The sequence below is a fragment of the Vulpes vulpes genome, chromosome 6 (assembly GCF_048418805.1).
Source record: "Vulpes vulpes isolate BD-2025 chromosome 6, VulVul3, whole genome shotgun sequence".
Taxonomy (NCBI): domain Eukaryota; kingdom Metazoa; phylum Chordata; class Mammalia; order Carnivora; family Canidae; genus Vulpes; species Vulpes vulpes.
The window spans coordinates 70899429-71903874 of NC_132785.1; the positions used below are offsets into that span (position 1 = coordinate 70899429).

The 1004446-nt window shown below is 37.1% G+C and overlaps 11 protein-coding genes, 3 long non-coding RNA genes, 3 other non-coding genes and 3 pseudogenes across 91 annotated transcripts; 11 read left to right on the forward strand and 9 right to left on the reverse strand.

The window, feature by feature from the left end:
* Positions 1-28631: 28631 nt before the first annotated feature.
* Positions 28632-28738, reverse strand: LOC112926612 (U6 spliceosomal RNA). The gene has a single exon (XR_003236366.1). It is a non-coding gene; the product is annotated as a U6 spliceosomal RNA (small nuclear RNA).
* A 132037-nt stretch (positions 28739-160775) lies between these two features.
* G2E3 (G2/M-phase specific E3 ubiquitin protein ligase) lies at positions 160776-217328 on the forward strand. 4 transcript variants are annotated; one of them, XM_072761307.1, is made up of 16 exons: positions 161815-162094; positions 172545-172669; positions 177933-177973; positions 183015-183112; positions 185531-185632; positions 188332-188456; positions 189651-189816; positions 196732-196838; positions 197526-197642; positions 200564-200688; positions 200790-200922; positions 203599-203906; positions 206083-206264; positions 209923-210095; positions 213747-213937; positions 214774-217328. In XM_072761307.1, the coding sequence occupies exons 3-16, from the start codon at positions 177937-177939 to the stop codon at positions 215028-215030; spliced, it is 2121 nt and encodes a 706-aa protein (XP_072617408.1). In that variant the 5' UTR covers positions 161815-162094; positions 172545-172669; positions 177933-177936; the 3' UTR covers positions 215031-217328. The 4 variants fall into 4 exon arrangements, with proteins under 4 accessions (XP_025863437.1, XP_072617409.1, XP_072617407.1 ...); XM_026007652.2 differs by lacking the exons at positions 161815-162094; positions 172545-172669 and adding an exon at positions 160776-161459; XM_072761306.1 differs by lacking the exon at positions 172545-172669 and having other exon boundaries at positions 161804-162094.
* A 3028-nt stretch (positions 217329-220356) lies between these two features.
* On the forward strand, positions 220357-327109 carry SCFD1 (sec1 family domain containing 1). 11 transcript variants are annotated; one of them, XM_072761312.1, is made up of 26 exons: positions 220395-220472; positions 226426-226496; positions 226657-226740; positions 229178-229266; positions 232215-232305; positions 236769-236891; positions 238195-238282; positions 241594-241683; positions 243535-243590; positions 244602-244687; positions 246856-246955; positions 256410-256549; positions 259469-259559; positions 260111-260184; positions 260870-260951; positions 278748-278844; positions 283459-283529; positions 285737-285816; positions 289066-289128; positions 297151-297226; positions 305649-305702; positions 307694-307746; positions 309917-309950; positions 311438-311503; positions 321871-321939; positions 326891-327109. In XM_072761312.1, exons 4-26 carry the CDS (start codon positions 229247-229249, stop codon positions 326912-326914), a joined length of 1728 nt encoding a protein of 575 aa, XP_072617413.1. In that variant the 5' UTR covers positions 220395-220472; positions 226426-226496; positions 226657-226740; positions 229178-229246; the 3' UTR covers positions 326915-327109. The 11 variants fall into 11 exon arrangements, with proteins under 11 accessions (XP_025863441.1, XP_072617412.1, XP_025863440.2 ...); XM_026007655.2 differs by lacking the exon at positions 226657-226740 and having other exon boundaries at positions 220358-220472; XM_072761310.1 differs by lacking the exon at positions 226657-226740 and having other exon boundaries at positions 220362-220472; positions 229195-229266.
* Positions 239257-239356, forward strand: LOC112926619 (U6 spliceosomal RNA; annotated as a pseudogene).
* Positions 327110-353235: 26126 nt separating the features above from the next.
* On the forward strand, positions 353236-353353 carry LOC112926624 (small nucleolar RNA SNORA18). The gene has a single exon (XR_003236376.1). It is a non-coding gene; the product is annotated as a small nucleolar RNA SNORA18 (small nucleolar RNA).
* Positions 353354-437532: 84179 nt separating this feature from the next.
* Positions 437533-437637, forward strand: LOC112926616 (U6 spliceosomal RNA). The gene has a single exon (XR_003236369.1). It is a non-coding gene; the product is annotated as a U6 spliceosomal RNA (small nuclear RNA).
* Positions 437638-458704: 21067 nt separating this feature from the next.
* COCH (cochlin) lies at positions 458705-473774 on the forward strand. Of its 2 annotated transcripts, XM_072761362.1 has the most exons (12): positions 458705-458803; positions 459147-459200; positions 459282-459332; positions 461176-461332; positions 462318-462451; positions 463276-463338; positions 464412-464456; positions 464555-464702; positions 468215-468318; positions 469021-469247; positions 469427-469943; positions 472816-473774. In XM_072761362.1, exons 2-12 carry the CDS (start codon positions 459167-459169, stop codon positions 472989-472991), a joined length of 1656 nt encoding a protein of 551 aa, XP_072617463.1. In that variant the 5' UTR covers positions 458705-458803; positions 459147-459166; the 3' UTR covers positions 472992-473774. The 2 variants fall into 2 exon arrangements, with proteins under 2 accessions (XP_072617463.1, XP_025863444.1); XM_026007659.2 differs by lacking the exon at positions 458705-458803 and having other exon boundaries at positions 458834-459200.
* A 2404-nt stretch (positions 473775-476178) lies between these two features.
* Positions 476179-586967, reverse strand: STRN3 (striatin 3). 9 transcript variants are annotated; one of them, XM_072761358.1, is made up of 18 exons: positions 585210-585582; positions 562272-562336; positions 531372-531475; positions 530630-530703; positions 526177-526258; positions 523593-523766; positions 515681-515810; positions 514669-514810; positions 509523-509633; positions 495866-495999; positions 494334-494509; positions 494101-494148; positions 493687-493808; positions 489441-489608; positions 487957-488097; positions 483465-483572; positions 478016-478102; positions 476179-477931 (listed from the first exon to the last, which is right to left on the reverse strand). In XM_072761358.1, exons 3-18 carry the CDS (start codon positions 531398-531400, stop codon positions 477762-477764), a joined length of 1896 nt encoding a protein of 631 aa, XP_072617459.1. In that variant the 5' UTR covers positions 531401-531475; positions 562272-562336; positions 585210-585582; the 3' UTR covers positions 476179-477761. The 9 variants fall into 9 exon arrangements, with proteins under 9 accessions (XP_072617459.1, XP_025863450.2, XP_072617460.1 ...); XM_026007665.2 differs by lacking the exons at positions 562272-562336; positions 585210-585582 and adding an exon at positions 586335-586967; XM_072761359.1 differs by lacking the exon at positions 562272-562336 and having other exon boundaries at positions 585210-585622.
* On the forward strand, positions 585604-636475 carry AP4S1 (adaptor related protein complex 4 subunit sigma 1). 6 transcript variants are annotated; one of them, XM_026007666.2, is made up of 6 exons: positions 586008-586218; positions 615700-615906; positions 618304-618390; positions 619192-619260; positions 625469-625480; positions 635959-636475. In XM_026007666.2, the coding sequence occupies exons 2-6, from the start codon at positions 615769-615771 to the stop codon at positions 636085-636087; spliced, it is 435 nt and encodes a 144-aa protein (XP_025863451.1). In that variant the 5' UTR covers positions 586008-586218; positions 615700-615768; the 3' UTR covers positions 636088-636475. The 6 variants fall into 6 exon arrangements, with proteins under 6 accessions (XP_072617465.1, XP_025863451.1, XP_072617466.1 ...); XM_072761365.1 differs by having other exon boundaries at positions 625469-625547; positions 635959-636069; XM_072761366.1 differs by lacking the exon at positions 635959-636475 and adding an exon at positions 629342-629448 and having other exon boundaries at positions 625469-625547.
* A 2706-nt stretch (positions 636476-639181) lies between these two features.
* Positions 639182-730883, reverse strand: HECTD1 (HECT domain E3 ubiquitin protein ligase 1). 12 transcript variants are annotated; one of them, XM_072761316.1, is made up of 42 exons: positions 730615-730883; positions 707663-707897; positions 704038-704265; positions 702998-703279; positions 702632-702902; positions 702022-702098; positions 701839-701937; positions 699211-699325; positions 698198-698372; positions 690051-690189; positions 689690-689860; positions 683763-683985; positions 682986-683249; positions 682790-682866; positions 678531-678665; positions 677608-677754; positions 676504-676598; positions 675151-675256; positions 672666-672800; positions 671608-671747; positions 670997-671320; positions 668974-669140; positions 668711-668887; positions 664208-664903; positions 663289-663510; positions 658939-659066; positions 657877-657999; positions 656369-656525; positions 653572-653794; positions 652410-652464; positions 652015-652197; positions 651401-651608; positions 651231-651316; positions 650885-651012; positions 647964-648165; positions 646292-646429; positions 645223-645830; positions 644197-644275; positions 643976-644069; positions 642728-642878; positions 640245-640389; positions 639182-640135 (listed from the first exon to the last, which is right to left on the reverse strand). In XM_072761316.1, exons 1-42 carry the CDS (start codon positions 730752-730754, stop codon positions 639998-640000), a joined length of 7686 nt encoding a protein of 2561 aa, XP_072617417.1. In that variant the 5' UTR covers positions 730755-730883; the 3' UTR covers positions 639182-639997. The 12 variants fall into 12 exon arrangements, with proteins under 12 accessions (XP_072617417.1, XP_025863447.1, XP_025863446.1 ...); XM_026007662.2 differs by having other exon boundaries at positions 658933-659066; XM_026007661.2 differs by having other exon boundaries at positions 664208-665044.
* Positions 679458-680112, forward strand: LOC112926590 (large ribosomal subunit protein eL36 pseudogene; annotated as a pseudogene).
* Positions 710190-710376, reverse strand: LOC140599224 (NADH dehydrogenase [ubiquinone] 1 beta subcomplex subunit 1 pseudogene; annotated as a pseudogene).
* LOC140599245 (uncharacterized) lies at positions 730751-742540 on the reverse strand. The gene is made up of 3 exons (XM_072760475.1): positions 742517-742540; positions 732222-733116; positions 730751-730888 (listed from the first exon to the last, which is right to left on the reverse strand). Exons 1-3 carry the CDS (start codon positions 742538-742540, stop codon positions 730827-730829), a joined length of 981 nt encoding a protein of 326 aa, XP_072616576.1. The 3' UTR covers positions 730751-730826.
* A 2633-nt stretch (positions 742541-745173) lies between these two features.
* On the forward strand, positions 745174-837786 carry LOC112926595 (uncharacterized). 2 transcript variants are annotated; one of them, XR_012002126.1, is made up of 4 exons: positions 745174-745210; positions 802201-802298; positions 834442-834560; positions 836723-837786. It is a non-coding gene; the product is annotated as an uncharacterized lncRNA (long non-coding RNA). The 2 variants fall into 2 exon arrangements; XR_003236358.2 differs by lacking the exons at positions 745174-745210; positions 802201-802298 and adding an exon at positions 827766-827905.
* LOC140599348 (uncharacterized) lies at positions 746493-747403 on the forward strand. Its single transcript, XR_012002125.1, has 2 exons — positions 746493-746631; positions 747288-747403. It is a non-coding gene; the product is annotated as an uncharacterized lncRNA (long non-coding RNA).
* HEATR5A (HEAT repeat containing 5A) lies at positions 800828-912491 on the reverse strand. Of its 34 annotated transcripts, none has more exons than XM_072761335.1 (37): positions 911935-912169; positions 897767-897966; positions 895735-895946; positions 894755-894863; positions 891270-891419; positions 890259-890433; positions 883333-883493; positions 881876-882131; positions 880893-881000; positions 879145-879395; positions 876222-876333; positions 871331-871483; positions 870275-870374; positions 867156-867265; positions 862068-862231; positions 861772-861947; positions 856518-856623; positions 855453-855643; positions 850980-851139; positions 847606-847795; positions 846568-846737; positions 843703-843729; positions 841500-841638; positions 839488-839667; positions 836634-836873; positions 835128-835309; positions 833506-833574; positions 832105-832284; positions 829904-830126; positions 827754-828002; positions 824183-824310; positions 822692-822839; positions 821395-821667; positions 819620-819844; positions 812400-812554; positions 802579-802792; positions 800828-802278 (listed from the first exon to the last, which is right to left on the reverse strand). In XM_072761335.1, exons 2-37 carry the CDS (start codon positions 897890-897892, stop codon positions 801971-801973), a joined length of 6120 nt encoding a protein of 2039 aa, XP_072617436.1. In that variant the 5' UTR covers positions 897893-897966; positions 911935-912169; the 3' UTR covers positions 800828-801970. The 34 variants fall into 34 exon arrangements, with proteins under 34 accessions (XP_072617436.1, XP_072617427.1, XP_072617431.1 ...); XM_072761326.1 differs by having other exon boundaries at positions 812400-812551; positions 880893-881048; positions 911935-912166; XM_072761330.1 differs by having other exon boundaries at positions 812400-812551; positions 880893-881048; positions 883333-883490; positions 911935-912155.
* LOC112926594 (cytochrome c oxidase subunit NDUFA4) lies at positions 892841-893350 on the reverse strand. The gene has a single exon (XM_026007676.2). The coding sequence runs from the start codon at positions 893256-893258 to the stop codon at positions 893010-893012; it is 249 nt and encodes an 82-aa protein (XP_025863461.1). The 5' UTR covers positions 893259-893350; the 3' UTR covers positions 892841-893009.
* Positions 912492-934380: 21889 nt separating the features above from the next.
* DTD2 (D-aminoacyl-tRNA deacylase 2) lies at positions 934381-945055 on the reverse strand. Its single transcript, XM_026007677.2, has 3 exons — positions 944884-945055; positions 940591-940660; positions 934381-935935 (listed from the first exon to the last, which is right to left on the reverse strand). The coding sequence occupies exons 1-3, from the start codon at positions 944992-944994 to the stop codon at positions 935610-935612; spliced, it is 507 nt and encodes a 168-aa protein (XP_025863462.1). The 5' UTR covers positions 944995-945055; the 3' UTR covers positions 934381-935609.
* LOC112926597 (uncharacterized) lies at positions 945038-950907 on the forward strand. Of its 3 annotated transcripts, none has more exons than XR_012002128.1 (5): positions 945038-945711; positions 946171-946230; positions 947792-947955; positions 949806-950031; positions 950160-950907. It is a non-coding gene; the product is annotated as an uncharacterized lncRNA (long non-coding RNA). The 3 variants fall into 3 exon arrangements; XR_003236359.2 differs by having other exon boundaries at positions 947792-947947; XR_012002127.1 differs by having other exon boundaries at positions 947792-950031.
* Positions 950908-957846: 6939 nt separating this feature from the next.
* Positions 957847-958866, reverse strand: GPR33 (G protein-coupled receptor 33). Its single transcript, XM_026007475.1, has one exon. It carries the CDS (start codon positions 958864-958866, stop codon positions 957847-957849), a length of 1020 nt encoding a protein of 339 aa, XP_025863260.1.
* Positions 958867-1004446: the final 45580 nt, after the last annotated feature.

The window sequence follows — 1004446 nt, forward strand, 5'->3', positions numbered from 1 at the left end:
ATTTTGACAAATTTGTCCCTAAGCATTTCATATCATTGATGCTATGATAAATGGTATTATTTTTATTTCAGTTTCTGATTGTTTACTGCTTATATATAGAAATACAGTTGTTTTTTGTATATTGCCCTTGTATTCTGCAACTTTTCTAAATTTCCTTATTAGTTCTAGTAGCCTTTATTCATTGCCATAGTATTTTCAATATAGATGATCATTTCATCTGTGAATACAGACAACTTTACTTTTCTCTTTCCATCTTACATACCTATTTTTTCCTTGCCTAGCTAGAATATCTTGTTCACTTTTAAAGAGAATTGGCAAGGGATCTTGGAATTCTAATTTAGGTATGCAGAACTTACATATTAAGAATTTTCCCAAATATGAAAAAACTACTTAAAAAGGGGTGGAGAATCAAAAATATGACAACCACAGGGAGACAGGAAAGATGGGCAGGAAACCATGAGAGGGCAGTCAAAGAAATAAACAAATCAAAATAAAACCAAAAATAAAAAAATACCTTTGCCTTTTTTTCTTTTCCCCCCCAAATTGAGTCTTTCTACAATAGGTTAAGAAAATGGGCCAAACTAGGTTAAAAATACAACCTTAAACATGAAATAAGCTGAACGACACATGTGAAATTTACTTTTCCTTTGGAACATTGAATTAATTTTTCTCAAAAATATCTATGACATTCAATGACTATTAATTCACTCTACTCTAATTAAGCTACATTGAACAGTTTTGATTTTGTGCATTGTGGGGTGGCTTAGCATGTTTGAGGTTCTCTAGGTTGAAGAGTACCCCCTCAAAATTCATATCCACCCAGAATCTCAAAAAAATATCCTATTTGAAAATAGTATTTACAGATGTAATTAGTTTAAATGATCATACTGGATTAGGGTGGGTCCTAAATTCAATGACTAGTGTCCTTATAAGAAGGCCATGTGGGGACGTCAGGGTGGCTCAGCGGTTGAGTGTCTGCCTTTGGCTTGGGGCATGACCCCCGGATCTGGGATCAAGTCCCACATCCGGCTTCCTGCATGGAGCCTGCTTCTCCCTCTGCCTGTGTCTCTGCCTCTCTCTCTGTGTCTCTCGTGAATAAATAAATAAAACCTTTAAAAAAAAAAAAAGAAGGCTATGTGAAGAGACATAAGAAAGCCGTATGATGCCCAAAGCAGAGATTGAGTGATATAACTATAAGCAAGGAATGCCAGAAGTTGATGGCAAACACCAAAAGCTAGGGGAAAGGCAAGGGAAGAATTCCCTTCAGAGAGAGAACAGTCCTGCTGACACCTTGATTTTGGACTTCTAGCCTCCATTACTGTGAGATAATACATTTCTGTTTTTTAGTTACCCAGTTTGTGGTACTTTGTTACAGAGCCCTAGGAAGATTATACACCTTTGGTACTCAGAAAGGAGTACTGCTGTAACAAAAACTTAAAAAAAGGTAGAAGTGGCTTTGGGATTGGATCATGGTTAGAAACTGAAGAGTTTTGAAATGTGTAATAGAAAAAGCCTAGGTTGCTGTAAGGAGATGGTTAGTAGAAAGACGATCATTCAAGGTGATTTAATAAAGTCATAAAAAGAAATGAAGACATGTTGGACACTGGAGGAAATATGATTCATGTTATAAAGTGGCAGAAAACTTGGCTCATTTTTGTACTAGCATTGGATGAAAATAATACTAATAAGCAATAGATATTTAGCTAAGGAGATTTCTAAGCAAAGTGTGAAAAGGGCAGCCTGGTTTCTCCTCACTGCTTATTGTAAAATGCAAGAGGAAAAAAAGATATATTGAAGAAGGAACTGTTTAACAAAAGATACTAGCACTTGATGATTTGGAAAATCCTCAATCTATCCAGAGAACAAAAGTTGAGAAAGGGTCCCCTAGAGAGAACACCAATGGTATAACTAGAAATACTTTTGCCAAAGATATTAGACATATATAGCTCATGGATCCAAGCAACCATCTCAACAGAAGTCCAAAATGAAGATGGATTATCCAGGAAAGATCTCTGGAAGACCCTCTTGTATGATATCCTGTATCTCCATGAAGTGAACAAAACACCAGCAAGGATTTTGAGAATGTTATACCAGCAGAAACACTGCTAACTTGGATTAAACATACATAGCTAGAAGGAAATGAAGGAAGAATAAATCCAAAGGTAAGCCATGGATTCAGGGGGCAATAAATCCAAGGGTAAATCCATGGATTCAGGCAGCCCAGAGGTGGAGCATCAAGCCACAGATGATTTTCAGGCTTTGAAACCTAATGGAATTTGCCATGCTATTGTTAAGCACTGGCAGAGTTTCCCATGATCTGTTCCTTAATATATGTATTTTGTACATGTTTGTGATATATGGGCATTCTCAGGTACAAGTCCTAGCATTGCTCTCTTTTGCAAATGTCAAATCCTGGTGTTCTTAAGTAAGTATTTAGTAAAGGAAAAATGGCAGTAATTTTATTATATCATGTCATATTATATTATATATATAACTGGGCTCATTCTTCATCTGGTTTACCCTTAACTCAAGCCATTGTCCTAAATGAGCAGTTTTATTCTTGTTATAGGTCTCTATTTTTATTTCTTTATAAAAATTCAATGCTAATTTTTTACCTTTTAAATATGTTGATAACTGGGCGATTTCACATGGTTTTTGTGGAAGCCAAATGAGTCATTTGATTTATTCTGATTTTATTTGTATCCTCATCAGCTAACACATAAGTTATGGCTATTAATTACATGCTTTGTCTAAAACATCAATTTTATCAATTGATTTGAGTTATCAATAAACACACTATGCCAGCACATTTACTGAAGTCATTGATTAGAGTTAGCTAAGTGAATGAAAATGTCAGAACTAATACATGTGATAGCATGAAAAATCAAAAAAGGAGGAAATCAGCATCTCTTTTTTCTAATTTACTCCAAAACAATATTTTCAAAACCATACTTGATTACGTGGAACTAAAACCTAGAAAGATGAGTTGAAAGAGAGTTTGGAATCCACGTTTCTGACACTCAAACAGGTCAAAGCATTCGAGAAAATTAGTACTTCTCCAGAGATAAGCCATGACAGGTTGTTCATGACTGAACTTCTCAATGCACCAAAAGCACATACAGTGTTTCAATGAATTTTAACATTCTGAATTGAAATCTGGGTTGTTAATGGCTTTGCTGCATAATATCCACAGAGAAGCCGTGATAGTGAGCAAATGATCAAAATCAATGTCAATGTGCAAAATAATTTAAGTCAAAATACACATGACCCAAGCCTTTTAGCAGGTAATGAGTTGTTTTAATCATTTCAAATTATACTTTAAAAAGTTATTCAAAATTCTGAGTGAGTAAAATACCTTTTTTCTTTTAAAGTCTTTTTTTTATATTAGCTTGTCAAGGCCAAAATGATATATCGTTACACACCTCAAATATGACTGCTTTCAAACATAAAATGTCTACAATAAAAATCAGATTTACTTGATTAAATTAATATTAGGGCTTGTGAAGAAAATTTTTTCAATAAAAGACATATTTTAAAATATAGTCACTGCTTCATACCAGTTAGTTACTTTCTATAAAATCAACACATTTCAAATAAAAATATTCAAGTATTATGTTCTTAAACTGAAGTGAAATGAATTTAGATATTTTATCTTATAGTTGTGCTCCCAAATTATAGGTGCATGAACATTTGGCCAGTTTGAACAGCAGTTCTAGACAAAACAAGCATTATAGTCACAGTGGTTCTAAAAATAGGAAACCAGTATTCCCACCAGCATTGTATCTTTCTCTACTTCTACAATAGCCATGGACATTCTGAGAACTGTATTTCCCTGGGGTGTGGGGGTGACAGGAAGTGACCTGCCTTTCTCCTGATTGTCCTTGACCAAATCAAAGCTCTTAGTTATTCTGCTGCTATGACAGTACAGTGCTTTATGCAGTCACAAGCTATTCATAAAGCAGACAGTCCTATGAGGTTTTTTTATCCTAAGAAGTTTACTTATTAGATACACAAATAATGTAGGAAAAGGCAGAACAATACAGAAAATCAGAAAAGAGAAGTAATGGGGAGGGAGAGATTAATGGCAAATAACTTAGGAAAATATAAGGATATATTTCTTAATACAAATTTTACACTTTAAATTGTTTTAACTGTGATAGCTTGAGTAAGAAAACATAATATGTAAACTGTATGCCTTTTGTTTTCAAACTCCTGTGGGCAAGGAGTGTTCACACTAGGGTGAGGAGTTTTATAAACTAGCAGATAAAAAAAATAATAATAATACACACCCCTAGTCCTCCAAGAGAGACAATACTTGTGCTGGTTAATTTCTGTCTGCACCTCTAGATCCACTCTTGGTAGGTTTCCACCCTGCTCTAATGTGCCCCAGAAGGCTGATCTATAAGGACAGCATTACCAGCTTCCACATATGCTGTCCACAGTGGAATATCAGACCACAGGATAGGAATAGAGCTAGTTTATTATCTTCCCCAGCTTCAGCTCTGGTTATTGTTCCCTGCTTTTGCTTGCCTGGGGGACTAAGGCTGGTCACACTACCCTCTGTTGCTAAGTCATTGGATGGCTCCTTAATCCTGCCCCCACCTCTGTAAATCATCCCTTCTTTAGACTTCGTTCAGCTAAACCCTAGTGAGTGCCATCTGTACCTTACTAGGACCCTGACTAGTGGATCACTGTTAATATTTTTTTATTACCATTTAGTCTTTTAAGTGTATGCTTTCATTTTGCTTTATATATTATCAGAATTTCCCATATTACTGAAAGCTTTTTACAAACATCACATGCAACCTAATTTGCTTAACTCTTCATTGGACTATCCAGATTTTCAATAACATAAACAATGCTACAAAGAACATCTTTGGATATAAATAATTGTTTAGATTTCTGATTCTTTCCATGGGATGAATTTATAGGATTTAATTACTGGATCAAGAGTAAGAACACATTTAAAATTTTTGACATGAAAAAAAATAAAAAATTAAATAAAATAAAATTTTTGACATGTGCTTTCCACATTGTACAAATTGTTACAGTTACCAACATAGCACTTAACATGCTGCATCCCTGACAGCATTGAATATTATCATTTTACATCCTTACTAATTTCATAAGTGAAAAGGTATCTTTTTCCCAATTGCATTTTTATATGACTTATAAGGGTAAATTTTTTTAACACTGCTTAGTATTTTTCCTTTATTCTTTTGAATAGTCTTGTTTGTATTTTTATTTTTTAATTGCTTAAAGAATGCTTTATTCTGGAAAATTTTAAATATATATTTTTTAAAATAGAGAAGATGTTCTAATGAGCATTATCTAGCCCCTACAATCATGAATACTTACACTGCCTTTGGAAAAATTCTTAAACAAAAAGATAAACAGCACAGAACAGGATTCTGTATAGAGCCAATATTGCCACACTTCTGATGCCCAGGCCCCAGCCCTGCTCCCTCTCTACTAGACTGGCTACTTTACATAGTGTTCCCACTTAATCCTCCCATAGTTCTTCATGCCCAGCAATATGTTCATTTATAGACTCATTCAGGGTTACTTGCTACCCACTCAGGAGCTAAGCCTAGGCTAGAAATGGGTCCAAAGTTTCCTGCTTAATGAGAAACAATTTTAAAGCAACAACTAGCTACTCTTCTTCCCTAAGAAATGAAGTGGCTTTAAAAACGGGTAAAGCTACACATCCCCAAGAATGGCCATTCTCCTATTTTAGTCTTTTCCCCCCCTCTTTTCATCTGACAACGAAAAAAATTGATCAGAAGTTGAGACCCTATGGCTACTCCACACCCCTCTAGCCACTCCTTGCACTACCCTTTATGATGCTGATGATAAAGGAAAGAGGGGTGAGGCAGGTCAAAGAGATAAAAAGTACCCCAGTGGCTTCCTGGCCTTGGCTTGCTTTCAGGTGGGGCCTGACATCTTTCCAATTGACTGTGGAAAATGCTAGGTAGTAGAGATGGCAGGACCCAAGAGGAAAGAGAAAACTCTGGTTGAAAAGACTTTTTCTCAGTACCAAAGAAAGAAGAGGAAAGCTGGTGTCTTAGGAGTGAAAGCACCAGGCCCTTTCCAGGCAAGGGCCAGGCTGAATGGAGACCTTTCTGGTGCAAATTATTTTTTGCTCAGATTCTTCCTCCCTCAGAGGGGAGAAAAAGGGCCACCAGGAGAGACAGAACTCTGCAGCTTTATTTGCCAGCTTTATTTATAGCTTGTCCTAAGAATAATTAATGAAGACCTCAGATCCCATGACCTGGGAAAGCCAGGATTCTGGGTAGATATCAACTGGAAACAGGCAAGAATGCCCACAAGTTCTGGCTCAGGTACCAGTTTCTTATTCTCACTCTTCTGTCATAACCTGTGTGATCTTCAGCAATCACGCCTCAAAGGATGATAGAGGGGGCTCAAGAAGGTAAGATAGCACAGGTAAAGTGAATGACACAGAATCAAGCACATCGAAAGCATTCCATAGCAGTTGCTGCAAGACATTCTCTTTCATGTTCTGAAAAAGGAGTGGAAATAATCTAACAAAAATGTCCCTCTCCACTCCCCAAACCTTTGCCTCACCTGACTGCACTGGCCACACTGTACTGGATGCCCAGAGTAGACACTAAAGTGGCTCCATCTTCTTCCCCCAGACTGTGACCTTGAATTGTGGCCCTCCTGCTGGTGATTTCAAGGTTCACAGAGAGGAAGGCAAAAGGGAGTATGGGGTCTAAGACTTTCCCAGAGGGGAACCAGGGTAGATGGATTTTGATAATTTGATAGAGAAGCCAGAAAACTACTAGGAGTTGAGTAGCATCCTCTGAAAGGCTGTTTTACTTCACAATGCAGCACAGTGGGGCTGAGCACACACTCTGAAGATGACTATCCTGGGTTCTTCAGGGGCTCAGCCACTTACCAGCTGCATACTCTGGGGCAAGTCTTTACTTTCCAGGCCTGGACTTTGTCACATGTTGCCCTGGACCAGGCCTGATGGGGCTGCCAGCTGCAGCAAGAGCAGAGTGAGTCCTTATGGCCTCCAGTGCTGAAGGGGTCCTAGATCCTTTGTTGCAACCTTTGTGAGCAGGAGGCAGGAGACCACCACACTGTATGCTGCTTGGAGTTGGTGATGCTATAGTAATCCAGGAATGGTCCAGCAGGTAGATGACCAGGTAGACTGCCAGGTGTCAGCAGAGTCAAGTTGTCTACAGAGAACCTGTAGCTCTTCAGAAGTGGAGAGTGGGCTTAGACGGTGGGTAGTTTCAGTTCTGGCTGCAGTGTACATAAGAAGCAATGCAACCTTCCCATGACAGCTCCTCCATCATCACATATAGAGCACCACAATCCAAGGCTACCAGGTCACAAGACACATCTTATCCCTCCCCCGCATGTACCTGTATTCTTTTTTCACCTACTGCAGTTTATATGATCTCTTTATATTTAAAACTTTAATTGTATTTATGTTGGGTACCTGAGTGGCTCAGTCAATTATGCATTAGACTGCTGATTTTGGCTGAGATCATAATCTCAGGGTGGTGACACCCAGCCTGGCATTGGGCTCTGCATTGGGCATGAAGCCAGGTTAAGATTCTCTCTCTCTCTCTCTCTCTTTCATGAATAAATAAATAAAAAATTTTAAAAAATACTCTCTCTCCCTCTCCATCTGTCCCTCCCCCTCCCACTCTGCTCTCTCTCTCTCCCTCCCCCCAAAATAAAAATATAGAGAGAATTAATTATTTTTATGTCATTTCTCTTACAAATATTTCTTTAGCCTATATTTTATCATCTAATTTTGCTGATTTTATAGGTTTTTTAAAATTTTGGTCAAATATATCAATAATTTACTTTATGATTTCTGCCTTTTAAAAAAAATGTTTTTTAAAATTTTATTTATTTATGATAGTCACACAGAGAAAGAAAGAGGCAGAGACACAGGCAGAGGGAGAAGCAGGCTCCATGCACCGGGAGCCCGACATGGGATTCGATCCCGGGTCTCCCAAGATTGCACCCTGGGCCAAAGGCAGACGCCAAACCGCTGCGCCACCCAGGGACCCCTGATTTCTGCCTTTTATAAGGCTCACAAAGTTCATCTTTACTTGGAAATGAAAAAATATATTCACCTAAAATATATCTCTGTATATTCACTTAAATAATTTTTTATAACTTTTTGTTTTGATATAATTTCAAATACACAGGAAAGTTGTAAGAAGAGCTTAAAGAACTAATACACACTTTATCAAGATTCATACATTTTTTAATATTTTGCCACATTTGCTTTTTTGCTTTATCATCTCTCTCTTCCACAGTCATGCACTTGCTCACTATCTCATGTATCTGCATGCATGAGATTTATCTTTTCTAAACTATTTTTTAAGACTTTATTTATTTATTCATGAGAGACACAGAGACAGGCAGAGACACAGGCAGATGGAGAAGCAGACTTCCTGCTGGGAGCCCAATGCGGGGCTCAATCCCAGGACCCATGGATCAGGACCTGAGCCAAAGGCAGATGCTCAACCACTGAGCCACTCAGATGCCCCTTTTCTAACATGCTTGAAAGTAAATGGCATACATCATGACCCCTGAACTCCTTAACATTTCAATGTTCATTTCCTACAGCTAAAAATATCCCTACAGCTACAATACAATAATGGAGTTCAGGGAATTTAACATCAACATAAGACTTTTATCTCATCTGCAGTATATATTCCCTATAATGCCCCTTATAGCATCTTCCCCTTCAAGCACAGAATTCAGTCAAGAATCATGTATTGCATTTCGCTATCATATATCTGTAGTCTTCTTTAATCTGGAGCAATTTCTCAATATTTCTCTGTCTTTCATGACATTTTAATTTTTCAAAAACATAAGTTTGTTATTTTATAGACTATCCCTCAATTTGAGTTTCTCTGTTTCCTCATGAGTAGGGGATTATACATCCCCAGGGATGTATCCTTCTCATGATATCACATCTAGAAGTACACAGTATCCATCGACTTTCATTGGCAATTTTAATTTTGATTACCCAGTCATGGTATTGTATGATTTTCCTACTGTGTGATAAAGACTTTCCTATTGCAATGAATAACAATCTGCAAAGGCATATTGAGACCAAAGCATCATCTTCATCAAACTTTCCCCCCTAGATTAGCATCCACAGATGACTTTTGCCCTAATTAATCTTCACCATGTAGTTGCAAAATGTTGATTTTTTTCTAACTCTACTACTCCCTCTACACTTATTGGTGGACAGAAAAAATCCTCCTTTCGTATTCATTTGCTCATTTATCTATTTTTATTAGTATATCTTCATTTTACTCAGTGTTTATTCTTATTGCTTGATTTTAAATCTTTTATCTGCTTTGTTAATTTTTAGTACAGCTCATTTTTATTATTTATTATAGAAAAGCTTTATTCTTAGAGAATTTACAAAGGCATTACTGTAATTTCAAAATATTTTCATAATCATTATCTATCTTATTCCCATTTGAGTTCTCTATTGCTGCATAACAAAGCACCTCACACACAACAATTTATCATTTCTTATAATTCTGTAGGTGGATGGGGCAGTTCTGCTAAGCTCTCTTGGACTTACTTACATGGTGTCATTTAGCTGACATGACAATCCTAGATAGCCTCACTGAGGTCTGGATCATCAGAAGGGTCTCTGTCATCACCAGTTTTAGACTGGACTTCTTCACATGGTGGCTTCAGGATTCCATGAAAGCAAGAGTAGAAACTCTAAGGCCACTATGGTCTTGCCTAAAAGTCACATGTCAGCTTTTACCATAGCTTATTTGTATGAGCAAGTCATCAAGAGCGTCCAGATCCAAGAGGCAAAGGAAATAGACTGTTTCTCTTTATGGGAGGACCTACAAAGTATTTGTAGGCATTTTAAATTCACCACAAACCTAGTTGTAATTCTGAGAGGTAAGGGAAGCCAATTATTGTCATCTCTCCTTGTAGATCAGGAAACTGAAGTACAAAGAGGTGCATTGGTATAGTATAAAGCAGTGCTACTTTTGAAATTATGTATAATCCAGCTCCATTAATGTCACCTAGGTGGTTGTTGGAATTGCAGACTCTCAAATCTCCCCAGGCCTAGTAAATTAGCATATAGATAGTATCTAAATAATAGAGATATTATAGTAATAAATACCATTAATATTATTCTATAGTAATACACGTCATAGTTTGGAGTAGGTCCCAGGAATCTGTGTTCTAGGAGAGTGTCCAAGTGATACTTATGCACCCTAGAATTGGAGAAGTAATGATATCAGAACAAATGGATTTGAAGTGAATTGAACCAAACCACACTCATGTCCCAGTTTTGTCACCTGCTAGATAGGTGACCTTAAGTACATTACTTAACCTTTTGGAATGTCAGCTTTTCTTATCAGAAAAAAAAAAAAAGTAATAACATCTGCTTTGCCTACTCCAGCAGCCTATTATGAATATCAAAAGAAGATATTGCATGGAAATACAGCCAGTAAAATAATGATGAATATGGTAATGTTGTCCAAGATCACAGAATTTATTAGTTATAAAATCAAGACTATAACAGCTGGATTCCTGGTCTTAAACCTCTTCAGGGATAAATACTAATTGGGCCAGCAGCTTTTCAGTCTTTTCCAGATCTTCAGAGCTATGGCAAACTGCAATACTGATTACAAAGAGCAAGCAAACAGTGAATGTGACATGCTCTCAATGAAACAAAGAGCTCTTTCTCTCTTCTGTCTCCTTCCTCAGTAGCACAGACCCCTCCATTCCCTAAACAAGCTCTTACAAGGCCATCACAGCAGGGCATGGCCATCTTTTTTTCCTTTTCATGGGTAAAGATTATTGAGTGGGAAGTGTTTGGGATGAGTGAGTGTTACTGGGGAGTGGGAGGTGGAGTGACAATCCTGGCCTAGATTCTGTTTTTCAAGTTTGATGCATGTCAGTGGAATGGCATCTACAGCCTGCTGAAGCTTTTGGAGAGTCAGAATTTGAGAGCTAGTGGGTGAGAAATTGCGGTCTCTTACTGATTATTCACCTCCTCCAACCTATATTTTTAATTCACCCACTCTCAATTCTAATCTTCCCTCCAAGCAATTTTCTAAAACTCAAGAAGCCAGTTGATGTCTTATCAGCTTTCTCAGTCTTCCTCAAACTCAAGGAAGTAGTGAAGTCTGGACAATCCCCTTACTTGACTTAACTGAAAATCCAATTTTGCAACCAAGGTAACAGAAAAAAGATGAATCTAGGCATTTAAAAAAAGGCAACATATAAAAGAAGACTCCACAGACTCCACAGGTTCAAAGCCCAGCTCCATTCCCTACTGGCCTTGTATACTTACTCTATTCTCCATTTCCTCTTCTTTGAAATGAGAATAATGATTATAACACATAGATGTTATGAGGGCTCCATGAGTACTACATGTAAATCCCTTAAAAACAGTGCCTGTCACATGCAACCACTTGGAGCATTATAGATTTTGCCACATCGTACTAGATTACCACAACAGCATATGTAAGTCTCCTGCCTTTAATCCTTCCTTGTGTCTAATGCATTCTCCCATGATTAATCTTTCCCAATCACCATTAAATCCCCTTTCTCCCACCTTAAAGAATGTATTGCCTATTGCACAAACCCTAAACTTCTTGGCTTATCATCTAAGACCCTTCTCATCAGTTCCCTCCAACTCTATCCAACCACATTACCCAATACCTTTAGAACAGAATTTTTTAGCTCTTAGTACTACAGACATTTTGAGCAGGATAATTCTTTGTTGTGGGAGGCTGTCCTGCACAGGGCAGGATATTTAGCAACATCCCTCCCTGTCCTTTACCCACTAGATGCTAGTAGCAACATTTCCATTCTGACAACCAAAAATGTCTCCAGATATTGCCAAATGTCCACTGAGGATAAAAATCTCTCCTAGTTGAAAGCCACTGCTCTACAAAGATCCCTTGTCTTGCTATGCTTTCCTTACCATTTCTCAAACATGCTTGGATTAATTTCACTTGTTTCTTTTACTCAAAGTATATTAATTTTTATTATGGTAAGATATATGTTAAACTTATGATTTTAAGTGTATAGTTCAGTGGCATTAAGTATATTTACATTGCTGTGAAACTATCACCATCAGCCATCTCCATAACGTTTTCATCTTCCCAAACTAAAAACTCTGTAGTTATTAAAAAATAACTCCCCATTCTCTCCTCCCTCAGCCCCTGGCAACAACCATTCTACTTTCTGACTCTGAATTTGACTACACTACCTCACAGAAGTAGAATCATAGAATCTTTGTCTTTTTATGTCTTGCTTGTTTCACTTAGCATAATGTCCTCAGGTTCAACCAAGTTGCAGCATGTGTCAGAATTCCCTTCCTTTTTGAGGCTGAATAACATTCCACTGTATGTATATACCACATATGTTTATCCATTCATCCATCAATGGACATTTGGGTTGTTTCTACCTTTTGGCTATTGTGAATATGGTGTTATGAACATGGGTGTACACATATCTGTTCAAGTTATTGCTTTGACTTATTTTGTGGCATATACTCACAAATGGAGTTTCTGGATCATCTGGTAATTCTGTGTTTAATTTTTTGAGAAGCATCATACTGTTTTCTAAAGCAGCTATACCATTTTACATTTTACATTTCTGCCAGCAATGTACAAGGGTTCCAAGCTGGTAACTTGCTATTTTCTGGTGGAGTTTTTTGATAATAGATCTCTTGATACTGTGAAGTGGTATCTCATCATGATTTTTGTCTTGCATTTCCTTAATGATACAGGATGCTGGGCATCTTTTTCTGTGCTCATTGGCCATGTGTATATCTTCTTTGGAGAAATGTCTGTTCAAATCCCTTACCCATTTTTTAATGATTTTTTTTTGTTTTTGTTGAATTATAGTTCTTCATATATTCTGGATATTAATCCCTTATCATATACATGATTTACAAATATTTCGTCCCATTCTGTGGGTTGTCTTTTCATTCTATTGATAGTGTTCTTTGATGTACTAAAATTCAAAAAATCTTGATTTTTAGTGCTATGAAATCTTTGAAAGAGGTGTCTCAAAATAAACATAAACCTGCAATATGTAATTTAATACTATGCACATAAAATGTATATTAGCTTTCTATTGCTGCTATAACAAATTCCCATAAATTTAGTGGCTTAAAACAATATAACTTTATTATCTTATAGTTCTATAGATCATAGTTCTGAAATAGATCTTTCAGGGCTAAAATCGAGATGTCAACAAGGCTGCATCCCTTCTGAAGCGTCTAAAGGAGAATATATTTCCTTGCTTTTTCTAGCTTTTAGAGTCCAGCCACATCCTTGGCTTATTTTCCCTTCTTCCATTTTCAAAGCTAGCAACATTCTATTGCACCTTGATCATTCTTTCATAGCCATGTCTCCCTCTGACTCTCATTTCAGTCAGTAAAGTTCTTTTAAGGATTCATTTAATTAGGTTGGGCCTACCCAGATAATCCAGAATAATCTCCCCCAAATCAAGGTCCTTAACCCTAATCACATCTGCAAAACTCTTTTTGCTGTGAAAGTTAATACATTCACAGGTTCCAAAGATTAGAGATCTTTGGGGCCCCATCATTCTGCCTATTACAAAGAATTTTTTTAAAAAGTGAAACATAAGTAAACCCGAAATTGGCATTTTTATATGACTTTTGAGCACCTTTTCTCCCTCTCATTTTAGCCAAGCAGCATAATAAGTCTTCATCCTCTGGACTTTTGGATGCTAACTGAATTTCTATAGATTCTTACGACCATCTGCTTTACTGACCAAGATATTTCATGAATTCACACTCTCTTTTCTGGTTTAGAATAATCAATATTAGAAACAGATGGGGTGAAATTTTTCAAAGTTTTATCATAACTTTAGCAAAGTAAGAAAAATCTAGCAAATTGAAATGCTACCTCCATATTAAGTATTAGTATACACATGTATGTATATTAAATATACATATTAATAAGTGTGCTAATTACTTATATACTTGTATAAGTAATACATATTCAGCCAAAAATGGGCAACAGGACTGTCTCTTGAATACTAGTGTCCTGGAAATAACTGGCACTGGGTAATGGAGGCAGGGTCATCATATTTAATCATGTAGTTAGTTTTCAGGACAAGATACCCCAAATCCATCGTCTATTCCACCTCCAATCCATAGCCCGTGAACTATGTTCATCTAGAAGAAGGGGCACTTTTTTTCAAATATTGCAAAGGTGCCATATGACACTAGTGATAGACTCACCTGGAGTGTATTAAGAAAAAGGAGGGCGCACCCTTGGCAGCTCCTTACTGGGTCACAGGTATACCTAAGACACTGAAAGAAGCTACATATACACTATCCACAGTACTCTAATTCATGCTGGAAGAGCATAAAGCAGCCAATAGAAATATATAGCACCTACCCTTAGACATACAGCAGAAATATTCTGTACAGAGAGAATGTGGCAGGGCAAAGTCAAGCTCTGACAGACTCTTCATACTTAAATATCAATCTATCATGGCCTCTACCCTAGCTTCTATCCACCCATTCCATATCCATTTTCAGCCAGCTCTACCATGAATGAATACATTTTAACTCAGTGGTCCCTTTACTAGTTAATATACATTGAGCATCATATACAGCTTCTTTCTGACAGAGATATAAAAGAACCAGGTTATATATAAAATGTCTCCCCAGAGCGACAAGGAGCTCTGCCAAAATAAAGCCTACTTAAATAGAATCAATTATTTTTCTCATTTTATTTAATATCAAAATATATTTGACTAATCTCAATACTAGCCAGTTTGGAACTACACATTAGCATCAAGTCTGGAGACATAGGTTAATAAAAGGTCTGACTGATATTGTAATACATAATAAAATAATGTTATGTTTTCAGACATTATGGCCACCCTGTAGACAAATGGAGAAGTAGAGAGGGAGTGGGGGGAGCAGACAGAGAAGAGACAGAGAGAGAGAGAAACATGCATTAGAAATCACTCAGCATAACCTCATATGCAAAGATAAAATTCATCATCATCAAAAGAATTCTCCAAGATGCTCTTTGTTAAGAGCTCACAATTTGCTTGTTCCCATGTAAAAATGCACTATTCAAACACTGACAAACCATATCTAAGAATCCCTTGTAGAGATAATACTACAGCACTGCCTTGTCATTCATTTTAAGGATTTTTTATTGTGAAATAGGAAAGAACTGATAGAAATGATTATGGTTCTGTAGAAATATATATTTTAATAAAATCACACACTTTTCTGTAGATCCATACACTGAATGTTCCTTTTAGAAATCAGATACAAATAAATATTGGTGAAAAGAAATGTATCAAAGTTTATTTTCAAAATCTTTCTCTTTTTTTGTACACATCTTAGAAGAAAGGAAATGCAATCTTTTACAGAGGCAATGAAGTGAGAGCATATCCTACAACCCTAGGGTTTTGAATAAGAGTACATTCTACTCAATATTCAGGGGACAAATAAACATGCAGTTCACAGCTTGCCCACAATCTTAGGATTTCCAGACTCCTGTCCAGCCTCTCTCCATTCACGTCATTGTCTCTAAGGATAATATATTTCCTACTGTTCCCTGAATTTTCTGACTTCCATCCCTTTGGGGGTGGAGTCTTTGGAAAGATTCCTCCCATTATTTGGAATCTCTTTGCCTCCTTATCTATCTGACAAACTCCTATTCATCAATAAAGACCAGCTCAAATGCCATCTCTTATTAGTTTCCCTAGCCTATCTTACTCCATTCCCCCTACTGTGACTGCAGAATTATTAATTTAACATTTGTGTTTCCAAAGCACTTATATTGCATGTGTGTCTATGATAACATCATACAATGCATTATTACTTGTGTATGTGTACATACACCACTCACCTCTGGATAGGCACTGGATTTGTTCATCATTTTTCCATACTCAGAGGCTAGCATATTATATGGTATATAATATGATGAGTAGATGAATACAGGAAACACATAAGAGATGAACATTTTTTCTCTGAGATGATATCCATTCCAGAGCATATAGAAATACCTTTATAAGACCAATAATGAGCTTAATGGTACTTAATATCAATTATGTTCAATCTTCAATTTTAGAAATCGCTCCAGATGTAGGGTTTTTTTTCAATGCCAGTTAAATGAAGATATTAAAGGAAATTTTATTGCAGCAATTGCTCAAGTTGAAACAGGTTTGAGAACAAATCCAATTTAAATACATGCCATTTACTTCTGTTTACCTATAAGATGTTTAAAATGGAACACTTTGAGGCAGAATTGTAAAAGTCTCCATCTTCAATTGTGAATTGCAAAGAAATCTTTTTTTACAGCTTTTCAAGCATTGTACTGTGGTTGGTTATTCAAAAGTTCAAATTATTTCAGATTATTCCACCACCATACATCATGAATTATAATGTTCATTCAAATAAAACTACTCTCAATGGAAAGCTCTTGTTCCAATGGATTGGCTGTAGACTTCCTCAAGATGGCACAAATTAGAACAATTTCTCTGTACATGATCTATACAACTATGTGCTCCCATGGTTGTGGGCAGTAACTCAGGGCATTGGTTGATGAAGAAGGCTATACTTCCTTCAACTGAGTTTTTGTTTAAAGGCCTGAAGCTAGCAAAGATCTTTAAAGTGATAATACCCAGTTAGTAAAATTTTGGGGAAACTAGCATTCCCATAATATTTTGATGAGTTTGGGTAGTATAAAGTAATAAAACTAGTCTGAGAAGCCAATCCAAGAATATATATCAAGAACTTTTTTTAAATCTTCAGATTCTTTCCATTTTATCCCTAAAACTCTCCTGTAAAAATGTGAATGATGATGTTTCTAGCTGATTTCTGAGTCTTTGCTGTGTTTGACACTTAAGCTTTTTTGTGCTATTTGCTTTCCAAAGAGTCTGTTCATCCTTCATTTACCCAAAGGATCTTGAAGCAAGGCCTGTTATTTATGCTGGCACTGTGGCTTTTCCTCTGGAGTCAGTTTTTCTCTCACTTGAATTATTATATGAGGATATTTAGTCATTATTTGAATACCTTGATCATATTTTTTCTTTCACTTTTAGAATAATGTATTTTGCTTTGTATCATTTGTAACTTAAAACTTAAAACCAGATTTGATTTCAGAGTAAATCAAATTGAGTTGTTCAGTAGATAGTATTGGGAGAAAAAGAAGCAAAAGCATAGCATATCTGGGATGGGAGAAGGAGTGAAGAGGTCCTGAACATCCTGTAGGTCCCACCTTATCCCTTCTTCTGCTCTTGGACCTTCCCTGAACACATTATGGAAAAACACTGCCTGTAAGTTCTTAATGGAAGATTCAAATGTTTTGTTTGGAGTTCTTTGTATTTAAGTACCAATAATCCCATTTCAAAGCATTCTTATATAGAGGCCAAGAAGAATGCGTAAGTACATAAGTGGACATATAGTACACAAATATGTGCTGCTTGTATTTTCCATTATTTGAGTTCTTAAACAAAATGCTGTTTTTCTTTATGTATAAGGTTCCCTCTCTCCATCAGTCTGGACCTTCTCAAATGTTCATTCCCCTTGCCACATCATGAGAGAAAGAGAACACCAGAGAAAGACATATATAAGTAAGATGACTAGCATGGCTTCACCTTTATCACCATGTGACCATTACTGAGCGTCCATCTCCTCTTGTGCTAATGAAACTAACGATATCCATGTTACAGGGTTCATATTTGCATTTGATTGAATTAAATCACATATAAAGTAAATAGAAGTGTATTTCTGCTATCCACAATGATCATGGAGTTGCAGAATTTTGCAACAGGTATAAAAGATGCAAGACTGTCTTTAATAACCATTATTTTTACCACCACAGACTGATTCTGTACCTTTTAAAAAATATTTTATTTATTAATTCATGAGAGACCCATGCAGAGAGAGGCAAAGACATAGGTAGAGGGAGAAGCAGGCTCCCCACAGGGAGCCTGATGTGAGACTTGATCTCAGGACTCTGGGATCACGACCTGAGACAACGGCAGATACTCAACTGCTGAACCACCCAGGTACCCCTGATTCTGTATCTTTTAAGAGATAATAGGCCTTGCATTATCCCTCCTCTTATTTCCTGAGGAGGATTGCTTTCTTGAGAACCTAAGGCTAGTTCAGGACCCTTAACCCTGTGAACCTAATGCATCTCCCAAGATTCCAGAAGTCAAATTATAAGTTGGCTTTGGTCACCAAAATGTCCCATCATCATTAGGACAATTACCCACTTTCAAATATCCCCCTTCTTCTCCCACACACATACATTCAGGGGAGCTTATCTAGCCTTTATCCCACATCTTCAGAGTACTCTTATATTGCCTGAATTAATACAGAATCCATCTGTTTAAAAAAGTGATTCACTCCACATTTAACTGGTGTCCTCTTGCTATTTCCATCTTCAGATCAAACTTTCTCATCATCACATCACTCAAAATCTTTAATTTCCTCTTACTTTAATTCTAATTCTAATGCTCTTGGTCTCCTGACATTAGTCCCAACTATCCAAAAGTATTTTTCACCATAGTTGGTGGATTACTGCTATTCATCACCACCCCTCCAACATGGTAGGCTCCTTAGATGACTTCTCTGCTTCTATCAACTCCCTAAAATCATACCCTCTCTCAAGGCCTACTTCTCAGGCCAGTAGGGAAGTCTTGAGGGCCCTCAGCAACCTCTCTGCAGGCTATATCCTCTTCTTTCCACGTAGAAGTCAGCCCTGAACACAAATTTACATCGCTATGGCTCTAAGAATCACTGTTAATTAACTCAGTGCTATATCTCACTGGAAGTTTCCTAAAAGAGGTGAGATTTGCTTGACTGATATACAATAATGACTCAGCTATGTAGAATACATGAGTAACAAATGAGACTCCATAGTTTCATTTCCAGGTAAACAAAAATTGCCTCTTTCTGTGTCTCTCATGAACAAATAAATAAAATCTTAAAAAAAATAAACATAGGAGTAATTTTTGACATAGGCAGAGGGAGAAGCAGTCTCTCTGCAGGGAACCTGATGTGGGTCTCAATCCCTGGACCCCAGGATCATGACTGAGCCAAAGGCAGACACTCAACCACTAAGCCACCCAGGTGCCCCTACTCCTAAATTTAAAGCATCATCATCTGCTATGTTTTAACCATTGATGGAAATTTGTTCTACATCCTCAAATGTACAATATGCTTTTCTGTTTTCTTAAAAAGGCTAACATGGACTTGATTTAACACTAACAAGGCAGCATCTCTCAAATTTTTCTACAAAATTTCTACCAGAAGAGAGTAAACATCTGTCACCAAGATTATAGCCATGAAATGTCCCATTTTTAACTTAAATTACTATCTAAATTTTGCATATCATAATATATATTTGTTTAAGAATGAAGTTAGTTATTTAAATTAGTGGTTCCTTAACACTGGTTCATAGATTTGACACAATGTTCATTTTGTCAATGACCTCCTTTTGGAAGGTTTGTGTCCCTTCTATTTAGTTAATATTAAAATACCCTTCCTTTATGAAATGATGTTGATTAATAGCTTTAACAGACCAAGAACCAAAAAAATCCCAAAAAACAAAAACTAAAAACTAAAAACCTTGAGCCCCTCCCCTTTTATTTTACTAGTTCATAAAATTCAAAAGTCTGGACCTACTATTTTAATTTACCATAAAGTTAAAAAAATGTTTCAGGGGCACCTGGATAGCAGCACAGTCAGTTAGGTTATTGACTCTTGGTTTCAGCTCAAGTCGTGATCTCAGTCTTGAAATTGAGCCCTGTCGGGCTCCAGACTCTGCACGGAATCTACTTGGAGTTTCTCTCTCTCTGTCTGCCCTTCCTTGCTGCACTCTGTATCTCTCTCTAAAATAAATAAATAAATCTTAAAAAAAAAAAGTTCCAGAAAGCTGTTGCACGTGAGTCCCATGTTTCCTCTACCCCCTAGCATGCTACTTATGCCCTGAAAGTATTCATCTTTATGAACCTCAGTTTAGGAGCCAGGCTGGAAAGCAGTGATGTTCTCAGGGCCTATGGAAGTAGGTTGGGTTTCTGGCTCCACACTGAAAATCCCAGACTACTATACTTGTCATGTTTCCCCACTTGCCATTAAGCCATAAGCTGTTTCTGTGTTTCCTTTCCTGTGACTGATAAAACAGCCTTTGTCTCACTTTTTCATTGCTTTTTACACACTGTCATGATTAGGACACCATATTAGCAAAGATTTTATATTGAAGGTAAAAATTAGAATAAATATACCTGAGTGAGTGTCTGAAGAATTTTCTGAATAAATGTATGAATGTTAGCACTATATCTACTTCAGCCACTCGGAGATCTTTTTTTCTCTCTTCTGGCTCTTGGCTGCATTACAGGGAAGTGAGATTTCTGGTGGCAAAACTCTGACTAGACGAACTGTTACAAAACTTAAGTGATAGGGTAGACAGTGAATATCCCACCTAAATTAAGAACTAGTACTTGAGGGGCACCTGGTGTCTCAGCCACTTAAGCCTCTGACTCAGGTCATGATCTCAGGGTGGTGGGATCTCGCCTACACTGGGCTTCACGCTAAATGTGGAGCCTGCTTCAGATTCTTTCTTCTTCTCGCTCTTCTCTCCCATCTGCTCCTCCCCACTTTCTCACTCTCTCTCTCACTCTCTAACAAAAAATAAATAAAATCATTAAAAAAGAAATAGTACTTGATATGAAAAGCTATGTTGTTATCTGTTGCTGTATTTTTTGAAAAAATCAGACCCAAAACTTATTCTCATGCTCCTGGGTTCTCAGGTCTCCTAGGATGCAGGTCATCTGAATTGGGCTTGGCTGGTGACTTTGCTTCGAGCTGTGGATCTGACTGGAATGAGTCCTTGCTGCAGTTGGGCTCAGTTCTGTTCCATTGCATTCATTCTGAGATCCAGGCCAAAAGGGCAGTAGCTCTCTGGGCAAGCTCTTGTGGTGATGCACAAGAGGGCAAGCCTATCTGCATAAGCACATTTCAAGCCTTTGCTTATGGCATGTGTGCTAATACCCCATTGGTCAAAACAAGTCACATAACAAAGTTCCAGCATCAGAGGGGAGGAAAATACCATAAGGTCGTAGCAAAGATGTGGATGTATAATACCTATATAGGAAAGTGAAGAATTATGAGAAATTCAATCTACCAAAGGCTGGATGACCTCTGACTGACCACAGCCATTAATCACAATGGACAGTCTAGAAAAAAGAAAAAAAAAACAAACTTTAAGGCAATTTCTGAAAGTGGAAGACAGGTACCTTGCAGGATATAAAGTGAGAAATTTCAAATATGATTCATTGAATAAAGGACAGTATGAAAGAAGTGGAAAGTAGTGCTTGCTAAAGGGACAGTTGCATTAAGATACATGTAAAACTGAGTCTGTCTGCTATAGGCTGGTTTATAAGTGATAATTGATTGCCAATTATATTGACAGTTATTGAACATAATTATTCACCGCAGGAACCATCCTTAATCAATTAAGCAGGGCACAATTCAACTTCACCTTGCCTGTGGCAACAACCAATCTTTCTTTCTTCTTTCTTTCTTTCTTTCTTCTTTCTTTCTTCTTTCTTTTTCTTTTTCTTTCTTTCTTCCTTCCTTTTTTTTTGCTTTTTTCTTTACCTACTTTGTTTGCTGTTGTTGAAACATTTTAACAAATTAATTAGATGTTTATTCTTAGCAATAAATGAAACCGTTAAGGTGCTTAAATTGTAAACTCCACAACAAAACCTGTTTACTCCCAAAGTGTTTCCTCAGACTGAATAAATACAATCTCTTCCCAAGATTACATCCAAAGAATGGCTCCAAGACCTTCCTCACTGATACTAGCTAGGAGAGACATCTCCAAGGATTTACTACAAGGTCTAGCTTGTTTTATTCAAATTTTAATCAAATGCTTTAAAAAACACATAGAAACCATACTTTTTGAAATTTCAGTTGACCCAGCAATGGTAACCTACTAGGCATACACTCAAACTTCAGAACAGGCTAAACGATACACAGAAGGTTACAAGATAAAACTTAGTAAGGAGAAAAGTCATACCATGTTCTCAATGGTGGTGTATAACCAAAACCACCTATTAGGAAGAGGGAGAGAAAATAAGACCCACTCATGGCATGTCATATTATTAAATATATCCACGTATAATAAGAAATGGAAACATCTGGATGAAAAATGAGAAATTTAGACAAGCAGCTGGATATTTTACCTACACAATGCTAGATACCAAAATATTCAGAAACATCAAATGGCTGGTGGAATTTTGGCATGTCATCTGGATATTTGTATCTTCTATTTCACATTACTTTGTAGTTTCTCAGTTTCTCTACTTTTTAATGGGAATGTTTTATGCACTCTTCATACTAAATAACATTATCCAGTCACAGATAAAACACTGTTTCTCCTTCCCTGTCTACATGTAAAGAATCTAGCTGTTTTGATTAACATCAAATAATAGAAATAAACATTGAAATGTAACTCCAGAAATATTGGTGAATAAGTGGACTGCATGCATATCTAAAGAGTTCAAAATAAGAAAAGTAATAGACCCCTTATTCTGTTTTGGTCAAACCCCAAGGAATGTATTGTATTTATTACCAGTATTATAGTTTTCAGAGGAAATTGAAATACATAAATGTATATACAGAAGATTGTGATTCAAGTAGAGCAGTGTTTCAATACCAGATCATGTGAAGAATGATGGGAGGAAAAAAGATACATTGAGGAAAGGAGAAGGTAGGAAAGACAAGAGAGTTGACTTTAAATATTATAGGAATGACTTGAGGAAAAGGAATGAAGATGGATTCTGTGCAGCAACTACAAAAACCTAATTGACAAAATCTTCAGGAAGCTAGCTGCTAGCTCCATAGGAATCCTAGATTTCCCCTTACCAAACTCTCATCTCATAGAGGTGGTCCTTGGTTATAGCCAGGCTGTGACCTAAAAGCGCATTCCAGCCCCACAGTTCTAGGATTCTGTACAGGAAGAACAGATGTGTCAAATTTGTTATTACACTGAATTTTTTAAGTTCTTTCTTCTATTGAAAAATCAAGTACATCTTTGCAAAATAAAAATAGAATTTTATTATAGCAGTACAAACATTTTGTGCCATTCTTTATAGTTTCAAAACTATGAATATCCAATCAAACTTCATAATTGCTTTCATAAGTGCCTAATTAAACTATAAATATTATTAAATATATCCACGTATAATAAGAAATGGAAACATCTGGATGAAAAATGAGAAATTTAGACAAGCAGCTGGATATTTTACCTACACAATGCTAGACACCAAGATATTCAGAAACATCAAATGGCTGGTAGAATTTTGGCATGTCATCTGGATATTTGACTGTATCTTCTATTTCACATTACTTTGTAGTTTCTCAGTTTCTCTACTTTTTAATGGGAATATTTTATGCACTTTTCCTACTAAATAACATTATCTAGTCACAGATAAAACACTGTTTCTCCTTCCCTGTCAACTGACCTTCTATACTCTGACCGCTCCCCCTTCACTACACCATTTTACTAGAATATCAGAAATTTAGGAAAAATCAAGTGAAAAGCTTTTGGAATGCATCTCCCTCTCCATCCTCTCCCTTACAGCCTATGATGCCTATCAAAAAATCCTATGAGGAGCACCTGGGTGGCTCGGTTAGTTAAGTTTCTGACTCTTGGTTTGGGCTCAGGTCCTGATCACATGGGTGATAGAATCAAGCCCCATGCTGATTCTCCACCACCCATGGGCTCTGTGCTCAGCAGGGAATCTTTTTGAAGATTCTCTCCCTTTGTCCCCCCACCAAAATAAATTAATAAGAAAGAAAGAAAGAAAAAGAAAGAAAGAAAGAAAGAAAGAAAGAAAGAAAGAAAGAAAGAAAGAAAGAAAATCCCATGAATCTGACCTCAGAACTCTCACTGTGAAATGTTCCTCAAACTATCCCCTGCCACCCCAATCCCCTGTTTCTATCTTAGAGGCCAGTGATCCATTTTCAATTCAGTATCTTTCTCAGTCTACAGGGCACCCTGTCCCTTGATTTGCCTAACAGCCCTGGACTTCATAGACCTAAGAGTGAAAATAATAATGATCAAAATACTAATTCCAACTTAATAAGCACCTACTATGTCTAAGCATTAAGTGGTTTATATTAATTAATTCATTAATGTTCACAACAGCCCTATTGAAGCAGGTGCTATAATTATCCTCATTTTGCAGATGAGGAGACTGCAACAAGTAAATTTGCCAAAATTCTCATAGACATCGCACCCCAAGCCCCAGTACATACTCAGGTATTCTCACTTTGGAGCCCTCTCTTAACCATTATGCCATACTGACTGTCTAGTCAGTCTGCTCTAATTTCCAAACATTTCACCAAATTTTAAGTGTTCTCAAACTAAAAAAGATGGTTATCATAGATTCCTTCCATGTTTCAAGCAGGATCTGAAACCCTACTTCTCTCTAGAAGCATGTGTACTTGGTATCAGGAAGATGACATTTTGTTCTAATTAAGAAATTCAAACTGCCTTCCTAGTATAAAAAAAAAAAAAACCTGTCCTTTGCTTTTTTTCATTGTTCTCAGAGCAATAATAGTGCAGCAGGTAATCTTGCACTATTTAAATTCTTTTTATTGTTTTATAAAGGTTAATCCACATGACTGAAATCATTCATTCATTTAAGAAATATTTACTCAACTGTTCTAAGCACTGATGATATAATAGTGACACAGACAAAAATCTCTGCCTTTGTGGAATTTATTTTAGGGGACACATAGTAAGCAAAGTAAATATATAAATTATATGATATGTAAAATGATAGCAAGTGCTAATGAGAATATAAAGCAAAGAAGGAAGATATGCAATGTCATGGAGGGGTTTGAAATTTAGATACTGGTGTCCAGCAAAAGTATCATGAAGAATATAACTTTAACATAAAGACCTGTATGAGTGAGGAATCCAGCCATGAAGATAATTAGGAAAGAAGGCAGGGGACAGTCTAAGTTGGAAGTATGCCTAGCATGTTCCAGAAACACCAGGAAGTTGGTATGGATGGAAGAGAGAATATGAGGAAGTGGTGGGAGTGGGGAGTGGGGTGGAACAGAAACAGAAGATAAGGTCACACAGGTAGAAGATGCTGAGCAGAGAAGTGGAGGTATTCAGATCCTGAAGAACCTTACAAGCCATTATAAAGAATCTGGCTTTCATTTGAATGAGCTGGGGAACAATTGGAGAGTTTTGAGCAGAGGAGTGACAAGATCTGACTTATGTTTGAACAGGATCCTCTGGCTACATACTGAGAGTAGACTGCAGTAGGACAGGCGTAAAAGGGAAGAGGTCTGGTAGGAGATAATGACAGTAATTCATTAATAGGGGTGGTTGGCTTGGTGCCAAAGTAACAATAGGAGAGAGAAGAATTGGGATGCCTGGGTGGCTCAGTGGTTGAGCGCCTGCCTTTGGCCCAGGGCGTGATCCTGGAGTTCTGGGATTGAGTCCCACATCAGGCTTCCTGCAGGGTTCCTGCTTCTTCCTCTGCCTGTGTCTCTGCCTCTCTCTCTCTCTCTGTCTCTCATGAATAAATAAATAAAATCTTTAAAAAATATATTTAAAAAAAGAATTGATAGAATTCTGGATATATTTTGGAGGTAGAGCTGATAGAATTTACTGAAAGATGTGGGGTATGAAAGAAAGAAGTCAAGAAAGACAATAAGAGGTTTTGGTCTAAGCAAATAAAAGAGAGTTGATTAAAAACTCCTTGAAGAAAGAATCAGCCACACATATTCACTTAATACATAATGAATATAAATTTTAAAATACTAAAATGAATTGAAATTCCTCTGGAAAGTGTTAAGTATGTATAAAGCAAAACCAGGATAATAGGAAGGTGTGTTATTAAAATATAGGATGCTTCTCCATTTAAATATGACATCGATAGTCCCAAATATGCAGTAAATAAAAAGAAAGGCTCAATTCTTTCCTCAGTCATGTTCAGATAGCAGATACTGAACACAGCATAAAATATTTGCCAGAAAATCTGATAGTCAGATTTTGATATTTATTAAGGACTTTCCATATTGAGTTTAATTAAGGATTTGATTATGAATTCTACCTTGAAGGCATGATTACTACTTATCTCTTCACTCTTGGGCCAAAGAGAATTACAGATGCTGAATATCTCTCTACTGCATCTATGAAATAGTCATTAGTTTGAAAAGGCATCTCTTTTCTTAGTGTTGAAAATTGCCTGGAGAAATTTAACTCATTCAGCTTTTATAGTAATCTTATAAGGAAGCCTGGGTGTATTTTTAATATTATAACTGAGAAGATAGATGAATCATCACAACTAATTTCCTGATAAATATGCAGTTTTTATTATCCTTTTATTATCATATATTATGCTTTTATTCCTATTAATACTGTGAAATAAGATAGGGAAATAATGCTACTTTCTTAGAGTGTGAGTATAAAATTCACTACCCACTTCCATCATTTAACTTAGATTCTTCTTTTCCTAGCTTTCCCATTTCCAATGGTCAATAGAAAAACAACACCATGGAATGGAAGACTCGCTCTTTAAGGAACTCTACCATTAGTTAAATACCTTGGGTATCATAAAGAGCTAACATGTTATTGCAATCCATTTTAGCTCTTAAAAACTTTTGAAACATGCTATTAAATGTATGAGGAATCCTATAGCTATTCAACAAAAAGGAACTCCTGGGACATAAGTGGTGTCTTTTTCCTTAGGAATTGAGAGGCTAGAATATCATAAACTGGCAACATATGGCAGCCCCACAGTCCCCCCAAAAATAATGTTGTTCTGTCTTTTTCTAACTGAACACTTCTATCTTATCTGTTCTCTACTCCTTTCCACAAAGACCTACTGTGACCCATTGTTAGCCTCAGAAATATTTAGAAACTCTAGTTTCCTTTAAAGATGGTAAGAATGGTTAAAGAAGCAATAATTGCATTGTACAATCAAGCAGTAGGAAGGGAAAACAAGCAAGGATGAATATCTCTCCTTGCTTTCCCTTTAACCTAAATGCTAGTGAATTTTAAAAGCATCATATGAAATTAGTGACCAAGAAAGCAATGATCAAAATTGAGTTAAATCCAATCACTTAAAAACAGATACAAATTTTCAAGCCCTGTATTTGGATGTGTAAAGATTATAACTATTAATTGCTCTATAATACCTCACTTTATGTTCAAATACACTCCTCCAGTGGAATGATAGAATGGGCTTGTACTAGCTCAAAAGCTAGATTATTTTCATCTCTTCCCAGGTTCATAATCAGTGACATCAGGTTGGGAATTTGAAACTGGTTCTAGTAGGAGTATTTACACCATGGAAATCATCAAATATTACAAATTCGGGTTTAGTTTTGTTTCATTTTTTGCAGAAGAGTCAGCTGTTAAATATTTACCAGCATACTACTGCTCTCTCCTATGACATAAATGTAATCCTAGGCAATTATGGATAAGTTTTCCCTTACTCCTCTTTTCCCTAGAGGAATGTTTACAATCTAAGGTGCTTCTATATCATCCATGTATCTGGGGAAGAGCTCTAATCATCAACTAGCATCTGCTCACCATGGCATCCTCTGAGATCTTTACACAATATCATCTAGTCCTCAGTTAACATCTCCTTCCATTGTGACAACCACCATGCTATACCACCACACCTGAATTGTGTAGTCCAATCTGCTCTCCACTCTAGCATTGCTTTGTCACTATTGTGAGGTCCTTTTAAGTTCACCTACTCTCCCTTGACTAACTTATGTATACCTTTCTCAGGGAACAGGAAAATGTGGTAATTCCAGCATGTTACTCTCCTCATCTGGGAAGCACCAATTTTGGTGGATTACCTCAGACTCTTTTCAGGCCAGACATAATCCTGTAATCATAAGCAATCTGTTGCTGCTCTGTCACATCAGAGGAACAAGGAATTCCAGGCCTTGTCATTTCCTGAGACAGTTCCCAGAAGATAAGACATACGTCTTCATTGTTCAGATTGCCATGTATGTTAGAGGGCTCTGTTCCCCTGCCATGAGAGTCTGCCTAAAGAGATAGCTTGGGGCAGGATCCTTTCTCAGTGACCTATAGCTCTCTGGTTTTCTGTCTAACCCTCTACTTTCTCTTACTCAATCCAAAGAAAATCTTTATTTTCCCTGTGGGAAAGGGGAGTAGCATGGGAGGAAGGAGGGAACCTAGCTTGATAAATATTTTTCCATACCTACCATTTATACTGAGGTCTTGGCCTTGAGTTCATTTAGTAGGTATTTGGCCTCCTCAGCTATATGTATAACCTCTTGCTTCATTTGGTAGAGAGGGAATAGAGAGAAGTTGGAAATCTATTCCCATTTTTTTCTTCTGCCTTAAGTCCCGGATAGAAACAAATAAATTTTCTAGTAAGGAGAAAAAGACAATATTATTTTATCCAACACAGTGAACAACATGAAATACAGCATGAAAGTTTGTCTTTTATCTAGTTAAAATAAAGAAATATGAAAGGGAGAGGATTTTCTCTGGTCCTTCTCTCAAATGATTCTTGATCACTTCAGGTTTTTTTTTTTTTTTTTTTTTTTTTTTTTGCCCTTGGAACGCTTCACGAATTTGCGTGTCATCCTTGCGCAGGGGCCATGCTAATCTTCTCTGTATTGTTCCAATTTTAGTATATGTGCTGCCGAAGCGAGCACCACTTCAGGTTTTATTCTCTATTCCTTTCTCAATATTTCCCATGGATTAAGTATCATTTATTAGTGACATCTCCCTTCATTTTAGATAGTGTCAGGCAAGACTTGCAACCCTCTGTAACCTGCTCCTCCAGAACTATGGCCTAGTTTTAATCTTTACTCCTTTCTCAGTATTCCTGCTGGAAGCTGTCATATATTCAGATAATTTTTCCAATCTCCACATTAATAGTTGGTTTCTATAATATTCCTTTTACAAAGACAGTCTCATCATAATACTGGAAATAACTGTGTTTTCAGATGTTTCTCTAATTGTCTTTCATGCAATAATAAATATAATTAAAATAATAATAATAAATTGTAGTACATCCTTTTTGAGTATTAAAATTAGTGGAATCAGTTTTCCTCACCAATATTCTTCTTTGAGAATCACATTCAGAACTTAAACTGCAAATGTTTATTTTTATTGAGGAAAGGTAGTTTGTTAAATATATTTAATATCAGGAATAAATATGGATTTGTGAGAGAGAATTGATTTGGTGCCAATCATGTGTCATTGTTTAATGGTAAATTAGAGAGTTTTTCCAAAAACAAATTTAAATTAAAACCTACCTCTTTCTCTCTCTTAGATAAACACTTAAGCATAAATATGCAAAGCAAAAGATCCACTTTCATCTGTGCAAAAATATATGCTGAAAAAATTGTTAAGAATAAGATAAGGTATATTCCATGCTAAGTGCAGGTCTTTAGATATTCCATAATTCCTTCTCTAACTTCTCTACCTAAAAGTGATCTCTCCATCTTCCAAAGGCTTACCATATTCTATCTTCACCCTCACTGTTACAAGAATCCCCATAAGATAAGGTAGAGAATACTAACTTTCCCACTACAGGAAGCTCCTGAAGTTAAGAAACATAACCATTAGATATACTAGATATACTAATATTTAAAATTTCTACTACATTGCTTTGTACCCAACTATTTCCTGAAGGAATTTAAGATAGCTAGTGCTTTGTACAAAGCACGCCTTCAACAACTATTTAACTATTTGTTCAATGAATAGATGTTCATATGATCTTTTTTTTTTTTTTTTTTTTTACAAGAACTTCTCTTGGGCAGGCCAGGCGTCTCAGCGGTTTAGCTCTGCCTTCAGCCCAGGGCGTGATCCTGGAGGCCCCCCGGGATCGAGTCCCACGTGGGCTCCCTGCATGGAGCCTGCTTCTCCCTCTACTTGTGTCTCTGCCTCTCTCTCTCTCTGTCTCTCTCTCTATGTGTGTCTCTCATGAATAAATAAGTAAATAAATAAAATCTTAAAAAAAAAAGAACTTCTCTTTAAGTATCACTGATAACTTGCAGCCAGAATTCAGAAGATTAAAAGAAAAAAATACGTAACACTTATTCTATCCCACACATGCAAATAGGACCCCATCTAGACTAAAATAGGAATTCGCCTTCCCTCTGCTGTTACTGCCACCACCAAGTTCTTATCCCATCAGAGGGAGAAAACCATTGCTACTTTACCCCCTCTTCCTGCTGTGGACAGGGAATTAGTCAATATGAGGTCAGAACTTCAGGCCCCTGGGAACTATCATTCCCCACCCCTCTTCCTTTCATCCCTATTGCCCTGGGCATCTGTTCTCTACCTCCCATTCCAGTCCCTCAGCCATGGTAATTCAACCCCCTGTCCTGCTAAAAATTCTTCTCTGGTCATATAGGAGCCACCACTAGTTCCTTGAATCCACAGCACTCTAAGTCCTATGGTCACAGATTAGAGAGAGTGTTCCTTCCCCTACCTGGGATGGGGAGAATGACCTACCCTGACATTCTTGAGCATTCTGAATATATTTTCCCATACATATATTTATTATTTAGAGTAATAATTACCTTCTGCATTTCAAATATATTTCATATGTCAACCAAGAAACTTAATAACTATATATTACAATGTTTTCATGGGAAAATAGCTTCAGAATTTTAAACATGAATTTAAAATGAAATTAATTGTAAAACAAGATATTCATCTATTGGGAACTTCATTTACCCTTGAATAGAATGGTGTTATTTTTATTTTAATTATTATTATAAATCCTAAACTCTAGTCTATGTTTTATTGCTATTAGCTCAAGAGACTAAATCAGTGCAATCCAAGAAAGATCCTTCAGTTAAATTAACTTTTAGAGATAAAATTCAGGAAACTGTGCCTTAGGCTTTTTTGGATAAAGTGAACAAATATTTTGGGTGAAACCCAAATGGATACTTGATTTTCCAACTAACTTAAATGTGTGAACCTTTGTAAGTGAAATCAATTCAAGGTTTTAATATTAAAATGATGAGAACTTGTTAGCTGCCCTTCAATCTGCTTTAGATTTCTATCACCTTAGGAAGATGTTATACTGCTGACAACTAGGTGTGATTTTGTCACATCAAAATACATATACACCTGTGCTTAAGACGAAAAGGTGATTGTGAGTAAGGCTCACAGTTCGAAGGTACAGCAGGATGGTATAGAGCAGAAGGTTTGATAATGAGAAATTATAGTTTCCTGCCATTCTTGAAGACCGAAGGAAGGGAATTATTTGCTTTATGCTGGCAGCAATTTCCCTAAACCCTGTGACATGGCATAGCTCAAGCTGTTGCAAATGTAGACAGAGTAGCTACCAGCCACAGCTCTTGGTTGGAGCAAGATTCCCCGGGGCATGAAATATATTGAAAAACCTTCCTAAATAGGATTGATCACTTAATTTAATTGTTTTGGAAAAAATCCTACATAGTCTTCAATTTCTAGCATTTGTTCATAGCTTCCTGGAAGCTTAATAATCATTTCTACCATACTTGTGTGAATATATATTCATATATATTTTAATTAGATTATCTGATCATTAATATACTGTATTAAAAGTGTTAGACACTAGTTATAGAATATTCCTTAGCTTGGATTTCACAGTATGATACCATAAGCAGCAAGCTCTCCCTCTGAGAAAAAAATTAAGTCTTTAGATGCATGTTTGTGTCTTTTTTTTCCAAGATAGGTGTGGTGACATCAACCATTGCCACTAGTCCTCAAAACAGAACAACCAGCAGCACAAAGAAGACCATCATGTTTAAAAACAGAGAAGTTGATAGCTGTTTTGTTAGCTGCACACTTCATTTCGAGGGGTTAACTTTTGCCTCTCACTTATACTTTTTCTTTCATGAATGAGCAATTAATTACTTAGCTGCTGTCGCTGTTTCAGAGCTTCAGTTTACAATAGCCTTTTGTTTTCTTGCAAACGAAACAGCTTTGAAGGATTTCAATCTTCAAAAACATAGAGCACTTTCTTTCTCTTTATTTCTGAACACAAAAAAGTGTCTATTCTTATGTATATTTAATAACAGTCTTCAAAAAGAGCCTTATTGTGCACCTTAACATGATCTGATTGATTCTTGCAACTAAGTCAAAGGAACACATACAAATCTTAGCTCTGGGAAACATTTTCTATTTAAAAATGTTAAAGTGTAAACTTTATAATAAACTAGGGGAGAACATGTAAATATGTTGTATTTCATTTTAAATACAGTTAAGCACAGTTTAAACACAGCCATCTCTTTCCAGATGATAATGTGACTTGGATAATGAAGTGCACTTCATCTTAAGTCACAAAAAGTTCAGTGCTATTGCAGTTTACAATTACAGGGAAAACTCTGTATGTCCTTATTTAAATACGCCTATCTCTCAAAAACAAGGAGATGCTTGTATTTATGTATACACATACAGTCTTCACACACAGGAAAAATACTGATAAAATACTATCAGAAAATAAATATTTTACTACCAGAAAATAAAATAAAATACTATCTGGTAGAATTAGTGGCTGTTGATAGTACCTGAAACATAAACCCCTCATACGCCTCTTTGTTTCTTAAAAACAGGTATGTTAAGAAACAATGAATTTGGCTCAAAAAATAAAATTTCCATTCATTTTTAATTTATTTTTTTATATGGTGTAAGAAAGTGGCCTCAGTGTCATTCTTCTGCATGTTGCTGTCTACTTATGAACACTGGGTGTTATATGTAGGTGGTGAATCACTAAATTCTACTCCTGAAACCAATATTACACTATATGTTAACTAACTAGAATTTAAATAAAAACTTGCAACACTGAGGCTCCTTCCACAGTTTGGCTATTATGGACATTGCTGCTATAAACATCAGGGTGCAGGTGTCCATCAAAAGATGAATGGATAAAGAAGATGTGGTCTATATGTATACAATGGAATATTCCTCAGCCATTAGAAACGACAAATACCCACCATTTGCTTCGACGTGGATGGAACTGGAGGGTATTATGCTGAGTGAAATAAGTCAGTCGGAGAAGGACAAACATTATATGGTCTCATTCATTTGGGGAATATAAATAATAGTGAAAGGGAATAAAGGGGGAAGGAGAAAAAATAAGTGGGAAATATCAGAAAGGGAGACAGAACATGGAAGACTCCTAACTCTGGGAAATGAACTAGGAATGGTGGAAGGGTAGGAGGGCAGAGGGTGGGGGTGACTGGGTGGTGGGCACTGAGGTGGGCACTTGACAGGATGAGCACTGGGTGTTATTCGGTATGTTAGCAAATTGAACACCAATAAAAAATAAATTTATTATTAAAAAAATGGAAAAAAACTTGCAACAAAAAAAATAAATATATAAATAAATAAAAATAAAAGCTCAAAGATGGTTAGGATTTTTCTGCAGTAAAGTATCTTTTAGTTGTTAAAAAAAATAATTCCATTATCTAGAATGCTTATGGAATTGAAGTGTCCTAGTTAATTTAATAGTCTGATTAATTCAGCATTAACCAGTACATACTTTCTCTTTTAACCCATGAAATTAAAAATATAAATAATTCAATTAAATTTATAGAGCAATTTCTATCTCTGGTAAAGATGAACTGAATTTGGAATATATCTTAGTCTTGATATTAAAAAAAATTATAGTCCTGACACAAGTTTATTGATTATCAATCACTTCTTTCTCATATTGGTGAGATACCCAAGGGTACACACACATGCACACATCAGTTAATAGAGGACTGTAAGTAGTTAAACTCCACCAAATTGAAAATATACCATAAGTATCCCAACTTTGCACCTAATTTTATGTTTTACAAGTGCAGTATTTTGTGTTTTTAAATGTTAACATTTTCCTGATCTACTGGAGAACTTAAAGCATACTCCCAGCAGTTATGTCTTAATCATGTATAGGTAAGAGAGCAAGGCCAGATGTATACAGACCTGACAACCGATTATGCAATCAGCTCTTGGCTCTGGTGGTCAGAAACTCTGGTAGTTAAGGTGATCACTGATGATGTCCTGGGCTTTGGGCATCCCCTCCTCCATCATTCTTCATTCAGTCAAATAGGGCTCAGAGTCAGAGTCATCCTACTGAGTGATGCCCTTGAAGAATATTAGGAATCCAGTTTGGTTAGATTGACAAGAACCTAATTCTTTCTTTATGGTTACTTCTCTGTACCACCATGGTATTTAGGCCCTACAATGAAGACAAGTGGAATTCAAGTTATCAAGAGGTTCTCCACTGTGGAGACCAGGTTGGTGGTTAATTCTGGCTAAATTATCAGATTTCCAATTTTGTAATTCTATCTTGATATGACTGCATTGAGACAGGCATAAAATATAATGGACTATTTGAAAATATTTCATGTTTTGGCTTAAATTCTGTCTAGGACACACTATCTCTAGTACAATTTTGAATATCTGAATCTTGGATAAATCTCTTAGCATCTCAAAGCTTTAGCTCTTTTATCTATAAGAGGAAGACAATTTCATCTAATTCCTAGGGCTTTTAAGAGGATTTATGAGGAAGTACATTGTAAATTCATAGTTAAGAAATGTTAATTTGCTCTTAATCTGATAGTTATGCTTATTTCCTTAAGATGAATTTATAGACATGGAATTATTTTATAGATGTACTTTTTAAAAAGACTTTATTTATTTTCAGAGAGAGAGAGAGAGAGAGAGAGCAAGAACCTCAAGCAGACTCCATGCTGAGTGTGGAACCTGATGTGGGGTTTGATCTCATAACTGTAAGATCATCACGTGAGCCAAAATCAAGAGTCGGATGCCTAACCAACTTAGCCACCCAGGTACATTTTTAAGGTTCTTGATATATGTTGCCTAATGTCCTCAAAGTATGCAAATCCCAATAGCAATATTACATTATGCTGTAATAAGGTATGCATTGGTTTGTATCCAGAATTAACCGCTAAAGTCCTCAAGAGGAGTTCTAGGTCTCATTTCATCTTTGTTTTCTGAGTGACTACCACAGGGACAGATATATAACACATGCGCAATCAATGTATATTTAGTGAATATCTATGTCTTTCCTTCTGACATGAATATGCACATCTATTTTTTTAAACAGCACAACCTTTTCAGAGTTTCAGCAAAGGCCCTGCTTCTCACCAATTCTGAAGGTCACTGCTGCTGACAGATAGAATCACATGGGCTTCAACCAGAAAGAACAATTAGCTCAGAAATATCAAACTGAGTCTTAAATAATCGAAAGAGGATAATTAATTTCATGCAAATAAAAAAAATAATCAAGTGGACTTCACAGTCAATGGTAGAGGTTCTCACCTGGAGAGATTATTTTAAAATGCAGATTTCTGTTTTTACTTGCAGAGATTCTGATTCAGGCCAGGAATCTAATTTTTATTTACCATCTTCCATCTACCACCGTTCCTGACACAGGTATGTGTGTGTTCCATTTTGATAGCCACTGGTTTCTGGAGTCTTTGCTTCATTAATATCAGAACTCTTTAGGTTCTTGCCAGGCCTGTGACTCTGTAGTGTATTTTTAAAAGATATTTAACCAATCAAAACAAACTTAGAGCCCTATAATTTATCCATAATATTTGATAATTAGTAGAAGATTCATTGTTGCTAAACTAGCCAGGCTTTCTGCTGATTTGGGGGAAGAACAGGTAAAACAAGAACAAAAAGTTATCCTGATACCTACCCTACACACTGAATTCCATTCTGGTACCTATTCCCTGCATGGTAGGACCTGAGTTGGTCTGTTTGTTTTTTACCAAAATTAAACATTGTGTTATCACTCCGTCTCAAAACCTTTTATCTGAATGCCCACAGGCAGGCTGGGAGTGGCCTCCATAGAAAATGCAAAATCAAACCCATGAAGGCAAAACTAAACAGACTCCCTGTCTCTTGACATCCTTAATGGGCAGCCCAAAAGCAATAGACCTAGGTGAAGGTTTGAAGAAGGTGGCCCTCAGAAAGTTCGTCAAGATCATCAGGGAAATGTCAAGAGTCCCTGGCAAATTTAGCAACTGAGACCTAGAAGCCAATGCTCCTGAGAAAGGAGCATTCAAAGTGAAATGGCAAATGATACTAGTAAAGAGCCACTCTTAAGCTTGATTTCATGTAGTTTTGGCTTATATAGTTCTTGGTACATCTTACATCTTATATCCAGCTCTTCTCAGAATAGTTCCCAATTACCCAGCTACCCCGAGCCTCAGATGAGAAAACAAATGCTATCATACATCACTTTTCTCTTCTTATATAAAATAAGGATAGGGTTGTTAGGAGGATTACATTTGATGACTTAGCAGAATGCCTGTTACATAATACAGGTGGTCGGTCATTTTCTTTCTCTTTTCCTCTCTACCCTCACCCATCCTTACTCCCAATTTCTGTCTTTCTGTGTTTGAATAGGACTGCTAGTTCATATATTCCTATGTCTTACTTTTTAAATAACCAACAAGAATTTGTTCAAAACATCATTATATACCAACATATTTATTATAGAGCTTATAATAAAAATATAAATTATGATTTATAACCTCAACAAATTTATAATCTGATAGGAAAGAGAAAACTAACATGCATGTAACAACTGGGGAACAAAGAAAATTTTATTAAATTTTATTTGTTAAGTAATTCAATTTATTATTTAATTTATAAAACTTTATTAAAAATTATCTGCTGGGTCGTCCATAAGTATGATAGCAATTCAAAGAAAAGAGAAATTGATGAGTCTGAATTTCCAAGGAGAGCTTCAAGGAATAGCATTTAATCTTGGCTCTGAAATAAAAACATTTACATGTTATTTACTAAATAGAGATAGGTTTATCTTTTATCTTTATTATTACTCTCTTCCTCTTTATGAAAGTACCATTCAGTTTATAGAGAGGCAAGGACATTACAGATGCAAGGTATAAGAGATAAGAATGGGAAAAGAAGCAATTCTGAGACAAGAGAAATGTAGGGATTTGTTTCATGCATTATTCAAGCAATACCACTCTACAAATAAGCCCTTCTGAACCACAACATACCAGGCTTTATCTTACTTTCTCACCCAAGTCAGTTATAACCTAAACCATACTTCCTACACAATTCAAATTCTCATCATTTATTGATAAAATAGTCCATGCATGAGAGTCTCAAGTCTAAAAAGTATTTTATGCAGAATTATGGCAAGTTACATGAGGAATAAGAATATTTTATTCTTCAAGTTATAATTATGGAATTAATCTGACTTTCCTTGAACCATGGGAATGTTGCCAGGAAGAAATGATGCAGTATGAAGTAGTGGAAAGTATACTGGCTTTGTGACAGGTCACCAGAATTAGAATTCCTCCATTCTCCCTAGCCATTTGCTCACTTGCTAGGTGACCATGGATAAATAATTTAGTCTGAGTTTGTTTCCTCAAGGAAATAATCTAGTTGAATGCCTTTTGGAACTTGTAAAGCATTATAGAAATATTATTTTTGTTGCTGCATTTATTACCATTTGCAGAGTAAACTATTTGCAGAGTAAAATATTGTTACACCAGATGAATGAATTTAAGTTTTCTTAGAAGGAAATGATTCCTATAAAATATATGCTTGGTCCCCCTTCAGGCATACTAAACTTCAGCTCTATAAAATAAGCATTTAACTATCTTTTCCACATAAATCTTATTTGTGATTCACACAGTCTGATTCCTTTGCCTTATGATAATGTTCAAAATACCTCTGTCTATCCTAGAAAATAAATAAAATTTCCTAAGTTGTTGCTCTTTTCTCCAAGACTAGAGAATTTTTTCATTTACCAAAGAAAGATTATACAGCCAGAAGAATTGGTCTATTGCTGCCTCTTTAAGACTCTCTTCTCTCCATCGTTCCTGGCTTGTATTGAAACCAGATGGTAAAACCAAGACTGGAACATCCTTTGGTGTCCAGAAGGAGGCCAGTCTGGCCAAAGCATTGTCATTCTTGTCAGCAACCAGAGTCAAAAACATTTTTATAGTTAATCATCAGGAGTGCCTACTGGCTCTAACAGCCATTTATGCAGTATTTGTCAGCATGAAGGTTCTATCCACACCACAGATGACGCCATGTCGGCAAGAAATGTGTTTCAATATCTTTTAGCAATGAGCTGAGCAAATTTTTATGGCTGACTCCCAAAGCAAACAAGGATATAAAATTTAGTGCCGGACTTCTTTTTCACCAAATTGTGTGGATACCTTTCATTTTTAAAAACGGACTCCCTCACAGCAAGTCTGCCCTGGAACATTCATTAAAATACAGGAAGTTAAAGAACTGCAGCAAATTAACACAAATTCTTTGAAAGAAATTAACCCACTCTAAAATGAACTTTTATTTCCAAAGATGTGGAGTTGTAGTCTTAAACTCTGAGGAATCAGAGCAATTTCATGGATGAGGGCCCACCAATAAAATCCTGTCTCTACCTACATTTCAGTAATCAATTGTAGCAAGGAGACAGTGAATATGAAAATAATGTAATTAGAGTAAATGCAGTATTCTTTAGAGCTAAAATAGAGAAGTTTTGGTTGCCACAGTAAAGGAATAATAATATTTTAAAACATGTCAAGGGCATAAGCTTATCAGGTCTTATATATAGCTGATGGAAGCTATTCATTTTTCAAGTACTATAGAAAAGCAAATCCATATATCTGGAGAAGGACATTCAAAAACAGCTTCTCCATTTGCCCGTTGAGGATTCTCACCATATCAGAGGGACTCTGATGAATATTTCATGTGAAAAGTTCAAGTAGAAAATTTTGAAGGAGATGCCTAGGGCAGCAGAACTAAATTACACGTATATACTACAGTATTGCAATAGGATCTAACACAGATCTGACTTTATTCTATGATGAATCTGTACATGTATCATCAGCGAAATAGTATTCAGGATGCAAACCATACAACGTTCAGGTTGTAACTGATGAATGCTTGCAGAAACTAGAATCTCGTAATACTGAGGTTATTCTCCCTACCATGATCTTTATATTCATGGTGTTTATAATTCACAATTTAAGCACAAAACAAAATAAGATAAAAATTTGTTATTCTAACTCTAATTTTCCTCTGTAAGAGTCAAGATCCCTGATCAGGAAGTACACATTTATTTACTTTGGATTGATAACATTTGAAATATGACAATCGATGTCATTTACCTTTTTTTCTTTAAAAATGCTTCCAAAAATATCTGAGATATGTGGCTGATGATTTAGTTTAGTTTGGTTTCTATCCTTTTGAAATTAAGAGTGACTATTTTCCTTTAGATAAACCCATGGCTATCATCAGTATTGCTCTCTTTGTTATTTTTGAATTAACATTGAGAATATTAACACTGAGAATATGGTACAATAGCCATTAAAAGGGACAGAGGAAACTTAAAATAAGCAATAAAGATCCTTAAGACTAAAATATTAGCATGTGCTATTTTAAAAGAGTAACAATTGAAAAAAATATTTTAGAGAAAGGAAGAACCTGGGAAATTTAGTCAGACTTTTTTGTTTACAAACTGTTGTGTTATTCCTTGTCATCCATAGTGAAGCATAAGAAAAATAATGTATTACATCTTTAAAAGATAGCAGTAATGTAGGAGATAGTACATGGATTTCTTTCCAAGAGCTCACTGCCTAATTTAAATGTCTTTTGATTGGCCAATCATTTTCATTCTCAAGCAGAAATGATTGGAAACAAGCTTCCTCCAACCTCCCATTTTAGTTGTTAACTTAGCCAATCATAAAAAAGATCAGTTTTGAACCTACAGAGTAAATAGGTTCATACATTTTTAAAGAAACATGGCTCTCTAACTGCCCTTTGTTAGATTAGAGAAAAGATGCTTTATTTCATTCCTCAAGGAAAAGTTATTTGTTTTGCTTTCTGAAACATGAAGTGAGCTCTAAACAGCTTTACAATAAATTAAAATGTTCTGAAAAGAATCCCAATACTGAGAGATATTTCTATTCGTAAACCAAGGAGTCATTCTGAATGATAAAAGCTGCGTTAGGTTAAAAAACATTGTTCAGAAAGAAGTTTCAGGATTCTGACCTTTCTTTGCTCCATGTATTATATAAAAAGAGCTTGAAATCATCTGAAAATAATTTTAAAAATCTAAGCAGTGCCCCTGATATCAATTTTCTCTTCACTTTTATATTAAGAAGCTAATAACATATAGATTAAATAAAGCCAAAGGATCCATTTAAACCTTCACTTGTTATGAAAAGCGCCAGAACTTTATGTAATATGCATTTTTTTACTAATTCTTCAAATTTTGAATGCTTTGTGTGATAGCAAGGAATACTGAATAATGGGATTTTTAATGTTTTTAAAAGCTGTTTGAATATGCAGAACATATGAGCTACTTTTGTCAGTAGTTTGGTGACATCTAGTGGAAATAGTGATTTGTAGCCTACAAGTAAAGTTCAGATCCCATAGGAAAAGGGAATTGTTTGGAACCAAGCACATGGACAATCAGACATTTTCCTACCTTCTGTCCTAAGTAACAAGAGTGAGCACATTTAGGTAATCCTTCTGAGGAAAAGTAACTTGATATCTATGCCAATTACATTTTAAAAAATGTTTTGGGACAGCTTGGGTGGCTCAGCGGATTAGTGCCACCTTCAGCCTGGTGCATGATCCTGGGGATGAGTGCCACGTCAGGTTCCCTGCATGGAGCCTGCTTCTCCCTCTGCCTGTGTCTCTGTCTCTCTCTCTCTCTCTCTGTCTCTCTCTCTGTGTCTCTCATGAACAAATAAATAAAATCTTTTTTAAAAAATGTTCTGATCAGAAAATGCATGGTCTTTGTAAAAAAAAATTTGAAATATAAACATACAAGAAAACAAAAATTGTCTGTAATCCTTCCACCACCACCACCACCCACCCCCAATAAATACTTGTTGATATTGTGTGGCTTTTTTCTCAGGCTTATATATTTTTGTTGATTTCTTTTTTTTTTTTTTTACTAAATTTGGATATCCTGAATATACAATTTATATCCTAATTTCTTAACATTCTGTGAGCATTTTTTGCATGTTATCAGATATAAAAATAATTTTAATTATGAGAAGCAGAGAACATTATTAATATTACTTATTTTCATAGTAGAATATTACAAGCCTATAATTTTGTGAGTCCTATGTGAGGATCCAGGAATGGTGTAAAAATAGGGTTCCAATAAAGTTCTTTCATTGGCACCTTTTTTAAAAAAGATTTATTTATTATTTATTTGAGAAAGAGAAAGCATTAGCAGGGGGAGGGGCAAAAGGAGAGGAACACAAGCCGACTTCCTGGTGAGTGGGGAGCCCAACGTGGGCCCTAATCCCAGAACCCCCAGATCATGACCTGAGCCAAAATCAAAAATCCCTCACCCAACCCATTGAGCCACCCAGCTGTTCCTCATTAGCATTGTTTTTTAAAAGATCATGTTATCCAGGAGTGCCTGGGTGATTCAGTTACTTAAGTGTCTGCCTTTGGCTCAGGTCCTGATCCCTGGGTTCCTGGGAAGGAGCCCCAGGAGCCCACAAACCGCAACCCACCCCACTTAGACCCTGCCACAAATCCTGCATCAGGATTTCAGACCCTGCTCTGCAGGCAGTCTGCTTCTTCCTCTCTCTCTGACCCTCCTCCCCACTCCTTGTTCCTGCTGTCACTCTGTCTCTCTCAAATAAATAAATAAAATCTTTAAAAAAAAAAAAAAAGAATGATTAAAAAATAAAAACATAAATAATAGACCACACATTTATCCATAGAAATGTTAAATGTGTGTTTTACATCAACAAAACTTTATTAAGGACATTACCAGACCCCAGGGTTATTGAAAATGAATGAAATCCATACCCTACCTTGAAACACAAGTACTCTAATAAGGAAGAAATAAGTATTTTTAAAATAATAGTACTGTAACCAAGATATAGAACTATAACAAAGGACGCAGTTATGATCTTAAGGGGGAAAGGAAATGGAGAAATCCTCCAAGAAGAAATGACAGCTGTACAGGACTTTGAAGAATGAAGAACGATGGATGTGTTAGCAAAGGCAAGAAGCATGGAATGGCTTGGTGTAGGTTGGCATCCCTGGAGGAAAGTCATAATGATAGAATATGTGACTAGAGAGGTGATGGCAGATGGCTAAGGATCTTTATCGTGGAGGTTATGGAAACCCACTAAAAGTTCTTTTTTAAGGACAGCAACATGATTACATTAGCATTTTATAAAATCATGCTGACTGCAGTGTGGAAGATGAATAGAAGAGGAGAGGACCAGCCAGTAGACTGCCACAGCAATTCAGGAGGGAGATGGTAAAGCCTGCACTGAGAGCAGGAGTTTAGATAGAAAACAGAGAATGTAAGGCTCTTTAAGAGGGGATAAGTCGTGGAATTTAATTAAATATGTTGGGTGATGGGCACATAGGTGCTAAGAATGACCCTGAGTCTTTCTTTAAGTGATTAATATCTAGAACAGTGTTCAGACAATTACTAATTATGGAGGAAATGTGTGTGATTTTTTTAAGATTTCATTTATTTATTCATGAGAGACACAGGCAGAGGGAGAAGTAGGCTCCACACAGGGAGCCCGATGTGGGACTCAATCCTGGGACCCCAGGACCATGCCCTGGGCTGAGGGCAGGCGCTAAACTGCTGAGCCACCCAGAGATCCCCTGTGTGTGATTTTTAGATTGCACATTGTGACATAGCATAAGATTATAGACAAATCCTAATTTATCTTACGATCATTTGATAGCAGGGAAAGAAATATGTATGCACACCTTATCAGGTTGGTCCAGGTTTTGAATAGTTTTTTCTTTGAGATAGAGGTCAAAGGAAAAGAAAATATGGCATGTCCTCAACACCCCAATGATTAAATAAATAAATAAATAAATAAATAAATAAATAAATAAATAAATAAATAAATGCCTCTACTGTGGGCAAGGCGTGGTTAATGTCTCTAATTGGCCTCAGCACAGAGCCAATACTCAGGGTGGGAGGAGTGCTAAAGAGGTTTAAAGACATAATCGAGGAGATTCAAAAGAAAAACCAATTTCAGCTGTCACAGAGATTTGTCTACATGCAGTGTCATTAGAAAGAGTAAATGACCTGCTGAACTCTTTGGTATCGAGAAGACATTTCTAAAATGTAGAGATCAAAATTATATTACTCAAAGGCTGTTTCTACGTGCCTCTGTACATATGCCTCCATACATACAAAGTGGAGGGAGAGCTTGCAGAGCATGTAATTTGAAGACCCGGATTTGCTGAGCAGTGGTCCACTAGCAATTGAATTCACTAAGTTAATAGAAGCCACGTGTCATGTACTTACTATGTGCTCGAGTCACCTGCTGCCAGGAGTAGACTTTTTCAGCTATCACTGATGGAGTGCTCACCTTGGACTAAGTGCTTTACAAACAGTATCCAGTTTAATCCTTTCAGCAACCTGTGAATTGAACCCCATGATGCTTAAGGGGGTTAAGCCATTTGTCCAAGGTCACTCAGCCAGTAAATGGAAAAGCTCAGATTCAAACCCCTCTCCAACTCCAGAGCTATGCCCTTAACCATTATACTGTCCTAGGTCAGCCCTAGGTCATTTATTAAAAAAAAAAAAAAAAAAATCAAATTATCTTAAGTCGTATTGCTATCTAATGTTTTCATGAACACAATGCACCCTGCATTGCCACTAGCTAAATTCTGAATATCCACAGAGTTTGATTCCTTCTTCAGACTAGTGACCCCACAACTGACTTTGCAGTGTGCTCTTATTTTGTTTCAGAGCATACAGAGCTGGTATGTGAGAGACAGGTGGCAGCCGGTTGCTATGGCAATTGCCTGTCATTAGTGATAAAGGGTAATTACTGCAGCAAATTTCTGTTTAACTTGAAAATCTGACTTGCCCCCTCCCCATGGGGGCACAACCCTTTATACCCTCTCTCTGCTCACAAGGCCTATCATCTTGTATAAATTCTGCCTAGACAACTTCACTTTGCTGCAAAGAGCTAAGAAAAGCCTGACTTCTTAAAGATTTAGGAGAAAGAAGAGGAGATGAGTCACAGAAAAAGAAAGCTAAAAAAGAAATTAAAGATACACATTTCCCTCCTTTACAGACTGTCTAAACTTGTTTTCCCTTAATTAAAGTATGAAGGAAATTATCCCAAGTATGGCACAATCATGGACCAGGTTCAACGGCTGTGTGAATAGCCACACATGGCTAATTACTAGAGGCTGACTATGAGACCAAAAAATACTTTTAAACTGGCTTAGAGAACTATGAAGAAGATGAAGATGTCCCAGAAGAAGTGATTCTGAGAAATCCCTATATTCAATATTATTTACAAATCTTTCCAAGACGGCTAATAGCCCTTTTAATGGGGGAATTGTGCTTAATATGTTGGGGACAACATGGAGTGAAAAACTTCACTAGTACCTTTTAATTTGGTGCACTAGACAAGTTTTAAAAGGATAATTTCTACCCGTAATATACTATAGACTGTGCTAGGTAAATATCAAAAAAATAAATGCCAAACTAAAAAGCCCAGAAACTGGGACTCAACATAAAATCAAACACCTATTTCATCTCTCATTTCTTCCCACAATTAAATCTAGGGTTCAAATACTTATCCTCCCATTAAGTTTCTTTTGAAATGGTGCTTATTATTGCTTGACACACCAATAGTGAATTTATAGGCCTTGTTCTCACAAACAGGAAGTCTAGTCTAAGGACTGTTTCATAATTATCTTTTTCTTTTTTAATCCAGTTCTCATTACATTTAATATCCAGCCTACAGACAAGTAGACAAGTTTTTGATCCACGATAATGGACCATTCTCCACACGAATATTCTTATTTCTTAGAGACTAAAGTGCCAAGATGTCCAGAATCTTATCCCCAGAGTTTGGCCTACTTACTGAGATCATGTTTTGCTCTGTCAAAATTTTTTATGTAGCCATAGAGTAGCTAGAGCAGAAGGAGTTTGGATGGGAAACAATCCTAGAGGGCTGGCTGACCCACAGAGGTTATGTAATGAAGGTGGGAAAGTGGGGAGAGTTCACGAGTATTTATAATCCTTGAAACTGTGACTCCGAATCACAGAGATTCAAGCACCCTGCAGCCTATAGCTTAATGACCAGGCTCTTAACCCGGAAGCAAACATCTCTTTCGATCAAGATAGAATGATTCTTTTTTCATCTTGAGAGCTTCCAACCAGCAAAAAGAAGACTGGGAATTATATACAAAAAGTCATATTCAATTCATCTATCATTTCTGTTCCATGGCATGGAAAATTAAGGGCGGGAAGCCTGGAAAAGAAAGAAAATTGAGAGCAGAATGGAAGAAGGAAAGGGAATCAATTGGGTTTAAGGAATTTTAGCCTTTAGACACTTCCTTGTTCTTTAGGGCTATTAGTGCCCTAAAAGGTTGATTAGCTAGTTTCCAGGAGGGTGGGGAATTTTGCCTATTTTGAGCCCTGATATATCCCAAGCCTGAAAAGTGCCTGGCACATGGTAAACATTTGATGAATATTTGTTGAATATATCAATAAAGCCATTTAATTCTATGTTCTGCCATCTTAATCCTTAAATCTTCTATCTTTGATTAAATTAGAAAAACCAACATAGCCTATCATGCTATAAATTAGTAATTGGACTAAAGCAGCATTAATAAGAGCAAGCAAATCCAAATAAAATTAGGCTGAAAACTTAAGATATGGCCTCCATTTCCTTACCTGCTTCCAAGAAGGATTTAACACTAAAGTTTGTGACTTCACTCTAGCAATTTGCTTCATTAGATGAGATGAAAAACACAGGTTTATTCAACAGGCCTTCCCCTAGTGGGAGATGTTCTCTAGGACCAAGGGAAGAGGACTCAGGAGATCCCCATCAATTGGTAAGAAAGTCAATGGGAGGAACTGAGCTATAAAACATCCTTACCTACAGAACTCTAGAGAGCCCCCCAGGAACTTAGGACAAATTGGTTGCAATAATTGCTTCCTTTGACTTCACCCCTTCCCTTTCCTCTCTTACTGACAGCAAGTTGGCTTTGTCTAAGAGGAAAATCATATGTGGATATTCTTATTTCTTAATACACTTCCTCTCCCTCAACCACTGGCAAATTCTCTCCTGCTCTCCAGGAGACATTTGGCAATGTCCAGAGGTATTCTGGGTTGAGACAACTAGCAGGGAATGCTACCAGCATCTAATGGATAGAGGCTAGAGATGTCACTAAACATTCTATAGGCCTCACAACAAAGAATTTCCTGACCCAAAATGTCAATTTTGTCAGTACTAATAGTACTGAGTTCGAGAAACAATATTCTCCGTTATCTGACAGACTGTGCCAGGTGCTAATGCTAAATGTTTTTCTATGCATACTTTCATTTAACCTTCATGAGAATCTCTGAAGTGGACCTTATTATATTCTTCATTTTACGCATGATGACAATAGAGGCTTACAGAGTTTAATTAACTTGTCCCAATGTCACACAGCAAATGAGTAGCAGAGCCCATCTCCAAGCCCAGATCTATCTGACTCAGAAACCACACACTATCACCCCTTCCAAGTCTCACGAAGCCTTCCCTTAACAGATAATTTCACTAGTCATAGATACTACTTACTCCCAGAAAGTAGCTCCAACTAGGGCCATGTTTAGGTACTTTCATTAGTTCACATTTTAAAAGTCACAACCCATGTAATAATAATAAGCACGTAGCCTTTAGTTGGTGCCAGGCACCATTACAAGGGCTTCGCTTTGTTTGCATTAACATACTAGTCCTCCAAACAATCACATGACACAGGTTCTAGTACTGTCCTCATACAGATGAGAACAGCGAGGTTAAGAGGGGCAAGGTCAAATAGCCAACAAGATGCAGAGGTAGGATATGGTTGCAAGATGTCCAATTCCAGTTTCTATAATCCTCTCTTCTCTTTTGCCCTGGATATCTCTGAAGCCAAAGTGACCAACTGCCTAAGCCACTCATTGGGCCCTGACCCTTCCTCCTCCACAGCCTCTCTCAAGTACCTTGGCAGGAACTAATCTTTGCTCCCTTTGCTGTTCGTTGTGGAGCTGCCAAGACCTCAATATGTGGTGATACTGAAAGTAGGAAGATCAGAAATAAACTCTCCATTTTACTCGCCTCAGAAGGCAAACCAGCATCACCCTCACTGACCGCTTTGAAATTCTCTTATTGTTTGCATAAAATTTACTTTTATTAAGTGTGAGATTCAAAAAGGTTTTCAAATAATTACTACAGTTAGTCTAAATGTAAAAAAACCAAAAGGAACACTGTTTGCAATTAAGATTTGCATAATTTCTTTAACACTGCCTAAGTTATCTGCATTCGCAAGCTAAAAGTAGGGCAGTATTTTGGATGAAACAAAATGAAATCCATTTGCCAAGCTGACCTGACCTTCAGCATTTCTTTTAAAGCATTTCAACTTGTTATGGGAACTCAAGTAATTAGATACTTGACCACTTTTTCAGAGAATTTTTTTCATATCCTTGCTTATTATGTCTTAAGTGAATTTTATAAAAGTAGGAAGGTTAATTTATGGGCTTTCAAACATGAGTCAGTAGATACTGTGACTCATTTTTCCTCATTGATGGCCCTCACAATCTCACAAATTCCATCAGAAAAACATTCAACTCTTCTCACTTAAAAGATGCATGTTTTATGGGTACCTATATATAACTATAAATTAACATAAATATATACATCGCCTACTGCCAATTAGTATGCACTTACAAGCAGTGCCCAATAACCCTGATGATAAGTGAAAGTACACCAGCGATGAGACATCCCTGGGAAATGAATGGGAATCTCAGCAAGTATTTAACTTAAGAGTAGGTGGAGGAGACTCATTACTGGCCTGGCTTGTTGCCTTGTTCTGTTTGAAACCTTGATTAAAGAAATAACAAACATGGAATGCTAATTAAACTGTTTGACCAATTTCAGTAAACAAGCAGGTCTAATTTGGGGAGCAAAAAGAGGAGATAAAACACTACAGTTCTGCTCTTCATTTTTCTACGTCAGTCTTTGATTCCTGCTATAAGGGTTCATTACCCAAAGGCTTCCAGATCCCCAGGGTAATTGATTCAAGGGCAAAAACAGAGGAAAATGTGTCAACTTGGTGAAGCTTGCTGCAAGCTACAGCTTGCAGGCCTCCCTGAGATCACAGCCTATGACTGCAGCCGGTCCTGCTCACAGACTTTCTTCACCTAGTAAGACATGTTGTAAATCGTGAAGAAAGTGTTTTAAGTATAAATAGTCTTGCCTGGCTTGAGCAAGTAAAACTGTTCCTTGAGTTCGGTGCACACACAGCTTGGAGGCCAGTGTCCTGGGCATAGCAGCTGTATCTCCACATAAAATGAATGTCAGCAATACTTTAGTATATAATATTGTCTATTAGACAGTGCATAAAGGCCTACACTGTGTGTACATACTGTAGCCACACAGAAAACATTACCAAATGAGCCTGCTTTTAGCCCACTGCCTCATACAGTGGTAATTAAGGAGAACTGCTTTTTGATTTGCAACTATTTGCTGTTCTGCAGGAAAAACAGAGCTTAGACCATCTTGTTCCATTTGTTGTTGCCATGCTTAATCTTCTGATTCACGAGGAATTATTACACCCAACACCTATGGGGAATTTAATTGTTTGGCTCCTACTCCTCTGGCAAGTGTAATTATGGAGGAGGAGGATCTATAGATTAACATTTTTTAAAAGCTTTATCCAAGAAAAAATAAATAAAAGGAGGTGGAGTTTTTTGTAAAACCTTATATTGAATAACACCCAGAGTTGGAATAATGCCAGTACTGAGCTTTAGAGAAAACATCAATGCCTAAACAGAAGGTCAAACCAGGGCCACGCAACCCAAAAGTTTGATCCCATCACCATTAACTTGGGGATCAGCACAGCCCATCTATCTCATAAATATTTGTAGATAATTGGGATACATTTCACACATGTGGATGAAAACATAAAATGAAGTAGTTTTGAATGAATTGAGGATAGGAATGTTTTAGGTCCATTTCCATCGTTTTTTGATGACAAAGTTCTATTTTTCTGCAACCAGAGATAAATAAGAGAACTGTATTCCCCCCAATAGTTTGAAGGGCAGGAAAGATTTGATGTTTCATATTGTGTCACTACGCTTTTGGGTGCTGCTAAGCAGTTGGTATGCAGACAGATGAATGAGGATTGTAGCAGATGCCACGAGGGTCCCACCCATGTTCCTGGGATCCTCCCAAATCATCGGCAGACTCCTAGCTGCCACCACCAGCACCTCTGTATCTGAGACTTTTTCCAGGAACTGTGGAAAGCCATGCTGCCTGTGGTGGCAGGCCAATGACTCTCCGGTGTTGATGAATATTTACCCCAGCTCTCTTACCCCTCAGATGGGATAATTTGCAACATGTGTTTTCTACCCTTTTCCAGAGTTTCACCACCGGATTAAGTTGCCCACAGTGGTAGCTAGCCTAATACCATAGCCTTTATCGGCTGCCTTTGCTTCCTTGAATCACTTCCCTATTTCTCTGCAGGTATATTTTCCACATCTAGACTCCTTGTCTCAGGATTTACTCCTAGGGAATCCAAATAAAGACAAGATAGTTGCCTTCAAAGGGCACATGATATCATGGGAGAAATGAGATAAGAAGAGAGGAGAGAGAAAACAGGAGAGGAAAAGAGGGAAGAGAAGGGGAAGGGGGAGGGGAGAGAAGATAGATTAATTGTATGGTAAATGTAATTATGATATTCAGATGCCATATGCTGAGAAATGTGATGTTTTGGTTTTTTGTATATGATCTCCTGTCACTAGACATTTAATTCAGTCATCCAACAAATATTTATTGCATGCCTACTACATGCCAGGCAATGGCCCAGTAACAAATCAAAAAGTCCTAGCTTACATTCTAGTATATATATCATCATTCACAAGTCATGTGGTAATAAGTGTTGCAAGGAAAAATGAAGCAGAATGTATTAGTCTACTCAGGCTGCCCTAAGATAGTCACAGATTGGATAGCTTAAACAACATAAATCTATTTCCTCACAGTTCTGGACACTAGAAGTTCAATGTGCTAGGGACGCCTGGGTGGCTCAGTGGTTGAGCATCTGCCTGCAGCCCAGGACATGATCCCAGGATCCTGAGATGGAGTCCCACGTCGGGCTCCCTGCATGGAGCCTGCTTCTCCCTCTGCCTGTGTCTCTGCCTCTCTCTCTCTCTCTCTCTATCTCTCTCTCTCTGTCTCTCATGAATAAATAAATAAAAATCTTAAAAAAAAAAAAAAAAGATCAACATGCTGTCAGGGTCGGTGTCTGGTAAGGCTTCTCTCCCTGGCCTGTAAATGGCCACCTTCTTTCTGTCCTCAGATGGCCTCTTCTCTGCAAATGTGGAAAGAGCAAGCTCTGGTGAGTTTTCCTCTTCTTGTAAGGACACCAGTCCTATAGTATGAGGGCCCCACTCTTGTGACCTCATTTAACCTTTACTTACCTCCATCTAGACTCTATCTTCAAATGCAGTCATACTGGGGGTTAGTGTGTCAATATAAGAATTCAGAAAAATCAGGCAGCCCGGGTGGCTCAGCGGTTTAGCACCACCCAGGGTGTGATCCTGGAGACCCGGAATCGAGTCTCGGTCAGGCTCCCTGCATAGAGCCTGTTTCTCCCTCTGCCTGTGTCTCTGTGTCTCTCATGAATAAATAAAAATCTTTAAAAAAAATTTTTTTTAAAGAATTCAGAAACATATACAATTCAGTCGGTAGCACAGGATAAAGGGATACATGGATTACATAGTAACCATAGAAGTTCAGCTTATATTGTTCAAACCAGTAACGAATTTAGCTCTCAACTGCATTTGGTAGATGCCCAGAACTGGTGTGACTGTGCAATAGTTGACCATCATTATAGATTTTAATATGATAAAGTTTATGATGAAGCCTCCAAAGTAAAATAGAATATATTTTACCCATACGGAGTAAAAATGCTTTCTCCCAATTTTAATCTCTTTGATTTGTCTTAATCATGTAGCTGTGATCTCTACAAAATAAAGTTTTAAAAGACTTTTAAAATTTTTTAAAATAAAGTATGCAGATTTTTCAGTTGATAGCAAAAGAAGACAATTTAAGACTTTAAAGTCATGTTTCTGAACAGAAGGAATAAGTAAAACTGTAGTGTTGGAAACCCTACACCAACCCATAAGAAAGTAAGGGCCCTTTAGAGCTGCCATACTGTGCATGTCTTGATGGACTTCAGAAAAGACCGATCTTTTAGAAGAAGAAAAGTTCCCATGTTAATCGCTAAGCTGTTTTCAGGGGCTGCCTGCTATCTCCAGAACATGCTTGGCTCTCCTTCAAACACTGCTCAACCTGATCAAATCAGAGCCGTATATAGACCACACATACCAAAAAAAAAAAAAAAAAAGACAGTCCCCGCCCTCTGTATAATTATATGGTACAAATAATAGAGTTTTGTTAACTACCAGCTCTTTTTGCAAAGCCTATCAAATATCATAGACAGTGTAATGTTGCAATTGCATCTTGATGAACTAGTGCAACATTTAGAGTTCCAAAGGTCAAGGTACATAATACATATCCAATATATTTCTCTGATGAGCCTAAGAAGTTTAACATGATGTAAAATGAAACTAAGAATAGAATATATGTTTCTCTGTAAGAGATATTAACTTCTTTAGGCATTACCAAATGTCAAAATAGTGTTTATTTTTTAAAGAATCTTGTACTGATTGTTTATTTACAATTTTACTTTTTGAGATTACAGAAGGATTTGAGTCAACATATGCTTGATTTAACTTTTAGTCAATAATAGGTGGTTTAAAAAATCTCAGCTATGTTTTTGCTATTGATACTGAGGTTTGCCTAGTATCAAACCTCAGTTGATACTACCAAACACAAGTTGCTTGGTCATTTCTTAAAATGTTGGAGGACCCCAAGTCTCGATCCTTAGTTCTCTACCTCTAATTTTTCATCCAGTCTCTTGGCTTTAGATCTCATCTGTAGGGGTGTCCGGGTGGCTCAGTTGGTTAAGGATATGCCTTTGGCTCAGGTCATGATCCCAGGTCCCAGAATCAAACCCCACATTGGGATCCCTGCTCAGTAGGGAGTCTGTTTCTCCCTCTGCCTCTGCCTCTGCCTCTCCCCCTGCTCATGCTTTCTCACTCTCTCTCTGTCTGTCTCAAATAAACAAAATCTTTAAAAAAAAAATCTCATCTGTGGTCTAACAACTCTCAAATTTAGATCTTCAACACAGCCCTCATTCCCAAACTTAGAACTCATAGATCCAAATATCTATTTAAGAATTCTACATAAAGGTCTAATACTCATCTGAAAGACTACAGCTCCCAAAAACTGAAATCCTGATTTTTTTCCCCACCAAACCTGTTCTACCCACAGCCTTTCCCAACCCACTTGATGACAACTCCATCCCTTCTAGTGGCCCACACCAAAAATCTGTCAATCATACTTACTCCTTTCTTTCACCCACCACATCCAATCTGCCAGAAAACTGTTTAGTAAAATCTTCAAGAAATATCCAGAATCCAACTTTTTCTTACCTTCTCTACTATTATCACCATGGTCCAAGCCACCAAAATGTCTTTCCTGAATTATATCAATAACCTTTCAACAGGTTTCCCTGTTGCCACTTTTGAATTCTCTCCCTAAGTCTGTTTTCACAACTATAGCCAAAAGGATACTTTCAAATATTTTTCAAATATGTCAGATCATGTTACTCATTTGCTCATCTCACTCTAAATAAAATACAAAATTCTAGCACAGATTGCAAGGCCCTAAGTAATATGGCCCCGATCGCCTGAGTAACTTCATTCCAATCACATTGGTCTCTTTGATGTTCTTCAAACAGGCCTGGCAAACTCCCTCAATGGACTTTGGTACTGCTGTGTCTTCTGCCAAAAATGTTCCTACCTCAGCAGGGCTGACTCCCCTATCTCCTTTCAAGATTATACTCAAATGTCACCTTCTAACTGAAACCTACCCTAACCATCCTGTTTAAGATTGCAACTAGCAACACTTCTCACATCTCTGATGCCCTTTACCCAGCTCTGGTTTTTTTTTCTATATTTGTTGAATGGAGGCAATGTATTTTTTAATTTCTTTATCCAGAAGTATCACTAGGATTTCATTGTAAGAAAATGAATCATCAAAGAGAAGGGACTGCCCATGCTGACTGCAAAACAACAACAACAATAATAATAAAACCAACTAAATGAATTTTAATTAAAAAATTCCCACAATTTTATTTAATGTTTGTCATTAAAAAATTATCTAGAATTTGGAAATAGCCTAAGAGATGGGTGTTCTTTAAGTGCAAAGCTAGGCTTGGCTTTATATTGCTTGGATTATTTTCTACCTCTATAGGAGCAGAGGTTAATTTGTGGGTGTTTTGTTCAGGAAATATGCAAATAACTTCTGTCCAGTGGAACAGGTGACCACGAAGTTTCATGATCAATAATTAATTGAACAATAATTAACTTTGTATCTAACCTGGCAATCCATTAAATTTCTTCTAGGTACCTAGCTTCTCAAAGCTCTTTGGACTTATGCAAGTTCTTACTGGTTCCCTTCTTAGCTTATGAGATGAATAAGATCTTTTTTCTTTTAATTTTTTTAAAGTAATTCCTGCGCCCAATGTGGGACTCAAACTCATGACCCTAAGATCAAAAGTCACATGCTCTACCAACTGAGGCAGCCAGGCACCTCAAGATGAATAAAATCTTTGACATGTTTTCATTTCATATATCCTTAAGAGTCGTGATTTAGCCTTTTGAAAATTATATTTTAACATGTCAATGATCAGTTATCATTTTTAGTATTTTGGAACTATAATGAAATGTCTCAAGAGCTCAGAAAAGAGAGAAATAAGATTATCAGCTAGAACATAAAACTATATCATGTTCATTAACACAATGATTCAATGTGTTAAAGTTGTCTATTCTAATTCGTAAGTTAACTTATAAATTTATCAGAATCAGGGCAGCCCAGGTGGCTCAGCAGTTTAGTGCTGCCTTCAGCCCAGGGCCTGATCCTGGAGACCCAGGATTGAGTCCCACATCAGGCTCCCTGCATGGAGCCTGCTTCTCCCTCTGCCTGTGTCTCTGCCCCTCTCTCGATCTCTCTCTCTCTCTCATGAATAAATAAATAAAATCTATATATAAAAAATAAATAAATAAATAAATTTATCAGAATCCTAACAAAGCACCATCAATTTTTTTCTTGTTTTTGTTTATTTGTTATTTGATTTCTCAAATAATTCTATTGAAAAAATAAATAAGAATAGTCAGGAAACCAATAAAAGAGCTAAGAGGGGGCCACCTGGGTGGCTCAGTGGTAGGGTGTCTGCCTTTGGCTCAGGACGTGATCCTGGAGTCCTGGGATCAAGTCCCACGTCGGGCTCCCTGCATGGATCCTGCTTCTTCCTCTGTCTGTCTCTGTCTCTGTCTCTGTCTCTCTGTCATAAATAAATTAATAAAATCTTTAAAAAACAAGAAGAGCTATGAGGATTGGTCTTACCAAATACTAAAACATATTATAAAGTCTCAATAATTTAAAAGATAATACCAGAGCATGAATAAATAGATGTAAGAACGTGACTAATAGAAATATACCCAGGTACATAAGAGAATTTACTATAATTTGAAATATAGCAAGGGTGATACCTTATATCTGTGGGTAAAAGATCATTAAATGAATTGGGATAAATCTGACGGGAATATTATGCTGTATTCACTTTAAACCAAATGACTTCAAAATTTTACTGTAAAAAAATGAAATCATGGGGTGCGTGGGTGGTCAGTCATTTAGACATTTGCTTTTGGCTCAAGTCATGATCCTTGGGTCCTGAGATCAAGCCCTGCATCCCTGAGCAGAAAGCCTACTTCTCCCTCTACCTCTGCCTGCCGCTCCTACTACTTGTGCATTCTCTTTCTCTCTCCCTCTCTCTCTCTCTCCCATTCTGTCAAATAAATAAATTTATTTTTATATTTAATTTTTGAATACATAATAAATTTACATGGTTTGAAAGTAATTTCAATTCCACATCTATCTTATTTTACACCCCTCAAAAGGTGACTTTGGTCCACCAAGAAGCTGACACCAAAATAGGACGAGATGTACAGGTCTGTATATCTAGAAGGAGAGAGAAAGAAAGAGAATTGGATAAGAGGAATTTAAAAAATAAAAATTAAAAAATGAAATCACATATATGCTAGATAAAAATCTAGGAGAGGGGCATCTGGGTGGTTGAATATCTTCCTTTGGCTCAGATTGTGATCCCCGGGTCCTGGGATCGAGTCCCACGTCGGGCTCCCCACAGGGAACCTGCTTTTCCCTCTGCCTGTGTCTCTGCCTCTCTCTGTGTCTCTCATGGATGAATAAATAAAAATCTTAAAAAAAAAATCTGAGAGAATACCTTTACATCCTTGAAGTAAGGAAGACCTTTCTAACTATGACTAAAAAAATCCAGAAGCCACTCCTCCAAATAAATGCTAAACTTAAAACTTTTTAAATGTATGTATACTATGTGTATATGTATTTTCCTCCCACATGTAAAACACTAAGTAAACAAAGTAAAACTACAACCAAGAAACTTGGAAAATATTCACATCTAATACTATGCATAGATAATGGGCTAATTATATATATATATATTTTTTAAGTCACATAAAGAAAAAGAGCAAGAAAGACAATAAGAAAAAGAAAATTCAATAGAAAAATAGTCAAAGTATTATTAATCAAAGTATAAGAACAAACAGCTCACAGAAAAGGAAATAGAAATGACCCTTAAATATCTGTCTTCAAACATATTCTCTTTTTTTAAGATTTATTAATTTATTGGAGAAAGAGAGCATGTGCCTGTGAGAAGCAAAGGGCAGAGGGAGTGAGAGACAGAATCTCAAGCAGGATTCCCACTGAGTGCAAAGCCCAACACAGGGCTAGATCTCACAACCCAGGAGATCATGACCTGAGCTGAAATCACCAGTAGGATGCTCAACTGGACTGAGCTACCCAGGCACCCCTTCAAACTTATTCTTTATAAGATGATAAAGGCAAAATAAAACTACACTGAGATACCGTTTTCATTTATCACATTGACAAAAATGCAGACATTTGATAACACATTCAATTCAATGCTGTTGAGAAACAGGTGCTCTATACATCAGGAAAGTAAATAAGTATAACTCTATTTATGGGCTTTATGCTCAATGGAGAACACTTTGACAACATCCATCACAATTACTTATATATATCATTTGACCTAGCAGTTCCTTTCTGGAATTTATCCCACAGGTAAATTTGCATTTTTGCACATTTGCATATGTGAAAAATAATGTCTGTACAAGTTTAATTAAAACATTAGTTAGAACAGAAACAAGTTAAATATCCATCAATGATGACTGGTTAAAAAAATTAAGTTAAAACCCATGGTACAGCCATACAGCAGAATACTTGGCAACTGTAAAAAAAGAATTAGGATACTCTGAATGTACTGATATAAAGATCTCCAAGATTTAAATGAAAAAAAGCAAGTGAAACAAATAAAAAAGCTTAAAATACTAACTTCTGCATAAAAAGATGGAAAAATAGAATTTTCCTTATATGTGAAAAAAAAACTTTGAGAGCTTATACAGGAAACTAATAATCAATGTGTAGCAGCCATAAACTTTGTCACTCAGACCTGCTGCTGCAGGGAGCATAATTCACATATGGCCTTGGCTGCAGTCCCTCTAGCTCTACCACCATCTTTGTGCCAAAGCCAACTTTCCAGACAATGGCCAATAAGATTGGGATACTAAGGCAAGCCCATTCCAGCAAGGCAGGGAGCTCCTTTTACAAGAAACCCCTCCACTGGCCTTGTCTATCTTTCATGGAACTATGCTATAGTCTGAAGTTCCTCCTATCCAATTCTCTTTCTTTCTCTCTCCTTCTAGATATACAGACCTGTACATCTCATCCTATTTTGGTGTCTGTTTTTTGGTGGACCAAGGTCACCTTTTGAGGGATGTAAAATATGATAGATGTGGAATTGGAGTTACTTTCGAACCATGTAAATTTATTATGTATTCAAAAATTAAATATGAAAATAATCTCTAGCAATGTTTTTTGAAATGTTATTCTAGTATCTTCTTCAGCAGTCACCCTGGGCCTCACGCTTGGTCCACTAGAAAGATATATTTGTTGGGGATCTAGAAATGTGCATTTAAAGGTCCTCTGGTGATACCATAATACATAAAGTATTAGAAGATTAAACTATAACATTAGCATGAACTGGACCAAAGTATAAATATATAAAGTGAAATGAGAGAACCAGAACGGCCATACTACACAGCAATTAAATGATGCAACTCATCTAAACAATGAACATTTGGATTGGTGGGGGGGGGGGGGGGGTGGCTAGAATGAAAGATCAAACAGACCAAAGCAGCTCTTCAAGTTATTTTTCCAAAACAGAGAGAATAATAATCAAGGAACTTCAGGTATTCTAATTCCACTGATAAAACTAACCCTCCCCCCCAAAAAGGATGGTTCCTGATGTCTTCTTTTGCCATTAAACATTAAATAACCTCAATCCATTTATTTGATCCTCTGCCCACCAAACTTCGTAACGATAATTTGGGTCACCACATGGTTGTGCCTATAGAAAGAGATTGATAATTCCTTAAGAAAAACAAAACCTTATTATATTTTACAAGGGTATGAGAAACACTGTATTTGACGTGTGATTTATTTCATTCAAAGTATGCCATTCTTTTTACTCACTACCCATTTCCAGAAATGCTTGTTTTTATTTTTGATTCTCTAATTATCTGACCTGTGATGTTCCAATCGAAAATCAACTCTAGGGATCCCTGGGTGGCTCAGTGGTTTGGCGCCTGCCTTTGGCCCAAGGCGTGATCCTGGAGTCCCGGGATTGAGTCCCGCTTTGGGCTCCCGGCATGGAGCCTGCTTCTCCCTCTGCCTCTCTCTCTCTCTCTCTCTCTCTCTCTCTCTTTATCATGAATAAATAAATAAAATCTTAAAAAAAAAATCAACTCTAGTGGCACCTGTCTGGTTCAGGCAGTAGAGTCTGTGACTCTTGATCTCAGGGTTATGATTTCAAGGCTCACATTAGATGTAGATATTACTTTAAAAAAATAAAATCTTTTTTTTTTAATCAGCTGTCTAGAAAGTCCCCATTTGTAGCTTTATTGCCAACCTTATTTTGCCAAAATAGTCAATAGAAAACCAAGTCTTTTAATTAGAAATGCCAGAGACTTCTATTTCTCTTAAGAAATGTAATCCCACATAGCTAACAGGGGTATTAGAACTATTCCTTTAAACCATACATCATTTTTAATTATCTGGTTTCATGGCCATAAGATCACAGAAAGAATGGCAGGCACTATTTTAGAGAATCTTGTCTCATATTTTGAATCAAACAACTAGTGACATTTTATTATATGGTCTTCATCCTATGGGATATGTTTAGTTAGCTATTGCATCTGCTTGCAAATACCAATTAATAGTCATTTTTCTACTTAAATTTCCAGAACAACTAGCCAAGTCTAGCCGCTCAGCTTTAACTTAAAATTCAAATTTTATTTCATAACTTGAAACATAGGCGTTGCAGTGTATTGCTTTTGACTCAACAAAAACCATCATATATAATGATTTATTGAGTTATTATTCCAAATCTTCAGAGGTTTTATGTATGTGACCTTGTTTCCTCTATAGGCAAGTGATGATAAAAAAAAAATTATGTGCTTTATTGTATAATTGAATTTGGAAGGAGGGAAGGTAAGAGAAGAGAGGGAAAAACATCTCAATATACTTTAGGCATGCTTTTCATTCTAAATGTTTGTAATGAAACCCATGATGTAGGATAGAATTCCTATGAAAGTACTGTTCTCATTATGTCTTCAGTTTGTATGCAAGCCTCAGCTGTGTTACTTTTATTGCCGTTTTCAGCAAGAATTCAGGAGCGAATGAAAGGATGGAAACTCAAACAGAATGACTAAACTGTAATACAAAGATAATGAACTCCAATGTAACAGGACAGCAAATTAGAAGGCTGGGAAGTTGTTAGCCATAAAAAAGAAAAAGAAAAAGAGCTTTATTTCCATACTTTTGAAGCATTCTTTGGAAACCAGAAAAATCTAGCAATACAGTTAACCCAGTTACTGTCAGTGCAATTCTACTTTCAAAAGAAAGCCAGACTAACATTTTTAAACAGCAATTATGTTTTATGAAAAGGGAAGAAGAGGGAGTGAGAAGAACATCAAAACCTCTAAAAGCGTGACGATGAGAATCCAATCAGAAAGCAGTTTAAAATCTCCATTCACCTCAGCTTTTTGAAATAAGCATTTCCTGTCCCTAGCACCCTTCATTTTATCAGCCTGACAGGGACCTGGGGTATCAGTTGCTACCAAAGGGATTCATATGCTAAACTGAAACTCCTGCTTTCCAAACCAAAGGAAAAATGGAGTAAAACATGGACCACCCACCCAGTCAGGAAACAATGTACTTTGAGTTAAATTCCTTTTATGCCGTTTTCGTCCTAAGTGACTCACCAGAAGTGTTAAAGAAGATGGGTCACCTTGAGTTTATCCTAGAAAAGCTTCCCTACATTAAGTTTTAATCTTCCAAGACACTAAATTAAGACCAAGATTCCACTACATGATGGACATCATGATGCACTAGTGAATGATTACAAGTGGAGCATTACAAAACAGTAACAAATTGACCAGACTCTAGAAGGGCCTTTCAAACTTGCAAAATCCAAATCAGGGGTTACTCTGAACATTGCAAGTGATTTTTTTGAGTTCCCAAAGAATTTTTCTGTAGAAAAAAAAAGCCTCAAAATCCATAAGATGATCTTAATACATATTCCAGTTAAGATTTTTAAATCATATCAAATACAGTTAGTAAAAAAATAACTTTTTAAATTTATTTTCTTATCAAAAACATGTTTTAAGAATATTATTTATGAAACCTCTTTCTTTTTGTTCTAACCCTGTAAGCTAAACATGTTCCATTTATTTTTAAATGAAGTGAAAATTAGCCAGGTGTGTTAGATAAGCTTTCTATACACAGGTCTAAATATTGACAAAAGGAGATGTGTCACTGGAAAAATCATCAGTCTGGCAATTATCACGTTAGCATGTTAAGTGGAAAAAGATGTGAAACTTCCAAATGTGTCAATACAGATTATTTCATTTCCACTAGCTATCAGCTATACTGTGAACATCAGTTCTTTAATGTACACTAAGCAAACAGTTCAGCTAAAAAAATTTCTGTGACTGGAAAAAAAAAAAGAAAAGAATCACAAGGTCTTGTGTGAAACCACATATGTTTTTAACTACTTATTCAAATGACCTAAAAAGGGGAAGGGAGTGCAAATGATGGCAAAAGTGCTTTTCTGTATAGTTTATTTTTATAAGAACTGTGTTGCCTTCCTCTTTAACTGAGTTATATGGGTAATCCGCACCATTCCCATTGGTTCCAAAACCACAGCCCTTTCAACCAAAATAGCAGTGGCACTTGCAAAGGGGCATTCATATTACTACTCTTACAGGGCTAAGAAACTAAAATATCTCAGTTACACGCTTTAGCCTCCTAATGAACTGCACTTGAAGATGAGAGAGAGTGCTATTAATTTTTGGTCTGTGAAGCTGAATAAAGGGAAACTCACTTAAAATGGAATCAGAGGGTGCCTGGGTGGCTCAGTAGATTAAGCATCCAACTCTTGATTTCAACTTGGATCGTGATTTCAAGGGTCATGAGATCACACCCCACTTGGGCTCCACACTCAGTGGAAAGTCTGCTCGAGATTATCTCTCTCCCTCTCCTTTTGCTCCTCCCCCTGCCCCCCCAACTCTCTCTCTCTTTCAAAATAAATAAATAAATCTTTTTTAAAAAAATGTTTTAATAAAAATAAAACAATCAGGACAGCAAGAGGAAGCTCTCAATCCTACCACTTAAAGTCAATTGCAGACCACAAGAGACTACCTTGCATTTCCAAAAGGAAAAAGCCTATTTTACTATTCCAACAGGAGAAAGGAAGACTTTCTCCTTGCCCAGCAATAAACTCAGCCAATAAGAAAAATATCACAACTCTGCCAATGGGAAACCATTACCATCCTGAACTCTTGCTTTCCTTTAATGGACTTTCATTTAAAGCAGCCCCTTCCAATTTCCTCCTTTTCTCTATAAAGTAAACTTCCTCTCTTTTAATCTCCAGACTTGCCTTGGTTTGCCAGAGTTTGCATATCCTGAATTGGAATTCCTTTGCTATTCCCAAATAAATCCATTTTGCTGGTACAAATAGCTGGCTGTTTTTCTTTGAGGTTGACAGGTGTTATTTTTTTTTTAATTTTTTTTATTGGAGTTCAATTTGCCAACATACAGTGTAACACCTCCAGTGCTCATTCCACCAAGTGCTTCCCTCAGACCCATCACCCAGTCACCCCAACCCCCCGCCCACCTCCCCTTCCACTACCCCTTGTTCATTTCCCAGAGTTAGGTGTCTCTCTTGTTTTGAGGTTGACAGGTGTTATTAAGAAAGAATCCTATATATATATGAGAGTAAATTCTGGCAGTATAAAAATTCTACCTTTCTTGTTACCAGGCAATTAGTAACCAGAAAGGATAGTAATGTCCCTGCTAAAACATCCTTAAAAATATACATCCTTCAGTAACACATTTTGGTCTCTTTTCTTCCCCACCTTTTCTATTTTTTCTACCCATCATTCTTCCTGTGCACTCACTGGAATTTGTACTAAAATTTGTACTAAACCACTGCTCCATTCCTTCCTTACTGTTCATTGGCCCTCACCTTGCTACTAATCACAACTCTTCTCTGGTTTCACCAAACTCCCAAATATTAGCTTTTCAAACTCCCCAAAAGTATGTAATTACTTCTCTTTGTCCAGGAATGGAATGTTTAAAATCCTATTGAGGTTTCAGGATTGCTTTTTTTTTTTCCTGACTTCCCATTAGTTTCAACTTCAAAAAAAAAAAAAAAATGGTCTTCACTTTGTAAACCATTTACTCACTCCCTAAACTTTTATAAACTTGCCTCTGCCCTCCCACTTTACTGAAATTTCTCCCTTAAAGGTCATCAATTACCTCCTCATCTCAGAATCTGGAACTCATCTTTTTCTGCAGAATTGGATCCTATTGGGTTGTTGTTGATGCTTTCTTGTTCCTTTCCACACTGTAACACTGCACTCTCCTGACCACTTCTGTTTCCTGTTTCTCCCACTTCCAGAAGGTAAGAATCTCCACAATTTCGTTCTTGGCTTGAGACTTTGAGTCCCACTATAGCCTCATCTACTCCCACAGCCTCAAGTTCACTTCTATTGTGATAACTTCAAAACTTCCATTTCTGACCCCAACCTCTCACAGATAAGAAGTCTTGTCTCCAAGTGGTTACTGAGAATCTTCATCTAAGTGTCTTTATAGCAAATTCAGTTATGTCCAAGATAAACTCATCATCAACCTACCCCTCCAAATAATCTTCTATGACCACTTCCATTAGTAGGACCACCAAACATTGAATTCTGAATTCTATCATCTTGGACTACCAGCTTCATTCTCCATATCCTATTAATTACCAGGGCATGCAGATACTTCCATTTTGATGACTTTTCGCCCTATTGCCACCATTTTAGTTCAAGTGCATATTTCCTGTGCCTGGACCAGTTGGTCTTTAAATGAACCAACAGCATCAGAATCACCTGGAAACTTACTACAAATAAAAATTTTCAGGCCCCAGATCTATTTAATCTGAAACTCTTGTAGTGAGGCCAGCAATCCATTTTTTAACAAGACCTCTAGGTCATTCTGATGTATGCTAAAATGCAAGAGCCATCTGACTTGGATTATTGTTGATTACTTTTAATTGGCCTTCTTATCTCCAATCTTTTCTGTGCCCTCTCACACATTATTACTCTTAAGAATTACCTTCCTAAAGAATAACTCTTAACATGTCCCTTCCTTGATAAAAACATTTGACTCTATAGTGTCATCAAATAAAATCCAAATTCCTTATCATGACCTCTGAAGACTTCCAGGGTATTTAGAGAAGGTATAATCAAACAGAAATGAAGTATAGTAAATTATATCAAGAACCCACCTTACATAGGTTCTAAATTCAAACATATGTTTCTCTAATCTTTTTTCCCACATTAGCCACTGTTCGGATTCTACCACCTGCTATTTCTTATTTGTTGAAAAGAACAACTGAGTAAAACCAATAAGTGGATTGAAGGAACCAAAAAAACCCCAAAATAATATCAAAGTGAAAACTTCTGAGCTGTAGTATATGCAAAAGGAAAAATCTTATCTAACTTTAGAAAAAAAAAAAAAAAGGCTTTGTAGAGCTTTCCAAGAGTCAGCCACCACAAATTGCCTCGCTACCCCTGGGAGGTCTCCAGTCAGGGAGAAACCTGACCTTGGACTTGTGTAAACAAATATCTTCGGGACCTTCCAGCATTTGAAGCCCTAGCTTCCCACCCCCCCCCCCCCATTAAGCTGCCATATAAACATTTAATCCTAACTATTCAAGGAGCTACTCTCTTCACATGTATAATAAACTTTTCTCCAGTTAATCTGTCTTTTGTCAATTAATTCACAGGCCCCAAACACTAGGACCTAAGTTTGTAAAGTTTTCCTTCCAACAAAGTATTCATCTCATCCGTTGATCCTGGTCACAGGGAAGGATACTTATAAACCCTAAGGCTAGCTAATCTTAGAGGCAAGATCTTGAAAATGATTTTTTTTAAATCCTTGTGAAGAAATGTTATTGTTCATAAGAAGGCTTTTATATCTATCTTAGATTTCTAGGGATATGTTCAAGGAATAAGTTTTAAAACTAAAGCAGCTGTTAAAAAAACAAAAGAACGAGTCATAAAAGCCCTCTTATCCAATGCAGTAGAGACTTCAGAAGTTGTTGATTACATATTCCTCAGTCACTTATGTTACTGAGAAACTGAGAAAATAAGAGGCATTTGCCTCCTTAACACCTTATTACAGTCTTATATACACTATCCATTATTGTTCAAAACATGCCAAATCCAACTAAAACACATAATGGAATTCCAGATACAGAGGAGTGAAGAGGACAACAAATCCTCTCCCCCAGAGCAACTATTAAACTGGACAACACTGTCAGAAACAATCATTTCCAGCTCTGGAAATTGATTAAATAAAAGAGAAGTATACATTCAGAAAAAAAGAAAATACTGAACTTTTTAAGTACCATGGGAGACAGTAGTATTCTTGCCTAAGGCTTCTTTTATCTTCTCCACCATTCCCAACTCTGCCGGTGAGGTAGTTCTACCAGGGCAGAAAAAAAGAGTTTCACTGACATCCAAAGAAAGAAAACTATAGACTAACATCCCTTATAAACACTGATGCAAAAGTCATCATCAAGATATTAGCAAACTAAATCTAACAACATATAAAAAAGATGACATACCATAAACAAATGGGTTTTATCCCAGAAAAGCAAGGTTGGTTTAATGTCCAGAAATCAATTGCTGAATATATAATATTAATAAAATAAAAGACAAAAGCACATTATTATCTCAATAGGTACCAGAAAAGTATTTGATAACACCTATTTACAAGAAAAACTCTCAAGTTAGGAATAGAAAGTAACTTACTCATCTTGACAAAGTGCATCTATGAGAAATTTGCAGCTAACATCATAGTTAATGGTAAGAGATGGATTGCTTTCACCCCAAGATCAGGAACTAGGCAAGATATTCACTCTTACCACTCCAATTCAACATTATACAATAGGCTGTATCCAGTACAGTAATGCAAGAAAAAGCAATTAAAGGAATACAGATAGAAAACAAAGTAAAACTGTCTTTATTCACAGATAGCATGAGCCTAAGGTATCTAAAAGAAAGAAAAGAAAAAAGAAAGATTCATTAGAACTAATATATAAATTTAACAAGCTCACAATATATAAGATCAATATACAAAATTTTTTTAAAGATTTTATTTATTCATGAGAGACACACACAGAGAGGCAGAGACATAGGCAGAGAGGAGCAGGTTCCGCACAGGAGCTCAATGTGGGACTCAATCCCAGGACTCCAGGATCATGCCCTGGGGTGAAGGCAGACACTAAACCACTGAGCCACCCAGGCATCCCTCAATATACAAAATTAACTACATTACTGCTGATTGTTTTCTTAGAAAAAAAAATCCAAAACGGAAATTAAGAAGCAATTTCATCCTCAATAAAATCAATAAAAATAAATAAATGAATACTTAGGAATAAATTTAACAAAAGAACTGGCAGGCTTGTACTCTGAAAACTTTAAAACATTACTGAGAGGCATTATCAACAATAGCCAAACTATATAGAGAGCCCAAATGTCCATTGACTGATGAATGGTTAAAGAAGATGTAGTGTGTGTGTGTGTGTGTATATATATATTACATATGTAATAGTATATATGTATTAGTCTAATATACATATATATAAGGAAATATTACTCAGCCATCTAGAAATATGAAATCTTGTTATTTGCAATAACATGGATGGAGCTAGATTGTTTTATGCTAAGTGAAATAAATGAGTCAGAGAAAGGCAAATACCAGATGACCTCACTCATATGTGGAATTTAAGAAAGAAAATAGATGAACATATGGGAAGGGGGGGAAGGGAAAGAGGGAAACAAACCATAAGAGTTGATAAAGAATAAACTGAGGGTTGAGGGAGGGAGATGGATGGGGGATGGGCTAGATGGGTGATGTGTATTAAAGAGGGTACTTCTGATGAACACTGGATGTTGTATATATGTGATAAATTACTGAATTCTACTCCAGAAACCAATATTGCACTGTATATTCACTAACTAAAATTTAGATTAAAAAAAATTACCGTGGGATGTCTGAATGGCTCTGCGGTTGAGAGTCTGCCTTTTGCTCATGGTGTGATCCCGGGATCCCGGGATCAAGTCCTACATCAGGCTCCCTGCATGAAGCCTGTTTCTCCCTCCTCCCATGTCTCTGCCTCTCTCTCTGTGTGTCTCTCACAAATAAATAAATAAATAAGTGAAATTAAAGATCTAAATAAATGAAGTTATAGTCCATGTTCATGGGCCGTTAAAATGGCAATTTTTCCTAAATTGATCTTTATTTTTTTTTAATTAATTTTTATTGGTGTTCAATTTACCAACATACAGAAAAACACCCAGTGCTCATCCCGTCAAGTGTCCACCTCAGTGCCCGTCACCCATTCCCCTCCAACACCCGCCCTCCTCCCCCCTTCCACCACCCCTAGTTCGTTTCCCCGCGTTAGGAGTCTTTATGTTCTGTCTCCCTTCCTGATATTTCCCAACATTTCTTCTCCCTTCCTTTATATTCCCTTTCACTATTATTTATATTCCCCAAATGAATGAGAACATACACTGCTTGTCCTTCTCCGATTGACTTATTTCACTCAGCATAATACCCTCCAGTTCCATCCACGTTGAAGCAAATGGTGGGTATTTGTCGTTTCTAATCGCTGAGTAATATTCCATTGTATACATAAACCACATCTTCTTTATCCATTCATCTTTCGATGGACACCGAGGCTCCTTCCACAGTTTGGCTATTAAGAGTCCATCAAAATCCTAGAGGAGAACACAGGCAACACCCTTTTTGAACTCGGCCACAGTAACTTCTTGCAAGATACATCCACGAAGGCAAAAGAAACAAAAGCAAAAATGAACTATTGGGACTTCATCAAGATAAGAAGCTTTTGCACAGCAAAGGATACAGTCAACAAAACTAAAAGACAACCTACAGAATGGGAGAGGATATTTGCAAACGACATATCAGATAAAGGGCTAGTTTCCAAAATCTATAAAGAACTTATTAAACTCAACACCAAAGAAACAAACAATCCAATCATGAAATGGGCAAAAGACATGAAGAGAAATCTCACAGAGGAAGACATGGACATGGCCAACATGCACATGATAAATTGATCTTTAGATTCAATGCAATCCCAATCAAAATCCCAGGCATGATTTTGTAGAAATAGGCTGATCCTGAAATATATAGGGAAATGCAAAGGACCTAGAATAGCCAAAACATTTTTTAAAACAACAAATTTGGAGAAGTTATACTATACAATTTAAAACTTACCATAAAACAATAATGAAGACAGTGTGATACATGTAAAGATAGGTGTATATATAAACCCTTCATAGTACAGTCAATTGATTTAGTGGGAACATGATGGGTTTTTTAACACATATACTTTGCTGGGACAAGTGGGTACATACCTAAAACAAAATTAATTTAGATTCTTACGTTAGACCTTAAACAAAAATTAGCTCAAAACAAATCATAGAGGGGTACCTGGCTAGCTCAGTCAGTGAAACATGTGACTCTTGATCTTGGGGTCATGAGTTTGAGCCCTATGTTGGCACAGATGTTACTTTAAAAAAATCATAGACATAATTGTAAGAACTAAAGTTATTAAACTTCCAGAAGAAAATAAAGGAGAAAAACTTGGATTAGAGAAAGATTTCTTGATATGATATTAAAAAGCATGATATATAAAAGGAAAAGAATGACAGATTGGACTTCATCAAAATTAAAAACCAGCTTTCAAAAGTTACCAATAAGAAAATGAAAAGACTGGGAGAAAGTATATGAGATCTTATGTCTTAAAAGATATATAAGATACATAAAGAACTTTTACAACTTAATAAGAAATAAAATAACCCAATTAAAAGTAGTCAAAAGATTTGAATAAACATTTTACCAAAGAAAATATACAACTGGCTAATAAGTAAATAAAAACATTTTCAATGTCTTTAATCATTATGAAAATACAAGGTAAAACAATAGTAAAATACCGTATCCACACATTGAAATGACTTTAAGCAAAAAATGTGACAATAGATTATGTTGGCAAGGATATTGAGAAATTAGAACCCCTATACATTGCTGGTAAGAATGTGAAATGGTATACAGCCATTTGGAAAACAGTTTAACAGTTTCTTAAAAGGTTAAACCAATGACCTACCAATGCCATTCCTAGAATACATCCAAATAAAATGAAAGCATATGTCTACAGAAACGTACAAGTTTCTGTACAAGTTTCATAGCAGCATTATTCATGAAAACCAAACAGTGGAAACAATACAAATGTTCATTAAATGGTAAATGGTAAAACCAAACGTGGTAAGTAAATTCATACAATGAAATACTACTGAACAATAAAGAAGGATAAATTCCTGATACATACTACAACTTGGATGAACCCCCAAAACAGTATGCTAAGTGAAAGAAGCCAAACATAAAAGACTACATATGACATGGTTTCATTCATATGAAGTTTCCAGAAGACAGATTTACAGAAAGCAGATAAATGGCTACAATGGAGGGGAGGGGCTGACTGCAAAGGACATTCAGGAAACTTGTAACAGGTAAAAATGTTCTAGAACTGAGTTACAGTAAAATTTACCCTGAATTCTATAAATTTGCTAAAAGTTATTGAATTGTCCTCTTACAATGGGTGAAGTTTATGGCATAGGTTATCAATGAAGTTACTTTTAAAAGAATTGTGTTTAAAACTCTAAAAACACACACACATGAAATCAGCTACAAAAATTATGTACCGCAAGTTCTGTTCCATTTATTCTGCAACAGTGCAAAAATCACATATTTCATCAAGGTTGAAAATAAATATGGAGAAAATTAAGAACATTTGGTTATAAATCAACCAATGATGGCACTTTATTACCAAGTTTATTTTCTGTTTAACTGCTTATACAAGCTAATTTGTTCGTGTCCATACCTAAACAGCTTTTTATCACTTGATAGAAATTTTTCTTGCTTTAAAATTTTTGCCATGGTCAGTTAAGATTTCTTTCTTAACTAATTATGATTATTTGGAAAGAAGGTCTAAAAGAGAGTTTTCTTTCTCTGTGATTCTCTCTCTGAAACAATATCCCATAGCCTCTGTACTTTTGTGATTTGTTCTTGTTCTTTTTCTTCTGCCCTACTGCTTCCTTTTTCACCTGATTCAGAATTTCTGAAACGTACAGGAAGAATCAATAATGTCCCCAGGGTAACAGAAACAATATGCTTCAGCAGTTTTCTTTCCACTATACCACATTACCAATATGATGACTTGAAACCAAACACAGTAAAACATGTAATAAGTGAAACCTAAAAAAAAATAATCATGTAACACACATTTTGCATGACTGTGAGATCATTGCAATGACTCTGAGTGGCTACTGCCTGCCTAGCCAATCAGAAGTTCCTAGAAATATGGCAACGTCTTCAAAATCCAACTGGTTCTACCTATACTCTGTCACCAACTCAAGGTTTTCTACTCCACTTTAAATTTCAGCGGAGACCATTTTGAACTCTTGCCATCTCGAATTGAGAGAAGAGTGGCAGTGATTTCAGGAATACCCTAATTGTTGGTACCTATTTCATCCACCTTATCTAAGGAGATTTAGGTAGAAAGACTACTGAGAACATGGGAACTTTTGTCTCCGCTTCTCAAAAAGAACTTCCTGGATATTTCCACCCAGTCTTGCCCATCTCTACATTTTGCATCCTTCCTCCCTCCCCAGAAGATAAGAATTTAGCCCATTCAAGTTGAGAATGGGGGCTCTGGGGAGAACAGGAGCCAATTCCAATATGTTTTATCTAAATTATATTATCATCAAGTATGTAACTGCAGAGGTTTACTAAACCTAGTAATCCAAAGAGAACTTTGAATTCAGTATAGAAAAGTTACAGGACTTCTAACTTAAAGCTAGAAAAGAAGCATGCCTCTACTGGTAATCCCTGTGGTTGACTTAGCATGATAATGTGTCCAAGTCAATCATGGTAATCCAATTCTTATTTTCATTATTAATTTGGAATAGGCAAAACATCCAATCCATCTGTTGAGATATGAATAAGTGGGATGGAAACTTCTAGAAAAGCTTTCCTCATATTTAAAAAAGACTCTTAAGAAAGAAACACTTTCAGGATGCCTCGGTGGCTCAGCAGTTGAGTATCTTTTGGTTCAGGTGTGATCCCAGGGTTTGGGATCAAGTCCTATATCAGGCTCCCTATAGGAGCCTATGTCTCTGTATCTCTCATGAATAAATAAATAAAATCTTTATTAGAAGAAGGAGGAGGAGGAGAAGGAGGAGGAGGAGAAGAAGGAGGAGGAGGAGAAGGAAGAAAGAAGCAAGAAGGAGAAGGAGAAGAGAGAAGGAGAAGAAAGAAGAAAGAAGAAAGAAGAAGAAGAAGAAGAAGAAGAAGAAGAAGACCACTTTCTCACATTGCCCTGAAGACTACTAGTTCTGGATAAGAAGCTTGGAGTTGTTGAAGCCATCTTGTGAATATAAGGAGAACCAGTAACAAAGATTCTTTCCCTGACTAAACAAACATTAGGCAGGCTCTTCTGAGCCTCCTGCTGGATCAGGCCAGACTTTGGCCTTCCATCACCATATTTATAGAGACGAGTTTAAGTAAGAATTCTCCTAAGTTGGTTTAACTGGAATTCCCCATACTCCATATGTTATCACCCTCCATATCTGACCAAATTTCTCATCTCCCGGATAATATCTGATCACTTTAACCTGCTTTCAGCAGAATCCTAATAGGTCAGTTAGCAAGGAATTATTCTTCTGTCTAGTAATTTTTTTTACCGACTCTTCCCCACCAACCCTGCTCCTTGGCTATAAATCCTCATTTTTCCTTGTTATGTTCAAAATTGAACCCAGTTCTAGACTGAGCTTTCTTTTCCCCTATTGCAATAGTATCTGATTCAAAACTGCTTTTTTACTGCTGTCCAGCACTGCTTTTCTTTAATACCAGCCTCCACAGGAAGCCAGAGTAAGGACAGCAGAGCAGGGAGATAAAACGGACTTAGGTCCTCAGGGACATTGGTGAGCTACTCAACATATAATAACATGTTTGAGTCAGGGTTTTTGTTTTTGTTTGTTTGAGCTTTGTTGTTCTTATTGTTGTTTGATTTCATTTATGTAACTTCCTGCTAAAAGTATCTTAACAAATGCTTTGTGATTATTGAACCTGGGCATTCCATCCTAGACTATGATCATTTTTATAGGTTTGATTATTTGAAAGAAATATTATTTTGAAAGAAAGTGGTAAAAGGGAAGAGAAATAGGAACAGTTTGTTCAGGATAAAAGATGACTTTCTATTTAATCATATGATATCGTATTCCACTTTTTTTCAAGAATAAGAACTATATCAGCAGATGCTCTGAAATTAAGAGAAAACAAAATAGAAATAGTAAACTTGCCTATAGCCATAGGGGTCCCAGGCCTTGGGTTGAGGCATATGTAATTTCATATTACCTGGCTAACCACACGGAGTGATGTGGGAGTCTGGGAATTGCCACTGATCTGGGCCCAGCAGGGTGCCAAGGAAACTCTCCTTCCAACATCAAATTAGAGCAGCACAGACCCTTGAAGAATATGTTAAATGCCGTGCCTTTATAGAACATTTTTAACTTGATACAGTACTTTCAAATCCATTAGCTAATTGCAATCTTCAAAACAGTGCACTAAGGTAGACATTACCCCCATTTGACAAATGACGAGTGCAGAGTACATGGCGAAAGGGAAAACATTTGCTTAAAATAACTCAACTAACTGCACTATGAATAGTCCATAGCTGTAGATTGCTTGCTCAGAAAAGCAAATATTCTCTGACCCTGTTGTAAATAGGATCTGTTCAGGATTTTCCAAGGACCAGAGGGCTACACTGTCTCTCAGTATATACTAAATACACACTTACCTGTCTTAGTGTCTGCTTCAGCCACATTCTGTTTCAGCCTCTTCACTTCCTATTTTTCCATCCTCTATTGTTTTTCGTCTACTCATCATGACCAAAAGATGCTGAAACTGTTTGCAGGGAATGTTTAACAGAAAAGCCCAAATAGGTACCTCCTGGGAAAAGTCCTCCACTGGACCAAAGAGATCAGCTACAATTAGAGAAGATGCATCTTTTGCATTGATCAAACCAAAGAAAAGTAGTAATGTCTAACTTGATTCCATTTTTTTAAACAGTGCTTTTATTTATATATTTTTTAAAGTAAACTTTAGGCCCACACGGAGCTTGAATTTATGACTCCAAGACCAAGAGTCACATGCTCTTCCAACTGAGCCAGCCACGTTCCCTTAACTTGATTCAATTTTTAAATAGAGTGCAAAGTATGAGCAAACTGTTAAAAATAAGACAACAGGCCCAAAATGGAGTCTCTTTCGCGAAACCTTACATCACCAAACTGAGACTTATATTAATTACAGTTTTGGCTCTCCCAGAAATGGGCTCTTAAACCAGTCAATCAGGAAACACCTGACTAAAAAAAAAAAAAAAAAAAAAAGGAATCACCTGATCAGCCCTAGTTAGGTCATCTCCTGAGAGACCCTTGCATTCCCCTTAACAGAAAGTAACCTTGCAACAACCAACCTGCTTTTTTGCCTAGTATAACTTCCTCATTCCTGTTGCCTTCCTTTCTGAATGACTAGTTGCTGCTCAGTTAGTGAATCATTGCATAAAGCCAATAAGATCTTTAAAAACTTACTCAGTTTAATTTTGTTTTTTAACAAAATCCTCATGAAAGAAAAGTGTTTGCCTCTACTACCTTACTCACTTATGTGACAATAAGTCTGGATTTTCACACCAAACAATTGTCTAATTCTCTGCAAATACCAACTAGGTGTCTTGCACTTCGATTCATTTCTGACACTCACTCTGGAGTTAGCATCAGATCCCACAAGTTAATGGTAGTCCACAAGACTACCCACACTTCAGACACAGATCATAAACCTCAGTTTGTCACTGGCACTTCTGACTGACTAGCTATAAATTGCGTTCTACAACACTTTCTTGGGTTTCATATTTGCTAGAATGGCTCACGGAATTTAGGAAAACAGTTTACTTACTAGGTTATCAGTTTATTATAATACTAGAATTCAAGAACAGCCAGATGGAAGAGATGCAAAGGGCAAGGTATGTGGGAATGTGCAGAGAGCTTTCATGCCCTCTCCAGGTATGCCATCCTCTCAACCACCTCTCCATGTGTTCACCAACCCAGAAGCTCTCCAAATCCCATACTTCAGAAACTTTTATGGAGATTTCACCATCTAGGCATCATTAATTATTAACCCAATGTCTAGCCCCTTTCCTCTTCCTGAAATCTAGGACATGGGGCAGAAAGTTTCAAACTCTAATCATGGCTTGGTCTTTCTGGTGACCAGCCCTCACCCAGGGGGCTATCCAGGAGCCCACCATGGGTCACCTCATTGGAAAAGATGTTTCTATCATCCAGCAAATTCCAAGAGATTAAAGATTTCTGTATTGGAACTAAGGTCAAAGAACAAATATTAGAACAAAAGATGTTTCTGTGCTTTTACTGCTTAGGAAATTACAACAGTTTTAACAGCCCTGGCTAGAAGATATAGATATAGATAGATAGATAGATAGATAGATATACATATAGAGAGATACAGATATACATATACCTCCAAAATACATATAAGTATTGTGTATAATAATATATATATTTTGGAGATAGATATAGATATCTGAGCATCTGTCTTTGGCTCAGGTTGTGATAGTGGGGTCCTGGGATTAAGTCCTGCATCTGGTTCCCCATAGGGAGCCTGCTTCTCCCTCTGCCTGTGTCTGTGCCTCTCTCTGTGTGTCTCTCATGAATAAATAAATTAAATATATATTTTTTAAAACTACATAGTGAGGGATGTCTGGCTGGCTCAGGCAGTAGCAGAGCATATGACTCTTGATCTCAGAGTCAAGAGTCTGACCCATAGTGCTCATATTGGGCATAGAGCTTACTTTAAAAATTACAAATAAATAAATAGAAACTACATGAGGAGCAGAGGATACTATTTGCAATTTACTAGAATGCTGACTAAGCAATTTCTGACACAATAGTTTTTCCACTCCTGTAAGATTCCTGCCAAAGTGTGCAGAATCTTATAAGCACTGTAAAAATTTTATTTACAGTATGTATTTTATATATACTGTATGGATACACCATAGGTACAAAAGTTTCCTACTGTAGTAAATTTAAAAATTATTGTAGTAAATTTAAAAAGTAAAATGTATAATCACTACTATTTAGTAACTTTCTTTATAAAGAAATTTCTTGAACATATTTCAGAAGTTAAGTATTTTTTTGCCATAATGTTAAATAAGGCCAGGGGCACTTATTGGCTGGCTCAGTCAATAGAGCATGCAACTCTTGATCTCAGGATTGTAAGTGTTTGGGATTTTTTTCAGGGTTGTAAGTTTGAGACACACATTGGGTTTAGAGATTACTTTAAAAATTAAAAATCTTTTTTGAAAATATTAAATAAGACCATATATATGAGCTAAAATCTCATAATTCTATTTTTTATTTTCAAAAAGCATATTTAGAGCTTCTAGTGAAAACCTAGGAATTAAAGAAGCAAATAGAGATAATGCATACAACATACAGCAAAGAAAAGAAAGGAAATCCTTTAATGTTATAGTCAATAGTTTTAAAGAAACATGAGATTATATACCCATCAAATGAGAATAGAAAGCCATGAATAGAGGAAAATAAGATGATTTCCTAGAAATTAAGCCAAATGTAATTTTTTTCTTTATTTTTTAAGTAAAAAATTACACTGTAATGCCTAACATGTAACATGGGTCTCAAACTCATGACACCAAGATCAAGAATCACATGTCCTACCAACTGAGTCAGTCAGGCACTCCCCAAATTTTAAAGTTTTAGTAGTAGGATAGGCAAATAAAATTGGGTATATCTCCCAGAGGATATTCCAGAGGGAACACAGAAAACCAAGGGGAGGAAATTCACAAAGATATAACACAAGAAACTTTCTCAGAACTGAAGCACCTGAATCTCCAGTGGAAAAAAGTCTACATAATGAATGAAGGAAGACTCTCACCAATGTTCATCATTGTGAAATTTCAAAACACCAGGATTAAAAAAACATTGTTCAGTAGCAATATGAATGCTACACAATAGTGCAGCAATGCTTTCAAAATTCTCAGAGAAAATTATTTTCAACTAAAAATTGTATACTTAAACTATCAGCAGACTGTAAAATTAAAGTCAATTCAAACATGCAAAAATTTTAAATTTTTCCTCATATACACTGTCTTCTAGGAAGCTAGTGGAGAATATTTGGCAACATGGGAGAAAGAGGAAGACATGGATTTCAGAAAGCAAAGACTCCAATATATGAGGACAATAAAGGGAAATCAAGGTTGACAGCTATGCAGCGGTCTAGGAAGCAGCTAGTTCAGATGGAAACTAGAAGAAAGATGGCTTCAGGAGGTATATCTCAAGATGGGAGCTTGAACTACGCTACTGTTTAGAATTGTGTTTCAATATATTGTTTTATAATTGGTAGGTATATGACAAAAAATAGTGATGAATACATAGAAAATTAGAAAATTTTAAAGGGGACAATTATTAACTCCAGGGAAAATAAAAAGTTGCATGAGAAAAGAATCTACTTGTGTCTGTAGCCAACAATGATCTTATAAGATCATGATTTTCATAAATTTGATTATTGAATTAACAGTATTATATAATTATTTGGGGAATATAAAGGAGAAGAAAAGGGGCTGAGGAAAGTATAAAAGAGTTAAAACCCCCATTACCATCATAAAAAATCAGTAGATAATATCAAAATTTGAAAGCCTGAAATTAGCAAGAATTAGGGAAGGGTCAGAAACACATAATTTTCTTTTAAAGCTTTGAGTTCACATTGGGGCCTTTGGCAGGTGGGTCAATGCATTAGCTTAATAAAAACATAATTTAATTTTCTAGAAAGTGACTAAACTATGGAAGTAGTCTAGTATAGTGATACAATGGGAGGCAAGAAACTGAGGTCTCATCCCAGCTCTGCCAACTCTAAAAATCTGTGGCCAAGTCTCTTTACTTTAGTTTCCTTATTTAAAGCCAGAGCTTTAAATATTTCTTTCAATTTTACACTTACATGTTCAAATCTGCCCATCTTCAGTGAGGCTATTTCTTGTGTCTCCTTTATAATGATTCATCAGCTAATCAGAAAAAAATCCCAAGTGAACAGCTTCTTTTCCAGGATCTTAAATAGCCAGAAATAAACACATTCTTCTCTGACCAGGAGACTTCACATGCTAGAGAACTACAAGAAATAAAGCATTACCAGGTAAAAGGAATGTAGTGCTCTGACAAGATCTTAATTGACTCACTAAGTTATGGAGATTTTAGGCAACAATTTACCCTGTTCTTAAATTTTAAAAGTAGTTGCCATAGCAACTCCTAGACACAGCATATGGTATGTCTGGTACCTCCAAGATAACAGAGCAGATTCTTGATGAATTTTCCTTACAATATGTTGTGAACTTCTTGTACTTTTTAGTGTTTCAGTGGGCAATGTTATAAGGTGCTAGTATTCATTATTATCTATATATTTTGAATCCTATCTTAAAGCATTTTTCACTTACAAAAAACAAACTTTTAATGCTTCCCATATCCCTTAATATCCTTTCTTCATAGAAAAATAAAAATGATCTACAAACTAGTAGAAATAAAAGCAAATGAACAGATAATCATAAAAGAAAAAACTGTAAATAGAGAATAAATCGTATGGAAAATGTCCTGCTCACTTACAGGGGAGGGAAGGAAAATTAAAAATAGATACTATTTTTCCACTTATCAAATTGAAAGAATAGGACAAGTTAGAAACGGTACTGCCATCTACCATTCTGGTAGATAATTTGGGATTATAAATCCAAAGCCTTTAAGATGTTCTTGACATTTGACCCAGGAATTTCCCTGCTGCTGGTTTATCCTAATGACTTTTTTTTAAATATTTTATTTATTTATTCATGAGGGACACACACAGAGAGAGAGAGAGAGGCAGAGACACAGGCAGAGGGAGAAGCAGACTCCATGCAGGGAGCCTGACGTGGGACTCGATCCCGAGTCTCCAGGATCACGCCCTGGGCTGAAGGCAGGTGCTAAACTGCTGAGCCACCAGGGCTGCCCGACTTTTTTTTTAAGTACACAAAGATCTCTGTAGAAGAATTATTTGCAATACCAAAAATTAGAAATCAACTTAATATACAATAAGAGGAGATTTAAAATTATATAAGTATTCTCTTCTTATAAGGCATTTAGATTTGATGCAATGTTTTTATATTGTAGATTTTACTACTGATATATATTGCTGTGTTTTTATTACAAATCATGGCACTATTATATACTATAGTACATATGAACATATATGTACTTTATATATGTATACTAAATAAAATTTTTTTAAAGAATATGGACAAAATTTGATGTTAATTTATAGTATATTTGAAATATAGTATATGCAAATAATCATAGAAAAAGGCACAGAAAGTATATCCCCAAAATAAAGTGGCTGTGGTGGACACCCTAAATTGACCCCCAGTAAGTCCTGCCCTTGTATAATCCCCTTATCTTTGAGAGCTTACAGAACTGGTGACTTGCTTCTAACCGATAGAATATGGCAAAGGCAATGGATGCAATGTCGCTCTCAAGATTATGCTACGTGTATAAGACTCCATTTTAGCAGACTGGAGAGAGAAAGGTTATCCTCCTACTGGCTTTGAAAATTCATGCTGCCATGTGACAAGGAACTATGGGCGGCCTTTAGGAACTACAAGGAGTGCTAGGGCCTGTTAGCTTCCAGCCAACAATCAACAAAAAGCCAGGGCCTTCAGTCATACAGCTTCAAAGAAGTGATTTCTGCCCACAATCTGAATGAGCCTGGAAGCAGATTTTTCTCTAGATGGACTTCCAGGTGAGAACACAACCCAGACAGCATTTGAATTACTGCCTGGTGAGACCCTGAACCAGATAACTCAGCTGTGCTGTGCCAGGACTTCTAACCTATGGAAACTGGAAATAATAAATGTGTTGTTCTAAACTGCTTTTGTGGCAATTTACAACGCAGCATAAAAAAATAATACAGTGGCTGTCTCTAGAAAGTAGCCTTTTTTTTTTTTTTTACAAATTTTCCTTTCTTATTTGTACTTTGCTACATTTTCTAAAATGTTATAATAAAAATTTCATTGCTTTTAAAATCAAAAGATGTTATTTTCAACAAATCATCTGGAAACAAAAAGTAAGTATGCTCTGCAAATTTTTAACTGATTTTGAATTTGGCAAAAGAACATTTTTTAAAGTGTACAATGAAAATATAGCACCAAGATTACCCCAGATTTCTATTTTTTAAATGATCTTAACAGAATATTTTATTTAAATCATGTTAACATAGACTGTTTCTGAAATTTTAAGCTTTCTATATTTAATAATGCCTGCTGGGAGAAAAAAAAAAGAAATCATACTTTTAAATTTTCCTTTCCAATTTTGACCATGATTTAAAATGGAAAAAGTTATGTTGATTGTGGCTAAATGTTCTCATTTTTATAGGCCATTATGCACTTTAAATTCACTGTTGGCATTTTAATTTCATTTTACAAAATAAATCCCAACTGACAACAGAATAAAGCAAATTCTAAGTCAACTAAGCGAAAAAGTGTCACTGCAAACATAAAGAACTTTGCAAACTGAAGCAACATTTCATATGGCTCCTGAACCTAAATTTCCAAAGTTTCAACAGGAAAAAAAAGTGTGTGTGTGTGTGTGTGTGTGTGTGTGTGTGTGTGTGTGTGTGTTGGGGGAGTTAGTATTGACAAATGAGACCATCTCTACAACTTACTGTCTACAACATGACATTACCATTCAACTGTGTACATTAACATAAATTTACTATGGTAGCAAGTTCTTGTCCAAGAAGATGAAAATTGCAATAACTATAGCTTGTTTCAGGAACTTGTCAAAATTCCATTTATCTGACCACTAGACTGTTTGACTTATTGTCATTAGAATAAATATCCCCTTCTCAAGACAAGGTATAGTTTAATTAGGCTCCTCAAATGACTGTTTACTTTTAAAGATCTGCTTTGAAAACTGTACCTTGCTATATTTACTAATTTGAAACTATTATATAATGAGTTTTGCCGAGTCCTGATGAAACTTTAAAAATCTGTCTTAAATTGAACCCATAAAACTTCCTAAATTTGCCATTTCCCTTCTGAGACATAGTGCTAAAACTGTTAAGGTAGTGATCTCCTATACTGCAGTAAACAAACGTGGCTTTGCTTTATCAACAGGATATTTTTATAGTATTTCATGGAGACAGTATTCAACAATCTTTGCAGTCCCATCAAGATACAATAGAAATCTGCTCACCACAGTGGCTTAACCATCCACAAGGAAAGAGTGCTCCTCAAAGGCCCGTTGAACCTCTTCTCTTCAAAAGTCTCCAAGATGATAGTGTTGAGGTAAGTCCACATTGGGTTTAAGCTTCGGTTTTTTTTCTTTCTTTTTAATTTCCCCAAATAGTGAGTTTATTTTGACTCCTTGGAATATGAAACCCTTTTTAGGAATTCTTTGATTATTGTATCAGATTTGCAAAATTTTTGCCCTTAGTGGTGATCTGACTAATCACTAACAATAATTACTGTTTACCTTTGTCTATTCTTCTTTTTTATTGTGTACCTGTGAGAGAAAAGTAATAGGGACCTTTCTTTAAAGGGCACAGGTCCCTGTAAGACCACTCATTGAGCTGTCCTGGGAATAGAGAATTTCTGAAGAGTTCTTCTTACACTGGTATCCTTTGGACAAACTCTACCTTTGGTCAATTATCAAAACATCATGAGAACTTCCTTCAGTCTGAGATGTGCCTGAGATGCTGGTTCTTAGTCAAATTTCCTCTTTACCTTTCCATCCAAGAACTATAAGTAAGTTGAGTCTTTAGTTGGCATAAAGGAAAAACAACTTTTTCCACCTTTCTGTGTAGAGAAAAAAAATAGTTCTCCCTACTGTGTTTCTTTCCTCTGTGTCTCCTTTACTACTCACATAGAATAATTCTGACACTTTTGGTCACCAAATATGTGGAAGTTTTCCCCACACCAAACAATTCCCTGCAACACCAGCTAGATGTTTTACAACATGACTGAATTCTGACATTATCAACACAGAGACAACATCAGATTTCACAGGTTAGGGCTCAGTTCATAAGACTTTCCCCTCCCACCCAACACACACATACTTCAGTTGCCAGTTATAAGCCCAGGTTCTCCCCTGTGCTTCTGACCAATCAGCTATCGGTTGGAGCTTCCAATAACCCCCTCCTTGGGTTCAGTTAATTTGCTACAGTGGCTCAGCAAACACCTACTTATTATAGGGGCCAAAGGTGGAGGTCCCAAGATGGGCCTCTTTGGCATGAAAATTATTCTGAGCCAAAGGCAATGGAGACCCTACGGGCTTAAGAAAAACTTTTGCTTCTCCTTTAACTATATGGAAGTATCTAAATTGGGAGTCTTTTTCAGAATAAGAGTTACTAGCAGATATAAATTTTATCTGAGTGACCCATCTGTATGGCAGGGCAAACATCTAATTATGAAACATCTGCTTTTCTTATTACCCCGTGAATTACATTCCTTTCCTCTGAAGTCCCAGACCGCTTAGTTCAGAATAACATATATGCTTCATTTTGCCTATATATCCATATCTGTAGATTTCTCATATGTACTATTAAATTTGACTCCTGTTAATCTGCCTCATGTCACTTTGATTCTTAGTACAGCTGGAAAGAACCTTGAAGGGGATAGAAATTCTTGCTCTACTACAGTATGTTTACCAGTTTATTAAAGGATGTGATAAAAGATACAGATGAAGAGCCAGATGAAAAGATGCATAGGGCAAGCTCTGGGAGGACCCTGAGTCCAAGAGCTTCTGTCCCTGTGGATTTACGGTATATCATCCTCCAGGTATGGATGTGTTTACCAACCTGGAAGCTCTCCAAATCCCATACTTTTAAGATTTCAGGAGGCTTCATCATGTAGGTATTATCAATCATGAATTCCATTTTCAGTCCTGTTCCCTCCCCAAAAGAATGGGAGGAATGGGGCTGAAAATTCCAAACTTCTAAGTATGGATTGGTCTTTCTGATGACCACCCCTTATTCAGGAGCCATTCAGGAGCCATTCAGGTGCCTACTCAGAATCACCTCATTAGAACAATGGCATTCCTATCCCGAGGAAATTACAGGTGTTTCAGAAGCTCTGTGTCAGGAACAGAGGTCAGAGACTAATATTAGAATAAGAGATACTCCTAGTGTTCATATCACTTAGGAAATCACAAGGGTTTCAGAAGCTCTGTGCAAGCAAATGGGGGCAGAGACCAATATATATTTTCTACTATATCATATTTGGAGATGGGATGGCCATTAGGCTGGTGATCTAATTCATGAGCAGTAATTTTGACTGTTCCCAGATGCTCATGTAGTAGTCTCAGTTTAAATCTATGTCATCTACTCTGGACTGGACTCCTCCTTTTCATGTGTATTTATGCTACATCTCAAATTCTTCTACTTACATTTTCAAGTTATATAATTTCACCAATATGGAATTTGTAGTCGCCCTTTTGGTGAGCTTTAGATATCAACAAAATTGCTCATTTGATAAGCATCATAGGATAAAAAGGGAACAAAATACTAAGTGCCAATGGTCCACATGTTTTTATGGGTCTGGAGAAGCATGCCAAAGAAATTCAGATTCCAGAATTACTTTATTAAGAGATTCCTTGGCCAAAGCAAAAGAAAAATTTGAAAAACTTATAACTATCTCTCTTTATGATACCTCAACTTAAAGTGAAAGAAATTTCAATTTGAAGTGAAAGATTTTTATTCTACTGTTCTTCGCCTATTCTATCCTCCTACATATCATTCTATTTCTATCTCTCCTTCTGACCTACTTCCCTTCCTTTCTGGCCAGCTAGTAAGACCAAAAGCTCAATTACCTCCTAAAAGTAATCTTCCCACAGGAAACTCCCTCATGGTTGATTATATGGCATGGTACCATTTTAAATGATCGGCCATTGCAAAAGACTTCCCAAAGTCTAGACAAGATAGAGAGAAATTTACAGAAGTATAGTTTTAGGAACATAAACTTCAGATCTCCCAGATCTATAACAATTGATTTATATATTTGTGAGAACATCAGATGAAAAAAAAAAAAAGTAGAGATGCCTGTGTGGCTCAGCAGTTGAGCACCTGCCCCTGGCTTGGGGTGTGATCCGTGGTCTCAGGATCGAGTCCCACAGCAGGCTTCCTGCCTGGAGCCTGCTTCTCCCTCTGCCTACATCTCTGCCTTTTTCTCTCTGTGTCTTTCATGAATAAATAAATAAAATCTTAAAAAGAAAGAAAAAAAAAGTAGAATGGAAAGACCCTAAGGATAGTTTAAGGACCCGGAGCTTCATAGGTAATCCAAGATGTTTAGAAAATCTATAGATGTTGGAGATTTTTTTTTTTTGGAGACTCACAAAAGCAGTTCATATAGAAATAGATGGGACTCGAATTTAGTCCTATGAGCAAAGAGAACAGAATCCATTGAAGCCTAAGATCCCTTGGTGGCACCAGAGATTCTCTGATTGAACCTTACAAAAATTTTACATGAAATTACCTACCATGGTTAAGACATAATTCACCATGTAATCTTGTGATTAATGATGGGGGATATAGAGACAGCCAATGGAGGTTTGACTTCTATGTTGGCCACTCACTATAAGGGTGCCTAGAGACTATAGTGACCAAGAGCAGACCACCTCAAGATGTGCCACTTTAGCATGAAGATGATTTTGACCTAAAAAGCCATCAAAACCGTGAAGATTCAGGGAAAGTTCTTTACCTTCTTCTCAACTGCCTAAAACATTTTTGATAAGAGAACCTGCTCCAGGAAGAGCTATCACCATGGATAAGTACATTATGATATAAACTAGATATAGTAGACAGTGAGGAGCCTAGCAAGGCCACCTTGATCAAGTCCTCTCTTTGTCCCATTGTTTCCGAGTAGCCCAGCAAACATTTGTTTACCAAATATTTACACTTTTATATCTTCCTGTAAATTTATTCCTTTCCTCTGATGACCCAGACCCCTACCTCCTCTCTTTCCTTCGGGATAACATATATATATCATTTTGCCTGACTGTCTTTGAACATGTTTATCTATGTCTTTGTGGATTCCCAGTATATATGCTATTAAATTTTATTTGTTCCTATTAATCTGTTTCATGTCAATTTCATTCTTAGTCCAGCTAGAAGGACCTTGAAAGGGACAGGAATTTTTGCTCACAAACAGGACAAGTTCTTAACTTTTCTTTCCACCTTTCAAGACCATAAGACTCTCTCAAGGTAGTGATTTCCCTTACTATAATAAAGTCAGCTGTGTTTTATTATTAGGCTATTTTGGTGGTATTGTGGGGAGAAGGACAACATTTAAATACCTTAAAGCTTGGTAGCTTTGAAACTGTGCCCCATAGGGTTAATGAGGTTAAAATTATCAACAGCAAAACCCCCAGTGACCCCTTTCTTCTTTACAGACCTTTTACAGGCAACAGAAAGAGTTCCATTGGCCTACATCAGTTTGAGCTCCACCACTAACTCACAACTACACAGATGGACAATGGAGTATCCAATAATTACCTCTACTTCATTATAATGTTAAAATATCCACTGGGGGGTCAACACAAGCTTCATTAACATAACATAACAGGATGCATGTAGAGGCATGTTTTCTAAGTATGCCCACCTTTACATGCAATGATAAAACTATCCTTTCTGAATATTCATTCTAACCCTAAATAAAAGAAATCCACTTACACCCTTAGAGAAGTCACAGCTTTGGAAATTTTCCCTATGATTTCCTTATTTGCTGCAAATTAATTTTCTTTTGTATGACAACACCTGGTGCAGCCTCTACCTGTAACTCAACAAGGAGTGAAGCCATGTTCAGTTACAGCTTGTTTTAACAAAATAGAAGCATATAATGACACAGCAGAAGACCTTGAGCTAAGCCTAGCCATTAGTTATCTAATGTTCATGCATCAGTAGGATAGACCTAACTTAAATGTATAGAATTGAACATTTTTTTAACTAAAAAAGAGGAATCAGTAGAATTAAATCAACACATTTGCCAAGTGGACCTCAAATGATATAAATATCATATTCTAGAAGTAATAATTTTAGATGCCAAGCAAAATTATCTTTACATGGGATGTAAAGGCTCCTCATAAGCCAGCACACATAATTATTACAGGAAAGTAAATGGATGAATACATAAGCAGCCACAATGTGCTAAGCACAACAGGTGGCACAAAGACAGTGCTTCGAGGTCCTAAAGGAGAGAGTTTACAAAAATAGGCATTTCCTTTTCTGGCACCCATTTTCTTTAGAAGATGCTTATTTACAAGATAAGTAAAAAAGAAAGATTTTTGGAAGATTAAAAAAAAGATTTTCTTTGATAACTGGAACAGAGCTTTCATTTCCTCTAAAAAAAAAAAAAATGAGCTAGCCACCAATCAACCCTGGGGAAAATTTAAAAAGCAAGGATAGGAAAACTAGTAAAAATAAGAGGAAAATGAGGAAAGCGTGAGAAATGCTGGGTAGATGGAAGACAGGTATGAACTAAGAGGAGATGGGTGATAGCAGCCTGGGGCAGGGAGCAGCAAGGAGGCCCAGGAAGGCAAATTTAGAAATAAATGTCAAATAAACTTAACCAGGCAAAGGAATGCATGTCTTAGGAGAAACTCACAGAGTACTCCATCGAGGAAGAAAAGTCAGGGGTTTTCAATGCTAGAAAGAAGAGAGGGAGGACAGTTTATGGTGGTTGAGCTAGTTAAGAATTGAAAAGAGTCTTTAAATTTGTAAACCATAGGGGAAGAAAAATAATAAAGGGTAGAGGAACTCTACACTTCTGAATTCTTGGCTGAGAACCACCCCCAACTCCCCAAATAAAAGACAGATTAACAGAAGATAAACAAACATAAGTTTAATAACATGTATACCTCCTGTATTCATGGGAGACACCCAGGAAAACTGAGTAACTCTGAAATGGCCTGAGCCATCACCTTTAATACTTTCTTCATCTAAAGACAAAAGATGTTGAGGGAAAGAAGGGAGGCTGGTTACGGGAGGTTACCAAGAAAAGCACAGTAAACAAGTGTATATAGACTTACGTCTCTGCCTTCTCATTGGTAAGAGTTTCTAGAAATTCAGTATCCTCCTCTCCCCGGTACAGAGAGGGAGACACCCCCTACAAATGGAGATTTTTCCCTTATAAATGTAAATTTCCCCTCACAAAAAGGCAACTTCTACTCTGTTTTCAGAAATATCCCTGTGTCTGTTGTTTCTAAAAAATAATCAGCTCAAAATAATCCTTATGTCAAAGAAGAATATTTTGGAATGTCATATTCTGCTCCCTTCAATACAATTGGTTAAAACAAGCTCCTTTGTTTACTAGCCTGGAGAGTCTTCAGCCAGGTCTAGTTATTGCAGGCAGGAGGGACGAAGGTGGGGGGTCTCCAATCTGCTAGGTCCTTTGTCAGCTTTAGGTAGAAGCAGTCACAATGAAACACAATACTCTGTCAAGTTAACAGGAGAAAAGTCATTTTAATTATGTACAGGAGCCCCACAAAGATATGAGACTCCAAAATGACAGCCAAGCAATTGAGTCTTATATACCATCCTGAGCTAAGGAAAGGGATGGGAGTCTAGGGCTTCAAAAGGGAGAAGGGCAACTCACAAGAAGTTGAGAAGAAGACTTACTTGATGAAGAAAATTTGCCTTGTCATGCATGTGAGTCTGTCAGCGGGCAGTATAGCAAAGGAAAAACTCTACCAGGAGGCCGCGGTGGGGGGCAGTAGTTAAGTGAGGGAGTGAGAAGGTACAGGAACATATAGAATTTCCCTTTTTTGGTACCTGTGCCACTTGTAAGTAGCCCATTGATCAGCTAAGGCTTATGGATATTTTTAGGTGGGTCACCTGATGAGCCTGTTTGCATTTAGCCCAGTGGTCACTGTGGGCCCTTTGCTCAAGCCTAGTGCCTAAAAACAGCCTCTACAATATAAAGTGGAAATATAAGAACACACATAAGAAGAATATAAATATAATAAATAAACTTAGAGAGATAAGACGATAAATAATATAAAATAGGAACAACACAACATTTTTTAAAAAGAGCAGAACTAGGGGCACCTGGGTGGCTCAGTTGGTTAAGCATCTGACTCTTGAGCTCAGCTCAGGTCTTGATCTCAGGGTTGTGAGTTGAAGTCCTACATTGGGCTCCATACTGGTGATAGGGCCTACTTTAAAAAATAAAAAATAAAAAAAAAAGGAAAGAAAGAAAGAAAAGAAGTTGCATCAATACCTTAAAAGTGAACATTAGAGGTTTACCAAAAATATGACCAACACTAGCTCCTAAAACATCAATCAATTCCATATTAGGGGGAATAACAGATGTAAGCATTTATTTTACTTCTTTCCTGTTACATTATGGTGTTAAGGATAATCTAGTTGTAAACGAAAATTTTGAAACAAGTAACATGGTGGGTCACAAATAGATTGAGAGATTCTGTTTAGGTTTTTTAATTGGTTCCTACTTCCTGTATATCTTGAAAGAAAGAAAGAAGGAAAGAAAGAAAGAAAGAAAGAAAGAAAGAAAGAAAGAAAGAAGAAAGAAAGAAAGAAAGAAAGAAAGAAAGAAAGAAAGAAAGAAAGAAAGAAAGAAAGAAAGAAAGAAAATGCAAAAGTCTCACTAACGGGGGAGGCGGGAGGCGGATGACACAGAGATTTTCCTCTACTCTTCAAAGACTTTTTCAGCTACTCTAAGAATTAAATTGATATGAGACAGATTAACAGGAAAAAAATCAAATGTAATCTCATATGTATGGGAACCCTACACACATGAGAGATTTAAAGACAGATAAAATGAGATATATATGTCATCATGAGCTAAGGAATGGAATAGGGGCCTGGGGCTTCAAAGGGCAGGAGAGAACAATGCACAGGACAATAGGAAGAGCAGATGCCTAGTAATTAGACCTTTGCCCTATCATACAGAGAGTCACTCAGATTATCTCCCGTAATAACTTTTAGTCTGAGAAAGACCCCCAATTTAAATTCTTCTAGGAGCTAACAGAAGGGCAAAAGTTTCTCTTGAGCCTGCAGGGTCTCCACTGCTTTCAGCTCAAAATAGTTCACATATCTAAGTGGAACATTTTGGGGAGACCTGTTCTGAACCACTTAACTGACATCTATCTGGAAAGAAAAGACTCTAAGAGTAAAAAATTTTGTTTTCCATATTTTCTGTATTGAAAACATATTGCTTTTGTAAGAAAAGAAAATTTTATTTTTAGAAAAGAATCTGGGTTTCTTCTCCTCCCTTGGAAATAAGAGAGACCATTTAGTTGTAACAGTCCATTGATCACAGATTTTATCTAAACCTGCTGCCACTACGAATCAATGCTAAGTGAGCAATAGGTAATATTTCCCCATGCCCACATCTGATTTCTACAATTACATCTATCCAAACCAATATTCACACATTACAGTGCACTAATGTAAGAAAGCCTTTGCTTTTTTTGTTTTATTTTTTGAATTGAACTCTCAGTATGTGCTCCACTCTGCATAAATGATACATAGCAAAACCACACAATACCTTTATATATAACTTCCTTTAAAATGTGATTTGAATGACTATGGTCATTATTAGTGGAAAATACAAATAGGAATGTCTAAGGAAAATCCAGAGAGATATGGAGCAAATAAATCAAGAGTATTACATAGGAAAAACTTTAGGTCTAATAACTCTGAAATACAATACACATAAAAACCTAATTCTGTTCAGGATTCTTTCTTTAAAAAGTTTTTGAGGGGCAGCCCGGGTGGCTCAGCAGTTTAGCGCCTCCTTCAGCCCAGGGCCTAATCCTGGAGACCTGGGATTGAGTCTGGGATCCAGTCCCACATCAGGCTCCTTGCATGGAGCCTGCTTCTCCCTTTCCTGTGTCTCTGCCCCTCTCTCTCTCTCTCTCTCTCTCTCTCTCTCTCTCTCTGTGTGTGTCTCATGAATAAATAAAATCTTTTAATAAAATAAAAATAAAAAGCTTTTGATTCTTGTGTAAATAATTTGGATGATGATAAACAGCAACATTGAACTCGTAGTCTTCTCTTCCCACCTTCCAATTTGGGTATTTTTCAGGGCTCCCTACCTTAATGACTGACATCACCATCCCTTCAAGGCTAGAAGTCATCTATGACTATTCTCTCCACCTCCATATCCAATCCACCCCCAAGTCTTGTGGGTTTGCCTCCAGGATATCTCTCAAATCTATCCATTACTGTCTGTCTCCTCTGCCACCATTCTAGAACAGGTGGTTACCATCTCTGGCCTGGACTACTGCAATGATCTAACTTGGCTCCAGGAATCCACTGATTCATTCTTCCACCCATTCTCCAAACCACAACCAGAAAGAATGTTTTTCTAATTCAAATATTATATAACCAATCTCCCCATATCTTACTGCCAAAACAAACAAAAAACATTTAAGCTAAAAAATTAAAAACCAAATATTTTCTTGCCAGGCAAGGAAATACCTACAAAAAAAAAAAAAAAGAAATCCTGGCTAGGGTGAGGTATTCAGAAGTACCAGAAAGGAAGAATTCATGGTCCTTTATGAGCTTCACCTGGTTAGAACAGCTGCAATGAAACATGAGCGTCAGTTTTAACATCTCCCATGCAAGTACTGCTATTTGAAGAAAATTTTCCTCTTACATTATTCCTTCATTCCCACTCCCAATATTGCAGGTTTCTCTTTATTCTATGATCTGATCGTTTTACTTCCCCAGTCCCATTACAGTCCTCTTTAAGCACTGTCACACTGGGCTTGTCTCTTCTCTCAAATACCTTCTACTCTCTCTTACTGTACTGGTAAATACTATTAACGTCATGCCACTACCCGTTTAGTTTATTTAAACTGGCATTCTTAAGATCTCAACTCAACTACCAACATCCTTCCAGTTTTCCCTGGCCCTCTGGTGGAGGTAAGACTCTTTTGTTATATACCTGCCAACAAAACTTGTTTTTTGTTCCTCAGGGTACTTATCTCAGTTTGATTCTTGGATTTAGTTAATTAATATCTGTCTCCTCTCCTTGATTAAAAGCTACCTGACAACAGGGATTACATTTCCTTTTGTTCACCATTGTGTCCACCAGTATCTTCTAATAGGCCAAACAGAACTGGTGCTTCAAAAATTGGTGCTCATTATTTCTTGAATGAGCGAATGAATGAATCAGTTGATGGACTGACAAATGAATCCATCTTTACCAATTGAAGTTTGGGACTATAAACTAACAGAAGTAAGGAAAATTTTATGAAAGTCTTAGCTTGTTCTGATTTTCATAAGGTTTAATTATAAAGATTTAAAGAAATTTAATCTGTAGTTTATATAAAGCATTTGGTAAAATGGGAAAGGACATGGAGAGGGAAAAAGAAAAAGAAAAAACACAGAATCTTTGATTATTTCCTTAAAGCTGACATTACCTTAGGATCTTGAGAAATCATTCTTGGACCATCTCACCACCTATACTACCCAATGCCATCATTCTAAGTCCCATCCTCAGACACAGAGTGATTATACTTCAGTCTGTAGTACCAGCCTAAATTCCCAATTTCATTATTTGTTGTCAGTTGGTTTCACAACTTTAGTGTTAATTAAATGTAGCTGTTTTTGTCCTTGTGCCTTTTGTTTCTAATTGCTTTCTTTTTTTTTAACCAAAGCCCATTCTCTAAAAACAGTTTCATGTAAATATGCTTTCATTACTTTAGTGATTAACTGATGCAAATGGATTTAAGAGAGAAAAAGGATGCCTGAAGTTATATAAGGCACTAATGGCACTAAACCAACTGTAAAATAATTGAAGCTCAAAATGCTGTCTGAGTTTATGAAATATTTCCTTTAAAGAAGTATGTTCTTGTGGCTCAATTAAGCATCTTACTCTTGATTTCAGCTCAGGTCATGATCTCAAGGTCCTGAGATCAAGCCCTGTATCAGGCTCTGCACTGGGTGTGGAGCCTGCTTAAAATTCTCTCTCTCCTTCTGCTTCTGTCCTCTCTGACCCCCAACCCCACTCATGCACATGCTCTTTTTTCACTCTCAAAATAAATAAACAAAATCTTTTTTAAAATATATGTTATTATAGGAGAAAATCAGAATATATATTTTATTAATACATCATTTTCCAATACTTAGTATCATTATAGTTAAGCACATTTTAGAAATTGCATTACTGTTACACATGGCATGTTAAAACCAAGTTTATTCAAACTTTCTCTGAATGGCAATGTCTTGGTCCATTGGGGCTGCTATAATAATATACCATACTGAGTAACTTCTAAACAACAGAACTTTATTTCTCACAGTTCTAGAGGAGGAAGTCTGAGATCAGGGTGTCAGCCTGGTCAGGTGAGAGTCCTCTTACTCTTGCAGACCTCTCTTCTGGTCCTTGCATGGCTGAAGGCACTAGGGAGCTCTGTGGGATCTCTTTTATAAAAGCACTAATCCCAAGGCCTGGGTAGCTTCAGTCAGTTAAGCATCCAGCTCTTGATTTCAACTCAGGTCTTGATCTCAGGGTGGTGTTGAAAGCAATGAGATTTCCAAATCTCCTCCCCAAGGAAAAAGGTGTGCTTCTCTTTCCCACCCTGGCAGAGATTACTCTCTGGGGAAGTGAAACCCGAAGAACTCTGGTCGTGGGTCATCAGATACTGCTAAGGGCAGAGATTCCATAATTAAAACAGAGAAACTAACTAAAAGTTCATAGATGAAATGAAGACCCATAACTCCCTTCCCCTATTTGACTTTCAGAACACTGGCAGTCAACATTTTAACCTCCAGGGCAGGAAACTGGAAGAAAGTGATCAGCCTCAAAGAAATAATCTTTAGAAACTGTCAGTTGAGAACCCTTCAAAGAAAGAATCAATGCACCCTCTGCCATTCTACACAAGTCAGTAAACAACCTCACAATTTAGAACATCTTGTCAGCATTACAATGCATCATCATTCTCAAATGTGGAGTGTTTGTCAAAATTCTCTCTTTCGAGGTCCTCTCAAACGTCACTTTCTCCAAACTTTATGCCCTGAGCACCAATGTGGCATGAACCATAACTGACCTTCTTGTGCAGTTATTTTACCGGCTTTAACACCCATTAGATGAATGCTTTCCTTGAGCAGGTCCATATCCAGTTACTTCCTAAACAGACACTTAGATACCCCTATTTTCCTCAAACATGGCATGTCTGAAACTGAGCTCATCATCTTACCTTCCAAACCTGTGTTCCTTATCTCACCAAACAGCACTCCATCTACCCAGTTATTTCAGTCAGAAATCTAGACTCTCCTCTATTTCTTCATATACAATCTTTCAACAAATTCTGTTCATCCTATTTTATATATACATATATATATCTCAAATCTCTATTTTTACTCTCTTACTGAAAACATTTTGGTGGCTTCCCATCTTCCTTAGAATAAAATCCAAACTCCTTAAAAAGACTGCTGATATACTGCACAGCCTGACTTCTGCCTTTCTTTCCAGCTTCAAATACCCTATCCTACTCTCTAGAAACAGAAACTTTGCAAGACTTTCCCCCGCCCCAACCTAGAGTGCTTTTCCTTCCTCCTCTGGCTAAGTCCTACTCATCCCTTAGGTCTCAGAGAGGATTACCCCCAACAAAATAGATCAGGTTCCCTGTTATCTTTTTGCATGGTAGTCCATACTTTCCATTTGCAGCATTTATATTTTGTAGATAATATGTGTACTATAGGAAAAATTATTCATTCAGTATCAACTTCATCTATGACCCTGTAAACTCCACGAAAGCAAGACAATAGATATTTTGCTTGCTATTATATCCCTAGCAAAAAGCATAGTCTATAATGGGCCCTCAAATATTTGTTGAATAAACAAGTGAATATTTATTATATAAATAAATAATGATTTTTAATTTACTTGGAAGCCTAGTGCTGGCGGGTACAGGAATAGAAAGAATAATCAGATACGAGAGCATTATCAAAATTTAACCTAATGCATGGTAACAGAATGGATGTGATAAACAAAATTTTAGAGAAGAATGAAAGATCAATATTAGGTCTGCTGATGATTCAGACCTAAGTGACTGGGTAAAGGACAGAGCCACTAAAACAAGTAGGAAAATTAGAAAGAGTATTGTGTGGTTAAGAAGATGCTGAATTTGGGTTTAGATATGTTGAGTTAGAAAAGCTAATTCCATTTAGGTTGAAACTACAAGTGTGTAATCAGGAACATAAGTCTGAAAAGAGACTGAGATTAGAGTTAAAGCCATTTTGGAGTCCTTTTAGTAGGGACAGATATTCCATCTACAGCTCTTTCAAGCAGATTTATTATACTCTCAGTGCATCCTGGACTTAGCTTTTGTAAATCTTCTGACACTTTAATATCTTGTTCAGTACTGGTCTTTCCCAATCAATTGTAAGTTTCATGAGGACAGTATTGCTCTATCCTTTTAGGGAACCAGTAGACTCCCTACAGTGTAGGGATTCTGGAAACAGACAGGAAAGCTAGCCTTCAGGTTGTTGAACGGAAAAAGGTCCCTTTTTCCAATGACAATAATGGCTAAATAGCCACACTAAAGAGATTTCCATAACACAGTGGCCCAATTTTCCACCAATGTAATGAACAAATTATTTTAAAGCACACAGTTGACTAGTAGCACAATTGTAATTAAGATTTGTGGTTCTCAGGGTGCCTGGGTGGCTCAGTGGGCTGAGTCTGCCTTTGGCTCAGGTAATAATCCTAGGGTCCTGGGATTGAGTCCTACATTGAGCTCCCTACTCAGCAGGGAGTCTGCTTCTCCCTTTCCTTCTGCCCCTCCTCTCTGTTCTTGCTCTCTCTCTCTCTCAAAGAAAGATTTGTGGTTCTCAATCCAATAACGACTCTCTCTAGTCTCTTGTGTGCAACTGTAACATATACTTCTACTAAATATCTACTCAATCTACCATAATGTAAAACAGATTATCCTACTATCTCAGGTATATTATAGATATAAATTTGCCAAATTTGAAAGTGTGTTAAAGCTTTGAGATACAACTTGATATTTAAAATCCTAGACAGGCTTAAACTTTGAAAAGTACCTGCCCAAATAAAGATTTGGTAATATATTTTCCCTCTATTTTTATGCACAGGATTTATATCTTGTCAAGATCATTCAAATTGGTTCTGAAGTTCAAGTTGCAGGCTACTTGATTATGAACTCAAAGAACTTCTCTAGAGGTTCTAAACACCAGGAGCAATAGACAATCTTTATGACTTATACAGCTGGTATTTACTATGATAATATGACAATACTATAAACTTATTTTATATAATTTAGTCTGATGAAAACATATCAATAGTATTCCCTTTATTAATGATTTTGCTCCTTGACTTCAATTAAATTTACTGAAACAGGTGCTTGAAGCATATAAGCACACAACAATTGTTTCCTAAAATGATCTGAGAAGTACTGTGTAACATCTTTCCCCATTAATGGATGATAAAGTAATACGAAGCCCACCTTTAAACAAAAATCTGAGATTCCTACCATTAACATGAATACAGTGCTAAGCTACTTCTTATTCTGTTTTACTTTTTGTGAACTGTGCTATGTCGTGAAATATAAAACTCAATGTTGAAAAAACGAAATTGTATGCCTACATTTATATAAATTATATAATTATTCACATGGTGGATTATTACAGAATATTACCAATTCATTAGCTACAATAAACTTTTTTCTGAAGAGTTATATAAAACACACATGGAATTACTTCATTTTTAGTTTTTCCCCCCACAGTATAAATCATTTTTCTCTAACTAAGATATCACTATCTCTCCAGCAGGTTAATCCCAGGAGGTTTAGCAACTGCCATTACTACATTTAAATATTCCACATATCTGTCAAGACTTAAAAGAATTCTGTGGTGTCAGTTTAAATATAAATATATATAATTCTAGTTAATCATCACTTAAGGCAGTTTTGAAAACCACATTACTTACTGCTGCAAATTTCAGTGTTACATTGTGTATGTTGGATAGTTTGCTATATTCCAACTCTCTCTATTGATTTATTGGTTAAGAAAATGTCCATACTGATTCTGCCAGACATAAGTGTTCTCTTTATACAGAAAATACATAGTTTCTCACTGAGGTAAACTTGTCAAGATCATTTCATCTAATCGCCGAAGAGAAAAGAATACCAGAAAAATCACTTTTGTGCTTTACATAGAGCTCAGAGTGAGGTTGGAAATCTCATATAAATATAGTATTTCAAGAAAATGCTAGCAAAACATATTACAAGCTTTTCATTTGTTTCCTCTGCTTCTGAAGGAAACCTTTATATTTACCAGTGACCATACTAACGGTCAATAGCTTTCATTCTTCTTTTGCCTTTTAATGTAAGTGCAGATTTTGTGCATTTTGTAATTTCATCTTATAAACAGCTTCAATGACCCTGCAATGAAAATCAAGCATTTTGATGGTATGGTAACTACAGCTACATAATTTTACACTGGAATGGGTCATAGGGTTACTATATTTACTTTTGCGTTAGGTCTGTTCCTGTGTCTGTATTTATTTATCCTACTTGAATAGCACTTACAGTGAAGATAAAAGTGTAATTATTTTTACAACAATGAAAGATTCAGGGTGCCAGAACCTAATATCCTAGTGCCCAGCAACCATAACTAGCACCAGTGAATAGCACTTCAAGGCTTTTAATCTCCATGACAACCTACCTTGCGTTATTCAATAAAATACCACTTTGCATGCATACAAACATATTCTTTATGCACACAGTCTACTTGTTAATAAATATCACCTGCACTGAACACCAAAAAAAAAAAAAACCCTTCCTTTTAAATAACTCTGAGTTCTCCCTGTAAAACTAATTAACTGAACTGAGAAAGAACCTAATTTATATCTTTACATCTATAGCACACCTACATAATAAGCCAGCCAAAAGACTTTCTGAAATAGGTGTTGAAACTGATCCCTTCTTCAATGTGAAATGCTATGGAGACACTACCCCCAAAACCCTCTTGCGTGTTGTATCAGCAATACTTTCTTGTGGTGAGTAGGTAATTTCACTTTAGACCTAGTTGTGGCTGATGTTCTACTATGGGAAAAAAATATGCCACTACAGGCTTGGGATTTTCTGCTTATTCTCTTAGTTGCTAAGGACAATTCTCTAATTTTTAGGGTAAGACTGACAAGTGTGTTAATTGTTGTGGTTCTTGATATCTCCTTTGGGAGACAGTTCTTGTTTTGGCCCTTATTAGTTAGTTTTTTGCAATCAGGAATAGATAAGAATTGGAAGAGAAAACTTGAAACTCTCAGGGGGTGATTTTCCCTGACCCCCTTAACAGACAGGTGTTGAGGTATATAAAAATAGTATCTAATGTGAGGTTTGAAAGTCTCTGTTAATTTGGTTTGCCCAAGTCTCATTTTTGGAGAGGAACAGAATGGGTTTATTGCATAGAACCTTACTTTCTTTTTAATTTCTCAGCCTAAGGTGGCTTCAGAATAAATCCCAGGAGCATCAGAAGAGAAAGATCTTAGGGATGACTGGATGGCTCAGTCCGTTAGACGCCTGACTCTTAGTTTTGGTTCAGGTCATGATCTCAGGGTGATGGGATTGAGCCCCATATTGGCTCCATGCTAGGCTCAGAGTCTGCTTGAGATTCTCTCCTTTTCCCTCTCCCCTTGTCTCTCTCTTTCTCTCTCTGTTTCTCTCTAAAATTAAATAAATAAATAAATAAATAAATAAATAAATAAATAAATAAATAAATAAAATGTTTAAAAAGAAAGAAAGAAAGAAAAGAAACAGCTTGGAAATCATAGAACTTGATACAATGTGCAGACCCTTGAAAGTTCTGTCCAAGATAAATCACAATTTATTTTATTTTTTTTTAAAGATCCAGTTCTTTTTTTTTTTTTTTTTTAAGATTTACCCATTTATTTATGATAGAGAGAGAGAGAGAGAGAGAGAGGCAGAGACACGGGGGAGGGAGAAGCAGGCTCCATGCGGGGAGCCTGATGTGGCACTCGAACCCGGGACTCCAGGATCGCGCCCCAGGCCTAAGGCAGGCGCTAAACCGCTGAGCCACCCAGAGATCCCCACAATTTATTTTTTAAACAATGCTTTGCTTTCTTATGAAAATTACTTTTCCTTTCACATCTCTGGCTCCTTTTTCAAATGGTCTCTTTACTCTCTTACTTACTTACTTAGCAAACCAAAGTGTTGCCATTATTGTACAGATCATATAAAATTCTTAGTATATTTGGTAAAAATATTTTCAATATAATAACCCCTATCTAAGAAAACAACTAAAAAAAGGATACTTTAGTCCCAGCTTCCCTGAACTAAAATAATGTGGAAGCAAAACCTAGTTATAACTTCTCCTGTCTAGATACATTTAAACAGATTGTGCTCATCACATCACAAGCCACTCATTTTGCCTTTGCCAGCACTGGGTGGCAGGTATGTTGATTTTGCTGTCTTCTCTGTCACAATGGCAGTATTTCCAGGATCCTGAGGTTCATTCTACTCATTATGTCAAACAGCCAGTACAGAAACAGAAAAGCAATTATGTGGATAATCTAGCAAACATTTTATTAAAATAAATCAATTTACTTTTTTAAAATTTTATAAAACAACCAATTTCAGTAACATTTTTATTATACAATATAACTGAACTGTTTTTCCTGAATTGACTGGTTATTTGGCATATAAAAATACTTTTAAGTGTAGCAATTATTATATGACAATGGCAGACAACTAGGCAACCTGTTTTTTTCAGAGTTCTGAGAGCTGAGACAAATAGACATACTTTACCAAACATAATGAATCTAGGGTTATTGGGATTTGTGTAGGTCTCTAACAATGCTGGCTTATTTTTTTCTACATGACATCCCCTGCAATTAGTCTTTGAATTCCTTGAGAGCCAGCATTGTGTGTCTCCCCAAAGTTCTCTAATTTCTAAAACAGTGGCCACCACATAAAAAATAACTCACAAATGTCTATTTAATCTAACCAAATTAAATTCCAAGTAAAATCATTTTCAAGCACAACATTCTAATCATTAGGTTCTAGCACATTTCTTGCTTGGTATTGGGTTAGAAGTCTTCTGCATTTAGAAGATTTAAAATTGGTCCACTTAAGCAGTTTCCAATCGCTTTGATTAGTGCATTAAAGCTGAGTATCAACATTTCTATTTTTGTGTATTTAAATATTGCTATGAATAGTAATAATGCATCCTCAGCAGTAGTCTTTTTCCCTGACACTACTATAGTGAGAAAAGCACTATACTAAGACCTAGTAACTCTGAGAAGAAAATAGCATTTCTCCCACTATTTTTAAGTGAATATAATTCTTACAAAAATGTGTCCACCAAAATAATTTTTGATAACCACAAAAGTCCAAAAGAAACATGAAAATACCATGTAATTTCCCTTGTCTTCAGGAAAAATAAAACCAAAACCCTCAAAACAGCATTCTATTATCTGAAAAGTCACCAAAGAAGAGACTTTAAGTGATTAATTTTGTCAACATATTCTAGCAGTTCACAACATGTATATATAATCCAAACTGCACATACAGCTAAATATAAACTCACCTTTTCTGATTTAACCCTCATTGAAGCTAATAATTTTTTTATGTAAGGAATAAAATAATCTCAGGCCTTTTGTGGCTTTGTTTATAGTGAGCGGAAGAATTGGAAACTGCAATTGCTTTCTCATCCCAGAATTTACCACCCAACCAGCCAGCAGTCTAATGTTTTTATTTCTAGTGGACCCTTCACCGGGGTTGCTTGCGGTTGGGTTTTACCAAAATGAGTGATGTATAAGGGCAGGCTACCCCAATTCTTGCATGTCTGTGGACTTTCTAGTTGTTGTTCATAGAGCCAACTGACTATTCCTGCAGTTCACATAGAGATACTAGTTGCCTATGGTGCCCTGGTAAGCAGACCTTCTAAAACTAAAGCCCAATGTTTAATGTTGCCAATTTTCATGATATAAATGCTCTTGGCATGGGTGATTTCAAGCTACCAACATGAGATCACTGAGCAGGAAGTTGGGAAGAAATGTACATAGCCTGCTTCCCTGATGCAATTTAAGAGTCATTTCCAGCACTCCACAACTGGTTGCTGACTCTGGAGGATTTTTTTCTGATTATGAGGGTAATTGGCATACAAAATTAGAAATGATTAACACTAAAAGGGGGAGAAGAAAAAAAAAGCCTACAATTGTAAAAGCCAGAGATAATCATTGTTAATAAGGTATTTGGTACTAGTGCCTATCACAAGTAACCCTTATGAAATATCTGGATTTATTTCAGTGTACCTTTCTGGAAACCATAGAAGTTTCAATATATGTTCTAACTGGAGTCACTCCTAAAGGATATATCAGAAAAAGAAGGACTTGGAACTCAGGAAAAAAAAAAGGTAAAGAAACCGGCTAAGAATTAGTAGAATCTAGCAATGAATTCTTAGATAACTAAAGCTGGAAGAAAATAAACTCAGAAATTAGAACTGTATTCCTACATCCTTTAGCTCTAGGGAACTGAAGATAAAGGAGGAGCTGAAGACATGTGCTTTGGCAAGATACTATTAAGCAAAACATCAGATAACCTCATATTTGAGGAGCAGGTTTGAAAATTATGAGCCCAGCCAGGCTGAGTTAATTAAATAATGATAATTCAAAGATTTTTCCATCTCAAACATCCAAATAACTACAGATCTCTGACACCAAAAACTGACCCTTGTAGTGGGAGTTGATAGTTCTGAGTCATAATACCACAAAGAAAATTACAATCCTCTTATTATGAATATTATCTGCAACATAACAAAACAAATTTACAAGTACTTTGTAAAAGAATGTAGAAGGAAGGAGATCTTGAAAAGCAAAGACTGTAATAACATTATTACAAATTCAAAATATACAAAATGGCATCAATACTCCCTTTATTTGGGTACTGTGGTTTTTTGTTTTTGTTTGTGTTTTTAGTGAACTTTAAAAACATTTACAGAGGATTCTTTAGCATCAACTATAATTGAGTTTCACTACCCAGAGCACTGGATAATGATTTTTTTTTAAATTCCATTTCTATACTTGAACATTGCTTTTACATATTTGACTTAAAATATACTATTTCTTTTCACTGATATGCTTTTATTAGTGAAATGATTAATTGTATAGTATCTTTCTAAATTTACAATCTTACGCTAGTCCATTTTTGTAAATTAACATTTTTATTTAAGTATAACATGCATAAAGAAGAATATACAAATCATAAGTGTCCAGTTCCATGAATTATCACAAAGTAAACATATCCATATATGCAGATCAAGAAATAAGAATTTTATTCAGTTCATAGTGTTGGGAAAACTAAACAGTTACACATTTAAGAATGAAACTGAACCACTTTCTTACACCATACACAAAAATAAACTAAAAATGCCAGTCCCATACCATCTTGATCACGGCTTTGTGTTATAGCTTGAAGTCTGGAATTATGATGCTTCCAGCTTTGGTTTTCTTTTTCAATATTACATTGGCTATTCAGGGTCTTTTCTGGTTCCATGAAAATTGTTGAATTGTTTATTCCAGCTCTGTGAAAAATGCTAGTGGTATTTTGATAGAGATTGTTTTGAATATGTAGATTGCTTTGGGTAGGATAGACATTTTAACAATATTTGTTCTCCAATCCATGAGCATTTCTTATGTCTTCCTCAATTTCTTTCATAAGTGTTCTATGGTTTTTCAGAGTGCAAATCTTTTACCTCATTGGTTGAATTTATTCCTAGGTAGCTCATGATTTTTGGTGCAGTTATAAATGGAATTGATTCCTTGATTTCTCTTTCTGCTGCTTCATTATGGTGTACAGAAATGCAACAGACTTCTGTGCATTGATTTTATATCCTGAGACTTTCCTGAATTCCTGTATCATTGATCAATGGAATAGAATAGAGAACCCAGAACTGGACCCTCAATGATAAGGTCAACTTTAATAAAGCAGAAAAGAATATCCAATGGCAAAAAGATAGTCTCTTCAACAAATGGTGTTGGGAAAACTGGACAGAGACATGCAAAAGAATGAAATTGGATCACTTTCTTGCACCATACAACATAAATTCAAAATGGATGAAAGACATCTTATCTTATCAAAGTATCTGTGAGACAAGAATCCATCAGAATGCTACAAAAGAACACAGGCTCTTTTTACTAAACACATCTCTAGAGGCAAGGGAAACAAAAGCAAAAATGAACTGTTGGGATCTCATCACAATAAAAAACTTCTGCACAGCAAAGGAAACAGTTAACAAAATTTAAAGGCAATCTATGGAATGAGAGAAGATATTTGCAAATGGCATATCAGATACAGGGTATCCAAAATCTATAAAGAACTTATCAAGCTCAACACTCAAAGAACATATAATCCAATCAAGAAATGGGTAGAATGGGCAGCCCGGGTGGCTCAGTGGTTTAGCGCCAGCTTCAGCCCAGGGCCTAATCCTGGAGACCTGGGATCAAGTCCCACATCAGGCTCCCTGCATGGAGCCTGCTTCTCCCTCTGCCTGTGTCTCTGCCTCTCTCTCTCTTTCTGTGTCTCTCATGAATAAATAAATAAAAATAAAAATCTTTAAAAAGAAATAAACACATACACACATATATATACACAACAAAATATTAGTCATCAAAAAGAATGAAATATTACCTTTGTAATGAAGTGAATAGAACTAGAGTGTATTATACTAAGCAAAATAAGTCAGTCAGAGAAAGACAAATACCATATGATGTCACTCATATGTGGAATTTAAGAAACAAAACAGATGAACATAGAAAAAGGGAAGGAAAAATAAAGTAAGATAAAAACAGAGAAGGATGGGCACCAGAGTGTCTCAGTTGGTTAAGACTGCCTTTGGCTTGGGTCATGATCTTGCAGTTTTGGGATCAAGGCCTGTGTGTTGGGCTCCCTGCTCAGTGGGGAGCCTGCTTTTCCCTCTCCCTCTGCAGCTCCCTCTGCTTGTGCTCTTGCTCTCTCTTTCTCTATCAAATGAATAAATAAAATCTTTAAAAAAAAAAAACATAGGAAGCAAACCATAAGAGACTCTTAACTGAAGTGAACAAACCAAGGGTTGCTGGAGGGTAGAAAGGTAAGGAGGATGGGGTAATTGGGTGATGGCCATTAAGAAAGGCACTTGATGTAATGAGCACTGGGTGTTACATGCATCTGATAAATCACTAAATTCTACCTCTGAAATTAATGATACACTATATGTTCACTAACTTGAATTTAAATAAAATCTAAGGAAAATGCTTTGGAGGGAGGCAAGATGGTAGAAGAGGAAAGGATCTCATTTCATCTGATCCCCTGAATTTAGCTAGATAAATACTAAATCACTCTAAACACCTATAAATTCAACTTGAGATGTAAGAAAAGAATTGCTTGAATTCTACAAATAGAAAAGTGACCACTTCTTGCAAAGTAGGAGTGTGAAGAAGTGAAACTGAGGGGATATGTCTGAAAATAAACAGCAGAAGGAGGGAGCCTCCATAACTTGGCTACTGGAGAGTGATATAGCCCCAATGTGCAAAGTCAGAACCTTTAGAAATCAGCTCCAGTGAGAGATTTCCCTGCCTAAAAGGTGCTCAGTGGTAAAGTGGGGCAGAATCCTGGGTATGACAATGTGGTCTCAGGATCCCCAGGGTCCCAGAGAGAATGAAGGTGCCTCAGCAGGCAGAGTTCACAAGCACTGGAGCGGAGAAACCAGTTACAGTCTGCAAGCCTGGGAGTAGACTCTCAGCTCAGTTGCCATAAACTGCAAACCACTGCATGATCCTAAGACAGCTCTCAGCATGAGGGGAGACAAAGGACTCCCCTTTGAACTTTGCAAAGGACAAAAAACGGAGTAGCCCTCCACCTTCCCCCTGAAGGGGCGGCACAGGAGTGAACAGGACCAGGTGACTGCTCTCCTTGGGGGTCCTGCAAAAGACAGAAAAGCAAGACCCCCCCCCCAAGATTGGTGTGGGCATGCACCGTAGGAGTCTGAAGAGTGTAACACATAAAAATGAAGGCCCACTTATCCCTGAGGGTTTACTGAAGAAAGAAAACCTCAATCTTTCAGCACTGGGGCTGGAGATCAGGCCTAGCCATTTTTATCCTCATCCTATAAAGAGAAGCAGAAAACCTTCAGGGAGCAAAAACCACATAGAAAAACCAGAAACAGCTTACATTGAACCGGGGCCCCTAGCAAGGGGCAGTGCAAATCTGCCCAGACAATGACACCTGAGAATCAACACAGCAGGCTCCTCCCCCAGAAGACCAGCTGGAAGAACAGGGAACACCAAGTTTAGGAGCACACAGCATCGTAAAACTCCAGCTCTAGGGGAATTCAGTATATAGAATTCAAGGTTTTTTCTCATTACTCATTTATATTTCAGTTTAAAATTTTCCTTTTATTTTTTTCCTTTTCCACTAGTTTTGTTTTTAACAACTTTTTATTATTAAGTCTTTTTTTATTTCATTTTTTTACCTTTACATTTTGTAGATATATTCTTCATTTTTTGCTTCCTTTCACTGTATTCAATTTGATTTTTTTTATACATATAAGTTTGCTTTCTTTACAATTTTTGGGATTTAGTGTCTTTTAACACACAGACCAAGATATACTCAGGACCAAGTGGATCACTCTGTTTTGTCCACCTGGGAGATTATATTCTCTCCTCCTCTGCCTTTTTTTTTTTCCCTTTGGTTTTCTTTTCTTTTTTTGTGAGGAATTTCTGGCCTCATAAAATTTGTCTAATGTGTATTTCACTTGTATTGTGGTTGATATCTGATTTTGTTCATTCATTCATCCTTTCTTCTCTGGGCAAAATGACTAGAAGGAGGAATTCACAACAAAAGAAAGAACCAGAGGTAATACTGTCTGCCACAGATCTAATTGATACAGATATAAATAAGATGTCAAAGCTGGAATACAGGATAACAACAGGATAACAATTATAATATTACTAACTGGGCTTGAAAAAAGCATTAGAAACACTACAGAATAGTGTCTTATTGTATTGTATTCTTATTGTAGAAATGAAATCTAATCAGGCTAAAAATAAAAATGCTCTGAGATGCAAACTAAATTGGATGCTCTAACAGCTAGGGCAAATGAGGTAGAAGAGAGTAAGTGACATAGAAGACAAGTTGATGGAAAAGAAGGAAGCTGAGGAAAAGAGAGAAACACAACTAATTGACCATGATGGGAGGCTTCAAGAAATCAGTGATGTCATAAAATGAAACAATATTAAAATTATTGGGGTCCCCAAGGAAGAAGAAAGAGAGAAGGACAGAAGGTATATTTGAGCAAATCATAGCTGATAACCTCCCTAATCTGGGGAAAGAAACAGACATTCAAGTCTAAGGGGTAGAGAGAACACCTCCCAAAATCAATAAAAATAGATCAACACCCTGACATATATTAGAGTAGCTTGCAAATTTCAGAGATAAAGAGAAAATCCTGAAAGCAAGCTTGAGGCAAGAACTCCTTAACCTACAGGGGCAGGAACTTAGACTGGCAGCAGATCTATCCATAGAGACCTGGTCGACCAGAAAGAGCTGGCATGACATATTCAGGGTACTAAATGAGAAAAACACACAGCCAAGAATATTTTATCCAGCAAGACTATCATTAAGAATGGAATGAGAGATAAAAAGCTTCCAGGATGGACAAAAAACTAAAAGAATATGTAACCACTAGACCAGCCCTGCAAGAAATATTAAGGGGAATCCTGTAAGTGAGGAAAGTCCAAAAATAACATAGACTAGAAAGAAATAGAGACAATCCACAGAAACAGCGATTTTAACAGTAATACAATGGCACTGAATGCATATCTTTCAATAGTTACTCTGAAAATAAATACGCTAAATGCTTTAATCAAAAAACATAGAGTATCAGATTGGATAAAAAGCAAGACCCATCCATATGCTGCCTACAAGAGACTCATTTTAGATCTAAAGACACTTCCAGATTAAAAGTGAAGGGATAGAGAACAATTGATCATGCTAATGAACCTCAAAAGAAAGCTGGGGTAGTAATCCTCATATCAGACAAATTACATTTTAAACCAAAGATGAGGGCAGCCCAGGTGGCTCAGTGGTTTAGCCTTTGGCCCAGGGCGTGATCCTGGAGTCCCAGGATCGAGTCTGACGTCAGGCTTCCTGCATGGAGCCTGCTTCTCCCTCTGCCTGTGTCTGCCTTTCTCTCTCTCTCTCTCTCTTTCTCTCTCTCTCCTTCCCTCCCTCTCTGTGTCTCTCATAATAAATAAATTTTTTTTAAAAAGATTTAAACCAAAGATGATCATAAGGGATGAAGAGAGACACTATATCATACTTAAAGGGTCTATCCAACAAGAAGATCTAACAATTATAAATATTTATGCTTCTAACAATTATATAAACCAATTAATAACAAAATTAAAGAAACACATTGATAATACAATAATAGTAGGAGACTTCAACACCCTACTCACAGCAATGGACAGATCATTTAAGCAGAAGATCAACAAGGAAGCAAGGGATTTGAATAACACAGTGGACCAGGGGGAGGGGCAAGACGGCAGAAGAGTAAGGTCACCAAATCACCTGTCCCCAACAAATTACCTAGAAAACCTTCAAATCATCCTGAAAAATCTACGAATTCGGCCTGAGATTTAAAGAGAGACCAGCTGGAACGCTACAGTGAGAAGAGTTCGCGCTTCTATCAAGGTAGGAAGACGGGGAAAAAGAAATAAAGAAACAAAAGGCCTCCAAGGGGAGGGGCCCCGTGAGGAGCCGGGCTGAGGCCCGGGCGAGTGTCCCCAGGACAGGAGAGCCCCGTCCCGTCCCGGAGGAGCAGGAGCTGCACCAACCTTCCCGGGGGGAAAGGGGCTCGCAGGGAGTTGGAGCAGGACCCAGGAGGGCCGGGATGCCCTCGGGCTCCCTGGGACACTAACAGGCACGTGCGCCCAGGAGAGTGCGCCGAGCTCCCTAAGGGCTGCAGCGCGCACGGCGGGATCCGGAGCAGCTCGGAGGGGCTCGGGCGGCAGCTCCGCGGAGGGAGCTGTGGGGCGGGAGCGCGAATCCAACAGCGAAGGCTCCGGAGCACAGGGCGCCAGGACACAGCCCAGGATCCGGCCTCCCCCGGAACAGACAGAGGCCGGGAGGGCCCAGGACAGCGAGGACGCTCCTGCCCCAAGCTGAGCAGATCAGGGCCCCGCCCGGGAGCCTCCAGGCCCTGCAGACGGAGAGCCCCGGAGCTACTGTGGGAGCTGACTCCAGGGCTGCAGAGCTGGCCCCACCACTGCAGTTGTTCTTCATGGGGCCCCACGGGGTAAACAACCCCCACTGAGCCCTGCACCAGGCAGGGGCAGAACAGCTCCCCCAGGTACTAACACCTGAAAATCAGCACAGCAGGCCCCTCCTCCAGACGACCAGCTAGACGGACCAGGTCCAGGGGAAGTCAAGGGACTTAAAGTATACAGAATCGGAAGATACTCCCCCGTGTTTTTTTTTGTTTTTGTTTTTGTTTTTGTTTTTGTTTTGTTTTGTGTTTTTTTTTTCTTTCTTTCTTCTTGATTTCTGATTGCTTCCCCTCACCCCACCCCACCCCCTTTTTTTCTCCTTTCTTTCTTTTTCTTTCTCTTTTTCTTCTCTTTTTCCCCTTTTTTTCTTCTTTCTCTTTTTTCTTTTTCTCTTTTCTTTCCTTCTCTCTCTTTTTCTCCTTTTCCCAATACAACTTGTTTTTGGCCACTCTGCACTGAGCAAAATGACTAGAAGGGAAACCCCACCTCAAAAAAAAAGAATCAGAAACAGTCCTCTCTCCCACAGAGTTACAAAATCTGGATTACAATTCAATGTCAGAAAGCCAATTCAGAAGCACTATTATACAGCTACTGGTGGCTCTAGAAAAAACCATAAAGGATTCAAGAGACTTCATGACTGCAGAATTTAGATCCAATCAGGCAGATATTAAAAATCAATTAAATGAGATGCAATCCAAGCTAGAAGTCCTAACGACAAGGCTTAACGAGGTGGAAGAACGAGTGAGTGACATAGAAGACAAGTTGATGGCAAAGAGGGAAACTGAGGAAAAAAGAGACAGGCAATTGAAAGATCATGAGGATAGATTAAGGGAAATAAATGACAGCCTGAGGAAGAAAAACCTACGTTTAATTGGGGTTCCCAAGGGCGCCGAAAGGGACAGAGGGCCAGAATATGTATTTGAACAAATCATAGCTGAAAACTTTCCTAATCTGGGAAGGGAAACAGGCATTCAGATCCAGGAAATAGAGAGATCCCCCCCCTAAAATCAACAAAAACCGTTCAACACCTCGACATTTAATAGTGAAGCTTGCAAATTCCAAAGATAAGGAGAAGATCCTTAAAGCAGCAAGAGAAAAAAAGTCCCTGACTTTTATGGGGAGGAATATTAGGGTAACAGCAGACCTCTCCACAGAGACCTGGCAGGCCAGAAAGGGCTGGCAGGATATATTCAGGGTCCTAATTGAGAAGAACATGCAGCCAAGAATACTTTATCCAGCAAGGCTCTCATTCAAAATGGAAGGAGAGATAAAGAGCTTCCAAGACAGGCAGGAACTGAAAGAATATGTAACCTCCAAACCAGCTCTGCAAGAAATTTTAAGGGGAACTCTTAAAATTCCCCTTTAAGAAGAAGTTCAGTGGAACAATCCACAAAAACAAGGACTGAATAGATATGATGACACTAAACTCATATCTGTCAATAGTAACTCTGAACGTGAACGGGCTTAATGACCCCATCAAAAGGCGCCGGGTTTCAGACTGGATAAAAAAGCAGGACCCATCTATTTGCTGTCTACAAGAGACTCATTTTAGACAGAAGGACACCTACAACCTGAAAATAAAAGGTTGGAGAACCATTTGCCATTCAAATGGTCCTGAAAAGAAAACAGGGGTAGCCATCCTTATATCAGATAAATTAAAATTTACCCCGAAGACTATAGTGAGAGATGAAGAGGGACACTATCTCATACTCAAAGGATCTATCCAACAAGAGGACTTAACAATCCTCAATATATATGCCCCGAATGTGGGAGCTGCCAAATATTTAAACCAATTAATAACCAAACTGAAGAAATACTTTGATAATAATACACTTATACTTGGTGACTTCAATCTAGCTCTTTCTGTACTAGATAGGTCTTCTAAGCACAACATATCCAAAGAAACGAGAGCTTTAAATGATACACTGGACCAGATAGATTTCACAGATATCTACAGAACTTTACATCCAAACTCAACTGAATACACATTCTTCTCAAGTGCACATGGAACTTTCTCCAGAATAGACCACATACTGGGTCACAAATCGGGTCTGAACCGATACCAAAAGATCGGGATAGTCCCCTGTATATTCTCAGACCATAATGCCTTGAAATTAGAACTTAATCACAACCAGAAGTTTGGAAGGACCTCAAACACGTGGAGGTTAAGGACCATCCTGCTAAAAGACGAAAAGGTCAACCAGGAAATTAAGGAAGAATTAAAAAGATTCATGGAAACTAATGAGAATGAAGATACAACCGTTCAAAATCATTGGGATGCAGCAAAAGCAGTCCTGAGGGGGAAATACATCGCAATACAAGCATCCATTCAAAAACTGGAAAGAACTCAAATTTAAAAGCTCACCTTACACATAAAGGAACTAGAGAAAAAGCAACGAATGGACCCCACCCCCAGCAGAAGAAGACAGTTAATTAAAATTCGAGCAGAACTAAATGAAATCAAGACCAAAAGAACTGTGGAACAGATCAACAGAACCAGGAGTTGGTTCTTTGAAAGAATTAATAAGATAGATAAACCATTAGCCAACCTTATTAAAAAGAAGAGAGAAAAGACTCAAATTAATAAAATCATGAATGAGAAAGGAGAGATCACTACCAACACCAAGGAAATACAAACGATTTTAAAAACATATTATGAGGGATCCCTGGGTGGTGCAGCGGTTTGGCGCCTGCCTTTGGCCCAGGGCGTGATCCTGGAGACCCGGGATCAAATCCCACGTCAGGCTCCCAGTGCATGGAGCCTGTTTCTCCCTCTGCCCGTGTCTCTGTGCCTCTCTCTCTCTCTGTGACTATCATAAATAAATAAAAATTTATTTAAAAAAAACATATTATGAACAGCTGTACGCCAATAAATTAGGAAATCTAGAAGAAATGGACGCATTCCTGGAAAGCCACAAACTACCAAAACTGGAGCAGGAAGAAATAGAAAACCTGAACAGGCCAATAACCAGGGAGGAAATTGAAGCAGTCATCAAAAACCTCCCAAGACACAAGAGTCCAGGGCCAGATGGCTTCCCAGGGGAATTCTATCAAACGTTTAAAGAAGAAATCATACCTATTCTACTAAAGCTGTTTGGAAAGATAGAAAGAGATGGAGTACTTCCAAATTCGTTCTATGAGGCCAGCATCACCTTAATTCCGAAACCAGACAAAGATCCCACCAAAAAGGAGAATTACAGACCAATATCCCTGATGAACATGGATGCAAAAATTCTCAACAAGATACTAGCCAATAGGATCCAACAACACATTAAGAAAATTATTCACCATGACCAAGTAGGATTTATCCCCGGGACACAAGGCTGGTTCAACACTCGTAAAACCATCAATGTGATTCATCATATCAGCAAGAGAAAAACCAAGAACCATATGATACTCTCATTAGATGCAGAGAAAGCATTTGACAAAATACAGCATCCATTCCTGATCAAAACCCTTCAGAGTGTTGGGATAGAGGGAACTTTCCTTGATATCTTAAAAGCCATTTACGAAAAGCCCACAGTAAATATCATTCTCAATGGGGAAGCACTGGGAGCCTTTCCCCTAAGATCAGGAACAAGACAGGGATGTCCACTGTCACCACTGCTGTTCAACATAGTTCTGGAAGTCCTCGCCTCAGTAATCAGACAACAAAAAGACATTAAAGGCATTCAAATTGGCAAAGAAGAAGTCAAACTCTCCCTCTTCGCCGATGACATGATACTCTACATAGAAAACCCAAAAGCCTCCACCCCAAGATTGCTAGAACTCATACAGCAATTTGGTAGCGTGGCAGGATACAAAATCAATGCCCAGAAATCAATGGCATTTCTATACACTAACAATGAGACTGAAGAAAGAGAAATTAAGGAGTCAATCCCATTTACAATTGCACCCAAAAGCATGAGATACCTAGGAATAAACCTAACCAAAGAGGTAAAAGATCTATACCCTAAAAACTATAGAACACTTCTGAAAGAAATTGAGGAAGACACAAAGAGATGGAAAAATATTCCATGCTCATGGATTGGCAGAATTAATACTGTGAAAATGTCAATGTTACCCAGGGCAATTTACACGTTTAATGCAATCCCTATCAAAATACCATGGACTTTCTTCAGAGAGTTAGAACAAATTATTCTAAGATTTGTGTGGAATCAGAAAAGACCCCGAATAGCCAGGGGAATTTTAAAAAAGAAAACCATAGCTGGGGGCATCACAATGCCAGATTTCAGGTTGTACTACAAAGCTGTGGTCATCAAGACAGTGTGGTACTGGCACAAAAACAGACACATAGATCAATGGAACAGAATAGAGAATCCAGAAGTGGACCCTGAAATGTATGGTCATCTAATATTCAATAAAGGAGGAAAGACTATCCATTGGAAGAAAGACAGTCTCTTCAATAAATGGTGTTGGGAAAATTGGACATCCACATGCAGAAGAATGAAACTAGATCACTCTCTTTCACCATACACAAAGATAAACTCAAAATGGACGAAAGATCTAAATGTGAGACAAGAGTCCATCAAAATCATAGAAGAGAACACAGGCAACACCCTTTTTGAACTCAGCCACAGTAACTTCTTGCAAGATACATCCACGAAGGCAAAAGAAACAAAAGCAAAAATGAACTATTGGGACGTCATCAAGATAAGAAGCTTTTGCACAGCAAAGGATACAGTCAACAAAACTAAAAGACAACCTACAGAATGGGAGAAGATATTTGCAAATGACATATCAGATAAAGGGCTAGTTTCCAAAATCTATAAAGAACTTATTAAACTCAACAGCAAAGAAACAAACAATCCAATCATGAAATGGGCAAAAGACATGAAGAGAAATCTCACAGAGGAAAACATGGACATGGCCAACATGCACATGAGAAAATGCTCTGCATCATTTGCCATCAGGGAAATACAAATCAAAACCACAATGAGATACCACCTCACACCAGTGAGAATGGGGAAAATTAACAAGGCAGGAAACAACAAATGTTGGAGAGGATGTGGAGAAAAGGGAACCCTCTTACACTGTTGGTGGGAATGTGAACTGGTGCAGCCACTCTGGAAAACTGTGTGGAGGTTCCTCAAAGATTAAAAATAGACCTGCCCTACGACCCAGCAATTGCACTGTTGGGGATTTACCCCAGAGATTCAGATGCAATGAAACGTCGGGACACCTGCACCCCAATGTTTCTAGCAGCAATGGCCACAATAGCCAAACTGTGGAAGGAGCCTCGGTGTCCATCGAAAGATGAATGGATAAAGAAGATGTGGTTTATGTATACAATGGAATATTACTCAGCAATTAGAAATGACAAATACCCACCATTTGCTTCAACGTGGATGGAACTGGAGGGTATTATGCTGAGTGAAATAAGTCAATCGGAGAAGGACAAACAGTGTATGTTCTCATTCATTTGGGGAATATAAATAATAGTGAAAGGGAACATAAAGGAAGGGAAAAGAAATGTTGGGAAATATCAGGAAGGGAGACAGAACATAAAGACTCCTAACTCTGGGAAACGAACTAGGAGTGGTGGAAGGGGAGGAGGGCGGGAGGTGGAGGGCAATGGGTGACGGGCACTGAGGCGGACACTTGACGGGATGAGCACTGGGTGTTTTTCTGTATGTTGGTAAATTGAACACCAATAAAAATTAATTTAAAAAAAAAAACACAGTGGACCAGATGGACTTCACAGATATATACAGAGAAATACATCCTAAAGCAACAGAATACACATTCCTCTCAAGTGCACATGGAACATTCTCCAGAATAGATCACATACTGGGTCACAAATCAGGTCTCATCAATACCAAAAGATTGGGATTATTCCCTAAATATTTTCAGATCACAATGCTTTGAAACTAGAACTCAATCACAAGAGGAAATTTGGAAGGAATTCAAAAATTTGCAGGTTAAAGAGCATCCTACTAAAGAATCAGTCAACCAGGAAATTAAAGAATAATTTTTAAAATTTATGGAAACAGATGAAAATGAAGACACAACTGTTCAAAACCTTTGGGAAAAAGCAAAGGCCATTCTAAGAGTGAGGTGCATAACAATTCAAGTCTCTCTCAAAAAATTAGGAAAATCTCAAATATATAAGCTAAATGTACACCTAAAAGAGCTAGAGAAAGAACAACAAATAAAGCCTAAACTGAGCAGGAGAAGAGAAATAATAAAGATTAGAGCAGAACTCAATGAAATAGAAACTGGAAGAACAGTAGAACAGATCAATGAAACTAGAAGCTGGTTCTCTGAAAGAATTAATAAGATCAATAAACCCCTACCCAGAATTTTCAAAAAAAATAAGAGAAAGGACCCAAATTAATAAAATCAGGAATGAAAGAGGAGAGATCATGACCAAAAGCAAGGAAATAAAAACAATTTAAGAACATATTATAAGCAAGTATATGCCAACAAATTAGGCAACCTGGAAGAAATCGATGCATTCCTGGAAACTTCTAAACTACCAAAGCTGAAACAGGAAGAAATAGAAAACCTGAACAGACCCATAACCAGCAAGGAAATTGAAATACTAATAAAAAAATCTCCTGACAAAGACTCCAGGGCCAGATGGAATTCTACCAAACACTTAAAGAAGAACTAATACCTATTCTTCTGAAGCTGTTTCAAAAAATGGAAATAGAAGGAAGACTTCCAAACTCATCCTATGAGACCAACATTACCTTGATCCCCAAAACAGGTGAAGACCCCATCAAAAAGGAGAATTACAGACCAATATCCCTGATGAACATAGATGCCTCACCAAGATACTAGCCAATAGAATCCAACAGTACATTAAAAGGATTATTCACCACAACCAAGTGGGATTTATCCCTGAGCTACAAGGGTGGTTCAACATTCACAAATCAATCAGTGTGACACATCACATTAATAAAAGAAAGAACAAGAAACACGATCCTCTCAACTCATACAGAAAAAAACCTTTGGCAAAATACAGCATCCTTTTTGATTAAAAGTCTCCACAGTGTAGGGATAGAGGGAATATACCTCATAAAAGCCATCTACAAAAAGCCTACAGTGAATATCATTCTCAGTGAGGAAAAACTGAGAGCTTTTCCCCTAAGGTCAGGAACACGACAGGGATGTCCATTCTCACCACTGTTATTCAACATAGTACTAGAAGTCCTAGCCTCAGCAATCAGACAACAAAAAGATATAAAAGGCATTCAAATTGGCAAAGAAGAAGTTGAATGCTCCCTCTTCACAGATGACATGATACTATATATAGAAAACCCAAAAGACTACACCCCAAGATTGCTAGAACTCATACAACAGTTCAGCAATGTGGCAGGATACAAAATCAATGCACAGAAACCAATGGCATTTCTATACACTAACAATAAGACTGAAGAAAGAGAGATTAAGGAGTCAATCCCATTTACAATTGTACCAAGAACCATAAAATACCTAGGAATAAACCTAACCAGAGAGGTAAAGGATTCATACCCTAAAAACTACAGAACACTTCTGAAAGAAATTGAGGAAGACAAAAAGAGATGGAAAAATGTTCCATGCTCATGGATTGGAAGAATAAATATTGTTATACTACCCAGGGCAATTTACATGTTTAATGTAATCCTTATCAAAATACCATGGACTTTCTTCACAGAGTTGGAACAAATCATCGTAAGATTTGTGTGGAATCAGAAAAGACTCCAAATAGCCAGGAGAATACTGAAAAAGAAAACCAATGCCAGGGGCATCACAATGCCGGATTTCAAGCTGTACTACAAAGCTGTGATCATCAAGACAGTGTGGTACTGGCACAAAAACAGACACACAGATCAATGGAACAGACACCTGCACCCCGATGTTTATAGCAGCAATGTCCACAATAGCCAAACTGTGGAAGGAGCCTCGGTGTCAATCGAAATATGAATGGATAAAGAAGATGTGGTCTATATATACAATGGAATATAACTCAGCCATTAGAAATGACAAATACCCACCATTTGCTTCAACGTGGATAGAACTGGAGGGTATTATGCTGAGTGAAGTAAGTCAATCAGAGAAGGACAATCATCATATAGTTTCACTCGTAGTGGGAATATAAGAAATAGTGAAAGGGATTATAAGGGAAAGGAGGGAAAATGAGTGGGAAAAATTAGAGAGGGTGACAAAACATGAGAGACTCCTAACTCTGGGAAATGAACAAAGGGTAGTAGAAGGGGAGGTGGACAGGGGGATAGGGTAACTGGTGACCAGCACTGAGGAGGGAACTTGATGAGGTGTTACACTATATGTTGGCAAATCGAACTTCAGTAAATAAATAAATAAATAAATACCCAATAGACTTCATTCCAAAATTGCTAGAACTCATATAGCAATTCAGCAGTGTGCACAAATCAATGCACAGAAATCACTTGCATTTCTATACACTAACAAGAGACTGAAAAAAGAGAAATTAAGGAATTGATCCCATTTACAATTGCACCAAAAACATAAGATACCTAGGAATAAACCTAACCAAAGAGGTAAAGGATCTATACCCTAAAAACTACAGAACATTTATGAAAGAAATTGAGGAAGACAAAAAGAGGTGGAAAAATGTTCCATGCTCATAGGTTAGAAGAAAAAATATTGTTAAAATGTTTATGCTACCCAGAGCAATCTACACATTCAATACAATCCCTATCAAAATACCATCAACATTTTTCACAGAGCTGGAACAAATAACCCTAAAATTTGTATGGAACCAGAAAAGACGCTAAATAGCTAGAGGAATATTGAAAAAGAAAACCAAAAGTGGGTGGCATCACAACACCTGACTTCGAGCTATAGTACAAAGCTGTGATCATCAAGACAGTACGGTACTGGCACAAAAACAGACACATAGATCAGTGGAACAGAATAAAGAACCCAGAAATGGATCCTTAACTCTATAGTCAACTAATCTTCAACAAAGCAAGAAAGAATATCTGATGGAAAAAGGACAGCCTCTTCAATAAATGGTGCTGGGAAAATTGGACAGCCATATGCAGAAGAATGAAACTGGACCATTCTCTTGCGCCTTACACAAAGATAAACTCAAAATGAATGAAAGATCTGAATGTGAGAAAGGATCCATCAAAATCCTAGAGGAGAATAGAGGAGAACACAGGCAGCAATCTCTTTGACCTCAACTGCAGCAACTTTTTACTAGACACATCTCTAAAGGCAAGACAAGCAAAAGCAAAAGTGAACTATTGAGACTTCATCAAAATGAAAAGCTTCTACACAGCAAAGGAAATAGTCAACAAAACTTAAAGGCAACCTATGGAATGGGAGAAGATATTTGCAAATGACATCAGATAAATGGCTAGTATCCAAAATCTATAATGAACTTATCAGACTCAGCACCTCCCAAACAAACAATCCAGTCAAGTGATGAGCAGAAAACATGAACAGACATTTCTCTAAAGAACACCTGTACATGGCCAACAGACACATGAAAAAAATGCTCAACATCACTAGACATCAGAGAAATATAAATCAAAACCACAATGAGATACCACCTTACACCAGTCAGAATGGCTAAAATTAACAAGTCAGGAAATGACAGGTGCTGGCAAGGATGCAGAGAAAGGGGAACACACTTACACTGTTGGTGGAAATGCAAGCTGGTGCAGCCACTCTGGAAAACAGTGTGGAAGTACCTCAAGAAGTTAAAAATAGAACTACCCTATAACCCCCAGCAATTGCTCTACTAGGTATTTACCCTAATTATATAAATGTGATCCTAACAGGCACCTGCACCTCAATGTTCATAGCAGCAATGTCCACAATAGCCAAACTGTAAAAGGAGCCAAGATATCCATCAACAGATGAATGGATAAAGAAGATGTGGTATATCTATACAATGGATTATTACTCAGCCATCAGAAAGGATGAATACTTACAATTTACTTCAAACTGGGGGGTATTAGGCTGAATTAAATAAGTCAATCAAAGAAAGACAATTATCAAATGGTTTCATTCATATGTGTAATATAAGAAACAGTGCAAAGGATCGCAGAGGAAGGGAGGGAAGACTGAATGGAAAGAAATCAGAGAGGGGGACAAACAATGAGAGACTCTTAACTCTGGTAAACAAACTAAAGCCTTCCTGGAGGGGAGGTAGGTGGGGACATGAAGGATTTGGGCAATGGGCATTAAGGAGGACACATGATGTGATAAGCACTGGGTGTTATACTCAACTGATACATTATTGAACACTCCATCTGAAACCAATGATGTATTATATGTTGCCTAATTGAATTTAAATATTAATTAATTGATTGATTAATTTAAAAATCTGAAATAAAATAAAAATGGACTGAAAAACTAAATGTAAGAGCTAAAACCATAAAACCTACATGTAAGACCTAAAACTTCTAAAAATACACAAACAATTGGAACTATATCCAACTAAAAAGTTTGTACAGCAAAGGAAACCATCAACAAAATGAAAAGGCAACCTACTGAATGGGAAAAGATATTTGCAAAGGATAAACAGTAAGGGGCTAATATCCAAAATAAGTATAATCCCAACTGTTTATCTTTGTGTTTGTTTCTCTTGCCTGGGGAGATATATCCAGAAAGATATTGCTAAGACTGGTATCTAAGAGTTTACTGTCTATTTTTTCTTTTAAAGGTTTTATGGTTTCCAGGCTTACATTTAGATTTTTAATCTATTTTTAATCTATTTCGGTGTGTGGTGTAAAAAAGTGGTCAATTTCATTCTTTTGCATGTAGCTGTCCAGTTTTCCCAATGTCAGTATTGAACAGGCTATCTTTTCCCCATTATGTGTTATTTCCTTCTTTGTTATAGATTAATTGACCATATGAACATGGAGTTATCTATGGGTTCTCTATTTTGTTCTATTGATCTATGTGTCTACTTTTGTATGAGAATCATACTGTTTGGTTTACTGTGGCTTTCTGGTGTAATATGAAAAATGAGATTGTGATACCTCCAGTTTTGCTCTTCTCTCTCAAGGTTGCTTTGGCTTTATGGAACTGGATTTTACTAACCTGCTTTTTGTCCTGACTATGGATCAGGACATTTTCCTATATCTTTGCATATCTGGTGTGTTTTTTCCCATCATATACTGGACATTGTGAAAACTATATTTTAAATACTCTGGATTCAGTAATATTTCTTTGAAGGGTATTGATTTTTATTCCATCAAGCAGTTAACTTGGTTCTTCTTAGAATCCAAAAATGTATCTCCCTGTTAGTGGGCAGCAGCTAGAATCTCTGTCCATGTCTTTCCTCTTCCAGCTGCTGCTTTTTCACCAGGCAAACCAGAGTATCTCTGGAGCATGTATACATTTATATACAGATCCTGAGTTTCACTTCTTTCGCAGCCTCCTTTCTTTCAGGAATTCTCCCTAATTTTTTCTATCTTCTCTGCCAGCCTAGAACTCTGTCTTCTTTTACCTCAAGCCATAAAGTTGCAACTTTCTGTTACCAACAGCTTAGTACAGATTGGGATGTACCCTCAGGCGAAAAGTACATATTCCCAAATCTTACTAGTTGCAATCCTTTCAAGGGTATGCTTCCTCCAGTGTGTGAGGGTTTTTGTGTACTTTTAAATAGTTGTCATGGAGGAGGTTGTTTTATATATATATATATATATATATATATATATATATATATATATATATGTTATCTGCAAGAATATTATACTGGCTAAGTTACTCTGTTATTCTAAAAGTCAAATATATATTTTCATATTGTTTTTTTTCCAAATTATTATTACATCATCTGGCTTTTCACATAGATGTGTTTTGTGTGCTCTGATAGGCATATTCATTACATCTGTTGGTTATCTGGATGGAGAGCTTTTAAGTTGACCTTCACATAAAAAAAGTGTGAAGTCCTAACATTAGTCTATGCAAATAAGCTCAGTCTATAAAACCTGGCAAAGCATTATTAGAGGGTAAAAAATCATTTTATAGCATTAATCCAATTGAATCCCTTAATGAATTCAACTTATAACAACATAATTTAATATAAATAATGGTATAGAGTCACAATCAATAGCAATCAATAACAAAAACTTTTTCTTGTCTGTCTTTCTCCTTAAAAATTTTTCTCATTCCTTGGACTTTAAAACATTGATTTTTGTTCTTCTATATAAATTTATGAAGAAGTGCTATTTGTCTGTTTTACTTTTGCAGCCCTCAGCAAATTTTGGTACAAAAGCATTCAGTAGTGTTCAGTAGTTGTCTTTGAGGCAAAAAGTTCACTTTCCCACAGGTCATGTTAAAGTTTATGCAAGAAAGATTCAGATAAAGCTTCTTCATTCATTTATTCAGCCAATGTTGCGTAAGTATTAAATATATATATATATATATATTATAACATATATATATGTTATATAAACATATATATATGGCACTGTGTTGGGCACAAAGGGTACTAGAATAAATAAGACACCATCTAGATCCTCCAAAGACTCATAATCTATTAGAAAAGTCAGAGAAGTAATTTAAAATGACAACAAATTAAAAGGATAAGTATTTTTTAAATGATAAATTCAGGGGCACCTGGGTGGCTTAGTTGGTTAAGTGTCTGCCTTTGGCTCAGGTCATAATCCCAGGGCCCTGAGATGGAGCCCCACATGGGGTTCCCTGCTCAGCAGGAAATCTGCTTCTCCCTCTCCCTCTGCCCCTTCCTGCTGCTTGTGTACTCTCACTATCCCTCTCCCTCTCTCAAGTAAATAAATGAACTCTTTAAAATAAATAAAATAAAATGATAAATTCACAGGAAGAATTTAATTCTGCATGGAGAGATCTAGAAAATCTCGTTAAGGATCAACAGTGTGCATGAGCTTGAAAAATGACTGTGTTTGCCAGAAACAAGAACTTGAGGGAAAACACTGCAAATCCAGGACACTGCAAGTACTTTTTTCATGCTAGAAAACAGTAATCAAGTGGGAAAATAGTAGAAAATGAGACTGGAAAAGTAGGCAGAGGTCAAAAAAAATAATGGCCTGGAATTATACTTGGTATACAGGTATATGAATTTTCTTCTATGGATAATGGGAAGTTGCACGAGATGTTAAGCAGGAGTAATCATCAGATTTGTCTTTGAAATATCACTCTGGCTGCAGAGTGATACTGGATCACTATACTGTGATCCAATATTGATATTGGAGAATGGATTGCCAAATGTTTCTGAAGGGCCAGATAATAAATACCTGGGGCTTTGTGGGCATGTAGTCTCTGTCACAACTACTCTACTTTGCTGTTATAGCATGAAAACAACTATAGACAATAGGTAAGTGAATAGACATGACTGTGTTCCAATAAAAACCTTATTTGGGGGGAAAGAAAAACAGGCAACAGGCTGGATTTGGCCCATGAGCTATATAGTTTGCCAATCCTTGGATTAAATTATTTGTCCCAAAGCAACGAGATCAGTTAGGAAGTGATTGCAATAATCCACATGAGTGTTAATGAGAGCTTGAATTAGAGTAGTCCACACATGTCCACACATGAAATTACAGAGGAGACAATTCCAGACACATCAAGAGGGTAGAAATGGCAAGACTTGGCGGCCAATTGGATATTGTGGCTGAGGGGGCAGAAATTTGAGAGGACTCCAAAGTTTATAGTTTAAATAACTGGAGAGATTACGTTTCCATCAATAAAAAGGGGGGGGGAATTAGAGGATCAGGATGTCAGTGATGCCAGTGATGCCAAAGATTTCACCAGGTCATGAATTATAGTTTTTTTCTAATTGTTGCAATACATTAAGTATTTTTAATTACAAAGTATATACTAAACATCTTAAATAGAAAATTGTATTTTTCCACCTAATCTGTAGAATTGTTATGAGAAGTTAAATCTGCTCATTTAAGCTGTACATGAGCTAACTCAGTAGTCCTGTATTACTTAGGTTCCCTTGATAAACAGAGTAGTTAAGACTCTCTTGGTCTAGTTTTTCTTATGGATTGCTTGAAATAGAGAATACTTCTAGCAGTTTCAAATCTACAAAACACTTTCTCCTACATCTTGGAGGCCCCGTTTAAACAAAATGTTGGGTTGAAAGACCATAAATCTCACCCAAATGCAGTAATTCCTAAATTCCTATATAATACACTTGATCTGTAGTACTTTCATAAGAATGAGCATTAGATCATGGGAAGGGGGATTGTGTACAGTGTAAGACAGAGAGGAGGAAACTCAGAAAGAAGTAAAGCCACAGAAAATTAATCATTATACTATGTATCCTACTCATAGAGACTGTAATTTATGAAAATCAACTGTTAGTAACAATTTATAAAGCCAATTAGTATTTTATCCATCCTCTCCTCTTGCTTTTTTGTTTTGTTTTGTTTTCTGCTAATTCCTTTCTTTTCTTAATTCTCTTCTCCCTTAATTTTCTTTCTTCTTCTTTTCAAATTTCTTTTCATCTTTTCATCTACCCCTCTTTTCATCTTTCCCTCATCTTCTTTATTTCTAATCTTCTTTTGAGCTCCCCTTCTTCACTCAAATACAAGTCTTTTTGAGGAGCTATCACAATTTTTTAACAATTAACTTTCATCAACTAAGGATTTCCTTCTAAATTGGAGAGGGAAAGAGACAGAGAGAGAATTGTTTCCTGATTCTTTTAATCTTTTTTTTTTAAGATTTTATTTATGTATTCATGAGAGACAGAGAGACAGTCAGAGACACAGGCAGAGGAATAAGCAGGCTCCATGCAGAGAGCCTGATGCAGGACTTATCCCAGGACCCCGGGATCATGCCCTGAGCTGAAGGCAGACGCTCAACCACTGAACCACCCAGGTGTCCCCTTATGCCTTTAATCTAAAGTATACTAGATTAATATAATGGGAACATATAAAAGAATACTGCTCTAATTCATTTTAGGATCTGTATATCAAGGAGAAAGCCAGGTTTTGTGTGCCTACAGCTAAATAGTACAAAATTAAGTAGGAAAGCAAATATTGATTCTTAATGAGAGTAATCAAAACAATTTAAAAACATTAAAAGTTTACAAATACTATGTATATCTCAAGTTCCAGAAAAATAATATAACATTTTTGTGAATTAATGACCTGACACACCTCTATGATACTTTTTCCCCACATCTTTTGGCTTCATATTCTTTGAATCCTTATTCATATGGCAACAATTTTACAATACTCTCTATAGAAAGAATAATACTATTGCTGCAAGTTTGCACCCTACAGATAGGAACATGAAATAAGTTCTATCTTATGCAATTCCTATTAATAAAGAAAAAATGAGTGGCACATTTGTAATTGTAATTGTCTCTGCTCCATTATCAAATATATTTCTGACAGGAGAAAAATTGATTTGAGTCAGTGAGAATCAAATCCTATAATTTTCCACAGATGATGACTGAAAGAATGTTCCACAGATAGTTCTACTCAATACGTGTCCAATGTATTTCTCCTCCACTACCCATATGTTCCTGGTGGTAGCCTGCCATGATGATCCCAAGCAGAGGAGGACTGCAGGCTTAACAAGAAAGGACACTGAAGGACTCCAAATAGGACTTTACTCATCCAACATTTCAGAGAAAATTGATAACAAGAAATTGAACTGTCCTGATGATTTACTGAGAATAGTTGACTTGTGGCAACACACTGCTGAAAACCTCCTAAACTTCTCAGAGAGAGAAACATTTTCATCCTGGGGAAAGTTTTATTTCTTTTAACAATGTTTGGGTGCAGCAGAATTTTTGAAAAACAGTCCCCAGTAATGCCAGGTAATAAATATTGCCTATTTCCCCCCTTTCTTATGAAAGTTCTTTTTTTTAAGATTTTATTTATTTGTTCATGAGAGACACAGAGAGAGGCAGAGACATAGGCAGAGGGAGAAGCAGGCTTCCTGTAGGGAGCCTGATGCAGGACTTGATCCCAGGACCCTGGGATCACAACTGAGCTGAAGGCAGACACTCAACCACTGAGCCACCCAGATGTCCCTCCTTTGAAAATTCTATCAGGTAACAATTAGCAATTAGCACACACCAACCTCTAAATGACTGAGAAGAGCCTGTCTCAGTCTGTGGTCCTTGGAACACTAGTTTCCAGCCATGTTAATGGCTGTTATATGTTTTAGTTATTGACTTCTTAATCTTTGATTCTTGTTTATGTTTTCCATCTCTTTGTTGAGGGTCTCGCTGAGGTCCTCCACTCTTTTCTCTAGTCTGGCAAGTATCTTTATGACCATTACTTTAAGTTCTGTATCAGGCATATTACTTACCTCTGTTTCATTTAGCTCTCTTGCTATGATTTTGTCCTGTTCTTTCACTTGAGACATATTCCTCTGTTTTCTTATGTTGTCTAATTCTGTGTCTGTTTCTATGTGTTAGGAAAGTCAGCTACGTCTCCTGCTTTTAAAAGTAGTGGTCTTATGAAGAAGAGATCCTGTTGTGCCCTGCAGTGCAATGTGCTCTGTTCACTAAAACCTGGCACTTCATGGGTGTCTTCTGTGTGGGCTACATGCTCCCTACTGTTGCAGCTAAGCTGTGTTTGCCTTCAGTCCACTTGTCTGCAATGGTGCTGTGTGCCTGTTGTGGGCAAGGTTTGGTCCCTGTGTTATCAATGGACCAGTCTGGGGAAGACTTGGGCTTCAGTTGAGTTAGATATATTATAGGAAATGCTGCATACTCTCTTCTTTGAGAGTCAGAAAACATATTTGTATGTTAAAGGCTTTGTAAATTTTGCATAAATAAACCTATTTAACATTATTTACCTAAGTTTTCCCCAAATTTATATGACCACAGAATCACACATACATACATACACCGCCCCCCCCCCATTTCTGGGTGTGATGGGGTGGAAGGGGGTTAGTAGAACAGCTATAAAGCTAGTAGTGTCCTGGGGTGCCTGGGTGGCTCAGCGGCTGAGTGTCTGCCTTCAGCTCAGGTCGTGATCCTGTAGGATTGAGTCCTGCATCAGGCTCCCCACAGGGAGCCTGCTTCTCCCTCTGCCTATGTCTCTGCCTCTCTCTGTGTGTCTCTCATGAATAAATAAATAAAATCTTAAAAAAAAAAAAAAAAGAACTGTGGATTGTAGAAAATGACCTCTCCCAAAGGCACAAAACTAAAGCTGCAAGAATGATACTGCAGGTTGGGATTCTAGGCATATGGAGACAATAGGCATTCTTATTACTGCTAAAATCATATCAACAGGCAGTCGTTTGTCATTTTTCAGTATACAGACCCTGATCAAGCCTACTGCTATGTCATTAATTCTAAAAGGATATGGCCAGTTAATTTACTCCATCTGATTTCCCAGGCCTTAGAAATATCTGTTTCATTATGACACACAGAAAAGCTATAGCAGATTGGGCATATTTTGAGCCACAGGCAAAATATTCTAAGTTCAAGTACTTACTGAATTTTACTTGCCAGTTTTCATGGCATGTGTGATATTTTTAGCTGACTACTGATAGTCATTAAACCTAACAATAGTGCACATTTGATATGAGAAATGCGCTAGTGTTTTGACAAAGACTCTCTCCTTGACCAAACTTTAGTCAGCCTTCTCTGAACTATCTTCTCAACTAGGCTTCAGCCTTCAGACTACCCTGTCTACCTTTATATCACCCAATTTTTTCAAAAACTCTGGTAAGTCAGTTTAGCAAGCATCCCCACCCTCAATGTCTGATCACCCTTGATATCTGATCAAATTCCTCATTCCCCAGCTGATATCTGATGACCCAGGCCTGTGGCAAGAATCCTATCAAGTCAGGTTAGCTGGAAGCATTCCTTACAGTTGATGTTTCCTTTTAGTCATTCTCCATCCACTGCCCTCTACTCTGCTACTTGGCTATAGATCCTCACTTATCCATGCTGTATTTAGAATTGATCCCAGTTTTCTATCAAGGCTTTTTTTTTTTTTTTCTCAAATTGCAACAGTTCCTGAATAAAAATCTGGTTTTACTGCTTTAAATACAGCCCAGCTCTGGTTTTTCTTCAACAAAATACAAACTTGCAATATTACTTTGCAGCAGAAAATAGTGAATACTTGCCTCAACTTGGAGGCGCCTTATTAAAAGTACTTGAGTATATTGAAAAATTAGACTGACAGCTTTGAAACACAAAGTCTTCTGTTTATCCATAAAACATATATATGATTGCCACCAGCAATTCTAAGTTCCCTTTATGAATGAACCTCTGTCTGCCCTTCTAGAGAGTGAGAAGAGGTTCAGATCCCAGGCCCGTTCGATTCTTGGCTCCTCAGCTAAGACTGCCAATTAGAGCATTTTGTGGTATGGACATCTGTCCACTGGACTGAAACCAGCTCATTTCACAAAATAGTTGTCAAATGGTATCAACTTTCTCTGACAACCTTCGTTGGATTCAAAGGCATGCTCCTGGAAATTACATGGCTTCCTCTTCTATCACTAAATCCTTTAAATACTCAGAATAGGCACACTAATTTTCAAAACTAATTATGAAATCAGAAAGTCATCCTTTTCCCCTTAATTCATGTAAATTTTATTAACGTTCACATTTATTATAGAAAAATGATTCCCTAAACACATTTTTATTCTTGGAAATCTTGGCATTTTTTCAAGTCATTTTGAAAGAAATTTATGTATTTAACATAGCTTTGATGAGTGCTTTTTGAGCACCTACTAACTGTTGAGCACCTACTAACTACCAGTTAGTACCAGTAGAAACTGGTAGAAAATACTACCAGTTTCCATTATTTTTTTCTAAATATATCTGCTGAATAGCTGAAAAATTCATTTCATCTCCTCACTATAACTATTTCTTTTAATTCAGTATAGTGCAAGTTAAGAAGAGCAAAAAGTTTCATAAGGGGAAAGGTAATGTTTGAAGTTACATTAGTTTGAAGGCAGTTTAGTTTTTCAACTATATATAATTACTTTGAAAGGGAAAAATCGGAAGAATAGCTTTATTGTTATATTTTTGCCAGTGGGTGTGTGAAGTGATTTAACTTACAGGTAATGATTATGTAATTGTATTGATACAGGGCATACAGCCTACCAAGCTTAGTGAATCATCCAGACTGACAAGAGGAGGTGTAAAAATTATGCCTGCTTCTTTTCTGTTTCATATCCCTGCCTCTACAAAGGAGAGAAATCTTTCTCACAAGGTGGGGAGGGCAGTGGTAAGTGAAGCATCAAAGCTTCAAGATCACAGATATAAATGCATCAAGACAATGTGTCAATTCCTTGTGGTATAATTTAAAAATTAATTGGGTGGTGGTGAAACTACCCAGCCCAAATGACGACTCTGCCATAAGAGGTACAGTGCAAATGGCTGTCAGAAGCTACTTACCATTCAGAAATTAAGTTCTAAACTTGACAAAGCTGAACTAAGATACAAATTAATCTCACTGAACTGTTCCATGTTGTCTGTCCCTGTTTTACCTCTTTAGGACACGTTTGCCTAAATGTAACCATTTATTTGAACAGGAAGAAGCAACACAAAAATATGAAGGTCTAGTGGTAGCACTGTATCCTGAAGTAATTAAAATTCCTATTTGTGCAGCCAATGGCCCCTGCAACCATAGCTGATTAAAAGTACAAGAATTTAGATCTGGAGATTAATCGTGCCAAGGACAATGCTTGACCAAATGTAATTAGCTGAATTTAGATAAATTCTCAATCTGGCTTTCTTTAACTTGAATAGAAAAATCACACACTTCATTGAACATGAATGGATTTGAAAATGAACATTTGGATTATATGTGAGGATATTTTCCCAGAATAATAGACTCAAGATTTTTCAATGTGCTAGGTAGAAGCTCTTTGTTGGCCCAAAGACTATATTGGCCTTCTGTTTTTACTCTCTAGTTCTATTTGCTGATTTTTGTTAATATTTATAATAACAGAAATAGTAGGTGAGGGAAAGCAGGAGAATAACAGATCCATTTAAATCTTTATTCTTTGTTTTTTCAGTGCTTCTTGTTCTTTTTCTTAGGGATAATTAGAGATAAATGGTATGGTATTATATTTGCTCAGATAGCAATACAAAAATGCCTATTTCCATCATTTTCAGTAATAGACTTTCAAGCTATATTTTCCTCAAACTTGATCCTCATTATTCCAGTAATATTTAAGCTATTAATTTCTCCAGAGAGTGCTTTTTGAAAATGGTAAATTATAAGACAAATCCCAAAATTACATTTTCTTTAATTTAGAGTATTGTTCAAGCTCTACTGTTAGCATAAATGAATAGTCTGAGCTGCAAGCTGAAATAAAGCCTTGAGCATTAAACAGTTGGCTTGGAAACAGAAACATTAAGAATATGATTGAAATTTTTTACAGAAGATGAAATAACAGCATGCGCAAAAGCTCATTTATGATAATTCTAACATTTCTGCTAGAGTTATAGAAAAGTAACAACATTTACAGAAAAAAAAGGAAGAAAGAAAGAAAGGTGAAGGGTTTCACTTTCTAACCAATTGCAATGATACCAATTTTGCTCTCAGTGAAAAGTGATTTTCACCGTTACATAGACTTCATTTTTTTCTAAGTTGCAAGTTTACCTTTTTGAAGGAACACAAGGGGCTTTTCAAAACAAAAGTAAATTGGAGCAAAAGTTGGCGTGTTTAATGTCTAAAATGCAACACTAGTAATAAATACAGTCAAACAGTGTGTTACCCTGAAAGACACTGAAGTCTATAAATGTCTATAAAACATCAGCACATTTTTTTCTCTCATTATAAAAGGACACTAATTATGCTAACATGTGATGAAATCATAATGAAATTTTTTCCTGAGTCTAATAGTATATTTTAAATCACTTATTTAGTGGGTTTCATTTCACATAAATCATATCTGTTTGCCTTTTTTTGTTGTTTTGTTTTGCCTTTGCTAGCAGTGGGAGTTTAGAAAGGAAGATAGAAAATCCTCTTTATAAAACTACAAAGAAAACTAGTTTTCTTAAAGATATTGGTAACCTGATAAATTCCTATCCATAACAATTTGAGGCCTAAACAAGTATTTGTAATTCTTCAAAAGAAAAACTTCAAATTCAAAAACTAAGAAAATCACTTCCTCCATCTAGTGGTAAATGATTGTAATTCTCCCAAATTCTAAAATACATTTCACCTTTTCTTAAATGTCATTTTGTTTTTATATACATGCTTATATCAGATAATTGCATTTATGTGAAGAATTAGGCTAAATTTGTAAGTCTTTTGAGAGATTTTATTGCAGTCTGTAGAAACATGGCACTGCTATCTATAATATTTCTCTCTTCAGTCCAATGAATAAAACACAGTCCCTGGTTACAAATCAGAGAGACTTGGGGCACCTGGGTGCCTCAGTCCATTAAGCATCTGCCTTTGGCCCAGGTCATGATCCCAGGATCCTGAGATGGAGGAGATGGAGCCCTCCATCAGGCTCAGCGGGAAGCAGTCTGCTTCTCCCTCTCCCTCTGCCCTCCTCCCACTTGTGCCCTCTCTCATGCACTCTCTCTATCTCAAATAAATAAAACCTTCAAAAAAAAAAAAAGAAAGAAAACAAATCAGAGAGACTTGACATACGTACGTATAAAAAGGTGATAAAAGAGAATACGTATTATCAAATGATAAAGACAGATATCATAAGAACTCTGAGGAAGGTGTGATTTTTGATGGTCACCTTTGCTTGAAAAAGGCTTCAAGGGATACATGGAAGTAAAATGGTCTTTGGGCCACCTGGGTAGCCCAGTCAGTTAAGCAGCCAACTCTTGATTTCGGCTCAGGTCATGTTCCCAGGGTTGCGAGATCAAGCCCTGAGTTGGGTTCCATGCTGAACATGGATCCTGCTTAAGATTCTCTCTCCCCATCTCGGCCTTTCTCTCTGCCTCTCCTCTTCTAAAAATTAATTAATTAATTAAAATAAAAAACAAAATGGTCTTTAAAGACAGGGTGAGAATTACATAACCAGAGAAGACTAAGAATAGTATTTCAGGCTGCTGGAACAGTTACAAACAAGATTGGGAGACAAGAATTTTCTGGGTCCGGCATTTTTGAAAGACAGTGGATAAATCCTTTCCCTTCAAAAATGAGTCTATGTGTGTGGCCAACAGGTAGGGAGGATAGAAAATGAAATGTTTGTAGATCTGTTGTACACGGTCTTAATGTCGAGATTAAACTGGACTACATCTCATTAGATTCAATCCCAGGAATTATGATAGTGGCATCCATACATGGTTCATAATGGGTTTTGGATGTGTCCAAGAATTTCTTAGAATATAGGGAAGATAATCTGTTCGTAAATATATATGCATTTCTCTAGGGAAGATATCCATAACTATCGTCAGATTCTCAACAGGGTTCATTGCTCTATTAATAAGCAAATATTAAGGGTTTTGAGTGGCAAACTGACATATTGAGATTTGGGAAGACTTCTCTGGCATTGGGATGTAGGATAGCTTGATATGAGCAGAGAACTTATTATTGACATTTGGGCCCATATAATTTCCCTAGCATGAGCAATGATGAGATGTCTGCTGCCCTGGCTACATAGTACATTGTTCCTCCCCAGTCTTGGCTTACTATTTCCTTATAATGTGTTATAGGTCTAGAATTAGCTCTATGATAATTTATAGAACCATATATGAACCCTTCAAAAAATATCCATAGGTATGTCTAAAATTAAGTTTGGTGAATACATCTTTCTCAATACTGATGTTCATTCTGACTGTTCTTATATTTGGGACTCAGACATCATAATGATAGTAATAATCATAAAAAGTTCTATTTGTTGAGGATTATATGCCAGACACTAAACTAGGTACACTTGTTCAATAATATTTACTGAATGCTTATTATGTGCCAGGTAGATTGTTAGTAATTCTTTCTTTTTAAAAGATTTTACTTATTTATTTATGAGAGACACAGAAAGAGGCAGAGACATAGGCAGAGGGAGAAGCAGGCTCCTCGCAGGGAGCCCGATGTGGGACTTGATCCCAGGGTCTTGAGCCAAAGGCAGATGCTTAACCACTGAGCCACCATGGTGCCCCTCAGTTGGTAGTAATTTTTATGCTACTTCAGTGAGCTGGTTATGGTCCCTCAATTTTATAGATGAGGAAACTGAAGTTTAAAGGGGTTAAATAACAGTGCCTTGGTCACCTTGTTGATAGTTAGTATAGCTTTGACTTCAACCCAAATCTCTCTGATTCAATAAGATGTGTCAAAGGTGGAAGTTAAACAGTATTTGGCCAGGATGCAAGATTTTTTAATACCTTCATTTTTCCTGCCATAACCATCCCTCTTCTTTTCCTTCCCTTCCTTCTGTCCAAACTACCCCTACCTCCCTAGCCCCTTTGCAAGTTGCTTTAAGGGATTTAAGCAGACCCTAAAGCTGGGTAAATTTCCCTTCTTTATTACTATGAAGCTTTTGTCCAAAGCTACAGAGTTTGGACTAAGCATGAACCAGTAGTCCAGTCCCTTTCTATAGCTTGATGTTTCTCAAACTCTTTTCCTAGGAAACTGTTTAAAAGATGTTAATTGGTATGCCATATGAAAATATCCTACGACTAAAAATATAATGGAAATACTGCTTTGTGTGTTTCCTTCTTGGCATTTAAAAATGCATATTAGGAGCACCTGGGTGGCTTAGTCAGTTAAGAGCCCAACTTGTGATTTTAGCTCAGGTCATGTTCTCCTGAGTCCTGAGATCAAGCCCCACAGCTTGATCAAGCCAACACCCCAAAGCCCGGTGTCCAGGGCCCCACTCAGCAGGGGGTTTGCTTGAAGATTCTGTCCCTCTCCCCCAAAATAAATAAACCTTAAAAATATAAAAATGAAATGCATATTAACAGATTAAAAAACAGAGATGTTCTACAGGAAAAGAAAAATGGGGTAAGTATGCCCAAGAGTTTTTTTTTCACACTTGTTTAGCCATGAACTCTCTTACCATAACACTTCTACTGAGGCACTGAAGAATAGTTTCCTGTGTTTGGGAAAAGTTGGTTATCACAATGATAGGCTTAGGCAAGCTACAAATGCAAAAATAGGCCCCCTGCAGTCTTCCATTAAAATTAATATAGCTCCTTCATCTACAAAAATTGAATTTCTCTGACCACAAACATATTACGTCTACTTTCTTTTAGATGCCAGAGGTACAGCACAGTGGAATAAAGAATATGATTGCAAACCTCACACTCAACAAAAAAAGTACAAAACACAATTAACTTCCAGAATAAATGTGACCAGTTCTTCAGCAATTTACAACGCAAGCATCAATTACTTGTTAAATATCATTTCCCAAACAAAACCAATGCAATCAAATCAGGAAATACTAAAATCAGGACCCACATGATGCTTGCCAGCCATAAACTATAGCAAAAAAAAAAAAAAAAAAAAAAAAAAACCCGAAAAACAAAAAAACAGGAGAGAAGGGAAAAAAAAAAGCTTCTTGGTTTCAGTTTCACTGGGATGCTGTCAATCCATGCCAGTTGTCGCATTGTCGCAAGTCTCCCATCTGTGAACCTAAATTTCACTTAGGAGAAAAAACTCATGAGGAGGTGTGACTCTAGAATTCCATATCCAGAAGGGAAGGGAGGAGCCAATGGGAAATCCACCATTTATGCATACTGCAGCACTGCCTCTCTCAAAGAATACATACTTGATTTTAAAAATTGCATTATGGGCACCTCCTCTCATAAAGTGTTTTCTGAGGCCCCATTCCCCACCTACCATCTATGACATTTATTTAAAACCTCAAATGTTCTCTTTCCATCTCTCTTTGGTTCCTGAATTCCTGGCGCCAGAGTCTGAATTGACAGTGGTCTCTCTTGTAAACAGCTTCTGTGCCTTCTTATGAGCAAAGAGCACCACATTCATATCAGGCAATTCACACACTCCTAATATCCTGCACTTCCCTCCATGTATCTTCATCCCCAGTGAGATCCCAGGATGTTGATGGCATACGGCTGCAAGAGGCTGCTGCCCTTGCCTTCTCTGAAATTCCTGCAGGCCAATCCTCCTGTCTCATAGCAGAAGTCATTGGTCCCACATTTGCCCCAGCTGAAAAGAATGACTCAACAGGTTCCTGAACTGGACCTGCTGGTGGTGATGTAGTTTAAGGGGTCAAATGATGTATAATCTCACTGTGCTCATCATACATCTAGGCCTGTATTGCTGTTTTTAGCTGAGAGTTCATAACAGAAGTCATCTGGAGAAAGCAGAAAGATCCCGAATATGGAAGAGAGAAACGTAAGAAAAACCTCATACTTTCAAGTTTACCAAAGTATTTGTCAAATTAACCTGGGAGAATAAGCTAGAAGAAACTCTAGAAGGAATTTATCACTAGAGTATTTTAATTTACCATTACTTGGTAACTTTTTTTTTAAGATTTTATTTTTTTGTTCATGATACACAGAGAAAGACACAGAGAGAGAGAGACAGAGACAGAGACAGAGACAGAGACACAGGCAGAGGGAGAAGCAGGCTCCCTGTAAGGAGTCCTACGTGGGACCCCATCTGGGACTCCAGGATCACACCCTGGGCTGAAGGCGGCGCTAAACCGCTGAGCCACCCAGGGATCCCCCATTACTTGGTAACTTAATGGAAAGGGCTTTAATTCTTGTTTTGTAGAAAATACAAAAAGAGCTGATGAGGCTTTTAGCTTTAAAGACATATTCTCCCACCTTCCATAATTTATTTTGATACTTTTATGTATTCCACAGTATTTGCTGCTAACACTACATAGTGAATGGCAAGCTCAAAGTTACAATAAATTATGCATAATTTAGTCTCTTGGAATGTCTATAAATACAGTGTGAAGTGTTCAGCTTGTTATTTGATGCAACATCTGAAATCAAATTACTTTGATGCAAATGTTTATCTCAGTGTTATAATTGTGGCATGAATTTTGCCGAATTTATTTTGTTTGCAAAGAGCATTTCATTAATTAGATACCCCAGTCTCAAGGGTATTGGATTTTTTTAAAGACATCGTGTCAAAAATTCTGCAAATATAAAGTGATAACTCATTTTTATTTTTAAAGGAGGAGAAATTTTATTAAGTGATTTATAAAAATATAATTTGGAAAGCATAAGTACTCCTAAGGGGTATATTTTCCAAACAATTCTAAGCATTGAAGAATTTACTATTTTATTATTTATTACTTCTCATTATCATCCCATATTCTTTCTTTTGACAAAACTAGAATCCAAGGATCCTATCTTTGTGTTGTTGTTATGAACTAAAATACCCAAGAAATTTTACCTTATTTTATGATAAAATTATCTGTAATTCTTGCTTTCATTCCATTTATATGCATTATCAAACTATCAATTGTGATGAATCTTTGCATAGGACAGTATTGTTCCATTCCCATTTACGGGTATGACTTTTATTGTTGAAAGGCATATATTTCATGTGTTTTATGATTTTCTTTATTGTGAACTCACACTTATTGGAACTTTGCATATGAAATTTGAGAACCAAATTTAAAGTGAGTTTCTTCAGAAAGATTTGGGTTTGCATCTAAAAAGTGCCCATTGAAACTACCAACTTGGAATCACTTAAAAAAAAAAAACCTCACCTTTGATTTGGGGGGCAGGAGCACATAGGTAGTAGGAATTCCTGCTTCACAACCCCATCTCAGGACCAGTCATGTCAGTTCAGGTCTTCCAAAATTCAAATGCCCTCCCCAGAAAAAGACTAGATGTATAAGAAACTACATGGGAAAACAAACTAAAGAAAACACCTCTCAAAGATAAAGGGGGCAAGAACAGGAATAGATGAGAAGAGCTTTTGGATCACAAGGCAGGAACATTTTCAAACTACAGTGTCATTCTGAGAAAGCCTTGACCAAGCTGGTGAGCAAAGGTTGCCCTTAGAGGAGTTCCATGTTGGACTGAGGTAGCTCGGTTCTAGTACCTCAGCCATGCTCAGTCATTGACTGGGAGCAGCCCATAACCTCTGCATAAATGCCACAGCAGATCCAAAGGGGCAGAAGCTGGAGGTTATCAGTCAGTAAGCACATAACAACAGATTATCTTGAAGGGACATGTAGGAGGCACACCTCCATGGCCACCTTACAAGTACTGGGGAGAGTATTTTTTTCTTATTTCATCATGATGGTGTTTCCTGAATTAGAATGGAAGAACAACCACGCCACCTTCAGAAATTTCAGAGTTGTTATCTCAGCATTGTCATGGGAACTCCATGAGGTCTCCATGATGAATATGAAAAATCAAGGAATGAAACAGAAACAAGAACTGTCTTGAAAAATCAGTGATGGGTGCCTGGCTGGCTCAGTCAGTGGAGCTTGTGACTCTTGATCTTTGGATTGTGAGTTTGAGCCCTATGTTGGGTGTAAAGATTGCTTAAAAATAAAATCTTTAAGGAGCACCTGGGTGGCTCGGTCAGTTGAGCATCTGACTCTTGATTTCAGCTCAGATCATGATCTCTGGCTCATGAGATCTAGCCCCATGTGGAGCTCCACACTCAGTGTGGAGTCTGCTTGAGTTTTTCTCTCTCCCTTTGCCCTCCTCCCCACTCTCATTCTCTCTCTCTCTCTCTCTCTCTCTCTAAAAATAAATAAATAAATAAAATATTTTTTAAAAATAAAAAAGAATCAGCACTCAACCACAGTACTAGTTCCTCATATGGATAGCACCAAGGGAAAATGCTGCAGGGCAGGAAGAAGTGGTTATTACTACCACCTGCTAGAACACATTAAACAGCTCAGAAATATCATTAAACCAGGAAATAAAACAATATGAGGCTAGATTTCCAGTTAGTTGGACTCTCATTTGAATATTATTTTATGTCCCAACCTATGGCCCCTAGAAAAACCAAGGCCACATACATCCAAATGCCAGATGTGAGTGGCTCACACACAAAGCATATCCTGACCTCTGTATTTTCTCTCATTCGATGACCATAATCATCATCTAGTCACCCAACTAGAAAACTAAGAAGAATCCTCACCTTCACTTTCAATCCCTAAAATTTAATCTAGTTATCAAATCCTATCAATTCCATCATCAAAACTTTCTCTTTGGTCTTTTATCTCTTCCTCTTACTTCTACTGTCTTACTTTATTTACTCTTGCAGTAGCTTCCAAACCAATCTGGACTACCAGGGTTCAATCTTTCCCCATCTCAATCCATTCTTATTGTCACAAGAGTTCTTGCTCTTAAACACATCTCTAATTACATCACTTTCCTGTGTAAAAACATTATATAGCTCCGTATTGCATGTAGGACACAATCGAACATTCTTTACATGACATAAAGATTCACAACCCAACATAACCTCACTTTTCTAGGCTGACCATCCAATACTCTTCATCCATTCATTTATTCAGCAGTTTATTTTCTGGATGCCTACTCTGTATCAAGGATATATTTTAGCTAGTCATCTGAACTTTTGCAGTTCTTTTAATCAATCACGGTCTTTTGTGCTTTTATATTTTTGCATATATTTCTGATGCCTCTTTATTATTCGAGATCTAATTTTTTAAAGATTTTTTATTTGTCTATTTTACAGAGAGAGAGAGAGCACACAAGCCAGGAGAAGGGCAGAGGGACAGAAGGAGAGGGAAAAGGAAAGGGAGAGAATTTCAGGTAGACTCAGTACTCAGTGCGGAGCCCAATGCTGGGCTCAATCTCACAACCCTGAGATCATGAGCAGATACCAAGAGTCAGAAGTTTAATCGGCTGAGCCACCCAGACACCTCCAGGACCTAATTTAGATCCCACATCCTCTGCAAAGTCTTCCATGATCCCCTTATGGTATATTTCTCTTTCCTCTGTACTTCCTCAAATATTTGTATATAACACTTGTTACAGTATAATATTCAACTGCCCAACATTTGTTAAGTATCTAATATGCTGCAGGGACAGTGCTAGGCACTGAGGATGCATAAGTCAGAAATGGGCCCTTCTATTGACGACCTCATAATCTGTTTATGTGTTTGCTCTTCATTAGATCATGAGCCCTTCAAAGACTTAATATTTGCATTTTGGGGTTCGTAAAATGTGACAAGGATTCAGCTGTTTGTTCGGAAAACAAACTATCAAGTTTGGTTCTGGTGCTTTCTCTCTTTTTTAACCTTGTATTTCACATGCTTTTCTTCCAAAACTATCTTCTTAAAGCTAGGCAAAGAAAGTTTGTTTTATCACGGCCTAGAGATATTACTAAGGCCGTCCATCCAATCTGTCAACTCAACTTGTCTCAGAGTGGGCTTTGATGTTCTTCCTATCAAAAGGTGGCCACTAATTCCCTGCCTCCTGAATATAGGCTGGCCTTACAAACTTGCTTCTAAGGACTAGAAGACACCAGAAGGATTGTTGCATGACTTTCAAGGCAAGGTTAGAAAAGGTGATATCATTTCCATGTGGCTCACTCTTGAAACCCGGCCACCATTGGGATACTGGCTCTTAGAACTATGCCACCATGCTGTGAGGAAACCATGGAGCTACATGGAAAAATTACATGTAAATATTCTGACCACAACCAAAGCCAAGGACCCAGCTGACAGTCTCAAATGCCAGATGTGAGTGACCCAGCCTTCAGATGATTCCAGCCCTCTGAGCTGTTGCCAAATGGAACAGAGATCTGAATTGACAAGCCCTGCCAAAATGACAGATTTATGAACAAAACAAATGTCATTATTTTAAGCCTCTAAGCTTTAAAGATATTTATTAGGTAGCAATAGATGACTGGAACAGTACCAAAATGAATTTCAACCCAAATGCTTAGAACAGTTCCTCAGAGAAGCTGCCAAATGGACACAAAGGCCATTTTACAGAGCTGCGAACCCAGAAAGCTCTAAGGTAGCACTGGTTCAGTTGCTCCTTAAATTTACACTTGGATTATATTATCAGCAGAGCACAAGGTGCATAGAGTTGATGTATAGCTTTTCTATGTCATGCTATTTATCTTTGTAACATGTTTCCCTGCTACTTCTCTTGACGCTCATTCACTCTATTCTCAACAGAATGGCCGAAGTTATACATTTAAAACACCAGTCAAATAGTGTCCCTTCCCTGCCCCAAACCTGTCAGTAGCTTTCCATCTCACATAGAATAAAATGTGCGTCATTATTATAGACCAAAAGTGTACATAATCTGGTTCCTCCCAACTACCTCATCTCCTCCAATTCTGTCTCATTCACTCTATTTCAACCAGTTGACACCCTTCCTATTCCTAGTACATGTCAAGCACATCTCTGTCTCAGGGTCTCATTCTCTGACCTTATTCATATCTATTAAAATGTCATTTTGTCAGAAAGGACTTCAATGATTTCTCATTTTAAAACCTCCCTCCTCTCTATTGCTTTTCTCTGTTATATTTTTCTTCACAATACTCACCATCATCTGACTTATTATATATAAATGATCTACTTATTTTATGTCCCTTTCCACTAGAATATAAGCTCCATAAGAATAAGAATTTTGTTTACTCTCCTCTCTTCAGGACTTAGAACAGTACATGGCACTCAGTAATCATTGTATGAATGAATATTTTTTTAAATAAATGAATGTTTTAAAAGAGGAGATCCAAGAAATAAATAGGTTCTCTTTTTTTAGGGGGAGGAGTGAAAGAGGGAAAGAGAGAATCCCAAGCAGACTTCATGCCCAGCACAGAGCCTGACACAGGGCTTGATCTCACTACCTCGAGATCATGACCCGAACCAAAACTAAGAGTCAGATGTTTAACTGACTGAGCCACCTAGGTGCCCCAAAACATAAATGGTTTTAAACCATATATTACTGGATTTTGTTCAGTCAAGATGCTATTTATACTCATTCTGATTGTCATCAGAGTTTTAGTAAACGATGTTAGCCCTATGATTTATGTTTCTGTTTACAGAACACAAGCACTTGTAAAGTTATTTTTTTTATTTTTCTTAAAGATTTATTTATTTATTCATTCAGAGAGAGCGAGAGAGAGGCAGACACAGGCAGAGGGAGAAGCAGGCTCCATGCAGGAAGCCCGATGTGGGACTCGATTCCGGTTCTCCAGGATCACACCCCGGGCTGCAGGCGGCGCTAAACTGCTGTGCCACCAGGGCTGCCCTGTAAAGTTATTTTAATAGGAAATATTGATATGAATTCCATATATAAGATGAAAAATATTACATACATAAAAGATGTGGCTTGAAAAACCTGAGGTGTACAAAAATGAAATGGTAATATTTTGGAGGATAATAGGAAATGTTTTTCCATTTATCTTATCTATCATAAATTTTCTCAAATATATTTAAATTTTTATGGCATAATTAAAGGCTGAAGAGGCATGAGTAATGGACAATTCCTGGAAACAACTTATAATGCTGTGCTCATTCTAACCTATTTCCAGAACACTTCATCTCTTTGCATAGATCTAAATCCCCATCTGGTATCATGTATATATTCTTTCCTTCTGAAGAAATTTCCTTAACATTTCTTATAATGCAGGCCTGCTGGCAATAAAAGTCTGAAAAAGATTGGAAATATTTTTATTTCTCTTTTATTTTGAAAAAGATTTTCATGAGGCATGGAACTCTGGGTTGACAGTTATTTTTATTTTGGAGGGTTTTTTTCAATACTTTAAGGAAGTTGCTCCACTGATTTCTGGGCTTGTGCAATTTCTATGGAAATGTATATATATATATATATATATATATATATATATATATATTTATCATGCTTACAATAAACAAGCAAACCAAAAAGCTATCATTGCTATATTAATATGTTAATATCATATAGAATAGACCCTAGAATAAGGATTACCAGAAATATAAAAGGCCATTTTATAAAGATAAAGGTGTAGATCCTAAAGATTATGTAAAAATCCTAAACATATATACACCAATAACAGAGTTTCAAAGTAAATAAAAGAAAAACTGATAGAACAGCAAAGAGAAATACACAATTTTATAATAACGGTCAGAGATTTCAATACCACCTCGGCTCCATAACTGCATGGAGTCTGCTTTTCCCTCTCCCTCTGCTCCTCCGCCTTCTCACTCTCTCAAATAAAACCTTTTTTAAAACCTAAACAACTGTATTAGAACAGAAGAAATGTCTCAAATAAAAGGGCCTCAGTTCCTACCTTAACAAATTAAAAAAAAAAAGAAGATTAAATAAACTCAAGTAATCAGAAAGGAAATAATAAGGAAAGAGTAGAAATTAATTAAATAATAAGTAGAAAAACAATAGAGAAAAAGAGTGAAACAAAGAACGATTCTTTAAGAAAATCAGTAAAACTGACAAACTTCTAACCAGACTGACAAAGATAAAAAGAAGATACACATTACCAATATCATGATTATCTTTAGGTGACATCACTACAGATACTACAAACATGTAAAGAAATACAATTAATGACACCATTAATGACACCATGAAACAAGTTTGACAATTTAGACAAAATGGATAAATTCCTTGAAAATATAAACTACCAAAACTCATTCAAGAAGAAAACCAAAAATAGCCATATGTATATATATATATATATATATATATATATATATATATTATATAGCCATATGTATATAATATTATATAATTAAAGAAATTGAACTTGAGGTTAAAAATCTTCCCAGAAACAAAACTCAAAGTCCAGTCAGCATTACTGGTGAATTATATCAAACATTTATAGAAAAATTAAAACCAAATCTACAAAAACTCTTGCATAAAATTGAAAAGGGGATATTTCAAATTATTCTATAAGACGCCAAAATTACCTTGACACCAAAATTTTAAAAAGACATTACAAGAAAAGAAAACCATAGACCAATATCCCTCTTGAACATATATATAGAAATTCTAAATAAAATTATAGCAAAAGAAGCTAAATAATATATAAAAGGAATTATACATTATTATGAAGTAGGGCTTTTTCCTAGAAATGTAAGCTTGGCTTAGCATTAAAAATCAATCAAATAAATAAATAAATAAATAAATAAATAAATAAATAAATATCAATCTAGTTCAGTATATTAATAAATTTTAAAACGACAACCATTTCATCATCTTAACAGACCAAGAAAATACATTTGACAAAATCAAACATCCATTCCTGATCAAAACTCTCTGCAAGTTAGAATAAAAGAGAACTTCATAAACTTGATAAAAAGAATCTACCAAGAAAAAGTCCTCTAACATCATATTTAATGATGAAAGACTGAATAATTTTCCCCTAAATTCAGGAATAAGACACGTGTTACTTCTGTGCAACATAGTATTAGAATTGGGAGCCAGTGCATTAATGTAATTAAAAGAAAGAAAAGGCATCCCCACTAGGAAGAAGGAATAAAATGTCTTTATGCACATGCAATGTGATCATCTACACAGAAGACCAGAAGCAATGTAACAAAAACTACTAGAACTAATAAGTGAGTTTGGTATGGTTGATGCACAGGAAATATATCTGTTCACTAGAAATAAACAATTGGAAATTAAAATGAAATCATTTATAGTGACATAAAAAATATGAAATGTTAAGGGGAAAACTGACAAAAGATGTGCAAAGCTTATATGCTAAAAACTACAAAACATTCTGAGATATAGTTAAAAAAAACACATTAAGATATATACTATGTTCTGTGTTCATAGTCAGAAGACCCAATATTGTTAATGTCTACTCTCTCCAATTTGATTTATAAATTCAAAGCAATATCAACCAAAATTCAACAGACTTTTTTTGTAGATATTAACAAGTTTATTCTAAAATTCATATGGAAATAAAAAGATCAAGAAATAGCCAGAACTTTGGTAAAAGAAGAATTAAGTTGGAAACCCAAACTACCAGATTTCAAGAGTTGTTATAAAGCTATAGTAATCAAGAAAGTATGGCACTGACATCAAGATAGACAAATAGATTAGTGGACAGAATGGAGAGTCCAGAATTAACCCACTTATGTATTCAAAACTGATTTTAAAAAGTTTTAAGTAATCTGTACACCCAATGTAGGGCTTGAACCCACAACTCGAAGCTTAAGAGTCACATGCTCCACCCACTTAGCCAGCCAGGCACCCCTGAAAACTGACTTTTGATAAAAGTGCAAAGGCAAATCTATGGAGAAAGGATAATCTTTTCAACAAGTGCTACTGGAACAATTGTATATCCATATACAGAAAACAAACACAAAAAAGAACTTCAGTACATATTTCTTACTATATATAAAAACTAACCAAAAATGAATTATAGAAAAATATATATATAAAGCCTGAAATTATAAAATTCCTAGAAGAAAATACAGAAAAATGTTAGTGACCTTAGGTTAGACAAAAGTTACTTTGATACAACACCAAAAGCACAATTTATATATAAAAAAAAATCAGTGACGTTGGTATCATCAAATTTTTAAATTTTGTTTTTTTTTTAAAGACATTGCTAAGGGCATTAAGGGCAAGCTATAGAGTAAGAGAAAATATTTGAAAATTGTACGTCTGATAATCTTCAGTCCAGAATATGGAAAGAACCCTCAGCACTCAGCAATAAGAACAGGAACAACTCAATAAAAATTATATATATATATGTATATATATATATACATATATATATATTTCATTTAATGAAGTACATACATGGAAGATGCTCACAATCAGTTATGAGAGAGGGGCAATTTAAAATCACAATGAGATGCCACTACACACCTATTAAAATGACTAAAATTTTATTTATTTTATTTGTTTTTTAAAAGATTCTATTTATTTATTCATGAGAGACACACAGAGTGAGGCGGAGACACAGGCAGAGGGAGAAGCAGGCTCCACGCAGGGAGCCCAATGTGGGACTCAATCCCGGGACTTGATCCCGAGACCCCAGGACCACGCCCTGAGCTGAAGGCAGGCACTAAACTGCTGAGCCACCCAGGGTCCCCTAAAATTACTAAAATTTTAAAGACTGAAGTAACTGGAACTTGCATTACTACACACTTATTACAATAACTAATATTAAAACGCCTAATTGGGGTGCCTGGGTGGCTGAGTCAGTTAAGCGCCTGGCTCTTGATTTCAGCTCAGATCATGATCTTGGGGTCATGGAATTGAGCCCTGTGTCAGGCTCTATGCTCAGTGGGGAGACTGCTTGAGATTTTCTCCCTCTATCCCTCCCCCTCAAAATACATGAAATAAATCTTTAAAAAATTTTTTTTTAATTTTAAAAAGCCTAATCATGCCAAGTATTGTCAAGGATGGAGAACTGTAACTCTCATGTGTTGCTGATAGAATGTAAAAGGATGCAACATTTTGAAAAACTTTAAAAGTTTCCATACACCACACCTATCTATAGTCCTAGGGGTTTATCCCAGAGAAATAAATGAAATGCTATATCCGTACTTGTGACTTACATATAAATGTTGTAGCAGCTTTATTTGTAAGAACTCAAAAGTGGAAACAATCAAGGGTTTATCAATAGGATAAACAAATTATATATCCATACAAAGGAATACACACACACATACAGACACACATAAAATGGGTGCATCTCCAAATAATTACATTGAGTGAAAGAAAATATAAAAAAGAGTACATACTTAGGGCGCCTGGGTGGCTCAGTTGGTTGGATGGCTGAGTCTTATTTTGGCTCATCTCATGATCTCATGGTCATGAATCAAGCCCGGTGTCAAGCTCCCCACTCCACCTTCAGCTTGCCGTCTGCTTGCGATTCTCTACCCACCTACCCTTGCTCTCTCTCTCTCTCTCTCTCTCTCTCTCAAGTAAATAATTAAATAAAATCTTTTTAAAAATAGTATATACTCTATGGCTCCATTCTTATAAAATTCTGGAAAAGGTAAACAAATCTTCAGTGTCAGGAAGCAGATCAGTCATTGCCTTAAGACAAAATAGGACAGTGGAATAGGTTGGATTAGAGGGAGGAACTACAAAAGGGTCCAAGAGGAAACTTTTGGGGATGATGGATATGTTCATGCTAAGTTAATATCTTGATTGTGGTGATAGTTTCAAGGGTGTATACATAAAATGTACAGTATACTGTATGCCAATCATACCTTAACAAAGCTGTTAAAAATGGATTTAACAAGATAAATAATAGCTGGGATATTTAAATTTTTTCCAGTTTTTTTAAAATACCATTGAGATATAATGCCTGGATATTAAAGAAATATTCTTTTTAAAAAAAATTCTTTAAGTAAGCTCTATATCTAATGTGAGGGTTGAATTCATGACCCTAAGACCAAGAGTCACATGCTTTACTGACTGAGCCAGTCAGGAGCCCCAAGAAATATTCTTTCAAAGGATTTTAAAGTGATTGAAGATGGGAATTTCTGAAAGTAAGGTAAGAAAATATACTTTATAAAATAAATATAAATGTATATTATTATTTATTCTTTAACATTTCAGTTGACAAAATGCCAGAAACACTTGTGCTATGTGAAGTCAAGGGCCATGCCCTATTTCAATCATACCTACCAGGTAGAATGATACTGAGAGATGGCAAGAATCCAGGTCCCCAAACACCCTAATTTCATTATGCCATAGCTATATGCCCCTGACAGACTCCCCAGAAATGTATATGCAGAGAAGATAATGCTTGACAAGTGTATAATCTTTTTTACCATGAAGCTTTTGTTCCAAACTTGGAAGTGCTCATTTGAGGGGTGTCTGGCTGGCTTACTTGGTGGAGTATGCAACTCCTGACCCTTGGGTTGTGAGTTCAAGCCCCATGATGAGTGTAGAGATTACGTAAAAACAAAATCTTTTAAAAAACAGGCCTCAGGACACTTGGGTGGGTCAATGGTTGAGCATCTGCCTTCAGCTCAGGGCGTGATCCTGGGGTCCCAGGATCGAGTCCCGCATCGGGCTCCCTGCATGGAGCCTGCTTCTCCCTCTGCCTATGTCTCTGCCTTTCTCTCTGTGTGTCTCTCATGAATTAATAGATAAAATCTTTAAAAGAAAAAGAAAAACAGGCCTCAGTTGAAATGGGCATGACCCATTATGGTCTTCTTTTGTGTAGGCTAAAAAAAAAGTCCATGTGTTTGGCAGAGCTGCTACTGCTGCTTCTTTTTCCTAAAGATTTATTTATTTATTTATTTATTTATTTATTTATTTATTTATTTATTTATTTATTTATGAAAGAGCTCATTGCATGAGCTGGGGAGGGGCAGAGAGGTAGGAGCAGACTCCCTGCTGAACACGGAGCCTATAGTCCAGCTGAATCTCAGGACCCTGAGCTGAAATCAAGAGTCAGATGCTTAACCAACTGAACCATTCAGGATCCCTCAGAGCATCTTAAACCCTTGGAATCTCCTAGGTGACAAGAGGATAAAGGTGTGTTTTGTTATGTTAATGAGATGACTTTTGGACCCCCACCTAAGGAGAAAAACTGGCTGCCAGGAGAACTTACCATGTGATTAGACCTACTGACCTCCAGGAAGGGGAGAGGTGCTAGAGATTGAATTGATTGATGCTGATATAATGAGGCCTCCATAAAACCCCAAAAGAATGGGATTCGAAGAGCTTCCAGTTTGGTGAACAGATGGAGATTCAGGGAGAGTGCTATGTCTAGAGAGGCATGGTAGCTCCACCCCCTTTCCTCATACTGTTGGCTGTTCCTGAGTTATATCCTTTTATAATAAGATGGTAAGTGGGTAAATCTAGTGAGCAAATGAATTTCCTGAGTTCTCTGAGCTATTCTAGCAAATTAATCAAACCCAAGGATAGGGATGTGAGAACCTCTGATGTGTAGTCAGTTGATCAGAAGTACAAGTAATGACCTGGACTTTTGACTGATTTCTGAAGTCCAAGGATGGGATTGTTGGAATCCCCAATCTGTAGCACGTAGGTCAGGAGCAAAGGCAACACGATGGGCTTTGACTGGCATCTAAACTTGAGACAGAGAAGCAGTCTTGTGGGACTGAGCCCTTAACCAGGGGAATCTGATGGTACCTACCAGTAGTGTCAGAATTGAGTTGAATTGCCAGACATCCAGCTGGCATCTGAGAGTTGCTTGGTGGTGTGAAAAACTCACCCCTCTCCCCAACACAACAACTGGAATTGGGTTCAGAATTGGGCTGTGTTGGACATCCTTTATGTGTTGTCTTACATGGTCTTGGCTTACATTTTGTTCTAGAACTGTTGCCACAAGAAACTATATGAAGGTGTGCCCTGGCAGCACCTTGTCTGAGGTGCATCAAGGCTCTCTTGCTTTCTGCCAGTCTTCTCTTCTGTCAACATTTGGGATGCCCTTTAGGAGCCTTTTCAGCCATTCTGGCACACCTCCAGAACCCTGGATAAATGGGAGAACAGGAGCTTGAGAATAAACATCATCTCTTCTGTCTCTCCAGCAGGTAATTCAAAGGCACATTCTACTTAGTTGTTTTCTCATCTGCCTCACAGTAGAGAGAGAAAAATTCAGAAAGTGAACGCCTGGGTGGCTCAGTCAGTTAAGTGTCTGCCTTTGGTTCGAGTCATGATCCCAGAGCCCTGGGATCAAGCCCCAAGTCCGGTCTCTACTCAGCAGAGAGCCTGCTTCTCCCTCTCTCTGCCTTCCTGCTGCTCTGTCTACTTGTGCTGTATGTCAAATAAATAAATAAAATCTTAAAAAGAAAAAGAAAAAAGAAACTAAAGCTCAAGAAAAATCTTGGTGGGGTAACGAATAAAAATGAGGGGCAGGAGAGGAGTCTGACTTCCTCTCTAAGCTATGTCAGCATATTATACATTGTAGTATCCCTCTAATAGTTAGCTGAGTATAGCCATTTAATAAATTTGTGTTGAAAAAGATAATACATGAAGTACAGTAAGGTAAAATGAAGGCAATATTTTTCTGGCATATACTTGACTGCAAATTTTTTACATTTTTTTAATTTAAATTCAATTTGCCAAGATATATAATACCCATTGCTCATCTCATCATGTGCCCTCCTTAATGCCTATCTCTCAGTTACCCTATCCTCCCACCTACCTGCTCTTCTGCAACCCCTTGTTTGTTTCCCAGAGTTAAGAGTCTCTCATGGTTTGTCTCCCTAATTTTTCCCCACTCAGTTTCTCCCCCTTTACTTATGGCCCCTCTCACTATTCCTTTATTCCACATATGAGTGAAACCATATGATAATTTCTTTCTCTGGCTTATTTCACTCAGCCTAATAGCCTCCAGTTCCATCCATGTCAATGTAAATGAAAGGTATTCATCCTTTCTGATGGCTAAGCAATATTCCATTTTATAGATATATCACATCTTCTTTATCCATTCATCCATTGAAGGACAACATGGCTCCTTCCACAATTTGGTTATTGTGGACATTGCTGCCATGAACATTGGTGTGCAGGTATCCCATCATTTCACTACATCTGTATCTTTGGGGTAAATACCCAGTAGTGCAATTGCTGGGTTGTAGGGTAGCTCTATTTTTAACTTCTTGAGGAACTCCAGACTGTTTCCTGAGTGGCTACACCTGCATGCATTCCCACCAACAGTGAAAGCAGGTTCTGCTTTCTCCACATTGTCGTCAACATTTATTGTTTCCTATCTTAACAATGTTAGCCATTCTCACTGGTGTAAAGTGGTATCTCATTGTGGTTTTAATTTGTATTTCCCTGATAAGTAGGAATATGGAGCATTTTTTCATATGTCTATTGGCCATATGTATGTCTTCTTTGGAGAAATGTCTGTTCATGTCTTCTGCCCATCTCTTGACTGGATTGTCTGTTTTGGGGGTGTTGAGTTTGTTATGTTCATCACAGATTTTGGATACTAGCCCTTTATCTGATATGTCGTTTACAAATATCTTCTCCCATTCTGTAGGTTGTCTTTTAGTTTTGTTGACTCTTTCCTTTGCTGTGAAGAAGCTTTTTATCATGATGAAGTCCCAATAGTTCATTTTTGCTTTTGTCTCCCTTGCCTTCATAGATCTATCTTGCAAGAAGTTCCTGTGGCCAAGGTAAAAAAGATTGCTACCTGTGTTCTCTAGGAGTTTGGATGGATTCCTGTCTCACATTTAGATCTTTCATCCATTTTGAGTTTATCTTTGTGTATGGTGTAAGAGAATAGTCCAGTTTCATTCTTCTGCATGTGGCTAACCAGTTTTCCCAAAACATTTGTTGAAAAGACTGTCTTTTTTCCATTGGATATTCTTTCCTGCTTTGTCAAAAATGAGTTGACCATAAAGTTAAGGATCCATTTCTGTGTTCTTTATTTTGTTCCATTGATCTATGTGTCTGTTTTTGTGCCAGTACTATACTGTCTTGATGATCACAGCTTTGTATTTCCCTGATGACAAGTGATATGGAGCCCCTGGCTTTGGTTTTCTTTTTCAACATTCCTCTGCGTATTTGGGGTCTTTTCTGATTCCATGACTATAAATTCTATGGACAATCTAATGTACTAGCTTTCTAGAAAAATCTGTTTTTAAAAATCATTTAAAATTAAGAGCCCTGGGGCACCTGGTTGGGTCAGATGGTTGGACATCTGCCTTTGCCTGAGGACATGATCTCCAGGTCCTGGGATGAAGACCTCAGTCAGGCTCCCTGCTCAGCAGTAAGTCTGCTTTTCCCTCTTCCCATCCTCCTGCTTGTGTGTGCTCTGTTGCTCGCTCTCTCTCACAAATGAATAAATAAAATCTTTTAAAAATATAAAAATAAAATAAACAAAGTTAGGAGTCCAGAAAAATACCATGTGTAGTATTTGGCTTCTAATCAGAATTTTTATTGGAATAAGCCTATTATTTCTTCTTCAATGAAAATTTTTATTTACATTTTCTCTCTGCAAACAAGATGTTAGCAAGAGTTAGCAAGGGTTGATTGGAGGCAAGAGAAGGATAGCAGGAGGGAACCTGAATAAATGCTGGCAAGGACTCCTCTCCTGCTGACTTTACTGTTTTCAAAAGGCAAATGAGGAAGTATGGAATTTATTTAGTGGATGGTTAATAGTTTTTTAAAAGCTTAGTTTCAATGTAAAAACATTGATAAGGGCTATTGACATTAATTTACTTGAATAGATGGAAACATAGTGAAACTTTTATTCCAGAATGTTATAAACAATAAATTTCATGAATATTTATTGCAAAATCACTAAATTATAAATCTTTACAGTGCATTGTTCACCTAAAATTTCACTGTCATAAAGTCATAGCACAGTCAGAGTCTGGAATGCCTGGTATAAATATTTACTAAATGAATTAGAATCAGGGAAGCTTCAGTATTCTCACACCTTCTAATTCCACCAGGGTTTTCCCTTCTTTACCACCATCACCCACAGGGACTGTAGGAGATTAAGGATCCCATTCTTCAATAGGGGAAGAAGCTTACTAATGTTCTGCTAAGAAAAAGAAAGTGTTCATACAGTGCATTAATTTGTATCCTCAAAAAAGTCTTAGGGCAGAGCGAGGTGTCCTGAGGAGGTGGCAAAGGGCCTTGGAAGAAATTAGGTATATCTGCATCTATTTTAGTATTTTATCTTTGTTTTGGCACTAATTTTGTGTTTCTATCCTTTTAAGACTCTAGTATTTTATTCTTAAGAGACTTAACTGAAGGGGCACTTGGGTGGCTCAGTCAGTTAAGTGTCTGCCTTCAGTTCAGGTCATGGTTCCAGGGTCCTGGGATCGATGCCTGGATCAAGTTCCCTGCTCAACAGACAGCCTGCGTCTGCCTCTCCCTGTGCTGCTCCCTCTGCTTGTGCTCTCTTGCTCTCTCTTTCAAATAAATAAATAAACAAACAAACAAATAAAAAAATAAAATCTTTAAAAAGAGAGAGAGAGACTTAGTTGAAGTCTTAAAAATAGTAAAACTTGGATTCATTTCTACTGTAACAATTCTAATGTTCTCCAAGATAATAAAGATAATGTGGTTGGGGAGCAAGAATTCCTGTCCCCTTCAAGGGTCTTCTAGCTGGACTAAGAATCAAATGGGCATGGGTCAGATTAGCAGGAGAAAAATCACATTTAATAGTGTACACATTTAAAATCCACACAGACATGGAAATTCCAAAGACGGGCAAAACAAGGCATAGTCATTCTGGACTAAGGGGCCGGGGGTAGTGGCTGGGACTTCAGAGGAAAGAACTGCACTTCACAAGGCAATAGGAAGAGTACATGTTTAGTAATTAGATTTTTGCCCTGTCAGATAGAGGGGTCACTCAGATGAAACTTATCTCTGCTGATAACCCTTATTCTGGAAAAAGACCCTCCACACAAAGAATACTATTTAGCAATTAAAAGGAATGGGGTGCTGATACATGCTATAACATGGATGAGTTTCAAAAAGCATTATATTCAGTGGAAGAAATAACATATGCTTTTTGAAACTCATCCATGTTATAGCATGTATCAGCACCCCATTCCTTTTAATTGCTAAATAGTATTCTTTGTGTGGATACACTAAAGTTTGTTTATCCATTCAACAGTTGGTATTACAGTTTGGCAATTATGAATAATCCTGCCATGAACATTTGTGTACAAGTCTCTGTGTGAGTACTCATACTTCATTTCTATTATGGAAACTCCTAGGGGTAATTTTGTTGGATCGTATAATAACTCTGTTTGACACTGTAAGAGACTGCCAAACTGTTTTTCTGAAGAGGCTGCACCATTTTGCATTCCCACCAGCAATGCATAAGGGTTCTAATTACCTAAACCCAAATTCAGCTTCTTGTCCCTGAACACCCAATACTCCAGAGACTAGTGTTGGTTAGAAAGGAAAGGTTGCTTTATTCAGGAGGCCAGCAATCTGGGAAGGTTGCAGATTAAAGTCCAAAGATCATCTCCAAAGTTCTAGACCAAGCAGGTACTTTTTAAGGGGAGACAAGGTGAAGTAGTAAGCGTTCACATTCAGGGGAAGCAGTGGTATAGTGGTTAATCATTCTTGATATGATCTCAAGCAAATTTGCTGGTATCAGGGAAGGCTATTTTATAGCATGGTCAAGCTTGATCTTCTAGGAACCTCTGGTTTCTTGTTTCCCAGAGTCAGTTTTCTATTGAAATCTCAAAGAGGCTATAATTAGCCAATTTATAAGCTAAGTACCACAGATCAGTGAATTAGAGATGTGTAGCCTTTAGGATGCTTGGGACACCGGTACAAATCCCCATTGTCATTCCTTCATTTTGTTTCTATGGAATATGGGCAGCTATAGAATAGAATTCAAGTTGAATCTGGACATAGAAGGGATTTTAGAATCGAAGATCTTGACATGGTGTAAGATATAAGTCTTCGTCCCTTGTTTTAAAGGGGGAGTATATCAGAGGTAGTAATTATATAACACTTTGGACTCTTTTTGCATAATCTGTTGGCACATAACATTATTAGTTTTGCCACTAAGTATATTCTTTTTTTTTTTCACTAAGTATATTCTAATAAGTATTGGTAATATTCTAAGACCCATCTTTATTATTCCCTCTAAAATAGATCTGATACTAGAGCATGTCCAAGAAAATAGGCCAGTATACCAGTCTTAACTCCCACAAAGCAGAGGGGTGTGATGGTCCTAGCTCTGCTGCAAACAAGTGACCTGCTGTCTAATTTTGTCTACTAGTTTTAACCTGTGTGGCGGTGTTATTGTAAGTACAGCAGGAAGAGTTTGCCTCTACACATATACCTCCTTGTTCTGCTAAAATAGTCTAAGGGTATTTTGTTGTCTAGTACCACTTTAACCATGGAGTCCAAAGATTTTTGCAGGATGACGAGAGAGTTAATTTTTTTGTTAGTAGTAAACAAATTTTCTTTTTTCTTAAATTTCTAATTTAAATTCAATTTAATTAACATATAATGTATTATTAGTTTCAGGGGTAGAATTTAGTAATTCATTAGTTGCATATAACCCAGTGCTCATTATATCAAGCGCCCTCCTTAATACCTAATAGACAAATTTCCTAACACATATTTATGAATTGTAACACCCCAGTAGGGGAGCAAAGTATACCCAACAGAATATTCATCTCCATCTAGTATTTCCCCAGGGAGGTCCCAAATGTTCTGGATGAATAATCTGAAAGAGCTAGTCCAACAGGCAATTTTAGATTTATCATGGACTGAGAAAGGAGAAGAAAGCCTAGCAAGCACAGCCTCTCATCGTCCAACTGTTCAAACAACCATAGCCCATGGAGTCCTCTTATTATCCCTACAGCTGAAAAGGTGTTAAGGCATAATAGGAGTTAAATTTTGGAACCTGGATTTTGTGTGGGGAGTTTACTTCCTCCTTCTTAGCTGACAGGCAGTTAATTTCCCCAAATCCTAGGGAATATATTTTACTGAAGTATTATGTTACAAATGGGGGTCTGATAATCTCCATCTGAGTACTTCAAGCACTTCTTAATAGCTTAGAGAGGGTGGTTCTGCAAAGACCGTTAACAGTAGAATTTTTACATGGGTAATTAATTTAAGGATTCTGTTTGGCCAATAGAAATTTGTAAGCTTATGGGACTTCACTACTGCTTTGAACAAGATGTTTGATGAGGGATTGAGTAAGGAAGAAACGGGACTTCTGGGTGATGGGTTACTAGATGGGCCAGTTAAGTGACACAGGAAGCAGATTTCTGTAAATCTATTGTGTGAGGGGGTACATGAGTGAGATTATATACAGAAATAATGGTAGGATTAGAATAATCATACTGACAAAGGTTTTCGATGACTGATCCAACAATTGGTGGCATTAGCAGCAGTGGCTAGTGTTCCTTGTTTCCCCAGAGTCAGTGTTCTATTGAAATCTAAAAGAAGTTATAGGGGATCCCTGGGTGTCTCAGTGGTTTAGTGCCTGCCTTCGGCCCGGGGTGTGATCCTGGAGAACCAGGATCGAGTCCCACATCGGGCTTCCTGCATGGAGCCTGCTTCTCCCTCAGCCTGTGTTTCTGCCTCTCTCTCTCTCTTTCTGTTTCTCTCATGAATAAATAAATAAAATATTTAAAAAAAAAAAAAAGTTCTGAAAAAATAAAAGAAGTTTTAATTAGTCAAGTTATAAGCTAGAGGCAACCTCTAGGCTGCTTGGGACACAGTTACATTATTTTCTCCACAACTTTGCCAGCACTAGTTATTCTATGTTTGTTTGTTTGTTTGTTTGTTTGTTTTTACCACTATTCCAGTGGCTATATTTCTTGTGATATCTTCTGTGGTTTTTTAGAAGATTTTCCTTATTATTTATTAGAGAGCATGAGTGGTAGGGAGAAGAGGCAGAGGGAAAGCAGACTCCCCACTAAGCAGGTAGCCCAATATGAGTCTTGATCCCAAGACCTCGAGATTATGATCTAAGCCAAAGGCAGATGCTTAACCAACTGAGCCACCCAAGCACCCTTCTTTCTGGTTTTTGATTGGCATGTCCCTACCGCTTAATGATGCTGAGCATTCTTTCATGTGCTTTTTGACCATTTGTATATTTTTCTTTGAGAACTGTTCATTCAAATCTTTTGTCTATCTTTTAATTGGGTTGTTTTATTGTTGAGTTAAATGTTCTTAGTATATTATGGATATAAGTTCCTTGTCATTGTTACATGACTTGCAAATATTTTCTTCCAGCATGTGGGTTTGTCTTTTACCTTTGTTAGTGGTATTCTTTGAAGTGCACGTGTTTAAAAATGATGGAGTTCAGTTTATCAAATTTTTTGTTTATCACTTGTGTTTTGGTGTTGAGTCTCAAAAACCATTACCTAATCCAGATAATTTCATGGATTTCCATTTCCAAGTGTTCATTGCTAGTATATAAAAATACAACTCATTTTTATATATTGATTGTATATCCAAAAACCTGTTAAACTCATGTATTAGCTCTAGCTGCTTGTTTGTGGATTTCTTCGGAATTTTATGACAATCATATTATCTGCAAATAAAGTTTTACTTCTTTCTTTCCTATCTAAATGCCTTTTTTTTTCTTTAAAAGCTCTTGTTCTTAATATTAGTTTTTGTGCTTTTAGTCACTTAATGGTATGAATCCAACACCTGGCTGCAATTTACTCATGAATTGACTAAAGCATACAATCTTACTGTATACATTTTGTATACATTTTGGGAGACACTCAGCATTTCTTGGCACTAGTTTCTTGTAATGAATCAAGGAAATCCAGGGTTCCTGGGTAACTAACTGGACTTAATCGTTAGAAGAATATTTAGATGGTAAACAACATAATAGACCAGATAGTCATAAATCTAAAATCCCCTATCAGCACTTGATGGGATGAGCACTGGGTGTTATGCCATATGTTGGCAAATTGAATTCCAATTAAAAAAATAAAATAAAATCCCCTATCATATCATCTCTATGATAGATGGAGTTTTCTATCTTAGCTAAAATAATAATCAGGGTGCTTCCATAGGAGCTAGCTTTTATAGCCAATTATTTAGAGGAATAGAACTTTAAAAAGTTCTAAGGAGCAGAAAATGTATATTTGAAGGTTGTCTGACTGCCACAGATTTTATAAATGAGACACACTGCCTCTCTTCTGCTTTAAATCTACCTAAGCATCCCTATACTACAGATAGCATTGCCTGGTACCAGCAATGCTGAGATGTTTACACGCTATTTGACAATTCCTGGGAGTATTTTAGTAGAAAACAGATCATCAAGTGGTCCTCAACAACTGGTATGGAATTTGTGCTACAAAAGCATACTGGTCACTATCTGAAATTTGGGTAGGGACTGTACCTTGGTAAAGTGATGCCAGACATCAATCAGGGTTCATTTTAGACATTGATGCCACTCTTAGAAAAAGAAATATTTAGATAATTAAATGAGCAGAAAACTGGAGCTTGATTTGAGAACTGATTCCCCTATCTGCTCAAAAGGAATTCTGGACCTCTTTCTTTTTCCCTCAATTCTCTTAAACACATGTTTTACCTAAGGCCCAGAAAGTTGGGAGGATTTTACATGCTAAGGGGTAGAGAATAGATGATATATCTAAGATCTTTTACCAAATTAATGTCCTATAATTGTGCAGGTAAGTAAACAGATTTCCCTTAAAAGTCAAGCTATACTATTAGTTGATTATTTTAGATTAATGTCAGGTTTCTTACAGCTGGTCTTATCTCTCATGGAGTATATGAATTAAAATACTGTGATGCATAAAGAACAATCTTTGTATGCAAACGAGCTGGAGTTAAATACCAGTTCTTTCTACTGTGGCCTTGGGCAAATTACTTAATTGCATTAAAACCTAGTTTTATTACCTATTTTATTAGTCAGGATTAAGTAAATCAACTTTTGAAAAGTTTTAGTACAGTGTTTGGAATATGGAAAGTATTAAATAAATACTAGTTCCCTTTTTCTTTTCAAATCATATGCCTTTCATTAGTTAATCTCATTTATGAGAAATCTGATTGTCCTTTATATTCACTGCCCACATACTAAAGTTTAATATCCATTACTGTACAAATGCCAAAAAAAAAAAAAAAAAAAAAAAAAAAAAAAAGATGTGAACTGCTTCTAAGTTACCAGATTTGTAAACCCAAACTATGGGGAAAAGGAAGAGGGAGACTTAGATGCCAAACATCATATCTGACGAGCCACAAATCTCTCACTATCCTTATGAGCTACAGATAGTTTCTTAAAACTAATCCATTGGCTCTTTATATTAACAGGAATAAATTTTTCATATTAGCTGCCAAGGTAGAAAATAGAGAACAAGTCACTGAGGAATTAATCATAGGCTCTGAGGGAAAAGGAGAGGAGCCAGGTAAAGATCCACTTGGGAGGAAAGTCTGGACAACTCAAAGTAGACTACCCACCTAAAGGAACTGGACATGACATGCTTCATGCCACCAAGAGATGGAAGAGGATGTTGACTGTATGGGATGCCTATTTTGCCTGCTCATAATTGCCTATAAACATCCTCACATGTAAAGTTTACAACAAATCTGTGAGGTAGTTACTATGATTTACATTTTATGAGCCAATAGTGATGCATAGAGGATTGGGTTCTTCATAATTAGCTTGTAAGTAACAGTGCTAGTATTTAAATCTCAGGTTCTCTGGATCTATAGGCCAGTTCTTAACACTGTACTATTGGTCTACTTGAAGAATTTTCCCTAAAGACCAGCCATCAAGGTCTAAGCTAGGCTTTAAGCAAGTGGCTGCTTCCTAAATGGCAAGTCTGTGCCCTGGACCTTAGTGAGAATTTGAAATTTTCTTCCTCTTCTATCAAAACATGCAGGTGAGAATCCAGCTCATTAGAACTGAATCACTTTATCAATGCACTTGAGAAGTCATTTCCCTAGAGTATTCTGAGAGGGATTAAAAAAAATCAAAGTACACAAAATAAACTGAAACAGTTTTGATTGCCAGCAATTGTATCCAAGAATTTTTAAGATTCAGTTCAAACATGTTGTTCATTACTTGATTTATTCTGGATGGCGTTACCAATGTGAGTGCTTACATGTAGAATTACTCGTAACTGGAAAAGGGCTCTGATTTCTATATAAACACTTCAAGCCAAAAGACAGCAACTAAGAAAAGCAATCCAGACTACTATTTGACACCCCAACCTGGAGAGAAAGAATATTAACAAAACAGATCATAACTTTGACCTATATTAGAACACCATGTCTCATACTGGCTACAAGCAAACTTCAAGCCCTTCTTGCTAAAATCATGCAGTTACCCAGCAGGAATGGTATCATTCCAAATCACTGTTGTTAATAAACCTACTTATTATCCAAACAACCCTGAAACAAGAAACCTGAAATTGCTGTTTTGGGTGGTGCTTCCTGCTGCCAGGAGGTGGTGTGTTTGACTTAAAAGACAGCAAACCACAGTTAGATTAAAAATTTAGATCAAAACATTTATGTGACTGAGACATTGAGAAAAAGAATTCTGTTTGGTAGCAAACAGCCTACTTCTCCTAAACTGTATGCTGATTCAAGTTCAAAAATTGATGTAAAAAGACTGGTCAAGAAAACTAATATAAGGAATATTTTTAATGTACACAGTGAAAACTCCATTCAGAAATTTATTAGTAGTGATGACAGCATAGTAGATGCTTAATAAATACTTACTGATCGTGCAGTCATACACTAATAATGGTCAAATACTTATTTTGTACAGTATTTTCATTATGACTTGTACACAAGAAGGGATCATTAGAAATGGTCTAATTTGTTTTACAAATAAGTATATTCCAAAGTATTTGAATATTACTGAGAATCATAGAAGAAAGCCTATGGAACAGATAAGGAAAATGAGCACAGAGAGAGTCAAAAGAGGGAAGTAAAAACAACAAACCTGAGGTATATATGGAAGAAGTAATAAGATATTCCTACTCATAAGTAGAGTAGGAATAGTTAAGATATAAAATTAGTTGGGGAAAAGATAATTACTTCTATTTCATACTTTGAAATGTTTGTTAGAAGTCAGAGAAATAGAATTTGGGAAATAGAGTCTCTTGGTAGCCTGTATTCTTCAGAGGGACTAATTGTGACATATTTTAAACCTGGCCAATATAGAAACCACTAGTCACATGTGGTTATGAACACTTGAAATATGACAAGTACAATTAAGATGTGATATAAATCTAAAATATAGAGTTGACCCTTGAACATTGTGGGGGTTAGGGACACTGACCTCCCCATGCAGTCAAAAATCCATGTATGACTTTTGACTCACCAAAAACTTAACTACTAATAACCTACTATTGACCAGAAGCCTTACTGATAACATAAACAATTAACACATATTTTATATATTGTATGTATAATACAATATATTCTTACAATAAAGTAAACTAGGAAAAAAAGTGTTAAGAAAATCACAAGGAAGAGAAAAGACATTTAGAATGCTATTACTGTATTTATTGAAAATAAAAATCCACGTATAAATGGACCTGCACAATTCAAACCCATATTGCTCAAAGGTCAATTCTCTATCAATTTTGAAGACTTAGCACCAAAAAAAAAAAAAAAGAATGTAAAATATCTCATTGCTAATTGGTTCTATCAATTACATAAAGTTAAAATATTTTAAATAAATATTTAATAAAACACATTATTTTAGTTAAATAAATTATTTTAATTTCATCTGTTTCCTTCTTTATTTTTTTAATGTGGCTACTAGAAAATTGAAAACTCTATTTGTGGCTAACATTCGTGTTGAGCAGTGCTGTTCTAAAGAATTGCTGAGAGACTAAATGGGACCTGTTCTAGTTTGTTGCTTTCCTAGCATAATTTCCAAAAGAAGTACCTTTTTGGTAAAGCAGTATATTGATATTAGAGCTAAGCCTATAATGACATAATAAAAGATGTCGAAGAAAGAAGTGTGAAATCAAGACTGGAAAACATAAAAGTGACACCCTTTTTATGTTTGCTTACTCCCTTACCTACCTACCAACCACTCCCTCTCCCTGCCTCCCTCCCTATCCTAACCCAAACACAACCATGCTGTTTCTAGGCTAGGTATCCTATTGAAGAACCTGAGTAGGCCTTGATTAGACTCTTTTTTAGAAAAAAATATTTTATTTATTCATTTGAGAAAGAGAGAGAGAGAGAGCACGAGTGGGAGGGGGTGCAGAGGGAGAGGGAGTAGCTCCCTGCTGAGCAGGGAGCCCAATACAGGGCTCAATCCCATTACTCCGAGATCCTGACCTGAACCGAAGGCCAGTGCTTAAACTGACTGAGCCACCGAGCCACCCCTGATTAGACTCTTTGAATGGTCCCTTCTAGAATTATACTTATCATTGTATGACTCTAGTAGGGCTCTGAGTAGCAGGAAACTTGACCTGATAAAAAGTTTTATTCCAAGTTCTCAGGGATGGGAACTAGTCAAGGGAAATAGGTGAGGTAACCTTGGGAACCAGGCACAATATTGATAGGGATGAATAAGAAATGATTTAAGGGCCGAAAGCTAGAAATTTATCCTCAAGGTGAACAGATATTCAGGGATCTATCAGGGAATAAGAAGGGGAGACCAGAGTCTGCCAAAAGTCTGGGTCAAGTGTTTGCTTTTAAGTGTGAGTAGGAGATGAGGATCAAGAAAATTGGGGCACCTGGATGGCTCAGTCAGTTAAGTGGCTGCCTTCAGCTCAAGTCATGATCCCAGGGTTCTGGGATTGATCCCCTCCCTTTGGTGGGTTCCCTGCTCAGTGGGAAATCTGTTTCTCCCTCTCTCTACGCCCCTCCCCCTACATGAGTGCTCTCTCTCTCTCTCTCTCTCTCTCTCTCTCGCTCTCACTCCATCTGTCTCTCTCAAATACATAAAACCTTGAAAGAAAGAAATATTACTCATGTGAAAGGCAGAAAGGATTATCAGAAGTTCAATATGGCTAACTCAGAGGAGGAATTAGCTGCTGTAAAGGACAATTTAGTCCAGCAATGTGTGTCAATTCTTGGTGAATGCTAATGTAAGAATGAATGCCATTTTGCAGGGCCAGGTTTATCAGCATTACTGTGGAGCAGAATATTATTACTTTTTAAATTAAGTAATGTCATTCTTCATTTTCACTTTATATATTTTTGAGGGTTCAGTAGCCCAAAGTTTGGAGGTAATAATTGGAAAGGCAAAGCAATACACCTTTGTGAAGTCTCTTGATAGTATAGATGTACCCTAACTTTCAATCACCTCCTTCCTGATGGACAGTTTTTTCCTAATTAGGAGTGCCTCAAAACACACTATCGTGTTTATTTCTATAAGAGAATCACGAAGTTGAGAAAACTTGGTCAAAGAGTTATTTTTCAAAAGAGTTGTAGTAATGATGGCAGGAATGTACATTTTACCACCACACCCTCTCATTATTGGATGTTATGACTTTTAAATTTTTTTCCAATCAAAGGAAGGAAAATTAGTTTTTGGTTGTGTGGTAGTAACGTTGAAGGTCTTTTTTTTATTTTTATTTTTTGTCCTTCTCATTTTCTCTTTACTTGGTCACTTCTTTTGACCATTTTTATTACTTTTTGAAATAACTGAATTATAAAAATTGTTTAGAGTTGTTAACCCTGTATCATAAATATTATCACAACTCTTTCATTTATCTTTTGAGGTTTTATGGTGAATCTTGCCAACTGCCAACTAAGTACTTTAAAGTTTAACATAGCCATGTGTTGTATTTGTGAGAGAGGATTTTTCCTCTGCCCTCTTGGTAGAACTTGGGAGTCCTGCAAATTAAACTGGCACAGACAGACTAAAGGCATAAAAGTTTTCTTTTTAATGTTACACGCACAGTGGTCCAGGGAAAAATGTAAAACTCAAATAAGTGGTTAGGCTTGAGAGCTTATATACTATTTTAATGAAGGGTGGTAAGTTGTGAAATAACTAGACAAAAGAAGAAGGGTGTGGGCTTCTAGAAGTGGTGAATTGAGGGAAGGTAAATATATGGGGGAAACTAATGGTAGATAAAAGTTATTTAGTAAGACTTTTTTATGCAGACTCATCAGTGTCATCTCCATCTCTAGTGCTAAGGGATGTTCTCCTTTTGGTAGGAGAGAGGAGGGGAACATCTTCACAAAGGGAAATTTATGCCCTGCTTTTGTTAGATGGCGGAACGTAGACAGTTCTTCCTGTGTCTGCTTCTCAGTTGCCTTCAGCTCAAAATAATTTTTATGCCAAAGTGGCATATTTTGGCATGGCTTACTCATCTTTTATATTATGGCTTCTAAGTTTCCTTCCTTAAGAAATCTCTTTAGGGCAGCCCCGCTGGCTCCATGGTTTAGCGCCACCTTCAGTCCAGGGCGTGATCCTGGAGACCCGGGATGGAGTCCCAAGTCCGGCTCCCTGCCGGGAGCCTGCTTCTCCCTCTGCCTGTGTCTCTGCCTCTGTGTGTGTGTGTGTGTGTCTTTCATGAATAAATAAATAAAATCTCTTTTAAAAAAAATCTCTTTAACCTACAGTTACAGTTATTCTTCTAATTTTTCCCCCAATACATTTTTGTTATATTTTTTTATATTTCAACCTATAATTCTTGTAGAATTTACCTGTGGTACAAGGTAGAGGCCTAACTTTTTATCTTCCAGATAGCCAGTTATTGTCATTTCTTGCTAATATATGAATGAAAATTTTCCTTACCCACTACACTGAAATGCCACCTTTATATTAATATTCTATGTACAATTGAATTTTTCTGGATTCTCTATGTATTTATCTTTTTTATGCTAATTTTTTCATTACTACTCCTTGATCATAGTAGCTTTTTGTGAAGTTCTTTTATCTAGTAAGACACATTGCCTACTCCCAGCCTCTGCTAATCTTATTCTAAACCATTCTTATTTATCTTCCATTTGCAGACATTAAAATCACTTGTTTCCAATGACAATGTTTTTTACATATCCTATACTTTAAACACATTTATTTCTAGGCATTTTATTGTTCTTGTCAGTAATGTTGCTTGTGATAAGAACCTTTCAAAGTAAGTTCTAGGAGCTCTTCTGCCAAGGCACTTTTGTATAGGCTCTTGTGGGTGAACTGATGACCATTGGTCCCAGAAGGTGTTTTTGTCTTGTTTCTGTAGTACGAGGAGTGAACAGAAGGAAGAAAGCAGGGAAGAGAAGGTTATATTAGCTATGACTAAAATTTCCTATGGATTCAGTTCTCAGCTAGTTCAGATTACTGAGGGGTTATCAGAAACTAAGACTTTTTTTGTGTGTTTCTTCAGTTTTTGCAGCTTTTAGTAGGTGGAATACTCATATCAATGCATTTTACTGAATTTAAAACTTTTTTAGCTATCTGAATGCCGGTTTGATGGCCAGATTTGTTAGATTTAAATATATCTTGCAGGGAATATTTTCTTTAAAATGTTAAGTTTGCAGTTACTCAGGTTCCTGGATTTAGTCAGTGGGTATTTATTGCAGTGGGTATTTGTTAATGAAATGCCACAACATTACTTGAATACTGACTGTATTCAAATTCATTTATATTCACTCTTTGAGAGGGGAGCAAAGAGTAACAGTTTAAAAAGTGCAAATAACCTGATATTCCACTCAATAAACACTAGCCATAGACAATTTATACAATCAAGCCTGGCTAGTCCTATGGGAAAAAAATATGTCAGTGACTTTAAGGGACCTTCTACTGGGGATGAGAAATTAGTATCATTGGTCTGACTGATGGCAGGGCTGCTGGTGATGACAACTTTGTCAATATCTTGGTGGAAGAAATTGAAGACTTTATTGAGAGTCCAAAAAGAAGAACTGAGTAAGGAAAACTTAGAGGACAAACATTTAAATAAAACATTAGAACAAAACAAAACTTATGCCTATACAGTTGTATAAAAAATCATATTTTTATTATATTTTATAGTTGTCTTGGGGACTTTTCAAGGGCAATTTGAGTATTTAACTTTCATTTGCTGATTAACTTGAGAATTTCATTCACGTGAGGGATGAAATTTAATGGTGCGAAGGTGCCAAGAATTGTGAGAGACACCGGAAAATACATGACATCCTTTCCGCCTTGAAAGAACCCGAAGGAGCAATATATTTAATGGGGCCACATTGGAAGTGTGGCGACATTAAATAATGCAACATATCATGAATGACAAAATGTGTGATCAAACCATTATCATATAATTGTTGAAGGAATGTGTGAATGAATGGACACAGACTATTCAAACATTACACCTTTATACATTTATTAAACGATACTGTATCTAGAATGCATTCGATTTCTAACAACCTTCATTTACAAAACACAATTGCAAGAGTAAAACACGTTATTATTTTAAAAATTCAGCTGGTTAAAAGGCAAAAAAAAAAATAAAAAGCTTCTTCACATCCCCATTCATCAATCTACGAGAGAAATAAATTCTTACAGTTTACTATCCATCTAGAAATTCTGTATGCCATGCACATACTTTTTTTTTTTTTCTTTAAGGATTTTATTTATTCATGAGAATACACGGGGGGGGGGGGTGGGGGGGGTGGCAGAGACACAGGCAGAGGGAGAAGCAGGCTCCATGCAGGGAGCCCGGGTCTCCAGGATCACGCCCTGGGCTGAAGGCGAGGCTGAACCGCTGAGCCACCCGGGCTGCCCTACACATACTTTAAAAGGATACAATGTAGAGTCCTTCTGCAGTGGATTTTTTTTTTTTCATTATTTCATTTGAGTACCTACCGATATACTTCATTATTTTTAGCGCCTGTACAATGTCAGTGTATTAGATCCTAAAGTATAATAACGCATTTAATCATTTTCTTATCGAGAGACACAGGTTATTTCCTATTTTCTATTGTTCAAAGAGTACACCCGTTAATAGCTTTACACTCTCTTCTGCCGGATTACCCGTACGATAAATTCATAGAAATCTAATCTTCCAAATCGCAGTCTTGACAGAGGCTGAAGGCGTTCTGGCTTGGTTTGAAACGATGTTTTTAAGTTAAATCAATACTATCAGATGCGAGGATGATCCGGTAGCCACCTCAAAATCAAGAGTTGTTTAGCTTCCTGGGGGGGGGGGGGGGGGAGGTGCTAAAACACATCCAACCCCTCCTTTCCTTTCTTAGAGCTCCCAGATGTGTCCCCTCGGAAGCGGTCGTTGGGAAGGAAAATGACACTGTTGTCCTCAGAATCTCCCAGGACAACTACGTAATAATCACGTAAAACAGTCTCGATTATTATCAGAGGGGGCCAAAGATTCGTCGCCTTCCAGCGCCTGCCCTCCTGCACTTTATCTGGGACCAGGCACCAGTTCGACCACCCCGCATCTTCGACTTGTGGTTCCAATCAGTGGGATTGGCGCCCTTGGCTTTTTGTCTCCCCCAAACGGGGGGTGGGGGGATGGGGGGGGGCGACAGAGGTTAGACGTCCCGACTGCGCCGGAACCGAGGAGGGTCCAGGGAAAGAAGGTTTGGGCAGAGTTTGCTGCTTCCTCCGCCGCAGCCGTGGGTCCCGCGAGAGCGGCGCGGGGGGTAAGAGCGTCAGGGGTCCCTGAAGGAAGGCAGCGCTCCGGCGCGCCTCAGTCCGCTCCGGAAGCCGGAGGATCCTCTCCAGTCAGCGGGCAGGAACACCGACTCCGGGACCTGTCCAGGAAGCACACAGACAAGGGACGCTGCAGCGGAGGCGGCGCGGCACAGGCGACACCCCCCCCGGGGGCAGAGCGGGGGTCGCGGGGGTCGCGGGGTCGCGGGGTCGCGGGGCCCCTCCCCCTCCGCGTCCCGCGCCGGCCGCGCCGCCGGCTCCCACCCGGGGGGGCGGAGCTTAGCGCACCTTCCGGATTGCAGGCGGAAGTGGACGAATTTGAATCTTGTGGGCCGTTGCATGGGGCTGCTTGCCGTCGGCTGTGCGGCTCGGCGAAAGGAGGGCAAGCTGACGCGGCCTTTCGGGAACCTCCACCCGGCGCTCCTGGGTGAGTGAATGAGGAACGGGGAGAAACTAGAGTTTTCCAGGGAGAGAGTGCGAACGTGGGACGGGGCAGGGCTCGAGAGCGGGAGCGGGTAGCGGAGGCCTCGCCGCGCCTTCGCGGACGTCGGGTGGCGGAGCTGGGCTCGCGGGCGTGGAGGAGTCGGGGCGCTGGAGGCGTCTCCCGGGCGGGCGCCCACAGCCAGCTCGGAGCACCGAGGGCTCCTCGGCGCCCCCGGCCCCGAGGTTAAGACTTGTTGAATCCGCCTTTCGGGTCGGCTTAGTATTTCCGCCAATTCGACTCGGAATGCTGAAGCTGTGACTACTTAGGTCCAACTCCGAAAGCGTTCCCGCAGGTGAGAGAACCTTCCTTTATTAAAGATGGAAGGTTGGGGGCAGGTTAAGAATGAGGCGGCGCGGTTCGTGGCTCCAGAGTTCCTCTTAGGGAAGTGACAGTCTTCGAAATGCCCGGCGGGGATTTAAACTGAAATCTGAGTATCCTTTGTGTTGAAAACCCGGATATTTTTCTTTCACGATTTTCTTTCACGATTTTTTCTTGTGCCGCGGAAATCCAGGACTCCTGTAGGAGCCGCGGTCCTCCCCGGAGGTCTTGGTTATCCCTAACAATAGGGGCAAGGTTTGGTGAGTCGCACGGGTCTGCCTTTTCACCTCCTCCTTTCGCTGGCCCGCCGGGTCATCGTGGAGTCTTTGTGGAAGCGCTCTACCCATGCTTCCGGGATTCGGGCGGGTTTTGTGTTGTTGTTGGTTTAATTTATTTTTAGTGATGAACTGCCTCAAATATCAAATTGTCTAACCCCATAGCAAAGTCTGCCTAACCCCAGAGCAAAGTCTGCCTTCTGGAACAGCTTAAATGCGTACGCTACAGCTAAAATACAAATGAGTTTAAATGTATAGAGATTTTCTATTTTGCCTTATGGAAGACTGTCAGATTAATATTGTGCTGTTTTATAGGAACTGATACTTTATGTTCCTTTTAAGATTTTAACACCGGGGCATCATACCATGGAAACTGCACAAAATATCTTTTAAAAACTAGGCGTTCCTTCTTCCTTTACTGTCTTGCTCCTACTCTCACGTCCCTGCTAGTGAACTTTTGTTTCATTATTAGCCAGGAAAAATAGATTTAAATATTCAGTATTTCTGACTGTTGAAATTTAAATATTTGTGTGAGATTGCAGCAAAAGCATTAGCTGTACTTTCCTAAGAATTGCAGACAGCTGTTCTCATTTTATGGAAACTACCAGCAAATAGTAATTAAAAAAAAAATAGTCTCTACATTTTAATCTGTTTCTTGCCCTTACTTGGACTTTCTTCATTGAATTCCTGCTCTCTCTACGTAAATCATTAGCAAATTTCAAATTTTAATGTGTATACATTATCTCGAAGGGTTTGTTAAGTGCTGATTCCTACACTTCAAATCACATAGATTCTGGGCCCCTTAAGTCTGCAGGAGGAGGAATCTGTAAACTTAATTGGAAGGTTAGAACATTTGACAAGAGTTTGTTTGTTTTGGTTCTGTTTTTTAAAAGCCTTATTTGTTTATTTGAAAGAAAGAGAAAGTCCCAAGCAGACTTCATGCCCAATACAGAGCCTGTGGAGGGGCTGGATCTCCCTGCCCAGGAGATCACCACCACCGGAGACCAAGAGTTGGCAGCTCAACCAAGTGCTCCACATTGGCGCCCCTTGACAAGAGTTTTTTTTTTTTTTTTAATTTGTTTATTTATGATAGTCACACACAGACAGAGAGAGAGAGAGGCAGAGACACAGGCAGAGGGAGAAGCAGGCTCCATGCACCGGGAGCCCGATATGGGATTCTATCCCGGGTCTCCAGGATCGCGCCCGGGGCCAAAGGCAGGCGCCAAACCACTGCGCCACCCAGGGATCCCCTTTGACAAGAGTTTTAAGAGCACTGGCTCCATCTTTCCTATAGAGACATAATGATACACTGTTAAGGGCATGGAACTGGAGTCAGATTGCCTCAGTTGGAATTCCATCTCCACCAGTTGGTAGCTGTATGACCCAAGGAAGCTGTTTTACCTTCCTGTGTTTCAAATTCCTGACCTGTATAATGGAGTGATAACAATACCTGCCTTGTAGGATTATTGTGCGAGTCAAATGATGCCACACATGTAAAAATCTTAGAATACTGTGTGACACATAGTAAATGATTCATATATCTCCAATTATATTGAGTTATTAAGCATTGTACAAACCACATTACATACATTATCTCAATCTTCACATACAGCACTGCAATATAAAATAGATAAAACAGAGGTCAAGAAGGTTGTCACACAACTACCAAAATGTTTGAACCAGGTTCAGCAACTAGATGTGTTTAGAAAGTTTATGCCTCTTTTAAAATTATTATTATATTAAATAATACTTCCTGCTTTTCTCTGCAGTCTATCCTTTCAAATGTTGCCTCTTAAAAATCTCTGATGGCTCCTCCAATATAATTCGGATTTCTCAACTTTTTTCTTTTCTTTTCTTTTCTTTTTTCTTTCTTTTTTTCTTTTTTCTTTTTTTTTTACAAAGCCCTTGTCAATCTGGTTCCAACCTCTGTTTGCAGGCATCAACTTCATAATATTCCACTCTTTTCCAACCTGTGATGTTCTATCCATATTGCTACCATTATCCAAATCTGTTCTCTCTCACTTTTATATACACTTAGCCACCAACATTTTATGTCCCTTTAAGATTTTACCCAGTGGGTTTCCAATACTTTCCTAGACTTCCCCAGGTGGAGTTCTTCCTTGGTGCAATTTAATTGTAAGCATAGCACTAGACTGAAAGCTCTTGTCCTTTTTGTCTTTATGTCTGCATTTCTTGGTACAGAATAGCGCGTGTTGTTGTATTCTGAAACTGTATATGTTCAATGATGCTTGTTATTTTAGCAGTTTAACACATTGTGTTTTGTTAAAGGAAGTTTTTTTTAACTTTGCTTTTTTTCTGAAATGATAGAATGTAATTCTGATAGTTTAGTAGAGCTTTTAGTGATATCATATGGTTTGTAAATTTCACAAATACGGAAAAATACTTATAGAAATTGTAGGCTCAGATGTTTCAAGTGGTAAAAAATTCTGAGTAATATTTACTAACATTCACAGAACTCCAAATGCTTTATACATATTTTTTCACTTAATCCTTAGGACCATTTTATTATTACTCCTGTATAAAGATGAGGAAACTAGGCACCTAAAGTTATAGTAACTTAAAAAAAAAATTGTTACACTTAATTTTCTTCCAGGGACGCCTGGGTAGCTCAGTGGTTTAGCGCCTGCCTTCGGCCCAGGGCGTGATCCTGGGGTCCTGGGATCTGTCCTGCATGGGGCTCCCTGCATGGAGCCTGCTTCTCACTCTGCCTGTGTCTCTGCCTCTCTCTCTCTCTCTCTCTCTCTCTCTCTTTTTCTCTCTCTCTCTGTGTCTCTCAAGAATAAATAAATAAAATCTTAAAAAAATTTTTTATCTTGTGGAATTTTTTTATTATAAGAATAATATATGTTTAGTGTAATTAGATAATTAACTTTGTAATAGGGAAGTACATATAAGAATATTCATTTCTATGTTAATTCAATTCTAAATTAAGAAAATATTGGAGAGTTAAAAAATAGCAAAATTTGCCTTTCCTTTTGAGTCTGAATGGCTGTTACTTGATGTTTTTGACCATAACCTTTTCCTTAAAAAGCTGCCCCAAAATAGAGGCATGATTTTAAATGCCATTGGGCTGGGTTTGGTAAAAGGAGCTTATGATCCTAATATGCTCCCTCCCATTCCAGCACCTTCTCCAGCCAAAGTAGTACCAGGTATTTGAATCTGAGCTGAATATCTAGACCATTCGCATTATTTCTTCTTGAATTTTGGAATTGGGATACCAAAAACTATTAGAGCTAAGCCAGAAAGGTCTTTATATCCCTGAGATCACAGTGAAATCATGAAGAAACAAAAAAAATGTGGCATACGGAGCCAATGACAGTGGGGGAGGGCAACCTGTTTTCCAGAGATTAGTTATAAAAGTCAGCAAAACTTATAACATTATTGCTTTCCCTTTTTGTTTTTTTGTTAAGACTGTATTTTTTTTAGAGCAATTTTAGGTTCACAGCAAAATTGGCAGGAAAAATAATAGTGATTTCCTCCACATATGCATAGCATCTCCTATTACCTATATACCCCACTAGAGTGATGCATTTGTTGAAACTGTTGAAGCTACATTGACACATTATAAGCAAAGTTCACAGTTGAAGTTAGAGTTCACCTTTGATTTTGTACATTGTTTAGGTTTAGACAAATGGATGACAGGTGTCCATCATTATGGTATCATAGAGTATTTTCACTGTTCTTTTTTTTTACTTTTTTTATTATCTATGATAGTCACACACACAGAGAGAGAGAGAGAGAGAGGTAGAGACACAAGCAGAGGGAGAAGAAGCAGGCTCTATGCACTGGGAGCCTGACTTGGGACTTGATCCCGGGTCTCCAGGATCGCGCCCTGGGCCAAAGGCAGGCGCCAAACCGCTGCGCCACCCAGGGATCCCCTATTTTCACTGTTCTAAAGATCTTCTACATTCCTCCACCTTTCCCAACCACTGAGGTTTTTACGGTCTTCAGAATTGTACCTTTTCCAGAATACCATATAATTGAAATCCTACGTATCTAGCCATTTCTTTCACTTTGTAATATGCACATAGTGTTCTCCATGTCTTTACACAGCTTGATAGTTCATTTCTTTTGTATCAGATGATCCATAGTTTGGATGATCCATAGTTTATTCATTCACCTACTGAAGGACCTTAGTTGCTTCTGAGGTTTGGCAATTGTGCATAAAGATGCTGTAAATGTGAACATTTTGATGTGGACATAAGTTTTTACCTCCTTTGGGTAAATACCAGGGAGCATGATTGCATAACTTAGGTAAATCCCACTTGTTTGCGGTGTATAAATTTTTTAATATGTTGTTAGATTTGATTTGCTAATATTGAGGAATTTTGTATCTATGAGAGATACTGGTCTGAAGTTCTTTTGCCATGTCTTTGGTGTTGGCATGAGGTAATAATACAGAATAAGCTAGGAGATAATCCTTCTGCTTCAATCTCTTGAAAGAGGTTGTAGAGAATTGATACAATTTATTTTTTAAATGTTTGGTAGTTTTCAACAGCGAACCCATCTGGGCCTGGTGCTTTCTGTTTTGGAAAGTTATTAATTATTGATTCAATTTCTCTGATACAGACCTATTCAGAGGGTTCATTTTTCCTGTGTGAGTTTTGGCAAATTCCTTTAAAGGAATTGGCCCATTTCATCTAGATTACCAAATTTGTGGGTATAGAGTTTATGGTATTACTTTAATATATTTTTAATGTCCATAGAATCTGTAATGGTATCCATTCTTTAATTTCTGATATTAGTAATTTGTGTACTCTCTGATTTTTTTTTTTTTCTTAGCTTGGCTAGAGTCTTATTGACTTTATTGATCTTTCCAAAGAACCAGCTTTGGTTTTGTTCACTATTGATTTCTTATTTTTCAATTTCATTGATTTCTGCTCTAATTATTATTTTCTTTTACTTAATTTGGATTTAATTTACTCTTTTTATAGTTTCCTATGTTAGAAACTTAGATGACTGATTTTAGATCTTTCTAATATATGCATTCAATGATCTGAATTTCCTCTAAAGCCCTTTCACAGCATCCCTCAAATTTTGATAAGTTGTGTTTTCCTATTTAGTTCAAAATATGTTTTATTTTTTATTGAGATTTCTCCTTTTGACTCTTGTGTTACTTAAAAATGCGTTAAGTCTCCACATATCTTTCACATTTTCCAGCTATCTTTCTTTTATTGATTTCTAGTTTAATTCCATTGTGGTCTGAGAGCAGACATTGTGTGATTTCAATTTTAAATTTGTTAAGGACTGTTTTATGGCCTAGTATATGGTCTGTCCTGGCAAATGCTCTGTGTAAGCATGAGAAGAATCTGCATTCTGTTGTTATTGGATAAAGTAGTCCATTATATATAGTAGTTTGATGATGATGTTGAGTTCAGCTGTCAACTCAGTTCCTTGCTAATTTTCTGCCTACTAGGTCTGTCCATTTCTGATAGTTGTTAAAGTCTTGTCTATCTTTGCAGTTCTATTAGTTTTTGCCTCCCATAGTTTGCTTCACATAGTTTAATACAGTTACACCTAGTTGTTAGGCATATACATAATAAGTACTGTTAAATCTTCTTGGAGAGTTGACTCTGTTATCATTATTTAATGCCCTATTTATCCTTTATAATTTCCTTGTTTTAAAGTCTGCTGTCTCAAATTAATATATCTACTTCTGCTTTCTTCTGATTAGTGGTAGCATGTTATATTTTTCTCCATCATTTATGTTTAACTTATATTTAAAGTGGATTTTTTTTTTTGTAGAAAACATATAGTTGGGTCTTATTTTTAATCTACTCTGCCAAATATGTCTTTTAATTGGTACATTTAGACCATTGACATTCAGCATGACTGTTGATATAGTTGGATTCATGTCTGCCATATTTGTTACTGTTTCTATTTGTTACCCTTGTTTTTTGTTTCTTTTTGTCTCTATTTTCCTGCCTTTTATAGTTTTAATGGAGCATTTTACATGATTTTATTTTTTTCCTTTCTTAGCATATCAGCAATATTTCCTTCCTAACTTTTTTTAGTGGTTACCTTAGATTTTGCAATATGCATTTACAACCTAATATAGTAATTGAGTATGTTGTTGCTATTATTATTTTGAACAACTGTTGTTTGTTAGATCAATTAAGAATAAGAAAAATAAAAGTTTTTAAATTATATTCACATTCAGTAGTCTTTACGTAGATCTGAATTGCTGAATATTATCTTCTCTTTCAAGAACTTCTTTTAACATTTCTTGGAAGACAGGTCTACTGGCAACAAATTCAGTGTTTGAGAAGATCTTTGCTTTTTCACTTTTTTTTTTTTTTAAGAGAGAGAGTGTGTGCGTGTGTGGGGGTGAAGGCAGAGGGAGTGGGGGAGAGAGAGAATCCCAACCAGGCTCCATGCCTTCACAGAGCCTGATGCACAACCCTGAAATCGTGACCTGAACTAAAATCGAGTCAGATGCTTAACAGATTGAACACCTAAATGCCCCTTCTTTTTCATTTTTGAAGGATAATTTTGTAGGATACAGAATTTTAGATTGGAACTTTTTTCCCTCAACATTTTAAGTATTTCAGTGTACTCTTCTTGCTTGCATGGTTTCTGAGGAAATATCATTTAATTCCTTCCTTTGTTCCTCTATAAGTAAGGTTTTTTCCTCCCTCTTTCAGGTTTTTTTTTTTTTTTAAGATGTCATTTATTCATGAGAGACACAAAGAGCGAGGCAGAGACAGGCAAAGGGAGAAACAGTCTGTCTACTGGGAGCCTGATATGGGACTTGATCCCAGGACTCTAGGACCATGACCTGAGCCAAAGGCAGGCAGACACTCAACCCCTGAGCCATCCAAGTACCCCTCAGAGTTTTTTCCTTATCTTTGATTTTCTGTAGTTTAAAATGATACGCTGAGGTATAGTTTTTTTTGTCATTTATTCTGCTTGGTGTTCTCTGAACTTGGTGGATCTGTGGTTTGAAGTTTGACAGTGATTTGTCTAAATTGTCTTTAAATTTTTTTTTAATTAAAAAAATTTTTTTTGCAGTTTTATACCTTTATTTGACAATCAGTGATTAGTTCTGATCCACATTAACAGTCTGTAGATTTTTGAAAGTGGTGACAGGTACGTAGGTAACCAGCGTGCAGAGCTTGTTTGGTGAATCTCATCTTCGTTACGTTTTCTGGACAACCGCACATGGATACTGTATGGAACATTCCTTATTCCTTTGGCCTAGACAGCTTTGTTGAGCCTGGTGTCAATGCGCACATCTGGAGTTCCCATCTCCTTCATGGCAAATTTCCGGATCTCTTTGAGTGCCCGAGGGCCACGCTTCTTGAAACCCACTCCATGGATACGTTTGTGAATGTTGATGGTGTATTCTCTGGTCACTACCTTGTTGATGGCAGAACGGCCCTTCTTCTTCTTGCCACCCTTCTTTGCGGGAGCCATTCTGCCAGGCCCTAGTTGGAAAGGAAGTAAAAAAAAATTTTAATGAGTTATTTATTTGAGAGAGAGAGAGAGATTGTGACAGAGGTAATGAGCAGGGAGCTCCCCACTCAGCAGGGACCCTGATACTGGGCTTAATCCCAGGACCCTGGGATCATGACCTGAGCTGAAGGCAGACACTTAACCAGCTGAACCACCCAGGTGTCCCTAACTTTTATTTTTTAATTAAGTAAGCTTTATGCCCAGCATGGAGCTTGAATTCATGACCTCAAGATCAAGAGTCACATGCTCTACCATCTGAGCCAGCCAGGCACCTGCCATTAAATTGTTTCAAGAATTTCTTTTGTTCTTTTCTTTCTTCTGGTATTCCCAAAATGTTTATGTTACACCTTCTGTAGTTGTCCTGAGGTCCTTGAATATTTTGTTCTGTTTGGGTTTTTTTTTTTTCCTTTTCAGTATTTATTTATTCTCTTTGTTCATTTTTCAAAGTATCTGTTGAGATGTCTTCAAGCTCAGAGATTCTTTCCTCAGCCATGTCCAGTCTACCTGGAATCTCCTCAAAGGTATTCTTCACTTCTGTTACAATGTATTTGATCTCTAGCATTTCTCTTGATGCCTGCTTAGAATTTCCATCTTCTTACATTGCCATCTGTTCCTGTACTGTGTACTTGATCTATTAGAACCCTTAGCATATTAATCATAGTTGTTTGCAATTCCCAGTCTGATAATTCCAACATTCTTGCCATGTCTGGTTTGGATGCTTGCTCTGTCTTCAAATTGTGCCTTTTGCCACAACGATTTGTAATTTTTTCTGGACAGCCATACTGGGTAAAGAAATTGTTGTAAAAAGGCCTTTGGTAATGTGGTGGTAAGGTGTGGTGGAAGGGTGAAGGGGAAGAGTTCAGCAGTCCTGTGATTAGATCTTAGCCTTTTCATGAGCTGTGTCTGTGGTTGGTGAACTTACAAGTATTTCTCAGCTTCCCTCGCATACCCCCTTACATGGGGATAGGATGGCTAGAGTACCTTGGAGTCAGTTATTTCCCTGACTCCAGGTCAGGTGATGCTCTGGCTAACTAGTGGCCTTATTATTTTTTGGGCAGGCCTTATTATTACGAACAGAGTGTTTTGACATGTTTCAAAATGGTACCTTTCTCCCCTCTTCCTGCCAGAATGACAAGATTTTTCTCTGATGTTTACTGTGGGATCCTCTAGTCAAGATCCTGGTCAAGTTCCTGATGATAAATCTCAACAATATGGTAGAAAGTCCCCCTGAAGTTTTTAACTCTCAAAATTGTTCACACTGAGCCTCTAGCCGTTAGTCAATTACAGTTCAGGTTTTCCTATTCCAGCACTGGATCCAGCAGTGGTTCCAGCTGATTAAGTCTCTGCTGAAGTAAGCTGTGACTTCTGTGCTCACTTATCTCTCCATTTTTGGGGGCAGTGGTTTGTCTGGTGTCCCTCCCTCCTACTGATCCAAAAAAGGTTGATTTTTCAGTCTTTTCAACCTGTATTATTACGATGGAGTGGGGACTTAATAAGCTTCTTACATGCTTTTTTAAGCAATTCTTTTCTTTTTAATTTAAACAAATACCTATTTTTAATGAAAGTATTAACTTTATGTATCTTTCTAGTGGTAGAGTTGTATAGAACAAAATTCACCCATTTATGGGTACAGTTTAGTTTTAATAAATGTATTCCATTATGTGAATATATCACAATTTATTTTATCCATTGTCTGTTGATAGGCAATTGAGTTACGGTTTTTGGCTATAAAAGTAGGACTTTTTTTAGCCACTATGGACTTTTGTGTACAATGCACATGTCTCTGTTACTATTGGCTGCATCATATGATTGGTATACTTTTTTTTTTTAAAGGAAAATCCACTTTTTTTTTTTTAATTTTTATTTATTTATGATAGTCACAGAGAGAGAGAGAGGCAGAGACACAGGCGGAGGGAGAAGCAGGCTCCTTGCACCGGGAGCCTGATATGGGATTCGATCCCGGGTCTCCAGGATCGCGCCCTGGGCCAAAGGCAGGCGCCAAACCGCTGCGCCACCCAGGGATCCCTGATTGGTATACATTTAACTTTAGTGAAGTAAAACTCATAAAATTAACCATTTTAACTACTTAATGATATTTAATACATTTACAGTGTTGTACAATCACCATCACTTCGATCTAGTTTCAAAATATTGTATGACCCCTAAAGGAAAACTCATACCCATTTGGCAATCGTTCCATATTTTCTATTCCCCCCAGATCCTGGAAACCACAAATATCTGTCTCTATGGATTTACCTATTCTGATTATTTCATATAGATGGGATTATATATGTGACCCTTGAGTCTGACCTCTTTCACTTAGCTTGTTTCTAAGATTCATCCAGGTTGTAGCATATATCAGTGCTTCATCCTTTTTTATAGCTATGGATATATACCACATTTTGTATACCATCAGTTAAATGGACAAATGAGTCATTTCTATTTTTTTAGCTATTATGAATAGTACTGTTATGAACATTTGTGTACAAGTTTTTGTTTGAAAATCTTTCAATTCTTTTTGGATAAATACATAGTATAATTGCTGGGTGATATAGTAGTTCTACATGTGGATGTGTTGAGCAGCTGCCAGACTATTTTCCATAGTAGATGCTCCACTTTACATTCCCATAAGCAGTGTATGAGGTTTCCAATTTCTCTATATTCTTGTTTTTTAAATTAAATCACTTGAGTGGGCATAAACTGGTATCTCATTGTTTAAATTTGCATATTACTAATAATTAATGATGTTGAGCATCTCTTCAGGTGCGCATTGTTTATATAAATATTTTCTTTGGAGAAATGTCTATTCAGACCATTTGCCTGTTTTTAAATTTGGTTGTTTTGTTGATGAATTCTAAAAGTTTCTTACATATTTCTGGATTTTTGCTCTTTATTAGGTATATGATTTCCAAAGATTTTCTCCCATTTTGTGAATTGTCTTCTCTCTCTTTTATTAAAGATTTTATTTATTTATTCATGAGAGATATAGGCTCCCTGTCAGGAGCCTGATGCCAGGACTCAATCTCAGGACCCTAGGATCGTGACCTGAGCCAAAGGCAGATGCTTAACCACTGAGCCACCCAGGTGCCCTTTTTACTCTCTTTATTGTGTAGTGCCAGTTATTTTTTTCTTTGTGTGTGTGTGTGTGTGTGTGTGTGTGTTTTGGTTTTGTTGTTGTTTCGTTTGTTTGCTTATGGTTTTGGTGTCATACATAAGAAACCATTGCCAAATCCAAGCTCATGAAGATTTACATAACCCTATGTTTTCCTCTAAGATTTTTTTTATATATTAAGTCTTCAATCTGTTTTGAGTTAATTTTTGTATATAGCGCAAGATAGGGATCCAACTTCATTGCTTTGCATGTGACTACCCAGTTGTCCCAGTACCATTTGTTGAACAAACTATTCTTTCCCTATTGAATAGTCATGGCACCCTTGTCAAAAAATAATTGGTCACAGATGTATGGCTTTATTTCTGTACTTTTATTTTCACTTGATCTATATGTTTATACTCATGCCAGTACTAACCTTTTTCAATTACTATAATTTTGTGGTAAGTGTCCAAATTAGGAAGTATGAATTACTCACTTTTTATTTTTTGAATCCAGAGATCCTTGCAATTTGTATGTGGAGAGATACTCCACATTTTGTGTTTTTTCCAGCTTTCCTTCTTTCATTTGCTTTTCAGCCTTGTTCTATTTCTTTTCTAAAATATATGTTCAACTCCCAAGCTCATTTTATGAGGCCAGCATTACCCTGATACCAAAGTCAGATAAGGGCACTACAAGAAAAGAAAACTACAGGCCAATATCCCTGATGAATGTAGAGAAAAAATTCTCAACAAGGTACTATCAAACCAAATTTAACAGCACATTAAATGATCATAATACCACATGTTCCAGTAGTTCCACATCTGGATATTTGCCCAAAGAAAATGAAAACACCTTATTCCAAAAGATACCTGTGTCCCTATGTTTATTGAATTATTTGAAAGATGTGAAAGCAACTTAAGTGTCCCTCTATAAATAAATAGGTAAATAAGATATGATGTGTGTATATATACACATTGGAATATTACTCTGAATTTTAAAAGAATGAAATCTTGCCATTTGTGACAACACGTCAACTCTACTTCAATTAAGAAGAAAGGATCATATACCACAATCAAGTGGAATTCATTCCCAGATGCAAGGATGGTGCAGTCTATGCAAATCAATAAATATGACACATCATTTTAATAGAATGAGAAATAAGCATCAAATGGTCATATCAGTAGATCCAGATAAGGCATTTAAGAGAATTCAGCATCCTTTCATGATAAAAATTCTCAAGAAATTGATACAAGAGGAACATATCTCGACATATTAAAGGCCAAACATGACAAGCCCACAGCTAACATACTGAATGGTAAAAGGTTGAAAGCTTTTCCTGTAATATCAGGAATAAAACAGAAGATGCCCATTATCACCATTCCTATGTAACATGGGTAGAATTCTTAGCCTGAGCAGTCAGGCAAGAAAAAGAAATAAAAGGCATCCAGATCAGAAGGGAAGAAGTAAAATTGTCTATTTGTAGATGACACAATCTTATATACTGAAAATCCTAAAAATCTCACCAAAAAGCTTTTATAAAAGCAATCTGGATATAATGAGGGAATTTGGCTTACTTTATTGTATTAATTATCTGTTGCTGTATAACAAATCATCCAAAACTTGGTGACTTAGAAAAACAAACATTATCTGACAGTTTCTGTGGGTCAGAAATTTAGGAGCAGCTTAACTGTGTGGTTTTGGTTTAGGCTTTCCCATGAAGTTTCTCTCAGATTGCTAGTCTTTAGTCATATGAAGGTATTTTAATTGAGATTGGAGGATTTGCTTCTAAAATGGCTCACTCAAATAGCTATGGATAAGTGCCTCATTTCCTTGGTAAGTGGGCCTTTCCAAGGAGCATCTTCAAAATCTCTATGACTTTGCAGCTAGCTTCGACCATGATAGAGAATACGGAGGAAGTCACAGTGCCTTTTATGACCAAGTCATGCATTGTCATTTCTGCCAGACTTTTTGGTAGAAACAAATTACTAAGCGTGGCCACAATCAAGGAGAGGGAAATCAGGCTTCCCCTTTTGAAAGGAGGGGTATCAACTTGTATCACTGACTGATCAAGTGGAGGTAAGCAGTGGAAGAGACTCAGAATACCTCTTGACAGTGGCTTCTTGGAACTCTTTAGTAAATTGTTCATGGTGTCTCAAGTTCGGTATTGTTTAGAAGACCAAGTCTTAAGACTTGGGCTATTATTGAGACATGTATTTACATAACATTGTTTTATTCTTTCCACTTAGGAAGTCTCAAAGTTCATGCACTGGTAGGAAAACATGATAAAATTAATTAAAAATCTGTGAATAATCTTTTTTTTTTTTTTTTAGGTTTGTTTTGGATACTGTTTGAAATAAAGCAATTATCAATCAGGCTTAAGAAAAAAGTTTTATTTCAGTTGCTGAGGATTAGGAAGAGGCTAATGTCAGCTGGTCAAAAGTATGAATTATGCACTGTCTTTAGAACATCAATTTGGGGATAGCTTTTAATTTTGATATAATTTTAAGCTTAGAGAAAAAATACAAGAATAGTATACAGAACTCCTGAATAATTTTCAGCAATTGTTTGTTTTCTGACATTTGCCTCACCATTTTTTTCTCCTAATACCTAAAAGTCAGCTTAAAACCATAGGAACATGTCTCAACATATTAAAAGCATGGTGCCACCCAGGCACCCCTATTGCTAAGTAGTATTGTATTTTATCAATAAACTGCAGTTTGTTTATCCATTTTGTTAGTGGTGAACTACTGGGTTTTCAGCTTTGGAGTATCATGAAGAAGGCTGCTATGAACATTCTTGCATAAGGTTTCTGTCTATATATATTTTTATTTCTTTTGGATAAATAACTAGAGGTGAAATTCTTGCATCAAATGTATGGGTATACGTTTAACCTTAAAGTGTCAGAACTCTATTTTACATTTCCACCAACAGTTTAGGTGAGTTTCTCAATTGACTCATATCCTTTCCAGTGTTTGATGTTGATAGTCTTCTTAATCTTAGCCATTATTTTGGGTATGAAATGGTCTGTCATAGTAGTTTTAATCTTTTTTTTTAATATTTTACTTTTAGGAGTACCTGGGTAGCTCAGTTGATTAAGCATCTGCCTATGGCTCAGGTCATGATCCCAGGGACCTGGGATTGGCCCTAGTGGGGCTCCCTGCTGAGGAGGATGTCTGCTTCTCCCTCTCCTTCTGCCCCTCCACCTCCCTCATGTTCTCTCTCTCTGTTCTCTCTCTTTCAAATAAATAAAATCTTTAAAAAGTTTTTATTCTTAAGTAATCTCTAAACCCAGTGTTGGGGCTCAAACTTATAACCCTGAATCAAGAGTTACATGCTCTACTGACTGAGCCAGCCAACAGCACCTTGGTTTTAATCTTTATTATTCTGATTACAAATGCTGTTGAGCATCTTTTCATGTGTTTATTAACCATTCACATATCTTCCTTTATGAAGTGTCCATTCATATTTTTTGCCCAATTTTTTTTATTGGATTGTTTGCTTTATATTTGTTGAGTTGTTGGAGTTCTTTATATATTCAATGTACAACTCTTTGCCAGACACATCTTTTATGAATACTTTCTCCCAGTCTGTGGCATGCATATTTACTCTTAATTATATCTTTTGATGAGTGGAAGCTTTTAATTTTTATGTAGTGTAATTTACTTACTCTGGTAAAAGTTTTGTAAAAACAAAAAAAAAGTTTTATTTCAGTTGCTGAGGATTAGGAAGAGGCTAATGTCAGCTGGTCAAAAGTATGAATTATGCACTGTCTTTAGAACATCAATTTGGGGATAGCTTTTAATTTTGATATAATTTTAAGCTTAGAGAAAAAATACAAGAATAGTATACAGAACTCCTGAATAATTTTCAGCAATTGTTTGTTTTCTGACATTTGCCTCACCATTTTTTTCTCCTAATACCTAAAAGTCAGCCTAAAACAGTTAGGTCTGTAATCCACTTGAAACTAGAATTTTCATGGTGTGAAGTATGGATCAAGGTTCATTTGTTTTCCATATGGATATCCAATTTTTTCAGCAGTGTTTGTTAAAAAGATTTTTCTTTTCCCCATTGATTGCTTTGTTACCTTTGTTGAAAATCAAATGACTGGAAAATATCTTTCTTGGCTTTCTAGTTTTGTTCCATTGGTCTATGTGGAATTGTGTATACTAATATACTTTGGAAAACGACATAAAGTGCTTATTAGATATTGGCATACATAGGAAACCTTTCCTGTACATGTTTTGCTAGCATTGGAGATCTTTCTTATAATCAACTTCTAGCTAATGAATGACATTTGGAGGCTTTTCAGCATGATTCTCTACATACTCCTATGGTACTTTTCCCCATAATGTAAGGTTGATGTTCACTTTTAATTCTTTTATATTTATTTTTAACTATGAGAAAGCTCATTTAGTGCAGAATTCTGAGAGTAGGAATAACAAAAATATTTAGACACCTATTTTTTTAAGGTAAACGTAATTATCTTACAAAGATCTAGGCAGAACTTCATCACAGTGTCCACCAAGAGATGCCTTGGGTCCTTGCAGTGAGAAGGAGAAGAGGAGGAGAAGATGTAACCACATACAAAATGTAATTTAGAACCTTGCCCATCATATCAGTATCTCTGGAATAAGTGCCAGTCCTATTCAAATATTTATTAACACTGTGCTGAATGATACAGAATTTTACCCTTGGGGAGTTTGCCAGTGTAGCTGAAGAATTTAAAAAATTCAAATAAACATAATACAAAGTAATATGTGATAATGTTTGCATTAAGGTCATTGATAAAATTTAAAATATTTTTATTATAGTTGTTTGTGTTGTGGAACTGAATCATTATTCTGAATTATAATTTTAAGTTTTAGGTTAATGTAATTACAATAGGGTTTTGTTTTGTTTTTTTAACCTATTCAAATGTCCAGCTGGAAATTTGAAAATCTAGACTATTTATTGTATCTTTTTGGTGCATTATAGGATATCCTGTGATGACCTCTTTCCACTAAATGCCAGTAGTCATCTTAATCTTTTTGACAACTAAAAAACATTCCCTTCAATTTTAACAATGTTCCCAGACTTTAACTTGCTTGTTAAAAACTAATGCTTTTAGATGTGTGAAAGGTAAGGAAATTAAGTACTACGGAAAGAAATAATTATGCAACTTATTTGTAATTTTGCAGTGACTAAATTTTATTAAAGTGGATAATTTGAAGCTTTAGAAATTAAGATGGCTATATTGTATGTTCTTATTTCTCCTAGTAAAATGAATGAAAATAAACCTGGTGCCTCACAGAATCTTGGTAAGTAAAATATTTAAAACATTTTCAAAGCTAATTTAAAATATTAAGATATTTTACTCTTGCTTTTTTATTACAATAAAACTTTTTGGAATGTTGACTGAAGGGGCACCTAGGTGGGTCAGTGGTTGAGCTTCTGCCTTTGGTTCAGGTCCTGATCCCAAGGTCCTGGGATCGAGTACCACATCAGGCTCCCTGTGGTGAGCCTGCTTCTCCCTCTGCCTGTGTCTCTGCCTCTCTCTGTCTCTCTCATGAATAAATAAAATCTTTAAAAAAAAAAAAAAAAAAGAATGCTGACTCAAAAAGTCAGGATCAGTTCCCTGATCCATACTTTGTTCATACATCTGTATACAAAAGTATAATATTATGTGTATTCATTTCAACAAAAATCTGTTGTAAGAGGACAGTTTGCCAAATTTTTTTTGTATCCTCTATATGTATTTTTCAGATATGCTTTGTATCTGAATAAAACAGCATTATTTATTTAATAAACAATTTTTTTCATCTTTTTGTATGACTTTCCTACATAAGGAAAAATGCAGGTGAGACCATTTTAAACACAAAACTTAATATGAAAAGGAAAACTTACCTGAAGGTGCTCATAACAATATCAAATAGATTCAGAGACCTTTGTCTTTGTTGATTTCTTCATTTATAGTTTGTACAGTATATGTTAATTTGCTAACATGGAATGTGAGAAATTTAAATTCTTATTTTATACTCTTCTGCCACTACTCCCCTCATCTATCCTCTTTTTAAGATTTATTGTTTATTCCTTCACAAATTAAAATATTACACTTAAAACTATCTTAACCTTCACTGATAGAGAATTATCTGTTAACTCTTTATCATCTCTCCATCATACTGGATGAGGAAATTTGTGCTCTTACTTTTCCCTCTGCTTTGCTTTTCTGCTTTTACCTACCAACTTCTATCAACTGTGCTAATTGTTCTGAAACTTAATAATTCATGGACTACCTTCATATATTTGTGGACTGCAAACACTACCTTTACTGTTATTTACCTAAGATTGGCTCAGTTTTTTACTTATATGAATGTGTTTATATCATTATTTTAATACAACCAGTATGATTTGCCATAGTTAAAAGGTGATCTTAATATAATGAAGTCAGAACAATGTTACTGAATTTTAAATATTAAAATTAAAAAACAACTAAGTGCAAATACAAACAAAAGCAGTCTACTTATAAAAGCATGCCTGTCTATTCTTTATCCAGTGTCTCCATATACTGGGTGAGGGGAGGAAGGGAACAAATGGAAAAGCTGCTGGTCCACAGCATAATAGCAAATGCAGCTCCATCCTGCGCTCATCATGAGTACTTCTGTTCTTCTGTTCTGTAGTCTCAGCTAATTCATTATATTCCTTTTCCTCTTGATAGTTGCATGCACACTAGACGATATACAGAACTAGAACTAAAAATATAGGCACTGGAGATGAAGGAATTAAGATGAGAGCTGCTGGTATAAGATGTCCAGTAAACAAATGGCAATTTGCTGGAGTTGATGTGGTCAGAAAGAAAGGGAGTTGAAATCTTTTGAAAGATTGATGAAAGGGCTTTCGTTTGTGGCTTATCTTATTAACCTGTAGTGAGGGAGGGCAAATATAGAGGAGGTATTTTACAACATTAAATATTATTAGCTCAAAAAAAAAAATATTATTAGCTCATGACGTTTTTTTCCAGTCCTGCAATCATTTTGTGAGTAGCTTATTAACAGACATACCATTTCATGTATAACATCCATTCTTGATTACATGTATTAGTTAAAGGTAAATAAGACTAACTGCTAAATAGGTAAATGCTGAGGTCTTACTGGTTTAGCACAACAAAAGTTTATTACTTCCTTATGTTACTATTCAGTGTGTGGTTTGGTTAGGGGAGTTGGAATAGATGGGGAGCTTCTGCTCCATGCAGTCACTTAGAGATTCAAGCTCCTTTCATCTTGTATTGATTTGCTGCCTTGAGATTCTCAGTCTTTTCTCTTCAGCTAGTGATTTTCTTGTTTTATTTGTATGTTATTAGAAATTTTCTGTACAAGTAAATATCATAAGTTAGAAAAATAATGTTTATTCAGTTATATGTAGCTGTCATACATTTTAATTATATTTGTCACTTTTCCAAGGTTACACGGCAAGAATGTAGTGGTGAGATTTTAACTCAGATCTCCCTGACTCTACAGTTTGCCTTTTTAAAATTATTATTGTGGTAAAATACACAGAACATTAAATTCACCATTTTAATTATCTTAAAGTGTACAATTTGGTGGCATTCACAACATTCACAATGTTGTAAAACCATCACCAGTATCTAGTTCTAGGATATTTTCATCATCCTCAGAGGAAACTACCCATTAGGCAGTTACTTTTCATTTCCCTTCTCCTTGGTCCTTGGAAGCCACCAATCTGCTTTTTTGTCTGTCTTCTGTGAATTTACCTATTCTTGATAATGTAATCTATTTATATGGAGTCATATAGTATGTGACCTCTTGTACTTGGCTTTTACCTTCTTTTACTTAGCATAATGTTTCTAGGCTCATCCATGTTGTAGTATGTATCAGTACTTCATTTCTTTTTATAGCTGAATAATATTCCATTGTATGGATATAACATTAATTTATCCATTCATCCAATGGACATTTGGTTTATTTTTCCTTTTCAGCTATTGAGAACAGTGCTAATTAATATTAGCATACAAGTACTTGTTTGAACATAATTTTCAGTTCTTTGTCATAATACTACACAGTGGGATTGTTGGGTCATATGGTAACTATGTTACAAGTTTTTGAGGAACTGTCAAATTATTTTTCCTAAGTCACTGTACCATTTTACATTTCCACCAGCAGTGTAAAAGGATTCCTATTTTTCCAGATCCTTGCCAACATTTGTTAATTTTTGACATTTTAATTGTAGCCATCCTAATGGATGTGAAGTGGTATCTCTTTGTGGTTTTGATTTGCATTTCCCTGATGATTAATGATGCTAAACATCTTTTAAAATGCTTATTGGCTATTTATGTACCTTCTTTGGAAAAATGTTTATTTGGATCATTGCTCCATATTGTTGAGTTATAAGAATTTCTTATGCATTCTGGACACTTGTTGAGTTATAAGAATGTTATTTTTGAGTTTTAGAATTTCTTTTGTTGAGTTATAAGAATTTCTTATGCATTCTGGACACTAGACCTTTAACATGTATATGGTTTCTAAATACATACTCCCATTCTGTAGATCGTCTTTATACTTTCTTTAGTGTCCTTTGATACACCAAAGTTTAAAACTTAGTTTGAATCCAGTTTATCTATTTTTTCCCCATTTTTACTTTGCTCTGGGTTTGTTTCATGTAAACGCTAAGAAACCAATCCAAGGTTATAAAGCTTTGCCCCTATATTTTCTTCTAAGAGTTTAGTTTTGATGCTTACATTTAGGTCTTTAAAATGTTGTGTTTTCTTAAAGATTGATTGATTTGAGAGAGAACGTAAGAGAATGCAAGCTGGGGGAGGGACAGAGAGAATCTTAAGCAGACTCCCCTGCTGAGCATGAGCTTGATGTGGGGCATGATCCCAGGATCCCAAGATGATAACCTGAGCAGAAATCAAGAGTCAGACACTTAACTGACTTAACCACCCAGGCACGCCATCTATAATCTGTTTTAATTTTTGTATATGGTGGCAGGTAGGGTTTCAGTTTCATTACCTTGCATGAAGAGACTATATTTTCCCCAGTGAATGACCTTGGTTAGCATCCTTGTTGAAAATTAATATCTGTAGATATATAGATTTTTTTCCTGGACTCCTCCCCCACCATTGATCTGTATCACTGTTCTTATGCCACTACAACACTATTTTGATTTCTGTAGCTTTTGCCTAAGTTTTGAATTTTCTTTCTTTTCTAGATCAATCTGGCTTAAGTTTTCTTGGTTTTGTTGATCTTTTCAGAAAACCAACTTTGGTTTTTATTTTCTATTGTTTTTCTGTTTTCAATTTCATTTATGCTATAGTCTTTATTTTTTCCTTCCTTCTGCTAGCTTTTGGCTAAATATGCTTTTATTTTTCTAGTTCTTTAAGGTTAAAATTGTTATTGATTTTTGGGGGCCTTTCTTTTTTCATATTGGCTTATATGAGGATCAGCCAGAGGTGAAAACTTAGTGTTTTGGGGGTCTTTTCTGAGCATGCATCCAGTCTTGACCATGTGTGTCCTCCAGATTCCCTGGTATCTTTGGGAGCTTTTCAAATCCCTTATTTATCTATGTTTCTCCTTTTTCCCAGCCCTGTGTTTCCTAGGTCTTTTGGTCTGTCACCTGCTTGTCTTGTCTTTACCCTTTACTCCATGCTGCTTCATCTAGTATATTTGTCTTAAATGCTTTTAATGGAGAAGGTTCTGAGACCAGCAAATCAGGGCAAGTATCTGAGCCCATCCCTCAGGGATCCACCACATAGATCAAAACACACAATCACTTTTCTTTAAGAGCAAGGTTCATTTTCCTCCTCTTGAACAATCCAAACCAGGAACATGGGCATGGGCCATCATACCTAAGACCATTGCTCAGCTGGAGAGTGGGTGATGGTAGGCAGGTAAGTTAAAATGAGACAAAGTGCTCATCAGAATATATCATTCTATTTCTTACTTGAGCATTCTCCTAATTTTGTAAGTTTTAAAATTAGATTTCAGTTTCTGAAGAATTGATTCTGACAGTTTTTGGCAGCTTAATTGTTGCTTTAGTGGGGCAGTAAGAATTTTGTAGTTTCCTAATCTGTTATTTTCTGTGATATTACCCTGTAAGTTGCCGTTTTAATTACACACTGAAATTCATCATTAAAATTAATTTTAAAATGTAAAATCTAAAACAATGATGTTTATTGTTTTAGAAATAGGTGTTAGAAATTTTAAGTTACTGATAATAATATAAGATGATTTACTCTCTCTGAAAGAATGGAACACATCACTTGAGAGAAGCTCCAATTCCATAGGTTTTATTTTAAAAATTTAAAAATATTTTTTATATCTATTTACTTTTTTCCACTGTTAGCTTGTGTTTTTTGTCGAAAAAATGATGACTGTCCTAATAAATATGGAGAAAAGAAAACTAATGAGAAATGGAATATCACTGTACATTACTATTGTTTGGTAAGTATAACTTATAATTAAATCCTGGAAATTTTATATTCTTCTAAAGAAGATAATTAGATCTTGGTGGTTGGTTTCTGAGATTTGGATAAGTCATTTTACTTTTCTTGATCTCATTTTGCCTCTATGTAAAATAAAGTTTTTCATTTATCAAATCCTAAGATTGTGAAATTAGTTCCTATGTATGAAGGAAGACCAGTCATCATTATCTATATATTTTTTGCCTAACCTTTTAGGGCCAAAGTGAAAAAAAGGAAAAAATGATTAGACCTCTTAAGGGAATTGTTTTTTTATCACTTTCTTGTTTCCATTGTTGCTAGTGATAAATCTCAGAAAAGAGTCCTTTGAAGGTTCAGGGAGTAAAAGGAAAGTATTTTATTTCACAGAGAACCTGGAAAGAAAGGTTCTGAATAAAGAAAGAAATATTTGTGGAAAAGGAAGTAGGTGAATATATGGGCCACTCAGAAGAAAGAAAAAGTGATTTCATACTGAGAATTAGTCTCATTTATTTGCCCTTCCTTCTACCAACTTTTCACTTACTGAATCTATACCATAAGATATTAATGGCACCTTCACTGCCTTGGTGTGCCAAGGCTGCAGTCAGTAGTAGCACAATATTTCTCGATACTCTTTGAGTTACATATTGCTACTTAACAAATTATCCTGAATTTTAACAGCTTAAATAGTTATTATCTCAAACATTTTCTGAGGGTCAGGATCCTGCTATTGGCTGAACTGTAGTTCTGGCTCAGGTTTCAGTCATATGGAGGCTAGACTTGGGCTGGAGGATCCACCTGTGATACCTCACTTACATGTCTTCTGGCCTTAGTACTTAATTAACCCTGTTGTCAAGAGGCCTCTCTATTCCTTACTTCCTAGGTAGCTCTGTAGGTTACTCACAGCATGTTATCTGGCTTCTTCCAGAGCAAGTGATGAAAGAGAGGGAGAGAGGGATAGACAAACACCAAGATAGAACCATATGACCTAGTCCTCACAGTTGCATACTACTGTCACTTTTACTTTGTTCTATTTGTTAGAAGTGAGTCATTAAGTCTAGCCCATGTTCAAGGGGAAAGGAATTAGGATCCACAAATTTGTAGATCTGTTTTTATACCTACCGCAGCATCCATGTTAAAATTCTAGATGCTTCGAGAAAACATCTAACATATTTCTCGGTGGTTCTTTAAGACTATAGTTTTGTGTCCCAAGTGCCCTGTGCATTAAATAGACTTCTAGCTAGTCTAAGAACCTAATTACTTTGTACCAAGATTTAAGAGAACATGAATTTGGCATTCCAAATTTATTTGTAAGTTTGGAGTCTTAAATTTTGTATCACCAAAGAAAACCTTTTCATTTTTCTGAGAGTTTAGTTTACTTTTTATGCAGTAGAATTAGGAGAGCTATTTTATTAATCATTGTTTTTTTTTTCCATAACCAATTCTTAAGTAATGTGTATTTTTTTGTTTTCTCTAGGATATATTATTATATTGATAACAATAATCTTCTTCTCTAATCACAAATTTGAAGTATTTTTGAATTATTTAATATATTTAATTTGATGAAAATTTCCTTTATATTGTTTTTCATTAATGAGTATAATAATTCAAAACATACCTACCCTAGGCTCAACACTTATAAGATTCTATTTCACTATAAACAGTACAGTAATGTTACAAATGGAATGGCAGAGCTTAGAAAGACAATCTAGTCCACTGTTTTTATTTTTTGTGTTTAAGATCTCAGACATTAAATTACTTGTCTGGAGTTTCAGAAAGTTGGACATAGAGCCTGGTTTGCAAACCAGGATTTCTTATTCACAGTTCCATGAGTTTTCTTGATTCATATTTCCTTAACATATTTAAACTGAAGTTAAAAAATTTTTATTAAAATTCAAACTTCTGTGTTAACCGCGATTCAATAGGTTTCTATAAATACACCTTTTATGATCCAAAATCAAGCTAGATTTAAAGTTAGCCTGAAATGTCACTGATGAACTGAATTATTTCCGTAATATTTACTGTTATTACATTTATACCTTTTAGTATTTACTACTTTTTTTCTAAAGCTTCATTACAGGTGTTTTTTGCCTTGTATTTTTTCTTCTAGTTCCTGGAATACTTTTAGAACCTGTTAGTTAAATGTATAGTGTTAATGTATAGTGTCTTCCAAATCAAAGAATGTGATTAGCCTCTTACTTTGAACATAAAAATAACTATAATAACTATAAAAATAACTTGAAATTCAAGTTACGTCCATTTTTTTTATTGGAACATTACATATGTGTGTATGTATATTATATATATATTATATATTCATGCAATATATGTATTTTTATACATTCACACATTTTACATATATATGTATTTCAAGCTAGTTTCTTAGAATCTATTTCAATTAGAATTGAAAATATATTTACAGTTGATGTCAAGTGGAATTTGGCAGAGAGGTAAAGAAGAAGAAGGAGTTTATGGTTTTCTAATTGAAGACATCAGGAAAGAAGTGAACAGGGCTTCTAAACTGGTAAGTAGATTGTTTTACTCATTACACTAAATACGAAAAGTGTCATCATACTAGGGAATGTTTTTTCCACCAGTTTCCCTATTGGAAATTTATAAGACTTTTATGTTTAAATGCTTATTTCTGTCAAATAAGATAAATTTTAGAAGAAATTTTTGAAAATTTGCAAATAAAAGCAAGGTTAACCAACCCTGAATAATACATATGACAATGCTGATTCTACTTATTTTATTCCAACCTGTCCATCATTTCAGCCACTTCTACCTTCAGAATTATGACCCGACTTCCACTCTGCTGTTCTTCAGACCTTTAACCCTGAGTCAACCCAGATGTTTACTTTTTATTCTTATGCCTCAGTTGCTGAGTTGGCATAGTGGGTTGAGGTGGAAATTAAACAGTTATGCAGACCAGTAATTTATGATATCTCCACCTCTTGTGACCATCCTGTGATAATATGTACTTTTGTTCATTGCCTTCTCATGTTCTCCAAAATAAGTATTCTAAACTTTAACCCTGTTTTCATTCCGTTATAGTTTGTGAATCTATGGTATGATACCTATTGTATTAAATGCAAGAAAAGGACTGCAGGGTTCTATCTGGTCTGAGTAGAAGTAATAAGAGTTAGAAAATGAGAAGGTTAAAAAAAAATGAGAAACTTAGAAGTATAGAGAATTCTGTCCAGAGAATGATAACTGGAACTGATAATCTCAATGGTGATAAGAGGTTTCATTGTTACTCTGGAGTAGAGATGAAGGACATTGATACATTATAGTTGAAATCCAAGAAAGGTTGTCCCATCAATGTAGGGGTTATTTACAATGGTAACAAGAATTAAGATACAGAGAAAAGTGCCAAAGTCTGGAGATGGAAGAAGTTACATCCTGCAGAGGGTGTAGATGTCATTAGGATAAAAGAACCAGATTTTGAAAAGTATAAAGGCAAAATTGTGACCTACAACCTGCAACAGAGAACTAAAACAATGTTGTGATTGTCTCTTGCCTTTTTCCATATTCTATTCCCAACCCTTGTCAAGTCTGGATGAAAATTAAGGAGGATGGGAAAATAAGGATAGTGTTATTCAAGAAATTCTGTAAGGGAAGCAAGCATTTAGAGATCTTTTTTTAGTTGATGCAAAAAAAAATGAAGGCAATTAGTTTTGAAGATGTTGAGGATGCTGGAGATTAGATGGTAAGATAGAGTCTCTGGGATGCAAGAGAAAACCTTGGGAGAAAGGTTATCAGTGGCATTTGTCTTAGGATGGTGTGAGAGTATTGTATCAAAATTCTTCAACCTCCTGATGATAGTGAGCTTGTGAAAGATGACTTCAAAAGGTCTCCTTGTAAAAAAAAAAAAAAAAAAAAAAAAAAAGGTCTCCTTGTAGGGGGATCCCTGGGTGGCTCAGCGGTTGAGCGCCTGCCTTCGGCCCAGGGCGTGATCCTGGAGACCCAGGATCGAGTCCCACATTGGGCTCCCTGCATGGAGCCTGCTTCTCCCTCTGCCTGTGTCTCGGCTTCTCTCTCTGTATATGTCATGAATAAATAAGTAAAATCTTAAAAAAAAAAAAAAAAAAGGTCTCCTTGTAGTTTGGAAATAAGTGGCTTTTAAAAACATTTGAATTTTCTCTGAATATATTATGAACCTTTTTTTTCTTCTTTAATATTTATTTTAGAGAGAGGGAGAGTGAGCACAGCAGAAGGGGGGAGAGAGGGAGAGAGAGAGAATATCAAGCATGCTGCACTAAGCGTGGAGCACAACTCAGGGCTTGATCCCACAACTCTGAGATCTGACCTGGGCCGAAACCAAGAGGTAGACACTCAACTGTGCCACCCAGGCTTTCCTATTGTGAACCTTTGAGAATATCTTGATCCTGAAGAAGTTCTCTTCATCTGTGACATTAAGCTAGAGTTTCATATGCGAGTTTACTGAAAGAGCCTCAGGTTGGCAAAGTTCTCTCCAACGACCTAGTGGTACTCCATGGGCCAGCATAAGATTGTATGAGTAACCATTTTAGAATGGCTATCTCAAGAGTTCTAAGATGTTTTAGATTCCACTCTGTATTTTAGTAATGATTGAATCATCTAATAGTCTTTGTGTTCTTATTATGAACTCTCTCTAAAATAAATAAATAAATCTTTAAAAACAGAAACAAAGACCCTATTTCTAAATAAGGTCACATTCATAGGTACCAAGAATTAGGACTTGAACATATCTTTTGCAGGGGATTGGGGTAGGGGTGGGGGGACAGGTGTTACTATGTAACCTATTATGGGAATCTTAACACTTTCATTTGGTTAGGATAGGGTGATTCTAGCCAATTTTTTTCACAGATTGGTTTTTTATATTGTTTTGCTATTCTTCTTGATGAATATTTCCTATTTGTGTTTATACAAACCCTTTAGTTGAAAATATTTTAGCTAGGTAGAAAGGAAAAGAAGCTTCTCTGTCCCATCCACATGTTAGATTAGAGATGACTCTTTTATCAGAAATTGTTACAGGAGTGGATCTTTAGTGTCTTTAGACTGTTTCTAGGTAGAACATTTTTTTTTTTTTTTCAGAAATTGCTTTAATAAGCCATCATCATAGCTGTAGTATGATGAAATAATTTTCTGACTCCCCACAAAGGAATATTTATTTATACCTTGGTCATATTATATTACTCAGATTTTGTATGTTATGACCTCTGTTTTCATATTTTCTTCTAGAAATGCAGTATTTGCAAGAAAACTGGCGCTTCAATTGGATGTGTTGCATCCCGATGTAAACGAAGCTATCATTTCCCCTGTGGACTTCAGAGAGAATGTATTTTCCAATTTACTGGCAATTTTGCGTAAGTTAATTGTTGAATATGAAACATGAATGTTAAGGAAAAGGGGAAAATGGATATGGATAGCCCAATGATCTAATCCTTTGTAAAATTTCTCTTCAGAGCTACACTGAGTTTACACATACATGCTACATATGTTGTTTATATATATGTTTAAAATTGCTCACTTCTTCCTTTATGGAGTCATTTCTATCTGCAAAGTCTTGGGAATTGCCAGTCTTCAATGGACTTAACAATTAATATTCACCTTCAATTTTCAGCTCTAGGATATAATATGAAACTTTATTCATATTATATGAATATTCATATTTTGTCAAAATTTCCACCTTACATAAGTTTAGATTTTTACATCACTCTTCAGATTTATGGTCCACTTTTCTTCCAAAGGGCCATATGTATTTCTCATTGAGTAAATTGACAGCATTTAAATTTGGAGGAGTCCAAAAAATAAATCACCCCAAGGCCCTGAAGTGTCCCTGACAGTATTTACTTCATGAATCAAGCTTTAAACATCCAAGATTTATGAATTTTAGTATTTTTTAAATATTTTATTTATTTATGAGAGACAGAGAGAGAGAGAGGCAAAGACACAGGCAGAGGGAGAAACAAGCTCCATGCAGGGAGCCTGATGCAAGACTCGATCCTGGGACTCCAGGATCACGCCCTGGGCCAAAGGCAGGCGCTAAACCACTGAGCCACCCCAGCCTCGAATTTTAGTATTTGATATTACAAGTGTTCTATTTCTTTTAGTCTTTGTGTTCTTGACCTGTTTAATGGATTGTTAGCATGTACAAAACCACAGTTTAGAAAATACAAATGGAAATAAATTTCATGGGTTAGGAATAAATTTTTATTTGCATTTTATACACTACATGATTAAAATATTTATTTTTAAGGTCCTTTAATTTTGTACATTGTTGAGTATAATGGTGTTGCTAACAGTATTACATAGGGTTCTCAACATAATACTAGTTATTGGAATTCTAAGAGTTAGGTCTTACCAAAAGGTTCACATTCTGAAAGTCCTGCTCTCCTTGATCATAGATTGTGAGACTGATTTACAGTGCCAAAGTTCCAGTCTGTTGTAGGTTAATTATGAGAGAAATACAAATGAATTTCCTCTTATAAATGTGAATTGCAGTTCTATCCTCATACTTTGTAACTTATTAGATGTTTCTAAATGATTTACATTTTTAGGTCATTTTGTTGGAAACATCGACCTGTTCAAATAATTACATCTAATAATTATAGAGACTCCATGCCATGTACCATTTGCTTGGAATTTATTGAGCCTATTCCAACTTACAGTATATTACGAAGTCCTTGTTGTAAGAATGCTTGGTTTCATAGAGACTGTTTACAGGTAAGTAATTTTATAAGCCTTTTCTGATATAAAATTTGTTCCTTGCTGATTTAAATTTTCTTTTATTTTAACGTTTTTTATTAGAGTTTATTTACTTATTTATATAGTCTCTACACCGAGTGTGAGGCTCGAACTCATGACCCCAAGATCAAGAGTCACATATTCCTCTGACCAAGCTAGCCAGGCGCCCCTGCTTTGAATTTTAAATTGTAAAGATTTGACAGTTACTTTACCTCTACTTATAACTTAAAAACAGCTTTATGAAAGCATATTTTACGTAAAAAGTTTACTCTATTGAACTGTACAACTAATACTTTAATAAATACTTTAGAGTACTACCTACTTAAAAGTTTTTGTTGTTTTAACCTAAGGATTTTGTTTGTATTTCACATGATTAAAACAGATTTAATCCCCAAGTTTATTTACATTTTAAGCTTAAAAACCAAGACATGTGAAATGATAATTTAACTGTAAGCTAATATATTTAAATGTTGAGGCCTTTGAAAGAAAAAAAAAACTCTGGTGTACACTTTATCACAGCTTCTTGACAGGGACTGATGACTGTTTAATGATTTAAAGGACTCTTTGAAAGCCACCTTGTATGTGAAACTCAGTGACAAGTTTGAGTTTTTTTTAAGATTTTATTTATTTGAGAGAGAGAGTGCATGCGTTGTGGGGAGGCAGGGGGAGAAAGAGAAACAGACTCCCTGCTGAGCAGGAGCACAATGTAGGGTTTGAGTCCAGGACCCCAGGATCCTGACCTGGACTAAACGCAGACACTTAGCCAACTGAGGCACCCAGATGCCCTCAATGACAAGTTTTTAAGCAAACATCATGAAACACGTAATATTAAGCAATTTAATATTTATTTTGATTCAGAAGATTCATGATTATTTTAAGATCTTGCTTATTGATAGCATCAAATATAATAGTATACATACGTGAAAGTGCCAACTGATAGTTACAGTTAATAGAATGCCAGATAACAAAGGATTTAATTAAATTTGACATTTTTTTTGGAGCTTGCCTTTTATTATTGTTTAGTAAAAAAATGTTATTATTTTTTTTTAATGTTATTATTGATTACAGGTTATCCACAAAAGTATTTTTTAGAGTTAGGAGATATTATAAATCCTCTTGTATTTCAAGAAAGTCTTAAAAGTAGTAATAGTCAAAGTATGTGAGTCAAACAATAGACAGTAATTCTTCTTGAGTAGTGAAGTAGCAACTTCTTCTTGAGTAGTGGTCACTCAACCTAATACTTAGATATACTTTCAAAATTGTAGTTTATCCTAATAAACCACCTGCAGTTTCATCAGGAGTGGTTGTCGCCTGCCTTTGAATTTAAAAATCTTCTAAGCTGTCCTGATCACTATGTAGAAACAGAGAATATTCAGCACCTCATGGACCCTACTTTATAGCACATGTGGATAGAATGAATGATGCACAGAAGTTGAGTATGGGTTCTTTTGCTGCTGCCTACACTCAAGCTCTATTGGTATGCCCGAAGGCCAGAATAGAATAGGGAGATTCTTCAAGGAGAATTTGAGATTCAAAAGAAAAACTGGTTAAAATAGAATCAGAGATCAATGAAATGGAAAATAATCTAACTCAAAGGCTCCTGAGAAGATCAAATCCATATCCCAAATTCCTTCACTCAAAGAAAGGCAGCAGTTGAGTTCTCCAGATTGACGTTGACATTAACCAAAGAAATAATCTTTTTCAAGCCCGAGGACCACATTTTAATTTTAGCACTATTCATAATTTTTATAGACAATATTGGATTTGTTGATCCTCCACCACCAAAACTCCAAGGACTCAAGACACAGAAAATGACAAGGGGTCTCAGTGGAATTGTACTGCTTGTATTTTTTTGAAGACCTACCTTTCTTTTCTTTTTTCTTCTCTTCTCTTCTCTTCTCTTCTCTTCTCTTCTCTTCTCTTCTCTTCTCTTTTCTTCTCTTTCTTTTCTTTCTTTTCTTTCTCTTTCTTCATGTGTGAGCAGGGGGAGGGGCAAAGGAAGATGGAGAGAGAGAATCCTGGAGCAGACTTCACCTCTTGACATGGGGCTCAGTACCAGGACCCTGAGATCATGGCCTGAGCCAAAGTCAAGAGTTGACTTTGAGCTACCCAGGCACCCTTATGGCTTGCTTTTTTTCTTTTTTCTTTTCTTTTCTTTTTTTTTTGTTTTTTGTTTCAAAGCTCTTGGTGAAACCTTATAGGAAGAAAAGAAATAAGCTTTAGCTCTTTAAAAACTGTTGACTGCCTCATGGTGCCTGCCAATGGGCAGAGGAAGAACCTCAGAATTTCATGGTACTCTTGGCTTTGTCTTTGTCTTCCCTAAAAATTTTCTACTCTGAGAAGCCAACATCTAGGGTCTAAAGATGGAAAGGAAAGCATCATGCATTGTCTGTAAAAAATAGGCAGTGAAATATCCCAAAGCTTTTCCCACTGTCTAGTCTCTCGATTTTGCTTTAAGTGATTTATTTTTCTTATTTTCTCATATTTCTATAAGTATAGTTTAATAGTCTTTTAACTGATTTTCTTTCCTTTTAGTGATTAAGCACAATCATGTCCTTTTTTTAAGCTGTATCTGAGAGAAACCGTGCCTTAAAATAAAAAAGCTTTAATGAAATGAAACTGCACAAAATAACTTTCCTATACCTATTCTGTACTTTGTCCTCGTGAGTGCCGATTTTCTGTGAAGACATACAGACAGATGGTGCCCAGTGAATTGCAGGAAATATTACAAGACTTCTGTCTATAAAGTCACACTGTATGCTGACTTTAGCAGTGAGCGACACATCACAGTGTGCGTTTTTTGTTGTTTAAGATTTTATGTATTTATTCATGAGAGACACTGAGAGAGGCAGAGGTATAGGCAGAGGGAGAAGCAAGCTCCCTGCAGGGAGCTTGATGTGGGACTCCATCCCAGGACCCCGGGATCACAACCTGAGCCAAAGGCAGATTGGCATCCTTTTTTTTTTTTTCTTTAAAAAAAAAAAAAAAAACACCGTGTTTAATCTTCTACAGGGAAGATTGAAAGATTTTTAACCCACTGACAGAGCAACAAAGTTAAGCTTTCTTTACCTGCCCGGTGTCCCATAGAACTTTCACAAGAGATTTCTATTGGGAAAGTACAATTTTCAAAACTAGCAACAGTACTTACACCCCTGGTTTCAGGAGAGATTTACATGCTTTACAAAGAGACCATCAGTATCTAATACTGACTTGATGGTAGTCCCATGTATTTATAAAATGAGGCTATCCAGATTTAGGACAATTGAAGAAAAGCTAAAAAAAATTAAATAAAAAGCAAACTTGAACACTGAAGCAACCTTAAGCCATCTCTTTATTTTGATGATATATTTTTATAAAGAATGTAAATATTCAGATGGTCAGAAATGTATGTAAGTAAATGAAATCAAGGAGAAGAAATAACTTATGCATTTTAAAAACCAGAATTAGAAAATTACATGTCAACGGATACAGTGGGGCAGGGGGAAGTGCTGAAAATATAACAAAAGGTAGGAGATAATGATGACTATTGCCCAATGGAGATGTTTGCAAATAGATAATTTTTAAATAACTTAGGATTATTGTAGGTGATCTGTAAGAATGTCAAAGCTTTGACTTCCAGGCTTTGCATCTAATATATTGGAAGAAATATGATAATCCTAGTTAATTAGACCACAGAACCAAAGCCCTTACATATGGTGCATTTTGTTTTAAAACCAGGCCTTCATCTGCAGTTCTGTGTGAAGATTGATAAATCAGGTTTGTTTGTTTGTTTGTTTGTTTTTAAAGATTTCATTTATTCATGAGAGACACAGAGAGAAAGACAGGTAGAGACACAGGCAGAGGAGAAGCAGGCTCCATGAGAGAGCCTGACACGGGACTGGATCCTGGGTCTCCAGGATTAGGCCCTGGGCTAAAGGCGGTGCTAAACTGCTGAGCCAGCTGGGCTGCCCGATAAATCAGTTTTTATTTGTTTTATTAATAAACTAGTTTGGATAAAGAAAACTACTTGAGTATATTTTTTTGCATGAGCCTTGAACTTTTTTATATTTAGGATTATGCCATTAAAGGTGGCAGGATGGAGCCTATTTTGTAGGGTAAATTTTATAAATTCTGTTAGTTCTTAAAAAGAAGTGTTTTGTAAAAGGATCCAGGGAGTGTAGTTCATAAATATCATGAAAATTTATCTTTACCTAATAAGTTTAAACTGTATGAGAATTTTACAAAGGAAATTTATCTTACGAGTTTGTATTTGTGTCATCTTGTTAATTTTGAAAGAGTTATGTTATTTTTCAAAAACAGTTAAAAGGGATCCCTGGGTGGCACAGCGGTTTGGCACCTGCCTTTGGCCCAGGGCGAGATCCTGGAGACCCGGGATTGAATCCCATGTTGGGCTCCCGGTGCATGGAGCCTGCTTCTCCCTCTGCCTGTGTCTCTGCCTCTCTCTCTCTCTCTCTCTCTGTCTATCATAAATAAATAAATAAATAAATAAATAAATAAATAAATAAGCAAACAAATAAATAAATATCTGCCCCAATCAATATATAAGAAAAAGGAAAAAAAATTGCTTCAGTTGTTAGTAACAAAACACAGAGAGGTTCTCAAACTTGACTCTATTTTCCATAGGGCTTTTTGTGAGCACTGAAAATACCAAATTTCTAATCCTGTCATTAAAAAGTCAATAATATAGAAAAATAAAATAAAAAGTCAATAATAATACTTACAAAAACGTAGGTCTGCTTTATGCAAATAAAAGAATCACAGCACCAGGAGCACTTGTTTATAAAATAAATAGGAACATGCAGTTGTTCCTTCATTAGAGACCAGTAAGAACTAATTCTCGAGTCATATTCAGTAAAGGAGCTACAGCGCCTTTTCCATTCTGTCACAAGTCTTAACTGAAGTAGTAAATGAAGTCTATCCTATTAAATAACAAATACCTGAAGAAAAATTTTTAATTCTCTGAACTTCATTAAAGGAAGAACAGTCCTATGCAACAGAATGAGAATTGTATGTAATTAAGCATATTTCGTTATTTGTGACCACTATAAATGCTATATGCTTTTGGATTTTGTAAAAGAAGAGTGCAGATTAATATCTTAACATTGATGGAAACTTTTCACTCTGTATGTAGAGAATTGCCACTATACTTGGTCAGTTTGGATTTCTCCATCATCCCAGTGGTCATGTTCTATCTTCCTTATCTCCTATGTTTTTTGTTTTGTTCCCCTCCATACTATCCATTTCCTTGGGTCATAGCTAATACTAAGGTATTGATACCAGTGTACAGTTGGCTCCTGAAGGCCTTTAGGTTCAGAGATTTCAGTGATTCGTTTCCCTCCCACACTCTGTGTATGTGTCCCACTTGCTACTAGTGGGTTGTTTTTGTTTTTGTGTGTTTTTTAAAATTTTTGTTTAAGCCGCTGGGGCTCAAACCTATGACTCTGAGACCGAGAGTTACATGCCAACCAGGTGCCCTGCTACTAGTGTTTTTGAACCTCAGTTCTTCTGTTTTCTTTATCATTTATAAATCATTCCCTAAGTCTGTCAAGTCTACCTAATAGTTATTGTGTCTTTTTTTTATTGCTAACCTCTGCCACTTAACTTTAGATGCTTTCAAAAAAAAATAAATAAATAACTAGACTTTTGAAAGAGCCCACTAACTGGCTTTTTTCCCTGCATACCTTATTCTGTATTAACTTTTTATATACAGTGCTGGCTTTGATTTCCCTAATTCATAACCTCATTACAGAATTAGACATGCAATGCAATTCTTATCATGTAATCCTAAACATATTATTAATTAGTTCCCTAATCATATTGTCCTTTCTCTTACCATGGAGACTTGATACGTGCAATTCCCTATCCTTATAATGCCTTTTGTTCTATTTCCTAGCAAATCTTTGTTTCCTCTTCCAAACTTAGCTTTGACCTCACCATTCTTGTGACATTTTTGTCAAGGCTCTTAGACTTAGATATTTACTCCTTTCTCTTCCATGTTTATACTTGAAATGCACACACACTTTTACAAAGTATTGTATCTCATCATTCCAATCTAAGTTATTTGTTTCTATTTTTGGTACATAGCATAATGTTTGCTACCTATACAGCAGGGGTTAAATAGTTGTTAAATGAATGTGTGGTACTAGTTTTCTGGGCGGGGGAGGATTGGCTACTCTTTCTAGTAGGTTTGTAGTTTTCTGTCCCTGAGAGTACCCTCTGCCTGCTGGTTCTGTGTTTCTATTTACAGAAGCAGTGAGAATAGGTTTTATTATGCTTTTCCCCTTTTAGGAAGAACACTAGTTTAGAGATTGAGTTAAAACAGATCCAAGGATATTTTATAATAACATGTATTTAAACATCCTTCCTAGGTGAAGTAAGCCAATACTTTTACTGTTTTAATCAGTAAGTGATGGACAACATGATATGTGGGGACCGAAATGACATTGGATAGCAAAGGTTGAGAAAAAAATATGAGATAGATGTAAAACTAAGAACCGTCAATTCATTAACTTATTTTTTTGGTGATTAGGAAAAAAGATCTCAGAATTTTAGCAGAATAACTTCATTTATCAAAGCCTGAGAACTAGCATAGAAAGTGTTTTCATAATAAAGTGAAAAGTAGCACATGTTCTGTTAGCTATTATAATCTATAACCTGATACCTTGTTAAATTATTATTACTATTTTTTTAAAGATTCTATTTATTTATAGAGACACAGAGAGAGAGGGGCAGAGGCACAGGGAGAAGCAGGCTCCATGCAGGGAGCTTGACATGGGACTCGATCCAGGGTCCCCAGGATCAAACCCCGGGCTGCAGGCGGCACTAGACCGCTGCGCCACCAGGGCTGCCCCCCTGTTAAATTATTAACAATAGGTTTTCTCTTTTCCATTATAGGTTCAAGCAATAAATGCAGGAGTGTTTTTCTTTAGATGCACAATATGCAATAATAGTGATATATTTCAGAAAGAGATGTTGAGAATGGGAATTCATATTCCTGAAAAGTAAGTACCATTTAGCCTTTTGACAAAAAGATAATTTAAATGTAAGATTTTAATAACAATGGAAATAATTGTTTATGTTTTGATTAAGTGATCATGGACAAGTAGTCATCTTAAATGGGGAAATATAAAGCTGCCTCTACCACTGCCTCCTCCTTCCCAGATTGCTAGTTCTTGAGAGCAGGGACTGACTTCAGTATCTCATTAGTTGATTTGTAGTCTCTTAATAAATCCTCAGGTGTGTACAATAGTAATTTTTTTTTGTACAATAGTAATTAATTGGCTTAGATACTAGCATAATAGATTTTTAAATGGTATGTATAAATTAAAAGAATCAAGATATGGTTTAAAATATATAATAGGGATTTTCTTTAATACTTAAAGATGAGGAATCCGAAATAATGTTACTAAACTTGAAATTTAAAAATTAGAAGTGAAAATTTGGAAAAATATAAATTTTAGAACATTTCTAATTTTTCATTTAACATTTGAAAATTCACTGTGGAAATAATCAACTGCAGGATAAAATGACACTGACAGATTTATATCTTGAAGAGAATGATTAATCCTGAAAAGAAAAAGGTTTATCCTTATTCCTAAGTATGTGAAAAGTTTTTGTTTTTAGATTTCATTACTAATCCTTTTATGTAACATTTTAGTTGAAAGTGTATTTTATATCTTCATTTACAGAGATGCATCTTGGGAATTAGAGGAAAATGCTTATCAAGAACTTCTGCAGCACTATGAGCATTGTGATGTCCGAAGATGTCGTTGCAAAGAAGGGCGAGACTATAACGAACCTGATAGGTATAATGGGAAGTCCCAATTGTGCTTACTGTCCTTATTTAAACCATCAGTTAAAGAAGTAGTTTTCTAGTTAATAAAGTGTGCTTTTGCTTTTAGGATGTTTGAAGTTTTAGCTTGAGAGGAAATATATTTATTAAATGCATGTTTACATCTGTTTACAGAGAAATTATAGCTGTCAGCATGGTTGTAACTGATTTATGTGGTGTATTTTCATGAGGCTTCATTTTCTAGAGCTGTACTGCCTTAAATGATAGGCACATGTGGCTGTTGAGTACTTGAAATGGGGCTATTCCAAATTGAGAGGTGTTGCAAGTGCGAAATACACAGTGAAGACTCATTTTCTTAATTTACTAAGGCTGCCATAACAACAGAAATTTGTTTTCTAACAATCCTAGAGGTAGAGGTATTGGCAAATTTTATTTCTTCTGAAGCCTCTCTCCTTGGCTTGCACATGGTTGATTCCCTGCTATGTCCTCACATGATTGTCCCTCTGCCAGGTCCTAGTCTTCTTTTCCAATAAGGACACCAGTCATATTAAATTAGGGCCCACCCATATGACCTCTTAATTTATCTTAATTATCTCTTTAAAGGTCCTAGCTCCAAATATAGTCACATAACGAGGTGTAGTGGGTTTTAGGACTTTAACATGAATTTGGAGGGGACACACAGTTCAACTCCTAGCAGCAAGACAAAAAGAACTTAGAGTATCATGTTAATAACTTTTTATATTGATTACATGTCAAACAAAATGATATTTTGGAAATGTTGAAATTCATTTCACCTATTTCTTTTACCTTCTTAAATCAAGTTGCTAGAAAAGTTTAAATTCATTAAATGACTTGCATTATATTTCTATTGGATGGCACTGTTTTGTTGAATTTATGGAGGATATTTCAATAAATTTGTAATCCCTGTGACACAATCGTACATGGCAAGCTGAAACTTAAGTGCAAAGCAGAATATTGGGAGCCTTATTTCTCATGGAAGGTGATTTGGCTGGGTAAGCTATCTTATTTGCAAAGACTCCGCTGATGTCTGCCAGCTTTGAAAATTTTCCGTAAGCAGCTCTTACCACTACCATATCCCTGATTTCCGGTTCTGAGTTGGGCTTTTTCTTTTATGTGCATGTTACAATGTAATTTATATTATTTGAGTTTGTTTTTGTCATTAGACTAAAAATTATTTAAGAGCAGAGATCTCTAGATTTCTAAGAAGCAATATGTTCATTAATATTGATATTTTCTAAATTTATTTTGGGCTATTTTAGTTAACCTACATATATTGCTTATATATCACTGGTCGCCCAGTCAGTAGTTACCAAACTCCCCTTCTCTTTCTGACGGCTATTTGAAATTGCTATCCTTTGTCTTTTCTCCTGGGACCTAATACCTGCAATCTGAATGTTTGGGGGTGTTTTTGTAATCTCACTCTCTCATTCTAGTGATAGGAAGATGGTTTTGCTGAGAGGCACCATGGTGTAGTGGTTAGGAGCATGGGTCTCAAGCCAACTAAACTAGGTTGAAAGCCTCACTATTGAGACTTAACTAGCACTGTGAACTTTTTTTTTTTTTTTAATTAATTTTTATTGGTGTTCAATTTACCAACATACAGAAAAACACCAGTGTTCATCCCGTCAAGTGTAGCACTGTGAACTTAATTGGACAAGTCATTTACCCCTCTGTGCCTTGATCTCTTCTCTTTTAAAATTAAGGATAATAAGGACTTTTCCTATCACTTAAAATTATGAGGATTAAACTTTTTGTGTAAAGGCTGAGAACTGGACCTGGTGTATAGTAAGCACTTATGTTAGCTGTCATCTTTCATCTTTCTCTCCATTATTTGGCAGAACTCTTTGGGAGAGACACACAGAGAAGACATATACGTACATACCCATATCCACACAGAAAGATTCACTTAACATCTTATGGAGTGAAGAGAATCCAAATACCTCTTTTTCCTTCTTCCTTTTTTTTTCTTTTTTTTTCTTTTTTTTTTTTTTGAGAGAGAGGATATATGTGAATACATGGAGGCAGGGAGCTTGAGGGAGAGGGAGAGAGAAAATCTTAAGCAGGCTCCACACCCAGCATGGAGCCTGACACAGGGTTCTATCTCATGACCCTGAGATCATGACCTGAGCCTCAAATCAAGAGTTGGATGCTTAACCAACTGAGCCACTCAAGCATTCCCCAACTACCTCTCTTATCACCTGTATATCCACACACCTAGGGAGTATATCCATTATTTATTCATAGAAGGAATACCTATAACCAAATAAAAAATAGGCCCCACACCACAACCCACACCCACACCTACACCTATACAGAAAATGTGAGTGTGGACTGGCATATATCACACAATTCAGTGGGGAAACTTGGAGGTGGGGATGGAAGGAAACAAAAGACTCTAAATATGGGCAAGGTCATAAGTCTGGATATTGTTGAGCTGAGCAATACTGGATTTCTAAACAAGCATTTGTAGAAAACAATTCCTCACATTGAATATGAAAAGTAATATTTTAGGTAAGATAATATATTTTCTGATGCTTCTTCCATGTTGGATGCATTTATATAGCAAATTTCCTATGAGCTAGTAATTTCTAGATATAAAAGAAATTTTTTTCTTTCTTAATTATATTCTTTCTGGTATATATATTCCTGTGTATGTACATGTACATGTTGATATTAAGGTATTTTAAGTTAATGAGTATTTAGAAGAGGAGGTTACAAACATAATAAGTGAAATAGAAAAAAAAATACTTTAAGAAAAAAATATAGTGCAAAGCAGGTAATCTTTTTCCCCTCCTTTGGTTGAAGGGTTGATTTTATGTGAGATGGACAGTGTAGCCTGTGGCAGTGCTAGTGGTTGGAATTAGACCAAGTTAATACCAAAATGTAAACATCTGCTTCTCTTTATGTCCTCAGCAAATGGGAAATAAAGCGCTGTCAGTGTTGTGGTTCTAGTGGAACACATTTAGCTTGTTCCTCATTACGGTCATGGGAACAAAACTGGGAGTGTTTGGAATGTAGAGGTATCCTCTACAATTCAGGTAATATTTTGTAATTGTGAATAAAGATTTTTTCAATTGTGTATTATTTAAAAATTTCTTCTGTATCTCTGTAATGCTAACATTGGGTTTTAAATCTACAGAGGATTTCCAAAAAGCCAAAAAGCATTCATTACCCAACACGAATAATGTGGGAATAACTGATTGTTTGTTGGAAGAATCATCACCTAAATTACCCAGACAGTCACCTGGAGCCCAGCAAAAAGATCTGCTGAGGTATGTATTGTATGTATTTTGAATAGAAGAAAAATATAAAACTCTGTTTTTTTTTTAAAGTAAGCTCCTTGTCCAGTATAGGCCTTGAACTCATTACCCCAAGATCAGGTATCACATGCTCTATTAACTGAGCCAGCCAGGTACCCCTATAAAGCTCTGTTTTGAGAAAATTACAATAGGAAGTGGATATATACACACTTAGAATATTGATCTTAATATTCTGGACAAATGTTTTTTAAACTGCAGGACCAATGTTAGGTCATGAAGTCAATGCAACCAGCATTAAAAAAGGAAACCAAATAGGATAGAATAGAATTACAAGATTGCATTACACATAGAATGTATATAAAATTTATTTTATTGTATACTGAATCATGATGTAAAAAATAGAGATCATTTTCAAGGTAGTTTAAAATATATCAAGTATACCATGTTACTTGGTTCAAAGGAAGGAATTCTATTTAATATAGCGATTTTTTAAAAAAAATGTCATTTGCTTGATATATTTGCTGTCAGTGTCAGAGGTCTAAGTATTACCTCTTTAGAAAGTTTAAGGTATACTTACAAGTATTATTGTATTAATGCCTAAATATTTTCCTACCTGGGCTGATTCATTCCATCCTTAGGCAACTTGGTGGTACCCAGCTTCTGGAAGGTCACCATACTGATGCTACGCTTAGTGCAGACACCCAGTTGGCATTTCACACTACAGCCCAGAACTCGTGTGCTCAAGCCATCCTCATGCCGCAGCCTCCTAAGTAGCTGGGACTACAGGCATGTGCCACTGCACCCAAAGCAAAATAAGTAATTTTCAAAATCATTCATAAACATTTAAATAAGACTAGAATTAGAACTTAGTATCAGGTATTTATTCAGCTGAAGTTAAGATTTTTAAGTACGTGTGGCTTTGCAAAGGCGTTTATAGAAAAATTAGGCAAAACTAACATTAGTAGCTAAGCATGATGAACTACTTTTTTGTTAAAAATAGTATCAAGTAAAAAAAAAAAAAGTATCAAGTTAGTGGCGCCTGCGTGGCTCAGTTGTTCACATATCTGTCTGACTCTTGATTTTGGCTCAGGTCATGATCAGGGTCCTGAGATCTAGCCCTGCATGGGTCTCCATGGTCAGGAAGGAGTCTGCTTGAGATTCCCTCTCTCTCTCTGTCTCTCCCCATCTCCCTACCTCCCACCTTGGCCCACCCTTCATATGCATGAGGGCTCACTCTCTCAAATAAATAAAATCTTTTTAAAAAAATAGTATCAAGTTAAAACTCAGAAGATAAAGAGAATTTCTGTGATATTTGATAACTAGATTTATAGATAGAAGTGGAATATGAAGTACTATTTAAAAAAGTGAAGAATTGCTGCTTAAGATACCACTTGTTAACTGAAAACTTGTTACAGAAGTTTTTATAATATTTTTAGTATCAAGAAGGATGTTCACATTAGTTTAAAAAATTTTAGTATGTAGATTTCTAAACATGTTATACCAGGAAAGTTTGATTCCTTGTTCCATGCTTTAACATCATATTTTAAAAGAATAGCATCAGCATTTCCATTCCAGGCAGGAGCAAGGAATCAACCTGCTACATGAAGGCATATTTCTGAAGAATTGTCTTACTTCCAGAAGACTTTGGTTTTCCTGCAACCTGGATTAATGTATAGGGGTGTGTGAAGAAAGAAAAAAGCAAAGCCTGGTCCACATTGGAGCATTGTAATGTTTAACCATGAGAAGGATTTATACTTGCTGTGGAAAGATGATCCATAGACATTGTTCCAAACAGGATTATTTTGAGTACATTAATTTCAGTTACAGATAGAAAAATTGAGGCCGAGAGCAATTGATTTGGTCCATGCAATTGCCAGGAAGTATTGATAAGTACAGATTGCTAGGCCTCATGCTCAGAGGTTCTGATTCTGAGAACCTCAAGAATTGCATTGTGGCTCAAGAATTTGCATTTCAGGGGCACCTAGCTGGCTCAGTCAGTGGAGAGTACAAAACGAAACTCTTGATCTCAGGGTTGTAGGTTTGAGCCCCACAGTGGGTGTGTAGATATTACTTAAAAAGAAAGTCTTGGGGGGGGGGGAATTTGCATTTCTAACAAGTTTCCATATGCTGCTGTTGGTTTGGAACTACACTTTGTGAATTACTGCTATAGGCTAAAAAGTACTATTTAAACGGTTGTGAATTGTGTTTATAATATTAACTCTACTGTTAAAACTAAATTTATAATTAGAAATACATTGTGAAATCTTAAAACTGTGGTTCTCACATAGAGTAAGCAGAGGTGACATTTGTTCTATTTCTGAAGGCTCTAGTAAACTTCAAATGCCTGTAAGTAACTGATTGTTATAGCCATTGGCCAGGAGTGTGAGATTCTGAGCTTCTTTTATATCTGAATCTACTGAATTGATCAAATTTGACATAATCTATCAACATTCTCATGAATCATTTATGACATTAGATTTTAATTGGTAGGAAATTGGGGAAGGAGTCAAAAATTCAGAATTAAGTCAAATAGCTTTTTGGTTCTGGTGGCAGCTATTGTCTGATTTTGGGTGGGAGTTGGGGAAGAATTTCCTTCTTAATTTTTCTATATTTTATTGGCTGAACTGCTGTGTCATGTAAAGTACTGTGGAATACTTAACCTCTATGTTTTAAATTCATGTTTTATAGGCAAGGCAGCAAATATAGAAGAGATATTTCAACAATTATAATGGAATTAGGATTTCAAATTAAAAAAAAAACTAAAAGATTATGGATTAATAAAGCCAATATCTGGAATAGTGCCTTAGATGTATTCAGAAATCAAAACTTTAATCCTTCACATACAATTGAAGTAGCATATGTCAATGAAAGTGATAATTTTGGAAGAGAGCATCCTGGATCAAAGCAAGAATTCCTAAGTCTCTTAATGCAACATCTTGAGAATTCACCAGTGTTTGAAGGTTCCTTGTCAAAGAACTTGTCTCTAAATTCTCGAGGTAATTTTATTTATTATTGTATGTACTGAATATTACCGTGTGAAAGAGGTAGCTGGTTAGAATTAATATTCAATTCCTGTGGTCAAAATGTGTAGTTCGCTTTGTTAGTAAGCTACTGATTGAATCACAGAAAAGTGGAAAAGAGGGAGTGGTATTTTTTAAAGTAAATTTTGTAGTGAAACATTTTCTGTTTAAGAATATGCTTAATTTCTTTTAGCTGTATCCTCCTTGGAATGAATTTATAATTGAGTGTAACTTCTTTAAAAATGTACTTTATATTCATTCTAATTGCATTTGAATAGAGTGGCCAAATGGAATGGATGATTATTTGAGCCCTTCTTGTTCACATCTTTGGAAGTTGCAGATAGGATATTTCTTCACAGCCTAGGACTTTTATCACATAATTTTCTGGTCCACATGTAACACATTTTTAAATATACTTTTGCTTTCAAGAATTTTTCATGTACATTTATGCATGTGATACTTTTCTGCCTTCTGGTGAAGAATTAAAACATGCATTTCAGAAGAATGATTAATTCTAGCATTCTTTTTTAGGAGCTTTTATATCACTTTTGCTATAATAGGAAATTTGAAAGAGTGTGAAGACTTATTTCATTGCATTTGAATTTTCTCCTGTATATTCCCTAGAACTTCCTTACTATTGCCTGAAGCATCATTAAAATAGTTGAGAAACTACCAAGGTTTATTTTTAAATCTTTTATATTATTTGTACTATACTATGTATAGTACACACTGTTTAATTCTAAAATCCCTTAATAAAAAGATCACTCCAAATAATCAGTAATGTTAACTCAAAACAGTTTTGGTATAGTGGATGAGTGCATAAATTCACAAAATCTAAATTCAGTTTTGTACATTATATCTTTAATTACAGAGTCTTTTTGGAACTCAGTTTCTGTATCTGTAAAATGTGACTGCTATGTAGCATATAAGGTTATTGAGTTTTTATTATTAGTTCATGTATTGATAATATTAATAATTTTGCTCTGAACAATATTAAGAAAAATAAAGGAAAATTTACATGATATCTTTTTTTTTTTACATGATATCTTTTTGACTTATCAAAGTAGCTAAAACATTTTATTAAGTTTTTATTTTAATTCAATTAGTTAACATACCATGTTGTATTAGTTTCCGATGTACATTATGGTAATGCAACACTTCGTGCATTACCCTGTGCTCTCCTCAATTCCCATCAGCTATTTCACCTATGCTCCTACTCCTCCTACCTCTCATACACCTCTCCCCTCTGGTAACCATCAGTTTGTTCTCTATAATTAAGAGTCTGTGCCTTGATTAGTGTGTGTGTGTGTGTCTCATTTTTTCCCCTTTGCTTATCTGTTCTGTTTCTTAAATTCCACATAATGTGTGAAATCATATGGTATCTGTCTTTCTCTGACTTCTTTTGCTTAGTAGCTAAAACATTTTAAATGATAATTTAAAAAATACTGAAAGCTATGAAGACATGGTATGACCACATACACTCTTGGGAGTAAATTTGTGCCATTTTGGAAAATAATTTAGCCCTATTTATCAACAACCTTAAAAATGTTTGTATCCTTTGAATTATTAATAACATAGGTAGGAACCTATACTCATCGAATAATAAAAGATTTATAAATAACAATATGGAGGTAAATACTGATCATAATACTATGTCTCATATGGTTGAAAATACAGCTTACCCGAGGTAGCTAGTAATAAGGAGATGGTTTACATTGCAATGCATCTATAAATTAGTCTTAATGCGGTCATTAACTGTAGATTTGAATAATTTTGTATAATATAGAAAAAGTTTACAATATAGTAAGTAAAAAAAAAAAACCCAGCAGTCAAACTATTTGTGTAGATACTAATATGCATTTGAGAAATACATATCAAAGTGTGCACACGGGTTATTAGGGTGATAGAATTATAAGTAATTTTTATTAAAGAGTTTCTGTATTTACATTTTTTCTATTATGTTACTTTGTATTCAGAAAAATATAGGTAAGATCTTTATACATGATCCTAGTTTCTATGAATTATTTTACATTTATCTAAGTCTTAGTTTTTTTTGCAATTTTTAATTTACTGTATATGTATTCAATATTTTTGGTAATTATTTATAATAATAAAAGAATTATATTTGATGTATTTTAATCTGTATTTACAGCTCTGGAGGAGAATCTTTACTATGAAGCTGGCAAAATCCTTGCCATTTCTTTGGTTCATGGTGGTCCTTCACCTGGTTTCTTTTCTAAAACCTTGTTTAACTGCCTTGTTTATGGGCCAGAAAATACCCAACCAATTTTAGATGATGTTTCAGACTTTGATGTGGCACAAATGATAATCAGGGTAAGAAATGTACTTGTTAATTAAAATATAGACTATGTTCTAGTTATATTTGTTTTTTTTGTTTTTGTTTTTTTTTTTTAATTTTTTTTATTATTTATTTATGGTAGTCATACAGAGAGAGAGAGAGGCAGAGACACAGGCAGAGGGAGAAGCAGGCTCCACGCACCGGGAGCCCGACGTGGGATTCGATCCCGGGTCTCCAGGATTGCGCCCTGGGCCAAAGGCAGGCCGCGCCACCCAGGGATCCCCTGTTCTAGTTATATTTGAATGTAAATAATGGATCTACAATAGAATAATCTGTGCAGTAGTCAAGGGATAACAGTATTTCTGTTTACCAGCAGAGTTCACAACCAATTAAGAGATTTTTTTAAAAGATTTTACTCATTCATGAGAGAGACAGAGAGGCAGAGGCATAAATAGAGGGAGAAGCAGGCTCCCTGCAGAGAGCCTGATGCGGGATTCAGTACCAGGACCCCAGGATCATGACCTGAGCCAAAGGCAGGTGCCCCCCAATTAAGAGATAGATGTTAAAGTCATACAGCTAGAGATCAAAGAACCAGGTTTGATGTTGCTAAAACCAATTAGATAACATGACTTTGGTCTGTGGGCAAAATGGTTTTTTAATATTCCTCAGAATTAGATGGATTTATCTTCCCTGCCAGAGACAATCTAAGGCAGGTTCCTTATTGTCTGCTACAGAGCAGATGAAAGTGTGCTTTATAGGCAGATAGATCTGCAGAGGAAGGACTTGGCTTACGAGTCAAAAAAACTTACTCTAATTCCTACTGGGAGATAAGTGTGATAGGTGGAGAGAAGAACCAGGATAAATTTCTTCTTATGGAGCAAATGGGGAGACTGGGTGTTTCTACCCCATAAGTATCATTACCTACATGCTACTTATTTGGAAACTAATGGAGATAATGAAAGTCATCCAACTTCTTTTCCCTTAACCTCTTTCCTGCTTAAGCCTACTCTATCTATCCATTGTCTCCATTAATACATAGTATAGTTTAACAGTTAAAAGCAAATGCCCAGGAGTCAGATTTTAGTTTGAAATAACTGCTATAAGCTGTGTGACCTTGGGCATGTTAGTTAATTTTGTTAAGCCTCAGTTGCAAAACCACAAAGTAAACAACATGGACATGTGTTCTTTCATTTGGCCCAAGGTGCCTCATCCTTAAATGGAGTTTAAATTGACCCTTTAACTCTTCAATTTATTTCTCCTTTACTAAAACATTTACTTTAGTATAACTTAATTGTCTCAGCTTCCTCTTTCCTACCCATTTCTTAACTTTTTATAGTCAGACTTCCATTCCTACCACCATTCTCCCTAGTTAGCTAGTTTGTAGCTGATATCCAGAAATCTAAATTACTACATTCAAAGGCCTTTCTTTCCTAATTCCTCATCTCTTCCTTTTGCAATTACCACTGTCTTTGAATTCATCTCTGCTGTTTTCTTTAATATTGTATTTCTTTCTACTCTTGAAACTTGGGTTTCAAGTGTTATCTTAACAGTCCTCTTTCTGTATATTTGGAAAGCTTCTTCTTGACCATAACCTTTCTGAATGATTCTCAGACTTGTGTTTTTGAGCCGCTAGACTTTTATATCCAGATAGGATCTGAGTCTTTCTCACACACTGAGCCCAACATGTTTAGGACAAAACTGTTTTTTCCCCAGAATTTATTTTTGCCTGATTTTTCTTTATTAAGAGATTTCTTATTTCTGTGCCTTTCTAGAGAAGGGGTCATTTTCATTCTTCCATACTCCATTTATCAGTGTGCTAAGTCATCTGTATCTAGGAGTGTTTTTTATCTTCAGCTTTTCCCTCTTATTTCTAATGTACTTACTATACCAAACTCAAATTATTTCTAGGCTTAAACAATTAGGATATTATTTAATATTCTTATTCAGGATGATTCTTTTAAAAGTATAGTTTTGACAACATCCCTTTCTTCTTCGGGAATCTTCGATGGCTTCTCATTGCCTATTGAAGAGAGTTCAAGCTATTCATTAGGGCATTTAAGACTTCCTGTTCCTCTCATGGCTTTATCTACTCCTGTTTCTGTGCTCCTATCCAATGTTTGTTCATTTAGTCAATGACTAATTATGTACCCCATATTGTTTCATCACTGAATACAATAGTGATCCAAACTCCCTGCTTCCTTGAAATTTACATTTCAGAGGGAACACAGAAGATAAATAAATATATAATATACTGTCATGTATTAAGATGTATTATAAAAAGAAAAAAGAATAAGAGAAAGGAGATACTGTTCGAGATATAATAAGTGGAGCCTAGGCTAAGTTTTTGTAACAGACCCCAGTAGATACATTTTTCAAAATTCGTTATCTAGATTTTAGTGTAGGGCTTGCCAAATTATGGTTATTGGCCAAGTCTGGCCTGCTGCCTCTTTCATTGTAAATAAAGTTTAACTGGAACACAGCCATACCTATTTCCTATTTGTTGTGTTATGCTTTCACACTATAGTGGCAGAGTTCAGTAGTTGTGACAGATATCCAATGGCTCACAAAGTGTAAAATGCTGTCTGGCCTTTCAGATGGCTTATATTTTAGTGGTATAGTTATGATGATATACCAAGTTATTTAGGGAATTGGATTCCTTCCTCTCCTAGTGTAATCACTTAGGATATTGTCTTCATCTATATGAAGCTTGTTCTTTTTTTTTTTTTTTTTTTAAGATTTTATTTATTTATTCATGAGAGACACAGAGAGAAAAGCAGAAACTTAGGCAGAAGGAGAAGCAGGCTTCCTGCTGGGATCATGACCTGAGATGAAGGCAGATACTCAACCATTGAGCCACTCTGACACTCCATGAAGCTTGCTCTTAAGGAAGGAAATAGAGTTCAGGAAAGCTTGACACATTTTCACTCAAATTCCTTTGGACAGTTCTTAGTCACATATAGCTGAAAGGAAAGTTGGCTATGTGCCCAACTAAAACTCAGGGTGGTGGGTTTGGGGGCATAAGGTAATAATATTTACCCAACTATTAGTCTCTGACAATGTGTGAAAGTAGTATTTTGAACAGGGTAGTCAAAAAGCTTCTGGAATTTCAACAGAAATCTAAAATGAATGAGGGAAATCATATAAATGACTGGAAAAAGAATTTTTTGGAAAGAAGAAATAAAAGAAATTTTACATTCAAATGGGCCATTGCTTCCTGTTTTTAATCTTTTTTCCCCCATGTAACTTTATTAAAAAGCAAGCTATATGGAAGTGTCTGGCACATAAATGGTCAAGTATTGCTTTATACTATTTCCCAAACTACTCTCTTTTGATTCTATCCTTCCCTCTTTGAAGTTCCTCGTTAAGTCTTTAAGGCAAGATAGCTGATAATTCTTTCTCTTTCATGAAATCTCAGGTTACTTCATTTCTCTAGCACTATGTAACTGTTCTGTGTCGATTATTAATATCTTTTATGTTAATTTCTAATATTAAGGTGTTATTTTATTCTAGATTTCTTGAAGGCAGAAATTTACAGTGTTTATTAAACTAGATTGTCATTTATTCTAGAAAAATAATTGAACACTTCATGCTGGTGCTCTCCAGAATAAGTATAAAGTAATAAGTGTCACTTGAAATGTAAATATCATTCACAAGTAAATGGGCAAACCGGATATATTTTCTTCTTTGTTGTAGGTAAATACTGCAACAAATGTGGCTGACTTGAACTCAGTAGTAAATGAATGCTATAACTACCTAGAGCTTATTGGATGTCTAAGAATTATAACATCATTAAGTGATAAATATAGGTTGGCCGAAGACATACTGGTTTACCATGTAATTAAGAGAGTCCAAGCACCCTTTGAAAGGTAATTTGTTTATATGAGATTCTCTCAAATTACATGTTTAAAGTGATTGTCTTATAATGTGAGATATATTTGATAAAAATTTAAGTGCTTTTTAACATAACGCTTTAAAACTAATGTCTTAAAGATGATTACCGTTCTAACCATTTTATATGGAATGGTGCACATGTGTGATGCTTGGGTAGGAAAAGTAATCCTTATCTTAACTTAGTTACTTTTCTAAATCAAAACAATTTTAAAATTCTTAGCATGTAAACCAATTATTCCATTTCTACTCGTCCATTTAATAACTATTTATTGAGAAAAAAATAATGTTATTGAGGACCTGTTATCTGCTAGGTAATAGATACTAAGTGTTCTTTAATTAATAAGGTAGATAAGAGTCTTTCTCTTCATTAGCTGAGAACACTGATCTTTAAACTTTTTGTTCTAGTAATCCTTAAAAGTTGTTTAAAAATATACATTTGTTCTCACATTTTTCTATTTTTTTAATAATATAAAATGTATATGAAAGTAGGCAGAATGGTACACTGTGCAATTACCACATAGATCTATAATTATTAGTCAACCTATGGCCAGTCTTGTTCATCTATCCTACCTTTATTATTGACTCCAGGATTATTTTCTTTTTAAATTTTTTTAAAAGATTTATTTATCTTAGGGAGAGAGTATGTGCAAGCACTAGTAAGGGGAGGGGCAGAGGGATAGAATCCTTAAGCAGACTCTCTGCTGAGTGTGGAGCCCCCACATAGTTTCAGTCCCACAACTCATGAGATCATGACTTGAGCCAAAACCAAAGAATTGGCTGCTTAACCCACTTGATCACCTAGGCACTCTGACTCCAGGATTATTTTCAAGCAAATTCTAGACATAATACCATTTCAGAAGTGATCATTTTTTAAAAAGATTTCAGTATCATTAACTCATAGATTTAAATATATTTGATGTGTTCTCAGACATTATACTTGACTAACCTTACTGAAAGTTCTCATTGTCTCCATGTTTGGTCATTGCAAATCTTTTTATGTTGTTTTCTTTTGAGTTCTTTTGATGTTGACCTTTTCTTGGTATACGGTAAAGTATTTTAGGCTCAATTTGTGCATTTTGGACTAAAGAACTTTTGTTTCTTTGAATGGGGAATGGTATTTCAAAACAACAATCTGGATGCTAGGGATACTTATTTTTGCCAGATTGGTCATTGTTTCTAGGCCCTTTCAGTAGACTTGAACTAGGACCTATAGGGTTTTTTTGGTTTGGTTCTGGTTTCAGTTTTTTAAGGTAAAATACATCCTGAGTTTTACTGATACTTCAAATTCACTACTAAAAGATTTTTAACTTTTTCTTTGTCCCATGTTGAGAATCTCCATTATCAACTTAAAACAACACAGGAGAATTTAAGAGTATGAAATAATTACGCACTTGATTTATTCTGTTTCATAAACAGTCCCAAATAATATTGCCAAAATTATCACCAATAACATTATTATTGAGAACAGTTTAACATTTTTCTAGAGTTGTATAGCCAAATTACTGTATTTTAAAGACATTTGGAATATTTATAAACGTTTTCATTTTTTATTTCATTTTTAGTGATTTTTAAAAATTGTATTTTATTTTAAAATTCTGTAAAATATTTACATGGTTCCAAAGCCAAAGCTGTAATAAAAGTATATTGAAAGAACTCTGTTCTATGATACAAATTGTTTTCAAAGAAGTATAGCTTTCATCCTTAACACAGCTACTTTTCATCCCCCTATAAAGTCATCATTTTAGTGGCTTTTATTGTTTGTCTTTGTATTATTTGTGGGGTTTTTTTTTAATGATAGCAGATAAATATATATAGGCATGTGTACTAATTTATTAAGTAAATAGTAACATACCAACATTTTTTTCTAGTCATTTTTTAAAATTTGTAATATATACTGGAGATCACTCCATAGTAGTAAATACTTCTATTTTTAGAATCTGTATCACATGGCCTTTTTCCTCTGTGTGTGACATTTGTCATTGAATTTTGGGCCAGCCCAAGTAATCTGGATAGGGTGATATCAAGATCTTTAATTATATCTGCTTAGACCCTTTTTTCCAAATAAGATTGCATTCATAGGTTTCAGGGAAGAGGATGTAGACTTATTGGCAGGAGGTGGGGGCTGGGGCTCCATACAGTCTATCTCAGGATGAATGACAGTATTGGAATCTATTTCTGGGACATGCCTAGAGCTGCAGCATGAAAATGAGCTTGGGAATTCCCACACCTGGTAAAATAGTTCCTCTGCAGGTGGTTTGTAATAGGGTGCTGAAGGGGTATATGAAGAAGTGGGATTTCAGATAAGGAAATTCATAGGACTTGGTAATAAGAAAAGGAAGAGAAAGTAGTTGAGAACTTTTAAAAAGATTTAGTATACTAATTTGATGGATAATGGAGGCATATACGATCAGTTATGGTTTAGATTTTAGTAATAAGGTGATTAACTTTCTTTAGCACTTAATAAGTTTGGGTGTTTTGAACATTGTACCCATTAGGCTGTTGGATATATTTCTGGACTAGAGATAATAGATTTTATCGTGATGAAAGTATACCTGCTAAATACAGCCATGGGAGAGAATAAGGGAGATGGGAAATTGGCCTTGTTACAGATCCATGAGGCACAAACAGCTACATTTTAAGGCAAAAAAAAAGCAAGAATAAGCCTTATAAGAGACTTAAAAGATCGGACCAGAGAAATAAGAGAAACCAGGAAGACTGATGCCAAAGAAGGAAATCATTCATAACCTAGGGCAATTTTTCCTCAAGAGTGGAATAAAAGTGAATAGGAAATTAGCAAATGAAGACAGTGGCGACAAGTCTTTCAAATAGCTTTTCTCAAAGGAAAACATGGAATGAAATGAAATTTCTTTTTCTATTTAAAGATTGGAAAGATAAGCACATTTTTGTGCTCTTGAGAAAGCCAGTAGAAGATGGTAAATCTGTAGCAGGGTACCTGAGGAAGTTGGTAGGGGATCCAGAGCCATAGGTAGGACTTAGTCAATCTGCTAGACAAAAATATACCTCCATTCGTTCTTAACAAGTAAAAATGTGCATTTAAAAAAATTTACTTGTTATTTGTATTTTGTAAATTACCCACTCATATTTTGCTAATTTACTATTAAATTGTTCTTTTAGAAAAATGATTTGTATTTTGTATATTAGAGAAATTAGTTTTCTGTCATGTATATTAAAATATATTCCCACTTTGTTTTGTCTTTGGTAATTTTTTTTAGCAGTACATAAGTTTAATTTTTTTATGCTTAACGTTTTCTTTATTGCTCTTCTTGGCAATTTCTAGGAAACTTCCATTTTCATACTAAAACTAGCTTTGAAGAGTAAAAATACTTCATAGTGTACTTTTTTTCCTCTCAAAAATTGTTAGCTAATTTTACTTTTATTTTTTATTGTTTGAATTTTAAAACTTTTATAAAATCAAATAATGTAGGCAAATAAAATTAATTTATATAATATACTTGTTATTGATTTAAAAGTATATCATATATATCTGTCTTATATATTTTTCCTTGTATCTAATGTATGTGGTAGTAAATTAACTGGAAATGTTAAATTGTAATTTTAATACCAAACGTGTATAAATGTTGACTTATTGTTTATTTTCTCTTAAGTTTTAAGCAGGGTCTGAAAACTCTTGGTGTTTTGGAGAAAATTCAGACTTACCCAGAAGCATTTTATAGCATCTTCTGTCATAAACCTGAGAATCTTTCTGCAAAAGTCCTTAGTGATCTTTTTACAGTATGCACATTATCTGATGTCCAGGCTTTGGGGTTTTGGAACAGTTATTTACAGGCTGTTGAGGGTATGTGGATGTTTTATTTTTACTTAACTGTCATGGAACATTTATTTCAGTATATTAATCTATTTATTTGAGTTTTGTTTTTTGGTAATGAGACTTTCATCTGCTAACTCTACATTTATAAAATTTATTTCAAGACAAGTGTATATGACTGAGTTCAAAGTGATGAGGAAAGATTACAGAATTCAATTCTGCAGTTTGTTTTCCTCTAGATAATTTGAGGTGAAAGGCATTCTTCCTAGAAAACTTTAAATATATGGGTGATTGCCACAGCATAGAATAATCTTAAAGCTAACTATCATCTATTTCATCTTTTTCAATTTTAAGTTGGATTATTGTTCATCTATTGCTTAGGGCTGTGATGATGAGATTTATAATGGAGCATTAGCTATCTAAAATCGTTCCATTTAATAGAGTGGGAAAAGATTTAACCTTGAATTGAAACTTCGTTTTTAGCTATTCAGTTGTTATATACTGTTTAGTTTATCACTTTGCATTTGATGAACTAGCATATCAGATAGTGATGACCTAGAAATGGCTTAAAATTATTTTTACTATCATGCCCACTGACCTCTTGGATTATATGATAATTTTATCTTAGAGAAGACATTCAAATATATAATGAGTAGTTCAACTAAATGATTTTCTGAGTTATACTTTGAAGTTCAAATAAACATTTATTGAATGTACTGTTTTCCTGTTACTACACTTGACCTGGTGATTTATTTTGCCCAAGATAGATGTGAGAGTCTCTTAAATATTCCCTGTCTAGTTGGGAAACAATCTGTGATGATAGTAATATATATAACACAGATTTTCTTTTCTGGTAAACTTTTCAGATGGTAAATCTGCAATAACAATGGAAGACCTTCTTATTTTTGCAACTGGTTGCAATTCCATTCCACCTGCAGGATTTAAACCCACTCCTTCAATTGAGTGCCTTCATATGGATTTTCCTATTGGAAACAAGTGTAATAACTGTTTAGCTCTTCCAATCACCAATACGTATCAAGAATTTCAAGAAAATATGGACTTTGCCATAAGAAACACTCTAAGACTAGAAAAGGAAGAAAGTTCTCATTACTTTGGACATTAAAATGTTTTGAACAAAGACATGCTTCTTTAAAAGCTGCTATTGATATTTTTTATTTTGGAAATCTGTCAATTTTTAAACAAACTTGTCAGCTTCTTGGCCCAATAAAATATATGATATGAACATAAAAGAATGTTTTGGCCAATTTAAGCTAGAAAAATTTTTGTTAACATGTGCCAGTCAAAGTTGGTGGTATTTTTCTATTAATATACATGTGTCATAAACTGTAATATAGTTTTAAGACAGCTTTACAGACTTTTTTCAAGTATAATAGCATGATATATATATATATATGTATATGTATATATACACAAGAAAAAAAACCTTATAAACCTGTTTCTCCAAATTAGGATTAGCTATACGATGCCACAATGATTTTTCTAGTTTTATGTAATCTTTGAGTTATTTCTTATTTTATTTTAAAGCATTAAATAGAAAAGCTAATTGATAAATCCTGTTATATGAATCAAAGGCATATATTCTGGAGCATGTGTTATAAGCATTTTTTCGAGAATGGCACTAAATTGGTTAAAAATGTTTTTAAATTACTGGTTTATATTAAAACAGATCCACAGTGCAATTAGATTATGCCTAATAGGAAGTATTATATGAGAAAGCAGAATTGCACAAATATTCTAGAACCTACGGACATTCCATAGTCTTCAGAACACTTCCAAGGTGGAAAAATAGTTGAAAATACCTTAAAAAGTGTTTAAAGGCTTGGCTCTAAGCATAGGATTTTTTTTCTCTGTATCCCATGTGTGGTATTAAACCACATTATGTCTGATCCAACATCATTTGGGGTGTCTCCGTTATCTCTGTGGATTGCCTTTTTGTAGGTTTGAGTATTTGACAGTTATTTATTATCTAGTTGGTTGTATGACAGGTAAACTGGTACCATTGCATTATATAGTTGCCTTCTTTGCTCTTGAAAGATATGTTATTGTATAAGCAATGTAGAAATATGTAAGAGAAATACAGAATGAAAAACCCACTCTAATCTCACCATGCAGAATTACCTACCGTATTTCATTGTATCTTAGTATAAACTACCTTTCCTTTCCTTTTAAGCTTTATTAATGTTATTAAAAGTCAAAGAATACCTAAAAGTAACAAGAAATCATGTAATAATGATTTGAAGATATATAGTCCTATAGTCATGTCCCCATGTTTATACTCTTGCAAAAGAAGAAAGTGGAAGTTTTATGTTCCTAATCTGTTATCAAATATAAATAAATGAGTTTTCCACCAAAGTAAATTTAAATTGGATGAGAGGTAAATCATTATGAGAAGTTGGACTTAACCATATAGTTTTTTTTTACTTATATACAAAGCAGGTATCAACTATAATCATAATCTCATCCTCTTTAAGACATCTTTAAATTATTGAAGTTTTCAAAGAAAAACAACATAATACTGGTGATATATCTCCTAATACCAAAGGAAAACTAAAACATAATCCTGGTATAATTTTCTTTGTTATATATATTGACAGACCCAGCAAATTAAAGTTTCATTTTAACATGAAATTTTAAAGAACATTATACAAGGCATTTCTTTGTCTTGTCTTGAATTGTGAGATCATCAAAAGTAATTAAAAGATTAAGTTTTGAATATCTAATATAAACTTCAAATATGCCATACAGCTTTTATTCCAAATGTGTTGATAAATTGGATATTTTTCAGTTATACTAGTTTTTATAAAATTTAAAAAGCCATTAAACCAGTAGAAACCAAAAAATTAAAGCTATTTTCTGGTTCTTTGTAGTTTTAATTTTTCCTACAGTGGTAGTTAAAACTAATGAACATTCACACAGTTGGGGGGGGGGTGGTAGGGATGCAATGTGCTTGGGTTGGCTATAATTAAAAACAGTTGTTTCCGTTCTTCATATCATTATTTTATGTGTAGACAGGGCCTTCAGGATAAGGTCTGATGTAAATAATAATTTAGGGTATTGACATTTTAAAGTGATGCATACTCATTACAAAGCATTTTCTAGGTTTAAGGATGTTTCCATTAGCTTGATTTTTTAGGTTAGTCTGTATAGTAAAGGAGAATCCTATAGGTTATTTATTTTCTGCAATGTTACTATGTCAAATGGTTAATATTGTGATATTCTTTTTCTATTCATTGTTCAAGCCAGTGCACAACTCTTAATTGATATTGTTAAAGTAATTATGCTATAAAGTCTTATAAATGTATATTTGTATTTCTTAACTATTTCAATCCTCTAAATGCCATATATTTCAAGTTTGTTTTCTATTGCTCTCTACTGAAGAAAACCATAAAGTCATCTATTGTATATCTACTGTTAATCTTTGATTAGGTTTAAATTCATTTTTTTTTTAGACACTTTTTAAACCTTTTGGTATGGGAACTTCATTTGAAGGCCTTTTATACAATTCTTTTTTTTTTTTTTTTTTTTTTTTTTATTTATGATAGTCACAGAGAGAGAGAGAGAGGCAGAGACACAGGCGGAGGGAGAAGCAGGCTCCATGCACCGGGAGCCCGATGTGGGATTCGATCCCGGGTCTCCAGGATCGCGCCCTGGGCCAAAGGCAGGCGCCAAACCGCTGCGCCACCCAGGGATCCCTATACAATTCTTTACTATTCTTATGCTTCATCATTTTAATGCTTTAGTATTTAAGGTTAAAATTTCTTTAAAATGTCTCATCAGAAGCTGGGTTATGATTTTATACTTTATAATATTTAATTTCCATATTATGAATAAGCCATTATTTGGGTCAAGTAAAAAGCCTTCATTTGATTACTAACCTGAGTAAATCAATCAAATCACTTTGGCTTCTACTTTATGCCAGAACTTTTAATAATTTTTTTCCTAAATTTATGGAAGCTCTTGGAACTTTTGTATTCCATGCTGAATGCTAATAAGTAAAGGAGATAATAATAGGTAAGTTTTCTCCGTGACTTTGCCTTTAGTATTTAGTCATAAGAAAATGATTAGAACAAAATTTTATTTTATGATATGTAATTCTTTTATATAGGGATTATCACATTCTTCTAGTTTTACAATAAGCTATTAAACTAGTGTTTATGCTTTAAGTAATGCAATACAAAGTTTTATGCTTCAAAGTAATGCAACACAAAGTAAAGAACACATTGAATAATGGATTACCTGAATGTATATGTAATTTAGAAAAATTTGGATTGTTTTGAAAAGACCCAATTTTCAGGTTCTCATTTTGACTGTTACCGTTTCCAATTGCCAAACATATTCCAATACCTACTGTATGCCAGGTATTTTGCTAGGTGATAGTTGATGTGGCAGCCTATTCCCTCTCCCCTTTTTAAACAATTTCAGATGTAACCAGAAAACATGATACTTATAATGACGTTTCCTAAATAAATATGTTCATGCTACTAAATGTGAAGTGTTTACATGACCTAAATTAAATAACACGTTAGGATTTATTGAAGTTAAGATTCTGACAATACTAAATAGATAAAATATCTTTTTCATATTTGAGAGATCCTATAAAAGTTGTTGGCTGACCCCTGAGTACCTCTCTTGAATGAGCCTTTCTGAGGCATTCTGTGTTAAACTATTCCCTATTGGAAACGAATAAATTATTTAAATCAAAAATCAGGGTAGGTAGGGCCAGTTAGTTAAAAGTCTACAGATTAACTATCTGAAGCCATAGTTTGATTCTTCCTGATTCTAAGAGCGCATAACAAATTCCTTTCTCAATCATGGCCTTACTGGAGTTGTCTACTGCCACCATTTTGTGGGGTGTTTGTTTTTTATATGTCTTCTGCCCACCCCGTGTGCACTCCTTGGTCAGGACAGTTTTTATCATTTCATACATAGATACTGTATATAAATGGTAAACATTGGCTTAATGTTTTAGATTAATATAAGTTATAGTTTGGGAAGAAATTTGTGATAGAACTGAAATGGTTAGCTAATTGATTTACATTTGAAAGTGAAAGTACCCAAATGAACAAGAATCTGCTCTCAGATGTTGGAAAATGGGAAAGTGTATATTTTACATTCCATGAAGACAGTAAAGTAGAACTTTCCCCTAGGGCAGGAGTTGTCATTTCTGTTTCATTGCAGTACTCCTAGATCATTGGTGATTACTCGATCAAAATAACACTGAAAAGAACAACAAATTTTCCAATAGTAAATTTCTTGGTGAATATGCCAATTAGCTGTAAAAATGCAAGGATAGAATTCTTAAAGGTAAAAGTTCATAACTTTATCAACCTTCCTATTTTTCCCACCCATCAGTCCCTAGAGGCCACTTTTTTTGTTTTCATGAATTAGACTTTTTTTTTTTTTTTTTTTTTTTAGATCCTACATACATAGTTCATTTGATGCAGGAACAACCTCTTTCAGCTTTAAGATACAAGGTCTGAGACCTAATATATAACATGGTGACTACAGCTGATAACTGTATTGTATAATTGAAATTTGCTAATAGATTTTAAATGTTTTCCACCAAAACGAAGATAAATATGTGAGGTAATGGATGTGCTAACTACATGGGGGAAACCTTTTCACAAAAGTGTTATATACATCTTAGCAAATCATCACGTCGTAACTTTACGTTCCAAATTTTGTCAGTTCTACCTACATAAAGTCGAAAAACTTTTTTAAATTAAAATAACTAAAATTAGTTATCAGTAGCAGATACGTCTTGTCATCATACAGCTTCACCTGTACGTTAGAATACCAGCTGTGTCTGCTATCCTCCCCCACCCGTTAGGCGATTTTTGCAGTTAGTTGAAGAAAAATAGGTATCAGTTTGCCGTTTTGCACCTTTCTAGCTCCTGTGTTCACGTAGGCAAAATATTACCATAAAACTAGACCATTTTGCCTAACAGATGAGATTGAAATATCTGCCAGATTAGAGCAATGCTCCAAAACCGCCTGTTTCCCGGAAAGGGGGGGCAGAGGGGAGACTTCTCTTGCTGCTCGGGGAAACAGAGAAATGAGCTCGCACTGAAACGCCTACTTTGTTCCTGGAGCGCCATTTACTTTAGTCCAGTGATCCTGAGACCCCTAGAGCAGTCTCAACATCGAAGACATCTGAAAACGACCAATTTAGTATTTAATTAACACCTCGACCAATTTGGCATTTATTACAAACACCACGCTCCTCCCCAAGAGTTCGGCTTAAAGCAGCTACCATTTGGGAAGCTGTGGCTTCATCAGAGAGGATAACAACCCTGTTTCCCAGCTGGAAAGCAAACCCCACAAGGCGCTCGGGTGTGAATCCCCCGGGTCTCCCGAGTCCTGGGGAGAGCGGAAGCAGCCGCCATCCGGCCCCCGAGAGCCTCCCTCGGCCCCGCCCCTTGGCCTTTGCTTCCGGGGCAGTCGGGCGGCCACGTAATCGGGCTGTGCTCGCCAACCGGGCAGTGGATGGTGGGAGTCAAGATGGCGGCGCCTGCAGCGGCTAGTATTCGAGACAGACAAACCGGTACGATCTATTCCCTTCTCCCAGCGGTTTTATGCCTGCAGTGGGGACATCTTTCTTTGCCTGTCGCCCTGCCTCGGTCGCGGTGCGTGCAGCTTGGAGACGGCCTTCCAGAGGCTCATTCCAGGTCCTAGAGCATCGAGAGCCCCTCCCCTTTTGAGTTTTTAGGGGAAGAGATGCCGGTAGCTTGAGAACTCGGCCCCTCTTACGTGGTTCAGAAGAAGGGGCTTCAAGGTGGGCAGTTTGCTGCAGCCCTGCTCGTGCCCCTTTTCTACCGGGCCTTAGAAGGCCATCGCAAAAAGGTCTGGCAGCTGGCATTTCTCCCCCTCTCTGTTGCTACCCACGAAGCCTCCGGGTTTGTTTCTGTGCAGGATTCAGTTCTCTGTTAGTTTTAATGTTGGGAGTTTTCCGTTTTAACGCTTCCTCCACAATTACAAAATTTAGGTTTTCTTTCTGAGCAGCCTGCGTTCTGCCATTTCTCTTTGGGCCAGTCTTTTGGGGGTACCTGAATAGAAATGCCTAGTGGTAAAGATTTCCTTCTTTAGTTCGCTGGAATGGAATTGAAGAATAGCCAAAAAACAATGGACTAGTAGCTTTGTCATTTTAACCGTTTGACAGATTCGTATTTTAAAACTTTTAGTTTCATCCTCGATAGAGCAGTTATATAGCTTTCATTTGTACAGCGAAATGTTTTTTTAAAGTACAGATTTTTTTCCCTTAAGATATTTTTTCCGTCTTAGGTATTTTGTTGTTCCTTATTTTTTTGTAAACTTCTGATAAACGTGGTTTATACCTGTTAGCTCCAAACCAACTAGCTAATTGTCCTGGAAGTTGGCAAGCTGTTCATTCTGAGGAGCTAATAGAATTTGTAAATTGTCCCTTGTATTATGTTCTTTTGCATGTTAATCTGAATTGGAAAATAAATGGTTACAATTGATATGGTTTACAGGAGGGATTTGGGTTGTGCTTGATTCCTTCCTTTAGAATTCAGAGAAAAAATTAATAGACTTTAATCTAGTAACGACAGAGAGTGAATTTGGAATTGTGTTCTGCTTTTCCCATTAGATCATTTAGTATAAGCTATCAGATGAAGTTAGGCATAAGTTAAGTAAGATTTGGGGAATACCTGCCACATATTTTATATGTAAGCAAATAGAAGCCCCACTTGTCTTTGCAGTATGGTTCTGACAGCTTAATGAAGCTCAATGAACTAGGTCATACTACATATTAAAACAACATAACAAGGACAGCTTAACCAATACAAAGGAGACTTTCCAAAAAAATGGAATTTGTATGGTAGTAATTTTTATATGAAGAAACTTTGGAATATTAAAATCTAGTATAATTTTGATTTCTGTGAAAATAAACCATTATAGTGAGATTTCACATTATAACTAGATAGTTGATGCCACATTAATCATTTATCAAATTGATACTCTAGTTGAGCTCTCTTATTTTCAGAGAAAGGTAAAACCCCGTATGTGTTATAGTAGCAGAAGTAAACATTTCCCTGATGTTCCCAATATTCCCTGATGCATAAGAATATCCTGGGAAGTAGCTCAAAATCAATTCTCAAATATTCTAGATACAGGATACTGTGATACAGAGGAATTTGCGATCTACTTGGGTAGAGAATAGCTGATACTGAGCATTTAGTATTGCTAGGCATTGTTGTAAGTGATTTTACCGGTATTATTTTGTAGATGAGGAAACTGAGGTATAGAGAGGGTAACTAGCATGCCTGTTTTTTGCTTTGCCTGCTTGAAGAATATTTGTCTTTTAAAGGTCACTTTAAAAGTCATCTTGTTTGTGAAACTTTCCTGAAACACTCCCCTCTTTATTCTCACCTTTAGTTCAACTGGTAAAGTCCTGTGTTACCGTAGTTTTTCATGCATGCCTCCTCTTTGGTGGTTCTTGTTCACCATCCCCACTTCTCAACATTGGAGAGCCACACATCAACTGCTTTCTCTCTTGCAGTGATCTCATGATGCCTCTTGGCTTTAGGTACTATATTTATATATAAATATATATAACAAAATACCGGGGACTCCAGGGGAGCTTCAGTGCTGGACACTCACAGGCGTTCAAGCAGAATTACTTTGAAGGCTACGCTAGTGTTTGATTTTTAATAGTTTTTTTCAATCACTGACTTACTGATCTAGTTTTCCGTATATTTGGGTAATTATCAAGTAATCTGAAACATTTGGCTAGAATATACAACACTTTTGGCCTAAAAATTATCAGTTGCCACAGTAATTCTTACACTGTAACCAAAGACCAGTTTTTAAAAGGAAACACCTTTCCACGAACCTATTCCTGGGTTATTTTTCGTACTACTTTTTCTGTCTTACCTGGAAATAATTTACAAAAATCACTTCCTGAAATTTGCACTATATATATATATATGTGCTATATATATATGTATATATATATATATGCTATATTATGCTAGTATACTAGGACAGAGTTGCCAGTTAGTGGATATGGGTGGATAGAGTTCCTCTGAACTCTCAGATTTGATCTAAGCAATTAGATCAACTCTTAGTTGCTTAGATCACCATGTCAACTCCATCCTTGTAGATAGTTGCTCAGGTCAAAGCTTTTAAGGTTTCTTCACTTCTCTTTTTCATACCCATATCAGACCTGTGAGTAAATCTTATCAGCTCTACTCTGAAAATATATCCACAATATGACTATTGTTACTGTTATCACACAGGTCCACAATACTATGAATTTTTGCAGTGACCTCTTATTTAGTCTCCTTGCTTTTATATTCTTGTTCTTCATTTTTCTTCACACAGTACCAAAGTGTCAATACATATTTGTCACCTTTTGCTCTGAATTCTCCAGCAGCTTCCCATTTCAATCATGGTGTAAGCCAAAATAATCTTACAGTGGTCTACAAGGCCCTATATGATCTGCTCCCCCCTTAACTTTCTGACCTCACTTCCCTCTTACTCTCCCCTTCCCTTAAACACACCAGAATGCTCCCACTACAGAGCCTTTTTTGTTACCTCTTTTTGGAATATGCTTTCAGAGATATTTGCATGGTTCCCAGCTTCACCTCCCCTAGACCTTTACTTAAATGTTACCTTCTTAGGAGGCCTTTCTTGGCTACCCTATTTAAAATTACACTGCAACTCTCTTTTCCCTCTGTCCTTTGTTTTTCTCCATACCACTTACCATGATCTCACATGCCATGTGTTTAAACTTACTTTGTTGTCTTTTTCCAACTAAAATGAAAGCTTCTTGAAAAAGGTCATTTTTTTCTTCAATCTGTTGTGTTTAGTGCCAATAGCTAGAGCAGTGTCCAGCAGATGGTAAACAATCATTAAACATTTGTTGAATGAATAGTAAATATAGTTGATCATTATAGCAAATGAGTGACGAAAACATTCCAGGTAAGGGTGAAACTACATTAACCAAGTCTTGAGCTGTAGATGGTATGTTTAGGGTCAGTAAAGAAAACTGGTTTACTACTTCAGTTAAAAGCAATGATTTAAGACCTTAAGGAGTTACTCTGATGAAAGTAAAATTATATTCTTCCACATTCTTTTTTTTTTTTTTAAGATTTATTTATTTATTCATGAGAGACACAGGCAGAGGGAGAAGCAGGCTCCATGCAGGGAGCCCGACGCGGGACTTGATCCCGGGTCTCCAGGATCAGGCCCTGTGCTGAATGCGACACTAAACTACTGAGCCACTGTGAGCCACCCGGGCTGCCCTTTTTTTTTCCCCCACATTCTTTAAACATAGGCCCTGTACTTCATTAACAAACCCACTGTGTCAAAATCTCTGTTAAGTTAGCCAAGGGTCAGAGCTGAGGAAACTTGCCTAGATGCGACTAAGAAGGCAAATGCGGGAATATCTGCTGAGCCTGGCTCTAGAGGACTCTATACACCTGGGATTCACATGCAGTCCAAACTGTAGTTTTTCCTAGTTGTCCTGTGTCAAGAATGTGAACAGCTATTCCCAGAAACAAGATTTTTCTACCTGTTGGCCGTGGGTGCCAGGGTGGTGATGCTTGGAGGGAGGAGGAACTCATTAAAGTTCAGTGAGCAAGTTAATTCAGCAGCACTCTGTGTGCCTCTTATGTTATTTCAGGTTTAAGTACCAAAATGTTTTTTGTGTGTGTTTATGTGTTTCTCATGTAATAACATCTGTAAGCTTTTGAAGCAGCTATAAGTTATTAGCCGTGTGCGTGTGTGTGTACATATATATATATAGGCATTAGCTACTAACATTTTACAAAAAAATCATGTATGTATGTACAAAGATACTACTTTACCTACCTAAAGAAATAAGCATTTAATAGAAGTTTTTCTAGTGAATGAATCAATCTGTAAATTGATAACACTGGTCATTTGAATATTATATGATAAATTACATATACTGTAAGTAGTATATAGTATTACATATTATATAGGTAGGAGTTTGACTTGTAGCTTATTTTGCATCACTTAAGAAAGCCTAATACAAACGCTTTTTTTTTTTTAATTTTTTTTTTTATTATTTTATTTTACGATAGTCACAGAGAGAGAGAGAGAGAGGCAGAGACATAGGCAGAGGGAGAAGCAGGCTCCATGCACCGGGAGCCCGATGTGGGATTCGATCCTGGGTCTCCAGGATCGCGCCCTGGGCCAAAGGCAGGCGCCAAACCGCTGTGCCACCCAGGGATCCCTACAAACGCTTTTAAAAATCAACCAAGTAGATTACAGGATTGGCAATCTTAATTAAATTACCTGATTAACACCCTTCCTTGAATATTGACATTCTCAGCTTTACATAGAAGTATATTGAGATTTTTAATTCCCTTAGAAAAAGTTCTGAATCTACTATGACACATAAAGATGAGCAATAAAAACCACAAAGTGCAGTAACATATAGAACATAATTGCTTTGATTTTAGAAATAGTATATTTTCTTAGCAAGTTATCTACCCTATCTATGGGAAAGTCTCGCCTTTCCCATGGAGCATGTGATATTAAACAGTACAACTTTTCAGTGAATCTGATGAGATAAATTGGTCACAAAATGTACTACAAGATAACTACAACATAGACTTGCTGTATGAAGGTTTTGTATATGAACCACTTAAATATATTATACAGAATTTTTGTTTTTCATGTGATCCTGGTCTTTGCTTTCAGCAAATAGACAACAGCTCTAGTTATCTATTGAGACCACTGCAAGTTTATAATTGATAAAATTTCTTTTTGCATCTATGTAAAACATAAGATAGGGAAATGTCTGTTCATGTCTTCTGCCCATTTTTTAATTGGATTATTTGTTTTTTGGTTGTTGAGTTGTAGAAGTTCCTTATATATTTTAGATACTAAACTTTTATCATTTGCAGCTACATGGATGGAGCTAAATACTATCATGCAAAGTGAAATAAGTCAGAGAAAGATAAATACCATATGATTTCCCTAATATGTAGAATTTAAGAAACAAGACATGCAAAGGAAAAAGAAGACAAGCCAAGAAACAGACTCTTAACTATAGAGAACAAACTAATAGTTACCAAGGAGCAGTGGGTGGGTGAAATAGGTGAAGAAGATTAAAGAGTACACTTACCATGATGAGCACTGAGTAATGTATAGAATTATTGAATCACTCTATTGTACACCTGCAACAAATGTAATACTAGATGTTAACTATAGTGGAATTAAAATTTTTAAAACCTTTAAAAAATGTAGTTTGGGATTGTCAGGAGGAATGAAAAAGGCTTCTTCCTGAACATTTTTCACATTTTCATCTGGGGACAGAAAAATCTCAAACACTTGCCAATTACCAAGTGTTGATGGAATGGTCTTACAAAGTCTAACCCTGATTAGTCAGTTTTACTGGAATGACTTTTGCATTTTGTTTTGAGGTGGTAAGTAATAAATGTGGGGGACATTGAATGAAATCCGGAAAAACAATGATAATATTTAATAAGACTTTTCATTTCCAGTGGCTTTGAAGCGTATGTTGAATTTCAATGTGCCTCATGTTAAAAATAGCACTGGAGAACCAGTATGGAAGGTAAGAGACTTTATTTTAAAAGAGACTGTTTTCCTATTTCTTGGCCCTTACTGATTGTCATCGGAGGGAATTTCTTGTTAATGCTGAACATAGCACATTTTAGTTGTAATGTGTGAATAGTTTATTTAACATGGTTTCTTTCTTCCTTTCTTTTTTTGAGAGAGAGAGAGAGTGAGCGAGCGCAAGTGTGCAAGCAAGCAGTTGGATGGGGCAGAGGGAGAGAGAATCTTAAGCAAGCTCCAAGGTCAGTGAGGAGCCCAACATAGGTCTCTCACTACTCTGAGATCATGACCTGAGCCAAAATCAAGAGTTGCATGCTCAACCAACTGAGCCACCCAGGCAGGTGCCTCTTAACATGAATATTTTTAATAAACACTTTATGGAGAGAGACAGGCAAGGATAGTAATACTCATCTAGGGAATCCAGCTGATCTCTTGGTCCCTCACTGGTAAGTCTTTACTCTGATTGATGTTATATTCCTTAGCTTTGCAAGTCCAGAATTTGGATCTTGGAAGCTTGTCCAAGGTTAGTCAGATTCAGAGGGGGACTGGCCCATTTTAACCAACTCACGAAAGAGTGATCTGTAAACCAGAATGCCAGTAATAAACTGGCATTTATGATATATAAAACTCAATGAAATTGTTAATTGGACCAGAAAGCAATCTGTAATCGTTGTCCTTTGAGAAATGCTGGAAAACCTTTAAAAATTCATGTCCTTTGAGCTGCTTCATTCTAAACTTCCTACTGTCTTTCTTCAAGGAGATTAGAATACAGCTGATTACTTTTATACTTAGTAGTTTATAGTCACTTTATACTTCCTTTTTGATAATAATTGAGAACATGTCAACCTAATTACTATTACAGGTGTTTTGAAAACTGATGAGTCCTTACAAGTCTTTTGGATTAACTCTCAAAGTGGTTAAAGTCATCTATTTTGAATTCATAGGTTAAGCTTCAGAGTATCCTCTAATTTTTGCCTTCATTCATTTGTGGGCATCCTCTTATTGCCCTTTGCATTAACAATGCTATTTATTGTTTCTAAATCGTGAATTAAGCTTTTGAATTAAATAGCTTGAGAATTTCTTGGGTACAGATTTGTGTCAAATTCTCTCCCTTCCCATTACTTCTATATCACAAGATTAATAATGCAAATATACTGAAACTTTTGAGAGATGAAACATCCAGCCTCTTATAGCTAGAACAGAAGAGTTTTAGCTTTTCCTTTTTTTTTTTAAGATTTTATTTTTAAGTAATCTCTACACACAGTAGATTAAGAGTTGCAGGTTCTTCCTATTGAGCCAGCTAGATGCCCTAAGTTTTAGCTTTTCTAATGGAAATTCTGGCATACAGGAAAAGCATTTTTTTATGAAAGGATATTTCATCCTGTCATTAACATTTTCTTATTCCTTAAAGAATTATTGAGATAGTTATGGAAAACCACTAATTGAAGTTTCTCTTGTATTTGCCTTAACTGTAAAACTAATTTTGAGTTAGAAGACTCAAGAGTTCGGGACAGCACAGGTGGCTCAGCAGTTTAGTGCCGCCTTTGGCCCAGGGCCTGATCCTGGGGTCCCAGGATCGAGTCCCACATCGGGCTCCCTGCATGGAGCCTGCTTCTCCCTCTGCCTGTGTCTCTGCCTCTCTATCTCTCTTTCCCCCTCTCTCTCCCCCTCCCCCCCCCCCCCCCCCCCCCCCCGTCTCTCATGAATGAATAAAATCTTTATAAAAAAAAAAAAGACTCAAGAGTTCTTACTACTACTTTAAAGATGTCAGTTTTAATATTTTAGAATGTGAAGAAATGTATGTGACAAAATAAGGCTAACAGGTACTCTTGAGGGACTTAATTTTTTTTAAAGATTGTATTTATTTATTCATGAGAGACACAGAAAAGAGAGGCAGAGACACAGAGAGAGGAGGAGCAGGCTCCATACAAGGAGCCCAATGACTCTCTGAGCCAAAGGCCGCGCTCAACCACTGAGCCACCCAGGTGTCCTGAGGGACTTAATTTTTTAAACGAGTATCTTATTTAATCCCTTATACTTAAATTACCAAATTTTCTTTATGCTTGTTACACATTAGGTTTGAGAGGGACTAATTTTTACTTCTCTCTTTAGAAAGGATATATGCGAACTCAGTGAGGAAGTGTATGTGACTTTGTATATTTAGTCCTTTATTATAGCTTAAGATGAATATTTTATAGTTTCTATGCTTTTTTATCCTAGAAAAATATTTTAGGTGAATAAATTTATGTAATATTGTTTTAGCCTAAATGATCATGCTTTTAAAAATAAATTATGACATGAATGGACATTTTGGTAAATGATAGAAAATATTAAATTGAGGTAAGTATTAGAGTTCAGCATACACTGGGGAGCCTGGGTGTCTCAGTTGGTTGAGTGTCTACTTTTGGCTCAGGTCATGATCTCAGGGTCCTGAGATCAAGCCCCAAGGCAGGTTCTCTGCTCAGCGGGGAATCTACTTCTCCCTCTTCTCCCTCTCTGTCTGCATTCTCTTTCTCTCTCTCTCAAATAAATAAATAAAATCTTTCTTTTAAAATTCAGCGTACATGATTTACTAAAATAAATTATACTTCAACATTGTCTTAATATGCATTCTTCATCAGCTGTTCACTGATAATGATGTTTCAAAAACACTATTTTTTTAAATTTTATTTTAACTAGGTGCTCATTTATGACAGATTTGGCCAAGATATCATTTCCCCGCTGCTGTCTGTGAAAGAGCTGAGAGACATGGGAATCACTCTGCATCTGTGAGTTTTAACATACTTGTAATAATGCTATTTGTTTTCAGATACATTATTAGAGGATACTTTTGGCCACGCTGAAATCAAATTGCTTCTTAACACTGACTGAATTTGATTATATTACTTCTGGTATGTTTGATAAATAAATTGCATTGCTTTGTAGACTTAGCTGAATAGAACGTTTGGAGAAGGGCTGTATTCATGTATACATACTGATACTTTATGTACTGAAGGAGTCCAGTTTTAAGATATCCTATCCTATTTGCTTTTTGTTCTATTTATGATGTTATAACCAAGTTCCATTCTGTTGTTATATTGGATTGAAATGTGCTCTTTTAGTGGCAATGTGGTTTTAGATTTCCAGTTAGTAACATATCAGAATGTGATTAAATTCTTTAATTCTTCAATTTTATTTTAAGCATTTGTTTGAAATTAGTAGAATATTATATTGCATTCATTCCACAATGTATTTTTTCACTTTTTTATATTTCTGAAATTAGGATCTATCTTCTAATTAATGCTATGTAATGATTAAATTGGCAGCATTTTTCTGCCAATTTTAACAGAAATTATTTTAATATGTTTTAAAATTGATAGCACCTTAGGTTTGATGAAATATGCAATACAAATTTTCCTTTCATTTTTATTTCAGACTTAAAATACAAATTTGTTGTTGGTAATGTGTTAATTCTTATTACCTGAATATTTAGCTTAATGCCATCCTTGAAAATGATGGTTTATTAGGACACCCGGGTGGCTCAGTGGTTGAATGTCTGCCTTTGGTTCAGGTCGTGATTCCAGAGTCCTGGGATCGAGTCCTACATCAGGGATCCTGCTTCTCCTTCTGCCTATGTCTCTGCTTCTCTGTGTGTGTCTCTCATGAATAAATAAATAATTTTTTTAAGTGGTGGTTCCTTAATAAGCATTAATTACTATAGCCTTACTGATTAACTCCTTTATTTTACTAATAAAAAGATTAAAGTTTATAGAGTTTAAGTGATCGTCCCATGATTGAACAGCTAGTTAATAGCAGTGTTCAGACTGCTTGACCCTGGATTCTGTACCTGTTTGTCTTCTGAACCATAATGGCTTAGTAACAGTGACTAACAGATGTGAGGCTTTAATACTTCCTTAAGGGGTAACAAGGCAGTATGCCAGTTTGAGAGTAATAGATTCTTTCTGCCCACTTGTTGCTGTTGTCACCAGAATATAAAAAAAAAAATCACATAGCTACCCTTGTAAATTTCTGTGCACAGTACCTCTGACTGTCTTCCCTATCTGCTGAAGAATGCTTCATCAAGTATTCTATGCTCTGCAAGCTAGTTTAGGCTGATTTGTAGGAAATAATAATTAAAGGTTTCCAGAACATGAAATGGTGGTTGTAGCTCTTCAGGCAGTTGGACAGCCAACATAAGAAGATAATAACCAATGGCTGTCATAACAGTATAATCTTTCTGGTGTCAGTAGCAGTAGTTAAACAAATAGAAAGAAGTTCCAGCTTCCAGAAGTGGCAGTCTCTTTCACTCTTCTCTTTATAGAAAGGTGACTATAATATCATGTATGGAAGCATGTATAGGAAGATTGTATATAGAATATTGTTCATAGAAGGATGACTAGAATATTGTACAAATAGCATGTTAGTCATAGTTCCTGATATAAGCATAGCAGAATCTTAACAGTGAAAAATAAAGACATTTTGTGACTTGATATTTGTGGTATTTGAATCAGTATACTCCCTGAATTGTTGGAGAAAACGATCAAGTGATAAAATCTATGAGATACTTAGGTGATCTCTTGTGCATTCTCTTATGATGCAATAAATACAAACAAAATAGATTATCTTAAAGTTTTAAGGAAGCACTCATAAATCTTTCATTTAAAAATTATATTGGATTTTATTTATGGTTAATTTTTTCATTGTTTTGTTTGTTTTTAAAATTTTTATTTATTCATGAGAGAGACAGAGAGGCAGAGACACAGGCAGAGGGAGAAGCAGGCTCCGTGCAGGGGAGCCGGACGTGGGACTCCATCCCAGGACACCAGGATCACAACCTGAGCTAAAGGCAGATGCTCTGCCACTGAACCACCCAGGCGTCTTTCATTGTTTTTAAAGACTCTTCCAGCTTTCTGTTATCCCTTTTAGAGAACTGCACTTTCCTCCCACCCACCATCCTCCAGCCATATTTCTGTGAAAACTGTAAATAAATTGATATTCAATGTACTTTAGATCTTCTTCAGGAAGAATATTGATATTAGAAATAAGGTGATTTGGGTGCCTGCATGGCTCCGTAGGTTTAGTATCTGCCTCCAGTTCAGGTCAAGATTCTAGGGTCCTTGGATGGAGTCCCACATCCGCATTAAAGAAAAAAAAACACTAGTGGATGCCCATACTTTTTGAGGAGAGAACATTCTCGTACCTAGACAGGATCCCTGCTCAGCAGGGAGTCTGCTTTTCCCTCTCCCTCTGCTCCTCCTCCTACTTGTGATCTCTCTCAAAATCTTTAAAAAACAAAAGAAAGAAAATAAGGTGATTATAATAGAAGAGATGAAGACTGACCTTAGGATCTTACTAATAAATAATACTAGCACTGATACAAGTTTAAAACTGGGTTAAATGATTACTTGCAGGGATCCCTGGGTGGCTCAGCAGTTTGGCCCAGGGCATGATCCTGGAGACCCAGGATCGAGTCCCATGTTGGGCTCCCTTCATGGAGCCTGCTTCTCCCTCTGCCTGTGTCTCTGCCTCTCTCTCTCTCTCTCTCTCTCTCTCTGTCTATCATGAATAAATAAATAAAATCTTTAAAAAAAAATGATTACTTGCAGCAGGAGCTTTTAGTGTACTGATCCTTCTCCCTCAACTGGTTAATTCCTAGTTTGAGAAATACTGTTTTAAACTATATTTTTAGATAAGTGATTAAGAAAAAAGTGAATTTTATGTTCTTAATATCTTTTAGGCTTTTGCACTCTGATCGAGATCCTATTCCAGATGTTCCTGCAGTGTACTTTGTAATGCCAACTGAAGAAAATATTGACAGAATGTGCCAGGTAATATAAGTTGTTTTCCTGACCCTAGAATGTGGAAACAGGTTTTTTCCCCCCAAATTTCTTAGATTTCCAGTGTGAAAAATTAGAAATTGCCTTACCCAATTTCCCGCTTTGATTTTTGAGACAATCTTTGAATTTTAAAAGACTGAAAGATTTAAAATTTTTTGGCTGTAGAAGCATATTAAGAGTTAGCCTGGCTTTAAAAAACAGAAAATTTAATACATATATATTTAAGACTTTATTTATTCATGAGAGACATAGGCAGAGGGAGAAGCAGGCTCTCTGCAAGAAGCCTGAATGTGGGACTCAATCCCAGAACCCTGTATCATGACCTTAGCCAAAGGCAGATGCCCAACCACTGAGCCACCCAGGCATCCCTAAAGATTTTATTTATTTATTTGAGAGAGAGCACAAGCAGGGGGAAGGGTCAGAGGGAAAGGGAGGGAGGGAGGGAGGGAAAAGCAGACTCCCCACTGAGCAGGGAGCCCAATGCAGGGCTCAATCCCAGGACCCTGGGATCATGATTTCATGACCCAAGCCAAAGGCAGGTGCTTAACCAACTGAGCTACCGAGGCACCCCAGAAAATCTAACTCTATTAACTTTAAAACTAGGGTTTTATTTTTCTAATATAATAGGAAGTTCGGGAGTAGGAAGCCCAAGCTTGTATAGTAGTTTTATGAAGTAGTCAAAGACTCTGGCTCCTTCTGTTTTTCTGATGTTTCTTTTGGTTTCTCATTTTGCATTGTCTTGATTGGTGCTTCCTAGAACTACGTGGCAGCTGAGACCAATTTTACATCTATGTTCAAAGCAAGAAGGGGGAAATAAACTATTCCAGTCCCAATTGTTTGTTTTGATAGGAAAGCAAAGATTCCCCAGAAGCTCCCAGAAGACTCATTTATTTATGTTTCACTGGATAGAATTAACTTCAAAAGAGGTTGCAAAAGTTAATATTTAGATGAGTATATTGTCCCCAAACAAAATCTGGATTCTTTTAGCAAGGAAGGGGGCGGGGGGGAAATGTGTATTAAATAAGTAGTTAATAATGTCTGCCACAGACTCAGAAGCATCTCATTACTGACTATTGAATCAAATTACTGCAGTTGGCCCTTGAACAACACAGGTTTGAACTACGCAGGTCCACTTATAGGAGGCTTTTTTATGGTACTCTAAATGTATTTTCTCCCTTATGATTTTTCCTAATCTTTCTCTAGCTTATTTTATTGTAAGAATACAGTATATAATATATATACATACAAAATATGTATTAATTGACTGTTTACGTTACATTAAGGCTTTTGGTCAACAATACACTATTAGTAGCTAAGTTCCTGGGGAATCAGAAGTTAAACTCAAATTTTCAACTGTGCAAGGTGTCAGTGCCTCAGCCCCATGTTGTTCAAGGATCAGCTGTATTTAAATTGTTAGCAAAGGTCACATATTTTGTGTCCTTTTTAGCTGATGATGCCCAGCTTTCTCTTTTATTCTCCATAAACCTTACTTTGCCATTGTTTTAAAGAGAGAGGATTTATCAGCCCCTTCCACATTTGTGGCTATTATGAAAAATGCTATAACATATAATAACCTTATAAACATTTGTACATATTTCTGTGTATATATTTTCATTTTTACCCATTTGGCTCTTATATTTAGATCTTTGATCCAGTTTTTATATATGGTACAAGATAGACATCCACCTTCATTCTTTTGCATGTTACCCAGTTGTCCTAGCATCGTTCACTGAAGAGATTATTCTTTCTCCCATGAATGGTCTTGCCAGTTTTATTGAAAATTAATTAACAGTAGATACCTTGGTTTATTTTGGACTCTCAGTTCTATTCCACTAATCTCAATATCTGTCCCATGCCAGTACCACACTGTCTTGACTACTCTTGCTCCATCGCAAGGTTTGAAATTGGGAAATTGAGTCTTCCAACTTACAGTCTCCGTTTTCTAGATTTTTTTTTTTTTTTGGCTTTTCTAGGTCCCTTGAGTTTTCATATTAATTTTAGGATTAGGTTGTGAATTTTTTCTTTTATTTATGAGAGACACAGAGAGAGGCAGAAACATAGGCAGAGGGAGAAGCGGGCTCCTCACAGGGAGCCCAGTGTGGGACTCAGTCCCCGGACCCTGGGATCACGCCCTGAGCCGTAGGCAGATGTTTAACTGCTGAGTGACCTAGGCATCCTTAGGTTGTGAATTTCTATAAGAAGCTACTTGGAGCTGATGGGGATTACATTGAATCTATAGATCAGTTTGGTGAATATTATTATCTACAATATTAAATTTTCTAATCCATGAACATGGAATATCATTTTATTTATTTAGATCTTTAATTTCTCTCAATAATGTTTTATAGTGTACAGATAAAGATTTTACACTTCTTTTATTAAATGTATTCATATTTTTAATGCAATATTGAATTTTCTTAATTCTGCTTTTTATTTTATACTTGAATTGAGCAATTGCATATATATCATCATAGATATATATGTTGATCTTACATCCTACAACCTTGTTCAGTTTCTGTGTCCTTTTGAAATGTCCCCATCATTCTTTGACCACTTGTTTACTTTGGGACACAGTAGGATCTTTCAGTCTCATCTCATACTTACTCTGTCCTAGCCTGAGATTCAGCCATTTATCTAAAGAGTCTGGTTGTTTTTTGTAGAGAATGGTATTTAGAAATCAGCAACTGAGAATAAGGTGTATTCATTGCTACAGTTCTTAGGATATCTCAGTGGACAGAACTAGGAAATACATATATATATGTGTGTGTGTGTGTGTGTGTGTGTATGTGTATATATATATATATGTATATATTCGCACACACTTTTATATCGATATTCAACTCTATAAATCTTTCTCTCTCTAGGTAAAAAGACATATAGTAAATATCCAAAACTGTTTCATTTCAGAAATATAGGTTCATCCTAGTTTTTTTCTTTTTCCCTCTACAAATCTGTAGCACCTTTTTCTGACAGTAAGAAGCATGACTCCCAGTATATTCAACATACTTATTTTTTCATTCCCCTTAATTCTCAATCCTTTATCCTTTTTTTTTTTTTTAAGATTTTATTTAGGACAGAGTACAAGCAGGGGGAGTGGGAGAGGGAGAAGCAGACTCCCCGCTGAGCAGGGAGCCCAATGCAGGACTTGATCCCAGGACTCTGGGATCATGACCTGAGAGGAAAGCAGATACTCAACCAACTGAGCCACCCAGGCACCCCCTCAATTCTTTATCCTTTAACCAATCCCCTAACGTTTCTTAAACCACTACCCTGCTCAGCAGCCTTCCTCACACAAGCTCCAAACCCTCAGTTTTTCACACCTAAAGATCTCTAATACCAGATGTATCTTAAAATTGATGATGTGTTACAGAATTTTATTGGCCACATTAATTCTTTCTTGGTGTTACATAATGGTGCCTCTTTCAACCAACAGTATCTTAGGTTCAAAGAAATAGAGGCATATCTTATTTTATTGAGCTTACAAGTATTGCACTTTCTGGAAATTAAATGTCTGTGGCAACCCTGTATCTATCAAGTCTGTCAGTGTTGTTTTTCCAATAACATTTGTTTAGTTTGTGTTTCTGTGTCATATTTTGGTAATTATCACATTGTTTCAAACTTTTTCATTATCATTGTATTTGTTATGGTGATCTGTGATCAGTAATAACTTGCTGAAAGCTTGGATGATGGTTAGCATTTTTTAGTAGTACTTTTTCATTAAGGTATATACTGTTTTTTTAGACATAATGCTATTGCACACTTAATAGACTGCAGTATTGAGTGAACATAATTTTCATAGGCACCGGGAAACCAAAAGATTATTTTTACTCACTTTATTATGTTTGCTTTATTGTGGGGTTTGGAATTGAATCCTCAGTATATCCAAGGTATGCTTGTCTGGTTATTTAGATATCTATTTGCCTAGGGTTTAAGAAGATAAGTAAACTGGATTTAAGAATTAGCATAACTTTAAATTATACTACTTTTGCATGATTGAGAAGTAATGCTTCTGGAATTGGTCATTGGAATTATGTCTGAACAGCGAAGGAAGTATGTTGTATTATTCTATGACCGGAGCTGTAGAAAATAGTATCTGCAAAATATAATAAGCATTTTACTATTTGAGAGAGAACCATTTCTGGATATTTTTAAGGAAAATACAGATATACTCTTTCAAGGAGTTTTATGTGATTTTGTAATTAATAGAATTTTATTGATAATATAGATCATAATTTTATTAATATATAGGTCCATTATTTCTGGCAACCAAGTAACCAAGGTTTCTTCATGACTTTTTTCTCTTGGGATATTTTTTGATTGCCATTTGCATAATCCATCTTTTAAATACATATATTATCCTCCAAAATCTCTCTCTTACAGTTATCTAAAAGATTTTCATTTGTGGTCATACTTTATACTTGCCCATAAGAATGAAGTATTCATTATATTTATAGGATCTGCGAAATCAACTCTATGAATCATATTATTTAAATTTTATTTCTGCTATTTCAAGAAGTAAACTGGAAGATATTGCAAATGCAGCATTAGCTGCCAGTGCAGTAACACAAGTAGCCAAGGTAAGAGATTTTGGTTGACTGACGACATTTTGTTAATGTAAAATTTAGTATATTCTGAAACCTGTTAATTGACTTAGATGCCTAATTTACAGAGGACCAGATCAACCTAAGAAATATTTAGACTCATTGTTTTTAGAAAAAGTTCTAATCAAATTATTACAATATGGACTAGGCAAAATAAACCAAATTGAAGGTACCTATTATTCAATGAATTTGAAAGATAAAAATAAAACACTGCATTGGTCTTTGTTTTAGGCTAGGACTTGTATAATGTTTTTAGCTTGACTCAAAAATACTTTGACAGTTGTGTTGTTATAAATTATGCTAAAAATATATTGATATTATTTTATTTACATATAATCACTATAGTCACCACACTATCTTCAGATCTTACTTAGAAGAGAGAATCCAAAGAAGTTATATTGCATATTATAACAAAGAAGGAACTTACAGCAGGTCAGCAGTTCTACATCACAGTTACTTTTTAGATAGATTCAGGTTAGTATAAATAAGTCTGTAAATTTATTCTTAGTTATAATCCTACATGTGCGCTGTGCTTCTTGAATTTGAACAAGACGTGAAATTCTAGAGAATGATATAGGACAAATAAAAGACTAAGCAACTATATGTATTGTTCTTTTCAAAGTTTATCATTAATTTTACATAAAGTAATACAAATAGTTGTGTTTGTTTAAATAAATTCAGTCTATTTCAGGGATTTTTAAAAAATTTTTCCTCTGATTTGTACTTCTAAAGAACTAGTGTAGCTTTTGTCCCCCTTATAAGTATTCATGGTAGAAAAATAGTTACTATGGCTTTCTTAGGAAGTATGATTAAAATGAATATAAAAATTGTGATTTTTTTCTTCAAAACTGATATACATTCTCATCCCAACCACAGTTTTTCTCTTTTTTTCTTTCTTTAACCACAATTTTTCAACAAATTTTTATATCTTAAATTTTGTTTTCTGAAAATATTACTCCCCTTCTTGATAATTTATTGCCCAAAAGCTTGTTTATATTCCTTTTTAGTATTAACTCCTCATTCTTACCTGAGGCAATCTGGTACATAGTGTAATTTTTAGTTATTGAATATAATTATAATTTCCATTTTTACCATTGGTTGACTAAATCAAACTAAATATGCTTTCAGTATTGTAAAATTGGGACACCTGACTGGCTCAGTTCGTAGAGAATGTGACTCTTGAATTCAGGGTCATAAGTTCAAGCTGTACATTGGGCATGGAGTCTACTTAAAAAATGTATTGTAAAATTGACTTGTAAACCTTTTCCTTTGTTTCTAGGTTTTTGATCAGTATCTCAATTTTATTACTTTGGAAGATGATATGTTTGTATTGTGTAATCAAAATAAGGAGCTTGTTTCATATCGTGGTATGTAAAACAGGAATATTATCATTTGTTGTTAACAAAATGAATGATGTACTATATTAAAAGAAAAATACCATGTTTAGTACAATCAAAAGGCAGTTTGTTTACAACAATAGAACTCTACAAGATTTTTTAACGCACACAAAACAAACCTTAGACTGAATTCTGTCACAGATAAGCAAGATGTAATAAAGTTGTTTTGTAAGCTTGATGAAGTACCAAATCTCTGACCTTATATGTACCACATAGCAGCTTGCATAAGTGGTTCTCTCATGGCAAGTAAAATAGTATTTTAGTAGTAGGATTCAATGAATCTTCTAGTAGTTTGACTCTTGGACAAGATTAACTTACTCTGCTTCTCTGCATTAGTTTCCTCATCTGTAAAGTGAGGATAGAAATACTATCTACCTCACATAGTTTTTGTGGAAATTAAATGGATTAGTGTATGTAAAATGCCTTTCTGGCACATAATAAGTACTCAGAAAAGGTTGACTAATATTGCTATTTGTCAAGGAGTCAACAGCTATTACAGCACTATTACAGAATGAAGTATAGGTGCCATTCTCAAATACAGGTTGTTAGATTCCCTTGATTCTTATACCCTGTTCATGTACTAGTGGATTGAATATTGATATTAATCAAATGCTATCTAACCACATTTGGAGTTTGTATTCAAAATTTTGGTAAACTGATTCCCAGATGTAGATTAAAACTAATAGACACACATGCGCACTCACACACACACACACACACAGATAAAATACCCAGACCCCATTTTATTATCTATGTTGCTTTTTTTCGCAAACATTTTTTTTGTCCCTTAATCTTTTTAAATGTACAATATAGTATTGTTGACTCTAGACACAGTATTATGTAGCAGTTACATGTTTAAAACCTAGTTTTCCTTAAGCCTTTAAGCTAAACTTATCAATTGTTAAATTATTTATAAATCGGGTTGTATAAAAACAAAGCACCTCGTGCTTAAGCAGTACCTATAGTCAAATTAGAACAATACAGATACTAGCATGGCCCCTGTGTAAGGATGACATGCAATTTTATGAGATGTTCCATTAAAACAACAATAACAACAATAAACAACTAAGCATCTTAACTTTTCTTTGGTCAATTAACTCAGATTGAGCAGACTGGATTCAAGTCATTCCCAATTAACAAGTTTAATTAGCAAACTTCATTTGCTGAATTTTCTTTAACAGTTTAAGTTGCATTTGTAAATTCAGTATTTTCATTTTTAAGTACTTTAAATATGAGACCAGGCAAATTTATAAATCTTAATAAGCAAAATCTGCCCAAAAATTTAAATAATATTTAAGAATAAATTTATAGGGATCCCTGGGTGGTGCAGTGGTTTGGCGCTTGCCTTTGGCCCAGGGCGCGATCCTGGAGACCCGGGATCGAATCCCACATCAGGTTCCCGGTGCATGGAGCCTGCTTCTCCCTCTGCCTATGTCTCTGCCTCTCTCTCTCTCTCTGTGTGTGTGACTATCATAAATAAATAAAAATTAAAAAAAAAAATTAAAAAAAAAGAATAAATTTATAGTGAGTCTAAATTCATTACATTCAGTACTTATATAATTAATTTTTTATACTTCTCGGAGAATCACAGATCTGAAATTAATTATTAAATTTAAAGTATAAATTTATTAATTTTAAAGTATAGTTGTATGGTTAATTGCCCAGATTCTCAGTAGTCTATTTATAATAATTATAAATTGTTCTATAAGCACTTTACAGTGTGAGTTCATTTACTCCTGAGTAACTTTGTGAAGTAGATGGTATTACTATTACTATTTACGTTTTCCAGATGAAGTAACCAAGGAACTAGATAGATACTGAGTAACTTGATAAGGAAATGGTAGAACCGGATTACTAAACCCACTTCAGACACAGTGCTCTTAACCATTATGTAATTATGTGCCAAATCCTCTCAAATATCACAAGTATTTTAACTGATAATCTTAAACAGTTTAGCCCAAACATGTTATTATTGTGGGTTTTATTTATATCACCTACTTTTCATGGATTGGAAATTTATGTATCCTTTTAAAGGAAGCAGATTTTATCTTCCCAAAGTCAGCTACTATCTCAAACCAAGTTGTTGACATAAGTGAATTGAGGTTATTGATGGACAATTTTTTGACCCTTTGGGTTAGTTCTGATTTAGAGGTGTGAGACCAGGGTGTAGAACCTAAGGGCTAGAGGCTTCCATTTGGATTTTACCTGTACCATTGATTAACAAAATGAGCTGAGTATTTCCCTTTTTTGGTGTCCCTTGAATTTACATGATTCACATTGTATCTTTTAGCCATTTCTGTCTTCTGATTTGAATCTGCAACATCAAGTAGCAGCACCCTCCCTCATCCAGATTCTGTATTGCCTGGTTGAATTCCTTATTATTTTATGCTCTCTAGATGGCCCATAGTTTCTTTAAACACTTTGATATATACGGCTGGAATCTATTTTCTTCTCATAATAATCACAAGTTATATTGAATTTTATGTTTGTTTCCAAATTCAGAGTGTTGGGAAATTAAAAATATAGATATTCTAGTCCGGTCTTTTAACAAATGTTTATTGAGCATCTACTCATCAAATACTAAGCATAAGTATTGTAAGAGATGAAAGAGGAGTAAAGCAATATCTTTGTCAAGTATAGTCTTCACAGCAGTGTTTTTGTTTTTGTTAATGTAGCTCTAAGAGTCATCTGTGGTGCTTATCAGAATTGCAGATTTCTTAGAATTATCCAGATCTGTTGAATTGAATCCCTGAGAGGAAAAGGCTAAGAATCTTGAATTTTTATTCCAGACAAACATTCTCTTTTATATTTCTAAAGTGATTCTTATACCCACTAAAGTTTGGAACTCACTTAGGTACAGTATAGTACATCAGAAAAGAAATTCATATAACTTAACTACAATACAAGAAAAATGATATGGGACACTGGTCTTATAATAATTGATTGTCATTGTCCTTTCTGGCAGTACTTGGGTAAGTTCAGTAGTTTCTTGAGGCCATCTAGTGTTTGTGAATGAAAGTATGGAATATGATATTTTTTTCTTTGCTCTGGCAAAAATTTTGTATACTTTTTATGGCAGATTTGTTTTCTTAGCACTACTGTGATTTTGATACTGTTCAATACTACAGATACTGAAATGCTGTGCAGTTTTTTTGAGGTATAATTTTTAATGGATATTTATTCACTTAAAGGTGTAACATAAAAAATTTTACTTTTTGAGTATTACAAATGTTATCAAGACGTAGAGTTTGGTAAGTTTTTTTCTCTTTATGTTATTTTAGCCATTAATAGACCAGATATCACGGACACAGAGATGGAAACTGTTATGGACACTATTGTTGACAGCCTCTTCTGCTTTTTTGTTACACTGGGTAGGTCCTCAAATCTTTCTGGTTATTTCTCAAAATGTTTAACATTCTATTAGGAAGAATTTCAAATACACTTTTAAGTATAGAGATAAATATAACTGTTAAGGCACACTCCCAAGGTTCCAGAAAACACTAAATTTAGTATACTATTAATCCACTGTACTCAGAATTTTAAACCTTTCTTTGGTACATCTAAATTTACTTAGAGCTACTTTGTGTTCAGTATCTGTTGTGTGATTTTTATGCTTTCTTACTAGTAGATATGTTTAGAAACCTTCTAATTGCAATTTTAATTTTGCAGACTTAAAGTGATCCTTACACTAAATTTTTAAAGTTTCTCTTTATTTCACAAATGAGAAAATTGAGAAGGGAAATACCATGAATAGTTTAGGATACAGTCAAAAGTTTTTTTTTTTTTTAAGATTTTTTTTTTAATTTATTCATTCATGAGAGACAGAGAGAGAGAGGCAGAGACACAGGCAGAGGAAGAAGCAGACTTCATGCAGGGAGCCCAACGTGGGACTCAATCCTGGGTCTCCAGGATCACGCCCTGGGCCCAAGGTGGTGCTAAACCGCTGAGCCACTTGGGCTGCCCCACAGTCAGAAGTTTGAGGAGAATTTGCATGCAAGGTTTGGGCCTCCCTTGCGATTTTCTCCTTTAATTTCCTGCCCTGAATGCCAGTCTTGGATTCTTCTGTTTTCTGCTTGAGCTCTTTCTTTTCTGTGCCTTGCAAACTAGAAAGTACCCTCAAGAGAAAAGCTAGTTAAAAATGTATCTCAATTTTTAAATATATCTTTTCTTTCAAAGTTTTACCCTCCTGCACTTTCTGCACTTTCAAGTATTTTTAGTACCTTCAAGTGGGATTGTTATTGCTGTTGTTTTAAACAAAGCACATGTATATGCGATTTTTAGTCATTAAACTGACATAATTAACCTTTCTATTTTGCCATCCTACATATTCTCCAAGATTTCACTGAATGCAAGGGTTTTTGTGAACTTTAAGGTTATTTTTTCTTGACGATAGTTATATTTTCAAGGTAAAGGTAGATTGAAAAAGATAAGTATAAAAGACCATGGAAGTGTTAAAGCAAGCTTTCTTATAGAATATCAGAAAGTGATTTTTTCAAGAATAATTGAAATTACTGCCCATCTGACATAGAAGGATGTCAACCAGAGATTAAGTAAAAAAGGCAAATTTAAGAACAAAATTTATCCTATTTTTTTTTACTCTTCACAAATACATTTATTTAAAACTACATGTAAAAAATAATCTGAAAATATCCATATCTAATTCTCAAGGGGGATTATTTTATTTTAGGGTGCTGGAACCAAAGGGTTAACCTTATACATTTCTAACATTATTTAGAGTTTTTATGACAAGCATGTATAACTTGCCATTGGAAGAAAGCAGTTTTATAAAACTTGCTAATATTTTACAATTTTTTGCAGTTGACTGAACGTTTTGTATAGAATCTAAAATGCAGCAGTTTCAGCATGTAAAGATTACAGTATTCTCAGTTTGTTTTCTGAGATTTTCAATGCAATTGGATTTTTTTCTATCATTTTAGGATTTCAGCCTTTGATAAAACTTGAAGTAATAAACAAAGAAATTAAGAGGTCTAATGAGCTGATTCAATAATGAACTGAGGCCACCTTTTAGAATCTTTCATATTAATGGAAGATATGTTTTATCTTTTAAGTTATTTTTTTAACAAGACTATATTCCTTCATTGTTAATTTGTAAAATCAAGAATAGTACTACCTTTTAGAAGTTTCCTTCTAAATTAAGCTCTTTTCATTCTTTTCCATTATTGAAAGCTAAAAATCATTGCTAACATCTATTGTTAAAATAGGTGCTGTTCCTATAATCAGATGTTCAAGAGGAACAGCAGCGGAAATGGTAGCAGTGGTGAGTTCATACAGATATCCATTGATGACAGATAACATTGTATCAATGTTTTCCATAAGTACCTCAAGTCTTTTTGTTAATATGAAATATATGATTGCTATGAGCCATATATTAAGTACCAAAGGCAAATCTTTTTTACAACATTGAGATTCCACCAAAAATAAGAAATAATCATTGTATAGTGTTATGGGGTGGAGAAAAATGATTTACTCCAACATGCTATTCCAGCTCTGTTTCTTTTTTACTAAAATGTATATTTTCTTTCTGCCTTGTTTCTCTAAGTAGTTTTTATACTTATTTGATCCCCCAGGTCATTTTATATTTAACTTCATTTAGTAAGTGTTTATTGACAATCATAACTTTATTTTTTTTTGACAATCATAACTTTAAAATGAAGGCATTTGCTCTTCCACTTTATTGGAGTAAAATATTCAATATAAATTGAGCATTCAAAAATTTGCTTTAAAGATTAAAGAGTAAATAGAGAAATTACAGAATTACTGAAAAGGAAAGGTCAAGTAGTATGGAAAGATGGAAGATACACTAACATTTTTTAATTTTATTAGCTGAAATGAATCATTGACTGATGGAGGGCTGCTTTCTTTCACATATTCCATTTCTGTTCTGGAGCCTCTTGGATCTGTCAGTAGATAGAGACATTCTTTGTAAAACAGAGTCATGATTGGGTAAGAAAGTGGCTCATTACTGCAAATCGTTCCTGTACCTAATATAAAAATAGTCAGTGAAAAGTGATTGTTAGTGAAATCAGGCCTGAGTCACAATAGAAAAGGTATTGATCTTTTCAAGTCCAAGTTATAATGATATGAAATAGTAAAAAAACTAAAATATTTAGATTTTAGATCTGTTATTTTGTAAAGAAGTTGCAAGTTTTTTATTTATGAAACTAAGAACACATTATGTTCTCAGTGTTCGTAATAACACGTTTTATTATCCTATATAAGGTTCTGTGAAATTTTTCTTTAAGGGTTATTATCAAATTTGATTTTTCAGAAACTAGATAAGAAACTTCGAGAAAATCTAAGAGATGCAAGGAACAGTCTTTTTACAGGTGACACACTTGGAGCTGGCCAATTCAGGTATTATGTTTTATCAGGGTTTTGACTCAGTTTGTTCTTGAAATATAAATGAATTATTTAATTAATTTACCTTCTGTTAGAAATTTCTGTTTTGAGGGCACCTGCATGGCTTAGTCAGTGAAGCATTCAATTCTTGATCACAGCTCAGGTCATGATCTCAGGGTTATGAGGTCAAGCCCTGTGAAATTGTTTTCCATTTTTGTCATCTGTAGGAGAGATTTTTCTCTTTGTATGGTTTTGGAGATCAGTAGCCCTTTTATTTCAATTTTCATTAAGCCTCTTGTTAATGACAAAAGTAAGTGAAAAACTTGTGATGCTTATGTCTATTTCTACCTAACAACTAGTTTCCATTTTTATATTGAAATGCTTATTTAAAAATATACAGTATTGGGGTGAAGAAGTAGAAAAAAACCCCACACAAATGGCTGAGAATTATTTCAAAGGAGATAGGCAATATTTTGGAAAATTAATCCCTACCCCCAGTTTTAAGTGAATTAATAAATAAAGCCTATAAAAATAAATGGACACTCACTATAACTGCCCCCCCCCCCCCAGGGATAATAATTCTGTGGCAACTTTCCATAGACTTATTTCAAGTGACTTTAGGTGGCTTCTCCTGTCTTCTGTGTTATTTTTACAATTGGGAGTTAACACTAACATTATGTTTCAGTTTGTTCTGTCTCAGCCCCACATTAAACTCTTTTATTTCATTGCTGGTCTTAAATCTTCTTTAAAATGTTTCTCATTAAGGAGAACAGAACAGCAAATTCTCACCTGATTTTTTTTTTTTGAACAGAAGCACCCACTATTGCATCTCTTACTTGACAGTTCCCTTTCTATAGTGCTCTCATAAAAGCTTTTAAACCAATATAAAGACTCTGTTTTATTTGGATAATTTCTAAAAACTTACTTATGTTATAATACAGTTGTCTTTTTAATTTGTTGGTTGCATCTCTAAATTAATTAGGGATCAGCAACTTTGTTGGACTGTTTTAGACATTTGAATCTAGTTTAAATTAATGATCCTCCATAAGAATTTGGCAATGTGTGCAGTCATGTTTGGTTATCACAACTGGGTAGATGCTACTAGAATTTAGGGGACTGCATTAAAGGATGCAGCTAAATATCCTACAGTGCACAGGACAAGCCCCCAAAATGAGGAATTATCCAGCCCCATATCCAGTAGTGCTGAAGTAAGAAACTTTACCACAGGCTATCTTTCCTTGCCTTTTACCTAGCTCTGGAGTAATAAATGATAGTAGGTGGAAAGGGTGTACCTCCTACTTATTTATCATGGAGTTTTATCATCAGTGCAGTGTATTTATAATCAGTGCAGTGTAATGAGTTACTAAAATGGTCAGAGATCTCTTACAGGAGAAAATATGAACAGTTAACATAATCAGGTAACAGTATCTTTTGCAAATTGATGTATACTCTTGATACAGTATTGCCAAACCAGACCTTTACAACTTTTGGAGACACGTGGCAACCAGATGACTTCGTGCCTCACTTTGCTTTAAGTATAATCTGTTTTACATCTTAGTTGTAATAATGCAGCAAATAACATATGAAGTATTTCGTAAGTGAGTATTTACATGATTAGGCACCACTGTGGCTTAATGTTTTAGTTATATGTATTATAATGGGATACAGTTTCATGAAGCTCTTCTCTAGAGTCTACTTTTTGAATTTTTGTTTACAGAAAAAAGTTCTAATTTGTAATTTATGAAACTATCAAACATTTGTGTAAATCTATCATCAGATTCTACTTAATAGTTTTCCCTGAAACTGATAATGACTATTCCTTTTTTCCAAAAATGTGAAATACAAGTCTAAGTAGAAGCAGCTTATTCTTACTTCGATAGCTATAAAAATTATTCTGTAGAAACAGTACTTGCACAGATTTTTTTCCTTTAAGATAGTTCCTCAGGACTTATAATCTAGCATTATACACAGACTTAAGTAGTCCGAAGCATTACTTTACTTGACTGGCTATACTAAAAAAGTTTTCTTAAAGTAAACTATTATGGAACGTCAATATTAGCATACTTATTGTTCATGTCAAAATTATAAAACCAGAAAGTTTTAGAAAACAGGAAGTTTTAGAAAAATTGAGATATATATACTGTTATCAAGAATTACATATTTTTTTTTAAATATATTTACAGCTTCCAAAGGCCTTTATTAGTCCTTGTTGACAGAAACATAGATTTGGCAACTCCTTTACACCATACGTGGACATATCAAGCCTTGGTGCATGATGTACTGGTAAGAGGCTCAATATACCACTTTTTAGTAAAATGTAGTAGTGTTTAATGGTCCTTTTAATATAAAATTAATGTCATGGCTACAGAATCACAGGTGAGAAGGGTGGAGCTAAGAAATATAAAAAAAAGTGATGGAATTTGGTTATCACTGGGTATGGATGCTGAAGAATAGTGAAGCATTGAAGGTTAAAGTTCTAAATTTATGATCTTTAAAGTATATGAATAATTTGTATTATTGGCAGTGTTGGGGAGAAAAGGAATGAAGGAAAATGAGTTAGTGGCTTTTTTTTTTTTTTTTTTTTTTTGAGAGAGCACAAGAAGGAGATAGGGAGTGGGGCAGAGGGAGGAGGGAAGGGAGAGAATCTTAAGCAGATTCAGTCTCATGACCCTGAGATCATGACCTGAGCCCAAACCAAGAATCAGACACTTAACTGACTGAGCCACCAGGTACCCCTCAGTGCAGTGAGTGACTTAAAAATTTTTTCATATGAAGTAATTTTTTACTTTCCTTTTTGCCATGCTGAGGAAGTAAATAAATATGTTTCTCCATGGGGAGGAAAGCTATAATTTCCATTTTTCCTGGGAATCAGTTAAGCTCATTTTATAATAAAAGTAAATAGTATTTTTTATTTATACTGTATGTTTTCCACATATATAAAATCATGCTTAAAACTAAAATCTATATTTATATTTATGTATATATTCATCTACTAAATATTGTGGATAGCATGCTATATACACAGATAAACAAAATAGCCCCAATCTTTAAAGGCAATGGGAAGAAAATCTGTACACAATTAAATTCTGTACAAGGCACTCTGTAATAAAGCCAGAATAGTCCCCATTTGATAGAAAAAATTTAACACAGAAGTTAAATGATTTGAACCCAAATTATTGGCTCTGTCAAGACTTAGCACTCTAATTTACTAACTTCTAGCCCAGGCCTCTAGGGTTTATAGTGTGTAATGATATCATTATTGCAAAGAGTGCCTGAAATGTCATATGGAAAGGAAGTGAAAAACATATAATAGATGATTTTTTTGTTTGTTTGTTTTTTTCTTTAAAACCCAAATTGTAGCTGTAAGATATATTTTTAAATCACATTTCAGGATTACTGATGAAAATTGGCAGTTCTACACCCTTTTGTATTCTGGAGTCCTGTGTCATTTTAGACTCAAGAATGAGTGTCAATGAAATAGTAGGCAACTCTGATTCATTTGAGAGGACAAGAAGAATTGAAGGGGCTACTGAATTAAACCCTGAGTAATGGAACACGGAAGCTAGTTTTAGGAGGTCAAGTAAGAGTCTGAGGAAGAATTCAGCCAGTACTGGAGACCCTGCTGTCTGACTAAACATCTTAGACCCTGGTTTTAGCAATAAAGCAATGAAAATATTAATTTCTTCCTGGAGCTTACATTATGATAGGGGAGACAGACAATAACTAAAATAAAATATATGACATTTTAGAAGGTGGAAAATACTCTGGAGGAAAATAATGCAGGTAATGATGAATAGGATTGTATTTAAAATAGGAAGACCTCACTGAAAAAAGACATTGAGGAAAGGACTAAAGGAGGTAAGGTAGTGAATTATAGAGCTAAATGGGAGAGAGAACAGCATTCTAGGCAGAAAGATGCTTAATAGATTTAAAAGATAGCAAAAGAGCCAAGATGGCCAGAGCAAAGTAAGACAAGGGGAATATAGCAGAAGACGAAGTTAAATAGGCTGTGGGAAGCAGTATGGCATAGGACATTATAAGGATACTGACTTTCAGTTTAAGGGAAATGGGGAGCCAATGCAGTTTTGAGTAAAGGAGTGACATCTGATACACATTTTAAGAGTATCACTCTCCCTGCAGTGTTGAAAACAGACTCCTTGAGAGGCATAGGATGAGTCAAGAAACCAATAGGAGGCTGTTGCAATTATCTTAGCAGGATGGTGGCTTACAACAGGATGGAAATAATGAGAGTTGTGATAATCTATGAAATGCAGAGCATAGGATTCATTGATGAATTGAATGTGAAACTAAAAGAAAGAAAGGAGTCAAAGATGAGTCCAGAGTTTTGGCCTTTGCAAATGGACAGACGTCATTTATTGAGATAGAGACATAGAAGGAGAAATTTTGAGGGAAAGGTCAGATGTTGAGTGTTAAACATGTTAAATGTGAGATGCCTATTAAAATATTCAAGTAGATATCAGATGATAGATAGATAGATAGATAGATAGATAGATAGATAGATAGATGTATGTATGTATGTATGTATGTATAAATGAGTCTGGAGTTCAGGAAATACACCTGGTCTCAACACATAAATCTAGGAGTAGTCCATTTATAGATGGTATTTAAAGCCAAGAGATAAAATGAGATCACCAAGGGGATGAATATAGATAGAGAAGAGATCCAAGAACTGAACTCTGAGGCATTTCAACATTTAGAAGGTGGGGTGATGAGTAGGAACTAACAATATAACGTAGAAAGAAGCAGCCAGTAGTGAGATATGAGAACTAGATCTGTGTTGGTTTTGTAAGCCAGTGAATTAACTGTTTTCAGAGAAAATGTAGGAATTAGATTGAACAAATGCGGAGGACTGAGAAGTCACCAATGCATGTGGCAACATCAAGGTTATTAGTAACTTTGGTAAGAGCAGCTTTCATAGTATAAGGACAGAACACAGAAGTGGATTTAAGAGAGATTGAAAGGAGATAGAGAATATAGGCAAACTCTAGAAGAGTTTTTGCTGTCTAGGACAGTTGAGAAAAGTGGTAATTGCTGGAGGGGAATGTGAGGTCGAGAAATTCTTAAATGAGAAAAATTATATCATGTTTGTGTATCAGTGGGAATGATCAAAAGAAAAAGTTGATGCAGGCAATGAGATTGTGTAAATCTGTAGGAGGTCTTAATGATCAGGATCACTATAGACCAGGATTTCTCAACCTTGGCATTGACATTTTGAGCCCAATAATGTTTTTGTTGTGCAGGGCTGTCCTGTGCATTGTGGGATGTTTAGCAGCATCTTTGGTCTCTACCCTCTATCTAGATGCCAGTAGCACTGTCTCAGTTGTGACAATCAAAATGTCTTCACACATTGCCAAAGATACCCAGTCTGTGAAGAGGGGCAAAATTGCCTGAGTGAAAACTGCTATTAATATAGGCTGATGACAGGAGTTTCAAAGCTTGAGTTATTTTAGGGAAGAAGACAAGTTAGAGCCTGGAAGTAGGAAGGAAGGCAGCTATCTTAAATCCTGGGTCCAGCCAATTGGAGTTCAATTATAGCAAGAAAGTACGGTGGAAGTTTAGATGTTCAGAATAGGAGATTTTGCTGTTGACTGAATATGTGTTCTAAAGGGTAATGACAGAAGAGTTTTAGGAATTTGTTAATAAGAGATGGGATTTAAAGGAGGTGGTATAGGGAGTCATATAAAGATGGCATGATGCGATGGTTTTCATAATCTCAAATTAGTTTTGGTTGATGGGGTTCTAGCTTTTGGGTGGGAATGAGGGGTGAGACAAATCAGGAGTCATCTGTTCACTTCTGGTTATATGTGGAGGCTGTGTAGAGCATTGAGGTACTTTGATCTTTCTAATTCCTTTTCTAATGAAAGCATTTGATGCTTTGAGCACTGGAGGTAAGATATTTATATAAGTAGTTGCACCACGAAGGAATATGGTCTTATTCCCTATTTGTTGGAAGAAAAGTTGAGAAACATAGCTTAGGGCAGAGATTTCCCCAAACCAGAAAAGGCTAATACTGGTCCTTGATGTCTTCACTATTCCAAAGTGAAATGAGAATACTAAGGGCTATGAAATGAGGTTTTTTGAACGACCTTTTAACTAATTGTATGTGTGTGCTTTTTGTGAGATACATAAGTTACTGATTTTTTATTTCATATTCTTTAGTGTTAAAATAATCCTCTTAGAAATACAAGGTTAGGGATCCCTGGGTGGCGCAGCGGTTTGGCGCCTGCCTTTGGCCCAGGGCGCGATCCGGGAGACCCCGGATCAAATCCCACGTCGGGCTCCCGGTGCATGGAGCCTGCTTCTCCCTCTGCCTGTGTCTCTGCCTCTCTCTCTCTCTCTCTCTGTGAGTATCATAAATAAATAAATAAATAAATAAACAAATAAATAAATAAATAAATAAAATTGAATATAAATAAATCTTTTAAATAAATAAAACTACAAGGTGGTAAAAATAGGTGGTAGGGTTTTTTTGGTTCTGCTCTTCAGTTCACAGAATTAAAAATTGGCAACCATATGTCTCCAAAAATGTAGCTCAATAAATATTTTTTAAGTGCCTGCTCTGTACCAGTCTGGGATACCTGGTGAACGAAGCAGATGTTAATCCCTGTTGCATGGAGGTTAGACTAGTGTTGGTTTTATAAATAATAAATAAATAATAATAAGTTTTTGTTATAAATAATAGAGCAATGCACATCTCTAGTTAACTTTTCGTAGGCTAGGTTCTTAGCTTTAGGCAGTCTTTTCACAGCATCATTATCAGAATATTTAGATCTTATAAAAATAGTCTCTTTAAAGAGAGTAGTTAAGAAAAACTACACAATCTATATTGACTTATTCCTGTTCATTAATTTTATTTTTTAATTTTAAAAAATTTTAAATTAAGTATATTCCAGAATAGTTAACATACAGTGTTATAGTTTCAGGTGTACAATATAGTGACTCAGCAATACTGTATATTACTCAGTGCTTATCGAGATAAGTGTACTCTTAATTCCCTTCACCTATTTAAACCATTGTCTCACTCACCTCAGCTCTAGTAACCATCTCTTTGTTCTGTATAGTTAAGAATCTCTTTTGGTATGTCTCATTTTTTCCTTTGTTCGTTTGTTTTGTTTCTTGAATTCCATGTATGGGTGGAATCATATGGTGTTTGTCTTTTTCTGACGTATTTTGCTCAGTATTGCACTCTCTAGATCTATCCGTATTGTTGCAAATGGCAAGATTTCAATCTTTTTTATGCCTGAATAATGTTCTGTTATATATATATATATATATATATACATATATATATATGTATGTATACCTGCCACATCTCTATCCATTCATCTATATATTTTTTAAAGGTTTATTTATTTCAGAGAGAGCGAGAGTGTGCATGCACATGTGTGTGCAAGCAGGAGGAGGAGCAAAGGGAGAGACAGAATTTCAAGCAGTCTCCTAGCTCAGTGGAGAGCCCACTGCAGGGCTCAATCCCATGACTCTGAGATAAGGACCTGAGCTGAGATCAGGAGTCAGATGTTGAACTGACTGAACCACCCATGCACCCATATCCATTCATTGGACAGTTGGGCTGCTTTTATCATTTGACTACTGTAAATAATGCTGCAATAAACATAGGGGTGTATATATCCTTTCAAATTAGTGTTTTCATATTCTTTGGGTAAATATAAATATCCTGTAGCCTAATTACTGGATCATATAGTAATTCCTGTTAATTTTAATGTAGTTTCTAGATGTGGAAAAACTATAACTGGGATATCATAAATTGTTATCATGTCATTTTTTTTGTTGTTAAAACTGCCACTTTTGAAGTTCGTTTAGTTTTTAAAATTCTTAATAATTATACCCTTTATCTCCACAAGATGGAGTAAAAGTTCTAGATAGGAAATGTTAACTTGTAATTGGAGCTTGCTTTTTATACTAAATAATTTTGCCTGAAAATCTTGAATGCTGATAGTATTTATATTTTAGACTATGGAAGCAACTGAAAATTCATATAGCTTCCCTGTGTGCTGGGAAAGATTCTTGTCATTTAATGTGAGAAATACATTCTTCTGATGAAAAACTTGGCAATGCCCTTTTCCTTTTACTGGGATATAAGAAGCAGAACTGATCATTAGAAAGTCATGACTCCTTTTATTATACCTTGGTTATGGGAGGGGTGGTTTTGATTGTTCATCTGCCATGGGTAGTTACCATTAGCAAAGGGATAGGCATTATTTCATCTCAGTATCTTGTTCTTTAGTTAGGCTTGGTTTTTCATATCTTAAGTATCCTTTTTGTGTGTTTGGTTCTCTGCTACTGACTCTTATTATTTGAAACACTAAATCACAATTTATATTAATATATAAAAGTGTTTTTTGCCACTTAAGAGGAAAAAAGGAAGTGGTTTCTAAATATATATTTTTAAAAGGTTATTAGAAAAGCATTTTAAGAAGCACTCATTTTTTTTAAAAGGTATATGACTGCAGTATAATAGATGTAGTTCAGAGTTTCATGCTTTGAAGATGGATGCTCTGTTGATTCTGTAGTCTTTACAAAACCTCTTGGATAGCACTATGTTGCTCTAGTTTCAGGCATTTGCTTTAAAGTCAAAAGTGTAATGTAAACTTAGTCACTTAAATCAAAGTTGTTCGTGAAAAGTTCCTACTAAAGGTGTGTAGACTATGTAAAATCCAAAAAAAATCCTTGATTTCATTCATTTATTTAAAAATGGTATTGTTTCAGTATTTCCGTATTCATTGCTGTATGTATTATTTGGTACTTACTAATCTGTAAATTAACCTGTAAATATTGTAATCACAGTATTTCTTGCTTATTGTCCAATGTGGATGGGCAAGGAGGACTTATCATAGTCACTCCCAAAGTAAGTGTAATGAGATCCCATCTCAACATGTGCTTTCACAATCACTATGCCAAGAGGCAAACAATTGTGGGTTTTATTTTAAATCCTGTTTCAGTGTCACGAATAAAGTTTTAAGACTTTTATTAGGGAATATTTCATATAAAAACACACCCATACAATACTATAATGAACCCCCATGTGCATCACTCCATTTCCCAGGCAATATGCATCTTATCCTGGGCATTATATGATCTAAGCATAAATATTTCAGCATTTATCTAAACAACAACAAAAAAGTACCGTAATTTTATTATCATAACAACAAAATTAACAATTATTCTTTGGTAATATCTACTGTTATCTCTATATTCAGCATTTCCTAATTGTTTCAAAGACACATGTATACAGTTGGTTTGTTCAAATAGAGATCCAAACAGTATCCATACATTGCATTGGTTGATACATCTTTAAGCTTCTCAGTTTACAACAGTTCCTCTTTCTACTCCTTTTTTATTGCCATTTTTCAGTTGAAGGAATTGGATTGGTTTTCTAAAGAGTTTCCTTCATTTCTACATTTGGTTGATTGTATTCTTGTGAGACAATTTGACATGGTTCTCTATCCTCAGTATTTTCTATAAACTGATCTAGAGACTTAATTGGATTTGGCTCAATTCTTTACCAAAATATACTTTGCTTTTTTTCCATGTGAATATAAATCTTTGCTATAAATGGTTGTCACCTATATCACCCAAACGTAATTTTATCATTAGCTCTATTTGGGTTGACTGGTCTGCTTTAACATGTAAAAGGAGACTAAGACTACTGAAGACTTATCCATGTTTTTAGCACTTCTCAGTGGGATTTACTTATATCTTATGATTTGGGACACCATTGTCTAGTCTCTAAGTCAAGAAAGAAAGTATGAGTATTAGTAAGAACAGGTTAGACTCTATCATGTTAAAACTAATTCTGTTGTCTTTTATTTGTCTATAAAATGTTCACTTTCTTTAACATGGCTAAGTACAGCACAGAATGTTCTAATTTCCCAGTTTTCAAGACTAAAATTTTCCTTATTTGCCTGGCTGTTATGCAAACAATGGAAGTGTTCTTTCCACTTTTATGTTATTTCTCAAAATTCTTACCATTTTTTATTCCTTTATCATTTTGTATTTTCTTTTGTTTCATCAGTACTTCAGTAATAGTGTGCTCTTATTTTTCAACCACTAGTTTTGTTAATGTTACTTGTATTTTGAATGAGCTGTATCATCACCATGAAATAGTACTTTACTAGAAATTCTGGTTAATAAGGCTCAACTATTTAACTACCAGTATCTTTTTTTTTGTTAATTTTTAAAGCAAGAGTTCTCATATTTAGCTGTTAATATCTATTGTGTTTCCTTCCTATTTGGGTAAGCTGTTGTACAAACTAAGGTTACAATATGGGGTGGGAAAGTAAGAGGAATTAAGTAAGGTTACTGATGTATATATCCTATGATGATATGAAGAGTCAGGAAAAAACATAGTATTAACAGGCTGAAATATAACATTATATACTCTTTGTCAACTTCTTAATCAACTATGGCAATTGGACATCTGTGCATTTCACACTCATGTTTTGTGTCTTAAGAGAAAATAGCAAGGAAATAAACAGTAGTTTTAAAGGATAAGTTGCAGGGTATGTATGGTCTAATGTATTAGACTCAGTATTGTTGACCTAGTTTCATCAAAAGGAGATTAAGTTCTATTAAGTACACTTAATCTGCTAGGACCTAGAAGTTTAATTATTAGTTAAAAATTAATAATATAGCCATATTTTGTCTTTAGCTCACTATTCTTCAGAGTAGAGTTGAACCATAAAATACTATTACATGAGGAAACCCCCCAGGTCTATGGCAAGAAGGAAGGATAAAAAAAAATACTTTTATTCTGGTTTTTGTGTGTTTGTTTTCTGAGAAAGGGCAAAAAATCAAGCCTCACATGAATAAAATTAGTTCTAGGCAGAAAAGCTTATAATGCTCCGACTACCTATTAGAAATTATATAAAAGGGAGTGCTATTATTATTATTTTAGCTTCTATTGTAATTTTTTTTAATGCAAACCATCAGTTAACAGATCAGAATGTTAAGACTCCCTAAGAGTTTTAAAATTATATTTAAGGGGTACATGGGTGTTTCAGTAAGTGTCCGACTCTTGATTTTGGGTCAGGTCATGATCTCAGGTTGTCAGATCGAGTCCTGCATTGGGCTCCACACTCAGTGGAGATCCTCTTTCTTCCCCTCCTTCTCCCCTTGCCCTCTTCTGTTTCTCTCTCTCTCTCTCTCCCTCTCTAAAAAAATTAAAAATAAAAATACTATATTTATGATTATGTTTGTTACTGGAACCTGGTAAACATCATCAAAAGGCCTGGTTAAATAAATGGATATGTCTAAATGTTGGACTACTGTATAACTATGATAAAGATGAAGTAGATGTACATATACAGGTAGAGAAAGAGCTCTAAAATACATTATTGAGAAAAAGTACAAAAAATACATAATGTAATCCAGTTCTTTAAAGTAAAATTAAAAGGATATGTGTATGCTGGCACTTGCAAAAATATTTTTCTAGAAGGATACACAAGAACGTTAACATGATTTTTATATATTTTTTGAAGTTTTAATCATTTGTATCTACTACTTTAATTAAAATACATAAATATTAAAAGTACATTTGTGTGTGATGAAACATTGGAAGGAGGTCTTTAAATTTCAGATGTATATTTTGTCCTTAGAATTATTAGAAAGGGCAGTAAGAATCTGTGTTATTTTCCTTGTTGTAGGAAATATTATCATTCTTGAAATCTTACTTTAAAAAAAGATTACTTTTTCTTAGGATTTCCACTTAAACAGAGTTAATTTGGAAGAATCTTCAGGAGTAGAAAATTCTCCAGCTGGTGCTAGACCAAAAAGAAAAAACAAAAAATCTTATGATTTAACTCCAGTTGATAAATTTTGGCAGAAGCATAAAGGAAGGTAAGTAAGAAAAACATCAGTAAGTGAAAGATTCACCCCTTATAGGAAAATGAAGATGACATCTGACTTAATGAAATTGATGAAGTAAATAAAAAAGATCATGGTGGTTCATCCACACGCTGAGTAGGGGCTATAATTAAATAGTCCATAGGGATATATCTATTTCTCCCTGATTCCTAGGTTGTTTCTTGTTGGTTGTTTTTTGAGACCATTTCTCTTTTCAGTAAACTCATACTATATGATTTTGTAGATTTTAGAGATAGTCTTTCTAAATTTTTTTGCTGTCCCCATTGACCCTCTACAAAACCATTTCTGCCTTTCACTAAAATAGATATTTGTGATAGAGAAACATTGAAATGTAATCTTCCCTCTCTGTTCCATGTTTGCCTTCATACAAACCCAGTTTTAGATATCTGTGGAATACCTAAGCCTGAAAAACATTTATTTAAAGTACATTAGAAATACTAATTTGTTGTATGATTTTTTTATAGGCAGATATACAGATCCCATGTATTGCTATGTCCCTTAAAGTTTAGGATACTTCATGGGCTCAGTAATTGTTTAAAAAAAAAAAAAATGTGATCTAGTGGTCATTATGGCTAAACAAACCATTCTGAACAAGCCGGAAAAAATCATTCTTAGAAAAAGAATGCTGCTCATCAGCAATTATGGAAATACAATGTTATTTATTATTATAATTTTGAGTATTTCAGGTATTACTGTACCTACGTATGTGACCAAGTCCTTGATAGGGCTGTTCTTTTTGGCCTCATTTATGTTTAAAGAGAAGTAAGATATAGACGTGATTCAACCAGCTGGGTTTTTTGTGTGTTTTGTCTGTTTTTTTATAACTATTTTTTTTTAACATGGGAAAGTCACATTGCTTATAACAAGGAATTTTATTTTCTCTGTAGAGAAAAATTATTATTTTCCTCTTTCTGACTGGCAATTTGGATACTGTTGTAATTTTTTTTTATTTAATTTTATTTTTTTATTTTTTAAAAATTTTATTTATTTATTCATGAGAGACACAGTGAGAAAGAGAGAGAGAGAGAGGCAGAGGGAGAAGCAGGCTCCATGCAGGGAGCCTGACATGGGACTCGATTTGGGGTCCCCAGGATCACACCCTGGGCTGAAGGCAGGTGCTAAACCGCTGAGCCACCCAGGCTGCCCCTGTAATTTGTTTTAAATAATTTTCTCCTTGGAATTCCATAGTCTGTGCTCTTTTACATACTGGCAAAGTACAAGAAGTTACATTTACATTATTTCTAGAGGATGCAGGATATTTTAAAATTAATTTTAAGATTTAGATTTTCTAATAGTAAAAAGCTTTATAAAAGTCTTCATTCAAATCTGGAAGATATGAATTTTTTAATGTGTATATTTAGGAACAATCTAAAAAGTCAGTTGAATATTAAGGACTTTAATTTTTTGTTTGTAAGTAAGAATAGCCCTGAATAACTCTCACTCACATATTGTACTACAATATTCTAGAACTATAGTAATAGTAATGTGGGCACAAAGACACTGGCAGATAGTGTAGAGTAAAACAAGTAACTTAAACCTCTCTGAACTTCAGTTTCCTCATCGGTAAAATTTAGGGATGATAATTCTACCTCTTGCCCTATTTCAGAAGGTTGTGATGAAGATGAAGTGAAATAATATAACAAAGTAACTTTCCCAAAGTCATCCGGTTATTATCGTTAAAAGCAAGAATAAATCCCAATTTTAGAAGATCCCAAAAGGCTCTGGTCCTAATTAATAATAGTGTGTACCTCACCAAGACAGTGGTTAGATTATATATGAATAGAGACACATTCTTAGCATTGTGTTTGGCATACAGTAAATACTCCGTAAATATAAGCAGTTATTATCTGTTAGCCCTGAGACCTGAAGATACTGGAGATTTCAGGAACATCTGGTTCAACCAGCACGTTTCAATAGGTTCAGTGCTCTGTTCTGGCAGCATAGGGGCTGCGGAAGCTGAGGTTTGTGCCTGTGGTAGTTGTGTAAAACTGGACCATATTCCTCAAAATCCTCTCAGGGTCTTCTGTCATTTCTCTCAGTCTCTACTGGATAGTATGTGCTGTCATTAATCAAGTGTTATCAAGTCTCAGGGCAAGGGTTTCTGTTTAATTGCTGCTCAGACAGGACCTTTTATTTCTTAAAGGAAGAAAAGCTTCTGGCCTCTACAGCTATAAATGAAAAATACTTCTGTTAGGAACCCTTTTATGGTCAATGTACATTTATTTAGAATTATTCAAGATTAGTGCCCTGTGAAATTTTTTCTACCAAAGCTATCAGTGTTTGCAGATCACTTGTGTCTGAAGTCTATGGAAATTACTGCTAAACCACACTTGCCTGGAGGAAGACATCAGGCGTTAGACCAACAAAAGTGGCCTATATTCTACTTTTACTAGCAGTAAGATATTAAGCTTACAGAATTAAAAGATTTTTCTCACAATTACTTGCATGAAATATTTTTTAAATGCCATCTTTGTAATTATATGAACCATGTGACAGTAGTATTAATTTGGGTAGTAATATTTAATTGATGTTTCATATACCATGCCTTCTCTTTTTTGTTTTTCAGTCACTTTAATATTTTACTTTTTTTCTTACAGTGTATAGGTAAAGAAAAATGTGATATGGTTAATGAAAATAATAGAAATAAATTTAAATTTGCTTAGTTGTATAAGAATTTAAATGCATTTAAAGAAATAGTATTTATAAGTAGATATCCAAGGATATGTATATTTTTATGCTAAATATGCTGTGTCATATATTAAATATATTCCAATCCAAATAGGTACATTTACAATAAAAATAAATCCTCATTGGATGTATTTCAGAATTCACACAAAAATCAATATTTTAATATCATACTCACAGTTCCTCTTGTTTTCAATACTATTTCAGTCCATTCCCAGAAGTTGCAGAATCAGTTCAGCAAGAACTGGAATCTTACAGAGCACAGGAAGATGAGGTTAAACGACTTAAGAGCATTATGGTAAGATTCCATTTGCTTTCTTAGATCTACAGGGAAGCAGAAGGATATCTGGAGAGAAAAAGCTTTACTTTGTTTTCTCATGAAAATTTGAAACCATTTGTTGCTTTAATAACAAAAGTATTCTCAACTTAGATAAAAGATCTTTTATAAAAAGCAACCTAAATACTAAGAAGAGCACAACTTAAAAAAAAAATTCTCAATTTATGATCTGAAAAAAATAATGTGGCTTTATTTTAAAGATATCTTTTCCAGTGCTGCTCATTCTACTACACTTGACCTAACCTCAGAGTTCAGCTCTACTATTTATTACTACATGAGCTGTGGCAAGTCTCTGGACCTATTTCTTTATCTGAAGATACCTGCTGGTCCATCATCATCCAACTTACTAGACTGGTGGTGACCAGAACTTTTCGGTAACTGTCAAAAATGGATAGACTCGTTCCTTACAGGAAAAAGATTTGTTACTCTGGGTGACCTAAATCTTAGTGTTTATCAGTGATCTTAGGAATATATTGATTTTTATGCTTCTGAGATCTTTTTTTCCTCCTCAGGGACTAGAAGGGGAAGACGAAGGAGCCATAAGTATGCTTTCTGACAATACTGCTAAGCTAACATCAGCAGTTAGGTAAGTAAGCAATATATGCTCTTTAAGTCTTTATTGATAAGATTTATTTTGAACGTTAAAAACTTGGCTAAAGTTTTTAATAATAAGAAATAGTAGGTAATAGTATAGACCTTTAAAAAAAATAAACTGTTTTTAACTTGTTCAGACTGAGTTAAATTACCTTCAAACAGCAGATCATTTACTTCTTTAACTAATTAAAATTGTATAATGGGGATATATTTACCAAGAAGATAGTGTTGGTGGTAATAATACAAGTTATTATTTATTTTATCATTGCTATTATTTTATTAACTAAAGGTTAAGCACAATTTCTTTCTGATACTTATGAAATGCTATCAAGGAGAGAAGAAATGTGTTTTAGATATATAAGTAAAATCATATTTCCATTAATCTGATTATGTTCTGAACCTCCAGATTTTGGAATCAGAAAGTGAAATGGTGTAATAATGATATTTAAGAGACAGATTACTTTAAAACAAGAAGCATTTAACCTGTATTAAAGTAGTGAATACTGTATAGAGTAAAACCTAGAGGTTAAATTCGGTTGACAGTTTAATTTGTCATCTTGTAACTTTTTTACTATTCTAAGTTTCCTCAGAGGAAACACTCAGGTGTGTTTTATTAAGGTCTGTGTCATTTTCTTAGAAAATTTAATGGTTAATTTTCAATTTTTTGATACTTGTAGTTCTTTGCCAGAACTCCTTGAAAAAAAAAGACTTATTGATCTCCATACAAATGTTGCCACTGCTGTTTTAGAACATATAAAGGTAAATTTACCCCCCCCTACAGTATTTATGTATTCTACTTATGTAGGGTTTTATACTTAAGATGATTTCATATTCATTCTCTCGTTGAGACCTCAATATAACATTATGAAATATAATTACCAAAGGCAACATTATTATCTTCATTTTTTGCAAATGAGAAAGCTTAAGAATCCAGAAAGAATAGTGGTTTGCCAAGGTCACATGTACAGTAAATAGAAGTTATAATCTCTGGTATTTCTATTATATTGCCTATTATTGCCTCAATAACTATCTCTGCATTTACTACGCTGTTAACAGTAGACCTGTGTCTAACAAACCATTAGGAATATAGATTTAGACTCTCCTTTTACTATAGTACTATCTAAAATATCCATTAACTCTTAGTTTTTAGATGAGTCTTTTAGCATTAAAGCTTCCATCTCCTGTTGTACTGTGATTTTGAAAAAAATAGGTTGTATTTTCTATATGTTGTTATCATAGTTCTATTATCTTATTACTTTGTTCATAATAAGTCACCTTGACTTAATTAATCCTTCAGTATTCTACTGTCGCTTATTCTCTGGACATGGAGCTGAATTTCAGCGACAGATTGACCATACACTAGAACATCATTATTACCGACCCCTACTTTCCATGTGATATGTTACATTTCAAAAAGCAATGTGAAAAAGTTAAATATGCTTGTTCCAAATTCAAGGATGTTGATAACAGCTTGGATTTATGGAAAGGGGACTTAAACATGTTTTTCTTTTTTAATGATCTAAAGAGCTATAGAGAATAAGAAGGAGCCAGTACAAATGGATAATAGACATTGTGCAGCATGGAATTTAAACATGCATAATTTCTTCTGTTCCACTTCTCAGTATTGATGGATATTTGCTATTTTCATGTACCTACAGGAATAGATAATTGTGCTGTTTATAGATGACTCTGCTGATGATATTTTCCCTTCCATATGTAGCATCTTTATAAAATGGGAAAAGGCTGCTCAGGTCTGTAAACACCTGAGGTCACTGTCTCCTGTGGACATAATGTATATACCAGGTGAAATACAACAGAGAGCTATACTGAGAATTTCCTTCAGTAGGAAAGACAGGCTTTAAAAAAAAATTAAAATAAAATAAAATAAAAAGAAAGGCTTTGCTTACAAGGTGAAGAATGAATCTAATATAAAAAGTTTTTAAAAATTTATTGCATCAAGACAAAATATAAGTTCTAGTTTATATCTGTTAAACTGTAATTATATGCTGAGGAACTTATGATCCATTAAACATTTTTCGAGTACTTGCTGTGTGCCAAGCAGGGTGCTAGGTGCTACATGCAAATAAATAGACAAGAAGTAAAAACAAATTCTAAGCTATGATAGTTAATAGTCCTATATGGGCTTTAAGATTTAAGCTATTCTATGGATTTTCTTTGACTTTAGGGTTTTTTGCTTATGTATTTCATTAGTAAAGTTTATTGATTCTTATATTTTATTTTCTGACCCCAAGTCTCATAGTTCTAAAACCAGGAAAATGCCAAGCTCAGCTCCTACCACCAAACCTGACTTGTGTAACCCAAAGTAACTATTATTGTACCTATAGAAAGCACACAGTTTCATCCTATTCATAAAACTTCACAAAATTATCTTGCTACAAACTTATATCAGTATACTCTAGGTCAGAGCTTATGGTGTGAAAAAATTCTACCTAAAGTAATTGATTTATTCAGTCATTTTTATTCAGTGATTTTGTGTTGTGCTAGGCCCTGGAAGTTTTGTGGGAAATAAGACAAGTTCTCTATTCTCTTGGAGCTAATATTGTAGTAACAATAAACAAAGTACCCAAATTAGAAACCAAGATAATTTCAGTCATTTAGGTGATGTGAAAACAAAAAACAGGGTGATATGAGGTGATGGAGAGCAGCTGAGAGGGCTACTCTAAGTGGTTAGGAATAGGTAGTTAGAGAAATCACCTTTAATGTGATGTTTGAGTTGAGACCTAAATCACAAGGAGCGACTTAATAAAAATCTCAGGGCCAGGCGTTCCATCAGAGGAACTAAAAAGTGCAATGGCCTTAAGGCAAGGAACAAGTTTGGTATGTTTAAGTATGTAAAAGAAGACTAATAGTGCTTATGGTGAGGAGGGGAAAAGTGATAGACTATGGGATCAAGAGAAATAGCAACTTAAATATGATGGGAAGTCATTGGAGATTAGTGACATCTGATTTACGTTTTAAATGGAGAATTGAGGAGTGTGAGTGATGGCTGAGTTCTGGACATAAGTGTGGTGTTGAAAGATAGCTATTACTGCTGTTTAGGTGAAAAATGATGTTTAAAGGCAAAATTTAGTATAAATGCTTCATAATGTTTGTTTGTAATTTTACCCTAATGATTTTATGAGTTTTTCAAAATATTTTGTGGTAATAGAGGCCATCTATCTGACTTTAACATGCTACCATGCATGACACATATATTTCTGCTCTAACAACTGGTCATTTGGCTCTCTTTATAAAAGAAGTTCAAACTAATTTGGCATTCAGTGTGTTAAGTGACTTTATATAAAAGCTACACATTTTGGGGATAATTTTTTGCTGTAACTCAAGGAAAACACCCTTTCAACGGGGTCTGATTTAAAGAAACCATACTATAAAATCGCTTGCAGAAGGAAAATGATGTCCTCTACAGGATATACTGTTCCTCACTTAGTCATTCTAAGAAACCCAGTCAACATCAGAACATCTTTAAATATCATTGATTAAGGAGCATATTTATCATAAATATTTACATGTCAGTCATACTTGTATTTAATAAGCTGCATACTCTAAGAAACATTCTGATATAAATTCTTTTAGTATAGAAAAATTTAAATGTTTTTGTAACAAGTCCTTTGTAATGTTGGCCAACTCTTTTATTATTTCTTGTCAGAGTTAGCATATAAATTCTTCTATCCCATTATTGCTTATTACTGCTAGTTATAAAATTTCTTCTTAAAGTTTTTGTAATAATTAAATTTTCAACCTTATAATATTTACTTTTAAGTGGCTTGGTTATTTGTACTATGACTATTCTATGCCACGTACCTCTGGCTATAATGTTAATATTAACATTAAGTACTTTTCTCTGTGATCTCTTGCTCTTTTCACCAGAATTTGTTAACTATTTGAGCCTCACTTCTTTGTAAACTTTTATTCACCTAAGTGGTAAATATTTTTTATTACTATTGGCAAGAATATTATGACTTTTTATGCAGAGATCTTAGAACATTTCTCTGGGTATTCATCTTCATTGCAGTTTTGCAAATTTTTCTTTTGGGAAGTTTAGATCATAGCTGCTTTTTTACATTTCCTTAGATTATTTTCCGAAACAGAGTACTAAAAGGAAGTAATTTCTTTAGAAGTCATGACAGTTATCTGTCAATCAGTATTTTGGTGGAAAGCTAGAAATAGTGCATCAATTTGCAACAACTTTGGCAAATATTATTACTTATATTAATATTCTAAGGATTTTAGGTTTTAACTTTAGTTTAATAGATTAAAAGAGTGAACTGTTGAATTCTCATTTGTTTTGAGTATTCCATACCTTTTAAATCTCTTCTTTAGCTATTCTTTCATTTCTAATACAAGTATGGCTTTACCACTTGCTGGTTGTTGGGAAATGGCTCCTGGGATGAAGTAATTTTATAGACACAATTTATTTCAGTTCTTGTTACCTCACCTGCATAGTCAAACTGAATTAAGTATTCTTTAGAAGATACCTAAGAAAATGAAAAGACACCTATGTGTAAGTCATGGTAGATGATGGGACACCTGGGTGGCTCAGTGGTTGGGCATCTGCCTTTGGCTCAGGGCATGATCTCGTGGTGCCGGGATCAAGTTCTGCATCAGGCTCCCTGCGTGGATCCTGCTTCTCCCTCTGCCTCTGTCTCTGCCTCTCTCTTTCTGTGTTTCTCATGGATTAATAAATAAAATCTTTAAAAAAAAAGTCATAGTAGATGAGAGAAATAGCAAGATGCGTTCTTTCCCTTAATGCTCCCACCTGAAAGGAAGATCTCTAACATCTGAACACTTCATCTGAATACATCCAGCAAAAAACAAGCTGTTAATAAACTGTTATGGATTGAAGCTTCATTGGTGCTGAATTCTCATTTTTGTTTTGCTGCTTCTTGTGGAGAAAGTTCAGGGGTACTGAATTAGAGCTAAAGACATAGATCAAGCAGATGTACTGCCTTAGGTCTATATTCTGAATAAGGCTCAGCCCTTGGTAGCAATGCTGCCTTTTAACTATAGCATCTCCTCTGGGGTACTTATATTTCTTTGGCTCAACTTCTCTTTTCTAGGGGAAGATAAGCTTTAAAAATAAAAACTCTCTTTATTGATTGCCACCAGTCAATAGACCAAATTAACCGATGCCTTTTATTCCTTCTATAAAACATAGCAGCTGCTGGCCACATTATCACATGCTAACAACTGGCAGCTAGGATGCCTCACAGATTGAATTTTTTGTTTACCTAAGAGTTATTTATGTTTGATTCCAGTCTATTTATGCCAATTATATGAGAAGAAAGGAGGATTGTTTCTTTAAAACTAGGTTATACACCTTAGATTTACTGAAGATTTTGATTTAACTATTGTTTAAATTAGTACTGGCTAAAAAAGGAAAAACTTAACTAAAAATTGGAAAATCTTGAAAAATACTAAAATTGCTTTGCGGATGTCTAGAAGTTTTTTGGTTCCACTTCAAAGAAACTAAAACTGGAAATCATAGGTGATCCCTTATAGGTGTGCTTTGTGTAGGAAAGAATAAAAAATTCAGTGAAACCTCTGTACTCAAAGAAGAGGTGTTGAACCTGCATCAAGATTGACAGAGAATTGTATATCAAGATTGACAGACAATTGTATATTTTAGGTCTTAAGTTAAAAGGCAGTATTCAGAATATATGTATATACACACACACAACACATGAGGGGTTTTTTTTGTCATTCTTTACAGTAACTGACTTTGATTAACTGGTCACTACTCCCCTATCACAGTAGGGAAGAAATTTTACTGTACTAGAAATCAGAACATTTCTTTGGCTGTATTTTAAATGATCTCAATATATATATATCAAGTAAATGTTCATATAACTTTGGTGTCTTTTCAAGGCAGGAGGACAATATATTCTGTAATAGAAAGACCCAGTGGATAAGCTGTCATTGTATTTTAACTCTTCTTACCCAAATAAGATTAGTCACTATCAGAACTTGAAGGTTGTTTTTTTTTTTTTTTTTTTTTAAATTTTTATTTATTTATTTATTTATTTATTTATGATAGAGAGAGAGAGAGAGGCAGAGACACAGGCAGAGGGAGAAGCAGGCTCCATGCACCAGGAGCCCGACGTGGGATTCGATCCCGGGTCTCCAGGATCGCGCCCTGGGCCAAAGGCAAGCGCCAAACCGCTGCGCCACCCAGGGATCCCTGTTTTTTTTTTTTTATTATGACCAAAGATAGCTCTCGAATGAGTGGAATATCCTTTAACTTCTCACTGTGAATTTCGGGAGTCTTTCCACATCTCAAAAAATAAAAAGTGTGAAATTACCTTTCTCTAGTTCTTTGCTCTCACTTCTCTGCCATCTGCTTTTGCAGTGACGAAGGATTGTCATTGAGACCCAATTATAAAGGTTAAATTCAAAGAAATAAAGACTTCTCAGAACATTTGATAAGAAAATAACCTAATTAAAAGGGCAAAAAGACTTAAACAAAAAAAAAAAAAGACTTAAACAGAGACTTATCTGAAAAAGATATCTAGATGACAAGTTCAACATCAATAATCAGTAGAAAAATGGAAGCAAAACCACAAGACATCTCTACACGTGTATTTAAAAATGTCTAAAAAGGGGTGCCTGGGTGGCTCAATCAGTTAAGCATCTGTCTTCAGCTTGGGTCATGATCCCAGAGTTCTGGAATCAAGCCCCACATCTGGCTCTTAGCTCAATGGGAAGCCTGCTTCTCCCTGTTTCTCTGCCTGCTGCTCCTCCTACTTGTGTGCTCTCTCTCTCTGTCAAACAAATAGTCTTTTTTTTTTAATGTATAAAATTTAAAAATCAATCAATCATGAAATATAAAATGGTATTCCACTTTGGAAAATAGTTTCTTGGTTTTTTAAAATGTTAAATAGAAACCAGTCATTGGTCCAGCCATGCCATTCCTAGGTAGTTACCCAAGACAAATGATAGTCTGTGTTTATTGTACACATATATTCACAGCAACTTCATTATAATAACTAAAAATTGGAAACAACTCAATGTCCACCAAGAGCTGAATTGTATAAATAAATCTTAGTATTTCCATAAAATGGAATACTATTTGGCAATAAGAAGGAAGGTATTATTTAAAGAATATGGATGAATCTCAAATACACTGAGTGAAAGAAGCCACATTAAAGAAGAGTACATCATCTATGATTGCATTTACATAAATTTCATAAAAATGCAAGCTAATCTATAGTGACAAAATGCATATCAGTGCTTGCCTGGTAACCTGGAGAAGAGTGTTGGAGGGCCAAAAGGGAGGCATTACAACAAGGAAACTTTACTGGATAATGAATGATAGGTTCACTATCTGGATCGTGTTCATGATTTTATGGGTATATGTATATTAAAACTTAATAAATTTTGTATTACATCAGTTATATTGTTAAGTTATACTTCAATAAGATAAAAAAGTAACAAAACAAAAACATTTTTGCCTAAGCCATTGAGAAAGCCAAGATTAATTTTAATAATGTGAGTTTTTTGGCTTCAAGTTTAAAGAGACCTAGAGTAGCAAGAAACAGGATATGCTGTGTAATATATGAATAGGTAAGCCCAGGAGAATTTTATAAAAATTTTTCCCTTACAGGAATATACAGTAGAATAAATGCAGAGTAGAAGCAAATTGAGATAAGGAGTAAAATGTTTATTTTTTTTTAATTTTTATTTATGTATGATAGTCACAGAGAGAGAGAGAGAGAGGCAGAGACATAGGCAGAGGGAGAAGCAGGCTCCAGGCACCAGGAGCCCGACGTGGGATTCGATCCTGGGTCTCTGGGATCATGCCCTGGGCCAAAGGCAGGCGCTAAACTGCTGCGCCACCCAGGGATCCCAGGAGTAAAATGTTTAAAAGGAGAAGACATGCATTCCTTATTTTTTTTTTCATAAACTTCTCACATTTTATTTATTAATACCTCACCTTGTTCTACAAAATTTGAGGTAGTTTATGATAACAGTACATGGAACAGCCAAAGAGAATAATTAATGAAAATCAAAATCAAACAAAACCCTTAAAGAACTTCTCTGTCCTCTGGCTCCTGTTTTCCACAGTCATTTGTGAACGTTCTGTGGAACTTCAGACATTCAAGCAAGAAGGAACCTTGGGACAGAGTTATAAATAGATTCCACAAATTATTAGCTTTCTTCCTTGATCAAATAATGTTAGAAATAAAATTTACTGAGTCCTCTTGTCATCTTCAAGAGAGAGAGTGCACAAGCAGGAGTTGAGGGGGTAGAGGGAGAGAGAGAATCCCAAGCAGCCTCCAGGATCCTGAGATCATGACCTGAGCTGAAATCAAGGTTAGATTAACCAACTGAGTGGTGCCTGAGCGGTGGCTACCCAGGCACCCCTCTTGTCTGGATTTTGTGTCCATGAATGCTTAAATAGGAAATGAAAATGTAGTGGTAAACTTTTAAATTGTTTCATAGAACAAATACACTTTTTAGAACATGGATATTTTTTAAAGGTCAGTTACATTGAAGTACTGAATAGTACCTCAAGAATCAAATTCCATGCTGGAGTTACATACTGACTGAGAGCAAATGTTAATACACATACAAACAAGTATATTATGTACTCTGTAATTATTATAAATGTGTTAAGTATGTCTTTTTTAAGCACATGCAAAATCCTCTCTGTATATTCTTTTGAGTTATTGGATGTAACACCTGTAAAGAAGTTGGGATGCCTGGGTAGCTCAGCGGTTAAGCGTCTGCCTTTGGCTCAGAGCATGATCCTGGAGTCCCGGGATCAAGTCCCACATCGGGCTCCCTACATGGAGCCTGCTTCTCCTCTGCCTACGTCTCTGGCTCTCTCTCTGTGTTTCTTATGAATAAATAAATAAAATCTTAAAAAAAAAAAAAAGGTGAAGAGGTAAAAGTAAAAGGTGTTATTCAGACTACACAAATTTTCCCAAGATTTTGTTACACTCTATTAAATGTGACCCTTTACCAAAAAAATGACCCTTTTGTTTAGTTATTTGCATATTTGTTTTTTTAACTAATAGACTATTTTTAGAATAGTTTTACATTTATAGAGAAAAATAAGTGAAAAGTACAGAGAATTTCCATATACCCCTTTATCACCCACCCTCAGTTTCCCCTATATTTAGCATCTTGCCTTAGTGTGGTATATTTGTAACAATTTATAAACCAATATTAATACATTGTTACTAACCAAAGCCCATAGTTTTCATTAGGGTTCACTCTTGCTGTTATACATTCCATGGTTTTTGACAAATGTATAATGACATGTGTCCATATTACAGAATCATACAGAATAGTTTCACTGCTCTAAAAATCATCTATGCCCTACTTACTTGTCCCTATTTCCCTTCTGCTGAGTCCCTGACACTGATCTTTCTACTGTCTCCATGGTACTTTTTCAGGATGCCATATAGTTGGAATCATTGCAGTATGTAGCCTTTTCACATTGACCTCTTTGACTTAATGTACATTTAAGATCTGTCTTTTCATTGCCTAGATGTACCACATTTTGTTTATCTGTTCAGCTGTTGCAAGGCATCTTGATAGCTTTCAACTTTTTGGCAATTGTAAATTAAGATGCTATAAACGTCCATGAAAATGTATTTGAGTGGATGTGTTTTCACCTCCTTTGAGTAAACACTGAGGAGTTGGTTGCTGGGCGATATGGTAAGAGTATTGTTTAGATTTGTAATAAAACTGCCCCCTGCCAAACTCTTCCAAAGTGGCTATGCTATTTTGCATCCCCACCAGCAATGAATGAGAGTCTTGTTGCTTCACATCCTTACCAGCATTTAGTGTTGTCAGTGTTCGATTTCAGCCCTTCTAATATATGTGTAGTGGTATCACATTGTTTTAATTTGCATTTTCCTACTGACAAATGATGTGGATCATCTTTTTTTTTTTTTTTTTTTTAAGATTTTACTTGTTTATTCATGAGAGACACAGAGAGAGAGAGAGAGAGGCAGAGACACAGGCAGAGGGAGAAGCAGGCTCCCTGCAGGGAGCCCAATGTGGGACTCGATCGTGGGACTCGATCCCGGGACTCCAGGATCATGCCCTGGGCTGAGGCAGGGGCTAAACCTATGAGCCACCCAGGGATCCCCTGGATCATCTTTCATATGCTTACTTGCCATCTGGATCTTCTTTAGTTAGGTGTCTGTTCCCATCGTTAGCCCATTTTTTAACTGGGTTGTTTATTTTCTTAATGTTGAGTTTTAAGCATTCTTTGTATTTTGGGGGGGGAATCCTCTAATGGATATATCTTTTGTAAATATTTTCTTCTCATTCTCTTGACAGTATCTTTCATAGAACAGAAGCTTTTAATTTTAATTAAGTCCAGCCTATTGATTTTTGTTTGTTTGTTTATTTTGTGGGTCATGCCTTTGGTGTTGCCATAGACAATAGAGGCTGTGTCTAGATTCATTTTTTTTCTTTTGCATGTAGATATTCAGTTGTTCCAGCACCATTTGTTGAAAAGACTATCCTTTCTCCATTGAATTGCTTTTGCTTCTCTGTGGAAGATAGGTTGACTATTTGTGTGGGTCTATTTCTGCATTCTGTTTTCTGTTCCATTGATATATTTGTCCTACATTTGGGCTAGTAACATGCAATTAGGTATTGTAGCTGTATTTTACATCATAAAGTCCTCTTTTTTCTTGAATATTGTTTTGGTTATTCTTGGTCTTCTTTGTCTTCATATAAACCTTAGAATCTGTTTGTTGATATCCACAAGATAACTTGCTGGGAATTTGATTGAGATTGTATTGAATCTATAGATCAAGTTGGGAAGAACATGGAATATCTCTCCATTTATTTGGTTGTTCTTTGCGTTTAAAATCAGTTTTGTAGCTTTCCTTATACAGATCTTATATGTATTTTTTTAGATTTATAACTATTTCATTTACTTATTTTTTGAGTACTAATGAAAATAGTATTTTTTTATTTTCAAAATTGCTAGTGTATCAGAAAGCAGTTGGCTTTTTTATATTACCCTGTATCCTGCAACCTTGCTATAATCACTTACTAGTTCCTAGAGTTTTTGTTTTTCTTTGGGATTTTCTATATAGACAAGCATGTTATCTGTGAACGAAGACAGTTTTATTCTTTCCTTCCCAGTCTCTATTCCTCTTATTTCCTTTTCTTTCTAATTGCATTAACTAAGACCTCCCTTATGATGTTGAAAGAGAGCAAGAGTGGACATCCTTGCCTTTTTCCTATTGTAGCCATTAACTTTTGTATATTAACCTTGTATTCTGCAGCTGTGCTATAGTTGCTTATTCCAGAAATTTTTTGTTGTTTTTTTAAATTTTCTACATTGACAGTTATGTCATCGGCAAATGAAGAGTTGTTATTGCATTTGCTAGGACTTCCAGTATGACGTTATATAGGAATGTGAGAGGGGGCATCCTTGCCTTGCTCCTGATCTTAGCTGGAAAGAATCTAGTTTATCATGATTTGTATTCTATTTTCTGAAAGAGATTGTAGAGAATTGTTATAATTTCTACTTTAAATGTTTGGCAGAATTCCCTAGTGAACACAATTAGACCTTATACTTTCTGTGATGGGAGGTTATTTGTTATTGATTTCTTTAATAATGTAGACATTTTCAGTTTTAGTGAGTTTTTATGGATTGTGTCTTTCAAAGCAGTGGCTCATTTTGTCTAGGCTCCCAAGTTTGTAGGCATAATGTTGTTCAGAATACTCTCATTATCCGTTTGATGTCCTAGGATCAGTAGTAATGGCCTCTCCTTCATATCTGATATTTTCCGTTTGTGTTTTCTCTCCTTTTTTCATAGTTAACCTGTCTAGATAATTATCAATTTTATTGATGTTTTTAAAGAGCCAGCTTTTGGTTCTGGTGATTTTCTCTGTTGCTTTCTTGTTTTTAGTCTCACTGATTTCTGCTCAGATTTTTATTTTTTCTTGTGCTTACTTCAAATTTAGTTTATTCTTCTTTTCCTGAGTATAACTTTTAAGAGTTCAACATGTTGTAATAAATTAAAACTAAATGCTTCTGAGAGTCATAAGACCTATCTTAAGTGCCATATAAATCTCTTTTTTCCAGAAATAGTATAAATCAATTTTTCGTATTTCATTATAGTAAAGTTGCTAATACTTGTATTTTTAATACTTTTCATTTTTAAAGATCACATATATTTTTAATTTTTTATTACATAGGTCACTTCAGTCAAAATTTCTTTTTAGGAGTCAATATATAGTAATTTGTAGGTTAAAGTTGTTTCAGTATTCTGAAAGAAATTTAGGCAACTTTCACAAATAGGACATAAGCCAAAAATAATTAAATGAAAACACAATAGTTGCTATATAGCTATAGTGATAATTCTTAAATTTGGCTTTGTAGTTTCAGGCAACCAAGATTTTAAAGAGAGAGAGATGTGATTAAGTTGGGGGGGGAGGGGGGGGCTTCTTACCAGAAAAGAGAATTTGTTTTTTATTCTGTTTTTAAATTTTTTATTTAAGTAAGCTCTACTTCCACTGTGGGGCTTGAACTCATGACCCAGAGATCAAGAGTCACATGCTCCAATGACTTTAGCCAGCCAGGCCCCCCTCTTAAATTTTTTTTATTTATTTACTTACTTATTTAAGTTTATTTTTTATTCTAGCAAACTTTCCTTAGCATCATGTTGCAAAATACATTGCTCATATTGGGCATTATCTAGAATAAATTGAGTGATGTAATAATATAGTATATTAATATCAGCTACACTCTTAGATTTTATATGACAACTTTAATGAAAGTCAAGGGTGTGATATTAAAAGATAATTCAGGGGCACCTGGGTGGCAGTTGGGTGTCTGACTCTTGATTTCAGCTCATGTCATGATCTTAGGATTATGATCTCAGGGTCATGGGATCCAGCTCCCACCCCCTTGCATCTGGCTCTGAGCTCAGCAGGGAGTCTGCTTGAGGTTCTCTCTCCTCCCCCTCTCTGCCTTTCCCTCCACTCACATGTGCTCACACTCTCTCCCTCCCTCTCTAAAATAAAATATTAAATATATATATGTATACACACACACACACACACACACACATATATATATATAATTTAATTAGGACACGTTTATGAGTTTCCAATGTAGTAAAGTCTCAGTTTATAACATTTTGGTATCTAGAGTGGAAAGTCTGCACTTTAAATATGTTACTACTTTTTTTTCAGTTGGGCTTTTGGTAGGGATTAGATAGCAGAGAAGTTAAAGTTACCTATTTTAATTTGGGGCTGAAATGCTAGAAATTCAATGTTTTTAGTTGAGAGAAAAATGCATCTATTTGAAAATGACATAATCAAGTTGTAAGATTGATAGCCTGTCATAAAAATTGAAGATCCTAACCAAATTTCTCACCCTGACAATGCAGTCAGTGTCCATCACTGCATAGAAATGAGGTAGAGGTATAAGGATGAATTTTATTCAAGATTTCTGAGTTACTCTGTCATTTGAACAAGTATGTCAGAGTAAATACATTCATCCATCTGTGTTATAGAACACCTTCAAAGATAATTAATGTATTATCTGGGTTTTGTACCACATAATTTTTTATGACGCCAAACCCATTCAGACCCACCAGTATGAAATGCAACATGTACCCCCAAATAATGGAAAATATATTAACATACTATTTTGTTTTATCATAAAAGCAGTTAAGATTAGGAGAATTCCAGTTACCTTGCAGGGAACAGGACATATAGTAATAAATAAATAGTCACAAGGAGTTTATATTCTAGTAACAGACCAACTGCAGACTATTATAATACAGTGTACAAATGTTACCCATCCTGGGGATGGGATATCCAAATACAGCACTAAAAGATGATAGGTATTAAACATGTGAAAAAGAAAGAGAAAACAGGCAAGGCTAGGTTATAAATGATCTTCAACTTAGATATAGGTTGTATTCTAAATATATAGTTCTAAGTTGATCTTAGCTTAGGCTATACTTTCCTATAGATAAAATGTGATGTATAAATCCATGTTCTTCCCAACGATATTTAATTCATCATGTGGAATATTTCTAATACTGTCTTTGAACAGAGAAGGGCTTATCATCCCTTCTCTCCCCTCTGAGAAGTAAGGAATATTGAGATTCGTAATAATAAAAGGAAGTATAACTCTAATCCTTCTGCTTTTCTTTTTCTTCTTTTTTTTTAAGTGGGCTCCATGCTGGGCATGGGATAGCATGGGCCTTGAACTCATGCCCTTAGATTAAGAGCTGAGCTGACATCAAGAGTCAGACACTTAACCGACTGAGCCACCCAGGTGCCCCAACTCAAATTCTTTCTTACCTTTACTTTCACTGCTGATTTGTGGTAGGGGATCAAATTGGGGCTTGAAAAAGAGGGAAAGACCAAGAAATACTACTCTAGACTTTGTCATCAAGCAGTCATAGACTGAGGTGAGGAGTGAGAATCGTAGTGAGCAGGGAGCACCAGAATGGTGGTGTTTGTAACTAGAATGGAAAGAAGAATGGTTAAGAGAAGGAAGACTTCCCCACAGTTATAGAAAGGAGAAAGGAATTCGTTTCATGCCCTGTGCTGTCATCTGACAAATATCCCCCAAATGGATTTTCAAAAGACAAAATATAAATACTACTTTTACATCCCAGATGACTCTTAAGAGTTCTCCATTTTTGTGAGTGAAGGGACAAGCTAGTTTTTAAAATTGCCCCCTTCTTCATGATGAGATGAGCACTGGGTGTTATACTATATGTTGACAAATTGAATTTAAACAATTTTTTTAAAAAATAAAAATAAAAGTGCCCCCTTTTGTTCTTTTCAAACCCAATAGGCTGTCACCAAAGTGTGTGTGTGTGTGATATGTTAATATAAATGTTGAGGTAGTGTACTGAAAAGTGAAAAACATCAGGCTGATTTTCCACTGATACATCTGAAATTGAGAGAAAAGCACTAGAATTTTTTTAAAAACCAGATTCTTCACTTAGCCCTTTTAAAGGGATTTTTTGAGAACTTCATGACTTTGAGAGTTTATATTCACTAGATGTAATTTGTGTTCCATGCATAGTCCTTTGGTTTTCTATAATCCCTTATTATTTATTCTTGGTATTTATTGAAATTACCAAAAATCTGTTCATTATCTTGACCTTGTTATTTTATTTTATATTCTTAATTTGTCTGTTTTCCATGTAACTATTGTTATCCAAATTGTATTCTCCTTTGAACTCATATTGTATAAGAATTAATCTTTGGGATTACAGAAGTCTTTTCTCTTAGTATTTACCTTTACAGCAAGAAATTGAGAAAGGATCTCTAGATACTATAGATCTGGGCAAAATAACCTTTTACCCCATATATATAAATTATGTGTATTACCAAAAAAAAACCCTAATATGTACTAATTGACAAATATACTTTCTTTTATAAAGCATGTACAAAAGAAGCAATAAATTGTACTTGAGGAAAATGTAATTTTCCCTACTCTTTATCTGTGGTGTACATTGGAGTCTGACCTGGATTTGAATCTCAACTCTCTACTACTTCTACTCTGGTAACCTTGAATAAATCTATGTTTCTGTGTGTCTGTTTCTTCATCTTTAAAATGGGACTAATAATTCCTGGCTCATAGTGTTACTGGGAGAATTAAATGAGATTATCTAAGTTAGTAGTTTTCAAACACTTTTCTCTGGTAACCTAGATCAATCTAGAGACATTTGATGAATCATTTGTATCTATTTTACGTTTAGGGTTCTGCAGAAGATTTGGTTTGAGAGAGTGTCCTGAGGTTCTCTGTTTAAAAACCTTTGAAAGCCATAGCTGCAAGTAAACGGCCTTGCACAAATAGATCCTGAACAAAGATTAGTTCTCATGTGCAGGTTAGAAAATCTCCACTTCAACTCCATTCTCTCCTTCATGAGAATCAGTATATTAAAATGCTAAGTTACTTTTCTTTAATTGCTTTATCGGTGTATAATTCACATACCAGAGTTCACCTATAAAGTATACAATTCATTGGTTTTAAGTATATTCACAGAAAATTTACTTTCAGAACATTTTTGTCACCTCCAAAGGAAACTGCCTACCCATTATTAGTCAAACTTACTTTTAGATTCTATTTCCATTGCCTATTTAGAACTTTAAGTAAGTTAATATATCAAGAAGAAAGCCAAATGAATCTAAGGAACCATGCTTCTTCACTGATTTGTAGGTACAGACATTAGAGTCCATTATGGCATTTAACATACACAATTTTATATATTAAATCACTAAAGACTTAATTCTTTACATTTTTCACTTCTAGAAGTTCGTTTATCTACTTTCATGACTTCTGAAGATGACTACTTGATTGTGTATGATTTGTGTATGATTTGTGTATGATTTGTCTTAGTTGAGAAATTCAGCAAATACTTTGTTAAGTACTTGTCATGAACCACGTACTTTGTTAGACCCCTAATGTTAAAAGATGAATTAAACAGTTTTTAGAAGGGTGGCATATAAACAAAAGAGAGTAATAAAGTATGATTGTTCATATGAAGAGGTATGTAAAGTGCTATGGTATACACTCAAGAGAGTAATAAATTCTCCCAGTCAAGAAGTAGATTGAGGGAGGGGAAAGGAGAAAGAACAGAGATAGAGTTTTGAAGAAGTTGGTCTTTAAAGAATGAGTATAATTCACTGCACAGGTGAGAGGGAGGAATATATTCTTTAAAAGCTAAGAGAATGACCCATAACCTATGCTTAGAGGACTAAAAGTATACACAACATTTAATGAAAAGTCATTGAGGTATTTGATATGACTAGAAGAAGCTATACACGGTGAATAGGGGTGGAACAAAAACAAAAGGTTGACTAGAGCAGATCATGAGGGCCTGAATGTCAGCTTAGTACCTTATTTTATCATCTTTCTCCCCTCTTTTCTGGCTTCACCTTACAGATAATTACCCTTTCCCAATGTAATATTCGTTCACATTAACATAGTTCCTACTGCCATCATCCTAGTTCCCCTGGAGTTATATTTGACTTTTTTCACTACTTTGCTTCCCATATCCATTCACATATTAATTATTAAATAATTCTTTGTTTCCATTCCCACAGCCACTACCATGGTCTCTTTCCTAGGGTCTCTTTTCTATTTCTTTTGTCCATTTTTAGTAATTAGATTTTTCTGTTCCTAGGACTTCACCTTTTAATCTGTTTTCGTATTGAAAGTAGCTTTATACAGTAGGTGAAATAGTTCCTGTATCATAGAGTCCGAAGACTATGAAAGCTAAAGGGTTGATAAAAAGGCACTTTTACAGAGTTTATTATACTCGTATCAAGAGTTGACTGTGTACTGATACAGAATGTATTGTTGAGTTAAAGCAAGGAACAGAAGAGTAAGGTATATTCCTTTAGTGTCAGAAAGCAGAGGATTATTAGAATATAGACCCTATTTCTTACATTTTGCATGAAGGAACTGGACAACGATAGGAGAAATAATTGAAGTAAATATCCATAGGCATAGGATAAGAGAAGATGAGTGAGGACAGGTCTCAAAGTATACCTTCTTTGTTGTTTTGATTTTTAAACTGAGTATTTTATCTACTTAAAACTCTGGCCTTGTGTACTGCTGCAGGGAAGTGGGATTGAGGGACTCTAACTGATTTTCTGTTGCCTTATATATGAAATCACTCTTTAGTCTACCATCCAGGCTTCTCCACTCTGATTATGCCATGGTGTGATCCCTTTCACTGAAATGAACTCTATTCATGTCCCCAAATCACTTTCAAAGCTTCAGTCAAAATTGATTACCTCCTTCTCTACAGTCGATTAACTTTATTTCATTCTGTCATCTTAGCTTTATATTTTGGTTCTTCATTGGTGTCTCTGAGTATTCTAATTTATCACATGAATGGTTTCTACTCCCACTTAGATTATTAACACTTTGAATAGAAATCATATTCTTTTCTCTTTTGTATTATTGAAGTATAATTTAGTAGATGGTTGATAGTGATCATTTTTATTTGCTTTGGAGGATCCTAACATTTTAACTTCATTTGGATAACTTTAATACATTTTAAATTAGAAGAGGTATTATATAGAAAAGCTAAGTTTGACTACCTTCCCATTACCTAACTTAAAGTATTAAATAGGAAAATTAGTTTCATTTAAAAGCCACTGAAAATAATTTATTTAGGATAATTTTCTGTCCAGTTAAGATGAAAATGTGTGGATTTGCGCACTAAAAAAGTAAACACAACATGAACACCTGACATTAATTTGCATGGAATACAGTATGATTTATATGCTAGTTACTAATTAATATAATAATTGAGATTGATGTAATTTTTATCTCTGCTAATATATATAACATAGAGTTAATTCTGAATTTGTAAGTGAGGTGATAAAATAGTCAATGTTTTTTACATTAAGTGTATGATCAAAGTAAAAAACTTAAAAATCAATTCTATTAGGAAATAAATGCTTGTTTTTTAAAAATTGATCATAGAAAATAGAATTTTGTAAGCTGAGAGGCCCTCAGTATGTTTTTATTACTTGATGTAGCCTAATTTAATATTTATTTTGAAACAGGCAAGAAAACTAGATGTGTATTTTGAATATGAAGAAAAAATAATGAGCAAAACTACTCTGGATAAATCTCTTCTAGATATAATATCAGACCCTGATGGTATGTACCATAAATTTGAGGTTAATGTTAAGTTTCACAGCTGATAAATCCAGCATTTTCGATATTCATAAAATCTGAATAGAATTTTTTTTCCTGACCCCATGCTAATACTGAAATCATTAAATGAGCTATTTTCTGTTGAGAAGTTTGTGGCATAGCAGTTCCTAAAGTGGAAAAATGATTTATATTTTAATTCATTGAATTTTTCTTTCATGGTGTGTAAGAACTTGTTATATTCATTATTTAAAGTGATATACCTGAAGTTCAATTTCTGCTGATTTTAGGAAGATTTGAAGGTATAACATTCAAAGCAGCTGTCTCTAAGTGATACACTTTCTAATTATTTTGGTTTAACCCCAACAAGTTTCCTAAAAAATACCAAAAACTGAATTTTGTTTTAAATATTTAGGGAATTTGCTTTTAAAGAAACTCCTTAATCAATCCCATGATATTTACATTTAACTAAATATTTGTATGTTAGATTTTCTTAAAACAAGATACGATTCTTTGTACTTAGAAAATGTATTATAATTATTGCTTTCAGTTATAATGATCTTGAGATCCACATAGGTTTTAGCCTCTGAAATTAAATAAACTTTAGAGAATTGATCATTTCAGAATAGCTTTCAATTCAAATCTCAGTGCTTTTCCAAAATGAATAAAGTATATAAGCTGTTCAGTTTATATTTTGCATATAAGTTATTCAGCTCAATGATAATGATTTTTGAGTTAAGAGTTTGGTATGTTTTATTTAGACTTTATTCCAAGTTGAAAAATAATAAGTTACAAATTGCAGTTGAAGAGTCTATTCCTAAAAACTTCTAAGAAGCTATAAGTATTACTCAAACTTTTAAGAAGCTAGATTTGTAATGAAAACAAAGCATTTTGAAGGTTTTTACACTCTTGATCTCTACCCCCAATGTGGGGCTCAACCTCATGAAGGTATTCGTACTTTATAATGAAGAAATGCAAAATATGTAGGCCTATCACTTCAGAGCTATTCTTTGTTATTTACAATAAGTTTTGAGTAAAATTGAAGCAAATAAATGTGTTAATAAACCAGAACCCTTCTCTTCTTTCCCCTTCCTTTCTCAGTTTATTTTTAAAGACATTAAATATGACAGAGCAAGGTAGGCATTTATGCAAGGTGGAAGTCTGCTGCCACCTCGCCTAGAAAAATATGTTGGCATAATATATAAAAGTCCCAACAGGTTGAGGAGGGTGACTGTATGCAGGAACAACCCAGCATCAGTCCACGTGAGGTGAAAAGTGTGGCCAGGCATGTGAGCGAGTCCACTGTAGGGAATCAGAGCCCAGATGGAGTGAAAAGGCATCCATGCAGGCAAGAAAATGGCTGTAGAGATAGTATATTTGTTACATATCACAGACTGGTTAAGTAAGTGCATATGTCAGATAATACAAAGGGAACCAGGTTTTCTGTTGTCAGAGAAAGAAGTTACAAATATGGAAAGGGAGAAAACTATCATGAGCTCTGCAATGTTGGATTGGAATTGAAGGTGTTATTGTGGACCTGTGTTTTCACTATGTATTTGTCAGATAGAGAAATAAATATAGATACTGTGTGTGCACACATTTATGTATTCCCTAGTCAGCCAACTAAGCAGGGCTGGGAGCAACAATATTCCACTAATAAAAATTTTAGCTTATAAATACCATTTTCTACTAGGACTTACTGGAGAAGTAGATGATTCCAAGGCTGAGGTAGGTAGGAAAAGAGAGTACAAAATGAGCCTAGAACATTTTGTTGTGTCAGAAAGCAAGGAAAGCATTCAGAAAGTGATGGGACATATCAGAGGTCAGGTTGAAGAGGTCAGCTTGAAGAGGCCCCAGTGGGCCAGATCATGACCTTATAAGCACCTCAATAATGATAACAGATTATAACTCCCTGAATGAAATAGGAAGCTGTGAGTTCTTAGAGATATAATAAATGAATAAATTGAAATTTTACAGGATATTTAGTTTCAGATTACCTCCCTACAAGATACTTGTTAATTACAAAGAGAAAAACTAATCTTACATTGGAGAAGCATGATAGATCCCTTAACTAAGTAATCGCAGTGAACATCATCAGTAATGACACATTTGAAATAATACCCCACCCAGTAGGGTGTAATACAAAGAATACATTATTTCTTTTGTGATATTCCTGCCAAAGGTGTGCAGCTTGAATCTATCATGAGTAAATATCAGACAAAATTAAATTGTGGGATATTCTACCAAGAAAACAAGCAAACAAACAAAAAAACAGCCTGTAATCTCCAAAAACATCAAGGCCATGTAAATCAAGGAAAGACGGGAACTGTTCCATATAGAAGATAGCCTTATGTTATGTCAGTTATGTATACCACATGGTTCTGAAATTGATCCTTTTGTCATAAAGGATGTTATAGAACTACTGGTGAAACTTGAAATGACATCTGAGGATTAGATGTTAGTAATACATTAATGCTGATTTCTTGATTTTGATAGTTGTTATATTGAGCATATTATATTGGAGAACATCTGACATTTGGGAATAATGGGACAGTTTGTCAACAACTTACTCTCAGATTGTTCAGGGAGATATAAAGCTTTCTGAATTCTACTTAAAACTTTTTTCTAAGATATATTAGATTACTCAATAAGGAAACTGACTTTAAAATTGAGAGCAGTTCCAATGGGAACTTAGGTGTGACAAAAGGATCCAGGTTACTAGTTGTAAATTCTAGAGTACCTGCATTTGTAAAACATTCCTTTTTACAATTTCCATTTGATTCCTCTGTGACTAATGTCATTATAAACATCAGAATATTTTCCAACCCTATCAAGATAATGGGGCTTTTATTTACACTATAGCAACTATAAAATATGTTTCTCCTTAAAGAAGAGCAGGAACTCTTTCTTCTTTACAGAGTAAGTGCTTGCTATTAGAATGCTATGCACATACCTAGCATAGCAGTTCTCCCTGAAACTCTAAGGGAGGAAAGTCTTTTTCTCCCGTGTTAGTAGTGGTAGTCCCAGCAGCCTGCAGCAAGCCTCATTACTCTTCTTCTCTTTGTCCTCTCGCTGCTTAGTCATAGTTGCAGGAAATGCACAATGGACCAGGGTAACTAAAGCCAAAGCTTTCTGGATGGAGCACCAAAAATGGAAAGTCATAAAAAAAAAAAAAAGAAAGAAAGAAAAGGGGAAAGTCAAAGGAATTGGCAAGTACCAGTGAGATTGCAGAAAGGAAGGAGCTAAGGAAAGCAACCTCATAAAGTTGTTTATGAATTCCTGGGCTCACCCCTTAGCTGCACATACATGAATCGAATCCTAAACACTATTCCAAAGACAAAGAGTTGAAGGGCTAGACAGTTTCCTGGTTCCCACTGTGGCCACTAGATGGTTGGACAGATACCAGTAGCACTGCAGAGGATTTTGAAGAGATTGACGGATGAAGGAACCACAACCCACAGAAAGCTGTAGGAACCTTGGCCTGAACCCCAGTTAGACTAATTATCTACTAAACAAAAATAACAGCTTTCTCCTAAGACTTAAACAAGACCCTGATTTTCATAACCTAGTATTCAAAACATCCAAGATACAATACTTATTTGTAAATATCAGAACTTTTCAAAACCCACTATTGATCTTTATTACCATTCTTTGTCATATTTAAGGAGTAAGGATAATTTGAGAATGGTTATCGAGATTCTAAACACAAAAAAATCAATGGTTCATTAGTCATGTTTTGAAAAAATTTTTCCTAGTTTTTATTCTGTAGTAAAGTATTGGAATTCCAAGTTCTTGACTATTAGAACATACTTTGAAGTGAGAGTGCATATTGTTATTTGTTGGTGGTAAAACTGAGTTACTGCTGACCAGTGTTTTATCATTTTGCACCAAAGTACACCCAGTAGCAGAGGGGAGAATAAATGAATTTCTCTATACAGTTTTGAGCTCTGAGAAATAGGAATAGCAGATCAAACCAACTGCAAGCAAGAAATTTCTTTGAAATCTTATGTTTTGTCTTGAACAATTTCAGTTAAATGTATTTTGCATAATACAACAGTGTTTATTTTAATATAAATGTATTCTTTTCCCAAAACTTATAAGTGATACAATACCCTTCAGAAAGAGACATATATATATATAAATATATATATATATATATTTAGTGACCCCACTTTTGAGAAGTATTAAAGTTTTATAACCCAACACCTAGAATGACCATACAGCTATTTTCCCAGAACAGTCTCATTTTTATATCTGTTGTCTTTGCATAATTACTACTGGCATCTGCTTTCCATCTCAGAAGTATCCTGTTTTAGAATTGTATGATTACCTTACCTATGCCTTTCTTTCTTTCTGTGTTTACATCTAACAGGTAAATCTTTTATAGACATTTTGGAAGATAGACTGGAGATAGATAGTTCCATATTCCATTCCTTTAATCTCACAGCATTTAATCTTTTTTCCATATCTATATTGTACATGATTATAGGTATAGTGCCTATAATCCTAAGTCAGCTGAATCTTACATTTATCTATGCCTTAAATTTTTATATACTTGTGTTGACTATAATGCTTAATCAGAATTATGGAAGTTTTTTTTATTTATATCCCCCTATGTAGCAGGAACGCCAGAAGATAAAATGAGGCTATTTCTCATTTATTATATAAGTGCACAGCAGGCACCCTCTGAGGTATGTCCTCTTTATTCATTTATTGGGTAGAAGGGGAAATGTTTGTTTCAAAAATAGAAGACAGATCACTATGGCCAAATAACTACCTCATTCCTTTCTTTAAAAGAAAAACAGTTTGTTAAGGCTGGTTCTATTTACTGCTGAGTTTTACAGCAATATTTATTGTCATCAGAGAACTATCCACTCATGAAATGTGTGACCACTTTTAAGTGTTGGAATATGAGTTGAATTCAAGTGGCCAAAATTTTTATTTCTGGAAAATAGCTATTATAAATCGAGTTAATCAAGTTAATCAAGTTCACTATGCTTTTTGAAACATTGGTCTTCTTTCTCCCATTATGTGATCATCTTAAAAGTACTATTTCTTTGAGCTATAGCCACTAATGCCTTCCAATTAATTTATGTTTGACCTAAAGTAAAAATGCGGTAGTATTTTAAGGTTATTAAAAATTAATGTCTGTTACAGAATATAAGGAATCCATTGAAGGAAAATATAGTTCCAAAAAGTTATGAAATACTGTATTGTAATGAGATTAAACTTCAGATTTATATCTGTCACATGATTTATATAAAAATGAAGTTGACTTTTTTTGTATTACAATTAAATAACTTACATCAATACATTTCTCAGAATGATTGGGAAATGACAAATTTTCCTTTCTAGAATATTTTTTTTCCTCACTGGAAGAGTGGATTGTGGGTAATTCTGTTGTTTTCTTTTTCTGTGATAGGCTATCAGTTGCTTTTTAAGGAAAAAAAAAAAATGAGGACATCTGGGTGGCTCACTGGTTGAGCCTCTGCCTGCAGCTCAGGGCATGATCCCGGGGTTCTGGGATCAAGTCCCACATTGGGCTCCCCGGAAGGCACCTGCTTCTCCCTCTGCTTTTGTCTCTGCCTCTCTATGTCTCTCATGAATAAATAAGTAAAATCGTTTTAAAAAATTGAAAGTATACATAAGTAATCGACTTTGAAGGCAAATGGCAACTTTAGTATCAGTGTTGTTACCAGGTTAGAGACCTGCTAACTCTCTCTAGTGGTAACTCAGTGAAATTTTACTGGATGAGCAACAAGCATAAGTAGTTGAGAAGACGTCTAGAAATATATTCTTGTTGTAAACTTCTTTCCTATGCTGGTAACATTTATTTGTAAAAGTCTGGTAGATCATACTGCTTCTTTTGGTCAAAAATCTCTGGCATGTTAAAACAGTAAACTAAACTCAATATTTGCTTTAGGCCAATTCTGCTTTATTCTGGGCATATAGCTTTTATTTTAATAGCGTAAGAAAGTGTGTGGTTTTCTTTTCAGAATTATCTCATACCTGTATCGTAGGGGACTCTTACAGGCTTATGTATATAAGCTTACATATGTAAAAAGGGATTATAGCCTATTTGTAATATTTTCTAAGAATTTATTATTTTAAAACTTAATTCCATATTCCCTTAATTTGACCACATTATTTTATTTTTATTTATTTTTGGTAAGGACCATGTCTTTTCATAATTTTAAATGATCATTAAGAGGCTTAACGTAAATTGTGACTAATGATGTAAGCTCCTGATAGCCCCAAAAATGCAAAGTAGTAAACATCTCTGGTTGAAGGTAAGCTTTAAATTTCTGTCTTGTAAATTTTTTATAATGGAGTCACTTTGGTAGTAGGCTCTTATAAAGTAGAGTAATTCAACTAAACTTACTCATCAGGTACTAAAAGAGTAAAGAAGAGAAAACAACAGTTTAAAAAGTGTAAGACACCTGATACTCAGTAAATGACTTTGGACCACAAGAGTGCATATGAAAAGGGAAAACCTAAACCTGCATTTCTCCTCAGTGTCACATCAGTCACACTGTCCTCTTGTGTTTTCTGGTCTTAAGATGTTCTTGGTCAAATGTTTCATTCAGTGCTTATCCCAAGGAAAGGTAGTCTGTTTCAAAAATGGAGAAAAAATGGGCTCTGTTGGATTCACTGAGGGATGATGAAATACTGGATATGTGATTTGGGAGCCTGTCAAAAGTAATTTTCATTAGATGTGATTTTTGTCTCAGGTGCTCACTTACATACTCACTCAAAATATGACTCCACTCTACTTGGGTACCTCGAATTTAAACTCATGCCTTTGGTCTAACTTTTTGATTAATCAAATAATAACAAAACGGTCTTCTCTTTCACAAAAGTACAATTTTTTATGATGCCATTTCTTTGTTTATTTCAGGCTGATTTGGAGCAATACAAAAAAGCTTTAACTGATGCAGGATGCAACCTTAATCCCTTACAATATATCAAACAGTGGAAGTAAGTTTTATTTTCTTCTTATATAAGAGAGCACAATGGAAGTAGAGTCCACAAGAAACTGGAAATGTTCCAAGAAAATTTAACTGCCCTTTTTTTTTTTTTTTAACTCAGTGGCATAAATATTTCCCCATCTGTCCCTTCCTATCTACAACTTAAAATTACATAAAATGATGATAACTTTCTTAGACAAGTTTATATTTTATTTATTCATTAGATAAGAGTGTCAAAGACTGAAATATTTGGGTGAAGTGTCTCAAAAACAATAAAATTTTTAATTTCATTAGTAAAGAAATGCAGATTAACATAGGGCAGAGATTTAGTATAGTGCTATGCCAAGAGGTATAATTGGTGCATTTATATTCTGCTATTAAAAATATAAGTTGTCACAATTTTTGCTAGATGGTATAAAAGTAATTTATATAAAAAAAAAAAAAAAAAAAAAAAAAAACTATGCCTACTTCTCCTCTTAAGGATATATCCCAAAGAAGTAATTGGTGTCGTAAAATCTTAGAAGCAGCTAGCCTAAATGTCCAACAGTAGGCATTTCCATAAGATAGAATACAATTGAAAATTAAAAATCATGTTGTTGAAGACTTAATGACACTGGAAAATGTATATGTTATATGATAAAGTGAAAAAATAGTTTAAACCACTATTCATTGATTTTATTGATTCCTCTTCTCTATGCATAGAGACTCTTCTAGACATTGGAAATACAATAATGAACATATGGAGGGTCCTTGTGCTCACTGAATTTACATTTGTGTCGATGGAACAATAAATCAACCAATAAGCAAAAAATGAACAGAATAATGTTAAACCATACTAAGTGATATAAAGAAAATAATACCAAGTGATAAGAATTTTTTTTAGATTTTATTTAAATTCACATTAATTAACATATAGTATAGTATTAGTTTCTGGGGTAAGATTTAGTGATTCTTCAGTTGCGTATAATACCAAGTGCTCATTCCATCTAGTGCCCTTCTTAATGCCCACTACCCAGTTACCCCATCCTCCCACCCATCTCCACTCCAGCAGCCCTCAAGTTTTCTCATAGTTAAGAGCCTCTTTTGATTTGTCTCCCTCTCTGTTTTTATCTTATTTTATTTTTCCTTCCTTTCCCCTACGTTCATCAGTTTTGTTTCTTAAATTCCACGTATGAGTGCAAGTGATAAGATCTTAACTTGGGGGGTGAGAGTTAAATTTGTTCAGAAGATCAGGGAAAGTCTCTGAGTAGGTGATATTTGAGCCAAAACTTAGATGACAATATTTACTGTGTCATTTCTATTTCTACACATTTATTTATCCATCTCTGCATGTACGTATATGTGCACATATACCTATAGACATATAATTACATAGCTGAAATGGCATACATTAAAATGTTAATAGTGGATAATTCCAAGTGGTAGAATTTTTTCCTTTTTGTGCTTATCTTTATTTAACAAATTTTCTACAACAAACATTACCATCAAAATATTTCTTAAAATAGTTAAGACTATAAAATTGAATATGCTTTCCAAGCTCAACTATATTAAGAAATATGCCAAGTTGTTATCAGGGGTCATCTCTGAGTTTTTGAGTTTGAGTGCTTTATATCATCTATACTTTTGTTTGCTTTTTCAGATTTTTTATGAGGTTTGTTTTGTTTGTTTTTTAAGTAATCTCTACACCTAATGTGAGGCTCAAACTTACAATCCCAGACAGAGATCAAGAGTCACACACTCCACTGTTTGGAGTGTCAGCCAGGTGCCCTTTTTTTTTCTTTAAGTAATCTCTGCCCCCAATGGGGGGCTTTAACTCATAACCCCAAGATCAAGAGTCATATGCTATACTGGCTGAGCCAGCCAGGCACCCTTGCCTTTCCAAATTTCTTATTTGATTGTGTTCTTACGGTAAGAAAAACATAAAACAAGCATCTGTGTAAAAAAGAAACTGAAAACTGCCTTATAACACATACCCTTTACACATTGGCTATGTGGCATATGTCATTGCTTTTTACGTTATGATTTGTGTGGAACTCCTTAATCAAACATTTGTTGTTATGAGGAAAGCCAGTTTTGGGCATCACTTTATATTGTTATAGATTTAAAATTTCTAACAGTTTTCTTTCTAATTATGAGTAATACCACTTTTTCAGAGAAAATTTTAGAAAACTCAGGTATAAAGGAGGTAAAAATGTATCTGTAATCCCATCACCCAGAGCCTACAACAGAACATTGGTATCTTTTTATATGCATATTACATGTATTTTTTAAGACTTGGAAAACATTATTAGAGATAGTTATTCCATTAACTTTCATTTTACCGGTTGTTCATTTTCTTAAATAACTAGTGTTGTTTTTTTTTTTCTTCAGTGGTGGTATTTAGTGTTTGCATAATGTTGAGCCATAAAAATGTACCATTATATATTTAACTCTTTATTGTTTAGATACAGTTGATTATATAGAAAAATGACTATATGTAATTAAGTAGAAAAGTGTGTGTTGTAAATGTGTGTTTTAAAAGGAAAAATAACTAGGTAGTAGAATTAGAATCGTGTGAATGAAGAAAGTGGTTTTGAGCTGAGTCTTTTTTTTTTTTTTAAGATTTTATTTATTTATTCATGATAGACACACAGAGAGAGGCAGAGGGAGAAGCAGGCTCCATGCAGGGAGCCCGATGTGGGACTTGATCCCGGGACTCCAGGATCATGCCTGGACCGAAGGCATGCGCCAAACCGCTGAGCCACCTAGGAATCCCCTTGAGCTGAGTCTTAAAAGGAAATGTACAATTTCTATTGGAAAAGGCAGCAATCAGTTTATCCCCCTCAAAGGACAGCATGAACAAAGACATGTGTCTGAGGATGAGGGAGTGTGGAATGTGGGGAACAATAAAGAGACCTAATCAGTACATGATTGTTCTTTTAAGGCATCAAGTCTGTTTCATGTTAATGATCAGATACAATAAAAAGAAAAATCTTAAAAGTTTGGGAAATTAATGCATTCATGCATTTTTTTTTTAAATCTCTGTTTCAGTACTAATTGTACTATACTTGGATGTCATTTTACATGATTACATATCATATAACAATATATTTATTCCAGTACTAATTGTACTGAAACATTGTATTATATTAGTTGAAAAATGATTATTTTCAGAAAATATCTGCATAGTGAAAGTTACAGTCAGTAGAGTTTTTAATACTGTGATGCTGAATGTTAGCTCTGATAATCAACTTTTTAATATAATTTTCTGATTTCATAGGGCTTTTGCCAAGATGGCCTCAGCTCCTGCCAGCTATGGTAACACTACCACTAAACCAATGGGGTACGTATTTTTAATAACTCTGATTGAATAAGTCTAATACTCCAGATCATTATTAGACCCACATGCCTTAAAAACACACTGACACTTAGTTTTTTGAGGGGCTTGGGGGCTTTTTATTATAATTTTTTTAAGATTTATTTATTTTAGAGAAAAAGAGTGAGTGGGGGAAGGTCAAAGAGATAATTTTCAAACAGACTCACTGCTGAGTGGGGAGCCCAAAGCAGGTCTTGATCTCAAGATCCATGAGATCATGACGTGAGCTGAAATTAAGAGTCAGACACTTAACCAAGTGATCCACCCAGGCATCAGAAACTCACTGACACTTTGAATGCAGAATATTTTCATTGTGTTATGAATGTCAACATGCTTTTGCCTTCCTTAATTTTAAATTCTCATTTTAAAATGTTAGTTAAGCCTGCTTCTCCCTCTGCCTATGTCTCTACCTTTTCTCTCTCTCACTCATAAATAAATAAAATATTTTTTAAAAATAAAATAAAATGTAAGTTAATATATTTTACATGGTATGAGCTGTTGGCTGCTCTGCTTCCTTATTCTTTAAGAAGGAAGTAATGTGGGACGCCTGGTGGCTCAGCAGTTGAGCGCATCCCTTCGCCCCAGGACGTGATCCTGGAGTCCTGGAATCTAGTCCTGCATCGGGCTCCCTGCATGGAGCCTGCTTCTCTCTCTGCCTCTCTCTCTCTCTGTCTCTCATGAATAAATAAATAAAATCTTTAATAAAAAAAAAAAAGTAATGTAAGTATTGCATTATGTATTTACATTATAAAAATGTAAACATTACATTTTTCATTTTCAGAAGGTATATGAAGGTTTAAGCTATTCTCATATGCATGTTGACAAGTAATACAAATTTGGAGGGTGGCATTTAAGACTTAGCTTCAAGATTGACTTAGGCTTACTATTAAATGACAGGGAGGAAGTCCCCAGGGCTGGATCTGACTTCTAACTCCAGAGAAACCTATAGTGTGCATAATTTCCAAAGTAGCTGAACAAGGTAATTCTAACAACTCTTTTTCATGCCATACTTATTTCAAATTCCTTAATTTTTAGAGTTTAGAATAAAAGTGTATAGCCCAGAAGAAAACAGTTGTATTCTAGTCTCACTCTGAGCTTCTGGTTTTAATGAAACAATTTGAAAAAGCGAAAACACTCATCTAAGGCTTGTAAGTGCTTGACAACATGAATCTAGCTAGCCTCACCTTCATACAGTACTGTGTAGGTTAGCACTCCCTCAGAGTTGCCTAGTACTGCCTTTGAACTCTTTATTCCCAAAAAAGATTATTTTCTTGTTTCTTTTAAAGAAAGGATTTTCCATCTTGTACGGCTTTTCATTTCAGAGAAGAGTGAGGACAAGATAGGGAAAAGGGAATTTACTTGGAAAACTACTCTCATGTATTTAATAGACTTTCCAGTTTCATGTCTTAAAATCCTAACTGAATATTAAAAGGCTATTAGATTTCTTATGGATTTTGTACCTGAGAATTTTAATAAAATGTGTTGTAAGAAAATCTTGATTTGAAGCCTATCCCTAGCCTTTTGATAGGATAATATAGGATTACCATTCTATCCCACAAAGCATCATTTGGTCCATAGTGAGAGATGGAGCCACAAATATAAACCCAATGTGGCAGGTCATTTATTGGTGTTATTTTGTTAAAAATTTAGACAGTAAATATTTCTTCAGAATTATGGTAAAATTCACTAGGTATATTGTGCCTCACATTTTTATATGATAGATTTTATGTATTGCGAGGAGATCGTATAAACAAAGGATTGGATCTAGCTGCTGTGATACAGAGAAAATAGTAGCTTTTGACCTATTCGTATCACTTACACTCATACATATTTTCAACTTGGTAGTATGTTTTGGATTCCTAAAACAAGTTCTCTTATTTACTATCTTTAATTTTATTATTTTAGTATTAAGGGAATTAGAAAAATAAGGAATTATATTCAAATTATAATTTGCCTAAAAACTATAGACATACCTCAGAGATATTGTGGGTTCAGTTCCAGACCACTACAATAAAGCAAATACCACATTAAAGTAACTCAGAATTAATTTTTTGGTTTCGCATGCATGTAAATTACGTTTGCACTATACTACACTCGATTTAGGGTGTAATGGCATTTTGTTGGAAAAAAATGTACATACCTTAATTTTAAAATAACTTACTGCTAAAAAAATGCTAACCATCATCTGAGCTTTCAGCAAATTATAATCTTTTTGATGGTGGTGGGTCTTGCGTTGATGTTGATGGTTGCTGACTGATTAGGGTAGTGGTTCCTGAAGGTTGAGGTGGCTCTGGCAATGTCTTTTTTTTTTTTTTAAGATTTTATTTATTCATGAGAGACACAGAGAGAGAGGCAGAGACATAGGCAGAGGGAGAAAGCAGGCTCTCTGCAGGGAGCCTGATGTGGGACTCGATTCTAGGATCCCGGGATCACAACCCAAGCTGAAGCCAGACACTCAACCACTGAGCCACCCAGGTGCCCACAATTTCTTACAATAAGACTACAGTGAGGCTTGTTGCATCGTTGGACTCTTCCTTCACAGTTTCTTGGTAGCAGTGCATACAGCTTGATAGCATTTTACCTGTAGTAGAACTTCTCCCAAAATTGAGGTCAGTCCCTCAAAACCTGCCACTGCCTTATCAACAAAGCTTATGGAATATTCTTAAATCCTCTGTTGTCATTTCAGCAGTCTTCACAGCATCTTCATCAGGAGTAGATTCGGTCTCAAGAAAACTACTTTCTTAGCTCATCTGTAAGCAATAACTCCTTATTCACTAAAGTTGTATCATGAGACTATAGCAATTCAGTCATATCTTGAGGCTCCACTTCTAATTCTAGGTCTCTGTTTCCACCACGTCTGCAGTTCCTTCTTCCATTGATGTTCCAAATCCCTCTTATCTAGCAGGGTTGGAATCACCTTATTCCAAACTTCTCTTCTTGTTGTTATTTTGACCTCTTCCTATGAATCACGAATATTCTTGGTGGCATCTAAATGATAAATCGTTTCTAGAAGATTTTCAATTTAGGTTAGTCAGATCCATAATGATATATGATAGCTAGCCTTACAAAGTATATTTCTTAAATAAGAAAACTTGAAAGTCAGAATCACTCCTTGATCCATGGGCTGCAGAATGGATAGTTTGTTAGCAGGCATGAAAATAACATTAATCTCTGCATCAGACCTCTTGGGTGACCAGGTATACTGTCATTGAGCAGTAATATTTGGAAAGGAATCTTTTTTTCTGAACAGTAGTTCAATAGTGGTTTCAATAGTGGGCTTAAATATTCAGTAAATCATGCAAACAGATGTGATGTCTGTCATCCAGGCTTTGTTGTTCCATTTCTGGAGCACAGGCAGAGTAGATTTAGCATAATTCTTAAGGAGTAATTCCTAGGGATTTTCATAATGGCAAATGAGCATTGGCTTCAATTTAAAGTCATCAGCTGCATTAGTCCCTAATACTAGTCAGCTTGTCCTGAGGTTTTGAAGCCAAGTCTTGATTTCTGGCTGTGAGAATCCTAAATGGCATCTTCTTCCAGTAGAAGTATATTTTGTCTGTATTAAAAACTGCTTAGTGTAGCCACCTTCATTCATTACCTTAGCTAAATCTGGGTAACTTGCTATAGCTTGGACATCAGCATTTGCTGCTTCACCTTGCACTTACCTTATAGAGATGACTTCCTTCCTTGATGTTTTTTTAACCAACCTCTGCTAACTTCATATTTTTCTTCTTCAGCTTCCTCACCTCTCTCAGCCTTCACAGAACTGAAGATAATTAGGGCCTTGTTCTGAATTAGGCTTTGGCTAAAGGGAATTTTGTGGCTGGCTTGAACTTCTATCCAGGCTACACAAACTTTTCCCATATCAGCAGTAAGCCTCACTTTTCTTATTCCTGGGTTCACTGGAATAGCACTTTTAATTTCCTTCAAGAACTTTTCCTTTGCTCAAAACTTTGCTAACTGTCATAAGAGGCCTAGTTTTCAGCCTGCCTCAGCTTTCAACATTGACTTTTTTTTTTTTTAAGATTTTATTTATATATTTGAGAGAGAGAGAGTGAACGAGAGAGAGAGAGAGAGAGAGAGAGAAGGAGCAAGGGGGAGAAGTAGGCTTCCTGCCGAGCAGGGAGCCTGACATGGGGCTTAATCCCGGGACTCTGGGATTATAACCTGAGCCAAGCAGACACTTTACCAGTTGAGCCACCCAAGTGCCCCTCGATATGCCTTCTTCCTCACTAAACTTATATCTAGCTTTTGATTTAAAGTGAAAGAGAATTGCTCTTTTTCTTGGCTCCCAGAGGTATAGGCTGCTTTAGGATGAAACTGAACATCTCTTTCCCAACTACTGGTTGCCAGAAACTCCCTAAAGTGGATGATAAACTTTGTACCTTTTATGAGAAGTGTATGGCCACAGAAGTTGTTGTTAATGCTCTGGGTGAAGGAGGATTACATGATCTGAATCAGTGGTGCCAAGAACAAACCAGGCTTCCCAATAAAGCAAGGTGCCTTGACACATGGACATGTCTGCCTGCTGCTAAATAAGAGGCATTCTGCTACACATCAAGGAGTACCGGAGAAAGAAAGCACAAATCTGTTTGAGGTTGTACTATGGATGCTAATCTCAGTGTTCTCAACTTGGTCATTGTGAAAAAGGGGGAAAAGAATATTCCTGGACTGACTGATACTACTGGGCACCATCACCTGGGGCCCAGAAGAGCTAGTAGAATCAGCAGACTTTTCAGTCTCTCTAAAGATGATGTCTACTAGTATGTTGTGAGAAAGCCCTTAAACAAAGAAGGTAAGAAAACAGGAACCAGAGCACTGAAGATTCAGCATCTTGTTACTTCACATGTCCTCCAACACAGATATCGGTATATTACTCTGAAGAAACAACATACTAAGAAAAATAAGGAAGAGGCTGCAGAATATGCTAAACTTTTGGCCAAGAAAATGAAAGAGGCCAAAGAAAAACACCAGGGCCAAGAGACCAACCTCTGCCAAGAGACAAAGGCTGTCCTGAGAGCTTCTACCTCTTAAGTCTGAATCCAGTCGAAAAGGAGATTGTCTAAGAGTAACAAATAAATGAGATCGGACATCAAAAAAATAAAATGAGAAACGTGACTCTTCTTTCACCTGAAAACTTAGAGGCCATATAGGGCTATTAATTGGCCTCACTTTAATATTTTTGTATCTCAGGGAGGCCCAAGGAGAGGGAGACAAGGGACCAGGCAGTTGATAGATCATTCAGAACACAACACACCTAGCACTTATCAGTCAAGTTTGCTGTCTTACATGAGTGAGGATCATGGCACCCTGAAACAATTAGAGTAGTAACTCAAAGATCATTGATCACAGATCACCATAGCCATTATAGTAATAATAAAAAAAGTTTGAAATATTGTGAAAGTAACTAAAATGTGACATAGGGACATTAAGTGAACAAATGCTGATGGAAAAATGGCAACAGTAGACTTGCATAACACAAGGTTTCCACAAACTTTCAGTGTGTTTAAAAAAAAAAAAAGTACTTATCTGCAAAGGGCGCTATAATGAAGCATGATAAAACAAGGTATGCGCCTTTCCCCTAAGATCAGGAACAAGACAGGGATGTCCACTCTCACCACTGCTGTTCAACATAGTTCTGGAAGTCCTCGCCTCAGCAATCAGACAACAAAAAGACATTAAAGGCATTCAAATTGGCAAAGAAGAAGTCAAACTCTCCCTCTTTGCTGATGACATGATACTCTACATAGAAAACCCAAAAGCCTCCACCCCAAGATTGCTAGAACTCATACAGCAATTTGGTAGCGTGGCAGGATACAAAATCAATGCCCAGAAATCAATGGCATTTCCATACACTAACAATGAAACTGAAGAAAGAGAAATTAAGGAGTCAATCCCATTTACAATTGCACCCAAAAGCATAAGATACCTAGGAATAAACCTAACCAAAGAGGTAAAAGATCTATACCCTAAAAACTATAGAACACTTCTGAAAGAAATTGAGGAAGACACAAAGAGATGGAAAAATATTCCATGCTCATGGATTGGCAGAATTAATACTGTGAAAATGTCAATGTTACCCAGGGCAATTTACACGTTTAATGCAATCCCTATCAAAATACCATGGACTTTCTTCAGAGAGTTAGAACAAATTATTTTAAGATTTGTGTGGAATCAGAAAAGACCCCAAATAGCCAGGGGAATTTTAAAAAAGAAAACCATAGCTGGGGGCATCACAATGCCAGATTTCAGGTTGTACTACAAAGCTGTGGTCATCAAGACAGTGTGGTACTGGCACAAAAACAGACACATAGATAAATGGAACAGAATAGAGAACCCAGAAGTGGACCCTGAAATGTATGGTCATCTAATATTCGATAAAGGAGGAAAGACTATTCATTGGAAGAAAGACAGTCTCTTCAATAAATGGTGCTGGGAAAATTGGACATCCACATGCAGAAGAATGAAACTAGACCACTCTCACCATACACAAAGATAAACTCAAAATGGATGAGAGATCTAAATGTGAGACAAGATTCCATCAAAATCATAGAAGAGAACACAGGCAACACCCTTTTTGAACTCGGCCACAGTAACTTCTTGCAAGATACATCCACAAAGGCAAAAGAAACAAAAGCAAAAATGAACTATTGGGACTTCATCAAGATAAGAAGCTTTTGCACAGCAAAGGATACAGTCAACAAAACTAAAAGACAACCTACAGAATGGGAGGAGATATTTGCAAATGACGTATCAGATAAAGGGCTAGTTTCCAAAATCTATAAAGAACTTATTAAACTCAACACCAAACAAACAAACAATCCAATCATGAAATGGGCAAAAGACATGAAGAGAAATCTCACAGAGGAAGACATGGCCAACATGCACATGAGAAAATGCTCTGCATCACTTGCCATCAGGGAAATACAAATCAAAACCACAATGAGATACCACCTCACACCAGTGAGAATGGGGAAAATTAACAAGGCAGGAAACAACAAATGTTGGAGAGGATGTGGAGAAAAGGGAACCCTCTTACACTGTTGGTGAGAATATGAACTGGTGCAGCCACTCTGGAAAACTGTGTGGAGGTTCCTCAAAGAGTTAAAAATAGACCTGCCCTACGACCCAGCAATTGCACTGTTGGGGATTTACCCCAAAGATTCAGATGCAATGAAACGTCGGGACACCTGCACCCCGATGTTTCTATCAGCAATGGCCACAATAGCCAAACTGTGGAAGGAGCCTCGGTGTCCATCTACAGATGAATGGATAAAGAAGCTGTGGTTTATGTATACAATGGAATATTACTCAGCAATTAGAAACGACAAATACCCACCATTTGCTTCAACATGGATGGAACTGGAGGGTATTTTGCTGAGTGAAATAAGTCAATCGGAGAAGGACAAACAGTGTATGTTCTCATTCATTTGGGGAATATAAATAATAGTGAAAGGGAATATAAAGGAAGGGAGAAGAAATGTTGGGAAATATCAGGAAGGGAGACAGAACATAAAGACTCCTAACTCTGGGAAACGAACTAGGGGTGGTGGAAGTGGAGGAGGGCGGGTGTTGGAGGGGAATGGGTGACGGGCACTGAGGTGGACACTTGATGGGATGAGCACTGGGTGTTTTTCTATATGTTGGTAAATTGAACACCAATAAAAATTAGTTAAAAAAAAAAAACAAGGTATGCCTAGGTAGCTAAGACCTAAGCAATTAAAATGTTCAATTTGAAGGCAGCTTTATTTTTTACGTTTTATCAATAATTATTGACTAGTCAGAGTATTTTATCACTATATTGTTAGATAAAATTACAGCAGTGATATCTTTGGAAGCAAAAATTCTCAAGTCACGTCTGTTTAGTGAGAATAAAAGTGGTAGGTACAGTGAGCATCAGCAGGTCATGTATAATCAGGCAAATATTTTATCAGTACCACATTGGAAAAGATAATTTATCTTAATGTGATCCTCTTCTTTTGCCTCTAGTCTCTTATCACGAGTCATGAATACAGGATCACAATTTGTGATGGAAGGAGTGAAGAACCTGGTATTGAAACAGCAAGTGAGTATACTTGTTAGAAAACATTCTGGTAACTTTTCTTTTTTTAAGACTTTATTTATTTATTTGAGAGAGAAAGAGAACAAGCAGTGGGGAGAGGCAGAGGGGGAGAGAGAGAGCGAGAAGCAGACTCTCTGCTGAGCAGGAAGCCTGATGCTGGCTTGATCCCAGGACCTAGAGGTCCTGACTTGAGCTGAAGGCAGACATTTGACTGAGCCACCCAGGCTCCCCTATTCTGGTAACTTTTGAGCATAATTGTTAATAGGTTGATTGCTCAAGCTAGAGCAACTTTCTAGATATACTCAAGTTGTAAATATTTGGAATAAAGTAAAATCAAATGGTCTTTTTCCTGGTATATTTAAGAATATGGTAGTATTTTTACATATGCAGTTCAGAGCTCTGTAATTTAATGTTTTTTTTTTTTCTAATTTGTTCATTTGGACTTTATTGACATTTTGATTTTCCTTTACCGTCACGTTTATGGATGTACATTAACTGAAAAATGAGCTTACTCTATTTGGAATAATGAACTGCTACCTAATGCTTATGATTTAAGGTTTATCATATATTAGGAGAATAAGTGAATGAACTTGATAGTCTGAAAGTCTGTATAAATTTGAATAAAATATTTTAAGTAGAATTTATATTTTGAGATAATGAAACTGTAGCTTGATTTTACACTACATCTTGGAATAAGTTTTAGTTTTATACAGAAGATGCTTTTTAATTTTTTGTATTTCTGTTATTCTCATATATAGATGTATTCTGCTTCAGAGAGTCATCACTAATTTGGTTTCTTTTCAAACAGGTTATATTTTTTACTTTTCATTATGGAAATTTTTCAATACACATTAGTATAGCAATCTTTCTTGAACCCTTCACCAAGCTTCAGTATTCAACATCCTGTCATTCTTGTTTTATATTCCCTATTATATTTTTTAAAATTTATTTTTACTAAGATAGTTCAAGGAAAATCTGAGACATAATATTTCAACCATATATATTTCAGTTTATAAGGAGGATTTTAAAGGCCAAATTTTAAAAAGAGATTTAATTTGCAGTTATTCAGATGTGAATATTAAGTGTTTACTTGTTTTCAGAAAAAAATAGATCTTTTCTTTCTCTGAACTTATTCCATACTTTTATCTTTCTTACAATATTTATGTGTATTATTTTGTATTGATATTATTTTTTACTCCCCCACCCCCACATACACACACACAGATTTATTGAGGTAAGATTGATATAGAAAGTGTTACTTCTTCTTAATAAGATCCTTGAGGGCAAGGAATTTTTTCCCCATCTTTGAATTTTCCATAGTACTTTGCATATGGTAGGTATTCAGTTCTTTATTTGGTAACATTTTAATATAAAAACTATGTAGCAAAGAACAGTGAAAAAATTCTAATTTGCTTTATTTAAAAGACTGATGATTTTCCAAACTTAAGATACATTCCTGATAGATTGCATTATTTCCAATTATTTGGGAACACTTTTGTCTGTACAGTCCTTCCCAGCATACCTTTACCCTGGTACGGAGCTACTAGTAAGTACTTAGTCCACTCTTTACTGGTTTATAGTACTTTGCTGAGTTAGTTTATCTTTACTCTCTTTGACTACAGAAGGTGAAAAGGCACAAAATAGAAAATAAGGCACATTAGAAATCAATGTATTGTACTTTATAGTTTAACTTAGCACCTGTTAAAGAGACAGTTACTCATGACACTTGTTAAAGAGCAGTAAGACAGATGTTTGGGGTGGGGGCACTGTGAAAGAATTTGGGACCACCACAGCAGGGTTCTTTCTGCACCTGGAGTAGAAGGTTGGGCTCAATTCCAAATACATCAAGGAAAAGTGGGAATTTATAGCCAAGGAGCAGGGTAGGGATCAGTGGTTATAAAATTACTAAAAGGAAACATCAGGGATAAAAGAGGATTCTGGCTAAACCAACCTAACAGGATCCTTGCTGAAGGCAGGCCACAGTGACCAGACACCACCTGGGAGATGGCAGAGGATGAGGAATCTGATCAGGTATCAGGATGATCAGGTATTAAAGATGAGAGATTCTCGCTAAACTTATTGAAACAGGGTTCTTTCTAAATTGGACTATGCAAAGATGGGCACACTTCAGAAATCAAGGCCCCATTGAAAGAGAGCTCAGGGAAGCCTGAGTGGAGTTTTGTCAGAGAATCTGTTACGCCACTCAATTTATCATTAACTGTGAACAAGATGAGTGTTCTGTGGGACAAAAGGGGAGCCACCAACCCCAAAAATAATGTCTGCCTTTTGCTAGACTGAGTGACTGTTGTATACCACTGTAGATAAATTTATGTGTAAGGAGATTTACATATTTTTCCTAACTGGTCACTCTTTTAAGGAAATCATAGAATAACTTCTGGAATGGAGAAATTACAGACTTCAGTCTTTGAAATGATGGATTTTTAAACTTCTTACTTTAGAGCCACAATGATGTATGTCCACAAATGATGTTTGTAAGAGGTGTTGGAACTGATCAACTTAAATATTTTATTGTGTCAAACCAAGAGTTGGTTTGTTTACAGTGCATTCAGTATAAAAACAAACTGGTATCTGTAACCACAAATTCCTTTGCTTTTTTTAACGTTGCATGCAACAAATTACTTTGAAATAGGCAGTTTCTCACTTATTAAAGTTTGGAGTGATTAGTGTTTATGTCCATTTGTAGGGTATCCTGCTGCCACTACTGGAAGAGCCATGCCATTTTTTTAACGTGTGTTAATAAAACATATACTTCAGGCTCAAATTAGAGGAAGTATTTATTGATTTTTTTTGGGGGGGGTGGTCAGAGTGAAGTTCATTTTTATGTTGTGAAGTAAAAAGAAATGTCATTTAAAAACATGAAGTCTATAATATGTTATTTCAAAAAAGAGAAAAATGAGTATACTGAAGGATATGTACCTAATTTTTAGACGTTAGTTTTTCCTGGGTGAGTATTCATCTCGATTATTTCCATATGATAAATTCCCATAGTTGCATTATGGAATCAAAGGGGTGAGCACATCTCATTCCTCTTAGTAAATATTACCAAATTGCCCTCCAGAAAAAATGTACCTGCTGACTGTCCATGACTTATATATTGCACTTGTTTCTCTACATCCTTCCCAAACCTTGGCACATGCATGTATGTGTGTATATGTATGCAATCTTTGTCAATTTAATAATTTTTTAAAAGAATTTAATTAGCATGAGTGCAGGCAGAGGGGCAGAGGGAGACACAGACTCCCCACTGAGCAGGAGCCTGACATAGACTTCAGTCCCAGCACCCCAGTATCATGACCTGAGCCAAAGGCATATGCCCAACCACTGAGCCACCCAGGCGCCCTGTCAGCTTAATAATTTAAAAAGTGTCTCTGGTTCTAGAAGTGTTTAATAGCAATCCAGTTTAAAAGTTACAGTGTCCTAAGGTTCTAATATTTGGCAGTACTACAATTGGGAACTAAGAGGAAAGAGATGGTCAGAGAGGAGACTGCTAGAGATGAATTCTGTCACTTTCACACTTGTAGAGTTTTGAGTACTTTAAGCCTCTTAAAATCTCTAAACGTCATTTGCATTTTTTAATCTGAATAAATGTTTGACTATAAATGAAATAAAGATAATAGGATGTCTCATCATGTCCAGTTTCCTGTGTTGCTTGTAAGAGCTTTTTATACTTTGTTTATTAGGCAAGTTATGCATCATAAGTATCAGCTATCACATAAAACCATCTGAATGATGTTCACAGATTTGGAATTTATTTCTCTGAGGATAATTGTACAAGATGTGATGAATAATGTAGCACAAAGTTGCATAATTTAGAAGTCTTGATTTCACTTTGGCTTGTTTGCTAAAATAATCCCTCTTTTAAAAATTAATAAGTAAATTACAAGCAGTAGTAATCAGTAGGTTAAAAAAGAGTTAAAAGATAAATCATCTGGGGTCATCTGGGGGCACCTGGGTGGCTCAGTCGGTTAAGCATCTGCCTTAGGTTCAGGTTGTGATCCCAGGGTTCTGGGATGAAGCCCCATGTCATTGGGCTCCCTGCCCAGCAGGGAGTCTGCTTCTCCCTCTACCCTCCCTCTGCTCATGTTCTTTCTCTCAAATAAATAAATCTTAAAAAAAAAAATGTATCATCTAATTGCAGTCTATGGCCTTTTAAGATTATGATTTGAACAAGAAAACTAAAAAGTGTTTGCAACAGGGAAATTTAACATTGATTAGATATTACTGTATTAAAAATTATTATTTTAGGTGTACCAAGTAGTATAGTTTTTTATGACTTCCTATATCTTGGAGATATGTACTGAAAACATTGTTAACTATAAAGTCATTTTATATTGGGGATTTGTTTTAAAACAACGTAGGAAACGGAGGCGTAGCTGAGAGTATAGATGAAGTAAGATTTGCTAGGAGTTGATCACTGTTGAAGCTGAGTGATGGAGAACTGGATTGTTTTATTGAGTCCCATATAACCTTACTTTCTTGATTTTATTGCCATTAATATGCTATGATTTTGGGGAAAAAAACACCACTATAATTTTATCATTTCCTCATCTGTTAGATGTTGATGTGAATATTGGATTCACTCATAGATCCCTTTCTGATTATAATTTTAAAATTTTGGAAATAGATAATCTATCCCCCCCCCCTTTTCTATCTTTACTTCACTGACAACTTTCTGTCCCTTACATCATTGATAATTCCTCATTCCCAGTGTGTTTCTGGTATCCACACCATCTTATCATCTTACTCTGCTTGGCTAATACAGCCTTCAAGATAAGCATTCTCTTCAAGTCCACATACTAGTTTTCATTCCCCAAGGCTTTGATAATCAGGATAGCAACTCCTGTCCCAACCTCAATGCTGACTTCAGCATCAGAATATCATCCCTTCCCCTGGGCAGGGCTGCAAGGAGAGAATTACAGTCACCATACACCACATGGCAATATAGGGCAATAAGTGGCTAATTCTAGGAAAACTAAGGGAAAAAAGTTCTTTAACTGTTTTGGGTGTAAAGCTATATTACTTTTCTGAAATTGTTTTTTAATTTCTGTGTGTATTTTATTTGTTTTGTTTTTTACACCATCAAAGATTAACATTGTTTTTGTTTAAACTTTCCAGTGACTAAAACCATAAAACATGACTATGGTCATAAAGCCAGTAAGGGCTTTAGGAATAGATTTTTTTTTCTCCAAATAAAATTTCTAGCTTACATATCTGAAATTTAAGGATTTTAGAAATAGTGATCCTTAATTTAAGATATTCATGTGCATGAAACTTTTTTGTCTCTCAAATTTATGTCTATAGTAAGGCTTTCTGCTACTAAAGATTTAGTTGCTGACCTATATGCTAATATCTTACTTTTTTTTTCTAAAATAGTTTCCAAAAACATTGAAAAATATGCTTGGAAATTTTTTTAAACAATGGGGCTTTTTTATTTGATTAAATTTCCTTTTAGTGATTTTTTTTTTTAATTTTTTTTTTTTTTATTTATTTATGATAGTCACACAGAGAGAGAGAGAGGCAGAGACACAGGCAGAGGGAGAAGCAGGCTCCATGCACCGGGAGCCCGACGTGGGACTCGATCCCGGATCTCCAGGATCGCGCCCTGGGCCAAAGGCAGGCGCCAAACCGCTGCGCCACCCAGGGATCCCCCTTTTAGTGATTTTTGATTAAATTTCTCTTTTAGTGAATACAGAAATTTTTTGTTTCTAACTATGAGTAAGATAACATTCATTGAACAAAGAAAACTGTATGGTTTTTATTGTAATGTTTTCCCTTTATTAGTATTTAGCTGCCACAGTTCAGTTTTTTCAGTCAGTAAAAGTTGATTTATCTTGTACATAAATTATTATTAATATAAAATTGATTTGGGGGGCTCTTGGATGGTTCAGTTAAGCGTCCCACTCAGTTTCAGCCCAGGTCATGATCTCAGTCATGAAATTCATCTTCACGTCTGGCTCCGCACTGGGCATGGAGCCTTCTTGAGATTCTGACCTTCTCTCTCTCCCTCTCCCTCCTCTGCCCCTCCCTCTGCACCCTCCATCCCCACTTTTGCTCATTCTCTCTCAAAAAAATTAATGATTAACTCAGTTCAAGTCTCTAGGTAAAGAACAAAAGCTAGGTAGAGCATTAGTTGGTGACAAAGATCTCAGAAGCTGTTTTCCGAAGTACTTTTTCTAATGCTTTTTAACAACATCATGGAAAGGAAATTATATATTTCTTTTATCATTCTCTACACTTGAAGTTTTCCTTAATCTCTGATAGTATGTGAATATCATGTGGTTCACAAGTGGTAGATGATTTTTTGGCTATTGTATGGTTGTAAAGACCAAACAAAAACATAAAGAATTGTCTCTAGGCTCAGGAATTTTCTGCTAGAAAGAAATTTTTTTAATGCTATTTAATGACATATTCACTGGTAGGCTTGTCTTTAAGTATTACAGAGCTATAAAGTACAAAGCAAAATTTAGTTCTAACTTTTAGAAAAATCTCATTTTTATACTGCATGAGGATTTATTAGGAGATATTGATATAAATATTCAAATTTCCAATTATTTTCACAAATAAAGTCATATGACTCATGGCTTTATCATTACATTATGTCTTTTCTGAATTTTTCCCCATGGCACAGATCTAGTAGTACAATTCAGGGAGCTCAGTGGAAAGCTGCATGTAAATAGAGAAATTGGTATAAAATTATTTTTAGTAAAATTTTTTTTTTTAAGATTTTATTTATTTGAGAGAGAGATAGAAAGCAGGAGCAGAAGGAGGGGGAGAGGGAGAAGCAGGCTCACCACTGAGCATGGAGCCCGATGTGGGACTCAATCCCAGGTCCCTGGGATCATGACCTGAGCCAAAGGTAGACACAGAACCAACTGAGCCACCCAGGAACTCCAATTTTAGTAAAATCTTATAATTTTTAATGTGTTCTTGCTCCAGATGTTTTTAAAAATTATTCCCTCCTTTTATTTTGCAAAGTTTGTTAATGTTACTTGGAACAAATATATAACTGTAGTTTTTTTCTTTGGGATAAAGCATTTCTATAGATTTAAATCTGCCCCCAGTCATCCTTCAGAGAAAGTCATGGTTTAGACTTATTCCTACAGGGACAAACTCAATTTTATTTGATACAAAACTTGAAAGGTAAACTTTGGAGCTACCGTATTTTTTTTTAATTCCAAATAATAGAATTCAGGGAGTACATTCAGTTAGATTGAACCTTTGGTGCTTTTATTTATATTAAAAAGTTTCTGGCCAACACAAATATAAGGGAATAATGAAATAGCTTTAATTTTACTTGGCTAAGAGCATCTTAAAAGGTTTTTACTTGCTAATCTAGAGAAAGAAAAAGAAAAAAAATTTTCTGCATATTTTCTGTTTGGGCAAAGCAGCATTTTCTCTAGTGGTAGTCCATTTTAGTAACAATAAAATGTTTTATGGCCTAAAGAAAGCAAAACTCTTGTAAAAATAGTAGTGTGTTATCTACATTTATATAAATAATCAGATTTAATGTTGCCTTTGTTGTATGAAGTCTCAAGATACAAAATATTCTTTATAGAACATCCTGTACAGTTCACAAAGGAAATATCAGTTCAAAGTAGGCAGAATGCCATCTCATTAGGAATACATTTTGAATAAGTGTAATAGTCACTTAGTAAATTTTCTGTACTCCATGCTTTATGTTCAAAATAATGCTAAAAATCGTCAGATTGAAAGATAAAAATAGTATTTCTTATCTCAAGACATGTAAGCATGTCAAAAAGCAATCTTCTGCTAACACCAGTGTTACACATTTCATGTTCAAAGTAGAATTTGTTCTGTAAGAAGACAATGTAGTATGTCATTGGAAATTTGGAATTTATCCAAGACAAAACAAAAATGGTCACTAAAGTTTGTATGTATCCATTTCACCATTTTTCAAAGAGCACAAGTATCTTTTTGGCTTAGAAGAATATACATTAGAAATGAAAGACTCTTGAGTTTAAGAATGTCATACATTTTCAGACTTTAAGTTACTCTGTTTCTGAAGAACCTCTTATACTACCTGCAGAAAGGAAATAGGGAAAAAATGGGATTCTTATTTGATCAAAAGTTTGCGATTACTAGGATTAAAAAGCAAACATCCAACAAAGTGAAAAGCCCAATCATGTGTTTGTACTAAAACCTGGTTACGCTTTCACATTAAAAGGACTTTTTGATTTAGAATTATATTTTTTCTCTGAAAACTTGAGTTGTGCCAGGAGTATTTATAGCTATGACACCATTCACAGAATTCTTGATTTTAGAATGTGTTTAATGGAGAAGGAAGCATACTTAACTGTGGGATGGATGATTGAGTTGGTTTGTTAATAAGGTTGTTTTGTTTTGGTTATTCTAATATTTAACAAAATACTTATCTTTTCCACAGAATCTACCTGTTACTCGTATTTTAGACAATCTGATGGAGATGAAGTCAAATCCTGTGAGTAGCATTTAATATTGTACTTGTAAATTCGTGAACATATCAAACTCAGTGCATGAAAGGCAGTAAAATCTGGGTTCATTGTGGGCTTAATCAGAGCAGACTACATGAGAGAAAGCAAAGAGTCCAGGTTCTCAAAGAGCTTTTTTAGCCATTATCACAGATAATGAGAATTGGTTTTCTCGGCTGCTATAACTATTCTGGCCAGCTCTCATCCAAATTAAATGTAGATTATATTCTGTATATATAGTTAAATGTAAAATATATCCCAAGAAGCAAGTTTCTTGAAATGACAAAGGACTAGTGAGCATCAGCTGGTGTGTAGTATGAAGAGTACAAGACTAATTTAACTTTATGAAAATTAGAGAAGTACACAGTGAAATTTTTAAGTGTATGTGTTCAGATGGGATGGAAGTCTTTAGGCTACAAAGTAAAATTGAGAGAAATTGTTGGATGAATAGACAAATGGGTAAATATTGTTAGCATTTACTGGGTTTCCAAGCTGTTTACATTCAAGAAAAGAATGTGAAAATTATCACAGTCCATTTCATAAAACAGCTCATCCTGTTACCGTGGTGACTAGAACTTGGTTATCACAGGAGTCTAGAATCAAGAAAGGCAACATCAGAACCCTAGTTCAGGTTGATCTGAATCTCTATAGATTTTGGCAGCAGGGCTTTAGATTCCATGCTAAGAAAGATTGAACAGGATCTTCAAATCAATGTGTCACTTTTTGTAATTGTTAAAACATGATTATAATAACATTAAAAGAAATTTAACAAAACATATTTTAAAATCTTGCCATGTGAAAACAACAAGTAATAAGACATCCCCAAAGGGGATAATTACAATTATGAGAGGAATGAGAGAATGGTCCATAATGATAAGTTAAAAAGGACAGGATTCTTCAGTATAGGAATTGATACAGAAAAAATGGTATATAATGTAGTAACAATGTTAAAACATCCTAGAATATATGAAGAAGTAGCTTTTCTTGAAAAGCCTGAAAGCCTAAGAAAAGTATACATTTATAACTATCTTTTTTTCCACCCTTTGGCAAAGGAACAGATTCCTTTGGCTGACTGTGCTGCAAAAGGAGAGGGAAGCAAAAATGAGGGAGTGATTACACTTGCAGGCAGTAAAACAGTACTTCCCAGCTCCTTTAATATCAAGAAACTAGTTTCCAATTTAGAAAGTACACAACCCCTTATCTGAAACTTCTGAAATCTACAAAGTCCTGAAAACTGAAAGATTTTATATGATCCATTTGGTGGCAAAACCTGACCTTAACTCAGTTTGAGGCTCTTTATAGTTTTTATCATACTTTATATTAATATTCATCTATCTAGCTGCAAAAATAGTAATACGTTAGATGATGGGGTGGTGCCCACTGGGAGTGTTACATTATATTTAGTTTATGCATGGTATCATCTAAAAAATTTTTAAATTCAAAATTCCAGAATACATCTAACTTAAAATGCTTCAAATAATAGAGATTATAACCTGTATTAAGTTATTCTGTATAAAATCATGAACATATAATAAAATTCTAAAACAGAAGCAATAAAAATAATTATACTGGTTTATAAAATGATTATATTTTCAAGATAGTATAGCAGTATAGTGTGGTTAAGAGCATGGGCTTTGAAACTAGACTACCTGGGTTCAAATCCTAGAGTTCCCATATTACTAGTTACGTGACCTTAGAAAAGTTAACATAATTTTTCTGTGCCCCAGCTTGTCCATATGAGAAAACAGAGATAAAAATAACTACCTCACAGATGTTATGAGAATTTAAGTGAGTAATTTCATCTAAAGCATCTAGAATGTTTAACATGTAAATAAGTGTTCTGTTAGTGGTGGTGGTGACACAGATTTATTTAATTAATCTACCAGATTAATAGCTTAATTAAATAAAATACTCAAAGCCAAATGTTAACATTCTAAAGAGAAAGCAAGTTCCAATTTTTTGTTTTTTGTTTTTTAACTAGGAAACTGATGACTATAGATATTTTGATCCCAAAATGCTACGAGGCAATGACAGGTAAGCAGCTCTTGACTTGTGTGATTTGTTTGTAGGTCTTCCCATCCCACTAAGAATGGAAATAACATAATTTTTTGTTAGAAATAAGTGCTTATTAAAAATTCAAACTAAATGGAAACCCGGTAAATAAACAATATGTATAATCTTACTACCTAGAGATAATCACTACTAATCTTACTTAACATTTTGATTCTTTTCCTTTCAAGTATATACACTCACACACCCGAAAAATACATTATGTTGTTTTGTTTTTGTTCTTCATAACAAGACGGCTGTATTACAAACTAACTATATGAAGGAGGGCAATTTGGATAATGTGTTTTTAAATGAATATTCTTACTGAACCAAAGCAAAGATGAGAACTTTATGTTGAATACCAGTTGTTGTTGTTGTTTTTATTTAACTGGCCCATAAAAGCCAAGCCCCCATGGATTGTTGTAAATACTTCTTTATGTTATGGCAATGAAACATTCTACAGATACTTTTTCTAATTTATAACAAACATGATATGTACTTGCTTGCTTCATTATGGATATTACTTTTCAAGGTTTACTTCATGATAATATGAAAAATAGCCTACAAGACATAGAGAAAGAATAGACAGAATTAGGAGGGGAAAAAACGTGCTTAGAATGATCTTTCTCACCTAAATTTGAGTGAAGCTGGTTTCTTGCCTACGTCTTATGTTTTGGATCTTTAGAACTTTGTCTCTGCTTTATCTCAACTTCTTTGTCGTTAGAACAAATAATCTAGTCACTAGATAATTGATTACTAGATTGTTTTAGATTAGATTATAACTTAAAGGAAATTTATTTTCTTAATTTACCAGAAATATTGCTAAAGTTACAAAAGAAGCTGCTAATAGCAGCTGCAGCTGGCAAAGGAGAATTTGACAAAGAATAAATTCTAGAAGGGAGAGGATGAGGAGTGACAGCTTCTTTTGAGGGTGGTAAAAAATGTTCTGAAGTTAGTGGTGACAGTTGTACAACTCTGTAAATATACTAAAAACCACTGATTTGTACCCTTTAAAACAGTGGACTTAGAACTCTTTTCCTATCTTGATATTCTCCAGCTTACATTTTATCCTTCCTTGTATTTGCATATGGCTAACAAGTAGATACATTTTCCTTAGAAATTCTCCTTTGTCTGCTCTTGAGCTATTTAATCACAATTAATCTCCGTTATTAATAACTAGTAATACTGTGCTATTTAAAATCTCACCTCATTCTATATGTATTCTTCGAGGAACTTAGAGCACTCTAGAAGGAAGTTGATCACTGATGAGGTGTTTCAGTCAGTTGGGCTTCTGGTCCTTTCTATGGAATATTCATTCAGACAGGCCATAGAAATGAGCAAAAGATGATAGAGCGGTTGGATTGGCCTTTCAATCATTAAACATGGTATAATAGCACTCTACTCTTCTTTGAGATTTTCAAAAATTGCTTGTGAGGAAAATCTAAGTTCTCTTTTTATATAGCCTGTTTTTAACACTGAAACAAATCCACGTCTGACTCACAAATGCTTTGAAGAATACCTTAATTAAAAGGTCTCGTGGAAAAATAAAAAATAAAAAAATAAAAGGTCTCGTGGACACCAAATATTTTTTAAATACATTGTAAGCATGTGGCTAATATATGTAATAATATATAATGGCATATATAAATACAAAGAAATAAGCTACAGCAAAATGCAAATCCCTTCTCCCATCCATTTCCTTCTGTTACTTACCATACATGTGTTTACATAGTTTTTTCACAAATGTAGGTACTGACAAACTATAAAATTATGTTGAGGATAGTAAAATTTTATATGATTTAGTACTAAAATATATACTTTAGCAATTTACCTTATACCCAGATTTTATCCTTTTGAGAGCTGCTGCTCAGTGTTTCCTTCTCCCTCTCAGTTTTCTCTTAGATTTTATCTTAAAGAGAAAAATTGTCCTACTCCCTTTTAGATACTGACACATGTATCTCTTCTAGTGTATTCCTCTGCATCCCAATTCACTATTTGGGTACACAAAACTAAAGGACCCAGCCTCAAAGAAAGTGAAGGAAGAAGAATTATAAATACATATCCAATTGTAGGTGCATGTGTGTGTTTCCCATACCTCTTTTGTTTGTAGTGAAAGCCTTGGGTGAAATTCTCAGTACATTTTTCTTTGTTGCAGCTCAGTTCCAAGGAACAAAAATCCATTCCAGGAGGTAAGGTCTATCTAAAAATTGTGTCTCTAAAACAAAAGGAAGATGACCAAGCAGTCTTGAAGAATTATCTTCATCTTTATGGCTTTATTACCATTACTGTATGGTAATCTTGACAAATCCAGTTCTGTGTAACCATATTAGTAACCATATTTTCCTGATTTATAAAATTACTTAGAATAATTCAAGCTAAAAATAACTGATACAGTCAGTGGACATGGCTGTTTCCATAGTTTGGCTATTGTGACAATGCTGCTATATACATTGGTGTGCATGTATCCCTTTGAATTAGTATTTTTATATTCTTTGGGTAAATATCTAGTAGTACAGTTGCTGGATTGTAGGATAGTTCTTTTTTCAACTTCCTGGGGAACCTCCATACTGTTTTCCACAGTGGCTACACCAGTTTGCATTCCTACCAACAGTATAAGAAGGTTCCCCTTTCTCTGCATCCTCCCCAACACTTGTTTTTTGTGTTGTTGATTTTAGCCATTCTGACAGATGTGAGGTGATATCTCTCATGGTGGTTTTAATTTTTATTTAATTTGTATTTCCCTGACGTATGATGTTGATTGCACATCTTTTCATATAAGTGCCCATCAACTGATGAATGGGTACAGAAGATGTATATATGCATTGGTATATTACTCAGCCATAAAAGCAAAATCTTGCCATTTGCAATAACATGGATGGAGCAAGAGTGTATTACACTAAGTGAAATCAGTCAGAGAAAGAAACACCATATGATTTCACTCATGTGTGGAATTTAACAAACAAAACAAATGAGCATAGGGAAAAAAGAGGCAAACCAGGAAATAGACTCTTCACTATGGAGAACAAACTTAAGGTTCTAAGAGGGGGGTGTGGGGGAGGGATTAAAGGGCAATTGCTACGAAGAGCACTGGGTGTTATAAGGAAATGTTGAATCACTGTATTGTACTCCTGAAACTAATATTAAAAACGTTTAAAAAAAAAACGGACACAAGATTGGGTAACTTACAGAAAAAGAAGTCTAAGACTGTAGTAAAAGTTTTATATGTGTGGAACTTGGTTCTAAAATTAGATTCCAACCTTTTGTGAAGATATGACTGTTTTCATTTGAAATACAAGAAGCTTCTCAATAAAAATAAATACAGTAAAGCACATTTTAGAAATTATGTAAATGCCAAGTTTTGTTTTTCCTACCTACAATAAATAACCTCGAATTTTAAAAAGCATTTTGGAGAAAGCCCCTTAGATTTATTTGCTGTTACTTAACTGAAGAATGAATGAAGTTTGTTTTCCTCTACACACTTTTTAGAAACAAATTTCTTTTAATTGAAGTAGCGCTAGGCACTTAGGATGTGACCTTTTGCTATCTTTTTTTTTTTAATATATAAGTTGTGGAATATGCTCCAAACTAAAAACCATATTGCATGTAAGTTAAAATTCTGTTTCTCTCAACTTACCTGGTTGTTTTGTTTTGTTTTTTTTTCTGTTTGCATTTTTAGGCAATTGTTTTTGTGGTGGGAGGAGGCAACTACATTGAATACCAAAATCTTGTTGACTATATAAAGGTACATGTTGGCCTTTTTATTCTTTAATCAATTGATGTTTCACAGTTGAGCTGTGTTTTTAGCATACTAGCATTCTCTGGTGGCTTTCTGATTTGTACATACCCTCTTTTCTAGAGGTAGTTTAAAAGTCCTCATATAGAAGAAAATGCCCATATGCTCATTGTTTTCCTATTCCCTGTCACATTTCTGGTCTAAAATTGTAGTTGATCTGGGAAATAATGTATCTTATTGATGTAACGTACTTGGCAGCTATGTATCTTATTTTTTTTACAATTTTATTTATTCATGAGAGACACAGAGAAAGAGGCAGAGACACAGGCAGAGGGGAGAAGTAGACCCCCTGTGGGGAGCCTGATGTGGGACTCCATCCCAGGACCCCGGGATCATGACCCGAGTGGAAGGTGGATGCTCAACCACTGAGCCACCCAGGCACTCGGCAGCTGTATATCTGAATTTGACTCTAAATGTTCAAAGACCATGGGGTGTCCGGGCATCTCAGTCTGTTAAGTGTCTTGATTTCAGCTCAGGTCATGATCTCAGAGTCATGAGATGGAGCACAACTTCGGGCACCATACTGGGCATGGAGCCTGCTTAAGATTCTCTCTCTCCCTCTCTCTCCCCCTTCTCCTCTCTCTCTCTCTCACAAAAGTAAAATAAATGTTCAGAGACCTCAAATAAGCTCCTCTTCCAAAAAGTCTCCCTTGTTGAAAGGATTTACAGAACCCATTTACATGAATAATAAGCACTTTTCTCCTATCCCGTTACTTAAATCAGCAACATACTTCTAACACACTTGGAATGTCTGCTTTTTTAGCAAACAGGAGATAGCAAATTAGAAGTAGAGTGCTATTCAAAGCTGACAGCAGCAGGGAGTGACAATTAAGCAAAAAAATATTAAGTAAAGGGTGTAACTTGAAGAGCAAAACACCATTTAAAAGGTAGGGGCAACAGAATTATCAGTTGTGTGACATTTTGTAATCTTCATTTATTCAGTTAACATTAAATAATGATCATTCCTTATGTCCTATGTTATGTAAGACTTTAAAAAGGTTGAGATTTTGGTACAGCAGGAGATTTAAAAGAAAAGACAAATGTAACAGAGCTTCAAAACTATCAGGCATAACTGGGATCCTATTTTAGTTACATAAGACATACTTCATCTTCAGAGTGTGAACCACCGAGATCTGTATAAGATGCCACAGTCTTCAGGGAGCATCCATCTTGAACAAGAAGGTGTCTTTTATATCTCTCTTTGGTCATACAGCCAGAACCAGGCCGCATGACCAGTTCAAAAGCAGAAACCAAGGGAACATAACAGGAACCAGGTACAAACCATCAGTCTATACAATTTCTATAAATGGGTACTGACAGGTGCAAGTTGTCTCCTGGTCTGTCTATGAGCCTTGCATGGGACTGTATTAATCACTAGTTGATCTGTTTTGTTCAGGTTTGGCAAAGGGTCAAAAATATGACTGTTCTAGGTGTTCTCTGGGATAAACACAGGGCTGCAACAGATCAGCTGAAATTACGCCTGTACTTATACATTCCACATACCCCCCACCACCACCATCTTGGTTCAGCTTTCTTAATTCCACTCATCAACATTCTTTTTTCTGCTTTTTTGTAAATATTTGTACAACAGAAACACAAAAAGGATAAACCCAAAATATTAGTCATTTGTGGAGTATAGTGGCTGAGATGCAGGCATAATTTTGAAGGAACATTGCAGTCTACCAAATATTCTACTGCAAACCTGTTTTTAATCATATATAAGCTTGACAACTTAAGTCTTTCTACTATAGAAATTTTAATTTTGTGAGATGTGTTAATAAGTTGGTTCTTGTAACAAATAATTATTAAGTCTAGTTTTTTTTTTCCATTAATCACTTTTATCAGAAGAATATCAGATTATCACTGAGAGATGAGTAAGGCCTGTATCTTTTACTTAGTTTCAGTTTACTATTTTTTTTCCTGTTATTATCTTTTAAAGCCCCAAAAAACGGTGTGTGAGTAGTAGGGCCTGTGATACTATGACTAGTCAGGCATGCAACAGATATTTTAAGTTCTTATATCCAGATGCCGTTCTTTTTTTTTTTTTTAAATATTTATTTATTTATGATAGTCACACAGAGAGAGAAAGAGAGGCGTGGAGACATAGGCAGAGGGAGAAGCAGGCTCCATGCACCGGGAGCCCGACGTGGGATTCGATCCCGGGTCTCCAGGATTGCGCCCTTGGCCAAAGGCAGGCGCAAAGGCAAGCGCTAAACCGCTGCACCACCCAGGGATCCCCCAGATACCATTCTTAATAGATCATCATTTAGGTTAACAGTTATGCAGTGGTCTTTGGTTTTGTTGCTGAACAAATTTTCTTATATACATTTTGGTGGCAGTTGTATACTAATTTTGCCTCCCCCGAGGAATCTTACAGAATATATAAAACCTGTAAAATGATAACCTGTCAGAGAAAAAAGAGGGATTAGAATTATTCTTAAGTGTTTATCCCCTAGATGTTATTAGCATCATCAGGACATACAATATGGGTAATTGCAGATTTAATCTTTCTTTAAAATCCTGGAACCCATCTTGGACCTTCAGCTTCAAATAGAGGCAATTTCTACAGGCCTTGGGCATGTCTAAATATAGCTCAGAGTATTACTTTTTTGCTTTGGCCTCTTACAAGGTACAGAGATAATGTTACCTTTTCATTATGCACTTACTGGCTCCTTTTCAGAGTCAAGATTTCCTCCTTTCATTTGTTGGTCATTTTTACCCAGAATTTGGCCCCTGGTTTAAAAGATTTACTGTCAGATTCAGCAAGTTGCCTGATCCATAGAGCTAGCAGCAGTCTGAGAGTAGCCAGTGCTTTCTCCTTTGTCCATTCCCAGAGATAGGAAGTAAGGCTAAGTAAGTGTGACCATACATATAGGACGGTCTGGTCCACCTATTAATCCCAGTTTAGACAGGCAGAAAGTAGAAACAGCCCTTTGCATCATTCCTCAGACAGATTTAGAGGCAGTGTCTTGGTGTCTGTTTGCATATCCCTGAACTACAGGATCACATAGAGAAACATTTTTAGAAATGCAGAATAAATTTTTGTTAGTTCCTGTGTTTTTACCCCTTTTCATCTCTTCCTTATTTTCTCTGCTGAATCTCAACAATCTATCCACTTTTAATTATCCTCTTTAATTGTATCACTTATATTTTAACACACATTCCATACAAAGCCACTGTGTCTCAGAAAGACCAGCCCAGTTTAGAAAAAAGATGTTTCAAATGTCTGTTACAGTTTGCAGTCCGTCTCCTACTTTGTGTATGTTAAGGTATCTGAGTCAGTTTGCTGTATACAATGTTTCATAACACCCTTGTTGAACTGCACTTGCAGCAAAACTTTGTCAAGTGGTAATATAAGAAGGGAGTCCACATTGAAACAGTTTCTGCTGAGGCTTCTAATAGAATATTAAAGATGTTTGTTCCAATAATCAGGTGTACAAATCCAAATCCAAAATGATTGCCTATTCTGGATGAAACCTGTTGTTGTCGACTAGAAACCTTAAGTAATAAGCTAGTGTTATTCTGTATGTTTCCATTTCTCTTAGGTATATACCTAGGAGTGGAATTCCTGAGTCGTCATAATTTTTATTATTAACTGAGGAACTGCTAGTCTGTTTTCCAAAGTGATTGTACCATTCTGCATTCACACAAGCAGTGTATGAAGACTTTGATTTCTCCACATCATCACCAACACTTGTTACTGGGCTTTTTGATTCTGATTATCCTGGTGGGAGTGAGGCGGTATCTCGCTGTGGTTTTGATTTTCATTCCCCTGGTGAATTAGGATGTAAAGCATATTCATGTGCCTTTTGGCCATTTGTATATCTTTGGAGAAATGTCTACTAAGATCCTTGCCCATTTTTATAGTTGAATTATTTTGCCTTTTTATTATGGAGTTTTAAGAGTATGTAATCTAGAAGTAAGTCCCTTATCAAATATGTGATTTGCAGAAATTTTCTCCCATTCTTTAGGTTGTCTTTGTATTTTCTAAATGGTGTTTTTTAAAGTGCAAGAGTTCTTTTTATTTTGATGAAATCCAATATATATGTTTTCTTTTGTTGCTCTCTTTTATGCTTCTTTTGTTGTCATATCTAGGAATCCCAAATCCAAATTTGACAAAGTCAAATCCAAGGTCAGAAGATTTACCCCTATGTTTGCTTCTAAAAGAAAAGCATTTTTACTCTAAAATGTAGGTCTTTGATCCGTTTTTAGTTAATTTGTCATGTAGTATGAAGTAAAGCCCAGCTTCACTCTTTTGTATATGGCTGTCCACATTATCCCCGCATCATTTATTGAAAAGACCATTTTCCTCTATTGAATGGTCTTGGTGGCCTTGTTGAAAATAAGCTGACCATATATGTATATAAGTTTATTTCAGGACTCTCAGTTCTTTTCTTTTTCAAGATTGTTTTTCTGGGTGTTTTGCACTTCCATAGGAATACTTGTCAATTTAGTTGGGATTCTAGCAGGAATTGCATTGACCCTATATATCAGTTTAGAGACTATTTTCATCTTAATAATGTTATGTCTTGTGCTTGGGTGGCTCAGTGGTTGAGCATCTGCCTTCAGCTCAGGGCGTGATCCCAGGATCCAAGATCAAGTCCCACGTTGGGCTCCCTGCAAGGAGCCTGCTTCTCCCTCTGCCTATGTCTCTGCCTCTCTCTCTCTCTCTCTCTCAGTCTGTCTCTCTCATGAATTAATAAATAAGTCTTTAAAAAATAATAAGGGATCCCTGGATGGCGCAGCGGTTTGGCGCCTGCCTTTGGCCCAGGGCGCGATCCTGGAGACCCGAGATCGAATCCCACATCGGGCTCCCGGTGCATGGAGCCTGCTTCTCCCTCTGCCTGTGTCTCTGTCTCTGTCTCTCTCTCTCTCTCTATGTGACTATTATAAATAAATAAAAATTTAAAAAAAATTAAAAAATAAAAAATAATAATGTCATGTCTTCTGATCCATGACATGGGATTCTGTTCTATTTGTGTGGACCTTCTTTAATTTCTTTCAACAGGGATCCCTGGGTCGCGCAGTGGTTTAGTGCCTGCCTTTGGCCCAGGTGCGATCCTGGAGTCCTGGGATCAAATCCCACGTTGGGCTCCCGGTGCATGGAGCCTGCTTCTCCCTCTGCCTATGTCTCTGCCTCTCTCTCTCTCTCTCTCTCTCTCTCTCTCTCTGTGTGTGTGACTATCATTAAAAAAAATAATAATAATTAAAAAAAATAATTTCTTTCAACAGTTTTTTTGTTGTTTCATTGTTTCTGTTAGTTTTTGCTGTTTTCAGAGCATAAGCTTTTACACTTCTTTCATTAAATTTATTTCTATATATTTTTATGCTATTATGAATGGAATTGTTTTTGTTTTATTTTGGGATTGCTCATTTCAGTCCAATAAAAAATTATTTTTATGTATAATCTTGTATCCTGCAGCCCTCTTGACCTAATTTATTGGTTCTAAGGTATTTTAGTGAATTTTTAGGATTTTCTGTATAGGAGATCATGTTATATGTGAATAGAATTACTTTAAATTCTTTCTTAAACTATCTGGGATGTTTCTCCTTTTTCTTTTTTCTTTTTCTTTTTGCCTAACCACCTGGCTAACACCTTCAGTGCACTGTTTAATTGAATAGACTTCTTTATCTTCTTCCTGAGTCAAAATATCCAGTCTTTTATTACTTCGTATAATAACAGGTACGAGTTTTTCATAGGTCACCTTTATGCCATTAAAACCCCTTGTCAGTACAACCTTATAGTATGAAACAAAACTTAGGACTGTACCTACAAGAATGGAGAATAATCTAGCGTGGCCTTTAATTTACACTGGTTCACATTCAGCAAATGCCAGTTTTGTTAGGAAGGCAAAGAAAATAATACAGTAATTTGACTCATAATGTAACTGCTATTTGATATGTCAGCAATGCATTTGATGAAATTAATTTTAAGAAAACATTCAATAAGACAAGTATGCCTGCTTATGCTACTTTTATTCAATATAGTATTAGAAGTTCTAGCCAGAGCAGTTACACAAGAATAAGAAATAAAAAGCATCCAAATTTGAAAAGTAAAACTCATGTCACTATTAGTAGATGGCATATAGAGAAAAAAAAACTGTCAGAACTAATAAATTCAGTAAAGTTGCAGGATACAAAAATCAGTGCCCAAAAATCTGTTGCATTTCTATACACTAATAACAAACTATCAGATAAATCAAGAAAATAGTCCCATTTACAATCACATTTTAAAAAATTAAATACCGAGGAATAAATTTAACAAAGAAACTGAAAGACTTTATTGGAAACTATAAGCCATTGATGAAAGAAATTGAAGACACAAAGAGATATGTTAGGTTCATGGATCAAAAGAACCCTCAAAGCAGTCCACAGGTTCATTTTAATCCCTGTCAAAATTCCAATGGCATTTTTTCACAGAACCAGAACAATCCTAAATTTGTATGGAGGCACAAAAGACCATTAATAACCAAAGCAATCTTGAGAAAGAACAAAGCTGGAGGCATCACGTGCTCTCGTTTCAAACTGTATGTAAGCTATGGTAATTAGAACAGTATGGTGCTGGCATAAAAATAATCACATAGATCAATGGAAGAGAATTGAGAACTCAGAAATAAACCTATGCAATATATGATATATTAATTTACAACAAAGATGTCAAGAATGTACAATGGAAAAAGGACAGTCTCTTCAATAAACAGTACTGGAAAAACTACACAGCCACATGTGAAAGAATAAAACCAACCTCTGTTTTACACTATACACAAAAATTAGTTCAAAATGAATTAAGGAATTGAACATAAGACCTGAAATCATGAAACTCCTAGAAGAAAACAAGCCGTAAACTTGACGGACATAGATCTTGGCAGTGATTTTTTTTTAATCTGACTCCAAAAGCCAAAGCAACACAAGCAAAAATAAATCAGACTACATCCTGGTAAAAAGCTTCTCCACAGCAATGGAAATGTCAACAAAGGCAGCCTACTGAATGGGAAATATATTTGCAAATAATGTATCTGACAAGGGTTAATATCCACAATAGATAGGGAACTTACACAACACCAGAAAATAATAATCAATTAAAAATGGGCAGAGGACCTGAATAGACTTTTTTTCCAAAGAAGACATACAGATGGCCAACAAACATGAAAAGATGGCTCAACACCATTCATCATCAGTGAAAGTCAAAATCATAATGAAATTCACCTCACACCTGTTATAATGGCTGTTATCCAAAAAAACAAGTGTGGCAGCAAGGTAGAGAAAGGGGAACTCTCATGTGCTGTTGACGGGAATGTAAATTGGTGCAGCCACTATGGGAAACAGTATGCAGATTCCTCAAAAAAGTAAAAATAGAACTACTATCCAGCAATTCCACTTCTGAGTATTTATACAAAGAAAACAAAAACACTAACTGGAAAAGACATTTGTACCCTCATAGACATTGCAGCACTGTTTACAGTAGCCAAGATATGGAAGCAACCTATGTATCCATTGATAGATGAATGGTAAAGAAATTGTGTGTGCATTCATTATCCTAAGTGAAATAAGACAAGAGAAACACAAAACCCATATCGTTCTCTTATGTGTTGACTCATTTAAAAAAAAAAAAAAAAGCTCATGGGCTGCCTGGGTAGTTCAGTCGGTTAAGCATCCACCTCTTGAGTTTGGCTCAGGTCATGATCTCAGGGTCATAAGATTGAGCCCTGTGTCAGGCTCCACGTGTGGAGTCTGCTTGAGATTCTCTCTCTCCCTCTGCCCCTCCCCTCTTGCTGTTCTCTCTTTCTCTCTCTGAAAATTAACTTAAAAATAAGCTCATAGACATTGAGAACAGATTGCTAGTTGCCAGAGGAAGAAACAGGTGGAGGTCAAAGGGTAAAACAAAACAAAAAAATGTACTCTTAGTCTAAGCCTCAACTTACAAAAAAGATAAGAAAACTGTGATTGATACAAAGACATGCTGGCTCCACCACATTAGTGTGTACCTAAAAGATGCAATAGATAAATGACACTCTAGTAGCCTCCCGTGATGTGCTTCACAAAGGCACATCTCTGAAGAAAGATGCACCTGCCTTACACATGAGATATACTGGAGGAAAGAACTGCATAGACATTGACTTTTTTTTTTTTTTTTTTTTTTTTTTTTTTTTTAGATTTTATTTATTCATGAGAGACACAGAGAGAGGCAGAGACACAGGCAGAGGGAGAAGCAGGTTCCATGCAGGAAGCCTGACGTGGGATTCGATCCCAGGTCTCCAGGATCACACCCTGGATTGAAGGCGACGCTAAACCACTGAGCCACCCAGGCTGCCTGACATTGACCTTTTGAACATACTATTAGAGCCAGTTGTGAAATTGAAACCGGTAGTCAGTCCTTTAATCACATAAATAACTATCTTAATTTGTCTAACTTTGAGAGCAGGCATTTACATGTGAAGGTGTATTTATTAAAGCAAAAGTATTGTTTAGGAATTTATAATATCTGATTCTCCAATAACATTATCAGACATTTTGAAGTTATAAGACACATTTCCAAAAGAAATCACAGTTGAGACTCTTAAAGGTATTTGGGAACTCAGTCATTTGCATACATGCTCTGGACAAATACATAAAGCACACAACAGGCTTTGAATAGCTGTCCCAGTAGCCTTCTGTTTCTTTTTATAGTTGCAGAAATGATATTAGTACATATCCAAAAGCAATTTGGGAGTAAGAGTGTGCTGAACCCAAAAGGACAAAAAAAAAATTGGTAGTAAGTAACCAAATGTATCGGTAGTTGAACTTGAAGCCACCACAGGCTGTTCTCTTGATGGAAGGTGATTGGCTAGAGAATGAACTAGATTTAGTTAATAATTGTTACCTTGAATCCAGTTATTGGTATATTTCACAAAGTTCAGTTTTTGATGGAGGAAGTACCAAGTTTGTGCATAATTAAGCATAAGTTTGCACTGGAATATGGGTAGACTGCAACGTTTAAACTTATAGTACAGGATTCATCTCCACTAGTGTGTTTCAGCCCTGTGCTGATCTCTGGGAGCCTTGAGAGCCATGATGCTGACATGTGAATATCATGTACTAACTAGTAGTGAATAGAGTCTTGTGCTAGGGACCAACATAGATTGGGGGCAACCTGCACTGGCGTGTCAGCACTGTTTAATAGAAAATGAAAATACTGATGATTTGCACCTAATTTCTGTCATGTTTTCTTGCTTCTGGTGTTGAGCCTGGTCCTGTAGCCTGATTTAGGTTACATGATCAGAGAGGTATAAAAGACCCTTCCTTTAGAAAGACCAGGGCTCCCCTGCAACTGGGGCATCTTCTCTATAATTTGGTAGTTGACAATTGAAAATAAAATGTGTCCTGTGCTGAGATGGGATCCTGGGAGCTGTGCATAGAATATTTGGACCCTTCTAATGTTTCCCTCTGCTTTCTTTATCCTACTATGCTGTGATCTCTACCTTTACTAATGCCTTGTGTAAGTATAACCTACGTAGCCTCAAGAATCCCACTTATATGATCAACCCTGTTATAGTTATTGCACATAACATCTCATTTTTCAAAAATGAAGTGAGGTGTGACTTGTTTTGCTCAGAAATGGCCAGTGAGGACATTTATTCAGGGAACTATTTTTATTCAGCTGATACAAAGCCATATTTCTGTTTCTTGATGAATTACTGTATTTGTTATGGAATAAGCTTTTTACATTAAAGAAGAAATGAATTTTCCTTCAAGTACACAATACATATAATAATTTCAGCATTAAGGACTTGGCAGAATTCTTCAGTAGAAGTTTTGACTACTGTAATTGGGTTATAGCATTCTGCCAAAATTAGGAATGAAATTCATTCATGAGGGGTCATAAAAAATGGATTACAGTATGTTGATATGTAAATACTGTATTGCACAAATGAGACGCAGTGACAGTTCATGCAACTTATACTATATCCTACTGCTAGCCTAACAAAACTCCAGGAATATTTTCTTCAAGTAGTATAGATCTTACATTGGAAGAATGTTGGCCTGGGATTTTATAAATAATTGTTGTTCCTGTGAAATGCGGCTGTCATCAGATTCCTTCTCTTTTCAGTATAAATGATACCAGCAGTGTATGTTAATACATTTTTAAAAAATAATTTATGCCTATTGCACCACTTTATTCCATGCAATTTTAGGATAAATATGTGTATACTAAAATTTTATAACCTCCCCCTCAAAAAACCTTTAAGAATAACAAAAAGTCTTATTAGACTTGATCACTTTTCTTGGGAATATTGAGAATATTACTTGTTACTTGTATGAGTTCTCTTCTTTTACAGGGGAAGCAAGGCAAACACATTTTATATGGCTGCAGTGAACTTTTTAATGCTACACAGTTCATAAAACAGGTAAAGTATACCTTATTAGTTTCTTTTAACATACCATAACTTGCTGTTGTTTGTCAAAAGAGAGCAAGAGAATCATCATATTCTTTTGACCCAGCTTGAAGCCAAAAGCCATAGAGCTATAAAAATACAGGTTTTACCATGAAAACTATACAGAAAACTCTGGTAAATAATATTTCTATTATCCCAAATCTATGAAAAGGTAAATTCAGGGATTTTAAAATTGGAATAGTGTACTCAAGCAAAATCACCATTTCTTATACGCTGTCCACATTTCTGACTTTACCAACAATATCACACATCGGGCTAAGAAATTAAGTAACTTTCTGGATGAGGGTAGCGGAATAGTTTTATGCAGTAGATACAATGGAATTACATTCACTTGAACATTAAGGACAGCAGTAGCTGAGATGTACATAGGCTCTACATTCTTTTTCTTGAAGGAACTGCTAATGTTCTCGGTTAATTACATTAACTTTAGCTTTTTTTTTTTTTTATGCTTAACTACTGGGGATGCTCAGTAGTCTTACCAGTAATGTTCACTCACCTCTGCATTGGCTGCCATAAAAATCACAAAAGCATCCTATACTCATTTTTAGCAGCTATTCCTAGCATCATTTTCCAGAACAACTTTCTTATCCTCATTATGTGATTCTTGTATTTCTAACCTTAATGTAGTTGCCCACTGATAGAATACAGAAAAGTTCAGGAAGATACAGTGAACACATGTATACTCCTCATTAACATTTTACTGTATTGCTTTATAAGACACCTACTCATTTATCCATTCTTCATTCTATTCATTGCTATAATTTTATTCATTTCAAAGAAAATTAAAGATATCAGTGCACTTTCCCCTTAATTTTTTATTGCCTAGGGGTTTTAGTTTTTGAGGGTTTTTATTGTTTTGTACTCTTTGGAGGTAAAATTGACAACAGTGAAATATACAGATCTTAAGTGTATATTCCTAGGTATTGTCAGATGTGTTCACTTGAATAATTCAGCACAAACTCCTATTCAGGGTGTAGAACCATCACACCTCAGAGTTCCTTTATGATCCATGCCCAGGCAGTCCTTGCCCTTAGTTCCTGCCCAAAAACATGCTCTTGATACTTTTCCACCACAGATTATATAATGTTCTAGAATAGGCAAAACTAAATGGAATATTTTTTTTCTTGGGTTTACTAGATGATTCTCAATTTAATTAATCTTTTTAATCTACCAGATGTTTATGCTAATTTCTCTATTCATTGATTTCCTTTGTTTTGATTACTTTGGGATCTTATCAAGTTCTTTAGTTTTTCTTTTTTTTAATTTAAAATCAATTAATTAATATGTATAGTCTATTATTAGTTTCACAGGTGGAGTTTAGTGATTCATCTATTTGCATGTAACACCCAGTGCTATTACATCAAGTGCCCTCCTTAATGCCCATCACCTAGCTTACATCATCCCCTCCCACAACCGTCAGTTTATTTCCTATAGTTAAGAGTCTCTTATGGTTTGTCTCCCTCTCTGATTGCATCATTTTTTAAATTTTTCCTCCCCTTCTCCTGTGTTCATCTGCTTCCTTTCTTAAATTCCACATAAGCATTTAAAGCCATAAAATCAGGGGCACCTGGGTGGCTCAATAGGTTAAGCACCTGCCTTCAGCTCAGCTCATGATCTTGGAGTCCTTGGATCAAGCTCTTCATCAGGTTCCCTGCTCAGTGCAGAGCCTGTTTCTCCCCTCTCCCTCTGCCTCTCCCCCTGCTTGTGCACTTTCTTTGAATAAAATCTTTGGAAAAAAAATAATAATAAAGCCATAAAATCCAAACCATATTTTAGCTGCATTTCACAAATGTTAATATATTTTCATCACCATATTCTATATTTTTAATATACTTGGTGGTTTTATTTTTTTTAGCCCATGTATAATTTAAAGATTTGTTGTTTTCAAGTATTTGGGTTTTCTAGATATCTTATTATTGATTTCTAATTTAATTACTTTGTGGTCATAGAACATTCTGCACATTATTTACTGTTTCAAAATTGATTTCAATCTATTTTATGGCCCAACATATGGTCTCTTCTAAGCACTCCATGTGCACTTTAAAAAGAATGCATTATGCAGCAGTTGAGGGAAAGGTTCTATAAATTTCAGTTTGGTCATGGTAGTTGACAGCATTACCTAAATCCTCTATGTCTTTATTGATTTGTTGCTTTGTGGGTTTTTTGGTCTAAATCTATTTGGTACTAAAAGACTAATAATAAAATCTCCAACTATGTTTGTGAAATTAATGCTTTCCCCCTCTAGTTCCGTCAGGCTCTCCTTTTAGTCCTGTCAGTGTCCGCTTATTTTTAAGCTCTATTAAGTATACACAGATTTATGATTGCTGTGTCTTCCTGATGAGTGTACCCTTTTATTATGTAATATTCTTCTACTCAGCTGGTAATCCTCTTTCCTTAAAGTCTACTTTATGTGGTATTAAATTAGCTACTCTAGTCTTACAGCTTGCAGGTTATAACTTTTCCATCTGATTGCTCAGCTTACCTATGAATTTATATTAAAGGTGTTTATCTTGTAGGTGTCATATGATTGGATTTTTTTTTTTTTTTTTTGAAAACCATTCTGGTAATCTCTGACTTTTAATTGGGCCTATTGGTCTGTTAACATCTAATGTAATTATTGGATCTGCCGTTTTACTGTTTGCTTTCTTAGTTTGGCCGTCTTTCTCCTTTCCTACCTTCTTATTATTTAAACACTTTTTTATTTGAGCTGTATCTCTGCATTATCGATTTAGCAGTTGCTATATAGATCACAATATATATATCTTTAACTATTTATAAGCTAGAATTAATACTGTGCCACTTACATTAAATATGGAAACCTTGCAACGATATAGACCCATTCCCTCAGCAGTTATTCTCATTGTGATATATTTTACCTCTACATACATCATTAACCCCATAAGACAGTGGACATTCTTATCATTTTTACCTCAGTTATCTGTATCATAAAGAAATCCTTTGTATTTACACAGATAGGATTTCCAGTGTTCTTTATCTCTACCAACTCTAGTAGATTTTGATTTGCATGTGTTGACTGCAAAACTTCTTTTAGCATTCAGTATAAGCTCAGGAGCTAGCAGTGAATTACCTTAATTTCCTTTTATATGAAAATGTATTTCACCTTTATTCTTAAATATTTTGGCTGGATAAAGAATTCTAGATTGACAGTTTTTCAAACTTTAAAGATGTTATTTCACAATCTTATACCTTCCATTATTTCTGATAGGAAGTTAGTAGTACTCAGATCAATATAATTTTACATATCATGTTTAATTTTTCTCTGGCTGCTTTCAAGATATCCTCATTATCTTTGGTTTTCAGCAGTTAGGATGTATTTATGTGTGAATTCTTATACATTTATCTTATTTAGGGATCACTGAGCTTCTTGAAACTATCATCAGTTTATATCTTCCAAATTTAGGGAATTTTCAGCTATTCTTTCTTCAAATATTTTTATGTCCAATTTTCTCCTCTCCCTTTGGGACTCCATTCACCTATATGATCAGCATTTTATATTATGCCACACATCTCTGAGTATTCTGTTTGGGATTGGGGGGGGGGTTGTTTTTTAAGAATTTTTTTTTAATTTGTTTGTTTACTTATTTGAGTAATCTCTACACCCAGTGTGGGGCTTGAACTCCTGACCTCAAGATCGAGAGTAGCATGCTCTTCCAACTCAGCAAGCCAGGCACCCCTGATTCTGCTCCTTTAGAGTGTATGATTTAAGTTGTCCTATCTTCAGATTCACTCTTTCCTTTGTTATTTCCCTTCTGCCATTTGAATAATGTTGTATTTACCAGTTCTTGAATATTCATTTGGGTTTTTTTTTTTAATATAGTTGTATTCTCTGCTCAAGTGTTCTTTTTATTGTGAACATAGTCTCCATGATTTCACTGAGGATAGTTGTCATAACTGCTTTTACACCCTTTCTATTAATTACAGCCCATAGATCATACATTTCACCATCTGTCTCCACTGTCTTTCCCCCTAAAGAATGGGTCTGATTTTCCTGCTCCATCATATACTAATTCTAGATTACTGAATGTTTTAGAAACTGAATGTTTCTTTGGAGTGCTGATCTGGGCCTTTAGCAGACACTGACCCTGATGAGACTCAGACCTCCAGCTGTGTCTCATGGGCACGGGCAACAGCCCAGTCTTGCTTCTTAATCTCGCTCATCTGTGTGTGGTTCAGGGTTTCCCCACAGATTTGGTTAAAATTTATACATAGAATATAGGGCTCCCTCACTCTGTCCCTCTTGTTTCTAGGATTTCCTCTCACCTTCAGTGGCTTTAGTTGGCCCCACTGGCTCTCCGGTTCTTCAGGTTGAACTCACCAGTGGGAGCCTCTCCTTCCTAGTGTCTGTTCCTTCCCCACCCACTGGCTGTCAGGTGTTCTTCACTGTCTTCCAGGAGTTGGTTTTTGTATTTTGTTTAAAGTTTATAATTGCAATCCCTGGGAGTATTAGGCCAGTAGAAGTTTACCCAACCTTCCAGAATTGAAGGCCTTTCTTTTTCTTTTTAATGATGTTTTAGAAATATCAAACTAATTAAAATATATGGAGAAGTAAACTGTGAGCATTAAAGCTGCACATGAGATTTTTTTCTTGACATTTTCATACTGGGTTAATATTAACTTTATTCTCAGGGTTTTTATTTTCCATTAATTGAATTTCTACCTATGTTGGTGATACTTTTTTTTTTTTTAAAGATCTACAAAACTTTAAACATTTGAAGTGGTGGTAAACGTTGAGTGAAAATTTATTCTAGATACATGCAGTGAACGAAATAAGCCTAGATTTTACCATGATTAAAGCATTCGTTTTTAAGGTGCTTACAAATATGTTTGAATGCATAAATTTCTTTTGTGATTAAAATAAAGCCATTCTTATGTTTTGTTTTAGCTGTCACAACTTGGACAAAAGTAACACAGAAGAACCTTAATATGAGAATCTACTTGGATAAATGTAAAAAGAAAAGTCAAAAGAGCCAGATGTTTTCTTCTTCATACCAGTGTCCAAACAGTGAAATTTAGAGTTAATTTTTAAGGAAATTCTATACTTAATATAATGTGTACTAATTAAAAGAATAAAGGAGTTCAGAAATAAATTTTTTAAATTGTACGTTCTCTCTCCTGTTATGTTTGATAACTGAGAAAGTAAGTACTTAGGAAGGCAAGAAAACTGCCTGAATATAATGTTAAATTATCAATATGATAACTGATTTATTAAGATTGAAGCCAGTGTAAAGAAATATGCAAATGTTGCTTGACTGGTTCATGAATTTCCTACATACATGCAATTTTTTTTTCACTTGTATGCATTTTAATTGTAAAATTACCTTCCCATGGTTTTCTGGTCTCTCGTGTTGCCTGTGGACTTTGAGTACTTTTTTTTTTTTTTTAAGATTTTATTCATGAGAATTCACAGAGAGGAGAGAGAGAAGCAGGCTCCATGCAGGGAGCCCGACATGGGACTCGATCCTGGGTCTCCCGGATCACGCCCTGGGCTGAAGGCAGCGCTAAACCGCTCAGCCACCTGGGCTGCCTAACTTTGAGTATGTTAATGTCTCTTCTTCGTCTGGCACACCTTTGTACATTTTATCACAAAATCCCTTTTTTTTTAAATGGCAACAACATCATCTAGATTGGACAAATACAAACTTCCCATGAAGTTCTAAAAAAATTTGTAAAATTAAGTGTTCCCTTTGGTTCAAACCTTCCTGGCATGCAGCAGGAAGGACTGTTGATCTTAAAACTCAAGGCAGCTACAAGATAAAAGCAATCCAGTTGCTCCAGAGAAAAAAATTCTTAAGGCCAGGGACCCTTTCCTCCTGATAAGCCTCATCAAGAGGAATCTGTAATGTCATAGATAACATCCTAATAGATAAAACAGCAAGATTCACAAGACTGTTTCTGCACTCCCAACCCTCATGAGTCAATGCCATCATGCAAAAGTCAGGTCAAACGAAAGATTTCTATTTGGGTAGTGGCCTACTAATCTGACTTGGTTTGGAGTTAAAATTCCAAGTATGTTTGGGCGACTATAACAAATTACCATATGCCAGCAGCTTATACATATGTCACACAGCTTGGGAGGCTATAGGAAATCCAGCAGATCAGACATCCATCTTCTTGTATCTTCACATAATAAAGAGTCATAATCCCTCAATCCCCCTTTAAGGAGCACTAATCCTATCATGGGGGCTCCACCCCTGTGATCTCATCCAAACCCATTTACCTCTAAAAGGCCTCACCTCCAAATACCATTATATTGGGAGGAAGGGCTTCAACAGAATTTCTAGGGAACAAATATTCGATCCATAGCACCACATCATCTGCCAAAGTTATCAAAGTGGTTTCATGCTCAGGGCTTAAGGAGACAATGTAATAGAGACAATAATGTTAATCGAGGTGGTAAATTACAGAGAAGATAAAGCAATATCCCAGTTTCCTCAGTAACAGAGAAGCTAGACTTTAATATACTTCCATAAAAAAATTTTTTTTGGTTAAAACTACTTGAAAGACACAGGAGGTGGTCACTTGTGTTTGCAGCCAAAAAAATTAATGCATCTCATCAATTCATGATTTTTTTTTTCAAGTTTGCCTCAAGTTCACATAAAAGATCATTGCCAGGGGATCCCTGGGTGGCTTAGCGGTTTGGCGCCTGCCTTTGGCCCAGGGTGCGATCCTGGAGTCCCGGGATCGAGTCCCATGTCAGGCTCCCGGCATGGAGCCTGCTTCTCCCTCCTCCTGTGTCTCTGCCTCTCTCTCTCTGTCTATCATAAATAAATAAATCTTTAAAAATATATATATCATTGCCAAGGTTCTGAGATAGAAACTTTTCTGTGGGGCCTTTAAAAAAAAAGGCTCGGGCAGCCCAGGGTGGCTCGGTGGTTTAGTGCTGCCTTCGGCCCAGGTCGTGATCCTGGAGTCCCGGGATCCAGTCCCATGTCAGGCTCCCCACACGGAGCCTGTTTCTCCCTCTGCCTGTGTCTCTGCCTCTCTCTCTCTCCCTCTCTCTCTGTGTCTCTCGTGAATAAACAAAATCTTTAAAAATAAAAATAAATAAAAAATAAAAGTCTCTGGGGAAACTTAGCCCTTTCCCAAACTGTCCACAGCCTAGCCCCATCTGTCCCAGTGTGGTTCCCCAGCAGTCCATCCACACCATGGTGAGGGTCACTGTTGCTGCTGTCTTGGGCTGGGCAGCTCAACAGGTGTATCCAGCAAGTCCCCAGCTTGGCTGATTCAGAAACCAGTTTTACCTGCCCCCAAAGGGCATTCTCAGAGGAATTGATGCCTGCCATGGTAAAATGCATACCAGGGGTAGAGGTCAGTAGGAAAGGGAAATGCTGTGCCACATGATTTACAAAAGTTACATAAGTCCTCTCAACAGCACTAACAGGTGGAATGGCACCAATTTTATAGATGGAAACAAAGCTCACAAAGTCCTAGCTCGTACATGGTGGAGCCAAAGATAGAATGCACACCTGTCTGCTTCGAGTCCATTCTCTCCACTGCTCAAAATTGCCTGAGGAAGCAGGGGGCTTGAAGTCTTGCCAAGCCACTCCTCACTGATCAACCTGAGTCAGTCACTCTACATTTCCTCCATGGTGGAATGAGCTGTGCAAAGTAGGGACATCCAACACGGCCCTCAAGGTAATCAGCTCACGTGGACTAGCCAGTGCAGGATATTCAACAAAACAAACACCTAATGGGCTCATACACATCACTGGCAAGCATAGCCCCCTAAGAGAATTTGAGTAGTTAGGCATTAACTTGGGAAAGATCGGTTCACTTGGCATAGATGGGGCTCTAGAATAAAAGGAAAAGGCAAAATAAAGGATTGAAAAGAAATTCAAAACAAAATTTGCTCTGAAACAGACTTCTGTTTCAGCTCCATCAGGTAATTTTGTCCTGTGACAAACTGTAAGACAAAAATCACATCCTAGTGTCTGAATTGTGAATTTTTGAATTATGCCCTTAAAACTTAAAATTTTTAGGTAATATTCAAAAGAATTTGAAGCTGGGTGTGAAGATTTAAATTCAGTTAAATATACCCAGATCATCAGACAGTGGACTTTTGCAGAATTTTTTTTTTTAATTGTGAGGCACACAGAAACACCTAGCTATATAGGCTGATGAGAGTGTACTGATGTGACAGGTGAATAAACTGGAAACAATTTCTCACTTGTCATAGTGACCATATCAAAATAGACATAAACCAAGCAGAGAGAACTAGGAACTATTCAACTTCACTTTGTTGAATACCCTGGGTTCAACAGAATCATAGAATTTCAAAAATTGGTATCCAAAGAGATCATGAATGTTGATAAGTGTGTGTCAGACTTTAAATATTTGTAGCTGCTTTTTAAAATGGAAACCTCAGGATGGTTCTAAATTACCAAGCATCAACCCCATCAGCATGGCTCACTTTCAACAGGAATAGCTGATTGTGCTAAAAAAGCAAGCTCCATGTACCAAAATGACACGTTTTGTCGTTTTGTCACCAGAGACAGCCACAGGAACTCTATGATCTCCTGAAGGATTATAACTGTCATATGCTGATTTGCTTATCAGCATCATTTTCCCTGATTTCTGTCACCCCAATTTTACCTTCCTCCTCATTCACTCGTTTCAGGTGGAGCTAACGATACACCTGACAATAACAGTAATTGATAAAGGGATAGAGGAGTAGTCAAACCTAGCCAATAGAGAAACAATTAGATTCCTGCCGAGGTCATTGCTTAAAAGGCACAAGAGGGCCACTATCTGCCAGACTTAACCTGAAGGGTCTTAAAATGAGGCAATAGATATGGCCACAAGGTACCTGAGAATGAAGACAATGCAGAGCTTCAAGATGTCCTAACGACATCTTTTGTTTTTTTTGTTTTTGTTTTTGTTTTTGTTTTTGTTTTCTAACATCCTTTGAACCACTGGGTCTATCATTAGTATAATGTGAGTGTTGCAGCCAGCAGCAGACACAGCCTTACAAAGAGAAATCGAACTCCAATAAAAAATATATATATATACATTAAAAAAACAATAAAATAAATGCTAAAAAAATAAATTACACTAGAAGAAAATAAATAAAAATAAAAGAGAGACAAAATCCAATGGATGATTTAAACATCCTAAAAAGCCAAAGAAATGCCACCCAGAATATAAGAAACAATGATTCTCAGACATTAAACATCAGTAAGCAAAGGACAGTGATCCCTAAGAGAAGGAAAGCAAACAAGAGGAGTCCTGCAGTTGCCCCTTCTTACTTCCTGGTGAGATTTTTTTTTTTTCCCCCAGGCTTCAGCACAGATAGTGCTGAGAGAGAGGGATCCCTGAGTTGCTGAGACAAAGTTGGGCACTTGGCAAAGTCAAGGTAGCTAGCATTCACGGGGGCAGAATAATGGAGAAAAGAGAGCTACACAGGAAGAAAGTTCTAGAGATCTGCAGAGGGTCAGATGAATGCTGATCGTGCAGGTGGTGAGGAAACAACCGGAGGCTAGGGAAAGAACCTCCTACAAGGATCCCGCGGAGCAGGAACAACCTTCTTGGCTCAAATGGGGCCACGAATAGGGTCTGTTCCTATCAATCACCTCATATTTCATGGAGGACTGGCATTGTACTCCAAAGGCCTTTGCCTCGATAATAGGAAAGATTAGCCCTAGACTGAATGCTGTTCTGGCCCCACCTAACAATCCTTGAAAGCAAAACCCAAAAGGATCAAACTGTTCCAAGTAGCTTAACCATGTGCAAAAAAGTTCAAGAATAGAGGAATAGAAGAGTAAGCACCCAACAAAATAAGTTTAGTGTCTCCAATCCAATCAGATCTTACCAGATGAGACACAGGGTAATAAAGCTCATTGTGAAGAGAAAACATTTTTTGTTAAGTTTTTATTTATTTATGATAGTCACAGAGAGAGAGAGAGAGAGAGAGGCAGAGACATAGGCAGAGGGAGAAGCAGGCTCCATGCACCGAGAGCCCGACGTGGGATTCGATCCCGGGTCTCCAGGATCGCGCCCTGGGCCAAAGGCAGGCGCTAAACCACTGCGCCATCCAGGGATCCCAAGAGAAGACATTTTAATAGAAACAGACTCAGAAATGCCACAGATGACAGAATTAATTAACAAAGACATTGAAACTATTATAACTATATTCCATATATTCAAGAAGGTAGAACATTAAGATATAGAAAATATTTTTAAGGCCCAAAATGGACTTCTAGAAATGAAAGACTTCAATATCTGAGAAGAAAAAAATTGCTAGATATATCTGTAGAATAATATCATTTATAAATTGAATTCAAACCTTAAGAAGAACTGGGTTTTTCAGATTAGGTTTAATGAACCAAAGGTCAACTTTTAAAAAATGTTTATTTATTTTAAAGAGAGAGAGAGCACATGAGTAGGGGGAGGGGGAGAGCAGACTCCCTGCTGAGTGGGAAGCCCAATGTGGGGCTCAATCTCACGCCCCTGAGATCATGACCTGAGATGAAATCAAGAGTCAGACACCTAACCAACTGAGCCACCCAGGCACCCTCAGAAGTCAACTTTTTAAATAAAAATAGCTCCTAGGTACTTTTTGTGACCAAAAACTTACACTGACAGGATCAAGACATACCTGAAGCTCTTTTTTTTTTTTTCTTTCCAATTATTAATATCAGTAAGCTTACTTTTTGGCTTAAGACAGTGTGAGAGGACTTTCTACTACTTGCGGGAAAAATAAGTCATGAAATAGTTGACAAATTCTGGACATCAATCTAACTGGTTTTGAGGACACACATTCTATTTCAGAACTGCCATTAGTGATGCCGATGTGGACATAGATTCAGAATTGAAATGTGCCCAGAGAATATAAGCCACAAATCAAGAACTCCCTAGTCTGTTAGATACCAGAATTCTCTCTCCATTTATTTGAGAGAGAGGGAAGGAGGGCGGGGTGGCAGAGAACGAGGGAGAAACAGACTCTACTGAGCAGGCAATCCGACCCGGGGCTCAATCTCCCAGGACCCTGAGATCAGGACCTGAGCTGAAGGCAGATGCTTCACTAAGCCACCCAGGGTCCCCTAGATACCAGAATTTCCATTGATTTTTATTGTTTGACAGATAACACCAAGTCTACAACTATAAACTTTTGTGAGGATAAAACTGATTAAACTGTTTTTGGACTACTTTTTGATTGTGCTGCTGAAATATATTGCTGGGTTTGTTTTTTTTGTTTGGTTTTTTTTTTAAGATTTTATTTATTCACTCATGAGAGACACCGAGAGAGCAGCAGAGACATAGGCGTTGAGAGAGGCAGGCTCCCCACAGGAAGCCCCATTCGGGCCTTGATCCCAGGACCCCAAGATCACTCCCTGAGCCAAAGGCAGATGCCCACATTGAGCCACCCAGGTGCCCCTAAAATATGTTTTAAATTGTTAATTCTGTGAGCATTTTTTTTTCATTTTTTTTTTTCATTTTTTTAAATTATGCAGTTCACACACAAGTTTTTGGTATCTTCTACTTTATTTTTTTTTTTAAATTAATTTTTATTGGTGTTCAATTTACCAACATACAGAAAAACACCCAGTGCTCATCCCGTCAAGTGTCCACCTCAGTGCCCGTCACCCATTCCCCTCCAACACCCGCCCTCCTCCCCCTCCACCACCCCTAGTTCGTTTCCCCGAGTTAGGAGTCTTTATGTTCTGTCTCCCTTCCTGATATTTCCCAACATTTCTTCTCCCTTCCTTTATATTCCCTTCTACTTTAAAAGACAAAACTCAGATTATGTAATCTTCAAGTATGCTACCATCATTAATATTCCAAAATTACAACCAAAGTCACAGAAGACTAACTTATAAACATCTATTCCAATTTATAAGTTAACATATACCAAGAATCAGCAATGATCAATCGCATGGATATCTTATAAGAGGCAGAAAAGCAAAGAAGAGGAAGTGAACAATTTTAAGCTTCTGTTATCGGACAAGAACTTTGTTTAGGTGCTCTAAACATTTAATGCTCATTTAATACTAATTTTTTTAAAAAATACTTAAGAAAATAGGTAATATAATCCCTGCTTTACAAATAAGGAAATACAAGGTAAGAAAGAGTTCGGTTACTATCAAGGTCATTCATTAAGTAGTGGAATTTAAAATGGCCAGATCAGGATCCCTGGGTGGCGCAGCGGTTTGGCCCCTGCCTTTGGCCCAGGGCGCGATCCTGGAGACCCGGGATCGAATCCCACGTCGGGCTCCCGGTGCATGGAGCCTGCTTCTCCCTCTGCCTGTGTCTCTGCCTCTCTCTCTCTCTCTCTCTCTCTCTGTGACTATCATAAATAAATAAAAATTAAAAAAAATATTTAAAATGGCCAGATCTGAGTCTAGAACCTTTTCCATTTGACATGAGGAATTAGAGGATAATAGGAATATTAGGGTATTAGGAATTAAAGGATAGAAAAATAAGAGATACTTAGATACTCTGGGGATGCTAGAGTTAGAAAAACAAAAAGATTATAACTTCTCTCATTTCCCAAAAGTCTGGAGACAGTATCTGGGCTGCTTCTAGCCAGTGTATAGGAGGTTTGCCATTTTCAGAAACTAAGTTTCTAAATCATAATTCAGGGTGGTAGTTCTTAAGAAAGCCCCTCAGAAGTATGCTTTTTCTCACTAGGTTCAATTAGACCTAGGACAGACAACCCTCAGCACATGAATGCTCCTCCTCTCTATCTCCTTGTTCCAGTTAGCACATCTCTGTCCTTGAAAGAAAAAGCCATTTCCAGTACCTTTGCTAAATGTTGGTGGGTTTTTCTTGGGGGGGGGCGGGGGTGGATGGTCAGCTGAAAATATGCCTTCATTATATAAGTTTGAATACATCCATACCATGGCACCCCATGCAGCTGCAAAAAGTCATGAGGAAACTCTTGCTGTACTACTATGGGATGGTCTACGAGACTACAGATATATTGTTGAATTAACGACAGCAAAAAGGTGCAGAACACTATATACAGTTTGATGCTGTATGCATAAAAAAGGAAAAGGAAAGTTATAATTGCTTATTATGCGTATATAGAGTATCTCAGGAAGGATACACACTAAATTGGCAACTGTTTGCTTCCTGGAAAGAGAACAGGGTGCTTGGGACCAGGGACGGGAGGGAGCGGCTGAGGCTTTTCACTGTAGACCTCTTCTATGCTTAGAGCTGAGTTCCAAGTATCTGCTTCATTAACAGTGAGAGAGGAAAGATCCCTCTTACTATACAAGAAGACAATAGGTAGTTTGAGCTCACAAAATCTAATCACGAGTCTGATGGAGTCTTCTAAGTTCCTACTTTACTCTCTCCCTCTATAGCATGGAACACTGTTGGCTATTCCCTTGGCCTCCTTGACTTAAAATGTCAATTAGACTCATTTGATTTGCCGTATGTCCCTATCATTCCCGAGATTCAGATATCCTGGATAAAAATCAGGGTAAGAGGGGTGCCTGGGTGGCTCAGTGGGTTAAGTGTTTCTTGATTTCAGCTCAGGTCATGATCTCAGGGTTGTGGGATGGAGCCCCAAGTTGAGTTCCTCCCTCAATGGGGAGTCTGCTTGAGATTCTCCCTCTGTTCCACTTGTGCCCCCAAAATTAAGAAAGAAATCTTTTTAAAAATCAAGCTAAGAAAGTGTCACTGGATTTGTCATAGAACACTTTGTACAGTACAGCTCATTTCACTCTATCTTGACATGAGTGAAAAATCAAGAACAGGTATTCAATACTACCAAGGTTGTTGCTAGTGTTTGTATCAAAAAATATTAATCCCCAACAGAGCATCTGGAGCCAGCGGCCTAAATTCAGCCCCAGCCTCAACTCAGTGATTGTGTGGCCCCAGGCGGGCTATTTAATTTCTGTCAACTTCGCTGTCCTTGTCTCTAAAAGCAACTTCATAAAAGTGCTGTGCAGATTAAATGACATCCGTGAAAGGGCCTTTACGGGGTCTGAAGCTCAGTGCAAGTCAAGTACAAGCAAGAGCTTCACCCTAAGTTCAAAGGGCAGGACTGTGCGTTCCATTCAGGAGGCTGCTAATTTGTGCAGGCAGAGATCTTGACAGCTGCAAGGTGCTGTGGGTTGTTCTGGAGTGGGCCTCACAGGCAAGAGCCCAGGAGCTGCCCCTCAGTGCCGCCATCTTTGGGCTCAATGTGGCTGCATCAGAGACACCCCAAGACCTTTCTAAAGACTGGCATCCCTGTTGTTCAAAAGGCTGCCATGACACGAGCTCTAGGGCTTGGGTGTACAGTTCTGTAGCCAGCAAGGAGAGATTCTGTAGTTCTGCACCTCTGCCAGCTGCTGAAGTTGGGGTCAAAGGTGCAGCCCTCCGTATACATAATCATATTCCTCCAGTTAGGGAGAAGGTCTCCCTTACTAGCTTCTGTGTAGGCAGCAGTTCAAACAGCTCATCTTGGAATACCACAAAATGTCCCAAGTTGTCTCCAAGCTGTAGTAACAGGAAGGGAAGGAAATAAGTCAACCAATTTTCTCCTTCCTCAGGTGCCATCTGTGATTTGCTCCGAGTCCCTCCTGGCACAGAGTCTGGATGTGATCAGCCCCGTGTGGTCTGCGTGTGGGTGATGCATGCCAGCCACCACCTCTCTCTTGGCTGCCCATGGGAACAAATCTGCCAGGGTCTACACCCCGTGTATCTGCCTTGGCGTGGACTCTGAATCCTGACGTGCTGCCAAGAGCCTGCTCCAGGGTCTCAACAAAGACCAGGATTCAGCCTTATAAGCCCTGGCACTTAGGCTCCCTGAATTCAGAGAAATGTTTGATGGCAAACAACTATCATGCTGACATCAGAGCAGATCCAGCCCCAGAGACAATCCTTTGGCTCCAGAACACGTGATGCTCAGGTTTCTAATAAATTGCTTGTGTTTGGGAGGAAAGCAATCCGAAGGTGAGAGTGAAGGAGACCACTTCGAATCTGAAGCTGGTAAAAATAAAGATAATAGTTTTCAAAGAGTAGAAATCAACTCCTGCCTGAAAGGGACCTTTATCCTCTGTCCTGTCCTCTTTGGGCATCAACTCTTCTCACCTGGTGTTTGCTTTCCCTCCTCCACCTCCTCATAGACCCAAGCTTCATAACAAAAGAGAACTCCACAGTTGAAAGATTTATCCCAAATATATACAGAAACTAGATGCCCAGAGATAAGCAAGATTAAAAGAGCTTATCTGAATTGCTTTTAAATATTCCAATTTGTGTTCTATCTGGGGGTCCTCATCCACTCTCATTAAGGAGCAATCGCAATGGATCATTTGACCTCAGGCTATGTCCTCATCTCTGCATATCCAGACTGTAGGTCCTGTTTTCCAAAGCTGTAATGAAATTATTTCATTTTAAAAGAACGAAAAAAGAGAGGATGATAATAAGTGAACAGAACACATCAGGCTTTGGTAGCCCTTGCCTTATTATTCTCTTACATAAAACCCTCTGAAGTTATCAACATTTTTCTTAAAGATTTTATTTATTTTTTCATGAGAGACGGAGAGAGCGAGGCAGACATAGGCAGAGGAAGAAGCAGGCTCCCTGTGCAGAGCCTGATGTGGGACTTGATCCCAGGACCCCAGGATCACGACCTGAGCCGAAGGCAGATGCTCAATCACTGAGCCACCCAGGCGTCCCTGAAACTACAAAATTAAAGCCATTCAGAATTGAAGGGGACCCCGAGTGGCCTCGAGGAGAGAAGCTTCACTAATTCTCCTAAAGTCTTCCGTTCACAAGGCAACTGTGAACCCTGACACAGTATTTATAGGAGTTCCACTTACTGAAAATCATCTCTGTGGAGTAGCATGGGTGGTCCTGAAGAACAGCCTCCACAAATGTAATAAATAGTTCTGCTGGCATCCTTGCAGATAAAGGCACCTGCCACCATGAGGAGAAAACCCCAGGAAAGCTCGTCATCACGAGAAGACTCCGGCATCAGATTGCAGCCAACCTTCCTGTTGCTTATCTGCTGTTTCCTCCGGTGGGTGCCCCATGTACCTGAGGAAGGGGGCCCCTGGTCATCAGCATGCACAAGCCACAGCGGGGCTCAGCAGTTCGCTCACATTAAGTTTCAGTGGAGATGTTCAGTTGGGTACAAAGGAGAACAGAACAAGGAAAATCAAAATGCCCTGCAAAAGTTCTACCTATTGTTACCTGCGAGGTCCAAGGTTGATTTATTTCCCCTTAAGAAGCTTGTGCCTTGGGTGCCTGGGTGGCTCAGTCCATTAAGCTTCTGCCTTCCACTCAGGTCATGATCCCAGGGTCCTAGGATCGAGTCCCTTCTCTCTGTCCCTCCCCCCCCCTCATAGTGTGTCTCTGTCTCTTTCTCTGTCTTGCAAAATAAAATCTTTCTTTAAAAAAAAGAAGCTTATGCCTCTTGCTGAAGTTATAAAACCTTTACACAAGTCACTTAAACATCCTTAAAAATATCAAGTATGATGAGCAACCAGCAAGAGTGGTGGCAGTTATTTCAAAATACTGATTATATATGTGTATGTGTCCATGTGTGTATAACATAATATGTGTGTATATTCTGGACATTATATATATACAAACTTATTACCTATAATATTTTTATGTTAGAAATATATTAAATACATAATATGAATATATTTTTATACACACACACAGGAAATAGGATAGTGGGATGTTTGATTTTGTGTCAGCTTGATGGTACCACACAGCGTCCAGGTGAAATATTGTTTCTGGATGTGTTTTTGAGGGTGTTTCCTGATGAGCTTAGCATTTGAGTCTGTGGGCTCAGCAAAGCAGACCACCCTTCCCTTTGAGGGTGTGTATCATCTAATTCATTGAGTTGTGGACAGAATAAAGGTGGAGGAAAGAGGAATTTGCCCTATTTTCTTCCTGCCTGCCTTCTTGTCCCTGCCTCCTTGTGCTGGGACACGGGTCTTCTCCTGCCCTTGGACTGAGACTCACACCATTGGCTCCCCTGGTTCTCAGGCCTTCAGACTCAGACTAGAATTCTGCCCTAGGCTTTCTAGCATTTCCAGCTCACGGACAGCACACTATAGGACTTTCCAGCCCCCATAATCATGTAAGCCTAGTCCTCAAAATAGATCTCCCGTTACACATGTGTTTACATGTATAGATACACATTCATGCTGGAATATATCACATGTAGATATATAATGATATATATACTTATAAGGATATAGGAATATTCGGTTTCCTATTTCTCTGAGAACTCCAACACAGAGACACTAGATAAACTGGATGGCTAGATGGATAGAGTAGGTTAGACAGACAGAACCAGAGAGCAATAATTTTAAAGTAACCTGGGCAGCAATAAAAATAATGATTGTCAGGACTCCTGGGTGGCTCAGTGGTTGAGTGTCTGTCTTCAGCTTGGGTTGTGATCTCAGGGTCCTCGGATCAAGTCCTGCATCAGGCTCCCCACAGGGAGCCTGCTTCTCCTTCTGCCTATGTCTCTGCCTCTCTCTCTCTCATCTCTCATGAATAAATAAAATCTTAAAAAATAATAATAATAATGATTGTAACCCCCACTGACTGAGCCTCTTCACATGCTGAGAACTGGCCAAGCACTTTACGTACACACCTGGGGCTGCAGCCACGTGGGGAGAGGACTGAAAGGCCCTGCTGTGGACTTAAAGCATCACCATTCTTCAAGAGCTCTACTGCATCCACGACACAACCAAACAGCTATGTTCTTTTTTTTTTTTTCTTGAGATTTTATTTATTTATTCATGAGAGACACACAGAGAGAGGCAGAGACACAGGGAGGAGAGAAGCAAGCTCCCTGTGGGGAGCCCAATGTGGAACTCGATTCCAGAACCCCAGGATCACACCCTGAACCAAAGGCAGACGCTCAGCCACTGAGCCACCCATGCATCCCAACAGCTGTTTTCAGTATCGAACACCGTCTCAGTTTTCTCTGAGCCACATGACAGAGAACTGAATCCCTTAACATTGCTTGTATTTAGATGTGGGTGAGGACAAGGACAAGAGTGAAGAGAAGCCTCTGGAGGAAGATCATCACCAGTAAAGGGGGAAGAACTAGGGTTGATTTCATGAAGTCCTGATACTAAAGGGAGAAGACTATGACACTAGAGTCACAATGAGTCCTCACTGACCTTTTGGAGACTGAACCCTCCTTGATCCATGAAGCCTGGCCACAGGTGTTCCTAGGCTCCATGGGCCTGGCAACAGGATTGTTATCTTGGTCTGTATGAGTCCTCACAGTGAAGCCACCCAATCTTTTAAGACCATCAAAAGAATTATTACTGGTTTTATTTTATTTTATTTACCTGAGAGAGAGAGAGAGAGAGAGAGAGAGAACATAGACGGAGAGGGAGAAGCAGACCCCCACTGAGCGCAGGGCTCCATCCCAGGACCATGGGATTATGACCTGATCCAAAGGCAGATGCTTAACTGACTGAGCCACCAGGCGCTCTTAAGGGTTATACTGTTAAACTATCAACCAACCAAGGTCAGTTTCTAGTTCAATGAAATCTGAATTATTTGAGGAATGATCACTTCTTCCAATACAACCTCAAGACCGCATTGGCAGGGCGGGAAGCAGATAGTGCTGCAGACACTGTGTTTCATGGGGAACGTCTGGCCTGGCTTCTCTGTGCTGGTCTTGCCTTGTTGCTGGTCCTAGTCCTCGTCCCAAATCTCACAAGCACTTCTCTTTAGCCTCAGTATCTCTACCAACTTATCCACACTCGCGGCCTTACTTCCTTTCTGACAATGAGATTCTGATCCTCCTGGAGTTGAGAGGCAAAAAACACTGATTTAAAAAAAAGGAAAAAATATATCACATTGACCAGAGCCTTCCACGGCCATCTCTTTCTTGCACACATTACCAAGTCTTCGTTGACTTTTGTCTACTTCCCTCAGCTAATCTACGACCAAACAAAAGCCACAGTGGTCTGGCCTCCTTTCCAGGGACTGCCGAAAACCTCAGGCTAGCCCAGGTTTGTCTGTGGGGGGTTTTACCCTCTTCTGAATGTTAACAGATGGGACTGCTCTGAGGCACACCGCTGGCCTTAATCAAAAATCATTTTGTGTTTTTCTCATGCCTGGGACTTTGGATGGCTATGGGCCTGGGGAGATTTCAGGGACCCCTTAGCCTGGACTCAGATCTGTTGCTGTTATTAGGAAGGCCTGACGATATGTAAAACTTGATTTTGAAGAAGATACTATTTCTTCAGGTGTGAAAAATGCTTTGTGTTAGTTTAGGTCTGTTAACATATTATTCGTAGGAGTCCCTCTCCACCAGGCCAGATCTTCCAATGCCTGTTACAGAATCTAAGTGCTAAAGGTTCACAATATATACACTTCCCTACTCACTAAGCCATAAGGTGTTACCCAGTACAAAATCAAAGTTTTAGTCATCTCGGTGGTCCCCCCTCCCCCCGCCCCGCGCCTACTAGCACGAGGCCTGATATTTGAAAAAGGCTCAGGAATCATGAGGGAAGGAGAGTGGAAGGGGTGAGAGGGTGGCACGAATTAAAACATTTTAGGACCAGACATCGAAATTATATGTTTGATATTATAAAATCTCCTGAACACACCCATCATGGAGAGGAAGCACAAGCTGTCCTCACTTTTCCTGACCACTACAGTTTTTTCTCAGGTCAAATTATCCTTTGAACCTGTACATTCTGTCACATTAGGGGGAAAAAAAATGAAATCATCAAAGTCCTCAGCCAGCCTCCATGTAGGACCAGGACTGACCTGTTTGTGCTAACAATGTGGCTATTCTCTTCGTGTTTTTAAGGAAATGTTTGGAGATGTCACTGGGCCGTGTGGTCTAACTGGGTGTCCTCTTAGATGTCATCCCACTGAGAGTTATTCTAGAACAGTGCTACTCTGGCTATAATAAGTACATGAGTTACTTTTAAGCTAAAATTTAAATGTTAAATTATGTAGCTAAAGCTTCTATTTAAAAAAGTGATTTGTACTAGCCAAACAAGGTCTATTTTAAGAATTGGCAACATCATTATCTATGTTTTCCAATGTGCTTGAAATTGTACATACTGTGCTTTCAACTACTTCACTGAAGTTCAAAATCAACATTATTAACATGCAAAACAAAAAGTAATTTTTACTGAGAAGATTTCCACAGAAGTCAGGTGTCTATGAATTGGATTTCCAGCAGAAATGACCTTGGTGAGGTGAGCAATGATAACTTTATCCCTGATGGCTAACAGCAGGATGACATGATAGTTAAAGTTATCTCTAAGTTGGCAGAAAGTCAATATAATTTATCCTGAAAAGAATTCTAATTTCTCACAAGTGAAGGACAAGTAGCTCACCCTCATGGACTTTATACTCTAGAAAGAGGACACAACATAAATAATAAATTTGATAAATTACCTATTATATAAAAAGATTATATAATTCTATTGGAAAAAGAAAAAGTTCTACAAGGTCAGGGATGGGAAATGGATTTGGGAAGAGTAGTATTAAATGGTTCAGGGCTGGCTTTGTTGAAAAAGTCAGAGTTGAGAAGAGACTTGAAGAAGATGAAGCTTTGAAGAAATGCTTTGAGATTTCTTCAAAAAAGAAACCTTCCACCATGACCTCAGCATACAGGATCAAGTGGCCCTCCAGGATTCCAGTAGAGACACAGGGGCTAAGGACAAGAAGGCAAACAGTCCTAGCATTTTTCTGCTCTTCATCAGGGTGAGACGCTGATGCAGTTCCACATCAACTATTTAGCAATGTTCCCAACCACGCACATCAGTGGTAGTGAGCTTGTATGCAAGCATGTGTTCCAATGACAAAGTCCCTTCTCTTTCTACTGGCCCTGCCTGCATCTCTAGTATTTTGGGGTCCCTAGCATCATCTTCCATGGACAACTATAAGGGAAGCTTTATACTAGGGTCATTCTTTTTTTTAAATATTTTATTTATTTATTCATGAGAGACACACAGAGAGAGGCAGAGACATAGACAGAGGGAGAAGCAGGGTCCCTGCAGGAAGCCCAATGCAAGACTTAATCCCAGGACCCCAAGATCATGACCTGAGCCAAAGGCAGATGCTTAACTACTGAGCCACCCACGTATCCTTATACTAGAGTCATTATATGAATTTCTATATTCATATTTGAGATATAGTAATGGCAGTAAAAACTGGAATCAGGACTTATTTCCATATTTACAAAACTGAACTTTGATCTGAGAAGTCTACCACTGAACAGACTTAAACCATACTCACAATTGATAATAAGTAGATCAAGTGATCACCCAACACTATATGTCTTAGGCAATTTAGGCTGCTATAACAAATTACCATAGACTGGGTAGCTTAAACAACTAATATTTATCTCTCACACTTCTAGAGGCTGGGAAGTCTGAGATCAAAGTACCAGCAGATCCAGTGTCTGACAAGGGCCCCTTTCTGGTTGGCAAATATCCAACTTCTTGTTGTATTCACACATGGTGGAGAGCAAAGGAGGAAACAAGCTCTCTCTCATCTCTTCTTATAAGGGCACTAATCCCATTCACAAGGGCCCAACCCTTATGACTTAATTATCTCCCAAAGGCTCTACTACCTAATACAATTATGTAGAGAGTTGGGATTTCAACATATGGATTTCGGGCCGGGGAATACACTCAGCCTATAACACTATGAAAAATCATTTTTAACAATATTATTAATGTAGATTGACTGCAAGTCTATAAATGTCTATATACTTCAGCCTTCATTATATTACACATTCAGTTGTTGCTTGTGCTTTCAAATTTTAAAAAACCATTGCTCAAGTTCTCATTTCTCTTTGAGTATCCATGAGGGCTGCCAAATATCTGGTTAACCTTAACCCAAACCCCAATGCCACGGGCTGAAAGAGTCAAAGGCCTTCCATGTCTCTCTAGATATTCCTGTAATTTAATCCCTCTGATTTCATATCCCCTTGTCTGCCCTCACTGCCCTCTCCAACCCATGTGCATTCAGAGCCCAGCTCCTACACTGGGTGCATGTGGTAAAACACACTATATAAAATTTACTATATTGGAATGTACCATCAATTGGCACTATTCACAATGGTGTACAACTGTCATCACTATCTGGTTCTAGTTTTCATCACCCCAGACAGAGACCTCATAACCATGAAGCACTTGCTCTGCAACCACTACTATACTTTCTGTCTCTATGGATTTGGCTCTCCTGGATATTTCATGGAAGTGAAATGATATACTATGTGGCCTTCTGTGTCTGGCCTCTTTAACTTAGCACAGTGTTTCCACGGTTCGTTCATGTTGGGGCATGTCTCAGTTTCCATTCCTTTCAATGGCTGAGTAATATTCCCCACCATATGGATATACCACATTCTATTCATGCGTTCATTCACCAATAGACCTATGGGTTATTTCCACCTTTTGGCTACCATGTATAGTGCTGCTATAAACATTCATTTGCCAGTTTTTTGTTTTCAATTCTTTCTTACATTAATTTTTGTTTCTTTTTAAGGCCACTCATTCCAAGTATGACAGGAAGCTGGTAGGTTTCCTAATGATGTGGGAGATGGTGAAGCAGTCAAGAGGAGTCACATTACAAAGTGAGCTGCCTTCCCTCATCTCTCTGGCTCCAGATCTGGGTCTCCTACAGGCGCCAGGGACAAACCTCCCGTCTTTTCACTCCTATTTGTTCTCTTCCCAGTGAGGTCCCTTGAGGTCTCTTTTTTTTTTTTAACCCAAGAAAATTTGTCAAGGAAATTCTTCTAAACAAAATAGCCTTCTTGCTGAAAGGAATTCTGCTAAATATAATTTTCTTCATCTTGTTACATAAGGACCTACACATAGGAAATAAGCTGATAAACCCTAGAAGCCAGAAAGCACATCTCATCATGGTTTCCATATGATGAGGGTAAAGACACTGAGCAGAGGTCACTTCTGCCCTTTAGGTAACCCATTAGTTAACTGGGTACTAATAGGCAATGGAACCGGGACCTAAATCAAGAAAAATATCTTTGTGGAATGTAACATAAATAGAAAGTAAAAGAGTAGGAAGCTCTCAAACAAATCAAAACATATGTATCACTCTTTTCCCTACAGAACACCAAGAGGTAAGTCAAGATCACCAGAAAATCTAGAATCTGGCTAAAATCAAAATGCAAGAGTTAGCTTGACACAGCCAGTGGAAACATTCCAACAATTGAACATAGAACAACAAGTCAATCTCAACAGTGGCTGTACTAGCAAGAAAGAAAACAGAACAATTTTTCTGTTGAGTTACAAAATATTTGCTGATGCCTACTATATGCCAGATGCTGTATGAAGCTCTAGGGGAGTCACACTCAGCCCATCCCTCAAAGGATTCCCATTGAGGAGAGAGGGAGAGAGCCATCTAGACAAACAATTTTAAGGTTATAGGCTACTAGACTGAAAAGACACTAATGAAAAATGTAGACAAGTATAGGGATGATAGCAGAACAGGCACATTGCACCACACAAGAGAACTGTTGATTATACATAAGCCTTTTTAACTTCATCTCTTCCAGCTCTTCTGTTGCCGTCCTATTTCAAGCCCTCATGACTCTCATTTCATCTCCTGAATGTATTTGCTAATGGCTCTTTCAGACTCCTCAGCTCTCCTCCCTGCAGTCTGCCCTCCACTCTCACCTGGCTTACTCACACAAAATTTAAATCTGATAATAATGACCATTCACTACCATTTTCTAGCGTCAGGAATTGTTCACCATTTTACATTACTTCATTCAATCCTTCCTTTACAAATGAGGAAACTGAATGACAGAGTTGATAATTTTCTCAAGATCACTGAGCTAGTGAAATTAATAAGCTAAGTGGTACAGCTGAGATTCAAAACCAGTTGTGTCTGAACTCTTTTGCTTAACTATTGCCATATATTGCCTCCTTTAGCAGCCAAAATTCTTGATATGTAAACTGATTTAAACAGAGAAGGGTTTTATTTTTAAAAATATTAAGCATAGTCCTAATTCTACTTAAGATGTAGAAAATGACAAGATACCCTAACAATATGAAAAATGAATGATTTAGAATATAAAATTTTTCCTTTCATTGAGATAATCAGATCACAAAATTCTCATAAAAGCTGCAGGTAGAGAACATACATTGAAAAAAGCCCTCCAGGATCCAGGGCAACTTACTACACATAGGTCATAGCAACTTACTACCAGAAGAATTTTAAGTCTGTGGGACATCACAGGTACACATACAAACAACAAAACTGAAGCCCATCCACACTGCTGATTAGACTAACTCAACTCTCCACAGTAATGGACTGATAGAATAAAACATGTACCTATTTCTGGTTTATCTCATTCTCTGCTGCACTATCCACAGTGTCCAGCATCCAGTGAAAAATTACAGGGGCAGCCCAGGTGGCTCAGTGGTTTAGCACCGCCTTCAGCCCAGGGCCTGGTTCTGGAGACCCAGGATCGAGTCCCACGTTGGGCTCCCTGCATGGAGCCTACTTCTCCCTCTGCCTGTCTCTCTCTCTCTGTGTCTGTCATGAATAAATACATTTTTAAAAATTACAAAACATAGTCATACCTCAGATACTATAGGTTCAGTTCCAGACCACTGCAAAAAAAGGGAATATCCCAATGAAGTGAGTCAAATGAGTTTTTTGGTTTCCTAGTGTGTATAAAAGGTATGGTTACACTATATTATAGTCTACTAAGTGTGCAATAGCATTATGTCTAAAAAATACCTTCATAAAAAAACCATTGCTAAAAAACTTTATTGCTAAAAAATGCACCTTTTCACTGGTGAAGGGTCTTGCCTCAATATTAATGGTTGTGATGGATCAGAGTGATGATTGCTGAGGTTGGGATGGCTGTGGCAATTTCTTAAAATAAAACAATGAAGTTTGTGAGTTTTCTTCCACAAGTGATTCTCTATAGCACGAGATGCTATTTCATAACATTTTATCCACTGTAGAACTCCTTTCAAAATTGGAATCAATCCCCTCAAATTCTGCTACTTATTTATCAACCGAATTTGTATAATATCCTAAATCTTTTGTTGTCATTTCAGGAGTCTTCACAACATCTTCACTAGGAGTAGATTTCTATCTCAAGAAACTACTTTATTTGCTCATCCATAAGAAGCAACTTCTCATCTGTTCAAGTTTTATCATGAGATTGCAACAATGCAGTGATATCTTCAAGCTCTGTTTCTAATTCTAGCTCTCTTGCTATTTCCACCACATTTGCAGGTACTTCCTCCAGTAAAGTCTTAAACCCCTCAACATCATCTGTGAGGGTTGAAATTAACTCCTTCCAAACTCCTTTAAATGTTAATATTTTGACTTCTTCCCATGAATTATGAATGTTCTTCATGGCATCTAAAATAGCAAACCTTTTTTAAAAGGTTTGCAAATTCAGTTTTCCCAGATGCAGCAGAGGAATCACTGTCTATGGCAGCTATCACCTTACAAAATATATCTCTTAAACAAGAAGCCCTGAAAGTCAAAATTACTCCTTGATTCATGGGCTACATAATGCATGTATTAGCAAGCATGAAAACAACATTCATCTCATTCTATATCTCCATCAGAGCTCTTGGGCCACCTGAAGCATTGTCGATGAGAAGCAGTATTTAGAAAGAGTTGGATTTGTTTATTTGTTTGTTTTTGAGCAGTAGGTCTCAACAGTAGATTTAGAATACCCAGTAAACCATGTTGTAAACAAAGTGTTACCATCCAGGCTTTGTTGTTCCATTTATAGAGCACAGGTAATATAGAGTTAGCATAATTCTTAAGAGCCCTAGGATTTTTGGAATGATAAATGAAACTGGCTTCAACTTAAAATCACTAGCTGCATTACCCTATAATAAGACAGTCAGCCTATTCTTTAAAGCTTATTTGAAGAAATAATAGCTGAAACTTTCCCTAGCCTGGAGACATCCAGGTTCAGTCATCACAGAGAGTTCCAAACAAGGTGAATCCAAGGAAGCCCACACATGACATATAATAGTTAAAATGTCAAAAATTAAAGATAAAGAGAGACTTTTTAAAGCAGCAAAGAGAAGTGATTAGTTGGACATAGGAGAAACCCTATAAGGCTGTCAGCTGATTTTTCAGCAAAAACTTTGCATGGCAGGAGGGAGTAGTATGAAAATATCCAAAGTGCTGAAAGGGGAAAAAAAAAAAAAAACCTATAACCAGGAATACTCTAACTGGCAAAGTTATAATTCAGAATTGAAGGAGAGAAAAACAGTGTCACAGATGACCAAGTTAAGTTTATCCCCACTACCCTGATCTTACAAGAAATGTTAAAGAAAATTCTTTAAGTGGAAAATAAAGGTAATAATTAGAAGTAAGAAAATAATGAAAGGAAAGGAGATTCACAGAATAAAAAGCTGTAGAATAGGCAACATTATACATCAAACAGGGAGGCAAGGAGTAAAAATGAGGTTCTTTGAAAATGTGTTCAACTTAGACCATCAACTTAACATAGACTGCCATATACCCAGGATGTTATATGTGAACCTCATGGTAACCACAAATCAGAAACCTATAGTAGATACACAATAAACAATTAGAAAGCAAGCACACTACTATAGAAAGTCATCAATTACAAGGAAAGAAAGCAAGAGAAGAAGAAACAAAGAAGAACTACAAAAGCCAATAGAAGATAATTAACACAATGGCAACAAATACCTACCAATTATTACTTTAAATGTAAATGGTCTAAATGTTCCTTTTGAAAGACTAACAAGAGACAAAGTACACTAAATAATAAGGGATCAATCAAACAAGAAAATTTAACAATTATAAATATTTATGCACCCTACATTGGAGCACCTAAGTATATGAAGAAAATCTTAACTGACATAAAAAGAGAAATTGACAATAATATAGGTGGACTTGAGCAGTTGGACTTCCCAGGTGGACTTAATAAATACATATAGAGTATTCCATCCAACAACAACAACAACAGGACATTCATTCTTTTGAGGTGCCCATGGAACATTCTTAAGGATAGATTACATGTTAGGCCACAAAACAAGTCTCAATGAATTTAAAAAGATGAAAATCATATCAAGCATCTTTTCCAACCACAATGGAATGAAACTAGAAATCAATTACAAAAAAAAAAACTGGAAAAACACAAATACGTGGAAGCTAAGGCACACGCTACTAAACAGCCAATGGGTCAATGAAAAAATTCAAAGGATATAAAAAAAATACACGGAGAATTATGAAAATGAAAACACAATAGTCCAAAATCTTTAAGATGCAGTGAAAGCCACACTAAGACATTTAGAGCAACACAGGCCTACCTAAAAAAAACAGGAAAAATCTCAAACAATCTAATCTTACACCTAAGGGAACTACAGAAAGGACAAACAAAGCCCAAGGTTAGTAGAAGAAAGGATGTAATACAGATCAGAGAGAAAATAAATGAAATAGAGACTTAAAAAAATAGAAAAGATCAATGAAACCAAGAGCTGTTTTTTTGAAAAAAAAAATAAACAAAATTGATAAACCCTTAGCCAGAGTCATCCAAAACAAAACAAAACAAAACAAAACAAAATAGAGAAGACCCAAATAAATAAAATCAGAAATGAAGAAGTACAACCAACACCACAGAAATATAAAGGATTATAATACTACAAAAAATTATATGCCAAATAATTAGACAACCTAGAAGAAATGGATAAATTCCTAAGAACATATAATCTTCCAGAACTAAATCAGGAAGAAATGGAAAATCTAAACATATCAATTAGTAGTAATGAAATTGAATCAGTAATGAAAAGCTCCAAGGGGGGTTTGGCTGGTCCAATCTGAAGAGCATGAAACGAGTGATCTCAGGGCCATGAGGTCAAGTTCCATGTTGGGTCTAGAGATTACATACTTATACACATACATACAGACATACACACACAAAATTTTTAAAAAACAACAACTCCTAAACAAAAGTCCAGGACCAGATAGATTCACAGGAGAATTATACCAAGTATTCAAAATAGTTTTTAAAAAATCTTTTTTTTTAATTTATTTATGATAGTCACACAGAGATAGAGAGAGAGGCAGAGACACAGGCAGAGGGAGAAGCAGGCTCCATGCACCGGGAGCCCGACGTGGGATTCGATCCCGAGTCTCCAGGATCGCGCCCTGGGCCAAAGGCAGGCGCTAAACTGCTGCGCCACCCAGGGATCCCTCAAAATAGTTAATAGCTATTCTCCTCAAACTATTCCAAAAAGGAGAAGAGTAAGGAATGCTTCCAAATATGTTCTACGAGTCCCACATTATCCTGATATCCTGATATCCAAAACCAGACAAATACAACAAACAAAGCAAACTATGGGCCAATATCCCTGATGAACATAGATGTAAGAATCCTCAACAAAATATTAGCAAATTAAATTCAACAATACATTAAAAGGATCAATGGGGTGCCTGGGTAGCTCAGTCAGTTAAGAATCTTACTCTTGATCTCAGTTCAGGACTTGATTGCAGGGTCATGAGTTCAAGCCCTGCATTGGGCTCCATACCCAGCATGAAGCCTACTTTAAAAAAAAAAAAAAAAAGGATAATTCACCATAATTAAGTGAGATTTATTCCAGGAATGTAAGAATTGTTCAATATCCACAAATAAATCAAGGTGACATATATTAACAAAACGAAAGATAAAAATTGTATGATCATCTCAATAGATGTGGAAAAGCATTCGACAAACTTCAACATCTTTGTGATTAAAACTCTCCACAATGTGAGAAACTTAAGGGCCACATAGAAAAATTATATAGCTAACATCAGGTTCAATGGTGAAAAATTGAGAGCTTTTCTTCCAAAATCAGGAAGACAAGGATCTCCACTCTTGCCACTTTTGTTCAACATAGTACTGAAATTCCTAGCTACAGCAATCAGACAAGATATAAAAGGCATCCAAATTGGTAAGGAAGAAGTAAAACTGTCACTATTTGCAGATACCCTGATACTATAGAGAGAAAACTCTAAAGAGTCTACCAAAAAGCTATTAGAACTGATAAATAAATTTAGTTTCAGGCTACAAAATTGATGCACAGAAATCTGTTGTGTTTCTACACACTAAAAACAAAGCAGCAAAAAGAGATTAAGAAAATAATCCTATTTACAACTGCATCAAAAAGAATAAAATACCTAGGAATAAACTTAACCCAGGGGGCCAAAGATCTGTACTCTGAAAACTACAAAACAGTGATGAGAGAAACTGAAGATGACACAAACACATGGAAAGATATTTTGTGTTCATGGACTAGAAGAACAAATATTGTTAAAATGTAGGGCCATTTTACTGCCCAAAGCAATGTACAGATTCAGTGCAAACCCTTTCAAAATACCAACAGCATTTTTCACAGAACTAGAACAAATAATATTAAAATTACAGGGAACCACAAACGCTAAAGCAATCTTGAAAAAGATTTTAAGATATACTACAAAATTATAATAATCAAAGCAATACGGTACAGGGACAAAAACAAAACAGATCAGTGGAACAGAATAGAGAACTCAGAGAACTGAGGGCAAGAGAACCCACACTTGTATCATCATTTAACTATGGCAAATAAAGCAAGAATATACAATGCAGAAAAGGCAGCCTTTGTAACAAATGATGCTGGGAAAACTGGACAGCTACATGAAAAAGAATGAAACTGGATCACTTTCTTACACTATACACAAAAATAAACTCAAAATAATAATGAAAGACCCAAATATGAAACCTGAAGCCATAAACTCCTAGAAACTACAGGCAGTAATTTCTTGGACATTGGCTTTTGCAACAGATTTATGGATCTGTCTTCTCAGGCCAGGGAGACTACACCAAATTAAAAAAAAAAAAACTTCACTCAACAAAGAAAACTATCAACAAAATGAAAAAGTAATCTACTGAATGGAGAACATATTTGCAAATGATATATCCATTAAGGGGTTAATATCCAAATTATATGAAGAACTTCTACAACTCAACACCAAGAAACCCCAAATAATCCAATTAAAAAATGGGCAGAGGATCTTAATAGACATTTTCCCAAAGACATACAGGTGGCAATCAGATACATAAATTGCATTTCCCTGATGATTAGCAAGGAGCATATAAACACCACAATGAGAAAGCACTTCACACTTGTCACAATGGCTAGTATTGAAAAGGTAAATCACAAATGTTGGTGAGGATATGGAGAAAAAGGAACGTCTGTGCACTGTTGGTAGGGATGGAAACTGGCACAACTACTCTAGTAAACAGTACAGGGTTTCCTCAAAAAATTAAAAATAGAAATGCCATATGATCTAGTAATTCCACTACTGTGTATTTATCCAAAGAAAATGAAAATTAATTTAACAAGAACAACAGATGGAGAATTTCAGCAGATTGATGAAAATTTTAAGTCAAATGAAAACTCTAGAAATAAAAACATATCAGATATGAAATATTCCTTTAATGGGTTTATCAGCATACTCAACAAAGCAGAGAAAAGATTTAGTGAATCTGAAAATAGGTAAATAGGTAAATAGAAATTATCCAAACTGAGGCACAAAGAGAAAAAAAGAGAGGGAAAAACACATTCAAGATCTTGTGAAATCATTACAAAAGGAGAAAAGATAAAAATTTTTCATTGAATCAGTAAAATTTTTCATTTTTCAAAATTCATGAACCACAAAACCAAGAAGCTCAGAGAACTCCAAACAGAATTAAACACACACATACATATACACACACCCACACACACACACATCAACCTGCTGGAAATCAATATTCAAGAGAAAAACTAGACAGCAATCAGGGAATTAAGAAATAATGACCTTATATAATAAAGAAGAAAGATAGCAAACTTTCTTAGAAAAAAATTGTAAACCTGAAGATAACATAAGTGACAATGTCTTACAGTGCATAAACCACAACAACAACAAAAAAGTCCACTCGGAATTTTTATGCCCAGAAAAAAAATCTTCCAAAAATAATGATTAAATAAAAATTTTCTAGACAAAGAGAATGCATTATCAGCTCTTGTGCATTATGAATGTTAAAGGGTAATTCTTCTGGCAGAAAGATTGAAACTAGATTGAGATTGGGATTCATACAAAGGATTGAAGAGTCCTAAAGATGGTAAAAAGTGGAGATAGATTTTTTTTGTTTGTTTAGGATTTTTGAAACATTATTAGTTGTCTAAAGCATAAGTAGTAACTATGCATTGTGAGGTTAATAATATACAGAGAGGCAAAAAGTAAATCAATAGCACAAAGGATAGAACAGAAGAAATGAAACTATACTATTAGAAGATAAATTATTTGGTTGAAGTCTGTCCCAATGGGGCTTTTTCTATAGACCTACATTGTTGGAAACGCTTCATAGTTTCCTTTATTCACAGAACTGTGTGTTAGATCCATCTGAAAGAACTACAAGATATATCTGCTAAAACTCTGTGAAAGACCTAATAGAAACATTTTAAAATCTTAGATATTGGCATATCCCAACAATCTGTATAGTTCTAGAGTGTAATAGTTTAGGGGGGAAAATGATTTGAACTCATTCACATTGAGGATATTTGAAATTGAGAACCAGCCAGATCCATCTACTAACCCTAAACGTGGCCCTGAAGTAAATAAACTGAATCTCAAAGATTACAGAACTGATAGTGACAACTGTGGACTAAATAAAGTTCTTTTTAAAAGAGCTATTTTAAAGATTATAATTCTGACTTTGGAGGAACTACAGTAATTGGCAGTGGAAGGAATCACATCGGGATCCCTGGGTGGCGCAGCGGTTTGGCGCCTGCCTTTGGCCCAGGGCGCGATCCTGGAGACCCAGGATCGAATCCCACGTCGGGCTCCCGGTGCATGGAGCCTGCTTCTCCCTCTGCCTGTGTCTCTGCCTCTCTCTCTCTCTCTCTGTGTGACTATCATAAATAAATAAAATTTAAAAAAAAAAAAGGAAGGAATCACATGTAAAATTCCTTAAATAAAAATTTGTTGACTTTGGAGTGCCTGGGTGGCTTAAGATATGCTCTCTCTCTCTCTCTCTCTCTCTCTCTCTCCCTCCCTCCCCCACACACACTAAAATAAATCTTTAAAAAACTTATTCACATGGTTAAATGTGAAAAGTTAAAGATGTTTATTGTGAATCCCAAGCAAACACTTAAAGAAAAATACAAGATTACATGTAACTAATAAGCCAATAATAGAGACAGATGGAATTATTTAAAATACCCAACTAATTTGAAAGAACATAGGAAAACAGAATGAAAGCAGAGATAGGATAAGTAGAAAACAACTAGCAAGATGGAGATATAAATCCAACCATAGCAATGATTATATAAAATATAAATAATCTAACACAATTAAAAGGTAGAGATTGTCAGATTGAAAGAAAAAAAACCATCCACAAGGATGTCACTTTATTTTTTTTTAAGATTTTATTTATTGATTCATGAGAGACACAGAGAGAGAGGCAAAAACATAGGCAGAGGGAGAAGCAGGCTCCTCAGAGGGAGCCCCATGTGGGACTCTATCCCCAGACCCAGGACCAAGCCCCAAGGCAGACAGACTCTCAACCACTGAGATACCCAGGCATCCCAAGGTGTCACTTTAAACATAAAGATACAAAAATTAAAAAATTAAAAAACAAACATAAAGATACAGATATATTAAAAATAAAAGAATGGGAAAATATTTACTTTACTATGTGAACACTAGTCAAAAAGAAGTTAGAGAGATTATATTAATGTCAAACAAAGATAACTTCAGAATATTTCCAAAGGTAAAGAGAAGCACTTATCTATGGATAAAGGCGCCAATTCATCAAGAAGACCTAATAGTCCTAAATACCTTTGCACCTAATAGAGCAAGTTATGTAACGGACAACTGATAGGACTAAAAGGAAAAAACAGACAAACACACAACTATATATTGAGACTTCAATGTTCTTCTTTTAGTATTTGATAGAACAAATACCCCCCCAAAAAAATCAGCAATAATACAGTTGACTTGAGCAACACCTTCAGCTAACTTAACCTAATTGATATTAATAGAATACTCCACCCAGAAGTAGAATAAGCATTTGTTTTCAAGTGAGCATCAAACATTCATCTGGATAGACAATATAGTGGGCCGTAAAACAAATATTAACAAATTTAAAAGGACTGAAACTATACAAAGTAGGTTGTCTGAACAGACTGGAACTAAACAAGAAATCAGTAACACAAAGATTTTCAGAAGGTTCCCCAAAGATTTGGAAACTAAACAATCCACTCCTAGATAACCCTTGAGCCAAAGGAGAAATGGCAAGAGAAATTAGTACATATTTTGCATGGAATGAAAATACAACATATCAAAATGTGTTGAATGCAGCTAAAGCAGTACTTGGAGGGAAATTTTATAACCTTAAATGCTTCTAGTTAAAAAAGAATAAAAGTCTTAATAATTAAAGTTTCTGTATTAAAAACCTGGAAAAGGGATCCCTGGGTGGCGCAGCGGTTTGGTGCCTGCCTTTGGCCCAGGGCGCGATCCTGGAGACCCGGGATCGAATCCCACATCGGGCTCCCGGTGCGCGGAGCCTGCTTCTCCCTCTGCCTGTGTCTCTGCTTCTCTCTCTCTCTGTGACTATCATAAATAAATAAATAAAGCAGTGCTCTTTTAAAAAAAAAAAATAAAAAAAAAAAATAAAAACCTGGAAAAGAGCAAGTTTTATCTGAATATGCAGAAAGAAACAAATGATAAAATAGAAACCAGTTAAATAGAAAAGAGAAAAATACAGAACATACATGAAACTAAAAGCTAGTTCTTTGAAAATTTCAATAAAATGTAAAAACCTTTAGCCACACTGATCTAGAAGAAGGTAGACATGAATTATTTATATTGAGAATGAATGAAAAGTCACTACAGATGTCATAGATATTAAAAGGATAGTAAGGAAAAATCAGGAATGTAAGGCTAATAATTTGATAACTTAGATAAAACGGGTGATTTAAAAGGCATTCAACTACAAAAGCTCGTTTTAAAACAATATATGACTTGAGTAGCCCGGTATTTATTAAAGAAATCGGAGGCCTAGTTTTAAAAGTCCCCACAAAGAAAACTTCATGCTCAGATAATTTCACTGATAAATTCTACTGGACACTTAAGGGGGGAAAAAAATACCAGTTCTAGTCAATCTCTTCCCAATTCATTTATGAGGCCAGCGTTACCCTGACAACAAAACCAGACAAAACAATGAAGAAAAATAAATTTGAAAAGTCTTCAACAAAATATTAGCAAGTTGAATCCATCACTATGAAGGAATTTGAATCATGACCAAGTAAGGTCAAAGCAAAATTTGTTCTACATTTGAAAATCAAGCAGTGTAATCCACCACTAAGGAGGGAAAAAAGAAAAAGCCCATGAGGATCTCAATAGATGCAGAAGATAACATTTGACTACATTCAACATCCATTTGTGATAAACATTCTCAGCAAATGAGTATAAATGGCATCCCTAAAACTGGTAACAAATGCATATGAAAACCTATAGTTACCATCATACTCCGTGGTGAGAGACTAAATGCTTTCCCCTATCAGATTGAGTCTGTTCTCACTGCTGTTATTCAAAAACCATTAAGGACCTCGGTAGAGCAATAATTCGATAAGGAAAAAGGCACCTGCGTGGCCAGGGACCAAGCCCCAGGCCAGGTTCTCTGCTAAGCAGAGAGCCTGCTTCTCCTTCTCCCTCTGACTGCTCCTCTGCCTACTTGTGCTCTCTCTGCCAAATAAATATATAAAATCTTTTGTAAAAAATGGAGTCAGGAGAGAGGAAGGAAAACTGACAAATTCATTCTACTAGGACTGCATCACCCTGATACCAAAACCAGATAAAGACACCACAAAAAAAGAGAACTACAAGCAAACATCTCTGGTGAACACTGGTGCAAAAAACCTCAACAAATGAAATCCAACAATACATTAAAACTATCATTCACTAACCATCATATGGGACTTATTCCCAGGATGCAGGTGTGGCTCAGTATTTGCAAAATCAATGTGATACATCACATCAATAAGAGAAAAGATAAAAACCATATAATCATTTTAATAGATGCAGAAAAAGCATTTGACAAAGTGCAGCATCCATTCCTGATAATAACCCTCAACAAAGTAGGTTTAGAGGGAGCACACCTCAACATAATAAAGATCTGATGTGAAAAACCTACAGCTAACATCATACTCAATGGTGAAAAACTAAGAGCTGTTCCCCTAAGATCAGGAATGCCAAGGAGGTCCACATTCACCACTTTTATTCAATACAGGTCTAGAAGTCCCAGCCACAGCAATCAGACAACAAAAAGAAATCAAAGGCATCCAAAATGGTAAGGAAGAAGAGGAAAACTTTCACTCTTTGCAGATGACATGATACTATATATAGAAAACCCTAAAGATGCTAACAAAAAACTACTAGAAATGATAAACAAATTCAGTAAGGTCACAGGATACAAAATCCATGTACAGAAATCCATTGCCTTTCTAATATGCAAATACTGAAGCAACAGAAAGAAATTAAGAAAGCAATCCCATTTGCAATTGCACCAAAAGAATAAAATACCTAGGAATAAATTGAACCCAGGAGGCCAAAGACCTATACTCAGAAAACTATAAAACATTGATGAAAGAAATTAAAGATGACACAAATGCATGGAAAGATATTCCAAGCACAGGAACTGGAAAAACAAATATTATAGAAATGTTTGTATGACCCAAAGCAATCTACACATTTAACACAATCCCTATCAAAACAGGGATTTGAAAAAAAAAAAAAAAACAGGGATTTTTCACAGAATAAGAATATTCCTAAAATTTGTGTGAAACCAAAAAAGAACCTGAGTAGCCAAAACAATCTTGAGAAAGAAAAAGCTGGAAGTATCACAATTCCAGATTTCAAGTTATATAACAAAGCTGCTGTAGTCAGAACAGTACAGTACTGACACATAAATAAACACATTGATCAGCCCAACAGGATAAAAAGCCCAGAAACAAAACCATGATTATATGATCAATTGGTATTCAACAAGAATATGCCATGGGAAAAAGACAGTCTCTTCAACAAATGGTTATGGGAAAACTGGACAGCTACAGGCAAAAGAATGAAACTGGACCACTTTCTTTTACCGTACACAAAAATAAACTCAAAATGTGTTAAAGACCTAAATGTGAGACATGAAACCACAAAAATCCTAGAAGAGGGCAAGGCAATAATTTCTCTAACATTGGCCATAGCAACATTTTTCTAGATATATCTCCTGAAGCAAGGGAAAGAAAAGCAAAAATAGAATACTGGGCCTACATCAAAATAAAAAGCTACTGCATAGCAAAGGAAACAGGCAATAAAACTAAAAGGCAACCTTTGGAATGGTAGAAGCTATCTGCAAATAACATATCCTAAAAAGGGTTAGTGTTTAAATCTATAAAGTAGCTATCAAATTCAACACCCAAAAAACAAAATCATCCAATTATAAAATGGGCAGAAGACATGAACAGACATCTTTCCGAAGAAGACATACAGATGGCCAACATACACATGCAAAGATGCTCAGTATCACTTATCAGGGAAATGTAAATCAAAACTACAATGAGATATCACCTCTCACTTGTCAGAATGGCTTAAACCAAATCCACAAGAAACACTAAGTGTTGGTGGGGAGGTGGAGAAATGGGAACCACCATGTGCTGCTGGTGGGAATGCAAGCTGGTGCAGCCACTGTGGAAAATAGTATGAAGATTCCTCAAAAGCGTTAAAAATAGAACTACCCTACGATCCAGCAATTGCACTACTAGATATTTATCCAAAAAAAAAAAAAATACAAAAACACAAATTCAAAGGGATACTATGATCACCCCTATGTTTATTGCAACGTTATTTCCAATAACCAAATTATGAAATCTTGCCATTTGCAACCACATGGATGGAGCTAAAGAGTATTATGATAAGTCAAGTAAGTCAGTCAAAGAAAGATAAATCCGTTGTGATTTCACTCCTATGTGGAATTTAAGAAACAAACAAAAATCAAGATAAAAAGAGAGACAAACCAAGAAACAGGCTCTTAACTATAGAGAGCAAACTGACGGTTACCAGAGGGGAGATGGGTGAGGGGATGGGTGAAATAGGTGATGGGGACTATGATGAGCACTGAGTAATATATAGAATTATTCGATCACTATTTTGTTCATCTGAAACTAATATAATACTGAACATGAGCTCCACTGGAATTAAGATTTAAAAACTTAATTTAAAAATAATTTAAAGGTGGAGTGAAGATGGTGGAGGAGTAGGGGACCCTAAGTTCCCTGATGCCTGGCATTCAGCTAGCTAGCTAGTTAGCAAACCGTTCTGAACACCAGCAAAATCTATCAGAGATCTGAGAAAAGAAATGCTGCTATCCTACAAGTAGAAAAGTGACAGCTTTTAGGAAGGTAGGAGGTGTGGAGGCGTGAATGTAGGGTGTTATATTATCGGGGTACTGCGAGAGGAGGGGGCCCTCTTAGGGAGGCTACTGCGGATTATCATAGGAGCACAAAATCGGAACTTCTAGAAGTCAGCCACGGCGGGGCGCCCCGGCCTCGCGGTACTCAGTGGTGAAGCAGGGCAGGTGTAGGTGGGGCAGTGCGGCCTCAGGCTCCCCCGGGTCAAAAGAACTTTGCCTCCATCTCCCGGGCAGCAAAGTTCCCAGGCTTCAGAGCGGGGAAGCCAGACCAAAGGAGCAGTCTGCGTGCCAGCTTTCTGCTCTCCGTTGCGGCACAACATTGAGGGCTGCACCACCGCTCTCCTGGCAGCGCCCACCAAAAGGCAGAAGCGTGGCGAGGACCAGCCCCACCCCAGGAGGAGCAGGGCAGGTGCAGGCCACAAGAGTCCCTGAAGTTTGGAGAATGGAACCTGCGTCAAGTGCCTGAAATAAAAAACCCTCAGTGCAGGCTGGGTGAACACAGAGTTCGGGCAGAAACCAGGGAGACACAAGGGTGATTGACTGCCTTTCTGTGACGGCTCACTGAAGAGTGAGGGGCCGGACCTTTCAGCTCCAGGGCTAAGGAGTCGGGCGCTGCCGTTTTCATCCCTCGCATCAGTGCTGAAAGCCTTCAGGGAGCAAAACAGCGCCACCTAGTGCGAGCCCGAGCCTCTTACACTGAGCCCAGCCCCCTGGCCAGGGGAGCACGGTTCCACCAGAGCAAGGACACCTGAGAATCAGGGCAACAGGCCTCTCACCCCAAAAGGCCAGCAGGAACAAGCGGCTAATACCAAGTTTAACCATCAGAGAGAACTGCAAAACCTCAGCTCTTGGGGAAAACATTTGCAGTCTATTATTCTTTAGTCCTTCAGGGTTGTTGTAGGTTGTTTTTTTTTTTTTTTTTTTAGTTATATTCTTATTTTTCCAATTCTTTTTCAAATTTTCTGATTATTTATTTATTTTGTTTCCTTGCATTGTATTTTATTTTTGTATATATATGTCTTTTTTAAAAAAGATTGATTTATTTATTCATGAGAGACACAGAGAGAGAGAGGCAGAGACATAAGCAGAGGGAGAAGCAGGCTTCTCGCAGGGAGCACGATGTGAGACTCGATCCCAGGGAATCCAGGATCATGTCCTGAGCCAAAGGCAGGCATTCAACCGCTGAGCCACCCAGGCACCCCTATATATAAGTCTTTCTTTCCTATTTTGGCATCTTTTTTTTTAAGATTTATTTATTTATTCATGAGAGACACACAGAGAGAGGCAAAGACATAGGCAGAGGGAGCCTCCCCTCAGGGAGTCTGCTGTCCCACAGCAATCCCAGGACCCCGGGATCATGACCTAAGCCACCCAGGTGCCCCTGGAATCTAGTTTTTTTAACAAACAGATCAAAATATATCCAAGATCTAGTTTATTGTTTTGTTCTGTTTTACTTCTTGTTTGATTTTTTTCTTGTTTTGTTTTGTTTCTGTTTTCTTCTAGTTAGTTTAGATAGTTTGTTTTTTATGGCATTGTTTTGTTCTTTTCTCTATCTTTCTTCTATTCTCTTCTGGACATAATGCTAAGACAGAGAAACTCACCCCAAGAGAAAGAACAGGAGGAAGTACTCCCTGCCAGGGATTTAATCAAATATGGATATAAGTAAGGTGTCAAAAGTAGAATTCAAAATGATTATGAAGATACTAGCTGGGCTTGAGAAAAGCATAGAAGACACTAGAGAATCCCTAACTATAGAAATAAAAGAACTAAAATCTAATCAGGCCAAAATTAAAAATGCTATTACTGAGATGCAGTAAAAAATGGAGGCTCTAACAGCTAGGATAAATAAGAGAGGGAGTCAGTGATAAGGAAGATAAAATGATGGAAAAGAAGAAAGCTGAGAAAAAAAAAAGAGAGAAAAACAACCACTGGAATATGAAGGGAGACTTCAGAAATCAGTGATACCATAAAGCAAATTAATATGAATGGCAGGAGTCCCAGAAAGTGAAGAGAGAGAGGCAGAAGGTTTTTTTGAACAAATTATAGCTGAGAACTTCCCTAATCTGGGGAAGGAAACGGGTATTTTAGACCTAAAGACACCTCCCAATTGAAAGTGAGGGAGTAGAGAACCGTTTATCAAAAGAAAGCTGAAGTAGCAATCCTTATATTAGACAAACAGGATTTTAAACTGAAGGCTGTAATAAAAGATGAAGAAGGACACTATATTATAAAAGGGTCTATCCAACAAGATTTAACATTGTAGATATTTATGCCCCTAACTTGGGAGCAGCCAATTATATAAACCAATTAATAACAAAATTTAAAAACACATTAATAATAATACAATAACAGCAGGAGACTTCAACACCCCACTCACAGCAATGAACAGATAATCTAAGCAGAAGATTAACAAGGAAACAAGGGCTTTAAATGATACACTGGGTCAAATGGACTTCACAGATATATTCAGATCATTTCATTCTAAAGCAATGGAATACATATTCTTCTCAAGTACACATGAAGCATTTAGCAGAGTAGACCGCATACTGGGTCACAAATCAGAGCCCAACTGGTACCAAAAAACTGGAATAATTTCCTGCATATTCTAAGACCACAATGCTTGATTTGTTTGTTTGCTTGTTTTCTTCTCTAAAACAACGTTTTATTTTATTTTAAAACCTATTTTGGGGGGCACCTAGGTGGCTTAGTGGTTGAGTGCCTTTAGTTCAGGTCATGATTCTGGGGTCCTGAGATTGAGTCCCACATCGGGCTCCTCATAGGGAGTCTGCTTCTCCCTCTGCCTATGTCTCTGACTTGCTCTGTGTCTTTCATGAATAAATTAAATCTTTAAAAAATAAAAATAAAAAAGAAACTTATTTTTATTATCACATTTTTTTATTTTAATTGCATTAATTAACATATTATTAGTTTCAGAGGTAGAGGTCAGTGATTTATCAATCTTATATAATACCCAGTGCTCATTGCATCATATACCCTCCTTAATGTCCATCACCCAGTTACCCCATCTCCCCTCTAGCAACCCTCAGTTTGTTTCCTATGATTAAAAGTCTCTTATGGTTTGTATCCCTCTCTGATTTTGTCTCATTTTATTTTTTCCTCTTTCTCTGTAATCCTGTTTTGTTTTTTAAATTTCACATATGAGTGAGATCATATGGTAATTGTCTTTCTCAGACTGACTTAATTCACTTAGCATAATACCCTCTAGTTCCATCCATGTCATTGCAAGTGGCAAGATTTCATTTTTTTTTTTGATGGCTGAGTAGTGTTCCACTACATACACTCACACATACACACACCCCACATCTTCTTTATCCATTCATCTGTCAGTGGACACCTGGGCCCTTTCCATAGTCTGTCTATTGTGGACATTGCTGCTATAAACATTGGGATGCAGGTGCCCCTTCAGATAATTACATTTGTATCTTTGGGATAAATCCCTAGTAGTGGAGTTGCTGGGTCATAGGGTAGCTCTATTTTCAACTTCTTTTTTGGAGAGTTTATTTATTTGAGAAAGAGAGGGAGATTACAAGCAGGGGAGAGGGACAGAGTTCCCTCCTACTGAGCAGGGAACCCAATGTAGGACATGATCCCAGGACTCTGAGATCATGACCTGAGCTGAAAGCAGACATTCAACCAACTAAGCACCCAGGTGCTCTATTTTCAACATTCTGAGGAAACTCCATACTGTTTTCCAGAGTGGCTGCATTTCCACCAACAGTGCAAGAGGGTTCATCTTTTCTCCAATCCTCACTAGCATCTATTGTTTCCTGACTTGTTCATTTTAGCCATTCTGAGTGGTGTGAGATAGTATCTCATTGTGGTTCTGTTTGTATTTCCCTGATGCCAAGTGATTTTGAGTGATCACAATGCTTTAAAACTTGAACTCAATCACAAGAGAAAATTTGGAAGGAACACAAGTACATGGAGGTTAAAAAGCATCCTACTAAAGAATAAGTCAACCAGGAAATTAAAGAAGAATTTTAAAAAACAAGTGGAAGCAAATGAAAATGAAAACGAAAACACAATAGTCCTTTGGACGCAACAAAGGAGGTCCTAAGAGAGAAGTATATAGCAATACAGGCCTTTCTCAAGAAACAAGAAAAGCTCGAAAACACAAGCTAACATTACACCTAAAGGATCTGGAAAGATAACAGCAAATAAAACCTAAATCTAGCAGGAGAAGAGAAATAATAAAGATTAGAGGAGACATCAATGGTAAAGAAATCATCAAAAACAGAACAGATCTACAAAACTAGGAGCTGATTCTTTGAAAGAATAAGTTCAAAAAACCTCTAGCCAGACTTATCAAAAAGAAAAGAGAAAGGACCTAAATAAAGTCACGAATGAAAGAGGAGAGATCACAACCAACACTGAAGAAATACAAGCAATTATAAGAGAATATTATGGGCAATTATATGCCAACAAATTAGGCAATCTGGAAGAAAGGGATGCATTCTTAGAATCATATAAACTACAAAATTGAAACAGGAAGAAACAGAAAACCTAAACAGACCCATAACCAGCAAAGAAATTCAATCGGTAATCAAAAATCTCCCAACAAACAGGAATACAGGGCCAGATGGCCTCCCAGTGGAATTTTATCAAGCATTTAAAGAAGAATTGATACTTATTCTTCTAAAGCCATTCAAAAAATAGAAATAGAAGGAAAATTCCAAGCTCATTCTATGAAGCCAGTATTACCCTGATCCCAAAACTAAAGACCCCACTAAGAAGGAGAATTACAGACCAATATACCTAATGAACATAGATGCAAAAATTCTCACCAGGATACTAGCTAATAGGATCCAACAGTACATGAATAGGATTATTCACCACAACCAAATGGGATTTATTCCTGGGTTGTAAGGGTGATTCAGCATTCACAAATCAATCAATGTGATACACCACATTAATAAAAGAAAGGACAAGAAACCATACAATCCTCTCAATAGAGGCAGAAAAAGCATTCTATTAAATACAGCATTCTTTCTTGATAAAAACTCTCTGTAGTGTAGGGATAGAGGAAACATACCTCAATATCATAAAAGCCATATATGAAAAATCCACAGTGAATATAAACCTCAAAGGGAAAAAACTGAGAGCTTTTCCCCTAAGGTAAGGAACATGACAGGGATGCCCACTCTCTCCTCTGTTGTTCAATGTAGTACTAGAAGTCCTAGCCTCAGCATTCAGACAACAAAAAGAAAATAAAAGCCATCCAAATTGGCAAAGAAGAAGTCAAACTTTCATTCTTCACAGATGACATGTTACTCTATATAGAAAACCAGAAAGACTCCACTCAAAAACTTCTAGAATCGAAAAAAGAAATTCAGCAAAGTGGCAGGATATAAAATCAATGCACTGAAGTCAGCTGAATTTCTATACACTAACAATGAGGTAGAAGAAAGAAAACCAAGGAATCGATCCCATTTACAACTGCACCAAAAATCATAAGATACCTAGGAACAAACCTAACCAAAGAGGCAAAAGGATCTGTATTCTGAAAACTATAGAACACTTATGAAAGAAATTGAGAGAGGTGCAAAGAAATGGGAAAATGTTGCATGCTCATGGTTTGGAAGAACAGATATTGCTATAAAGTCTATGCTACCTAGAGCAATCTATACATTCAATGCAATCCCTCTCAAAATACCATCGACATTTTTCACAGAGGTGGAACAAATAATCTTAAAATTTGAATGGAACCAGAAAAGACTTCAAATAGCCAAAGGAATGTTGAAAAAGAAAACCAAAGCTAGAGACATCACAATTCCGGACTTCAAGCTGTATTACAAAGCTGTAATCATCAAGACAGTATGGTATTGGCACAAAAACAGACACATAGATCAATGGAACAGAATAGAGAACCCAGAAATGGGCCCTCAACTCTGTGATCAACTAATCTTTGATGAAGCAGGAAAGAGTATCCAGTATAAAAAAAGTCTCTTCAACAAATGGTGTTGGGAAAACTGAACAGTCACTTGTAGAAGAATGAAATTGGAGCACTTTCTTATACCTTACACAAAAATAAACTCAAAAAGGATGAAGTCCCTAAATGTGAGACAAGAATCCATCAAAATCCTAGAGAACACAGGCAGAAACCTCTGTGACCTCGGCTGCAGCAACTACTTGCTAGACACATCTTCAAAGGCAAGGGAAACAAAGGCAAAAATGAACCACTGGGACTTCATCAAGATAAAAAGCTTTAGCAAAGCAATGGAAGCAGTCAACAAAATAAAAGGCAACCAACAGGGATCCCTGGGTGGCGCAGCGGTTTGGCGCCTGCCTTTGGCCCAGGGCGCGATCCTGGAGACCCAGGATCGAGTCCCGCGTCGGGCTGCCTGCTTCTCCTTCTGCCTGTGTCTCTGCCTCTCTCTCTCTCTCTGTGTATGACTATCATAGATAAATAAAAATTAAAAAAAAAATAAAATATTTAAAAGGCAACTGACAGAAGAGGAGAAGATATTTGTAAATGCCTTATCAGATAACAGCTACTATCTAAAATCTACAAAAAAAACTTCTCAAACTTAATGTCCGAAAAATCCAGTTAAGAAATGGACGACATGGATAGACACTTTTCCAAAGAAGACATCCAGATGGCTAATAGACACATGAAAAAAATACTCAACATCACTCATCATCAGGGAAATACAAATCAAAACCAAAGCAAGATGCCACCTCACACCAGTCAGAATAGCTAAAAATGAACAAGTCAGGAAATGACAGATGTTGGTGAAGATGCAGAGAAAGGGGAACCCACTTACACTGTTGATTGGAATGCACACTGGTGCAGCCACTCTGAGAAACAGTATGGAGGTTCCTCAAAAACTTAAAAATAGAGCTACTCTACAGCCCAGCAATTGCACTACTAGGTATTTATCCAAAGGATACAAACAGTGATTCGAAGGGGCACATGCACCCCAGTGAAAAGAGCCCAGATGCCCATCCATTATCCAGATGAATGGATAAACAAGAAGTGGTATATATATATACACACACACACAATGGAATTTTATTCAGCCATCAAAAACAATGAAATCTTGCCATTTACAACAACGTGGAGGGAACTAGAGGGTATTATGCTAAGTGAAATCAGTCAGAGAAAGATAAATACCATATGATTACACTCATATGTGGAATTTAATAAACAAAACAGATGAATACAGGGGAAGGGAAGGAAAAATAAGACAAAAACAGAGAGGGATAAAGAGCATTAGAGACTCTTAACTATAGGAAACAAACTGAGGATTGCTAGAGGGGGAAGGGGTAACTAGGTGATGGGCATTAGGGAAGGCGTTTGATGAATGAACACTGGATGTTGTATGAAACTGATGAATCACTAAGTTCTACTTCTGAAACTATTACACTATGTTAATTAAAATTAATTTAAATTAAAAAATGTTTAAATAATAATAACTTTAAATTTAAAAACATGCAGTCAGAAGGCCAGATGGGGGAGTTCTCATGTCCTACCACTCCATGGCCTCAATTGCAGTCCCTAATAAGAAGGAAGACTTTCTCCTTGCCCAGCAACAACCTCAGCTACTTAAAAAATACCACAATTCAGCCAATAAGAAACTGTCCCCACTCTGAACTCTCACTTTTCTCCAATGGACTTTTATTCAAAAAGCCCCTCTCAACTCCCCCCTCTTCTCTATAAAGTATCATTCTTTTCATATGATCTCCAGACTTGCCTGTGGTTTGCCAGAGTTTGCATGCCCTGAGTTGCAATTCCTCTGTTATTCCAGAATGAACCCATTTTGTTGGTAAAATAACTGAGTGCTTTACTTTTAAGGTCAACATTGACCATGAACTATTGGAAACTGAAATTTTCTAACAGTATAATTTATAAGCACATTATAAAACATGAGAAATCACAAGCACCAGAAGATACCACTACAGATCTGCTAAAATGAGTACAATTAAAATGACTGACAATACCAAATGCTTTTGAGGATGCCAAGCAACTGGAACATTCATACTTTGATTATAACCTTGTACGTCTCCATTAGCACTTTGGAAAACAATTTAGTGGTTTCTTATGAAGTTTAACATATATTTACCATACGACCCAATGAACTCATTCCTATGTATTTACCTAAGAAAAAGTTATATCCATAGAAGGACTTTATGCACAATAGTCAAAACAGCTTTATGACAACTTTCCAAAAACTGGGAGCCAAATGTCTATCAACTGGTAAATTGCTAAGCAAATTGTGATGTAATCAAATAGTATCAGATTATTCAACAATAAAAAGGAATGAACTGATACCCATAAAAATAGGGATTAACCTCAAAAGCATTATGCTAAGTGGAAAAAAAAGAGACAAAAGCCTCATATTGTAGGATCCATTTATGTGAGTGGGAAAGGCAGAACCCCAAAGACAAAAAGTCAAATTAGAGGGGATCCCTGGGTGGCTCAGCGGTTTAGCACAGCTGTCGGCCCAGGGCGTGATCCCGGAGTCCTAGGATCGAGTCCCATGTCGGGCTCCCAGCATGGAGCCTGCTTCTCCCTCTGCCTGTGTCTCTGCCTCTCTCTCTCTCTCAGTCTGTGTCTCTCATGAATAAATAAATAAAATCTTTAAAAAAAAAAGTCAAATTAGATTGGGGCTGGAAGTAAGGAGAGGAATTGACAAAGGGGCACAAGAGAATTTGGGGGTTGGCGGAACAGTCTGAAAAATGTCCATTACACCTCCCACATTATGACACTGATGAGGAATTCTAGGTGAATGCCCAGATAAAATCTGAACTCCACTTGTATACAAAGCCTGACCCTGACCTCACTGACTTCCCTTGCCCCACCACCTGACTGGCTGTCCTCACTCATGAATTACCGCTGCCCCTTTCAAGTCCTTCTTTTTCTTGACTTTGGTACTCAGCTATCCTTGAAATGTTCTCCTCCCTCATTTCCACCTGAGGGGCTTTTCTATTCAATTTGACAAAGCCCACTTCAGGGGACCTTGCCCAAAGCTATGTCGACACAAACCATGCCCTCTCTACCTTCTGCTCTATGATGGCACTTGGTAGATCCTAAATTAATGCTTGGTGCATGAAAATTGTCCTCCAAAATCATAGAAGAGAAAGATGTACTTTAAAAATAAAAGCATTAGGGGATCCCTGGGTGGTTCAGTGGTTTAGCGCCTGCCTTTGGCCCAGGGTGCGATCCTAGAGTCCCAGGATCGAGTCCCACGTCGGGCTCCTGGCATGGAGCCTGCCTCTCCTTCCTCCTGTGTGTCTGCCTCTCTCTCTCTCTCTCTCTCTGTCTATCATAAATAATAAATAAATCAATATTTTTTTAAAATAAATAAAAATAAAAGCATTAAAATTCATATAAGCAAAAGTAAGATTTTCACGTTTTCCAGAAAGTCCACACCAACAGAGGGAGCTTTGGCCCAATATCCTCACTCCTCATTGTGTCCTCAAGATTCTCGCTGAACAAATGAGTCAAGTTAAGACATATCTGAAAATTCTCACCAAAGCCAAGAGACACAGAGAAATGAAACGTCCTCAAGATCCCAAAGGGGGCACAAGAGCAGGTCCAGTCTCAGCCTGGAGCTGAGATGAGAATGTGGCATGGAGTTGAAATTTGTTGTGAAACGCTTCTTACTGATGATGGTACTTGTGCCAGGTGCAAAGTCACTGATGGGCCAATTCCATTTCACCTGGTCCTCAAGTCAGCCTTGTATTCATCTCTGTGTCTGGACATTCTTCCTTCTACAAAGACTTCACAATAATTTCTTCTGCCCTCCTTGTTTAAGATGGCAGGGTGCCCTCTGCTCTCTTTCTTTTTTTTTTTTTTTTTTTTTTTTTTTTAATTTTTTTATTTATTTATGATAGTCACAGAGAGAGAGAGAGAGGCAGAGACACAGGCGGAGGGAGAAGCAGGCTCCATGCACCGGGAGCCTGATGTGGGATTCGATCCCGGGTCTCCAGGATCGCGCCCTGGGCCAAAGGCAGGCGCCAAACCGCTGCGCCACCCAGGGATCCCCCTCTGCTCTCTTTCATCTTTGCTTTTCCCTCTACAGAAGCTTTCTGAGAACATAAGGTTTTGAATCTATTTGTGGATTTTTTTTTAAATTTTGATTCCATTTTTAAGGCCTCTTGAAGTCTGTAAGGAAGGCCCTGACTCCCCCAACACATAGTCTATGTTGCCCTCTTTCCCGGTGGGCTTCAGTTATACTAACTTGGATGAACCCGCGGAATGCTAGTGGAAGCTGATGGCCGAGAGGCAGTAAGAAAAAGCAACTCTCAAAGTGCAAGTTCGGCCCAGGGTGCATGAGGTCTTGGTAGGCATCCAGAGAGGCCCCGGATACCGGGTTGGAGCTGGAGGAGCCGCTAGAACCATCCCGCTACACCTCAGCCCATCTCCAACACAGGGAGGCCATGGCTGCCCCACCAGGCTCTCCACCTCCTAGGGCCTGACAACAGCTCCTGAGCAAGAGGGAGGATCCAGCGTACCCAGCACCCCACAACCATTCTTAAGAACTTTCAGAGCAGAAAGGGTTGTGGTTTTTTGTTTTTTTTTCCCCCCATAAGGAAGAAAGGAAAGTCATTAGCAAAGGAAAATCCCAGGAGATATCACTGCTTTCCCAAACAACCTCTCTAGGCTTGGGAACACGTACCGTACCCATTCTGTACCCAGGGAGAAAAACTTTTTATAACCTTACAAAAAAGTTACATAAACAACACTATCCCCTTTGTTAGTTTCTCTTTTTTTAAGGATTGTTTTGAAAATAGATAATTTTACTGATCCAGGAGCCAAGAATTGTTGCTCTGTCTTGAGGAGCTGTTGGATGCCCCTCCTGGCAGGCCTGTTTGTTTGCCTACGATTATGCATGTTGGCTGCGGGCGGAGAGAGCGGAGAGAGCGGCGCTGGCTCAGGGTGGGGCAGAACCGCACCTGCGGCTGGTTGGGCCCGACTGCCCTCGCCCGCCTGCTCACTGGCCCTCGCTCGGATTTCCTCAAATCAAAGGTCTCCCTTACTGAGGGTACAAAGGCGTGGGGGGGGGGGGGGGAGTGGAGGGCTGAGGACATCTTCACAAGGCAAGCTGGTTAGGTCTCCTTCCACGTGCCCTACTCAATCTCAAGGAGAGGTTCCAGAGTCCCCAGAGGAAATTGTTCTGGAATCTCTGCGGCTCTGAGGTACAGTTACTATTATGCAAAATAATAGGATACAACATAGTGAGAAGGGACCTTGAACTGGCCATTAAGCTTGTGCCTTGTGTATGAAAGTTTGCCTGAAATATAAGTCAAGGAACTGTGAATGTACGCTTTGCAACCCCAAAACACAGAACAGTTAGCTGGGAGAGAGGACGAAAGCTAAATTTCCTTCAACTAAGAAAGCATCCCACAGATGTTCCTTGTGGGGCAGCTGAGAAAAAGCTCTCCTGCTACCATCACAAGCCTCTGGGGTTTGAGTTTTCTTCTCTTTAATTATGGCCACTCATAATAGCAATTTTGATATTGATGTTATTCCCCAACAGAAGTATGAAATCTTTGAGGAGTTATAGACAGCCCATAATACCACACAAGTTTTGTTTAGTGTTTAATTTTGCCATACAATACCACCTCAAAAATAATCAAGACCTTCCCTTCAACACCTGCACCCCGATGTTTCTAGCAGCAAGGTCCACAATAGCCAAACTGTGGAGGGAGCCTCGGTTTCCATCTCCAGATGAATGGATCAAGAAGATGTGGTCTATGTATACAATGGAATATTACTCAGCCATTAGAAACGACAAATACCCACCATTTGCTTCAACGTGGATGGAACTGGAGGGTATTATGCTGAGTGAAGTAAGTCAATCGGAGAAGGACAAACATTATATGGTCTCATTCATTTGGGGAATATAAAAAATAGTGAAAGGGAATAAAGTGGAAGGGAGAAAAAATGAGTGGGAAGTATCAGAAAGGGAGACGGAACATGAGAGACTCCTAACTCTGGGAAACGAACTAGGGGTGGTGGAAGGGGAGGTGGGCGGGGTGTGGGGGTGACTGGGTGATGGGCACTGAGGGGGGCACTTGATGGGATGAGCACTGGGTGTTATTCTATATGTTGGCAAACTGAACACCAATAAAAAAAAAAAAAAAAGACCTTCCCTTCAATACTGAAGCTTCTGAGAGTAAAAACCTGTTCACCGGGATGCCCAGGTGGCTCAGTGGTTGGGCACCTGCCTTTGGCTCAGGGCATGACCCTGGAGTCCCAGGATCGAGTCCCACGTCGGGCTCCCTGCATGGAGCCTGCTTCCCCCTCTGCCTGTGTCTCTACCTCTCTCTCTGTGTCTCTCATGAATAAATAAAATATTAAAAAAAAAAAAAAAAAGACTTGCTCACTACCCTGATCCCAGGACCTCAGAATGGTGCTCAATCAATATTAGTTGAATTGTCATTAATATGAACAAACATACACAAAGTTAGGGCTAACTCCATCTGCTTAATGCCCTCTCTTGCAAACACTGTCCGCAGAGTAATGTTCTGAACAGAGGGGAATGCTTTCATACTGGCACGCCAACACTTAAAGAATGAACTGAGGATTTGTATTCATTGATTTACAAAGACACATCGATTTTATTCGTTTTGAGCTGAGAATCAGCTTGGGAACATGAGAGGAGGCAGAAATGCTGGCATGCTGATTCTTGAGAGACGGTGCCAGTCAGCAACTCCCGCACCCCAACACAAGTGCATTCTTTGCTATTTTTCTTGGAAAACCATGAGAGTGTGCAGTGCATCTGTCTTATCAGCTTCCAGGTATGGGCAGTCCACCCAGCCACTTCAAACAGGGAAATGAGGAGGGAGGGGGCACCCAAGTAATGGAACCCAGGATGTGCCTGCTGGGCCAGAGCCTTTCCCGACACAATCCCTCGATTATTTCCATGTCACCTGGGCTTCCCACCGTTTTTTGTTTGTTTTTTTGTTTTATTTTTAGAAGACCCTTAATAACACATATAAGGAAGGGTTTTGTTTACCCTTATAGAGGAAATAGCTGGAAACAAATAGGCTGCACTGCTTTTTCTCACTCTATCAAACGACTATGTTAACTCTTTGTGATTAAAACAAAACAAAAAAACACAATAGTTTTCCAATCTAAAGCAGATGTGCCTTCTATGAGGATTTTATACTTACATGGTGTTTAAAAGGCTATTTTATGCTGATCTGAACTTCCAGTTATAAAAAAAATAAGTCAGGGAGATGAAAAGGACAGCACAGGGAATATGGTGAATATTGTAATAACTGATGACAGATGGTGACTTCACTTATGGTGGTGAGGCATTGCGTAATGTACACAAGTGTCAGATCGCTACATTGTACACCTGAAACTAATACGACATTGTGCGTCAACTAGACTTCAATTAAAAGTAATTTTTTTTTTAAGGATGAACTTTTCCTTCTGTGTCCCTTCCATGTGAAGCACATCGGCTGGGGAGGGAAGGCACGTTTCGGACTCTTTCCTGTCCTCTTGTATTTGTTTTGATCTTTATTTCTTCCATCATTGCCACTGACGCACTGGGTTCTCCCGGGGGTCTGCACTTCTGAACGTATTATTTTTCCAGCACCTTTTAAGTGGCTGTGCCCTTTCACATGGAGAGAAAACCGCCCTTGCAGCCTTCTCCCCAACAGCTTCAAAATCTACAACGACCTTCTGAAAACAACATTTTCCTTGCTATGGCAATAGAATCAAGTGTAGCCACGCTTCACATGTGGTACCGACTCTGGAGCTGATGATTCCCATGTGTGAGTCATTGCTGACTTCCACTCTCTTCAGTTCTCAGAACTCCTGCTATTTTCTGCAGGGTTGAGATGAGTAGCCCTCGCAATCTCAGTTAACTTCTCAGAAGGCCCTGAAGTTGTGCTCCAGCTTTTTTCTAAGATCCCAGGAAAAGGTCTCCTGGATTAGTTTCTCACCATCATTGGTTGAGAAACATTCTGTAGCTTCAGACAACTTAGGTGGGGTGATATAATCTTGGCTATGTAACAGGTAGAGGAAAAGAGCAAGGAACAGTATCAAGGCTTTATGGAAATTTTTAACACAGTTTGCAGAACTTGACTTTGAGAGCTACTAATTAAATGTGTTCATTTGTTCACACATCTATTCACACATATTTTGAGTGCATATTCATTGTCATACATTGTGTTAGGGGCTGGGGAACAGCTTCTGTGCTTCAACCGGCGGCATAAAAATATTCCCCGGCATTTTCTGGTTGCATGTGTGAAATGTAGAGTGCTCTAACTTCATCAATACAACAGCAGCGCAGCGTAATAGATTTTACTTAATAAACCCTATGCCATCTCCCTTGGGAGTACACATTTGCACATTCCAAATACTGTGGAAACAGCTTTCTCCTTAACCTACTGTGATCGTCAAAACACTCTGAAACTGCCCTGTTTTGTCAACTGCGTACAGACAAATACAAACAACTGATCCAGGCCCATTTGGTGCGTTCGCTTGGTAACAAGGACTGAAGCCTAAGGCTGGCTACGGTCACAAAGCACACAGCTTACATAAGGACTCGGCCAGCAACACTTTCTGGTAATGCAGAGCCACTTTCTGGTAATGGCGCCACTACACTCTGCCACACAGGCAGCATACTGTCCAAAACACACGGGTCATCCAAAAAATACTAAGCCAAATTAGGAAGGCCAGCATTCCCTTTGAAAGGCCAGCAGACAGCATGGCGCCAGCATGGCCCCAAGCTCCAGACCAACATCAACTTCTATAAATCAGTGGTAGCACCTAACCTCTTCTGGTGCAGGGTAAAACTTGGACCTGCCACAGATGCCAGCAACTGATTTGTTCAGCAGTTCTACTAATGTCACCTGAATATTAAATACCAAGACAGATCCAAAGTCACTGAGGTCCTGCAATGTGATTGGTTTATCAAAACCAATGCTACATTTATTATAGCACAAGTCCACAGGTCAGATAGCCACACCACCAAATTGTCCCAGCAGTGGATTTTGGAGGGTTATTGGCTGGGAGGAGACAGGAGGTGGACTTCAGAGTGGTGGTTACAGAAGAAATACACACACATAAATGCAATTTCTAACTAGCACAGCATCAATTTCATATGAATTGCGTCTTAGAGAACTAGGAAGTTTGGGTTGGGTTTCTTGGTAAAATTTTGGAGGGGGGTACACAAATCTGAATCTCTTACTCTACTAATACCATTATTCTACTAAATACCTCCTCATCCTCCTCTACACCTCGCTGAAATAGCTGATGAGTAAAAGCAAATTCTGATCAAAACCAACAATAGTATTATCATTATCATATATCAGTATTAACAGTATTAAATCACGTGGACAAGGGCTTAACCCCATATCTCTGCTATATGATTTTTTTCCCTTGAGGAAACTGAAATATCATCATGCACTTACTATAACAGAATACAAATTCTTTTTTAAGTTTCCACTTCTTCATCCAAAGGCTCCCCTGCTAGATAGGGCAAAGAGATTTAAAACTAAGCTAGGCTGAGCTACTTTACTGATGAGGCATTCCTAGTGAAGCCTGCAACTTATAATATTTAATTGTAAGTTACAAACTAGAAAACTAAGGACTTTCAGCTAGCTCAGTGTTTCTGGGGGGAAAATAAAGCACACCAATTAAGACATAATGCCTGATTGTACTCAGGTACTCCATTTGGGAATTGCAATTTTTTGGGGGGGGGAATTGCAATTTTTAATCAAAAAGTTGGGACGGGAGGTATTTTTTTAAAATATGATTCCAACAGAGTAAAGTTCAGTAGAGAATAGAGATGGTGAAAATGGAAAAACAAGTTCACAAGTTTGGTGCTTTCAATTTGTATTGAATTCTTAATTTTTTTTTTTTTAAAGATTTTATTTATTCATGATAGTCACAGAGAGAGAGAGGCAGAGACACAGGCAGAGGGAGAAGCAGGCTCCATGCAGGGAGCCCGACGTGGGATTCGATCCCGGGTCTCCAGGATCGCGCCCTGGGCCAAAGGCAGGCGCCAAACCGCTGCGCCACCCAGGGATCCCGAATTCTTAATTTTGAAAAACCAAAGCATATTTCAGCACATAAGCCCCCAAATGATAGCAACATTAATCTGTAAATTCACAGTGAAAAAGTAATGGCTATCAAAGGTAATGGTGAGCTATACATTCCATTGGAGCTCATCAGCCCCAGTTTTATGGATGAAAAGAAGAGAAGGCATATCAATGGATTAGAACAAACCATGGGCGATGCTGCGTGGCTATTTAGCAGACACAGCCACCTTAACATGGCACAAAACCGGAGGACCTTTGAGACAGCCTCCCCACTACACTGGCTTTGCCATTTTTCCAAAACGACATCTGGTTTGTGGAAGGCTTGAAGATGGTCCAGAGAACAAAAGTTTCTGGAAGAAGGGAAAGAGGGGCCACGAAGAAAGACGAGAAACAAATAGGAAATAAAGCAAAGAATCCTGTGGACAGTGAAGTCCCTGGGTAATGGTTTCTTAGCTGTCTTCTCAAGACATGCCTCTCTATGCAAGTAAGGGATTTTTTAATCATCCTGTTTTTAAATGGGTACTTTAATACCATCAAGTACACATTATGGCACTACCATCCATCCACAGAACTCTTTTCATCTGGCAAAATCGAACTTCTGTATCCATGAAACAATAACTCAACTGGGCTTCCTCCCTCCTGGTCCACACAACCAACATTGTACTTGGTACCCAATGAGTCTGACTACTCTAGATACTTCACAGAAGTGGAATTATGCAGTACTTACCCATCTGTGACTGGCTTATTTCACTTAGCATAATGTCCTCAAGCTAAAGGATTATTTTTAAGGAGGCATTTAACAAGTATTAGCTGAAGATGCTGCCCAGCTGTTTTCCATCTTCCATAAGGACAAAGGAAATAAGAGAAAATGAGTTTAAATGGCAAGGGTAGAAAAAGCTGTCAGACACTGGAATAGAAATTCTTAAAGACTAAGATTTTTCTTTAGCACTTAAAGAAGTACTGTAAACAATGTGTTAACACATATTAAGTTGTTGTTTCCTTATGATAAAATCTCTTAAAATTATAAAATTAATTCAACAAGCCTTAATTGAACCTCTCATTATAACGTTGTGGGAACTACCAAAGAAATAGAACATATTGTCCTTTTCCTTGGAAAACATACAGTTTATCCTGGGAAATAATGTAACTCTCTTCAAGTTCTTAAGGTACTTAACATATTTACCATAGACCAGGGATAGCAAACAGCTTTTAACTCAAGCATCAACTCTTATAAACTGTTGGAGAAAGCCTGTGATGAATGCCATGCCCCAGACTGGGCAGGTAAGAAAACATTGTGGCTAGTTACTGTTGTTTGTCATGGGTCAGGAAGAGACAAGGAAGGGTAAGAGTGTCCTTCCAGTCAAAATTCTTGCACTTTGTTATGCATTACTGATCACTTAACACTGATCAGTATTTGCTTCTGTTTATCTCTCCAGCTAAAATGAGCTTCGCAATAGTCATAGGACTGTATCTTCTACTTACCTAGCGTCCTCACAAAGTAGCACCATATTAAGAACTGTATAAATACACAATAAAAAAAACCACAATAATGTGACAAATAGTTAAGGAGAGGACTTCTGGAAAGATAGCAGAGCAGGAAGCACCAGGAATCTATCTCCCCACCTAGACAACAATTGCACCAGCAGAATCTGTCTGATGTAACTATTTTGGAGCTCTGGAGTCTTTAGGAGCCTGCAGCTTCCAAGGGAAGGCTTAGATGGGATACTGTAGTTAATTTCAGGATATTTCGGCTCTTATCACGGTACTATCCATACCCCACCCTCAGGGCTGTGGCAGACAGCTGTGTACCTGTTTCCGGAGCAGCATGCACACAGCTTGTGGGAGTTGGGGTGGGCAAAAGGACCCTGTGCTCCCAACATTAGGGGTCTGGGCTCTAATGGTTCATTGCTGATTGCTGCTTCTGATCACAGAGGTGCAAAGAGGTGGGTAGCCAATGTTGTTGCATTTCGGGCCCGCTCCCCCCTTTATTGCAAGTCCCCTTCCTTGCAGCTGAAGTGATTCCCAGGAGATTTAAAGGACTGGCACCCTTCCCTGCACTTCCATCATTTTTCTCTTTTGACTCTTTTGGGAGCCAGACATTACAAACTAGGATATTCAAAAACAATTGAATATATGGGGAAATTAGAAAATTAGAAATGTTCAGGGAATGGATCAGAAAAACCTCAGAAGACCTTGAGAGACAGAAACTGGCCGAGAGAATATTTGAAGAAATAATGGCTGAAAGCTTCCCAAACTTGATGAAAAACATGAGTATAAACATCCAAGAAGCTCAATGAACTCCAAGTAAAATGAACTTGAAAAAACTAATACTAAGACACATTATAATCAAACTTTGGAAAAACAAAGAGAGAATCTTGAAAGCAACTAGAGAGGACTACTCATCACATTCAGGGGCTTCTCAATAAGATTATAAGCAGATTCTCATTGGAAACTGTAGAGGCCAAACATAGTGGGTGCTAAAAGAAAAAACTCAACCAGGAATCATATATCTGGCAAAACAGTCCTTCAAAAGTGAAGGAAAAATTAAGACATTCCCAGAAAAACAAAAGCTGAAGGAGTTCATTACCACTAGACCTGCCCTGAAAGACATGCTTAAAGGAGTCCTGCAGGGTGAAATGAAAGGATGCTAGACAGTAACCCAAAGTCACATGAAGAGATGAAGATCTTGGCTGCCTAGGTGCCTCAGTCCATCAAGTGTCTGCCTGTAGATTTTAGCTCAGGTCATGATCTCAGGATTGTGAGATAGAGCCCTGTGTGTGTTGGGCATGGAGCCTGCTTAAGATTCTCTGTCTCTTCCTCTGCCTCACTGTCTCCCCTCCCCACTTGCTCTCTCTTGCTCTACCTTTCTAAAAAAAAAAAAAAAAAAAAAAAAAAGGAAGAAATAAAGAAAGATCTCAATAAAGTAAATATATGGGCAATGAAAAAATCTAGTATTATTGTAACAACTTTTGTAACTCTCCTTTTTTTCTACATGATTTAAGAGACTAAAATATTTTTAAAAATACTGTCTAAAAACTGGTATTATTGGAACTTTGGTTTGTAACTTCACATTTTGTGTTCTACATATTTTAAATGTTCACATTTATGTTCTACATAATTTAACTTCACATTTTATCTTCTACATATTTTAACTAATCGTCTTAAGAGAATTTTTTGTTTATGTTTTGGGGCTACCATGTAGAAAGATCTAACTTTGTAATATTGACTACTGAAAAGGATGGGACTAGAACTGTAAAGGAGAAGAGTTTTAGTACATTATTCAAGTGAAGCTGCTATAAATTCAGATTAGAGTGTTATAACTTCAGGATGTTAGATGTAAGCCCCATTATCACAAAGAACATAGCTATGGAACATATACAAAAATAAATGAGAAAGAAATTTAAACATTTCATTACCAAAAAATAAACTAAACACAAAAGGAGACAGTAATGCAGGAAATGAGGGACAAAAAAGCTGTAGGCATAGAGAAAATAAATATTAAAATGACAAAAGTTAGTCCCTCCTTATCAAGGATTACTTAAATGTAAGTGGGCTAAGCTCCCAATCAAAAGGCAGAGATTGCCAGACTAGATAAAAACACATGATTTAACTATATGCTGTCTAAAAAGTGAAAAAAATGGGAAAAGATGTTTTATTCAAATAAATGACCAAAAGAGAGAAGTAGCTATATTAATACCTTAAAAAACAAGCTTTACTTCTAAAAAAATTATTAGACAAAGAAGAATTTCATATATTTTTTTAAAGATTTTTTTTTTTTACTTTATTTGACAGAGTAAAGCACAAGCCAGGGGAGTGGGAGAGGGAGAAGCAGGCTTCCCGCTGAGAAGGGAGCCCAATGCGGGGCTCGATCCCAGGACCCCAGGATCATGACCTGAGCCGAAGGCAGATGCTCAACTGACTGAGCCACCCAGGCGCCCCAAGAATACCATATATTAATAAGATCTTCAATACAGCAAGAATTTAAAACCATTATAAACATTTATGCACCTAATGATAGACCAAGTGATATTTATTCCAGGAACATAATGATGGTTCACACATAAAAATTGATCAATATAAAACATGGCATTAACAGAATAAAGGGAAAATCCACCTAATCATTTCAACTGATGCAGAAAAAATTTTCTAGGAACCCTTGTGCACTGTTGGTGGGAATGTAAATTGGTACAGCCACTGTGGAAAACAGCATGGAGATTACTCAAAAAATTTAAAATAGAAATACCATATTTACCCAAAGAAAATGAAAACATTAACTTGAAAAGATATATACAAGGCTATGTTTATCGCAGCATTATTTCCATTAGCAAGCAACAGAAGCAACCCAAGTGTCCCTCAATAGGCAAATGGATAAGGAAAGTGTGAGATATTAGATAGATAGATAGATAGATAGATAGATAGATAGATAGATAATAGATAGATAGATTAGATTAGATAGATAATGGAATATTACACAGTCATTTAAAAGGGTGAGATTGTGCCATTTGAGACAACATGGATGGACCTAAAGGGCATTATGTTAAATGAAATGTCTGTCTAAGAAAGACAAGTACCATACAATTCCACTCATAAGTAGAATATTTTTAAAAATGAATAAACAACCAAAAAGCAGAAGCAGACCTATAAATACAGAGAACAAACTGATGGTTGCCAGAGAGGAAGGAGATGGAGGGTTGGGCAAAATGGATAAAGAGGAGAGGAAGATATAGGCTTTCAGTTATGGAATGAATAAGTCACAGGAATAGGCACAGCATAAAGAATACAGTCAATGATACTATAATAGTGATGTAATGGGACAGATGGTAGCTACATTTGTGGTGAACACAACATATAAAGTCGTTAAATCACTAAATTGCACACCTGAAACCAATATAACACTATATGTCAACTATACTCAAATTTTAGAAATAAATAAATATGAGTGCCTGGGTGGCTCAGTTACTTAAGCATCTGCCTTTGGCTCAGGTCATATTTTTAGGGTTCTGGGATTGGCCTGCATCAGCCTCCCTGCTCAGTGGGGAGTCTGCTTCTCCCTCTCCTGCTCCTGCTGCTTGTGTTCTCTTTCTTGCTTGCTCTGTGTCAAATAAATAAATTAAAACTTTAAAAAGTTTTAAATTAAAATTTAAAAAAATTTAAAAGCTTTTGATAAATTCAACATCCTTTGTGATTTAAACACACACACACACACACACACACACACAACAAATGAGGTTTAGAAGGAAACTACCTCAGTATAATAAAAGCCATATGTGCAAACCCCACATCAAACATTATTCTCATTGGTGAAGGACTGAAAGATTTTCCTCTAAGATCAGGAACAAGCAAGGATATCCACTTTCACCACTTCTATTTAACATAGTACTGGAAGTTCTAGCCAGATTAACTAAGCAAGAAAAATAAGTAGAAGGCATTCAAATTGGAAAGGAAGAAGTAAAATTATCTCTGTTTGTAGATAATATGATCTTATATGTAGAAAACCCTGAAGATTACACAGGCACACACACATACACACACAGAGTTAGAGCTACTAAATACATTCAGCAAAGTAAAAGGATACAAAGTCAACACATAAAACCCCATTGCATTTCTATATACTAACATGAACAATCTGAAAAAGAAATTACAAAAATAATTCTATTTACAATAACATCAAAAGGAATAGAATAACCAAAGAGGTGAAACATTTATACACTGAAAACTAAAAAATACTACTTAAAGAAATTAGAGAGGATGTAATAGATGAAAAAACATTCCATGTTCATGGAATGGGAGACTTAATACTGTTACGATGTCAATACTACCCAATACAATCCACAGACTCAATGCAATTCCTGTCAAAATTTCATGATTTTAATAGAAACCCATCCTAAAATTCATATGGAATCCCTAGGGACCCTGAATAACCATAATAACTTGAAAAATAAAGCTGGAGGATTCACACTTCCTGATTTCAAAACTTAGCAAAGCTATAGGACTCAAAATGGTGATAATGGCAAAAAGAAAGACATACAGACCAATGGAATAGAATAGAGAGTCCAGAAATAAACCCTCACATATATAGTCAAGTAGTTTTTTTTTTTTTTTTTTTTATGATAGTCACACACACAGAGAGAGAGAGAGAGGCAGAGACATAAGCAGAGGAAGAAGCAGGCTCCATGCACCGGGAGCCCGACATGGGATTCCATCCTGGGTCTCCAGGATCTCGCCCTGGGCCAAAGGCAGGCACTAAACCGTTGCGCCACCCAGGGATCCCCATAGTCAAGTAGTTTTTGACAAAGGTAACAAGATCATTCCAGGGGAAAAGGGCATGCTTTTCAACAAATAGTGCTGGAGAAACTGGATACCCACATGTAAGAGAATGAAGTTGGATTCTTTTTACTTAACACCACATACAAAAATTAACACAAAATGGATCAAAGACCTATTTACAAGATCTAAAATTAAAAACCTTTAGAAGAAAGCATAGGACAAAACTTAATGTTGGATTTGGCAATGATTTCTTAGGTGTGACACTAAAAGACAGGCAACAAAAGAAAAAACTGATTTAAAAAAACTGGATTTCATGAACACTTTAAAGTTTTGTACATCAAGAACCTGTCAAATGACTAAAAAGGCAACCCACAGAATGAGTAACAAATATTTGCAAATCATAAGGAATTTACAATGATAATAGATTAATATTTAAAGCATTTAGTGAACTCCTAAAATTCAACCACAATAAAACCCCATTCAAAAATGGGTAAAATACCTAAATAGATATTTCTCCAAAGAATATATACAGATAGCCAATAAACACATGAAAAATGCTCAATATCACGAATTGTTAAGGAAATGTAAATCCAAATGTCAGTGAGATATCTCCTCACACCCATTAGAGCAGCTACTATCATCACAACAGAAAATAACAAGCCTTGGCAAGGATGTGGAGAATTTGGAACCCTTGTGCACTGTTGGTGGGAATGTAAAATGATACAGTCACTGTGGAAAACTGTATGGCAGTTCTTCAAAACATTAAAAATAAAACTGCCATATGACCCAGGAATTCCACTTCTGGGTTTATACATAAAAGCACTGAAAGCCAGGTCTCAAAGAGGTCTTGTACACCCATGTCCACTGCAGCATTATTCACAGCAGCTAAAATGTGGAAGCAATGAAAGTATCCACTTCACACACTGAAATATTATTCAGTCTTAAAAAGGAAGTTTTGACATATGCTACAACATGGATGAACCTTGAAGATATTGTGCTAAGTGAAACAAGCCAATTGCAAAAAGACAAGTACAATAATGGCTCCACTTATATCAGATACTTAGAGTAGTCAGAATCATAGAAACAAAGTAGAATGGTGGTTTCCAGGGACTGGGAAGAGTGAAGAATGGTGAGATTCTTTTTAATGAATATAGAGTTTCTGTTGAAAAGAGTTATGGAGATGGATAGTGGTGATGCTGTACAATATTATGAATGTATTTAATACCACTGAAGTATACACTTAAACATTATTACAATGGTTCATTTTATGGTATCTGTATTTTGCCACAACAGAAAAATTGGAGGGGTGCTTCGGTGGCTCAGTGGGTTAAGTATCTACCTTTGCCTCAGGGTCCTGGGATTGAGGCCCATGTCAGACTCCCTGCTCAGCGGGGCGCCTGCTTCTCCCTCTCCCTCTGCTGTTCTCCTTCTTGTGGTCTCTGGCTCTCTCTCTCTCTCTCTCTCTCTCTCTCTCTCTCATTCTGTCAAATACATAAATATATTCCTTTTTTAAAAAAAGGAAAAAAGAAAAATGGGAAAAAAAAGAAGAATCACATGAGGGCAATCACTTTGTCCACTACTTATTCATTTGCCTGTTTTCTGGATCCTATCCTCCACTCCATCTTTTTGGTCCTTGCTAAATCAATATTCCTCCTCTCTCCTTTATCTTCATGCTTTCCTTCTTCAGTGACTCTTTGTCCATTACGCATGAACATGTGTGCTCCCAGCTTCCTGGCTATTTTTTCTGTTGTCCTTCACAGATAAACATAGAAAAAGAGTGGTCTAAACTGGACACCCACAAGTCCTCACCTTCCACACCTCTTCTGAGCTCCACAATCTGGGCCTTTCCTTCATGGAGTCTCTGAAACTATTTTTTTTTCATAGATCACAAGCTATCTATCCATTAGTGGCCAAATTCAATGCACTTTTTTCAGCTCTTACAAAGCTCACCCTCTTTAGAATATCAGACACCCTTAACCTCTCCATCCTTCTTAGAATTATTTCATCCCTTGATTTTGGTCATTTCATCCCCTTGGTTATTTCTCTTCTTTCTCTTGTCATTCCTTCAGACAACAATTTAAATGGCTACATCTCTAGGAGTCAATACTTCTTTTCTCACCTTACAACCTCTTTCTGAGAACTCTCTTCAACAAAGATTTAGATCTGCTTCCTGCATAATCCAACTGAATAACCACCATATACTTCTGTCTCAACATATCTAAAATTAAACTCATCATCTTTCTTCCCATTGTTCTCCCTCCCTATATCTATCCCTTCATACTTGTACACCTTATTTCCTATCTTTATGATTAGCACCTTCATCCTTTGGCTGTCCAAACCAGAAATCTGGGAGTCATCCAGATTCCTCCCTGTTCTCTTATTCTCTACATCTTTATCACTCTTAATTCTTCCTTCTTGATATCTGTCCTACATTTTTCCTTCTCTCCATTCTCAGTGTCAGGGTCCTGGATCTGGCCTTTATCCTCTCTTAACGAAACAACCACAACTTGAGCTACACCTGGTGTTTTTGTCTCCATTCCGGTTCTTTTATGTTACTATTAGAACAAGTGTTCTGGCCCATAAATCTGCTCATTTTGCCCCCTTACTTGAAATTCTCACCTGCAATAGAAAACCTAAACACCTCAGAAAGGCATGGAAAGTCCTTCATGATTTGATCTGTATATCCAGCTTCATCTCTTACCTCTTCTTACTGTAGTCTCCAGCAATAGTAAAGTCGCTGCTATTCTCAGAACACACAATGTTTTCATCTGCTTCCATGCTCTGTCCCTCATACTTTCTTTTCTCTCTGCCTGGACCCTGTTCCCTCCCTTGTCTACATAGTATACAGCCATTATCTTTTGAATCTCAATGCCAATATGAAGTCTCTGCATTAGGTAGGACTCTTTAAGCCGCAAGTGATAGAAATGTTCCTTAACTAGCTTGAGCCCTAGAGGAATCTACTGCATTATATAGCTAGGAAGAGTCCTAGGAAAGATAAAAAATGTGGTTCAACATTTCCTCAAATTCCTGCCCCAGCCCACCCTCTCAACCCAGAAGGTTATTAACCTCATGATTCTACTCTAAATTTTGAATCAGTTAAGCTGCTTAAAGAGTATTCTTAAAGACAACAGGTAGTAATCTAGACATAGAAATGAGACATAAAAGAGTTTTTCCCTAGTTGGCTGTCCTATCACATGTATCAAAAACTAGTATTTTATAGGCTCTTCCACTGTAAAAGAAATGAGATGCACCAGAAAAAAGTTTAAACTGATCAAAAATAATGGATTAAACTAATGGAATAATTAAATAAATATCTATGTGCTCTCAGACTTTAAGAAAGAAAACCAAGTAGCCAAAAAATGAGAATAAGTTGTTCTAAAGGTAACTTTGAAATTGTCTCTGATCTAGTTTTAAATGCCTCAAAGATGCTGTCCTAGCAATAAAAAAAAAATTTTTTTAAGGAAAGGGACAAATAACCTCTGCAAAATCAATCAGTTGACCCACCCAGTGAAGTAAGAAGCCAAGTTTAGTTGTAAAATATCTGTGTAGGAAAAATCAAAAAGCATCCTCTCGTGTTCATTTTCAGTTACTATATAAACATCTTCCCAAGAATCTCCCATTTCTTCTACATCAGAGATCTGCAAACTATATCCTATGGGCCAAATTTGGCCCAAAGCCTGTTTTTGTAAATAAAGTTTTATTAGAATGCAATCACATCCATTTCTTTAAGTATGGTGTTCGGCTACTTTTGCGTTATAACTGCAGTGTCTGAAACAGCAACTCTATGATTCACAAAGCTAAAAATATTAACTACCCAGCTGTTTACAGAAATGGCTTGCTGACTCCTATCTATGCAAAGAGAAGAAAGATTTTCCTTGTTTACTAGCGACCATGAAGAGAGACTTTTGATCTATGATTCAAGACTTCTGCAACAATACAAGATTGCACCAATTTTTTTCAAATCAAGTCATGAATTTCTATGGAGTCTCTTACTAAGGTACCAAACTCTTTTTTCTCTTTTTCATTTTCATAAGTTGGGGCAGGGTGTGAGGAATGTAATATGGAGTGACATGTGACCAATATGTGCATTAGATCAGAAATGATGAACTAGAACACAAATTGATGAGATTACAAGGTCTGAAGGAAATGAGTAAGTCCACTTGCCTTCACAGTGTTTGCCCATCTCAGGAAGAACTGATAAATGTGCTCCAACAGTAACATGCTAATAGGCCATTTGCAGAAGGTTCTCTCTCCTCAAGCGTCCCCTGTCCATATTTCGCTGGGATTAAAGGAATCTTGGTTAATGCTCAAACCATTAGCCATCAGGAAATGCAAATTAAAACCACAGTGAGATACCGCTTCAACCCCAGCCTGGCCATAATAGAACAGACAGATAATAATAGGTGTTGGGAATGTTGTGGAAAAATCAGAAGCCTCATACACTGCTGGTGGAATGTAACATGGGATAGCCACTTTGGAAAACAGTCTGGCAATTTCTCAGAAGTTTAAGTGTAGAGTTACTGGATGACCCAACAATTCCCTCTTAGGTATATACCCAAGAGAAATGAAAACATATGTCCACATGAAAACCTGTACATGAATATTAATAGTGGTACCCACAAAAGTAAAAAAATGGAAAGACTCCAAATGCCCATTAACTGGACAAACAGTGGATGAATAAAATTTGGTTTATCTATGCCATGGGATATTCTCCCACAATAAAAAGGAAGGAAGTGGTGAGACATGGTGTAACATGAATGCAATTTGAAGCATTCCCCTAGCGTAAGAAATGAGAATGATTCTCTCCTTGACCCAACTTTAGTCAGTCTCTTCTAAGACCTCTTCTCCACTGGGTGCCATCTTTGGGCTTTGTCCTCAGGTTTAGCTTAGTTTTATAAATAATAATAAGCTAAGAAATAGCTTAGTTTTAGAAAGAATCCTCATACTTGATATTGATCAAATTCCTCAGCATTACTCTCTCACGGGGATATCTGGTCACTCTGGCCTGCCTTCAGCAAGAAATCTGATAGTTCAGTTTAGTAAGAAATTCCCTTACCTGCAATATCTCCTCTTAGCAATTTTCCATCCACCAACGTCCACCCCCACAACCTGCTGCTTAGCTATAAAATCCCACTTATCCACACCATATTCAGAAGAAACCTGTGTTATATTGAGGTCTTATTTCCCCTACTGCAATAGTTCCTGAATAAAAACTGTTATTACCACTTTAATTGCTGTCCAGCTCTGGTTTTCTTTAAAGAGAAGCCAATCACAAAAGGTCACATATTATTGTATGATTTATATGAAATCTCCAAAGTAAGTGTATTTATAAAGATGGAAAGTAGATTACTTATTGCCTAAGGAGAGCAAACTTTGAAGATAATCAGAGTCTGCTAATGGGTACAGTTCCATTTTGTGGTGATGAAAATTTTCTAAAATTGATAATGGTGAAGATTGCACATTCTGGATATATTATAAGTCACTGAATTGTGCACAATGGGTGAATTACATGGTAAGTGAATCATACCTTAACAAAGCTGTTAAAAAAAAAAAAAAGCACTAGTTATATTCTTTGGATGATGGAAAAGAACTTGGAGAAATCCAGGTACTTTATGATCAACATTTTTTGGATTTTTAAAAATTAGAATAGGACAATATATAACACGGCATATTATGTTTCCAAAAACTCTAAGTAATTCCAATAATATATTTTATAGAGTGTAACAGTTTATAAAACATTTTCAGATCTTCATGTGATTGTGACAACTAGTAATTACAACTTCTGCTTTTGAGCATGTACAACAGACCAGGCAATATGCTGGATGCTTTGCATGCATTACCTTTGCAACTCTCCTGCTCCCCACATTAGTACTGATTATTCATATTTTACAAATGAGGCAACAGGTGAGAAAGGTAAGGGGCTTGCCCATAGTAAGTTGTAGAGCCAGACTTAAAAACAACTTCCTATCTCTAAGTCCTATGCTATGCTCTCTGAATAAATATTTTTAGAAGAGGGGGAAAAATGGGTTGATACCAAATTCAAGAAAAGTATCTAATCCTCTTCTATTTACTGAAACTAGAAATGAGATCACACTTAGTATAGGAGCCTAGCATAAAATAAGCAACCAATAAATATCAATCACCAGTTATTATTCTCCAAATTTAATGGCCCTTTTGCCTGATTCATCCTTCCTGAATCTTTGGCAAGTTTTGGCACTAGTGATTATCGTCCTTCTTCGTAAAACTTTACCTTCCCTGAGTTTCCATAACATTGTGTTATCTTAATAATCTCTTTACCTCTCAAATAGCTTCTCAGTTTCTTAGATATGATACCAAAAGCATGATCCATAAAGAAAAAAATGATAATTGGACTTTTTCAAAAGGCATCATTGAGAAAATGAAAAGGTTGAGGAAAGAAGTATGTCCTAATCTCATAAAGGACATATAACCAGTAAATGATCTGAAAGGACATTTCACAGAAGAAGACATATGAACAGCTAATATGTAAATGAAAAGATACTCAACATTTTTCATTAGGAAAATGCAAATTAACACCACAATGAAGCACCATCACGCACTAGACTGGCTATAAAGGAGACAATAACGGGGTCCCTGGCTGGCTCAGCCATAGAACATGCAACTCTTGATCTTGGGATTGTAAATTCGAGCCCCATGCTGGGTGTCAAGATTGCTTAAAAATAAAGGTTAGAAAAAAACTAAAAAAAAAAAAAAAAGACAATAACAATTGTCAGCAAAGATTGCTATCAGTAGATTGCAGAGTCCTAGTGGGAGTGTAAAATGGTACAGCAGCTTTGGAAAGCAGTTTGGTAGTTTTTTACAAAGTCAAACGTAAATTTACCACGTCGTCCAGCAATTCCGCTCCTAGGTATCTACCTCAGAGAAAATAAAAATAGATCTAAACAAAGACCTTTACACAAATGATCATAGCAGCTTAGTCAGAATAGCCCTAAACTGGAAACAATCCAAACGTCCCTCAGCCAGTGAATGGATGAACACAATGTGGTGTACAATGGAATACTATTCAGCAGTGCAAAGGAGCAAACTACTGATAGAGATATACTAATATATACAACATCATGAATGAGCCTCAGAAACATTATGCTGGGGGCCCTTGGGTGGCTCAGTGGTTGAGTGTCTGCCTTTGGCTCAGGTAGTGATCCTGGGGTCCTGGGATAGAGTTCTACATCGGGATCCCCACAGGGCACCTGCTTCTCCCTCTGTCTATGTCTCTACCTCACTGTGTCTCTCATGAACAAATAAATAAAATCTTTTTTAAAAAAAACATTACACTGAATGGAAGAAACTAAACACAAAATGCCACACATTTGTTTTATGTGATTTCATTTATATGAAATTTCTAGAAAAGTCAAAAATAGAGACAGAAAGCAGATGAGTGGTTGCCTGGGGCTGGAGCTAGGAGTTAGGATAGACCACAAGTGAGTATGGGTAAGGTTTCACAAGTGAGTACATTACTAAACATCATCAAATCGTACATTTACTGTGGATGAATTTTATGGTATGTAAATTATACTTCAATAAAGGTGTTAAAGAAACTTAACGAAGTGAAAATTTTTTACTATGGGCATTTTAATAATTGAACTTTTGGAAGGACTAAAGTGACCAGAAGACTTTTCATTACCTTAAAATAACTAGAAAAGATAGAATTACCTGTGGTTTCATCTAAGGGGCAGGGAAAGACTAGCTTTACAGGAAATACAGTTATGATACAGAATGAAGGAAAAGAGAAACTGGGATAATAATGAAGCAATAGTGATAATGGCTGAGAATTTTCCAAACCAACAGACAATTTAGGACCTGCAACCAACCCCAGAACACATCTTAGTAAAAATTCTGAGAACCAGAGACAAAAAGAAAATCCCCTTTAAAAGCATCCAGAGACATAAATTCAAAAAGAGACAAAACTAAACTGTATTGATAAGGGATGCATACATAGAGACTATAACTTTGGAAAAAGGGAGGAATTATTGTTTTAAAAATTAAGGCATCTGTTATCTCTAGATGGGATGATGGGGCTGTGCTAGCAAAGTTCAACTTCTTCATCTGAATGGTGGTTGCCTTACGATTATTCTCGCAGTTGTCTATACGTGTTGTTTGTGTTTTTCTGTATATATTTACCTTGCATACTAAAAGGAGAATAATTAAGTTGGGCCTTTGGAAGTATGTTTTATAAGTATTGTTGTTGGTTTTTTCCTTAGAGACTGTTTGATGACAAAAGAGTACTTTCTGAGGAAATGTTTTTCATGTTGGTGGTTTCATTAACAACAGCACAGTGTTATTTTGACCTGTAGAAGTTATTTCCCAGAATTTAGAAATATCTATTTCTTGTAGATCACTCTAATGAAGGAATTTGACCAAAGACAGTAATTTCAAACTTAAGGGAACAGTTGGTGAAAGCAATGACTACCAGATATAGTTGCAGAAGCAATAGAAACCTATACTACAGATCAAGGATAGTATTTTGTGGTGAGTGGGTGGGCAATTTTTATCTCCTTTGGCACTGAAATCTGTTCATTTCAGTGTCTGCGTGAGAGGTATTTATTTTTAAAAATCAAAACAGATTTTAATGCATAATACATTTTTGTTGTTGTTATTTGAGCCTGCATAATTAGTCTCTTATTCTTTCTTTCTTCAACCAGCAGAAAACTGTTTTGGTGCAATAAAACTTCAGCTTTCCCATGTAAACATCCCATGTGAGCTTGTGCTTCAGTGGATCATAGCATTGTTAGGGCTTCTTTTATTTCTGAATCTGGTCTCCCTCCAACCTAGCCCCAGTCCTGAGGGCTGCCCATTCTGAACTGGCCCAATTCATATGGTTTTGGCAATGAAGTCAAGCTTCCAATGCTCCGTGTTGGTGTGGCAGGCACACAGAGGGTAGAAAATTAGTGTTTCAGGTGCTACTTCAGAGAGTTAGGGTTGTATTTACATCCAGCAACAAGAATAATTGGACCTGAAGAATTAGCTGACTCCTGGATTCCTCTTAGAATCTAAATATACCTTAAAATGTCAGGGAATAAATAAGCCATGGTTTTTCTCCCAGTCATGTGTGAAAATTCAACTCCAATTTTACAGGACAAAGTATTACTACTTGTCCAGTCTCATTCACTCCTCAACTTGGGATGCCACTCTCACCGAGTATATTCTCCGAATATCCCCACCACTTGGTTAATTTTGACCTGCCTCTATTTTGTGTGTAAAGATCTACTGAACTTCCTGAGACCTCCTCTTTGGTGCTCTGTGGGAAGATGTCTTATAAACAAAAGTGGTTTGTTTGTGTTGTTTTTTTTTTAACTCGGTTTTAGAAACAATAACACATCAGACTTACTGGGCATGTGAGTTAGAGACCCCGCGTTGTTTGTATTGTATCTTTCTGTTCCAGTGGTTCCCAGATGCAAGTTCTGCTCTAGTCGGGGATTAACTTTGCACCAGTCCACATCAAAAATGCTACCCCTTAGCACAAACCGTCTTTTACCCTATGATTATGACCTTCTCCATTTATGTAAAAAGCGGTTTTTTTCCCTTTTATGAAAATGGGCTAGATAAGAGATTGTAGTGTTTTAAATGGTCTTATTTATTTAGTTCCCTTAAATATTTTTTGAACTATTACTGGTCTGTGAAATTAAAAAGTCTGGGAACCACACTTACTAGATCTCTTCCTATTCCTATGGACTTTTCACTGAATCACCGAACATTACAACCATCCAGGGCCTGTTTTCATCCTCTTTAACCAACGCTCTCGTATTTGACATATTCAGTCATCCTCTTCTTCCTTAAATCCCTTCAAGGAACAGATTTTAGTGACACCAACCAACCAAGGAGCAGTTTTTCTCTGGTTGTTGTTTTTTTTTTTTTAATTTTTCTTGTTTGTACATCTATTTCACCAAGTGAAAAGTGGGGGCATTCCTAAAGACACTCTTGTCTCCCTATCTCTGTCTTTGTTATTCTACTCCCCCGACCCTCTCACTCACTCATGCACCAAATGGTAGTAAGGACACTTAATATGAAATCTACTCTCTTAACACATTTTGAAGAGAATGTCTGCTTCTCTTTTTGTTTCTACTCATTCCTTCTGGGAACTGTTGTCTTCAGGCTTTAATTACCACCTCTATGCTGATGACTTTCAACACTTTAGATCTGAGAGTTTAAACCACAAGATTTCCATCAATCTACAAACCATCTGCACTGGGATGGCCCACCATCAACTCGAACTTTCCATCTTCCACAACAAACTCATTTTGCCTCCATCAAACTAGCTTACCCTCGCAAGTTTCCAGTTTCCATCAAGCCCTTTCCTGGCAACCAAAATCTCATGATTCTTTTATCCTTTCCTTCTCTTTCATTTTTTTAAGGTTTTATTTATTTGGCAGAGAGAGAGAGAGAAAGAGCACAAGCAGGGGGAGCAGTCGTCAGAAAGAGAGAGAGAAGCAGGCTCCCCGCTAAGCAAGGAGCCCAATGCAAGACTCAATCCCAGGACCCTGGGATCATCACCTGAGCCAAAGGCAGATGCTTAACTGAATGAGTCATTCAGGCAGCCCTCTTTCATCTTCTAGATCCAATCACCCCACAAGTCATTGTGATCCATTTTTCAAAATTTCAACAAAAATTTTGGAATAAAAAAGATCTAGGTATGATTGCAGGCTTTGGTACTTAATAGCCATGAGAACCCCTGGATAATTCCTTACTATTATAGACTGAATGTTTGTATCCCCTACAATCCCTGTGTTGAAGCCCTGACCCCTAACGTGATGGCATTTGGAGATGGGGCCTCTGGCAGGTATGTATGGTTAGATGAGCTCATCAGGGCAAAGCTGAAACAGCCACCTGAGTTCCCTATTTCCAGTCTTCCCTTATTCCAGTCCACCCTGAACACCACAGATTAATATTCAATGAAATCAAATCAACCATGTCACTCCAATTCTCACAGCTGTCAGTGGTTTCCCACTTAATCATTGGATAGTGTTTAAATTCCTAGACCTGGCATTAAACTACCTCAGAGTATCTTTAATAGTATCTATTCAGTTTTTTTCTCCAACAAAACCCTCTTCATTCTAGAGGATAGCTTCTCTAGTGCCTTTTAAACCTAGGCATATGAAGCTTCTCCAGGATGGAAGGTACTGAGCTTTCTTTCTCTCTGCCCAAATTCACTTTTCAAGTTACCTGTCCTCCAATAGGTTCTCCAGCTGCTCCAGGGACTCTAATTACCATGCTTTTACTCCTCATTTTGATACATAATTGCATGCCAATTTACATGCCTCAACTGCTTTATGTAGGTATACATTATCATTTCAAATTAAAAAAAAAAAAAACAGATTTCTAAGCTTGAGGCCCCTGGGTGGCTCAGTCAGTTAAATATCCAACTCATTATTTTGGCTCAGGTTATGGTCTTATAGGTCATAGGATCGAGCCCTGTATCAGGCTCCACACTCAGCAGGGAGTCTGCTTGGGTTTCTCTCCCTCTGCCCCTGCCCCCACTTGTACTCGTGCATGCTTTCTCAAATAAGTAAGTATATCTTTTTTTAAAAAAAGCAGACTTCTGAGGAGCAAGACCCATTTTTTTTTAAGATTTTATTTATTCATTCATGAAAAACACACAGAGAAAGGCAGAGACATAGGTAGAGGGAGGAGCAGTCTCCCTGTGGGGAGCCCACTGTAGGACTCGATCCCAGGACCCCAGGATCATGCCCTGAGCTGAAGGCAGATACTCAACCACTGAGCCACCTAGGCATTCGGCAAGATCCATGTCTTACATGAGTTCTCTATAATCCTCTACCTCTAGCACTATGACACACACACACTATTGAATTAATGTGGCATGTCATCACTTGATATAGATACAGCTCACATAAAATGTTTCAAATATATAGCAAACTCTAGAGAATAACAACACCTTGATTTTTAAATTGTATGTTGGCTTGCAAAATTGTAGGGAAAGAAAATGCTTTAGATGCTATTGAAGACATTTTACCTCTCCCTGATCCCATTCCCCATCTTCTTGCCCTAGAAGTTTCTTAGATATGTATCTTTACCATCAATGCCAAATTGCTCTTTTCAATTCATTATTAGATTTTGAGATCTATTCACACTGTTAAATCAAGATCTTGGGCAGCCCAGGTGGCTCAGCGGTTTAGTGCCACCTTCAGCCCAGGGCGTGATCCTTGGAGACCTGGGATCAAGTCCCATGTTGGGGTCCCTACATGGAGCCTGCTTCTCCCTCTGCCTGTGTCTCTGCCTCTCTCTCTCTCTCTCTCTCTCTTTCTCTGTCTCTCATGAATAAATAAATAAAATATTTTTAAAAATAAATAAAAATAAATCAAGATCTCTAGTTTAGTGATTTTACCCTTCCACAATGCTCCATTGTGGCTATAGTATAATGTATTTACCAATTCCCATACTGATGAACATTTAAGTTGTTTTCAATTGTTTTCTGTCATAGGCAATATTGCAATGAACATTCTCTAGAATGTGAGGCTGCCTACTTCCCAAACAACCCACATTATAAAATCTATAATTCCTCAAGAATGGTTCACATGTGTTCTCTAATGTTTTAAACTTTCAAATATTCTAATTAGACCTTAGGCTGGCTCATAATATTCCACAGCTGACATAGTGTAAATATCAGGACCCAGGCTTCCAGTCTCAGTACAGATGCTTTTTCCTGACATCCATCAACCTCTAAATATCAATAATTACTGTATCCCTCACTACTAATACATCACAGCTAATATCCACTAGCAATGTAAAAATGAGTACACTTTGTCTAGGTAAACATTTCTCTTCCAAACCCAAAGCTCTTCAATATTTATCAACCATTATTGAATAAATATTTGTTAAACTCAGCAGTGTCAGACACAGTTCTAGGCACTGAGAATCAGATGGTGATGCAGAATCTGCTCTCACAGAGATTATACTCCTATAGGAACAGATAGGCAATAAACAAATAAGTGAACATAAAATATATCATACAGGAATAGGTTATGATAAAAATGTAAATGCTGAGATGATAGAATATAATTAGAAAAGGGATCTTAAGTGTTCTCACCACAAAAAAAAAGGTAATTATGCAATGTGATGGAGATGTTAACCAATGCTATGGTGGTAATCATTTTGCAATACATAAGTATACTGAATCAACACAATAGTACACCTTAATTTCACATAATGCTATATGTCAATTACATCTCAATAAAGCTGGAAAAATTAATAAATAATAAATATTTAAAGATAAATTACTTTTTAAAAAGAGTACAACTGGGGTGCCTGGGTGCCTGGGTGGCTCAGTTGGTTAAGTATCCAGCTCTTGATTTCAGCTCAGGTCATGATCTCAGGGTCATGAGAGTTACCCCAATGTCAGGCTCTGTGCTCAGTAGGGAGTTGGCTTGTAATTCTCTCTTTCTCCCTTCCCTCTGCCCCTACCCCCCGCCCATGCATGCACCCTCTCTCACTCAAATAAATAAATATGTAAATAAAAAACAAACAAACAAAAAGAGCGTGTGGCTATTCTAGACCAGTGGTGTGTAATATAACTTTCTGCAATGATCAAAGAATTCTATAGTGCACCATCCAATATGGTAGCCATTAGTCATACTTGAAATGTGACTAGTCCCACTGAATAACAAATTTTTAAATTTTATTGAATTTTTATCAATATAAACTTAAATGTAAACAGCTACATGTGGCTAATGGTTACTGTACTGAACAGGGTACCTTACTTAGGATCACAATACTGGTAGGTGGCAGAGATGAAATTTGAACCCCAGGAGTCTGGCATCAGAGTTTACATTGAAAACTACTTGCCTGAAAGAAGAGATCCTAAGAGATTTTGCTTATTTGTTAGTTTGATGATAGAGACTATTTTTGTGCTGATGGAAATTAGTCATGAAAAGTGAAAAATAAATGATGTAAAAGAGAGAGAGTGCAAAGGAAGACATCTTGAAAAATGAGAGGGGACAAGATCCAGAACACAAGTTAAGGAATCAACCTTGGGTGGGAACAGTGAGCTTCATTCTTAGTCACAACAGGGAGGACAGACAGTAGGACCAATGCGGTAGGTAGATTTGGAGACAAGAGAATAAGGAAGTTTCTGCTCATTGCTCTGGTTAAATAAGATGTGAGGTAAGATTTCACCTGAGAGTGACAAAAGGAGGGAAAAGAATAGGAAGTTTGAGAAGAGAGGGAAAGTTTTGGGGAACGGTGAAGTGTAATAGAATATCAGACAGTGTTGAGTGCTTTTTGAGATTCATAATCATGAATTTTAAATGAAACCACTCAGTAGAGTTATTTGGTTTTCTCCAGCTAATTTTAGCTGATTCGGTACAGGCACAGAGTAAGCAATTATGTGGTACAAGTATTAAGATGGGAGACAGGGAGGGGCGCCCATGTGGTTCAGATGGTTAGGCGTCTGCCTTCGGCCCAGGTCATGATCTCAGAGTCCTGGGATCGAACCTCACATGGGGCTCTCTGCTCAGCATGGAACGTTCTTCTCCCTCTGCCTGCCATTCCCCCTGCTTGTGCATTTGTGTGCACGCTCTCTCTCTTTCAAATAAATAAATAAAATCTTTAAAAAAAAAAAGATGAAAGACAAGGAGAAGGGAGTTAAGGGGATTTTAAAGGAAGGGTTTGCACATGGAATCCAAGTTGGGTAGGAAGGAAATGAAGACATGAAAATGACAGCAAAAATATAGAAAATCTGTCATTCCAAAGTATGAATGAGGGATTGTTTGTTTTGTTTTGTTTCATTTTTATGGAACCTGACAGTCTGATTCTAAAATTTGTATGAGGGCACCTGGGTGGCTCAGGTCGTGATCCCAAGGTCTTGGGATCAAGTCTCGCATCGGGCTCCCTGTGGGAAGCCTGCTTCTCCCTCTGCCTATGTCTGTCTCTCTTTCTGTCTCTCATGAAATAAATAAAATCTTTTAAAACTTATTTTAAAAATAAATAAAATTTGTATGAAAAAACAAAGGGCTAGGGCATCTGGCTGGCTCAGTAGGAATAGCTTCTGACTCTTAATCTCAGGATTGTGAGTTCAAGCCCCACATTGGTTATGGAGTCTACTTAAAGAAACAAAAAACAATACAAAGAAACAAAAAAACCCACAAAGGATCAAGAAGATCCAAAACAGTCCCGAATAACCAGGCTGGGGAACTTGCTGTAGCAGATGTCAGGATTTATTTTAAAGTGATTCAATATTGATCTCAGAGACCAATGTAGTACTGGTCACAGACACGTAACAGAATAGAGAGCACAGAAAGAGACCATGAATATATAGAAACTGATTTAGGACAGAGCTGACAGTGCATAGTGTTGAAAGGACATACAATAAATGCAGCTAGTAAAATAGGTTCTCCATATTAAGTAAATGAAAATCCTTAACTCATATCATACTTATAGATTAATGGCTTCAGATACAAAACCCAAAACTATAAAGCCTTTGAGAAAATAAAGAATATATTTATGATCTCAGGGTAAAGAAGAATTTATTTAAAAAGAAACAAAAAGCACAGCCACAAAAAAGGACATGATAATTTTGAATACTTAAAAATTAATAACTTCTGTTCAAACAACATGATAAAGAAAGTGAAAAGATAAACCACAAATTAGAAAAAGTTATTTAAAAAAAAGAAAAAGTGATTTTCAACACTATCACCTAAAAAGGATTATAATCCAGAATATATAAAGAACCCCTACAGATATATTGGATTCAATCTAGTAAAGGAAAGTAAGCAAAAGACATAAATAGGCATTTCACATAACAAGAAATATGAGTGACTCAGAAACATAAAAAATACTCAAACTCATTACTATTTATGGTAATCAGAAAATTGCAAATTAAAAGCACAATGAAATGTCAGTTTATACCCTTCTATCAGCAACATTTTAATTTTTTAAAGATTTATTTATTTATTTGAGAAAGAATGGGGAGCAGAGGGAGAAAATGTCAAGCAGATTTCCCACTGAGCACAGAGCCAGATGTGGGGATCAATCCCATGACCCATTAGATCATAACCTGAGCTGAAACCAAGAGTCAGACACTTAACCAACTGAGCCATCCAGGCACCCCAGATTAGCAATATTTTTAAAGTTTAACCATATAAAGCACCGATGAGGATATGGGGCATAGAGAACTCTCATACATCAGTGGTAGAATGGGAAAAGAAAGACATCACAGAAGTCTCCATGCTATATAATTACATTTATACCACATGTAAATGCAAAAATAAAAGTCTTTGGACCCCAAATTTCTATGGGGATCAGGCTAAGGAAACTACTCAATTGCAAACATGAGCCATTTCTCATATAAAAGAAAGGATGTCTTAATTCAGAGCCAAGAATCATGGTGAATCATTCCAGGAAGCAGGATTGGGCCCATTTAAAGGAACAAACAAGTGACATGTGCTTCAGCTGGATTTCAGAATTCAACCAGAAGTAGGCCAATTCCAAAGAATTGTACCTATACCTGATTAGATGACAAGATCCTAGAATGTGACCCACTGCTGAAATAAAAGGAGGCTTTGGGGACCTTGGGAGAGGATAAATGTAATTTTGCATGTTAGGAAGGGTATGAATTGTGGGAAGAGGGCAGGCAGTGGAAGAAAGTCAAAGATTGCACTTAGTTCCTTCCCCACTTAGACACGCATGTTGTTCTTCAGATCAACATTGCAGTCTAATTCCCCTCCCTCAGATTCTGGGTTGACTTTAATGACTTGCCTTGGACAACAGAATACAGTGGAAATAAAGTTCTAGGATATCCATGGATCAGTTATTAAAAGCCTCAAATCTTCTGCCTTAGAATACATGCTCTTGGCACATTCCTCTTAGAACCCTAAGCCACCACCTAAAAAGTATAAGCTATTCTTCTAAAAAAGAGGTGTGTAGAGGAGTACCGAGGGACCAGACACTGAGGGGCTATCCAGCCAGTCAAGCCGTCAGGTGACTCTAGTCCCAGCCACTCTCTGTCACTGCATGAGAGAACCCCTAGAGAGACCAGCTCAGATGAGCACAGAGAACTCTCAGAACCATGGAGAAAATAATAGTGTTGTTTTGAGCTATTACATTTTAGAATGTGTATTACACAGCCACAGATAACCAGGCAACATGGCTTTGAGCCCCCTTATCATTCTCTTCACTTTACTCTGTCCAAGTTTTAAATTTTTGTCATCTAAGTTAATGCTGTTACAGAAAAACATTTTTTTTTTTTGAGAGAGAGAGAGCATTCACACATGTATGCATAAGGAGAGGAGGGGCAGAGGAAAAGGGAGAGAGAATCTTAAGCAAGTTCTATGCCCAACATGGAGCCCAACTCAAGGCTTGATCTCATGATCCTGAGATCATGATCTGAGCTGAAATCAAGGGTAAGAAGCTTATTTGATTGAAGCACCCAGGTGTCCTGAAATATCTTTCTTTATTATCCTACCTGCTTCCCAAAGAAGCTATATCCTGTTACTCTGGGGAGCTCCTTGTTTTGATGAATGCCTTGATGGCTTTGAGTATATAAACTCATAGGTAGGAACTGGAAGTAGAAAGTAGGCTAAAGGTGAATTTCTCTGCTTTATAAAGGAAGTCTAAGTGACTGGGGGAAATTATGTTCAGAGGAGAAACAAGAATCAGGAATGCAAAGCATCAGAAAAGGGAGGAAAAAGAACTCTCAGTGGTGTCACAGCAGCAAAGACATGATAAAACTCAAAAAAAAATCTGGCGGAAAGATTATGACATTAACTTGGGGGTATGTAATGTTTAAGTTCTCCTCTGACTTATGAAATCTTCAGTAAAATCTACATTGCTCACTCTCTGAGGTGAGCGGATTCTTCAGTGAAATTTCAAGAAGTAATACATCATCATGCAAGCACAATGGAATGGAAGAATGATGAGCAGCCAATATCGGGTTACATTTTAGAAAAATGTTGACTAGAAAAGGTAGTCAATCCTATAACCTGGCATTAAAGAACTTATCTGAAACTAAAACTGGTCCATTAATAAGCATTTTGGAATAAAGCTGTTCAACAATTTTGAGTCACTAAACTTACTGTTACCTAGCAGATTTCTTTCCATCTTATTTCAGAGAATATGACAGGAAATAGTTAAGCGTCCCAATGAAATCCAGATGCTATCTACATAAATGCCACTCCTCTTAAATGCCAGTTTAGCAACCCTGTCAAAAAAAAGTTAATTAAACTCATCTGACATCATATGTTCTTAGAATCATGCAGCTCCCTATGTGTTCAAAAAAATCCATCTTTTTAATTAATCACTCTATAATCTTGACAAGAATTGATATTAAGCCTACCAGTAGTTGCCTCTTGGAAAGTGTTCATTGCTGCCTGAAACCAGATGTGCTTATCAATCCAGCCATGTTAGGGAGAGAATTTACTCAGAATCAAGGGAGTCCTGGATTTTCTCTGGTGACTGTTATACCGTGTACTGTTCGACTGGAAACATGTACAGGGGCATGAGCGTGGTTCACTTGGTGAAGCGTTGGACCCTTGATTTCAGCTCAGGTCATGAGCTCAGGATCGTGAAATCCGGCCCCACCTGGGGCTCCACACTGGGTATGGAGCCTGCCTAAGATCCTCTCTCTCTTTCTCTCCCTCTGCCCCTCTCCCATTCATGCACGCAAGTATGCACTTATTCTCTCTAAACAAAACAAAACAAATAAAACAAAAACACAACAAATAAGGAAACACGTATGGATATGTGGCTTGGGTCTGCACCTCCCTCCAAATTACTGGCTACCTCTAAGGATGCCAAATCTTGGTTCTATGGGAATAAGGCAGTAGCCTAAGAATAGACGCCCCTGGGAAGAAACATCTAATGCGAAAGTCTCTAATTAGAAGGTTAGGGAAAAAAAAAAAAGGGTTAGACATCCCAGTGTCCAAGCCTAACTACCTGCTAGTAGCTTAGCCTGGCAAGGTTTGAAGAAAATCGTAGTGGTCAAACAGCACTATGTGTTTAAGAACAGAGAAACGAAAAGCTAGTGAGCGTGACAAGAACCAGAGTTTGGTCGTCTGGCGGTAGAGCGCAAATTCAATTGTGCACCTGAGAAAGAGCAGATGCTGACTAAAGCTGCTGACCTAAGAAAAGGGAATTCAACTCTGAAGCAAAGCTGGAAAGGCAGAATGGGGCAGGCATGCTTCTCAGTATTTAGAATAGATGTCTGGACATGATGGTAGATTTAGAAATTCAAATGAAAAGTGAATAAAAGGAGTAAAGAAAAAAAAAGCTGGCATTATGACTAGGAATTTCCCTGCATGTCTGGAACTTCCTTCCTCTCAATACACAGACCCTGGTGATCCTTTCCCTTACATCTCTTATTACTTTCTGAAGAAAAACTATATCAAACAGTTTGGCTCTGTGAGTGGTAAGATGAATAAATGTGCTTTTCAGCTTTAACAAAGGTATAGAGACTGTGGGAAGTGAATCATTCATTTAAAAAGTGAAGATAAGACTCTATGTGTATGTGCTCTAGAAGGGGTTCTCTGTGACCCTTGAATGACCACATTTGTTGTTGTAGATGTTAGTGTGACTTTTTTTAAGGATTTTATTTATTTATTCATGAGTGACACAGAGGGGGGGGCAGAGACACAGGCAGAGGGAGAAGCAGGCTCCATGCAGGGAGCCCGACGTGGGGACTCGATCCCAGGACCCCCAGGATCATGACCTGAGCCAAAGGCAGACACTCAATCCCTGAGCCATCCAGGCACCCCTGTTAGTGTGACTTTATGAAAGAAGGTGTATCAGAGGGGCACCTGGGTGGCTCAGCAGTTGAGCATCTGCCTTCAGCTCAGGTTGTGATCCCAGGATCTGGGGATCGAGTTCCACATAGGGCTCCCTGTGAGGAGCCTGCTTCTCCCTCTGCCTATGTCTCTGCCTCTCTGTGTGTGGGTCTCTCATTAATTAATAAATAAAATCTTTAAAAAGAAGAAGAAGAAGAAGAAGAAGAAGAAGAAGAAGAAGAAGAAGAAGAAGAAGAAGAAGAAGAAAGAAGAAAGAAGAAGAAAGAAGAAGAAGAAGAAGAAGAAGAAGAAGAAGAAGAAGAAGAAGAAGAAGAAGAAGAAGAAGAAGAAGAATCAGACCATAGGATGGCTCATCTTTGCCCATTTCCAGCAAACCCACTCCTCGTCTACCTTTTCTATGAAGGCTCATATAGGTCAGATAATTCCTTCCCAATTCTTCCTTGCAGCAAGTGTGTGTGTGTGTGTGTGTGTGTGTGCAGGTGCATGCTGTAAACTAAGACCTGGAACACCCCTCAGCATTTAAGTCATTGGACAGAGTACAATGAAGATGATAGATTCCTATTGCTTGCTCTGTAACACATTCAACAAGCACTCATTAAACTCTTTATAAATCGTTGCTACATGTGAAATACTATGGTAGATCGTGGGGCTGGAAGAATGAGCAAGAGAAGTCCCAGCCCCAAGGAACTCAGCTTATTCTGAACGTTGGAGCTGTGAATGTCTGGGCAGAGGCAGTAAAAGAGGTGAATTACAGGGTTCTGTGCTGGGCAGGAGGAAGGAAGTCTTCCCAAGGATGGTGACACCTAAGCTGACCTTTTTTTCTTTTTAAGATTTTAATTATTTATTTGACAGAGAATGAGAGAGAGAGCACAAGCAGGCGGGGCAGGAGGCAGAGGGAGAGGGAGAAGCAGGCTCCTCCCTGAGCAGAGAGCTCAAGGCGGGGTTCTATCCCAGGATCCTGGGATCATGACCTGAGCAAAAGGCAGACGCCTAACTGACTGAGCCACCCAGGTGCCCCAAGTTTGATGTTTTTAAAGAGTGTTCAATGTGGTAGGACTAGCTGCCAGATTCAGTTAAGTCCACCACCTTCCTCATACTTCATACACTATCACAACCAACACAGCCCAAGACCACAAGAGCTGTTACATGTTACCCCCATTGAGTTCTGTGACAACAAAAATATCTTATACTTTGTGATCTAAGAAAATTGTAATATAGAATCTTTCCTTTAATTCCATTAGGTTTTTCTTTGCTAGAAGAGGGCCATTGATTGCTTCTATCTGCTGGCATATTTTTGGCTCTCAAAGGAAGAATAACAGAATAATTAAGAGTACAGCCAGCCTTTTCTTTCTGGTTGCATTATCTTGAGCAAGTTACTTAGCCTTTCTGCACTGAACTTTCCTGTCAGTAAAATAAGATGATAACAACTGTGATGATATTCACAAGTATCAAATTATAATTATGATAATAATTCTTGTCTGTCATAAAGATCCAATGAGATGATCCACGCCCAGTTTGACCTCGGTGCTGAATCTGTGGTAGTGGTTTGTCATCTCCTGACTCACAGCAGGCGCAAATCTTCCTGACACCATTTATGCAGTTCTATGTTATTCCTAACCATTCTTCTTGGTATATGCCCTTCTTTCCATCTCTTATTCATATACCTTTAAAATTTGAGTTTAGGGGCACCTGGGTGGCTCAGTCAGTTGGGCGTCTTACTGTGGCTCGGGTTGTGATCCTGGGGCCCCAGGACTGAGCCCCGTATCAGGCTCCCTGCTTCACAGGGAACCTGCTTCTCCCTCTCCCTCTGCCTGCTGCTCCCCCTGCTTGTGCTCTCTGTCTCACTCTCTGTCAAATGAATAAATAAAATCTTTTTTTTTAATCTAAGTTTATCAGAGAGCTTTCTAGAAATACTACCTTCCTTTTTCCTCCTTTTTAAAAAAGATTTTATTTATTCATGAGAGACACAGACTGAGAGAGAGAGAGAGAGAGAGAGAGAGAGAGAGAGAGGCAGAGACACAGCAGAGGGAGAAGCAGGCTCCATGCAGGGAGCCCGACATGGGACTCGATCCTGGGTCTCCAGGATCACGCCCTGGGCTGAAGGCAGCGCTAAACCGCTGAGCCACCCGGGCTGCCCTTTTCTTCCTTTTTTAACTGGATCATTTGTGACCAGAAAGTCAGAACTGTGTTGTGTAAAGAGCCCTGTCCTGCTGGAACCACATTTTCTTTGAAGAGACTCATGTCACAGAGTCAAGCACATCTTTTGTATGAACCTTTCCAAACCTGTACTCCGCATGCTGAGATTCATATGGAATGATTCCAGCCTTCTTCCTCTCTGGCTATCCTTAGCTGAAGTGAAACTGTATTATTTTTTTAGTTCTGAGTAAAAAGAAAAAGACACACATTATGTACTAAAGAGTATAAAAATAAAAAGTAAGTCACACCTTCTTCTTCCAAAAGTAAACATTATTATGCATTTTGTGTATCCTTTGGAAATACTCTATGCATTTTCAAGCACATTTACATTTGCATACATTAGTATATATCACATTTTTTTATATCACATTTTTAACCCAAATTGGATCAGATCGTACATGCTGTCCTACAAATGGCTTTTTACTTAGCAATATACCTTGGAAATTGTTCATATCAGCACAAATAGCATCTTATTTTTTTGTTCACAGCCGTATAATTTGTGTAATTTTCCATTGTATGGATGAATCCTAATTTTTTACCAGTCCCACATTGATGTTCATATGAGATATTTATATTATGTTATTACAAATGTGCTGTGATAAATATCCTTAACCTCATATATACATATTTTATACAGCATATAAATAACCATAGTACATAAATAATTTTATGTACTCTTTTCCACATATACATTTTGAAAATCTTAGGAAATTATTTTCAGTTCTGTTTTTATAGATAAAGTAAGCAAATGTCATCCTCAATAATTCAGATGTCATAAGAAAGTGTCATTTTGATTAATGATGATTCTAACCTTTGTAGGCATAGGATATATTAGAGCTTTCTAAACAAAGCTTCTGGCAGATTACAGAATTCTGCAGAGCCAATGAAATAAGGAAAAAAATGATATAAACATTTCTTCTCCTTAACAAATTATTTCTGTCAATGACAGATAAGTCCTATATTCGCAGTTATCAAGAGAGAAACTTAAGGTCAATGTCTCTGTTATGGCAAATGTACAAGTAATATCTGCTAAATTCCTAGAAACATAAAAGCTGATTCAAAGAATAGATGCATTAGGGACACCTGGGTGGCTCAGTGGTTGAGCATCTGTCTTTGGCTCTGGGCATGATCCTGGGGTTGGGATTGAGTCCCACATTGGGACTTGCTGGGAGCCTGCTTCTCCCTCTGTCTGTGCCTCTGCTTCTCTGTGTCTATCATGAATAAATAAATAAAATCTTAAAAAAAAAAAAAGAATGCACGCATTTATTGAAAAACAAAGAGTCAAACTGTGCTCCAAAGAGGTTACACATAGTACCTGTCTTCCTCAAGCTTCTCATTACTTGTCCATTAACAAAAAATTTTATCTTATGGTCAAAATTTGACCTAAAGCATGAATTTTTCTATTTGTATCCTTAACATTCTGAGAGGTAAGTAAAACATTGTTCCCTGCTCGGCTTTAATCCAAATAGGTCTTTGAGGAAAGTACTGTTTCATTAGTATCCTTTCACCAACAGTCTCTAAGAATGGATGGTCAGATCCTAGAAGGACACCAGTGGATAACTGGAAGACTTAGGAATTTAAAATAAGGATAACCCTAATTGAGCAGTGTCATAGTTCATTCTTCTAATGATAAATTAGCTTTACCATTTGGATCTGATATGTTTAGTACCTTTAGTCTGTAATGCCAGTTAATAAATATAAAAATGAAATTCCAGATTTGTCACCAGCTTAGCTACCCTTCAACAGCTTAACAGACAGAAAGGGACCTTCTAAGGCAGAAAAGCAAAGGCTTCATTGGCTTTTTCTGTACTAGAGATCTTATATTCTGTAGCACTTCAGGGATGAAGGGCTGCTACCAACAGAACTTCTCTCACTTATTCCTTTTTCAAGATGGTGTCACTGTGTTTATCAAAGACAGGCCCAGGTGTTTGCTGCACTGGATCCAGCCCTTATGCAGAGTCCCATGTAAGAGGCTATACTATTCATTCACTAACCCAAGAAAAATGTGTAAGTACCCAGAGAAAGACAAATACCATATGATTTCACTCATATGTTAAATTTGAGAAACAAAACAGATGAACATAGGAGAAGGGAAGGGAAAATAAAATAAGATAAAAACTGTGAGAGAAGCAAATCAGAAGAGACCGTTAGCTATAGAAAACAAACTAAGGGTTGCTGGAGTGGAGGTGAGCAGGGGATGGGCTAAATGGGTGATGGGCATTAAGTAGGGCACTTGTTGGGATGAGCACTGGGTATTATATGTAAGCGATGAATCACTAAATTCTACTCCTGAACCCAATACTATACTATGTTAACTAGAATTTAAATTTAAAAAAATAAACAGACACCTGGGTCTCATGGCAACCTGCAAGGTTCTGAGTGGGCCAAATGAGGTATTAAAATTTTTAAATGAAAAGTCTACATTTTAATAAAGTAATCAAGGGTACCTGGGTGGCTCAGTCGATTAAATATCTGTCTTTAGCTCAGATCATGATCCCAGGGTCCTGGGATCAAGCTCCACATCAGGCTCATGCTCAGCAGAGAGCCTGCTTCTCCCTCTCCCTCTGCTGTTCCCCCTGCTTGTGTTTGTTCTCTCTCTCTGTCAAATAAATAAAATCTTTAAAAGAATAATTAGGCGATCAGATAAGGGTTTACTGAAAAGATAACAGAGTAAAGACACACCTGAAGTTGGTAAAAGTTGGTGGTAATACAGGGTAAGAATGCTCCAGAAAGAAGGCCAAGGAACCAGACAGCTGGCCTGTAGGGTTCAAGAGCCTGCTATCAACAGAGCAAGTGGTCAGAAAATAGTGGGTAACAGTATGAGAAATAGTGGAACAACAGTATGAGAGGACAGGTCATTGTCCTGAATGAGAGGGAAAGCAAGTGGATGGTTCTGGGAAGAAGAGCAGCACAGTCTGCCTTATGTTTATTACTGTTATTCTGGCTGCTGTGTTGATATTAGACCATAGCAGTATCAGAATACGGATGGTATTCTGCTAAACCACTCAGATGCCAAAGTGGAATTCCTCTGTCCATGTCATTGATTCATACTAGACTATGAAATGGAACTCATGGATTCAAGGAGTTTTCTCAGATTTATAAGAAATATTTTGATAGAAGTTTTCTCAGCCCAGGGACACCTCAGTGGTTGAGCATCTGCCTTCAGCTCAGGGCATGATCCCCAAGTCCCAGGATCAAGTCCCATAAGGGGCTCCCTGCATAGATCCCGCTTCTCCCTCTGTCTATGTCTCTGCCTCTCTGTGTGTGTGTGTCTTTCATGAATAAATAAATAAAATCTTAAAAAAAAAAAAAAAGTTTTCGGGCAGCCTGGGTAGCTCAGCGGTTTAGCGCCGCCTGCAGCCCAGGGCGTGATCCTGGAGACTAAGGATCGAGCCCCATGTTGGGCTCCCTGCATGGGGCCTGCTTCTCCCTCTGCCTGTGTCTCTGCCTCTCTCAGTCTGTGTTTCTCATGAATAAATAAATAAATCTTAAAAAAAATAAAAATAAAAAATAAAAATAAAAAAATAAAAAAAGTTTTCTCAGCCCAGAAAACTACAAAATGAGTATTTGACCTCTATGCATAAACTCCTCCCATGAAACTTTGCTTAAAAATTTTAGACCATCAATATTCAAATTCTATAGAAGGAGAATAGCTCCAAGAAGTTACAATGGGAAAATGTGCCTTTGGAAAACTATGTTTTTTCGATCCCCAGAAGCATTTTTTGAACAGTATTTTTGCTTTTCATAATGTAATTGTGCCTCTTGCATTTGACAGTTGGTGTCATATATGACCTGTAAGCATTTGATGGAATGGTGGAAAATAAAGAAATAAAGAGATGAGATGGTGTTTTCCTCTGAGACTGGTGCCTTAAATTTTAAAAAGGAAAATGATAACTGATAATTTAGTTGAAGACCCTCCAAACTGTTGATTTTCACAAGTAGTTATTCTTCAAGATTGATGGCATCTTTAAACCATTAAAAATAAGGAATGTAAAAGGTAGCTTACAGCAAGATTCTAGCAACTAGAAATTTCTACCACTTACTACCTCTAGAAATTCAAAGTACAATGATAATTCATGCTCACAATGGTTCATGTGAGGAACTGCAATCCCAAAACACCTTCTGAGTCACCCAGGAAAAATTGTGTTCAATATAGCACTTTGAATAATGTTATTAATTTTAAAGACTTTAGATTCTCCACCTGTGTGTGGCATGTTTGATAATACACTATTAATCAGAATAGTTCATTATTCATAACTGCCTAGTCTCCCCCATCTGTGTTGGTTAGCTGTATAAAATTTCAAAAACAGAACTTCTAGACTCAAGGTGTAAACCTAGTCTCTGAATATTTGTAGTAAAAGCTTCCCGAAACTGATCATTCTAGAGGCAATTGCTGAATTTTCATAAAGAATTCTAGAGCTTACCTACTCTAATTCAACAAACATAGTACATCTGAGAAAAACCAATACCAAAAAATGTTAAGACGTGTAACTTGTGGTTTATGCCCAAACAGAGCAGATTTGACAAACTGAAAAAAGAGCTGAGAAGTTATCTAGGACCCCTTGAGTTCTGGAAGGATTGTAAGTCGTTCATGCTCAGGATGAGACCCTGCAAGTCTATTCTGAGCAGCAACACCACAGGAAGAACAACGATGGGACAAGAACAGTTCCCTGAAGAGATTTTGATAAAGAAAAGATTTACAAAGTTCTGGTAGAATTTAGAGAAAACGTGTGATTTATTGTGCTGCCTAGGGCTGGCCAGTAGGGAGACTCCACCACTGGTTCTACTGGGGCTGGGGAGAAAGCAATTTCCAGCACCTGTGGAGGGAGAGCTACAGTAGGAAGGACCTGCTGGCAGGAGCTGTGGCCTCTGGATGAGCTATGAATGCAGCCAGTCCATGGCAACCCCTTCTTTGCTTTGATCCCCTGCTGGTGCTTTTCTTTGGCGAAACGCAGGGAGAGAGCAGAGTGTTAGGGAGCCAGTTGACTGTATGGACAGTCGGCTTCTTGAAGCACAGAAAAGTGTGGAGGGTATACGCCTGGAGGGACAAACAGTTAATATCCACCATATAAATAATTAAAAACTGATTATGGGGATGCCTGGGTGGCTCAGTGGTTGAGCGTCTGCCTTCAGCTCAGGGCATGGTCCCAAGGTCCTGGGATGGAGTCCTGCATGGGGCTCCCCGCAGGGAGCCTGCTTCTCCCTCTGCCTGTGTCTCTCATGAATAAATAAATAAAATTTTTAAAACTTAAAAAAAAAAAAGAACTGATTATGTCAGAAGAGTAAACCAGCTTTTATTCCTAATAACTTTTAAACTATCACTGGAAGAGATTACTTGAATTACCTGTAAATAAATAAGTAATGCCCCAGGCAAGTTTTCCTCAATGTTTCCTTTATCTTTTTGTACTTTGGAGAACAGAGAATGAGAAAAGACTTAATTTCTACAACGTGATTATTGTGGAACAAAGTTGGGGTACCACTGCCTCTCAGTAATAGGAAATGGTATAAGAGGGTTATTATTATTGCTCAATCAGACCAAATTGCAGCCCCGAGTGTTTTTACTACTTGTAATTGCCACATGTTCAAAAAGCACAGCAAAGTTAAAACAGTAAGAGAATTGGAATTTGAGTGATAGTAGCAAGATCATTGTCTGCCTGCAAAATTCATTCTTTCCTTATTCCATAGTAATGACATTATAGTGAGTTACCTGATGAATAAGAGTGATTGCCACTTCGGGACTGGAGCTTTTTTGGAGAACAGCAATTCTTCCTCCATTCTCTTTTCTCTTGGCTGAATGCAGATGATAACAAGACCACGGGGAAGCCACAGAATGGAAGGAACTTTGATTCCTGAATCAATGCACAGAGAAAAGCTGCCTGCTGACCTGAACACCTGTTCTGAACAATTATATAAACAAGATATAAACTTCTGTTGTATGCAAGCCACTCTGTTTGCATCTATTCGATTCAGTAGTGTACTTAGCCTATCCAAACTAATACAGATGCCATTTTAATCTCAAACACTGTTATTATTTTTTATATCTTTAAAGCTCCTATGTGGTAATCAGGGTAGGCACCTATTTTGTAGGTAAAACGGTGGGCATAGTGAGAGTCATTAAGTCTTTCAACAAATACTTATTGACCATGAGGAAAATTTGTTGCAAACAATTTATGGAATCATTATTCTGAGAGAGCATTCATTCATTCATTCATTTTATAAATACTTACTTAGGGCTTTCAGTGTATCTTCCAGAGACTCACAGTGTAGGATAATAGATACTAAATTTTACAAGTTTATGACATAAATTGCTATGGTGTTTAGTACTCAGGAGAATAAATAGTATTATGACAGCATGTAATAGGCGAATTAGACCTAGTCAGTTAAGTAAGAGAAGGTATTTCTGTAGAAGTGATGGCTAAGCTAAAGTATGAAAGAACCTTATTATTTAGACTGATGAAAAAGAGGAGGCAACTTTCCTAATGGGGAGGACAGTCTGTACAAAGGCCCTGAGTCCAACGGAAGAGGACCTGGGGAAAGGGGGGCAGGACCAGGAGGGAGGCCCCCGTGACTGGAGCTGAGAAAGCGGCCCCAGGTGTTTAGGACTAACACAGAGAGTTTGACATTTAAATTCACAGGCAAGGGAGCACCTGGGTGGCTCAGTGGTTGAGCATCTGCCTTAGCGTCAGGTCGTGATCCTGGGGTCCTGGGATCAGTCCCACATCCAGCTTCTTGCAGGGAGCCTGCTTCTCCCTCTGCCTGTGTCTCTGTCTCTCTCTGTGCGTCTCTCATGAATAAATAAATAAAATATTTTAAAAATAAATACATAAAAATAAAAAATAATAAAATCTCTTCAAATTACTTCTATGTTTTCTGCTGGAAACATGATTTCTCAAAGTGGTTCCACAGAATCCTAATGCTAATGCTAAAACATACATTAGGAAAAAAAATTTTCTTAGTTCTCCTATAAAAAGGGTTTTGGAAACACTGGATGACAACAAATAGGCATTTATATATCATATGCTGCATTTCCCAGATACTTTTGATCATAGACCTTCCCCCTTATTTTAAAAGTATCTAGGGAAACTGGTATTCCACAGGATACACTTAAGATTTCAGTTTAGGGACACCTGGGTGGCTCAATCAGTTAAGCATCTGCCTTTGGCTCAGGTCATGATCCCAGAGTCCTGGGGTCAAGCCCCAAGTCAGGTCAGGTTACCTGCTCATTGGGGATTCTGCTTCTCCTCTGCCCTTCCTTGCTCATGCTCTCTCTCAAATTAATAAAATCTTTAAAAAAAAACAAACAAACCTACTAACACTAAAGTGCTTTTTACCGCAAATAAAAGAAAGAAAATTCCAGTTTATGCCAACAGAAACAAGAGAAGAAAGTCACATATAACTCTATACAACTTCGAAGAATGCTCAAATTATATTTTGGCTTTAAATCATGGCCAGTCACTTGTTTAATGATGGCATGCCACACACATTGTTTTTCTCTCCCAGACATGCGTATACCCTCTGCACCAGGCCTAAGTCCATGGCTAAGACGCTAGGACCCACACCCACCTTTCTGACTTCAAAGTCAACATGAAGGTCACTGAGATAACCCACCAAGCAAGTTTGTCATCAGAGATAGGCATACTTGAAATTGAAACACTATTTGTTTTTCATTTAAAAAGGGTTTTGGGGGGACATCTGGGTAGCTCAGCAGTTGGGCACCCGCCTTCAGCCCAGGGCGTGATCCTGGAGTTCCAGGATTGAGTCCCGCATCGGGCTCCCTGCATGGAACTTGCTCCTCTCTCTGCCTGTGTCTCTGCCTCTCTCTGTGTGTGTCTCTCATGAATAAATAAATGTAAAAATCTTTTTAAAAATAAATAAATAAAAATATTTTTTTACTTGGAAGCAACTTAAAAGTTTTAAAAAATACAAAAACAAAATAGTACAAAGAACATCCATTTACCTTTTATCAGTTTACCTATTTTTAACATTTTACGTCATTTGTTTTATTATTTGTGCATATTCTCTCTCCTCCTATATTCATAATTTTCCTGAACCATTTGAGAGTAAATTACATACATTACGGCATTTTATCCATATGTACTTTAGCATGTATTCCCCAGGAACAAGAATATTCTCTTGTGTAACCACAGGACAATGATCAAGGTTGTAAATTTACATTGATACAATACAGTGTCCATCCATAATTCAGTTTTGTTAGCTGATCTAGTAATAACCCTTTATAGCATTTTTCCCCTTCCAGTGAAGGTTTTCTCTAATATGGGACTCAGTCTGGGGTCAGTGGTTGCTCCTAGTTGTCATGTCTCTCAACTTTCTTTTTTTTTTTTTTTAAGATTTTATTTATTCATTTGAGAGAGAGAGAGAATGAACAAGAGAGAGAGCATGAGCCAGGGGAGGGGTAAGGGAAAGGGAGAGGCAGACTCCCCACTGAGCAAGGAAGTGGGTGTGGGGCTCCATCCAGGACCCTAAGATCATGACCTGAGCCAAAGGCAGATGCTTAACCAACTGAGCCACCCAAGTGTCCCTCAACTTTCTTTAATGTGGAATATTTCCATTGTATGTGCTTAATAAACATTTTTGAACAAATGGAAAAGTGTTGACTGAATGAATAATTGTTTCTCTGGTAATCTATTTCACTATTAATCCTGTTATAAAGTTTTTAACATCAACTTAAATACTCTTCTGTATGGAAAATCCCTGAAAGATACTAAAGGCTACCAATTCTGGGCAGAAGCACATTTAAAAAAAAATTCTTGGCTTTTCCTTGTATTTCTTTATAATTTTCAGAGAAGAAAAGTGTATAAGCAATATATATCAATTTCACAGACCTTCAGGGTTAGAACAATTCCTCCCTTGCAAATTTCTCCATGGGCTCAGCAAGCCAAGTGAGTGAGTGAAGCATGGTATTTTGATGGAAGGCCCAATATTACAAGCCGCCTTGACAGATAGCTGGTGATGTAAGGAAGGCCTCACATGGCCTAACCAAAGTTCTCTCCTCATTATTCCCATGAATAAGGTCCCTGAGCCAAACAACCCTCTTTATCATGGAGACCAGATTACAGCTCCTGCTTATCCCCAAGGAGCAAACTTTGGTTTCCTGCATAGAATTATTCAAACATGTCAGCCACATCTTTCTGTGGGAATCAGGGGTCACATCATCCTTTTGATACTACATGGCCTGCTTCCCAAAGCACCTGCTTGTTCACCCTATGTCTGAGTATAACCCTCACGGTGCCCTACAGCATGTGTGTCGTCCCCCCCCCCCCCCCGGGCTGTATTTGTGACTAATAAACTGTTATGAAATCAGAGAGTGAGACAAACCATAAGAGATTCTTTTTTTCTAAAGATTTTATTTATTTATTTATTTATTTATTTATTTATTTATTTGAGAAAGAAGGAGAGCACAGAGGGAGAGTGAGAAGGAAAAGGAGACCTCACTGAGCACAGAGCCCAACATGGGGCTCCACCCCAGGACCCTGATACCATGACCTGAGCCGAAGGCAGACACTTAACTGGCTGAGCCACCTAGACACCTGCATATGAGATTCTTAACTATAGGGCAGCCCGGGTGGCTCAGCGGTTTAGAGCCACCTTCGGCCCAGGGCTGATCCTAGAGACCCGGGATGGCGTCCCACGTTGGGCTCCCTGCATGGAGCCTCCTTCTCCTTCTGCCTGTGTCTCTGCCTCTCTCTCTCTGTGTGTCTCTCATGAATAAATAAATAAATTCTTTAAAAAAAAAGAGAGAGATTCTTAACTATAAGAAACAAACTGAGGGTTTCTGGATGGGAGGTGGGTGAGGGGATGGGGTAACTAGAAGATGGGAATTAAAGAGGGCACATGATGTAATGAGCACTGGGCATTATATGCAATTGATGAATCACTGAACTCTACCACTGAAATTAATAATACACTATATGTTAATTGAAGTTTAATAAAATTAAAATTTATAAATAAATAAACTGTTATTCATCTCATCTGTCCAGTGTCAGGTGTTTGACCATCCCTGTAACCCTAGGACAAGAATCCTTTCCTTACTAATGGGGTGAATAGGAGGCAATTAAAGCAGGTATGGATCTAGTAGGGGAAACACAGCTGCCAGAGGAAGAACTGTAGCAATACCTACCCTTAGTGCCTTACAGCTAGGAAGTGGTGGGGACACAGAGGACCAGACAGGACTTGCCCCAACTCAAGTAGGCAGCTGCTATGCCTCACCAGTCTATTGTTGACAGGCAGAAATGAGGACACAAAATCACCACATTTTCAAGTTTTTACAAGACACTGGAAATCTGGATTTTATGGCCAAATCTCCCACTTCTTAAAGGTCTTTCTTTCTTTTCACTCAAACAAAACCCATCTGGAGTGGTTTTGTGGTTTTGTGATGTGCCAGTTTGTAACCTCTGTCCTGGAACCTTAAGTCCAGTCCCTAGTATACCACTCTCTCTGATCCCGACACTTACACAACATTCTGCCCTTATGCCTTTTAATATCATGCACTTTCCTCCTAACACATTCTATTAACATTGCTGAATCAAAGAATGTTTACCATTCACTTAAAATTCAAAATTTTAGCCATATTTGTTTATAATTCTCTATTGTATATTAAGGCATTCTAATGTTCCTCCCAGCATTGATTAACCACACTGAATTTTATTCTGGCCACATTTCACTCCCCTTCAATTCCAGGTACATACTGGATTCCAAAAATATCCTTTCAGGTACTTCCTAATCACACTCAGCTTGCACTGTTCTCCTCATTACATCATTCCAAACATGAATAAAAATAGCAAAGGTCACAGCTTAAAAATAAGACCTCTAAAAAAATAAAAATAAAAGGCCTCTAAAAAACTTGTTATGTTCCTCCCAGATTGACATGACACTAAAAATAATATTCTTATTTACTTCCAGGAAATATAATAGAGCATTTTCCCCCAGGATGTCACTTTTCAAAGACTGGTAAATAGTAGTTTCAGAAGAAGCAATAGAATTACTATGGGGACAAACGACACTACTCTTTAACCATGCCACAACATTTTAATATGCTTGATGAGTTGAAAATTGTATTTAAGGGAAACATTTTTAAAGTATATTCATCCATTTGTTCATTTAATAAACTTCATTGAGCATCTACTATGTGCTGTCACTATTTGAGACAGTAGGAATATATTAGTGAAAAAAAAAATAAAATTCCCACTCTCATTAAGTTCACATTCCATAATACTTGGCAAAATATAAAATCAACTATACTTGTTAATTATAGCCAGGTAAAAATAGGTAAGCTGATGGACAAAATCAGAAGTGACTCAATAAAAACTAAAACAGTTGGTACTTATGTTAGGGAAGTTACAGGTTGTTTCTTTTACTATTGAATACAAAATCCATGAGCTCATAATGAACTAAAATAAATTATAAAAAAATAAACAACTCCTTGCAAAAGTCACTAATGTAGCAACTCATTAATCTGGAAATTCTAAAGAAATAGAATGATCATTGTTTTAGTGCATTCAGGCTGCTATAACAAAACACACTAGGCCAGATAATTATAAATAGCATAAATTTATTTCTCATACTTCTCAAGACTAGAAGACCAATGAGGAATACAAACCATCAACAAAATGAAAAAACAATCTTCTGAATGGGAGAAGATAATCTGCATATGATATATTCAATAAGGGATTAATATCCAAAATATATAGAATTTATACAACTCAATACACACAAAACCCCACAATCCAATTTAAAAAATGGGCAGAGGACCTGACTAGACATTTTTCCCAAAGAAGACATACAGATGGCCAACAGATGCATGAAAAGATGCTCAATGTCACTAATTATCAGGGAAATGCAAATCTAAACCACAATAAAATATCATCATACACCTGTCAGAATGACTAAAACCAAAAAGACAAGAAATAGCAAGCATTGGTGAGGATATAGAGAAAACAGAATCCCCATGCACTCCTGGTGGGAATGTAAATTGGTGCAGCCACTGTAGAAAACAGTATGGAGTTTCCTCAAAAAATTAAAAATAGAAATACCATTCAGGGAGCCTGGATGGCTCAGTTGGTTGAGCATCTGATTCTTGGTTTCAGCTGAGGTTGTGATCTCAGGGCTGTGGGATCAAGCTCTATGTGGGGCTCTGCACTCAGCATAGAGTCTGCTGGAGATTCTCTCTCTCCCTCTGCTCCTCCCCCTACTTGTGCTCTCTCTTTAAATAACTCAAATCTTAAAAAAAAAAAAAAAAAAAAAACATTCAATTCAGTACTTCTACTTGTAAATATTTACCCAAAGAAAATGAAAACACTAAATAAAAAAAAAATCTATGCATCTCCATTTTATTGTAGCATTATTTACAATAGCCAAGATATGGAAGTAACCCAAGTGTCCGTCAATAAGTGAATGGATAAAGAAGATATATACAGATATAGATAGATATAGATATAGGTATAGATATAGATATAATGAAATGTTACTCAGACATAAAAGAGTGAGATCTTGCCAATTTGTGACAACGTGGAAGGACTTAGAAGGTATAATGCTAAGTGAAATAAGTCAGACAGAGGAAGACAAATGATTGCACTTATATGTGGGTTCTAAAAACCAAACCAAACAAACAAAATGCAGAAACAGAACCATAAATACAGGAAACAAACAGTTGCTAAGGGGGAGAGGGATGGAAAAATGGGCATCGGTGAAGGGACCTGAGAGACAGATGCTCCAGTTATGGAATGAGTAAGTCATGGGGATAAAAGATAGAGCACAGGAATATAGTCAATAGTATTAAAATAGCATGGTATGGTGATGGATGATTGCGATACTTGTGGTGAACATAGCATAACATGTAAACTTGTCAAATCACTATGTTGTACACCTGAAACTAATTTAACATTGTGTGTCAACTATACTTCAATTTTTAAAAAAGTAATTGATAGGGTCAAAGGAAATCATTTACAACTGACAAACCAGCTAGTAAAAAGTAAGAAAAAGGGGGTTAGGGCACTATTAAAGAGATAAATACAAAGATACTCACAAGAAAAACAATACATGTCTTCCTAAATACCAAATAAAAATATTTAAAAGCAAGGAAGACACACTACATAGAGAAACATAGTAAGTATAATTACACCCAGTAATTATAACACAAGATAATATGACAGAGATGAGAGATACAGATCATAAGATATATATATATATCAATAATAATATAGACAGATATCAATATCAATAAATCATATCAATAAGTGTTAATGGACTTAGCTTTCCCATTACATGAAAAAGATTTTCAAATTGGCTCATAAATCAAAACAATTCTATGCTGTATACAAGAGACAATTCTAAAACATGGTCATTTTTAAAAGGCTAAAATAAAGGAACACCCAAAAGTATAGTAGGCAAATAGAAATCATAACAAAGCAGGGATTGTTATCTTTTTTTAAAATTTTTATTTATTTATGATAGTCACATAGAGAGAGAGAGAGAGAGAGAGAGAGAGGCAGAGACATAGGCAGAGGGAGAAGCAGGCTCCATGCACCCGGAGCCCGATGTGGGATTCGATCCCAGGTCTCCAGGATCACGCTCCGGGCCAAAGGCAGGCGCTAAGCCGCTGCGCCACCCAGGGATCCCAGGGATTGTTATCTTGATACCAGAATAAGATTCAGATTAAAAGGCATTAAGTAAGACAAAGGATGACACTTCATGACGCTAAAAGCTACAACTCATAAAGAACATAAACTTGTACCAAAGAAGCCAGTAACCACTTATATGAAGTTAGAAACTGCAAGAAATAGAGTAAAAAATAGACCCTAAATAGGATACTTTAATGTCTCACTCTCAATACAGCCAAGACAAGCCAATGAAAAATAAGTAAGGACAGAGAACATCTAAATAACATAATCCATAAGGTCAATCATATAGACAATTCTTGGAATACTATACCCGATAATAAAGAATATACTTTCTCCGTAAGTATATGTGGAGCATTCACAGATATTAATCATATTTTAGGTCACAAGGAAAGCATAAAGTACCATAAAATAGAAATGCCACAGGAATACCTGAGTGGCTCAGTTGGTTAAGCATCTGCCTTTAGCTCAGGTCCCAGGATTGAGCCCTGCATCAGGCTTCCTGCCCAGTGGGTAGTCTATTTCTCCCTCTCCCCAGGCCCTCTTGCTGCTCATGCTCTCTCTCTCTCTCTCAAATAAATAAAATAAAATCTCTAAAAAGAAAGAAAGAACTACAAACAGCACTGTTGCATCACAATGCAATAAAATTAGAAATTTTAAAGTAGAAAGCCACTTCTGAATATTAAAAAGTCTTCTATTATACAAATCTTGAGTGAAATAAGAAACAGACATAATTTAAGACTATCTGAAAAATTATGATGATAAAAACACTGCCTAACAAAGTATATGGGTATGTTTAAAACAGTGATTAAGGAAAATTTGTAGCCTTTGCTGTAAGCTGAAAATAATGGTATCCTAAAGATATGTTTACTTCCTATTGCTAATATTGCCTATATGGCAAAAGAGATGATTTAATTAAGGATCTTGAGAGAAGAAGTTTATCCTGGATTATCCAGAGATGCCCCAAATAACATCACATACATGTTTATGAGAGAGCAACATAGGGAGACAGACAGACAGACACAGAAAAGGTGATGTGAAGACAGAGGCAGAGACTGCAGTATGTAACCATAAGCCAAGGAATACCAGCCATCACTAGAAACCAGAAGAGGCACAGAATAGATTCTCCCCTAGAGCCTCATAGGGAGTACAGTCCTGCCTACATCTTAATTTGGGGCTTCCGGCACTTAGAACTCAGAGTGAATTTCTGCAGTTGTGAGCTACTAACACTGTGGTAATTTATTACAATAACCCTACAGCCTTAAAGACCAATATTAGCAACAATTTTAAAATAAAAATAAATGAATTAAATTTCCATTCAAAAAGTTAGAAAAAGACTACTAATGCACATCCAAAATAAAGCAAAATAAAATAAAGAACAGAAATAAATGCAGAAGCCAGTGAGATGGAAAACAGGAAAATAATAGACCAAATTGGTCAAAAATCCTATTCTTGGGGCACCTGGGTAGCTCAGTGGTGACCATCTGCTCAAGCTGTGATCCCGGGGTCCTGGGATCAAGTCCCACATTGGGCTTCCCACAGGGAACCTGCTTCTTCCTCTGCCTTTGTCTCTGCCTGTCTCTGTATGTCTCTCATGAATAAATTAATAAAATCTTTAAAAATAATCCTGGTTCTTTTTTTAAAAGCAACAAAATACACAAATCACTAGACAGTTCACAAAAAAACAAAAAGGAAGAGGGCAAAAATAAATAAAATAATGTATAACAAGGAATAATAGCTATTAATAAAGAAGAAATTTTAAAATCAGAAAAGACAATTTTTCACACCTCTATAGAAACAAAGTTCAAAACCTACATGACATGGAAGATGTCTTAAGAAACCATTGTTTAACAAAATTTACCCTAGTAAAGATAAAGAAGCTTAAATAGACCAATTTCCATAAAGAAAAAAGAAACTAGAACCAGGCCCAGATGGTTTAGGAGAAGAATCCTTCCAAATCTTCACAGACCAGATAGTACTAATGCTATATAAGTTCTTTCAGAGAATAAAAACTAAAGAAAAACTACTCCCAACAAACAAAAGTCCAAGACCAGACAGTTTCACAAGCAAATTCTACCAAACATTTAGAGAAGTTAATATCTATTCTTCTGAAACTATTCCAAAAATAGAAGAAAAGAATGACTTTGAAACTCATTCTATGAGACCAGTATCACCCTTATACCAAAATGAAATAAAGACATCATACATGGGTGACTGGGTGATGGGCACTGAGGGGGGCACTTGGCAGGATGAGAACTGGATGTTATGCTATAGGTTGGCAAATTGAACTCCAATAAAAAAAAAAAAAAGACATCACGCACACACAAAAAAGACACCACTACAGGCCAATATCTCTGATCAACATTGACACAAAAATCCTCAACAAAATACTAACAAACTGAATACAACAATACGTTAAAAAATCATTCACCATGATCAAGTAGGATTTATTCCTGGGTTGCACAAATCATTAATGTGAGAAAGGGTAAAATAATAAGAGAAGGGATAAAACGATATGATTGTTTCAATATATGCAGAAAAAAGTATTTGACAAAGCAGAACATTCATTCATGATAAAAACCCTCAACAAGGTAGGTTTAGAGGGAACATAATTCAATATATTAAAGGTCATGTATGAGAAACCCACAGTGAACATCATACTCAATGGGGAAAAACTAAGAGCTTTCCCCCTAAATCAAGCACAAAACAACTTTTATACAACCACCTTTATACACAGTACTGGGAATCCTAATCATAACAATCAAAGAAGAAAAAGAAATAAGGGGCATCCAAATCAGTAAGAAAGAAGAAAAACTTTCACTCTTTGCAGATGACATGGTACTATACTTAGAAAACCCGAAAGACTCTACCATTTGCAATGACATAGATGGAGCTAGAGAATATAATGCTAAGCAAAATAAGTCAGTCAAAGAAAGACAAGTACCCTATGATTTCACTCATATGTGGAATTTAAGAAACAAAAACAAGCAAAGGGGAAAAAAAAGAGAGAAAGACAAATCAAGAAACAGACTCAATGATAGGGAACAAACTCATGGTTACCAGAAGGGAGTTGAGGAGTGGGATGGGTGAAATAGGTGATAGGGATTAAGGGGTGTACTTGTTGGGGGAATCCCTGGGTGGCTCAGCAGTTTAGCGCCACCTTCAGCCCAGGGCGTGGTCCTGGAGTCCTGGGATGGAGTCCCACATCAGGCTCCCTGCATGGAGCCTGCTTCTCCCTCTGCCTGTGTCTCTGCCTCTCTCTCTGTGTCTCTCATGAATAAGTAAATAAAATCTTGAAAAAAAAAAAAAAAAGGAGTGTACTTCTTGTGATGAGCACAAGGTGATGTACAGAATTATCGAATCACTATATTGTCCACCTAAAACTAATATAACACTGTATGTTAACAATATTGGAATTAAAAGAATAAAAAGATAAACTCACTTAGAGTAGCAAAAAAAACCATTAAAGGAAAACTTCCTAATTAATTTTATGAAGCAAATATAACATTAATATTTAATATCATTTATAAATATACATATAAAATATCCTAAGTAAAATATTATTGCACAGACTCCAGTACAGTATCACATTATGAAAATAGCACACAACAGTCAAGCGTATTTGTATGAGAATTGCAAGGATTTTTCAATATTAGGAAATCTGTTAATATCATTCAGCATTATATTAGCTCTATGGAGAAAAATCATATGACTTTCCATTATAAATGCTGAAAAAAACCTTCAAGAAAAATTAACACTATTCCAAATCAAAATTCTCAAGAAATAGTATTTCCTTAGCATGCCTTAATCCTAAAAAGGCAGCACCTTCTTAATGGAGCAGCATTAGAAGGTTTCCCACTAAGTTCAGGAACAAGGCAAAGATGCCCACTATCCCTATATTATTTAACATTGTACTGGACTAGTCATAGCAATTAAAACTCCTCCTCAACCCGAAAAAAATTAGAGAAGGTAAAAATTATGGAAAAAGGAAGCAAAACTATTATCACTTGTAGATGACATGGAAAACTGGAAAACCCTACAGAATCACTAATAAAAATAACTTTAAAAGCCTCCAACAATATAGCATTGTATGAAATTAGTATGCAAAATCAAGGGCTTTCATATACACAAATTCTCAATGAAAGATACAATGGAAGAAAAAAAAATCTCATTTAGAATAACAATGCAAAAAACTACTTTAAAATATCCCAATATGAAGTATTTGAAACCTAAGTGAGGAAAACTAAAATTCCTCTTGAAAAACACAAACATAAAATTATACAGATGGAAAGACCTCCCATGTTCTTGGTTAGAATGTCTCAATATCATTAAGATGTCACCTCTCTCTACATAATTTATAAATTTAATGGATCCTAATTTTAAAAATACAAAAATACCAACAAGCCTTTTCTTCTCTGGAACTAGACAAGTTGACACGAAAATTCACATGGAAAAATCAACATGCAAAAAGAAAAACACTGAAAAAAGAAACGTTATGAAAGAAGATTCGCTTCTATAATTAAAATAAATAGACAGATTAGTGGGCTAGGATGTAAAGTCCAGAAGTAGATTCAATGACACATAGAAATCTAGTATATAATAAAAGTGACATATTAAATCACTCAGGCAGAGATGGACTTTGCAGGAAATATTGCTGTTACACTGAATAGCCACTCGGGAAAAAAGATAAAATTAGATCCATTCCTCACACCATACACAAGAATAAGCTCCTAATGAATCAGAAGTATAATATAAAACAATAAAGTATACTAAACAGAAAATATAGGCAAATTCCTCCAAACCTTCAGAAAAATGCTTTCTAACCATACTTAAAATCCAAGTGCAGTAGGGATCCCTGGGTGGTGCAGCGGTTTGGCACCTACCTTTGGCCCAGGGCGCGATCCTGGAGACCCGGGATCGAATCCCACGTCAGGCTCCCCGTGCATGGAGCCTGCTTCTCCCTCTGCCTGTATCTCTGCCCCTCTCTCTCTCTGTGTGACTATCATAAATAAATAAAAATTTAAAAAAAAAATTTTAAAAAAAATCTGAGTGCAGTAAAAAAAAAATTTTTTTTTTGACTAACGAATAGTTTAAAACTACTATATGACAATAAGCATAAGTCACAAGACAAATAATAGGGAAAAATTTTGTAATATATATTTTAAATAAAAGGTTGACATAGCAGGAGCTTTTAAAATCAAGAAAAATGTCAAAAGTTTTATAGAAAAATGGGCAAAAGAAATGAACAGATCAGGGCAGCCCCGGTGGCTCAGCGGTTTACCACCTCCCTTCAGCCTGATCCTGGAGACCCAGAATCCAGTCCCACATCGGGCTCCCTGCATGGAGCCTGCTTCTCCCTCTGCCTGTGTCTCTGCCTCTGTGTGTGTGTGTGTGTGTGTGTGTCTCTCATGAATAAATAAATAAAATCTTTAAAAAAAAAAAAGAAATGAACAGATCATTAATTAGGAAAAAGATTATCAGTAAGGCTAAAACTCAGAAGAAGATATAATGACTTCAAGTGAAAGACAAGGAGCACCTGGTGGCTCAGTGGTTGAGCCTTTGGCTAGATGGGGTTCCGGAATCTAGTCCCACATTAGGCTCCTTTCAGGGAGCCTGCTTCTCCCTCTGCCTATGTCTCTGCCTCTCTGTGTGTATCTCATGAATAAATAAATTAATTTTTTTTAAAGTGAAGGACAGGATGAGCATCTTGATACTTTGGAGTCTAATTACTCTCCAACTAGACAAAGAACATCTGTCTTCTTCCACACGGTAGTTAGGCTTTACCCTTCTTTCTGTTTTGTTTGTTTTAGGTTCTGCAGTTGATTAATTTCATGGCTACGACTGATATATTTGCAAAAAATTATAGTGGATATTTGAGCTCAGCAAGTTCTCTTTAATTTTCTGCAGTTCTTATAAAATCTTCAGGAAAAAAACAATAATTAGACTGGCACTTCTGTGAATGCTCAATGCAATAAAAACTAAAAGGTTTGCTAGAGTGAGGCCCATAAGGGAAGCAAATTGAACCAGCTGGTACCAAGTGTTAGGCCACAGGGCTCAGTTCTAAAAGTCAGGTCTGAGCCACAGAATCCCTCTGGGTTCCATTTCAGAATCACAGGTCAGGAATTCAAGGATCATTTATTTATCAGTACCATTTCTCAGTTTGCTGGCAGTATCAAGATTTTAATAAATGAGTCCAAAAGTTCTTCAAACAAAGTTCCTGGGCTAATATATCTGAATGGTTCTGTCCCACAGCAACTAACAATTGCTAAATATGCAAAACAACCTAAATCCATTAAGCAAATATTTTTCCTTTATAGAAGTACAGGTATACATACACATAAACATGTTATGGATTATGGCCTAGACAGTTACACGTTCATTGTTATAAAATGTAATTTTATTTACAGGGAGTTTACTCTGGAATGTGTTCTGCAGGCTTTACATACTTCCAATTTAATCCACAAAAACTCTGCTAGGTAAGAATTATGTTTCCTCATTTTACAGTCAAGTCAATCCTGAGAGAACATGCGACTTGCTCAAGTTCATATGGATAATAAACAGTAGATCTAAAGTCCTTACCCACTCCTCTGGGTTACCTGTTCTCCCCACTGAAGCAAACATGAACCAACATAAAGCAGCTGTCAAGTCAGCAGAATATGGTAGGAAAGTACTGCACTTTTTCTGCCAGTCATACTTACATGGCCCGTGGAGGCCACATTCAGGTGTGGAATGCAGAGACGTACTTCTACTGCGACACTTGCTCCCATAAGCCACCATGTTCAGCCTTGGGCAGTGTGAACCAAGGCTTGAGACTCGGAAAAGAGAGTAGATATCAAAAACCAGTGACGATAGGTGTATATTTTGGAAAAGTCATCCAAGAGATTCTAATACCTTGGGGCCCCAACCCAAAGTTGAGAGTCATCGAACAAAGAAGGTTAGAAGAGTTAAAAGACTTTATTTCACCCAGTTTCTGTAATACTGCATTTAGCTTCTAACAAGGCAGTTGAGCGTTGGCTCAGTTGCTGAAACTTCTGTCACTTGGGTCCAAACTGTATTTTATCTGCCTGATATTCCCAAACATCCATGGCTTATGCTTAGCCTTATTTCCCAGTTTCAGAGCCGATGCAGTTTTGTTCTATGTACTTCTTTATTGGCCATTTCATTCCATTATAGGCTTATTTTCATGCCATCACCTTTCCATGGAAGAAAACTACATATATACATACACAAGTATGTGCACACACAAATACATACACATATTTATACATGTATGTATCTATACATAATTCTTGATACATTCAAAAGAATATATATAGTTTGTATGTAAACTTTAAGCAAAATAAGATAAAGAACACTGTATGACTATCTAAAAAACAGAAAATTGCCTTATAGCCCTTGCCTTATAGCCTTATAGTGGAGTGTGCCCTCTTCTTTTTTTTTTTATTTTTAAGATTTTATTTATTTATTCTTTATTTTTTATCAGACATTTTTTAAATTTGTTTTTTATTGGTGTTCAATTTGCCAACATATAGAATAACACCCAGTGCTCATCCCATCAAGTGCCCCCCTCAGTGCCCATCACCCAGTCACCCCCACCTCCCCAACTCCCCTTCCCCCACCCCTAGTTCGTTTCCCAGAGTTAGGAGTCTCTCATGTTCTGTCTCCCTCCCTGATATTTCCCACTCATTTTCTCTCCTTTCCCCTTTATTCCCTTTCACTATTTTTTATATTCCCCAAATGAATGAAACCATATAATGTTTGTCCTTCTCTGACTGACTTATTTCACTCAGCATAATACCCTCCAGTTCCATCCACATCGAAGCAAATGGTGGGTATTTGTCGTTTCTAATGGCTGAGGAATATTCCATTGTATACATAGACCACAGCTTCTTTATCCATTCATCTTTCGATGGACACCGAGGCTCCATAAGAGACACACAGAGAGAGGCAGAGACACAGGCAGAGGGAGAAGCAGGCTCCATGCAGGGAGCCCAACGTGGGACTCCATCTCCCAAGATCATGCCCTGAGCGGAAGGCAGACACTCAATCACTGAGCCACCCAGGCACCCCTAATTGTTTGAAATTTAAAAATGCAATGAATGGGCTTAACAGCAGATTTGACACAGCCATAATCACCACAGCAGAGGGAGAAAAGGAATTAGAATAGTGAGAAGGTGGTAGGCACTATTTAAAGAAATATGGAAAAATAAAATAAAATAAAATAAAAAAATAAAATAAAATAAAATAAAATAAAATAAAATAAAATAAAATAAAGAAATATGGGCTTTAAGTTTTCCTGAGTCAACCTCTTTCACAGATCCCAGAAACAAACTGTTTCAAAAAGAACAAAAAGGCCAAATACTTTTAAAGCTGTTAAAGAGTTCAACTTGCAGTTCATATCTTCCCATGAAGAAAACTCCAGGTGTAGATTATTTTAGAGGTAAGTGTTGCCAAATTTTCAAGAAACAAACTTACACAAATTCTTTTAAAGAGTAGGAAATTCATTCTAGGAGCCATCGTTGCCTTGATAGCAAATCCAGGCCAGGTCAATACGCAAAGGGAAATTACAGGTCAATCTTGTTGACATAGGTACGGATTGAAACCATCATTCAATAATGAACACCCACAGCTGAAGGAAATGGCTAACATTAGTAAAAACAAGGCACAGGATTTACCAGCATTGAAATCAGGAAGCACTGCCAGGTATCTTCTGTGAATTTCCACTTAAAAGGAGAGGGCACAGGAATAAATAAATAAAATCTTTAAAATAAATAAATTTTAAATAATTATGTTTTCCATTTCTTATTTTCAAATCTACCTATTCATTCATTTTTTTTCTTATGGCTCTGCTTCTCTTTCCTGTGTTAATGTATTTTATTTTGTCCTCCATCTTTTTATTTTTGTTTTTTTTAAGTTTTTACTTTAATTCCAGTTAGCTAACATACAGTGTGATATTAGTCTTAGGTGTATAATATAGTGATTCAACACTTTGTTAAAACACCCGGGTTCATCACAAGTGTACTCCTTAATCCTCATCACCTATTTCACCCAAACTTTCACCCACCTCCCTTCTGGTAACCATCAGATTGTTCTCTATAGTTAAGAGATTTGTTTCTTGGTTGGCCTTTCTCTTTCTCCCCCCCTCCACCCTGTATGCTTGTTCTGTTTCTTAAATTCCTCATATGAGTGAGATCATACCTTATTTGTTTCTCTATTTTGCTTAGCATAATACACTCTATTTCCATCCACATCATTGCAAATGGCAACATTTCATTCTTTTTATGGCTGAGTAATATTCCATTGTATATATGTGTGTTTACTACTTATTGTTTATCCATTCATCAGTCAGTGGACACTTGGGCTATTTCCATAATCTGGTTATTGTAGTTAATGCTGCTATAAACATCAGGTGCATATATCCTTTCAAATCTGTATTTTTGTATCCTTTGGATAAATACCTTGTAGTGCAACTGCTGAGTCACAGGGTAGTTTATTTTTAACTTTTTGAGAAACCTCCATACTGTTTTCCAGAGTGGCTGCACCAGTTTGCATTCCCACCAACAGTGTGTGAGGGTTCCTCTCTCTCCATATCCTCACCAACACCTGTTGTTTCTTGTGTTGTTGATTTTACCTATTCATTCTTGATAGTCTTTTGTTGTACATTAATCTTTGCAACTGTATCCATTATGTCTTTAAATATTTTTAACACAGCTGCCTATATTCTGTAACTGACAAATTGCAACAACTTAAATCTATGGGAATCCAAATCTGCTGTTTTTCTGTTCTCATTCATAATGGCTTCCTTTCCAATGTGCAGAATGATTTTGATTGTGACATAATTGCTTAACCTGCAAACTGAATTATTGAAGATTTCCTCCAGAAACATTGGCTTCTGCTTTTGCTCACTTTGGGCATCCCAGGTTCAATTTCCTCAACTGGCCTCCAGGCCAAGGCCCAGTGTCTTGGTAGCAGTGTGGCTGTTGACATCTACTTTCAGGTAAAGTCTACCTCATGCTTCCATTGCCCTCTGATGTACTGGTTGTTGTATTTGTGAGAAGGGGATCCTTGGAGTCCTCCATTGCCTCTTATGAAACCAGAGATGCCTCAAATAGCATGTTTGAGAGAGCCACACTAGCAGAAGCAGAGATCTCATTGTGGTGGCTTGTGCTATGTTAACTTGATTTAGCTGAAACTGTTTTCCCCAATCCTCTCCTTCTGTGGTTGTGGGGTTGAGTTGACCAGTAGAAACGTGACTGAGGCTTAAAAGGCAGAAGTGAAGCAATGGTCATTATTCTCTTAAAGACACAGTGACGGAAATATGCAAAGGTACCTTACAGAGTCAAGCTTGTCCTTGTCCTCCTCTGTTCTACATCCAATTCTTCCCTCCTATTGATGCTGTTGACCCACACCTATGACCAGACACATCCGTGGTAGCCAGCTTGCACAGACCTACCTATGCGGTTCCTCCTCACTGGACACACTTGGTTTCTCTAATATCTGGCTGGTGACCCTTCTCCAATGATCTGACTCCCTGCCTGGACCTTCCTTCCCCAGCTCCTTCTCAATTACATAAGATATAACTCCTATAAAAATCCCTTATCCCAGGACATATGGGTGACTCAGTGGTTGAGGTCTGCCTTTGGCTCAGGTTGTGATCCCGGGCTGCTGGGATCGAATCCCATGTTGGGCTCCCTGCAGCAGCCTGCTTCTCCCTCTGCCTATGTCTCTGCCTCAATCTGTGTATCTCTCATGAATAAATAAATAAAATCTTTAAAAAAAAATCCCTTATCCCATAGCACTCATAATGTCTCTCCTCTTCTGACTGAACCCTAATATACTCCCATGGCTTTTTAATTTTGCTTAATGAATCATTTTTTTAAAAAAGAGACCAGAAACTCTATATGAAGCTTTCATTCAACCAAAAACCTTTACTGTACCCCCTGCCAAATGCTAGGCACCGTTCCAATCTTGAAGAACATTAAAAAGAAATTGCTTTCAGGGAAAAAAAATACCTAAGAGTCAAAATGTTATGAGATAAATTAATTGACAGAACTCTGCACACACCCAGCTGGGTTTGGCAGAGAAGCTTTTCAAATGAAGTAACCTTTGAGTAGAGTCTTTTAAAAAGTCTCTCAAACTTGAGAAATGTAGAACCTCTTTTTTAAAAGGATTTAATCTGTTTGTGAGTTGTGTATTACAATCCTTCACCACTTTTCTCTGTTGTAACCCAAAATATCCTGTGCTGTGGCAGTCTGTGCTAAATTTCATTTGCAAGTGGTGATTTAGTTTTATCAAAACAATACCATTTGTCATATAAAATTAATGTTTAAAAAATAAAGTCATTAATTTAGAATTAACTGGTTTTATAGTTCTTTATATTTAATGTGTAAATGTTTTGGTTTTATAAGACTAATAATAAATTTATGTCTAATTTTTTGTATATACATATTAAAATAACATTATCATATAATTAATTCAAGTCAGCACCATATGCTGTAAAAAAATTTTTATTTTCCTATAGAGGAAATCTACATTGCTCAGGCTTAAGAAACATGAGAAGTCATGCTTCACTACTCTCCCTATCCTAACCCTCCTCCCTCAAGAGACAAATAATCAGTAATTCATGCTGTTTGAACATCCTGAACATTTCTTTTCTCTGTTTTTTTCTGTTATTTCTTTTCTCTGTTTGTTATCTCTACCTGAGACCAGAACCTTCAATAGTCTGTCTTCACAGGATCTATAGGATCAGACACAAGTTCCTTCATATGAGGTCTCTGCACTGTGTTCTGATCTTCACTTGGTACAAGTGTGTCATTATACATCACCTGCCGCTGTTCTTTTCTCATATGCGCATGTGTATGCGCATTCTTATAAGTGTATGACCTCTGGGGTGCCAGGGTGGCTCAGTCAATTAAGCAAGCTGACTCTTGATCTCAGCTCAGGTCTTGATCTCAGGGTTATGCGTTTAGGTGCAAAGTTGGGCTCCGCACCGGGTATGGAGCCTACTTTATAAACAAATAAATAAATAAATAAATTTAAATATACAGATGTAAAAAAATAGATGCATGACCCTAACACAACCATCATGAACACAAATGCGTACATGGGCACTGAAATATGATAGTAGAACTAAGGTGTATAAAGGAATCAGCCTAATGATATAGAATATGTTTATATTACATTTGTTAAAATTATCATTGAAATAAAAAACAAAAAAAAATAATTCTCACAGATAACTCCTAAACAACCACCTCTCCCCTGCTGAGTAGATGCATAGTGCAGTAGCTCTCAACTTACACTACATCCATGAATAAGGAATTCTCAGTTAAAAATTAAAGCTTTAATAGCCAATAAAACTGCCTACTAAGGCAATTAGTAAGGATGATTCAACCCAAAATTAAGAGAATTAACTCAAGAAACTGTATAGGTAAAGATGAGGTATTATTAAAACAGGTTGAAATGTATTAATTTTACAGTCTTGACAATAATTATCAGGAGTTCTAATAACTCAGACAATACATTCAAATAGTCTGCCTTTCCCCATTTTCTTCCAGAATTCTTCAACTTATTAGCCTAACTAATTGCTTCAGAATACCATTGTTGTTCCCAACTGCTGCTAATAGAAACAACTCCTGCAGAACTATGAACATTTAGGTGACTTGCTTCCTTAAAGGAAAATGCTAAATGTCTTGGTGGTTTGATAATTTTGGATTGAGAAAAGTTGCTGACCTAGATAGATTCATTCATTCACCTATTTGTCAAATATTTATCAAGCAACAAGAACATGCCAGAAACCATATAGCACTGGGGACCCAGTAGCAAACAAAGTCCCTGACTTCAGAATGTGTACAATCAATGGTGACAGGGGGCTTAATAAATAAGTAAATAGCATAAATTCCAATATAATAAGTATTGTAGAAAAAAAATAGCCAGGATAAGGAAAGCCACTGGAGGTAGCTATTTTTCATAGTTAATCCCAAATATATTCAGATAAATAGGGAGCTCTTCCTCTTTGCATCCAGGAGTCTATATTAAAGATTTCTGACTCCCCCTCCTAACTTCCATCCAGATGTTAAGAGTCTGAGGCTCAGGCTGAGCATCTGACCTATTTGTTCCTCTTTATACCACATGGGAATGGTTAACAGTGCCACTCCCCCTGCTTGTGCTCATACTCTTTTTCTCTCTTTCTCAAATAAATAAAATCATTAAAAAAAAAAAAAGAATTTGTAACTGTGTAACGATGGATGTTACCTAGACTTATTGTGGTGATTATTTTGAAATATAAACATATATGGAATCATTTTATTGTATACTGTAAACTATTATGTTTTATGTCAATTATAGCTCAATAAAAAATACATAAAATAAAAAGCTCCTGACTATGAGGTCCCAATCAATACTGGTTGAGATTTGGAGATTCAGCCTGAAGGATTAGCTAAAAGAAGTCTGAGTGTTATGAGATATTCAGGTCTAACATCTCTGACCCTGGCAACTCAAGGTCTTTCCAGGACACCGACAAACTCCCATGGTGTAGTAGATACCACGTGGCCAATATAAATTCCTAAAATTCTTGTAGTGGAATGTTCCCAGGTTCTAGCAGTTCATAAACTGTTGAGTTCCTCTGACTTATAGTACTATACTTCCTCGAAACCCTTATTAAGAATAGGGGCTGGGGTATCCAACTGGTTCAGTCAGTAGAACATATGGTTCTTGATCTCAGGGTCATGAGTCTGAGCCCCACACTGAGCATAGAGCTTACTTTAAAAAAGAAAAAGGAGGGGCGCCTGGGTGGCTCAGTCAGTTAGGCATCTGCCTTCAGCTCAGGTCATGATCCCAGGATCCTGGGATGGAGCCCCACATCAGGCTTCCTGCTCAGCAGGGAGTCTGCTTCTCCCTCTACCCTTCACCTCCCTCATGCTCTCTCTATCTCTCTCTCTCAAATAAATAAATAAATAAAATCTTTAAAAATAATAAAAATAAATAAAAATAAAAAAGAAAAAGGAGTAGTGGCTAATCTCAAAGGCTAATTAAGAAATCTAATAAGAGGGATCCCTCTAATAGAGGGATCCCTAATAAGAGGGATCCTCTGGTCTAAGTTTAAGAACTACTGATCAGAGGTACCCGGGATGGCGCAGCGGTTTGGCGCCTGCCTTTGGCTCAGGGTGCGATCCTGGAGACCCGGGATCGAATCCCACGTCGGGCTCCCTGCATGGAGCCTGCTTCACCCTCTGCCTGTGTCTCTGCCTCTCTCTCTCTGTGTGTGACTATCATAAATTTAAAAAAAAAAAGAAAAAAAGAAAAGCTGTTTAAAAAAAAAAAAAAAAGAAAAGAAAAGAAATCTAATAAGAGGGCAGCCCGGGTGGCTCAGTGGTTAAGCGCCACCTTCAGCCCAGGGCCTGATCCTGGAGACCCGGGATTGAGTCCCACATCAGGCTCCCTCCATGGAGCCTGCTTCTTCCTCTGCCTCTCTCTCTCTCTCTCTCTCATTAATAAATAAAATCTTAAAAAAGAAATCTAATAAGACTGGGACTAATAGTTAAGAAACTTATATCTGAAATAGAGTTTCTCAAAGTATAATCTCCAAACCAGCAACATCAGCATTTTCTGAGAATTTGTTAAAAATGCAAATTATAAGGCCCTGTCCCCCACACACTGAGTCAGAAATTATGGGACAAGGCCCAGCAACTGGTATTTAGCAAGACTTCCAGATAATTCTGATGCATATTAAAGTTTAAGAACCACTGATCAGAGGTACCCTAAGATGATATCATCAATATTATGAAGAAGCAGCCTAGGAGTAAACAATCTGTTCAGACAACACACCTAAAACTTCCAAGAACATGGCAAGCTGATGGAGAAAGTAAATCATTAGACTCTTCTTTGTTTGTTTGTTTGTTTGTTTGTTTCTTTTCTAAGAATTGGGTGCCAGTAACATATGGAACCAGTTAAGTCCTCTGGTCTAAGTAGCTGGCCAGAATTTGGATCCAGATCTGGACAGAAGGCAGAGGCGTTTGCAGAGGCCAGAGAAGCAATCATAAGAAGAAAAAAAAAGTTCCAGAACACGAGCAGATTTTAATATTTTATGGTAGAATTGGCCATTCTCATGCTCCACCCCATGCCATGCCACACTGAAAACATACCCATCTGCTTTAAGCTCAGTCCCACCCTGCCCATAAATTATTTTTTTGCCCCCCAAATATGGCACACATTTAAAAAGACGTCACTGCAGTTTATGGATCTGGGCTGGGGGGATTTGCAAATGCAAGGGCCATTAATTGTATTCACAGCTGTGGCCTTCCCCATGCTAGAAAAAGTTAGGCTTTCAGTAATGCATTCTGTATTGAATGCCAAGGAAGAAAGCCTCCTTTTGTCCCTCTTTATGTAGTGATTTCCATAAGCTCTCAGACTCTAGCAGCACATGAAATTTGGTCCCTTAGTATTTTGTTGATAAAAATAGGAAAGGGGTGCCTAGCTGACTCAGTGGGTGGAACATGTGACTCTTGATCTCAGGGTTGTGAGTTGGAACCCCATGTTGGGCAAAGACATTACTTGAAAGAAAGAGAAAGAAAGAAAGAGAGAGAGAGAAGAAAGAGTATCCAATAAGATAAACATCATTACTAACTAAAGGAGAATGGGGGGAAAAAAGAGAGAATAGATGTTGCACTTGGTAGAGAAATTTAGATTTTATAATCAAATATACCTATAGCTCCAGTTTCAGAACCCTGGACTTTGCTATGAGAAAAGTCCCTTTCTTGGCTAATTTCAAAGGTTAATGAAGGTTAGACAGTACAGCCTCAGGCATCTATGTATTCAAATGGCAGGCAAATGATAAAGACAGTGAAGTGCACCTTTGGTACCCCAGGCCCGCTTCCCCCTGTCTCTCTGTAACCCTCTGTCACCTCCAGGTAAAACTTCTTCACCACCCACATCCAATCAGTCAAATTACTCCACCTTCACAATGTCTCTCACCCATCACTTTGACCCAAATATCTAAGGCTGTGTAAAAACAGCATTGTCAGATTTCATAAATGTGCAATGATGACTCAAACTGAAAAGAGACATTTTGTCACAAGGGAAACAGAGCTTGTCAAAGAAATTCATATTAAAATCAGATAGCCCTCAAATTCTAGGTTAGAGAGCTTTATTTTTAGAGATAAGTTTTAGGCTTTGTACTATTTCTCAAAAACTAAATTTAAATAAGTGACCCTTCATTTTAAAAACCAGGAATAGTATTTTACTGTTATGAATCCATTAAAATTTATATTTGTCAATAATTAAGATAATTTCTGGGTATTGGAGAATTTTAGTTTTTAGACTCTGTTCTCCTTACACTTGAAATTGAATAGCACTTCACTATTTTGCCCTGTAAAAACACTTCATTCTTTGGGATGCCTGAAGTAAATCAGTAAACATGTCTTTTATGTTCATATACCAGTCACTTAATAGTTGGTAAAACTGAATGCTCTTGCCTTCGTGCCACCTTCAGTAAAGTCAATATCCTCCTTGTCGCTCTCAACATTGCCTAAATAGATATTTTTGAATAGGCTGCTGCTAAGAGTCAAGTTCCCAAGTATTCTTTGAACTTTCCTCTTCCTTCATCTCTACTTTTTTTTTTCCTCTTTGTGTTTCTCCCTGACAACATAAGGTCTAAGGAAAATAAGCCAAGGGTGAAAATATTTACAGGCTGTGATTCAGAGAGTTTCCATCTGGGACATCTACTTGAAGGAAAGTGTGAGATTCAGGACTTTTCATTTACTAGCATTCTCCCTTGTACCAGGGTATGGGAGGTCTCCTTGGTGTTCTCTTCTTTATCACCTTGCTGGTGGCCTGTCACACTGCTCTGTGTAGCAACCTCCAGGCCACCCCAGGAGGAAGAGAATGATCAGCTTATGAGGACAGGCAGGAACAACATGCCCCAATAGTCCTGCCAGGAAAAGCAGACCACAGCACAACCCGCTTTGGCTCTCCCCTTTCCCTCCGAATTACACCATCAGATAATATTTACAGGGAAGGAGTAAAGCCCCTCTGATGGAACTCAGTTGATGTACCCTGTCCTAGAAGGGGAAACACTTCCACTGAGACCCAGTGAGAGTCAGGCCTCCCCTCAGGGGGGCACCCCAGCCCAGAGGGAGGATGTACAGGGAATAGCCAGTGCTCTGCATTTTTAGTAACCGGTAGCTTTCCATCAGACCACAGGAGGCTCTCGCAAAGCACCCCGGGGGTTCAACCCAGGATGCTGGGAAAGTAACATTACAATTCAGCAGTTAAAAGGGACATCAGCGTAACTTTTGGGGAAGGAAAGACTCCTTTATAGAAAAAAGAGAGGAAGCTACAAAGACAACAAGAAGGAAACAAAAGACTAGGAGGAAAAGTTCTGCAGACCTGGTAGGAAAACTATAAAACTTAGAACTATAGAAGAATAGAAAAAGTAAACCATATACAAGATAAGAGATAGCTATGACTTCTTAAAAGAGAAGGCTAAAAAGTGGATGAGTGTTTTAAGTCGTTGAGAACCATTTTATAACTCATTCAAAAAGCAAGAGGGCAAGGGTAAACAATGAAAAGGTTAGAGGGTTACACAGGGAAAAGAACCTACTGACAGCACGGGTTGATGAACAACAAAATGAGTTATAGAGTAGTTGTGGAATTTAATTATTTAGAAAAACATAAAAAGTGAATTCTAAAAATCTTCATCATCTAGCACCTACCATTCCCCTAGCACTTTATAGTTACTGCCCTGGCTACTTTGTAAGGCTGTTACAATTAAATAATACACCTGGACCAGACTGATATTGAGCACTTTTGTTTCTTTCCATTCAGTCTGGTTTGTTGAATGAATGCTCCCCGTTCTCAACTATTTTAAAAATGGCATCTAGTCTAACCCCCAGGACAATCCTGTGAAGTTAGGAGGAAACATAATGGTGTTCTCTTTTATCCTAAGGCCCATGGAAGCCAAAGGTGTAGTTCTAGGTCACAGAGGTAGCCACTAAGACCGTGTGAAGCATAAACTCCCTGTAAAAGCATTTTTGAAAGATTTTAGTGCTAGTTCCCACTTCGAGAAATTCATTCACAATATGCTCTATTATAATAATGGTGGGGAGAAAAAGAAACAGAAGAACTCCTTGATCTAGTTCATTTACTTGGAAGAATGAGTACATCCTGTGACATCTTCTTAACGTTGGAGAATCTGGGGCACTTGTTATATTTGGGAATATTTGTCCAAGCGTTTTTGTATAACCACTCTCAACCAACAGTGCTAATAAACTAAAATATACTGTGTTGCATTCATTGCCCTGAAACAAAAAGCTGCCTTTTCAACATGACAGTTAACTGCAATGAATGTTTTCTGAATAAATATTTTTGGTTTCCTAAGTCACACAGTCAGCTTTCATATTATGCATCAAAAACAATCTTCCAAGTTTAAAAAAAATCACAACTATTTTGTAAATAAAATGTTAAGCCAACATGAACCTAAGAATCTCTCAAGGATAGACTTAAGAGCAAGGATAGACTCTAACAATTGATTGTAAATGCATCTGTTATAATTAATAAAGATAATGTCAATGATGGAAATGAAATTTCTTAAACAATAATTAACATCTAGATGATTCAGTTTTTGATTATTTGGGTTGCGAGGTAATGGGAAAGAGCCAAGAAAACCACTGTTAAATAACTATCCAACTACAACAATAGCGCTGAATAAAAATGCAGGAAGAGAAAAGGAAGCAGATGGTGGAGAGAAGGAACGAGCAGGGCTATGGACCAGACATTTAGATTCATTTATTCTACATTAGTTTGCCCAGTAGATAATTTCAATGCAGTCGAAACTGACTCATAAAGAAATTAAGTGACTTGTCCAATATCATAAGTAAAAGTAGAAGCTAAGATTTGAATCCAGACATCTCAAGATTCCAAAGTTTAAATGCCCAGAGTTCATGGGTCTGCACATACTCACCTCTCCCTGCTTACCTCTCTCCCTCCTTGCTCCCACACCCCAGCTTCAGTTACTTCAACAGGACAGATTCTTTCCTCTGCCACAACTACTAACCCGCCTTTTCTTTTGCTTAAGAAACTCTTGTTCCCACTCTATCTTGCTGGTGCTTTCTCACCTTTTGGTTCTCAGCATAAAGAGTCACTTCCTCACAAGGTGGTACCCCAATCCAAAATGCGATTCCCCTGGTATATGTCTTTGTAGGACTCAAGTCTTTCCCATTTCATCCATCATGTTTTGTAATTATATATCTGATGCTACCCTCCCCACTAAACTGCAAGTTTTATCAGTGCAGTGATTACATCTGCGTGCTCTTTATTCTCTACCCAGGAACTAGCACTGGGCCCAACACACAGAACGCAGTCAATAAATATTTCTGAGTGAATGAGAAAGTGAGACATGGGAATTGTCCAAAATTATCCGTTATCTAAGATGCCCCCAGTTCTAGACTATCCAATACCATTAAGTTAGCCAAGAGCATTTAGAATTTACGGTGGTAGAAGGCTTCTTGAGGCTGCTGCTGGTGCACCAAAAGGGAATGTTAGCAATGAGAAAAGAAACTGTTGCCCACTTTATCAAAAATGCATTAATCAAAACACACAGGAGAAAGCCCTGGAAACTTTGTGGACCTGAAGCCCCTCACCATGCTGGGAAATCAGCATTGTCTGGGGGATTGACAGTCACTCACTGGGCCAAAAAACCGCGGCTTTTCCACATTAGTGTCATAGGCATCATAGTGTGTCTGTTCTGGGTGACCACCAGACAGTCTGATTAAACTACGTGTCTAGTCTCATTACCAACTCTTCAACATTAATTACTACAAACAAATCCAGCCTTACTCTTTTTGGGTTTTATACTCAAAGGCACAGCCTGTCCCTCCAATGATGTTCCTGATCTTTATTCTGGGCTTCACTTACAACAAAATTGGCCTGGGTAACTTCCCGTGGATGAAAACTAATGCATCCTAGTTAAATAAGGATTGAAGAACCAGTCAAAATACCTTAGTTTTCATTCAGTTCTGTTACCGCCTAATGCACTTGGATGCCAAATAATTTTAACCCCCCACTTAATTATCTTAACTTTTCCATCTATAAAATTATAATCACCGCTCTGACAGACTTATGGCTAGTCTGAGGGCCTGTAAGATTCTCAGAGACAGCAGGATAACTGACCCTTGCTCTGACTCTGCAACTCTGAAACCAGAAAGATCCTAGACCAGACTGTGCTAGCCTAGGGAGAATAAATACGTTAAAAGAAGGTGTGGTGCTTGCTTCAGCAGCACATATACTGAAATTGGAATAATTCAGAGATTAGCATGGCCCCTGTGCAAGGATGACATCGAAATTTTGCAAAATGTTCCACATTTTTAAAACTGGGAAGAAAAAAAAAGAAGGTATGTTGATGCTTCTTTTATACCAGTCTCTATGGTCATTTTGTGTAATATCAAGATTGATGATCTGATCATAAGGATCCAGCCGGGCTTGGAAGAAGGAGGGGGTTGCCTATTCTTCAGTGACACTTCCTCCAAGTCCCAATGTGTACCTCACTCATTCAGACTTAATCAAATACAATGATATTGAAGCCCTTTCTGGAAGACTCAGAGGCTTACACACTGCGTCTGTCATTGGAGAACATCGTTTAACTTTTTTATTGTGCAGCACTTTCTTCTACCTGCATTGGTTAGATACACCTTGACTCATTTCCTAGGTAGTCTTTGTGACTGGCCTCTGTATCTGTCAGCACCTACAGTTGATACTTGTCAAAAGGGTAGGCTCAAATATGCTTTGGAAATAGAGAAGGTATTTCACAAATACAAGTGATTGCTGCCAACTGTCTACAAAGATGAATTTTTATCTTGTTTCTTTTCTATAATAAATAGATATCATATGGTATTTGCAATAGGCTTAATTCAGATTCTACTGCTGCTTAGAGGTTTTGTGTCTTTAGAGAAATCACACTCTCAGAACCTGAGTATCTTCATCCGAAAAGTGGAAACTCAATAATAGTATTACCTACCTCATAAGGTTGTCATGAGGGCAAAAGACCCTGGAAGTACATAGTGCTGTGCCAATACAGTGATGGTGAGGATATTTTAATGTGAAGTCAGTAACCCAAAATTTGAGAGAAGTAAATGAATTTAAAGGCTCTACATCAGAATACTTTATGCTGAAAACAACAGAAAATTTAACTCAAACTGCCTTAAATAGTAATGGGAATTCATTGGCACCTGTACCTAAAAGTCCATAGGAAATGTAAGCCTCAAGCATTACTCACATAAGTTCTGGCTAGACTTCTCTAAAGCTCTACTGACTATGCCTTATTCCATACGTTGCCTCTCCCTCAGGCTGGCATCCCCCACCATTGCAAGATGCCTGCCAGCAGCTATCAGGGCAACATACTTTCCCCTTAAAATTCAGGGAAGAGAGAACATGACATCTCACAATGAACAAGAATCTCAGCTTTGGAGACCCTTGAACTAGCCATTGTGGAGAGGTGAATGCCACCTGGTGTGTAAAACTGAGGAGACTCAGTAGAGTTGTTATACAGGGAGAAAGGTGATATGAATGTCACACAGACAACCACAATTGTAGTAACACAATAAAGTAACACAATAAATGCTCAATGGGTGACAATGCATTCCAAAGTTGTTGTTTTAAGGAAATAAAATAACTGAAAAAACGTTGAATTCTGAGGTTTCTAGGATCCTAATGAGTCAGATGGCAGGGAGAAGGAGGATAGAAGTAGCTGGCAAGGACTCTGCACAACAGAAATCCCAATGTGTAAGCTTGCTCAGGAGGAAGCCTACTGTCCCCTGGGGCACCCAGAGCTGAGCACCACTGGCTTAAGGACAATTTTCTTTCTTTCTTTTTCTTTTTTTCTTTTCTTTTCTTTTCTTTTCTTTTCTTTTCTTTTCTTTTTCTTTTCTTTTTTTTCTTTCTTTCTTTCTTTCTTTCTTTCTTTCTTTCTTTCTTTTCTTTCTTTCTCTTTCTTTCTCTTTTAGATTTATTTATTTGAGAGAGAGGGAGAACATGTGCAAAAGTGAGCCAGGAAGGGACAGAGAGAGAAAGAGTCCTTAAGCAGACTCCTTGCTCAGCACAGATCCCCACACAGGACTCAATCCCAGGACCGAAAGATCATGATCTGAATGGAAACCAAGAATTGGAAGCTTACCCAACCAAGCCACCAAGGCACCCCTGCTGGAAAATTTTTATTTTATTTTATTTTACTTTATTTTATTTTTATTTTTATTTTTATTTTTATTTTTTTACCTTGCTGGAAAATTTTTAAATGAAAGTTCCTCAAATTACTCTTCCATAGGAAATCCACAACACTTCCATCTACCACTGGAAAGGCAAAAACACTTGACACAAATGCCATCTCTGCTTAGAAAAATAGTAAAAGGACAGATCTCTTAAGATGATTTCCTTTTGCCTGAATAAAGCATTTTTTGGGTCTTGGGGTTCATTTGATTGTAAAGAACTGAAATCACTCAAAGGACTGGAGCATAAAGGGAATTTGTTGAATGAATACCAAGTATCTCCCAGCCAGGAAGTACAACTGGCCTCAAAAAGGAATAGGGGCCCCTGGTGTTCTCAGGCTCTGGGTTGGCCATTTCTAGGCTAGTTCATCATTGGTACTTTGGTGTTCAGTCATCTAAATGGACTTTATTTATCCTTTGAGCCATGGGGAAAGTGTAAGACAATGAAGAAACTGTGAGCTGCCCCTCACCCCCCACACCCATTTGCCTCTTCTACTCAACCTATACAGCTATACAGAGACCTCGGCCAGCAGTAACCTGGTCCTCACTGATTCTCTCTGAAGCAGAAATTTCCATTTGTATAGTAAGACCCTATATTTATGAGAGTTCAGGCTCCACCTGCCTGATGCCAAGTGGGAGATTAATGAAGAAAAATGATTCATCCAGTTGACAAATATGTATTGAATACCCACCGTATGCCAAACCTGGTTCTAGACTCTGGGAATAAACAATGAGTAGGGCAGACAACCCTCCTGCCCTCATTCTGGTAGGGAAGACAGGCAAGAAATATGCAAATATATAATGTAATGTCAGGTGCCCTGAGTGCAATGTGGAAAAACGAAACAGGATTGGTGGATAGATTGATGGGTGAAAGGCACCTGGGATGCCCAGTGGCACCAGGGCTCAGGGAACATACTGCATGATTCTGGCATGAACCTGGCACTTTAGTCATTCAGCCAGAGCTCTACTGTGCTAAGGACAGGATACCCTGTCATGCCCAGTGCTGCAGGACAAACAAAAGGGCCGGCCCTTTCTTTACTGCAATTGAAGACGTGATTTATTATTATTGTTATTACTGTGACTATTGTTATTACCACTGTTGGCTTTGGCAGTGGAGTTCTCTGTTGTTTCATAATCTGATCCTAAAAGAGGGGTAGCCCTGGTGGCTCAGCGGTTTAGGGCCACCTTCAGCCCAGGGCATGATCCTGGAGACCCTAGATCGAGTCCCATGTCAGGCTCCCTGCATGGAGCCTGCTTCTCCTTCTGCCTGCGTCTCTGCCTCTCTCTCTCTCTCTCTCTGTGTGTGTGTGTGTCTCATGAATAAATAAATAAAATCTCTAAAAGAGGCCATTGAAATTCATAGCTCAGAGGATATTTGGGAAGCAATGCAATAGAATGGTTTAGAGCAGAGGTCAGTAAACAAAGGCCCACATGCCAAATCCAGCCCACTTTCTGTTTTAATGTCTGTTTTATTTTTTTTTTAATTTTTTTTTTATTTATTTATGATAGGCACACAGTGAGAGAGAGAGAGGCAGAGACGCAGGCAGAGGGAGAAGCAGGCTCCATGCACCGGGAGCCCGATGTGGGATTCGATCCCGGGTCTCCAGGATCACGCCCTGGGCCAAAGGGAGGCGCCAAACCACTGCGCCACCCAGGGATCCCTAATGTCTGTTTTATAAGACTGAGTTTCTTTAGGTTTTGTTTTGTTTTGTTTTTACATTTTTAAGTGGCTGGGGAAAATAGAAGTAAATGAAATATTTTATGTGATATGTGCAAATTATGTGAAATTCAAATTTTAGTGTCCGTAAATAAAGTTTTGCTGGAATATACACACACACACAAAGGAATAGGGGCCCCTGAATGGCTCAGTTGGTGGAGCATGTGACTTCCGATCTCAAGGCTGGAGTTTGAGCACTGTTCTGGTATAAAGATTGCTTAAAGATATATATATTTTTTTTTTTTCTTTTAAAGGAGGGGGTAAATGAATTCATTTGACCAGGAAGTAAATGCCCATTTGTTTTACTCTTCTGTCACGACTGACTTGCGTAGCTTAACTTGCCCATAGGTCAGCCTTGGCTTTATATATTCCTTATTTGAGAGCCACTAGTGCAATGCTAAGTGGTTCCTATAAGCTAGTTTCAAACTTCTGGGAAAAAGAGCCCACTGTTACATCTAAGCTCAGGTGTCTGTCCTTGCCCAAACAATAGGGTCATCCAGTAAGGTCTGAAGCATACCTAGGAGGGGTTTTATCATTGGGCTTTGAGAAGGGGAGTGAGCAGGAAGGTCAAAAAGACCAGTATGTATATGTTACACATGTCATTCCTTCCATCTTCTATCAAAGTGCAGTCAGTGTTACATGATTTCATAAAAACATCAGAAACAAGTAGAGAAACACAGATTAAGTATAGGTAACTAATTTCTCAGCTTGGCCCTATTCTATCTTTGTATGTACCTTTCATACAGCAGAATTTCTTAGTGCTGCATTTTTCTCACCTGCCCAATAAAGATAATCATATTTGTTCTTATAACTAATAGGATTACAGAGAGAATAAAGAAATAATAGATGTGAAAATGCGTTAAAACATTAAAATGATGTTATTTATACTCTGCGCACTATAAAGCATCTCCTCTGAATTCCAACTCAAATCCACTGTTTCTAAGAAAATACTGACAAGTTCAAGGATTATTTGTTAAATCAGCCATTTTGTGTTAATCCCCCTAGGTAGACACACAGTTTATGTCTTCCACATAAGTGTGTGGTTCAGTGTTTTCTGGTTACATGGTTACATAGCATACATATTCTGCAGATATGTGGGAAGAGAGCAGAATAGATTATAGAAAGGCAGAAAAGTAAAAAACAAAAGCAAAAAGTAGCAACAAAGTAAAAACAACAAAGAAACTTCACCCCCCAAAACAAATATAGATATGGGAATAACAGTCTGCGGTGATATTGTTCCTTTTCCACTAAAAACAAAAAAGAATGGAAATAGGCTGCAAATGAGGAATTAATATTCAGTATGAGAAAAATTCTCAGGAATGAGAGCTGCTAAGCTTTCCCTATGAACAACAGCATGGGATTTCTCCCTCTCAGGCAGGGGATGATGCATTCTTTGACTGCAGAATTTCTTGCATTCATCTTTGTTTCCCGAGGAGCCAGCATGGCACCTGCTGCTGTAGGCGCGGAGTCCATATTGTTGAGGACATGAATGTTCAGAGATAGAGAAGGAGACATTCTTGTCTCTTCTTTGATCTTGATTCAGCAAACAATCCAATTATTTAAAAAATTAGTAAGATGAAGCAATGTACACTCTAAGTGGCTATGATACTAAGGAATTAATAATTCTTTAGGTATGATAATCCTAATGTGTTTATATCTAAAAAGAGAGTCTTTATTTTAGAGAAAGATCTTTAAAAATCAAAGATTATCTTTAATCGGGATTTAATTGGAATTTCTTCAAAAGAAACAGGGTAAGGAACAAAAGAAACAAAAATGGCCATACACTGATCATTGTTCAAGCTGAGTAATAGATAAAAGTGTTCACTATAGTATTGTGTCTGCCTTTTGCACATGTTTGAAATTTTCCATAACAAGCATCTTTTTAAAAAAGGAAAGAAATGTAAAACACAAAATGCAACTCATGGACTTAAGGTATAATCTGAATTAGCTTTGGTCATGTAACAGCTTCTATTACAATTATAACACTGTCGATCTTAAATAGCTCAATCTAAAAACAGCTAAAACTTGCTTTTCTTCTGTCATCCACAAAAATGATTTTCAGTACCAATTAAATTTCAAATAATTGTGGCTTTTCAGGGTAATAAAAAGCTCAGCAAATCTCATTACTATGTTTGTCATACTTAGTGCAGTATTCCTATTAAAGATGTTCTTTAGTGTAAAATGTTGGCTAAGAAATTTAAATAAATCTTATTTTAAAGTTTCTAAAGATATTGGCCAAATATTCAATCATGCCTTCTGATCTCAAAGATTGAAGAAATTGTCAAATGGAAGCATTTCTCTATATTCTTTAAAACACTTGTTGTTTTTGTTTTTTTTATAGGATTTGCATTTATTTATTAATTTAGTTTATTTATTCATTCATGAGACACACAGAGAGAGAGGCAGAGACACAGGCAGAGGGAGAAGCAGGCTCCATGCAGGGAGCCCAATGCGGGCCCTGATGTGGGAACCCCGGGATCACACTCTGAGCTGAAGGTCGACGCTCAACCCCTGAGCCACCCAAGTGCCCCCAAAACTGGTGTTATTGAAGACAATGGCCTTTATATTGCCTACAGCTCTTTACATATGTTCCAAATCAGCATTTTTTTATAACTCAGTTCCAGGGAAAAAAATTATGTTCTGAGGAGGATAAATCCTTTTAATCATTCAACAAATTGTATAATATATATATATATATATGTGTGTGTGTGTGTATATATATATATATATATATACATTTTTATTTTGTCTAGCTTTCCAGGAAACTCAAAACTAAATTCAAGTATCTCTGCTTTTTTTATGTGTCCCCTTTCCTTTTACATAGCTTAATTTTTTTTATGAGTCACTTATTATAAAACTGTATCCTTTAGAATTAGTAATAACTGAAGTCACTGATGCGGATTTTATCTACATTTTAGCACCTTTCAAATCAGTATGCATCTTAAAATCAGTATAGTTTTCCAGAAGCAGTTTTTTCTTATTTAAAATTATATTAATAATGATGAGTCATATTTTATTATGACCCAGATTTGAAAATATTAAAATGTCTTCGACAATTATTCTGTAACATGAAAATATTATCATAGCAGAACAGTAAAAACTAGGGGTGGAATTAAGTCTTATTAAATACTTCAAGTCATATATGCCATATTTCAAAGAGCTGTCTCTCATGCCTGACTTTTTAAAATTAATGTGTAATAAAGGAAAGGAAGATAGCAGCAGAGTAGAAGGACCTTATGCTCACCTTATCCCATGAATACAACTAGATAACCATCCAATAATCCTAAGTACCCCAGAAATTGACCCAAATTCCACAACTAAAGGTAGAGAAGAGACCACATCAAAGAAGGTAGGAAGTATGGAGACATGATTTGGAAGAGAAGCACATCCTGGCTGCTGCTGTAGAGAGAAAGCCATTGTTGCAGAGAGGTATGAGAAACAGACTAGCACACAGGGGAGTGCTATGGAGATGACTCCCCATAGCAATTGTCTTGGAAAGCAAGAGTGGCTGAATTTCATGAGTTCTTGCAAGCAGCAAGGCTTAAAGCCTCAAGTTCTAAAGGCCAATGGCCTTGGCTCTGGGAGATCCTGAAGGTATTGGGGCTGATCTTAGAGAGAAGATAGGCAAACAGCCTGCAGACATACCCTGTGGAAACAGCAATCTGAAGAGTGCCTAGATCACACAGTGGGGAGGTTATTTGCTCTTTTTTAAAAAAATTTTTTTATTTATGTATTTGAGAGAGCCAGCAAGAGAGAGCATGAGCTCTCTCATGGAAGGGTGCAGGGAAAGGGAGAAGCAGGCTCCCCAATGAGCAGGGTGCCCAATGTGGGGCTCGATACCAGGACCCTGAGATCATGACCCGAGCCAAAGGTAGATAGTTAATGACTGAGCCACCCAGGTGCCCCTATTTATTCTTGAGGCATGTTCCAGAGAGGCAGCATTCATAGAGAGACCCCTCTGGGACAAAGGAACTGATCAGTGCCATTTCCCTCACCATAAGCACAGGGTCACCTGTAGGAACAAGTGCAGCACCAACACTCACTACCTAATTTGCTTACAACAAGACCTGACCTCTATGCTCTGGTGGAACCGCCCCTCCCAGTCATTCTTGCTTCAGTCCCAGCACACCAGGCCTTTTCCCACAGACCACCAGCACAAACCCCCTGTCCAAACCCATGTCTCCCTGTAGGGGAGCTTTCCAGAGTCTCAGTTCTGGCAGCGGTGGCAAAAGGTCTCATTTCACAAGCAGCCCAGAGTTAAAATGCACCGCATTCAGGCTAGGGACCAAAGACTGACTACAACAGGCAAAGAGAGCCTCTGCAGATGATTCACCTAAAGGATAAGGCAGCCAGGACACAATAGCAGAGTGCACACAGCACACACTGGAGACACTCCAGGAAGCACTAGGCCCTGGGGAATAGGAGACACTATACTGCAGGGCACTACAGGATCTCTTCTTCATAAAGCCCCGCCCTCAATAACAAGATATATAGCGACTTTCCTAAAACACGGAAACAGGCACGGAGACTTAGACAAAATGAGAAGACAGAAGAATTTTTCCCAAATTAAAGAAAAGGACAAGGCCACAGCCAAAGATCTAAATGAAACAGATATAAGTAATATGGCTGTTGAAGAACTTAAAGCAACGATCATAAGTATACTCACTGACTTGAGAGATGAGTGGAGGGTATCAGTGAGACTATTAACACAGAGATAAGGAATAACATAGCAGAGATAAAGGGCTCAATAAGTGAAGTGAGAAACACTCTTGATGGAATGAACAGTGGAAGGAACAGAAGAATGAATTAATGACCTAGAAGACAGAGTAATAGAAAGTAATCAAGCTTACCAAAAGACAGAGAAAACAATTAGGTAACATGAGAATAGACTTAGGGAACTCAGTGACCCCATACATACTCCAAATTCATATTAAAGGAATCCAAGAAGAAAGAGAAAAGGGGGCAGAGAATTTATTTGAAGAAATAATAGCTGAAAACTTCCCTAATCTGGGGAAGGAAACACATATCCAGGAGTCACAGAAAATTCCCATTAAAATCAACAAAAGCAGAGCCACACCATGACGTATTGTAATTAAAATGGCAAAATATAGTGACAAAAAATATTAAAAGTAGCCAAAAGAAGACAGTTACATACAAAGGAAATCCCATAAGCCTGTCAGCAGATTTTTCAGCAGAAACTTTCCAAGCCAGAAAGGAGTGCCATGATATATTCAAAGGGCTGAATGAGAAAAACTTGCAGCCAAGAATACTCTATCCAGTAAGGCTATAGTGCAAAAAAGGATAGATAAAGAGTTTTGCAGGCAAACAAACACTAAAAGAGTTCATAACTACTAAACCAGCACTACAAGAAATACTAAAGAGGATACTTGGAGTGGAAAAGAAAGATAAAAAATGACAGGTGGGAAAGATAAAAAATGAAGGTGGGAAACACAAAGCAGTAAAAATTAATATTTCTGTAAAAAAAATCAGTCAAAGAACTCCTAAAATAAAAGGATTTAGATATGATACCATATACTAAAACATGGGAAGAAGTAAACAATGGGTTCAAACTTCAACAACCATCAATTTAACATAGACTGCTATATGTAGAAGATGTTATACACAAACCTAATGGTTACCACAAATCAAAAGCTGCTACTGTGAAAGAATAAAGAGAAAGAAACCCAAATATATCACCAAAGAAAACCAGAAAACCATGAAAGATAAAAAGACAAGAAAGGATCAGAGAAGAACTACAAAAACAGTGACAAAACAAGTAATAAAATGGCAATAAATATATACCTGTCAGTAATTACACTGAATGTAAATGGACTAAACACTCCAATCAAAAGACACAGGGTGACAGAATGAATAAAAAACCAAGATGCACCTATATGCTGCCTACAAGAGCCTCATTTCAGTCTTAAAGACACCTGCAGATCCAATGTGAGGGGATGGAGAAACATCATGCAAATGGATGTCAAAAGAAAGCTGGAGTAGCAGTACTTACATCAGACAAACTGGACTTTAAAACAAAGACTATTGGGGAATCCTGGGTGGCTCAGCGGTTTAGCACCTGCCTTCGGCCCAGGGCATGATCCTGGAGTCCTGGGATCAAGTCCCACATCAGGCTTCCTGCATGGAGCCTGCTTCTCCCTCTGCCTGTGTCTCTGCCTCTCTCTCTCTCTATGTCTCTCATGAATAAATAAATAAAATCTTAAAAAAATAAAAATAAAAGAATAAAACAAAAACTGTAATGAGACAAAGAAGGGCATTACATCATAATAAAGAGGATAAACCAGGCAGCCCCGGTGGTGCAGCAGTTTACCACCGCCTGCAGCCCAGGGTGTGATCCTGGAGGCCCAGGATCGAGTCCCACTTCAGGCTCCCTGCATGGAACCAGCTTCTCCCTCTGCCTGTGTCTCTGCCTCTCTCTCTCTCTCTCTCTCTGTGACTATCATAAATAAATAAAAAAAAATTTAAAAAAGAAGATATAACAATTATAAATATTTGTGTATTCAATGCATCCAAATACATAAAACAGTTAACAAATATAAAGGAACTAATTAATAATAATAATACAATAATAGTAGGGTATTTTAATATCCGCCCACACTTAACATTAATGGACAGATCATCCAAACAGAAAATCAGCAAGGAAACAATGCCTTTGAGTGGCAAACTGGACCAGATGAATTTAAAAGATATGTTCAAAACATTCCACACTAAAATAGCAGAATACACATTCTTTCAAGTGCACATGGAACATTCTCCAGAAATGATCACCCATTAGGCCACAAAACAAAAGCCTCAAAAAAAATTAAAAGATCAAATTTAAAAGATCATTCATCTTTTCTGAACACAACGCTATGAAACTAGAAGTTTCAACCATAAGAAAAAAATCTGGAAAGACTACAAATACTTGCTACCAAACAATGAACATATCAGTCAGGATATAACAGAAAAAATAAAGAAGTACATTGAAACAAATGAAAACATAATGGTCCAAAACCTTTGAGATGAAGCAAAAGTGATTCTAAGAAGAAAATTTATAGCAATACAGGCCTACTGCAAGAAGCAAGAAAAATCTCAAACGACCTAATGGTACATCTAAAAGACCTAGAAAAAAAAAAAGGAGACTAAAGACAGTAGAAAGAAGGAAATAATAAGGATTAGAGCAGAAATAAATGATACAGAAAATTTAAACAATAATATAACGGATCAGTGAAATTAGGAACTGGTTCTTAGGAAAAAATCAATAATACTGATAAGCCTCTAGGGAGATTCATCAAGAAAAAAGAGAAAGAACCTAAATTTTTAAAAATCACAAATGAGAGAGGAGAAATAGCAGCCAACACAAGAGAAAAACAAACAATTATGAGAGAATATTATGAAAAATTACATGCCAACAAATTAGACCATTTGGAAGAAAAGGATAAATTTCTAGAAACATATAAACTACCAAAACTGAAACAGGAAGAAACAGAAATTTTGAACAGACTGATAACCAGCAAATAAATTGAATCAGTAATCAAAAATCTCCTAACAAACAAAAGTCAAGGGCCAGATGGCTTCACAGGTGAATTCTACCAAACATTTAAAGAAAAGTTAATACCTATTCTTCTCAAACTATTCCAAAAAATAAAAATGGAAGGAAAACTTCCAAACTCATTCTATGACGCCAGAATTACTCTGATTCCAAAACCAAAGACTCCACTAAAAAAGAGAACTACAGGCCACTATCTCTGATAAACATGGATGCAAAAATTCTCAACAAAATACTAGCAAATGGAATCCTATAGTACATTAAAAGAGTCATTCACCATGATTTATTCCTGGGCTGCAAGGGTGGTTCAATATTCACAAATCAGTCAATTTGATACACAATATTAATAAAAGAAAGGATAAAACCATATGATCCTCTCAATAGATGAAGAAAAAGCACTTAACAAAGAAAAATATTCATTCATGATAAAAACCCTCAACAAAGTAAGGACAGAGAGAACACACTTCAGCAAAATAAAGATGATATGTGAAAAAAACACAGCTAATATCATCCTCAATGGGAAAAAACAGAGCTTTTCCTCTATGGTCAGGAATAAGACAGGGATGTCCACTCTCAGCACTGTTATTCAGCATAGTACTAGAAGTCCTAGCCTCAGCAGTCAGATAACAAAAAATAAAAGACATCCAAATAAGCAAGGAAGAAGTCAAACTTTCACTATTTGCAGATAACATGATACTTTACGTAGAAAACCCAAATGTGCCACTAAAAAATTCGTAGAGCTGATACACGATTTAAGTCACAGGATACAAAATGAATGTACAGAAATCTGTTGCATTCTATACACTAATAATGAAGCAGCAGAAGGAGAAATCAAGGACTCAGTCCTATTTACAACTGCACCAAAAATCATAAGATACCTAGGAATAAGCCTAACCAAAGAGGTAAAAGATCTGTATTCTGAAAACTATAAAGCACCAATGAAAGAAATTGATGATGACACAAAGAAATGGAAAAACTCCATCCTCATGGATTGGAAGAACAAATATTGTGAAAATGTCTATACCACCCAAAGCAATCTACACATTTAATGCAATCCCACCAAAATACTACTATCATTTTTCACAGAACTAGAACAAACAATCCTAAAATTTATATGGAACCACAAAAGACCCCAAATAGCCACAGCAATCTTGAAAAAGAAAAACTGGAGGCATCACAATTCCAGACTTCAAGTTATATTACAAAGCTGTACTGATCAAAACAGTATAGTACTGGAACAAAAAATAGAAACATAGATCTATGGAACAGAATAATAGAAAAATCCAGAAATAAACCCACAACTGTATGGTCAACTAATCTTTGGCAAAGCAGGAAAGAATATCCAATGGGAAAAAGTCTCTTCAACAAATGTTGTTAGGAAAACTGGACAGCAACAAACAAAAGAATAAAACTGGACTACTTTCTTTTGCCACACACAAAAATAAATTCAAAATGGATAAAAGACCTAACTACAAGACCTGAAACCATAAAAATCCTAGAAGAGAACATAGGCAGTAACCTCCTGACATCAGCCATAGCAACTTTTTCTAGATAGGTCTCATGAGGCAAGGGAAACAAAAGCAAAAGTAAACTAGTGGGACTACATTACAATAAAAAGTTTCTGCATAGTGAAGGAAATAATTAACAAAACTAAAAGGCAATCAATGGAATGGCAGAAGATATTTGCAAATGATATTGTCAGTAAGGGGTCAGTATCCAAAATTTATTTAAAAAACTTCTACAACTCAACACAAAAAACTCACATTTAATCCAATTGAAAAATGGGCAGAAGACATGAACAGACTTTCTCCAAGGAAGACATACAGATGGCCAACAGACACATGAAAAGATGCTCAACATTACTCATCAACAGGGAAATTCAAATTAAAAATACAAAGAGAGGGATCCCTGGATGGCGCAGCGGTTTAGCGCCTGCCTTTGGCCCAGGGCACGATCCTGGAGACGATCCTGGAGACCCGGGATCGAATCCCACGTCGGGCTCCTGGTGCATGGAGCCTGCTTCTCCCTCTGCCTATGTCTCTGCCTCTCTCTCTCTCTCTCTGTGTGTGTGTGACTATCATAAAAAAAATACAATGTGATATTATCTCACATCTATCACAATGGCTAAAATTAATAACACAAGAAACAAATGTTGGCAAGGATGTGGAGGAAGGTGAACCCTCACATGCTGTTGATGGGAATGCAAACTGGTGCAGCCATTTTGAAAAACAGTATGAAGGTTCCTCAAAAAGTTAAAAATAGAACTACACTATGATCCAACAATCATAGTACTAAGTATTTACCCAAAAGATACAAAAACACTAATTTGAAGGTATATATGCAACCCTATGTTTATGGCAGCATTGTTTACAATAGCCAAATTATGGAAAGAGCCCAAATGTCCATAAACTGATGAATAGATAAAGAAGATGTATATATATATATATATATATATATATATATATATATATGGCAATATATATAATACACACACACACACAATAGAATATCACTCAACCATCAAAAAGAATAAAATATTGCCATTGGTATTGATGTGGATGGAGCTAGAGAGTATAATGCTAAGCAAAATAAGTCACACAGAGAAAGACAGATACCCTATGATTTCGCTCATATGTGGCATTTAAGGAAGAAAACAAAGGAGCAAAGGGATAAAGAGAGAGAGAGAGACAAACCAAGATATAGACTCAACTCTAGAGAACAAACTAATGGTTCCCAGAGGGGAGATCAGAGGGGATGGGTGAAATAGGTAACAGAGATTAAGGAGTGCACTTGTGATGAGCACTAGTTGATTAAATAAAAACTTTTTTTTAAGAGTATATAATCCTACCAAAAATAAATAAATACTTACCAAGCTAAAAAATAAATAACATAAAAACTAATGTGTAATTAAAGAATTGGCTTTTGCTGTACATGATTATTTGGAAGTATTTTGGTTTTAGCTTATACTCTTAGTTCCAGTAGAAAATGTTATGTGAACTTCACATTTTGGCAACAGTGTCAGTGTATAATTCCCCAGAACCACATGTAGAGAGATTTTATTTCAGATCTAATAGGTGAACAAGTCATTGGATCAATGATTTCAAATAACCATTACTGTCACTATCATTTGACCACTCCACTGGAAATCAACCACATCTCCTGGGAAAAGAGTAGAATGAATAAGCCCACTGTATGTATATGATAAAATGGACCTCTGGAGGAAAACGTTTGGGATCATCACTAATGTTCATCTATCATCTTAAAAGCTCACTGAATCATATTAGGCTTTTACTTTTTATGTTTAACCTGAATGTTAAGAATATGAGCAAAATCTGTTATATTTGTGTTTGGAATACATAGAAATATGTTATAATTATCTTGTTATGCTAACCTATAGGTTATGTGCTTCTCTTGGATGTACCAATTTCATAGCAGATCTTAGAAGTCACACACCAGCCACTCCTACTCAGAGATTTATTTCTTCTTTTTCCATATTTTTCTAGCCTTCGTCACTTTCATCACCTTCTGGCTTTCCTTGTGGCTTTATTTGGCTATTATGAGGGAAAACACAGTATACCTGGTGGTTAAGGGCACGGGCTTTAGAGAACTAGATTCGAACCCTGGCTCTCTATGCTCCGTGTGATTTGGGACATGTCTTATAATCAGTCTGGACATAAGTATCTTCATTTATAAAATTAGGATGATATCCACCTTGCAGGTATGTTGCAAAAATTCTTATGGGGAAATGTATAAAGAGCTTAACACAGTGCCAGAATTACTGTTATTATTAGCATTTTTATTACACTTTGCCAAGAGCCAAACAGACAACTTTCTGGCCCAAATCTTGCAGTAAAAAAGAGGAGTAAGTCATTAGCAGAGAACTGCCAGGACTGGAAGCTATGAACCATTCTTTACACTGGTTATTGAGCATCCACCTGTACTCCAAAGCATTGTGCAAGTCACTGGGAATATAGAGAAGCATATGGAATAGTCCAGCCTTGAAGAAGCTTACGGTCTTTTGGAGAAGAATTACCACATCTTAAAAAAAAAAGTGGTAATAAAAAAATAGGGGAGAAGAGACAAACATCCCTTGCAGAAGAATTCCCAATCATTTATGTAGCTGCTCTGCCCTCAAGGAGGTTGCCTGTAACTCCCTACTGCCTTGAGTGTGGCCTGCACATTGTGACATCCTTCCAAGGAGTACAGAATGGAAAGGGAGGATAATATAAAAGAGTAACTTTACAGTAGAGAAACCTGACAAACACCACCCCAGCCACATGACCAAGGTCAACGTCAACCGTAATAACTCATGTTGATAGGATATACATACCCTTAATATGATGTGATGAGAACGTTCCTTCACCTCTGTGGCCCTCTTCCAAAAACCATAATCCCAACCTGACAGTGAGAAAAACATCTGGCAAATCCCTACTGAGGGACATTGTACAAAATATCTGACCAGTACTCTTCAAAATGGTCAAAGTCAACAAAATAAGGAAAATCTGAAAAAGCGTCACAGCCAAGAGGAGTCTAAGTAAATATTACATGCTGATTAAATGTAATGTGGTGGGATCCCTGGGTGGCGCAGTGGTTTGGCGCCTGCCTTTGGCCCAGGGCGCGATCCTGGAGACCCGGGATCGAGTCCCACATCGGGCTCCCGGTGCATGGAGCCTGCTTCTCCCTCTGCCTGTGTCTCTGCCTCTCTCTCTCTCTCTCTCTCTCTGTGTGTGACTATCATAAATAAATAAAAATTAAAAAAAAATTAAAAAAAAAAAAAAATAAATGTAATGTGGTATCCTGGATAGGATGCTGGAATGGAAAATGGACATTAGGTAAAAACTAAGGAAATCTGAATAAAGTATGGGCTCTAATTTTTTTAAATAATAAATTTATTTTTTATTGGTGTTCACTTTACCAACATACAGAATAACACCCAGTGCTCATCCCATCAAGTGCCCCCCTCAGTGCCCGTCAGCCATTCACCCTCACCCCCTGCCCTCCTCCCCTTCTACCACCCCTAGTTCGTTTCCCAGAGTTAGGAGTCTTTATGTTCTGTCTCCCTTTCTGATATTTCCCACACATTTCTTCTCCCTTCCCTTATATTCGTATGGGCTCTAATTAATTATAATGTGTCAGTATTGGTTCATTAACTGTGAGAACTATACCTACTAACATAAGATGTTACTAATAGGGAAAACTGGGCATGAGATAATAGGAACTCTCTGTATTACTGATTTTTCTGTAAACCTAAAACTGTTCTAAAATAAAAAGATTTTAAAAATCAATACCAGGAGGGCGGCAGCTGGTTGGTCTGTAGAGCATGTGACTCTTGATCTTAGAAGTGAGAGATCAAGCCCCACACTGGGCATGAAGCCTACTTTAAAAAGTAATAATGAAATATAAATAAATAAATATCACTACAAGGGAGCAAGTGGTAAGAAAGAATGTGATTGATTCATTCATTCAACAAACATTTCTTGAGTACCCATTATGTGCTAGATACTGTATTGGAACTAGGGGGACACCAATCAAAGAGAGATCAAAGAGAGAAACATCCCTGATCTTGAGAAACTTACATAGGAATTATACTGGACCTTATAGAACGAATTTATGTCCCCTGTCACAGCTTTCCTTGCTCAGCGGGGAAGTCTCAGTGACATTCCAGTGGCCAATGTGACCTCTATTACCTCGTGTTAAATAGGAGCACATGTGACCAGTCCATAGTTTAGCAGTGAGAGATGAATAGAAAGAGAACTTACATTAGAAAGGTGGGTCCTGGGACAGCTGAAGGACAACTGAGAGCCAGCTGGCACAGTCAGTGTTTCCTAAGGCCTCCTAAATCCCAGAAAAATGGCATAGCCCTTGAAGCCAATATACACCCGGGGAACATTTGCCCAATCACAGAAAGTAGGCAGTGGAAAGTTCTTTCCAATCACTCGGTCTAATCCCCTTCACTTTATAGGAAAAGGAAACTGAATTCAGAAAAAGAAAGTGATTTTTAGTGGTCATAGGGCTATTTCTGAATCAACTTTTTTTTTTTTCCTCCAAATTTTCATTTAAATTCCAGTTAGTTAACATACAGTGTAATATTAGTTTCAGGTGTAGAATTTACTGTGAATCAACTCTTTGATTTTTATTCCTCAGAAGCTGTAGATATTTATTACATTGCTAGAAGTCATCAAAAGCCAAAAGACTAGATGTACATACTTGTTTAGTATTAGACGTGAACAAAAAACAATAAGGAAAACTAGATCTAGAAAAATCATCCATGTGGTACAATAACACAGATGATGGGAGTTTTCAAACTGATTGTGGTCTATAACCACATAGACCATGGGATGCTGCAGGACAGACGTGCACTTGCCTAAAGGGAACAAATTCACTGTAAGGTCACTGTAACTGACACAAAACCAAGTTACTATGTATTGCATTAGCTAAGTAAGTTTACAAGGGAAATAAGCCAGTATGGGGGTGGGACAGAACTGATACTCCTTTTTTAAAGATAAAAATTAAAGACCAAAAACAAAAATATAAAAACTTCCAGTTAACCCTAGATTCATACTTAGGTAAAAAGAGAGCAGAGAGGGGACCGGTAAATTAAGAGTTTATCCATATAGGTAATGAGCCAAATTTAATCAGATAAACATACTATTTTTGGGAAACTCTTTTGAGCTGTCAGCAGCATCCTGAAGCCTAAAGATGCCACCTAGGGTTTTAGTTTTCGAGGTTGCTCACTCCCTTAATAAGTCCAGCCCATTCTGCACAAAGTTAGAAATGTGAACATGGACAGCATACTTGGAAAAAATTACTTTTGAAATTGAGTTTTCAAATCTTCTGTTAAGGATGGTTTTAAACAAACTTCAGGCCAGAAGATGCTTCCATGTTTCATCCAGGAAACACAGTAGGCATATTTTTGATGGAATTTTAATGAAAGGATACTGAAAAAAAGAATGAGAAATTAGGGCAGCCCAGGTGGCTCAGCGGTTTAGCGCTGCCTTCAGTCAGGGTGTGATCCTGGAGACCCGGAATCAAGTCCCACATCGGGCTCCCTGCCTGGAGCCTGCTTCTCCCTCTGCCTGTGTCTCTGCCTCTCTCTCTTTCATGAATAAATAAATAAAATCTTAGAAAAAAAAGAACATAAGTTTAAAAAAAAAAAAGGATGAGAAACTAAAATTATTAGCTTAACTCTAACATGTAGCTAAGTATTATGTACACTGGGCAGCGCATTAGAATCACCACGGAGCTTTAAAAAGTTCTAATACCCTGGTCCCATCCCAGACCAATTACATAGTATCTCCGGGGTGGGACTCAGGCTTCATTACTTTTTAAAGCCCCCCAGGCGATTCCATTGTGCAGCGCAGTTAGGAATCCACTGCTCTGCAGAAACTTAGTCTAAATATTGAGTATCAAATAGCCTTAACTGAAGCAGGGCAAACTAATCAGGCATCTCAGGAGTACAATAACTGGAAATGTCACCCAACCGAATATAAAACTGTAATTTCTAATAATTAGACTTTTTAAGTCACAAATACCCAGATTTCTTTGGCTTTCCCTCTCCAGATATTCCCAACATCGAGAAAACTGCCTCTTAAGCTCAGGTATCTTCCCCTCCTTACACTTAGCGTGAGCATGCGGTACAAAGTAAGTGAGAATGAGAAATCTCATCCTCACTCCTTCACCCTCTCTGGTTGGCCTTTCAAACCAGAAAATAAGCGAAGAATAACCTCTCTTAAATGTTTCAAAACAAAATGATTAAAATTGTATCTTTGGGTAAACAACTATGAAACTCAATGAGGTATTTCCTTTATTTTTTAATAGACTCAGGGCCAAACATGGAAATAGCTGCATAGTTTTGAGTCTGCCAAATGGTTCAGTGAAATTACATCACAGGAGGGTTGTGCCCTGGAGGAGTTCTGAATAGCATGTGCCCCTCTGGCCATTTGGGCATCTGCCTGCTGAGCTGAGGAGTGGTAGCTTTTTTCCAGGATGTGAACTCTCCCTCATTATGTAGCATCATGACAATTTGCCCAGCCTAATTGGGAGGAGATCATCCAATGCTGATTGAGGACACTCAATAAACAATAATGAAAAAGACAATTTTAATAATCCTGAAGGCTTGAAATTTCTCCCAAGAAAAATAGCAAAGGAGGTGGCTAGATTACTGGGTTTCTAAGAAAAGGGCAACTCTCTACCATAGAAGAGATTAAATCTTTAAAGCAGCCATCAAAATAAGAATTAAAAAAAAAAACCCAAACCTCCCAGCCAACAAATGTGATTTAATTAGTCCCTTTCGGGGATCTCTGGGTGGCTCAGTGGTTGAGCATCTGCCTTTGGCCCAGGGTGTGATCCTGGAGTCCCAGGATTGAGTCCCACATTGGGCTCCCTGCATGGAGCCTGCTTCTCCCTCTGCCTGTGTCTCTGCCCCTGCCCCTCTCTCTCTGTGTCTCTCATGAATAAATAAAATCTTTTTAAAAAATTAGTCTCTTTCCCTCCAGAAGACATTCAAATAGTAAAAGGAATGAAATCAGCACTCTGCAGTTGCCTGGTGCAAATATTGACTCATTCCAGATGGAGAAAACAGTTGTAAAACCACTACAATATTTGGTTTCCAGGTGGTGGTGGTGTTTCCTTCCTAAAACAAAATGTGTGAGAATACTACTAAGCAATAAAAAGGAAGAACACACACATGCTACAACATGGATAGACCTCAAAAACATTATGCTCAGTAAAAGAAGCCATATTATTCCATTTATATAAAATGCCCACGGGGCACCTGGATGGCTCAGTCGGTTAAGCAGCTGCCTTCCACTCAGGTCATGATCCCAAGGCTCTGGGTTTGAGCCCCACATCAGGCTCCCTCTAGGCTTCCCCTTGCTTGTTCTCTCTCAAAGAAATAAATAAAAGTCATTTTAAAATACAGAAAATGTCCATAAAGGCAAATGTGTAGACAGGAAGCAAATCAGTGTTGCTTAGGGCTGAGGGTGGGGAAAGGGAATTGACTGTTAATGATGAGAAGGGATCCTTTAGGAGAAATAGAAATGTTCTAAAACTGGATTGTGGAAATGGTTGCACAACTCTGTACACTCGCGGGGAAACATGCATTTTAAATTGAAAAGGGATGGACTTTACGGTATATACATTATTGGTTATTCTTTGGACCAAAGTAAAACGCTACTCTTTGGACTAAATAAAGCTGTTTGAAAAAAAAAAAAAAAAAACAAGACGGTATCTTGCCGCCTCCCCTGGGTCTGGAGGAGGTTCCTAGGCTGCCCCGGAGGTCACTGGTCTGTCACAGTCCCTGTGAATTCCGCTTTCTCCCATTTCCACCTGTTGAAGGTTACCAGGACGAGCGAGGCCGCAGGACCAGTCTGAGGCTCCGCGCAGTCACCACAGACCACAGGCCTGGGACCGCAGAGGCAGCGCGGCAGGAGCCCTCGGGCCCGGGGCGCTCACCCGTTACAGTCCACGGAGCCCCGCGGGGGAAAGCCGATTCCAGCAGAAACCACGTCGGAAGGCTGGTCCCTAAGGCCGAAAGAATGGCCAATCAGTTGACAGGGTCTCTAAAGACGCGGCACGCGTCTGCCAAACCCAGGGCGCTTTCACCGCCCAAGGAGGAACTGCGTTCCCACGGGAGCTCGAGGTGGGCACTTCGCTCCCGAGGCCGCGTGGACCCGGCAGGTCTCCCGGGGCGCACGACCCCCTGCGCGGCCGGCGGCCTCCGCCAGCGCGGAGCCCGGGTCCCCCCACGGCCGCAGCTTCGCGGTCGGGAGCCGCGCGTGCGCCCGGCCCTCCGCACCCCGTGAGGCCGCCCGCGCCGCTCCCCGCTGCTCCGACGCCCCGCCCCGCCCCGCCCCGCCCCTCCTCGCCGCCCCGCCCCGCCCCGCCCCGCCCCGCCCCTCCTCGCCGCCCCGCCCCCTCCCCGCGCGGAGCTCGTGCGCGCGGCGCCGCCTTTATAGCCGCGGCGGGGGCCGCGCTCTCCGCACTCGGGTGCAGCCGGGCGCAGCCGACTCAGGTGCGCGCCCCTGGGCGTCCCGCGGCGGGCGAGCGGGTGCTGGGCGCCCGCCTGCCTGTCCGAGGCTCTGCGCTGTCGTCCCAGCGGCTCTCGGCCGCGATCCGCTCCCCTGCCCCGGCCGCGGTTGCACACGACGCCGCGTTTGGCTCGATCTGCAGCCGGAGCGTCGCCCGCAGCGAGGCGCCCTCTCCGGGGCAGCGGCCTCCGGGGTCACCTCTCCCCGCCGCCGCCCCTGGGTTTCCGAGGGGTGCGGGGCCCCCAGGGGGAGGGCGAGCGCAGGGTGGCGGGGACGAGGGGCCCCTCGGTTCCCAGGAGCCTCCCCCGCATCCTCCGTGTCTCCCAGGCCCTCGCAGCCCCTCGACCATGTCGGCAGCCTGGATCCCGGTCCTCGGCCTCGGTGGGTACGCGCCCCGACCGCTCCCGTCGCACCGAGCGGGGTGGGGGCTGCAGCCAGCCGTCGCGCTGTCCTCTTTCGCAGGTGTCTGTCTGCTGCTGCTGCTGCCGGGGCCTGCGGGCAGCGACGGAGCCGGTGAGTCGCGGGCTCCCGTGTCGGGCCCGCGGGACTGGGTCCCAGCGCTGGGAGGGGCTGGGCGGCGGGCAGGAGCGCGCCCACGCCGAGCCCTGGGCCTGGGCGGCGGGACCGCACCGAGGGCGCCCGGCTCGGAGCCGCTGCCCGCACACCCCTCCATACCCACAGCGTGTCCACTCCAGCTTACCCCTGTCTCCCACGCGAGGGGGCCGGTGTCCGATGGGGACGTTCTTCCCAAGACGCGGAGAAGGAAGCGTCCCCGACCCACGGTCACACCGCGGGAGGCACCGCAGCCGAGCATCGGCGTCAAGATCAAGGCAGGGGAGTATTCTCGGGTCCCACCGAGGGGCACACCAGCCTCCGGCTGCCCGCGGTGTCAGGGAGAAGCCCCCAGAACCGACTTCGGACTGACAGATTTGGAGCAGAAATAAGCAGGTTCAATTCGGATAAAAGTGCTTCACTTCCAAGAGACTAACTTCCTTGTTTCCTGTCCTGCAGGAGTTGGGCTGTGCGACCTGGGGCAAATTAACCCCATGGTTTTAATTTATGCACCTGTAAAAGGGGTGATTGAGCTACACGACATTTTTGTTTGTTTACATGACATTTTGTAAAGTGAAACATCTTTTTACTGGCTTCCTTAAATTAAGATATTAAGGCCCTGCATCTAGAGGAAAACTGGTATAAATGGTCCTCCAAAAGCCAAGGATGGGACCTTGAAAGTTTCGTGCGTGTCTATGAAAATGTTTTTCATTGGGGCACCTGTGTGGCTCAGTCAGTTAAATGTCCAACTCTTGATCTCAGCTCAGGTCTTCTTTTTGTTTTTTTTTAATTTTATTTTATTCATGAGAGACACACAGAGAGAGGCAGAGACATACACAAAGGGAGGCAGATGTTCAACTACTGAGCCACCCAGGTGTCCCTCAGCTCAGATCTTGATTTCAGGATGGTGAGTTCAAACCCTGCTTTGGGCTGCATGCCCAGTGTGCAGTGTACTTAAAAAAGAAAAAAAAAATGGAAAATGTTCCTCACAGGCTCAGCTCAGATTTAATATCTTTACCTTAGGCAACTGTGTCCAGTTTTTTTGTTTCGTTTTGTTGGTTTTTTTTCCCCCAAATCCATTTATTAGTTCTTACTGTGCTGACAGCTGGCATCATGAATACTTTAACAAAACCACTTAAAATTAGCCAAATATCTAAGATAGTTACAGGTACAAAAGATATACAAGTTAAAACCACTTAAAAAGTAATATACCATAATTTGTATTTGACCATAACTCTATTGAGAAATGATTGTAAAATTAAAATCTTACAAAAACTGTACACCATATACGTTGAGTGATTTACGTCTTAGAAAATAAAGGCAGTCTTTCATTGTTACACATTTAGTGTCTCTGGTGGTTTGAGGAGAGAAACACCATGATACTTTGAACTTTTATGCTTTTCTCTTATTGACTGTTGTGCATGCTGTGGTGCTCTGAGGTAGGTCTGGTGAAGGTCCATGAGACAAGGCTCATTATTACAATTGAGATTTTGTATTTCTAGAAGAATTAATAAATGGTGAATGACTAATATCAATTTTCTAGTTCTATTTCTAATTATGTATTCCCAAACTGTTAAGAAATGAGAAAATTCTTCCAATAGGCTTTGTAGTGGTTGAGGACTAGATTAAATTGGACAACTGGTTTTTGGGTAGCTAAAATTTGGAATGGTGTGGAACCATACATACCTTAATATTCTTAAGAGGAAGTGTAGAAATTAGTAGGGAGATAAACCCCCAGTTCCCACCCCATTTTACTCCCCTCAAAATCCTAAGAATGTCATTACATGCCTTCCTTTCTCTTCAGTTCCCATTGCTATCACATGCTTTACCCGAGGACTGGACATCAGGAAAGAGAAAGCAGATGTCCTTTGCCCAGGAGGCTGCTCTCTTGAGGAATTCTCTGTGTTTGGGAACATAGTGTATGCGTCTGTATCAAGCATATGTGGTGCAGCTGTCCACAGGTAAGCTGAAACATGCCAAAGAGGGAGAAATCCAAGTGTGATGATATCCTTTCCCTTTTTAGCCAAATGGACCTCCTCAGCTTCGTTCTTTTGATTCCAATATTGGCCATAGAACATAGATACATTTTTAAGGTTTTCGTGGGTATCCTTGAAGCACCGGCTATACAAAGGAAGCTTTCTGACTAAAGGCAAATTTTATGACTTCTTGATAGCTAGATCCATGTGATTTTAGAAATTCCTAATCATGCAATATATTAGTGTTTTTACTGTGTGCTGGACATTGTTTTAACTTCCATGACAACACTACAATTGTACAGAGTAGGTACAATTTTATTCAATTTTATAGTTGAGGAAACTGAACTCAGGAGTGTTGCCAACTATCTTGCCGCTGTTAGCAAGTGCCAGAGCTGGAACTGAAAGCCCAGGTGTGCTTCCAGAGCCCATATTCATCACCCACTCTGCTATCTTGCAAGACTTTTTTTTTTCCCCCAAAGATTTATTCATGAGAGACACACAGAGAGAGGCAGAGACACAGGCAGAGGAAGATGCAGACTCCCGGTGAGGAGCCTGATGTGGGACTTGATCCCAGGACCCCGGGATCAGGACTTGAGCCAAAGGCAGACACTCAACCACTGAGCCACCCAGGCACCCAAGACTTTTATTTAAAATGAAGTCCAAGGACATAAAAGTACCTTAGAAAACTAAGAAAATTATTTGGTGCTATTAACTCTGAATCTCTGAGCTGTAGGGAACAGGATCCTACAGGTATGTTCCTATCAACATTTAAGAAGTTTGACAGCACAAAACCATTTTTCCCAGGCAGGTTTTGTACCTGTGCAAGCTAGTTTTTAAAAAGGCTGGCAGCATCCTTATATATCTTCCCCGATGAACTATTTTCTTGATTAATCGGAACATGGTTCTGTAAGTCAGTCAGGTACTCCTGAAAAAGCGTGGGTACAATATCAGTTGTTTTTCTGTGTTGCAGGGGAGTAATCAGCAACTCAGGGGGACCTGTGCGAATATACAGCCTACCAGGTCGAGAAAACTATTCCTCAGTAGTTGCCAATGGCATTCAGTCTCAGACACTTTCCAGATGGTCTGCTTCTTTCACAGTGACAAGTAGGTACAATTATATTATTCTTACTTTTGTGTAAATATTTCCTCACCACCACCACCCCCCAAAAAAAAAGTTTTAGCTTTTCTTAATCCAACCTCTTAGACTCTGATGGAAAAGCCTGCAATCAAGACTCAAAGGAATCAACTAAAGGTTACAGTCAGGGGACTGGACAGGCAGACTCAGTCAGTTAAGCTTCTGACTCTTAATTTCAGCTCCAGTCCTGGTCTCATGATCCTGAGTTCAAGCCCCATGTTGGGCTCCATGCTGGGTGTGGAGCCTACTTTAAAAAAGAAAGAAAGAAAAACAAACAAATAAACTTGCATTGTCTGTAATCAGAATTCCCTGACTTTTACCACATAACACTGAATCAAAAAACTGGTGAATAAAAATGAATGTGAATTCATTTTTGGTGATCCTTTTATTTTTTTATTTTTTTTTTAAATTTTTATTTATTTCTGATAGTCACACAGAAAGAGAGAGAGAGGCAGAGACACAGGCAGAGGGAGAAGCAGGCTCCATGCACCGGGAGCCGGACGTGGGATTCGATCCCGGGTCTCCAGGATCGCGCCCTGGGCCAAAGGCAGGCGGTAAACCGCTGCGCCACCCAGGGATCCCTGGTGATCCTTTTAAGATCTGATTTAATACATAAGAACCCATTTTGGTTCTTTGAAACTAGCATGAAGCAAGTACTCATGCAATTGCCATCACTCAATTATATTTATCATCAATTACATTTATCATCCTAGAGACCCCTAAATTAGATTCATTATGCTTTGATGGTAAAGAAAGAAGAGGAAAAAAAATAGTCTTTTCTTTATTTTAACAGAAGGAAAAAGTGGTACCCAGGAAGCCACAGGACAAGCCGTGTCCACAGCACGTCCACCAACAGGTATGAAATATGGAAGTTATCTCCTTGCCATCTGGCACAGCATTTGGAAATTAAAAATAAATTTATTGATAGCTTTCAAAAGGAAACTGATGTTATACACAAAACAGGGGTGCCTGGGTGGCTCAGTCAGCTGAGCATCTGACCTCAGCTCAGGTCAGGATCTCAAGGTTCCCCCACCCCCCCACCCCCGTTGAGTTTGCACTCAGCAGGAAGCCTGCTTCTTCCTCTCCCTCTGCCCCTCCCCTGCTCATGCTCTCTCTCTCTCTCACTCTCTCTTTTGCTTTCTCAAATAAGATTTTATTTATTTATTAGAGAGAGAGAGAGAGAGAGAGAGAGAGAGAAGGAAGCAGACTCCCTGCTGAGCAGAGAGCCCAACATGCGGCTTGATCTGAGGATCTCCAGATCACGACCTGAGCCAAAGGCAGAGGTTTAAGTGACTGAACCACCCAGGTGCCCTCAAATAAAATCTTTAAAAAAATTTTTAAAGCCGACAAAACAAATATCTTAAGTTTACTAGTGTATTACATAGAGAAACATTTTATATTTCAAATTCCTTTCCTTTTTATATTTTCAGTTACAAACTCTGCTCCCAGACATTCTCTTGAAGTGCTATTTCTGTCTGATTAGATAAATCCCATGCCTAGAAACTGAACAAAGTAAAACTGGAACCTCCTAGTTGCCATATGAAAAAAAGTAATTAGTATGTGTCCATTTTAACATATAGCCAGGGATCTCCTTTCCTAATATTGTGGCAGTTTTAAAGTCAAATAAATTAGGAACATTAGAATCTAACTCTAGTTTCCAGTCCTGCCTCAACTGTGGTTTTGAGATATCAAGTCCTGGATTAGTGGCATATCAAATATATAGGCCTACAACAGTTCTGACTTGTTTCTTTGCTGCGACATTGCTTCCCCATCCAGAAAATTGTGAGAAAAAAATGTTTTTAGGAAATAAATTTTTTAAAAACAAGTATTTTAAAGAATGATACTCCTTTGTCATTAGCTTTACCCCATTGACTTCTTGCTATGAAACTGTCTTCCTTTTACTAAGGCCAAGGGCTTCCTTTGTTTCAGGTAAACGACTGAAGAAAACACCTGAGAAGAAAACTGGCAATAAAGGTAAGAGTCCATATATCCATTGAGGAAAATAACATTCTCTCCCCTTTCCTCCCTCCTCTTGTAACTGCTAACAGAAAGACTTGTTTGGGTATTTACAGACTGTAAAGCAGACATTGCATTTCTGATTGATGGAAGTTTCAATATTGGGCAGCGCCGATTTAATCTACAGAAGAATTTTGTTGGCAAAGTGGCTCTAATGTTGGGAATTGGAACAGAAGGACCACATGTGGGCCTTGTTCAAGCCAGGTACCAATCTTATTTAAAGTGGGTGGAGACTTGATGATAAATGATCAATCCTTTTAGTGGATACATGCATTTTAGTTCCATATACACATACTGAGTTGTGGACAGTCTGAGTTCCCATACTATAAATAAAGGATTTAAGATTGCCTAAGCAGACTAGGTAAGTCTAAGTGCTTCCTTTCTGGAATAAAAAGATTGAGAATTATATGCTATTTGAGGACCGGAAGGTAGACTAAAAGGTTTTGTTGCTCATACTAATTACCTCTGTACATACACTCTGCTCAATTCCCAGTTCCTCTTTGCCAAAAAAAGTAATAGGTCTATTCCTCCTCCCTATTCTGTCATTCTTTTAGACATTTCCCATAGTTCCTTGGAGATCTGAAGCTCAACCTCTTAAATTTTATTCATTTAAAAATAATGTTGATGGCTTTTAGGATTATAATATGCTCACTCTAGAAAGCTTGAAAAACATGTAGAGTATAAGAAAGAAAACCAATTTCCCAAATATGCCCCTCAGAGATAATCACTATAAAATGTTTTATAACCCCCTTTATTTTAAAAAATATTTTATTCATTTATTTGAGAGAGAGAGAGAGAGAGAGAGAGAGAGAATGACTAGAGAGAAGGGTGTAGGGAGAGGGAGAAGCAGACTCCCCACTAAGCAGGGAGACTGACATGGGGCTCAATTCCAAGACCCTGGGATCATGACTTGAGCTGAAGGCAGACTCTTAAGCCACTGATTAATCTTTTGTACCTGTGTGTATAATTGAAGTATAGTTGACACACAATGTTACATTAGATTCAGGTGTACAGCATAGTGATTCAACATTTCTGTATGTTACTCTATGCTTACTGTAAGTGTAGCTACCATTTGTCTCCATAGGATGCTATTACATGCAAATGACTACATTCTTTATGCTGTATATTTTATTTCACACCTGGAAACCTGCAACTCCCACTCTTCCTCACCCATTTTGCCTATCCCCTACCCTTCTACATATGTGTATTGCTTTTTCAAAAGCTCCAACTAAAAAAATATCTCATGTCCTATTTTTTCATCCCTTAGTATTTTGAGCATTTTACCAGATGAAAACTACTTTTCAAAAAATGTTGTTTGGGGTGCCTGGGTGTCTCAGTCAGTTAAGCATCTGACTCTTGATTTCAGCTCAGGTCATGATCTCAGGGTTGTGAGATCCAGCCCCATGTGGGCCCCGTGCTGGGTGTGGAGCCTACTTAAGATTCTCTCTCTCCCTGCCCCACCTCCCCTACCCAACTACTCACCCCCCTCTCATGCACACACTCTTAAAAAAAAGTTTTCTAATGTTCCTTTGCATGATTATTTGCTTAACCATTGTTTTTTTAACCATTACGTATTACATTGTGATTAACATCCTTATGTCATCCTTGTGCCATCTTTGATTAGTTCATTAGACTAGATTCCTAAAAGTGAGATTTGTATCAAAAGGTTCTGACATTTTTAAGACTTCTGATACAAAGTTAAATTGCTTTCTAGAAAGCTGATCCAGTTTAAACTGCTATTAGCAAAAAGAAATAAAATAAAATAAACTGCTATTAGCAGTGTGTGAGTGTAGCACCAGTACAACAAATATTAATGTCTATTTCATGTTATTTTTAACAACTGGTTCTTAATTTAGATAGATTTTTTTGGTATGAGAATTTAACTTTGTTTTCTACATAATTTAACTATTTTCCCACACCTTTAAAACAAATGAGCTTCTTATTCCATTGATTTATCAATTTTATATACAAGTTTAGGCAAGTCAGTTTCCTTGATCTATAAGCCAATTTTACATATTTCCTACAATTTTTTGATAATTGTAGCTTTAGTGTTCATTTTAACATCCCAGGGGGTAAATTCCCCTCAGTACCTTTCTTCTTAATTTTTTTTCCTTGCACTTTGTATCCAATTCTTTTTCAAAACGAAAGCTACACTATCTTGTAGTCTCAAAGACAAGCTTCTTTCTCTATAAACTTCTTGGATTATAGTTTTCATATTTTAGGAAGAACACCAAAATAAACTATATCAAGAGTTTATATTTAGGCAGAAAAACAGAACATATCATTAAGGATGCAAAAACAAGACTAAATCTCATCCACAATTTAGATAGTTGAAAAGTTACCATTAAAATGAAAAGGTTGGGCAGCCTCAGTGGCGCAGCAGTTTAGCACCACCTGCAGCCCAGGGCGTGATCCTGGAGACCCTTGATCAAGTCCCACATCAGGCTCTCTGCATGGGGCCTGCTTCTCCCTCTGCCTGTATCTCTGCCTCTCATTCTCTCTCTGTGTTTCTATGAATAAATAAATAAAATCTTAAAAAAAAAATAAAAAAATAAAAATAAAATGAAAAGGTTATCAACCCATAATATCTGATTTTGTGACCTAGCATTCCACCAGATATACAGAAATACAACCAGTGCTATACTTGTCCCTCAAAATTCTTGACTTAGTGGCAACTGATAATACTGAGATCTTAAAATGTTGCACTTAATGAAATACTGACTTATCTAAAAACTAAACACAACAAATGGTGCTTTAACTGTTTTTACTCAGCATGGTCTCTAAAGAACAGAGCAGTGATAAAAATGAGCTGAAATCCTTTTACTATTAAATATGGAAAATCCCTGCAGCACCTGGGTGGCTCAGTGGTTGAGCATCTGCCTTTGGCTCCGGTCGTGATCCTGGGGTCCTGGAATCAAGTCCCACATCAGGCTCCTCCCAGGGAGCCTGCTTCTCTCTATGCCTCTCTCTCTGTGTCTCTGATGACTAAATAAAATCTAAAATAAATAAAGTCCCAGATCTTATAATATACATTAGGATGTCAATATCATTATAACAGAAATATTGTAATACTTCACAGTTTTATTTTCTTGTACCTTCTCAATTTTAAAATGTTAATCCCAGTGTCCTTGACATTGCCTCTCTTCTGACCAGAAACCTGATTATTTTATAGACAGACACTGTTGAGTACTTCCAGAGTCTCGCACTGGAACAGATCTAGCCTCACACCCAGCCTCCTTCCAACTCTCTGCTGCCCAACTCTGCAGATTTCCATGAAGTGGTGCTCTGGGCCAGGCCTGTTTTCAGGGGCACCATATAGTTTAGGCATGGACTCTGGAACCAGACAAACCTGAATATGAAGTGCAGATATGTTTTGTTGGACAAGTTACCTAAATATTCTGAGCCTCAGTTTCGTCATTTATGTAGTAAGGATAATAGTTTCTGCCTTGTGAAGTTATAATGAAATGATATATGTAATATGTATTTAGCATATTACCCAGAATAAAATAAACCAAGGTAGCAATGGTTTTTGGTACATTTCTGCAAGAGGCCTTAAAATTCAAATGAGGAGGCAATACCTTAATTGACTGCATACTACAGAATTAAGAAAGAAACTTAGGCATTGTCTGATTTAAAGACTTTTTTCCTAAGGTATATGTTGCTTGTTTTACCTTTCTAGTTCTCCCTAGGTAACATTTTTTCATTTTTCCACTTAGTGAACATCCCAAAATAGAATTTTACTTGAAAAACTTTACATCACCCAAAGATGTTTTGTTTGCCATAAAGGAAGTGGGTTTCAGAGGGGGTAATTCCAATACAGGTAAGTAGACTTTGGCATCTGGGATGTAATAGAGGAGAGGGTTATGAGTGATCAGACACGCAGAACAGCATTAGGCTATTTTATATAAGCAGATGTGAAACTCTTCCTCCTGACATTGAAATCTTGACTAGGTTTGTACTTGATCATCTAAGATACTCAATTTATAATGGAAAATATACCAAAGTGCTCATTAATAGTGCTGTTTAAAACACAAAAAAAGAATTGTGCTTTATTATCCTTATATTGGGTAGGACAGATAGCCGCTTTAGAGAAGGCCCTGTTCAGCATGTTAAAAAGAAGCAAAGATCAACAGACTGATTTAACAAATGCAGAAAGAGCTAGAGAGGCACTATAGACCTCTGAAGGGACATTTCTTGTTCTGTGTCTTTAGTGGTACTAGTCAGTCACTAAGGGATAGATAGCAAAAGTACAGTAGTGGGAATCAGTTGTGTTTCTGACTGATGATTGATGTACGGTAAGGAAACATAAGGCTTCTGGGAGGTGATGGGGGAAGTAATGTGGGTTGTGAAGCAAAAAAAAAAAAAAAAAAAAGCCTGATGGATAAACTTTCCCATCTATTAGAGAACTAAGTTCTATGTAAGTTAAATTCTTAAACTTTTGGTGGCTTTAAGTTGGTACGGGGAAATAGAGATATCATTTGAGCAGTGGTGCTGTTCCAGCTTACTTCTTTTTCAAACCTAGGAAAAGCCTTGAAGCATACTGCCCAGAAATTCTTCACAGCCGACACTGGAGTAAGAAGAGGGATCCCCAAAGTGGTGGTGGTATTTATTGATGGCTGGCCTTCTGATGACATTGAGGAAGCAGGCATCGTGGCCAGAGAATTCGGTGTCAATGTATTTATAGTTTCTGTGGCCAAGCCTATCCCTGAGGAGCTGGGGATGGTTCAGGATGTTGCGTTTATTGACAAGGTAAGGAGGTGAAGGTGTCTTATGTTACAGTAGTGATTTAGTTTTGGGCCCCAAGGCATAGTGCTGACTGGCCCTTACCTGGATTAACTTTGAACAGTCAAGATAGAAACATTTAAAAAAAAAACTATAAAAACATTCTATAATTTTTAAGAAGAAATAATTTTATGTCTCACCCATAGGCTGTCTGTCGGAATAATGGCTTCTTCTCTTACCACATGCCTAATTGGTTTGGCACCACAAAATATGTAAAGCCTCTGGTACAGAAACTCTGCAGTCATGAGCAAATGATGTGCAGCAAGACCTGTTACAACTCAGTGAACATTGCCTTTCTAATTGATGGCTCTAGCAGTGTTGGAGACAGTAATTTTCGCCTCATGCTTGAATTTGTTTCCAACATAGCCAAGACTTTTGAAATCTCAGACATTGGTGCCAAGATAGCTGCTGTACAGTTCACCTATGATCAGCGCACAGAATTCAGTTTCACTGATTATAGCACTAAAGAGAATGTCCTAGCTGTTATCAGAAACATTCGCTACATGAGTGGTGGAACAGCTACAGGTGATGCCATCTCCTTCACGGTTAGAAATGTGTTTGGTCCCGTGAGGGATAGCCCCAACAAGAACTTCCTGGTAATTGTCACAGATGGACAGTCCTATGATGATGTTCGAGGTCCTGCTGCTGCTGCACATGATGCAGGTAAGGTTCTTGTCCTTTGGGTAGGGAACGGAGGGGTTCTGTAAGTTTTGTAAATATAAACTTAGGCATTTATTTTATTGAACAAACACATTATGGTATTGTTCAAAGAGCTTTACCCAGTATTAGCTGACTTAATTGTTAAACCAGCCCTATGAATCTCATTATATGGACAAAGAAACAAAATTTCCTCAAAACCACATAGCTAGCAAGTGGTGAGGCCAGTATTCAAACCCAGGCAGTCTGTATTATTGGGAGAATTGCCATGAGAATCATGTCATATGTCAAGGAAACATGTTACAAGTGCTTATGTTTGGCTCAAACTTCGAATATGTCCCCCCAAAATCACAGTTTATCATAATTTACCATGAATCTATTTGATAATTAATCCTTTTTTTAGTAGTTTTTGAGTCTGGCATGAATTTTCTTAGATGATAAGGTCACCAGTAGACTTTAATTCTATTCCATCTAAATTTCCTTTTTACTTTTTCTTCTTGAGATAATAAAAACACACTCTGCTGTTGTAAAAGGGTATAAAGAGGTCTTCTTTCTCCCTTACCCCAACCTTAATATTACTTTTGGCAAAGCCCACTTGTTCCTGAAAATATTAGCATAATGTGTTGCTGAGATCAAATAGGGCAACAAAAAGCTAGCATTCCCTTTCCGGGGATGAAACTGAGTGATTGCGGTCCAATAATACCTAAAAAGCAAAACGCTAACTTGGGAGAGGGGAATTAGCAACCTTGCGTTTTTCTATACTCCTACATACGTTCTTTTCCCTATTTAGTTCCCAATGACTTCACCTTTTTCCTTTGATACTTATTAGCACGTTTTAATGCACTTATGTACTTTTTTTTTTTCACTTATGTACTTTTATATTGGTGGAATACCGTCATTTAGTGGGTAGAGAACTGATACATGCCATTTAAGCTATACATTGGCTTATTTGTATACATCTGGGTTATTTTATACATCAGCAGCTAATCCAGATCAAAGACCTGCTTGCTGTCATTCTTAAAAATGTAGCTTACAGGAGCACCTGGGTAGCTCAATCGGTTAAGTCTGCAACTCTTGTTTTCGGCTCAGGTCATGATCTCAGTTATAGGATCAAGCCCCACAAGGGGCTGCGCGTTCCACGGGGAGTTTGCTTGAGGGTTTTTCTCCCTCTGCCCTTCTCCCCATTTGTGCATACACTGTGTCACTCGCTCTTGTAAATTTTTAAAAATATAATTGCTTACTGAACTAATTTATGGTTAGCGGGCTTAGATTTACACTGAATTAAATGAACTAGATTAACTCAAATATATCTTCCCTATGTAATTAGTTGAACTTCAGAGGGTTTGGGGCACACCATTTTCATGAAAATTATCCTTTAGTGATCATGAGGTCAAAGTTAACAAAAGCCAGAATACAAGTTAGGCTTACAGAGCTAGGCCCTAACTTTTTTTTTTTTTAAGCCATAATTATATATTGGGTCTGAGCTAATGATTCTGAGCTTGAATTCAATCTACAAGTAAGGAAAACTGTGGGGAGAACTTTACTTCTGTTAGGGGAGAGGAGTATTGACTGGGGGTGATAAACCAGAAATTGTTTCAAGGAGCTTTTATATAAACTCAACCTGATTTATATCTTAAATATTCACAACTCTGAGCACTGAATACCACTAGAAGGGGGATGAAGTCTTAAATAGAAGAGAAACACTCTATAGGGAATTTCACCCAAAAGAAAAGATGGTAGGGTACATGAAGAATCTGTTAAAAAACTACCACACTTGGGATGACAAACCAATGCTTGTCCTAACCAAAACGTAGTTGAGTAAAAGCCTTCTTTCTATATAGCACATGGGAACGCAATGTTATGCCTCAGTGTGTAACTAGGATAAATTATTCCAGCTTCACCTTTCTCTTTGACTGCTTTTATCACTAGATTTTTGCTTTGGGATTAGGGGTTAGACGCTGACTGACTACTGGCAAATTTGCCAATGTAACCTACACATCCAAATGGAAGAAGGTTCTCATTATTCACAGAAGCCTAGTTGCCATCCCTGACAATGCAGTAGCCTTAGAAAACTTCCATTTATGTATCCCAAATTTTGTGCCATTCTTTCATGCAGTTACATTGTCTATAACTCCAGTAAAATGATTAATGGAGTGAGGACAGGTAGCGCATTCTCAGGAAGTTTTCACCATTTCACTAAGAATGTTATTGTAGTTTATTTATGAGACACAGAGAGAGAGGCAGACATAGGCAGAGGGAGAAGCAGGCTCCCTCTGGGGAGCCCAATGCGGGACTCTATCCCAGGACCCTGGGATCATGACCTGAGCCAAAGGCAGGCACTCAACTACTGAGTCACCCAGGTGCTCCTATTGTAGTTTTAATTTTTTTTTTAAATTTTATTTATTTATGAGAGAGAGAGAGAGAGAGAGAGAGAAAGAAAGAGAGAGGCAGAGACACAGGCAGAGGGAGAAGCAGGCTCCATGCACCGGGAGCCCGATGTGGGATTCGATCCCGGGTCTCCAGGATCGCGCCCTGGGCCAAAGGCAGGCGCCGAACCGCTGCACCACCCAGGGATCCCCTAGTATTATTTTTTTTTAAAGATGTTTTTCAGGATATCAAAAACTTGCCAGTTATCATGTGATTCATCTGTTAATATGGTAAATTATACTGGTGGCAAAGCTTGTTTTTGACCCAACTGTTTAGCCATTCTCATCTCAATGACTGTTAAAGCCTACCTAACCACTTGGTGGAGATTGTTTTTTGGACATTAGAGAGTTTCCTCTACCATTATGAACTAATTCATGAAAAATATTTACACCTGATTTTATATATAAGCTGGAACTTGATTTTACTTCACTTAAAAATATTTTCATTGTAGGTATCACCATCTTCTCTGTTGGTGTGGCTTGGGCACCTTTGGATGACCTGAAAGATATGGCCTCTAAACCAAAGGAGTCACATGCTTTCTTCACAAGGGAATTCACAGGATTAGAACCAATTGTTTCAGATGTCATCAGAGGCATTTGTAGAGATTTCTTGGAATCCCAGCAATAATGGTGACAATTTGGCAACTGAAAGAAAAAGTGCAAGAAGATAGAAAATGTCATTTTCTCATAATATCAAAATACTATATAGCATACTAGGATCAGATGCAAAACTCTTATTATTAAAAATGCCAACAGCTATTTCAAGCAAATAAGCATTCATTTAAAGCTACAACCTTCTGACAATTTAGAATTGTTAAACACTGCCAAGGCTTCATAATCATGACCCTTAGAAACTCAGGAAAGAGGAGATATCATACATCTAAATCTTAATAATTCTAAAATGCAAATTAAATGTAGAGATGCAAATTCCATAGTTCAATAAGACTATGATGCTCAGAACAAAAGCAACATTCCTTCTCTAATCATTCTGTATTAAATAAGGAAAATTAAATAGTTCTTTAATTCAGTTTAAATGTTAAGTATTTTGCCCCAATAGATGTCTTAAAACATTGTTAATATATTAAAAAAGTTATAATTATGAAGTGGAAGGGAATTAAGTATCATTTCCTTTGTAGTGTATTTTCATAATAGCATAACTGATATATCACACTGAACAAGATAACAGGAATGCTTGGTATTTTTCTATTTATAACCTTAATTTTATATGTGTATAGATATATTTGGCTTATACTCTAAAAGTCATCCATGTGCTGAAAAGAAAGCTAAGTTGGTAAATTTTTACTTACTACTTGTAAACATTTGGCTCTGAGGAAAAACATTAAAGGTAGAACTGCAGGAAAAAATATTATAGTCTGACTTATTTAAGCAATAAAACTGTTAGTGACTATTATTCTAAGCTGCTTTACTTTTATTATTCCACGTATCTATTGCTGGGACATGTGAAAAATCCTGTATTCACTATTTAATGCAGAAAGACCAATTCTGAATTTTTTCTTAAATTTATTCGATTACTTATTGAATGTCTACTGTTCTAGGCATTCTACACAGCCACGACTAAGTTAAACAGCATGAGATGCTTTTGGTTAGTTCAACAAAAATGTTAATTTATACTATTTAACATTATTAAATATGCTTGTTGGTTCTTGAAAAGTGAACTCCCTTAATATAACTATTGTTACCTCACCAAGAGCTCTCCCTTCAGATAGAGAGAAGAGGTATTGTCATCCCATGTGGCTTATCTTCTCTACAGAGAGGACCTTTCCTCTCCCACATCCACCTGTGCACACCATCTCCCTTCACATATACACTGATCCTATCTGAAACAATTTACAAGTTGATCTTAAAAAGGTGTTAACTGTTTTAGAATTAACACGTGTACTCCACTAAATTTTTTTTAAAAGATTTTATTTATTTATTAATGAGTGACCAGAGAGAGAGAGGTAGACACAGGGAGAGGGAGAAGCAGGCTCCATGCAGGGAGTCCAACATGGGACTTAATCCCCGGTCTCCAGTATCCTGCCCCGGGCTGAAGGCAGTACTAAACCACTGAACCACCCGGGCTGCCCTCCATTAAATCTTTTGAGTCTAACAATTTTACAGGCTGTGTAAAACAAACGGAAGGGCCATATATTGGAAAGGCCGAAATGGTCTTTAACACAACATAAAAATTTGACAAAATGGGGTATGGGAAGACAATAAACTGGGGCCCAAATATGAATGATTCATGTCACAAGAAGAATTTTCATTAAGCAAAAATGGGTTTAACGTTTTCCCTCAATAAACAGATCACAAATTCTTAGCTGAGAATGCCACTCCCTGAAGAATTAGTTCAAGCTTAATTAAGGAAATTTTAATGAAAAACTAAGCTTAAATGAAAACCCAGCCTCCAAACATCAAAAGCATTTTTAAAGGAGGTAATTTCATAAAGGACAAAGTCCTGAGGCATCTGAGGAACCAGGGAGACTAACACTCTGATTGACTTAAAGAGCACTAGGAGCAGAAACGACCACTTTATTAAGTTACCATCAATTATTTTGTATAAGTAAATAAAATAAAGTGTCACCAAAAATGAATAAAAGAGGATTTTTAAAAAGATGTATTTGTATTACAATCCAACTTTAGCAGGCATGCCTAAATTTCAAATATGCTAGGCTATTTATAACACTTAAGGTGTTAAATGAGATGCTTGTTAGTGGTAACTTAAATTGATATGTGAGAAGAGTACATGAAAATAAAGTATGAAAAAGGCAGAATGATTAAATATTGAGAAAGTCATATTAAAGTTTGTATATAAAAATATTCTTAAACTTTACAAACTACCATTTCATAATTAAACGAATCTACATAATTCCTCATTAAGTCACAAATGGGAGCATGCAAAATGAGACTTGGTTTTTGCATCCTGTAGTCTCTTCCAAATGCTTAATAGAGAAAAATACAACCAAAGAGAAAAATAAACATATATACTAATTTTTATTCATTTCAGTTTTAATACATCCCAAGAGGTGATGCAGTACACCTCAGTACATACACGTATGTATGTACTGCAATGATGATAATCACATTTCAGTTAAACAGTAATGCACTGGTTTTGAATAGCTGCCAGAAACCACATTAGCTTTGGAAAAAACTGTTATTTCCAAAACCAAGAGAAAATATGCCTCTTATTTTGTTCATTAAGTTGAAGTTTCAGAAAACAAAAAAATCTACTTTAAGGAAACTTCTGAAAAATTTTAGTGTTTCACCAGCAATGACTAAAATTGACACTAGGATTTTTATGGTAGAAGACACAATTTCTCAATGTACACACAATGTAATTATTTTTTGCAGTAGGCAAACAGAATTCTGTCATGTAAGTTAATGTTACCTTCTAATTCCATTTGAAATATTCTTCAAAGAAAAAGGATATTACCTTGTTGAAGGAAAAAGTTTCAAGATACTAATACCTAATATAATTTATATAGACAGCTTTTAATTAATGAGTAATCCAGTTTATTCTCTGCTTTTTTGTGGAAACAGGTATGGCTAGATAGGAATGACAACACTATTAACTGAAATCCAGATTTAACAAATAGAATGTTTAAGGAAACAATTTAAAACTGGATCTCCACTTTTTTTTTTTCTTTTTTTGGTTACTGTGAATTATTTTATTTTAATAGAAGATTTTTTCAAATTCCCAAATGGGGTGAAATACTTAGAAAGTCATTCTTACTAGTGTTGACTGTTCTAATCTTATTAAGAGTCTCAACAAACAATACAAAGTTTAACAAAAGAGCATAAAAATGAAGGACTCATTGAAAAATCATCTCCATTTCCTAGTTTAATGATGGAGAGCAAAGTATTGCACTTTATTATTCAACACAAAATAATGTAGCCAACAGTAACATACAGGTACACAATTTAATATTTATTATATGCATTTTATATACATTATTTTTCAACAGCTGTACGTTTGCTATGTGGTACAATCTTAAAAATTTGCTGATTCATAGTTTGTAAAACAAAAACCTTACAAAACTCATCAAAACTCGCAAACTGATCAGAAAAGTTTTTGGAAGACTAGAAAAAATACTTTATTGTCTTAATCATGCATTACACAAACAAAATCTTTAGTTACACCATAAAATTAAGCACATCTGAAAAAATAAAACAGGGATAACTAGTCCAAACACAGCAAATTTCTGTATCCTGATTCAACTATTTTTGTATCCTATTTGTAATGCAAATAAAATTTTACTCCAAATATTTTTAAACAAGATAGTTTTTGTTTGGAATCATGGTAAACCAAGTTATGCCTCTGGGGGGAATCACCTTGATTTGTAACTTAAACTATAAAATATTCCATTTTTAGTCTATTTTAGACTATTCAAAGAGTCCCAAAATAGATATACAGGTTTCTTTAGCACATTAATAAAAGGATATAAAGACCAACAAAAAGTGAAATAAATAATAGGCTATTAGCAAGATGGATAATCCTTGATAAATAAACTTGTAAATACAGTAAGATGTACAAAATATCACATAGTGATAGGATGCCAAGATTAGTTCGTTTTTTTTTTTCTTTTTAAAGAGTTCATTTGGAGTACTAAACCCCACTGTTTCATTTTAATACACTTAATAGTCCTTGGTTTATATGAAGACAATTATGTGATGATGAAGGTGATTTAGCATCTTTATGGAAGGACTTAGCTGAGCTGTATTAGGCAAAAGAAGGAAAAAGTGTGGTTACACGGCAGCGGGTCAGTGAGATCTCTGTGTTTTAGGGTTGTATAATGCAGAAAAACTTCAATACAATCTTGAGCACTGTTGTGACAGGCTAAATATATAAAAAGACTTATAAAAACTAGAATTTTATCCAAACATTTTGTGCAACTAATGCTAAAATATTTTAAGTTAAATTTTCTTTTTTTTTTTTTTAAAGCAAAATAAGTTTAAAAGGGAATCTGTGGCATTCAACTGATAAACAGAAAATCACTAAGAGATGAAAAAAAGCTACTCTTGGAGCTCACTTCCCCCCCAACAAGAGCACCACATTCCTAACCCTAAGGCAGCACACAGAGTCCAAAATAAAAGTCTTTTGTGTAAGATCAGACTCCACATTGGCTTAAAGATACCTAAAAAACAGACATACGCTCAGTTCATATCCAGTACAGGCCACAATTAATGGAGTCCTTTTTATTTGTCCCACGAGATACAGTAATTACAATTAAATTAATGAGCCTGACATTAAGATGTGATTTCCATCAATTTATGCCTGCCTCAAATAGCCTTCACCAGGCAGATCACACGTAGTGTCATATCAGTAACCTTTCTGATGGCAGTGATGCAGACCCTCTTTCTGTTCAAGCAAATCTGTTGTTAAGATGTTTTTGTTGGTTCACACAAATACTTTGGCAAGGGCATCAGCCCCTGCACTGGCAATATATGCTTTTGATGGATGGAAAGCTACATCATAAATCGATTCATCTAATTTCTTCCTATGTGCTGTTATTTCTTGCACACATGTCTTGCTGTCCAAATTCCACAATCTAATAGAACAGTCATGGCCTGTAATAAAAGAACAAATAAAGTATATTATTGAGGAACAATTCTTTTAATAAAGCTTGTGGCAGTATAGAAGTTCAGACTTACTTCCAGACATCAGATAGATTCCATTAGGATCTACTGCTAAACTTGTAACAGCATCCAAATGAGCTACCATAGAATGGATCATTTTACCTAAACAAAACATAACAGAAGATAAAGTTTTCACAAACAGTTAATAACTTGTGAGATCAGAAACCATAATATAGCATCAACATAAAATAGACAATCACTACATCAATATATTTTTTACTGTGGTAAAATACACATAACATAAAATTTACCATTTTAACCATTTGGGAAGGTATCATTCAGTGGCTTTTAGAACATTCGCAGTGATATGCAACCATCACCATTATCCAGTTCAGAACATTTTCATCACTGCAAAAGGAAACCCGTACCCATTAAGCAGTCACTCCCTATTTCTCCCCTCCCCCAAAGTCCCTGGTTCCCACTAATTTGCTTTCTCTTGTGATTTGGCCTATTCTGAATGTTTCATACAGTTGCAATCACACAATAACAAGTGGCTTTTTGTATCTGCCTTCTATCACTTAAAGGTTCCAACATTTGCCCAGTATACAGGCATACCTTGTTTTATTGCACTTCAGATATTGCCGTTTTTTACCAACTGAAGATCTATGGCAACCCTGTGTTGAACAAATCTATTGGTGCCATTTTCCAATAGCACTTGCTCACTTTGTGTCTCTGTCACGTTCTGGCAATTCTTGCAAAATTGCAAACCTTTTCAATTTTATTTTATTTGTTATAGTGATCTGGGATGACTGCTTCCAACTTGGTGAAAGCTCAGCAATGGTTAGCATTTTTTTTTGCAATAAGTATTCTTTAATTAAGGTATGTACATTGTTTTTTTAGATATAACACTATTGCACACTTAGTAGACAACAATATGGCGTAAACATGACTTTTATATACACTGAGAAACCAAAATTCATTTGACTCACTTTAAATGCCAAATGAGCTTTACTGCAGTGGTATGAAACTAAACCCACAGAGGTACGCCTGTAATAATTTTTTAAAGAGAATTTTAATTCTAATGCAGAACTTTCCCAGTTATTCCTAAAAAAAAGACATCAGTGTGACATGAATCTGACAGTACCTGGTAAACAGTGGAAAGCATAATGACTGTATGGTTGCATCAAAGGCTTAAGATCTATAGTTGGAACTAAACTTAAAACAAAAAAATCTTTCTCATTAAGATGTAAAGATTATACAGGATTATTGATAGATAAATCACTAGAGGATATATCCCTAGCTAAAGATTCTACTATTATTAAATTCATTTACCATTTGAAATCTCATTTTATACATTAGAAACAAGAAAGAGGGGCAGCGCCAGTGGCCCAGCGGTTTAGCACCGCCTTCGGCCTGGGGTATGATCCTGGGGATCCAGGATCGAGTCCCACGTCGGGCTCCCTGCATGGAGCCTGCTTCTCCCTCTGCCTGTGTCTCTGCCTCTCTCTCTCTGTGTCTTTCATGAATAAATAAATAAAATCTTTAAAAAAAGAAAGAAAAGAAAGAAAAAAGAAAAGAAAAGAAAAGAAAAGAAAAAAGAAAAGAAAAAAGAAAAGAAAGAAAAGAAAAGAAAAAAGAAAAGAAAAGAAGAAAGAAAAAGAAAGAAAGAAAGAAAGAAAGAAGAAAGGAAAAGGAAAAGGAAAAGGAAAAGGAAAAGAAGGAAAGGAAAGAAAGGAAGAAAGAGAGGGGTGAGAAATTATTCTGGATTTCTCCAGACAGTAGCAAAAATGCTACTCGGAAAATGGGATTTAATGGGTATCTTCACTGAAGATTTGGCAAGAAAAGGGGATTCAATGGCAAGTTAAAATTAAAAAACAAGTTATGAATACAAAGTTGTGTTGCATAAGTACCTTGGGGACAAGAGGATTAGCCTCTGCACTGGCAATATATGCCTTTGATGGCTGGAAAGCAGTATCAAAAATTGATTCATCCAAGAAGGAATAAAATAGCAAATACTGATATTTTAAAAATTTCCTCCCCTTTCACTCTGCAAAAGTCTTTATTACTCAAATACCTGAGCAGCTCCTGATGAGAGACCTCCAGAATTCTAGTCCCAATCATTTTTGGTCCCCTAATGACATTCCACACTGGGACATGATCTACTGAAGATCTACTTTCATTACTATAGCTCCTGGACTGAATATAAACCCACAACATAATTAAATGTGCAAAAAGTTATTCTGAAAAACATAAAAGGTTCTATCACTTTCTGGTAATACTATCATCATCAATTAAGTAGGAAATCACATTTGTCTGTTTCTCACTAATACTAATAACTAAAAATAATTTTAGAGATTCTTCTCTGCTATCCTGAGAAACAGTATAATCATTCAACATATGATCTTTTAACTGTTTAGCCCCACATAATTCATCAGGTCTAGAATCCATTTCTTGCAACATTCCTATTAAAAACAAACAAACAAAAAATAAAACAAAACAAAAAAAAAAAACTCCCAAAAACACAAGCATGAAATGGCAGAGCTCCAGGCCAATAATCTCAAATTATCAGAAGTTAAATACTAAGCATCATTAGCTTCCCTTAAAATGTCAAATCTATGGCAGTAAGTCTTAATTCACAAATCTAGTTCTAACCTCTCTCCTAGGAATGATCCTGTATCTCCTAAATTTAACATGTCTTAAAGCAAAGAATTCTTTCATCCAAACAAATCTACTCACAAAACTTCAGTCACAAAACTTCTGACACTTCCTTAGGATTCCTTCTTTGCCAACATATATTTGCAGCTTCGCACATTTAACCAATTTCACTTTGCCTCATGCCTCTGCTACTTACTCTCCTCACTGACCAAAAATTAATTCTCTCCTTCCATAATGGAGGAAAATAAATGATGTCACCTGTTCTCCCTTTTCTGGCACCTTAAGCACCTTTGATTTGGGTAATCATTACTGTGAGCCTCTATGAAATGGGGAAGAAAAAGCTATTTTTAAAAAATGTAGACTCTGGAAGCAAACTGCATGCAGCATGTGAATCCATCAACCCCATAATTTCTCTCTGCTGTGTAACAATGAACAAATTAGAAACTTCTCTTAAGCCTTTTATTTCAAGTGTAAAATGGAAATAATACCTTATCTACCTTATAGAAGAACAAACATGTTACTTTATGTAAATCAAATAGAATGATGTCTCCACTTGAAGTAAGCAAGACACCACTAGAAATTAAATTCTAAGAGGACCAGATATTTTGTTTTGTTCACGAAGCACTGAAAATTCTGCCAAGGATATGGCAGACACTCAATAAATTGTACTGAATGAATGAGCCCACAATGATTTCAGGATCTTCAGTCTCCAACTCCCCCATATCCTTAACTTGTACACCTCCCAAACTCACTATCACTAAGCTAAGTTCAAAAAAAAACAAAAAAAAAAAAAACAAAAAAAACAAACAAAAAAAAACTAAGCTAAGTTCCTCAGAGGCACAGTATATGCAACTCAAATGTCTATCTCTACCAAAATTTTAAAAATCATGAACTCTTAATATCTCTCTACAACAAACATTAGAAACTGAAATTATAAATTATTTAAAGTCAAAGATCTCCTAGGTAATGCAATTTACATAATCTTTCTAAACCAATTTTACAAACCCCCACTCAAATATTGTAAGTGGTTTTCACAGTGCACAGCATAAACAGAAATCCATTATTCTTAGCCTGGCTCTGAAAAGTCCCTAATAGTTTCTCTTCTCCAAACTTACCTCTTCAGCTTTACCTATAAGAAACTTCTATTCCAGCCCAAGTTCCTATCACCATGCTGCCTCTGTTCAAAATAGGCCCTCATCTGGAATTTCCTACTACCTTCTTCACTTAAAAAAACAACACAAAACTTACCATTTCTTTAAAGCAAAGATCAAACCCTCACTATGAAGACTCCTTTATCTAGCATGGCTCATCTTACTGCATGTATCAATGTACACATGTGCATACACACAGAGACACACGTTCTATTTTCCCCAAACAAGTGCCATGTAGAATACAAAAACAAAATATTTTTTGTTCAAATCTAAGAATTCATTGAATCTATCCAAAGCATTAATTTCTATGTTTCAGATGAAAATAATTCAATAAACATACCAGTCATTTGATAGAATATTCCATTAAAAACTTAGCTGTAAACAACAGAAAATATTCTAGTTTACCACATTTAAATGAGTTACCAATTTTCAGGGAAAAAAATTCTCTGGAAACAGTATATCTGAATGCAATTTACAGTTTAATTTCACACAATGTTATGCAGAGTGAAACAGGATTTAGAAAGAATTTTTCTATTGTTAAGAGTCTATTGCTGGGGCACCTGGGTGGCTCAATGGTTGTTGAGGGTCTGCCTTTGGCTCAGGTCATGATCCCGGAATCCTGGGATCAAGTCCCACATCAAGCTCCCTGCAGGGAAGTCTGCTTCTCCCTCTGCCTATGTCTCTGCCTCTCTCTGTGTCTCTCATGAATAAATTTTGCTGTTAATACAGCTACTAAAATTTCTGACCTTCCTCCTACAAACGTAAATGTAAATCTTCAATAGTTAACCTTAAAAGAATCTCAGAAATACAGTAAAGGAAATTATCTGAAAAAAATTTTTTTAAAATGATTCTCAACTTGTTCTACTGAGTTACAAGGAATCTGTCGATTAAAGTGTTATTTGAACACAGGGATTTAAGACTCTAGAGATTAATAATTATAACCACATCCTATATAACCTTCAAAGAGAAATCTGTAGAGGGGCACCTGGCAGGCTCAGTCGACAGAGCATCTGATTCTTGATTTTAGGATCATGGAGCCTACTTGAATGAATGAATCAATGAATGAATGACATTTCAAAAAGATCTATAGTTTTGATTTGTTGTCTTGCTTGATAATCTGTTGCCCTGCAATAATGTTGCAATTAACTTCTAAATTTCTTACTTGGAAGTCCTTTAATACCCGTTTTAGCTTCTTAAAGAAGCCTAACTGAGCACAAACAGTATTTTATGTGGTATTCTAATAACAGATGAAACAGAGGTCATTAAAGAAACCACCCTACGGCCAAATTAAAATTTAATTTGACTTCTATATAACTGGTAAGTTTCCTCACAGAAGAACTAGAGGGAGAATAACAATAAACAATTTCCAGATTTCATCATTTCATCTCCTGAGGAATAATTCTAAGAGTATATCTGAAATGCCAAACTCCAGGCCTTTCACAACAGAATATAAAAGAAAAGATTTCAAATGAATGGGTTTATATTTAACATGACATGGAGAAAATGTAATTGGTATTACAAAGTATTATATACACTTAAGGGGCAGAACTTAACATGGAAGTGTACCACATTAAGTAAAGCAGAAATCGGAGTTAAAATGGTGTACCTGGCAATTTTTAAGGCCAAAAGTTAGTATGTCTTACATAAAAAGAATAGCATTTTTGATCATCTTAAGTTTACAATATTATTAAGACTAAAAAGAAAGACAACCAACTTACCCGTTTTATTGTCAAAAAATTTGATGTGTCTATCTTCATGAGCAGTTATTGTAACAGGAAGTGTGGGATGACTTACTACTCTGTTAATGTGTTTATTGGATTGTAAACCTGAAAAATAAAGGAAAATAATGCACTAAAATTCAAATCTTCAGTTAAAATTTAGATGATGGCCTTTCTAGGCTTACCAAAAAAATAAGAATCATTAAAATATTAACGCATTTGTGTAAAATAAAAATCTGAAAACCAAAACTCTGGGGAGATATAGTTTCTTAAAACACACATGTAAGCTATCATGTCCTATAATAATGGACAGTATATACTAAGCTCAAATTTAAGAAAAATTAGAAATATTTTAATGCGGAATGTCAGTATAGGTGGTTTAGAATCTTAAAGATCCACAGTAATTATTACTTTAAATAAACAGCCCATGCAAAAGACATGAATAGAAATTTCAGAGGAAGACATAGACATGACCAACAAGCACATGAGAAAATGCTCCGCATCACTGGCCATCAGGGAAATACAAATCAAAACCACAATGAGATACCACCTCACACCAGTGAGAATGGGGAAAATTAAACAAGGCAGGAAACCACAAATGTTGGAGAGGATGTAGAGAAAGGGGAACCCTCCCGCACTGTTGGTGGGAATGTGAACTGGTATAGCCACTCTGGAAAACTGTGTGGAGGTTCCTCAAAGAGTTAAAAATAGATCTGCCCTTAAAAAAAAAAAGAAAGAAAGAAAAAGAAAAAGAAAAAGAAAAAAAAAAAAAGATCTGCCCTATGACCCAGCAATTGCACTGCTGGGGATTTACTCCAAAGATACAGATGCAGTGAAATGCTGGGACACCTGCACCCCAATGTTTATAGCAGCAATGTCCACAATAGCCAAACTGTGGAAGGAGCCTCGATGTCCATTGAAAGATGAATGGATAAAGAAGATGTGATATATGTAGGGGATCCCTGGGTGGCTCAGCGGTTAAGCGCCTGCCTTTGGCCCAGGGCACGATCCTGGAGTCCCAGGATCGAGTTCCGCATCGGGATCCTGGCATGGAGCCTGCTTCTCCCTCTGCCTGTGTCTCTGCCTCTCCTTCTCTCTCTCTATCATGAATAAATAAATAAATAAATCTTAAAATAAAAAAAAAGAAGATGTGGTATATGTATACAATGGAATATTACTCAGCCATTAGAAACGACAAATACCCACTATTTGCTTCGAGGTGGAGGGACCTGGAGGGTATTATGCTGAGTGAAATAAGTCAATCAGAAAAGGACAAACATTATATGGTCTCATTCATTTGGGGAATATAAAAATTAGCGAAAAGGAATAAAGGGAAAGGAGAGAAAATGAGTGAAAATATCAGTGAGGGTGACAAAACATGAGAGACACCTAACTCTGGGAAATGAACAAAGGGTTGTGGAAGGGGAAGTGGGCAGGAGTTTGGGGTGACTGGGTGATGGGAAATGAGGGGGGCATTTGGCGGGATGAGCACTTGGGTTTTATGCTATATGTTGGCAAATTGAACTCCAATGAAAAAAAATAAAAATAAGTAAAATAATAAAAAAATAAACAGCCCATGAATGAATAATAAGCATTTAATGAAAAAATTCACAAGAAAAATCACGTTTGTAAGGAACCACTCCCATCCAACCCACACTCACAGAAAAACCACAATGAACAGCAATCCATGTTCTTAGGGACGAGACCTTTCTTTGCTACCAAGCTCTTAATTTCTTATTAGAGATGAGGGAAAAACAGAGAGGGATCAAAACTAATGGGAAAATAACATTATTAGATTTTAACTATCAATCATTCCACATATATATAAGAATTCTTAACTGAATTTAGACACACTACCCATGTAAGAAGGAGAAAGGGGCTAGAGATGAAAAAATGCTGGGAAACACACTTCTTTAACTATAATTTGGTTTGAGATTTGACCATGAAACAATTTAAATGGTTTAAATAATTATAAAATTTTTTTAAAAGATTTTTATTTATTCATTCGTGAGAGACAGAGAGAGAAAAAGAGACAGAGAGAGAAAGAGACAGAGAGAGAAAGAGAAAGAGAAAGAGAAAGAGAAAGAGAAAGAGAAAGAGAGAGAGAGAGAGAGAGAGAGACAGGCAGAGGGAGAAACAGGTCCCATGCAGGGAGCCTGATGTGGGACTTAATTCCGGGTCTCCAGGGTCAGGCCCTGGGCTGAAGGTGGTGCTAAACTGCTGAGCCACCTGGGCTGCCCATAAAATGATTTTTTAAAAGCAACCCCCCCACCCAGGGAAAACCCAAAAAGTAAAATTAAACAAATGAATGTTAACTAGATATCCAAATGGGGTATAAGCAGACAAACAAAATGAATAATTTCAAGTGACTTTATTTTTTAAAAGATTTTATTTATATGACACAAAGAGAGAGCAAGCACAAGCAGGGGGAGAGGGAGAAGCAGGCTCCCTGCTCAGCAGGGAGTCCAACAAAAGGCTCAATTCCAGAACCCTGGGATCATGACCTGAGGCAAAAGCAGAGGCTTAACCAACCAAGACACTCAGATGCCCCTTCAATTGACTTTAATGCACAGTAATTAGACTGCATCATCTCTAGTGGAATACGTTGTGAATGTGAAACTATTATCAGTAATCAAACTATTGGTGGTGGTGTTGGTTTTGTTATTCTGAGATGATTGTATCTGTACTGTGGAATAAGTCAAATGAGAGATGATGATGATTTTGCTGAGAATCAAGAGTTTCAGCATGATTAAGATGAGGTAAAAAGCAACGAGATAAACCTGAATTTTAACAGGAAATATTTGTATGAAATTATCAGTGTTTGTCTTTTCTTTTTTTAAAATGCATTTCTAGCTCTGTCCACTGAAAAAGCCTAAACCAATGAGTAACTCAAGAGCCATAAAAGCCATGAGGACCAATCCAAAAGCCTAGGTATACCTATATTGCAGTCTCTAAATGCCATTTTTCCACTCAAAGAAACCATGGCTTCTTAGAGAGATGCATGCTTTCAGTCTGGGGCACAAAATGAACAAGATTAACCCAAAACATCTTGCCACATCAGAAAGTAAGAAAGCTATTAATGACTACCAGAGTCATGTCAAAAGGGTTCAAGAGCCAACCTGAATACACTCCCACTAGCCAAACATGAAACAATCTGAGGAATGATAAAGATAATATCTGCAATAGACTAAAACACATCTGATACATTTATATCTGAGATTAGGGATTATAATGGTAATAAAAACAACACCCAAAAGGCTCAGTGATCATCTCTGGGTAATGCTAGGAAACCACCTCATTTTGAAAACTGATAAAGTGGGAGAGAGTTCAATATTAATCTTTCTCTTCACTTATAATCACTAACTCCAGGGTAACCAAATTATTGATGAACAGTGTTCCTTTTTATAGAAATATTCTAGCTATTAAGTGGAGAAGGAAGAATTAGAGAATCATTTTTCAACAGAATTAATGGATGTGGGTAATGATCATCAAGACTTTACGTAAGAAAATGATAAACCAGACAATATTTACTCCTGATAAAAGCTCACAAGTTACTATAATGTAGTCTTACCAAAAACTTTTAAAAACTTTATGAAGACAAAAACATTAAACCCAAATATGAATAAGTCTCTAGATCTATAACCTGTTTACAGGAAATAAAATGAAAAGAGAAAGCACATTAAAATGATACCACAAGGATGCAACCAGCAAAAACCAAGCTGTAAAAACCTACAAGGCAAATGATCCAATTTCTTCAATAAAAAAAATGCAAGGGAAATAAAAGAGATAAAGAAGAAACTAGAGAGACACTATCAACCAATTACAATACATAGGCCTTATTCGGAACCTTATTTAAATAAACTGTAAAACATATACCACATTCTATACTTACAACATTGGCCATTCATACAAAATTATTGGAAATGGATGTTACTTTCCTCAGGCTTATATTATTTTCTCTACTTTTTTTTTTTTTTTTTTGTATTTTCTCTACTTTCATATGTATTTCCATTAAAACCTTTTTTAAAAGATTGATTGATTGAGAGAGAGAGAGAGAGAGAGAGAGAGCGCGCGCGCGCGCGTGTGCATAAGTGGGTGGAGGGAAAGAAGAAAGGGAGAAACAGACTCCCCAATGAGCAGAGAGCCCTACTCAGGGCTTGATCTCAAGTCTCTGGGATCATGACCTGAAAGGCAGATGCTTAACCGACTAAGCCACCCAGGTGCCCCTGTATTTCCACTAAAACTTTAAAATTATTTCCTCTACTTTCACATTTATATTGCTCTACTCTCTCTGATTCCCTAAACTCTCCAAGCTTTTAAGCATAATTTGAGAAAACTGCAAAAATAATGTAAAGGAAGACAACTATAACGCAGCTGAAGTTGTATCATAAATTCATCATAAATTCAAAGAATCAAAATGTAAAACTTAAAAGATCACCCTCTATTGTGTAATAATCCTTTTTAAGTTTCAAAGAAACCTATGAAAACTTACCAGAATCTATCTGTGATGAAAGCATCACCAATGATTGTGATGTTTCTAAGTCATAAATTACTGTACTACCAGTGTTGAAAGAGGTCACCATATGAGCTGGATCACAGCCTATAAAGTCAACCGATGTAGGTATTCCATGCTCTGAAAAGAAGCCCGAAGAGATTCAATATAAAAACAATTTAGAAATCCCTGTTTGCTAATAAGAAAAAGGAACTCAAGTGTTTTTGAAATAATGTTCATAATGAAAAAGAGAGCAATTATGTTAGGGTAGTGAGATATAATAGGCAACTTCCGTTCAATTACTTTTAGTTGTTATAATATTCTATTTAACAGTAGAAGGAAATATAGTTGGAGATCTCAAAGTTATGAGGAGGTATGTACAGAAGTCATTTGTTCTTTTATGCATTTCTTCTAAGAAAAAAAATCTAGGTGAGTCTTCTGGCTGACTTGCCATATTTATTTTTTACTGTAAAATGATAAATTAGCATTTTCACATCACTTTCTTGGGAGATTGCACTGGTTTGAGACTTATAGCCATATCGAGTAGCTCACACTAGTTGAATTTTTAGATCTCTGAAAATAAAGCTTGGAGTCTGGAATCTACCGATGCAGTACTATCCTACCATGCCCTGAGCAGCGATTTGTCTTCAATAGATTAAATTCAATTAGCCAGATCACGCACAACGAGGTGAAATCCAAAGTGTCAAATGATTAATTATCCAGATGAAGTAAAAGCAACAAATATCTAAATAAATTTTTACCTCAAAAGTTTGAGTAATTGAAAAATTAGCATTATCACTAAGGTATCTAAGAGATCTTACAAAAAGTAAACATATACTATTTATCTAAAATGCTTTAAGACAAAACATAATTTCTAATAAAAAGAAAAGGTCTGGTTTTTAAAAATAACTTAAAAATGACTCAGAAAACCTAATGCCAGCACATAAACATATATAAATAAAAGTAATCACAAAGCAAACTGCTTAAAGCTTTCTTTAACAGGAAAAGATATGAAATTCTACATGTAACTCAGTTTGTACTTCCTACTTAGGGGTGCTGATTCAATGATTATAAGGCTAGACTTCTCATTCAGTGTGCTCATATGTATTAGGTATGCTTAAGACTGTGATCCCTTCAGTCTTTGAGTGCAGCCACCCAGAGCAAGTGGAGAGCCTCATGTTATTCCTATGAGCAGCCTCATTTGTCTACTTCACGATTACAAAGTTTTATTTTTTAAACAGGACATGTCCTGGAAAAAGTCAAATAGCACTGAGCTAGGATACACTTGCTTATACGAAATGACTTGCTTATAAGAAATGCTACGAGTAAAAAGATTATCATGACAAGCTTTATGAAATTCTTTCAACGTGTCTCTTGGAGTAGCAAAGAAACAGTAATCATCTACTTTGTCCTTTCTGTCTTCCAAATTCTAAAAAAATTAGCATTTGTTTTTTTTTTTCTTTTATAGGGCAAAATTTACTTACCCTTGTCTCCATTGTAAGTGCAAATACATGGCAATTTTTCTTGTGGATTCCATAACCTAACAGTGCCATCTGCTGAACAAGACAGTAATTGATTTTTTATGCCACTATAAGCAAGACCCCAGACAGCATCTGTATGTGCAACTAAAGTGCCAGCTAGAACATTTGGCTCTGGGAAGAAACAACAAACAAACACAAATTAGCTAAAAGAAGTTGGAAAAAAATGTTTTGGATAAAGATAACTCACCATATAATTAAGTATAAAGACTACCCATAATGGTCATAAGAAGAACTGAAGTGGTCATCTTTAAATTGTGGAATTATGGGTTATCTTTTATCCCCACCATAATTCTTTTCCTGTATTCTTGGAATTTTCTATAAAGAACATACACTTTCAAAAAACAGCTTTAATGAGATATAATTCTCGTATCACATAATTCACCAATTTAAAGTGTATAATTTGAGGGGGCACCTGGGTGGCTCAGTTGCCCAATGCCTAGCTTTGGCTCCGGTCATGATCTCAGGGGCCTGGAATCAAGCCCCATGTTGGGCTCCACAGCAGGGAGTCTGCTTGTCCTTCTCCCTGTGCCCCTGTCTGCCCCCACTCTTGCTCACCCTCTTTCTCTCTCAAATAAATAAAATCTTAAAAAAAAGAAAGTGTACAATTCAATGGCTTTTATTATACAATCGATTTTAGGACATTTCCATCACTTATTAGCCATTCCCACCCCCCACTGCCCAATTCTTCCTGCTTTTCTGCAGCCCACATAACCACTAATCTACTTTGTTTCTCTAAGTTTGTCTATTCTGGACATTTCATACAACTGGCCTTTTGTGACTGGCATAATGTTTCCGAGGTTCATCCATGTTATAGCATGTCTCTCAGTACATGAGAGACATGCTATAACATTCTTTAACATTCTTTTTTTTTTTTTTTAAGAATTTCTTCTAGGGATCCCTGGGTGGCGTAGCGGTTTGGCGCCTGCCTTTGGCCCAGGGCGCGATCCTGGAGACCCGGGATCGAATCCCACGTCGGGCTTCCGGTGCATGGAGCCTGCTTCTCCCTCTGCCTGTGTCTCTGCCTCTCTCTCTCTCAATCTCTCTGTGACTATCATAAATAAATAAAAAAAAAAAATTAAAAAAAAAAAAAGAATTTCTTCTAAATGCCAAATAATATCCATTGAATAGATATACTACATTTTATGTATCCATTTACCATTTGATGGACATGGTGGCTAATAATAACACTGTGCACCATCTGGCCTACAATCCTGTTCCTCTAGAAAATTCCGACTTTCCACAATTATTTCTTATTATCTCCAGAATTTTCAGTTTCCAACTTCCCTTCTCCAGAATGATTTATCTCTGATTATCTATTTCACTGAGAAAATACAGCAATGAAATGAAGAACCCCTCTCCTGTCTTTCCTCCACTCAATCTACTTACTAGTGTCTAGAGCCACCTTACTCCTTGCTTCCAGATAGAAGTAAGAACTGTCTACTTTCTTCTCAAATGATAATTCTATCAGGTAAATTCTGGATTCCGTTCAACCTACTAACTTGCTTTCATGTTTATAGTTTCCCTACTATACAATAATTCTCCTTCTCTTTAGGATCATTACCACAGCAAACAAATATGCTCTAGAATCTACTGACTCAAATAAAAACCTTGTATCACCCTTCCAACAGATAGCAGAAGAGCATATGGAGTAAAATGCTTTTTTACCTTTCATTCACTCTCTAAATCAGTGTAACATGGTTTCTCATAGCATCACTACACCAAAATAACTCTTTTTTTCCACCAAAATAACTCTTGCTAAAATCACCAATGACAAACTTTCTTCTATCAAGTTTAATAAAATTTTTCTTTTTTTTTTTTTTTTTTAGATTATTTATTTGAGAGAGTGAGAAAACAAAAGAGTAAGCATAGAGGAAGAGGGAGAGGCAGACTCCCTGCTGAGGAGAGCCTGATATGGGGCTCGATCTCAGGACCCTGTGATCATGACCTGAGCCAAAGGCAGACACTTAACCGACTGAACCATTCAGGTTCCCCAAATTTTTCTTTCTTTGAACATTTTTTTCTTGGTTATTCTCATCACATTGCTTTTCATCCAGAGTGTGCCTTGAAAAGTTGCCCACAGGTCGCTTCACCCTCTGCTCTGATCTTAGTCCCAGCATCCAAGCTCTCGCTAAGACCCAGGTGACCTATTTGTCATATAAAAAAAAAAAGGGAACTTTGCTATCTATCTTCATATTTGACCTCTTAGCAAAATATGAAAGTGCAGATTGCTACCTTGTTCTCAAAATGTTTTTTTCTTTTGGTATGCTTCCATGATCCCACATTTTCCTGTACCTCCTCCTTCCTCACAGGCCACTCGTTCTCAGTTTTCTTTTTTTGTAAGATTTTATTTACTTATTCGTGAGAGACACAGAGAGAGAGAGAGAGAGAGAGAGAGAGAGAGAGAGGCAGAGACACAGGCAGAGGAAGAAGCAGGCTCCACGCAAGGAGTCTGATAGGGAACTCGATCCCAGGACTCCAGGATTATGCCCTGGGCCGAAGGCAGGTGCTCAACCGCTGAGCCACCTTGGTCTCTCTCCTTCTCAGTTTCCTTTGCTGGCTCTCCTGCTCTAGTCACTCTCCCAATGTCAGAGTTCCTCCGTACTTGCCTTCCCTTTGTGCCCTGCACAACATACCTTCCCCTGTGTTATACAATCCATTCTTCTATCTTGATTATTAACTACTTGATAGTAGTAACCTGAACATGACTGAAATCTAAAGCCATCATCTTTAATCTTTTCACACCTGTTCTGCCCCCATTTCAATATGCTACCATTATATACCAACTGCTCATGTCAAAAAATACAGAAGTGGTGATAAAAATGTCCTGAATTAGACAGTGGTGATGGATGCACAGTCCTGTGAATATAGTAAAAACTACTGAACTGTATACATAAAAAAGGTGAATTTTGTCATGTGAATTATATCTTAATAAAGCAGTTTTAAAAAGTAACAAAATTAAGAATCACTTACCCATCACTTTGTCCACTCAATCACTATCCACTTTATCACCAGATTCTGCCTATCCTATCTACTTCCCAATGCATCCCAAATCCATTTCTCTCCCAACCACTCTGCTACCAACTGCTTCACTGTCCTCATGACCATGGAAACATCACCTTTCACCTAGTCTACTAGACCCCTACACTACAACTTTACATTGTAACATTATATTAGTATTCCTTTCTTCACTTTTCCCACCCCAATCTATTCTCCTTATAATAACCAGTCACCTTTTATTTTTATTTATTTATTTATTTATTTTTTTTTACCAGAGTCACCTTTTAAAATCCATCTTTACTGGTCACCTCCTGGCTTAAAACTCTTTATTAAAAGCTTCCTTTTTTTTTTAATAATTTACTTATTTATTTATCTATTTATTTATCTGAGAGAGAGAGAGGGAGCATGTGAGCGAGCGAGCAGGAGGAACAGAGGGAGAAAGAATCTTAAGCAGACTCTGTGCTGAGTGCAGAGATTGTCCCAGGCTCAGTCCCATGACACTGAGATCATAACCCGAGCCAAAACCAAGAGTCGGACACTCAAATGACTGAGCCACCAGGAACCCCTGAAGATTTCCTTTCATCCTTTAGATTTTGTCTTAAATGTTACTGTTTTGGACTATATCTAAAAAGACTCTCTTTCATATTACTTTTATCTTCATACTGTTTATTACAATTTCTAACCACAGACTCCACTCCCTAGTTTTTAATGTCTGTCTTTTCCATTAGACTGATTCTTATTTCCTGATGTACAGCCTAACACTATACCTGACAAATTTAGGCACCAAGTGTGTCTTAAATAAAAAGACCAAAGAGCTCCTGAATTTATGTAAATGAACCATTAAGTAGACCACTGTTTATTCAACCATTCTCTTATTTGTTTCTACTCTTTTCTGCTAAATATTTTAAGCTTAAAAAATTGTTCCTTGTATTAAATTTTATTCTCCTCTTTAAATAGTACTAAAATTAATTAATGTTCTAATTAATATCATTTTGTTATTTTTGGACACAAAGTACCAATTCACAGGCTTAAATATTCCATGCCACAATACTGCTTAATTTTTATCTTTAATAAAGCAAATTAATAATAAATGAAAAACTAAGCAAGGAGACTAATACATTTTTAAACAACCTTATAATAATATTTTGTTAGCTCCATTCACTTAAAAAAGTATTTTAAACCTTTCACTTACCATATGTATCATATGGATCCACATTAGGGCTAGGCATATTCCACCACTGGATGGTTGCATCAATACCACCACTAAAACACTGTTCTCCATTAGAACTAATAGCTAATGACAAAACAGGACCACTATTACAGGAAAAGAGGGAAAAAATTACTTATAAAGCCTATGAAGAAACTCATGATCTGTATCTCCCCAACCTCTAAATTTATGTTGTTTCTAAAAACTGTTTAAAAATAATAAACATGTAAATTTGAACAGCACTGATTATACTCTAATACAATTACTAATCAAATGAAGTATTACTCAACTAATGTCTTTTCTAATATAAACAAATGAGAAAATTATAAGGTCTGAGGATTAATAATAATTAACAATAACTATAGTTGTTAATTTAAGTATAGATTCAATAAAACTTACATGTGGGCCCTAAATGTGTAGATAGGCTCTACATCTAAAGAGGCACTCCTAAAAGAGGAGAAAAGAAAAGTGGGGGAGGAAAAGGTAATTACATAACTGTAAATCACTGGCTGACATTCAAGAATCATTAAGTAAGATCAAATGAATGCATACAAAAAAATAGAACCATAAAGAAAAATAGTTATGAGTAAATTTGGAAGGAAAAAAAGACAGGCTAGTATGAAAATACTTGCTTTTTGGCAGGAACTGTTTTTTGCAAGTTCCAAAGTTTCAGAGTATGGTCCTCAGAGGCAGTAACCAGCACAGGTTCTACAGGATGAAAAGCTAATGCCCGTACTCCATCGAAATGGCTACGTAGTGTATACTTGGGGTTCCATGTCTTTCGAAAGGCATCTTTATTGGCAGGCAACTAAAAAGAAAGAGTGCAATATTTAGTGGTAAAAGTAGTAAACTGATAGGCATGTGGAGTTTTGTGTGTTTTGGTGTGTTTAAAATATATATATTTAACTGCTTTGCTAAAATGTCCAGTGGAAATTTAATGTACCTTAAAAACTTTATAACAGATCTTTATCATTTAACAAATGATACTAAGAAGAATAACTTCAAATTAGCTTTCAAATACCTAGATCAAATGAAGAGTTCCTTAAACTGTTTTACCTAATCATCAGGCTAAACCCAAAGGTCCTATTAAACGTTAGATGAGAGCAACAAAAACTACCATGCTGCAATGCTTTACATGAAAACAATAAGATTATATAAATGACTACCAAAAATCCAAGAGAACATTATTAATACAGTTGCCATTTAGCAAATTAGCATGTGAAATTTTTAAAGGAAGCAAATTAAGGTACTTTCCAAAAGTCTGAACTAAAGACACTTTAAGAATATTGTCATCCTATTTTCATTATTATTGCTGATATTGGTAAGAGGTTAATCTTTTTACCTTCATTTCTCCATCTGTAAAGATAGGCTGTGAAACCACTTCTAAAGTAGTCAAAAGTCTACTAGAATTTAGTTGTTTATATGCTTTGAAAATATTAATGAGAATAATCCAGCCCACCAAGGCTGATGTCTCTAAAAAGCATGCTAATATAGGTATAACATAAGTATAAAATGTAGAAAAAAATGAATGTTATAAAAGGGGAAAATTTGCTGAAAAACAGTAAATTCATTTAGACAAAATCTAAACAAGTATAGTTAACTCTCAATTGAGTGTTCATTGTCTATAAAAAATTTAATCCAAGACTAGTTTCACCTCCAAACACTATTCTTCCCATCCAATCTCCATTCTCTCCCCTATCCCTCAAATGAAGGACTAAGTGAGTATTCAGGAAATGGCAAGCTAACTTTAATATTACCCTTAAAATAATAAAAGTTCAAAAATAAAACATAATTTTTAAGAAGTATCCTGAAGGCAAGTGATTCAGGTTATCTATTTTTCTCTTGTTGACACCAAAATATGGCTTAATTTGAGTAGATAATTGAGAGTTGACTACTCAAGATAGATATTTATCAACCAATATTATAAGGTAATCAATCATCCCAAACTTCTAGCTAATCCACCACAATACCTAAGAAAAATTTAAACACCACAAAGTAGTTACAAAAGAAAAACTACATGTCACTTCAAATCAACATATTGACACACTTAAACTTATCTTTTCCATGCACCTTGACATTAATTCTGTTTTATAAGTGTTTCCAAAAAAAAAATAAGGAGCCTTCTATTAAATCATTAAAAAATTAAAAATAAAACTGCACTTACATCATAACTATAGTCTGCATCATTTGTTACCGTCAAGTCTGCAAGGTCTCCAAGGCCCAGTACACTTAACAAAACATCATCAGAACCCATAATAAATGACTTGCCTCCTCCAGATGGAAACGTTATTGGTTCAGCTATAAAGAACAAAACCGCTTCTTAAATGCTGAAAAATCATACAGTACAAGACAATATTGTGGGGGAAATGTAAGCACTTAACAGTTACAATATTAATATAATTAATTATTTTCCCACTTCCCTCCTATTTCTTCCACTCAAGAAATCCTATTACTGAGTAGTAATAAACAAATGTTTACTTGCTTATTTACAAACTGCAACATAATCTTCCACAAATCAAATATGCACTAAATATATTATTCCAGCATGGGAGGGGGGGAGCCACAAAAGGTTTTTGTCTATTTAAAACACTTATCACTTTGGTACAATTAGAACTATAGTATTTTTTTAATATTATAGGTTAAGTCCTTTTGCTCTATATTGTATTTGCTAGGTATTCTAGGCCCTGATAAAAATTAATGTAAACATTCCAATGTAAATGGTTTCCAGTTTATTGAAATAAGCCTTAAATTGCTCAGATTACTCCAATAACAATGTTCTAGGAAAAGTGCAGTTCTACAACCAAAAATGTCAGCTTCCTTCCTGGAAAAGGTTAATCCATGTAATGTTTAAAATGCTTTCCAGTTTTCAAGCTCTATGATTTATTATTTTAACTTGCCTTTTATTTACCATGACACTTCTAAAATAACTACTCTACATTGACTATACAACCTTCAATTAAATTTGTCACTTTGGCCAATTAAAGTCAAACTCTGCCATAATCAGAACTATACTATTATATATTTTGCTGCAAGTTATAGTACAAGCAATAATTCTCAGTATTATCGCACATATGCTTTGAAAGCAAAATTTTAATCTGATGATAAAAGTAGTACACAGGTCATTGCAATACAAAACAACTCAACATACCACAAACATTTAAAATTCATGAGCAAATTTAAAAGGGAAACATAAAAACTCAAGCTAATTTTGAAAAGTTCCTACAAAAAAAAATGATATAAACCTAATATACTACAAAAAGACATAACAGATGTAATAAAATGTGTCAGTCATCACTAATACTACTGAAAATAAGTAAATAAATATATAAGACACAAGTCAACTTCTCCTAAATGTATACTATCGCAAAAGGAAACTTCGTCTTTATTTAAAGTATCTTATTTTATTATTCATCAAAGTAAGCTATATAGTTTGACTCAGAGTCCTCAATGACACTGCTAAAATAAGTTGTGAATCAGCAAGCAACCTAGAGTATCAGACAGAAAATATACACGTATATGCTAGCAGGATTTAATCTTTCAAGGATTATGCTTATTAAATCTAAATCTATAGAATTGATCCTTCCTACCAATATCTAGTAAGCAGTTATTGGTGATACCAGAAGCTAAAAAAACTGTAAAATAGTTTAAAGTTATGTTTAAGAATAATTACATAAAATTCATTAGGTAATATTTTCTCAAAGCATTTTTAGCTAGTACAAGGACAAATTTTTCTTTTAATCTCATAATTTGTAAATCAAGTTAGAACAAACTGCCACAATTCCTCCCACTCACAATTACACATTAACACAGATCTTGATAAAAGCCCAATTACTTTTAACACAATAACAAATTATTTTGCATTATAATATAGTGATTTGCAGAAATATTTCTTTTCTTTTTCTTTTTTTTTTTTTATTTATGATAGTCACAGAGAGACGGGGGGGGGGGGGGGGGGGGGGGGCAGAGACACAGGCAGAGGGAGAAGCAGGCTCCATGCACCGGGAACCCGACATGGGATTCGATCCCGAGTCTCCAGGATCGCGTCCTGGGCCAAAGGCAGGCGCCAAACCGCTGCGCCACCCAGGGATCCTGCAGAAATATTTCTGATCAGCTTTTGCTAAACTTAAGGGCATGTGAAGGGAAGTGCCTGTATAATATTAACTACTTTTAACCATTTCTAATTAAGCATATTACTACATTTCTCCATCTCTCCCTATATACATATACTTTTTTATATATAATAAGCTATACTGCTCACTCAGTATTTATTATATACCTATGTGAAAAAAAGTATTTTATGCTGTATTTCTCCTTTCCATAATCACCCATCACTGGGGCATACAGTAATCACAGTAAATATTCAATTTATTTTTCCCTGTATTTTTGCAGAGAGAATTAATTTCTATTCCATAAATTAATTTTATTTATATTAACTACCTGCAGCAAATGACTGCATAAACATAAAAAAACATCATTAGTAGTTTTTAATAAAGAAAATTATATTTTTTATTGGATAAAACCTAAGAGATTTCATCAAGCAATTCAAGAATGCTATTACTGTATTATCATTTCTTTTTTTTTTGAAATCTTAGGGTCTACAAAATGGGATCATAGAGCAAGGCTGTTTTTTTACTTCTCTAACTAATGCTCCTCTTTCTTTCTATGGACACAACTAAGGAAACCTATAGTTCCCATATCAAACTAACTCTTCCTTCAATTTTATGAAACCTAAAGAACACAGATGATTTCACTAATGTCAATGGTGATATGGTAATATCTTAAATCTTTATTAAAAATACTGGTTGATAGGACACCTGGATGGCTCTGCGGTTGAACATCTGCCTTTGGCTCAGGGCATGATCCCAGGATCGAGTCCCACCATCAGGCTCCCTGCGAGGAGCCTGCTTCTCCCTCTGCCTATGTCTCTGCCTCTCTCTCTTTGTGTCTCTCATGAATAAATAAATAAATCTTTAAAAAAAAATAGTCTGGTTAAAAACAGACTTTTCTTTATAAAACGTATAGAAAACAAAGTTGGAAACTGCCACTGAAATAAGAGATTGTGAACTCTAATGTTCCCTTCTTAGCTCTAGGTCAAAGCTGAATTTGTATCTTTTTAAGTAACAAACACTAACTGAAGATTTACCCTTTAAAAAGTATAATGAAGCTCATGTTCATTGGCCTCCTCCTCCTTCTATTATTAAGCAACAGTTAGATCACTGACTTAAATTTTTTCTTTAGAAAGTACACATACATGGGGTGCCTAGGTGGCTGGCAGCTGAGTGTCCAATTCTTGGTTTTTGCTCAAGTCATGATCTCATGGGTCCTGGGAGGGAGGCCCATGTCGGGCTCCATGCTCGGCAGGGATCTGCTTTCCCTTTGTTCCTCCCCCCACTCGTACACTCTTCCCCCACAAAATAAATATATCTTTAACAAATAAAAAGTTTTTAAAAATGAAGTACACATAACACTCTCAGAGCTCTAAACTGATTTTTGTGTAGTATGGGCCCTCACTGGCTTTATCCATAGGTCAACAGTTTAATGCATTTAAAAGGGTCTCTGTTTCTACTACTATGCTTTAATTTGTAACATCTACAGTTTACATCTATGTTAACTACAAAAACTTTAGCAAGCTTTCTAAGTATTATTTGGTAAAACAGACTAAACGCTAAAGAAGCTAAGCCACTACTAAATGCCTAAAATAATGGAGTTGGTATGTGAATTTTAGGAAAAAACCTCCTAAAATAAAACAGGAAAATAGGTTAATAGTGGAAAAGAGATCTGGAGGAATCAACAGACTATTTAACTATTCCTGTTGTTTTTCATGTTTAATATATTTTGTCTTGGTTTTATTATTTTAGTGATTTTTACTTCAAATTTTGGTACAGATTATGATGAATACATGAAGAGATGACTGTAAGGGAAAATTGCAAAAGTTAATTTAACTGTAACTGTCAAATGTGCTACTTGATAACTCTTTAAAAAGTATTCAAAAACACTTAACTGAGGCATCAAAAAAATTCTCTTACATAGCAAAAGCAGAAATAACAATGAAATAGTCTATACATCAAATTCTTAGATACTGAATTATCTTATATATACTCCTATATTATAATAAACCTTTGGTAAGAATTCAGTCTCAATACTTAGAACTATAATTATCTAGATCTAGAATTAGAAGTTATTCAAGTATATCTACACATCTTCAGCTAAAATCAATTTTGGTAAAAATGCCTAAGTAGTATTTTTATTTCCTACACATTTCTAGTTTAGGTACATTAGAAAATTATCAAGTAGTATATACTTGGTACCAAGTCAAGGAATAATTCTGTTCCTTCATTCTAAAATAATTAAATTAAAAAAAAAATAAAATAATTAAATTAAGCCTTTGTTCCATATATTTTTTAGAAATTACATGTAAAGTTCGAAGTATAATGTCTGGCATCTAGCTGTCTATTTAGTGTTTAGTGGTAGTTATTATCAGCCACTAAATGCAGGCAGTATGACACAATGACTAAATAGTTTCCCATATGTATTAAAGTCTTTATTTATTTATTTATTTATTTAAGATTTTATTCATTTATTCATGAGAGACAGAGAGAGAGAGAGAGAGAGAGAGAGAGAGAGAGAGAGACAGGCAGAGGAAGAAGCAGGCTCCATGCAGGGAGCCCGACGTGGGACTTGATCCCATGACTCCAGAATCACACCCTGTGCCGAAAGCAGGCGCTAAACCACTGAGCCACCCAGGGATCCCCTAAAGTCCTTTTTTAAATTACTGTTTTCCTGCTATTAGATCTGTAAGCTAAAGTTAGATTTCAGAAAGGTACTCTGAATTGACCTATGGTAGAAACAATTCCACTTAACATTAAAAACAAAAATAAAATATGTAGACATAAAAGCCCCAAATTCCAAAATCCCTAAGACAATTATATCAAGAGCTTACCCAAACCTTCTCTCTAAAGATCATATAAAGCTAATCTTTAGCATGTTAAAATAGCAAATTTACAATATTAAGGAGACGTGATTTTGAAATTAATGTCTTCTGCAGTATAAGTAAACACAGTACCTAAATTTTGTACCTTCCTCTGCCCTTGCCTTGCACCTTCATAATCAGTCATTTTAGCAGAGGCTGACCTAGACTGATTAGAAGGGGTGGGTGCCTGGGTGGCTCAGCTGGCTAAGCATCCACTCTTGATTTTGCTCAGGTTGTGAGATCGAGCCACACACAATATGGAACCCGCTTAAAATTCTCTCTCTCCATCTCTTCTCCCACTCCTCATTTAAAAAAAAAAAAAAAAAAATCCTGAAGGGATGAGGAGCAATTTATCATCTCTCAGATAGCTATGATGTCACAGAGTTTTGTCCTGTTGACCCCTGTAAATTAATGCCAGCAGTAGAGGTTCATTCCACCTGACTTGCTAACAGCCTTTAAAACTAATTTACTAACAAAACAGGCTATTTTTCAGAAGTTCTAATTAAAAAAATCTCAGATAAATATATCTTCAATTTTCCAAACCACCCCTCTAAAGATATCTTAAAAGATTTAAATACTTAATATATTCACAATTTCTGTGGAGAAATATATATTCGCTACGTTTTATATCTATGTATAACATTGAGTCTTGTCACTAACCAAACTTTTGTAAGCTCACAGACACAGGTATCCTTAAAACAAAAGGAAATTCTGGTGTTTAAGATTAATGTTTAAGAATAAAACATTAACTTTTTCCAATTTAATTCACTATCTTAAAAAGTAACAAGTACACATGATTTTTATATGAGAAGGGAGCAAACAATTTGTTTCCCTATTTTTATGCGGATATTTTCTGCCACATTTACACAAATGTGTCATTAACAAAGCAATCCCAATTTTTCTTTTTCTTTTTTTTTTCTTTTTCAAATTTGAAAAGCCTCATTTACCAATGAGTTCTCTGAGATTCTCATAATAGTCTAAAAAGTCAACACTGTCACAGGCCATAAATTTAAAGGCAGGATTTCAGCTGTTGCCTGGATAATTCAGGCCAAAATACACAAATCTCAAAAGCATCTGCAGTTAAGATCTCTTTAACTGTGAACTTCAGAAATGACAGAAGAACTTCTCAGAAATGCTTTAAGTATCTCTATTTCTGTGTGGAAGTAGAAAATATGCCAAACAGCCTGAACTTTCTAAAATAATTATCATGGGGATTTATTTGAGGATTTGCTCCCTGACACTGAGTCACTGCAAACAAACTGTACAAAAAATAAAAACTAACCATCAGTTAAATTCGACACGAAAGAAAAATGTTATCCTTACAAAATAGCTCTCTTCTGTAATTTTCCCACTTACAAATATCATCACCATTGATTTAGCTTCTATTCTTAAAATTCTGCAACTACATTTTAGCAATTCCTCTTCAACCTGTAGGGGCACCTGAAGGCTCTGTTGGTTGATCAGGCAGCTCTTAATTTTGGCTCAGGTCATGATCTCGGGGTTGTGGGACTGAACCCCACATCTAGCTCCATGCTCATCAGGGAGTCTGCTTGGCATTCTCTCCCTCCCTCTCCCTCTGTACCCCGCCCCCACATAACAAAAAATAAATATATTTTTTAATTTTTCAATTTTTAAAATGGGGACGGGGCTGTTTTTAAAAAGAATTTTCCCTACTCACCCCCGCCAAATTCTCCTTTATTATTTTTCAGATTAATCTACTCTGTAGACTTTATTCTAATCTACGCTTTCACTCATCAATTACTGCCACAAATTCCTAATTAGTTTTTCTAACTCTCAGCTCCATTTATCTTCAAATTGGAAAACCACAGCCACATTAACTTAAAATTATCACAATTATCACCCCTTATTCAGAAATAAAAAGTGGCCCCTTAACATTCTCTGGATCAAAGCTAACTAAAATCTTGTACTTTATCTTGCATGTGCTTCATGATCTGATCCTATTTTTCCTACCCAATCTCATCTTTTAATGCTCCACAACACAAATCTCCCTGATTTTAGAGTCAACGCAGTTTCCTTATAACACACACACACTCTATCTTTAGCATGCACTTCAACTTATCAAGATCTACTTATTCCTTCAAACCAGTTCCAGCTCTCCTCTATGAAGCCTTTGTTGATCCTTCTCTGCTCATTCTTATTATACTCGTATGTACCAAAACATGACTTTATTATCTTACAGATAATTTCATGATAGCTAAATGCCAAAACTAATAAAGATAAGAAAAGGTTTTATTACACATGTGAAGTTATAATCTCCCTGAACACACAGACTAAGAAATATGGAAGGAAAGGAAATAACATGAAAGCTATTGTTGAAACTGAAGATCCCAAATTATGGAGTAACTGAAATTTTTTTCACACTATAGCCAAACATTAGTCTTTGTGTGACAGAAGTGCCAAGTTCAGGAGAAGATGTAAGAATCCTGGTTTAATTCTAGTTGCTCAAAAGCTACTAAAAGATTAAAGCAGGGGATCCCTGGGTGGCTCAGTGGTTAAGCTCCTGCCTTTGGCCCAGGACGTGATTTCAGTGCAGGTCACGACCTCAGGGTCATGAGCCCTGGGTGGCTCAGTGGTTAAGCTCCTGCCTTTGGCCCAGGACGTGATCCTGGAGTCCTGGGATAGAGTCCCACATTGGGCTCCCTGTGCGGAGCCTGCTTCTCCCTCTGCCTGTGTCTCTGCCTCTCTCTCTCTCTCTCTCATGAATAAAATCTTAAAAAAAAAAAAAGATTAAAGCAGATTTCATAACCAGATTTAAGTCTTATGTAGCCCCTAGTTCTTAGAATATCTTTCAACTACAAATTTAATGTCTTCATTCTCTTTCTATTTAGTGTCTATTTAATATAAATGCAATTTCAAATAAAACATCTGAAGCCTAATTAGCAGTAATAAGAAAACTGTAAGCATATTACTATAAAGAATATTACACATATTCAAAACATTCAAGGCTCTAAATGAAAACTCACTAAGCATTTATTAAATAAAATCTGATTCTTAATTATTGTTGGACTTACAGAAAAAAATACTTTATCTAACTTAACAACAAGATTTTATTTTGGAGGTGAGGGGAGAGGCAGGAAGAGAATCCTAAGCAGACTCCATGTTCAGTGCAGAGCCTGACACAGCCCAGTCTCATGACTCTGAGATCATGACTGGAGCCAAAATCAAGGGTTGTATGCTTAATGGACTAAGCCACCCAGGAGCTCCAAGAAAAACTTTTTTTCACTACTCTGAATATATGTCCTCCCTTTGTTAATCAAACCTCATTCTTTTTTTTTTCTTCTCCAAATTTCATATTCTAAAGTGAAAGCAATTGTTAGGCAATCTGGAAAAGATAAGTTTATTTTATTTATTTTTTTAAAATTTATTTATTTACTTATTCATGATAGACATAGACAGAGAGAGAGAGAGAGAGAGAGAGAGAGAGAGGGAGAGAGAGCGAGAGAGAGGGAGAGAGAGGCAGAGACCAGGCAGAGGGAGAAGCAGGCTCTATGCCAGGAGCCTGACATGGGACTCAATCCCGGGACTCCAGGATCATGCCCTGTGCCAAAGGCAGGCGCTAAACCGCTGAGGGATCCCAATAAGTTTATTTTAAAATAAGGATTTAGTTTGTATCATGCTTGCTAGATATGTTCTACATTCTGACTACTGTTCTAATTAAATTAAGCTTTCACACGAAAACTATCATCTTAAAAACATCACAATAATAATAAATAAAAACTAGTTCAGCTACAAAGTGATTCTATAGTTTTAAAAAGTGTACTGATTGAAAGAGTATCAATCTAATACTTTCTGACCCTTCTCAAAATGTCTACGTTAATACTCAGGGGAGGAAAAAAAAATGAGTTGAAGAACTGAACTGTTTGCTTTAAAAGTGAAATCAGGGGCAGCTGAGTGGTTCAGTCAGTTAAGTGCCAGACTCTTATTCTCAGCTCATGCCTTGATCTCACGGTCGTGAGTTCAAGCCCTGTGTTGGGGGAGTTCAAACCCCATATGCATCCATGCATACATAAGCTGTGAAAGTAAAGCATGAAATATAAAACCAACTGCATCCCTTTACTATGAGACAATTGCTTTTTGTCTTTGATTTGATGCAAGTGAGAAAATACTTAACTGTTTCATAGACTCTTCAAATTTATACTCTCCTAAACAGAAGCAGCTTAAATATCAAAGATATTTGGGGTGCCTGGGTGGTTCAGTGGGTTAAACATCTGACTCTTGATTTCAGTGCAGGTCACGACCTCAGGGTCATGAGATTGGCTAATAAGCCCAGAGTGGGGCTCAGCACTCAGCACAGAGTCTGCTTGAGATTCTTTCTCGCCCTCTGCCCCTCACCAGGCTCTTGGCACGTGATTCTCTCTCTCTTGCTCTCTCAATTAAATAAATAAAATCTTAATAATATCAAATATATTATACAGTGTGTGCCAAGTTGTTTTTAAAAGCCTACTAAAAGTTAATGCTAAAAAAAGATAATTTTTCCTTAAATGTCAGAATGTCCAATATGCATATATTTGGACAAAAGTCACACTTGACAAAAATATTACATCTTCTGGTGATGGTTTGTCATCTTGGATCTGGAATAACAAGTGCCAAACATTAATATAAAATTTAAAAAAATAGAAAACAATCCAGAGACACTCACTTTCAATTTATTTAAAAATACTGAAAAAGTTGAAAGACTTTCCTTTTCCAATGTATTGACAATCAACTTAAAGGATGCGCAGCAATTCTAGTAACACCAGTAAAGAAGGGGAATGACAATATTCTTCTATACATGGGAAAGACAGGAAAATCAGGACAAATGACGATTATGAGGAAAACTAAGATGAGTTCATTCACTAAGAACTAGAGCTGTAAACATATATATTCTCAGAATGTGAATCTTTGAAATAGGAAAAGCTTATAAATCATCTGAAGATATTTAATAATCTAATTTTAATAAGCCTCAATATTAAAGGTAATAAGTAGCACAGGAGTAACAATAAGCCACAGAAGAGTATCTATCAAAAGAAAACATATTACAATCCATAATTTAAACTTTCCACATTGAAAACCCAAAAAAGTCAAAAATCAAAGGAAGTCTTAAAAAATTTTTAACTCCTTTCCTCATATTCTAAATAAAGATTTCACATTTGAGATGGGATTTTTGTTACTGCTTTACATGTTTTTATTGAGGTATAAAATACAGCAAAATGGAGACCATCAAAAACTTTTTTAGAAAATTCCTACCAGACCAAAATTTTAACATAACAAGAAATATAGAACCTCCCCTTGACTCCCTTCCCCAATTACAGAACCCTTAGAAATTATTAAGAATAAAAGAAAACGGAGTTATAGGTCAGATAACTACTACATTTTTTAATTTCCTGATTTTCATCATTGTACTGTAGTCACTTGCTAAACCATTTAAGGAACAATACATCTACAACCTACTCATTTTCTGAACTGTCCAAAATATTAAATGTATATATTTACAGAGAGAGAAATAAATTAAGCAAATGTGGTAAAACGTTGACAATTAGGGAACCTGGGTGAAAATTACATGGAATGCTTTGTACTATTCTTGCAATAGTACTTTTCCTTAAGTATGAAATTATGTCCAAATAAAAAGTTAAAAAGAAAAGGAAACATTTTTGAAGCCTGAGAACAAAGTAACTGCATCAAGTCTCTTTAGTTTTATGGTCTTTACTTATAGAAGTATTAATATAGGATAGCTTCTAAATAAATGTCACTTAGCACAAAATTAATACTGAATTGTATCTACAATCCAAGGCAAAGGTGTCACATTTAAGTAATTTTCTTTTGCCTCAGGTGGAAAAAAAGAAGGAAGAAGTGGAGTAAACAAATTAGAAGACAACCAACAGTTTATTAGCTTTGGATTTCAGAATTCTTTCCATTTAAGAATCAAATCATGGTTGAGTTTTTACAAAATTAAAAAGCTGATATTCTCACCACTTTTTTCTTTCCATTAAAAAGAAAGGCATTTAGGTTGGATTACATCTACTGAATCTATATGATAAAATTAGCAAATAATTTTCTTCCCTCTAAGAATCTAGAAAAAAATCTGTAGAAAAGTGATTGAGTGGGTATAATTCATTCACATGTTGGAATAAAGAAATCAAAAGCCTACAGTTTATGAGTTATTCTATCTTGTACAAAACTATATTCTGATTAAAGTTATCAGAATAAAACCCAAAAAAGACAGCTAATAAAAATAAGAAAATTCATGATTTATACTTTTCATGTAAAACTATATCTTTGCTAATTAATATGATGATCTACCTAAATTAAGACATTAGAAGTTATGATCCAACAACTTAAAAAAACAATTTTTTATGTCCTTAAAGTTTTGTCTTCATATCAGGGAATCAGAGCCAACATGTTCATAGTGAATTTGATATATGTAACAGCAAAAGGGTTTTACTTAAATTTACAAAGCAAGTGCGAAAAGAAACACATTACATCCCATTTCATTCCTGAGACATTTTGTTGGAAACCTTATCTTTATATATAACCTTATCTAACCTTAAAGACGCTGACATTGGTAGAAACAATCTAAAGGTCTAATTAACGGAGGCCAGGTTAAACCTACAAACTGCAAAACTATGTAACCATTAAAGTTATATCTTATTCAGGTGACAGTGAAACATTAAGAAAAAAGGAATTTAAAATAACTGATATTTTTGTTAAAAAAATTAAAAATAAGGTTTATATATAAAGACAACACTTAAAAAAGATATATGTAAAATATTAATCCTAAGTATTAAGGATCCCTAAGTATTAAGACCATGGGTGTTTTTCACTTTTTGGTTCTATATAATACACTTCTTATACTGAGTAACAAGAATATATTATTTTTATGGTTATATAAACAAAGTTAGTCTCTGTTTCAAAAAACAGACATAAAACCAAAATTAAAAAGATCTGGCTAAATAATACAGTACATATCTAGATAATGAAACAGTACTGAGACATGAGAGCCTCAGGCATGGCTCTGTGGGCCTCAGCTCCTAATTTATATCACAGCAATTCCTTTTTGTCCACCTCACAAAGCTCTCCAACCCTTATATTTAAAAACAAGGTAGTTTGGTTAAAAAAAACAAACAAACATGAAAACATGTTAAACAGAGGAATACTTATTGACATGAAATTATGTCTTCTTTGAAGTGTCAGTTTTTTCGTTATTTAGTTATTTAGATAGGCAAATAACAAAACTGTTCATACTAAAACTGTTCTATTTCTTAAAAGTTAATTTAAAATTTTACAGGGGTTTTGAATTTTAGTTTCAGTTCATTTGCTTTAGTATTTCTTAAACAAGCGAGTATAACACTTTTTAGATACATTTAAAACCTACAACTAAAAAAGACCTTAAATTGGCTTATATCTTCTTTTCTAAACCTCAAAAAGGTATAGATTTAATCATATTGGGGGGGAGGGGAATGTGGTATTTGTATTTTAAATTAAAGCAACATTATCTAAATAAATCTTCAGCAAATGAGTCAATTCATGAATAACATACATAAGTAATCTAGTACTACTAGATTAATAAATTAATTCATTTCATTAAAAAGACCTAAATCCTAAAATTCTAATGTTGTCATGTTTATATTCAAATAGTCAATCATGCGAAAGTACTTTTATACTAAACATGCATGAGTTATATAGGTAAATGATGTTAGAGCTGAACACAGCCCCTGCCCAGTACTAAATGTTTTTAAATACAATAAGCAATTCATTGTACAATCTGAAACTTCTTAGAGAACAGTTTTTCATTCACATGCATAGCAAATTGGTATAATGTTATAAAGGAAAACTGTGTAACAAGTCCCCTAAATTCCCCTCATTAGCTTCCACAATAAATTAAACCATTTAAAGCGAGTTTTACTGAAAAAAATGTACACCCATTTCCATTACACCTGCCATTTTATAAGCTAATTTATCTGTCACCGGAAAAAGAAATATGGAAAGAATGCCTACAAGGTTTTAGCCTTTGCCATCACTCTGTCCTTGACATAGTCAAAAAAGTGAGACTAGCAACAACCAATGGCCAGTTCAAAATAAAGTTTCCCCAAAGTAAATTTCAAGTTTCTTCATTTAATATTCAAAGGTCTGAAGATGCTTTTCATGTGGCTGTTTTTAAAGTTTGATTCACAAAACAGAAATGAATCCTATCTCTGAGAAGTGCTATAGCTAAATTTATACTTTTATACTACACTGGTCAGATACAACATAGTGAAAAATATTATGAAAAAAAGTTATTCAGCTAGACACCAAACAAACCTTACTGCTATGATTACCCTTTCGTCTAGCCTTCCACCAGAGTAATCAAGAAAATACTACCCAGGAGAGATTGTTCTGCTGCCCTCCTGGTTTGCTGTTGGATTAAGTTCAGCAACGATGGAAAGAGCTTTTGTAGTCACTATATTTAAGTAATCCCAAACTAAGAAATGTAACCTGGATAGTAGATGGTCATAGCTGTAACACCCTACTTAATCAAAACTAAGGAAATTTATGCTTTCTTCCTTTTGAACAAATTTATTTTACTTTTAATTCCAAGACCAATATTCCTTACAATTTGGTAAACTTTTAAAATTAAAAAACCTCCCTTAAAATCTTTCCTTCATCCTTATCAACATTATTTAAAATGATTTTTCACTTGATTAATAACACATCTAAATTATATTCAAATAAATTTCAATTATACAACAAAGTTTAGAGTTAGTTGCCCCCTTTATGAAACAAACAAAAAAAAAAGGTACACACAAAAAAACAAGAGTTGAATTTTTTTTCTCAAAGATTGGTATACAAAAATTATAATAGAATCTGCACTTACTCTTCACCCCTTTCTTCCCCTTTCGTTCCTTCTTGTACTGTTCCTTCAGTTTACTTATTAGTCCCTGGTCTACATCCCAAACCTCAGTAGGTGGGGAGAGGTCATCTTTATCTACATGCAGCATATTATTAAAAGAAAAAAAATCAGCAGTTGGCAATGCAAGCTGTTGGCAGTAAACTGTTATAGCTTTACATAATCATAATAAAAATGTACTAACAGCATATACCCAAAATACTTTAAAGGTGCAGTTTCAGTTTTGGTATTCACAACTCAAATTCTAAATGCCCATCTCATAAGTTTCTAAACAGTTAATACTAACAGTTAAATGGTACTTCATTTCTATGAATCACAAATTTGAGGGTTATTATTCTTTCAATGACTAATATTCAACGGACTGACATTAGAAAACTAATGTTATACAAAATAGATCACTGCATCTTTATAAAAATGTTCATAAAAATTATTCAGCCAGCATCATAAAAGCAAATGAATGAATTACATGCGAACTACTCATAAGAGTGCAAGCTGGAAAGGTCAGTGCCATTTTATTGATGAAAATATTCATGCACCTTCTGTCACACTGTTTCTGCATGCACGGGATAACTATACTAATGGAGAGGCATTCTAGTCCAATATAATACATACATATAATTCCAAAATACAGTGTCTCCAATAATACATACAAAGCATTCAGAGAATCCCACCTCGGCCCCCACCCCACCCAAATAGTTCAACATCTCATTACCTTCTTCCATTGGTCTACAACTAAGATTAGCAAAAAAAAAAAAAAAAAAAAACAAAAAAACAAAACTCAAATTCCACTGAAGAATTTTTTGAGTTGATTTTTTTTAGGGTAAGATGAAAGCAGTGACAAGCATGGAGAAGTGAAAACATACATTGCTGTACATCTGCTAAAGATGAAACTTCAGCTATTTGAGCTGAATAACAAATCTGTATTTATTTTAAGTAAATACTCGTGCCTGGAAAAATTTTACTCTCTAGTAAACTAGAAGAAAAACGATATTAAAATGAAGCAGAATAAAAATAAGTCTATTAGAATTACTTTAAGTATTAAGGGTTTTTCCTTCATTTGTTTAGTTTTAAAACAGCCATATTACTAGAAAGTTTAACATTCTATCATAGAGCAACAAACTAGGAGTTTCTATAACCATCCTACTAAGGAAAAATTATACCAAATCATATAGGCTAAGTCGATCAACAGGCTGACAGAATAGTAAGATTTTAGGAAAAACATACTTGCTAAATTTTTGATTACTCATTATATTCTAGATCACAACTCTCAAAAAACTGCCTAGGCCTCACTGGCCTAATCCATACAGTAAATAGAAAAAAAGCCACCACCACCCCTTATAGACTGCTATATGTAGTAAAAATAAGAAATCCTCATATTTGAATGTCATGTAGAAATTCACTTACTGTAACTTGAGCCTTTTTCTACTGTAAGTGTTATAACTTTCTCCCCATGGGTGTACCTATGATCTTATGATCTTAGCAGTTAGTATATAAAAAGCTAAATTCAAAGCTTTTAAGTCAATTTACCAACTTGAATTACTTAAAACTAGGTTGCTCAAAATTGAAATTTATACATAAGATTATCTGTCAAATCTGCAAATTTTAATACTGTTTGTAATACTGTGGTAATACTGATTTAAAGACAAAATTCACTTTTTGTGTACTCTAATCATGAAGTTTATTGAAAACTGCTGTACCGGAAATTATTCTGTGAACTCCATGAATACTCACAAAAAAAGAGATTTAAAGAATTAATGATTTGTATTCATCTTAATAAAGCTAGCAATTATTTTTAAAGGTGACCACTTAAACCAAATTAACACATTTTAAACCTATAGAAAGAAAGAAAAAAAAAAAAAGCTTAAGTGGTGTAAACTTTAAACAGGTAATATCATAGGACAGAAGATTGTAGTAAGATAGTCAAATAGTTTTTTAAGAGACCTCTGAAAAAAAAAATAAAGCTGTGAGTAACTCTAATTCAAGTAGCAAAGGGTACTGGAGTGAAAAAGCAAAAGGAATGAAAAGGATAAGCCTAAGGAAAAAAACAAGTATTACTTGCAAGATAACCTAAAGTCTAGAAAACAAAGGTTAACTCAGAGCAGTGCAAAGAACAGGTTGGTGAATGCATATGTGCACAAAAAAACATCCTGAAACTTGCCTGGTAATAACAGTTGGTTTGATATTGCTTATAAGAAATAGTTAAGAGCAAAAGGGAAGAGGCAGCATAATCTTCTACATATTAATTCTGTTTTATAAAAATCTAGGGGGAAAAAAATACCAAGAAATGAGGTTGAATCAGTTAGGGGAACTTTGTTTAGAAGAAAGCACAAATATGCACACACACAAAAAATGACCCTTAACAACTCAAAACCACAAAAACATAAAACTCTACTATGGTAATTCTAACTATCAAAGCAGAGGAATTATATAATCTACTTAATGTAGTATAAAAATGTAACTAACCTCACTTTATGCAAATATTTAGTACTTTATTTATCCATTATACTTCAATACAAATATTCAGGTACTAATTACATTTTATAGTTCTATAAATTTCTACAAATCACAGTTTCAAAGTAGAAGAGAAAATAATCAAATATGTTCAAAATGCCAAGTCTCCATGAGAGAAAGAGCAAAATTAGAAATGTTGACTAATATTTTTTATTATGAGAACTAAAAACTACCAAAATTAAACTCACACTACCTAATATAGATAACAGAAGAAAATAGGATTTAAAAGCTTCCTAAATAGTAGTGGCTTTATAGGATAAAGTATTCAAAATTAGATATATTTGAGCAGCTTTCTAATATTACAGAATATGAAATATAACATATTATCCATTGTGGGTGAGTACTGGGATAGGTTTCATTAGGATACATTACTTTTTTAAAAAAAAAAACAAAAGTCTTACTCCATAACTTAGATCTCAAAAACCGCCACCTTCCCATTTGTAAATAAATTCAAATTTAAGCAAATGAGTTAAATAAAGGTGTGTTTGTATATCCATCCTCTTGGTTTCAGAAAAACTGAATATAGCACTGTTGAATAGAAATGAAAAATTCAGAAACACTGCATAGATCTTTGACACTTTTCATTTGTGAAGGAAAGAAACTTCCTAAACAATTTTGTTCTTTTCCTCCTTTAGGAAACTTAAAACGCTTTAAAGTTCAGTCTCATCTATAAGGAAAAGACTTTCAGTTACTTCCATTTACACAAAGAGAATCAGGTCACTCTCAAATAGTAAAAGTATTTTACAGTCATCATTCACTATTTAGGCCTGCTTTTGAAACTGCTCTAGAGCTAAAAGTCTTTGGACAGAAGGAACAACTGACTGCACACAATATGTATTTCATAATTAAAGAAATAATGCTGTTTTATATAAATTAAATTCCTGAAATTTTTGTATATTCTTTTAGCAGTTAAACTTCCAGCAATTTTAGGCAAAACAAGTGGGAAGTGTGCCAAGATTTAGCTATAGGGGTATTTGAAAACTACTGTGATTTTCTTTGGTGAAAATAATCTAAGTATTCATCAGGAAAGCCCCAATTAAATAATAGAACATACTGACAGAATATTATGAAGCTATGAAGCTATTAAAAATGCTGTTACAGAAGATTAGGTGAAAAGGGTAGTTTATAAATTGGCACTCAGCGAAATCTTTTAAGTAAAGATAGATATACATGTATGTTAACCATGATTCTCTTTACATAGTGGCATTATAGATTATTTTTAATTTCTTCTTCACAGGTATATGTGGGTTCTAAACCTCCTAAAATGCATGTGTTATGAAATAATTATATATTTATATAATTTAAATGTACTTATGTAATTATAAAATAACCTGAAAAAAGACAGTACTTTAGAAACTACTGGGGAATAAAATTAGATATTTCCAACATTGAATGAGTTGCATAAAGAAGCTTAAAGAAAACTTTGATATTTTTATTAAAGTGTCTCCTGAGCAAGGCTAATTCTTAAGAAAAGTAAACTAGAATGTAGCCATTTCCAAATAGTAAGTACAAAAAGGTATATTCCAAGTCTAGAAAGCAATTCTGAAGTTTTTTCATATTTTCCATGAATGTGCCTCTTCTCTTTCCACTTAGAAGAGATTAAGTAAAAGTCTGAAACAATGCTTGAGAATTATAATCAATAAGGAAGCTGGTAACAAAATTCAGATTTTTAAGTACTTGAACTGTTATCAGGATAATAATTATATCACCTATTAGGTTTTGTTTCTCTTTCTATTAGCAAATTCAGTTTCAATACACGAATGAGGCTTTTTAAATAACATATGATCCTCATCACCAAAGTAGTTTTTAAGAAGCTAATGATAATTCCTTTTGTGAGTAACTAAGCAACTTTGGTGTTCCTTTGAAATATGCATTAAGGTACTTATTAACCTTCTCCAATAAAGCTCTGTAACATAGTGTGAGTTCTACTTGCCAGATAACATGCTGGTATTAAAAGCTGACTGAACAACATAGTGGACCTCAGCTACTATCATAATATAATTATTATACTTTTATTTTTTAAATGGTTTTTAACACTGTATAAATACAACTGTTTTATTTTAGTTATGGGTGGATTATTATTAGCATTATATGTCATTTCTAAAGGCTAGGCCCTGACATATACATCCTAAATATTATATGTAACAAAGCTTAATACCCTCACTAAACCTTGTTCAATGTAAAGCTCTAATTTAGGATTAGGAGCTCTATTACTTTCTAGCAATAAGTCAGGTAACATCATACGGGCATAATGGAAGAGTTAAATCTTTAAACCTAGATTTATTATCAAATTAAATAATGGGAATGTTTAAAACTACACACTTTTTTTAAATGTAAGGAGAAAGAAATTGGATTTCTTTCAACTTTAAATCAAAATAAATTTCAAAAGTCAAAATCCACCGAAAGGCATACATCAAACAATAGTTTTGTCACAAATCTAAATAAGTTGGTGCAAAATACCCTGAAATTATTAACACCACTTCCCCTTGCTCTGGTTTAACTGCCACCACACATTCAAATACTCACATTCCACATATAATACTTAATAGCAATGCATTTTTAAAAGCTATTCTCCCACCCCCACATTTCTTTATCACCTTACCCCATTCTGTGCCATCTCCTGAACTCCGTGCTTCTCCAGCTCCTTCACCATCCTCAGCAGTCACTAAAAAATCAAATTCTTTCAGTGCTTCCTCAGTATCAGGATCATCTGTTAGGTCAGCAGCTAAACCTTCATTACCTATCTGTAAATGGAACATAAGCCAAGAATTACTTTTATCCTAGATTTTAAAGGGATCCTTTATATGTTTTCAGACAATTATCTTTATATTTGCACTCCCATTTTTAAATTACTTACATATACAAAATTTTAGATTTTTCTACTTATTTCACCAATCCCAAATTATACTCTATATAAATGGTTCTTAACAGTGTCATGTGAAGATTACTATAAGATGTGATGCAAGTAATGTGGTAGTAAAAAATGGTTAAGATACTATACTAATAAAAAATAAGTTCTTAAAAAAAAATTAAAAAAAAATTAAAAAAAAATTAAGTTCTTTAATTATCATAGATTCACAATTACCCCTATTTATAGGCCTTTTCACTCATATTCTGGTACATTGTGTTAAACTGACTGACTTCACTCACTGAGAACTGCGTATGTAGTTAATAATTCACAAGGATATGGCATAGCTAATAAGGATTTTAACTGATCTTAAGTTAGTAGCTGTGATAATAACAGTGCTTTGCCTCCCAGGAAAAAAAAAAGAGAGAGATGGATCAAAATCTCCATTCACCCATGCTACACACATGAAATGTGACAGGAACACTGAAAACTGCTTCATAGCCTAGGAACTTTTCTTGACGAACAAGAACATTACTATAACATCCCAAGGAACAAAAACTTAACCTATGCACTCTTTTTAAAATACTTGAAATACTATACACTACCATGATGTGGATATAATAAGAACTGATAATACATAAAACTTTCAAGTGAGATGATAAAAAATAATCACTCTCAATGTAACTTAAGATATCTTGAAAATTTCTATTCCAAATACATGTGTGTATTTGTTTTAGCTAATAAAAATTAAAACTTGAGTTCCTACTTTGTGTTTATTCAACCGATGTTTATCTTTTCCTTCTGGGATGCCTTCAATCATGTCATTTTCCTCTTCTTCATCACTGTCATCAGCATTTTCTAAAAAATTGAATGTCTCCAGAACATCACCAGAGGGCCTGTCAAAGGAGAAAAAGATGAATCCAAATATTCTAATAGTTAATTCTAACATTTCTTTCTGGTTCATATTTTAAAACAATACTTGAAAGTAGTATAGAGATTCCAATGACAATCTATTTATAATGCATTACCTAAGTATTTTATCCAAGAATATTATGAATAATATTTATGTTTTCTGAATAAAGTAAAAGTGATTGTTCCATTAAGTTTCTCCAATATTACTGACCAAAATACTTCGAGTAATTACTGAGTCAAAATCTTATAACAGACATTCAAATATGGTATTACATCTCAAAATGAAGCCATCATAAGAAAGAAACAAAAGCTTAGCATTTCTTATAGTTCTACAATCTCTTACAGCTTGTCCCAAATGTCTGAAGACTAAAATCTGCCCAGATTTAAAGTGGTGGTGTAAATCAGATACAGATATTCCAATAAATTTCACAGATTTTCTCACAGGATTCTTAATATACTAAAAAAATACTTCCAAGTCTCTCAAAACCATTCATTTAATAGGTAATAAAGTTATCTATTTTTATCTACCTATGAAGTCACTTTTTAAACTATAATCTGCGTTCCTCCACTATATACAAATAAGGGGTTTTGAAAAGAGCTGTTTAAATGTCTAGTGACAAAAGAGAACAGGGGATCCCTGGGTAGCTCAGCAGTTTAGCACCTGCCTTCGGCCCAGGGCATGATCTGGAGATCCGGGATCGAGTCCCACATCGGGCTCCCTGCATGGAGCCTGCTTCTCCCTCTGCCTGTGTCTCTGCCTCTCTCTCTGTCTCTCATGAATAAAAAAATAAAATCTTAAAAACAAAAGCCAAGAGAACAGTGGCAATTTCAGCCCAACACAGACTCTCACAATAAGTCTCTCTGTTCTTCCATTAACTAGATGATGGAATTTGGCCAAGTCACTTAGACCTTTTATCCTCAATTTCTTTACCTATAAACTGTTTGGGTTGAACTAGATCTTTTGGTACCAAAAAGAATAACAATCTAAAATTTGGAGCTTTCTCCCCTCCCTGATTGTTTCTAAGGACACAATACAATTCAAATTCAGACTTATTTTTTTTTAAGCGAGGGGAGGGAGGGGCAGAGGGAGAGGGAAAGAGAGAATCTTAAGCAGGCTCCATGTCCAGTGAGGAACCCACCCCCCCCCCAGTACAAGACTCGATTTCAGGACCCTGAGATCATGACCTGAGCAGAAATCAACAGAGTACGTAGGCTCCTGGGTGGCTCATTTCGCCCAGAGTCAGTGTCTGACTCTGGTATCAGCTTGGGTCATGATCTCAGGGTAGTGAGATCAAGCCCTGAGTCAGACTCCACATTAGTGTGGAATCTGTTTGGGATTCTCCCGTTCTCCCCCCCGCTCCTGTGCATACGTGCTCTCGCTTTCTCTCTCAAATAAAACAAAATCTTATTAAAAAAAAAACAAACAAAAAAAGTCAGATGCTTAACTAAGCCACCCAGGCACCCCAATTCAGACTATTTTTTAACATAGCATAGGATTTTAATAGGTCTATTATACTCTGCCTAATCCAGCACATTGTTTAAGGACCTGCATAAAAATGGAATGTACAAAGAGATGATTTTCCCAAATACAAATTAGTAAAGACAAATTACCACAATAACACAATGCACATTTTCCAGCTCAACATTTATAATATGTATTAACATCTGGGGATTAAGAGACCGGGCAGCCCGGATGGCTCAGCAGTTTAATGCCTGCCTTCAGCCCAGGGCATGATCCTGGAGTCCTGGGATCAAGTCCTACGTCAGGCTCCCTGCATGGAGCCTGCTTCTCCCTCTGCCTGTGTCTCTGCCCGCCAACCCCCCCCCCCCCCCCCCCAGTCTCTCATGAATGAATGAATGAATGAACAAAGATAATTGACAAAATTGGTACACTAATGACAGAAAAATAGAAAATAGTACATATAAGACATGATAATTCTGTTCTGAACTTCCACAAATAAAGTAGTGCTGTCCCTTGGCTAGAAATGTCTCTCTCTAAAGTGAAACTCATGTTTTAGGTTTTAAAATTTGTATTTAATCATAGCAATACACATGGATGGCTTTAAAAAACAAATAGAATACAATCCCTAAAAGAAAATGATTCAGACATCCCAAAATTAAAGACTTTGTTCTTTGAAAGACACTGTTAACAGAATTTAAAGAAAAGCCTATGAACTGGGAAAGAATATTTGCAAGTCACATATTTGATGAAGATAACCTGTATTCAGAACATATAAAGAACACTTAAAGGGCTAACAGTTAACAAATAAAATAAAAAATGGGAACATTATTCATACAGACACTGTATCAAAAGATATGTGGATGGTATAAACTGATGCTCAACATCATTAGTTTTTAAAAAAAATGAAAATTAAAGCCACCACGGATTATAAAGGGTCCGAGACTTTACCCTATTTTCATGCTAACAGGCTGTTTCTTTTGAGATGCTTCTTTTTAGCACTCAGGATGATGGCCTTTGTATGGATTTTTAAAAATAATTTTATAATGAATGAATTTTTATAATGAATAAAGAATTCTTTTAGTCTAGAAACATCCTTGGAAATTAACATTCTGTAAATGTATTCCAGAAAATTTTCTTTTATTGCTAATTTAATAATCTTTTCAAGACCATTTTGCCTGTTCTCTCTGAAACTCCTCATCAGATGCTGGCCCTGCTGGACTGATTTTTGAGCGTTCCTATCTTTTCAGTCCAATTTCCTCTGTTGTCCTTTGGTGGTGGGGGATGATTTTTCAACATATTTTCCAACTCTTACATGGAAATTATTTCTATCACACCTTTTAACTTCTAACAGTACCTTCTTGATATCTGATTGAACCTTTTTTTAAGAGCTTTTAAAATTTAAATTCAATTATCATATAGTGTATTATTAGTTTCAGAGGTAGAGTTCAGTGATTCATCAATCTTATATGATACCCAGTGCTCATTACATCACGTGCCCATCCTCCTTAATGTCTAACATTAAATAATATCCTATTTGTTTTGTAGAGGTATTATCTTCTCTAAGTCTTTTCAGAAGAGTCATTACAATTTTGAAAAATCTTCTCCCTATTTTCTCTGAGTTCTTTTTTTTCCCCCCCTTGGTTCCTTGGTCACTAATTTCCATATTAAAGTCTTTTCTAAAATGTTCACCTTTAGAATGGAGCACTAAAAAGCTAACTGTATGCATGGGTGAGGCTTGCCAAGCAGCTGACTTCACTTCTGCATGACAGGACAGAGGCTCATCATTTTGCTGGCAGATCCCAATTGTCAGTATCATTAAGTCTTTTCTATTTTATGTGATAAATTTCAATACCCTAAGACCCACTGCCAATATACCAGAAGCCAAATACTAGAAGAAAACAGGGGATCTCACTGCTCAGCTGGAGATTTAGAAATTCTTCCAGTTTCCAGTTAAGTAGATCCTATCTACTTAACTTCTATTAAGTAGAGTTGCTTTAGTTCTTAAGAAATCAGAAATCATGGTTCAACTTCACTAGAAAATATACCACCATAGGGCAGCCCAGGTGGCTCAGTGGTTTAGCGCTGCCTTCGGCCGAGGGCATGATCCTGGAGACCCGGGATAGAATTCCACGTCGGACTCCCCGCATGGAGCCTGCTTCTCCCTCTGCCTCTGCCTGGCTCTCATGAATAAATAAATAAAATCTTAAGAAAATATACCACGATAGGTAGAGGGGTGTTCAGCTTGCTACACAGGATAAAAGGGGAGATCTGAGATATTATCTACCTCTTACATCCACTTTAAACCAATACTCCTATCATAACCCCCTCTAAATCCAATTCAGATATATCTGATACCTCTAATTCCCTAGCCTTCAGAGATTTGTTGGTCTTTTATGACTTTAATTGGCTTGTTCCTTTTATTATTGCTTCTGAATGCCCTTAGATTTATGGCATGGAATATTCCTCCATTTTCTTTCCAGCTTTCAAAATTGTTAAATTGAATATTTATATCCTCTCATTCTTCCTACATATTCAGTTTTTTGTTTGGTTTGGTTTGGTTTTTATGTGTGAATATGTTTTAAAAAGTCTCTGTCATTTTAACAGAGGTTCCAGAAGGCACACAATTAAAATGTGGCTTTAATCCATGAGGTTTAAGCAAAAGTCTTCGTCTATGGTATTTTATAACAGTTCTTTTTCTTTGCCAACTATTTATTTACTATCCTCTCTCACTCTAGAAAGAAAACTAACAGAATAAAAAAAAATTAGTATGTCTAGATGAAGAGAAAATAAAATGAAACCAAGGGTAAGGTTGGTAAGTAAAAAAGATGAAAGGGGGTGGGAGGGTGGAGAACCATGTCTGCAGGGCACAAATAAACCAAGATTCCAAGCATAGTAAAAAAAAGAAAGGGAGCAACTACTGGAGGTTCAAAGGTAAATCAGATCAATTACTAAGAAACAACAAAGCCTTTCCTAGTTACAAGATCTAAGAGAACTCTGTCTTCCTGTGAATCCTCATAAAGTAGACACTTTGTGACATGATGCATTATACATCCAAAACATCCCCCTATAATAAACCAACAAATACAAGAGGGACACTCACTCAGCAGAATCTAGTAAACATTACTCTAGTAGGGTTACATTTCAAAGGATACACAATACTCCATCATAGCTAGCACTATGTGCCAGGCATTGTTCTAAAAACGCTCCCTTATTAATTCACTTCTTCTTCATATTAACCCTATTATCACTATTTTACAAGTGAGCAAACTGAGGCACAGGCAGGTTAAGTACCTTGCCCAAAGTCATAGCTAGTAAGTGGTAAAGTCACAATTTAAACCTAGTTGGTCACTCTTCAGAATAGAGGCTATACTGCCTCTAATAATATGATTTAAAATTTGCCATTCCTGTACTGTTAAACATTAAGATTGCTTCTTTTTACTATTATAAATAAGAACGTAATAAACATCCTTCTGCTAAAATCTCAACATGTTAGATCATTTCTCTCATTTCTAGGAGTTTTCAAAGGCCCAAATAATTAGTGAACCACACACCTGCATTAGTGCAGATTCAGACTACACAAGTATACTAAGATGGAAATCAGCCTTGATTAAAAACAACTATTAGCTAAACATCTGTGAACACATGAATGGATAAAGAAAATGTGGTATATACTATATATACAATGGAATTATTATTCAGCCATAAAAAGAAGGAAAATTTGTCATATGCTGCAACACTGTTGAACCTTCAAGACATTATGCTAAGTGAAATAAGGCAGTCAAAGAAGGACCAACACCACATGATTCCACTTACATCAAGTATCTAAAACAGCCACTCATAGAAACAGAAAGTTGAATGGTGGTTGCCAGAGGATGGTAGGAGGAGGAAATATGGAGTTGCTATTCAATGGGTATAGAGTTTTAGTCATGTAAGATGAAAAAGTTATAGAGATGTACTTTACAACATTGTGCTTATAGTTAACAATGCTGCACTGTACACTTAAAAATTGTTAAGAGGATAGATCTCATGTTATGTGTTTTTTGAAACACAACAGAAAAGAAACCTATTAAAGTTTTAATCTTGTAAAGGCAAGAAGCTTTACATGAAGATTAAGTCTGGTGCAGAGACTTAATTCAGACTCAGGTGTGCATTCCTCTAAATATTACAAATTCTGTGAACTACTCAGCCTGATTAACTAACAAGCTTAAAAATGCACAATACTTTTGTTTTTTCTCATATATCACAAAAATATCCTGCACTTCCTAAAAGCCAGAGTAAAGAAAATAAGAGCTCTATTTGATGTCAAATTTTATTGAAGAGATTTTATTTCTCAGAAATAAAAACCCTAAAGCAAAGGCTTATGTTAACTTGAAAATTTCAGTACATTTTATTTTTTTTAAGATTTTATTTATTTATTCATGAGAGACACAGAGAGAGAGATGCAGAGACATAGGCAGAGGGAGAAGTGAGTTCCTATGTGGAACTCAATCCCGGACCCAGGATTAGGATCTGACCCAAAGGCAGATGCTCAACTGCTAAGCCACCCAGGCATCCCTCAGTACATGTTTTAAATAAAAGCATAATGTCATGAAATAAAGCTATGGCATTAAATACTAGTTTATGAATTATACACATTATTCATTTCTAAAACTCTAAAGGAACTCAATAAACTCATCTATTTTTTTTCCATTCTTTTTCTTTTCTATGTCTTTCCAATCTTTTTTTGTTTTTTTTTTAAGATTTTATTTACTTATTCATGAGAGAGAGAGAGAGGCAGAGACACAGGCAGAGGGAGAAGCAGGCTCCATGCAGAAAGCCTGATGTGGGACTCGATCCCGGGACTCCAGGATCACGCCCTGGGCGAAGGCAGGCGCTAAATCACTGAGCCACCTAGGGATCCCCTCCAATCTATGTTTTCAAGGCGACCGTCTACAGTCTAGTAGTCTAAAAAAAAAAAAAAAAAAAAATTCTATCTGCCTATTTTAACTCCTTGCATTATCAAGTCTATATTAACCAAAGGTACATCTGATAGACAAGAAACATCAAATATTGATGAAGACATGAAGAAATTACAGCTCATAAATTTCTGGTGGGAATGTAAACATATTTTAGCTACTTTGGAAAAGCATTTGGAAGTTCCTCGACAAGGTAAACACAGAGGTACCATACGACTCAGCAATTTCATTCCTGGGTGTGTGTGTGTGTGTATATATATATATATATACCCAAAGAACTGAAAACATATGTCCACATATACACCAATGTTCAAAGTAGCATCGGTCTCTATTTCAAAATGTAGAACCACTCCACACACCCATCAACTGGACAAGGAATAAACAAAATGTGATATATCCATAAAACAATATTATTTGGCAATAAAAAGGAATTTTGGATAAAGCTTAAAAAATATGAAGTTAAGGTAAAGAAGCCACTCACAATATAACCATTTATGTGAAATGTTCAGAACAGGGGCACCTGGTGGCTCAGTCAGTTACGTGTCTACCTTCAGCTCAGGTGATGATCCCAAGAGCCAGCGGCAGGCTCCTTGTTGCAGGGGGTCTGCTTCTCCCCCTCTCCTTTTGCCTCTGCCCCTCTTCCTGCTCGTGCCTTGTCTCTCTCAAATAAATAAAATCCCTTTTTTTTAAAAGGAATGTTCAGAATAGGGACTCTATAGAAATACAGACTTTTGCCAACCACTGTTGCTTAGGGTTGGCTGTGAAAGGAGTGGAGGGGGCAATGGGGAGTGATGGCTAAGGAGTATGGGGTTCCTTTTGGGGATAATGAATAATTTCAAAACAAAGACTGGTGATGGCTGAGTGACTCTGAACATCCTGAAAACAAACCATATACTTTAAATGGCGGCAATGTATAGTATATGAATTTTATCTCAGTAAAGACATTAAATTTTAAGAAGTATAAATCGAGGCTTTCTGAACACAAACATAACACAAAATCTTGTTTCTTTCACATAGAGTACCATTATAATTTACTGAAAATACCCTAGCAAAAATTTAAAAATCAGAATGTTAAAATAGCTCTGAACTACATGAAATTACTCTCAAATTGAAATTTAAATTTTGCACCTATTTCAGATCTATACCCATTCTCTTGGTATCAAAACTTCAGATCAATTTAAAAAGCAACTAAACAGAAAATTTATTTGCCCACGGTACCATGTAGGAGGGAAAAAGTATTTAAATCTGAACTCTATCTGCTTTAAAAATTATTAACAGTAATAACAGAAGTAAAGAGATTCAGAGTACCTATTATATAAACAATGTTAACCTATAAGTACAGATCATACCTTTTGATTTCTTGTCCTTTTTGCTTGGGAGATTCACCTCCATTCAGGATCTGTTCTAAGTTCTTTGTTTCTACTGATCCATTTGGTTCTGAACTGGATAGTCCAAGTAATGACCTTACCCGCTGAGACCGTACATCTAATATTGTATCTGTATAACCTACTTCCTGAAGATATCTATAAGAGAAAATTTCAAATATTAAATTTCATATATTTATACCTGCCAACTTGTAGACTGGTGACAACACTAACACAGCAGTTGAAGAGAATAAACATGAGAAAAATAAAATAATAGTCTTAGACACTTGGTACACAAACATGGCAGCAGAATGAAAGAAGATGTAAGAATTTTAGAAAACTTTCAGGTTTCTAGCTTACATGGTGGTTCTATTCAATGAAATGAAGAATAAACGGTCCAAATCTGGTTTATATAGTACATATCAGATAATCATATAGTATCTATGAAAGATACTACAACATGTATTAGGCACAATAGTAAGATAGGTCAAAGCTCAGAAGAGAACTGGACTCAATATATATATTTGGGAGTCATCAGTGTTTGACAGTATTTAAAGCCATAGATTTAAAAGAAGTTACCCTGAGAAAAAGCTCTAGAACAGAAAGCCTGGGGACACAGACATCTAAAGGGCTAGAAAAATAAGAGGAAATCAAAGAAAATTAAAAGAAAGCACTTGAGAAATAAGGGTGAGAAATGACAGTGGAGAGAAAGAAAAAATAGCTCAAAAATGAAAGAATAATGTCAAATGTTTCCAAACGATCAAATAGGAACAAAAAAAGCCTTTTAAATGTGTTTGTGAGTAGCTTCAGTGGAGTATCAAAATGGAAAACAGAGTACACAGGTCAGAAATGAACAAGGAAGACTACAGAGATAAACTACTCTCAGAGAAAGATGTGGAGTGACAAGAGTATTATTCAAGGCAATAACATTAGGCTTTTATAAGAGAAATATTTAGCACTTGCCTCAATTCCACTTCTACCTGAGCATCCTTCCAAAGAATAATGTTTTACTAAAGCTTGTGCAAATTTTAGTCACTACGAGTTTGGACTGATAGTTTCAAGAGTTTGAATGAAACATCAGAAACTAGAGTAAGAAATATGAGGTTTAAATACATCTATAGAAAGGAAAACAAAAAGTTAAGGGAGTTCTCACCTGACAGCCTTCATATTTTCAGTGAAGTAGAACCTGAGGTGCTCTAATGAGTAAGGGAGAATGGGCTGAGATATGGTAAAAGTTTAGAGTATCATCTACTGAGGGCAATGGGAGCAGGAGATGACCGGGGTTATGGAGAAAGACTCTCTATAATGTTTGTACCAGAAACCATGAACATGTAGTAGTGTTCAGAGGATTCTGTGATTTTTTCCCAAGATTTAATTAGAAATAAAAGCAGGAGACAGCAAGACTAAATTAGGGCTCGGATACTGCAGGTATAGTAAAATGACTTGTAGGAGAGGAGTAAGAGAGGGCAGCAAGAAAGCTAAGGGTACTATTAAAAGGGTGATGGATCATGGGGTCTAAGCTAGAGTTAGGTAAATAAAAACAAGAAAAACCCATATCAAAAAAGAAATAAGGGGATCCCTGGGTGGCGCAGTGGTTTGGCGCCTGCCTTTGGCCCAGGGCGCGATCCTGGAGACCCGGGATCGAATCCCACATCAGGCTCCCGGTGCATGGAGCCTGCTTCTCCCTCTGCCGGTGTCTCTGCCTCTCTCTCTCTCTCTCTGTGACTATCATAAAAAAAAAAATTAAAAAAATAAAAAATAAATAAAACAAAACTAACCAGAGCTAAAGAAGCTAAAGGGGAAAATAGAGTATCTAAGGATCTAAAGATCTAGGTAAGGTCAGACAGTAAATAACATGGGAAATGGGGTGGAAAAGGTGGAATATAAGGTAATTGTTGGATCATGGAATGTTCCAGAGTAGGGTAGTTCTAGGTAGTAATAAAATCAAGGGTCTGACCACATTTCACTGGGTTATTGAAGTTAAAGATGTATAGAATTGAGAAGAGTGAATAATCGTAAATTACCCAGAATATCAGTTTGTGTATCAAAGCTTTAAAAATTTAAGGGGAGAAACAAACAGATAAAAGACAATAAATAAGATATGTCACATCATTACTTCTAATACAGCAAAGAATTCAAACGTCACAGAGATCCTCAAAAATTCAATTAAAAGTAGGATTTGGCAAGCTAAATGAAAGGTTTCAAATAACCAGTTAAATTCCTCTATAAACCAGTCATACTCCTAAACAAACCCAAGTATGTGAATTCTACAATGATGGGAATGAGACTATCCACAAGTATGAACTATAGTGATTTTGTTCTGGCCTTCCAGTCATCCAGTTTTTATGACATTCTATTCTACAAATAAAAAAACATCATCCTGAGCAGTGTTCAAAGGAACATTCAGAGAAGACAAACTTTATTTAAAAAGATCCAAAAGTCTAATAAAGAAAGCAATATGAAAACTCTACACTGTTCTATCAAATATTTTTTTCCTTGCAAAGTGACTGATTATAAGCACTTTCATGCCTAGATCCTTCTAGAAAACTGAAAATGAACCATTACTTACTGTCTTAACAGCTGTCTGCCTTGCTTCCACGTTAACTGGCTATTCTGAGGTGCCGTGGGAGCTTCTGTGTCTTTGGTTTCTTCTAAAAATTAACACATACACACACACACACAGACAATTTCATACTCATTATTTCAACTCTTGAAAATATTGCCAAAGTTCTCTCAGGGATAAATTCCCACAAAATATAACTACGTATTCTATAAAGGACAGAAGTAAATTAACAACTATTCAGTATTTACTGTGGGTCACTAATTTTAAATGTGTCTATCCCAATAACAACCCTCCTTGTTTCAAAATTGGGAAAATCCAAGAGTAAACATTAACTATTCTACTAAGGATTCAAAAACCAGAAGACTAGACTTTGAAAAGTTTTTTTTTTTTTTTTTTGAACTAACAGAATTCTGCTGGGTTGAATGCTTTTCAAAAGAAAAAAGTATTAATCAGCACTTAAGACACACTATATATATAAAACTCCTGAATAACTTAATTTTGAGTCTAAGTCTGTAACATAACACTTTATGTAATCAATTTCATTTTTAGAACTAAAACTTAAACCAGAAAATGGTTTCTACTACAAGTAAAAAGTCATAATTTATTCTCAAATAAAAGTATATGCATTAAGAGAGTTTAATAAATTACAGGGGTGCCTCAGTTGTTAAGTGTCCAACTCTTGATTTTGGCTCAGGTCATGACCTCAGAGGCATGAGATCGAGCCCCACATCAGGCTCCACACTCAGCAAGGAGTCTGCTTCTATCCTTCTCTCTCTCCCTTTGGCCCCTCTCCTCACTCTCTCTCTCTAATAACTAAATAAATCTTTAGAAAAAAATACTATAATCTGAGGTGAGTCAAACTCTCTGTAAGTATCCCTAGAGAGATTTAAAACTATGTATCAGCACTAATGATATTATAGAAACATTTTCCTATAAATTCACAGTATGAAAATAAAGATAAAGCAGAGAAAAGAGAATCATAGAAAGTCAGCCCTTAACATGTTGAGAACCCTTAGCATGGCTCACAGTTATTAAGCTCTTAGACTCATGATTAGGCCATGAGAACAAATACTTGCTGGTGGCAGGCATTATTTCTCTAACCATAACAATCCCATTACTAACATCTTTTCATTCTTTCCCTGAACACAGAAATTTCTAAGATTTCTAGAAATAATTATTTCATTCGAATAGTCCCTCTATTTTTTTGTTTATAATTTTTTCTATTTATACCATTTGTTTGCTTATAATTACATATAATACACAACCACTAGGGAAAAAATATATTTTTAAAAAGAACTGTAACTGCCCCAAATTCTATCACCAATAGTGCTAGTAGTTGAGACTTTATTATCATTCCCTATTTTTCATCTCAAAATACATACATAAACTTCTCCTTTCTTTAAAAAAGGAGGGGGGCAATGTGCACACTGCAGTATAAGCCAGTTTCGACAACGTATCTGAACATTCTCTTGATGGCGATAAATATAGATTAATATCATATAAAATAATTACCTAATATTCCATAGAAAGTATATGCCTATTTAATTTAACCAGTCCACTAATGTTGGTATTAGTTTCCACTTTTCACTATTATAAATAATGTTGCTAAGGATATCCTGGAAGTACATCAGAAGCATACAGCTCAATGAATTTTTTTAACACATCAATGTAACCAGTTCCTAGATGAAGAAACAAAACATTTATCAGTACCCCAAAAGCTTTCCTTGTGCCCTCTTCGTCACTAGACATTTCTGAAAGGATATCAATACTATCTTGATTTATAAAAACTAGATTTTTGCACTTGACATACATGAAATCATGTATATCAATTTTCAGTTTCATATTAAGGTCCATGTGGTCAAGTGTAATTACTATTTGTTCACTTTTGCTGCCAAATAGCATTCCATTATGCTAAACATCACATAGTATACACTGTATCCATTCTAACACTGCAAGTTATTTGTTTCCAGATTTTTACTGTAAGATACTATATATAAGCCTTATGATGACTATGTGTATGCCTTTTAAGGAGTAGAGTAACTAGATGTAGAATTATCAAACCACAGAGCATGCTGCTATGGCTATGTTACCTTTAGTATCACAAACCACTTTTAGAGCAATTCTATCAACTTTCAATACCAATACCAATAGGTATGGTTGTTCTAAATTCTCATCAACATTTGACTTTTTTTCTCTTTCACATTTATTTAAGCCATTATGAGAGGTGTCTCATTGTTTACACTGCATTTTGGTTGTATTCCCCCAATAAGTAATAAAACTGAGCATCATTTCATCTACTTATTGGCCATTTGGATATCTTCTCTTATGAGCTGCCTTTACAAGGCTTTTGGCTATTTTTCTAATGTTAGAGATTTTTTTCCTAAATGCATGACAAAAAGCTCTTTATATATTTAGATGCAACCCCTTCTATAGGATTAGGTTTAGGATACATATACAATATTGGTATTACTGAGGCACAGGTATAAAAACATGCATATCTTGTACTTCTGTCAAGACAGTATTTTACACTCTTTTTACATTTTATTTTGGGTATTTACAAAAGGCAACACTAATTTGTTTAATGTCTATCTCAATCTATACTTTGATATAAATAATTTTATTCCATTTTGTTTGCATGTTGTTTCCTGCCCATCGCTTCAATGCTTCCCCCCCCCCCCCACTCAACACCATGATGTTTTTCTACATCAATAAAAGCAATCTATTTTGCAATTACGGTTTCCCATAAATAAAATACTTGGATGTCATTGTATTCCTCATGTTGAGGAAGTTTTAACAGTTAAGTTTACATAGATAAAAGCAACAGGAATTATTTTTATCTTACCTCAGTTGTAGGCAGTAGAGATTTATCTGCTAATGTTTTGTTTTACACAAGCTGCTGCACTCACACCAGCTAGCCAATTCAGACTCTAGCCTCAGGAACAATGTGGCTGCAACTAGCCACCTTCCTCACTTTTATACAGACCAAGGTGGGGGTGGGGGGGACAGCTCTCGAGTTAGAAAGTGAATACTTATTTTGTGAATATTCTAACCATATCAGAAAGAAAAGGAGTAAAAGAGAAGCATGGTTATCTGAATCCATTAGGTTTTCTCTATTGTAAAGCTACTCTACTCCCTCTACCTGCAATAAGACTACTATAGTGAACAAGGCCAAAAATATATAGGCCTTCCATCATTTTATCATTTATTTTTGCTTTCCCAAGGATGAGGCCATAATATTATTCCCTACTATCAAAGTGAACTTTCATAATCATAATCACTGAAAAGCCAGATCAAAGAAAACCCATGCTGCTCTTATGTTGGTCTTGTAACTTCATCTTTTTTCTTAATTTTTATATATATGCCAACAACTTGAAAATAAAATAAATGGTAAGATTAGTAAGTGAAGAAAAATTGTCAACCGTAGATTGTATGTATGAAGTGTTTTGCCAAGTTCTAAGCACTTAACATTAAATTTAATATTAAATTAACTACTTAATATTAAACTAAAAACCAATTAATTAAATTTTTAAAATGTATTTTTGCTACCTAACTAAAAAAAAAAAATCCATACATATGTTTTATTTTCCCTACTATATATGCTTGACTTTATTAGATATGGTACAACTACAAGAGAGGAACAACTGTGTATCCAAATAAAGACACACTTTTTTCTTGTCATAGTAACCAGCATCCAAGAAGAGTATAGAATTCAAACAGACTGCACCATCAAAATGTGTATATGAGTTCTAAATATACCTGAAATAAGAAATTAATATTCCCAATACTGTATAATATATATCAAAATATTTATTATTAGATGTTTAGACTATTCAAATTGTAATCATGTATAACCTTAAAGTTAACATTAAACTGTTAGTCTTTTCCTATATCCAACTGTCTCTTTCCAGCATAATTTCATCAGATATTACTCTCACACTCACTATCCATTTAGTTTAGTGCAAGATGCAAGATTTAGTACAAGATGAGGAGATTTTTTTTTCCTTCTCTTATCCTTATTTGGCTGCCTATAAGGTTTCCAAATTCAGATTTTCAATTTTTGGAATTAAAATTGTGTTAATTACAACTTCCCCAGATAAAAAGAACTTTATAATAATAAAAAATTAAGCTTATACAGAATAAGAATTACCTACAATATAGAAAAGAACTGTTTCATTACCTTTCATCTCTAATTAATAACAAAAATGCACCCACAATTTTACATAGGTTTCAACACAAGGAAAACAGGAAAAATATCTTTAGGATTGATGTAGATAAAGCTACTTACTTACTTTATTTATTACTTTCTTCAAAACATAGACAGTATTATAATAGTCAACCATCTAACCAATGCTATCAAAGCAAAATGAGGGTGAAGAAAACATGTCTGTTACATAAAAATGAGCTTAAACCAATTTTCTTGAATTAGGTCAGGAGAAGGTTACAGAGGAATCAAGTTTACCTGATTCAAAAGTTGGCATTTTCAAATCACCTTGGTTCAGTTCTGTGCCATATTTTAATTTGTGATATTTTGCCCTGAAAATTCAATAATAAATTGTTGAAAGAAAAATATTTTCCCCTTTTCTACACAGTTAATACTGGTATATATTTCTCTAATAACAAAACATAGTATGAATGTCTGTTTTTAATCTTTATTTGCAAACTAAGAAAAAAAAAAGAGTACTGCTGTAAAAGATAAAATGTAAATTACCCAATTAACATATATACCTGAATAAAAGATAAGTTTTTCCTGATCTTTGGAGAAAAAAGAAATTCCAAAACTTAGATTCTAGAATAAAAGATATTATTTCACTTTTAAAGATTTAAATATTTTCTTTTTCCATTATAAGAATCAAATCAAAGTAATATCTTGTGGGGATCCCTGGGTGGCGCAGTGGTTTGGCGCTTGCCTTTGGCCCAGGGCGCGATCCTGGAGACCCGGGATCGAATCCCACATCAAGCTCCCGGTGCATGGAGCCTGCTTCTCCCTCTGCCTATGTCTCTGCCTCTCTCTCTCTCTCTCTCTCTGTGACTATCATAAATAAATAAAAATTAAAAAACAAAAAAAAAAAACAACAAAGTATTATCTTGTATCTTGGGCATGGTTTCATATCTTTCAAAGAGCTTTTAAATACAATGTACACTAGTATAAAAAATACTTTTCTACTTTATATTATACACACAAGAATATGAGGAACACCTACCTTTCTTGTTTTAATGCGTACTCTAACATCTTTATTCTTCTTACTAAGTCCTTTTTCAAGTTTTCTTGACCTTTTCTTTCTCCTTGCAAAAATGCTATCCGGGCCTAAAAACAGATAAAAGGTTTTTTATTTTTATTTTTTTCCTAACAATACACAGGGAACCAAAACTAAGAAAACATGACAGCAAGCATTAAAATTTATAAAAGCAGTCAACCAAACTTTGTTAGATAACACAATTATTTTACAAATAAACATGACCATAAATCAGCTATTTGCTTTTAATCTTAAGGCCTCTAGTAATAATTTTTACATAATCATAAAAGGAAATTTTGCATATAACAATTAAACCTACTTCCTAACATGTAAATCATAAAGAACTAAAAAATATTATTTTCATAAAAGATTTTCCCAAAATGATACCAGTTGTTTAAAAGAAGTAATAATACATAAAAGCATTTTCCTTATGAAATACTTAAAAATTTATAATCTCTTCTATTTTACCCCCCCACTCCAAATTCTTTCAATTCTTGAAATAACACCACAGAGTATTTCAAATAGTTTAAGTAAAGCAACAGTATGTTCAAAGAATTCATTACTTTGTTGTCATTTTTCTACCATGAGAGGAAATTTTTCTTTTTAATTGCCTTATTTTTTGTGAGAGGCAACTCTGTATCCTTTTCTGGCCCCTCCTATCATGTCAGTCCATTTATCTACCAAACACTAAAAAGGAATTTAAAGAGACTGTCTGTCTGTGTGGAGATGGTTGCCATTATGCACATAATTAAAATAAAACTAACTTCCAAATGGGGAAAAATGCTCTTGCTGTGATAACCCACAGGTGTATTGTTGATTTAAAAAAATGAGGGCTACCAGGGTGGCTCAGTTAGTTAAGCTAAGCACTGGATTCTCAATTTCATCTCAGGTCATGATCTCAGGGTGGTGAGACAGAGTGTTAAGATTTTTTTCCTCTCCCTCTCTCTGTCCTTGCCCTCCCCCCCTCCCCCCCACTTGCTCTATCTCTGGGAAAGAAAGAAAAGAAAGAAGAAAGAGAAAGAGAAAGAGAAAGAGAAAGGAAGGAAGGAAGGAAAGAAAAGAAAAAAGAGAAGAAAAAAGAAAAAAGAAAAAGAAAGAAAGAAAGAAAGAAAGAGAAAGAAAGAAAGAAAGAAAGAAAGAAAGAAAGAAAGAAAGAAAGAAAGGAAGAACATACTGTTGCTTTTTAGCATCTTTTCACATGTCTCTTGGTCCTCTGCATGTCTTATTTTTTAAAGAAAAGAATCTCTAACTCCTTAATACCTGAGAAGTTAGACAACTACATAGTACTTGCGAATGCAAATTTCAGAACAAAAATAAAACATCTAGGAGGAATGGGAACTATTCAGAATCTAATAGTCCAATATCCTGAAGAGAAAAGTAGCATTTATGATTCTTTTGAGCTACAATGTTCATTTCATCATACAGCCTCAAATTCTACACAGGAGGAGGGAGAAGCAGGCTCCATGCGAGGAGCCCGACACGGGTCTCGATCCTAGGCTCCAGGATCGCGCCCTGGGCCAAAGGTACAGCCTCAAATTCTGATTGTTTTTTGCCCACATCAACTTTATTTCACCACAGTAAGTGTACTTAACAACCATAATCGCCATACAACATCCTTACAGTATTATTGACTATATTCTCTATGCTGGACTTGTCGTTCCCTAATTTATCCATTCTGTAACTAGAAGTTGTGCCTCTTAGACCACTTCACCTATTTTGCCCACTCTTCCAACATCCTTACCTCTGGCAACCACTAGTTAGTTCTCTGTATTTATGACTCTTTTTTTTGTTTGATTTACTTTGTTTTTTAGATCCCACATAAAAGTGAAATCATATGGTATTTGTCTTTCTTTGGCTCATTTCACTTAATATAATACCTTCTAGGTCCATCAATGTTGTCGCAAATGGCAAGATCTCTTTCTTTTTATGACTGAATAATATTCCATTATGTAACAGTCTATCTTTTCTGTTATCTGTTCGATAGATTAAATTTACATATTTTCACCAATGGTGCATAAGGGTTCTCTTTTTTCCACATCCTCACCAACACTTGTCATTTCTTGTCTTTTTGATATTAGCCATTCTGGTCTAAGGTGATAGGTCACTGTGGTTTTGTTATGCATATCCCTGATTACTGATGTGAGCATCTTTTCATATGTCTCTTGGTCCTCCGCATGTCTTCTTTGGAAAAATGTCTATTCAGGTCCTCTGCCCATTTTTAAACCAGATTGTTATTATTTTTTAAATTTAATTTTGGGTGTTCAATTATTTAAGTTCTTTATATATTTTGGATATTAACCCCTTACAAATATATCGTTTGTAAATATCTTCTTCCACTCTGTAGGAAGTCTTTTCATTTTCTTGACTGTTTACTTCACTGTGCAGGAGCTTTTCATCTTGGTGCAAAGAGTTTATTTTCGCTTTTCTTTCCCTTGCCTGAGAGGACATATTTAGAAAAATGCTCCTAAGGTTGATGTCCAAGACACAACTGCCTGTGTTTTCTCTCTTTCAAGAGTTTTATGGTTCCACGTCTCACTTTTAGGTCCTTAATCCACTTTTGAGTTTGGGTATGGTGTAAGAAAGTGGTCTTTCACTCTTTTGCATGCAGCTGTCTGGTATTCCCAATGCCATTTATCGAAGCAGCTGTCTTTTCCCTATCCTATACTCTTGCCTCCTTTACCATAGATTAATTTACCATATAAGAATGGGTTTATTTTTCAGTTCTCTATCCTGCTCCATTGATCTATGTGTCTATTTTTATGCCAGTACCACACTGTTGTCATTACTATCACTTTGTAGTGTATCTTGAAATCTGAGATTGTGATACCTCTGGTTTTGTTCTTTTTCAAAGAAGCTGCTCTGACCATTTGGGGTCTTTTGTGGGTCCACAAAAATTTTAAGATTGTTTGTGTTCTAATTCCGTTAAATACACTATTGGTATTTTAAAAGAGATTGCACCAAATTTGTACACTGTTTTGAGTAGTATGGGCACTCTGTCAATATTAATTCTTCCAATCCATAACATGTAGAACTTCCCATTTGTTTGTGTCCTCTTCAATTTCTTTCATCATTTCTAGTTTTCAAATTACAGGTCTCTCACCTCCCTGGTTAAATTTATACCAAAGTACTTCATTCTTTGTAGTGCAATTGTAAATAGATTGTTTTCTTAATTTCTCTTTCTACTACTTGGTTATTAGCTTAGAGAAATTAAACAGAATTCTGTATATTAATTTTGTATCCTGTGGCTTTACTGAATTTATTAGTTCTAACAGTTCTTTGTAGAGGCTAGGACTTTCTATCAGTATCATGCCATCTGCAAATAGTGGTAATTTTACTTCTTCCTTACCAGTTTGGAAGTCTTTTCCCCCAACCTCTGGTCTGATTGCTATGTGTAGGACTTTCAGTTCTATATTGGATAATAAAGTGACAAGTGAACACCCTTGTCTTGTTCCTGACCTTAAGGAAAAAGCTTTTAGCCTTGAATATGATATTAGCTGTGGTCTTATCATATATTACCTTTATCATGTTGAAGTATGTTGTCTCTAAACACACTTTGTTGAGTTTTTATCATGAAAGCATGTTGAATTTTGTCAAATGCTTTTTTCTGTATCTACTGAGATGATATGGTTTTATCCTTCATTATGTTAAGGGGTATGTATCATGTTTATTAATTTACAGACATAAAACCATCCTTGTACTGACTTACAAAAAAAAAAAAAACATGAATGACATACTATAAAAAAGCATTATGTGACTCCAATTGCCAGATCTTATAAACATTCTACAATTAGCAGTGGAAAAAGATGAAAGATCATTTTATTCTCTTTAAAAAGTAGTAATCAGGGCAGCCTGGGTGGCTCAGCGGTTTAGTGCCACCTTTAGCCCAGGGCGTGATCCTGGAGACCCGGGATCAAGTCCCACATCGGACTCCCTGCATGGAGCCTGCTTCTCCCTCTGCCTGTGTCTCTGTCTGTCTCTCTGGTCTCTCATGAATAACAAAAATCTTTTTTATTTATTTATTTTTTTAATTTTTATTTATTTATGATAGTCACAGAGAGAGAGAGAGAGAGAGAGAGAGAGGCAGAGACACAGGCGGAGGGAGAAGCAGGCTCCATGCACCGGGAGCCCGATGTGGGATTCGATCCCGGGTCTCCAGGATCGTGCCCTGGGCCAAAGGCAGGCGCCAAACCGCTGCGCCACCCAGGGATCCCACAAAAATCTTTTTTAAATAAAAAAAAAGCAGTAATCAGTGATTTTCCAAAGAGAAAGGCACTAAAATTAAGTGAAAGTCATAAGGTCCTCTAAAGGAGTGTAAAAAACAAAAACAAAAACCAACAACACCTGAATAGTGGTAATGTTTCCTACTTGAGTCTTAAACTGTTGTCCACATACTACCGAAGCAGGCACCAGAACCTTACACTATTGTGAAAATTCATTTTGACTTCTTGCCTTGGAATTTTCAGATATTTTACTTATTAATTTACTTGAAAGAAAGAGACAGAGATAAAAAGAGATAGGAGGAGCAGGGAGGAGAGGGAGAGGCAGGGAGCCCAATACAGGGCTCAATCCCAGTGAGACCATGACTTTAGCTGAAGGCAGATGCTTAACTGACTAAGCCACCCAGGCGCCCCTGCCTTGGCATTTTCATATCAAAAACTATCCATCCATACAGATTTTCGTACATGAAACAAACACAAACTATATTAAAAAAAAAAAAAAAAAGGGCAAGAAATCCACAGCAGCTTTTGAACAGGAGTTGAAGGAAGATAATTCACAAAGGACAAAGAAAGGTGAGAATTCATTAAGAAAATACCTTTAAAAGGACATGTCCTAACCCAAACTATGTGGAGATGAGGGTAAAAAGCAAATAACAGACATGACAGGACTACTGGACATGACCTTATGACCTCACATCACTAAGTATCTGTACTTACTCAGAGTATCTATAGATACTCTGACTTAAGAGGTTGTATCTGATACTGATAAATAAAAAAGACCAATTAAATAAGAGACAGTATTTAATAAAGGTTCATTGACAATGAGTTCTGAGCTATTTCTACAGGTCATACTGCAATGTACTGTTAGTAGCATCATCTCATCAAATAAACACTAAAAAAGTAACTGCAAAAAAAAACAAAAAACAAAAAAATACTTACAATGGCTTAAAAAAACAAAAGTATCTACGCATAAACCAACAAATTGTGCAAGATCTCTCCATGAAAAACTGCAACCTGTACAAAAACGACAACCTGAATGGACTAGCACTCATAAAAAACAATTTTCATGCAAACTGAGTTAAAGTATTCCAAACTTTCAGAATGTGTATGTGTGAGTGAACTTGACAAAATGATTCGAAAATTTACAAAGAAATTCAAATTTCCTAGAAAGAGTAAGACAGCGTAGCCCAGGTGGCTCAGCGGTTAAGCACTGCCTTCAGCCCAGGGCCTGATCCTGGGGAACCGGGATCGAGTCCCACGTCAGGCTCCCTGCATGGAGTCTGCTTCTCCCTCTCTGCCTGTGTCTCTGCCTCTCTCTGTCTCTCTGTGCCTCTCATGAATGTCTCTACCAGACGTTAAGATGGTTTATAAAACTAGAGAAATTAAAACAGTGACTGGTGCAGGGATAGACAGATTTTAAAAAACCCAGAAACAAATTAATGTATATGAGGTCACACGGTTTTATGAAAACAGTTTAGAACACTGAGGAAAGAATGGCCATTTCACAAACTGTGCTTAGTATACAGGGTAAACACAAGGGGAAAGGGAGCTGAAATAAAACTTCTGCCTGATAGATCAGTTGTAGGAGGATTATAGATCTAAATATGAAGGCAGGGATCCCTGGGTGGTGCAGCGGTTTAGCGCCTGCCTTTGGCCCAGGGCGTGATCCTGGAGACCTGGGATCGAGTCCCACGTCGGGCTCCCGGTGCATGGAGCCTGCTTCTCCCTCTGCCTATGTCTCTGCCTCTCTCTCTCTGTGACTATCATAAATAAATAAATTTTTTTAAAAAATTTAAAAAATAAATAAATAAATAAATAAATAAGAAGGCAGAACAATAATGCTTTTATGATCTAATATAGATCTTCAAAATCTCAGATTAAGGAAAGAATTCTTGAACAAGACAAAGCATTAACCATAAAGAAAAGGATGAATAGGGACGTCTGGGTGACTCAGCAGTTGAGTGTCTGCCTTTGGCTCAGGGCATGATCCCAGAGTTCTGGGATGGAGTCCCACATAGGGCTCCCTGCAGGGAGCCTCCTTTTCCCTCAGCCTATGTCTCTGCCTCTCTCTCTCTCTCTCTCTCTGCATGCGTCTCTCATGAATAAATAAATCTTTTTTTTTTTTTTTTAAAAGAAAAGGATGAATAAATTCATTACCATTTTAACGGTTCTGTTCAAGGCACAGCAAGGATTAGCAACCTGCATCAGGCTTGTTTTGGGACAATCCCAGAGAGAAAAATGGCTTAAAAAAAAACAATAAACAAAAGAATATGAAACACAGACCCAATATGACACATAAAGCCTAATACATTTACTATTAAAGTTTGTAAACCTCCTCTATGACTATCAGACAAAAATAAGGGTTTTTTGTTTTTTTCTTTTTTTAGATTTTTATTTATTTGAGAGAGAATGAAAAAGTGTATGAGCTGGGGAGAGGCAGACTTCCAGGTGAGCAGGGAGCCTGATGTGAGGTTTGATTCCAGGATCCTGGGATCAGGCCATAAGTCCAAGGTAGACCTTAATCAACTGAGCTACCCAAGGACCCCAAACGAAAGATTTTATTTTATTTTTTTTAAAGATTTTATTATTTATTCATGAGACACACAGAGAGAGAAAGAGAAAGAGAGAGAGAGAGGCAGAGACATAGGCAGAAAGAGCAGGCTCCATGCAGAGAGCCTGATGTGGGAGCCCGATGTGGGACTCAATCCTAGGACTCCAGGATCACGCCCTGAGCCGAAGGAAGACACTTAACCGCTGAGCCACCCAGGCATCCCCAAAAAAGATTTTAAATAAAAAAAGATTGCACAAGACAAAGGATTTATATATTATATATATTAATAAAAGGCTCAATAAAGAAAGATAAAACAATTATAAATATTCATGTACTTAGTAAGATCAAAATATATGAAGCAAAAACTGAAGGGGGAAATAGTTTCACAGCAATACTGCAGACTTCAATATCCCACTTTCAATGACAGAAGAATCAGACAGAAGACAAGGAAACAAGAATCTCAACACAATAAACAAACTAGATCTAACAGACATATACAAAACACTCTACCCAACAACAACAGAATACGTATTCTTCTCAAATATACATGGAGTATTCTCCAGGATGGATCATATGTTCACCACAAATTAAGTCTCAATAGATTTAAAACAATGAATATCATTAAAAAAAATTTCTCTCAACACAACAACAAAAAACCAGTAACAGAACACCAGAAAACTCAAAAATTAGTGGAAATTGAACACACTCTTAAGCAACTAATGGAACAAAATCACAAGAAAAATTAGAACACGCTTAGGTATAAATATGAAAACACAGCATACCAAAACCTATTGGATGCAGCAAAAGCAGTGCTGAGGGGAAAATGTACAGCTATCAATGCTTATATTAAAAAACACAAAAAAACTCAAATTAACAACCTAACTTTACTATTTAAGGAACAAGAAAAAGAATAAACTAAACCTAAAGCTAGCAGAAGAAAAGAAATAATAAAGATTAAAGCAGAAACAAAACAACAATATAATAGAACCAAAACTTGGTTCATCAAAAGAAGCAACGAAATTGACAAAATGTTAGCTGAATCCACTAAGAAAAAAAGACCTTAATTACCAAAATCAGAAATGAAAGTGGAGGCATTACAACCAATTCTACAGAAATAAAAAGGATTGGAAGAGTACTATGAACAACTGAACACTAACAAATTGGATAATACAAAAACACAAAACAAGACTGAATGATGAAGAAAGAAAATCAGAAAAAACCTGTAAATTTCAAAGAGATTGACTCAGTAATCAAAAATCCCTCATTGGGTGTATCTGGGTGGCTTAGTCAGTTAAGTGTCCCAACTCTTGATTTCAGCTCAGGTCATGATCTCAGGGTCGTGAGACTGAGCTCTGTTTTGTGCAGCTCCCCACTCAACAGCAATCCACTTCTCTCCTTCTCTCTCAGCCCCTCCCCCTGCTTGCAAGCATTTTCCCTCTAAAGTAAATAAATATTAAAAACAAAACAAAAAAATTCCTCATACAAAGAAAAACCCTGGATATGATAGCTTTACTAGTGAATCCTGCCAAACATTTAAAGAATTAACATAAATCTTTTTAAAACATTTCCAAAAATTCTAGAGGAAACTTTTGCTCATCAAGGCCAGCAATGCCTCATACCAAAGCCAGATACAAACTCTGTAAAAAAACTACAGAGCAGTATCTTTTATAAACACTTAGGTAAAAACCTTCAACATAATACTAATACATCATATTCAGCAGCATATTACAAAGATTGTACACCAAGACCAAGTGAGATTTATTCCTTGAATGCAATGATGGTTCAACAAAACTACAGACCAGTATCTTTTATAAACACTTAGGTAATAACCTTCAACATAATACTAATACATCATATTCAGCAGCATATTACAAAGATTGTACATCAAGACCAAGTGAGATTTATTCCTTGAATGCAAGGATGGTTCAACACAAGAAAAACAATCGATGTAATGCACCTTATTAACAGAATAAAGGGGAAGAACCGAAAAACCATTTCAACTGATGCAGAAAAAGAATTTGACAAAATTTAACACCCTTCTGTGACAAAACAAAAACAAAAAACACTCAACAAACTAGGAATAAATAAAACTATCTCAACATATTAAGAAAGCCATATATGAAAAGCCCACAACAAACATCATGCTCCATAGTTTAAGGCTGAAAGCTTTCCCTCTAAAACCAGAATGAGGGAGGAGGGATGTGCCTGGTACCTGAGTGGCTCAGTCAGGAAGCATCTGACTACTGGTCTCAACTTGGGTCTTGATCTCAGGGTTGTGAATTAAAGCCCAGTATTTGGGCTCTACGCTTAGCATGGAGCCTACTTAAATATATATATAAAAATAAAATAAAATAAAACCAGAACAAGGGAAGGATGCCAATTCAACACTCCTATACAATCTAGAACTGTAAGTCCCGGCCAGAGTATGAGACAAGAAAAATAAAGGAGTGCAAATTAGTAAAGAAGTAAAATTAATCTGTTCACAGATAATATGATCTTATATGTAGAAAACCCTAAAGATGCCATAAAAATGTTAAAACTAACAAATTAGGCAAAGTACTGGGATAGAGTCACACAAAACCAAACAGCTTTTCTTTTCTTTTTCTTTTGAGGCGGAGGAAAAACAGAGGGAGAGAGAGAGAGAATCTTAATCAGCTCAGCATGCAGTTTGATAACCCCAACTCTGAGATCACGATCTCAACTGAAAGACAAGAGTCCGCCACTCAACCGATTCTGCCTTCCAGGTACCTGGGTAATATGGTAAATCTATTTTTAATTTTTGGAGGAACCACCATATTATGTTCCACAGTGGCTCTACCATTTTACTGATAATTTACATAAGACTTCCAGTTTCTTCAAATCCTGACACTTTTTGTTACTGGTGTTATTACTGTTTTTAATAGTAGCTATCCTAATGAGGTGTAGTATCTCATAGGAGGCGGGGCTTCCATAATAATAGTGATGTAAGGCATCATTTTCATGTGCTTACTGGCCAAATATGTATCTTCAGTACATGTAAGGCTAAGTAGAGTCAGGCTCTAACTCAGTGCAGAGTCTGCTTGGGAGACTCTCTCCCTCTGCCCCTCACCCCTCACCCATGCATGCTCCTGTGCATGCACGCTTTCTCTAAAAATAAATAAATAAATCTTTAAAGAAATTATCATATTACCCAGTAATTCCACTTCTGGGCGTATACTGAAAAGAAATGAAAAGCATGGTCTTGAAGAGAAATTTATAGACCCATGTTAATAGAAACACTATTCATAATAGCTAAAACCTTGAAGCAACCCAAATTTCTTCAAAAGATAAATGGGGGCACCTGGGTATCTCAGTTGGTTAGGCACCTGACTCTTAATTTCAGTTCAGGTCATGATCTCAGGGTGGTGATATTGAGCCCTTTATCAGGGCTCCATGCTCAGTGGGGAGCCTGCTTAAGATTCTCTCTTTCCCTCTCCTTCTATGCCTCCCTCCATGTGTGCTTCCTCTAAAATAAATAAGTAAATCTTACAAAAAAAAAAAAAAAAAAAAGGAAAGAAAAGAAAAGAAAGGAATATTATTAACTCTATGCCCACAAACTTGGTAACTCAGATGAAATGGACCAGTTCCTTGAAACACAATCTATCAAAATTCACACAGGAGAAAACAGATCATTTGAATAGTATGTATCTACTTCAGAAATTGAATAAATAATTAATAACATTCCAAACCAGAAGGCACCAGGCCCACCCAAATGGATTCACTGATGAATTCTACCGAACATTTAAGGAAGAAATGATACCAGTTGTCTACATTTGCAACTAGGATACAGAATCAGAAGGTGCACTTGCTTATTAACTCACAGGATGAAGCCAGAATCACTCTAATACCAAATCCAGATAGACATCCCAAGAAAGGAAAACTAATATTTCTCTCATGAACAAAGATGCAAAATCCCTCAATATTGTATTAGCAAACTGAATCCAACAATATACACAAAGAACTATATAACAATTTACTTCAGGTATGCAAAGCTAGTTCAACATTTGACCATCTACTAATATATCCTATCATTAATTGGCCAAACAGGCCCAATAAGAAAAATCAATGACAATAATAATATAAGCACTAAGCACAAACAGCATTTGACAAAATCAATTACCTACTTAAGACAAAAACTCTCAGGATACTAGGGATAGGAAGAACTTCTACACAACTTGACAACAATGTACCAAAACCTACAGCTAAATATCCTATTTAATAGTAATTAACTAAATGTTTTCCCTCCTAAGATCAGGAATAATGAAAGGATGTCCCCTCTTACCACTCCTATTCAGCATCATAATCAAAGTCCTAGCTATTGCAATAGGTAAAAAAAGAACATTCTTGTTGGAACAATACAGAACAGATTAATATAATACTACCCTTGGGCAAGGATAACACGCAAATTCACAAAGCATTCTATAAAAAAAATAAAAATTTTAAGTATATAGATTGAGAAGGAAGAGACTATTTGGAAGGAAGGTGACAAGGTCTATGTAGAAAGCTCTAAAGAAGAAACAAAAAACACCAAACAAGCAAAAAAAAAAAAAAAAAAATCTAGATCTAATAAGCAATTATAGCAAGGTTGCAGGATATAAGCTAAATATACAAAACTTAACTGCTTTCCCATATACCAGCAATGAGCAACAGGAATTTGAAACTGAAAACAATAAATACCATTCATATTAGTACCAAAAGAAGAAAAGAAGTGGGGCACCTGTGTGGCTCAGTGGTTGAGTGTGCCTTCCTCTCAGGTCAGGATCCCAGGGTCCTGAGATCAAGTCCTGCATCAGGTTTCCTGCTTCTTCCTCTGCCTAGGTCTCTGCCTCTCTCTCTGTCTCTCATGAATAAATAAAATGATGAAGAAGACAATGATGACAAGGAGGCTATCAATCCACAAAAAGATGCACAGGAATGTACATGAGGAAAACTACAAAAAATTCTGATGAAAGACATCAAAGATCTGAATAAATGGAGAGATATTCCATGTACATGGATAGGAAGACTCAGTATTTTGAGATGTCAAATCTTCCCAACTTCATCTGTATATTCAATGAAAGCCCTACAAAAATTCCAGCAAGTTAGTTTGTGGATACTGATAAAATTATTCTAAGCTTTATATAGAAAAGCAAAAGACAAAAAATAACAAGCACACTTCGGCAGGACAAGTTGGAAGACTACCAATACCAGACTTCAAGACTTAGTCTACTTATATATACAGAAAGATATGCAAATATACGCTTATTATGTGAACATGTATGTACATATAAATACATACACACATACATAATTTACTATCTAAACATATAATACACAACTATAAAGCTTTTAGAAGACAATGGGAGAAAAACGAGGTTCGTAGTTGATGAGTTTTTAAATACAAAAACCAGGGATGCCTGGGTGGCTCAACAGTTAAGCCATTAAGCCTTTGGCTCAGAGCCTGATCCTGGAATCCCAGGGATCAAGTCCTTCATTGGGCTTCCTGCATGGAGCCTGCTTCTCCCTTTGCCTGTGTGTGTGTGTGTGTGTGTGTGTGTGTGCGCGCGCACGCCTCATGAACAAATAAATAAAATCTTAAAAAACAAATAAATACAAAAACCAAAAGGATGATCCTTGAAAAAAACTGGACTTCATTAAAATTGAAAACACTTCTGCTCTGCAAAAGACATTAAGAGAATGAAAAAATAGTACCCCAAACTGGGAGAAACTATTTGTAAAAACATGCATCTAATTAAGGACTGCTATTCAAAAACACATATCTGATGAAAGAGTACTACAAGAATTTTTTTAAAGATTTATCCATTTGAGGGATGCCTGGGTGGCTCAGCGGCTGAGCATCTGCCTTTGGCTCAGGGCACGATCCTGGGGTCCTGGGATTCAGTCCCACACTGGGCTCCCTGAATGGAGCCTGCTTCTTCCTCTGCCTATGTCTCTGCGCCTCTCTCTCTCTCTCTGTATCTCTCATGAATAAACAAAATCTTAAAAAAAAAAAAATTAGCCATTTGACAGAGAGAGAGCGAGCGTGCACACATAAGCACAAGCAGAAGGAATGGCAGGTAGAAAAAGAGAGAGAGAAGCAGTCCCTCACAGAGCAGAAAGCCAATGCAGGGATGGATCATAGAACCCTGGGATGATTGAGCTGAAGGCAGATGCCCAACCAACTGAGCTACCCAGGCAACATCCTGCCCACACACAAAGAATTCTTAAAACAACTCTTATTAACATCCAAAATTTTAAAAGGGCAAAAGATCTGAACAGACACGTCAACAAAGAAGAAGGCAAATAAGCATCTGAAAAGATACTCCACATCACCGTCATCGGGAATATACAAATTACAGTAACGAGACACCACAACACATCCATTAGAATGGCTGAAATCCAAAACACAGGCAAGTATGTGAAGCAACACAAACTCTCATTCATTACTGATGAGAATACAAAATGGTACAGCTACTTACAAACTAAATGAACTAAGATCCAACAATCATGTTCCTTTGGTACCTTCTATAATTAGCTGAAAACCTTTGTCCACACAAAAATCTACACAAGAATGTTTAAAGCTACTTTGTTCTTAACTGCCCTTTGTTCTTAACTAAGACATCCTTCAATAGGTGAATGGATAAACTATGGCACATTCATACAAGGGAATAGTATTGATCAATAAAAAGACATGAGCTATTAAGTCATGTAGAGACATGGAGGAAGTTCAAATGCATATTTCAAAAAGTGAAAGCAGCCAGTCTGAAGGGGCTGCATACTACAATTATTTCCAACTATGGCATTATAGAAAAGGCACAACTATTAACACAGCAAAAAGATCAGTGGTCATCAAGTATTTAGGGATATGGGGTAAGATGAATAATAGGTGAAGCATAGGAAATTTTTACGGGTGATGAAACTGTCCTGCAGGATACTGTAAGGTGAATCTGTAACATTACACTTTCACTAAAACGCAAAACATTAAACAGACTTCATTTAATAACATAATCAAAATTGGTTCCTTAATTGTAGCAAATGTACTTACCACTCTAATGCAAGATGTTAGTAATAGAGGAAAAATGTTTTGCGAGGTGGGGGCACGACATATACAGTAGCTCTATGCTATAGCTCAATTTTTTTGTAAATTTAAAATTATTCAAAATATTCATCAACAAGTATTAGTGAGGATGTGGAGAAATTGGAATTCTTGTGCACTGCTGATTGGATTATGATACAACCATTATGTGCATGAAATACTGTGAAGGTTCCTTGAAATAGTAAAAATTAAACTTATCACATATGATCTAGCAATTCCACTTTTGAGTATACATATCCAAAAGAACTGAAAGTCAGGTCTTAAAGAGATATTTGCATACCCATATTCAGAGCAGCCCTATACAAAACACCAAGAGGTGGAAACAACATAACTGTCCATCAGCTAATGAATGAATAAACAAAATGTGGCATATACATACTAAGGAGTATTATCTGGCCTTAAAACAGAAAGAAATACTGCCACATGCTACATAAATGAACCATCAAGACATTCAGTGTCAAATGAGGTGGTCACCTTAAGACACATATGTACAATTTCACTTCTATGAGGTATGTAAAAGTAGTGAAATTAATTGTAACTGAAAGTAGAATGGTGATTAAAAGGGAAAGGAGGAGGGGTACCCGGGTGGCTCACAACATAAGTATCACAACATAGAATTCATATCCATTCCCCCAAAAGACACATCACATAATAAAAAGGACAGCATGATGGAAAGACTGACAATCCCAGGTCACAAGATACCAAATGGCCAATCAAGATATGAAACAGTTCTCAACCTCATCTATATTCAAAGGAATACAAATGAAAAATACCAATAAAGTATTGGTAAAGTAACAATATGAGATTGGCTAAGATTTTTGAAATCTGACAATACAATTTTTGAGGAAGTACAGATCAACAGAAATTCCCATAAATGACTTATGGGACCATAAACTGGTATAGCCTCTTTGTAAAAGTTCTGCATTATACTTAAGTTGAAGTATAAATGTTTTAAGCCCAAAATTCCTAGATATAGACCCAAAAGAAATACATGTGCATATTTATGTACTATGAGACATGTAAAATATTCCCAGAACCATTTTTATAACAGCCAAAGACTGCGAACAATCTAAATACCCATCAGAGATAAATTGTGGCATATTAGTACAGTGAAATACTACAGAGCAAAGGATATGAACAAACTACAGCCACACATAATACAGATAAACCAATATAATGTTGAGGGAAAAGGCAAGACACAAAAGACAACATCCTGTATGATTCCATTTTACATAAAGTTCACTATCAGACAACTAAACTAATATATTTGAGCAATTCATACTTGGTAACATATAAAGAAAACCGAGAAAGTGAATACACAAAGACAAGAGTAGTTAGCCACATGAGGGAAGGAAGAAGTAATTTGGAAGGCTCAGGTGGTAAAGCTCCTGCAGTACTAGCAAGGCTCTATTTCTTCCTTACCTGTCCAAGAGTGATGTCATGGTTGTTCTCTTTGTAATAATTGGCTAAACTGTGTAGTGATGTTTTATAGACTTTCCTGCATGGAAATTATTTTCATAATTTTAAAATGTTTTATATCAATGTTTAAAAATTAATCTCACTTTCAACAGATTTAAAAAGTACATTTTTATTGTGAAAATGAGGTCAATGACCTAGGTCCTTTAGTTAAGAGGAAAGGGTCTACCATGGAGTGTGTAGTACTGTCAATAAAGGAAGTACTTTTTAAAAACCCACAAATTGGGATCCCTGGGTGGCGCAGCGGTTTGGCGCCTGCCTTTGGCCCAGGGCGCGATCCTGGTAGACCCGGGATTGAATCCCACATCGGGCTCCCGGTGCATGGAGCCTGCTTCTCCCTCCGCCTGTGTCTCTGCCTCTCTCTCTCTCTCTCTCTGTGTGACTATCATAAATAAAAAAAAATTTTTTAAAAATTAAAAAAAAAAACCCCACAAATTTTCGGGTTGTCTGTATGGCTCAGTTGGTTAAGCACCTGGCTCTTGATTTTTGCTCAAGTCATGACTTCAGGGTTATGAGATCAAGCCCTGGATCAGGTTCGGTGCTGGGCATGGAGACTACTTAAGAATCTCTCTCCATCTCCTTTTCTCCTTCCCACCTCCCCCATTCACGTGCTCTCTAAAAAAATAAAAATAAAAAACCACAAATTTCCTTTTTCTTTGCCCAAGTCAACTAATTTTAATATTTTTAATTATTTGACTTCAAGATTATAACTGTAACGACTAAGTTGAAATTCATTACTATAAACATATTGTACAGGCAGAAATAAACCTTATAAATTTGTTTCCATATCTAATGTCAGTTAATTGGGAGTAACAAAATCTACTGTTGTATTTTAAGAGAATTTTTCTTCCTTTAAATATAGGTAGAGATGCTCATTTGGACCATATTTTATTTAACACCTGAGTTCAACATATTCAACAATCAGCATGTGATTACACAGCATGAGTCTAAAAAAACAATTACTCCATATTGACAGATTACTTTTAAACTGCAAAACCACTAGAGGTCACCAGAGCAAAACATTCAACACTGAGCTATTAACAGCCTTAAGTAATTTCACAACTACTAGTTTCCAATGTTTCTAAAGTAAGAGTATCTTGCTTAAAACAAATAAATTACATAACGAAATCCGTTTTACTGTAATAATTTTCTTACTTTAAACAAAATTTAAATGCAAACACTAGAGACAGGTCAGTTTTGCTTAATGATTTCAAAACAGTCTTTGGAACATTTTGTAAAACTGGTAATATATTTAGAAACTATAAAACCATTAAGAAGCAAACCTTAACATCCTGTGGAATTAACAAACAAGTGTTAAATACTTTATGTATAGAAGCAAATTAAAGACAAAATCAGGTTATAGTAACTATTAATAAATTGATGACACCGCTATTTAAAATAGCAGGCTCTCAGCAGCTCTTTCTGCCCACGGGTCCTGTCCCTGGGCTATAATAAAAACAACTTTTGGGAGGCATCTGGGTGGTTGAGTGGCCGCCTTCAGCTCGGGTCAAGAACCCTGGGTCCTGGGATGGAGCCCACATGCTGGACTCCCTGTTCAGTAGGGAGCCTACTTCTCCCTCTTCTACCCACTTGCGCTCTCTTACTATCTCTGTCAGTATCTCTGTCTCTCCCAAATAAATAAATAAAATCTTCAAAGAAATAAAAAAATAAAAAGAAATACCTTCTTGCATCAAACAAACAAACAAACAATCAAGCCTCTCAACAAGGGTTGAGACAACACTCACAACAAGTGTTAGTGACCTCTCCCCTAATGGCCAACTGAAATGATAAAAGTGGTTCTATTCCAAGCACTAAAACAGAAGGTTCAGCCAGCTCCAAATAATTTAAGATAAAAGTAGAAAGACTCATCTGACCCACTGACATTTTATATAAAATGAAATACAAAATAATTCATTTAATACAGAGGTTTCAAAACCTAATTATCAGAATCATTAAGGCGCTTAGATATTAAAACTGACATACTTAGCCTCTAATTCAGTATGGTGAGGCACTACACAGAAAGCTTTACATAATCTAGTGATACAAAAGCAGTTCCCCACTGAACAAGGTGCACTCATACGGCATACTATCCTTTCAAGAATAAACAAAAAGCCTGCTTATAATAGCTTAGAAAGCTTCTCACATAAATAACTTTCCAGGAGCACCGGGGGTAGCTCAGTCAGGTCGTGATCCCTCTCAGTCCCAGGGATCATGGGATCGAGCCCTGAGCTGGGCTCCCTGGCTCAGCGAGGAGTTTGCTTCTCCTTCTCTCTCTGCTGCTGCTATCCCCATCATGCAGACGTGCACTCTCTCTCAAATAAAATCTTTCAAAAAAATATTTCCAATATTATATATATATATATATAAAAGAATTCCAGAGAAAAGAGAAATACTAAGAATTACTAAGATTTTTCAGAGGCAAATAAAATCTGTATTTTGTTTTTATCTATCAGAGACTAAAACAAAAGTTAACAAAAATACCACTCCATCCTCTTAAAATCTCAATGTCATTTTTCATGGTAATAGCTGGTTTAAAGCATAAAAGATATTCAACTATCAACTCCTTTCTAGTAAGTTCTCGTTTACCTGGTATTTGAAAACATTAAGCTCCAGGTAAACTCATTTTCCATAAGCCGAAGTATATATCCCCTTTTAAGTAGAAAACTGTAAGCCATTTTAATGGACTCTCTCAAAATAGGTTTACTAACACCATAACTGTTTTCTAAATCTGTTATAAATTGTAAGTTCAGAAATACTCCAAAATACAGCAAAAGAGTAATATGGGGGCAGCCCAGGTGGCTCAGCGGTTTAGCCTCGCCTTCAGCCCAAACAAGGTGTGATCCTGGAGACCTGGGATCGAGTCCCACGTTGGGCTCCCTGCATGGAGCCTGCTTCTTCCTCTGCCTGTGTCTCTTCCTCTCTCTGTCTCTCATGGATAAATAAATAAAATTTTTAAGAAAAAAAAAAAGTAATATGGTAGTATAGTACTCATTCAGAATCTGTGTAGTAATAGACTGACACACCCCTTCAGCAGCACAGAGTCACTTCTATCAAAATATTACTCTTAAAACATTCTACCAACGTTTTAAAAGTTTTCTTTTCAAGCTTGTTATCTATACTTGAAGTACTGGCAACAAGCTTCCCTCTTCCCTAAACCATTCTATTTTGTATCAAGTTAGGAATCTAAATTATATCTAAGCTAAGAATAAATTAACTCCATTACTCCTAACATATTTTGTTATTTACTTATCTTTGAAAAGAGAATGAAATTCTTTCTCAGATATGGCCAGGTATAAATTTTTTAAAAAGTCACTAAGTGGAAAAGGCTTCTATATATGAGACTTTGAGCTTTAGTTTTGTTTTTTCTGCTGACAAGATTCCTCAGTAGAGCCAATAATGATTATCAAAACTAAATGAAACATTACTATATTATGATAAAATAACAAAATGGCTTTTATAGCACTTAAAAATTTCTTGTTATTGGAGGACAAATTTATGCTCTCAAAACTGGTATGTTTCTTGAGACTATTTTTTTTAACTCCCAGGAGCTATTCAAATTTTACAGTAAAAATAAAAACATTATGAATAATAAAAATCTTACACGCAAGTTTTCAAGAACAGCAGCTGGGGGAATTTATTACTTTTTTTCTTAAAACTCAAAGTGCTTTTTTAGTCCTTAATTAGGCAATTACTAATCAGGTAAACTATTTAAAATCATTATAAATTTTGAGATACTATTGTGAAAAAAAAAAAAAGACACTTAGCTAATGGTTTCACTAGAAGATGTCTACATTCCTTTACAAAAACCGTTCAGGCCAGTTGTGTTCTGGAATTTATTAGTGAAGTGTATATACCAGGTATCATGTAACACCTCATCCAACGCTAACTGTGGCAGTAACAAAATCAAACAAATAAAACAAAGTATATGACTTTTCAGTAAGTGGGATAAAGACTATAAATAGCTTTGTATTACTTCAGATAAGGTTTCTGCCATCAACTGGTTAACAAAAACCTTTTGATTATCAGAATTTTGGGACTTGAAAGAAAATGAAAAGAAAAAATATTAACCATCACAAGTATTTGTTAAATATGCTATGTGCCAGTTTTAAGTATTAAAGGGTATGAACTCGTTTACTCCTCACAATGATCCTGAATTGGTATTATTTTCCCCACTTTACAGAAAACACAAATGGGGTATATAAAGAGGTATATAAACTTGATCAACATCCTAAGAATAGCAGTGGAGATGGTAAGATTTGAATCTAAGCAGTCTCACTCTAGAGTAGCTTCTCCTGATCACCAAAATACACACTATAAAGCTGCTCAACAGAGTGCGGAGAGAAAATCAGGTTGAGAGATAATGGCAGGGTTGACAATCCATGCTGCTACCAGGTCCCCTCCTAAATCCAAAGCAGACATCAGTAACTTCGCCTCAGTATTAGGAAAGAACTCTTCAAAAATTTAGGCTCCAGGAAGACATGACAAAACTATTTAAACTAGCAAGCAGGACACAAAATATCTGCCAGTCTAATTTCATACTAAGAAAATTAAAATAGTAAACAAAATCGAGTGTCCCTGTTTTGCCACTAAAATGTAAGCTCCACAAAATTATGAATATTTCTCTTGTTCACTGATGTATTCCTATTACCCAGGACAGTACATGGTACAAGTAAAAACTCAATAAATGGGGATCCCTGGGTGGTGCAGCGGTTTGGCGCCTGCCTTTGGCCCAGGGCGCGATCCTGGAGACCCGGGATCGAATCCCACATCAGGCTCCCGGTGCATGGAGCCTGCTTCTTCCTCCGCCTGTGTCTCTGCCTCTCTGTCTCTCTCTGTGACTATCATAAATAAATAAAAATTAAAAAAAAAAAACTCAATAAATATTTGTTGCTTAATAAATGAAGTCTTAACTACAGTTTCTCAGTTTTCTCAACTGTAAAATATGAAAATGACCATATGTACAATTTCTAGCTAAATCTCAAACCTGGAAGTATTTATTTTGTCTATGATAAATAACATTACGTTAAAAAAAATGCTGAGAGGTTTTTCACATACATAAAAGAATTCACTTTGTTAAATGTATTTGTGATTCCAGGAATTTTGTTTATCTAGTCTATGTTAATTCAGTACATTAACAATCAAAATTAAGAAAATACTTAAGACATTTGAACTGAGCATGGGGGTACCTGGGTGGCTCAGTCAGTTAGGCATCTGCCTTTGGCTCAGGTCATGATCCCAGGATCCTGGGATCGAGCCCCATGTCAGGCTCTCTGCTCAGAGACAGCCTGTTTCTTCCTCTCCCTCTGCCTGCCATTCTGCCTACTTGTGCTTTCTCTCTTTCTGTCAAATAAATAAATAAATAAATAAATAAATAAATAAATAAAATCTTTAAAAGAAAATAAAATAACCATGAGGGGTGCCTGGGTGGCTCAGTCAGTTAAGCATCTACTGATTTTGGCTCAGGTTATGATGTTAGAGTTTTGAGATGGAGCCCCACACCAGACTCCCTGCTTGTCCTTCTCCCTTTGCTCTTCCCCTCACCTGCACACTATCTCTAAAATAAATAAATAAAATATTTTTTAAAAAGTAAAAACTGAGCATGAATAAGCTGAAAGAATGAGTTCTAGGTGTCTATATTGACATCTACTGCAATAGTGCTAAATCTAACCAACATAATTATTTAACCTTAATTTTTAAGTTTCCAAGAGAAAAAAAACTGAACATAATCCCTGACATATATTTAAATAGCCTTAAGGAAATCAATGAAGAGAAGAATACTTTTTTGGAAATTCTCTTTATTAAGAGCTCATGTAGACACTATTACTTCATAAAAGTTTCCACAAAATAGGATGTCTCTAATTTGACCCACTTGCGAACACAGTTCTTGAAATAGGCAAGACAGTCAGAACCCCTTTATAGCTGGTGGGTCAGAAGCACAGATGAGAACCTGCATTGGCAATTAGCACCTGAAGGGACAGGGGAGTTGAGGAGAGTGTATCTTGTAGGACTGAGCCCTTAAATCTGTGGGATCTGATGCTATCACTGGGTAGATACTGTTAGAATTGAGTTAAAATGCAGGACACCGAGCTACTGTCACAGAATTGCTGAAGGTTTAGAAAACCCCCACATTTGATGTCTGAAGTGAAATACAGTTGATCCACATACAGTGGTTTGAGTCGCATGAGTCCAGTCCCCCTCATACAGATTTTGATAAATATAATACAATATTGTTAAATGCATTTTCTTTTCCTTATAATTTTTTTAACATTTTATTTATTTATTCATAGAGACACAGAGAGAGAGAGAGGAGAAAGAGGCAGAGACACAGGCAGAGGGGGAAGCAGGCTCCATGCAGGGAGCCCGATGTGGGACTTGATCCCAGGTCTCCAGGATCACACCCCAGGCTGCAAGCAGAGCTAAACCGCTAAGCCACCAGGGTTGCCCTCTTTATGATTTTCTTTAACATTTTCTTTTCTCTAAGCTTACTTAACAATACAGTATGGTATATAATAACACAACATACAAAATGTGTGTTAACTATGCTATCCATAGGCTTCCTTCTCTTCAACAGGTTATTAGTAGTTAAGTTTTGGGCACATCAAAAGTTAAATGAGGATTTTCAACTGTACAAGGGTCAGCACCTCCTAGCCCCTGCATGGTTCAAGAACCAACTATACTAATAAACCATTGACAGCAGAGGAGATACACAGAGATAAGTTTTTGCTTATAGCAGCAGTCTCAGAATTTGCTCAGAAATAATGTGCATTTGGCTCAAACACCTTCAAGTACCCAAGCATTTACAAGGAATCTGAAAATTAAAGTAGCAGCTATACATGATATATTTGCAAATAAAATGAGTACCTAATCTAAAAGGTTAATAAACTCTTACCTAATATCATTATTCCTGTATTTCTTTTACTTTCCATATTATGCAGAATATAAATTCCTTGAAAACATACACCACTTGGTTATTACATACCTCCAATACCATCCTAGCATCTTGCAAATTGCATTTTCCATTCTGTACAATGCATGGTACCAGCTAAATATGTGTTGAATAAATTAATGTTTCTCTGAGTCTAAGAAATAAACGGAAAAAAGTACCATTCACTCTGGCTTACATGTACTTTAATGTAACTGAGATACATAGCTCCACTACTAAATCAAAGATATCAATGTTTTTTTCAAGAGTGAACTGTACTAATTAATTTGAATTTGTTAACAAATGTTTAAGTCAAAGGGAGAAAGATGCTGAATTTTAATACTCTCATATTTTGTTCTCTCTCACACACAAACTCCCCACATAGTTTACTCTGTGTATTGTTTCTCAAATCCCCAAAGCTGCTCTAGCCATTAATTTTTTTTTTAAAGATTTTACTTATTTATTCATGAGACAGAGAGAGAGAGAGAGGCAGAGACACAGGGAGAGGGAGAAGCAGGCTCCATGCAGGGAGCCCAATGCGGGACTCAATCCTGGGGTCTCCAGGATCACGCCCCAGACCAAAGGTGGCGCTAAACCACTGAGCCACTGGGGCTGCCCGCCATTAATTTTTCTATGCTGTTTTTGCCAATTCTTACATTTAATAAGTTATGCATATTTTTGTTAGTAACACAACATATTTTTAGTTATTTACTCTTAGTTTTGCCAAATACATTCACTAAATACATACTAAAAGCAGGATCTCGAAGAGCTATTTATGCACCCATATTCAGAGCAGCACTATTCACAACACCCAATAAGTGAAAGCAACTCAAGCATCTATAATAGATGAATAAACTTTGGTATATGCATACAAATAAACTTCAGCCTTAGAAAGGAAGGAAATTGGGCAGCCCAGGTGGCTCAGCGGTTTAGCACCGCCTTCAGCCCAGGGCATGATCCTGGAGAACCAGGATCAAGTCCCACATCCCAGCATGGAGCCTGCTTCTCCAGGTGGCTCTGCCTGTGTCTCTGCCTCTTGCTCTCTCTGTGTCTCTCATGAATAAATAAAATCTGTGTGTGTGGGGGGGGGGGGGGGGGAAGAAGGTAATTCTAACATATGCTACAACATTAATACATCATGAGAACATTGTACTAAGTGAAATAAGCCAGTCATAAAAAGACAAATACTGTTATGATTTCACTTATATGAAGTCACTATACCCAAATTTATAGAAATATAAAGTAGAATAGCTGTTGTCAGGGGTAAGGGGAAGGATAGATGGGATGCTGTTGTTTAACATGCAAAATTTGTTTTACAAGATGAAAACGGTTCTGGATGTTGGCTGCACAGCAATGTGAATACACAACAGCACTGAACTATAAATATAAACTTTAAATTTTATGTTATGTTTTCTTTTTTTAAGATTTGAGAAAGCGAGAAAGCAGGGGGGAGGGGCAGAGGGAGAGGGAGAGTCTTAAGCAGACTGGGCACTGGGTATAGAGCACAATATAGGCCTTGATCTCATGACCTGAGCTGAAACTAAGAGTTGGACACTTAACCAACTGTGCCACCGAGGCACAGTTTTATGTGCCCTTATGTTTTCTAACATATACACACGTCCCAGGTATCCATTTATCTAGCTTCCAGTGAGTATCAAATTTAAATATCTCCTTTCATCTCACCTCCTCTCTACATTTTCCCCATCTCCCTCCCCCAGTGATATATTTTAAAGCAATTTCCAGATATCTTACCTCACTCATAAATACTTTTGTGTACTTTGGTAACAAATAAGGTTATCTCATATGAACAAAATGCCATTACCATACCCAATAAAATTAACAATTCTTTTTTATTGTCAAATAGCCAATCCAGGAGCACGTGGGTGGCTCAGCTGGTTAAGCATCTGACTCTCAATTTCGGCTCAAGTCATGATCCCAGGGCCCTGATACTGGGCTCCACACTCAGCAAGAAGTCTGCTTAAGATTCTCTCCCTCTGCCCCTCCACCGTCTCCCTCAGTCTCATACATACATACATACATACATACATACATACATACATACATAAATCTTTAACAAAAAATAGCTAATCCATATCCCTATTTTCTCAAATGTCTCATCAACATATTTTTACAGATTTAAAAACTCTATCAGGTGGTTATGTCTCTTAAGGGAGACAAATCTTAATAGCATGGAGAATTTTAAGTGAAAAAAGGAACATAGGAATAGAAAATATAATGCTTAGGAAAAAAAAAGATCTAGACACCAAAGAGTACTTACTGTAAAATTGCAATGTTAAAGTGTGAAACAGGCAAAAGTAATTTGTGATGATGAAAGTCAAAATAGAAGTTACTTATGGTTGGGAATGTTGATAAAGTAAAAACAAAATAGAAACCTGTGGGGCTCTGGTAATATTCTCTCTCCATCTTGACTCCATCTTGAGTGGTAGTTACATTGGTATATAAATTGGTAAAAATTGGTAAAAATTCACCAAATTGTATATTTAAAATCACTAAGTGGATGTTGTATTTCAAATCTAGGGAAAATATATAAAATTGCCACTCATCTTTGTGAGAATTTATGTATTTATACAAAAATATCACTTATCACATAAATATCCTAACACCAAAATATTAATATGGTTATCTCTGGGTGGTGAGATAAGTGAGTTTCAATTTCTTTTCTAGGCTTTTCCACAGTCTCCCCACAATTAAAACATTTTAAAATTAAGAATATTGCTATCAATCTAAACATTCCCTCTAAATGTTCATTTATCTTTTCTCTTCTTACATTGATAAAAATATAATGTTTTTCTCCCAATTTGTCTTCCTACTCCACATTTAGGCTTTAAACAGCTCTGTTACCAATCAAAACAAAGGAGTATTAAAATCCAACTTTTCATCCCTGGCTAGAGAGAAATATAGAGCTTATAGTATACTTAGCATGCGCAACGTACTTGTCTAACTACTGGGGATCTATATACATACTTAGACACACCCTGTTTTCAACTCAGCTGCCAGGTATTCTTGCAGACCGTGTCATTCTTCCGTTCAAAACTGCAATGGCTGCCCATCTCACTCAAAAAAAAAAAAGAAAAAAAAAAAAAGGCCTGAGTCCTTACAATGGTCAAGGGAGTCTTAGTAGTCTGGTCCTTTTTTTTTTTTTTTCCTCTACATCTCAGACCTCCTTTCCCACCACTCTCCCCTACACTTCACACCACCTCAACCACACTGGTCACCCTTACTAGTTTCTGAACACATCTAGCACCTACTTTTCTTGGGGCCTTTATACTAACTGGTTGCAATGGCAGTGAGTTCTTCCACCACGTAACTAACTCCTTTACCACATCTTTGCTCAAATGTCATCTTCTCAATGAGACCTAACTCTCCTTTCAAGAAGTACAAACTGTGGGGATCCCTGGGTGGCTCAACAGTTTGGCGCCTGCCTTCAGCCCAAGGCGTGATCCTGGAGTCCCGGGATCAAGTCCCACATCAGGCTTCCTGCATGGAGCCTGCTTCTCCTCTGTGTCTCTGCCCCCCTCCCCCCCATGTGTGTGTCTCTCATGAATAAATAAAATCTTTTAAAAAAAAAGTATAAACTGTTCCAAATCCCTGTATACCTCTATCCCTTACTATTTCTAATCACAATACTTAATCACTTTCAACCATCTTTTTTCATTTATTAAAATAATTTTTCAGTAACTTATTTGTATGTTATGCTTATTTCCTCCTGCCCTCAGACCCAACAGACACTAAGTTCTGTGAAAGCAGGGGTATTTGAATATTTAGTTCTAAGTTACATCCCAAATATTTTTTTAAATTTCCTTAAGTAATCTTTACACTCAATGTAGGGCTCAAAATCAAGTCACATGTCCTTCCAAATGAGCAAACCAGGCATTCCTATCCTAAGCATTTAGAATGGTGTCTGGCAACTAGCAGGTTAAGGAATGAGGGAAGGAAAAAAAGAAAAGATCTGCGGAAGGTTTAATGACATGCTCAGATGATAATCAAAAGGAAAATTACGATGGCAAATAATACTTTATTAAAATTATAAATTATAATTAGTGAATCATCTTCTCAAGAATAAAGACTCAGTAAAACCTTTATTGATACTCAGCACAATTCATCATATTTAGTTTTATACACATATATTCCCCACATTAGAAAGTGTGTAAACTGTAGGGACACTTCGGTGGCTGTTGGTCTAGCAGCCAACTATTGATTTTGGCTCAGGTCATTATCTCAGGGTTTGGGGATTGAGCCCTGCAATCAAGCTCCCCACTCAACAGGGAGTCTCCTTGAGATTCTCTTCCTCTGCTCCTCCCCACACTTGTGGTCTCTCAAATAAATCTCTCTTTAAAAACAAAAAGCAGCTATATGTAGTGGACACAATGTGCTGCCCAGATTCCCCTTCAGAAGTGAACAATTTCTGGCATGCCTGCATGGCTCGGACAAGCATCTGCTTTAGAGCTCAGATCGTGGTCTCTGGGTCCTAGGATCAAGCCCCACTTAGGGCTCGCTGCTCAGCAGGGCATCTGCCTCTTCCTCTCCATCTCCCCAGCTTGTGCAAGTGTGTTCTCTCTCACATAAATAAATAAAACCTTAAAAAAAAAAAAAAAAAGGAATGAACAACTTTTTGTACAGCTGCGGGAAGTGCTGCTGGAAAACAGCCTTCACCTGTCAAGGCCTTTTCAGGAACTGCCTCAATCTAAAAGATAGCTACTTGCTCAAGTGGCCTACATCAAGTAACTGATTAAAACAGAGGCATAAGGGCCCAGCACCTTTGGACAACTCAGTTATTCCAGGTTCAGAGTTTCCACGGCGTCAACTGCAACTTTTGTTGATACTACACCACAGCCCAACTTACCCTTTCTGCTTCTCCTTTACATTCTTTCTACAGATATTGATCCTAAAAACATCTCCTAATAAACTTCTGCATGCAAATAACCACCTCAGTTTCCCCAAAGAACCTAACTTACAGCCACTGGTGATGAGAATGGTCCAAGCAAGCAGGCTCTACAGTGAAGTTTTGGAGTTGGATCACCTAGCTGCCCAGCTTCAGGGAAACCCATCACTGGTGATGAGCAGAACGGGGAGACCCTTCCACAAAGGGGCAGTCAACTGTTAAAACCTTCACTGTTGGTAAACTGGGTAGTTTTCCAGTGAAAGGGAATGCAGATGCTAGCTAACCTTTTTTAAAGGACTAGGACTGTATTCTTCTTTGTTGTTATTATTTTATAATTTTTTAAAAATTGGGTATGACAAAAACAGGCAGGCTCAGAACTGGATTTGTCCTGTGGGCCATGGGTTGCCAAATCCTGCACTAGAAGGTACAGTGAGTGCATTAGGCATTTAAGAAATATAAGGAAACAGAAATAAAGACCATGAAATTAGGTTGCTGTTACTAAAGGCAATTAATCCTTTGGAAAAATGTAACAAGAGGTCAAAGTGAGCAATGGGGAATTAAAAGCTGTGAAAGAAAAGTTTTTGAACTGTCAAAGAAGGTTCTTAGGTACCATAAAAAGACACTCATCTCTAGCAGCAAAAGGCCACAGAAGGCTAAAGTCCAGGACCAGGTCTTAATCATGTGTGGAAGAGCTCCAAAGAAAGTTACACTCTCAGAACAGGTCTGCTCTATCAAGGTTAAGTAATGAATAAGAAAAAAGAACTGGAACCCTGAAAAAAATGGGATTGGGAAATGGGTTGATTTACCTGAAAATCCTCAATCCTCAGGTCCCCCTGGGCACCCTAAGCTTGGAGAAGGAACCTACACATCCTTATTAAGTGTTGGTGTTACTCTTATCAGTAAGAGTAGCAGAGTAAAGACCTCAAGATTCTCTCCTTCGTAAAAGAAATTAGAACACTGGCAAAAGTTCTAACAATCACCTTTTTCGGAACTGTGGAAATTACAAAGGATTGCAGCGATTTGGGGAGTATTTATTCAACAAATTGGCTGAATTCTGCTAATACTGGCAAGCTCTGAAGTTTTGTAATTTGCCCTATTCTCATCACATCCCAGTTCCATGTAGCTGTGAAAACCAATGGCCTGAATTACAGTGAAAATTAGCACCCACCAGAGGGGCCAGAATAGGACTGGAGCTCCTTCAAAGTCCCACTCCCAGAGAACTGTCATTATTTGACATGCCTGGTGGTTCCCAAGAAGACTACTCTAGCAAAGCTGTCTTTACTTGACCCAACTCATCTAGTCCAAATAGCCTTGGTCTTGGGTGCCTATGGTCAAAAACAATTAGAGGCAACTGTCAAACATTGTGGCCCTAGATTTTAGGCTTTCTACAAGCAGAAAAAAAAAAGCTAGAACAGAGGTGTAAACTACCTGGCTGAGTGTTAAAGGCATGTCCCAATATACACATATAACTCCTCAGCAAAGACTGGAAGATTTACACGTTCCAGGCATCCAAGGAAATGTCTGCATATATATTAGCTTACAGTAACCACATACAACAAAAAAAATACAAACTTTATGGTATTAGTTCCAAATCACTAAACAAACAATAGAGCAGGTGGAGGGAGAACAGTGAATATGAACTATACTTAAGGAAGCCCAGACACTGAGCGTCCCTAAACTAAGATTTTCAAACAATTATTTTGAATGTTAAAACTAAAGGAAACCATGTCTAAAGAACTGAAGGAGAAAAAAAGAAATGATGTCTCACCAAATTGAGAATGCCAACAGACAAAAATTATTTTTAAAACAACCAAAGAGAAATTACAGACTTTGAGAAATACAACTAAAATGAAAAATTTAACAGAGGGACTCAACAGTAGATATAAGCTGTCATTAGAATCAGCAAACTTGAAGGCAGTTCAACTGAGATTAACCAGCTGGAGAAAAAGAACAAACGAATGAAGAAAAATGAACAGAGCCTCAGAAACCTTGGGATACCATTAAGGATACCAATGAATGCATAATGGAGAGATGAGAAAAGAACAGAATATTTGAGTAAGAGCCCCAAATTTCCCAATTTGATTTTTTTAAAAAACCATTAATATACATATCCAAGAAGCTCAATGAATTTCAAGATTTCAAGCAACATAAACTCAGAGATCTGCATCAACACATATCATAATCAAACTGTCAACAGCCAGTAAGAAAGGAAGTATCAAGAAAGAAGCAACTCATCACAAACAAGACCAACAGTTGATTTCTCAGAGAAACCCTGGAGACAGTGGGATGATATAGTCAAAGCGGTGGAAAGAGTGTCAGCCAAGAATTCTATATCCAACAAACCTTTCTTCAAAACCGAAGGAGAAATTAAGACATTCCTGATAAACAAAAACTGAGAAAGCTTGTTACTAATAGACTACCTCTAAGACAACAACAACAACAACAACAACAAAACTGAAAGGAGTCCTTCTTCAGGGTAAAATGAAAAGACACTAAGTGGTAATTCAAATCCATATGAAAAATAAAGCATTAGTACAGGTAATTTTTCAGGTAACTATAATAAACACTAAGTATATTTTTTGTTTGTAACTATATTTTTCCTCATATGTGATTTTAAAAATCACCACATTCAGCAGATACTTGGAAACGCACTGAAAGTATACAATGGGGGCACCTGGGTGGCTCAGTTACTTAAGCATCTGCCTTTGGCTCAGGTAATGACCCAGGATCCTGGGATGGCATCTCATACTGGACTCCCTCCCCAGTGGGAAGCCTGCTTCTCCCTCTCCCTCAGCTAGCCACTTCCCCTGCCTTGGTTTTCTCTCTCTCTGTCAAATTAAATAAATAAAACCTAAAAAAAACAAAAACAAAAAACCACACAGTATAAAATGGATAGAGTGTTTGGGTGGCTCAGTGGTTGAGTGTCTGCCTTTGGCCCAGGGCAAAACCCTGGGGTCCCGGGATCGAGTCCTACATTGGGCTCCCTGCACGGAGCCTGCTTCTCTCTCTGCCTGTGTCTCTGCCTCTCTCTCTCTCTCTCTCTCTCTCTCTCATAAACAAATAAATTCTTAAAAAAAAAAAAAAAAAAGAACTCAAAAGACTACAGTAAAAGAACAAGTTAAAATAGCACACCAGAAAATATGTAACACAAAAGAAGGGGGGTGGGTGCGTCTGGGCGGCTCAGTCAGTTAAGCATCTGCCTTCCGCTCAGGTCATGATCCCAGGGTCTTGGGATTAAGCCCCATATGGCATTGGGCTTCCTTGTGTCCCAGCGTCAGGCTCCCTGCCCAGGAGGGAGTCTGCTTCTCCCTCTCCCTCTCCTGTCCGTTCTCTCTCTGAAATGAATAAATTTTTTTAAAAAATAAGGAAAAGAGGGACAAAAGATATCCAATATTTAGCAATGAGGTCTTCCTCTATTTAAATAGTACTCTCTTACACACAAATCCATTCCTTACCCCTTTTTTCAGCTTTATTAACCTCAAGAGCACTTATCACCACCTGAGAACCTTTATTTTCTTTCTCTACCCAATAGAATCTAAACTTCAAGAGGGCAAGGGCTTTATTTTGCTTACAGCTTTACCCAAGGCACACACTTATTGAATAGGTGCTTAACAAATAGCCAATGAATGAATATATAAATGAACAATCAGTCTTAGAGACATCTCCATATTAAGAGCAGCCTAAGAGAAAGGATTATGTGTGTACCTGTACGATTTGTAGATTTGGTAGCAGGAATATAAAGAACTTCCCGTCTGATGGGTTTCTATTTTCTGTTAAATAGGAGGTAAAGACATCTGTTCAGTTAGAGGAAAAGGTGGAAGAGCTGAAGATTTATAGACAATAACTAGCTGCCTTGCATGCTTCTGTTGAAAATTTCTAAATCAGATTTAAATTCTAATTAGGTATAATTGGGCACTACTGCCTTATATCAGCAGTCACACCATTTCATGTAAAACTATCCACAAAAATTCATGCAGTCTTACAACTTAAGACAAAAAAAAATTCAACCTTAAAAAAAAAAATCAATACAAGGAAATAAGTGCCTTGAACTCAGATTAAAAAAAAAAAACCTTATCAAATGAAAGTCTATAACCTATAAGTATTGAATTTATCAATTTCATTAGCAAGTAAAAATTAGTTATACCAAAAGAAATGAAAGCTGAGTCTTGAAGATGTATTTGCACATTCATGTTTTAACAGCATCAATTATAGTACCTAAGAGTAGGAGCAATCCAAGTGTCCATCAACAGACAAATGGATAAGCAAACTGTGGCATATATATACAACTGAATATATTATTTAGCCCTAAAAAGGAAGGAAATTTTGACATACGTTACATGGATGAACCTTGAGGACACAATGCTAAGTAAAATAAAACAGTCACAAAGAGACAATTGTTGAATGATTCCACACTTAAATGCCGTAGGTAAAGTAGTTAAATTCATGGAGACAGAAGGTAGAAGAAAGGTGGGTTATCAGGGACTGCATGGATGCGGAATGGGTAGTTATCGTTTAATAGGCATGCAGCTTCAATTTTACAAGATGAAGCGTTCTGGAGGTGGACTGTGGTGACAGTTGCCCAATACTGAAGTATACTTAAAAATATCCAAGATGACAAATTTTGTATTTGTATTTTAGCACAGTTTTTTTAAATTAGGGGGTGGGGCTCTTGGGCGGCTCAGCTGAACTCTTGGGTTCAGCTCAGGTCATCATCTCAGGATCAGGACATCAAGCCCAAAGGGGAGCTCTGTGCTCAGTGTGGAGTCAGCTTAAGATTTTCTCTCCTCCTCTCCCTCTTTAAAGATGTTTATTTATTAGAGAGAGAAGAAGCATAGGGAGGCATGGGGGAGGGAGGAGCTGAGCAGAGAGCCTAATGCAGGGCTTTATCCCAGGACCCTGGAATCATGACCTGAGCTGAAGGCAGATACTTACCTGACAGTCACCCAGGCACCCTTAAATACATCTTAAAATAGGAAGGAAAAAGTCAATTACAGTGTATTATGTATCAAAGGACAGCAAAAATCATATACCATTACTCTTAAAGAAAAAACCCACTTTTTTAGAGACTGAATTTAAATCCTCTGTACTCCATGTTTGTTTATACCAGACAGGCCAAAAGAAGCTAGAGGTTTGAGATACCCATTGCCTTTGAGAAGAAAATTTAAAAATGAATTAAACCTAATGTATGCAAAAAACTAGGATGTAAGGACACCAGAAACAGTGAAAACAACAGTACAGAGTACAAAGACACTATAAACCAGAAAAATACAGTATGGCTAAAGGAATAACCAAAGGACAGTCAAGGAACTAAAGTTTCTCTAAGGCTAGTAAAGTAGAAATAAAAATCTAGGAGAAAGTGATCGTATACTAATGGAAGATACAGGATTTAAGAAAGAGAATTCTGGAAAGAACTGGTAGAAGACCTGAAGAAAACTAAACTCCAATAAAGTTCAGCAAAGATAGAATATTATCCTACAGGTAGGCTCAAAACAAAACGTAGCACAAGAATGATAAATTCTACATTTATATAGCTGAAATTTCAGAAAATCACAATGATGGACATCTGAAACCACTAAAAATCTGCACAGGAAATTATCTGCAGAAGTCAGAGAATTATAACCTCAGAGAACCAATTATAAACAATTAAAGATCTAAGAAAACAAACCTATGGGAAGGCTAAAGCAGATTAAAAGCCACTATTAATGACTTAAAAATAAATATTAGGTAAGCCTTTCTAAAGAAGGGCAATAAATTTTAAGAAAAAGGGGTAAAAACATCTCAGAGCTACCATGTAGCCTTATAGTACCTCACTCTTAAGCATGCACAGCTAGTCTTAATGGTCACCAATATTTGAGGAAAGCACAAAGTAATGAAGGGGAGAAGCAAGAAAAAAAAAAACAAAAAAAACACAGAAACCCCACTATGCTAAAAACAATAATAATCCATTAAACAAAAACAAAATACTACTCCTTAAAAATTTAGATAAGAACATGCTTTTTTACACGGATGCCTGGGTGGCTCATATGGTTGAGCGTCTCCTGAGCCTTTGGCTCAGGTCACGATCTCTAGGGTCCTGGGATCAAGCCCCATGTTGGGCTGCTAGCTCAGTTGGGCAACGTAGGAGAAATGGATGCATTTCTGGAAAACCGCAAATTACCAAAACTGGGACAGGAAGAAACAGAAAACCTGAACAGGCCAATAATCAAGCAAAGGAAATTGTTTTGCAAGTGTTGAACCATCCTTGCATCCTGGGGATAATCCCACTTGGTCATGCTGAATAATCCTCTTAATGTCGTGTTGGATCTTATTGGTTTGTACCTTGGTGAGAAATTTTGTATCCAAGTTCATCAGAGATATTGGTCTATAATTCTCCATTTTGGTGGGGTCTTTGGTTTTGGAATCAAGGTAATGCTGGCCTCATAAAACGAGTTTGGAAGTATTCCGTCCCTTTCTATCCTTTGAAACAGCTTTAGTAGAATAGGTATTATGTCTTTAAACATTTGATAGAATTCCCCAGGAAGCCATCTGGCTCTGGACTTTTGTGTCTTGGGAAGTTTTTAATGACTGCTTCAATTTCCCATACTGGTAAAATGCTGGAGCACTGCAGCCCTCAGGGGCATTTGGGAGAAGCCAGTCAGGCAGGCTGGCTCTGGAGGCTGCCTTTACCCTAGAGGCTGGCAACGGATAGAAGTGGCTGTACTCTGTTCCCTTTGGGAGAGGCCATCTCTGGGAGCGCAGGTCTAGCAGCACAGGGCCCTGAATCTTAGGACACCCAAGCGGACAAAACTGGCGATCCTTTGTTCCCCCTGGGACAGGCAGAAGCAGGGAGGGCACATGAAATTGAGAACTCTCCTGCCGCTGGGCACCCTGCAAGCTGTGCGGATCAGTGCACCCACGCCTGCCCCCAGGAGCATCTAGGCCAGTGTTGACTTAGACACTACAGTTAGTTACTTGTGGGAGCTGGAATGCAGAACTGGAAATCTGGCCGTTGCCATTTTTGTTTTTCCTCTTTGTTTCATCTTGTCTGGGAGAGGTGGGGCCTCACAGGATAAACAGCTCATACTGAGCCCAGTACCTGGCAAGGGGCAGGGCATCTCCACCCAGGCACAGACACCTGAGAAAGTGCAGCAGACCCCCTCCCTCAGAAGAACCGCTGGAAATACAAGGGAAAAAAGCAAGATTACTGAACAAGCAGCACTAGAAAGCCTCAGGACTGAGGGAAAATAGTATACAGAACTAAAGCGTCTTTTTTTCTTTTTCCATTATGACTCGTATTTATATCAGACTAAAATTTCCAATATTTTTTCTCTTTTCCCACCCTAACTACAATATTTTACCAACTCTTCATTTTGAAGTTTTTTCCTTTTTGGTTTTCATGTTTCTACAATTACATGTCTTACATATATTTTTCATTTCTGGATTCCTTTCAATGTATTCAATTTAATTTTGGTAGATACACGAGTTATGTGTATTTGTTTTTTCTGCCTCGTTTTATTTTACAATGGTGAAAGTTAGGACCTTCTAAAACACAGCCAACATACACCCAGAACCAAGTGGAACACCGTGTTGGTTCATTCTGTGCGATTATAGTCTCTCTTCCTTCCCATTCTGCCCCCCCCTCTTTTATCATATGTTTGTGGACAATGTTGGGGCTTTATAGAAGTATTGCTGATTTATATAAATTTGGGATTGAGCATCTTCTAACATACAGAACAAAATACACTCAAAACAAAGAGGCTCATCCTCCTCTAGGACCCCTCAGGTAGACTACATTCTCTCTCCACTACCAATTCCTCACCACTATCCCCTCCCTGATTTTTCCTCTTCTCTTTAATGTACTTTTTTTTTTTTTTTGGTCATCTTCTTTGTTTTTAGTTTTTGGCCTTTAATTTTTACTACTGTATTTAAAATTTTTTTTTCATGTTAGTGGTCCTTCTGTTTTATTTTGTTCTGTTCTTTTTATTTTATTTTCTGGTCTCTGATCTCTTCAGAATCATCTAGGGTATATTTTACTTAGGTCGTCATTGATATTTTTGACTCAGCCCATTCATACAGCCACTCTGCACTGGACAAAATGACTAGAATGAATAATTCATCATAAAAGAAAGAACCAGAGACAATACTCTCTGCCTCACATTTAGAGAATTTGGATTTAAATACGATGTCAGGGGCACCTGGATGGCTTAGTGGTGGGGCATCTGCCTTTGGCTCAGGGTGTGGAGACCCCGGGGCCTGGGATCGAGTCCCGCGTCGGGCTCCCTGCATGGAGCCTGCTTCTCCCTCTGCCTGTGTCTCTGCCTCTGTGTGTCTCATATGAATAGATAAATAAAATAATAAATAAATAAGTAAATAAATAAATAAACAAACACATACATACATACATACATACATACATACATACGATGTCAGGGCAGCCCTGGTAGCTCAGCAGTTTTGCGCTGCTTCAGCCCAGGGCCTGATGCTGGAGACCCAGGATCAAGTCCCATGTCAGGCTCCCTGCATGGAGCCTGTTTCTCCCTCTGCCTGTGTCTCTGCCACCACCCCCCACCGCCGTGTCTTTCATGAATAAATACGTAAAATCTTTAAAAATCAATCAATCAATCGGAAATTCAACTCAGAAGTATAATTATAAAGCTACTGATGGCTCTGGAAAAAAGTATAAAGGACTCTAGAGACTTTGTTACTGCAGAATTGAGATCTAATCATGCAGAAATTTAAAAATCGATTAAATGAGATGCAATCCAAACTGGATGTTCTAACTGCTAGGGTTAATGAGGTGAAAGAAAGAGTGACTGACATAGAAGACAAATTGATGGCAAGGAAGGAAGCTGAGGAAGAAAGAAAAACAATTAAGAGTCCACGAGGAAAGGTTTAGGGAAATAAATGATAGCTTGAGAAGGAAAAATATACGTCTAATTGGGATTCCAGAGGATAATGAGAGGACCACAAAGTATCATTTGAACAAATCAAAGCTGAGAACTTCCCTAATCTGGGGAAGGAAACAGGCAATTCAGATTCAAGATATAGAGAGGATTCCCCCCCCCAAAAAAACAATAAAAACTGTTCGACACCTCAACATTTAATAGTGAAACTTGCAAATTCCAAAGACAAAGAGAAAATCCTTAAAGCAGCAAGAGACAAGAGACTCTTAACTTATATGGGGAAAAATATTAGATTAACAACAGACCCCTCCACAGAGACCTGGCAGGCCAGAAAGGACTGGCAGGATATACTCAGGGTCCTAAATGAGAAGAACATGCAGCCAAGAATACTTTACCCAGCAAGGCTGTCATTCAGAATAGAAAGAGATAAAGAGCTTCCAAGATGGACAGAAACTGAAACAACATGTGGCCACCAAACCGGCTCTGTAAGAAATATTAAGAGGGACCCTGTAAAAGAAAGAAGGAGCCCAAAGAATCAATCCACAAATACAGAAACTGAATAGGTAATACGATGATACTAAATTCATATCTTTCAATAGTTACTCTGAACGTGAATGGACTAAATGATCCCATCAAAAGACGCTGGGTTTCAGACAGGATAAAAAAGCAAGACCCATCTATATGCTGTCTACAAGTGACTCATTTTAGACCAAAGGACATCTCCAGTCTGAAAATGAAGGAGTGAAGAACAATTTACCATTCAAATGGTCCTCAGAAGAAAGCTAGGGTAGCAATCCTCATATCAGATAAATTAAGAGTTTATCCCAAAGACTGTAGTAAGAGATGAAGAGGGACACTATATCATACCTAACGGGTCTATCCAACAACAAGAAGACCTAACAATCACAAATATTTATGCCCCTAATGTGGGAGCTACCACGTATATTTATTAATACCCAAAGTAAAGAGATACTTAGATAATAATATACTAATAGGAGACTTCAACACGGCACTTTCTGCAAATAATAGATCTTCTAAGCCTAACATCACCAAAGAAACAGGGCCTTAAATGATACCCTGGACCAAATAGATTTCACAGATATATACAGAATTTTCCATCCAAATGCAACTGAATACACATTTTTCTCAAGTGCACATGGAACTTTCTCCAGAATAGACCACATACTGGGTCACAAATCATGTCTCAACTGATACCAAAAGATTGGGAGTGTCCCCTGCATATTTTCAGACCACAATGCTTTGAAACTAGAACTCAATCACAAGAAGAAATCTGGAAGAAACTCAAACACATTGAGGTTAAACAGCATCCTACTAAAAGATGAATGGGTCAAACAGGAAATTAGAGGTGAATTAAAAAGATTCATGAGAACTAATGAAAATGATGATGCAGCTGTTCAAAATCTTTGGGATACAGCAAAAGCAGTTCTAAGAGGGAAATACATCGCAATACAAGCCTCCCTCAAAAATCTGGAAAAAAGTCAAATACACAAGCTAACCTTGCACCTAAAGAAATTGGACAAAGAATGGTAAGGAAAGCCTACACCAAGCAGAAGAAAAGAGATAATAAAGATTCGAGCAGAACTCAATGACAGAGACAAGAAGAACTGTAGAACAGATCAACAAAAGCAGGAATTGGTTCTTCGAAAGAATTAATAAGATAGATAAACCCCTAGCAAGACTTATTAAAAAGAAAAAAGACTCAAATTAATAAAATCACAAATGAAGAGGAGAGATCACATCCAATACCAAGAAGATACAAATGATTTTAAAAACATATTATGAGGACAAATTAGGCAACCCAGGAGAAATGGATGCATTTCTGGAAAACCGCAAATTACCAAAACTGGGACAGGAAGAAATAGAAAACCTGAACAGGCCAATAATCAAGCAAGGAAATTGAAGCAGTCATTAAAAACTTCCCAAGACACAAAAGTCCAGGGCCAGATGGCTTCCTGGGGAATTCTATCAAATGTTTAAAGACATAATACCTATTCTACTAAAGCTGTTTCAAAGGATAGAAAGGGACTGAATACTTCCAAACTCGTTTTATGAGGCCAGCATTACCTTGATTCCAAAACCAAAGACCCCACCAAAATGGAGAATTATAGACCAATATCTCTGATGAACTTGGATACAAAATTTCTCACCAAGGTACAAACCAATAAGATCCAACACGACATTAAGAGGATTATTCAGCATGACCAAGTGGGATTATCCCCAGGATGCAAGGATGGTTCAACACTTGCAAAACAATCAACATGACAGATCATATCAATAAAAGAAAAAACAAAAACCATATGTTTCTCTCAATAGATACAGAGAAAACATTTGACAAAATACAGCATCCATTCCTGATTAAAACTCTTCAAAGTGTAGGGATAGAGGAAACATTCCTCAATATCTTAAAAGGCATTTATGAAAGGCCCAGAGCGAATATCATTCTCAATGGGGAAACACTGAGAGCCTTTCCCCTAAGATCAGGAACACAACAGGGATGTCCACTCTCACCACTGTTATTCAACATAGTACTAAAAGTCCTAGCCTCAGCAATCAGACAACAAAAAGAAATAAAAGGCATTCGAATTGGCAAAGAAGTCAAACTCTCCCTCTTTGCAGATGACATGATATTGTATATAGAAAACCGAAAAGACTCCACCCCAAGATTGATGGAACTCCTACAGCTCAAACCAGCAATGTGGCAGGATACAAAATCAATGCACAGAAATCAGTTGCATTTCTATATACTAACAATGAGACTGAAGAAAGAGAAATTAAGGAATCAATCCCATAAGATACCTAGGAATAAACCTAACCAAAGAGGTAAAGGATCTATACTCTAAAAACAACAGAACACTTCTGAAAGAAATTGAGGAAGATACAAGAGATGGAAAAACATTTCATGCTCATGGATTGGAAGAATAAATATTGTGAAAATGTCTATACTACCCAGGGCTATTTACACATTCAATGCAATCCCTATCAAAATACCATGGACTGGGGATCCCTGGGTGGCTCAGCGGTTTAGCGCCTGCCTTTGGCCCAGGGCACGATCCTGGAGTCCCGGGATCGAGTCCCACGTCAGGCTCCCGGCATGGAGCCTGCTTCTCCCTCTGCCTGTGTCTCTGCCTCTCTCTCTCTCTCTCTCTCTTTCTCTATCATAAATAAATAAATAAATCTTCAAAAAAAATAAAAAAAATACCATGGACTTTCTTCACAGAGTTGGAACAAATAACCTTAAGATTTGTATGGAATCAGAAAAGACCCTGAATAGACAGAGGAATATTGAAAACCAATGCCAGGGGCACCACCATGCTGGATTTCAAGCTGTATTACAAAGATGTGATCATCAAGACAGTATGGTACTGGCACAAAAACAGACACATAGGTCAATGGAACAGAACAGAGAACCCAGAAATGGATCCTCAACTCTATGGTTAACTCATCTTTGATGAAGCAAGAAAGAATATCCAAGGTAAAAAAGAGTCTCTTCAACAAATGGTGTTGGGAAAACTGAACAGTCACTTGTAGAAGAATTAAACTGGACCACTTTCTTACACCATACACAAACTCAAAAAGGATGAAATACCTAAATATGAGACAGGAATCCATCAAAATCCTAGAGGAGAACACAGGCAACAACCTTTTTGTACTTGCCCACAGTAACTTCTTGCAAGATACATCTACCAGGGCAGCCCTGGTGGCTCAGCAGTTTGGCACTGCCTTCAGTCCAGGGTGTGATCCTGAAGACCCAGGATCGAGTCCCTACAGAATGGGAGAAGATATTTGCAAATGACGTATCAGATAAAGGGCTAATATCCAAGATCTATAAAGAACTTATCAAACTCAACACCCAAGAAACAATCCAGTCATGAAATGGGCAAAAGACAAATAGAAATTTCACCAAAGACACACACACGGCCAACAAGCATATGAGAAAATGCTCTGCATCACTAGCCAGCAGGGAAATACAAATCAAAACCACAATGAGATACCACCACACACCAGTGAGAATGGCGAAAACTAACAAGACAAGAAACAATAAATGTTGGAGAGGATGTGGAGAAAAGGGGAACCCTCTTGCACTGTTGGTGGGAATGCATGCAGCTGTAGCCACTCTGGAAAACAGTCTGGAGGTTCCTGGAGAAGTTAAAAATAGAGCTATCCTACAACCCAGCAATTGCATCACTGGGTATTTACCCCAAAGATGCAGATGAAGTGAAATGCCAGGACACCTGCACCCCAATGTTCATAGCAGCAATGTGTACAATAGCCAAACTGTGGAAGGAGCCACGATGTCCTTCGACAGATGAATGGATAAAGAAGATGTGGTGTATATATCCACATAATGGAATATTACTCAGCCTTCAGAAAGGACGAATACCCACCATTTGCTTCGACACGGATGGAACTGGAGGGTATTAGTAACTCAAAGAACAATCATCATATGGTTTCACTCATATGGGGAACTAAGAAATAGTGAAGAGATTATAAGGGAAAGGAGGGGAGCTGAGTGGGAAAAATCAGAGAGGAAGACAGACCATGAGAGACTCCTAACTGGGAAACAAACAAAGGGTTGCAAAAGGGGAGGTGGGCAGGGGGTTGGGGTAACTGGGTGACAGCAATGAGGATCCTGGGCACTTGATGGAATGAGCACTGGATGTTACACTATATGCTGGCAAACTGAACTTAAACAAAAACAAATGTAAAAAAAAAAAAAAAAAAAAAGTGGGGCGGCCCAGGTGGCTCAGGGGTTTAGCGCTGCCTTCAGCCCAGGGCATGATCCTGGAGACCCGGGATCGAGTCCCATGTCAGGATCCCTGCATGGAGCCTGCTTCTCCCTCTGCTTGTGTCTCTGCTTCTCTCTCTCTCTCTCTCTCTGTGTCTCTCATGAAAAATAAAATCTTTAAAAAAAAAAAGAGAGAGAGAGACAGAACAAGCCTAGATCAGAGCAAAGGGACTGACAGTCCTTCCTACCCCTCTCCCTTCAGCAGCAGAACTGATAGATACATATAGATGCACTCTCACTGAATTTGAAAACCCTGACAACTAAGACCTTTAAAAAAAAAAAGCAATGAATACACAGAAAACGAAATACGTAAAAAGAGACAGCAAACAAGAAAAACAAAAAATCTACAGAAAAGCATTCACTTGATTCACAATTTATTATTTACATGGTAATAATAATGTAAATCTAAAGATTTAACTAATTTTATTACATTGAAATACAGTGAAAGGAGATAAAAAGAGGTGTGATAAATCCTCTTCTACAACAGGAAGTTAAAAGATAATGTAAAATATTGTCAGATGTGATAGTTGTATATTTAAAAATAAGGAAGTAATTATCAGAATTGATAGTGGTTGCTTCCGGAAAACTGGACAAGACACAGGTTGGGTAGACGCCAAACTATCTTGGTCATCAGCATTCTAGTATTCATGTGTCTCTAAGCAAAATTAATTTGAGAAATGACAGTATTTCATAAATATAACATTTCATGCTATTAAGAAATTAGGCAGATTTATGTATATTGAAATAGCACATCTATGATAAATTATAAGTTTATTTTATTAATATATTCAGTCAACAATCATATCACTACCAAGCATTTTTCTAGGTACTGAACGTGAATGGATATGAAATGATCCATATAAATACACACATATAGCTAGCTGTATATCAGTTTCTAACCTCAGCATTACTGACATGGACTGCATAATTTTTTTACTTGGGGGTGTGGGGAGGTTTAGAGAACTGTCCACTGTCCTGTGCATGTTTTACAACATTCCTGACCTCTTTCCACTAAATGTCTGTAACACCCATCCACCCCTCTGGTTTGTGATAACCAAAAACATCTCCAGACACTGCCACATGTCCCAGGAGAGCAAAAGAGCAAAATTGACCCCAGGTGAGAATCACTGTTGTGTATGTATAGAAAAAGTTCTGGGGGCTCAGACAATAAACATGTGACTCTTAGTTCTCAGAGTTGGTTGCATTTGAGCCCTACATTGGGCACAGAGATTACATAAAAAACTGAAAAAGAGGGATCCCTGGGTGGCGCAGTGGTTTGGCGCCTGCCTTTGGCCCAGGGCGCGATCCTGGAGACCAGGGATCGAATCCCACATCAGGCTCCCGGTGCATGGAGCCTGCTTCTCCCTCTGCCTGTGTCTCTGCCTCTCTCTCTCTCTGTGTGTGACTATCATAAAAAAAAAAAAAAAAAAAAAACTGAAAAAGAAAAAAAAAAAGGAAAAAGTTCTGAAATGATATATACCCTAAGAGATAGTAGTTTTGTGACTGAAAGTAAAATTAGCAAAAAAGTCACTGACATTCCTGTAATTTGATTTTCATATAAATTTATTATTTCAACATTATAAACTAACACAGAAACTTAAAAGCAACTAAATACAACCACAAAACAAAAATTTTAATCATAAATCTTAAGTAATAGAGAATATTTGTCAGTTTTTTTTTTAGGATTTTATTTATTCAGAGAGAGAGAGAGAGAGAGAGAGAGAGAGGCGTGCAGAGGCAGAGGGAGATGCAGGCTCCATGTGGGGAGCCCGACGTGGGATTCAATCCTGGGTCTTCAGGATCACACCCTGGGCTGAAGGCGGTGCTAAACCACTGAGCCACCCGGATTCCCTATTTGTCAGTTTTTAAAAAATCAGTTATAAAAGGAAATGGGGAAAAGATAAATATGTAAATTCATTAAAAAATACTAATAAGTTCAGGGGCACCTGTCTGGCTTAGTTGGTGGAGTATGTGACTGTTAATCTTAGGGTCATGAGTTCAAGTTCCACGTTGGACATAGCAGCTTACTTGAAGAAAAAAAAAATGGTAAATTTAACCTGCTGTTTCATGAGTGTTTTTCAACAGTAACTATATAGACATAAAATCCATATCTGAAATATCCCTGAGAGGAGCCTGCTTCTCCCTCTATGTCTCTGCCTCTTTCCTTCTGTGTCTCTCATGAATAAATAAATAAATAAAATCTTAAAAAAAAAAATGAAATAAGGAAAACAATAAAGTTGCCAGTAATCTCATCACCCAAAAATCACAAAGGTATCTTAAATAGTTTACACTGTATTTTTCAACATTTTTTTATAAAGTTGACTTAGCACGTAATATGGAATTCTTTCATTTTTAGTCTATCATAACCATTGTGTAGTGATTCAATGTTCTTCATAAAAATCATTCATTATCATTTTATGGGGAAAAATTATCCCCTCCCCAATCCTTGCATTAATCCCAAGCAGAGATTAATTTTAATTGAAGTAATGATTTCTCTTATACTCCATTTCTCAGGAGGTGAAGAAGCAAATAAATAATTTTATTTTTACAATAAAAAAAACAAAGCTTGGTTTCATTTATCAAATGAGAGGGTCAGAGAATAGTAATTTACTACTGAGATGTCATTCCCAACTTGTGGGCTTTTTTCCCTATTATGTACCACAAAAATTACAATTCAGCTTCTTGTAGCTAACAGCTTAATGGAATCCTCAAAAACTTCACTCATTTGTATTTTTTTAAAAGTAAGTCCTATACCCAACGTGGGGCTCAAACTCGTGACCCCGTAATTAAGAGTTGCATGCTCTACAAATTGATCCAGCTAGGCACCTCAACTTCACTCATTTAACAGTAACAAATATTTATGCAAATACCTGTCATATATCAGGCCCTTTACTGTCACATTGGGTATATACATGAGTTTAAAAAAAGGGGGGGCGGTAGATTCTTCTCCGTTCACAATCCATCCAAAAGGGGAAAATGAGCAAAACAATTAAGTCTAAAATTACAAATTACATTAAAGGCTAGAAGAAAATGATCTGGGTACAATGATACATGTGAAGTATAAAGATCCCTAAGTACTGATTTTCTAGAATTTCAATCCCTACCCTCACCTCCTTTTAAAATATAATTTTATGGAAGTCTGGTCCACTTCTTAAATGTTAGTCTGGGCCACTCTAAAATTATTTTAGGGGGGTGGGGAAAAAATAATAAAATAAAATAATTTTAATAACTGAGACAACTGTTGGATATTATTACACTCATCCACTGTTTATCGTTAGCTAGATCTTTTATCATCCCACCCCATTTTTTCTATTTCACCTTTTTCTTTGTTTTGCCTTTTCCCTACATTCTCTAGGATTTCAGTAACAGACTTCCAGTTAAAAAGAGCCAATCTTGGGCAGCCCGGTGGCTCAGTGGTTAATGCCGCCTTCAGCCCAGGGCATGATCCTGGAGACCTTGGATCGAGTCCCATGTTGGGCTCCCTGCATGGAGCCTGCTTCTCCCTCTGCCTGTGTCTCTGCCTCTCTCCCTCTCTCTCTGTGTGTCTTTCATGAATAAAGAAAGAAAATCTTTAAAAAAATAAAATAAAATAAAATAAAATAAAATAAAAGAGCTAATCTCTGGTTAGCAGTTTTCAAAGCTAAAATATTCATGACCTCTAATTTAAATTCAGATTTAAAAGCAAACCATGATATAAAACATTAAATTTCTATTTTATTAAGTGATAATTACTCTAACAAAACAAAAAGCAAATACAATAGCTTATTTTGAGGCAACAAGGTTGGTTGCTCACACATTTAAGAACATAGTTACAAATGCTGCTATGTGAGGGGATCCCTGGGTGGCTCAGAGGTTTAGCCCCTGCCTTTGGCCCAGGGCGTGATCCTGGAGTCCCGGGATCAAGTCCCGCGTTGGGATCCCGGCACAGAGCCTGCTTCTCCCTCTGCCTGTGTCTCTGCCTCTCTGTCTATCTTGAATAAATAAATAAATAAATATTTTTAAAAAATGCTATGTGAAAACTTAACACAACCATCCAGCAATAACAAAGTAGCTAAATCAACTATGGCTAGTCCACATGATAGAATACTATGTAGTTGTTAGAAAAAAGTGAAAATGTTCTCTATTGAAAGGTTTTATTTATTTGTTCACAAGAAACATACATAGAGGGAGGCAGAGACAAAGGCAGAGGGAGAAGCAGGCTTCCTGTAGGGAGCCTGGTGTGGGACTTGATCCCAGGATCCCGGGATCCCGACTGGAGCCGAAGGCAGACGCTCAACCACTGGGCCAGCCAGGTGCCCCCCATTGAAAGGTTCAGAATTATTTCCAAGAAATGTTAAACAAAAAAGTGAAAAATAGGGTAGTGTATATTTGCTTATATCTATTTGCATAAAAAAGTAAGAATACACATAGTACCAACTAAAGTGGTTAATAATGTGGAATCAAGGATGGACAGGCATATGGTTAAGTACGAGACTTAGGGACGCCTGGGGGGTGGGGGGGAGGATGGAGCAGAGACACAAGCAGAGGGAGAAGCAGGCTCCATGCAGGGAGCCTGCCATGGGACTCGATCCCGTGGCTCCAGGATCACACCCAGGGCTGAAGACGGCGCTAAACTGCTAAGCCACCAGGGCTGCCCAATAAGTATTTTAAAAACCTTTTTACAAAGTCTACCTGAAGATGATCCAAATTTTCACCATAAGTCTATAACTGCTTCAGTTAGTTTTTTATATCTTGTCACACTGAGCCTATCCATTAGTCCACTTGTTTACAATTCTTTACCACTTAGGTGGTCCCAGTGAACACTAGATACTGCTATTAACTTAAAATGGCAGTAACACATTGCTCAAAAGCAACTCAGCAGCTCCTGACTCCATTTCCTACTGTTGTATGTTGAACAAGTTATTTAACCTTTTGTCTATGTTTCCTTCTCTCTAAAATGGAAATAAGTATACCTATGATTTAGGCATGGTATGAAAGAATGATTCAATGATTCCTCACACACAGAAAACTGATTAAATGTTAGCAGATGTTATTATTCATAGTCCTTTTATGGACATGTAAAGCTTTCATCTGTGTAATCAAACACCACAGTATGTTTCTAACAAAACCAACAAAAATTCGTAGCATACTGAAAATCAGTAAACTCCTCCTAAGGGTGGCTTCAATGTACTGGAAAGCAGAAAAGCAAAAATAACAAAAAATAAAAGTGCAACAATAGAAGTAAACACAGTGCAAGTCACTTTGAATGCACAGAAAGGAGTGACATATTGCTGAAGTTTAAAATATCAATAGGAGGAATGACGATTTTGAAGGGAAAGGTGTTAGAGAAATGAATTATACCAAATCATTAATAACCTTTGATCACGCAGGTTCCCAAACCTGGCTGATAACCAGAGTTACCAGGTATATATTTTAAAAACAAAAGATTCCACCTCCAACTCCTTAATCACAATGACAAGAGATGGAATATGGGAATCTGTATTTTTAAAGCATCCCAGGTAATTATGATCATTAAGTAAGTTTGGGAGCCACCACAGGTCTCACTATCTTACAATTAGAGACTTTACAAGTATCTCCAGATAAAATAAATTTAATCATTGCCTTTGGTAACTGTAAAGCCAAAGGCAAAGTGATTTTACAATTAGTCATTCCTGGGCGCCTGGGTGGTTCAGTCAGTTAAAAGGCTGCCTTTGGTTCAGGTCATGATCTCAGGGTCCTGGGATGGAGCCCTGTGTAGGGCTCCCTGCTCTGTGGGGTATCTGCTTCTCCTCTGCCTCTCCCTCTGTTCTCAAATAAAAATCTTTTTTAAAAAAGCAACCACTCATCCTTTTAGATTAAGCCATTAAAGAATATTTAAGGTAAGCATATAGTAAGTGTTCTAAGTAATAGTGTGGCTGCCATTTACTGAAAAATTGACTACAAACAATGCCCAACATCATTCCATTCAAAAACCAGGAAAATGTCAAGAGGGAAGAGAATAGAGAATATAATTTAAAAATGGGCAAAAGATCTGAAAAGACACCTCACCAAAAAAGATATGCTTATCTTTGGAAAATAAACATATGAAAAATGTCGAAGATTCTATGGCATTAGGAAATTGCAGATTAAACCAAGATACCACTACAACATATTAGAATGACTAAAATCCAAAACACGGACATCAAATGCTGACAAGGATGTGACACAAGAATTCTCGTTCATTGCTGGTAGGAATGCAAAAAGGTACAGACACTGTGAAAGACTGTTTGGCAGTTTCTTAAAAATTAAACATACCCTTATTATACAATCCAGCAAGCAAGTTCTCTTTTATCTAAATTACCTGAAAACTTATGTCCACACAAAAACCTGCACATGAATGTTTATTCATAATTGCCAAATTATGGCATTGCTGGAAACAGCAATGACATCCTTCAGTATATTCAGCACTAAAAAGACCAAGCCACAAAAAAAAACATTTAAGAAGGAATCTTGGGCAGCCCGGTTGGCTCAGCGGTTTAAGCGCCGCCTTCAGCCCAGGTCCTGATCCTGGAGACCCGGAATCGAGTCCCACGTCGGGCTCCCTTCATGGAGCCTGCTTCTCCCTCTGCCTGTGTCTCTGCCTCTCTCTGTCTCTCATGAATAAATAAATAAAATCTTAAAAAAAAAAAAAAAGAATATATAGAGGAGTGGATGGATAGAAGTATAAGTAAAATAAAACCAGTCAGGAGTTAAGATGACTGACAAGTTTGTAGGAGTCACAGATATTGTATTTCTGTATATGTTTAAAACTCTCCATAATAAAAAATTAAAGGGTATATGTAACACAATCATATTTACAATATAGAGAATAAACTGAATAAACTGTTAAGACAGCAGTATGTATGGAGGGAAACTGTTAGATTACTCCAAAGAATTCAAGCAGGAGCACCCTGAAAGAAGACAGGGGCAGTAAAGAAATGAAAAAATAAATCAGGGTGATTTCCTGAGGTCAGTGATTACCAAGCTTCAGGGACATTCTATGCAAAAGAATACTCATCCATTTTTTTTTTAAAGATTTTATTTATTTATTCATGAGAGACACAGGGAAAGAGAGGCAGAGACACAGGCAGAGGGAGAAGCAGGCTCCATGAAGGAAGCCTGATGCAAGACTCCATCCCAGGACTCCCAGGATCACACTCTGAGCCGAAAGCAGACAACTCAACTGCTGAGCTACCCAGATGTCCCAACTCACCCATTTTTTTTTAAACTAAAAGAGGCTCCCCAGCTTTCATTATATATAATGGAGACTAAATCCCAAAATATTAATCATTGAATTAAAATATATATTAGGGGCACGTGGATGACACAGTCAGTTGGGTGCTGAACTCTTGGTTTCAGATCAGGTTGTAATCTCAGGGTCATGGGATTAAGTCCCGCATCAAGCTTCCAGTTCAGCACGGAGTCTGCTTGAGACTGTCTCTCCCTCTGCCCCTTCCCACCCCCATGTGCACGTGCTCCCCCTCCTTTTTTTTTAAGGATTTTATTTTAAAAATAAAAAATAAAAAAATAAAGATTTTATTTATTTATTCATGAGAGACACACAGAGAGAGGGGAGGGGCAGAGAGACATAGGCAGAGAGAGAAGCAAGCTCTATGCAGGGAGCCCGATGTGGGACTTGATCCCGGGACTCCAGGATCACTCCCTGAACCAAAGGCAGATGTGCTCAACCAAGGAGCCACCCAGGGATCCCTCTCAAAATAAATAAATAAATCTTTAAAATATGTACGTATGTTTTAGCATACTGAGACTTTATCTATAATTCATAGCCCCTTGAATTACTATAGTTCAGTTCACACACTTTCAAACACAGCTCTCTCCTGGGCGCCTTGGTCAGTTAAGCATGTGCTTTCAACTCAGGTCACGATCCCAGACTCCTGGGATCCAGTCCAGCACTGGGCCCCCTGCTCAGCTTCTCCCTCTGCCCTTCCCCACCTACTTGTAATTTCTCTCTCTCTTAAATAAATAAAATGTTACAAAAAAAAAAGAGAAAGAAAGAAAGAAAGAAAGAAAGAAAGAAAGAAAGAAAGAAAGAAAGCAAGCAAGCCCGCCCAGCTCTCTCCTTCAGAACTTCTGGTGCTGTACCTTCTAACTGGAATACCTATAGTTAGGTATTCATACTTCAGATCTAAAAGTATTCTCACCTCCAGAGGCTTTATGAGAATTAGATGAGCTAACATATAAGAATTTAAATTCTTGGCATATAGAAATTGTTCAATAAACACTATTTATCTGAGAGTCCATTATCTACATAGTTTCCTACTTACCATTTATTTTCTCACCACTTATCCAGTTAATTTCTGGTTTATCACATTTTATTATTTCTAGACTACAAGTTCCATGAGACAAGGTCCTTATTTCATATATCATTATATACCTGATGCCTAGCACAAAGTAATACTCAAATACATTCACTGAATGATTACACTAGAATCAATAAAACTTACTCTATATATATATAAGGATAAGGCTCCCTGATCTCTCTAGCATCTAATGATAAGAAGGGTGGTGATGAACATTAACAATAACAGAGAAAAAGGAGAATTAATAGGTTAAGTGTTATGGGGGGGGGGGGGGACAGCAAGCAATTGAGATGAAATGAATAATGAATGTATTGAATTTAAAGTAAAAAGTTAAACAGGAAATTAGAAATATGAGACATTTGATAACTGAAGATCTAGTAGCGGTAAGAACATGGCTTCTAGAGAAGGCCTGTCCAAGTTTAAATTCTAGTTCTGCTACCTGCTAGTTGTACAATCTTGGGGCTGATTATTTACCTCTGGGCCCCAAATTTCTAGTGCACACCAAAAAAGAAAAAAAAACAACAAAAAAAGGCAGTAACAAAAGAAAGCAACTGTGCCAACCTCATTGGGTTGTTTAGGATTAAAGGAGCTAATACTGAAGCACTGGAATAATACTTAGCGAACAGTAACTAAAAAACATTAGATATTAAGACCTAAGTGGTGGGGCGCCTGGGTGGCTGAGCCAGTTAAGCACTGGACTCTCGATTTCAGCTCAGGTCATGATCTCAAAGTTGTGAGATGGGCACAGACCCTGATTTAGATTCTCTCTCTCCCTCTGCTCTGCTCTCCTCCCTCTCTTAAAAAAATTTTAATTAAAAAAAAAAAAAAACCTAAGCGGTAGCTGAAAATCCAATTTCAAATGAAACATACAGACAGTAAATACACTAAGAGAACAAGAGTCCCAGGGAACGACGACTGGGAACAAAGGAGAGGAAACATGAATAAAAGTGTTTAGTGGACAAAAGGGAAACTAGGGAATTACACAGTGGAAGCCAAAGAAAAGGGTTCTGAGGAAGAAACAGTTAATACAGAAGTGCTGGTTAAGTGAATAAAGTTTAAAAAAAAAAAAAAAGCCACAGGCTGGGGGGCCTGGGTGGCTCAGTGGGTTAAGCCTCTGCCTTAGGCTCAGGTTGTGATCCCAGGGTCCTAGGATGGAGCCCTATGGATCAGGCTCCCCACTGAGCAGGGAGTCTGCTTCTCCCTCTGCCTCTCCTCCTCTTTCCGCTCTCAAATAAATAAATAAAATCTTAAAAAAAAAAAAAAAAAGCCACAGGATTTGGGAATTTGAAGGCCAGCCATCAACAGAAAAAACAATATCCTACAAGATGTTCAGATGGGTTTAAGGAGAGAATAGGGCAAAAAGATAAGACTATAGGGCAGGGTTAAGGGCTAAAAAGAGGAAGAGAGAATTCCAGATTAGTGGTCCCTAGACTTTTTGTTTACAAGGACTTCAAAAATAAACAGAGAAAATGACATAAGGTTGTGGCCTCTTTAATTCTATCAAATAAACTTTTTTCTTCTTGCTGTCACCATCATTTGAAATACGAACTGCAGAACAGAGAAAATTGATGAAGTCTAAAACTCTCAGAATAAAGGGAGCACCTTTACAAAAACTACCATACTGTTCTTATTTTTTGTAATTTCATAGATTTATATAAATGTTGCAATAAAAAACCCACAGGATTTGCAAATCATTCTTCTAGACTATTCTGAGAAAATCTCAACAATAAAAGCAGGAGTGCAGAATAAACTGTTAGTTTTCTTTTTAAAATGAAGAAATCAAGTTATGCTTAAGTGAATTATCTATTAAGGTCTTTAGGTGGCAACATCTGTCATGACAAATCTGTATGCCAGAGAGTGCAAACACAAACACTAAAATTTTTACATTTGTTCAATTAATAGTTTAGAATACAAACTCCTGGACTACATTCTCTCTGTATTATCTATGTCGTATTTCCATAGTTGACAAACATTTTGTGGATATCCTAAGTGTATACCACTACAGAGAAAAATATAAGGACATATTTGCAATATACATAAACTAGACCTGGCACAGAATGGGGGCTCAATAAGACTTTGTTGGAATGTCCTACTGTGTGCCACATAATGGTAGACGAAGAATTACAAGTCAGATTACATTTCTATAAAAAATGGTAACATGACAATATAATACGATGGTAATAAGATCACAAGCTTTGGATTCAAACAGGTTCAAATCTTAGCTGCAACACTTTAAAGGTAAGTGACCTTGGCAAAGTTATGTCACCTAAGCTTATCTCATCTGTAAAACAGGAATGGTAACTACCTCATAAGGTTGTAGCGCTGATTAAACGGCAGTTATAATTTTTATATAACATGAATGCAAAAATCCCATAAACAGTCGATTTTCTCCAAGTCTTGGACCAAATTAATCCAAATCTCTGGAGAATGAGGCAGAGGCCTGCATATTTTTAAGTTTTACAAGTGATTCTGACTAGAATTCTCATCTAGGAACCACTGTTCTAGAGCCTTACTTCTAAAGCCTTACCGGAATCCCAAGTAAGTTTATGTCATGAAGATAAAAGAGCATTAAGACATGATCCTCTGGTTTAGTTCCAAGTTTCTAAGACAGATCTTCACCCAAAATTCCTTTTACAGAGAATAGAACCACACCGCAAAATTCCAACTTAAAATCCTTTACAGGAGTGCCTGGCTGGATCAGTTGCTAGAGCATGCAACTCTTGTTCTCAGGGTCCTGAGTTCAAGCCCCAAGTTCAGTGAGAAGCCTGAACAATTAAAAAAAAAAAAAAAAAAAAAAGATCCTTTGCAAAGCCAGGGAAAACAGGATTCCATGCTGAAATTTTACATCAAAATTGGGTGTACCCTAAACTCTTCATATTCATTATTGAATAGTTCTAATATCGAACATTTCTGAGTCACTATTCATCTACACATCAACAGTGATCTGAGACTATATACAAAATAATATTTAAGCTCTTATTTCTACATTATCACTCCTAAAAATAAATTTAAGTTTACAGGTTAAAATCCGTTGACTCTTCACTGAAACCTTAATAAATTTTTTATTTGACACATTTTTTTCTCAAGATTTTAAGTAATCTCTACACCCAACATGGGGCTCAAACTTACAACCTGGAGATCAAGAACTACATGCTCTATCAGGAGAGCCAGCCAGGTGCCCCTTGACACATACACTGTTAAATGTGCATCTCACAAGCAATCTTATTAAAGACTGAAAGTACCTAAAGCAAATTCAATATTCCAGAAACAAACCTGAAACCCTATTAACTAAGTAACTCAATATAACATTTTAGAAAAATATGTAGAACAAAAACATACAAACAGAATCATGCACATTCCATTTCAAAAGAATCAGTGTGAAATAATGAATAATGAAAATCCCAGGAAAAACTAAGAGTCTAGAGACACTGTAGAACTTCTTAAAAGTAAGCAAACAAAAAAGCTTAGAAGGGTTTTATCAGAACTAATATTACAATAGCAGATCAACTGGAAAGCAAACAAGCAAAAGGAATCTTCCTTAAAAGACTTCACTGTTACTGGCAAACAGAACTAAAAAGGAAAGAAAGGGCTAAGGCAGACATATAGACTTCATTATAGATTTTTTTTTTTAAATTTTTATTTATTTATGATAGTCACAGAGAGAGAGAGAGAGAGAGAGCCAGAGACACAGACAGAGGGAGAAGCAGGCTCCATGCACCGGGAGCCCGATGTGGGATTCGATCCCGGGTCTCCAGGATCGCGCCCTGGGCCAAAGGCAGGCGCCAAACCGCTGCGCCACCCAGGGATCCCCAGATTTTTTTTTTTTAATTTAGACACAAATAAGCTATTTCCTCAGATACTTAAATTAGTGAAGCTTATAAATGACTAATGCACTGTTAACTTACAAAGTGTTAAAATCCAAGCTTTTGGGTGCTTACAGGGCAAAATAAATGTCTCATCCTCTAGGGCAGGGAAAAAAAAAAGAAACCACCAATCTTTCATACAACAGTGCAGAGGTCATTAGACACTATATCCAGGGACTGGTGAGGTATTATTTAGTGAGTCTAAGCCTCAGTGCATTTTTAAACGCAATTTTTAAAAACAACCGTCTTATTATCTTCATACAGAATACTGTTTGCAACATGGTGTAGTAAAAAGTTGTTTATCAGCAAAACTCTATAAATCCCAGATATTTTAAACTAGACTACATACAAGTTAAAAGAAACTACAAAAAAAAAAAAAAAAAAAGAAAAGAAAAGAAAAGAAAGAAAAGAAAAGAAAAAAGAAACTACAGACAATTATGATACAAGCTTTTGGAAAGTTCTATTTTTAAAAGTCCTACAGTATATCAAAACACAATTCTAAAACATTGAATTGACTAACAGGTGTTAATTTATAATTAAGTTTTTTGAAGACTTGATAAAGTGTCAAGATATATAAAAGTCCTTTTTAAAAGTTTAGCTTCACTAACTTTGTAGAATCAAAGATAACTAATTCAAAATTAAACTAAAAATATACATATTTGTTTGAAGACACCCTAAGTTAATCCAGTCTTCCTTCCTGCAACACCGTATCTTCCTAACTATCCACCGTAGGCATATATGATATATATATATCAGCGAACACTACTACTTACATTCTAAATATATACCAGTCTGAAGAACAGGTGCAACACTATTTGGATGCATGCTTTTTCCTTCTAAGCCTAATTTTGCCCTGGAAAGGGATTTAAAAATAAACACAAGTACCCAAGAGTTGAACAATCCTCTTAAAAGGATGTAGCCATTCTGAAATCCAAGACGTGAGCTCTTCAACTACCAACGTTCCTCCAAAAGTTAGGTAAACCAGCCTAGCCAAGTTTCACCTTTAAAAGATCAAGTAAGGCTCAATTATGAAGGATTCTGGGGATATTTAACCCTGCTTCCCCTGCGCGAGTCAGTTAACGTGGGACAAGTACGTGTCACACTTCAAGGTAACATAAACACGGCAGAGAGACTCTGGTTCGGCTTCACAGGGCTAAAGGAGGGGCTGGAGGCCCGGGGAAGGGTACTCCCGAAAGAAAAATTCAATTTAGAGAAGCAGTGATGAGTCAGTCGCTTAGAAGAACTGACCGAGAGGGAACCCAAGTAAGGCAGCATCCCAGGTAAGAAGGTACTTAAAGTTGGCGGTAGGAAACGTCAACTTCCCGAGTCAGCAGCAAGACACTACGCTCGGCAGCAGCCCTGGAAAGAAGCGTGGCTGTCAAGGGGCAAGTGCGCACCAACTACGGGAGAGGGGGCCAAGAAACGCCAAATCGGATAGGGGGGTGGAAAAGGCAAAGGCAATGAAAAGCCCATCGCAAACCCTCCCCTCGGGCTCTCCATCGCAGAAGGCGCAGTCAGCGGCAAGCTTCGCGCCCCGTCACCCCACGCCGGACTCTCCCACTGAGAGGAGTTCTGCCCCAAGCCCCGGAGGCCCGGCAGGCCGCCTCCAGAGGAGCCCCCGCAGACGCCATACTAAAAGTCAAAATGGCTGCCCCAAGGAAGCCCGCACCGCGCAGCTAGCAAGGGCTGGGGAACAAGCTTCTGCGGGAAAGGGGGAGGGGGGCTCTCGGAAGAGCCGTCGCCAGAGCCGTAGGCAGGACTATCGCCCCCCGAGCTGCACAGGTAGGCTGCCCCCAGCCCTCCAGGCCCGGCGCTCCGACCGAGGGGAGTCCCGGCCCCACCCCCCGGCCGGGAGCCCCGCCGCCGCAGCCGTCCCGCACCCGACCCCGGCGAGGTACCTGCAGTTCGGCCCGCTCCACCTCCCAGTGCGCCCGCTCCATCTCGAACCGAGCCCACTCGTGCTGGATGTAGTGCAGGATCCCCGGGATAGTGTACTGCTGCGGCCGGGACAGCTCCGGGCCTGCCGCGGGACCCGCTCCCTCGGCGGCTGGAGGACCTCCGCCGCCCGCCGCTCCATTCCCCCCCGGCGAAAGGCTCATGTTCCCCCCGGGTCCTTGCTGCTGCCTTGGAGGGGCCGCCATCCCCGGGCCGCCACCACCGCCTCCGGCGAGCTCGTCCATTGTGTGTGGGGCCCCGGCCGGGGCGCAGGGCGAGAAGCCGACGGCTGGGGGAAGGGCCGGGGAGGGTGGCCCCGCGCTGCCGGCGGGGCGGAGGCCGGCTGGGAGAGGGGCGAGGAGGGGGTCGTTGCTGTACGCGTGCCGTGGGTCAGAGCAGGGAGCTGCCGGCCGCCGCCATTACAGTCCCTCCTCCATCTGCCCGTCTCACTCACTCACTTTAGGGAAAGGGGGGGCCGCGGCGGGAGGGGGGAGGGGGCTGGGTTGGGAAGGGGATAGACGTAGGGCCGTCGCTCCCGCGCAGCATGCCGGGTAGGGAACGCCGCTGCCGCCGCGCGCCTAGCAGCCAAAGAGAGTGCGGCCTCGCCTTACGCAGGCGTACTGAGGGCTCGTGAGGGCGCTGGAGGCGGGGTGGGGCTCCGGCCCCGCCCCCAGCGCTCCTCCCGGCTGGCTCCGGGTGCCTCGCTGCGGCTTCTGGGCTGCGGGACGCCCACCCAAACTTTCGGGAGCTCCCGACCGTCAGTTTCCCTCGCTCAGTCAGCAGCCCCTTGAGCGTCGCCCGCCCCAGGGGCCAGCCGCATGCCTGCTTCCAGGACCGTCGCAACCTGGCTGGGCGCTCTGGCCGGCTGCCGCCCGTCCGGGATGCCTGGCGTTTCTTTCGCATTCCTTGCGTGTTTCAGGACGTCCCAGAGGGTCGGGCCGCCTCCTCTGCTTGTCACTCGCTCTAAGTGCCCGTCATTCCTGAGGCTTTGGGGATGGACGTTCTCTTTTGGCAGATAGCCCAGCCCCTTCCGGACACGGTGACTGGTTGCGGGTCTCGGTATCCAGCGGGGACTTTAGAGTGGTCCCAGCTCTGTGCTCCCGGGCGCGGGACGCAACTTGTTCCACTTTGCCTCCCCTCTTTCTCCTATTCTGGGGTGGGTTGGCGGGGCGGGGGGTGGGGAGGAGCAGGAGTGAATGTTTTCATTTTTTTCTTGGGAGGAGGAATAGTGAAAAAAGCTTTAGATCTTGACGATGGTACGAGGACAGAGAGAGAAAGGTGACTTTGAAGGAGACTTGTTAGACGAACAGTGCGGTGTTTTAGAATGAAAGGGTTCACAGGTGGCATTCATGGAATCTTGTGATGAAAACAAAATAAAAGCGTCGTGAATACAATGTAAAATCCTAGATGAACAGCCGCGAAGATGTTTTCCTGGGTCATTAAATGATGTTTGAATGAATGTCATGTACACCTAAAAGACACATTTAATCTTTTAAGTACCATTGTGTGTGTTTTATATGCTTAGGTTGCCAGGAAACATCCTTAATGAACTACTATGTTTCTAAAGAAAGTTAATATAGCTAGTAACCACTTGGTTGAAAAATAGGACAAAAATAATGTTTAACAATGTAATAAGGAAAAAAGGTTCAATAATTACAGCTATGCGGGAAAACTGCACATAAAATTGATTGCATTATTTTTTTTCTTCTCTACTACCAATAAAACTCTCACTGTGTAATGCACAGCACCACTCAAAGTATAATTTCAAAAAGACTAAAATAGTACATCTTATTTAATCATGTCTACTATTACTATGTTTAGTGATGATCTGTTACCCATGCTGCCAAAACTGTTTTATTTGTCTATGAAATGAGTGAGGTCTTAGGTCACATATTATTAAAAACTGTTTCTCCATATTTTTAAGTACTATTTTTCCATTTTATAGTGACCAGCATAAAACCTGCTTATTCAGTCCTCTTCCTTTTTGAGGGGCCTCATAGTATAGAAGAAGTTCCAGGGGTGCCTGAGTGGCTCAGTGGTTGAGCGTCTGCCTTTGGCTGGGGATGTGATCCTGAGGTCCTGGGATGAGTCCCACATCAGGCTCCTTTGCCTGCCTCTCCCTCTGCCTATTTCTCTGCCTCTTTCTGTCCCTCATGAATAAATAAATAAAATCTTTAAAAAAGAAAAGAAAAAGTTCCAAATATGTCTCAAAGAAACGTAGGTGAGTAGATGTAATTGATCTCTGTTATGTGGCATCAAAAGAAGAACATGAGTGCTTACATTTCCCACTGCTACCTCAAGCTCAAGTAAAAACTAGATTGATAATCCTTCTATTTTCCTCCCCACCCACCTTCAAAAAACAAACAAACAAACAACTATTTCTTTTCTATTACCTATCTTATTAAATGGCATTACATCCAAACCTGAGGGCTGGCAGTCATTGTACTATCTTCTTTTTACTCAGCCCCTACACCCAGTCCCTTTCTCAGTACATATTTCATTTCTATTCCTTATCTATATCACATCTATTCCATTACCCTTATTCTTGTGTTAGTTTAAACCTGCCCACCTTAATGTTCCCCACCTTCCATGTCTGGGATAGTGCAGTCTCCCAAAAATGATTAATAACTGAAATGTGGACTAGACTAATAGATATATTTTTCCTTCACCTCAATTTTTTTGTATTATTAGTTTTTTTGCTACCATTATACCAGCTATTTCAAGGGTCAATGACCAAAACTGCCCTGAGTTCTTCTTTACTTTGTTTTCGTTTTTTATAGTTGACTTTTTACCCTGAGTATTAAAAGAGAAAGACACCAAGATTTTTGACTCTGTGAGGAGAATATTTTGTACATTATTGTCCTTATACTTTGTGTCCATGACCCCTGAGAATAATACTCTAGTGTCCTGGAATCTTGTCCTTTGTGTGTAATAAGCTGTCCCAGGCCATATCATCACCTACAACTCACCTAACTGGAACTCCCTCCTTGGAACTGTGGCTGAGTCATTTCCTCTCTTCAGTTTCACCTTTGAAACTTCCTTTTTGTCCTGTCATCAGTCCTGTTCATCGCTCTTCCTCTCCCATTGATTCTGTTAGTTTCAGTATGCTGCTGATGACCTTCAAGAATACCTATTTATATTAAATATATATAAATTTAGAATTTTAGGGTTTTTTTTCCTTTCCTGTTAGCTAATCTTAGAAACCTGTGTGCTTATTCTATCTGACCAAAAAGGGATTTATCATATTTGATGTTTGTGTATTATGTCAGTAGAGGTATCTTAAGGAATTCCAGGCTTTTAAATAAGTCAGGAGTAGTTAACATCAGATGTCTTCTTCCCAATTATTGCAATACCTGATGTACAAAGAGTTTTGACCTTGCCTTTGAGAACTTCATGGCTCCCTGTAATTATTCACCTGAACATCTAGTTTTACACCTTGCTGACTATGAACCTGACATCCTTCTAACAAAGAGCTCAAACTGGTTCACAAACACTAATCTAGTCATCTTTTTGCATCATGTGGAAAGATTGCAACAAGTGCTATTATCTTCATGGGAAGATGAGAAAGCTGAAATAAGAGTTCTGGGTCACCTCCTCAGGCCCTTAGTAGAATAGGAAGTGGGTCCCATTCATAGCATGAGTGTGTATGTTTATTTGGAAACAACGTCTCCCTTCACTGTTCTTCCTCCTACTGTCCTCTCAGTGGCTCAATATCACTCTCCCAGGTTCTCAAATCATTTGCACTTTTAAAATCATTTTCAGGTGATTTAGGAGTGATCTAGTCACTTGGGGAAATTATGTAGTGTTTACACTTATAAAGAATAAAGGAGGAAGATCTCTGAGAAGACCTAGTATGTGTTTAAAAACCAAGAGAGCAAACAGTATAATGTAGATAGAACAGAAAAGGAGGAGACAGCTTTGCCCTACACCATGGTTGAACCTGCCAAATAAGATCAGATATCTACTTCTCATGACAGGAGTTGCCTGTGGCTAAGAAAATTGTAGAAATCCATGCAGGGCACTTGAACTATTCAAATAATATGTTGTGTGGAAAAGAAAAGGAAAAGGACCTTCAAAGGTTGTAGAAAAATAGGTAACAAAACCTTTAGGAAACATAGCATGCTATATAAAATTCTAGTCCAAGTTCATTCCTGAACTGTTTTCTGGGTAATAGTCAGAAGGCAATATGCTGTGATAATATTGTATAATAGCTAACTCACAAAGATGTCACAATTGAAGGGGAAGAAAATTGCCTAGAGCGGAGTCTCCCCTGGACATTGGCTAAGAGTGAACAACCTGATCCATAAACGTGAAACTAAATAAGTAGGAAATGTGACAAATGAGAAATTGCCAAAACTTTCCTAGGCAATAATTTAACTATATTGGAAATTTGGTTTGCTTCGTATTAGAGCAACAGTGGAGAATGTTCAAAAGAATGATACCAGACACAGACATTTTGTCTGGGAAAGATTTCTAGCATAGATTGCTAGAGAGTGTTCTCTTTGGAGAATGTTTTAGATTTGGCAAAAATTCACAAAAACTTGGTTTCTTTTATACAACATATTTTTAAGTGATAGTTTTGTCTTTTTATTAATAGACTAACCTGAAGAACATGATGATTACCCCACAAAAGAAAGATTGAAGAATTCTTTAGAGCATTTAAAAATAAATCCTATTCTTTGCTCCTTCTGTTTCATAGGTTTTAATATAGTAATTGGATATTCTAAATCATGCTGTGCATAGACATTTTCTTTTCTTTTTTTTTCTTAAAGATTTTATTTATTCATGAGAGACACAGAGAGGCAGAGGGAGAAGCAGGCTCCATGCAGGGAGCTTGATGTGGGACTCGATCCCAGGACCCCGAGATCACGCCCTGGACCGAAGGCAGATATCTGCTCAACCACTGAGCCACCCAGGCGTCCCTGTACATAGATATTTTCTTTTTTTTTTTTTTTTTTACATAGATATTTTCTATTTAACTTTTTATTTTGAAAAATTTCAATCATGGGGGCACCTAGCAGGTTCAGTGATTAGGGCATGTGACTCTTGATCTCGGGGTTGTAAATTCGAGCCCCACATTGGGTGTAGAGGTTGCTTAAAAATAAAATAACAAAAATTTCAATCATGTGAATATAGAAACAAAGTCTTATGAACACTTGCAACAGTTACCAAGATTTTGCTGTTCTTAGTTCATCTATTCCACCTTTTTACTGAGGATTTTTTTTTCCATTGTAAAAATTTAATAAGATTGCAGTTTATTTATTTATTTATTAAAGATTTTATTTTTTTTATTCATGAGAGAGACACACAGAGAGAGAGAGAGGCGGAGACACAGGCAGAGGGCAAAGCAGGCTCCACACAGGGAGCCCGATGCGGGACTCAATCCCGGGACCCAGGATCATGCCCTGGGCCGAAGGCAGGTGCCAAACCACCAAGCCACCCAGGGATCCCCAGTATTGCAGTTTAATTAAAAAATGTCTGCCGCACCAGTTTTCATATCATAATAAAACTGGTCCATTGGAGAGGAGACGTGTAGAAGCAATTGATTTCTGTTGTGAACAAGCCTTTGGTTTTACTTATCCCAAGGCTTAAACGTAATGATACTATTTCCTCATATAATCACCTTGTTAGTATTGTCCTGTTGTCCACTGACTGCCATCTTGATGCATTCATTTATCACAAGCTTCATAAAGCTGTCAAATCCCCTAATGGACATGTCTGCTACTGTTTAATTTCAATTACAACTTGTCCCTAAATTTTTCAACTTGGGAGGGTGAGCTTTGCTCATGACATTACTTGACAAGCTCAAAGATGCCTTGAAACAGAATTTCCCCCATGCTTCCAGGGCAGGCCCAGTAATATTTTAAAGTAAATCCCAGATATCGTATTATTTCTTTGGTACACACACTCCTCTAAATATCTTTAACAGATTAGGACCTTTTAAAAAAAAAAAAAAACATACCACAATACTAATGTCACACCTACAAAGTTAATGGTGATTGTTTAATATAGTCTAATCCCCAGCCCATACTCAATTTCTCCCAATTGTCTCAAAAAAAAATTTTTAGGGAGTTGGTGGCTTCAAATCAGGATCCTAACAAAATCCACGTCTTTCTTTCTTTCTTTCTTTCTTTCTTTCTTTCTTTCTTTCTTTCATTTATTTTAAAGACTTTATTCATGAGAGACACAGAGAGAGGCAGAGATGTAGACAGAGGGAGAAGCAGGCTTCCCGCTAGGATCCTTTTTTTTTTTTTTTTTTTTTAAAGTAGCTTTTATTTTTTTTTTTTAATTTTATTTATTTATTTATTATAGTCACAGAGAGAGAGAGGCAGAGACATAGGCAGAGGGAGAGAAGCAGGCTCCATGCACCGGGAGCCCGACGTGGGATTCGATCCCGGTTCTCCAGGATCGCGCCCTGGGCCAAAGGCAGGCGCCAAACCGCTGCGCCACCCAGGGATCCCCCCGCTAGGATCCTGATGTTGAACTGGATTCCAGGACCCCAGGATCATACCCTGAGACAAAGGCAAGTGGTCAACCACTGAGCCACCCAGGTGTCCCCACATATTTCATTTAGTTTATATGTCTTTAGGTCTTTCTTGATTTGCCTTCCCCCATCCCAACAATGCCATGCCATTTTGTCAAAGAAACCAGGTTATTTATACTATAGAATTTCCTGCATTTGGCTGATTGCATTTTTATGGTATTAGTTAGCTATTCCTTCCTCCTCCATATTTTCTATAAACTAGAAGGTCCTAGATGGGACCTTTCCTTGCACTCATTGGCAAAAGAGACCCTGCCAGGCTTCCTCCTGGCTCTCATTTCAAGTGGGGGAGCAGGGCTCCTTCCTTTGGATGATGACTTGGTGATTTCTGGATTCTTAGGCTCTTTAGACTTTTATAAGACCACATTTTCAAACCTCCACCTCTGCCAGCGCAGCTATGGTCATGCGCTTTTATTTTTTCTAAGATTTTATTTGAGAGAAACAGAGCACGAGCAGTGGGAAGGGGCAGAGGGAAAGGCACAAGCAGACTCCCTGACGAGCATGGGTTCAGGGGAGCTCCTTGAGGGACTTGATCCCATGAGATCACGACCAGAGTGGCAGTCAGATGCTTAACCAACTGAAGCACCCACACACCCCTATGCTAAGTGTTGTTTGACTCTCTCCATTCTAGAGTTCCAGGGACTGTTTTTCACCTGGTTTTTAGTAAAGATGTTGCCTGTAGACTTGGATTTTTCCCATCCTTGCTGCTATCACCATTTTTTATGAGTAGATCCTGGGAGCTCCTAAAACTATTCTGCTGCTATCACCTTGCCTCTCTACACTCTGGGCATTTTAGATTTTAAATTGCTTACTATGTAACCTAAAATTATTTGTTACAACCTGCTATGAAATAGTTTTATTTGACCACTGCTATTTGAGACGTTTTGCTTTTCAAAGATCGTGAGATAAAAATGAGTGTAAATTTAAGTATGAATATGCTTTGTGCAACTTTTGGGCCAGCTCTTGTCTGACAACTTTATATCTTATTTACATTTTGAGCGGGAGCTATAACATGTTGCTACACTTTATTGTGAAGTTCAGAAAAGCAAAAGGTGCTTGTGGGCAAAGGGCAGCCAAGCAGGCCACCTGAAAAGCCCTGTATTTACCCTGACATTTGATCTGAAGGAGAATGATTCTAAATTCAGATACATGCCTGCAAACTTGCCGTGGACAGCATTTGCCGGGTATGTTTTATTTATTGGAAGTAGAAAGGGAGATTAGCTGAACTCACTAAGAGAGCAAATCAGATGTAGGAATTTTGGAAGTTTAGGTCCAATTACAAATGTTAAGCACGCTGTTGTAAATGTAATAATATGAGTTCTTCTGTCCTAAATTTTCAAATAATCTGATTGGGTCATTTCTGAAGCATTTTAGGCTCTATGTTGAGATCAACTAAAAGTAAGCAATCTGTTAGAAATGCCCCTTTTGTAACATGTTCCAGAGTCAGTTTGAAAATACCAGAATATGGGCAACCCAGGTGGCTCAGTGGTTTAGCGCCTGCCTTCAGCCCACGGTGTGATTCTGGAGACCTGGGATGGAGTACCGCGTCAGGCTCCCTGCATGGAGCCTGCTTCTCCCTCTGCCTGTGTCTCTGCCTCTCTCTGTGTCTGTCATGAATAAATAAATAAAATCTAAAAAAAAAAAAAAAAAAAGGGAAAGAAAAAGAAAAGAAAATACCAGAATATGCATGTTAGCCAATAAAAGCTTTCGTACTGGGGTACAACTGGCCCGAGCTAGATTTCCACTAGTGAATGAGGAATGAAATTGTGCTTCCCTGATCATATTTTTTTAATAATAAATTTATTTTTTATTGGTGTTAAATTTGCCAACATACAGAATAACACCCAGTGCTCATCCCATCGAGTGCCCCCCTCAGATCCTGTCACCCATTCACCCCCAGCCCCCGCCCTCCTCCCCTTCCACCACCCCTAGTTTGTTTCCCAGAGTTAGGAGTCTTCATATTCTGTCTCCCTTTCTGATATTTCCTACCCATTTCTTCTCCCTTCCCTTCTATTCCCTTTCACTATTATTTATATTCCCCAAATGAATGAGAACATATAATGTCATATTATAGCCATCACTGCATTACTGGAGTCATGAGGCAAACCCAGAGGTAAAGGTGCAGTGCATGAGAGCAAAGACTCCCGAGTCAGGCTATCCAGCATTGGGTGACCTTTGGCAAGTGACTTAAGTTTTCACGTCTATAAAGTAAGGATAAAAAAATCTCCAACTCATAGAACTATTATGAGGATTAAATGAATGTAGGTAAAATGTTCCAAACAGCACCTGGCTGTCTCGTAAGTACTGTTAGTGTTTTCTACTGTTATTATCTCTCTTCAGGAGTTGGTGTGTCGGGTCATGTTCACATCATATTCCAAAGACCATATACTGCCTTTCAGGATACAGCTTTCAAGAAAGCCTTTCATGGCTACCATCAAACATTGGGAGTTATTAATTACTCATTTGAATTAGCGTTAGTGGTGGCCATGTCACTAACAAAAAAGATAGATCCTGTTGGGTAAGTCAGCTGATCCCCAAACTGAAGTTTGATACAGTAATTTTTGTATTTCACTGCTTCATCTCTTTAGAGTGATGATCTGCAAAAAAAATTTGTTATTGGAGCCATAATTTTCCAAGTAATATCTTTATGCCCTGAAAATACTGATGTAGCTTTTACTATGCTTGATCTTAACTCAGGACATACTTTTATTTAATTAAGAAGCTCTTAAAATAGGAGCTTTAATACATTGCTGTAGTTTCATAGTATGATTTTCTTGTATATACTTTTTAGGAAAAAATTATCAGAGTAATTAATTTTTCCTAAATAATGTGAGCATTAGAGGAAAAAGAATTTACAATATTGAAACAAATTAGTTGCAGATAAATTATGGAGTGATTATTTTATAGAAACATTTTCCATAATTCCAGTATTGTATTTAAATTCAACTTATAGTCAACTTTTCAGAGATGTATTTTGTGTAAAGTGAGATTCCCTTGCATCCCAGTGACGTTTTGTTTCTTCTTTATTTGACACAAAAAAACTAGGAACCACCAGCAAATCAAAAATTTTTAAAAGATTTTATGTATTTATTTGAGAGAGAGAGAGAGAGAGAGAGAGAGAGTATAAGCCAGGGGGAGAAGCAGACTCCATGCTAAGCACAGAGCCCGACTCAGGGCTCAGTCACAGGATCCCAGATTATTACTTGAGATGAAGGCAGAGGCCTAACCAACTGAGCCACCCGGGTACCCTAGCAAATCAAATTTTAATTCCAAATTGCTTTAGTTTGATTTGATTAACATTGCACTTGACCCTTTAAGAGCACTCACGGGCCTGTCACTCTAATCCTAATGCGAAGCTTAGATGACTACTCTTCAGAAGAACAAATGTGTAAGAAAAATCTGGCTTAATACGACCTTCACAGTTTTCACTGGAAATCGGATGCCCAGCAAAAATTAACCAGATCTATCTAACTTAAGAAATACAGAAGTTAAATTTATTAGAATCCAGAATATCTGGTTTGAAATATTTACAATTTGAGGGGGAAACTTAACTGACCGTTTTATAGGAATGGGAAATAATATATAGTAATCCTACTTATCTTCTGGAGTTCCTCCTTATTGATACCTTATAACATCAGAATAGAAAGTATCTTAGCCATGAAAAGTATCCTAGCCACGAAACTACTACATCTCTGCTCCAGGATCACTCTTCTCTAAGATACTAGATGTCTTTATTAGCCCAAAAATTTGATGAAGATATTTAGTCATTAAGCACAAGTATTTAATTTGTGTGGCTAATTTTAACTGAACAATTAAAAGTAAGATTACCCACAAAGGGGTATTTCTTCAGTTTCTAACCTATGCCCATGTTGTGTCAGAGTAAAATGTAATTCCATATTTTAATATAATTTTACATTTCAAAATAAATTATCCTTGATATAAAACCAAATAGAAGAAAGATAATTTTAGAAGAAAAAACTTTGTTTTGATTTCAAAAGATACATATTGTTATCTCCGTTGGTAGTAATGGGAAGGTTGAGTGCCATTATTTGCCCCAAAGCAGCTTCTCTATCCTAAAGAGGAGGGTAAAGTATCAACAACAGTAACAACAGGCTCCTGTGAACTCCAGCCATTAACAATTTGTATCTTTAAACTGTACACACCTCCCACCACCACCAGACCTGGTAGTCAATACCTCTCTGGCAGATGACTGATGGAGAATCTATTCTCAATCCCTCCATCCCCCACTACACACACGCACACACACACACACACACACACACACACACAGATGACTAATGAATAAAAATAAAACAAGTATTTTCAGACAGTGTAATGGTCTATTTATAGTATATAAATTCCTCATCCTCAGTTTTTGAAATATGACTTTTCTCCCCCTACCTGAATCACATTTCTGTAAAGACCTTTAAAAATTCCTCAGTTTGGGATACCTGGGTGGTTCAATGTTTGAGTGTCTGCCTTTAGCTCAGGTCATGATCCCAGGGTTCTGGGATCGAGTCCCACATTGGGCTCGCTCCATGGAGCCTGCTTCTCCTTCTGCCTATGTCTCTGCCTTTCTCTGTGTGTCTCTCATGAATGAATATAATAAAATCTTAAAAAAAAAAAAAAGAAAATTCTTCAGTTCACCCTGATTTAGGATAGGAAGTCTGATACCTGAACATCTCCAAAAATACGGTATCTGTCCTTTTCAGTAAAACTTTAGGCTGTCTCTGATGTATTTATATATGTTTTAAAGTTACAAATGACCACACTTATTTGAACTTGTATCTTGGACCAGAATTTGATAAGCCTTTTTTTGAATTTTTGTTATTGAAGTATAGTTGACATATAATGTTACATTACTGTTAGGTGTACAACATAGTGATTCTACAATTCTATACATTATTCGGTTCTCCCTGTGATAAGTAAAATTGATGAGACTTTTTTTAAAAAAGATTTTATTTATTTATTCATGAGAGACAGAAAGAGAGAGAGAAAGAGAGAGAGAGAGAGAGAAAGGCAGAGACACAGGCAGAGGGAGAAACAGGCTCCATGCAGGGAGCCCGACATGGGACTTGATCCCTGGTCCCCAGGACCAGGCCCTAGACTGAAGGTGGCGCCAAACCACTGAGCCACCCAGGCTGCCCTTGATGCCACTTTTTGATCAATTTCCCAAAATGGCCTTAGATCAAGATTTTAGAGTCACGTGAAGCTTTAGAAATTTTTCAGATATATTCCTAGAAAAATGACAGACTAGAGTATTAAGGTTTATTCTTAAAGTACTTTTCCACAGAAATAGGATTTCCATAGATCCTGAATTTGATTGAAATTTAACATTTCATTTTTTTTAAAGATTTTATTTTTAAGTAATCTCTATACCCAGCATGGGGCTTGATCTTACAACCCCATGATCAAGAGTTCCATGATCAAGAGTTGCATGCTCTTGAGCTAGCCAGGCACTTAGAAACTTAGTATTTTAAAATGTTTAAAAAATAAAAATAAAAATAAAAAATAAAATGTTTAAATATTTTATTTATTTATTTATTGAGGAAGGGGGAGGGAGGGGCAGAGGGAGAAGGAGAGAGAGAATCTTAAGTTCAATGAGAGAATCTTTTTTTTTTTTTTTTAAGATTTTTATTTTATTCATGAGAGACACAGAGAGAGGGAGAGACACAGGCAGAGGGAGAAGCAGGCTCCCTGCATGGGGCCAGATGTGGGACTTGATCCTCAGACCCTGGGATCACACCCTGAGTCAGTCAGATGCTCAATTGCTGAGCCACCCAGGCATCCCTCAATGACAGAATCTTAAGCTCGACCTCATGACCCTTAAATCATGACCTGAACTGAAATCAAGAGTTAAATGCTTAACCAACGCAGCTACCCAGGCACCCCCTAACTATTTGAAACCCGCATTTAAAGCAGCACACATGTAAATGTGTTAAATGCCAAATTAATCAAATGTAGTTGAAATATTTCTTGAGTGGCCACAGATTCAACAGAAAGTAAAGGTCTCAGGTAAAGCTACTGAAAATGTATTCTGAAACAAAGAACAGATTTGGAGAGAGAGAGATTGGGGGCGGTGGGGATGGATGGAAAGAAAGGCAGAGTGGGGGGAATTCCTGGGTGGCTCAATGGTTTAGCGCCTGCCTTTGGCCTAGGGTGCGATCCTGGAGTCCTGGGATCGAGTCCCACATTGGGCTCCCTGCATGGAGCCTGCTTCTCCCTCTGCCTGTGTCTCTGCCTCTCTCTCTCTCTCTCTCTCTCTCTCTCTGTCTATCATGAATAAATAAATAAATAAATCTTGAAAGAAAGGAAAGAAGAAAGAAAGAAAGAAAGAAAGAAAGAAAGAAAGAAAGAAAGAAAAGAAGAAAAGAAAAGAAAGAAAAGAAAAGAAAAGAGAAAAGAAAAGAAAGAGTGGGTGACAGGTATCCTGAAGCCAAATTTCAATTGTCCTAAAACTAAAGTAGCACGAATCCGTTGGGCAGAGTATCTCACCTACACTGAGGCGGAGGATGAGGAAGGAAAAGGAGAGCTCTGTTGAGTGTTGGGCATTTCCTTTATCTCATTTCATCCTCACAGTAAGTTTGTGAGGCAGTTGTCATTATTCTCAGTTAACAGATGAGAAAACTGAATCATTGAAGAATTCCAGTAAATCTGAAGCAAAGAAACAAACTGTTTTAGTTTATAAAGAAAGAATATATATTACAAACTCTGAGGGAAATGCTCTAACTTGGGTGAAAATCTGCTACCGGACAGTATTTCCTCTCATTTAAGGGTGAAGACATTCAGAAACAGCTAGATAATTTAGAGGCCTATAGAATGAATCAATGTGATGTGACAAGTAGAATCTTGCAGTTGCTATTTCTATGTTTCCGGTGTTTAGTCCATACTGATTAGATGCTGTCAACTTATCCACTTTGTTTTTTTTTTTTTTTTTTAACTTATCCACTTTGAAAACAGTACTTGTTTTAAAGAAGTATGGCATTTAGAAATGTCACCTCATGCAACTGAGATCACAATCTGAGCTGAAACCGAAATTTGGAGGCTTAACTGCACCACCTTGGCACTTCAAAGATTTTCATCATCGCCAAAAAAAACCCATCCCCATTTTCCCCTAAATCTCTCTCGACCCTAATTGACCACTAATATACTTTCTATCTATGTAGTTTTGTCTTTTCTGGTTGTTTCAGATTAATGGAATCATACAATAGGTAGTAATTTGCATCTGGCTTCTTTTACTTGGTGTTTTCAAGTCTCATCCTTTTCATAGCATGTAGAAATATTTTGTTCTCTTTTATCCCTGGGTAGTTTTCCATTGTATGTAGATATAGCATATTTTGTTTATCCATTCATCAGCTGATGGACATTTGGGTTGTTTCCATTTTTTGGTTATTACGAATAATGCTTCTATGAACATTCATGTACAAGTCTTTTTTGGACATGGTTTCATTTCTCTTGAGCTTATACTTAAAAGTAGAATGGGGGGATAATATGGTAAATTTATGTAAATTTTTAAGAAACTGCCAAATTGTTTTCCAGAATGTCAGATCAGTTACTTTCCTACCAACATTGCATGGGGGTTCCAGTGTCTCCACATCCTGGCCAGCACTTGTTATTTTCTCCCTTAAAAAAAAAAAAAAAAAGGTTTATTTCTTTATTTGAGAGAGAATGAGGGAGAGCTGAGCAGAGGGAGAGAGAGAGAGAAAATCCTTAGCAGAATATATGGCCAGCACAGAGCCAGATGTTGGGCTTGATTCCACGACCTTGAGATCATGATTCTTAACTGACTGAGCCGCCCAGGCGCCCCTATTTTCTCCCTTTTTGATTATAGCCACTCAAGTGGGTGTGAAGTGGTATCTTGTGGTTTTCTTTTGAATTTTTCTAAGGATTAATGATGTTGGACATTTTTTCATGTGCTTAGTAGGAATTCATATATTCTCTTTGTTCACATGTACTTTCAAATTCATTGTCCATGTTTTAAATTGTGTTGTTGTCTTCCTATGAAGTAGTCTTTCATATATTCTAGATACAAGTCCTTTATCTGATGTATGATTTGCAAATAATTTCTCCCAGTCTGTGACTTTTCATTTTCTTCATGATGTCTTTTGAAGTATGGGTTTTCTAGTCTGATAAAATCCAGTTTATCAGTTTTTTTTCTGTTGCAGATTGTGCTTTTGGTTTTAAATCTGTTTCTTCTAAAAGTTTTATAGATTTAGGACACATGGCTGGCTCAGTTGGTAGAGCATGTGACCTCTTGATCTCAGCGTCATAAGTTCAGACCCCACACTGAGCATGGAGCCTACTTAAAATAAAAAAAACTTTTTAAAAAGATTTTATTCATGTATTCCTGAGAGACACGGGGCGGGGGGGGGGGGTGCAGAAACACAGGCAGAGGGAGAAGTGCTAAAGCAGGGAGCCCAATGCAGGACATGATCCCAGGACTCCAGGATCACGCCCTGGGCAGAAGGCAGACACCCAATTGCTGAGCCACCCAGGCGTCCTAAAATAAATTTTTTTTTTTTTTATAAAATTAAAAGTTTTATGGGTTTACCCCTTTTATTTAGGTCTGTGATCTATTTTGAGTTAATTTCTCTGTATGGTATAACATAAAGGTCTAAATGCATTATTGTAATTTCTTGAGGTTAAATGAAATATTCTAGTCAGCTTCTAGTAAATTCTTAACAAAAGAATGGCTCTCTGCTTCCTGAAAATATCATTGTATTCCAATATATGTACAACTTTGAGAGAGACCAGCTGGAGCCATGAGGGATGGGGCTGCCCCCCAGCCAGCCAGATCACCTGAACGAACCTGAGGATCTATGAGATGACATTTCAGGACAGCTTGCCCTCGCATCCAGCGTTCTGTGGATTAAGACCCATGACCAAATGAAAGAAATTATCCATAACATCTGTGTTTCTATTTACTCTGTTCCCTTGCTGTCTTGTACCTAGTAAGCACTCAGCTCATGTTATTTGGTCTGACTTGATATTGAGAAAGGTGAACTTTGTGACCTTGCAGGTGTGTACTTTAATAGGTCTTTTAATACTCTGCCTCTCCATGTATGGCTCCTGCTCCAGACCTACTGAATCAGAGTCTATATTTTAACAAGCTCCCCAAGGGATTTGTGTGCTCATTAAGTTTGATAAGCACTGGTCTAGAGCAGAGCAAACTAACAGCCTACAGACTAAATCCAGTTGCTGACTTCTTTTATAAATAAAGTTTTCTTGGAACACAGCTACACCCATTTCTTTACATATTATTTATATAATTACATATATTTATATAATATGAGCTGCTTTCATTCTGCAGGGGCAGAGAGACTAGTTGAGAAAGAGACCATATGGGCCTCAGAACCTAAAATACTACCTGGCTTTTATAGAAAAAGCTTTTCTGAACCCTGAGCTAGGGAGAAAGAGGGAAAGTTCCCAAATGGTGATGTGTGGTGGAAGGATTACTGGGAGTTCAGAGGTTATCCAGGTCAGTACAGAGCCTGACCATAGGGCATAGTAAGCCATTTGTAGAATGTATACACTGATACACACACCTGCCCCCCTCATCTATTAAAATTAGTATGCTTCTTAGCTAAAAGAGAATAAGAAAGCCTAAAGTGTAATTGTTGGGAATGTTAATAAAAATGTACCTCTTAACTAAACATCTATAATATACTAATAAAAATTTACATATTTAAGCACTATAACCAAATATAATAATATAACCAATACAACATAGACTTATGCACTCAGACACGCCAACAAACAAACCCTCTTCACTTTAATACAAATGTTTACAGCTCTCTCCTTTTTTATTTTAAAGCTTTTTCCTTATCTAAGTAATCTCTACCCCCAATGTGGGGCTTGAACTCATGACCCAGAAATCAAGAGTCATGTTATGTTCTCTTCCAACTGAGCCAACAAGGTGCCCCTCTCTCATTTTTTAAAAATAAACTTTTTATTTGGAATAATTTTAGATTTATAAAAGAGTTGCAAAGACAGTATGGAGAATTTCTAAATATCTTCACCCATCTCCCCTAATGTGGTCATTTCATATTACCGTGGTACAATTATCAAGTCTAAAAAACCAGTATGGGTAGCATTATTATTAACTAAACTCAGACTACTCTCACGTTCCACCGTGTTTTTTAAGTTTCTTTATTTATTTTTAAGTAATCTCTATACCCAAAGTGGGGCTCAAACTTACAACCCCAAGATCAAGAGTCACATTCTCTTACAAATGAGCCAGCCAGAGACAGGCACCCCTCACCAATTTTTTTATTAATGTCCTTTCTCTGTTCAAGATCCCCTCCTGGATACAATGCATGTAGTCACCATTATCTTCTTAATCTCCTCTGATGTCTGACAGCTTCTCACACTTTCTTGCTTTTCATGAGCTTGACAGTTTTAGGAAATACAGGTAAGATATCTTTCAGAATGCCCCTTAATTTGTTTTTGTCTACTGTATTTTCACATGATTAGAATGGGGCTGTGGGTTTGGGGAAGAATACCACAGAGACGAAGTACTTTTCTCATCACTTCCTATCACAGGGACATGAGTCATGACTAATGATGTTAGCCTTCCTTGCTTGGTAGGCTGTTGTGTGCCAGGTTTCTCTACTGTGGGGTTCGGTTTCCACATGCTGTCCTTTGGGAATGAGTCCGTCCAGCTCACCCTCCAATGAATGGGTGGGAGAATTTAAGCTCCACCTCCTGGAGGAGAGCCTATCAACATATATGCAGGTTTCTCCTGCTCTTTGAAGGCCTTTGGCTTTTATGAAAGACCTCCATTAGTACCCATTTTCATACGTGAAAGAAATCTGAAGAGGATTTTCACTTTTATGAGAAAAGGCAAAAAGCAAAAATAGCATTGAGAATTTGTTTTGCAGTGAGCAGTCACAGAGGCAGCGTGCACCCCCAGCAGCCAGGGGGCCCCGCCAGGCTCCTTCCCCTGGGAACTAAGCGGCTTAGCCTCCAGAGCTTTGAAGTGTGTTCCTGAGCATCTGTGCTTTCTCCCAATTTGCTGTGTACATCCCTTAGCAAGATGTGCCCTGAGGCATCAGAAAAGCCTAAGAGGGATTATTTTTTGAGTCTGAGAATGCTCAAAAAATTTCCCATGTAAATTAATAATAATTGCTTCTTCCCTTTACTGCCATTTTGGCTTAGTAAAAGTTTCCCAGGAACATTCTACTTTCAGATAGCAGGGACAAACCTGTATGTGGCATTCTTCTGTCCTGTTTATTATTCAATCATGTACTTATATCAGTATGTACTAATGTATACTTGTTTTATACTTTGGATAATGATCTGATGCTATGTTATTTGTTGTCCAAATTGTTTCTTCAGCTTTGGCTACTGGGAGCTCTTCCAGATTGTCTGGTCTCTCTCTCTCTTTTTTTTTAAAGAGGATTTATGGAGATATAATTCACATACCATATAATTCACCTATTTAAAGTATACAGTTTGGGGCACCTGGGTGACTCGGTTGGTTAAGCATCTGCCTTCGGCTCAGATCATGGTCCCAGGGTCCTGTGATCAAGCCCTGCACTGGGCTCCCTGCTCAGTGGGGAACCTGCTTATCCCTCTCCCTCTGCTACTCCCCCTGCTTCTGCTCTCTCTGTCAAATAAATAAATAAAATCTTAAAAAATAAAAATAAAGTGTACAATTTAGGGGCACCTGGGTGGCTCAGTCAGTTAAATAAATGTCTGCCTTTAACCCGGATCATTATTCTGGCTTGTGTACTCTGTCTTTCCCTCTCTCTCTCTTAAATAAATACATAAAATCTTTAAAAAAAAAAAAAAAAGGAGTATACAATTCAATGGCTTTATTTGTTCAGCCATCATCACAACCCTATACCTCTTAGACCTCTGATTCCAAACGTCCATCCCCTCCAACCTTGGTCTATGTCTCTGCCTCTTTCTGTGTGTCTCTCATGAATAAATAAATTAAAATCTTAAAAAAAAGGGGATCCCTGGGTGGCGCAGCGGTTTGGCGCCTGCCTTTGGCCCAGGGCGCGATCCTGGAGACCCGGGATCGAATCCCACGTCGGGCTCCCGGTGCATGGAGCCTGCTTCTCCCTCTGCCTGTGTCTCTGCCTCTCTCTCTCTCTCTCTCTCTCTCTCTCTCTGTAACTATCATAAATAAATAAAAAATTTTTAAAAATCTAAAAAAAAATGATTTCCCCATTTTTTTTGTTTCTTTTTTTTTATTTCCCCATTTTGGACGTTTCATATAAATGGAATCATATAATATATTGTCCTTGTGACTGGCTTCTTTCAGTTAGCATGTTTTCAAGGTTCATCTTTCCAATCTCTTCTTGTTTTTATATGATTTTTTTAAAGATTTTATTTATTCATGAGAGACACGAGAGAGGCAAAGACATAGGCAGAGAGAGAAGCAGGCTCCCTGCAAGGAGCCAGATGTGGGACTCGATCCCAGGACCCTGGGATTACGACCTGAACCAAAGGCAGAGGCTCAACCGCTGAGCCACCCAGGAGTCCCTTAAATGATTTCTGTCAAGTCTCTAGAATCTTTTTTTTTTTTTAATTTTTTTTTATTTATTTATTTATGATAGTCACAGAGAGAGAGAGAGGCAGAGACACAGGCGGAGGGAGAAGCAGGCTCCATGCACCGGGAGCCCGATGTGGGATTCGATCCCGGGTCTCCAGGATCGCGCCCTGGGCCAAAGGCAGGCGCCAAACCGCTGCGCCACCCAGGGATCCCCAAGTCTCTAGAATCTTTATTCAGATCTTGCTTCTACATAATTGTAATCCACGTTGGTATAGAATTTGCTGTCCTGATTTTGTGACATTGTTGTATCTACATTTTCCCATTTTTCTACATAGTCTGCATATTTATTTTAATGGTTAAAAAATATCAAGGTGGTGTTCATTTAACACTCAGTTCTCAGTTTGTGATATCTGAGTTTGTTTAATTTTTCATTGTTTATAAATAATGTTACTATACATATTTTCATGCATGTGGATTTTAAATTATACCGTAGAATAGAATCGCAGGACAGAAATACTTGAGTTAAATGGTAGAATCATTTTCAAGAATTTTTTTGGTTAAATTCTATCACGTTACACTGTAGAAAATTTGTAACAATTTAAGGGACCACTAACAATGTATACATGTACCTGTTTCTTTATAATCTTATCAGCATTCCTTTCTAGTTTAATACACAATAAGAGAGGAAATTAAAGAAGTCGGTGTGTTAAATGTTTTACAAGAATTACATCCTTTACCTCATTTAATCTTCCACTACCACTCTGCAAGGTAGTTGCTACTCCCAGTTAACAGAGAAAGGGCTGGGTGCCAAAGGCTTCCGGAGTTACAGCCAGGGGGCAAATACCAAAGGTCAGGTCCTGGAAGAATACAGAAATCCAATCCAGGTCTTTAAGAGCTAAGGCCAGAGAAAGAATGGGAGCCAAAGCCCTGGATCAAGGGGACAAAGGCCAGGAAAGCCTGAACTAGGCTGGGTAAACAGGAGATATACCTGATGAATTCTTTTTTTTTTTTTTTAATATTTTATTTATTTATTCGTGAGAGACACACAAAGAAAAAGGCAGAGACCCAAATAGAGGGAGATGCAGGAGCCCAATGCGGGACTCAATCCCTAGACTCCAGGATCACGCCCTGGGCCAAAGGCAGGCGCTAAACTGCTGAGCCACCCAGGGATCTCATACCTGATGAATTCTAAAACATTTCTCTTCTGTACTCTTTTATCGTATCAAGCCAGAACTTTGTGTGAGTGCACCTGGTTCATTCAAAGGTACCAGAAGAGAATAAACACTAGGCTTGCTTCTTGGCCTTTCAGAGTTCGATCACATTTAGATTTAAAAAATAAAGTTGCTACACATGCATGCATATTTACATGTCAATGTATAGAAAGTCTAGAAGAATATGACTAAACTTAAAAACCTTGGTTTTATGTTTGAGAAGACTGACAGGCTTTGGGGCAGGAGTTAGGGTACCAGGGTACTTTATGTGTCTACTTTGTTTCAATACTGATTTTATTTTTTTTTTTAAGGAAAAATTATCACTTAAAAAAAGCCTTTATTATTTCATTCATTCAACAGACATTTATTGGATATTATCTTGTACTAGGCACTGTGCAAAGATCTGAAATAAGATTATGTACCATACCCATGAGTTCATGCTCTAATACAGTGTTTTTCAAAATTTGGGCCACAGTTCTTTAGTGGCTTCTGAAATTAAAAATCAGTGGGTCAGATTGTGTTATAACCCAAAGTATAAAATAAGATATCCTTAAGTCCCTACTGATATAAATAAGTGATTGAATAAATAAATAATGGGGCATAAGTAGACAGATCTCCTGCACAGAAGAGTTCCAAATAATTTACATAGATACTTCTCCCTCAAGGAGATGGAACATAACTTCCCACCCTTTAAATGTGGGCTACGTATAATGACTTCACTCCAAAGAGTACAGTAGAAAAAGGAGGGGATAACTTTACAGTAGACAAACCTAGCTAAAACTGTCTCAGCCAGGGGACCAAATTCAATTTCAATAGTGATAAATCACGTTGATAGTATGTGCCTTTCATGTGTTGTGGTGAAAATATGCTTCTCCCTCTGTGGTCTTCTTCCCCAAACCCTATAACCTCAGTCTAATCATAACTAAAACATCACAGAAATCCCAATAGAGGGACGCCGGGGTGGCTCAGTGGTTGAGCGGCTGCATTTGGCTCAGGGTGTAATTCCAAGTCCCAGGATCCAGTCCTACATCAGGCTCCCTGCATGGAGCCTGCTTCTCCCTCTGCCTGTGTCTCTGCCTCTCTCTCTCTCTCTCTCTCTCTCTCTGTGTGTGTGTGTGTGTCTTTCATGAATAAATAAATAAAATCTTAAAAAAAAAAGAAAAATCCCAATAGAAGGGCATTCTATAAAATACCTGACCAGTATCCTTCAAAACTGCTAAAGTCATTAAAAACAAGAAAAGTGTGAAAAACTGTCAGAACCAAGAGAATTCAAAGGAGACATGAAGGTTAAATATAATGTGCTATCCTAGATATGGTCCTGGAACAGAAAAAAGACATTTGGCAAAAAGTAAGGAAATGGGAATATAGACATCAGTTAATAATAATGTACTATATCAATATTCATTGTAATAAACATACCATCCTAATATAAGATATTAATAGTAAGGGAAACTGGGTATGGGGTATATAGAAACTCTGTGTACTGTCTTTGCAGCTTTTTCTGTAAATCTAAAACTGTTCTAAAATCTATGAATTTTTAAAAAATCAATGGGCCACAATTAGCATTTTTCCTCAGCATTTTACTCTGGTAGTTTTCAAATATACTACAAAGTTGAAAGAATTTAACAGTGAATGTGAATATGTTCACCACCTAGATGCCGCCGTTAACATTGTAGCATACTTACTTTGTCGTATATCTAACCATCTATCTCTTTATCTGTTAATTTATCCTAGTTTTTGGGTGCATTTCAAAGTATATTGATAGATCTCAGTATACTTCCCTGAGATACTTCAGCATATATATTATTAACTAGAGTATTTCCTTTTATGTCAAAGTTAAATATAATGAATACATGAATCTTCAATGTACATTTGGTGAGTTTTGAAAAATCCATGAATCGGGCACCTGGGTGGCTCAGTTGGTTAAGCATCTGCTTTTGGCTCAGGTCATGATCCCAGGGTCCTAGGATTGAGCCCCACATCAGGCTCCTCATTCAGCAGGGAGTCTGCTTCTCTCGCTCTCTCTTCTCTCTCTCTCTCTGCCACCCTCCAACTCATGTGCACTCTCAAATAAATAAAATCTTTTTTTTGAAAAAAAAATCCACATATCTATGTAACTCAAATCGCTCACAACTAGATTTTTTATAAAATGTCACAAAAATCACTAGAATACAATACACACAGTATGGGTAGGTATTATTTGATGAACCTTGTATATATATATATATGAATCAGATATATATGTACCTATATGCTGGGTCACAATAAAAAGTGTCACAATAAAAAAGTAAAAATCACTGGTCTTTTAGGGTGACAGGTTTTGTAAGATATAGCAATGAGTTCAAAGACAGGATAGCCAACTCTTTATGATTAGCAAGAGGGGACTGGGATAGGCAGGCTTCACTGAAGAAAAGGTAATATATTATCATAATGACATTTGCTAACTCTTAATGTAGCCCTTACAATGTGCCCACTGCCAAACCCAGTTCTAAGAACATTACATATACTAGCTCCTCTAATCCTTACAACCCAGAAGCCAAGTATTATCTGTTATTATTCCCATTGTACCTTTGACTGAGTATTAAGAGGTGAAGTAACTTGCCAACAATCACAAAATTAACACTCAAGCCCCAGTTCATGCCTTTGACTATTATACCGTTATGAGGACTTTATGTTTTCCTTGTAGAAATTTGCTTTTTAACTTGGAGGATTTTATTTCAGCCACTCTTCTGGGACCAAAAATGTTTTTGTCTAAATATGTGTGTGTGTGTGTGTGTGTGTTAAAATAATCTGATTCTAAAAAAAAAAATAATAATAATCTGATTCTGAGGTATAGAAATAGTGTTTAGAGCTAGAAAGGATATTAGCCATCATAAAATACCACTTTGATTGCTAGAAACTTCATCCTCTACTGCTTTCATGCATTGTATTGTTTGCTGTTTTCCAAATTAAATGTGCAGGCATTAGAGAATATCGACTTGATCATTCCCAAAGCTACCTGAAATTGATGCTTAGTAAGCTTAAATGAAATTCTAACAACACTAATACAATGAGCGAGGCAGGGAGCGTCAGATTATGTATGAGTCAGGGGACCAGAATGCAAGACTTCACTTTACCTCTCAGATTATCCATTTTCCCATCTGCAAAATGAAGGGAGTGCACATCTGGGATGACAGCTGTAAGTAAGGTGCCTGCCTCTGTCACCACACCCCGCTGCCTAACCTGTAACTGACATTACTAATCATTCGTGGCATCCTTTTGAACCTGAACATTTCCAGAATCCTTCCCAACACAGTGCTCAAAGCAGCTAATACAATTAGCCACAGTTGGCACCCAAACTTAAATCTATTTGTCATCTTTGGCTATGACAGTCTGTAAAGACTTCCGGTTCCAGCTCCCAGAATACACCCTCAGAAATATGAAAACTCTACCCATTTCAGTATGTGTTTCAGCCGTTGCAGCCTCTCTTTTCTCTAGGCATTTGGTTTGCATCATATAGTGTCATGGGACAGTGATCTGCTCCTGTTCTCCTAGGACTTTCCCTAATTCCCTCATCTTGGCCTTTAGGCATCCTGGCATAAGGCTTTCCCCAATGAAATCTCCCTTCTTTATCTGTCCTTGATTCACACAGGCTCTTGGGTGTAGAATCCCCTAGGATCTACTAGCCTAGGGGATCAAAACATCTTCCCCAGCCTTGTGTGTTGTTGAATGCAAAAAGTTTTATAAACAAAGGAAGTCCATATCCCCTCCCTGGCCACTCCCAGCACTTGTCTAAGCATATTCTTTCCTTACTGCCCTACCTCAGTTTCATAATTATTTGATTTCTCCCCTCCCTGATGATTAGTAACCAGGATAGGTGCTTAAAGCATTCATCTTCTGTTCTCAAATATGTACTTGTTTCTGAGTCTCCACACTGTGTATTTCGACTTTGTGTATTTTATAATAGAGTTTACAATTTTACTTGTCTGCTTTATTACCACTGTGTAATCCTACATTATAAATTGTGTAATTGTTTATGAACATACAAAAAAAAAAGATGATGTATTCGAGCCTTTAGATGCCTTCAGCTACTATTTTCAAGGCTTGCATCCTAATGAGTATCAATTCAACACACCCTTGTTTGTCATCCTTGCTCTTGAAGTCAGTGGGAAGGAATGCTGTGCTTGTTAAGGTGGACACCAATTTGATCTGTTGGTGTAACATCTCAAGGGGGTCATTTTACATCTCATTTTACCACTTAACGCAGCCAGGGCATTTAAAGGCAAAGGTCTGGCCATGAGTACCTTTGAGACAATATCTTTTTTTTTTTATTAAGATTTATGTATTTATTTGAGGGGCGGGGGCAGAGGGAAAGGAAATAAACAGATGCCCCACTGAACAGGAAGCCCAATGCTGTTTGGGGCTCGATTTGGGGATTCGGTGATTCGGTGCTCAGGTTCCATCCCAGGACCTTGAGATCATGAGCTGAGCTGAAGCCAGGAGTCAGACACTCAACCGACTGAACCACTGAGGCACCTGAGATAGTATCTTTTTCTTCTAGCTGGCAGTTGGAATCCAGAGTATAAAATTGTAATTTCTAACTTGTGTGAAGATTTGTTTTAAAATAACTTTGCTAAAAGGGAATAAAAGAATGGATGGTAACTTAATTTGCTAGTCTCCAGCCAAAATTTACTGGCAGTAATTTGTAAGGAGAATAAAGGCAGCACTTAACACCAAATGACTAAACAGAGGATGTTGCAATCCCACCTACAGTAGTGAGCTTATCTTCCTGGAAAAGGGAGTAGATGACCACAGGCCTCCCCCATGGCACAGCTGCCATGTCCCGGGCTGAGCTGGTCTGCATAACATCCTGTCCTGTGCCCTGAATGAACACGGCAGCTCAGGCTTTGCCAGACTGGGCCTGGCTCTTTCTAGCTCTTCATGTTTGGAATTGTTGGGAGATAACCACCTGTCTGATAGGGTTTAGGAAATAGAAGATGAGCTGGGAGAGCAAAGAATAATACAAAATGTAGTCCAAGAATTATCTCATAATCCGTTGCAACTTTTCTGTAAAATTATTCCAAATTTAAAAAGTTCATTTAAGAGGGGCGCCTGGGTGGCTTATTCAGTTAAGCAAGCGTTTGCCTTCAGCTCAGGTCATGATCCCAGGGGCCTGGGATCAGAGCCTCACATTGGGCTCCTAACTCGGTGGAGAGTCTGCTTCTCCCTTTCTTTCTGCCTCTGCCTCTCCCCCTGCCTGTGCGCACTTGCTCTTTCACTCTCTCTCAAATAAATAAAATCTTTTTTAAAAAGTTCATTTAAGAACTATTATTGGGCAGCCGGGGTGGCTCAGCAGTTTAGCGCTGCCTTCAGCCCAGAGCATGATCCTGGAGACCTGGGATCGAGTCCCATGTCAGGCTCCCTGCATGGAGCCTGTGTCTCCCTCTGCCTCTCTCTCTCTCTCTCTCTCTCTCTCTCTCTCTGTGTGTGTGTGTGTGTGTGTGTCTCATGAATTAATAATTTTTTTAAAAAATAAAAAAAGAGAACTATTATTAGTTTTTGGTCTTTTGCACCAAATTTTCATAGATATTACAAAATGTAAATATGATACTTTTAGGTGAGTCAGTGAGGCAGCTCTGAGGCTCATGACAAAAGAAGCACTGGCCATTGGTCAACATTGTGCTCTTTTGCCCTGATCCTTTCAAAGTCTATAGTTAAGTATAGGAGAACCAAACACAAGATTCAGTACAGGGACACCTGGGTGGCTCAGCAGTTGAGCGTCTGCCTTTGGCTCAGGGCCTGATCCCGGATTCCCAGGATCGAGTCCCACATTGTGCTCCTTGCATGGAGCCTGCTTCTCTCTCTGCCTGTGTATCTGCCTCTCTTTCTGTGTCTCTCATGAATAAATAAATAAAATCTTAAAAAAAAAAATTCAGTACAGCTGATTTAGGAATAAAATTGCAAGCATAACTGTTGAATGATGGGGATGAGTTAGGGAGTGTCATGGATCCAATTAAATTTGCTTGACTTCTGAGTTGCATCTCATTTCTGACACAAGAAATCCAGAGACTTTGGGCACCCTGCCATCCCTGAACTTCAATTTGATTGGCCTTAGAGTGGGGATAACACAAGTACCAGCCTCAGAGAATTGTGAGAATTAAGTAATATATGTAAATTGCTTGGCATAGGACCTTCCATAGGAATTGTTAGAGGGCCTTGGTGGGGCACTTCGGCAATAGTGGAGATTACTACGACTGCTTCCAACATTGATGGAAGAACTACTTCACTATAGATCTTGTCCCTACCGTCCATAAAATAAAGTTCATATTCCTTAGCATGACTTTTTTTCCTAAGGATTTTATTTACTTATTTAGTTGAGAGAGAGACAAAGCACAAGCAGGGGGAGGGGCAGAGGGAGCCAGAGAAGCAGGCTCCCCACTGAGCAGGGAACCCATGCAGGTGAGCCACCCACGCACCTGTCCTTAGTATGACTTCTAAAGCCAGTTTTATTTTTTTTTTTTAAAAAAGATTTTTGTTTATTTATTCATGAAAGACAAAGAGAGAGAGGCAGAGACACAGGCAGAGGGAGAAGCAGGCTCCAGGCAAGGAGCCCGATGTGGGACTGGATCCTGAGGCCATGGGATCATGCCCTGGGCCAGGGGCAGGTGCTCAACCGCTGAGCCACCCAGGGATCCCCTAAAGCCAGTTTTACTTTATGTGAGCAGCTCAATGTCCTGCAGCCATTGTTCCTGCCCCCTGAACGGCGTCTGCAGTGAACTTTCCAGAGCTGCCCCTATTTTTTCTGCCTCAGAGTCACTCTCTGTGGATCATTCTTCCAGATCTTGCTTAAATGCGCCTCCTCTGGGAAGCCATTTCCAACTCTCCCATCCTACCCGTCCGTGTACCTCAGAAGTACACCCTCCCGACTACAACTCATCTCCTTGTACTGCTGTTGCTTGTTTACCTACCCGGCACCTTTGCGAGGGGTGAAGATCAGAAAGATCAGAAATGACTACTTCTTAAAAAAAAAAAAAAGAAAGAAATAACTACTTCTTAATTTCCCATCAGACAGAACTTTGTAGTTCTAGTACAAATGCTCCCCACTCTGCTTTTGATGTGCTGGATTTTTGCTCAATCAATTAGAAAATGCTCATATTCATATCCTTTAAAATATTTGCAGAGGCTGAAGAAAAATACCCTAGCCGTGTATGGATAACCTCAGTACAGTCAGTAGGTTGAAGAAAATTAGCCCACCAGTTGTGTGACTGTCTCATCTCTTGATTTGTCCTCTCAGCTCTCTCCAAGTCTGAATCTCCTAAAGAACAAATTTTCAGGGAACACTGGGTTACAAAAAAGCAGGGGACAGCATTCACTCAAAGATCTTGTATCAATGCCATACTCAGCAGTGAGCAGTTAACATCCCTTTTGGGAAACCTCAATAATTTTCAGCTTATAAACTTCTTTTTTTAAAGATGTTATTTATTTATTGAGCATGGGGGGGCGGGCAGAATGAGTAGGAGAGAATCTCAAGCAGACTCCCCATTGAGCTGAGAGCCCATCCCACAACCCTGAGATCATAACCTGAGCCAAAATCAAGAGTCTGGTGCCTAACCAACTGAGCCACCAAGATGCCCCTCAACTTACAAACTTTTTAAGACCTTTCTGCATTAGACTTGAGTGGCGTTACCAATGTTTTTGTAAATATTTACTGTGTTTTTTACTTCTAACAATTTTGTGCTTTAATAAAGTGTTCTAAACATTACATAAAAATACAAGTCACCACTTCTTTTTTTTTAAGAATTTATTTATTGTTTCTAATGGCTGAGTAATATTCCACTGTATACATAGACCACATCTTCTTTATCCATTCATCTTTCAATGGACACCAAGGGATGAATGGATAAGGAAGATGTGGTCTATGTATACAGTGGAATATTACTCAGCCATTAAAAATGACAAATACCTACTATTTGCTTCGATGTGGATGGAACTGGAGGGAATTATGCTGAGTGAAATAAGTCAATCGGAGAAGGACAAACATTATATGGTCTCATTCATTTGGGGAATATAAAAAGTAGTGAAAGGGAATAAAGGAGAAAGGAAAGAAAATTAGTGAAAATATCAGTGAGGGAGACAGAACATGAGAGACTCCTAACTCTGGGAAATGAACAAGGGGTAGTGGAAGGAGAGGTGGGCAGGGGGTTGGGGTGACTGGGTGATGGGCACTGAGGGGGGGCACTTGGTGGGATGAGCACTGGGTGTTATGCTATGTGTTGGCAAATTTACCTCCAATTTAAAAAAAAAAGAATTTATTCATGAGAGACACACAGAGAGAGGCAGAGACATAGGCAGAGGGAGAGGCAGGGGTCCCTGCAGGGAGCCTGATGCAGGACTCAATTCCAGGACTCCAGGATCATGACCTGAGCCAAAGGCAGATGCTCAACCACTGAGCCACCCTGGCATCCCGAGGTCACCACTTCTTTGTCTGTGTATGTTCTTGGTACTTGACACATAATTGGTACCCAACAAAAATGATGAATCTAATGAACAAATATGAGTAGCAATACTGGAGAAATTAAAAAATGTTTTGGAAGAGGGGAGCCTGGGTGGCTCAGTCAGTTAAACATCCAACTCTATCTCAGCCCAAGTCTTGATCTCAGGGTGGTGAGTTCAAGCCCTGCATTGGAGCCTACTAAAAACAAACAAAAACTTTTGGAGGATAACTAATGAAAATGTATGTTTAGTTATTTTATTATTTTATTTTATTTTATTTTTAAAGATTTCATTCATTCATGAGAAACAGAGAGAGAGAGAGAGAGGCACAGAGACACAGGCAGAGGGAGAAGCAGGCTCCACTAAGGGAGCCCGACGCAGGACTCGATCCTGGGTCTCCAGGATCAGGCCCTGGGCCGAAGGCAGATGCTCAACCACTGAGCCACCCAGGGATCCCTTGTTATTTCATTAAACCTCATTTAGCTCATTTGAGTGAAAAACAGTATTGTTATTTATTTACTTCTGGTTCCTCTATAGAGCACATCTAATATTATTCTTTGAGATATTTGACCTTAGCTTTTTATTGTTCTTTCACCCTTCAGGTTCTAATTATAGGCACCTCTTGACATAACTTTTGAACTATCTGGAAAAACACTGGCCAGAAAAAAAAAATGATAAAATTTTTTCTAATGGTGAATAAACAAGGACAGACCCGACTTTCTAAATACTATGAACATGTGGAGATTAATAAGCGTACACTTCTTGAAACGGAAGTCATAAAGAGCTGTCTCTCCCGATCCAGTGAACAAGTAAGTTTCTGGTTCTGTCTTTTATCTCTGCGTTCAACTTGGCAATGGCAGATTTGTTATTACTGAGTCTCAAGGGCCATCATTTTCTTCAAACTACATTCTTTTCAACAGCTACTAGGGAAAATAACAAATGGAGTGAAATGAAGACTGAAGCATAGCTCTCTTTATGTCGCCTTAAGGAAAATACAAATAAGGAAAACCAGGAAAAGTCTTGAGTTCTTATTTAGGTCAGCACATTTGTCTCAAATTTATTCCAGCTCATAGGCATATCTTCTTTTTTGTCTGTATGAATGCAGCCCTCACAACTCTTAGGAGTGCTTCCAGCAGGTGGCTTTCTCTAAGCCAAGAGATAAAGGTCAGATTATTGGTTTATAGGTGAGCACTTGAGACCTGCTTTGTGCCAGAGGATAATAGTGTGATTCTCACGTAGAGCATAATTTTTTCCTGCTTATCATTTTTGTAAACTTAACACCAATGTAAAGGAGAACTAGTGATTTAAAAAACAAAGCAAATTTGAACTTGTCTTTTATTATGTAGATGGAGTAAGTGGAAGTTAAAAATTCCTATGAAACAACAAATCTATCCATTCTGTCAAAATAGAGGTTAGATACAAGTAGGAATTTTAGGAACTGGGCCTATTTTTACAAAGAAGTTTAATTGGAGAATTACTTAATCGGGGTCCTAAACTTTGAGTTCACTGGAAATCACTGAACAAATTGCAGCAAAAGCAGAAAGCTTGTTTAAACCACCCATTAATTTTGCCGGGTCTCCATTTCACAGCATATGTAGAAAGGCTGCCTGCAGGCACCACTGCTAGGTCTTAAAATATTAAAGTACATCAGTGCTCAGAAGTTACATGTTGGGACTGTGTTTCCCTTGGCTTCTAAATTGATTTTCCAGCGTCCACATCTCAGAGTCCTCTTTGAATTACTACTTTGGCCTGCCACGGCACACACTGCTTGCTTCATGCAGTTGTCAGAGGGAAACAGGAATGGTTAAAGGGCTGGGTGAAGAGCCTCATACTTGAAGTAAAGATAAACTCCAGAAGTATTTCTGTTGAATCTCTCTGCAGAATACAGGCACTGCACAGTTTCAAACACCATCTTCACTGATACATTATCTTTTGAAATATATGCCTTGGAACGATATTTTTGAAGCATTCTGAATTATTTTAGATTTTAAAAGGAACCCACTGGGCTTTGGGATAATTAGGCACTGAAGTAACACAATTGCAGCTTAGTTTTTATTTTATCCACAAAGGTGCTTTGGTACTTTTTTTTTTTTTTTTTTTAATGTCAGAAACTCCCAAGAGGCTTTGAAAAATGTTCTTTCAAATAGGTTGTGTTTCCTTGAAAGATCCAACTGAGCAGAAATCACACTGGCTCTACAGTGAGCCAAAAGCAACAGAATGGTCCTGCACTTCTTACCTTTATCCTAATTTCAAATAAGAGCCTCAAATTCCTGCATTTTATAGGTTGTCAAGTGGTTTTCCCATGGAAAAAAATTTCATAATTAAAACTAACAGCTTAATCTCCAGGAGCTTCTGGGCACCCAAGAGCAATCATGCCAGTGCAAACAGCCACACAGTTTATGCGTAATCACATTTGGCCAAGCACACCCAAAAATCCAAAGGAAGGGCAGCACTGCGCCGTTAGCCTGCTATCCAATTCCCATCTGCCCAGGGCCATCCCAAAACCCTTTGTACAATGGCTGTAGGAGAGAGATGAATTGGAAGGGAGTTGTTTTATCCACAAGTCAGTGGTGCTAACTTGTTATTAATTCATAGGAAGCAATGTTTACAATGGGAGATTTTCTCTAGCATCTGCCCCACAAAAGCCAAAACTTTAAATAATTTATAGAAGAGTCTACATTTATTCTTTTCATCAGCCTAAGAAAAAGAAATCAGGATTCTTTTTGCATGTGTGTATGCTGTGTATATTTGGTTGTTTGGTGGCTATTAAATAATACAAAATGAAATCTCTAATTGCTTCCAAAAGAGCCTATGGGAGATGAAAAGAAGAAAACCTTCTCTGTCATGTTGGCTTATTTTAATGTTGAGGCAGTTTAAAATGCTGATTATTTAGTACCTTTGCCTGCTGATTTCTACACAGAGTGAAGCAAAGGAATGAGAAGGAGTAAGGTGGGAACCCATGTGGCTGCTCCAATCGTTTTTTCCTGAACCGCCTCTCTGCCTCCCACTAGAGATGCTTCCAAGTAGTCCCCTGAATATTGTGAAGAAGCCACCAACAGGCAACCAACAAAGATTGTGTAACATTTTAATACTGTATATTTCTAGGAATATGTTGACCCATACTGAAATCAGAACCTAGAAATTATGCAGGCCTTTTTGAAGAGATCCTTGGAACCATAGGAATTAATGTCTTTTTTTTTTCCTAGTGCTCTTTCATTGAGTTTAAGGATTTCAAGCTGATATATCGACAGTATGCAGCTCTCTTCATTGTGGTTGGAGTTAATGACACAGAGGTGAGATAATAGAGGAGCCTATGGAAAATGCAAGAAAATTAGGAATGACAGACTGATTTTTACTCCCCTTAAATTGTCATTTCCTACTCACCTAAGAGTTCTCTTGCTTGACTCTTGGAGGTCTTGGTTTCTATCAAGGCTAGGGAAAGCTATGTGGAAGAAAAATCCCTAGGATTGTTCCTGGATTGGAGGAGCACCTGTGAGGAAGCATAAAACTCCAGAATGCTTTTCCCAACCCTAGGCAACACCAGTGTCTTGTTGTTCTGTGTGGCACAGTGGGACAGCTTAGACAGGTAGAGGCCAATCAACTGTAGCATTAAATATAAGCTGACATATCAGAAACCTGAGCAAACTGTAACAATGATTGTGTTGTGATTGAATTTCCTCAGATTCAGTCTACCTTTCTAGAAGCGTCAGTCTCAAGTCAACAGAACCTATGGCTCTGGAATCCCTGCAAAGGCGTTTAAGATTTAAGATACTTTCAGAATTTCAGTTGGTTGTTTTTTATCTGTGAACCAGATTTTAAGGTAGTTTCCCATCTTCACAAATGGAGAAGTGGTGGCATGACAAACGTGAAATGTTGTTTCAGCCAGTTGATGATAAAGTCAGGGAGAAGACCTCAAAACTCAATCTGGTTTCAGTCCCACTAAATTCATTAGGGACTTAAAATCTTAAGGTTAAGGCTTTCACTGTTCCTTCTTTCAAACAAGTGAGTCGTAGAACTACTCTGAATATTTGTCAGTGTCTAATTTACACATGGGCCATACTAAAACTAATTGTACCTTTTCTTGTTTATTTCAGAATGAGATGGCAATTTATGAATTTATCCATAACTTTGTGGAAGTGTTAGATGAGTACTTCAGCCGAGTGGTAAGTCTAATGGCTAAAAAATGGTTTTGCCCACCGCCCAACTTCCCAGAAATGGGTCTGTATGAAGAACCTGTGTTAGTATAAAGCTTTAATATGTAAAAGTTAAAACCCAGATGATGCCACATTTTCTTTACCTTTCCTTCTGGCTTATCCAAAGTGCTACAAAACCTATATGTGTGCCTTATGTTCTTCTTTATAAAGAACCAGTTCTACAAGACTAAGAACTGCTTATGTCTTTCTTTTAATTAAGAGATTTGGGGCACCTGGGTGGCTCAGTGGTTGAGTGTCTGCCTTCAGCCCAGGGCATGATCCTGGGGTCCTGGGATCAAATCCCACACTGGGCTCCCTGCATGGAGCCTGCTTCTCCCTCTGCCTATGTCCCTACTTCTCTGTGTCTCTCATGAATAAATAAATAAAATCTTAAAAAAATAATAATAATTAAGAGACTTTGCTATTTAACTTACTCTCTGTCTCTTTTCCCTTTCTTTCTTTCTTTCTTTTTTTTTTTTTTTTTTTCTGTTTCCCTTCCTAAGGCACTAGGAACCTTTTTAGTTTAGGAATCATTTCCGTCCAAATCTTTGCTTTTATGATCAAAACCAACTCCCCTTAAGGAATACATGAGTTCCTTTCCAGCAGCCCCCTTTTTAAAGATTTTATTTATTTATCTGAGAGAGAGAGAGACAGTGTGTGTAATTGTGTGTGTGCATGCGTGCATGTGAGAGTGGGGAGAGGGGCAGAGGAGGAGGGAGAGAATCTCAAGCAGACTTCCCCCTGAAAGCAGAGCCTCACATGGGGCTCAATCTTACTACCCTGAGATCATGACCTGAGCTGGAACCAAGAATCAGATGCTTAGCTGACTGAGCCACCCAGGTGCCTCCCTGTTTTGTCTTTAAAAGACAAAACAAAAAACCCCAGAATTTTGAAATACAATTTACATGCCCCGATACTCACGCATTTAATGTATATTAGGTTTTAGTACTTCCACAGAGTTGTGCAACCATCAGCACAATTTTAGAATATTTCATACCCCCAACAAACACCATAGCTATTAGCATTTCCCTCCCAGCAATCCCCCTCCCTGGCTCCAGGCCCTAGGTAATCGCCAATCTACTTTTTGTCTCTATGGGTTCACCTATTCTAGACAGTTTATTTATATAGAATTGTACAACATGTGGTCTTTTGTGGCTTTTTTCTTTTTTTACTTAGCATATGTTTTCAAAATTCATGTGTCACACGATTCATGTATCACATGTTATAGCATATGATGTGTCAGTACTTCTTTCCTTTTTATTGCCAAATAATATTCTGCTATATGGATATGCCACATATTGTTTATCCAGCTAATAGTTGATGGACATTTGGGGGTTAATGGTACTTTTGCCTATTATAAGTAATGCAGCTTTGAACATTTGTGTAAACATTATTGCGTAGCATCATATTTTCAGTTTTCTTGGTTATAATATACCTAGGAGTAGAATTGCTAGGTGATGTGGTAACTCCACGTTTAACATTTTGATGCACTTTGTTTTCCAAAGTGGCTGCATGATTTAAATTCTCATCCATAGTGTCTGAGGGTTCTGATTTCTTCGTGGTCTTGGCAAGACGTTTTATTTTCTGTCTTTCTGATTATAGCCATCCTGGTGGGGATGAAGTGGTATAGAGGCCAATACATTGTGGTTTTGAGGGATGCCTGGGTAGCTCAGTGTTTGAGTGTCTGCCTTTGGCTCAGGGCATGATCCTGGAGTCCCAGCATTGAGTCCCGCATCGGGCTCCTTGTGGGGAGCCTGCTTCTCCCTCTGCCTGTGTCTCTGCTTCTGCCTCTCTGTCTCTCTCATGAATGAATAAATAAAATCTTTAGAGTGATTTTTTTAAAATTTTTTATGATAGTCACACACACACAGAGAGAGAGAGAGGCAGAGACACAGGCAGAGGGAGAAGCAGGCTCCATGCACCGGGAGCCCGACGTGGGATTCGATCCTGGGTCTCCAGGATCGTGCCCAGGGCCAAAGGCAGGCGCCAAACCACTGCGCCACCCAGGGATCCCTAAATAAAATCTTTAAAAAAATATATGGTTTTGATTTGCATTTCACTAATGCACAGCAAATATTGAGCATCTTTTCATGTGTTTATTGGCCATTTTTATATCTTCTTTGGAGAAATGTCTGTTTAAATCCTTTGTCCATTTTTCAGTTGAATTATTTGTCTTTTTATTGTTGAGCTGTAAGAGTTCTTTATATATTTTGAATACAGATCTCTTTGAATTGATTGGATAGAAAAATCTTTGAACTAATTGAATACAAATACAAATATTGATAGGTATTTGGTGGAAGAAATTTTCTTTTTTTTTTGGTAGTGTTCTGTGAATTACAAGAGTTTTTAATTTTGATAAAGTTCAATTAATTTATTTTTCCTTTTTTGCTTATGTTTTTGGTGTCATGTCTAAAAAGGCTTTGCCCAACTTAAGATCATGAAGATTTACTCCAGTGTTTTCTTCTTCTTCTTTTTTTTTTTTAAAGATATTATTTATTCATGAGAGACACAGAGAGAGGCAGAGACATAAGCAGATGGAGAAGCAGGCTCCATGCAGGGAGCCCAATGCAGGACTCGATCCCAGGATCCCGGGATCATTACCTGAGCTAAAGGCAGATGCTCAACCGCTGAGCCACCCAGGAATCCCAAGTGTTTTTTTCTTTTAGTTCCTACATTTAGTTCTTTGATCCATTTTGAGTAATTTTTATATATGGTGTGAGGTAGGGGTCTAACTTCATTCTTTTGTATGTAGATATCCAATTTTCCCAACACCACTCTGGGAAACGAATTAGGGGTTGTGGAAGGGGAGGAGGGCGGGGGGTGGGGGTGAATGGGTGACGGACTCTGAGGGGAGCACTTGACGGGATGAGCACTGGGTGTTATTCTGTATGTTGGCAAATTGAACACCAATAAAAAAATAAATTTATTACTTAAAAAAAGTTTAAAAAAATAAATAAATAATAAAAAAAATAAAAAATAAATTTAAAAAAAGGTTACATCTTGGGACGCCTGGGTGGCTCAGTGGTCAAGCATTTGCCTTCGGCCTGGGTCATGATCCCAGAGTCCTGGGATCAAGTCCCACATCACGCTCTCCTGCAGGGAGCCTGCTTCTCCCTCTTGCCTGTGTCTCTGCCTCTCTGTGTGTGTCTCTCATGAAAAAATAAATAAAATCTTTAAAAAAAAGAATTTATATCTTCAGGGGTGCCCGAGTGGCTCAGTTGGTTAAATGTCTGCCTTTGGCTCAGGTCAGGATTCCGGGGTCCTGAGATGGAGCCCTGCATTACACTCTCTGCTCAGTGGGGAGCCTGCTTCTCCCTCTCCCTCTGCTGCTTCCCCTGTGTCTGCTCTCTCTCTCTCTCTCTCTGTTAAATAGATAAATAAAATCTTAAAAAAAAAAAAAAGTTATATCTTCAGTCTAACTCCTAATACCTGAAGTAAAGTTTGTTTTTTTTTTTTTTTTTTAATTTTTATTTATTTATGATAGTCACACAGAGAGAGAGAGAGAGAGGCAGAGACACAGGCAGAGGGAGAAGCAGGCTCCATGCACCGGGAGCCTGATGTGGGATTCGATCCCGGGTCTCCAGGATCACGCCCTGGGCCAAAGGCAGGCGCTAAACCGCTGCGCCACCCAGGGATCCCTGAAGTAAAGTTTGGCAAGCTGCTTCTGCATGGGGACAGTCAACTATCCTGTTTTCATTGCTTTAGTGCAGTGGTTCTCAAAGTACGGTTCCTGGACCAGCAACATAAACATCCTTGGGAACTTGTTTAAAAAACAAACTGTGGGCCCACCCCAGAATATTGAATCAGAAACTCCGAATTGAGGTTCAGCAATCTGTTTCAACAAGCCTTCTGGATGATTCTGATGCATGCTTAGATTTGAGACCCACTGACTTAATGCATAAGGAAAGCTGGAAAGCTGCCTGTGGCCTGTGAGATGGTTGTGCATCTAGCTAGGAGTTAGTGCCGCTGAAGCTGGAAGAGGGAAAAAGGTCAGGCCATTCCAGAGACTGTCCATGAGGGGGTCCATGAGGGGTAGGGGACATTAAGGCTGGCTTTTTTTTTTTTTAAGATTTTATTTTATTTATTTATTCATGACAGAGAGAGAGAGAGAGAGGCAGAGACACAGGCAGAGGGAGAAGCAGGCTCCATGCACCGGGAGCCATACGTGGGATTTGATCCTGGGTCTCCAGGATCGCGCCCTGTGCCAAAGGCAGGCGCCAAACCGCTGCGCCACCCAGGGATCCCCAAGGCTGGCTTTAAAGTCCATCTTTCTACCGACTGCTTGGAGAGAGTGCCACAACTGAGCACTGTCTGATAGAACTTTCAGCCACTGCAGAAATGTACTATACCTGTGCTATCCAGTACAGTAGGCACCAGCCACATGTGGCTTTTCAAAATTTGAAATGTGATTAGTGTAAAGGAGGAAATGAGGAATTTAATTTTAATTTGTTCGATTCGCCATATGATGCTGGTGGTTACCATACTGGACAGGACAGCTCTGGCTGCTGCCTAAACACAGTAACCACTCCCTTAAGACAGACTGGTTTGCTGGTTTGCAAGTCAGGGTTAGTGACTCAGAGCTGACCATGATTAGCCATTTTAAGGGAATACCTATCAAGAAGAATAACATTTCCCCAAAAAGTAATATTTTAAACCTGGGATAATCATGAGTGAGTCCAAGCAGTATCATTGCTAAGGTTTTTAAAATTACCATTATTATATTCGGTGACCGAGAATAAATAGCATGTTGCTGAATTCTTGCTGTAGTCCTGGGGAGAGAGTCAGTAACCACATGAACCACAGAAGTAAAGATTAGAATTTAATTTAAACTGGTGACTACACAGGACTCCAGAAGTACTGTGAGATGGCTCAGTTTAGGATGACAGTAGCAAAAAGAAGAGAAAAGAGGAGGGAAGACAGTACTATGGGAAAGAAAATAGAATCTGTCCCACTCGGAGAATGCCGTGTCATCTAAGATTTATTTTTAGGTTTGTGAGTTTTAAACATTCTTTCTGAGACTATTTTAATCTTAGTTTCCAAATCTTAAATTTGGAGATGAGTCTCATGCTGTCTGGGCTGAAAGAAGCATCTCAGCATCATATTTCAAAACAAAAAGACAACCCAGTTAGCTTCCATGGAGGCAGTTTTGCAGGAGAGGATGGTGGGGTCAGGGTTGTTACTGCTTCACTGGACAAACCTTAAGTCCTTTCAGATATGAATTTAACTGTTTACTTTTTTCTCCATGATTTTTTTATGAAACAAACATCTAAGATCGTTGAAAAAAATTAGAAACACATATAAGCAAAAAGAAAGGGGAGAAGATCATGAGTAAGCCCGTGACTTACTGATATATATTATTGGGTACGTTTCCTTTTAGACATTGTATATCTGTCAGTATCTAATTGTGTCTGTATCTTTCTCTATGTGTACATATATCCATGGGATAATACTGTAGATACCCTGCTGTAACTTGCTTTTTTTACTTAATGGTGTTAATACTTAGAGATCTATACCCTCATTTGTGGATCTGCTATAATTTATTTAACTAGTGCCCCTTTCATAGATACTCAGCTTGTTTTCAGTAATTTGCTACCATAAACAGCATTACCATGAACATCCCACCACACAGTGTTGTGCTGTTATCTAATTATTTCTTTTGGTTAAACTTCTAGAAGTAAAATTGATGGATTCAGAGGGCGTGCAAACATATCAAATTAGCTATCATCCGTAAAGGTTGAGTTGGTCTATTCCCTCTATGTTCAGCGGATGAATTGTTCTGGTTGGCAAAATTCCTCCAAACTGCCATTTTATAAAAAAGCACAGTCAAAGGGCGCCCGGGTGGTGCAGGGACCCTTGGTTTAACTCAGGTCCTGATCTCAGGGTCATGAGATGGAGCCCCAAGTCAGGCTCCACGCTCAGGGCTTGCTCTCTCTCTGCTCTGCCCCCAACTCGTGCGCATGCACGCCCTCTCTAGCTCTCAAATAGATAAATCTTTAAAAATAAATAAACAAAAAGCACAATCCCGGACTCAAGGCCTTCCTGCTCTCGGACTTCTACGACGTACAGAGCTGCTTCCCTGACCTGCTTCGAGGCTGGTGGCCAGAGCAGCTGCAAACTCTGCTAGGCGCCTGCGTCCCAGTGTCTCATTCTCATCCTTGTACTTTTTTCTCTTTTCCAGAGTGAATTAGATGTATCCTTTTTCAAAGCTGTGAGCCAAGTTTTCCTCAGTAGGCAAAGCACAGGCTAGTCCTGATCAGGTAAGTGCCATGGGGGCAGGAAAAGGATTCAGCAGAAACCAGAATCTAGAATGCTAATCATCCATCAACAAGTAACAAAATAGAGGTGCAAAAGCTTTGCAGAAACACCTTTGCTCTTTTTTTACAAAATAATTCTTTTTTTTTTTTTTTTTTAAGATTTTGTATTTATTTATTCATGAGAGACACAGAGAGAGGCGCAGAGACACAGGCAGAGGGAGAAGCAGGCTCCATGCAGGGAGCCCAATGCGGGACTCGATCCTAGGACTCCAGGATCGCACCCTGGGCGGAAGGGAGGCGCTCAACCTCTGAGCCACCCAGGCGTCCCAAAGATTCTTTTTTTTTTTTTTTTTAATGATAGTCACAGAGAGAGAGAGAGAGAGAGAGAGGCAGAGACACAGGCAGAGGGAGAAGCAGGCTCCATGCACCGGGAGCCCGATGTGGGATTCGATCCCGGGTCTCCAGGATCGCGCCCTGGGCCAAAGGCAGGCGCCAAACCGCTGCACCACTCAGGGATCCCCCAAAGATTCTTATTGGGACTATTGGGACTTAATTCTTATTAAGACTGTTATATTTTTCAGACAGGGCAAAACTATGGTCATAGTTGATAATAACTGGTATAATAATGCAACTTCTTTAACCTTTACAGAATTTAATGCAGCCAGAAAGTGCTTAGTCCTCCTGGAGAGAATGGATTTTCATGCATCCAAGTATAAATCTCCAGAAATCCCTTACGTGATCAGATTTAGGCCTTCAAGGATGATAAACCGGAGGGTTAAAGAATTGCCTGACTTGTATTCATTTACTTTTATAATAGAGAAAGCTCTCTTTTTCTTCTCTTTCTAGTCCTTTTTATCAAATTATGCAAGGGCCCCCAAACAGTAGTTGCTCCAAATACCGTAGGCCTGTGGATTTTGACAGGGGCCCACTAGGCTTTGTGTGAGTGCTCTGGAGGCAAGTTGACCTTTTTTTTTTTTTTTTTAAGATTTTATTTGTTCATTTGAGAGAGGGAAACATGAGCAGGAAGGACAGGAAAGGGAGAAGCAGGCTCCCCACTGAGCAGGGAGCCAATGTGGGGCTCAATCCCAGGACCCCAGGATCATGACCTGAGCTGAAAGCACACGCTTAACCATCTGAGCCACCCAGGCGCTCCACAAGTTGACTTTTAAGTTAATTTTTACTTCAGAAATCTGCTTACCACTTGTAAGCAATTAATGAGAGAGTCCTTTGGGAAAAGCACCAGGCTTAAATCTAAAATAGTAACATTAAATATAACATGTTAATTATAACATGTTTCTATATACATATATATACATTAGACATCAGTATATTTGGGAGAAATGGCCATTTAGCTTTTACTACTGATAGAAAATATGTTGATCAACTCCATTTGCAGCTGTATCTGGAAGCCTCTTAAATTAACTGGGAAAATCTGAGTGCCCTCTAGTGGTGAGTGACCTAAATCTATAGGATTCCTTTGACCTAGGACACCCAAGATCAGACTGTACGTTAAGGTATATTTTTACTCAGCACCTTACGTTCCGTTTAAACTAAGCCCTTTATAAAGCAATTCAAAATAAATCTCTTCCTCCTGTACAGGGGAATAAGAGAAATGCCTTTTGATTTAAAAAGTCTTCAGAGGGACGCCTGGGTGGCTCAACGGTTGAGCGTCTGCCTTCAGCTCAGATAGTGATCCTGGCCCGGGATCAAGTCCCACGTCAGGCTCCGTGCGTGGAGCCTGCGTCTCCCTCTGCCTGTGTCTCCGCCTCTCTCTGTGTGTCTCTCATGAATAAATAAATAAAATCTTTAAGGAATAAAAAAATAAAAGTCATCGGGAAGATAGGAAAAGCTATTAGACCCCTCCCTAGGAATATAGAAACCCAAGTTTCTCTTTTGAACCTGCCACAAACTGTATGTGTTGGGAAAGACACATCAACCCTTCATCTCAAAATAGTAGAATTAGGCTAGAAGAGCTTTAACATCCTCTCAGCCTTAATAGTTGATGTTGCCATGACTCTAGGTAAATGAGCTGAGCTACCTTTCACCCAGAACAGGAAGAGAGACTGTAACTAGTCTGGAAATTCAGAGAATTAAAATGAATCAAATATAACAGGGTATATATTATATAAGCTGAACTAGTTGCATTGATGCATCTTATATATTGAATAGATGTTTATTAGAAGTAGAGACGGGTTTGTCTTTATAGTTCTCTGGTATAGTATAGTTCCAGGTAACGATCTCCAGCATTCTCTTTCTCTTCTCTTTTTTAAGATTTTATTTTTAAGCAAATCTCCACACCCAACATGGGGCTCAAACACAACCCCAAGATCAAGAGCCCCATGCTCTTCCCACTGAGCCAGCCAGGTGCCCCGAGTTCCAGCATTCTTGTTCAAATTTAATTTCCACACCAAGGCACACAGTTTGCTATCTTTTCCCTTTATTTTACTTAGTTTCATTTTTGCCTTCCCTTCCTTTTTTTTAGGGGGAGGTTTCCAAGTTTTATTCAAGAACTCATGCAAAATATTTGGGATAAATGGGTTTTAATCCTCATCTTCTTCCTCTTCTGTGTCCTGGTTAGTTTGGAAGTAACGCAACTCGTAACTCCCTTTGCTGTTAGCAACTACGCGCAATCAGTCATGGAGGTTATTCTTCAAATACTTTTTTGGTGAGATATTTCAAATACCCTTTTTTTTTTTTTTTAAGATTTTATTTATTCATTCATGAGAGACACACACAGAGAGGCAGAGACACAGGCAGAGGGAGAAGCAGGCTCCACGCAGGGAGCCCGACATGGGAGTCAATCCCAGGTCTCCAGGACCAGGCCCTGGGCTGAAGGCAGTGCTAAACCGCTGAGCCACCCAGGCTGCCCTCAAATACCTTTGGAAAAAGGCACCTCAGAAGTTACAGGATTCTTGCTCTTGCTGCTTTCTGTGGTTACAACCGCTCTACTGAGATTCCCAGCTTTTCCATTCACTTTGATTCTCTCTTGAAGAAAGTGCTCAAAATTGGCAGCATCCATGATTCCATCTTCTATAGGGTGGGTGCAATCAAGGGTAAACTTCAGAACTTGCTTCTTTTTTTTTTTTTTTTTTTTTTTTGCCCCCTTTGCCACAAGCTTTTTCACAGGTGCCATGGTGGCAGCGGAGGCAGAAAGGAAACTATTTTTTTAAATCAAAGTACGAATAACATATAATGTTAGTTTCAGACATACCTCTGGCTAGTTTTATATATTTAGCCCTTCAGAATGACAGGTGTATCCACCTGACAGATTAGGAATTTTGCTTCATCTTTAGAGAAGGGAACTGAATCTGTCCAGACCTGGAAGTGTATGCCTCTGCTCCAGGCATAATTTCACCTGGACTTCCAGTGGCCTAAAAGTGGAAAAGATGGTGGATAGAATATGGGATACCTCTCTCCTATTAACATTTTCAGAGGGTTTCTACCCTTAGCCATCTGAAAAAAAAAATCAAATTAAAACCCATGCATTTACTCTGCCTCGTACATAGTTCTTTCTAACTAGAAGGACCTCTAGGCACCAGTTTCATAACAGTAAGACAAGGGAGCCTTTTAGAGGTGCAGCCTATGTCCTGCCCCCTCGGTGTAGGCCAGAGGTCTTCTCCATCACTGCCCTAGGAGCATATGACCAGCAACCTGCTGAAGCAGCTACCATGGTTCGGGTCTGCTCTGCCAGGAAAGCTTCTTCAGGCCTTGAAAGCCTGCAAACAAGCAACCAATAGAATTGCAACCTGGAGCTTGTTCTCCCAACACTCACAACACCTATCTTTGTGTTTGCTCAGGCTTAAGAAAGCCTTCTTTGTCCACCCACATGGAATAGACGTGCTTCAAAGCTTGGTTTTGGTGTAGCACCAGGAGGATGGAAGTCAAAACCTCATGGAATTCCCAAGAAGCCATTGACTTGCAATCTTTTTCTTCAGAAGCGTCACCACCCTGAAGCATTTTAAGAATGGGGCAGCTTTCCAAAGTCCACATGGTTAGACTTTGAGAAATAAAAACACACTGTTTATATACAAGCCCTAGAATGGGCTTGTTCTACTGCTAATAAGACTAACAGCACAGAACAAGACAAGTGGGATTTTAAAAAGAAATGACCTGGGGACACCTGGGTAGCTCAGCCGGTTAAGCATCCAACTCTTGGTTTCAACTCAGGTCATGATGTCAGGTTTCTGGGATAGAGACCCTCCTCACAGCAGGCTCCACGCTCAGCAGGGAGTCTGCTTCCCCTCTCTCCCTCTGCCCACCCCCTACCCCCTGCTCATATTCTCTCTCTCTCTCTCAAATAAATATATATTTTTGAAAGAAAAGAAATGACCTAAGCACAAGAAATTAGGACAGAAATTCTGGGCTTCTTGAAAACCCTTTCACTAAGTGGCAACTCTATGTTGCAGGTGCAGGTAGTGTCAGTGTCAGGGACCCTCGGGACCAAGCATGTCAGTGACCTAAATCATTCACATGCCATGCATAAGATCCTGTACATTCTTCACATTCTACTCCACCCACTGAGCTAAAATGTTGCCCAAAGATTCCCGAGGCCCTGCTTCTATACGGAAAGTTTAGTAGACTTATTTAAGAATTCAAGTTCTGGAGGTGCCTGGGTGGCTTAATTGGTTGAGCGTCTGCCTTCAGCTCAGGTCATGATCCTGGGGTCCTGGGATTGAGCCCCACGTCCGGCTCCCAGCTCAGCAGGGAGTCTGCTCCTTCCTCGCCCTCTGCCCCTCCCCCCATTTGTGTTCTCTCTCACTTGCTCTGCTTTGCTTTCTCTCTCAAATAAATTACAAAAAAAGATTTCAAGTATATATACTTCTCCACACAACTGAGGGCAGGGATGACAGCTTGGGATGGTAACTGGTGGGACGATAACCCACATATATGCGAGGGAAGTAAAGCAGGGAACAGGCTAGAAACCCTCTTTGTATTCCAGGACCCCTACCCCACAAATATAGGTTAGGCCTAGAATCCAGAATGTTTTTTTGATTCAAAAATACCTTTTACATAAATCTTCAGAACATTCATGTTTTTATTTTCTAAGTCCTTAAAACCCCAAAGCCTGAGCAATTAATTCTAGAAACTTAAAGCTTCTGTGGGTGATGTAAAAGTACCTCTTTCCTGTAGCTGAAGGTGGGAGAGAAGGAAGGGCCTCCATCCTGCGTGTACTCTCCGCAACTCAGCAAGTTTTCGACCATGGTCCTCCCTGGAGGAATGAAGGCATCTGGGCAACAGTAATCAGCACCAGTTTATAGTTAGGCCCTGGTCAGGACCCAGAGCCCACCATGGGGCATCAACCTCTCAATCCTTCATTACCTTCCTAAAATCCCAAACACCCTTAGAGGTCCAGAAACCAGAATAGGGCTCCTCTGAATAAGAGATAACTTCACACCGACTTAATGAGAAATCACAACAGTACTTGTTCAACTAGCGGCTCTGTTAATACTGGCAAGAACAAAGAAGTTCTCCAGGGAAGCCACCCAACACCCAAATAGTAGCTTCTAAATAAGCTGAAATTGTGCCCGTGTTCTCTCAGAAAGGTCACAATAATTGATTAAGTCATTACCAAAGGGTTTCTTTTGAGGCACGATGGAGTATGTGATTATATCAGGAATTGCTTGATAATGTCAGATAGGAGTAAACTAGCTCACCATTCCCTGAAGGTTACATTTAGCATCATAGGATTTGTGTACTTGGGAGCTAGAAGAAAACTACAGTCATCAGGTTAAAACCTCGTATTTTAAATGAAAAGACTGAAGCCCAGAGAGGTTCTGTGACATGTCGTCAACCATAGATCTACTCTAGGGCAGAATGGTACCAGTCTCTGGGTTTCCAGGGCTATAAAATTAGATAGGAGATTAAATTTGACATGTTTTTTAAAAATGTGTTATGTGGAGTAGATTGAAGCAACTTAGTCTCTAAACAAAACATTTGTAAAGTGCCTGTCACAGGCTCTCTAGTGGTGTCCAAGGCTTTCCTAAAGTAGGAAAAGCAGGGCAGCCCCGGTGGCTCAGCGGTTTAGCACGGCCTGCAGCCTGGGGTGTGATCCTGGAGACCCGGGATCGAGTCCCACGTTGGGCTCCCTGCATGGAGCCTGCTTCTCCCTCTGCCTGTGTCTCTGCCTCTCTCTCTCTCTCTGAATAAAAAAAAAAAAACATTAAAAAAGAAAAAATCTTAAAAAAAAAAAAGTAGGAAAAGCAGTTTTGAAGAAACAACTTTTGGCTGGAGGAGTCAGACATGATGAGAGAACCTGAATGTCTTGATAAGAACGTGCTCTCCAAAATCGAGTTCATGTTTAGTAATTTTCTTTTTCTTTTTCTAGTAGTCTCCATGCCCAGCATGGAGCCCAGGGCAGGGCTTGAACTCCCAACCCTGAGATCAAGACCCAAGTTGAGATCTAGAGTGTGACACCCAACTGACTAAGCCACTCAGGCACCCCACATTTAGTGATTTCTAAACATCTTTTTCTTTTTAAAATATTGACAGCAGGGTTGTACGGGGTGAGAGCTGGCCCATGCAGCTAGTCCAGTCTTTGGGAAGGGTAGGCACCAAGAGGTAAGGGAGCCAAAACCATCTCAGCATGAGAACCAGTCAGTGCTGTCATGAGTGAGGAGTCTCAGAATTATGAACAGTCCTCAAGGGAGTCAGCTGTTTACTTGGGAAAGGGATGTGAAGGTTCCAGATTGAACAGCCCTGCCTTCCAGGTTTCTCTGGTTCTCACTGGCCTTTGCCCTCACCTTATTTCCTTAAACTGTGTTCTCTGCATCCATCCGCTGCTATTCCTCCCTACTGAGGATGTCTGCCTTCTGCCCCTGATCCATGCTTCCAGGTTCTGTTGGTTTTCCTCAGGAAGTGTGACAGCAAGTAAGGAAGAGGGTTAGAAAAAAGCCAGAGAAACTGACAGGCTCATATGACCCAATGCTAACTCTCTTATTTGTGATTTTACATAAATCTGTATAAATTTTTTAAAAATTACACCTGCATGTGTTGTTGTTCTTAGGATATAAATGGACCTTTAAGGAAAATCCCATTAAAAAAATTAACTCCTTTTCAGTGGCCTAATTAATAAGACACAATACCAAGCCTACAAATGGACAACAGACCGTCTAACAGGGAGAGTATATCCAGGACTGTGCACAGTCCTCACGATGACAGTGTTTTACACAGCAGTATTCGATTTTCTGTAGGAAATGTGAACACAAAGCCCCTTCATGGTTTATCTAATTTCATGGCAAACTGAATTAAACTATAAATGTGAGAGCAAGTTTTTCCCCATCCCACTTAGTTTATCAAGAACTTTGCGTAGGTGAGATCTTAAAAAAAAAAAAAGAAATTGAATAAGACAAGGAATCTGAGACCAAAATCTAGAGTTAGAAATTTTACTTTCTAGGCTGCGCTCTGCCTAGGAATTGCTTTTCAGGTCCCATGTGAACGTTTGCTGCTCAATTTTCTCTTATTAAAGGATAACTAGACCACCACAGTGGCATTAAAAATACCATACTGAAAAAAAAAATACCATACTGAAAATGTGATTTATGATCCAGAGACCAAAATTCCAGTGTAGGAACCAGAAACATTTCAAGCACTTTAATTAAAAATTGGTTTCAAGTGGCACTGGTGGGGCCCTAAGATAGTCAACTCCGATCCACATTACGCAGAGAGGCTCTTGGGTTCAGGACTGAGAGGAAATGGGGCTTTCTGAATCTGCTCTTTGGGAGACTGCAATTCATTTCAGTTCCAACGTTAGAGTGCCTTAAGGGTCTTTAAGTTAGTCAAGTTCAGTATAACGCGAAGGTGGGACCCTCCTGAAGTAGTCATTCTCAGCTTACCACGTTAACAGACCAACAGCCTGGACCTCTCTTGCTTCATCCTATTCCAGATGTCAGGGTTGAAGCAGGTTTGCCTGTTCATTGCCATGGGGCTTAGCATACAAAGCATTTTTTGGGTCCCTGCTCACCTGACACCGTGGCCCACATGCCATTACTCTTGCTTCACCATTGTGTGTGTACAAGTAGCTTATAAACCAAATCAAGATGTAAACAACAGCTGGATTCTTACTTTAAAGGAGTCACATGATTCCAGGGGGAAAATCAGCTTTCAGGCTTTTGCCTCACATTGGATTTGGTCTGTGGTGTCCCTATATAGTGCCAGAAAGCTACATGGTTATTAAGGGTTTGAATCAGATACTCAGATAGACAGGCAGTCACATGCCCACAGTACGGAATGACCTCAGCGAACAACTCATGTTTCTAGGATGTTGGGAAATTCGACTTGCTGAAAGACTTTGTCCTTACAATGTGAGGATGTCAGTGGCTGATATGATTCAGCAGCAAACTCTAATCTGAATTTCAAAACAACTGGCCTCTTGCTCAAGGGGACATCTGAATTTTAGATCTAGATCATCTACTTGCCAAATTCTTCAGAGCAGCTCAATCTCTGAACCAATTCAAATAGAATAAAATTAGATCTCTTCTCTCCAAGAAAATCACCTAGGAGGAGTTGAGCTTTTCTACAAGGCTTTCATTGCCCCTTAGTGACTATAACAGGGGGATCCTGAAGGCCATTTTTCATGCAGACACCTGTGCTCCGCAACTCCACTTCTTTTTACCTAGTTGAAATTCCCACTTTGTTTGGCTTCTAAATTCTGGCTTCTGGGTCTGATTGAGTCAAGGGCCTAATATTCCAGTCCCAATTTACCATGGACAAAGCAATCATCTATATAATTGGAAGACATAATTAATAGGTATATCAGAGTAAAGCTTTTTTTTTTTTTTTCCTTTTCTGGGTCATTTAGGGACAGTTCCCATGGGCTCCTGAAAGTTTATTCTGCTAGAGGACTATTTGCACAGAGCTTAATGAGATATTAATGCAGAGCCTAATAGTAACCTAAAAGCATTCACAGAGTTGTCTCATTTTCTACAGATGTATTTCACAAAACAAATAAAATACAGACTTGAACACCTTGAATTACTGAAAAAAATCAAGTGGTAGTGATTCACTATTTAATTATGAACTCCCCTAGTGCATTTAAGTCACTCATTTGTTGAAGTTTGTCTATTTGAAACAATGTTTCAATCAGCTGTATTTTTTTTTTAGCTGTTGTTTTTTTAATAGACCCGGATCATGTTCTTTAGAGATGGAAATAAGCTCTTAAAAATGTAGAATTCAGAACCATTCAATATTGTCATCATCTCATTCTAGTTCCCCTTCCCCTTTCACAAAAGTTTTCTGAAGGGGTTCCTGGTGGAGGAAGAATTTGGCTCTTTGCAATTAGCTAATCATAATCTAACATTTTGTCTTCCCCCATGCTCTATACTAACCTTCCACTAGGAACAGCAGTGCACTAAAGTGGCTCCATAATTTCTTTTAAGATTTATTTATTTATTCATGAGAGAGAGAGAGAGGCAGAGCAAAGGCAGAGGGAGAAGCAGGCTCCATGCAGGGAGCCCGATGTGGGACTCGATCCCAGGACTCCAGGATCACGCCCTGGGCCAAAGGTAGGTGCCAAACCGCTGAGCCACCCAGGCGTCCCTCCATAATTCTCAAATGAGTATTTTTAGAACTGTTCGTTCATGCAAGATACTCTCATGAATTTCAGAATTTTTATAGTAATTAGCATTGCCTTGCCTTCTTCATTCATATCTACTCTTGGTTATTTTTTTTTTGTTTAGCCTGAAAGAAAAGATAGCTTAACACACAAGGTTTTGTTTATAAACGTTTTTGGTTTGGGGTGGAAGTTTAAGTGACAGAGGGTGTGTAAGTAGCCACAGGCCCCTCCTGAGAAGTCTGGAAGCAGAACCATCAAGCCAAAGCTGTGGGTTTAAATTCCAGCTTTGGCAGTGGTCAGCCATGTGACCTTGAACAATGGCTTTGAGTCTGTTTGCTCCATGTAAAATTAGGATAATATGTTAGGATAAATGTTAATTTGTATCATGGGGTTGTAGAGAATACTGAAAAAAATTACATAAAACACTCAACACAATGCCTGGAACATCATGGCTATTAACGCTGTTAGTGTCTGGAAAGACAACACAGTTCTTGTCAGGTCCTATGCTCTTGCCAATGTCACTTGCTTTGTTCTTTAGTTCTTAGTAGTCATTTTCCCTCTGGCTAAAAGGTGTAGTAGTTATTCCATTTCTATACCTACTAGCCAGTTAGCTTAACCAGTGTGAAACTAGGTATGTATGTGTACATGAAGGTAAGGATTTCTATTTCTAACATGGACACCAATTTTAAAACTAGTTTCAGAAGTTCTATTAAAAAAAAAAAAAAACAATCAAAAACCCCAAAACCCACACACTTCATGCTTAGACTAATTTACATGGGAAAAATTATCGACTAAGTCATGTTATTACTGTTACATGTTAACATTTTTGTAACTTTAAAACTAATTTCCTTAATATGAACCTAGATAATGTTTAATTTGGACAAAGTACACATCATTTTGGATGAGATGGTGTTAAATGGCTGCATTGTGGAAACAAATCGGGCAAGAATTCTTGCCCCTCTACTCATCCTTGACAAAATGTCAGAAAGCTGAATGATGGCTCTGCCAGACAAGATCGACTTGTAGAAGTGAGAATACCATGGAATGAATACCTTTCAACATCTGTAGCCCAAAAAATCTGGAAGACTCTGTATTGCAAAATGGGGTGTCTTCCAAAAACAATTTAAATAGATGTTTCCCACAGTTCCTAAATGGAAAACAAAACTGTACATTAAAATATGGTGTGCAAAGAAAACTTTTCTCTGAACTAAGAGACAAGTTTTGTTTTCTAGCTATAAGCATTTTTCTCCCCACTTGTTCAAATTTTGTTGCATTCTGAGGGTAACTTTTTTGTTCTTTGCTTCTCTTTGTACATTTAATTCCGGATTAACAGCATGGGAAGAACATGTGACAACTATCAGCCAATAAAATTTTAAACACACATAGTACTTTGAATATTTTCTGAATGCTTTTTCCTTAAAATGTCTTAAAATGTCAAAACTTTACAAAATTGCGTACCTAATAAAAATGGGGAATTAAGTTTCTAAAAGCCTGACAACCATTTTAATGGCAATTACTTGGAATTACAATATCATGTTAATTATAATGTTAGTACCAAAAAAAAAAAAAATCAACGATTTCACCTTAAAAGAGAGCTCTTACAAAACCATCCTTTAAGGCCATATTGTAAATGGTTTGTCTTACTAGTAAACTTATTTGTAAATGAAATTTACTTTAAAGTCTAAAACCATGCGAGAGAGTGTATCTCTGTTCAGGCTGGGATGATACGAACCCTTCTCCCCTGCCTCTCTAACTCATTCTTTTGACCTCTTCTCCTGGAATGTCTTAAAGCAAAGAAAAACTAAGTCACTACAGAAAAGCAATGACCTGATTCTTCCAAACTTTTCTAGATGCTTTTGCTACTAAGTCAACAGTTGAGCATACAGAACTATCTTAGGTAAAAGCATGTTTATGTGCATATAAGGTAGGAAGGCAGATACAATAGAGGAAATAGAAATAGTCTTGGTACATTAAGATATTGTGCCATCCTATGGAATTCCAAGAGTTCTTTCACCCACAACACTCTACTCTCTAAAAGAAGACATAAATGGACATTCCAGGCATTGATGATTCATTCAGTACTATTTGCTTTTTTTCTCTTTCTTTATATGTGGGGGTGGGAGGAGGATTTCTTTTAAATCCTTGTTTCTAAAAAAGGCTACTTACATATTTAAAGTTTGTATCCATAAAAACTCAGGCAACCATTCAATAATGGATTCTAAAAGCAAACCTGGGTTCTGGACTCATTCAGAAAGGCAGAAGAGAGGCTTTTGAGCCACTGGAACAATAAATGGTACATATGTAGAGATCCACTTTAGCATTAAGTAGCCAAGGTCTGGGGAAAGCCCAGTCTACTAGATCAAAGTGCTTTGGAGGTCTTTCTAAGACATATTAGTTGGGAAACACTGTCCTAATTGGTAGGCACTTAATCAGTAGCACATTCAGGTAACTGCTGAAACTGGTACACCAGAAGTAACTAGGGAGTGAACAAAATTAATTTTTAGGTCACACCAAAATAGCACTTGGATAACATCTTGGCACAGATTTTAGTACCTTTAGAGAATAACAATTAAAAAAAAAATACTAGGTAGATGCCACAGGCAAGAAAGCTGAAGAACCTAATATATGTGGAGACCCTAGTAGATCTCCTAACACTCGACTCATGCAAAGTGAAGCATAATAGAACTATCTGTTCTTATAGGCTGTGTCATCATCTCCCTTCAGGTTTACTGCTGAACTATGATGAACAGCTTTAAGTGATTTCCACACCCATGAAACTTGTGTCTCAAATTGATCAGCTTTACCTTGAAGACTCCTGACATTTCATTTACTGAATATATAAGACTTATCAATTTTACCTGCTACAGCAATGTGCTAGACCAGGATTCAGCAAAACTTTTCTGTAAAGGGCCAGATAGTAAATATTTTAGGCTTCATGGACCATATGGTCCCTGCTATGAACACAGCTCTGCCACTGTAATGTAAAAGCCACCAATAATACGTAAAGGAATGACATAGCTGTGTTCTAGTAAAACTTTATTTATTAATGGACACTGAGGTTTGAATTTCATAAAATTTCCACATCATAAAATACTATTCTATTGCTTTTTAACCACTTAAAAATTTTAAAAGCATACTTACTTAGTTCATGGGCAATACAAAAGCAAGTAGCAGGCCAAAGTTTGCTGACTCCTGTGCTAGATTAGTCTTGGTGAAAGCGGGGTATTGACAGACATTTTACAGACTTAGTAAATGGCAATACTAAGCACAGAAACTGGATTTTAACTCTAATGCTATTATACAGTTTTAGTCCTGCATCCATCCATGACTTTGCTGAGACAATCACCACCACTATTTTTTGGATTAAAGCATAGGTCATACATTTAAATATTGCTGTTATGTTTTATTTTAACTTTTATTCTCACAGATAACTGTGAAACTAACAACAAGATGAATTAATTTAAATGCTGCCACTGATAACATAGTCACAACATTCTCATTCAGAGAATAAAAACAGTACTAAAATGACTGACTGTAGTGGGAGAGATCTCTTCTAATGTAGAAAAGGAATGTACCTTTTAAACAGGTAAATAATGGGCAGTCCCAAAAAAATGCTTTTCACTCCTCAAAATGCCATTTGGCTACATCAGGCCTACTGACAGATGTGCTACATCAAGGGAATTTGGAAAATGGAAATAGAAGTCCTTCTTCAAAACCATGAAACAGCAATGTCCTGGTGGTTTCTTTTCACACTAACACAACATTAAGAAATCATTCTTGGGTCTTAGACTTACACATCCCTGCAGACACAATGGTAAGTAGCAGATCTGGTGTTTAAAAAGTGAACACACATAACTTGGCCATTCTTAGCTGAAGAATACTTTAAGACAGAACACAACAGTTGGATCACAAGCATGTGAACATATATTTCTTCTAGCTTTCCAGTTTTGGTAAGTGTATTTACTATAGAAAAATACATTTCTAGATGTAATACTTTCAAAAAACTAAATCTCAGTGATTCAAAATAAAAAATATCTGGTTAAGCTCTTAGGTCTGACCGTTGCAGTGAAATAGTCACATGACACAGTTTTGTACGCTGCAAACATTTTAATGATTATTGTTGAGCATACATTTTGGAAATTTTTTACTTCAAACTGCAACAAGTTAAATAAATGTTTATAATATACAAAGAAAATACAACCAAAAGTAAAACTTGCTTTAAGTGTGCCTTGCATCTAGACCAGTGTTTTTTCTTTTTCCCCTTAATATATCTTTACTTTTGAGCTGCACAAACACACTTAAGAATTTGATCTTTATAGTATGGCATTTAGGAAATAAAAATATACTCCCACCTCAAAGAAATAAAAAGGTTGTGCATGATTATATGCCAAACAAAAGAGAGAACACTAGAATACTCTGATAGTGCAGGCATCATTAAAAAGGAAAAAAAGCTTGAGATGCTCATTAACTCTCTATGTTTTAAGGAAGCAGGATTTTTGACCACATAGCTTAAAAGCCAGCAAAACAGGGATCAGTGACAGCAACTGTAGTGTATGAAGTATGAAACGACAAACTTTACACAAATACACTGTTAGAAATTTACCAGTGAACACTGAAGATCTGAGAAGCTGCTCTTTGGAACAGTCAAGTAGGGATCACCTTTTTCCAGTCACTAAGCCCTTGTAGCAACACACAGTGTTCTGTGCTATATACCTGCTGGCTGGGTAGTTAAAGGATTTATTTTGTCATTAGCAGCTAACCAACTTATTCCACGTTCTTAAAGCCTTAATGGTTGAAATAAAGGCAAGTGTCATTAGCGTAGAGGATCATATACTTCTCTGCACACAAACACAAGAGGCTTCACTAGTATTTTAAAAGTCTCTGATGTCTCCCACTTTGAAGCTCAGTTGAGATGAAAGCCTTTCTCCATGGTAGCAGCTAGCAGGCGCTCTCTCATGATCTCCTCCGAAGAATATTCAGGCAACTTTAGATAATGCACACATGTATTCACTGATGGATAGCTTGCATCAGTGGCATCAACCTACAAAAAAGAAAGTGAAAAACAGAAGGCCATCACTTTAAATATTTCTTTCTTTCAATCCTGAAGTTACTAAATTCCATTTGGATTCTCCATTAGCTAAAGTTTGTACCTTGCGTACAACTGTGAGCCTGGGATGCAGATTAGCTAGTCCACCGGGGGGCAGAGTTGAGCAACCAGTGGTAAACTGCAGGAATGCTTTCCTTTCATCTGAAGACATGCCACACAAAACCCTCACAAACCTCAGGAAACCGGGGCTAAAAGAGGAAAAAATATAGTTCAACTGATTTGACTGCTGATTTAAATGAAAACCACTACCACTACCTTGTAAGCCAGCAATAGCCCCCAAAACAACTATCAGCATTTTGAGAAGAATAGTACTATCTAGAGACTTTTTTTTTTCTATCTAGAGACTCTTGAGTAAGCATGAAATGAGTGGATATAAGCTACTTTAAAAATATCCTGCAAAGATTGTCTTGCACTTATAAATGGTAAGAACTGAAACACTGATGGAGTACAGGGACCAAATATGCAACAAGGCCAGCAAATCAAAAAAACTTCAAACTGCACATGCATAATTCAACCAAATATGGCTAACCCACCAAAGGGGATCTGAAATAATCCATCTTTGTTAATAGTGAAATCAACTATTTCTATATGCCACAAAAGGGAAGACTTTCATAATCATAATGTTAAACAAAAGAAGCCAGACCTTAAAAAATACATGAGATTTCATTTATGAAAGTTCAAAAGCAAGCAAAACTGAACTATGGTAACAGTGACTTAATATTAGGAAAGAATATGATGGGTAAGGGCAATTCTTGAGTTATTTCTTGTTCTGGGTGCCAATATACAGGTTGTCCTTTTGTGAAAATTCTCCAGGTTGTACATGCAGTTTGTACACTTCTCTATTATAATTCAATAAAAAGTTGCTTAAGAAAAAAATGTTATATAAACATTAAGTATAAAGTAATTCATAATACAGTTGACCCTTGAAGAATAAAAGGTTTGAACTGCGCAGGTCCACATATATCTATGTAATTTTTTTCAATAGAGAACTGCAAATATAATTTCTCTAACTCATGACTTTCTTTTCTGATTGTTATCTGAGTATAGGTGGCAATGTTACATTAGTTTCAGGAATCCAACATAGTGACTCAAAAAGTTTATACTATGTTCAACAAAAGTGTAGTTCCTCATGATTTTCTTAACATTTTCTTTCCTCCAATTTATGTAACGGTAAGAATACAGTATATAATATGGATAATGTATAAAATATGTGCTATTTATGTTAATGGTAAAGCCAATCAAGAGTAGGATATTAGTAGTTAAGTTTTTTTGGGATTGGAATGTTATATATGGATTTTCAGCTGTGCCCCTAATCCCTGCATTGTTCAGTGGTTAACTCTATTTGCTCATTTATGTTAATTTGGAAACTTTTATTATTATTTTTTTTAATGATTTTACTTATTTATTCATAAGAGAAACAGAGAGAGAGGCAGAAACAGGCAGAGGGAGAAGCAGGCTCCATGCAGGGAGCTCGATATGGGACTCGATCCCAGGACCCCGGGATCATGATCTGAGCCGAAGACAGACACCAAACCACTGAGCCACCCAGGTGTCCCAATTTGGAAACTTTAAAAAAATAATAGTAATATAGGACCTGTGGTGTTAAAAAAAATATATATATATATATATCAGAAAAAAAAAACAGCTGGAGAACTGTTTCCGATTAAAAACCTATCACAAGAAAAAATAAAAAAATAAAAAATAAAATAAAAACCTACCACAAAATAACCCTATAGCAACCAAATGCTATTTCCTGACAACAGGCAGCGGTGGTAAGGGGAGTGCTTTTACATTAATGGAGTAATCAAAGAAACTGGACTACAGATTAGCTAATAGTATGAATTTGCTAGCAAATGTGGATGCATGGGAGACTTTATATTCAGGAAATGTACACTCAGGTATTACAGAGTAAAGGGACATGATATATGTGACATTCTCAAATGCTTCAAAAAAATTATACACACATGTATACATCATGTGTTTGGATAATAGAAATGTTAGTACAGTTGATTCTGGATAAAGAGTATATGGGAATTCTTTCAACTATTCAACTTTTCTATAAGTTTGAAATTTTTTAGAAATAAAGGTTAATATAAAAAAATGAAGCCTGAGGGTTTACAGGGTAGCCTGAGTGGCTCAGTCGGTTAGGCATCTACCTTTTGGCTCAGGTCATGATCTTAGGGTCCTGGTATTGAGCCCTGTGTCAGGCTCCCTGCTCATTGGGGAGTCTGCTTCTCCTGCTGCCCCTCCTCCAGCTTGTGCTCTCTCTCAAATAAATAAATAAAATATTTAAAAAAAAATGAAGCCTAAGGATTTACAGTTTACCCAACTTTTAAAATAGTGAACAATTAAAATGGAATCTTAACATCAACAAAGACTCGGTTGTCTTTTTGTGTACACTCAGCCTTATCAATAGAAACTTAACTGCTTTCTCATTTCACTAAGTCATAGTTCTTTTGACAATCTGTCGTTTGATTTTGGGACATAAACTATTTTGTTGAGCTTAGAAAATAACCAATTACATACCTGTCACGTGTATAACCTAACTTAGGTTCAGTATAATTAATAATATCTTCTGCTGCCCAGGATGGTGACTGGTTTCCACAAAGAATCATTTGGACTTCTTCATGGCTGAAGGAACTTAATTTCTCCATTGGAAAAACTTTGTTAAATCCATCTACATTATAAACAGCAAAAAGCCAAAAACAATAAAACACACAACTCAATTTCTAAGTTATAATTTCAAAATACCAAATTTCAAATCAAAATACCTAATATCAACTAAAGGGACAGAATACTAATCAAATATTAATAAATGTTTGAAAAAAAAAACAAATTAAAATAGCTTGAAATCAAAGCTTTTTAGAACAGAAATTTTACTTAATACTGCAAATGTGAACAGAAATATTCAGTCACTATGGTCAGTAGCCAAATTCTAGTAATTTCTTAACTAGCTCTTTGGGTCTTAACAAGCTAGCTAAAGCTGTAGTCCCATGTTCAAAACTAGTATGTGATGGGGATCCCTGGGTGGCTCAGTGGTTGAGCGTCTGCCTTTAGCCCAGGGCCTGATCCTGGAGACCCGAGATCAAGTCCCACATCGGGCTCCCCTGCATGGAGCCTGCTTCTCCCTCTGCCTGTGTCTCTACCTCTCTCTCTCTCTCTCTCTGTGTGTGTGTGTCTCTCATGAATAAATAAAAATAAAATCTTTGGGGATCCCTGGGTGGCGCAGCGGTTTGGCGCCTGCCTTTGGCCCAGGGCGCGATCCTGGAGAACCGGGATCGAATCCCACGTCAGGCTCCCGGTGCATGGAGCCTGCTTCTCTCCCTCTGCCTATGTCTCTGCCTCTCTCTCTCTCTCTCTCTCTGTGACTATAATAAAAAAAAAAAAAAAAAAAAAACTTTAAAAACTAGTATGTGATGAACAGTCTAACGTATTTTGCTTCAATTTTACCTGGAGAACTTAGGTTCCAACATGGTTTAATTCATCCTGATCATGAAAGTGTAAAGTATGCAACCTTATATCCATGTACAAATGAATGAAATGTAGGCCAAAAATGAATCCCCCATTACTCAGGAGCAACAAGCTGAGGGTATGCCACAGCTTGAGAATGTCCCAACCTGTTCCGGGTACTCTGCAGGACCTAACTATATGTAAGACAGAAAACCAGAGGGCCAATCTAGAGATTACCTGCAATTCTTGACAAAAGAAGTGCCTTAATTTCAACTGTCTCAAAGTAAAAGAATGATTAATAAGGTAAAGAGCCCTAAAAATTACCTCTAAAGGCTTCCATCTGTTTCTGAATACCCGTATGCATACAAAAGTCAAACATCAAATCCACATACTCTTCTGCATTATCCATTGTTATCATCTACAAAGGAAAATTAGCCAACATTATTGTTAATATCTAGGAATATTTCAGCAGCACCTACTACAATTGGCCTCAGTAAGAGGATGTTCTGAGCTTACAACTATATCAAAAGCAAAATTTTTATTACCTCATCTTCCCCACTTGGCTTGAGATCCACAGCTGTAAAACCATATATTCTTGAGGAAGGGCAAAACTGGAAATTTAAACTAGGAAGACAAAAAGGATTGGATGAACATTCAGCTACCATTGATGTTTAATTTTTTAAGACACTGCTGCCAAAACTATGAATCTCCTGCCTCCCCACAGCCCACCCCTGCACCCTTCCAACAAAAACAGTACACCAGCTCAGATGTTAAGTATGAGGCCTTTTGAATGCAAAAACTCTGCACAACAACTATTAGGCCAACTGTTACCAAACCTGTCTTTGCAAAGATTGCACGAAACCACCATCTTTCCATATTGTGCTTCCCCCTTAGGGCACACAATTAATAAAGTAAGGGTTTTCGCAAAAAATTACAGCAGCAACATCTTTACTTTTTTTTTTTTCAAGAAGAATCTATTGCTTTGCTAAAGTTATTCATCCTCTGTCTCTACCCTCAAATCAAGCCTTCAATATATAATAACTTATCAAACAAAACTTCTCAACACTAACAAGAAAGAAGAAAACAAGACTCAGTCAACCCCAAATCACAGTAAAACATACTAAGAGTATAATCATTACATGTATACAAATTAACAGAATTTTATTACAAGATGTGTAGCATTTGGTTGGCTAAGCCATTGGGCATAAGACCTACATATAAAGCACACTATTTTAAGCTTTGCCAAGTATACTACATGTATTAACTAGCCATGATTTCTCAAAAATATTTTTGGGTTTGGACTTTCAATAAGATATATACATTAATCATATTCAATAAATCAGATAATCTTCCAGAGATCTAATGATTAAAGCATTATGTTCTGGTATTCTGAGTGTGGTCTTTATAATATGAACTATTCAAAGATTCAAATCGGTACTATTTCCCCCAGCATATTATTGTTCTTAACAGACTATTTAACTTATACATTGCATATTAGTGGGTACAAAGAAACAAAAGCTTTAAAATTTATTCATCCATTAGGCTGATGAACACATATATATAAAACTTACCCTAAATCCTCTATGCTAAGTGGAGGCCCAGAACCTGATGGATTCTTTAGCACTAGTTCTTGTAATTTCGTGTTCTTCTCATCTTCAGAAAGACCTTTGTTGCTTAAAATCTGACGCCGCTTGACTGCAAGGTCTTTAATTTCTTTTAAAAATCTGGCTCTGTGTGGGTTTACTAGTTCAAAGTCTTCCCAAGTTAAAATTCCATTAAACCAAGCTGGGGGTTTTGGTTTGGGGGGATCTAGAATAAACTCTGATTTTGAATCCTCTTCAAAGCTTCCTACTGAGAGTGAATCATGACCTTCTTCTGTAGAAGCTTCAGACTGACTTTCAGTACAATGTAAGTCTCTATCACCTCGTGACTCATAAATTAATTTACTCATGTTGCTTTTAATATCACCCATGCACATAAGTTTAAAGAAAGGTTTAGAAATAGGTAAGTCCACAAGTCTATTGTCTTGAATGCATTTGGCCAAGAAAATTCCAAGGAAATGAAAGAGTTTCGTGATCCTTTCAAGCTCATCACTGTCTTGCGGAAATGGTGCTGTGAACAGTCCACACGATCTCTGCACATAGTATCCAGGAGGTTTCAATCCACCTCCAAGATCAACCTAATTTTTAGAGGGAGAAATATAAATAAAAGTAGATAAAAGAAAAAAAAAGTAGATAAAAGATGCATAAATATTAAACATCTTCATCAATTTAGTTATCTTAAAGTATTTATATATACTCCCTTTTATTAAATAGCTTTTGGTGACTGAATTTTATCCTTTAAAACCCTTTTAGGAGCATCAAGAATAATCAATAATAATAATAAGAGAGTCAGAGGAACTCCTAGGTGGCTCAGTCAGTTAAATGTCTGTCCTGGGAGGGAGCCCCATGTCTAGCTCCCCACTCAGTGGGGAGTCTGCTGCTCCCTCTCCCTCTGCCTTTCCCTTTGTGCTCTCTCTCAACTAAATGAAATCTTTAAAAAATAAACTCAGAAAACTTGGCTTAAATTCTGAAAGCATAACCTATTCTTACTACTAAAAGCAGAATCACAAATAATCACAAAATGGGAAATAAATCTTACATGACGAGATTCATCATCTGGAAAGTTATCATCACAAAGCCAAGCTCCCAAATCAGTTCTCTGGAATTCTGCTGCCACCAGAGCATAAAACTCTAATGTAGGGCCCAAACCAGTTCCTTCCTCTCCTAAAAATTCAACCTAAAACATAAACAAATTGTGGGGAAAATTGAGCTTAAAAAATTTCTCAAATGATCTCATTTTTGCCAAGTAATACATCTTTTTCTTACAACAGCAGAATATTATAAACAACACATTTGTAAACACACAAGTTTTATTCTAGTTTTTCTAAAGAGTGTATTTGTTGTATGCCATTACATATTTAAACACTGTGGTAAGCATTGTTAATACATTAATTTATTTCTCACACCAATCCTACAAAATAGATTTTCGTCTCTTTACACCAAAGGAAACCAAATTTTAGATAAAAAGGTTACATCATTTGCTTGAGGAAAAGACGGCATACAGATTTATATGTATGTCTATTATGTATGTCTATATAACACGTTTAAAACCCAAACTCTTCCACTTATTCCTGACTTTAGGTAGTCACTTTAAAGCTTTTTATATAAAAAAAAAAAATTAAATAAATAAATAAAATTAAAAAAATAAAGCTTTTATCCATACTCTACATATTCCACAAATGACTTGAGGCAGCTTACAAAAACCTAATGCATGGTAAAAAATAAATAAATAAATAATTGAGGTTTATCTAGTTAGAGGAATATATGGGTAAGAAGAATAAGATGAAGGCAGAGATGATGATGATGATGATGATTATTATTATTGGTAAAGAGAGTTTAAAGTGAAAACCCTAAGAGTCTTACATATTTTCTAGAGATACACCATATATGTCATGATCAGTCTCTGATCAAAAAGATAAACTAAGCAGCTGGTTCACATTTATGACAGGAGACAGATTTGTTCCATTGTGCCTATAAGGAATAATGGATATACAGGATATAATGGACAATGCCTACAATAACATCTCTACAGTAAATATATTAAATTTTATACTGTCATTTGCTGTAATAGCTCTCAATACAGGCCAAAGATATAATGCCAAGTACAGTTTAACAATATAACAAAACAGTGTGCTCCGAAATTGCAGATATCTAATAGCATAGCTTAATATAAAGGTAGAATTTAGAGTATCAAAAAGAGGGATGCCTGGGTGGCTCAGCAGTTGAGCATCTGCCTTTGGCTCGGGGCCAAATCCCAGGGTCTGGGATTGAGTCCCACATCGGGCTCCCTGAGAGGAACCTGCTTTTCCCTCTGCCTATGTCTCTGCCTCTCTCTGTCTCTCATGAATAAGTAAATAAAATCTTTAAAAAAAATAAATAGAGTATCAAAAAGAATCCTTAGTGAGTGCTATTATTTGGTTCTGGCTTTAAGAAAGGAATAATGTCCTTCAAAAAGGCCAAGCACTTTCTCACCTCAAGGATAGAGATACTCTTTGCTGTCCATCAAACCACAAGATCCTGACCTCTCTGAAGAAGTAAGCTGACATCCTCTTATAAAAGATGTTCTATCGGGCGAAAGGCCTTGCATAGAGGGTAGAGAAATCCTTCTCCGTTTTTCATTTCTATCTAATGCAGGTTGAATATTGTTCAACATGCAGGTTTGCTGGTTTTCTGTCATTTGTACACACTAAAAGAAATTATATGCGAGGTACCTCAAGAACTGATTTCCGGTCTGCATGAATTTGCATGACGTTTTCAGCCCATTCCATCAGTGATTCACCACGTGGAACTTTTACTCTTTCATGCTTGAGACGACCCACTCGAAACTCTCCAGGATCATCTCGCCTTACACTACTGGTGGTTCTTGTTCTTTCCACAGTGGCTTCACGTCGGTTTTGTAACCACACTATTGCTCTAAAACAGAAAAATATTTATGTAGTTGTAACATTCAGTAATAGTTTGAATGTGCTACTAACCCAGGAACATAATTCAAAGATTTCACTATTCTTTTAAATAATATTAAGTGATAAAATTAGTAAATTCTTTTATTGCATAAATTATTGCTTCCTCTCTTAAAACATATAAACCCCTTTATTATTTTCCTAAACAAATTAAGAAAATACTTAGGTCTAAATTTTCTTTACTTTAGTAATTAACAGATCAAAATAAAGGTCCATGGTCCCAATCCCAGGTAACAAAATATATACAAATATAAAAATATATACAAACTTCGGATGAAAGGAAGAGCATCAGGAATACAATCAGTAGTATTATAATAACACTGTATAGTTGACATATGATTGCTACAATTGTGAGCATAGCATAATGTACAGAGTTGCTGAATCACTGTTGTACACCTGCCATTAATGTAACATGGTATGTCAACTATACTTCAATTAAAAAATAGACAAATTTATGATACATAAAAAATATAAATGAATATTTCTTAACTACCAGAGAAACTAAAAAATGGTCAAGCTATCTTTGTTACTATGATACAAACTGAAAGCTATCATTAAAATGCAATTGATTTTAAAATATTTTCTTTTGGGGCAGGTGGTTGGCTCAGTTGGTAGAGCATGAGACTCTTGGTCTCACAGTTTGAGCCATGTTGTATGTAGAGACTACTTAAAAATAAAATCTTTAGGGGTGTCTGGGTGGCTCAGTTGGTTAAGCGTCCAACTCTTGATTTTGGCTCAGGTCATGATCTTGGGGTTGTGGCATCGAGCTCCACTTGGGGCTCTGTGCTGAGCACTGAGTTTACTTATCTCTCTCTCTCTCTCTCTGTTCCTCTCCCTGCTTGCTTGTTCTCCCTCCCTCTCTCTCTCTCTCTCTCTCTCTCTCTCCCCTCAACTCTAAAATAAATAAAATCTTTTAAAAAATAAAATATTAAAAAAATATTTTCTTTTGGATAATGCAGAGCTAACCTAATCCATCAAGGGTGGGAGAAAGAATCCTGAACTATGAATAAGATGATGAAAGATTTGCTCCCACATGTGTTGTAATTTTTTGGTAATCTCAGGTCAATCAGCTATGTACTCTGAGAATTTCCTTATCTATAACAGAAACCATAACCAATGCCATTTATGACAACAGGCCTATAGTTCCACATGTACAAATGATTTGTAAATAGCATAACTTAAAAGTGAAGCCAACAGCTCCATTTTAAATTATAATTTTTTTACATCAACTTTGAAAGTACTGTGGCTATTGCATCATTCAAAAAATATTTACTGAATACCTACAATGTGCAATGCTTTAGGAACTACAGCTAGATCAGTGAACAAAACTGCCAGAAATTCCTGCCCTCATGAAACTTTCATCTACTGTAAGGAGACAGAAAAAATAAGTAAAATACGTAGTATGTCAGAAGACAATAAGAAAAAATGATGGCCAGAAGGAAGGAAACTTTCAATGTTATCAAATATATTTACAAGCAGTTAATCTGACATTCCCAGGAATATCAGCAACTAATACTTTATGTAAGCTGCTTAAGAAACTATATAGTAGGGGCACCAGGATGGCTTAGTCACTTAAGTGTCTGACTCTTGATTTCAGCTAAGATCATGATCTCAGGGTTGTGAGGTCGGGCTCTGCGCTAGGCATGGAGCCTGCTCAAGATTCTGTCTCCTCCCTCTGCCCCTTCCCCTTCAACCTTCGAAAAAGAAAAAAAGAAACTGTACAATAAATGCTGATAAAAAATGTAATACAGTTGACCCTTGAATAACAAGCATGACCTACATGGATCTATGTATATGTGGGATTTTTTACTTTTTTTTTTTTTTTTTTGAGGATTTTTAAAATAAATGTAGTACTATAAATTTTTCTTCTTCCTTCCTTGTGATTTTCTTAACATTTTCTTTCTTGGGATGCCTGGGTGGCTCGGTGGTTGAGCGTGTGCTTTTGGCTCAGGGCAAGATCCTGGAGTTCTGGGAGAGAGTTCCACAGTGGGCTCCCTGCATGGAGATTGCTTCTCTCTTTGCCTGTGTCTTTGCCTCTCTCTCTGTATCTCTCATGAATAAATAAAATCTTTTTTATTTTTAATTTTCTTTTCTCTAGCTTATTTCATTCTAAGAATACAGTATAAAATACACATAACATACAAAATACATGTTAATTGACTGTTTATGCTGTCAGTAAGACTTCCAGTCAGCAGGAGGCTATTAGTAAAGTTTTTGGGAACCAAAAGCTATACACTTTTTAAGTATGATTTTCAAGGCATCTGGGTGGCTCAGTCGGTTAAGCATCTGCCTTCAGCTCAGGTCATGATCTCAGGATCCTGAGATTAAGCCTTGCGTTGAGCTCCTTGCTTAGTGGGGAGCCTGCCTCTCCCTCTCCCTCTGCCTGCTGTTCCCCCTCCTGCTTGTGTTCCCTCTCTCTCAAATAAAGTCTTTAAATATAATTTTCAACTTTGCAGGGAGGAGGGTTGGTGTCCCTAACCCCAACACCACTGTTTAAGGGTCAACTGTAGAAGAACATATATCCAACTGAAAACAACAAAAAAATGTTTAAACACTGACAACTCTTCATAAGAAAACAGGATAATATATTCCTTCTATCAGTCTTGACAAAGTATATTTGTACATTTTGAGCTTATATAACATTAAAAAATATAAAAAGGCAAACTTCCTACCTTGATGCACCAAATGCTGTACACGTGAAATAAAGCTGTCTAGTTTCAAATGGTATTAGAAAAGGACACTTGCTGGTTAACTGTTCACACCAGTCTGGTAGAGCTCCACTTGCCAAGGCCAGCGGTTCCTACAAATTAACAAATAACAATGTCTTCAGGCAGTTATTTAAAAAGGAGCCAGTTCTTAAAAGTAATTAAAGAAATTAATGCAGTGGGCCACATGGCCTACATCACTGAATCAGAGATTAACAGTAGAAATGGTAGGAAAGAGAAAAGGGAGAAAATACTTTGAAAGTCCAAAAGTTACAGACTAAAGATAAAGAGTTCGACTATGTGATTTTATTACCTCAATCTGCTGCAAAATTTTTGTTGTGATTTTTTTGCTAGTGAATTCATCTGGTGGAAAAGTAAACTGAGGCTGCTCATCACCTTCTGTAAAATTAATAAAATTAATAAAAATATAAACTAATTTCCTTTTTAAAATGCTACAGAAATGAAACAAAGATTCTTACAGACCTTCCTGGGATATTCTTGAATAAGGATCACTTGCAACTATATAGAGAATACGCAGAAGCTGAAGGACATCTTCTACTCCACAAGAATTCTGTCCATTGCCAGCTTTGGCCTGAGGCTGTTCTTTTGCCAAATTAAGAATATCACTACTCTGAAGAGTAGAAATGGCCCCCTGGTTTAATCCAGACTTTGTTCCATGCTCACAAAAATCCTATGGAAACAATTAGTAAAACTAGCCATTAATCACATTTTTGAGAAAAGCAATGTATCATCCTATAAGTATTTGAAAATACCTAAACTTTTCAAAGAACTGCCTTTAAAATAAAAACAATATTACTCAAGTTGAAAATCAATGTGTTCTAAACCAATAGAATTCCCAAATATAACTATAACTATAGTTATAAACTATAACCCACCAAAAGCCACAGTTAAGACAATGTACTTAGATCCAATACCAGAAATCATATTTAAAATTTTAGTACTTGGCATATTAACAATGTTAATTTAACTTCATTTTTTAAACATGTCCCAATGAACCTCTTTTTTCTTATGACTCTTTAAAAGCTGCAAACAAAGCACAAAGCCATTCCCAATTGTGTTTTGATGCCAATATATACCTTATATGCAGCTATGAGCTGAGAACAATTTCTGTTTTTCCTAATACTTTTATTAGTGCCAGTTAATTTCCAGTGGCGCAGGAAAGCGGCGTCTGCATTCTTCTGCAGGTAGGTTATCAAGTCATTCTTTGGTAATTCATCAGTGCCAAGGTACTGTTCCACATGCTCTATAGACCAACAACCCTACAATAGGAAAAACCAAATGTTGGCCTTTCCTGATTAAAAGTCTATGCTGTTTCACATGCATTATATAAGGGAGCTTTAAAATCATGCACTTAACCTCATCTAAAGAGTTCCATGTTAGTGATTTTTTTTCCCCTCAAACATTCAATTAAAAGTATTAGTTTTTATCTTTTCCCTTTTATTTCAAGAAGATCCATTTAAATATTTCTTACCATTTTTCCATTTTCCTTCTCTTTGTCAGAATCCTTCATTTCTCTGTACATGATTCTAAATATGAAGATATTATTCTCATTAATTCATAAATCAAATGATTTGTGGTTATTTCCAATAAGGCTTTAAGTCTTTAAAAAATATGATGATGTCATTCATTAGCCACATGCTTAAACATTAAACCCAGGGACAATATTTCTTTAAAAAAATCAGTTTGTTAAACACAAGGGAAAGTAGCAGAAATCAGATTCCTAAAAAAGTTATTATTTATAAATTTAGGGTAATTGCAAAGAATGTACACATCAAACCTAGAACTTTTAAAGATATGAAGCAATACACTATATCATGTGTTACAACTTTCATTTATTCTTATAAAAATAAAAAGAGATGAGAAATGGTTTGCTAATGTGTCTAGATGGAAAAAAAAGGATACGAATACAAGGACCAGGAGCCCTTATGTTTACATTAGGCAGTGGAGATCAAATCTGAAACTCCAATAAAAACTGAACAAGGTGGGGAGAATACCATGATAAGCCTTCTGTTCTATCTCAAAAGGATCTAGATCACTTTATTAGACATTATATAAGATTATCAATGATGTTAAGAGAACATCAGAAAAATAAAAGTAAAATTTACAGGATGATTAAAATTTTATTTATATTAAATTATATTAAATTAATTAAATGATAATTATAAGTAATAGTAAGCACCCAGATGATACTGAAAACACTTTACATATATTAATTCATTGATTCCTCACAACCATTCTCATTTTACAGATTAACAGAATGAGGCACCAAAATGTTACATGTGCCCAAGGTGATTTTTAATTATTTGTCTAATGAATGAATGAACAAAGAGGGGTAGGCTTAACTCGCAAGTCCCAAAACAAATAATAGAAAATATTTAGTACTTCAGATACAATCCCAAAGAGTTCAACAATCATTACATAAGATACTAGTCTAGTTTATTTCTAAAGTACTTCCAGTTGAAACCGTAAACCAATCTACATCATGAGTCAGAAATGTTCTTATCCAGTGTTGTAAATCAAGAGAATAAGAACCGAATATTTTGCTTCTACAGTAAAAAATACAGAAATACAATGCTTCTTGGCCCACGTATCACGAAAATATCTACTTAAAACATTAAATTAAAATCTCTTACGTGTATGTTGGCTCCCAAATACGCCTAAGTTTATCTGATTTCACATTGCCATTACAGGACAATTGAAGCAATTTTTGTACATAGTAAAAAATGGTTGATCTGAAATTAGTGAGTGGTAATTCAACTTCACGAGTTGTTCCAAGACCTGTTACTTTCAAAGTGAGGGCTAATCGAGGTGATGGAGTGCATTCCACTTCTTCTAAGAGCTCTGAATGAGGCGTTCCTAAAAATATGGAAGATATCAAAAACAATCACACTTTAACAAGCACTCCATAAAGAACACTGCACTGGGAGACAAAGCTACATGCAATCTAAATTCTTGTTATATTCTATTAATTCTTCTGTATATTCTTCTGTTAAATTCTTCTGTTATAATATTATATTATTCTGTTATATATATTAACTAAAGACGTCAGCTCCTTACAAGACTCTTGGCCTCAACTATTTGTTTAAAAATGGAAAGAATACATCTGGGCTACTTAAAGACCTAGCACTAAAGCAGAATTTATGAATTTGATAAGGATCTCTCATTTTAAGAAAACATGTGCTAACAGTATGAATATTTCAGAAACATTTTAGACTTATAAATAAGAACACTAAAATTATTCATAATTCTACATCCAGAGAAAACCACAGATTCTGGTCAATGAATTATCAATCTTTTGCTCACCCTGACTAAGTGGATTGTGAGGTAAACATACATACACACACACACACACACAATTAGGTATATAGTGTTTTTGGTGGTGTACCCTTTTTTTTCATTAGCTCAGGAATTTTTTCCTCATATCACGATATAATCTTCTAAAGTATTACTTTATTCACTGCATGACATTCCATTAAATGTTAACCGAACCATATCCCTATAATACAAAATGAAGGTCATTTCCACTTTTCTGATGATATAAATAATACTTCTGTAGTCATCAATGTATATAAATCTGGGTGCAGAGACAGTATTTCTTTAGTATAGATTTCTAGTAGTAATAAATACATTGCCAAAGAGCACTATAGAAAACTTTTACCTATTTATATTCCCTACCATAGATTTTTATTTTTAAAGGATCTTGAAAGACCTTGATTCAGCCTATATGCAACCTCACCACAGAACATACTATGAAGCACACCTACTTCCTTATTGAACAGACAGCATTCTATCAAGTAAAAAACACATTCCACACTAATCGACATTTAAGTCTTCCTTAAAGATAATATACCAATTACTATAGCTGACAATTATTGAGGCATATATTAGGTACCATGCTAAGGACTTTATATTTTTTTACCTCATTTAAAACTTTTAACTACTTCATTGAACAGAAACGATTATTTTCTCCATTAAGAGATGAGAAAATTCAGGTTTACATAAATTAAATGATTTGCTCAGTGAATTAGCATCCTACTGCTGTTCTAACAAAGTATCATAAACTGGTTGGTTTAAAACAACCAGTTCCAGAAAGAATTTACTTGCCTTTTCTAGCATCTAGAGGCTGCCCATATTCCACAGTTCATGGCCCCTCATCACCGTGATCTCTACTTCCTGTTGTCAAATCTCCTTCTCAGTCTCAGATCCTCTTGTATTCCTCTTAAACTTTTTTTTTTTTTTAAGATTTATTTACTTATTTTAGGAGAGAGAGACCCTTAGTGCAGAGAGGGAAGGACCAAGGGAAAGGGAGACAGAGTCTCAAACAGACTCCACCCTGAGCAGAGTCTGACTCAGGGCTCTCATTGTTATGACCCCAAGATCGTGACCTGAGCTGAAACAGACTCTGATGCTCAACCAACTGCGCCACTCAGGCGCCCCCCTCTGGTATTCCTTTCATGGAACACTAGTAATTACACTGGGCCTACCAGACTGATCCAGGATAATTCTCCCATCTCAAAATCCTTGATTTAATCTCATCTGCAAAATCTCTTTTGTCATGTTAAGGTAACCTATTCACAGACTGTGGAGGTTAGGACCTACACACCTTTGGGAGATCATTAGTGTGCTACTACAATCAAAAAAGAGTTGTAAGAAAAAGAGTTACCAGGCTAATTGGAGACCATAAATCAAACTACTATACAACTTTCCACTGTCAAAGTAGAATAGGAACAATCCATAGCAATTCTGATCCAGTAGAATACAGAATACAAATTATCTATCTTTAAATGAGCCTTCCTTTAAAATAAAACAAATACAAAACACAGTGTTTTTAAAGCACTGTAATTTGCTTCTTTAAAAACAGTCTGCATTTTTTTAAGGACTTGTGGCTGGTATTTAGGTTTTTCTCCTGAAAATGTTTATTATAACCTGCATATAGCCACTTCCTTTCCTAATTACATACAACTATCTGATTTGCTATCTGTTCAAATTATTATTATTATTATTTTTTACATATATATTTTTTCTTTATTTATTTATGATAGTCACAGAGAGAGAGAGAGAGAGAGAGGCAGAGACACAGGCAGAGGGAGAAGCAGGCTCCATGCACCGGGAGCCTGATGTGGGATTCGATCCCTGGTCTCCAGGATCGCGCCCTGGGCCAAAGGCAGGCGCCAAACCACTGCGCCACCCATGGATCCCCTCATATTATTATTAAAGATTTTATTTATTTATTCATGAAAGACACACAGAGAGAGGCAGAGACACAGGCAGAGGGAGAAGCAGGCTCCCCTCAGGCAGCCCTATGCAGGACTCGATCCCCAGACCAGGGATCACACCCTGAGCCAAAGGCAGATACCTGCTCAACCACTGAGCCACCCAGGCATCCCAGTATCTGTTCAAATTAAATCACAAAACTAAAATACACAGTACCTGGGGGTGGAATCTCTAGATCAGTCGTCTGCTGGACATTAGTACGACCAGGTCTAGGATCAAAAGCAGGAACCAAAGCAGAAAACTGCCGCTTGAGCACATAATCATCATCCCATGTTCTCCGACGTCCTCCTTTTGTTTCATACTCCTCTTCTTCCTGTTACAATTCCACATACAAATAAAGATAAAACTTTTCATTATTGCAAAAGTGATGTGCTATCTTTAAAATAAGGTATGTTAAATACTTCTCTATATAGCTATTACATTTCCTTATTTAGCCATATTTCTTATGTACAAAATGAGCCAACATAAACGTGTATGGATGGGCACATACATTTCTTAATGATTTAAGCTTACCACCTTAGTGGTGGCTACACTAATCCACGCACAATAAAACGACAAAGAACCATATACATACACTGTCCCAATGTTAATTTCCTGATTTTGACTGTTGTTAGATAAGGCATAACCATTGGAAGAAATTGGGCAAAGGGCACAAGACTGTTCTACTATCTTGCCAACTTCCTGTGAACCTATGAACTTATAATTATTTTTAAATAAGCTGCTTTTCTAAAAGCATAAATATATTTTATTACATACTGAATTACATACAAAATATAATGTTTATAAGTTGTTTTAAGCAACTATGGGGCAAAATAAATCCTCTTGTTTGACAAAGCGTTGGTAACTATTACAGTCAGATGATGGACTCCGGGGATTCACTGCATTATTCTATTTCTGGCAGGTCTGAAAATTTCCATAATAAAAGTTTTTAAAAGTGGTATTTTCTTCTCTCCTTCACTTTTACTATCAATAAAAAAAAGAGATCAACAAACTTTATTAAATGTCTGATGTAATAAATAACAATTATGCATGTACTTGTATGCACACACATAACCCTCATATTTTGAACACTTAATTAAAATTAACCTGTGTAATAAATCAAATGGACATATGATAGCTGTATAGCCAGAATGTTTGGGTTTTAGTCCTAGATCCAAAACTTCTGTGTGACCTTTAGCAAGGTCACTTCATCTGAAAATTAGGGCTAATAATAACTCTTAAAAGGTTGTTGAAAAGGATTGAATTAGCTAATACATGTAAAGTATTAAAAATAATGGCTAGGATTTAATTAATGGTTAATTAACTGAATTAATGATCAATAAATGTTAAGCTAGTAGACTAGTATTATCTCCACTACTATTACTGAAAACTGTAAATCTTGGATAACAGTAATTAATCATTTTAATAAATGTTTACTGTTATCCAAGGGCCAAGATAATGGGCTTTCAAGTAAGAAACAGCTTTATGCCTTATGCCAGAGCAATTATGGACTCTTTCTTGAATATAGAACCCAAGCAGTAAGAGTAATTTCTTTTTGTTAACTCGATCTGGTAGTTTCCCATCCCAACCTTAACCCCTATATATTTTTCTAGGCATTTTGGTTGATGCTTTACTGTGAGAGGAGGAAAAACACAGTGTAGGGAAGATAAACATTAAGATATTACCTGTTCCCCAATAGGTCGGCTCCCTGCTCCAGCAGGAACTTGTGGTAGCTGCGAGGTGACAGCGTGGTGTGTTACGTCAGAGCGAGAGCCAGCTCGACGCTGCAGGGATGGACGTCTCAGAATCTGAAATAAGAAAACGTGAAGAGACATGTCTAATTATTTGATATATATCTCAAATATATATATATACATATATATATACACACACACACATATATATATATCTCCCCATTTTGCTCAAACCTGAAACTATCAAACCCTATTATCAAAACTATCATTAAAATATTTCATGTTCATTAGCCACCTTCAGAAACCTTATAAACTGAATGCTTTATATATTCACCATGCATCATTTACTGACCTTCACAAGACATATGCTATGGTAATATCTGTTTTAAAGTTAAGATATACTTAGGAGTATACCTTAGGAGTCCTTCACCCCATTAAAAACCAACTTAGGAAATTTAAAAAAATCTAGTAACATTTTATAAGGAGAAATAAAAAATATACAAGTTACAATAAAGGGTATTCTCAGGCGAAAGTTCAGTCTGAAGACAATCAGAGTAGTTAAACATTAAGAGTTCTGGATCATACCTTCTAAGCTTGGGTACCCACTTTTGTACTTAATCGATTGATTAATTTGGACACATTATTTTTTCTATGCCTCTACCTCATAGCTATAAAGACAGATGAAATAATATAGAGATACTGCCCGCATAACAGCATGTACAAAAACAGTTTAATTATTGTGTAAGAACCATGAAATTATATTCTTTAGGATCAGTGAGTTCTTTACACTTTTAAACCTCTCAATACATCAGCATGTGATATTTTAGTATTTTCCAAATAGAACCAATTTCTTTTTCTTTAATTTATTTTCTCTTAAAGGAGAATCACAAATGTTCAGATTAAAAATACTTTTCTTAATTGACCACGTTTTCCTAACTGTGCTGTATTTCCCCATTTCAAAGTTTAACCAGGACTTTGCTTTTCCTCTCTTCATTTCAATTTTTAACATCTTATGTTAGTTAAGAGAATGGGAGACACTCTCTCTACCATAACCTCCTCGTATTCTTGGTCTTCTTGATTGTCATCTTCATTCTCATCATCTTCCTCATCTGGCTCAGGCAAGTCTTCATCATCATCTAGCTCAGCTAATAGAGTACTGGCACGGCAGCTATCCAGGAAATCTAGAAAATAAAACCAACAATCTTACTCTCAACACAATAAAGCATTACAAGGTAACCACATACTGCTTTTACAAAACAAAGGTAAAATTCAAGACTACACAGAGTGATGCCACCCTTCTTCCACCACAAACACAAAATGAGTAACGTTGGTCACAAGCATTGTAGAAAACAACACAAGATAAAGGATGACCATAAACTAAATCCAAGTCTACAAAATCATAATATAAACCATCAACAATAAGGGCTAGGTATAAAAATAACAATCCTATCATCACTGTATGCATAAACCATAGGAAGCATAACATGGTGTGAAAAGAACACTTAGGAGTCATTCATTTTGTCAGCAAATATCTACTGAGTGCCTATGTGCCAAGAACTGTGTTAGGCACCAGGTATATATAGTCGTAAACAAAACAGACATGGTCTGAGCCCCCATGGAGCTTACAGGGGAGAGAGGCATTTAAAAAGTAAACAAAAAAGGGGTGCCTGGGTGGCTCAATTAAGCATCAGACTCTTAATTTTGGCTCAGGTCATGATTTCAGTAGGTCCCATGTTGGGCTCCATGTGGGGCATGAAGATTCTTTCTCACTCTTTCCCTCTGCCCCCCCCTCCAAAAGCAAAACCAAAAACAACAAAAGAATATATAAACTATAAAAGATCTCATAAGGGAAAAGAGAATGAATAAAGTCAATCAGAGAGACTAGGTTTAGCTATGTGACCTGGCAGGTTAATGGTAACAACTACTTAAGGACACTGCCTGTTTACTATGGAGTAATGTATGTACCATCTGTCATATTATCCATATTCCCTCTTTCCCCAAAGAAATGTGTGTCAGATAAACACAATCCCACATAATGAAGATGCTGACAAGCTATTCTGCACAAGAACAGAAAACGAAAAGTAATAATGGGACTAAAACAGGAGAAGGTTTTACTGGATAGGAAAGAAAAAAACCTTCTGTGGATAAAAAGACATACATACTCTATATTCCAAAAGAACATTCAGAAGACAATTTATAATTACTTGGTAGAATCTTTTATCTGCAAATCTCTGAACCAAATACAGTAATAATTACACAGGATAAAATTCAATACCTTTTATGGACAACTAGTAGAACAAAGAGGCCTGATACTATATTCAATTAGTTTCTTAAGGTATGTATTTTTTTTTTAAGACTTTAATATTCTGGAATCAGAGTGTGTCTTATAAGCAATGGCAAGCCATGGCTAAATTGGCAACATTTTTTCCTTAGTGACATAAAATAATTATAAGTAATGATATCTTTAATTTGATAAAATATGTTATCTCTAACACATGCAAGATGCCATCCTGCAATTTAGGAGTGGTAGCTCAAGAACATGATGTGGTAGTGTACATACACACACACACACACACAATCAATTCTGCTTTTGGCTTACTTTCAAAGGAAATTTTGACTTTTTTTTTTTTTAATTTTGACTTTAGATAATGAAATTTCATCTCTCATATGTTGTAATTCACTGAAGTCAAAGGCTTTTTTTTTTTACTTATCATCTTCTCTTTATTGAGTGTAAGAACATTTAAATAGCTCCTTATTTCATAGATTTGACCATATCACAGAATCACATCCCTCAAAACCTAACATAGTAAAAGTCCGCATATCGAGAAATTATTTTATAAGACAGATGTTACTCTGATCCTTCACAGCAGCACCCTTAAAGAATCCTCCAGTTTTAGAAATGTAAAAAAGGAAATTTCAATAATCTAACAATAGTTTTTAAAAGGCAACTGGTAGCCCTAACTCCTTAATATTCTTTCCCACTAGCATACCCACAACCTTTTTAACTATCACATGATCAATAAAGCTGGAAATTAACACGTAACAAATCAGTAGGGAGAGGCAGAGGGGCTCCATGAGAAAAACTAGAGTAGAATACAGCTTATTCAATGAATTTAGATTATTTTGTCATCATCATCATCTTGATACACACATATTTAACAGGCGAGGTAGACACAGAGAAATATAATCATTCTCCTAAAACCATAGAACGCCAGATCCAATTTTTGGCTTGGAATAGGAAAGGACACTTTAGAGAGAAAAAAAAAGAAAATACAGTAAAGTTAGGATTTACATAAAACAGTACTTAAAATACATCTTCAGAAGCACCTGGGTGATTCAGTTGGTTAAGCGTCTGCCTTCAGTTCAGGTCATGATCCCAGGACCCTGGGACTAAACCTCGCAATCAGGCTCCCTGCTCAGCAGGGAGTCTGCCTCTCCCTATCCCTCTGCCATTCCCCCAGCTCACACTCTCTCTCTCTCTCAAATAAATAAAACCTTTAAAAACATATAGATATGTATATATATGTACATACATATATCTTCATATAAATGTTCTTGTATTTGAAATTAACAAATTCAATTTTTAAAAAGAACAGGCAGTGGCATCAAGGATGTATGTATGTATGTATGTATGCATAGTTAAGGATATTCTATAATAATGATGGAAGCACAACGTTTTTGAAAGGCAATTCAGCAATTACTTCTTTTAAAAAATGTACCTTAAGGAAATATACAAAAATATAATTCATAACAATGTTTGTGGTAATGAAAAGGTATAACTTAAATGTCCAAAATGGAGAATTTATTAAATAATGATCACATAGTCAAGCACCGTAGAAATCCATCAAACAATGTGAAGATAATTTCACAATGTACTGAGTGAAAAGAGCTATCTGGGGACGCCTGGGTGGCTCAGCGGTTGAGTGTCTGCCTTGGCCCAGGGCATGAGCTTGGGAGTCCCGGGATTGAGTCCCACATCAGGCTTCCTGCCTGGAACCTGCTTCTCCTCTGCATGTGTCTCTGTCTGCCTCTCTCTGTGTCTCCCATGAATGAATGAATAAATGAATGAATGAATGAATAAATAAATAAATAAAATAAAGGGATCCCTGGGTGGCGCAGCGGTTTGGCACCTGCCTTTGGCCCAGGGTGCGATCCTGGAGACCCGGGATCGAATCCCACGTCGGGCTCCCGGTGCATGGAGCCTGCTTCTCCCTCTGCCTATGTCTCTGCCTCTCTCTCTCTCTCTCTCTCTGTGACTATCATAAATAAATTAAAATAAAATAAAATAAAATAAAATAAAATAAAATAAAATAAAATAAAATAAAATAGAAAGACGAAAAGAAAAAAGAAAAGAAAGAAAAGAAAAGAAAAGAAAAGAAAAGAAAAGAAAAGAAAAGAAAAGAAAAGAAAAGAGAAAGGAGCTATCTGGAAAGATAACTCCTTTTGGGGGAAAGAAGAGGGGCCACACAACGGCCCCTCTTTAATCACCAACGGCCAATAATTTAATCAACTGTGCTTAAGTCATGAAGCCTGTAGGGCTTCCAGGCTGGTAGGGTCCCCAAACTCCAAAAGGACAAACTCCTGTGCTTGGGTCCTTCCAGACCTCACCCTACACATCTCTTCCATTTGGCTGTTTCCAAGTTATATCCTTTTTCTAAGTAAAGGCTAACTAAAATCTAGTAAATAAAATGTTTTCCTGAGTCCTGTGAGCAATTCTAGCAAATTAATCGAACAAGAAGAAAGGGTCATGGAAGTCACCAATTTATAGCCCGTCTGTAACACAGATGACTTTCAATTAGCATCTGAAGGGGTGGGGAGATAGTATCATAGAACTGAGGCCTTTATTTATGGGATGTGACTTTATCTCCAGGTAGTAATAGTGCCATAATTGAGTAACTAAGTTAAACTGTATGACACCCACCTGGTGTCTGAAAACTGCTTGGTGTGGGAAAAATTCACAAATATTTGCCAGTCAGTGGTGCGAGCAGTGAAGCATTCTGTGAATAGTGTTGAGAATATAGAGGAGACACGTGGGGAGTGTTTTTCCTCTTACGTTATAGTATACAAAGAATATAACTTTACAAAGCTTATTAATCTCTTACTTACACTTCTATTCTTCTCTGATAAAAGTGTCAAATATCTTTGTTATTAGGATTCTTCCAATAAAATGTCATTAGTGTGCACAGGGTAGAAAAGGAAGACACAAAAGTTCCTAGATGTCTGCTTATGATCAGATAATTTAATAGTCCCCCACACGCTGAGTTTTTTCTTCTTATATGAAGATGACGTATCTTTAATAGGAGATGATAATTATTTTCTAATTGACAGTTAAAAACCACATAGCAGGAAAACATGGTAAAGCATCACTTTACAAATACCTAAATATTTTAAACTATCACTTACCATACAAGGAATATTCAGCTTCCTGACCTGTGTCACTCTCACTGGAGGTGGATGTGAGGCTAGTAGTTAAAGTATTACTTAAGGACTGACCAACTGATAGGACTGTTGTTGCTGTGGCCACATTGCTGCTGCTAGTCACACTGGATGTTGACATTGTCACTGTTGATGTAGTACCAGGTGTAGTCAGATTGGGGAAACTCTGAGCACCCATAAGAGGAGAAGCTAAAGATAAAAATGAAGCAAATCAGGATGACTGGTGGTGGGATCGTATAAACCTAAGAAAAACTAGGTTTTGTATTTAGAGTAAAAGAATGAGATCATCAAACACTAATTATTAAAAGGCTAAAAAGCAACAACTTTGGGAACCCAACTGAAATCCAACTAAGAATCCTTGTTTTTATAGCACTGTTATTTTTTCAAAAAATTAAGCCCTGCTTTTTTAAAAAGTGAAACAGGCAATGAACTAATTCCCAATGATATTTTCCAAAGGAATTACCCATTAGCTTAAGTGAGAATTAAATACCTTCCAGAAGCTAATATCAATTTAGGACCTAAGGAAAAGTTAAACCAGTGTGATGCTCTGATTTCAGTTGACTATGACAATATTTAATAGTCATCTATTTCCTCATGCAGCTGAACTTAACAATTTATCATAGAAGAGTGGAAAATAGAAGTGTGTTACTGTTTTATCCTTTCCAATTAAGAGGTTCTTTATCATACCTGATTTGAATTCTTAAGAAATCATGATTCTATAGAACTTAATTTCATATTCCTGAAGCGCTAAATCTGATGTGGTTGTATGTAACATGGTTAATGATCTAGTTAAAGACTGCAGCCAGAACCCACTGAACAAGAAACCCTACTTTGCATCCCTCCGAGTGGAAAAACGATTGGGTTCCATAAGGAAAAGCTCACTTACTTGCTGTGCTCATCACATTCCTCCCCAAAGTATTAGTGTTGTTATCACTGCTGCTTCGGCTTAGATTCATGTTGTTCGTGGCATTAGTCCGTGCTATGTTTGCCACTCTCCTTACAAAACTCTCCAAGCTAGATGTTTCTCTTGAGGACAGATTAGGTACACTTGCACTAGAGCTCATAGGGGCCCCAGCAGCCAGCAAAGAACTCACTGACAGTCTGTTACTTGCTGAAGAGCTAAGGGGCCGTTGTGAAGCTGCTTCTTTATTAGTTAACTCAGACACTGAACTAACATCAGGAGAACTAACACTAACAATTCCCATGGATATTGCACTAGACTCCCCAGGAGTGCGAACAGAACTATCGGGGCCTAACTTTCTTTCAGCATTTTCACTTCCCGTTTCCGCTGTTAAGGTGCTGGTGCTTGCACTGGAAGATGACCCTACTTCTGTTTGAGGGACGTTTTCAGCAGATGAAAGAACAACAATTGGTTCATGGACATCAGCTCCTGAAACTATACTGTGTTCCATTACAATTTCTGATCTCCGTTCCGTTTTGGTCGAACCCAAGCTGATGTCGCTGCTACTGGCCACGCTACACACAGAACTGCTGCTTCCTTTTCTACTTGAGGAGCCTGCAGCAGCAGATGTCTTGTCGGGACAGTTGTTTTTCACCAAGCTGCTCCATGATTGCGTTGTGCCTGAAACAGTGGATGAAACAGGTTTGGGTGATGCCACTGTATCAGGGTCGTACCCTGGTGCAAGCTTGAGGTCAAATTTTCCTTCTGCGCCCATACGGTAAGAGTTTGAGCCACCAGCATCCCAGGTGACATCAATCCAGCCTGGAAAGGGACAGGAGTTTGTGAGACCCGGCAGAAAGCAGATAGGAGCGTGTCAGACAGTAGCTCCACAATATGGGATCAGCTTTTCATCAGTGCTGTACTTCTCTGAATTTCTATAGTCATTAAAGGTCTGCCAACTAAAATTAAATTCTTCCTTTTATTTCTCTTATTTCTGAACTGCTTGCTCTGCTGATATTTGAAAACAATGTAAGGGTCGGTCATGTTTACGTCTATCGGGGTATCTTTTGAGGGGGAAAAACTATAAAAAGATTGATACAAATGGTGGAATACTACTTCAATTTATCGATGAAATCTAAATAAAAGGTTTTTTTATAATTGCTAAATATGATTGTGGGGTCAAATGCTCTTTTTAGAAAAAAGTTCTGATTTATCATTAATTTTTAAGTTTGGGCTAAATTCTAATAATTGACAAAATATTCATGTATCACTGTACAAATTTTAGGTCACCGGCTCAAATAACACTAAGTTAGCATTTCGGTTGTGTTCTCAAAGTTCAGTGGTTACTTGGTTTTCTTATGATTTACTATATTTGAATAAGCACAGAAAATTCTAACAACAAAAATTTTAAAATACTGCTAAGCTCTTTTATTAGAACCTATAAGCTAAAGCTAATAATGTGCAAAGAACTAATGAACATGATATTCAATGTATATTTACTTGTACTTGTAAAACAATGCTTGTTCTTTTTAAAAAACAATAATTACCTTCCAAAAGCAGTAAAACAAATGGACTATTAAAACAGAAAATAATAAAAATTTTACAATTTTTGTTTAGTGTTATAAGCTAACTACTTCAGGGAAAAACACAACACATAAAAATATATGTAGTTTTAAAAATATAACAAGCCTTACAAAGTTTGAAAGTACTTCACCCATACACACAGGTACTACCATGCATGCGCACAGGTGCACACACACATATAACAAGTTCATATATATTAATGATGAGGCTCAGAGGGGTGTAAGTAATACTGAATTACCTGTATGGATTATCTGCATAGAAGTTCTATGGGAGGAAAACTAATAGCCTCAAAATTACATGATCTGATTTTAATGAAATGTCAACCGCCCCCATTTATTCCATATGCTGAAATAATTTGTGAAGAACCAACATTTAACTATCTCTTCTACAACATGGAATAGTGTGAATAAAGGAAAAGGTTCAAAAATACACCAATTCCAAATAAAAATAACAATAATAAAAATAAAAATAATATTTATCTTGCATTAGTCAGCTCCAAAATACACTGGTAATTTATTTATTTTTTCATAGCAATCATCAAGATCTGTTAACTGTTTTTCTGTTTCACTCAGAAGGCAAGATAACAACATGCTTTTTTGGTGACCATTGTTTATCTGAAGTTAAACAAAGTACCCTTCACATAGCAGGCACTCGTATTTGTGGAATACATTAAAAAACAAAAACAAAAAAAACAAAGGGTATTCCCAGTAACACAGATTCTTTAGAAAGGAAAGGTATTTGGGGCACCTGGTGGCTCAGTCAGTTAAGCATATGACTCCTGATTTCATCTCAGGTCATGATCTCAGGGTTGTAAGATCGTGCCTCACATCGGGCTCCATACTGAATGTGGAGCCTGCCCAAGATTCTCTCCCTCTCTCTTTGCCCCTCTCTCCACAAAAAGAAATGGGTGGTTCAGGGGTGCCTGCCTGGATGGCTCAGCAGTCAGTGGAGTATGTGATCTTGAGGTTGAGTTCAAGCCCTACATTAGGTATAGAGAGAACTTGATCTTGAGGTTGTGAGTTCAAGCGCCACACTAAGTATAGAGAGAACTTGAAAGTAAAATCTTCAGAAAAATAAAAAGGAAGGAAGGAAGGAAAATAAATGGTTGGTTTAACTATTTGAAAGCTAAGCATTTCCTCTAACATGAAGGTTTTAATAAGAATGGCCACCTTGGTCAGCCGAAACTCTGAACCTCTCCATTAGTCAGATCAAGAAAAATAAGCTTGAGATGCCCATTTGCTTAGGCAATTGCTTCAGCTGACTCCAGCTTGAGAAAAATAAACTGCATTCATACATCCTTAACTAGCCCATACATGTAAAAGCCAAAACAAACAATTTAGGGGAAACAATATTAACTAAGTAATAAGATGCCTTAAGAACATTTAAAAATCTCTGGGTTGGGACTCCTGGGTGCCTCAGCTGTTGAGCATCTGCAGCTAAGGGTGTGATCCCGGAGTCCCAGGATCAAGTCCCGCATCAGGCTCTTTGCAAGGAGCCTGCTTCTCCTTCTGCCTGTGTCTCTGCCTGTCTCTCTCTGTCTGTCATGAATAGATAAATACAATCTTTTAAAAAATAAAATAATATAAAATAAAATAAAACCTCTGGGTTGGGCGCCTGGGTGGCTCAGCGGTTGAGCGTCTGCCTTTGGCCCAGGGTATGATCCTGGAGTCCCAGGATCGAGTCCCACATCAGACTCCCTGCATGGAGCCGGCTTCTCCCTCTGCCTGTGTGTCTCTGCCTCTTTCTCTCTCTCTCTCTCATGAATAAATATAGAAAAGCTTTTAAAAAATGAATAAATAAATAATAAAAAATAAAATCTCTGGGTTGAATGGTATTACTGTCATCTCAACTATTATTGGTTTTTATTAATATTGGTAATTACACATATGCTCATTCACCGTAAACCTGCAGTAATGATGATTTGCAATTAGGGTATAACTATACAGAAGTGCCTTACGGTAGTAAGGTAATATAAGGAATAGAATCTTAAAAACAAGAAAATCAAGAATTTATCAGATAAATAAATGCTTGTAACACATAGAACATGAATATATTAAGATACTAAGTATTAGTCATTCCTCTATGCACGGTCACTGTTATTATAGCTCTTCAGATATTTGGTATAAGAATATGAACATTTTACTCCTTTTTGTTTTTAATGCCAACCAAAATTCGTAGGAACACACTACTGGCTAGGCAAATTATCCACTAATAAATCAACCTTTTAAGTATTTATAAGAAAAAAATAGACATTTTAAGTTGCTTCTAGGAATCGAAGAGCAATTTATTAAGTGGGAATGAACTTCTCTAAAACCTACAGTATCAAAGGTTTAAAGTGAATTTGACTTAAACAACAATCCTTATCTTATAAAATATCGAAGTTTAAAATCCAAAGAAAAGCTAGTAGACTGAGAAATTATGAACATTGTTTTATACACTATTAATAGACGAAGAGGCCACAATTCTTGTTCTACACTTCATTAAAAGAATACTTATTAAAAATGTTAATGCTTCTTCTTCTACATGACTTACAAGAGAATAAAAAGTAACTTCCTGATTCCTATCATGCCAACAAGAAAAGCGTAAAAAATTAAGGACCACTGAAAACTTAGGAATAGACCAAAAAAAAGCAGTGGAAAATGTGTCTTTAGAGTATTCAACTTATACTAACTTATTAATCACTTCAAAGTATTAGCAATAAGTTCTAAATCAAAACAGAAATTAAAAATTTCCCTTAATTCTAAGTAAATGATTTTTCCATTTTTAACATAAAATCAATATAGTTCTTCTACACAGTGCTGGGACATTTTTACAATTTGTAAACTATCCCAAAATAACAAAAGAAAAATACTTTGTTATTTAAATACTCCATTTCTACACTACAAATGCTAAGTACCTACTCACCATTATGCAGTTCCCCTGTGACGGTACCTTCTCCCTGTGGGCTGCCATCCTGATCTCGCCACTTCCAATCAAGGCCTCTGATCACACGAGCCCCTGGAACCATGTATTTCAGAACTTGGGAGCGTACTAGACGTCTTTGTCTTCTAAGATTAGCTTCTGCTTCCTTAGCTGCTTTTCCTATAAAGTAGAAATTAGAGAAATATAAACAAGTCACATTTTATAAATAGATTTGTTTTTAAGTTAAAACCCTATCATCTCTTTACCTAGCTGGTCTTCACATACTCCATTTACAGTGCCATAAAGTTCGAATCCAGATAGTGACAGGTAATGGGTTTGTCCACTAGCATTCTTTCCCATCTGCTTAATTCTCACATGTCGCCACCCTTGTTTCTCATCCTTTGGTGGGTCAAGAGGCCAGGTGGCTGTTGATCTGTGAATGTGTTAGGGAAAAAAGGACATAATGTTTTAAAACAGATGAAAAAGATGTTTAAGCTGGCGAAGATTTTTTACATAATAGAGACCAACAGAAAAAATAAATCGACTTCCACATTCAGTCTGTTACTGAATTCCAGTGTTACATAAGAATCAAGATATCAAAGGACAAAATCAGCCATCAAGAAAATAAGTTAAAAATGAAATGGTTAAATGTACACAACTAATGACTCATAACTTTAAATGATTTATGATTGATAAAATCCAAAGAAATAAAACAAGAAATTTTAAGAACAAGTTTTCTTTTTTTTAAAGATTTTATTTATTTATTCATAGAGACACAGCTAGAGAGAGAGGCAGAGACACAGGCAGAGGGAGAAGCAGGCACCACGCAGGGAGCCTGACGTGGGACTCGATCCCAGGTCCCCAGGATCATGCCCTGGGCTGCAGGCGGCGCTAAACCGTTGCGCCACCGGGGCTGCCCAAGAACAAGTATGTTCTTAAGATGAACAAGGTATTTTAAAATTCTTGCAAAGCTTAAAATGATATATTAAAATATTAAATTTAAAGCCTGAAAATATTATTTACTAATTCTAAGGTTAAGGAGCTCCTTCCATACTCTGTCAAATGCAGAAAGTAATTTAACTCCATGCCCCATATTCCCCTCAAAATGTACCACTGTTCAATTAAAACTCAGGACAACTTGAACATTAAAATAATGATAAAAACAGATTATAACCCATTTAATAGGAAACTCTGATCTTATACTGATATAAATAAATTGAAATTTTGCTGAGGAAATATTTATGTAATTTCAAAGAGTCTCCCCCCACCAAAATGCTTATTAATTACAAACAGGAAAGAAATAACTTTATAGTGGAGAAGCCTGGCAGACACCACTTTATTAAAATAAGTATCAATTATGAGACTAAAAAAATAAAATAAAAAAATAATAATGAGATTAATTAGAGATGCCTGGGTGGCTTAGCAGCTGAGTGCCTATCGTTGGCTCAGGGTGTGATCCTGGGGTCCCAGGATCAAGTCCCACATCAGGCTTCCTGCATGGAGCCTGATTCTCCCTCTGTCTGTGTCTCTGCCTCTCTGTGTGTCTCTCTCATGAATAAATAAATAAAAATCTTAATAAAAAAAAAAACTCAGTAGAACTAAAATTTTTATAAATATAATTCTCTCAGGGCACCTGGGTGGCTCAGTTGGTTGAGCATCAGACTCTTGGTTTCAGTTATCTTGGGGCCTGGGATCAGCAGCGTTGAGCTCTACATGAAGTACTGACTACTCCCTGTCCCACCCCCCTTGCACCTCCTGCATGCATGCTCTCCCTCTCTCAGGTAAATAAATAAAAATTTTAAAAAGGAATATAATACTTTGTTTTTTTAAAAAAATATGGTCAATATATAAAATTTAGAAAAAGAGACATATTAAAATAAAAATTGGAAGTTTAACCAAAATTCTATAACCAGCAATAGCTACCACTAATTCGTAGAATATACACATATATCTTATGCATATATAGAGTTTAGAAAAAACTAATCCCATTTTCTGTGTTTTTATTAGCATGCTATAGATACATATAACTATATATTAATTTCTTTTTAAACAGGCTCAGTGTTCTACTGTTATATCTAAAGCTGTTAAAAGTTTTGATAAAATTATTTCAAAGTTTTAATACTCATAGTATCAAGTGACATTTTTAAAAAGAAAATCTTGCTTCAGTATTTCACAAAAAAAAAAAAAAAAAAAAAAAGAGAGAGAGAGAGAGAGCTCTAAGGGCATACAGTTATAAAAATAAACAAGCCTTTACTGAGTTTTTCAATTTGCAAAGACTCCTCAACTAACCCTGGTTCATTGAGACTGCAGTCATCAACATGCGTATACAAAGAAGTCCAGTTCTGTCCATCTTTGGATACCTGGAAAACCCAATTTCTCAGTGCAGACCTTCCATAACCACGAGCATGACGAAGTGTATATGCTGACGGTATCACCCAGAGACCCAGATCTATGGCAAACCAAGCATTCTTATCATCATTGCTATGACAATTTAAAGCTGAATTATCACGACTTAGTATGTCTTCTAAACGGCCATAAGGCAGATTTCTTCCTTCTGAAGATGTAACTACTACAAGTCCATAAGCAGCTGGATTTACCCATTCATATGCAGTCCTAAATAAAAGAAAAAAAATCAGCAGTTCACACTATTAAAATAACTGTATTTATTTATAGTAGCTCTTTTCCATATAAAACTGTATTAATTTTTTAAATCCTAAAATTGACAATTTAGATATTCTTTTCTTCATAAAAAGTATCTCAGATAGTCTTATTTTCAAACTGTAAGACAAAATTCCTTACACTGTAAGATACTCAGAGTGGTTAATAATTTTATTCTTAACTACCTGAAATTCTTTTTTCCAGATGAATGTTTTCACTCTACATTATACAGCATGACTTACTTGGCATTCGTCCCAATCCAGTAAATGATTCCATTTTCATCAAAATCATGCTGGTGTCGAAATATAAAATTTTGGCCTTCTCTTAATTTTCGAACAAAAACAAATGAAGATCGGTCAAAATCATACCACTGCTTTGCTACCTACACCAAAGAAAATACAGAAGACACCTTAATAATGCTATTTTCAAACGCACTGCCCACTTTTTCCTATCCCTTTAATGTGACTTATTTTAAGAGTTGATTTACTTACAAGAGAAAGAAAGAGTGCATGAGGGTGGAGGGAGAAAGGGAGAGGAAGAAACAGGCTCCCCACTGAGTGGGAGCCTAATTCGGGGCTCAATCCTGGGACCTTGACATCAAGACCTGAGCTGAAGGCAGAGGCCAATTGAGCCACCCAGGTGCCCCAATGTGACTTATTTTGTCACAATAAAAACTCATTAGAGAATATTTGGGGAAAAATCTCATGGTGGTTTCCATGTTCAGTGAGGAGTCTGCTTGAGATTATCTCTCTCCCTCCCCCTTTGGCCCTCCCTCCCACCTTATATGTGCTCTCTCTCAAACAAATAAATAGATAAATCTTAAAAAAAAAAAAATATTTGGGGAAAAAACAGAAAAACACAAATTTCTACAACCAAAAAACCCCACTACTAGTATCATAAAGTATTTCTTTACTCCATAATTTCAACAGACAGGCTGAAACAACATTTGATCATATCATACCTAAATTTTTCCCCTTACCAGTCATTATACACTTTAATAGCTATATAATATTCAAATTAATGGACATAAGTATTAGCTTGATATTCCTTTATTGACTGTCATTAGGATTTTGTTCACTATTTTAGTATTACAAATGACTAATAAATGTTTATGAAGAAACCATTTATAATATATAAAGATTTAGAGTCCAAAAAAAGGAATTACATGGTCAAAGGGGGTATTACTATAACTCTCTGTACATATTTCTGCAAGTACTTTTATTTTTTCTCAAGTACTTTTCTAATGGATTAAACCATAGCACAGAATGCCTATTTCACCCTGGCCTTGCCAGAAACTCACCATTTTTAAGAGATATTGTTCCAGAGATTCAACTGTAGCTAAGGGTTCCATCTTCAACATCCTGCCAGTCCTGTCTATCAATGCAGTTTCACCAGGTGCACGTTCCAACCGAAATCTTAATCTTCTAGTGAGTATCTGAGCAAAAATGATAAAACTGCTTCAGAAAGCACCTTGGTTTTTCTCTTAGAATTGTTAAACTGAGAAGTGTTCTCAATAGTAATTGAGAATTATAAGTATAACCACAGAAGGATCAATGTCTATTAATTTTTTTTAAAAAAGGACCACTGAACAAGTGATACTGGTTTTCAAGAAAGAAACAGTGCTAACAACATACTTAGAATTTCTATAAACAACTTCAAATATACATGGTTTAAAGAAATCATAAAACACTAACGGAGGTATTGCATTGCTTAAAAGTTGCAATTTTCCAGGTAAAGTTATGAAAAGTAGCAAATTATTTAGCTAATTTATTCCAATAAAGATAGAATATATTAAAACATCTATGGCCGATAAACTTTTTTTTAAGGTAAGCTTTACATAAACCCAATGTGGAGCTCAAACTCAACTCTAAGATCAAGAGTCGCATGCTCTACAAATGCACCCCTATGGCTAATCAACTTTTAAAAATACAAAATAGCCCCCAATCCAATACAGTTTTGAAGCAAGTATGAAACTAGCAATTTTAGGTAGTTTCAATGCTGTTTAAATCTTCACCAATTCCTATAGATACATAATTAAATATTTAACATGGGCATGTGGACAGCAATTTAGATTGCAAAATTACCAGAGGACACATTACCAGCCTTCCTATCATTTTTTGTTACACAGTCTCTTAAAATGGGCAGTGAATAATAAAAGATGTTGGTGCTCCTAGGACTGTATAAGCAAGGAATTTTCCAGTCTTTGAGACTTATCTCTGCCTCGTTTACTTATCAAGGACAAAGCCCTGGGGTGCCTAGGTAGCTCAGTCCCTTAAGCTTCTGCCTTTGCCTCAGGTCATGATCCCAGGGTCCTGAGATCAAGCCCTGCACTGGCCTCCTTGATCAGTGGGAAGTCTGTTTCTCCCTCTCCTTGCTTGTGCTCTCTCTCTTTCTCCCTCTCAAATAAATAAGTAAAATCTTGAAAAGAAAAAAAAAAAAAAGGATAACCTTAAAAAGGATATACGAGGGCTCCTGGCTGGCTCAGTCAGTACAGCATATGACTCTTGATCTCTGGGTTGTAATTTGGAGCCCCTGTTGGGTGTGATGATTACTTAAAAAATAAAATCTTTTAAAAAGGGAGGGAGATGTGCCAAAATGCCCTTTGCTCCTCTTTATTATTCTACCAAAAATCCAACACAAAGTAGACCTCAGCATCATGTTAAATATGATTCCATGTCAGGTATGCTAACATATTTTAACTACCTGGACAAGTTCTCTCCTCTGGGAATCTAGTGGCTTTGGCTAAGATTCCTGGATTCTTGGGGGGTATGGCAAAATTTTAGGGGGTATGACAAGATTTTTGTCTTGAGTAACCATTGTTTTGGCAAATACAGATTCTTAGTCACTTATTAAGGGCTCTATTTTTTAAAAATATTTTATTTAAATTCAATTTGCCAACATAACACCAAGTGCTTATCCCATCAAGAATTAAAGGCTCTATTTAAAAGAAATGATTCCATGCAGAGCAAGCAGGATAGACTGAATAAAGGCAAGATTCAGGTGAAATGACATGTAAGGAATACTAAAGTAACCTACAAAAAGATATAATAAAGATCTGGGTTGGGATATTCATACAAAGAGTATTTGTTCTATCTATTCATATCTGGATACCAGCTGCTAACACAAGAATAGATGAATAAATGAGTATGAATGTAAACCAAAAAACATTTAGGAGAAAAACAAGCTTTTTATAAAACTCATAACAGACTTCTTAAAGAATCAATAGGAACAGCTAAGAAAGGCCACCTGGCTTTAACAAATGACATTAAGAAAGCAAGGTAAATGACTGGGTGATGGGCACTGAGGGGGGGGGGCACTTGGTGGGATGAGCACTGGGTGTTATGCTATGTTGGCAAATTGAACTCCAATAAAAAAAAAAAAAGAAAAAAAGGGAAAAAATGTCCTTAAAATATTTTCATACTTTTTCATCTATTAATACACATATGGATGAAAGGACTTAACTTGTAACTCTAGAACAAAAGGACCCCATTTCTTTTCCTGTCTTTTCCACTATTAAGACCTCTTTTTCTACTTACCATCGGCCAAATATGATTTATTACATTTACTGAAAATCCACAGCAATTTGATTATATAAAAAAATTAAAATATTAATAATTCAAGAGTCATTAAAAAACTATCAAATGGCATTAGGTTTATAGTCTTTAATGTGTAAGCATAATTGTTATTACTACAATATGAAACAAGGTTTTTCTTTTCTTAAGAAAAGTAAAAGACTTCTCCTAAATGTATTCAGCAATAGTAGCAACTGCATTTTTCATGGTTACCTGCAAGTTATATGTGGATCCAGGTGTGTCATACAAATGAAGAGGTAGGCGTTCAATGGACTCTAGTACAGCTATTAATTTCCGAATTAATGCAACTGCTGGTCGACTACAAAGAAAAAAATAATTGTTCAGAGCGTTTATATAATTTCATAACCAAGTTAATACAGAAACTGAATTAACATCACAGGTTGGGTACAACTCCTACTTTCTTTAACTTACTATATACCCATAAAATATAGTAACTCATTTACTTATTTTATTTTTTTAATTAATTAATTTATTTATGATAGTCACAGAGAGAGAGAGAGAGGCAGAGGGAGAAGCAGGCTCCATGCACCGGGAGCCCGACGCGGGACCCGATCCCGGGTCTCCAGGATCGCGCCCTGGGCCAAAGGCAGGCGCCAAACCGCTGCGCCACCCAGGGATCCCCTATAGTAACTCATTTAAAACAGTATCCCAAATTAATGAAATCAATTTCATTTATTTTAAAACCTCAGTCACATTCAAAAGTAAATAGTAAAATAAACCTTCATCAACCCAAGACCCAGCTTCAACAATTATCTACTAATGACTAATTGATTTCTATCTGTATCCCTAACCCATTTCTCTCTGTCCAATATATTTTGAATATCAGAGAGCATATCATTTCATCCAGAAATATTTTGAATATGTATCTCTACAAAAAAAGAATTCTTAAAATACAAAACTCTTATCATTACACCTAAAAATGAATTAACAATTTGTAATTCATCAATAATAAATTTTATTACCCAATATCACCAAATAGTTAATCAGTGTTCAAATCTCCACTTCTGTATTAAATAGGTATCTAATTTTAATGTTTTTAAGTGTAGTTGATATACAGTGTTAAATTAGTTTTAGATATACAACAAAATATCTAATTTAAGTGGTCAGCTGCATTCATAACAAACATGTAATTTTTCTTTTATTCCATTAGACTTAAAAATTCTTCAAAAAAGGCCTTTAGGGGCCCCGGGGTGGCTCAGTTGGGTAAGTGTCTGCCTTTGGCTCAGGTCATGATTGACCTGACATCATGGGATTGAACCCAACATCAGGCTCCCTACTCAGCAGGAGAGTCTACTTCTCTTTCTCCCTCTGCCCCTGCTCATGTGTTCTCTCCCACTCAATCACTCTCTCTCTCAAATAAGTATTTACAAATAAAATGCTTTAAAAATCTTTTCCATTATTATACATTTAAAATACAAAGCTAATTTTTTACTTAATTACAGAGTTCCTATTTTGAGTGGAAGCACTGTATTAGACTATTTTAAAGGAAGTATAACAGCTTTCAAACACTGCAAACATCAAATTAAAAGAAAATTAGTGATTTACCTTTCATCATCTTCATTTTCACTAAAAGCTGTTTTAAAAACATTTATTCTTTCTACCAGTTGACTACAATCTTGTTTCATATCTAAATCCATGCTCTAAAAAATAAAAATAAAAATAAATCCATGCTCTAAAAAAAATTAAAAAGGTACAAAAAGTATCTTAAGGCTGTTATCAAAATTTATCAAAAACACACATTACAAAGATAAATGTTAACATATTATTACAAAGTTATCAACATAATCTAAGTGAAATCATTATTCTCTTTCAATTAAAATTCTTTTTAGTACTATATTACTAGTAGATCACAGCTAATATACAGATTTTTTTTTTTAATATAATGGGGTAGCAATTACATGGCTAAATCAGCTCCTCTCAAAGTATAGTATGCAAGATGATTTCGGATTATTTACAAATGAACATTTTTCATTTAACATTTTAATAAGTGGAAATTATACAAGTGGTAAGATTAATGAAGGGATTATACAACGTAAAGAAGTTAAAGAGAATTTTAAGAGTGTATTACTACATATACTAATTAAGACCAAAAATTAAACTGGGAAGTAGAACTAAGAAAACTTTCACTTTTTATTCTTTTGTTAGAATTTGTTATAAGTATGTTTCATTAAAATAAAGAGATTTTTATCACAATAAAGAGATATTAAAGGTAGACTAAGTTGAAGAGAAATATAAGGTTATTAGCAAATACTTGTCAAATAGCTACAGTAACTTCCAAAACAGTTATGGCTCATAAATCAATTTTAGGCAAATAAATTAAGTACTACAAATTAACTTCATTTTATGAAGAATTCAGAGCACTGACTAATGTTAAAACTTAGACTAAAGTAAGTATTTTGTCAAACAAAATCCAGAATAAATTATAATTGGGAAACTCAAAAATATAAACACACTCAATTATTGTATTCAACTGGCTCAAATTAATGATACCACATAAAGGATAGAAAAATTATAAATATTAACATTTATTAACTTGATTTTTAAATATTTCTTGATAAAACAAAGTAAATACTGCTTTGCCAAAAGTGTAGTACAAATAACTGTCAAAACTACTTACATAATCTGTTCTGTACTACTTCAGAAACTTACATTGTTTAAGACAGTAAGAAGTGCTTGCACCAATCCACTACTGCACATTTCATATGGTGAAATTGTGTTTTCATCCTTCAAAAGTACAATTAGATTTTCTAAGGCTGTCTTCATTAAATCTCTCCATGTGTTCTCACTCTCAATACACTAAAAGAAAAGAAAAATTTTAATGAAGACAAAAATAACAAAAAAATAAACAGGTCTTAATATACTTAATTTATCACATCAATTACCAAGATAATAAGTTGGATATTAAATAAGAATAAGAGGTTCAAATTATTAATGTAAATTCTATCTTTACTAGGGTCAAAAAAAAATTTTTTTTTAGAGAAGGAAGAGGTAGGGAGAGTCAGAAAGGGAAAGAGAGACTCTTAAGCAGGCTCAATGCTGAGCACAGAGCCCAACACAGGGTTTAATCTCACAGCCCTGATATCATAAGCTGAGCCAAAATCAAGTCGGGATGTATAACCGACTGAGTCACCCAGGGACCCTGTGCACAAAACATTTTGTAAGGAAAAATTCTAAGTATTTTAGGCTTTACGGGCTATATGGCCTCTGTCTCACTTACTCAACTCTGTCCTATAACCATGCCACCAAATGCCACCAAAGCAGTTACAGACAATATGGAAAAGAGTGAGCATGGCTATGAGCAATAAAACTACTTTTGGACACAGTCATTACATTTTCATGTAATTTTCATGTATCAGAAAATACTACTCTTACCTATGATTTGTTTTCAATCATTTAAAAATTTAAAAACCATTCCTACCTCACAAAGCCATATAAAAATAGGTGGCAGGCCTAATTTAGCCCATAGGTGATAATTTGCTGACCCCTCATCAATACCCAAAATATAAAGGATAAAGGGGGAAAAACTAAACTGAGATCAATGTGTCATAAAATCTAGAGGCTGAATAACATACTTGTCTATTTGTATGAAGTTCCCAAGATGACTCTAACTGAGTTGCTATGTTTCTGAGTGTTACCACTACTCCACGAGGCATGCTTTCAACAGCTTTAAAGTGGTCATCATATAAATCTCGAGCCATAGTTCGTACCTGCAAAATTAAAATTGCAAATATGAATTTTCACAATTAATACTTGTAACAAATCTTTTACCTACATAGACATGTGCAACTTTTAAAATTAAGATTTTTGGGAAGCCTCGGTGGGCCCAGTGGTTTAGTGCCACGTTCAGCCTAGGGCGTGATCCTGGAGACCCAGAATCGAGTCCCACGTCAGGCTCCCTGCATGGAGCCTGCTTTTCCCTCTGGCTCTGTCTCTGCCTCTCTCTCTCTCTCTCTGTCTCTCATGAATAAATAAATAAAATCTTAAAAAAAAAAAAAGATTAAGATTTTTGTGCCATTAGCAACTTCCAAAAAAATGTTACTACTTCTACTCATATACGTCAAAAGGTTCTAATAGCTGGAAAAATACTCTAGCACATTTAAGCAATATCAAATAAAAGAACTCATAATCTTAATTTTTGGTATATTTATACCTTGTATTCATATGCCAAAGAGGAGCTTAATTCATTTAAATCCACTTTAACAACATGTAAAAGTTAACTTTTTTTAATAAAAGTAACCTAATTACAGTAAATGAATTAGAAAATATAAATAAGAAAAAAAATAAGCAACCTGTAATTCAATCAACTACAGTGGAACCTTTTTAACTTAAAAACCTAACTGGCAGGATCCTTGGGTGGCGCAGCGGTTTGGTGCCTGCCTTTGGCCCAGGGCGCGATCCTGGAGACCCGGAATCGAGTCCCACATCGGGCTCCCGGTGCATGGAGCCTGCTTCTCCCTCTGCCTGTGTCTCTGCCTCTCTCTCTCTCTCACTGTGTGCCTATCATAAAAAAATAAAAATAAAAAAAAACCTAACTGGCTTTTATTTAATGATCCCTGAATTAGGCAGCTTTCCATCTAGTAAACAGAAAGGAACTCACCTAGATTTTAATCTTTTTAACATTCTGGGGTGTACGTTAAGTTTTATTCTTTCTTCTATGTATATCATTCACACAAAGTATATAAGACACTATATATATTTACATATTTAATCATAAGGAAGAATGACTACAGTTAGTTTGGGCACTAGTCACCTCTCATTTAAATTAATGTTATTTCAGCTTTTATGCCACTTGAACCATGGAGAAACAGCAGCCATGGCTCTGCGCTATCCCACCACCGTGGCCTTCAACAAGGAACACAAGGTGACTATGAACATGAGTGAACCAAGGAATAGCCATTGCCATGGGCACCTCACCAAGCACACCAAGTTTGTGCAGGACATGATCTGAGAGATATGCAGCTTTGCCTCATTACCAGCAGCATGCCATGGAGCTACTCAAGGTCTCAAAGGACAAATGTACCCCCAAGTTCATCAAGGAAAGAGTGGGGACACCCATGTGTGCCAAGAGGAAGACAGCAGAGCTGAACAGTGTCCTCGCAGCCATGAGGAAAGTAGCAACCAAGAAGGACTGAACCTCTCCCACTCTGTACATAAGAAAGCCTTTTTGGAACTTGAAAAAAAATGAAAATAAAGATAAAATTTATTTATTTATTTATTTTTTATGATAGTCACAGAGAGAGAGAGAGAGAGGCAGAGACACAAGCGGAGGAAGAAGCAGGCTCCACGCACCGGGAGCCCGATGTGGGATTCGATCCCGGGTCTCCAGGATCGTGCCCTGGGCCAAGGGCAGGCGCCAAACCGCTGCGCCACCCAGGGATCCCCTAAAGATAAAATTTAAATTAATGTATCCCAGGCTTGGGTCTGACAAAATCTAGTACATACAGTCTTTAAAATTATTTGCTTAAAAAATCTAAATTTAGGACTTATATAATTTCATTTAAATCACAAACTAACCTAGCATAACTCTAATAGAAAAAAAGAATTCACTCCTGAAATGACTTAATAGTACTTTTTCATTCCATTTTGCTATGCCTTTCAGAATCAAGAGGAAAGTAAGCTCTGAATATTAGACAACACTTAAGAAACTATGCATTTATGAAATAGTATTAATAAATTAAAATGAAGGTTAAAATTAATAAAATTATTTTTACCTAAAATCAGTTATTTTGATATGTACTACTTTCATCCCCAAAGAAAAGCCACATTGTCAATGAGTTACTACTGACTTTAAGAAATGGAATCAATAATGACGTATTTTTTAAGAATATGAAAATATAGGACTGAGACTATATTCTCCTTGATTTACTTTACTTCTTACTCTTCTTCTGTATTGTGAAGTTTCAGTTCCCTTTGAATTTGGTTGGTTAATACAATCTATCAGGAATTACAAGAAATTTCTGAGATCGCTCAGTGGGAAGTTTATAAAAAATTACAGCTGCTCATTATTTGAGAATTCTATATTTGCGAATTCAACTACTCACTAGTATTTATTTGAAATCCCCAAATCAATACTTGCAGTGCTTTCATAGTCACTTGTGGACATTCACAGTGCAACAGAAACTTAGGAGCTGCCTCATGTGCATGTTCTCATGTAAGGTCAAACAAGGTGAATGCTATCTTCAAACAAATGTCATACTTGTGTTAGCTCTCTATAAACAAATGTCCTTTCCACACTCTATTTTGCGTTATGCATTTTTTAACATTTTTTGTGGTTTTGTTGATGCTTGCATTGTTTAAAATGGCCAAGAAAATTAGTACTAAAGTGCTGTCCAGTGTTCCTAAGCACGAGAAGGACATGTGTGTTAGGAAAGCTTCATTCAGGCATGATAGTGCTACTGGCCAAAGTTCAGTGTTAACAAATCAATAATACACATTAAACATGATGTCTTTAAACAGAAAGATACGGAAGATTATGAATGGATCAGTTACAAAAATGTGACCAGAGCCTCAAATGAACCTAACCCTGTATTTCCTTTAAGAGCAATGGGTGGTTCAGTGTTCACGGAAGCTTTACATAATACAACTACTGTGAATAATGAAAATGGACTGTATTTAGTTCAAATTCCTTTTAACACATAATGGCTATCTTCAACTGAGATAGTTCTTCCTCAAATGCCTGTAAGATACCATGAATTAGAAAGCACTTTTGACCTCACATTCTTTTTAAAAACAAAGAAGCAATCATGAAATAATAAATATAACTACAGAGGTAGTTTATTTATTTAGATATATTTATAAAAATAATTTATTTATTTAAATATTTTTTTCCCAAGGTCTAGCAACTGGAAATATTTTGAAGATGGCACAACACATTAACAAATAGAAATGAAAACATAAACATGTTATATATAACTGCCCCCAAATAAAGTCTACTACTACTATTTCTAAGGCTAAAGCATAAAAAACACAGTAACCCTCCAAACCTAAACACCTAAAAGCACTCTTCATATACTGCATGAAAAAACTATTCTATGTAATTGTATAGGTAAAATAAAAATTTCTGCCATCAGAAAATACTGAATCTAATTATAATTGAGATTTTTTTTAAAAATGAAAAATAAAAAGCAAGAATTGATACAATAACAATTATTGTTATTTGATGGAAATATCACCAGCTCATATTTTTAAGTAATTTCTACACCCAACATGCGGCTCAAACTTAAAATCCCAAGATCAAGAGTCACATACTCTATGTACTGACCCAGTCAGGTATCCCTTGGCCTTATTTTGAAAAAAACAACCCATACTTAATGGATAGAATTTAAAAATTATTATTGTGATTTTGAAGGTGGAGTCAGTGCTCCTATATCTTTTTGAAACAGTTATTTCATCTAAGATGACCATTAAATTAAACATCAAAATATCTGAATATAGAACCAGGAATTCAAGTTGCTTTATCATAAAGTATTTTAGATCAGGATTGTGAAATATAATGATGTATTTTCAATCCCACTGTATCACTAAAAATATTACTATCAATAATTACTAAAGCAGGAGTTCAAAGTTTTTGTGACATTAACAAGTCAAATCATTTAAATTTTGTCTTACAAATTTTAATGTTTTAATGTTGGTGTTTAGAATGTGTATAAAATTATAGGTAAACATATATGTGTTGTGGAAAATAAAATGATCAGCACAGAAAAATAAAATGTTAGATTAGAGTAACTTGTGTTATCTGGCTCAATTTTTTAAATGTTTGCAATATACCAATGAAACCTTACCAAGTCTGTATAAAAGACAAAAAAAGAAAAAGCAAATTCCACAAATATACCTTTTGCTTTGTCTTTTCTAATTTAGATTTCAGTTTTCTGCCTCTTTTACCAGTCCAACCAGTCACAAATTCTGAACCTTTAAAAAAAAAAAAAAAAAGGATATTTCAAAGAATTTTTTTGCAATTTAAGATACTCATTTATTTTTTTTTCTCATTTATTCTTATCTGCTAAACTTATATATTCTATATAACTTACCCAGAGAAGTTTCTGCAGTAAATGAATGTTTGGTTCCTCTATTAGATTCAAATACAAAACCAGGTAAATCTTCTTTCAATATTGTTGCTTGCTGACCATCTGAGTTATGAATAGCAATTTCTCCTTCTTTCAAACAAGTTAGTGACCAGTTCCCTACAGTGAGTTTAGTGGGTCCGGGTGCTGAGAGTATAGGTTGACTTGAAGTAGATGGCTTTACTTGGCCTCGAGCTCTTTGTAACTTCTCTAAGAATTCACTTCTGCTTTCTATAAAGACAAAATGATTATTTTAAAACCTTATTATTTTCAAATATTCCCTTTTTTATAAAAAGAAAACTACATATTGGAATATCTATTTTATATAAAAAACTTAATTAGCAGAGTTTTGTTCTTTAGTGTATGCTCACTGGTGTGATATATTTCGGTTCAGGTATAAAAGTAATCCTACAGCCATAATTTTTTTTAAAGTATAAGCCTTTTGGAAAAGACAACTTGAGACAGCTTTACACACATACAATTCATCATTACTTCATAAGAGGTAGCTTTAAGTAAAAGATGAGAGAGATTAAAAGTAGATAATAGTGCTATTCCTTATCTCATGCAATAAAAGGGCATCTCTTAAATGCTTTCATGATACAACAGCTTTTCTCTGTTGGTATTCAACAAACTGGACATATGATTACCAAAAATGTGCTATTTCTATGATGCAAAAATATCAGAAGAACAAATCATCAAAATTATACAAACTTGTAAAACATTTTAATAGGAACAGAATATTACCTGAACTATCCGATCCACCTTCAGGACTACCACTTGAATACATGGTGGCTAGTTTCCCATCCAAGATAAATCTGAACCATCCATTACTGCCATTAGATAATTCCAAGGCTGCTGCATCACTCCATATATATAAGCAGTCCCTTCCCCTAATGATTGACCAGTCTCTCCAATGATAGGGTTTACCCTGCTGCAGCTCTTTAGCATCCTCCTGTGGTTCATCCTCCTAAATGTATAAAATTATTCAATGAAACAAGGGAAGTAATATTTCAAATATTCACAGGTTTTTAAAAATATGTCTATGTATCAAATTTAGAATTAAAACATGGTGAATATAATATTCAGTTCCTATAGTTTAATATGTATTTTGATTCAACTCGTTACCTACAGATAAATCTTACAAGTCCTAAAAATGTTAAGAAAGTCACATAAATAATGACCTAAGCTATAACATTTCCAGGTATATTGGTAGAGAAGACCAACAGATTAGGTCTACACATAACTAGCTAAATACCAAGGACTCTGGTAAACTCAGCACATCTCTGGGCCTAATTACTTGTAAAAAAAGGATATTTTCACTGGATCAATTTTATCCAATCCTAGAGGTCCAACACACTCACCAAAGATGCTTCTTAGGAATAAAATGTAACACCCTACCCTTAGCCAAGTGAATCAAATATACTGGATCATTTCTATAATCATAAGCTTTTATAGCATGTTTAAAAGAAAAAAACAATTTGTAAATATTGTTTTCCTAGCCTGACATCTTGAAAATTTTTGTGTTTACATTTAAATATTGAAAATATTCATCATAAAAAAAAAATAAAAAATAAAAAAAAGAAAATATTCATCATAAACATATATGAACGTGGTATGTGTGCACATGCATGTGTGTATGGTAAAGCACTTTTTTGTTTTCAAGATTTTATTTATTTTAGACAGAGAGAGAGTGAGCATGAGCAGGGGTAGGGGGTAGAGGGAAAGCAGACTCCTTGCTGAGCAGGAAGGCCGATGCAGGGTTCAATCCCAAGACCCTGAGATCATGACCCGAGCCCAACACAGATGCTTATTGCCTGAGCCACCCAGATATCCCTGGGTATAGCACTTTTAAACATCATAAAAATTTGTTATACTTAAAAAAATGTAAAACATTTTTTTAACACACACAAAGAAAAACAAGTAATTAGCTTAAACACTAAAATAAGATTGTAAAATACAGATTCCAAATGTCTCTAAATCTAAGTAATTGTGCTCTAGGCCATGATAGGTTAACAAGTACCAAGACTTGTTTATCCACTGTAAACAACAAAAAGCTAGACAAAATATATGAAAAAGTGTCTTCAAACACTGGACAATATGCAACAGAGGACCATGATCCCCCAGAAAATAAAAACAAGTTAGGTAAGCCCTCTAGGTCCAGACACAAATTTCTGGCTAAGGTCTTAAGAAGAGGGAACACAAAAAAGAATCCAGCAGTATGATTTCAGGAAATAGAGGTCTGTGTTTTAAGAGGCAAAAGCATGGGATGCCTCGGTGGTTCAGCAGTTGAGTGCATGTGCCTTCGGCTCTGGGCATGATCCTGGAGTACCGGGATCAAGTCCTGCATCAGGTTCCCTGCAAAAGCCTGCTTCTCCCTCTGCCTGTGTCTCTGCCTCTTTCTTTCTGTGTCTCTCATGAATAAATAAACAAAATCTTAAAAAAGAAGAAGAAGAGGCAAAAGCAAACATATGGAGGATGAGTTCAGGATTAGGAAGCCAAGCCAAAAAGGCCTCTAGAAATCTGCAAAGTGGTCACCATGAGTGTACAACAAGTACTAGACCACTAATTTCCAGGATGATACTCCATAAGGTTGGGCAAAGAACAAATGGAAAATTATAAGCTGAAAAATTCCCAAAGATCATACAAGGTAGTCAGACAATTGTATTCCAAATGCTGAAAAATTTCCAAATTTGATAAAAACTGTAATCCCAAAGATCAAAGAAAATTAAACAATCCCGAGCAGGGCTGGACATTCAAATGTGCACACATATACAAGCACACCAAAGACAACAAAGCATAGGAAAGTCAAATTGCTTAAAATCATAAGAACAGCCAGAGGAAAAAAAGATGTTGTTAGAATAGATGTATGTTATGTACCAAAGAACTAAGATGAGAAATAAAGTGAATTTCTCAATGGAGAATATGCACATCAGGTGACAATGCACCATCTCTCAAAGTGCTAGAAATGATTAGCCTAAAGTCCTTGTAGGCACTGAAAATATCCATCAAAAATGAAGGCCAAATATTTTCAGACAAAATCTCAATTTTCTGGGTTGTCTTTTCATTTTCTACGATTTTTATTATTTAGAGACAGCACAAGTAGAGGGAGGGGCAAAAGGAGAGACAGAAAACCTCAAGCACACTCCACACTGAGCATGGAGCCCAACATGGGACTTTATCATGACCTGAGCTGAAACCAAGAGTCAGACACTCAACCAATGAGCCACACAAACACCTACCTAGTCTTTTCCCTTTCCAAGCAATGTATCTTAAAGAACAGAAGATTAATTTTGATAAACTAAAATTTACTAATGTTTTTTGGTCCTTGTATAGTATAACCTTTTTATTATTTATAAGTAATCTCTATACCCAATGTGGTGGGTAAACTCACAACCCCGAAATCAAGAATCGGATGTTCTTCCAACTGAGCAGCCAAGCACCCCATAGTATAACTTTTTAGGGTTCTAATTGAGAAATCTTTGTCAAGATCAAGATCAGTGAGATTTTCCTTTTCCACTATAAGTTTTATAATGTTAACCCATACATTTCAGTCTATTATTCATTTCCTGTTAATTATTTATGTGGTACCTAATGTATAGTCAAAATTTCGTTTTTGTGTATGTATCTACTTCTTCAAGCATGAGTTTTTGAAAAGATCATCCTTTCCTCATTGAACTGCCTTAGCACTCTGGTTGAAAATCAACTGACCATGTACCCATCCATGAACCATTAGCCTGTCTTTATACCATTACACCACACTTTGCTGATCACCACAGCTTTATAAGACTTCAAATCTGCTGATGGCCGTCCTTCAACTTCTTTTTGATGTTGCTTTAGCTATTCTAGGTCCCTAGAATTTTCATATGAATGTTAGAATTTTCTTGTTAATTTCTACAAAAAGACTTGCTGGGGATCTGTAGAATGGTTACTTTTTTTTTTTATTTTTAAGATTTTATTTAAATTCAGTATAGTTAACATACAGTGTAATAGGAGTTTCAAGTGTACAATACAGTGATTCAATACTCCCATACAACACCTAGTGATCATCACAAGTACACTCTTTAATCCTCATCACCTATTTCACCCATCCCCTTACCCATCTCCCTTCTGATAACCATCTGTTTTCTATAGTTAAGAGTCTGATTCTTGGTTTGTCTTTTCCCCTTCTTTGCTTGTTTTGTTTCTTAAATTCCACATATGAGTGAAATCATATGATATTTTGAAACTATTTCTTGAATAGAATTCTAGGGGGATGAACTCAAATAACACCTTTTATTTTGTTTTGTAGTTAAATCCCTTAGATCTTCTCAAGTAATTTAGGAATTATCTAAGGGTGCATGGGTGACATAACTGGTTAAAGCTTACAGCACCCAGTTTTTGCTCAGGTCGTGAATGAAGGTCATGAGATCCAGCCTCAACTTGGGCTCCACGCACAGCACAGAGTCCGCTTCAGATTCTCTCTCCCTCTGTCCCTCCCAACTTGTGCAAGCTCCCTCTCAAATAAATAAATCCTTAAAAAATTTTAAAAGTAATCTCTCCCTCTCCTCCCACTCTTGCTCACCCTCTCAGGATTCTATAATTAACCTCTCATACTCTACCATAACCTCAAAAATATTACCATTCTGTCACTAATATATAGAAAGCAATAACTAATTTAGGACTAAATCAGTGCTGGAATCAGTAGGGACAGATTAGGTATACTTAGAATTTGCAATCTAAGGCAAGAATTATCAATGGAGGGGATCCCTGGGTGGCGCAGCGGTCTGGCGCCTGCCTTTGGCCCAGGGCACGATCCTGGAGTCCCGGGATCGAATCCCATGTCAGGCTCCTGGTGCATGGAGCCTGCTTCTCCCTCTGCCTATGTCTCTGCCTCTCTCTCTGTGTGTGACTATCATAAATAAATAAAAATTAAAGAAAAATTATCAATGGATACTGAAACTCATGCATATATATTTAATGAGTAACAGCATATTGACAGGCAGCCCCACAAATTACTTATAAATTACAAAAGAAAAAAGAGTAACTCTATGATAAAGAAACCAAGCAGAGATAAACATAACGAAGTGATCCAAGTTAACATCATTGGTAAGAAAGCAGATACTATGTGTGTCTAAGAGAAGACACATTATGCATTGAGAAAATATAACATCTCCTCTGTAGTCATCTTGCTAAAAACTCACAACCTGAATCTAATCACATGGAAACACAAATGCAAAGAAGGGTCGCTGCCCAAATTAACTGGTCTGTCCTCTTCACAAATGCCAAGGCTATGAAAGCAAAAGGCGAAGTTCTCATAAACATGATAACTAAATGTCATAATACATGCTCCTGGATTGGATTCTGGACCAGGGGGAAAAAAATTGCTATTGAGGAAACAGTAAATTTGGTCTTTGAGTTAGACATCAGTTTTTTGGTGAAGTTTATTAAGATTTTATTTATTTATTCATGAGAGACAGAGAGAGAGAGAGAGAGAGAGAGAGAGAGGCAGAGACACAGGCAGAGGGAGAAAGAGGCTCCACGCAGGGAGCCCGACATGGGACTCAATCCCAGGTCCCCAGGATCAGGCCCTGGGCTGCAGGTGGCGCTAAACCGCTAAGCCACCCGGGCTGCCTGAAGTTTACATTTTTAAAAGGCGCACTATGTATCCATCTTTTCTCAAATAATATTTTGTTGTTTGTTTGTTTTTTACAGTAAGCTCCAGGCCCAGTTGTAGAGTGCAACGTGGAGCTTGAACTCATGACCCCAAGATCAAGACATGAGTTGAAATCAAGAGTCAGACATTTAAAGTGTCTAAGCCACCCAGGTGCCCCTTAAAGATTTCATTTTTAAGTAATCTTTACATCCAACACGGGGCTCAAACTTACAACCCCAAGTTCAAGAGTTGCAAACTGAGCCAGCCAGGTGCCCCTCAAATAGTATTTCTTAAGTGTGTGTACGTTTACACAAACACACACAGTATCTGTCTAAATAAAGCAAATGGGGCAAAATGTCAATAATTAGTGAATTTATAAAGAATACTCTGATACTCTATTTGTAATTTTTCTATAAGTTTTAAATTTTATCAATATATATTTTTTTAAATAACCAAATTTCTGGGGGCATCTGGGTGGCTCAGTCAGTTAAGCATCCAATTCTTGGTTTTGGCTTGGGTCATGATCTTGAAGTTGTGGGATTAACCCCCGCACTGGGCTCCACGCTCAGCACAAAGAGTCTGCTTGAGATTTTCTCTCTCCCTTTCATCCCCACTCCTCCCTGCTCACACTCTTTTTTTCTCTAAAATAAATAAATAAGGGGACCCCTGGGTGGCTCAGCGGGTTTAGCGCCTGCCTTGGCCCAAGCAAGGCATGATCCTGGAGTCCCGGGATCAAGTCCCATGTCGGGCTCCCTGCATGGAGCCTGCTTCTCCCTCTGCCTGTGTCTTTGCCTCTCTCTCTCTCTCTCATGAATAAATAAAATCTTTAAAAAATAAAAATAAATAAATAAATAAATAAATAAATAAATAAATAAATAAATAAATAAATAAAATCTTTAAAAAATTGAGTAACCAAATTTTTAAAACTTATAATACTACTTCATATTGCCATTATTTTGTCAAAAGCCATCAAAGGTTAGAACTAGATTTCCTCAAAAGAAATCCTATTCCTGATAACACTGCAAACAACATCACTCACTTTTTCTGGTTTTGATTCCTCTTCATTCTCATCATCAGAGGAAGGACCTGCCAAAGTTGATACTTTGCTGATTACACCAAGTCTTGCTAGCTGATCCAAAAAAATATCACCACCTTTATCTACCAAATCTCTTATGATCTGCAAAGCCAGCAAGTGGCCATCATCATCATCCTGGGGGAAAACAAAAAGGAAATTAAGGAAAAATAATAAAAATAAGTTTAGTTGCCTGAAGTAGACAAATGCAATAATTTCACAGACAAAAGGATTTACTGATATTAGGACAAAAGTGAAATTATTTTACTGACCACTGTCTAAAGGGAATTAAAGCTACAGGAGTTTCAAAAAAAGACAAAAATCTGACCTCTTGATCAAGGACCGTTGCAGTGATTTCCACTAGTACAGTAGGCAAATTGTGACCAACATCAGAATCACAAACTTCTTTTAAAAGTGCTTCAGAGCAAAAATGAATCATTTTCCTAATCAGAGCAAGACTTGCCTTCCTTAAAAAATAAAAAATAAATAAAAAAAAGAATTTTAGGAAGCCAGGATAAGAACCTAAAATAAAACAAAATGCAACTATACATTAAACATAACAAAATATCCACTGGTAAATTTTATATACTCTTGCTAAAAAGTACAGTTAATAAAAGTATACAAAAAAATAAAACAATACCAGCACTAGTTTATGTTCATTTTTTAAGCAATTTCATTTATTTTCTATTGTTAAAATAGTGAACTAATTAACTATTAACTATTTAACTTTAAATAGTTAATAACATGTCATGATAGGATTAGAAAATCAGTAAGGAATAATGCAATTACTAAAGAAAATAAATTATATAAATAACTATCTTAAAATTTCCTATAACCCAAAACACAAAGCTGTAAGTTAAAACATCTGGTAGTTTATACAGATCAAATTTCAAACACTTCTGTGTTTTGTCAAATTTAAGCCCACAGTCCTTATAACTATGTCATCATATAAATGAAAATACGACATCACAGTAACTCCCATTCCCCTAAATATTACCACTGTTAAAAATCTGGAATGTCTCCTTTTCCTTTTTATACTGCTTTGCTCAGAACATAGATACTCAATAAAGTCATTCAAACTAACCTCAGTTTTATAACAAGGAATCTGTTCTTTTAAAATAAACACATATCCACACACATTTAAATTGTAATAGACTAAAAGGAGAGTGGTCTATTTCGTTAAAGACAACAGTTCATTTAACACAAATAATTCTGAGTATGTAACAATGTCTTAGGCACGGAGCTATAGGTATCATTAACTTTGAGATAACTTCCACAAGGATGGAGACGCAAAATTGCTAATTAAGTCCAAGAAAGGCACGTGACACATGTATTTTTTCAGCATGTGGTCCCTACTCAATTGTATATCATAACACTCTCTAGCTGAAATTCGTAACACTATACATTCAAGGAAAAAAGTATTATAAATTCAAGTACATTATAGAAAATGGTAGGCAAATGGAGGGCAAACTGCTAACAGGATTAGTTCCTTCCAATTTTTGCTAATGGCTATTTATATTTGATTGTCAAATCAGTATTTACATTTAGTAGTTTTATATTGCGATTTATTTCAATTAAAACAGTATAAAAAGGGTGCCAGAGTGGCTCAGTAGGTTAAGCACCTGCCTTCAGCTCAAGTCATGATGCCAGGATCCTGGCTGGGATCGAGCCCCACATCAGACTCCGCGCTCTCCCTCTCCCTCTGCTGCTCACCCTGCTCTCTCTCTCTCTCTCTCTCTCTCTCTCTCTGAAATAAATAAAACCTTAAAAGCAAACAAACAAAAAAACGACAACATACAAATGTTTATATGTTGGGATGCCCAGGTGGCTCAACGGTTGAGCATCTGCCTTCGGCTCAGGGCATGAACCTGGGGTCCCGGAATTGAGTCCAACATCGGGCTCCCTGCAAGGAGCCTGCTTCTCCCTCTGCCTATGTTTCTGCCTCTCTGTGTCTCTCATGAATAAATTTTAAAAATCTTTAAAAAAAAAGTTTATATGTTGTATCTGTTACTATTATTCTAAGCCATTACGAGCCAGGAATCCTTCTATGTATTTTAAAAACATTACACTTCCTTTAATCCATGCAACAAATCCCTATGAGGCAGGTTCTATTAGCTCAGTTTTACAGATAAAGAAAGTGAGACAAAGAAAGTTAAGTATGTCTACTAAAGTAGACTACTAAGGGCTAATAAATTACAGAGCCTAACTCAAACTTACCTCTTAACTAGTACACTATGCATAATACCTTACAGAACATAAAGTTTTCCTTTTCTTCTTTAAGGCTTTATTTATTCATGAGAGACACAGAGAAAAAGGTAAAGACACAGGCAGAGGGAGGAGCAGGAACCCTGCAAGGAACCTGATGCGAGACTTGATCCCAGGACCCAGGGACCACAACCTGAGCCAAAGGCAGACACTCAACCACTGAGCCACCCAGGTGTCCTGCAAACTGATTTTTAAAAAGCCTATTAAGGGGATCCCTGGGTGGCTCAGCAGTTCGGCGCCTGCCTTTGGTCCAGGGCACAATCCTGGAGTCCCGGGATCGAGTCTCGCATCGGGCTCCCAGTGTGGAGCCTGCTTCTCCCTCTGCCTGTGTCTCTGCCTCTATCATGAATGAATAAATAAAATCTTTAAAAAAATAAATAAATAAAAAATAAAAAGCCTATGAAGCAACAACATGGATGACCTTGAGGGTATTATGCTAAGTAAAAAATGCCAGAGAAGGACAACTATTACATGGTATCACACATATAGAATCTGAAACAAAAGTCAATGCACAGAAACAGAGTAGGAAAGTGGTTGCCACCTGCTGAGGGTAAGGGAATTCCAACATAAGGTCTGAGGATCTAATGTTATAACTATAACTTGTAGCACTGTATTGTGTAACTAAAATGCAGAAGAGAGCAGAACTTAAATGTTCTCACACATACACACAAAAAGATAAACATGTGATAGATGTATTAATAACTAGAGAGGAATAATTCTTTCACTTGGTATAAATCACCATGACATACACTTAAAATATCCTATGATTTTAGGTAAATTATACCTCAGTAATTATACATAACATTTTTCCAAGTTAGATCCTTAAACACTGTGCTCTTTGCCTCATTTATTTAAACTGGCTCTTGTATTTTTTTTAACAAAAATTTGTGCAGTTTTAAAAAATAGTACTCTTTGTATTAAAAAAATAGTATCCTTTGGTCACACTTGCTAACAAATAAATACCAATTTGTTGGTCTATTTATTTGGATTATGAGTTTATATTATTGGCACCTTTTTGGCTGTGGGTAGTATTGTTTCTGTGACGTAGTTTGTCATAGTTTTACATAGACTAAATTAAATGACAATTGAGATAAATTTAATGACAGTACTAAAACAAACAAGCTTTGAAAGACATTCTTATCAAATTCTGATAAACATTCAAAAACATTTTTTTGTTTTCCTAAAGCTTATTTATTTTAAATCCACCTAGAATTTGTTTAGATATACAGTTAAAGGATTAAGGTGATACTTTTAAAATCAAACCACAAATCATACATTCTAATACCATTTAATAAGCCTCCATCTTTCAAATGACCTATGAAATGTCCACTACACACATTCAATTCCTATATATATTATTGGCTCTATTCGGGGGGGCTAGACTATTGCACTGACTTATAAACTCTCATGCTGGTTATCATAAAGATTTAATTACTTAAGCTTACACTAGATCTTCAGATTTTCCTTTAATAATCTCATCTTTGGGACAGCCTGGGTGGCTCAGTGGTTAAGCGCCTGCCCATGGCTCAGGGTATGATCCGCGGTCTTAGGATCGAGTCCCACATCGGGCTCCCTGCTTGAAGCCTGCTTCTCCCTCTGCCTGTATCTCTGCCTTTCACTCTCTTTCATGAACAAATAAATAAAATCTTAAGAAATAAAATAAAATGTCTATAACAGTATGTAAGTTTGTTCATAGCATATCATTCATTAAAAATAAAAGATAATTGCTATCCTGTTTGAAAGCCTTTTATTAATCTATCATCTGCCTTTCATTAACTGAGCAGACACTGTGCATTATAAAATACTGACAGATAATAGCTAAAGTTCATACATACAGACCCTCCTTTAATTGTCTGACCAGAACATATATGTGGACTCTTCTAAACAAACTTTAAAATGAAATGGTAAAAAAATAAAATAAAACAATCAGGTTGCAACCTATGCCTTCTTGTTTTTAATTTTTAAAAATATTGTTAAATAATTTTTTTTAAGATTTTATTTATTTATCACAAGAGACAGAGAGAGAGAGGCAGAAACATAGACAGAGGGAGACACAGGCTCCATGCAGAAAGCCTGATGTGGGACTCAATCCCGGGACTCCAGGATCATGCCTGAGCCAAAAGTAGACACTCAACCGCTGAGCCACTCAGGCATCCCTATTGCTAAATAATTTTTAATGAACTTTTTTCAAATACCTCTAAAATATTAGGCACTAAGACAACACTTCATACATATCTAATTTTTATTCTCAAACCTACAGAGAATTTAATGTAATTATTTTCACCTTAGAGATAAACCAATTAAAATCAAAGAAGTTAAGTACCTTTCTCATGGCCATATATTTAGAAGGGGTAATCTTGGCATTTGGACCCACTCTACATGGATTCCAGAGTCTGACATCTTAACTAGGTTTATGCTTTCTTACCCGCCACAATTAAATGTGTCTAATTATCACCTGGAGAATTTAGGATCGAATATACTCAAACTAAAATTGTATTTAGACAATCATTGAAATATTTATTTCAGGGGATCCCTGGGTGGCGCAGCGGTTTGGCGCCTGCCTTTGGCCCAGGGCGCGATCCTGGAGACCCGGGATCGAGTCCCACATCGGGCTCCCGGTGCATGGAGCCTGCTTCTCCCTCTTCCTGTGTCTCTGCCTCTCTCTCTCTCTCTGTGACTATCATACATAAATAAATTTAAAAAATTTTTTTGAAAAAAAAATATTTATTTCATAAGTACAATATGTTTATTATAGAAACTTTAGAAAACACAACAAAAAGAAGAGAAAAAAAAAACCAACTGTAATTCCAATCCTCAATCCTGAAACATTTAAGAGTGAAAGAAAATAACCATATAGGGGAACTCGGGTGGCTCAGTCAGTTACTTACACAACTGAATCTTGATTTCAGTTCAGGTCATGAGCTCAGAGTCAAGGGATAGCAGAGTCCCACATTAGGGTCTGAGCTCAGCAGGGAGTCTGCTGGAGATTCTCTCTTTTTCTGTTCCCCTCTGCCCTTCTGCCTCTCCCCTCCATCCCCCAGCCCCCTGTGCCCATGCTCATTACTCTCTAAATAAATCTAAAAAGAAAAGAAAAGAAAAAAGAAAAGAAAAGAAAAGAAAAAGAAAAAGAAAAAGAAAGAAAGAAAGAAAGAAAGAAAGAAAAAGAAAAAATGAAAGAAAAAATGAATGAATGAATGAATAAGGGACCTCTGTTATATAGTGGCATACTTCATAATTTTCTGATGACCTTATCACGAAGGTCTCCAAATATATCAGGATTCTTTTATTGGTATTACAGCTAGTCCTCTAAAATTTTCAGGCCAAACTGTCTTGTTCAAAATTGAACTTGCTCATTCTTCACAATGATTCTAAGTTTTATTTAAAAAAAAAAAAAAGTGGCCCCAACTAACACCAATACCTCTGCAGCTATTTGGGGAAGAATAAAAACCAAGTATTTCAATGTTCACAGTGAATATTTTACTGACACTTTTCTCCTACTTAAAGCAGACTGCCTGCACTCTAATGTCAATTCCTAGGCCCTTGAATCCTACAAAACTACATGTTCTAAAGACTTCTTCAACTTAGTATGTCCAAAATCAAATTCTCAATCACCCCATCAAAAATTTAGCACTCATTCTTCATTCCTTCCTTTCCCTCACCTCTCACATTTAACAGGTCGTCAACCCCTATACAACCCATCTCTCAACCTTCTGAATTTGAAGAATTCTCAAATTCTCTGAATTTGAACCTTCTCAACCAGTCTAGCTCCCCAGCAACTGTTTGAAGTCCATACTGCAATGAACCCTTAAGTAGTTTGTTTTCATTCTTGCTCTCCCCCAGTACTTTTCTCCACTAGGCTGTCAATGCCATCTTCATAAATCAAGAAATCATTTGTGACAACCTCAGAGGTATTTAATGACCCTTCTTTAACTTGTGGAATATGGTTCATTAACACAGGCCACAAAGGCCTTCATAGGTCATAAAGACTCCTAATTATTTTTTAACGTTATTCTCTGAGTTGTCCAAACATATCCCATTAATCCAAACACAGTCCATTAATATTAAAATACTTACAACTGCTAACAAAACACACTCACTCAATCTTGCACTAAGAATCTACTGAGGACCTACTAATTATCAAGCCCTCTAGTATACTTCCTTGTCTTTGCAGGAATATAGCAGTACACAGGCCAGTTCTCAAGGAGTTCACTTTGGAGGGGAGAGAGACAATAAAACACAAAAGTCGGGGCCTCAGATGGCTAAGCATCTGCCTTTGGCTCAGGTCATGATCTAAGGGTCCTGAGATCAATCCGTGCATTGGACTCCCTGCTCAGTGGGGAGTCTACTTGTCCCTCTTCCACTCCCAATATCTCTGCTTGTTCTGTCTCTCTCTCAAATAAATATCTTAAAAAATAAATTAAATAAATAAATAAGACGCACAAAAGTCAAAGAAAAGCACAATTTCAGACACTGAAACCTCTGTAAAGACAGTAAATCACCATAATTTATGTGAAAAGTATCCTAAGGGATACATTTAAATTAGATGGATAAACATCAGTGGGTCTAACATTTGAATTGTGACCTAAATGATATGAAGCAACAAACCATGCAAAAGACCCAAGGATGAGAAAAGTTTCCAGTAAAGGGAAGTACAAAAGCCCTAAGGTAAGGAGGTACTTGGGAGTGTTCCAAAAACAGAAAAAAAAGGTTATTTTAAATGTAATGGGCTAGGGGTTAGATAGTACTACATGAGGTCAGAGAGCTGGGTGGAACTTATGTAACCCTTGCAAGCCTGAGAGTTAAGGAGTTAGGTTTAAGAGCATCTGAGTGGCTCAGTCGGTTAAGCCTCTGACTCTTCAACTGGCCTCAGGTCATGAACTCAAGGTCATGAGACAGAGCCAAGATGGGCTCCATGCTCAATGGAAGAGTCTACTTGAGATTCTCTCCCTCTCCCTCTGCCTCTGCCCTCACCCCCACTGCTCATGCTCTCTCTCTTTTTATTTTTTTAAAGATCTTGTTTATTTGACAGAGAAAGACAGCACAAGTGGGCTTGTCACTAAGCAGGGAGCCCAACGCAGGGCTCGATCCCAGGGACCTGAGTCAAAAGCAATTGCTTAACCAACTGAGCCTCAGCCTCCTCCGTCTTCCAAAAAAAAAAAAAAAAAAAGCAGGGGTTAGGTTTTAGTTAAAGCGGGGTGGAAACTACTGGAGGGCTTTTTTTTTTTCAACTTTATTTATTTATTCATAGAGACACAGAGAGAGAGAGAGGCAGAGATACAGGCAGAGGGAGAAGCAGGCTCCACGCAGAGAGCCTGATGTGGGACTCGATCCAGGGTCTCCAGGATCACGCCCTGGGCTGCAGGCGGCGCTAAACCGCTGTGCCACCGGGGCTACCCCTACTGGAGGGTTTAAATCACAAAGTGACATAATTACGATTTTTAAAATAACTTAGCCTAATATGTAGGAAAAGATTATAAAGGAGCAAAAGAGAAAATAAAAGACAGATCAATGAAGAGGCAACTGCAGTAGTCAAACCACAGACTATGGACCAGAGTATTAGCAACAGCCAAACAGAAATGACACACTTACAGAGGGAGAGCCACCAGGATTTGTACCAGGATGAACTGACTCATACCTCCATGACTTTGCACATAAAGCTGCTCCATGACCCTTCCAATCTGTCTGCCTATAAAACCCCAAGTATCTTTTAAACCTCAATTTAAATCTCACTTCTGTATAAAATTTTCTCTAATGTGAGCAGCCCAATTGTTAAATCATCTCTATTACCAGAGAACTCTGATGTCCAATCTATCACTTACTACTCTTATTATTCACATCTTCCTCACTAGCCTGCAATGGTATAGACCCGAAAGCCAAGTCCCATTTTTTTTGGTAACTCTTCAATGACCATCTCACACGGTCTCTTCCAAAAAGGCCTCCATAGAGCTCAGTAAATGTTTGCCATACTTAACAAAATTTTTCTCAAGTTGATACACAGAGAGCTACAAAAGTTGTTAGAATCTAGTCTTGATTTTCAAAACTCCTTAAGTCAGATCATCAGAAGATTTAACTCTCCAAATTTCCAATCTAACTTTTATTCTAACCATACCTTTTGAATATTAAACTTCCATCCTTCTAGAAAAAGGAGATAAACAGAACTATATAATTGGCATAATTTAACTAATAAACACAGATACTATGAATAACTACCTTATTGAAGGCAGCATAGTTTGCTGAAATGTCTGTGCAAACACTGGCAATAGCCTTTTCAAGTATATGGGTGCCATTTCTGGATCTCCTTTTGGCTCATTACATTCTTCTTCATCTTTGTTTGTATCTTTCTTTTTCTTATCATCTCCTTTATTAACTGGACACATCCAATCACCTGCAGACAAATATTGCTCAATATAATAAATTTCTGGAAATTTTTTCTTTCATGAAAAGAAAACATCACGATGTATCGAATTTCAAACTGTAATTATCCCTGGGGTGCCTCTGTGGCTCAGTCGGTTGAGCAACCAAATCTTGATTTTGGCTCATGGTTTTGATCTCAGGGTCATGGGGTCAAGCCCTGCTTTGGACCCTGCACTCAATGGGAAGTTTACTTGAGATTCTCTCTTTCCCTCTCCCTCTGCCCCTTCCCCAACTTGTGTGCACTCACTCTCTCTCTCTCAAATAAATAAATATTCAAGAAAAAAAGTATCCCTAATTACCAATAATTAAACTGAAATTAAGATACTGTATCTATTAAAGGTGTTTGTAAAAATGATACTATTCCAATTTTTTTTAGTATATGTGCTGCCAAAATAAGCACAAGAATACCAAAGAAAATTAGTTCCACCAATGAGCTGAATCACAACTTAAGGAAATAATGGATATTCCACTTGATTCCAGAATAGTTCACATTCATCTACTCAGTGAAAACTTAAAAATTTGGTCAAGGTACTTCATCTACACAATACCCAACTATTCTTTATGACATTCCCATGCTCCTTAAACTTTTGATTTTGTCATTCTGGAATCATGCACCCAGAGTCTCAAAGAACACTGAACAGTATACTATTAAAGGTTTATCAAATGTAAAAGTATATGCATATAATTACTTGACTTCATAGGAATAGTTTATTTATATAATGCTAATATGCACCAAAAAAGCTGTATCTGTAAAAGTGAAGCTAAAAAATAATAGCAGATGGCTTGAAAGGAAAGATTTTACCACTCACCGGGAGACTGAAGAATTGCTACTACTTCACTATGGCCCCTTTCTCGAGCTTTATCTAAGGGAGTTTTCCCATCTTCATCTCTCAGATCTGGATTTGCACCATGCCGTAACAGAGTCTAGAAAAGAAAAGCATTTAATTTGAATATTAAGAATTAACACTGTTTCTTTAATATCCAACTTTTGCACTCAGACTCAGAATTACCTAAGCAGGCAGTAACTCCAAATCACTATTTTGCATGTATCAGCTATCTCAAAAATGGTCTAGCTAGATCTTTAAAAAATTGCAGATTTCACTTGGTTATTTATTAACAACTCAAATTAAGTATGTGCACATGTGAACCTATCATATTCTCCTTCAAACTCCTCCTCTCAATTTCTTCAACATAGAGGTATTAGTGTACATTTCAAACATGGTAATCATCTTCCTCATTTCCTACATACTGCCAATTACCAAGTTAAATCAATCTTCCCAGAATGAACTACAAAATTTACACCTTAAATATGAATTCTCTGTTTGCCAATTTTTAATGGACACTGGACTCTCTCCCCCAGACTGTAAGCTCTTTTGAACAGAGAACACATCTCATGTTTTTCTTGTCACCCTCAGAACTGCAGTTTTTCTAACTTGTTTATAATCTAATAGATATATCTTAACAATGAGTGAATATATACACACATCAGGAAAGTATGTAGTACTGGCTAAAACATCCAACTGCTGAATTATAATAATTATTTTATCAAATCTAGGATGCCACAGATTATTAGCTATAGCATTAATTATCACTAAGAAATGAAAAAAGAAATGCCAGTCAATTTTGTAAAATGCTTTTAAGCTAATTGAAATAACTTTTTTAAATTTAGATTTTTTTCACACATTACTTGGACAAACATAAATAAGAGAATATAAATGATCTATAAGGTATTCTATAACTTCAACATTCCAAGCACAATTCTTCATAATTAATATTTTTTTATTCAAAACCAACATTTGTATTTCTACAATGTTACCATGTGTGCCATAGACAGCATTAATAATGCAGCATTACTGAGTGCTCCTCTATCAGACAGGATTTTTTATTACTGTTGCATGAACAAGTAATGCTGCACTTTCTATCTGGTCAACAGTAATTATACATTTTCCTATTTAAGAGATGTTAAAATGTGTATGGAGGGGGAAGGAGGAAAGTGGAGGTGTATCTTAGAATCATTTAAAAACAGAAGAATCTATGAAGATTAAATGATAAGACATGTTAAATACCCAAGACACTGGCTAGCACAGAGTTTAAGTGCTCAGTGAGTCCTACCTATTGTATCATTATTAGTAATAGTAGCTATCACTCACTGTAGGCTGACATATAATCAAGATAGGTTAGGGTGACACGTATAATTCATTTGGCTTCTTCTTCCCACCCAATCACTCGACTGCAAAACAGTACAAGTCAAAAGAAAATGGGTCAATATAAAATTTATCATCCTTAGAGGCATAATTCTCTTTAGAATTTGACCTTAAAGAGAAAATCTTTCCCAAGTTAGAAAGCTAAACTGTTTTCCCCTATTTTCGTATAGTATAAAGATGACAATAACAGCAGCTACCATTTGAGCATCTACGATGTGATTACTATACATGTTTTTTAATGTATTTTTTCTGATTATAATAATAATCATGATATAAATGTATACACATTTATCTGAGAATACTGCAAGTCAAACTAAAGAAACTTGCCCAAGGCCAAAAAACTGTTTTGCTAATAAGCTGAAGCTTAAATCCAAGTGTGCCTGACTTAGCAGATTAACATTGCATGTGCCAAATTCCTTCACATTATGAAGATTTTAGAGACCTAGATCATTCACACATCAGGTCCAACCCTTATAATTTGACCTCTCTGAACCTTCTCAATTTTTCCTAACTATAAAAAGAACTTTCCAATGTCCTTTGCTAATCTGAAAATCAAAGATATTATCCTTCAGCAAATAAATTATCTGCTTTAATGATAACAAAAACAACACAAATATGTACAAAATTATGTGGTGCCAAGAGTAAAAAAATTGGAAAAATTAGTGTTTAGCAACAGGTGACTGGTTAAATAAATTTGCAGTATATCCACACACGGCAAGTATACAGATGTAAAAAAGCTATCTAAATGCTAATAGGAGGCAGCCCCGGTGGCTCAGCGGTTTAGCGCCGCCTTCAGCCCAGGATGTGTTCCTGGAGACCCAGGATCGAGGCCCACGTCGGGTTCCCTGCATGGAGCCTGCTTCTCTCTCTGCCTGTGTCTCTGCCTCTCTCTCTCTCTCTCTCTCTCTCTCTCTCTCTCTATCATAAATAAATAAAAACTTAAATAATAACAAATAAATGCTAATAAGGTCTTCAATATGTATGTAATATGTTATATTTTGTATTAGAAAAAGAGGGAATAAACATATATTACTTTTTGTTTGTATCTATGTTAAGAAATACTAAAAAGATAAATAAAACATGCTTACCTACAGTGAACAATGGGGAATATGGTGAATGGAGATGGCATGGAAGAATGACTTATCATCAAAATAAAAGTTTTTATATCATTCTAATTTTGGAACCATGTAAATGTTAAATATTAAATTAGTAATTTAAAAACCTGGATTTTACCTTTGCTACTTGAGGTCTTCCAAAACATGCAGCATAATGTAATGATGATGACCTTTGACCCCTATTAACATCAGCACCTCTTTCACAAAGAAATTCTACCTGTAAAATTATGAAGAATCATAAAGTTGCCTTATTAATAATTCTATCTTTATTTAAAACATGAGCTTTTATATATTAGCTTACCATTTCCTGAGTTCCAAAAGCAGAGGCCCAGTTTAATAGAGTCTGACCCACATCATCCATAAAATTTACTTCAAAGGCTGGAAAAGTTTGAAGGAGAAAAATAAATTTTTAAAAATCTAACAAAATAATACTGAACTTTTCTACAATGGGAACCATTTAAAAATTATTATTAATAGTCACTAAATACAGAGTCAATTTTAAACATTTGGATCAACTCTACAGTAGTTAATAGTCCACAAACAAATTCTGCTAAGAAAAGATATTCTAAAATTTTTAAACCACTGAGGATTCACAAGGCTTTAGGCCCTTAAAAATAAAGATAAAATAAGAAGAAAAAGAAAAAAAAACCTAAATATATAACACAATTCAATAGGGTACAAGTTTCCTTTATTCATTTCATTTACTCTGTTAATAGGCATTTACTCAGGTCTTACCATGCACCAGGCTGATAATTATATACATGGGGAGAGGAAACGGTGCAGAGGTGGTTGGTGGCCATTCTATTATCTGGCCCAACTGCTAAAAATACTGGTCTAAAATCTAGAAACTAGTAATTGCCTATATAATTCCTATCTGTTTTCTTTTTATATTTTAAAAAATATTTTCCGACCTCCTGTGTCAATTGCATCTATAAGTGCATCGGTATCTTTACTTCGAATACAGTCTATAAGCTGCCGATGTGAGCGTTCCCCAGAGCTATCCAATCTCCGAAGTCCTGGGATTCTGCCTGTAGATCCAGCACTAGACTTTGGCAAAGCTTTTCGTCCTTCAAATAATAGCACCAAGAGAAGGTCAACCAAACGCATGGTATCAAGCACACATCTTTCATCACCCTGCAATGCACTTTCAATTGAATCTGGAAGTTCTGACCTCAGGAGATCCTAGAAACGGAATGGGAGAACTGTTTAATATATTTACATTATGTAAAATACTTTTACTGAAAGATTAAAAATCACATATTCAAAAACATTCTTACGTGTGTGACTACTGGAGAGCCTCTGCAAAGTGTTGAGAGCAGGCTTACAATTGTTGACACCTGGTTACTCAATTTGGAATCTGCAGCCGTGGAAGGTGCTCCTGCAGTGCTGCGACCAGGTTTACAAGCTGATGATGGCCCTGATACAGTACCACCAGCAGCAGCCATGCGAGATAACAGCTCCTCAGTTAATCCATGCTTGGCTAATGGAGCTGGGTCAACACCACGACGGGTAAATCGGTCAGCTAATGATGCAAAGCATCGCAGAGCTCCATCTGAAACCTAATGATGTAAAGAATATGCATATAGATAAAATTTACCTAAAAAGGGTACTGCTAATTTCATTACTGAGATTTAAGAATGCCAGCTATAGCAATGATATAAGGCATATAATCTGCCTAGATTTTAATCCTGGGTTCACATTCTGCCCAACTGTATGACCTACTTAACTGCTCAAGGCCTCAGTTCCCTTATCTGTAAAATGGAGATAAAAGTACCTATAATTCACTGATCAACCTTAAATAAGAACACATACATAGAGAATCTAGATGGACAGTAAAAGCTCAATAAATATTAACTATTATTATGAACAATTCTGCCAAAATATCTATGAATATCAACCAAAAATAATTAACAAAATAATAAAAAGGCATTTAAAAATTTTATTTTCTAAAATCTAATTCAAAACAAACTTTACACATAAAAGATTTTAAATACTGTGTTATTTTACTTCAATGAGAACTATCTCTAAGTTAGCAACTTGTGCTGAGTCAACAAATCACCTGAGCATAATGCAGCTTTAAAAATTATGTACTTCTGAAACATTTAAATTTAAAAAATAAACATATCACTTCTATAACTTAAAATGTCTCACTGCCAAAACAAAGATTACCAAAGAGAAATATGAAATGAGAAAAAAGAGAAAATGGAATTACCTCTAGTTCATCAAGTGAAAAGTTGAATTAACTGTATCATAGTTATAAATAGGAGACACTATAAAATCATTTTGAATACGAAGTATATAACAGGGATTTATTTACCTGATGATCTTCATGTTTTAATAAACTAGACAGAGATTCCACACAAATTTCTAAAGAAGAATCTTGAGGTTCCATCTTGCCACAGAGTCTTGATACCACAGCCATGGCAGAGTGCAAGGTATCTTTATGAACCAAGTGTCCACTGTCACGAATGAAGGTAAGCACACAATTCAAACCACCAGCCTCAAACACTGCTCCTGATTCTCGAGTACATATCAGTTCTAACACCTACAAGAGTAAATGAAAATTAACAAAAGAATGCAGTAAGTCCAATTTTAATTTTCTAGCATCACAGAAAGCACAACATGCTTTACAAATTTATTAGTAGTCACATTTTAAAAAGTAAAGCAAAGCAAATTTATTTGAATATATTTAATTTTAGCCAATGTATGTAAGGCATCATCATTTCAACAGGTTATCAATGTTAAAAATTGAGCTCTCTTACTTTCTAAAAAGTTTTTTCTTTAATTTATTTTAGAGAGGGGGAGAACACAAGCAGGGGAAAGGGCAGAGGGGGAGAGAGAGAAGAGAGAGAGAAAATTCCAAGCGAACTCCTCACTAAGTACGGAGCCTGACACAGAGATTGATCCTATGACCATGAGAGCACAACTTTAGGAGAAATCAAGAGTCCAATGCTCAACCACCTGGGCCACCTAGGTGCCCCAAATTCTTTTATGTATTAAGTCTTCAAAATCCCAAGTATATTTTATACTTACAGCATATCTTAATTTGGGGTAGCCACATTTGAAATATAAATATGGCTACCATATTAGACACTAGGTTCAGATGGTGAAGCCTGCATAGTAAATTAAGCAACTAAAGTAACTTAGCAGAAGTTTACACAGGTCTTACACATTAAATAAATAAATAATGCTTGCTATTACATTTTTCATCATCCTCACACTCTAGGAATGTTAAAACATTAAAAATTAACTCTTATTTCCAAATTATGTTGATGCTTAAGGAGTTCGGGTAGAACACTAAAGAGTTAACAGAGTCCACAGATCTTATGGACATAGCAGAAAATTTAGATTTTATTCTTTAAGCAAAAAAAGTGCTTGGGGTACCTTTGCTCGGGTCATGATCCCAGGGTCTGGGATTGAGCCCCACAATGGGCTCCCTGCTCAGCAGGGAACCTGTTTCTCCCTCTCCTGCCCACCCCCGCACCCCGCTTGTGCACACACTTTCTCTGTCAGATAAACAAATAAAAGCTTTAAAAAAGAAAAAGAAAAAGAAAACTTGTTTTAAGAAAACTGTTTTAAGCAGAAAAAGATGATATTTCCAGTTAGTAACTGGGAATGGGGCATAGGGAGAGTATAGAGGCAAATGTAAAAATAAATTCAAGCATTAATACTCAAGAGAGAATGATAGCTTAATTAAGGTAATAACAACAGAGACAAAAGGAAATAAACTAGAAAATCATTAATAACTACATGTATGGAGAGGAAAAAAGGAAATAAAGGATAAAGCACAGGTTTCTGCCTAGAGTGACTGGGTGAATTTGATGCCAATTATCAAAATAACTGAATCTGCAGTAAAATATTATTAATTCAAACAGCTGGTTGGAGCTATTCAAAAAGCCTTTGAATATAGAGTCTGGACCTCAAGAAAGAGGTCAGTCAGATCTAGAGATAAGATGTGAGGGATATATACAAATGAATGGTATTAATTCTGATAGATGAGATTATCTAAGCAAAGTTATAGTTTTAAAAAGGTAAAAAAAGAAAATACTACCATTTAAGAATAATAACAATAATCAGAAAAGGGAACAAAAAAAGTAAGAGCAGGGTATGAAAGACAAGAAAGTTTGAAATAATGTTGATTCAGTGAATAAACAACAGAGTAAAACTCACAGTCCTGAAAGAAACAAGAAACAAGAGAATAACACAGAGGGGCATCTGGGTGGCTTAGTCGTTTGGCTGTCCGACTCTTGATTTCAGCTAGGTCATGAACTAAGGATCATGAGATCAAGACCCAAATCAGGCTCTAAACTCAAGGCAGAATCTGCTTGAGATTCTCTCTCTCTGCCCCTCCCCCTGCACGTACACTCGCATTCTCTAAAATAAATTAATTAAAATTTAAAAAGAGAGAGAATGAGAAAGAGAAAAAGCTCTAAACAGGAAAAGAGATTTAACCTCTCCCTCTGAGTCTGGAGACAGAAATAAATCTACAGATACAGGGCAGAAAATCAAGACATTAACACTAATAGCAGTTCTCAAAGTGTGGGGAAGACATCTTTAAAGATCACTGAAGTTAAAACTTTTTTCACAATACTAAATACCATGATAGTAATTATCTTTTTCATTCTCATTCTCTCAGAAGGGTAGGGTGGAATTTCTGAAAAGCTATATGTGATACCGTAACCAACTGAATGCAGAAGTAAATACGAGGATCTGTCTTATTAACAATGCTATTTTCACTGAGTTTCTATCTGTTCAGGAAATAATTATTTTCATTAAAATGTATGCTAAACACATAATGAGTTTCTTATTTCTAATTTTTTTTTAATTTTTTATTTATTTATGATAGTCACAGAGAGAGAGAGAGAGAGAGAGAGGCAGAGACACAGGCGGAGGGAGAAGCAGGCTCCATGCACCGGTAGCCTGATGTGGGATTCGATCCCGGGTCTCCAGGATCGCGCCCTGGGCCAAAGGCAGGCGCCAAACCGCTGCGCCACCCAGGGATCCCTCTTATTTCAAATAAATATATGTTCTAAAGTTGTTTTAATATCTAATATAGTAAAGATAAATGGATACAACCTACATAAACAAAGGCTCTTTGAGGGCCCCTCGATAATAAGACTATAAAGGGATCCTGAGGCACAAAGTTTGAAAACTGCTGACCCAGAGCAGCAGAATCATAGTAAGAATGAAACAGGAATCACAAATAAAAAATCATGTAAAATTTAAATGTGTTCATCAAGTAGTTCTAATAAACTACTGGCCCAGTGCTGGTGCTTTTTAAAGTCACATAAAGTTTATAATTAGTCCCAACAGGAATAAAACAAAAGAGCTACTCTAAAGGAAGTACAGAAAAATAGTTAAATTCATGGGTCCACAAACCAGACTTCCTAATTTCAAACTCGTACTCTTCCGATAGTGGAATTGTGGCTCTGCCACGAATTATTTGTATCACCACCAACCAAGTTACTTAACCGCCATATGCTTGAAATTTTTTCAAATAAAAAATAGAAATGCTGATATTAGCAGCACCTGCCTCATATAAAATTGTTATAAATACTAAATGAGTTAACACATGTAAAGTGTTTAGTATAATGTCTGACTCTGATAGTATTTGCTGCTGTTATTACTACTTTCATAAAAAATCATTTTGGCTAAGAACAGGAATAACCTATCTCAAAAGCTACAAGAAACCCAAGAACCAGCACAAAAGAGCAGTATCACTGACCTACAGTTTTCCTTCTAAGATTTCTTTTCCTAAACTTTATGGGATCTTTTTTGGTGCCACAAGGACTGTGACTTCCACTGTTGTCAACCACTCTCAATAAAGTAAGAATAATGAAAAAATTTTTCTTTTTTTTTTTTTTTAATTTTTCTTTTTTTAGCGAAATGTATTTTTTATTCTCTAGACATCTTAAATGGGCCAATTAATACTTAAAACTTACCTTTACACACTGTTCAGCTAAGTCTCTGCTAGTCCTGTTATTAAGTTCAACCACAACTAAACGATTACAAAGTGCTTTTATAGCTCCATCAACCCCAACAATCCTTCGGGTGCATTCTGCAGATACATCCAGGTAGTACGTGATGGCACGAGCTGTCACTTCTAACACATTGTCTGGAGCACTTTCATCAAGAAAAATTTTGCAGAGGGCTGGTAAGAAAGTGCGAGGAGGACATCTGTAGAGAAAAAAATCGTATTACACCTAAAAAATCGTATTACTAAATTCTTCACATCAAAGTATTAACAAAATAATAAATAAAAACTGTAACATAATGCATCACATTCAATACTGTGTCTGATGTGTACTAGGTAATATTTCTCACATTGCTTTCCTTTCCAGAATACTCACATGCTGAAAATATCAAGTTATCAATAGTTTAAAGTAGCAGCATTAACTCAAAATCATGTTTTAAAAAAAAATTCCTATTCAATACTCAGTTCAAACATCAACTGCTCTGTAAAACCTTCCCTAACCTCCTCAAATCACTAAGTGGTACTTTCATGTTCCTAAAGCCTATACAAACAGTGCTCACACTATTTAATCTATCACTTTATTTCCTTATTTACCTTAAAAGGTTCTGAAGGCCAGGAACATTGTTTAATTCATGTTTTACTGGGAGTAAGTGCTGACCTGGCATTTAATAGGTAAGGATAAAACATACAACATCTTTGTAACCTTTCTGGTCCTGTTTCCTCATTTGTAAAGCAAAGACAGTATCTAAAAAATATCTACTTTATATGGATGATATGAAAGTTAAATGAAATTATACACATTAAAACACTTAGTTCAGTACATTGGCACCATATTAAACTAACTGACTTTAGCTCTACCTTTTCTCTTATAAACAGTCTAATACCTGCTATATAAACCCACATAAGACGACAGTTCGATCAAAAGCAGAATTTGTGAGGTACCAATAATATTCTCTATATTTTATCAACACTTGAAATATAAAAACTATAATGTACATTTAGTAGAAATCTCAATTATATGATATCAAAAACAGAATTCTAAGTTTCATGCACAAATTAAACTTTAAATGGGCTACAGATAACACAAAACGTAGTGCTCTAAATGGTCTAGTGGAATTATTTTTCCTCCAAATTTTAGTGAGTATATTACCTTTAGTAGCTTTCTAAGACTGTCTATGTGAACATCAAAATAACTCTATTATATATCTACTTAGATAATCAGAACTTAAGGAGCCTGGCATCAGGAATATTATCAAAGATTTTAGAACATTTCTTGCATTCAATGATTGAGCAGTCACTGATTAAACACAGGTGGTTTTTATTAGTCCACAACACTGGCAATCTACGTCACACAATCACCTGTAATTTTCCCAAAGAGGAAATGTTTTGAGGCTACACTGTAGGAGATAGGCCTCTAGCTCTCAGGTAAGATCAGAAGACTAAATAGTCCATCAGAATCTTAAAGTACTTTTGGTGCTATCTACCTATGCATATATAATAAACTGAAGAGAAAAAAAGAAACTATAAAAATGTTAATACTGCTGGAGAACAACATGGTCTTAAAAACTAGTCTGGGTTTTTTTTTTTTTAGAAAACAGTAGCTTTTGAATAAGAATAAAATGTTGAAGCTGATAGTTCTCAATTCAAATAACAAGAATGGGTCCACCATATACTTTACATTAAATATTTTTAAAAAATGGGGGCACAGGGGTGGCTCAGTCTGTTGAGTGACCGACTTGGTTCTGGCTCAGGTCATGATCTCACGGGTCATGAGAATGAGACCGCCTAGGGCTCCAAACTCAGCAGGGAGTCTGCTTGAAGATTCTCTCACTCTGCCCCTCACCCAACCTGTGTTCTCCCGCTCCCTAAAATAAGTGAACAAATAAATCATTTTTTAAATTTAAAAACAAAAATAAATAAAATACAAAATTTAAATTATTCATCTTTTTTTTGAAGATTGATTTGAAGTGGGCACCTGGGTGGCTCAGTCAGTTCACTGTCTGCCTTCAGCTCAGGTGATGATCCCGGGTCTTGGAATCAAGCCCCACATTAGTCTCCCTGCTCCACAGGGAGCCTGCTTCTCCCTCTGCCTCTATCTCTCTTCCAGTCTCTCTTGAATAAATAAATAAAATCTTAAAAAATAAATAAACAGGGGCAGCCCCGGTGGCTCAGCGGTTTAGCGCCGCCTTCAGCCCAGGGCCTGATCCTGGAGATCTGGGATCGAGTCCCATGTCAGGCTTCCTGTGTGGAGCCTGCTTCTCCCTCTGCCTGTGTCTCTGCCTCTCTCTTTCTCTCTGTTTCTCATGAATAAATAAATAATATCTTAAAAATAAAATAAAGGAAAGGAAAGGAAAGATTGGAGAGAAAGTGTGAGCGGGGGGGGGGAGGGCAGAGAGAGGGGGAAGAGTTTTGCGTTTTGTTTTTGTTTTGTTTTTTTTAATAACGAATGTGTTTTTATTTCTGTCCTAACTTTTAAAATGTGAACATTCTGCAATTTAGTCACGGGCTTTACTTCCAGGTGACTTCTTCACTGGGTCTCAATTCCCTTCTAAACAACAAACTCTTATTCCAGAAGGCAGTTAGCTTTTCATCATTCTTTCTGTCTAGATAACATCAAAGGACAAACCCCAAAGGCACAAGTATATGTATCCAGTGGTCACAAACAATCTGAATTATGTTCATCTTAAGTGCTGCAGCCTGGGTACCACCAACAACCCCGCGACCAAAGAGAGGGAGTTTTAAGCAGACTCCATGCTGAGCCACTGCAGGGCTCAATCTCATGATCCTGAGATCACGACCTAAGCTGAAACCAAAAGTGGGACGCTCAACTAACTGCACCACCCAGGCGCTCCTTCAACTAACTTCCTTATCCAGTACAAAAACTGCACACCAGGACACCTGGGTGGCTCCGCGATTGAGCCTCCACCTTTGGCTCAAGGCGTGTGATCCCAGAGTCCTGGGATAAAGTCCCACAATGGGCTTCCTACATGGGTCCTGCTTCTCACTCTGCCTATGTCTCTGCCTCTCTCTCTCTCTGTCTCTCATGAATAAATAAAATCTTAAAAAAAAAACAAAACCACACCAAAAAATACAAAGTAAGAGAAATGTTTAGTATAACTTTCTATATTTCATGGGGAAATGTAACAGTTGCCAATTTGGGGAATAACTGTTCTCTGTGTTCCCCAAAATATGACGGATCTCCTGAACAAGTATGGATAGGGACCAGTTTAAAAAAAAAAAAAGTTCTAAACATAAGTTTCTCAGGTTTTAACTGTGATCAATTTTATTTCTGAGAGAAAAACTAAGATGGTCTGCAGATATAAAAACTTATTTTATATCCAGTATAATGAAAACCTGCTTCGTGAACTTTATAAAGGTATAGTAAAAAAAAGTCTAGTGTACGACTGGACAGGAAAAAAAATTGTTTTTGTGGCTCCTGAGTTACTTCTTCAATGATGAGAAGGTATTTAGACATATTCATATACAAAATCACTAATTTTTCAGTTTAGAACCAAAGCAATTTACAACATCTCATGAATACAAATTAACTAAAAATAGGGCAAAAAGGTATGGGAAACGCCAATATTAATGAATAAGCTCTAAAAAAGCACAGAATTGTTGAAAGAACTATACTTACATTACTTAAAAGTTCATAATGAACCAAGACAAATTACTAACAAGTATTGTGTCCTAACATACTCTGCTGGATATCCTGCTTTAAAACAGCCATTGTAGGGACTCATGGATGGCCCAGTCAGGTGGTGAACTTTTAGTCTTGGGACAGCTCATGATCTCAGGGTCCCAGGACTGCTTCAGGATTCTTCCCCTAACCCCCCCCCCCCCCGCCCCCAACACACTCTCTCTCTTTCAAATAAATAAATCTTGAAAAACAAAACAAAACAAAACCTGAAGGGTATCCCTGGGTGGCTCAGTGGTGGAGCGCCTCCCTTCAGCCCAGGGTGTGCTCCTGGAGTCCCGGGATCAAGTCCTACATCAGGCTCCCTGTATGGAGCCTGCTTCTCCCTCTGCCTGTGTCTCTGCCTCTGTGTGTGTGTGTGTGTGTGTGTCTCATGAATAAATAAATAAAATCTTTAAAAAAAAACAAAAACTGGCCACCACTGTAATATAAACATGTAATACCTTAAAACTGTCTCTTCAGTTGTTCATCACGGATTTCCCCCCTTCTTATCTGCTTTTCTTTTACATATAGTTGACAAAAAATTTCTTAATATCATTTTCAAAGAAACCCTATGTTGATAGATAATTCAACTCAGTCTTTGAATTCAACCTGAGCTTTATGGTTATTCAATAGCACTCGCCTACCTTAGGAGTAAAATCCTCAAAAGTCTCTTGCTTTTTTTCTTTCAGGCCACTACCACAACCACATCTGAATCCATGTCAACAGGGGGTAATTAGGAAACAAGATTTACATAATCAAGAAAACTAAGGTTATTATAAATTTGTAATCACCAACCTTAAATGAGCATGTCCAATAATTCTGCTACATTTCTTCCACAGTCTACAATGAGTATTTCACACCTTTTTTTCAATTTTCTCTTATCTTGACTCCCTTGGGTTTTTTTTCTCTTTTTTTTCCCCTTGATTTTTTTCCATCTGGCATTGGCCCTGAACTCCCTGCTTTTCTCTCTAGTTGGTCTCATCAACTCCCTTTGTTCATACATCATGGATGTAAATCTCATCTGCATACCATGAAAACTCCCAAAATGCTACCTCCACCCCATAACTCAATCCCTATCTCTACTTAGAATGATCACAGGCACCTTAAAAAGAGTAGGTATAGGTACCTCCCTAAGAAGCCTGCACAAAAACCAACTCACTACCCATTCCCAATTATGTTCCTTTTGGGTAGTTTCAGAGCACTCAGTGAAACCCATCTATCAAAAGTATCCATCAAACTACATTATATTTTCCCATTCACCTGTCTCATCAATGAAAACATGAGCTACTAGAGAGCAGAGTCTGTGCCTTATCTGTTTTCCTACAACCAGACCCAGACTTGTTATCTAGTGGATACTCAAATATTTGAAGAACATACAAAATACATATGAATATATGAATATAATGAAAATAATTTGTCTCGAGAAATTCAGTTTAATAGGGAGAAAGATAATGTAATCAAGTAAAAATAAATAATAAAAATCTAAAAGAAGGAAAAAATTAAAAAAATTAAAAAATCTAAAAGAAGTATGTCCATAAAAAGTTCTGAGAGAGAAAATTCAACATAGGAGATTTGGGGAAAGGAAGACCTCACAAAAAAGGAAGACATTAAAAAAAAAAAAAGGAAGACATTTTATCTAAATCAAGGTATTCTTCATTTTGGAGAGTTATTACAAGGATCTGAGATAATGGGTATAAAATGTGTAGTACAGGGCTCAGGACATAAAAAATGCTTGATAAACCACATGGTAGAAGTTGGCTGAGCAGATAAGCCCCTTATATTCCAAGTAAGGAGAATAGCATGCGCAAAAGATGGAGACTTGAATTACATGATGTTGCAGGCTGCATTTTTCAATAATATCCATAACATTATCTCCCATTCTACATACCCATATTTTCTTTTTTTTTCCCCCTAAGATTTACTTATTTACTTATTTACTTTACTTATTTGGGAGGGGGGAGGCAAAGAAAGAGAGAGAGAATCCTCAAGTAGACTCCCCACTGAGCATGGTATCAAACACGGAGCTTGATCCCAGGACCCTGAGATCACAACCTGAGCTGAAATCAAGAATTGGATGTTTAACCAACTAAGCGACCTAGGTGCCCCTCAAGTTTTTATTTCAATTTTAGTTAATATATAGTGCAATATAGATTTCAGGAGTAGAATTTAATGATTCATCATGTGATTATACATTGGTAAAGCTTTTTTCGATGTCAAGTCAGGGAGCCATTGGGGTGGTTCAGTCAGTTAAGCATCTGCCTTTGGCTTGGGCCATGGTCTTGGAGTCCTAGGATTAAGCCCTGCATTGGGCTCCATGCTCAGTGGGAAGTATGCTTGTCCCCCTGCCCCTCCCCTCCACTTGTGCAAGCTATCTCTCTCAAATAAATAAAATCTTTAAAAAAAAAAAAAAAATAGAAGCCAAATAAGTTCAGTAATATCCATCAAACTAAAGACAAACAGAAACACTTCTGAGAATCTTCTCTTCCTAAATACAGTTGACCCTTGAACAACATGGGAGTTAGGGTCACTGACCTCCCCATTACCCAAGTCCACTTGCAATCAGAAATCTGTGTATAGCTTTTGACTCCCCAGAAACTCAACTACCTATAGCCTCCTGTTAACCAGAAGGCTTACCACAGAATAAACAGTTACTGTATAGTACTTATTAAAAAAAAAAAAATTCCATGTGTAAGTGGACCTGCACAGTTCAAACCCATGTTGCTCAAGGGTCAGCTGTACTGGTACAGGCATGTAAATATATACCTTCAAGATTGTTCAACACTATTTCAAGTAGTAAAAAACTGGAAACCACTTCAATGGTGAATAATGTATGGCTATTCACTATATTGGATGTTATGTTGACATTAGAAACATTGACCTAGGTTTATTTATATTAACGTGGGAAGGTGGTCACAGCATTATTAATTAAAGAAATAAGCAAATTATAGAATACTATTTGTTGGCTTTTAGTTGGGACCTCTCCTCAGTTTGTTAATAGGAACACCTATTAGCCTTGTGATGTGGCTACGTGGCCTTCTTCACAGTATGGTAGTTGTGTTGCAAAAAGCCAGAGTCCCAAGAGAATCCAGTAGAAACTTTTGTTGGCTCAGCTTTAGAAGCCACACAGCAGTCACTTTTACTACACTCATAAAGCTGACCAGATTCAAGCAGTGGGAAAGAGAGGCCCTCTCAATGGGAATGCATGTCAATGTCACATGAAAAAGAACGTATGGGGGGATGCCTGGGTGGTTGAGTTGGTTGAGCATATGACTTGTTTCGGCTCAGGTCATGATCTCAGGATTGAGAGATCAAGGCCCTTATAGGGGGCGATGGGTGTGGATCCTGCTTAAGATTCTCTTTCTCCTCTCCCTCCCAGCCTCCAGCACATATATTCTATCAAAAAATAAATAATAGAAAATAAGTTGAGGGGATCCCTAGGTGGCTCAGCGGTTTAGTGCCTGCTTTCGGCCCAGGGCATAATCCTGGAGTCCTGGGATCAAGTCCCACACCGGGCTCACTGCATGGACCCTGCTTCTCCCTCTGTCTGTGTCTCTGCCTCTCTTTCTCCATGTCTCTCATGAATAAATAAATAAAATCTTAAAAAAAAAATAAGTTGAAACAAACAAAAAGTATAATCCCAGCAGAAGCATTTTCAAGATTTTTTTTTCTTTGACAGAGAGAGAGAGACAGAGAGAGCACAAGCAGGGGGTGCAGCAGGCAGAAGAAGAGGGAGAGACAGGCTCTACACTGAGCAGAGAGCTGGACACAGGGCTTGATCCCAGCCCCTACGATCATGACCTGAGCTGCAAGCAGCACTTAACCAAATGAGCCACTGAGGCACCTCAGAATTAATAAACTCGTAAAGTTAAACACAGAATTACTCAAACCCTTATCAAGAAAATACAAAAAAGGGGATCCCTGGGTGGCTCAGAGGTTTAGCCCCTGCCTTTGGCTCAGGTCGTGATACTGGAGTCCCGGGATCGAGTCCTGCATTGGGCTCCCTGCATGGAGCCTGCTTCTCCCTCTGCCTGTGTCTCTGCCTCTCTTTCTCTGTGTCCCTCATGAATAAATAAATAAAACCTTAAAAAAAAAAAAAGAAAATACAAAAGAACCTAAAGCTGTATGGCGTATACACCTGCATACAAACACTTGAGGATACAGAGTCTCTAATTAGAATCACAAAAAATTTACCCCAAAATAAATTCAATCATTCATATTTTACTTCTGCATTTCTAATATGGACCTTATTTCTTATTTCTATATGAATACATACTTGAGGCAGATACAAAACCACGGTGGGCATATATTAACATTATTTTAAAATCTCCATTCCAAAAAAATAAAAAAATAAAAATAAAAAAATAAATAAAAAATAAAATCTCCATTCCATTTTCTCTTAAAAAATAAAAATTTACTAACCTACTCATTCATTCCTCCAAGGACTGACAACTTATAACATTATCTTCAATTAGATTTTCTTACAACGAACTCTAAAGTTCAAAACAACCAAAAGCCCTAAGGTCCTCTACCAAAAGAAGTACCATTTTGAAGATAGTTCTAAAAAGATAATTATATACAAACACGTTGGGTCAGACATCAAAAAATAATTGAATATTTGGGATACCTAGCTGGCTCAGTCAGCTAAACGTTTGCCTTCGGCTCAGGTCATGATCTCAGGGTCCTGGTCAGTGGGGAGTTGGCTTCTCCCTCTCCTTCTGCCCCTCCCCTTGCTTGAGCATACTCTCTTTCTCTCAAATAAATAAAATCTTTTAAAAAAGAAATAATTAAATGTTATTTAAAACTTAAGGAAACTTTGATTTCCTCTTATATGAATTATGAAGAATTCAAAGAAAGTTATCAGGCAAAAGTGTATATACAAAGATGGTCACAGTGACAAAAACTATATATCTAACAAGGGCATGATTTAATATATGACACATCCATAGAGATTATGCAGGTACTTACTAAAAACATATGATACAAATATTATTTAATAGAAATATTAGGTAAAGAAAAATCACATTCCTTATGGTATTCATCATGTTAAAATATGCAGAGAAGAAAACTAGATTTTCTGAATTTTCCAAATTCCTGTAACAAACATATTTTGTAATTCCCAGATAATAAATTTAAAGTTTGGGGCAAGTTAACTACAACAAACTTATTATAGCCTATTTCTCCTAATGAGTACAACCAAGAACCTTGGACAAAACAAGAAAAGCAACTATCTGAGGACTCTGAAAAGTACACAGCAGATGGATTAGGGGAAGAAGTCCAAACTTAAATAAGGACCCATGATGGAAGTGAGTTTCAGGGGCTTTTCTCCTCTCCTCTCTTCTGATTTGACCCCTTGTGGGTCAAGTCCCCAAATGTCACATAGCAAGAACACAGACCACAAACTCAGAACCAAGAAAGAGGGTCTCGGTGAGTCAGAGAGTGTGGGAAGAAATTCCTGAGGCTTCTTCTTCCCTGCCTGGCCCCAAGGCTATCCTGAGTTAAGCCTCCTACTAAAACCCTGAGTGACAAGCACAGTGCAGTGGAGATGGCATAAGCATCTAAGGCCCTGGAGAGAACTGGCAACTAGGAAAAGGGAGCCCCTGTGGTCAAAAGAGCATAAGAGGAATCCTATTATCTTCTCTTTTTCTTTCACTACTTTCAATTTGGGGGAAGTCTAGTCTAGTCTAGTCCCAGCACAAGGGCAAAGAAGAGTGGGGAGGGGGTTGGGAAGAAGTATAGTTATAACATCAAGAGAGCCTCAGTTTCCTAGCTAGAACACTAGTAAAAAGGCTCCAGGTAGCCAAAAGATACAGGGGAAATCTTAGAAAAGAAAGCAAAAAAAGGATCCCCGACACAAATCCTAAGCAGGCCTCCAAACTGCACTGTGGAGGACAGAGCTAAAGAAGAGCAGCAAAGACTCTGACAAATGAATATGTATATGACAAATATAATCCACCACCCAAGTCCCAGATTATACTCTGAATGAATTATGTACAGAGTAGACCCAAACACCGTAACAAAAGCTATAAATCACTAACAATAGAACCATACCCACAGAGGGCAAGACAGAACTTGCAATCTAAATAACCAGACTGACTACATGCTAACACAAAACAAAATCAACATTATCTCCAGAGGATTTTGATAAAACCCAGACTCTCACAATACCCCAAATATTTAAGATAAAATCCAAAATAACTTGAAACAGGGGTGCCTGGCTGGCTCAGTGAGTAGAGCATGTGACTCTCAATTGCAGGGTCATGAGTTCAAGCCACACACTGGGCATGGAACCTTAAAAAACTTAAAACATAAAGAATCAGTACAATCTGATCTATCCAACTCAAGAAAAGGAGTTAGGATGGGTGGCTCAGTCAGTTGAGTGTCTAACTCTTAATCTCTGCTTGGGTCCTAATCTCAGGGTCATGAGTTCAAGCCCCGCATTTGACTCCACACTACACATGGGAGTCTACTAGGGGGAAAAACAAGGCAGTCAACAGATGAAAAGAGAAAAATAATATAAACTTATCAGAGAGGATTCTCAATCAGCTATTGTAACTATACTCCATAAGGTAAATATGGACATTCTTGAAATGAATGGAAACAGTTTACAACAGAGAAATAGAAAAAGAATCAAATGAGTTGTAGAAATAAAAAATAGTTTGTGAGTAGAGGGAAAACCTTACAAGATGGGCTCAAAAGCCATAAAACATAGTGAACTTTAACAGGTAATAAAAATTATTCAATCAGAAGAACACAGAGTGAGAAGACTGGGAGAAAAAAAGGAAATCGTGTTAAGACTCTGAGAGAACACATCAAAAAGTGTAACGTTTGTGTCAATGGAGTCCCAGAAGGAAAGGAGAAAAAAAAATGTCTGTAGAAAATAGATTTGATGAAGAAATTCCCCAAATTTGGTAAAAGACATATTCAAGAAGCTAAGCAAACTTCAAATAAGATAAATTCAAAAACAACCACGCACTGACAAATCATAATCAAACAGCAAAAAACCAAAGGTAAATTTTTAAAAAAAACCTTAGAAGCAGCAAGAGGAAATGCAACACAAAGAAACAAAGTTCAGTATAAATGCCGATTTCTCATCAGAAATCATAAAGGCCAGAAAAGTGTGGAATATCTTTAAAATGGTGAAAATAACTGTCATCCTAGAATTTTATATCCAGCAAAATAAAGACATTCTCAGATGAAGGAAAACTAAGAAATTAATCACCAGCAGACATCCTTGAAAGTTTTGCTAAAGAGGGGCACCTGGGTGGCTCAGTAGGTTAAACATCCAACTCTTGATCTCAGCTCAGGTCTTGATCTCTGAGTGGAGAGTTTATGGGTCCTGAGCCCATGCTGGGCTCCACACTGGGTGTGGAACCTACCTTACGGTAGTCCCTGGGTGGCTCAGTTGGTTAACCATCTACCTTCAGTTCAGGTCATGATCCCAAGGCCCTGGGATGGAGCCCCGCTTTGGGCTCCCTGCTCAGCGGGGAATCAACTTCTTATTCTCCCTCTCACCGCCCTTTTGCTCTCTTTCTCTCTTTCAAATAAACAAATAAATCGTTATTTTTTAATTTTTTAAAGATTTTATTTATTTGAGAAAGAGAAAAAGAGCCAAGCAAGGGGAACTGCAGAGGGGGAGGGAGAAGCAGACTCCCCATTGAGCTAGGAGCCTTAGGTGGGGCTCAACCCCAGGACACTGGGATCATGACATGAGCTGAAGGCAGAAACTTATTAGCTGACTGAGCCACCCAATGGCCCAATAAATAATATCTTTAAAAACAAAAAAAAAAGAAAAAAAAAAAACAAAAAGAAAGAAAGAAAGAAAAAAGAAAAGAAAAGAAAAAGAATTGTTAGAGAAAGTTCTTCAAAGTTAAAGAAAATGATGCCAGAGATATACATGCAACTTTAGCAATGAAGGAAGAGCAACAGAACTAATAAATATGTAGGTAAATATAATAGATTATTTTTCTCCTATTAAACTGGCTCTTGAAAGTAAAAATTTTAAGATTGTATCTTCAGATTTTCAATGTATGTAGATTTGAGATACATAAAAATTATAAAGGATAAAGGGATCTCCATAGTTGTAAGGCTTCTTCATTTTACTTTCAATGGTAAAATACTAACTCTTAGTTAATTGCAATTCCCAGAGCAACCATCAAAAAAAATATAAAGAGAGCCAAACACCAACAGGTAAGTTAAAATAGAACACTACAAAACACACAAAGGAGAAAAAGGAACATTATAAATGACTCTATGCTGATAAATTCTAATTCACATTAGAATTGTTAGACCAGGGGGATCCCTGGATGGCTCAGCAGTTTAGTGCCTGCCTTCGGCCCAGGGTGTGGTCCTGGAGTCCGGGATCGAGTTCCACATCAGGCTCCCTGCATGGAGCCTGCTTCTCCCTCTGCCTGTGTCTCTGCCTCTCTCTCTCTGTGTCTCTCATGAATAAATAAATAAAATCTTTAAAAAAAAAAAAAAAAAGAATTGTTAGACCAATTCCCTGAAAGACATACTACTAAAATCACTCAGGGGATGCCTGGGTGGCTCAGTGGTTTAGTGCCTGCCTTCAGCCTAGGGTGTGATCCTAGAGTCCCAGGATCGAGTCCTGCATCCGGCTCCCTGCACGGAGCCTGCTTCTCCCTCTGCCTATGTCTGTGCCTCTCTCTTTCTCTGTGTGTCTCTCATGAATGAATGAATAAAATCTTTAAATAAATAAATAAATAAATATGCACTCAGGAAGAAATAAGTAACCTAAGCAGTCCTCTACTATACAAAGAATTGGTTATAAAAACCCTCAAACATATCAATTTATTCTCTTATGGATTATGCTTTTGGTGTTTATCTCTTAAGAAATATTTGCCTAACCTTGGGTCACAAAGGATATCTCCCATGTTTTCTTCTAGAGGTTCTATAGTTTTAGGTTTTACACTTAGGTCTACGATTCATTTTAATTTTATTTTTGTATACAGTGTAAGGTATTAATCACAGTTCATTTTTTTCTTTTTTCCATATGGATACCAATTGTTCCAGCACCATAAAAAAAAATACTATCTTTTTCCACTGAATTGCTTTTTCATCTTTGTTAAAATAAGGTGTCTCTGTAAGTCTATTTCTGAACTATGTTCTATTTCATAGATCTATTTTCCTTCACATCAATACCACACTGTTTTGATTACTGTAGCTATATAACAGGAATTTAAATACAGTATTATTAGTTGCCTAACTTGTTTTGGCTAGTCTTTTGCTTTCCATATGAATTCTGAAATCAGTTTGCCAATTTCTACATCACCAGATATTTCTCTAACAATTGCAGAAGAAACGAAAATACTATTTACACAGAAATCTTTATCACTAATGGTTATAACAACTTTGGTCATAATCACCAAAACTAGAAAAACCCAAACGTCCTTCAGGAAGTAAATGGAGGGGCGACTGGGTGGCTCAGTTGGTTAATCATCTGCCTTTGGCTCTGGTCACGACCCCAGGGTCCTAGAATCAAGCTCTGTATTGGGCTCCCTGCCCAGCGGGGAGCCTGTTTTTCCCTCTCCTTTCCACTCCTGCTCTATTTCTGTCTCTCTGTCTCTCAAATAAAGAAACAGAATATTAAAAAAAAAAAAAAAAAAACAAGTGGAAGAACCATCTATGGGGTACATCCATAAAATGGTACTACACAGCAATTAAAAGGTAAGAACTATTATACCCACAGCAACCTAGATGACTCTCAAATGCAATACAGTATATTTAAGCCAGACTCAAAACACCATACAATGTATATGAGATTCAACAACAGTTTGGTAAAGTCAAAACTATAGTATCAGAGAACAGACCGCTACTTGTCGAGCACTGGAGTTGGGGAAGGAGTAACTTCAAAGGGACAGCTCTAGGCAATGTTTCAGGATGATAAAATTGTGCTAAATTTCAATTTTGGTGGTGGTTACATAACTGCATTTGTCAAGACTCAGAACTTTACTGTGTGTAATTTAAATAAATTTAAGAAAAAAACAAACATCACACATACCATAATCACAGCCCTCTCTGAATAATGCTAAAAGTATACATGTATGGCACAAAATTTTATTAATAATTAAAGAGTTACTTGTTAAAGATTTATCTTTCACATTATGGGTAGAAATTATTTTTATATAAGTAAACCTAGTACCTAAATTTATAGACCAAGTACCTACTTTGTAGACCTAAAAGTAGCCTAATCAGGAAATATTAAGATTACTCCTATATGGAACTGTCAGTCAACAACACAAATGAGATTAAGAAGAAATTTCCGATGAATTTAAATTTAAGCAATGGTTTCCAAAATGCTACCCGCAATATCAGAATCTTTCCCTGATGAAAGCAGCGATAAGTAACTTAAAACAAGTACCAAAAAGTTTCATGAAGTTTCAAAGAGAAATAATTTCTATTGGGAATTGTAATCATTTTTATACTCTAACTATCATTCTTTTTTTCCAGACTATATATCACTTAGACTTGGGCTTTTTGAAGATTTACAATATAAAATTTAACCTTTTTTAAATAAAGGAAGTTATCTAAAGTGGCAATATTTTACTGAATATGGTCTATAAATTGGGCATTTCCTTTGTTAAAGAACTAAAAATTTTAACTGCAAAAGTCTAATAAATTTGGTTTCATAAAGATAATAAAAAACATCTTTTGATCCATTTCATCTTTTATTTTTGTTCCTGCTCCCAGCCTTGACTCTCTCTGTATTGCTTACCTAAAAAATAACTCCCATCACAGCAGTTGAAAATTATGGCCTTCCCTCTCAACAAAAAAGTAAAATTCCAATATGTAGACTTGCTTTTCTCCAATTAAAACACACACATAACACACACACATTTGTTCCCTCTCAACAAAAAAGTAAAATTCCAATATGTAGACTTGCTTTTCTCCAATTAAAACACACACATAAATCTGACTGCAATTCATTCAACAAGTATCTACTGAATGTCTTTTTATGCCAAGTACTGTGTTAGGTATTGGACAGTAGGATATAAAAATGATTAAGTCAGTGCTGGGCTCTAAGGAACTCAAAGGCCTAATGACACAGTCAACAAGTATGCAAAGCATACATTATTTATAGCTACAAAGAAAAGAGTGGGTTTGTTGTTTTAGGGGTTTTTTTCATAGTTTAAGGTGACAGACACTTTGGTAAACTTAATAAAAGCTCACTGAAGATCATTATCTATGAGCCCCCTTACAGAGAATGGTCCTTATCTTCTAGCACTTCTTTCTGCTGTCCACTGAAAAGAAGTACATCAACAGCTGATCTCTGTAAATTTTTTTTTTAATTTTTATTTATTTATGATAGGCACACAGTGAGAGAGAGAGAAGCAGAGACACAGGCAGAGGGAGAAGCAGGCTCCATGCACCGGGAGCCCGACGTGGGACTCGATCCCGGGTCCCCAGGATCGCGCCCCGGGCCAAAGGCAGGCGCCAAACCGCTGCGCCACCCAGGGATCCCAACAGCTGATCTCTGTAAACAGAAATTGCTTATTTAACTTTTTAGGATTATATGTATTTGAAATAATGAACATTCTCTATCCAAGGAAGAATGCTCGCTCTCTCTCAAATAAATATTTTTTAAAATAAAAATTAAAAAACAAAACATAACAAAATAAAATAAAAATAAAAGAGAGGGGCACCTGGGTGGCTCAGTCGGTTAAGCATATGCTTTGGTCTCAGGTCATGATCCCAGGGCCCTAGTATAGTGCCAAGTCAGGCTCCCTGCTGAGGGAGTCTGCTTCTCCCTTTGCCCCTCCCCACATTCATGTGCTCACTCACTCTCTGTCTCTCTCTCAAATAAATTTTAAAAAAAGAAAAACAAAAGTATTAGGTAACTAGTAGTATTGTGGGAATGCAGAAGTCTTTGAAGGTATTTGAATCTTATCTACTAGAGAGAGATAAGACCCAAAGATTTTGTAAAATGGAGTGGTACAGTCAAATAATTATTTTAAGACTATTTATACCTCCATAAAGCTGGGGGGAAAAGCCCATGAAAAATATTTTAAGGCATATTTTTTAATATGACTGGGTGGCTCAACGGTTGAGCATCTGCTTTTGGCTCAGGGCGTGATCCCCGAGTCCCCGGGATGGAGTTCCACATCGGGCTCCCTGCATAGAGCCTGCTTCTTCCTCTGCCTATGTCTCTGCCTCTCTGTGTGTGTGTCTTTCATGAATAAATAAAGTCTTTAAAAAATATATATTTTAAAGTATGACTCTGGTTATTGTTAGCTTGGAGACAGGGATATTTTTTATGAAGCTATTAGCACATTAGGGGCATAGTAATTTCCCCATACCAGTCGGAGATATTATCATTCTTTTCAATCTCCTGCTTCAGGGAGAAAAGAGAGGTCACCAACAAACCTAAAACATCTACATCTAATCTCTACGTCTTCCCTGTTTTACAAGGAACACACTACCTAAAACCTATCTCTCCACCAGTAGATCAGAGCTTTGCTCCTTAACAAGATTTTCTGACCACAGCTTCAACATTATCAGGGAGCATACTAGGAAAACAGACTATCAGCACACCAGACCAACTGAATCATAATTTGCAGTTTAACAAGATCCCCAGGTGATCTGCATCTTGCACACTGAAGTTTAGAAAGCACTGGTCTTAACAGAAGCCAGTTTTCTCCCAGTTTCTCAGAATCCTAAACACTATGGATATTCTCTCGCCTATCTCTTTGACCTTTAAAAGACAAAATCCCCACACCCCCATTCCAATCCAACTTCTTGAAAAAGTTTTCCACACTCCCTGGCTCTATTTCTTCATACTCCTGCACCCATTCAAATCTGCCCCTCACCACCACTCCACTCCACTCTCATTAAGATCAAGGTCCTTGAGAATGTAGCTAAATCTAAAGGACATTTTCAGTCTTCACCCTACTTGACCTCTCACCACAATTCAGCACAATTGTCCTTTCTCTTTTTGAATCACTTTCTTCCTGTGTTGACATGTACACTAATGATGCAAAAGCAATAGTGGGTGAAACTGCTGGTGTTTCAGCATGAATCAAGGCAAGGGCACTATACTAACTACTAGCTGTATTCTTCACTGCGGAGCTCTGGCATTAGAGGGGCAGTTTCACTACAGAATTACAGAATAACCTTCATGAAGGGAAAAATTATTAATCTTACTGAATTGCAACCCTTGAATACTTATCTTTTAGATATCCTACCTCAGGAAATGGAAGTAAATATAAAGCACTTTTGCATCCTGAAGAATGATGGTTGTGTCAAGTGAAAGCATTTGTATAACTGTTGGAGAACTGAACCAGACACTTTTTTCCACGCAACACCATTTTTACTTGAAAGAACTTCAGGCAAACTGTGATTATTCAGACTTGGAAATGTGGCAAACGTTTTCTCAAAATTTAACGAAGCCTTCCACTTCAAGGAAAACAACCAACAGTATTTATTGCCAAAGATAACACTAAAGCTTTCAAACAAAAATGACAATTTTGGAAAACCTGTATCTGCCACCATGAGCTAGACAGCTTCCCAATACCGAAACTTTTCTAATGACATCAGTATTCATATTAAACAAATGTGAGTTTGTGATACTATACAGTGACATGTCAACATCTGGAATATCTGTATAATTCAGTAAATCCATAACCAACAAACAATTTTACAAGCTTAAACACGGGTTAAAAAAAAAAAAATCCATTCCAGACGAGATCAGGTGTGTTCAGGGTGGTACGGCCGTAGACAAAAAAATCCATTCCAAGTACAACAGAGACCAATAAATTTTATGTAACAGAATACAAAAAGCTCATTGATATGATTCAGAATCCACATTATAAGTAACTTTTAAGAAACTATCACTTGTGGGGCCACCCGGGGGGCTCAGCGGTTTAGCGCCACCTTCAGCCCAGGGCCTGATCCTGGAGACTTGGGATTGAGTCCCACATTGGGCTCCCTGCATGGAGCCTGCTTCTCCCTCTGCCTATGTCTCTGCCTCTCTCTCTCCTCTCTGTGTATTCTCATGAATAAATAAATAAATAAAATCTTTAAATAAAAAAAATAAAGAAACTATCACTTGTCTAGTTTTGGTATGGTATCAAAGAAGAATATCCATAATTATGTTAAAAAAATCATCACAACATTCCTCCCTTTTCCAACTACATCTATGGAGGATAATCTTTTTTCATGTATTTCTATCAAAACATAATGCAACAGACTGAATCCAGAGGCAGAAATGAGAATCCAGTCAAATCCAAAGTCATGATCTCAGCCCCTCAAAATTCTTCCAGTATTCTCTCACTGAATGGCATCATCATCCATTGTAACCTGAGTAATCCATGATACTTCCTTTCTCACTACTCTCATATCTCAACAAATTCTATTTTACTTCCTAAATCTTTCTCATATCTACCCACTTCTTCCTACTTCTATTACCACAAACCTCTCTCTCTAGGACATAACCTACCAAGTCTAGAAGAATTTGTTCTTTTGTCTTATCTAAGCATCTATTCTATTCTATTCTCGAAAGAGCAGGTAATGGGGCAGCCCCGGTGGCTCAGCGGTTTGGTTTGGCGCCCAGGGTGTGATCCTGGAGCCCCAGGATCAAGTCCCATGTCGGGCTCCCTGCATGGAGCCTGCTTCTCCCTCTGCCTGTGTCTCTGCCTCTCTCTCTCTCTCTTTCTCTCATGAAGGAATAAATAAAATCTTAAAAAAAGAGCAGGTAATCTTTTTGAAAGACAAATGTAATCACATCATTCTTTTGCAGTATTTCATTGCCTTTGCATTGCTCTTAAGATGAAACAAAAAGCTTTACTTACCATATACAAAAGACTCCATCCCATCTGGCCCCTACCTTCTACTAGCACTCGAGCCAACTTTCCTTGTCCCAGTCACACTAGTTTTCTCCAAGTTCCTCAATCATGCCATACTTATCCCACCAAATCTTCACACATTGCTTCCTTATTTGAACACCCTTCCCTCCTCTTCATGCTTCATCCCATAAACTCTTATACTTCCCTCATATCTTTAGGAAAAACTAGTCTTCAGAGAAGGCCACATGGAATACCCTTACTCCTCCAGGTTACGTCACTTCTACATACTGTCATAGCACCCTAATCTTTTCCTTCATTGCACTTTGACATCACAGTTTATAACTGCAATTTTATTTCTATAAATCCGCCTTCTCTATCGACTACTAGACACCTTTAAGAGTAAGAGACTGTATCTGTTTTGGTCATCACCATATCTCTAACACTTGACATAAAGTAGGAAAACAATTTAAAAGGTTAGGGACACTTGAGTGGCTCAATCAATTAACTCTCTGACTTTGGCTCAGGTCGCAGTCTCAGGGTCCTGGGATCTACCATTGAGTAGGAATCAGCACTCAACAGGGAGTCTGTTTCCCCATCTCCCTTTGCCCCTCCCTTGACTCATGTTTTCCCTCTCTCTTTTTCAAATAAATAAAATCTTCAAAATCTTTAAAAGGTTAAAAGCCTTGTCACTATTGTAGGTGTTTTTCACCTTATATTATAAATATACAACAGGAAGTTTTCATCACTGTGTTCAACTTGCCCACTTTGGAATACAGACTCAAGACCTTCTTCCTTGAGATATCGCTCAAAGAATATACCAGAAAAATGATTAGTGGTGGTTGCCTCTGAACTGATTAGCCAGGAGACAGGAGGAGAGACTATTCACTGTACACCTTTTTGTGCCCTCATAAATAGCTAATTTTTAATTTTTTTTTAAAAGATTTTATTTATTTGTGAGAGACACAGAGAGAGACAGAGACAGACAGAGACACAGGCAGAGGGAAAAGCAGGCTCCATGCAGGCAGCCTGATGTGGGACTCAATCCCGGGACTCCAGATCATGCCCTGAGCTAAAGGCAGACGCTCAACGGCTAAGCCATCCAGGCGTCCCATTTTGTTTTTTTGTTTTTAATTTTTTAAAGAGCGTTCAGGCGCCTGGGTGGTTCAGTCTGCTAAGCAATCCACTCTTGATTTTGGCTAAAGTCATGATTCATGATCTCAGGGTTGTGAGACAGAGACCCATGCTGGGCATAGAGCCTGCTTAAGATTCTCTCTCAAAGGGATACTTACTATAGGTACTATATATTAGTGCCTATAAGTACTATCCCTAATTTTCCATTTTCTAGATCTTAGATTCTACCCACAAAATAGAACTTTTAAATTACACTATCTGAAGTTATAGAAGGCAGAATCTGCAAGTGCCCAGGATGGATTTATCTATTTATAATAGGTACAATAATTACCTATTTTAACATGAACACAAACTCATTTGTATCTCATTAAATTTAACTCTTAATTTAACTCATAAATTTATGACATTAAATTGAACTCACTAACATAATCACTAACATAAGCAAAAACTAACCTTGAACTTGAATTTTATTTTCTAGAGTTCAGGCATTAATAAGAGACAGCACAGCTTCACAGAAAATGTACATTCCTTAACTTCAAAAAGACTGTCAAAACTCCAAAACACGAAAAAAATAAAAAAATAATAAAAGAAAAAAACTCCAAAACACGGAGAGCCTTGTGTAATACTAAGTCAAAGGAAAAGGTTTAACTATTATGTGAGAAGCACTATGCTAGAGATTTCACATATATTTTTCCCTTTCAATCTTCACAAAAATCTAAACCCAAATCTATCCTATCCCAAAGGCCATTACTCTACCACACCATCTGCCTTTCCTGACTAAATACATAGAACTATTAATACAAGTTAATAAAGGAAAAACACATCTGAACATAGACACCTTTTGCTTTATTCAACATAACTAAGGACTATTTTCTAGTATATTATGAAATCAAGTTGGTATGGGAGATTTTCACCAATAGTTAAAACATGCGTATCATCTTGCTTTTCCCCTACCCTGTTTGTTGAATGTTGAAAAGAATTTAAAAAGACTCTCCAAAATCAGTTTCAGAAAATAAAGTCTCAAAATTCAAAATCAGAAATGTAGTATTAATGGGTAGCCCACTTTACCCAAAACACTTTTCACAAACATTCTTTCCTTTAATTCTCACAAGGAGCCTACTGCTATTTTACAGAGAAAGTAAACTAAGGCTCTCAAAGGCTAAATTACACGTAGCAGACCAAGAATCCAAGAATCTGAACTAGGTCTCTGATGCCACAGCCCATTCTTTCCACCAAATCATGCTGCTTCTCTGGCTCAAAGGAATCAGAACAATTTTTCTTGTGACAAGAAAATGTGACTATAGAATAAAAGAACAAACTAAGAATTTTTTTAATTGTCAGAAATTTAATTGAACATCCATTTTTTTGGTAGACAAATTACTGGTATGCTACATGAAACAGAGGTAACCATTTCAATTTGAAATAGTCTTTTTATCTTAGTAAATTAAAAATGTAAGTCACATCTAACTTTAATTTCATCTTTCTTAAAATTACATTATATCAAATATAAATAAGCCTAGAAAGGAATATGGAAAGAATAATGGTTATGTTAGGATGGTAGGATTTTATATAAGGATGTTTGCTATTTTAAAAATTTCCTTTAAAATCGTGTTAATAATGATAACACCTTTTAAAATGCCATCAGTAATAACGCTACTAAAAGAAAAAAAGAAATTACTATATATCAGTCCTTAATAGAAGATACCAAACAATCATTAATTTGATTGGCAAGTATAACCTTTAAAAAAAAAGCGTTAAGTAATTCTCAGGTTAATAAAGACCCTCTAATGAAATCTAGGAAAACTCAAAAATCTACTTCACTTTTCTATGAATCCTGCTAAACTAAGTGTCAACAGGGAGGCTAAATCATTATCCATTCAAAGTTTGTTAATAACAAAAACGAGTTCACATGAATGGGCCATTAATAAATTTTTATTTTGGGAGGGGGGATGGGGTAAATAGATGATGGGCATTTAGGAGGACACTTGTAATGAGCACTGGGTGTTACAGGCAAGTGATGAATCACTAAATTCTACCCTTGAAACTAATACTACATTACATGTTAACTAATTTGAATTCAAATAAAATCTAGAAAGAAAACAAAAACAAAAAATAAATTGTGATTCTGAAGCTTTCTAAGAATTTTTATCCTAAGATTTTTATCGCCTTAATGGGATTTACAACTAAGAATCAACCTTAATTCATATTCATTAATTATTCATTCAAAAATGAAGGCAGTTAAAAATATTTTGTCAATTTAGTAATAACAGCCTTTACTGCCACCTCAAAGAAATTAGGATAATTATACAGACTTTTTTTTTTTTTTTAAGATTTTATTTATTTATTAATGAGAGAGACAGAGAGAGGCAGAGACACAGGCAGAGGAAGAAGCAGGCTCCATACAGGGAGCCTGAAGTGGGTGGGACTCGATCCCGGGTCTCCAGGATCACACCTTGGGCCAAAGGCAGCGCTAAACCACTGAGCCACCCAGGCTACCCAATAATTATACAAACTTTTAAGTCAACATCTCAAACATCTTCTAATCTCCTCAAAACGGCATGAAGACAAATATAGAAAATCTGAGTTTTCATTTACTTAACAATGGAATTCAAAATTGCGAATAATATAAACAGTAAAAACCAAATGTGTTCAGCATTCAGAATGGTTAATCTAACTGGGCAAGTATCATAAAAGAGGAAAAACATAGCATTAATAGCCAATCTAGTAATGAATTTTTTCACATTTTCAAATAAATTCTACATTGAAACCTCTGAATAAAATTGTTTAAACTCTCCAAATTTCAGAATGTTTCTACTATTCCAAAAATAGACTATATGAGTAACACAATTTATACCCTTCCAAACTGAAATTTACAAAGCAATCATTTGCTTTAAGTACAACTTCCTATGAGTTAATACCCATGAAGAAAGGGTAGTTGGAAACTATGTTCATCATTTTCTGTATTTTCACGTTTATTTCAAGTTAATGTCTTGGTACAGAAATAGGTATTTGTATTTTCTCAGTTTACAAAATAATTTGAACACTATCAAGAAATTTAGAAGTTAAAATTAATATTCCCTAATTCCTATTTACTTAAACATATATTTGTGTCATCACAATTATCACTACAGGAATTACTTCATCTACCAATTTTTACTTTTCAGAAAAGTGTACAAGCAGAACTGCAGAAACTTTAAAAAAAATTTTTTTAAACTCGCTAGAGAAAAGTCTACAAAAACTGAAGTCAGCAAATGGTTGAAAACAGATGTCACCACAGCAACCCCAAAGACGATGATGAAGGGATGTACTTACGTTTCAAAACAACGATCCACGTTGTCAGACATCAAAAGCAGCATGCATAGCTGTTCAAGCGCTATTAGTTGCATGTCCCTTTCATCTCCCTGTCCCATCTGTAGCCATTCTAGCAATGTATCAGGATCCACATCTGCCATGGTTTTTTAAAAGCCTCTTTGCTTAAATTAAAAAAAGTAAAAGGAAGAAGTCCTTTAAATATCCTTGACTGATCAGCGTGGGTCTAAAAACTTCTCTTTTACACCGGCTAGAACCAAATGTTCGTGGTGTCCTCCTAGGAATTAGAAAAGACTCATAAGTATGTTTGGAGAGAATATTTTAATGCAGTTTTTCAACTTTATTCCTCCGATTTAACATTCATTTACCATACTAAATAAAAACCAGTTTTGCGCTAGAGTATAAGCTGATTAGGTTGCTACTTAACTGGAAACCAGAGCTGTCTTTGTCAAATACAGTCAAACAAACTTTAGGTCCCACTACTGCTATCACCAACGTCTGTGCCAAAAGGCAAAGAACACCTTACTAAAGGCTCTTTTTTTTTTTTTTCCAGCAAACTCCTCCCCCCACCCCTCCACCCAAAACTGATCTTCTGATAAGGGTAAGATTCAGTATTTTGAGGAGATTCTAAGCACTTTGATCCAATCTCCCTCCAAATTAAGTTTCTGCTTTGAAATTACCTCCAATTCCACTAATTCTGCTTACTTCCCAATTTACTGCTTCTTATAAGATGTTCACATACAAACAATAATTAGATACAAGATATATCCAGGAACAAAGGCTTGGTTAAGAATTCTGGCAGTCTTGGCAAGTCTTAAAAGTCAAAAAAAAAAAAAATGCTAAAAGTAAATGCAACGGACTAACACCTTACGGATCAGGATACAGGCCAATCTCCAGCCCTCTTTCTCCATCTCCACAGAATGGAGCAGTTGGTTAAAAACCAAACAAATAAAAAACAAAATAAAGCAGCAGCCGCAAGAGGCGAGCCCTTACAAAAGCCAGTAAGCGCCTGGCCCGGAGGGCAGCTCTGGACCCCACGTACCCCAGCTGCAGGGGTGAATCCGGCCGCGGGTCCGGGTGGGCACCCAACGGCGGCGACCCGCAGGGATGACCCAACACTCCGGGCCCAGTCGAGCCCCGCGCCGGGAGGCGCAGGCACCGCGCCCGGGTTTCCTGGCACCAAACCCCGCTAAGTTAGCTACCTGTGTCTAAGGAGGGGGAAGTTCTGGGGGAGACGCCGCAAGCCTCGGTGCCCGGAGCAGGCCGCCGGGCCGAGCAGGGCGGCGGGTCTCTCGGGAGCGGCGCCCGGAACTCCGAGGCTCGGGGGACGGCCCTGGCCCGCCCGGGAGGCGAGCCCTCCTCAAGGGCAAGGGGGGCTCCGGCTCAGGCAAACCAGGCTCCGGCTCGAGCCAGCCGGGGCCCGCCGCCGGCAGGGCCGGGGGAGGGGAACAAAGGGGCCAAGCGGGTCAGCCCGCAGCTGCCCGGCCGACCTCCCCCGCAGCCGGGGTCTCGCTCCCCGCACGCCGCTGGGCACCCCGGCCCCCGGCCCCCAGGCCTGGCCCTTCCCCCCGCCTGGGGCGCTCCCGCCTCCCCATCCCTCACGCTCGTACCCAAGCTGGTCGTCCCAAAACGCTCCGGTCCAGTTCCAAGCAGGCCGCGGGCAGAGCCAGGCCCGGCCGCGGCCCTCGAGTTACCAGGAAGCCGCAGGCCGCGCAGGTCGAGCCGGGCAGGCGGCACAGGAAAAGCCGCGCCTCGTCCCTCCCCTTCCTCCGCGGGGACCTGGTGACGGGGAAGCGAGAGGTTCCCCCGACCGGCGGCAGCCAGCGCACGTCCGGTCCCGGCACGCGGCTCCTCAGGCCTGAAGCTCAGAGGCCCGCGCGGCGCTGCCGGCGGCGGCGGGGGCTGGCCGCGTCCATCGCGATCCCGGACGGGGAAGGGAGGAGGGTCGGGCGGGAGCGGGGCGGGGCGGGGCAGCTGCGGAGGGCAGCCGAGCTCGGCGGAGGCGGAGCAAATCGACTCTCCCGGCGGCGACCCCAGCGGCCGCCACGTGGGGCGCTGCGGAGACCGGGCGGCCGGCGGCGCAGTCGCCTCAACCTGGGGCGCCGGGCGGCCGGACGCGTGGCCGCCGCCCCCGGGGACGCTCTGGCCCTGCGGGCCTCGGACTCCCTTGTCAGCTGCCGCTTTTCGGTCGCACTTGCGGTCCCAGCGGCCCCGCACACGGGTGCACGCACGCGCAGCCTGCTGTGCCCCGCGCCCACACACGTCGCGCGCTCCCGCCGGGAGGCCCCACGCCCCACGCCGCAGCCGCGGCCGCCCTGCCCGGGCCGCGCCTCCCGCCGAGCGGCCCCGCGCCTCCCGCCGAGCGGCCCCGCTCCGCCCGCAGCTCCCGCCGCCCCGCGCGGCCGCGCTTCTCGCCGCCCTCCTCGCGCATGTGCGTCGCGGGAGGAAAAGCACCTCCTGGGGGTCCCGGGAGGCGAGCCGCCCGCTCTTCACCGCAAGGAAAACCTTTCACCACGGCCTGGAAAGCAGTCTTTCCGAGCATCATCTCCATTGCACTGATGAGAGAACTGAGGCTACCAGAGCGTAAATTCAGGCCCGGTGGCGTCCTGGTAAGCAGCACCGCTGAGAGTGTGCTTTTGGCTTTTCCCTTCCAACGCTTTGTGTTTCACATGCTTTGAAAATAAAATATGCCTGCTTGTAAGTCACTCACTTGGAGAATTTTAGGACGTAGTTAATTGGTAATGTGACTTTTTTTTTTTTTTAATATAAAACGAATCCCTTGGTTTGTGAGATACTTAAACCCATACCTCAGGCACTTTCACTGCACTCTCCCCTTTTGATAACAAAAATATTACATAATAGTACTTGAATGGTGCTCCTTTAAGCAATTTGCATATGCTTCAAGAACGAGTATTTTGGAAATTACAGATTTGCACTTCAAATACGTATACACGCACAGGTCCCCCTGTCACAAGTAATGATCCCTAGGACTCCTGTTAACAGTTCAAATCAAGAGAAAGGGGTACAGGATTCCACTGTCTTGTCACGACTACAACACATGAGAATTGTTTGGGAGCTATGACTGTGATGTGGAGATGCCAATGAAATCTTCAAGGAGGAGGTCTTTCTGGACTCTGAAGAGTGGGTGTAATATGGACAGTGGGGGGGGGGGAGCACAAGCAAAGCCTGATCTCTTCTGACAAAGGAAGAGGAACTGCGTGCCCCATGCAAAGAATAAGCATTAAGCAATGAAGAGGAGAGAAGGGGAGGACTAAATTAAGCAGGGCCCTGAATGCCAGCTGCAGAATTTAGGCTTAGATAAGTAACGGGTTTTGGATTAGAACACTGACTAGAAAAATCAGTCTTAGAAAGATTGATAGATTGGCTAAAAGGAGCTACCAAGACAAGAAAATTAGCTGGGAGAGTGCTGAAATCCCCCGGGGGGGGGGGGCGGGGGGAGGGCCTCCTTATTGACAGTAAGAATGGAGAAAAGCTAAATCTAACAATTATTTTTCAAAAAGATATATCAAGAATTTAAATATTAACTTCAGAGGTTCCTGGGTGGCTCAGTGGCTGAGCGTCTGTCTGCCTTCTAGCTCAGGTCCTGATCCCAGGGCCCTGGGATTGAGCCCGCAGAGAGCCAGCTTCTTCCTCTGCCTATGTCTCTGCATGTTTGTGTTTCTCATGAATAAATAAATAAAATCTTTTAAAAATTAATTAATTAAAAATAAATTAATAATAAATAAAAAACTGTTTTTTGTTTTTGTTTTTTTTACCTGCAGAGGACTTGGAAGCTAGGAAAATGATTATGCTATTAACAGAAAGCAGAAAAGTTAGAAGAGACTATGCTAATTTTTTTAAGGTTTATTTTCCTTTCTTCTATCACCATCTTTATTTGCATCACCTATCACGTACCCCAAAATGAATGACCGTAGTATGCTTTAAAGAAACCTTATCCAAAAAGTGCTATGACTTTTATTGCAGTTTATTATATTATTTTAAATTCAAATATGAAATCCCAGAACAAGAGTACTAAAGTAGAATAATTAAGGCCTGATGAAAACAGAACATCTTCTGAAGGCAAATGACCAATCCTGAATATATGTCCCAAGAAACTGGGATATGTTTACATGTTAATACTTCATCTTGATGTCAAAATATAAGAATAATGGCCATTGGGGGGCGCCTGGGTGGCTTAGATGGTTAAGTGCCTGCCTTCAGCTCAGGTTGTGATTTCCCAGTCCTAGGATCAAGCTTTGCATTGGAGATCCCTCTAGACAAGGAATCTGCTTGAGGAGCCTCTCTCCCTCTCTCCCTTTGCCCCTCCCCTGGCTCATGTTCACTCTCTCTCTCTCTCTCTCTCTCTCAAATAAATAAATCTTTTTAAAAAAATGGCCATTTGGAAATGCTATGTACCAGACATGGTATAAGGCACAGTGAGCTACAGACCTCATCTTCAATAAGCTATATAAAGTCTAAGAGAACGCAGATGTGAACACACTTCCCTTGTCTTCTTCCATGACAATACTTATGTAATATTGTCAAGTACACTGAGAACATCAAGGAGGTAATGACATGTCAGAAGACTTCAAAAATGATGTGTGAACTAGATCTCAAATGATCAGGTGGAGCTGGCCAGACATTAGGAAGACCATGTAGAGAGGCACAGAATTGTGAAGAGGGCTCCTCTTGGGGAAGCAGAGGGAAGAGATCACCTTTTGGGCATAGGCCCCAGTTTTATGAAGTATCTTCAATATACACAGTTAACTGGGATTGATTCACAGGTTCAGAAAGGAAGACATCATTCAAATTTACACTCTTATTCCACTGACTGACATTACTATGAATTTTTAAAATAAACCCTATTATCTTATAAATAACACAATTACATGGCATTACGTTTTTTATGTATTAAAAGCATCATTAGATGTAAACATTTCAAATATGCTACAAAAAATGTCTGGGCATTTCTTCAACTTTTAACTGGAAATGGGACTATCCCTGGCTTCTCTCAACTTCTGATAAGCTATAACTATGAAAGATTGTGACCATTTGGGAACAACAGGAGATGAAATTTGGCTAGAACCTAGGGTAGAGTTAGTAGCTGGAAGAGAACATTGAAGTTAATTGGAATTCGTTTTCTAGAGGTCTTTAAACACCATGTTCAGGAGTCTGAAGTTTGTTCTTTGGGCAATGGGGAGCCTTTGGACATTTTAAACAAAGAAGTACTATGATATAATGCAAGTTTTTGGATTATTAGCCATGTTCAAGTTAAAAGTGATTTCCATAAGGGTGCCTGGCTGGCTTGGTCAGTAGAGCATATGACTTTTAATATTAGGGTGGTGAGTTCAAGCCCCACGTTGAGCTTACTTTAAAAAAATTTTTATAGACAAACAGGAAAAAAAAACCATAAAATTGATTTCCGTAAAGCTTTACAGTTGGCAAAAGACTTTAACAAAAATTATTTAATCCTCCTGTATTATTTAATATATATGAAAAAAGATCTAACAATATCAGCATAAGCATTATCTTTATTTTACATAGGAGAAAAAGCTCAGAGAAGTTAAGTGACTTGCTTCCCGTCTCACAGCTAGTGAATGACAGGTCTAGTTCTCAAACCCAGGCTTTCAACTCTTTGGCTCTTAGAATCTGAAAGAATATTCAAGATAACCTGGGGTGCCTGACTAGCTCACTCGGGGGGAGTATGCAACTCTTGATCTCAGGGTTGTGAGTTCAAGCCCCACACTGGATATAGAGATTACTTAAATAAATAAACTCAAAAAAAAAAAAAAAAAAAAGGTAACCCATTTTTACCTTCCCTCATGCTGAAAACAAAAACAAAAAAGCAATATAGCCATCTGTGCCATCCCTGACTTGCTTTCTGGATTCTTCTATAATATTTCCAGTGTTGGGAAATTACTACTTCATGAGGCAATGCATTTTACTTTCATCTACCAGCTTCAATTACTAAAAGGTAGTATGTGGGATCCCTGGGTGGCGCAGTGGTTTAGCTCCTGCCTTTGGCCCAGGGCGCAATCCTGGAGACCCGGGATCGAATCCCACGTCGGGCTCCCAGTGCATGGAGCCTGCTTCTCCCTCTGCCTATATCTCTGCCTCTCTCTCTCCCTCTCTCTGTGACTATCATAAATAAATAAAAATAAAAATAAAATTAAAAAAAAATAAAATAAAAGGTAGTATGGTGAAAAGATTATACACATGAGAGTTGGCCGAGCAATGTATGAAAATCAGTTCCCATTTTCCTAGCTTGAACTTGGCAAATTATTTAATCCTTCCAGACCTCCGTTTCTTCATATGTAAAATAGGATAAACACAGTAGTAATCAGAGGGATGTTAGAAGAATTGAAGGAGATTATGCATGCAAAGAAGCTAGGCCAGTAGTTCCCAACCCCAGCTGCACATTAGATTCACATGGGGAAATTTTTTTTAATAGACTATTTTTTTTAGAGCTGTTTTAGGTACAGCAAAATTGAGCAGAAAGTACAGAAACATATTTGAAATGTTTACATCTAAGGATGCTTTGATATATTTCCCTATATCCCTTGCCCCTACACATGCACAACCTTCCTCACTATCAAAATCCCCCACCAAAAAAACAAAAACAAACAAAAACAAAAACAAAATCCCCCACCAGAGTGGTATATTTGTTGCAATTAGTGAATCTGCATTGGCACATCACTATCACTCAAAATCCGTGGTTTACATTAGGATTCACTCTTGGGGGCAGCCCGGGTGGCTCAGCAGTTTAGGGCCGCCTTCAGCCCAGGTTGTGATCCCGGAGACCCCGGATAGAGTCCCACGTCAGGCTCCCTGCATGGTGCCTGCTTCTCCCTCTGGCTGTGTCTCTGCCTCTCTCTCTCTCTCTCTCTCTCTCTCTCTCTCTCTCTCTCTCTCTCTCTCGTCTTTCATGAATAAATAAATTTATTAAAAAAAAAAAAAAAAGAAACCTTTGAAAAAAAAAAAAGGATTCACTCTTGGTGTTGTACATTCTGTTAGGTTTTGGCAAATGAAATGTATCATGACACATTTTCATCATTATAATATCATACAGAATAGTTTCATTGCCCTAAAAATCACCTATGTTCCATCTATTCAGCCCTCCCTCCCCGGTATCCCTGGCAACCATAAATCTTATTTACCGTGTCTATAGTTTTGCCTTTTCCAGAATGTAATATAGTTAAAATCAGATAGTATGTAGCCTTTTTGGCTTCTTTCACTTAGTAATATGCATTTAAGTTTCTTCCATGTCTTCTCATGATTTAATAGCTCATTTGTTTTAGGACTGAATAATAGTCTGTTGTCAGGATGTACCACAGGTTATTAACCCATCCACCTACTGAATATCTTGGATGCTTCCAAATTTTGGCAATAGGAGTAAAGCTGCTATAAACATCCATGTATAGTTTTTTTTCTCTTTTTTTATGTGCAGGTTTTTATGTGGACATAAACTTTCAACTCATTTGGATAAATACCAAGGAACATGATTGCTGGATCATATGGTAAGAATATATTTAGTTGGGTTTTTGTGGGGTTTTTTAAAAGATTTTATTTAGGGGCACCTGAGTGGCTTAGTCAGTTAAGTGTCTGCCTTTGGCTTAGGTCATAATCTCTGGCTGGAGATCCTAGGATGGAGCCCCACATTGGGCTCCCTGCTCAGCGGAGAGCCTGCTTCTCCTTCTCCCTCTGCCCCTTCCCCACCACGGCCATTTGTGTGCTCTCTCACTCACTCTCTCTCTCTCTCAAGTAAATAAAATATATTTTTTAAAAGTTTTTACTTATTTGAGAGAGAGATAGAGCACAAGCATGAACTGGGGAGGGGCAGTGTGAGAGGAAGAGGGACAAGCTGACTCCCCAGCATATGGAGCCCAACTTGGGGCCAATACCAGGACCCCAAAAAATCATGACCTGAGCTGAAGTCAGATGCTTAACTAATTAGGCCACCCAGGTGTTCCAGAATATGTTTAGTTTTATAAATGCCAAACTGTCTTCCAAAGTAGCTGTACTGTTTTCCATAAGTAATGAATGCGAGTTCCTATTGCTCCACTTTCTCAGCAGCATTTGGTCTGTCATTGTTTTGGATTTTGTCCACTAATAGGTGTATAGTGGTATCATATTGTTTTAATTTGCAACTCCTTAATGACATGTTATATTGGACCTATTTTCATATACTTATTTACCATGTGTATATCTTTTCTTTTTAAGACTTTATTTATTTATTCATGAGAGACACACAGAGAGAGAGAGGCAGAGACACAAGCAGAGGGAGAAGCAGGCTCCGTGCAGGGACAGCCTGATGTGGGACTCGATCCCAGGACTACAGGATCATGCCCCGAGCTGAAGGCAGGCGCTAAACCACCGAGCCACCCAGGGATCCCCACCATGTGTATATCTTCTTTGATGAGGTATCTGTTTGGATTTGTTGCCCATTTTTAAATTAGATTATTCATTTATTTATTGTTGAATTTTAAGAGTTCTTCTTTAAGTAGATTCCACACCCAGCTTGAAGAACTCTTTGTTTATTGTCATAATAGTTTTAATCAGATGTGTTCTTGTAAATTTTTCTTCACCTGGGGAGCTTTTAAAATGTCAGATGCCAGGGTGCTTGGGTGGCACAATCAGTTAGGCAGCTGCCTCTTGGTTTCAGTTTCCTGGTCTCAGGCTTGTGGGATCAAGCTCTGAGTCGGGCTCTGCACTTAGCAAGAAGTATGCTTGGGATTGTGTCTCTCTCTGTCCTTCTGCCCCTCCTGTTCATTCCTATCTGTTCTCTCTCTCTCTCTCTCAGATAATAAATAAATCTTTAAAATGTCAGATGCCTACACCACATCTCAGACTACTTTGTCAGAATCACTAAAGGTAAGATCCAACCATCAGTAATTTTTAAAGTGTTCTAAGAGACTCTAATGTATAGCCATTGGCCTAAGTCAATACAATAATAATATTTAAGTATAATTTTAGGAGTACTTGTTTTATTACTGCAGATAGATTTTATTGGACACTTATCGTGTCCTAACACTATTCTAAATATATTACAAGTATTACTTCACTATGAGTATTGACTACTTTGACTTATGATCTGTGTGACCTTGGTCTTTCTGAGCTTTGTTTTACTAATCTGTAAGACTAAGATAATAATACAAACTAAAGCCCTCAATGAATAATTATAGTAAACAAGATAATGCATATAAAACCATATCATATATTAAATACTCAAAAATGTCAGCTATTAATATTATTGTACTATTAGTTCTGCTGTCTAGTGTGGCATGCTAGGTCTGCTTCCTCTTCCATAGGACAGGTCATGAAACAGTCGAAGACAACAGTCATGTTCCCATGGCCTCTCTTCTCCAGGCAAAACAAGTCCAGTCCTTTTCAACTGTTTTACGCTCCCTGGGCATGTTCCAGCTTCTCCATGTTCACTAACTGATTCCTAAGCCTAAAACAGTGCTTCCAATGAGGTCAGACCAGAACAGAGGAGTGGAGACTTTTTTACATTGAGTTAGGAGGGTGGTAATCACATCACTCTTTTGGCTCACACAAAGTTTGCAATAAACTAAAGTTTTAATGTCCTGCTCCCTGAACTTCCAAGGCAGTTTTCCTTCAAATTTTTAATATGATATTTTGGTCTTTAATATTTAAACGTATTGAAATTATTTTTTCATTCTCAGTGTTGCATTCTGTGGCAATCTCCTTGAATCTTCATCAGATGCTACAATGTACCATCCATACCCTCAGACTCTTTATAAGAAATCAGTTAAAGGTATTCAACAGGACATGGCCAAAATGAAGGCTTTGGCATATTACAAACCTTTCACCAAGCAGTTATTTATCCATTAAGTAACATTCTCTGGGTATAGTTGTTCAGGTAACTAGGACTTTACCTCGTGACTTTACCTAACAACATTATCACCTGACCCACTTATCTCTTTCATGGCAGTAAGAACTTTAATATACTTTAATTTTTAAAATGGCAATATTAAGAAAATTAAAAATCAAAATTGAATTTTGTAGTACAGAATGAACACATTTGTATGTAAGATTTTTTTTTTACCTTTTTTGTAAAGATTTTTATTTATTTATTTGAGAGAGAGCGCACATGTGCACAAGACGGGGGAAGGAGCAGAGGGATAAGCAGACTTTTTGCTGAACAGGGAGCCCAGCATGGGACTCCTGGGCCTCCATCCCAGGACTCAGATCATAATCTGAGCCCAAGGCAGACGCTTAACTGAGAGCCCTGTATCTAAGATTTTAAAGGAAATCTTGTCAAATGCCTTCTTGAAATTCATTTCAACTATGGCATCCCAATAATAATATTTGGGGAAGTTGCATGAAGGATATATATAGGAACTCTTGGAATGCCTGGGTGGCTCAACAGTTAAGCATCTGCCTTTAGCTTAGGGCATGATCCTGCAGTCCCAGGATCGAGTCCCACAATGGGCATACTGCATGGAGCCTGCTTCTCCCTCTGCCTGTGTCTCTGCCTCTCTCTCTGAGTCTCTCGTGAATAAATAAATAAAATCTTTTTTAAAAAAATAAAAATTAAAAGGAAGTCTTATTTTATTTGCAACTTTATGTCTAATTTTATCTCAAAATTAAAAGTTAAAGAACACAGTAAGTTTAGCTTGAGATAACAAATTCTTAGTAATGCTGTCTTCTAGGAACCACTCTTCCAAAAATAATGTATTTAAAAATAAATTCTAGAATTTTGACAATTTGTTACAAGATTCACTGTATCCAATATATATCCCTTGGTAATGAAGACAAAAACCAAATTATAGGTGTAAAAGCTGTGTGCTTTATATTCCTAGATAACTGTTCTTGCTCCAAGACTAAAAAACTCTTCTATAATTTGCTGTTGGTAAAATCCTACATCCTTCATCTTGAGGAAAATTATTCTAGTGGATAGTTTATTCTTCTTTAACATACTTGAGTGCATAATAGTTGCTTTATAGGTTTAGAGAAAAAGTATGATCTGCTTTACAAAAATTCATTCAATAAAAAACTTTCAGGATGCCTGAGTGGCTCAGTTGGTTAAGCATCTGCCTTCAGCTCAGACCATAATCTCAGGGTCCTGGGATTGAGCCTCGCACTGGGTTCCCTGATCAGCAGAGAGCCTGCTCCTCCCTCTCCCTCTGCTATTCCCCCTGCTTGTACTCTCTCTCTCTCTGTCAAATAAATAAATAAATATGTTTTTAAAAAACCAAATTTCCAAGAACCTAACTTTTGTAAGGAATTATATGCTCTAATTACAGATTTCAAAATGTGTATTGGGGAAAACCTTACATAATAAATTGTATATATTTGAAGTTTCTCCTTATGGATATTTGCCATTAAGGAATTATTATTAATTGTTTTTATTTTATCTATTATAATGGTATAAGGTTATATTTTCTTTAAAAGAGTCATTATGGGCAACCCGGGTGGCTCAGCGGTTTGGCACCGCCTTCAGCCCGGGGTGTGATCCTGGAGACCCAGGATTGAGTCCCACATTGGGCTCCCTGCATGGAGCCTGCTTCTCCCTCTGTATGTGTCTCTGCTGTGCTCTCTCTCTCTGTCTCTCATTAATAAATTAAAAAAAAATTTTTTTTAATAATAATTTGGGAGTATCTGAGTGATTCAGTTAAGCATCCAACTCTTGATTTCAATTCAGGTCATGATCTCAGGGTCATAGGATTGAGCCCCACGTTGGGCTCCAGGCTGGGTGTATAACCTGCTTGAGATTCTCTCTCTCTTCCTCTCGTTCTGCCTCTCCCCCAAAATAAATAAATCAATCTTAGAAAAAAGAATCTATTTCTTTGTTTCTCTTTTCTTTGCTCGTTTGTTTTGTTTCTTAAATTCCACGTGAGTGACATCATACGGTGTTTGTCTTTCTTTGAAGTTTTTCACTTACCATTGTTATACTCTCTAATTCCATCCATGCTGTTGCAAATGGCAAGATTTCATCCTTTTATATGACTGAATAATATCCATTGAATATGTATACCACATTTTTATCCATTTATTTAATGATGGACACTTGAGCTGCTTACATAATTTACATAATTGTAAATAATGCTGCAATAAATATAGGGGTGCATGTATCCTTTTGAATTAGTGTTTTTGTATTCATTGGGTAAATACCCAGTAGTGTGATTACTGGATTGTAAGATTGTCCTATTTTTTATTTTTTGAGGAACCTCCATACTGTTTTCCACAGTGGCTGTACTAGTTTGCATGCCCACCAACAGTGTAAGAGGGTTCCTTTTACTCCACGTTCTTTTTTAAAAAAATATTTTATTTATTTATTTGAGAGAGACAGAGAGGGCACAAGTGGGGTGGGGAGGGGCAGAGGGAGAGGGAGAAGCAGACTTCCTGCTGAGCAGGGAGCCCAGTGCAGGGCTCAATCCCAGGACCCTGAGATCATGACCTGAGCAAAAGGCAGAGGCTTAACCAATTAAACCACTTAGCACTCCCTTTTCCTCGACATTCTTGATAAGACTTGTTGTTTCTTGTTTTTTATTTTTGCCATTCTGACAGGTGTGAGGTGATACCTCACCGTAATTGATTTGCTTTCCCTCATTGATGAGTGACATTGAGCATCTTTTCATGTCTACTGGCCATCTGGATGTCTTTTCAAGATATGTCTGTTCATACCTTCTGCCTGTTTTTTAATTGGATTATTTGTAGTTTTAGCATTGAGCTACCTAAGTTCTTTATATATTTTGGATACTAACCCTTTATTGGATGTCATTTGCAAATATCTTCTCCCATTAAGTAGGTTGTCTTTTAATTTAGCTGATTATTTCCTTTGCTGTGCAGAAGCTTTTTATTTTGATGTAATCCCAATAGCTTATTTTAGCTTTTATTTCCCTTGCCTCAGGATACATATCTAGAAAAATGTTAGTATGGCCAATGTCAGAGAAATTCATGCCTGTATTCTCTTCTAGGATTTTTATGGTTTCAGGTCTCACACTTAGGTCTCTAATTCATTTTGGTTTTTTTTTTTTAAGATTTTATTTATTTCTTCATGAGAGACACATAAAGAGAGAGGCAGAGATATAGGCAGAGAGAGAAGCATACTCCATGCAGGGAGCCCAATGTGGGACTTGATCCTGGGACTCCAGGATCATGCCCTGAGCTAAAGGCAGATGCTTAAACACTGAGCCACCCAGGCATCCCATAAACACTGAGCCACCCAGGCATCCCATTTTGGGGGGGGGGGGGGGGCGCTTATATTTGTGTATGGTGTAAAAAAGTCATGGGGTTTCATCCTTTTGCATGTAGATGTCCAGTTTTCCCAGCATCATTTGTTGAAGACACCATCTTTCCCATTGCAAATTCTAGCCTCTTTTGTCAAAGATTAAGTGACCGTATAATCATGGTTTTGTTTCTGGGTTTTCTATCCTGTTATATTGATCTTTGTGTCTATTTCTGTGCTAGTATTAATGAAAGATAGTTGGAAGAAAGGCAGGCAGGGATAAGGGGCCCCTAGCCCTAAGAGGAAACCACCCTTATTGTTAATGTTAATATTAATGTTTTCCATGGCTGCTTTCCTTCAGCCATGAGGATTGTGATGAAAGAATTTTATATCACCGGGGAAGGAGACCTCCATCCTTTCCCACGTGATAGGTAGATGACAAAAACCTAATTGGGTGATAGGCTCATAGAGGGTTAATCAGATTACAATAGCCCACCAACAAACCCATAGAAAGCCCTAGACTTAGAAACTTTAGTGGCAGGGATCTCTGGGTGGCTCAGCGGTTTAGAGCCTGCCTTCGGCGTGGGTTGTGATCCTGGAGTCCCAGGATCAAGTCCAGCTCCCAGCATGGAGCCTGCGTCTCCCTCTGCCTGTGTCTCTGCCTCTCTCTTTCTCTCTCTCTCTCTATATATATATAATAAATAAATAAATCTTAAAAAAAAAAAAGTCAGCCACTTAACCAACTGAGCCACATTGGTGCCCCACAAATTATGATCATATTATTAAACACTATAAAGTTAGTATGACATTAAACAAGTCTTAAGCCTTTTTCTTGGACTTCTTACATTACCAAAATCCAAAATTCATCTACCTATCACTATCCAAACTCTTGTGCGATTGACAAAGTTTTTTGTTTTGTTTTTTTTTATCCCTTTTATCAGCTAACTAAAGAATCTTAGGGCTAGACTTTAATTACCCAAGCCAGGAAAACTAGCTGGTTTTCTTCAGCCCTGAGGATTAAAATTCTACTCTCAGAGATCAGTGTCTATGATAACAGAGTTAAAGAGGTGAGTAGTTATTCAAGTGAAGCTCCTTTGGAGAAAAATCCATCTAGGTGGTTCAAAACCAGTATTATCTTATACTTTCCCGGAGGTCATTTGCCATAAGTATCTGAATCCTTGTTTAGAAGACCTAACAAGGGGGTATCCCTGGGTGGTGCAGCAGTTTGGCGCCTGCCTTTGGCCCAGGGCGCGATCCTGGAGACCCGGGATCAAATCCCACATTGGGCTCCCCGTTCATGGAGCCTGCGTCTCCCTCTGCCTGTGTCTCTGCCTCTCTCTCTCTCTCTGTGCGACTACCATAAATAAATAAAAAAATAAAAAATAAAAAAAAAAAAGACCTAACAAGGTAAATTAGAATTTAATATAAACTTGGAGCCCATGGAATATTGTTTGACTTACTAAGCAAATGCCAAGGCTTGAGAGTCCCTGCAGACTATATATATGTATTATTAATGTGGGAATGTGGATATGTTGACAGAGATTAAAGCAGTGAGTTTCTTGACCACGGAAATTAACCACCAAGTTTTCAAGGAAATGATATCTATACTAGTATTTCTTTGACAATCATCATGACTGTATGATTTCAAGGTTTTTTATTATTCACTTTCTTTAGGTTTATATTCAGTTTTCTGACGTGTATATCATATATTTTTTATGTGTGCATATATATACATATTTATGACTATCTGATTCTGGAACATTTTCATCACCCTAAAAAGGAAACCCCATACCCATTAGTAGTTATTAGTATTACATTTTCTCCAAGACCTAGTACCTGGAAACCATTAATCTACTTTGTATCTCTACAGATTTGCCTACTCTGGATATTTCATGTAGATATTATCATACAATATGTGTCCTTTTATTCTTTTATTTATTTTTTAATTTTTTTTAATTTTTATTTATTTATGATAGAGAGAGAGAGAGAGAGAGAGAAGCAGAGACACAGGCAGAGGGAGAAGCAGGCTCCATGCACCGGGAGCCCGATGTGGGATTCGATCCCGGGTCTCCAGGATCGCGCCCTGGGCCAAAGGCAGGCGCCAAACCGCTGCACCACCCAGGGATCCCTATGTGTCCTTTTATATCTGGTTTCTTCCATTCAGCATTAGGCATTCAAGGTTCATCCATATAGCATGTATATTCATTCCTTTTTATGGCTTTCATTCCTTTTTATGGCTGAGTAATAATCCATTGCATGAATTTAACACATTTTCTTATTCTACCCATCAGTTCATGAACATTTGGCTATTATAAATAATGCTGCTATGAATATTCATGTACAATACCTTGGGTATATAGACATGTTTTCAATTCTCTTGGGTAATATACTTAGGAATGGAACTGTTAAGCTATATTGTTTAGCTTTGAGAAGAACTCTCAAATGTTTTCCAAAGCAGTAGTACATTTTACATCCCCACCAACTGTGTATGAGGATTCTACACCTGTTATTATCTGTCTTTTTTTTTTTTTACTAGTAGTTGTGAAGTAGTATTACATTTTTATTTGATTTTGATTTATTAACTAATGATGTTTGATGTTGGGTTTCTTTCTTTTTCTTTTTTTTTTTTTTGAATGTTGTTGTGTTGGTTGGGTCCATAGCTGGCCAAGAAAGAATTCTTGAGACATCTTCATTCCAAAATGGTGCGTTTTTTTAAGCACAAGGACAGGACCTATGGACAGAAGAGCTGCTGTTGCTGCTGCCTGCTGCTCCCTGCTGCCTCAGGATTGTGAGGAGCAATTGATCATAAAAAAAAAAGACCTAACAAGGTAAATTAGAATTTAATATAAACTTGGAGCCCATGGAATATTGTTTGACTTACTAAGCAAATGCCAAGGCTTGAGAGTCCCTGCAGACTATATGTATTATTAATGTGGGAATGTGACAAGTATTTGTCAATGGGCTGCAGGTTATGAGGAGATTTAATTTTATCTACATTTCCTTCTGCCTGTTTCCTACATAAATGTTGAGCATCTTTAGTGTGTTTATTGGCTGTTCATATATCTCCTTTGAAGAAATGTCTATCAAAATCCCTTACCCTTACCCATTTTTAAATTGGGTTATTTTTTCATTGCTGAGTTGTAAGGGTTCTTTGTATATTCTGGATGAAAGTTCCTTGTCAGATAAATAATTTGCAAATATTTTCTCCCCATTCCTTGGGTTGCTTTTTCAATTTCTTAATGGTGTCCTTTAAAGCACAAAATTTTAAAATTTTTGTGAAGTCCAATTTATTTTTTATTTTGTCACAGGTAGTTTCAGTACCTAATAAACCATTATCTAATCCAGGATCATGGAGATTTACACTTATGGTTTCATCTAAGAGTTTGTTTAAGCTCTTACATTAAGGTTTATGATCCACTTTAAGTTCATTTTCATATGTATTGTGAACTACAAATCAAACTTTTGTTTTCTCTTTTTGGTACAGGGATATCCAGTTGTCTTAGCATCATTTTTGTAAAGACTGTTCTTCTCCCATAAATTTGTTGGCACCCTTGTTGAAAATCAACTGACCATAAAAATAAAGTTTATCTGGACTGTCAATTCTGTTTCATTGATCTCAATTCCTATCCTTATTCCAATACTACCCTCGCTTGATTACTGTAGCTTTGTAGTATGTTTTGAAATCAGGAAGTGTGAGTCCTCCAACTTTTTTCTTTTTCAAGATCATTTTAGCTATTCTAGATTCCTTGCATTTCTATATGAATTTAAGATCACCTTGTCAGTTGCAAAAGCAAACAAAAAACAACAACGAAACCAGCTCTGATTTTGATAGGGATTGCATTGAGTGTTTACATCAATTTGGCCTGTATTGCCATTTTAATAATAAGTCTCCCAATTTATAAGCATGGGATGTCTTTCCATTTATTTACTTTTTCTTAATCTATCAATGATATTTTATAGCTTTCAGTATATAAGTTTTGTGCTTTTTTTTTGTTAAATCATGGAGACTTTCCTTGTGTACATGAGAAGAATGTGCATTCTGCTTTTGTTGAATGTCTAGTAGGTCTAATTGGTTTATAATAGTGTTCAAGCCTTTGTTTCTTTGCTAAGGAATCTGGTTGCTGTAGCTATTCTTGAAAGTAGAATAATGAAGTCTTTATTATGGTTGAATTGCCTATTTCTCCATTATTACTTTTTACTTCAGGGCTCTATTTTTAGGTGCATATGTATTTATAGTTATTATATCTTCATGATAGAGTAACCCTATTATTATAATGTATCCTTTTCTGGCTCTTAGTAACAATTTTTGTCTTAAAATCTATTTTCTCATATTAGTATAAGCACTCTAGCTCCCTTTGGGGGTCTGTTTGTATATTTTCCCATTCTTTTCCTCTCAGGTTATTTGTGGCTTTGAATCCACGGTTCGTCTTTTGTAGAGAGCATACAGCTGGATCATTTTTTTCATCCATTCTGCACATCTCTGCCTTTTGATTGGAGCAGTTAGTCCATTTATAATTAATGTAATCATCAATAACATAGTTTTTACATTTGCCATTTATTTTCTGTCTTAGGTCTGTTTTGTTCCGCTATTTCTCCATTATTGCTTTCTTTTATGCTACTTATTTTCTGGCATACTGTTTTAACTCCTTTGTTGTTTCTTTTACTAAATGTTTTTGGTAAAAAACGTTCATTTACTAAAATGTTTTTGAGGTCTTTATTATTTAAATTTAATTAATTAACATATAATGTATTATTATTAGTTTCAGAGGTAGAGTTCAGTGATTCATCAGTCTTATATAAACCCAGTGCTTACTACATCATGTGCCCTCCTTAATGTCCATCACACTATTACCCCATGCCCTTACCCCCTTCCCTTTCTGCAACCCTCAGTTTGATTCCTATGTTAAGAATCTATTATGGTTTGTCTCCCTCTGATTTTGTCTTGTTTTAGTTTTCCCTCTTCCCCTATGATCCTGTTTAGTTTCTTAAATAACACATACAAGTAGGATCATAGATAATTGTCTTTCTCTGATTGACTTATTTTACTTAGCATAATACTCTTTAATTTCATTCATGTCATTGCAAATGGCAAGATTTCATTTTTTGACAGCTGAGTAATATTCCACTGTGTGTGTATGTGTGTGTATCACAATTTCTTTATCCATTCATCTGTTGATGGACATCTGGGCTCTTTCCATAGTTTAGCTATTGTGAATATTGCTGCTATAAACGTTGGGGTACATGTGTCCCCTTGAATCAGATAGCATCTGGCAGTATTTGACTGGTAATTTAAAATGTATCCATTCTTGGGGTACCTTTCTGGTTCAGTCAGTAGAGCATGAGACTCTTGATCTCAGGGTTATGAGTTCAAGTGCTCGCTTTGGCAGCACATACACTAAAAACAAGGGTTATGAGTTCAAGCACCACATTGAGCATGCAACCTACTTAAAAAAATAAATAAATAGGGGCAACTGGGGGGCTCAGTAAAGTGTCTGCTTAAGTTCAGGTTGTAATCTCAGAGTCCTGGTAATCAAGCCCTGCATCAGGCTCTCTGCTCAGCAGGGAGTCTGCTCCCACTCTCCCTCTGTGCTCTCTCTGTCAAATAAATAATAAAATCTTTTATAAATAAATAAATAAGTAAATAAAATGTATCCACTCTCCCACTACGGGTCCTACCACAGATGAGAGAAATTCTCTTGTAATTCTAGTCTAGCAGCTGATATCTAGAAAAAAGGTCAAAACCTTTACAAAATTATACACTAATATTCTAGCAATGGAAATACAATGACTGAGAATAAATAAAAATTTATAAAAGCTGCCTCAGATGTCCTATTTATATTTGCAATATGTTTTTTTTTTTTTAATCTTCAGGGATTCCTGGGTGGCTCAATCAGTTGAGCATCTGACTCTTGTTTTTGGCTTGGGTCATGATCTCATGGGCTGTGGGATTGAACACGCTGGAGATTCTCTCCCTCTCCCCTTCCCCCCACTCTTGCTAGCTCTTTCTCTCTAAAATAAATAAATAAACCTCTAAAAATAAATTTAAAAAAACCATAAAAGATTCTTCAACTTGCGGGTTGCCTTCTAGTTGTATTTCCATGAAGAAAATATAACTAAAAAAATGATTTCATGAATACCTCCACAATATCATAAATACCCATTCCTCAAGTAAAAGATTCCTCAAGATTCCTCAAGATTTTATTTTTAAAATCTGGTCCTAAGTGCGGCTGGGTGGCTCAGTTAAGCATCTGCCTTCAGCTCAGGTCACGACCTCAGGGTCTTGGGATAGAGCCCTGCATTAGGCACCCTGCTTGGTGGGAAGTCTGCTTCTCTCTCTCCCTCTGACACTCCTCCCCTGCTCATGTTCTCTCTCTCTCTCTCTCTCATGCTCTCTGTCTCTCTTTCTCAAATAAATAAAATATTTTTTAAAAAAATTGTGAGTCACAGCTCACAATGATTCAAAACCTTTGGCACACAGCAAAATCTGTTTTTAGAGGGAAGTTTATAGTATTACAAGTTTACCTGTAAGAAAAATCTCAAGTAAACAACCTAACCTTACACCTAAAGGAGCTAGACAAAGAACAACACCCCCCCCCCCACCACCACCAAAATCAGCAGAAGAAAAGAAATGATAAAGATTAGAGCAGAGATAAATGATATAGAAAGTAAAAAAGCAATAGAACAGATCAGTAAAAATCAAGTCAAGTCTAGCATAAGGATCAGGAATACCTGAATCAGCCAGCTATTTGAAATAAGTCTGAAAAAGAAAAAAAAAAAGGAATGTTGTCTTAGTCTCCTATTCCCCTGGGTGTGAGGTCTATTCTTTGTATCATTTTTTTGTTTTGTTTTTAGGAAAGAAAACAATTATATTCACCTTGGAAGTGATTTTGAACAGGCCAGGTATTAGTTTCAAAGGATAGATTTATCATCATTTATAGTATGCATTCCAATGCCTCATAAAATCTATCTTGGCCATTTTCCATAGCCCCATTAAAAAAATAATAACTGTGATAAAATGAGGTTGAAAATAATTATTCCTGTTTCCAGGGGGCCAAAAGTGGGATTCTTCATTGTAAACATTGAAGGATTGAGTTTTAGCAGAGAGAGATAAGAACAATAAGGTAATTGTTGGTGATTCATTAAACAGAAAGTGAATTTGGCCTTTTGCTCCTGTTGGAAACAAGTCCAAGTTGGAAATACCTTCTATACTCAGGTGTTGTTGGTTGATGAGGTTCTGACCATGGTAATTCCTAAATATTAATGAAAGAGCAAGTTAAAGTAGATGATCAGATAATTATGACTGGTATGATTCAGACCTATTATACAAAAATACTCTTTCTAAGGAATTTCCTTTGTCCTTCTCAATCTTGAAGAAATGTGGCTAGATTGACTAGTCTAGAATCTTGCTAACCATTGCATGATTTTCCATATGATCCTACTTTATAATATATAGGGTGGTGAGCCTTTGCCTTACTTTCTTACACTAAAAAACATACTCTCTGTAACCCCCCTAATATATATATTTTTTTTCTTTTCTTTTCTTTTTTTTTTTTTTTTTTGCTCTTTTACATTCTGAAGAAGCTCTATGTGGATAGTTTCCTTTAGCTAAAGAACCCTGTGTCCCTTTTTTTTTTTTTTTACAAGAAGCATATCCTTTTTTTTTAATTAGTTCTGTTGGTTATTATAAATTATATTTTTCTTTTTATTCATGAGAGACACAGAGCGAGAGAGAGAGAGAGAGAGAGAGAGAGAGGCAGAGACACAGGCAGAGGGAGAAGCAGGCCCCATGCAGGGAGCCCGATGTGGGACTCGATCCCAGGTCTCCAGGATCACATCCCGGACTCCAGGCGGCACTAAACTGCTGCGCCACCGGGGCTGCCCCCCTGTGTCCTTTCATTAGTGGTCTGGAATCTTATCCACAAATAAAATTTGCACATGGCTTTTCTATTAGCGTTACTGTCACACTGCATACACGGGGGAGATGGAAAACTCTAAAAATAACTACTCTAGCTTCAGAAAATGGACCAAACTATATATGTTATATATTCCAACAGATTTACAACCTAGGCAAGAGAATATTCTAAGAACAAATCACAATTGAAATCCTTATTCTCTTCTCCTTTAGGATTGTGTTGGTTTTTTTCCCCCCTCTTTCCCCTTAACCTGGGCATGGCTGCAGGGTTTTTTAAAAATAGGCAACTTGCAGTCTCAATAAACAAAACATAGAACCTTCTTTTCATAGTGGTTTCCTCAGTCAAACACATTCTGTATTATAACATTGATGAAATTATAACAGAATTTTTAATAATAGAACAATTGCTTTTCCCCATTGACCTATTTTAGTCACTGAAACAATGTTCTTGCCCAGTGATGTGCTTATTTCTTATTGAGGGATTAATACAAATATATTTAGAGTGGTGTTGATTTGTTTGCTTGTTCTAGTTTTTAAATTATAAATCCTAAGAATAAGTTTTTTGGGGGCTCCTGGGTGGCTCAGACAGTTAAGCCTCCGCCTTCAGCTCTGGTGGTCATGATCCCAGGGTCCTAGGATTGAGCCCAGAATCTGGCTCCCTGCTCATCGGGGAACCTGCTTCTCTCTCCCTCTGCCTGCTCCTCCCTCTGCTGTGCATGCTCTCTCTCTTTCTCTCTGTAAAATAAATAAATAAAATCTTTAAAAAAAAAAAAAAAGTAAGTTTATTTGGAGCTATAATGAGTAAGTGGGCAGCTTTTCATTTCTTTCCGAAATAGAGCAGAGTGATTGATATCCTCATTTGCTTCTGACTTCTTACTCATAGGCTCCCCGCCCCCCTTCTCTCATGTTACATAACACCAAGGAGCTTGGAACATAATGTCAGCGTCTTTCTAAAGGCACTGGGTGATGTTTACACATTTAAGCTGCTGGCACTGACAGGGTGACTGGAGTCAAATGTAAACCATGGTGTTTATCATTCCCAGGCAAATATATTGTGCAATGAGTAGCAATGGGCACTGTGTGAAAGGTTGCCTAATAAGCCACCCCAGCATTAGGATTAGTCAGCTTCTTGCTGTGAGGTGTGTGTGACCAAGATACTAGAGGTCGTTGGTGATGGAAAGGCAGGCTGGCCAATGACAGGATCCAAAAGGAGGGAAACTCAGTTCTTGGCAGACCATTGAATCTTAGCATAAGGCATTTGTTCTCTGAGGTACAGTGGCTGAGAAGCTCCTGAGAAACACCTGAGAGAAAGATTTTGTTTTCTTAGTTTTATTGTTTTACATGAAAACTTTCTCCTGTATAAAACCTTAGAAGCCAATACGATTTCTGGTCACATTACTTTACAATAGAACCAAATAATGCTTTCTGGAGAAATCTTTTTCTTTTTGTAATAAAAAGTTTAATTATTAGTAACAACATACCACACTAAAGAACATTAGAGAAACAAAGCAAGGGGAACACACTCATACTCCCTTTTGCTAAAAATGATCACGATATCATAGTAGCATACTGTCTTACTGTTTGAACTGTTTTACATGGTTGTAGTCTTCCAGTGACAGGATTTTGTCACATAATTTTTTGGTAACTTATCATAAGGGTTTTTTTTTCCCCATAGTGCTACACAACCATTTTAAACAACTGAACAATATTCCATTCAGAATATGGTTGAACCAATTTATGCTGTTATAAATAACACTGAAGTGTTAAAAATATAGCTTTTCAGTATAAAATGTTTAAAAATTGGGCATCCCAGGTGGCTCAGCGGTTTAGTGCTGCCTTCGGCTCCTGGAGATCCGGGATCGAGTCCCATGTCAGGCTCCCTGCATGGAGCCTGCTTATCACTCTGCCTGTGTCTCTGCGTCTCTCTGTCTCTCATGAATAAATAAAATATTTTAAAAAATGTTTAAAAATTAAAGGTGAGGGCAGCCCGGGTGGCTCAGCGGTTTAGCGCCACCTTCCGCCCAGGATGTGATCCTGGAGACCCGGGTCGAGTCCCAAATCAAGCTCACTGCATGGAGCCTGCTTCTCCCTCTGCCTGTGTCTCTGCCTCTCTCTCTCTATCTCTCTCTCTCTCTCGTGAATAAATAAATAAAATATTAAAAAAAATTAAAGGTGATTAGGGGCACCCGGCTGGCTCAGTCAGTAGAACATGTGACTCTTGATCTTGAGGTTGTGAGATCAAGCCCCATATTGAGTGTAGAGATTACATAAAAAAACAAAATGTTTACTGAACTCTACCTCTGAAACTCATGATGTACTACATGTTGGCTAACTGAATTTAGATTTAAAAAAATCTTAATAAATAAATAAAAACTAAAAATAAATTTAAGGTGATTTATATCAAATATAAAACTTGTATACAGCATATATGAACAACATAAAGATTAATAATAAAATGAACAGGGATCCCTGGGTGGCGCAGAGGTTTGGCGCCTGCCTTTGGCCCAGGGCGCGATCCTGGAGACCCGGGATCGAATCCCACATCAGGCTCCCGGTGCATGGAGCCTGCTTCTCCCTCTGCCTATGTCTCTGCCTCTCTCTCTCTCTGTGTGACTATCATAAATAAAAAAATTAAAAAAAATAAAATAAAATGAACAGCTTAGCATCCACTTCCAACTTAAGAAATAAAACATTGTCTGTAATGTAGAAACCTGCCTGTGTGCTTCTCTCTGGTTGCATCGTCCTCTCTTCTCCCCTATAGAAATAACCAAAAGTCAAAATGTTTTGTTAATTTAAAAATATTTTATATTTTCCCTTAGAGTAGATTCTTTCTAGCAGAATTTAATAATTAAAGTAAGTGTGTTTTATTTATTCTTATTAGGACTAGCCTCTGATGTTGGTAGAATGCACTTGCTTACATTTTTCCTTCAGAAATTATCAGGCTTAACACACCCAAGTAGGCAGGGCGGGCCCACACACCAGAGAAAAATTTGCCTCATAAGGAGGTGCAGTCTGTGACAGTTTTCTGCTGTATGAGGATATTGAGGGTTAGGACTGAGAACTCTTCTAGTACAGAGATGATTTTGGTTTACTTATAGGAGGGTTACCCTCCCTCCTTTTGGGCATTTCTCCATTCTCTAGTTTGATTTTGGTTTCTTATTTGCATGTTATTGTTATTTTAATTATTCATTCATTTAAAATAGGCAGTTCTTTTTGTTCAGCCTATTGGTGTCTCTCTTGTGGGATAAATGCCAATATAATCATGTTCAATTGTCGATATAAATCATGTCTACCTAGCCCCAACGAATCAGATGGGTCAGGTTTTACTTGTCAGTTTTGAAAATGGAGAAACTAAATTTAAAAATTGGCTAATTGGCCAATAATAAAAACAAAAACAAAAACATAAGGGTGATTAGCTTTCAAGTCAATAGTAAAAGCCCCAAACTAGTGTTTCTGATCACTTGCATCAGGATTGGTTTAAGATACTTGGTAAGTTCAGAGTCCTTCATTTGAAACCTGCCAAATCATAATCTCTGGATTTGGGGCCCAGGAGGCTACAGTTTAATAAGCACCTCAGATGACTTTCCATACATACCCTACACTTGAGAAGCACCACCCTGGCGCAGGGGCAGCAACCTAAGAAAAGTGATAGAGTAAATATTCTCATATTTTCTAGTATGTTTCTATTTGGTTAGCACTGAAAGGTAAGGTTGAATATTCACTTAGTGATCCTTTCTGTGGGACCCATTGTGACAGATTTTGCTAGACAAGAATGAAAAAACCCTATCTAGGGCTATAGCACCAGAAGCTAAGCAGAGGCGGGTCTGGTTAGTACTTAGATGGGACAATTGAAAATCCCAGTTCTTTATTATTTTGAAATCTTAATACCATTGGAAGAAATTATACTTCAGGTGAGGTCTAGAGACCACCTTAATTATTTGCATCAAATTAGCAGATTTTCATTGACTCTGACCAAGAGCAAGAATGAAATGCAGGTGAAGGCATTTGCCTGAAGCAAAGACCAGGGTTCAGTAACAGTCTGTGCCAAGCACACTCTGTTTTCTTCTCCGTTTGGAGTAGTGCCCTTTGTCTGTGACCTTGATACTCAGAATTGTTTTGTGCAACCATTAGCCTGCATAGCACTAGTTCTGCTTTATAATCATCTTTGAAGCAGGAATCCTTATGATCTCACCAAATCTGGAGGTACTTAACAAGGAAAAGAAGTGCACAGAAATTAATTGTTGAAAAGCTAAAAGACAAAACTTGGAAAAATAGAATAAAGGTAGAAGTAGAAAGCCAAGTAGAGTCTGGAAAGAAACATTAGAAGTAACCTGAGAGACATGGACATTCTTCACATTCATTTTCAATTAATATTGCTTGGGAGGTTGCTAAGCAAGCCCCATCTGAGAATTGAACTTGAGATCCTATTTAATACATGTTTGCAGTCTGGAACAGTGAAGGAACCCTCTGGCTGAAAATCAATTGCTCTGTGAAAACGATCATGACTAAAATAGTTATTACTGAAACTGCATGATATTTGACAAAGTTTCTCTCACTTTTTTATTTCATTTTTCTATGTTATCAGAAATTTGCCATATTTAAGAACCCAGCAATGATAATTAGGAATATTACACATTTCAATTTTTTTTTAATTTTTCTTTATTTATGATAGTCAGAGAGACAGAGAGAGAGAGAGAGGCAGAGACACAGGCAGAGGGAGAAGCAGGCTCCATGCACCGGGAGCCCGACGTGGGATTCGATCCCGGGTCTCCAGGATCACGCCCTGGGCCAAAGGCAGGCGCCAAACCGCTGCGCCACCCAGGGATCCCTCAATATTAATATGTTTCTAGACTTTCTTGAAACTTGAACATAATACTTAACCCAGAAAAAATGAACTAGTTGGTGAATATCAAATAGGCTGTAAATATACTAAGAATTTTAGTAATAAGAATAAGAGTAACAATATGAATAAGAAAACCAATTAATAAATTATATGTATATTTTACATTTTATGGAGGCTATTAAAATAACATCTTGAATTAAAATAGCATAGCCATAAGGGCACCTGGGTGACTTAGTCAGTTAAGGGTCTGCCTTCAGCTTGGGTCGTGGTCCCGGGGTCCTGGGATCAAGCCCTGAGTTGTACTCCCTGCCCAGTGGGTTGCCTGCTTCTCTCTCTCCCTTTCCTGCTCCCCCTGCTTGTGCTGTCAAATAAATAAATAAACTTAAAAAAATAAAATAGCACATCCAAGGGGTTTTTTGCTTTTTGTTTTTTTAAGATTTATTCACCCATTTTAGACAGAGAACACAAGCCGGATAGGCAGAGGGAAAGGAAGAGAACATCTCAAGCAGACTCTGCACTGAGTGCAGAGCCCAGCTTCGGGCTTGATCTCACCACCATTAGATCACAACCCAAGGTGAAACCAAGAGTTGGACGCTTCACAGACTATGCCATCCAGGCAACCCGCAAGGTATCTTTTTGTTTATTTGGTGATCTACATTTTGAGTAAGTTCTGTCTCTGCAATACAAAATAATATCAAACTGATCTCAATATTTATGAAGAGAAACTATGAATAAATAAGATAGTAATAATTTAGTAGTTAAGGGATTTCTTTTTTATTTTATTTTATTTATTTGAGAGAGAGAGCACAAGCAAGGGGAGGAGCAGAGAGAGGGAGAAGCAGAGTCCCCACTGAGCAGGGAGTCCGATGAGGCGCTTGATCCCAGGATCATGACCTGAGCTGAAGGCAGAGGCCTAACTGACTGACCACTCTGGTGCCCCAAGGAATTTTAGACCAGTAACCAATATCTGATTGAAGAAACACTAACGTTAGGTTAAAGCAGTTTTCCCACTTTATTTATCCTTATAAGGGAAATTCTAGACACTGTTCAAAAACAGAAATCATATGTGTAGTTAGAAGAAATTATAGATGAATATGAATCTGATGCCAGGTAGAGTTTTCCTAAGCAAAAAAAAAAAAAAAAGACAAAGAACAATAAAGGCAAAAAAAGGGATAAAATAATAGCTTTGACTACATAAAAATGTAAAACTTCCTTACACAAAAACATGTTAAAGGTAAAGAACAAGCAAATTGAAATGACCTGCAAACATGAAAAAATGTTTAAATCTACTATTAATGAAAGAAATGCAAGTGAAAACAATGATATACTATTGTTCTGCCATCAAATTACTCAAGATTTAGAATAATGAAAATACTCAGCACTGACTAAATGCAATGAAATAAGGTTTTTTTAAAAAAATAAATTTATTTATTTTAGTAATATTTACTGCCAACTTTGGGCTCAAACCCAAGACCCTAAAATTGAGTCCCATGATCTTCTGACTAAGCTAGCCAGGCACCCACAAATGGGAACTTTTTAACATTATTTGTGGGAATGCCCTTTTTGCTGAGCAATTTGTATCAAAATTTGTTTAAGTATACATATCCTCTATCCATTATTTTTCCAGTGGCATTTATTCTAGGGAAAGAAATAGGTGCATGAATAAAGATGAACAGGAATGTTCAGAACAGCTTTTTATATAATATTGAAAAATTGAAACAATGAAAGTCAAGAGAAGGTTTAAGTATATTCATAGGATACACTTATACTAATGATTACAAAAACTCATTTTTCTCACAAAATGTTATAAGTATAAAAAGAACACTAAAAATAGTAGATAAAGTCTGATCCCAAACTTTAAAAGTATATGCATATTCATAGAAAAAGAATGGAGGAATATCCTCTAAAATATTTATGGGTGTTTCTTCTAGGTAATGGGATTCTAAGTTATTTTTATTTTATTTTATGCTTTTCAAAATTTTCTTCAATAAACACATAATTATAAACATCAGTTTTATTTTTTTAAAGACTTTATTTATTTATGAGAGACACAGAGAGAGAGAGGCAGAGACATAACCAGAGGGAGAAGCAGGTTCCATGCAGGGAGCCCAATGCAGGACTCGATCCCAGGACTCCAGGCTCATGCCCTGGGCCGAAGGCAGCCGCTAAACCATTAAGCTACCCAGAGATCCCCCTAAAAATAATTTTAAAAGCAAAAACTTAAGTTAAAGAACAGTATTAACAAGTTAAAGAGAGTGACATTCAAATTATTTCCTAAATTTTTGCCTCTGACTCAGCAGGATTTTTGCTTCTAAGCAGATTCTGATCCTGGGGCACCAGGAATCTGATTTTAATGCAGATTAAAATAGAGGCTGGTTTAGATTTCTTGTTTCCTGAGAGAGGAAGCAGAAATTAATCCAATAAGTGGTTTTTTCACCTGACAGAAACTTTATTTTCATGCTTTTTATTTCAGACTACACGCACGGGCGCACACATACACACACACACACACACACACGCACACACTTATTCCTATGCCTGGACTCTTTTGAAAAAATAATAGCAAACTCCAGAGTTTGAATCACAGAGAATGGTAGAAGTCTTGGGATATACAAGCCCTAGACTTCCTTAAGGATGTCCCTAATACTAATTCTGAAGCTGGCACTTCTCAATGCCTAGATGTTGTTGAAATGCTTTGGGCAAAAATACCCTAATCTGTTCATTGATGATCAGCTCATGGTATTATTTTCAAAGATCTAGCCAGGATACATTAGACTCCTAGTAATAAAGAAATAGAAAGTGTAGAGGAGGAAAAGCTTTTCCTCAACCCTCTTAGAGTCCTTGACTGGACCTAAATATTAAACTGACAGATTAACAGAAGAAAAGTGTCAAATTTATTTAATGTAGGTTTCATATGACATGGGAGCCTTCATAAGAAAATGAAGACCCGAAGAAGCACAATTAAGCCTGAGATTTATTTGTACTAGGTCTGATGAAGAGTAGAAAACCATGGAAAACTGTGATAGAACAAGAGGGTATGAGCTAAGGGTAGTGAACTTGTAAGAACTTCACAAGGCCTATTTTGATTCCTCTCAACATCCCTTAATCTTCAGAAACAAGGGTGCTGGGATCCCTGGGTGGCGCAGCGGTTTGGCGCCTGCCTTCGGCCCAGGGCGCAATCCTGAAGACCCGGGATCGAATCCCACATCGGGCTCCTGGTGCATGGAGCCTGCTTCTTCCTCCGCCTGTGTCTCTGCACCTCTCTCTCTCTCTGTGACTATCATAAATAAAAAAAAAAAAAAAAAAGAGAAAGTCAGTCAGCCTTTGGCTCATGATGTGATCCCCCGGGGGTCCTGGGATTGAGTCCTGAATCAGGCTCCCTACAAGGAGCCTACTTCTCCATCTGCCTATGTCTCTATGTCTCTCATGAATAAATAAATAAAATCTTTAAAAAAAAAAAAAAGAAACAAGGGTGCTCCTTTCCTCTGAGTGTAGGGAGGGCGCCTCTCACAAGAGGATCATACGACCTGCTTCAAGGAAACTGAGGAGGTCAGAGAGTCTTTCCTGTACCTGCTGATTCTCAGGTTTTTTTCAGCTTAAAATATTGAATATGCCCAAGAACCATATTTTGGGGTAGCATGTTCTGAAACCTATGAGGGGAAAATAGGAGGGCCTCTGGTGTCTTGATTTCCACCCATGCCAAGTCCAGAAAGTTTTCTCTGGTCTGTAGTGAAAATGTCAGATCAAGTTTCACAACTGTCATTTTTGGGGGAAATCTATTCTCAGATTATATCCAATGTACTTTTTTTTAGCTTTACTATATGAAATTATGGTGATACCGTGATATGTCAGTTTTTCAAAAGTTCTTATTTGTCAATATAAAAAATTAGTAATCCCGTGCCTGTTGTCTTCTACAACCTCCAATTTTTCTTTGGAAATTTGAAACCAAAAAGTCTGAACACAGTTGATCTCATCAAACTTCCTTATTTCTATAATGAAAAAACTGAGGGTCAGAAGGGAATGGAGATTTACCCACGGTTGTACAGTGACAGTGAAGATTATTTCTTTCTCCTTATGATCACACGGTAGAATCTTCAGGGGCTCATCCTTCTGAATTGAAAAACATTCAGGAAACTCCTTGTAAGCCTCTTTGTGGCACTTTCCACTTTTCAACTGACCATAGGAAAACCAGAAATCACCATCACTCTGAATGTCTTTTTTTTGTTTTTCAGATTTTATTTATTTATTCATTAGAGACAGAGAGAGAGAGAGAGAATGGCAGAGACACAGGCAGAGGGAGAAGCAGGCCCCAAGCAGGGAGCTTGACCTGGGACTCGATTCTGGGTCCCCAGGATCATACCCTAGGCCGAAGGTGGCACTAAACTGCTGGGCCACCGAGGCTGCCCTGAATGTCTTGTTAAAGGAAATTAAAGCCAGGCAGTAGTTTAGTCAATATAAACAGACTTTATTCAGGAACTACTGCAGTAGGGGAAAAGAGACCTCAGTGTAGAATTGGGCACATTTCCAAATACAGCATGATCAACTGGGGATTTAAAGGTAGGGGGCTGAGTCATGGTCAGTGGATAGAAAATAACTAAGAGGAAAAATAGCAGGGGTAAGGAGGGATTCTGGCTAAACCAACTTAATACAATTCTTGCTGAAGGCAGGCCTGGGTGATCAGATCTCAGGGTGGGAGATTCTCTCTATACTGACTTAGCAGAATCCTTGCTAAAATTGGGTGTTGCAGAGACAGACACAGAAGCCCAAAGGTCAAGGCCTAGTTGAGAAGAGGATTCAGAGGAGCCTAATTAAAATTTGGTCAAGGAGAGCATCTTTGTTAGTTTCTCATTCAGAAGAACAAATATGTTACAAAGGAATGAGGCCTGGTAATAAGTTACTTCAGGAAATAGGAACACCAAAAAAAAAAAAAAAAAAAAGTTATTTCAGAACAATATCTGCCCTCTTTTCCCTCGTCCTATACAAAAGTAAATTAATTTTAAATTTCACAATGTATTCAATACAAAGGTCAAAATATATGTTCATATATGCTTTATACAAGTTTTATATTTGATATAAATCACCTTAAATTTATTTTTAGTTTTTATTTATTTATTAAGATTTAGCATAAAATAGCTAACTTCTTATAAAAACATTATGTAAGGTATATACATAGATATAAATATATAATGTATATATTTATCATTATTTCTAATTTGTCTGTGTGGTCTAGCCCTGGGTTTAAATCTCCTACTTAAAACTTGCAAGATGAATAATTCCCTCTGAGTCTGTTTCCTCATCTATAAAAAGGGTATAATTTGATTGGTGTTGTGTATCTCACAGCACAGTTGTGAATTTAAGGTAAGAAAGTATAGATAGAGGAGTGCCTGAATATCTCAGTAGGTTAAGCATCTGACTCTTGGTTTCAGTTCAGGTCATGATCTCAGAGTCCTGAGATCCAGCCTTGCCTTGGAGTCTGCACTCAGCGAGGAGTAGGCTCTCTCTGCTTCCTCTCTCAACTCTCTCATACAAAAAAAAAAAAGTATAGGGATCCCTGGGTGGCTCAGAGGTTTAGCGCCTGCCTTCAGCCCAGGGCGTGATCCTGGAGTCCCGGGATCGAGTCCCACATCAGGCTCCCTACATGGAGCCTGCTTCTCCCTCTGCCTGTGTCTCTGCCTTTCTCTCTTTCTCTGTGTCTCTCATGAATAAATAAATAAAATTAAAAAAAACGACTTTTAAAAAAAAGTATAGATAGAAATGCTTTGTAAATTGTAGAATGCAATATGAATGTTATAATTAAAAATGTAAAAAAAAAGTAGACAAAAATATTTTTTCATCATAGCAAACCATCTGTTATAATCATAATATTTGTTCAAATGCAAATGAAGCCTTAAACCATCTCTCTCTTTGAGTTTAGTGATAAAATTAGATAAATAGCCTTCTGGGAACAATGGCTACTCCAACGGATTTGGAAAGCAATGTGACCATTTTCATAAAATCCTCTTTTAAGTATTCTGCATTGCACAGCATAGTTCAAGCAAACCATGGGAAATTGCCCATTTTTGTAGGTCAACATGACAGAAAATTAGTAATTCCTTATGACTCAACTTATTCTAATGTAACAACAATCTATAGAGGCAAAATCCAAAAAGGATTGAAGACCTACTAAAAGTCTCAGAGCTTTCTCATAAGTATCTCCAATGTCTCCTGTGGCTGCACAGTGCTTCTAGGAGCTGGGTAAATGTTCCCATTCTTATCTTAAAAATGAAAAAACTAAAATACAGATTTGCATGTCTATCACATAATCAGGTCAGCACAAGACTCATTTTGATAACTTCTATGTCCTATTCAGTCCTCCTTGCTTAGGACAGTGGGGCAGTAGAAATTTGTTGAATAGACTTAACTATTCTCAGAACAACATGTTCTATTGCAGGCTATTGTGAAGGTTCTGCTGGTTCTTCAAGCTCATTATCATGTATCTTACCAGTTCCTTCTCAAAGCAGGTTATAAACCTGAAATTCAGCTCTGTCTTCTTTTCCTCTCTGTACCTCAAATCAGTCAAGGGTTTTTGTTTTGTTTTGTTTTTAAGTAAACTCTACCCCCAACACAGGGCTTGAATTCATGACCCTGAAATTAAGAGTCACAAACTCTACCGACTGAGCCAGCCAGGAGCTTCAGTTAAATTTAATCCATTCTACTAATTCAATGTCTCTTCTAATCATTGGGTCTCTCATTCCCTAGATCAAGTCCCTGGCAAGTATGCTTGACCAATTACTGTCTTCAAACCGGTCTTCCCATCACCAGGCTTGATTTCTTACTTTCCACTTAAAAGATCATCCTTTATTCACTTTATATCTCCTGTAGCACCCAAGACAGGCTTTAAAAAAAATTTTTTTTTTTTTATTTGATATATATATAGAGAGAGAGTGAGAGAGCACAAGGAGGGGGAGTGGCAGAAGGAGAGGGAGAAGCAGGCTCTCTGCTGAGCAGGGAACCAGATGCAGGGCTCAATCCCAGGGCCCTGGGATCATGACCTGAGCCAAAGGCAGACACTTAAGAGACTGGGGCACCCAGGCACCCCCAAGACAGGCTTTTAATAAATGTTCATTGAATGTGAAGGGAAGGACAGTTTTTTCCTCTACTACAAGAGGTAGTTTAGTTGATAAATTGATAAAAGACAGATTAATAGGAGAAAAACTAATTACATGTATAGGGGAGACCCATTTGAATATTACACTCAGAAGTAGTCAGATAGTTGAGGTTTATATGCCATCCTGCACTAGGGAGGACATAAGGGTTTGAGACTTTAAAGGGAAGGGAGACAATGTATAGGAAAATGGGAAGGATAAATGTTTGGTAAACAAATGTTCTGGCATGCATTAACGGAGACAATGGGGCTCAGAGAGGAATTTGATCTCTAGGTTTTGAACTTCCCCTCATTTTACTATATCTAGCCCATATACTATGTAGTTATCTCTGCTGATAGTTCCCTTCCTGGACCAGGTGCCCTATTCACATCTTTTAGTCAATCTTTTAGTCATTTAAGAGGGAAAAAGGTGGGCAGCCCCAGTGGCGCAGCGGTTTGGCGCCGCCTGTAGCCTGGGGTGTGATCCTGGAGAGCTGGGATCGAGTCCCACATCGGGCTTCCTGCGTGGAGCCTGCTTCTCCCTCTGTCTGTGTCTCTGCCCCTCTCTCTGTATCTATGAATAAAAAAGTAAGATCTTTCTTTTTTTAAAAAAAAGAGGGAAAAAGGTCTTCCTGAGTCTTTTGGGCCCAAGTTGACTTCAATTCAAAGTAATCCACATGCCAAAGCAGCACATTTTGAGGAGGCTCATTCTGAACCTGTTCAAATGAATAGCTAGGATTAAGAATTTGGCAATGAGGAAAGGGTCATACTTGTGCAGAAGTTCTTTTACATGTCTGGTACTATACTTTAGGTCATTTAATCTTTACAACTCCTGGAGACTGATGCAGACAAGATTTATTACTATGAGTGTTCTTCCCTCCTTGCTCTCTAGAGAGAATTTTGTCCTTCCCAGTTTTTTTTGTTTGTTTGTTTGTTTTTTGTTTTTAATGTAGGCTCCACACCCAGCATGGAGTCCATTTTTTTTTTTTTAATGTAGGCTCCACACCCAGCATGGACTCCAAGGCAGGGCTTGAACTCACGACCCTGAGATCAAGACCTGAGCTGAAATCAAGAGTTGGACCCTTAACTGACTGAGCTACAAGTGCCCCAGTTTCTTCTCAACTTCTAGGAAAATTTTTCTCCCCTCTATTCTTTTTTTTTAAGATTTTATTTATTCATTAGAGAGAGGGAACAAGCACAAGCAGGGGGAACATTAGAAGAAGAGGCAGAAGCAGGTTCTCTGCTGAGCAGGGAGCCCGATGTGGGGCTGGATTCCAGAACCCTGGGATCATGACCTGAGCCAAAGGCAGCCATTTAGTTGACTGAGCCAACCAGGTGCTCCTTTTCCACTCTAGTTCTTAGAGTTTTGTGACCCAGGATTAAGAGAAGAGAGGGAGATTCCTCATTCATCCAGACTGATGGAGAAGCAGGGTAGAACCTCCTTTGTTATGGAGAATGCAAGTTAAGAGCAAATTGGGGAGAACATAAATTTTACATAATATACATAATAAAGAACTAAAAGGGGTGGGAGAGGGAGAAAGAAGGTAGAAAGAAACCACTCAGCAGGCAGACTAGGGATGAGGAGGGGATTTGCAGAGGTTTGAAGAACAGGCTTTGGAGCAGCTTTGGCAGAATAAGAAAGTAGAATATGGAAGGTTTTAAATATTGTTGTGGGTTACAAATTTGATCTCTTTTATGTTCTTTGAAAAAAAAAAAGAAACAAGTAAGGATGGGAATTCCTCTTGAAAGAATTTTGGCTGCTGGACCTTGTTTCTTTCAAGGTGAAATTGAGCCATGTGGAGTCCACACTGCAGGGGAAGCTAGGGCTCAGAAAGCCAAACTTTTGCTAACATCACACAAACAGTAAAGGGCTAAGACAGAATTTGAACCCATAACTCTTCAGATTCAAAGCCCGTCAATTTTCATTCCCACATGCTACCTGTGGGTCAGAATAGATCTATTGAGTTGCACGTCCAAAAATTCCATCAAAGGGGCTCCTGGCTGGTTAATTTGAAACAGCCTGTGACTCTTGATCTTGAGGTTGTGAATTCGAGCCCCACACTGCATAGAGATTACTGAAAAAATGAAATTAAAAAAATACCCATCATGGATGCTTGGGTGGCTCAGTCAGTTAAGTGTCTGACTTGATTTCAGCCTCAGATCATGATCTCAGGATCATGAGATAGAGCCCTACTTAGGCTCTGTGTGAACATGGAGTCTGCTTGAGATTCTCTCTCTCCCTCGCCCTTTGCCCCTCCCCACTGAGTGCACCCCCTCTTTCTTTCTCTCCCCTCCAAAATAAGAAATATTTTTTTAAAAAATCCATTGGAGTTGTAATAGGAAGTCTTGTTCCTAATAGCTGTTGCTTTTAAGTTTTCAACATGAAAATCTTATTTCAGGAATGTTTTTTATTTTATTTATGATAGTCACACAGAGAGAGAGAGAGGCAGAGACATAGGCAGAGGGAGAAGCAGGCTCCATGCACCGGGAGCCCGACGTGAGATTCAACCCCGGGTCTCCAGGACCACGCCCTGGGCCAAAGGCAGGCGCCAAACCGCTGCGCCACCCAGGGATCCCTTATTTCAGGAATGTTAGGAAACTGGAGAGGTAATTCAGTGATCCTTTTCCTCGCCCTGCAACTTTCTGGCTTTCATTTAGGATTTCTAGCCTAGTCTTTTTGCATAAGAATAACTCCTGATTTAAAAGACCTTCAGAGAAACAACAACTTCAAAGGCTAAACTCTCCAGGGATAAAAGAGGAAGCACTTCTGTGAGTGTACTCTATTTAGAAGCATCACAGGATTCCACTCTGTCTAGAGAGAGTACAGTATTTTAAATCATATGGAAATGGAAAGATCTGAATTTAAGAGACTCTGAAGGATACATTGTCTTAAGAGTTTGGAAATATTAAGGGGCACCTGGGTAGCTCAGTGAGTTAAGCATGTGCCTTTGGCTCAGGTCTTGATCTCAGGGTCCTGGGATAAAGACCCACATCAGGCTTCCTGCTCAGCAGAGTCGGCTTTTGCCCCTCCTGATGATCATGATCTCTCTCTCAAATAAATAAATAAAATATTTTAAAAAGGAGTTTTGGAAATGTAAGAATCATTACCATATAACCACCATAGGAAACACAGACAAGACAAAATAATAATAGTGATGAAGGTGAAGATGATGTTGATGATACCAGCCATTACTGAGTGCTACTTGGAGCAGGCACAATGCAAAGTACTTTACATGTATGTAGCATAATATTTTGGGATATTAAATTTTCTTTTTTCCTTTGTCTTCTCCTAATCAGGCCATTCTTTGCCTCACAGGAGGTATGTAGCAGAACAGATAATAAAAGTGCCCTAAAAATTTCTCTGTCCTTTGCTTACCTTAAGTCTTAGAAGAACTTGGAGAGCTTAAGAAGTGAAGGAGTTTGGGAAAGGCCACCTTCCATCTCACAAATGTGCCACTTAAGCATGCAGAATATTTTGAGCTAAAGGCACTTGAGACCTCTCAAGAGAAACTTTTGCCCCTCTCTTAACTACATAGAAGAATCTAAATTGGAGGGTCTTTCCAGAATAAGTATTATTAACAAAAATAAAATTTATCTGAGTGACCCATCTGTATGGCAGGGCAAACATCTAATTACCAAACATCTGCTCTTCTTATCACCCTGTGAAGTGCATTCCTTTCCTCTTAAGTCCCAGAGCCCTTAGTTCAGAATGGCGCATATATATATATATATATATATATATATATCTCATTTTGCCTGTCTTGGGAGTTTCCATGTCTGCGTGGATTCCCCACACCTATGCTATTAAACTTAATTTTCTCTTATTACCGTCTCATGTCAATTTGATTCTTAGTCTAGCTAGAAGTACCCTTGAAGGGACAGGAATTCTTGTTCCAACAGAAGGTAAAAGAGGTAGATTTTTTTTTAATATTTTATTTATTTATTCATGAGAAACACAGAGAGAGAGGCAGAGACACAGGCAGAGGGAGAACAGGCTCCCCACAAGGAGCCCGATGTGGGACTCGATCCTGGGAACCCAGGATCAAACCTGAGCCAAAGGCAGATGCTCAACCACTGAGCCACCCAGGCATTCCAAAAGAAGAAGATTTCTAAGAATACCTACAGCAGTGATTCTCAAACTTTCTGGTCTCGTGACCTCTTTATATTCTTAGATATTATTGAGAAACAAATGTGCTTTTGTTTATGTGTAATATCTATGAATATTTACTTAGAAACTAAAACTAAAAAAAATTAAAACTCAAAATTTTAAATATTCATTAAAAATAATAAAATAAGTAACACATTTTTGTGAAAAACAAAGTTTCCAAAATAAAAATAAATTAGAAGAGTCGCATTGTTTTATATTTTTGTAAATTTCTTTAGTGTTTGGTGGGGTTTTTTTTTTTTTTTTTTTTTGAGTGTTTGGTGGGGTTTTTTTTATTTTTTATTTATTTATTTATTTTTGGTGGGTTTTTAAAAAGATTTTATTTATTCATTCATGAGAGACACAGAGAGAGGCAGAGACATGGACAGAGGGAGAAGCAAGCTCCCTATGGGGAGCCTGATACAGAGCTCGATCCCAGTACCCCAGGATCACGACCTGAGCCAAAGGCAGACACTCAACCACAGGGCCACCCAGGTGCCCTAATGTTTGTTTTCATAACAAACAACTGGATTCTCATCTTCTGCATTCAGTCTCCTGTTGGTTGCAGTATATTAACAAAATCCAGTCTTACACAGCTATATGGTTGGAAAAAGGAGTATTTTAATAGACTTCTCAGATAACTTGTGGATATTCTTTCTGGGTACAACACTAAAACTCAACAGGTGTTATTTCTTTATTGTTTAGTTGCAATGTGGAATCTGAAATCAGATAAAGGAACTTTTTATATATCCTTACATTAAAATCTGTTTATCTGTGCTGCACTTTGAATAGCTCTTCCTCCCCTTTGTGATTTTGTAACGTCATCTACTGGCCATTCAGAAAATATTGGCTTACTGAGTTGTCCAGATCTTCCAAATGTTAACATCTTCCACTACATAATATCCAAAGATCACATTTGTTATTATCACCATTGATCTCATGAGAAATGTTAATGTGCTGGGGAGTTGTTAACCTCAAGATCATGGATACACGTTTTTCAAAATTCCTTTTTTTTTCTTCCAGATTTTATTTATTTATTTAGAGCACATGAGCCTAGGGAGGGGAAGAGGGAGAGGGAGAAAGAATCCCAAGAAGCCTTCACACTGAGCAAGGAGCCTAATTTGGGGCTTGATCTCAGGACCCTGAGATCATGACCTGAGGAGAAATCAAGAGGCAGGCACTCAACTGACTGAGGCACCCAGGCACCCCAATGTTTCAAAACTCTAAATTTTATCATTGGTAACAAATTTTGTTGTGTATTTAAAAGCAGCAGGTTCTCCTTGCTCGTTTTCTAGAAAATGTCAGCTTAATGCTCAAGTCTGAATATAATGTTTGTCTGTCAGTAGCTGTCTTAATGAAAATGGTGTTCCATGAAAAAAAAAGCAGCTGGTTTAGCTCACAATTCAACTGCTCCAGTGCGTTGTAATACTATATGTAGCAGAAGTACGTTACATGTACTTTCCATTTCACCGGAGTGTTAAAGGGTCAGGATTTAATAAAAGTAATACTTAAAAAAATAAATAAATAAAAGTAATACTTTTTACTGCTTCATCAAGGAAATTTTTTTTTTAATTTTTATTTATTTATGATAGTCACACAGAGAGAGAGAGAGAGAGAGGCAGAGACACAGGCAGAGGGAGAAGCAGGCTCCATGCACCGGGAGCCCGACGTGGGATTCGATCCCGGGTCTCCAGGACCGCACCCTGGGCCAAAGGCAGGCGCTAAACCGCTGCACCACCCAGGGATCCCCAACAAGGAAATTCTTAAAGGAAACTTTTTTTTTTTTTTTTTACTGCAAGTGTGTGATAGTAAAGAGGGCAGTAACTGTTAGTATAGTTTGATGCTAAGAGAAAAAAACTTTCCCAATACCCTCTTAGATTCAGTTCTTGATAACCTGTGAATTAAACTGACAGAAGACAAGTTAGCAAGAGAAAAGACAGATTTGTTTGTTCAAGTAGGGACACACTGGGGTCACATAAAGTGTGACTCAAAGAGGTGGTTAGAGTTTTGGGCTTATATTCCACCTTAGTAGGAAAGAAGAGAGGGAGAATGGCACTTAGAGAAAACAACTGACTTGCAGGGGTGCTCAGTGGAGTGTGTGACTCTTGATTTAAGAGTTGTAAATTCAAGCCCCATGTTAGGTGTAGCTGATTACTTTAAAATAAAATATTTTATTAAAAAAACAAGAAGAAAACAATGGACTTCTTAATAAAGAAAAGAGGAGAATGAGAACTTATGGGAAAACAAATGATCTTTTAGAAAGATAAATGGGTCCCGAAGGCACCTGTTAAGAGTCAATCCTCCCTGATTGCTCCTGGGGAGGGATTTATGATACCTGAGTTCTTTTGGGAGGCTCTACTTCTGGGCAGATCAGGGGTTTCAGGAACTCACACGCCTAGGGACACCTGGGTGGCTCAGTGGTTGAGCATCTGCCTTCAGCTCAGGGCCTGATCCCAGGATCTTGGATCTAGTCTCACATTGGGCTCCCTGCACGGAGCCTGCTTCTCCCTCTGCCTATGTCTCTGCCTCTCATGAATAAATTAAAAAAAAAAAAAAATCTTAAAAAAAAAAAAGAGGAACTCAAATGCCTTCTGTTCAAATAACTGTTAGGCCATAGTGGCATATTCTTCAGTGCCAGCATGTTGATTAGGAGCCAAACACCAACAGTTTCACACACTATTGTTTTTGTAGTACTGGTGCAAATACCAACATGGTAAGAAGGACAAATAACATTTTACTGTAATTATGAACATAATTTTGATTTCTCCAACCCCCTTAAAAGATTTTGGGGATCCCCTGGGGTGTGTGCTCCCTACTTTGAGAACCACTAAGTGAGGGTGTCTTAGAGAATCAGAGGGGGAAAACTGCCTGAAAAACAGATTGCTCCAGGTAAGTGGTTAGAAGGATCGAAGAGGGAAGTCTGCAAGTCCTAGAGAAGGGCAGAAAAACACTTTCCTTTTTTGCACAGGGATGAAGCAAGACTCCGGAGAGGAATAGCTATTTGCAAACCTTCACCTTGGTGGACAAAGGATAAGATACCTTGGCAAAAGACTCCTTTGCTTCCAAAATGGTGTAGGCACTTCAGAGTGCTGAGGATGAGAATAGCAGAAACCCTGCCACCTATGTGGACTGATGGCTATGGATCAAAAGGAAACACATAAAAAAATGTTTTTAAAAAAGGAAATACATACACAAAGGATACACTGAGGCCTGAGCACTTCATAAGATTCTTGGTACAACCCCATGGATGGGCAAGGGAAGGCTCCCAGAATGCCCATCTCAGCAGAATGGGGGCTAGTGCAGATATCAAGTAGAGTTCTAAATATTTTCCCCAAAAAATGTTTTTACAGGTAGGTTCCACATGTAGTGTGGAGCCCAATGCAGGGCTTGAACCCATGACCTTGGGATCTAGACCTGAGCTGACATCAAGAGTCAGATGCTTCTCTGACTAAGCCACCCAGGCACCCCTTAAAATATTTTTAATAACTGAGTTTGTAGGCCTCTATAGGCATCATCTTGTTTAATACTTGACAATCTTATGAGGTAGATATTGTCAACATTCCCATTTTATAGATAGAGAAGCTGAGAGGATAGATGATTTACTTTTAAGTGGCAGAACCAGGATTAGAACTATGTATGAAACTTTGTGCTTTTATTCAACACACTCTCTCTGTTGATTTAGTGTAGATTATTTTCCTATTGCTCTATTCATCTATTAATGTTCCTTGTCATGGGATCAGAGAGAGAGAAGATAAGTTGTTTGGTTGACTGGTATTTGCCCAGTTGTTTGCCATATTTGCAGTTGTTTGTGGGCTATTATAACGCTGGCAAGAAATGACCTAGATCTTAGATTACTTAGTCTAAAATTATCCCTAGAAGGAAGATATGGTAAATGTTGAATGAAGGGATCCCTGGGTGGTGCTGCGGTTTGGCGCCTGCCTTTGGCCCAGGGCACGATCCTGGAGACCCGGAATCAAATCCCACATGGGGCTCCCGGTGCATGGAGCCTGCTTCTCCCTCTGCCTATGTCTCTGCCTCTCTCTCTCTCTCTCTCTGTGACTATCATAAATAAATAAAAATAATTTTTAAAAAATGTTGAATGAAGATGGTAAGTTTTGATATATTTGTTGTGAGTCTGCCCAGGAAGCCCACACAACTACAGGTGGTGTAAGCCTCATCTCTCTATTCTCTGAGCCTCACATCTGAAAGGAAGGTTGATGATTGAGATATGGAGGCTTGGAAAGTTCTAAGGAAGGGGTGATCAGACCCTGTGAACATAGTGTCAAGGAAGCAGACTCATCAAAATGAAGTGTATGTGCCTCCTGTCTGGCATTCCTTTATTTATTATTATTTTTAAAAGAATCTATTTTTATTTTGAGAGAGTGTGTGTAGGACAGAGGGGAAGGGCAGAGGAAGAGGGAGAGAAAAAATCTTAAGCAGTCTCCACACCCAGCACGGAGCTGAAGGCAGGGCTCAATTTCAGGACCCTCAGATCATGACCTGAGCTGAAATTAAAAGTCAGATACTCAACCGACTGAGCTACTCAGATACCCCTGGTATTCCTTTAATGATAGAAACACAGTATCTCTAACTGGCACACTCCAAATATCCCAAGGCACTCCACAACATGAATGCTGTGGTGATTTTAAAACATGTCTACAAAGCAAATTCCTTGACCCATTAAGAACTGGGTTTTAATCCCTCTTCTCTGCAACACAGGCTGCCTTTAGTGACTGGACCTCAATGGAACTGAATGTGGCAGAGTGATGGCTAAGTTAAAAAAAGTTAATTCAGCTTCTAGAAGTGTCAGATTAGTTTTTTGTCTGTTTTTTTACCTTTATTTTTCAGAATACTATTTATTCCAAGGGTGCTGAGAAAGTTGTTTCTTGGGAAAGAAAAAAAAAAAAAAAAGCCCTACATTCCCTAATACAAAATCTAACAGATTTGAGGAGATATTTTGAGTCTCTACAGCTAGTCTGGAGACTTGAGAGAGAAAACCTTTGGGAGAACCTCCTCCCTCATAGACTTGGCACCTCAAGTACACTCAGAAATACAGGATATCCTGACTTAAATAATAAAGGCAGCAATGTGAGACCTCCGATGAGGGTTCCAACTGGTTTTCCCATTACCTGAATTAATAACACTGTTCAAAAACAAAATCTATGCTAAGATTCTCTGCTGCCCTCAAAAAAATAGATTCAAAAAAGTCTGGCTGAGGGGTAGACAGTGGTCCAGTACCTTCTTTGAGCTTGGAGCAAAGTGGCCTGGCCCATCATCATGGCCTGGAGTGATTTTTGTCACCTTCTATAGTGGGGCTTTGCCCAGCAGCTTCCAGAATCTGAGGTGGGGCAAGAGCTACATGCTTCTACTGAGCTCTCTGCCTTCATCCCAGCTGCCCTGTTTTGAGCTTTTGAGTTGTGTGTCCCCTAGCACTTGGATGTGAGTCCCTACCCTTTACAGATACCGCCTGGCTGTTCCTGGCCCGTTTGTGTTCATTGGCAGCTGGGAGACAGAGTATGAGCCTCCTCTCCTGATGGTAACACTTAAATCAATAGCCTTCCCAGGGACCAGTGAGCACATTTAAATAATAAAAATAATTGTTATCATTCTATAAATAACCAATGATAAAAACATACTGGGACAGAAAAAAAAAACGATGCCTTAGAAACAAGAAGATATATTTAAAAGGATTCAACAAGGGACACCTGGGTGGCTCAGTGGTTAAGTGTCTGCTTTGAGCTCAGGCCGTGATCCCAGGTCCTAGGATCGAGTCCTGCATTGGGTTCTCTGCAGGGGGCCTGCTTCTCCCTCTGCCTATGTCTGCCTCTATCACCGTGTCTCTCATGAATAAATAAATACAATCTTTAAAAACTAAAAATAAATAAAAAATAAAAGTATTCAACAAAAAGGGAAAAACTTCTCCAGTAATCACTAGTCCCCATCTCTAAATTCTCTCAGTGGCTAGCTGGCAAACAGATGGAGAAATCAGAAGATGCCAGAGTTGGAGTATCTGGGTGGCTTAGTTGGTTAGGTGCCTACTTTGGCTCAGGCCATGGTCTCAGGGTCTTGGGACTGAGCCCCACAATGGGTGCCCTGCTCAGCAGGGAGTCTGCTTTTCCCCTCTCCCTCTGTGCAATGCCCCCCACCCCTATCCCCACTCATGCTCTCTCAAATAAAATCTTAAAAAAAAAAAAAAAAGAGGACAGCAGTCATCTTCAGACCTAACTGTCCTTTTTTCTCTAATAAAGAGATCCAGAAGGATCTTCTTACTTGGTTACCCCAACCTTTGAAAACATCTGAATATCTACATTAAGTAGTGTGTCTATTGGGTTGTATGTATTATGATTTATAAAGCACCATGGAAACATTCTCATTAAAAAAAAAAAAAAAGGGAACATTCTCATTTCCAGGCATGAGGATTACACTGATTTTACTCAAATACAGAAGCTAGTAGAGGGATTTAATGCACTAATGTTTCTTGTTGGGGGTTCAGTAGCCTGAATGACTAACGGGGACTCAATAGCTGCCATCAAAAGACAGAATTTCATTAAACACAGATCTAACTCTGAGATTCTTGATTTTCAACATTAGGAAGGCCAATTATATTTTCAAAGTAGTGGGTAAGGTAGCCTCTTAAATGCACCAAAAAATTTTTTTTGTTCATCAGTATTTTTAATGATAAACTTTGTACTCATGTGAGACAGTTCAACAATAAAGGATATAAGATGGTTTCCTGATATAAGGGTTTTCAGCCCTTAATCACCATTAATATTTTCTTGTACATTCTTCTACAAAATTCTTATGCTTATATAAAAGTGCGCACATACACTTCAACAAATATGAAAACTACGTACAGATAAATGTATTTATGTTATATATGTATTAACAATGGAGTCATAGTTAGGAGCATAATATGCATTCTATGCTGTAAATTTTATTTTTACAATTAAGTGTGTTAGGCATCTTCACACATTAGTATAACTGATCTGCTACATTATAAGAAATAGTTTCGGGATCCCTGGGTGGCGCAACGGTTTGGCGCCTGCCTTTGGCCCAGGGCGCGATCCTGGAGACCCGGGATCGAATCCCACATCAGGCTCCCGGTGCATGGAGCCTGCTTCTTCCTCAGCCTGTGTCTCTGCCTCTCTCTCTCTCTCTCTGTGACTATCATAAAAAAAATTAAAAAAAAAAAAAAAAAAGAAATAGTTTCATATTATTCCAATATTTGTATTACTCTGGTTTAACTAGAACCTTAGCAATGGACATTTCTGTTGTTCATAGTTTTTGTTGTTGTTGTTGTTTTTTACATAAGTATCACTTAATTGGTCTCTAATATGTTGCATCAATTTATACTCCTACCAATGGCATATGTGTGTGCCTGTTTCTGAACCCCTATTGTCACTGAGGACTATCAAAACTTTTTCATATAGATTTTAGAATTTATCTAAGTCAGTCCTTTGTGGTAGAAATGTATATATGGGGGAAATGCATGATGTCAGCATATTTACCTGAGTAAACGGAGTATAGATTCCAGGTCAGTGTAATAGTAAAGTATAGGGAGTCACTGATTTGTGATTCTCGGATTTATTTTCTTCTAAGATATGGGACTCAGAATGTTTTCTCATTACAATTCTCCAAGTGTTGGACAGGTTTGTTTGTTTGTTTTAAAGATTTTGTTTATTTATTTATGAGATACACACACACACAGAGGCAGAGACACAGGCAGAAGGAGAAGCAGGACTCAATCCCAGACCAGGATCATACTCTGAGCCAAAGGCAGACGCTCAACCACTGAGCCACCTAGGCATCCCATGTTGAATAGGTTTATAGGCTAGACAATGCTGTTGCTCCATAGACTGTTCTAGGCCTCTGTTTTGTAGTTAACATCTCAAAAGTATTAGGTTGTGCTGGTAGTTTGAGACTCTAATCAATGTTTATCCATGTGTTTGTATTTGAGAATACATTCAGACACCCAATTTGGGAGACCAGAAATACATTTCCTCTCTGCTGTAGTGATAATGGGGCATACTCACTGTATCTTCCCCAGAGATTTGGATCTTGGCAAGAGGCCACTCCACCTTACACTACCTTTGACTGAATGAAAGACAAGCTGAAAAGCACAACTACTAAATGGAAGGGGGGAAAGAGGACTGTGCAGAGAGGTGGGAGGGAGGATGATAGATAAAAATCCCCCTTGGCTTTGGAGGAAAGGCAGAGGGTTTCAGTTCTCTTGTGAGAGCCAAAGGTGGCATGAAGCACCAGGAACAGGAATCAAAATAGTGATCCTGGCAGGGCATACCAGACTTCTGAGACTGATTATAAAAGCTTCCAGTTTATGAAGTCTCCAATGGCTTTTTTCAGCCAGTAACTGGAATGCCAAAGGCAAGGCATTTTTCCAGTATGCTAATATACTTCCTATCCACTAGAGGTTCCTTCAGGCTTCTTGAGTAAGGAAGCAAAGACTTCTCTCCTGTGTTGAAGGAAAGAAAACGGTTTCCTCCAAATAGCTGTCATCTTTTGTCAGAAATACCAGCATAGCCTCACTGGTTATATTTCACAGGGCTCTGATAATATTCCATATTCTCAGAAGGAAAAGACAGGTGAACAGAAATCCACTTCAGCATTTTAGATGCCTGGGTGCACAAAGCATATTGTGTTTACTCTCATCTCCATTTGCACCACAATATTTGTTTCTGGCACTGAGAAACAGCATTCAATGAACCCAGAGATGCTTGGGTTTTATACAACAGTTACTGTTTTTTTAATAAATCCTTACTTTAAAATTAACTGGTGGGATCCCTGGGTGGCGCAGTGGTTTGGCGCCTGCCTTTGGCCCAGGGCGCAATCCTGGAGACCCGGGATCGAATCCCACATCAGGCTCCCGGTGCATGGAGCCTGCTTCTCCCTCCGCCTGTGTCTCTGCCTCTCTCTCTCTCTCTCTGTGACTATCATAAATAAATAAAAAAAAAAAATTAAAAAAAAAATAAATAAAATAAAATTAACTGGTTAACTAGTTTTCAAATTTTATCAACTAGTTTTCAAAATTTTAAATCAAAACTTTTAAAAAAATAAGATTTTATTTACTTAACAGAGAGAGGGAGAGAGAAACAAACGGGAAGTGGCAGGCAGAGGGAGAGGGAGACTTCATCAATCCCAGGACCCAGAGATCATGACCTGAGCCAAAGGCAGTTAACCGACTGAGCTACCCAGGCACCCCAAAATCTCAAGTTTTTGTTGCAGGTTAAAAAAAAACAAAAACAAATTAAAGCCAAATATTAAAGAAATTCAGATGATTATCAAATATTTGCCCTCAGGGATCCCTCGGTGGCTTAGTAGTTTGGCGCCTGCCTTCAGCCCAGGGCGTGATCCTGGAGACCCAGGATGGAGTCCCACATCCGGCTACCTGCATGGAGCCTGCTTCTCTCTCTGCCTATGTCTCTGCCTCTCTCTCTCTCTCTCTCTCTCTCTGTGTCTCTCATGAATAAATAAATAAAATCTTTAAAAAGCAAAAACAAATATTTGCCCTCAGAAAAAATAGCTAATTTTACTACTGAGTTCTTCAAGGCATACTTAGCATCTATTTTATCAAACTGTTCTAGAAAATAAAGTTCAGAAATGGTCAGCTCAGTTTTAAAGGCTAAGATCTTTTAAAAAATGTCTTCATTTACTCTTTTAAAAGTGAGAATTAACTAACATATAACATTAGTTTCAGGTGTACAACATAATGATTGATATTCATGACTATTGTGAAATGATCACCACAATAAATCTAGTTAACATCTGTCACCATACATAGTTACAATTTTTTTTCCTGTGATGAGGACTTTTTAAGAAAGCTAAAATCTTGGGGGTCCTAGCTGGCTCAGTCAGTAGAGATGCAGATCTTTTTTTTTTTTTTTTTTTTTATGATAGTCACACACAGAGAGAGAGAGAGAGAGGCAGAGACACAGGCAGAGGGAGAGGCAGGCTCATTGCACCGGGAGCCCGACGTGGGATTCGATCCCGGGTCTCCAGGATTGCGCCCTGGGCCAAAGGCAGGCGCCAAACCACTGCGCCACCCAGGGATCCCTAGAGATGCAGATCTTGATCTCAGGGTTTTGAGTTCAAGCTTAAAATAATAATAAACAAACAAATAAATAAGAAGGCTAAAGTTCCCATATAAGGATAATACATACATCAAAATCTAGTAGTTTATCCTAAAAGCCAAACTGGCTCAAAATAGAAAATCTACCAATGTAATCTATCACATTAAGAAACTAAAAGAGAGGGACACCTGTGTGGCTTAGTGGTTAAGTGCCTGCCTTCAGCCCAGGGCGTGATCCTGGAGACCCAGGATGGAGTCCCACATCAGGCTTCCTGCATGGAGACTGCTTCTCTCTCTGCCTATGTCTCTGCCTCTCTCTCTCTCTGTGTTTCTCATGAATAAATAAATAAAATCTTTAAAAAAAAAAAAAAAGAAACTAAAAGAAAAATCATTATCTCAATTGAGAAAAAATTGGATAAATCTAAGGTGCCTATTTATGATTTTTTTTAAAATTTTATTTATTTATGATAGTCATACAGAGAGAAAGAGAGAGAGGCAGAGACACAGGCAGAGGGAGAAGCAGGCTCCATGCGCCGGGAGCCTGATGTGGGATTCGATCCCGGGTCTCCAGGATCGCGCCCTGGGCCAAAGGCAGGCGCCAAACCGCTGCGCCACCCAGGGATCCCTATGATTTTTTTTTTAAAGCAAGAACTCAACATACGTGAGTAGAATGAAGCTTACTTAATTTGATAAAAATTTTATACCACCTTTAGACACATCTCTTAAAGATTGGAAACAAATCCTTCTAATTTTATATAGTGCTTGCAGGGGAGGAAAAATAACTTTCCCTCTGCCCTTCTAAGTTCTTAGTTGAGACCTCTGTAATAAAAACACGGATTAACACAAGAGAAAAACAAACAAATTATTAACATATATGCCTCATGTTTCCCTGGGTGACATCCAGGGAAAAATTTGTAATTCTCTGATGTGTCTTAGGATTCAGGATTAAGTACTAGTTTAATACGGAAAAGAGGAGAGAGGAATGTAGGTCTCTTTGGGGAGAATAACCGATTTGCAGGAAAGATAAATGGGCACTCAGAAGAATAAATTATATGATATATATGATAGTTTGTGACACAGTCTTCCTTGGTATGGTTTTGACTTCTAGTCTCCTCTCCTATGATAAAAGTCAGTTTTCCTTGGTTGATGAAACTCTCAGGGAGGCGATTTATGTCAATTGAGTTCCTTTTGGAGTCTTTGTCTAAGGCAGATAAGGGAGTTCCCTGCATTTGCTGTTTTTCAAGAGCCTACAACTCAAAACAACTAACACACCAAAGTGGCATATTTTGGGTTGGCATGTCCTGAACTCCTATAGTTATATTTTGGAGTGGCATTATTCTGCTACCCTTCATGCTATGAGGAAGAAAAAAGTTACAGTTTAGCAGGTTCCACACAAAATAAAATTTCCTTGAAGATGGTTTATAAAGTGCTGAAAACATGAAAAAGGAAAAAATGTTGTAGACTTCTGGTTTTTTTTTTCTTTTTTTTTTTCTGGCTCCAATTTGCAATTTTTCTTCCTAAGTGGGAGAAATTCTTTATTGTATACCATGTAGGTGAGACGCAGTGCTCGGTTTTCCACAATGAAAGCTTAGGTGGAGACATCTTCCCTCTTCTTGAACTGTAGTATATCAGCAGCCAGAGTGAGGTATATGATCTTGGCTTAGCCACAGAGATGCTCCTGCTGAGACTCTACTCTAGGCAGATGGCCCCTGATGTTTCCATTGCACCAGCTGTGCTAGAGTTCAATGGGGGCAGTGTCCTGCAGCTTCCTACTTTTCTTTTCATTAAAAAAAAAAAAAACTTAAGATAGTTTGTTTTTTGATAGTTTTGTTTTGTATGTAGCTAAGAACCTTGACTGATACACCACCTACAAGTAATCCTACTAGTAGTATATTCTATTTCTTTCCAGATACTTGCTTTGCATTTTTATGTAATTAAAATAAAACTCTATATATTTTTTGTATTTATCTAGCTCAACATGCACAAATTCATTATTTTAAATACTATGTAAATACATTTTAAAGTTAATATAATTATTTTATAGTATTTATACCATAATTTCCTTACCTGTGATCCTATTGGATATTTGAGTTTGTTCCAAAATGTTCATGTTATTATAAATAATTCTTGAAATAAATCATTGTGTATGCTTTTTTCAGTTTTTTTTTTTTAAGATTTTTATTTATTTATTCTTGAGAGAGAGAGAGACAGAGTCAGAGACACAGGCAGAGGGAGAAGCAGGCTCCATCCTGGAAGCCTGAAATGGGACTCAATCCCAGGTCTCCAGGATCATGCCCCGGGCCGAAGGCAGGTGCTAAACCGCTGAGCCACCCGGGCTGCCCTTCTCAGTTGTTATATTTCCTTATGGTAAATTCCCAAGAGTGGAATTATTATTCCCAACAGTACGAGTTCTAATATTAAGCTTGTGTCCAATAAAGACAAAAATGCATGACAATTAAAAGAATGGAGAAAGGGATGCCTGGGTGACTCAGCGGTTGAGCATCTGCCTTTGGCTCAGGGTATGATTCCGGGGTCCTGGGATCGAGTCCCACATCGGGCTCCCTGCATGGAGCCTGCTTCTCCTTTTGCTTATGTCTCTGCCTCTCTCTCTATCTCTCTCTCTCTCTGTCTCTCATGAATAAATAAATAAAATCTTAAAAAAAAAAAAAAGAATAGAGAAAAAGCACCCGCCACTATAATCATAAAAAAATGATTGAGGGGATCCCTGGGTGGCGCAGCGGTTTAGCGCCTGCCTTTGGCCCAGGGCGCGGTCCTAGAGACCCGGGATCGGGTCCCACGTCAGGCTCCCTGCATGGAGCCTGCTTCTCCCTCTGCCTGTGTCTCTGCCTCTCTCTCTCTCTCTGTGTGACTATCATGAATGAATAAATAAAATCTTTAAAAAAAAATGATTGAGCACCAATTAGATAAATGGTCTTATTGGTCACTAAGCCATGACCCCCGTCCTTACAAGTAAGTCAAACATTTCTCACCATCTAACTTGTAAATGAGATCTCCCAGTAAATAATCTACAAAAATGAAGAGTGCAATGTGTAAACAGGATGCTGCACTAGAACGTTCTGTGATAGAAGGCAGAGTATTAGCATTAGAGGGAACTATAATAACACTACAAAGTACAAATGAAGTAAAAAAACAGAATTTGTTTCTCAAGCTGTATAATTATGAAGGTTTGAACAGACAAATGAACCTAAGTACTTTAGGTCAAGATAAACTTTCAAAAAAATTTTCTGGCTACAGATTTATTCAACATAAACAATCTCTTCCAAACCTAAGTTGGCTGTCCAAGTTCACAACCATATTTCCTCTGAAGTGGAATTCAGTTGCTGAACCAGCAATTTGACCCCATAATCTGTCTACAGCTGTCTCTATAGCTTCCCACAGTTAAGTCTTATAGGTCACTTGCCCTCCAGACCTTTCAGCAGACCTATCAGTCTCACGATGGCTGGCACAGGGGCGCCTGGAAGGCTCAGTGGGTTAAGCAGTTAAGTCAGTTAAGCCTTTAGCTCAGGTCATGATCCCGGGCTGCACTGGGCTCTCCGCTCAGTGGGGAGTCTGCTTTGCTCTCTGATCCGCATCCCCAATGCTCATTCTCTCTCTCTCTCAAATAAATAAATAAAATCTTTGGGGAAAAAATAAAAAGAGCTGGACACCAGGTGGTAGGCATGATCTCAGGGGGCAATCAAGGGGGGTAATCAAGGAAATACTGGCTACTCTTGTTGGTAATGTATCAGTAAAAATGACTGTAGGCAAACTGTTCCTTCAGTAACCTCATGACTTGAGAGACTACATGACCCTCATGACATGAAGGCTGGGCATGTTTTTGTCTGACAGCATGGGGTGGTGTACTTTGGCATGCTGATATCCTTTTGGCCACCATCACTCCCTTAAAAAGGAGTTTATAAATCAAAACAGTATGGTGCTGGCATAAAAACAGACACATAGATCAATGGAACAGAACAGAGAGCCCAGAAATAAACATACACTTATATGGTCAATTAATCTATGACAAAGGAGGCAATGGGGAAAAAGATAGTTTGGGGAAAAGATATGCAATGGGGAAAAGATAGTTTCTTCAACAAATGGTGTTGGGAAAACTGGACAGCTGCATGCAAAAGAATGAAACTGGACCACTTTCTTACACTATATATAAAAATAAACTCAAAATGGATTAAAGACCCAAATGTGAGACCTGAAACCATAAAAACTTTAGAAGAAAACATAGAAGTAATTTCTTTGGCATCAACCATGGGAACATTTTTGTAGGTAGGTCTCCTGAAGCAAGGGTAACAACAAAAGCAAAATTAAACTATCTGAACTACAACAAAATAAAAAGCTTCTCTACAGTGAAGGAAATGATCAACAAAACAAAAAGGCAACCTACTGAATGGGAAAAGATATTTGTATATGAGATATGCTGTACAGGGTTAATACCCAACATATATAAAGAACTTACACAACTCAGCACCAAAAACCAAATAATCCATTTAAAAATGGGGAGGGGTGCCTGGGTAGCTCAGTTGGTTAAGCATCTGACTCTTGATTTTGGCTCAGGTCTTGAGCTCAGGGTCAGAGTACACACACGCTCATGTGTCTGGCTCTGCGCTCAGTGTGGGACTTTCCTTGAGATTCATTCTTTCCCTCTCTCTCTCTCTCTGCCTCTGCCCTTCCCCCTGATCACTAGCATGTGCTCTGTGTCTCTCTCTAAAATTAAAAAAATAGGCAGAGGATATGAATAGACATTTTTCCAAAGAAGAAAACATACAGATGGCCGAGAGAGACATGAAAAGATGCTCAACATCACTTACCGTGAGAGAAATGCAAATCAGAACCATGATGAAACAGCGCCTTACACCTGTCAGAATGGCCAAAATAAAAAAGACAAGAAATAACAGGTGTTGGTGAGGTATGGAAACAAAAGAACACTCATGTACTGTTGATGGAAATGTAAACTAGTGCAGCCAGTATGGAAAACAGTATGCAGGCTCCTCAAAAAATTAAAAATCGAAGTGCTATATGATACAGTAATTCTACTACTGGGCATTTACCCAAAGAAAACAAAAACACTAATTCCTTATGGTAAGTGCACCCCTATGCTTATTGCTGGATTATTTACAATAAGCAGGATATGGAAGTAACCCAAGTTGCTGATAGATGAATGGATAAAGAAGTGGTACACACACACTCACTGGAATATTAGCCATAAAAAAAGAATGAGATTGGGGTGGCTCAGTGGTTGGGCATCTGCTTTTGGTTCAGGTCATGATCCCAGTGTCCTGGGATTGAGTCCCCTATTGGGCTCCCTGTGGGGAGCCTGTTTCTCTCTCTGCCTATGTCTCTTCCTCTTTCTGTGTCTCTTATGAATAAATAAGTAAAATCCTTAAAAAAAAAAGAGAGATTGCCATTTGCAGCAATAATGTTAAGTGAAATAAGTCCATCTGAGAAAGAAACAACATATAATTTCCCTCATATGAGATTTAAGAAACAAAAAAAGGCAAAACAACAACAACAACAAAAAAAAAAACAGACTCAAGTGCCATAGGCTCTTCCAACTGAGCCAGCCAGGTACCCCTTTAAGATTTTTTATTTTTATTTTTTAAGTAGGCTTCATGCCTAGTCTAGAGTCCAGTGCAGAGCTTGAACTCACAACTTTGAGATCTAGACCTGAGCTGAGATGAAGAGTCGGACACTTAATCAACTGAGCCACCCAGGTGCCCCAAGATTTTAGTTTTAAGTAATCTCTACACCCAGTGTAGGGCTTGAATTTACAATTCCAAGAGTCACGTGCTCCACTGACTGAGCCAGCCAGATATCCAAGAGTACATTTCTCTTGAGCCCTGAGAAATGTATAGAATTGCTGAATCACTAATTGTATACCTGAAACTATTATCACACTGTATGTTAATTATACTTCAATTTAAAATGCAAAAAAAAATTTTTTTAAAAGAAAATAAGTTTCACAAGAAGGACTTTTGTTCTCTAAGTCCTTATCTTTTACAATATCTGCAAGCCTTTTGAAACAAACAAAGGAGTTTTGGCAACTGGTTAAAAAAAATAAAAGAAAAAGGAATTTATAAATGGCAATTCAGTTCTTTGTGGGCATCAACATCACCAGGGACTGAGGCTGGAAAGCCAAGATAAACTATTAAACTTACTTCTTTATAATAAAAATTCAGACAGTCTGCATCTTAGAACCAGAAAGAACTGCTGGAGGAGGAGGACCCGGTCTTCTCATTCTCCATATAGGGCTATTTTCAGGGAATACTTAAAGAGTTCAGTTTCTTGGAAAGACTGTGGCACTTGAGAAGGAAAAATCCTTTCTTTAGTCATAGTACTAAAGAAGAGCAACAATATCTTCTAAAAATCTTATTTCATTTATGCTTGTCCCTAGAAATGGAAAGGACACAATAATCTGTAGAATTTTCTAAACAATTTCTTCTGCTTAACTGCTAAGCTTCACCTTTGTATCGAATTGCTGCAACTTCCAAAGGCAACCAGAGATGTTTTAGCCTGCCAGAGCAAACAGGGTTTTACAGCAGGAGTTTTAGACCAAACAGGGTAAATCACTGGTCTGAAAAAAAGACACAAAACTCCCAACCTTCCCTGGAAAATTTGGGAACACATTGAAGAATGTGTCCCCATCTGGAAGGCAACATGGAGATCCACCCCACTGCATTTTATATTCTCTGGTGCCAGAGCCTGGTGCTCTAAAGGTTTTTTGGTTGCATCATGAGTGCCACTTGCTGTGGCCTAGAATATCTGCACTGAGAACACTCGGGGCAAATGCCATTTTCCTGGGCATGACAGACCTCCATCCCATCGCCAGTCAGCCTTTCACCAGCACATTAGGGTAGTTCTGCCCAGAATGCAAGGTGATATTACGTTCTGGGTAGAACTTAAGGTAGCCACAAATCTAGCCTTTTCTCCTTCTTACAGAATGGTGCCTTAGATTTGCGTTACATTTTTGTAGGAGCAAAGCAGTGAGTGCAAATTAACTTTAGGATTAAGTAAACAAAACCTCCAGCTTTCAGAGGAGAAGGAAGTGGCAAACAGAACCCCTACACGTAGGGATCCCTGGGTGGCTTAGTGGTTTGGCGCCTGCCTTCGGCCCAGGGCGTGATCCTGCAGTCCCGCATCGAGTCCTGGGATCGAGTCCCGCATCAGGCTCCCTGCACGGAGCCTGCTTCTCTCTCTGTCTCTCATGAATAGATTTTTAAAAAGCCCTGCAAGTAACCTTTTTTTTTTTTTAAGTAAGCTTTACTCCGGAGGTGGGATTTGAACTCAGGAAGCCGAGATCAAGAGTGGTGCACTTTACTGGCTGAGCTGGCCAGGCTCCCCCTCAAACTGAACCTCTGATAACCAAATTTCAGAGATCAGTTTAAGATACATAACTTTACTATTAAAACCCCCAAAACAAAATCCTGACAAAAGCAAAGGTTTCTCATGAACTCTCCACTCCCCACCCTCCTCATCTTACAGGAATTAAAGGTGGGGAAGCGTTGGTGCACCTTCCGAGCTGAATGCTCCCAGCACACAGTGGGCGCCCCGCGGACTTTTTTTTTTTTTTTCCAGTTAGTTTCGGGCCTTGACCAGGTACTTCCACCGGCGGCACCGCCGCTCCTTCCACAGCTGCTTCTTGGGCTTCAGGTACCCTTCGCGGGCGCCCAGCCGTGTGCACGCGGCACGCTGTCCTGCGGCCCCAGGTCTAGGGACCCGGGCTCCGTACCCTCGCAGAATTTCCCGAGGTTCTCGCGCTCTTTTCTCTCTCAGAGCGAGCGAACAGGAAGGCGTGCGCGCGTGCACGCATGCGCGACGGAGGGGCCGGCCCCGACGCCCATAGGACGCCTGCGCTTGATCCCGCCCCCAGGTCCCGCCCTGAGCCGGAGGCAGGAGTGAGCAGCGCAACTCCTGAGCCACGCGGCGCCCGACGTTGTCTCCTTCTGAGGCGGCCTCAGGAGAGTGAACACGTGGACCGTATCCTTGCAGCCCGTTGGGATCTTGGAGGGCCTGCCACCTTGGTGTCACCTGGATGAGACACCTCCACCTGTTGAAGCATCTGCTCGCCCTTGGCGTGAAGGCCTGGAGCCTTAACCTTGGCCCATGCAACACAGGCCACTGCCGCCGAGGGAGAGAGGCCGAGGATGTTCCCTGAGAAGAACAGCACTGCCATCTGGCTGGATAGCACCACAGATCTGACTGCATTTCATAGCTGTGAAATACGCTTGGGGCTGAGTCAGGCTTCGATTCGACCTCTTTGGTGACATCTGGTTTTTTTTTTTTCCCCCAGAAATGCTTTCCCAGGTAAGACTAAAGAAATGAGAAGCTCCCTCTCTCCCGCCTGCCTATCCCCCTCCAGCTCCACAGATGAGGACTTAAAGGCCAGTGGCCAGGGCTAGAGGCCCAGTCTTGCCAATCTTGAGAACTTTGGCCACCTACCAGGACGTACAAAGCAAACCAGCACATGTCTTTTCAGTTCTCCACAGTCTATTAGGTAGCATATAATACTTTTCAACTGAAAGAATTTAACGTTGCATGCCTAGAGCCTTCTTATTTGGCCAGTCTCACTCGTGTCATGTTGACCATGTGTCACCAAAAATATCTTTGTAGATACTCATGCTACTAGATCCCTTTACCACTGTCTTGATTATGTGTAAACAAGAATCTTCATTTGAGTCATAATTAATCTCCAGATAACTAACTCATGTTAACATGCTTGTGGCTAAAAGTTTCCTTTGTGAATAGTCTCAGATTCTACTAAAGTAAAACTGACAGAAAGGGAGGAGGAAGGGGAAATATTGCCATTTGGCACATACTTCTTAAACCAGTTTAATCTGATTTTACTGTATATTTTAGCCAATTTAACGTGATCTTTACTGGATTTTTGATTGGTCAAGGGTAGGTAAAGAGATTTTACATGACTACTATCTTAATCTGCTGAGTTAGAGAAGTTCTTTGTCACTTGGTTCCTTAAATAGTTTGTTAATTTAGCTCTTTTGACTTCATGAACATTCTATCACCACTCAATAATCAGTTGTGGCTGTGTTTTGAATCCAGCTGTTTAAGAAGGAACAACTGAGAAGGAAATTGGGCCAAATTTTTTCTAGGAGGTGAGATCAAAATACGTGTTGATCACAAGCAAAAAGCCAAAATTAAATCAGGCATACAGAAAATGAACAAGGTGATTATGAAGCTTGCTTTAAATTAGATATAAATGCAGCAAGCTGAATCTCTTTCAGAGTCAGCTTAGGGCCAGCTGGCAGCCTCTGTAGTCCCTTGCACTGTGGCACATCCACTCAAGACTTAGTTCAGCTGTCTTCCCTCTTGATTCAAGTCATCCAAGGATCCTTTTTTTGAAAGTCATGAAAATAAGATAACGGACTGTCGTCAGCAGTGGCAGTCACTTGCTCTGTTTTGATTTTTAAAAAGCCTTTCTAAAGAAGCTGATTGCATGTGATCTTATGCTGGAATAAATCTGTATCTGAGGATGCCAAAGGACTTGCTGCCAAGCCAGTTTCGCATACACTCTAAACTGGGAAAGGAGCCTTCTTTGGGATGATGGCCAAGGAGCTGGTCAGTTATGGATGTAGCTTAAAAGGTCATTGGCTTACTTGCAAGAATGCTGGCAGCCTCAACATTTGCTACAAATTCTCTCATTAGTCAATTGTTTTTGAATTTCTTTCCCACTGGGAAACCCAAGAATGTCTTTTGCCTGAGTATACCATTTTCAGCTGATCTCTTTTCCTTGGGATACTAGGAATGATGCCCTGTTGCATCCCCTGTGAGTCATAGGTCTGGAGGCAGGAAGTCTTTCAAGTTCTTTGCATATAGCCACCACCCACCCTGTCTGTCCACACTCTCAAAAGAGGATAGACAGCATTTCTGAGGCTTAGACTCAGAAGTATCAGAATTAGAAAGGATTTCAGAAAGCCCTCCAAGAGAGTAACTAACCATGTCCATTTACCTGGCTGGTACTGAAAACTTTCCAGGGATAACAGAACTTTCAATGCTAAAATTGGGACTCCTAAGCAAACTGGGATGGTTGGTCACACTAAACTGTTTTGCAGAGAAAAACCCTCAGCCCAGGAGGCTGACTTGCCCAAGCTAACAAAAATTAATCAGTGGCAGATCTTGAATTAGAATCTGGATCCAGCCAGCCGAGCGCCCACCGGAGTGCCCGCCGAGAGCCCACCGAGTACCAGCTGAGCACCCGCCAAGCGCTTACCTGAGTGCCCGCAGAGTGCCCATCTGAGCGCCCACCGATCGCCCACCTGAGTGCCCGCAGAGTACCCATCTGAGTGCCCGCCAAGTGCCTGCCGAGTGCCCGCTGAGTGCCTGCCTGAGCACCCAACGAGCGGCCACGGGTGTGTCCGCCTGAGCGCCTGCCGGGTGCCCATAGAGTGCCCACCTGAGTGCCCGCCGAGTACCCCCCTGAGCATCTGCCAAGTGCCCACCTGAGTGCCCACCGAGCGCCCGCCGAGTGCCCACCGAGCACCGTTCTTGCCTCCCCTCCACCACGGTGCCAGGGCCCTGGGCTCTAGTTGCTCACCCACACCGAAGACCCCGCCCGTCCCCGCAGCCCTGTCCCAGCGCCCCGCCCTCTCTTCCGAAATGACCGTTCTTCATCACAGCGTTTGTCACAGTGCCTTGTGACTCCGGATTGTTTAAAGATTGTACTTATTTATTTGAGGGGGAGAGAGAGAGCGAGCCCGGGCAGGGACAGGGAGGAGGCAGAGGGAGAGGGAGACTCCTGGCTGAGCAGGGAGCCGATGAGGACCCTGAGATCATGACCTGAGCCACCCAGGCGCCCAGACACCTGATTTTTTTTGTTTGTTTCCTCTTTCCTTGTTTTCTGTCAGGACCCTGAGAACGGAGATGATCTTGTTCTTTTCTGTACCGCAGTGTCAACGCGTTAGTGCACTCACAGTGGGCACTCAGTAGAGGTTGAATTGACTTCAGGTGTCCCTCTTGCCAGAGTCCCTCTGGAGGGGCGTTCCCGGGAGTACCCCCAACTCCCAGTCCAACTGTCTTTCCAACATCCTTTACCCGTCTCAATTTCTACCCCCGTACCCCACCCAACTTTAACCCCTGCTTCCCTGAATTTCCCACCAAGGCCTCCCACCAATTAGCTCTTTCCCTTCTATGGGCACGTATTGCACTTCATATGCAGAATTGCAAATGCCATGGGGCGCCTGGGTGGCCCAGTGGTTGAGCATCTGCTTGTGGCTCAGGTTGTGACCCCAGGGTCCGGGGTCCGGGGTCCTGCATTGGGGTCCCCACAGGGAGCCTGCTTCTCCCTCTGCCTGTGTCTCTGCCTCTCTCTGTCTCTCATGAATAAATAAAATCTTAAAAAAAAAAAAAAAGAATCTGGATCCACTGGTGCTAGAATTCAATGCTCTTTCTTCATTGGTACTTCCTTATATTCATACAGAGCATTGCATACAGTAGGTGCTTATGTTTCTGTTGTGGTTGTTTTCTGAGTTCATGGGAAGTGCTTTTCACAGATATGATAATTCTTAATTAGCAGTGATCTCACTCAAAGTCATCCTGAATCAATTGTGAAACCAGGTCTCTATTTCTAGACTCTGAACAGAGTGAACAAAGGGGAGGAATAGAAGTACTTATGAAAACACAAGGATCAGGCAAAGAAGAGGCCCATGTGTGCAGGTGGGCGGAGCAGTACTGCAACATATAGAACATGTAGTTAGTTATTAATCAGCAACAGTATAACTTTTGGTGTAAACATCAAAGAAAAGGATGTATTCTTTCTCTGTCCTCAGAAAAAAAGAGTATGGTAGAAAAAAAAGCAGCATCATTCTTCTGATAAGGGAAGAAATGTAGCCATAGACGTACACACACACACACACACACACACACGTGGTAATGACCATGTAATGAAAAAACTATCACCTGATGTTCAGGGTTATATGTTTTCTAAGGACTTCAAAAGAACCTAACTCCCAGCAGTGTTCTTTATCATTTTGGATTTGAGACTTGCCCTGTTTTTGCCAGTTTTCTCCCCTGAGGTTTTTATTTTGTTTTGTTTTTACTGAGTTTTTAATAAAGTAGCATAAATACTAGGGATGATTAGCGGTTATACCTAGAGCTTTATGATCACTTACCTAAATTCATTCATTGCAATAATATTCTCACCTGCAAGATGCACTGTTGTTATCTGGGTGAGGGAATGAGAGAAAGCATTAGGAATATGATGAGTTGAGCATTAAGACTAAAGAAATGACTACTAGAAACAAAGGTCCAGGAACAATGTTATTTATTGTGGCCATCTTCCGCATTTTGTGGGGTAGAGCTTGGCACTTAGTTTCTTTCCCCCAGGATGGAGCCCAAGGAAGTGGTACATAGAGCAACATAAACAAAATGGAAGTGACTCAGGTGTTTTGACACTCATTAAAGATGGGTGTTACTCTCAAAATGGAAGCCAGGGACCTACTTTTCTATTCCACCACACCTTTTCCTGCTGGTGACCAGGGACAGAGTTATCTGCCCTTCTGACTGATACGTAAAAACACAGGTGAACAGAGACTTGAGCTGACCTACTTTGTAAATACTTTTTATGGTATTAGCAAACTTACAGCAAGCAGGCAGTGGTCAGGTGGCCTCACAGCTATTCTGGTTTAGGCTGAAGGCCAGACTAGGAGCTGACTTTAGTTAGGATGGTACCTCTGAGAAATAAGTGCTAAAGATGCAAATTATTGGACCTTACCCAGACATTCTGAATCAGATTTTTTCTTTTTAAATAAATTTAGAATAGTAGATTTACAGAAAAGCTGTGAAGATAGGACAGGGTTGCCATATACCACACATCCAATTTTCAACTATTATTGTTGTTTTTTAAAGATTTTATTCATTTATTCATGAGACACGGGGGGGGGGGGGGGCGTGGAGACACAGGCAGGGGGAGAAGCAGGCTCCATGCAGGGAGCCCGATGTGGGACTCAATCCCCGGTCTCCAGGATCACACCCTGGGCCGAAGGAAGGTACCAAACCGCTGAGCCACCCAGGGATCCCCAATTTTTTTAAAGATGTATTTATTTATTCATGAGAGCCCAAGAGAACAGTAGAGACATAGGGAGAGGGAGAAGCAGGCTCCTTGCAGGGAGCCTGATGCGGGACTGGATCCCAGGACTCCAGGATCACACCCTAGGTCAAAGGCAGGTGGTAAACCGCTGAGCCACCCAGGGATCCCCCAAGTTCATACTTTTTAAAAATTTCCTTAGGTTTCACCTAATACCCTTTTTCTGTTCCAAGATCCCATCCAGAATGTCACATTACATTTAGTCATGTCTCCTTAGATCCTTCTTGGTTGTTAGTTTTTCAGACTTTACTTGTTTTTGATGACCTTGACATTTTAGGAGAGTACTGGTTAGATGTGTTGTAGAACATCTCTCCATTTGAGCTTGTCTGATGTTTTTCTCATAGTTCGACTAGTGTTAGAAGTTTTGGGGAAGAAGACCACAGAGATAAAGGGCCATTCTCATCACATCATATCAAGGGTATGCACTATCAACATAACTTACTGATATTAATCTTGATCACCTGGCTAATGTAGTGTTTTAAGGTTTCTCTAGTGTAAAAGTTTTTTTCCTCCCTTTTCCTTTGAAAGGAAATCATTATATGCAACCTACACTACAGGATGGGGTGTTAAGTTGCACCTCCTTGAGGGTGTAATATCTACATAACTTATTTGGAATTCTTCAACATAGGAGATTTTCTGTTTTCCATCATTTATCCAGTCATTTATATCAGTGTAGACACATGGACATTTATTTTATACTTTGATATATCTCCATGAGTTTTTTTGTTTTTAGTGCTTCGTTACTTTTTGGCATTTAGTTTTTGGGGTAGGCACTTATTTTTTTCAGCAAGCTTTCCTGATGCTTCCAGGCATACTGCACATAAATAGGTTTTGACGGTGAAGAAACTCCCATGTTTGTGAGATTATGTGAGTCACATGGGCTGTAGTTAAAAATAAGTCTCAGGCCCATCCTCTGGAGATTCTGATGTAGTAGTTCTAGGGTGAGCCCTAAGATGTGGATTTTATAATGGTGTTCGGATGATTCTTATAATCAGATGTGTAAACATGGCCTTTTAATGAAGACTTTGGCATACGGCTTAAATTAGATAGATAGCTACAGTCCATGGTATTGGAAAAATAATGCTTTACACTTGGGGGTTGCAAGTGTGTTCACATGCACTCTGATTTAATTCTCATTATCAAAATATGAAAGAGGAAGAACATTTTGTAGATGAGAAAAGTGAAAACTCAGATGTCTTTCCTAAAATCACACAGTTGGGTATATCACCGTACTCCATGGCCAAGAAGCAGAAAAGCAATACAGAATCTGATGTGTTTGGGAATTGAAATAGCACTATTACATAACTATTAATAGTTATTAATATAACTAGTTACCTCACTAATAGTAAGATAACTAAAAAAAATAGATATAGAGGATCCCTGGGTGGCTCAGCGGTTTAGCGCCTGCCTTTGGCCCAGGGTGCGATCCTGGAGTCCTGGGATGGAGTCCTGCGTCGGGCTCCTGGCAAGGAGCCTGCTTCTCCCTCTGCCTGTGTCTCTACCTCTCTCTCTATGTCTATCATGAATAAATAAATTTAAAAAATCTTAAAAAAAATAGATATAGCCTGTTGATTTTTAAGCAATAAGGAATTATGCTATTATAATAAAATTGATCTACACAAAGTATTATTCCCAGTAACTTTTCATCCCATCAAAATAAACCAAATTCACTTAATATACTGAGGAACTACTATGTGCCTGATCTCTTTGTAAGACTCCATTTAAATTTTTATTCTTCACATTTTAACTTAAATTCTAGTTAACATGTATGGAATACTGATTTCAGGGGTAGAATTTAGTGACTCATCACTTACATATAACACCCAGGGCCCCAAACAGCGGGTGTACTCCTTAATCCCTGTCACTCACTTAGCCCATCCCCTGCCCACCTCCTGTCCAGCAACCCTATTTATCTCTAGTTATGAGTCTCTTAGGTTTTGCTTCTCTCTTTTTTTCCCCTTTGCCCTGTGTTCATCTGTTTTGTTTCTTAAATTCCACATATGAATGAAATGATACAGTATTTGTGTCTTATTTTGCTTAGCCATAATACACTTTAGCTCCATACACCTGACTCCATTTTTAAAACTTGAGAAATAAATCTCTATGAGTTTTCTTGGGTTGCCGTAACAAAATATAACTACAGTAGTTCCCCCATATCTATGGGGGAACTACAGTAGTTCCCCCATATCTATGGGGGATAAGTTCCAAGAATCCTAGTGAATGCCTAAAACTGGGTAGTACTGAATCCTACAGATACTATTGTTTTGCCTATACACACATATTTATGATAAAGTTAATTTATAAATCAGGCACAGCAAGAGATTAACAATAACTAATAATAAAGTAAAACAGTCCTAACAATATACTGTAATAAAAGTTATGTGAATGTGGTTTCTCTCTCAAAATATCTAATTGTACTGAACTCCATCTTCTTATGATGACGTAAATGATAAAACCCTTATGTGATGGAACAAAGTGAGGTGAATGACAAAGGTGTTGTGACACAGTGTCAGGCTACTGTCGATCTTATGGTCAGAAGGATCATCTGTTTCTGGACCATGGTTGACCTGTGTAACTGAAACCTTGGAAGGTGACACTATAGATAAGAAGGGAAACAACAGAAACTTATTCTCTCATAGTTCTGAAGGCTACAGCCCCAAATCAAGATGTTGGCAGAATCATGCTTCCTCCAAAGCCTCGAGGGGAGGATCTTTCCTTGCTTCTTCCAGCTTCTGGTAGGGCCAGGCATTCCTTGGCCTCTATAACTTGTACCTCGCATCTCCATCTTCACATGTCCGTCCATCTTCCTCAGTGTCTTCACATGGCATTCTCTTCTTCTTACAAGGACAATAGTTCAAATGGCTTAAGGGCCACCCTACCTCAATATGACTATTATTAACTATCTTAACTATTTTTTTTAAAGATTTTATTTATTCATGTAAGACGAGAGACAGAGAGAGAGAGAGGCAGAGACACAAGCAGAGAGAGGAGCAGGCTCCAGGCTGGGACTCCAGGATCACACCCTGGGCCGAAGGCAGGCGCTCAACCACTGAGCCACCCAGGCATCCCTATCTTAACTATTTACATCTGCAATGACCCCATTTCCAAATAAGGTCATATTCTGAAGTACTAGGGGTTAGGACTTCAGCATCTTTTTGGTAGACACAGTTTCAACTCATAACAAATCTGTGCCACACAATACACCGTTTTGAAGTGTACTATTCTGTGGTTTTTATTATATTCACTAGGTTGTGGAGGCAGTATCACTAATTCCAGACCATTTTCTTCATTCCAAAAGGATAACCTCATTCACATTAGCACTGCCCCACCTGAACCCTCCCCTAGCCCCTGGGAACACTTATCTACTTTCTGTCTGTACAAATTTGTGTATTCATAGGCATTTCATGTAAAAGGACATTTCACAGAAATGGAATCATAAGATTTATCCACATTGTAACATGTATCAGCACTTCATTCTTTTTATGGGTCAATAACATACATATACATTTTGTTTATACATTTATTTATCAGTTGATGGACACTTGGGTTGTTCCCACTTTTTGGCTATCACCAATAATTCTGCTATAAATATTCATGTACATTTTTGTGTAACTGTTTCAAATTTCTTTTTTTTTTTTTTTCTAAGTAGGCTCCATAATGAGGGATTGAACTTAAGACTCAGATTAAGAACTACACTGAGCCAGCCAGGTGCCCATGCGTGACTGTTTTTAATTTTTTCTTCCCTAGAAATGGAATTGCTAGATCATGTCATAATTATGTTTAACTTTTTGAAAAATGGCCAAACCGTTGTCTGAAACAGCTGTACTAATTCTTACTAGTAATGGATGAAGGTTCAAATTTCTGCATATCCTCTACAGTACCTGTGTATTGTCTTTTTTAAAATAGGCTCCACACCCAGTTTGGAGTCCAATTTGGGGCTTGAACTTAGGACATTGAGATCAAGACCTGAGCTGAGATCCTGAGTTGGACACTTACCCAACTGAGCCACTCAGGTGCCCTTGTTATTTTTTTTTTTTTTGACCATAGCCATCCCAGTGGATATAAGCGGTATCTCATGGTGGCTTTGCATAACTGAAGACGTTGAGCATCTTTTCATGTGTATATTGGCTATTTGTGTATCTTCTTTGAAGAAAGGTGTATTCAAATCCTTTGCCCAATTTTATTTATTTTTTATTTATTTTTATTTTTTTTAAGGTTTTATTTATTTATTCATGATAGACATAGGGGGAGAGAGAGGCAGAAACACAGGCAGAGGGAGAAGCGGGCTCCATGCAGGGAGCCCGATGTGGGACTTGATCCTGGGACTCCAGGATCGCGCCCTGGGCCAAAGGCAGGCACTAAACCGCTGCGCCACCCAAGGATCCCTCTTTGCCCAATTTTATTTTTTTTTAATTTTTTTTTTTATTATTAATTATTTATGATAGTCACAGAGAGAGAGAGAGAGGCAGAGACATAGGCAGAGGGAGAAGCAGGCTCCATGCACCGGGAGCCCGATGTGGGATTCGATCCCGGGTCTCCAGGATCGCGCCCTGGGCCAAAGGCAGGCGCCGAACCGCTGCGCCACCCAGGGATCCCTGCCCAATTTTAAATAGTCTTTTCATTGTTGAGTTCTAAGAGTTCTTTATATATTCTGGGTACTATATATTTGTTCTATATAGGATTTGCAAAACTTTCCCTCCCATTCTGTGGATTATCTTTCACTTTTTTTAAAAAAAGATTTTATTTATTTATTCATGAGAGACACAGAGAGAGCGAGAGGTAGAGACATGCAGGGAGCCCGACATGAGACTCGATCCCAGGACTTCAAGATCACACCCTGGGCTGAAGGCGGCGCTAAACCGCTGAGCCACCCGGGCTGCCCTATCTTTCACTTTTTTTTTTTTTTTTCACTTTCTTGATGGTGTTCTCTGAAGCATAAAAGTTTTTAATTTTGATTAAAAAGTCCAACTTACCTTTTAACTTGTGTTTGCTAGGTGTCATAGCGAAGAAAACCCTGAAAAACAGGCACTTTAAAATGATTACAGGAAAAAATAATTATAGAAGATGATTAGGAAACTAACATTATGAGATATGCTAGGTAGGTTTTCAAGGAAGAGCACAGAAACTCCCAACCTTTCAAAATAGTTACAAACTGTTCTAAATGGTTTAGGCATATGTTTGCTGAGAGACAGGTTCTAAGGTGATTTCTGGAAGTCTCAGTACATGTTAAGAGCATTAATAAGAACAACTAAGGAAACATCTTCATATTGTAATTGTAGACAATTCTACAAAATTTTTGATACATTGATAATTCAGAAGGATCACATTATTAGTGAAAAGAAAAAGCATCTGCAATGAAAAATGTAGCAAATGGCAGAGTACTCTGAAGAACACAATGGACCAGAGAATAGAAAGTGCATTGTCTAGCCACTTCTCATCCGATACTGACTTACAATAGGTCTGTTGACTGCAGAAACAAAACCATTTCCATAACTTAGAAAATCTACTTTTAAGACAGTTTTATGTTTAAGTAGTGGCCTAGAAGATGTGTTTCTAGTAACTGCCTGATACAAGGGAGGAAAGATATGGGAAGACCAATCACCCTGGCAATTCAGGGAGTCATGAGCACTCCTCCTCCAGCATTTAACTATAAAATACAAGCCCCCCTCCCTCAAAATAAAATAATAAAATAAAATTTTAAAAAAATAAAAAATAGGGGATCCCTGGGTGGCGCAGCGGTTTGGCGCCTGCATTTGGCCCAGGGCGGGATCCTGGAGACCCGGGATCGAGTCCCACGTCGGGCTCCTGGTGCATGGAGCCTGCTTCTCTCTCTGCCTCTCTCTCTCTGCCTCTCTCTCTCTCTGTGACTATCATAAATAAATAAAAACTAAAAATTATAAAAAAATAATAAATAATAAGATAAAATATAAATAAAATATAAAATAATAAAATAAAATAATAAAAAAATACCCAGAGCTTTTTTTTTTTTAACTTTTATTTATTTATTCATGAGAGACACACAGAGAGAGGCAGAGACATAGGCAGAGGGTAAAGCAGGCACCATTCAGGGAACCTGATGTGGGACAAGATCCCGGGATCACACCCTGAACCAAAGGCAGATGCTCAACCGCTGAGCCACCCAGGCGTCCCTCAAAGCTTTCTTAAGATCAGAAACAAGTAACCAACAGAAATACTGGGGTTTATAGGCCTCTTTATTTATTATTATTTTTTAAAGATTTTATTTATTTATTCATGAGAGACACAGTGAGAGAGAGGCAGAGACACAGGCAGAGGGAGAAGCAGGCTCCATGCAGGGAGCCTGATGTGGGACTCGATCCTGGGACTCCAGGATCACGCCCTGAGCCAAAGGCAGGCGCTAAACTGCTGAGCCACCCAGGGATCCCCCCAAAATATAGACTTTTTAAAAAAGTAAGGTTTTTTGTAATGCATTGATGAAGTTTTGGAATATAGGTGAGGTTTGGTGGGGTGAGGTCTGAAGCCGACGACCAAGAAGGAATTCTTGAGACATCTTTGGTGCAAAATAGTGGTTTTATTAAAGCACAGGAACAGGACCCTGTAAGGGAGGAAGCAGGAAGAGCTGCTGCCCTGGACCTGTGAGGGGTGGCTGATTATTATACCTGGGGAGTTGGGAGGGGTTTGAGGATAGTAGTATACGAAGAAATTTTGGAAGCAAGGACCTTGCTTCCATCCTTCCAGGACCTTCAGGGGGCTATAGTTGGGAAAAGGTCACTTGTTACCGTCTAATAAAACCTGAGTCATGAGACCTTTCAGATATGTATCAGTGGGTCATGTGCTTGGAGGATGATTGCCAACACGTATCTTGGGGGTTTAGAGATAAAGGAGATTTCTAAAGGAATTTTTATATGTTAAAGTAGACTTACAGGCTCCTGGGGGTCAGGCTAAGATTACCTTCAGCCCTTAGCAAAGTATGAACATCGAGGCAGTTGAGTCTAGAGGAATGTCACTCTCTCTGTTGCAAGAACTTGTTAACGTGCTTCCCCAGGCTTGTGCCGTGTCCTCTGCTAGCCCTGTGTTCCCCCATCATTGTCAATATGTGAATGTATATGAAGAATGGCTAGCTCCTATGAATATAGAGAACCTGGGATTGTATTGTATTTGTACTGGATATAATCAAAACAACACAAAATTTCCCTTTCCCTCAAAGCTAAAAGCACAGGCAGGCATCAGTTAAACAGACTGTCAGAAAAGAACAGAAAACAGCAAAGTCAATACAGACACAATTAATTGGTGGATCACTGTCAGACAGCAGGGAGTTGGGAGAATTGTATTTCTATCAAACATGGAGGTAAAATGCTCCTGATAAATTGAGGCATTAGAAGGGTTAAGAAATTATTTGTACAGAGGAAATTATATTCAATTGGAGAAAATCCAAGATATGTAATTACCTTGGCCCTAAAGTTATGATAAAAAGACAAAAAGGGATTTCTTAAGCTATAGCAAAGATAGAATTCTCTTCAAAATTATTGTTACAAAGAACAGGATTTGTATTTATTCCCTCAAGTAAGTACTACTATTATCTAAGCCTGTATCTTAGTATATTATACGGACTTCCATTAAGTCCATCTTGGAAGCCTTGGTCTTCTCTGGTCTTCCCATAACATTATGCTTGAATCTTTATTTTTTATTTATTATTTTTTTTAAAAAAGATTTTATTTATTTATTCATGAGAGACCGAGAGAGAGAGAGAGAGAGAGAGAGAGAGAGAGAAAGGCAGAGGGAGAAACAGGCTCCCTGCAGGGAGCCCGATGTGGAACTCTCTCCCTCACACCCTGGGCCGAAGGCGGTGCTAAACCGCTGAGCCACCCGGGCTGCCCGTATCTTTATTTTTTTAAAGTACTCTTTTACAGGTCTTACTGTATTTATTTAAGTACCTTAATGTTCCCTTTAAGTTTGATGTAAAAGTCTGTTTTATAGAAATAATATTTTGCTGCAATGCTCTATTAATAGAAATCTGTTATATCCAGTATTATTTTTTAGGTCTTTCCATAATAAGCTTTTAAGCAATGGGTTAAATAAAATGGGACTCAACTAGAAAATCTGGCTCCATCTTTTTTCCCTTAGAAAAACAAAAGCTCAAGACAGATATACTATGTTTCAGCCAAGTTATTATTATTTTTTAAGATTTTGTTCATTTATTCATGAGAAAGGCAGAGACACAGGCAGAGGGAGAAGTAGGCTCCCCGGGGGGAGCCTGTACCCAGCACTCGATCCAGGACCCCAGTACCACGCCCTGAGCCGAAGGCAGACGGCTCAACTGCTGGGCTACCTAGGCGTCCCTCAGCCAAGTTACTAAGCAAGCTGCTTAAAATGCAACAGCGTTATCATAACTAGAAGCTCTTTAAAATAAAAACAGATATAATTTTTGATGTACTTTTCAGATTAAACTATTCACCTATAAGCAAATCGAAACTTATATCAGTATCTATTCATATAGTCTGTTCTCATACAAACTGTGGAGGACACACACACACAAAAACGAACCAAAAAACTCTTTCCTAATGATCAGAAAGCTTCTGGTGGCAATTTGGAGAAATACAACTGAAAACATTTTAGACAAGGAACAAGGCTCCTGAGGGAACGTGAACACTGGAAAAAGAAAAGAGCTACCCCTTGATGAAATCAGGACTGCCAGAGTACTTGTTTTGTCTCTAGCATGGACCCTGGATCTGAAAGACAGGTTCAAATCACAGCTGTTAAGTCTTACTTTCCTTATCATTAGGGATGTATTTATTAGGGGCACCTGGGTGGCTCAGTTGGTTAAGCATCTGCCTTTGGCTCAGGTCATGGTCCTAGAGTCCTGGGATCAAGCTCCACATGGGGCTCCCTGTTCAGCACAGAGCCTACTTCTCCCTCTTCCTGCCATTCCCCCTGCTTGTGCTCATTCTCCCCATCTCTGTCAAGTAAATAAAATATTTAAAAAGGAATACATTTACTAATTCAGTGTTGTTTTAAACAAAGTGATACATTAAAAAAAAAAAAAAAAAAAGGCCATAGGATGGAGCCTAGCTCAAAGTTCTTAATTCTGTGACATTGGACATATTTTTTCATAACTACTGACATTCATATAACACCTTTAACTGAAACAATTCAGGAAACTGTATCACTAAATCATGAGAAGAAGTCTAATGTTTAAGGATGAACTAAATGAAACAAATGGACAAAAGAACTAAAAAATCAAAGTAGTAAGTTGTATCGTAAGAACAGCTCAGTCTAGCATTTGTCTTGAAAAAGTAGATTTCTGAGCTCACATCCATCCTGTATTAGTTTCAATAGTAATGAGGTATCTAGTTGATGCCACAAAGGCAGTTACAAGAAAAAATTCCTCCCTTGAGAAGGTGGTCTAAAAGGGAGATAATAAAATGAAATGTGATGTACCATGCATAGAAGAACATGTAAAGTACTCCAGGGACACAGGTGAGGAAGCAGTTAAATGTGCTTGGTGTAAAAGGGTAAGAAGTGTTAAGGAGAATTAACAAGGGGAAGTGATATTTAAACCAAGCCTACAAGGAATGGGAGTCAGCCAGACACAATAGAGAGAAGGGCATTCAGGTGAAGGAAATAGTAAGAAATGTATACTCAGATTAGTAGAGACAATTAGGAAGACAGAGAATCCAAAACACTGCAAAGAATGCTCCAATGAAAAGGCTCCTCTGAGAAAAATGCCAAGTTACAGAAAAGAGATATTATTTGCTCCATGGAATTGATTTTCTGGAGTCTGTGAGACTAACCAGCCATCTTTTGTGGGCAAAATAATCTCAAATACAAGAATGATAAAGAAAATTAGCTTTATTTATGTAAATTAAAAAGATTGTAGTGTTAGGTTTTTGTCAAGTGTTTTCATTCTGAACAATTTACAAGAGTATTTATATACAAACATAATAAAATAGAGTACATCACATTGTTCCGGCTTGACTCAAAGTGTTTTCTCAATTCTGACCATGTCCCTATCACTCCAGTTTTTAATTTTTAACAGGGAAATGCTATGATGTGACATAGTGCTTGATTCCTACATATAACACTGAAGTAGAAGGAGAGTCAGTGATTACCAACAGTTAAAAAATATTTTTTCAACCAATATGACTCTATCATTAGATTTTTCCTATATTAAAATATGTTTCATGATAAAAAAAGTACTTGCATTCTGTCAATGATCTAAATTTGTTGTTTTATATAAACCTATAGTTGACCTAAGTGTAGATACTAATCTATATTAAACTTATTAATATGAATGTCTGTTATAAATGAAAATAAAATTGTCAAGAACAGAGATAACAGAAAATCCATTTGAGAAATTGAAGTGGAGATGCCCTATTCTATTTAAAATAAGTAAAATTTCCATTTTGCGAACCCAATACAAATCAAACCAAAAGGTGGTTAAAAAGCCATGATATTTATAGACACCAGATCTTAAGTCACACTGTAGGGCTATAATTAATTAACTTGTACTACTATATAGTGGATATTTTCTAAATACCTTTCCAATCATTTATGTTGTTTGAGAAATCCAAGAACGTTTAATATAATTACTGAATAAGGCAGAATTTTAGCAACTGGGATACAATATAAATGCAGATAATTTATACTAGAGTCAAATCTATATTTACTAAAGTATTAGGATACCATGTGTGTATGGACTGTCAGAAGAAATCCATTTCATTTCTAAAGCAGTGGATTGTTTAGTATGTTCAATTCTTTAGCACTTTCTTGAAATTCCTGGCAAGAGCTTTGTGGTTTTATTAAATTGAAAAAAAATTCACAAAAAATGTTAGGTTTGATATTACTTCAAAAAGTCACAGCTATTGAAGACAATCAACCAGACCTTCAAGTGCACTTGTGTCTAAAATGTCACTTTGTCCCCTAAGAAAAGGAAATGATCAAGTATTTTAAGATGCTTACAATTAAAAAAAATAATCAGAGGAAGTTGGTCTTTAATTGGATGCTTGTATTCTTTCCAGGGTTCTTAGTATGTTTAGATGTTGGTATCTTGATTTTTACACTTTCCTGATTGCCCTTGATAGCAGCCTCAAGGCGGGCTTTCAGGGCTGGAGAAGAAGCCATTACATTTTTAAAAACTGATGAATACTGAGGCCCAATCTGCATGAGATTTTGCAAAGCGAAGTCATGTAAATTTTTCATTACAGAAGTTGCAGATCCCAGATCATTATCATCCAAAAGGAAGGAAATGAGGATGGGCAGAAGACAGGCCACCAGCTGAGAACCTGGCAAGTAAATAAATGATGTAAGTCCTGGGTTAAAGGGTGCAGATATTTATTACATAAAGTTGAAAACTCACTTATCTGTACACATTTTTTCCTACTGAAGGGGAAAAAGGATCCTTCTAATTTCTCCTCTCAAATTAATACTACATAATATCAATACTTGGAATTAACACCTGCCTTTCAATGAATGCAGAAATATACTGCTGAGTGACCAACTGAATGTTTTACATTTAGAATAACATTAAATTTCTGATCTGGGACAGATTCTTATTTTAGTATGAATTTAATGCTGACACTTACGGTGTTGTTCTTCGGCAATGGCCACCAGTGCTTGCAAGACCTTTATGCCTTCTTGAAAGATCTGAAGTTCAGCAGTGTCTTCAGGCTTTCTCTTGTCTATTTCCTGTAGCTTTTCCACAATAGAGGATACTAAAGAGTATATGTATGGGTAAGAAACAGCTGGATTTGGATACTGAAAAATGGAAAGTAGTAGCTGATAGGTCTTGATTTGTACCTAATCAGAAAAGAGACAAAATAGTATAAACTGTAAACATAAATTTATATTAACATGCAGATTGCAATCTAAATTTTAAAAAAAGGAAATAAAAATTGTGAACTGAAACATTTTTCTTGAGAAAAGTCTCTTAAAAAGGCATTTTAATTTATCTCTAATTTTGGAAGTTCAAGTACTAACAGGTGTTAAGAGGGACAACAGCCCCCCAAAAATGGAGTCACCTGGGCAAAGCCCATGTTACCAAACCAAGATTCAATACCTGACTTAATTACAGTTTCAACCTCTCCCAAGACTGGAATCTTAAACCAGTCAATCTGGAATTACCTGGTCAGCACTATGAGGTAATCTGCCTGATAGACCCCTGCTAGCCCCCTAAGGGATGCAGCTTTGGCTAAAACAATCCACTCTTTGCTAGTAACTTCCTCGTCCCTCGTTCTGTCTATAAATTTTTCTATTTGGTATGTTGGTTGCTGCCCAATTTGTGAATCACTGAATGAAGCCAATAAAATCTTTAAAATTTACTCAGTTGAATTCTGTTCCTTGACAGATTTGGTGATAGTGATGGGATCCAAAGGAAACCTCTGAAGGCTTTGGTGTGGGGGGGTGTGGTGGGGGAAGGAGAAACACAGATGTGGACTGCTGGTTCCATCTGCAGTTCTCCATTTGTATGGAATCCCAGTCTGCAGTCCCCATTTGTTGGGGTCTGCTGGTTCAGTTTTTTCCCCAGACCCCGCTTCCACATTGAGAAATGCTGGTGTTGCACACAAGGCCTCTACAGGCCAGTCTGCAGTAACATCTCTTTGGTCGTTTCTGGTATTTTGATGTGCACACGAAATAAGACTGCTGTATAGGGCAAACTGGTCACAGAATGGGTTAGAATAACACAGGTTACCCACCAACCTCAAGAAAATTTCTGTGCAACAAAGTACAATTTAAAACACCATACAATCCCCACAAAGCAACACATCCCTCTTAGGTATTAGTTTGGCTCTGAGAGACCCAAAGATTTAAAGAAATGGGATCCTTAAATTCCAAAAAGTTGAACAACCCACCTTTTGCCATACCTGCTTATTTTATGTCTAAAGATTATGGTCTTTCTACTATAAAGACCTTTAAGAATGGCAAAATCTTACTAAAGGCAACAGCCATTATGGAGAAAGTGCCAATTAGACAAGGTCATTTAAGAAGTGTACTTAAAAGCAAGAGTTTCCAAATCAAAGAGAATGGGATACTTATTTTAATTGTTATGCAGAAGTTTCCAAAAGGCTTTAAGATTCCAAAATAGCTCCACTGAAAGTTTCTTGCAAAAAGCAAATAAAAAATTAGACACAAAAGGTATCTAAAACACCTCCAGGGATCCCTGGGTGGCGCAGCGGTTTAGCACCTGCCTTTGGCCCAGGGTGCGATCCTGGAGACCCGGGATCGAATCCCACATCGGGCTCCTGGTGCATGGAACCTGCTTCTCGGCCTGCTTCTCCATCTGCCTGTGTCTCTGCCCCCCCCCCCCTCTCTCTCTGTGACTATCATAAAAAATAAATAAATAAATAAATAAATAAATAAATAAATAAATAAATAAATAAATAATAATAAAAAAAAACAACACCTCCTGCACTGCAGCCTTCTAGGCCCATCATCAAAATGTGGCCCAGAAACTGGTGTCTCATTTCTTTTAAGATTTTATTTATTTGACAGATATAGAGAGAGCCAGAGCACAAGCGGTGGGGGGGAGGAGGGGACAGGAAATGGCAGAGGGAGAGGGAGAAGCAGACTCCCTGCTGAGCAGGGAGCCCAATGTGGGGCTTGATCCCAGATCCTAAGATCACGACCTGAGCTGAAGGCAGATGCTTAACTGGTTGGGCCACTCAGGTGCCCTGTGATGTCTCATTTCTAATTAACTGGGATATTGGAAAAAAGACTGTTCTCAAAGGTTTTGTGTAAATCCTTCAACCCCAATTCAAATGCCTCCATATCTATCTTGGAAGGAAGGCTTCTGGTCCCTCCCAGAGCTGAAGAGGTTCTGAGGAATTTCTGGTACACTACTATTATTCTTTAAACAGACAAGGGAAACTAAAATTAAAACTAATGGAAAACCTCACCAAATTCTGGTAGATACTGGAGCTACACTCTGTGTAAATCCCACTCGGGACTGCACATGGCATCCCAGGGAAACTGGTAGAAGCCAGCTAAGGATGACAATCCTTACCAGAGTCCACCTCCCAGATCGGTCTATAGTAACTAGTAGATTAAGGGAAATAAAACATCTTTTTCATCCTCTTTGAGGATGCCTCTTGAGTTCAAGGGGTTGGCTGGTCAGTATGGCCAGGAATATTTACTATTTGTCCTGGCTAAAACCTGACACAGAAGAGGTTCAAAATAACCTTTCTTTTTTTAAGGTAAATTTATGGTCAAAAGTTGGGGGGCAGGGCAGCCCCGGTGGCCCGGCGGTTTAGTGCCGCTTTCTGCCCAGGGGCATGATCCTGGAGACTGGGGATCAAGTCCCACGTTGGGCTCCCTGCACAGAGCCTGCTTCTCCCTCTGTCTGTGTCTCTGCCTCTCTCTCTGTGTCTGTCATAAATAAATAAAAAATCTTAAAAAAAAAAAAAAAGTTGGGGGCAGCCCAGGTGGCTCAGCAGGGGCAGCCCAGGTGGCTACCGCCACCTTCAGCCCAGGGTGTGATCCTGGAGACCTGGGATGGAGTCCCACGTCAGGCTCCCTGCACGGAGCCTGCTTCTCCCTCTGCCTGTGTCTCTGCCTCTGTCTCTCAAAATAAATAAATAAAATCTTAAAAAAAAAATTGGCCAAACTAGAAGCAGATTTTCAGAGCCTGATGGGAACTTTTTTTTTCTTCCTTAAACTAAAATGAAACTCTGTACTCACTAAAATACTCTAAGACACACAATTCTAAATCGAAAACCATAGCAATCTCTTGATTTCCATCTTAGTTGATGATCTCCTATATATAAAGAAGCAAACTGAAGATAATGTAGTTGTATAGGTGGATCAACCTATGAAGTCTTTTAAGGTGCAAATCAATTATTTGAGGAGTTCAAAGCAATTGTCCTTATTTTACAAGTTTTTGCAAAAACAGAAATGAGGTTCCAGAAACAATTTAAAATCCATCTATCCTTTTCACCAATCCCAAAACGTACCCTTTTTATCTCGAAATGCTTATTAAGTATTGTTAAAAATTCAGGTCAAAGGGAACAAAAGTCCTTTCTGGAGGATCTTGCATTCTCTTTCCTGTACCTTTGAGATATAAATGATTTACCAGGCATTCTCTGGGAACTCTTATCTAGACCATTCCTGATTCCTAAAACTGAAGGGGAAAAAAAGGGAGAAGAGGCCTTTTTTTTCTGTTTTTAAAATGAGAGGGGTGCTTGGGTGGCTCAGCAGATTAAGAATCCAACTTGATCTCAGCTCAGGTCTTCATCTCAGGGTTGTGAATTCAAGTCTCAAATAAATAAGGGGCACCTTGGGCTCCATGCTGGGAGTGGAACCTACTTAAAAAACAAAAAACAAAACTACTATATAATGGAATATTATTCAGCCATAAAAAAGAATGAAATCTTGCCATTTGACAGGGTAGAAGAGCTAGAGTATTATGCTGGGCAAAATAAGTTAGAGAGAGACAATACCATATGATTTCACTCATATGTAGAATTTAAGAAACAAAACAAGCAAAGGGGGAAAAAAACAGGGAGGGAAATCAAGGAACAGGCTCCTAACTATAGAGAACAAACTGATGGTTACCAGAGGGGAGGTGGATGGGAGAGTGGGAGAGTGGGTGAAATAGATGAACCTGACTAAAGAATACACTCTTCATGATGAGCACTGAGCAGTGTATAGAATTGCTGAGTATACTGTACACCTGAAGCTAATATAACACCGTATGTTAACTGGAATTTAAATAAAAACTTAAAAGACAAATCTTAAATGTCTTCTCCACAAATGTTAGTAAAGAAAACTTTAGCCAGCTGAGCAGGTAACCTTATCTCAGCTGGCAGAAACACAATTTGGGTCCAACTGCTCTTTAATCAACTGGTAAGTTTTGCATATCATACCTATGTTATGGCTCAAATTTAAAATAAAAGCTCTTTGCTTGAGAACATCTAAGGAGTGACCAGGGAGGGCCGTCTAAAATGTCATGAATGTTTTCCAACATCACTGATTCCAAACACCTTGATGCCAAAGACGCTTGGCTCTAAGGCATAATTAACTTAAGGAAGATACCTAATCATTCAACCCTTGTTTGATCAATTCCTGGATGTGTGAGAGGACACATACAACAGACTGCCTACCATCCTCAATAAAACTCCTGATCCCCTTGCAAGGACGAGACTCATGCTCCATTTCCTTTCTGAGTCTCCCAGATGATTTGGGTATCTGCTCTATGTCTTCAATAAACACTGCTCATTCTTCCTTTTGGCTTGTGTTTGATTTCCATCCCGTGCAAGGCCAAAGACCTTCTTAGGGTGGGTCCTGCAGGATCCCTCTGGGTCCTCAAACCTGGCCTGCCTACATCTGTATGTCTACTTAAAAATCGTTTCTAAAAATATTTTTAGGAACTTGGAACTTTAAAATTATACTGAGGTAAGTTGAAAGATGGATATTCAATGAATATCTGGATCATTTCCAAATAAAATAAAAAACTGAAACATTAATTACTGAACATAGGTTTATCTGTTTTTGGTTTATTACCAAGAAATTTAGTAAACATATATGGTTCCCCACCAAATATTTACTGAGGAAGAGTATATTTTTGGAAATTATAAAATGTATTCATAAATTTGTCAATCTCAAGAATGATAGTGTAATAGCTCACAGTTGTTCACTTAGTTTTCCATTAGCAATTAAAAGTTTCTGGGGCACCTGGCTGGCAGAGTCAGTTGAGGGCCCAACTCTTGGTTTCAGCTCAGGTCATGATCTCAGGGTCATGGGATTGAGCCCTGAGTGAGGCTTCGCACTTGATGTAGAGTCTGCTTGAGACTATCTCTCCCTCTATCACCCCACCACACCGCATGTATTTTTTCTCTCTCTCTGTCTCAAATAAATAAGGGGCACCTGGTTGGCTCAGTCAGTTAAGTGTCTGACTTTGGCTTAGACCCTAATCCAGGGTCCTGGGATTGGGCCCTGTTGGGGGCTCCTTGCTCTGTGGGGAATCTGCCCACTTACCCTCTGCCCTCCTCCCCTTTTCCTGCGGTCTCTCAAATAAATAAGTGAAATCTTAAAAATCAATAAATCTTTTTAAAAAAGAAATTAAAACTAAAAAGATTTTATTCATTTATTTGAAAGAGAACAAGCACGTGTGCACGTGCACAAGTGAGGAGATGGGCAGAGGGAAAAGCAGATTCTGTTGAGCAGGGAGACAGATGCAGGGCTCTATCCCAGGACTCTGAGATCGTGACTTGAGCTGAAGCTAGCTGCTTAACCAACTGAGCCACCCATGCAGCATAAAAATTAAGGTTTCTAAGAGTTAAAAAGTTTTTCATGTACGTAAACTACTGGAAGTATTTGTCAGCAGCCCCTCTAGCTCAACTATAGGCTCCAACAGTTAAGACCAGAAATAGACAAGATTGCTTAACTCCTGCTCTAACTGAAACCCATTGTTCTTATTTCTTATCGTACTTTCTTGAGGCACTGATGGAAGATGTTTTGCAATGACCTGAATATTCCAACTACCAGGCCAGAAAAGCCCCAATAGCAACGAAGACCACATCCCATGCCTTTCCCTCCCATGATGCCTGGCAACGAAGACCACATCCCATGCCTTTCCCTCCCATGATCACTTGCTGCACACATACCAATCCCCTCCCATGATCAGTGCTGCCTGCTTTTACATGTATCCCTCAAACCTCTCCCTATAAAACTCTAGGTGTCCATTTTGTTGGCAGAGAGGTCAGCTGTAGCTTGAGCTACCTTGCCTGGAAGCTGGTGCCCAATATAAAGCTCTCCCTTTCTCTTTTCCAAACCCTTGTCTTTTGAGTGATTAGCTTCTCTTGCAGTTAGTTTACCTGTGTTTGGTAACAGTGTTGACAAACTCAGCCAGGAGCTATGCTTTTGCTTTGTCCAGTTCTCTTGGGATTCCCAGGAATGGAGCAGTTGGCCTAAGCAGCATGCCAGGGCTTAACCATTTGTTTCTTGAGTTAGTGAGTGTAATCCATTGATGGATAACAGAATCATCTTTGTATCCTAGTAAAGTAGGATGTGTGTTTCAGTAAAAGAGAGAATGAGAACTGCAGATGCAATTTTGTTGAGGGAAAAGAAAGTATTTTTTTCCTCAAGTGGTTAAACCGTTGTAGCTTGAGCTACCTGGTTATTTCAGGTATGGGAAAGAGGAAAAACAGGACAAAATCCGAAAGTACAAAAGAAAGTTATAGAAGGTTTGTGGAAAGGGATTTTGCTAAAGGAATTTTATGCATGGTCAAGCTGCCTAAGATTAGAATAAATCTGTTTTAAAAAATGAGCCTTAATATAAAAAAATACACTGGTACAAACTTAGATTTTGACTTTCTCTGTTAAAATGACAAAGTTTTCTTGATTATTGGTCTGCTCTTGTTAAGAGATTATAAAAGGTTTTTCTCTGCCTTTTAAAATAATCTGCCTAGAAAATAAAGATTCTATATTTTATCAAAATAATTTCCTGTTTCATGTTGTTGTCTTTATCAAGTCTTTGATTACTCAGGAAAACTGAATCTTCTCTATAAAAAGAACTAAGTTGGGGATCCCTGGGTGGCTCAGCGGTTTGGCGCCTGCCTTTGGCCCAGGGCGCGATCCTGGAGACCCGGGATCGAATCCCACATTGGGCTCCCGGTGCATGGAGCCTGTTTTTCCCTCTGCCTGTGTCTCTGCCTCTCTCTCTCTCTCTCTGTGTGACTATGATAAATAAATAAATAAATAAATAAATAAATAAATAAATAAATAAATATAAAAAAAATAAAATAAAAAGAACTAAGTTTTGTCTGTTTGTTCTTTAAACTATGTAACTTGCTGTATTGCCCATGAAATTTTTAACTGTCCTTCTGATTAAATTGATAATGAAGTATTGTTTCATAGTGATCTATAATCCTACTATATGATGAAATGTTTGACAACCTTTTGATACTGACAAATTCCCCCAAATCTAATTCTAAGTTAAATCTTTCTTTTCTTTTTTCTTTTTTTTTTTTTAAGGTTTTATTCATTTGACAGAGAGAACAAATTAGCACAAGCATGGGGAGCTGCAGCAGGAGAGGGAGAAGCAGGCTCCCCACAGAGCGGGGAGCTAGACGTTTGGCTAGGGTTTGGCCTCAGGACCACCACCCTGAGCTGAAGGTAGATGTCCAGCTGACTGAGCCACCCAGGTGTCCCTAAATGAAATCTTTCTGACCCAGAACCAACTTTGGGATTTTTCATATGGCTCCTGGAAAATCACAAAAGAATTATTTTTGCTTCTTATAAAACCAGAGCTGTTAAACTAACTAGGCTTATTTGATATTAAATTATGTGGGAAGAATTCTCAAAAGGAAGTAATACTAAGCTGCCTTTATATTGTATTTCTATAAGTATAGGTTATAAATGTTACAGAAATATGTGAAATTCCTGGAAATCTGACATGTCCTTGTTTAATGTTATTAGTGATAATTCTTATTATTACCTTAAAATACGTGTGTCAACCAAATTTTCATGTTAGTTCCATTATAATGAACTCTCCTCAGAGCTTTAACCATGGACATTTTTAAATCTTCTGTCATGTACAGTCATATTTTACTCTGATTCTTTTGCAAAAGTGAGACTCATGGAAAAGACCCTATAAAATTATTTTTGTATATTGATTCCTGCAGCAGGGTCTTCCTTTGATTTAACAGATTTTAAATGGCTTGGGTCTTGGAGGCTGTGGCTGCAAAGTGCACTCCAGACATTAGAAATTATCCTGCTTATGCTAACCATAATAATCATCTCCATGGTGTCCTGTTCTCCTCAAATGTTTTAAATGCATGTTTGTAGCTACTAACCACCATGCACATGCAAACGACCTGCAAAAGACTGGAACGTCAGAACGGAACAAAAAGAATGACCAATTAAAAAAATGTGAACCTTAAAGTAACTTATGAATACCATACAGAAGATCAGCAAAAACTGCAAGAACTTCAGTGGTAGCTGGAAGGGGCACTAATGTTTTCAACTTTGACCAGAAAAGGTGAGAGTATGATCAAAAGGGGGGAGATGGTTAAAAAAAGAGACAGCAGGCCAAATGGAGTTACCTGTGCTAAAGCCCATGTGACCAAACCAAGACTTAATACCTAACTTAGTTATAGTCAATCTGGAATTACCTGGTCAATTAGTGAGGCAATCTGCACAACAGACCAAAGGAAGGTGACTTTGCCTGAAACAATCCATACTATGCTAGTAACTTCCTTGTCCTGCCCCCTTCTGTCTATAAATCTTTCATTTTGTATAGCTCTTTAAAGCTCTTTTCTGTCTGTCAGATGGGATGCTGCTCAATTTATGAAATGTTGAATAAAACAGTAAAATATTTAAAATTTACTCAGCTGAATTTTGTTTCTTAACACAGGTACTCAAACTTGCATGCTAACAATGGCTGTGCAGTCTGGAGTGAGAATAGAGGCACATGGGCAAGATAGGGTAGGATAACTGGTGGTCAACACTTCCTTTTTTTCTACTTCCCATTTGCCTTCTCATATGCCCCTCTATAATATAAAAAACAAAAACCAAACATGAAAACTTGAAAAATATTCTTGGGATTTCAGAAAACATTCTAGATAAAAATCACATATATCTGATATTCAAATGGCCTGGTCTTCAGGTTTTAAGGAATCATGTCTGGACCATATTAATTCTGTGTCATCACACAGGAGAGGGAGTGGGAAGAAGCAGACTCCCTGCTAAGCAGGGAGCCTGATGTAGAGCTTGATCTCATGACCCTGAGATCATGACCTGAGCTGAAGGCAGACAATCAACTGAATCTGTCAGGTGCCCCCACTGTGATGATATATGAATGATTATTTTTTTCTGAGAGAAAATTTGGTTCTTTTATTTCAGGAGTCAAGGAATTTGGGCCACAAACTCATTCTGTAGTGCATAAAGGAGCAGGATGTTAATTTAGCAAATGAAGGGGTCATAAAGAAATGAGATAACTTGTGTGTACTTTTTTGGGATGAGTCCCATTATTTTATATCATATTCTTGAAGACAGGTGAAATCCTTTTTTAGGAAATCTATTATAATAAGTTACAAAATATCTTACTAAGGGGTGCATGCAGGATTTCTCTTTCTCTCTAAAATAAATAAAGAAATGAATAAAATCTTAAAAAAAAGTATCTTACTAAATGTTCCTTGTAAGTTCTAGTGATATATCAATTTTAAGATGCCATTTCAATTTTTTTAAAACATTTCCTTTCTCTTTCTCCAACTGTGCTCTATTCTTGAGGCCAAAGAATAAGACCGTTGTAATTTGGCTTTGTTATCCCAAGAATAGGAATTGCTCCAAACCTAAAAATAAAAAATTTAGTCTGGTACTTCTTGTTGGAGCCAGTAAAATCACAAGGAAAAGTTTTACAAAAGCCTAAACATATTCCTATTACAAACATCTCTATACTAAAGACACTTACCACAGGATCTTTTATCTCAAGAGTAGCCTTAAATTTCTCAATACAGCGCTTCTGAAGGCATGGAATGGTAGTAACTTCTGGACTGGTAGACAAAATAAATACTGTGATAGCAGTAAGCAGACTGATTTCATCAAGTTCTTGATGTGTTCCATCTACTAAAGAGAAATGATCTATGAGAAACATCCCAAGATTGCCATATTTATTGTTTTATATATCTGTGTGAAGATGCCTCTAGTTTGAGAGCAATAACTTTAATAATTTCACAACAGTTACAGACAATAAACACTAATGGACTGATTTTAAGAATCCTGGCAGATATTGTAGGTTTTAAAAGGTACTTTTTAAGTAATTCTAGAGCCAAAAAGTACTAAAGTAATTATATTCTTCACAGGTAGACATTAAGTAAATATATATGTGTACATATTAGGAATATACATTTACTAGTTGTATGACCTTGGACATCTAACCCCATTTTTAGTTTTCTCATTTATAAAATGGAAATATTAACATTTCTAAAGTTATGAGAATTAAATGAGTTATTCATATAAGGCATTTAAACAGCATGTTGCACATATGCTCAACATGTGTTAGCTAATGTAATATTTTTGTGGTGAAACAAATCAGAAATGCATGTACAGCTGATTTTTCTTTGTTAAGATTAAGGTATTTATATTTTGATAATACAGTGTCAAGTGAAAATACTTTATTGCTTTGCTATATATACCATTTTTTAACATTTTTTTCTTAAAAAAAATACTGCATAGGCCAACAATCATTTTGAAGGAATTTTCTATTAGGTATAATTTTCCTTCATTTTCTCCTATATTTATCTTCCTTTTTTTTTTTTTTTTTTTTATATTTATCTTCCTAATCTCATTTAATATTTTGGTGAACCTGCTATGAAAACTCAATGTTATTTGAAAAGCAAAATCCATAGGAATGGATTACTACTTATGAAGAAATGATACACAGGGAAAGATTATAGCTTTGCTAACATTCATTCAACAAATATTTAAGAAACAGCATTCTTTTTGGCACTGAAAATATAATTTACAGAGAAAATACACTGTACAACAGGAAGTAAATAATTTTATTTGTTAGTCACAAGGTCTATGAATATTAAAAAAACATTAAAAGATAAAGTTGGGGCTCCTGGCTGGCTCAGTCAGTAGAGCCTTTGACCCTTGATATCAAGATCTTGAATTCAAGCCCCACACTGGGGGCAGAGATCACTTGCTTATTTACTTACATACATGCATAAAATTTTTTTCTTTTTTTTTTTTTTAAATTTTTTTTTTTAATAAATTTTTTTTAAAATTTTATTTATTTATTATAGTCACACAGAGAGAGAGAGGCAGAGACACAGGCAGAGGGAGAAGCAGGCTCCATGCACCGGGAGCCCGATGTGGGATTCGATCCCAGGTCTCCAGGATTGCGCCCTGGGCCAAAGACACGCGCTAAACCGCTGCGCCACCCAGGGATCCCAAAATTTTTTTTCAAGTAGGCTTCATACACAGCATGGAGCCCAATGTGGGGGCTTGAACTCACAACCCTGAGATCAAGACCTGAGCTGAGAGATCAAGAATTGGATGCCTAACTGACTGAGCCACCCAGGCGCTCCAAATAAGTAAATAAACATACATACATACAAACATATAAGCCTTGAGGAGATTAATATATTAACTGACACATGAGAGGTAGTAATGAAACAATGAAAGCAAAATATTATGGATGAATGGGATTATGGATGAATGGGATTTTATAAAAATAATTTTAATAATTTTAAGGTAAAAAAGGTACATGGATCAGCATTTAAAATGATGACAGCATTATTATAACTACCTTATATATATTAAATATTTAATCCACATAACAGCACAAGATGGGTATTTTTATTTCTTCCATTTTATGGATGAGAGCCCGAGGAACAGAAATTTAGTCATTTGCCCACGTTACACAATTAATAAGATGGACAGTTTGATTCCAGAGGGCATACTGTTAATCATGATGCTATACTGCTTCCCATACAGTTGTTATATTCAGTCATTCATGACAACTTGAAATTACAACACAGCCTGTTTAGTAAAAATGTCTTTTTATTTTCAGTAATATACAGCTCTCCTGGGTTCTTCCCATTTCTTCTAAAATTCACTACTTCCCCTCCCCCTCCCCAAACTCCCTTATTTCCATCCTCTTTTACCTAGCATAAATTCAAGTTTCCCTTAGCATTAGCCCTATGGAGAGGTCTCTTTGATAAGAAAGCAAAGCCTTCTGCTAATAGCCAGCAAGAGACTAACAGCCATGAGTGAGTCATCTTGGAAATGGATATTCTAGCTGCAGCTCTGGCCCGCATCTTAACAATAACCTCATGAGTGAGAACCACCCACCTATGCTGCTCCAAATTTCTGACCCATAAACTATCAGATAATAAATGTAATAAATGTAAACCACTAAGTTTTTGGGCAATCTGCTACACAGAAAATGGTTTACCTGTGATCATCAGCTCCTGCTTTAATTTCTCAGTAGCTAGTCTAAATCCTCACAGTCCTAATCTCATTCTCTGATAAATGACAAAAAAAAAACATATTTGTAAAAAAACAAAAACAAACAAAAACAAAAAAAAACCCCATATTTGTGGTGTGTGTGATGGAAGAGGCAAGCTCACTGTAACTCTCATTATAATAAAACTTAAATCTGTTACTTCTCATTTTTACCTCCTATATGTCCCTCCCATTGGCAGAGGTTAATACTTCTAAATGTACTATGAATTTTATTTCCTCCTGCTTAGGAGGAGACATTGCTTCCCTCCCTGATATTTCCAACTCCATTCTCATCTCTACCTTCTTTTTTTTCCCCCCTAAGCACAAATTCATGCAAGTGTCTCATCATTTTTTTTTTTTTTTTGGCTTTACAGAGCTACTTTTTTTTTTTTTTTTTGGTATTTTTTTTATTGGAGTTCGATTTGCCAACATATAACACCCAGTGCTCCTCCCGTCAAATGCCCCCCTCAGTGCTCATCACTCAGTCACCCCGTCCCCCTGCCCACCTCCCCTTCCACCACCCCTTGCTCGTTTCCAGAGTTAAGTGTCTCTCATGTTTGTCACCCTCTCTGATATTTCTCACTCATTTTCTCTCCTTTCTCCTTTATTCCCTTTCACTCTTTTTTATATTCCCCAAATGAATGAGACCATATAATGTTTGTCCTTGTCCGATTGACTTATTTCACTCAGCATAATACCCTCCAGTTCCATCCACATCGAAGCAAATGGTAGGTATTTGTCGTTTCTAATGGCTGAGTAATATTCCATTGTATACATAGACCACATCTTCTTTATCCATTCATCTTTCAATGGACACCGAGGCTCCTTCCACAGTTTGGCTATTGTGGACATTGCTGCTAGAAACATCGGGGTGCAGGTGTCCCACTGTTTCACTGCAACTGTATCTTTGGGGTAAATCCCCAGCAGTGCAATTGCTGGGTTGCAGGGCAGATCTATTTTTAACTCTTTGAGGAACCTCCACAGTTTTCCAGAGTGGCTGCACCAGTTCACATTCCCACCAACAGTGCAAGAGGGTTCCCCTTTCTCCACATCCTCTCCAACATTTGTTGTTTCCTGCCTTGTTAATTTTCCCCATTCTCACTGGTGTGAGGTGGTATCTCCTTGTGGTTTTGATTTGTATTTCTCTAATGGCCAGTGATGCAGAGCATTTTCTCATATGCTTGTTGGCCATGTCTATGTCTTCCTCTGTGAGATTTCTGTTCATGTTTTTTGTCCATTTCATGACTGGATTGTTTTTTTTGCTGTTGATTTTAGTAGGTTCTCTACAGATTTTGGATACTAGCCCTTTATCTGATAGGTCATTTGCAAATATCTTCTCCCATTCTGGAGGTTGTTGTAGGTTTTAGTTTTGTTGACTGTTTCTTTTGCTATGTAGAAGCTTTTTATCTTAAATCCCAATAGTTCATTTTTGCTTTTGTTTCCCTTGCCTTCATAGATGTATCTTGCAAGAAGTTGCTTTGGCCAAGTTCAAAAAGGGTGTTGCCTGTGTTCTCCTCTAGGATTTTGATGGATTCTTGTCTCACATTTAGATCTTTCATCCCTTTTGAGTTTATCTTTGTGTATGATGTAAGAGAATGGTCTAGTTTCATTCTTCTGCACGTGGTTGTCCAATTTTCCCAGCACCATTTATTGAAGAGACTGTCTTTCTTCCAGTGGATAGTCTTTCCTCCTTTATCGAATATTAATTGACCATAAAGTTAAGGGTCCACTTCTGGATTCTCTGTTCTGTCCCATTGATCTAAGTGTCTGTTTTTGTGCCAGTACCACACTGTCTTGATGATCACAGCTTTGCAGTACAACCTGAAATCTGGCATTGTGATGCCCCCGGCTCTGGTTTTCTTTTTCAATATTCTCCTGGCTATTTGGGGTCTTTTCTGATTCCACACAAATCTTAAGATGATTTGTTCCAACTCTCTGAAGAAAGTCCATGGTATTTTGATAGGGATTGCATTGAATGTGTAAATTGCCCTGGGTAGCATTGATATTTTCACAATATTAATTCTTGCAATCCATGAGCATGGAATATTTTTCCATCTCTTTGTGTCTTCCTCAGTTGCAAGAGTCTCATCTTAAAAAAAAAAATTCCTTTACACTGTTCACCATGCTCTCACCATTAAAACTTTTCTTTGGCTTCTGTGACTGCGTTCTCCTGAATTTCCTCCCATCTTTCCATAAACTCAACTTTGGTGATTTGAAATCATCTCTAGCTTGTATTACTTTCTTGAACTCCAGACCTCTACATATTATGCTCCACTTGATTATCCGATAGGAGTTCAAACACTACTCATTACATACCCCTGAAAATGTTTACTTTGGAATGGCATTATGAGTGATTAGTCAAGGTACCCTTTCAATTTCTATTTTTTTTTTCCCTTTCAATTTCTAAACCAAACTATCGGTAAATTCTGTTAATACATGCTAACATTTTATTTTTCATTATTCTACTCTTTATCCTTACTCTATTTTACCTCCAATAATCCTGTTGTCTATAGCTGCCACAGTGATCCTTCAGAAATGCAAACCCTATCACTTACTCCCCTTCTTAAAACCCTTTAGTGATGGGATCCCTGGGTGGCGCAGCGGTTTGGCGCCTGCCTTTGACCCAGGGCGCGATCCTGGAGACCCGGGATCGAATCCCACGTCGGGCTCCGGTGCATGGAGCCTGCTTCTCCCTCTGCCTGTGTCTCTGCCTCTCTCTCTCTCTGTGTGTGACTATCATAAATAAATAAAAATTAAAAAAAAAAATTAAAAAAAAAAAAACCCTTTAGTGATTTCACATGCATATTAAAAGCAATCCAAATTACAAGCCATGCAAACCTTCCACAATCTGGCTCCATGTACCATCCAACTTCATCTCTTCACTAATCACTATTCATTACCCTCCTCCTCTTCCTTTAACTCCAAATTCTTTGGTTATTCTGCTTGCTGCCCCCAAATGTACCATACTATTTAGGTCTACAGGCGTGTGATCACAATGTTGTGTCTAGAACCCATATCTATGATGTCCATGTGGAAGATGCTAATTCTGTAAGAAATTGACTCTTCTGAGAAGCTTCTTGTGGTAGATAAAGAGCTTTACCACTGAGATCCCCTTCATGGGGGAAGGTGCTGCACAGCCATGGGGAGTATGGTCAGTTAGCTCCCTAGTATGGCCTTAGCTAGAGTTGCCTTGACTGAGATCACATCCTTCTTGGGGTAGCCCACATCTGAGGATAAAGTACAAGCCTTTTCTATCCTACGTGCAACATTCGAATGGGCAATCTGCAAAGCTCCCAATTATTGGGGGCTTGCATTGGAGCCCGACTTTGTCTTTTGCCCAGTATTATTTTCCCCTACTCCCTTTACAGGTGTTTCTTAATAAACCTCTTGTTCCCCAAACTCCATCTCAGTGAGACCTTCCAGAGAAGCCTGCTACACTCTGCCTGATTTGCTCAAACAGAGCAGATTACTCTCATTTTTTATCAGTTTCTTTTTTACTATATTTAGAAATGCAGTGATAATTAAGACATTACTGTTGCCATCAAGGAATACTTTATGGTATTCATCATACATATTAATCATACAACAATTTATAGGTACAAGATTCCACCAGACTCTCAACTTTGGGCACAAATTAGATTGGGCACAATCATACAACAATTTATAGGTACCAGATTCCACCAGACTCTCAACTTTGGGCACAAATTAGACGGTCAATAAATGCTGAATTCAACTGAAACCTTTATATCATATGAAAGAGAATCTGGTGAAATATGACATTTATAAACAGAACAAGGAAAGTGGGGATACTCTACATGTCTACGGGCTTTTTTTTTTTTAAAGATTTTATTTATTTATTCATGAGAGACACACAGAGAGAGGCAGAGAGAGAAGCAGAGACATAGGCAGAGGGAGAACCAGGCTCCCTGCAGGGAGCCTGATGCGAGACTTGATCCCAGGACCCCAGGATCACGATCCGAGTCAAAGGCAGATGCTCCACCACTGAGCCACCCAGGCGCCCTATCTAAGGCCTTATTACAGGACTAATGACAATTACCATTACTTATGTTGAAAATGAAAACTATACAACAATAATAGCAAACAAAATTCAATGGATACTGAACACATACTGGCTATCATTTATTGATATATGCCAGATAATAAATGAAATGCTTTCCATATATTATGTTAGTGCTCTAACAATTTCCTGCAACATAATACCTTTATTTTGTTAATGAGAAAACTAAGGCTCAGGGAAGTTGAGTAACTTGGCTAGTCAGTTAGCTAGTAAGTGGTAGAATGAGGATATAAACTTGATCATTCCTATTTTAGATTTACAATGCAGAACTTACACACTTCTAAGTATACTGTGTGTATTAAAAGTTTCTGTCAACTAGTTATGGATCATATTATATTTTTAAATTAAAATTACATTTGAAGGTCTCTCACTGTCAACTTAATATACAGGCTGCCAACATTTAATTGCATTAAATAGTAAAGATACTAAAATGAGAACAATGATGTTTCTATCTACTTTATACATATTCTCTGAACACATACAGTGAGTATGGGCCCCTCTAGGTAAGAATGCCAAACATAATTTAATAGCTTATTCTCAAAAGAAATCTCTCTTGCTTTTTATGACAAACTAAACAACTGCTTCTAAACAGACTTAATTACCTGGATCCCAACAGTCAAGTATTGTTGTTAAAGCACTACGGAGGAGGTCAGTCCAAGCACTGTGACTCTTTTCTGCTCTGGCCATGGGAGAAGACAATATTCCTTTCAGAGCCTGTAGGGAAGCTGCAACAGTTGAAGGTAACTGGCCTCCAGGTAACTTCACAGCAGTTTCTCTGAGGACCCCAATTGTAAGGTATAATATAGTAGGGAGAATTGAGATGCTTCCTGTAAGATACATTTTTAAAAATACTCTGTGTTTCAGTCTATATATATAGTTCCTAAAATGAAATCATCAATGAATAAGACAATGTCCAAGATTTCTAGCTTTTAAGACATTTTTCAGAAAGGATTACAACTGTTAAGATAATTTAGGTAGCATTAAGATTTTTAAGATGGCATCAAGTTTTGATTATAATTGAAAATGTTATTTAAATTATGTCACAGTATTTTTTGTATCTTTTGGTGTCTTATTTGGTAGCTCACAAATGGTGAATTTATTTTTATTTTTCAGTGTGATAATATATGGGCAACACAAAATTCACAATTTTAACAATTTTAGAGTGTACAATGTTGTACAACCATCACCTATTATCCACTTGAATTTATTTCATAATAAATTCATTTTCTAAGGAATTTGTAGCACTCAGTACAAATTATTAAAAATTTCATGGTCATTAAGGAGTTGAAAAGTCAGTTATGTTTAAAATGGAAGAGACTAAAACTAAAATGATAAATTTAATGTTCCCAGAGGCTACTCAGCAAAACTCTTCTAGTGTATTTTTATCCCAAATCTTCTGCTAGTCACTTTTTCTGCCATTTTGGTGCAAGGCAGTATGTGAGAATAAGGAATACAAGTTTTAATTTAAATCAAAGCTGAAAATGATGTTAAAAGTAAGGTGGCACATACACTGGTCAAGACATGTTTAAGCAAAACTATGCTTATCAATTAAGAAATCTATTAAGAAAAAAAAGAAATCTATTAAGTACTGAGTGCCTATTACATACTAAATTTCCTAAGGGATACAGTATTTCCTTGGAAACAAGACACGTTTGCATATATGTTTATCTTTTTGATATGTAACAACAAATTACAGATAATGCCTCTATATGATGCATAAAACCTATCTACATGTAGAAGCAACATTATACATATACATATATGCATACACACATGAAAAAACAAAACTTTACGACCTAGAGTTTTTAGGAAAGAATTTACAGATGACATAGGCCTCGAGATGAACTTCAAAGGAAGGCAAAATTTTAAAAGGGGAGAAAGGATGGGCCACTTCAGATCAAGTAACACCATGGACAATAGGGATAAGCATGAAGGCTTGTAGGTTAGACTCACACAAAAGGAATAAGGAAGAGCTAGTGACTAACAAAGCCCTATGGAGCCTTAAATGCTCTTAAAAGTATGGCCTTGATTCCAAACTGAGGACAATCTTGTCATTACCAAGATAGGGAAAGTCCATTGGTTATTTTATACCAAAAAATGCCCAAGAGCTAAATCAGTGCCACTGACAGGTTAAAAAAACTGTCAACCAAAAAAGAGCATTATCCGTTGATAGTGCATGCTCCCTGCCTTCACCCTTTTAGTAAAACAAATGACTAGAATGCAGTGTTAATCTTAGAGGATTAAAAACATTACCCACCAAACCTTTGAGTCAGCACTAAGTTAATGAGAAAGGGACTGGCAACCATTGTCTGCTTTATTTATTAAAACCATTTCTCTTTCTCCAGGGCAAGAAAATCAATCAAATACCACAGCATACCTTCAGGAGAGCACACGGCAGGAAGTTCAGAGAGGATAACTAACGCAGCTGACACCAATCTACTTCCATCCTCAGACAGTACCTGTGGCTTTGTAGCTTTTACTCCTGGGCTACCTGTCAATTTAGGATTTAGTTCTGGAAGCTGTCTAACTAAAATGCATACACACAATTCCAGTGTTGCAAAAACCAAAGATTTCCCAGGCACAAGTCCTCCTGTATCCTTTCCCTCTCCAAACTCTGGCAGGGTTTCCTTTTCGGCAGCCCCATCATCAACTAAAAGACAGAAAGAACAGTGTTGAATAAACACTTGTGTTTGCTCTGCTTTTGGTAGATGGTAATTTAGTCCATTTCTGTTGTAGATAAAATATTTAAATGGCTGAAGTCTTGGGTGTTAAAGACTGAAAGATAAAGTTATGGAGGTAAATGGAGTTGTCTTTATAATGATTTTTTTTTTCCAGTGGATCAAAAGAAATCCTTGGTAAACCTCTCAGCCTTAATATGTTGTCTGGTTAACACCTTGCCATTACGATTGTGAACCTAATAGGTCCAGCTCCAGGGCCTACCTTGTAATTTTAAATAGTGATAATGGCAGGCAGAAAGGTAAGAACTGAGGTCCTGATTTTTTTTTTTTTTTTAATAAACTGCCACACTAGCTCAGGACTGCCTGCCTCTGGGGCTTTTTTAGATCACAGTCCTTGTGTTTTAAAATCCACTATTAGATTGAGTTTTCTGTTATATGTAGTCAAATATAATATTAAAAAAAACTCATCAGTACCAAATTAGACTTACAAACAAGCAATTTAATCACTCTGCAAAACATAAGTCATTAAATGACTGTCACTAGTTATGGGGTACTTGGCTGGCTCCATCAGTGGAGAATAAAATTCTTGATCTCTGGTTTTAAGTTCAAGCCCCAAAACTGGGTATAGAGATTACTTAAATAAAAAAAACTTTAAAAAAACTGTCAGTAGTTCTTACATGTCAATATCAGTAGTTCTTAGTAAACATTCATAGCTAAATTAAGTACTCAACCAGTATAAGGCATTTTTTCCCTCCCCTTCTAGGATTTTGTTAGAATTCTCATTTTTCCAAGGAATAGCTTCACTACTGATAAAATAAATCCAAGCTAACATGTAGAGGTGGATGAAAGGACTTAAAGCCATACCTAGAGACGTTTCATTTGTGCTACACACAAAACATTATCAGAACAACACAGGCAAATATGAATAATTTTTAAAATGCTAATTAATTTGATTATAATAATATGATTAATTTTGCATTATGGGTTAACATTCACCTTCTGCACTTCGTCTTTTTTCCTTGACATGTTCTTGAGCTGCACAGATAATCTGTCTTACCACTTCAAGTGAAGCCAATTGAATAGAGGGTGATTCTCGGGTCAAAATTACTCGATGTAGTACATTCAACAACTCGATGCCCAAATCCTATCATAGAAAACATTTAGGGGAAACTGTATTGGAAATCACATACCTTCTTTTTAAAAATATTAATATTAAATGCCATGAAAAAATTCAAAATGGGAATATAACAAATTGTTCACAAAAAATAAAGGTGTAGGTACAACAAAGTTAGGTAACACTTTTTCCACTTCAAATTGACCCCATACTGGTTTTTGTCCAATCTTGCAGAAGATGGCACTATGATAAAAGACCATTTTCCTAAAATGGGAAAATGGAAAGGGAAACTTCCAAAGCAAGATGAGAAATCTGGCTAAAGGAATGTGGTAAGCACTGCCATCTAGATTTCCAGATCTGTACTGAGGTTTCTAGCAATAACAAAAATGACAGAGAAGGATGACATTAAAAGTGGTAAGTTAATAATCATAGAATGGATATCTCTCTAAAGAAAACAACCACAACAACAACACTGGGACACCTGAGTGGCTCAGTTAAGTGTGTCTGCCTTCAGCTCAGGTCATGACCCTGGGGTCCTGGGATGCAGCCCCATGTCAGGCTCCCTGTTCAACAGGGAGTCTGCTTCTTCCTCTCCCTCTATTCCTCACCCCACTCATGCACACTTTGTCACTCTCTCTCAAATAAATAAACTCTTTAAAAAGAAGAATAAAAAGTTTAGAATTTATTCTAAAGTAAATTCAAGTCGGGGAGGATGCTGTTTAGTAATTTAAACCTAATAAAAACCAGTGTTAATAGGTTAAATTATAGTCTATACAGAGAGAAAATCATAGTTGCTCTTAGGAAATAAGTTAAAGAAAGTGCCATACTTTCATAGTGATCCTATTATCATGGTCACAACTGGGTCAGATATTAGTGTCTGATTCCACCTATAGACTAGCCAGTAGTTTCTTTAAAAACCAGGAAGCAGAACTCAGCCAACAGGGGATGCTCTGTAATAGACATAATAACTACATGAACCAAGTAGATTCTCTCTTGGGAAAATGGAATATAAGATACAGATTATAGTATACAAAGAACAGAATACACTGAAGCCGCAAAATACAAAGGAAGGCAGGCTATATGTAACTAGTGGCTACTATACCGGCCACTGCATTACAGCCCATCCTCTCATTGTTGAAAGTTCAACTACAGAATGGCTGTACTGAGTGGTCAGAGACATGCCTGCTCCTAGATCAGTATAGTTGCTGACACCGCTCTAGCTCTGAGAGATCTAGTCTTGCAGCAGTTTAGTTTTAGTTTTCTTTTTTTACTTCTCTGTATTCGTGTTCTGTTTGCTGTAGTAACCTGAACATGTTTTTATTCCTGTTCCTTGAAAACTACAGGAAGCCTAATAACAAAAACCAAGAAATCACCTGATCACTGCCAATTTTAGATCTGGGCCAAGGAACATCTAGAAGGGCCTGTAAGGCATGTAAACAAGCAGTAATGCTTTCCATGGTTGCATCTGAGCGTAAGGAACACAGAAACTCCACACTTATTCCTGTAGAAAAAAGAAAAAGAGAAGCTTCTTTGAGATTAATTTATCAAGTTAAGGAATTCATTTTATATTTAGATAAGATATACAATTAAGCTTAGCACAAAGGTAAAATAAAACACAATGAATTTAAGACTAAACAATTAAGACTAAACACCCTGGGTGGCTCAGCGGTTGAGTGCCTGCCTTTGGCCCAGGGTGGATCCTGGAGTCCCAGGATAGAGACCCATATCGGGCTCCCTACATGGAGTCTGCTTCTCCCTCTGCCTGTGTCTCTGCCTCTCTCTCTCTCTCTCTCTCTCTCTCTCTGTGTGTGTCTTTCATGAATAAATAAAGATCTTTAAAAAAAAAAAGATTAAGCAATAAAGCAAGTTTTTTAGTTGTTTTTGTCAACTGGTACATGAAGAAATCAGGCTTGTGCACTACAGTGTACTGCTATGAAATAGTTCAAAGATGCAAAAATTATAATAAAATTACACTAGAGAGCTTAATGTGTAGAGTTTTTTATTAAAAAAAAAAATTGGGGGTGTCAGCCCCGGTGGCCCAGCGGTTTAGCGCTGCCTTCAGCGCGGGGTATGATCCTGGAGACCTGGGATCGAGTCCCACATTAGGCTCACAGGATGGAGCCTGCTTCTCCCTCTGCCTGTCTCTGCCTCTCCCTCTGTGTCTGTCATGAATAAATAAAAAAATTTTTTTTTAAAGATCTTTATTCATGAGAGACACAGAGGGAGAAGCAGAGACACAGGTAGAGGAAAAGCAGGCTCCCCGTGGGGAGCCTGATAAGGGACTCGATCCCAGGACCTCCAGGATCATGACTGAGCCAAAGGCAGACGTTCAACTACTGAGCTGTCCAGGCGTCCCTAAAAGAAATGTTTTGTTGTTGTTGTTGTTGTTGTCTTGTTTTTTGGTAACCTGAATCTTTGACGTTTTATGTATATTGAAATTCAATTTCCCAACCTATAGTATAACACCCAGCACTTATCCTGACAGGTGCCCCCCTCAGTGCCCATCACCCAGTCACCCCATGCCCCTGCCCACCTCCCTTTCCCCAACCCTTTGTTCGTTTCCCAGAGTTAGGATTCTCATGGTTTGTCTCCCTCTCTAATTTTTCCCATTCGTTTTCCCTCCTTCCCCCGATAATCCTTTCACTATATTATAATCTCCATATAAGTGAAACCATATAATGTTTGTCCTTCTCTGACTGACTTATTTCACTCAGCATAATCCTCTCCAGTTCCATCCACGTTGAAGAAAATGGTGGGTATTTGTCCTTCTAATGGCTGAGTAATATGCCATTATATATATGGACTGCATCTTCTTTTTTTTTTTTTTAATTTTATTTATTTATTCATGATAGACATAGAGAGAAAGAGGCAGAGACACAGGCAGAGGGAGAAGCAGGCGCCATGCCGGGAGCCTGACGTGGGACTCGATTCCAGGACTCCAGAATTGCGCCCTGGGCCAACGGCAGGCGCCAAATCGCTGAGCCACCCAGGGATCCCCTGGACCGCATCTTCTTTATCCATTCATCTTTCGATGGATACCGAGGCTCCTTCCACAGTTTGGCTATTGTGGGTATTGCTGTAATAAACATTGGGGTGCAGGTGTCCTGGTGTTTCACTGCATCTGTATCTTTGGGGTACCCCAGTAGTGCAATTGCTGGGTGGTAGGTAGCTCTATTTTTAACTCTTTGAGGAACCACCACACAGTTTTCCAGAGTGGTTAAAATAGGCCCCATGCCCAATGTGGGGCTTGAACTAATGACCCTGAGATTAATAGTCACATACTCTATCAACTGAGCTAGGCAGGTGCCCCAACATGTAGAGTTTCATAACTTTGTTCTTACTAAAATTTCTTGAATTTTTTTTAAAAGATTGTATTTATTTATTTGTGAGAGACACGGAGAGAGAGGCACAAACACAGGCAGAGGGAAAAGCAGGCTCCCCATGGGAAGCCCAAAGTGGGACTGGATCCTAGGGTCCCGAGATCACGCTCTAAGCTAAAGGCAGATGCTCAACCATTGAGCCACCCAGGCGTCCCTAAAATTTCTTGAATTTATTGAGTGAATATCATGGATCAAGCACTGCAATCTTTACATATACCATTTCATTTCATTTCATTCTCACAATACCTGAGGAAGCAGGCACTTTTTTTTTTTAAAGATTTTTATTTTTAAGTAATCTTTATACCCAAAGTGGGGCTTGAACTTAAAACCCTGAGTTGAGATCAAGAGTCACATGCTCCATAGTATTAATAACACTCTTTCTGACAGGGAGATGAGCACATAGAGCTTAAGTTACTTAATTTGTTCAATGTCAATTACAATGGGGTACATGAAGAATTTAAACTGAGGTAGTAAAACTGCATACCTTATGCTCATAGTAACTGCCATCCTTCACTCTGTAAGTTTATTTTTTTATTTTTTATTTTTTTAAAGAGTTTATTTATTTATTCATGAGAATACACAGAGAGGAGAGAGAGAGAGGCAGAGACACAGGCAGAGGAAGAAGCAGGCTCCACGCAGGGAGCCCGACATGGGATTCGATCCGGGGTCTCCAGGATCAGGCCCTGGGCTATAGGCGGCGCTCAACCACTGAGCCACCAGGGCTGCCCTATAAGTTTGTTTTTAAAAAGCTCCTGTCTCAAGGCAAATGGAAACAAAATTTTAATATACTCAACGATATAGGAAATGTGGTCATGTCTGGTCTGACAAATAATAACAGAAGTTTGAACCACAAAGCTTATTTAATTTAATCTTTTGCCTCTGTAACCCTTATATTTCATTTAATCGATAATTTCTTTATAGGTAGTGATCTAAATGGGTTGTTTTCTAAGAACTAGCTAAAATATGAAAAACATTTCCTTCATTTATTCTAGAAATTCACTCTTAGATATTTGACTTTATTTTTTAATATATTTCACTTTAAAAATGAAATTTTGGGAAAGCCAAAAAATGGGTTAAACTTCATAATCTAAAAATTTCGTCTCTTTGGCTTTAAATATTTGCTTGCAATTTTGTACCTTGAATATATTTTCTTGAACCTTGCAATCCTTGAAAATGCAGGTAGGAGGCAGGAGGTGGGATGGGGTTTACAGGTGGACTCAGTATACCAATATACTCAGTATATTTGTATTTTTTAATATAGAGAGAAAGAAATTTAAAAAATTTATAGACACCACACAAACCTTTAAAAATTGTGTGGAAAAAACTAGGATTGTCTTACAATTCCTATAATTCATTCAACATGATGCTAAAGCCAGCTTGTAATGGGATTCCAGACTTAATGAAATCTTCAATTCTGTAAATTACTCAATTATACTCAATTATATCAAGGTTATCACTAACACCTAACAAAGATGAAATAATAACCACCAAGAGCTGATAGGCAGTGAGGCACAATTCAAGAAAAACTTTATAGGGTTGGAAGCTTGTTAGCTCTTTTACTGACCTAAAATAAGATGGAATCTATCAGTGCAGACATCTTCAGGGGACTTAACTGTAGCTCCAGATGATGAACCCTGACACATGGAAGTTGGTGTTACAGGTCTTGAAAGATGAGCTGCTTCTTCATCCGGATCAGCAACAACAAAACCTGTGCTGGTAAGCCACAATGCTGTAGCATGCAGAATAAGCGCCCAGGAGTTGTAATAATGTAATTTTGCATTTTCACTAGTCTCTGCTGTGTAGAAAGCACCACCTACAAAAAAGCAGCAGCAGTTTCAGGAGGAAGAAAAGAGATTAGTTCCCACTATGTTTTCTCTCTTCTCTATTACACGATAACAGACCATTCCCATCATCCCAAAAGTTCCTTTATGGAATTTACATGTGACGTGTGTTTGAAACAAATGTGCTGATATCCATTTACCTATTTAAAAGATTAACATTAACATTTTGCCTTTCTAAAAAAACAAACAAAAGAAATACAAACATTTTACTTCTTAAATCATTTATTTATTTTAAAAAAACAACAAAACCCTAAAACTTTGTTATACCATTAATTCTATCCCTCCTGTAATCACTTTCCTCAAGTCAGTGAGTCACTGCCACAATAGATGCTTGTATTCATAATAGATGTTTACAATAGATGTTTATATTCATAAATAACATGTGCTATTATTTTAACTTTTTAAAAGGCATCATATGGTAACCTTTTTGAACTTGTATTTTTCATCGAATTTTATGTTTTTGAGATTTACTTATGTTGCTTTATGTCTATCATTCACTAGTAGCTGACATACTGTGCCAATGAATCAATTTATTTCCATTTTGATGCTACTGAAAAAGTACAATGGACACTCTTTATCTCTCTGTGTATAATTCCAGTTAAAATTTTTTTTTTTTATTTTATGATAGTCACACACAGAGAGAGAGAAAGAGAGGCAGAGACACAGGCAGACGGAGAAGCAGGCTCCATGTACCGGGAGCCCCACGTGGGATTCGATCCCGGGTCTCCAGGATCGTGCCCTGGGCCAAAGGCAGGCGCCAAACCGCTGCGCCACCCGGGGATCCCCTCCAGTTAAATTTTTAATAGAAGTTGTCAGGTCGACCTGAAATTCATATCCAAGAGGAAAAAAAAGGGAATTTTGGAATAACAGGAAGAGTAAAAGTGGCTACCAAATATCTAATCCAAAAAATGCAGATTAATAACTGACTACAAAATTAGATGCCTATTCCATTCACACACACAAAATCTAGTTGCACTAAAGCCCAAATTGTAAAGTATAAAATTGTAATGCTTCTAGGTCTTTATGATCTTTAAAAAAACCCCACTTATCAGGTATTATAAAAAACCACAAACCATAAATGACTGATTACACTAACTTTAGAAAGATAAAAGAATAAGCTATAGACTTGGAAGGCACATAATCACAAAATAATAATACTGAAATTATAGAAGGGATTAACAATTCAGTAAAATCATGACAAATACCAAGTAGAAAATGGACAAAGATTATGACTAGGTGACTGATGGAAGAATAAACTTAGCACATAAACCTATGAAATTATTATTATTTTTTATTTTATTTATTCATGAGAGACACAGAGAGAGAGAGAGGCAGAGACAAAGGCAGAGGGAGAAGCAGGCTCCATGCAGGGAGCCTGACATGGGACTCGATCCCGGGACTCCAGGATCACGCCCTGGGCCAAAGGCAGGCACTAAACCGCTGAGCCACCCAGGCGCCCCCAGCACATAAACCTATTAAAAAAGGTTTTCAATATACAAAATAACAAAATAAAACAATGAAAAACTACTTCATATCCACCTAATGGACAGAAATTATTAAGCGTGACAACATATAATGGTAGAAGATGTAGTGAAACAGAAACATGCTACCGGTGGGCATATAAATGGTTATAACTGCTTTGGAGAGCAATCTGGCAGTATCTTATAAGGTAAGATGTGCATGCCTTATTACCTAGCAGGTCAACTTCAGGGGTACCATCCTGAAGCAATTCTCACATGTTTATTCTATCTATAAATGGAAGTTATTATAGGGAAAATGTTTCAGATAAACATTACCTACTAAAGGATAAATTCTGAAAAAAGTTACTGATTGTCACTCTAAGAATTATGTACATATTTTACAAACTCCTTACCTTCAACAGGAAGTTGGGAGGCAAATTCTGAAGGCAAAGTTAAGAGAGCAAAATCCTGAAGTGCAGCAAGCCAGAGCCTACTCAGTGTGCTCAGGTCTGTGTGGACTAAGTCAAGCAGTCCATCTGTTGAATGTGGCCCATTTCTGACACTCTCTTCTGAACAGGGGATAGTCTTCAAAGGTTGTCTGTGGCTTTTATGTCTTTCTACAGCAATTATGTAGACCTGTGACAGGGTTAATTTGTAAATAGGAAGATCTTGTACCCATTATAAGGTGCTGTAATATTTTTATCTTGCCCAGGAGACAGACCTTACCTTTGAGCATACTAGATTTCAAATGCACTCTGATACCAAGATGGTATACACATGTAACCACACATACAAACAGGAGTAGAAAGATCCACAAATATTCCCTCAATGAGATGCATTATGGATAGCAAATACTTGACAAATATGCTACCATTCTGCACTTTTATATCCTTGACAGCTCTAACTAAATGATCACAACATTCTTTCCACTAAACCTCGTTGTAGCCCTATAATCCACTTCAACATATGGCTTCAGGGTCCATTTCTGAACTGCGATAAGCTGAAATACAGAAAATATTTTCTATTTCAAAGTCAGTACTAAATTACTACAAAAAGTTTACATAAATAGATTGAACATGGATTATTTATAGGACTACAGAATGTAAGTATTCAACAGAGGAACAGAGGATACAGCATTTACTATCCCTTTATCTTTAACTCTAAAATTCAAAACACTGAAAAGTAATTTCAATCTGGTAGCAAACTAGATTGAATTTATGTGAGGTTATTTATAATTTCTATTCAACATAATGTGAATATTCAAACATTTTACTACAGATATATTAATGTGCTTGATTACAGATTCTGTGATATTGCCTCAATTTCCTGGAGAGATGTATGAAATATGCATTGTGTTACTTTTCAAAAATTCCCCAAATTCTGACTTCCAAATAATCTGACTCCAAAGACATTAGATAGCAGATTATAGACCTCAATTATACACAAACTTTTGGTCAGTCATTATTTTCACTGAGGAGGAAATGGGAGATAATGGCTTACGCAGGAGCACAGAGATTTAAGTTATTATAAAAAACACTATATAAGTAGAGAATTATTTATACAATAGGTTACAAAGATTAGAAAATTTTTTTGCTCTACTAAAAGCAAATGTTTAAAAGCATACAGTGTTGACTATTAGAGTGCATGTAAGTTCCAGCTTACTAAATCTAGGCAGAACTATTTCCTAACCAAGGTATGTCAAACCTAAATAATGACAAAAATAGACTCCAATTTTGAGGTTTTAATTTGCTTTAATGGAGAAAATGCTTTCTTACATATTGGTTAATTCTCTCAGTCGCAATCTGAGGCTACATATCTTCACTAAAATGATACATAAGAGCAGCCCGGGTGGCTCAGCAGTTTAGCACCGCCTTCAGCCCAGGGTGTGATCCTAGAGACCTGAGTTCGAGTCCCACCGTCGGGCTCCCTGCATGGAGCGTGCTTCTCTCTCTGCCTGTGTCTCTGCCCCTCTCTCTGTCTCTAATAAATAAATAAAATCTTAAATAAAATAAAATTAAATTAAACTAAACTAAAATAAAATAATAAAATATGAACTGAGCCTGGCTAGTGTGGGAACTGCTGAAGCTCCAATGGTGGGTATATATGAATGTATTATATTATTCTATCTACTTTCATATAAGCTCAAACATTTTCATAGTAAACTTAAAAATTATGTACCTTTCTTCCTGATTAAAAAAAGTAGATAAACATCTTCCTACAATATTTCATTAATTTTGGAAAATGACTATTTTATATTCAAAAGTCACTGTATGAAAGAACACTAAAAAAAAAAAAAAAACACTGACATATGTGTGTAGAATTGATACGACATACAAACAAACCCCATTTCCAAAAGTTGATTTCCATTGGTTATTATAGTCTCTCTGGCTCATGGCTACGCCTTCTTAAAGTAGCAGATAAAAGGCAATGAAGAATGTTTTAGAATGCTTGGCTAAAAAAAATTAATTAACATATAAAGAAATCTCATGTTGAAAGCCTTTTGTTAACCTTAAAAATGGACTTAGTTGTGTTTAAAATAGTTAATTTCAGTTTTTAGCCTATGGTCTTTATTAACAACTTCTAAAATTCCAGTTATAAATGGAGAAGCACTAACCTCTGCCCAGGCTTTCAGCACAGCTAAGATCTCCATGGTAGAAGCACTTTCATTATATAAGTGACTCAGAGCCTCTTTTCCAGCCTGTATTTTTGTTAATGATGAAACAAGCAACTGATGAACTCTTCGTAAATCATTAAGGTCACTTACAACTCCACTTGCTATCCAGGCACTGCAAACCTGGTTTTTAAGAAAATCAAAAGTTACATTTAAAAATTATAGATACCTCCTCTCTGAGTTCAGCAGAGTTCAGCCATATCTTAGGAATCTAGACACTGAAATCATCTTGCTGTAAGGAAACCCAACAGATCCTGCTGATAACGCCAGGCAAAAGCCAGGATTTCAAAAGGGAACAAAGTTTAAGGTTGAAGCAAGGAAACCAGTGTCAATAAGTATATAAATCAAAGAGTTTCAGATGTTATTAATATGGAGAAATGAAGCCATGAAAGGTACCACTTTCATAAATGTTTGGATTTACATTTGAACTAAATCTTCAATCTTGATTATTTCATCTTACTATTTTAAAAGCAGTGATGTTGGTTAATTAATATAACTGTTGAAAGATAAATAATTATCAGAGGCTGTCTGGTTTTCTTGGATGTCACAGTATTTCTCTTTTTCTAGAGAAAATTAATTTTTCCTCTTCCATCTATTTATTCAGTTCCTGTCTCATTTCACAAAATATTTTAGTGGCTTAAGGCAAGGGCACAAATAATGAAGTGATAATAGAGACTTGGCACAACATTTATTTATTTAATTGAGAGGCAGCAAGAGCACACGCACACTCGCCAAGAGAGAGCATGGGCACGTGGAGGAGGGGGAGAAGGAGAGTCTTAAGTAGACTCCATGCTGAGTGTGGAGGCCGATGAGGGGCTCAATTCCATGACCCTGAGATTACAACTGGAGCCGAAACCAAGAGTTAGATGCTTAACCAACTGTGCCACCCAGATCCCCTCAGTATGAGATTTAATATACTTCTTTGAATATTCAAGGTATGAAACATACCCTAAACACAAGTGAATAAAATAAAGTTGAAAGAACGGACTGAAGTTAAGCTTATTCCATTATGTTTATAAATAATTCGATTCAAGCCAGTTCTGCTTTTAATTACTGCAGGTCATTTAGGGATGGATATTGAGTATTTGATAATCATTCCTAGAAAAGTAATATTTTTTAAATCCATCACTGGTTAAATAAATTATGACATAGCCAACACTGGATTACCATGCTGTTACACAAAAGGAGGGGGAAATTCTCTAAATTTAAAAAGTAAAGGAAAAGGAGCAGCTGAGAATGAATGGTCTGACAACTGTAATGTAGAACCCTTGGTATCAAATACAAACTGGAGAACTGCATAAGAGAGGGTTTTACTTCTTAGGCTTTGTCTTTTTAACCATTTACCTGACATGCTTTGGCAGTGACATCAGGTGGCGTCTCTGAAGTGAAGGCTGGCCTAAGTGCAGCTCCTACCTGGCAACAAGATATGAAATATCAAGCATCAATAAGTAAAATAACACAAACTCTTTTTAATATTTTAAAATTATTTGTTTATAATAGGTATTCCAGACACCTATTATTTTTGACTGTCCAGTATATCTTCTTTTAGATAAGAACACCTCAATTTTCCTTTGGGGAACCTTTTCTCTCACTCACTCTTCGCCCATATTGTTGCCTCAGAGCTGGAGAGCACTGCCTGACTCCAGAGACCCAAGCAGGGTCAAGGTCTCCTGAAGACACTTGCTGAGAGTACTGGGACAGAAGCACAGACTCTTTTTAAGACTGGGTGCTAAGAACGGGGATGCCTGGGTGGCTCAGTCCGTTAAGTGTCTGCCTTTGGCCCAGGTCATGATCTCAGGATCCTGGGATCAAGTCCAGCTTTGGGCTCCCTGCTCAGCAGGGAGTCTGCTTGTCCTTCTCTCTCTGCCCCTCTCTACTGTTTGTGCTCTCTCTCTCAGATATAAAAAAAAAAAAAAAAAAAAAGATGGTGCTAAGAGAGCCATCTTGATACCACTTGGAAAGAGCAAACTCGAGAATAAAGCCTGTGTAGAGGAAAGCAGAGCCAACTGAGATTCTTGAAAACAATTTTCCTTTTCAGCTTAAGTGAGCTGCAATTATATTTCTATCATGTGCAGTTGTTTTTTTAAAGCAAGTCCTATAGCCAGCTCAAACTCACTATCTTGAGATCAACAGTCCCTTACTGAGCCAGCCAGGCACTCCTCATTTGCAATTTTACCATGGCTAAAAATATGAGAACTGAAATGAGAGTTGAATTGTAACATTTCATTCGAATATGATACTTCTATGTAACTCCAAGCCCTTTCTTTTGCTTTCTTCCAGAGCATACTTGGGCATTTCCTGCTGGGAAGATGTGATGGAAACTGCTAACTAACTGGTGAACTGCTCCTGTCTCTCTTTCCTGCTAGCTGACAGAAGCTGCCACTGAATCATAATGAGAGGTAGGAAAGGATGAATGCTACTGGAGGATTACATGTGATGTGTGTGATGGAACATTTTATGATTCTGTTATCTTTCTTGTTCTTCCTACATTGCTCAATGCCCAGTAAAACATCAGTTAAAATGATTATAGAACTAGTAATAGAAGCCTGAATTCTTTTCTAAGCTGAGAGAAAAAAACAAAAGGTTACATTTATTTCAGGAATGATGATTTTAAGGTAAGACATGCATGTAGGCTAAATGGAATATTTAGTAATGATTTAATGTTATTTTAAGAATATTCAGACATTTTGTAAAGAGTTGAATTAGCAAAGTCCTTTATTCCCCCAAATTACCAAGAAAGTTTTAATTATTAACCTTTAACCTTATAAAAGACCTGTTTTAGGTACATTTTGCTTTTACTTGGAGATTTCTTCTTCACACATATTTTTCTATGTACTGATTATACTGGTGATATATTAGCAGAGATATATACTCATTTATGTATTAAAAAGTGACATGCCAATTAGTTTCACAGACTTTTTATCCCAAGTGTTTAAAAATAAAATTCTCTAACCGAAAGTGCTTACATTGGCTTGATACTGTTCCAGAATCACATGACCTGGAAACTCTGGTTCTGGAATAGCTGCAAATCGCCGAATAACAACTAATAGTGTTTCAAGGCCAGAAAGTCGGAGCTGGTCACTGTGATCTGTGGCAGCCATAAAGGCCATGCGAATTAAGTCGGCAAGATGTAGCACCAAAAAGTCATCTACAAGATTAAAAAAGTCTTATCAAGAAAAAGCATATGCTGGAACTAAGATTTACATTAAATGATCATTTCTCCTCCTTATAATTTCAGACTTTTTTAGACTTGCTTTTAAATACCTCTGATTTGATTTACTATTTCGTTGTACTGTTTGTTAAATACAGACTTTAAAGCTGGATTTGCTGCACTACTGCAAATAATCACACACAAAAAACTCCCAAGGTAAACAATTATGCAGCTATTCAAAAACCAAAGGCAAAATTAGCATCCTTTAAAAGAGTGCTAACTACCTTCAATAAAAACCTTTTTCAGACTTTCTGATAAAAGCACTTTAGAAGTATTTAGGAAACTTTGGGTGCTGATGAGTTAGGCAGTAATTAAACAGTATAACTTGATGTAACAGTAATTACATCAAGTTGAATCTGAAAGACTTCAATGTTCCTTTTGAAAAAGTTTTATGTGGTTATTTAAATGGATTAGGTTATGTTATTTCTGTATGTCTTAGTGCACGTACAAATGATATGAATATAAAAAATATTTGTAGCTATGAAATTATAAACGAGCATTCCTTTCATTCCTACAATACTTTCTTTGGTATAGTAATTCTACTGGGGAGAGACATAGGACAATCACTTAACAATATTCCAATGATAAAATGTTCAGGGGTACAACTACCTTTACTTAAAATATACCTGGGACTAATTTTAATAAGAATGTTATAGATCACAACAAAGAGACCAACTCATCTTAGTAAGTGCCAATTACAATTTTAATTGGGAAGAAAGGAATCAATAAGCATCTATTATGTACTAGTTTTATACCTGTCAGTATCTAGAATGGTACTCATCATAAATAAAGAGACTCAAGAACCACTTGTTTGAAAAATCATTAAAACAGAGATACCTAATTCATATTCCCACACTGGCAATAGTAACATCTTGCTATATAATTCTTTTGTCTGGTAAAAAAGAATCATGAAACCAAAATAATCTATAAGCAAAATTACTGTAAGTTAGAATTCAGAAAATAAATTTTGAGTGTTAGCTAATGTATGTACTACTTTCTAAGAACATGATTATTCTCTATAAACTTGTCACATACAAGTCCATTAAACAAAAGTGAATAACAACTTAAGAAGCTAAATCATTGAAAATGTGTATAAGCATTAAAATTATGCTAGCTTCAAAGATTATGCAAATATTAGTCAAATTTCATAATTTCAAGGAATACAAACTACTTTCTAGTTGTATTTTTTAAATTAATATTAAAAACACAAGCAGACATTTCTATGTACATACTCTGGTTTTTTCATTTTTATGCCACTTACTTCTTGAATCCCTTTTTTTCATTTCTTGTGCTAAAGCAATGTCAAAATGTGCGCTGTGTGCATTCTCACACTGGTTAATTATCCTACAGACACATTCGGCAGCAAAGACTCTAGTAGCCCAACGAGGATTGGTGAAAGGAAAAGACTTGTCATCATTTCCAGTGGTCAGAACTGAAGCATCATCCCCTTTATCTCCTTCCTCTTCTTGCATTGTATCCACACAAGTCACAGTTGTAAAATCTTTCATCAAGGGATAATATATGTAATTACATCAAATATAAGATATATTTATAAAGTAACACAAATGATTTCAAATTCATACTAGAATTGTTGATCAATCATACATCTTTAACAATGTAAAATAACCACATAAAATACAAACCAATTACATCTAATAACTACAGACAACAGTGGTATCTAAAAAATGCTGTTAAGAAATGTTCTAGGTCAAAGTGATAAAGTTGTTTGATTATACTCAAAGTGAAAAACAAAACATGGTAATACAGATATGATGCTAAATACTAGGATAATTATTAATTCCCTATATAGATAGTTACTTAAGGAACCTCAAAATTCTCTGGCATGGAGCACGGTGGTTATACTAAGAAGGTTATTTTAACAGTAGGGCCTTGAACAGATAAAAGGTTCTCGAACCCACTGAAAATGTCCGAAAATATTTTTCTTAGGATAGACTCATTGCTGTCATTTATAGTTTCATAATGTCCAAATGGCCAGAGCCAGTGAGCATTTTTATTTTTTAAATAGATAGAGCTCACATGCACATACATGTGTGGGTGAGGGGGCAGATAGAAAAGGAGAGAGAGAATCCCAAGCAGGCTCCTTGCTTGGTCAGTAACACAGGGCCCAACACAGGGCCCAACACAGGGCTGGATCTCACAACCCTGGGATCATGACCTGAACTGAAATCAAGAATCATGCTCAATAGACTGAGCTGTTCAGGTGCCCCTATTTCCTCTTCATATTAACTTATTAACTCTGTTTAACTTAACTAATGCTATAAAAAAGCAACATTTTTTCCCTTAAATCATCTTGTATATGAATATTTTTTGAATGTGTTATGAAAGCGAGTATGTCACAAAATTATGGCAAAGTCCTGTCTTAAGACTAAGATAATAAACAATATAGACTGAAATGTGTGTTTTCCTAATAAGAAGGGATATAGCCAAACTACAAAGGATAAAGAACAAATGGCAAAATAAAACTGAACAAGTAAGCGCAAGTATGATGTAGAAGTATAAAAAAACAACAGGTGAGACACCAGAGAAGTAATCAACCTGTCTATCTAGGTACATAATAGATTTTCTTTCAAAGAAGTCCTTGTAAGTCTCAAGTAGTGGTGAGAGTCTTTTAACAGAGGGAAACATATGATGATTCATAACAGAGTTGAAAGAATGAATATAAATCAGTGGAAGAGAATAGGACCAAGGTAGACAGTGGAGAATATTAAAAAAAATTTTTTTTTAAAATACCTTGCTTCCTTTCACATAATTCAGATACATATTAAATTATAAGGCTTGGGTAACTAATTTTAAGTGCTACTGAAATACAGTAGGAAGCTGGATTTTATTATTTTAAAGATTTTATTTATTTGAGAGAGAGAGAATATGAGCAGTGGGAGGAACAGAGGGAGAAGGACAAGCAAACTGCACTGAACACGGAGCCTGATGCGGGGCTCAATCTCACAACCCTGATATCATGCGTCACTGGAATCAAAATCAAGAGTGGCACACTTAACTTACTGAGCCACTCAGTTGCCCCAAAAGCCAGATTTTAAAGTGAGGTAGGGTAAGGTCTGAATACATCTGTTGTGTTTTGGGGCAAATTACCTAGCCTCTCCAAGTCTGTTTTCTCTTGTGTAAAATGGGATAATACTGCCTATTCACTGGATGGTTAAAGGATTAAATCAGACAAAGTATGTATAGTACTTGGAACAGAACTGATCTTTCTCCTTTCTTCCTCTCATTTACTTTCTCTTACTCCAAAGATATAAATTTGAAAGACGGGATCCCTGGGTGGCGCAGCGGTTTGGCGCCTGCCTTTGGCCCAGGGCGCGATCCTGGAGACCCGGGATCGAATCCTACATCAGGCTCCCGGTGCATGGAGCCTGCTTCTTCCTCTGCCTGTGTCTCTGCCTCTCTCTCTCTCTGTGACTATCATAAAAAAAAAAAAAAAAAAAAAAATCTTAAAAAAAATAAAATAAAATAAATTTGAAAGACTGTAATACACTTTCTCACTAACAATTATCTTATACTGACAAAAACATTAGGAAATAATAACACTATTTTCTAACCCTGTTTAAAATCAATATTACTGAGTGTATAGGAACTTGCTTGCTCAAAATGTAACTTTTGATGATTTTTCTATTAAGTGGATTTGATGCGATCTCTCAAATATTATGTATGAAAACAAATGATGCGGCTTCTCTAAGTCATGTCATCACTTTTGCACTTTTAGCTTGTTTTATACAAGGAAGTCATAAAGATAATCAGAAGAATAAAAAAACCCACAGACATAATTGTTAGATGTGAACAGTAGAATCCTTCTTTTTTTTTTTTTTTTTTTTAAAGATTTTATTTACTTATTCATGAGAGACACAGAAAGAGAGGCAGAGACACAGGCAGAGGGAGGAGAAGCGGGCTCCATGCAAGGAGCCCGATGTGGGCTCAACCACTGAGCCACTTAGGCATCCCTAAACACTAGAATCTTCATTTGAAAAAAGCAAAAGCAATTACAGTCCAAATACTCAGACAAAATTGATGAATTGTCACCAGCAAATAATTTTATATATTATTTTCATTTTCAATTTTATTCCACGGTAACCATCAATACTTACCAGCTGATGCAGCAAGTACATCTTTACAAAGCTTTAACCAGAAGGAGAGCTTATCCACTGCCATAGATGTAAGCATATGATTTAAAGTCTCTTTGATATCATGGCATAACTTCTGGTCTGTTTCTTTATCTAGTAAGGTCAACAACGCCCCTTCAAGGCCCACTTCTCTGATGTTAGCATCTGACAAGAAGAAAATCGATGATCTAAGTAATACAGAAAACAAAACTGCCATATGAGAAGCACACATATTCAAAAGCTATTAAAATATTACATGCAAATATTCTCATTGCAAAGTAATGAAGCACCTCAAAGGAGAAACATAAGCCTTGGTTTAGCATCTACTTCCTCTAATTCTGAAAGTGCCAAAAGAGTAAATAAATTTTCTCTTGAAAATTTAACTTATTTAGCATTTATGAAAGCATCTAGATTCTAAATATTATGCTACTATTACACTATTTTGAAAGAGAAATTATCTTTTTTTTAAAAAGGATTTTATTTATTCATGAGAGACAGAGAGAGAGAGAGAGAGAGGAACAGACACAGGCAGAGGGAGAAGCAGGCTCCATGCAGGGAGCCCGATGTGGGACTCAATCCCGGGTGTCCAGGACCAGGCCCTGGGCTGAAGGCAGCGCTAAACTGCTGAGCCACCCCAGCTGCCCAAAAAGAGCCTTCAGCGTCCCCGTTGGGGAATCGAACCCCGGTCTCCCATGTGACAGGCAGGGATACTCACCACTATACTAATGAGGAAAACTGCATGAGTTCTTAACTGTATTTTACTCATAGAGCTAATTCAAGAATTCTAGGAACATATATCAGCATGTTTACACAATGAAAGCCAAAGCAAAAGATGTAGATAATTTAAGTGGTGAATATAAACTGAAAATTACTTAGGCATAATGTCTGACATGGTTAGAAGATTAAAATTTCTCTGGTTAAGGTAAGTCATCGTTTTCATGAGTGTTGCAACCTGTTTGATGACTACTATACTAGTTAAGCAATGCTGATTAACTCAAGTCAGAGTTACTAAGTTTTAATATAATAACAACTAATTTAAGGAGCACAAGTTGACAGTAAAACACATCGATCTGAGAGCTTTAGATACTGGAAAGCTTTGTGAAGCCTGAGACTTCTAAACATGTGACGGCACTTTGGAAACTATATACATAAAAGAGTAAGATATTAATTACCATTACTATTTTTGTAGGTTGTTTGAATTTGTGATGCATATTTGGGTTACTTGCATAATTTTATTTTTTTAAAAGATTTTATTTATTAATGAGAGACACAGAGAGAGGCAGAGACATGGACAGAGGGAAGGCTCCCCATGGGAAGCCTGATGCGGGACTCAATTCCAGGACTCCGGGATCATGACCTGAGCTGAAGGCAGATGCTCAACCACTGAGCCACCCACGCGTCCCTACTTACATAATTTTAAAATAAAGATATACATACTTAAAACAAATGGCTAAGAAATCCTTTAATTCAGCTCTAAAATAAAGAGGTATAAAATAAAGAAGGTAAAAAACTCTCTAACCCGAAGAAGATTCATCTATGATAAATTTTATTAAATTAGATTTCAGAGGACGAAAGGTACATATGGCAAACTACTTAAAGAATCCAACTTTAATTGATTGTTGTGAAAAAACTTGTTCTAAAATCTGAGAGGCTCTCAAATTTCAATATACATTAACAGGGATTATAAAACCTAGGTAAAAGATTGCTGCTTTCCACTCCTAGATTTTTGGTTAAGCAGACTTGTGATGGGGTCCAATAATTTGCATTTCTAACAATTCCTCAGTGAGGTGGATATTGCTGGTCTGGGGGCCTAAGTTGAAAACCATTGCTCTAAACCAGTAACATCACTTGCTAAAATGACAGTGATTGTTAGCAACTAGGTTTAAGACATTATATATTAAGTTTTAAATTTCATTTTAAAAACTCATGTTTATATGGAAGATTTAAAATTAAAACAGTCATTTGAGCTGGAGATAATGCTGATGAAAAAGTCTTACCAGAAGTCAACTCTTCTCTGTTGTCTTTAGCAAGCAAAACAGCATGTTCTGAAACTTCAGCTGCTTCTCTCTGTACAAGTTGACGTAAACAGGCCAGTACTGCTCTTCTCAGTAACAAATAGGGACTACAAAGATTCACCTGAAAAATACCATTTGGGAAATGAAAGAGCGGAAATTCTTGGCGGCATTCACAGTAAGTCTAACAGACATTCACTGGATGGATCCCTCCTAATTCTATCCAGCCCATCACTGTACTAGATGCAGTTTATTAAATACACAGAAACTTCTTCAAACTATTCTAGTACATATTTTTTATTATAACCTAGACATAGCTTAAGTACATGCACATGTACTTGATTATGCAATATTCATAAATAAATCCAAACAGAAGCCTCTTGAGTGTTAGAAGACACAAAATTTAATGAACAAAAATAGTTTTGAGAGAAAATACAATTGAGAATTTATTTGTAGCTCATATGTTTGCACTTCATGCAACCTTATAATGTTTTACATTTTCTAAGTAGAAATTTATACAGATCCATATAATGCCTTAGTTATTCTTATTTGTAAAATGGAAATAACACTACCCCATCTCACTGAGCTGTTGCAAAATTAACACAAAGAAACATGCAAAAGGGCTTAGCACAGTACCTGGCAAGTAGTGAGTGTCAATAAATGTTAGTTATTATTAACTATTATTAACAGTCTTTATCAATAGTATTTTATTCAGATGTCATACAGAGTAAGTAAATGCATTTTCAAGTAACGGCAGAAAAGAGTTTTACTCAGAAAACATATTCATCAAAAACACTCTCTAGAGATACACATATATGTACATAGACTTGTACAAATCTAAGAATATTTTTGCTGACACACTCAATACATATTCTTTTTACTGAGAAGTATCTGAACAATGTATCTACTGAGGCTGTATCTCCTAAAGGTAAATGATAGGATTATGATATACCTTAAATGAACAATTAAAACAAGTCAACGTTTTCTGGATACAAATTCTTACTCAGTGATTCATAAATAAAATAAAGTATAGGTTTCTGAAATTTATTTTTTTCTAACTATGGAAGTAAAGAGCAGTTTAGGGTGGTTTATGACAATGAATATGTGTTTTACATTACTGATTTTCCAAACAAAATTTGAGAAGTAATAGCCTAATTCTTATAGTGATCTTTATTTAGATCTGGTGTATATGAGAAAAACAGGACTAAAGTAGGTGAGTTTGTTGAAAAGAACAGAGCATAAATTCTGAGAAAAAGAGCAGGTAGTGACAGCTGGTTTCTGATACATAAGAAATATATGCAAAGACAGTGAAACCCTAAATTTTATCAGAAGCCAAAAGACAGAAAAGATGTGTGAATGTATCAGCAGTGAAACATATCAATGAGAACTGCTTTATAAATATATTCTATTATACCCTCAAGTCATATCATGAACTCAAAAGTGGAAAGAGGAATGCCATTCACAAGTTAATGTCATTCCAATCATGTTAAAGAACCATTGTTAGAAACTAGTATGTAGAGTAACGGAAGAGTTAAAATGTAAAAAAATTAAGTTTACTCATGCCCAAGATTACAGCTGTATTTTACAACAATGACAAAAAAGCATTCTACAAGGCAATTTTAAAGAAAAGTTAATGAATCTACTAATTATTTTCATTGGAGTTGTACAAGCATATAATACAAGGCAGGTGCGGCATTTATTCAGGCTGGTCAAACACTCTTAGAGAAAGCATGCTTAAAAGTACTCTTTACTTGTTTGGAAGAAAAAAGATTAAAGGCGATCACACAAAGCAAAATGGAACATTTAATATCTCCATGTCATTCTCCAGCATTGTATATTGGGAAGAGGAATAGAGTGAGTTAAGGCAAACAAACCGAGCAGGCAAAATGTAGAAATAAAGTCAAACCATAATTACAATTCCTTTCTGAAATGAATATGTAAATCAAAATGATGCAAAATTAAGTGCAAGGACTGAGTGCACCAGCTGGAGAAGGTTAGGGAGGATATGTTTACAGTGGTATTAAATAAACACCATGTAACATGCTACACATACTGGACTTTGCATTAATGGTTAGCTTAAACAAAGAGATGCAGGGGAAAACAAGAACATCTACAACCAAAAAAACGACACAAAGAAACAGCACTGCAAACCTCAAAAAAAGTTAGGAATTGAGGGTCAGGGACCTACCAACACAGAATTATCCAACAAGATCTCCTGCACAAAAACAAATGACAGACTGGTCATGACAAAACCAAAAGATAAATACTAGGATGACTTTGACAACAGTCAGCTAAGCATTAAAATATAAATGTTCATAGAGCTATCATTCAAATTGGCTTAGCTTCAGCTTTAAAAATATGCCACAATTACTTCATTTTCCAACTTTAAAATATGAGTTGAGCTAAGATCTTGGAAATAGTCAACTCAAGATGTAAAGATATAAAATATACAATAACTTAAAAATGTACATTTGTGTAATTAGGTTTTCCTTTGGAATCTCTCATTAAACCTCAATAACAAAGCCAGATCAAGGAGACATGAGTATTAAAGGAGTGATCTGGATTGCATTCACATGAGCAGGAGTACAGCAAGGGACAAAGTTAATGATTTACCTCATCACAAGTTAATTATGGATTTTTTATTCTTGGAAGCCAATTTTTAAAACTAAGAGTACTCAGAATTACTAGTATAGCTAAGACCAAGTTCAGAATGGAAGTTAAACAGCATGCAGTTAGAAGAAAACTCTTTCCAGTAAGATTCTTTCCTAATGACATGTATTCTGAATATTCAAGGAGTTTCAATTAATATGAAAACATTTCATGCTAAATAATTAAGTTCTCTGTACAAAAGAAAATCTGATCATAAAGTTGTTAAACAGAAAAGCAAAAGCAATTTTCTTACTACAGGGAATACTCTAAAATATAATAAATTCAATCAAATAAATTCAGAATAAAAGCTTACTAAAAAATTAATAAAATTAAACTACAGTGATAGCAACTTTTAAATGATTTCTGTATAAGAAAAATTATTTTATAGCTTAAATATTATGAGTAACATGAATAAGATTTGTTAATTGTTAATTCTGATTTTCTCAACTATTTTGAATATTCCTAAAAGAAAAATCTGATAGTAGTCTCTATTATTCTTTATATGTAAACTTTCTCAGTCTGGGGGAAAAAAGTAACAAACTTGGTCAGATCCAATTCATCAAGAATTAGTAGTAAGTTTTGCTATTTTTCAATAAACTTGGTAGATGAATTCATGTATCAATTAAACAAATTTCAAAAGGCTACTAACAAAGTTTCTACTATAATTCTAGAAAAAAAATGGCAGTAAAATGGAGAGTGAAAGTTTGATCAATTTGCAAAGGAGTGACTATTTTTCTTTTTTTTTTTTAATTTTTTTTTTTTAATTTTTATTTATTTACAATAGTCACAGAGAGATAGAGAGAGAGGCAGAGACACAGGCAGAGGGAGAAGCAGGCTCCATGCACCGGGAGCCCGACGTGGGATTCGATCCCGGGTCTCCAGGATCGCGCCCTGGGCCAAAGGCAGGCGCCAAACCGCTGCGCCACCCAGGGATCCCGTGGAGTGACTATTTTTCAATGATTGGTTTTAGTGATGGCTCCTAGAATACAAAGTAATAGTCCTAGGGAAAATTCATTGAGTGGTAAAAGTAAAATCCTTTTTCCAGTTAGTGCTATTTTCTCTACTACATGTTTAACCCAGACAGCAACCAAGTTTCTATCAGAAGTCAGTCACATCCTCCTTTAAAGAGTCTTACATAATCTTGCCTGTGAAAATCACAATGAAGATTAATATAAAGTATAAATTATATGTTAAGAAAATAACATATATGGTTATTAAGTGCTTGAGACATGTGCCTTTATAGGTGGCATCTTGTGTAATCCTTGTGTTTTATAGACAAGGTAGCTAAGGCTGGAAGAGGTTATGGGACTTCCATAAAGCCACGAAGCCAGGAGGTGGTAGAATTAAGAGGTAACCATAACTATAAAGTCAGTATGAAATAAAGAAATGGGAACTGAAAAAGGAGTATAGAAACCTGGATTCTAGACTAGAGCTACCACTACACCTAGGTATGTTAACTTGGGCAAATTATTTGATTTTTTGGTCCTTGGTTTCTTCTTTTATTGGGGAAGTTGGTTTGAAAGACGTCTGAGGTTCTTTCAAGGTGAAATGCTGCATATCCTGCCTCAAGCTTTTATTTATTTTTTTTTTAAAAGATTTTATTTAAGAGAGAGAGGCAGAGACATAGGCAGAGGGAGAAGCAGGCTCCATGCAGGAGCCTGATGCGGGACTCGATCCCAGGACCCCGGGATCATGCCCCGAGCTGAAGGCAGGGGCTCAACCACTGAGCCACCCAGGTGTCCCCTGCCTCAAGCTTTTAAACAAAAAGTCTGTCTAAAGTAATGATGCTCCACTGGCATGTTATTAATGGGAATGTGTTGTGGACATTCTAGGAGAAGTAAAAGCAATGGTGTCAAGTTTTAATTCCAAATGTAACTCAATTTTTGAAACAAGTCACACAGAAATTGGTGATTCTCAAGGTAAATCTTAAAACTACTGACGATTATAAACCACTTTACCAGAACTTTTAGCATATTAAACATATTATTAAAACCCAGACACTGATGCCTTATGCCAACTAGAATATTAAAGAAAAATGTTCTGCCCATCTAGGGTGGACAGAACTTTTTATGTAATTATGTGGAATAACGGAAGGAAAAAAAAAAGACACGACATAAATTTTTCCATGTGCTGTGGCATTTAAACAGTATCCAGGACAATTAAGCACCTGATATGTTTACTGACTAATGAATAAATATCCCAAATGTTAGGTTCAACATTAAGAGAAAAATGAATTACTATATGAGAGATTTACAATGCGATTATATGAAAGTTGGCCCTACTCCCTAAAAAAGACTAGAATTGAGAGAAAATAGCTATTATACACAGACTAGAGAATAATTAAAATGAACCTAAGTTTCCAATGAAAAAAAATCTAAGGACTTACTAATAAATTTATACTCACACAGAGGCAGCTGACCAAGCTGGACAGGTTGACATGTCTTGGTGCAAACATATGAAGCTGCTGAAGGCAAGAGATGGCCTGAGCTTGAACGAGGCAGTCTGGGTTATCTTGCATCACTGCACAACCCAAAAGACAGGAAGTCCTTAAGGTGGAAATGGAAGTACTATTACCTAAAATGAAAGCAGAGAGCTTTGAATAATTTGTCTATGAAATCATTCCTCTTTAAACATGTATTACTAGGTTTGTTTTTTTACCAATTTTAAACTTAAGGATCTGTGAAGTAAATTTCTTCTACAAATGCAGGGATAATCCAGATGACAGATTTTTTAGTTATATTGTTATTCTTACTCTAATAAATTTACGTCAACATAAATCATTAGGCGAACAAGAACATAGGAAGGACTACCTGTAGGTTATATCAAATTTTCATGAAAAGCAGAATTAGAAGTGGCTAATGAATTAAGCACCCTGCTTAAATCAGTTGAGTTGCTTTCCAATATTAAAATCATATACTTTATATTTGAACAAATCAGATTATTTGAGTTTGGGGACTTATTTTTTAGAAGAGATGAGTTCTTAAACTATTCCACTTAATGTCTATCACCTTAATTGTCAAGGGAAGCATTTAAAAAATACATCTAATCTTTCTAAATATGGCACTCTGTCTTTTCAAGGTAAGAGAAATCACACTGAATGGCATTTCACAAAATACATGATCACCTACTATATGTCAATCACAAAGACTTTTCAACTTTTCCCTCATTTGGTAGAGAAGGAAACCAAAGACAAAGATTTTCACCCAATTAAGTAGTTGTGTAGCTTATATTAAGTTTCCTCATTTCTGTGTTATTTTCTATTATGTCAACATGTAGGAGTCAAAGTCTTCTTCCCAAGATGACTCCCAACATTCTGCCCATGTATTTGCATAGAACACTCTGCTAAACTTCACGTCACTGAGAAGTATTTGAGTAATAAGAAATGAATTGATCTTTTATGCATTTTTTTACTGTAAAACATCATAAAATAAGCTATGCATACCCTGTAGCTCTGGACCCAATGTAGTAATGAGGGCATTCAAACAGCGACCAAGACTCTGGTGTACTTCAGCATGAGTAGGAGGCACATTTAACAATAACATTATAATAAGAGAGAGGGTGGGTTCCACATGCATATGATAGAGGGGGCCAGCAGAATCAATTATCAATGATAGCGAATGTAGTGCCCAGGTCTGTGAAGACAGAGAAAAACAATTTAAAATGCTACAGCAGCATTAAGAAACATAAAACACACACACACACACACACACACACACACACACACACACACACAAAAAGAAACATAAAACACAATGAATTGTTCTTTGGTGAAGCAAGTGATAAAGTAGTGGCAAAGTAAAGTTATTTGTGTGCTATAACTAACTTGGAAAGAAATAGAGAACATAAGTTTAGGAAAAAATTTCTCATCTAATATCCATTAAAAAACAATCAAAGACAATCATCTAATATAGAATGGTAAACTTAAATCTCAGCACTAAGAATTCCAAGACTATGTTTGATTCTTTAGCTAATAGCTTGAACTGAATCTAGTTTGCTGAAAATTATTTATTGTTTAATCTATGTGGAGAACAAAAATTCCAGTTTTTAAAAAATTCAAAATAAGTAAATAAATAAAAAAATGATTCAACAAAACCTACAATTACATGCAGTAATATGGACAAATCTCTTGAACATATACCACAGGATTCCATTGATATAAAGAATAAAAGCAGGCAAAATTAATACATTATACTGCAAATTAGGATAGTGGTTATCATTGGTGGGGCAGGTAGTAACTAGAAGAGAACATGAGGAGAGCATTTGGGGTACTGGTAATGTTCTATTTCTTGATCTAGGTGCTGGTTACATGGTATGTTTAGTCTGTATACTCTATTCACAAAGATACACACTTAAGTGTACTTTCATAAACATATAAAAATGAATATGTGTATAAATAAGTATATATAAATGTTTATATATTAAATGAAATGCCTTTCAGCCATATCTGACCTGCTACATGTTTTTATAAATAAAAAGCTTTACTGAAACACAGTCATGCTCATTTATTTACGTATTTATGGCTGCGTTACTACAATGGCAGAATTGTGCAGCTAACAGAGACTATATGACATGTAAGTGTACACAATTTACTAAGCGGCTCTTAATAGAATGTGTTTGTCAACTCTGGTATACATGAACGAACCTCAGGATGAGGCTGTCTTCAGAGACAGGGCCTTTAAAGAAGTTAAAATGAGGCTATTACAGTGGGCCTTAACCCAATGTGACTGATATCCTAACAGAAAGTTTGGATAGAATGACACTAGAGATGCACATGCACAGAGGAAAGACCATGTGAAGACATGATGAGAAGGTGACCACCTCCAAGCCAAGGAAAGAGGACTAAGAAGAAACCAAACTGGCTGTCACTTTGATCTTCTAGCCTCCAGAACCATGAGAAAATAAATTTCTGTTGTTTAAGCTACCAATAAATCAATGAATGAATGAATGAATGAAACAAGACTGACCATATGCTGATAATTAATGTAGTCAGATGATGGGTATAATAGGTTCCTTACAGTATACTTTATTTCTATGTATGTTTGAAGCACATAAAAAGTTCTCCCTTTAGGAAACTGAAAAAGTTTTACCCCTCTTGCCAATGAATGCATAAGAAAGTTTACAGTACTGTAAAGATTTTTAATTTATTTATTCATGAGAGACACATAGAGCGGGGGCGGGGAGAGCAACACACACACACACACACACACACACACACACACACATACACACAGGCAGGCAGAGGGAGAAGCAGGGAGCAGGGAGCCTGATGTGGGACTCCATCCCGGGACTCCAGGATCACGCCCTGGGCTGAAGACAGGCGCTAAACCGCTGAGCCACTCGGGGATCCCCGAAAGCTTACACTACTTTAAATGCTACAAAAATAAACTGTTAAGTAAGAGATAGCAGTAATCAAGAAGAGTCAGATTTGATGACACTGGGAGCCACTAAAAGCACTTAATCGATAAAAAGGTATTTAATATAAACATATGTGCATTCACAACAGACTTCTTGAAAGGGAAGAAGAGAAATATAATAAATGGAAGCAAAAAGTACTACAATAAAGGAAAATGAAAGAATGGAACACCTTAAGTTAACTCAGTCAACTACTAGATGATGATGAGGAGACTATTAGTAATATGGTAATTCAAAGAATGAAAGCTAACTGTGGATTAGGGATGTTGAAATTTGAAGAGAAGGTGGTTAAACTACATCTCAGAAAGAACACTAAAAACTTTGGATTATCAGAGAGGAATAGGAAGGGAAAAGAGTAATAGGAAAAATATAAGTGCAGATATGAGAAAGGCCTGTATAGGATGAAAACAGGCAGATCAGAAGTGGCTGGGTGGCTCAGTTAATTGTCTGCCTTTGGCTCAGGTCATGATCCCAGTGTCCTGAGATGGAGGCCTGCATCGGGCTCTCTGCTCCACAGGGAGCCTGTTTTTCCCTCTCCTGCCTGCTACTCCCTCTGCTTGTGCTCTGTCAAATAAATAAATAAAATCTTAAAGAAAAAAAAAAAAAAGAGAAAAAGAAAATAGGCAGATCATCTATAAGAGAAGCCAGTATTTTGGGGTAATAATAGACAAGGTTCCTGGGTCAGATTTGAATGAGAAGGTGATTTAGGAAGCAATAAGCAGTTTCCCCAGATTTTTGGTAGGGAAGGAGCAAGATGAAAGTCTTTCAGGAAAACAATGTGTTTTCACATCTAGGGAGAGTTGAAAAGAATCTAAAACTACTATAGTAATTAGGAACACATAAGGGAGGCAGAGATAAGGGGAGTAAAAGAACAGGAGAAATGACAATTATTCAAAATTTATTAAGACATCAAGAGAATGGTGATTTTTAACAGAAATGAGTAAGATATGTACAATAATATGGTAAAGTAGTTAAGAACATGGGTTCAGAGTTCATGACTTGTGTTTGTGAACTGATTCCATGATTTATTAGCTTTCAGCTGTGAGCAAGTTACTTATCTTCTGTAAGCTCGTTTTCTTTTTGTATAAGGGGATTACTATGAGGTTTAAGTATGTTAATGTTTTTGAAGAATATAAAACAATGCTTGGTACCTATCAAGTTCTCCAAAATAGTAAATGTTATTAAGATAGAAGGAAGATTCATTTTCAGAAAAAGATACTGATTTTGATTTTGGAAATTCTGAGTGCAAAGACACAGATTTGAATTTCAAAAACTAGTCAAGGTTAACAATGGTCTGGATATTTGTTGAGGGGGGATTATTTACAAGTTACTAATGGCATATAAAAACAACCTGCATTATATTCAAATCATGAACTTCAAGAAGGTATCACATGGGGTATTTACCTGCACATCAGGAGAAGTACTGTCCTGAGACAAAGTATAAAGGATTCCAACACAAGAACTCAAATGTTGAGAAGAACTTATTCCTCCTAAATATCTATGTAGAGATCCCAAAGCCAATGAGTATCCTGTTCTGGTAACCACATCCCTTGCTGATTTCAGTCTATAATTATGGAAATAAATAATAATCACTGAACAAAACTAATGCATGTACACTGTCACATAGGCAAAATATATGGATAGCTGCAAAATTCAAAAATATATTTTCTGTTAACTGATAAAAAAAAAAAAATTCTGGAATGACCTGAAAGGTACCTTGAGAAGAAAAACATTTTTATTTAAAATAAAATTTTTATTTTAAATAAAAATATTTTTACATTATTAAGTATGAATAATTCCAATGTTTTTTCAGAGATACATTAAATTTGTAAGACAAGCATTATTAGTTTATTGTTAAGTTACTTTTCAAAAGTTGAAGTATCATCAACACACAATATCCTATCAGTTTCAGGTGTATATCATTTTTATACATTATGAAATGATCCCCACAATAAGTCTAGTTACTGTTACCATACAAAGTTTCTGCAATATTATTGACTATATTCTATATGTTATACATTACATCCCATGACTTATTTCCTAACTGGAAGTCTGGACCTCTTAATTCCCTTCACCTGTTTTGCACCCTCCCCTCCTCTCTGGTAACCAACAGTTTATTTCTTTTATCATTTCTTTTTACATGTAAGTGAAATCACATGGTATTTGTCTTTCTCTGTCTTATTTCACTGAGCCTAATTCCTTCTAGGTCCATCCATGTTGTCACAAATGGCAAGATTTCCTTCTTTTTTTACGGCTGAGTAATATTACACATACCATCTTCTTTATCCATTCATTTATTAATAGACACAGGTTGATTCCATATTTTGGCTATTGTAAGTAATACTGCAATGAACAAATGGGTGCATATATCTCTTTTTTTTTTAAAGATTTTTCTTTTTTTTTTTATTATTTATTCATGAGAGACACACACAGAGAGAGAGAGAGAGAAAGAGAGAGAGAGAGAGAGGCAGAGACACAGGCAGAGGGAGAAGCAGGCTCCGTGCAGGGTGCCTGACGTGGGACTAGATCCCAGGTCTCCAGGATCACGCCCCAGGCGGCACTAAACCGCTGAGCCACCCGGGCTGCTCTCATATATCTCTTTTAATCAATGTTTTCATTTCCTTTTTTTTTTTTTTAATTTATTTATTTATTTATTTATGATAGGCACACAGTGAGAGAGAGAGAGAGAGGCAGAGACACAGGCAGAGGGAGAAGCAGGCTCCATGCACCGGGAGCCTGATGTGGGATTCGATCCCGGGTCTCCAGGATCGCGCCCTGGGCCAAAGGCAGGCGCTAAACCGCTGCGCCACCCAGGGATCCCCTGTTTTCATTTCCTTTGAATAAATATCCAAAAGTGGAATTGCTGGGTTGTATGGTATTTCTATTTTTAATTTTTTGAGGAACCACCATACTATTTTCCATAATGGCACCAATTTATATTCCCATAGTGTATGAAGGTTCCCTTTTCTCCACATCCTACTCAATACTTGTTATGACACTAGTCAATTAGACAAGTGTGAGGTGATGTCTTGTTGTGGTTTTGCTTTGCATTTCCATGATGATTAATGATGAGAAGCTCTTCAAGTGCCTGTTGGCTATCTATATGTCTTCCTAGGAAAAATGTCTATTCCGTCCTCTGCCCATTTTTTAAAAATCAGGTTTTTAACATTAAGTTGTATAAGTTCTGTATATATTTTTGATATTAACCCTTTATAAAATATATGATTTGCAAATATCTTCCACCATTTTAGGCTGCCTTTTGGTTTTGTTAATGGTTTCCTTCATTGTACAAAAAAGCTTTTCAGTTTGATGTAATTCCGTTTGTTTTAGCTTTTGTTGCCATTACCTGACCTCTTTCCCACTAAATATTGCTAGGACCAATGTCAAAGAGTTTACTGCCTGTCTTCGTCTAGGAGTTTTATGGTTTCTGATGTTGCTTCAAGTCTTTCACCACTGAATTTATTTTTGTGGTCCAGTTTTAATCTTTTGCATGTACCTATCCTGTTTTCCCAACACCATTATTAAACAGACTGTCTGTCCCCCATTGCTTTGTTTTTAAAGTAAGCTCTAAGACCACAGTGGAACATGAACTCAGAGCCCCAAGATCAAGAGTTGCATGCTCTACTGACTAGGCCAGCCAGGAACCCGTTTTCCCCCTTATTCTTGATTCCTTTGCCAAATTAATTGACTAGATAAGTGTGGGTTTATTTCTGGGCTCTCTATTCTAACGCACTGATCTGTGTTTGTTTTTGTGCTAGTAATGTACTCTTTTAATTATTATCACTTTCAGGAATGCTGAAAACAGCATTCCTCCAGCTTTGTTCTTTGGTTCCAAATTTCAGGATTTTTTTTTTGTTCTAGTATTGTGAAAAATGTCCTTGGTATTTTGATGGGGATTATACTGAATCTGTAGATTGCTCTGGGTAGTATGGATATCTTAACAATATTAAATCTTACAATCCATAAGCATGGTGTGTGTATGTGTACATTAAAATTTGGAACACTTTGGGGCACCTGAGTGACTAAGCTAGTTAAAATACGGAACGGAACACTTCATGGATTTGTATGTCACCCTTGTGAAGCATGGGTCATCTTCAATTTCTTTCAACAATGTCTTAATGTTCTTAGTGTGGTTGTTCACTTCCTTGGTTAAATTTATTCTTAGGTGTTTTATTCTTATTGACAACAGTAATTGGGATTGTTTCCTTAATCTTTCTGACAGCTTATTATTAATGTATAGATATTGATTCCTGTATGTTAATTTCATATCCTGACCTTACTGAATTCATTTAATTCTAAGTTTTTTGGTGGAGTCTTTAGGATTTTCTAGTTTTGTATCATGTCATCTGCAAACAGTGACAGTTTTGCTTCTTCCTTTCCAATATGGATACCTTTTAGGTCTTTTTCTTGTCTAAATGCATGGCTAGGATTTCCAAAAACAAGGTGAATAAAAGTGGAGAGAGCAGGATTTCTTTTTTTTGTTCCTCATCTTAAAGGAAAAGCTTTTAGCGTTTCACCACTGAGTATGTTAGCTGTGGGTTTGTTATATTTAGTCTCTTTAATACTAGGGTATGTTCCTTCCATATCTACTTTGAGAGCATCATTTACATTTTAAAAACTCACATTGCTGAGATACTTTAATTCCAGAGTCTCAACTCAAGAACTTTGATTTTAAAGTTAAATATAGTAAGAATAATAAGTATTAGAGGAATTTTCTTACGCATTCTATGATAATTGAAGTGTTTTACATTTAGTTCTTTCATCCTTCCAACACATTGAGATTCTATACTATTATCAGTTCTTTTACAGATGAGGAGAACAAAGTGATAGCCAAAGTAACTCTTACAAAAAACCTACTATTAAGTGGAAGAACGGGATTTGAACCAAGTTAGTAATCTGACTACAGATTTCAAACTCTCTTTTTTTAATTTATTTTTATTTTTTATTTTTATTTTTATTTTTAAAGATTTTATTTATTTATTCATGAGAGACACACACAGAGAGAGAGGCAGATACAGAGGCAGAGGGAGAAGCAGGCTCCATGCAGGAGCCCGATGTAGGACTTGATCCCGGGACTCCAGGATCACGCCCTGGGCTGAAGGCAGGTGCTAAACCGCTGAGCCGCCCAGGGATCCCCAAACTCTTTTTTTTTTTTAAAGTTTACTTATTATCAATCTCTATACCCAACATGGGGCTTGAATTTACAACCCTGAAATCAAGAGTCACATGCACTACTGAGACTGAGCCAGGTAGGCACCCCCAGACTTCATTCATGCTCTTAACCAAATCAGTCATACATATTCAGCAGACTGGAAAGTCAAAGTGCTACTTGCATTATTACTACTACTACAACTACAAATATAACTTTATATACATATATTACTAATAAAACCATGAACTTTTAATTGTGGTTATTTTACTCTTTCATATTACTTTCATATTTATTATCTCATTTATCTTCATACTATTGAGCAGGCAGGGTAGTATTAACAACCTTCTATCTGAAATAGAGCTGGCAAAAATGAAAATACAGTTTGTGCTTTCTGATCATAACAGCCTATAGCTTTTATTCTTTTCAGTAGATTGTTATTACTACCTATGATCTATATTTCACATTATAGAACTCCCAGAGTCTATTCCACTCATAGCCAATCATACTACTCATATATCTTTTTCTTATTATACAAAAACTAAAACCAAAGTAGTAATTGTTCTATGTTTCAAGATGAGCAGACCCTTCATTTGAAAATATCCACATTTATTAATTTTTTTCTGAGCTGATTCCCAGAATGAAGTTTCACTAGTTCCAAAAAAATCAATAAGCTATACCCAGTACTAATACATAGTCTTTGAGTATTAAATAAGAAATTCACTTACTTGTCAAAGCTAACTTGAGCTAATGCAGCAGTAAAAGCTCCATCATTAACCACTTGGGCTAATCTAGCCCATGCCTCTGCAGCTGCACATCTCAAGAGGGGGTTGGGACTTTCTAGGGCTCCCATCACCAATGCTAGGGCAGGTTTTCTCATTTCTTCTGAACCCAACTTTCCCTTGGAGCCAGCTAAGTACTGAAATATGTAAAGAAAAATCCAAACTTAAAACTGTAGCAAATTTTCTTTTGCTTAAAAGAAAAAAAATTATTTTAGAGAGTGTGAGAGCAAGTGCAAGTGGGGTGAGGGGCAAAGGGAGAAGGAGAGAGAGAGAGAGAGAACCTCAAGAAGACTCCCCGCTGAGTGCAGAGACTAATGCAGGGCTTGATCTCATGAGCCTGAGATCATGGCCTAGGCAAAATCAAGAGTCAGACAATTAACAGACTGAGCCACTCAGGTGCCACTGTAGTAAATTTTCAAATCCAGTTTGGAATGCATATTCTAGTCAAATACATTCATACTTGGATTACTACTTAAACACACACACACACACACACACACACACACACGAATAAACACTGAACACCCAAACGTAATTTGATTTTTCACAGAAAAGTTCTTTAGAATTTTAAACCTCTAGGCAAACAGTGTAGTAGTTGTTACTATACTATATACACGTTCAGAAGAACATTAATAAGAATTTCCATAAAATAACCAATGAAGTGTATTAAATTTTAGTTAGAAAGAATAAACCATAAATGTAACAATAAGCCAGATTTGGTCCCTAGGCCACAGACCGCCAATCTCTGGTATAGGACATTGGGCTGAGTAGGTTAATGCATGGTCCTAAGCCAAGACTTTAGGTTTAATTTCTGACTAACAGGTTTTACATGGAGAAAAAGTAAAAGAGGTATTACAAATCCTGAAACATTTTCATTAAGAGATTGAGAAAAAAGGGAAGAATAAGAAGGGCACCGGTTCTTTAAAAACACCTTACTCCAACCTACTTAGTTGGCCATATATTAAAAAAAAAAATTATGCAAATACCTGAATTTTAAAAACACAGAATTACCTTCAAGAAACTAGAGAGTGAAGAAACAACATGTAACTGAACTACTTGTTGACGAGCTCCTTTTGTGTGCTTTATACTGTCCAAAAGCTGTTCCAGTACAGAAAGCCTAAAATAAGAAACAAGATTTAAAAGCAAATAGTAAGACAGCAAATTTATTAATAAAGATAAAGTAACCCAAAGGGCATTACTGAGTATCTACAGCTAATTTGTTTTGTTGCATTATTTTGTGGGAACTGCTAAAATGAGATAAACTGCTGAACATAGTAAAACATTTTAGGAAAAGAAAATATTAAAAAGAAAAAAGTAGTTTGATTATGTGTCCTTCTGACAGTGGGTGAGAGGCACTATTTGTGGAAAAAAAACCCACACAGAAGTATCACATAATAAATATTTACCTGGACAAATTCTATCTTAGTAGCTATTTCCTTCCTTCCTTCCTTATTTCCTTCCTTATTTCCTTCCTTCCTTCCTTCCTCCCTCCCTCCCTCCCTCCTTCCTTCCTTCTTCCTTCCTTCCTTCTTCCTTCCTCCTTCTTTCCTTCTTCCTTCGTTTCTTCCTTCTTCCTTCGTTTCTTCCTTCTTCCTTCCTTCCTTCCTTCCTTTTTCTTTCTTTCTTTTTTTTTTTAAATATTTTTTTTAAATTTATTTTTATTTATTTATGATAGTCACAGAGAGAGAGAGAGAGAGGCAGAGACACAGGCGGAGGGAGAAGCAGGCTCCATGCACTGGGAGCCTGATGTGGGATTCGATCCCGGGTCTCCAGGATCGCGCCCTGGGCCAAAGGCAGGCGCCAAACCGCTGCGCCACCCAGGGATCCCTCTTTCTTTCTTTCTTTCTTTCTTTCTTTCTTTCTTTCTTTCTTTCTTTCTTTCTTTCTTCTTTCTCATTCCTCTCTTTCTTTCCTTTCTGTCTCTCTCTTTCTTTCCTCCCTCCCTCCCTCTTAAAGATTTTATTTATTTGTTTGACAAAGAGAGAACACAAGCAGGGGGAGTTGCAGGCAGAGAGGGAGAAGGAGAAGCAGGCTCCTCACGGAGCAGGGAGCCTGATGTGGGCTCAATTCCAGGACCTTAGGATCATGAGCTGAGCTGAAGGTAGATGATTTTGAGCCACTTAGGCGTTCCACATTGTATGTATACTTTGTTAAAATACTTTTTCCTTCCCAACGTTATTCCCATCTTATTAACTATGATACTGAAATAATTTTAAATGGCTAATAGTGTAATATAGTTTGGCAATATAATACTTCATTTAACCCACTTCTAATTATTATTATAAACATGATAAGTACATTATACATTTTTTTTTTCAGTTTTCAAGACCATATTTAAGGCATTTTAAGAACATGTTTGTGTCCAAACTGCCTGCAGAGACTATGGTAGGGTAAACATGACAACAAAGAGAAATTAAGGATAACCATATGGTCAGGCTCACAGGTTTAAAAACCTAAAATGTCATTTTTAACTCATATCCTAATCATCTGTTATCTGTGGAACAATATCATGTTGAAAGTACCTTATATATTATAGCTTGAGAATTCTGTTATATTGTAATTGAATTTGACCTATACCAGACCTGCCAGAGCCCCCTATTTTTTCTCCACTCTTTATCCCTAAATGCTGACAGAGATCTCCACAAAAATATTCTAAATCTTCTGGAAGATGGAGATGACTTGTTTTTAGTAATACTAAATTGGTATGCTTAAGTACTATTGATAATGCAATTGTTAGTTTGGAATGAAATTAGATACTGAAACAAAGTTTTGGGTCTACAGAAATTAGAAATATATACTTAACTGAATAAACAGTAAGACATAACATCTGAAAACGTTGATTTGCTATATGCAAATCTACCCAGCTACAAGTCAGAATCACCTAAGGAGTTTTTAAAAATTTCCATACTATTATATCAGAATCTACATTTTAAAAAAGTTGTCTAAGTGACTGTAATGTATTCTCAAGGGAAGAACAATCTTCAGGTGAACTAAGTAATTCATTCTTTGCGCTTAGGTACAAAATGTTTCAAAGTAAGCACAAACAACACATGCACAAGACCAATCATAGTTCTTTTCTGTATAAAATTATCTTGACATTCTAGAACTTTAAACATTTTAATGTTTTAAAATTCCCAATGCAAAGTTTTCTGACTTTTGGAATCCTTTAGTCAACATAGAGAAAACCAAATGATTTAAAGACAATTTAATATCTAAGGGCATAAACAAAATATGAAAAACCTATTTCTAATCTTAGGGCAATCTCATGTTATAAAAGTTTCTTTTAAGCTGCTTTAAACACAAAGCTAACCACAATGACAACAAAATGCTTTGAAATATTTAGCTGCTGTTGTTAAATATTGAAATTTCAGTTAAAACATTTTTTTCTCTAGAAATGTAAATACACAGCCAAAAGAAAAAGGGTCTGCCATTTAAAACAAGTATCATACCTGGGATAACAGGAAATTAGAAACTTAACTTTCCTATTTATGTAGTTTCTCTCCTCTGGTCTTCTAATGACACCCAATGGAAACTGCTGATAGCTGCTTATGACCCACTTTCTGTATCTGGGATCCTGCCAGATCAATTCCTTTAAAAATCTCCAAAGTACTGCCTGCTATTTTTATTCAGTTAGAATGCAAACATAGTATGCTTTGCTTTTACGTCTCAACATTTTTTTAATAAAAACTCTCCTCCCTTAAATATATATCCATTCTATATGCTACTTTAGTCCAAGTGAAGTTAAAAAACTTAGCATATTTTAAAGTTAATTAAATTTTAGATAGGAGTAAAAAATCATTTTCCTAAATAAAACAACCTCTAAGAGAGTAATAAAATCAATTTTTAAAAAGGAAAAGTTTGTAAAAAGAATCTTTTATTTTCACTTTTTGTCTTAGACCTATTAAAAAGAGTTAGTGGAACCATTAAGAACATGCTTAATTTAGGGGCATTTGGGTGGCTCAGTCAGTTAAGCATCTGCCTTTGACTCAGGTCATGATTCCAGGGTCCTGGGACTGAGCACCAGGTCGGGTTCCCTGCTCAGCAAGGAGTCTGCTTCTCCCTCTCTTTCTGCCTGCTGCTCCCCGTGCTTATGTTTTCTTTCTCTCTCTCTCTGTCATATAAATAACTAAAATCTTAAAAAATATATATATATATATATATAAAGAATATGCTTAACTTAAATCCTTCCCCGCCAAGGAAACCCGTTTCATTACTGTGGTTACTGCTGTATTAATCCAAATTAATTATTTTAAATTATATGGTCTATAAAATGGTATAGTTACAAACTAGTTCACTCTCATTTTATCTTTTTTTTTTCCTTAAAGATTTATTTATATGAGAGAGGATACTCAAGCATAAGCAGAGGGAGGGTAAGGGGAAAGGGAGAATCTTAAGCAGCTTCCCTGTTGAGCATTAGCTCAAACTCATGACCCATGAGATCATGACTTGAGCTGAAACCAATAGTCGGACACTCAACCAAATCAGCCATTCAAGAGCCCCTCTATCAATTCTCCTTTGAATATTCCAGACTACTATGGTTCTCTCATCTTTTAGTGCTATAGCATTCACTTATAAATTTAGTCATATATTGTCCTAAATAGATTATAACCATAACTTTATAGTTACAATATACACAGGGAGCTAGAGGCTACAAATAAATTTGGGAAAAACATCATCTTTTAAAATTTAAACTCTGAAAAGACATTTCAGCGTGTGTGTGTGTGTGTGTGTGTGTCTTATGATACTAAGCAAATACTGCCATCATTTAAAATAATATGACATGAGGCTATTTAAGTCAACACAAAGTCAACATAAGGTTTAATCACTTTTCTATCCACTTAAAAAGTAAACTATCCAAAGACATGCTTCAAAAATGTGTTGCTGAGGTGTGCCTGGCTGGCATAGTCAGTAGAGCATGCACTCCTGATCTGGGGGTCATGAGTTCAAGCCCCATATTGGTCCTACAGCTTACTTTAAAAAAGAAAGCAAACAAAACCCCCCAAAAATGTGTGGCTGACAAGATTAAAAAAATGTTGTGAGTCTTCATCAAAAGAGACCAAGGTAAATTCTCTATCTAATTGATATTGTCTGGAAGACTTAACTAGATAAAATGATATAAAAGCAATGATCTAAATACATGTTGTTATTTTTGATTTAGCATGCCAGAGGCAGTCAGGAAGGAAGGGAGAGTGGAGGGAATGCAGGGGGAAGTGGAGAGAGACAGAGAAGGAAGGAACAGAGAGAATATGAATAAATGAGAACAGTTACTAATTTGTGAATTGTTAAACAGCATAGGCTATGGGCGAAATTCATGTTGCATTTAGTATCTCACATAAAAACAATTTCCTGAATACTAGATATGAGTAGTGTTTTTTGTCTCCAAGAAAGTATTACCTCAGTTATCAATTATGAAACTGTCATTCACAATAAGAAGCCATTATTAACCCTTGATATTTCAAAATTTATTTATTCATGAGAGACACAGAGAGAGAGGCAGAGACATAGGCCGACAGAGAAGCAGGCTCCATGCAGGGAGCCCAATGTGGGACTCAATCCCCCCCCTGAGCCAAAGGCAGACACCCAACTGCTGAGCCACCCAGGCATCCTGAAGACTAATCAATTTTAACCTAATTTTTTAAATCCACCAAACTAAAGATCTTTAATGGCTCCACAAAACTTTGAAGGTAAGAAAACTCCTGAGACCTAATCTAAGCAGAAAACCAGGGTACTTCTTTGTAACAACAGCTCATAAATCAAAATTCTTGATGCCACTGATTTTTTTATTTGTATTTTCAGCTAGATGATAAGGTAATTGTGGATAAAGTATTATATCCACAAGAGTCTAGCAGTTTTCAGTTTAATCACCAAATTTAATTTATGACTTAATTACTTATTAAATATTAGCCAGGTGAATAATTAAACAAGACCCTTTATCTCACCTAAAACCTGTCATCTATAACTCTTTTAAGGACTTTTTATGAGAGACAGAAGCACTCGCAGCACCAGTGGAGACGGGGAGGGGAGAGTATCTCAAGCAGACTCTGTGCTGAGTGCAGAGCCTGATGGAGGGCTCAGTCTAATGACCTTGAGATCACAACCTGAGAAACCAAGAGTCAGATGCTTAACTCACTATGCCACTCAGTCACCCCACTAATAAGAACTGACATTTTTCTTATGCAACAGTTTTCTATCATGCATTCACTGAACCAATGACCACCCTTAAATATTATATTTCAGGATAAGCGAACTACTAAAGATGGTTTACCTTTGAGCTTCTCCCACATGAGCACATACAACTCCAAAGAGCTTGACTGCAGAGCTAATAACTGATAGTACTGGAGACAGGGGTTTAGGCACTGAATCTCCCTCTACATCTTTCTCATAAATAGAATAAGGGTCATACTCCAAACTTCCACAAGCAATACCATTACCAAGCAGGAGCTAAAGCAAACAAAAAAATACATATATATAAAGTATTAAAATGACTGTTTACAGAATGAGTCAACCCAAGAGTTATTGAAAAATGACTATACCAAAAAAAAAAAAAAAAAAAGACTATACCTGTTCTTCAATAAATCTATGATCAGTTTCTTGTAGCAAAGGACTTAATATCACAAGATCATCCTGATGACAGAGGGGTGGAAGTAAAAATGCAGATGCTGCCACCTGTATATCAGAGGCAGTCAAGTCAGCAGCCAGCTCTTTGAGTATAGCACAGAAGTTTTCTGTTGAGTTACAGAAAATAGCAATTAGCAATTAGTAAAAGTAGTTAACTGGCTAGAGTACAGGGTTAAAGAAAACCCAGGCAGACTTTTAATCTACACATCAACTAACTTTAATTTATTACAGTCAAATATTATATATCTCATCCTTGAAAAATACACTACAAACAAATGGTTCAACTGGTGCTACTGGTCACAAGACTAGGAACAGATATCGAAAAGACATCTCAAAGTACATGTGTATATACCTTATGATACTGAATAAATACTACCAGCATTTTAAATAAAATGACATGAAGGACAAAAACAATAAAAAAGATGAATACAAAAGCAGATAAATTATATTTGTTTAAAAAACCCATTGCCTAATAATAATTTATAAACATTCAGCATGTTTTTTTATTATGGAAAATTTCAAACATATACACTAGTAGACATAATAGTATTATCATACCCTAACTCCCCACCACCTCAGCATATGATTGAGTCTCATATATCTTGACCAGCTGGATAAATTCTGTTTCACTATACCTCCATCCACCATCTCACCACCTCCCATATTATTTTGAAGTAAACCCTAGAAGGCAGAAAATTTTCATCTACAAATATTTCCTTGTTGTATTACTGAAAGCTAAGGACATTTTATACATTCCTATTATGTTTTAAAAAACACTAAACATCAAATACCTTATTCAGTGTTCAAATTTTCAATTGTCTTGTAAATGTGTTTTTGTTTGCTTTTATTTGAATCAAGATCTAAGTCTACATTTTGTAACTAGTTGATGTATCTTAAGTCTCATTCAATCTACAGTTCTTCCCTCTACTTTTCCCTGTGTAATTTATTTGAAAAAATGAGGTTATTTGCTCTGTAGAAGTTTCTACAATCTTAATTTTTATGAATTTATGCCCTAGTGCAGTTTAATTTCTCTATTGTCTATATTTTTTTTGTAAATAAATAACATGGAAACTGGATCCAGAGAGGATCCATTTTATTTGTGTTTCAGAGGCTAACCTAGTTCAAAGACAGCACTGCAATCTTCTGTAAGACATGGAGGGGCCAGTGCAGGGCACCCGGAAGGCTCAGTTGGTTAACTGACTAACTCTTGTTTTCAACTCAGGTCATGATCTCAGGATTGGGAGACTGAGCCCAGTCTTGGGCTCAGAGTTGGGCTAGGTATAGAGCCTGCTTAAGATTCTCTCTCTCCCTCCTACTACCCCTCCTCCAACTCTTTAAAAACAAAAACAAGGCATGAAGCAGCTTATGGTTGTTCTCTTATATATACACACTTTCAAAAACTGGTTCATTATCACATTGACCTAAATGCCATTTCAAAGATATTTACCACTAAGTGTGGAAATAGTTTCTCTATTTCTCATTCTTTTTTTTTTTTTTTTTTAAGATTTTTATTTTAGAGGGAGAGAGTGTAAGGCAGGGGGTGGGGGAGAGAGACTCACCAACAAACTCTCCGCTTAGCGTGGAGCCTTATGTGGGGCTCAATTCAACCACCCTGAGATCATGACCTAAGTCAAAATCAAGAGCTGGGCACTCAATCAACTGAGCTACCCAGACACCCCTTATTTTATTAAGATTTAAAACCTTTTAAGTAATCTCAATGCACAATGTGGAACTCAGTCTTAGAACTCTGAGATCAAGAGTCACATGCTTCAAGGACTGACTTACAACTCTGAGCTCAAGAGTCACATCCTTCAAGGACTGAGCCAGTCAGGTGCCCCTCTCTATTTCTCACTTAAAGTGACTGCTCATAAAAATCCTTGAACAAAGTACACTTAAGAATGATTCCTTTTAAAATGCAAATAGGTTGGGGCAGCCTGGGTGGCTCAGCGGTTTAGCGCCACCTCTTCGTCCCAGGGCGTGACCCTGGAGACTGGGGATCGAGTCGAGTCCCGTGTTGGGCTCCCTGCATGGAGCTTGCTTTTCCCTCTGCCTGTGTCTCTGCCTCTCTCTCTCTGTGTCTCTCAAGAATACATAAATAAAATCTTAAAAAAAATAAAAAAGCAAATATGTGCTTTTTTCCAACATTTTTTATTTTTATTTATTTACTTTTAAATTTTTTTTTATTTTTTTGAGAGAGAGAGCACAAGAAGCAGGGGGAGTTGGACAAGCAGTCTCCACACCAAGCTTAGAGCCATATGAGGGGCCTGATCCCACCATCTCCAAATCGTGACCCAAACCAAAATCAGGAGTCAGATGTTTAACAGACTGAGGTACCGAAGCACCCCTGCAAATATGTTTTTGTAGAAGTACATCACTGACCTTCTATTGCTAATGAGGAACAACTTCCAGTGTGGAGAATATTAAAACACTAGCCCATAACAAAACTAAAACAGGAAATAAAAACTAAGAACCCAATTTTTATTCCACAAATTTTGGAAAACTAAGTCACTCATGAAAAAATTCTGCATCTGAAAAAACAAACAAAAAAAATTCTGCATCTGCAGGACTACCACAAAGTCATTTAAGTTATTAAGTACATCGTATGTAACAAAGCAATTTTTTACTGTCTTGTAAACTTACTTTTTGACAAACCACTGTACCAAGCAGTATCATCAGAACTTTAACTTCCATTTTGTTAGCCATATTTTTGAGTTAGTGAGATGTATAACTTTAACGACTACTATTTCCTTTTGTGTTAAAAGATTTAGAAATTACATTATTATTGTATGATGAACTATTATTTTAAATTTCAACTGATATTTTAATGGTAAAGTTCTTACTGTTAAGCTCCATATACATAAATCTATTATACAGACTACCATTTGAAAAAAATCCTTAAGGAAAAAAATCCTTAATTTTATTTCTATAGTTTTAAAAATGAAAAAGATAGCCAAGATATGGCAAATTATTTTTGGTTGAAACATGAAACTATTAATACCTCCATATTTTTCTTTTTCTAAAACTAATTTCTTCTTTAATCATATTAAAAAATAGATATCCTTGAAGAAGATAAATAGGGTAAAGGTAAACATAGATTCTGTTTCTCAAGAACTTTATAATAATTCCTAACATTGTCTCCCAGTAAACATTCTGGAACTGATTTAAAATCTATATATTCGTGGGATGCCTGGGTGGCTCAGTGGTTGAGCATCTGCCTTCAGCTCGGCGCATGATCCCAGGGTCCTGAGATTGAGTCCCACATCAGGTTCCCTGGAAGGAGCCTGCTTCTCCCCCTGCCTATGTCTCTGCTTCTCTCTCTATGTCTCTCATGAAGAATTAAATAAAGTCCTTAAAAAAAAATTCATACACGTGTATATTCATTATTCCTTTAGGACTTCTGACTGTATTCTCAATTCTGAGAAAAAATACAAGACTTTGTTTTTTTCTTTAAATCTTTTAAGGGCAGATTTATATGATCATTTATTAGAAGATATATATTTTAGGTTGACATTCTGGTATTCTTAGATGTTTAATGAAGACTTTAAAAGAAATTATTTTTTTTATCTGTAGTTTGAAAATAAACTCCAAAATATGGTAAAAATGATATAAATGTCTAAAGGGAATTGTTTTTGCCAGAACCAGACAGCTACCTGAGGTATGGAACACAGAAATTATCTCAAGAGCTTTTATATCTAGCAGGTAACTCTTATATACTAAGAGACAGTATACAAAGAGACAGACCTATCACTAAGTCTTGACTGTTCGTTAAATCTCTTCTAGGTTACTTATAAATAGGTATGCAGCATAGCATGAAGCAGATCTATAATCTTGATTCCACTATTTACGGCACATATGTTTCTAAGTTGGTTTATATAACTTCTCTGCCTTATCTGTCAAATAAGGAAAATATAACCAGATTACTGTATTGTCCTAAGATAAATGAGATGATAATATACACAATTTCTACCACAGTACCTCTCATACAGAAATGGTTCTTTTGATACAATTCCTGAGAAATGACAATTTCCCATTTTTTACAGTTCTTCTTCTTATACTAAATGGTTACTTTACATCAAATATTTTGATAGGCACATTTGTGAACCAGGAAGAAAGGCAGTGGGAACAATACTAATCACATTATAATAAAGGCCACAGGTTAATATTCTGAATTAATATTGTATATATACTATATACTATATATAGTATAATAATAATATATAGTATATATTATACTTCATTTATCTGCAGAATAGGATAAGAAGCCAATAAATGTGTTTTTACAAGAAGTAGTTTTGAAGTAATTATCAACTTAATATGGCTGGCTAAAAACTATTAAGATTAAAAAAAAATCAAGTTCCCAATGGAGTCCATTTATAACTTTCATCTCCTAAAACAAGCATTTTGAGCAATTCAACAGTAGCAATGTATTTTCTTAAAACTGTGTTTTAAATTTACAATAAAGTTTTTAGAACTAATTTTAAAACAGGGGCAAGTTTATTTTACCAGTCATAGTATACCATTAATCTAAGGTCATATCTGAACCCAATAAAGGCAAAACCTATACTCTAAACATATTTATTTATTTTATTTTATTTTTTTACTCTAAACTTATAAAATCAATTATACCTTGGTAGTTCAGTATTAAACTTCTGTCTGGGCACAGTGAAGAATACAATAGTGGAAGAGAATGTGTACAGTAGATAATCACTGTAGAAGGAAGCTAGGAATGGTCAATATCTAATAGGCCTACATTATATATTCTGTACCAAACCCTACAGTAGAATCAAGACCAATCTTTGTGACTTATTCTCTTCCACAGGGTGGAACTAGGGACTTTTATTCCCCAGAGGAGAAAGTTAAAAAGTAGGTTTAAAAAAAAATTTACTTTACTTACTATATAATGGTGAACACAATGGTTGAGATTGAACTCACTATACCTCCTAGAAAAAAGGTACTAAATAAACACCATACCATTCATTTGGGTATTACTTTCCAGCCAAACAGTAAAACATTTTGGTTTAAAGCACATACCTTCATAGGTTTCAGGAGGTAATAAAATCAGTAATTCATAAAGCCTTTGTCTATAAACTACTGATGGCATTTTCAAAGTGCTTCCGTATGTTTTTAGTACTGAAGAAAGCCTTAAAATAAAAGAAAAAGTATATCATAAGTACATAAGATATATAACATACAAATACAATAGATTGACATATAAATGTAAAACAGTTATTCATATTATTAGTAAACGCTAGTGCTCTTTTTATGTTTCTTTTTCTTTTTTCCTTTTTAAAAAAATAATGTAATGATAAGTTATAAGAGGTATTATAAGTATCACACATGGAAATTATTCTACTACGTTTTCTATCACACTTTGTACAACAGAACTATTTAATTCAGCTTTAGATCTCTAAGGCCATCAGTACTTTGTCTAAAAACAAACTTTTATCAAATTCCACAATTTACAAATTGGCATTTGTAAAAAATGGAAGTCTATTATGTAGAAAAGGAATCATATGGAAAAAACAAACAAACAGGAAACATAAATATGCAGGTAAAAATCCAAGTTTTTCTTTGAAACTTGATCTGGAATGCCATCACCAAAAAGGAAAAAAAGAGCATCAAAACATGCAAAGATCATGAAACAAATTCTCTTTTAATAAAGCATAAGTCAAGCCAATGATTCCCTAAAAGTTTTAATCATAAAATCTCTTATCTCCTTCACTTTCATGTACTTTTTAATTTTCTGTTCATTACCACTACTGGTATGAAGGCATCATTTTACTGATGCTCACTCATCTAACAAATATTTATTAAGGATTACTACTGCTCTTTGAAGGTTCCATGTTACCATTTGGAGTATGGTCTCCATCTTTTTAGCAATATAGAAATATAACGGAATTACTTTCAGTGTGTCAGGAATAAATCCACTAAATTGTCATAGCATGAAGTTTCCAGGTACTTTAAGAAAGTCTGGTAATGTTTATTCCTTTGTATTTTCTGGGAAATTAATACTTGCTCTTTCTGGTTTCTAGAAGAAATTAGTTAATTTTTGAGTTGTCACTGTATTTTTTTCCTTTTTTTTTTTTTGGTTTAGTCACTATATTTTTATTTTTTAATTTATTTAGATTTTATTTATTCATGAGAGACAGAGAGAGAGAGAGAGGCAGAGACACAGGCAGAGGGAGAAGCAGGCTCCATGCAGGGAGCCCGACACGAGACTCGATCCCGGGATTCCAGGATTGTGCCCTGGGTCAAAGGCAGGCGCCAAACCACTGAGCCACTGAAGAAAGATTTTTTAAACCAAACACAGAAAATACTAAACAAAAAATACAGGACTGATAAATCTGATATTAAGTTAAGAATTCCTGTTAATTCAAAAAACTATTTTACCTAAAAATAAGTAAAGACATGCACGAATAGGGAATTCTTAGAAGGGGAAATATTGAAGAATAATAAATATATAAAATGTCAAATAATCAAGAATCAGTATATAAATTAAAATCATGATGAGATATCAATTTATACCTACTGGATGGGCTAGGAATGATGTCTAATTGTTAGTGAAGAAGGATCAAAGGGTAGTCACATAAAGAATTGACAAAAATGGGGATCCCTGGGTGGCTCAGCAGTTTAGCACCTGCCTTTGGCCCAGGGCACCATCCTGGAGTCCTGGGATCGAGTCCTATATCGGGCTCCCGGCATGGAGCCTGCTTCTCCCTCCTCCTGTGTCTCTGCCTCTCTCTTTCTCTCTGTGTATCATAAGTAAATAAATAAATAAATCTTTTAAAAAAAAGTATTGACAAAAATATACTAGAATTTTGGAAAATATATATTTAGATATTTCACTGACATAAGTTGCTATATACACACCCAATTAAATATTATATAGCAACCAAAATGAATGAACAAACTTACAGATAGTTAACAAACAATGATGGGTAAAAAAAAGTAAGTCTCAGAAATAATACACCATTTGCCTGATCAAAACCAAGCAAAACTAAACAATGCGCTGTTTAGGGAAACACACACATGAGGAACTTTTTAAAAAGGCAAGGGAATGACAACTATAAAATTCAGAAGAGTCATCACCTATAAGTGGAAAGAATGATATGTGAAAGGAACTCACAGATAACTTAAATACTATTGTTAATGTTCTAGTTAAGAGTAGCTGAATCTGGCCCAATGCCTATTTTTGTAAATCAAGTTTTACTGGAACCTAGTTACATTCACTTATTTATAAATTATCTATGACTGCTTTTGAGCTACCAGAGTTGAGTAGATGCAACAGACTGTATGGCCTACAAAGCCTACAATATTCACAATCTAGCCCTTTACAGCAAACAGTGGCTAACCCCTGCTCTAGTTGTGTTGGATTCACAGGTGTTCATTTTATTATTATGCTTTATAAGCCATACGTTAGATTTATTTTTTGGTAATACACTAAATTTTATATCATTAAATACTTTTTAAAAACTATACATTATATTAACTTGGAAATTACAAGTGCTCATGACATATATTGTATTTTCTCTATGTTTTCTTATCATAAAAGTCAAGTTTGTGAAAAATAAAAACAACAAAAAATTTAAATTGTTTTTTTTTTTTTTAATTTTATTTATTTCTTCATGATAGTCACACAGAGAGAGAGAGAGGCAGAGACACAGGCAGAGGGAGAAGCAGGCTCCATATAGGGAGCCTGATGTGGGATTCGATCCCGGGTCTCCAGGATCGCGCCCTGGGCCAAAGGCAGGCGCTAAACCGCTGCGCCAACCAGGGATCCCAAAAAATTTAAATTGTTAACAAGCATCTGGTTCTTATGAACACAGAATAGCACTAACAAACCAATAAAACACATACCTGAAAAGGTTAAGAGGCTTAATATTTAATTTCTTGGTTAAATCTGACTATTTGGAAGATACAATATCCACCAAGTAACTTTCCTCCCCTTTTTAATATGTATTTTTCTTTCAAGTTCCTAGCCTAAAAAAAAATTGTGTAACTAAATGTTTGCCTTCCACTGCAAAAGAAAAATCATTCACCAATCATAGAAACTTGGCCTAATATTATTAATGTATTAAACAGATATTACATATTCAGAGGATAACTGATTACTATTAAACATTTTTAAAAATCTAAGTAGACATCCTTACTGAGTTAGCAAATCCACAGCACAAGGAAGTGGTGGAAGAAGATGTTGAATTACTTCCTCAGTAAGAAGGTCACCACAGTGGGAAACAAAACTCTTGACAGCTGAAAAACAGAACAGACTTACTCAGCAGAATGTAATGAACCATGAGAAAAAAGCAATCAATTATGGTACAGCATTTGCATTTTTATTAGAGGAATAAAGAAATGTGCTAAAAACAAAAACAAAAAATTCTTGAAACTCTAGCATGAAAAGAAAGCTAGTGTCTTTTACCTCTAGTTAAGCTAAAAAAAGTTTCTAGAATCACTAAAAGAGAACAACCAAGTTAACAAAATGTTGTTTTTCTGAAGTTTTACTCAACTTCTGAGCTCACAAGTAGAATAATAAATTAGCTTAGAACCTCAAGATTGCCAATTCTATACTAATTCTGCAGAACTATGGTGACAGTTTAGCCAGCATTGTTAGTGTCTTATAGATGCTACCTGAAACACATACATTTTCATAAGGAGTTATTTCATATATACAATAAAATGAATATTTTAAAGTTAGACTGAGTTTCAAGATTAATTTCAAAATTGTTTTACTTTTTTTAAGAGTAAAAATGCCATGAATAAACAAATAAAACCAAAATCAATGTTTCCGTGTCTTTCCAGAAATACTACCTTCCTTAGTTCAATATTCATGGTAGATACTATTTTTTAATGGTTCATATACCATAGAAGGGTATAACTTTCATATAAAAAAACTACATGGGAACCATATTTAATCAATGCTAATTAAATCTAAACCTAGTATTTCTAAAAAGAGGAATGAATGCCTACTAACGACAAAGCAATCTTGACAGTTCTCAACTAGATTACATCCAAGAAAACGTGCATTATCCTACAGATCCGAATTCTAAAATTCCTTTTATCACATACCTGCTATAATCACTAATTATGTTCAATTACAAAAATCACCATAAGTAGATATTTTTACCATTAAAAATATAAATATGGGGAAAGTTAAAGAATGGGAAAAAGCCAAAGTGAAGAGAGAAAAAAGACTAAACTTTACCTACCACAGAGCGCACCAGCTCGTCCTTCCAAGGTTACCTGCCAGGTAAATGAATCTCCTCGGCTCTTTTCTGTTTCTAGATCTTTAGGAGATACTGGAAAGACACACTTCCACAATAGCAGAAGTCGAGCAAGGTGATGACTGACAACTGCAGGACCTATAATTTATTCAACTTGTTACTTAAAAAGAACCCAAAATGTTACTCTTTAAAACTCAATAAACAGAAACTTCCCTCTTAAACATTTTAATCCACTATTGCCATTTGGCATTTTTCTCTACCTTCTGTTTTTAACAAATGTCCCACTACTGAATGAACTGTTATCTGAAGGCACTGTGGAGTACGCAGAGGAAAAATAAGGAACTAACAGTAAAGAGTTCTAGGGTCGGCTCTTCCACTAGGGCTGTGACCTGGAGATTCAGTTTCTCTTATCTATAAAATGAAGCTAGCACCACTTGCATTGTCTCCAAGGGTTTGTCAGGGCCAAAGGAAAGAGCATACTTTAGAGTACTCTGAAAAACTATACTGTATCATGTAAATCCAAGGCACCACTGTTTTTGGTGACAAATAACATTGTATACTGGAAGTAATGCTAACTTTTGATAGCAACTTTTTCCAGGAAAAAAATCAGATGTGATATATCTGATTGGAATTTTTTTTAAGACTTCAGGTCAGTAACATTTATGAACTAATGGATCATGAATCCACAAACCTGGTAAAGGCAATGTACAAGGATAGATAGCATTTTATTTGATAGCACTATCAGTTAAGAAAAAAGAAAAACGGGCAGCCCCGGTGGCGCAGCGGTTTGGTGCCACCTGCGGCCTGGGGTGTGATCCTGGACACCTGGGATCAAGTCCCGCATCGGGCTCCCTGCATGGAGCCTGCTTCTCCCTCTGCCTGTGTCTCTGCCTCTCTCTCTGTGTCTCTCATGAATAAATAAATAAAATCTTAAAAAAAAAAAAAAAAAGAAAAGAAAAACTAGAAAGTGTAAAAAACTCACAGCTTTTCTCCCAAAGACTTGTAACTTCTTTACAAGTCTGGGTTATTTTAAAAAACCCCTGTAAGTACTCTTTACTTCTAATTCCCATGTTGTGCTAACTGTATGGTTTTCTTCAGCAGTAAGACAGTATAGCATAGAACTAACTGCACTGGCCTCTGGAAGAAGACCACCTAGGTTAAAACTCTGGTCCACCCACTTACTAGTTGTGTAAACTTGGGTAAGTTACCTAACCTTTTTGTGCCTTAATTTCCTCATCTATAAATGAAGACAATAATTGCATTTACCTCTTTAGATCCTTTCTGGGGTTTATGAGAGTTTATATATCAGTGTTTGACATGCAATTATCATTCAAAATTTGCCCTACATACAAGCTAATGAGCTAATGGCAAAATGAAAGGGCAATTGCAAACAAATCTTTTTTTATGCATGTAATTTATAGTAGATTAAAATAGAATTAATTTCTCCATTTTTCTTCTGGCGTGCGTTTTAGAAAGAGGTCATATGCTAACGCCTATAGTGTTAATTCAACATAAGGGCAATTCAACACTCTTCGCTCACTACTTCCTACTTCCTTTGATGAAGTAATACCAAAAAAAACCCCAGGGGCACCTCAGTGGCTCAGATGGTTGAACATCAGATTCTTGGTTTCAGCTCAGGTCATGATTTTAGGGTGGTGGGATTAAACCCTACATTTGGCTCTGCGCTCTACAGTCTGTTTGAAGGTTCTCTCCTCCTGCTGCTTCGCCAACTCACACATGTGCTTGAGCTCTCTGTCTCTCAAATGGACAAATATTTTAATAACCCCCTAGAATTGTAATAAAATAAGGAAATCAGAATAAGGCCATTAAGAGTAACTCACTGTTGGGTGCCTGGGTGGCTCCACTGGTTAAGTGTCTACCTTTGGTTCAGGTCATGATCCCAGGGTCCTGGGATCAAGTCCCATATCGGGCTCCCTGCTCAGCAGGGAGTCTGCTTCTTCCTCTATCCCTCCCCAATGCTCATGTTCTCTCTCTTTCTCAAATAAATAAGCAAAATCTTAAAAAAAAAAAAAAGTGACTCTAAGATTTGTGTGTGTGTGTGTGCATGTGTGCATTTACACACACATTCATATATATTGGGCTGTCAGAGGAAATTCTTAAAGAAAAATTTTGTCAGATAAAAATGTGTAGAGTCACTGAATATCCATGTTTAAGTTTCATAAATAACTGCCATTAAACCCTTAAGATATTTCACTAATTTAATAGTAAACAGTGTAGTAATTCTTTCCTACAAAGGTATCAAGGGAATGCCATTTCAGAGACATATATGAACTAACTTAAGTATGAATGAGTGTATAATAATTACAAAGTTAAAACACAAACACAAGAGTAAGTTTATTCACATCAAGAACAATATACCTATCAGAAACCACACACATTATGAGCCATCCACAGACATGTAAGACAGGTAGATATCTATAGGTAAATTAAAGTTGTCTCAGGTGGTATTGGATAAAGTACAAAGTGTGGCATAAAAACTTTAAAAAATATTGCAGCTCACATCTGAGGAATGGATTTGAATGTGGTCTCTTTGAGTTTGCATTAGTTCAGAATAGTGAATATATTTAAAATGATGGAAACTGCAAATATTAAAGGAAATGCTGAAAATGCAAAAAAGGTGTTAAAACTGCAAGGCAAAAATTAATGAGGCACTTGGACTGTCACCTACATATCATTTCCCAAAAAAAGAATCAGGACTCCTCAGAAAATGTCTGGTTACAAGCCTGAGGCAGAAAATGTAAGCTGGGACATCTTATGATGTCAAAAATTAACAAGTTATTAAAGAATACTAGGTTCATGTTAAAAGGATACATGAAGCAGCATGAAGGGGCTTCCACTTATCAGAACTTGGATAGGAATAATGACTGTGGTGGACTGAAACACATGAATGTGTAAAAATCTATGAGTTCACAATGATATTTAAGAGCAAAAATCTCAAATGAGGCTCTTTGAAAGTTGCTAGGTTACTAGCAACATATTCTAAAATTTGATAATAAAGGGAAATAATAATGCACAAGACAAGAAAATAAAGCCCAAGAAAACAAAGTAATTGGAAAACATTAATTTTTAAAAAATGATTCTATTTAAATAAATATTCCAGAGAGAGAGAGAGAGAGAGACAGACAGAGAGCAAGAGGGGGAAAAAGCAGAGGGAGAGGGATTAGCAGACTCCACACTGAGCACAGAGCCAACACATTGCTAAATCTTAGGACCCTGGATCATGACCTGAGTCAAACCAAGATTGTCAGATGCTTAACTGAATGAGCCACCCGCCCACCCCAAAACATTAAAGTTTTAATCCTTTTTTGTACGTTAATTAGGAATATACAATAAAATGGAGTACTAATCTTTTTTTTTTTTTTAAGATTTTTATTTATTTGAGAGAGAGAGAGCACGTGCATGCAAGCGCTGGGGGGAAGGGGAAAGGTAGAGGGGAAAGGGAGAAGACTCCCCAGTGAGTAGAGAGCCTGATGCAGGACTTGATCCCAGGACCCTGAGATCATGACCTGAGCCAAATTCAGATGCTTAACCCACTGAGGCACCCAAGTGCCCCCAATCTCTTTCTTTAAAAGAGAAGGGAGCTCCTGTAGCCTTCTTCCGATAGAATTATTTTGTTCTGAAAATTTTCATTATTTGAACACTGCATTTATTAAGCAGTTTATGTTCTCCTATAATTAAGCAATATCATTAATATGACAGACATGAAACATCCAGCCAAAAGCAACTAAAGGCTTGGCCACATTATTCCCAATACTTCGTGAAATGATGACCTAGGCCAGGATACAAATTTTTTATAAAGGGCCAGACAGTAAACATTTTTGGCTTTGAAAGCCATTCGGTCTCTTGCAATGACTTAGGTCAGCTATTGTAGTCCTTAAAGGCCACAGACAATATATAAATAAGTGATAATGGTTGTGTTCTAATAAAACTTTATGCACACTGAAAACTGACTTTCATATATTTCTCACGTATCACAAAACATTCTTCTTTTAAGCCACTAAAAATATAAAAACTCTTCTTAGCTCACAGCCTGTACAAAACAGTTGGTAAGCCAAATTTGGCCTATAAGCTGAACCTTTTATAGTCCAATAAATCTCTTTAATCATCTCAAGAACATTATTTAAAGTAGTTCTTCATTTAAGATTGTTTGTCAAGAACATTATTTAAAGTAGTTCTTCATTTAAGATTGTTTGTTTTAATTTAAGCTCCTTTTAGATCAAATTACTTCAGAGGTATCAAAATGATTTATTGGTTAAATCCAGCCAGTTTTATACCTTGGCAATAAAGGTTATGATTATAAAACAGAGATTTAAAATAGAAGTTTAATAAAGTAATAAAATTGAGTTTCAAAGTTATAGGACATAAATATAATAGTCATGACCATAATACAATTACTGATTTTTAATCAATATAATTTAATAAGCCCTATCCTCTTCAACTTTATCGGCATTACCAATTCTCAAAGCAATCAGAGAATTGGATTCATAAGCTATGATATATTCTCCTACCCACCCTTATATTGTGGAAATTTTTTTCTTCTGAAGATGAATGTGAATGATTTTTAGAAGAGTCAAGTCATTCAGAGTTAAGCCAGAAAGGTGATCAAATTGGCATATCCTACTTAAGGCTCATAAATTAGTTTTGGAAAGAATTTCAAATAAGGAGATCTGAAGACATGTTGAATAAAATAAGTATATGGCTTCCTAAGGTGACTGTTAGAAGAAAAATGTATGGATACTTAAATTCTGGTACAAATTAAAAATCAGTTTCCTCAAATCATACATTACAGTATTTTACATTCAGAAAACACAAAATACTTCATAGTCAAGTAAATCTTCTACAAGACTGTTGTTACCTAATGTCATGAGAGCAGCAATCAACAACCAACCAGCTTGCGTGCGCTGAGCTGAAAGACGACTGTTTTGTACAGCTGAACACAGTAAATCTTCTGCTAAAGTCATAATAATCTATGTATGAAAGAATTAAGTAAAAGGAAGCGTATCAATTTATAGGTTACTGGATAAAAGACATCAGTTAATCTCTTAAAAAATTATCTCTTACATATAACAAATATAAGTGATAAAAGACTGTCATTCATGTAGACCACACCATAGGACAACATCATAGAGAAAACTATTTAAAAAAGGTTAAGCTTCAAGGTTAAATACTGGCATTTTAGGTTGTACACAGCAACCTGTAATTCTTTGTAGAGCATAAATGATGACATTGTACAATTGTTCAAGTCAAGGTGCACAGAATTTGAATTTACTTTTAGTTTTAAGCAATTATCTTAAGTCTGTAATTACCAGAAAAGGCTTCCTTACAGGAATCTCCCTTTTTAAAAATTTGCATACCATTTTGATTCCTGAGTGGCTGATAATCTTTCCAGAGGCAGTATACTATAGAATTTAAAGTACTTAGAATAATCTCACACTAAGGTGAGTTTCACAGTAGAGTGGGATTCATAAAAATGTTATATTTTAAAAGTCTGTGGGGCAGCCCGGGTGGCTCAGCGGTTTAGCACCGCCTTTAGCCCAGGGCCTGATCCTGGAATCCCAGGATCGGGTCCTGCATCGGGCTCCCTGCATGGAGCCTGCTTCTCCCTCTGCCTGCGTCTCTGCCTCTCTCTCTCTCTCAATCTCTGTCTCTTGTGGATAAAAAATAAAAAAATAAAAAAAAATCTCAGAAGTCTGTGAAATAGGCAAAAGAGGAAGAACCAGATTATCTCATACATTGTGAAGAATGCATGCTTATTATAGAGTATAGAGGCCAAGAGGCATCTGTCTGAGAAAACATCTCTGTTACCAAGTATCTCTAGAAAAGCAGCAAATATTAATAGCAGGCATATAAATTTTCTAACAAGAAGGCTAGTGTATTTTTTTTTTTTAAGATTTTATTTATTTATTCATGAGAGACACACACAGAGAGAGAGGCAGAGACACAGAGGGAGAAACAGGCTCCATGCAGGGAGCCCGACGTGGGACTCGATCCCGGATCCCCAGGATCACGCCCTAGGCTGAACATGGCACTAAACCACTGAGCCACCGGGGCTGCCCAAGGCTAGTGTATTTTAAAACAACCAACCAACTTACTGCTAACTTAGGACTACTTGAAGCCAATAGAATCAATGGAAAACACTAAGTAAAAGCAAGGATAAAATAAGCCAATCTTTTCTGCGTAACTAGTAAGATCTGAATTAAATAATTAAATTTAATTAAGTACATGTAATGGCAATTCTTTGCTTAGAAATATATGACATAATATGTTAGTTGTCAGTCACCTTACTCAAGTGACATTGGCAATACTCAATAGTTTTACAACTTCTGAAGCAATGGTACGTTCTTTCGCAAAGGCTAAACAGCAGATACGCTATAACACTAACAATGACATGACAGTGAGAAAGCAAGGAATGGTGATTTATTTCTTAAAAAGTACTTATAAGTGTGTAAGGCCCAGGTTACAAAGGCTTTCACTGTCAAAAACAACATTCTCTGATAACTCACAATTCCTAGTTATACAATCCTCCACTGGTGCCACTTTTTTCTTTTTTTTTTGGATGTACATATTATCCCCTCTGGCCAGTGGGAGCCCCTTAAATTACCTTCTGTATCCTTTTAAATGAACACACTAGTCTTTGATGACTTTCTTGTTCTCTGTTACGACAAAGCATTTCAGATTCACACTATGCATTTCCTGCCCTAGATATGGAACTAGTCATTCCTTCATGGAGCCCTGATTGCCTTTTGTTAAAATAGTGTTTAGAGCCATAATCTGGGCACTAGTGCTTTTCCTAGTTACCAGGGTTGTCACTACTTTTAGATCTTGCCACTGGGCAGAGTGAAGATTTAAGTATTTTTAAAAAAAAACAGAAAACAAAAACCAGTTCACAGTGATATTTTCCATTCAGATTTAACATATGGGGCTTTTACTTAACTTTCTTGATTTTACAGCTACAGCTTTTTTTTTTTTTTAATATGAAGTCTTATTTCCTAAGAACATTACCTACTCTATCTTACTTTATGTACACTAATTTCAAAATACTATCACCAATAATGCCAACTATAAAATTATTAAATTAAGTTTAAGATTTATTTTGTGACCCTACTTTCCTCTACATTGCAATTTTATTTCTAAATTTGTTTTAAAGACTTTTTTTTTAAAGATTCCATTTATTTATGCATGAGACACACAGAGAGAGAGAGAAAGAGAGAGAGGGACAGAGGGAGAAGCAGGTTCCCCACAAGGAGCCTGATGTGGGACTCAATCCCGGATCCTTGGATCAGGACCTGAGCTGAAGGCTGATGCTCAACTGCCGAGCCATCCAGGCGTCCCTATTTCTAAAGTTTTATTTATTAATATATTTATTTTCTTAAAGCAATCTTCACACCCAATGTAGGCTCAAACTCACAACCCCAAGATCAAGAGTTGCATGCTCTTCCAATTGAGCCAGCCAGGCACCCCTATGATGCAATTTAATATGCACTTCTGTGGCAAAGCTAAATACATAGCAAAGTAAAGCCTTCATGAATAAATTCTGTTACTAAATGAAAATATTTCCAATAAAAAGCACAGAAACCACTCCTAAGTGTGGATAAGACATTTTTAACTATCTCTTTGTTTCTCACAGCAATTATTTAATAATATTTAAAAATTAAGTAATATAGCTGATTTCTCAGAAAGCTGTCCCTCATGGCTTTGAATGGATGATACAAAAGACAATGATGTTTTTAGAAAAAACCTGAAATGTCATTATCGTATGTGAAGAATGAAATCATTACCTTGCCCTTCCCATGAGGAATTCCTAAAGGACAATGTTTCACTGCTCCCAACAAAGCTGCCACAGCAAAACTAAAGCCAGTCACTGCTTCCGGTGAAGACTTAAGTACAGTAAGCCGTTCCAGGCACCGGTCTAAAAGAGGTGTTAGGTAAGAAGGTAATGCCACAGCAATGCAGTGTAAACACCAAGCCGTTGCTAGTCGAACAGAAATGCTAGGATGTAGAATAACTGAAATGACACTATCAAGAATGCCTAGAAGGACAAAAAAAAAAAAAAAAGTGAGCTCTACAGATAAACTCATTTAGCCATAAAATAGTCAAAAGAATAGGCAGCCACATGGATATAAAATGTTATCTTTATCAAAAGCCAAATCAGAATAAAAAAAAGATTTTTAAAAAGATACATAAAATTATAAATGATTTTTTTAAAAGTAGACTCCATGCCTGGTATGGAGCCCAAGGTGGGGTTTGAACTCAAGACCCTGAAATCAAGACCTGAGCCAAAACCAAGAATCAGCTGCTTAACCAACAGAGCCACTCAGGTACCCCTAAATGATTTTTATATACAAGATATACTTCTAATATGAAAATTGGTTAAAATTAATACACAGAAGAAAAATTTTATTTCCCACATAATGTTCTGCTTTTTTATCTTCAGACCATTATTCATTTGATACTATGGATTAAAAGTTATCAATACAAAAACACCTTAAAAAGAAAGTCACACTATGCTCCATCCCCCTCTTCCTAAAATATTTCTTTTGGTACATTTATCTACATAATTATAATGCTTCCTATGTACCATATCACTCTTACCTGAGAACAAAATGTTAAACAAAATTGAGGCTTTGCTAGGTACTCAATGGTCTACTAGACAATTATGAATACAGTGAATACCACTGTCATTAAGGATAAAAGTCTACATTTGCTGTAATGCAACATTCAACTTCATCAAACTATGTAACAGTTTATGTTGACTGCTAAATTATATGGGATAAAGAGCTTACAAATCAAATATAATGTAAGCTTTGGTCAGCAATAAATATGTATCACAGTTAAGGACAAAAACCATTAAAAATGATTTTTTAAATGGTTAAATAAAACACACACAATGTATGATTCCATTCATATGAAACGTCCAGAACAGGTAAATTGATAGAGACAGTAAATAGATTAGTGGTTATCAGGAGCTGGGGGGAAGGGAAGGGGTGAAGGATCACTAATGGGTATAGGACTTCTTAGGATAATGAAAACATTTAGGAATTAGTGGTGGTAGTCGAACAACTCTGCGAATATATACAAACCACTGAATTGTATATGTCAAAAGGGTGAACTTTTTGGTATGTGAATTATCTCTCAAAGTGATTAATTTTCCAAGAGAAAGAAAATGGAGACTACATGGAAGAACTTCTGAAGAAGTGAATTACTTGTATCATTTAGAAACTAATGTTTTCACTGCAGATGAGACACAGGAGTTCAGGTTTGCTTTTTTTTCTTTCCGTGTTATCTTAAATATCTCCAGAAATGGAGGAGTAAAGGGTGATTTTGTGAATAACCTTTAATTATAAAAGAAAAAACTCAAATATATACATATTTTTAATAACCTCGATTATTATTTGATAAAACCTCTGTAACAAATCGGTAGTGGAATGTGTAGTAAATGAACTCTAAAGACTGTTTTCCTCAGAAAAAGGTGTCTAGAATAAAAGTAAAAACAAGAAATTCAGACGAGTCCACAAACCAAAGATACCTGCACTTGAATCCTGCAGTAAAGGTGCAGCTGTGGTGCCAAGACTGTATATGAGATTTCCAAGTTCTTGTAAAGCACACACCAGCATATGCTGGCTGGCTGTCACATCTGTGGAGCCAAGCCGGATTTCCATATTACCGTCATTCATCACAGCATCTGACAGAAGCGTAAGAATTAACTACACATCATTGTTTTATTAAAATATGTTATGGGGGAGGTGGATGTTGGAAGCAGAGAAAATATAAAGGTAAAAATTAATACCTCCTCTCTATATATACATGAAACCCTTAAGGCACTTAACTGAAATATTAAAATAGGGACTTGCATCAATTGAGTAAGAACTGAACTAATATAACCAATTTAGTTCAAGCTACCTGACCACTGATCCCTTAATTACTAATAATACAAGTGGCACTAAAGAGAGAATGCATGGAAAACTAAAAAATATTCCAATTTTACTGATATACAAGATACAGAGAGTGGACTTAAAATAGTACAGGAACTGGGATGAACTGATTGTTTTTTTCTTTTTTTGTAAGGGGGGGGAAGGGCAGACAGAGAGGGAAAGAGAAACTTAAGCAGGCTCCACACCCAGCCTAGCTAGAAGCCTGACTTGGGGGTTGATTTCACAACCCTAAGATCATGACCTGAGCCAAAATCAAGAGTCAGACAGTTAACTGAATGTGCTACCCAGACACCCCTGAGATTAACTGATTATTTCAAAAACCTGTATCAACATCAAGAGGAAAATTATGAATCTGTGGAATTAATATCACTAGCCTTTAAGACTTATATAAATATACCACAGTTATATGTTAGATAATTTATCTCATTGACATATTGACAACTTTACCCTAAAACAACTGACATATATTACAAAAGTGGTTTTTTTGTATTAATATAGTAACATATACCAGTCTAGTTTTTCCAAAAGGACAATTCCTCTAGCATTGTTAAAACAGAATGTCTTAGTAGATCCATACCCACAACTTTCTTTAACTTCCAGATAGCCTGGCAAATATCCTTGGCAGCAGCAATTTGAGCCTTTTCTCCAAGAAGACCTCCTATAGTAGCTCGAAGGATAAATGAAACACAGCGGCGACCGCAGACAGCATCAGTCTGAGTTTGGGTGGCTTTGGGGTGCGACTGTGACACAAGGCTTAGGATATGAGAAAGAAAGGTAGCAAAATTTTTCTCTAGCCATATTCCTCCTAATGTTGAAACAAATACCACATAAGCCTAAAAGAGAAAAGAGTTTTATCTTCAAAATGAGATAATTTCAATTCTGTATATTTTCTCTTCTACAAAATATATAAAATTTGTTTCTTCTCTTTTCTCATTTATAGCTGCTTTAGCTATGTAAAGATAATATTATTTTTTTGCCTGTTTATTAAAGCCCAAACTAAAGTACACAGTCTTATAACTGGGATTTCATTTGTGCTGCATTTTTATTTTGGTCAGACTGTACAAAGTTTCAGGATAATCAGCACGGCCAGCTAATATAGAGAATGTGTCTATGGCTCCTCTGAACAAAGGATTCAAGCTCTTTAATATTCTAAACAAAAAAACCCAAATCAAACATGAGCACATTGTAAGAATTAAATAAATTCCAATACCATAACTCTAAGGGAATTTAGTTCTAGAAATGTGAAAGGAAACTTTACAGTGATGAATCACTTCTCTATTTTAATGAATGTTAATGGTTGGTCTCACTCCAAAAATACAAAGACAGTAGTTTCCTTATGTAATCTGTTCTTGTAGAAATAGTTTACAATTACACTGGGACATCTTACATTTTCAAAAAATCCAGTTTCTGTATATCGTATAAAACACTTTGACATATCTGAATTTTTAAAAATATACATTTGCAAAAAAAAAAAAAAAATATATATATATATATATATATATGCATTTGCTTTGAACCACAATGGCATTTAGAAAACAGAGACCTCTGTGTTATTTTATTCTAAGATACTTTTCCCAGATTTAGCTTAGATTATATGCTATGATCTTTACCTAGGAGTTGAAATCATTTAAAATGGAAATACAACATTTCCCATACTGAGTAATATGTACCTAACACGTATCTTAAATCTAAACTGTACAGGCACACAAAAGCACAATGGGAAACATGTTAAACTGCAAGACACATGAAAGCACAAGGCCTAGAAACAGACAAATGTTGTATTTCAAATGAAATAAACAAAAATTTCCCATTATTAGGAACTGAACACATTGTGAATATTGGCTTTTAGGTAACTAATGTTCTCTTACTTGTAATCTAGCTTTCAAAGAGTAACCTTACCATCTCTATTTTATAAATATGAGAGCAGAAGCGATGACCCTGCACAGTATCACTTATGCCTGGAGTATTTAGGTACTAAAATTCTTATTAGAGGCCAGTGAGCATTGCACATAGATACTCATTTGTGACTCTAACCTGAGTAACTCCAACTCGAACATCCCTACTGACTGAACTGGTTCCTTTCAGCATATCTCCACTGGCTCGAAGAAATCCTGAACTTCCACGTAGAAACCCTGTTCCTAGTAATTCCAGAACTTCCTCCAGAGATACTCTGCGAATGCTTTGACGTGAGACTGCTATAACAAAGAACAAAATAAAACATATGATTTGTACTTTACAGACTCAAATTTTAATGCATGACCTTGATTTGCATGATCTTGGTAAACATGTTAATAGAAACAAAAATAAACTAAAAATCCAAACAAAATGCAAAATTGACAGGACATTACACAATTAACATACAAAAAGTTATACAAGGTCAAATCATAAGACTCTGAAGTATCATGCTAATGACATCTTAAAGACTAAGCCACTTTGGGATTATGCCTTATTGCCCTCTTTTCCACAAAGAAGTTAGAAGGCTAACCATCTTCTAAAACAAGAAACATAAACTGCCCTTGTTCTCTACAAATGAAAATGCTATAAAATGCTTTAAAAACTCTTTTTAAATACTAAATGCCAAAATCATAATTCTGTATCTCCAAATGCTCTATAACTCTTTATGAAACTTATATAAAGTAACCGCCATGTCCTGTTTTTTAAAATTCTCAACTGCAAGTACAACTTTTGTTATATCCTCAGTCTCTGAAAAAATCAAAGCTAAATATTATTAAACAGCAGTTAGGCCTTAGGCTACCATAATTAAAGAGATTATTAGAGCCGAATGTTTGTCTTCAAGTTTGTCTGCAGTTGGACACAGCTGAGTTTCTCCCTGTGAATATCTAGGGAACAAGATCTCTTTAACACACACACACACATACTCACACGCACACTCTCTCGCTCTCTCTCTCCCTTTCATTCTTCTAAATAATGAGGGTCACAAGCTCTGACTCTCATTATTGGCTCAAGTCATATACAGTAGAGAAATAAACTTCCATTACTCTAAGTTATGACCAAAAAGTCTACTGTTTAGCCTAAAAAAGAAATAACCATCTGAAGCAAATGAAAATCTATGTTGAAAAATAAAAAAGAAAATCTATGTTGGCATAGATTTATATCAGTGAACAGTATAAAATCCATGCCCTCGTGGATCATAAATTCTAAGAATAATAATAAACAACTAAGTATAAGGTATGCTAGATAATGATTAAAGCAGTGCAAAACCTAAAAAGTTATTCAAGAACATGGGGGGGGGGAGGGTGGACGGGGAGAGAGGGACACCTGGGTAGCTCAGTGGTTTAGTGCCTGCCTTTGGCCCAGGGCGTGATCCTGGAGACCCAAAGAGCCTGCTTCTTTGTCTGTCTGTGTCTCTGCCTCTCTCGGTCTCCCATGAATAAATAAATAAAATTAAAAACAACAACAACAACAACAACAACACTGGGGGGGAAGTGTTTGAGGTACAAATAGGGTAGTCAAGGTAGGATTCATTGGAAAGGTGACATCTGAACATAGTTTGAGGATAGTGAGGGAGTCGAGCATGAAGATATCTGGAGAAAAACTGTTTTAGGCAGAGGAAATAGCTAGGGCAAAAAGCCCTTGAGGAAGGATATGACCCATGGACCCAAGCAGAACTATGTTAACAGAGCAAGAAATGAGGGTGGCTTAAATCAAGGTGACTGCAGAAGAGTTGAGTCTGGATAAACATATGTATTTTTAGGTTTTTATCTGAAAAATTTAAAAATTATATTACAAAAAAAAGCTGCAAGAATAGTAAAATAGGGCAGCCCCGGTGGCACAGCGGTTTGGCACCACCTGCAGCCTGGGGTGTGATCCTGGAGACCCAGGATTGAGTCCCACATCGGGCTCCCTGCATGGAGCCTGCTTCTCCCTCTGTCTGTGTCTCTGCCTCTCTTTCTCTATATCTCATAAATAAATAAATAAAATCTTAAAAAAAATAGTAAAATAAATTTCACCTTCACCTAGACTCACCATATTTTCCTTGTCACCTTTTCATTTCTGAAGAATTTGCATATGGCTAATTGTTTTGTAGAACAGAACTCAATTTGAGTTTGTCTAGTATTTCCTCAGAATTTTTGGCAGAAAAAAAAAAAAAAAGAATTTTTGGCAGAACTACGTAAGTAATGCTATAAGCCTTCTCAATGTGTAATAGCAAAATGCACTGTCATGCTTGCTGTCAGTCTGTCCCTATACTAGTGTTAAGACCTTTGAATACAGGCAGCCCTGGTGGCCCAGCGGTTTAGCGCCGCCTTCAGCCCAGGGTGTGATCCTGGAGACCCGGGATCAAGTCCCACGTCGGGCTCCCTGCATGGAGCCTGCCTGTGTCTCTGCCTTTCTCTCTTTCTCTCTCTCTCTCTCTCATGAATAAAAAAAAAAAAAATCTAAACTATAAGAAAAAAAAAGACCTTTGAACACCTGAATAAAGTTTGCCAGGTTTGTCCACTGTAGAATATGAACTTTCCTTTTGTAATTACTCTGCAACCTGTATGGTGATATTTAAGATAGAATAAATATGCTGTAACCCATCAAGCTTTCATCCAACAATGCACTGAGGATTCCTACCAGCAAAAATTATTACTATGATTGCAAAAGGTCATTATCTAATAATCATTCCTTATATGTTTATTGGTTGGCATTCCACTGTAAAAAAGCTTTCTCTTCTCCTTTATTTACTTTTCAGTATGCATTCACAGATTTTTTTTATTTAATAGGTTATAATCCATTTCTGTCATTATTAATTTTGCTTCTAATACTGTCCCAGATTTGACCAGTGGAATTAACTTCAAAGAGTTGGCCAGGGGATCCCTGGGTGGCTCAGCAGTTTAGCGCCTGCCTTCCTCCAGAGATACTCTGATGTGGGATCAAGTCCCACATCAGGCTCCTGCATGGAGCCTGCTTCTCCCTGCCTGTGTCTCTGCCTCTCTCTCTCTGCCTCTCTCTCTCTCTCATGAATAAATAAAATCCTAAAAAAAAAAAAAAAAAAAAGAGTTGGCCAGCGGAAGCACCTAATTTTTTTTCTTTTTTTTGACACAACAGTGTATTCTAAGGTCATCTTCAGACATCTCCTTTACCAACCCCATAATTAGCCAATTCTCCAAGGGGTCCCAAATCTAGGTATGTTTTTAAGATTGTCCAGTAGAGGAGCTACTGAGTGTGAGAGATAAAAATATTGGGTAACTTTACAAATTTGGATTTGAACACCTGTAAGGACAGAGTTGGCATCAACTGAGATTAGCAAGCCTGCAAGTAGAACAGGTATGTATATGTTCTAGAGGAGGAGAGATCAGGTATTATTCACTTTAGGAAAAGTTAATTTGAAACATCAAATAAACATCCAAAGAGATGTCAAATGGGCAGTTAGATATGAGCCTGGTGCCCAGGCTAAAGATATAAATTCAGGAATCTTTTTTTTTTTTTAAATTTTTTTATTTATTTATGATAGTCACAGAGAGAGAGAGAGAGAGAGAGAGAGGCAGAGACATAGGCAGAGGGAGAAGCAGGCTCCATGCACCGGGAGCCCGACGTGGGATTCAATCCTGGGTCTCCAGGATCGCGCCCTGGGCCAAAGGCAGGCGCTAAACCACTGCGCCACCCAGGGATCCCTAAATTCAGGAATCTCTGACATATTGACGGTATTAACTGAATAAGATCACCAAGAGGATGAGCACACACACACTGCAAAAGACCAAGTACTAGGTAAGAGGCCTCTTCAATTAAAAGATAAGGAATCAACAAAGAAGACAAAACAGGAATTTCTAGTGAGGAAGAAGGAAAGCCAAGAGAGACTGAAGTCCCATCATGCAGGTGAAAAAAAGACAAGGAAGAGTTATCAGCTGAGTTAAATGCTGCTGAAAAGTCAAGGGAGACAACAGGAAACTGCCCACTGGCTTTAGTGTGGCTGAGTACAAACGTATGCTCAAAAAAGATCTCAACCAAGTATTATTTGGTTAAACAAGTATTTATTTACTGACTGAATGAATGAACTTGGAGGTCTTTGGTGACCTTAACAAAAACAGTTTTGGTGGAGTGAATGGGGGGAAATCCTAACTGAAGTGGTTTTGAAAGATGGCAGGAGATAAATTAAATACACTATCAAGAACTCTTCTGAGGAATTTTGTTGCAAAAGGAAGAGAAATGGAGCTCCAACTGGCTGGGAAGTAAGACACAGGTTTTGTTATATTTTTTTATGATAGGAACAACAGTGGTGCCTGGGGGGTGCAGTTGGTTAAGCAATCAACTCTTGGTTTCTGCTATGGTCACTATCTCAGGGTTGAGATCGAGCCTCATGTTGGGCTCCACACTCAGCATGAAGTGTGCTTCATATTCTCTCTCCCTCTCCCTCTGCTCCTCCTGCTTGTGCACTGGTGCACTTGCTCTCTCAAAATAAATAAAGGAATAAATTTTTTTAAAGACAGGAGAAAACAAAAGCACGTTTTTGTATGTAATAATCCAATACAGAGGGAAAAGCTGGCATAAGAGAGGGGAAACTTAACAACAACAAAAACAAAAAAAACACAACAAAAAAAAAAAGAGAGGGGAAACTTCCTAAACCAATGTCCTTGAGCAGGTGAGAGAACGATAAGTATTAAATTATATATATTAAAAGATCACATAAATTCCCAGCAACTTGTTCTAATCATAGGAAAGTGTCATACACAATCCCTGCCTTAAGTGCCTTGGAATAACTAACCACCCGTTTGAAACCTGTTAGTTTTGCTAGGAAAATCATTTCAGATTTGTACTTCATAATCTTTGCATATTGTGGTTGAGTGTACAAACCTCCACTGCATTTATTTTTCTAAATTGTTAAAGCATATTAGTCCCTTACCTTAAAAAAATCTATTATGATATCTAGGTCACTTTTTAGTTGTACAAAAATAACTCAATTACTTGCAACCTAGAATTCAGAGATGCAAGATGACAATATCTAACAAAAGATTAGGCCAAGGATTTTTACTGTGGGTGAGGCTGATTCTTCACTTTGCTTAATTTGATTACAAAAATACCAGTATTATTTTAGTGCTACCATAGAAGCATATAAATATTTATTCATAACTCTTATGCAATTCTACTTTTTGCTGGTTTTTCCTGCAACTGTCTGCTAGTGGTAATGTTATAGAAATGGGCAATTCACATTTTAAAAAGGACTTGATTAAACATGTCTTCTAATTTTAATTTCTTAGATGGCTTAAGATTCATCTCCTAAGTGTTCTGAACAACTTATTTTTTTTTTCTAGTTTGGGTTTTTTTGATGACTTCTTCCTATTCCCCATTTACCTTCCTCCCAGCCTCAATAAATAAGAGTCTTACTGAATTACAAGATTAGAAAAACAATAAAAATAAAAACTTCTTATTATAAATTTTATTTATAATCTCAATTGAAGAATGAGAGGACTGTAAATTTGTTAATGTTTCCCAGGTGGCTATGATATGCTGTACTTCCTGTCCTCTCCCATCATTGTTAAAAACACTAGCTTTAGGAAAAAAAATTTTTCCCTTTATATAACTATAAATAATTTTTCAAGCAATGTTTTTCAAAGTAATGTGCATATGAATCATCTGGAAATCTTGTTCAAATGAGAATTTTGATTAAATAAGTTGTGTGGGACCTGGGTTTTTGCATTTCTTACAAACTTACAGGTGATGCTAGTTCTCCTGTGTGCAGATGTTTGAGGAGCAAGGTTCTATAGAAGAGTCACATTTTCATTTGTTGTGAGATTGTTTATTCTTTGGAGATAGAATGGTAAAGCAAGTTTTCAGTTACTCATCAATGCTTTATATACTCTGTTGATTAAACCTAGGCAGACTCTCTTGTTTTCAGAAATATCCCATCCGTGATCCCTGGGTGGCTCCGTGGTTTAGTGCCTGCATTTGGCCCAGGGCGTGATCCTGGGGTCCTGGGATCGAGTCCTGCATCGGGCTCCCAGCATGGAGCCTGCTTCTCCCTCTGCCTATGTCTCTGCCTCTCTGTCTCTATGTCTTTCATAAATAAATAAATAAAATATTTTAAAAGAAAAAGAAATATCCCATCCTTGCTCACTGCCTGGAAGTATATATATAAAAAGTAAGACAAAGATGGGATGTCTAGGTGGCTCAGGAGTTGGGTGGCTGCCTTCTGCTCGGGTCATGATCCTGGCATCCAGGATTAAGTCCCACATCCGGGTCCTGCGAAGAGCCTTTTTCTCCCTCTGCCTATGTCTCTCCCCTCTTCTCTCTCTGTCTCTCTAATGAATAAATAAATAAATCTTTAAAAAAATAAATAAATAAAACAGGGATCCCTGGGTGGCGCAGCGGTTTGGCGCCTGCCTTTGGCCCAGGGCGCGATCCTGGAGACCCGGGATCGAGTCCCACGTCGGGCTCCCGGTGCATGGAGCCTGCTTCTCCCTCTGCCTGTGTCTCTGCCTCTCTCTCTCTCTCTGTGTGACTATCATAAATAAAAATAAAAAAAAATAAAAAAAAATAAAAATAAAAATAAAAATAAATAAATAAATAAATAAAACAAAGCAAATTGTCCTAGTACAGTGAACTTCAAATATCTGTTGTTTGGAATTATTTACATCACTGCTCCCTTATACCAACCTAGAAAATGGCAAGCTAATATAGGTAATCAAATCCATTTACTTAAGAAAGATAAAATTTAGATCATATCTATTATTGCATAACAATGAACAATTTACTTTAAAAATAAAGGCCATAATATAAAGGAAGATAACTGAATAAAGTATATTTCTTCAAGAGTTTATTTTTTTCCTCAAATTTTTCTGGAATTGTTTGAAAATGAAATCTTAGGACCTATAGCAATATTTACAAACTAAAATTGATTTATAAGATATCCGGCCTCTTCTCAAAATTAATAATGGGTAGTAGTAATTCTACATTATGTTTGTTTAAACCAAATGGGAAAAAATTGCAATAAACTTTTGAAAATAATTATATAAATTTACCTGCTCCTGGATGTTTAGAAATTATAGCTCTAGCCAACACTGTGCCTAGTAGTTTTGAAACTGAAATCCGCACATCATAATTGGAACCTTCAAAGGACTTAAAACACAGTGTGGCCACACTATCCAGGTCTGTACTCCACATAAAGATGGCCTCTTTTTGAAGTTCAAGGAGACACTATTTAATTGAAAAAACAGACATTAATGAAAAACAAAATCTAAATGTCAGGTTCAGATCCATAGAAGTTGTAGAAATTATCAAGATCTAACAAAAGAATACAAATCCAAAGTATCTAAACAATGACAGCAAGGACAACAGATGAATACTTACAAATAGTCATAAAAACTATACTATATAAAACAACATGTCAGCAGAGGGTGGGAAGAGAACCCATTCTAACTCAGTAGGCTAAGAAAAATGTCTTTGAACCAATTTGTTGGCTACGAGCAACTGTGACAATAATTACAACATAAACAACTTTACTGTATTATCTAACCAACTGTATTAGGAAGCCATGATCATTCTGCTGAAGATCATAAGACAAGATCACTATATCCATAGAGGACTAAACTGCCTTATTTTGATTGTTTCCTAGCTTGCAAAAAATGCATATTAAAAAGAAATTAAAACATCAAAATCTAAATCCTAGACTTAAAAAAAAGGGCAACATGATAAAAACAAATCACTTTGAAATAACACAAACTTTACATGTAAATTTTAGTTTACAAAACCAATGAAAGGAAGCACAGTAGAGTAAAAAGAATACTTAGAATTTAGTAACCTAAATCCCCCACCCTTCAACAATGTGTTGTGAACTACTTGGAGAACCTTGGGAAATTCATTTAACTCTCTGGACCTCAGTTTCTTTATATGCTACAATAAGAGAGCCCCAGCTGACTACCAAGGTTGTAGCTTGAAGGTCATGTAGCTGTTAACAGTGTTTTCACAGGGATAAACTAATTTAATCTTCTTTATATATATTTTGAGAAATTCTGCTTATTAGACCATTTTACCTTTGCAGCAGCACAACGAACAGCCATGGATCTATCTGTTAAGCAGGATTTAGCAGCTTTATAAACATCCCTGTGGCAAGGTGTAGCAGCAGCTCCTAATCCATTCAATATATTTTGCAGACTCAGCATAATCTCATATCGCCCTTGAGACTACCAGAAAGGAAAAATTTATTTAGAAAAAAAATTAACCGTGAAAAGTAGCATTAAGCATCAAAATTTCTCTTATATATTACTGAAATTTTCGATATCTGTTCACACTAACCAACCCATCTGACATCAGGAAACTTTAACAGCTATTATTTTATGAAGTGTTTACTAATTGAAAAGTGTTATGTGTATATATTATATTTTAACACAATATAAAGAGTTGATGTGAAGATTAAATGAAATTACATGAAAAGTCCTAACACAAAGCTTGCATGTTGTTAAGCATTCAATAAACAGTTGCTATTAATGAGGTAACACAGTAAAGAGTTCAGGGATTGCCACTTAGCTAGGTGACCTTGGGCAAAATTGTTTATCTGTTAAATGGACATATTTACCTCATAGGTTGTTGTGAAGACCAAACAAATTACTGCATGTAAAATGCTTAGAATAATGCCTGACATATAGTAAATGCTCAACAGACTTTACAGCCATTTAATACTTCATTATTTATTGGGCCAAGTAGTTTAACTCAGAGGACAAAAGTCTGGGACCAAATCTGCCTCTGACCTTAGCATCTGTGTAAAATAATAATAATAATTAATAATAATAATAATAATAATAATGTTATTCGCAGTTATTTCTCCAGCTATAAAATGAGAATAAGATGAACCTCTTAGAGCTAGTGTGAGAAAAGTAAAAAGGCCTTATGGGGAAAACATTCACCACAGTGCCCGGCACACAGTAGATACTCAAAAAATAGTAGCTGCTTCTATTACTGATATTTTAGTAAATGCCCCAGCTGATTTCTATATCCCAGGAAGTCAAGGCCACTAAAGATAACTAAAGCTAGGTGAAGACAAAGATCAAGTATGATTTTCATAGATAAATTAATATTATTAATTTATCTTTGTCCAGAGGAGCATAACACACTAACTATAGGTGACATAACAAACTGGATCCTTTGTTGAAACTTCTGAACTTTTTATCCCAACTTTATGTTGTCTGTTACTGAAGGGTGTGAATCAAAGTTAGGATCCCTTTGTTACCTTCAACATTTTGCAGTACCTGATCAACAAAGTCGTAAAGATAAAAAATAGCAAGAAATAAAATCCTCAGCAATAACTTTAAAATTTCTGAGAACTACAGATTAACCCTGTTAACCATGGGGCCTAAAAAGATTATAGCTTAACTAACGAAGTTAAGTGGAAAAACAGTTCAAAGTGGCCATTCCTCAGCAGATGAAAGTTCTTATAAACATTTCCTTTTGAATAAAACCAGATTTACAGATGTTAACAAATCTCTTCTGATGAATCACTTTCTTCAATCTTTCAGCAAACCTGCTTAGAAGTGTCTCCTGAGTAGATTCAATCACCAATTCTTTTTGTTATGGACTTCACTTCTTAAACTTCTTGAATAAGCTATGATTTTTTTTTTCAAGTTTCAGATATTTATTATTCAGTGTAAACCCCAACACAATACACCAACATGATTTCGTGCATTTAGAGGGGAAATACTTCCTGGATAAGTGGAAAATTGTGTGGATGGCTTCTGGAAGACCTTCATTCTAAGCAGCTTTATAGTGAAACATTTCATTTAGAAGTCTGGACCTTCTTTCTTCAGTTTGCTATAATCTACATTCACTGAGTAGAACTTGTATTGATCATTGGGACCCAGTTTGTTCCAAGGTTCTGGGTTATTCTTCCTATCCCAACTAACATCAGGATTGAACAATGCCAAGCGCAACACATAGAGTGCTGCTCCAGTACCTCCTGCCCCAATAAATATGAAGAGGGGGATCAAGCTCGGATGCTTCTTGGCCTGACCGATGATCTGGCGTAACATGGTTGTGGCAGAGGTCTCCCGCGCAGGAGAAGGAAAAGCCGAGTGGCCGCAAGGCCCGGAACTAAGTAATGCCTCCACAGAGGAGGAACGGACGTCCAGCTATGATTTTTTTTAAAGATTTTATTTTTTTTATATAATCTCTAAACCCAGTATAGGTCTTAAACCCACAACCAAGAGCTGCATGTTCTACTCACTGAGCCAGCTAGGCACCCCAAATCAGTTACATTCTTCTCAAAATTTAGCATGTTTTATATCTGAACTTTCAAATTTTTTACCCCGGTACATTAAAAAAAAGGTGGGGTGCCTGGTGATATAGCCAGTTGGGCACCCGACTCTTGGTTTTGGCTCAGGTCGTGATCTGAGAGTCTTGAGAGTAAGCCCTGAGTGGGGCTCCTTGCCCAGTGTGGAGTTTGCTTGGAGTTTCTCTCTCCCTCCCTCTCTGCTCCTCTCCACTGCATGAGTTCTCTTTTACAAATTATCTCAGAGCTGTCTTCTAGACTTCTTTTCTAGGTAAGATTAGAACAAGAACTGGTATTTTGTTTTTATATTTAAAGGTGCTGAGTGATCCTTTTTTTTCTTTTTAAAGATTTTATTTATTTATTCATGAGAAACACAGAGAGAGAGGCAAAGACACAGGCAGAGAGAGAAGCAGGCTCCATGCAGGGAGCCCGATGTGGGACTTGATCCCGGGTCTCCAGGATCAGGCCCTGGGCTGAAGGCAGGCGCTAAACCGCTGAGCCACCCGAGCTGCCCTGAGTGATCCTTAAATATTAGGGAGCGACCACAGATTTAAAAATTTTTGATAAACAAACATACAAATACTTTAATTTCAAAAATGACTGGTGAAACTAGTTGGCAAGATATGACTATCTTAGAAGTCAAATGAAGAGACAATTACAAAAACAAAGAGTATTCCATAGTGGTTAATGATCACAAGTCAATAAGGCTAAGGCGGAGAATATATTCCCCTGGCAACTAAAAGGTCAACAAGATCCTGGTCATACTTATATTCTCCATGCTTTTCCCCAACCTGGTTATATTCCTTACTCCTCTCTGACACTGGCGGAATACTAATCCATCCATCAGGCACCCAAATAGTTATCAACTATGTATCTGAATCATTGTGGACAAGCAACTGATGTAGTACTAGTATTAGGGGAAAAGGTGATGTGAGAGGAAGAAGCAGGGATAGGTCTACCAGAGAAATACCTTAGCTTTTTGCCTATTTGCCTATTTGGATTTACCTAAAATCACAAATTACATTATTGATTTTCTAATAAAGATTTAATATACAAAATACATATGTGCATCTCCTAGAAATATTTAATCTATGGATATATTTATATACATACCCATGTACCTTACCATAGGCAAAACACTTTCACTGGCTCAAGGAACCATAAAACCTGTAAAATACTATCTTTTTATTCTTTTTTGTATGTAATAAAAATTACAGTTTATCTTTTTATTCTTTGGATGAACTTGTGCTTACTCACCTCTGCACTCTTCATAGCTTTAAGGATATTCCCCACTGTATCAGTAAAGGTGTTAACCAGTATTCTACCCAACTTCTTGTATAAGGAACCCAAACATACCACGGCAGCCCTGAAACATTTAAATTAGATATTAGTCATGAGTGAAAAAACAGCAATAAAAAAATCTCAGCCCATTATACTATTTAATTTTAAAGGATAAAACTGCCCATATTCTATTCCATTGTTAAATCCTAAGGCATGATGCTTACATGAATATCAAATAATTACACTTTCAAGAACAGTAAGGAGAAAAATGTATTTTCAAGTAATCGAAACCTCCATTCCCTCAAACTTTACAAACTAATTTTTCATAAAACTGACCTTCATATATTAGTCAAAGATAATCTTAAAGATACAAGATAAGAAAAACAGGAAATAATGTCCTTTTCAAATCTGAAGTCTGAAAACTTCATGGTAAAATACATTGTTGTAAGCTAAAAATTAGATCAACAAAAATTTCTGTAAAATTACTATTGTGGAACCATACATTTATGGAAAACTACTCTCTCTAAAATAACAGATGAAATAATGAACAGAATCCTATGGAGAAAGTAAATAAGCTACTCTTTTTAGGAGCTCAGAAGAGTATTTTTCTATATGGTATTTATTAATTTTTACTACTGAGAACCAGGAAGTTAAAAGAACACCCAAAATGTGAAGCATTCAAAATATCTTTTTGTTAAACACTCAACTAAGATTCTTTTTGTATGTATCTTTAAAATATGTTTTAATAGAAGACATATATTTGTTTCAGGTGTACAACATAGTGATTTGACAATTATAAACATTAAAAACTGCTCACTACAGTTAGTGTAGTTATCATTTGTCACTATACAATATGATTACAATATTACTGGCGATATTTCCTATGCTGTACTTTTCATCCCCTTGACTTACTTGCTTTTATAACTAGAAGTCTGTATCTCTTTAGTTCAACTTACAGTTTCGTGGGAAGATAACTTGGAGAATCATCCTTGCTACGAATAAGATCATTACATTTATCGATTGTCTCGTAAACAGAGAATGTGTCCCCGATACTATAAAGAACGCCTAGATTCTTAGCAAGGAGTTTGCGGGTAGGAGGCCCTGGGGAGCTGTTCAACAAAGACAGGAGCTGTTCAACAAGAGCCTTCTGTTTCTCCTTTACATCACTCTAGAAAGGAAGTAACAAAAATACAATTCAAAGTCCACATAATTACATGTAATCTTCTAATATAATGTTTCTTTAATAGTTTTTTAAGAATTAAAAACTCCAGAAAAATGCATTCATTTTGACTAAAAATTACAAATAAGTTGGTGGTATAGTTATTACAACGACACAAGGTAGTTTTTTGCCCTGTGGATAGCTTCAAAAAATAATCTCTGGGCCACAATATACCAGTCTCTGTGAAGAAACACAAGGCTTCTATTTCTTCTGTATCTTTCTTCTGTTGAAAGGTAGAGCAAATTTGTATTTTAACTGGAGGTTCTTTGTTATATATCTGTATAAATAAGCAGTAACTGGGGTGCCTGGGTGGCTCAGTGGTTGAGCATCTGCCTTCGGCTCAAGGCGTAATCCCAGGGTCCCGGGATCGAACTCTGCATTGGGCTCCCTGCAGCAAGCCTGTTTCTCCCTCTGCCTGTGTATCTGCCTCTCTCTTTGTGTCTCTCATGAATAAATAAAATAAAATAAAATCTTAAAAAAAAAAACCAGCAATCTATAATCCATCATGAGTCAACCTTATGATGAATGATTCTGTTACTCAGATCTTTTTCTGAGTTTAGTGCAATTTTCTTTTTGCAAGCTTATACACCTAAATGCCAGCAATGTTACTCTATTTTGTTTATTTTCTGAAAAAAGGAATATACAATATCATTACAATAGTAACAGTATTCAGGTGCTCACTAAGGCATAAGCTTCCACAATGAAGTACTTGTTAGTATATGGGTTTTTGTCTTGTTAAATTCCAAATGTCCATGAGTAGTGTCTTTGCACCACTTTTGCATGACATATGGTATTGTTATTATGGAGGAAAATATCTTCACTTTTAGTAGGAGACATACATGGAAGTATCTAGGTGCAATATCACTTCATATGGCTCAATAAATCAGTCAATCAAATATGGTAAAATGTTAACTGCTAAACGTAGGTAAAAAGTATGAGTGATTTGTTTTCTTTTTTTGGAAACTATTTCATAAGCTTAAGAGTGAATATGTTTACTAAAAGACTTTTTAAATTCAAATTCTCCCTAAAGGGACGCCTGGGCGGCTTAGCGGTTTAGCACCTGCCTTCAGCCCAGGCCCTGGATAAAGTCCCTGCATTGGGCTTCCTGTATGGAGCCTGCTTCTCTCTCTACCTATGTCTCTGCCTTTCTTTTCTGTGTCTCTCATGAATAAATAAGTAAAATCTTTAAAAAAAAAAAAAAATTCTCCCTGAAAAGCTCAGAACTTTTTAAAAGCAAAACTTCCATTACAATATTTAGCAACATATTACACAAGGGCTTCAATGCATATGAAAGTGAAGAAGATAATGAAAATGAAATCTAATAGAATGTGGTTTATAGTTTATATTTTTATACATTTTTTAAAGTAATATAAAAAATATTGGCTGATTTCTTCCTGCTTTAAAAAAATGTTTTTAATCCTTTATTTATTTATCTGAGAGAGAGAGAGAGACAGGGAGAGAGAGCACAAATGAGGAGATAGAGAAACAGGATCCCCACTGTACAGGGACACTCAACATGGGGCTTGATTCCAGGACCCTGGGATCATAACCTGAGCCAAAGGTAGACACATAACCGACTGAGCAACCCAGGCACCCCCTTTTTCCTACTTTTTGAAAGCACAAACTTCTTGTAATATTTCATTATAAACTCTTAATAAGGCCTAGCATTTGAAAGCTAATTTGGTTTATTCTGAACAGAACGAGATAAGCAAACCAAAGGACCTAAACATTATCTGGCACTTAAAAAAAGTTTTTGCAATTTTACCCACCTTGCTCGTTGCTAGCAAGAGCTTCTCCAAATATCTCAACCAATCGAAAATAAACTCTGCCTTCTGAACTTCACCTAGTTGATTGTATGCTTCTTCATTCAGCAGTAAGCTATGAGCTAATTCCATTCCTTGCAGAAAATTCTCCTAGCTGGTCACAATTCTTCTCGTTAAACTTCAGTCAATATACCTAAGAAAAAAGTCTGTAATAGAGAAAAAGAACAAATTTTACAAGGAAGGCAAATGTAAAACCAGAAATCTTCCACAGAAAGCACAAAGCATAATTAAATTGGAGATTTTAAAAAATAACAGCTCTAGGGTGAAACTGGGAAATCCAATACTAAACTCTTAACAGTGACACAAAATCCACTTTTGAATTCCTTTTTTTAAAGATTGTATTTATTTATTCATGACAGACATAGGCAGAGGGAGAAGCAGGCTCCATGCAGGAAGCCCGATGTGGGACTTGATCCCGGGACTCCAGGATCATGCCCTGAGCCACACAGGCATCCCGTTGAACTCCTTTTTTTAGAGAGCAGACAGACAAAGCAGAAAAACATTAGACATTCATATGTAATAACTTGCTAAACAGAAGGGACATTCCATTAAAATTTTGAAAATCTTTAGGTTAGGTTATTCAAGCATTAGGCTTTCCATTTTCTTTGTAGGATATATATCATGTTACTAAAAATGAGTCATGGGTACATATCAACAAATGACCAAATATCCAGACCTCCTACTAAAATTCTATAAAACCTGACCTCTCCCTGGGTACATATCCCAGTCATTTACCTGAAGACTGAAATGGAAGGAATTATTCCCATTAGCATCTGATCCCCCAGCCTAATAAAGACACTGCCTGTAGCTTGAGGCTAGGAGTTTTAGGAAAAAGTTTCATCTCAACCAGAATAGTCTTATCTCTGTAAGCCTTGTGAAAGACAAGTCCTGTTTTTGAAGGTACTTATATGGATATTGTCTAGGGGTAGTAGCAATAAAGATTCTAACTGCTATGACTCAGCTCCAAAGCAGCTTTTACTTCTGCTTTTGCAAATAATAAAAAAAAGAGATTTTGTTTTGTTTTGTTTTTTTAAATTCATGAGTATATCCCGAGCATACACTTTCCAGAACATAAATAACATGTAACCGTATACACACACACATTTATAAGATGACATTGTGATTATGGATTTTATTTAGGAGAAGCATACTCAAGTTTATAGTAGCAAAGCAACAAATGTACAACTCATTTTTGAATCATTAAGTGAATAAATCAGCTATAAAATATGGCAAAATATTAACAGCTGTATGTAGACAGTGGGAGTATGAATGGTCATTTTACTATTCTTGGCTTTTTCTGTATTTTTCCAACAATAAAAAGTTGGAAAAATTATTTAATAAACTCAGAAACACACAAGCAGGGATGCCTGGCTGGCTCAGTGGTAGAGTATGAGGCTCTTGATCTTGTGGTACTGAGTCTGAGCCCACACATTGGGTTTAGAGTTTATGTTAAAAATTTTTTTTTAATTAGAAGGGAAGAGCTTAAGAAAAAAACACACACACTGGCTTAAGAAATAAATCATCACTATTACCTATAAGAGAGACAACTATCATCAAGAACCTTAAACAGGGAAGACACTATATATAATAGATGGGTACTCCTATTCACTAATGTATCAAAAATAAATTTGATAAATTATAAAACTCCCAACTAAACAGAAACAGGTAATTAGAACTGTATGAAAATATAGAGATTGCTACAGGTAATTAAACTAAAAGATTTTAAATATATAGCTCATATTCCCCTAAATAAATCTCAATCTTTTATAGAGAAGCCAGTAAGTAACGATGTATTAGAAAATCAGATGGAAGACCTAGGGAAGGCTTTTCTTTCATTCATTCATTTTTTTTTCTCCCAGAGTTTGCTGGTATAAAATTACCCACAGTGTCAGATCATAATTAATATAAATCTGAAAACAGTCTATTTTTTTTTTAAGATTTTATTTATTTATTCATGAGAGACACAAAGGGGGTGGGGCAGAGACACAGGCAGAGGGAGAAGCAGGCTCCATGCAGGGAGCCCAATGTGGGACTCGATCCTGGGTCTCCAGGATTGTCCCCTGGGCCGAAGGCAGATGCCCAACTGCTGAGCCACCCAGGCATCCCAACAGTCTCCTTCTAGATGTAATCACAAACTGGTACCCTGTTAGCCAAAGTTAGCCTGCAACATATTGAAGGGAAGGTGACTTACCAACATGTAAACATAAGATTTTACATGAAAATCTGGGTCCATATCCCCATACAGCAACAAATGACTAAATCTAAGGGAGGACTCTCCAGCAGGCCACAGCTGCCACCTGGCCTGCCTCATTCATTTACATTATCTGACATTTCTTCAGGTATTTAACTTTTCAACTCCTTCTCTTTATCTTGCTTGTGTCCCTCTTGCTTGGCCCAATATTCTGGTATGATGCTGCCCCAGAAGTCAAAAGGCAGCTTTTACCCATCCACACCCACCAAATCTATATGCTGCTTTAGCCATCTGGATTGTTCCCTTTCAGTGAGTCTCGCCTATCTGCTTAATACTATTATGACCTGGTACTGATAGTCCTCAAAAAAAAAAAAAAAAAAAAAAGAGAGAGACACATTAGGTTATTTTCAAAAATGCCAATTTTAAAGAACAAGCATATAAACAACAGATAACAAATTAGCATACAACAATTAAGGACAAAGTTAAATAAATGCTAGAGAAACAATTTCTGGAAGAAATCTTCTAGCTATACAAAAGGTGAAAAACAAGTTTGCACTCAATATCTATGATTCTGTGAGAAAAAAAAAAATTACCTCAGTATCACAGAGAAAATTTAACTACCACGTCAAATTAAAATTTTAAGAGGGGCATCTGGGTGGCTCAGTGCTTGAGTGTCTGCCTTCAACTCAGGTCGTGATCTCGAGGTCCTGGGATCGAGTCCCGCATTGGGCTCCCCACAGATAGCCTGCTTCTCCCTCAGCCTGTGTCTCTGCCTCTCTCCATGGGTCTCTTATGAATAAATAAATAAACAAACAAATAAATAAAATCTTTATTTTTAAAATCCTATCTTAAGAATCAAATTACCCTTTTTAGAGGTCATTAGGACTGCTGAAGAGACTTTTTTTCCCTTAAGCAGCAGCAATATTGTGGTGTAAAATGATCTATCAAGAAGCAAAATAGCTAACACAATGCAATAATAAATAATTCAGTAAAAAGATTGAGATCATAATCAAAGCCAAGTTCTCTCTAATGTCCTCAATATTCCTCATATAAATTACTACAAAAAGTAGACAACTCATAATAGTAATCCCACATTTAAATACCCATTCTAAAATGCACCTGTGATCTCCATGTATGCACTATCAATGGGATCAGCAAATGCTTTTTGCAAAAAAACAGATGTTTCTGTTCTTACCAGAAGTTTCACTGTAGGAAGATGAATACAAATGCAGTCAAACTATCATATGTTTTAATATAACCACACCCTTCAACTCCATGTATCTGGAGACTGCTTATTTTTCTAATTTTCTCTTATTTTCCATTTTTATGTTTCTTTTGAGATCGCAAAGTGATTAGTTCATCAAAAGTAAACATATATTAAATATATTTTTCAAATTACAGTTATGCTACTTGAAAAAAATGTTTGTAAAACTGCTGTTCCCACTGTAATGCCAGCCATTATTTTTGACAGAAGCTAACATTTATTGGCCACTTACTATATGTGCTTTACATTTTCTCAACTAATTCACAAAAATTTTTAAGAGGTATTTTTAGATAACAAAGAAACTGAGGCACAGAGAAGCCAAGTAGTAGTCCTAAGATCACTTTGAACCTGGATGTAGACATAAGCAATCAGACTCCAGATACATGTGCTTTAACCACCAGATACTCTACTGCCACTCTTTCATCCAATCAAACCGCTCAAACACCTTGAAATCAGCCATTTTTTAAAAAGCTCAGAACTTCGGATCCCTGGGTAGCTCAGTGGTTTAGCGCCTGCCTTCGGCCCAGGGCATGATCTTGGAGACCTGGGATCGAGTCCCACATCAGGCTCCCTGCATGGAGCGTGCTTCTCCCTCTGCCTGTGTCTCTGCCTCTCTCTCTGTCCCCACCTCTCTCTCTGTATCTCTCATGAATAAATAAAAATCTTAAAAAAAAAAAAAAAGCTCAGAACTTGCAGAGAATTTGTGAATACGGAACAATAGATCATTGTAATGTTTCCTAAAATATGAATACGAGATTCCTTATTTTAATAAGTATGAGAATCTAGTAATAAACAAAGCTACCCAAAAGATTTATCAGGGTATTCATAGTGGGTATTATGAATCTCTATGAATGCAATGTAGTCTGAAGTATTAACCAAAACACTGCACAACAGTAATTTCCAGACTTAAGTTGTCCCATAAAAAACATTAACAGGTACCTGTTACAGCCACTCTTCCTATATTTTAAAAAGGTGCACAAGAATATTACTTTATAGTCAAATATTACATATGCTAACATAGAGCCAATAGTTGAGCTAAGCTTACAAATGTCCTTCAATGCTTCTTAGACCATACATTTCTCTTCCATTATAGTAACTGTCTGTAGTTTGTGTGTGATAGATACTCCTAGTGACTCAGTTATAATTTTAATCCCTGAAGTCTTTTACATTGAGAAAAGTAGGCACTGTGTACTAGACCTAAGGTTCTAAGGTACTGTCTACTATGGCTCTCAGAGTGGGATATCCCCAGCAGTGAGTGTACCAACAGAATAAATATGCTGGAGGATCAAATTTTACTTAACCATTTCCCCTCTGATATTAACTTATTATTTTATATGAAAATAAATGTGCATTTAATATGCAGTAGAAGGCAAAATTAATAAAGTGTTTTAAGATAAAACATAAACCTTCAGAGGAATTCTATGCATGACAAACCTTTCTAAACATCTTTTAAAAAAATCACTCCCCCACCAAAAGTCACCCCCCTCTTCTGGTAAGAATACTAGTTTAATGGAAATGTTTAAGAACATCTAAGCTACTAGTAAGTTGAACAATTGAACTGCCATTTTTATAGGTCAAAAAATAGCTGACTGTCAGCAAATTCACATGGTTCAATTTACTTTATTTGTATTTACTGATTTGACAGAGAATGAGAGAGAGAGCCCAAGCAGGCAGAGCAGCAGGCAGAGAGGGGAAGAAACAGGCTCTTCACGAAGCAGAGCTCGATGTGAAGCAGACGCTTAACCCACTGAGCCACTCAGGCACCCCTCACATGGTTCAACTTAAATATCATGTTCAGTCTTCAAAGATTTAGCATAATGTAAGAAAGGCTAATGGCTTTGTCTAAAGGCTAAAGGCTAATGTTTACATTCTGTATAGTGTTCTTAGGCCTTTCATCTGACAATGAGTTCACATCAAATCTATGTCGGCAAAGAAGTGTAAGCACCTTCAAGAATTTCATTTTTTTCACCTTCAACAATTTTATTTATTTAAAAGATTTTGGGGTAAGGGCGAGAGGGAGAGGAAGGAGAGATAGAGAATCTTAAGCAGGCTCCTCACCCAGTATGGATCCAAAGGAGTCTGATCTCACAATCCTGAGATCATGACCTGAGTCGAAATCATTAGTCATACACTTAAATGACGAAACCACCCAGGCACCCTTAAAGATTTTGTTTTTAAATAATTTCTACACTAAATGTGGGGCTTGAAATCACAATCTCAAGATCAAAAGTTGCATGCTCTACCAAATGAGTCAGCCAGGCACCCCTCAGCTACAGCAATTTTAAAAATAACAGAAAACAAAACAGCCTACAGATTATGTCAGTCCTGATTGTGTTAACATGATTTTTTCTATCTAGAGTTTAAAGATCTATTTTAGTAGAGATAAGAACATATTTAAAATTATGGTTAAAATTTACAGGGAAAAAGAATCTTCCTAATCTTTTTTTTTTTTTAAAGACTTTATTTATTCATGAGAGACACACAGAGAGAGCCAGAGAGACAGGCAGAGGGAGAAGCAGACTCCATGCAGAGAGCCTCATGTGGGACTCAATCCCAAGACTCCAGGATCATGCCCTGGGCCGAAGGGAGGCACTCAACTGCTGAGCCACCCAGGGATCCCGAATCTTCCTAGTCTTTTTGGTCATTTAGTTTCTTAAAATGATTCATTATACCACTCTTAAGAGGGAAAAGAGGAAAAATCCCAAATGAGAACAACAAACACAAAATTAAGATTGGTCTGTTGCTTTGTTAGTTTTTTGTTTCCAGAGCATGAAAAGACCAATATACAAAATGAACAAGCCATTTTAAGTAAATGGAACTAATTCCCAAATGTATTAAGTGCCTGAAGTTTTGAAATATATCATATGTAAATTTCAATTACTTTCTTCAACTCTCACTTCTCTAAAAGCCATCACTACAGCTTCAACTTAGCCTCCAGTCTTTAGTTTTCTCAGTTTTGTTCAATAAACATAAAGCAAACAACAAAAAACCCTCTCAAGAATCTCTCACACTTCAAGGAACATGCATAAATCTTAAAATCCAAACCTTCCCAACAAAACAAAACAAAACAAAACAATAATTAGAATTAATCTAGAAAGAAGCCGGATCATTCTCTCTTGACCTAAATTAAGATTCTCTTTGACATGTGATTCAGGCTTTGCAAAATTATAGGTTACAAAATACAAACTCACAAATTACAGTGAGCTTTAGGTCATGCTTAAGATGTTGCCTAAGGGAGGCTGCCCCTGGTAAAGAAGAAGTCTTTGTTTTGTTTTTTTAACTGTACTTTAAATATATCTAGGCATAGGCCTAAAGTTAGTTTGCTGACACATTTATAATATTAGAGTTCTTTAATACCATTTTATCTTCTTGATTTCTAAATCTTGTATTTATTGCATCTTTGAATCTGAAATATCTTGCTTCTTTCTCTCTAAATAAACTTACTATATTAAAATTCAGGTAGGGGTGCCCGGGTGGCACAGTTGGGTAAGCATTTGACTCTTGGTTTTGGCTCAGATTATCATCTCAGGGTCTTGAGATGGAGCCCCAGTCAGTCAGCAAGGAGTCAGCTTAAGACTCTCTCTTCTCTGCCCCTCCCGTCTGTGTACACACACACTCTCTTTAAAATAAATAAATCTGAAGAAAATAATAAAATTCAGCTAAAAAAAATGACTTCCTTCAGGAAAGCTTTCATGATTATTCTTATACTGTTTCCTCTTGGTATAGCACTTTTTTTCATTATACTTATGGTTTTTTGTTTTTTTTTTTTTTGTTGTTGTTGTTTGGTTTGTTTTTTTTTACACTTATGGTCCTTAAAATATGTTTGGCTTCTCCACTTTATCACCTAGATCGTGAGATTCTTCAAATATTTTTCCAAATCATGATTTAAAAATCTTAACCATAATTATTAGAGTAGTAACATTATAGATTATGTTTTCTCTTTCTCTAATTTTTAGTGATTTTAAAACTTTTAAAATGAAATCCTTAAAGACCAATAAACAAACTAAACTTTTGTTAGATTCCTAACTTTTAAAATTCACACCACCATTTGTCAGAATCACCTTTCCTCAGAGGAAAAAGGAAAAACAGTATTTTTACATCAAAACATAAGGAATAAAATGTGCAAAACAAATGGCATGGGAGGGTGGAGATAATTACTTTATATTTGGGCTTCTCTATCTAGTTACTCCTACATCTTTCAGTAAATCACAAAATCAGCTTCATCTCCTAACTCTTCCAAGGAAAAGGGGCCCAAAGAATTAAAAGGGGAGTGTTAGGAAAATAGCAAGGGGAACAACACAGAGGAGACAGGTAAATTGTTAAAATTAAAGGATACTGGGCAGCCCCGGTGGCTCAGCGGTTTAGTGCCGCCTTCAGCCCAGGTCCTGATCCTGGAGACCCGAAATCGAGTCCCACATCAGGCTCCTTGCATGGAGCCTGCTTCTCCCTCTGCCTGTATCTCTGTCCCCCCCCGCCCCCCGTCATGAATAAAATGAATAAAATCTTTTAAAAAATTAAAGGATACTAAGCATGTCACAATAGCAAACCTGTAACAATGCATGTTAGTGGGTCATAACTCTAGCTGCTTTATTTACTTATTTATTTATTTTTAAAATATTTTATTTATTCATAAGAGAGAGAGAGAGAGGTAGAGACACAGGCAGAGGAAGAAGCAGACTCCCCATTGAGCAGGGAGCCCAACGTGGGGCATGAACTCATCATGACTCTGAGATCAAGACCTAAACCAACCCAGATACCGAGATGTGAGTCCACATCAAAAGTTGGACGTTTGGCAGCCCGGGTGGCTCAGCAGTTTAGCACCGCCTTCCGCCCAGGGCTTGATCCTGGAGACTTAGGATCTTTACCACGCCCCCCCCCCTCATGAATAAATAAAATCTTAAAAAAAAAAAAAAAGCCAGGCGTTTAACCCATTGAGCCACCCTGCAGCACCCCACTACCTTCCCCCCCACCCCGCCCCATCAGCTGGGAATGTTGTGTGACTAATGTTTTATATAGAACACAATCTTTGAAATACTAATCATTAAATACTATAAATCAAAAAATTTAGGTATTCCATTTTGTTCATACTGTAAGATTTTTATTTTTATTTATTTATTTTAATTCATAGAGACACAGAGAGAGAGAGAGAGAGCGAGAGAGAGAGAGAGAGGCAGAGACACACACAGGCAGAGGGAGAAGCAGGCACCATACAGAGAGCCTGATGTGGGACTCAATCCAGGGTCTCCAGGATCACGCCCTAGGCTGCAGGCGGCGCTAAACCGCTGAGCCATGGGGGCTGCCCTATGATAAGATTTTTTATTAGAAGACTATACAAGTTAATATCACACCTACTTAAAAGTGGCCATTTCTGATTAATATTTTGGATCAAATTATCTAACATTAAATATTTTAAATATAAACAGAATCTTCTCTTAGCTACTCCTAGAATATGAATAAAGATGCTTTTAATTAAACTAGTATATCAGTTCACATAAAAATCTGTATTATTCATACTTGTTTATTTATTTTTTAAAAGATTTTATTTATTTATTCATGAGAGACACAGAGAGAGAGAAGAAAAGGGAGAAGCAGAGGGAGAGGCAGGCTCCGTGCAAGGAGCCCAATGTGGGACTCGATCCCAGGACTCCAGGATCATGCCCTGGGCCGAAGGCAGGGACTAAACCTCTGAGCCACCCAGGGATCCCCCAAAAATCTGTATTATTCATATTTATAATTAAGTTTCACATTATACTCCTAAATTAAAACAGCTTATTACACCATAAATTTAACTTTTAGGGGGAATTCTGACTACAAATTCTCATAAAATCAATTTAATTCGTATTTGTTGTCATATCACAAAAAATCTAATTTGTAACATGCCCAGGCACAGCACTACAATCTTTTTTTTTTTTAAGATTTCATTTATTTATTCACGAGACACACACACACACACAGGCGGAAACACAGGCAGAGGGAAAAGCAGGCTCCTCACAGAGAGCCCCCCCATGTGGGACTCAATCCTGGACCCTGGGATCATGCCCTGAGCCAGAGGCTTAACCACTTAGCCACCCAGGCGTCCCTACAATCTTATTTTAATATATAATGAAAATACATCTAGTCCAGCGAGATTTTGCAAGACTGCTTCCTGCAAACTTGGTAGGGATGGGGAAAATGCTGCTTATCAGTACACACTATAAGCCAATAGGAATGGCAGATGCACACAGCTCCGTAAGAACCAATGGAGAACACATCCTTTGACATACAGAAGTTAGGGTGAAAGATGAAAGAAACAGGAGTTAAAGGGAAATTTATAAACTGGCATAAGAAACGCCACAAGTGGGGATGCTATTTACTTTACCTTCCTCTTCTGTTTTTCTGAAGTACTGCAGATTCCCATTAGGAATGAGAACAATGACAGAAACTGAATTAGGTGAAGGAGATTGCCAATGAGGGCTCCACTAAAGTTCTGTGGGCTCTTGCAATTCTCCTCCCAGATTACAAAAAAAGCCCCTGAAGGGTAAAAGGAAGTGTTGTGAGGAAACTCAGCAGTATGAACCAACTCTAAGGCAGTGATGGGAAAAGGAACTAACATTTTTTGACAAATTACTTAGTAGAAACGTTTAATCCTTATAACACTGAAACTTAAATATTATTATCCTCATTTTACAGGTGATGGTAACAAGAAATATGTCCAAGGTCGAAATGTTATTTAAGCAGAATAAGATAATGGCTTCATCTGTCTGGTTTCAATGTCCATGTTCCCTCAACTACTTCATATAGTCTCTTCATAAAGTCTAATCATTATTATTGACAGGTACTGCCATACCCACTAAAGCACCTAATCATTATAACTCTGTTGTTCTTTCTTTCTTTTCTTTTCCTTTTTTCTTTTTCTTTTTTTATCACTTCACTCTCCTCCAAGTCTTCCGTACTCTGAGGTTTTCTGTTAAAGTGTGAGCTCTTCTAGAGACATCAACTTTCATCTAGACAGTAAATCAATAAGTATCAGCAGTGTTAGTTTAGTCTTTGGATATTCTTGACAATTTTTATCACTGTTTGTTCCACAAAACAACTCTTCCAACTCCCCTTGGAAGGCAGGGCACTGAGAGTGCCAGAAGGTACATTTTAAGATAGAAAGTTTTCTTTCTCTTATCTCCCACCTCACTCATCTCAAAGTAACTATCTAAACAATCTTACTACTTGGTACCAAGTTGAAATTCCATTAAGAAGAAAACAAAGAACGTTTTCTTTAAAAAAAAAAAAAAAAAAAAAAAAAGATATACAGAAATTGTTTCAAAGATCATGAACTTTACTGACCTAAGTCTCTCAGTCTCTCAGAGCCTATTCATTCAGCATTTAGACATGACTAATAATCCAATTATCCAGATTCTAGAGGGTAGAATAGAGTCCCATATTAAAAGTAAAAGAGCAATGTCATTGAGATCAGGAAGAAGTCACAGCAGGATGCTAACAGTGATGGAAGCAATCAAAATACTAATTAATAAAGTAGAGACATTTTAAAAAGCAGGGCAGCATGAGACTGCTAAGTACAAGAGCAAAGTGCACAAGATGCTATTATTCCTCCAGGGCAGCAGAGGCCAAGAATTCTTGCCCAATTTTCCAATAACTGTATCTTTTTATTTGCTGTACATGCAATCTGTCACCTAGGACTTCTTAGTTTAGCCATTAGACCCCACTTGCCTTAGAATCTCCCCTCTTTTTCCCCTTCAAACTGTTTGTGACCCTTTTTTAAAAATTTAAATTAATTTTTTTAGTTTTAAAATTTAAATTCAGGGATCCCTGGGTGGTTCGGCAGTTTGGCGCCTGCGTTTGGCCCAGGGCATGATCCTGGGGTCCGGGGATCGGGTCCCACATAGGGCTCCCTGCCTGGGGCCTGCTCCTCCCTCTGCCTGTGTCTCTGCTTCCCTCTCTCTCTTTCTGTCTCTCATGAGTAAATAAATAAAATCTTTAAAAATATAAATAAATAAATAAATAAATAAATAAATAAATAAATTTAAATTAAATTATGTTTGTGACTCTTAATCAGGTTCAGCATTCACAGAAGCAGTCTTAATCCACACCATCCTCTGACATCTTGGCTATTCCTCATGGCTCCCACTTCTAATTTACAACATATCCGGTGGAATACCCGGCCTAGAATTTAGCTACATTTTTACCTTCTTGGAGGTCTACCGGAGGGCTTTTATTGACAGACACTGCTTCTTATTCCTTGCCAGATGCCCAGCTAGGCTCCTAACTTTGTAAGTATAGTTTCCCTGGAACAACTCCATTATTACTCTGCCTTCTGGCTGCCACCCTTATGGCCCTGCCCAAGTAATACACTGAACATACCATCTAGTACCTCTAACCTGCAGGACAGTCTGAGGCAGCATTCCATCAACCAAATTCATTGATATTTCTGCAGCAAAAGATAAAACACACTGGCATAAGGTGGGATTAAACAATGACTATAAATAGCTTCATGTCAGTTCATGTTATACTTTGCTGCCAAATGAGTTAAAAAAAAAAAAAAAAACCTTCCAGAGTCTTCTGAACATTAGAATTAAGATGAAAGGACTTTATACATATATGTTTTTCTTTCTTTTCTTTTCAGATCTCCTCCCAAAATATTGAAGAAAAATTTTTTTCCTGGTGTTTCAATAGGTAATTTCAACTTTCTGATAATTTTACTTACATAAAAAATGTACTAAATAAATGAGGTATATTTTGGGTCCATACACAAAAATATGTATATATTCATCATATAGATACTATACAAACACAAAAGCATATGAATAGATGCTGTTATATATTTACTGACAGAGAAGCTTTATCCAGGTAATAAGTACAACTAAGTTACTGAAAAAGTATACATATAAAACATTGTATTTAGTGAAATTAGAACCATACCATGGTTTTAAGATAAGCGATTCAGGATACATACTCCAAAAAAGTTATTTCTCTCTCTCTCTCTCTCTCTCTCTTTTTAATGCAGAGGTCATTAAACTAGTTACCCAAGATTTAGAACAAAAAGAATTTTAGAATAGTAAGGGGCCTAAACAAATCCAGTCTTAGGCCGCCTGGGTGGCTCAGTGGGTGAGTGCCTGCCTTTGGCTCAGGGTGTGATCCCTCATGGGTCCCGCATAGGGCTCCCTCGGGGACCCTGCTTCTCCCTCTGCCTGTGTCTCTGCCTCTCTCTGTGTCTCTCATGAATAAATAAAATCTTTAAAAAAGAAATCCAGTTTAATCTTCATTCTATTCATAAGATAATTAAGAAAGGGTCATAAAAGTCATACATGGCCTCATTCCCCTTCCTGAAGACAGATGCACTGCTTAAAAACAAAGTACTTAAATTCAGGTCTCCTGACTTGTCAGGTCAGAAGTCTTTTTTCCTATATTACTGCTATCTATATAAAATAACTGCATTTTAAGACAAATCCAACCTCCAGTACTTTTTCCAACTGTCACTATTCTTGTTATATAAACCTTGACGGCTTACCCATTTTATTAAAGAAAAAAAAAAGTAAGGCTATTAAAATATAAGTCTCAGCTTCATCAGTGATCTAAAATGACCTTATCAAAGACACATTTTCTAAAACATGTGGGAAGTGAAACAAGGTAAGTCTTCTCTCCCCATCCATCTGAATGCTCAGCTCTTAGGAGACTTCTGCTTTCCTCACACTTCAGCCTCACTAGATTATCTCCAAAACTTGTCAACAGTACTTGTGGGCACTCTCCCCGGCTGCCTTCAACGTTTCCTCTAGGCTGTGAGTTCCTTCAGGGTGCGAAGCCTACACACAAAAGGTGCTGAGCACCTGAATAAGTGAGCGCACAGAAGAGTAACGTACAACCATGATCTCTAAGGAAGGAGCTCATCATTTGGCTTCTATTATCTGACTTGACAGTTAGGAAAACCTCTTACCTCGCCAGAGGTATACATTACTGTGATCAGTCAGTACCAGAAAGCACTTTTATAAAGTTTCCGAACACTTCACAGTCCCTCGAAATGACGTTCGGCTGGCGAGTGCGGATACGAGGAAATGTCTCCTCACACCGCGCAAATGCCACTCCAGCAAGGGCTTTCTCTCCCTGAGAGGACCGGAACAGTCCGGCGGAAGGCGATATCCGCTCCGTCCCCAGAGCGCTTCTGCGAGCCCGCCGTGAGGGTGAGGTGCGGCGCTCCGAGAGCCTCGCGCGGAGCCCGGGCTGGGGCCCCGCTCCTGACCGACCCGGGCGCCACGGGCGCCACTTGGGCGGGCCCGACCTCCCGACCTTCCCCGCACGCAGGGAGAGCCGGCTGCCGCCGCCGGGCAGAGTCCACGCCTACCTGTTGGGCTCGGGTACAACCAGACTCTCCCCGAGCCCGGCGAGGAGGACCTGCCGCGCCGGCCATCCGGCCGTCCCCGCGCCGCAACTGAGCCCCTCCGCGGCGGGTTCCGGCCCCTTCGGCCACGACACCTGATCCCTCCACCCGTTCGTTCCCGCACCCAGGGTCCCAGCTGCCTCACCCACTTCGCAGCCGCGATCACCCTGGGGACCCCCAAGCCGCCCATCTCACAGCGCAGGCCCCGGCGTGAGGTCCCTCCTAGTGGGCAGGCAGCCCGGCCACCGCCCCCTCGCGCCGCAGCGTCTGCACCCCCCGGGTCCCCGGCTGCTCACCTCCTGGGGTCCCCCACGGCTCAGCCTCGCTCCCAGTCCTGCCACGTTACAGCCTCCACAGCGCAGCGGGGCAGCGCCGAGGCTCGCCGGCGGCGGCGACTGCGAGGCAGCGCGACGGGAGGGGCGCGCGCGGGGCGGAGCCGGGCAGCTCGGAGCCGCGAGCGCGGCGGGAGCCAGCGATTGGAAGCCCGCCCTGCGCCGCGCGGCCGATCCTAGGCCCCTGCAGCCGGCCGCCGAGCCATCGAGCACCCACTCTGGCAGACGTGACTGCTCCACCGCCGAAAGAGCGATGGGGGACGGAGCTGGGGACGGAGCTGCCCGAGTTGATCGAGGCCAGGGCAGTGGCTTTGCAGTCGGGAGATCTTGGCCACAACTATTTTTGTCTGTTGTGTCATCGCCAGCCAGAATCCCTAGGGGCGGCAGTGGGGCGTCTGAAAGCCAAGATATAACTGGAGCCTGAAGAAATTCAGGCAGTGAGTGCTGTGGGTGTGGGTGGTGTCATGTTAGCCATGGAAGGGACCCTAGAGGGCCTTGTTACTTGCTATACTCCTTGTTTTAGAGCCTGAGACTCTGGGGCCTGACAGAGCGCCTTACTCAAGGTCACACACGGAGTCGCCGGTGGAATTGGGACTCATAGCCACTTGGCTCCAAGTCAAGAGCGTTTTTCCAGTATACTCAGCGTTTTGAATATGATTTTCAGTTTTGAAACAGTCTCAAGATTTCGATAATGTTGCAAAGAACATTTTTTCTGAACCATTTGCGATTTGCTGACACGATGCCACATTGTCCCTAAATACTTCAGTGTGTGGGTCTTACTAATTAAGCATCCTCAACTATGTAGTCACTATCTACCAAGACCAAAACGTTTATGGGATACATTACGTTTGGTCAATGTCCCAAACACGTTTTTTTAAATAAAATTCTTAAGGATGATTTTATTTATTTATGATAGACATAGAGAGAGAGGCAGAGACACAGGCAGAGGGAGAAGCAGGCTCCATGCAGGGAGCCCAATGTGGGATTCGACCCCGGGTCTCCAGGATCGCGCCCTGGGCGGAAGGCAGGCGCTGAACCGCTGAGCCACCCAGGGATCTCCCCCAAAAACGTTTTTTATGGTAAAAGGATTCAGTTCAGAATCAAGCATTGTGTTTACTTGTCATGTATCTTTAGTTGCCTTCAATCCTCAGTCTTTCCTTGAGTTTCATGTCCTTGACACTTTTCAAAATTCCTGGCCAATTATTTTGCAGAATGGCTTTCACTTTCCATCTCTGATGTATACTTATGATTAGACATGTTAAGTGTCTATGACAGGACTGTCACAGAAGTGATGCTGTGTTCTTCTCATTGTGAGCCAGATGCTTGGTTCCTCAACCTGTTTTGAAAGCATAAGCAGAGCTATAGTTGTATTAGTTGCATTATTAGCTGTACATACTGTTTTATTCCTTAATTATGTCTTATGTACCTCTTATCAATCATTAACTTTGGTTTTTCCACTACTACTCTCTGTTTACCCACTGATTTTAGAAACCTAATGGGGACTCAACAATAACATTTGTCTTGAAATTATCTGACATACCTGATCTTAACAGTACCAAATGGTACCTCATTGTCCAGAAGAATGCATTCTTCTACGTTGTTTCAAGTTCCACTCCCTTCAAGGTGTCAAGAAATCCTTCACCTTCCTCTCATGTATTCACCTCCTTCCCCAAACGTACATAAGCTGTCTCTAGGCTTAACGGGATACAGCAGCCTTGGGAATAATTTCCTGCCTTCTCCTTTGGCTGCCCTTCTGATAGTAAAGTACTGCTTCAAAATTAGTGTCTAAGGTGTTGGCTTATATGCATCAGGTGCACCAACAAGTTTGAGTTTGGTAACAATCGCATCCTATCAAGTGGCACATTTTAATTAGTCTCATTATTTTTTTTTCAAGATTTTACTTATGTATTCATGAGAGACAGAGAGAGCGAAAGAGAGACAGAGAGAGAGGCAGAGACACAGGCAGAGGGAGAAGCAGGCTCCATACAGGGAGCCCGATATGGGACTTGATCCAGGGGCTCCAGGATCACGCCCTGGGCTGAAGGCAGGCACTAAACTGCTGAGCCACCCAGGCATCCCTAATTAGTCTCATTATTGATATTTATTTTAATAAAGTGGTGTCTGCCAGGCTTCTCCACTATAAAGTTATTTCTTTCCTGTTTGTAATTAATAAGCATTTTGGGGGGAGAAGATTTTTTGAAATTACATAAATATTTCCTCAGCAAAACTTTAATTTATTTATATCAGTATAAGATCAGAGTTTCCTATTAAATGGGTTATAATCTGTTTCTATCATTATTTATTTTGATGTTCAAGTTGTCCTGAGTTTGGTCTGGGGGGAGCCCTATTCGTGCTAGTTTCTGTGTCTTTGTGTGTTTTAAATTCTTTTGTGAAACATTTTTTAAGATACAGAAAATATGAAAGCATTTTATATACCATATACCCACCATCCATACTCTCATTAATATTTTACTATTCTGTGCCCTTTGACACACTTCCATCATTCTTTGAGCACTCCCTTATTTTCTGGCACAGTAGGATATTCTAGGCTCTCCTTGCCCAACCCTAGATGCAGCCATTTATCCAGGAGCCCTGATTCCTTTCAGTGGAGAATGGTATTTAGAAGCACCAGGTGTGCTCACTGCTATTGTGGTATCATTGTTCAGGCTGACTTAGTGGATGTGACTAGGGAATATTTATACACTCATACAGTGCATCTATATATGTAACTATAAATGTATACTCACACATATTTACAGCTCTATTTATTTATCTAACATATATATTGAAACACCATATGTTTGCAGTAATACCTCCAATCCTGCATCACACAGCGTATTCTAGTTTCCTCCCATATTTGTTACTCCTTTCTCCCACAGAGAGAAACCTGGATCCTATTATCCTTCAGATATTTACTTTTTAAATACCTCCTCTATATTTAAGTGGTCACCCATAGCTGCCATCTCTGTTTGGAGGATGCCACCCTTATCCCATTATGGTTCTGAAACTCCAAAATAAGCCACCACCAGCCACCCCCCACTTTCTCCTTTCCTAACGCCAGCTCCCAAACCCTGTGCCAGAGCCTAGTCCATGAGCCCTCACCACCTAGCTCGGGCTCCATCTCTTGCTAAGCATTCCCTTAGGCATCCTCTTTATTTACTCTACTTGATATATGTAGACACACACAAACACAGATAGAGACACACTCACTTTGGGTACTATAGAGTACCCTGAGAAAGGTATAAAAGAATTTTAGATCCTAAAGGAGAGAGCAACTACTGGAAAGTTCTGTTGGGAGGCTCATGGAGGGTTTTAAGAAAAAGACGACATTTAAAATGGGCTTTGGGGGTGCCTGGGTGGTTCAGTTGGTTAAGTGTCTCACTCTTGATTTTGGTTCAGGTCATGATCTCAGGGTCCAGAGATCAAGCCCAGTGTTGGGCTCCAAGCTCAATGTGTAGTCTGCTTGGGATTCTCTCTCTCCTTCTCCCTCTGCCCCTCCTCCTAAGCTCTCTCTCTCAAAATAAATGAGTAAATAAAATATTTTTTTAATTTTTTTTTAATTTTTTTTTTTTTTGTATTTATTTATGATAGTCACAGAGAGATAGAGAGGCAGAGACACAGGCAGAGGGAGAAGCAGGCTCCATGCACCGGGAGCCCGACGTGGGATTCGATCCCGGGTCTCCAGGATCGCGCCCTGGGCCAAAGGCAGGCGCTAAACCGCTGCGCCACCTAGGGATCCCTTTTTTTAAATTTTTAAAAATTTATTTATGATAGTCACAGAGAGAGAGAGAGAGGCAGAGACACAGGCAGAGGGAGAAGCAGGCTCCATGCACCGGGAGCCTGACGTGGGACTCGATCCCGGGTCTCCAGGATCCCGCCCTGGGCCAAAGGCAGGCGCCAAACCGCTGGGCCACCCAGGGATCCCATTTTTAAAAAATTTTAAAAGGGGAACCTGGGTGGCTCAGTGGGCTAAGCAGCTGACTTCAGCTCAGGTCATGATCCTAGGGTTCTGGGATTGAGCTCTGCATTAGGTTCTGCACTTAGCAGGGAATCTGCTTCTCCCTCTCCCTTTGCCTCTACCCCTACTCATGCTCTCTCTCTCTCTCTCAAATAAATAAATAAAATATTTTAAAAAGAAATAAATACAAGTTTTAAAAATAAATAAATAAAATGGGCTTTGAAGAATGCATAAGAATAAATGAATAGGATGTATATACTGCATTAGATATTGAAAAAACTGGAAAATAATTTGAGCGGGCCCAAAGCAGAGAAAGTAATTCATTTTAGCTGACTATGAAGTACAAAAATAATGACACAAGAATTTTAGAGTCCAACTACTAGTTTTACAGAGGATTCAAAGATGACTCTAAACTTTGGCTTAGATGACAAAGAGAATTAAATTATAAAAAGGAGTCAGTTTGGAGGGGAAAGTAATACATTTAATTTAAACATATCACATTTGAGTGAAGCATCCAAGGAGAAATGTAGGATTAGAGCTTTGAGGAGGGGTCAGAACCAGAGTTCTAGTTAAGAACTTTTCCATATGGCGGTGACAGCTGACATGATAAAAGAGGAAATAAAGAGAACAAAGATAGAACTCTGAAAGACAATCAGTTTAGTTTTAACCAAACACAAATGTGTTCCACCTTTCAACTTCTATTTTACTTTTTTCTGTCCCATATTGAGATTCTGAGTCACAATATAGAAGAAGGAAGCTATATTATAATTAGCAGAAAAAAACACAGTTTTGAAGTCCACAGGGTGACTTGTGTTCAAATTCTACTTCCACTACTTAGTAGGCATGACCTAGGGAAAACCACTTCATATCTTTGAAACTCAGTTTCCTCCCTTTAAAATGAGAATAGGGACACCTGGGTGGCTCAGTGGTTTAGTGCCTGCCGTTGGCCCAGGGCATGATCCTGGGGTCCCAGGATCGAGTCCCACATCAGGCTCCCTGCATGGAGCCTGTTCCTCCCTCTGCCTGTGTCTCTGCCTGTCTCTGTGTCTCTTATGAATAAATAAATAAAATCTTTTTTAAAAAAATGAGAATAACATCTCCCTCTCTGAGGTGTTCTGAAGGTTCAGGATACAATAGAAATAACTAGCATGTGGCCCATTGTCAAATGATAGCTAGCACTATGAGGCATTTACCTTATTTCTCTGTCACAACTTATTCCAGTTTGTTACTGTTGATGTCTCTGTTTGGCACACAGAAGCCTCTCATCCTGTATTTGTTGAAGCAATGGATAACTGTATATATTTTCTATTTTTTAAAATACTCACCAGTATAGTGAATTATATTACCTTTTCTTGGCTTTTTATAAGGAACAACTTCCCCACCAATAAATGAAGTATATTACCAAAATAGAATGTTGGTATTTAATGATGTATGTAAAAATTACAAAGTAAACCAGTAGTTACTGATTTGACTGGCTATGTGATACCTTGCTTATCTCCAGGTTCAACACATTTGATACAATGACTCCAGGTTTCAACCAGCATAGATTTGGGAAACTGAAGATAATAGATTACCTTTAAGATTGCCTCTACCTCTGAGATTATAAAATTCAATGATAGTTGAACAGTATTATCTAAACAATGGTACTCCAGTGCACCCATGGAACTCTAAGGTCCTGCTCTTGATTATAATTCTTCAAAGGTTAATAGGTGTTCCTTTAAACAGGCATTTTAAATTTGAGAAACACTCTGTCAATATAGCCATCTTCTAGAAAGTCATCATGTATATTAGTAGGCTGCATTTCATGCAATGTTTCCCAAGTTTATTTGACAATGGAATATAATATTTTTTTAAGGAATACATACTAGTATCTGTGAGAACTAGTGTTCCTTCAGAGCAGACTTTGGGAAATACAGCTCTGGAAGTTTGTTATTAGTGATCCACTCAGTCATGTCAGGTTGCTCAGTGTTGATGAAACCATCAAGGAGACTGGAGTGCACATGTGGCAAGCTCATGTCAGAAAACACATAGGTCAGGCACAGCTTCCACTCTGTCAGTTTCAATATAATTTAAGCCTGAAATGACACTGATACCTCATGCCAACAAAAGATCTGCTTGCTCTTTGTGATACAGCTTTCTACTTTTTGGTCTATCAAGCATTATCCATCAATGTACTGCTGAGTTTGCTGTAATCAGTGACAGCTTTTTTCTTTTTCTCTTTTAAAGATTTATTTATTTCTAGGGATGCCTGGATTGCTCAGTGGTTGAATGTCTGCCTTTGGCTCAGGGCTTTATCCCAGGGTTCTGGGATCGAGTCCCACAATAGGCTCCCCCATCGGGAGTCTGCTTCTTCCTCTGTCTATGTCTCTGTTTCTGTCTCTCATGAATGAATAAATAAAATCTTAAAAAAAGAGATTTATTTATTTTTAGAGAGAGAAAGAGAAAGAGCATGCAAGTGGGGGGAGGAGGAGAGGGAGATACAGAATTCTTTTCTTTTTTTTTTTTTTTAAAGATTTATTTTTATTTATTTATGATAGTCACAGAGAGAGAGGGGCAGAGATACAGGCAGAGGGAGAAGCAGGCTCCATGCACCGGGAGCCCGACGTGGGATTCGATCCCGGGTCTCCAGGATCGCGCCCCGGGCCAAAGGCAGGCGCCAAACCGCTGCGCCACCCAGGGATCCCGAGATACAGAATTCTAAACAGACTCTCTGCTGAGTGTGGAGCCCAATGCAAGGCTTGATCCCAGGATCCTGAGATCATGATGGGTCCCAAAATCAAGAGTTGGTCACTTAACCGACTGAGCCATCCAGGCATCCCTGTGTGACAGATGTTAACACTAAATTTCCTTTTTTTTTTTTAAGATGTATTTATTTATTTAGAGAGAAAGAGAATGTGTGAGAGAGAGGGTACATGAGCTGGTAAGAGGGGCAAAAGGAGAGGGAGAGAGAGAATCCTCGAGCCAACTCCACACTGAGTGTGGAGCTGACATTGGACTCGATCTCACGACCCAGAGGCCATGACCTGAGCTAAAATCAAGACTTGGGAGCCCAACCAGCTGAGCCACCCTAGCACTAAATTTCTAATAAGAACTTTTGGCCATGGATAGAAATGTCTTCAGTTGGTAAACTACTACTAAAAATATTCAGCCAAGAAGTGCTACTTATAGCACAACATAGATCTTGATCTATGATGGAAAGTAAGTAATGGTAGACCATCTAATCTTGAAAGAAGCAGCTAATCTCAGGGCTAGTGCTTCTAAGCAGGAATATTGAATAAATGTAGTCTGCAACTACACATTCAATAACACTCTACATAAGAAACAACTGCAATTATGTTCATGCTTGACTAGGACATTGAAAGTCCCTTCTAATTCCTCATTCTCCAATCAGATTAAGAAATATTGTGTTTTACATGTGCTTAAACTTTATGGTTTTGTTCCAAAGTTGCTGCCATCTATTTTATAAGCAAGCCATTTAATCTCTTTGGGCTTAAATTTCCTCTTCTGGAAAATAAGTATGCATATTAGGTTTCTAAGATCTCTTCCCATTTTAAAATTCAAATAGTCTACTGTTATTCTTACAAAAACCCCTTCAAAGTAAATAGAATAGCTATTATTTGCAAGAAATGAAACAAAAGCCCGGCATAGCTAGGTGATTTGTTCATGTTTGGAACAAGATTCCATAAATAAGACAGAAAATCCTTCTGAATCCTTTTCTGATATCTTTTTCATGTTATCATATTACCATATATGTTCATATATATATATATATGTTAAACTAAACAGCACTTTTAGAAGTCTTTCTTTTATACATGTGGTCATGTTTATTTTAAAATATTATTCACATAACTTGAAAATACAACTTTTTATTTTTATTTATTTATTTTTAAAAAGATTTTTATTTATTTATTCATGAAAGACACGGGGAGGGGAGAGGCAGAGACACAGGCAGAGGGAGAAGCAGGCTCCATGCAGGGAGCCTGATGTGGGACTTGATCTCAAGTCTCCAGGATTATGCCCTGGGCCAAAGGCAGGTGCTAAACTGCTGAGCCACCCAGGGATCCCCGAAAATACAACTTTTTAAAACTCAAGGAAACAAAAACATAATCCTACTACTTTCAAATGACAATCATTTTCACTTATTTGTTTTTCTTTCAACTGTTGCATGTCTAAATAAAGCCATATACATATGGCACATCAAATTTGCATTCATAGTCATTTTATTACCAATGGCCATATAAACATCAGTTCCTGGTTATAATATTGCTAGTATTTAGTTACATGGACCTGAGGGGAAAGGAAAAAACTGCTATTTCCTGTTTGTAGGTAGGTGTAATTGGCAAGGAGTAAAGAGGACCTAAAATGACTCTATAGTTTACCACGATACTCATTTTCAATTCATTTCTGGCTTTAAAATCTCATGATTAGAATCATTCTTCTGGCTTTCATAAGCTAAATAAAGAGACTTCAGGAGGTTGATGTCAAGATTCTCTTACCTGGGGTGGGACAGAAAATCCTGGAGCTCTCTTCTGGCTTATTCCTTTATTACAGTTTCACCTTGGAAGATAGGGAAGATGTGACCCTGAAAGAATGAGCAGCAGGACAGGAAGGTTTCTATGGTAAGGGGGAGGACTGGGCAGCAAGAAACCTTCAGTGGCCAGGGAAAGAATGTTCTGGATGATGGAATCCAGAGCAGATTCCAGGAAGAGGGGAGGAGGTGTCTGTGGGGAATCAATAAAAATGGGGCTGAAAGGAATTAGATGAGAGTCCTTGGTCAGCTTGTCAATTTTTCCCTGCCAGAAAGTTCCTTATGGGAACCACAGGAAGCACCATCATAAGCCAAATTAATCATGTAGTTAATCTATCAAGGTGAAGGAACAAAATTTAATGTCATTAGCAGTCTGGTTCTAAAATGAGCCCAAACCCAAGGAATGAGATAGGTCAAGCCAGAACTAGGACTGAAGAGGGGGGCTATGTTACTAAATATTACACAGACTGTTGACTTTAGCTACATGCTCTTTAGACAAGTAAACTGTTTACCTGTACACAGGTAACTTAAGAGAATAATTTAGTGCTTTCATTTAGGGATATTTCATCCTTTATAAATAGCATATAAGGCATCCTACCAAAACCTTATTCATCAGTTAGAAACGTGAATATAAAACCTGATGACAGATAATTACTTAAAAATGAAATAGGGCCGCCCGGGGTGGCTCGGCGCTTTAGCGCCACCTTCCGCCCAGGGCCTGATCCTGGAGACCCCGGATAGAGTCCCCGGTCGGGCTCTCTGCATGGAGCCTGCTTCTCCCTCTGCCTGTGTCTCTGCCTCTCTCTGTGTCTCTTTCTCTCATGAATAAATAAATAAGTCTTTTAAAAAAATAAAAATGAAAAATAAATATATTGAAACAATAACTATACAAGATAACATGATAATATTAAGATCCAAATAATTTGTTGTAAAATTCATAATCTAATATTATTTGTCTAACTCAAGAAATTGTACTCACCCAGTAAAAGGACAAAACTCTACCTGATTGATAAATAGTATTCCTACTGAATTATCACATGTGAAGACAAACTACATACAGTATAATATGACACACTTATGAAAGTTCTTATCATGTTTATGAATATGTCTATGAATGTCTCTGGGACATGTTATTCTTTTTTTTTTTTTTTAACTTGCCATCTTTACCTTTTTTTTTTTTTTTTTAAGACTTTGTTCATTTATTCATGAGAGACAGAGAGAGGGAGAGAGAATGAGGCAGAGACACAGGCAGAGGGAGAAGCAGGCTCCATAAAGGGAGCCCAGTGTGGGACTCGATCCCGGGACTCCGGGATCATGCCCTGGGCAGAAGGCAGGTGCTAAACCGCTGAACCACCCGGACTGCCCCCTGGGACATGTTATTCTTGAAATAAATTCTAACAAAAATTAGTTTAAATGTCAAACTTCTTGCTTAGCTACAAACTTAGAGAGAATATCTAGATGCAAAAATATTTATCTGACCAGTATGAACAATAACTCAAATTAAATTAACCGTATAATATGATTATGGTAATCAGTGGAGCCGGAGTCATAGATCAGGAAGAAAAAGAAAAATGTTAATACTATGGAATAGAATTATATACTCTTGAACTCAATTTGCCAACCTATAAGCATTCACAGACCAGAGCACAAATCCATTTATAGACTGTACTTGCTCATCTTAATAATATCTTATTGACTTACACATTTTCTCCTTTTGTCTGCTTCCTCTCCCTTACATTCCTTGAGATCAAAACTTAAGAAACAGTTTCTTATTATTTATGGTAAAATATTAAGCCATAAAAAAGCAAAAGCAAAATTTGAAATCCCTTTATAACTGAACCATGTTAAAATATGTGTGTGGTTATGAACAAAGATTATAAGAGAACAGATAAAATTATTCATTTGAACAATGAGATTACAGGCCTTTTTATCTTTTTGATATTTGTGATTGTTTATATTGCTTTTATAAAACAAAAAGGACAGAAAGACAAAAAGAAAGAAAGATATTTTTTAAAGTTTTCTCTTTGCAATTTCCTGGTGCTATTTTCCCCCTTTTGAAAGGGTACCTGACACATAGTAGGTACTCAACATAAATTTGTTGAGTAAGTATACAAAATGGCAACTACAACTGCTGGAAGATTTCCTTTAGGAAGAAGCCAAATGATAGCATTGGCTATACTGAGGTAAGGATAAAATAAGTCAGTATTTACTCAATCACTGCCCAGGGGCTTCTAATTACCTATCCTTGAGATTGTTATTTATAGATTGTCCATATAATTTGTTGTCTACAGGACACTTTTGAAAGTGAAAAGCTTAGCTATTTATAAATACACTGGATTCTTAGGGATGGCACCTAAAGGATAAGTAACCAAAGAAAAAGATAAGTTGGACTTCATCAAAATTAAAAACCTTTGTTATTCATTATTAAGGAAATAAAGATAACCCACAAAATGCGAAAAAATTATTTGCAAATCGTTTACTGATAAGGGTCTAGTATCCAGAATATATAAAGAACTCTTATAATCAACAATAAAAAGACAACCTAACTAAAAAAATGGAAAAATAATTTGAATGGACATCTCTCCAAAGATGATATACAAAAGGGTGATTCAGCACATGCAAATATGCTCAACACTGTACCTAATCTTTTGATCTCTCTGCCATAGTGGAAACCCAACTTCCTCCAGACCACACAGCTTCCTTTAAGTGAAGGTGATTCCTATTTCAAGGTCAGGAAATGGAGCTGTCATTTCCTGGCTCTTCTAGCATTTTCAGACTAGTTCTCCAGTGGTCCTCTGAAGTTCTCATCTTCTTGAAACATTACTCTCTCCCCATCCTCAACTCTGCCTTTTGCTGACCTTCATAGTATAATCTCACAGTGATTAAACATATGGGCACAGTATTATGGATATTTCTCTCTGTTCTGAGTCTTATCATTCTGGGTTACCTTTATTGTCAAGGTGGTATAGTCATCCAAAACACTACCTCTTAAATTTTTAGAAAGATTTTATTTATTCATTTGTCTTAGTGCTAGGGTGAGAGATAGCATGAGCAGGGGCAGGAGCAGAGGGAGAGGGACACGCAGACTCCATACTGAGCACAGAGCCCCACTCCGGGCACTATTCCATGAACTTGAGATCATGACCTGAGCTGAAATTCAGAGTTGGTCACTTAATTGACTGAGCCACCCAGGCGCCTCCCAACACACTACCTTTTAAAGTCCTTGACACTTCCACTGCAGCTACACATTCCTCATCCTACATCTTGTTATGACTTCTAAAGGTTTTACCTCAGAAATCTCACACTGTGACCAGTCTCTAATCCTTCCATATTTCACTAACTTTCTTTGAACTTCCCCTTCTAGTCTTGACCTCTTCTGTCACCTAATCCATTAGCTCCTTGCTCATTTTATCTTTTGCTTGTCCAGTTTGGTTTCTGAGGTCAGTTGTTTCAACTACTTTCTTACTTGCACTCCTAATTCCTTTTACTACATGACCCTAATACAGTCTCTCTGCCAACCCCTGAATGTGGATTAACCCTACCATCTGCTTTTTCTGATCTGCTCTTGGACTGCCAAGAGAATTACATAACTCTGCTTTCTTTTTTTTTTTTTAATAATACATTCATTTTTTATTGGTGTTCAATTTGCCAACATACAGAATAACACCCAGTGCTCATATAACTCTGCTTTCTACTTTGCTGCATTATTTACGATTTCTAGCCTCAACCGGTTGGCTTACTTACCCAACTCCTAAAGTGGCTTTATCAAACATGCACTACTGTCCTTCAACCATTATTCTGTGCCATCTTCCTTTCTCCCAGATAATCAAGTCTTATGTTTTATAGCAAAAGTAGAGGGTATGATGTCTGAACTCCACTAGAGCTCTCCTTTTCATCCTACATTCAGCAATCTTTTCCTCTTATCTCAGAGGATCCAAAAGTTTTCCACAAACATCTGTCTACCTATGCTTTTGATATGGGATTTTGTTCCATAAGCCTCCCTTCTCTTCCTTTCAATTTCATCCCCTACTTTTTCTTCCTTTAAAAACAGGCTCACATTTTCTGCATCTTAAAAAGAAAACTTAATACTGCTTTCATACAAAACTATAGCTCTTCGAGCCTCTTCAACTTCAATTTCCTTGAAAGAGTTATCTATACTTACTATATTTTCCTAATTCTTATTCAATCCTCAAGCTATTTGGCTTACCTAATTCCAAGAAATCTGTATTCACAATGTTTAGTGACCTTCTAATTGTTAATAACAACAGCTTTTACTTTTTAAATTTTTTTGTTTTTAAGATTTATTTAACAGAAAGCACAAGCAGGGGTAGTGGCAGAGGGAGAGGAAGAAGCAGGATCCCTGCTCAGGGGCTTGATCCCAAGAGCCCTGGATTATGACCCAAACTGAAGGCAGATGCCCAATCCACTGGGCTGCTCGGTTCCTCTCCAACAGCTTTAAAAAAATTTTTTTTTTCCCATTTGTCTTCTCTAGTGGACTGGCTATGTTTCACTACAACCTACTTGGATAGAACTTTTCCCTTATCTTGAATTCCATGATATTATACTTAGTTTTTCTGCTTCCTCTCTTCCCACTCTTTGTTAGCTATTTGATGGCATCTTAATCTGTTTGTTTCTTAAATATTCAGCTTCCTGCTGTTTCTTGACATCTTTTCTATGCACTCTTAGATAATGTCCTCCACTTTGGTGACTTTTTTTTTTTTTTTAAGTTTATGGTTCAGTGGTTTAAATATACTCAGATTGTTGTGAGACAGATCTCCAGAACTTTTTCCTTTTGCGTGACTAAAATGCTATGTTCATTAAACAACAACTCCCTTTTCCTCCTCCCCCCAGCCCTTGGCAACCATCATGCCACCTTCTGTCCCTATGAATCTACTTTACATATCTCATGTAAGTGGAATCATATAGTAGTTTTCTTTTCATGATTGGCTTATTTCACTTAATATAATGTCCTCGGGTTTATCCAGGTTGTAGCATTTAAAATGTATTCCTTTCTCTTTAGGGCTGAATAATATTCCACTGCGTGTATATGCCAATTTTGTTTACTCATTCATCCTTTTTTAAATATATATTTTACTTATTTATTTTTAAAGATTTGATTTGGGGGGATCCCTGGGTGGCTCAGTGGTTTAGTGCCTGTCTTCGGCCCAGGACGTGATCCTGGAGTCCCGGGATCGAGTCCCACGTCGGGCTTCCTGCATGGAGCCTGCTTCTCCCTCTGCCTGTGTCTCTGCCTCTCTGTCCGTCTCTCATGAATAAATAAATCAAAATAAAGATTTGATTTATTTATTCATGAGAGACACACAGAGAGAGGCAAAGACATAGGCAGAGAGAGAAGGAGGCTCCCTGCGGGGAAGCCTGATGCAAGACTACATACATCCCAGGACTCCGGGATCATGCCCTGAGCCAAAGGCAGATGCTCAACCACTGAGCCATCCACGTGCCCCTATATATATTTTATTTAAATTCAATTTGCCAACATATAATATAACTTCCAGTGCTCATCTCATCATCTGCCCTCCTTAATGCCCATCACCCAGTTACCCTATCCTCCCACCCACCTCCCTTTTCCACTCATCCTTTGATGGACATTTGGGCTGCTTCTACCTTTTGGCTGTTTTTTTTTTTTTAATTGTTATTGTTGTTGGTTTTGTTTTTAAGATTTATTTATTTATTTGAGACAGAGATAGAGCGAGCATGTATGTGAGCAGGAGGAGGAGCAGAGGGAGAGGGAGAGAGAGAATCCCAAGCTGGTTCTGTGCCCAGCAGTGCCCTATGTGGGACTCGATCCCAAGACCCTGAGAGATCACAACCTGAGACAAAATCAAGAGTTGGACACTCAACTGATTGAGCCATCCAGGTGCCCTGGCTGTTGTTAATAATGCTGCTATGCACATGGGTGTGCAAATATTTCTTTGAGAATCCGGTTTCAATTCTTCTAGATATATATACCCAGAAGTGGGATTGCTAAATCATATGGTAGCTCTATTTTTTTTTTTTTTTGAGAAGCCACCATAATATTTGGTGGCTTTAACTACCATGTATATGCACCTACCTTCCAAATCTATTTTCCCTGCCCCTAATTCTCTGTCTCCTGAAATATATAAAGATACAAACCTACAAAAGAAGAACACATTTTATATTTTTATCCCTTGCATTTCCCAAAACTGTGTGTATAAGAGTCTTTTTTTTTAAGATTTTATTTTTTTATTCATGAGAGACACACAGAGAGAGGCAGAGACATAGACAGAGGGAAAAGCAGGCTCCCTGAGGGGAGCCTGATACAGGACTCGATCCCAGGACCCTGGGATCACGCCCTGAGCCAAAGGCAGATGCTCAACAACTGAGCCACCCAGGCGCCCCTATAGCAGATTTTAAATAAATTCTTATTTAAAAGACTATGCTTTTTGAATTCTGATTGTATCCAACAAATAACTCCTAGGAGAGCTAAAATCCAATATTTTTTTCTACTGATTACTGTGTAATTCAGGATGAATCACTATTGTAAAATTAATGGTTGGTGTCTTGCAATATACATATCTGTTTGTTTATGATATCTACCACTGCTTTGTATATACTAAGTAGTAAGTATCTGGTTAATTCAATAATCTCAAATATTAATCAAACTGAAGGTAGCCGTGGCTCACCATTAAAATGCTTGCATAATATCTTATTTCTAAATGAAAAATCAAGGAAAAAACAGGAGAAAACATGGGAATTAATATGCCATTATTATCCTTCTACACGTATTTTAGGATAAACACAAATATGTGGAATATATACTGGATGGACTTTATTCTGACCTCAGTAACTAGGAATCTACCAATAGCATTTTTGGAAAAGTTTAGCAAATAGCAAATTTGTGATATCACTGAAAAGAAAAAGATTTTTAAAAACCACCCATTGTTGGAGGATATGGACACTCATCGTTATTATTTATGAGATGATAGCAAGAACACTGAGCAACACTTAAAATAATATTCTGAAATCAGCCTGAAACTAAAATTAGGCCCAGATTTATAATGGAAAAAATCCTACCCAACACCAAGGTGATTGAGGGCACAAAATTTTATTGTTGCTTAAGACAAATGTTTTCTCTTCCCTTACTAAATACAGCTTTAAAACTTGCATTAACTTTTGCCAATTCAGAACCCTGAGAAAATACGTCACTTTTTTTTATAAGAAAAGGAAGAAGGTTATTATCAACAATGTAAAAGGAATGCAGAGTGGCAACAGCTCAGACTGGACCTGGTGGACTATGAACACTGGGATCACTAAGGAATCACAGAGCTATGAAATGACAAAATACTGAGTGAAATGCCTGAACCTCATTCCAAGGTTCAGCTTTTTAAAAAAGGTTATTTATTTATTTATTTATTTATTTGAGAGAGAGAGAGAGAGAGAGAGAGAGTGCATGCACATGAGAGAGAGAGAGAGGGTTAGAGGCAGAGGGAGAAGCTGACTCCTCACTGAGCAGGGAGCCCTATAGGGTCCCAGAACCTGGAGACCCGGAGATCATGACCTGAGCTTCATGGATGGAGCCACCCAGGTTCCCTTCTCATATGTCTTAATCTTCAAAATTATACTGAAATATTAGTGCTCCCCTAACTAGATGAAATCTCTCCTATCTCCAAATCTCCACGATGCTGTTTTTCTCTCTTTTAGCACCTCCAGTTCTACATGTTCCAATTAACTGTCTTAACACACCAGTTGCTATAATCTCCAAGAGGACAGAAATTGCCCTTTATTTTTAGTGTACTTCTATACTTAACCAGAGTAGGTGAATATTGGATGATTTAAATCTTGTCTATTTCTGGGGTGTCAACTATCACTTTCATAAATAAGTCTTCTAAATCTGTACTCACTGCCCTGAGTAACAAATCTGCTTGGTATTTCCACTTGGATAAACCTTCAGGTGTCTTAAACTCAATATATTAAAATCTGAATTCATCTTCTTTAGTAACCCACATGAGAGATTTTAATTTTAATTTCTGATTCCTCCCTTTACCACACTGCAACCAGGCAGCTGCCTTGAAGTGTATTTGTTTTCAAACACCTTTCAGCATCTCCAGTTATGTTAGTTTCTATGTTCACAGCCATTGTTATGTTCTAAATCAGTCCCAATCTCTTTATGTCTATACAACTAAAAAAAAAAAAAAAAAAAGTCTTCCTGCCTCCAATGACATATTACTATTAGTCCAAAGTTTGAAATGCCTCCTTCCTCACCCCTTGTGCCTATAGAAATTCTAGTAGTTCTTCAAGGGATAGCTCAAATTGCCATGCCTATGTTAATAACAGGGATTCACCCTCCAGCCAGAATTATCTTCTCTATCTGCTGCTGCTCTATAGTTCATAGGTAGTTCATCATCCAGATAGCACTGATCACATACCACCTAATACATTTGTGTCTATTATGTCCCCTAATACATGGTAAATTCCTTGAGATTAAGGGTCATATTTAAACAATTTGTATTTCACACAGCTTTCAGCTTGATTCCTGCTGACTCACAGATTCTAAAAACTACAACTTTTAAGTGGAGAGCAACTATCCATGGTGCAGTATTAAGCAAATGTTAAAAGCACATTTTCAACATCTGCCTTTAAAAAGGCAAGCATGTATACTATGAAATCTTAGCCATGAGGACTACCTGAACGTAATGAGGAAATATAATAATCCAGGCTTTGAACAAACTACACTTTGAAGATCATCATACCTACTCCTTAAGAGACTTACCTTGGGGCTGCACAGGAAATTAAAAGAATGCCTTGAGAGGTGCCTGGTTTGCTCAGTCAGTTAAGCCTTTGACTTCTGACTTCAGCTCCTGTCACGAGATCATGATTTCAGGGTTGTGGGACTAGCTGGACCTGGAGCCTACTTAAGATTCTCTCTCTTCCCTCTGCCCCTTCCCCACCGCCCCCTTCCAAAAAGGAAAAAAAAAAAAAAACCAAAAACACCAAAAATGAATGTCTTGCATAGAAAGTATGCCTGAGTTTATCTATGTGTGAACTAAGCTAAGTAAACAATTTCTCTAAGTTGGAGTCAAGGATGACATTTTTGCTAGTATGGTCAGATGTTCCCTAAAAATCTCTAACTCCGCCTCCCCTTTAAAAAAGTCCACAGTTACTTTCCCAACTCCAATTGTTTATAGCTAATGGTTCTCAGATACTGTTACATAGGGTGTGTTGCATTCTCTACATAAATTCTTTTCACATTCAGAAAAAAAGCTAATGTAACAGATCAAATTTTTTTTTAAGCTTAAGAGAAAAAATGCTGGCTAACCCAGTGCAAAAAATTCATTCATATGGGAAAGTCTGGTAAAAAGAAGTAGGGTCATATTTATCACGACATTGGGTATTTGTGGTCTATCCCACAGAACTGCTTTATTTTGTAATTAAATATAGAAGGGTCTTAATACAGCTTGATGCTTTAAAATTCATACTTTTAAATAAAATAAAGACATTTTTATTTGGTTCACAATAAGTTTGTTTTATGAAGGACTCAAAAACAGCTTTTCCTAAATGAAATAGTTTTCCCCTTCTGTATTTTTAGAATGGCTTGCTCTTTGTTACACCTTTTAAAGGTACAGGGCCATTATGTAAGTACAGTTATATTATGTATATAGAGTCAACCTTAAGAAAATGTAAAGTGACCACTCTGATATAATAAAGGAATAAAATAAAAACAGCAATGCTCACAATTGTGTTGAATCTCAATGTTTTAGTTTGCCTCTAAGTTCTCTGATGTCATCTATTTTAATGAAGCAAGGAGTAGCTACAGTAAACTTACTTCCTAGGACGTCTGGGTGGTTCAGTGGTTGAGCACTCAGTGGTTGAGCACTGCCTTAGGCTCAGGGCATGATCCTGGGTGGAGCCCTTGCATCAGGTTCCCCATGGGGAGCCTGCTTCTCCCTCTGCCTGTGTCTCTGCCTCTCTCTGTGTCTCTCATGAATAAATAAATACAACCTTAAAAAAAAAACTTACTTCCTGTACATTCCAATCTCTTTTTATTCCATGGTAGCAAAGAAATACATATGTGAAATACTGGTCATACTGATCCAAAATCAAGAGTATTCTGGCCACTGACATATCTTCATATTAATTTAGGGAATGTTTAGTGAGAATTATGAGCATGGACAACATACACAGTACTGTGGAAGTACTATGGGATTTATAAAAAACATGTTATGTATGCTTGCTATTACATTGTCTCTGCCCAATGTTATTTACACTCTTAAAGACACAAAAAATATAAAAAACTGAAAGCCAAAGTACTCAACCTCATAAGACCCATCACAAGTGTCAAGTGTGGGAAAACCACAATTTGGAGGAAGGTAGAGGCAGGATAAATTACTGTGGGATTAGAAGAGATTGACTTGAGCTAGATATTGAATTATGATGGACTTAAGAGAGCACAGAGCAACTCAGCCAGGGGCATGATTTATGAAAAACATAGGAGTTACATTGGAGAATTTCTGCTGGGGGTAGTGGGAGAAAGGGTTAGAAAGTCAAGCAGGAGGGGCACTTGAATGGCTCCGTTAAATGTCTGTCTTAGGCTCAGGTCATGATCTCAGGGTCCTGGAATCGAGCCCTGCATGGGTTCCCCACTCAACTGGGAGTCTGCTTCTCCCTCTTCCTCTGCACTTCCCCCTGACTCATGCGTGCTCTGTCTCAAATAAATAAATAAAATCTTAAAAAAAAAAAAAAAAAAAAGTCAAGCTGGAGCCAGAGTACAAAACTGATAGCAACCCTACAAGTCTGGGCTTCATTCTGAGCAACAGTGGTTCTGGGATTCCAATATACATGATAATCACCTGGGGGACACTGCTGAGTCAGTGAATTCTAAGGCCTGAGATTCTAACAGTACATTTGGGATAGTCCTAAAAAACTGCATTTTGTTAAAGTATTAGGCTCCAGGTGATTCCTGGCCCACTGGCACACTTTGAGACACTCTGGCCCATGGATGAAAAACTAAATCTTTTTCTACTTCTACTAAGCCTTTTTTTTTTTTTTTTTAAAGATTTTATTATTTATTTATTTATTTATTTATTTATTTATTTATTTATTTATTTATTATTTATGAGAGACACAGAGAGGCAGAGACACAGGCAGTGGGAGAAGCAGGCTCCCTGCAGGGAACCTGATGTGGGACTGGATCCCAGGACCCCAGGGTCACGACCTGAGCTGAAGGCAGACGCTCAACTGCTGAGCCACCCAGCGGTCCCACCTCTACTAAGTCTTATAATAAAATTTACCCCAATTTTCTAGAAGCTTGAAAATACCTAACTGCTAGGCCTAGAGGTCTTTGTGTCTCTTTAGTCTTTGTGTTATTCAATTTTTCTTCAGTATGTGGCACTCACTTTGTCACTATTTACACCTTGAAAATTATCTTCTGTTAATACTGCATTTTTGGGTTCTCTCTGCATTTCTGATCTCTATAGTGTCCTCTAGCCTCTCATTTATTTGCTCTTCCTTTGTGTTTTCCCAAGATTCTGACTTTAGATCTCTTTACAGTTCTCCCTGATTTCATTCACTCCTAAGGAGTATGGAGAACTTTTGTTCCAACTTCAGTTTAGACTCTGACCTGTAGTTAAAAGGTTATAAAGGTTTCTGAACAGTAATATAACACCGTATGTTAACTATCCTGGAGTTAAACAACTTAATTAAAAAAAAGGTTCTTAACTGTGGAATATCATGGAGAAAAGAATGTTCTAGAGTCATTACCTTGGAGATTTTCTGCAAAAGAAGGACTAGAGGCAGGAGAAATAGGAGAAAGGAAGAATAATTAGGAGACTATCAAACATTTAAACTCATCACCATGGTGTGGCTTCAGAGTCAAAGTGTTATTTTTCTATAGCTCTTCCCTTTCAGGAACTAGTATTTCAATAAATTAATAGATGAGGCATTTCTAATTTTTTTAAACCTCAGTAAGTTTGGGAATGATTAAACTTACTAATGAATACATCTAAAGATTTTATTTATTTATGTGAGAGAGAGAGAGAGAGCGAGCGCATGTGAGCAGAAGGAAGCAGAGGAGAGAATCTCAAGCAGACTCCATGTGCAGGTAGCCTGACTGAGGCTTGATCTCATGACCATGAGACAATGACCTGAGCCCAAACCAAGAGTGAGACGCTTTACTCACTGAGCCACCCAGGTATCCTAACTACCTTTAAGTGTAACAAGTCAGGCCCTCTACAATATTAACCATGGATAACAAAAATAGGACATGTCACTGTCTTAAAACACCACTGTAAATTCTTATTCTCTAAAACAAGTGACATAGAACTCTCCAGTATTTGATCCTTATATTTTATAAGTTGAGTTCTTTCATTATGGAGTCAATAAATCATCATTAATACAGATATGATTCATTAATGGTAGACCCTTTTTTACTTGAACTAATGAAGGAACGTTTGATTTTACTTTGCATGAATACATTGAAGATATTAAGGCCACATTCATTGTGTCTTATGTACAGTATTTTCTTTTTTTTTTTTTTTAAAGATTTTATTTATTTACTCATGATACACACACACACACACAGAGAGAGAGAGAGAGAGAGAGAGAGGCAGAGACACAGGCAGAGGGAGAAGCAGGCTCCATGCACCGGTAGCCTGACGTGGGATTCGATCCCAGGTCCCCAGGATCGCACCCTGGGCCAAAGGCAGGCGCCAAACTGCTGCGCCACCCAGGGATCCCTGTACAGTATTTTCTATACTTGAATCCATGTAGTTTCTAAATGGGTAGATAAAGTAATACTTTGAAATGAGATTCTAATGGAGACATTCTAGAATCTTAGAAAAACAGAGGCAGAAGGTACATAAATTAGGTGCAACGCTACTGCCACCTAATTTTGTAAGTAAACCAATGTATTGGGTGTTCTTTCTCAAGTGATCCACACTGGGAGATCCTACACCTTTACCAAGATGAATTTTAGTTTTAACAATTCTCACTACAGGAAAAGTGGAAAAATGGGCATTATTCCTCCCTATTGTGTGATCTTGGGAAAACTGTTTAAGCACTGTCTTACTTTCCATAGGACTATCCTCTTATGCTGGGAAAACAAAAGGAGGGGTCTACTGAAGTTTCTTTGAGCACCTTGGGCCTAAAGAGCTCTAGAAAGCCAAGGTATAGTTATTTTCGTATCCACTATTTCTCCTGCCTCTTGTTCTATCCTCTTTGGAAATGAAAGTTGGCCATCATTTTTTGCTTAATAACCCTTCATGCAGTTGACATTGCTGTTCTCCATAAGTACCTCAAACAAAATTTTAAAAAATTGCCTGAACTATAAAACAGCAATCTAGGGCTATGAGTCAGCATTTCACCTACACACAAAATCAAAATGATTTAAAATAGGTAACACATAATCTTTTCAAAAGATATATACACCTCCTTGGAGCTTTGAGAAAATTGGAGTTCGAAAGTTTATGAATAGTTTATTACATTTCAATAAGTGTATCATGAATCAATAAAGCAAAAGTTAAGGACAATGAGCTCATTACCAAGCCAGTTATTGATTCTCAAGTTCCAAAATAGAATAGTACAGGAAGGATATGGAGTAATAGGATTTTTGTGATAACAAAAATTTAAGTATCTTAGGAAGACAGACCTAAAGAAATTATGACACAAAGGAATTTTCAGCAGTTACTTAGGATGTTTATTCAAATTAATTTCTTCATCTTTTGGTAATTAGAAATCTTATTTGGTGTTTACTCTTTAAAATATCTTTTCAAATAAAGTCAGAGGAGTTTGCAAAAAGTGAGTATTATTTTTTATTGATTCACATATTCTTTCAATTTCTTATATATCTTCCTCTCTTGACTGTAAAAAAATCTACCTTATTAGCTATCTATCATGTATCACCATTTTCATCAGCTCATGCTGTTCTAACAAAATACCATAGACTGAGTGGTTTGAACAACATAAATTTATTTTCCCACAGTTCTGGAGGCTACAAGTTCAAGATAAAGGTGTCAACATGGTCAATTTTTGGTAAGGGTTCTCTTACTAGCATGTAGGTAGCGCCCTTCTCACTGCATCCTCATGTGGTGGAGTGGAGAGCAAACAAGTTCTTTGGTGACTCTTCTTTTGAAGACTCTAATCCCATCATGAGGGACCCACACTTATGATCTCATTAACTCTAATTACCTCCCAAAGCCCCATCTCCAAATACCATCAAGTTGGGGGACTTCAACATATGAACAGGGGCAGGGCACAAACATTAACTCACAGAAAAAAACACTAGCTTGCAATCGGCAGGGAAATAACATGGAAAAGAACAAGTCAGCTTGTTTCCAAGTAATTCCTGTAGAAAGCTCCCCCTTTTCTTTTTTATAGTAATCTCATTAAGTAAGAAAGGACTTTCTAAAAAGCTTATGAACATTAATTTCACAAAGCGGTAACTTTTAAAAACCAAAGACAGAAAATGAGACATACATCATTTGGGAAAAAAACTGAGAAACAGAGTATTAATTAACCAATTGCATATCAAAGGAAAACAATTTTTAATTCTCATACCTTGTTCTTGTATCAACTAAAGATTCTTAAAATGATTTAAAGCACTTGGATGTCCTTAGAAAGTAATATAATGCACAATAACATTTCTACATTACATTTTCACAGATATTATTAAAAGGAATAGTAAATCACATTTTTTTAAATCACATTGTTTTCATTCAAAATATGGAAAACTGAAATAGTAAAACAAAACTGACAAAACTATAATCAGTTTGTGTGGGATTTTACCTAATTTTAATACAAATAGTTATTTTTATTACATGCTTCATACGTTTGAGGGTCTAAGAATTATTTTCCTTGATTGCACAAAACTGTTCACGCAAAATACTTAAATACAGCTCTCTTAGAACATTTCCACAATGACTATAAAGTGAATAGAAAGTATTTTTCAAGTTTTCAAGTGGAAGTGTAGGGGAGAGCAGAATGAAAGGTGACGGAGACCCAGAGTTTGGTGATTTGGCAAGGCAAGGTCATCCAATTAGCAGGCTGCAGAGGGACGGATGGGATCCAGGATGTTCTTGTCTAAAAATGCCGCAGATTAGTGTATTCAAGAAGAGGAAGAACATCTAATTTTGTTGAGATCATTTTATACCAGAAAACAACTGAGAAACTTTTAATTTTTCAAAACTCAATTAGGTGTGTGTATGGTCCATTGGTGTCCAGCTTTAACACTTGCCTATTCCCATAAGTACCATGTTCCACTACAACTCCAGCTTCAGCACACTTGCTATTGGCAGCTAATTCTTTTTCACATAGAGTCACAAATTGGGAATAAAGTTCTAAGCCTTCTTCTTTTCCAGAGTTAGAGTGATACTGCATATTTCTTCCTTTTACTCTCCCCCCAAGGGTGGCTTGAGGGATGATAAGAACATTGCCAGGTAGATCCAATATAGACACGTGCTTGCCATTTTCTGCTTCACTTAACTTCACGTTTAACAGTGTATTAACTGGGTGGGGAAGAAAGGGAAACACCTTGAAGTGAGAAACAAACATGAAGAAAACCAATAATCATTCAGTCAGCAAATCTGTTTAAAATCATTTGCTGGCTCATGATTTTTACCTCAAATCTCTATTCAGATTTAAAGAACTGCTCCATTAAGCTAAATGATCTAAGCATGAATAAGGCAAATTTCATGCAAAAAAATGGTATGATAGTTTAAATCCAAATGGGCAGTCAAGATTTCCTAACAATAAATTCATGCAGAAAGGACTAAAAATTTATACTGAAACCTCGAAATATTGTTGCCCCAGGGGGATACACAAAAAGATTTTGCCTTTTTGTTTCTTTTTATATTCCATAAGAAAATCTCATTGGAAAAAGGCTATGATGAATCCTATTCACACCAAATTCTACTTTACAACAAAGAATATTAAGTAGAAATCTTGTAGTAACTTAACTGCCTAGAATTCTAAGCTGAGACAAAGGTTCTAGGTTTATTCTGATTACAACCAGATAATTTTGCAGTTTCATAACCTCAAAGGCACTATTCAACACAGTCCAATCATTTGACAAATTGTAACCCATGGGAGAAAGGTAATCATCAGAAATTCACTGTTATAACAAAAAATGTAAATCAAAAGGTATACTGGCATTATGTTCATATACACACAAGAAAACATAGTGTTATTTTATGGCATTTATGAAATTATACTCATAGCTAATGAGAAATGTCAAAAGCCATAAATATTGGGGTGCCCGGGTGGCTCAGTTGGTTAAATGTCTGCCTTTGGCTCAGGTCACGATCCCAAGGGTCTTGGGGTTGAGCTCTGTGTCAGGGTCCCTGCTAAGCAGTTTCTCCTTCTCCCTCTGCCCCCTCCCTCCTTGTGCTTGCTCTCTCTCAAATGAATAAATCAAATCATTAAAAAAAGCTATAAATATCTATGTGTAGCTAAAAAATCTCAATTTAGAAAAACTTTACATTTTCAAAATAAACAAAAGAAATATAAATATATTTAATAATATAATATAAATAGCCTTAAGGTCTTCTTGACTCTATAAAGGGTATAAATAGCTTTTGCTTATAAAGAATATTCGTTAGGGGCCTCAGGGTGGCTCAGTCGGTTAAGCATCCCAACACCTGATTTTGGCTCAGGTCATGATCTCAAGGATGGCTGAAACTGAGCCCCTTGTCAGACTATATGCTCAGCGTGAAGTAGGCTTGAGATTCTCTCTTCCCATGCTTGCAGACACATTCTCTCTCTCAAATAAATAAATAAAATCTAAAAAAAAAAAAAAAAAAGAATATTCCTTAGAAGACCAATGGTAAAAGAAACTATATAAATCTCACACTCTTCCCCAGTAATCAGGCTTGAAAAGGTATACTTTCTAGTAGGGTGGTCAAAAGTTTCAAGTATCGGAGGATCTGTAGTAAATATCAGTAAGGATTCAGTATGGTTGTCCCACTCTACAAATCAGGGAATTAATCTGGTAGAAATCTGCCACGATGAATATCCAAATGAATTCCTAAGCTGTGCATTAAGCACTATCAATTTTCAACTAATATCTATTTTAAAATACCTCTAAATTTTTTCTATTATGAATAGGGCTTTGCTATATAGCTAGCAGTTGTTACTGATTGCTTCTAAGGAAACTGTAACTCTCCACAGCACTTCGTTTCTAGGGAAATCTCTATCCAGCTATCCAGGCCTCAGGCTAGTAACAGACTAAGTAGACAGTTTTGGAATAACAGGTGAGAAAGGGAAGTACAAATTATTATACTTCCACACACCTCCCTCTACTGGCTATAACTGAGAATTCAATTAATGTTATTAGTTTATATATATCACTATGTAGAAGTATATAAAATACAAATATAAATGTCAGTAAGTAGAGTTAAAACGACACAATGGATTAATGGCATGTTGGAAACTCAAAGATCTTAAGACAGGTTATCAATCAAGTATCTCTAATGATATTTATGGGAAGTTAAGCTTTGACAGGTCCTTGGATCTCAGTTCAATTATACTGAAGATGAATTGTGAGAGATTCTGCACATCTCTATGTTAGCCACGTTACCCCAGACTCTATGGATGTAACTGGTTATGTTCCCAAGGGGTACCTGATTTGATTAGAAAGATCTGAATCCATGTAGGAAGTATGAAATGGAGTTTAATATAATCCCATCACACTGGCTTACTTTGCCTCCTGGAAAAAGGGAAGTACAAGCTAACACTATCAATAACAGTGGGACTTTTCTGCTTATAACTCACACCAGCAGAATGAGTTAGAGTCACAAGACTGAGAATCATACCAAAGTTTGGTTTTAGACTGTCCACTAAAAGTTATGGTAGACCTCCTAATTCATCAGTCTTACTGCATGTTTTCAAAGTGAATTTAGACAAATAAATCCTGGAAGCACACAGGATTTATTTACTATAACACAAAATGTAGCTTGGATTTGGTTGGTTCATTTCATTTTATTATGATTCAGAGTCACTTAAAGTATGAAACAACTTTAGGAGTCAATCTTAAGTCACAATGACAAAAATTCTCTTCCTGTTTTTGCATATTTCTAGTATACTTTTTATGGTCAATAAAGATTTAATTCAAGGCAAAATATTAACTTAGGAAAATGGACAGAATGTCCAATAACCAAGCAGTATATCCTGGCAAATCATCCTCTGTAACAGGAGCCCTCATTTCATTTTCTCTCTTTTTTTAATGTCTATATCCTGCATGGGGCTCGAACTCACGATCTTGAGATCAAGAGCTGCATGCTCCATTGACTGAGTCAGCCAGGGGCCCCTCATCTTCTCTTTAAACCCTGTAAAGTTCCCCATTATCTTCCAGATTCAAATTTCAAACCACCAGTTATTGGTTTCCCACTCTCTCCTATCGTAGTCCTTTAGTCTAGTTTTCATCCTCTGACAAAGATGTCAAACATGTTTGATGTCTTGGTATAAAATTTCGTCTAGGAGCTTTTAGCCTTTTGTCCCAGCTGTGTCTCATTGGGCTATTTACCCTTGAGTTCCATTACCTGAAGCCCTTTTAGGTTAACTTCTGCATGTTGCAACTACCTATTTGTAAAATTAATATTTCTTATTAACCCAACTAATGGGTATCGTCCTCTACAAATAAAGAGAATATAGCCTCTCCCCAACCTTAGGGATAGTGTCATGAACTCAGGTTGTCTGGTTTTTTGTTTTTCCTTTTTGTATGAAATTATCTTATCTTAAAATAGTATTTTTTAAAGATTATTTATTTATTTATTCTTGAGACACAAAGAGGCAGAGACCTAGGCAGAGGGAAAAGCAAGCTCCCCATGGGGAGCCCGATGTGGGACTTGATCCCAAGATCCTGGGATCGCAACCTGAGCCAAAGGCAGATGCTCAAGCACTGAGACACCCAGGTGTCCCTATCTTAAGACAGTATTTGATGTGGTGCATCTGAATCTATGTAATTATCACAAAGAATGTGCAGTGCTATGGACTATCCAGGAATTTGGAAAACTGCAGGCAGGTAAATTATAGTTCAGAGATAACTGAACATTCCTTGCTTTTCTGTCCATGGAGGAGGTGTGCTTCTGATAACAATGAGCCTTCTTCAAGATGAGAACCTTATGTTTATATACATTTCTTATTTTATAAAGTGGATAAATAGTTAATTTAAAATTTTCCATAACAATGGTGAAAGACTTAGCTGTCCAGATTGTGGGACCCACATCTTCTACATATAATGTCACCTACATGCCCCTGTCAGGAACTTTGGGAGATAAGGAAACTATATTATGAAGCATCTGCCTCTTCCTATGTGGCCACTCTGCTTCTAACAAGTTTCTGTATCCTTCGCTGAATCTCAAGTGTGTTTTTTCTATGTGTGTATGTGTGTGTGTACACTCTTCTAAAGCAATCTATAAGCCATTTGAAATGGTGCAGATGTTTTGAAAGAATTCCACCATACCTGTTTACTTTAAACTTTGGAAAAGGCAAAAATAGTTAAAGCCAGCAACTGTAGAGTTCACTCATTTTAAAACTTATCAGTACAACTTAAGATTGTGCTTTTTACTCCTTCTGGTTCATATATGTTTCTTCTTTTTCCTTTTTCCTTTTTCCTTTTTCCTTTTTCCTTTCCTTTCCTTTCCTTTCCTTTCTTTCTTTTCTTTCTTTCTTTCTTTCTTTCTTTCTTTCTTTCTTTCTTTCTTTCTTTCTTTCTTTCTTTCTATTTTATTTTTATTTATTCATGAGAGACAGAGAGAGAGACAGAGAGATAGATAGAGAGAGAGAGAGAGGCAGAGACACAGGCAGAGGGAGAAGCAGGCTCCATGTAGGGAGCCCAATGTGGGACTTGATCCTGGGTCTCCAGGATCACACCCTGGGCCGAAGGCGGTGCTAAACCGCTGAACCACCGGGCTGCCCTCTTTTATTTATTTTTTAAAAAAAGATTTTTAAGCTTATTTGACGGAGATAATGAGCAAGACAGCACAAGCACGGGAAGCAGCAGAGGGAGAGAGAAAAGCAGGTTCCTCACTGAGCAGGGGACCTAATGTGGGGCTTGATCTCAGGACCCTGGGATCATGACCTGAGCAGAAGGCAGAGGCTTAACCGACTGAGCCACCCAGGTGCCCTCACTTCTACTTTTAACAAACAAACATCAAATACATACCCATTTTGGGAAGAAGTTCTTTATTAGCTCCCTTGAAAAAACACACATAGATTACTATTCCTCTCTGAACCTATGAGAAATCATCAGAGAAAACTCAGATTAGAAAAAAACTTCTACAAAAAAAAAAAAAAGAAAAAAACTTCTACATAGAGATATAGAGATAATGAATAAAATTTCAAAACTGTTATATAGAGATTAAACCCAAAGAAACACATTTTTATGACAGATGTTTAAAATATGTGAGAAAACAAAATCTTTTCCAACATATGGTCACCTTAGTTATCATTTCTTGCAAAAATTAAGTTCAAGATATAACCAAGAGGGGTGAAAACCACAAGTTGTACCCTCAAACATTTACTTCTAATCAATTTACAATCTAACCACTTCCAGTCATTATGACTATGAACTGGCTTCCTCTCCCTTAAGTAAGGCCAACACTTAGAAATGTTTAGTTTTCAGAGCCCCATTTATTCAACACCAAATGAATTCACATTATATTAGATATGGCCAATGTATAAGCAATTGCATGACTGATGTCTTTTGACATCATTACTCTTTATTCCTAATCCATTTATTTGCAGCTAATAAAACTAAGGGTCTGACTCTACTTCTATAAATTCCAAGAAACCATGCAATTATTTTCATTATTGTCAGTGCTTTATATTTTTATTTTTTAAAGATTTTATTTATTTATTCATGAGAGACACAGAGAGAGAGGCAAAGACATAGGCAGAGAGAGGAGTAGGCTCCTTGCAGGGAGCCCAATGTGGGACTCGATCCCAGAACTCCAGGATCATGCCCTGGGCTGAAGGCAGGTGCTCAATCGCTGAGCCACCCAGGCGTCCCTGTCAGTGCTTTAAATCAACATAGTGATTTAGCCTTGGAAACTGAATTTATGACACTAAGTTCTACATCATGAGGTTGTCTGTTATTAGAAGTGCTTTTTTTTTTTTTTAAGAGTGGGGGGAGGGGCAGAGGAAGAGAGAGAAACCCAACCAGTCTCCACCCCCATTGCACAGACTGCCTAAGAGGGGCTCTGATCTCACAACCCTGAGGCTATAACCTGAGCTGAAATCAAGAGCTGGATGCCCAACTGGCTGAGCTACCCACGTGCCTCAGGAATGTAAGCTTTTAAATATAATGATGTGGGTATTTATTAGTTCTTGTAGGATATATAAGGAAAAACAGAAATGATAAATGACTCTGATTTTGCTGGTAAGTGAATCATTAAATTTTTTTTATTTTGTAGATTAACCTTCTTGAGTCCAAGAGCTATTAAAAAGATTAAACGAATTAATATTTGTAAAGTGATTAAAACAGTGCTTACTTCATAGTAAGAGCTATGTAAGTGTTTAAGTGAGTATGTAAAAATAAATTTAAGGGCTGAAGCCCATTTTACAGTTTAATTTCCAAAGCACTTTACAGACCTAAGGACTCTATCTGTTGTTTGCATTTAAGTTCAACTGTATCTTACAGGCTTTATGTGTTAGCTCACAGTCTTCTATATAGACATAAATGCAGTTTTGCACTCACACTCGATTTACCAGTAAACAAGTAATTTTTAAGAAGTGCAAATGTGCTTCTGGAATAACCAAAGGTCTCCCAAGCACACCCATAGTAAGGAGCTAATAGGATGAATGTTACAGGTATCTGCACCACTGTCACAGGCCATGCCACTGGGATTTAGTACCAGCCAAAATCTCAAGCATATTCAGTGAAAATATCAGGCATATTCATATTTGGACACAATGTCAGAATTCAGCATCCAGTCATATGCAGAAAAAGACACCTGTTCTTTCCACCCATCTCATTACTTCCTCAGTAAGGTCTTTTCTTTTAGTTTATTCCAAAAATAGATCTTAAGTTGTGACTTACAAATTTCCCTCTTCAAGTCAGAACCACTTTCCTTGTAGCTTCTTTTGGTAGAAAACATTTTAAATATATAGGAAATTACATATAATCCTCACCACAGGTTTTTTAATTTTTAAGATTTATTTATTTATTTTAGAGAGTAGAGACAGAGAAAGCACAGGCATGAGAAGGGGGAGGGGCATAGGGAGAGACTCTTTAGCAGATTCCCGGTGGGGCACAGAGCCTGATGCAGGGCTGGATCCCACCACTCATCAGATCATGACCTGAGCGGAGATCAAGAGTAAGTTATTAACCAATTGAGCCACCCGGGCGCTCCTCTCACTATAATTTAAGAAAGTTCACTTCTTGGGAAGAAAAACATTAGCCTTTGACAGCAAAGGTCTAAATGAATAAAACTGAGAACACAAAGTAACCTTCAAATCTTTTGACAATTAAAACTATATATATATATATATATATAAAATTATAACTTCTAATAGAATAGGAAAGAGGATGCTTGAGAAAGAGGAAAAAATTTACTTTGTCACTACCTAATTACCTGTCAGCTCTTTATACTAATTTAGTTAGGTGTGGGAGTGGAAGGGAAAGCTTTAGAATAGCTTTTAAAGTTTATCAACACAAACTTATAGTTTGGAAAACTGCATAAAATATCTGATTTTGCATAAGGAGATGCGGCATGAAGAACATAAAAAGATAAAAACGATGGAAGAAATCTAAATGATTAAGTCTGGAATTTATAGTCTCATGAGTTAACTATAAAAATAGACAATTCTTTGGATAGGATGACAAACATGAACAAAATTCCACAATATGGAAGAGAAATCAAGAGCTCAAAAGTGGGGGCGGGGGGGGGTGCATAACAAAAACAAGAAACATGAATTTTTGAGAAGAAATGGGTAGGGGGAAATACAAGAATATTTCCACTTAATATATTAAGTGGAAAAACTCATTGGCTCTCTTCCCTGCACACCATTTAGAGAAGAAAAATATTTCAGCTCAGAAATGTTTATAAATACTTCTAAATTAGCAGAGGGTAACAGATTCTGATTTAAGAATAACCACCCACATATCATAGTTTATAGGTAACATTTATTTAATTAAACGATTTTATTTATTTATTCATGAGGAGGGGGCGCAGAGACGTAGGCAGAGGAGAAGCAGGCAGAGGAGAAGCAGGCTCCCCGCAGTCCGCCTCTGATGCGGGATTCGATCCCGGATCCTAGGGTCACGACCTGAGCCGAAGACAGACGCCAAACCGCTGAGCCACCCAGGCGTCCCTATAGGTAATATTTAACATAATGACTAGGATTGTGTTAAAGAAAGCTAGATCTGGGACCGAATACAGCTGACGAGTGAAAAAGATGCTCCTAAATTTTCAAGTACCTCCAAAAGCCTTAACTATCAACTAATCTTTTTCTTCCTCTTAACTTACTCCAAAAATAGGTCAGGGGCGATGAAGAACATTACTTGCTTTTGCATAAACGTGGGGCAGGCTGTTCTTTAAAAGGCAAATATTGGGATCCCTGGGTGGTGCAGTGGTTTGGCGCCTGCCTTTGGCCCAGGGCGCGATCCTGGAGACCCGGGATCGAATCCCACGTCGGGCTCCCGGTGCACGGAGCCTGCTTCTTCCTCTGCCTGTGTCTCTGCCTCTCTCTTTCTCTCTCTGTGACTATCATAAATAAATAAAAAATAAAAAATAAAAAATAAAAAAAGTAAAAGGCAAATATTAAAGTAGAAGGAAATCCTATTAGTGTCAATGTTTCAAGTTCTCTGGAGGAAACGCTGTTCAACACCACATTATACTAATAGTAGTAGTCTTTGTTTCAGGCAAGAAATAAGTATAATTTTGAAGTTTCTTGAAAAAAAAAAAAAAGCTAAAAATTCCACGGGAAATCTCATTTTCTGTGGGCAACGTAAGAGGGAATCCGGTGGGTCCTGGAGCACAAGTCAAAACAGGTCTTGAACATTTGCCGACGACTCTAACCTACAAGCTCAAACCAGCCCAGCACTGAGCACCAGCAGCCCCAGCAGAGCGGAGGGCGTGGCAGGGCCCTCACTCTTTTGAAGCAAAAGAGCTGAGACACGCCTCAGGGCCACGGAGCTCCGGCAGGCAGAAGGTGAGAGAAAGTTCCAATTCCCGCGGTCCTAACCAGAGGACACGCTCCTCCGCTGGCCCAACGGAGGGAGGTAAGAGGGAGAAGGTGCCGGAGAAGGCAAAGCCGTAGCGGGGCAGGCCAAGCCCGGGAGGCCACCGCGGAAGGCCGAGGGCTGGCCCAGCGCAAGTCCGCACCGCCGACAGCACGCGCCGGGCGCCACGCACCGCGCCACGGGGAGACGCGAGGGGCGGGAGGCCGATCCCCAAGACGACGCGGGAAGGGCCGCCCCTTCGCGCGGTACCGGGAGTGGCGGGGCTGACGTTACCTCCACCCACTGGCTCTCGGCGTCGCCCTCGGCTGGGCGTACTTGCAGCCTGGCGTGCAGGCACTGCTGCAGAAGCGCCCGCGCCTGAGGGATCCGGCAGCTGTCAGCCATGGCTCGAACCCGCGTGGCAACCCGACGCGTTCAAGGATCGCGCTGCGCAGGCTCCGCCTCCAGCGCGCAGGGAGGACGCGACGGGTCGTGGCGGCGGGACGTTCGTAAGGGCCCGTGACGGCACCCGTAGAGGGGCGGGGCCTCTGCCCGGTCCCAGGGTGACCCGGATGTATGGTCTTCAAAGACGAGGTACTAGTTCCTAGGCCGAAGCTGGCCAACTTCGTAGAAAGCGCTCGGTGTGTCCTTTAAACGAGTGGAAAAACTCATTGGCTCTCTTCCCTGCGCATCGTTTCGAGAAGAAAAATATTTCAGCTCAGAAAGCCTAAGTTTCCAGACGTTAAGAAATTTTAAATCTGCTTGGGTCCTTATTATGCCCATTTTGAAGGTCGGTAAATAGAATCAATTGAATCGCAAAACAAGCAGGAAGTGCAATTAAAAGCTATAAATCTTTCAAAATCTTGCTTACTCCAGTCAATAAAACAACGATGCCTCCTCTATCAGGAATGCCGTAAATCACTCGGATGCTGTAGTTCCCGAAAGATGTTGGTGTGCTGTGTGAACACACATTTGGAATTCGGTCTTTAGAAAATATCCTCGTTAAAAGGATGCGCACTCAGCCAGGAAAGTGTGTCATTGTTAAAAAAAAATTTTAACCTGCCGCTAATACAAAAATAAAACGACATATTCTGATGCACGTAATGATCTAAATTTTGTGGAGTAAGTACATATTCTTCTTTCCCGCACAACCTATTTCTTGAGCATGCATCAGATTAGCATTATTTTTCTATGGGCGTGGAGGGTTTAGATGAGGAATAATGGTGTTACCATGATTGCATTACTCAGGTCATTGATTGGGGCTCAGTTGGCACAATATGCCTATACATTCAGGTCTGTTGTTTTGAAAGATGACATCATTGACAGTGTTGCTATCCATATAAAGTAGTGTGACTGAAGAAAATAATCCATGCATAATCATCGGTCCTTTCTACACAACATTGAAGCTGCCTGTTTGCTGGTTATCTGGCAGGCTGCCTTACATTTTTTTTTTTTTTTTTTTTGTAAAAACCAAAAGCAAAATCTCATGTTATCTCTGATGGCTGCAGAGCACAGACAAGTTGTATTGTTCATGCCTTTATGTCATTATAACTGTTGAATCTGTTTTCTCTTCACTCCAAGACTCAAGCTTCACAGGGCTGTAAGGAACTTTGACATAAAGGCCTTTAGCCTTGACCCAAGGTAAGAGAGGACTATGATGTCCATTTGTATATGAGTACAGGAGACAGCAAGTTCTCTTGAAAATGGGATATATATAGTTCCCAGAGATCTTTCCACAATGAAGGGAGTTTAGCAAATTGGGAAATAATTCTTGTGAATAGGTGGAGTCTGGTTGGTAATGGTTAATCTCTCAAAAATCACCAGTTGCTTTAAACTCTTCTGTTAGGTGAAAATGTTTTGGACACTCCTGCAGGTGGTAGTATGTTGTGATTCACTTGTTCTTTCCTTCCACCTGTAGAGGGCAGTAGAGAGTATGCACTAAAATAGTCCTTTCTGTTTGTTTGGGTTTTTTTTTTTTTTTTTTTTTTGGACCGTCTATTCTGCTTCCACAAAGAATTTAGGAAGGCAAGACATACATGCAATAAAATGGTAAAATGTGAATAAACATAAAACACTAGAAGTAAAGAAAATAGAATTTTATCAGTAAGCCCCAGTGGGGGAAATTGGAAACAAACCACAGTTCTTGCCTTGAGTACTATTTAATCTTACAGAGGCTGGAAGAAATCTAGCCCCCTCCCCCACCCCCACTTGAAAGCTCAGAGATTTATATTTTTCAGTGGTTAGTGAGGGGATCAGGTTCTGAGAAATTAGTTCACACTAACTAAAATGGACATGAATTGGGGTAGAACCAGAATACTAATTTATTCATTTGTAATTAGAAATACTGCTGTGACATAGAGTGGAAATTCTCACATAGGGCATGATTGACACTTTTCCCCTTGCATTCAAGCATGTATACTAGGTCATGTTCAAGTCTCTTTACTAATTTACTATGAGAGAGAATCACTCTTCGCACAGGAAACTGAGGTTGGAAAGACCCATGTGGTTTCTGGCTTTAAGACACTTGCCACATGCATTAAGTCAGTGAGGAAAGAGGAAACAAACATATTTAAATGAGAACCTGAAACAAAAACTCCAATGGCAAATGCTCCAAACTGCAACAATATATTTTGTCATAGCCTCTTCCTACACATGTAGAAATGGAGGCCAGGAATGTTAATCCAGCCCAAACTCTTCTATATGGAAATACAAGGCCTGGGAAAATGACAGTTCCGCACCTAAGAGCTGAGTCTGTCTTTAACATGAATAGTTTGTATAACTAGGTAGGGGATGGCATTTGGAACTTGATCATTCTTTTTTCAGTTTGCTTTTTTAAATTCTTATTTAAAGAATAAGAATTCTTACTTACTGCACCGTTTATTGGTATGTTGCCTAGGTAACTTGATATTGCACCGTTTATTGGTATGTTGCCTAGGTAACTTGATATTGCAAGTGCTTTTAACCTGAAGGCAGTGATGTACATCTGGCAGTCTATAGTGTTTCCCCCTGGTAGGCTGATAAATTATCTTCATCTTTGGGTTATTTTTGAGTTCTTAGTGTTGTGGTAACTTAGCAAAGCATTGCACAACCTTTTGAATATTTGTATACTTGTGTTACCCATTTTGTCAAGTCAGGCCAAGCTGCTGTTGTAAGGGCTTTTTTTTTTTTTTTTTTTTTTTAAAGATTTATTCATTTATTTTAGAGAGGAGGGAGGTGGAGAAGGAGAGGCAGAGAGAAACTCAAGCAAACTCCATATTGAGCGGGGAGCCCAATGCAGGACTCAGTCTCAGGACCCTGAGATCATGACCTGAGCCAAAACCAAGAGTTGGATGCTTCACTAACTGACTGTGTGACCCAGGTACCCCTGTAAGGGCTTTTTATAATTTAGACACCTGTATCCTTTGTAGGAAAAAAATTGTGAAACATTTTGAATGGACAGAAGAGATTTCTAGATAACCTTTTAAGGGAATCCTGGAGCCTCTGGGGATTCCTTTGGTCCTATAGGGCTATATAGGATTTGTATATGACTAGGCTGTCTTACAACTCTTTAGAGATAGAAGTTAACTTGTTGAACACATATAGTAAGCAAATCAGTCTTATCCATAAAAATGTAAAATTTGATTATTACTCTGTAGATGCTGATTTTGCGCATTTTGCATCCCTTTATAAATACATTTCAACATTCCCTTCCTAACTACATATGTATAGCACCTTGAGTTTTCTCTCTTTTGAAAATAAAGTTTAATTTTATAGTAGATTTAGATTTGTAACAAAGATACAAAAATAGTACAGAGTTATATATACCTCACCCAATTCTGTCTTTTATTCACATCTCAAATTACTATGTTTGTCACAACTAAGGAACCAGCACTGGTACATTAATTAAACTCCATCCTTTATTAACATTTTGTTTATTTTACACTAAATCCTTCTTCTGGATTCTATCCAGAATATCAAATTGCATTTGGTAATCTTGTTTCCTCAGGCTGTGGCTGTTTCTCAGATTCTTCTTGTTTTTGATGACCTTGGCAGTTTTAGGGAATATTGGTCAGCTGTGTTGTAAGATGTCCTTCTATTGGAATTTGATATTTTTCTCATGATTAGACCAGATTATAGGTTTTTGAAGGAGGATCACAGAGTGAAGTGCTGTTCTTACTACATCATATCAAAGGTACATGGTGACATGTCTTTTTTTTTTTTTTAAGATTTTATTTATTTATTCACGAGAGACAGAGAGAGAGAGAGAGAGAGAGAGGCAGAAACATAGGCAGAGAGAGAAGCAGGCTCTATGCAGGAAGCCTGATGTGGGACTCAATCCTGGCACTCCAGGATCACTCCTTGAGCCAAAGGCAGATGCTCAACTGCTAAGCCACCCAGGCATCCCGACAACATGTTTTTTTTTACTGATGATAATCACCTTGATCACCTGGCTAAGGTGGTGTTTGCTAGGTTTCTCCAGAATAAAGTTACACCTTCCTCCTCTTTCCACAAAATACTCTTTGGAAGTACATCCTTTAACACAGCCCATACTCAAGGGGTGTTACTATCCACCTTTCTGAGTGAGGAATATCAATATAAATTATTTGGAATTCTTCATACAGGAGGTTTGAGCTCTCTTTTGAACTGGTTGTAATATATGACTGACTTCTTCCTTACTGAGTTAAATATTAATGAAATAAAAATCTTTGACACATGTTGATTTTATATTTGTATGAGATTTGCAACTTTATTCTTTTAAAACTTATCCTTTTGTATTCCCCTACCAAGATATGTTGTGGGAATTATCTTTTATATAGTTCTTTGACATCTGTGAGCCAATGCCTTACACCAATATATTATTTTAAAAAGAATATACTGAATATTATGTATCATCAAAGAATATAAATTATTTTATCATACTAACTGTATCAGTCAGGGTCCCATCAGGAATCAAATATGTTCTAAATAGGATAACCTGGGAAAGTGTTATTTACAAAGGTGTGGGTATAGGGGATCTATAGGGGTAGTATAGTAACCCAGGGCATAGTAGCAGCTGATATGTTTGTTGCTTGCCCCTTGGCCTGAAGGGAGAAGGGAAAGGAGTCTGGAATTGAGAGGTAGAAACTTAAGAGGAGTTCTGCTAAGAAGCTCAGCCAACTCCAGTAGACCCTTTTGGGAGGGAGTTAGGGGAATAAATACCTGACCCTGTTATCCATCTTTCTTGCATTTCCGCCCAGAACTCCCCACTGGAAAAACCCTACCAGAAATAGGGAAGCAGAGGATCTGTTGCTGACCCAGGCTCCAGGGCAGAAGGCAGGGTGGAGAATACTTGAATGTGGATCTGAAAGGCAAGCAAAAGACACTAAGCACACTGACTGAAGAGGTTTTTAAAAGCTACAATGGGGACTCTTTGGTCATCTTTTTGTTGGAAGAGGACAGCTGGGGAGACAGAGATAGCTACAGGTAACGTTTCTGATGAAACTCCTTAATTTCTCTATGAGTTTAGAGAGGTGAAGTTAGACTTTGTGAGTTATCAGTGTAAGATGAGCCAAGGTCCTTGCATACCTTCCTCCTCCCTTTTTTTTTTCTAGTTATTGGAACTATGACTAAGACATCAGAGAAGAAAGGTTGCTGGGATCCTTGCCTTTGTGAAAATGCGCTCTACACAGCCCAACTTGCTGCCTGCAGGAGATGGAGCTGCAGCTTCCAAGGAGTCTTGCAGAATTGGATAAGAGGCATATTACAGGGGGCCATTAAAGACTTAAATCCCGAAGAGCTCTCATGGAATCCTTTGTACCATAAGGGAAGAGACTCCGATCAGATTTGATTTGATATAGAAAAAATAATGAACCGTTTTTACTGTTTCTGAGTGTTGTAACTAAATAAAGTTCATATGGACTCCAGCAGGAAGTGAATAAATAATAGAGATTTCAATAATGAATTGTTCATATACACCTAAATCTTCTATTGCACTTGCTTGAGATGGAGAAGAGAAAAGGCATTTCCCTTTTCCCTGGTTGTCTGTTCCTTTTGACAAGGGAAGTGAAAGAAATACTATAGATTCTTGGTTTGCTTAAGGAAGAACATTCTAAACCTCACAAATGGTATTAAAGTGCATGCTTGTATTTATCCAATTGTTTATCATAAATGTTTGTCTAGGACAGCCCCGGTGGCGCAGCAGTTTGGCGCCACCTGCAGCCTGGGGTGTGATCCTGGAGACCTGGGATCGAGTCCCACATCGGGCTCCCTGCATGGAGCCTGCTTCTCCCTCTGTCTGTGTCTCTGTCCCTCTCTCTCTGTGTCTATGAATAAATAAATAAAATCTTAAAAAAAAATAAAGGTTTATCTATTGTGTTAGATACCAAATTAAGTGCTAGAAATACATGAGAAATAAGATGCAGGTTTTACTCTCAGGGGTCTCAGGTTTTAGTGAAGAGACAAGGAAAACAATGGGGAGCATTAGAAAAACTGTTTCTCTTTCCACCAGTGTATTCTTTCCCTCCTCATAGGGGAAGGACAGGACTTGGAAAGGAAATCACCTCCTGGAAGCCCTGAGTTCAACTAAACTGAGATGGCTGGCCTTAACTGGAGGGAAGATAAGGTCTTCAACCGAAACAATCTGACATAAACTAGATTTTCTGGGTCTATCACAACTAGTCAACTTTCTCTTCTCCTTTTATAGCACTTCCCTATATAGGAATCAAGCAACCTGCAGGGATCCAAAGTACACTCCAGGCTTGACCTCCAACTCAAAAGGTTTTCCTTCCTTTAGGCCACAATCCAAAGTCTGATATTTTAAGTTACTGTGTTTGGGTGCACTTTGCTGGGCATGAAGCTGATTAAAATAACTCCCATTAACTTGTGAATGAAATGTAACATTCTTAAAAGGTATATTTGCATTTTAATGACAGTCCCTTAACACAAATGAATCTCTAATTAATAGAATGTGTGAGAGTTACTTTTTGTGGGAAGAAGGAAGTGGAATTACTCCTTAATTCTCCAGGTATGAAAGAGTTGCTACTCCAGAGCCTCTGGATTCTCACCTCCCAGACACTACTCAGCACGATTCAATTTTGTTTCTCTTCCTGAAGCTAACCATTTTGAAAAGCTTTTTAGGTTAAGTACAATGGACATCATCATCTTTTGAATAGCTTTTATCTTTGGGGAAATTCCCATATTATGAGTATCTTTTTCCCTCTCAGGTGGAAATCAGAACTCAGCTCCCCAGTCTGCTTTGGGGCTAGGATGCAGGCATGCCAATTAGATACCTTTATGCAAGATTAAATTTGGAGGTGAACAATGTGAATAAATGGCTCTGCATGGGGCTTCTGTGTTCATCATGGCGGTGTTGGCAGAGCTCTCAGGCACAGGACAGTTCAAGACTTGATGCAGAAATGGCATTGGTGTCAGCAGCAGTAAAACCAAGTTGCTGGTATTTGAGGCTCAGTAGAAGCAGTAGCAGAAGCTGGCGCTATTAACTGAAATAGAGAACACCAATGACAAGGTTCCTGATCTGGGTGGTTCTGTGGCAAAGTTTTGAGTACTGTTACTCAAAACTTAGTCTTGAATATTTCTCCAGGCACCCCGATAATTCTGTGAGCTACTTAATATCATTTAATAAATCGGCTTTTGGTCAAACCAGCAGAATGAAATCTACTGTTTGCAAATAATTGACACAGGAGTCATCTTCAACTTTCCCCTCTGTTTTGACATCTCAGCAGAATATATAGGAGAAGACTCTCCATCCCCGCTCCTACTGTTTTAGTTCAGGCCACATCATCTGTTACCTGGATTACTCCAATAACTGTCCAGTTTGACCACTCACCTCCAGTTTTGATCTCTTCTCAGAGCAGCCAGAGTGATGTTCTTAAAATGAAAATTGAATTCTATCACTCTTTGGCTGTAGATCTTGTAGTGACTCCCTAATGCCCTCAGAATAAAGTCTAGGATGGAGTCCCAACTCCTTGGCAGGGGCTTTCAAGATAGAGGTCTAGTTGACTTTTCCTGTTCATCTTGGTCATGCCTGCTTCTCACATTTATACTCCAGTCATACTTTTTTCTTGCTCTGAACCAGCAATAATGGATCCCCTGGGATCTAATTAGAAATGCAGAATCTTGGGGCACCTAGGTGGCTCAGTTGGTTAAGTGTCTGACTCAATTTCAGCTGGGGTCATGATCTCAGGGTTGTGAGATTGAGGCCTGAGTCTGGCTCCTCCCCTCAGATCAGAGTCTGCTTGTCTCCCTTTTCCTCTGCCTCTCCCCCACATGTGTCTGCTTGCTCTCTTTCAAGTAAATAAATACTTTTTTAACTTGTAAAATATTTTATTTATTTATTTGAGAGAGGAAAGTGCACAAGCAGGGAGAGGCTCAGAGGAAGAGGAAGAAGCAAACACCCCGCTGAGCAGGAAGCCTGATGTGGGGCTGGATCCGAGGACCTGAGATCCACAACCCCAGCCAAAGGCAGATGCTTAACCAACTGAGCCACCCAGATGCCCCCAAAATAATTTTTTAAAAGATTTTTATTTATTTATTCATGATAGACATAGAGAGAAAGAGAGGGGGTCAGAGACACAGGCAGAGGGAGAAGCAGGCTCCATGCAGGGAGCCGGACGCGGGACTTGATCCTGGGTCTCCAGGATTGCGACCCGGGCCAAAGGCAGGCACCAAACCACTGAGCCACCCAGGGATCCCCTAAATCTTAAAAAACAAAACAAAACATAAGCTTAGCCTTACTCCATTTTGGATGAAATACTATCAGCGTTTTAATAAGATCAGTAGGTGATTTGTATGCATATTTACATTTGGAAGGTGCTGCTTTATGGCATCATGCTTTCTTTCCTTCTGGGGCTTTTACACATTCTGCTTCCTCCTTTGTATTACCCTTACCCTTCTTTATATATTTAACTGTTCTCTAAGATTCATCTGGGAAAACTCTGACTAGTGAAAACTGGTTGGGATCCCTGGGTGGCTCAGCGGTTTAGCGCCTGCCTTTGGCCCAGGGCGTGATCCCGGAGTCACGGGATCGAGTCCCACGTCGGGCTCCGTGCATGGAGCCTGCTTCTCCCTCTGCCAGTGTCTCTGCCTCTCTCTCCTCTCTCTGTGACTACCATGAATAAATAAATAAATCTTTAAAAAAAAAAAAAAAAACTGGTTGATTTCCTCAAACATGGCACTTAATCCTTTGTACCATGCTGACCTTTTAACTTGTTTTTCTTTCCTCCTAAACAGAGGTTTCTGCTCTGGTTGTCCTTAGAGTCAGCCTAAGAACTTCAAACAAACAAACAAACAAACAAACCCCCCAGATATCTGGATCCTATCGCTAGAGATTTTGGTTTTAATTGATTTGAGTAAGGCCTCAATACTGGTATTTTAAAAATTGTTCCAGATAATGATAACATGGAGCCAAATTCAGCACCAGCACACAAGACTTTAAGCTCCTTGAAGATAGGGATTGTGTCTTTCCGCTGTTGTAGTCTCAGAGCTCAGATTCTCATATTGCAGGTACATAAACTATACTAGTATGTTTCACAGGGCTATGGATTTGGTATCTGTTGTGCACACCATGCTACCTTACACTCCAGCCCCCCCATATGTTAGCAGCTGGGCATTCATCTCACTAAAACAAAGAGCCATTTCTTGAGGAAAGAACTTGAGCTGGCATTTGAAACATGTCTCTAGTCATCTCTGAATTCTTTTCTTGAGCCAGTTTGATCCTGATTAATGAAGCAGGTTTACATAATTGGATGCTAATAGGCACATTGTTCTGAAGGATTGTCTCCAAATACTGGTTCCAAAAACAAAGCCACTAAGTCTTTGTTTATAAACCTCTTAGGTCCTCAGAATTCACAATGGGAGATTGGTGAGATCAATACAACTACAATAGATTTTCTCAAAGTTAACCATAGTTTTATGAGAAGTTAAAAAAATATATTCTGGGAGAATTTTCTTAAGTTTACATCCCCATTTTCTTAAAATTTAAAGTGACAAGTTAAAAAAATATCTCTTAATAATATATTTATCTAGTGTTTTATATTTTAGAAGCAACTTCATATCCACTTCTCATTTAAGAGCTGTCCCCACATTATAGATGAGGAAGCTAAGGCTCAGAAAATTTGGATAACCTGCCTCATATAAAACACTAAGCTAGAGGCAAAGCCAGACCACCACTCAGATCTACTGATGATAAGCTCAATGCTACTTTTTAACTTTTACTTTGTGTGTGGATCCTGACATTTTCTAGGCATTTGTTTGATTTTTGCAGCCAAAAAGGTGACTTCTGTTGAAATAAACTTATTAGGTAGATCTGGGCCCAGCCTCACTGCCTCCTAGCAGCGACCTCAGGCAGTGAGTATAATAGTTAAGAGCATGGGTTCTAGTACCAGGCTGCCAAGGCTTATAATACTGGTTCTTCCAATTTCTTATTCTATGGCCTTGCAAAAGTACATCACTTTCATAACCTGTAAAATAGGGATAATAATGTGACCTAATTCATAGAATTGCTATAGGATTAAGTGAGTTATTTTTGGTAAAGCACACAGAATCATGCCTACACACAAGGTAAGTGTTATGTAAATCTTTGTTAAATAAAAATCTGGTTCAATCTTATTATTTTATACCTGGGGTAACTTTTCTTTTTTTTTTTTTTTTAATTTTTATTTATTTATGATAGTCACAGAGAGAGAAAGAGAGAGAGGCAGAGACACAGGCAGAGGGAGAAGCAGGCTCCATGCACCGGGAGCCCGAAGTGGGATTCGATCCCGGGTCTCTAGGATCGCACCCTGGGCCAAAGGCAGGCGCCAAACCGCTGCGCCACCCAGGGATCCCTGGGGTAACTTTTCAAATCACATATTGTGATAACCCATTATTCAGTTTTCATTAAGTATCTTTTATTGGATACCAATTGTATATACTATTATAGAAATAGTATGACTGATAGGCTGCTTCTGTCCTTGAGTTTACAATCTACCGAGAAATGGAACCAAATAATAAAAAAAAAAAGAGCACTTCCTTGTTTGTTATTGTAGCAAGTTTGAGAAGGAAGATAAAAGGCTGTCTCCGTAGCTTCTAGGTTTCCAATGCTATTCTTGATTTCAAAGAGTCATATGTTTCATCCAATAACTTCCTTAAGTCCTGCATCATAAATTTCAGTGGCTTTGTCAGGACATACAAGTGTGCAGAGGGAAGAAGCACTGGCCCCTGCTTACTGCAGGGATACTTGGAGCCACAGCCTGCTCATCAATCCTACTCCTCCTATTCTATGAAAAATGGTTCCAGCTCCAAAAGCATGAAATAGGGGCCAGCAATGAAAATTGTCAAATATGCAAAGGTCTTTGTCCCTCTTATTCAGAGAGAAAGAGAGAGAGAGAGAGAGAGAAAGGGAGAGAGACCAAGTCGCCAGATTCCAGAGAGGTAGTGATGCCAAGTCAATTAGCAGGGTTTCTAGGACATCAAACTACTATTACTTTTCTTTTAAAAAAAAAGTTAATAATGAAGGTTAATTTTCCTTCCTTTCTGTAACCCCTTGTAATTAATATTGTCCATTCTGGGGATTTCTGTGGCTTGGAATGGTTTGTGCAAAGCCAGCTGGAATATTTAGGGATTGACTGTTGTGGCCTAAATGTCTGCATTCTGTATCAGTTGAACTAGATAGATAGAACTATCTATTGACTGATAGAACTAATGAACTAAATATGTGAAAGGTAATATGTCAGTGATACTATATGGTCTTACATAATTTAGGTGCTCTTATATTATAAAAACTTGAAGCAAAACTTGAAAACCAGGGAAGATAAATTCATATTGTTATGACTATTCTAAAATTAAATACATCATGACATTACCTAGGCAGATTCTTAAACATTTATAATTATCAGTCACATATTTCTTTTTTTTTTTTTTTTTTTAATTTATGATAGTCAGAGAGAGAGAGAGGCAGAGACACAGGCGGAGGGAGAAGCAGGCTCCATGCACCGGGAGCCCGACATGGGATTCGATCCCGGGTCTCCAGGATCGCGCCCTGGGCCAAAGGCAGGCGCCAAACCGCTGCGCCACCCAGGGATCCCTCAGTCACATATTTCTAAGACTATTCAATCTATGGGTATTGAAAAGAGACATTTAAGATATCATTACATTGAAAATATTAAAGTATAAATTCTTTATACTTTAAGAGAGATATGAAAAATAAGTGCTTTGTCATCCTCATGTTAAATTTTGTTCATATCAATTAAATAATTTAGGTGCCATGTAAATAAGAAGGATCTTAGTTCAGATGTCTTTTTGTTAGATTTTGTGACAGAAAATTCAGATCAGTGGACACTATTGGTATTTAGAAATTGATATGCCTATAGCCTCAAAAACCAAAGGTTAAGAATCATATTTGCATCATTTCACACCAACTGGGATGAGTATAATTGAAAAAAAAAAGGAAAATAATAAGTGTGGGTAAGGGTGTGGAGAAAGGGGAAATTTTGCACATTGCTGGTGGGAACATAACATAGTGAAGCTTCTGTGGAAGAGTATGGTGGTTCCTCAGAAAGTTGAACATAAAATTGCCATAAGACCCAGTAACTTAAAATAACTCAAAATAATTGAAAACAAGGACTCAAACACATACTTATCAGTGTTCACAGAGCATTATTCACAATGGCCAAAGGTAGAAACAACCCAAATGTCCTTTAACAGAAGAATGGATAAACAAAACACACAATGGAATGAACATACAGTAGAATATTATTTAGCCATAAAGAATAAAGTTCTGATACATGGTACAATATAGATGAACTTTGAAAACATTATGCTACACAAAATAGGCCAGACACAAAATAAGAAATGTTGTATCTATCTACTTATATGGAATATCTAGAATAGCAAATTCACAGAGACAGAAAGCAGATTAGAAGTTATGAGGGGTTGTAGGGAAGGGGAAATGAGGAGTTACTAGTTAATGGGTGCAGAGTTTCTCTTTGGGGTAATAATTTTTTTGGAAATAGTGGTGGTGGTTGCAAAACACTTAATGCCACTGAAATGTACATTTTAAAATGGTGAAAATGGCAAATTTTATGTTGTTTATATTTTACCGCAATAAAAACAGTAAAAATAATGACCTTTGCAACATCACCCATTGCTTGCTTTCTTAAAGCCTCTTTAATATTCATAGATCTAACCATAATACAGCCTGGATGTCTCTATAATAGAGGGATTATATTACATAAAAGTAGAAGGTACATCTCTGGTGGTATAATTGACTAAGAGTCCATTGTCTGCTCTGGGATCCAAAATTTAAATGTAGGCTTCCGAATTTAGGTTTTGTGTCCTTTCTGCCAAAAAGTCCTCACTTAATGTTGACTCAAACAGAGCAAGAATGGACCTTTTGAAAATATTTTTGAAGTTCTCCCCAGTAAGCAGGTAGAGTGTAGGAGAAAAGATGGCATAGAAAGAAATAGTTATCACTGTAAGTATCTGAGTCAGCTGTAAAAGTACTGATTGGTTCTTAGTGAGAAGTAAGCCCTGGTGGACATGGTAGGGCATCCAGCACACAAAGAAAGAGATAATGGCAGTCACCATGACTTTGAAGGGCTTATTGGATTTAAACAGGCCCCTCTCTTTCATCTTGTTGGCTACTCTTTTATAACAAAGGGTGATGATAAAGAAAGGCAGAAGGAAGCCCAGCAAGAAGCGGCCAATGAAAAAGGCTACATGAACCTTTTCCCTTAATATTTGCATCTTTTTGCTTTCCCAGTTAGGAGACACAGCATAGTTATTTTGGCAGGTCACTCTTCCTTTATGGTCATCATGTGTCTCCCTGAAAATCAAATAGGGCATGCCGAGGGCAATGGCAGAGAGCCAGATTACCAGGATGATGCTGGAAGCCCAGCGTGGGGTTCGGTGCAGCTGTGACCACACTGGGTGAAGAGTGAGAAGGTAACGGTCAACGCTGATGGCTGAGAGGAAGAAAATGGAGGCAAACATCCCCACTGACAAAGTGGCATTGAAGACCTTGCACATGGCAGTTCCAAAGCTCCAGTGATTGTCCTGAAGGTAGGTGGTGGCTATAAATGGTAGAATCAACGTAGAAATAAAATATGAGAGAATGAGATGAAAAAATAAGAGCGTATTGACAGTCTTTTTCATCTTGAATTTAAGCACCCACAGGTAGAGACCATTGGTGATGGAACCAATTATAACGGACATGCACAGAAGAAAGGCGATGATCGCGTTTGAGGCAGGAGCTGGAAAGTGAGTGCTGTTTCTTCCTAAAGTGGAGACATTGAGCAAATCAGTAAAGTTGATCAGATCCATAATTACCTGTAGAGAGAGACAAGGAAAATAACCACAAAAAAGAAGCAAAAAAAAAAAAAAAAAAAAGGTTAAATATGGAAACGCAAACAGTAATTTTTGCATAGTAATAGTCAAAATGCTACTGTTTTTATTTATTTTATTTTATTTAAATTCGATTAATTAACATATAATGTATTACTGGCTTCAGAGGTAGAGTTCAGTGATTCATCAGTCTTATCTAATACCCAGTGCTCATTACATCATGTGCCCTCTTTAATGAAAATGACACTATTTTTAAAATGGTAAACAAAGGGGCACTTGGCTGGCTCAATTGGTAGAACATGCAATTCTTGAATTCAGGGTTTTGAGCTCAAGACCCACGTTGGGCATGGGGCCTACTTAAAAAAATTATAAAATGACAAACAATATTTCCACAATATTACAAATCAGATATTTTCTTAAGCCTTTTATTTTTATTTTGTATGAAGAATTAAGAGCAGATTAATCTGAGCATCCAAAATAGAAATAATACAGATGAAATTAATGTGAAAGAGAAATAAATTTTGGGATATTTTGACTTGAAGCAATAAATTTAGGTAGCTAAAAATCTTCTATTTAGGAATGAACCATAAGTCTGACCCTCCTTGTGGGTCATAACTTCTTGAATAAAGCAGTGTAGGATCAGTTTTACTTGACTAAGACTTGGTCAGGGCAAATGTTGCTAATGAAATTGAGTAACAAAATTAACAACTACTGCAAATCAGTAATCATTTAGAGCTATAATTAGGTTTCTCCCATGAGCTAATTATTATATGTAGTAAATGCTGCTAGCTAGTAGTTTAACAGTCAACACATGATAAGAACCAATACTCATTTGGGAGCCCTAGGCTAGGGCACCATAATAGTGTGACATGCTGGGGCACCTGGGCAGCTCTAGGGTTGGTTAAGGGTCTGACTCTTGATTTTGGCTCAGGTTGTGAGATTGAGCCCTGTCTCAGGCTCTGCTCTGGGCAGGGAGCCTGCTTAAGATTCCCTCTCCCTCTCCCTATGCTCCCACCCCCAGAAAAAGATTGTAAAGTGCCTTCAAAATTATCAATCAAAGAGGAACATGTACTGTTGAATATAGTGGTAATTCTTCCTTACTTGGGGAAAGAAAAGAGGGAGAAAAGTCAAGGAGTTTACATTTATCTAATTATTTTTATATGCTAGGAGCTTTATAAAAAAGTCATTTCTTTTTTCCTCATAAAGACGAATATTTAAACAGAACAGGAAGTGAGGTTTACAGGGGTTAAATTTCTTATTTATCAACATTTCCCACGGTGCCAGCATTGTGGTAGGTGGGGAACCCTACCAGTGTTTTATGTTATTTCTTTGAAAATTATAATTCGTTTGTAGTGTTTTGCTAATGCTCCATGAATCTGAGTATTTGATTATACAAAATATCCCATTTCTTGGATAATTATTCCTGTAGTATTGAAAATATGAAAAAAAAAAAAGAAAATATGAATCTGAGAATGTTTTGGAAAATAGCTACTATATATGATAGTCATAGCAACAAATTGGTTTTTGATGAATTGGATAAATTGCTTTAATGGAGATTGCTGATGATTTTTTTTCACTAAGCAAAAACATTCTAAGAATATATATAGAGAAGAAATAATTGTTATTAAAACCACAATTGCTTTAAGTTAATTCTGCCTTCTAAGGAAGTTGCAAAATTTTTCTCCAAAGTAGAAAAATGGCCCTCTTCAGGAAAATACCTTAGTAGTCTGCTATGAAGTGTAAGGACATGGAATAGGTAGGCAACGGTGAGTGGAAGAGTAGGAACCTGGGAAAGAGGCTGTGAAGGCCCTGGAGCCATGAGAAGAGGGAGGAGTGAGGATGGTCTTCAGAGAGGGGGGGCCTCAGGAAAAACATGGCGGGAGGTTAGGAAGCTTGAAGAGGAGAAAAGGTCAGTGAGATATTCTGAAAAGCAGAAATGACACAGAGGCTTTAAAATGAGGAATTGTCTAATATTCGGGTTTAATCCATTTGCTATGCTTTACATGGTGTAATGTCCCTTCTCATTAATCACAACTGTCTTGTATTGGTGGTTGCTTTGGGGAATTGAAGGAAAAGAGCTTGTGTTCATGATCTGGGATGCAGTGGGATGGAGAAAACAGACCAGCAGCAGGAGGTGCCATGTGACTGAGATGATAAATATGGTGGAAACTGGGTAGATATTGGGGTATGAGTAGAAATGGAGAAATACAATTGCATGGAGAATTTCTGATACTGTGAATGGATGGCCTTTGTGTATCTGTGTATGTGTGTCTGTCTTTGTGGTGTGTCTGTGGTCTGTCTGTATATCTCAGGTGCAGTTGTCTGCATATGTGGATATATAGTCTTGTGTGTGTCTCTGTGGTGTGTTTGAATCCATTGGGTGTGCATGGAGGTGTGTGTGTGTGTGTGTGTGTGTGTGTTGTGTGTGATCTTTGTATCTGTGGTACAGTAATGTGTGGCCTTTGTGTGTATAGTGTATGGTTTCTGTGGCTTGTGTGCATTTATCTATGTAGTGTGTGTTTATGTGGTGTTTGTATGTCTGTGAGGTGTGTGTGTGTGTGGTCTTTTTGTGTATGTGTATAAGATACTGGATACCTGAATTTTAGGGAAGTTATTTTTAAACAGTTGTGTGCCTGACCTCTAGAAGGGCATCTGAAAGTAATATAGGAATTGAACAAAATCAATATGGGTAGTGGTTCTGAAAAGTATATAAATTTTCCCAGGAACTTTGGTTTATTGCATATACCAGGAGATTTCTTCATTTTTTAAAAAGGATTTTTATTTATTTATTCGTGAGAGACAGAGAGAGACAGAGAGAGAGAGAGAGGCAGAGACACAGGCAGAGGGAGAAGCAGGCTCCAAGCAGGGAGCCCGATGTGGGACTTGATCCCTGAACTCTGGGATCAGGCCCTGAGCCAAAAGCAGACACTCAACTGCTGAACCACCCAGGCATCCCAGATTTCTTCATTTTCAATGATCTTTTAACATGGTTTTAAAGTACTTGAGTATAAATTAGTGGGGCAGAACCTGGGCTCTGGTGTCCCACAGAACTGGGATTCCATTCTATTTCTACCACTTACCAGCTCTGTGGACTCTTAACTCTGAGCCCCTTTCACCTTCTAAACCCCAATCAGTTTTTATGAGGATGAAATAACATAATGTATATAAAACACTTAGCTCCTTTCATGGCATACATTAAGCACTCTAACTTTTTACCTATTATTTTATTACTGCAGGTGACATTCCTTTCTTCTTCAAAGCCTCTCTGCTGAATTCTAGAGTTCCAGCAGTGATTTCCAGAAAAATCAAAATGTTCTTCTATGGGGGCAGAAGTTTTCAGATTTAGAGTTATTTTGAGACCTTGCTATAGTGATACCTTTGGCCTGCTGGCTTTCAGGTAGACCTCACCTCTGCTTGGGAACACTGCTCCTGTCGGGATGGGCATGAGAACTTCAGGAAGCTGATCTGTGTTAATTTAGATACTTTATTGTAATGTAGTAGTACAGAAGTGACATTAAGTAGTATGTTATTTTCTACCTTTCATACTAAAGCTCTAAAAACTTTCCCAAGAGTTAAATTCACTTAATGTTCTCTCAGCAGTGTGTTCATCATTAGCAATGACCTATCCTGTGTAGTGCAACAGCATTTAATTAAAAAATAAAGCACTGGCCTTCCCCCAAATGATACTTTTCCTTTATAATGCTCAAATATGGAGATTTTTGATACATATCGGAGATTGCAGGGTCTCTACACTCTGCATCTGAATTTCCTGTTGAGTTCATTGCTGTGGCAGGCACTGTCCTCTGGCAAATAGCACAGCCACTTACAGTCTTCCTCACTGCCTGCTACAGGGACTAGAAAGCCGTGCACTCATTTTCTCAAATTTCCTTACAGCAAGTGATTCAGTTATAATCTTCAAGTGATTCATATGATTCAGTGAATCATAAAGAGATGCCACCTGTGTAGTTTCTGGGGTTGGGAAGCTGATCTGGAGTAAACCTAGATGGTTTATTTCGGATGATAGCACCAGGATAAAACCTGCTTGCCCAGGGACTCTTACCTTGGAGTTATATCTGCATGTCAGATGGTCTTAGGCAGGCCAGAGTGATTCTAAACCAGCAGTCTGTTCTCCATGGACAGAGACAAAAATCAGTGACACTGTTACTTCATTTCATCTGCCTTTCTTCTTACTGATGCTATTCCCCAGCTTTGAACCTACTATTTAAATATTCCGTGAGGCCTTCCTGCTCTTTCCCAGTTCCTTTTTCTGTGAAATATATGCCAAAGAGGAGGAGGTAGAGAAATGAGTACTTCTTCAAGTCCTTTCTCCATTTTAAGAGGAAATTTAAAACAAAATTCCATAAACAGTCATTCTATTTAGGGTCGATAAACTTGTTGCAGGTGTTAAGACACTGATTAAAAATGATCTTCTCATATGTGGTCATCCATCAGGCACCCACTCTGCCTTGAAGGTAGCATGTTCATTAGCATGTGGAGCATGGTGTTGGGTACATAGGGAAGTGGTACATATCAAGCATGGAAAAAAGTGAGTCTGGAAATGAGCTACCTAATCCCGCTGGAGTGAAAATAGGAAGAAAAACAAATATTGAGTTTCGCATTAAAATGAAATGTGTGAGGGCAGGGTAAAGATTAATATTATTTAGTTGGGAAAGATGACTTTTATCTTTTGCTTGCATCTGTACAATTGTTAAAAATGGTTATGAAGAACAGAGTTGGGTACCATATCATGGAAGATGATCTTGTTATAAGGAATCCGCAACACAGGTAATATATTTATGAACTGAGTCCTACATTTCCTATTTTCTTCTGTCCAATCCATCTCTGAAATTTTTTAGGATTAGCTTCTGTGTCGACCCTAGTGTCCTAATTTCTTTCCCGCTCAGTTTCCTCTTGATCTCTGCTCTGCCAGTAGAGAAAAATACATCAAAACCTCTGTGTGGCTTCAGTGCAGAAGCTCAGGAATCAGTTACCTAGTTTGTGTTAGAGTCTTAAAGCTTTCATTGCTACTGTAGCCTTGTTAGAAATAGGCTTAAATTTTAGTTCTTAATTCATTTGAGACTGTGATTTTCACCCTAAGAACTGATCTTCTTTGCTTCAGGATAAGTTTTCAAACTTGCTACTGGATTCTAAGAATGATTTCTTGCTCAGATTTCATGCCCTTTGGGTTAATTCACACATCCGGGAGCAGCCTGAGATATTATTTTATTCAAATCTGCTAATTTTGAAGATTAACAAACTGAGGTGCAGAGTTAAGTGATTCACAGTAGTTTTCACCAATAAAAGAACAAGGGCTCCTTCCACTGCCCTCTGCTGTTTTATTGATACAAAAGGTGAGGGATGTGGACTATGCTTTTCCTTCTCTTTCTTTCATTCTGTATTTTCAAATTTTATAATTAGTAAAATTCATAAATAACAAACATATCAGATACTGTTGTTTAACACCCCAAATATACAAGGGTTAGTACCACCATTAAAGAGCCTAAAATTTAACTCTTTTCATAACTGTCCTCAGAAATACTGTAATTAGTGAGTTTTTTCTTCGAATAGATAGTTAAACCAATGACATTAACTCTTTTGGGAAATAAGCAGACTCTGTTTGAGGAAGTTCTCTTCTGTGGCTTTGGTGATGTGACTTCATTCATTTCACTTTTATATTTCACATAAAGTCAGGTGGTTTCAAGAAAAGCTGTCATGGAAAGAGAAACTGTTTTATGTTGTTTTGATATAATCACAGTATGAAATATATGGAAATGTGGAAGCAGATGATGTTGCAAAATCAAATGCTTAAAAGTCTAGGAACTCATCTTTGTATATAATTTTTAGAGCTGAAAGAGACCAAGGAATTAATTTCATTTAATTCCTGATTCTATAGGTGAATAGACTAAGACCCATAGAGATATTTGAGAGCTTCTCCTAGATTCCATTATTAGTTAATAAATGAGTTGGGACAGAAATAATGTACACTAAAAATACTGATGCACTATATTGATTGCACAAGAAAGTATATGATAGAAAAAAACTCCTATATATAAATCTCAACTCTGCTACTTATTTGTATAACTTTTCTGAGTCTCTTTTCTCATTCCTAAGTGTAAAAAGAAAGAAAGAAAATCTCTCTTTTTTCCCTTGCGTGAGATTTTCATGTTTTTTTTTTAAGATTTATTTATTTATTCATGAGAGACAGAGAGAGAGAGAGAGAGAGAGAGGAAGAGACATAGGCAGAGGAGAATCAGGCTCCCCGCAAGAAGCCTAATGCGGGACTCAATCCCGGATTCTGGGATCACGCCCCGAGCCAAAGGCAGACGCCCAACCGCTGAGTCACCCAGGCATCCCAAGATTTTCATGTTTAATCCCTCAGTATTTAATATAGTACTTTGTACAAAGTAAATTTTATTTTATTTTATTTTTTAATTTAAGCTCAATTAATATATAATGTATTATTAGTTTCAGAATACAGGTCAGTGATTCATCAGTCTTACATAATTCCCATCACATATATATACGTAATTATATCATGTGGCATCCTTAATGTCCATCACCCAGCTACCCCATCCCCCATACTCCCCTCCCCTCCAGCAACTCTCAGTTTGTTTCCTATGATTAAGAGTTTCTTATGGTTTGTCTCCTTCTCTGATTTTGTTGTTTATGTTTTCCTCTCTGCCCCTGTAATCCTCTGTTTTGTTCCTTAAATTCCACATGAGTGAGACATATGATAATTGTCTTTCTCTGATTGACTTATTTTGCTTAGCGTAATACCCTCCAGTTCCATCCAAGTCATTGCAAATGGTAAGAATTCATTCTTTTTGATGACTGAGTAGTGTTTTCTGTGTGTGTGTGTGTGTGTGTATTGTGTATATATATACACACCACATCTTTATTCATCTGTCGATGGACGTCTGGGCTTTTTTCATAGTCTGGCTATTGTAGACATTGCTGCCATAAACATTGGGGTGCAAGTGCCCCTTCGGATCACTCCATTTGTATCCACATCCTGGCCAACATCTGTCATTTCCTGACTTGTTCATTTTAGCCCTTCTAATTGGTGTCAGGTGGTACCTCATTGTGGTTTTGATTTGTATTTCCCTGATGCCAAGTGATATGAGCATATCTTCATGTGTCTGTTGGCCATTTGTAAGTATTGTTTAGAGAAATGTCTGTTCATGTCTTCCTGTTTCTTGATTGGCTTATTTGTTCTTTGGGTGTTGAGTTTGATAAGTTCTTTATAAATGTTTCGATACTAGCTCTTTATCTAATAAGACATTTGCAAATATCTTCTCTCATTCTGTATATTGTCTTTTGATTTTATTGATTGTTTGGTGTGCAAAAGCTTTTTATCTTGATGAAACCCCTAAATGGTTCATTTTTGCCTTTGTTTCCCTTGCCTTTGGAGATGTGTCTAGCAAGAAGTTGCTATGACTAGGTCACAAAAGTTGCTGCCTGTGTTCTCCTCTAGGAATTTGATGGATTCCTGTCTTACATTTAGGTCTTTCATCCATTTTGAGTTTTTGTATATGGTGTAAGAAAATGGTCCAGTTTCATTCTTCTGCATGTGGCTGTCCATTTTCCCAGTACCATTTATTGAAGAGACTTTTTTCCATTGGATATTTTTTCCTGCTTTGTTGAAGATTAGTTGACCATATAGTCGTGGGTCCATTTCTAGGTTCTCTGTTCTGTTCCATTGATCTATGTGTCTGCTTTTGTGCCAGGACCATATTGTCTTGATTACAGCTTTGTAATAGAATTTGAAGTTAGGGATTGTGATGCCACCAGCTTTGGTTGTTTTTTTTTCTACATTCCTTTGGCTATTCAGGGTTTTTTCTGGTTCCATACAAATTTTAGGGTTATTTGTTCCAGCTCTGTGAAAAAAGCTGATTTTGATAGGGATTGTGTTTAATGTATAGATTACTCTAGGTAGCATAGACATTTTAACAATATTTGTTCTTCTAATTCATTAGCGTGGAACATTTTTTCCATTCTTTATGTCTTCCTCAATTTCTTTCATGAGTGTTCTATAGTTTTCTGAGTACAGATCCTTTGCCTCTTTGGTTAGTTTTATCCCTAGGTATCTTATGGTAAATAGTTCAAAATAATTGTCTCAATGTTTATAGTTATTAAAGAAGATGGTTCCTGAAATGACTAGGTTAGGAATGTTGAGTAGAGCATATACTAGGTCTTAGAATCAGTGTGGTTAAAGGCTTAGCAAAAGAGAGCAGTGCTTTATTTGGCCTGGTTTTGCATTTTTCAAGATCACTTCTTACCACCCTCTATGTCCCAGCATAGTAGGAACAAAGCAGGTGTTAGCTCAGTGGTCTCCATTCTGGCTGACGTCAGAATCACTTGGAGGTCTTTAAAAAAAATGCAGAGTATCCCTGAGATTTAATTCATTTATGTACTATTTATCAGATATTTGAAGTATTTGGAGGACTGTTCTTGCCATTAGGGATACAGAATAAATGAGAAGAGCTTTGTTTCCATAGAGCTTACATTCTAGCGGGAAGAAATGGACAATAATAAAGTTATTAAAGTTAATAAAGAAATATTACCTAGCACTATAGTATTATAAAGAATATAAAAAATGGAGACGTGATGAATACCTAATTGGTTATTCTAGATAGGGTAGTTGGGGGATCTTTCTGTAGATGACATTTAATGGGATTGGAATGATATGAAGTAACCAATTGTACAGTAATAAAGAGGAAAAGCAGGGTGGGGGAATGAGTGAAATAATGAGTGATGGGGATTAAGAGGTATAAACTTCCAGTTACAAAATAAATAAGTCACCGAGATGAAAAGTACAGCATAGGGAATGTAGTTAATTTGTAGTAATGTATGGTGACAACACTTATGGTGAGCCTTGAGAAATGTCTAGAATTGTTGAATCACTGTTGTACATCTGAAACTTATGTAATATTGTATGTCAACAACACTTTAATAATAAAATATTTTTAAAAGGAATATTTTTTCATTCTATCTTTTATGTTCTCTAATGTCCTTTTTAGTGGATAATTTTTCTTTGTAATTACGACCATTTAGACTACCAGTTTATCATTAAAGTTATAACATTTCCTTAGAATACTATTTTATAATAGACCTAAGTATATTGGACTCTGTATAAAAATGTGAAGTCTTTTATTATTTAAATAGGCAGACATATGTAATTACATAAGGTAACACTATCCTATTTTATTCCCATTTTATACAAACAGAGCACTGTTTGTTCAAGAAAAGTTACGTTTAATAGATTACTACTGGATTGGTTTATTTCTCTACCAGAAAGTATATTTTATGCATTCTGCATTTTCTTTTTAAAAAAATATTTTATTTATTTATTCATGAGATACATAGAGAGTCAGAGACATAGGCAGAGGGAAAAGCAGGCTCCATGCAGGGATCCTGATGTGGGACTTGATCCCAGGACCCTGGGATCGCGTTTGAGACAAAGGCAGTTGCTCAACCACTGAGCCACCCAAGCATCCCTACATTTTCTGTTTTGTATGTAGTGGCTTTTCAGTGATGGTGACGGTGCTTTCAGTGATTTGCTTTTTAAGAAGTTAATTCTGGGTTTCAGGGGCAGAAACCCTGGGTGGCTCAGTTGGTTAAGTGTCTGCCTTCAGCTCAGGTCATGATCCTGAGCACCTATGATCAAGCCCTGAATCAGGCTCCCTGCTCAACAGAGAGCCTGCTTTTCCCTCTCTCTCTCTGCCCCTCCCCCTGCTTATGCTCACTTGCTCTGTCTCTCTGTTAAATAAATAAATCAAATCTTTAAAAAAAATGAAAATAGGGACACCTGGGTGGCTCAGTGGTTGAGCATCTGCCTTTGGCTCAGGTCATGATCCCAGGGTCCTGGAATTGAGGTCTGCATCAGGCTCCTTGCAGGGAGCCTGCTTCTCCCTCTGCCTATGTCTGCCTTTCTTCTATGTCTCTCATGAATAAATAAATAAAATCTTTTTAAAAAGTTAAAAAATAAATATTAATTCTGACTTTCAAATAAAAAGCATTAAAACTTCTCATTATAAAGAATATATAAACACTAATTCAAAGAGATTTATGCACCCCTATGTTTATACCAGCATTATTTACAATAGCCAATGTATGGAAACAGCCTAATTATCCATCAATTGATGAATGGAAAAAGAAGATGTGATGTGTGTGTGTGTGTGTGTGTGTGTGTGTGTGTGTGTGTATAGAGAGAATGGAATATTATTTAGCCATAAAAAGGAATGAAATTTTGCCATTTGTAATGATGTGGCTGGAGCTAGAGAGCATAAGGCTAAGCAAAATAAGTTAGTCAGATAAAGATAATTACAATATAATTTCACTCATGTGGAGTTTAAGAAATAAATGAGCAAGGGGGGAAAAAGGGAGAGAAGGAGAGACAAGCCAATAAACAAACTCTTAACTAAAGAGAGAAAACTCATAGTTACCAGAGGGGAGGTAGGTGGGGGGATGGGGGAAATAGGGGATGGGGATTAAAGAGTACACTTATGATGAGCAGTGGGTGATGTATGGAATTGTTGAATATTGTACACCTGAAACTTTTATAACACTGTACACTAACTAATTGGAATTAAAATAAAAAATTAAAAAAATTATCATTCCAACACCCCCCCCCAAAAAAAAAGAAAAGAAAAGAGAAAAGAGGTAGAGCATTACCTTGGACCTCACTTATGTCTTGCTCCATGTCTGTCATTTCTATATTGGCCCCTTTCTATTTCTTATCTGCTCTTGCTCTCCTAATTGGGTCTCTCCATTTATTGGAATCTTTGGCTCATGACTTTTTAACTTTATTCCATGGTTTATGACTTGCATTCTTCTCCTTGGCAGGGTCCTTGTTATGACAGCCTTCCTGGAAACAAGAATTGAGCTTTATTCAGGAGACTTCTCGGGTTTGCTCCTAGCCTTGTTGGATATAATTCACCTCATCAGGCTCCAGATCCTCTCTGGTCTGGACTGTATTCCTGGAGCTGCAGGTAGGATGTATCTGGAGGAGAAGCTGAAATTGAGGTTGGGAAGTTGGCCCAGATCTTGATTATGAGAGGACTTGGATTCAGGTCAGTCCTGAGAGAGAAAAGTTTGACGTTTGGAGCACAGGTGGAGGGAGAGGCTTTCTATAGAAGTGAAAGAGTTAATACCCTGGATAGATTTGTTACCCTGCAAATTCAAACCCAAGGTATCTGAAAGTGAACAGAGGAAGGATGTTGGAAAGTGATGAAGGTTTAGAATTTCCAATGAAAGTAATAAGAGGTATATAAAAATAATGAGTATTGTTAAGGGTCTGTTTGAGGTTGGGGAACATTCATTTGTGGGCTTTTCCTCTTGGGAAGGGGGGAATTACCTCATTGTGCAAATTTTAAATTATGGGCAGTAATTTTTTTTAATAAATTTATTTATAATTGGTGTTCAATTTGTCAAGATACAGAATAACACCCAGTGCTCATCCCGTCAAGTGCCCACCTATGAGCAGTAATTTACTGCTGATACATTTGCTTCCAACCTGGATGTTGAAGCTTAAGCAGATTGTCAAAATATTTAGGGCTAATGGCTTCCTCGAAATATTCAGGGCTGGTGGTTTGCAAGCTGATACTACCAGGGAAAGAGACCAACAGAATTAACAGTGCTGATAAGAGAGCAGTAGACATGATATTGCTAGGTGTTTAGGTAGAAGTGTTTCGGTAGAACAGGGACTGTGCAAAACCATGATCGATTTTATAGAAGGGAAGAAAGGATTGAGGAACTTGAGGTCTGGTGCTGGTAGAGCGGTAGTGTTTATATGAGGATAGAAGATTATGGTCAGAGTGTGAGATACTGGAATTTTCAATTTTCAAAGTATAGCAGTTATGCATGATGGTAAGGTCTCTAATGTGACAAAACTCAGGTAGTAAAGCAGTCAATAGAATTGACGTCAAGAAACTTGAAACTAAGGTACTGGATGGTCTTTCTAAGAGTGATGGAAATTGAGAAGTTTCAGATAAAAAGTGATATAGTCACTGTGGCAGTTTAAAAAGATAAACTGACTTTTGAGATGGAGAATGGATTGATGGGTGGTGAGAGTGAAAGTAGGAAGACCAATTCATTTAGTTTGGGTTCTGAAACAGGATTCTAGGGCAAGTAGTTTATTCACAGACCAATCCCAGGAAACCGGGGTAAAGAGAGATAGGGAAGTGCAGAACAAATAAAAGGTGAATTATTAAACAAGATACAGCTTTGGGTATCTTCACATATAAGCCCATTGTAGAACTCTGAGAAATGGTTTGGAACACAATGCTAGGTTACTCCATCCAAGGACAAGGAGCTGGGGTATTTATACACCCAATTCCTGTCAGTTGTTGGTTGAGGGATCCTTTCAGAGGATGTTAATTTCTTGGTACTTCCTCTGTCACACTTATGAGCAGAGTGGGATCCTGTGGCCAGAGAAAGCTTTGGGGGAAAAAAAGTAGAAAGTAGATTCTGGCGAAGGAATTCTGGCTAGCAAAGACTGATATGGTAAAGTCAAGGAGTTATGGGTAGGCATCAAAGAGGATCTTCTACATCTGTTAAAAGGTTATTTTAGGGGTGCTTGGGTGGCTCAGTCAGTTAAGCGTCTGCTGTTGGCTCAGGACTTGATCTCAGGGTCCTGGGATTGAGCCTTTCATGGGGCTTCCTGCCATTCAGGGAGCCTGCTTCTCCCTCTCCCTCTGCTCTGTTCCTCCCACCCCTAACCCCTGCTTGTGCTCTCTTTCACTCTCTCTCAAATGAATAAAATCTTAAAAAAAAAAAAAAAAGAAAGCTAATTTATTAGTCCGGGCAAGAAACAAAGGTAGGACTTGGGTAGTGGTGATGAAGACAGAGAGAAAGAGAGACAAAGGATTTAAGACATGTGTATACTACTACTACTACTACTACTACTACTGCTACTGCTACTACTACTACTACTACTACTACACACACACACACACACACACACACACACATGCACACAGGCACGCATGGGTGAGAGAAAGAGAAGGAGGGAGAAAGAGAATCTCAAGCAGACTCTGTGCTAAGCTTGGAACCTGGCGTGGGGCTCAGTCTCATGACCCTGAGATCATGACTTGAGCGGAAATCAAGAATTGGATGCTTAACCGACTGAGTCACCCAGGTGCCCTGTGTGTATACTACATTTGTGTGCATTAGTTTCATGCTCTCTATTTTGTTCCATACTGGTAAAGGTTTTACATTTTCAATCCTCTAAAGTAAATTGTAAGCCCAAGATATCTCCAAAAGACCAGAATAAAGTCTGATATTCTTATTCCTAACTCAGGATACTAATACCATGCATCCTGTCTGGTAATTTTTAATTATATGTTGTAAATGTTTGCCATATCAGTAAACTAGTATGGTAATACTAGGTAAAAATCTAAGGCAATGCTGCCAAATAGAAATATACAAGCTTCATTAAAAATTCTCTAGAAGTCACATTAAAATAATAAAAAGAATTATGTAGAGTTCATTTTGACAATATATTTGATTTAATCCAACATATTCAAGTATTATCATTTCAACATGTAATCAACATAAAAATTATTATTATTTTTTAGAAGGGGCAGAGACAGAGGGAGAGGGAGAGAGAATCTTAAACAGATTTCATGTCCAGTGAGGAGATGGATGTGGGGCTTCATCTCACAATCCTGAGATCATGACCTATGCCAAAGAGTTAGATGCTTAACCAACTGAGCCTCCCAGGCACCTCCCCCTTTTTTCTTCAATACAAAAATTATTAACAGTTTACATTCTTGCTTTGTTCTAAGTCTTTAAAATCTGCTGTGTATTTTACAATTTAAAGCACATCTCGGGATCCCTGGGTGGCGCAGCGGTTTGGCGCCTGCCTTTGGCCCAGGGCGCGATCCTGGAGACCTGGGATCGAATCCCACGTCGGGGTCCTGGTGCGTGGAGCCTGCTTCTCCCTCTGCCTATGTCTCTGCCTCTCTCTCTCTCTCTCTCTCTCTGTGACTATCATAAATAAATAAAAATTAAAAAAAATAAAGCACATCTCAATTTGAACTAGCCACACTTATTAGTTGCCATATGGGACAGTATAGGTCTAGGATATGGCTTGTTTAAGAAATGTGTTCTTTTATAGTGTGCTATAAATAGCCATTACCTAATAGAAGGAAAACATTTTGCATTTAAGTATTGAATGTTAAAACTAAAATAAAGCAAGCAATGTAATAATATTCTGACTTTTCTCCACATATATTATTTTCATACTTCCAGATCAAGTGAAAGATAGAACTTTTAAACTCAGTTTAGGTTTCTACACATGAGAATTAGACAACTAGAGTGATGACTTTCTTAACAAAACCTTTTGACCTTAAAATAACTAGTAAGGGTAGCTTCCTGAAGATAAATTTTCCTTATAGTTTGCTGTAAGACAAGGAAGTCCTTGGACAGGAAGTCCTCTTTAAGTTTTTGACATCAGAATCAGCATTATTACAGCTCACTGTCTTTTCATGTCTCTTAAGCCCTCTCTTCCTTTCCTCATTTCAGAACCACAGTTATCAGCAGGTTAATATAAGGCTGGAATTCAGAGCTCATTGTCTTATGAATCATGTTCCTTTTCTTCATGATGGGAATAAGAAATTTCTATTGCGAGGTCAATGAAATAACTTAGGACAATATAAAATGGTCCTTGAGTAAGATTATGATCTAATTACCAGAGGGCCAGAGATCCTGAGATGAATGGAATTAAATATTTTAATATATTTACACTTATACAATTGCATCCTTTAAGATACTTTTATGACAGCCATAGTTAAATGTGGCTCATTTATGTTTTTCTCCCAATTTGTGTGTATAGACAGTACAGAAATGAAGGCAACTCAAACCTAGAGTAGCTTAATCAACCTAAGGAGTCATTATGTCTCTACCTAATTTGGAGATTGTAGGTTTACTAGTTACCAAAATCTCATTTTTATGAATTCTTTTGGAAGTGTGGAGTAGATTTCCTTATTTTATAAACAAAGGAATCCCTTGAGAAGCCTGGGTCACCACTTAAAAAGTGGCCAAGAAAGTAGCCTAACAAAATGTAAGACAAGCTTTGGATCTTTGGCTTTAGATACACCTGGATTCAAATCCTGGCTTTACTTTTTATAAGATGTGGCCTCAGTTCTTTTACTTAGATTATCTAAGTTTCAGATGCCCCCTACTTATCTTAAATAACTTTTTAAAAGAGTCTGTAACTCACTAGATTTGTTGCTGTGATGTATACCCCTAAGTATATATGTATATTTGTATAAAAATGGGACCACATCATGTATCCTGTCTGGTAATTTTTAATTATATGTTGTAAATGTTTGCCATATCAGTAAACTAGTGTGGCAATAAATATACATCTATATCATCATTAATAGTCAATTTCAAACTACTTTGAGGATTCAATGTAATAAAATATATGAATATAAGTATCATATAATAATTTAAAATCAACTACAGCATATAAATGTTATTGAAACTCAGATTTCATCTAATCATCCTGGTGGTTGACCTTTGCTAGACCATTGTGCAGGTGGTCTCCAGCCACCTTATAGTAAGACCTCCACACAGAATTGTTTCATCCATCATAACCAAGATTCATGTGTCTCAGACATCACTGTGGGCTGAAGCCACCAGAATGAAGGTGGCTCAGGGACCTTCACAGAAGATGTTTGTATGTCTGTTGGTGAATAATAGAATAATACTGAGGCTCTTTAAAGAAAGAAAATATGTGCTATAACTAGTTCAAGACCTGGAAAGCCAGCAGACCCCCAGAGATTTTCTCAGAGATCATTTCTTAGTGCAGAAAATGAATTTTCATTTCTGTGAAGGTCTTATTTCCAGCACTCTGGAAATGTTTGTTACCTTCCTTATGCAACAAAGTTCAGCTAATGACCTTCCCACTTCAGCAAGATTATCAGAACATGAAGAACACCCCAGATTTCTATTCAAAAATATGTGTTCCTCCTACTACATTTCTAGTTTTTAAAATACCCCCTTTAACATTCCAAGAATTATTTCTGTAAATGATCTTGGCTGCAATTCAAAACACTATATGTAGCATTTGCTAGCCTAGTTCATAGTCCTCCTCTGAGTACCATTTTATAGAAGAGCTCTCAGATGGTCTGGGATAGACACAGATCCTGGGGGCTGAGCTGCTTGATGTCTCCTAGGTTGCATGTGGCTGGGTCTGAGAGAGGAACTTTGAGGTCTGTTGTTAACCGTTCCTCCTTAATACTATGTCTCTCGAGAAGGATACTCTGAGCTATGAGTACTGGTGAAAATAAAGCCTTATGGGAAAAAGGGCTGCATATTTGGTATCTCATGGTGCTGCCTCAGTGGCTCCAACTAAGCCCACTGAGGTCTCAATTCCTCAACAGAGGTAGTTGTAAATACTGAAAGAGAGAACCTATGATATGGTCAATTAATATTTATTGAAGCCCCCCTATTTGTCAAGTACTGTGCTGGCACTGTAGATAGAGAAGTAAACAAGGTAAAAGTAATTCAGTTCTTGTGGATCTTCTGAATTAGAGGACAAAACAGGAGATATGAGACAAATAATGATGACTGTGTTTAGGGGAAATTGACCTAGACCAGAAGTCAGGGAGATTTTCCTGAGGTAGTGACATTTAAACTGAGACTTGAATTTAGGTGGGTAATGGGAGTGGGAGATTGGCACGTCCAGTAGAGGAAACACCTGTGAGAAGTTCCAGGCATGTATGAGAACTGAGAAACTTCAGTAAGGCTAGAGGGTAGAGAGCTAGGGAGAGGGATGAAGCAGGAAATGTGCACAGAGCCAAATCATTTAGGGCTTTATAGGCCATGCATGTTACACTGCATTTTATTTTAAGGGTGATAGGAAGAGGGAAGATACCATATGTATTCGTTTGCTAGGGCTACCATAGCAACATACCACAGACTGGGTGGCTTGAACAACAGAAATTTATTTTGTCATAGGCTTGGAGTCTGGAAGTCCAAGATCAAGGTATTGGCAGAATCAGTTTCTCTGAGGTCTCTCTTTATAGTTTGCAGATGGCTGCCCTTTTGATGCCTCTTCATACAGTATTTCTCTGTGTGTGTATGCCCCAAGGGTCTCTTTGTGTGTAGAAATTTCCTCTTCCTAGAATACCACACTCAGATTGGATTAGGGCTTACCATACAAATGCATTTTGACTGAAATACTTCTATAAGGCCTTATCTCCAAATGCAGCCACATTCTGAGGTACTGGGGATTTGGGCTTCAACATGTGAATTTGGTGGTGGGTGGGGGGGACACATTTCAGCCCATAATACTAATAATGTGCCTGTAGTGTGGAAAATAGATAGGAGAGGGGGTAGTAGTGGAGACTTATAGGAGACTATTAAGAATGATAGTTGGGATGCCTGGGTGGCTCAGTGGTTGAGCGTCTGCCTTTGGCCCACGGTGTGATCCCGGAGTCCCTGGATTGAGTCCCACAGCATGGAGCCTGCTTCTCTCTCAGCCTGTGTCTCGGCCTCTCTCTCTCTCTCTCTGTGTCTCTCAAGAATAAATTAAAAAAAAAAAAAAAAGAATGATAGTGGCCTGACCAGGGTGTGTGTTGTGAAGATAGAGCCAGGGCAACAAGTCTGAGAAGCCTTTTGATGGGGGATTGATAGGATCTGAGGGTCAGAGAGAGGGAGGAGTCAAAGATGACATCTACATTTTTTGGCTTTTGCAACTGGCTAGATGGTGATGCACTTTATTTAGATAAAGAACAATGGAAAAATAGAACAGTGGAGAATAAAGGAAGATGATGGGTTTAGCTCTGCTCATGTTGAATTTGAGGTACCTGTCATTCATCAAGTGGAGATGATGAGTGGTTTGCTGGAGAAGAAATCAGTTTTTGTAGCAGACAGAGCTGATGATTATATACACCAACATCTATAATAGATAAAGTTGCTCTTACCTGGCTCTTATTTTACTTTCTTTGGAAAAAACTGTAGCCTTTTAAGAAAATATGCTCTTGGCATCCTTAGGAATCTGTTCTCAGAGTTTGCTAGACTAGGGTTCAGTAGCTTCTTATAGTAAATATTGTGGAATATTTCTTTTTTTTAATTTAAAGATTTTATTTAGTTATTTGACACAGAGAGCAAAGCAGAGAGAGAAAGGGAGAAGCGGGCTCCCAGCTGAGCAGAGAGTCCAAAATGGAGCTCAATGCCAGGACTCTGGGATCATGACCTGAGTTGAAGGTGTACACTTAACCAACTGAGCCACCTAGGCGCCCCCTGGAATATTTAATAATTTTTCTTAGCTTGACTTGTGACTTAATGTGCTTAAATTTTTTAAAAAAGGTTTTTATTTATTTATTTGAGAGGGAGTGAGAGCATGAGAGTACAAACAGGGGGAACAGAGTATAAGCAAGGGGAGAGGCAGCGGGAGAGGAAAAAGCAGGCTCCCCATTGAGCAGGGAGCTCGCTGCAGGGCTCTATCTCAGGACCCTGGGATCATGGATAAGCTGAAGCTAGATGCTTTACCCAATTGAGCCACCCAGGAGCTCCTTGCCTAATGTTTGTACTCTCTTCTTAAGGATAAAACAAATCTTTTCATTTCCTTCTTGCATGCCAGAGCTTAGTAAAGGATGAAGTCTTAAGCTAAAAATGAAGTCTGTAAAACTCTGATGTAGATGGTAGAACAGAGAGCGTTTTTGTGGGGCAGGACAGCTTTGTGGGGACTTGGAGGCCCCGCAGTGGGAAGAAGGGTGTTAGTTGTAGATGGGGAGCAGAAAGGCAGTGTTAAGAGTCAGCATGGGCTTTGGCACCAGGGTCACAGTTAGTGGTATCCTTGAAATAAAGGCTGAACTTTGGGGCAGCTGGAGGCAGACTGGAGCTACATCAGAGGTCAGGGAAGAGCTGGGTCAGTTCTGGTAGAAGACAGCGTTTTGTTGAATGCCCTTCCCTACAATACTTCAAGGGCCAAGGAAGGATACAGCCTTACTAAAAGTCAGCTATAGGGAATTAAGATGACCAGTCTGCCTGGTTTGCCTAGGCCAGAGGGTTTCTGAGGTGAAAGACTTTTAGTTTTAAAACTAGGAATGTCCTGGGAAAACTTCTATGAGTTGGCTACCCAAAGAAAAGATTGGAATAGATCCAGGATCCTTGGTCCTTAAGTGGTCTTAGAAGAAAAAGCTTTAGTCTACAGCAAATAAAGCTGCATGATTCACTCATCATAACTTTCTTAGTAAAAGGATGATCACCATTTGTTTTTAATCAAATAATTTGTTTTTAATAAATTGGAGATCATTAAAGTGACCTAATTCTAGTTTGTCTGGGATGATCCCAGTTTATGCCTATTGTCTCATGTTATTAATAGTGTCCTTTTCAGTCTCAGAAGTGTCCTGATTTGAATGACAAATGGCATGGTCATTCTGTCTTTAATAAAATGGTCTTTCTAATTCTTCAGAGTACTGTTTTGTGAATTTTGCCAAAGCAGGCCCATTTTTATGTCATTATGTTTGACAGTGTTCCTTTTAAGATGATTCACTATTTACCACTCCTAATAAATTAAATTTTAAAAATTAAGTTTTTCTATTTGAAGTGTTTGACCATAGTTCCATCTCTGAAATCAGAATTTATTATACACATATTCTCCCTTTGTCTCACTCATATTCCACCATCTCATTATTTCACAAAAGTATCATGAATTTTAAAATTTACTTCTAATTAAACACATTTTTCATAACATTTTATAAACAAGAAATTAGATTTTGAAACAGAGAAGATACATATGGCAGAGATCTAATGCAAATTAAGTGAGGGAAGAGGGAGAAGAATTATCCTTTTAAGGAAAAAAATTAAAATTATCTAATGATGTGCTTATTACTCAAATATATTAGATAATTTGGTTAAAAATCACATTTTTATGAATAGGAAATTAATTATACAGAATGTCTAAAAAATGATTAGTATAGAATTGAAGTATAGATTATTCAAAGAATATAGAGAGTACCTGTGGATTTAAAGAAATTATATCTCAAATAAACCTCTTCAGATTATGGGACACAGATTTGAATAATTTTACATTTGTTTACAACAAAATTGAATGTTCATTTCCACCTTTCACTCACATCTAAAATCACTCTGGTCTGGGTTTCCATTTCAGTGAATGTTATTGACCACTAGAGGGAGAAACAAGAAAGGCTTTGAAAATTTTGACAAATCCGAGAGATTAGTTATATGCCAGTGGTAAAATGTACTAATTGTAGTGAATAAAGATTCAAGGGAGGCATTAACAGATATTGTTGGTTGTTGGAGATCTGTCAATTCTATGGGATCCTATAGAAATAACGTAACAGAAAGATGATGTGGCTTCTTTAAAACATGAAGAACAACATTGTGGTTGACCAGCTAAATTATAGTTTTGTTCAATGTGTGCCTTAGACCAAAGAATAAGTGCAGTAAATAAACATATCTAAGGATGAATAATAAAAGGATTAGCTGCTTCAGGCTTCATAAGGAAAAGTGGCAGTAAAGGAGAAAAACTATTGGGATGCCTGGCTGGCTCAGCGGTTTAGTGTCAGCCTTTGGCTCAGGGTGTGATCCCGGAGTGCCCGGGATCAAGTCCCACATGGGGTTCCTTGCATGGAACCTGTCATCCCTCCGCCTATGTCTCTGCCTTTCTTTCTGTGTCTCTCATGAATAAATAAATGAAATATTTTTTTAAAAAAAGGAGAAATACTATTATAACCATGACAAATTTACATTAAGTAAATTTGACAATTAATACTTAAAATTATAGTTACATATGTAGAACATAGTTGTTATAAAGTGACTGAAAACCAAATCAGCTAAAGGTGTGTTTATTTCAAACTACTCAATATATGGATTTATCAAGAGAGATTTCTTAAACTCTTACTTCATAAGAAAACATCTTTGAATTATTTGTTATCCAAAAAATTACCAACTCCTTTCTTTGAAAAAGATATAAAGATAAAAAATCTATTAATTTAACAATTATGTTGAACATCTACTCAGTGTAAGATAGGAGATTCAAGACTGACTTGGACATGAATTCTTTTCTCAAGAAATTTATAGTGTAAAAAGCCTATTCATAAGAATTTGTAAAACAAGATAGTTGTGGGACATGCCACTAGAGAAGCAGAGTCAGGCACAATGGGTATTGGAAAGGAAGAGTTACTCCTGATTTGATGTGTCTGTGAGGGGTAGGCAGACAGGAGGAATCAGAGAAGGCTTTGTGAAAGCTGTGGCATTTGAGCAGGGCCTGAAAATATTTAGGATTTAGAAATGTGGCAATTACAGGAAAAACATTCTAGGTTCACAGGACAGCATGAGCAAAGACATTGCGGTAAAATCCTGCTGAGGAAATGCAAAATTTGTAAGCACATAAATATAAAACAGAAAAGGATAATCTAAAAAGACATAAATCTAGTCCAACATGTGGAAGATATTTGGTTTATACTGTAACTGTGATGGTTAATTTTATGTGTTGACTTGAGTGGGCCATGAGGTGCCTAGATATTTAGTCAGAAATTCTAGGTATTTCTGTGAGGTGTTTTTGGAGGAGGTTTAACTGATTTGACACTTAAATCAGTAGGCTGAGTAAAGCAGATTGCTCTCCATACTGTGGGTGGGTCTCACTGAGTCAGTTGAAGACATGACTGGAACAAAAGACTGAGCCTACCTCAAGTAAGAAAGAGTTCTAACTTACGGTTTTGGGATTCAAACTGGGACATCAACCTTGCAGATTCTGGATTTGCCAGCCTCCATAACTGCATGAGGCAATTCCTTTATAAAAATTATTTATTTATTTGAGAAAGAGAGTGAGTACAGACACGAGCAGTGGGGAGGAGCAGAGGGAGAGGAAGAAGCCAACTTCTGGCTTAACAGGGAGGCCAATGTGGGGCTTGATCCAAGGACCCTGCGATAATGACCTGAGCCAAAGGCAGGTGCTTAACCAACTGAGCCACTTACACGCCCCACCAATTCCTTATAATAAATCTCTTTTCCTTTCTGTAAATACATCCTATTGGTTTTCTTTTCCTGGAGAACTCTAATACATTGTTAATATTGCTTAAAAACGAGCATCTGTTAATCTACCAACAAATATTTATTTGGTACCATTTTGATCCCAATGTTATGCTGAACAATGGAAGAAGTACTAGAATAGCATCAAATTACAGATAATTCTTATAAATCTGAGAGTTACTTCAAAGAAGGATAGACATACCACTGATAAAACTAATTAATTTAGAAACAAATGTTGTACTTTATTATTAAAGTAAAGGAACAAGCTCGGTCTGCTCTGGGAAGCCTGGGACCAGACAGATACCAATGCCAACCAGTGAGCCACTCCAGAGCCACTCTTCCAGCTGTACCCCTAGCCCCGGCACCTGGACTCTGTCTTTGTTTGTTTATTTTTGAATATTGAGATTGTTACACAGAATATTTCTCTAATTTTTAATCTCGTCAATGTAAATATCTTTGTAGTTATAGCTTTTTCATATTTTGAATTATTTCAGAATAAATTCCCAGAAGTGGTAGTATAGATCAACAGGGGTGAATGTTTTTATAGTTAGTCTAAATTACTTTCCAGAAATACTGTATCAACCTATAAGGCTACTGAAATAAAACTGCATTTACTTAATATTGAGTCTCATATTCATTAATAAAAGATTTTCTCTAGTAGGAATCTGACTTATTATGAAAACCTCAGTTCCTCCTCAGACTCTCTTGCAGCTAGGTATGTTCATATGACTATGTTCTGGTATATGAAGGCTGCCACATTGAGTTTCTAGAAACATTTTTGTTTAACTAATTAAAAGGCTCCAGCTGGCATGCATCTCTCCCTCTTTTCAGTTCTTCTTCCTGAATGAAATTTAGAGCAGAATTCCTGAAACTTTGGGCACGAAAGCTACAAGTTAAGATTGTAGAACAGGAAGCTACTAACTTGAGACTTTCTTGAACATCTATCTATACCAGCTCTGGACTCCTTCCTGTGGAATTTTTGTTATATGCTTAAATTAATCCATATTTAGTTAAGAAATCATAGTCATATTTCTGTTATATGAAACCAAAAGAAAATCTAATAGTAATATTTGTGCATAATTATGCACAAATAATGGGTCACTAAAATTGTAGGTAAAATTGGGAGGAGGGCACTATATTGATATTCTTGATTGCAAATAGGAAAACTAACCTAAACTAGTTTAAACAAAAAAAGGAAATTTACTGGTTCATATACCAAGGGAAATATAGGGGTTGAACTAGCTTTGGACTTTACTAAGTGTCATCAATACCCTTGGTTAGATCTCTTTCTTCTTTCTCCTTTTTCTCTCTCTCACCCTTACACTATCTCTCCTGTGCATTCCTCTCCTTGTTGGACTCTTTGATTCTAATGAAATGGACTTCTTTCACACAACTGGAGAAGTTTGCCAATAAGCATTTCCAGGCTTATTGCTTCAATATCAGTGAAAAGTATGAGAAGAGGGTACTTCCACTTTTGTTAAAATATCAATCCTGGGGAAAGACTCTGGCTGATCAGGCTCATGTCACATGCTCATCCAAGGAGGGCGGGAGACAGGACAGCTGTGACTATCAATTCCACAAAGATCACTGTAATAGGGGCCATTCTTCAAAGAAAAAGTTGGGTGTTAACATTGTAACATGGCATAAAGGCTAAAATCACCTATCACCAATAACCATCTATTACTAATAAAGTGTTCTTTTTGTTATTCTAATTTACCTTTTTTTGAAGTTGAGAATTTTGTCTTCTCATTAATTTTGTTTTTGAAAATTCCCTCTTTTAAGACGTTGATTGTTCATTGACAGCATAAGTTTATACTTGACAAATTGTAGAGTTGAATATTCTTTTTATTTTGAACATGATACTAATTTTGTGCTTGTTAATCTAATATTCTGTACCTGAAATGCCATGTTCAAAGTATGGAATATATATATATATATATATATATATATATATATATACACACACATACAGACACACATACACACATATTTCACACATTTACTGGAATTAAAATTATATATATGTATATATACATATAATTAACATACAGTGTTATATTAGTTTCAGGTATGCAATATAGTGATTCAACAGTTTTTTTTTTTTTTTGATTCAACAGTTTTATACAATACTCACTGCTCATAATGAGAAGTGTACTCTTAATCCCTTTTACTTATATTACCTATTCCCCACCCCCTCTGGTAACAGTTTGTTCTCTATAGTTAAAAGTCTGTTTTTTGGTTTGTCTCCCCCCCCCCTTTTTTTGTTCCTTAAACTCTACAAATGAATGGAATCATATGGTATTTGTCTTTCTCTGGCTGACTTAATTCACTTAGCTTTATACTCTTTAGATCCATCCATGTTGTTACAAATGGTAAGATTTCATTATTTTTAATGATTGAATAATATTCCATTGTGTATATCTATATACCTATGTATCTATCTCTATCTCTCTGTTTACCAGATCTTCTTTATCCATTCATGTATCATTGGACACTTGGACTGCTTCCATAATATGGCTATTGTAAATAATGCCGCAATAAACATAGGACTGCAAATCTCTTTTTGATTTAGTGTTTTTGTTTTGTTTTCTTTGGGTAAATATCTAGTAGTGGAATTAATACTATTACTATAATAATTCTATTTGTAATTTTTTGAGGAGTCTTTACTATTTTCCACAATGACTGCACCAGTTTGCATTCTCACCAGTAGTGCATGAGGGTTCCTATTCTCCACATCCTCACCAACACTTGTTTTTTGTGTGTTTTGATTTTAGCCATTCTGACAGTTGTGAGGTGATATTTCATGGTGGTTCTGAGTTTCATTTCCCTGATGATGAGTGATGTTCAGCATCTTTTCATGTACCCATTAGTCATCTGTATGTCTTCTTTGGAGAAATGTCTATGTTCTCTGCCATTTTAAATTTGATTATGTGGGGGTTTTGTGTGTTGAGTTGTATAAGTTCTTTATATATTTTGGATATTAACATTTTATTAGACATGTCATTTGCAAATATCTTCTCACATTCAATAGGTTGCCTTTTAGTGTTCCTGGTTGTTTCCCTTTATGATTATATAGTGTCCTCCTTTGTCTCTTGTTACAGTCTTTGTTTTAAAGTCTGTTTTGTCTAAGTATTGCTACCCTGACTTTCTTTTCACTTCTGTTTGCATGCTAAATGTTTTTTCATCCCTTTACTTTCAATCTTATGTGTCTTTAGGTCTGAAATGGTAGGCAGATAGTCTTTGGTAGGCAGATAGTCTTTTGGTAGGCCCATAAATGGGTCTTGCTTTTTTTTCTCATTCTGTTACCCTATGTCTTTTGATTAGAGCTCTTCATCCATTTACATGCAAGGTAATTACTGACAGGTATATATTTATTGCTATTTTTTTAAACTTGTTTTATGGTTGTTTTTGTAATTCTTCTTGTTCCTTTCTTGTTCTTTTCTCTCACTTTTTGTTGGCTTTCATTAGTGACATACTTGGATTCCTTTCTCTTTATTTTAGCATTCTATTACTGGTTTTTGATTTCTGGTTATCATTAGGTAACCATTAGGTTACTGTTAAGTTTTATACAAAATCTTCTGCATATTGCAGCCTATGTTAGGTTGGTGGTTGCTTAAGTTTGAACTCATTCTTTCCAACCCCCCCCCAAGTGTTTTAGGTATATGGTCACATACTTTACCTCTTTTATTTTGTGAATCCCTTGACTTGTTTTTATAGAGACATTTATTTTTATTTATTGCTTTTGTGCCTCTTACTTTTTTTTTTAACTCCTTATGATTTTTCCTTATCACTCAAAGAGTTCCCTTTAACAGTTCTTGTAGGACTGGTTTAGTGATAATGAATTCTTTTAACTTTTGCTTGTCTGGGAAACTATCTCTCTTTCTATTTTAAATGATAGCCTTGCCAGATAGAGGATTCTTGGCTGGAGGGTTTTTTTTTTCTTCCAGCACTTTGAATATATCATGTCACTCTCTTTCAGCCTGCAAAGTTTCTGCTGAACAATCAGCTTATACCTTTATGAGGATTCTTTTTTGTGTAACAGTTTTCTCTTGATACTTTTAAAATTCTCTCTTTATCACTACTTTTTGCCACTTACTATGTGCTTTGGTGTGGACCTCCTTGGGTTGATTTTGTTGGGGGCTTTTTGTGCCTCTTGGATCTGGATTTGTTTCCTTCCCCAGATGCAGGAAGTTTATAGCTATTATTTCTTCAAACATTTATGATTGTTTTTTTGTTTTCTGTCTCTTTGTCAAGGGTCTCACTGAGGTCCCCTACTCTTTCCTGAAATCCAGTGAGTATCTTTATAACCATTACTTTGAATTCTCCATCAGGCATATGACTTCTCTTTTAGTTAGCTCTCTTGATGTGATTTTGTCCTATTCTTTTATTCGGGACATATTCCTCTGTCTCCTCATTTTGTCTAACTCTCTGTGTCTATCTCTATGTGTTAGGAAAGTCAGCTATGTCTCCTGTTCTTCAAAGTAGTGACCTTATGAAGAAGAGGTCCTGGAGTGCCCTGCAATGCAATGTCCACTACTCCCCAGAACCTTGGTGCTTCAGGGTATTTCTTATATGTGTTGGATGTACCTTGATGTTGTGGCTGAGCCACTCTTGCCTTTTAGTTATTTGCAATTTGTCTCTTTGCCTGTTGTGGGCAGAGTTTGGTCCCTGTGTTGTTAATGAGCCAGTCTGGGGCCACTGTGGGTTTGACCTGAGTCAATGCAGGTGTTTGCCAGAGTGCAGTAGCACCAAACTGCAGGGTGCATTCCCTGTGTTGTTACCTATGAAACTTTTGTTGGTGGGTGGAGTCTGCAGTCGGACCACATGTCTGCCCCTGCCCACTGCTGGGGCCACAGACGGATGTCTGTGGTTATGTTCCCCTCTCCCCAGAGCAGAAGTCACTTTGGAATGGAGCTGTCCCTGATGGGGCTTTTGCACACTGCCAGGCTTGTGGCACTGCTTTGGATGGGCTCTGGTCAAGAGCATATTGCAGGGGGTAAAACCACAAGAGGATGCAGGGGCAGGGTGGGAAGTTTTAGCAATGTTTTTGAGGGTCTGCTGTGGGAGGGGATTAGAGAGGAGGCCTGGATGGTGGAGTGTGTCTGCAAGAGGACACAGGGGTTGGGTACACTGTTAGCAAATTAGGTAGTGGGTATTGGCTCTGGCTGGTTCCTGTAGTTGTTGGTGTGTCTAGGTTGGGTGGCCACGGGAGTGAAATGGCATGTGACAGCTTCTTTGTTCCTGGAGAAGTCTCCCAAAGATCCCTACTCCTCTGGCATACACTCAGAGATTAATAAACAAATCTCTCTCTTGTATACCCCAGGTGTTTTTCAAACTGCTGTTTCTATGTTGTATCTCCTGGGGCTGTTTGTTGTGCTGTCTCTTTAGAGGTGGGGACTTGGTTTCCTCTCACCCTCCTGGCTCTCTCTGAGCTGAACTGCTGATTTTTAATGTTCCAGGTGTTGATCCCTACTGATTTTAAGAACTGATGAAATTTGGCCCCTCTGATTTTTTTTTTAAGATTTTATTTATGAGAGAGAGAGAGAGAGAGAGAGAGAGAGAGGCACAGGCAGAAGAAGCAGGCTCCATGCAAGTAGCCTGACATGGGACTCAATCCTAGGTTTCCAGGATCATGCACTGGGCTGAAGGCAGTGCTAAACCGCTGAGCCACCCGGGCTGCCCCCCTCTGATTTTCAAAGACAAATGTTATGGGGATTTGCCATATAGAGTACTTGGTGTGAAAGTCTGTTTTTCTCCCTTCTCCATACCCTCAGTATCTCTCCCTCCTGGAGAGTCCTACAGTTCCTTTTAGCTCCCAATTGCTTTCTTACCCTTTCAATGTAATCTCTTCTCTACATTTAACTGTAGAGTTTATTCTGCTAGCCTTTAGGTCTTTTTTTTTTTTTTTAGATTATTTACACTGATATGGGTGGTATCTAGTTATCAGTGGGATGAAATGAGCTTAGGATCCTTCTACTCCACTGTCTTCCCTGGGAACTCCCCTCTTCCATGTTTTATAGTTTTCAGAGGATAGATTTTCCACTACCTTGATTAAGTTTACTCCTAGGTATTTTATTATATTTGGTACAACTGTAATTGGGACTGTTTTCTTTTTTCTCTGCTGCTTCATTATTATTGTGTAGAAATGCAATGGATTTCTGTATATTGATATTGCATCCTGCCACCTTACTGAATTCCTTTATCAGTTCTAGTAGCTTTTTGGTGGAATGTTTAGAGTTTTCTACATATAATATCATTTCATCTGCAAATGGTGGAAGTTTTATTTCTTCTTATCAGTTTGAATTCCTGTTATTTCTTTTTCTTGTCTTCTTGCTGTGGCTAGGACTTCTAGTACTTTGTTGAAAAAAAGTCATGAGAGTGAGAGGTGCTTGGGTGGCTCAGTTGGTTGAGCATCCAACTCTTGGTTTCAGTCCAGGTCATGATCTCAGGGTCATGAGATTGAGCCTTGCTTCAGGCTTTGTGCTCAGTGGGGGGTCTGCTTGAAGATTCTTTCCCTCTGCCCCTCCCCCCACTTTCCTCCTCAAACAAACAAACAAATGAACAAATAAATATAAAACAAATTAAAAGTGGTGAGAGTGGACATCCTTCTTTGTTCCTGGTCTTAGGAGAAAAGCTCTTAGTTTTTCACCTTAGAATATGTTAGCTGTGCATTTTTCCTATGTGGACTTCATTATGTTGAAGTGTGTTCCCTATAAACCAACTTTTTTGAAGTTTTTATCATGAATTGATGTTGTACTTTGTCAAATGCTTTCTCTACATCTGTTGAAATGATTATATGGTTTTTATCCTTTCTTTTGTTGATATGATGTATTCTTTTGATTGATTTGCAAATGTTGGGCCACTGTACATCTCAGAAATAAATCCCACTTGATTGTGGTGATTCTTTTTATTTATTTATTTTTTAAAATATATTGTTGGATTTGGTTTGCTAATATTTTGTTGAGGACTTTTGCATCTATATTCATCAGAGATATGGGCCTGTAGTTCTCTTTTTTTGTAGTGTATTTTTCTGGATCTGGTATCAGGGTAATGTCATCCTCATAGAGTGAATTTGTAAGTTTTCCTTCTTCTAATTTTTGGAAAAGGTTGAGAAGAATAGATATTAAGTTTTCTTTTTTTTTTTTAATGTTTTATTTATTTATTCATGAGAGACAGAGAAAGAGAGAGAGAGGCAGAGACACAGGCAGAGGGAGAATCAGGCTCGCAGAGGGGAGCCTGATGCAGGACTCAAACCCTGGTCTCCAGGATCACACCCTGGATTAAAGGCAAGTGCTCAACTGCTGAGCCACCCAGGCATCCCAAGTTTTCTTTAAATGTATGGTAGAATTTATCTGTGAAGCCATCTGGTCCTGGACTTCTGTTTTTTGGGAGTTTTTTTGATTAGTGATTCAACTTCACTGCTGGTAATTGGTCTGTTCAAATTTTCTATTTCTTCCTGATTCAGTTTTGAAAGGTTATATGTTTCTAGGAATTATCCGTTTATTTTAGGTTATCCAATTTGTTGGCATATAATTTTTCATAATATTCTCTTATAATTCTTTGTATTTCTGTGGTGTTGGTTGTTATTTCTTGTGTTTATTTCTGATTTTGTTTATTTGAATACTCTCTCAGGCAATTGTGTTGATCTTTTCAAAGAATTATCTCCTGGTTTCCTTGATGTGTTCTATTTTTTTTTTTTAGTTAGAAAAATATATCTTTTTTGATGTCTATGTAGATGTATTCTAAAGGCACTAAATATAGTGAGAACAGTAGCAGTGGTTCTAAACACAAATTTAATCAATAGGTGTACTTGAGTCATGTAATATTAAGTATGGGGAGTTAAAAAATATATCAGAGTTCCCTTTTGGAAGCCAACAGAATTTATTTTAATATATTACTTTGTAAGAATACATCTTTAGCTATTTCATTGGCATACTGGCATTATGGGTTGTTCCGCCAAACTCTGAATTATTGAAAATAAGACTTAAAAGTGCATTCATGATTTAAGCTTTAGATTAAGGCATAAAAGCAAAGCAAATTTTTTCTTTGAAATAGCCTAGAGGATCTTTTGGTAAACTATAAATACTTTATTACTTTTTAAATTTACTAAATATTCATGCAGTTGGTGTCTATGGCAGTCATTTCACATATTGTTATGGACCACATGAGATTTTATGATTTTGGACAGCAGAGGCAGTGGAGGCAGATTCTCTTATTCTTTACTTCCAGGCTTTGACATAAGGGTAGCTCTAAGATATTGCATGAGGCAAAGGGGTGAAAAACCAAGTCATCACTGTGTATAACTTTGCTCACATAATCCCACCAAACAGAATTTATTATTTATTTATTCAAGTATCATTAACATACAGTGTTATATTAGTTTTAGGCATACAATATAATGATTCAACAATTCTATACATTACTCAGTGCTCATCGCAAATGTACTCTTAATTCCCTTCACCTCTATCACCCATCCATTCCCACCCCACCCAAATGAATTTAAATATCCTTCAAAAGAGGGACAGTTGAGACATATTGATTATACCGTGTACCCAATATATTAAATCAGCTGGATTTCCCTCTTCCTTCCAGAAAAACATCTGGTGATACAACTGAAAGAGTCTTCTGTGCCCTTCAGATCTGCTGCTGTGTCTTGCTGCTCCAGACCAGCTGCCACCTGCAGTCATGGTATGTTATTTGTGCTGAGAAAGAGCTTTTTAAAAATCTTTTAGAGTACAAAAAAAAAAAACAGGTAAAAATATCTTAGACAAACTTATATGTCCATAAATATTAATTATATCAGGACTTGCATAGTAGAGACTTGTTCAGGGAAGTTTGCAAACTTGCCATTTAGACAAATGCATTTTATACAGAGCCTATTGCAAATGACATTTAATTTCCAGCAGATACCTGGGGTCCTAGTTAGGGCAACATGCAGCTTAAAGCATCCTGATATCTATACAATTTCCTGCTTTTATACGTTTTCATGTTTTGACTCACTTGCCTGGAATTCTATATTTTGTCCTTTGGGAGTTAGCATGACTGTATGTTCTCTTGTGTTTTCTCTTGTGTTCTCTTGTGTTTTCACTCCCATTCCAGCAGAAGTTAGGTGCCACTCGTCTATACCCCCAGAACATCTTGTACATAATCATGTAACTGAGCTCTAATATAATTGCTTTTCTTACCTGCCTGCCCCACTGTAATTTCAGGGGAGGCTCAACTGTGTTTAATTCATCTATGGCCTAGAAAAATACCTCAGTATACCTCAAAATACCTCAGCCAACACTCAGAAAGTGTTTGTTGAAAGGATGAAAGCAGTTGAAGTTTATCTTTGGGATCCTCTCCTCTCCCTACTTGTTTCCCTTCTTTTCCTTTATAGTGCCCCAGTTGCCTCACTCCATCTTATCATTTTTATGTCTTTATCCATTCTCTTCCTGACTTCCTAGTGGTTCCTATTACCAGCTCCCTTCTAGGTTTGGAGATAAGTTTACTTATGTCATAAATTACAAACTTGGAGAATGGGAAAGTGTTGACGATCATCCATTCAAAAGCGTTGAATTGTTCAGTAATTAGCAGAATTACACATTAGGTGTTTATTTAGATTTAAAATGTCTTGCTTTTATCCATTCATAAAAGTAATATAGTCATGTAGAGAATTTTTAAAAATATGGAATATGGTTACTAATAAAAATCACGTATTTGTCACCTATAGATAAGCAGCATCAATATTTTGGTACATTGACAATTGACACATCTAACAGTTCTTTTCTATGCATATATACTCTTCCTTTTTGCAAAATTGGGATCATACTTTATAAATTCTTTTATCCTACTTTTCCATTTAACATTATGTCATGAGCATTTTATCATGGTATTAAGTATTCTTTTAAAATGTCACTGATTTAATATTTTTCTTATTTATGGACAATCAGATCCAGTTTTTTTCTTTATAGACAAGTCTGTGATGAAAATTCTGTGATAAATCTGAAAATTTCTAATTATTTCCTTAAGGTAAGTTAGTAGAAGAATTATTTGATTGGGGCATCTGAGTGGCTCATTTGGTAATAATATGTGTGACTTGATTTCAGGTCATGATCAGGGTTGGGCACTGAGGTGAGGTCAAGTTCTGTGCTGGGTCTGAAGCCTGTTTAAGATTCTCTCTCTCTCTTCCTCTCCCTTTGCCCCTCCCCCCTCTAAAAAAACTTATTTGAGCAATCTGTGTCAACATTTTAAGGTCTTTTGATATTTGTAGACAAATCAACTTCTAGAAATGTTACATTATTTTTAAAAAGATATTATTTATTTATTTGAGACACACAGAGAGAGAAGCACAAGTGATGGGGGAGGAGCAGAGGGATAAGAAGAAGCAGACTTTCCGCTGAGCAGGGAGCCCAAAGCCAGGCTCCATCCCAGGACCCTGAGATCATTACCTGAGCTGAAGGCAGACGCTTAACCAACTGAGCCACCCAGGTACCCCAGAAATGTTATATTATTTTATCATTTATTCACTCTCTCACATAAATAGCAAGTCTTTACTATGTCCTTGATACTGTGTAGAGGCTAGGATTATAACGAAGGATAATTTATTTAGGATCCTTGACCTTAAGCATCTAGGGAGGGATCCCTGGGTGGCGCAGTGGTTTGGCGCCTGCCTTTGGCCCAGGGCATGATCCTGGAGACCTGGGATCGAATCCCACGTCGGGCTGCCGGTGCATGGAGCCTGCTTCTCCCTCTGCCTATGTCTCTGCCTCTCTCTCTCTCTCTCTGTGACTATCATAAATAAATAAAAAAAATTAAAAAAAAGCTTCTAGGGAGAGACAGATAAACAAGTAAATAAAAAAACAAATAAAAGAATAATATATTGTTACTAGTGCTCTGAAGGAAGCTCTGATAGAGTGGGACTCTACTTAGGTTAGAGTAGTGAGGGAAGGCTTATGAGAAATCTCATTCAATTTGAAACCTGAGGCACTGAGAAGGCACAAGTCATGGGGGTGGGGGTGGGAGGAGGTCTGCTGAAGAGGAGAATGAGGTTGAGAAGTTAGGTAGGGTCAAAAGGCCAAACCATGGTTCTCTGTTAGGTGATAGGGAGCTACTAAAACAAACTAAGCATGAAAATGTATTTATAGCTATCAGCAGGTAGCTGCATTATCAGTTTTCCTGAATACATGCATTGTAACAGAAGTCTTATAGAGAAGTCTCCTTAACTCAAAAGAATGCCCCACTGGTAGAACTTGGGGCACCATGATAGATGGGATCTCATATAACATTTTATATTGGATGGCCTATATTTCTTGCATTAGAGAATTCTTTCCCAGGTTGTATCTGCTTCCATCAATGTCCAGGAGTCTGCAGAGGTATATTGTCATGTATAGCAGCTATGCATGGACCATGGCTCATCTCTTCTTTTTAATTAAGGTTAATAAAAGCTACCTAGTCATGAATTTCTTGGGTTGATTGTATATATCTATGGCAATGGAATTTGTTAAGATGAATTTTTATTTTTATTTTTTTATTTTTTAAGATGAATTTTTGAATCTTTAAATATGTTTGCCACATATGCATTCTTTTTTTCTCCATATAAATAATATATTAGAATTTATGTATAAACTTATTATATAATTATATATTCTGTATAATTATATTAGATCTATATACAGATAACGTCTATTAGATAATAAGAATAGGGATCCCTGGGTGGCGCAGCGGTTTGGCGCCTGCCTTTGGCCCAAGGCGCGATTCTGGAGACCCGGGATCGAATCCCACGTCGGGCTCCCGGTACATGGAGCCTGCTTCTCTCTCTGCTTGTGACTCTGCCTCTCTCTCTCTCTCTCTCTCTGTGACTATCATAAATAAATAAATAAAAATTAAAAAAAAAGATAATAAGAATAATATTTTGTATAGAGAATTAGGAAGGAATTAATTTCCAAAAAACCTTATATGTGAGATAGAGATTGAGATTCAACAACACAAGCTGTTTTAAATTCTAAATCCTTGGCTTTGATTAGTTTGTGTTTATATTAGGAGTCAGGCTCTGTATTCAGCTTTCAGATTTATTTTTAAGTATTATGCATTGATGTTTACTGAGAACTTTCAGATTTATACATATTTATAAGTGAAAAGCTTATTTATTTTTTCTTATTGCATCTGGATTTTACTTATTTCTTACCCATCAAAAATAAAATGACCTTTTATTAGAATTCAGACTTTTTCAAGACTACTCCAAAATCAAACAAGATTATAGCGAGGAAAGGATTCTTTTCATTCTATCTAAAAAAGCAAATCTATACAATATATTCTGAGTGTTAACTTTGACAAGATATATTATAAGCAATAAAAACAAAGCTGTCTTGCATAAAAATCAAATGAACTCAACAAATGTTTGCTGAAAGTTTACTGTATATGAGGACCTGAGTAGTCACCATGAGGGGAATGGAGTAGTGTATAATCTGTGCCCTCTAAGAGTTTACATGTAGCCTAACAAGGGAGACCAATGTAAATGGAGTGGGTGGAACCTAGGACACTGACATGAATGGAGCTACCTACTATGGCCTAGGAATCCTGTCAATTGCTTCCACATAAATCATCTCAGATATAGCAGAGTTCATTACCATATACCAAATTCTTTAGTAATTTCCCACTCTCTACCAATTCATCCATCTTTTTATTTTTTATTTTTTATTTTTTATTTTTTTCAATCTTTTATTTTATTTTTTTATTTTTTATTTTTTTAAATTAATTTTTATTGGTGTTCAATTTACCAACATACAGAAAAACACCCAGTGCTCATCCCGTCAAGTGCCCGCCTCAGTGCCCGTCACCCATTCCCCTCCAACACCCGCCCTCCTCCCCTTCCACCACCCCTAGTTCGTTTCCCAGAGTTAGGAGTCTTTATGTTCTGTCTCCCTTTCTGATATTTCCCACACATTTCTTTTCCCTTCCTTTATATTCCCTTTCACTATTATTTATATTCCCCAAATGAATGAAAACATACACTGTTTGTCCTTCTCCGATTGACTTATTTCACTCAGCATAATACCCTCCAGTTCCATCCATGTTGAAGCAAACGGTGGGTATTTGTCGTTTCTAATTGCTGAGTAATATTCCATTGTATACATAAACCACATCTTCTTTATCCATTCATCTTTCGATGGACACCGAGGCTCCTTCCACAGTTTGGCTATTGTGGCCATTGCTGCTAGAAACATCGGGGTGCAGGTGTCCCGACGTTTCATTGCATCTGAATCTTTGGGGTAAATCCCCAACAATGCAATTGCTGGGTCATAGGGCAGGTCTATTTTTAACTCGTTGAGGAATCTCCACACAGTTTTCCAGAGTGGCTGCACCGGTTCACATTCCCACCAACAGTGTAAGAGGGTTCCCTTTTCTCCGCATCCTCTCCAACATTTGTTGTTTCCTGCCTTGTTAATTTTCCCCATTCTCACTGGTGTGAGGTGGTATCTCATTGTGGTTTTGATTTGTATTTCCCTGATGGCAAGTGATGCAGAGCATTTTCTCATGTGCATGTTGGCCATGTCCATGTCTTCCTCTGTGAGATTGCTCTTCTTTTGCCCATTTCATGATTGGATTGTTTGTTTCTTTGGTGTTGAGTTTAATAAGGTCTTTATAGATTTTGGAAACTAGCCCTTTATCTGATATGTCATTTGCAAATATCTTCTCCCATTCTGTAGGTTGTCTTTTAGTTTTGTTGACTGTATCCTTTGCTGTGCAAAAACTTCTTATCTTGATGACATCCCAATAGTTCATTTTTGCTTTTGTTTCTTTTGCCTTTGTGGATGTATCTTGCAAGAAGTTACTGTGGCCAAGTTCAAAAAGGGTGTTACCTGTGTTCTCTTCTATGATTTTGATGGACTCTTGTCTCACATGTAGATCTCTCATCCATTTTGAGTTTATCTCTGTGTATGGTGAAAGAGAATGGTCTAGTTTCATTCTTCTGCATGTGGCTGTCCAATTTTCCCAGCACCATTTATTGAAGAGACTGTCTTTCTTCCAATGGATAGTCTTTCCTCCTTTATCGAATATTAGATGACCATACATTTCAGGGTCCACTTCTGGGTTCTCTATTCTGTTCCATTGATCTATGTGTCTGTTTTTGTGCCAGTACCACACTGTCTTGATGACCGCAGCTTTGTAGTACAACCTGAAATCTCGCATTGTGATGCCCCCAGCTATGGTTTTCTTTTTTAAAATTCCCCTGGCTGTTTGGGGTCTTTTCTGATTCCACACAAATCTTAAAATAATTTGTTCTAACTCTCTGAAGAAAGTCCATGGTATTTTGATAGGGATTGCATTAAACATGTAAATTGCCCTGGGTAACATTGACATTTTCACAATATTAATTCTGCCAATCCATGAGCATGGAATATTTTTCCATCTCTTTGTGTCTTCCTCAATTTCTTTCAGAAGTGTTCTATAGTTTTTAGGGTATAGATCCTTTACCTCTTTGGTTAGGTTTATTCCTAGGTATCTTATGCTTTTGGGTACAATTGTAAATGGGATTGACTCCTTAATTTCTCTTTCTTCAGTCTCTTTGTTAGTGTATAGAAATGCCATTGATTACTGGGCATTGATTTTGTATCCTGCCACGCTACCAAATTGCTGTATGAGTTCTAGCAATCTTGGGGTGGAGGCTTTTGGGTTTTCTATGTAGAGTATCATGTCATCGGCGAAGAGGGAGAGTTTGACTTCTTCTTTGCCAATTTGAATGCCTTTAATGTCTTTTTGTTGTCTGATTGCTGAGGCAAGGACTTCCAGAACTATGTTGAACAGCAGTGGTGAGAGTGGACATTCCTGTCTTGTTCCTGATCTTAGGGGAAAGGCTCCCAGTGCTTCCCCATTGAGAATGATATTTGCTGTGGGCTTTTCGTAAATGGCTTTTAAGATGTCAAGGAAAGTTCCCTCTATCCCAACACTCTGAAGGGTTTTGATCAGGAATGGATGCTGTATTCTGTCAAATGCTTTCTCTGCATCTAATGAGAGTATCATATGGTTCTTGGTTTTTCTCTTGCTGATATGATGAATCACATTGATGGTTTTACGAGTGTTGAACCAGCCTTGTGTCCCGGGGATAAATCCTACTTGGTCATGGTTAATAATTTTCTTAATGTATTGTTGGATCCCATTGGCTAGTATCTTGTTGAGAATTTTTGCATCCATGTTCATCAGGGATATTGGTCTGTAATTCTCCTTTTTGGTAGGATCTTTGTCTGGTTTCGGAATTAAGGTGATGCTGGCCTCATAGAACGAATTTGGAAGTACTCCATCTCTTTCTATCTTTCCAAACAGCTTTAGTAGAATAGGTATGATTTCTTCTTTAAACGTTTGATAGAATTCCCCTGGGAAGCCATCTGGCCCTGGACTCTTGTGTCTTGGGAGGTTTTTGATGACTGCTTCAATTTCCTCCCTGGTTATTGGCCTGTTCAGGTTTTCTATTTCTTCCTGCTCCAGTTTTGGTAGTTTGTGGCTTTCCAGGAATGCGTCCATTTCTTCTAGATTTCCTAATTTATTGGCGTACAGCTGTTCATAATATGTTTTTAAAATCGTTTGTATTTCCATGGTGTTGGTAGTGATGTCCCCTTTCTCATTCATGATTTTATTAATTTGAGTCTTCTCTCTCTTCTTTTTAATAAGGTTGGCTAATGGTTTATCTATCTTATTAATTCTTTCAAAGAACCAACTCCTGGTTCTGTTGATCTGTTCCACAGTTCTTTTGGTCTCGATTTCATTTAGTTCTGCTCGAATTTTAATTAACTGTCTTTCTCTGCTGGGGGTGGGGTCCATTTGTTGCTTTTTCTCTAGTTCCTTTATGTGTAAGGTGAGCTTTTGAATTTGAGTTCTTTCCAGTTTTTGAATGGATGCTTGTATTGCGATGTATTTCCCCCTCAGGACTGCTTTTGCTGCATCCCAAAGATTTTGAACGGTTGTATCTTCATTCTCATTAGTTTCCATGAATCTTTTTAATTCTTCCTTAATTTCTTGGTTGATCTTTTCATCTTTTAGCAGGATGGTCCTTAACCTCCACGTGTTTGTGGTCCTTCCAAACTTCTTGTTGTGATTAAGTTCTAATTTCAAGGCATTATGGTCTGAGAATATACAGGGGACTATCCCGATCTTTTGGTATCGGTTCAGACCCGATTTGTGACCCAGTATGTGGTCTGTTCTGGAGAAAGTTCCATGTGCACTTGAGAAGAATGTGTATTCAGTTGAGTAGGGGGTAAAATTCTGTAGATATCTGTGAAATCCATCTGGTCCAGTGTATCATTTAAAGCTCTCGTTTCTTTGGATATGTTGTGCTTAGAAGACCTATCTAGTATAGAAAGAGCTAGATTGAAGTCACCAAGTATAAGTGTATTATTATCAAAGTATTTCTTCAGTTTGTTTATTAATTGGTTTAAATATTTGGCAGCTCCCACATTTGGGGCATATATATTGAGGATTGTTAAGTCCTCTTGTTGGATAGATCCTTTGAGTATGAGATAGTGTCCCTCTTCATCTCTCACTATAGTCTTCGGGGTAAATTTTAATTTATCTGATATAAGGATGGCTACCCCTGCTTTCTTTTGAGGACCATTTGAATGGTAAATGGTCTCCAACCTTTTATTTTCAGGCTGTAGGTGTCCTTCTGTCTAAAATGAGTCTCTTGTAGACAGCAAATAGATGGGTCCTGCTTCCTTATCCAGTCTGAAACCCTGCGCCTTTTGATGGGGTCATTAAGCCCGTTCATGTACAGAGTTACTATTGACATATATGAGTTTAGTGTCATCATGTCTATTCAGTCCTTGTTTTTGTGGATTGTTCCACTGAACTTCTTCTTAAAGGGAGTTTTAAGAGTCCCCCTTAAAATTTCTTGCAGAGCTGGTTTGGAGGTTACATATTCTTTCAGTTTCTGCCTGTCTTGGAAGCTCTTTATCTCTCCTTCCATTTTGAATGAGAGCCTTGCTGGATAGAGTATTCTTGGCTGCATGTTCTTCTCATTTAGGACCCTGAATATATCCTGCCAGCCCTTTCTGTCCTGCCAGGTCTCTGTGGAGAGGTCTGCTGTTACCCTAATATTCCTCCCCATAAAAGTCAGGGACTTTTTTTCTCTTGCTGCTTTAAGGATCTTCTCCTTATCTTTGGAATTTGCAAGCTTCACTATTAAATGTCGAGGTGTTGAATGGTTTTTGTTGATTTTAGGGGGGGATCTCTCTATTTCCTGGATCTGAATGCCTGTTTCCCTTCCCAGATTAGGAAAGTTTTCAGCTAACATTTGTTCAAATACATATTCTGGTCCTCTGTCCCTTTCGGCACCCTCGGGAACCCGAATTAAATGTAGTTTTTTCTTCCTCAGGCTGTCATTTATTTCCCTTAATCTATCCTCATGGTCTCTTAATTCTCTGTCTCTTTTTTCCTCAGTTTCCCTCTTTGCCATCAACTTGTCTTCTATGTCACTCACTCGTTCTTCCACCTCGTTAAGCCTCGTCGTTAGGACTTCTAGCTTGGATTGCATCTCATTTAATTGATTTTTAATTCCTGCCTGATTGGATCTAAATTCTGCAGTCATGAAATCTCTTGGGTTCTTTATGGTTTTTTCTAGAGCCACCAGGAGCTGTATAATAGTGCTTCTGAATTGGCTTTCTGACATTGAATTGTAATCCAGATTTTGTAACTCTGTGGAGAGAGGGCTGTTTCTGATTCTTTTTTTTGAGGTGAGGTTTTCCTTCTAGTCATTTTGCTCAGTGTAGAGTGGCCAAAAACAAGTTGTATTGGGAAAAGGAGAAAAAGAGAGAGAAGGAAAGAAAAGAGAAAAAGAAAAAAGAGAAAGAAGAAAAAAAAGGGAGAAAGAGAAGAAAAAGAGAAAGAAAAAGAAAGAAAGGAGAAAAAAGAAAAAAAAGGGTGGGGTGGGGTGGGGGAAGCAATCAGAAATCAAGAAGAAAGAAAGAAAAAAAAGCACAAAACAAAACAAAAACAAAAACAAAATAAAAACAAAAAAACACGGAGGAGTATCCTCTGATTCTGTATACTTTAAGTCCCTTGACTTCCCCTGGAACTGGTCCGTCTTGCTGGTCTTCTGGGGGAGGGGCCTGCTGTGCTGATTTTCAGTTGATAGCACTTGGGGGAGCTGCTCTGCCCCTGCCTGGTGCAGAGCTCAGTGGGGGTTGTTTACCCCGTGAGGCCCCAGGAGGAACAACCGAAGTGGCGGGGCCAGCTCTGCAGCCCTGGAGTCAGCTCCCGCAGTAGCTCTGGGGCTCTCCGTCTGCAGGGCCTGGAGGCTCCGGGGCGGGGCCTCTGATCTGCTCAGCTGGGGCAGGAGCGTCCTCGCTGTCCTGGGCCCTCTGGGCCTCTGCCTGCCCCGGGGGGAGGCTGGATCCTGGGCTGTGTCCTGGCGCCCTGTGCTCCGGAGCCTGCGCTGTTGGATTCGCGCTCCCGCCCCGCAGCCCCCTCCGCGGAGCCGTCGCCCGAGCCCCTCCGAGCTGCTCTGGGTCCCGCCGAGCGCTGCAGCCCTTAGGGAGCTCGGCGCACTCTCCCGGGGCGCAGGTGCCTGTTAGTGTCCCCGGGAGCCCGAGGGCATCCCCGCCCTCCTGGGTCCTGCTCTAACTCCCTGCGGGCCCCTTTCCGCCCGGGAAGGTTGGTGCAGCTCCTGCTCCTCCGGGACGGGGCTCTCCTGTCCTGGGGACACTCGCCCCGGCCTCAGCCCGGCTCCTCGCGGGGCCCCTCCCCCTTGGAGCCTTTTGTGTCTTTATTTCTTTTTCTCCGTGTTCCTACCTTGATAGAAGCGCGAACTCTTCTCACTGTAGCATTCCAGCTGGTCTCTCTTTAAATCTCAGACCGAATTCGTAGATTTTCAGGATGATTTGAAGGTTATCTAGGTAATTGTTGGGGACAGGTGATTTGGGGACCCTACTCTTCCACCATCTTGCCCCTTCCCCCCCCGATTTATCCATCTTTAGGTCATCTGTAGTTGCCACCACCCTTGCTCGCCTCCCACATCCAATCATCACTAAATCCTATTCCTGGATGCTTCTGATGGCCTCTTGTCTGGTCTCATTGCCTCTGTCTCTTCCCTTATTAGCCCATCTTTCTTCCACATTGTGCAGAGAGTGAGCTCTCTAAAAGGCAAATATCATCAGGTTGATTACAACTTTTTGGGATCCAAGTAACAGAATTCATTTAAAATAACCTAGGCAGGGCAGCCTGGAATGGCTCAGTGGTTTAGCGCCCGCTTTCAGCCCAGGGCCTGATCCGGGAGAGCCGGGACCGAGTCCCATGTCGGGCTTCCTGCCTGGAGCCTGCTTCTCCCTCTGCCTGTGTCTCTGACTCTCTCTCTGTCTTTCATGAATAAATAAAATCTTTAAAAAATAAAAACAAAAAATAAATAAAATAACCTAAGCAGAGGAGGTAATTTATTATGACTGCAGCAATGTCTCTTGGGGCCCAAGAGTAAAATGTAGCTGGGTCAGATGAATAGAATAGGTGAAGACTAAAGTCCTTTCTTATCTCTTGTCTTTGCTCCCCACTTCATACGTGCATCATTTCTTCCTGCAGATTAGCTCTTTCTTCTTTCTGGTCTATGTGGTAGAATATGATAGCCAAACTGAGTCTGGACTATCACAGTTTCCATTTAAAATTCCCCATTGGAACAGCTTGGGTCAGATGTCACCCTTGGGTCAATCACCAATGGTAATCTGGGTTACTTTGTAAGGACAAGATAGAGTTTTTTCTTAAATTGTATCTGCTTCCCCTATTGCCAGGAGTCTGCAGAGGTATATTGGCCACATGTAGCAGCTACAATGTTGTTGGAAAAAAAGGAGGAACAGTTCTCAGAAAAAAGGGTTGCTTGGCAGATAAATCAGTAGGTGTTTCTTGAAGAGACTAAGCATTTGAGTTGACTGCAGGACATGGATGAGTCAGGGGTAAAAAGAAAGATGATTTGGGGAGCCAAAATTTAAGAATCTTTGTGTGAAGCTAAAGAGTTTGAGCTTTATTCTATAGATTTGGGTCACTATTGCAGTTTTTAAAGGGAGTGAAATAATCATTATTTAGGATAATTAATCTAGAAGTATATTAGATACATTTGAATTGGGAGAAACTGGAGCAGAGCCCACTTAGCAAGATGTTGCCGGAACTAAATATGATGATAAAGGCACTGAAAGAATGTGACTAAAACATTAGGGAAGTCACATATTACTTGGACATAGCAGTGCACTTTTGTTTTTTCATATTCATGAAATTTTTCTGATGATCCTACTGCTATTGAAGAAAAAAATCCCCCCAAACAAAAACCTAGATCATATATTTCATCGTTCATAATGCTAAATCCATATACTTCTGACAGCTTCAAAATTTCTTTCCTTTTAGAGACAAGGGCCATGTTTTTTTTTGTTTGTTTGTTTTTGTGGTGTGTGTGTGTGTGTGTGTGTATGTGTTGTTTTTTGGTTTTTTTCCTCTCTCTCATCATCACCACCCCAGCTTACCACATATTGGGAAGATGTTACTAGAAATATATATGAAGCTGCAAAGCTCTGGGGACAGGTTAGGCAGAGAGGCAGAGAGTGACAAAATAATGAGGAATTGTTTTCAACTAAAGATTGAAGTTCCTGTAACAAGGAGAAAGTTACTATCATTAACTAAGAGTACTGGGTAGTGAGATATTTTTAAAGAAATTCTGTCAAGCTTCCATAGCACTTTCTGTGTTATAGTTTACTTTAGCATTTATCACAGTGCATTCTCTTTGTCCACGTGGCTACCTGCACATTGGGCTGTCAATTTCCTTAAGGTAGAGACTCTTGCTTATTAATCTTTATATACATGATGCTTGGCATGTAGCATTTAATATATTTAGATGTCTAACAAATGTTGACTACCTTCCATTGATTAGAGGATTTTAAAGGTAGGATTTTTGCCATAAAGCACTTGGAAGGGGTAATTGAACACAAATTACTGATATATGAACTACCAGTTTTTTCTCTGTCCTGGTTCTTCTGAATTTTTAAAAATAAGAATTGGTACTTAAAAAGGTGTGAAGGAAAAACCAGAGTGCTAGGGTTGGGTGACAAACTTTCTGGGAGCAAGTACAAAAGCAGCAAAGGACTGATTAACTGGTATGTGTGAGGACAGTGAATGAAAGAGAATACAGGGGATTTTTTATTATTTTTTATTTTTATTTTTTTATAATAAATTTATTTTTTATTGGTGTTCAATTTGCCAACATACAGAATAACACCCAGTGCTCATCCTGTCAAGTGCCCCCCTCAGTGCTCATCACCCATTCACCCCCACCCCCCGCCCTCCTCCCCTTCCACCACCCCTAGTTCGTTTCCCAGAGTTAGGAGTCTTTATGTTCTGTCTCCCTTTCTGATATTTCCCACACATTTCTTCTCCCTTCCCTTATATTCCCTTTCACTATTATTTATATTCCCCAAATGAATGAGAACATACACTGTTTGTCCTTCTCCGATTGACTTACTTCACTCAGCATAATACCCTCCAGTTCCATCCACGTTGAAGCAAATGGTGGGTATTTGTCGTTTGTAATGGCTGAGTAATATTCCATTGTATACATAAACCACATCTTCTTTATCCATCATCTTTCGATGGACACCGAGGCTCCTTCCACAGTTTGGCTATTGTGGACATTGCTGCTAGAAACATCGGGGTGCAGGTGTCCCGGCGTTTCATTGCATCTGAATCCTCAACAGTGCAATTGCTGGGTCCTAGGGCAGATCTATTTTTAACTCTTTGAGACACCTCCACACAGTTTTCCAGAGTGGCTGCACCGGTTCACAGTCCCACCAACAGTGTAAGAGGGTTCCCTTTTCTCCGCATCCTCTCCAACATTTGTTGTTTCCTGCCTTGTTAATTTTCCCCATTCTCACTGGTGTGAGGTGGTATCTCATTGTGGTTTTGATTTGTATTTCCCTGATGGCCAGTGATGCAGAGCATTTTCTCATGTGTTTGTTGGCCATGTCTATGTCTTCCTCTGTGAGATTTCTCTTCATGTCTTTTGCCCATTTCATGATTGGATTGTTTGTTTCTTTGGTGTTGAGTTTAATAAGGTCTTTATAGATTTTGGAAACTAGCCCTTTATCTGATATGTCATTTGCAAATATCTTCTCCCATTCTGTAGGTTGTCTTTTAGTTTTGTTGACTGTATCCTTTGCTGTGCAAAAGCTTCTTATCTTGATGACGTCCCAATAGTTCATTTTTGCTTTTGTTTCTTTTACCTTCGTGGATGTATCTTGCAAGAAGTTCAAAAAGGGTGTTGCCTGTGTTCTCCTCTAGGATTTTGTTGGACTCTTGTCTCACATTTAGATCTTTCATCCATTTTGAGTTTATCTTTGTGTATGGTGAAAGAGAGTGGTCTAGTTTCATTCTTCTGCATGTGGATGTAATACAGGGGATTTTAAGAAGTGAATTGTGAATTGTGTGTTCTCTTCTAGGTATTTGCATTTTTTAAAGTGCTTTTTGTTCTTGGATTATGTTCTTTTGATAACACCATTCTGGAATAGAACTACATTGGTCACAACTACTTAAATTTTTTACTTGTTTAGTAAGGATCCGTGAAAGGAAGAAGAAGAAAAAAGATACCTGGAAGAGAGGACAGTGAGAGAAGAAAAAGGAAGGAATTAAGGGACACATTAATGTCAAGATTTTACAGAGGAGATCCATGAATGTAAACCATATACCTTGATTTCCATTTTGAAACCAATACAGTTGATCTGAATTATACATAATTTTTTTTGGAAATTAGCGATATTTCCACTCAGATATAAGAGCCTGAGTTTTGGGAGAGTTGAAAGCATTAGGAGAAGCTCATTTGGCTTTGAGAAATTCTGCTGATCTTTTATTGTAAATGAGGTGAACACTGTATAGTAATTCTCATTAAAGAAAGGAAGCTTTAACATTTTTAAAAAACCCTCTATTATTAATTTTCAAAATGAATTATTTTATAGTAGAGACCAAAACTCTTTTTTTCCTCCAAAGAAATTTTCCTCCTAAAATTGAGTATTTTTATATAGAAGCATCATTTTGGGAATCAATAAAGTACATTTTTCTCAATGACATATTTAGACATTGAGAGTAATGTTGTATATTAGGCTATACCCGAGGAACTTTAACATGTAACATTAAAAATATTCAAAGGGAAAAAAAATATTCAAAGGGTAAAAGAAAGAAAATGAATTTCAAGAATGAATTCATTTTTAGGAACATGTGTAACTACTACAGTTATGTAATACAATCCTGAATGAATAAATTGTGTATAAACAAGCTAGAAGCTTATCTTAAAAGTTTCTTGATGCTTGTTCACATTTTAAAAAGTCAGGCTATTGATTATGGAATCATAGAATTTGAAAACAGAAAGGGACCTTTGAGATTTTGTTCAGCTCTCTCATTTTGTAGATGACTACAACGTGCTATTTAGGTAGCAGCAAAACCAGTCTTCAATAATGGTTCTCCATTGAGATGACAACTTCTTTGACCTAACCATTCATTCACCAAATCACTACAACACACACATGCTGAAGCACAGAAAGAACAAAGGCAAGCAAGC

Coding starts and splice junctions, on each gene's coding strand:
- HEATR5A (XM_072761323.1), bottom strand. CDS start 897,892: ATGGAATTAGCTCATAGCTTACTGCTGAATGAAGAAGCATACAATCAA. Junction 883,494..890,258: donor TTCTAAACATCCAGGAGCAG/GTAAATTTATAT, acceptor TCTTTGTTATAG/CAGTCTCACGTCAAAGCATT. Junction 821,668..822,691: donor AAAAAGACGAAGTGCAGAAG/GTGAATGTTAAC, acceptor TCTGTCTTTTAG/TTGATGATGGGGCTGCCGAA.
- HECTD1 (XM_026007660.2), bottom strand. CDS start 730,754: ATGGCAGATGTGGATCCTGATACATTGCTAGAATGGCTACAGATGGGA. Junction 677,755..678,530: donor AACTTCATACAAATAGACAA/GTATGTTATTCA, acceptor CTTTTCTTTTAG/TGTATTGAGAGTGAGAACAC. Junction 640,136..640,244: donor GGCTCACAGTTGTACGCAAG/GTACAAACTTTA, acceptor TCTTTTTTGTAG/GTTGATGCCACTGATGCAAG.
- GPR33 (XM_026007475.1), bottom strand. CDS start 958,866: ATGGATCTGATCAACTTTACTGATTTGCTCAATGTCTCCACTTTAGGA.
- DTD2 (XM_026007677.2), bottom strand. CDS start 944,994: ATGGCTGACAGCTGCCGGATCCCTCAGGCGCGGGCGCTTCTGCAGCAG. Junction 940,661..944,883: donor CCGAGAGCCAGTGGGTGGAG/GTAACGTCAGCC, acceptor GATTTCTCATAG/GTTCAGAGAGGAATAGTAAT. Junction 935,936..940,590: donor AGAACTTCTTCCCAAAATGG/GTATGTATTTGA, acceptor TTCCCCACCCAG/TTAATACACTGTTAAACGTG.
- COCH (XM_072761362.1), top strand. CDS start 459,167: ATGTCGGCAGCCTGGATCCCGGTCCTCGGCCTCG. Junction 463,339..464,411: donor CACAGCACGTCCACCAACAG/GTATGAAATATG, acceptor CCTTTGTTTCAG/GTAAACGACTGAAGAAAACA. Junction 469,944..472,815: donor TGCTGCTGCACATGATGCAG/GTAAGGTTCTTG, acceptor TTTTCATTGTAG/GTATCACCATCTTCTCTGTT.
- LOC140599245 (XM_072760475.1), bottom strand. CDS start 742,540: ATGGAATTAGAGAGTATAACAATG. Junction 733,117..742,516: donor AATTAGAGAGTATAACAATG/GTAAGTGAAAAA, acceptor CCGTGGTGAAAG/GTTTTCCTTGCGGTGAAGAG. Junction 730,889..732,221: donor TTTTGGGACGACCAGCTTGG/GTACGAGCGTGA, acceptor TCTAATTCCTAG/GAGGACACCACGAACATTTG.
- SCFD1 (XM_026007655.2), top strand. CDS start 220,415: ATGGTGGGAGTCAAGATGGCGGCGCCTGCAGCGGCTAGTATTCGAGAC. Junction 260,185..260,869: donor AAGCTAACATCAGCAGTTAG/GTAAGTAAGCAA, acceptor TGATACTTGTAG/TTCTTTGCCAGAACTCCTTG. Junction 260,952..278,747: donor CTGTTTTAGAACATATAAAG/GTAAATTTACCC, acceptor ATTTTGAAACAG/GCAAGAAAACTAGATGTGTA.
- STRN3 (XM_026007665.2), bottom strand. CDS start 586,616: ATGGACGAGCTCGCCGGAGGCGGTGGTGGCGGCCCGGGGATGGCGGCC. Junction 494,149..494,333: donor AAAACAGTTCCTGCCAAAAA/GCAAGTATTTTC, acceptor CTCCTCTTTTAG/GAGTGCCTCTTTAGATGTAG. Junction 477,932..478,015: donor AATCTATCTGATGTCTGGAA/GTAAGTCTGAAC, acceptor CTTTTATTACAG/GCCATGACTGTTCTATTAGA.
- AP4S1 (XM_072761364.1), top strand. CDS start 615,769: ATGATAAAATTTTTTCTAATGGTGAATAAACAAGGACAGACCCGACTT. Junction 615,907..618,303: donor TCTCCCGATCCAGTGAACAA/GTAAGTTTCTGG, acceptor TTTTTTTCCTAG/TGCTCTTTCATTGAGTTTAA. Junction 619,261..621,776: donor ATGAGTACTTCAGCCGAGTG/GTAAGTCTAATG, acceptor TTTTTTTTAAAG/ATATTATTTATTCATGAGAG.
- G2E3 (XM_072761308.1), top strand. CDS start 161,372: ATGGGGCTGCTTGCCGTCGGCTGTGCGGCTCGGCGAAAGGAGGGCAAG. Junction 189,817..196,731: donor TTCATAGAGACTGTTTACAG/GTAAGTAATTTT, acceptor TTTCCATTATAG/GTTCAAGCAATAAATGCAGG. Junction 200,923..203,598: donor CAGCAAAAAGATCTGCTGAG/GTATGTATTGTA, acceptor CATGTTTTATAG/GCAAGGCAGCAAATATAGAA.
- LOC112926594 (XM_026007676.2), bottom strand. CDS start 893,258: ATGTTACGCCAGATCATCGGTCAGGCCAAGAAGCATCCGAGCTTGATC.